Genomic DNA, 1,153,433 nt, shown 5'->3' on the forward strand with positions numbered 1-1,153,433 from the left:
GACACAGAGTGCTGGAGCAACTCAGTGGGTCAAGCAGTATCCATGGAGAACATGGATACGCGACATTTCGGTTTGGAACCCTTCTTCAGTCGCACCCTGGCCATTCCCTCTTCTCCCCTCTCCGATCAGGCAAAAGATATAGAAGAGCGAAAATGCACACCACCAGATTCAGGGACAGTTTCTTCCCAGCTGTTATCAGGCAACTAAATCATCCTACCACAACCGGAGAGTAGTGCTGAACTGCTATCTACCTCTTTGGTGACCCTTGGACTATCCTTGATTGGACTCTGCTGGCTTTACCTTGCACTAAATTTTATTCCTTTATCATGTATCTTCACACTGAAAATGGATCGATTGTAATCATGCATTGTCTTTCTGCTGACTGGTTAACATGCAAAAAAAGATTATCACTGTACCTCATTGTTTTGAACATTTATCTAGACTTATTTCAGATTCCTATAATCCTAACATGTCAATGCAAAATCAATTACATCAACAAAAGTGATAAGGATACCATTTAGGTTTATTATTGTCAAGTTAATTGAAGTACCACAAACTGCTTACTTTCAAATCAAATCAGATAACATCATCCGTAAATACAATCAAGCTAAACTCAAGCACGATAGGTGGAGCAAAGGGAAAGATTTTGAATGCAGAATATAGTTTTCTGTATTCTCCCACTCCAGTTCCAAAGAAAATGTCCAGCTCTGCAATGAGGTAGATGAGAATCAGAATGTACCCTAGCTTATGGAAGGACAGTTCAGAAGTTTGATAACAGAGGAAAAGTAGATGTTTCTAAGTATTGTGGTGCATGCTTTCAAGCTTCTGTATAATCTGTTCGACGGAACCAGGGAGAAGAAGAAATGACCAGGATGAGAAAGATCTTTGATTATGTTGGCTGCTTTCCCGGGGCATTGTGGAGTGTAGATGAAGTCAATGGTGGAGGTCTGGTCTATGATGGACTGGGATACGTCCTCAACTCTGCAGTTTCTTGTGGTCTTGGAGCCTGAAAACTGTAATGTCCATGTTCAGGAGCAGCTTCTTCACTACAACTATCGTTCTATTGAACACTACAATCTCCAAGTAGGCTCCAAACTCAATAGACTTGGGGACATTATTTTTGACTATGCACTATTATTGTTTTTTTGTTTTTTTATATATACTGAATTTATTTTGTTGTTTATTATGGGTTTTACAAAATAATATTGAGAATGATCAGCCATGATCACATTGAACGGCGATGCTGGCTCGAAGGGCCAAATGGCCTCCTCCTGCACCTATTGTATATTGAACGGGGTATTGATTGAGAATGATCAGCCATGATCACATTGAATGGCGGTGCTGGCTCGAAGGGCCGAATGGCCTCCTCCTGCACCTATTGTCTATTGTCTATTGATACATTAAAAGAGATGCAGATCAAGGAAAATGTAGAATAGATCATTGTTAGTTAGAAGAAGGTGACAACAAAGCAAACAGAAAAAATTATGGACAGTCAGACTGGTCGGAGAACTGGGAATACTTTATCGAAGGTATCACAAAATGCTGGAATAACTCAGTGGGTCAGGCAGCATCTCTGGAGAGAAAGAATGGGTGATGTTTCGGGTCGAGACCCTTCTTCAGACCTAGGAATGCTTTATGAAGGTATCACAAAATGCTTGAGTATCTCAGCAGGTCAGGCAGCATCTCAGGAGAGAAGGAATGGGTGACGTTTCAGGTCGAGACCCTTCTTCAGACTGATGTCAGGGGGGCGGGACAAAGAAAGGACATAGGTGGAGGCAGGAAGACTTTATTGTCTTTATACTTTATTGTCACATGAGACAAGTCACAGTGAAATTCTTTGCTTGTAAGGAAGGGAGAGGGATGGAGAGAGGGGGAAAGCAAGGGTTACTTGAAGTTAGAGAAGTCAAAATTCATACTGTTGGGGTATAAACATGGGCTGCTATCAGGTCACACAGGACCATTCGGTGCAAACACCTGCATGTCGCTGCCTCACCCAGGCAGCAGGTGGAGCCGTAGACGGCGGCGAACCTGCCGCTCGCTTCAACCAATGGCAATGATCCAACCTAACCTGCTAGCGGGACAAGCCGATGATTGGCAGACGGTTGGACCAATGAAAAATGTGGGAGCGCGGCACCCGCCTTGCTATTGGCCAGAGGCGGAGGAGCGCAGTCCAATAGGCGGGAGGAGGGGGCGGGCCCGGGAGCGGAGAGTGAGGTTAGTGTGAGAGGTCGCGGCGGCTCCGGCTCCTCCAAGGGAAGATGGCGGACGATCGGAAGCGGGCGGACAACGCTAAGCACCGGCGAGGGGAGCAGCTCAAGCGCTGGCTGGGCTCCGAGACCGACCTGGAGCCGCCGGTCTTCAAGAAGAAGAAGACGCGGGTGAAGTTCGACGACGGCGCCGTGTTCCTGGCCGCCTGCTCGAGCGGCGACACCGAGGAGGTGAAGCGGCTGCTGGACCGCGGCGCTGACATCAACTACGCCAATGTGGACGGGCTGACGGCGCTGCACCAGGTACTGCGGGAGGGCAGGGCAGGGCAGGGTGAGGATAGGGTGAGGGCAGGGTGAGGACAGGACAGGCCCGGCTCTACCACCCACAGACCCCGGCCGACTCTGCACCCCTCAGGCTCTGCACCCCTCAGGCTCTGCACCCCTCATCCCTCAGTCTCTACAACCCCAGACCCAGGCTCTACACCCCTCAGGCTCTACACCCCTCAGGCTCTGCACCCCTCAGGCTCTGCACCCCTCAGGCTCTGCACCCCTCAGGCTCTGCACCCCTCAGGCTCTGCACCCCTCAGGCTCTGCACCCCTCAGGCTCTGCACCCCTCAGGCTCTGCACCCCTCAGGCTCTACACCCCTCAGTCCTCACTCAGTCTCTACAACCCCTCAGACCCTCAGGCCCTGCACCTCTCAGTCCTCAGGCTCTGCACCCCTCAACTCTCAGGCTCTGCACCCCTCAACTCTCAGGCCCTGCACCTCTCAGTCCTCAGGCTCTGCACCCCTCAACTCTCAGGCTCTGCACCCCTCAACTCTCAGGCTCTACACCCCTCAGTCCTCACTCAGTCTCTACAACCCCTCAGACCCTCAGGCTCTGCACCTCTCAGTCCTCAGACTCTGCACCCCTCAACCGTCAGGCTCTGCACCCCTCAACCCTCAGGCTCTGCACCCCTCAACCCTCAGACTCTGCACCCCTCAGTCCTCAGACTCTGCACCCCACAACCGTCAGGCTCTACACCCCCCCAGACCCTGGCTCTGCACCCCTCAGGCTCTGCACCCCTCAGTACTCAGGCTCCATACCCCCTCAGCCCTGTCCCGTTGTCACCCAGGGAGCAAACCAGACCCCCCCCCTCCTCTCCTCACACAGGCTGCAACAGAACATCTCATTGATCCATCAGCCTGTGCTTGTCCCCCAGACCAAAGAACAGGGGGTTTGTTTGCATCAGTTTACCCTGCACTTCTCCAGTCCTTATCCCAGACCAGAGATTTGTTTACACTGCGTTTCCCTGCACTTCCCCAGTCCTTGTCCCCAGCTCAGAGGTTTGTTTGTATCATGTTTGCCCGCACTCCCATGTGCGGATCTGCCTTGTGCTATCCTTCATGCAACGCAAGGCTCTGATCGTCCTTCTGGGTCGCCGGCAAATGCAATTGATGCAAGAAACTACAATATTAAGCAAAACACTAAGTACTGGAGTAACTCAGCAGATCAGGCGATGGACTAAAAAGGTCCCAAGAAGGGTCCCGACCTGAAATGTCATCCCTCCATTCCCTCCACAGATACCGCCTGACCATGCTGAGTTACTCCAACACTGTGTTTCACTCAGGATTCTAGCACCTTGTGTGTCTTGGACTATTCTTGATACATGACTGTGTTCGTCCTGTCCCTTTTGAGTCGCTGGCAAATACATTTGACGGAGATGCTAGCCAACTGCAGATGCTGTAATCTTAACCAAATCATAACGTCCTGGAGCAATTCGGTGAGTCAGGTAGCATCTGTGGAGAGAAGTGATTGAATCAAGGTCCCGACCTGAAATTTCATCTGTCCATTCCCTCCACAGATGCTGCCTGACCCCTTAATGGTCCTCCACCACTTTGTGAAATGCATTTGATGGTCAATGTGGTGCAGGGTCAGGCGTGGCATTTCGTCCAATTACTTACACAGTCCTTGCCTCGCTTTCCTCCCCCCTAACCAGCCGACTGGTAACGCTACCGATATGGAATAAACCCGATCCTGCAGCAAGTTCACAGTTGCACGAAGGATAGGGGGTTGTCAGTTATTCCCATATAACGCAGTAGTTGGTGCACCAAGTAACTAACACCTGTGCTTTTAGCATTGAATGTTGAAACTGCACTAAACAAGAGTCATGTTTTAGAGCTTGTAACTTTACTTTTATTTGGCTTATTATTTGAGGTACCCTGAGAGTAAACATAAAACTTAAATTGTTCTCCCACCCCAACGAAATTGAGCATTTTTTGCCTTTCTGTATTAATATTGACATTGTAGCAATGCAATTAAGAGGTGTGCCTTTTCTTTGATTGAATATCTCTATATGAAAAGCTTGCATTTCATAGTGAAAACGAGTTGTCTATTAAGTTGTGAGTGACTAGCTGTTAAGAAACGACAACGTGTTGGTTCTTTTTGGAATAGGTATTGATTGAGGTTCAATTAAATGTTTGATTCAGCTGTCTTAACTATAAATAGGCAACAGATATCCTGTTCTAGTGATGATGTGTAGTAGATTTATCATCCCTTCTGACTTTTCTTGGAGACGCAAGAGACTGCAGGTGCTGGAATTTAGAGCAACAAACAATCTGCTGGAGGAACAGTGGTTTGAGCAGCATTTGTTGGGGGAGGAATATGCAGGGTTTTGACCTAGAATGTTGACAATTCCTTCCTCCTATGTCCCCTAACAAATGTGGCTCGATTTACTGAATTCCATCAGCAGATTGTTTGTTGCCTCTGACTTTCCTTTACCCTGTTAGTTTCAGTGATGTTGTCCTTCATATGGAACTTTATTGATGGTTGGAGTTTATAGACTGATAAGCTACTGTATAATGATTTTTAAAAAAAAGGCCTATGCTGGTAATGGTATGTCAATCCTCCTGCAGTGTTTCTTGGAAAATTCTCTCATGTGGCTTGAAGTCAAACGATAAACGTATTGGCCTGAATATGGTATGTGACCTTAAGGGAAAATAGCATGTGCTAATTGAAGATAGATGGTCCAATGCCTAAACTCTGTAATGTAAAAATGTGGCTCATGCAGTAATACTTAGTTATGTGACCCTGGATCCACATTCACAATTGCCATTAAATAAAGAGTCACATGAATAGAGTCATCGTCGGACAGCTTGGAAACGGGCCCATTGGCACAACTTACAAACGCTGACCGACATGCCCATCTACATTCGTCTCACCTGCATATGTTTGGAATATCCTTCTAAACCTAGCATAGCCATGTACCTGTCTAAATGTTTCTTAAACGTTGTGATAGTACCTGCCTCAACCACCTCCAACAGCAGTTCGTTCCATACACCTACCACACTTTGTGTAGAAAAAGTTACTCCTTGGGTTCCTATTAAATTTCCCCCCCTCACCTTCAACCTATGACCTTTGGTTATTGATTCTCCTAATCTTGGCAAAAAAACAGTGCGTTTACCCAATCTATTCCTCTCGTGATTTTGTGCACCTCCAAAAGATCAGCCATCATCCTCCTGCGCTCCAAGGAATAAAGCCCTAGCCTGCTCAACCTCTCCCCGTAGCTCAGGCCCTTGAGTCCAGGCAACATCCTCGTAAATCTTTTCTGCACCCTTTCCAGCTTGACCACATCTTTCCTATAACATAGTGCCCAGAACTGAACACAATACTATAAATGTAGCCCCACCAACATCTTATACAACTGTTAACATGACCTTCCAACTTCTGTACTCAATGCTCTACTGTATGCCATGTCCACCACTGCACCAATCCTGTTAAATATATAGAGACTGCACTTGCTAAAATCTTGAGTAAAAAACAAATTGCTCTGGGAACTCAGTGGGTCAGGCAACATCTTTGGAGGGAAATGGACAAATGATATTTTGGGGGGCAGGACCCTTCTTCAGACTGTCCATTTCTCTACACAGCTGATGCCTGACCTGCTGATTTCCATCAGCGGTTTCTTAAAATATAAATAACTACAAATATCCTCTATGCCTTTCATTAAGCACATTTTCAGTGCAACAAAAACTAAATTTAGCTAACCCATTTATCGCATATGTTTAATTCCCTGGATGTCAGTTTGCTGTATGGCTATCCCTCTGAGAATCGAGCTCTGAAGCTAACTTATATGCTTAAGACAGCAATTCAAAGGCACTCTTTTTGTGCTTGGAGAGTAAGTCAGTTTTGTCCGTTGCTTTAATCTGTTTTTCTTTTGAATGGGGTAATCAAATTATGGCTTAAGAAGGTAGACACAAAATGCTTGAGCAACTCTGCGGGACAGGCAGCATCTCTGGAGAGAAGGAATGGGTGACGTTTCGGGTCGAGACCCTTCAGGTTTAAGAAGGTGCATCCATCTCTCTTCAGGGGCATATGGAAGAAATCAAATTTCTATTCATGTCTAAAATACTTTGTTTTTGTCTTCATGCTTTGGTCTCCTCATTCATTTTCCCAGTTTAGTTCTGTGCCATGAGCAAGAGGTAATAACATCGACACCCATCCATCCAAAGAATTCGAATTCGTTTTAAACTGATGTACTATTGCTGTGTATAATGGAACCACATAAAATTATAACAATTTTACCATGTCAACTCTTTTACTATGTAAAAATGAAAGGTTTTGAAGAACCACGAGCCTCATCAAAAAGTGACGTGCAGCTCGAGGTGTGCCCTGAGTATCACTGTATTGAGGGTGTGTTGGAACATTCTGTGAGGAGGGGGGGGGGGGGGGGGGAGTTAATCATATCCACTGTTTCCCTTTAATATGTGACAAACTTTCGATGCTTATTACAAATTTGATCCACGTGCATATAACCTATCTTGGACCATATCCGCAGTTGCAGATATTTTGTTTTCCCTCTGCTGTGTCAGGATGGAGGAAGTTATCATGGTTACAGTAACTTGTTGCTGTTGCAGTTAATGCAATCTGTTTACTGGTAGACTATCTTGGTACTTTAACATGTTGCAGTTTGCAGTAGAAGATTAGATTGTTTTCAAGGTCTTTCGTGTGGAATTTAAAATAGCTGCTCATCACAAAAACATTAGGTTAGGCTAATGTTTAGTCAAAACCATTATGACTTTAAGAATGATTTTTGCATTTATTATAAATGTAGCTAGTCTATCTGTACAGGCAGCCCCTGCCTTAAAGGGCTTGTGTTTCTAGAAAACTGTTTGTAACACACTTTTTCAAAGAACACTCCTCACACACCCTCCTTTAGAATTGAATCCCATGTTATAGGCTGAGATGTGTTTCTGTGACATTTTTCTCTCATTAAGCTATTTTATTAGTCACGACAAAGCCACTACCATATTTAACAGGTGAGGCTTTTTTTGTGAAGCATAAGGCTCTTGGACTTGGAAAGGGGTTAGGAAGTGGGGATATTAGAGAAGGGAATGGGATTATGAGGATCAAGGTTGATAGGAGAAAGATGGTGTAGATGTGAGAAGGGGGTTATGGGCTAAAAGTGTGGTGACTTTTTGAAGTGAAGGCAGGGATTACTTTGAAGAGCTTCCCATGGCTCCTGTGACTCCCCACAATGCAGTAGACCAGGGAAAATGCCTTGCAAATGAAGTGTGAAGCTTTCTGAGATGTCGCTTCATATGTCTTCGCGCTGAATGGAGAAACTGGGTTGTGACAGCTAACCCAATCAACACAGTGATGTCACATCCAAATCTTGATGTCCCACTGTATTGATTAACTGAAATAAAATTGACCAGAATTGTTTCTTTTACAGGATTTTTATGGGGAAACATATTTGATCAAAATGTAAGAGTAGGTTTCAATCTGTATCTCTACTTTTTGATAGTGATCTGCGAATTCTGTAAGGGTGGGTTTCAGTTACCCAAATGTCTGCAATGTTGGGATCACCTGCATTGAATTCTAATACAAATGGGGGAATAAAATCTTAAGACACATGTCTAACTGGAAAACCAGTTGATTATTTCGTTTGCTTCAGCTGTGGGAACAATCTATACTGTTTTTGTTTGTTAATGCGTACGCAGCTATATTGTACGTTCAAGTTGGGATTCAGTGACATTGATGAATGAAAACTGTCATGCATTTCTGACTTGATAGCCCCTGCACAAACGTAACACATGAAAAAAAAATTGTCTCTGTCTTGGTGCACAAACCTCTGAAGCATTTTGCAATTTATTTTCTCTCAAGTTTTAAGTTGTGGTGGAGAGAGATGGTAATAATAGTTTTATAAGAAAATAACTGCAGATGCTGGTACAAATCGATTTATTCACAAAATGCTGGAGTAACTCAGCAGGTCAGGCAGCATCTCGGGAGAGAAGGAATGGGTGACGTTTCGGGTCGAGACCCTTCTTCAGACTGATGTCGGGGGTGGGACAAAGGAAGGATATAGGTGGAGACAGGAAGATAGAGGGAGATCTGGGAAGGAGGAGGGGAAGGGAGGGACAGAGGAGCTATCTGAAGTTGGAGAAGTCGACGTTCATACCACCGGGCCGCAAACTGCCCAGGCGAAATTTGAGGTGCTGCTCCTCCAATTTCCGGCGGGCCTCACTATGGCACTGGAGGAGGCCCATGACAGAGAGGTCAGACTGGGAATGGGAGGGGGAGTTAAAGTGCTGGGCCATCGGGAGATCAGTTGCGTTAATGCGGACCGAGCGCAGGTGTTCAGCGAAGCGATCGCCGAGCCTGCGCTTGGTTTCGCCGATATAGATAAGTTGACATCTAGAGCAGCGGATGCAATAGATGAGGTTGGAGGAGGTGCAGGTGAACCTCTGTCTCACCTGGAAAGAATGTTTGGGTCCTTTGATGGAGTTGAGGGGGGAGGTAAAGGGACAGGTGTTGCATCTCGTGCGGTTGCAAGGGAAAGTGCCCGGGGTTAGGGTGGTTTGGGTAGGAAGGGACGAGTGGACCAGGGAGTTGCGGAGGGAACGGTCTCTGCGGAACGCAGAGAGGGGAGGGGATGGGAAGATATGGCCAGTGGTGGGGTCCTGTTGTAGGTGACGGAAATGTTGGTGGATAATGTGTTGGATCCGCTGGCTGGTGGGGTGGAAGGTGAGAACGAGGGGGATCCTGTCCTTGTTGCGAGTGTGGGGATGGGGAGCAAGAGCGGAGCTGCGGGATGTAGACGAGACCCTAGTGAGAGCCTCATCTATAATGGAGGAGGGGAAGCCCCGTTTTCTGAAAAACGAGGACATCTCGGAAGCCCTAGTGTGAAACACCTCATCCCGGGCGCAGATGCGGCGTAGACGGAGGAATTGGGAGTAGGGGATAGACTTTTTGCAGGGGACCGGGTGGGAAGAAGTGTAGTCCAGATAGCTGTGCGAGTCGGTGGGCTTGTAATAAATGTCCGTCACTAGTTTTTCTCCTGTGATGGAGATGGTGAGGTCCAGAAACGGGAGGGAGATGTCAGAGATAGTCCAGGTATATTTAAGGGCAGGATGGAAATTGGAGGTGAAGTGTATAAAGTCAGTGAGTTCTGCATGGGTGTAAGAGGTAGCACCAATGCAGTCGTCGATGTAGCGGAGGTAGAGTTCGGGGATGGGGCCAGTGTACGTCTGGAACAGGGATTGTTCGACGTACCCAACAAAGAGGCAGGCGTAGCTAGGGCCCATGCGAGTGCCCATAGCCACGCCTCTGGTTTGGAGGAAGTGGGAGGAGTCAAAGGAGAGTTGTTGAGGGTAAGAACCAGCTCTGCTAGGCGGAGGAGAGTGTTGGTCGATGGGGATTGGCTGGTTCTACGGTCGAGTTGTTGAGGGTAAGAACCAGCTCTGCTAGGCGGAGGAGAGTGTTGGTCGATGGGGATTGGCTGGTTCTACGGTCGAGTTGTTGAGGGTAAGAACCAGCTCTGCTATTGTTGAGGGTAAGAACCAGCTCTGCTATTGTTGAGGGTAAGAACCAGCTCTGCTATTGTTGAGGGTAAGAACCAGCTCTGCTATTGTTGAGGGTAAGAACCAGCTCTGCTATTGTTGAGGGTAAGAACCAGCTCTGCTATTGTTGAGGGTAAGAACCAGCTCTGCTATTGTTGAGGGTAAGAACCAGCTCTGCTATTGTTGAGGGTAAGAACCAGCTCTGCTATTGTTGAGGGTAAGAACCAGCTCTGCTATTGTTGAGGGTAAGAACCGGCTCTGCTATTGTTGAGGGTAAGAACCAGCTCTGCTGAATTGTGAGCATTTTGGAAAAAAGATCTTGCTCCGAATGATGGATACAAATTGCTGGAGTAACTCAGCGAATCATACAACATCCTTGGAGAACATTAGTCCTAACTGCGACTAATGATTTGATTTGCTAGCATGCCTTCCTCGTTTCTACTTGAACTCTCAACTAGTGAATGATATTAATATAATAATGTTTATAAGTTACGTAGGTTACCTAAAATAGGAGAACTGTGTTCATACTGTTGGCTTGTAAGCTATTCTCACACTGCCCTTTTTGTCCTGGGTGGCCTCTATGACCAGTGAGGGCACCCACAAACTTTGTGCTACCCCTATCTCTCATCTAGCTCTGTTTCTGGCTTTACTCTTCACCCCCTCCCCCGGCGCCAAAACTGTCTGAAGGAGGGTTCTGACCTGAAACGTCACCTCTCCATGTTCTGCAGAATTACTGCCTGACCCGCTAATTTACTCCATCACTTTGTGTCTATACTGGGCAACGCTGCATTAAAATAAATGGCCATTGGTTAATGCTGACCTCTCTATTTACATAGGTAATCTTGCTGTCTTAAATGTATGAAAATTGTTCATAACAAAATAATTTTGGAATGCATCAAATTTCTGGCATGATAGGATTAATTGCACTCCAATATATAATGAAATATGCCACTGATAAATATTTGCTACTGGGTTTTATTATACATTGGTATTATTATAAATCAGTGAGTTTAGAATTTGGAATGGCAACAGTTATTTACTGATTTGCAATTTTTGTTAACGAAAAACTTCATTTTACAGGGTAAGCAATTAAATTGTCAGCCTACAGATTCAATTTGTAGTTTATTCAAATAAAGCTGTTGACTACAGGTACATTATAAACATCTACCGCTATTGCTTTGCCTCATTTTTTCTTGTCACTGCCTGCAGAACATCCAGTGTTTGTGATCAGTTAAAAGTATGTCAGGTCATTGGATAATGCCTTTGGTTTTGAGCTTCTTCATGATGTAGAGTAGAAATATATTGTATTTATAGCAAATTATATTTATAGTCAGGTTTTTACAGGGTATGCACTAAACTAGGTTGCTTTTGACATATTAGCTGCAAATTTTCACGAATGAAGAAATTTGGTTTTCTTTTGAAAGCTTGGGCTTTATTACATATTTGAATCAATATACACTGTTTCCTTCATTTGGTGGTGTAGTGACCACACCTCAATTCTAAAAAGGTCTATCAATCCATTTCAATAATTAGTTTGGAAAAGCAACTTTTTGGTAACACAAAATTGGTAATTTGTGGAAAGATATTTTATTAGGACAGATTATTTCCTGACATTATAATACATCTACTTTGTATAATGTACTGTTAGTAAGCAATTTCCTATTTGGTAATAATATGGCGAGATGGTAATTTCTCTTAAGACTTGGTCTTGGTTTTATCACAACACTCGTAACAAATGTTCTTAATTCATCAAAACTCTCTCAATGTATCTTTTCAGTTTCAAATGTTCTTCATATACAATCTGTTAATAAAAATGGGGATATGACTGCTGGGTGTGCTGCATAGTTCAATCAAACATGGGAAGTTTTCTCATACGGCATGTCACTATAATACTGATGGTTTTGTGAAGGGCCCAAATGTCACTTCCAGTCTTTGGGCATCTCTTCTATAAAGTGAGGAGAAATTTATCCAGTCTTTGTCATCGTGGTCATATTCAATAACAAATACGGCAGTGCATATTAATTGATTCACGATTGACTCGGTCTACAAATTATTTAATCACACGAGAAGCTGAATATTTAAAAAAGTTTTTTCCATTGTATTTTTGCATGAAACCCCTTAAACCATATGCTTATGTGAACCACTTATCTTTTAATTTAGGCAGAAGGGGGAGTAGGATTTTATAATGCAAGTCCCTTAGATATTTATAATTGTATTGTGCAGCTATCTTCCAAAGTCTATTTTACGTTTATTATGTGTTTCATCTACACCTTTAGCATTCAGATTTTTCTTTTAAATTGTCACCTCAGTTCTTGGCTGAATGGTGTCTTTGCTAACCTCTGATTTGAGCTTTACGTTGAATTTTGTATTCATATGGGTCCTTGGGTTTTTAAAAGCATTTTATGAGCACATCCTAAATGCATATTGGGATGATTTTCTGCTGCATTCTGCTCCAATGCAGGATGATACATCTGATTTATTCATCTTTTTAACATAGTCGTTTTGATACAACTGGCTTTCTAGACCATTTCATAGAGTTTAAAAGTCAACTATATCATTGTGCATTGGTGTCATGTGGAAGATTTTCATCTTTGACAACATTGACAGAATGAGTTGCAAGCAAACTAATAGTTTCAGGGATACCATTGTTGAAATTAGCTGTTCTTTATTTTTCAACTTCATTCTACATTTAATTAAATGTAAAATTTCGCAGTTGCTTTAACAAGATTTAATTTATTTTTCTCAATTGTTAGTTCTGGCGTCTGGATTACTACTTCAATGATTCACTGTCTGCACCACAATAATCGATTTTTTTATGTGGCAATTTCTTTGGTCTTGAATCCAAACCTCAGCACAAGCCAATTTTCTAAATTGGAGTTGCACTTTGCTGTCATTGCTTGAGTTGTTCGGGTGGTAAGCCAGGATAGAGAACATTGACAAATAGGTGCAATGTAATTGCCATATAACTGATCCAAGAGTTTGCATTATAAAGTAGGTACGAGAGTTCCCTGGATAGGTTATAGTGATATTCCTATCAAATCTTCTACTTCTGATGAGCTGTGTTCTTGAATTTTTCAGCCTCCTATTTGACTTCTGGATAAAATCAATTGTGTATCCTAACCATGTCATTTCTAATAACAAGATTAAGTGAAAACAAAATATCAGATGACATCCATTCAAAATCCTAGCCTTTTAGCCTAGCTATTAAAACACAAAACATTCATTAAAATTTAGAAAATAAATAGATTGGGTACACAGTTGCTAGAGTAGATTTATTTTATTATAGATACTTGCACAAATAGTTCACCATTTTAACCTTACTTGATATTTGTGATGAATAGCACTATAACCTGTTCAGGGAACCCTAGATTCCTGCTTGAGAGCACACTCTTGGATTAGTTATACAGCACTTTTCATTTTGATTTTACTTATTTGTAAGTAAACCCTTTAATCTGTCATGTAATTTTTTGAGGATCCATTTGTAAGCGATCATTGTGTGAAATATAGCAAGCTGCCTGCATGGGGCGATAAGAATGTTTAGGTGCGTTGTTGTGGAGAGAAACAGTTTTTTTCAAATGGACCTCATGTCATCCACAGATCAAGTGATTGTTGTAGAGTTGCACCTGTTCCAGAAATTCTGGAGTCTGCATGTGTTCAGTAAATATTCCAGGAAATCTAGAAGTTGCGGCAAGTGATTTTTGACTCACCATAGTACATTGTTTTGATGACGTCAGCAATTTCTTCAGAGAATTAACAAACACCAGGTAATTGTATATTATTTCCATCACAAAATACCTCAAATTTCACACTCAACTTGAAGAGCAGATGTGTTTTAGTGGTATATTGCAGCTTGGTTCTCTTTAGCTAACTCTTTGTGCTGAGGTTTTATGTGTATGTGTATGCAATGAGTTGGAATCTAAGTGGAGCATGGGGCAGAGTGGGGGAAGGAAAAAGAATACATAAAAAAGTGGGGTTGTTTATAGGTTAGCTGCCTAAAATTGGAGAATTCAATATTCATATAGTTTTTCATTTTTTGGCTTCTTCAGTCAGTTTGGTTTCCTTTTAAAGACCATGCAGTGTCTTATCAATGGTTTGTTTGGTCTAGGCAGAATGTTTATTGATTATTTACATTTTTAAGCTGGACAATTTTCTTTAAAATCTATAATTAAACATGACATAGTCATTCAGAGTTTGAAGGAAATTTGCAATTTGAAAAATACTAGTGTATTTGTTTTGAGATCAGAAATAACTTCCTTTTACTGCTAACTAACATACCTATAACTTACTATTAAGTTGTTTATTTGTCATCAGAATGGCAAGTTAAAGAGTAATGGATAAGAAGTGTATTCACGGCTTGTTATTTCTTGATGTCAAAAAGCATCTTTTAACCATATAACCATATAACCATATAACAACTACAGCATGGAAACAGGCCTGTCCGGCCCTACCAGTCCACGCCGACCATTCTCCCTGACCTAGTCTCATCTACCTGCACTCAGACCATAACCCTCTAATCCCCTCCTATCCATATACCTATCCAATTTACTCTTAAATAATAAAATCGAGCCATTTGAAATTGATCCATTGTTACCTTGAAAATGAACAGTAAAGTGCCACAAATAAGTGAGATAACTAAACACTTTAATGTAGTTTTGATCATCGGTACTCATTGAGGTAAGAATTTTGATCAAGGTAGTTGAGTATAGTTCATCCTAATCTTGAATAATACCATGGGGCTATGTAACATCAACCTCAAATGGTCGTTGCACCCCAGTTCAATTAGACCTTTGCTGCTCGGTTTGTAGCCTCAACTCTATTTCTGTCTGCCAGCAGTGACCTTCCCCTTCTCTTGACAAAAATACCTTAAATATTCAAAGACTGCTTCCATAGACCATGAAGGGAGAGCATTCCAAAGACTTAGTATAATCTGAGGAAAAACAAATCAACTTGTCTATTATAAATGGTTGACCTTTTTATTTTTAAATAGTAAGTCTGAGTTTCAGGTTCTACCACGAGCAAGCATACTTTCCAATAAGATGACTTAGAATCTTTTATGAGTTGGTCAAGTTCCCTCTATCTTCTTATTGCCGTCTGTCCATTCCTTAATGATTAGACAACTATCATGCATCAATTGCAGAGCATCGTGTGCAGAAAATTTATCATTGCTTCAGTCCTCTGCTGTTAAGCAATGCTTTATAATAAAATTTCTGTACAATGACAAGTTTCTGCTTAGTCATGGGTAAAAGGAGTTGAAGTTAAATGCGCACGTGTACTGTTGGCAGTGCTCATGTGAGCTTATAGTTTTACATTTATAGTTAATGAATTTTTGAAGAGATTCAACATTTGAGATTGAAGAATTTCAAGGTGAAGACGCGAATGCAAAAATAATTGGTTATGGTTACAAAGTGATATACAACTTTGAGAATTGCGTTATCCTGTAGTTGGAAAGGTAAATGCTCAGGCTGCTTTTAGAAGTCTCAGGGCGGCACAGAAGCACAATGGTGGAGTTGCTGCCTTACAGCGCCAGAGACCCGGGTTCCATCCTGGGTACCTGAGCTGTCTGTGTGGAGTTTGTATGTTTGTCCTGTAACCGTGTGTGCTTTTTTTGAGTGCTGTGACTTCCTCCCACATTCCAAAGACATGCAGGTTTGTAAGTTAAATGGCTGCTTCTGTAAAATTGCACCTAATGTGCAGGATAGAACAAGTGTATGGGTGATCGTTGGTTGGTGCGAACTTGAGCCAAAGCTGTGTCTCAAAAGTTTCCACATTGTATCGCTAAACTAAAGTAAAATATCCCATCACTGATGTCCAATAACAAAATTGAAAGTAAGATCTAGAATTTCTTGCAAGTGGACCTTTTCTTTTCGCCTTCATGCCGGGCTTTCGCCATGTTTTTGTTCTTCAGCTGTACTAATGGTAAACTAATCTAGCAAACAGTCCGGGTTATCATTCTTCCTCACAATGAGAAAGCTAATGTTTAGAGCAAAAAAAAACAGCAGATGCGGGAAATTTGAATCAAAAACCACAATGCTGCAAGTACTCAGCAGGTCAGGCAGCATCAGCAGTTGGAGAAACAGTCGGTCTTTCGACTTAAGAGGCAACTGTTTCTCTTGGCACTGATGCTGCCTGATCTGCTCAGCACTTCTCTTTAGAATTGTACAGCATAGAACAGACCATTTTGCTCTACTTGTCCATGCAATTTATTTTTTCTCCTCAACATATTAATCATTTCAAATTTTCATTTCCTGTATCTTAAATTTACAATTTAGTTGTTTAAAGTTACCAATATAGCCATCTAAACAAGCCAATTGTATCAAGATTTATCTACTATGGTTCTTCATACTTGTTTCATGCCAGATAAAGTTGAAACTGACCTGTGTGTGGTATTCCGAGCCTAAATCAAAATATGTGTCATGGTCCACTGGAGATTGGCTATTCTTGGTCGCTTGATAATTATCCTTATACAAAGTAGCTATTCCCGCATAATCTATTATAGATGTGTAATTATAACCTGAGTGTAACCAAAATATTCAAATGTTAGATTATCAGAATGCACATAGTTTTAAATTTCGGGCTATTCTTTATCACATTGTGCTTTTACTAACCAGCTATTACTGAATATATTTATTATTGAGAAATTCCTCAAGTTACACTTAAAACAATTTGTCTCTTGAGTCATATGCACACGATGCTTATAATTTTTTCTGATTTTACTCTGACTCCATCTTTAGCATTTGATATTGACTTATTAACCAAAATTAACAGCATGAATTCGAGCAGGTTTTAAACAATTTATGTTTTTGACTTGTTAAAATACAGCATAAGAAAAATTTCTTAGGAATTTACTACCCGATGAAATGAGATGTCTTACTTTCATTACAAATTTCACTTCCTGCTCTAGAGAGATTGATTTTTTAAATTGTTTACATGGTACCTACCCCTTTAATAACGTGGTAAATGCTTTTTATTGGGCCATGTAACTTGTGGCACAAAATATGATGGGTGATCATTATGAAAGTGCACCAACTTCAAAAATGAAAAACTCAACATTTAAGTGTAAAGATGATTTTATTTTGCAAATAATAACAATTGTCCAGCAACTTCTAATCCTGATTGTTTGGCAGGGTATCTTTTCCTAATGTTATTGGCCTATTTGCAAATTAATAATTGTGTATGTTGGACAGAATACAGCAAAGCAGAAAGATGCTGATGTTACAAATGGTTAGGGTATTTTAATGTTAATATTTCGAATAGATCATCAGTTATGTATACTGAAGTCCTTTGCAGCTTAACTGATCCATACATAGACCATAACACATATGCTGCAAACTAAGAGAAATAACAATACAAGAAACATTTTGCACCTGTTGTAGTCCAGTGACCTGCCAGAGTGACTTGCTGAAAGATATCAATAAAATTTAGACTGCCAACCTTATGTTCAAGACTGACATGTTTGCTTATCGAGCAATTGTCACATTGGCTTAGATAATCTTTACTGCCTTGAATACAAGATACCAGCAGCCTCACAATGTAAGGATATACAAGTGTGCTGCTCTCAGAATATTAATGCTCTAGGTTCTCCAGTCCAAACTCTCGTACATGTCTCACACTTTAACATAACACATTCACTTGGGTTTGCAAAGCAGTATGCAACCACTATCCTCCCCAATGCCAGGAACCTGGTGGGAATCGCTGCCCTCTGAATCCCTGCAGCTTTGTGAGGAGGTGTGAGGGTCGGGGCTGTATCCTTGCATCACCATGAGTGTGAACCTTTGATAGGTTTCGTAAAGGCGATCCATGTGTTGACAGACTACCTGAATCCTAAAGAGTCATTCATCATTGCCCGTTGGTTGGTTTCTCTTCATTCTCATTCTTGTGTTTGGGTAGTCAAGCTTAAAGGCAAGCAACCATTAAGAAATTACCAGGCTGGTGAGAACTGTTAGATTGGGAATAGCTATTGTTTTACACTTTAGTGCTTGGTGGTCTTTGCCACAATAGCATGAATATTGTCTACATTTTTCTGTGTGCATGTATTGTTTAATTTCTGATGAGTCCATCTAACTGCATTACATATTTAATGGCATTGACATTGCCTTTGCCTTGGCATTGGTAAGAAATTCAGCTGAATAAACCTCATAAACATTGTGTCTTCACAAATGGGTCAGAAATTGGATATCTGATTACGTGACACGGCCAACATCACCCATAAGATGCAAACTAGGTAAAGACTCTCCAATTAAAGAGGCAAAAGCCCACAGCTGATGGAAATCAGAAATTAAAAAATATTGCTGTATATCGTTAATGGGCCACATAGCATGTGTGGAAGGTGAAACAGAGTTAATTTTTAGCTCAGCCCTTGCATCCACATGGCTGTTGTTCATTTAGGCTACTCTGGCAGCATTTCCCAAACCCATGATCTTTGCAGCCAAGACAGCCGAAGACACAAGAAAGGCTTAGAAATGCAAGTTGTTGCAAATTTTTACCCAAGTTATTTATCACTCCAACTTGATTTGTCAGCATTTCCTTATCATTGTGGGTTTTTAAACTTTAAGCTCTCTACCCAATGACTTTGTAGGAGTATTTTCAGCAAAAGGTTTAAGGATGTGACTCATCACTCAAGAGTAATTAAAGACAACAATAAATCCTTGTCTTGCTATTGATGTCCACTTCACAAAGAATGATTTAAAAAAAATCCTTTTCATTTTAAATGAAGTTTAGATTGCAACCCCCTTCTGACTTTACCATTCCACTTTACCAGTCACCACCGACACCCACTAAACCTTCCCGACTTGATCTTGAGGAAACAATTTGTTCAGAGCAGATTTTTTTAAATGACAGATTAATACAATAGGCTGTCATTGCTTACTTTGGCAGTCCCTTAGCACTGAGGATGACTAGCTCTCACTGTGTGTGCATTCTGAGATGACTGAAGAGGTCAGTGTGGGAACCACAGACTTGCCTGTCTGAAGTTGGGTAGGTTGTGATGTAGTGCTCTCGTTTTACTGTTTTAGCTCAAAATCCTTAATACTGGCCCAAATTCTCCTCCTCTTACTTTGAACAAGTGTTCCCAGGTGTCGGTGGCATTTTTGCATTTCTTGAGTGAGATATTGAGCACATTCTTGAATCTTTCCCACTGTCTATCTGGTAATTCTTTCCATGACGGCTCAGGAGAGGGTTTTGTTTCCAAAGTCTAATGCCAGCTGTGTGAACAATGTGATACGCATGACATTCATAGTACATTGTTGTTAATGCCCTCAACCCAAGTTATGCACACGTGCCGAAGTTTGGCTATGAACACTCTTCAATGCCTGTAAGTACTGAAATCTCTCCCTGATGTATTTGCTATCTCGTTGAATACTCGCATTCCTGCACCAGCTTATACTTTGGATCAAATGCTGATCTAGTGAAATGACAATATTTACATTATTAATTGTATTGATCAAATGTAAACAAAAATTTTGTATGAATATAACACTCAGTATATTGCAAAAGTTGGTTTTAATTCTCCCGTTGAAAATTTTGTTCATTGCTCCATTGCATTATGACATCCTTCAATTTGTTGGACAAATGGACATTATTTCAAGTGGGAGGAGATGCAACATCTCTGGAGAACATGGATGGCAGACGTTTCGGGTTGGGACCATGGCTCAGACTGAAGAAGGTCCTGACATGATGCATCACCAATCCGTGTTCTCCAGAGATACTGCCAGACCCACTACGTTATGCCAGCACTTTGTATCATTATTTCAGGTAATTATCTCTGCATAGAAAATGACAACTCACAGGTTATTTAACGTGAACCAATACAGCGAAACAAAAGTGTAATTAATTTCTGAAAAAGCTCTTTTTAAAAACAAAACTGAATAAAAGAAATCAGACCATCCAATAAGAAGAATAACAACTATGAAGCTGCACCCAAATGTTAATGGAGCTACATCAGCAAACCTTGTTCAGCAAATCAGCAAATCAGTAAAAGATACAAAAAAAACAGAAGAGTAAAAGTATACATAATGGGCATTATCATTTAGGATACAATTGCTTTCTCATGTTCCAAATTCGTACCTCAAATGTTTCAAAGGTCATATTTTTATATGCACAGCAAGCACTGAAGTATAGCTGGTCATGAACTTACTGCTGTACTCGTACAGAACAGGGAAAGATTGGGGAATACATGTCAGAATCTAAGCTCTATGCCTACTTTTAAAAGCTGTATTCAGTCTAAAGTTTAGTCAATATTGAAAATATACCGGTACACGTGTACATTCTGCTCCTCATAATCTGCCACCTAATCCCATTTTATCAGTAAATTGCATACCAGTGCATAACAGTGTAACAGTATAAAGATATCTTAAAAGCAAACATCAGCCTGTCCTACTCTAAATTAAGTCGATTAAATTGTTTCTGCCTCTGGCAAGAAACATTTTAATTTTCCCTCGTTGAAAATAATATGTTAACGAACATTTTCTTTGTGTCAGTTTTGCTGACCTACAACTCCTAATGCACAAGAAATGCAATGATAAATGGGGCACACTTTGAAGAAAACAAATTGATTATTGTTTCATTAGAACGATATACGTAATTTGTGAAGATTTGTCTATTGATTTATTTAACTACATCAGTGAGAATTTCATATAGCTTTGCATTGATATTTTAGTAATAGGTCAAATTTGAAATCTGAATTTGGAACAAAAACCAACTCTGAAATGGTTATTATGCTGTCATTTCAGACTTTGACACTCAAATATAGTCTCAAAATGATTTGCCTATGGTTAATGTTAGCCATGTATAATATGACAAGTTCACTACTGGCAAAGTGAGCCTGCAGGCAAGCTGGTACAAATCCAAATCTTTCCGGATACTTGGTTACATTTTCATCAATTTACAATGGGGCAGATTTCACCATTAAGGGTGATTCTAACGGTGATTCTTATTTACGTGGTTTCAGGGAAAATGAAAGATTTAAAAAAATATCTAGTATCACAAAAAGCTGGAGTAACTCAGCGGGTCAGGCAGCATCTCAGGAGAGAAGGAATGGGTGACGTTTTGGGTCGAGGCCCTTCAGTATCTATAGGTCGGCATTAAAAGTTCAGGGTGCACTTTTAAAATGGTAACATGCCAATGTCATACCATTGAGAGACTGATGTGAATTTACGATATTTATATGGACGATATAAATCACCACAAAGTTGAGTTCCAGTCAAAATACCCTTTTAAAATATCAGAATTTACCAGCTGGCAAAGTTTGACACCTCTGACCTTAAAAATTAATCAAAGGTGGAATCTCATCTCAGCAATTTTATTTGATTAAGTAATAATGAAAATGCATACTTCAAAATTTGTGTTTTCCCATTTTTCTCTCTCAATTCAATCCTTTTTCCCTTTGCAGTAATACGTACCCACCCTTGGGAATTCAGTGGTATGGGACAAGCAGATTTGTTGGATTATTGGATATTACTCCTATAAATACCCCTTTGCACTTTTAATCTTTGCAATATCACACATCCCATCATAAATGTTTCCAGTGATCTGGATGTTACTAAAGGTAGTGCGAGAAGTGTTCCCCTGATGAGTCATTTGAGCTGGACACCAAACATCAGCATTCCCAAACAGAAGATAGACACAAAAAGCTGGAATAACTCAGCGTGTCAGACAGCATCTCTGAAGAAAAGGAATAGGTGACTATAATAGGTGACTATAAGAAAGCGTCACCTATTCCTTTTCTTTCATTTAAACCAGCATCTGCAGTTCCTTTGTACACAGGATTTCCTAACAATTGGATTCAAGATTATTGGAGTTTTACTGTATTTGTCTTTCGGAGTCTGATCTGACACTGTTATTGATTTCACATTCCTTAAATTTGGTTATGGAGACTGTAGCGTGTTGATAAAGGCAAGGAGCCAGGTATTTTGGGAAGGTATATTTATTGTATCGTGGGTCTCAGACGGGTCTAGTCTGCCGGAATGGCTTGGCGCCCAAACCTTGTCCTTATATCCCTGAGTCCAGGACCGCCTCCCGGGACTGGTCCATTCCCGTGCCGAGGGGTCGGCAGTAGTATGGCCCTACCCTTGGGAGCCGCCACAGTACCCCCCCCCCAGATCCGGAGGCACGAAACGCACTGGTGGTCGCACAACCCGACCGGACCGCGTACGGTAATCGGTCGACAGAGGGGCCGGCGGAGGCACAGTTGGAGAGACAGGCGGTGGGACCCGCAAAGGGGGGCGACCTCGTGGCCGATGTCTAAGTGGGCCGGCTTCAGGCGGTCAATTGACACGGCCCCCCATGTCCAAAACAAAGGTTGTCTGCCCGTGCTCCAGCACCCGGTACGGGCCTTCATACGGCCTCTGGAGTGGCGCCTGGTGGGCGTCACGGCGCAGGAACACAAAGGCGCAGTCCTGGAGGGCCGATGGCACGTAAGGGCGGAATGTCCCATGGCGGGACGTCGGCACGGGTGCGAGCTTGCCAACTCGCTCTCGGAGGCGATGTAGGGTGGATGAGGGCGGTTCCTCTCGCCCCGGCAACGAGGGCACGAACTCCCCGGGCACCGTGAGCGGAGACCCGTAGACGAGCTCCGCTGAGGATGAAGCCAGGTCTTCCTTGGGGGCAGTCCGGATGCCCAGCAAAACCCATGGTAGCTCGTCCATCCAGTCGGGGCCGGCGAGTCGCGCCTTCAGCGCTGCCTTCAGCTGCCGGTGGAACCTCTCCACCAAGCCGTTTGCCTGCGGGTGATAGGCCGTGGTGTGGTGCAGCCGCACGCCCAACAGGTGGGCCATGGCCGACCACAGCTCGGAGGTGAACTGTGGCCCCCGGTCCGATGAGATGACCACCGGCACACCAAAGCGAGCAATCCAGTGCGCGGCCAACGCACGAGCGCATGTGGCTGTAGACGTATCAGCCAGTGGTATGGCCTCCGGCCACCGCGTGAAGCGGTCCACCACCGTGAAGAGGTGGGTGATGCCCCAGGACGGCGGGAGCGGGCCCACAATGTCCACGTGCAGGTGGTCGAAACGGCGGCAGGGTAGACCGATCCCTTGGAGTGGCGCCCGGACGTGGCGTTGAATTTTTGACGTCTGGCACGGAATGCAGGTGCGGGCCCATTGGCCAACCTGCTTGCGCAGACGATGCCACATGAACCGCGCAGCTACCAATGAGATCGTTGCCCGGATGGATGGGTGAGCCAGCCCGTGGACCACGTCGAACACCCTCCTGCGCCACGCGGCCGGGACGATGGGGCGCGGCTGACCTGCCGACACATCGCAAAGTATCGTCGTCGCTCCGGGGCCGAGGGGAACATCCTCAAGGCGGAGGCCAGAGATGGCAGTCCGGTAGGCGGGCATCTCCCCGTCCGTTAGTTGGGCCTCCGCCAGGGCAGAATAATCAATGCCGGGTGCCACTTCTAACACGGCATTGATGGCGGGGCGAGACAATGCGTCGGCCACCCGGTTTTCCTTCCCCTCGATAAAGCGGATGGAGGTGGTGAATTCTGATATGTAGGCCAACTGGCGCTGCTGTCGGGCGGACCATGGGTCGGAGACCTTTGCCAGGGCGAAAGTGAGCGGCTTGTGGTCCGTGTAAGCGGTGAACGGGCGGCCCTCCAGAAAATAGCGGAAGTGACGAACGGCCAGGTACAGGGCGAGGAGCTCGCGGTCGAAAGCGCTGTACTTCTTCTGGGCGTTGTCGAGGTGCCGGCTGAAGAAGGCCAGGGGGCGCCAACCCCCGTCCGTGAGTTGCTCCAGTACGGCACCAACCGCCAACTCTGAGGCGTCCACCGTAAGGGCTGTCGGGGCATCCTCCCGTGGGTGAACAAGCAGCACAGCCCGAGCCAGGGCCTCCTTCGCGCCGTCAAAGGCTGTCACGGCCTCGTCGGTCCACACGACGGTCTTACGCTTGCCCGCCAGCAGCTCGTATAGCGGCCGCATGATGTGGGCCGCAGATGGCAGGAACCGGTGATAAAATGCCACCATGCCGACGAACTCCTGCAGGCCACGCACCGAGGACGGACGGGGAAACCGGCGGATGGCGTCTACTTTGTCCGGCAGGGGAACCGCTCCTTGCGAGGACACACGGTGGCCGAGAAAGTCGATTGTGGCCACGCCAAAGCGGCACTTGGCGAGGTTTATGGCCAACCCGTGTTCGCTGAGCCGCTGGAAAAGCTGCCGGAGGTGGGCACAGTGCTCCTGCCGCGAGCGGCTGGCTACCAACATGTCGTCAAGATAGACAAATAGGAAATCCAGCCCGCGACACACGCCGTTCATTAACCGCTGAAATGACTGCGCGGCGTTCTTGAGGCCGAACGGCATCCGTACGAACTCGTAGAGTCTGAACGGCGTGATGATTGCCGTCTTGGGTACATCCTCCGGGTGGACCGGGATCTGGTTGTAACCTCGCACCAGATCCACCTTTGAAAATATCGTGGCCCCAGCCAAATGGGCGTTGAAGTCCTGGATGTGGGGCACGGGGTATCGGTCCTCGGCGGTAGCGACGTTCAGCCGCCGATAATCCCCGCAAGGCCTCCAGCCCCCGTTTGCCTTGGGGACCATGTGGAGTGGAGATGCCCATGGGCTGTTGGAAGGGCGGACGATCCCCAAGGACTCCATTGTGCGGAACTCCTGTCGTGCCAGGCGTAGTTTCTCAGGCGGGAGTCGGCGTGCTCGTGCGTGGAGGGGTGGGCCGGTAGTTGTGATATAATGGTACACCCCATGCTTGGGGGTCGATGACCGGAATTGCGGGGCCATAATATCCGGAAAGTCCGCCAGCACCCGAGCGAAATGGGAGTCCACGGACGACAGCGGGCGTATAATGGGGTCATTCAGCCGCAACGCGATGGGCTCCATCGTGGCGGAGTGGACCAAGCGCTGCTGCCTGACGTCCACGAGGAGAGAATGAGCCCGCAGAAAGTCGGCCCCGAGCAACGGCTGGGAGACGTCGGCGATCGTAAACAGCCACGTAAAATGACTGGCGCCGAAAACGATGTGGACCGTGCGGACGCCATATGTCTGGATAATGCTCCCATTTGCCGCGGTGAGGATGGGCCCCCGCTTCCCAGAACGAATGTCCAGCGGCGAAGGGGGCAGGACGCTCAGCTCCGCCCCGGTATCCACGAGGAAGCGGCTCCCGGACCGCCGATCCCAGGCGAAGAGGCGGTGAATCTGGCCGGCCACCGCAGGGACTATTGGTAGCCGGCCCGGGCGTTTTCCGGAAATGTGCACGGCTGGCGGCATTGTCGGGCTGCCGCACCCCAGCGCTGGTGGTAATAACACCAGTACCTCTTGCTGGTGCTGGCTGGAGCCTGCTGGTGTGGGACTGCAGGTGCACGACCCGCAATGGCCACCGGGTGCGATCTCGCAGGCCTCCGGGACGTAGCTGTCACTCCTTCCACAGCTCCCCCGCCCGACCGGAGAAAATCGGGCGCTTCTCGAGTGACGTTTAGCGCACTGACGTCATCACGGCGCGCCGCCCACAGCGCGTCCGCGCGCCTGCCGAGGGCCCGGGTGTCTGCAAAGGAGGCGTCGGTGAGCTGCAGGCGAATGTCGGCCGGCAGCAGGTGCAGGTACGTATATTCAAACATCAGGCACGGTCGTCATGCCCGTCGAGCAGCGCGACCATCTCCTTCAGGAGGCTAGATGGGCGCCGGTCACCGAGGCCTGGCATGTGGAGGAGCCTTTCGGCCCGCTCCATTCGGGTTAGCCCGTAGGTTTGGAGCAGCAGCTCCTTAAGGGCTTTATATTTACCGTCGGCCGGTGGGTCCTGGAGGAACTCCGTTACCTCTTCGGCCGTGTCCTGGTCAAGGGCTCCCACCAGGTGGAAAAACCGGGTGTTATCCACTGTGATGCCCTGCAGCTGGAACTGGGCCTCCGCTTGGTAAAACCAAACGCGAGCCCGGGTGGTCCAGAAGGTCGGGAGCTTGATTCCTACCGCGTCGACAGCTGGGGCCTGGTCGGCCTGCGAGCCGGACGGGCCGTCGGATTCTGCTTTTCTGTCCATCCTAATGAATGGACCGTCGAGGTCACCAATGTAGCGTGTTGATAAAGGCAAGGAGCCAGGTATTTTGGGAAGGTATATTTATTGTATCGTGGGTCTCAGACGGGTCTAGTCTGCCGGAATGGCTTGGCGCCCAAACCTTGTCCTTATATCCCTGAGTCCAGGACCGCCTCCCGGGACTGGTCCATTCCCGTGCCGAGGGGTCGGTAGTAGTATGGCCCTACCCTTGGGAGCCGCCACAAGACCATTATTTACTTTTTTCACTTGCCTCCCAGATGTTTCTTGGATTGTTGCAACAGTAAAAATTTACACTTATTTACATTGGTGTATGTAAACATTGTAAGAAGCTGACCATGCTTGGACAAGCCCAACAGACAGCAGAGACTACTGATGGACTACTGCAGCAAATTATGACCCAACATCTTACAAAATACTCAAGAATTTTACTACTAGTTTTGAATTTGCTAAATCTAAACCAGATGTTTTTGTGAAGCAACTGGTATTTGGCAACACGTTATCAATATAGAGATGATAAACATTTCACTATTATCTCCAAATTATCTTCCTCCCGATCTCTACCTGTACTATTATTTTGTAGCCACGCTTCTGCTTTTGCCTGACATTTATTTTAATCCTCATTATAGTAACTTCTATGCAACTTCTATGCAGTCCCAGGTTACACCCCTTGTATAGAAATAAGGTATTCCTGCTGTACATAAGATGAGTGACGTGAGGCAAAAGGCTAAAAGGGTAAATTTGGGTGGCACGGTGGTGCAGTGGTAGAGTTGCTGCCTTACAGTGAATGCAGCGCTGGAGATCAGTGTTCGATCCTGACTATGGGTGCTGTCTGTACGGAGTTTGTACGTTTTCCCTGCGTGGGTTTTCTCCGAGATCTTCGGTTTCCTTGCACACTCCAAAGACGTACAGGTTTGTAGGTTAATTGGCTTGGTAAATGTAAAAGTTGTCCCTATTGTGTGTAGGATCTTGTTAATATGCGGGGATCACTGGTCGGCATGCGCCGAAGGGCCTGTTTCCGCACTGTATCTCTAAACTAGGCTACAGTGTAAATGACAAAATAATCAATCAAGTATCTAGCCACCCCTGCGTCATGTTGATTATCAACACGTGCTGAAAAGTTTATCTGGCTTTTTCAATGCTTTAAATTAATGGGCATTATATAACTCTCCACCATTGACTCCATCTACAATTCATGCTGCTTCAGAAAAACAATCAACATAATCAGACAGGTCCCACCTTTTCCCCGCTGCGGTCCGTCCGGCAGAAGATACAGAGCCTTGAAAATGCATGCCACCAGGCTTCTGAACGGTCCTTCCACACTGTCTGATTCATCTCTACCCTACTGAGGATATTGGACCTTATCAATGGTACTGATGCACTTCACTGCTGAGAACAATATTCTACATTCTCTTCCCCTTTGCTCTATTGTACTTGAGTTTGACGATTGTATTTATGCATAGTTTATCTGATCTGTTCGGATAGCGTGCAGAACATAGCTTTACACTGTAGGTCGGCACAAAATGCTGGAGTAACTCAGCAGGTCTTGTACTTTGTTTCTCTGCACCTTGGTACACGTGACAATAATAAACCCAAGTCTAAACTATTATATATAATGATAATCATAACTATAACTATCAAAATGATGTAAAATAAAGCTTTTAACTGCAGTTTCTGTCATAGAATCCGGATTCTGTGATAGAATATAGGTCAATGTTTACACCCGGGCTTTGCTTGGTGCAGAAGGCTACATGCAAAGTGCATCTGGATCCTTGTATCTGTGAATCGCCATTCTGCCACTTTATTCAATGGCTAGTTTGGAGATGAAGCCAATTGAAAGACTTGTCGGTAACTGACCTTTAGCATGACTTTGATATCAGTATTTGCATTAAAGTCCAGGATGTGCTGAATCATGAGTTGTTAATAGCTGGGAGTTTCCTTCAGAATCGCTGGTTGTCCCTTGCCCTCTTTGGTGAGCCTCTGCTGACAGTGGACGTATTCAACGATTATAATGAAAGGGTTTGATACCTTGTCTGTAAGGCTTGGTTCTGTGAGTTTGACTCGTGCATTTGCACGATTGATCTTTGGGACAGTTCTGCTAATTTAAACACCCCTCCCCATGTGTTTATGAGAAGAATGAATTAACATTATAAATTGACTAGACCAATCGTTACACTGCCATTTCTGAATTTAGTGTTAGGTATGCTGCTGGTAGTGAATGCAATTTTATTCTTCTGTTGAAGCATAGATGTTTTGATGCAACCTTTCTATAAAATAAATATTAATGTGTCTTTTTTTCTTTGCTCATATTTAGTTCTGCATCCACAGGTGTTACAAATATCCATGAGGAATTAACTGGGTGTACTAGTATAAGCAGTATGTTATTGGAAATATAGCTTGTTTCTGTAGTACAATAACATTTGATAGACACAAAAAGCTGGAGTAACTTAGCGGGACAGGCAGCATCTCTGGAGAGAAGGGATGGAGGACGTTTCGGGTCGAGACCCCTTTTCAGGCGTCAGTCTTCAGATTTTAGACATTCAGAATAACATTTGATATTCTGTAACAGAAATTAGATGTCTTGGAGAGTTGTAAGTTGTATATCAGAGGGCAGCTGATGAGTATTGCTGATCAAGATTATTTTTCAATGGGAAGCTGATGAAGCAGGTTTGGGAGTTAGTGTTAGGGTAGCCTGGGAATACCAGAACAACATTTTCTGGATGTACACAAGGTACAACCATTGTGGTAGAGCGATTGAGTGGCGGGAAAGTTATCAGTCTTGTTTGGTTGCTTTGCCGTGGATGGTGGTGAGCTTGAATATTTTTGGAGCTGCACAAATCCAGGCAAATTAAGTGTTATGGTCTTATAAAGGAGAATGGACCAGAATGCCAACAAAAGCCTGTTTCCATTCTGTACAGCTCTATGACATTACTGATTTGTGTCTTGAAAGTGGTAGAAAAGCAATATTCAATCTCTGACCTGGTCTTGTACGCAGTATTGTGTGGCTCATCCTAGTGGTGATATGAATGCTATTCATAGTATTATAGTATCTGTAATGAAGAGGTCTAGGATTCAACGACCTTGTCAGTGGTGTTATTTTTAGTTTTATGCATTGCTATTCTAATAACGGCTCAGTTCCTACGTCAGGGAAGCTATTGTCTGTTTAGTACATTCCAGTAGTCTTTTAAGCTAATTTTACAGTTTCGATCAGGCTGCCTTTCAATTTATTTTTAAAAGAAACTACAGATTGATAATATTATCTTTGGTCGGACCTTTCTGGACTAAAAAACGTTGTTTTTACTGTAATAATTTGTATCATATTAAATTTAAGAGAATGTCAGAATGTAGCTTATTTAAGATTAGATTATCCATTGTTCATCTGTTCCCTCCCTATTGTGTAGTTAGATTTGTATCCATCATTACATTTTGACTCCAGAATGTTTCTTTTCTCAGTGGGAAAATTCTATTAATAAATTTAATAGATTAGCTAAAGTATTTTATCTTGTGATATCAGATAACTCGTTTGTTACTTATACCATCTCCCCAAATTATTTGTTTCCAGTGAAACTAAAAATGCGAAAAATAGAAGAAAGAGGAAACCGTTTTGTATAATGTATCTATCTGTGTGCCATTCAGTAACAACATGGTTGATCTCTTATCTCAGCACCACTTATCTCCACTCCTTTTTTGCTTGATTTCCTCAAGGTCTCATAATCTGTTGATCTCTATGCTGAGTGTACTTGGCCACTTAGCCTTTGCAGTCTTCCTCGCTAGCATATCTTTGGGATTTACTACTGTTGACTGAAAGCAGTTCTTCAGCTCAGTTTTGAGTGGCTCTCCACTTTTTGCAGTAGTAACCTCTTGCTCTGGACACATCAGTTCGATTCTAGGAATCAATCTGATGAACTTGTGGCACACTTCCTATAATACAAGTTTTGATCTTTGGAGTAAAGACCAAACTAACACACTATCAGATAGATGTTTATAGCAGGAACCAGGTGCATCTATTCCAATTCTGTTGTAGGCAAGGTCAACATACTATTTGGTGTTCTAATTCCTTGTTATGGATGTAGTACTACCTGTAGAAACAAGGAATTGCAGATGTTAATTTATACAAAAGGACACCGTGCTGGCGTAACAGTGGATCAGACAGCATCTCTGGAGAACATAGGTATGTGATGTTTCGGGATGGGGATCCTTCTTAAGACAGTACTGCCAATAATTTGGTATAAGAGTACATGTTTTTTTAGCTTAGCTTTGTCAGTAAGAGGGAAACAAAAATAAAATATCTCAATATCTGTATGATGTATTCCCTCAACAAACCAAACATCTCTAAACTCTTGGATCTAGGAGCCAGCACCCATCTCTTCTGTTTGATCCTTGACATTCTGACCCATAGATCACAATCAGTGAAGATATGTTGACAAAGCATCCTTCATGATAATTCTCTACACTGGTGTTCCACAAGGATATATTCTCAGCCCCTTACTGTAGTCCCTGTACACTCTCAACAATGGGGCCAAATTCTGCTCTAACTCCATTTTCAAGTTTACAGGTGACACCTTTAGCCACATCTCTCATAATGATGAGTCGGGGTGTAAGAAAGTAAAAATCACCAATGAATTGTCCAGATCAATCACATTGCTGTTGTCAAAGAAAGCACACCAATGCCTCTACGTCTAAGGAAACTTGGCATGTCTTCAATGACCCCAACAAACATCTGATGTATTGTAGAAAACATCCTTTCACAACTTTGTTTGGCCACAACTCTGCCCAAGAGCAGAAAAAATTGCAGAAAGTTGTGGATAGAAGCGAATTCATCACAGAAAACCAGCCTCCACCCATAGACTCCATCTGCACTTCATGCTGCCTTGGGAAAGCAGCCAACATAGTTAAGGATTGCGCAAGTCATTCCCTCTCCTCCTCTCCTCCCCTCTTCCCCGAAGCGCAAGATACAAAAGCTTGAAAGGATGTACCATCAGATTCAGGAACTGCTTCTTCCCCTATTACATCTGGTGTAATCCCCAATCTGCCAACCTACTTCATTATGGACCTTGGACTTTTTTCTCTCTAACCAATGCCATGGAGTAGTAGAATTATATTTTGCACGTTTCTCTTTTGCTACCTGTTGTACTTGTGTGAAGTATGATTTAACTGCATAGCATGCAGACAAAGCTTTTCACTGTATCTAGATACATGTGACATTAACCACTATCAATTCACATTCTAATAGGCAAAACAATAATCTAAATTTTGTAACTTATTATAATGGGCTAAATTGATACAGGAAGGAAAGTGGGGAAAACTCTTCTTGGAAGAAAATTGTAAACCCAGGCCTCTTTCAGTATACAGAAAATTGGGGTGTTGGGATAGAAATGTATTGGGTGAAAGATATAGGATTATTGCTTTTCATTATAATTGGGCTTTCCTTCATTTTTAATACAATCAATTATACAGAATTTAAAAAGAAATGATAATGTCACCAGTGGACAAAATAAAATGCTTGTGGCATTTCCCATTACATCTGACATTCATTGGTGACATAAGAGAATGCAGATAATGGAATTTGGTAAAGGAGGTGGAGGAAGAGGAAGCTGGCTGAAAGGTGAACAGTTTGCAGCATTTGTTCCTACAACACTTCTTAACCATCATCCTGGGTCCTTCAAAGTGAGGCAAAAATTGACGTTCTCCTCCTATGAAACTCGTCTACTGCATTCAATAATCTCTTTACTATGTGGACTAGGCAACTGGTTCGCCAACTACTTGTACTCTGTCCGCAGTGGCCATCCCAAGATCCCAGTAGCATGTCATTTTAATCCCCCTTCTATTTCTTCGGACTTGTTCATCTTTTGTCTTTTCCACTGCCCGGGTGAAGCCCAATGGAAACTAGGAGAATTAGTGCTCATATCTTATCTCACTCTACCACTGGCTCTTCTTCCTCTTCGGAGACTCATGTAACTGAAGATATTGTAATCTTGAACAAAATGAAGACGGATCGGTTTGAAGATGAGTCCCGACCTGAAATGTTATCTGTCCATTCCCTCCACAGATGCTGCCTGACCTGCTCAGCTCATCCAGCATTTTGTGATTTGTTGCTCTTTTGTCTGCTTCCACCCACCATCCACCTGCCTCTGTCTCCCAAATCCAACCCTCCTCCCACTTGCCCCCCCCCCTCACCTCACCCCTTCTGCCAACCATTCTTCACCCCTTACTTGGTCCACCTTTCTTCTATTAGCTCTTTATCTTCCCTTGCTACCCATTCATGATGCAGTGACTCGACCCAAAATGTCGACAATTTTCCCCATCCCCCTTCAAAGATGCTGCTCAATTTACTGAGTTTCTCCATTTTTTTTTCATCTGACATTCATTACTTTTGTTGACTAATAAGTACATTGCCTGTCATCTTGGCACCCAACTAAACTATTGTAGGAAATGGTAATAAACTAGCTAACTAACTAGCTAATTCTGATTCTTATTTGTGACGCTGAAGCTTTTAAATTTCCATCTAAATTGCATGTTTACATTTTTGTAGTTCAGTCCAATATGTGCCAAAATTATGTGGCTGGTGAAGCAATATCTGGATAATCAAGTTTAACGTCCTGTGGCATTTCACATTTTATATTGTGGTTTGCAGTCAAAGTTTAAAACCCCTTAAATGGAAATTCAACCTTCAAACCAAAACTGTAGGAGGTCAATGTATTTAGATTTTTGAAATTGTCATAATCAAGATTGTGGTGAACAGGATTAAGCATATTGTTGGTGTGAGTAAAATGATCATTTGTAATTGGGTGCCAGAGAAAAATCTTCAATCTGGGAAGAAAAAAAAAACTGCTCTTTGCCCTCTTATTTCAAATCTGTTGTAAATTCAGAGGTATATCGAGAGCAGACGGCTAAAATGAATGTGGCAGTAAACTTAATGGCAGATACTTGCAGTAAAATGGAGCATAGGGAAGAGACCGGGAGTCTTGTGTCATGGTATTTGTACACCCAGCCGGGCCTCAATGTTAACAAGCTGAATGTTAATTGTGCACAGAAGGAAGCGATTGGGTGGTGAATGCAACACTATCATCCTCAATGGAGCTACTGTAGCAATGGTTACAGCTTCCAAGTTCCTAGGCATCCATATCACCAGCAATCTAACCCTGTCCTTTCACACTGTAGTGAACAAGAAAGGACATTGGCCTATTTACTCTCTTGAGCGTCTAAGAAGATTCGCCATGTCCACAAAGTTTTTCTCGATCTTTTACAGATGTGCCACAGAAAATATCCTGACTGGGTGCAACACTTTTGTTCTTGACTCCTAAACCTGCAGTGAGTGGTGAACACTGTCTTGCCCATCACAGGCTTGTCATTTTCTTTCATCCAATCCATCTTCACAGTGAGTTGCATCTGGAAAGGTGCAAGTGTTGCCAAAGATACTCTGATACCTTAGCCATTCCCTCTTCTTTCTTCTGTTTTCTGGGTAAAGATGCCAAAGCTTGAAAGATTAGGCATCTACACTAAGAACTGCTTCTTCCCCACTACTATCTGACTCCTGAACCAATCATCACTTTCACACCCCATTCCTATAGTTGCTGCACCTACTTTTACTCTTCACTCTACTTCATTCGGTTATTCCGTATTGCATTTAATTTATTTTCCATTACTTAAGATGCCATCAGTGTGCCATTCTGCTTTTGACTATTTATATTCTTGACCTTTATTGGGTCTGCATTACCCAGGCAAGTAAAATATATATTTCCAACTTTGACTTTTGGTAGAAAGGTTTAGGGGCGTCCCTGCAGGATTATCCAGCGTTTGACCTGCTCTTGAATGCTCCATATTTGTGTGACTGGCTCAGAGGAGCTTCTTGAAACTACAGGAGTGCCCTTTCCTTAATGTCCGTTGACTTACCAAGGTCCTTAGTGTCATATTTGATGAAATACAATCTTAATGTTATGTTCGGTTGCTTTCACATCTCTGGAATGGAGTTATTTTGTCCATGTTTGGTGCAAGGCTTGGAAAACTTTCAAGTTTGGAACCAGAAATGGCAGAAGTCAAACTGGATGTCTGAGCAGTTTATGGGAATGCAATGATCTGTTGACAACATCTGTCATCACATTGCTAATAAATGCCGTTGAATGTGACACCTTCAGGGGACGATTAGAGACTGAACATGTGTATTTTTAGTGTGGAGTTTCCTTGTTCTTCCTGTGTCTGCATGGATTTTCGCCAGGTGCTCCTGTTAACTTGCCAGTTTAAACTGTTCCTTCATATTGGTTAGGTGGCAAAGGAATCAAAATGGGGAATTTGATGAGCCTGTGTTGGAATAAATTACAAAGCTGCAGGAAAATTAGAGCAAAATAGCTGCAGACTAAATGAGCCAAATGTGTAATATGTATGAACATCAAGTAATAGTCTGTTTTGGGAAGTATTGGACAACGGATGGAATTGAGTAATTTGGGAAATGTTTCTATTTCAATTCTTTGCTAAATTTTCCAGAGGAAAATTGTGTCTGATTAAGTTTCAAATGAGATTTGACGCAAATATCACTTTCCTTTTAATTTTGGTATATCAGATTATGTTAAATATTTTGCTTATGGATCTAAGCTTGTTGGTGTTCTTGGATGACATTACAGAAAAATTCTAGTTGTGATACCTCTTTTAGGGAAGTAAAAGTGAAAACTAGTTACATTTTGGAGGTAGATTTAAATCCACTAACTGCAAAAGAATGGTTTATCCTTGCCTCCTAAAGGTCGGAAAGGTGCCTAACATGTTAATTTAGTTTTGTTCCATCTTATGGAGGGTTTCATTAACACTTAGGCCAATAATATGAATGCTGTGAATTGTAAATAACTGCTGGAGATGCATAGTGAGCTAGGAAACAACTGTGGAGAATGAATTAATTTTAATCAGAACTGGGCGGCACGGTAGCGCAGCGGTAGAGTTGCTGCTTTACAGCGAATGCAGCGCTGGAGACTCAGGTTCGATCCTGACTACGGGTGCTGCACTGTAAGGAGTTTGTACGTTCTCCCCGTGACCTGCGTGGGTTTTCTCCGAGATCTTCGGTTTCCTCCCACACTCCAAAGACGTACAGGTATGTAGGTTAATTGGCTGGGTAAATGTAAAAATTGTCCCTAGTGGGTGTAGGATAGTGTTAATGTACGGGGATCACTGGGCGGCACGGACTTGGAGGGCCGAAAAGGCCTGTTTCCGGCTGTATATATATGATATGATATGATATAAAAGTCAAATGTAAACTGATTTTGAGACAGTGTAATTACTTCTTGGAACTTTGTTGCCCTTGTCATTGCTTGCATTACTCATATGGAGAGGTGTACCAAAAGTAATACATTTATTGGAATATTTTATCTAATTAAACTGCTAGTTGCTGGGTGTCAGTAGCTTGTGCTGCCTGAGAGTGTGAGAGAGTGCCAGACAAAATAAAATAAAAACAAATGCAAGAAACAGCAGATGCTAGAGGGGGGGGAAATAAAAGGAGCAAATACTAATAGAAAAACTCAGCAGATAAGGTGGTTTTGGGGAGAAATCGTCCTGATCAAATAATATCTGATCCGTTTAGTTTTTTTGCACTTTGTTTAAATTTTAAGATGTGTCTGAAAGCTAGAAATATAATTGTGTATTTTCTAAGTTGTTTCTGTCATAGAAGTAACTCGTAATGACTCAGTTTATTGAAATCTGTGTACTATATTTGATTTTTAATTTTAGGTTAGGTAAATAATATTTTGCATATCTTCAAGTTCACATTTCAATGTTGCAATTGTTCACAAGAACAATGGACCCAAGTTTTTTACATTCTGCTCAGCTTTTTCAATGTTCCAGCTAAGTTTGGAGTGCTCAGGATTTCAAACTGAAAGATTCATTTGCATCCCTCTCCAGACTTCATGTCTGGGCTAGTTTGCAATGTGTAAGGGAGTTGGTGTTGAATATGCCATTAAATCTCAATTACTTCAAGGTGTTTACTTTTAAATGTTCTGCTAAATTGATCAGAGTGAAAGATGCAAAGGTCAAGTCAAGTTTATTGTCATATACACACATGTGATAAGGTATAGGTACAATAAGAATCTTGCTTGCAGCAGTATCACACGCACATAGATTTGATAATACACATAAGCACATTATACACATTCTACGAGACAATGAAATTAAGACTGAGGGGAAAAAAAACAATTAGAAAACAAGTCCGTGGTAGTGCAAGAGGTAGTTTGTAGAATTACGTTGTTGATTTAAGGTTTGAGTTGTGCACGTTGGCTCAAGAATTTGGACACAACGTACAAATGTTGAAATCTTGCATGTGACGCCAAGTGCTGGAGTAACTTAGCGGGTCAGGCAGCATCTCTGGAGGCTGTTTCTTGTGTCTACAGCAGTTGGGAGAAGGGTCCAGATCCAAGACATTACGTATCCATATCCTCCAGTGATGCTACCTGACCCACTTAGTTTCTCCTTAGTTTCTTAGTTTCTCTCTTTTGAACTGTGGTTCAAGAGCATGGTTGTTGTAGGAAGGTAGCCTTTGCTGAACCTGGTGGGATGAGATTTCAGGCTTCTATACCTCCAGCTCTATGGTAGCAGTGAGAAGAGCGGTGGGGCAGCGGTAGAGTTGCTGCCTTACAGCGAATGCTCTTAAAAAGAGCTGGCACCACTAATTAGGTTCTAGCTTGGAGTTACTGCAGATGCCTTTATTGTTTTTGAAGTTTGTTAACTTTTTTCTTAGTAATTTTGTGTCTCTGAGCCATATGTGATTATATTGCTGGAATGTATTTCTTAAATACCATCCTTAAAAATAGTTGAGTGAATTCTATTGCCTTGGATGCATTAATGGAGACCTGCCCTGTTTTCCTATCAAGCATTCCATTGCCTGAGAGGTGAATACAATTTGGTTGCAATTATAAGCGAGTGAACAAATTATCTCTTGTGACAGCTTACAAAGAGCAACTGACTCCACGATGAATGAAGGAACTTGTGTACAATGACTTCACCCTGTTTGTTTCTACTTGTTGCCTGGAGTTCAGTGATAGATATTTTCCTGAATGTTAAACAGGCTGTTGACCCTCTCTCTTAATACGATTTCGTTTATGTTTAAGAAAAACCTGTATTTAAACCTGTGTTTTTAATGTATATGTTACAATGTGGTTCTGGTGCAATCTGCTGGACTGATCTATGTCAACCACTGCTTTTCAAATGCATAGATTCTAATAATCCATGCATTCGAAAAGCGATGGTTGAATTAGAGATCATTCTCACACTTTTGAATAAGATTGTATGTTTTAATTGTTCATTTTTAATTTCCTGGTGTGATGCATTTAATTAGTTTTTAACTTGTATTACAATGAAAAATATATTTTTTAATTGTATGATTTTGGATAATTATACTTCTGGAATATTAAGAATTATTTTGACTAATTTTTAAATATTAAGTAGCACACTTATTTTAAAATGTGTTTGAACAAGTAAGTTGAGAAAGCAAATTGCTGCAGATGGTAGAATTTGTTAAAGGTTTAGGAGCAAAATGGGTAATGCCTTTGTCACCCTGGTTCCTTTTTCCCCTCCTCCACCATCAACTTGCTGATCACCCACCTCCATCCTCTCCAGGCCCCCATTCCCCCACCCCTTGTTTCTACCCACCCACCCACCATCCCTTCAACTGATACTACATCTCACTTGCCCTCATCAGATTCCACCATCCACAGCCATTTAGACAATAGACAATAGGTGCAGGAGGAGGCCATTTGGCCCTTCGAGCCAGCACCGCCATTCAATGTGATCATGGCTGATCATTCTCAATCAGTACCCCGTTCCTGCCTTCTCCCCATACCCCCTGACTCCGCTATCCTAAGAGCTCTATCTAGTGCTCTCTTGAATGCATTCAGAGAATTGGCCTCCACTGCCTTCTGAGGCAGTGGAGGCCAATTTGTTTTTTCCACATCACCTGAACTTTTGACTATCTCCGCATGTCACCACTGCTTTGGAATATCTCCATTCAGTTCTCTCTCCACATGACTTATGCACATATCAGCATCTCCTTACCTGGATTCACCCTGTCATTTGCCTGCTCACTGCCCATCTCAACTCTTCAGCACTTTCCAGCTGATTTCCCTCTATTCCTTGCTGGGTCCAGACCCAAAATGTGATCTGTCTATTCTACCCCCACAGATGGTGCCTTTCTCAGAGTTCCTCCAGCTGTTTGTTTTTGTTTTGCACACTTGAAAAAATTTCTGTAACAATGGGCATGTCAGATCTATTCCGCTAACACCATTACCATGCGTTTGTGGTTATGGTTATATTTGTAAGATTCACTTTACGAGTATTGACTTCAGACTGTCAGCACCTCACTGACTTCCTCTGACAACACACAGAGTAATTCTGGGAGGCACAACATTTTTATTGATGTAATGGGGGATTAACAATATTAAATCTAATAGGCATCATTAAAAGTCACTTTCAGTTCAAACTAAAAACTATGAAACAAAGTTTTAACTCAATGTACAAAAATTCTCGTTTAAATAGCAGTGGCATTCTTGGGGAAAATGACATTTTTGGTTTTGCAAAGATTGTGTTGCAGAAATATAAATATTTTACAGAAAATTATTTGTTAGGTGTTGCAGATTTTTCTAGTCCTTGTAAATGTACTTTGATTTAGGGAACATGTAATGCAGTACAAAAGCTGCAATGCCAAATTGACTGCCGCCTCGCTCTCCTAGAGGCTTGCCTCAGCTACTGCAGGCTGAGAGTAATGTAGTTTCTGCGCGAATACATTTACTCAGATCATTGTAATGGTATTTCCAACTATTTTTAAAGTCACTACTACTGGCATAGAAAGGGGATTTCATTTCCATTTTCTCCACAATAATCTGTTGTAGCTGCTGATCTGTCCCCCACTCTTCATCACTCTTGCTTCATGATTGCCGCCAATCCCCCCTTGTTGCTTCTGCAACTCTGACCTCCGATTTGTGGTGAATGCTGTGCCTGTTACTCTGACCTCTGCTTTGTAGTTAATGCTGTGCTTCTGGTCTGAAACTATTATTATTTCCTGTGCCATTTTCTATTAGGCATTTGGTAGATGCCTGAATTTCCTCAAGATTTTTTGTAAAAATGTGCTGCTCCTGAAGAACTTATTAACTACTGACAACCCTCTGGGCTTGAAGCTATATTGAAACTAAGATTCTCTTTTTTTTTTAAACTGCAAAGTGTACATTTTGAAAGAAAAACGTCCTATTATACTTAACGGCCTGATCGTTGATGAGTAATCTTTGTAATGCTGCTGTTCAGAACAATTGAAAACCAAAACCAATTTGTTTAGTTGTTAAAGTGGCAATATAATTTGACCTCTGAAAAGTGGCTCTGATTTTATATAATCATGAAAGGTTATTACTTAGATAGTTATTCTACCCATTGCGCATGGCAGTAGAGAATGTAAAGCTGTTTGTGCTGATCCCACATACTAGTTTTCAGTCTTGTAACTTTGTTCGCTGTGACACATTAAGGCTTTAGACAGTTTCTACATTGATTAGTTCAGCCATTCAGAATGTGAGTTTCAGACTATGAACATCAATTATTTTTCCATTCCACTTATTGTTCCATTTACATCATAATGTATGCTTCCTAGTAATTCACTTCTGGGTACTTTGTTCCTTTACATACTCCTTTACATTTCTAGTAATGATGTGGTTTATGAGATACATTTTAAATTTTAAAACATTTTTCTCACAGTTTAAATATTGAAAAAGTTCCATTGTTGCAAAATTAGTGTCATGAAACCTCTTAAACTTTAATAAATTCAGGTAAATTATAAAGTTGTTAATGGATCTATAAATGTTAAAAAATGGAATGTTTCAATAATAATGCTAATGTGCATTATAATGTTTTCTCGGATGTGCTGCAGTAGATACATTTTAGTATATACTCCAATTAAACTTGCAGTCATTGCAGACTAAAACATAGCCACAATGGAGGCTCTGCATGGTCTGGTGATTGAACTTGAATCTTTTATTCTAACTGCTTGGTGAATAATCACGCAGAGCTAATAGCTGATGGTATGTTGTACTTAGACTTTTGTTTAAAAATATCTTGATGCTGTCAGCATGCTGCACATTTTTCCTAGCTAAATTGGTAGACGAGCATGAATCAGCTTTCATTTATGTTTCTTACTCTTAAACATTTAAATTCTAGTTATGCTGTTGGGTCCAGAATTTCAAGTGGTTGGGATGTTGAATCTGTCAGCTGTTGTTGCTGTCATCATTCTGTGGAACTGGTTGCAACTTCAAGCATTCAAAATGTGAACATTTGAAATTGCTGTCAGTGAAATTCTTGCATGAGCTGGGTTTAGCTGACAATTATCGAATCATTGAAATGGGTTCTTTATTCTGTCTAAAAAAAGAACCACAATGCCATGCAGCAAAGTTTTAAGCATCATGCGGAATGTTTGTTGCCGCTGAGCAATCTCTGCAGCTTGTGTCTCATTTCTTGAATAATATTTAATTTAAAATATAACTAAGTTTGATATTTCAATGAATTCTTTAAGGTATATATATATTTTTTCTCATTTATAAAGTGGAACTTTTCACTTCCCAGTTTGCAGTCTGATTCTTCAGCTAACTTCGTGACATCACTGTTGAATGGCACTGAACACCTTCACAAACTGCTAGTCCATAATTAACATTGGCAAAAGATAGAATCCATGCTGCAGAATTTACATCCTTGTGCAAATTAATTGAATCACGGGCTGATTTTTCTTTCTTTTTTCACATGATGTTCCTATGTCCACCATTTATTTTTGTGTTTTTCTGAAACCCTATAAATCTCTCTGAAAAAGTTCTTCTAGTGATCTTTTTTCCCCCCCAGATATTCACCTCCAGTAATTTCTGTGAAATTTGCCATCAGTTGGCCGGATAATGCTATTTTATCTCATCCCAGTGTAGTGGAAAAAAAAGTGTTGTACAGCAGCATATCAGAGTGCGGGGAATGGACAAATCATACAGAAATAGGAACACCTAATTCACGAAAAAATCCAATGAGAATTCAAGAAGATGAGGACGGATAAGTATCCTTCATCGATCACTATCACCGAAGAGGACAGGCAGGTGCGGCCACAAAAGAAAGACCACTCCAAGAAATGAGGCCTTGCTGATTTGTGATGGTAAGAAGGATCAGTTATACCGTGAAGAAGGATTTGGAGGCAACTGGATTCTATAAGAACAAACACTATGTGCTGACACTTCATTGAAGTCGGTCATGCAGCCAGATCTTTGAGAAAATTACTTCTAACCACTGCGATGAAGAAGCAGCACCAGTGGTCCTTAAAGGAGATTGGACGTGTGAGGACTGGAAAAAATGTGTATTCAGTGACGAAAGCCATTACTTGGTTTCGGGCAATCGTAGCCAGAATGTTCAGAGATCAGTCTGAGAGCTGGTGAAAAAATGCCACTTTGACCAGTTCATCAAACATCCTGAAAGGCTGATGTTCTGGGCTCATTTCAGTTGCCATGATGTTGGGCTTCTGCACCCAGTTGATGGTGAGATTACCACAATGTATCAAAGTTTTGTAGGAAAGAATGGTGCCGGAGATGGTGAAGACTTTTCCAGATGGTTCTGGGATGTTCCTGCAAGACCTTGCACTGTGCCACAAATCAAAAATGGTAACCCAATTTTTCCAACAGTAGGCAATAAGTGTCTTGGTCTGGCCTGGTAACTGGCCTGACCTGAATACGATTGAGAATTTGTAGTCAATTGTTAAGGAGAGACTGAAAGGAAAGGACTGTACCACCAGACAGAAGCTCATTGAGGCCATAATTCATTTGTGATACAGAGATTAAAAAAACCCTTTAAGAGTCAGAATCAGGTCAGTTCCATGCCAAAATGTGTCAGACTTGAATGAGAACTGTGATGGGCATATAATGTACTAAAGAACATAATGGCGAGATGATAATGAATAAAAGATAGCCCTGTGGCATGTATACTGACTTGTCATATGTGAGTATATGCTTGATTCAATTCATTTGCACAAGGATGTACTGATGTTAAAGTGACCAAGTTTCTTTAAGGTCATTAAGAGTAAGTGCCATTCCTTCACTGACTCTTAAAAAAATTCGCCCACTGCCATTTTGCAACATAAGCACTACATTTAAAATATTTAACGCTTTATTAGCTTAGATCTGTTTTGTTCAATTGGATAAATGTTTGCCTCTACCATTAGACGCATGTTGCAGCTAATAAGCAAATATCAGATTTTTTGGTTGCGGTACTAATTTCCTTTCTCTATTGTACTGTAGTGCAGCTCGCAGTTTGTCGGTGTGTTGGTCTGCACAGCAGTTCTCGTGTAATTTTGCTGTTAAGGTGGTGATTTATAGAATGCAAATCCAGACATCAGTTGCACAAGTAATAACATGTTTATCTTTCAAATAGTACTAATGGGAAGTGATCAGTGTTGACTTTTGAACTTGAAATATTTGGGTGATGTATCAGATGAAAGTTGACAAAACAGTCAGGAGTTACCATCTCAGCAGACAAGGTGCAAAAAAACCCCAAAGCATGTTTTTTAAGAGTAACATTACAGATCTGTGGATAAGATGAGATATTTCTAAAGCATCATTAAAGACCCCAGTGAGACCCAGCTATGAATTTTAAGTTTTCTGATTGTGTGTACTATCTGACAAAATGGTAGGTCAGAACAAGCACGATACCAGTGAAGCTCAGCAGTTCAGTTGACTTTATTGTCATATGCACAACTTTGGTGAGGTACAGATATATTGAAAGTCTTGTGTGGTGTTGCAAGGGATGGTCCGTAGTGCCAACGTGGGTTTTTGTTTGGTCTGTTGCACAGGTCTGTTCAGGAGTTTGATAGTTGTATAAATGCGGCTGTTCCTGAACCTGGCAGTATTGGACTTCAGCTCCTGCCTGACATTGGCAGCGAGAAGAGGGCATCATTCGGATGGTGGAGATCCTTGATAGGTGCAGCATCCTTGAAGCAGCACCTTGTAGATGCTTTTGATGGTGTGGAGGGTGAGGGTGCAACTCCACCATCCTGCAGCCTCTTGTGTTTCTGAGTGTTGGGATTGCCGTACCAGACATTGATGTAACCAGTCAGGATACATTTCTCATGTGAATCTCTAGAGGCTTGTTGGCATTCTTGGTGACATGCCTAATTTATTTGACTTTCAATAAAAGTGGAAGCATCTTCGTGATTACATTCACGCAAGTCAAAATGAAATCTGAAGAAGGGTCCCTTCCCAAAATGTCACCTGTCCATTCTCTCCCCAGATCCTGCCTGAGTCCCTCCAGCACTGTGTCTTACACAAATATTTGGTCTGGGGTTAATTTTGGATTTGTCCTTTTCGGCTCCAAATTTAATTTTATAAACCTAAAAGTAATTTTGTTTGGTAGAAAGCAATGCGTGTCAAACAGTTTGGAGTTGGAGATGTTTTTGCATGTGGTAAGTTGTCAGCCTGCTAGCTGTTGATGTATAACAATTGCATAGGTTCTCTGATTACTTTAAACTCAGTACCCCCACCAAATAACTAGCCCAATGCTACTGAAAATTAAGTATAGGGTTTTATCTGCTTGAGATCAATGTGAAATTGCTCAAAACCTTTTGATGGCATCCTTTGATTATTTTGTTCATGTAATTTCCACCTGATTTGTTGTTGTGAGAGTCAGAGAGTGATAAAGTGTGGAAACAGGCCCTTCGGCCCAACTTGCCCACATTGGCCAACATGTCCCAGCAACAATAGTCCCATCTGCCCACATTTGGTCCATATCCCTCCAAACCGTCCAACTGCTTCTTAAATGTTGTTTAACTGCCACAACTATCTCATCTGGCACCCACACCCACTTCCAGACACCCACAACCCTTTTTGTGAAAAATATACCCCTCAGATTCCTATTAAATCTTTTGCCCTTCACCTTAAACCTATGTCATTGGTTCTCGAGGTCCTTAGTTCCAATCCTTCTTAGAATGTTGCATTTCACCTGCTCAGTCGAAGTTTTCTGTGTTGTTGTTAAATTATTTTGACTAGGTAAAGAAGTCATCATGCCTTGTGCATGTCGCTGTGATCTCATGGAGGTTGGAGTGGAAGGTGTTCATCAAAACGATTCCCGCCCACAAAAATGTTTCTGAAGTCCCAGCCCAAAATGTCACCTATCAATGTTCTCCAGGGATGCTGCCTCTAGTACCTGGTCTTTTTTTTGTAAACCAGCATCTGCAGTTTCCTGTTTCTACATTTGGACTGTCTAGCTTAACCATTTGTACAATTCTACCCAAACAGTGATTGTCCTAGAAATTTAATACATCCTGAATGTTTTAAATCAGTTAAGTTGCGCAATTAAAATTTGCAGTTCACCAAGGCAGCTCTAATAATATTGCCTCTTGGTTTATTAAAATATTTCCTTGAAGATTGCAATAAACCGAAATAGTTGCAACTAAATGGGCTTGTCTGTAATTAAAATGTGATGAATTGTTATTACATTTTTATTCACTGACTATTTGTCATACACTGAAGGGTTTTGCAATTTCCATTGTAGCTGCTTGTATGAAATATCTGCAGTGTTTAAGGAATCGCTTTACCAGTTGGAATGAATACAAATTAGATTGCAGATTTTCTAGTTTTACTCAACGTTTCAGAGCATCATATCTCCATAATTCTGATGTAATTGGTCTGCATTGCGATTTACATAACGCAAAACCATATCATCTGTGCATGCATCAAAAAATGAGTGCTTTGATTTAAAAAAAAAAATCTAATTTCCATTTACTTTATCCATCACAAATCTTGAGTTGATTTTATTCTGTGTCTCAATTTTTTAGGCAGTGATTTGTGAACTATGTAGTGAAAAATGTCTGTTAACCAAACAGCTGTGACATAGGGATCACCTGTATCTGAAATCCAGTCATGAACACCAGCTTAATATTTTATCAAAGTTTCTCTAAACTTCTGATTAATTTGTTGTCTTTGTGCTAATGAATTATTAAGACAATGATTACTTTTGAATACTTAACATCTTGACACGCTGTTATCTGGATGGATAACCTGAGATTGAACTTGTACTTGTATATTTTGTTCTGTCATTTTATAACGTATGTGTTGATTTAGTTAAAATCCACAAATATTTTTAAGTGGGAGGTTGGGAGGTCCCAAGCAATTACATGAGATCACTGACATTATAACATGTTTGCACTGATATTCTTGATATTTGTTAAAGCCATTGGTAATTCTGAATCTGTGTTTTTTTTAATCACTTGCACATGCTGCTTGCTTCTCTTGGATTATCATCTGGTTAGATAAATTATAGTTATAGTTGTTTTTTGAATTCTTTAAATTAATCCATCATGGACATGTCTTACAATATTGTTTGTCATCTTTAAAGTCAATTTTGTTTAAGCCTAAGTTTTGAGAGAAGGATACTTATGACATCAGTTAATAAAGTAGGAGCTAGAAAGTAATTGTTAAATAACATAATATTTTTCCAAATTCCTTTGCAATATATTGATGGTACAGCTGAATTTATTTTTCTTATTTTGTAGGCCTGTATTGATGAGAACCTCGAAATGGTAAAGTTTCTGGTGGAACACAGCGCAGACACTAATCAACCAGATAATGAGGGCTGGACCCCGCTGCATGCTGTGGCATCCTGTGGATATATAAATATAGCAGAGTAAGTGGAGGTTTGCATAATACAGCATTGTGATCCATGTGCATGTGAATTGGGGGTGAAAGGTGATGCATGGTATTTTGGTCTCTTTCCATTGTTTCTGACATGAGAACAAGAGTAGTCCATTTAGGACCCTGAGCCTGCTTAACCTTTTGGTTAAATTATGGTTGATCTCTATTTTAATTCCATGTAACTGCCCAATAAAATAATTCCAGTTTACTGCAGTATACGTTCAATGGATTTTGCTCAGCAGGTTTTATGGAGACTGGTTTGTGCACTCCTATAATAAAGTATCAAGATTATTCAGTGGTCAGCTGCCATCGTGCATCTGTGCAAATTAAAATCTCATATGAACGCAGTTTGTCAACTTTTTCTATTACAATGACTTCATCTGCACATATTTATTTATCCATGTATTTATTCATTAATAAATTTATATATATGTGACATCAGTTAATAAAGTAGGAGCTAGAAAGTAATTGTTAAATATGTGTGTGTGTATATATATTTCTATATATATACATTATTTATCCATCCACCTATTCATTGATTTATTTATCCATTCATCTACTTATCTATTTATCTATCTACCACTTTATCTATTTATTTATTTATTTATTTATTTATCTATGTATTTATTTATTTGTTTGTTTATTTATCTGTTTGTTTGCTTATTTATCCATCTATCCGTCCATTTACTTATTTATTTATGTACCTTCCTGTTTATTTATTTATTTCCAAAGTAGACTTATTACACGATAGTTCCACCCTTCTGCCAGCTGTGATGTTTTAGTGCCTAGTTTTGCATTTCTTACATCACCCTAGATTTGTACCAACGTTTTGCATTGCTCACATCAGCCTACATTTGTACCGACATCATCATGCTCCAACTTTCCTGTTTCCGAAAGTCCATATTACAAAATTTAAAACAAGCAGTTTATCAAAAAAAAAGAACAGTTTGTACAAGTTTGAATCATCAATGAATTGCCCATCTGTACCCTGGTCTTTCCTATCCCTCAATCTCACTAATCTGAAAACTAATTGCTCCATTTCTTGAAACAAAATGACAGCATCAATCTTTCTTCACTGTTAATGACTTTGCTAGGTGCTATGAATTTATAAACATAGCACAAAAAGTAAGGAAATTTGTGTTTGGTAGATTATTTCTTTGTTGTAACAATGCTTCTTGGCAATAAATCTTATACCGTTGGAAAGCCTGTTTATTTCCCTTTTAAATGGTGCCACATTTGTAAGGAACATGCATTTGTGGGATGAGCAGCAGAGCTGAGTATGTGGGTTGCGCCCTTGAAAAATCTGCCAAATCTTTTCTGCAATGCCAAACAGCTTATTCTGCCATTGACTCTTGTTTGGTGTTGTTTGGTGGATTGGATGATTGAAGTCTGAAGAAACAAGACATATTGGCAATTTAACAATTTATTCATTTAATAAACAGGAGCCTCAGTAGCGTGTGGAAGAACCATACACAGCCACAACAGCCTGGCTGGGCAGAGAGCCGTCGGCCATATCGTCCTGCAAACCTTGACTGCAAATCTGTAGAAGACAGCCTACGGTTCCTAAGTGCTGACAGGGTAGAGTTGCTGTCTTACAGCGCTTACAGTGCCAATCAGGCACCTGATTGTCAGCACCTGGGGGTACCAGAAGCTCAAAACAAGAGTCAATAACAACAGCAGAATAAGCTGTTTGGCATTGGCAGAGAAGATTTGGCAGATTTTTCATGGGCGCAACCCATGTACTCAGCTCTGCTGCTCATCCCATAAATGCATGTTCCTTACAAATGTGGCACCATTTAAAAGGGAAATAAACAGGCTTTCCAACGGTATAAGATTTATTGCCAAGAAGCATTGTTACAACAAAGAAATAATCTACCAAACACAAATTTCCTTACTTTTTGTGCTATGTTTAGTTCTGTAAGTCTGAAGAAGGGTCTCGACCCGAAACGTCACCTATTTCCTTCTCTCCCGAGATGCTGCCTGACCTGCTGAGTTACTCCAGCATTTTGTGAATAAAAACCTATGAATTTATATACGTATGCATAACTTTAATCTCTGAGAAACATGATATCACTTCATTTTTCTTGGCATATCAGAATGTGCATTCTGGAAACTGAGTAGATATTATCAGTAATTTTGCATAAAGATGAATTTTTGACTTATGGCTATGTTGTTTTTCCAGTCTTTTGATGCTTTCAGCATGCCGAACATTATTGTTGCAGGTCTGAGAATTTTTTTGCCTAGTAATGGACCCTTGCTTGGAATCTCTTTCCTCTCTTTTACTTCCAACCTCTGTGGACTTCAGTAAGGGGGTATGAAGTTACTTTTATTCGCCCTCTTTCCTCTGTGATTGCCATTTCTTTTGTATGTTAATGGTTTTGTCCCTCTATACATTTCCAAAGTTATTCAGCTATTTAACTACTTTTATTGTGCAATATTTGTACCAGCTAGAGCATGCACTATTGAAGGAAAATGAATTTTAATTGTATAATCCTCTGCAGCCCCAATAGACAAAATAATGTTGATGACATTTTATGCATGTCAGAAACACATTAGATTTTGATAGAAACATAGAAACATAGAAAATAGGTGCAGGAGTAGGCCATTCGGCCCTTCGAGCCTGCACCGCCATTCAGTATGATCATGGCTGATCATCCAGCTCAGTAGCCTGTACCTGCCTTCTCTCCATACCCCCTGATCCCTTTAGCAAAAAGGGCCACATCTAACTCCCTCTTAAATATAGCCAATGAACTGGCCTCAACTACCTTCTGTGGCAGAGAATTCCACAGACTCACCACTCTGTGTGAAGAAATGTTTTCTCATCTCGGTCATAAAAGACTTCCCCCTTATCCTTAAGCTGTGACCCTTGGTTCTGGACTCCCCCAACATCGGGAACAATCTTCCCGCATATAGCCTCTCCAACCCCTTAAGAATTTTATATGTTTCTATAAGATCCCCCCTCAGTCTTCTAAATTCCAGCGAGTACATGCCCAGTCTATCCAGTCTTTCCTCATATGCAAGTCCCGCCATCCTATCTATCATTTGATAGACCTTTAAAGTGTATATTTCTTCATATTTATTCTTGATCTGCATGGCTGTGAATTTTTATTTGAAAGACAAATCATAAACACATTTTTGATGGACGAGGATGTATAATGCATTTGAAGTTTTAAGTTAGATACATTTAACTTGTTTAACCTGCTAACTTAACATTTAACTTGTTAACATTCAAAGGGCTGAATGTTATAATGAAAGCTACCCAATCTGGCCTTGGAAGTTTTTTTTGTAGTGTTATGAGTCTATGAGTCTTCAAATCACACTTATTACACGTTATTTTTATAATAGTAACTTGGCAAGGAAGATTTTAAAATTCACAGATATTTTGCAGCAAGATGCATTATAAGATGCAAAATATAAGCATTATATTGTGGCAATATCTGTGAAATGCCAAAAATTCACATACGATTTCAAAGAGAAGTTTGTCGTCTGACTTTCCAAACAAGCTATTTATGAATGTCTGAAGATGGCTCCCGACCCTAAACATTGTCTGCCCATTTCCCTCCATGGATGCTGCCTGACCACCTGTATTCCTCCAGTGATGTTATGTGCTGATGATTCCAGCATCTGCAGTCTCATTTGTCACCGTTATTAATGAGCTTGTTTCCCTTGTGGCATATATAAAAGGGAGCCCAACAATCTTCTCTGTGTATATTAATAGTAGCATGAAAGAGTTACTGGAAAAGTGACTGGTCAAATTAGAGACCAACGTGGAGATCTGTTGCTGGAGGCAGAAAGCATGGCTGACATACAAAAGGTTACATTGCATTGTTTCTAAATTAGATATTTACCATTGCCATAGTAAATGAGGAGTTTGTTGAGATAGTGAGGTTAAAAATAGATTAAGAATGGATTAAGAGGAGATGCAAGAAGAGTTGGATAGTATTTGAAACAAATAAGTCATGTGGTCATGCGTTCTCAGTTGTGGACCTCTGTGGTTTCAGAGGTTTCAATAGACTGGAGGTATACAAACATTCCTGCATTCTTCAATAAAAAACTTTGACAAGTACATTCAAGTCAAAATCTCTCTGATGATGGGAAACCTTTGTAAATAATTTAAAATTACACAATTAAAATAATTAAACTGACAGGCATTGAACTTGTTTTACAGTGGTTGCATTACCTAATAAGAGTTTTTTTGAATGATCCAGTGGAAACTGCATAACTTGAAATACAGATCATTCAAAGGAAAATGTTTTGCTCCTTGCAATGTAACTCTGAAGTTATCTAGGACACTAAAATAGTGCTCACAGATTTTCCAGCTATTTCCTTTCATTCGTGCTCTACATTTTGGTTTTTAATTTGATCTCAAACCTCCCCTCTCCCACTCCCCTCCCGAGACAACATTTCATTTATAGCAGTCAGAACCAATCAGTTTGAACAGATTGGCAGCAAAGTAGCAGCAACCCGCACCCCTTGCTGTGAGATGTCAGGAGATCATTTCTGAGGTGCTTGCAATGTTACAGCTTTCACTCCCACACCTCATCAGCGCTGTGTGTTTTACCGGAACCACCTGCAAACACGAGACACGTTCACAAACAATGATTCTTTTTTTTGTTTTTAGTTTGCTCCTTTGTGTAATTTTATGTTGTTGTTGTACAATTAATAGATTTCAAGGAAGGATTCATCTCTGTTTCATGCCTCTGATCATTTGACAATGGTGGCAATACAGTGGGAGATAATTAAGTAGTTTAGAGTGCTATATTAGGCTTTTGTTGAGAACGTTGAGTGTAGACAATCCTGTGGATTTCAGAAAATAGTTGATACACAGCATGCAGTAATCTGCTTAGCAAAATTGAAAGTCAGGACTTAAAAATAACCGTAACAATATTTGAGTAAAGCCTGGCAAGCGTGGTGAATGACCAATTTTCAGACAGATCTTCTCCAAATCTCAGGACTAGAAGCATTATAATTTTGATATTAATAAATTTGGCTATAAAATGGGCAATTACAAAATTTTAAAATTAAGGAAGTGCAGGAACACCAAGGAGGGCATTAACATTTCATGAAGGCATAGAGCAAAATAACAGCAGAAGGGTCCCAGCAAGCTGCCGCCACACCTCAACATCAGGCCTTTCACACCGGCTGCAGAATTGGGAATTCACCGAGCCCGGCCCCCGCTCGCCCTGAGGACCGGATAGGAGTGAGTCAGTGTCAGAACAAAGGGCTAGTAAGCAGACTGGCTGCGGGAGGCAGGGCTGTGTGCCTTGATGTGGGGTTGGCTGATGGAGGCCCTGCAACTGTCTGGGGCTCGGTCTGATCGGGCGCCGCTCATAGCGGCTGAGCATGCAGACTGATCTGCAGCTGCACGGAACGGTGGAACAATGGTGGAGGACACCAGTGGCTTCTCTTGGCTAGGCCGATCCTGCAACATTGCCAGGGCAACAGGCCTTCATGATCAGGTTAAGAATCTCTACACTTACAACCACTGGAACTTGAAAATGGTGCCAAATCTGACGACTCTTGTAGACTGGCTCAGTGTTCTATTTCCATACACTTGAACTGTGCTTATGTAATGCTTGTACTGAACTGTATGCAAAAATGAATTTCACTGTACCTTGATATATGTGAGAATAAAGTACCATAAAAGAACCATTGAACATGCTTGTGGAAATGCCGGCAGATGAAATTCCAGAGAAAGGGTTGTCGTGATGATTTGATAAGGAGTGTGAGCAGAATATTGCTACGCTATGCACTGTTTAAATAGATGTAAAAAATAATGTCTTGGGATGCCCTTGCATGAATTTTTGAAGGTCGCGGAGTTAAAGCAATGGAATATAGATAATCCGGAGGTACTTTTGGGGTGTAGACAATGCACGGAGTTATGCTAAGGTGAGATGTAACATGGTTTTGCCCCCAGTTTGAAGTATTGTATTACACTTAAAAGCGGTAAAGGCTTTGTAACGGATAGACGGGAGAAGTTGCAGCTGTTTTCCAGGGGCAAGAAAGACTAATGGGTGGTTTAAAGAGCTTTAAGGGTATAGTCTTTTGATGCACTCTCCAGCAACCAAAAATGAACTAAAAGGAAATGAAGAAGATTGCATGGGAACGATGGTGTTCCTTGTCACATTATCTAAATATATCTCCCACATTACTTGATTTAGGATTTTGACATTGTAATAACCATTTTCAAATGGCTAATACATTTGGCACATGGCCAATTGAATCAGGAACCTTGTTTAATTTGGGAACAGGCTGTTGGAAGGCCAGAGAGAGTGTAAAACCCTCTGTGGTACTGAACCCGCCTTCTCTTTACATCATGCACAGCTGCACACTAACAAACAAAGATTCCCTCTTGTTTATTGCAAGCTATTCTGCTGGGGAAAACACATTACCCGGTACTGTTACTGCAATTATGTAGTTAACTGCTGATTTGCCCACTCCTTATGATATTCTGTTTCTGTAGGTATATATAGATATTATGGAAATGTCTAAATCTAGTAAAGATATATATTTTTCATAGAAAATGTTAGAAACATAGGAACATAGAAAATAGGTGTAGGAGTCGGCCATTCGGCCCTTCGAGCCAGCACTGCCATTCAATATGATCATGGCTGATCATCCAAAATCAGTACCCCGTTCCTGCTTTTTCCCCATACCCCTTGATTCCATCAGCACTAAGAGCTAAATCTAACTCTCTCCAGAAAACATCCAGTGAATTGGCCTCCACTGCCTTCTATGGCAGAGAATTCCACAGATTCACAACTCTCTGGGTGGAAAAGTTTTTCCTCATCACACTCCTAAATGGCCTACCCCTGAGTCTTAAACTGTGACCCCTGGTTCTGGATTCCCCCAACATCGGGAACATTTTTTCCCGCATCCAACCTGTCCAATCCCTTAAGAATTTTATATGTTTCTATAGGATCCCCTCTCATCCTTCTAAATTCCAGTGAATACAAGCCCTGTTGACCCATTCTTTCATTATATGTTAGTCCCGCCATTCTGGGAATTAACCTGGTGAACCTACGCTGCACTCCCTCAATAGCAAGAATGTCCTTCCTCAAATTAGACCAAAACTGCACACAATACTTCAGGTGTGGTCTCACCAAAGCCCTGTACAACTGCAGTAGGACCTCCTTGCTCCTATACTCAAATCCTCTCGCTATTTAGGCTAACATGCCATTAGTTTTCTTCACTGCCTGCGGTACCTGCATGCTTACTTTTAGTGACTGATGTACAAGAACACCCAGATCTTGTTGCACCTCCCCTTTTCCTAATCTGATACCATCAGACAATAATCTGCCGCCTTGTTCTTGCCACCAAAGCGGTTAACATCACATTTCTCCACATTATACTGCACGTGCCATGCATCTGCCCACTCGCCCAACCTATCCAAGACACCCTGCAGCCTCATAGCATCCTCCTCGCAGCTCACACTGCCACCCAGCTTTGTGTCATCCGCAAACTTGCCGATGTTACACTTAGTTCCTTCGTCTAAATCGTTAATATATATTGTAAATAACTGGGGTCCCAGCTCTGAGCCTTGCCACTAGTCACAGCCTGCCATTCTGAAAAGCACCTGTTAGTTCCTACTTTTTGCTTCCTATCTGCCAACCAGTTCTCTTTCCATGTCAATACCCTACCCCCAGTACCATGTGCTCTTAATTTTGGACACTAATCTCTTGTGTGGGATCTTGTCAAACACTTTTTGAAATGTTGTATTATGTATTGAAATTTGACTAAAACCATCTACATGGAAGATTGCAATTGTCAACGAAATAAATCCCTGTAGATGCTGGAAATTTGAAATAAAAACAAAATGCTGGAAATAGTCATCATGGATGGTTGTATCTGTCAGAAGGAAACAGATTTATCATTTCAGTGTTTTGGCAATGTCATTTCCTTTTAAAAATTCTTCCCACATTCCTATCTGTTTCCCCTGCCCCCTCAGATTCAACCAATGACCTACATACGAGGGGCAATTAACCTACTAATCTGCATGCTTCTGATAGATGGGAGGACACTGGAGCATTTAGAGAGAATCCAAATGGTTATAGGGAGAACATGTGAACTCCACATGGACAGCATTGGAGGTCAGGATTGAACTTGGGGTCTCTGGCACTGTGGCAGCAGTTCTACGAGCTACACCATTGTGTTTTCTTGTGGGTGAAATGATCTCCATCTATGCATTGATATTTTATGACTACTCATATAATTATGTAAATTTACAACTCTGGCCTCCATTCAGTTATAAGATAAGATCTGCTCTAACTAAATGCATTCAAGAGAGAGCTAGATAGAGCTCTTAAGGATAGCGGAGTCAGGGGGTATGGGGAGAAGGCAGGATTGAGGGGGTACTGATTGAGAATGATCAGCCATGATCACATTGAATGGTGGTGCTGGCTCGAAGGGCCGAATGGCCTACTCCTGCTCCTATTGTCTATTGTTCCTCATTCCTTTTCTTCCTACTTTTTGTGGGTACGTCTTTGCTCTAGAATTCCATAGGTAATTTTTTCCATTTTTCTGCAGCTTGCTTTAAGATCCTTTTTTAAGTCCACTTTTTTTGATGTTTTTTTTCTTATGAGTATTTTTCTGCTTTCACTTCCTTGGCGCTCAATAATAGTTTGGCTTTGTTATCTGTGATCTGATGAATTTTAATAGAAGTTGCTAAATATTTCTGTACAGTTGGTCACATTTCTGTGAATGCACATGAATTGATTTAATAATGTGCAAAGAATACTTGGTGCAAGATAAAAGAGAAATAAAAATGGAATGCAGACTTTGTTCATTCCATTGAGATAAAACAGAAAATGGTGGATATACCTAAATCGGGTTGCACCTAAATGTAAAGAAATTGTTGGCATTTTTGTTGATATGAATTAGGAAAAGAGAGGTTACATAAGTGTTAATATGTAGAGAAGGTGAGGAAGATAGGAGGGATTAAAGGCAAGATCAATGATAGGCTGGAGCAGGATGGATATTCACTGTTTGACCATAGCTAGCAAGGCCATGTAATGTATCAGTTTTAATTCCTGAACTTTTATTCTCATCACTTTCACCAGTTCCAGTTGCTTTCCCTTTTAATTCTATTGCCTCTTGCCCTTTTACCAACTCTTTTCCCACTGCTCAGAGTCCAGGCACACTTATGTATAGCATCAATTGAATTGTGCTTTTAGTTTAGAACTGTTCATGGTATGATCTTCACCACAGATTCAGATTTAAGAACCACCACTGTTCAGTACGTAGCCACAATCCTGAACTTCCATTTACCTGTCACATAATGATTTAGCGTGCAACTTGTGTGCCACCCGCTGTGATCATGTCCTCGATCTCTTGTGTGTGCAGCATTCTCAACTCCACCATTCTTATCAACCTAATTGCTCATGTTGTAATTCTAAATCCTAAAATCTCTTTCTTTGATGAAATATTTTTATATATTCTGCATCCTTTAGTTCCTAAACTAATTTATACTGATGCTTGAAGCATAAGAACTAATGGAGGGGATGTGGCAGCGCGCATGTTCCCAAAGAGCTCCCCAAAGAGGTTTATGAAAATAATGGGATAAACATTTCAATAATCGAGAGATACCTATTGGCTAGAATATAAGGAAATCCTTTCTTCTTTTAGTGATATTTAATCTTTTATGTCCACCTTGGAGAGCAAATGGGGCGTTGGTTTAGTGACTCGTGATGAATGAGCTCTGGGATTGCAACAATGCGCAGTGTGGAACCCATAATTTCCTGTGCTGCTGGTGTGAGTGCTGTACTCATATTAGACGTTCAGTGTAATGTTTGGTACGAACGATATCAAACATAACAGAAGAGGATGGGTTCAAACCTCTTAAATTTATTGCCCTTTTGAAAAATTATACAGTATTGTGAAGTATTTATTAATTTTGACATTGTAAATGCAATTTCACTCTGCAGCTTAAATATGAATGGGTTTTGACTTCTGCTCTTTAAGGTCTTTTAAATGATGCATCGGACATTCTTCTCTGTAGTTATCACTGGTTACTATATGAGTTAAGTGGATGCAGTTTGATATTGAGGTTCTGTGAGGAAATCATGCACATCAAAGTTAGTTTTAAGTTTCGTAGTTTTTTAAAATCAAATCTTGAGTGACAATCTTGAGTTGGTCATTATCTACATTTTATAACTCAGAAGTCAGATATCAAAAGCACCATTTTGTCAGTAACTCCTATCACGTACACTTTGCACAGTGCCAATTCTTTATCTCCGATAAAGATGTTGAGTTGGAAATTAATTTAGTTGTCCCTTTTGGAAATGGTTTTATAAGAAGGTAACTGGACAAAAAACAATATTTGGATATTTAAGCAAACGAGCCATTTTCAAACAAGTCAAAGTTGATCAAATGAAAATGAACAAAAATCTAAAATTGGCAAAATGTCTGGAAAAGTATCATGTCTCCATGACAAAAATAGGTTGTTTTATCAGGAAATATAAATATAACAGTATAACAGTATAACAGTATAACAGAGCTTTATTTGTCGTTCGGTACCGAAGTACCGAAGGAAACTACATAGCAGTCACAGAAAAAAAAAAAAAAAAAAAAAAAAAAAAAAGAACACAAGACACATAACCCCAACACAAACGTCCATCACAGTGACTCCAAACACCCCCTCACTGTGATGGAGGCAACAAAACTTCCCCTCTCTTCCCCACGCCCACGGACAGACAGCTCGTCCCCGACCAACCCGCACAGTCCCCGCACCGGGCGCTGAAACGTCCCGCGGCCGAACCGGGCGATGAAAGGCCCGCGACCAAGCCTTGCGCAGCTAAGTCCCGTGGTCGAGCCGCACCGGGCACTGTTAAGTCCGCAGTCCAGCGATGAAAAGCCCCGCAGTCGAGCTGCACCGGGCGGTGTTCAGCTCCGCAGCCGAGCTGCACCGGGCACTGTTAAGTCCGCAGTCGAGCCGCACCAGCGATGAAAAGCCCCGCAGCCGAGCTGCACCGGGATGTTAAGCCCCGTAGCCGAGCTGCACCGGGCACTGTTGAGTCCAGCGGCCAAGCCGCAGCGGGATGTAAAGTCCAGCGGCCGAGCCGCACCGGGGTGTAAAGTCCAGCGGCCGAGCCGCAGCGGGTGATGTTAGGAGCCGCAGCCCGCGCCGTGAGGAAGAGAAAAGCCCCCCCCCCTCCCACACCCACACCCACCCCCACCCCCACCACCCCCTCCCACACATACACAACCAAAAAAAATATACAAAAACCATCCCAACACCGACACTCAACAAAAAAAAGACGGACAGACTGCTAGTCAGCCGCTGCCGTTAGGCGCCGCCACGTGTTGCATGTTAGAGAAAAAACGTGTTACAAGCTATATTGTCAAGTCTTAGTGTTTGCATAAGGATAACAGGTACAGAAGAAATACACAAATTGCTGGAGAAATTAAGCGGGACAGGCAACATTTCTGGAGAGAAGGAATGGGTGATGTTTCAGTTGGAGACCCTTCTTCAGACTGAAAGTCACGGGAAAGGGAAACGAGAGATATAGACGATGATGTAGAGAGAGGTTCAATGGCCTGTTTCCTTTATTATCATTACTTTTTTGCATATCTTTCATTCATTGTTCTTTATCTCTACATCGTCTATATCTCTTGTTTCTCTTTCCCGTGACTTTCTGTCTGAAGAAGGGTCTCGACCCGAAATGGCACCCATTCCTTTTCTCCAGAGATGCTGCCTGTCCCGCTGAGTTACTCCAGCTTTTTGTGTTTATCTTTGATTTAAACCAGCATCTGCAGTTCTTCCTATACAGGTACAGGAGAATCTGTCCACAGGTCCCATGCATATTGTGGGCAATGTGTAGCATTTCAGAGAGATGAATAAATCTGCAGTAATTTGGTTTGAGATGTTAGTTTGCAGCAACAGGACAATTGATCCTTGTGTTTGTTCTCATCATCCGAAGTTATTAGCTTCACTGATAATTGTCACTTGGATCTGCCAAATGTCATTGTTCCCTGAGTCCAATTCTACTAGGGTTTATCGCCCCAGCTCTGACTAAACTGGATAGTGCAGGCTAAATATAAATTTCTTACAAGGAGTGTTGATGTCGAAGGAGTCATGCTTAGTGATTAAGGGTTGGCTTGGAAGGCTGGAGTAAGTCAGGCACAGATGAGGATTCTATAAAACTCTGGATTTACTTTAGACATATAATTCCTGGATTTGAGGTGGTGCAGCAAGTTCTTTGAACATGAAGGTTTGAGTGGGCCTTGTTGGGTGTAGGGAGTGAGGATGCAGGGGTACATTAGAGCGTGAATTCTTGGTCCTGAGGGCTTCATAGTGATTTGACTACCTGATCATGGGAGGGCGAGATGGTGGTGATTAAATGGCTTAGGCGTGTACTTGGGGGACAGGGGTGGGAGAATTGGGGGGCTTAGAGATATAACTCTTAGGGCTTTTGCCTGTGGGGTTAGGGTATTGGTGTTTAGAACTAAGTGATTCCCCAGAGCAGAGATACACAGGTGTGTTCTGAGTAGGGCCCAGTATTCTGTCACACTCCCTACATTAGTTGTAAGTAATGTGCTAGCTAATCTAGCAAATTCCACAAAGATGTTTGATAATAACCAGAAAATTTGGGTGCCACTGCTCAGTCAGTATTTTGTGAGTTAACCATATAAAATGTATTTTTTACTTCTTTGTAATGATAACAAACTCGTATGATGAGCACTTAAGCATGTATCATTCCAAAACAGAAAGCAAATTTCAAAGTCTGACTAGAAAACTAAATTATATAATTTAAAACGAATGGCTTGCTGAACTTGGATGGGCAATTCTTGAACTGTTTTCAGTAACTCCAAGTCTTTGTGTAATAAAATCAAAGCATTGCCCATCTTTTTGTTGCTATACAATCTTGGAAGAAAACCATCCTACAAAAACATTTTTTATGATCCGGTGAGTGTAATAGCTCTCTTTTAACCTATCCAATCAAAATTTAACATTTTACAGAAACTGCACAAACAGTGCATTAATTTACTTTTCTGTAATCAAATGTACAGCAAATGTATAACCACAGGATTCCTGTACTGTGCTCCGTGAGGAAGTTTCACTGTTACCACAGGATTGAGTTGTCAACATTTAAAATGTTCTTTTGAAAGAAAAGGGAAATATCGACATTGTAACTTGCATCCAGTATGTCCCAATAATCTCCATTCTATCACATCTATTGTGTGTGTTTAATTATTTTGGTGTGAAGGAATATGGTTCTGCTTTTGAAAATGCTTGTTAAAATTCTCTTTGGGGAGGGGAGTTGGGGGAAGGGGTGATGGGAGGAAAGTTTCAGTACTTTTTGATTGCAGATGGTGACACTTCAGCTGTATCTATAACTGCGCACTTGTAGACTTCATAGTGCCAAGTAGACAAATAGAACAATAAATTTTACGTACCATCCAACCTACTTTCCTGATTGTGGTGGATAAAATTATGATTCTTCACAAATTCTCAAATTTGTGAACATTTATCATTTATTGACAAGAATAATTGGTGCCTAAGTTGTTGTATTTTTATTGAGTCTAATAGTAATTTAAAAAAATGCTGTGGCATTCAGGATAAAGCATTTAAAATAATCACTGTTATAACACTATAATAGAACAGTGAATATATAGAATTCTTCAGGATCAAAGTGCGTTCGGTCCCAAGTTCCAAAACTGTCAATCAAGAGAAATGTCCTTCTGGTTCAGCTTAATTTGAGATGCATCTCTGGGAACAGTTTTTGCCCTTGGGTGAAACATGTTCAGGCTTTCCAACAACGTTTAATGTTTTAAATGCCGTGACCTGATTTAATATGTGGTGACATTTCTTCTTTGTATTCAACATATCATGTAGTGAAATAGTTCTAAATGCTCGATACTCTGGGGCAAGTCATCTTAATTACAGATTTGTATGAAATTGGGTGCATTAAAATTCCTGGTTGATGGAAACTGCTGAATTGCTTCAATAGGGTATGAGTCCTTCAATTTATTTTGTTTGGGGATACATGAACAAAATGAACAGTTTGGTGTTCTTTTCACTTAAATGAGATTATCAGAAGGACTTGGTATATTATAACATGCAAAAGATAGCTCTTGCTGTGGGAATTTCTAATCTGAGATTTGAACAGTCTTTGCAAACTATCATTTTTTTATATTAGAGGCAAATTTCAGACAAGGTAAAAGGATTGTTCTGTCCCTTCCAAGGTAATTTGAATTCATTAAAAATATATATTGTTTTAAGAACCAAACTTCAACATTAAACATTTGGTATGTAAAATCTGCTTGCACTAGATAATGCCAAATGTTTTTAAAATTGCAAGATTTGCTCAGTTGCATTTTGTATAGTATGACAGCTAACCTATTTGTCCTTCTCTGCAGCAGGCCTCCTTTTGAAAAAAACATTCAGAAAATGTAACTGAGCGACTGTTATCTTTTTTGTTTTTCTGCAGGTATTTGATAAATAATGGAGCCAATGTTGCTGCTGTTAATAGCGAGGGTGAAATCCCATCTGACATTGCAGAAGAATCAGCAATGAAAGACCTTTTGCAAGAGGAAATAAGTAGACAAGGTACTGTATGGAATTCTGGAATATTGGACTTTTAATGCTGGTGCCCATTAGTGCATTTGTTCAAAAGTTTTGCGCTCTAACCGCGGTACAGATATGGTGGTAGTTAATTTTTTCTTATGAACGTTGTGTCTCCAGCTTCAATGAACCAATTGTAAATTTCGATTTTTACAATAAATAGATATTTCTTACTTTTATGCCAACAGTGAAATGTAGTTGACTATAGGAGAACTAATTCGCTGTTCAGAAATTATTGAGGTTTGGCTCAATTTGACCTGGTTTCTTGGTGAGTTCACTGAAACTTTTAATTAGGTTGGATAACATTTTGTTAAATCGATGAAATAAAGGTGTGTTGGGATATTAATGGAAAAGATGTTGAATGGCCTGGAAAACCTGCCTGTCCTGCACTAGATATCCTGAGTATGCAGGATTATAGCAGTCTTGCTGTACTTCCACTGGATTAATTGAGACATAGGCACAGTTTTGTCCTTTGTTTTCACTGTGTACAATCTGCACCATTCTCTGAAATGAATCTGTGAAGTAGATATTTATAAATGGATGGCTGGTGGTGAAAAGGAACTCTTGGCATCCATGAGATCATTCCACTTCTGCTTAACACTTATCCATGAAGTGATTGGACTTCGATGTGTTTCTAAAACTTAATATTTACTGATTTTCCAATTTGGTCTTCCTCTTGTTAAGCATATTTTTGTTAGAAAATGAGAATCACCTTGAATAGGATACATTTGGATATTAATATGTTCTTGGATCTTTGGATGTAATTCCTGAAAGCATAATGGCACTCTATTTATCAAAGTACAATGTTTGAAATAGTGTTCAGAAACGTTCGATTTGTGTTGGTAAGGTTTCGGGAACAAGGTGTTAGTTTTTTTCAATGTCATCTTCAATACAAGCATATTCACTTTTCCATTATCCTATTTTTAATTCAAAACTTTGAGTTTGAAATTTAAAATTAGCGTTGAAATTGCTTAAAACAGTTTAACCAGTGATAGACACAAAAAGCTGGAGTAACTCGGCAGGACAGGCAGCATCTCTGGAGAGAAGGAATGGATGATGTTTTGGGTCGAGACCCTTCTTCAGACTAGTTAGGGATAAGGGAAACGAGAGATATAGACGTTGATGTGTAGAGATAAAGAACAATGAATGAAAGATATGCAAAAATGTAATGATGATAAAGGAAACAGGCCATTGTAAGCTGTTTGTAGGGTGAAAATGAGAAGCCTGTGTGACATGGGTGGGGGAGGGATAGAGAGAGGGAATGCCGCCGGGGCTACCTGAAGTGAGAACTCATTGAACCATGAACTCATGGACTTTATCAACTTCACCAATTTTCATCCTGCACTTAAATTTACTTGGACCATCTCCAACACCTCCCTCCCCTTTCTTGATCTCACAGTCTCCATCACAAGAAATAGACTATTGACTACTACAAAACCACTGACTCCCACAACTATCTTGACTACACTTCTTCCCACCCTGCTTCTTGCAAAGACTCTCTCCTCTACTCCGAATTCCTCCGTCTATGCCGCATCTGCGCCCAAGATGAGGTGTTCCATACTAAAACATCCGAGATGTCCTCATTCTTTAGGGAACGGGGGCTCCCCTCTCCCATCATAGATGAGGCCCTCATGTGTGTCTCCTCGGTACCCCGCAGCTCCGCCCTTCGCCCAGAGACAGACTCCCCCTAATCCTTACCTTCCACCCCATCAGCCGTCGCATACAACATGTAATCCTCCAAAATTTCTGCCACCTCCAACGGGATCTCACCACTAGCCACATTTTCCCATCTCCACCCCTTTCTGCCTTCCGCAGAGATCGTTCCCTCCACAACACCCTGGTTAACTCATCCCTTCCCAACCAAACCACCCCTTCCCCAGGTACCTTCCCTGCAACCGCAGAAGATGCAACACCTGTCGCTATATCTCCTCCCTCGACTCTATCCAGGGACCCCAACAGTCCTTTCAGGTTAGGCAGAGGTTCACTTGTACCTCCTCCAACCTCATCTACTGTATCCGTTGTTCAAGATGTGGACTCGTATATCGGCGAGACCAAATGCAGACTGGCCGATGGTTTCGCGGAACACCTTCGCTCAGCCTGCGTGAACCAACCTGATCTCCCGGTTGCTGAACACTTTAATTCTCCTTCCCATTCCTACTCCGACCTTTCTATCCTCGGTCTCCTCCATTGTCAGCGTAAGGCTAAACGCAAATTGGAGGAACAGCATCTCATATTTCGCTTGGGCTGCTCACAGCCCAGTGGGTATGAATATTGATTTCTTTGACTTCAGGTAGCCCCGGCATTCTCTCTCTCTCTATCCCTCCCCCACCCAAGTTGCACTACTCGTTTTCACCCGACAAATTGCTTACAATGGCCTGTTTCTTTTATCATCGTTACTTTTTTGCATATATTTCATTCATTTGTTCTTTATCTCTCCACATCACTGTCTATATCTCATGCTTCCCTTATCCCTAACCAGTCTGAAACGTCACCCATTCCTTCTCTCCAGAGATGCTGTCTGTCCCGCTGAGTTACTCCAGCTTTTTGTGTCCCTCTTCGGTTTAAACCAGCATCTGCAGTTCCTTCTTACACAGTTTAACCAGTGAACTGGTTTAAACAGTGGTTCTGGTAAACTTTATTTTAAACTTATTGCTTTTAACTTGCCTCTGCATTAAATTCACACATGCAGAAAGTCAAATCCCTACCTTTTCATTTATTGGAAAAGTTTAAAGAAATTTTGGGGATTGTTCAGTTTGTCACTTCCTAAATTGCGCTACCATCCTTGTTGACCCCCCCCCCCCCTTTATATGGCACATTCCCTTGCAACTGGAGGCAACACAACATTATTCTTTTATCTTTCCCCTTCCCATCATCCAGTCATCAAAGCAGTCTTTCTAGGTGAAGAAATGGTTCCCTTGCACTTCATCCAATCTTGTGCATTGCATTTGGTGTTCACAAGGTAGTCACCTCTACAATGGAGAGACCAAACACAGGTTGCACTTGGTCGAGAGGAATGTTCCTGAGTTTCCAATTTTCTGCCACTTTAATTCACCATCCCACTCGCACTCTGATTTCTGTCTGTGTCCTCTTACACTGTTATAAAGACCAATGAAGAAAACTTCATCCATCCACATTGCAACTTTCTTGACAGTTGAATTCTCCAACTTTATATAACTGTTGATATAGAACCATTTTTGCCTGCTGTCCGTTTTTCTATTAATGGGCATATCCCATTAGACCACAACAACACGAGCAGCCAATTGCACAGCCATAATAGCCTAATCTGATCCCATGTGCCACATGGTTTCACATCAGCCTCTCACCACCTTCGCTGCTAGCTAGATTAACTAGTTTAAAGGTAGACACAAAATGCTGGTGTAACTCAGCGGGACAGGCAGCATCTCTGGAGAGAAGGAATGGATGATGTATGTGGTCAAGACCCTTCTTCAGACACCTTTAGTTAAGTTTTGAGAAAAACTTGTTTTGATGTCTGCCATTTGAAAAGTTAACTGTTTCACTTTCCCTAGGTGTTGTCTGAGTTGATTTCTTTTTTGTGTGAAATAGTCGGCTAACGGAATCAAGGGATATGGGGAAAAAGCAAGAACGGTGTACTGATTTTGGATGATCAGCCATGATCATATTGAATGGTGGTGCTGGCTCGAAGGGCCAAATGGTCTACTCCTGCACCTATTTTCTATGTTTCTGTGTTTCCAGCATTTTCCATCTACTGGGTCAGCTTTTATTATTTTATGCGGATGGTCTTGCTGGGCACGGCCCACAACCTGCCAATTAACATGTTATATATAGACCAAATATACAGGTAACTGCTCCCACATCAAGCCATTTGCACTCGTCCTACCATAGATATTCCCCTTCTTCTCCTCATCCCTTCCTAACCTTCTCTTCTCCTGAAAACTAATTTCTATCTCTTTCCCAGTTCTGTTGAAACTTTGACTATCTCTCCTTCCACAGTTGCTGCTTCGTGTAATCTTTTCCACCATTTTCACTTTTAGTTCACAAGCTCTCTATTTGAAAATAAATGCGCTGAAAATAAGTCTCTCCCCAAAGTTATTTGTTGCTAACTTTCAGAAAATGATTTGACTCCTTGACTATCATTATTCAATGGAAATCTTTGTCTGCTGCATACCAGTCTCTTTTCCCCCACTCACCTTCCATACAATAGTTATTTGACTCTGCAAGATGCTCTTTTTTTCAATGTGTTGCTAATAGTATTATGAGGGGAATTGGCAATGTCAGAATAGCAATATTCGCCCTGGCTTTTTGCATTAAAGATGGGCCAGTAATGGTTGAAAGCGGTTTGTAGTCTGGGCTGATAATGTTAGTTTTGTTTGCTAGTTTGAATATAGTATAATCAAGAACATGCACATTTGAGGACTGCTTTTAAAATACAATGCATTTCTGCACTGCAATCAATCATGCCTTTTTCAATTGTTTATTACTTATTCTCATGACAAAGCAAAATTAGTTAAGTATTTTTCATTAGTATCTGTTTCTATTTATGATGCTTCAGAGACTGGACTCCACATCAAATGCTTAAATTTTAGTACTGTCCATTGTAAGGATCATCTCATCAGTTATTTTCAGTTAATTGTGCTATTTTAACTGACAGTTGCTTTTGGCCTGAAGTTCTGGTTCTTTGATTGACAGAAGCCTGGAGGGGGGCAATGGGGGTGTTAAATAGCAGAAGGCAGCAACATGACTGCACAAATAATGGATTTTTGAAATTCAGCAGATTTGTGAAGGTGAATGTCCTCAAGGTCCTTGGACATTTTTGATAAAATTGAAGTTTGTAGTCACTGCCCAGGAAGTCAGATATGCTGTGAGAAAACGATCCTTGCCTCAACATGTTCTCAGGGGGGATGGAGGGAATAAATGTTTTTTAAAGGTGGGCTTGTTTTAATCTGAATGCAAAATGTCTGTTTTTTTAGAAAAAAAATGACACATTGCAATATGAAGATTGATATCACATGTTTTATGATACTTCAACATAGAGATGGAAACTTTTGAACTTCAATCACATAAATGAATTCCGTCGTGGAGCAGTCAGGTGCTAGTAGCCACGTTAATCATCGATCTACCCCCATCCCTTCCCATGGCTACAAACTTCAGTTGGGTTGAAACTGAATAGTAGTTGCATGTTATGGCATTGGAGGAAATACTGCTTGTTTGGAGTTTTGGTTGAAATGGCTGCCCAGAAGTTTGAATGGTTGGTGGCGATGGTGGTACTGGGGGACCTGAATGATTAATTTGAATGGTGAAACAGTGGTTGGTGTGACAGTGACTTTGGAATCGAAGATTTGCAATTTGGATATTGGGGAGTGGGACCCAAGATCAGAGACTGCCGGTTTGGACGGTGGAGTGTAGGGTGGGGTGGGGCAAGGGGGTAAGATTGCTGGCGAGATTTGAGTATAAGGGGAGGACTGAGAAATGGGGCTTGGGGGATTTGTGAGTTCGGAAACAAGATTGACAATAGTACAAATGTGTGAAGTGGGCTGTGCAGTGATCGGTAAGGGATTGTTGTGCAAAGTGAAGTGAGGAATTGACCTCTTGGCCAAGATTCCATTCCAATACTATGACAGTAATTCTTAGTTGCTCCAAGAGGAATTGATGATGGGCAACTTGGTCCACATTTCCTTGCAAAGCCCACAAGGTTGTGATGTATGAGGAATGATACCGTTTTGCTTGTGATTGTTTGCAGAATATTCCAGCATAAGAGGGTCTTCCTGGCTGAAAACCTCTGCTTTAATTTCCAAAGTGATGCAAACCGAGCTGCAAATGGTTGTTACCGTGTTTCACTCTGCAATTACGTTTTGAATATATAATGCTAAAAAGTATCATGGGGTTTAATTTTTAGGTTATGTCCTTTCAGTTCTCCCTGGTAAACCTCCACCTAAATACCTCATATCCCAACCTTTGCCTTCCCATTTCTTTCCCACCCCTGCCAAATTAATGTCTATATTACTCAGAATTCTGTGCTGTTCTAAGAAAGAAAATGATTGGGGTGACAGTCCTAAAATTTTGGGCTTTCGTGCATCGTACGGTACAATGTTAAATGATGGGCTTGCACCTGTTTCTCAGTGCAGAAAGTATTGATCTCTGCCTTTGAAAGCATGTTCAGACAAGGAGTTGGTGTTTTCGCACAGCATAACTGACTGCCAAGGCAGTTGCTTTGAGCTTCAATTTTGTATGTTAATCCGAGAAGCTTGAACTGTTGCTTTGATGTTGATTGACAGTATGAAGGGCTTCACCAAATGCCGGAAAGTCTTCTCCGTGTTAGGTGACCATTCTCCGCTCTCTTATCTGTTGTCAAATACGTTATCACCACTGGCGTCAATGGACTATTTTAAAGAATTACTCATCACACATGCGCAGGACTTAGGGGCCTCGATACTGCCTGCCAGTCTACTTCAACACTATTCTGTGGTTAAAAACATCAAGTTCATTTATCAGCAGGTATGGTGAAGAATAGATTTGTATCAGCAGGAATAATGTGGAGCATGATTAAATCAAATAGTTACATCATTCCTATATTTCAATCTAAGCTTTAAAAAAAAACAAAGTTGTAGGTACTGACCAGGTTAATTCTTCAGACTCCATTGCTTCTGTAGCAAGACTTTTGTTTTGGGGCTACTCTGTGTAGTAATAATTTCATATATTTTCCACAACCTCCCTTAACAGATTGAGAAAGGGGTCTAGGACAGTAGAAAACTCAGAGTGAATTGATATCCTGTATAAAACAATGTTAAGATGGATTTCAAAACTGTTATCAGGATTAATGTAGTATTTTCTGATTTTGTGATGCATATTTGACATGATATAAATAGTAAATCATTTCTATTTCACGTGTCATTTAAAGATGAAATTCAGGCTGAAGAATATTTATACCCTTGTGCCCAAAAGCTTTCTTTGTGTAAAACATCTGCATTTAACAGCTGCATTTGGTGAATGGGGTTTCATATATGTATATCCTATGGGAGGTATTTGCAGAAGAGCGAAAGAGTATATTATTTTAAACAAAAAACAAACTATTGGTGGAACTCGGCAGTTTGAGCAGCATCTGTGGAGGGAAAGGAACTATTGACACTTCAGGTCAAGATCGCGCGGTTTGTTTTTTGCACCAGATTACAGCATCTGCCGTTTCTTGTGCCTCATGTTAATTTATGTTGCTGAATTGCAAGTAATAAATTTCATTGTTCTGTTTCAGTACATAAAACAATAACACACACTTGACTCTTAAATCTCCAGCACATGTTTTTTTTTCTCTGCTCAAAGTGAACACTTTGGGAATGCTATTTTGTGGCATCACATTATGTGCAAGCTAAGCAGTTTCAGATCTATATGTCGTAATTATCAGGATAGTACACGTACATTGGATAAATTAGTACCTCACCCTCGAAGCAACAGCTTCTGTGTGCAGCACAAACTACTTTTTCGATTGGAAAATTTTGACCATTTTGCTTTGATTTAAATATTGCACAAACTATCAACACTCAACTATTCCACTTCCTTGAATTTGGTATGCTGCTGGTGTAACATCTAGTATAAGGTGAAGACTTTCAATTGGGTATTACAATGACTAAAGCCGTTCTCTTCTGCCAAAGTCACATTCTGTTTCCCTTTCCCTGGCCAGGGGCTGAGAATGAATCAAATTGATTGTGGCCTGCATCCTGTTTGATCTTAAGATGAACAGCCAATCCTATACTGCTTTAAAAAATAAAGGATCACCACTTTCAACTTCAATAAAAAAAAAACATTTGCCAATTTTTTGCCCCCATTCTTTATCAGCTTCTTTCCCTGTACTCCGTTCGACTGAAGGAGGGGTTCTGACCCAAAACTCTTTGTCCATTTCCCTCCACAGATGCTGCCTGACCCACTGAGTTCTGCCAACAGTTTGTTTTTTTAATTCAAAATTACAGCATTTGCAGTTTCTCGTGCCACACTTTCAACTTGTTCTGAGTTCTATTAACCATCGCTTCTCTTTTTACCGACTTGTCTCTCCCTTAGACTGCAGTTTGATTTTTTTTTTAACTGACTTTTGAGTTCAAGTCTCTTCATGTCCCTGTTTCTTTAACGTCAGTTCCTACAGCCCTCTGAATTCTCTGCTCCTCTAATTTTGGTCCCTCATGAATGAACTTTTCAAGTGCTGTACTATTTGCTGATGTGTTTTCTGCTGATTCGGCACAATTCCTTCAACGGAATTCCTTCACTAAAGCTTTCTACCTCTAATTGCCTTTTTTGAGATATTACTCGACCAAGCTTTTCATCTCCCCTCATATTTGATTGTGTTTGATAACACATGAACCCCATTGGAATGTTTCACAAAACCAAATGACCTGTAACGTTTGACTTATTACGCAGCAATAACTGATTCATCCAGTTGATGTACTTTTAATCTGAAATCGGAACAGAAAAGTAAGTGTTCCTCTTGTAATTTTTTCAGCAGCATGAACAATGTTGACACTAATAAATGATTCTCCTGTTAGCATTCAGAATTTGCCATCTGTATAATTACTAATCATGTCACCTACACTTCTTTCCAAGTCCATAATATATACAGCAAATAGGACCCAGTACTGATCCTTGCGTTATACCACTGGTCGCCAGCTTCAATCCAAAAATCAATCCCACACTACCACTATCAACAAGCCAGATTTCATCCTGTTGGCTAGCTCACCTTGGATCCCATCTATATACTAAAACTCCTGTTTGTTTGTTTGTTCCTGAACAACAGCCAAAATGGTACATGATGGCGTGACAATTTTAGGCCCATCTTACTCACCGTCATCCCTTCATTGAAATCGGTGTTATATTTTTTAAGTTATTCACATTTTAAAGTTTAAATCTATCGCCTAGGGAGGGAGGGAGGGAGGATAAGGTGGGGTTGAGGGAGATGGAGTGGGGGGAGGGAGGGATGGGGGAGGAAGGGAGGGGTGGAGGGGAGGAGGGAGGGGGGAGCGGGAGGGGAAAGGGATGGGAGGGGAAAGGGATGGGAGGGAGAAGGGAGTAGTGGGGGAGGAGAGGGTGCTGCACCAATGCAGGAGAGGTTTGGGCCCAACGGGTCCACTTGGCCTAGTATATTCTAACCTGTACCAGCCTGTCATGTAGGGCCTTTTCAGACTTGCTGAAGTTCCCTTAGACGACATCTACTACCCTGTACACTTAAATTATCTTGAGCGCCTCTTCAGATATCTGAATCAGATTTGAGACATGATTCCCACGCACAAAGCCAAGCTCGCTGTCGCCAATCAATCTTAGCCTTTCCAAATGTGAATAAATAGTCTCTCAGAATCCCTCTAATTACTTTCTCACCGATGATGTAAGGCTCCCTGGCATGTCCCTGTTGCCCTCCTAAATAAAGATACCACACTGGCTATTTGCCACTCTTCTGGTGTCTCACCTGTGGCTAATCGATATTATTATATTACTAAAACTCTCATCTTGTATATTAGTTTGTTTCCGAAATACAGCCAAAACGGTACATGATAGCGTAACAATTTTAGGCCCACCTTACTCACCATTGGCCTGCGGTTCAATTGGTTGTTATATTTTAAAAGTTATTCTCTTTTTAAACTTAAAAAAAATCTCTTTTTAAACTTTAATAAATTTGATTGGCTCTACCACCTCCCCCCCCCCCCCCACGTGGGGTCCGGCACGTCCTGATTGGCTCCTGCAGCACCCTCCACGTGCGTTCGATTAATTGGCTCCAACCTCTCGCTCGACACCCGATTTGTCGCTGTTCCAGGTCCCATGTGGGCAAAGCAACGGCCGTCGCCGTCGAGCTGCCGCTGCAGGAGAGGTTTGCACCCAACGGGTCCACGGGTCACTCTGGCCACCGCGATGGCCGCCTGGGGCCGGGGTCAGTCTCTCCCCTTCCCTCTTCCCCGCTGTCCGCTCCCAGCCCCAGGGGAGACTCCCTGGCCGGCAACGGGCCCACGGGTCGTCAGTTGAAAGGTTGCTGGGCCCGCAGGAGATGGTTGGACAGAGGGTTGCCAGGCCCGCAGGAGACGGTTGGACGGAGGGTTGCTGGGCCCGCAGGAGAGGGTTGGACGGAGGGTTGCCGGGCCCACAGGAGAGGGTTGGACGGAGGGTTGCCGGGCCCACAGGAGAGGGTTGGACGGAGGGTTGCCGGGCCCGCAGGAGAGGGTTGGATGGAGGGTTGCCGGGCCCGCAGGAGAGGGTTGGATGGAGGGTTGCCAGGCCCGCAGGAGAGGTTGCCCATGCCCATCTAGTGAAATTACAAAAATCTCTACCAGGGTCAATCTGCTCCCTTCCCATAACATCCTAGGATGCACCTGGCCGCGCCATGTTAAAAACTGAATGTTACAGTAGAGCCTGACTGAACCAGGCTGCATTTTATTAGATTTCACCTAAAGCTCCATTGCTATGCAGAAGACTTTCCAATTGAGGATTGACCAATACAAAAAGAGAACCCTTCCCTTTTCAGTGAATTTTTATCGACGACCCATGTGCTATATTAAATGACCCAGATTTGAAAGCTGCGTTGTGAAAATAGGTCTGGCATAATTTTGTCACATTTCTCTCTCTTAATGTCCATGTATCTTTTTGGTATCACAAATATGAATTGTGTTTCCTTTTTAAAGTCTTTAAGATGGGTGTACAAGTCTGCTTCTGCAGCCACACAAGTTCACTGAAGTGGGACCAATGCGATTGTTGATTTTTTGTTGATGTAGGTCAGCACGTGTTCATGGGAACATGTGCTATTGATTTAGCAGTCACTTGATAACCAGTCACCTCTAGCACATATGATACCATCCTGTAAACCATGCAGTATCAGAAGATGATAGGATAGCTCAATATGCATTTCTCTATGGTAAGTTGGATCACATTTGGGCAGGGACAGAATTCTTTTGCAAGGTTATACTAATTGTAACTGTAATTTTAATGCAAATACTGACAAGTACTGGAGCTAATGTCCGGAAGAAATTCAAAATCAGTGATATTAGTCCTCATTGGTAGGCTGATGAAGAAGTTTGAGAGGCACAGGAATCACAGTGATTTGGCCATAAGGTTGTAGAACTGGCTTACTCACAGAAGGCAGAGGGTTTGGTGGAGGGGTATTATTCAGGATGGAGGTCTGTGACTGGTGGAATTCCACAGGAATTTGTGTTAGAAGCTCCGCTATTTGCGATTTCTACAAATGACTTGGGCCTAAATGTAGATGGGTTAGTTGGTAATTTGCAGATGACATCAAGATTGTTGGAGTTGAGGACAATGAGGAAGGTTGTCAAAGTGCAGCGTGAATGTAGATCAGCTACAGAAATAGGTAGAGAAATGGCGGACAAAGTTTAATCTACACGTGTGAGGTGCTGCACAGTGGGATGTCAAATGTGAGAAGAAACTATAGGGTTGATGGCAATGCTCTTAACAACATTGATGTGCAGAGGGATCTTGAGGTCTAGGTCCATGACTCCCGGTGGCAACACAAGTGGAGAGAGTGGTAAAGGCAATATATGGTATGGTTGCGTTCATTGGTCTGGGCATTGAGTGCAAGAGTCAGGATGTCATTATTCGGAAGGAACTGCAGATGCTTTACACTGAAGATGGACACAAAATGCTGGAGTAACTCAGCGGGTCAGGCAGCATCTCTGGAGAGAAGGAATTGGTGACATTTTGTGTCGAGACTCTTCAAACTGAAACGTCACCCATTCCTTCTCTCCAGAGATGCTGCCTGTCCCGCAGAGTTACTCCAGCATTTTGTGTTTATCTTCAGGATGTCATTTACCGCTTTACCGGTTCTACGGAATAGGACTGGCTCATGATTATGTCTGGGATCATTGGGTAGCTGAAGCTAAATTTTTTGATGTTTAAACAGCATCACTTATATTCCAAGACATTTTTCAATATGTTCACCCCATATTGTATTCAGTGATTACATGGAACTCGTCTGATATGCAATATCTCCACAATGATAGGTGAGAAACTTGAAGGAAATATCCCAAGTAATTCAAATGTTATTTTTCCTAATAGATTGTACTTAATCACACTACCTTTTGCAATCAATGTTAAATGGTAAATATCCTAAAAATCCAGTGGAGTCATTACAACATATTGAAAAGCTCCGAAGATCAAATTTAATCTTGATCTTGATCGAGTCTTGGCACAATTCTCATGCAAAAAAAAAAGCATAATTTGACCTGAATGCAGCAGTGTCTCGAAATCACAAATCAAGTAAATGTTTAGATCATTTGGTTAATATAAGGGCTAAGGGCTACGTGTTGGACAAGATATTTGGGAAGTATTCTTCCTTCTCTTCAAATAATACCTTGCAAGTCAGAGTTGCAATGCCTTTGGGTTTTAACAACACACCTGCATGACGCAACTTCTTACAGTGCTGATCTGGATCAGTGATTTGCTCTCATGCCAACCAAAAGCATGCATTTTAGTCTCTGACACTATCAAACATTAACTGTTTAATTGATGGTAAATGATCTGGTATGTGCTGATTTGAGTACTGTGCAAGGTTTCCAACTTGCTATTAACTTCCTTTAAATTAAACTGGAATATGAGTACAGTTATATAAATCCAGCCCACATTATTCTTAATACATTTGGTGGGTGTTACATTATCTTTCTGCAAGAGGTAACAATGTTAACAATTCAATTATGGAACAGCTACAGTCAAGCGTGGTACTTGCATTATGTGCATCTTGCTGCAGATGTTTTCCTTTCATTAAATAAATTGTGAAAGACTTCCACCGTTAACAGTATGAACAAACAAGTCTTGTTCATTATTGGCATAACTAGATATATTAATAATTCTCCATGGCAGTTTGGCAATACTTGGTCAACTAACAAGGTTTTGATAACAAATATGAACTGATGTTGAGCTAATCGTGTCCACTTTCAATTTTTAAATTATTTGTTAGCAGTTTAAAAACTGTCATAAAGGTACCTTTATCATTGTCTTCTATTGTGAAATAGATGATTAGTGTAAATCTATAAAAAATATGTTCAGTGAGGTCAATCTATCAATGCGTGCTAGGTTTAAAAATGGATTTCAACCATAACTTGTTGAATTGTTAAACTATTGAGTTTAAAACTAAAGATTATTTATCAAGGAACTAATTAAGTGGTAAAAATCTAAATTGAGTGGATTGCGTCTCAGAAAATTGTACTTCAAGGACATAATTTCCAAAAGATTGGTATAAATTGTGTTTTGTTCTTGCAATTCTATCAAGGAACTCGGCAATTCTTTCATCCTTTCACACGTTGCTTCCTCTAATACAATTTTGTACAGGTATCCCAACCTGGAATAGAAGAAAATGCAAAATCTATCTTGCGAAGCTTCAGTTTAAATCCAAGTTGGTCAAACATCTATAGATTGTCTCATTTGTTTGATCATGGTAGGTTACAATAGAGACATTTTCATTTTTCTCATAAATACTAATTCTTGAAACTTTTGACTATTTATGTCACGCTAAACATATTTCCAATTGAGTAACTTGGCTTTATTTTAATATCTAAATTTCCCTGGATAAGCATTTTATGGTTAACTAATGATTCAGTGTCTTAAAATTAAACTCTATGTTTTGAAGAATAAAGTTACAATCTGATAAAAGTCAACTCTTGATTCAACATTTAAGCAGGACAAGGCTGCCCTCTTGAGGTGTTTCTATGAATTTCAGGTTGTGATTAGCTTTCCAATATAACGATTAACATTTATCATATTTAAGTTACGTTGTATTGGGCACTTATTCAGTCTTGGTTTGGGCACTGAATGTAAATTGGAAAAGCTGCAGCAGCTGGAAATTTGATATACAACAGAAAATGTCGGAATTAGAAACATAGAAACATAGAAAATAGGTGCAGGAGTAGGCCATTCGGCCCTTCGAGCCTGCACCGCCACTCAATATGATCATGGCTGATCATCCAGCTCAGTGACCTGTACCTGCCTTCTCTCCATACCCCCTGATCCCTTTAGCCACAAGGGCCACATCTAACTCCCTCTTAAATATAGCCAATTAACTGGCCTCAACTACCTTCTGTGGCAGAGAATTCCACAGACTCACCACTCTCTGTGTGAAGAAATGTTTTCTCATCTCGGTCCTAAAAGACCTCCCCCTTATCCTTAAGCTGTGACCCCTGGTTCTGGACTTCCCCAACATCGGGAACAATCTTCCAGCATCTAGCCTCTCCAACCCCTTAAGAATTTTATATGTTTCAATAAGATCCCCCCTCAGTCTTCTAAATTCCAGCGAGTATAAGCCTAGTCTATCCAGTCTTTCTTCATATGAAAGTCCTGCCATCCCAGGGATCAATCTGGTGAACCTTCTCTGTACTCCCTCTAAGGCTGAATCTGTCCTATCCATCCCACCCCCATTACTCTACTAATTAAAAGTGAATTGTTTTTTCTCTCCTGATTCTGAGGGATCTTTCCTGAAGGTTTAACCAAGTAGTGTGCTGCCTCGCCAACAGTCTGCCTCGTCCCTTCCTTCTTTGTTGTTTTATAGAATGTGTTAAATGTATGGTTTAGTGTTCTTTAACTTGTTTTATGTGGGGTGGGGGGTTGGGGGAAACTTTTTAAAATCTATCACCTCAATGGAGATGCGACTTTTTCCGTATCGTATCTCTGTCTGCAATGCGGCCTAACATCGTGGAGCTGGCGATCAACCTCGTCGGGGATCAACCTCGAAGCTCCAACTGCGGGAGCCTGCGGACTTAACATCGTGGAGCTCGCGGTCCCTGGTTAGGGACTTCGGGAGCTCCAAACCGCAGGAGCTTCGACCGCCCCGATCGCGGGGGCTTCGACCGCCCCGATGGTGGGGGCTTTGACCGCCCTGATACGGGAGCTTCGATCGCTGGCTGTGGGAGCTTCGATCGCCCCGACTGCGGATGGTTTGACTCCCCCGACCGTGGGGGAATAAAGAGGGAAGAAAATTAGACTTTATTGCCTTCCATCACAGTGAAGAATGTGGGGAATCTGCTGTGGTGGGTGCTTATTGTTAGCTTTTGCTTTTTGTGTGTCTTGTTGCTTTTTTTTAGTATGGCTGTATGGTAAATCGAATTTCACTTAATTGTACTCGTGACAATAAACAGACCTTTGAAGTCCTTTGAAACCTTTGAAGTTTCTCTTTTTACCTTTGGATACTACATCACGTGCTGATTATTTCAAGTATTTTCTGTTTTTACTTTGGGACACCGCATATGGTTTCCTATTAATACAACTACAAGTTATCAGATTATTCTTTGTTTTTCATTCTCAATCTAAAAGCAGTAGTTATGTTCAATTCGATGACTAACCTACTTTTGATTTTTAAATAACATTTACTGTCAGCATTTTAGGGAACTGACATTAAAATCCTTGAGAATGTTTTTAGAGAAATCCTCATTGGGATTTCATTTGCCAATTTTCACTATTTCCCTTTCCACCATGTTTAGGGATGTATCTTTACTATACCAGACTGCTGGTAAAGTCTAACTGCAGTCTTATCATATCTGCAGGATGCAGAATTGTTACTCAAATGTTGGCATTCTTCCTTTAGGAATTGACGTTGAAACGTCAAGGAAAGAAGAGGAACACAGAATGCTACAGGACGCAAGGCAATGGTTGAATAGTGGCAAAATAGACGATGTAAGAAACGCCAAGTCAGGTGGTACCGCTCTGCATGTGGCTGCTGCAAAAGGCTATTTGGAAGTTTTAAAGTAAGTTATTGTGGGTTACAAATAAAACCACGAGTTACACTAATGTTTGAAAGTGTTGTCATTTGTAATTAATGGTGATCTGCCACCTTGACCATGTGTTTAGTTTGCTGCCAAAGCCTACATGCCAGTGTTATGGTGAGGTGACAATTTAGAATATTTGGTGTTGACTTACGTAGGTCTAGAATTTTTGTTTAGAATTTAGAGGCAACGTGGAAACAGGCTCTTCGGCCCACCGAGTCCACGCTGACCATCGAAAACCCGCGCACTTGTTCTATACTAGGTTTTTACAGAATTTACAGAAGCTAATTAAGATACAAATCTGAATGCCTTTGGATGTGGGAGGAAACTGGACCACCCGGAAAAACCCCATGCAGACACGGACAATGTACAAATTCGGCATTGACAGCTGTAGTCGGGGTCGAACCCCGACTTTGGTGCTGAGGCAGCAGCTCCACCACTGTGCCTCTGTGTTGCCCCTTGAAGTCTCATTGCTCTGTGGTAATGCATTGATTTTTCACCCAAGGACAAATCAATGTATCTGAAAGTTATTATTCCAACTTTATGATCAGAATTCTTTGTTTTGCTTTTGCTTTTTCATTCTGTTTTAGGTCCTGACAGTAAATTCAGTTCTTCCTCCTTACTCTATCTTTATTTTATAGCATAGAAAACAAAGTGCTGCAGTAACTCAGCAGGTCAGGCAGAGTCTCTGGAGGACATGGATGGGTAACATTTTGGGTCAGTCTGATGAAGGGTCCTGAGCCGAAATGTTGCATATCCATGTCTTCCGGAGATGCTGCCTGAGCTGCTGAGGTACTCCAGCACTTAGTGTTCTGCACACAATTTCAGTGTCTGCATTTCCTTGTGTCTACTACTTTAGACCAGTTCTCACAGGGCAGACTGGAGCCCAACTTTGCTGGTCATTGAAGTGTGTGAAGATCTTACTGAGTTCCGTAATTCCACATATGCTTGCAGAATAAAATTCTAAATGTATCATGTGCTGTTTACAAAACAAAGTTTCTGCGAAATGTATGTTACTATTTTCTCTATTTGAACACTTTCCTGTGTTTTACTTATTATGCCAAGTCCAATGTGGCATGTTTCTGCTGTGCAAATATATATTTCTGCTGTGCTGGCGTTGCAATTGATTTCTGTGCCACTGAAAGGGAGTTGTAAATCCTGTTTTGATATAAATATGGATTTGACTGTGTGCTTTGCTGTGAATCTTTTGGAATTTGAGCTGATTTTGTGCACACACTATATCGCTGTGACGGGCATAGAATGTATGTATTTTAAACGGAAAATGCTCCAGTTCCTGCAAATTCTTCAATGAGCATAATGTAGGGCTGCCATCCCTAGAAATAAATTAAATCAGTTACGTTTGCCTTAGCTGGAGCAAAAAGGGAAGGTGATTAACTTAGACCTATAAAATTCACGCAGCACTAGACAGACTGGATGCAAATGGGTGTTTCCCTTTGCTGGGGTGGGTAGAATAAGGGGTCATAGTCTGAAATTTCTTGTCCTGAAAACTGAGACCGAGATGAAAATCTCTTCACTCATAGGGCAGTGCACCTGCAGTTTTCTCCCATAGAGAAGTGTAGGGACACAAGCTATGAAATATCTTTAGGAAGGAGATGCATTTCTCTATGCTAATATCCACCAGAGAGTGGGAATTGATCGTTTCGCTCAACACCTTCGCTCAGTCTCCCTTAACCAACCTGATCTCCCAGTGGCTGTGCATTTCAACTCCCCCTCCCCCTCCCAGTCTGATCTTTCTGTCATGGGCCTCCTCCAGTGCCATAGTGAGGCCCACCGGAAATTGGAGGAACATCACCTCATATTTCGCTTGGGCAGCTTGCAGCCCAGCGGTATGAACATTGACTTCTCCAACTTTAGATAGTTCCTCAGTCCCTCTCTTCCCCTCCCCCTTCCCAGTTCTCCCTCTATCTTCCTGTCTCCGCCTATATCCTTCCTTTGTCCCGCCCCCCTGACATCAGTCTGAAAAAGGGTCTCGACCCGAAACGTCACCCATTCCTTCTCTCCTGAGATGCTGCCTGACCTGCTGAGTTACTCCAGCATTTTGTGAATAAATACCTTTGTATTAAAGGTAGAATATCAGCCATGATTAAATTGAGTGATGGAGCAGGATTGACTGACCTAATCCTGCTACGTTTTCTGTTTCTATGCATGAAGTAGATCAGTTGAAAAACATCACCCACTCCCCGACCCGTGACCATATCACCCCTGTCTTTTACAGGCTCCACTGGCTCCCCATCCCCCAGAGAATCCAGTACAAAATCCTCCTCATGACCTACAAAGCCCTCCATAACCTGGCCCCATCCTACCTGACTGACCTCCTCCACAGACACACTCCCACCCGCACCCTCCGCTCTGCTGCTGCTAACCTCCTGTCCCCGTCCCCCCCATCCGGACCAAACTCAGATCCTGGGGGGACAGGGCTTTCTCCATCGCTGCTCCCACCCTCTGGAACTCACTACCTCAAACCATCAGACTCCCCCTCACTCACCACATTCAAACATCACTGAAGTCTCACCTGTTCAACACTGCCTTCAACCACTGACCGTCGCTTCACCTTATTCTTCCTTTTCTGTTCGTTTTTTAATTTATTTTTATGTCTTATTTACCATGTAAAGCGTCTGAGTGTCTAGAAAAGCGCTATACAAATGTAATGTATTATTATTATTATTATTATTATGAACGGAAAGAGAAAACAAAGGTTAATGCTTGCAGCTCCTTTCTTCACAGATGCCCCCTGATCTGATTTAGTGTTTACTGCTTTTTCCATTTCCGTTACAAAGTTATGTCAATGTCTCCAGCATTCCCTTGAGCATTGGTTTCAGAAAGGCAAAGAGATAAAACGGACAATTTGGTAAAGGGAGAGGAAGGAATAAGATGCTACAATGGATGTTGATACTTTTGATTTTATTTTTCAAGGCTCCTAATTCAGGCTGGATATGATGTAAATATCAAGGACAATGATGGATGGACACCACTTCATGCTGCTGCTCATTGGTGCAAAGAGGAAGCCTGCAGAATCCTTATTGAGAATTTTTCTGATATGGATGCTGTTAACAAAGTGGTCAGTTGCTTCTAATACGCTATTTTGTTACTCTGCAATCATTTATAAAACATTTTTAGTGTCTCTGGGGATGTGGATTAATACTTACTTAGAAATAGATTGATACTGTTATAATTTATTTCAAGCCAGATACTGAACTCTGTTAAACGAGCCAAAAGAAAGCAATTTATAAATGTGTCCAAACAGATTGTTTTGAGATGGACTTATTTTTCTCCTGTGCCGCAATAGATTGAATGTGGGTGGTCCTTGCTATTCAGGGAACTTTTATAGGGCATGCAAAGAAATTAGGTCACATCAATTGTAACTGAAAATCTAACAGAGCTTGAATTATATTGGAATGCTGTAATAATAGGCCAGTATGTGTTGGGAATTGCCAGCAGTCCATGTCAACCTACTAGCATTCGCTCTGCATTACAATTAGCCCATTGGACAATCTGTGCAAACGTGAGGTGCACTGATCTTGGTTGGTTGTAGACCCCCGTGAGGTTATGTACAGAGTCCATCGACTGAGCACAAACTTCCCACATTTCCTGGCATTTAAACTGGTCCTTTTGCTGGCTGAACCTGTGCTTGGCAACAGCAATCACTGTCGATTGAAAGGCGAGGAATTGCTCTGAGGGACTTAAAATGTTTAATTACTCGCATTTAATTCAAGATTTTTAATGTTTTAAAGAAGTTTGAGATTTGGTTTTTCAATATGCTAATGTAACAAATAAAATTTATGAAGGCTAAAAAGGGCCATGAGAAGTCCTTGGCAAGAAGAGATTGAGGTGAATCGTAATGCATTTTTCTTGTATATTTGATGCAAGAGGATAGCAAGAGAAAAGGTAGGATCGTACAAGTATAAATGAAGGAATTTATGAGTGAAGCCAGAGAAAGTGGGCAAAATCCTTAATGTGTACTTTTTCACGAAGTAAGGGCACAAATGATGATGGCGAGATCACAGTGGGGTATGCTCATAAGCCAGGTCATCACGATATGAAGAAGATGTAGGATCTTTTGAACAACAGTAAAGTGAATAAATCCCCATAGCCTAATAAAATTTAGCCCAGGATACTGAACGAGATGAGACGAGAGGAGACTGCTGGGGCATTGACAAAGATCATTCATAGCTAATGTTCCTTTGGTTGAGAAAGACAACCATGATAATTTTTGAAATGATGGAACAGTAAGCTTACACCGGTGGTCAGGAAATTATTGGAGGAGTCTTAGGATCAGATTTATTTACATTTGGAAAAAAAATGGATGTACCTGGGGTAGTTGGCTCTGCAGGGGAATTCCCAAACCGATAGACTTTGAGGAAGGGGTGACAATGATTGATGAGGGTTGAGCAGTGGATGTTGTCTACTTGGCTTTCAGTAAAGCATTTGACAAGGTCCTTTATGTAGTCTGGTTTAGAAGATTAGGTCACAAAAGATCCATGGTGAGATGGTAAGTTGGATACTAAATTTACTCAACCACAATCATAGGGTTGTAGTGGAAGGGTGTTTCTTCTATCTGGAAATGTGTAGCCAGTGGTGTTCGGAAATAATGCAAATGGCACGATTAAGTTTGCAGATAACACAACCATTGAGGTTATGGATAGTGAGGAAGGCTGTCAAAGGATAAAACAGGATATATATCAGTTGGAAATCTGGGTGTAGAAATGACGGATGGAGTTTAGTGCAGACAAGAGAGAAGTGATGAGTTTTGGCAGGATATAGCAGGAACATTTGGAGCATTTGATATACAGAGGGATCTAAGGCTGCAAAGCCATAGCTGCATTAAAGTGGCAACACAAGTGGATAGGATGGTAAAGACGGCAATACAATATGCTTGCATTGTAATATTAATATCCTAACCATAACATTGGTTTGGACATTGAGGATAAACACTGGAGTATGAAACCTTGATTAGACCACGCATGGAATATTGTGTGCAGTTCTGATTACCGTAAGGACACGGATGTGAAGGCTTTGACGAAGGAGCAGAAGAGGTTCAGCGTTGGAGTACCTGTATATTAGCTAGAAGGAGAGGTCGGATAAACTTCAATTGTCTTCTCTGGAACGTCGGAGGCTGAGGAGTGACCTGAGAATTTTCAAAAAATTCTACAGTGCAGAATTTTACAATGCGGCCTTTTTCCCACAGTGCAAATGTCAAATAGTAGAGGAGAGGGAAAATGTTAAAGGAGATTTGTAAGATTTTTTTGTAGCTCAGAAGGTGGCAGGTAGTAAAAGCAGATACAATAGTGGTGTTTAAAATATATTTAGACAGACACATGAACAGGCAGGGAATAGAAAGATACAGGGGCCATGAGCAGACTGATGGGATTAGTTGGTTGGTATTGAGGTTGTGCAGACATGGTGGGCCAACTGGTTGTGTTCATGTGCTGTATTGTTGTGTCCTTCAACTTAAAGGCTTCTCACTGATAGCTTCTCACTGATATCTTTGACGGAAACAAGCGCCTTGCAGCAGGATTGCCAAAGTTTTCAAATCTTGTTTGTGGGTGGGGATGGTTCAGGGGTGGTTCAGGGGTGGTTCAGGCCCACCCATCCGACAGCTTAACATCGCACTAGGCCTTGGTGCTCTGTAGAGCTTCCATATTTAGGATCAGGAGTTTACAAACAAGTCTGCATCAAATTATATGAATTGTTTTTCTATACATTCGTGGCGAGTACAAACTTCATTTGGTAGCAACCTTTACTCATTGAAATGGAAAGTCATTCAAATTACTAAGCTAATAACCAACTCCAAAACTGCTAAAATTGCGTCTATCACAAGGGCATTCTACCACATCAGGTGCTGCTTTGTCCAACTCGTAGTTTTCAATGAGGAAATGTTTCTTCAGCACAGTTTTATTTTCTCTAATTGCAATCTCATCTGAGAATTGCAGGTATAAAGTTAGGTTTTATTACTTGAATTTTTCAGTCCCTTGAATGAGGTTATCTGCATTGTATTTGCAGGGTCAGACTCCTTTTGACTTGGCTGATGAGAGTATCATTGAACATTTGGAGGAGCTCCAGAAGAAACAGAATATTGTAAGTGATCTATGTACTTTTCTTCCTTGATTAACCGTAATGATAACACGTTATTTGATTAACATATGGCTTGGAATTCACAGTTTTTGTTTAGTTTAATTAATTGTTTTTGTAAGTGGTAAAATCTCTTAATTTTGGATATTAAATTTTCAAATCACTAAGGACAGATAAATTGAAATGATAACGCATGCACATACTAGCTGAAATAGTGGATTATATTTGTACCTTGGTTAACAAAAGTGCTTATTTAAAATACATACATTATGGTCAGTGTTTAAATTATTAGCAGAGAATGCAAGCAGTATTATTGTTTCTTACAAATGGCGATGGTTATACACTAGTATCTCAAAGGTAAGTAGATTTCAGATTACGCACTAGCTTCATGTAGCTAGCAGCATCAGTGAACAGTCGCATATTACTCCTTGACTTTTTAATGTTTGGAGATTTTTATTCAAGAGAGAGAATTACAAGAGAGAGAATTACAAACTTACATAATTTCTATGCTAACCATTCCACCCAGTTTTATAATTGTTAAATAATGTAAACCTTACACTGACAGCTGGAATAGCGTTGTAAACAAGAGTAGTGTCTTGCAATAGTTGCAATACATCACAAATTATTTTCAGAAACATGGCAAATACTTATTAAACTGCGAAGGGTGTGTCAGAATTCACGGTTCCGGTGCTTTCTTGTGAAATAACTCAACAGGTTTCATTCACCGAATTCAACATCCTCAATTGCACCATTGCCTGTACTACTGCATGATCAATGTCCTTCACTCCTTCATGCTTTCATTCATTTCACTTAGTATGTGGTAGCATACTTATACTGCTTCAGAAGTTGATGCTGAGTATTTAAACGCTATGTGCAATGCACCTTGTGGAAATTCTGAAATCAACTAATGAAATCAATCAGTTATGCCACTAATCCAAACGCCCGACAGACAAATGGGATCAATCATCCGTCCTTTGTATTGTTTCAAAAACATGCAGCAGCTCAAAAAACAAATGTAAAATCAACTTTCGCCACTGTAGGCATGGTGCTTTATACATGGGTGGATGGGGAGACAAAATATTTGTCCTTTGTGCAGTTCCCTTAGTTATTAGGATGTCAGTTTCCAGTTCATATGAGTTTAGGAACTGAAAAATTAAAGCTAAATGCTTTTGAACTACAAATGAGTCAAATTATGTGCATGGCTGTCATTATTATCTAGCATCTGGTTGCAGAACAATGTTTTTGCTATATAAATTATATGCTATATAGACTCAATTAAAACCTGTCCAACAAGTAGAACTTTCAACAGTTTGACTTGAAACCACCAAAAGCAAATAATTATACTTGCTATATTATTTTAACTGTTTCGCCCACATGATCGTCAGCCCTCGCAACTCTTTACTATGGTCGTTTCTGTTTTGGTATGTTTCAACAGCAATCTGTCAAAATTGTAAGTTATATTTTCTTTTTGAAATCTTCATAAGTTATTTTTCTATTTAATAGACCTTTCTTGAACATTTGAGAAACTGGAACTTTTGATTCTGAAATCTGTGAAGAGTTCTGTTGGCCCAATTGAATTTATTAGTAATGGTTTATTATTAGACTTTAGACTTTAGAGGTACAGCGTGGAAACAGGCCCTCCCCTCCACCCATCAAATCCGTGCCGATCAGGTACACTAGTACTTTCCTACACAGTCGGGACAATTTACAATTTTATCAAAGCCAATAAAACAGCAGACCTGTATGTCTTTGGAGTGTGGGAGGAAACCGGAGCACCTGGGGAAAACCCACGTGGTTACTGGGAGAATGTACAAACTCTGTACAGGTAGCACCCATTGTCAGGATCAAACCTGGGTCTCTGGCGCTTTAAGGCAGCAACTCTACTGCTGTGCCATTGTGCCCCCCCAATCACTTGTACCGAACTAAAGCCAATACATTTTTGCATGCTATCCAGCAAGTCATACTATACATGAGGCCAACTGGTAGTACAGCAGGGAAAATAAACAGAGTACAGTACTATATTACAGGTAAAGAAAAAGTGAGGTCAAAATAAAGTGCAAGGGCTACCTAGATTCGAAGATTAGTTATTTATCCATAGCACCTGACAGTTCGAGTCTAATAACACCAGCTCAGACTCGCTTCCTGGCACTCTCAAACCTTTCCATTGTACAAGGCAGGAGTGCAATGATTTTCTCTCCACTTGCCTGCTTACGTACAGTCCTGAAATGCTCAAGAAACTCAACGCTCTTCAGGGCAAAGCAGCCTGCTTCATCGGTACTCTGTCCACCATAACAATCATTTGCTCCACCATCTTCACACAGTTGTTGCAGTGAGTACCATCTACAAAATACATTGCAGTTACTCAACTAGGTTACTTTAATATCATTTTCCTAACCCAGGACCTCTTTTTCCAGAAGATAGATGGAAAATGCTGGAGTAACTCAGCGGGTCAGGCAGCATCCCTGGAGAAAAGTAATAGGTGAAGTTTCGGGTCGTAATCCTTCTTCAAAGCGACCCAAAACATTGCTTATTCTTTTTCTCTAGGCTGCCTGACCTACTGAGTTACTCCAGCAAATTGTGTCTAACTTTGGTATAAACCAGCATCTGCTATTTCTGCTTGCATCTCTGCCACCAGGAAGGATAGGGGTTATAATGGTTTTGGAAATTAGACACTCTTTCACCAGTAAGCTACCCTCCAAATTGCACACTGTCATGACTTTGAAATGTATTGTTGTTGGGGGGTGGGTGATAAATGGGGACATGCCGTTTAGGCAACGTGCTGGAATCTGATAACCAAATTTATAAAGGGCGACACAATGGGAGAGATGATGGTCAGACGAGTCCTGAAGGGGGAGGAAATCCATTGGGTGAAATGTGTGGGTCGTAGATGGATCAAACGAGGAGGGGGAGGAGGATGAAAGTGGATGATAGGGTGGTTAGAGGGTTGGGACGGAAAGGGATCAAAACCGGGTGCATTGCAAGAGGTGAAAAGAGGAACACAGGATGGCCTGAAATTGGATAATTTTGTATTTGTACCTTTTGGTTGTGGACTGCCCAGGTGGAACATAAACTGTTATTTTACTATCTCAGCTGCTTAAAATTATTCGTTGCTTGCAAAGACGACATTGTGGATGTTTTCTTCACTTAACTGATTTTCATTGTGTTCAGAATTTTGAATTGATTTTGATTTGATGTTGATATCTGATACCTGTAATTATCCTTTAACAGCTTCGCACTGAGAAACGAGCTGTAAGATCAACACTTATTGAATCAACAGTAAACTGCAAACTGCAACCCAAGCATTTGAGGTACTTCATACAATGTCAATTGCTCCATTTTCTGTGAGCATCTATTACATAGTTATTTTTGCCTTTTGAGATTTTGAAAGTCTGCACCAATTCCACGCTGAATTTCTGTTATAGCTTTAGTTTGTTGACATTTTCCTGCAGTTTTTGTTAAATCTGCATCCCCAGAGTTGGAGGTTTATTGGAATAAACACTAATCATCAAAATGTTGTGAAGTGATTGTTGTTGCTCACATTGTCGCCCCAGGCTGACACAGCTTTCTTCAGGCCTCCGCCACCGACGGGATGCGTTCAGTTACAGTGGTGCTTCTCCCGTCTGGTGACGGGTGGTGAAGGTGAAGGGCTCGCTGGTGCACTTTGTGGAAGATGTTGGCGGCTCGGCCAGGAGTAGCTTTCCACTAACTCCCTCGTTCTCGCTCGCCTTCCCAGTGTTGCACTGACAGTGGGCAAAACTGACAGAGCAGCGAGCCCATGCAAAGCTTTTATATCTACACCGTGGATGGGAACTGCTTGCCATCCTCCTGTTGCAATTACACAGGTCATTCAGGAAATGGGACCACCAATTGTGAATTGTTTACTTACGTTGCCTGTTATGTACGTCAGGGTGTGCCTGTACACGTTTTGGAAAGTAGTTGAGCTTATAGGACTTCGTATTACAATCCCTACTGTAATCGGCACCTTCTTAATCTCTTGAGTGGGGGTAGGGGTAAAGACTTCATTGGGGTCATCAGGTGGGCATCCTCCTTCCTTGGTGTTTCGTTGATAGGCCCACGACACCTCCAGAGGGCTCAACAGCGATACCTGGCATCCCAGGTGCACTCCCCTCTGTTTTTACCCCTGTTGTTGGTCATTTTGCAGCCCAGTTGAAGTCTTTGCTCTTCAGCCATAGCCAGTTGCTGCTTCGCTCGGCAAGTAATATATTTTCTGAATCCTTTTGGAGATATTTTATCTGTTTTGCAAAATTCGCCGAATATTTTTATAACTTGGATGTAAGATGCATTTAATTCAGTGACTTTCAACCTTTCTGACCATACCTGTTGGAGACGATGAGAAAAGACTTGTGCAAGATACTTGTTTCAGCAGAGTGTACCATCGGTACCAACCAAAACAGAGAAGACATTTCCAGCTGTTTCCATACCAAAAATGCTTTGCAAATTTGTTCGTTGCAGTAACAGCAAGTTGGTGCTAGGCCTTTTGGAGGTGCTTTTAGAGTCCATTGACATGATGTCTGGTTTGATTAATCGTGGGTATTGATTACATTATATTTTACTTTGCAGTCAGGTCAATCAAGAATCTAGTGGGGGTTCTAGATTTTGTATTAAATCTATTGCTTGTTTATGTGTAAAGCAAACTTACCATGTTTTTATTCCGGATCTTTTATCCGCGCAATAAAAAGTGATAGCATTAATGATGGTAATTAAAAGCCAACAGACAACCGAATTCGTATAACCTCTTTATTCTACTCACCCAGGTGGGAGAGAGTCTAGAAACCGGAGCGTTTAGAAACACTCAGGAAGCTAGTGTAGTCTCTCTCCCCAAATGCTAACAATTACACATATTTATACCCAAAATATATTTGCCCGTACATTTCCTGTTGCTACCTTATATGGCAAGTTTTCAATGTCCTATAAATCTTTATGTGCCCTTCAGGACCCCCATGTCCTCCGTGTCCTGTGTGACCTACATGTCCTCGGTATTCCCAGGACCAAAGAACAGTCGATATGACCAAATGTTCCCCTTAACCATCAAAGGATGGTTAAGCATCAAAGCCTTAAAGCCAGTTACCCATATCAAAGGATGGTCAACCATCAAAAGCCTTAAAGCCAGTTACCCATATCAAAGGATGGTCAACCATCAAAGCATGCACTTAGCCATAAACCGTGCCTCTTGTTGACAACAGGATGTCCTGGCAACATAATCGAGCTGGAGCTTTTACACCTTTTTTACACCCCTGCAATAAAACCCATATGGCAAAATGTCGAATGTTTAACCCCTTACATTCCCCTCTTTGATTATACTATAATCACCGTTTGTGTTGTTTTCTTTTTCTTTTTAAATTGACCGATTAACAAGTAGTTGGCGTATACATGGACCGAAACAATAACAAATTAACAGAATCACTACAATTAACAGAAAGATACTGCCATAATGGAAAATCGGCCCCCACAAATATCCTAAACCAAACCAATCCCATCTGGAAGCATTAATTTGATTTTGGGCTAAATCTGCCCCTATTTTCCTAGTCAAGCCAAGTCAATTTTATTTGTATAGCACATTTAAGAACAACCCACATTGACCAAAGCGCTGTACATCAGTTCAGGTACTAAGAACATACATACAATGGCACACAAACATAACAGCATATACATAAACAGTTCACAGCGCCCCCTCAGAGGGCTCAAACACTAAATGCTCTTTCTATAACCTCCTTCACATGCCCTGCGATATTGGTGATATTAGAGGATACATCTGGTACAAATGTACAACATTCTTGCCCGATCATAGCACAAGTATCCCATTTCTCGGCTAGCAGGAAATCTAGAGCCATACGATTCTGGAGAGCGACAAGACACTGGGCCATCATTTCAGTTGTTAACTGGCCTATTTGTTCCTGAGTCTCGTACAGTCCATCAGCAGTACAATTTGCTAATTGTTCCAGGGCACTAGCTAAGTTTCAAATTTCAGTTCCCGCCCGAGCGGTTCCCCATCTCGGGAATATTATCCACCAAAACCTCTCAAACTCCGATACAGCTCGTTTAGAGCGCCACTCTGGATGCTGTAGAGGATGATTTATAATTCGTAAATGTGGGATTACAAAAGCTAGATAACAGCACCCTGTCCAGGTCTCATAAGATCCCTGATCATACCGTGGCGAAAGTCCTGGTAACCAGACATATGCTCAGCTCCCACATATTAAGTAAGTCCCATTGAGAGGCCTTGGGGGAACTGCAGTACTGATATGGGTGCATGTGCTGAATCCCACAGACAGGCTCCATTTGGTCTAGATCACATTCTACAGAAACAAGTTGTATTTATTGGTGTTTCTGGAGAGTCATGAGGAGAATTAACTTGTATCCGGGGCCAATTCTCCTGTGTTTGATTAAGATAGGGTCTCAAGAACCACCCATTAAAACATTGATATCCACAGTCATCTGATTGGTTGTCATAATCCGTACACCAATTATTGGGGCCAGGGCTCTGTGAGTGATTCAAAAAGAACCGGGCAGACCTGACTTCACTCGGAGTGAAGGGGACCGGGTAAAGAGGCATCATGCTTTTTCCATGTGTTGAAACCTGGGGCGCACACCCAACAGGCAAACCGTTCCACCTGTGAAGCAACAAGTATTTTTTTTGTGCGGACCAGCGGTGGAGTTGCAGTCTGAAGAAGGGTCTCGACCCGAAACGTCACCCATTCCTTCTCTCCCGAGATGCTGCCTGACCTGCTGAGTTACTCCAGCATTTTGTGAATAAATCCACCTGTGAAGCATCTGTCTGACATAAACGATTGGTTGAAGAAACGATTGGTTTGCCGGAGATCCGAGGTTCATCCTTCTATCTGACTACCGAGGGTCAATATAATCCACAATCCCATCTTAGCCTCATGTTGTCCCGTGGTTTCTGGGCGTCTCGGACCTGAGAATGCTAGGCTGATAAAGATTGGGTTAATAATTTCATTTATTCAATTAAACGCTCATCCAGGTCATACAGTTCATGGAGGTTGATGCACCCCTCTCCCTCCATCCCCCAAGGGGTTCGGAGTGGTTTCCCGTATAATACCTCAGCTGGGGCTAATCCTGTAGTAGAGTGGGGTTATACGCATAGAGGTTTTCTAAATGTGGTCCTCAGGCATTGAATAAATGAAAAGCAAAATACTTCCTTTAAATATCTTATGTACCCACTGACCCAAGTAAATAGGCTTCAAAGGCTAATTTATCAACTAAGCTAGTACAAAAATGGGAAGGGTCCACAATTCCAGCACAATTGTAATCTTCAATTCATTCTCAAATATTTAATTCATCCAGTTAAAAAAAACAAATGTTGAAATGTGAAGCCAAAGATACAGATCCCAGTTCGTTTAGACCATCTACACTAGTCCAGCAGTCTTGTGCTCAAATTTCCTTCTTTGTTATATCCCTGTATGAAGGGGTACCCCAATGAGAAATGCTGAATTATTGCATGCACATCCTGAACACGTGGAACAGCCAGAATACTGGACGTGTGTAGAAAAGCTGCTATCAATCGTTTTTGTTCCTGCAAAAACTGGCATTCATAATCCTTGGGTGACAACATCAGCTTTGTCACATGCTGACCTGGTGTTCTGAAACACCAGCTCACCCTCCGAGCAAATGGTTATCGCTCTCAATACTAGGCAATAAATAAGTCAATAGTAAAGCGTGCACGGAATAGGAGTAAGGAAAGATGTTATCCATAAAATAGTTCACCATGAAGTTGCTATGCCTGATTAAAAGCTTTGTCAACTTGTAACATGAATTTAAAAATACCTGGACTGAAAGACAAAAACTAAATTCATCTGTCAGGCATTGGAAATTAAACTGGCACAAAGCATGTCCACAGGGTACAACCCAATAGGCTTGGTCTCTCAATTGTTTAGCTCTGGTCTTATTAAATCATCCTGAGCAGGGTCCTATTCTTTCTGCCTTCCAGGGTATTGTGCCATTGCCTCCTCTGCATATCATCTGAATGTCTTTACATAAATGTCATGGAGTAAATACAGATTAACCACAATACCATTTAATTCTTGAGTGCACTTCCCCTAATAGCAGGAGTAACAATAGCAAAATAGCAACATCACTAGCAAAATCACTCAATCAGCTAAACACATCAACAATAACTAAGCAATACTTATAACTATGTACACGTGGCAATTCAATAAAATCAATTTGTAAACCCCAATGTATTTTGGGGTGATACCATGTAGCATTTATTACATCCAACATTCCCCTCTTACCAGCATAGGTAAGAGAGTGCACATAATGCAACAAAACAGGTAAAAGCGCGTTAGGGACACAAACTTTGCCAGAGGCAGTAACCCAAAGCGAGTCAGATTCGCGAGGGGAACACCCATCCTGGCTCCACTGGTGTCTCTCAGCCTCGGGGGCGTCCCCCTGAAGCTGGCAGAGTTCCGAAACACTGGGCATAGCGGTAGTTGCAGAAAATTGCTGTTGTTCACCTAAAGGAACTAAAATAGTAGGGGTCAGGGCCTCTGCGTGCCAATGTGTCAGCCAATGTATTCCCGAAAGAAATGGGATCCCTGACAGATGTATGCGAATTACATTTAATGACAGCCAAGGTTTTTCGGGAGTGTTAAAATCGCTAGTAGATTTCGGAAAAACAGGACATTTTTAATAGGAGTGCCTGCTGCAGTCAAAAAGCCCCTGTGCTGCCACAGGTTACCAAAATCATGTGCAACCCCAAAGGCATATCGTGAGTCGGTGTGAATATTAGCACATTGGTCAACGCAAAGGTGGCAGGCCTGCGTGAGGGCAAATAATTCAGCCTGCTGGGCAGCATGAGGTGTACTGAAAAAAGGCGAGGGTAGGCAGTATCCTCAATCTCCAGCGCCGATCGTGCGGATTCTTGCTCATGGCACAACTTAACCCTTTGTCTGGGACCTATCCATATTCCCTGATGCTGTCTCATTATCGGGGGGTAGTCCCCAATATTCTGGCGGGGAGGGTAGAACCGGGACTGGCACCACTGCAGCCGGTGGCTCTGCCTGTGGGGCTGTGGGGATCGGACGTGTCCAAGGTTCCTCGTCACCCTCGGACTCCTGATTACCTAATAAAGCCGCTATAGACTCCAGTGGTTCAGATTCTGACTTTTGTTGTTATTGGGCGAGATATATCCCTTTGGTACAGGTTTTAAATTCACCTCGAGCTCGGGTAGCACAGTCAAGTCTTAGATCATACACCTTACATTCCGCTTGCAAAATATCGCATGTTTTCGGTATTCCCAACCTATCACACACTGATATCCCTCTACTACTTGCATTTTCCCTCCAACTTCGCTCCCTTGACTCCTGATGGTGCTTCCCCCTCTTTCCATTTTTTTTAATCCTCTTTTTCCATTTCTTCACTGCATCTCGCTCCCACATTAATTGTTACCAAACGATCAATTTACCCAGACCAAGACAATGTCAACAAGAGTGACCGCCCTTTACGTTATAATAGCGGGGCACCGCCATCACCTTATCCAAAGTCCGTCTCACATGTCTGACATCCAATTACCAAACGATCAATTTCTCTTATATCCATAGCCTGTCCCATTCCTGGCCTGACAACCAATCACTATATCACGTTATGAAATTACTCTTAAATTTACCCAGACCACAGACTCATGCGATAAAGACTCTTACCTCAATATCATCCTTATCCTTGCCCTTTTCCTTATCGGTTCGTCTGTGAATCTCAGTTGAACACAAAATCAACCCCAAACGAGGGACTTCAGTGTCTGAAAAACGTCAACGTCCGGGGTCTCGAACAACGGTCGAGAAGTGCACTCTGTCCCCTTCGGACGTGTTTCAGTCACCGCTGCCTCTTAGTCGTTCGTGGTTGACAGTGCCAAAGAGATCCTGCCAACTACGCCAAATGTTGTAGTTCGTGCCCTATGAACAGAATAGTCAGACAACCGAATTCGTATAACCTCTTTATTCTACTCACCCAGGTGGGAGAGAGTCTAGAAACCGGAGCGTTTAGAAACACTCGGGAAGCTAGTGTAGTCTCTCTCCCCAAATGCTAACAATTACACATATTTATACCCAAAATACATTTGCCAGTACATTTCCTGTTGCTACCTTATATGGCAAGTTTTACAAAGTCCTATAAATCTTTATGTGCCCTTCAGGACCCCCATGTCCTCCGTGTCCTGTGTGACCTACATGTCCTCGGTATTCCCAGGACCAAAGAACAGTCGATATGACCAAATGTTCCCCTTAACCATCAAAGGATGGTTAAGCATCAAAGCCTTAAAGCCAGTTACCCATATCAAAGGATGGTCAACCATCAAAAGCCTTAAAGCCAGTTACCCATATCAAAGGATGGTCAACCATCAAAGGATGCACTTAGCCATAAACCGTGCCTCTTGTTGACAACAGGATGTCCTGGCAACATAATCGAGCTGGAGCTTTTACACCTTTTTTACACTCCTGCAATAAAACCCATATGGCAAAATGTCGAATGTTTAACCCCTTACATATGTGTAAAGCAAACTTACCATGTTTTTATTCCGGATCTTTTATCCGCGCAATAAAAAGTGATAGCATTAATGATGGTAATTAAAAGCCAACAGGTGCAATATGCATCAGATTACTAGCTGTGGAGACAAGTTGTATCCATCGTTCTGCTCGTTGAACTTGCAATCTTGGAAGGGGGCATTGGTGTGAGCTGACTGTTGCCCATCCCATGGCAGAGCTCAGTTTTTTACAGAACAATCTTGCCACAGTATCCAGACTTTAAACAAATAGTACTCTTTGTAGCAATAGTTACAGCCTTGACTTGAGCATTCTTAATCTCGCTATAGAGATATGAATTTAGCCATTTCAAATAATCTGAACAAGTAAAGGAAATTGTCATTATTGTTACAGTAAAGACGGTCTACTTTCTGAGGAAGAAAAGGAAACAAAGAGCAAATCACTAGAACGAGAGAAAGTTGATGAAGAGGGTAAAAAAGACGAATCTAGCAGCTCCAGTTCTGAGGAAGATGATGATGCTTCTGATTCTGAATCAGAGATAGATGCAGGTAAGCTGAATGGAGGATGAAATGTTAACTTGTTTGGGGGAGATAGGGGACATGTTATGAAAGTATGAATTTGATACAAATACTAACATTTGATGTTCCAAATTTGGGTGCCTCTTCAGGGTCCAAGCAATTTCAGATGAAGAGTCACTTAATGACAACCTCTATTGTTTGTGCACATTTAATTGTCATAAATTACTGGAGCAAATTATGGTTGAAAATAATGAAATAGAAATTGCAGCTACCTGCTCTGTGTGAGTAGCAATTTTATGGAGTATTAAGTTCACAATCTGCTGATATTAATTATTTTGCTACAGAAGGGCAATGGCAGGCCCTGCTGTTTGGTAAAGCTCTCCAATTAGTCCCCTTGTTATATTCTCCAAAGCCTGTAAATGTTTCACTTTTCAGGGGTAAATATTCAGAAAACTCTTTATGCATTTGTCAAAGGCCTGCTTTCCTTCCTAACGTAGTGCCCAGAGTGGGGCACAATTATCTGGCTAAATTCATACGTGATAGGAGCAGAATTAGGCCATTCGGCCCATCAAGTGTATTCCGCCATTTAATCATGGCTGATCCATCTTTCCCTCGTAACCCCATTCTCCTGCCTTCTCCCCATAATCCTTGACACCCGTACTCATCAAGAATCTATCTCTGCTGTAGAAATATCCATTGACCTGGTCTCCAGTGTCAGTGGCAATGAATTCTGCTCTCTGACTAAAGAAATCCTTCCCCATCTGAGGCTGAGATGCTGGAAAGCACTGGAGAAGAGAGACTGAGGGGTATAAATACATAGTTCCTTGAAATGGGTAACATAGGTAGACGCGGTGATCAAGAAGGTGTTTGACATATTTTCATTGGTCAGCGAATTGAGTACAGAAATTTGGACCATGTTACAACTGTGCTAGTCGTGGGTGAGACCACACACGGAATATTGGGTTCAGTTTTGGCCACCTAGAGATTGAAATTTTGTCACCAAGTTGGAAAGGATGCAGAAAAGATTCAAAACGTGTTACTGTGACTGGAGGGCTTGAGTTATGAAGGTGAATGGATGGGCTGGGACTTTTTTTCCCTGGACCATAGGAAGCTGATGGATGACTTGAAAGAGGTAAAAAAATTATAAGGGGTATTGATAAGGTGAATGGTCCATCTTTGAATGAAAGTATAATGTTTTTACATTGAAGAGGGAATAGGATCAGAAACATGGTGCTGTGTAAGTGTTAATGATCTATTTTTATTTCATCTTTGTGTTTAAACCATCCTGCTGTTTTGATCCAAGAAACAATTTCATTAAGCTTTCAAATCTTCCCTTGGAGGGGTTTTGAAGCTGTACTGGATTCTGGAGATTAACTCCTTTCACATTTGCAGTGAGCAAATGAATTATTTCTCAGAGGATGGACTATTTTATTCAAAATAATCAAAACTTTGTTTCTGCAGATAAATCAAAGCCTTCGATCAAAAATAGTATAAACAGCAAATTGAATAGCAGTATCTCTCAACTATCTCCGACAACAGGGCAGTCCACTCGATTTACAGCTACCACTACAAGGAAGGTAAATGCAGTTCTCTTGCCATTTAGTCCTCTGGTATTGTAGTTTGTATAACAGATCGAATAGTTGAGTGAAGTGCAGAGAGATCTTTGATGAAAACATGCTCCAGAGTGTTCTGGACCTCAGACTGGGGCAGAGGTTCATCTTCCAACAGGACAATGACCCTAAGCACACAGCCAGGATAACGCAGGAGTGGCTTCCTGACAAGTCTGTGAATGTCCTTGAGTGGCCCAGCCAGAGCCCGGACTTGAACCGGATCGAACAACTCGGGAGGGACCTGAAAATAGCTGTGCATCAACGCTCCTTGTCCAACCTGACAGAGCTTGAGAGGATCTGCAGAGAAGAATGGGAGAAATTACCCAAATACAGGTGTGCCAAGCTTGTAGCGTCATACCCAAGAAGACTTGCGGCTGTGATTGCTGCCAAAGGTTCCTCAACAAAGTACTGAGTAAAGGATCTGAATACTTATGTAAATGTGATATTTCAGTTATTTATATTTAATTACTTTGCAAAAATGTCTAAACACCTGCTTTCGCTTTTTTATTATGGGGTATTGTGTGTAGATTGATGATAAAATGAATTTAATCCATTTTAAAATAAGGCTGTAACGTAGCAAAATGTGGAAAAAGCAAAGGGGTCTGAATACTTTCTGAATGCACTGTATCATTGCACTTGGATAAATTCTATGATTTGAAGAAATTCAGCAGAGAACAGATCGGCAGGGATGGATTAGAGTTTAATTTTACTGAACAAAAACCTAACAGTGTTCACGACCAGGGTAGACATAAAATGCTGGAGTAACTCAGCAGGGCAGGCAGCATCTCTGGAGAGAAGGAATGGATGACTTTTTGGGTCGAGACCCTTCTTCAGACTATATGTTACTATAGATTATATGCGCTGTCAGTCTCGGTAATTCTCTCCAGCTATTATTGTGCATGATTACATTTTGAAGTTGAGTTTAGAATGTCAAAAAGATCTACGTGTATTTTTGACTTGAAAAAAATTATTTAGCCTAATTATCTAATGGTTAAATGCAATTCCGTTTTAACAAAATACATTTTGTATGATGATCATTGTCGTCTTCATAAATAGGCCTTCCCATGATATGTTTTTGCAAGCTTGCTTATGGAAATATTTTTTGAAACCTTTCCTGCTTTTAAACAAATGAGAACTTGAGTTTTATGTGGTGTGGGGAATATTTTTATGCCAGATTCTCAACTGTCCAGTTACAAAGACAATCAAAGTTGAGTTGGTCAGATTCCCTTGGGTAGGTCCATAATTAGTGTTTACAGTGTGATTTTTGAAAGAGCTCTTGTTTCCTGCTTGGTACAGAAGAATGTTTCATTTTTAATGTTAGTGTCAGTGTCCTCTCCCGCTCCACTATCCCCAGCATTGAGGCACCAGTTGCACTTGGGCATCTCCAGTGGATGGTCACATCTTTCCCATGTCTGTATCAGACATCCAAAACAGGTATTCCGATAGAGCAGTAAACTACAGGACAGAAGGTGCTTGAATGATCTCGAGGATTCTTTAAAGAAGGATATCTATTTAGCAAACTCATAAGATCATAAGATATAGGAGTAGAATTAGGCCATTCGGCCCATCAAGTCTCGTCCACCATTCAATCATGGCTGATCTATCTCTCCCTCCTAACCCCATTCTCCTGCCTTTTCCCCATAACCTCTGACACCGTACCAATCAAGAAACTATCTCTGCCTTAAATATATCCACTGAATTTGCCTCCACGGCGTTCTGTGGCAAAGAATTCCAGAGATTCTCCACCCTCTGACTAAATAAATTTCTCCTTGTCTCCTTCCTAAAGAACAACCTTTGACTCTGAGGCTATGACCTCTCGTCCTAGACTCCCTCACTAGTGGAAACATCCTCTCCACCCACCCTATCCAAGCCTTTCACAATTCTGTACGTTTCAAATGGGTCCCCTCTCATTCTTCTAAACGCCAGTGCATAGGCCCAGTGCCGTCAAATGCTCATCATATCTTAACCTACTCATTCCTGGGATCATTCTGGTAAACCTCCTCTGGACCATCTCCAGAGCAAGCAAATCCTTCCTCATGGGATTATATGGAGTATGGAGACATGTGAGATGGCACCTGCTGAAATCTCGATCCTCCTTCAGATTGATGGCATAGAGGGGCAAAGGCTGGTAAAGAGGCAAAAACTGGCAAATGATAGGTGGATACAAGTGAGGAAGGGTGATCAACAATTGGTTGGAGATAATGCCACAGGAAAGAGGTGAAATAGAGACAAAAGAATGGCAGATAAGGAAAGGGTGTCATGTAAAGCCGGAGGGAGAGATATGAGTGAAAAGGTGCAAGGGGGTGGAAAGAGGTAGAATAAAAGGAAAATGGAGGACTCTTGAGAGGGGTGGGAGATGAATGGAAGGAATAAGGTGACGAGTTAGTGGGAGAAAGGTGTGTGCACAGGGGTGGGAGGGGAAAACACGGATGCATGAGCAGATAAATGGTCAGGGGCAGGGAGTCTACTTGAAATTGTAGTTATTCTCCCCCTCCCCCCCCCCCCCCCTTCCACCCTGGTGTGCACACACCTTCCCTATGTGAAGTCCTTTAGACTCCATTTCACCTCCAGTGTTACCACCTCCACTTTTCTGCCAATTACCCTTCCTTACTTACATCCACTCATCACTTGCCAGTTTTTGCCCCACCCGCACCTCTATTTGTCAACTTTCATCCCTCTGCTGCTCAGTCTGAAGAAGGGTCCCAACCCAAAATGTTGTTTGTCCGTTCCCCTCCACACATTTAGCTTGGCCTACTGTGCCTGGTCACAGGGTGAACGTGCAAACTCCACACAGACAGCATCAGAGGTCAGGATGGAACCCAGGTCTCTGGCTCGGTGAGGCAGCAGCTCCACCGGGTGATCTGTAAGACTTAAGTAATTATCTTGTTTGTTTTATTACAGATCATTACTCCTTTTATTAAACCTGCTACCAAAGATGAAGAAGGGAAGGATGAATCTCCAGCTTCTTGGAGATTGGGGTTGAGGAAAACAGGGAGCCACGATGCACTGACTGATATCAGCAGTTCCCAAACATTGAAAGAGAAGGACTCCTTTGGGATCATCCGGTCAGCTTCAAGTCCCCGTCTTTCAACCATTTTTGATAACCGGGAAAAGGTGCATTGTTGCTCATCTATTCAAATTATTTGCAGGATGTTGAAAGAATTTGCAAGTTTACTAGAACCTGCAACATACTACCATAATTAAAGGCCAGGGTCATTAGTGTGAAATGTTAATCTAAAATCATATTGCAATCTCAGCATGTGTAGGGAGAAACTGCAGATTCTGGATTAAACTGGATAGACACAAAAAGCTGGAGTAACTCAGTCAGGCAGCATCTCTGGAGAAAAGGAATCTGTAGCATTTCAGGTCGAGACCCTTCTTCAGACTGAGACTTGGGAAAGGAGAATGAGAGATATAGACGGTACTTAGAACAAATGTTTGGCAACCGGGAGATCGTGTAGGCCAAGGCAGATTAAGCAAAGGTGTTCATTGAAACGATTGCCGAGTCTGTACTTAGTCTTGCCAATGTATACGAGTTCACACCAGGAACAGCGGATGCAGTTGAAGCCTCTGCCTATGTGATCTCCCAATTGCCAAACACTTCAACTCTCCTTCCCATTCCCATACTGACCTTTCTGTCCTGGTCCGCCTCTAATGTCAGAGTGAGACCAAACGTAAATTGAAGGAACAACACCTCGTATTTAACTTGAGCAGCTTACATCCCACCTGTATGAATACTGATTTCTCCAACTTCAAGTAACCCTTGCATCCCCTCTCTCTCCCTCTCTCCCTCTCTCCCTCTCTCCCTCGCTCCCTCGCTCCCTCTCTCTCCCCCTCTCCCCCTCTCTCCCTCTCCCCCCCCAGCAATTTCCTTGATTATTGCTGCTTTTTACATATTTTTCCAGTCATTTGACCTAAGTACCGTCTAGATTTCGTTCTCCTTTCCCCGGTCTCTCAGTGTGAAGAAAGGTCTTGATCCGAAACATCACCTATTACTTTTCTCCAGAGATGCTGCCTGACCCGCTGCGTTGCTCCAGCTTTTTGTGTTTGTTTGCAATCTCAGCCGATGGACATGTAATTTAGGCAAATAAGTAACTTACAAAACATGACTTATTCCTGATGTGATTTTGAATGAGGGTCCAACTATTTCCTAGCTGAAATGGGGCAAATGCTGAGACATAAATTAGCACTATTTCATATACTTGGCATATGCTCCCATGTTTTGCTAATAAGCTCATTCATTTTCCATTCTCAAAAGATCCTGGTGCTGTACTTTAGCACCAGGCAGAGGATATGCATGGAACGTTCAGCAGCCAACCAATTTACATTTAATGTTTCTTCGGAAATGGCTAAAATCCACTAAACCTATAGCATTATTAGAGAGCTGCAAATACAAACGTGATTGCCATTTAAAAATATCAATCTGAATCCCATCATCACCGAACCCTGTTCCCATACGTTAGGTCCTCTTGTCTTTCTTTCTACCTACCTCTAACATTCCTATGGGAGACCTGCTAGGTGCAGGTTAAAACTTCACTTTGGGTTTCCACAAGATATATTTTTTTATAAGGATGAGAAACAGGAAGTGGTGTGGATTAGGATGGTTGCCTCTGCCTCTGTTGGAGACAAGCCCTAGTACTCCAACATATTCCCATGAAGTATTGTAAGATGAGTTTAAAATATATAGACATAATATGTTCTTTATTTTACTTTACACACGAGAACTGAGTTCTCATAAAGCAGGGGTGATGAATGCACTAAAGGCATGCAACAACTTTGGGATGCTAACTTCTTATTTTTTGTTCATATTATTCAGGACAAAGATACTAAAACCAGACTTGTATATGTTGCACCAACAATCCCGAGCAGAAGGTTGCATAGTACATCAGATATTGAGGAAAAGGAAAATAGGTAAGTTCTATTTTGCCAAGTTGCTTGTGTATGGTTTGATTTTATTCATGTATAATATGATTTGACTGGATAGCACACAAACAAAGCTTTTCACTGCTTATTTGTACATGTGACAACGATAAAGCAATACCAATATTAATGTACATAATATGCATGAACATAGCATTTCAATTGTTGCTCTTTATTTTACTACTTGGACTAGAGTTCTGCTAGAATATTAAATAACCTCTGACCCGTAGATTTGGCTACTTGTGATGCTTTTTAATTCCTTCTCATTTGGACCCAAGAATGTTTACAAAAAATGAGGATAGTAAGGCTTGCTATGCTGTGACACTGTGCTACTAACAATAATGCAATTTGCTAAGAAGATTGTCTATCTGGATAAAGTACTAAGCTTGGCTGGTACAGCATACCCAGACCCAGAGTGGTATAACAAGAAAACAGGGCCTTTGGGCCAACTAGTCCATGGTGACCAAGATTTCTACTTGAGCTGGTGCCACTTGGCTGTGCTTGACTTGTATCCTTCTAAATATTTACTACTATCAATGTACCTGTCTAAATGTATTGTAAGCATTGTACTTCTCTACAGCTTCCTCTGGCAGCTGATTTCATATATCCAGCTGTGTCTCAGTTCTAGATTGTCCTACTCTAGGAAAAAGATAGTGAACATTTGCCTTATCTGTGCCCCTCGTTATTTTGTACACCTCTAAGGTCACCCCATAACCTGTTATTTTATGGGGGGGGGGAATAAGTCCTAGTACAACCAGACTCTCCTTAGAACTCAAGCCCTCAGGTGCCAGTAACATCCCCGTGAATAATTGTTGCCCCTTTTCCAGCTTAATGACATCCTTTCAAAAGCTGCACATAATATTCCATGTCTGTCTCACTAATGACACACAGTTGTAACATGACAACCCAATTCCTGTACTTAAGTCCCTGACTGATGAAAATAAGTGTGCAAATGCTTACTTCACCCCGTATATCTTTGTTACACTTTTCAGGAAACTATGTACTGGTACCCCTGCATCCCCTTTTACACCACTCCAGTGCCGTACCATTTACTGTGCAAGTTAATAGATAATTTAGTGCAATGATAAAGTATTGATTATGGAGCCATACCACATGGAGGAAGCCCTTCTGCCCAACTCATCCATGTCCATCTGAGCTAGTACCATATACCAGATTACGACCCATATCCCCATTTCTATCCATGTACCTGTCCATAAGTCTTTTAAACATTGCCATTATACCACCCCTCGACAGCTCTTATACCACCCCTCTGGCAACTCTTCCCATATATCTGTAACACCTTTTGTGTGTAAAAAGTTTCCCCTTTGGTTCCTTTTAAATCTTTCCCTTCTCGCCTCAAATCTTTGCCCTCTTGTTTTAGACTGATTTAGGCTGAGAGTTAACATTCTTAACCATGTCTTCTTCATTGGGAAGTAAGAGATGAATTTTCGTAGCACTTTTGTTCGTAATATTTGATAAGTACAAAGTGTTTTTTACTAGTACTTGGCTGGTTTTGTTTTATTCACCCAGTAGTAGCGTGGATGCATATTGTTACATCAGCTCATTTTATTGCATTCAAAGGGAATCTGCCGCTAGTTTGGTACGCAGTGGGTCATATACAAGACGGCCATGGAGGGATGACTTAAAAGATGCAAATCACGTGGGAAGTGAAGGTGGCATGTCTGTAAATGTATCAACTGCTAATACAACATCTTTGTATCAGCGAAGGTAAGCAACAACATTTTAGATGCAAATTATGTACAGCAGAGGGAATCTATTTTGTAAAATTATGGCTCCACAATTCAATTGACCAAATTGTATTTTTTTAGATTTTTTTAATTGAATTCTTCGGATTCTTTGAAATTTCTATTTCCCAAATATATTGAGTGAATGTGGCTGAGATTCAGGATACCAGTTATTTTTCTGTGCTCTCTAAATCGACAGCCTTTTTATATTCTAATTTTTTTTTTAAAGTTTAAATAGGATTCAGTCTTAGGTTTTACATTAAACAGTATACATTCTTGCATTAAATACCAGCAGAGTTTCTGTCAAGATGTAGTGTGTTGAGTTAGTTTCAGGCAACGGCGTATTTTTGTTATGCTCCTTGGCTTCTTGTGCTGGTGATTCTCGAGCTGTTAATTCAGTGCGTCATTGCCATTATAACACCTGAGTTGGCTAAACACAGCAACAGCAATAATTCCAGATTAACTTGTTGATGTGATTTTTTTCTTTCCTTTACCATTTTGGCCCCCACCTTCTCCAGATTTCTTTAATGAACCAGATGCACCATTAATTAGCATGTTCATGCGCAAATATTGTTGAATAATTGAATCTTACACTTTTTAAGTGTTGAAACACTTTCACTAGTTTGAGTTTTAAATTAATATATAAAGTTTTAGGAGCAGATTGAGGCCATTCGGTCCGCCAAGTCTACTCCGCCATTCAATCGTGGCTGATCTCTCTTTCCCTCTCAACCCCATTCTCCTGCCTTCACCCCATAACCCGTGACACCCTTACTAATCAAGAATCTGTCAATCTCTGCCTTAAAGATATCCAGTGACTTGGCCTCCACAGCCGCCCTATGGCCATGAATTCCACAGATTCAGCACCCTCTGACTATTCCTTCTCATCTCCTTTCGAACAGTATGGCCTTTTATTCTGAGGCTATGGCCCCTGGTCCCAAATTCTCCCACACAAGCAATTGATTTTGTACTGTAAAGAAGTCCTTATTTTTATGCCGAAAAATAATGTTTGACTAAATCCAGTGTCATGTTTACATTCTTACCGAGGGATATTATTTTGAGTGTTTCTTGGCAGTATTCCAGTTTCTGTGACTGTTCTGAAGAATTGCGTTTTTGGGAAGGACAGTTCTTATTTGGTGACCTTTTTTTGTGAAACCTATTCATAAGGGAGTCCAGCTGTTCAGCATTTTCTTCAGCGATTAAATAATATTTACAAGACCTAATTATTTTCTCTCATAATTATAAATATTGAATGGTCTTGCACTTGCACCAAGAGGCCAGGAGTTTCATGCAAGTTTTTAAGCTAATCTTCAAATGACAAGTTTCACAATTTGCCATTTCATAAGTGATAAGATGGTTGGGATATTCTGTCAAGCTTATTTGCTAGCTTATCCTGTGTGTGTATCTGTCTTTCGGTCTGTCTATAATTAAATGTAGTATAGTTTCTATCATTACGACTTTTGTATATCAATTGTTACCAGTGCCTCTCTTGGTAGAAGAAAAGATGACTTGAACAGTTCCTCCATTTCTGTCATTCCCATCACTACCTCAGTCATCTCCGCTGCTACCATAGCAACCGTTACCTCAGCTGCTGGCCAGCAACCCAGCCGAAATACCATCATCTCTCCCTCTTTCTCTTCCTCTTCCATCTTAAATAACATTGATTCCACAGCAATCATCTACCAGGGCAGGTAAGACTAATGTGAAAGGTATGCTTTCTTATGTTTTCTGGTACCCTGCTATTACTTTTTAATAGTTTGTATTTTTGAGGAACAACTTCTTTAAATCCTCTCTCTAATTTCATCAAATCTTGTGTTTTTACATGCATATAATAGCTTGGATCATTTTGGGCTCGTGGAAATTGATACGATTTGAAATCTGAATTGAATCCCTTTGAGACTTTCAACAGTTGATCTTAGTTTAACCTTTGCATGAGGGCATGAAGTCTTCCTGAACACATTTAAAAAATAACTTGCATATTTTGACATTTTTCCTGCAGTAGATGTTCTCAGTTTGGCCCATACTAATATGATTCCAAGTAAATGTGTATTTTTATAATAATGACCGACACTTACATATATTCATGTCATTGTCATTTCTGAATCAGAGAAAGGTTTTCTTCATGCATTGGCTTGAAATACTGATATTTCTTAAACCAATTTGGTTCTGTTTAAAGGACCATATTTAAATTCTGCTGCCAGGGTTTCAGTCGTTCGGCAGGCAAATTAGTTTTGAACATCATAAAGGGTATTGTAATGAAAATAGTGTAAAAAAACATGGTTGGTTAAAATCTTGCTTTAGAAAAAATTCACACTCTAATTTGTCCGAGTTAATTCTCAGTTCCGTTTGTTTTCATTTTGTTTTAAACTATTATCGTGACATGAAAATGTCTGTCTCCAACTGCCATTACTTTTTTATCGACAAGCAACGTAATCTAATTTTAGCCATTTGATATTCCATTCCATTTGCCAGTGTAGTGTGTTCATGTGTGTTTGACAGGTCAGTGAGGTCCATGATTAAAATTGACTGTCTCGTTACCACACTGGACTTAAACGATATTTGGGTCAAGAAATGCAAACAGACTTTATTGGGAGCCCAGCGAGTTCTATTTTATAGCTTCAGAGGTAAATTAGTGTGTTGCATTCAATGCTCACGTTGGAAATATTTTGTTTTCCACGTGAAAAACAAGAGTGGGTGAGCGTTTTGCGAAAAGAGCTCCATTCAATGTTTCAGCATGGATATGCGGTGCTGGGCTTCTTGGTAATAATTGGATGAAAGTGAAAATGATACGATTAACAAGTTTGAACTGACAGGAACATTAGTGGAGCTGTCGATAGCGAGGACTGTTGTCAAAGGGTACAGCAGGAAATGGATTGGTTGAAAGTTTGGGCAGAGAAATGACAGATGGAGTTTAACTGGATAAGTTTGAGGTGATGTGTTTTGGGAAGTCAAAAGCAAGACCCTGAACCTTGATGTACAGAGGAATCTTGGAGTACAACCCTCATAATTCCCTTAAAGAGGGATCGGATAGTAAAGAAGGAGTAAGGCTAGCTTGCCTTTATCAGGGAATTAAGTATAAAAGTTGGTAAGTTATGCTGCAGCTTTCTAAAACTTTGGTTAGGCCATGTGGAGTACTGTGTGCAGATCCATTGGGTACAGCCCATGGACAATGTAGAGGCTTTGGAGAGGGTGCAGAAGTTGTTCATCAGGATGTAGCAGGGAGCCCCTTCTTGCTCCAAAGGTCTAGCAGTTTCTTGTTGAAATTTGATTTTTGACTTTCAGTTATTATCTTCACATCTTTGTTCTGCACTCTATCACAGACATTCCTTCAGAAAAGAAAAATGAGTGAGGCAGTCATCATTATAAGGAAAACAAAATGTTCCCTCGTTTTCTTTAAGCACAAACCTTGACTTGTGTTTATCAAATTCCTGCACATTTTGCTTTACCTATAGATCTAGATATTTAGCCACTTTCAGATCAGGAGGGGGGAACATGCTCTGTCTCCATTAACCTTATTGGTTGAACTATGTGATTATCTTGTAAGTATGAATCGAGCTAAAAATACTCTTGTCATCCAGATTTAAGAGGCATAACTATTGATTAGTTCAGAAACAGGAGTGGTACAGTGTGTTAGTCATCATTATATCACACACAGTGTGCTTATTTTATTTGCTGTATTTACAATTGATCCCATCACCTTAATTGAATTAAGATACCAACATGACCTATATAAATTCCTCCTCCTGGAAGGAGGAAAGTTACATGTTTTCATAATGTTGTGCTTAACCTTTGGAATCTTGGGTGTATGAAATGTTTCAGAATTTTGGTTGAATATTGGGACTCCACGATGATGTAATTGTGGCATATGAATATGTAAAACCACAGATAAGGGCCTCATAACGCAAGGCAGAACATTTGTATGATGGGGTCAAAAGTGGGAGATTTTCATTGTCAGAGAGTAAGTATAGTTGTTTGTATATTCGGAGTGCATTTTGTTATTGGAGTTCATTACCTTTTAACAGTTCAAGAACATGTTTTGCTTTCATTGCTAATCATTTTTAGCTAGTTTTACATGCCCACAAGTTTTTTCTTTGGACTTTGAAATGGTTACTTGGAAAGTGAGCTGCCGATTGCAATGATAAAGGCGTGTAAATTCATACTCAAACTAGTTTTTGCTTCAGGTACTAAACTTTCTTTCATGTCCGTGTATGTTTAAAGACGGAAGCTAGCAAAGACCATAATGTCATCCCTTTCTGTTATTGACGTAAATGTGAAGTCTAGTGTCGCTGCTATAAAAGGCTTTGAGATGCCGAAGCACTAATCTTATTCAGATAAGGCTAGTGTCGGCTTGATCAACTGACAAAGCTTTCACCAGCAACGACCTGTGACTGAAGAACACAGAACTAAAGGAATGTGCACTTGATATAATTACCCTGGCCTGTCTATGGAATGGACACTTGAATGCCAAAATATTTTGTTAGTTGCAAATCTGAGCCAACTTCTCTTGCTAGCAAACGAGGATTTCGAGGCTAATTTCTGTGCTTCGAGAAGAAATTCTGTCTTGTTTCCTTTTTGGAAGTACAGATCTGTTTTCCATTATCTGCACCTGTTCTTGGTGATTTAACCTTGTTGACCATAATGGCTTTGATTCTCAGATTTTGTTGTGTTAGATTCAAGAAGGATAGTCTAACTTGTTCAAATTATTATTTCATAAGTTTTTTGAAGTCCAGGGAAAGTGTACTAAATGAACAGATTTTGCTGGATTCCATTTACGTTTATTCACCATGTTTGTTTGGGTTTTTAAATTATTAAAATTATTGATGGCATGCATTGGAAGTGTCAAAAATAGCAAAGATGCCCAGCTTAATATTAGCACAGCAATGTGCCAAGCTGCCTGAATCAGTTTACAGAAAATGTAATGATATGCAGGCTTCAACAGGGAATGTATTTTAGGTTAAATAGGAATGGCTGCTGACGTCAGTGATACCACTTCCGACAGGGCATTATTGTTTATGCAATAGCTTTTCATTTGCAAGTTCTGAGTTATTTAACAATACAAGGGTTTGTCCTCCATTGCCACCATGTTTCGTGGTTGCAGCCTGTTGTGAAGTAGATTGAGGGAAGAATAAATGTTGGCCAGGGCATTTGGTGTGATCCTTTCCGTAATTCTAACTTTTTTAAGCTGACCTTGAAAGCAAAATGCAGCCGTATATTACGAGGTATCTGTCATTTTGATTATTTGAACAGTTAATGTTGTATGGCTGAGAAGAGACACTTGAGAAATGAAATTTGTTACATTCCAATTTTACTTTCTATTATTCACTCTTTGATTAATAAAGCAATAAAATTGCCCCAGAAGTATATGCAAATGAATAAAATGCCTAGTGCAGGGACTATGTGCTGGTTCTTGATGATGCTGCAAAGAATTTCTTCATGGAGAATTCATGAATAAACTGAGTGGAAGTGATTTGATTTGATATATGTAGATGTTGTAAATTTGTTTTTGTAAAACTTAAATTTACATACGTTATATTGCCAGAAAACTTGAACAAAAAGTTGTTCTAAAGAAATGTATTGCAGTGAAAATGAAATACATGGTTTCCACTTTGTTCAATCACCTGCAAAGATTCAACAACATCTGATGTTGCTGCATTTTGGATGAAAGCAGTTATTTCATGACTCGAACTTAAAGCAAATAGTCGTCATTGCTGACCTCATAAAATCACTTGCCTGTTGAAGTCCATATCCAAAAAAAACTTATCTCTGTGCTGACATATTTCAGGTCCTATCTCACCCCTGTCCGAGATGAAGAAGCCGAATCACAGAGAAAAGCTCGATCCAGGCAGGCCCGGCAGACAAGGAGATCAACGCAGGTCAGTGGATTTAAAACTTTCATATGTAGCAAGTTTAAAATTGCCTCTGCTTAAGTATTGAAACCCACAAATTTGAGTTTATTTTGGTGCTTATCACTAAATATCATGTGGTCAGATTAATTGCTTTCCAACATAAGGTTCTGACCAATAAAGGGCTGAGGTTTTTTTCTTTCGGATAAATGATCATTCCAATTGATTTCTCTAATCAATGTACTATTCCCACTGCTCAGGTCTACTCTTTTGATTCAGTTATTAATCAGGAAAGTCCAACAGATGCATTCATTTAAAACTCTAATTATACCAAATTTTTAAAGTCATTATAATGGTAACTTAACCATACTGGAGGAAAAAGTCTCCTGAAATCTTTCCCATACAAGTAAAAATATATTCCCCCTTTTCCACCCTTATTAGCAGATTTATTAAGATCCTCCATATCCACATTGCTCCTTGTTGTTAGCCCACATCGCTCCTGATTAAATAAACAGTAAATATGCTTCACAAATGATAACATTGACCTTGGAGACCGATTACATTTAATGATTGTGCATTGTAATTACAAAATGTAGTTATTGAGAGTTGCACTAATCATTGCAGTTAAATTAAATGTAGATTTCAACTTCAGCTCTGACAACAAAAGTAGTCAGCATTCAGATTATCTCAGCATTTTTGTCACATAGATAACACTGTTAGTTTACATATTACCACGTTCTGAAGTTAGCTGTATTTTCATTTACATGGCGCTTTTTCAATAGTAAAATCATTAAACCGTTAGCAGATAAAACCAAAATCAGTATGCACAGAAATATTGTATAGCATTAAAAAGCATAACATGTTTCATCGAGGGAATTGTTAAAGACTTTACCATCTTATTGTTGTTAGACAGTAAATATCTCTAAAATTATTCTCTGCTCTATAATTATGGTGCTATATTCATATATATCAAAACCAATTGGCCAAATAATGATGGCCAAGGAGAATACTGAATAAAAATTGAAATTTTGGCCTGAAATATTTTGAGTTCATCCTAAATTTGATATTGCTTCCCAAAATGTTCGTAATTTCTTTTAATGATCTTTACAGCTGTATGTTCTTTTTGTAGATTGTAATGTAGAATAAACCTACTTGAGTCTGTTAGTCATTTAATATTCTTTTATCTGTTGAAAGTCTTGTTACTGGCATTGCCCAAACATGGCTAAAGTGAAAGTGGGGTGTTGAGCAAAATCTATCAGTATTTGTAAAGAATGTGTAGAACAACTTGGGTGAGAAAGCAAAATGGTAACGTTGGCAATTGAACGTTAATAACAATTAAATTAGTTAATGCTGCAAATCTGTTAACAGACATGATTTGGAAACTTGTTATAGAAGTTTTAATAATTAGTAATGTGATGATATGCGATTTAAAGATTTAAGCACTTGACAGGCCAATGATAACAAAAAGGGGAGAAAGTTTACACAAGCAATTTTATCAGGGCAAATTACAACCTTTATTCCTTTGAGTTTATATTGGTTGATTTACAAAAGGTGTTTAAAATGACTACGGTAGAAACAAAGGCCTTTTATCTAAACTAAGAGTGAGTTTGGGAAGCGCTGTTTTAAACATGGGATATTGCAAATCTGAAACTCTTTCAAAATAACAATAGTTTCACTAACATTTTCACTTGTGGAGTGGTCATTTTTGATTGTTGTTATATGGATCAAGAAATAAACAGAGTCGAGGTTCAGATTGGTGATGATCTAATCGAGCGGCTGCTTAAGCTTTGTGCCCCCCCCTTCTTTTGTCCATTTATTCCTCAAAAGATAACCTGCATGGTTCAATTTAAAAAAATATATACATGAAAGTATGCTGTATTCGATGTTCAATTTCATAATTTGAACATATGACTAATCTATTTAATTATGTTAATTTTAAGTTAATTGTATAAAATTTTAGCAACAGGATGCAATCATTCCAGAAAAAAAGTGAATATTGTAGAGGTGGAGTACATTCTTCTGAGAAAGAGAAAATCTTTGCAGAGCCAGAACCATAATGTCAGTGTTATTTAAAAAGGACAAGAAGTAGACATACTAGATGCATGTGTGCCAATCTGGAAAGCTACTAATGCTGGCAAACAGCTTCAAAATAGAACATGTAATGCCATCAATTTGGATTTGGGGCCCATTGATATTTTTAATATATGACAAGGCTGGATTATTACCTCTTTTTACTTTTGCATTCTACAATTTGGCCTGCTCTCTTGTCAAAATCAAAAGCCAGTACATGTCTTCAATGTAATAGAAAATAAGTTATTTTCAAAATGCAAGGAAATGTGGTTTTGTCTTTAAACTATTATTGCATTAACAAAAATCTTATATTATGAATCAGTTTGCTTTGGTATACTTGGAAAGATGCCCCCCGGACACACATGATTACTAAATATGCAGCTTTTGTTTCTCATATTAGTTAACCTTCATAAAAGAGGGAATATGCTTTTGCTCGCCTATTTGTGCTGCTGTTTTGCTCAATTACTTGCACGTCCAGTTTAATTTAAAAACCTATCAGCTTTGCCATGACCTTACTCGTTAAAGTAAAGTGATGTCTTACTTCGTAAAACATGATATAATGGTTCTCTTAATATACTAAATGTCAACTGTTCAACACGTCTTCCTTTAAAGGGCATTAGAAAAAAATATGTCTGCATTGAATCTGCCTTAATACACAAATTGATCCTGATCACAAATTGGAAAGTATTTGTGCGATGTCAAGTGTAATATATTCAAGTTTTTGATGATTCAAAGCTGGGTGGCAGTCCAAGTTAAAGGAAGAGGCTTTAAGGAAATAAAGGCTGGCTGAGTGACTGGGTATGGATATGGTAAACTGGAAACATTTGGTCATCCCTTGTCGAAAGAAATAGAATAGCAGAATATTTTTTAAATTTTGCTATTGAAAAGTATTCGTTTTGAGGGACTCGGGTGGCTTTCAACATGAAACACAAAAGTGCAGATACAATAATCAATTTACGAAGGCAAATGATGGATTGGCCTTACTTAAAAGTGGATTTTAGCATGAAAGTAAAGTTGTCCTTCAATGGAGGACAGTAGTGACACTGTCTTGGACTATGGTATCCTGATCAGATTTGCAGCCCCTTTCCCCCCCCCCATAAAAGTTTTCATAAGATACCAAATGCTTCCAGAAACTTGGTGGATATGATGCATTTAAGATCAAAGGTGAGCCACATGCTCAGTAGCGTGCAGTGATACTCACCTTTTAAGCTTAACTGCACCATACCCATCAAGGTATTGAAAGGAGAACAGTACAATATTTACTCAATAATATCTTGAGCAAATGGATATGAAGAAGTTGTTTCCACAATGCTTGTGAGGTTTTCTTCTGTATAAACTGGAAGACATGCCTCTACTGTTATGTCACCAATGAATTGCTCATTTGGTGATTCTCCTTTAAGATTTCAACTTGCAACTACATTTCTTCACCATTTCTGATGTTGTTTGGACCCTTTAGTTCTCCCCCTCGTTCCCTACCACCTGTCTCTTATATCCCAAAGCAATCCTCAAATTTGCAATGTTGTTTTGTACTCAGTGCCGAAATACAGTTCCAGCCCTCAATGCCTGCCCTCCATCATGACCTGCTATAATTTTTGTGCATGCTTGAATGTGAGACTGAATACAGCAGGCATGTGAATTTTAAGCGTTTCCGCGGATTTTTGTGTTTTTAAAATCCATTTTCCGTGCTTTTTGCATGATTTCCGCGTTTTTCACTTTGCCAAATAAACAGAGAAATCTGATTGAATAAAAGAAAGAAAAGAGAAAATAAATGATGTAATGAGATAATGAACACTAGGGTTCTTCTGGAGGTCGCCAGGGTCTCCGCGAGAAATCCCCCGCACCCTGGAAGTCTCCCTGAAAATGTGGCACCTAGGCTGGGCAAGGCAGCCAATCTCGACCTCATTGGGACTTCCACGGCCGATCGGTGGGTTGAATTTGCAACCTGCAGCAGGGGCTCTGGAACTCCAGCCCAGCACATCTATCCCCGTAGCCGACTTCCTTGGCCGGCTGGATAAACCAGCAAAGCTCTGGAACTAAGAGTGCCAGAAAATCAGTGGTGGAACTGTAATGAGTAAATATTACATTTAAGTGAAAGATTATATAACTAATTGAATTAAGACGGGGTTAAAATATAAAACACAGCAGAAAAACCAATTACCACCTTTTTGGGCTAATTATCAATTAATGTGCGAATTGACTTAAATGTTATTAGTATACAATGACATATTCACATTATTTTGTGATGTCTGTTTTTACTTTGAAATGCACTAAAAGAGGCTTGAGACGGGTAATTTTGTGTGTAAATTTAAAAAAAAATCAAATTTTCTGACCCCCGTTGTACCCCAAGCACGGCTCTTTTCCTTTTTTTTTAAACCTCACTCACATGCCTGATATAGTGTAGGTTGGATTGGGTTGGAATATTGCATGCATTGGTACATATGCCTTACTGTTTAATGCGACTTTTCAAGTTCTGTGAAAGTTTCCTGCACTGCCACCCCATGTCTTAGACATGAAACAGCACGTCTTGCTCAAGCTAAGACAAACAATGTTGGACCTTCATCCTGTTCTTACAGTGATAAACATCTAACACTAAGCACTGATCAAAATGTTCACTATGGGTGTAACCAGTAAATACTTTAATTGTTAAATGGGCTTTCTAAATGCCAAATCACATTGTCACCCCAAACAGATAAGTGATTGAAGGAATGGTGGAAGGAAAGTTTAACATCAACTTTTAAAAAAAATCTGTTTTCATTTAGGATCTTTCCTAATTTTATCACCCTTGTATCATTCCCCAGACCCTCTTTGCATATCTACCCACTCCAAAGAGGTAGGCAGTTGTCTTGAGGGCAGCGTACATTGCTAGTAATACTTTGGTAAAAGAAGGATCTGACTGGGAGGGCCCCTCACTACCAGCCAAACAAGGTCGAAATGATGAGCTCTGGTGGGTTCTGACGACGAGGCATATTGCCATACAAACTGGTCATTCTCTCAGAACCATTCCACAGGATCCATTGAGTCCTTGTCCTGCAGTGCCGCAGAATGTTCCATGCTGACCGATGGATTTGGGGTCAAAGTTGTTGGTCTGGAAGAACGTTTCTACGAAGGACAGGTGGTACGGCAATATTCAGCTGACTGGCACATTGCATGGCACCACTTTCGCAAAACCAGGGTTAGGTAAAACCTCAGCGGGTCATGACATGGTGCCCACATGCTTTGGCTGCAGGCACAGTCTGATGCAGCCATACACGAAGGTGGCCATCAGGATGAAGGCAGCATTGGGCCCGCTTTTGCCCCCTTTGTCCATGTACTTGTGCATCATGACCCTTCAGACCTGCTCCATCTTTAATCCCTAGATCAGCTGGAAGACGGGCCGGGTGATCGCCAAGGCAGAGGAGCAAAGGATGAAGCGTACCTGCACTAAGTACAGCAGCCCCGAGAGCACCTCACTCTTGATGTTCAAAATATTTCCAGTTATTGAGAGGGAGCACTGTTTCTACTGTCCCAATTATGTTTGGCCTTGACTGTCTGCTCCAAACCAGGTTCCCAGCACCTTCAGTAAGTCAGACCTGTTGGTGCAGGGAACGGAAGATTGAAGAGCATGGCCTTGCTTTTCCGGCAGTTGTTTCTGGCTCCCGATGCCAACTCAAACTGGTAGCTGATGCTGATCAATCTGTGAACTGACCGTGGATCTGAGCAGAAGACAGCAACATCATCCATGCACAGGGAGGCATTGATCTGAGTCCTCTCACAGCCTGGCAATGTCACCTGTCTTATGCTTCCGTCCCTCTTGACGGATTCAGCAAAGGGTTCTATACAGCACACAAACAAGATGGATGAGTGGGCAACCCTGCCCGACTCCAGACCTGACGGGGAGTTTCCCATCCATTATTTTTGTCTGCGCTTGCAGATATCTGTGTAGAGCAGTTGCATGGTGCCTCCTTTATCATCCACCCTTCACTTGACCTTGATCTGGCGCTTTCTGGTCTAGATCCCGAAAATATACTATGTCACTTCCTGCCCCCTCGATATAACAAGCTAGGAAGGTGAGGACACCCATGACTGATGCATGTGGGTTAAACATTGCATTGGAATCGCACATTCCTTCTGGGTGAGAAGCGTGAAGAATGGCTGTACCTTCAGCAGCAACGGTGGAGCTTTGCCCCCCTTCTCCCGGAGGTCCTGGTGCAGTTTCTCCACTCTTGCTAGGTGTTTGAATGTAATGTCAAAGAACCCCTTACCGGGAAGTCGTGGTGGCAGTAGATGTCCTTGGCCTCGGACTTGGACCTTCCACTTGGACCTTCTCAATGACGAGGTCCCTGGTGAAGGGGTTTTCCTTGTTGAGGTCCTTCACTATCACCTGAGCTTGTTCTGAATCCCTTGTGCTCCTGAGGCACTCAAAGCCACAGCACGACGCAGGATGTATAGAATTTTTAATCTGCAAAGAGGTGTTCGATTGGTCCCCCAAACAACTTGTCTGACTTGTGTAGGAAGGAACTGCACATGCTGTTAAACCGAAGATAGACAACAAAAAGTTGGAGTTACTCAGGCAGCATCATTGGGGAGAACGAATAGGTTCCAGAGATGCTGCCTGATTCACAGACTTCAAGCAGTCATTGCATGCAAAAGATATGCAACAAAATACTAAACATGACTACTTTCATTTACATGATATTGCCGTGTCCCAAACATTATGGTGCCCTGAAATGGGGGGACAATGTATCAACACTGCTGTAATTTCTACATGATGAAACCAAAATGTATAAAAATGGCCTTTATTAAAATCTGACAATGTACTCTTTAACCATGTGTGATTTTTTTTCTATTACAATTCTCAAATTATGGAGTACAGAGACAAATAAATAAATGATGGGTCTTTGTCCCAAACATTATGGAGGCCATTGTTGGTAGTACATCTTTTTCTCCTGTGACTTTTCCCTTCTGATAGCACTTATTCTTCTAAACCAGATCTTCTTATGGATTTTTTCCTTACTCATTCCTCTGTTTTGTGTTATAATATTTGCCCATAAATCTGCATATTTTTAATCAGGTTTTCATATTTTTTTTATGTTGCTCTAATCTCCCAAACAGAATGTACCTGGACGTCCCAGATAGCCAGTATTCTTCTGCAATCTTTCTTTACTAACAGTTACTGTGATTTATTTATTCTTTGCACCATGCATACGTCATTACTTTGCCAATGGAAAAAAAAATATTTTGTCTCTTGCTGTGAACTAAACTTCTTTATGGCCAGGGCTGAGATGTGACAAAAAATCTTTATTTTGCTTATAATTAAAGTTTGAAGATGTTTGCCATCATTTTAAAATTATGAAGCTTAGCATTTTTGGCCATCCATTTTAACACTGATGGGCTGTGGTCTAAATAAATATTCCTACACTACTTCCCAAACAAAGTATTGCTGTCTTTAAGCATTCTATCAATTTACTAATGTACACGGCAATTTTGAATGGATTATGCTGGTAACTTTTTAAAATAACACTTAATTATCCACATTATTCAATGACCAACAAGATAACAAGAAATAAACTGTAATCCACACTAAAACTTTGTCCATTAACCCTCGGCTTTCTGCTCCACACTGGCTCCTAACCAATCTAAATCTCTCTTCAAAAAATCTTATCTTTGTTTTTAAATGTCTTACTAGTCTTAAAAACACAAAATGCTGAAGATGTGCAGGAATTCACACTGCATCTGTAGAAAGAGAAACTCGTTTCTCCAGCTGCTGTTTTATTGAGTTTCGTCTAAACCTGTCTGGGTGGGGAAAACCAGATAAAGCTCTCAAGAGCAGTACAATTCAGAACTCTTAAATGTTTATTAAAACCCAAATAAATGGCTCAAATAAAATGCAAATACAAAGAACACAAAAGATGTTGCATGAAATCACAAAACGTACTGTAAGCTATTGCATTCTAATGGGATGTCTGTATGCTGTGCCTTACACTTATTAACCCTTATTTGCAGCTGCGAGCCCCTCTACATAACATAAGCCATTTAATTGAGAGAGTTTTTGCTTTGTAAGCTTGACCCCATTAGAAGTGCATTTGGACCCTTTCCCAAGCTGAAGGGGATTTTCACTCAAATCAGTCTAGACTTAGTTAGATTTGAATCCCAAAGTGTTTGAAACCATTATGCATTATTGATTTACGCAATTACTCACTTTTTAAAACTGTGCTTCTGCTATTTGTTTGCTGATATGAAGATGTGCTTTGTTAAATCAGGGTGTAACGCTAACAGATCTGCAAGAAGCCGAGAAGACGTTCAGCCGTTCTCGTGCTGAAAGACGAGCTCGGGAACAACAAGAGAAGGATGAAATGGAAAAACAAGATGTAGAAAAGCAGGATGAAAAAGAAAAGCCATTGATATCACAAGACGCAGAAGACTACAGACAAAGATGGAGTAGAACTCAGGAGAAAGAGGTATCATGAACATTCCGGAATGTCCTTATAGGGCGAAAAGGACACAATGTGCACTTTTATTGGTCTGCACCATAAACACGAAGTTCATAAGTCATGGGAATAGAGGTAGGCCATTCGGCCCATCGAGTCTACTCTGCCATTCAATCATGGCTGATCTATCTTTCCCTCTCAACACCATTCTCCAGCCATATCCCTATAACCCCTGACACCATTACCAATCAAGTATCTGTCAATCTGTCTTAAAAATGCCCAATGACTTGGTCTCCACAGCCGCCTGTGGCAATGAATTCCACAGATTCACGATCCTCTGACTAAAGAAATTCCTCCTCATCTCCTTTTGAAAGGTACGTCCTTTTATTCTGAGGCTGTGCCCTCAAGCCCTAGACTTGCCTAGTAGTGGAAACATCCGCTCTATCCTGCCCTTTCACTATTTGGTATGTTTCAATGAGGCCCCCCTCATCCTTCTGAACTCCAGCGAATACAGACCCATTGCTGACAAACACTCATCATACGTTAACCCCCTCTAGACCCACTCCAACGCCAGCACATTCCTCCTCGGATATGGGGCCCAAAACTGCTGACAATAGTCTAAACGCGATCTAAAGAATGGATCGACTGGACTTATATTAAAAGAATGGAGTGACTGGGCTTATATTCACTGGAATTTAGAAGGATGAGAGGGGATCTTAAAGAAACATATAACATTCTTAAGGAATTGGACAGACTAGATGCAGGAAAATTGTTCCTGATGTTGGAGTCCAGAACCAGGGATCACAGTTTAAGAATAAGGGTTAGGCCATTAGGACTGAGATGAGGAAAAGCTTTCATCCAGAGTTGTGAATCTGTGGAATTCTCTGCCACAGAAGGCAGTGGAGGCCAATTCACTGGATGTTTTCAAGAGCGAGTTAGATATGGCTCTTAGGGCCAACGGAATCAAGGGATATGGGGAAAAAGCAGGAACTGTGTACAGATTCTGGATGATCAGCCATGAACATATTGAATGGCGGTGCCAGCTCGAAGGGCTGAATGGCCTACACCTACTTTTTATGTTTCTATGATCAATGCCTTATAAAGCCTCAGCATTACATCCCTGTTTTTATACTCTCATCCTCTCGAAATAAATGCTAACATCGCATTTGCCTTCCTTACTACTAATTCAACTTGCAAATTAACCTTTTGGGAATCCTACACCATCATCTCAAGTCCCTTCGAACCTTGGACTTCTGAATGCTCTCCCCATTTAGAAATAGGCCTTTATTTCTACTACCAAAATACATGACTGCACACTTTGCTACATTGCATTCCAATGGCCACTTCTTTGCCCACTTGCCCAACCTGTCCAAGTCCTTCTGTAGACTCCCTGCTTTCTCTACACTACCATTCCACAGTCAATGGTTTATGATCCTCTGAGACTCTGCCACATTTAGTCAACATCCAATTTTTAATGGATAGGAAAGGCTCCCATGGACAGGAAGGGTTTAAAGGGATAAGAGCCAAATGTGGGCAGGTGGTACAAGTATAAATGGAGCATGGACAAATTGGGCCGGACTTGTTTCCATGCTGTATGACTCTAATTTAGCACCCACTCAGACTTGGGCTATCATTATTTCCGTGATCTTTTATTTTTTATATGTCTCAAGAGAATTGTTAAATGATATAGCACAGAAGGAATAAAAGTAGTTCTTCATACTTGTACTACTTATAGCTTATGATCTGTAATGCAGTGCCCAAAATGGCAGCAGGAGCAGATTCAATACCAATTTTTAAAAGATCTTTCATAAATCTCAAGCCTATAGCTTTGAGCGACACCTTAGTTTTTTCCCCCTACAAGACTTGTTCTACTAACCCATAACAAGATTTATGAATGATCTTTTAAAAATTGTTATTGAATCTGCTTCTGCTGCCCTTTTGGGGATTGCATTACAAATCATAACGTGCTTTTCATCCTTTTCCCAATTACTTTGCATCCCTTTTCTAGAAAGGAGAAAGCTCCCTTGAACAGTAACATGATAACAAACAGGATTTGTTTGATTTTTTTTGTTGGAAAGAAGACTGATCAAGATCCATGAACAACCCGTGCTTTCATTTGTAAATTTGTCTACATTTAGATAGTTCTTCTGTCCCTCGCTTCCCCTCCCCTTCCCAGTTCTCCCTCTATCTTCGCAGTCTCCACCTATATCCTTCCTTTGTCCCGCCCCCCTGACATCAGTCTGAAGAAGGGTCTCGACCCGAAACGTCACCCATTCCTTCTCTCCTGAGATGCTGCCTGACCTGCTGAGTTCCTCCAGCATTTTGTGAATAAATGTCTACATTTTAAAATCATTTCTTGAATACTTCACTGTTAGAAGAATAATCCTAGCTTCGGTTGTTTCTTTAGATTAATAAATTTAGCTGAGATTGGGAATCTGAAGAAAATAATCTTCTCAATTTTGGTTTAGCAATGCAATAGCAACCTAATCCACTGTGTGGCGCTGTTATTCTATTTTCATTTCACTGCTGTGCCAGATTCAAGAGGATGGTTGATTGTTCTGATAGCTAAGCAATGATGGACATTAGTTTTATTTGTTCTCAATGCTGCTGATGTAATTGTAACAAGCAGAAAATTGTTTCAATAGTCGTAAACCATGAGTTTAAAAACCTAATCTAGCTGGATCCAAACTTTGGTTGCAATCATGACAGCAGATATTGCATTGAGGACTAAAATATCTAAGCTGACAAGTACAGCTATAAATTCAGGGTGACTAGAAATGACGAGAAGTGAAATTAATTTCCGATAGAATAAGGAGTGGTGCAAAAGATCAAACGCCATGGAAATTGCAAAAAAGATAGAGCTGTTATTGAATTATTTATATTCTGCTTGCATTACTTGTAGATTAAAACTTAATTTGAAGGAACTGTTTCTGTGCTGTATTCTAATGAGTTTTGCACTTGAACATATTCTGCTAATTTGTGTCTCTTTGTACCAATTTAAACGAGCATTGTGCCAAAATCCAGACCTGCAGATAAAATTGCCTATATACCTCGATGAATTGATCATTATTTCACTTTTCCACAAAGTAAGCTGATGTTGTGACCCTTGAAGAAACTTAAAATTAAACTTTTGGCTGCAAGGATAAATTTTAAAACATTACGCACGACCTATCTTCATCCTAATTAGCAAATAGTCATTTGTGATTCTTCAGCATTTTCAGTATTTAAAAATTGAAATACTCAGCTGGTGAATTGACATAATTTTATTGAAATTTGTGATAAACTCATTACAACATTTTTGGTTAGATTAATCAAACTGCACCAAATCATCCCTCTTAAACATCATTTGTGTTTTAAATTATGTTTTAAAATACCATTTGAATGCATTGGCGTGAGAGATTATTTTGTTTAACATGCGATGGTGTAGGAAAAATTGAAATTCTGTCCAATAGTGTAGATGAAGTATTTTCATCAAACTACAATTTATTAAATGGATTGAAATTTCAATTACCTTTGAGAGAGGATGTGCAAGGTAGATTGTCTTTGAATCAGTTTGTAATTGCTACATTTTTTTCCTAACATTTCAAGGCTTTTCTTTTCTCCTTGTAACCAGTCTGGATATCGGCAGTCCCGGAGTATGTCACAGTCAGATAGTCCAACTGTACCTCTTGTGACGCCTTCTACATCAGACAGTTTGCTGTATGCAACTATACAACAGAACCAGCTGAATGGGATCTTAGATCAAACCCCACCTTACCTTCCACACTCGAGGATTTTACCGAAAGAAATGGAGAGCAATGGTAATGTTTACATTTCGCTCAGTCAAGGAATTGTATTTTTCTCCTCCTAACATTGCTTTGAGGAACTTTTGGGTGGGAGGGAAATGTTTTAACATTGTGTAAGAACCCAAGGGCGCAACTTTTTGCCTTTTGTTGGAGAGTGCAGCAGGAATGTTCACTAAAAAGTTGTAGTTTAAAATTGAAATGTAAATTTTTAATTTACTTCATGAAATCAACAGATTTTACAACTTGTTCCTCGCTCACTTATGAAGATTTGCCCTTAACATACTTTTTTTGCCTCAATTTCAACTGAAAAGGGTTAAATCTTTAAACAATTATATATATTTTTTAATGATGTAAAAACATAATCATAGTGATCTGTTTAATATTAAAATGCAGAGTGATCTCGATCATCCCAGGGAAGTGGTATTGCAGGAGGGATAACAAAACATTACACGAGCAAGCAAATTTGGCACGTGAAATTTGGAAAGACCGAAAACACGGCGTTTTTTGTTTGAAAAGTGCAGGGAATCAGAGCAACATCTCAAATGAAAGGCCAAGAGGAAACGTGAAAATGTTGGTAGCTTCATCACAAGTGCACAATGCAAGATATCCTCACAAACTGGATAAATAGAAATAGTGACTAAAATTAGATGGCGTAAAAGTTAAGCTAAATCATGTGAAACCATGTAAAGCTGAATGCAATGCATAATCTAAGAAATTATTTTTACAAAACAGTAACAGGCAATGAGGTTAAATTTTGCAATGCAGAGAAAGCCATGAGATTGAAGCATATTTAAAACAAAGGCTCTGTAAATGAGAAAGAAATTGATAAATTATAGATCATTTCACCCCCTCCATAAAAGATAATCTCCAATGCAGACTGCTTTTCTCCACTTCGTTGCCAGTCCTGTTCTAAGCTTTTTTTTTTAAATTCCTGTTTTGTTATTAATTGTCATTCCCTCTTCCACTTTATATTTCAGAGTATACACTAACAAAAAAAAATAAAAAAATCTGCCTCCATCTGCCACTTTAATCCATTTGATCCCACCCTATTCCCTTTGTCCTGTCTAACACTCCCCCTCTTTTTCTGCAACTTAAAACTGATTTTCTCTCTTCCACAATTCCAATATGTCCAGCATTTTCTGTCTTTATTTCTGTACCTTCTTGGTGACGACTGAAGTTTGAAGAGAATTTTATTAACTTATGAATTAAACTTGTACCTCTATACCCATTGAACACCAGACATTAAAAATATGTATATTTTGGGATATTGAGCGCAGGAAGCTGTATTGTCAAGATACATTGAAATATTTAAATTCTTACACCAAGGATACTTAACCCAGCTCTTGAGGTTCTTTCAAATCCTGCTTTCCAACAACATTTGTACCACCAATTTATTTTGATGTCTTATTTTTCTCGTGAATGCCAAGTCTCTATTTTCCTTTGGGCGGTCATCATCGTTGTGACATTAAATGTATGAGTAGATGCAATAACTAATGGTAGCTTCAGTCACTATACATAATCATGTGAAATAGCATCATTTAAATTGGCACGTTTGACAGGTTCCGTATTAATAGGAACTATAGACGTATGTTAGATTTTTGTTGTTGTAATACTTGATTTGTTACGCATTTTAAAAAGGTGGCTCTGAAAAGGTAAATGAAGATGACAGAGATTCTAATGAAAAACAGCTGTCAGTAAGGGACAGACGACGGCCCAGGGAGAAACGGCGATCCACTGGAGTATCGTACTGGACTCAAGATGTCAGTATTTCTTCTTGATTTTTTCCTATTAGGAATGTGTTAAAATGAGCAGTTGGCTTTGGAGCAACCTCTTCACTTGGTTGCAGTGAGACTTTCAGTAAAGTGAGATTGGTTTATTTATTGTTAACATTGTGCTTTAAACATTTCCATCAAAAATAACCAACAGTAATATAGAAGATGCTCTAAATCATTTCAGAAACTTCAAAGCATAAAGAAATCTGACTACTTCAATGATTATGGTTTAATCATGTCATTTTGCTTCATAAATTTTATTCATATTTTTTTAAGTGAAGAACCTGAAATTGAAAAAATTCAGATTTTCATGATGCTTGGTTTATCATTTTGAAGAGCACACTAGGGAATATGGAATGTAAAGATGAAGTGGCAGATGGCAAAACTAACTTAAAGGATGTACACAAGTTGGAAAGGAAGGAGCATTGTTTGCACTTTTGGTTGCTCTGTTGCCTTTTGCTGGGATCTTTTCCATTTTGGATTGATGTAACTAATCAATTCTGTCAGCTCTAATACTCTTAAACACAGTTGATCTGGGAAATCCAATTACTGAGCACAAAACTACAGCGCAAGAATGTCTTTCAGCATTAATGTAGGAACTTGAGAAAGATAAATGGATAGATAATCTTGTATCAAAAGATAAATTTCTTCACTTTGAGCTAAATATTGTTACCCCAACCCCACCAAAAAAGGAAAATAGCAGGAGCTCTTGAAATTAATATCTGACTTTCAAATTAGGATGTTATAAAATGGAGGAAATTTAAAATGTAGGTAGACAAGAATGCTCTTGAACATGGATTAGATTTTTGCAGGTTACTTCTAAATTCATACGTATAGATCTTCAACATGAAAACAACAACCAATGGCAATTTTTGCACTCCATGCCTGGCTCTGATAACATTTTACCTACGACATTGCAAATCCCCTTGTACCTAACCAATCTAATATTTTATAATGAAGAAGCATTTCAGCTCCAACCACTTATGCATGGTCTTATAACTTATCTTGTAAAGTTCTTTAGTTGGCTATGTATTTATATAATAGCTGAATCAATATCTCCGTCACCTGATGAAGAGTCTTGACCCGAAATATTGACTGCCCCTTTGCTTCCACAGATACTGCCTGACCCGCTGTTCATCCAGCAGCTTATTTCTTGGTTCAAATCCCTGCATTTTCATTCTCTTGTCTCCAAGAATAACACTGCTAATTCAATCCGTATTAATATAACTCACTGAAGGTATTTATTCACAAAATGCTGGAGTAACTCAGCAGGTCAGGCAGCATCTCAGGAGAGAAGGAATGGGTGACGTTTCGGGTCGAGACCCTTCTTCAGACTGAAGAAGAGTCTCGACCCGAAACGTCACCCATTCCTTCTCTCCCGAGATGCTGCCTGACCTGCTGAGTTACTCCAGCATTTTGTGAATAAATACCTTCGATTTGTACCAGCATCTGCAGTTATTTTCTTATAATATAACTCACTGAGTTTGCTTCTGTCTTTTGCCCAAAAATCATTTAATATAAATGTCTGTGTATTGTTGATGATGTGGAAATAGAGGAATTGGGAGCAAGTTTTTCTTTCCCTGCTCCTGAGCTTGATGACAAGTGGCAGAGGCATTCCCTGGAAATGGCCTGTGGTTGGAGAGGGATAACACTTGCAGCAAAGAATCTGAGGGTGTGGTGGATGGGCCAACTCATCAGTGCTCCTCGTCTGATTAATGTGAAACGTGTGAAATATTGATTAAACATGAGCCAGAGGAATAAATAAAACGAAGTCATGTATTTGTATTGGCTTTATTTGAGGAAATAGGATACATTTTTATTTGCGAGGATATAAATGAGCCATGTTTATTCTAAAGATTTCACAATTGTCTGCACGATTCAAGATATTTGTCCATAAAAGACTCCTGTAGCACCGTATTTGTGTTCCTTTGTATTGATATGGTTTGAATTTGTGATGTTTTTGCTTTTCCTTTAGGGTGAAAATGAAAAGGAGGAGAAAGATACCCAGGTAAGCTTGTTTTAAAAAGGCAGTGCCAGCGGGCATGGATCAAAACTTACCAATTCATCATTTTGCTTTTTTGTCTCACAATATATGCAAAAGTGTTGGAGCTCCATTGTAAAAAAAATATGTCTGTGTGCCTCGTGTTAACATTCATCTCTTGATTTACCGATCATTTGACTTGCTGTAAATAGGGACAGAATAATCCATTACCTGCATGGTATATTTAACGACAAAAATGCTACATAAGGACATAGCCAGGGCAGAGATTTGTGTTCTTTTCTCAAGAAAAGGTAAGTTTGAATGGAAATCCAGGGTAATGAAAGAGTTCAACAATGTTGCTTTTGACAAAATCTTTCCACTTGTGCGGAGTAATGACCAGAAAGGCAAGAAAGTCAATGGTACTTTCTTTTTGGACATTGGCAAACTTCACTGAAAGAGCAGTAAAGATGTGGAACACTAATACAAAGAGTGGTTGAGATATATTTAAGTGTAAGCTAGATTTGAAGGAAACCGGACTTCACTGAAAACTAGGAGGTATGCGTGGAGGAGACTTGTCCGATGCAAATCTGCTCACTGGCAGCCATTTGGATGCTTCGCCTGTTTCACTTTATATATTTGGTGTGTTAAACTTGCATTGCGTCAGCTTAAATGTAATGTTCAGATGCGCAGCAAAAAGAAAACAGTACACTTAGAAAATATACTGTTTAAATACAAGTGTAACAGATTTTATAAACTTGCAATGAAAACGTAAATAACTTGCAGCATAAACTAATTAATAATAGACCAGTTAGTAAACTGTTCTTTTGATTGCCGATGATAATAACGATTCACAACATTCTAGATCCTCGCCTGCTGCTTTGCTCACTGTGCGCGTTAAAACAGGAAACTCTGGATGCAAGAGAACCAAATGTGGTTCTCCCCTGAGAACCAAATATAGGATTGGAAGTGTTTTTTTTTGTATAAACTGTCAACACAGTGGTCCATAAATGATTCCGCCCATAAATGATTCCACTATGCTGTAAAGGAGAAAAATATTATGGAGTGAAAAAAACCCAATTTAGTTAAATATTGTAATATAGACTAGAGCAGTTGTACACCTTGAATAGGATTAAAACAGGTGAACACAATTCCTAAATACGAGTGACTTTTTCAGAGAACATGAAATACCGTATTTAAAAACAAAAGGTATTAACTAATGGTAAAAATTAAATTTTAGCTCTTGCTGAAAATCCTTTTACTCTCAATGATGGTGTATTTGATAGATGAGAATGAAGAAATTATTGCCTTGTGTTAGTGAATGCACATACATCATGCCAATGTGTGAGTGGAACTGGTTTATATTTTAACAGAGTTGGTAAAAAAAGTTCTAGGAATAGTTTAAAGCACAAATGCTTGGGTCATTATCACTTATCAGATGTATTCTAGACCAATTCAATCTCTAACCGAATAAACAAAACACCAGATTTTAATTTCCTTTGTCTGCTTTCGGTAACTTTTGATGTTTCTGATAATTGAGCTATATCCTCCTGTTTCAGAAGCAAGATGAGCTTGTGAAAATTAGAAATTATTTGAGTACCTGACTGGTTGCATGTTGAGAAACTATTCATCTTGGTTCAGGATCTAAAACCAAGCTTAAATTTTCAAGATGTAGTTTGGTCGTTTCAAGACTGAGATGAGTTTTGAATCTAATAAATTTTTGTTCCTCAGAGCAATGTGCGGTCTGTTAAGCATATTCAAGATTGAGAGCAATAGCGTTTTGAATACAAAATGAATCAAGGGATAGAATGCTTCAGTTGATATAGAGGTTTGACCATAATTTTGAATGGAGTGGATTGAACTAACTAAAGAAGGAGAGGTGATGTTGGAGACTCGCAAGTAGGTTGTGCAACATTATGACATTTTAAAAGCATTCCCGTTCCAACAAAAAATGCATTTGTATCTCCTATAAAGAAGAAATAGTGCCATAACCAAAATTATCCAATTAATACATTTATAAAGCTGGCTTAGAACCCACAAGATAAAAGAGGACCAAAAAAAGGGCGACAACAAATGTAAAAGAGTGCAAATTCTAGAAATCTAAAATAAATCCAAACATGCTGGCAATAGTTTGAAGGTCGTTGATCTCCAATATTTCCCTCTCCACAGATGGCTTGCTCAGCAATTTTCATTTCAACAGTAGTGGTCTTATGAGTTATATTTAGGAAATTGTTTTTGTAAAATATCGCTGACAATTACAGTGGGAATACGATTATTTAAATACTTGCACTGCTAAACTTGACTTTAATGAGTTGCATTTGTTCATCTGAAAATTCACATTTAAAGGCTTGACTGAACACTTTCATGGGGGAAAAAAATCTTTCCCTTGAGAAAATAAACTTTACTCTAATATAATTGTTTTAGAGGGTTATTCTTTGCTAAATCTGAAATTTATTTCTTCTACTTGAGTTAGCCCAGAGAAATGTCCAGAGGGGAGTTTTCTTTTTCTGTTGAAGAGACAAGCACTAAAGTAGTGCAAGCTTTTTTTAACCATTATGGGCAAGACTTGTTTTAACCATTATGGGCAAAGGGTTCCATCCATGACCAATGAACAAGATTAGCAGAAATTAATGAGATTGTTTACAGGTTAAGGCAGGATAAATTAGATTCAGGTAATAAAGAAATGGAAGAGAAATTAATTATGGTGTAAAAATAAAACACAATTTGCTGGAGTAACTCAGCAAGTCAGGCAACATCTCTGGAGAACATGGATAGTGACATTTTGGGTGGGAACTCTTCTGCAAACTAAATATTGTGTGCTTCTCCAACCTTTCTTCACAAAGATGGATTCACTTTTATTATAGTTTAGAGATACAGCGCGGGAACAGGCCCTTTGGCCCACAGAGTCCGCGCTGACCAGCGATCCCGCAAACTTACACTATTCTGCACACTCTAGGGACAATTTTTACAATTATAGAAAGCCAAATAACCTGGAAACCTCTGTCTTTGGAGTGTGGGAGGAAACCAGAGATCCTGGAGAAAGCCCACGCAGCTCACGGGGAGAACATTCAAACTCCGTACAGACAGCACCCGTAGTCAGGATCGAACCCGGGTCTCTGGAGCTGTAAGACAACAACTACCGCTACGCCTCCATGCCGCGCCCTCCTCATCCCAATCTATGACCGCCACGGCTAATGTGGGAGGTGGAAGCCGAGGAACTGCAGACGCTGGTTTACAAAGCGAAAAGACACAAGAGTAATGCTGGAGTAATCGCGTGGGGGGGAGAATTGTGGAATGGCTGCTCCCACACAACTCCCCCTCCCCTCACAAACAAATCACTCGAATAACATCTTACCCCCTGGGGAATGGTTGGGAAGCCATGACAATTAATGTCTGAGATGGGGAAGGTGTTGGGAGGGGGGAGAGGGCGTGGGATAAAGCCGTTTTAGTTCCGCTGTTTCGCCGAAGAGGGAGGGCGGAGGGATGCATTATAAAAATTAATTTTTAATAAAAATTAAAAACCCACTTAACCCTTTACACCCTTAGTAATCAAGAACCTATCGATCTCCACCTCAAAAATATCCATTGACGGCCTCCACAGCCTTTTATGGCAGTGAATTCCACAGATTAACCACCCTCTGACTAAAGAGATTCCTCCTCATATCCTTTCTTTGTATTCTGAGGCACTGCCCTCCCGTCCTAGACTCTCCCACCAGTGGAAACATCCCCACATCCACTCTATCCAGGCCTTTCACTATTTGGTAAGTTTCAATGAAGTCCCCCCTCGTCCTTCTAAACTCCAGTGAGTGGGTCTTCGGTTAATTCAAAGAGAGTATGGGAACGGGTGGGCCACTGTTAGAGGAGGTGGAAATCTACACCCAGTGAAACAGGTCCCCAAGATTTCGAAACAATTCGTGTTTAGTACGATGGTGCAGTGGTAGAGCTGCTGCCTTTCAGCGCTTGCAGCGCCAGAGACCCAGGTTCGATCCCGACTACGGGTGCTGTCTGTACGGAGTTTGTACATTCTCCCCGTGACCGCGTGGGTTTTCTCCGAGATCTTTGGTGTCCTCCCACACTACAAAGGCGTGCAAGTTTGTAGTTTAATTTGCTTGGTATAAGTGTAAATTATCTCTAGTGTGTGTAGGATAGTGTTAATTGCTGGGGTGGCAGGGCGGTGCAGACTTGGTGGGCCGAAGGACCTGTTTTCGCGCTGTATCTCTGAACTAAACTAAATTGGGTTGTAAATTATCAGTGATTTAATGTCTGGGATGAGAGATTTTGTAGCAGAGCTGACTCGTAGCATAGTCCTATAAACTCACCAGATTAACACCTGGAATAGGTTGAACGACTCGTGTGTGAAAATTTTGAGATTCTGCTACATCAAATAATGTTCGATGAATACTATCTGTAGTCCTTCTAAAAGTGCTAGGAATACCTTGCCTATTTTAGAATTTATCAGTATTGCTCCAGTGTGAAGATTTACAGAAGTGAATTGAGATTCACTGAACTTTTGTTTCTTAAGAGCATAGTGAAAATTCTGTGGTCTACATTGTCGCCTGAGGTATAAAACTTGAGGTTCAGGCACCAAAGTTCCTACGTGAATGGAATGTATATCAGGCAGAAAGTAAAGAATGTAGATGCATCTCTACCATAAAGCTCAGTTACAATTCATCATGCTTAAATATGCATCTCTACCATAAAGCTCAGTTACAATTCATCATGCTTAAATATCAGATTTTACGCATAGACTGGGTAATTTAATTGTGTCCATCATGATGCAGAGAATTCTGCCTTCACAAGTGTGTGCCATCAATCTAATCTGTCTTCCAACAGTGACACTAAATTGTATAATTCGTGTCAGACGTTATGGCCTTGAACTGGCTTGAAGCCAAGTAAAATATGTAATTAATGGAAAAGAATCTGCTACAGTGTTTTGAGCTTTTTCTCTCCAGCTTTCCTTGGGTTAATTGCTAGCTGTACAACGCTGTCTCTGGAAAGAATTTCATAGTCCCATATTCCCAGCAAGAATATTTATTCCAGGAAAGTGTGATTTGCAGAATTCAGTCAAACCATTACAAAGGTTATTTCATACGTGGTCAATAGTCAATTTAATTTGTCACATACACATAAATGTGCAGTGAAATGAAAGATTACCCACAGTCCAACAATAAGAGCAATAAAAATAAGCAACAACACACACAATCATAAACCAACACCAAACAAAAAGAAACATCCATCACAGTGAGTCTCCTCCAGTCACCTCCTCACTGTGATGGAAGGCCAGAATGTCTTTTCTCTTCCCCTGCCGTCTTCTCCTGCGGTCAGGCTGTTGAAGTTGCCACGTTCCAGGCCGCGCCGGACGGTGAAAGGTCCGCAGCGGGCCGACCCAAGCCCAGCGTTCCGGGGCGGGCGAAGACGCTGCCGCTGCATGTCGGGGCGGTCGTGGCTCCCGACATTGAAGCCCCCGCCAGGCAGAGAAAATCCCACAGCCTATTTCAGGCCGCACCGGACGGTGAAAGGTCCGCGACGGGCCAACCCAAGCCCCACGATCCGGGGCGGGCGAAGATACTGCCGGAGCTCCCGATGTCGGCCCCCACCCAGGGGTGGGCCTGCGAGCTTCCGATATCCACGCGGCCCGTGGCTGAAGCCTCCGGAGCCTCCGAAGACGAGTCGCAGCCGCTCTCGCAGCGCCACCGCAGCCTCCGAAGGCAGCCAGCTCCGCAGATAGTAAGTCCGGTCAGCGGGCTCTGTGAACCAGAGCCCAGGTGGTCCCAGGTGGAGGCCCCCAGCTCCAGGTGTTTGGCCGATGGTAGGCCGCAGCGGGAACGGAGACATGGCCCAGAAAACAAAGGTCGGGTCTCCGTTCGGAAGAGACAATCTTACAGTTCTTCCCCCTCCCCCCCCAACATAGTACACAACCACAAAAAACACTACATCATATCTAAACACTACTTCTAAGACAAAAAACAACAAACACAAAAGACAAACGGACTGCAGGCAAGCCGCAGCTGCTAGGACTGCAGTCATAGTTTAATTTAGAGATACAACATAGAAACAAGCCGTTTGGCCCACAGAAACCATGCCAACTACCATTCACACTAGTCTGTTATCTCACATTCTCATCCACTCCCTAAATGCTAGGTGCAATTTACAGAGGGCAAATAACCTGCAAACCTGCATGATGTGTGAGGAAACCAGAGCACCTGGAATCAATCCATGTGCAAACTCCACACAGTCAGAATTAAACCCATGTCTCTGGCGGTGTGAGGCAGCAGCTCCAGCTGCTGTGCCACTATGCCACCTTACAAGCTGTTTCCTTGACTAGTAATTCAGAGGTCCCAGCTGATGATCTGAAGAGCTGAACATAAATCCTGTTCCAGCTATAGAGGAATTTCAGTTCAGGTAGCTAAATAAATTTGGATGTAAAAAAAAAGTACTATTGGTTTGTTGTTAAAAACCGCTTGTTCTATACTGTTTTGTGCAAGAAACCTTTGTGACCCAACCTGGTAAATAGCTACGACTTGACATTGCTCAAGTACAACTTCTCCATTGTAGCTGTGTCTTAACTGCATTCTGAATGTCAAAGGCAATTAAGAATAGGCAGTAAATGTTAGGCATGCCATGATGTCTACATTCTATAAATAAAAATTTAAATTCTTTCGGTCATGATGTGTTGAAATTGTAATGGTATGAATGAGGTTGTGTTCTAGATATTGTTAAACATATTGTATGTTCTTACAATTATTCTAAGGATTAAAATGTTCCTTTTTATTATTCATTCTAAGACTGAATGGATTCTTGTATTGTGCTTATTGCTCCTTCCTCATTGACGGATTAGGATTGTTAGAAGGACATTTAAGTAACTATTACATTTATATGGGATTGGAGTCGCATTTCAACTAGTTCCCTTTTCTAAAAAAAAAAGCACAAGTCTAACATTCAGGATTTTGATGACAACACAATTTCATGATCACTAGATGCATAGGGTCTTTTTACCAGCATCGGGGAATCAAGAGCCAGAAGACATTGGTTGAAGGTGAGAGAGGAAAGTTTTAATAGGAAACTGAAGGGCAACGTTTTCACAGGGTGGTTGGTAAAAGGAACGAGCTGCCAGAAGGGGTAGTTGCGGCAGGTACTTTGAGATTTAAAAGACATTTGGACAAGTATATGGATAGGACAGGTTTAGAGGGATATGGGCCAAATGGGGACAGGTGGGAATGGTGCAGATGATGCATTTTGTTTAGCATGGGCAAGTTGGGCTGAGGGCTTGTTTCCATACAGTATGACTCTTAGTTTACACTAATTTATTTTATTTTCTGGAGGCATATGTATGTTCGATTGTCGACATTGGGGTGTGCTCTGGTAAACGCTGACTTCAATTTAAGCAAACTCGGCATCCAAGCAGATTCCTCGTCTGATACATGCACAAGTAATTCTTATTAGATTGGACCAAATTGAGGCATTTAGTGGACACGAGATATATTCATTGCTGAGGAAAGGTTATTAACATACTTTGTGATTGTAACCTTCTGTGGGAGCTGGAGCATGAATTTTATTTCCCGATTGCTTTAATGTATCCCTTATTTCAGAGACAATAATTGCTGCAGATTTACTCACGAGACCTGAGCAGATTCCGAAATCCAATATCGGAGCAATAAACTTGCGTTTTCTCCTCAATCAATACTGCTGGCAGCACATTCTTTCCCTTTCCTTCCTGTTCTCATCTCATCATGCAGTGCTTGTCCATTTTCCAGCACAGGTGCGGCCTGACCCAGTATTTTGCCTTTCACATTTTCTAAAATCATGCAGAGTGCCTTCTGTCTAAGCCGCCCACTGCTTGATTGAGGATGTGGCAGCATTTACGGCCAATTGATGGCCTGCTACCACCATCTGTCCACATGAATATATCTTTGTGGCATTTCTTCCAACTCCCATAGGAAGATTAAAGGAATTTTTGAGGGGGGATGCAAACCTGGATGCAGTTTCTGATCCAAAGGAGGTGATGCATGAGATTAATTGTTTCATCGGTAGTGACAATGATTTCAGTGAGGATGCTGACATTAGTGTAGCAGTCTTCCCACTTGATGCACATGATTTCCACAAACAACATTGGCAGTACCTGCTCAAATGTTTGCGTGCAGCTTCGCACACTAAATTGATCGTGAAATAGTTAATTTGCAACCTTAAGATTATTCTGACTGAATAAATGAGCTCATGAATTATTTAGGAATGCTGCACTTATGAACTCGTATCACACAATGATAAGGTCAAAGTATATTTATTATCATTTGAAGAGTGTAATGCTTGACAACACATGGAGTTCAATTAGAGCAATTTCTTTTCTTTGAGAGATTTTCAGTTGTACTGCTTTTGAAAAGTTATTAGGTACTCAAAGCTGGAGCTTTCATTTGCCTGTAAAGCATAAATCGGGTGAGAGAAAGTTTACAGTGTATTGATTTATAACATTATAATGTGCAGCTTGTAAAATGAAGTAGGTATCAATCAGGTAGAATAACTCGAATGCATCAGTTTTCTACTTTCAAGAAAACATTGTTCATCTGTGATGGTAAATTCAAGGAAGTGTAGGCCGGTCTCTTTCTATTATGATTTTCATTTCCCATTGCTTTGATTTGAGCAGTGATTTGAGACCCACTCATTTGAACCTCTGATTGTAAGTCCTCAGAAAGGGTGCAATTTTCACCCAGAGTGAATGCTTGCTCATAGCTTAAGGAATTAGGAAATGAACTGCTTCCAGATACTTTATTTCCTGGACAAGTAAGGACAAAGTTCTTTGTCGTTTGTTAAACATTTTTTGATTACATCCAAAGAAATGTCTTGATTTCTGGTCCAAAGTTTAGTTTAGAGATACAGTGCGGAAACAGGTCCTTCGGCCCACCGGGTCCGTGCTGACCAGTGATCCCCAAATATTAACACTATCCTACACATTTACCAAGACAATTAACCTACATAACCGTACATCTTTGGAGTGTGGAAGATAACCGAAGATCTCGGAGAAAACCCACGGGGAGAACGTACAAACTACGTACAGACAGCCCTCTTAGCCGGGATCCGGCGCTGCATTCGCTGTAAGGCAGCAACTCTACCGCTGCACCACCTGTCCAGTTGTACTAGTATCTAGATTAATTGCAGATGGATGCGAATTTCAGTTACATATTCTAAGTAATACAATTCTTATTTACTTTCTGCTTCATGAACTGTCACATGACAATTAACATTGTTTTCCTGAACGCCAAATTTTTGGCGTGCTGTGTTGCATCTGGGGTGGGGAAAGCAAGCCTCCTGCATTGTAAACTTACTGCAAAATTGCTTGTAACTTTTACGGTGAAATCTTAACAAATACAAGTAAATGTATGGAATATAATTTCACAATCCTTGTAAATGCCATGGGAGTTAAATTGCATGCATTTAAAAGCCATTTTCTGTGGCTTCACAGCTTTCAAACTGCAGTTTATTCTAACGATTTCAGCCTCTAACCATCACTAATTGCATTCATGCAACAATGAGGGGCTCAGTTTCATGAACGGCCAGCATCAGTTCATGCTAGCTTGCACCGCTTCAAATCAGTTTCCATAACTTTGTGGCCATCATGTACATTGGAAATCTACTTGGTATATCCCCAGAGAAAGTGAGTGCTACATCCTTTCAGGGGCTAGCTCTTTTAGTCTGCTGGATAGCAGGTTATCATGCCCTGGGGATTTGAGGGTTCAGTCCAATTAATATCACCTGCATTTCTCTTAATTTCCCTCAATTCCTGCTTTTCATTGAACTCTGGTTGCCTAGCAATTCTGAAAAATTATTTGGGCCTTCTGCCATGAATATGTTAGAATATGTTTTTTTTAAATTTAATTGCTTATATATTGCTCTGTTCTGCATGCTAAATGTTCCTGTTATTGACTGCAGGTGACCTACATTTGTCTACTAATCTTTTTTAACACACTCGTGGAAGCTTATATGTAAGACCGTAAGACATATAAGCAGAATTAGGCCATTCAGACCATTGAGTCTCCTACGACATTCTATCAGAGTTTATCTTTTTTTCACTCTCAACTCCATTCTGCTGCCCTTTTCTGTGTAACCATTGACACCCTTACTAGTCAAGAATCTATCAATCTCTGCTTTAAAAATACCAAATGACTTGGCTTTCAGAGCCATCCATGGCAATGAGTTCCACAGATTTCCCACCCTCTGGCAAAATAAAATCCTCCTTATCTCCATTCTGAAGGTACATACTTTTATTCTGAAGGTTGTCCCCTCTGGTTCTAGACTTTCTCATTTACTGGAAACATCCTTTCCACAGTCACCCTATCTAGGAACCAGATAGTGTCCATCTACAGTGCACAGGTATGTTTCTTACAAGCGTTGTGTTGTACTCTATGCTTAATAATGTAATAATTTTCATTCGAATCCCTTCATTGTAAAGGCCCTTCTTTCTCTGTAGTTTCATTAAACACATGTAAGGAAACTAAAAGAACTTTATTTGGCTAGGTCATCTGCAGAATGCATTTTCAAAACACCTTAATATTGTTGCAATTTAAATTTGACTGTTCCTCTAACCTTCAGTAAGTTTTAGCATAACACTTCAGAAAATGAAATATTGATTAAACAATTTTGAGCTATGCAGTGTAAGAATTTAAGTGCACCCAGTAAAATTTTAATATTGGAAATTTGACACATCCATCCAAGATTTGAATGCTAATAGCCTTTCCCAACCACTCCCCCTCACCTCTCCCCCCCCCCCCCCCCCCCCCCCGCTCACAATCGGACTATTGCCATGAATGTTATGTAATGGAAAATAATCTTATCCCGGATTAAAAAGTGGTAATAACCATTTCCAGGTTGTTTTGATGAGGCACTTCTGCAGGCGAGAGTCACTGTTCTGATCTCCGCAACACTCCTTTTGGAACTTGCGGATCAAAATTGTGCAGTTTTCCTCAGCTGCAACCAGAACTTTTGGTAGTGGTCCAACAACTGAAATGGTAGTTGGTGTCTTGATGCTGCATCGATCCTGCACTTCCATTAGGGTGCAGTAGAATGCCGAGAAAAATAGATTTTGCAAGTTCTTATCAAACACTCGTTTTAACCAAATGCATATCTCATGCACTTAAGTTGTTCTCCACAGCGATTACAGTTGCAATGTATCTAAATATTTAAAAAATATTTTAAAATGTAATGAAGTTGGGTTCTCAACAGCCACATGAATTTTGAAACCTATCCGAGCAGGTTAGAAACTGAATATTCTGCACTGTGATTCCTATCCTGAATCCCATAAGCCTTTCTACCATTTGCCAGATGTGCAAGAACTGTGATTAACCTTTCTGTGCTTGTCCAGATGATTACAGTTCCAGTAATAAACCTGTGGCTGAATTCTGAACAGAACATCCCATATGAGAAAGTAGTTCAGCCACCAGTTGTAAATTTTATTTGTTGCAGTGTGTTCTACCTGCCATATGCACTGCAGCGATTCAACAAGGCTGCTTCGATAGCATCTCTAAAACCCACAACATCTTCTCCTTCTGAAGGAAAAGAGCAGAAACCTGAAAGGTGTGGCACTACCTGAGAATCAGCATGTTAAATTATCGCTATTCCTTCAAACTCCCTGGGGCAAGGTCTTGGATTTTCCTAACTAAAATAGCTGTGGGCATATATTTACTGCAATAATTCAAAACGGTAGCTTAGCTTCTCCAGGGCAGTTAGGATTGATCTATAGCCATGAAGCCAAGACTAGCATCTGTGGATGAATAAAAAAACATTGCAGAAATTACTCTCACTAATTCTGCAAATATTCCTCCACGCTTGTATCGTTCCTCATTAACGCAGGTTCTATTTTAGCTAATGTTTCTAAAAATGTTCAGAGAAATGTTTATCGGCTGTACTGAACACTACATACGCTTTGACCTGTTTCCATCTGCTACATGTAGCAGCTATTTCCTAAATAATTTAGAAAGCTTGTGTGCCCTTTGTCTCAGGCTCATTGTATGTTCTGAAGTTTTCAAGTACTGTTTTGTTAAAATGTGAAGGGTTAGAATATTGCTCAGTTGTGCCCTTTCTAGGTATAGACAAGTGCCGTCTTGGATAAACTGGCTACCCTGCTGATTTCCAAATATGGTAAGGTATGCCTTGGCAGAGTTTGGAGCTTGCTGCTAGGATGTAGGCCATGGAATAGGTGAAACAGTAAGTAAAATTAAATACACTATTAAACCATTGATTATCAATTTATCAAAGACTTGAGGGAGCTGGAAAAAACAGTATTCTTGAGCAATATAATAAATAATAATAATGTAAAAAATAAAATTCACCATTTGCACTGCATTTATCTGATTGGAATATTTAACCAATAATATAACTAAAGTTATCTTGTACATGAAGAAATGTCATCAGAATCTAGCTCTTGAACAAATGATGTATTCAATAAACGAATGTTAAAAGCTTCAAGGCATGCTTTTAAAAATGCAATGAAAGCATAACTCCTATTTATTTAAAGTAGCAAAATTGTTTCAAGGGCTTCATTTGAGCTCAGTTAGATAAAAATTTGATCTGATAGTGACATTAGAGCAGATGACCAAAAACTTTGCCTGTTAGGTTTTCAGGAATATTTTAAAGGAAGAAGGTAAAGTGTTCTGGAGAAATTGAGAGAAAATTCAAACGTTTTAAAGAATCAGTAGCTTGTGGACAGTTAAGTTAGGGATGTTGGAAGATTTCAAGATTATAAGGGTTAAGAACAGTGAGACCACATAGAATCAGAATTTCTACATGAGAAATGAAAATGACATTTATACCACCCACTGCTCTGAACCTCCCTAATTATATTTGTTAACTGATTTTTCAAATGGCTGAAATATTTTCAGGACTACACAAGTTAATAATTTGATTTGTTTGCCATGGATATAGCATTTCATAACAAAGCCACATAGACTAAAACTGCAAATCAATACATTGACCAGAAATGAAGTCAACTTTAATCTAAAACCTCACCAGTCTTTTGAAGGTCTGGTAGTGATGCATATGCTCTATAAAATGAGTTACAGTTGATCTAAATAAATGTGCAGAGAGGAAATCAATTGCTGGTAGAAAAGCCAAATTGGCTACCTTTTTGAATTTGCTATATAGGTCCATCGAATATACCGTACTGATTATTTGACTCCAGCATTTTTCATGGCTCTGCTCAATATTTGACTTAAATGTACATAGTAGACGAATTGAAACTTGTAATTGAACAAACAATTTTACACTCAATGCAATATTGCATTGAGATAAATAAACAACTTATTACATTTTGGCAGCCATAATTTTGTAGTTCATTTATATTTTTCCCTCAAAAAAACTGCCGTGAGGCATGATTACATTTTGGCCGAGATGGCTTTCAGCTTTCAGAAGAACATTCAATAAAATAGTAATTGCTGGAAATAGCTGCAAAATATTGGCAAGTGACTGCAGATGCTGTAAGTATGTCCTGCATCACGATGAGCAGAATAAATCCAACAAAAAGCTTTTCACTGTACCTCGGTACACGTGACAATAAACTAAACTGAACTGAACAAAATCCAATACAGCTAATTATCACCCAACAAGTCTATTTCCAGTCATTGACAAAGTGACGGTAGGCCTTCTGACAGTGCTGTCAAGCAACGTACTCCACAATAAATTGTTCATTGGGTTTATCAGGACCTCTTGGCTCCTTACTTCGCTGCAGTTGGAAATCTCAACCAATGTTACCCTGGGATTATGGGGATAACCATTGACTAGTCATTCAACTTGGACCAGCTTCCACAGCTGGGTATCCTGTACCGTGACTCATCAGCTGACATCCAAAAGCTTTCCCATCAACTACAGAGCATAATTTTCGGAAGGCCCCTTGCAAGTTATGTACCATACTAACATGAAAACATGTCATCAGTCCTTCATTGTCTTGAAACTTGCTCTCCTACAACACAGAGTTTCAGTAATATGCAGTAGTTTGGCTCACTATCTCAATGGCAATTCACGATGGGTAGTTAATGTTGACCTTAAAATTAAAGTCAATATCAGAAATAATCATTTTTATATCCACAGCATATTTGTTTATTGACATTTCAGTGGTAAATAACGTTAAATTTTTAATAATTATTTATGTTTTATGGGGTAGTATTTAATCACAGCATTATGGTCCTTTGAAAGTAATAATTCACATGTGATTCACTATTTGATTTCGCCCATACTACCACCACAGTCTTGCATAAATGTAATAAGCATAGTCTCAGCTCAGCTTGCACTCCTCATACATGATCTGACACTAATGTTGTTTTCTGTCACCTTTAACATTTCCTTCTGATCGTGCTTACACTCTACTGCCAATCTTTCATTAGGCGGTGCAGTGGCATAGCTCATAGAGCTACTTCATTGCTGCTCCAGTGATTTAGGTTCAATCTTGACCTCTGGTGCAGCCTGTGGGATGTTTGCACATTGTGGGTTTTTCCTGGGTGCTCCAGGTTCCTCCCACATCCTAAAGACGTGCGGTTGCTGGCTAAATTGGGCAATGTAAAGTGTTCCCCTACTGTACGAGCTGATTGCTAGAATCTGAGTATAGTTTGTGGGAAAGTGGAGAGTAAATTGGGATTACTGTAGGATTAGTATGAATGGGTACTTGAAGGATGAATGGATGGTGTGTAGATGATGGGTTGAGGGGCCTGCTTCTGTGCTGTAATGTTATTGCTGCCACCCTTCATAAACAAGGTAATTAATCCTACAAGTATTGTAGGAAAAAGAAATGTAGACGCTGGTTTAAATCGAAGGTAAACACAAAATGCTGGAGTAACTCAGCGGGTCAGGGAGCATCTCTGAAGAGAAGGAATGGGTGATGTTTCGGGTCGAGACCCTTCAGACTGATGTCAGGGGAGGGAGTGGGACAAAGAATAGGATGTAGGAGACAGGAAGACTGGTGGGAGAACTGGGAAGTGGGAGGGGATAGAGAGGGAAAGAGGAACTATCTGAAGTTAGAGAAGTCAATGTTCATACCGCTGGGGTGTAAACTGCCCAAGCGAAATATGAGGTGCTGTTCCTCCAATTTGCGCTGTGCCTCACTCTGACAATGGAGGCGGCCCAGGACAGAAAGGTCAGGTTGGGAATGAGATGGGGAGTTGAAGTGCTGAGCCACCGGGAGATCAGGTTGGTTAAGGCGGACTGAGCGGAGGTGTTGAGCGAAATGATTGCCGAGCCCACGCTTGGTCTCGCCGATGTAGAGAAGTTGACATCCGGAACAACAGATACAATAGATGAGGTTGGAGGAGGTGCAGGTGAACCTCTGCCTCACCTGGAAAGACTGTTTGGGTCCTTGGATGGAGTCAAGGGGGGAGGTAAATGGACAGGTGTTGCATCACCTGCGCTTGCAGAGGAAAGTACCTAGGGAGGGGGTGGTTTGGGTGGGAAGGGACGAGTGGACCAGGGAGTTACGGAGGGAACGGTCTGCGGAAAGCAGAAAGGGATGGAAATAGGAAGATGTGGCCAGTAGTGGGATCCCGTTGGAGGTGGCGGAAATGTTGGAAGATAATTTGTTGTATGCGACGGCTGATGGGGTGGAAGGCGAGGACGGTAGCGCAGCGGTAGAGTTGCTGCTTTACAGCGAATGCAGCGCCGGAGACTCAGGTTCGATCCTGACTACGGGTGCTGCACTGTAAGGAGTTTGTACGTTCTCCCCGTGACCTGCGTGGGTTTACTCCGAGATCTTCGGTTTCCTCCCACACTCCAAAGACGTACAGGTATGTAGGTTAATTGGCTGGGTAAATGTAAAAAATAAATTGTCCCTAGTGGGTGTAGGATAGTGTTAATGTACGGGGATCACTGGGCGGCACGGACTTGGAGGGCCGAAAAGGCCTGTTTCCGGCTGTATATATATGATATGATGATATGATATGATAAGGGGAACTCTTATCCTTGTAACGAATGGGGAGAATGGGAGCAAGAGCAGAGCTGCGGGATATTGAGGAGACCCTAGTGAGTGTCTCATCTATAATGGAAGAGGGGAACCCCTGTTTCCTAAAGAATGAGGACATCTCTGATGCCCTAGAATGGAACACCTCATCCTGGGCGCAGATGCGGCATAGACGGAAGAATTGGGAGTAGGGGATAGTTTTTACAGTAAACAGGGTGGGAAGAAGTGTGTTCTCTTCCAGCCCAGCTGAGGCTTGTACCACCACCATTTCCATCCATGTGTCCAGTTTCCCTAACCTCAAATTGTCACGTGCATTGAGTACATTTCCCCCACCTTCCATGTTGTCAAATTTTCATTGTTCCTTTTTTCTATTTATCTCTTATTCACTCATGACTTCTCCCCAATATTCTTCTTGTTTGTTCTCTATTCATTAATAACTATCGATATTTTTCATTATATACTTGAACACTATGGCAATGTCAATTGACGTGTAATTAGTTTGTGTTCAAATTTCATTTACCAAAACTAATTTACATTAGGTGTATTAGATATATTGATTTGTTTGCTGGTCTGCAATGATGCCATGTACAACTGTTCACTGACTGGCATTTTAAACAGCTAATTAATAAGCCTCTCACCCTCTGTCTCCAGTTTAGTGCCAGCCCTGCACCTCCCTGCCAACTAGCAATTTGAGTATTCTAAAGGTACAAAACAATATTGCAAGCGAGGAATTGACTATATTATTCAGTTTGCTATCATTTGTTTGAACTACTGGGCATATTGGATCATAAAGTGTCACTTTCTGTGGTGTTTAATATGATGTGAGTATACGTTGTATTCAGTCCACAAAGGAGCTCTGCGTTGTAATTGTTTCTGCTATCCATTAAGCTGTACATTTTGTCAAACAAGGTAATTTCATTTTCTAATTGCAGAAGTTGTACCATGTATAATTTGAGATTCGTGTGTTGCATATATACGAAAGCTGCTATGGTTGAAACAAGTTCAGTTCTTAGCAACCCTGCCAAATGTTTAAAGACGTGGAGAACACAATACCTAAAATCTAAACTACTAAAACATTTAAATAAGGCTACTGACAGGTTTTAAGTTCGGATTTACATGGGTCTGCCTTATTATTTAAACTCCCCTTGTCATCGCGCTGAATTAGCAAAACTATTTGATCATATGAAAGTGTCTTCTCCACGTCTACCTGGAGTTTTATCATTAATGACATTGGTCTTTGTCATAATATTACGGATGAAAAATCCTATATCTAGAATTTCGAATCCAAGTTTTTGTTATTATAAAGAAAAAACCTTTACAGCAAAAGATGTTTTTTTTGTACGTTTGCATTGTGTTGAACATTAATTATTACTGATTGTCCAAAAAAAACAGTAGCCTGTAGGAAAAAGCTGTGCAACATTCAGATTATTACAAATATTCAGTCGGCACCAGCAGTATGTAAGATAAATGTTCAGACATGGGTCGGTAATTTTCCAAAATTTGCCAGCAATTTGTTTAACATCTGTATTCAATCTTAAAGCTGCTGCTTTTGCCTACGACAGAAGTGAATATCTTTAAAATGTGCATGACCACCAAATTGGACATGCTCCAGTGAATCAAGGTAGTGTCCAATCATACAAGCCCACGTGTTGTTCATGGAGTACATAGAACATACATAGAAACGTACGCAGGAACATCCCCTGTGGCTCACAATGTCTGTGCTGAACATAATGTAAAATTAAACAAATCCTTTCTGCCTGCGCATGATCCATATCCCTCCATTTCCTGCATATCCATTTGCCTACCTCAAAGCATTAAAACAGCCACTATCACATCTGCATCTTCTGCTACTTTGTGGTATCATTGTAATACAGTGAATACATTCTCTCGTGAATCCTCTTCAATAACTTCCCTACTGCTGATGTGGTTCGCCTGCCTATAATTTCTTTAATGTTCTCTTTCTCTTAAACAAAGGAACAACTTTGGCTACTCTCCAGTCCTCCGGGACTGTGCCTGTGACTAGAGTGAATTCAAAGATCCTTGTCAAGACCCAACGATCTCCACTTTTGCCCCTCTCAATAATCAAGGATAGACCCCATCAGGCCCTGGAGACTTATCCACCTAATGCTCTTCAAGAGATCAACATCACCATGTTCTTGATCTGAAAATGCCTTGGCACATGTCCATGTCCTTCTCGATGAATACCAATGCAAAGTACAACATTCAACCCCTGGAATTTGGAGTTGTCAATAATGGTCATCGTGAAACCAAGTCTCTGCAATGGCCACAACATCATAATTCCGTGCCCTGATCCAGACTCAATCCATGTGCTTTAACCATAATGTTCCTTTACATTGAAATAAACGCACTGCAGCCCACCATTCTCATCTTGCTCAATAACCCGTCCCTGCGTGTCTTTCCTTTGAGACTGACTTGTCATAATCTCTATATTCCCATTAATCCCTTCACCTGCTACCCTGGCCCCTATCCCCCTGACATTTCCAGATTGAACCCTCCAGAATAGCACTAGCGGCACGGTGGCGCAGCGGTAGAGTTGCTGCCTTAAAGCGAATGCAGCGCCGGAGACTCAGGTTCGATCCTGACTACGGTCGCCGTCTGTACGGAGTTTGTACGTTCTCCCCGTGACCTGCGTGGGTTTTCTCCGAGATCTTCGGTTTCCTCCCACACTCCAAAGACGTACAGGTATGTAGGTTAATTGGCTGGGCAAATGTAAAAATTGTCCCTAGTGTGTGCAGGATAGTGTTAATGTTCGGGGATCGCTGGGCGGAGCAGACCCGGTGGGCCGAAGGGCCTGTTTCCACGCTGTATCTCTAAAAAATCTAGTGAAAGTCCCAGTAAGGATATTGATTTCCCTCCATTTCAGGTGGAAACCCATCCATCTTGTGCAGGTACTCCCTGCCCTTGAAGAGAGCCCACTAATCCATTTGCCTGAAGCCCTCCTTCCTGCATCAATTTCTTGGCCACGTATTGAATTACATAGCTTTCTATTTCTTGCATTGTTAGCATATGGCACAGGTAGTATTCCTGAGATTACAACCCTGGAGTCCTGCTTCTTAACCTACTTACTGACTCGCTATAATCTCTTTGCAGCACCTTGACTCCCTTCCTATCTTTGTCATTGGTACCAATGAGAATGATGACATCTGGTTGCTTACCCTGCCCTCTCAGAACTTTTTAATAGAATTTAAAAGCCATCTTTTTTTGAGATACTTTTTTTTTGCCAGTTTCAACTTAATTGTTGTATTCATCTATTGTTCCTTACTTTTGGGGGAGTGGAGAGCAACAAGGCAAGAAGTTTTGATGTTATTTTATACTATAATCAAAATCTAGTTAAAAGTTGAGGAGGGAAGTAGCCCTAAGGAGTTAAAATTTTCCAAAATCATTCCGATTAAAAAGTCATATATGAAAGATCAAGCTGTAATTTATATGTGATCTCCTGGGTGTATTACAAACTTTGTAATACTTAATGAACTAGTTGCTATAATTGCTGATGATTCTTTGTAGAAAATTTGATAGCAAAGTGGCCAATTTTCTCTTGAGAATTTAATCAAAAATTAAGCTTTACTGCCTCATGTAAGAGATTCTAAGGAAGTGTGCTTTGAAACATACATGCATTCAGAAGATTTTTTAACCTAACACATTGTAAAACCTCATTCCCATTAATGAATATCGTATCTGCACATTGCAGAACCATTTTATTGTTTAACTAATTGCTTTTGTGCATTCCAGCACATAATTGGAATACTCGAGGAATATTCCTTTAACATTCAAGGAAGATATTTGACCCATTGTTCTTGTCAGGTTTATTAAATAACTATGTTGTCAACATCCCTACTCATTTTCCAATGTCCTCCAAATTTCTGCTGCAGATTTATATCATTACAAATCACAAATAATTCTGATATGTAACAGCTACCAGTCAGAGCTATCCAAACCATCACTATGTTGCAATTTTATTCTCATTTCCCTATCAAAGTTTTTGCCACTTACCTTAAAACCGTTCTCAAATTACTGACACTTCTGGCAGTGCAAACAGTTTCCTCCCGGCGTCAGAGACACTAATCCCAGTTTATTACATGTGGAGATACTCAAAATCTTTGATACCATTCTGGTAAAATTTCTTGCACTTTATAATGCCTTTATAAAACGCTGACGTCATTCCTAAATTGTGATACCCAGAATTAGAAATTTAAACGGTAATTTGGAACTGCTTATCTTCCTTATTCTTTTTTCCCATCGCTGTTTTTGAAACGATATTCACTTCGCTAAATTTTTATAGATGCGAACCATGGTGGAAATGTCTGTTTGGGGCAGGTTATAGGGTCAGAGTAATTTTAGAATTATTCAGATTCTGTTTTGTGGAAAATTGTTTAAATACTAATTAATTTTAATGGTCAGTAGTAATTTGTCTTAGCTGCAAAGCAGATATGATAGCATTGTGAAAGAAATGGTCTGAATTGTGTCATGTGTAAAAAAAAAAAGTCTCGCTTTTAAAACGTGGTTATTCCTAAATCCACTAATCGCTTCCATTTATGTGGACAAAGGGTGGACTACAATGAAAGGATAATTATAATCATTGTGAGAAAATATATACAATTTATATCACTCTAATTTTGCCAAATGACAGCAAAGAGTTAATTGTTGACAATGGCAGCTTATTCCATTGAATGGATGAAGCTGTTCCAAAAGTAACTGATATTGTTCTATCTTATTTTAAATCTGAGAACGTCTACCTTCTGAACTAGTGACTTCCTTGTTGAAACTATTGATCCTCTATGTACGTAAGGGAACTTTTAAGGAGTTTCTTCCTCAGAGGGAAAAAAAACCCAAATCCCAGCTGTAACCGAATGGTGCCTTTGGCTTAACTCCAGCATTCCTATTCAAGTCAGAAAAAAAATTGGAATGTCAAAAGAAAGCAGTGCTTGAAGCAGTCCAGCTAAGGCAATAAGTACAAAACAGAACTTGCTGTGTTCGTACATCATCGAGAGTTGCTGCAGTCCTTGATGTGTGCAGAGTCTCAAAATGAAAAATTGTGCTTTGATATTTATCTCAATTTAGTCTTCATGTGATACAGTTCAGGTAAATTGAAACCATTTTCCTGCAGCTGCAAAGACAGTCCTTTAGGATTTTGTTTGTCGCTTTCATCTTTTTTTTTCAAATGCGCTGAACTCTTGGTGAAACTGAAGAAGAACAAAACTTGACTTGAGGACCAACAATTTTCATCTAACGGTCTTATTTTCATTTTGCCTGTCAGCTTGCAATGTTGTAAAGAAAAACTTATGAATTTCAGTTTTGGATACAGTACCAACCAGTTCTGAAGGCAATCGTGTTAGAGCACAGAGGAGACTTGCTCAGCAAAGTGAACACTATCACTGTACTGATCAGAAGCGGATATCTTGGATTTGGTTAACTATGTCAGCGCTATATTCTAGGAGTAAGGACCTGACGAGAAGCAGGAAAACACAGCCAGAGACACCACCTTGCTCACCCTCACCCACCAGCAAGACATTTCGAGTAAGCAAACCATTGTCTTTCACTGGAGTGCTCTGGTACAGTAAGAAAGTGACTTAGTGAATGTGCAACAGATAAAACCAGTGGTTGGTGAAGGAACTATCTGTCACACTTGGCCTCTAAGCAAACTGTGTTCTATTTATGTTTGTGGAGAATTAAATAGTTGCATATTATTAGTATATTTGGATGTTTCAGGATAATTTAGACTGTGGTTATATTCTCATAAAGATCCACTTTTAAATAACAACACGCGGCCGACTTTTCCCACTAACTTAAAGAATAATTGGTTACAGCCTGCTCCTTACTTGATTTTGACGAGCGGACTGAATTGTTAGATGGAGTGGGTAGTTAAATAATATAACAATCAGATGCAGGGATTTTGTCTGCTATCCTGTGTTTTGTAAGTCTGATTTTTGAATGGTTCTGTTTACTGTTTCATTTGGAGGAGTCTGAGCTCATGTTTTCCTTTCCAGTAATTGGCACTGACACGTATATGTACCCCCAAGGGTTTCACCTCGGTTAAAATCGGCATTTTAAAATACAGCAGGGTGGCTAATAGGTGAACAATCCAAAGGAAAATAATGAAATTTATTGCAAACAGATTTATTTAATGTCAGTTCTGATTGGGTGGCCTCCTTAAGCATATACAGGGACAGTTTCTGGGAGGTTATTGTGCAACACTGATGTCATAATTAGAAACAGCTGTAGTGCAATAGGCACTGTGCTGGTTAACTTTTTGAGTAGGTTGGAAATGTAGGCAAAACTTGCTGGAGATACTTGGCTTGACATAATTGTAAATCTTAAAGAATTTTTGATCAAAAGACCACTTCAAAACCATTGGATTTGTTGGTTGCGCGCTTGAATGTTTTTTTGCTTTTAAAATGGATCCATGAAAAATGTGCTTGGTGAAATTCTGAAATACTTAAGTACTCTTCAGTGAATCTTTTGCAGAATCACAATTCTTAATTTTCTTTCATGCGTATACTCAGTAACACATCAGTAAATGTGTTTGAACTGTTCTTTATTCGTAGCAAATTTAAATGTCATGTTTTATAGTTAGGGCAGGAATATAATTGGTGTTCAATGAAAATTACGTACATTTAATCTACAAAAATAACATCTGATTTAAAAGCACCTAGATGATCAAAAATTTAATTTCAGATTGAACTAAAATGCTCACTATGAGCCACACAAACAAAATGAAGAAAATTAAGCAGCTAAGGAGGGTACATTTAAATAATTTTTATGTATTATCATACCGTACTTTTAAAATTCTGCTGTGTAGCAATGTTTCATCCATGGGTAGTACTTTAGCTTGCACTCGCATTTCCTAATTGTTTTCTTCCTTTAACACTTGCTTGGCTTTGTCTTGGTCACCCTGTGTCTTACATGACATTTGTGGTAGCAATTCCTCATTTCATTCAGGAATAAGGATGCTGAAGGACTACATAGCCATGATGGTTATTGCTACCAGTCCTGCATGTCTTTGTTCAATATGCAGAGATACTCTTCCAGTTTCTAACTTGTCAGTACGGGGGCACAGTGGTAGAGTTGCTGCCTTACAGCGAATGCAGCGCTGGAGACCCGGGTTCGATCCCGACTACGGGTGCTATCTGTACGGAGTTTGTACATTCTCCCTGTGACCTGCGTGGGTTTTCTCCGAAATCTTCGGTTTCCTCCCACATTCCAAAAACGTACAGGTTTGTAGGTTAATTTGCTTGGTAAATGTAAAAATTGTCCCTAGTGGGTATAGGATAGTGTTAATGTGCGGGGATGGCTGGCGGCCCGGACCCGGTGGGCCGAAAGGCCTGTTTCCGCGCTGTATCTCTAAACTAAAGTAGCATTAACATTCAGTTTATATTTCTGGGTGTGTACAATTGTGGTGCAGTACAAACAAAAACCATTTTCCTTGACTTCCTTTTCCTCTTTCGCTTTCCTTTTCATCTCCCCTACCTATTACCTGATTCACATTTTGTCTTTCAATTTTATGGTCTGTTTTAATATTTTAATTTTAAATTTAATTTTCGTAACATAGAATTATGGATACATTGGGGTGATTAAAATTATTGTGCTTGTTGAGTTTGGATTTTGTGAAAAAAAAACAAGTGCAATTTGAAGAGTCTTTCTGACCTCAAAATGACACACTTAAATAAAACTGGCCAATAGGGTTTGATTTTCGTGTGGTTTCTGACATTAGTACTGCCTCTTAACCTGCTGCTGTGAGGTTGAGAATTTTAAATATTTATTCAGATTTATTCGGTTCTACTATCTAAGCAACAATAAAACATATGTAGTCAGAAATAAAGTGGTTTAAATATTAAAATTAATTTGCACAAGTCAATTTCAGTTTGCAAAATTAGTTGGAAGTACTCTTGCCTCTAAATCAAATGCGTAAGTTCAAGTACAACTCCAGAGTCCCGAATGCAAATTTCTCAGCTGGCACACTCTAGCGCAGTACTGAGGGAGTGCTCTACTGTCAGAGATGCCACCTTCCAGGCACTTGACTGAAGTTTTCAGGTGAATGCAAATGAAATTATCTCAAAGAGCATGGGAGCTATCCATGTTAGCCAAACAAACCATTTCCTCTCAATGGGCATTGCTTTTTTTTTTAAATCAGTCTTTCTGGCCATTATCGCATCAGTGCAGAATATTTTCCATGCTTCCCACACTGCATTAGTAACTACATTTCAAAATACTTTATTGCCTGCAAAGTGCTTTTGAGATGGCCTGAGGACACTCAGCATATCAATGTACTGGTAATTTATCGGACTGGAAAGAAAGGAGCACTGTCTCTTTTGAAACCTCGAACTTTGGTTTTGATTTTTTTTCTTCGAGAAACTCTAAACTTGGAAATATTACGAATTAAAGGTTATTAAATTATGCAATGACAACAGCAAAAGTGTTCTTTGAAATAAGATAATTTGTTGTGGCACAGCTTCTTCAAGCTATTTGGTAGAATTATGCTTCCTGAAGTTATCATTCACAGTCAGCATATTTATTTATAAAGGCGGAGGTGCTTTGTAAAAAATTGTTGATGTTATTTTATATTCTATTCTGCATATAGAAAGATTTTATCCGAAACATTCTCCCCTCTTACACAATTATGTTTCCTCCTTATGCAACTGATAAATTGACGGGTAGGGCAGTGTGATGGATTTAGCAAGTATTGAAGGTGTTAAAGATATAAGGAAGCAGAGTTTGGATTGCTTTGGAATAGCCCTCATATTTTTTAGGGTAAACAACCATAAGATTTTGGAAGCAATTTACATTTGATCACTTGATATTTGGTATTTTGAAACCATAATCAATATTTTGATACCATCTAGACCAGTTGTATTTTAGAGTAGGTTACCAGGATGAGCTTCACTATTCTGTTTCAGTGCAGATACTGTTAAACACTCTTGACTCTTGAGCAAGAAACCAACGGATTGTTTTCTTGAGAACAGGTCCACCACCGACTGATTTTCTGACAAGTGGTGGTCCAATACCTCCTTTCATCCAGACAAAATGAGAGCACACTTGAAATTCCCCCTGGAATTCCACCCAAAAATGTGGTACCTAGACCGGGTGAGACGGCCGATCTCAACCTCATCGGGTCTTCTGCGCCAACCGGCGTATCAAATTTTGCCCTCTGCAGCCAAGGCTCTGGAACTTCAGCCCAACCAGAGTCGCCAGGTCTGTTCCCACAGATTACTTTCGACGCCGACTTTGCAGGCTCCCTGGTGGCCTCGGTGGACTGTTCTGGTTACCGTTGGACTCTTCCTGGAGGTAGTGACATCTTCTGGTCCGGCAAAACAGACAATCCAGAAAGGCTCTGGAACCAAGGGTGCTGGAAAATCAGTGGTGGACTTATAATGCAGGAATCTTGGTAGTAGATAATATGTTTTGAAGCTGATTGCATTTAGATGTGAAATTACACAACATTTTTTTTACATTAAATAAATTTATGCCCATCTAAAAGAAATGTAGTTTGCCTCAATTGAAATTACAGACTAAATAGCTTTATTTATTCTGAACATTCATTGAATCATAGATATTTACACAGGGAGATCATTTGGCGTATTGCGTCCACGTTGGCAAAAATGGATCTTGTTTTAATCTCAATGAACCAGTATGCTAGAGTGCATGGGAAGCTTTTTGCTTGAGAAAATGCCTTTTGCTTCTTAACCTAACTTCAATCAAAATGAGCAGACCCTTTGTCAAGTAGCTGCACCATGCTTTAAGTGATGTAATTAGCAATACAGTATATTTGTTCAGAAATTATAGGAGTATTGCACTCCTCGAATAAAGAACTCCAAATTGTTCTTGTGGGTCTTTGCAGCGTAGATTACTGCGGTGGACAAGATGCATCTGTCTTCAGTTACATCGTCTGTGGGAGACGGGAAGATTGTCCAATTGAAGGAAATGTGCCTTCCTACATCAATCCAAGCTCATCTTAAAATAGCTCTATTTATAGAGATTTGGCTGGGCTGTTCTAAACATTCATTTAGTTATAGTGTGAGTTGAAGGAGAATGAGTCAGGAAAAGGAGATTGTGATTGGGGCGATGGGGGGAGGAAAAGGAATATTGTTTTGTTGCAAACTCCCGAAATTTTACTTTTACTGAAAAAGGAACTTCACCACTGGTCGCACGGGAAAATTGCATTCAGAATGTAAATCAGTCCATTATTTCACAAAGTATCTTGGACTAAATTTAAGATCAAACTATAATGCTGAAGAAGGATCTCGACCCGAAATGTCACCCATTCCTTCTGTCCAGAGATGCTGCCTGCACTGCTGAGTTACTCCAGAATTTTGTCTATCTTCGATTTAAACCAGCATCTGTAGTCCCTTCCTTTACATATAATACTTACATTTTCCTTTATCAACATGTCAGTGAAGAAATTTTGTGTGGATCCCTTTTTAAAATAAACAGGTACTTTTTGAACAATATGCAACTTTGAATGCTACCCTCTAAATGGAAACACTTTGTACACCTCTATCCTTGGGGCTTATCAAATTAATACTGAAACAAAACATTACTTTCAAGATACAGTTAGTAATTTTGAAATTCCTTAAGTGACATTGATTATTCATTTGTGAAGGAAGTAATGTTGGATTGGGCTCTGACATTTTAACTATACATTAGGATCAGTTATAAGACATGCATGTGATCTTTCTGATCCAGCCAGTCAGCTAGACATTACATGTGATGGTCAGGATCTCAGAATTCAGTGAAATTCTTTGCCACAGAGTGGAATTATTTGCCACAGAAGGCTGTGGAGGCCAAGTCAATGGATATTTTTAAGGCAGAGATAGATTCTTGATTAGTACAGGTGTCAGAGGTTGTGGGGAGAGGGCAGGAGAATGGGGTTAAGAGGAAGAGATAGATCAGGCATTAAATGGCAGAGTAGACAATGGGCCGAATGGCCTAATTCAACTCCTATTCCTTATGATCTCCAGCATTGCAGGAGCTTCTTGGGTATATTACATGCCCACATCCTGGAGTGAACTTTCTGCGCCAGACTGTAAACTAACAGTGGCATTCAGAATATATTACCCGCTGTAAAGATCTTTTGATTAGATAAAGGTATTGTAATCCAGTGAGAGGAAACAATAGTAACTAAAAATCTATTTAACCAATTGCTGTTTTTGAATCCTTGTAGTTTTGAACTTAACCTCCTGCACTGTGTTTTGAATGTTAAAGTTAGATACTGAAATTTGAATTGGATACATATTACGTTAGACAAAGGAACTCAATATTGGTAAAGCTTGTACGTTATCGATAAGATTGGTTTAGAAGCATATGGGTCTAACACAGGCAAGGTGGGACTAGTGTAGATGGGGCATGTAGGTCAGGGTGGGCAAGTTGGACTAAAGGGCCTGTTTCCATGCTGTATGACTGACTCCAAGTATCACGTTAATGAGCGGCATTGTGAATACATGTAAGTTCATGTCGCAGAAGCTATTTTGAAGGCTCCTGACTCCACTCTGAGATTTCAAAGGCTATGAAGTCAAGTCACTGGGCAATATATTACATGCTGATGTAATACTTGAATATAACCATTGGAATATTTGGAAAGCTGGTTATTTTTATTATTAGGCATGAGTCAGTCAGCTTTTGGCAAGTTCCGTCCTTCAGAAAAGATAAATAGAAATGCACATATTGTCTCATAAAAGGACCGAATGAAAACTTGATCTCTTTTTTTTGTTTAAACTTATTAAACGGGGTAATTCTGGTCTATTTAGCTAATTAAACAACCACACATTTTGAAATACTGAGAAGTTCTGATCTTTATAGATATTACTGAGAGAAATTAATTTTATCTTTTCTGCTTTGATCTTTTCACTGACGTCACTTATGGAAGTATTTATCCAGTGAGACACATGGATTTCTATTTTCCATTTGCTAACTTTATCTAACTTCCATCCAAACTTCTAAGCTTTGAATAATGGATGGAGAAACATTCTTAAGGTCAGCTACAAACTGTTCACTCCACAACTGGATTCAGAGGTGGAGGGGTGATCTAATGAAAAGCAGTTCTGGATGCACTTCACATCCAACTGATAGATTTATGCCAGAGAGGGCTGGTGTCTGATTGATGACTTTGTTTACATGAGGTCACTGAGTCTGTGGAATATCATACATATTTATACTTGATTTGAAATGTTTTGTTGGCTAAATCTTAAATGTATTCATTTTTTATTGTTTTTATTTAAATCCAATAATATCCATCTCCATCTAAGACATCTAAATGGCCAAAACGCCTATTTGCAGCCTTTGACAGAAAAGAAGCTGCTGTTCAGCCTTCCACAAGCAGTTGGTTGGGAACCATGGTGTCGAATTGAGGCAGAGGCTTTTTTTCCACGACTACCCAGCCTGAAAATAGTCTTATTTTCCACATTAAAAATTGAAATCAGTTATTTAATGAGATGACTCAGCAGTATTAGCAGATTAGCAAGTGATTTGTGTTCCTTTTGTTTAAAAAAATCCCCAGTGAATCACCTTTAAAAAAAGGAAAAGATTCAGCTTTATTTTATGCGGTTTTCTCAGAAGCTTGCATTCTTTTTTGATTTGAACTTAATTTTGCAATCTTTCTTTCAGCCTAAATTAGCTTCCCTGCTTTTTTAAAGAATCAAGTCAAGTCAAGTTTATTTGTCACATGCACATACACGATGTGCAGTGAAATGAAAGTGGCAATGCCTGCGGATTGTGCACAAAAAAGAATTACAGTTACAGCATATAAATAAAGTTAATAAAGTTAATATAGAGAAAACAAAATTTAGTCCCTGGAGTTATAAAAGTTAACAGTCCCGATGGCCTGTGGGAAGAAACTCCGTCTCATCCTCTCTGTTTTCACAGCGTGACAGCGGAGGCGTTTGCCTGACCGTAGCATCTGGAACAGACCGTTGCTGGGGTGGCAGGGGTCCCTCATAATCTTGCTTGCTCTGGATCTGCACCTCCTGATGTATAGGTCCTGCAGTGGGGCGAGTGTAGTTCCCATGGTGCGTTCTGCCGAACGCACTACTCTCTGCAGGGCCATCCTGTCCTGGGCAGAGCTGTTCCCAAACCAGACTGTGATGTTGCCAGACTGGATGCTCTCTACAGCCCCAGAGTAGAAGCAATGAAGGATCCTCAGAGACACTCTGAATTTCCTCAGCTGTCTAAGGTGGTAAAGGCGCTGCTTTGCCTTACCCACCAGTGCGGCAATGTGCGTTGCCCATGTCAGATCCTCTGTGATGTGGACTCCCAAGTATTTAAAACTGCTCACCCTATCCACAGTAGACCCATTTATCTCCAGTGGCGTGTACGTCCTTGGATGTTGAGCCCTTCTAAAGTCCACAATCAGCTCCTTAGTTTTAGTGACATTCAAGAGGAGGCTATTGTCCTGACACCAGAGTGTCAGATCAGCCACCTCCTCCCGGTAGGCCTTCTCATCGTTGTCGGAGATCCGGCCCACCACCACAGTGTCATCAGCAAACTTGATGATGGAGTTTGAGCTGAACCTGGCCACACAGTCATGTGTGTACAGGGAGTACAGTAGGGGTTAAGGACGCAACCCTGGGGGGGATCCTATGTTCAGGGTGAGGGAGCTAGATGTGTGTTCCCCATCCTGACCACTTGGGGCCTGGCGGTGAGAAAGTCCATTGATCTTCGGGTGTAGTTTCCTGCCTTCCAAACACCTTGTGTTCAAATTGACTAATTAAAGGGGAAGTTGGGAAGAGACCTCTACGGCACATAAATACATGGACCAAGTATGATTTTGGTTTTGGTGTTTTAGGAATAGTTATATTCAAAGCACTATAAGAAGTAATAAAAAGCGAAAGTACTGACAATGAATACGGTGGCCTCCAACACAATTTAAAAAAATAAAGATACTAAAGTCTATGGATATGTTGAATGTGACCTCACTTTTTTTTCCATTGGTGCCTTTTGGAAACTCAAAAGGGCACAAATTGCATGTGATCTTTTAGTGTTTTCTCCCTCTTCGCCTGACCACCACTTTCAACGTCCAACCTCGACCTTATTTCTAATATTCAACAGAGCTTTATTTGTCATTCGGTACCAAGGTACCGAACGAAATTACATAGCAGTCATACACAAAAAAGAACACAAGACACATGACCCCAACACAAACGTCCATCACAGTGACTCCAAACACCCCCTCACTGTGATGGAGGCAACAAAACTTCCACTCTCTTCCCCACGCCCACGGACAGACAGCTCGTCCCCGACCGACCCGCACAGTCCCCGCAAGGGGATGGAAGTCCCCGCGGCTGAGCCGCACTGGGCGCTAAAACATCCCGCGGCCGAGCCGGGCGACGGAAGGCCCCGCGGCCGAGCCGTGCGCAGCTAAGTCCCGCGGCCGCGCCGTGCGATGCTCGGTCCCGCGGCGGAGCCGCACCGGGCACCGCTAAGTCCAGCGGCCGAGCCGCACCAGCGATGTTAGGCCCCGCGGCCGAGCTGCGCCGGGCGATGTTAAGTCCAGCAGCCGAGCCGCACCGGGCGATGGAAGGCCCCGCGGCCAAGCCGCACCGGGCGATGTTAAGTCCAGCGGCCGAGCCGCACCGGCGGTGAAAAGTCCCGCGGCCGAGCCGCGCCGGGCGATGTTGCGCCCCACGGCCGAGCTGCACCGGGCACTGTTAAGTCCAGCGGCCGAGCCGCACCGGACGATGTTAAGTCCAGCGGCCGAGCCGCACCGGACGATGTTAAGTCCAGCGGCCGAGCCGCACCGGGCGATGGAATGCCCCGCGGCCGAGCCGCACCCCGCGCCGTGAGGAAGAGACCTAAAAGAGGTTTCCCCCACCCCACCCCACACCCCCCCCACCCACACCACCACCCCCCACACATACACAACCAAAAAAAAAAAAAAACCATCCCAACACCGACACACAACAAAAAATAAAGGAAAAAAGACGAAGAGACTGCTAGCGAGCCGCAGCAGTTAGGCGCCACCACTTCCGCAGCATGTGTTCCAATATGTCGTTTTTCTGAATCTGAAGAGGCTTCAATAGGGAATTAGTAAAATGGTTACTGTCTGTCTATAATCTGATAATGTGTCAAATTATCCTTTGACTGTAAATATTTTCCTCCTTCCGAGGTCCAATTTTTCTGGGGAGGCTTTGCTCCGTGGTAAATCTTAGAGAAGTATATTAACGTTATTCATATGAAGGGGGGTATATTTAAGTTCCAAATACCAGTTGTTATGAGTATCTTGGTCATCTCTTCCCATTCAAATGCTGATAATGGGAGCAGAAAAGAAGCTACATTTAATAAAAGCACACTTTACAAGCTCAAATTGCTAATGAAACCTGGTTCTTTATAAAACTATGTATTCATTGAAAACATATTTTAGTATCATGTTTTTGGACTTTGCTTTAATTGGTGTGAATGGGCCTTTGGTAAAAACAGGAAACAGATTTTAAGGAGAACATTATGATTATTATGCTCTCATGCAAGAAACTGTAGACTTTGCTTATGACAGTTGTGTAAAACATTTTACAAGAATACTTAACCAATTTTGGATTGGAATGTATTTTAAAGGTTATTCAGTAGAGACAGATACAGGAAATACCAGTGCACAGGCATTAATTGCCGCGTGAAGAATAGGTGATTGGCCTAGGAGGAACTGCCAATATTTATTTCAGAATTCTCATCCCTAATAAAGTACCACATATATTTGAATTTACTTTCACATATCTTTACTTGAACTTAACTACAGTTGCACATCCTCCTAATTTGGAGAGTAAAGTTTCGTATTAATTAATTGCATGGTAGTAAAGAGGACTAGACCCTGATCTGTAAAGGTTACTTGTAGTGTATTCAGCTGCTTCTCGGCCTGGTTGGATGCAAATCATGAGCTAGCATAGAATGTTTCCTCATCCAGAAGAAAAAAAATAGTTGTAACATTTTGTTTTGCGTATGTCTCTAATCCCAAATAGAACCTGATTTGACCAAGTGTTTCCAGACACATGATTCTTTTTGTGCCAAACTTCTAACATCAATAATCTGGCACATCTGCAAGCAGTTCCTTTGGGTTTAAAGATCCAGCATGACAGGCTTCAAATGAGCTGTGTCTCTAACAATCAGATGATGTGTCTGTTCTTGAGGGGTTGATATTCACTTTCTTTACTCACAGTATTTGTGGGTTCAGATTGAAAATCTGCTCTAGTGTAATGCTCATTTAATGTCATGCCAAAATCCTAATTCTTCAGCAACACTTTAGATTGTCTCATCAATATACTAAGCAATTTTGTTTTAATTTTACAGCCTGATCGTCTTAGCAGGTAAGAACATTTCCATACCTTGCAAATACGGCAACATTTGTCCATCCATTTTTTAGTGTTGTGCACGATACTTTTTTCAAAGTTAGCTACACTTTAAAGGAAAAACAGTTAACATTGGTCTTTGGCATTTGCCAAATATTCATGCACCATTTTGTGGGAGAAACGACAAAAACATTTGGTCACATTTGGACATGAAGTGTTATGTTAACATTTAGTCCAGGAGAAACCATGGCAAAATGTCTTGATTTTCTCGACAGTGAATAATTTTTGGATTAACTGAAAACCACCCTGTTAATAATACCATATTTGCTTGCATTTTTTGAAGAAATTGTACAGATCTGATATGTATTTAATTTATCATTAAATAATGAAATAATTATGAAGTGTCAATGTATACTGTGTTGGCACTTAGCTTCCAAGTAAAAGCAGTCCTTTTGCAATATGAGTCAGGGATGTATTGTTTTAGATCATTAACAGGGATTTGATTTGGTGATGTGTTTAATATGGCAGTTATACAGCTTAATTGTGGATTTTGGTCTGTAGCATGCGTGTATTGTTTTTGCTTTCAGGTTGGATTCCGGATCATCAAATATCTCGACAGACATTTGCAGTGATCGTTTGTTGAGTCGAACAAGTTCCTATACGCGCAGGGAGAATCGATTGGCATCCCTAACTAAACCAGAGCAAGACAATGCTGTAAAGGATTATAAGAAGGTAGTGAGTAGACATAGCACATTTTGATATGCTATCACCAACAATTATGATATTTATGAAAAATTGTACCAAATTAATTAAAGACATTGCAAAATATTTATTTTGAAAAATACTTTAATCTATTTAATAACACTGCCAATTGATTTGGAATCGAAAATGAAAGGTTTACTCACAGGAAGGCTAAATTATTTGCAACCTATGAATCAGGATGGGTCGATGCTCAAACTTTTATCCAAAACAATAAATGTGCTATTTGAGGAAATCTGTTTTGCATTCAAGAGAGAGCTAGATAGAGCTCTTAAGGATAGCGGAGTCAGGGGATATGGGGAGAAGGCAGGAACGGGGTACTGATTGAGAATGATCAGCCATGATCACATTGAATGGTGGTGCTGGCTCGAAGGGCCGAATGGCCTACTCCTGCACCTGTTGTCTATTGTCTAATAAGTTTGTTCATCCAGTACCAATAATAGATAGGCATTCTCCAATGAAATTAATTATTTGGGTTGCTTAAAATAAAGCAAGAGCATTAAGCTGTTTCTACATATTGAGAAACCTTAATTATTATGCTGCTGCATTCCTCTTCTACTTTTGTTCCTAATTGCTTTCAGACACCTTGACTGTAAATTTTCTGTGCAAATATTTATTTGAATTTTTGTAAAAATCTGTTTAGGTTTGGAAGATTGCAAAATTGCAATTAAAATGTGATATAACTTAGCATTTATATTGTAATTTTTAAATATAACTAAATATGATTGTGATCCCAGAGATTACTGTAACATTGGGACAATATAATACCCTGTCATCCATAAATCTTCACAATATTTGGAAACCCATCTCTGGATTAGTGGGGGTGGGGGAGAGTTAAATTTGCAGCATTAAGGTTGTTTGTCCGAAGTGAATAGACATTTAAGTTATTGGTCACCAGGCAAGGAAACGTTAAACCTGCGTGGGTATAATTTGGTGTCGAATACTAACACGAAAAGAACAATATTATCCTCTTTGTACATTACAACCGAAGCATTAATGTTGCCACAAAAATTAAGTAGAAGCCTTGGATCATAAGAATAATTAATAACACCCTTCAGTAATATTGTGTGCATGATTAAATAGTCAGAATAAAGTGTTCTAAAAATAGGCTAACTTCGTCAAAACCTAGGAGTTTTTGAAAATATTTTTTACTGCATGAGTATATATTTATAACTTCAATGCCTTTTTGGCTTGCAAGCTGTGTTTTAAATGGAAGTGTTCCTTCAACTCCATTTACAGTAACAAAATAGTCATATCTGTGCTCGACTGTCCATAATCTAATATAAATAAATCCCAAGTGGCTGAATGTTTAAAAAGAGGATCAGTGGAAAAACTACTGCGAACTGGGCAGTGAACTTGGAATGGGCATGGCTCTTTGTGATTAAATCATGTAATAGTCAGCTTTTCTCTCTTACAAGATTGCTCAAACTGCTGCTCAACAACTGATCCCCCTGACAGCCAAAAAAATTCATACCAGAATTGAATTATTTTACAGCGCACTTACTTTTATAATTTCCATCTCACCATACCCTTCCACCCACATGAAGGCCAAGCAGTCCTTGTACAATATGAATAGAGTATATTCAACAGAATACAGGCAATGTTCCAAAGTTGAACATGATCTCAGCTCAAATTACATTGTCCAGGCTGGATGTCATTTTTAATTTTGCCTGAAACAATAATTCAAATGTATTGCATTCCTGGCATTATTGGGAGATTGTTAAAGAATATCTGTTTGGAAAAACATGGGAATAGTTTTAATGTACACAAGATGACATTGTAAATTGTTGCCAGACTACATTCTGAAGAAGGGTCTCGACCCGAAACGTCACCCATTCCTTCTCTCCTAGATGCTGCCTGACCTGTTGAGTTACTCCAGCATTTTGTGATACCTTCCTGAAGCCTCTCACTCTTCTGGAAGTAACCAAGTTTGAATTTAATTGTGCCTGTTGAAGAAAGCACTGTTTATCTTATAGTTACTGCAAAAAAATGTCATTTATTTTAATTGCATTGTGAGTAATGATATACATTTTTAATTATAAATAGTATACATGTGCTTATTTCTGTTTTGAAGTTGTATGAAGAGGCCTTGACAGAAAATGATAAACTTAAAACCAAACTGCAGGTGGCACAACTTGAACTTGCTGACGTGAAAGCCCAGCTCGAGAAAACTACTCAGGTAGTGTTTCTTGCAAAGTTCTTAAAATTAAATGTTGTGGTTGAGAAGGTTGCATTGATAATTCAGTGCAGACTAATGTACATACTTGTGTGTTTCAGAAACAGGAACGAATTTCTGATAAGTCTTCGATGCTGGAGATGGAGAGAAGGGTAAGTTAAGTCTATCTGTACACCATATGTCTTATCAAATAAAAGGAACATGCAATTAAAAAAATAATAATCTATTGTTACATCATCCTTCAAATAATTAGATTAAGAGCCAGCCAATTTAGCTGTTCCATGACAAACCTTTCAAGCATAAATTAGGTGAAAATACTGGTTGTTGAGTTCTGAGCATTAAATTGAGATTTGTATAGGAAGGAACTGCAGATGCTGGTTTAAACCGAAGATAGACACAAAGCTGAAGCAACTCAGCGGGACAGACTGACATGAATATATTAATAAAAAGGTATCCCTAATTTATTGCATAATTTACTCTTAAAAGTAAATAAGCAATATAGAAGTTTTAGTACAAACTAATTGTACTGACACATCATCCAGAATTGATGATGGGGAAGGGCCTGTTTCTATGTTATATCTCTCAATTGATCAGTTGTAAGTGCACCAGAGAGGGGAGTGTTGTACAACCCAGAAACATTGTCAGATGTTTAAAGTTGTGATAGTTCAGAGCATACATGCAGGGTTTCAACTCTATGCTGCCCTGCAACTTTTCCCAGTTTGTTTCCTTCAGGACCAGCAAAGTACACATCTTCCAAAGTTCTGACAAATTATGGATTTGAAGAAAGTAAGAACCATGAGGGATTGATTACCCCAATCTATTTGGTTATAATCAGTCTGAAGAAGGGTCTCGACCCGAAACGTCACCCATTCCTTCTCTCCTGAGATGCTGCCTGACTTGCTGAGTTACTCCAGCATTTTGTGAAATAAAAGTGTCAAATACCTTCGATTTGTACCAGCATCTGCAGTTATTTTCTTACACTGGTTATAATAAGGGGTGTGATGACTCGAGACTGTCTACGGTCCTCCACAACGGGGGAGACAGTTAGAACCAATCGCAGTGTTAATATTTTTGATATATTTGCATCTTGAGATACTTGTCTACATTCCTTATTCTAATCTTGCACAATGCATCCATTACAGGAAAAACGTGCTTTGGAGAGGAAAGTTTCTGAAATGGAGGAAGAGCTAAAGGTATGATGTTTCTCTTCAGTATACAAGCATGATTGATTATGCCTGAATACATAGATAATGTAATCTCCAACGTGACCAAGGTAATTCTTTACCTGGCCAATTGCTATTACATATTTACCCTCCTATTCAGTCATGCATGCTAGAGATCGAACAAATTCCAGAAATGTATGCTTTTTTCCCCTCCAAGTTGATCAAAGTTCTTCATATCTTTTCACAATATATCTAGTGATAATCTAAAAGCCTATGGATAACCCCTTTTTAAAATTCTGAACTTGTAACAAAGATTCTTTCTTAAAAAAAGGTCAAGTATTTCCCTCCTTTATTTCATTAAATGCAGTTATATTCTTAATTCAAAACACAACAAACAAAACACTTCCCAATGAGTAATCGGCTAAATGGGTATTGCTTATTCTTCACTTTGTTTGAGGCTCATCATACTGAGTACTACATTAAAACAAAGGCAATTGGGACGCTAAAACCGTATAAACTCTCATTTGTAATCTTGAAAATGGAAGCTTTGGTTGCAAATCCTTTAATGGAAACATATCTCAAGGCTAAAGTTCCTAATCATTATTTTAACCCATTGTGTTAATGCTGCCCTCCGGCTTTCATTAATTTAGTTGGATAGGTAGCCTTTGTGCTAGGAATGGACACTTCATGTAATATAGTGTGAAGACTTAAGCTTCTTTCCAAGGTATTGCCTGAAGTTACTGTTTCAGCTTCAGGCATTTCAGCATACAATTAACCTCCATCCGATAGAAACTCCACTCAATTGACTGCCTTCCTTGTACCATTTTAATACTCCTTGCAATTACAAAAGTAGAAGTTTTCTGATTTGTAACCGTGCACACCTTCCCATGAGTCTGTATCAGTGTAACACTTAAGGGGATCTTCCCTTAAATTTGCTAAACTTGCTGAAGTGCTTCTGGTACATAATTATTCTAGTGTTGGCAATTGTATGCTTAGCTTGTTTATTTATTTAATGGAAGATAGCAAGGATTGTAGTGAAAAATATTAATAGGCTAAGTCTGCCTTAAATTAATGGGGAAATTTGCAAATTTCATACCATTAATTTGACTTCATACCTACGTTAAATGTGCTTGTTTATATTACTTAAATCAAGTGTGATTTTGTTCTATTTTTGTTCATTCCCATTGTAAGCTTTGAATTTGTAAGCTTGCCCCTTGGTTTGCTAATTGGTGGGCAGCACAATGGCGCAGCGGAAGGGATGCTACCTTACAGCTCTTACAGCGCCAGAGACCCGGGTTCGATCCCGACTACGGGTGCTGTCTGCACCGAGCTTGTACGTTCTCCCCGTGACCCACATGGGTTTTCTCCTAGATCTTCAGTTTCCTCCCACACTCCAAAGACGTACAGGTTTGACGGCTATTTGGCTTGGTATAAATATAAAATTGTCCCAAGTGTGTGTAGGATAGTGTTAATGTGCAGGGATCGCTGGTCGGTGCAGACTCGGTGGGCCAAACGGCCTTTTTCCACACTGTATCTCTAAACTAAATAAGTGTAGTAGAATCTACTTGTTTTCCTTGTGTGTGTTGGTTATTAAATATCTAAGTATACAAGATTCACTACTTGTGAAGTGTAATTCACAGCATTCTAAAATCAGTGAAGTAACAACAAAAATGGACTGAAACATGTGCGGGAAATTCAGACAGCATTGATGGAAAGGGAGCAAGAACCACCATTTTGGTTAATTGTCCTCTAGAAGTAGGAAGTTTTGGAAATAAATGCACTTTAATTTAGGCAAGTGCATGGGCAGGAAAGATTCAGAGTGATATGAGCTAAATGGGGTAAGGCATTTTGGTCGGCACAGACACGTTGGGTCAAATGCTGTGCAACTCTGACCCTAAGTGGTAGAAAGTCAAAGGGAATACCTGCATTAGTGCGGAGACCAAGCTTAACCAGCTGACAAAAAGATGGTAATACCATCTAGTCATTGGGTAAATGAGGGCAGGTAAAAAGAATGTAATATTCAGTACTTGGCAGAACCCATGGGACCATTGATGTACAGAGGGATCTTAGGATGCAGGTCCATAACTTGAAGGTCGCAGCATAAATGGATATGGTGGTAAAGAAGGTGTGTAACATGTATACCTACATCATTCGGGCCATTAAATATAAAAGTTAGTAGGTTGTGTTGCAGCCGTTCAACTCTTTGGTTCAGTCACACATTTAGAGTATTGTGTGCAGTTCTGGTCATCATATTACGGGAAGAATGTGGATGTTTTGGGGAGGGTGCAGAAGACGTTCACCAGGATGTTGCCAGATCGGAGAATATAATGAGAGATGGATTGTTTTCACTGGAACTGAAGAATGATGTGCTGGTCGATAACATTTTGAGAGGCGTAAAGAGGATAAATATTTTTTTTGTTCCCTGGTGTGGAAATGTCAAATACTCAAGGGCTTGGGTTTAATGTGAGAGGGTGAAAGTTTAAAGGAGATTTACAAGATTTTAAACAGAGGGGTGAGTGTTTGAACCCACAGCCAAGGGACATAGTAGAAGCAGATATGATAGCAGCGTTTAAAAAGCACTTACATAGATGCAGGGAATGGAGGGATATGGACATGTACATAGGAAGATGGAATTAGTTTACTTTGCCATCGAGGTCGGTGCAGACATAATGGGCCAAGGGACCTGTTCCTGCACTGTTCTGATCTCTGTTGCAATAGCAATAAAAGAACTGTAAGAGCCTGAACACGACATTTGGTGGAAATCTGATTTATTTTTAAAGAGAATGCAGCATTTGTCTTGTTTATTCCCTCTGCTCAAAGACCCCAACAGTTGTTCCAGATGAAACAGCAAGTCACTTGCATTTCTTCAACTCAGAATATTGCAATTGGTGCGCACGATTATACAAAACCACTGCTGCTTTCTTATGACTTCAGTTCATTGACTTAAAATATCAACTCGCTTTCAATCTCCTGCCTGATCTTTAGATTCTTTATTTAGAGATATAAAAACAGAAAACCAGTAGGCTGTTCAGCCCTTTGATCTTACATAGCTCACATTTAATATAATTATGGTTTATCTTTTCTTTCACTGCCATATTCTTATCATGTCCCGCCAATGCACGATGCCTTTATAGTTATCTCCTTCTGAAGTACATTCAGAGACTTGCCCTCCACATCCTTCAGTGGTAAAGATTCCATAAGGTCGCCAACGTGTCAGTGAAGCAATTCTTCCTCATCCCAGCCCTTTATGTCTTGCCCCATATCTAGAAATTGTGACCCCCCCTCATTCTGAACCTGTCAGTCAGGTGAAAGACCCTTACTCCATCCAGCATATCAAGCTCTGTCAGACTTGCAGATGCTAGAAATGCAAATTTATAACTTGATTTGAAAATTAAGTTTGGAATAGTTTGTGGAATGTTCTTCAAATTTTTAAGTAGATCTACATTTTATGGGACATCTACGTTTTGGTTTAATATTAAGATGTAGACATAGAACAATGCAGCCGAGGAACAGACCCTCCTTCAGCCTGCAATATTTGTGGGAAATTAAACAAATCTCCTCTGCCTGCATGCAATCCATATCCCTGTATTCCCTGTACACCAATTCCCTGACTATCTGAAATGCCATTTATTCACAAAATGCTGGAGTAACTCAGCAGGTCAGGCAGCATCTCGGGAGAGAAGGAATGGGTGACGTTTCGGGTCGAGACCCTTCTTCAGACTGAAGAAGGGTCTCGACCCGAAACGTTACCCATTCCTTCTCTCCTGAGATGCTGCCTGACCTGCTGAGTTACTCCAGCATTTTGTGAATAAATACCTTCGATTTGTACCAGCATCTGCAGTTATTTTCTTATACTATCTGAAATGCCACTATCGTACCTGCGTTTTCTTCCACCACCACCCCTGGCAGTACATTCCAGGCACAAATCCCTCTCTGTGCGTAAAAAAAAAATCACTCGCCCCACTCATCTCCCTTAAACTTTGCCCCTCTAAATGTCTCGTCTTTGACGTTTGTACCCTGGGAAAGACATTGTCTATCTGTGCCTCTCATAATTGTATAAACTTCTATCACATGTCCCCTCAACCTCCAACATTCCTTACAGTTGATAACCCTCTAATCCAGGCAGCATTCTGGTAATCCTCTTATCCACCCTCCCCAAAGCATCCACATACTTAACGTAATGGAGCAACTAGAATTGCCCACAATACTCCAAATATAGTGCAACCAAAGTTTTATAAAGCTGCAACATGACTTCCTGTCTCTTATATTATACACAATACCATGACTAAGGAAGGCAAGCAGACTATACTATCACTCTATCCACCTGTCTTGTTACTTTCAAGAAGCAATGGACTTGGATCTGTGTGTACATCAATATTGTTAAGGGCCTCATCAGTAACAGTATACTTGGCCCTTGCATTATGTTTTAAGATGCATGGAAATCTGAATTTGACGTGTAATATTTGCAAAGTCCTCTCTTAAATCGCTGTCCAAATTTTGCCTATTTTTAAATCTCCATTTTCATCCCTGGATGCTGTTCTCAATGGAACATTCCAGATAAAGCTGCGGTTTGCTCTGAGGCAATTAAACGTCGCTGGTAGCTGAAAATAAGCCCATGACCCAGCCAATTGACAACGCCTCTGGGTCTTCTGAGCAGCTTGAGACTGGACGTGCAATCTTTAATTCCCCCTTCCCCCAGTGCCAACCCTTTCTATATCCAAACAGGTGTTTCCATTTGAATGCTATTCCTGTACTGTTTCAATTTGCAGAGCCGTGTGCAATTCTAGTATAAATGTGCATTTAAAAGAACCATCTGCCAAGAAGTAAAATTACAGTGCAGTCCATTGCAAATCATACACTTTGAACTATTTTTCTAACCATGGTTTAAGAAATTCTACCTCCCATCCCCTTTTTCTGACCACCTCAGATCTATCCTGTCATTAAATCAAATAAATTTAAAGAACAGAATGAGGCCCAAATACGTGTGAGCCAAGATAACTCATCTGTTGCTAACCCTTCGTCTGTAGTCATTTAGGCTACAGCACATCAAGAGATCGTCCATGTATGTTTTAAATATGATTATATTTTTCTCTCCACTATTCTCCTCCGTAAGTCCCATACTCCAAGCGTTTTTACTGTGATTGATATTTTCTCAACCACCCATCCACCCCACCCCCAGGAAAAAATATTATTTCTGTCACTTACCTTGCACCTATGCCACCATCTAGCCTTTCCGCCCCCCTCCACACCTTCCTGCAACTCAGTAATTGCTTGCATATTTCTTCTAATTTACATTTTTCTAACTCACTGTGTTCTGGTGGATTTATGGTGCACCTCAGAAGTTTGACCGTTTAAATTCCTCATTTCAACTTGAGAGAATTCATTTATTCCGCTTTCCAGCGCATCATCTGTCTTCAGTCATGAACCCCCGAGACCGCGCCGAACAGCAATCCCGACCAATATGCTACACACTAAGGACAATTTACAATCTTTACCAAAGCCATTTAACCAAATCTGTACGTCTTTGGAGTGTGGGGGGAAACCAGAGCACCTGGGGAAAACCCGCATGGTCACAGGGAGAACGTCCAAACTCTATACAGACTGCACCCATAGGTATAATCGGACCCAGATCTCTGGTGCTGTAAGACAGCAACACTCTCGCTCTGCCATCATGCCACCCTGAAACATACTGGCCATAAAACAAGATCTCACACAGGTGATTCTAGTTAATGACAGAAGGTGCAACAGGGCATCCTGTCAAGATAAACTTCACAATCTCTGGATTCCTTACAGTGATGCAGCTGGTAGAGCCACTGCCTCACAGAGCCAGAGACCCGGGTTCATTCCTGATATTGGGTGCTGTCTGCGTTGAGTTTAAGCGTTTCCCCCTGTGGCCACATAGGTTTCCTCCAGGCGCTCCGGTTTGCTTCCACATTGCAAAGATGTGTGGGGTTTGTAGATAAATTGGCCTCTGTGAATTGCTCCGAGTGTGTAGAGAGTGGATAAGAAAGTTGGATAACATCGAACTAGTGTGAATGGGTGATCGATGGTCGGCTTGGACTCAGTGGAAGGGCCTGTTCCATGCTCTATCTCTGAATCTAAATCACACAAGATATTTAATTTTTTGTGATCCAGACATTACTGGCTAGTCCAGAATTTATGGCCATTCCCTAATTCCTCGTGAACTGCCATCTTTAACTACTGCAGTTCTGCTGATGAAAGCACACCCACTGTGCTGTTGTGGAGGAAGTTTTGGAATTTAAACCTAATACCAATAAAGAACTGGAGTCAATAACATCACTTAGCCGATTGAGAGTAGACTGATTTGGTAGTAATTTGACTGATTAGACTTCACTTTCTTTGTGAGCTAGGCATACCTGTGTAATTTCTAACTTTATCAAATAAATGTCAGAATTGTAACGGACAGTCAGTTCTAGCATGTCTGTCTTCAGTATGACAGTGGGCACCCCTTCCATTTTAGGTGCCAGAGCCTCAGATATTTGCAGGAAGGGTTTTACACTTTTTGACTGGACTGCAAAATGCTTCACCCTATCTAAATATGTTGCTTTGATCAATGCATGGTGATCCGTCTGGTATTATTCTTTCTGTAGCAGTGTTGTACATTGAGTGGCTTGCTTAGGCCATTTCAGAGACAAATTAAGAATCAACATGTTGGTTGATTTGGAGTTGCATCTGCAGGAAAGCTGACAAATTTGCTTCCCTGAAGTTCATCGGGTGTGAGAGATGCGGTTTTTTTTGTGGAGTAATGATGTTGAACGCTGTCAGTTTTGCCATTATACCAACTGCAGGTCATGGCCAATAGATTTTCTACATCATGGATATTTAATTCAAGGAAATAACATCTGTTAGTCATTATCCAAATCTCCTAATTCTCTAGGGTAATTCATGTGTGCTGTCATTCCCAAAAGTTCTTGCAGTTTCAAAAATAGTTTTGAATTTCAATGTAAAATTTGACCATGCAATTGTGGCTACAATTTTAAATTCCCTAAATGAAAGAGTTTGTCCTAAGGAGTTAGTACACTTGGCAGTACTCGGGACATTTGTAATGAAAAGAACTACCAAATCTTTGAACTGGAAGAAAGTTATTTGTTAAATCCAGAAGTGCTTTAATATTCTCTCAAACTGATTTTGAAAGTCTGAGTTCTAGATATAGATAAATATTAAATGAATACAATGATACAAAGAAAGTTGCTTTAAAATCAAATTTCAGAAATAGTCTTCCTTCTTCAAAGCCAAATAGACTGAGATGCAGATTGATTTGATGTTGAGCTGTAAGTACTTTAGCTCACCTATTTGATGTTCCTAGATTGTTAAACATAGAAGGCTATTTCGTAATTCATAATTCCTCCGACGTTTACTTTAGAAATTAGAAGTTCACCACTTTTTTCTTTTTTGTTTATGTGAAAACATTTTTTTATCCACAGAACAAAACGGAACATTTCAGAATTTAATTGTAGAAGTGTTGATGCACCCAGGGAAAGTGTTGCAGATGGATGACTTGCTGGCCTGAACCATCCATTAAAACATTATTCGAGGCATTTTCTTCCCGCTTAACAGCAGTCATTTAGAGATTTAAATGCTACAGAATTCAGAGGTCAGACTACAAAAACAGCAAAATAAGATTAAACAAGGTTTGAAACCTTAATTAGTACACCCGTGGGACTGAACCTCACAAGTTGATGTTTATCGTGACCTCTGTCAGATCCCTTTTGCAACATGTGATTTTGTTTTTAACAGGTCTGTCTTATTAGCAGCTTAAGCATGCATTCCTTTTTTATCTTAGTATACTTTTGAACTATGTTGACTTCAGATATTTTGAGCCGAGAACAAAGCTATTAATGTTTCTAGAAACCATCTCCTACAATACCACAAATTCATAAAAATATGATCCATATTTTGTGCTTTTTTGGTATCTCGGTATTTACTGTTTGCTTTCTCATTTTATTCATTACATTTATGGTGCTGAGAAATAGCCCAATGAGGCCCATCGGGAACTTCAGTTATTATCTTTCAAAATTTAAGAGGAAGTAAAGCCAGAATCTGATCAGTGTTCTAGATAATAAGAATTCAATCCAAAAGCCTGGTGCAGATTGTGGGAACATCTGTATCCATTGTGTGGATTGGCCATTTTCACTGCTTTGATATAGCTAAACATGTGTTCTTTTTGGAATCTTTAAGTATGATGTTACATTTTCTGCTGCACAATTTATCTGCTGCACTTCAAAATTCTGTCATAATAAAGTTGCAAATTTGAACATCATTGGAAACCCTCCCCCTTCGATTAAGAGCCCTATTTCCAAAAGAAAATTGTTCCTCAGCTGAGGAATTCCAGTGGTGCTGTCGAGTTCGCGTTCCCATATTGAATGGCAACAGCTACTTGTCCAGATCAGTGAAAACAGTGATATTCCCACAACATTGGCTATAACTTAAACTATACCTTCTGCAATGATCTGTGTACAAACACATTTTCCAATTTTGACTTTTGTCAGTCAAAAGGGGATTGATATAATCTAACAGTAAATTGCATAGTTTTTACTTACTGTTTGCTAACACAGGAGAAATTAAGTTGACATTTCCATCCAAACATATTTATCTTTGTGTAAGTGTATTATGGGTCTCATTCATATGCCGTCAGTGCAAACATTTTCTAGAACTGTAATAGATGGGAGGGCTGCTTGATATTTTTACTCCATGGCTTTGAGCGATGATCCTTCACTCTGTAGCATTGTACTTTGTATAATGCCTCTTTGCATTATTAACAAGATGTTTTTGTTATTTTGCAAATCAAACACTAATGGATCCAGTCAGCAAAATAACTTCTGAACATAGTTTTTTGAAGATGTGACCAAAAAGGTAGTTGAGGGCTGAGCTGTAGACGTTGTGTATATATGGATTTCAGCAAGGCATTCGACAAGGTTCCGCATGGTCGGCTGCTTTGGAAGGGTAGATCACATGGGATCCAAGGGGAAATGGCTGAATGGATAGAAAATTGGCTTCATCGAATTGGCTTCATTGGTGGGAAGTTGTTTTTTTGGATTGAATGCCTGTGTATAGTGGTATGCCACAGAGTTTGGTGCTGGGCCCGTTGCTGTTTGTCATCTATATTAATGATTTGGATGAGAATGTGCATGGCAGGTTTGCTGAACGCACCAAAGTGGGTGGTATTGTAGATAGTGAAGATAATTGTCAAAAATTGCAGCAGGATCTTGATCAGTTGGCCAGGTGGGCTGAGGAATGGTAGATGAATTTAATACAGAGAAATGTAAGGTGTTGCACTTTTGGGAAGTCTAACAAGGGCAGGACATACATGCTGAATGGTAGGGGCCTGGGGAGTGTTGTCGAGCAGAAGGATCTCGGAGTGCAGGTACATACTTCCTTGAAAGTGGCGTCACAGGTAGATAGGGTGGCCAAAATGGTCATTATGTTATTGGAAAGATGTTGTCAAGCTGGAGAGGGTGCAGAGAAAATTGGCGAGGACTCGAGGGCCTGAGCTATAGGGAAGGGTTGAGCAGGCTATGACTTTAATCCTTGGAGTTCAGGAGGATGAGGGGTGAACTTATAGAGGTATATACAAATCATCAGAGGAATAGACTGGGTAAATTCCCAGAGTAGGGGATTTGAGAACCAGAATGGTTTAAGGTGAGGTAGGAAAGATTTAATAGAAACCTGAGGGGTAACCTTTTTTACACAAAGGGTGGTGAGTCTGTGGAACAAGCTGCCAGAGGAGGTACAGTGCCCTCCATAATGATTGGAACAAAGACCCATCATTTATTTATTTGCCTCTGTACTCCACAATTTGAGATTTGTAATAGAAAAACATGTGGTTAAAGTGCACATTGTCAGATTTTAATAAAGGCCATTTTTAAACATTTTGATTTCACCATGTAGAAATTACAGCAGTGTTTCTACATAGTCCCCCCATTTCAGGGCACCATAATGTTTGGGACACATGGCTTCACAGGTGTTTGTAATTGCTCAGGTGTTTAATTCTCTGGATGCTTTCAAGAGAGAGTTAGATAGAGCTTTTAATGATAATGGAGTCAGGGGATGGGGAGAAGGCAGGAACGGGGTACTGATTGTGCATGATCAGCCATGATCACGGTGAATGGCGGTGCTGGCTCGAAGGGCCAAATGGCCTACTCCTGCACCTATTGTCTATTGTCTAATTGCCTCCTTAATGCAGGTATTAGAGAGCTCTCAGCACCTAGTCTTTCCTCCATTCTTTCCATCACCTTTGGAATCTTTTATTGCTGTTTATGAACATGAAGACCAAAGTTGTGCCAATGAAAGTCAACGAAGCCATTATGAGACTGAGAAACAGGAATAAAACTGTTAGAGACATCAACCAAACCTTAGGTTTACCAAAATCAATGGTTTGGAACATCATTAAGAAGAAAGAGAGCACTGGTGAGCTTACTAATCGCAAAGGGACTGGCAGGCCAAGGAAGACCTCCACAGCTGATGACAGAAGAATTATCTCTATAATAAAGAAAAATCTCCAAACACCTGTCCGACAGATCAGAAACACTCTTCAGGAGTCAGGTGTGGATTTCTCAATGACCACTGCCCGAGAGAAAACTTCATGAACAAAAATACAGAAGCTACACTGCAAGATGCAAACCACTGGTTAGCTGCAAAAATAGGATGGCCAGGTTACAGTTTGCCAAGAAGTACTTAAAAGAGCAACCACAGTTCTGGAAAAAGGTCTTGTGGACAGATGAGAGTGATAGCAAGAGCAAAGTATGGAGGAGAGAAGGAACTGCCCAAGATCCAAGGCATACCACCTCATCTGTGAAACACGGTGGTGTAGGTGTTATGGCCTGGGCATGTATGGCTGCTGAAGGTACTGGCTCACTTATCGCCATTGATGATACAACTGCTGATGGTAGTTATGATATAATGGTAGTTATGCATAATGAATTCTGAAGTGTATAGACACATCCTATCTGCTCAAGTTCAAACAAATGCCTCAAAACTCATTGGCCAGCGGTTAATTCTACAGCAAGAGAATGATCTCAAACATATTGCTAAAGCACCAAAGCTAAAAAATGGTCAATTCTTGAGTGGCCAAGTCATTCACCCAATCTGAACCCAATTGAGCATGTCTTTTATATGCTGAAGAGAAAACTGAAGAGGACTAGCCCCCAAAACAAGCATAAGCTAAAGATGGCTGCAATACAGGCCTAGCAGAGCATCACCAGAGAAGACACCCAGCAACTGGTGATGTCCATGAATCGCAGACTTCAAGCAGTCATTGCAGGCAAAGGATATGCAACAAAATACTAAACATGACTACTTTCATTTACATGACATTGCTGTGTCCCAAACATTATGGTGCCCTGAAATGGGGGGCTGTGTATAAACACTGCTGTAATTTCTACACGGTGAAACCAAAATGTATAAAAATGACCTTTATTAAAACCTGGTAATGTGCACTTTAACCACATGTGATTTTTTTTCTATTACAAATCTCAAATTGTGGAGTACAGAGGCAAATAAATAAATGGTGGGTCTTTGTCCCAAACATTATGGAGGGCACTGTAGTTGAGGCAGGTACTATCACAACATTTAAGAAACATTTAGTCAAGTACATGGATAGTGCAGGTTTAGAGGGATCTGGGCCAAAGCCAGGCAGATGGGACTAGTGTAGATGGGGCATATTGGTCTTTGTAAGTAAGTGGGACGAAGGGCCTGTTTCCACTCTGTATGACTATCTGCCCTTCAGCTTGCCCTTTGGCTCTCACTTCACGGTTCCCATTATCACTTTCTTTGCTTATCAGATTCCAGCTCTGTAGATTTTGTCTCCCCGCTCACCATGCTCCAGCAACTGTCTCCACTTTTATCCCTCCCCCACCTGCTTCCATATCCCCCTTTTAATTCCTCCTTGTCTTTTTCCATCTAACACCCCCTACCTCTGTTTCACTTTTACACCTGCCCACCTGGCCTCATCTGCACACTATCACCAGCTCTGTCCACCCATCACTTATCGGCCCCTATCTCATCCCTCCCCCTCTTTATACCGACTATCTTTCCTCTCCACTCTCAGCCCTGATGTAGGGTTTCAACCTGAAACGTTGAGAATTTCTCCCCTGTCCAGATGTTGCTCGAGCTGCTGAGTTCCTCCAGCAGTTTGTTTTCTGCCACCATCTGCAGTCTCTTGTCTCCATAAATGTATCTGTTATATGTTGCACTTGGATGACATTTTTTTTCAATAACTAAGGAATACGCTATAGATTCTCAAGGAAGGGTTATTTTAATTTCAAATCCAAAGTGCTTTCAAATAGTAACTTCGTTTTTACGTATTGAAACAAAATGCTGCAGTTATCAATATTTTACTTATCAGCTCTTTTGTGTCATCAGTTAGATGTTGTGCCCCCCTGCTGCTACTGTTTCACCCTGTCCTTTTAGTTTAACGAGTAGTCTTTGTCAACTGCTTATGCAGCAGATTTTCATTTTGAATGGCAATCGAAAGCTTTTAATAGTTCATGCATATTGTCTAATTATTTCTTGCCATATTTCCATTTACAACTTGTTCGAAGAGCAAGAGAAAAGATTTGGTTTGATCTGGCCGGAGATATGTTGTTGTGCCTTTGCTCATTGTGATAAAATACCATTCCTAATAAGAACTTAAGGCTCCTACCAAAAGAGCCTCCCCCAATCTTCTCTCAAAATGGCAGTGCTCCAAAATGTCTTATTAGGACAACTACTTCAAATTGTTGCGGCTATAATTGACAAAAATGGAGTTGAAAAATATTGCTGGTATTACATTTTTTTCAAACAATATTTGAAATATTAAGTTAACTTTTTTGTAACTGACAATTTAAATATATTTTTATCCACCTTTTGTTTACATGTTTTGAGCATCACATGTTGTTTTTGAACTACAAATTGCTACAGTGGTGTAACGATGGAGCTTCTTCCTTGCAGCGCCAGAGATCCAGGTTCGATCCTGACCACGTGCGCTGTCTACACGGAGTTTGTACGCTATCCCTGTGACCGCGTGGGTTTTCGCCGGCGACTCTGGTTTCCACCCACACTCCAAAGACGTTCAAGTTTGTAGGTTAATTGGCTTCGGTAAAATTGTAAATTGTCCCCAGTATGTAGGATAGTGTTAGTACACGGGGAGTTCACTGATCGACACAGACACAGTGGGCCGAAGGGCCTGTTTGCACAGTATCTCTAAAGTCTAATTGAGATTGCTCTGCTTGATAACCACTTCCAGTGTTTGCTATTTGTTTCCAATAGGCATTGATGTTAATCATCCGGTTAATCAGCATTTATTTCAGTCTGGGTTAAGGGCTGTTAGTTTCAACACAACTGCATGTCAATATCAAATTGTGGCTTATTGTTTCTAATGACAATCAGGCTGGCTTTCTTATAACTTTACTCAGCTTTACAATGGGATTAAATTGAAGACTATATAATATCAAGAGAATGCACAGGTAATCAGCGGAAGATTGATGCTTGTTTATTATTAATGGAACTTTTATCTACAGACTATGCTTATCTTTCATAACAAAGACAGAACATGGGGACACAAAATTGTGCAGATGCTGGAATCCAGAGCTTTAAAAGCAAAATGCAGGAAATTTTCTGCGGGTCAGACTGAATCTCTGGGAAGAGAAGAAGTAAACATTTCGGGCCGAGGTTATGTCTGAATTGGTTGTGTATCACTCTGCCTCTTTTTAGTAGAACCTCTGCCTTCTCTTTGCAGGTTTTGACAGACTTGAAATCCGACAACCAAAGGCTGAAAGATGAGAATGGAGCCCTGATTCGCGTTATAAGTAAATTGTCAAAATGAAAGATGTCCTTCCAAGCAAGAGGCAAGGAAAGTAAAACCAACAATGAGCCTACTTGCTCTACAAAAGAGCCATCACAATAGTTTCCTCCAGAATGGGAAGAGTTTGACTGCTCAAGGCTTTCTCCATCCATTTGATGTCTGAAGGTTCATTCAGGTTATGATCCAACTCTGCAATTACAAGGTCTTTAGTGATCCATTTAGGGAGAGAAATGCTAACTTTTGAAAGAAAAAAAACACCACGTCCATATTTGTTAAGGGAACACTTGCAGCTTATCACAATTGAGCCACGTCCTGTAGTGTTTCAGAAATGATTATGAGAATTGCCTTTCACTACCAAGCCTGGTCAATCACATTAGCAGTGCCCCACAATTAGTCGGCTGTGTGTGGGCAAATATTTCTGTTATGCAGTATTCACTTTGCACAGCAATTAAAATCACTGCAGAACAAGGCTTGTTCCTTTTAAAGATTTTTTAAAAACCATCAGCTAGACTGTATGGTGCAGAAAGTATTAACCCTATGTGCAATATGCTGTTTTATTATTTTAACATGATGCTCGTGTACAATTCAGCTGCCTCCTTTCACTTTATTTTGTTTACCTTTTATTGTCAGCGTGAATTACCCTTTTTTAGTTTTGTATTCAAACCTTTAAGATGGTCGTTAGTCTTTGGTTGTCTCTCGCTGAAGTAAACTATGTAAAGCGATGTTGGATGGCTACCAGTCTTTGCCTATTTTTGCCCAGCGAACCCCTCTTGGATCAATGTTTATTCCATCAGATGATGAGAAAAATATTTGATTCAGATTACGGCTGCTTACTGGGACGACGAGCTCATAGACGCATTAAAACATGCTTGCTGGTTTTGCAATTTTCTTTAGACACTTGACACTTTCTTGTGCTTCATCTCATGTCACACAAAGCTAGTTTTAGGTCAGACTTTGAGAATTAATTTGCTCTTGCCGATACACTCGGAATATTACAACTTTATTGGCTCAAATGTTTTTTTAATCTTTTCATTGCATGCCGAGCAATATACTATCTCCGATGTACTACTGCTACAGAAGTGTAAAGCAACATGGTACTTTTCTAAAGAGCACCTCCTTAAATAATGGAGTTCAGGGAAAGGATCCATTCAATAACCCATGGTATAGTCCTTAAACTGATGGAATTCACAAACAAATCTAGTATTTGTAGTGCTTTTCCATGGCTAAAATGTCTAGTTTAGACAATGCCACTAGGGTACTGAAATCTGTGTGTGTGTGCGTGCGTGTGTATATATACATCCTCAATGGTACCAAAAAGGCCGTCAGTTTTGTGTTTTTGTTTACCTTAATCAAGCCTACAGGTTACTAAAAATGCATCGGGTGGTTTTTATTTTTAAAATCCTGTGTAATATGGACCTTGCAGTAATATGGCTGCTGAATAGAATGCAAAAGGACAAAATTATTAACAGTCCTTTCTACAGCATTAAGATTATGTGCATAAGAGATCTTCACAGGAGGGTTCATCCTGCTGGGATTTTACAATATGCAGCTGTTGGTGGCCTTTTAAACTATGAATATATTATTAGATATCATTTAGTGTTATAATTTGAACATTTTTGTCACATGTTGGGGAATGCACATGTGGGGAAATGTGCACATTATTTAAAGCTTGTAAACACATCTGTATTTTATTGGTAAATAGACCACTGAGTTCAGGTTTGAAATTACATTGTACAGCTATTGTATGTAAATGAAAAGAACTAAACACATTGTCACCTTTGCAGATGCTTCTATTAAATGTGAGTCTCTTACTGCTCTGATAATACAATAAGTGTATTAAATTCTTGTGATGCTTTTGGTTCTAAGGTTGGAAGTACTGTATTATACATAATGTGCAGCTTGCGTAAGATCAAGTTTTATGCAGATACAAGGTCATTCTTCTGATGCGCTTATTATTAGAATCACCTTTTAGATTTAAAGTAAAATAAACTTTGGTCTGCTGTGAGGTATTGAAATTCACTGCTCACCATACAGTACAATAAAAGGGTTGACTATATCAACTAATGGATCAGGATTTTACCTCCAGTTATATTTGCTGGTCATGGTTGATACCTGGCACTTCAAATATAAAATGTATTTCAGAAAAGAAGCGTTTTTTGTGCTTGCAAGAGGAGTAATAGTTAATGTGCACAAGTGTCATGACTGGGTGATGCAAATGGTGAGAGGGTTTGTAAAATGGCTGATTTAATTAATTGACTCAAAACCTTTTTTAATCAAATTGAGGAACAAATTGCATTGAAGGACGTTGATCTTTTAAGTTGCCCGTTTTAAGATAGAATTAATTTTCTGGAGTGAATGGACAGTTTTCAAAATTCATCCTTGGGCACCATCCTTTTTTTCTAGTCTTCATTTTGAATTAAATGTGCATTAAGCTGTGTCAAGATCACAGGTGACTTACAGCTGGCCACAAGGGTGTGTACAAAGGCCACTCAGTCATGGCTCCTTTGTGATTTTATCCCTCTGGGAAATATTTCTTTTAATATACAGTGTCTCTCCATAGCAATCCACAAAGAAATGGTGTAAATGATTTTAAAGGATTTGTTGCAATGGTTTAGTTTTAGCAAAAGTTTATATCAGTTTTAATACATGCAGACTATAGTTTACATTAAAGTTCACTGGAATTGTGTATTTTACTACGTTTATAACATTTTAAGATTTTTGATGCATTCAACATCTAAAGTCTTGATTTTTAGCCCTTTTAGAGACCTTCCGCCCTCATTGTTAACATTATTTGGGTAATTCTGTGGCTCATACTGTACTCATCCACAAGTCCTGGACCAGTTGTTCCACAAGTGAAACGATCATAGACTCTTCAATGACGTCATCATGCGAAGTTAAATACAAATAAATCATGCAACCTGGAAATTTACTCTGTCCCCATTTGAAGATCACTTTCAATGTAAATGTATCAGAATCTGACACAGTGCCCATTACCCAAATCCCCCGCTGTGCAAAGAAGTTAAACTGGTGCTTGTTTCCATAATTGTGTTTTGCTGATATACGTTTTGCTAAAACCAGAAGCATAAGCTGTTGCTATTGTTTCTTCTTGGCAAAACATTTATTGCTGATCGTACAGTAAGCATTTAAAAAATGTAAATAACATATCTTTCATTATCGGGAGTATTTTGTATGTGAATGATGACACCAAGGTGGCCATTAAAATATATTTTTCTACTTTAAATCCTCCTGGTCTCGGTCCAGATCCTGGCAGCGGGGAAAACAGCAGGAAGAGTTTTAGTCAAGTCAAGTTTATTGCCCTATGCACAAGTATGGTGAAAACCTTGCTTGCAACAGCATCGCAGACACAGACTCGGATAACACATACATTTTATAAATTCTACAAGACAGTGCTAGGAAAAAGACAGTGTAAAACACAATTAGAAAATCAGGTCCATGGTAGTGCAAGAGGTAGTCGATAGAGTTCTGTTGCTGAGATAGGATAAGAGTTTTGCAAATTGGTTAAAGGACCTGTTGGTTGGAGGAAAGTAGCTGTTTCTGATCCTAGTTGTGGGATTTGCGGCTTCTGAATTCCTTGCCCATGGGTAGCAGTGAGAAGAGGGCATGGCCTGGATGGTGGGGATCCTTGATGATAGATGCTGCCTCCTTGAGGCAGTGCCTCATGGAGATGGTGGGGAGGACCATGCCCATGATATTTCAGGCTGAATCCACCACACTCTGCAGCCTCTTAATCTCCTATGTGTTGGAATGACCTTGATGCAACCAATTTTCTACAATGCATCTATAGATGTTTATTAGTGTTTGGTGACCCGCCAAATCTCTTTAAACTTGCAAAAAATATATAGAGGCACTGGGGCGCCACCTTCGTGATTGCATTTACTTGTTGGGCCCAGGAGAGGTCATCCAGGGAGTAAACACTCAGGAATTTGAAGCTGTTAACTCTTCTCACTGCTGAAGGACCGTCTGAAGAAAGGTCTCGACCTGAAACGTCAGCTATTCCTTTTCTCCAGAGATGCTGCCTGACCCGCTGAGTTACTCCAGCATTTTGTTTCTATCTTCAATGTAAGCCAGCATCTGCGGTTCCTTCCTACACAATGAAGACTGGCATATGTTCTCCTGAGTTCCCCCTCCTGAAATCAACAATCATTTCCTTGGTCTTATTGATGTTGAGTGAGGGTTTGTTGTTGAGAGATAGCTCAACCAAGTCTTCCGTATGTTGACTCATTACCAGCCATGATTTGGCCGGCAATTAATTTAAAGATGGCTTTGGAGTTGTTCGTACCACAGGTGTCAGTAAGGAGTGTAGAGCCGGAGGAAAAGCACACAGCCATGTTATGCACCTGTGTTAATGGTCAGTGAGGAGGAGATGATGGTATCAATTTGCACTGAGGTTTGCTGAATGGAAAATCATGGATCCAGTTGCAAAGGGAGGTATAGAGGGTCAGGTCTTGGAGCTTAGCGATGAGTGTGGATGGCATGTTATGTTCAATCCTGTGGTCGATGAACAGCAGTCCAATGTATGTCTTGCTGTATTTCAGTTGGTCCAGAATAGAATGGAGAGCACATTCTGTTGATCTACTGTGGCAATAGGCAAATTGATGAGGCAGGAGTTGAGTTGCGCCATAACCAACCTCTTGAAACTGATCATTGCGATGGATGCAAGTGCTATCGGATGATAGTCATTATGACAGGACACCTTGATCTTCTTGAGCACAGGTAGGAGCGCTCAAATATGTTCTTGAATACTTCAGCCAGTTGGCCTGCATTGCTCTTTACTACTTAGCCAGGTACAACATCAGGACCGGATGCTTTTTGTGGATACGCCCTCTTGAAGGATGCTGAAATTGGCACCTCAGACAGAGATCAACAGGATTGTCAGGGGCTGTGGATGGTCCTGTAGGTGTGACATGTTCTCACTTTCAAAGCATGTATGTAAGGCATTGAGTTCATCCCAAAATGGTGCATTGTTGTCACCTATCTATCGAGTCTAGCGTAGTAGGAGGTGACAGTGTGCAGCCTCTACCACGGCTGTCAATAATTTATTATACAGTAACAGTTCAAGCGGATTCAATGCTTAATAGCAAGCTTGGTCAGGGGCATAATGTGCCTAGATCTTTGCTACAGAAGAAGGGTTATTTACATTTTGAAACTTAGTGATCTTCAAGGCATTATAATCTATGGGAGACTATTTTTCCTTTCACCTTTTAAAAGCATGTGACAAAATAATTATTGTAGTCTAACAACAATTTTGGGTCAATAATGGCTTGTTCCTAAGATATCTGAGAGCGGTGGGAGAGATGGAAGTGAGAGTCTCAGATGCTAGAAATGGAAAATGCTCATGACAATATCTTCAAGAAGGAAGACCAGGGTTAATGATTTAACTGTGACCCCTTTGTCAGATATCTCAAGCCTGTTATTGGAGAATTGGATCAGAAAGTGGCTGAAAACTCTCACTGGATCAGTAATGCAAGATGTTTATTGCGCAGCCAGACCCGAGGTTAAAGATTTTACTGAGATCTAAAACTCTCAATGTCAGCTTCTCTATAAGAAGCAACCAATCCGCAAAAGTAGTTAATGGGAAATTGTGTAAATCAGCACAGATGTGTATTAACAACACATGAAAATCTGATTATTCAGAAATCAATTCACCCATTCATGTGTCCTTATTTTGGTTCCATTTTTAAACCAATAATGATGTCCAGGTTTTGGGCATTTTAGAATTATGTTAACATTTATAGACAGATATTGGTGCACTGCAAATTGTTGTGTGGTTCATGAGTATGTTTTAAGTGATAAGTGTGTGTATGTAATTCGCATCAGTTCAGATTTTATGAAGTTTATTTATTTGGTCTATGCATAGAGCTGTTAACTGCTTACAGAACTTTTCACATCTGGTATCTGCATGAAACTGGCTTCAATAAACTGCAGAAAAATGTATTTTGTCAAATATAAATAAATAAATTTTAAATATATTTGTGTAGGTTGATTTTTATGCTATGAGTGTTGTAATACTTTAAATGGGGTAGTTTATTTCACCATAGTTATCTCATGTTTCAGAATAGAATAGCGGGCCTTCGGAATGCTCTTAACACCTGCTGTACCAACTTTGTTTAATTGTCAGCTGTCATTTGGGATTTTTTTTAAACCCCTTCTAATCATCTCTTGAGCTGCAAGTAATCAAAGCAGTGAGGAACAATGGCTCCCTCGTGTTTGTGTACACACTGCAGTTTTGACAGGTGGTTCTTTGACTATTGAGAGGCTGGCCTGGAGTTCATTATAGAGCCATCAGAAACCCAATCAGATGTAACTATGCCTGCCATCCCCAACTGCAGCCTGAGGCAACATCAGCTAATACAGCACTACTTGGAGATATAATCTAATGATGACTGTTATATGCTACTCATCTTGATAGAGTAGCTTGCCACATGCCTGCATTTGGTGACAACGCTAATTTAAACTCTCAAAATAACATTTAAAGTTGTACAACATGTAAAGAGGCCCTTCAGCCCAATTTGCCCATGCCAACCATGAGGAAAAACCTTTTCAGTCAGAGAGTTGTGAATCTGTGGAATTCTCTGCCTCAGAAGGCAGTGGAGGCCAATTCTCTGAATGCATTCAAGAGAGAGCTAGATAGAGCTCTTAAGGATAGCGGAGTCAGGGGGTATGGGGAGAAGGCAGGAACGGGGTACTGATTGGGAATGATCAGCCATGATCACATTGGATGGCGGTGCTGGCTCGAAGGGCTGAATGGCCTACTCCTGCACCTATTGACCAAGATGCCCTATCTCTACTAGTCTGCGTTGGCTCATATCCCGTAACCTTTTCTAGCCATATACCTGTCCAAATGTCTTTAAAAGTTGTTATAGTAGCTACCTCGATTACCTCCTCAGGCAGCTCGTTCCATATACCCACCATCGTCTGTTTGAAAAGGTTGCCCCTCAGATTCCTATTAAACCTTTTCCCCTCTGATCTTAAACCTATGTCCTCTGGTTTTTGATTCCCCTACTCTGGGTAAAAGAACTGCATGCACCCTATCTATTCCCCTCATGATCTTATACATTTCTGTAAGGTCACCCCTCATCCTCTCGTGCTCCAAGGAATATAGTTTTAGACGACCCAACCTATCCCTGTAGCTCCTCAAGTCCTGGCAACATCCACAACTTCTATGCACTCTTTCCAGCTGAACAACATCTGAGAGCAGGGTGACCAAATCTGAGCATAATACTCCAAATCCAGCCAGACCAATGTCTTGTGCAACTATCACATAACATCCCAACCTCCATACTCAATACCCTGACTGATGAAGGCTAATGTACCAAAAGCCTTCTTGGTCCCCCTATCTGCCTGTGACGCCACTTTCAAAGGACTATGACCTGCACCCTTAGATCCCTCTGTTACAGGTATAAAACAGGTCACTGTGCCAGGCTATTCACTGTGAAGATCCTACCTTGGTTTGGCTTCCCAAAATGCAACACCTCGCACTGAACTGCATTAAACTCCATTAACCATTCCTCAGCCAACTTGCCCAACTGATCAAGATATTGCTGTAATTTTTGATAGCCATCTTCACTATCTACGATACCACCACGTTTCATCTGCAAACTTACTAATCGTGCCTTCTACATTCTCACCCAAATCATTGATGATAACCACAAACAGCAAATTACTTGTCATCGATCCCTGAGGCACGCCACCAATCACAGGCCTCCCGCCTGAAAAACAACCTTCCACCATCACCCTCTGCTTCCTTCCATGAAGCCAATTTTTTCCCCAAATGGCTAGCTCTTCCTGGATCCCATGCGATTTAACCTTCCAGAGCAGCCTACCATTGAAACCTTATCAAATGCATTGCCTTAAGGCCATATAGGCATCCTTTGCAGCTGTGGCCTCATCAACCTTTTGGGTTGTTTATTTGAAATCAAACTCAGATTCTTAAGATAGACACAAAATGCTGGAGTAACAGGCAGCATCTCAGGAGAGAAGGAATGGGTGACGTTTCGGGTCGAGACCCTTCAGTCTGAACAAGAGTCTCGACCATTTAGGCTTTAAACCGAAGCAATATCTAGGATGGTTTAGTTTAGTGAAACAGTATAGAAACAGAACCTTTCGCCCATGGTGTTCACACCGACCATCGGTTGCCATTCACACTAGTTCTGTTATCCCACTTTCTCATCCACTCCCTACACATTAGTGACAATTTACAGAGACCAATTAACCCACAAACCCGCACGTTGTTTGGTTGTGGTGGGATGCCAGATCTCCCGGATGACGGAGAACGTGCAAACCCCACTGAGAAAGCACACGTCAGGATTGAAACCGGGTCTCTTCCAGCTACTGTGCCATCTATTTAAAATATAAACATTTTTAAAATGAGTAAGTATAACTGCATGAGTTAGTTTAATCTCGGTAATATTGGTTGATTGATTCTAGTGTCAAGTCTTAGTTAAGTCTTTCTACATTTCATGCACACCTTCAAAATTACAGGTGTAGAATTATAAGATTTATAGAATTATAAGATTTATAGTACAATTATATTTACAATTGCCTTTATCCTTATAGTGCAGTATCTTGAGCGGAACTGTTCGCAGTTTTTAATATTGCCTACTTTTTCTTTTTGAAAGCATCGCTAGATTACAGATTACAACACAACAATGTGACTACAATTCGTTATAAAATGAAAAATCTAAAGGGCGAAAAAATAGGTTGCACCTTGTCTACTCTGATGTCTCGATATACCAGAGCAGCTTATAATTAACCATGTACTGTTGTAATATAGGAAACATTAAATAACTTTGCACGGAATATTCTCACGCTAACAGTAGTATGGTGGTGACCAGATAGCTTCTTAAAACTAAAACACAAAGTGCTGGAGGAACTCAGCAGGCCAGGCAGCATCTGAGGAGGGAATTGGCAGGCCCATGTTACAGGTTGGAAATTTTCTTCAGACTGATTGCAATAAAGGGAAGAAAGCTGGAATTGGTCTGAAGAAGGATCCCAGCCTGTAACGTCACCTGTTCTTTCCCTGTAAAGAAGATTCTGCCTGACCTGCTGAGTTTCTCCAACATTTTGCTTAAAATTCCAGCATCTGCAGTTCCTGTATCAACTTTTTTTTTTAAATGAATGGGTTGAAGGACAAATTTTGATGAGGACTTAGTGGTAATTCATAAAAATAGTTACGGCAATTTTTCCTGCACCCCAGATACAGGTAACTCATCTTAGAATGAGTATTTCCCCTAATCCTCCATTTCCTCATTACCTGCAATGTAGAGTCGCTCGATTGTGTACTCGAGCATCCACAACAGCACATGAACCACAACCTTCTGAAAGTAATAAATAAGCTACAGTTAGACACAAAATGCTGGAGTAACTCAGCGGGACAGGCAGCATCTCTAGAGAGAAGGAACGGGTGACGTTTTGGGTCGAGACCCTTGTTCAGTCTAAAGAAGGGTCTCAACCCGAAACGTCACCGCTCCTCTCCAGAGATGCTGCCTGTCCTGCTGAGTTACTCCAGCATTTTGTGTCTATCTTCGATTCAAACCAGCATCTGCAGTTCTTTCCTACGCAATAAACTACAGTTGATGATCATAAGTGATAGGAGTAGAATTAGGCCATTCAGCCCATTAAGTCTACTCTGCCAGTCAATCATGGCTGATCTAACTCCCTCCAAACCCCATTCTCCTGCCTTCTCCCCATAACCTCTGACACCTGTAGTAATCAAGAATCTTGATAAAACAAAGTCAGTAAAAATATCTCCTGACTTTGCTACCACAACCTTCTGTGGCAAAGAATTCCACAGATTCATCACCCTCTGACTAAAGAAATTCCTCCTCATCTCCTTCCTAAAAGAATGTCCTTTAATTCAGAGGCTACGACCTCTAGTCCTAGACTCTCCCACTAGTGGAAACGTCCTCTCCACATCCACTCTATCCAAGCCTTTCACTACTCTGTACATTTCAATGAGGTCCCCCCTCATTCTTCTAAACTCCAATGAGTATAGGCCCAGTGCCATCAAATGCTATGTAGCTGCAAGTATGTGCACAGTGGCTTCGCCCTGTATTGCCCAAAGAGATCCCACAAATACAATGCACTGAAAGGAATCCTTCAATACCTCTTTTTGTTCATATAACGTAGTACTTTATATAATCCAGCAAATGTAATTTGTGCCAAGGCATTGATTTTGCTTGAAATTAATGGTATACTGTTTCGTCATTTAAGATCAATTTGGCTATTCGTGGTACCAGTAGAACAATTTGGCACTTGCCTAGCAAAGCCTAGTTTTCCAGGGTTCCATGCTAAAAATTAATATAAAATGATATCCTTATTTATATGCTAATGTAACATTGCCTACTCAAATCCTTTCAACAGTTCACTACGAAAATGTAGGTAAAGCCATTCAATGAAAATCAGACACAAACTGCTGGAGAAGCTCAATGGGTCAGGCAACATCCATGGAGAACATGGATAGATGACATTACGGGCCAGGATCCTTCTTCAAACTGAGGGCAGGGCAGGCCAAAACACGGCAGGTAATAGGTAATTCAATGAAAGTCAGTACTGCTTATTGACAAAATTGTTAGCTAAGTCTTAATTTCAAGAAGGAAGTATAAATATAAAAGGGCACAGATTAGAGTTTAGTTTTGGTGAAGCGAAGACCAGTTACGTTCAAGAATGTTTAAACTAACATTCCCTTTAAACTCCAGTTATCCAGTAATATTGGTTGTTGTATCACCTACATGAGGTTAATTTCACATCTGCTTGAACTTCAAAAGAACACTGATGGAACTTAGCAACCCAACCATCAATGGCAACCAGCATCATCAAGGACCCACCATCAGTGCCTTGGCACCCATCCTGACCAAGTTCTCGTTTCGCTCCTACCATTGGGAAGAAGGTATATGTGTCTGAAAACCCTGTTCAAGAATGGCTTCTTCCAAACACCCATCAGGCTACACAACATTAACTAAATTATGTATAGGAAAGAACTGCAGATGCTGGTTTAAATCGAAGATAGCCACAAAATGCTGGAGTAACTCAGCGGGACAGGCAGCATCTCTGGAGAGAAGGAATGGATGACGTTTTAGGTCGAGATCGTTCTTTAGTCTAACTAAATTATGAACTATGGACTGTCTTGGTTGAACTAAGGACCTTGGAAATTTTTGCAGTGGTATTGAGGTTATTAATTAATTGACTTGTTTATAATATGTTATCCATGAGTATTGTGTTTACAAGCCTGTTATGCTGCCGCAAGTAGGAATTTGATTATTCTGGTGTCTGCACATATGATAATTAAGCACACTTGACTATTCTGTTTAAGGATTTGGGTTGGCCCAGCCACGTCATGTCAAACCCACTCTGTATTTTATCCAAATTAAAACAAGTGTTGGAAACACTCAGCGGGGCGCGCAATATTGAAGGAAAGAAAAGCAAATTTAATGTTTCAAGTCAGGAGTCCCTTCATCAGAACTTCAGTCTGAAAGGTCACCTCTGGTGCCTCAGTCTTGATTTTGGATCCAACAACACTCCAAAGACGTACAGGTATGTAGGTTAATTGGCTGGGTAAATGTAAAAATTGTCCCTAGTGGGTGTAGGATAGTGTTAATGTACGGGGATCGCTGGGCGGCACGGACTTGGTGGGCCGAAAAGGCCTGTTTCCGGCTGTATATATATGATATGATATGATATGTTAGGTTTCATTCGATTTTTCAGTTTTTACTCTTGGTTTTTCCAAACAATAATCCAAGATCATTTGCTTGGTTTAAGTCCTTGGGAAATTGTCCTTGTTCAATTTTCATCCTAAAATATATCAATAGCATGCTTGCGATTGCTGCAAGCAACTGTTTGTGTTAGGTATTAAACGAAAATGTAAGGTGCTCCATTCAAATTGGCTGTGGTAGGGTTAGATGGAGGTTAGGTCCGGTTTTAATTTCACATCTGACCAGACCACCAGCTGCGATTGAAACGTAGGCAAAGGCAGCAGCCAACTGTGGCCGGGGGGGTTCCATCTGCAGGAAATTAAAAACATGCCCGGCTGTTTACTTTTGCAATAATGACTGAGAAAAAAAATAGGGAAGAAGATGCAAAGAAAAGCCTGCCCCTCTACTGACCTCGACACTGTCCAATGTGTACTTGAATCTAATGTAGGGTTTTGTACTGTAAGTGGAGGGAATATCCCTGCAAGAAGGAATGTGACACTGTCACCAAAAGATTTTCTAAACAGAACTAAATACAATGCATTGATTTCCTTGCTTTGCTCTTTCAACAATACGTCATGGTACTGTTCATGAATTCATTTGGAAATGTGAATTTTATTAAAATTCCCAAGGGAATGTTGGATGTTTTTCTATATTCCACCTCAAGCTCTTACTGAAAGGAACATTTGAATTGCACAAAGCACTGCAGATGCTGGAAATATAAAACAGGAGCAGAATGCTGCAGGCACCCGGAGCTTCAGGGAGTGTCCGTGGGAACAAAGCAGATGACGTTTGGGATCCAGGACCCTTCATCCAAACTGGAGAAGTGAGTGAACGAACCTGTTGTTCGTTGCAGATGAGGAGTGGAGAGAAGATGGGGAACATCTGTGAGAGAGTGCAGACCAGAACTGCTCGTTGTATTAAAGTGAATATAGACTAATTGAAACTAAGGTCCGGCCACATCAGGATGAAAACATTGCTGGACTTGAAACTAAGCTACAAGATGTCTTTTAGGACCGAGTCTTTTAGGACCGAGATGAGAAAGTTTTTTTTCGCACAGAGAGTGGTGAATCTGTGGAATTCTCTGCCACAGAGGGTAGTTGAGGCCAGTTCATTGGCTATATTTAAGAGGGAGTTAGATGTGGCCCTTGTGGCTAAAGGGATCAGGGGGTATGGAGAGAAGGCAGGTACAGGATACTGAGTTGGATGATCAGCCTCGAAGGGCCGAATGGCCTACTCCTGCACCTATTTTCTATATGATCGTACCTAATCAAAAGACAAGGGGCTGTTTCTTGAGTTTACACTGAAGCATGTTAGGAGGCAGAAGACAATAGACTATAGGTGCAGGAGTAGGCCATTCGTCCCTTCGAGCCAGCACCGCCATTCAATGTGATCATGGCTGATCATTCTCAATCAGTACCCCGTTCCTGCTTTCTCCCCATACCCCCTGACTCCACTATCCTTAAGAGCTCTATCTAGCTCTCTCTTGAATGTATTCAGAGAATTGGCCTCCACTGCCCTCTGAGGCAGAGAATTCCACAGATTCACAACTCTGACTAAAAAAGTTTTTCCTCATCTCTGTTCTAAATGGCCTACCCCTTATTCTTAAACTGTGGCCCCTGGTTCTGGACTCCCCCAACATTGGGAACATGTTTCCTGCCTCTAACGTGTCCAACCCCTTAATAATCTTATATGTTTCAATAAGATCCCCTCTCATCCTTCTAAATTCCAGTGTAGGAGGTAGAAGACAGGTCAGAGTGAGATGGAGAATTAACGTGACAGACAACTGTAAGCCCAGGGCTTCCCATTCATTGCTCAGGTCACTACAGTGTTGGGAAGACCATATTGTGAACACTGAATGCAACACACTAAACTAAACAAAGTGCAAATGTGCCAATGGATTGATGCTTCTATTGGAAGGACTATTTGTATTCCTGAACAACGGGGAGGGGGTGAGGTGAAAAGATGGATGTTGCATCTCCTGTTCTAACATGGGGAGAACACTGTGAAATGGGGAGTAGTTGGTGATGATAGAAGTGTGAATCAGGTTTTGGAGATGGGTGGTGTCCATTTGGAATGCTGAAAGGAAGTGGTGGGCAAGATGCATCTGATGGTGCAAAGCCAAAAGACCTGGTGGGAACTGTGGAGGATGAATGTCGAAGAGAGTGGGGTGCAAGGTGAAGACAAGGGTAGCTCTTCTGACTGGAAGGAAAGGGAATAAAAACAGACACGTCGAAAAATAGAGGAAATACAGTAGAGAGCCCAGTCATTCATGGTAGAGGAATACCCATTGTTAAGAAAAAAAGAAAGGCCCAGGTATGGAAAGTCCTGTTTCCCTGCTGTTTTTCTAAAGCCTAAAGAGGCAGGCACAGCAAGGGCTCCCATAGCTGGACCTCTGATTTGAAGAAAGTGAGTGGAGCTGAAGGAAATGTTCATCATTAGACCCAGTTCAGCCAAGTGAAAAAATAGTGCTGGAAGGGGACAGGATGTGCCTCAGTTCTTCAAAGAAATGCAAGGGCTCCATAGTCATCTTAGCGCAGGATGGAGATGTAAGAGAGAGAGACCTGGGAGTAGTCCACTCCAACCCCCTTATTCCAGAGGAGGAGGAACAAGGGGAATGGAGTGGACTGCACACAGGAACCTCTCCAACCTTTTTGGCATTTGCAACTTAAAACATTCTTCCCAATTTTCCAATTCTGAATGAAGGGGTCCTTGATCCAAATTGTCAACTTGCTTTCTCTACCCACTTATGCAGCCTGATATACTGGAAACCTTCAGTGTTTTCTGTGCTTGCTGAACAGTTATACCATTGAATTATGTCATTGTACATGTTGTTGATATCTGCACACTCAGATCTTTCCAATTTAATTTCAGTTGAAAATTTCTGACAAAGGCATTATATATTTTGACTCCTATCTCCTTTGATGTTTTTTTTTTCCATGTGTAACTAACTTTGGGAACATTTTTGTATTTCACTTAATTTCTCTGGGTATTTTTACATGAATCTTTTGATCTGCTTTCTTAATCTGACGGTGCTCCCAACAGCCTCGAAGCTTTGTTCACACTTCATGAATTCCCATTGTTTGTGAATTTATAAAAAATAAGCATTTCCCTTGATCATCTTCCCGAGGTTTGCAATTAAAAATAATAATGCCGTTTGTGGCGAATTAGTGTGTTTTTTTGTTTATAGGTCAAAATTACAAAGTCCTGCTTTTATGATCTCTCAGTTGCTTCCCACAATTGTAGTTTCAGTTATTTTCTTCATGGAGCAATGAGCATTATCTGAAATCAAGTCTAATTCTTTTCATCTAAAATTTTAATAATTGACAAAAAATTTTTTTTAAAGTCTGTCAGAATCCCCCTCTACCACCCCCAGCAGATGTCCTCTGGTCTCATAACAAATTAAATACAGGAAGAGTTGGGGGGAAATAACACCAGGAAAAGTCAATTTGCCAACCACTGTCTTTTTGGATTTCATATGTTGCAATCTTCACAAGTTCACAAGTTATAGGAGTGGAATTAGCCATTCGGCCCATTGAGTCTACTCTGCCATTCAATCATAGCTGACCTCCGCCAACTAATCGTATTTTCCTGCCTTCTCCCCATAACCCTCAACACCCGTTCTAATCAAGGACTAGTCTATCTCTGCCTTAAAAATACCCACTGACTTGGCCTCCACTACCCTCTGTGGCAATGAGTTCCACAGATTAACTACCCTCTGATTAAAGAATTCCTCCTCGCCACTTGCCCCATGTCTCCGTTAATGAAATTTAAGACTTGATATTAAGTTACTGTAGGCTTTGACTAAAAGGATCTTCACCATTAATCTTGCTGCATTTTCCTCCCAGGATCTAGGGTCCTTATACGGTTTCTGCAACTTGTGTTCTGCTACAATGAGATACCTAATGGATTAATTAGGTTCATACCCCTGATTCTGCCTGAGATCAGTAGAGAATTGGATTGATGTTTAAAATTGTAAATCTGTGAGAAACCCCAGGACCTCTACATTATTACTTTCTTCCTGCACATCTGCATAGTTTATTTTCTGTCACTCAACATTTGTAGGAGAATAATATTATTCTAAGCACATTTTCGATTCAACTTGGCACACTAGTTGTACTTCTGATCATAATGTTAAATGTGGCTACTAAACGTTACATAACCCACATCACAGTGGTTTTAACAGATGGGTGATAAATTGAATGAAAATATTTATATGTATAGTATGGCTTAACACCAGAAGGCTGTGAGAATCTCACAAAAGAATAATAATGTTTTATTTCAACTGTATTTGTTATTAAACTGCTTATTATTTACTGAACCCTATATAATCAGGCAACTCTAGTTTGAAAATTATGTTTTCACTGTCATTTGTGACATAGAATATCACTGGCCATAGAATATCAAGGTCACCATGAATGTAAAGCTTTTATTCGCCCGCCCCGATTCCGGGCTTGGGTCGGCCCGCCGCGGACCTTTCACCATTCGGCGCAGCCTGGAAAAGGCCGCGGGATTTTTCTCTGCCCGGCGGGGGCTTCAATGTCGGGAGCCTCGACCGCCCCGACGTGCAGCGGCGGCGTCTTCGCCCGCCCCGAATCGCGGGGCTTGGGTCGGCCCGCTGCGGACCTTTCACCATTCGGCGCGGCCTGGAACGTGGCAACTACAACAGCCTGACCACGAGAGAAGACGGCAGGGGAAGAGAAAAGACATTCTGGCCTTCCATCACAGTGAGGAGGTGACTGGAGGAGACTCACTGTGATGGATGTTTCTTTTTTTTTGTTTTTGTGTTGGTTGTGTTTGTGTGTGAAATTGTTTATTTTTATTGCTCTATTGCTGGACTGTGGGTGACATTTCATTTCACTGCACATCTTGTATGTGTATGTGACAAATAAACTTGACTTGACTTGACTCCTTCCATAAGCCGGAATGCCATCCTGATTTTCTAAACTGTCCCATTGCAGACATTGGACTGTTTTTCTAGGACCATTGTGCTACAAAGCTGAGAAATTATATTCTGCATCCTAGTATTTTTCTCTTCACCCTATTTCTTGCACGTGTGTTTGGCTTGATTAACCTGGCACAAAACATTATTTTGGTCTCCTAATTTGAGGAAGGACAGACTTGCTATTGAGGGAGTGCAGCGTAGGTTCACAAGGTTAATTCCCAGGATGGCGGGACTGACATATGATGAAAGAATGGATCGGCTGGGCATATATTCACTGGAATTTAGAAGGATGAGAGGGGATCTTATAGAAACATATAAAATTCTTAAGGGTTTGGGCAGGCTAGATGCAGGAAAAATGTTCCCGATGTTGGGGAAGACCTGAACCAGGTGTCACAGTGTAAGAATAAGGGGTAGGCCATTTAGGACTGAGATGAGGAAAAACTTTTTCACCCAGAGAGTTGTGAATCTGTGGAATTCTCTGCCACAGAGGGCAGTGGAGGCCAATTCACTGGATCTTTTCAAGAGAGAGTTAGATTTAGCTCTTAGGGCTAACGGAATCAAGGGATATGGGGGAAAAAGCAGGAACGGGGAACTGATTTTGGATGATCAGCCATGATCATATTGAATGGGGATGCTGGCTCGAAGAGCCGAATGGCCTACTCCTGCACCTTTTTTCAATGTCTATGTTTCTATGGTATTCCCTTATCGTGTAACTATGCACTGTAATGACTCGATTGTAATCATGTATTGTCTTTCTGCTGACTGGATAGCATGCAAAAAAAGCTTTTCACTTTTCACACACGTAACAATAAACTAAACTGAAACCTAAACTGAAACTGATTGGTTTCATGAATGGTATGATCTGATTTGACTGGAGAACATGAAACAAACCCTTGTCACTGTATCTCAGAGCATGTGACAATAATAAACCAATAACAATAGGTTTGGGTTTATTATTGTCATGTGTACTGAGGTACAGTGAAAAACTTTGTTTTGCATGATATCCAAACAAACCACATGTACTGTACATAAATGCAATCAAGTCAAACTGTACAATTGATAAAGAAAAGGGAAAGATGCAGAGTGCGGAATATAGTCCTCAGCATTGTAACGCTTCGGTTTCATATGCAATGTCCGATGTCCACATTGGGATAGAGGTGAGTCGGACAGTATCCTAGCTTATGGAAGGGCCATACAGAAGCCTGATAACGGGGGAAGAAGCAGTTCCTGAGTCTGATGGTGCGCGCTTTCAAGCTTCTATACCCTCTGCTGGAAGGAAGCAAGGAGAAGAAGGAATGGTCAGGGTGGGACAAGTCTTTGATAATGGTAGCTGGCAATAGCAATATGAAGTTTGAATTTTTCCATAAATGTCAGACCCGATTTGATTGCAGACATCTACATGAAGTGTATGGTATTACTTGAAGTTTATGGTATTACTACAACAGCCTGACCGCGGGAGAAGACGGCAGGGGAAGAGAAAATACATTCTGGCCTTCCATCACAGTGAGGAGGTGACTGGAGGAGACTCACTGTGATGGATGTTTCTTTTTTTGTTTTGTGTTGGTTTGTGGTTGTGTGTGTAATTGTTTATTTTATTGCTCTTATTGTTGGACTGTGGGTGACGAAATCTCGTCCAAAAGACTTGTTTTGTTTGGATGACAATAAAGGTAATTCTGATTCTGAAGTTCAGAAGCTTCCATGAGGCAGTGGATTCATATCTTATTGTTACTTATTGCAAGCAAATGAGTCAGATCTTTGTGACTTAATTGGTCATGTCTCAACCTCAATTTGTGGAAGAGATGTTGAAAGGAGTTTATCTAAGTAAATCATTTTTGTTATTGTCTGGTAGGTGAGTCACCAATGTGTAATCATATCCTGGATGATATCATTGAAGTTATTGAGGTCGAAGGCAACTAAAACCTGGGACTCTCGTCAGGTTGAGTTTGTAGACCACAGTACATTGGTCCAAAGTGCTTCCAGCTCCATTATTTCCTTAATAAGCTATGTTTCTCTTTCTGCCTCATGACTAATTCCCCTTACAGTACCTGTAGGAGTTGTCACTTTGTCACATTGATTTATTAGCAGGATTCCTATGAGAGTTCCCCTTTTGTTCTCCAAAGTCCCAAAGGATCTCTCGCTGAAACTTTAGAAAATATTAATTGTGATGTTTCAATCTAACGTAGTATTTACTTTTTTAAAGACATGGCTGCAGCAAGCAGGCTTGGTCAGATGATGTTTCATGCACGCACTGACAATGGTGTGTTGAATGAATGCATTTTTATTACTGTATAATTTACAGGTTGAATTAACGGTGTCGTGAAATTAGCATCAAATTCATACTGTGTCAGAATGCAGCTTCAATTGAGGAGTCTGATACAGTTTGAATTTGATGCTAATTTTGCAATTCTCCTCCAACCATCTCTATTCATATTGTAAATCTTCTCATTGAGGCACAATATGAACGATGATGGTTGGAAGGGAACGGTTCAGCTGGGTTTGGAAGAGGACGATTAGTGCCATTTTTTCCCACTGCTTTAGCATAAGGAAAGGTCCAGAGGCCCTTCACAAGATATCATCAGAGGCAACTTGACACCAAACCACAAGGATATTAGGGTAGGTGACTAAAATCTTGGTCATAGGTCGGTTTTAAGTGGCAGCTTTAAAGGGTGGGGAGATTTACACACTGCCGGCAGAGTAATAAAAATCTGTAGTGCACAAATGGCCAGAACTGAAGGACTCACAGATCTCGTAGAACTTTAGAGTGTCCTATATAAAAACTCCATTCAACTGTCTATAAGTCAAGGAGAGCAATTCAAGCAGCGCAATGGTGCAGCTGGTGGAGTTGCTGCCTCACAGCATCCAAGACCAAGGTTCGATCCTGTCCTCGGCTGCTGGGATTTTGTGTGACCGCATGAGTTTCCTCCGGGTGCTCTGATTTCCTCCCACATCCCAAAGACGTGTGTGTTTGTAGGTTAATCAGCCTCTGTAGATTGCCCCTGGCATGTAGGGAGTGGATGAAGAAGTGGGATAATGACAGGGAACTAATGTGAATGGGCGATCGATGGTTGGCGTGGACTCGATGGGGTGAAGGGCCTGTTTTTGTGCCGAATCTTTCGATCAATGTTCAATTTCTGCAGTTTAACCTCTTGGTTGAAATGTCTAGTCCATGGGTATATATGGAAAATATTTTCCGCACCCCCTATACATCCTTCTTAAAGTAGTGAATAATGCTTGAATGTACACATGTCACATGTACGAGTTACAGTGAAATTATTATTTTTCGCATACAGTTCAGTAAAGTATTACTATACAGTATATAATCACAATCTTAGATTAAGTACAAAGTGTATAGAAATTGTCTACTGAGACAATATACAAGACTTGCCAGGTTGTGGCAGCATTTACAAAGTCCAAGTTGCTTTTATAATATAATAATAATAATAATATTCATTTATTGTCATTGCAACGAGTACAACGAAATTAAAAAATAGCCAATCCTGACGGTGCGTAAAAACATATATGCAATAAATGCAAAAACAAATAAATACAATTATATTAAGTACAAAAGTTTTAAAGGTGTTGTCTAGTGCAGAAGGTAGTGTTCAGTTCTCGTATGGCCCTGGGGTTAAAACTGTTCTTAAGTCTGTTTGTTCGGGATTTGATCGACCTGAAACGTCGACCAGAGGGCAGATGAACAAACAGACGGTGGACGGGGTGGGATGGATGTTTTATTATTTTGCCTGCTCTACTGAGGCAGCATAGGCTGAACAGGTGCTCCAGGGAGGGCAGTGAGCAGCCGATGATCTTCTGGGCCGTCGTGATGACCCTCTGAAGGGCCTTCCTGTCCTTTTCTGAGCAGCTGGCATACCATGTGGTTATACAGTATGCCAGCACACTCTCGATGGAGCAGCGATAGAAGGACATCATGAGCTTCTCCTGCAGGTTGGTCTTCCTGAGGATCCTCAGGAAGTGGAGTCTCTGCTGTGCCTTCTTCACTGTGGTGATGGTGTTGGTAGACCAGGTAAGATCCTCTGCGATGTGCGTACCCAGGAACCTGAAAGCGGGTACCCTTTCCACACAGACCCCATTGATGTAGAGTGGGTCGTATTCTGCACTGGTTTTCCTGAAGTCTATTATGAGTTCCTTTGTTTTGGAGGAGTTCAGGACAAGATTGTTCACTGAACACCATGTGTAGTTAACCATAAAGGCCCGTTACCTGGCCAAGCGAAGTTGTTGGTGTCCTCCACTGATGAAAACAAGGAGCTCTTCTCCATAGACAGAGCTGCTAAGGATCTTTTAGATTTTTTTAGATTTAGATTTAGGGATACAGCGCAGAAACAGGCCCTTCGGCCCACCGGGTCCGCGCCGCCCAGCGATCCCCGCACACTAACACTATCCTACACCCACTGGGGACAATTTTTACATTTGCCCAGCTAATTAACCTACATACCTGTACGTCTTTGGAGTTTGGGTGGAAACCAAAGATCTCAGAGAAAACCCACGCAGGTCACGGGGGGACCGTACAAACTCCGTACAGACGGTGCCCGTAGTCAGGATCGAACCTGAATCTCCGGCGTTGCATTCGCTGTAAGGCAGCAACTCTACCACTGCGCTGAGGAGAAAAGGATTTGCCCAAACAATAAATTTGGAGCGGCACGGTGGCGCAGCGGTAGAGTTGCTGCCTCACAGTGAATGCAGCGCCGGATACCCGGGTTCAATCCCGACTACGGGTGCTGTCTGTCCAGAGTTTGTACGTTCTCCCCGTGACCTGCATGGTTTTTCTCCGAGATCTTCGGTTTCCTCCACACTCCAAAGTGTGCAGGTATGTAGCTTAATTGGCTCGGTAAAAGTAAAAATTGTCCCTAGGGGTGTAGGATAGTGTTAATAAACGGGGATCGCTGGTGGGTGCGGACCTGATGGGCCGAAAGGCCTGTTTCCACGCTGTATCTCTAAATTAAACTAAACAAAACTAAATGACAATACTGAGGTGGGAACAGGAGAGAAAACCACAGAAGCTGAGAGCAGCCATTTGTGAGTTCTTCTGCCATTCAAACTGAGTGACCATGCCTCTGAATGTGTCAGTAATAAATTACATAGGATCATGTCATTGTAGATGGATGGTGAAACAGCAGTCAAAGTTGCTTAGAATCTAGTAAAACGACACAATAACATCAGGGATAAAACAAACAATATCAAAGTGAATTCTTGCCGATGGAAACGTCGGTACAGCCAACATTATCTCAGATCCTGGCACCATCGCTGGGAAAAAGTAGCAAATCTTAAATATTTATACTACACTTCATCGGCTCAATTTAGTACGAGCCCTGTGATTTATGTTGGTCTGTGACTCCTCATGTAACAGATTCAAACTCAAATCTACTTGTTACAGTGCTTCGTTTAGTTGAATGTGAAAGTGTCTACGACATGCTGACAACACTCTGTGATGAATAGAAAATATGCTGAAATCCAGAGATGTTTCTGCAAAAACCCAGAGACGCTCCTGAAATAGCTTACCGACGGCCCCATCCAAAATGGAGGGGAACGATATTGCTACAGTCCTGCTTTCCATTAGCACTCGTGGAGTATTAAGATATTGCCATCTTTGGAGTTCTATGGTGAGGAGCTGCTTCCCATCTGAAAGTAGAAGGAATGTAGGACAACTATGTTTAATCACGGCAGTTTGTACATTCTCCCCGTGAATGCGAGGGTTTTCTCCGGGTGCTCCGGCTTCCTCCAAAGATGTACAGGTTTGTAGGTTCATTGGCTTGGTAAAATTGTAAATTGTCCTTAGCGTATAGGATAGTGTTTGTGTGCAGGGATCGCTGGTGGGTGCGGACTCGGTGGGCCGAAGGGCCTGTGCGGACTCGGTGGGCCGAAGGGCCTGTGCGGACTCGGTGGGCCGAAGGGCCTGTGCGGACTCGGTGGGCCGAAGGGCCTGTTTCCGCGCTGTATCTCTAAACTTTGTCAACTCCAAAATTAAAGCAGAGACTGCTGGAAATATTCAGCTGGTCGGGCAACATTTAGGAAAGTTAACACCATTTAGAACAGTCAACTTTTCAGTTTGAACTCTTAACTCTTCAGTTACAAGAACTGACAGAGTTGCAAATCGAATAAATGTTTAAGTTCCAGAGAAGGAACCAGTGGCAAGAACAAAGATAGTGTCCATGAGGGATGGAGATTAGAATTATTTCACTCCACAGGCTTTGATTTCTTGCTTTTCTATATTGTGGTGCAGGTATTCAGACAATGACATTGAGTGAGCATGTCTAGGGGTTTGATCTCGTGACAATAAAGAAATTGTCATATGTTTCCAACTCAGGATGCTGTCTGTGGGTTCACCCTCAGGAAGACGAAGATTCAGTGGAGAACTCAGAAGTTAGAGCGTTCTTATTTATTGTGCCTTTCTACGTGGCAGAGAAAGTTTGAAAGTAACATGGTAATGGAGTAAATCGTTCTATCTTTTATGAATAAGTTATGCTGGGACAATTAATTATTGGTAGTTTCTAGTATTGTAGCTGGACATGTATAACTTGACTTGATCGCTGGTTAGTTCTGGAACACAAATTTTCAGCATAGGAAATGTGATGTTCAGGCAATAGTTTTTTTTTCTGCTTATCTCATAGAAACATAGAAAATAGGTGCAGGAGTAGACCATTCGGCCCTTCGAGCCTGCACCACCATTCAATATGATCATGGCTGATCATCCAACTCAGTATCCCGTTCCTGCCTTCTCTCCATACCCCCTGATCCTTTTAGCCACAAGGGCCACATCTAACTCCCTCTTAAATATAGCCAATGAACTGGCCTCAACTACCCTCTGTGGCAGAGAATTCCACAGATTCACCACTCTCTGTGTGAAAAAAAACTTTCTCATCTCGGTCCTAAAAGACTTCCCCCTTATCCTTAAACTGTGACCCCTTGTTCTGGACTTCCCCAACATCGGGAACAATCTTCCCGCATCCAGCCTGTCCAACCCCTTAAGAATTTTGTAAGTTTCTAAAAGATCCCCCCCAATCTTCTAAATTCCAGCGAGTACAAGCCGAGTCTATCCAGTCTTTCTTCATATGAAAGTCCTGCCATCCCAGGAATCAATCTCATACACTTAGCCACTGTACTTGAACATAAAAACCAAATCTATATTTACCATTATATTCCCAGAGTTCTAATCGAGTAGGATAACGCGATAAGGAATTGCAACTCGTCTGTATGCAGTTGTCTGATCATCAGACATCTCCTTTGTACATTCCTATTTGAGGTTACTAATTGTATTCAAACAAATCATTAATATTTTTTGAAGCACATATTTGATTACCATCTGAGTATTCCACATTAATGCTAAATATTTTTCTTTAGATTGGAAATTGCTTCATTGATTTCATCTTTAAAATGCAGCTGTATACACTTCATAAGCACTGGCATACCAAACCGATGCCATAACTGAAATAAACTTTAAACAAATGTTATAAATATCTTCCACTTATCAAATGCTGGGTTACTTTCATTAGTGCAAGGAGCTGCACCTGGTTGTGTAAGAAATTGTGAGCCCTGTTGTTTACTGCGTTGATCTTGAATTAGATAAACCCATTTATGGTGAAACGTCTCGCATTTTCTTTTGCCATTTAGTAGGATCAGGGACTGCAGATTTTACCACTCCTGACTTTCACCTCTCCCTAATGCTCACCACAGATGCCAAACATGATTTCCACTTCTTCTAAGCAAAGCTCCCTCTGCTGTGTAGGAAGGAACTGCAGATGCTGGTTTACACCGAAGACAGACACAAAATGCTGTAGTAACAGTGGGACAGGCAGCCTCTCTGGAGAGAATAAACGCGGGTTGGTTCTGGTCGAAACCCTTCTTCAGACTGAGAATTAGGGGAGAGGAAGACATAGAGATACAGATGGGCAAGGTGTGAAAATGAGACATCAAAGGGGACGTAATTCAAGGAAAATGTTGAATAGATCATTGTTAGCTCGGGGAGGGTGACAATGAAGCTTAGAGTGGGAGTGCTGGAGGAATCACAGAGGGGAACAGCGAAAGAGAGTGTTGCAGAACTCTCATTGGAGAGAGGAGGAGAACTTCTTCAAAATACGCATACCTTGAGAAGATTTTGTAGTGGAGCAGACAAAATGTGTAAGGAGGAATTGCTGATGCTAGTTTACACTGAAGATACATTTGATGACCATAGAACTGCAGACTACCACCCCTTAAGATACAAGCTGTATTTTCCAACTAAGTCACAAATTGGAACTGTGATAAGATGCAAAGAAGGAGTTTTTGATCTGATAGATTAAAGACATTGTGATGAGGAAAACTAGATTTAATAACAGCAAAACATTAATTTGCAAATCTGATCAAAGTATGTACAGCGGCAGATTGTCAAAGTAAATGCTCCAGTTTGGCTTTAAGGTATTGTCACTTCAGTTTAGAGCTCTGTAAATTTCAAAATATAACTAAGCATATGATGAAACATATCATAGCATATCGTAGCTCCCTCCCCACCTCTATCTTTCAGTCTGAAGAAAGGTTCCGACCCGAAACATCACCTATTCCTTTTCTCCAGAGATGCTGCCTGACCCGCTGAGTTGCTCCAGTATTTTGTGTCTATCTTCGGTATAAGCCAGCATCTGCAGTTCTTTCCCACACATATCATTACCGAGTGTTCCCCATCCGCAAACCATGGATAAACCGTGAGTTATATTCATAGGTTAAGGCCAGGTCCACTGTATATGTCAAACGATCCCATGCAGTACACGAAAGCTCACAGTGACCTTTGCAAAGCCATCAATGGAATGGAATACTTTATTGTCACATGTGACTATGCACAGTGAAATTCTTTGCTTGCATACCCAATGTATCAAGAATGCCAAACGACAATACCAGGACGAACTTGAGTCCCAGTATAGTCATTCAGACACCCGCAGACTGTAGCAAGGTCTGAACATTATAACTGGCTGTAAAGTGAAGTCAGGCAACATCACTGGTGACAGTGCAGTGCTACCTGATGGACGATGCATTCCACGCTCACTTTGACCAGAAGCTCACCGTGGCGATGACGCCCGTCCCATCAGACTCCAGTGTGCTTTTTGCCAGGGTCAATATTGCAGAGTTAGATTCACCTTCCTGAGGGTGAAACCACAAGAAGCACCAGGTCCAGACAGAGCCCTTGGCTGCATCCTCAGTAATTGCGTGGCCCAGCCCGCGGGAGTGTTCACAGACATTCTTAATCTCTCCCTACTCCATTCTGATGTAATCAACTGCTTCAGGTAGTCCACTAGCATCCTGGTGTCAAAGAAAAGCTAGATCTCATGCCTTAACGACCACCGTCCAGTGGCCTTGACATCCACCATCGTGAAGTGAATTGCGAGGCTGACCGTGGAACGCATTAAATCCAGTCCACCAAGCAAGCTTGACCTACTGAACCACAGATCCAATAGACAATAGGTGCAGGAGGAGGCCATTCGGCCCTTCGAGCCATTCAATGTGATCATGGCTGATCATTCTCAATCAGTACCCCGTTCCTGCCTTCTCCCCATACCCCCTGACTCCGCTATCCTTAAGAGCTCTATCCAGCTCTCTCTTGAATGCATTCAGAGAATTGGCCTCCACTGCCTTCTGAGGCAGAGAATTCCACAGATTCACGACTCTCTGACTGAAAAAGTTTTTCCTCATCTCAGTTCTAAATGGCCTACCCCTTATTCTTAAACTGTGGCCCCTTGGTCTGGACTCCCCCAACATTGGGAACATGTTTCCTGCCTCTAACGTGTCCAACCCCTTAATAATCTTATACGTTTCCATAAGATCTCCTCCCATCCTTCTAAATTCCAGTCCACAGCTGATATCATCTCCCTGGCCCTACACTCATCCCTGGAACAGCTGGATAAGAGAGATACCTGGACCATAGACCACAGCTCTGCTCTCAATACCATTATGCCATCCAAGCTCATCTCCAAACGCATGGAACTTAGAGTCAGCACTCACCTCTGCCATTGGATCATCGACCACCTGACCAACAGACCACAATCAGTGCGGATAAGTGACAAATCATCCTCTAGGATAATCATCAACACTGATGCCCCACAAGGATGCATTCTCAAATCCTTCTTTACTCCTTGTACATCCGCGACAGTGCAACCAAAAACAAATTAAACTCAATTTTTAAATTTGCAGACAACCGCACCACCATAGTGGGCCTGATATCAAATAATAACAAGACGGAGTGCAGGAAGAAGACTGAGAACCTTGTAACATGGTGCCAATACAATAACCTCTCCCTCATCGTCAGCAAGACATAGGAGATTGTGATGGACTTCAGGAAGCAACACGTGCCCATACATTGACGGCAGCGAAGTAGAGATGGTTAAGAGTTTCAACTTCCTAGTAGTAAATACCACCAGCAAACTATCCAAGACCAGTTATATCAATGCAATCGAAAAGAGAGCACCCCAACACCTCTTCTTCCTTGGAAGGCTTAGGAAGTTTGGCATGTCCCCGATAACTGTACAGACAGCACCCGTAGTCAGGATCGAATCCGGGTCTTTGGCGCTGTAAGGCAGCGACACTACCGCTGCGCCACTGTGATGCCTTCCATTTTAAAATGGTAATTATTTTATAAGGATTTGTGTCATCACACATCTTCCTGCAATTCTCCTTCTGTAAAATTGCAGCATTTGTAAATGATTAAATCATGTTACACTAAACAATATGATAATTGCTAATGTATAAACAAGGTGGAATATAATGGGGACCCTGAACACTAGTGCAGTATAAAACCACAAATGTTCACCGCTTAACGTCAATATTTTTCACTGCTTTCTGTTCTTATTTCAGATTTCTTGATCCCCAGTCTAATTTTTACAAAAATCACTGTCACTTTCCTTCCGGATAGTTTTACTCTCAGCTGAATTTCCACTCGCCCTCTTTACGGTGGTCACATTCAATAATTTTTTGGTCATGTATCAGATATCAGATAGAAGGTGCATCTTTTACTCTGTTAGGTGTTTCAGGAGCTACAAGGGTGAGGTAGCGCACCTCAAAATCTATTTGTCTAATTGCAGGTTAATTGGCCTCTGTAAATTGTCCCTAGTGTCATGATCCCTTATCATGTCATATCATATCATATCATATCATATATATACAGCCGGAAACAGGCCTTTTCGGCCCACCAAGTCCGTGCCACCCAGCGATCCCCGTACATTAACACTATCCTACACCCACTAGCGACAATTTTTACATTTTACCCAGCCAATTAACCTACATACCTGTACGTCTTTGGAGTGTGGGAGGAAACCGAAGATCTCGGAGAAAACCCACGCAGGTCACGGGGAGAACGTACAAACTTCTTACAGTGCAGCACCCGTAGTCAGGATCGAACCTGAGTCTCCGGCACTGCATTCGCTGTAAAGCAGCAACTCTACCGCTGCGCTACCGTGCCGCCCTATTATCATGTATCTATACACTGTCAATGGATTGATTGTAGTCATGTGTTGTCTTTCTGCTGATTGGTTAGCACGCAACAAAAGCTTTACACTGTGCCTCGGTTACAGGTGACAATAAACTTAACTAAACTGAGTGTGTGGGGAGTGAATGCGAACTTAGAACGAGTGTGAACGGATGACTATTGATCGGCAAGGACTCGGTGGGGGTGAAGGACCTGTTTCCATGCTGTTTCTTCTAATTATTTCAATCTGTCAATTCTCGGAGCTGAATCGTCGTTTGGAATACATTGTCCCACCTCGTCTTGGCAAAGTGAGTCACTGCAGACTTCACGTGGATGTTTTCCTGTCCATTTCACCAGTATTCAAGGTCACATTGAATCCGGTCACTATGCTGCTTTTTACGGTTCTGGATTTTTGAATTGCAAAGTTTGAGATGATGTAGCCTGTACTAGTGTGAGCAGCAGTGTCAATACTGACCTCTGGAGGACATCTGAATGATTACCCTTCAGCCTGAAGGAAAATCATACGCCCTCACCCAATGCTTTCTGGCATTTGCCTCATTTTAGTTCGTGCAGTTCTATACATACGAGCTTTGGTTTTACTGGAAGTTCTGTCCTCTTGCACTTTATTCAAATTTTTACTGGATGTTGATTGTTTTATTGAGCTGTATCATGTGTCAGATACATTTTGGTTTCACAAGCACATCTTTTACACTGAAGTCTGAAGAAGGGTCTCGACCCGAAACATCACCCATTCCTTCTGTCCAGAGATGCTGCCTGTCCCGCTGAGTTACTCCAGCTTTTTGGGTCTAACTTTGGTTTAAATCAGCATCTGCAATTCCTTCCTACACTCTTTTACCCTGAAAGTTGTTTCTGGAGACACAAGAAGGGCGGCACGGTGGCGCTGTGGTAGAGTTGGTGCCTTACAGCGAATGCAGCGCCGGAGACTCAGGTTCGATCCTGACTACGGGCGCCGTCTGTACGGAGTTTGTACGTTCTCCCCGTGACCTGCGTGGGTTTTCGCCGAGATCTTCGGTTTCCTCCCACACTCCAAAGACATACAGGTATGTAGGTTAATTGACTGGGTAAATGTAAAAATTGTCCCTAGTGGGTGTAGGATAGTGTTAATGCGCGGGGATGGCTGGGCGGCGCGGACTCGGTGGGCCGAAGGGCCTGTTTCCGCACTGTATCTCTAAATCTAAAATCTGAATCTAAATCTAAAGACCGAGGTAATGTAGTTTTGGAGCTTAAAGTCCATTAAAACATGGAATAAATGGTATGACTCCGAAGAGGTTTGATGTACAAAGTGACCTTGGGGCGAATGTCCCTGAAAGTAGAGACACAGGTGGATAGGGCAGTGAAGGAGATCTTTGAAATGCTAGTTTAGTTTAGAGATACAGCATTGCAACAGGCCCTTCAGCCCTCAACCTCACTTGTTTATTATTCATTCATAGTCTTCATACCTGTCATTAATTGTGCATAGACAATAGACAATAGACAATAGGTGCAGGAGTAAGCCATTCGGCCCTTCGAGCCAGCACCGCCATTTACCGTGATCATGGCTGATCATGCACACTCAGTACCCGTTCCTGCCTTCTCCCCATACCCCCTGACTCCACTATCATTAAGAGCTCTATCTAGCTCTCTCTTGAAAGCATCCAGAGAATTGGCCTCCACTGCTTTCTGAGGCAGAGAGTTCCATAGCTTCACAACTCTGAGTGAAAATGTTCTTCCTCATCTCCGTTCTAAATGGCCTACCCCTTATTCTTAAACTGTGACACCTGGTTCGGGACTCCCCCAACATCGGGAACATGTTTCCTGCCTCTAGCGTGTCCAATCCCTTAATAATCTTATATGTTTCAATAAGATCCCCTCTCATCCTTCTAAATTCCAGAGTATACAAGCCCAGTCGCTCCAGTCTTTCAACGTATGACAGTCCCGCCGTTCCGGCAATTAACCTCGTGAACCTTAGGAAGATGATCGTGAGCCACCTTGCAGGTTCAATGGTGCTTTATTTAATGGAGCTGTTTATAAACACTGCAGCCCTGCTGATGAAGATACTTCCATAATGTTGGTGGAGAGAGACTTCCAGGATTCAGCTCCAGTGACTATGAAGGGCTGTTGATACAACTCCACGTTCATGTTGGTTTGCGACTCGGCCAGGAACACTCAAGTGGTAATGGTCCATGATGCCTATTGACCTTGGGGTAGAGGATACGGAGGATGCTGTTGAATTATCTTGGGTAATTGCAGTACATTTTGTGCAAGGAACACGGCAGCTCTTTGCACCAATGTAAACTTTCGACTTTTGAGATGACTCTTGGAAACAGGCCATTCGGCCCACCAGGTCCAGCTGGCATTAACCTCACACATAAGCACTATCTTACACACTAGGGACAATTTACAATTTTTACTGAAGCCAATTAACCTACAAACCTGTACGTCCTTGGAGTTGGGAGAAACCCCACGCGGTCACAGGGAGAATGTACAAACTCTGTACAGACAGCACCCATTGTCAGGAGCGAACCCAGGTCTCTGGCGCTGTAAGGCAGCAAATCTACCGCTGTGCCACCCAAGGAGACATGTGAGCCAATTTCTTACATTATTGCCATCAGGGAATCAGTTATGGTCAATGATGCACACGGACGGACGGACATGCTGGGAGCAGCCAGAGACATCTTGAGACAATACGGTGTCAATCTATTGAAGTTTCACCTGCAGAATACATACAGGCAACACCTTGGAAAAGTATGTGGAAAAGGCCAAGTGAAGCCATCACCTGACCAACGGATCAGATCAAACTTGTATAGAACACATATGTGTAGGAAGGAACTGCTGATGCTGGTTAAATCGAAGGTAGACACAAAATGCTGGAGTAACTCAGCAGGACAGGCAGCATCTCTGGAGTGAAGGAATAGGTGACGTTTCCGGTCTGAAGAAGGGTCTCGACCCGAATCATCACTCATTCTTTCTCTCCATAGATGCTGCCTGTCCCGCTGAGTTACTCCAGCATTTTGTGTCTACCTTTGTATAGAACACAAATTGCTGGAGTAACTCAACGGATCAGGCAGCATCTCTGGAGAACCGTTTCGGGACGGGACACTTTGTCTTCGATCAAACTCCTGGTTTAGGCACTCAGCACACTCTGTGAAAATTAAAATTGCCTCTAAACTTTCCTTTAAACTTTGCCCTTCCCACAGAGCCATGCCCACTAGCCTTTGCCATTTCCATTCTGGGAAAGAGGTTCTGACTGTCTTCCCTGGTTATATAAGAAAATAACTGCAGATGCTGGCACAAATCGAAGGTATTTATTCACAAAATGCTGGAGTAACTCAGCAGGTCAGGCAGCATCTCGGGAGAGAAGGAATGGGCGACGTTTCGGGTCGAGACCCTTCTTCAGACTGATGTCAGGGGGGTGGGACAAAGGAAGGATATAGGTGGAGACAGGAAGATAGAGGGAGATCTGGGAAGGGGGAGGGGAAGAGAGGGACAGAGGAACTATCTAAAGTTGGAGAAGTCGATGTTCATACCACTGGGCTGCAAGCTGCCCAGGCGAAATATGAGGTGCCGTTCCTCCAATTTCCGGTGGGCCTCACTATGGCACTGGAGGAGGCCTATGACAGAAAGGTCAGACTGGGAATGGGAGGGGGAGTTGAAGTGCTCGGCCACCGGGAGATCAGATTGGTTAACATGGAACGAGCGCAGGTGTTGAGCGATGCGATCGCCGAGCCTGCGTCTCTCATTATTTTATGTACTTCTATCAGGTCTCTGCTCAGCTTCCATGCCCCATAGAAAACAATCCAAGTGTTCTTGAGCATGGAGGATCACTAACATCAGCCAGGCTGGACAATAGCTGCCAAACCGGAGGATGTATCCTTTGTCATGTGATGGAGTAAATGTCTAGGACAAGAGGTCATAGCCTCAGAATTAAAGGGCATTCTTTTAGGAAAGAGATGGGGAGAAATTTCTTTGCAGGTTGCATCCAGTCCACACATTTGGCCTCTTGGAGTGGAGCCCGGTCCAGCCGAGCCCCAGGCTGTTGCAAGGCCTCCAGCGGCCCACTGCACCATCGAGGCACTGCACTACCTTCCGCAGCTGATCTGCTTAGCGGCCCTCCGTCTGACTCCTTCCACTCTGGGCGGGCGGGCGATCTGGGCCTTCCGGGTGGGTTACTGGTCTGTGACGTGGGTCCTCAGTCTGCGAGTGGTAGCGGGACCTCTGGGTGGGTCCTTGGTCCTCTGTCCCCAGCGGGCAAGTCCCCAGTCTGTGGTGGGCAAGCAGGATCTGCTGATGGGTCTGGCCACAGCTTGTCTGCAACCAAATGGCTGCTCTCCCCAATTTAGACACTAGTCCCCAAATAGCTATGAAGAAGACGGAGTGACTTTGCTATCTCTGAATTTGATGTCGAATGTATCTATCCCATTTTATTCGTCCTTAGTTTAAATGTAGGGATACTAGGACAAATGAGTGGCTTGCAACTCGTCTGGTAAAATAACTAAGGCTTCACACTGTAGACAGCTTTGCATTTAATAAGATACATGCTGTTATTGTTTTATTGATCGATAAATACCAGTAATATTACCTTTGATAAATGCCTCCATACATTTCCCTACACTAAGCATAGATTCATGAGATGGGTTTCATCCTTCTGCCCTTTTTTTACATAGGTGTGCATTTAACTTCTCCAATCTTTGACACTACCACCTAAAGAGCTTTTGAGGATTGGGTTTTCATTCACAAAATGCTGGAGTAACTCAGCAGGTCAGGCAGCATCTCGGGAGAGAAGGAATGGGTGACGTTTCGGGTTGAGACCCTTCTTCAGACTGATGATTGAGGATTGGGGCCAGAACCTCCTCAACTTCCAAATTTATTTCCTATTCTTCGGTGTATCACTTCTGGTCCAGATGGTTTCTTTATATTTTGCCCTGCCACCATTTTCAGCCTTCCCTGATGGTCCATTTCTCCAGTCATTTGACAACCTTTCTTTGTGCACCGTTACAGTCACCAGATAATGAAGCTACCCACCTTTGCAAGTAACAAGACCACAGTAGCATGTTGGAACTGATGTGCGACAAACAAGACTCGCGCCACCAAAGGTCCAGATGACAATCTCCACCAAGACATCTCAACCATCTCATTATAACATTGACATGAGAAACTTCACACGCTGAAATCTCGAGCAAAATACAAGGTGCTGGAGGAACTGAACTGCTCAGGCAGATCTGTGGAGAGAACGGGTAGGCGACGTTTCAGATCAGGACCCTTCTTCAGACTTGAGAAGGGTCTCAACCCGAAAGGCCACCCATCCATTCCCTCCACAGATGTTGCCTGACCCACTGAGTTACTGCAGCCTTTTGTGTTATCCTCACTATAATGTCCATTACATGGATAGAACAGGTTTGGAGGGAAATGGACAATCGCAGGCAGGTGGGACTAGTGTAGGTGGTGAATGTTGGCCGGTGTGGGCAAGTTGGGCCGAAGGGCCTGTTTCCACACTGGATCACTCTGTGACTCTATGCCTCTAGCATACCTATTGTAGAATCCTGGGGGGTTAATGTAGAGATGGGGCAGGGAGGGGGGCAGGGGACTGTTGTGTTCTTTCCATGTGTCACTGATTTTTGTATCAAGTAAACATTTTATTGAAACTCAAAATAAAATGTAAAGTTGCAATATGTGCAGGGAAGTTGCCCTCTCTTCTGCAGTCACCAGGTGGTGCTAATGATTCATGTTTTTTTCCTCCCAATGCCCTCATCTTTTTTACAAGGTTATTCGATGCAATTACAGTGGCGACTATCAGTGAGGTTGTGTGTAATGTATCTGCAGAGAGAAAAATAATAATTGGCTTATTCATGATCTTTTTAGACGGGCTTAAATTCCAAAAATATAAACTCCTTCCCAATCTACCTTTGGGTTGTGGTGCTGTGGCAGCCCAGAACATTATGGATGTATCTGGCAAAATGATTATCCACACTCCAGTCGGGCGCAATTTCACAAATCTCTCATCTCTTTTCTTCCCCTTCTCATTTTCCAGCCTGTGCACTAGCTTAAAAGCTGCTCAGCTCTTAAAATCATCCACTTCATTTGAAAGGTCATCGATCAGAAACACTAACCCTGCCCCTCTCTCCGCACTTATCTACTTTGACTATTTAATGGTGATGTGCAGCTCATGTAATATTTATCAAGCTGGGAATTTAATATCTCTTACCCAGCACGGAATTATAATAGCCTTTTGCTAATGTTGTTTTTACCTCAGATTTTTGTTGCGAGGTTCAGACTAGCCTTTCGCATTTACATTGGCAGATGCTTGACATGTTTGCTGGCTTTAATTCCTTAACTCTGGAACTTGCTACATACTATGAGAAATCCACTTGATGCCCAGTGCAGACAGGCTCCCTGATATGTTTCTACTTCCAAGATTGTAATTCATTGCAGAGGTAGCAATATAGGAGCATTGCGTTCGTGGGTGGGGCTATTTATTTAGTCGTTTGCCAGGATTTGGACATCAAAGTTGGCACTTCTTGCTTATCTCTAGTCAAACCAGGGCAGGACCTTCACAGTGAATGTTAGGGCCCTGGGGTATGTCGCAGAGCAGAGGGATCCAGGAGCACAGCTACATTGTTCCCCGAAAGTGGCGTCACAAGTAGATATGGTAGTTAAAAAAAGCTTTTGGTATATTGGTTTTCATCAGTCAGGGTATTGAATGCAGAAGTTAATATGGGCAACGCACATTGCCGCACTGGTGGGTAAGGCAAAGCAGCGCCTTTACCACCATAGACAACTGAGGAAATTCAGAGTGTCTCTGAGGATCCTTCATTGCTTCTACTCTGGGGCTGTAGAGAGCATCCTGTCCGGCAACATTACAGTCTGGTTTGGGAACAGCTCTGCCCAGGACAGGAAGGCCCTGCAGAGAGTAGTGCGTTTGGCAGAATGCACCATGGGAACTACACTCGTCCCCCTGCAGGACCTATACATCAGGAGGTGCAGATCCAGAGCAAGCAAGATCATGAGGGACCCCTGCCACCCCAGTAACGGACTGTTCCAGATGCTACGATCAGGCAAACGCCTCCGCTGTCACGCTGCGAAAACGGAGAGGATGAGACGGAGTTTCTTCCCACAGGCCATCAGGACTGTCAACTTTTATAACCCCAGAGACTAATTTTTTGTCGACACTATAGTAACTTATTAACTTTATTTATATGCTGTAACTGTAATTCCTTTTTGTGCACAATCCGCAGGCATTGCCACTTTCATTTCACTGCACATCGTGTATGTGTATGTGACAAATAAATTTGACTTGACTTGACTTGAAGACGTAATGTTAGAGTTGTACAAGACGTTGGCGAGGCCGCATTGGAAGTAGTGTATTCAGTTCTGGTCGCCCAGCTGTAGGTAAGATGTCATTGAGCTGGAAATAGTGCAGAAAAGATTTACAAGGATGTTGCCAGGACTTGAGGGCCTGAGCTACAGGGAGATTGGGCAGACTAGAACAGGAGGCTGAGGGTTGATCTTATAGAGGTGTATAAAATCATGAGCGGAAAAGATAGCGTGAACGTACAGAGTCTTTTACCTAAGGTATTTATTCACAAAATATCTTCGATTTGTACCAGCATCTGCAGTTATTTTCTTACAGAGTCTTTTGCCTAGGCGTGTAGATGCCAGGGCACCTCCCTTCACTGGTGTTTGGTTGAGTTGGGCCTACGACACCTGAGGGAGGCTCAACAGTTAGTTCTGGTGTCCCAGAACAACCCCCTTCAATACCTGCTCTCACTCTCTATGCTACCAGTACGCACTGCTCAGCAGCTATGGAAATATCTACTAAGTAAAGGAAACTACAGCTGGTTGATTCAATACTCAAACAAAATGCTAAACACCCATGTCCTGTCTTACACTTATCCTAACCCTCCATCGCACAATCTCAGCGCCACTAATATTAACCTCACATAGAAAACCAGAAGGGATACACTGACCACGTGTTAAACATTTCCTTTCTGCCCCCAACTGTCCCTGTTGCTTCCCCAAGGAGGATGGTGAGTGTCTCAGGTAAAGACCTGCCTTAGGGTTGAGGGTGCAGTGGGAAGATGGCCAATATATAGAAGTGAGAGAGAGGGGGGGAAGAACGAGACTGATGGGTAGAACCAGACGAGGGAGGGCTGATGGGTGGATGGAACCTGGTGGGGAGGTGTTAGGAATCTGGGCAGCCAGGAGTAGAGGGATGAGAAAGGTGAACAATTGGAGATTGCTCTGGTTGTACTGGCGGGAGTGGGAGAGGAACACAGGGGTTACCTGGAATTGGAAAATATAGAGCTCACATCACTCAGCTGTACTTTCCCAAACCCAAACAGAGGTGCAGTTCACTTAGTTTATATTCAGCCACACCATGGCAGTGGACGAAGCCGAGGACAGACAGGTCGATGTGGGAACGGGAAGGTGAGTTGAAATGATATGAAATTGGAAATTCAAAATGTCTGCTGAAGGCAGTGCGTAGAAGCTCTGCAAAATGGTTGCCTGGTCTGCACTTGGACTCACGGATGGAGAGAAGGCCTCGTCACAAGACCTGAATGCAACAAACCCAGTTGGAGGAGGTCCATGTGAACCGTGGCCTCACCTGGTAATATTACAGGTAGTCCCCTCATCAAATCTTCACCTCACGCACCTTTGTACTATATTCTGTTAGAATGGGTTCATCTCTGAGCAGGATCCCATTTTACTCGATGTAGCTGTGATCTTCACAGTAATAGTGTGGCACAGTGGTGCAGCGGTAGAGTTGCTGCCTTACAGCGCCAGGGACCGGGCTTGATCCTGACTATGGGTGCTGTCTGTATGGAGTTTGTACATTCTCCCCATAGGTTTTCCCCAGGAGCTCCGGTTTCCTCCCGCACAATCTTCCCTGAAGGTGGAATCTCATGTGGATAGGGTGGTGAAGAAGGCGTTTGGTATGCTTGCCTTTATAAATCAGAGCATCGAATATAGAAGTTGGGATGTAATATTAAAATTGTACAGGGCATTGGTGAGGCCGAATCTGGAGTATGGTGTGCAGTTCTGGTCGCCAAATTATAGGAAGGATGTCGACAAAATGGAGAGGGTATAGAGGAGATTTACTAGAATGTTGCCTGGGTTTCAGCACTTAAGCTACAGAGAGAGGTTGAACAGGTTGGGTCTTTATTCTTTGGAGCGTAGAAGGTTGAGGGGGGACTTGATAGAGGTTTTTAAAATTTTAAGAGGGACGGACAGAGTTGACGTGGGTAGGCTTTTCCCTTTGAGAGTGGGGAAGATTCCAACAAGGGGACATAGCTTCAGAATTGAGGGACAAAAGTTTAGGGGTAACATGAGGGGTAACTTCTTTACTCAGAGGGTGGTGGCTGTATGGAATGGGCTTCCGGTGGAAGTGGTGGAGGCAGGCTCGATTTTATTATTTAAGAGTAAATTGGATAGGTATATGGATAAGAGGGGATTAGAGGGTTATGGTCTGAGAGCAGGTAGATGAGACTAGGTCAGAGAGAGTGGTCGGCGTGGACTGGTAGGGCCGAACGGGTCTGTTTCCGTGCTGTAGTTGTTATATGGTAAAATGTACAGGTTTGTAGGCAAATTGGCTTTGGTATAAATGTAAATTGTAAATTGTCCCTTATGTGTGTACGATAGTGTTAGTGTGCAGGGATCACTGGTCGGTGCGGATTTGGTGGGCCGAAGGACCTGTTTCCGTGCTGAATCTCTAAGCTAAACTAAACAATGTTCATTCTGGATGTTTCTGGAGTATTCAGAAGCCTATTTTGACCAGAAGCCAAATTTTGTCAAAACCATTTAAAAAACCTTTACACTGGGCAATGTGGGGTTAGTACTGAAGACAATCTATCGTGGTTCTGCTTGTGGACAAAATGGAGATTTCCATAAAGTGACTGGTTAATCTGTGCTCGATATGACAAGTGCAGAACGCAAGGTTATAGAAATAATACGAGCAACGTTACGTGGAGAGAATGTTTGAGGCTCAATGCAATACCGTGGGAGTAGGCAAACAATTAGCTTTCAATCATGCCTTTACAAATGAAGGGTTGAAATGAATGATTGATTCCTGCTACAGCACCACGGAGAACCTTGGCTCCACTCCTTAGTTGCACAAGCACCTTCCAGTCAAAGGACGAGAATTTCTTCAATGCATTTTTTTTTTTGGTGTTAAAGGAGCATTGAATGTTTACCTGACACCGTTCTAAAGACGCCAAAACACACCACAATATTGCACTGCACCAATTGAAATGAACAGTTGTAGGAGTTTCTGGGTTTCTTATGTGAAACCATCGTGTTTCAAAAACAATGGGCATTACTGAGAATGTGTAGGAAGGAACTGCAAATGCTGGATAGACACAAAGTGCTGGAGTAACGCAGCGGGTCAGGCAGCATCTCTGGAGAAATGGAATAGGTGACATTTCACAAGAAGTGGCCTCGACCTGAAACGTCAACCATTCCTTCTCTCCAGAGATGCTGCCTGTCCCGCTGAGTTACTGCAGCATGATGTGTCTATCTTCGGCATTAATGAGGAGCTCCAGTTCAATTTCTTGCCATTATCAACACTAGGCCACATTAGCTGAAACTTTAAGGGTCAACTCTTGGATGCACCCGTCATAAGCAGTGTTCTTCAACCCACTAGAGAATCTGGTTAGAAACACTTGGCTGCACTGATTCTTCCAGTGAGGCAGCCTGACTTAGTCTCCCAGACTCAATGAGACCTGATTCACAACATAACAGGGACATCCATGTGCAAGGAGGCCTTGGAGAAAACAGTGATGCTGAGAGTGTGGGGAGGACTTGGCTATGAGCAACAGTGCTGACTCGTCTTACCAAAAATAACATGATCCCAGAAGTTTGTAGAGTCCTCACAACTTGAGACTTCTACATTTACAGGTTTTGCCTTCACCTCTGTTTACATTCTCCTAAAACTTTACCTAACAAAACAGTGATTCTCCTCACCTATCCTTTCCACCTTCCCCCTTTGCTCCTCCCCCTCACAAGCACAAAAGGACACAAAGTGAGAGGGAAGAATAGATCAGCCATGATAGAATGGCAGAGTAGACTCGATGGGCCGAATGGTCTAATTCTGCTCCTACATCTTATGATCTTCACTTTACATCCTCACAATCTTCAATAACATAGTGCCATTTTCGTTTGGGGATTATCCAAGTGATTTTCTAGTCCAGTTTCTTCAAGTTCTAGACAGGGGACTCAAGCACATAATATGGCTGTTACTTTGGGTCAATGCTGAAAGAATTCAGTGCTGTTGGGACGGCTGACCTGCGGATGAAATTAGATGTTGGCTCTCTGTCCTCTCTGGTGGATGTCAACAATCCAATGCTTTTTAAAGAAGATCTAGCAAGCATTTATTAAGCATAAAATGCCTCTTGCATCTCCCAACATTATTAAGTAATCGCATTAAAAAAAATACTGGCTTAGTTGTAAAAATACTTTGAGATGTTCTGAAGCCATGAGAAGTGCTAAATAAATGGAAGCTTTTTCTTTCGAAAGATCATTAAATGTTGTCGCTTTTCTCTGCACATTGTTGTCAAGATTAGATGATATGATTTGGTATGTGAAGCTTGCAAACATGTTTTCCTTGAGAAAATAAGAATCCAGAATAAAAATGCCATGATATGGATCTTGTTAAAGTGTGATACGTGAAGGTAAAATATTCAGCCTTCTATGATGTGAAGCAGAAAAGATTGTAGATTACCACATGCCTGCAATGCTAACAGTGATGCGAGTTGCTAGTTAAATCATATGCAATTGTTGTGTCCACAGGAATGGGTTGTATGCAAGTGAATTAAATGTTCAAACTATTGCATGTCCATGTATACTTTGAGATCAAAATATATTCGCATGTACTCAGAGAACTATGTATTTGTCAAAACCATATTGCTCAGTCATAATCATAGAGTTCTAGAGCTATACAGCATGGAACCAGACCCTTCAGCCCAACCCATCCATGCCAACCAAGTTGCCTAATCGACCTATTCCCATTTGTCTGTACCTGGCCCATAAAGGGCCTGTTCCACTTTAGGCGATTTTAAGGCGACTGCCGGTGACTAGGCTGTCGCTGACAGTTCGCCGGGGTGTCGCGGGCATGATCGTGAGGAGTCTTCCAAGAATCATCGTGGATCTCAGCGCGTCGCTGAGAAATCATCCGGAGTGAAATTTCTTGGCGTCAGCTGGCTTGTCACCAGGTATCGTTGCTTATTGCGGGCGCTGTCGCATGCTGTCCCCAGGTTTGCTAGGTTCTCAGATGTATTTAGAAGCACATTATATTAAAATAAGTAAAGTTATTTCAAAATACCATAAAATGCTTATGTTTAACCAATTTATTTACCGTCAGGACATTTGACAGGTAGATTGGAAGCGACTGTTTGACGGTCAGGTAAGCGTGGGAATTTTGCGATGTTTATGCCCATCAGCCATTACATTTAAAGTGGGCTCCCAACCCTGATCTGCAACCCAGACACCAGATATGCATCTCCCGTACATTTTCAAAGAATGCCCACACACTTTTCACAAATATCCACTTAACCACTTTAAAAAATTTTTTTTTAAATTCGGCTATTAGTAAACTGGAAGTAAATCAGTTCAAAACTCTCAAGTACTTACCGACTTGTCAGTGATTTCAGCGAAAATTAGGACGCCGGAGAAGCATTGACAGCGTGGGAATTTTCGCGATGTTTCCGAAGATGGTGTAATCTCGACCTGACTCGGCATTGTCGTGGTCATTGTCGTCGGGTAAAGGAAAATCTCGGCGATCTGCTACGACTTTGACAGTCGCCACCGGCAGTCGCCTTAAAATCGCCTAAAGTGGGACAGGCCCTTAAGGTTCCAAAATTAGTTTGGTTTAATTTGGTTTATTTTCACGATACCGGGTGGAAACAGGCCCTTCGGCCCACCGAGTCTGCACCGACCAGCGATCCCCGCACATTTACACACGCTAGGACCAATTTACAATTTTACCAAGTCAATTAGCCTATAAACCTGTGCGCCTTTTGAAGTGGGAGGAAACTGGAGCACCGGGAGAAAACCCACACAAGTCATGGGGAGAACGTACATACTTCATACAGACATCACCCATGGTCAGGGTTGAACCCGGCTGTTTGGTGCTGTACGGCAGTAACTCTACTGCTGCGCTACCGTGCCGCCCAATCTTGCCTATCCATGTACCTGTCCATCAGTCCCAACCCAAAATGTCACCTATCCATATCCTCCAGAAATTTAGTTTAGTTTAGAGATACAGCATGGAAACAGGCCCTTCAGCCCACTGAGCGCGCTGACCAGCAATCCCACGCACTAACACCATCCTACACACACAAGGGACAATTTACAATTTTAACAAAGCCAATTAACCTACAAACCTGTACGTCTTTGGAGTGTGGGAGGAAACCGGAGCACCCGGGGAAAACCCTCACCGTCACAGAGAGAACATACCGGCAAGCACCCAGATGGAACCCAGGTCTCTGGCGATGTAAGGCAGCAACTCTACTGCCGCGCCACAGTGCCGCCCACAAGATGTTGCCTGATCCACTGAGTTACTCAGGCAGTTTGACATTTATTTTGGTTCTCAACCAGATAGTTATCAGTTTTGAATCCTAGAGTTACTCAGTTACCTCTTCTGTGGCTCGACACGTTTTGCTTCCTCTTGGTGGAGGCAGAAAGGGCAGAAGACTATCCTCTGGGTGGCCTGCATCAGTTGCCTCTCTGACCCACACAGGAGTGTATTATTGGCAAGGCTGCAGAGGTCTGCCACCCAAGCTACTCTCCCTTTCAAGGGAATGCTGGTAATTTTTCAACGATAATGACCGGTAATAAAAAAACAACTACATACATGATGTACATAGCTGAGAGTGCTATGATTTGTGCCTCCTAGCTGCATGAAATGGTGGCACACTGGTGCAGCTGGTAGAGCTGCTGCCTCACAGCACCAGAGACCTGGGTTCAACCCTGTGTGGAATTTGCATGTTCTCTGTGTCCCTGTGTGGGTTTCCTCTGGGTGCTCCGGTTTCCTCCTATATCCCAAAGATGTGCGGGCTTGTAGGTTAATTTGCTTTTGTAAATTACCCTTCATATGTAGAGAGTGAATGAGAAAGCGGGATAATATAGACCTGGTGTGAATGGGTGATCGGTGGTCTTCATGTAATCAGTGGGCCAAAGGTCCATTTCCATGCTGTATCTTTAAACCAAACTAAATATCACACACTTCACTGTTTTATTTCTGATATCGGTGTCATTCACATGCTTGACGCCGGGCGCCGTCTGTACGGAGTTTGTACGTTCTCCCCGTGACCTGCGTGGGTTTTCTCCGAGATCTTCGGTTTCCTCCCACACTCCAAAGACGTACAGGTATGTAGGTTAATTGGCTGGGCAAACGTAAAAATTGTCCCTAGTGGGTGTAGGATAGTGTTAGTGTGCGGGGATCGCGGTGGGCCGAAGGGCCTGTTTCTGCGCTGTATCTCTAAACCTAAATCTAAATCTGAAGATCGCTGTATACTTGCTTTAACTTTTATTCCATTCTCAGCCTTTGTGAAGGCATTGTTGCAAAAGAAGGTAGGGATTGACTAATGACACTGTCAAATATTGTAAAGTCAAGGTAATGCCTGCAAACTACTTGAGCATTCCTTTCCTGCCCGATGTTGCTGTGAATCAATTAGTTCTGTTGGTTTGTGTTCCTTATACGTCGGTGCAGTCTGACAGTTTGTTAGAATTATTCTTTCCGCAACTAGAAGGGAACTGCACACACTGCAATAGTGAATAACAATGAGAGTGTATTTGACAGTGAATAGTTGCCTTTGATGTAACATTGGTGGTACTACGTGGCATTTGTAGTCTAAGTCATTGTTAGCAATCCTCAGAGTGTTGTGAACTGTTAATCAGAGAATAACTGCATTGCCATTGCTATCCATGTCCTGATGTTAAGCAGGATGTTTGCATGATCTTACTGTAACAAATTATTATTTTTAAGCCTTAGGGGCGACCTGGATTATTCTGCTATATCTAATGGGTTTTTGGAGTCATTTTCAGTATTCAAAAATCCAATTGGTTTGCATTTATTTCTCTCTTTTAGATTATTCCACTTGTCTTTCCGTATCGGAGGATTTCAGTATAGGAGTCAAAGAGGTTCTTCTGCAGTTGTATAGGGCCGGGTAAGACCACATCTGGAGTATTGTGTACAGTTTTGGTCTCCTAATTTGAGGAAGGACATCCTTGTAATTGAGGCTGCCATATGAGGAAAGATTGAAAAGACTAGGCTTGTATTCACTGCAGTTTAGAAGGATGAGAGGGGATCTTATAGAGACGTATAAAATTATAAAAGGACTGGACAAGCTAGATGCACGAAAAATGTTCCCAATGTTGGGGGAGTCCAGAACCAGGGGCCACAGTCTTAGAATAAAGGGGAAGCCATTTGAAACTGAGTTGAGAAGGAACTTTTGCACACAGAGTTGTGAATTTGTGGAATTCTCTGCCACAGAGGGCAGTGGAGGCCAAATCACTGGATGAATTTAAGAGAGAGTTAGAGCTCTGGGGACTAGTGGAATCAAGGGATATGGGGAGAAGTTGGCACAGCCATGATCACAATGAATGGCGGTGTTGGCTCGAAGGGCCGAATGGCCTCCTCCTGCACCTATTTTCAATGTTTCTATGTCTTGATGAATATGGACAGCACAATGGTGGAGATGCTGTCTCACATCATCAGAGACCCAGGTTTCATCTTGACTTTGGGTGTTGTCTGTGTGGAGTTTGCATGTTCTTCCTGTGACCGTGTGGGTTTCCACTGGGTGCTCTGGTTCCCTCCCACATCCTAAAAATTTGCAGGTTTGTAGGTTAATTAGTGGCCTCAGTAAATTGGCCCTAGTGGGCAGGGAGTGGATGCAAAAGTGGGATAACATAGAACTACTATGAATGGGCGATCGATGGTCGGCATGGACTTGGTGGGCAAAATAACCTGTTTCCATACAGTATTTCATTTAATCGATGTTGTTTGGACGACGGGTGTCATGTCTGCAGGAAATGGTAACGAGGCTGAGGCACAGAAAAGCCTGGCAACGGCATAATTTTCATGAGCAATGCATGTATAACTCATTATTGAGCACTCCATCAATAGAGGAAATTGTCTGAGATGCAGGAAAAACACCATGAATCTAGGCAAAGAGGGGAGATCATCAGAGGTGTGATAAATAGTTTGGTTAAGGAAATGGAGTGGTTTAGAGAAGTAAAAGGGCAAAACAATAATCAGTGGATGAGAATTGCAGAACATGAGACCCAGGCAACAAAAGGCTGACAGTGTCTGTTGACACTGGAGGGCAGTAGGTGGGAGGAGATGAAATATAATTCCAGGAGTAATCAGAAGGAGAGTCACAATGTAATTAGATGCTGATCTGTTTTAGTTCCAAAGTTTCTATTTTCCAGTTGCAAAGTTGCTGTTGACTTTGACAGGATTTTCTGTGACAATAGTATGTTGAATATGTTGTATGGATTGAGATAAACACACTAAAAACAACTAAGCAAGAGAAACTGGAGTTCAATTTGAACAGTTAAACTGGCTGCAACAAATTTTCATGTGATTTGTCAACGAGTTTTTGAACAATGATGATGAAATTAGGGTCTCGACCCAAAACATCACCTATTCCTTTTCTCCAGTGAAGTTGTCTGACCTACTGACTTACTCCAGCTATTTGTGTCTATCTTCTGTGGGAAGAGAAACAGGATTGATTGATAGAAACATAGAAACATAGAAAATAGGTGTAGGAGTAGGTCATTCGGCTCTTTGAATCAGCACCGCCATTCAATATGATTATGGCTGATCATCCAAAATCAGTCCCTCGTTCCTGCTTTCTCCCCATATCCCTTGATTACGTTAGCCCTAAGAGCTACAGTATGTCTAACTCTCTCTTGAATACATTGATGGAAATATTAGGATGGTTTCTTTACCTATAAATGCTCCTAGTCTGCTGAATAATTCTCCTATTTTACATTTCTGTGTGCTGTACAGGAGGCTGTTTGGCTTATTGAGTCGATGTCTCTTCTCAGCGTAATCAGATTAATTCAATTTTCCCTTATATTTCAGATTTCATGTCAGAAACATAGTGACTCTTGTGTACCTCCTTAGTACAATCTACTATTCTTGCACACTTGTACTTAAGTATGATTGGGCTTATAGCAGGACTTTAATTGAATTCTATGGAAAAAAATAATAATTTCACTGCACCAAGGTACATGTGACAATCAAGTACCACTGAACCATTGATAAAAGCCCCGTAAAGCAAACTTCCTGAATTCGAGGAACAGCATCTCATATTTTGCTTGGGCAACTTTCAACCCAATGGTATGACATTTGATTTCTCTAACTTCAAATAACCCTTGGATCCCCTCTCCATCCCTCCCCCACCCAAGTCGTACCAGCTTCAAAGCATCTTGTTGAGTTTCATTGTCTGTAACTAATTTTCACCTCGCCCACAGCTAACAATGGCCTGTTTCATTTACCATTGTTACTTTTTTGCATATCTTTCACTCATTGGTGCTATATCTCTCTAATTCACAGCCTATATCTCTCATTTCCCTTTCTCCTGACTCTCAGTCTGAAGAAGGGTCTTGACCCGAAATGTCACCTTTTCCTTTTCTCCACAGATGCTGTCTCACCCGCTGAGTTACTCCAGCATTTTGTGTCTATACTAAATTAAGAAGTTTTCTTTCAGTGATTTGAAATATACCTCACATTAACAAGAGTTATTAATTTATTGATGATCAGATAATGTATCTTGGACATATTTATATATTTGTCTATTCGACACTGGTTTAGAAATATTGATCCACAGACAGGTGTTTAAATCAAAGAGGCACACTGCAAAACTGCAGAAGAGGTTTTATATATTTTGACAATCCTGAAGCTTCCAGGAACCCCATTAATATGTAATATATCTTGGCAGTGGGATGTCAAAATGGAATGAATATTACATGACCATACATGATGATGGTGGGTTTAAAGGCATATGGTGACTTCTCTAAAGCATGCATTAATGGCACATATTTTTATCCACTACTAGACCAAGTGGACCCGTTGGGCCCAAACCTCTCCTGCATTGGTGCAGCACCCTGTCCTCCCCCCCTCCCCTCTCTCCTCAACCCCCCCCTCCCCTCTCCCTTCTCCCCCATTCCCCCCTTCCTCCCTCCCTCCCTCCCTCCTCCCTCCTCCCCACCCCTCCCCTCCTTTTAAACTTTAAAATGTGAATAACTTTAAAAATATAACACCGATTTCAATAAAACTACTTGCATTATCACTAAAGTGACAATGGTGAGTAAGGTGGGCCTAAAATGTACCGTTTTGGCTGAAGTTCAGTCACAAACAAGATAACAAACGAGAGTTTTAGTATATAGATTATACAACTTAATTTTTTTCTCTGCAGTTTTGACCTGAGGACAAAACTTTACCTTGCAGCTTTAATGGAGTTGACCATCTCAGAATTTTCATTTGTGGACATTACATCTGAGCAGGAAAGGGCCTTTTAAAGATGGCCAAAATGGCTATTGAGAAGCTCACTTTTTTGAACAACTTTAAAAATGGGTGATAATTTCAAAGCTTTCAGTCAAACTTCACCTGATTTCTGCCAGTAGTGGGCAGTGATTTGGGCATGAAGTGCTGGACTAACCTAGTGAGTCGGTCAGCATCTCTGGAGAACATGGATAGGTGACGTTATGGGTATCGACCCTGCTTCCGACCCGAAACGTCTCCTATCAATATTCTCCAAAGATGCCCCCTGACCTGCTGGGATACTCCAACATTTTGTGTCTTTTTATGTAAACCAGCACCTGCAGTTCCTTGTTTCTTCAATATTTAATGCTCCAGGAAATTGTACAAAAAGGGTGAATGCTATCCTTGATCTCAAAACAACGAGGATTTGTAAGGGAATGCATTGGTTTCCAAAGGCCAGCAAGGTTTGCATTATAGGCAATGTGAATTTAGGTGAGATTGATTGTTATTTTGGAAGCACCACAATGCTCAAATGTTTTTTTAGAAATATTTTAGTATCAACTTTACCTTTGTGACAATTCTTCATAAGTTCGTGTTCATAAGTTCATAAGTTATAGAAGCAGAATTAGGTCACTCAGCCCACCAAGTCTGCTAGGCCATTCAATCAATTCTCAAGATGTTCGGCAAGAGGAAAGGAAACTCATGGCAATTTCAAGACTGATGTGCTTACGAAGAGATCAATAACTTAAACCATCTCACAGGCAGCTCACTTCAAGAATAATTGTAAAGAGGAAGGCTGGCATTGTGTTAAATAGTCATTAGAACTCCAGGAATTATTCTTATGATAATCAGTCACATTATTTCATAGCATTCAAACAAAATCAATTTATTAAGTAGCATTCAAGTTTAATTTTTAGGTTCCGTAGTGGCGAGTTGTGTAAAAATGCTTTTTATATCTATGTTACAATGACAATAAATTGAAACCGCTGCAAATAATGAGTCTCGACGTCCAAGTCCCCATTCTCCACAGAGTATGTTTCTGGACGGCAACATTACCAAGCAGAAGACCAGCTTCTTGTGAAGCAAAGTACATCATCCTGCCTGAAGCTGTGTACCTCCTGAAGCAGAAACCACGAGGAACTGACTTCCTTCATCCTTTTTCCTGGGAATGATATCTCAGAAAAGGTAACTGGCTTTTTTTTTTTACTACTCTCATTTATCAGTATCGAGGATTGAAATGCTCTTTGCTTTAGTTTAGTTTAATTTGGAGGTACGGTGCGGAAACAGGCCCTTTGGTCCACTGAGTCCGCACTGACTAGCGATCTCCGCACACCAACACTATCCTACACACACCAGGGACAATTTACAATTATACCACGCCAATTAACCTACAAGCCTGTACGTCTTTGGAATGTGGGAGGAAACCAGAGCTCCTGGAGAAAAGCCGCAGGTCACGGGGAGAACGTACAAAACTCTGTACAGCGCCATAGACCCAGGTTCGATCCTGGTTATGGGTGCTGTCTGTGCGGAGTTAGAACATTCTCCCTGTGACCGCGTGGGTTTTCTGAGGGTGCTCGGTTCCTCCCACACTCCAAAGACATACAGGTTTGAAGGTTTATTGACTTCTGTAAACCGTCCTTAGTGCATAGGACGCAAAAGTGGGATAACATAGAATTTGTGCATGGGTGATTGTTGGTCTGCACAAGCTCGCAGGGCCAAAGGGCCTGTTTCTACGATGTATCTCTAAACTTAATACTGGACAAGAGACTGCAGATGCTGGAATCTGGTGCAATGGGTACTGCTGGAGGAATCAATGATCGAGCTGCATCTGTAGGGGAAAGGAATTGTCCTGATGTAGGGTTTCAATCTGAAACATTGATAATACCTTCCCCTCCCCCCCCCCCCCCAGTTCCTGTTCAACTTGATTATCACCAAAGGTTTAGATAAGATAGTGGCATTTAAGAGGCTGTTGATTAGGTGCATAGATATACAGGGAAGGGATGGATTTTGGTTACATGCATCCAGATGAGATGAGCTTATCTTGACATCATGTTCGGCACAGACATTGAAGTTCCTGCACTGTATTGTTCTGCCATCGTGGGCCTATTCCTACCTCCAGCCCTCTCTCCCCCCTCAACTTTCGGTCTGAAGAAGGGATCTGAGCCAAAACGTCACCTATTCAATAGTCAATAGTCAATTTATTTGTCACATACACATAAATGTGCAGTGAAATGAAAAATTACCCGCAGTTCAACAATAAGACCAAATAAAAATAAGCAATAAAAAATATGCAATAACACATACAATCATAAACCAACACCAAACAAAAAGAAACATCCATCACAGTGAGCCTCCTCCAGTCACCTCCTCACTGTGATGGAAGGCCAGAATGTCTTTTTCTCTTCCCCTGCCGTCTTCTCCCGCGATCAGGCTGTTGGAGTTGCCACATCGGTCCTTCTCTCCAGTTCCTTTCTAAACAAATCTGACTGGTTAATTTGTTACAAAAGTGTGGCACAATGGCGTGACTGTGAGCTAATTGGTTATTGATGGCCACCTTTGATAGAAAGTGGCTATTCAGGTGCTCTGGGCTGATTGTTTTCTTTGTATACTTTGGCTAAATTTGTGGGGTACTGCAACGATCATTCTGAAGGTTGTGTTGATCTCACTGTCCCAGAATCAGTCACCTCAGGATCCATGTTCTGCATTGAACCTTGTAGTACTCAGTGATGGAATGAATTCCGTGGATGAATAACTTCTGCTGAAGTGGTAGCTTCAGAGCTTGTCTGTCTGTCATCCTTACTGTTAGCTTTGTTGTGTTTCCCCTCAGAAAAAAAATTTCCATTTAAAGGATTGAGCTGAAGATATTTATTGTGTCCTCCTCTGTCACGCCTTTCCTGTGCTCTTCTCTATTATCCTTTTAGTTTGTGCTCATTCTCTATATCCTGCTCCCAAGTGGATTGTACGGGGTCTTAAAGGGCTCTGTTAGCTATCTTCATGCATGGTACACACATTCCATAATTTAAAATCAAGGAGCCATATCTGAATCAATTGTGTGCTAAAGGCTTGCTTTCTTTTGAAAATTAAACAGTCAGAAGAATGGTCCCGACTCATAATGTTTGAAGAAAGATCTCGACCCGAAACGTCACCCATTCCTTCTCTCCAGAGATGCTGCCTGTCCCGCTGAGTTACTCCAGTTTTTTGTGTCTATCTTCGGTTTCAGCACGCATCTGCAGTTCATTTCTACACATAATGTTGCCTATCCATTCCCTCCGCATATCCATGCCCCGACCCATTGAGTTACTCCAGCACTTTGTGTTTTGCTCAAGATTCCTGCACCTGCAGTTCCTTGTGTCTCCATCAGAATCATTTTCTGGTTTCCCTCGAATTTGATTATTTTCATAACAGGTTTTACTTTAAACATTAACTGCCTCAGTTGTATCAGGATTAAAAGCAAAATAACCCTGATACAAAGTGATTTGCGCAATCTGAAGACGTACTGTACCATAATTATAATATAATTATTGTCTAATAATGTACTGTTGCAATAATGTGGCAAAAACTTAGTTCACCATTTTCCATTACATTCCAAATGTTTAAATGGAGGAAACAAGGAGCTGCAAAAAAAAAAAAGACAAAGTGCTGGAGTAACTCAGCAGGTCAGGCAGCATCTCTGTAGAACATAGACAGGTGACATTTTGAGTTGTGGACCTTCTTCAGACTGATATGATGAATTTTGTAACAGGTTTACTTTAGAAAATATAATGCATATTTCACTTATAAAAGCATTGGCAAAGTTGCACTAAATCACCAATGCAACGTATTCACTGATAATTTAAGAATATGCATGTGAGCCATTTTCAGGTCGTCAGTCTTCCCGATCACATAGTGTGAGGTGCTGGAGCAGATCTCTAAAGCTGATTGTGGACCAAGGACTGCTGTCCAGATTCAGTGCAGACACAAAGATCAAGTCATTTTTGTAGAATTGCATTATTGAGAAATTCTTCACTGATGTCTGTGAAACTCATTAGCATGTGAAGTTCCATGGAACTCCTTGTCTCCAATCGAATGATGGTTTGTAAAATTATATTAAAAATAACCTTCAGTGAAGGACAGAGTGCTCCCCAGAGTGGAGCTAAATCATAAGGACAAGTATCGCATTTCCATCCCTTGACTATCTCGAATGTTAATGTCAAATACTGCCCTTTCTCAGTCAAAGTCATTGTCACAGTTGGTCTACGGAGTGGAAGAGTCGGGCAGAAGTCTAGGAAAGAAGTGCAGATGCTGGTTTAAATCGAAGGGAGACACAAAATGCTGGAGTAACTCAGCGGGACTGGTAGCATTTCTGGAGAGAAGGAATGGGTGACGTTTCGGGTCGAGACCCTTCTTCAGACAGAAGCGTATCTTAGATCAGTGTGTAGTTGTTCCTGCTGCATATAAATACATACACATCCCTGTATAATTGTGAATGTTAGTATGTTTTGTGCGGGTCTAAATACATGTGAAAGTCCATGTGTTCATAAGTGCGTAAATTTGAGTGCCGCCGGACAGATGAATAGATTGAATTGATGTCTTCTCCTCAACACTAGTTTTTCCTGGAGTGTCAGAGGTTGAGTGGTGACTTGCTGGAAGTATATAAAATCATGAAAGGCATAGATAGGGTAGACAGTCAGAAAGCTTTTGCGAGGGAGGAAATTCCCAACACTAGAGAGCATATCTATATGGTGAGAGGGGGAACGTTTAATGGAAATGCGCGGGACAAGTTTTTCACACCGAGAGTGGTGGGGGCCTGGAACGTATTGCTATGGATGGTGTTGAAGGCAGATACAACAGTGACGTTAAAGGGGCCGGGTAGGCACTGGGAGGTGCAGGAAATAGAGGAATATGGATCATGTACAGGCAGACAAGATCAGTTTAACCTGGCATCATGTTCGGCACAAACATTGTGGGCCGATGGGCCCGTTCCTGTGCTGTACTGTTCTATGTTCTATTTTGTAAGAAATAGTTCTGCAGTTAACTATTTGATCTGTTTGAAACCACAGTGAATTGTTGGTTGATCTACCTGGAAATATCCATTGATCTTTACCTAAACTGTGGTGGTCTATTCCAGACTGTGGCAGATATTTCACTTTTGGAACAGGATTCCTTATTCTGTAGATTCCAGCCTGGCAAAATCAACACCCAGACAGTGATATGTGGGTCATTTTTAATGGTCTCTGCTATACATTCCCTTATGTAATTTTCAAACTACACAATAAACTTCTTCACACAAAGTAGAAACAAAATGTACAAAAATTTCATCAAAACGAAGGACAGTACAGTTGCATTCCCCAGACAGAACAAGCAGGTGGTTCTTCAAAAAAAGACAAAGTACACTTATTTATGACACACAATGACTCACATACACTGTATATTGCACAGACAAGCTGCTTTTACCTTCACACGTACTTGGTTTCAGATTGCTGCATCTTGCAACTGACTATGAATATGAAGAAACTGCATTTCTGCTCCATGGCAGCTGTTCAGAGATCAAGTGTATCTTATCTTTATATATATTATTACTTTAAAGATATATCAAACCTGATTTCCTTGAGTGGAACGTGTGTGCCTCTAAATAAAACCACTTCCCCTCTTTAAAGCCAATACAGTCAATATCTTTCTGATTTTATTGACTCACTGTCTTCCATGGGTCTTGAGTTTAGACACATTTTCCGTGAGTTTAATGGCGTGATCTTTGGGGGAGGAGACTCATTAGAATGGACTACAAATTGTTTGAACCCATTTGGCAGTGCACTAAACTGGAATCTGTTATCGTGGGTGCCCTTCATTTTGATGTTTAACGAGCACTGTACCTCAGTATAATGGCACATTTATAGCAAACAAGGAACTGCAGGTGCTGGTAAATACACAAAAGGACACAAAGTGCTGGAGTAGCTCAGCAGGTCAGGCAACATCTCTGGAGAACATGGATAGGTGATGTTTCAGGTCAAGATCCTTCTCCAGTCTGAAGACGGGTCCCGACCTGAAACGTCACCTATCCATGTTTTCCAGAGATGCTGCCTGACCTGCTGAGTTGCTCCAGCACTTTTGTGTGCTTTTATGACACATTTTTAGTTTGGTTTTCAGAGGCATCAATTTATCAAGTGAATGATGTTCAAATTTCTAATCTAAGGCCTTTGGCACATCAGGTCTTTATTTGCCTGTGCTGTGGAAAGCAATGCCAAAGTTGTCTTCATACGGTAGTTCTAGTAGACTTTGATAGTTCCCCAGGGTTGCCAGGAGTTTTTTCAGACACATCCACACACGGATCAAATAAAAGGAATGACTAAAAGGAGTTTCACACTTGAGGAATAGAGTCAATATGTGACTAGTGCAGAGTTTACAACAACTAAACCGCGAGGTTCTATGTTCTATTCGAAATTTATCAATAAGTGATCTAGCTGGTAAAGCAAATACACAAGAATGAAAAAGGGTGTCAAATAAAATTTGATTAAACGGACTGACTCAATGTGATATTAGATGAAGCTTTACTATGTAAGTAATTTTTACACCGCCATAAATATTATATTTATCCATAAGGAAATTCTTAAGGAAGAGAAGTTAATTTTTTTAAACAAATTTTATGATGTGGGTGACTAACTAGAAATAACAGAGGGATTTGATGGTAAATGTAGTGTAGACTCAAGTACCATTATTTATAACACTATTTACAAAATCTGCCTTCCCTTCATGAGCGTAATGTGCATTTTGGATATGTAAGCATCTATATACTGTTCATTTATTTAGTTAATTAAGTACACTTCAAAAATATTTCTCTATTTTTATTATCCTATTGGACGGAACTTCCTTCAATCTCACCCACTTTTAGTCATCAGAAGAATGGTTCATAACAGCAAAAGGAGTGCTGACCTTCCCAGATATACAAACAAATCCTGTACCCAAAAGCTGGAAAAATGTATAATTAACCCCACTCACTAATATATGGTAAATGCACACCAAAAACATTGCACTTAAATTCAAGTGAAGACTTGTGGCATTGATGCCCACTGAAGAGGCATTTTAGCCACCAGTAATGAAGGCTGTGGAGTGCATGTTAGTAGAATTTGTCTTACTGTTGCTTGTTTTTTTTTAACTTTACAAGCCAGTGATGATATATTGATTTTCCTTTAAAAAAAAAATCTGTTGTCAACAACTGAAATCATAACCACAATTCTCAGGTTCTGTTGCAAGGAGCTGGTAATTTATTTTCCATTTCCCTGCATACCAAGCCAGTTCATTGTGTTGCTCCAGAAAGATGCCAACCATTGATTTAATAAAACCACTGCTCTCTACAGTAATGGCACCAATGTATCTTTACTGCAGCACACAAACACACAGTTCCCATATATGGACTCTGCTCTATAAATGTGGATTCTTTGCCCAACTATATTTTCAAGTGGCATAACTTTACTTCCTCCTGTCAGTGTCCGTTGTCTCCTTTTTAAGAAAGAAAACAAAGAATTTCTTTATGGTTCCGTGCAGAACAAGAATAACCTAATTCAAAACTAAAAGCTGGAGATCTGTTGTATCTATAACAGATAACCATCATCTAATAGTTTTAAAGTTGACCTTCTTCATGAAGATTTGGGACAAGCTCTTTTGAAAAACTGGGGATCATGTAATTAGCACTTAAAATAATGCCCATTTTGGAAATTAGGGGTCAAGAATCTAAAAGGTTGAAAAATTGCAGTCAATGGGAATCTTAAATAAAAACCACGATTGTTGGAAATGCTTGATAGATCAAGAATAAGGATAAAGTCACTGGAACAGGAGAGCACCAACTATGGATTGGAGACTTTTTACAAGTTACAGATAAACAGCATTGTTGAGGATGATTCACATAATTTTACAAAGTATAACTACGTGCAACAATCAATGGGTGAACTGGTTTACTGACAGATTCCTTTGGAAAGTCTATTAGTGATTTATGACGAGAAATCTGATCTTCGACTCTAAACATTACCTCTGCTTCTCTTCCCACGAATGTTGCCTGAACTATTAAGCATTTCCAGCATTTTATGTTTCTGCTAGAGATTTGTATTTATTTTTGATTTTCATTAAAGTATGATTTATTAATTGTGGAATGCCTTCAGTTCTCTGTTGCTGAATGTTGAAGCTAATTGAAATCTAATTATTATTGATAATATGTCAGCTTTATGAAATGGTGCTTGGGCACATCATCTTTTCAGGCAAGAGTTTGAGCTTTCAGGAAGTATCTTGCTTCAAAATCTCATCTAAAATTAAAGCGTTAACAAACTAGCGACATTAACATTCTTTGACTTGGTCGATCGATATATATCAAACATAGATAATTACGTACTTCTATGGCACTTCCTAACTCGCTATTCTATTTTGCCAATATCTGCAAAGAAACATTAAACTAAATTCATATGATTATAAACAAATCCTTCCAAACCAGTTATTTTCCATGATAATGTATGAAATTGCCTGAAATGAAGTTCTGTATCCATTTACATGCAAGTAACCCAGTGGTAGGATGCTGTTGTGTATGGAAACTTGTTCACAATAAAATGGCCGCCCATTCCATCCACATCAATAATGTGGTTGATGTCAGCCTCAGGGGAATTTGGAGACTTGTTGAGGGACTTGCAGTAGCTTTCAACACCCCCAAATTCACCTCACTGCAAATGTGTGCAGAGGCGCATGGATTCCCTCTCAGTGTCAATGGTTTCTGTGCACTTAACTGCTTGCATGAGCAAGATGATTGCCTCCCTCGGCTTATTTGGGGAAAAAATGGCAATATCTTTATTGCAGGAAACGGGATGCACATCAAAACTTTCCAATGTAATTAAGTTGCTTCGACATTTAAAAAGCAAATCTTCATCCAGAAAAAGGCTTTCATTTTCTCATCCGGGATTATTTTGACTGATACCTCTATGAAATTCACTTGGAATAAGCATCTCTTTCAATCCCAAATCAGTTGTAATCACAAGTGCACATTCGAGGGTGAGTATGGGGAGTAGAGTAGAAGATGGAGGAGAGGGATTATGTATTGTATTCATCATCAGAGGATAGCAAACACCACCCTCAAGCTGCAACAACGACTTGCTCCTTCAGTAACAGGATATCACAGTGAGGGGTGTCATAAACATTTACTTTCCTCATTTTGTAAAAACAGGATAAAGTTCATCTCTCTCAACACCAGCTTAATACCAAGCAATCAGCCAACATGACTAATGGCAAATAAAAAAGCTTAAGTACATTAATATTAATGTGTCTCTGTACAGTAAAACTTTAATGATTGCAATCTTTTAAAAGCGATAGGTAATATTATAATAATCCATCAAAAAATTCAGTCCTAAGCAGTTTCATTAGTAAGATTTGTTACTGTACAAACAGACCATCAATTTTGACTATCCAAATTGCAATGCATGGTAACTTCTTCAGTCGTTATGAAATCTTAAAGACATCAGTGCATTTATTCTTTGCGTGTTAATGTTAACAATACATTGCTTTCAGCAATTGTTGCTATCCTAATAGTGTACACACAATGATCAGCAGCAGCAGACTGGCAAAGTGCAACATCACAGTTGGGTAGGTGGGTAGGACATTTGTTGACTCTATTCTTTACATCTCAAACCGGATGATCTGAACAATAAACGTACTGAGAACCTGCTGTGTAAATTAAGCAAATCTTTTTCCCTTAAACCATATTCCACACCAGTTTTACATCTCTTATTAACGTATTATGTAGAATTACCTCCTTCCAAATTCCATGATGCCCACGGACCACATTTAAATCTGTCTTTAAATCCATAAGCGCACCATCTATTTATTTTAAATTGAGATGCATGAGATTCCTATTGCATTGAACATGATTCCCATATTAGTTCTGCGGAAGCCAAGGAAATAAAACAGGCAGTGTGGGAAAGAAGTGCAGAACAGGCTCTTCCAGGTAGGCAGCTTCTTTGTCGGTTTCGAACCACGATCGTTCAGCTGCACATAATTACTGTAATATAATGATGAATGTGATCCTTATTAGGATGGCTGATATTATACCTGGATGGAACTGATGTGGCCTTGGCTGTAGGTGCCCTTTATGGAAAAGTATCTCATAGAGAATTAGATCCAGATTGAAGCTCAAGCTAATTTGAGTTTCCCCAAACACCATGCGGATGTCAACGAGGAATATTAATTGACCAGTCATTCAAAGATCCCCAGAAACGGCCACTATCCTTTGTTAATTTTGTTTAGATTTACTCAATGCCGAAAGAGGTCCAATTTCAACACCTACAATGTTTTTTTTCTCTCCTTCGCCTTGGAATAATGGGGCTTGTGTCCTATGAAACCTCTTCTGAATCCAAATTTTCCAATTTTTAAACTAAAACATTCAGACAGATGTGCCTTCAATATGTCTCTCCAGCCTCCCTCACTATACAAATAGCAGTGCCTAAAAAGATCGGAAAGGAAGCTTTCACCATTTGGTTGGACACGAAAAGGCTTCACTTTGTAACATGTTGTGATGTCAGTGCTCTACCAGTCTTTGGGTGGTGAATCAAGTGACTGGGTTTTACTTTAGCTTTTCTAGTCTATTTAACATCATGTAAAATACAAGCATCGTCATAAAAAATATACAGCAGATGCATGTGATAGTAAACCATGGACAACGTACACCTACACAAATATTGCATTGAACATGCTGTTATTTACAATAGATTATCACCATGCATTATCAACAAGTGTTTTATAATAGAGCTAAAACTGCAGAAAGTAGAAGGGTGCATTTAGAGAAATTTGGAATACAACTTGGAGGCTCAGATGGCTTATTTATTTATTCTGAATTATGATGGTTAATGAGTTCCAAGATGTGTTAACCCTTTGACTACTGGATTTGCACCTTTCAAAACAGATATTTCACGTATGGTTGACTAAAAAATCGTGTGAAATCATATGGTTTGACTGTTAATGTGATCATGCACAAAACACAAATTTGTGACTCTTTTTTGTTTGTCACGGTAATCTTAAAAATTGAGAAATAAACTACAAAACACATAAAAGTTGCATATATTTGTCATGGTGCAAAGATGCCCAAGTAACCGCCAAAGGGTTAATGGAGAATGATGCGTAACTGAGGTATTGATAGCATCTGATCAATGGTAAGTTTGTGGGGAGATGGCAATGGTTTCACTTCTTGTGGCCAAGGGCAGCGTCGACCTCCTCCTCTGGTTTTAGCGAGTGCCACTGTGCAATAGGCCGTCTTGGGTTCGCCAGCATGTCTGACCAGTGCCGGAGCTCTGTGCCCGAAGCGTTGCTGCCGACAAATATCTTGCCGATGGCGTCGTTCTTCCCGATCTTATCGTAGTCCAAGACCGTGACACAAACCTGTACTTTCTGCACGGAAATCAAAAGCACACGGGGTTAGTATTGCGCGACGAAGGATACGAACCAAAGCAACTCTCATTACAGACTCAGATTACTTCTCCGCGTCAATTTTAAGCTCAGTAATTCAACGGGGAGAAAACTGGAAAATGCTGGAGTAACTTAGCTGAAAGAAATGTTATTTTTCACAGCTGTTAATGTATCACAAAGTAAAGAAAGGATTGAGCAGTGCTGTATCCCAGACAATAGCAAACATTTATGCCGAGGTCTAGGTTTAGTTTTGTCATGTGTACTGAGGTACAGTGAAAGGCATTGTTTTGTATGCTATTGAAACAGATCAGATGGACTGCACATAAATATAATCAGGTCAAACTCAAGTACAATAGATAGAGCAAAGATGAGGAAACAGAATGCAGAATATAGTTCTCAGCATTGTAGTGCATCAGTTCCATAGACAAAGTCCAATTTCCACAATGGGGTAGAGGTGAATAGGACAGTACCCGAGCTTATGGAAGGACCATTCATTAGCCTGATAACGGATGGAAGAAGCTGTTCTTGAGTTTTTTAGATTTTTAGATTTAGAGATACAGCGCAGAAACAGGCCCTTCGGCCCACCGGGTCCGCGCCGCCCAGCGATCCCCGCACATTAACACTATCCTGCACCCACTAGGGACAATTTTTACATTTGCCCAGCCAATTAACCTACAAACCTGTACGTCTTTGGAGTGTGGGAGGAAACCGAAGGTCTCGGAGAAAACCCACGCAGGTCACGGGGAGAACGTACAAACTCCGTACAGTACAGCACCCGTAGTCAGGATCGAACCTGAGTCTCCGGCGCTGCATTCGCTGCAAGCTTCTGTATTTTCTGCTGGAACGGAGCAAGGAGAAGGAGGAATGGCCGGGGTGGGGCAAGACTTTGATTATGTTTGGTGCTTATCTGAGGGGATGAAGTCAAAGATGGGAAGTCTGGTCTGTGTGATGGACTGGGCAACGTCTATAACTCTGCAATTTCTTGCAGTCTTGGGCAGGTAATCATTTGGTCAGGTTGCCATTTGTATGTCTTCATCATATCTGCATTACTTATAAGGAGATTTTGCTTTGATTAGGAATAAAGATTATTTATAACGGTGATATAGAAACATAGAAACATATAAAATAGGTGCAGGAGTAGGCCATTCGGCCCTTCGAGCCTGCACCGCCATTCAATATGATCATGGCTGATCATCCAGCTCAGTAACCTGTACCTGCCTTCTCTCCATACCCCCTGATCCCTTTAGCCACAAGGGCCACATCTAACTCCCTCTTAAATATAGCCAATGAACTGGCCTCAACTACCTTCTGTGGCAGAGAATTCCACAGACTCACCACTCTCTGTGTGAAGAAATGTTTTCTCATCTCGGTCCTAAAAGACTTCCCCCTTATCCTTAAGCTGTGACCCCTGGTTCTGGACTTCCCCAACATCGGGAACAATCTTCCCGCATCTAGCCTCTCCAACCACTTAAGAATTTTATATGTTTCAATAAGATCCCCCCTCAGTTTTCTAAATTCCAGCGAGTATAAGCCTAGTCTATCCAGTCTTTCTTCTTATGAAAGTCCCGCCATCCCAGGGATCAATCTGGTGAACCTTCTCTTTACTCCCTCTAAGGCTAGAATGTCTTTCCTCAGATTAGGAGACCAAAACTGTACACAATACTCCAGGTGCGGTCTCACCAAGGCCCTGTACAACTGCAGCAGAACCTCCCTGCTCCTATACTCAAATCCTCTTGCTATGAATGCGAACATACCATTCGCTTTCTTCACTGCCTGCTGCACCTGCACGCTTGCTTTCAATGACTGGTGCACCATGACACCCAGGTCATGTTGCATCTCCCCTTTTCCTAATTGGCCACCATTCAGGTAATACTCTGCTTTCCTGTTCTTGCCTCACATTTATCCACATTATATTGCACATGAAGTATAAATATTGTGACTGGTCATGCTAATGAGTTCAGTGCTCAGCCATCTACAGGTAAGTACATCAGCAGCTACAGTGTTCGTCTGGGATGAGCTGGGAGACTGATGCTTGTGCATTGTGTGTCATCCGGCTCCATTAATGGACTCCATGTGCAGGATTGTATTCTCAATTCACTTGCATGAAAATTCCTGACTTTCTGTACAGTACTGAGAGCATACTGACTGGTTGCACCATGGTCTGGTTTGGTACCTTGAACCCCCCAGGAACAAAGGAGGCTCCAGAAAATGGTACACGTTGCCCAGTCCATCACAAGTACAGGGAAGGGATCAACAGGAGACATTGCCGACTCCTGCACCTATTTTCTATGTCTCTAACCACTCGACTCTTGAATACTGCACAACACTAATACCTTACACCAGCAACTATGATCTACTATGGACTTTGTCTTGCACTGTTATGGTCTGGTTACCTGGCACGATTGATCATTAATTCATTGTATTATTGTTTAATGTGTTAACGGGCCTGTAAAGCTGTGGCAAGTAAGCGTTTCATTGTTCTATTGCTGGTGCATTTGATAATTAAACATTCTCGACAAATATCTACCATTCTTCACTATCAATATATTCAACGTGACTGCCTCCACTGCTTTGTGGAGCAGGATCATGATGCGATTGCAGAAGGTATTCCTCCGCATTCAGCATAATGGGGTGATACGGATCATGTGTAGGCAGATGGAGTTGGCATGACGTTAGGCACAGACCTCGTGGGCCGAAGGGCCTGTTCTTGTGCTGCCTTGTTCCATATTCTATACCTTCATCTGAAACCTTGTGAATCTGATCATGCAATCATTCAAACTTTTATGATAGGATTGAGGTTAACAATCAAGCAGCCTCCAATTAGCTGTAGAATAAAGGCTTGTTGACATTGAAATGTTATCACATTCTCACCAGGACATTGCATCAGTAGGTAAGGACATTGCATTTGCAGTCAGTCAGTCCACTTTGCAACCTCAGTAACACTACTATTCAGAGGGATATCAGACACGGAGAAAATCCTGGAACATCAAGTAATGATTAATCAGCCTCAAAGCATCTGTGGTTAATGAGCCCGAAACAGCTGGACATTCCTGCCAAGGATTTCGGAAATACATTTTGAGGAAGTTTTATGAAGGGTTTTTCTAACTGTGACAAATAGGCAGCTCATTTATAATTCCAATATTATTTTGCAAATGCCCAATCAAGCAGACCCGGTACTGTTAGCTGTTACAGATGGATCATATGTAGTTGAAATGAAACAGATTTTGGATCAGTTTGCCACTGATTATTTGTCAGGGCAAACATTCGTCCTCTTACTTTCCTGACACATGGACAGCATCAATGCTCCTCGGAGACCACAAAGTAATTAATTGTCTACAGTACCAAGTTGCTTCGGCCACGTGAACGGTTTTCAACTGTGTTGTATGTGGACAGTCTTTACTTAAAATCTCTTTGGTCCATACAAACTATCAACCTTTGACCGATCCTTCCAAGTGCTCTGTCAGAGTCCAGCAACACGTTACCATGTACAAGGCAGAATAATTTTGTTCCACTGCCTTGGCTTTTTACAATTATATTTCTGTTTTGCAATCCAGCGATGACAATGGAATTTATTCTACGTGTGATTTATTTGTTTGTTGTTTTAGAGCTTATAAATAAAGATTGCCAGCAGGCAGGGCTTGCATTATATTGATCACTGGAGTAAAGATGCAGAAAATATCTGAAGAAATATCAGAAACATTTATTTCAGTAATGGTCTAAAACCTGTTTATCTTCCATTATTTTCATTAAACCTAGTATGAATATTAAAACAGAAAATGGATGAATTAGACTTTAGACTTTAGCAATACAGCATGGAAACAGGCCCTTCAGCCCACCGAGTCCGTGCCGACCAGCGATCAGCCAGTACACTAGCACTATCCTTCACACTGGGGACAATTTACAATTTTACCAAAGCTAATTAACCTACAAACCTGCACGTCCTTAGAGAGTGGGAGGAAACCGGAACGCCCGGAGAAAACTCACCCGGCCACAGTGAGAACATACAAACGCCATGCAGACTGTCCCCTTAGTCAGGATCAAGCCCGTGTTTCTGGAGCTGTAAGGCAGCAACTCTACTGCTGCACCACTGTGCCGCCCCCTAGTTACTCAATTTAAATGGAGGAAATATCCAATAGGTCAGGGAGTAGCAAAGATAATGGTTTAATTCAAAAATCCTTCATCAAACTGCTTTTAGTGGGTGGAGCTTTATTTTGCCACTCACCTCTCCACATGACCTCCTTGTATTTCAAAATGTTCATCCAAAACACAGGTCCTGCCATGGGCTTTGGTTTATTTTAGTTTAGTTTAGATTAGAGCCTGGAAACTGGCCCTTCAGCCCACCGAGTCCCTGCTAACCTTTGATCACCCCTTCGCACTAGTTCTGTGTTATCCCACTTTACCATCCACTCTAGGGTCAATTGTACAGAGGCCAGTTGACCTACAAACCCGTAAATCCCTGGGATGTGTGAGGAAAACGGGGCACCCAGAGGAAACCCACAAGGTCACAGAGAACGTGCGAACTCCACACTACAGCTACCGAGGTCAGGACCAGACCCGGGTCTCTGGCGCTGAGAGGCAGCAGATCTACCAACTGTGCCACTGTGCCGTCCACATTCTCTTAGAGTCTCTGTAGACAAGAACTACTCTGTGATTTCAGCCTCCATCTCAAACCATCTCAGTTTTCGGATGACATTGCCCCAGTCCCATCTAACAAACTCTCGCCCTTTATTCAAGGTTATCCACAACCCTTGCCATCTCACTCTCTGAGACAGAGGTAGATTTATTTTTTAGATTTAGAGATACCGCGCAGAAACAGGCCCTTCGGCCCACCGGGTCCATGCCACGCAGCGATCCCCGCACACTAACACTCTCTTACACCCACTAGGGACAATAAAAAAAAAAAACATTTGCCCAGCCAATTAACCTACAAACCTGCACGTCTTTGGAGTGTGGGAGGAAACCGAAGATCTCGGAGAAAACCCACGCAGGTCACGGGGAGAACGTACAAACTCCGTGCAGACGGCGCCCGTAGTCAGGATCGAACCTGAGTCTCCGGCGCTGCATTCGCTGTAAGGCAGCAACTCTACCGCTGCGCCACCGTGCCGCCCACAGGTATCTTTGACCAATTCCTTGCATTAGTCTTCATTTCACCTGTCCACTCACAATCAAATTTCCTTCCACTCTCTCCCAGATCTACAACTATTTCCTTAATAGTGGCTGTTGGCATCAAGAAAAGACATTTTCATTTCCTGTTTGTCAAATGCTTAGTAAGGGGGAATACCCTTACTAGTGGGAGAGTCTAGGACCAGAGGTCATAGCCTCAGAATTAAAGGAAGTTCCTTTAGGAAGTAGATGAGGAGGAATTTCTTTAGTCAGAGGGTGGTGAATCTGTGGAATCCAAGTCAGAGATTGACATACTCTTGATTAGTATGGGTGTCTGGGGTTATGGGGTTAAGGCAGGAAAATGGGGTTAGGAGGGAGGGATAGATCAGCTATGATTGAATGGCTGAGTAGACTTGATGGGCCGAATGGCCTCAATCTTCTCCTATCACTTATGAATTTATCACCATGAACCTGGTTCAAAGCTTGCACAAAAAAATACATGAATAATTTCATTATAATGATCCTATATTATTTATATCTGAGAAGAAGTAGTGAGGAAAGTAATATTCACCTTCACAGATGTAACAAGCTTAGACAAATGCATTTTCTAAACGCAATGTATCTTTAACCTATGGAAGATACTTGTTATTTAGCTCACAAAGTGCTGGAGTAACTCAGCAGGTCAGGCAGCATCTCTGGAGAGAAGGAATGGGTGACGTTTCGGGTCGAGACCCTTCTTCAGACTCTTTAGCTGATATGGGGATTATCTTTTGCTCCATTCTCTTAAAAAAGCGAAATATTTGTACCTGTATCTGTTCAAATGGAATTTCAAAGCTGAACGACTCATTGTAGTAAGGGTTCAGAGTGTTTTTCTTGACTGTGGTTTTCTTTTTTTTGAGCCGTTTTCCATTCTGCAGCAGATGTATCTTTACATAAGGATCTGAAAAATAAAAGTGCCATTCCTTAGTAACCCATTTGAAAGTAAGAAATCAAAACAGGATTGGTGTTCATTCAGCTGGCATTGCTTCAAAGGATTTATACTTGGTCTTCTCATTACTTCATATGGCACTACCTGATCTCAACTGAGCCAGAAGACAAGCTGAGTGGAGCTGGACATTTGCTGGTTGGTAGGTTTTGGAGGTCAGGTACCTCGGGCTGCTTTTGTGCACTGTTAGCTTCTAAGGAAGGTTGCACCTTGGAAGGTGTGTTCCGTGGTCACATCAGATTACAAATTGATCCACTGATGCTAAACCCACAGTTTGCCACAAAATTCCTTCAACATAATCAAATTCCAGAAGCAAAATTGCATCACATTTGTCGCATATTCTCCCTGCAACACTAGATGCAGGAATTGCATTCTCTGTAGCAGTCCAATTTAATGCGTATCACACAACGCTGGACTCTAAAGACGTACAGGTTTGTAGGTCTGTAGGTTAATTGGGTTGTAGGTTAATTGGCTTTGGTAAAATTATAAATTGTCCCTGGTATGTAAGATAGTGCTAGTGTGGTGATCGCTGGTTGGCGAGGACTTGGTGGGCTGAAGGGCCTCTTTCCGCGCAGTATCTCTAAAGTCTAAAGTAAAGTGGCATCGGAAGTATTTCAGACCATGACTTAGTGTTGCCATGTGATGACAAGATGGTTTGGGGATGTGTGGATGTGAATGAAAATAATTATCTAAATAACTGAAGTCTCAGAATCCAACTCTGCAAATCATAAATGCACAGGCATAATTTGATATAAAACTATTTTTTCTTTATAACTGGTGTGAGGCTTTTTTGCTAAGCTGTTTTTGCCAATAGAACTAATGAATGGAGATTTCATCGGTGCTATCCAGAGGGAATAGTAAAAAGGTGCAGTCTGATTCTCCCCACCTCATTGTGGACATTGGTGTCTGGAATTGTTAGGCTACAATGCTGAGCACTATTTTCTGACCTTTGTATCTTTTCGTGTTTTAGAGATACAGCGCGGAAACAGGCCCTTCGGTCCACCAAGCCTGCAACGACCAGCAAACCCCGCACATTAACACACACTGGAAACAATTTTACATTTACACCAGGCCAATTAACCTACAAACTTGTACGTCTTTGGAGTGTGGGAGGAAACCGCAGATCTCGGAGAAAACCCAGGCGGCCACCGGGAGAACGTACAAATTCCGTGCAGACAGCGCCCGTAGGCGGAATCGAACCCGGGTCTCTGGCGCTGTAAGCGCTGTTAGGCAGCAACTTTACCTTTGTGCCACCGTGCCACCCTCCGCTGTGACACTGTGCTGCCCTTCGTGCCCAACCTATTGTATTTGAGTTTGACTTTATTGTATTTAATTATATAGGTTAATTGAATAGCATGCAAAACAAGGCTTTCTCTGTACTTCGGTAGACATGCCAATAATAAACTTAAACCTAAACCTAAATGCACAGCACACAAAAAGGCCCTTTCAGCTCACCTTGTCCATGCTGCATTTGATTCCTACCTAAGCTAATCCCATTTGCCTGCATTTATGTTGGTATTTCCTCTATGCCTTTCCTATCTGAATACCTGTCCAAATACATTTTAAACTGGGTGTATACAATATCCAGAAAGGAGAAATTTGAAGAGCCAAGAGGAAACAATGGGTGAATGGGATGAATCAGAGAGCCAGCTCAGCCCTCTGTCTTGAACGTGTACGCAAGGTACGATCGACCCGCCTGCAGGCCCTTCATCGCCCTGCGTGGCTCGGCCGCAGCACTTTCCTTCGCCCGGTGGGGGCTCAGGACTTTCATCGGCCTGCTTGGCTCGGCCCTGGGACTTTCCATCGCCCGGTGGGGGCTCAGGACTTTCATCGGCCTGCTCGGCTCGGCCCTGGGACTTTCCATCGCCCGGTGGGGGCTTCAAAAAGCTGGGAGCCTCGATCACCTCGTGGCACCACGGAAGAAGAATGAGGAGGAGATAAGACTTTGCCTTCCATCACAGTGAGGTTATGCTTAGAGCAATCACTGTGATGGCTGTTTGTGTAAAAATTATATCTGTGTGTCTTGTGCTTTTTGATGTCTACTGCCGGACCCTGACGTGAGAGGACGCTGGCGTTGTGTATTCGCCGCTTTTCCGTCAGGATAGTTTGTCTGTTTGTTGCTATGTTAATTGTTTTTGTAAAGCGCTTTGAGCACCCGATAAGGCGCTATATAAAATAAATGAATTATTATTATTATTATTATTATTACTTCTACGGTCGATCTGTGTACATATTGAAAAAAATAGGAACAAGGAACTGCAGATGATGGTTTACACAAAACGACACAAAGTTCAGGAGTAACTCAATGGGTCGGGCAGCATCTCAGGAGAACGTGGATAGGTGACGTTGTGGATTGGGCCAGTCTGAAGAAGAGTCCTGATCTGAAACGCCACCCAACCGTGTTCTCCCGAGATGCTGCCTGACCAGCACTTTGTGTCCAATTGTGTGCAAATTGACTTCACAAGTGCGTAGTTTGTGTGCTGATTCATTTTGCAAAAGTCAAGCGCGACCAGTTTCAACATATTCCATTTTATTCCCAAAGTGTTCCAATCCAAGTTCCTTCCAATGCTGCTTTTGTTTTTTTTTTCTTAAATCACATCATCCGTCAGACAGTTGAGCTACTGATGGGTGTGATTAGTTTGTGCCTCGCCAGCTGGACTAGGGAGAGGTATTTTACAGTCCCAAAGCATCTTACTTTATTGATCAGCGCAATTCCTTCAATCATTAGCAGGCAGTTTAGAATGATAGGCAGTTCTGGGGATTAAATAGACAACCATCTGTTTCTGAAATAACTTCGAAAAATCACACACAACGGGAGTCACTGAGGTGCGTGGAGCATGGAGAAAAAAAAAATGGTTCCTTGCCTAAAACAGCTGGAATGCAAGATTATCTTCCTTTATTATCCCTGGAGTCACAAGCTTTTGATATTGAAAACAAGTATTAAATTGAACTGGAGATATAGGGTACTGCAGAAGTTGACAATCTAGCCATCCACATGATAAAGGGAATAACATTTAGTGCAAGATACAGTCCAGTAAAGTCCGATTAAAGATAGGCCGAGGGTCTCTAATTAGGTGGATAGTAGCTCAGTACCATTCTGTAGCTGTTGATAGGATGGTTCAGTTGCCTAATCACAGCAGGGAAGAAACTGTCCCCCAATCTGGAGGTGTGTATTTACACACATCTGTAAGCCTTGCCTTTTGGGAGAGGGGAGAAGGGCGAATGTACGCGCGCGGTGAGACTCGACCTTGATTATGCTGGTGACCTTGCCGAGGCAGCGTGAAGTGTAAATGGAGCCAATTTGAAGGGAGGTTGGTTTGTGTGATGGTCTGGGGTGCGTCTACAATTCGCTGCAATTTCATGCTGTCTTGGATGGAGCTGTTCCCAAACGAAGCAGTGATGGATCCTGATAAAATGCTTTCTACGGCGTATCTGTCGAAGTCGGCAAGTGTTGTGCATTAAACTGCAAAAAACCGTCGCTCAGATCTGATAGCTATCTTGAGTACGAAGCAGAGTTGATAGGTTTGGCACTGCACTCTACAGAAAAGTACTGACTGCGTTACAATCATTTGTTATTCTGAAGGCTGGTTGCTGGTACCATTAACAACAGGGATAGAAATAAGAGATTGGCTGCATTTTTAATTAATTTGTATTCTCTTGACATTGAAAAACGTCTTCATATCCTCACCTGTTACCTTGCTTTCTCTTTCAGCTGAGTGATGAAGTTTAAACCGGGGATGTGTGATTAGTTGTAGGAAGGACTTTCAGAGTGAATTCCCACAGGGAGGTGATTAATAAAACAAATGAACAATGTTAATCCTGGCAAACTCCAGTCTGATGCAGATTCTATCAAATGATACGCAGTTATTTGCAATCCTTTGATGACTTGCTGTTGGGACTGGAACAGTACCAGAAGCTGATTTGACCTAATTTCTCAAGATTATTCAAAATGTTGAAATATGCTGCCATCCAGTTAGTGGAAATGTTCAAATTTAGGCTGGAAAACACAGATGTTTAATTTTCCTCTATCACCGTCAGATATTTCTGATAGATGATGTTATCTTGTATTTCAACAATTCAATTCAATGGCACTTTATTATCACATGTACCTAGGCGAGGTGAAATTCTTTGTTTTAGCATATAACCTGGTAAAATCATACAGCGGACTTCACCTGGGCAGTGCACTAAAAATCACCACCTTTCTGGAGCCGACAAAGTTTCAAAAGTTCTCAGTAGAGTCTTGTCCTCTAGCGGCAGTGATCCAGGCCTGCCGTTGTGCCTGGACACAGGTGCCCTCCCCCCCCTTCCGGGTCTCCCTTTCAATCTCGGTGGCCTCTTGCTGGTCCCCTCTTCGACCATGGCAGCCCCCTGCCAGGTCCCCCTCCTCTCCTCTCTCGACAGCCCTCCTCTCTCTCGACAGCCCTCCTCTCTCTCGGCAATGTGGGTCCTCCTAAGCTCACGGTGGCCCACTGCCAGTTTGCTCTCAGCAGCCCACCCGCTGGGTCGTTTAGCTCCACGGCAAATCTCAGGGGCCTTCTGCCACCGCGCACCGCATCTCACGAGCCTTCTGCCTTTTGTCAGATGCTTGGTTGTTGTATTTGCAGAAGGTGTTCACCCGAGCTGGAAGATGTCCCTTGGGCACCAACATGCCCATGAGACCGTGCCCCGGTGGTAAACATGTACAAAGTGGGCATTAGTGACCTGCTGAAAGTCATAACCAACTCGGCACTGGTGACCGTGTGCGGAATTTCTATCAGGTGCCACCAGATGGCACTCTCCATGGCTCGATAGAGTCGACAGTCAAGACCCACTTGCCACCACAGACAGCTGTAAGGGACATGTTCCTACCTTGTTTTTGAACACAGTTTGTAAAAAGGTCACTGATTGGCCTGACGTTCACATTAACACCTGAAGGATATGACATAGGATCATAGAGTTATACGGCATGGAATCAGGCCCTTCGACCCAACTTGCCCATGCTGACCAACATGCCCCATTTACACTAGTCTTACCTACCTGCGTTTGACGCGTGTCCCTTTAAACCTTTCCTATCCATGTACCTGTCCAAATGTCTTTTAAATGGCATTATAGTACCTGCCTCAACTACTCCCTCTGGAAGCTTGTTCCATATACCCAACACCCTCTGTGTGAAAAAAGTTGCCCCTCAGATTCCTGTGACATTTTCCAATCTCACCTTTAATCTATGTCCCCCGATTCTTGATTCCCTTACTCTAGGTAAAATACTCTGCATTTACGCACCGAGTATGTTCTTTTCCACTTCTCTTAGATCAACCCTTATCCTGCCCTCCAAGGAATAAAGTCCCAGCTTGCCAAACCTCCTCCTACAGCTCAGGTCCTGGCAACATCCTTGTAAATCTTCTCTGCACTATTTCCAACTTAATGACATCTTTAGTCACAAAATGCTGGAGTAACCTAGCAGGTCAGGCAGCATCTCGGGAGAGAAGGAATGGGTGACGTTTCGGGTCGAGACCCTTCTTCAGTCTGAAGAAGGGTCTCGACCCGAAACGTCACCCATTCCTTCTCTCCCGAGATGCTGCCTGACCTGCTGAGTTACTCCAGCGTTTTGTGAATAAATACCTTTGATTTGTACCAGCATCTGCAGTTATCTTCTTATACTTAATGACATCTTTCCTGTAACAGGGTGACCACCCAAAACCTCACACAATAAACCAAATGTGGTTCACCAACATCTTATACAACTGTAACATAACATCCCAACTTCTATACTCAAAACTCTGAGTGATGAAGACCAATGAGCTGAAAGCCTTCTTGACCACCCCATATACCTGTAACACCAGTCTCTGAAGAAGGGTCTCAACCCGAAACGTCACCCATTCCTTCTCTCCAGAGATGCTGTACGTCCCACTGACATATTCCAGCATTTTGTGTCTGTTTCATGTAGGTAGGGTATGTATGCCTCAGTCCTGCAACTGCAGTATCATCTCCAGTTTGAATATCAGGTTAATCGGGTTTTTAAAAAAGACACAAAGTGCTGAAGCAGCTCAGCGGGTCAGGCAGCATCTTGGTAGAACATGGATAGGTGATGTGTTGGACCCTTCCTCAAACTGATTGCAGTGGGGCAGGGCGGGGGGAGGGGAGAAAGCTGGAAGAATGGAGGCGGGACAAAGCCTGACAACTTATAGGTGGATAGACACAAAATGCTGGAGTAACTCAGCGGGACAGGCAGCATCACTGGAGAGAAGGAATGCGTGACGTTTCAGGTCGAGACCCTTCCTCAGACTCATCTGACCTGAAATGTCACCCATTCCTTCTCTCCAGAGATGCGCCTGTCCCGCTGAGTTACTCCAGCATTTTGTGTCCATCTTCGATTTAACCCAGCATCTGCAGTTCCTTCCGACAGAACTTATAGATGGATACAGGTGAGCTCCTTTTTATTTTGTGTGGGACTATATAAGAACATAAGGAATAGAAGCAGGAGTTGGCCAATGTGCCCTTGTGCCTGGTCTGTTCTTAATAATTTCATGGCTGATTTGTTTTAACTTCAGTGCCATTTTCCTGTACAAACAGCACTAACCCTCGATAGTGTTAATTTCTGAAAATTTCTGGAATGGGCGGCATGGTGGCGCAGCGGTAGAGTTGCTGCCTTACAGTGAATGCAGCGCTGGAGACTCAGGTTCGATCCTGACTACGGGTGCTGTCTGTACGGAGTTTGTACGTTCTCCCCGTGACCTGCGTGGGTTTTCTCCGAGATCTTCGGTTTCCTCCCACACTCGAAAGACGTACAGGTTTGTAGGATAATTGGCTGGGCAAATGTAAAAGGTGTCCCTAGTGGGTGTAGGATAGTGTTAATGTGCGGGGATCGCTGGGCGGCGCGGATCCGGTGGGCCGAAGGGCCTGTTTCTGCGCTGTATCTCTAAATCTAAAATCTAAAAAATCTAAATCTATGAATCACTGCCTTGACCCTTTGGGACAGGGTATCGAATAAAGAATTTTCAACATTTCCTATTCCCAGTTTCTGTCCTGGATGATCGACTCGGTGATGCACCCAGAGGAAACCCACGAGGTCTCAGGGAGAACATGCAAACTCCTCACAAACACCACCCGAGGTTAGGATCGAACCGTGGTCTCAGGTGGTGTGAGGCAGCAGCTCTACCAGCTGCGCCACAGTTGCCACTGTGCTGCCAGATTTGCTCTCTTCAGCCTTGGAACAGCAGCTTTCTGTAAACAGAGATTAGCACCTGCTGAGTTCCTTAACAATGGCACCAGTAGCAGTAGCAACGAGTTTGACTGCAGGGCTGCCTCATTACAAATGTGTGCAGCATAATTATTTTATTAGCTCTGCTTTGCAGAGGGAGCAAGGCTGAGAAGAGCAAATTTGGTTAAACACGGTTAAATAAGCACTGTTTGAAACCTGCAGAAAAATACAAAAGTATTTAGAACAGTAAATATAAAAATATTTGGAATTTAATTGGATAAAAAGTAGTGTTACTGAGATGTGCAGATGTAGTGTTATGATCCTAGTCATTGATATTTTGGTGTTCGTTATATTGCAGTTTACCTTTAATTTTGAATGGTAATCTATGGATTCATAATTTAAAAGCTTCATCTTCATGCAAACGCTAGATGATGCAGTAAAGCTAAATATTAAAAAATATTTTTTTGTGGTATCATCACCCCCATTAACACGAGGTATCGTTCAAGAGCAAATGTCCAGGATTGAGGGGGAGCATCTTTCCTAAACACTGAGTAATAACTTTATGTTTAATGAATTTATGGATGGTAGAGTGACAAGGTAGGAAATGGAAGCCTGTTTGAAAGATCGAGTTCATGCCAAATAAATGATCACACAGGGCACATTTGGGGCATATCCATTGATAATTTCAAGACAGTTTTACATTCCGTGACTTGGAAATGCCACTGTGTTTTTCTTGAGCCTTTTCTAACCTTATCTTAAACCGGTGTTTAATTTTTGTCGATCTTATCCCTTTAATGCTGAGCCTGAGCTCTCTCTACTCACAAATGTCTACACCTTATCTTGCACTTCAGATAAATCTTTGACAACGTACAGAGAAATAATCATAAATCCCTGTGATATTTCTATCTGTAAGTAAAATGCTGTCAAATTTTGAAAATAGTAGACAATCACATGAAACATTAGTAAAGATTTTACATCTTTAAGTAGAAGCTTATTACTTCTGCACAGTATCCATTATCTAGGATACTTAATTCTACTTCAGAGAAGTCCTACTGTGATTCTGCAGGGATTCCATAAGTGATGAAGGGGTTTTATATGGGTAGATGAAAATGTGGTGTTTCCATTTCCAGTTGAATCAATACTAAATAAGTATTAATAAATCCAGAAAGAATTCAGGAAAGATCTTTGCATTTAGAAAATGGTGAGAATGTGGAATTTATTATGACTTAGAAGAGCTTAGAAGACTTAGAAGTGCCAGCACACTTCTACAATTATTTTTTTTTAGTCTTTAGTCTTTACTTTGGACTTTAGGCTAGGCTTTAGAGAGACAGCATGGAAACAGGCCCCTCAGCCCTTCAAGTCTGTGCCGACCAATAATCAATCACCCAGTATAGTGGCATTATCCTACACTTACCAGGGACAGTTTACAATGTTATCAAAGCCAATTAACCTACAAATCTGTACGTCTTTGGATAGTGACAAAAAAAATGTCTGAAGAAGGGTCTCGACCCGAAACGTCACCCATTCCTTCTCTCCCGAGATGCTGCCTGACCTGCTGAGTTACTCCAGCATTTTGTGAATAAATGTTTTTATAACCTGTTCTGTTCCATTTTTTCCAGAATTTTAACAATCGAATCATCTATTAACCTTTATTTTTTTTCTATCAAGATTAGCACAATTCTTTGCCCTCCTTTAAACTGCTGCAAAATCTGTGAATTCTTAACATGTGGAATGCTACATACAACACTTCAAGTACAATTTAGAGCAATTTAGAGCAGCTATTATGCCAAGACTAAATATGTCAAGGTCACTCATTAGTGCAGTGTTCTCCTGAACTATCACTGAATCTGTGTTTCTCCATTAAGCTCCTGCCAGCCCCCACTCCGACCTTCGCTTCCCTCCCCCCTCCCCCCTCCTCACCCCCCCTTCACGCCCCCTCCCCCCCCGCAAAGCCCCCATAGTTGTAATACAATATTGTGCACAGAGATTTTAAATGGGAGAGACACAAGATTGATTGAATAATAATAGAGTCTAACCGGAGAAACACATCCCACACCTGTACATGACGTAAAATGGTATAGATTGTAACTAAAAGCTTTTGCAAACTCAGAACCATCACGACCAGTAACCATCACAGGGCAGATGGAATGTCAGACTGTCTGACGCCTCTGCCTTGTGGCTCCATTATTTGTGGCCTTTTGAAAAGTTGAGTGGATGAAGACATTTGGGATAATGGGACCATTAAGTATTTTAAATCATTTTAGCCATCTTAAATCATTTTTTCTACTTAGTCTGCTAGTCTCACAATAAATTAGCCATTTTGAACTCCAGAACGGCTTTGATAGAGTTTGGCCTGCCTGAGAACAGTAGTAGTTACACAGCTAAAAACAAAGCCTTTGCTCCATTTTGCAGCCTCAAATCCATTTAAGCTAGAGTCGCTGATGGTGCGTAGAAGTGGGAAATAATCTGAAATATAATTTTGACCTGCAATTTAGACCAAATTCTGGCACTGCACGATGGCACAAATGATCAGGTAAGGACAAAGCGTGCTGGAGTAACTCAATGGGTCAGGTAGCGTCTCTGTAGAACATGGATGGGTGACTTTACTGGTCTGAATCATCCTTCTTCCGACAGCAGGCTAGAAATCCAAGACAGACACAAAAGGCTGGAGTAAGTAAAAGGGGTCATCTCTGGATTGTAGGAGGAAACCAGAGCACCCAGAGCAAACCCACGCGGTCACAGGGAGAACGTACAAACTGCGTGCAGACAGCACCCATAGTGAGGATGGAATCTGCCGCTGTAAGGCAACAACTTTACCACTGTTCCGCTGTACCTCATTCTACCATTAGAGTCGCTCAACAACACCAACCCTGGTTCAGTTAGGTGTGCACAATGGCACACAATGCTTGGTGTAAGCCAGGTGGGCCTGACAGTGACGTCCAAGCCTTGTGAATGTGCTGCACAGATCTACTTGGGTGCTAAACAGCAAAGCAGACTGGATGAGAAGTGAGCTGAATGATTCCTTAATCAATGGATCGGATCAAAGCTCTGAAGTTCAGCTACATTTTTTCATAAATGATGACTGGGGTCAAACGTCTCGCAAAGAAAGATGGCGATGTTTCTATGCGGTCAAACATCCCAATTCCAGGACTTCACTATAGAAAACAAGAGGAACTGCAGATGCTCGAATCTTGCATAGAACACAAATTTCTGGAGTAACTCAACGGGTCAGGCAGCATCTCCGGAGGACATGGGTAAACAATGTTTATGGTCTAGTCTCAAGAAGAGTCCTGACCCAAAACATCAGCTATCCATGTTCTCTGGGAAAACTGCCTGATCTGTTGAGTTACTCCAGCACTTTGTGTTCTATTTCATCATAGGAGTTCCATTAGTGTATTGGATATGACCACCATCAGTTGCTTCCTGAGTGTCTTCTTTTCCACCAGCAGGTCAGAACCGCAGATATTTATTGATTATTATGCAATATTCAATTCCTTTTGCTGCTCCTCAGAAAATAAGGCAGTTACATCTGGCAGAATAGGTATGGGCTATTTGATGAACGGCAAATAAAATTTGCATTAAAAATGCCAGACACTGATTGTCTGCAACCACCTAATCTTAAAATTCTATAACATTACCATCACCCACCATCAACATCCCCGTAATGGGTCAAAAATTTGTCTTAATGTATACCCTCAAATTTTTAAAACAAATTTATACTCGTATCCTGTCAGGAAATACTAATAAATGAAACACTCTAATCAAGAAAATATAATCTTTCACTAAAAAAGATTGTCATATTTTTAAAAAGAACCAATAAGAACCAATCACCTTGTTGATCTTGGAGTCACATATAGGACAGACCAAGTAAAAATGACAGGATTCCTTCTTTGGAGGACATAAGTCCACCGGGTGGCGCCAGCAATGGCTGCCTCGCCAACAGTCTGTGTGTCCATTCCTTCTTTGTGTTTTAATTGTATGTGTCAAAGGTATGTTTTTAGTGTTCTTTAGCTTGTTTTATGTGGGGGGCGGAGGGGGGGAGTTGGGGTAAACTTTTTCTAATCTCTTACCTCGGTGGAGATGCAATTTTTTTCCGTATTGTACCTCCGTCCGCATTGCGGCCTAATATCGAGGAGTTGGCGGCCTTTGCTGGGGGTCGATTTTGAGAGCTCCACTGCAATCGCCTGCGGACTTACCATTGCGGAGCCAGGGGTCGACCTCTGACCATGGGTGCTTGCAGACTTAACATCACGGAGCCTGCGGTCTCTGGCCAGAGACCAACTTCGGGAACTCCAAGCCGGGGAAGTTTCATCCGCCCCAAAGCGGGTGTTTCGATCGCCCCGATGTGGGATCATTGACCGCTGGCTGTGGGAGCTTCAATCGTCCCGACGGATGGTTCGACTGCCCCGACCGCAGGAGAATAAAAGAGGAAGTAGATTGGACTTTTTTGCCTTCCATTAGAGTGAGGAATGTGGGGAATCTGCTGTGGTGGATGTTTATGTTAACTTTTATGTAGTTGTGTGTCTTGTTGCTTTTTTTTCGTGTGGCTGTATGGTAATTCGCATATCACTGTACCTTAATCAGTACATGTGACAATAAAAGACCTTTGAACCTTTGATAAGTAAGGTTCAGGTGTTATGGGGAGAAGGCAGGAGAATGGGATTGAGAGGGAAAGATAGATCAGCCATGATTGAATGGTGGAGTAGACTCAATGGCTTGAACGGCCTAATTCTGCGACCAGAACTTATGAACATAAACCAGGTGATTTTTTAATGACTATCCCATCATTGCTTGGGTACTATTAATAAAACTAGCGATTTAAAAAAATATTATGGATTTATTGAATTTAAAGTCCACAACTGCTATGGTGGGATTTGAACACATTGTGCTCCTTTGCAACAGTACTTCAGAAGTATTTGGTTGGCTGCAAAACCGCTTCAAACAATCTAAACACTAATTTTTCTAATCTTTTTTTCACACTCAATGTTATTCATTCCTTTTCGGTCAGGATTGAAATTAATTTCTAATTTGCCTGACTAATTATTAAAGAAACCATAAATTCATGTGCAAAGTGTTTACTGTGTTCCTCCTGCTTTCCTTATTGCTGTGTCCAAATGTAACAAGTCTATGTGCAGAGAAGTGAAAGAGCAAAGCTTTCCACTCTATGCTCGTTGCAGTTTGATTGTCTATAACGAGCAAGCTTATGATCCCACTGAACTTTGTATATATTCCTGAGAAAAAGTCCAATTTCAGAATTCATGTACAAAAGCAAAAGGAAATAGACAATAGACAATAGGTGCAGGAGTAGGCCATTCGGCCCTTCGAGCCAGCACCGCCATTCAATGTGATCATGGCCCATCATTCACAATCTGTACCCCGTTCCTACCCTCTCCCCATACCCCCTGACTCCTCTATCATTAAGAGAAAGTGGGCATAGAACATTTAAAGTAAAACAAGATAATTGTGGAGATATTAGACAAATCAGAGAGCATCTCTGATCATTGATCAGTTCAGGTGAAATTTTAAGTTGATCATTTCCAGCAATTTTTTTTTTGTTTCATTTAATTTAGGGTGGCAAAGTGGCACATCTGGTGGAGCTGCTCCCACACAGCGGCAGACACCCAGGCTTGATCCTGACCTCAGGTGCTGTCTGTGTGGAGTTTGCACATTCTCCCTGTCACCACCTGGGTATCCTCCGGGTGCTCTGGTTTCCCCCCACATCCCAAGACATGCGGGGTTTGTAGGTTAATTGACCCTCTGTAAATTGCCTCTGGTGTGTAGGAAGTGGATGAGAAAGTGGGATAACATAGAGCTAGTGTGAACGGGTGATCGAGGGTCAGCATGGACTCAATGGACCAAAGGGCCTGTTTCCATGCTGGATCTTTCAATGAATCATGATCAAAAATCAATAACGTTTGTTTCTGATAAACATATATCATTTCCTGGAGATAACATTTTCCTTGATGTTTTTAAAATTCTTACAGGTAATTTGTAATTCATCGATTGGTGCAAACCCCTGCTTGGAATTACTGCCCATATTAGTGTCCATGACAACATTGGGCTGGTTGCGGAGGACCTGTTTTGCTACCCCTCCCAACAACTGGTGCGGTTTGCATGGCGAGTGGACTTCAGCAGTTTAGTGTGGAGTTAGGGCTTTTCCTAAATGTGTAAGAAGGAACTGCAGATGCTGACTTATACTGAAGATAGCATTTTGTGTCTATCTTCGACTTTTCCAAATCTGAAGGCAGTTTTCAGAGACATTACAGAGATATTCCGAGACACTTATGTGCTCTAAATATTGAAGCAAATCATTTAAATATGGTTTAAAAAAAAACCATTTTACTAATACCACATGAACCAATTACACAAAAGTCAAATAATTTTCAAGAATTAACCGATCTTGCTTTTGTTGCCTAATCTTTGCTCTTTGGTCTCAGATCCTGGCATGGGATCCAAATCTGTCACTAAGTTGGAATCTATTTACTTCTCAATGTTAAGCTGAGAAGTCTGGGACTTCCGATTCAGCAGGCAAGGGTTATCGGTTCTGATCAGCCTGAATCAGGATGATTCAGTTCTGTGAAGTGAGATACTCTTATCTAACTTCCAACAGGCATTGGAAAAAAATTGGGGGCTTATGTAGGTTTGATATATAACCTACAGTTTCTTTCAGTTTCTTTATATACCAAACCTAGATAAGCCCCCAATTTTTGTCAATACCTGTTGGAAGTTAGATAAGAGTGTCCTGGTGGAAAATAACGAAAAATGCCAGTATTCATTACTTTGAGAACAAATTAATTTTTTGCCTGCAATTTTATTAATAAGCGCTTGATGGTTACATTGTTGAAAGAAGTCCTTCTTATACAGAATTGTATTGGATTTGTTCCTTGGAAACTTTATTTTTTTGCTTCTTGGAAGCTTTATTTTCCTTTATTGATTAGCTCTCTGGATTAATTGATTCTTCTGGTAGTAATTGGTAGGAATATTGTCCCACATGATTATAGCCAGTGGCAGGAAAAGTTGATCACATTGAAAAGGTGAAACTTTGTTTTTCACGTTTCACCTCATGAAGTCATGCATTCTGAAGTCATACAGCACAAAAATAGGCCCAGTGGCTCACATTTCTATGCGGACCATCAAATATACATCTAGACTCATCCCATATGCCAGCGGTTGATTCATAGCCCTTTATGCCTTCGAAGTTCAAGTGCAGATATTTCTTAAATGTTATGCATGTATCTGGTTCCTCTACCCACTCAGAAAATAAATCCAGATTCCTAAATCTGTGCCCTCTAATATTAGACAGCTCTGCTGTGGGTAATAGCTTCCTACTATCTACTCTATCTGTGCCTTTCATGTTTTTGTACCCTTCTCTCAGGTCCTCCTGTGACATCCTCTAGTCCATGAGAAGCAAATGCAGCCTATCCAGCCTCTTTCCTCGAATCAGAACAGTCCATCCCAGGAATCTCCTCTGCCCCCTCTCCAGAGGAGTTGCATCTTCACTAGAGTGTGGTGACCAAAACTATACAGATGTGGCCAATGTCTTCAAAGGTTGTACCACAATCACATTACCTTATATTCTATGCCCCAGCTAATGAACACATGTATTCTGTAGGCCTTCTTCGTCACCTTATTTACCTGTGGTGCCACCTTCAGGGTTCCTTGGACTTCTCCCACAAGGTTCCTCTATTCTTCATTACTTCTGTGGACCCTATCGCTCATTGTTTATTTCCTACACTTATTAGTCTTTTCAAAATGCCTTTCCTTTCACTTATCAGGATTAAGTTCCACCTGCCATCATTCTGCTAATCATACCAACCGATCAATGTCACCCTGTGGTCTAAGACTATAATCCTCACTGCAATAACACCACCATTTTTTCACGTCACCTGCAAACGTATTAACCATTCCTACTATAATCACATCCAAATCATTCAAACAGTATCAAACAGTAAGGGTCTCAACACCAATCCTTGTGCTATGCCACTTATCATGGGTTTCCAGTTACAAAGATAAATCTCCACCCTCCACATCTCCACATCTCAAACACTGTTTTATCAAGCTGTTTTTGGATCCATCTTGCCTTGGTTCTCATGGGCTCTAGCCATTTGGACCACACACCATCATATGGGATCTTGTCAACGACCTTAATGCCTACCCTGTAGACAACACAAACCATGTAGGTCTGATCAATACATTTCCTAATTTCTCTGAAAATGTTGGTAAATTTGGTCAGAAAAAATCTTCCCCCGAACAACGCCCTGTTATCATCTTTGATTTCTCTAAGCCTTTCCAACTGCAGATGAATCCTTCCATCATTGCATTCCCATTATTTTCCCAGCACCACGGTTTGCCTCACAACCCATGAACCAGCATCTGCAGTTCGTTCCTACACCATAACTGACAGTATTGTTCTGAATCATCTGGGACAAAGGCAATCTTGGGTAAGTGACTTTCTTTGCATTGAGAGTACCTCTGTCTCTGATGGTGAGACCAGCTGGAACTTACCAGCTTCTTTTGGGATACATTATGTGCCAATTGTAAATTCCTCTGTGCATGACCTCTGCTTTCACCTGGTCTCCATTTTATTATGCAGGAATATTTTCTGAAAATGTTTAGATAAGATTCTTGTAAAACAAACAACTATGATATAATAGTCATCATTGCCATTTCTGGAGCATCGGAGGCTGAGGAGAGACCTGATAGAAGTATTTGGAATTATGAGAGTCAGAGATGGGGCAGACAGATAGAACCTTTTTCGCTGGAAGGAAATATCAATGACGATAGTATAGTTTAGTTTAGTTTATTATCAGGTGTACTGAGGTACAGTGAAAAGCTTTCTTGTTGCGTGCTATCCAATCAGCAGAATGACTATACATGATTATAATCAAGCTGTCCACAGTGTACAGGATAGAGGGAATAACCTTTAGCGCAGGATAAAGTCCAGTATAGTCTGATTAAAGAAAGTATGAGGGTCTCCGATAAGGTAGATGGTAGGTCAGGACTGCACTCTAGCTGATGAGAGGACTGTTCAACTGGCTGCTAACAGCTGGGAAGAAACTGTCCCTGAATCTGGAGGTGTGTGTTTACACACTTCTATACGTGAACGAGATGAGGAAAAACGTTCTCAGCCAGAGAGTTGTGAATCTGCGGAATTCTCTGCCTCAGGAGGCAGTGGAGGCCAATTCTCTGAATGCATTCAAGAGAGAGCTAGATAGAGCTCTTAAGGATAGCGGAGTCAGGGGGTATGGGGAGAAGGCAGGAACGGGGTACTGATTGAGAATGATCAGCCATGATTACATTGAATGGTGGTGCTGGCTCGGAGGGCCGAATGGCCCACTCCTGCACCTATTGTCTATTGTCTATATACCTCTTGCCTGATGGGAGATGGGAGAAGGTGGAGTGTCCGGTGTGAGACTCGTCCTTGGTTATATTGGTGGCCTTGCCAAGGCAGTGTGAAGTGTAGATGGAGTCAATGAAAGGGAGACACAAAGTGCTGGAGTAACTCAGCGGGTCAGGTAGCATCACTGGAGAAAAAGGATGGGTGAACGTTCGGGTTGGGACTCTTCTTCAGACACAGAATGTTAAGGAGGTTGGTTTGCGTGATGGTCTGGGTTGCGTACACAATTCTCTGCAAGTTCTTGCAGTCTTGGATGGAGTCCAAGTCAAAGACCTGAACCAAGCTAGCACCTGACGACGACGTCAGCCATCGGACGGAGGCCTGACTCGCGCAAGTGCCCGAGGGCAATGTTTTAAGGTGAGAGGGGCAAAGTTTAACGGCGATGTGTGGGGCAAGTATTCTTTACACAGAGAGTGGTGAGTGCTTGATAGCGCTGCCTGAGGTGGTGGTGGAGGCAAAAATGATATTGCCATTACAGAGGCGTTTGGATAGGCACATGGGACATATACAGGGAACAGAAATAAATGGCCCACATGCAGGCAGAGGACATTAGTTTAACTTGGCATCATGACCAGCACAGTGGGGCAGTGGCGCAGTCTGCCTTACAGCGCCAGAGACCCGCGTTTGATCCTGACTACAGGTGCTGTCTGTACGGAGTTTGCACGTTCTCCCTGTGACTGCGTGCGTTTTCCCCGGCAGCTCCACTTTCCTTCCACACTCCAAAGACGTGCAGGTTTGTAGGTTAATTGGCTTCGGTAAAATTGTAAATTGACCCTAGTGTGTAGGTTAGTAGGAAAAAAACCTGCAGATGCTGGTTTAAATCGAAGGTAGACACAAAATGCTGGAGTAACTCAGCGGGTCAGGCAGCATCTCAGGAGAGAAGGAATGGGTGACGTTTCGCGTCGAGACCCTTCTTAGTTTTTTGGGATGATCGCTGGTTGGCGCGGACTCGGTGGGCCGAAGGGCCTGTTTCCGTGCTGTATCTCTAAAGACATTGTGGGCTGAAGGGCCTGATCATGTGCTGTACTGATCAATGTTCTATGTATTAACATGTCTATGTTTAAAAGCCAAATGCATAGATTTTAAGGGGGACTACTCTCATTAAACTAGAATCATATACTTCATAGTCAAGACCTTTAAATTGTACCCTAATAGAACTCCACACTAGCGCAGCGGTAGAGTTGCTGCTTTACAGTGAATGCAGCGCCGGAGACTCAGGTTCGATCCTGACTACGGGTGCTGCACTGTATGGAGTTTGTACGTTCTCCCCGTGACCTGCGTGGGTTTTCTCCGAGATCTTCGGTTTCCTCCCACACTCCAAAGACGTACAGGTATGTAGGTTAATTGGCTGGGTAAATGTAAAAATTGTCCCTAGTGGGTGTAGGATAGTGTTAATGTGCGGGGATCGCTGGGCGGCACGGACTTGGTGGGCCGAAAAGGCCTGTTTCCGGCTGTATATATATGATATGATATGATAACTTAACTTCAACCATATTGCAGCCTGTTCATGGAAATGCGTGGAACTGCAGGACTATGAACTGAAAAAAATGCCGATGTTATCCCACTTGATAACTGCACCCTTTGAAGTGTTCATATAAAATTCTCATTAGCTATAAAAGCTGACAAGCCATAAGAGAGATTTGCAGTCTCGGAGCAACACAAAATAATAAGTTGTGACTTTCTCACTGTTTGCCAGCTATAGAAATAAAAATTAATAGCCAAACAAACTATGTTTGGAGAAGCTTAACATGGAACAGAATCAAAGTCAGCTGAATAGAGGAATAAACGCAGTGGGTTACCATGTAAATACACTTTGAAAAGGGCATGAGAGTCTTTTTTTATAAACAGGCTTTGATATTTCTCCAATACTTTTGCGCAAGAATTGCAGCAGCAAAGATACAATCCAGAATCACAAACTATGTATTTAATAGGCAAATTATAATATCTTCTGCAAACTGTGACAGTGCAGATAATGACAGATTTCAGCTGGAGAAAAGTATGCTTACGCAAAAGGTCTGAGGTTACCTATAACAAACTAGTGTGAGATCAAATTTGATTTTTTAATGTTGACAGTCTTTCTGCTTTCTCCGAGCATTAGTATCTAATTCCCTTTGTGTTTTGCCAAGCAGCTAAATGTATTGGGGGGAAAGACAGATGTTCTGAACACTATTGAATCTGCCCAGAGACCGATGAGGAAAACTCACAGTATCACACTGATCTGTTTGTCTCTTCTGTAGCTCTGTGTAGGTGAAATGGATCATTGTGTTTCTCAGGAAATATTACAGCTGTACCACCAGGGGAATATACTTCAATAAGATAGACATAAGATGCTGGAGTAACTCAGGCAGCATCTCTGGAGGAAAGGAATAAGTGACAGCTTGGGTCGAGAACCTTCTTCAGACTGAGAGTCAGAGAAGAGGGAAACCAGGGGTGCACACTAGTTAGAAACATAGAAACATAGAAAATAGGTGCAGGAGTAGGCCATTCGGCCCTTCGAGCCTGCACCGCCATTCAATATGATCATGGCTGATCATCCAGCTCAGTAACCTGTACCTGCCTTCTCTCCATACCCCCTGATCCCTTTAGCCACAAGGGCCACATCTAACTCCCTCTTAAATATAGCCAATGAACTGGCCTCAACTACCTTCTGTGGCAGAGAATTCCACAGACTCACCACTCTCTGTGTGAAGAAATGTTTTCTCATCTCGGTCCTAAAAGACTTCCCCCTTATCCTTAAGCTGTGACCCCTGGTTCTGGACTTCCCCAACATCGGGAACAATCTTCCCGCATCTAGCCTCTCCAACCCCTTAAGAATTTTATATGTTTCAATAAGATCCCCCCTCAGTCTTCTAAATTCCAGCGAGTATAAGCCTAGTCTATCCAGTCTTTCTTCATATGAAAGCCCTGCCATCCCAGGGATCAATCTGGTGAACCTTCTCTGTACTCCCTCTAAGGCTAGAATGTCTTTCTCAACCTGAGTTCTATCTCAACCTGAGTTCTATCTCAACCTACTTTTGCATCCACTTCCTACACACAGGGGGCAATTTTATAGAGGCCAATTAACCCACATTCCCGCACATCTTTGGGATGTGGGAGGTAACAGGAGTAGCCAAAGGAAACCATGTGGTCACAGGGCCAGGTACATGTTTAGGAAAGGTTTAGAGGGCTACGGGATGGTCGGACTGGCAGAGATGGGCCATCATGATGGTCATGGACAAATGGGGCCAAAGGATCTCTCTCCGTGCTGAATAACTCTACGACTCTATAGAGTACTCCCCAGCCATTTGTTGATTTGGGATTTATAAAAGTAGTGAGCCGAGGAAAGAAGGGGCAATTTATCCAAACTTCTGCTTCTAGTAGGTAACCATTTGGAACACTTAACCTGAAGCTCTTTTTGGGGCTGTATCTCACACGCACACACACGCCTGAAGTAGTACTGAGCATTGTGACAATCCTGGGTAGACACAAAATGCTGGAGTAACTCAGCGGGTCAGGCAGCATCTCGGGAGAGAAGGAATGGGTGACGTTTCGGGTCGAGAATCCTATTGTACATAATTATTTTAATTTGCACTGTAGAAAATAAAATTCATATTGAATTCACACTATTCCTTTTTTGAAACCAGACAATACATCAGCACAAACACACGTTTCTACGCAACTTACAGTTTAGTCACGAAGTACTTTACTAATCCCTGGACTGAAAGGAAAAATCAATCAGACTTTGTGCCCTGCTCTTACTGATATTCATTCAAAGTCACTGGAATAATGAAAGTTACCAGCTTATTTCAGCGACTCTGAAGTAAGAGCTTTCAGATTGTTTACTAAAATCAGTAAAATGGCTCTGGTGACTCTCGGCAGTTTTGAGGCACTTGACTGATTTTCTGCAAACGATGTGGTTTGTGTGGAGTGTGATGATAATCAGGCTTTGTCTGCTCAAACTGCAAATTGCCTGAAAGCCTTCTGCATTTGTATTTTAGCCTCCGGAAAGCTTAGAGATTTGATTTGATTTCCTATTGTACAAAATACTTCAGCGATAACAATTTCATTTTCTCTTAAAGTAAAATGGTCCATTGGTGACAAGCTACATGACCACAGTCCTATCAAGAGAAATTCATTGGCGCGGCACTGTGAGGGGGAATGAGTATTCAGAGCAATGCCCAGCAAAGCAATCATCTGCTCCTCACGTCTAAGATTCAACTTTCAAGAGTTTCCTTCACAGCAAAGCTCAGTTCACAGATTACAACAAGCTGCCCTGTCAATTCAACTGTAATGATGAGCCACAGCAAAATCAACCCACAAACCACATTTAGTTTAGTCTTAGGGATACAGCGTGGAAACAGCCCCTTGGTCTGCACCGACCAGCGACCCCCACATACAAGCTCTGCTACACACAAAGGACAATTGACAATTTTATCGAAGCTAATTAACCTATAAACCTGTACGTCTTTGGAGTGTGGGAGGAATCTGGAGCTCCCGGAGAAAACCCATGCAGGTCACGAGGAGAACGTAGAAACTCTGTACAGACAGCACCCATAGTCAGGATCGAACCCGGGTCTCTGGCGCTGTAAGGCAGCAACGCTACCGCTGCGCCACTGTGCCCCCCCCCAACACGGAGGGCTTCCTACTGAATCATATTTGTTATAACTTTAAAGCTTCAATGGACCTTTACATCTTGATTTGATTAGACAATAATTTGTTATTTGTTTGCATGATTTATTTGCCGTCCTTAATTACCCCTGAGCCGAGGAGCAATTCAGAGAAAATGGCATTGGAGGGTCGAGAGTCACAAGTAGGTAAGACTGGGTAGAAATGGCACCTTTCCTTCCTTGTTAGACATCAGTGAAGCAGAGGGGGGTTTATGGCAACCCAGTAGTTTCATAGTGTCCATTACATAGAACATAGAACATAGTGTCCATTACATAGAACATAGTGTCCATTACATAGAACATAGAACATAGACGAGTACAGCACATGAATAGGCCCTTGGGCCCACAATGTCTATGCTGAACATGATGCCAAGACCAACACTTAACGACCTGCGTATAATCTATATCCATGCGCCTATCCAAAACTCTCTCTCTGCCACTATTGTATCTACCTCCTCCACCACTACCACCACCCCCAGCAGAACACTCACCACTGAGAGGAACTGAGATGATTTTTGTTTAAATACTAGATCATATTGAATTTAACTTCTCTATCTATCATGGTAGGATTTAAACTTGTGTCTCCAAAATAGTCCTGAACTCTTGTCACTTGTAACTTAATAACTATATCAGCAAACTCTACCAATTTTGCATTTGCAAAATGGAGCAAGTTGGCTTCACATAGCTGACACTTGATTTGTTGTCTGACTTTATCAACTTTTGCCAACAACACTGCCAATGATAACCTGAGGTTAAATTTTAGTTTATTTTAGTTTCGAGATACAGCGTGGAAACAGGCCCTTTGGCACACTGAGTCCGCACCAACCAGCAATCCCCTTACACTAGCACCATCCTACAGACTAGGGGCAATTTACAATTTTTAACGAAGCTAATTAACCTACAAAGCTGTAGGTTATTGGAGTGTGGGAGGAAACCGGAGCACCTGGAGAAAATAGGTAGAAATGTGGGAGAAAAGCAGGAAAATAAGTTTAATGCGGTAAAGTGTGAGGTCAGGCACTTCAGCAAGAGAAATGTAAAGGTAGGTTATTATCCAAGTGGGGAATGGCTGCAAATGAGCAGAGCAAAAAAGGATCTCTTGTACAGAAATTGCTACATTTTCGCAGGCAGGTACAGCAAATAATTTGGAGACCAAAGGCATATTTGCTCTTTGTTGTGGGAGAAATGGAGGTTAGAAATAAAGAGGTATTGCTACATTTATACAGAGTACGAGACTTTAGGAGAATGATCCCAGGAAGGACTGGGTTAACATATGATGAGCGTTTGAAGTCTCTGGGCCTGTACTCACTGGAGTGTAAAAGGAGGAGGCTTCATTGAAACTTACCCAATAGTGAAAGGCCTGGATAGAGTGAATGTGGAGAGGATGTTCCCACTAGTGGGAGAATCTAGGACCAGAGGCCCTAGTCTTAGAATAAAAGGAAGTACCTTTATAAAGGAGATGAAGAGGAATTTCTTTAGTCAAAGGCCGGTGAATCTGTGGAATTCTTTGCCCCAGACAGCTGTGGAGGCTGTCAATGGATATTTTTCAGGCAGAGATTGAGAGATTCTTGATTAGTACGGGTGTCAGGGATTATGGGGAGAAGGTAGGACAATTGGGTTGAGATGGAAAGATAGATCATCCATGATTGAATGGCAGAGGAGACTTGGTGGGCCGAATGGCTTTATTCTGCTCCTATAACTTATGAACTTATGAGTAGTGGTGACATCTCACCTGAAATACAGTGCACAGTTTTAATCCCTTATTCAAGATAGGTTATGCCGGCATAGGAGGCAGTCCAAATGACGTTCACTAATTCGTGTGTGTGAAGGTTGACTCTGTGATAGTCCAAATGAATGAAATCTTTATTCTTTGGAGTTTATAAGATGAAGGGTGATCATATTGAAACAATGAGATTCGTAAGGGACAAGACAGTGTAGATGTTGATATGATTGTAGTAGCGGGAGAATTTTCAACAAAAGGATATAGTTACAAGATTGGGGAATGTTCATTAAAACCAAGCAGGGTAGAAACTCGCAGGGAGGTAAATGGCTGGAATTCTTAACTCTTGAGGGTGGTGGAGGTCAGATGATTGGGGGTATTTGAGAGGAAGTTGACAGAAGATCAGAGAATTGAGGGCCAGGGGTAACTGACACAGAGGAGAAGATGTGGATTGGGGCAGATCAACCATGATTATAGTGAATGGGAGGGAAGGTTTGACTGAACATACAACATTGAACAGTACAGCACAGGGACATGGCCTTTGGCCCACAATAACAGGCCGAGTGCCTTACTTTTGCTCCTATTTTCTTATGTTCCTCTGCCATAATATCCGTTTCACGCAAGCCAATTTACTCTCAGAGAGTAAAAGATAACCCCAGGCAAGTAAATAAAAAGGACAACTTTGCGATTCACCAGGTTTGGAGTTGGTCCACTGAAATACAGTGACAGATGTTCACTGAATAAGTTCATGCAGGAGATGACAAAACTGAAAAGGTTTGGCTTTGTAATCCATTAACATAAATCAGTAAGCATTAAATGGAACAATTTTACATTGGCACTCAATTGATTGCTAACTAAAATTTTAATCAATTAAATGATTTAAAATCTCAATATTTATTTCTGTTTTCTTGCCCTCGATAGCAGGTGCCACACTTGCTACTTCTGAATTAAAGTCCAAGTTATATTAGTGTTCCCATTGCAGTCATTCTTTCCAACCATTGCAGTACTACCGACCGGAGAATAATGCATCCCGTTAAATACCAGGCATGCGTAGGTTAACCTAGGATGAGCGTTTGTCGGCACTGGGCCTGCACTCGCTGGAGTTTAAATGAATGAGGGGGGACCTGAATGAAATGTACAGAATAGTGAAAGGCTTTAATAGAGTGGACTTGGAGAGAGTGTTTCCACTAGTGGGAGTGTCTAGGACTGGAGGTCATAGTAACAGAATTAAAGGATGCTCTTTTAGGAAAGAGATGAGGAGAAATTTCTTTAGTCAGAAGGTGATGAATCTGTGGAATTCTTTGCCGCAGAAGGCTGTGGAGGCCAAGTCAGTGGATATTTTTAAGGCAGAGATAGATAGATTTTTGATTAGTACTGGTGTCAGAGGTTATGGGGAGAAGGCAGTAGAATAGGGTTAGGAGGGAGAGATAGATCAGCCATGATTGAATGGCGGAGTAGATGATTGGGTCAAATGGAGTAATTCTACTCCTATTCCTTATGACATGACCTTATGATCAGCAATACATTCAGAAACAAGATACAGACACTAGGCTTACCTGGGGTTAGGAGGAACCTACCAGGGCAGAACAGTGAGATAGTTTCTAAGGGTTCCAATTAGAATAGATAAGGGTTTACTCAGTAATAGCCTAAGATTAATTCCAATACTGGTAATTCCAGAATTTCCCGAATCAGAACGTTATAAGATGCAGGCTTTAGGACCTTACTTACTCATGATTATAAACTGTAAACTCCATTAAAGGATTAGAAATAGATGCAGAGAAAATCATTAATCTTAGTTGTGGCAAATTAGAAAAATCTTTAAAGCTATGTGCTATTCACCGAATAAGCATTTAGCTAGGCCATGGGCAACTGGTAATTGTGCAAGCAATTTCAGATTAGTTAGATCTGGGAATTTGCTGCACTGTACAGAGTGATCCCAGTGAGAATGGTAAAGAACCTTGCTGTGCCCTTTGGGGTGGCTGGGTTGTGGTGAGTATGTCAGCACATGCCGGATGTCCATGTATACGTTCAATAAAAAGGAAGAGGGGAATCAATTTGAGGTCAGGTGTGAATGCATCTGGTCTCAAAGGGCAGCACACAACGTCCACTTCCCTTCTTTTCCAGTAGATGAAGGTGCAATAATTCAGGAGTTGAAAGGGATTAACAGGGAAAACAGAAAAATCTGCCTTCAATGTCAAGGAACATGAAGGTCCAACATTATCGTTGTACATAACTTTGCCAAGCACTTGATGATATCCCTTCCAACGTGGAAGAAGTGGTGAGTTCCAGCACCTAGGGAGGCAAAGGTAATGAAGAAGGGTCCTGACCTGAAACGGCACCTATTCAAGTTCTCCAGAAGTTCTCATGTTCAAGTTCAAAACGTTCTCAAGTTCTTTTTGCCTTTTGATGCCACAGGTCATAGAGTCATAGAGTCAGAGGGTCACAGAGTCATACAGTGTGGAAACAGGCTCTTCGGCCCAACTTGCCCACACTGACCAACATGTCCCATCTACACTAGTCCTACTTGTCTGCGTTTAGCCCTCATCGCTCTAAACCTGTCCTATCCATGTACCTGTCTAATTGCTTCTTAAACATTGCGATAGTCCCTGCCTCAACAAAAAGCTCCTAGGATTTTGTCCATAGATTATACATAGATTTTGTACAGTGCAATAAGATTTCTCATCCAGGACATCTCAATCCCAGCGGTATGAATATTGACTTCTCTTTCAAGTAACCCTTGCGTTCCCCCTCTCTCCATCCCTCCCCCTTCCTAGTTCTCCGACCAGTCTGACTGTCCCCCTGATTAAAACTTTTATCTCTGTTTGGTTTGTTGTCACCTTCTCCTAGCTAACAATGATCTATTCTACATTTTACGTAATCCCCCATTTCTTTTGATGTCTCGTTTTCACACCTTACACTTCCTTATCTCTGTGTCTCCCTCTCCACTGACTCTCAGTCTGAAGAAGGGTCTCGACCCGAAGCGTCACCCATTCCTCCTATCCAGAGATGCTGCCTGCCCTGCTGAGTTGCTCCAGCATTTTGTGTCTACAACTCCATGCATGGCCACCATGCGTTAACATCCATCAGGCAACAGAGAATCGGCGCTTCTGTTAGCTACAATAACCCGAATCCATCAACAATGTACTATTCCATAAAGCAATATTCCATAATTGCTTCCTTTGTAAGTTTTAAATTACAAATGAATGGCGTTATTCTTTAAATAAAGCTTATTTAAACCTCATAATTACAAACTGGTACTACCATATGTAGATCCTGAGTCAGTTTGTCTTTTTTTAATTATAAGAAGTAATTACAGTCTCATTATGATGGCATCTTCTCACTGGGATTCATTTATTCATATAATAATGTGCACTTTATTAATACATTTTATTCATTTGCTTATCTTGTTCATTTATTATATTATTGTATAAAACAGTGAAGCCACTCTCAAGGTGGAGGAAACAAATTTCCATCAGGTCCACTGTTAATAAGTTGCAATCATGCTTACCAAGATGCTAATAATGGTGTCGCTGCTGTATAAAATTAAATTGTTTTTTGAAAGCTTCAAGCCATTCCTATTGTAACGGTAAAATCATTTTACTATTACTTTTCCTACCCATCAGAACATTAGTGTGAATATGATATCGAGGTGGTATTGGAAATAGCTTGGAATCTACAATGTCCTGAGAACATTTCTGCCAGTTTAAGAAAGGGAGGGTGAGGTGTGAGACTGGGTTGATCTCACGTGGCTGGCTGGCTGATGGATTATCATTGGGGAAGTAGGAAAATTAATGTTTCTTCCTGAGAGAGATATATGTACTGGGAAAGACACAGCTTTTGAACATCATCTGTTATGTATTGGGATGTGGGAGGAAACCAGAGGACCTGGAGGAAAACCACTTGGTCACAATGAGAATGTACAGACAGCACCAAGACAGCACCCAGGGTCAGGATTGAACCTGGGTCTCTGGTGCTGTGAGGCAACAGCTCTGTACAACCTTCATGCATATCATGTATGTAAACTGTAAAAAATTGAGGCTGCAGCACCACTTGTTACATGTTGCCAAACAGAACATGTCACATCAATACCCACTCCCTGCTTCCTGTTGGATGGCCAATCTTCTATCCGTACAAAGTTATATCTCCGTCAGCACAAGCTTTTATTTACGGCAACCTTCACATGAATACCTATAGGACTGAACATTGAACATTCAGGCAAAATTGAGTAAGAACATTACTGGTTCTGGACCAGCTTCATGAAACACTCATGTTTCAAATTGAAGATAGTTATTTCATTCGTATGTTCATATTGATACTACAAATAGCTGTGGAGCATTTGTAATGGAAACTGCCTGTAGTAATGTCACACTACATTATTTAGAGATACAGTGCGGAAACAGGCCCTTCGGCCCACAGGCCCACAGGCCCACAGGCCCCCACAGAAGGGCCTGTTTCCGCACTGTATCTCTAAATAATGTCACCATTAATAAATAGATAGAGGAGGGATAGTGTTATTGGTAGCTGAATGTGAACTTTAATATTTATAATGGAAAGTGTAGACAGAGTGAAGGGATATAATACTGTTGGTATCAAGGCGAATGTGTTTTTCAGATACTGCGTACAAAGTATATATGAAATCGAGTACCAGTACTTGAAAGGCTCACATTGTATAACAGGCCATTGTACACAATCGTTGGAGTAAAAGCATTGATAAGAAAGGAAAATATGGACTCTGCATTTAAATATGCCTTTTATAATTTCATGAATTCTTAGAATTGTACGTGAGCATATAATGCATTGACGTGAGATGTATAAGTGGTTTCATAGCAAATAAATAAGAAGGGTGCTTGGTGTGAGAAAAAACATTTTTATCCTTCTATCGGGGGCGGGGGTGGGGTCGAGTTAGCAGGAGTTTGGGGCAGTGACTATTTTATCTATTCTTTGCTGCTCCACTCCATTTTCTTGGGATGGGTTTATTGGTTCCTTGAGGTGATCTTCTGGGAGGATCTGTTGTCCCATAGCTGAGCAAGGAAATCTCATGTTGTTTTAGTTCCAACACAATGGGAGCAAGGGAGAGCCCTCTAAGATGGAGGATGTAAAGGAGATTCAGCAAAATGGGACACAGCAGGGTGCCACGGTGGCACAGCAGTAGAGTTGCTGCCTTACAGCACCAGAGACTGAGGTTCAATCTTGGCTATGGGTGCTGTCTGTGCGGAGTTTGTAGGTTCTCCCCATGACCTGCGTGGGTTTTCTCTGGGAGCTCCGGTTTCCTCCCACACTCCAAAGATGTACAGGTTTGTTAGCAAGTTGGCTTGGTAAAATTGTAAATTGTCCCCAGTGTGTGTAGGATAGTGTTAGTGTGCGGGGATCGCTGGTCAGTGCGGACTTGGTGGGCCGAAGGACCTGTTTCCATGCTTTATCTCTAACTAAACTAATCAGAGAGTAAGTCCCACTTAGAACGGGGGTTTGTTCAGTTTGTTCCACTATCACCCTTCACCAGCTAGTTACTTGCCAGGGATGAGGGAAGTCTAGAGAGGCAGGTTCAACCCCACCCTCCATTGTCCACTTGGGGCGGCACGGTGGCGTAGCGGTAGAGCTACTGCCTTACAGCGCCAGAGTCCCAGGTTCGACCCTGTCTACGGCTGCTGAGTGTTTGGGGTTTGTACGTTCTCCCCGTGATCGGCGTGGGTTTTCTCTGAGATCTTCGGTTTCCTCCCACACTCCAAAGACGTACAGTTGTGTAGGTTATTTGGCTTGTTATAAGTGTAAAATTGTCCCTAGTGTGTGTAGAGTAGTGTTAATGTGCGGGGATCGCTGGTCGATGCAGACTCGGTGGGCCAAAGGGCATATTTCCGCTCTGTATCTCTAAACTAAACTACACTGTTGCAAAGATGGGGAAGTTCAGTAATTCAGGGACAGACTAAAGAGTTGCAATGGGCCTCCACGCTTCCTTGCCTCTGTCCATTTAGATGAATGGAAGGAAAGATACAGATGGGTAAGCATGCTTTCAGGGGCAGTTACTTTAAAACGGTTCAGTACATATTTATTCAAGATCTCTTTTTGACACTGTTGTGATACTTCTTCCTTAGAGAGCTTCACTCCCCTGGAGCAGATTGCTGCAGTCTGTCTAACATCATTTGCTGTTTGTTGTGCAAAAATTATCTTCTGTCTAATTTTTATGCTGGTAAAATCAACTTCCCCAATGCCCAATGGGGAAGCTTAATTCCCGGCATCACAGGGACACGGTGGTGGAGAAGCACTGTGTTGTTTCTTAGCCAGAGGTGCAATCTGCTTCATAGTTTCTAAACAGGATTTGGCTTCTAGTGATCCTTATGGGATCCATAGCTACTGGTGTTATTAAATTTAAGCGATGCAGGCAGCATTATGAATCAGAAAACTTTTTTTTTGACTCAATTGTTAATTTTCCAAAGTTACCCAAAATGCGGAGAGCTTTTGCTCTCTCTGTGTACCTTAGATAATGTCTCTCCTCTCCCCTCTCTCAAAACGTAAAAAGATAAGGCTGTCGTTTCTCATTCAGAGGAGGAAGACGACCAACGCTAATCTTTTGGAAGATAGTAAAGTCTACGATGTAGAAGGCATAGTAGCGTAATAACCACAGCAACTCCTACGAATAGGAATCTGATAATAACTTATTGAGGTGTATAAATTCAGAGAGGAATAGATCGGGTAGATGCACAGAGTCCCTTGCCCAGAGTAGGTGAATCGAGAGCCAGAGGACATAGGTTTAAGGTGGACAGTTACAAAATGTAATAGGAATCTTCTTCCACACAAAGGATGGTGGGTGTATGAAACAAGTTGCCAGAGGAGGTAGTTGAGGCAGGGACTATCCCAACATTTTAGAAACAGTTAGACAGGTACTTGGATACAGGTTCGGAGGGATGACGACCAAACACAGACAGGCGGGACTAGTGTAGATGGGATATGTTGGCTGGTGTGGGCAAGTTGACCCAAAGGACCTGTTTCCACACCGTATCACTCTATGACTCTTAACTAGCAACCAGTAACACTAGTTGAGGAATACATTTTAACTATTTATTCACAAAATGCTGGAGTAACTCAGCAGGTCAGGCAGCATCTCAGGAGAGAAGGAATGGGTGACGTCTGATTGGGTGACTTCTTCAGTCTGACTCAACTCAACCCGACTCAACCCGAAACGTCACCCATTCCTTCTCTCCTGAGATGCTGCCTGACCTGCTGAGTTACTCCAGCATTTTGTGAATAAATACCTTCGATTTGTACCAGCATCTGCAGTTATTTTTTTACAATACATTTTAACTAGATCACCAGAAATAACTTTTTCAGTTCACTATTGAAAGGGGATTTTTATGACAGCCCATGAGAATGGACACGATCTAACTTGAATGTCTAATCCTCATGTCTGAGGAAGGGTCTCAACCTGAAACATCACTGATCCATGCCTGTAGAAGGGTCCCGACCTGAAACGTAACCTTTCCATATTCTCCCGGGAAGCTGGTTGACCCGTTGAATTACTCCAGAATTTTGCGACTTTTATCTTTAAGTAACAGAAAAGTTAGCTGTATGGTACTCCCTCAATACAACGGTGAACGGAAGGGTCAACGATTCAGAGCGAATATGCCCTGGGGATATTGGTGCTTGGATTTAAAACTAAAAATTATTATTTGTAGAACTGAATTATTATACTTTGAAGCTGTGAGAACGGTCTGATCAAAATGTCTTTTTCAAATACTGATTTTGATTCATATATAGATTTGAAAACAGCAACTGTCCACTGTCAAACATTAGTTTGCATATAATGTAAAACATTGCATGACTTTAGACTTTAGCATGGAAACGGGCTCTTCAGCCCACCGAGTCCGTGCCAACCACCAATCACCACATGCTGGCATTATCCTACATACCAGGGACAATTTACAATTTTACCAAAGCCAATTAACCTACAAACTATGTCTTTGGAGTGTGGGAGAAAACCGGAGCACCCAGAGAAAACCCACGAGGTCACAGGGAGAACGTAGAAACTTCGTAAAGACAGCACTGTAGTCTGAACAGAGCCCGAGTCTCTGGCGCTGTAAGGCAGCAACTGTGGATGGCTCAATTGTAATCATCTTTTCATTGACTGGTTTGCACGCAACAAAAGCTTTTCACTGTACCTTGGTACACGTGACAATAAACTAAACTAAACTAAACTAAACTCTACTACTGCGCCCTGTAACTTATGAGCAACTTAAATTTAGCAGGCTCGTTACTATGGCATTAATATTTCAGTATGGGAATTTTCAACATTTGTATAATGCATTTGTATAATGAATATTACGAAGCAGAATTCCAGAAGTACGAAAAAAATAGCTGTTAATTAACAACTACCTGAAACTTGCCAGACTATTAATTATTCTGGCGGGCAATCGACAAATCAGTTATGATGAATGTGTTTCGCAAGGTAGTAAATAGAGAGAGGTGGGCAGAAGCTGATCGTGATAAATGTAATGCAACAGAAATATTGTGGGAGTGGGAACTAGATAGTGGGGAAAGAAAGTCTAATTTAATCTGAATAATCAGAATAATCAATTATATGTGAGGATAATGAAGGCACTGGAGACTACTGATGGAACAGTGGAACATAAAACAAAATGCTGGAAGAACTCAGCGGGTCCTGCAGAATCCACGGTGGAAAATGGACAGACGGTATTTTTGGTTGAGAGCCTTCATCAGGACTGGAGGTTATGGTTACAATTAATAATCTTCATGGGATTCAAATTGCATTGAATAAAATTCATATTCATATTTTTACATTTCCTTATGAGATAGAATTTGGCCCTTCTAGTCAGAGCAATCCCATATCTCCACTTATTTTCTCACGCGTGCCCATCATATCCACCCTGATTCTTCACCCTCCTGTAGTTGGAGTAATTCTACACTAGCCTATTCATTTACACACGCAAACTGGGGAAACTGCAAGATGACCAATTGTGGATGATCAGCCATGATCATATTGAATGGCGGTGCTGGCTCGAAGGGCCGAATATCCTGCTCCTGCACCTATTGTCTATTGTCTATTATCTCCTGATTACCAACCATTTTAATTCCTCTTCCCATTCTCATACTGACTTTGCCATCCTGGGTCTCCTCCATTGCCAATGTGAGGCCACACACAAACAGGAGGAACAACACCTCATTTTGGTTGCTTCCAATTCAACGGTATGAAGATTGAATTCTCCAATTTTAAGGTAACTGCATAATCCTCCCTCTATTCCTTCCACCCACCCCCCCTGCCCCAACCCCCCCCCCCTCTTTCCCCATACTCCCCTCTGCCCCACCTGGATTTGCAACCAGTTCCTCCCCTTCCATATACATTCCTTCCTCTAGCTTCACAATTTGTAACTCTTCAATCCTTTTGACTCACACCTTCTGTCTTATTATTTAGAGTAGATAATTAATTTGGAGTAGATAGGGTGACAGAGTCTTGATCCCAGTGCAGGTGAATCAAAACGGCATACGTTTAAGATGATAGGACAGAATTTAATAGGAACTTCACACAGAGGGTGGTGGGTATCTGATACGAGCTGCCAGAGGAGGTATTTGAGACAGGTACAATGAAAATATTGTAAAAATATTTGGACAGGTTTAGATGGCTAAGAGATGGCTAAGAGCCAAATGTGGGTAAATGGCACTAGATTAGATGGGGCAACTTACTCTGCATGCACGAGTTGGGCTGAAGTCAGGGCTATAGGACTATTTCAGTTCATTAATCTTTCACCAGTGCAGTTATGCAGGGGGCTTCAGGATTTAGATTTAGAAATGCCAAGAAACAATGACAGATTTCCAAGTCAAAATGATGTCTGACTTGGAGGGGAACTTGTGGTTCGCGCTATACGTCCTTGCCCTTCTTTGTTGCAGAGATTTCAGGTTTTGGAGGTGTTGCCTAGGTATGTAAGTACATCCACAGTGTGTTGGTGGTGGAGAGGGAAAATATTCAGAGAGATGAATGGTTTGTTCACTCCACATAGAAACATAGAAAATAGGTGCAGGAGTAGGCCATTCTGTCCTCCGAGCTAGCACCACCATTCAATATGATCATGGCTGATCATCCAGAATCAGTACTCCGTTCCTGCTTTCTCTCCATATCCCTTGACTCCGTTAGCCCTAATAGCCATAACTCTCTCTTGAATACATCATGCTTGGCTAATTAAACTCTTGATGTTGCAACGGAGAAAATGGGCTAGGCAGTGTTGCTGAATGCACTAATCCGTGTTAAAGTTTGAGGAAGTACTAAAGACAAAACGCTTTTTGGCTGGCAGCCACCAAAGAACCCTAAGCAGTGGAGGCCAGATGCTGACTTGCTCATCGCTAACCAAAGCATCTTTGAACAGGTGTTAGGCCAATAATTAATATAGTCAGGGGGCTTAACACCTTTCTTAGGCTTCCGCCCAGCAAAGCTAAAAAAAAAAAGCCTCTGAATTTTGCAGCTGAACTAATGGCAGCACAGGCCATTGCATTACAAATTGGTATAATCTGAGCCCATTTTATGCCTGAAAAACACATGTAATGCATACCATTTTTAATTCAAAAGGCATGCGGGTCAGAAACTTGGCAGCACCATTTTGTAGCACTAAATACAGCCAGTGAGTTATTGAATTAACTTTCAAATGGCATCGATAGAACTGTGCAAAACACAATCCTAGTTTTAACATGCAAATTGACAGAACAAGGCCTTTGTCTTTGATTCTACTTTTCACAATGGGACCGACCCTATAGGTTCCCAATTTATTACAAGGTATTCTCACACGTGAAAACTCCTCTCATGGTCTCATCCTTCTCCACTGTTTCAGTTGTTTGCCATAATTAGGCCATTTAGCAGTTCTCTCTTTTAAAATTTTACCAAGATAGGAATTACACACGGGTAATTAATCTCTTCACCTTTCTTTGTGTTAAATTTCATCTGATGTGTGCTTGTGTGGGTGTGTGCATCCATTTCAATAGTCCACATAGGTCTCCCAGAAGTCCCTCACTCAAGATAGACACAACGTGCTGGAGTAACTCAACAGGTCAGGCAGCATCTCTGGAGAAAAAGGATGGGTGACGTTTTGAGTCGGAACCCTTCTTCAGACTTACGCTTGCTCTCTTACTTAAGTTACATGTTATTTGTAAATTTCTAATTATATCTTCAAGTTAAGTCCAATTGGTATGAAAAAAACACATGACTCCTTATTGAATAATCTGAGCCCATTGATGCCAGCCAACAGAAGATAGATATCTCCTGTAGGGCAATTATCTCTGCAGCTACACGAAGCTCACCTCTTTCACTGAAATGCAATCAATTCTGGGTCTTTGGTTAATATCCACTTGTCCTAAAAAAATTTTTTTACCTGTTCTGAAATATGGCTTCATGCAAGGAACACAAAGCTGCTCACACTCTCTTTAGATTGCATTCCACATTCAGTATGTCGGTCAGTTGAATTTTCAATACACGCCCTTTTGTTCATCAGTCCTTTCATGCTATGCACCAAGGATCATACATTAGAAGGGACCATTTGAATTTGAAAGCATTGATTTGTCCTCTTTGATGTACTGTAATTCCTTGCCGATTATTTCTACAGTATCTCCTGCAGAAGCAACTAAAAATACATGCTAAAGATAGGCACAAAAGTGCTGGGGTAACTCAGGCAGCATCTCCGGAGAAAAAGGATGGGTGATGTTTTGGGCCGGGACCTTTCTTCAGACTGAAAGTGGGGGGAGAGAGGGGTGGGAGGGGAGAAGAGCTGGAGGCGAGAAAAGACCAGGACTGATCAAGGCCAGAAACCAATTACCTCGGGCAGGGCAGAGCCCCATTATTGGCTGGAGAAGGTATGATCTCAAGAGAGAAACAAAGTGGTGAACTGTGGAACGACTAGGGTGGAGGAGAGAGGAATGTTAGTAGAAGTAACTTAAAACTAGAGAATTCAACGTTCATACCACTGGGTTGTAAGCTCCCCAAGCAAAATATGAGGTGTTGTTCCTCCAGTTTGCGTGTGGCCACGAATGGCGGGAATGTATTTTATGGACTACGAAATGAACAGCATCTGCTGGCATGAGCATTTTTCACTCAACCATCACCCTGCCCTTGACACTAGTTTCTTTGAATGTATCGTACAGCAATCTTGCTGCCCATCCAGACTGACGAGAGGCTGAAAATGCCGTAAGTCAACAGAGAAACAACAAGGTCTCAGGAGTAAACAATGTCCCTGCTCAAGTTCTAACTTTTAGCAGAGGCCAACCTCAGTCACAAATGGGAGACCTCATCTCTAACGTCTGGGACAGGAACGAGATGCCATGGGACATCATGGGACCATAAAAGCTATCCTATATCAGCAAGTTTTCAGCTGGAGTGGAACTAATTCAAAGGATGAACAGAAATCAGCTCAATCTACTTCACATCTACTCCAGAAACAAGATCACCCCAACCTCCATCTTTGAACTGTAGCATACAGATGGCGCTTGAAAATGCACTTGTTGGACTAACAATCATTGTCGACATGTTCACCGAAGCATATATGTACACTTAACATCTAGAAAACAAATCGATCTGACAATAAATGGCCAGGGTGAGGCTTAAAAACAATGGATTACCTTCCATCTTCTACTGAAGTAATCCCATGGGACTGCAGATGATATGAGTTGCTTTCCATGTTGTAGAGTGCCCTTTCAACAAAGGCATTCAGCATTCACCATGAAATTCATCAATGCCATCAGTGCACTAGCACAGTTTAGTCTTGGTTTTGTTTAGTGATACAGCATGTAAACCAGGCCCTTCAGCCCATCTAGTTCATGCCGACCTTCGATCAACTTTTTTCCCAGGAGCATGGGAGTGCACACAAGCCCAGTATAACTAGTTGTGCCATTAAATGCATCCTACCCAATCTGTGGCAGAGACTGTGGGGCCCACATTGACCCCCTTGACCATCTCAGAACCGAAAGGAGTGGACTCAAAGCAAGTCATGCTCGCACACAAGGGAAAACAGAAAATGCTGCACACTCTCTTTAGATTTTAGACTTTACAGATACTGCATGGAAACAGGCCCATTGGCCCACCGAGTCCGTACTGACCAGCGTTCACCACGTATGCACTGCAGATGCTGGTTCAAATTGAAGGTAGACACAAAATGGTGGAGTAACTCAGCGGGTCAGGCAGCATCTCAGGAGATAAGGACTGGGTGACGTTTCGGGTCGAGACCCTTCGTCAGATTGAAGAAGGGTCTCGACCCGAAACGTCACCCATTCCTTCTCTCCTGAGATGCTGCCTGACCTGCTGAGTTACTCCACCATTTTGTCTACTCTGTATACACTAGCATTATCTTACACAGTGGGGAGAATTTACAATTTTACCAGAGCCAATTAACCTACAAACTTGTACATCTTTGGACTGTGGGAGAAAACTGGAGAACCCAGAGAAAAGCCAAGCAGTCACGGGGCGAATGTACAAACTCCATACAGACAACACCTGTAGTCAGGATCAAACCCAGGTCTCTGGCACTGTAAAGCAGCAACTTTACCGCTGCACCACTATGAAGTCCTACTCATGAGGTTCAGTAGTATTTCTGGCAATCTGATAAGCATCTGCAGCATTTTACGTTTTTATTTCGAATTCCCAGTATCTGCAGTTTTTTTTAATGTTCACTCCATCCCAAAGGACTGCCGAAAGTGAGGAAGGTGGCAAAATATAATATTGGGACAAAGCACATGACCCTGCCAAAACACCTCAGTCGTACATCAAATGTTGCATGGCACAGAATGTTGCAACTTGCAGAAATTCATTCTCCAGCAGTTGAATATTTTTGTTCAGTTTAGTTTAGAGATACAGCGTGGAAACAGGCCCTTTGGCCCACTGAGTCCGCATCTAACAGCAATCCACGCACACTAACACTATTCTAAACACACTAGGGACAATTTACATTTATACCAAGCCAATTAACCTACAAACCTGTACGTTTTTGGAGTGTGGGAGGAAACTGGAGATCCCAGAGAAAACCCACGCAGATGACATGGAGAAAGTACAAACTCCGTACAGACAAGTACCGTAGTCAAGTTCGAACCCACGTCTCTGGTGTTCTCTTCTCCTTGCTTTTGAGGCAGCAGGAATTATGTAACGCCCTCCAGACGCTGTAGCCAGTGCAATGTGCTGTTGTCAAGGGCCGTGAGGTCTACCCCTCCACCAGGGGGACGGAGGACAGTACAGTCGAAAATGACGTGCTGCGCTGTTTGCTGGTCTGCTCCACACGTGCTGCGCTGTTTGCTGGTCTGGTGCTGTAAGGCAGTAGCTCTACCGCTACGCCACCATGGTGCCCCATGTATGAAATGCATAATTCTGGGGTTCCTCCCTCTGCCAAATCACCTTTTAGATTTAGAGTTACAGCGTGGAAACAGGCTTTTCGGCCTACCGAGTTCACGCCAACCAATGATCACACTAGTTCTACCCTACACACCACGGACAATTTATAGAAGCCAATTAACCTACAAACCTGCAGATCATTGAAATGTGGGAGGAGACCGGAGCACCTGGAGAAAACCCACGGGGTCACAGGGTCCCTGATAGGGTGATCGCTTTGTTTGTTCCGTCAGCTTACACCACCTTCTCTGCTACCCAAACTGACCAGTTTTCTTTTCTACTTCGCTGGTGCCACCATGAATTCCCTGTCATAAAGGAAAATCATGGAAAAAAGATGAATCTACATTTTTTCTTAGCGATACAGCATGAAAACAGGTCCTAGGGCGCACCAAATCTGCACCGACTAACAATCACTCCATACACCAGTTTTATCCTACATTCTAGGGGCAATTTACCGAGGACAATTAACCTACAAACCTGCATGTCGTTGGAATGTGGGAGGAAACGTGAGCACCCCGAGAAAGCCAACATGGTCACAGGGAGAACGTGCAAACTCCGTACAGACAGCACCTGTAATTAGGATTGAACCCGGGTCTCTGGCGTTGTAAGGCAGCACTCTACCGCTGCACCACTGTGCCACAATAACATCTACAATTAGATTTTCTGCCTTTTAAAATAAAATTCTGAATTCTTTGACCATCTTTAGTTCCACTGAATAAAGGTTTACTTAGTGTTTTTGTAGGGAAGGAAGCTAAAATCTGTGCACAGAAACAATACTGAATATTGTTTTATGTCTAATCAGATTTCAAGGCATTCAGACGTTTCTTGAGGTGAATTAAATACCATTTTAGTCTTCGAGAAGTTCAAGCTGTCACAGTTGCTAAGCACAAAAAATAATTTGTCACGAAATACAAACCTGGAATATTTTCTTTTATTTCTCATTATTTGCATAAAGGAAATAAAAAAGATTTTTCGCGTTTTTTTATATAATTGTAAATAAAATGAACATTTATGATACAGGTCATTTTATTTAAAATGCCAAGTTCACCCACAAATTGTTTCCCTTTGAACATTTAGAGTTTATAAGCAAGTATAAACCAAAGCATGATTCTTAATCTTAACAGCTGCCTGCTGATATTTTCTTGCTGGTACCCAGTAATACATTTCCATCATTGTTTTCAGAAAGCTGAAGGATAAAAACTGAAGAGTTCCTGAGGGATATACTGGTTGAGAACTCTGTATAATGTGCGGTCAATTTTCTCTTCATTCAGCGCTGGTGATATATTGCAAGGTGCCTGCGCACTTACTGTTAGCTCTAATGGTTCTCTTAAATCCTGACACATCTGAGCTGTTGTCTTACTCACCTGAGAGTCCACCCACGTCCATTTTCTTTAGATTCTTTGCTTCCAGAATACAGACTGTGAGCTTCCCTGCTGTCGGCACGTAGCGCAGTGAGGTACAAATGTCTCCCAGTTTCTCCGGCTGTAGGAAAGCGATGAGGACATTTAGAACGGGTCGAGCGGGCAAGATCACCTCTGACCCCTCTCACCCTGGCCACAAACTCTTTGAAGCACTTCCCTCTGAAAGGCGACTTCGGACTGTCAAAGCAGCCACAGCCAGACATAAAAATAGCTTTTTTCCACGAGTGGTAGTTCTACTCAACAACCAAAGTCCGTAGTTTCTTTTTTGCTCTGGTTTATTTTCACCCACATGTTTAGACCATAATGTTGCATTGCAGCCCAGTGGTATGAACATCGACTTCTCCAACTTTAGATAGTTCCTCTGTCCCTCTCTTCCCCTCCCCCTTCCCAGATCTCCCTCTATCTTCCTGTCTCCACCTATATCCTTCCTTTGTCCCGCCCCCTGACATCAATCTCGAGCTGAAACATCACCCATTCCTTCTCTCCCGAGATGCTGCCTGACCTGCTGAGTTATTCCAGCATTTTGTGAATAAATACTTTCGATTTGTACCAGCATCTGCAGTTATTTTCTTATATATCCTTATTGTTTTGATGTGTTTATGCTTTATTCTTAATAGTTAATTGTATGTTTGTGTTGTCATTTGTGAGCGGAGCACCAAGGCACATTCCTCGTATATGCACATACTTGGCCAATAAACGTATTCATTCATTCATTCATTCATTCATTCATTCATTCATTCAAAATGTCCACATATTTGCATGGATAATGCCAGAAATTTAACGCGGAGCATTAGGTCAGCAGAACATCTGTCCACTTCTGGGATCTGGGCTTGGGAACAGTTATCCAGACTGCATGACAGTGTGTGTCGGAAAGAACTGCAGATGCTGGTTTATACCAAAGATAGACACAAAATACTGGAGTAATTCAGCGGGTCAGGCAGCATCTGTGGAGAAAAAGAATCGGTGACGTTTTGGGTTGGAACTCTCCCTCAGACTGAAAGTAGAGGTGAGGGATGGGGAAATAAACTGGAGGCGTGAAAAAGCCAGAAAAAATCAGGGCCAACATCAGGTGACCCCAGGAAGGATGGAGGCTATAATGGCCCATTGTTGGCTGGGGAAGGTGTGATAATGCGAGGGATAGAAAGATGCGAACAGTGGAATCAGTAAGACCACTAGGGTGGGGGATGGGGGGGAGTAGTGGGAGGAGGGTGGGGGATAATAATTGTCGTCGGCGGGTGGGTGGGTGGGAAGTCCCGGGGAGGAGGTGAGGAGAGGCGAGGCGGTGGATATTGTTGCTGCTCCTCACTGCAAGACAGTGCTTTAACTGTAAAGATCCCATATTGAGGCAAGTTTGGGAGTGGATTCCCATGGCTGTGATTTTGCATGAAACTTTGTACCACAGGTATTAAATTGAAATTTCTACTCTAATAAACAAACCATTTCTGAAAAGCTCCCATGCAAGAAAGCCTTCAGATTACCAGGGAAACCAAAAGAGCAACCATTTAATGAAATGTTGGTCTTCTCCGAATTTCCATGAAAAAACTATTTCCATATTGAAGATAAAATGTAACCTGAGGCAGTTTCAATCAAGTTATGCTTTAAAATGTCAACATATTAAATATCATTAAAATGCTCCTTGATTTATTTAAGGGCAGAGCCTTGGGCAGAGTTTGATCTGAAAAATGAGTTTACTACTGAAAAAGAACAGCTTAGATCAGATGAAGCAGATGGGGTCTGAATGTCAACAAAAAGCTAGGACTACTTTAACTCCTGATCCCTATTTGAACAATGCACCATAGACCACCTTCACCTCCACACCTGAAAATGGCCTGAGTAGTGACAGTGCTGTTGTGGCAGGGAACTGAAATGCCGAGGATTCACGCAAGCAATTCATGGAATAAATGTGTTGGAAAGAACTGCAGATGCTAAATTAAACCGAAGATAGACACAAAATGCTGGAGTAATTCAGGCAGCATCTCTGGAGAGAAGGAATGGGTAACGTTTCGGATCGAGACCCTTCTTCAGTCAGCCTCGCTCAGGGTGGTTGACAACCATCATTTAATTTCTGGATTTGGAAGATGCAATGAGGGTCAAACTTGACATGGAGCAACGATGGTGGAAGTTGTAGAGCGAGAACAAAATGCCAAGGTAAATTCATCGAAGTAACTTGCAGTGGAATCTTTTCGGCTCGGGAAAATAGAACATCATCATCATCGGCAGTCACTCGAAGCGAGTATGACTGTCCTCTCCATAGGGTCGTCCACTTGTGGGTCTGCAGATGTCTGTAGAGGCCGATCCGTGATCCACACACCTTGGTGCAAGGTGGGCAGGGGAGACTGGCGGTGGTAGGTAGTGGTTGAGCCCCCTTCCCTCTGTCCTTGCGGTGCTGTCGCCTTGTCTCTGCGGCGCGGCATAGTTCCGTTTCATGACGTGCGGCTCCTTCCTGCACGGATTTCCTCCAGGAGCGCCTGTCCAGTGCAATGTGCTCCAAGTTGCTCGATGTGATGTGGAGTTTCTTCAAGCTGTTCTTGATGTTGTCCTTGAAGCGTTTCTTTGGCCCGCCGGGGGCTCGATGACCTTCCTTCAATTGAGAGTACAGGATCTGTTAAGGGAGACGTGTGTTGGACATACGGATGACATGGCCTGTCCATCGGAGTTGGTGCTGCATTATTGTGGTGGTGATGGCTGGTCATGTTGGCTTCCTCCAGAACGCTGATGTTGGTGCGTTTGTCCTCCCAGCTGATCCTCAGAATCTTTCGTGAGGATCTTTGATGGTGTTGTTCCAGAGCTCTCAGGTGCCTGCTGTATGTGGTCCATGACTCAGCTCCATACAACAGGGTGGGGAGGACAACGGCTCTGTGGACCAGCAGTTCTGTTTGAGCCTTTAGGTCTCGGTCTTCAAAGACTCTTTTCCTGAGTCTGGCGTAGGCTCCACTGGCACAACACAGGCGACGGTTGACCTCAGAGTCGATGTCAGCTTTTGAGGAAAGAATGCTGCCAAGGTAGGGGAAGTGGTCAACATTTTCAAGAGTGGTGTCGCCCACTTGTATAGTGGGCTGGGTAGACAGTTGGTTGGGTGGAGGTTGATCTAAGACCTGGGTCTTCATGATGTTTAAGGCTAGGCCCATGGCTCTGTACGCCTTGGCAAAGGCACTCAGGATGCCCTGGAGGTCTTCTGCGGAATGTGCTGCGATGGCGCAGTCGTCCGCGTACTGAAGCTCCATGATGGCGGTGTTGCTGGCTTTGCTCTTGGCCTTTAACCTATAAAGGTTGAAGAGCCCATTGTCAGTTCTGTAGAGGATTGGGATCCCCAGTGGCAGCTCTTCACCAATGAGGCGGAGAGTATGGCAGCTATGAAGACGGCAAACAGGGTGGGTGCGATGATGCATCCCTGATTGACCCCCGTTTCCACAGTGAAGGGCTCGGATTCAGAGCCGCTGTTGCTGAGCGCTGTGACCAACATGCCAACATGTAGAAGCCTCAATATTCTGATGTACTTGTCGTGGCAGCCGTACCTTGATAGTATGCTCCAAAGAGCCTGGCGGTCTACCGTGTCAAAGGCCTTTGCCTTGCAAAGTAACTTGTAGTTGAATCTGTTAGGCTCGGGAAAACAGAATTAGGTCTTCTCGGTCTTAATAGTAGAATTTGGTGCGCCCATATCGATGGTCACCTCTTCAACTCTGTGACAACGCCAGATATTGAAATATGGGTCAGGAGTTAAGATGGTTCCCTGCTCAGGTAGCATGTGTTACACCTGCCCCCAAAAGTATTTGTAGTTAACAGTGACCTGGATAAATTAAGTTGGTAGAATTAATCTGGAAGGTATCTACAGGAATCCCTGCCTCAAAAAGGCAATCATCATCATCAGAGACCCACACCACCCTGGCCAGACTCTCGTTTCATGCCTGCCATTGGGACGGAGGTACAGGAGCCTGAAAACTGTAACATCCAGGTTCAGGGTTCAGCTTCTTCCCTACAATCATCAGGCCATTAAACACAACAACTTCCTAATAATCTCCGATATAGACTTGTGGGCTTTTCCTTTTACTTTGCACTATTAATGGTTATATATTTGTCTGTTCGTTTTAAATACATATTTTTCTGCTGAACTTTTTTGTTGTTATTTATTGCAGGTTTTACAGAGCACTATGTTTACATACTTGTTATGCTGCTGCAAGTAAGAATTTCATTGTCCCATTTCAGGACATTTGACAACAAAACACTCTTGGCTCTTGACTCTTGAGAATCAGTTTATAATCTTGCAAGCACTGGAAAAAATGGTTCAAATTGAAAACTTGAATGACTTCTCCCAATTTGCTTATGATTTTATTCTACATCATAACAATTTTGTCTACAGAACCTTTCGAAGTGTTTGGGTACGAGCAAGTTACGCTCCGAATTTTTCCGCAACATGTACCTGTCATCTGCCACCTTTTTTCCAAGGTAGCACCCCATGGATATTAATAGACTGGTTCAAAACACTTAGCCCTTACCTCTTCTTTCTCAGCACTCTCTAGATCACGCCATTCTTCAAGCTGTTGCCCAAAGTCAACTTTGGTCATTAGGACTGTTACTTGACCGATACAGTCATGTTTGGAGAATCGATCAAAGTCATAAACAGCCATCATCAAGGTCTTTCCTCCCAACTCCTGATAAGGAACCTGTATATAAAATCAGTTAAGGTTAAAAATGGCAGAAAATCGCTGTTTTACTTTGCTATCTGGTTCTATTGCACTTCACATTATGATTGCGATACCTGTAGCAAATTGCCCCGGGGCAGAAATCCAATAACTACTGCGATTTAAAAAAAAAACACCTACTGAGATACATTGGAAGTATACAATTTCAGGTAAAGTTTTGAATCTGAATCGTTATAAAAAAAACATTGCTGAAAAATCAAAAATTATTTATAGAATCACTTTGCATATTTCAATGTGATTTATGAAGTGCTTTTGAAAAAAAAAACATTGGTGATTGATTGCGTACCCGGCTGCGATGTGCTTATCTCTATTTTAACTGAATTGATTTGTGAATCTCTGCTGCTTGACATCTCATTAAATGTAAAGACTCATCTGTAAATTTCAACAAAGCAGTCTATTCATTGCTTGGAAATATCTCGTGGCATTAAGTATGCTGGCCAATTTTTTTCTCTTGTTTCAGTAACATGCTTCATTTTGCTTTGGCACCTTATTACAAATTTTAACATTCGATGATATTTTTGTTTTTGTCGAGCAGAAGAATATATAATTTATACCATCACTTATTGCTGATGGACATTACAAAGTGGTACTTACTGAATACACAGAGTGAGTTCAGGTAGCATTTTAGCCATCTTTGTGAGATTGTTTGCATTGTTTTGCTAGCTATTTTTATCACGCCGTTCATCGAGGCTGACTCTGTTACATTGGTGCATCACAGGTCAGAAGGATTTATCATTCGCGAGACCATTAGACACAAAGCAGAATAAATCTTCATGTTTTAGTACTCCCACAGCCGAACTTCCCACACTGAGAGCACATATGAAGAATTTCAGTGCACGCCTCATTAACATTCATGGCCAGGAAATTATCGGCCCATAAATGAGCTGAATTCCCATTACGTGTTCATAAATGTTTGAAGTTTTGTAATGAAACTTCAAAAATGAGACGTTCTCCCCACTGCGTGATATAATCTGATCATGGGTGTCCAGAGAAGGCCTTAGGTTTGGTCCCCACCTGTATTGAGTTGACCGAAGATAGACACAAAGTGCTGGAGTAACTCAGCGGGACAGGCGGCATCCCTGGAGAGAAGGAATGGGGGACGTTTCAGGTCGGATGAGTCTGAAGAAGGGTCCCGACCTGAAACGTCACCCATTCCTTCTCTCCAGAGATGCTGCCTGTCCCGCTGAGTTACTCCAGCTTTTTATGTCTATTATCCATTTAAACCAGCATCTGCAGTTACTTCCTGCATATATTGAGTTGACCATTTATATTGGGCTTAACAGTGGGAGTGATATTACCTTCTTCATCACCTTTGGACTGAGGATGAGTGTGATGGAGTTATAGAGTCTTAGAGTCATACAGCATGGAAACAGACCCTTCAGCCAAGCTTGTCCATGCCGACCAACATACCCCATCTGCACGAGTCTCACCTGCCTGCATTTGGCCCATATCAGTCCAAATAGGTATATTCCATTCATATACCTGTCCACATGTTTCTTAATATTTCCGAATAAGAAATTTATACCAAACAAAAGATAAACACAAAATTTTGGAGTAACTCAAGTCCACCAAATCCACGCTGACCAGCAATCACCCTGTACACTAGCACTATCCTACACACTAGGGACAATTTAGACTTTACAGAAGCCAATTAACCTACAAACCTGTACGTCTTCTGAAATGTGGGAGGAAACACGGGAGCGCAGCGGTAGAGTTGCTGCTTTACAGCGAATGCAGCGCCGGAGACTCAGGTTCGATCCTGACTACGGCTGCTGCACTGTAAGGAGTTTGTACGTTCTCCCCGTGACCTGCGTGGGTTTTCTCCGAGATCTTCGGTTTCCTCCCACACTCCAAAGACGTACAGGTATGTAGGTTAATTGGCTGGGTAAATGTAAAAATTGTCCCTAGTGGGTGTAGGATAGTGTTAATGTACGGGGATCACTGGGCGGCACGGACTTGGTGGGCCGAAAAGGCCTGTTTCCGGCTGTATATATATGATATGATATGACCCGGAGAAAACTCACACAGTCACAGGGAGAACGTACAAAATCCATACAGACATCACCCTTAGTCAGGATCGAACCTGGGTCTCTGACGCTGTAAGGCAGCAGCTCTACCAATGCACCAGTGTGCTGTCCCAAATATTGTTTTTTCTTTGGTCGAAACATGAGAAATGGATACAATGGAAATTGTTGCTGTGATGTGGGTGTGCCAAGACTTAGTTGAAATCAGGTTTGACCAAGTAAGCTGGGAACACAATTTGTTCCATACTTGTTATTACTGTTTTGATTTTAATAAATGTAACTCTGCGGAGCAGACTCAATGGGCTGAAAGGTCTCATTCTGATCCTATGTCACAGAGTCATAGAGTCAGAGAGTGATGCAGCGTGGAAACAGGCTCATCGGCCCAACTCGCCTACACCGGCCAACATGTCCCAGCTACACTCGTCCCACCTGCCCATGTTTGTACCATATCCCTCCAAACCTGTCCTATCCATGTACCTGTCTGTTTCTTAAACGTTGGGATAGTCCCTGCCTCAACTACCTCCTCCGGCAGCTCATGTCTTATGATCTTATGAACTTGGGCTGTGGGGACTGTGAAATGAACACCCATTGGTGTACAATAGTCACCAGTAAGCAGTTGTGGATACATCATTGATCTGTAATCTCAATGTCAATACTTTTGAATAATTTGACCTTCAGTGATGTTGATGTGTGTTGAAATCTCCCACAGGTGGCAGTGTCCCTGATTTATCTTCAACTAGACGAATAAGACACAGCTCCAATGACAAAATTAGCTTTGTTTGTACAATTTTTCAAAGGGTCCAGTTTGGCTGAGGAGAAGGGAATGGGTAACAGTTATAACTTTGATTTTGATAAACAGAAATAAGAGATAATTCAATATCTTAGAATATGTCCAATTTTTGAAATGTATTTTTTAATAACAGCCAATTTGTTAACTTTTTGTCTTTTGTTCCAATAAACCTTTTAAAATTCAGGAATTCAGGATTTCAGTGGGCAGGAAGGACACTAATGAAGTTGAAGAGAGAAGGAACTGCAGATGCTGGAATCTTGCGTAGAACACAAAGTGCTGGAGTAACAGCGAGTCAGGCAGCATCTCTGGAGGACATGGATAGGTGACGTTTCGGGTCAGGACCCTTCTTCAGCTTGGTATAAAGATAGATCACAATCTAAAACGTTCCCTGCCCGTCCTCCAGAGATGGTGACAGACCCGCTGAGTTACTCCAGCACTACCTTCTCAGTCTACACACTAATTAAGTTATTACCTTGAAAAGGGTGAAAGATAAATATGAATAGGATTTGATATGATGTTGTTCAGAGAGCAGGGTTGGAATAATTTACTGTTTTGCACAGTGATCACTTTATTCTTTTTGGGATCAAGGCTCCAGTGCAAGTTAAATGATACATTTTTATCTCCTAAGTTGGTCAAAGTAAGCGAAAGTTCCGAACGTCAATGTACTTCATTGTTGGAAAACTCTGTGCAAATATTGTGCTGCCTCTTTCAGTGTGCACAATTTATAATTAAATTAGTAAATAATGAAGTGTGCGTGATTTACTTGTTTTTTGTAAAAAGCGTTCCACAAATTTCCGAGTGGTGCTTTTAAAGACAGTTAATGCCTGTTGGCAATAATGTCTCGGAAAACCACGGATTTTCATTGACAGCGTTGCCTATTTATTTATTAGCAAAATATCAGGCAATATATGATGGATGCTAATGGAACGCATTAAAAATTAAAAACAAGTTGCACAAACCTTTCTGACTAATTGACACAACACCGAAATTTAATTTATTCAACGTATCGCTGCTTGCCATGAAGTGTTACCTTGAATACGAAGGATTCATTGAAGGTAGGGTTTAGAGTCTTTTTCTGAACTTTAGTCTCATATTTCTTCTTCTTGTCCGGGAGCAGGAAGACTTTAACGTAAGGGTCAGATGTCCCACCAATGTCCAATGCAGGAAGTTCAGCTGCCTGAATAATTCCCACTGTTAGCTGTAAAACACAAGGGAAATGATAATGAAAAAGATGTCAAATTCTATACCAGAGTCATAGAGTCATGCAGCAAAGAAACAGGCTCTTTGGCCCAACTCATCCATGCTAGACCCATTTGCCCGCGTTTGGCTGATTTCCCTCCAAACCTTTCCTATCCATCTAGTCATCACATTTTATTATCAAGAGGTCAGAAAGCAAGCCTTTCAATGGGAACTTGGTTGAGCCTACATAAAAACTGATGACTTAGGTTCTGCTTGTATTTTTCAGCATGCTTTGCATGGAACAGAACATCCATTAACACCTTATTTGAAAAATAGCAACAATCCCAAAGAAAGACAGGTCACTTTTTTACACATATCTCGTTTCGATCTCATCTGAAGGAGGTTGTGAGAGAGATACGGATATATGCTGCAAGGGTGTGTCTGGTTCTCTCCCATTCTCCTCTGCTACTCAATGCTGGGTTTGTGACTTTTATTTATCCTCAGTTATGCTTACTCTTACATTACACACTAGCTGCAGTCTGGCAAGGGCATTGCTAGGCATTAGTCATGCCTACACTACCATTAAAATCAATCATAAGATATTTATACTCCCTTGTGAAAGTTTTTGACACACTCTTTGGGTTACACAGCCATTGGAAAACTATCCAATGTAGCATTAGTAATAAAGATGAGAGAAATTGATAAAAAATAAGATTAAATATTGAGGAAGGATATCACATTGACATGGTGCACTCAAACTTGGAAATGTAAAACATGCTTTTAATTTAGTTTAGTTTACTTTAGAAGTATAGCATGGAAACAGGCCCTTCTGCCTACGGCGGCCATCAATCATCCACTAATATGTTTTTGTAAGAAAATAACTGCAGATGCTGGTACAAATCGAAGGTATTTATTCACAAAATGCTGGAATAACTCAGCAGGTCAGGCAGCATCTCAGGAGAGAAGGAATGGATGACGTTTCGGGTCGAGACCCTTCTTCAGACTGATGAGCCTAATATATTTTTTTGTTCCTTTCCTTTGCAGTATTAATGCTGAAGATGCACAAGAGGAAGTGTGCCTCACAGTGTCAGAGACTAATGTTTGATCCTGACCCTAAGTGCATTCTGTGTGTAGACAATCTCCCTATGATACTCTGGTTTCCTCCCATATCCCAAAGACGTTTGGGCTTGCAGGTTGATTGACCTCTGCAAGTTTCCCCGAGCATGTAGGAAATTAATGCAAATGTAGGATGACAGAACTAGTGTGAACGGGTGATCAGTGGTCGGCACGGACTCAATGGGCCGAAGGGCCTGTTTCTGTCTTCTAAAATCAAGGCGGAACAAGTTCATCTGCCCCTTGTTCCCCTGCCAATTACATGGGTTACCATGTTACAGAGTAGCATATTGCATTTATTCCCTGGAGGAGAGGAAACAATTGGCAGGTGGCTTCCCAAGCGTGCCGGACATCCTCATGTGACCTTGAGTGCCTTAAGTGTAGACGGTGAAACACTAAAGTGAGCTGTATCCATTTGTTCTTCGACGACATGGGAACGTGGGGAATTTCAGACTGCTTTCTTCGGGCATTTAATGCCTTCATAGGCACCAGCACTGGGGTTGCAACATTTAATCTCCATTAATCGTGCAGGGAGACAGATAACATTAAAAAAAAACTCGCACACAACCTTGCCAAATGTCACAGGCTTTTTGTTCTCAAGATATGGAACTCCCTGCACACGACTATGAAAAGGCAAGAGCAAGTTGTTGTTTTATGAAGAATACTTTCATGTGACTAACCTTTTGTTCACTCGGCAGCCAAGTTCATAAAATATGGCTCCATTATCTTTGCAGGGAGAATGACATTTCACGCACACACACACACAGGTAAATCCCACCGACGGCAGCAAATAGACCCACAAAGCTGCGGATATATTGATTCCTGCAATGTGTGAATCCTCAGAGACTGCGCGCGGGCCATGGTATTGCTTTAAACTAATCCCAAAACACATTTCATTGTTCTGTAGCCAAGACTGCAGGCAAACCACACAAGACAGTCCCAAAAAATAATACTGTGGCATCTAACCATTCATGTAACATGACTTATACACCAAGATTACTGCCGCTCGGATTGCTCACATTTAATCGTCCAAGATGGACATATTCTGCACCCTTTTAGTCTAAAGGCGATGATAAAACATATCAGTACTCTCTACTAAAGTAGCTCCATTTCTGTCCCCAAGTAGATTATTCCCCTTAGTAACTTGCACGAAAAATCACTTGAGGGAATCTAAATTGTATAGCTCCTGAAAACAAGCTATCTGCTCATTAAAACAATTCCTTTTGCAGCCAACACTAATTAGATTATTACGTTAGTCGGGATAAATGTCACACAAGGCTATAACCTATTGTACTAGTCTGTGTTAAAACCAGCCTGTAAGCCTTAAAGTTGGGCAGACTACAGCTGCAGCAAGTGTTTTCACGTATCCTGGAATTTCAGTCAACCTGGAAACCATTCAATTTTGACACAATGTGGGGGGAGAGAAGAATCCACAGCTTTTCAAGGTTAGACTGGAGGCCCTGTAACAGGAGTCGGAGAAGAGTAATTCCCTTCCTCTACAATAGGGCGAGAGGCTGGGAGAGGAGAGTGCGCTGCTCAGTGGCTGTAATTGGAGCAGATTAGTTAAGGGAAACCAGCATGGAAACAGGCCCTTCAGTCCACCTGGTCCATGCCGACCATCGATCATCCATTCACATTGGTTCTATGTTATCCCACATTCTCATCCTCCTCGCTGTCCACCAAGGGTAATTTACAGAGGCCAGTTAACCTCCAACAAACACACCAAAGATGTACAGGTTTGTAGGTTAATTGGCTTCGGTAAGTTCTAAAATTGCCCCCGGTGTGTGTGGGTTAGTGTATGGAGTGATCGGAGGTCGACGCTGACTCGACGGGCCGAAGGGCCTGTTTCTGTGCTGTACCTGTATCTCTAAAGTCTAACACCTAAATCACTGGAGGAAGTGTTGCTGCCATAATTGGAGAGATCTTGATGGCGTTCATTGTCAGATGTGGCTGATTGTATTCGGGAGGCACCTGCATTGAAATGTTCACACAGTGGAACTCTCCTTGTGGAATATAAGCCTCCAATCTCTCCCCTCCTTTCTCCAGCAGCTTGCCCTACTTTTCATGCCTTCTGTGCATGATTCCCCCAGTCATGCAGTAAACCTACCAATTCCCTCAAGTAGGGGAGCAACCAGCAATGCCAAATCCTAGCTTCTCCCTGCAGACATCAGCATGCCCAGCTTTTCCATTTAGACGTGCAGGTCAATAGGTTAATTGGCTTCTATAAATTGTCCTTAGGAATTCTTTCCCTAGTGTGTAGGAAAGAACTAGTGTATGGTTAATCGTTGGTCGACGTGGACCCAGTGGGATGAAGGGCCTGTTTCGATGCTGTATCTGTAAACTAAACTGGACCAGAAGTTTTTAAGGGCTCAAGAACTCAAATGTAAAATAATAACAAGAAGTGTTAGTAACCTCTTAATTAATTAACTGTTAATAACTGCAAATGCTGGAATCCTGAGTAAAACACAGAGTTGTGGAATAACTTAGTGGGTCAAACAGCATATGTGGAAGGAATGAGCAAGCGACATGTTGAGTTGGGGGTCCCTTCTTCAGATTGATTGTAGGAAGGGGAGATGGTTGGAAAAGATACTAGTTGAGTCACTGAATTAATCCAGCTCTCTGTATTTTACCTGTAAGTGGACACTTAAGAGGGTAGTATTGTAGAGAGTGAAGATGGCTGTCAAAGATTGCAGCAGGACCTTGATCGGTTGGGCAGGTGAGCTGAGGGAATTTGACACACAGAAATGTGAGGTGTTGCGTTTTGGGAAGGCTAACAAGTGCAGGACCTACACAGTGAATGGAAGGGCATGGAGAAGATTTACAAGGATGTTGCCAGGACATCCTCTATACGGAGAGGTTGAGCAGGCTGGCACTTTATGCCTGGGAACGCAGGAGGATGAGGGGCGATCTGAAAGAGGTGTACAAAAGCGTAAGAGGAATTGATCGAGTAAATGCACATAATCTTTTGCCTAGATTAGGGGAATCAAGAATCAGAGGACATACTGTAGGTTTAAGGTGAGGGGGGTGAAAAATGTAATAGGAACCTGAGGGCTAACTTTTTTACACAAAGGGTGCTAGGTAAATGGAATGAACTGCCGGAGGAGGTAGACCTTATCGAAACGTATAAGATTATTAAGGGGTTGGACACGTTAGAGGCAGGAAACATGTTCCCAATGTTGGGGGAGTCCAGAACAAGGGACCACAGTTTAAGAATAAGTGGTAGGCCATTTAGAACTGAGATGAGGAAAACCTTTTTCAGTTTAGAGAGTTGTGAATCTGTGGAATTTTCTGCCTCAGAAGGCAGTGGAGGCCAATTCTCTGAAGGCATTCAAGAGAGAGCTGGATAGAGCTCTTAAGGATAGCGGAGTCACGGGGTATGGGGAGAAGGCAGGAACGGGGTACTGATTGAGAATGATCAGCCATGATCACATTGAATGGCGGTGCTGGCTCGAAGGGCCGTATGGCCTCCTCCTGCACCTATTGTCTATTGTCTATTGTCTATGAGGCAGGTACTATCGCAACATTTAAGAAACATTTAGATGGGTACATGGATAAGATAGGTTTAGAGGATATGGACCAAACACAGGCATGTGGGCCTAGTGTAGATGGGACATGTTGGTCGGTGTGGGCAAGTTGGGCCGAAGGGCCTGTTTCCGTACTGTATGAATCTATGACTCTCTGGTTGTTTACCCCTCTAAGTGGCACAAATGAGTGTTCCTCCAGCTGCTTTTTGAGTGCTCAGTTGTGCATGTTTGAGCAGGACGGCAGGACCACAGAGCTCTAATTTGACAGTATTGGCAACAAATCAGTGTTGCCCGCCATTTGACATAATGATCCAACCACTCGGCAGACCTATGACAAGTGTTAGCATTGTGCCTGCGTATGCACTTAGCAATGTGGTGGCCCATGTGAGTGCTCTGCAAGTGTCATCATGTTGGATCAAATTCAGCAGACGCAACATGCAAGCACAGGCACCATGGGGTATGTGATGTATTTTGTGAGTACGTAATTTTGCTTCATCGCATAATGAGAAGAAAATGGAGGTGACTTAAAATGTAGGTGAGGTACCGTTCCAAAAAGACATTCTTCAGGAAATGAAGTTACTGAGTTGATTTTTGAAAGTAGATGATGAGGGAAGTAGATGGAAGATTGTGGGTGGCATAGTGGCTGAGCTGGTAAGCCTGATGCCTCACAGCACCAGAGACCTGGGTTCGATCATGACCTTCGGTGCTTTCTACATGGAGTTGGATGTTCTTCCTGTGACTGCCTGGGTTTAATCTGGGTGCTCCGCTTTCTTCTCACATCCCAAAGACACGTGCCTTTTTGGGTTAATTGGCCTGTGTAAATTGTCCCTGGTGTGTAGGAAATGGATGTGAAAGTGGGATAACATAGAGCTAGTTTGAATGGATGAACAATGGACAGACATAGACAGAATTTTTTTTTTTAACTGGTCAGGCAGCATGTCGGGAGAAAAAAAGGATGGGTGACATTTCAGGTTGGACCCTTCATCAGCGTTGTCCTGGTGGGCTGAAGGGCCTGTTTCCTTTCTGTGTCGTTAAAACTGAACTAAACCAAATAGTGAAATGCAGGTCCAGTGACGGTGGCTTCAAGGTTGACTATCACCGGTGCAAAAAATAAACTGGTAGGATAACATAGTAAGAATCATGCATGCACGCTCAGTTTCAAGGTTGAACCAAAAGGCAGGACATTGTTGTGGCATTTACTTATGGAGCACTGAGCTTATGTCAGGATATTTCATATGCACAATGCAATGCAAATACCATTGCATCCAAATAACAGGGTGGAATACAATTTAAATTGCAAACTTCAGCTCTCCTACTGAGAAGTAAAATGGCACACGTAAATGTTATCATTTATAACACGCTGAGTATTGGTGCCAGGGGAATCTTCGAACGTCACCCTCCTGGAGCTCAGGAGAGGAGGAATATGCAGATTACTCCAAAGAACGATGATAGGTATTCAAATATTTTCGGGAAACATGGACCAGAGAGCTGCTTCTTAATTTCTCATTGAATAAGATTTTTTCCTGGTGTTGTGCGCTTATAATGTTGATTTTTCAGATGGTACATTGTCAAGAAAAAGCTGATTATTTGTACATGAACCAATTTGCAGATGCCTTGCTGTGGAATGAACATTGTTAGTTCCAAAGCTCTGCAGACTGCAGCAACTACTATGCAGAATGCAACACTGAGAAAGGCTTCATTGGTGCAAAACTATAATTTTTTTAGTTTTCCTTTGAAAAATGAATCTATCTCAATGCTTCTGTGAGTTTGAGTCGTCACAATCACTGCCTGGCGGAAGGCAGAGCCAAGTTCACATGGCGAAGAGAGGAAGTGTAGAACCAAGGAACTGCAGATGCTGGGTTATAAAAAAAGACACAAAGTGCTGGAAGAACTCAGCGGGTCAGGCAGCATCCCTGGGTGATGTTCTCTGTGGGAAAAATGATCCCCATGTTGGGGAAGTCCAGAACCTGGGGTCACAGTGTAAGAATAAGGGGTAGGCCATTTAGGACTGGGATGAGGAAAAACTTGTTCACCCAGTGAGTTGTGAATCTGTGGAATTCTCTGCCACAGAAGGGAGTGGAGGCCAATTCATTGGATGTTTTCAAGAGAGAGTTAGATATAGCTCTTATGGCTAACAGAATCAAGGGATATGGGGAGAAAGCAGGAATGGGCTACTGATTTTGGATGATCAGCCATGATCATATTGAATGGCGGTGCTGGCTCAAAGGTGAGAGTGTTAAGACTTGATTTGAACCTGAGGGATAATCTTTTCACTCAGAAGATGGTGGGTTGTTGGAATAAATTGCCGGAGGAGGTAGTTGAGGCAAGTACTATAATAGCATCTAGAAGACAGCATTTAGAAGGTTCATGGATAGGAAAGGTTTATGAGGGATATGGGCCAAACATAGGAAAATGGTACCAGCTTTAATGGGCCATATTGGCCAACATGACCAAGTTGGGCCATGCTGCGTGATTGAATAACTTTATGACTCGATTTGACTTTGGCATCTCAGTTAAATCTGAAAATTATCACCTCACCTGATTACTCTGGAAGTCATAATCCAATGAAAATTGCAGTTTGCCTAGTTTTTCCTCTTCCTTTGGTTCCTCTTCCTTATCTTCACCTTCTGTTAAACCAGTTTCTGCATCATCATCATCATCCTGTTTAGCCTACGAAGAGGAAGCAAAACCTGAATGAGCTTTATTAAGAAGCATTTCATCACTTACAATATTTGGGCGGCAGAAATGCCGATGTAAGTAGATCATATTTTAACCCTCCCCCTCCCCACATGAGAGGCAGTAGATTGTGCCTTTTGCTAGCTTTTCGACAAGTGATTTCAAGGCCATTAAATTCTTTGTACAAATACAAAGTGGTTTAACTTCAGCTGACAGAATTTTGCCTTATTAGCTGACAGATCCATTAAGAATGCCACTTGCGTTATGAGTTGGATACGGAAGTACTTTTTGAAAATTTAAACAGTATTCAGGAGGATTTCTATGACCTTATTTTGAGACTGCTATTGATTTTTGAAACACTTGAACTTGAAAACACAGGCCACAAAAGGCAATCTACTGTTTAAATGGCTGAGTGATTTAGCAGAGCAGATCTGTCGAAAGCTAATGCAATTGAATATTAATAATCAGGCGTGCAGATGGTAATGTGCTTCAGAGAGAGCAGGCAGTACAAGAGTAATTAAAAAGAGTCTTGACGATATTTTCCTTCATTCTTATAGCTCCAGGTCTATAAACCACATTCGAGTTTAAAATACTGTACGACATGCCTTGACTTTTCCATTAACAATACCACGATACATCTATGAAAATGTGCATAAGCTTTTGAGTTCAAAGTTGCCTCTGTGGTTCCACAATTTCCATGTGATAATCTGTGCATGGAGCCTCAAGAGGGATTCATTGCTTTTGTCCACCCTTTCCTCAAAGTTGCCCTGAAGACACCTGCCAATTATGAAATTTGCAAAAATCCATATTTTCAGCCTAATAATTTTTTTATGTTTGGAGGAATGGTTGGTTGTTGTGTTCCTTTGACCAATCAAATCCCTATACCAAATGGTTCCACTACAAAAATAAATGGCTCGCAGGAGTTTGACGTGGTGTATTGAGTACGAGACTAGTGTAAGAAAATAACTGCAGATGCTGGTACAAATCGAAGGTATTTATTCACAAAATGCTGGAGTAACTCAGCAGGTCAGGCAGCAACTCTGGAGAGAAGGAATGGGTGACGTTTCGGGTCGAGACCCTTCTTCAGTCTGACCCGAAACGCCACCCATTCCTTCTCTCCCGAGATGCTGCCTGACCTGCTGAGTTACTCCAGCGTTTTGTGAATAAATACCTTCAAGTACGAGACTAGACTCATCATCGAGGGGCATTAATTCAAATCCCACCATAGAAGCTGGGACATTTAATCTCAGTATATTAAATGAAATATGGAATTGAAAAACTTGCATGAGCATTCATTATGGCTCAAATGTGATCCGAATGACCTTTGGAAATCTCAACCTCAGCAACCAAGACCAGTCTTCAGACCCACGGGAATATTATTGCCTGTGGGTTCCCTTTGGTGTTGTGTCCTACCCTGTGGGGATATATTGCAGTTCCCCCTTAATTGTGTCTGTACTTCATATTCAACAAAGCTATGTGAGATACTTCCCCAGAAAGACATAAGGGTGCGGTGCTGGCTCGAAGGGCCAAATGGCCTACTCTTGCACCTGTTTTCTATGTTTCTATGACACAGAACGAGACTGCTCAGCCTATTGAGCTCATGCTGGCTTCGAAGGGAGCAATTCCATTCCACTCCCCTTATTGCCTTGTCCTCCTGCAACTTCTTCTCTGAAACATGCCCATCAACTCTCCTCCAGTTCATATTTTTGGTATAAACCTACACTAAGGGGTAACTAATGGGAACAAATTACCCAACCTGTACGTCTTTGGGATGTGGGAGGAAAACCACCGGAGCAATTGGAGGAAATCTGCACATTCCTGGAGAGATTTTAAGGTGAGGGGGAAAGTTTAAAGTGAGGGGAGAAAGATTTAATAGGAACCTGAGGGGTGACTTTTTTACACAAAGGGTATGTGGCACAAGGTATAAGATTATTAAGGGGTTGGACACGAAACATGTTCCTAATGTTGGGGGAGTCCAGAACAAGGGGCCACAGTTTAAGAATAAGGGGTAGGCCATTTAGAACGGAGATGAGGAAAAAAAATTTCAGTCAGAGAGTTGTGAATCTGTGGAATTCTCTGCCTCAGAACGCAGTGGAGGCCAATTCTCTGAATGCATTCAAGGGAGAGCTGGATAGAGCTCTTAAGGATAGCGGAGTCAGGGGGTATGGGGAGAAGGCAGGAACGGGGTACTGATTGAGAATGATCAGCCATGATCACATTGAATGGCAGTGCTGGCTCGAAGGGCCGAATGGCCTCCTCCTGCACCTATTGTCTATTGAGATAGTTGAGGCAGATACTGTCACAATGGTTCCCAGTCATCCCAGAGTTTCATCTTTAGTTTTTACACACCTTACTAACAGCCTTCATCGTAAAAAGGTGGCTGGCAGCATTAGCTGGGATCTGGAAAACAGCTAGAAGTTGGCATTTGAATCCTAGAATCCTGGAGTCTAAATCCCTTTTTTATCCCTACTCTGGCATCCCCCCAACAAAGGTGATCCCCACAGGAAGTTAAGGGTTCTTTGAGCGTGATGGGAATATTAGATGTGCCTCTACTGAAGTTCAGAATAGGTACCTTACTGAATATCCACTGCAATAGCTTTTTGTGCCTTTAAAAATGTTTATAGGAACTCCCATTGCATAACTCCTGCTGATGTTATATTAACGGTTGCTACTGTGTATCGACCCGAAACGTCACCCATTCCTTCTCTCCAGAGATGCTGCCTGACCCGCTGAGTTACTCCAGCATTTTGTGATACCTTTGATTTGAACCAGCAACTGCAGTTATTTTCCTACACAACTTAACGGTTGCTATGGTAGTTTTGTCTCTCAGGTGTGAAATTATATTTGTTCTGAATTTGTCATATGTTTCACATTGCCGTGGTAGATACTCACTGCAAAGCGTGGAAGAATATTGTGTACCGGCTTTAAGCAGCCACGACCTTTCCTTACTCGCCTGACCTTGCAAAAGAATTTGTTTATATCGAAATAAAACCCCACTGCGTCTTAACGTAAATCCAGAGAGAAATATTTACTTACGATAGGTCAAAGGAACACTTCAATAATTAAATATTAAAAATCATTTTTAGTGAATTTATGATAAATTCTTGTTGTAATGGAACTTTTACAGTTCTGGTATATTAGCAAAAATCCATCTCTTAAGTTTTCCACTAAGAAGCCAACTTTTCCATTAAACATGCAGGGAATATGACTTTTCACTGCCCATCAAAATAAATCTTCGTTGCACAACAGCCAATCATCGTTCCATTGGCAATCCTTTAATCTCTGTTATCAAATCACTGTCTTACTCAAAATATGCAATTTTAGGAGAAGGTAAACATTCATTTATGGCACAGGATTTAATTGTAAAGCCAATACAATACAAATACTGAGAAGAACCTACCATCCAGTTGACATCCCAGGATAGTCAGAAAACATGTTCAGACAAAACAGATCAGGAAGAGCACAAAAAAACAAAATTGAAAAGACAAACAAGAAGTAAACCATCACCAAAAAACCACAAGGAGATATGACACACACAGATTAGCTCTGGAAAAAAGGTTATTTGCAGATAATAGCAAGATATTTGTTTTCTTAATGGATACAGTGATTGCCATTGCCTGTGGAATGGAAGGCTGTAATTCAAAATGACAAAAAGGGATATTCAAAATCAATTTCATCTTATTGAAATTATCCTGTATGTATTCCATTTTCCTTCTCTGAGGAGATTATTTGTTGGTCTCACAATTACCCCCACATAATAAACCTGTGATCTCTTACATTAAACTATCAAGTAACTTCTGCCTTTTAGTTCCACTGGATTGAAGGGCATGAATATTCTTTCTATCCATTTGAAGAGGGTACACCCAATATTGTTAAGTTTAGGTTTATTATTGTCGCGTGTTCTGAGGTACAGTGAGAAGGTTTGTTTTCCATGTTATCCAAACAGGTCAGACAATAACATATATAAATATAATCAAGTCAAACCCAAGCATGAGAGAGAGAGAGCAAAGGTGAAGACACAGAATGTAGAATACAGCTCCCAGCATTGCCCTGCATCAGCTCCAGAGACAAAGTCCAATGTCCGCAATGGGCCAGAGGTGAATCGGAGAGTAACCCAGCTTATGAAAGGATTGTTCAGAAACCTGAGACTAATCCCCTCTGCCTGCATGTGATCCATATCCCTCCATTCCCTGCATAGCTATGTTAAAAACCTATCTGTGTCACACACTGTGTTGGTGAAGACACTTAGATTTGTATATTATTGCACATCCGAAATTCTGATTGTTTAAAAAATTAGTAAAAAAAATCTATCATGACAAAGCAGCTGAATTAGGAACAGAATATCTTGATTAAAAGATATAATTTGTCCTGATCACGACTATTATTGATTTGGACTTATTATAAACATCAATAACAACTTCATGTAAATCTGCTTCCTTAAATATCATGGGAGTCAAGAACAATGATGAATATAAAAGACTACATTGCCACCTCAAATCTATTTCTCCAATTGTACTTTCAAAGCTTCTCAATTTGAAGGCAAAGTAGATTAGTTCCGTTGCCCTTGAGTGTGGGACTTGGCTGACCTCTCTAATGCAGAACCGAGCAGCAAACTTGGAAATGTGGCAACAATTAGTGATACCAGCTTGAAATAAACCTGAGACAAGGGAGCTCAGAACGTGCTTGCAGTTTCTCATATAGTGTCATCACTTTTGACGTAGCAGATTGTTGTAAAACTCACCAAGGACACAGAATGCAGTGTAAGTGTTGGTTAAGTTGCAGTGAAACTGGTTGAGTAAAGGCTGGTTGGCCTGTGAATAACTAAGAACTAGTGAGGATGAAAATTGCAATGGAAATGAATTTTGGTGGGTGTATGGAACAAGCTGCCAGAGGAGGTAGTTGAGGCAGGGACTGTCACAACGTTTAAGAAAGAATTATAGACAGGTACATGGATAGGACAGGTTTGGAGGGATATGGGTCAAATGCTGGCAGGTGGGACTAGTGTAGCTGGGACATGTTGGCCAGTGTGGGCTGAAAGGCCTGTTTCCACGCTGTCCGACTCTGTGTCTCTATGACTCTAAGAAATGCTCCTACACAAATGTTTGCTGTTAGAAAAACGTGACTTAGCTAATACATTCAGAAATAGAGATAAGAAAGGCTATATGCCTCGTGGCACCACGGGAGAAGAATGAGGAGGAGATAATGACTTTTCTTTGCCTTCCATCACAGTGAGGGTGTGCCTGGAGCAATCACTGTGATGGCTGTTTGTGTTCAAATTGTATCTGTGTGTCCTGTGCTTTTTGTTGTCTACTGCCGGACCCTGACGTGAGAGGACGCTGGCGCTGTTTGTTCGCCGCTTTTCCGTCAGGATAGTTTGTCTGTTTGTTTTTATGTTATGTCTGTCTTTGTAAAGCGCTTTGAGCACCTGGTAAAGCGCTATATAAAATAAATGCTTATTATTATTATTATTATTATTATTATACCTGAGTTATGCCAATTTGCAATTTCATTGCAGTTTTTTCTTTAGAGTTCTCTAGATGAATTTCAAGGTTAACATTTTCTTGCATTATTGCAACAAGTTTATTTCCTTTACTTTACTTTATTTGCAACCTTCCCATTTTAAATTGCTTTGGATATGCAGTGATTACTTCTATAACCGCTCAATTACTTTTCAAGATCTGCCTTAAGAAAAATATAATTCTACATTCATCTTGCACATTTATCTAATATGGAATAATTTACATTTGTCGATAATAAATGTCATTTGTATTATTGATATTATTGATATAATATGTCAATTGTTTCCTATGTTTCCATTCTCTGTTGAAAATTATGAGTTGCTTAGCATTCAGCTCTGTTTTATAGTTAAGAAAAAGAGTAAAAGAATTACTGACCTTGGGAGGCTTTCATTCAATATGTCCTCTTGGTTGACAAAGCTCCTCTTATGAGAGCTATGCTTTCTGCTCCATTTCAAATCCTCTCCCAAGTTCTGCCTTGCATCCCCGAGGGTATTAGTTTAATTAGAAGTCTTTCATGTGAAACATTCCCACACGAGTGCCAGTATGACATTAATGTCACTCACTTTGAATAGTTGTCGACTTGTCAGCAATGTTTAGAGATTGTAATGGAGCAAGAATTATGAAACGAACAAATTCAAACCTTCCTTGGACCCAGAAGGTTGTTGCCAATCTCTTCATCTTCTGGACTGAAGGTCTATGGGAATTCTTAATATCTAGTTAGCTTTCCCAAGGTTACAAACTCGGCAATATCAAATGGCAACCTAGCATCTGGGTTCAATTGAGTTTTATGCAAAAATGCATGACACGATGAGGAATAATAAACACTAGACCAAGTGGACCCGTTGGGCCAAAACCTCTCCTGCATTGGTGCAGCACACTCCCTGACAGTGAGTACGGTGGGCCTAAAATTGTCGTAATATCGTGTACTGTTTTGGCTGTAGTTCAGGAACAAACAAACAACCAAACGAGAGTTTTAGTATATAGATATTAAATTAATCATTTAACTCCCGTTCACATTCCCATGCTGACCTTTCTGTCCTGGGCCTCCTCCATTGCCAGAGTTAGACCACACTCAAATTAGAGGAACAGAACCTTGTGTTTAGATAGTTTACAATTTTAGGTAAACAACATCCTCCTTCCTTCCCCCTCCTTCCCCCCCCCCCTCTTTCCTGTGCTCCACCTGGGTGCGTACCTATTCTCCTTTTCCCCTTACCCCTTCCTTCCCCTTCCACCTAAATTCCTTCCTCTGCCTTCACATTTCATGCCTCTTCTAGCCTTATCTCACACTTTTTGTCTTTTCATCTCTGGTCTTTGTTCAACCACTTGCTAATTAAAACCCGTCCTCACCTGTATCCACCAGTCACTTGCCGAGCTTTGTCCCACCCCACCTCTCTTCCAGCTTTCTCCCCAAACTCTTTGAGTACAATCAGTCCGAAGAAGGGTACAATCAGACCCTTAATGTCACCTATCCATGTCATCCAGAGATGCTGCCTGACCTGCTGAATTACTCCAGAACTTTGTGTATTTTTTTCCAGTGTGATCCATCCTAGGTAAAATTGCGCATTGACCCAATTTCTAAGCTTTTTGTTTCCTTCAAGGTTTAATCTGATTGTAGATATTTTTAGGGTGTTTTTGCACTTTTATCAGCAGTTACTTTTTAAAAAACGTAATTTAAATGGACACATTTTTGGCAGTAATGAATCTCATCCTATATGAGGGGCTGCACTACATTGAATGCTAGCCAATAATTCCACAGAGAACAGTTGTCTAACAGCAAAGTGCATGTCAGTGTGTTTCTAAGTGCTCATTCCTCTCTTGGACTCACTATTGAGTCCACGATCATCCATTGTGTCTGAGGTGAGGGCTGAATGCACTTCATATCAGGCTCCTCAGTTGTAGGCATTGGCATTTAAGGCATCCCCATTTATAGTCATACAACGTGGAAACAGGCCCTTCAACGTAACGTGTCCACACTGACCAACGTATCCCATCTACACTATTCCCACCTCCCTGTGTTTGACCCATATCTCTCTAAACCTGTCCTATCCATGTAATGTCTTTATGTTTCTTAAAAGTTGTGATACTATCTGCCTTAGCTACCTCCTTCTGCAGCTTGTTCCATACACCCACCACCCTTTGTGTGAACACATTCCCCCTCAGGTTCCTATTAAATCTTTCCCCCCTCACCTTAAACCTATATCCTCTGGTTCTCGATACCCCAACTCTGGGCAAGAGACACCGTGTGCCTACCCGATCTATTCCTCTCATGATTTTGTACAATTTTTATCTGGAAATGAACAATCAATGGAATGAGGTCAAAACTACTCCTAAAGAAGGTCTGAAGAAGGGTCCTGACCCAAAATGTCACTTATCCATGTTCTTCCGAGATGCTGCCTGACCTGCTAAGTTACTCCAGCACATCATGTCCTTTAGTGCTTCATCAATGCTCTCCATATAAAGTTCAGGCCAGGGTATTTTAAAACGTTTACATACGTTTATTTTGAAATTGAAAATTTATTATTTTAATTGGCTCAGTGCCAATACTGTTATCTGCTCAAGACATTTGTGATGCTGTCATAGTGATAGACATTCAGTCCTCATGCTTGCTCACTGAATCCCTGCAGTAATCGAAAAGCAACCCGGCACCCTACATACAGGACAACTGAGATTGTTGTGGACGGAGCAAGCAACAGTGTGTACCCTTAGCCTCTCTCACTACTAAATTATAATTTATATTTTACCACAATTTGAAATTATTGCAAGGTTTGCCAGAATTAGCCTTAATGCTAAATGTGACCGTTTCCATTGCACAGTTAAAGTCAATAGTAGACACAAAATGCTGGAGTAACTCAATGGGTCAAGCAGCATCTCTGGAGAAAAGGAATAGGTGACATTTGATTTGTGAGACATCACCTATTCCTTTTCTCCAGAGATGCTGCCTGAACAATGGCAGCTGAGATAGAATATTTTATTCAAAGTATAATTGTGCGTAAAATTGGAAAACAAGAGGACAAAGATAAATGGGATTGTGATAAAAGAGGTAAAAACAACATAGGTTAATCACGAACATTGTATGGCAACTATCAAGTGTATCATTTAATCAAAAATTAAACTTGAATGGACACACTGAGTCTTTTGGTGCCATGTTTGTATGGTAGATCTTCAAGGTGCTGGGTAACCTCTTGATTTCTATGTGAAGACATTGGATAATTTTGTCCAATTTATCGTTTAGCAGCTACTCATACTGATAAATTAACTGTCATTTCTACCACAACATCGAGATCAACGTACTATTGGCTTTATGTGTAGGTAGGAACTGCAGATGGTGGTTTACACTGAAAATGGACAAAATGCTGGAGTAACTAAGCGGGCCAGGCAGCATCTATGGGGGAAAAGAATAGATGACGTCTCGACCTGGAACATCACCTATTCCTTTTCTCCAGAGATGCTGCTTGACCCGCTGAGTTACTCCAGCATTTCGTGTCTACTATTGACTGTAACTGTGCAATGGAAGTGGCCACATTGACCATCAAGCCTAATTCTGGGAAACCTTGCAGTTTCACACTGTAGTAAAATATAGATTATAAATTAGTAGCGAGACACTATTAACCACATATGTTTACCTATACATGGTTATCCTTGAAGATTCAGCTCCTTGCCATTTAACTGTTGTGTTTCTGAGCATTAGATTCCATACCCTGCTTCACCATGTTCACAATGTAAAAGCTGGCTTGGAATTTAGAACTACCTAAAGTCCAATGAGAGAAAAAAAATTATTAGATAGTTAATAATTTATTCTATGTCCAGTTGCACTTGAAGCAAACTCCAAACTTGCTTGGCATGGCTTCTGTTGGCAAGTAATTCCATATATCACAGCTGTGCTGCATATGTGAATGGGAGACCATGCCAAAATGTGGAGCTGACCAGAAAGAGATCGGATTTTTAAAATTGTGTCTTTGTTTAATGATAGACCAATAAAAAAATCCCTGATGTATTTGAAGCACAGCCCAGGGATATCTCTCAAAGAAGATCTGGTTTTCAAAAATATATTGACAGCCTCAAAAAAAAAATCCTTGAACAGAGGAATCATTCAGCTCAAAATTGCATCTGGTTCATTTTTATGTGCTCATTATTCAAAATCTGGGTCTGTCATATCTCAAGGGAGTTAATACATGCATACATAATACCAATATGCAAAATAACCACAAATAATTTAAAAAATGTTAGGATAATTACCCAATAATAACACACCTCTAAGTATCCTATTATTAAATAGTCTTACATAATATCTACCATTAAAGTTGCAGTTCAATTAATAATTTAGTAATAATTAGCATTAAACAAAAACTTATCCTGAGCATTAATGCAAAGCAGGTGGCATTATATTAGTCACCTGTCAGATGTACCTTCTGATGTTCCCTTCTGTTTAGGTGAATGGTTCTGGCTCTTTGGTTGGGCCGAGTACCAGACATTCGATGCAATACCACCTGCTTTACACCACATCCACAGATGAATTCCTACCCTGTTTTTATGTTGGCCATTACCTTATTTCTCAGCAAACGTGGATTCTGAGTATGGCTAAGATTTTTCTTACAATACGTTTTCCAATGGCAACAAATCTATAACCTATAACTATTAAGTACACATTAAAATAGATTGTGATTGCTTACAGCATCTGGAGTACCATCTAAGGAATTTGGTCTGAATTATGTTAAATATTGGATGTCTGTCAATTCTGTGAATAACTGTCATGTCACCATCCACGTATAAATCCCATCCTTGGCTTATCAAGATTGCCACAGCATTTTTCACCTTTAAATTACGTGGCAACCAGCAAGATACAGAAGTTGCATGATAAACACATTTTCAATGTGAATAAATATTCTTACTCAGCCGGGTCAAGAGATTCAACAGTTCAAACATAGATAGGTTTTGCAGTTTCCAACAACTTTTCAGTCAAACATTCAATTTCAGATGCACTGTACACTTTCTGGCATGTTTGTGAGATTCTACAGGTACTGATAACATTACCAACCAACGCTACATTTGTGAGTGGAACATATAATGGAAGTGTCGTCCTGAGGCAATTAAGTATATAAAAGAAAGAACAAGTGTACAACTTACAGTCATATGTCCTTTGTGGAAATCATATTACAAATCTCATTAAAGCAAAGCAATCTTTATCAAAGAACAGATGGGCCAAAGTGTGTGAGCAGCATCCATGAAGAATTGTTGTGAGTTTGGAACACATCCATTTGGCAAGGGCTTTCTGATTTTTGCTATGTTCATGTAAAGCTTTCTTTTTAACAATTTTCATGATACATGAAATTAATTGTTTGCCACAGAACCCCAAGATGAAGGTAATTTTATTTTCTTGTCACAGATGCCATGAGGCAAGTAACAACGTTGAGAAGAAGGAGATTTAAAGGAAACACCGAACAATATGACTCTTCAGAGATCTGCAGGGAATGGAGGGATGTGGATTATGTGCAGGCAGATAAGACTTGGTCTTGGCATTATGTTCAGCACAGACATTATGGGCCGAAAGGCCTGCTCCAGTGTTCTGTTATTCTATGTTCTATGTTCGAAAGCTGTTTATCCTTGCTCATATGAAAAGCAATCTTTTTTTTTTGTTTCTCTTCATTATGCAAAGTTTAATATTATCAAATGATGGCAATTTGAAATCCATTTCTACTTCTATTTTATGATTCTTGTGTGTTTAAACACTATTACCACTGCCCACATTCATTAGAGTTTGTTCTGCACTGTTCCAGGAAGATGCGAAATTGGAAGTGATTGGGTGTCAAAGCTGCCTCATGAAATACTGTGTTCATTATTTCAGAATCTGAATGGTAAGCATTAAATTACACTCTGACAGTACTGACTGTGGTTGGCATGGAATCAAAAGAAGTACTTTGACTGAGTAAAGTTGAACTTAACGGTGGGGTATTTTAACACTTTGTTGCATCCCTTTCCCTAAACAAGTGGAAAGCTATGAAAACAGGACACATTTGAAGTTGAACAAGTCAAAAGCGATTCGATAATTTTGACTCATGTTTTCTCTCCATTACTTTACCTGATTTCCACCCGAGTTCTTCACGTCCTTCATGTTGATGTCTTTGTTTTTCCCCTTGCCCTTCTCCTTCTTGTTTTTCTTCTTCTTGCAGCAGCATTTCTTGCAGATGCAGAGGCAGCAGGTGAGAAGCAGCAGACCGCTGACAATGGCAATGGCTATTAAAGCCCAGGGTGGCACTGGCAAATGGATTTGGAAAAGCGGCCGGTAAATCTACGTCCATGTCATTGTCAAAATCCAACAACTCAATGATCCAATGATAGTTTACTTCAAAACTTGAAGTAATTTCTCCAAAACATTTCCAGGAAGGACGAAAGGGATTCCGACAGGACAGGGCAACAAGAACATAGGGGGACCCAGTGGTGGGCGGCTGTCACATGTACCTGGGCACGGTGAAAAGCTTTGTTTTGCAGGCAACCCGGTAAAATCACACAGCAGACATCACCTTGGCATACACAAAGATTCACCACGTTTCTGGCGCCGACAAAGTTACAAAAGGTTCATCGAACGGTCTTATCTGGCAAACCAGGCCTACTGTCGCAGGTGGCCACAGGCAGTTGGGCCCCTCTTCATTCTTGGTGACCCCTGCCAGGTCCCCCTTTGATCTCAGTGGCCCCTCTACCGGGTCCCACCTTCATTCTCGGCAGCCCACCGCTGGGTCCCCCTATGTTCTTGTTGCCCTGTCCTGACGAAATCCCTTTCGTCCTTCCTGGAAATGTTTTGGAGAAATTACTTCAAGTTTTGATTTACCTTTGGCAGGTTCTTTCACCAGCATAGTTGCTAAGGGGACCACTTAACCGATATCCTGGGATGCCAAGAGGAGTTGCAATTGTTGTGAGGAGGAATGAAATGGCCACTAGAGCAACTGTAGTTCAGGCCAGTGAGGTTGGGGGGGAGGGGGGTGGGGGGTGATAGGACATGTGAAGAAGGAATGGCAGGATCCTGCTGATGGCTTGCAGATTTAGCTTAGAGCTGGAGAAAACACTTTGCCACATCTGATTCCAGATCAGTTTGGTAAAGTAGGTTTTTATAGATTATAGTCACAAAATGCTGGAGTAACTCAGCGGGACAGGCAGCATCTCTGGAGAGAAGGAATGGATGATGTTTCATGTTGAGACCCTTCTTCAGACTGATCAGTCTGATGAAGGGCCGAGACCCAAAACGTCACACATTCCTTCTCTCCAGAGATGCTGCCTGTCCCGCTGAGTTACTCCAACATTTTGTGTCTATCTTCGATTTAAACCAGCATCTGCAGTTTTATCCTACACTTTTTATAGAATGTGTTTTATAGCCGCTAGCTCCCAGCAGTTCCTCTGACCCAGATCTCTACAACTGAGAAAACTGACCATTATATATACTGTCTATGCTGATCAATATCAGGAAATGACTTGGAATAGATTCAAGACTATTGTGCTTGTTAATCCAGGAACCCTGGATGACAAGAAGGACTAGTTCAAGGCATATTGGATGGATCCTTCGTCACCTATGTACATTTGGCTTCAAACACTTAATAGTTAGATCAGCTAATCTTTATATGATCAGGTAAACCTGTTAAAATACATGTTCTTCCAAAACAAATCAAGGCATATAAAATATAAGATAATAAATTAGGAATAAAGAATTGCAGATGCTGGTTCTCAAAAGAGACACAAAGTGCTGAAGTAACTCCGTGGGGTCAGGTAGCAACTCTGGAGTAGGTTTCTGACCCAAAATGTCACTAATTGATGTCCTCCAGAGATGCTGCCTGATCCGACGAGTTATTCCAGCACTTTGCAACTTAAAAAAAATAAATTAGAACTGGTTGCTCTGCATGGATGTTCATTTAACATTTGTTTTGGTCAAGAGCAACATTGCCCTCTAATTCTCTTCTCTGTCTCAAAACATATTACTTTAGACATTAGACTTCAGAGACAGTGGCGCAGCGGTAGAGTTGCTGCCTTACAGCACTTACAACACCAGAGACCCATGTTCGATCCCGACTACAGGTGTTGTCTGTACGAAGTTTGTACGTTCAACCCGTGACCTCGTGGGTTTTCTCCGAGATCTTTGGTTTTCTCCCACACTCCAAAGATGTACAGATTTGTAGGTTAATTGGCTTGGTCTAAATGTAAAAAAAACATTGTCCCTAGTATGTGTAGGATAGTGTTAATGTGCGGGGATCCCTGGTGGGTGCGGACATCAGTGGGACGAAGGGCCCGTTTAAGTGCTGTATCTCTAAACTAAACTAAACTAGGATACAGCGTTAAAACAGACCTTTTGTATCGCCCCATACACTACTATCCTACATGCTTAGGGCAATTTACGATTTACAAAAGCCAATTAACCTACAAACCTGGACATCTTTGGAGTGAGGGATGAAACCGGAGCACCTGGAGAAAACCCACGCGGTCACAGGGAGAACGTATAAACAGACCGCACCTATAGTTAGGATCGATTCTGTTGCTGTAAGGCAGCAACTTTGCCGCTACAATACTGAGCCACCCATTACTTGATAAACCCAGTGAATGGTCAGTTGGAGTTCTAACAGAGATGAATAAATTTTGGGTACACATTGAGCCGAATTCAAATCTCCTGCCACTCTGATTAGAAGCAGTTAGACCGAGACCATTTAAACACAGACATTGTAAACCCCCGAAAGTACTTGGAATCCACTATGCTTAACTACAAAAGTGAATAGCTTTAACAGAAATAAAGTCAACCATATAATTTGAAAGAAATCGTACGTACATGGAATTTTCTGCAGTTCATTCATAAATTTTTCTTTCAGCTTCTCAAATACGTCATTCTTCCCCTCCCCTGGACCTCCAGACTCTGTTGAGTTATCTCCAGTGTCAATAGGCATAACTGTGGTTGTGGCCATGGGTGCCGCCAAAGCCACTGGACCTGATCGGATCTTCATCTTGAAAATGGCTGGTTGGCTAAAAAAACACAAACATAACTTAGGAAAATATACTTTTTGCGTCACAAGATTCTAATTTAATTCAATTCCTTCCATTGATTCCTTTGTTGTGGTTTGTGAATAATGGATTATTGGGGCTTATTAATTATTTAAAGCAGGAAAAAATAAAGGCTGAATAGAAATGCTGACTCAAAGTAGCAAAAGGACATATTATATGGGAATGAAGTCATATTAATCGATGTAGCAGAGATGTTATACAGAGAAATCGTGCAATATGGTATTGCACATCTGAAGCAAATGTGTCTATTCTTATTAAGGCAATTTCACAGCAAAATGATTCTAAGTCTATGAGTAAATATTGCTTTACCATTGTGATGAAGAACTGAACCAAGATTTGTTATAATGGTTTGTATGTTATGTGTAAATAATTGACTTGAACACATAGAGTCTGCGGGTTTTTTCCACAGTACTTTTTTATATTCATTCATGCAGTAGCAGACATCAGGGCATGTCCATTCATCATCTTTTGTCAGCGTGGAAGACCTGTCAGCATGTAATTATTCACACTTATTCCGATACTTGAGTCATCTTGTGCTTCAGGAAAGACAGGAATTGCTTCCTTGCGTTCATGTTGGATGCTTTTCCGACCGAGTTTGGTTTGAACTTCAGTCAGGGTCAGTGAATTAGAATGCCAGCTACGGTGACAAGTGGCCACGAGGGTAAAGCATATTGGAAAGCGGGGAAGTGGAACGTTAAAATCCCCACTGTAATTAATTAAAATCGGGTATTCCAACATTATCAATTAAAAGGAATAAAACAGAAATATGCATGAATCATTCCAATTTCACCAGGCTGTACTGCTGCAAAGAAAAATAAAGAAAAATTGAAGTTTTGGGAATGATGTTGGAAAATGGCCGCCAGAAGATACGATGAAAAGCCTTCAGAATCAGCTTGGGAAATTCATAAGTCCTGGCTAGAACATCAATCCAAGGAAAGCATGAAAATTCATTGGAAAGTTCCTAAGGTCAACTTCTGGAGGAAGATGGACTACAACATGTTGGTAATTTTTTTCCCAGAACCTTTGAACAATTCATGGGGGAACAACAGTTCAGGTTACATGTGAAGGAAAAAATAGTTCAGAAGATCTGTGGAAGGAAAGTTGTTTCATGACCTATTGACTCTTGACAGCTAATATTATTTTTGAGATGGAGATCAGTGGTAAGATGTCTGATACTTGAGATTCATTGATTAATAACCACGATGGATAAAGAGCTGGGGTCATTTTGTTTATCTCTAGATTGGAGTCAAACCAGTTTATTCATCCCCGAATAAAGAATGTTATTTTGCTCTCATTTCCTTTCCTTAATTTACCATTATCACAGGTTATGAAGGATGTTCAAATTGTGGTAGCAACCACAATTGAAGATACATTTAAGATAGGCATCTGCATTTGCGGGGAATGAAGGGATAGGAGAAATCAAATAATAAACTTACTTAACTGACTAAATGCTGCTAAAGCAACCATGAGGATTCTATCACTTACCCACGACAAAAATGAAACAACTAGAGCCAAATTATTTGACACAGTTTTCCATCTAATTTATGGATGAACAATAAAGTGTCACAAAAGGCATTGAAAATATGGGACTCAAGTGTTTATGTAATACTCTTTTTACAAAACTGTGCAGTTTAATGTTATTTATTTATAGTTCAGTTTAATGTTATTTATTTATACTTTTGCCTGAAAAATAAACTGAAAGTGAGTCGAAAATGGAAAAATAATTCAAATATAATAAGGTTTTATTGCTCAAATAAATGCATTCTTATCTCTTTTGGCATCCTGCTATCATGGTCTTGCATAATATTTATAAAATGAACACTGAATATTTCTTTTATAACAAACGTAACAAATATAACACACCAATAAATTTCAAAGCAAGAAGCAATCAGCTGGAGGAGTCCTATAGGAGCAAAATGGATAGGTCATGCAGAGTTGGTGCTTGAAGTAACGTGTGATATTAAATTGGTGCGCACCAGGAGGCCAATCAAAGCTGACCTGTCAAGTGTGTCTTTGGTAGATTTTTTATATTCTCAGATGATGAGGTTTTGCTCAGAGACTTGATTAACAATAAAACGAGGCCTTGATTACGGAATAGAATGCAGAGAGACTTAATTAGGTGACAAACAGAATGAAATGATTATCCACAAGTCTAAATTCATTAACAATAATTCCAAATTTCTGTTACAATGACGCGTAATCAATGAAATTCCTGTCTTGCTTTGTCTGCAGTTTACCTGTCACCACATTAGCACCATCCACATCCCTATTTACTAATTATTAGGCCTCACTATTGTTTACCCTTCAACAAGTCCTGATGCAGAGTTTCAACCCAAAATGTTGGCCAAACCCACAGATGTTGCTTGACCTGCTGAGCTTCTCCGGCAGAATGTTCGTCGATTCATATTCTAGCATCAGCAGTTGCATGTGTCCAATAAATTTCAACGATTCCTCTCCATTAGATCTTCAAATTATTGAATTAATTATAGATAACTTACAATTCCGTCTTCCTTTACACTGAGTGATATTAATTTTTTGTAATAGGTGAAATATTTATAATATAAAATTGAGTGCTTTGTGTACCTCTTGAGCACATTCAGTTTTCATCATCATTATAGTGGTGCAGTGATAGAGCTGCTGCCTTTCAGCGCCAGAGACCCGGGTTCGATCCTGACTATGGGTGCTGTCTGTACGGATTTTGTATGTTCTCCCCGTGACCCCATAGGTTTTCCCTGGGTGCTCTGGTTTCCTCCCACACTCCAAAGACGTGCAGGTTTGTAGGTTAATTGGCTTCAGTAAAAAAATTATAAATTGTCCCTTGTGTGTAGGATAGTGTAAGTGTATGGGTATTGCTGGTCAGCGTTGACTCGATGGGCCAAAGGGCCTGTTTCCATGTTGTATCCCTAAATTAAACTAAACTAAAATTACAAAGATTATGAAATAATGTTGGCGGCACAAGTTAATCCACTTCCATTTAACCATCTTGTGTAAGATAGAACTTATTTAAGTTATTTAATATAATATCAAGGTCACCATTTCCTTAATATTATATAAACTACAAGGTACAGTTTGATAACTGCAGAATTTAATTTCTTCATCAGCTGGTGGAGAGAGTTATACTACGTGGACAGACTTTAAACTCTTTACAAAGCATCACCGACAATATAGGGAGTCATTTTCCTTTTCTCGGTCACAAAATGGCAGCCTTGCTCATGACCTTGAGAATAAAAGAAAGAAGCCTTGTATAGAATGGAATTCTGCAATATTCTAGTCGCATGGTATAACTCCAATATATAGCAAAGATTCACAAAGTTAACTGAATTGAAAATATTTGCTGAAAACATGAGCGTAATTTGGCTCTTTATTTATTTACACTGCTGTCATGAAGGTAACGTTTCATACTTCAGAAATATTTGGCCATTACAAATCGGAGGCTTGGAATGAAGGGATCATTTCATTTTTTGGTGTCATGAAAGTTCCCATTAAATAGTGCAGCACGATAAAAGATCCTCCGGCCTATGTTGTCCGTGCCCAACATGATGCCAAATTAGACACAAAATGCTGGAGTAACTCAGCGGGACAGGCAGCATCTCTGGATAGAAGGAATGGGTGACATTTCGGATCGAGTCTGAAGAAGGATCTCAACCTGGAAGGTCACATATTCCTTCTTTCGAGACATGCTGCCTGTCCCGCTGAGTTACTCCAGCATTTTGTGTCCATCTTCGGTGTAAACCAGCATCTGCAGTTCTTGCCTACACATGATGCCAAATTAAATTAATCCATTCTGGGATTAGACAGGGACATGACTCATATTCCTCCATTGTGCGGCACGGTGGCGCAGCGGTAGAGTTGCTGCCTTACAGCGAATGCAGCACTGGAGACTCAGGTTCGATCCTGACTATGGGTGCTGTCTGTACGGAGTTTGTACGTTCTCCCCGTGACCTGCATGGGTTTTCTCCGAGATCTTCGGTTTCCTCCCACATTCCAAAGACGTACAGGTATGTAGGTTAATTGACTGGGTAAATGTAAATAAAATTGTCCCTAGTGTGTGTAGGATAGTGTTAGTGTGCGGGGACTCAGTGGGCCGAAGGGCCTGTTTCCACGCTGTATCTCTAAATCTAAATCTAAAAAATTCCCTGCAAAGGCATGTCCCTATCTAAATGCATCTTAAATGCCACTTTTGTATCTGCTTCCACTGCCATCCATGGTAGTACCTTACAAAAAAAAGATTCTGACTTTCTACCCAATCTGTACCTCATAATTTTATTGACTACTGTCAGGTATCTCCCTCAGCCTCTAATGCTCAAAGAAAACCATCCACATTAGTCCAACCTATCCGTACAGCTAATATCCACAGGCCACATTCTGGTAAACCTCCTCCGTTCCCTCTTTAAATACATCTTTCCTGTATTGGGATGATCAGCGTAGTACATACCACTCCAAGTTCAGCCTAACCAAAGTTTTATTTGACTTCCTGACTCTTATATTCAATGCCCTGATCAAAGATCTCATTTACCTCCTTTACCGTTCCACCATCTTGTGATGCTACTTTCAGTGAGCTGTGAACTTGGAACCCAAGATTCCTTTGTACATCAATGCTGTTAAAGGCCCTGCCATTAACTGTACATTTTCGCCTTACATTTGACCTCCCAAAGTGCTGCAACTCACACATTCCCAGATTAAACCCCATCTGCCATTTATCTTCCCATTGTCAAAATCCCGTTATAATCTACGATAAATTTATTCACTGACCAATACAACCAATCAAATGTAAGGATTATGAAGTCACCAGCAGTGAATTTTCCATTAATAAGTAATACCTGATGATTAAAAATAATCATCATTCTATTGTATCATCCACATTTGTTCCGTCAGGACAAATCTTTTGTTTATTTGTTTGTTTTTATGTCTTGTTTGCTTTGTAAAGCGTCTTTGAGTATCTTGAAAAGAGCTATATAAAATAAATGTATTATTATTATTATTATTATTATTACAAGTGAAGTATAAATCCACTGTGGAATTGGATACAACTATGGCATAACTTGTTAGGGATGCCAAATATCGGCATATCCTGGAAACTTTACAAATTCAAGTCCAGACTCTGGTCATTACTGGAAAATCAGAGATAACCTACTTATTAATTAGTTAGGATGATATCAATGTAATCTGTACTATTGGTCAATTATGTCATGGGTGATCTATATTTTCTTTGTCAGTTGGAAAACAAATTTCATTTGATACCATTCTTGTGAATCACCCTGGATTGATTTGTTCATAGGTTCATAAGCTCATGTGATAGGACCAGACTTAGGCCATTCAACCCATCAAGCCTACTCCGCCATTCAATCATGGCTGATCTATCTCTTCTGCTTTCTCTCCATAACCCCTGACATCTGTGCTAATGAAGAATCGATCTATCTCTGCCTTAAAAATGTCCATTGACTTGGCCTCCACAGCCTTCTGTGGCAATATTATTGTGGCAATATATATTTGCTACATTAAATGTACCATACCATTTGCCTTCAAGCTCCTGTTGGAGATCACATCCTTTCTTGTGTTCACCTCTACCTTTCCCTTTCCCTTTCCCCAACCTCACGCTGCAATGTCACTCTGCATGATAGTTTCAGCTACATCTTTAATAAACTGGGGTCGTTTGTGTTAATAGGGCCACTGTTGGGAGATTAAAACACAGATTTCCTGTCTAGTTATCTCAGAGTTAATTGCAGATATGCACATTGGATCGCTTCATTGTCCCTAGTTTTGTTTCCACAACAGCTGGTATTTTATTGCAATGTGGGCTTATCTTTGCCAAATTGGTCAGTTTGCAATAAAAAGATATTTGCATATACTGCAAAGCATAATTGCTTTGCAAATTTAAATTTGAGAGATTATAAAATGACAATCTTGTCACTTTTAATAAATTGTTCAAAACATGGGAAGTGAAAGGCCAGAGTCCTATTTGAAGGTAAGGATTTACTGTGGGCGTCTACTGAAATAAAAGGATCAATTGAAAAGAATGAAGAGAATTCTTAACAACATTTCTCTTATTATTCACGGCTTGTGGGCTTTCCAGCAAAGGCATTATTTATTGAACATCCCAAATCACCCTTGAATTTTGTATAGGAAAGAACAGTAGATGCTGGTACATACCGAAGATAGATACACATGCTGGAGTAACTCAGCGGGTCAGGCAGCATCTCTGGAGAAAAGGAAAATGTGACATTTCAGGCTTATCAAAGGGTCCCAACCCCAAATGTCACCTATTCCTTTTCTCCAGAGATGCTGCCTCACCCGTTGAGTTACTCCACCATTTTGTGTCTACCCTTGGATTTTGACGTTATAACATTTCAGAGGGCTGGAGTCAATCAAAGATGGTGAATCTGCAATCGCAATCACACTGGGACAGGTAAGGAATGCAAATTATTTTGCAGTAATCTGGTAGTTCATGTCAGATTTTTAATTATTATTGAAGATTATTTAATTAACAATGTGAATTTGCTAGTTGCAGTGATAGATTTGGAAATGATGCTCAAGTTTTTGAAAGATAAATTGTGGCCTGGAATATACCCCTATCCTGGGTAAACGACTGTGCATTCACCCCATCTATTCACCTTCATGAATTTGCTAGTTGCAGTGATAGATTTGGAAATGATGCTCAAGTTTTTGAAAGATAAATTGTGGCCTGGAATATACCCCTATCCTGGGTAAACGACTGTGCATTCACCCCATCTATTCACCTTCATGATTTTATACAATCACCCCTCAGTCTCCTGCACTCCAGCAATAAAGTCCTAGCCTGCTCAACCTCTATGCTATGGATACAATTCTGGCAAAGAAATGGTATATCAACTGTGCTCAGGTTTCGTCAATCCTTGCACAACAATGCCTATTTCTACACTTGTACGATTTTCTTTTCTTTCTTCAATCGTGAAAATGAAATAATTTGATTCCGTGTTCAGTAGTTTGGTGGTTGGATTTGTAAATGCTTAGTGAAAGAGGTTATCGGCTGGCATCATAGTCACCTCAGACATCGTGGGCCCAGGGGTTTACTCCTTTACTCCTGCGCTGGACAGCACTGGGCCTCCTCCACTGCCAGAGTGAGGCAACACGGAAATTGGAGAATCATCAGCACACATTTCGCTTGGGTAGCTTGTAACCTAGTAGTGTGTAGGAAGGAACTGCAGATGCTGGTTTAAACCAAAGATGGACACAAAATGCTCAGCAGGACAGGCAGCATCTCTGGAGAGAAGCAATGGGTGACATTTCGGGTTGAGACTCTTCTTCAGACAGTAGAATAGACACAAAATGCTCAAAGATAGACACAAAATGCCCGGCGGGACAGGCAGCGTCTCCGGAGAGAAGGAATGGGTAACGTTTCGGGTCGAGACCCTTCTTCAGTCTGAAGAAGGGTCTCGACCCGAAACGTCACCCATTCCTTCTCTCCAGAGATGGTGCCTGTCCCGCTGAGTTACTCCAGCATTTGATGTCTATCTTCCGTTATAACCCAGTGGTATGTACATTGAATTCTCTAATTTTAATTAACTTCATCTCATACTCCCTTCCCCTACTCCCTCCCTCCTTGACCCCTTCCTCCTCCCGAGTTGTTTCACCAGTTCCACAGTTCTCCACATCGTTTCTCTTCAGATCACACAATCCCTGGCCAGCAATGGATCCACCAAGTGACGCCCTGTCTGAGATAATTAGCGACTGGCCCTGGTTGGTCCTCGTCTTTTCTCGCCTCCAGCTCTTCACCTCCCCCATCCCCTAATTTCAGACTAAAGAAGGGTTCCGACCCGAAATGTCACCCATTGTTTTTCTCCAACGATGCTGCCTGACCCACTGAGTTATTCCAGCCGTTTATGTCTATCTGTACACTTCCACATTCTATTGGTTCGAAGTCGGTGCTGATGTGTAGCTCTGCTGCCCAATTAGGTGTATAAAAAGGGGAAATTGGCAGATTGGCGGGAAACAAAAGTATTTTAGGTTATTTTCACTCCTAATCCCGTGGGAATATTTTACCTGCCTGCTTCCATGTCCATGGACCTGGGTTAGCATTCCAGCATTTGTTTGAAAATGTCAGTTTGACCAACACCTAAGATAGTAGGGTCTCGATCTGAAACATCACCATTTCCTTCTCTCCAGAGATGCTGCCTGTCCAGCTGCGTTCCTCCAGCATTTTGTGTCCATCTTCGGCAAAAACCAGCAACTGCAGTTCCTTCCTGCACACTTGACCAACACCTGCCTGTTGGCCGATGCATAGACAAAGGAAGTGGTCTTAATCAACCCTGTCCCACAAAAAGTCAGCAGAGACTCCAGGTCAATTCTGGAGATGGGCTTAAAACTAATCTCTGCCGTGAACACACGTTCAGAGAAAGTTGCTGCAACAACTCTAACATACAACTGTCATGCTGCAGTGGCCACGAAGAGGATACAAACAGATTGGGAATGGTATAATGGTTCTTAATTGTTAACTGTATGTTTGTGTTGTCATTTGTGAGCGGAGCACCAAGGCACATTCCTTGTATATGCACATACTTGGCCAATAAAATTATTCATCCATTCATTCATTCATTCATTCATTCATTCATTCATTCATTCATGCTATAAGAGAGAGAGGCAATGGTGGGCAGGCATAGACTCAGTGTTCTGTGCCAGGAAATCTCCTCGTGATGCTTTGGCTATTGAGCTGACATGCCATGAATGGTCTCAAGCTATGGCCACTTATTGACTCATCCAGGAGACCAGTGAGCGTAGTAGAGTCATAGAGTTAAACAGCGTGTAATCAGGCACTTTGGCACAACTTGCCTACACCGACCAAAATGTTGCATCTACAAAGTCCCACCTTCCTGCGTTTGGCCCAAATCCTTCGAAACATATCCTATCCATGTACCTGTCTAAATGTTTCTTAAACGTTGCAACAGTACTTGCCTCAACTACCTCCACAGGCAGCTCGTTCCATATACTCACCACCCTTTGAGTAAAAAAATCACCCCTCAGGTTCCTATTAAATCTCACCCCAACCAAGATGTCCCATCTACACTAGTACTACTTGCCTGCATTTGGCCCATATACCTCCATACCTGTCCTATCTATGTACCTGTCTAAATGTTTCTTAAACATTGCAATAGTACCTGCATATGCAGTTAGATCCAATTTCAGGGCAATCCAAATCTTATCCACCTTTCAGTTCTCCCAAAAACAAGACTGAACAATTTCCACTCATTGCAATAAAGGAGAAATAAGGGTCATGTTGCCTTTGTCAACCAATGAGAGATACAGCATGGAAACAGACCCTTTGGCCCACCAAGTCCATGCTAAACATCCGTTCTCATTAGTTCTATGGTATCCCGTGTTTGTATCCACTCCCTGCACCCGACAGGCCAATTAATCTACAAACCTACACGTCTTTGGGATGTGAGTGGAAACCGGAGCACCTGAAGGAAACTTGGAGGGTGAACGTGGAAACATCACACGGACAGCACCCGAGGTCAGGATGGAACCCGGGTCTCTGGTGGTATAAGGCAGCAGCTCTACCAGCCAGGGCCGTTTTTAAGCATTATGGGCCCCCGGACAAAGCAGTGTACTGGGGCCCCTACCGTTACTCTCCCCCACCCCCCTTTCCCTACCAGCCCCCCCCCCTGTCGTGCCGGCGAAAAGCACTTACCGAAAAGCACTTAGCGATGGACTTAGGGTGCTACATTGTTGCGAAAAGCACTTGCAGATCGCTGTGAGAAGCACTTAGTGACCGAAAATGTTGCGAAAAAAGCACTTATTGAACCTACATTTTTAAAGTAGTATTTATTTATTGCAAGTCACTTAACATACACAGATCAGCATGGGGCCCCTATTCTCATGGGGCCCTGGGCAAGTGCCCATCAGGCCCATGCGTTAAGACGGCCCTGCTACCAGCTGCACCACTGAGCGTCCTCAAGAGAACTTCCTGCTTATGCTTAGCACAGTTTGCAAGGGTAGTTTTAGTGAATTTCTGGTACTGCATGCTAATCTACTTTTTGACTGATCCAAGTTGGCACTAGTTATATCTCCCCTGCATTTTGATAATTTACTCCATGGTAATGTTTCCTTTCAAACGCAACGGTAATAAAACACACAGCATAAGTCTGGCTTCTCCACCTAATGCCACCTGCGAGATGAATGGCATGTTTCACCAAAGCCATTCACCACTCCAACATTGTGAAGGAAACCTTCTCTGGCATGAAATGAAGACATCCAATAAACAGTGTTCTAATCAGCAGGAGCCCAGCCTGCAAGCATTTGTCCAATGCCAGTACTCTGAACAAACAGAACAAACAGGAAATTGGAACAGTGGACGGTTTGTGACAGAAATCTACATCTTCCACATATAATGAAGTATCTGCCCTGGCGGAACACCAGGCCCTGCCACAGTTGGTACGCTCAGAACATACGGATATGCAGCATATGCGTGGATACGCATACGGATATGCATGGAATGGAGGGATATGGATTATGTGCAGGGAGGTAGGTGATGGTCGTGGCATCATGTTCGGCACAGACATTGTGGGCCGAAGGGCCTGCTCTTGTGCTGTTACTGTTCTATCTTCTTTGTTCTTTCAGTACAAAATTCACAATAGTTTTTAAATTATTTTCAATATCTGGAGAATGGCAACTACATATTGAAAGTGAGCAGGAAAAAACGATCTTTTTTAGATTTAGATTTAGAGATACAGCGCAGAAACAGGCCCTTTGGCCCACCGAGTCTGCGCCGCCCAGCGATCCCCGCACATTAACACTATCCTACACCCACTAGGGACTATTTTTACATTTGCCCAGCCAATTAACCTCCAAACCTGTACGTCTTTGGAGTGTGGGAGGAAACCGAAGATCTCGGAGAAAACCCACGCAGGTCACGGGGAGAACGTACAAACTCCGTACAATACAGCACCCGTAGCCAGGATCGAACCTGAGTCTCCGGCGCTGCATTCGCTGTAAGGCAGCAACTCTACCGCTGCGCCACCGTGCCGCCTCACATGTACACACACATGCCACACGAACACACACACATGCGCACACACAGACACACACACATGCGCACACACATTAAGCAGTCCATTTCACAATGCAGAAACTCTTGAAGGATCCCCCATGTGATTTCATTAGTTCTATGTTCTATTATTCCAGAGATTGAGCTCCCACTCAGCAGAAATGCATAATTCATCCATGCTTTAGGTCTGAGAGTTGCTGAAAATAACTCAAAGCTGTGGATGTGTACGGAGGATGGGGCATTTGGGGAGCTGATGTGCAATACCAAGCTATCACAGGAGGAAGGAACTCTCTCAGTAGGGCTGTGGCTCTGGGGTTTAGTCAAATCTTCCATCCCTGCTGTTTCAAAGATGGTTCTTGGCCTTTGAAGTTCTAGGAGCCAGCAAACAGCAAGCAAATGTGATCTCATGCTTGAGATGAAGCTGAATAACCGGGATTTGTTGGGAATAACAAGTAGTCTCTGCTGAGGTGAGAGCTTCTACAGGTCCAACTTCAGCAAGCACGCATCTGCTCAAAAAAAGTAAACATCACTCCGTATGCTTAATGTTTGTCGGAAATGGCACAAGAAAATTTCAAATACTTTTGCATCTCATTAGGCACAAATGTATCTTTGATCATTTATTTGTCCAATGTAATGCAGTTAGTGGGTTATCTGCAAGAAAGCTTGGATACAGTCAATCAAATATCCTAGTAGTCATTTCAAGGCAAAAGGACATAAAGTTCTGGAGTAACTCAGCGGGTCAGGCATCATCTCTGGAGAACATGGATAGTTGACTTTTCCGGTTGGGACCTTTCTTTGGTTGGGTTCCAACCCGAATCGTCACCTGTTCGTGTTCTCCAGAGATGCTTGCTGATCTGCTGAGTTACTCCAGCACTTTGTGTCCTTTTGTGTAAACCATCAGCTGCAGTTCCTTGCTGTTCATTAAAGAGAACTCAGAAGGTTAAACCAGTGATTCTGCGGTCATTAATAACTGCTTCTAAAGGGGAAAGTGACTACTTCATTCTGCTATATTTCCATAAATCGCACTGATAGTACTATGTGATATCCGTAAATGTATAAACACTGCAGGTAACATTGTTCAAAGCAGGAACTTAATTTTACTTCATGGAACTTGATCGCGCAGTTAAGGAACAGACATTGTTAATACAGTTATGTTTGACCACAATGGCAAAATTAATAGGAAACCATTTGAAAGTATATTACTGTCCATCAAAACAGAGTATGGAATGAAATTAAGTCATTTCAGTGCTGTGTGACTTTCTTGTATAATTTAATTTTGTGTTAATAAATTTAGGCAAATTAGCTTACAACAGTGAAGGGAACTTCACATGTAATTTACTATTCCTCAGGTAAATGCACTAGCTTTTGTAAGGCAGGATAACAGGTGCTGCATCAAAATGAACGACCAAAGCTAGACACAAAAAGCTGGAGTAACTCGGCGGGTCAGACAGCATCTCTGGAGAAAATGATGATGTTTCGGGTGGAGACCCTTCTTCAGACTGAGAGTCAGGGGAAAGGGAAATGAGAGATATAGACGGTGAAAAAGAGAGATATGGAACAAATGAATGATACGCAAAAAAGTAACTGTCTGAAGAAGGGTCTCGACCAGAAACGTCACCTATTCCTTTTCTCCAGAGGTTCTGTCTGACCCGCTGAGTTACTCCAGCTTTTTGCGTCTACCTTTGGTTTAAACCAGCACCTGCAGTTCCAACAAAGGTGGACCTGGCGTGGGATACTCTGTAACTTTGTCAGCCCTCTTTATGGGGCGATTATTTGCATATCTTGGGCATGCAAACAAAGAGTTTCACTGCGACTTGTCACATGTGACAATGAAGTATTATTCATTCACTCAACGTTCACAAATAATCAAAAGGGGAAGATGTGGCCGTTGGCACAGTTTTTTTTAATGTCTTCTGTTGATTGTTGCTTTACATAGTGCAGCATTCCTTCAGTAACACACTGGAGCACAGTACTGCACTGTAAGTTTGCGTTATAAGCCAATTGTTTGTAGATGTGGAATCCAGAACAGAATATACAGTTACACCACCGATTTGCCAGCAAATATTGGTCCAGCACTTCCTTTAATCTGGACAAAATTAAGAAAGCGCACTTGAAAGTCCTGTGACTGTTGACTGAGCGGTCACAGGTGGCATTGTGTGTGGCACGCGCTCTTTCAGGACGTGTGTCTCCGTGCCAAGAAAGTTAATTGTTTACATCTCGTTGTTGGTGGTGAACCCTCGGTTTTAGCTTATTTTGCTTACGTTTAACCCTAGCCTTGGCTTCCGAGCAAGGTCCAACTGACAGTCGTGGTGACAGTCGTGGGCCTCCTCCAGTGCCTTAGTGAGTCCCACCGGAAATTGGAGGAACAGCACCTCATATTTCGCCTGGGCAGCTTGCAGCCCAGTGCTATGAATATCGACTTCTCCAACTTTAGATAGTTCCTCTGTCCCTCTCTTCCCCTCCTCCTTCCCAGATCTCCCTCTATCTTCCTGTCTCCACCTATATCCTTCCTTTGTCCCGCCCCCCTGACATCAGTCTGAAGAAGGGTCTCGACCCGAAACGTCACCCATTCCTTCTCTCCTGAGATGCTGCCTGACCTGCTGAGTTACTCCAACATTTTGTGATACCTTCATAAAGTATTCCTAGGTCTGAAGAAGGGTCTCGACCCGAAATGTCACCCATTCCTTCTCTCCTGAGATGCTGCCTGACCTGCTGAGTTACTCCAGCATTTTGTGAATAAATACCGTCGTGGTGTCAAGCATCAACACACGTCCACATCGATACATGACACAGTAGAACTGTTGAAACAACTCAACCATGGTGATGCCATGTGGAAACTGTGTGACCAGTGAGTCAGAGGTGTATCATTGAATTATTATGACGTGACCTCTGTTGGACGGGCAAAACTGGTAATCTGGTGAGGCGCTGGAACCAAGGGTGCCGGAAAATCGGCGGTGGACCAGTGCTACCAATGGAGACAGGTGAGACTAGTGTAGATGGGATATGTTGGTCGGGGTGCTGGTAAGTTGGGCCAAAGGGCCTGTTTCCACGCTGTATGACTCTATGACTCTATGAGGTTATGACTCGGTGAGACAGAGCATCATATCATAGATCGAAAAAATATATATCTCTTACCTAACATTTATTAACAAAATTATAGAATTAAACTAAAGAAAATGACATAAAAGGCAACGGATCTAAGCAGGTTATTTAACTTGGACTATAAAAGCGAGAATCGACGACATGAATATAGTTTCCTTCTGGGACCATGTGAATGTTTACCTGTGAAATCCAATTGGATAAAGTTGAAGGATATAAAAATTGTAATGTCACGTTTAAGTCACAGAATCGGAGATCGTGGACATTTTTATTATCTAGCCAGTGTAATGTCCTGGGCTTATTCGCTAACACTCCCTAACTCAAGAGATTAAATACATTGAGAAGAGTGTCTTCATAACCATGTAGATTGCATAGGATCTGTGGGAAGAAGCAAATCTCTAAGGCTTGACTCCATTCATTCGGTACTTTGGTCTGCTGTGGGGGGAATTGTGTGCTGACTGGCAGATTGCTCAATATACACCACTTCCAGGGTTCGTACACTTGGAACGGCAAAAAATTCAAAGACTTTTCAAAGTCTTTCAAAGTCCAAAAATCCCATTTTTCCAGGACCAAAATCCAGCAAACATTGATGTTTTTTTCCAGTTTTTTCTCCATATAGGTAAGAAAATACTGTTTTCAAAACTGTTAATTTGGTGTATATTTGGTTAATTAGTAAAAACTTCGATGATCTTGTAGGTTTTTCTGCTTTATGCGGCATTACCCTCAACTCTCCCCGACTATTTAACATGTCCCGGAGCCGTGGAACCGCGGTGGCTGCGGCGGCGGGGACTGGAGGCAGAAGCTGCCGGCGAAGGTTCACCGGAGAGCAAACCACCACCGACCCAGAGCCGAGACAAGGAGAGAGATCGCAGCGCCCACTCGCAAACACCAAACCCAAGGAAACTTCCCTCCTCGCCACCACCGCCACCGCCAATCACCCCGAGGATGCGGGGCTTCTGAACAACGCTATAACGCTTGTGTTTATTCTTATTTTGCTGCGCTAGAGGGAGACGGGGCCGGGGAAGAGAGTGGAGGAGCGGCGCAGATCTCGCTGGCGCTGGGAGAGAGAGAGAAGAGAGAGGGAGAGGGGGGAGAGAGGGAGAGAGGGAGAGAGAGGAGAGAGAGGGGGAAGAAACAGGGGGAGAGATGGGGGAGAGAGAGAGGGGGAGAGAGAGAGAGAGAGAGAGGGGGGAGAGAGAGAGAGAGGGGGAGAGAGAGAGAGGGGGAGAGTGAGAGGGAGAGAGAGAAGAGAGGGGAGAGAGAGAGAGAGAGAGGAGAGAGAGAGAGGGGGAGAGAGAGAGGAGAGGGGGAGAGAGAGGGGGAGAGAGAGAGGGGGAGAGAGAGAGGGAGAAAGAGAGGGGGTAGAGAGTGAGGGGGTAGAGAGGGGATATAGAGAGGGGGTAGAGAGAGGGGGGAGAGAGAGAGGGGGGAGAGAGAGAGGGGGAGAGAGAGAGGGGGAGAGAGAGAGGGGGAGAGAGAGAGAGGGAGAGAGAGAGGAGAGGGGGAGAGAGAGGGGGAGAGAGAGAGGAGGGGGAGAGAGAGGGGGAGAGAGAGAGGGAGAAAGAGAGGGGGTAGAGAGTGAGGGGGTAGAGAGTGAGGGGGTAGAGAGGGGATATAGAGAGGGGGTAGAGAGAGGGGGAGAGAGGGGAGAGAGAGGTGGTAGAGAGGGGGTATAGAGAGGGGGTAGAGAGAGAGGGGGTAGAGAGAGAGGGGGTAGAGAGAGAGGGGAGAGTGAGGGTGGGGTAGAGGAGGGGGGTAGAGGAGGGGGGGAGAGTCGGGGTAGAGGGAGCAACGGATGAGAGCGGGAGCGTGGGGTGGGGGAGGGTGTCTGAGGGTTTGGTGAAGGAGTGCCGCCACTTGCGGGGGCTGCTCTCTCCCTCTCTCTCTCCCTCCCTCTCTCTCTCTCTCTCTCTCTCTCTTTCCCTCCCCCTACTCTCTCTCTCTCTCTCTCCCAGCGCCAGCGAAGCCTGCGCCGTTCCCCCACTCTCTTCCCCGGCCCCGTCTCCCTCTAGCGCAGCGAAATAAGAACAAACACAAGTGTTGTAGTTGTTGTTCAGAAGCCCCGGGGTGAGCAGCGGTGACGAAGAGGGAAAAATAGGCGACAAAGACAGACATGTCTAACAAAGTTTCCCAACTTTTACTAAAAATATGCATTATAAATGATGAAAAAATGCCACATTACTCTGCATGATTTAATATTTTTATCATAAAAAATGAATATTCAAGGACTTTCAAGGACCTATGGTAAATCCAAGGACTTTCAAGGCCTTGAAAAACTGTTTCAAATTCAAGGACTTTCAAGGACTTTCAAGGACTTTCAAGGACTGTACAAGCCCTGCACTTTATGCAGTCAGCCTCAGTCACCAAGTCACCACTTGGTATTCCCGTCAATTTAACCCCATCAATATGTTTCACTTGGGCAGTTTACAACCCAGGGGCGTGAATATTGATTTCTGTAACTTCGAGTAAGCCCTGCATCCCCTCTCTCTCTCCATCCACCCCCACCCTAAGTCACACATGCATTTTGTTCTCACTGAGCACACAGCCAACAATGGCCTGTTTCCTTTATCATTGTTACTTTTTTTGCATTATCTTTCATTCATTTGTTCTATATCTCTCTACATCATCGTCTACATCTCTCGTTTCCCTTTCCCGTGACTTTCAGTCTGAAGAAGGGTCTCGACCTGAAACGTCACCCATTCCTTCTCTCCAGAGATGCTGCCTGTCCCGCTGAATTACTCCAGCATTTAGTCTATCTTCGGTTTAAACCGACATCTGCAGCTCCTTCCTACACTATTAATTTTCTTGCTGAGCTCGATAAAAATGACAATAAACACAAGTTGTTTCTTTTTAATCTTGACATGGAATGCTATTGCTCTCTAAAAATACAAGAGCATTTTAAGTGAGTTGCAGAAAAATGTTGACACTTAGAATTTCATTAAACTTGAACGATTAACTTTAAATGTAAATTGCTTTAAGTTGTGAAACCTATCTTACACAATCAGGAAAATTGGCTTTAAAATATCACTGTTATCCTAATTCATGAGTAAGATAGTTCATTATTTATAAAATACTATTAGTAGTCAGATAGTTTAGATTGAATATTCCCCATTGTGGAAATTGGACTATGTCTATGGAATAGATCGACTGCAATGCTGAGAACTATATTCTGCGATTTGTATCTCCCCCTTTGCTCTATCTATCGTACTTGAAGTTGACCTGATTGTATTTATGTACAGTATATCTCAACTGTTTGGATAACATGGAAAACCAAGGCTCTCACTCTGTCTCGGTTCTCGTGACAATAAAAAACCTCATCCTAAATCTGAACCTAACTGGAAAGGATCTCATGTTGCGTATAACTACCATGTCTAATTAAACTGAATGACTTGCTGCCATATTGCAAACTCTGTAATACCAAATTCTACAGATGCACCATAGAATTTTTTTATCGGGATGCTTCACAGCATGGTTTGGTATCGGGTCCATCCAAGACTACAGAAATTCAAGAGAATTGTGGATGCAGCCCAGACAATCACCCAAACCAACCTCCCTTCCATTGACTCCATCTACACTTCACGCTGCCTCGGCATAATCAAGAACTAGTCACATCCCGGCCACTCCCTCTTCTCCCCTTTCCCATCGGGCAAGAGGTACAGAAGTGTGAAAACGCACACCTCCAGGTTCAGGGGCAGTTTCTTCCCAGCTGTTATCAGGCAACTGAACCATCCCATCAACAACTAGAAAGCGGTCCTGAGTTACCATCAGTGGAGAGGCTCGGACTATCTTTAATCAGACTCTACTGAACTATATCTTGCACTAAATGTTATTCCCTATGTCATGTATCTGTACACTGTGGATGGCTCGACTGTAATCATGTATAGTCTTTCCGCTGACTGGTTAGCACGCAACAAAAACTTTACACTGTACCTTGGTACATGTGGCATTAAACTAAACTGAACTAAATGCTATCCCCCTGAATTAATTCAAATCAGAGTCCTGGACAAACTTCATGAGACACTTAACATCTGATGAGCATTTGACAGCACTCGGACTATACAGCATTTGTTGGAGTTTAGAAGAATGAGGGGGGACCTCATTGTACCATACAGAATAGTGAAAGGCTTGGATAGAGTGGATGTGGAGAGAATGTTTCCACTAGTGGGAGAGTCTGGGACAAGAGGCCATAGCCTCAGAATTAAAGCACATTCTTTTAGGAAGATTTGACGAGGAATTTCTTTAGTCAGAGGGTGGTGAATCTGTGGAATTCTTTGCCACAGAAGGCTGTGGACGCAAAGTCAGTAGATATATTTAAGGCAGAGATAGATAGATTCTTGATTAGCATGGGTGCCTGAGGTTATGGGGAGAAGGCAGGAGAATGGGGTTAGGAGGGAGAGATAGATCAGCCATGATTGAATGGCGGAGTAGACTTGATGGTCCGAATGGCCTAATTCTACTACTATCTCTTATGAACTTATGAATTCATGACACTTGTAGGCGGCTGCAGGTTGTGTGTTTTTTATGCACAGCAAAAGCAGGTCAGGCCAAGTTATGAATCCTGACGTGCTGATGTTCAGCCATCTGGTGCTTGCTCTGCATGAGTTTTAAATGGAATGTTCAAACGGCAGCAGAACTTTGCAGGGAACGGTGGTGGGATAATCTAATTAGGGTTTGACGGCATTGTGTTGTGTTCAGTTTTATTTATTCCTTGATCTATGTCGTTTTCCCATTATCAAAGAAGTGCAAGGTTAGCACAAAAGCAAAGATGAACCAATTAAAGAAATGCATTAAGAAGGCTTATTAAAACCATTGCTCAGGGTGAACAATGTCTGGAGAAAAGACTTTCAACAGTGTAAATTGAATAAAAGCACAGGTCGGGAAATCCACTTTACGATATTGTAGACCTCAAGGCAAGCTTTGCACCATTTGAAGGCCGTATCACTTGGGAGCAAAGGACTACAACACAAGATTGTTCAAAGACTCTCTCACCTCAGAACCCACATGAACTCTGACAGTGTTGTGCATTTCAATTATGACCAACAATATACCTCTGTCGTTCTTTGTTTAAATAGACAGTGCAATTATCATTTACAGTCGCAGAATTAGAAGTGGTCTTGGACTCGAGGCAATTGCTTGGTGGGTGTATGAAGCAATTAACTTATTTCCTTCAATAACAAGACCCGGGGGATGGGCTGGGTGGGTGTGTCCTGTTATCAGTTAATCACCCACAGACGTTGCACTTGTGTGACACACCCATACATGGATGGGTCATCTGTTCATTGTTACTTAGGCAACATCTTTGGAGAGAAAGGATGGGTGATGGTTCGGATTGGGATCCCTCGTTAATTTCGGAATTTAGCAAGAGCGGTTCTGACACCAAACGTCACCCATCCTTTTTCTCCAGAGATGCTGCCTAACCCGTTGAGTTACTCCAACACTTTGTGTCTTTCTCTGGTATAAACCAGCATCTGCTGTTCCTTGTCTCAACATTATTTTCTGTTCCACTGCAGTGTCTGTTCTCTTCCTCCCTCTGACACCGTCTCTCACTGCTCCCCGTCTGTGAGAAGAGGGGTTCCTTCCTGAAACGCCACCCATCCTTTCTCTCCGGAGATGCTGCCTGACCCGCTGAGTTACTCCAGCGCTTTGTGTTCACTGTTACTTCGTTTGGATTAAGCCAGTATTACTTGGCTTCAGAGCACATAGAGGCCTTGGTTCAGACACAGACAAGCAAAAAGAGCTTCAGGGGCAAGGTTAGAGTGCCTTTCTTTGACATCAAGGCAGCATTCGATTGAGTGTGACATCAAGGAACTCTGATACAATCAATGTCAGTGGCAATGAAAGGAAATACTTTCCACTGGCTGGAATTGCACCGAACACAAAAGAAGATGGCTGTTGCTTATTGGAGGCTAATTAGCTCAGTCGAGATCACCACAGGAGTTCCTACTGAAGTGAACTGTTGTTGTTTGTCTCATCCGTGTCCTTCCCTCCATTGCAAGGTCAGAAGTGTGGATGTTCTCTGATTGCACACTCAAATCTATTCATAAACGCTCAGATAATGAAAGCACACATGCTTGCATTGCAGAAAGACCTTGACGATATTTAGCCTGGGGATGATGTAGCAGTTAATGCCTCATAAGTCGTGCAGTCTCCAATGAAAGAAATTCTAACCACCTGGCCCTGACTTTTAACAGCACTACCATCACCAAATCCCCCATGGGCCTTACTTGACTGATTTAATAGGTCACACTTCAAGAAAACTGTGGCAGTGTAGACTAGGTATGCTCTAGTGTAAGAAAATAACTGCAGATGCTGGTACAAATCGAAAGTATTTATTCACAAAGTGCTGGAGTAACTCAGCAGGTCAGGCAGCATCTCAGGAGAGAAGGAATGGGTGACGTTTCGGGTCGAGACCCTTCTTCAGACTATGCTCTGATAGATAGTTTATTTCTGATTCGTCAAAGACTTTCCAGCATCTGCAAAACACACCAAATTTGTGATGGAATACTTTCCACTTCATAAGTCATAGGAGCAGAAGTAGGCCATGTGGCCCATCGAGTCTATTCTGCCATTCAAACATGGCTGATCTATCTTTCCCTCTCAATCCCATTCTCCTGCCTTCTCCCCATAAACTTTGACACCCTTACTAATCAAGAACCTTAATTAAAAATCCGCTTTAAAAATATCCAATGACCTGGCCTACACAGCCTTCTGTGGCAATGAATTCCACAGATTCACCACGCTCTGCCTGAAGAAATTCCTCCTCGTCTCCTTTCTAAAGGTGCGTCCTTTTATTTTGAGACTGTGCCCTATGGTCCTACGCGCTCCCGCTAGTGGAAACATCCTCTCTGCATCCACTCTAGCCAGGCCTTTCACTATTCGGTAAGTTTCAATGAGGTCCCCCCTCATCCTTCTAAACTCCAGTGAGTTGAGCACCAGTGCCATCAAATGCTCATCATACGTTAACCCAGTCATTCCCAGGACCATTCTCGTAAACCTCCTCTGGGCCCTCTCCAACGCCAGCACATCCTTCCTCAGATATGGAACCGAAAACTGCTCACAATACTCCAAATGCCGTCTGACCAGTGCGTTATAACACCTCAGCATTAAATCCCTGTTTTTATATTCTAGTCCTCTCAAAATAAATACTAACATTGCATTTGCTTTCCTTACTACTAATTCAACTTGAAAATTATCCTTTTGGGAATCTTGCAACAGCATTCCCAAGTCCCTCTGCACTTTCGATTTCTGAATTTGCACCCCAATTACCAAATAGTTTATGCCTTTATTCCTACTATCAAAATGCATTCCTCTATTCTTTGCTACACTGCATTCTATCTGCATTTGCCTGAAGAGGGGTCTCGACCCAAAACGTCACCTTCTCTCCAGAGATGCTCCCTGTCCTGCTGAGTTTCTCCAGCATTTTGTGTCTACCTTGCCTGACTAACACTGGCAAACACAATCAAGTAGCTTAACACCACACAGGACAAAACATCAATTTGCTTGGCATTTTAGACCTCATACTAAATATTTTGGCACTCTACTTTAGTTTAGTTTAGTTTACAGATACAGCACAGATACAGGCCCTTCAGCTCACTGACTCCTTGCCGACCAGTGATCCCCGTACATTAACGCTATCCTACACACTGGGGACAATTTATAATTTTACCAAAGCCAAATTAATCTACAAACAGTACATCTTTGGGATATGAGAGGAAACCGGAGCATCTGGGGAAAACCCACAAGGTCACGGGAAGAACGTACAAACTCCATACAGACAGCATCCGTAGTCAGGATCGAACCTGTGTCTCTGGCGCTGTAAGGCAGCAACTCTACCGGTGCGCCATTGTGCTATTGTTGCTGCATTATTGGTTCACCAGAGAATTTGCACTTGATCAAGAAGCCACTCAACACCACTTTCTCAAGAGCAATTAAGGATGGGAAATACTGTAAATGTGGTCCAAGCCAGAAATTATTTTTGTTAAAATAACGACAAAAATAACAAATAATGGCAAGCCAAAGGTCATCCACTCAGAATGATAAATAAAATTGGAAAATCTGATGAAAATTGGAAATAAGATATGAAAAGCACATTGGGGGAGAATCATGATGGTTATTTTTCATTGCCATCATAGCCATCATGATGGCTATTTTTCAGTTGCAAAATTGGTTCTTGGATGCTGGATTTAGCAGTGGGAGACACCTAAGAATGCTGCTGGTTCTATGAAACCTACATTTCTTAAGATCTGTTTTATTGTTGGCCCTGGTGACTACTTGCAATTTGCCAACATATTAACGAGCAATTTGCCAACATATTAATGAGTGACCTGATAAGTTTTGTGAATCAAACATAAATCTAGCTCCACTCCAGTTTTGGTCCGGCTTAATAGTGGTTCACAATATTCTGCTTTATTGCTTTAAAAACTCCTTTCACGGCAGTAATAGTTGTTCTCTTTGTTTGGGGTCATTAAAGGCATGTTAACCCCCCTCCTGCTCTCTTCTCAGTTTGCTCATGAAGGTTTGTTGCCAGGGAAAATACAGCTGACCTGCCAATTTTACCCCCCTGGGTGAACTGCCTCTGATGGCATGACCTGGACTCTGAAATTTCCCTTGTCATACTCTTCACCCAGTACCTTTGAGCCTCCGGCCTCAAATCTCAGGCATGCCATTTCAACGACAGTGCATGCCGTTGTGCTGGTTTTCATGCTAATAGTTTTTGCAGTAAAGCCAATTTATTTCACAGAACACAGGACTCAGAAAAGTACAGAATGTAGAAACAAAGAGCTGGAGATGCTGGTTTATACCAAAGATAGATACAAAGTGCTGGAATAACTGAGCGGGTCAGGTGGCATCTCGAGAGAAAAAGAATGGGTGACGTTTTGGATCGGGTCCCTTCTTCAGAGCAGTTGCTGATGGTAATGTTGAAGAAAGGTCCCGACTTGAAACTTCATCCACCTTTTTCTCTAGAGATGCTGCCTGTCCCACTGAGTTACTCCAGCCCTTTGTGTCTATCTTCAGAAAAGTACAGCACAGCTAACAGGCCCTTTGGCCCACAATGATTGTACCGTACATGAGGCTAAAATAAATTAATCTCATCTGCCTGCACATAATCCATATCCCTCCATTCTCTGCATATCCATGTGCCTATCTTGAGCCTCTTAAGAGCCACTATCGTATCACCTTCCAACCACCACCCATCGAAATATCAGAAAGTATAAATTAAAACTGGATTGTTTGAGAGACGGATGTAATATTCCCTTAGTTCGCCATTAGTATTATTTGTGCATAATCTCAGTAGATGCAATGCTAAAAGACATTATTTATTCACCATCACAAGTGAACAGTAGCATCATGACAAGAATGGAACTTACCTACACTCCATGTGATTGCTTCCTGCTGCAACTCAAAAACTCCATCAACAGGGAATCAGTTACCTTGTTGCAATGATTTTCTCCAAGGTTTTCACTCATGAAGAGATAATTGCATCTTCGACTGAGTGTAATTATGCATAGTATTACCTGCTGTATTAATTCACAAGCCTGTACTTACTTGACCGCAATTTTGCCGAGTGAATTGAAAATGAATACTTGTTTACAATTTGAATTATCTTCTTTGCATTTGGCCTCAATCTTCCAGTCTATTAGAAGAAAATACTCCCACTGTTAATCTACCTTTGCAAGCGTATTATGCAAAAATCTGCTGATGGAAACTTATAAGGTGGCCACTCTAGACTGTTTAATAATCTGCAGTTACCTTTGTACATTGAAAGGAATATTGAGGAAAATATCATTGGTGTGTACAAAAAGTATGCAGTTTCTCCTCAATGTCTCCAAGTAGAATTTCTATCTGTGTAGGAAGGAACTGCAGATGCTGGTTTACACTGAAGATAGACACAAAATACTGGAGCAAATCGGCGGGTCAGGCAGCATCTCTGAAGAAGGGTTCAGACCCAAAACGGCGCCTAATCCTTTTCTCCAGAGATGCTGCCTGACCCCGCTGAGTTACTCCACCATTTTGTATCTATCTATAATTTCTATCTGTTCATGAATATACACACTATGTCAGTGCCACATTAGAAGATACTCTGTAATGGGCAAAGTGACAAATGGACAAATGAGAGTCAAAGCCAGGCTTGGTTTTAAGACTGAATTGGTACCTTCATTGGCTGGTAATTATTTCTAGACATTATACAAGTTCTGTAGCTATGTCTGTGAATAACATTCAATGATGAGGAATTGGGTGTATTTTGTATCACTTAAGTAGTTCATGCTAAACGTCAGACAGTTTTGCAGTGGGAGAATGTAAGAATGTATAATGTCAGAATATGAATGACTTTTTGTTGATGTCTTTATTCAAACAATGCACCTTCTCTTAGGCTGACCGTGACTGTTAGGAAGAGAAAATGTCGTCATTACTTATCCTATGGAAAAGAAGCCTTAACAGGAGGATTACATACGATTCTATTGAGTATCTGGGTTGTGAACTGTCCAAGTTGTATATGATATTCAAGTAAGCATCGCGACACCTCATGTTGATGCCCTCCTTGGATAGTGAGAACTGTGTAGCTAAACAATGAGAGGGACAGAGAGCAACTTCTCTCACATCCAACAAGAGGCCATGAGATAGATCATATGATCCAGCCAATGTGCCCAACCTTGGAGCAGAATGTAGTTTGGTGGTCATGTTGCAGATATTTAAGGCGTTGGTGAGGCCACGTTCAGAGTATTGTGTTCAGTTCTGGGCACCATATTATAGGAAAGATGTTGCCAACCTGGAAAGGGCGCAGAGAAGATTTACAAGGATGTTGTCAGGACTCAAGGACCTGAGCTATCGGGAGAGGTAGAACAGGCTATGACTCTATTCCCTGCAGGTGGTTGAGGGGTGATCTAATAGAAAAATTATGAAGACTAGATCAGATAAATGCACAGAGTCTCTTGCCCAGGGTAGGGGGATCGAGAACCAGAGGACATAGGTTTAAGGTAAGAGGTGAAAGATGTTACACAAAGGGTGTTGGTATGTGGAATGAGTTCCCAGAAAAGGTAGTTGAGGCAGGTATTTTCGCAACGCTTAAGAAACATTCAGACAGATACATGGACAGGATAGGGTTAGAGGGATATGGGCCAAACACAGGCAGGTGGGCCTAGTGTAGATGGGACATGTTGGTCGGTGCGGGCAAGTTGCGCCGATGGGACACCACAACCTGCTTCAAACCTGCAGGATCCAGCGAAGAAAATATTAACAATGGCTATCTGGTACATGGCAAAAGTGCTGCTTCCATCTAAGCCACTTTAACAGGTATCTAAAGCTGATTCAACCAAACAATTATCAAGGAATCAAATTCTTGGAGAAATTCAGTAACACCCTATATGGAAGATTATTACAGAATATTGAAAATGATATTATGTCCACTGATTTGTATAAAGGTCTGTGCTGTGAATTGGTTGTGGTATCAGGTTTGGCCACTGACATTGTGGCCAAAATGGCCTGTTCCTGTGCTGTGTTTCATGTTCTAAGACTATATAAATGCCCACTAGTAAGATTAGGAATTCAGATTTAAATTTATCGCAAGTCATTGAATAATGGAGGAAGGGCAAATTTTTGTGCAATTGCCTCCGCCTTGTAATTTAAATGAACAACCCGCACCTAAAGAAAGGCACAGTCGTAAGCCAATAATTCAATGATTGTGATTCGGGTAATGGAAAACGTAAAATTTTACATTTTCCATTACTCGTATCACAATCATTGAATTATTGACTTACGACTGTGCCTTTCTTTAGGTGCGGGTTGTTCATTTAAATTACAAGGGTAAAAATGATATGAAGAAGCTTTACTTCAATTCATCTAAGTACTGTGTCCATTCCTGGACTTCACCTTCACAAAGGTTTCATGAAGGTTTAAGAGATGGTGCAGAAGGGATTCACTGAAAAATATTTGAGGGATGCGTGACTTTAATTAGGTGGACAGTTTGGGGAAGGTGGGGTCATTGAGATTGTGAGGGGAGCTGGTAGAGGCAATTAAAATCTTGAAAGGTGAAGAAAAATTAAAAGTAGAGATAGACACAAAATGCTGGAGTAACTCAGCGGGACAGACATCATCCCTGGAGAGAAGGAATCGGGTCGAGACCCTTCTTCAGACTTGTCAGGGGAAAGGGAAACAAGAGATATAGACAGTGATGTGGTGAGATATAGATGTATAGATATATTTGTTCTGTATCTCTCTACATCACTGTCTATATCTCTCGTTTCCCTTTCCCCTGACTGGTCTGAAGAAGGGTCTCGACCCAAAACGTCACCCATTCCTTCTCTCCAGAGATGCTGCCTGTCCCGCTGAGTTACTCCAGGATTTTGTGTCTATCTTCGGTTTAAACTAGCATCTGCATTAAGTAGAGAGAGATTTGTTTTCCTATTAGAGAAGAGAAGAACCAAGAAGCATAGAATGGAAAGGGCACAAGGAAGACCTTTTGCACCAAATGAAAGGTTAGGGTCTGGAATACACTGCCAAGGGTTGTAATGAATGCAGATTCAAATGCAGCATTCAAAATGAAGCTGGAAAAGGACTTAGAAATGAAAACTGTGTAGGGCTAGAGAAAGATCAAGGGTGGGACTGGCTGGACTGCTGTTACATAACAAGTAGTATCTAGATGGATGAAGGCCTTCTTACATCGTTATTATTCTGAGAATCTACTGTTCTGAGTAGAAACAGAAAATAGGTGCAGGAGGCCACCATTCGGTCCTACTAGCCAGCACCGCCATTCATTGTGATCATGGCTGATCATCCACAATCAGTAACCTGTGCCTGCCTTCTCCCCATATCCCTTGATTCCACTAGGCCCTAGAGCTCTATCTAACTCTCTTTTAAATTCGTCTAGTGATTTGGCCTCCACTGCTTTCTGTGGCAGAGAATTCCACAAAATTCACAACTCTCTGGGTGAAAAAGTTTTTTCTCATCTCAGTTTTAAATGGCCTCCCCTTTTATTCTTAGACTGTGGTCCCTGGTTGTGGACTCCCTCGACATTGGGAACATTTTTCCTGCATCGAGCTTGTCCAGTCTTTTATAATTTTATGTTTCTATAAGATCCCCTCTCATCCTTCTAAATTCCAGTGAATACAAGCCCAGTCTTTCCAATCTTTCCTCATATGACAGTCCCGCCATCCTGGGGATTAACCTCGTGAACGCATATGTTCATAAGTATAGGAGCAGAATTAGGCCATTCGGCCCATCAAGTCTACTCCACCATTCAATCATGGCTGATCTATCTTTCCCTCTCAATCCTACTCTCCTGCATTCTCCCCATAACCCCTGACATCCATATTAATCAAGAATCTATCAATCTCTGCATTAAAAATGATCCACTGACTTGGCTTCCACAACCTTCTGTGGTAATGAATTCCACAGATTCAATGGAACAATTAATGGTACAACTCTGGTTGTATTTTTCCAATTTGCCCCACAGATGTGTACCATTAATAAAATTTTAAAAGGCCTGTGGCCCGAGAGGAGTAGAAGAAGACCGTGAACACATAGAAAATAAATATAAAGGTTCAATACTCTCAAAATGAATGAGTTAGTGCACAGAAGAGAGATAGATGAGACTCTCAAAAGTAATGAGTGCAGCATACAGCAGAGAAATGGACTGTATTCTCCTAAAATTAACGTCAGTATACAGGAGAGAGGTAGAACAGGTTGACCTGATGCTACAATGACGACCTCCCATTCAATGTCAATAAAACCAAGGGATTAATCGTTGAGTTCAGAAAGGGGAAGTGTGGAGACCGTGTTGGGTGGGTCATTGGTGGGTCATTGGTGGGGAGAATTATCATCTCCAAATTCCTGAGCGTTAACCTCCCGATCACCTGTCCTGGGTCAAGCACATAGGGGTAATCATGAAGAAGACACACTTGTTTAGAATTTTTAAGAGATTTGGCATGTCAACAAAAACGCTATCAAACTTCTGCAGATGCACTGTAGAAAATATCCGGAGTAGATGCATCATGGCCTGGCGCGGCCATTCCAAAGCAAAGAAATGCAAGTGGCTGCAGAGTGTGGTGGACTCAAGCTTAGTCCTCCCCACCATCCAAAGCCTCAAGAAAGTGGCATCTATCATCAAGGGTCCCCACCATCAGGGTCACGCCCTCTTCTCACTGCTACGATCCTGCATGAGGTTTAGAGTTCAGAGTTTAGAGATAAAGTACGGAAACGAGCCCTTTGGCCCACCAAGTCAGGGCTGACCAGCAATCACCCCGTACACTAACCTACACACACTAAGGACAATTTTACATCTTACCAAAGCAAATTTCATGTACTTTTATGAGGCAATTGCCAGGACTCAAGGGCCTAAGGTATAGATTTTATTCCTTGGAACACAGGAGACTCAAAGGATTGATCTTACACAGGTGTATAATGCCATGAGGGAAAATGATGTATTCAAGAGAGAGTTAGATTCACAGTAGCTCTTAGGGCTAATGGAATCAAGGGATATGGGGAGAAAGCAGGAATGGGGTACTGATTTTGGATGATCAGTCATGATCATATTGAATGGCGGTGCTGGCTCGAAGGGCCAAATGGCCTACTCCTGCACCTATTTTATATGTGTCTATGTTTCTAAATTAATAGATTGAATAGACAGTCTTTTACCCAGGTAGGGGAATCAAGAACCAGAGGACAGAGGTTTAAGGTGAGTGTGAAAGGATTTAATAGGAACCTCAGAGGGTGATGTATACATGGAATAATCTGCCAGAGGAGGTAGTTGAGGCAGACACACTATCAACATTTAAAAAACACCTGGACAGGTACATGGATAGGAAAGTTTTAAAGGGATGTGAGCCAATTACGGGCAAGTGGGACTAGCTTAGATGGGGCATCTTGGTTGGTATGGATGAATTGGATTGAAGGGCCTGTTTGCGTGCTGAATGACTCAATGACTCCATATGACAATAAACTCATTTAAACTTGACATGAAACGCAATCATCTTATTTAAAAGTCAGTCGCAAAAGAATACCGTAATTAAATTTGCATTTTGGCTGACAATAATATACAGGCATAGCTTTCTCAGGAAGATCAGGGGTCTGATTATTATATGCCTTAGTTACTGGGTGCAACACAAGGAGAGAGAGAATAAACTATCAATGTTAGTGGCATAGTGATATATTAAACTTCCTGCAGGCTAGTTCAAATTCATTTCAATACGTTGCAATTTCTTTTGCACATCCAATAAAATACAAAATAAAAAGAACTATGCCAGGAATATATATAATGCATCAACCCTAAACACTAACTGTATCTCAGACCATGCAACTGAATTTTAAATAAGTAAGAAAATGCTAATGTGAACATGGGCAGGAAGTTTTCAGAATAAAAGAGCATTAAACTGTATACAGATTTCATATCATATCATATATATACAGCCGGAAACAGGCCTTTTCGGCCCACCAAGTCCGTGCCGCCCAGCGATCCCCGCATATTAACACTATCCTACACCCACTAGGGACAATTTTTTTTTTTCACATTTACCCAGCCAATTAACCTACATACCTGTACGTCTTTGGAGTGTGGGAGGAAACCGAAGATCTCGGAGAAAACCCACACAGGTCACGGGGAGAACGTACAAACTCCTTACAGTGCAGCACCCATAGTCAGGATCGAACCTGAGTCTCAGGCGCTGCATTCGCTGTAAAGCAGCAACTCTACCGCTGCGCTACCGTACCGTACCGTACCGTACCGTACCGTACCGTACCGTTATTTGGACCATCCTTACTTTTCCGTTAAGATTCTGACCAGAGGAATTCATTTAACTTAGTCTACATGCAGAATATCTCAACAAAGAGTTAGTTATATCAGCAAAATGGAAAATGTTATCACTTAGCTGCAATAGGCTTATTACCATATTTTGAATTCTGACTCTTGGACTATTTTTGAAAGTCAAAGGGGTCGTTCACTGTTAGCATTTCACTTTGTAATCGGCAAAACTCTTTCTCCAAGAACACATTTCTTTCAAAGGGAAAGGACAATCACATCTTCAGCTAACCAAATGAAAAGGTGCCCAATTGATAATTCACAGCCCATTAATAACAGAGTTCAGATTATACTTAAACGTCCGGTAGTCGTTGCAGAACAAAAATGAATTTGGGCACTTATGTTATGTAGATAGTATTTTTAATATTGATCTGATTTGCTAATTAGACAGCATTTTGCTGTATTAGATTTGCTATTATCTAACCTCATGTTAAGTATTACCAGTATCTACAGTTATAGATTCGCACAAAGGGACTTTTGCTGCTGAGTAATCGCTTATTTCGGTTGGAACACAGACAAAGAAGATGGGCTGAAGAACTTGTTAGTGGGAAATTATTGAGAGGTACAGATCATCCAACTGAATGTAAACACGTAGCTCAAATTGTTCTAAAAATGAAGAAAAGTAGTTTCCTGTTATTTTAAATTTATAATCGAGAGGCCAATGGTCAGATGACAAACTGCAGGAAGAATGTTTTCTCAATTACAGGGTTTCAGATACAAAAAGAGGTTGGACAAACCTGGATAGACACAAAATTCTGGAGAAACACAGCATCTCTGGAGAAAATGAAGAGGTGACGTTTCAGGTTGGGACCCTTCTTCCAACTGATAGGTCCAGATAGACACCAAGTGCTGGAGTAACTCAATGGGTCTGGCATCATCTCTGGAGAAAATGGATGAGTGATGTTTTGGGTTGGAACTCTACTTTGGTCACCTATCCATTTTCTCCAGAGCTGCTGCCTGTCCCATTGAGTTACTCCAGTATTTTGTGTTTATCTTTGGTTCTTTTTTTATTACATTTGGACAAACCAGGTTTGCTTTCTCCAGAATACTGGAGGTTGAGGGGAGACCGATGGAAATCTAAAAAATGATGAGAAGCATAAATAAGGTAGACAGTCAGAACATTTTTTTTCCCAGGGTGAAAATGTTAAAGACAAGAGAGCATAGCTTTACGACGCGAGGGGGAACATTTCTAGCAGATGCTCAGGACATGTTTTCTATGCAGAGGGTAGTGGTTGCATGGAATACATTGCCAGGGGTGTGGAGGAAGCAGATATAACGGTGGTGTTTAGAGGCTTTTAGTTAGGCACTTGGGTATGCAAGGAATGTGTAGGCAGATGAGATAAGTTTAACAACATCATGTTTGGCACGGACATTGTTGGCAGTAGGGCCTGGTCCTGTTCTATGTTCTGTGTTAAAGCTTTAAGAAGGTAGAAATGAGGTTGAAAATAAATTTTAAAGCAGGCGGACGCCAGTGTTTTAGAATACATTAGACCTCCAGTTGAATGGAGCTTGACGCCAAATGAACTCTTGCCAAAGGTTGCATGCCAACAGTGTATAAAATGCAGACATCCACATAATTTGTTTTTCCACTTTTCATTCAATCTCCCCTTGGGAACGAAGAGGGTGGTTACATTGCATAGCCGAGGAAAGCTAAATACAGTTGTAGATGTGGTACATTATTCACCAATATAAAATCCAGTGAAGCAGAAACATACTTAATAATTACTTTGTCAATCTTCATTTAAAAGCACCTTCTGTAACTACATGGATGGCTTGCTGTGTTTCTGTGCAGACATTACCAGCTTTTTTGAGATTAGGTACAGTACATAAAGTACAATCACAATGCTTATCGATAGACAATTATTGGCAATTTTTCCACTTATTTAGTCGTTCACATATACCATGTATTTCTTTTAATCACTGTTTTATAATTCACCACCAAAATTTCCCTCTAGTTGGATATGATCCACATCCTTCCATAAAGATTCCTGTTTTGTTTCAAGAAACGGATAGGAAAGGTTTAGGGGCATATGGGCCTGAGCTAGAGGGAAGAGATTGGGCAGACTTGATTCCTTGGAGCGCAGGAAATGTGAGGGGTGATCTTATAGAGGGGAATAAGATCATGAGGGGAATAGATAGGTGTACGCACAGTCTTTTACTCAGAGTAGGTAAATCAAGAACCAAAAAACATGTTTTGGTGAGAGGGGAAAGATTTAATAGGAACCTTAGAGGCAACATTTTTACACAGAGGTTGGTGAGTATATAGAACGAGCTGCCAGAGGAGGTAGTTGAGGCAAGTACTATAACACCGCTTAAAAGACATTTGGACAGGTACATGGAGGGCAAAGGTTTAGAAGGATATGGGCCAAATGTGGGCAGCTGGGACTCGCGTAGAAGGGGTATCTTGGTTAGCATGGGCAGGTTGGGCCAAAGGGCCTAGTTCCATGTTGTATGACTCTATCAATAACTCTAAATGTTAAGTTGTTTATTGATTGTTATGCAATGGTAAATATATTTCTTTAATACCCAATGCGTTGAGAATCAGAAAATCCAATGAATCAATTTAAAAGCAACATAGATTCTGCAGGAGGTTTATAATATTGAGAAAAGCTTTGGGATTTTCACATTGATCTAGACCTGAATGGAAGTCCTAAAGATGCTATCAGTTTCATTGTGCAGTGGCAGCAAACACTGATCGTTTCACCCTTCATCGTAACAACAGAGTCCAGGCTTTTTTTTTTTTTTAATGCCTGACTGTCACGACTGCTTCAGAATTTGGCATGAAAAGGCTTGGCATTTTATCCGGGGAATGCTGTGGTCACGCATTTGCAATCTTGCAGGAGCTGTATTTGATATTAAAAAGGACACGTAGTGTTGGAGTAGCTCAGCGGGCCAGGCAGCAACATCTGGAGAACGTGGATAGGTGACGTTTCGGGTCGAGATCCTTCTTCTGAAGAAGAGGTCTGAATGTAAGATGGTTTGTTTCTGAAAAAGACTCCCACCTCTTATTAAAATTGGGTTCGGCTGGTTTACCTGAAGCTATTATGTGAATGCTTGAACTACAGTCAGGTGGAGGTTGATGGCAAAAGTGGTTTCTCAGGGTGCTCACGAGAGGACATGTCAGATCAAGAGGTAGAGTGTACTGGTGAAAGAGGAGAACCATTCACTTGGGTGATTTGGTTGATTGGAGGATGGAACTGGAAATAGGGGGAAGTAAAATAATGGATGTTTTAAAAACATTCACCCCCTTGCTCTTTCTTTCAGTAAAGTTAGCAAATAGTTGTGGAATCACTTTCTACCAAAGTACATTCAAAAGTTAAGATGTATTAGCTGTGTCGGAGAATGAACTGAATCTCCCTATATATTCACCCAATCAGCACAACGTAAAACGTATTGATCAATTGATTGAACTTTGTTGACGAAGAGTTTTATTGATGAGTGATTGGAGAATTGCATCTCATGGTTTAATCTGTTTCCCATCAACAATTGTAAAATAAATAATATAAGCGTATTAGAGTCAGGAAGCTATAGTGCAGCTTTATAGGAGTTTGGTGAGACCGCTTTTGGAGTTTTGCCTGCAGTTCTGGTCACCCCATTGTACAGGAAGGATGCGTGGGCTTTGGAAAGGGTGCAGTGGAGGTTTTCCAGAAAGACGCCTGGATTAGCAGGCATTAGCTACAGGGAGAGGTTGGGAAGACTTGATTGTTTTCTCTGGCATGTCCGAGGCTATGGGGAGATTTGATAGAAGTGTATTAAAAGGCATAGACATGGTAGACAGTCAGAACCTTTTCCCAGGATAGCAAGGACATAGCTTTAAGGCAAGAGGGGCAAAATTGAAAGGAGATTTGTGGGGGTAAGTTTTTACACAGAGGGTGGTGAATACCTGGTGTGTTCTGCTGGGGGTGGTGGTTGAAGCAAATCAAATAGTAGCATTTAAGAGACTATTGGATAGGCAAATGGATATGCAGGGAATGGAGGATATGGATTATGTGCAGGCAGATAGGAATTGGTCTTGACATCATGTTTGGCACAGACGTTGTGGGCTGAAGGGCCTGTTCTTGTGCTGTACCGTTCCATGTACTATGTTCCATGTTCCATGTTTTATGTTCTACATTCTATGTTCTAAACAAAGAAAAAGCATTGTGTGGGAGTTACTAAACAAAGCCTGATGGCATTGATTTGTAAAAATGCTCCAACTTACCAAGGTAAAAGCTTTTTCCAAATTTTCTTCCCTCCTCTCTTGAGAACATGGGCTTGTGATGGAGATGGTTGAGCAGACAGGATGACCTGCCACTATCTGCACAAGCAGACATTTTCCAAGTATTGAATTTCCTGTCCCTAAAGATGGCTCGGCACAATTCTGCTGTTGCCGCATTCTGCCAACTTCAGGCAAGGCGATTTCTGGACAGGATGCTATTTAGATGCTATCAAATTCTGAACAGTCAGTGTGTGCTGATCAGGAGATTTCCTTTCAATTATGTCCTTCATAAATCTTTGCTAAGAAACAAAATTTACCAATGTGTGTTTAAGTGAGCCCTGGGTCAAATCAGGCAATGAACTGCAGCTAACATTAAACCAAGCGTAACAATCTCCCTTAATGTCTAGTTTAGGATTTTGAATCTTTTTTTACCTTTTGGGGTTGCACATTGATTCTTCGATTAGAGCTGCTGCCTCACAGCTCCTGCAACTCTGGTGCAGTTCCATCCCTCAGTTCTGTCTAGGGGGAGTTTGCACTTTTTCCCCGTGACTGTATTTTGTTTATTACTGTATTACAACCCGTGTGTTGGTGGTGCGAGCCACAGGGTGTCCCGTGTGTCTAGTGCCCTGGTATAAATCCAGATGCAGCTGGCTAGCAATCTTTGTGAAAAAGGGAGCGGAGTGCGTGAGCCTCCCCCTGCCAGTACATCACCTCTGCATCATCAAGACTCTCGCAGTGCCTCCTCGTGGCAACGCATGGTAACTGGGGCCACCTTCAGTCCCAGGCTAAACTGCGCAGGGATCTCGGAGGAACTCTGGCCCCCAGAGATGCGACGTGCAGGCCCACCGGTGTTTGGACACGTCCTGACGTCCATCAACCAGGTCCCAACTACGGGTTAAATAGCACCCCGCACGCTGCCTTGTGGGTAAGGCTCAGGAGAGCCAAAGCCACTGGAGCTGGAGTCCCTAGAGACGGGCGGCTGATCCCTCGTGCGTCCGCCTTCCGGCAACTCCTGCAACCAAGTAGGCCCCAGACGTAGAGGCCACGCTGTTCCTCTGGAATCAGCCTATCAGGTCGAGAGGGGAATACAGATGCTGGGCAAGTGTGTATTCCCATTTAACTGCCCTGGCTCAGCGGCCAAATCAAATGGAGAGGACACTTCATCCTTACTGGGCACAATGAGAAGCAACCACAGATGATAACTCCCCCTCTCCAAGCAGGACAACGCCAAGCCGCACCATCATCCCTCGCAGATGGACGGATGCCAGTACCAGCACCAGTATTACAACCCAACGATCCTCGAATTTCAGTTAACCCCTGCATTCTCACCTTCCGCCTCTCCCACTCGAGTCAACCTACTAGTTCCACTGTCCGCATATCATCATCATATCATATCATATCATATCATATATATACAGCCGGAAATAGGCCTTTTCGGCCCTCCAAGTCCGTGCCGCCCAGTGATCCCCGTACATTAACACTATCCTACACCCACTAGGGACAATTTTTACATTTACCCAGCCAATTAACCTACATACCTGTACGTCTTTGGAGTATCTCTGTATCCCTTTGTTATCACCTCTTCCACATCCAACAATGGGCCATTGTGGGCTCCACCCTTCCTTGGTCATCTGTTGCTGGCCTTTTCCTACCTCCAGTCTCCTCCCCCCCCCACCGAGCCCCCTCCCCATCCCACCCTCTACTTTCAGTCTCAAAAAGGTTTCCAACCCAAAAAGTCACCTGTTCCTTTTCTCCGAAAATGCTGCCTGACCCACTGAGTTGCTCCAGCACTTTATTTCTATTTACCTTTATGTACTCTGGATTATTCCACATCCCAAAGATGTGTGTTTTGATAGGTTAATATTTGACAGTAGATTGTCCATCAGCAGCAGCAATCAGCAGTAGCAGCAGCAGCAGCAATCAGCAGTAGCAGCAGCAGCAGCAGAGGTAGCAGCAGCAGCAGCAGCAGCAGCAGTAGCAAGCAGCAGCAAGCAGCACCAAGCTGTGTTGCTTGGGAAGTAGTGTGTGGGGATTGTGTGGGGATAGTAAGGAGTAAGACCTGTGTGATCTCCCGGACTAGTTTCGATCGCCTAGCTTGGGGTCGGAGAGGAATTTCCCGGATTTTTTCCCAAATTGGCCTGGGTTTTTTATCCGGTTTTTCGCCTCTCCCAGGAGATCACTCAGTTCTTTTGGGTGGGCGGTTGGAGCGGTTGGAGTAGCGGCCGGGCGGTAGGTTTAGTAACCGAGCGCGGGGCTTTGTTTGGAGAGTATGACTGCCAGGGCAGTTTTTTGTTCTGGGTGTCAGATGTGGGGAATCTGGGAGTCTGATAGTCTTCCAGACATCCACATCTGCGCCAAGTGTGACGAGATGGGGCTCCTAAGGGACCGTATTAGGAACCTGGAGCGGCAGATTGATGACCTCCGTCTGATCAGGGAGAGTGAGGAGGTTATAGATAGGAGTTACAGGGAGGTGGTCACTCCTAGACCACGGGAGGTAGACAAGTGGGTCACTGTTAGGGGGGGCAAGGAACAGAGGCAGGGACTAGGGAGTACCCCGGTGGCTGTACCCCTTGGAAATAAGTACTCCTGTTTAAGTACTGTTGGGGGGGACAGCCTACCTGGGGGCAACGACGGTGCCCGGGCCTCTGGCAAGGAGTCCGGCCCTGTTGCTCAGAAGGGTAGGGAAAGGAAGAGGAGAGCAGTAGTAATAGGGGACTCTATAGTGAGGGGGTCAGATAGGCGTTTCTGTGGACGCAGTCGGGAGACCCGGATGGTGGTTTGCCTCCCTGGTGCCGGTGTCCGGGATGTGTCTGAGCGTGTCCAGGATATCCTGAAAGGGGAGGGAGAGGAGCCAGAGGTCGTGGTACATATAGGTACCAACAATATAGGTAGGATAAGGGAAGAGGTCCTGAAAGGAGAATTCAGGGGGCTGGGAAGAGAGTTAAAAAAAAGGACTTCCAAAGTAATAATCTCAGGCTTACTGCCTGTGCCACGCGATAGTGAGAATAGGAATGGAGTGAGGTGGAGGATAAATACGTGGCTGAGGAACTGGTGCAGGGAGCAGGGTTTCAAGTTTCTGGATCATTGGGACCTCTTCTGGGGGAAGTATGACCTGTACAAAAAGGACGGGTTGCATCTGAACCCGAGGGGAACCAATATCCTGGCGGGGAGATTTGCTAAAATAACTGCGGAGACTTTAAACTAGTATGGTTGGGGGGAGGGACTCAAACACAGATAGCTAATAGGCAGTGTGTGAGGCAGGAGGCAGAAAAGGGAAACATTCAGACCCAATATGTAGGAGAGAAAGAAGGGAAAAGAAATAAACTGAGAATAAGAAATGATGGGTCCCTTAAATGTGTATATTTTAATGCTAGGAGCATTGTAAGAAAGGTGGATGAGCTTAGAGCCTGGATTGACATCTGGAAGTATGATGTTGTGGCGATCAGTGAAACATGGTTGCAGGAGGGTTGCGATTGGCAATTAAATATTCCAGGATTTCATTGTTTCAGATGTGATAGAATCGGAGGGGCAAGAGGTGGGGGTGTTGCATTGCTTGTCAGGGAGGATATCACAGCAGTGCTTTGGCAGGACAGACTAGAAGGCTCGATTAAGGAGGCTGTTTGGGTGGAACTCAGAAATGAGAAAGGTTTAGCAACACTTATAGGGGTGTATTATAGACCGCCAAATAGGGAACGAGAATTGGAAGAGCAAATATGTAAGGAGATAGCAGATATTAGTAGTAAGCACAGAGTGGTGATTGTGGGTGATTTCAATTTTCCGTATATAGACTGGGAATCACATTCTGTTAAAGGGCTGGATGGTTTGGAGTTTGTAAAATGTGTGCAGGATAGTTTTTTGCAGCAATACGTAGAGGTGCCTACCAGAGAAGGGGCAGTGTTGGACCTCCTGTTAGGAAATGAGATGGGTCAGGTGACGGAGGTATGTGTTGAGGAGCACTTTGGGTCTAGTGATCATAATGCCATTAGTTTCAATATCATTATGGAGAAGGTCAAATCTGGACCAAGGGTTGAGATTTTGGATTGGAGAAAGGCTAATTTTGAGGAGATGAGAAAGGATTTAAAAGGAGTGAAATGGAAATTGTTGTTTTATGAAAAGGATATAATAGAGAAATGGAGGATATTTAAAGGTGAAATTTTGAGAGTACAGAGTCTTTATGTCCCTGTTCGGTGGAAAGGAAAGAATAATAATTTGAAAGAGCCGTGGTTTTCCAGGGAAATTGGACACTTGGTTCGGAAAAAGAGGGAGATATACAATAAATATAAGCGGCAGGGAGTAAATGAGGTTCTTGAGGAATATAAAGAATGTAAAAGGAATCTTAAAAAGGAAATTAGAAAAGCGAAAAAAAGATATGAGGCTGTTTTGGCAAGTAATGTAAAAGTAAACCCCAAGGGGTTCTACAGATATGTAAATAGCAAAAGGATAGTGAGGGATAAAATTGGTCCATTAGAGAGTCAGAGTGGACAGCTATGTGCTGAGCCGGAAGAAATGGGGGAGATATTAAACAATTTCTTTTCTTCGGTATTTACCGAGGAGAAGGATATTGAATTATGTGAGGTAAGCGAAACAAGTAGAGTAGTGATGGAAATTAGGAGGATTAAAGAAGAGGAGGTACGGACACTTTTGAAGAATATAAAAGTGGATAAGTCTCCAGGTCCTGATAGGATATTCCCTAGGACATTGAGGGAAGTTAGTGCAGAAATAGCAGGGGCTATGACGGAAATATTTCAAACGTCATTAGAAACAGGGATGGTGCCGGAAGATTGGCGCATTGCGCATGTTGTGCCTTTGTTTAAAAAAAGGTTCTAAAAGTAAACCTAGCAATTATAGACCTATTAGTTTGACGTCTGTGGTGGGCCGAATCTGGAGTATGGTGTGCAGTTCTGGTCGCCAAATTATAGGAAGGATGTCGACAAAATGGAGAGGGTACAGAGGAGATTTACTAGAATGTTGCCTGGGTTTCAGCACTTAGGCTACAGAGAGAGGTTGAACAGGTTGGGTCTTTATTCTTTGGAGCGTAGAAGGTTGAGGGGGGACTTGATAGAGGTTTTTAAAATTTTGAGAGGGACGGACAGAGTTGACGTGGGTAGGCTTTTCCCTTTGAGAGTGGGGAAGATTCCAACAAGGGGACATAGCTTCAGAATTGAGGGACAAAGGTTTAGGGGTAACATGAGGGGGAACTTCTTTACTCAGAGGGTTGTGGCTGTATGGAATGGGCTTCCGGTGGAAGTGGTGGAGGCTGGCTCGATTTTATTATTTAAGAGTAAATTGGATAGGTATATGGATAAGAGGGGATTAGAGGGTTATGGTCTGAGTGCAGGTAGATGAGACTAGGTCAGGGAGAATGGTCGGCGTGGACTGGTAGGGCCGGACAGGCCTGTTTCCATGCTGTAGTTGTTATATGTTATATGTTATAAGGGGTAGAATTTGAGGAGAGTCGATGGGAATGTGTTGAAGAATTAAAATTTGTCTGGTAGACTTATGCAGCTAGTAGATTTGCTGCCTCGCAGAATCAGGGACCCAGGTTTGATCCTGACCTCGGGTTCTGTCTTTGTGGAGTTTGCATGTTCTCCCTGTGACCATATGGGTTTCCTCCTGGTACTCCAGTTTCCTCCCACATTTCAAAGACGTGGAGATTTGCAGGTTAATTGGCCTCTGTGAATTACATTTAGTGTGTAGGGAATGGATTAGAAAGTGGGATAACATAGAATTAATGTGAACTGGCGATCAAAGGTTGACTTGGACTCAGTGGGCAGAGGGACCTGTTTCCTTGCTGCATTTTTCAATCAATCAATTCAATTGATTGAAAATGGTTGAGATTGACATGGACTAGGTGGGCCGAATGGCCAGTTTCTGTGCTGCACATCTGTACGAGGCTGAAGTGGCATTGTAGTTGATACTTCCCTCTGGTAACTCAGTCTGATTACTTCAGTATAGTGCAGTAGAATTCCACAGACCATTGCTTTCCACCTGTAATTTTCCATGTGGAGAACATCAGAGTGCAAGTTATACATGTCTCCACAGGGAAGAAATCAAATAAGAAACCAATAACCCTCACTCCTCGAACCATTTTATAAGCGTGTCAACGGCTAGACCAGCAAGGCTTCAACAGGAGAAAGGAAAAGTGCAGGGGGAGTACCGAAAGAGAATTTGCTGCTGTTCCTCCATTTTAGGAAAATTCATGAGAACATGCAAGAAGGAAGATTGGTATTGAAAGTAAAATTATTACTACGTTTAAAATACTGCTCAACACATTGATGCTCCAAGATAATCTCCTCCAATCAGCCCACGTTCCTCTCGGCTAACTTGCAAAACAAAACTGAACGTCATAGTAGAAGTTTACTTAAATGCAGAGAAGAAACAATGACTAGCTGCATATTAATTTTTTTCAGTACAATATCTACTTCAGCAAAAGCTAAGGTCAGCAGAGTGGGTTCGCTGTTTTAAGAAAAATAATCTCTTGTTATTTTAGCTTAACCTTGGAGCACCCGATTATTCAGATGCAAAGAATTTCCTCATTTATTGATTTATGCAATAAATTTTAATATATTCTAATCCCCGATGAGGATGCTGCATAAACTCATTTCTAATTAATTCTGTGCGGCGATGTTTAAACATTAAGGTGGCGATGCCTCAGATATGAAGGATTTTTCCTTTCCTACCTGGTTTATGGGTCAGGTGCATTGACAGACATAATGATGAGTCTATTGCTGGTGCCACAGAAGAGGCAGCTGCCTGTGAAACTGGGTCAGGCTGCAGATAATGAGAAAGTGTACCTTCAGTTCCTTAACTCCTTGCACGTACAAAATGTCAGCATTGATTGGACATCAAGTGTGTTGCTCAGATCCTGACTTTTCAGATGTCCTTTCACTTCAAGCTTGGCATATTGTTAACTAAGGAATTGCTAGCTAAGCAGAGTTAACGCCAGCCGAAGTGCGACAGAACGATTATTCACTTAGACAAAGGAGCACCAGTACTGTATGTTGCTTAGGGAAAGGGTAAGAATAGTAGGTGTGACCTTCGTAGACGTTCAGCCGTTTGCCATCTTGCATCTGACATTCAGATTACAGAGGCTTTCAATTTATCTTTTCACTCCTGCCCTGTGTTTTTACGTAGTACAATAGGATTGGGGTGGTGTGGATTTAGTATAGTTTTGTTTAGTTCAGAGATACAGTGCGGAAACAGGTCCTTCGGCCTATCAGTGATCACCGTACATTGGCACTATCCTAAACACTTGGGACAATTTTACGGAAGCCAATTAACTACAAACCTGTACGTCTTTAGAGTGTGGGAGGAAACCGGAGCACCCAGGAAATCTCATGTGGTCACAGGGAGAACATACAAACTCAGTATAGACAGCACCCGTAGCCAGGATCAAAATCAGGTCTCTGGCGCTGTAAGGCAGCAACTCTACCGCTGCGCCACCGTACCATCCTAGATGTAAGAGAGTGGGTCTGGCTGTATGAAAAACAACCCACTATCCTAAACTATCTGCTCACCAATGAGCTTGTCAATTCCAAAATACACCTACAGTCCTCTGGAGCAGAACATCCCAAGACTGAAATTGATATCTTTTTGAAAAATTACAGGAATCAAGGGGAATAGCAATGCGGCGTGGAAAGTATAGTTTGCCAGCCACCAGATTCAAGAAACAGCTGCTACCCTCCGTAATTAAGCTTCTGAACTTCCAAAAGCCAGGGTATTGTCCAATTCACCTCTACCTAATTGCAGACTTTGGATTTTGTCTCTGGAACTGATGCACCACAATGCTGAGAACTATATCCTGCACTCTGCATCTTCCTAATTGCTCTACCTATTGTTGAGTTTGACTTGATTGTATTTATGTATAGCATAATCTGATCTGATTGGATAGCATGCATTACACCGCACGATGGTACACTTAACAATAGTTTTGACATGTAGTCATCTGTCGTTCTTGGAGATTAAGTTATTATATTAGTCCATGCTTCCAACACTAGAGGAGATCTTCACCAGAGGGGGGGGAGATTGAAGAGATCTTCACCCAGAGTGTGGGAGAGAGAGGAAGAGCTCAGACCATGGTGTGTGCCAGTGGCAGGCAGTGCAAACAGGAGACTCGAATACACAGAGGGGTGTGAGACCTGTCATTTTGTATTGTTACTTATTGATCGTTTTCCTATATTTTATTTGTATTTTGCTTTAATAAATAGTTATTTGTGCTCTTCAGAATGTGTTATCTCCATTCATTGATCCAAATCCTTGAATCCTGCATATATTTCATTACAGTATCCAGATGTGACTTTCATGTTGCTTGGCACCATTGCTGATGTCTGGTGTCTGATATAATTCACAGGGCAAATACACAGATTAAAATCATAGGCTTTACAATATTAATACCCAGTCTGTGTATTCTTGGAGATATAATATATATATATATATATATATATATATATATATATATATATTTACAAATGCCATGTTCTATGCCGTGCATGTGGAAACAAGATTGATGTCCATTCAGCTTTTTTTTTAACCCTTAACAAAAGGAAGAAAAATGTGTTTACTGATATCCCTACAATATATCCCCACTGATATCCCCACTGATATCCCCACTGCGACTCGCCTTAGGCTCGGCCCGCTGCGGACCGTCCGGCGCGGCCTGCAACCACAACAACCTGACCGCGGGAGAAGACGGCAGGAGAAGGGAAAAGACATTGTGGCCTTCCATCACAGTGAGGAGAGGACTGGAGCAGACTCACTGTGATGGATGTTTCTTTGATGGATGTTTCTTTTTTTGTGTGTTTTTGGGGTTGTGTAATTTTAATGCCTATTTGAATGCTTTTGTTGTTGGACTGTGGGTGACTGAATTTCGTCCAATTTGGATGACAAATAAAGCTATCTTGAATCTCTTGAATCTCTCTTGAATCTTGAATAAGAGGAAAATAAATAAATATTTTTTGTCCTAACATGCAAATCAAGGATCAAACAAAAAGCAAAAGTGATTATAGTGATTATGCTCATTCATCTACAGTAAACTATTTTTTTTAATTGATAAGGAGGTATACTTTAAAAAAAAAATAAGGATCGATAGGAATAGTAATTTGTCAGAAAATTATTTGAATTTGACACAAACAACAACCAAAGCCACTGAGGCAGAAGGCAACATTGACAGCAGGTAGCAACATCATTCTTTTGTCTTCTTTATTGACACCAGTTGCTGTATGTCCCCTCTCGTGAGCACAATGGCCAATTTGATATTTGCGTGCAATTATAAATGTCCATTGATTTTAGCACAAAACAATAAAACACGTCGCTTTTTCAAAGAACACGACAAATTGAATCCTATCTCAAAGTAACACTTTACCACAGGTGATAAATAACAGAATGCTCCTGCACCTTTTCCCACACATTATTCAACACCTTTCCCATATTTATGAATGAAGTTAGGAAAATCAGAGGAGATCGTGTCTAATTATACTACCATCAATCAATAAACCGTTTTTTCTTAAGTGGTGCAACTTTAAAGATTGAGTTAATTGCAGTATTCCAAGTATTCCAAGTCTGGCAGTCAAGAAAATCAAGGAATCAGGAAAAATGATTATTTTCTGGCATTTATTAAAATAAACTATGAGCTATAAATAAATATTTTAAAGGAAATACCGCTAGTGATCACAAAGGCCTTTCACTCTGAAAGGCCTTTGTTATTTTTGTATAGTTATCATTTCTTTATGTAATTGCTATTCACAATCATGGTGCCATTTTCAAACACAGTAAGAGCTTAACATTGTTCATTCACATCATTATTATTTCCAGCTATGTAACATTTGCCAATTATATTCCTACCTCATCTCATTAACCTCCCTGTATCTGTAACCTCTGGACAAACACAGCATTTCTGGCTGCCCCCCTCTTGTTTTGCTCTTTACTAAATTTGAGGCCATCCAAAATTCTGTTGTCCTACTAAACAATTCCTATTAACAAATCCTAATCATCAGCCAGTTTAGAGAAACAAGGAACTGCAGATGCTGGTTTACACAAAAGGACACAAAGTGGTGGAGTAACTCAGCCGGCCAAGCAGTATCTCTGGAGAACCTCATATTTCGCTTGGGTAGCTTACACCCCAGCGGTATGAACATTGACTTTTCTAACTTCAAATAGCCCTTGCTTTCCCTTTCTCTCCATCCCTTCCCCTTGCCATTTCTCCCACTAGTCTTTCTGTCTCCGACTACATTCTATCTCTGTCCCACCCACTCCCTTGATATCAGTCTGAAGAAGGGTCTCGACCCAAAATGTCACCCATTCCTTCTCTCCGGAGATGCTGCCTGTTCCGCTGAGTTACTCCAGCATTTTGTGTCTATCTTTGACCAATAATTTGGTCATCTGCCGAATAGCTTGGCAAGGCAAGAGTCAAGAAAGTCATGATGTAGCTTTATTCGACATTAGGCAACATTGGGAGTATTACTTGCAATTCAGGTTTCCCCATTACAGCAAAGATATGGAGGTTTTGGAGAGGGTGTAGAGGAGGTTTACCAGAATGCTGCCTGGATTAAGGTTTGAACTGCAGAGAGAGATTGGATAGATTTGGAGTGTTTTCCCTGGAACATCAGAGGTTGACGGGAAACTTGATAGAGCAACAGACACCGCATAAACCTTTACAGGGTGGCATGGTGGCGCAGTGGTAGAGTTACTGCCTTACTGCGCCAGACACCCAGTTTCAATCCTGACTACGGGTGCTGTCTATACAGAGTTTGTACGTTCTGCCCGTGACCTGCATGGGTTTTCTCCGGGATCTCCAGTTTCCTCCCACACTCCAAAGACCTACAGGTTTGTAGGTTAATTGGCTTGGTATATTTGTAAATTGTCTCCACTGTGTGTTGGATAGTGTTAGTGTGCGGGGATCGCTGGTCAGCACGGATTCAGTGAGCCTAAGGGCCTGTTTCCATGCTGTATCTCTAAACTAAACTAAACTAAACTAAACTAAACTAAACTAAACTAAACTAACTAAACTATGAGAGGCATAGATAGGGTAGACAGTCAGAATCTTTCAGTTTTCACGGTGGAAATTTACAGCACTAGAGGGCACAGTAATAAGGCAAGAAAGGGAGAGTTTAATGGAGATATGTGGGACAAGTTTTTTACACAGAGAGTAGTGGGGACCTGGAACATATTGCTTGGGGTGGTTGTGGAGACAGATACGATAGTGGCATTTAAGCTTTTAGATGGGCAGATGGAAGTGCAGAGAATAGAGGGATTGTGGATTATGTAAAGCTAGATTAGATCAATTTAACTTGCATCATGTTTGGCACAATCATTGTGGGCCAAATGACCCATTTCTTTGCTTACTGTTCCATGATCTATGTTCTAAGAGTGTTTTATTGTCATTTATACAGAAGCAATGAAATTCTTACTTGCAGCACAACAGTTAATGTTGTTGGGGCAGGATTAGGCAATTTGGCCCATCAGGTCTACTCTGCCATTCAATCATGGCCCATTCTCCTGCCTTCTCCCCATAACTTCTGACACCCTTAGTAATCAAGAATCTGTCAATCTGCGCCTCAAAAATATCCATTGACTTGGCTTCCACAGCCATGTGCGGCAATGAATCCCATAGATTCACCACCCTCTGAACAACAGGTTTGAAAATACAGTATGCCATAGATAATATAATAAACAAACATTAAAGAAATTCAATAAATTAAAAAATATATATATATTGCAAAAAATAAAACAAAGCCCAAAGTTCCTGGTGCAACCAAGGTGGTTCATAGTTTGGGCATTAGTTGGATTTTGTGGTGTTCATAATACCATGATGGGCATTAGGAAGGAGCTGTTCCTGAACCATGAATATCCATTTCATAATGCATCAAGGAAGCTGATAAATAAAAAAAAGTTTTGGCTCAGAGAGAAAACATACTATGTTCAAGATGAGAGGATTCTGGCTGTACAGACACCCAAGGTCAATCTACTTGGCAGTGTATAAAGAAATCAAATCATTACCTCAATAGCCTAACTTAGAGTAGAAAATTAATTTTCATTTCAGAAATAAAGGATTGTTTAAGGGTGATTGTTTAAAAAAAAAGTTTTTTATATTGTTCATTAATCACAACTGTTTGGAGTATAAATCTCCTTGTATATGTGCTTCTGTCCAGGGTTCTGAAGTTCAAGTATTTACATTAATGTTAAAGATGATCTAGGTGATCCAAGCACATCCCCATCAGATATCCCAGCAGGCCAGCTTGGAATTGCTATTGTTTTTAATGTTTTGTCTGAGTTAGATGGAATAATCTCGTTGGTCAGCAATAGATTGAGCTTCGCACCCTACATGGTATTAGTTGTTATAAGTGTCCCTTCCGGAATTCTGGCATTGAACGCCAAGCACATGCACAATGCTGCAGCATTTAGAGCTGCTGCTTCACAGCACCGGAGACCCGGGTTCAATCCTGACCTCGGATGCTTTCTGTGTGGAGTTTGCACGTTATTCCTGTGACCCTGTGGGTTTCTTCCGGGTGCTCCGGTTTCCTCCTGAACCGTTTTGAATGGTTAACTTACGCTCATGCGTACCGGTATCTTATGCGCCTGTGCACTGGCAACTCACAGGTGTGCACATCGGCAACCCTGCCGGCCAGTAACGTCACGGTGTGCGCGTGCACGATAGATTGGGAATATCTTTTGATCGGAGGGCGGTGCCGCGTGAATGGTGCGGGACTCGGCTGGGACACAGTTTGCTCGGCTGCGTCAATTTAATGTAAGTTAGGATGATGTACCATGTTCAAAGCGAACTAGCAAATTACTGTTTAATTACTTACTCCCTTGTTATTGTTCCGGGTAATACATAACACCTCCCATGTCCTCTGTAAATTGTTTGTAGGGAGTTGATGGAAAGTGGGATAACAGAGCACCAGTGTGAACTAGTGTGATCAATGGTTGGCGTGGACTCGTTGAACCAAAGGGCCTGTTTCCATGCGCATTTTTCTATACACATCCACTTTCTACCAGTCTTCAGAGTGGGAAAGAATGCTCATGTGTACCAAATACAAAGAAACGAAAGGCATTTGGACAGGTACATGGATAGGAAAGGTTGAGAGGGATATGGGCCAAACACAAGCAGGTGGCACTAGTATAAATGGGGCACCTTGGTCGGCGAGGGCAGGCTGGGTCAAATGGCCTATTTCCATGCTGTATGACCCTATGACCCTATGACTCTATGTAATGTTGCAATTGTACCAGAACCAGAAATTTGATACCCTCTATAAATATTCATAACATAATATCAATGGCAAATCTGACTACTTAAATCATGTCAAATCCTTGTATTTTAAAAAACGCCGATATGAATCAATAAATGTTTGAAATTTAGCGAAGTCTGATAATGGAAGATCGAACCTGCTTTGATCAACCAACAGAAACACAATTTCAAACCCAGTTGCAGGAGATTGAGATTCTTTCTCCATGCTATTTCCCCTTTGTTTTTCTCAGAAGGCGACTATGGTACTGGAGCAGATTTTGCCTTATTGGGAGTTCATCTTGTGCCAGCCTACAAAGTGAATGTTAGCAAACTTTCTGGCAGACATTTTCCAGCAAGTATTATGGAAAACTAGTGCTAAAATTTGCACCCATTCCTCCACTTCCACCTTCTCCCCCACCCCCCCCCCCCCCCCGCCCCAATAATCTCTTTCCACGTATATTCCTTCCTCTGGCTTCACAATTTGCACCTTTTCTATCCTTAGCTCACATTCTTCAATAGTTCAATGGTTTATTATCACATGTACCAAGCTACAATGAGATTCTTTTTTGTCTTTTCATCTCTAGCTTTTGTCCAACCATTTGCCTATCAACCCCCCCCTCTCACCAGTATCCACCTATCACTCGCCAGACTTTGTCTTGTTGTCACACCTCTTCCAGCTTCCTCCCCACCACAATCGATCTGAAGAAGGGTCCTGACCCAAAACGGCACCTATCCATGTTCTCCATAGATACCCTGCCAGACCCGTTGAGTTACTCCAGCATTTTCTAATATAAATCCAACCACTTCCCTCCACCCCTAAACTCGTTGGAATTTAGAAGATTGAGGGGGGATCTTATAGAAACTTACAAAATTCTTAAGGGGTTGGACAGGATAGATGCAGGAAGATTGTTCCCGATGTTGGGGAAGTCCAGAACAAGGGGTCACAGTTTAAGGATAAGGGGGAAGTCTTTTAGGACCGAGATGAGAACGTTTTTTTTCACACAGAGAGTGGTGAATCTGTGGAATTCTCTGTCACAGAAGGTAGTTGAGGCCAGTTCATTGGCTATATTTAAGAGGGAGTTAGATGTGGCTAAAGGGATCAGGGGGTATGGAGAGAAGGCAGGTACGGGATACTGAGTTGGATGATCAGCCATGATCATATTGAATGGCGGTGCAGGCTCGAAGGGGCGAATGGCCTACTCCTGCACCTATTTTCTATGTTTCTATGTTTCTCTGAGTCTGCAACCAAGTTTTAGCCCCCATTTGCTGAGAAATCCTGAAATGGCTTAAATGAGAACTGAATCACCAATCTTTGCAGCTGAGTTTCAAATATTTAATAACAATTTTTTTTTTGCACTAATACTTAACCTTGATAATTTTCATACTACTGGACAGTAAGCAATTACACCAAGGATACGTTGTATAAACTAAATCAAACCTTTAAGTCACCACAAATTCTGAAGTATTAAATGTCACAGAAATAGGATCTCAATTTAATCATTAGTATCCCCTGGCCATCCTTACACCATCCACTGTCAAAAGCATACAAGAATAATCGGATTACTAAAAATCGGTTGACCAAAGTGTTATAAAGGCCCCATGTAACAAATACCAAATCAAATGCCTTCAGACATCCTGAGGAGAAAGTAGGGAGTCACAACAGCACAAGTTCTCCTCTCAGACCTGCTTGCAATTTCTTCCTCCATGTATGTAAAGATGGCTGGCCTTTATCTTTACCTCCTTAGAACAAAAACAAATTGAACACAACAGTGAAGGCCCAGAGCTGGACAATCACAGCATTACACTGTAGCTCAATCCTAGAAACAGAGTCTTACAGCATGGTAACAGGCCCTTCGGCCCAACATACCCATGCCGACCGAGGTGCTCCATCTACACTTGCCCCACATCCCTCAAACCCATTCCCACCGAGGCACCTGTCCAAATATCTTTTAACTTGTGATAACTTGTGATAACTTGTGATGAGGGTTTCAATTCAACCATATCATTTATACAAGACTGCATTGCCATCCCACAATGTTGAACTACTTTGTCCATTCCAATGAACAGTCATATCAAACCATTAGCATTTCTTACCCATGCTTATCCTTAATGTTAAGATCTAAGCAATGCCAAAAGCTTTAACCTTTTATGAAAGCACGGTGGCGGCACGGTGGCGCAGCGGTAGAGTTGCTGCCTTACAGCGAATGCAGCGCCGGAGACTCAGATTCGATCCTGACTAAGGACGCCGTCTGTACGGAGTTTGTACGTTCTCCCCGTGACCTGCGTGGGTTTTCTCCGAGATCTTCGGTTTCCTCCCACACTCCAAAGACGTACAGGTATGTAGGTTAATTGACTGGGTGAATGTAAAAAAAATAAAAAAATTGTCCCTAGTGTGTGTAGGATAGTGTTAGTGTGCGGGGATCGCTGAGCGGCACGGACTCGGTAGGCCAAAGGGCCTGTTTCCGCGCTGTATCTCTAAAATGAAAAATAAAATCTGGGAAATAAACCAGCATTCCTTTGTAAACTAAAGACAGACAAGGGCACCAGATTCAGCTAGCTTCAAATTATGCCAACCACTATAAAAATTGCATTAGGCACTGGTATTAAGCTATGCATGAATATTGCGGTTCAGTTAAGTTTAAGCACAGAAATAGGTCTTTCAGCCCACCGAGTGCACGTCTACCAGCAATTCCCATACACTAGCACTATCCTACACAGTAGAGACAATTTACAATTTTTACCAAAGCCAAATTAACGTACAAACCTGGACATCTTTGGAATGTGGTAAAGCGGACCACCTGGGGAAAGCCCAAGCGGTCACAGCGAGTACGTACAAACTCCGTACAGACATCACACGTAGTCAGGATCGAACCAAGGTCTCTGGCACTGGTAGGCAGCAACTCTACTGCTGCAACACCGTGCCACCCTACACTTTAATAAACCTAACCCTAAGCCTAAGCCCTCTAGTTAAGTAAATAGTTTAATAGAGATATAATATTAAGGTGGGTGCATAGACTTTATGCGTGAACAGCATTAATTGAATGGTTGGAAGTTAATTGTTCACAACTTCAGTGGTGCAGCTGGTAGAGCTGTCGTCTCACAGCACCAGAGAACCGGGTTTGATCCCGACCTCTGGTGCTGTCTGTGTGGAATTTGAATGAAGTTTCCCTGCGACCATGCGAGTTTTCTCCAGGTGCTCCAGTTTCCTCCCATGTCCCAAAGACATGCGGATTTGTAAGTTAATTGTCCTCTGTAAAATTATCCCCCAATGTCTAAGGAGTGGATGCGAAAGAGGGATATCATAGAACTAGTGTGAGCGGGAGATCGGACGTTAGTGCAGGCTGTATCACTCAACTTAACTAAACTACCCATGCCATCCCATTTCTCTGCCTGACGACTTGTACTGAAAAGTTTCACATGTAAGTACAAAATGAGTGAAATGTGGACCGAGATCATAGTTCTAAGTTTTGAATAATATAAGATATATATATTTAATGTAGAAGCTGTCACAGAAGAAGCTTATTGATAAATTACAATGGACTTGAAAAATGTAAAATGAAAAAAAATGTTTCCCTTAAATTGTTTTGGTATTAAACTGTCCTAGCTTGACAGAAGAAACATTAATCAGAATTACACTCAGGGTTCTCAATTCTCTTTAGTATTTAGTTTAATGCAGGATAATATATTAGAGAAAGACCAAAGTGTTTATACGCATTTAACTGTGAAATCTGAGGCTTGTTCTTTCTAACTGAGCTAAATGCCAATTGTCTTTCGATTAATCCCTTAAATCCAACATAAGATTATGTTTCTTTGGTGCTATAACTTTTTTGATTGAAACTGTGACCACATAAAACACAGATCAACCTTTTGAAACAGCATAAGACAGATTTATTTTTGACCCCTTTGTCCAATTGCTTTTATTCGAACATATAATCAACAATGAATGTTCGTGAAACACATTCTAAAAAACCTTTCAGGAAATATAGGAATTTAAGGAGGATGTTTAGAATTTGGATTTTTTTTCTACCGATCTCTACCTTGATTCCATGACATGCCTTCACTTGATATCATGTGAAACTCTTGTCCAACAACATTTTATTGATAAAGTGCTGGAGTAACTCTGCAGGTCAGGCAGCATCTGTGGAGGGAATGGACGGACAGTGTTTCTAGTCCAGACCGGAGACAACGTCTATCTCTTCCATCCAAAGATGCCGCCTGATCTGTTGAGTTACTCCAGCACTTTGTGTTTTACTAAAGATTCCAGCTTCTGCAATTTCTTGTGTCTCAATTTTTTATTGATCGTGGTCTGGAAAAATTCAAATTGAATCAACATCCACGGCCTTTTGGAACAGACACATAGGAATTGAATTTCACCATTTTTGGTGTGATAAGCAGGTTCGGCATGAAACATTTGCACACTTTCATGTTTTCCAGCAAATTATATTGAACTTTCCCAAAATCCAATTCAAAATAGCCTGAGGGCAGTATATACTCATGTGCTACTCTTTAGCTATTGGGGAAGGGCACCAAGAGAACACTACCTATTGGCACAAGACAACAACAAAACAGACTTTGACTACACTGGATGTTGCATGAGAGGGGTCCAGCAGAACATTCAGTACCACCCCAGGACAAGCCTGGCAAAAGATGATTCCTTCTGCTCTCTCCATGGGTGACAATCCTTGTGCATTCATTCAATGCAGAAATAAACTCCATGCGCTTGTAAGATATCACCAGAGCAACAGCAAACCACTAAATATATGACAGTGAATAATTCCAGTAAGTGGATCAGGGCTTTAGACTTTGATGTCGACCTCTGTTAAAGGGATTGCTGAGTTATTTAGACAGCCAATTATTGGCATTCTGTGTTAGTGTTACATGGAGGAGATCACTTTGCTTGAAGGACGATAATGTCCTTTGAAAAGATTCCCAAGAGTCCTTTATTGCCCTCCCCTCATCGCTCACCCCGCCCAAACACTTGCTCCCCATGTGCTTCTATCTGCACCTTCTGCCTGCCCGTACTTGGGTACCAGCAGCCATCTTCAGATGTTAGTTGGTGCAGTGTAGTGAGTGAACAAAAAATGAAATCAAAGTGATTTACAGGAGTCGCTGCCTCAAAACGACAGCCAGCATTGTCAGAGACCCACACCACCCTGGCTACACACTCGTTTCTACACACTGGATGGACACTGGATAGACTAGGCTTGTACTTGCTGGAATTTAGAAGACTGAGGGGGGATCTTATAGAAACATATAAAATTCTTAAGGGGTTGGAGAGGCTAGATGCGGGAAGATTGTTCCCGATGTTGGGGGAGTCCAGAACCAGGGGTCACAGCTTAAGGATAAGGGGGAAGTCTTTTAGGACCGAGATGAGAAAACATTTCTTCACACAGAGAGTGGTGAGTCTGTGGAATTCTCTGCCACAGAAGGTAGTTGAGGCCAGTTCATTGGCTATATTTAAGAGGGAGTTAGATGTGGCCCTTGTGGCTAAAGGGATCAGGGGGTATGGAGAGAAGGCAGGCACAGGTTACTGAGCTGGATGATCAGCCATGATCATATTGAATGGCGGTGCAGGCTCGAAGGGCCGAATGGCCTACTCCTGCACCTATTTTCTATGTTTCTATGTTTCACTCCTGCCATCGGGAAGAAGATATAGGAGCCAGAAAACTAACATCCAGGATGAGCTTCTTCCCAACAGCCATCAAGCTATTAAACACTTCAACCTCCAAATAAGCTCTGGACTGCAGAGATTTTGGGGCACTGGTTTTGTTTTTGCACAATTATTTTTCTGTTTGCTTTATGTATATTTATATGTGTTTTATATATAAACATAGCACAAAAAGTAAGGAAATTTGTGTTTGGTAGATTATTTCTTTGTTGTAACAATGCTTCTTGGCAATAAATCTTATACCGTTGGAAAGCCTGTTTATTTCCCTTTTAAATGGTGCCACATTTGTAAGGAACATGCATTTGTGGGATGAGCAGCAGAGCTGAGTATATGGGTTGCGCCCATGAAAAATTTGCCAAATGTTCTCTGCCAATGCCAAACAGCTTATTCTGCTATTGCTATTGACTCTTGTTTTGAGCTTCTGGTACCCCCAGGTGCTGACAATCAGGTGCCTGATTGGCACCTGATTGGCAGCATCTGTGAGCATGGGCCCTGCTACAGTGGTCAGTAGGTGTCTGCTCCAAGAATCGGCATGCCACGTTTGACTGATCTGGATAGGGCCCGTGCGATTGGGCAACTTCAAGCTGGTGACAATGCTCGCCCCCACAGAGCAGAGTTTCTCAGAGACTACCTCCAGAATTTGGGAGTGGAGAGGATGGAATGGCCTGCCAGCAGTCCTGACCTCAACCCCATTGAACACTTGTGGGATCAGCTTGGGCGTGCTGTTCGTGCCAAAGTGACCAACACAACCACGTTGGCTGACTTGCGACAAATGCTGGTTGAAGAATAGGATGCCATCCCACAGCAGTGTGTGACCAGGCTGGTGACCAGCATGAGGAGGAGGTGCCAGGCTGTTGTGGCTGTGTATGGTTCTTCCACACGCTACTGAGGCTCCTGTTTATTAAATGAATAAATTGCCAATATGTCTTGTTTCTTCAGACTTCAATCATCCAATCCACCAAACAACACCGAACAAGAGTCAATGGCAGAATAAGCTGTTTGGCATTGGCAGAGAAGATTTGGCAGATTTTTCATGGGCGCAACCCACATACTCAGCTCTGCTGCTCATCCCACAAATGCATGTTCCTTACAAATGTGGCACCATTTAAAAGGGAAATAAACAGGCTTTCCAACGGTATAAGATTTATTGCCAAGAAGCATTGTTACAACAAAGAAATAATCTACCAAACACAAATTTCCTTACTTTTTGTGCTATGTTTATATACCTATATATGTAGGAAGAAACTGCAGATGCTTGTTTAAACCGAAGATAGACACAAAAAGCTGGAGTAACTCAGTGGGACAGGCAGCATCTCTGGAAAGAAGGAATGGGTGATGTTTCGGGTCGAGATCCTTCTTGACCTGAAACATCACCCATTCCTTCTTTCCAGAGTTGCTGCCTGTCCCACTGAGTTACTCCAGCTTTTTGTGTCTATATATACACACGTACATAGTTATTTTATTGTTTACGGAGTACTATTTCTACATATTCTGTTGTGCTGCCGCAGTTAAGAATTTCATTGTTCTGTTTGGGATATATGACAATAAAACACTTGATTATTGAAGCCTCTCAGTCTGCTGGGCATGAACCACAGTGTACCCCTTGACAACAGCGGCTGAAGGCTGGGAAAAGTACTTCCCATTAGAATTGGCACAATATACCGTGGGGCAGCACGGTGGCGCAGCGGTAGAGTTGCTGCCTTACTGCGAATGCAGCGCCGGAGACTCAGGTTCGATCCTGACTACAGGTGCTGTATTGTACGGAGTTTGTAAGTTCTCCCCGTGACCTGCGTGGGTTTTCTCCGAGATCTTCGGTTTCCTCCCACACTCCAAAGACGTACAGGTTTGTAGGTTAATTGGCTGGGGAAATGTAAAAATTGTCCCTAGTGGGTGTAGGATAGAGTTAATGTGCGGGGATCGCTGGGCGGCGCGGACCCGAAGGGCCTGTTTCTGCGCTGTATCTCTAAATCTAAATCTATATGGAATCTGCACCAGGTGTGAAGGTGCCCAATCAATTCTGCTGATATGGATAGAAATTCTCCATAAATAATGGAAAAGTAACAAATAAATAATTGGAATGAACTGCAGATACTGGTTTATACCAAAGATAGACACAAAATGTTAAAGTAACTAAGTGGGTCAAGCAGCATCCCTGAAGGAAGAGGATAGGTGACGTTTCAGGCCGGGACCCTTCTTCAGACCACAGACAAAGAAGCATGATGTTCTGTGTAGGATGGAACTGCTGATGCCGGTTTACTCTGAAGATAGGCACAAAATGCTGGAGTAACTCAGCGGGACAGAAGGCATCTCTGGATAGAAGGAATGGTTGACATTTCAGGTCGAGACCATTCTTCAGACTAGTTCTCTTCTCTCCTAGTTTTACCGAGGCTGCTCAGGTAAGTTTGATAATTGCTCTGTAAATATTGAAGTGGATATTGAGCAAATAGTTATGACTACAGGTAGTGTGTCTGGTGCTGGAAAAATACTGGATGCATTAGCATGAATAATGCACAAAGTGTTTGGTCCAATTCCTCAATTTCACCTTGAAACAATCTCTTGAGCAATCTAGGCTGGATTAACTCTATTTGTGTGCAATTTGCACATAAAAAAGGATGCTGTGTGATCGAATTTCTAAGCAGGAATTTTTGATTTCACTACCCTTTGACGTGACTAAACTTTAAAGAAGCACTTCACTGGCTGTAAAATACTTTGAGACTTCTTAAGGTTTTGAATGGCACTACATAAATCTGCCGAGTCTGTCTGTCTTGTGATAAATTGGCGTTGACTTCAGTTCTTCATGGATGGGCCTTAATTTTCATTACTTGTCCCTTTGTTTAGAATGCCCCTATTTATATCACAGGTACTTTCTATAATAGACATGAATGGTCCAATTAGAAATAGGTTCCTTCATTTCTCAATGTAGAGACAAAGAACTATAGATGATGGTTAATACCCAAAAGTGCTGGAGTAACTCAGCAGATCAGGCAGCATCTGAAGAAAGGTCTCGATCTGAAATGTAACACAGCGTCGTCCTTCCATGTTCTCCAGAGATGCTGCCTGACCTGCCTCCAGCACTTTGTGTCCTTCATTTCTCAGACATTTTGCTCTGTTTGCTTATCGAGCCTGCAAGCACAAATTTGAAGGAGCGAGATTGTATCGGTTTTCTAGTCTTCAGATCAAAAAAATTGAACTTGAGAGAAATTTATACTTCAGGGCTTTCATGCACTACTTGCCTCAGGAAGAATCAATAACATGCTTGGAACTAATCAAAAGTTAGCAATGTTTGTTGCAATAAATCTGATAACATGCTTCCGGGATTTGTAGGTTAGTGAATGACAAGAAAACGGTGCAATTATGCTAGAGTTATCATGTAAAAGTTGATAACCCATCTGCCCCTTTTGTAGGTTGGAGAGAGAGAACATTTCTGCTTACTCCATTGTTTATTTTCATGAATTGGTATAAAGATTAGTGAAATAGATCACTGTTAAATGGGTAGGTCTAAAGTACGGGATGATATAAGTAATCAATGAATCGGCTAAAGTGGTCTGAGGAAATGTCCCAACCCAGAACATCACCTTTCCATGTTCTCCAAGGATGTTACCTGACCCAAAACGTCACCCATTCCTTCTCTCCAGAGATGCTGCCCATCCCGCTGAGTTACTCCAACATTTTGTGTCTTTCTTCAGTTAAAACCAGCATCTGCAGTTTCTTCTTACGCGCGTTACCTAGCCCATTGAGTTACTCCAGCAATTTGTGTCTTTTTTTGCAAACCAACATCTGCAGCTTCTTGTTTCTACAACTAAAGAGGTCAATGGATATGAGAAGAATATTGTTTTATTTTGCCAAATAATATTTAAGCTTACCAGACTTAAGGTTTGGTCAAATAAGCTAACAATTATAATGAAATACCATTGCAACCAAATAAAATGATAATCTGCAGATTAAAGTAAAAATATCCAGGTAGTAAAGTCAAGAGTGATTTATTGTCATATGGATTAGATCAGGTTTTTCTTCTTTCTTCAGAGTATTTATTCATGTTGATGTATGCTCTTTTGTAATTTCTCGCCCTGGATGTCAGTTAAGTGGAGGAACACTAGCTGACTTTGCTTTAACAGCTAAGCACAACAAAGACCAACTATTAAACCTTCATCTTCAGCGGACTATGGACTGGAGGTTGACCCTTCTGGGCGTCAAGACTTGACCAAATGGGGTAGCAGGTCTCAGAATAACACAAAACGTGCTGGAGTAACACTGCGGGTCAGGCTGCATCCCTGGAAAACGTGGAGAGATTACTTTTCCAGTCAGGACCCTTCCTCAGACTGATTGTAGAGGTTGGGGGGGGGGGGGGGGGGGGGGGGAGGGAAAGAAAGCTGGAACAGAGGAGGGGCAGGGCATAGCCTGGCAACTAATAGGTTGATACAGGTGAGAGGGGTTTTGACGGGCAGATGGTAGATAAAGACCAGAGATGTAAAGACAGAAAGTATGAGACAAAAGGATTGATGAGTTACAAATTGTGAAGCTAGAGGAAGAAATGTACCTGGGAGGAGAGAGGGAGGGGAGGACCTATTTGCAGAGATGCTTTCCAGAGATGCTGCCTGACCGCTGAGTCAATCCAGCACTTTGTGTCTGTTTTTATAAACCAGCATCTGCAGTTTAGTTTAATTTAGTTGAGAGATAAAGCGCAGAAACAGGACCATCAGCCCACCGAGTCTGCACCGACCAGCACTCCCCTCCCACTAACACTATCCTACACACACTAAGGACAATTTTACATTTATACCAAGCCAACTAACATACAAACCTATACGTCTTTGGAGTGTGGGAGGAAACCGAAATTCTCGGAGAAAACCGATACAGGTCACAGGGAGAAGGTACAAACTCCATTTGGACAAGCATCCATAGTCAGGATCGAACCTGGGTCTCAATAGACAATAGACGATAGGTGCAGGAGTAGGCCATTCGACTCTTCGAGCCAGCACCGCCATTCAATGTGATCATGGCGATCATTCACAATCAGTACCCTGTTCCTGTCCTCTCCCCATACCCCCTGACTCCGCTATCATTAAGAGCTCAATCTAACCCCCCATATCCCCTGATTCCATTAACCCTAAGAGCTAATTCTCTCTTGAAAACATCCAGAGAATTGGCCTCCACTGCCTTCTGAGCCCGAGAATTCCACAGATTTACAACTCTCTGAGTGAAAATGTTTTGCCTCATCTCTGTTCTAAATGGCCTACCCCTTATTCTTAAACTGTGGCCCCTGGTTCTGGACTCCCCCAACACTGGGAACATGTTTCCTGCCTCAAGCGTGTCCAATCCCTTATCCCTTAATAATCTTATATGTTTCAATAAGATCCCCTTTCATCGTTCTAAATTCCAGTGTATACAAGCCTAGTTGCTCCAGTCTTTCAACATATGACATCCTGCCATTCCGGGAATTAAACTAGTGAACCTACGCTGCACTCCCTCAATAGCCAGAATGGCGCTGTAGGGCAGTAGTTCTACCACCACACCACCAAATGGCAGTATTCTCTCTAGATTTAATCAATACCTACTCCACTATTTCCTAATTGGATTCATAGTTGGCTTCAGCTGCTGTTTTAAGTTCCTGCCGCTCCAGTTCCTTGTATCCAGGTCTGTTCTGGTGCTGTAAGATTCTATGTTCTGTGTATCCAATAATCAAAACCTAGGTGAAGAGTCACCTCTCAAGGTGACAAGGGCTTGCTATTCTTAGAATTCTCCCATCTTTTTGAGTTTTATTACAACATCAACCCCATTTGGTACTGAGATTAATTCAGTCCATCAATCTGTATTTCCTATGAATTAAATTTGACTCAAATAATGGCAATGTCTTGAAAATGTCAAATGAATGTCCTAACCATGGAACTCACTGCTTTAAAACGATCTCTTCACTTACCATTGGCAACAGGAACTGGAGCGGCAGGAACTTAAAACAGCAGCTGAAGCCAACTATGAATCCAATTAGGAAATAGTGGAGTAGGTATTGATTAAATCTAGAGAGAATACTGCCAGTTAAGAGATAAGAATCCTGATGTCCTGAAAAGGATGAGCTTCCGCGATAGTGACTGACTGGAAATGGATCTTTACTATCCTGGATGATCTTGAGTAAAATATTGAGCTCAAGGCACCCATTTCTTTGGGAGTCAAGAATGCCTTTGAAGTTCCAAAATGGCTGACGTGATTGCAGCACGTTCATGGACAAGATATCATTGATGACAATCAAGATATCAATTCTCCAGTCTGAAGAAAGGTCTTGACCCAAAACGTCACCTATTCCTTCTATCCAGAGATGCTGCCTGGCCCGCTGAGTTACTCCAGCTTTTTGTGTCTATCTCCTGTCTGAAACACTTATCCAGTTGAGGGAGAAAAATATCACATCAGCAGGCCCAGTTCACTATGAATTACCCACTAAGATTTAAAAGGAACTTCAACTACTTGCACATTGCTGGAGAGAGGGGCGGCAGGAATCACAGAGTGAGAGCAGTGAGAGAGAATCTTACAGAAGTTGGAGAGAGTCTGAAGAAGGGTCTTGACACGAAACGTCACCTGTCCATGTTCTCCAGAGACCTGTTGAGTTACTCCAGCACTCTGTATCCCTTTGACTACTTGTTTGCTGGGTGAATTTTTCTGCCTTTGATTTTGCAAGGGTTGTGTGTGTTTTTAAAGTTGCCTCAATCTGCAAAGGTCTGCAGGAGTCAAAAACTAATTTGACTGAGTGAAAAGCTGGAGTCACCGAAGTAGTGATAAAGGGCGAGACTTAGTAATGGGATTTCAGTGAAGTAGTCCAAATATCTGGCCTAAACGTTGCTTAATTCATTCTGCAAATCATGTTGCAATTTAGTTTTGTTTAGTGAGAGTGTGGAAAAAGGCCCTTTGGCCCACCGAGACCACACTGACCAGCAATCCCCGTACACTGAAACTATCTCACACACTATCTTACAGGGACAATTTACAATCTTTACGAAGGCCAATTAACCTCCAAACATGCACGTCCATTGAGTGTGGGAGGAAACCGAAGCAGCCGGAGAAAACCAATGCAGTCTCAGGAACAACATAAAAACCTTGTACAGACAAGCACCCATAGTCAGGATCGAGCCCGAGTCTCTGGTGCTGTAAGGCAGCAACTCTAATGCTGCGCCACCGTGCCGCCCCCGAGAAGATCAAATGATCATTGCAATAGACAGACTTCCAGACTCTGAACTAATAGATGATGATAGATCTGTTCCTGGGATCGGTGCAACATTAACTGCTGTCAACAGCTACAGAATAGGTCTGAGTCAAGTCATAAGGTCGCCAAGTCTTCATTCCAGAAATAAATGTAATGTAAGAGACAAGTACATAATTGAGGAGGTCAAGCCATCTGAGAAAGACAGTCAGTAATGACTGAGTCTGTAATGACTATGTGTGCAAAAGTTAAGTTGACTTAAATCAAGTTGAGTTGATTATCTTAGGCACACAAGCACAGAGGGGTACAGGTACAATGAAAATCGTGTTTGCAGCAGCTTCACAGACACATAGGTAGCGTGCAGAGCAAAGGCAATCAGTGTGGTATTTGTATCTTTTTATGTAAATGTCACGTGGTCAGGGGCACTATTATTTAGAGATACAAGAACCCGCAGATGCTGGAAACTTGAGCGAAACACAAAGTGCTGGAGGAACTCAGCAGTCAGACAGCATCTGTGGAAGGAAATGGACAGGTGACATTTCGTGTCGCGAACCTTCCTCAGGAGAAAAGGGGAGAATGCTGGAAAAGAGAGGCGGAGGCAGGAGGCAGGCATTGCAAGTGACAGGCGGAGACGGGTAAGGGTGAGGGTGATTGGTAGATGGGTGGACTAAGTCAAAGGTAAGAGGTGAAAAGGAGACCAAAGGGTGTCAGATACGGAGAGAAGAGGAGGAGAGAAATCTAAAGCCGGAGAGATAGATATGAGTGGAAAGGTTCTGGGAAGGAGAAAATGGAGGGAGGGGTGGCAAGGGAGATGGGGACTTGGGGTGGGAGATGATGGTACATAGGAGGGGAAAAGAGTAGGGCGATTGGTGGGATGGAGTTGGGAGATAATGGAAGAAATGGACATGCATTGGGGCGGGTGGGGCAGGTCATTGCATTAGATTGGAGAATTCAATGTTCAATTAGGATACACTGTTATTATATCACCTCGGCATTATTATTAATATATGACATAACCACATCACAGTTCCTTGTTGTCAGAGATAGCTTTGTTCAAGGTTCCTGTGCCCTGTAACCGTACCACTATCAATCTGTTTCACAATTTACCTTGATATATATATTTTTAGCTTTTAGAGATGCAGCGTGGAAACAGGCCCTTCACCCACCAAGTCTGCTTTGGCCACCGATCACCTGTACACCAGTTCTATCCTGCAACTTGGGGACAATTTTACCGCCAATTAACCTACAAACCTGCATGTATTGTGGGATGTGGGAGAGTGTGATGGAATGTGGGAGGAAACCGGAGCACCCGGAGAAAACCCACACTGTCACAGGGAGAACGTGCAAACTCTGTACAGGCAGCACCTGTAGTCAGGTTCGAACCCGAGTCTCCGCCGCTGTAAGGTAGCAACTCTACCTGCTGCGCCACAGTGCCCTTATATTACAGGTGACAGGAAGATGCAGATCCCAAAGACCATGATGCAGAACCTCAAGAACAGCTGGAGGTGGAGCAACAGGGGGAGGATGGAAGATCTCTGGTGGATATCCCTGTTCGACATGTAAGGCCTCCACTCCCAGTAAGGCGGAGGAGGAAGCTATTGACCACACTGGATAGAACGCTTTCCTTGAGGAACACTTTTCGTGATGAGCCTTAATCTCTGGCCCCAAAACTCCAAGGATTACGAGCTACAAACCATATAAATAATCAGGCAGTGGTGGCAAGTAAGATATAAAATACTCTCGTATCTGGTGGGACTTATTTCTTATCGGAACGTATAAGATTATTAAGGGGTTGGACACGTTAGAGGCAGGAAACATGTTCCCAATGTTGGGGGAGTCCAGAACAAGGGGCCACAGTTTAAGAATAAGGGGTTGGCCATTTAGAATTGAGATGAGGAAAAACCTTTTCAGTCAGAGAGTTTGTGAATCTGTGGAATTCTCTGCCTCAGAAGGCAGTGGAGGCCAATTCTCTGAATGCATTCAAGAGAGAGCTGGATAGAGCTCTTAAGGATAGCGGAGTCAGGGGGTATGGGGAGAAGGCAGGAACGGGGTACTGATTGAGAATGATCAGCCATGATCACATTGAATGGCGGTGCTGGCTCAAAGGGCCGAATGGCCTCCTCCTGCACCTATTATCTATTGTCTATTGACTGTCGTATGTTGAAAGACTGGGCTTGTATACTCTGGAATTTAGAAGGATGAGAGGAGATCTTGTTGAAACATATAAGATTATTAAAGGATTGGACACGCCACAGGCAGGAAATGTGTTCCCAATGTTGGGGGAGTCCCGAACCAGGGGCCACAGTTTAAGAATAAGAGGTAGGTCATTTAGAACGGAGATGAGGAAAAACCTTTTCACTCAGAGAGTTGTGAAGCTGTGGAACTCTCTGCCTCAGAAGGCAGTGGAGGCCAATTCCCTGGATGCTTTCAAGAGAGAGTTAGATAGAGCTCTTCATGATAGCGGAGTCAGGGGGTATGAGGGGATGACAGGAACAGGGTACTGCTTGTGGATGATCAGCCATGATCACGGTGAATGGCGGTGCTGGCTCGAAGGGCTGAATGGCCTCCTCCTGCACCTAATGTCTATTGTCTATTGTCTGTTGTCTCTTGCAGGACATCTGCACTCTTTATAATGTTAATGCACAATCCAATTACTACAAAGAGTCACTACGGCGGTTTCAATGATCCACAGCCCACCTTGACATATTTTGTGACAACATGAAATATATCTGAACATTGTTACCTTGGAAGTAACGCTTTAACCTGGAATATTGAGCACTTCCAGGATCTTCTTATGTTGGCCTGTGGATTCTGTAGCTCTCAGTATTCAAGATCTCTCTCCTTGCATTTAATTAATTGAGGAGAATATCCTAGTATTTAGACTTTAAAGATACAACTTGGAAACAGGCCCTTCGGCCCACCGAATCCACGCCGACCGGTGATCACCCCATACATCAACATTATCCTACACACTAGGAATAATTTACAATTTAACCAAATTGACCTACAGACTTGTACATCTTTGGAGTGTGGGAGGAAATAGGAGCACCCAGAGAAAACCCACGCAGTGACAGGGAGAACGTGCAAACTTCATACAGACAGCACCCATAGTCTGAATCAATCCCGGGTCTCAGGGTCTGTAAGGTAGCAGCTCTACTCCTGTGCCAGTGTGCCACATCTACTCTCTTATACTGAAATGAAGAGCTTGTTCCCCTCTGTCCTCCATGGGCAACCAGATCATAGCAACTCATGCTATGGCTGCTGTAGGGCGTGCTGTGTCTTTAAGTGCTGACGGCGTTCTTGGACTGATGTGCAGAATTAGTTTGGAACCTGTATCCAATTGAGTGAGGACCCATGAATCCCTGCCACACCCCACCCAAGAGCTGATCCATTTCTCCAATGATACCGCCCCTTTCCTCCCGCTCTCTCCTTCCCCCTTTATCCCTCCCTCTGCCTTCACATTTTACCCCTCTTTCACTCCTCCTCTCTCCTTATCCAACACCCTTTTATCTCCTGTTCATCTCCAGACTTGGTCCACCCATTTGCCAATCAAAACCCCCAACAACTGCATCTATCTATCACTTGTCGGGCTTTGCCCTACCCCTTTTCCAGCTTTCTCCCTCCTACTGCAACCAGTCAGAAGAAGGGTCCTGACCTAAAACATCGCCTGTCCATTCTCCCCCCCTCCCCCCCCCCCCCGATGCTGTCTGACCTGCCAACTTACTCCAGCACTTTGTGTTCCACCAACATTCCAGCATCTGCAGTTCCTATGTCACAATGTAAGGTCTTGTTTTCCCACCGATTTTCTGTGTGGAAACATCTTAATATTGTTTCAACACCTTTTTTTTGGGCAATCTCATGATTTTCTTTTTGTAGGGATATAGAATAGATTAGCATTCCACAAAAGAGGTGAAGGTTAGCATTAAGGCACAGTTCTTCATTTGGACCTGAACGTTTCCAAGGTCGCAAAAAGCTCGATGCTTTTGATTTTTGACTTTTGACAATGAATGCAGTACATTGTGAAATAAATTACTCTCACAATCTTGCGGTTTCAGCTAGATAATTTCCTGCTGACTAAATCACAATTGCTTGAATTTGTTATGCTTCCTCTTATTTTTATTTGCACACAAAAGGGCTGATTCTAAAGGTGGTGAGGCATGACTTTGAGATGAATCTTTCTCCAATACCTTGTACCACTCCAGTAGTTTTACTGCACTGATGACAAAATCAATTTAACATAGCAGAATGATTTGAGGTCAGTAACATTTTGCACAAAATGTTTGGAACCCTTTGAAGATCTCACAAGACGAATGAGCATAGTTCAGCCTGTATACAGGGCTTGAAGGTGAAAGAGGTCATCTTGCTTAGAGAGAGATAGAGAAAGGAAACAGGCCATTCAACCCACCGACTCCATGTTGACCATTGAACACCTGTTCACACTAGTTCAATTTATCCCACTATTTCATCCAGTCCCTACACACTCTGGGCAATTTACAGAGGCCAATTAACCTACAAACCCTACACGTCTTCAGGATGTGCTATGAAACTGGAGCACCCAGAGGAAATGCAAGCAGTCACAGAGTGACTTGCCCAGAGTAGGGGAACCGAGAACCAGAGCACGTAGGCAGAAGGTGAAGGGGGAAAGATGGTGTGTGTATGGAACGAGCTGCCAGAGGAGGCAGTTAAGGCTAAGACTATCACAAGGTTTAAGAAGCACAGATTAGACAGGTACATAGATAGAACAGGTTAGAGGGATATGGGCCAAATGCAGGCAAGTGGGATGAGTGTAGATGGGATATGTTGGCCGGTGTGGGCAAATTGGGCTGAAGGGCCTGTTTCCACACTGTATGACTCTATGACTATGACAGCGAGAATGTGCAAACTCCACACATACATTACCCAAGTTCAGGATTGAACCCGTGTCTCTGGTGCTGTGAGGCAGCCGTTCCACCAGCTGCTCCACTACGCATCCTGCGGTTCATATTTTAACCGTTAATATTTTTAAATGTTTTTTTAGTTTAGAGATACAGCGCGGAAACAGGCCCTTCGACCCACCGAGTCCGCGCCGTCCAGCGATCCCTGCACACTGACACTATCCTACACACACTAGGGACAATTTACAATTATACCAAGTCAATTTACCTACAATCTCGGAGAAAACCCACGGGGTCACGGGGAGAACATATAAACCCCGTACAGACAGCACCCGTAGTCGTGATCGACCCCAAGTCTCCGACGTTGTAAGCACTGTAAGGCAGCAACTCTACCGCTGCGCCACCATGCTGCCATCACCTTGAAGATGCCCAGGTTGTGACTTAATTAATTTTTTTTTAATCAACCCTTTCAGAATCTGAATTATTCGTCTGAATGATGAAGGAGTACAAATAAACATGTGATCTGATGATCGCAGACATTTGAATTTCCACTGAATAACAGTGCAATGTTAAACGGAGGACAACTGAGTCGACAGCCATCCAATTACGAGGAAGCTAGTGTTTGTCTATTTGTCAGGGAGCTTGTCACATTTTGAAACAGGGACATTCCAATTTCTGTATCACACTGAGTTGACATTCAATCTGCGTATTATCAATGCCAAACTCAGAGCACAGATGTTAATAGGCTGCCTTCAAACATTATGTTTTCAGATTTGAATAATATAATTGTTTCACAGAGTAAACTGTTGGATAAATCATAAATGTGTTTGTTCAGGATACTGTGCAGTCTATTTCTTCTTTATTGACATTCCCGCCATTTTCTATTGAAGTGCACATGAGAAGATTTATAGTGTAGTTTAGTTTAGAGATACGGTGTGGAAACAGGCCCTTCGGCCCACCGTGTCCGCACTGACCGGCAATCCCCATACACTAACACTATCCTACACACACAAGGAACAATTTACACTTAAACCAAGAATACAAAGCCAAGCCAATTAACCTGCAAACTTGTACATCTTTGGAGTGTGGGAGTAAACCGAAGATCTCGGAGAAAATCCATGCGGTCACGGGGAGAACATACAAACTCCGTACAGACAGGACCCGTAGTCGGGATCGAACATGGGTCTCCGGCGCTGCATTCGCTGTAAGGCAGTAACTCTACCGCTGCGCCACCATGCCACCCTATTCTTATTTTATTTTAATGTTGTTCTTATTTCAATTTTACCTCCATTAAGATTTTCATTGGGAAAAAGGAAGATTTATTCTCAGATTCAAAATTAAGAATTTAGCAATTCGGCAATCTACAAATGTACACCCAACATCATGACTTGTATACATATTTGCTTTAGTGTGAGCGAAATTGTTCATTCAGTATTGAACTGGGTGGGAAGGAACTGCAGACGCTGGTTTACACCGAAGATAGGCACAAAATGCTGGAGTAACTCAACAGGTCAGGCAGCATCTCTCTCTCTCTCTCTCTCTCTCTCTCTCTCTCTCTCTCTCTCTCTCTCTCTCTCTCTCTCTCTCTCTCTCTCTCTCTCGAAAAGGAATAGGTAAAGTTTTGGGTTTAAACCCTTCCTCACATTGAGAGCCAGAGGGGAGGGAAACTAGAGGTATAAAAAGATTCAGAACAAATCAGAGCTGGCACCGATGACCAAGGAAAGGTGGAACCCACCATGGTACATGGGATATATGGATGCTGGGCTTGTTAATAAGCTATTAAATATAATGTTGAACCTACGCAACTCCCTGAAATTGTGGAGCACAGAGGCAAATAAATAAATGATGCGTCTTTGTCCCAAACATTATGGAGGGCACCGTAGTGCTCATAGTCCGGATCGAACCCGGGTCTCTGGCGCTGAAGGCAGCAGCTCAATCGCTGATCCACCGTGCTGCACCCCCCATCTGTCCTCTTTTTTTGGTTGGGAACTTGTGTACTTATTGGGTAATTAATTATAGAGAATCTAATATATGTGCTGACAATTATCTTGATTCATTATGGTTTTAAACACCAAGAATATTACAGTGTGTAAAATAAAGATTATTTAATTCAGGTGAAGATTAGTTATGAGCTATGATTAACCACAACAGCAATTTAAATTCGACTTCCATTTGAAGAAAGACAGATGGACAAGCTGATCTTTTCAAAAGTGAAATTCTTTATCCTTCACATGAAGGCAGTTACTACACCAAGTGACAAAGCAATTTACACAGCTATTTACTCATTAGCTTTGAACAGACCCAGGAGAGCGCAACAGATCTGAATGTACCATGGTGATTCTCATTATACTGTACACTGTCAAGATAGGGAAATCTTCAAACAAAACAACTCCTATTGTCTCTCTCATCTGCATCTGCTCCTTCAGTGAAACGAGCTCGGACATTTTCAATCACATTCCCAGTGGACCAACCTGCAGCACCAAACCGTTGTTAATCAATCACTAATTGGATACTCTTACTGAGGGGAACCAAAAGGATGTTTTGTGCAGCAGGGGGAAATGTCCATCTGTGTGATGGGATGTGATCACGGAAGTGAATCAGGTGTATGGACTTTCTGGGAGCATGGGAGCAAGGCGCTCTTTGGTCTGGCCCGAAACACGTTGAGCTCGCAGCAGAGCGAGATGCTCGTCGGGGAATGTTGACGACTGGCCCGCTCCAGACTGCAGGAGTACGTGCTGAGCGACGCACTGAAGCTTGGTGCAGCCAACGCCAAGGCTCTGTGGAAGAGGACCACAGTCTAGGGTCCTTCCGCTGATGGACATCGAGGGAGCAGAGACCAATTGGGACACCTTTCAAACAAGGGAAGGGATGTCACCTCGGGGGACCACATATCATATCATATCATATCATATATATACAGCCGGAAACAGGCCTTTTCGGCCCTCCAAGTCCGTGCCGCCCAACGATCCCCGTACATTAACACTATCCTACACCCACTAGGGACAATTTTTACATTTACCCAGCCAATTAACCTACATACCTGTACGTCTTTGGAGAGACATGAGTGGCCGTTCTGGGTACAAGGATAGTTTGCGAACACTACTGAATATAACGCTAATAAATGTATAGATGCTGAGAATGTCATAAGTTCACAAGTTATAGGAGCAGGATTAGGCCATTCAGTCCATCGTCTATTCCACCATTTAATCATGGCTGAGATATCTTTCCAGCTCAACCCCATTCTCTTGCCTTCTCCCCATAACCCCTGACACCCGTACTAATCAATGTCAGAAGTGTTTTTGCACAGTTATTGTTTTGTATATATTTTTTGTTGTGAATAAAGTTTATTTTGGGGGGGAAAAATGCTGGGGGAATGCAGAAAAACTCTGGGCTGCATGCAATCTCCATTTTAACTGGCAGTGGAAGAGTCTGCTGCTGATATCAATGTTTGCATTTGACAGCATTGTACAGTGCCCTCCATAATGTTTGGGACAAAGACACAAAGACCCATCATTTATTTATTTGCCTCTGTACTCCACAATTTGAGATTTGTAATAGAAAAAAATCACATGTGCTTAAAGTGCACATTGACAGATTTTAATAAAGGCCATTCTTATACATTTTGGTTTCACCAGGTAGAAATTACAGCAGTGTTTATACATAGTCCCCCCCCATTTCAGGGAACCATAATGTTTGGGACACAGCAATGTCATATAAATGAAAGTAGTCATGTTTAGTATTTTGTTGCATATCCTTTGCATGCAATGACTGCTTGAAGTCTGCGATTCATGGACATCACCAGTTACTGGGTGTCTTCTCTGGTGATGCTCTGCCAGGCCTGCATTGCAGCCATCTTTAGCTTATGCTTGTTTTGGGGGCTGGTCCCCTTCGGTTTTCTCTTCAGCATTTAAAAGACATGCTCAATTGGGTTCAGATTGGGTGATTGACTTGGTTACTCAAGAATTAACCATTTTTTAGCTTTGAAAAACTCCTTTGTTGCTTCAGCAGTATGTTTGGGATCATTGGCTTGATGTAGAATGAATCGCCAGCCAATGTTTTAAGGCATTTGTTTGAACTTGAGCAGATAGGGTATGTCAATACACTTCAGAATTAATTGTGCTACTACCATCAGCAGTTGTATCATCAATGAAGATAAGTGAGCCAGTACCTTCGGCAGCCATACATGCCCAGGCCATAACACCCCCACCGCCGTGTTTCACAGATGAGGTGGTATGCCTTGGATCTTGGGCAGTTCCTTCTCTCCTCCATACTTTGCTCTTGCCATCACTCTGATATAAGTTAATCTTCGCCTCATCTGCCCACAAAACCTTTTTCCAGAACTGTGGTTGCTTTTTTAAGTACTTCTTGGCAAACTGTAACCTGGCCATCCTATTATTGAGGCTAACCAGTGGTTTGCATCTTGCAGTGCAGCCTCTGTATTTCTGGTTCATGAAGTCTTCTGCGGACAGTGATCATTGACAAATCCACACCTGACTCCTGAAGAGTGTTTCTGATCTGTCAGACAGGTGTTTCGTGATTTTTCTTTATTATAGAAAGAATTCTTCTGTCATCAGCTGTGGAGGTTTTCCTTGACCTTTGCGATTAGTAAGCTCACCAGTGCTCTCTTTCTTCTTAATGATGTTCCAAACAGTTGATTTTGGTCAGCCAAAGGTTTGGCTGATGTCTCTAACAGTTTTATTCTTGTTTCTCAGTCTCATAATGGCTTCTTTGACTTTCATTGGCACAACTTTGGTCCTCATGTTGATACACAGCAATAAAAGTTTCCAAAGGTGATGGAAAGACTGGAGGAAAGACTAGGTGCTCAAAGCTCTGTTACACCTGCATTAAGGAGGCATTTAAACACACCTGAGCAATTACAAACACCTGTGAAGCCATGTGTTCCAAACATTATGGTGCCCTGAAATGGGGGGACTATGTATAAACACAGCTGTAATTTCTACATGGTGAAACCAAAATGCATAAAAATGGCCTTTATTAAAATCTGACAATGTGCACTTTAACCACATGTGATTTTTTCTATCACAAATCTCAAATTGTGGAGTACAGAGGCAAATAAATAAATAAATGATGGGTCTTTGTCCCAAATATTATGGAGGGCTTATTCTCAAAAGCAACACTGATGAAAATTCCATTTTTATCACATTGAGCATTGCAATTTATTTCTTCGATGAAATAAAACAATTTTGAAGAATGTCAAATCTTGCATTAGTGTTAAAGTTACATTGAATAATAAAATAGTTCTTGAAATGAAGCAGTCATTTAACAGTTTGCATCGTAAGCATTTTGTTCATTCTGCTCGGCTGTGCACTTTCCCGAAAATTGACAATAACTGGTTCCAGCAATGTTTTGTATTAAATATTATAATTATGAACTTAAAATGCAATTTACATGTGAGGAATTAAATTGCACCAAAAGTAAACTACTGTGTACAAAGTTTATTTATATGCTGGCACAGGAACTAATAAACATCTGCAACAGAAGACTGAGAAATAATAACACATCCATCAAAGTGGTACTTTGCAATCTTCCGCCTTTCAGATAATAACTAGTGTTGGAAATGATCCATTATGACCCTTCTGTATCTATCTATTGTTTCGTTACTGGCTCATTATCATCCCAGTTTTGTTGCTAAGCCAGAGAAACAAAGAACAGCAGATGCTGGAATCTTGCGCAAAGGGTAGTGCTGGAGTAACACAGTGGGTCAGGTAGCTTCTCTGGAGGACATGGATAGGCGATGTTTTGGGACGTGTCCCTTCTTCAGACTGATTGCGGTAGGGGGAGCGAAAGGAAGGCCTGTATAGTGAGTGATAGGTGGACACAGGTGAGAGGGAACTTAATTGGCAGATGGGTGGATAAAGGCCGGAGATAAAAAGGAGGCAAAAAAGTGTAAGATAAGGCGGGAAGGAGAGTGAAATGTGAAACAAGAGGAAGGGACATAGATGGAAGGGGATGGGGAAGGAGAAAGTGGAGGGAATAGTGAGAGAAATGGGTGCACACCCGGGTGGGGCACAAGGAAGAGAAAGGGAATAAGAGAGGGTGGGGTTGTTTTGTTATCTAAGATTGGGGAATTCAATGTTGATACCTATGAGTTGTGAGCTGCCCAAGTGGTTGCAGAGTCACTCCTTATCACCTAACCTTCCCAGCTCTTTCTTCTCTTTCCCTTCCATATTCCTCACTTGTGTCTAGATAGTCTTGCAAAGTGCACTTGCAAATAAATGGCCAAATAATGATTACATTCACCCAATTGTGACGACGTGCTAGATATATTTCTCTCCCCTCAGATGGTGGCTGTCCTTGATTTCATAGTATATGTCTACCACCAATTTTCTGGCAACTGATGATCCGGCATCTCCTTTCTGGCACACTTGAAATCTCCCCCCCCCCCCCCCCCCCCACCCCCCGGAAGTCCCCCCGAAAATGTGGTGCCTAGGCCGGGTGAGGTGCCCAATCTTGACCTCATCGGGACATCTGTGGTTGGACTCCATTTATCTCAATGTCTTTTCCCATTCTGTATGCCATCTCTTGTGACTAGCTACCTAGGCCCAACTGTCCATGCTGACCAAGGTGCCCCAAACTAGTCTAATTTGCCCACATATCCCTCTAAACCTTGAATCCATCTAACCCTTCCAAATCTCAGTGAAAAGATTTACATTCTGTTTGAATTCAGTGTGGAACCAAAAGCTTTTCATAGGGATGCTTCTACTTTATTCATTGTTGTCATTTATAATGCTGCATCAAATATAAACAATTCTATGCTGGCCCCTTACCATGCTATGCCTTTTTCACCTATTGTTGTACCTCTTTGAGTGAAGATTGCTACAGACTGTGTAGATGTTTGCTTCAATAGGCAATGGTGCTCACCTGTGGTCAGGTGAGTAATGTTTGGTCTATTGCTGGAAAGAGTAGATGTGACCCACTGAAGGGTGCTTATCCATCCAGCATTGCCATCAATGCATATTTATGTGAGTTATTTGCACTTGTCGACATATCCAAATAATTAGTTTAGTTTAGTTTAGTTTAGAGATACAGCATGGAAACAGGCCCTTCAGCCCACCGATTCCACACCAACCATCAATCCCCGCGCGCACACACACTAGGGATAATTTTACATCAATACCTGGCCAATTAACCTAGAAACCTGTACATCTTTGGAATGTGGGAGGAAACCGAAGATCTCATAGAAAACCCACGCGGTCACGGGGAGAACGTACAAACTCCATACAGACAGCACCCATAGTCGGGATCAAACCCGGGTCTCTGGTGCTGTGAGGCAGCAACTCTGCCGCTGCGCCACTGTGCCGCCAGGTTGCCTTTATGATAAAGCAACCATACTGTATTAGACCAGCTGCCTTTAAGTGAATTAGCCACAGTTTTCTCTAATCCTTTCTGTTTTGTTCCATTTTGTGCCCTCGTGTTAGAATGGCTTATGTCTTTAATGGTTTGTGTCCTGAACATTCCTTTGTGCCCTTCTTTCCACCATTGCACTTACAATATTAATTTACAAACTGCTATGATACTTTACCGTACTTGTCAATAGTTCAATAAATACTGCATTATCTTTTATTATGAATGTCATTGTTTTTTATGAATGTTATTTGTGTCTGCCTATATTCCATGCCAGAGGTTAGTGTGGATGCCTTTCAATGATGCAATTTATCTTTCATCTTAGACCAGTTCATCCAATGTTGACACTGTTTATTTTTTAGATCTTGAATCGCCAGTTAGTTTCCTATGAAATCTGATGAGCTGTATTACCAAATATCTAAAGTTCTCTAAATGCAAAGATATCTATGCAATACCTCCATAAATGTTCTATTTGCTTAGCAATCATGAAAGTTAAAAAAAGTTGTTAATTAAAAAGTATAAATGCTAGATATTTGAATTAAGAACAGGAAATATTGGAAGTACTCAGCAGGCCAAGCAGCATCTGTGGAGAAAGAAACACAGTTAACGTTTCACTTTGGAGATCCTTCAGCGGAGATGGAGCAAAGTATAATTTCTTCCATTAATATTGTCGCTTATCAACCCATATACTGTGGAATCACAAAGATCAGAATTGTCGACTCTAATGATTTATTTTAAATTATTTCGTTCAAAGCATCGATAGAAAAAAAATCTTCAAAGATTGTTTCCCAACCCTTCGTACTTTAGAATCGAACTAATTATTATCACTATTTACCAACTCTTTCTTGGCATTGTTTGGAATTCAAGTTGCAATTATTTCCATTGATGTTAGCTTTTTTTGTTCCTAAACTATATTCTCTATGGAGTATCTTTTACAGAATTGCTGCCAAATTTCTTGCTTTATCCGATACTTCTGCTTTTTCAGCTCATTGGCTCTTCAAGTAAACATGTTACTTTGCTTGAATCATGATTCCTTACAGATTACAACTGATCTATCCTCCAGTAACTATGCCAATAGATTCATAGGTTGGAAAAAGAGTTCAGTTTATATTATCATATCATCCTGGTGCTGAAAAAAAGCCAGATCCCATGCGTTAACAATACTTGGAGGAGTGGACTTGATGGACCGAATGGCCTAATTCTGCTCCTTGACATCCCCGTTGTTATGAAGTGCTTTGAGAGGCAGATTGTGGAACACAATAAATCCAGTCCACCAAGCAAACATGACCCACTGCAGTTCATCCACCGCCACAACAGGTTTGCGGCTGATGCCATCTCCCTGGCCCTACACTCATTGCTAGAACACATGGATAAGAGAAATACCTACGACACACTTCTATGCATAGGCTGCATCTCTACTTTCGTTATCATTATCCCATCCAAGCTCATCTCCAATCTTGTGGAAATTGGAGTCAGCACTCACCTCTGAAAATGGATCCTCAACTTCCTGACCAACAGACCCCAATCTGTGAGGGTAGGTGACAAATCATCCTCTCTGATAAGCCTCAACACTGGTGCCCCGCAAGAATGCGGTCTCCAAATACACCCGGGACTGTGCAGCCAAATACAAATCCAACTCAATGTACAAATTCGTACACGACACCTCTGTCGTGGGCTGGAAATCAAATAATGATGAGACGGAGTACAGGAAGGAGACTGAGAACCTTGTAACCTGGTGTCAAGACAACAACCTTTCCCTCAATGTCAGCAAGACAAAGGGGATTGTGATCAACTTCAGGAAGCAAAGCGGTACACATGCCACCGGTGTACATTGACAGCGCTGATGTAGAGATAGTTGAAAGCTTCAGGTTCCTAGGAGTGAATACCATCAGCAACTTGTCCTAGACCAGTCATATTGAAGCAATGGCCAAGAAAGCACACCAATGCCTCCACTTCCTTAGAAGGCTTAGGAGGTCCGGCATGTCTCCAACAACTCTCACCAATTACTACACTGTAGAAAGCATTTTATCGGGATGCATCACAGCAGGGTTTGGGAACAGCTCCATCCAAGACCGCAAGAAGTTGCAGAGAATTGTGGCTGCAGCCCAGACCATCGCTCAAACCAACCTCCCTTCTATTGACTTCATCTACATGTCACGCTGCCTCGGTAAGGCCACTAGCGTAATCAAGGACGAGTCTCACCCCAGACACTCCGTCCTCTCCCCTCTCCCATAAGGCAAGAGGTACAAAGCGCTCAGTAGGAGGACAGAAGAAACGGTTTAAGGACTGCCTCAAAGTGTCCCTCAAAGACTTGGACATCAACCTCAGCACTTGGGAGTCCCTTGCTCTGGACCGTCCAACCTGGCGTAGCAAGCTCACCACAGGAGCCCGCGCAGCAGAGAACAGACGCACTGCAGAGGCCCAGAGGAAACGTACCGCGCGCAAGGCCCGGGCTACCTCCACTTCCACTGCAGCAGCCATCCACTCGTGTCCTAAGTGTGGGCATGCCTTCCGGGCCCGGATTGGCCTCACCAGTCACTTCCGGACCCACAGTCACCAATCCTCCAACTGAAAGTGAAGTCATGGTCATCTTTGAACCCGAAGGACGAACAACAGAAGTGTGAAAACGCACACATTCAGGTTCAGGGACAGATTCTTCCAGCAGTGATCAGGCACCTGAACCATCCTATCACCAACTATAGAGGAGTCCTGACCAAACATCTACGTCGTTGGAGACCCTCAGAGTATTTTTAATTGGATTTTACTTTATCTTGCACTAAATGTTATTCCTTTTATCCAGTATTTGTACACTGTGGATGGTTTGATTGTAATTATGGAAAGTCTTTCCACCGACTGTTTTGCGTGCAACAAAAAAGCTTTGATCCAAGTCCAAGGGTTAGACATTGGAGAAACAAGCCCTGAATCCCAACACATCCATATTAATCCTGTTTACCAGGATTTGGTCAATAGCCCTCAATGTCTTGGGGATTCAAGTACAGGTCTAGATTCTGAAAGAGGACCTTTCTTCCACCAGTTGTGCAATGCATTCCAGATTCTATCCCACTTGTGGTGAAAATGTTCTTCCTCAGATCTTCTCTAAACCTCTTATCCCTTTTCATAAATCTATACCCTCTAGTTTTAAATGTTTCTGCTTTGGGGATCAATTTGCTACGATCTATTCCATCTATGTCCCTCATAATTTTGCACATCTCTATCAGCTACTCCTTTTTCTGGTCCAAGGGAAATGAAACCATCCAGCAAAAGGTATCCAGTTCCTCATAACTGAAATGCCTCAACCCTGGCAACATCATGGTGAATCTCCTTGGTGCCCGCTCCAGTGCATTCACATCCTTCCTACAGTGTAGCAATCAACATGGTATTCTACACGGTACTCCAACTGCAGCCTAACCAACGTTTTATAACATTGTACCATAACCACCATGCTCTTATATTCAATGCTGTAGCTAATGAAGGCAAGTATCAAATCTGCCTTCTTCACCACTATTATCTATCTGTGCTGCCATCTTCAGGAATGCTTGATGTTAATCCAATTTGCCAACTTGCCTTGGATCCCATGGATACTAACGATTTTGTGCAATCTCCCAAGTGAGACCCTGTCAAAGACCCTGCCTTTCTAAAGTCCCTATAGACTATGTCAATCTGCATTGCTCTGATCAATACAATTAGTTACATAATATATTGGAATAGCAGTGTAATTTTAAATTCCACTGGAATGTAACCTAAAAAGCTTATAAATATTTGGAATAATAGCTCAGTACTGCCTAAACAAATAATCGCGATCATCTTTAGAGATTTTTTAGAGATACAGCGTAGAAACAGACCATTCGGCCCAGCAAGTCCGCGCCGACCAGTAACCCCCACACACTAACACTATCCTACACACTAGAGACAATTTCATTCTTTTTTACCAAAGCCAATTAACCCACAAACCTGTACGTCTTTGGAGTGTGGGAGGAAAATGGAGCATCCTGAGAAAACCCACACGGTCGCAGAGAGACATACAAACTCCGAACAGACCGCAACCATAGTCAAGATCGAATGCTGGTCCCTGATGCTGTAAGGCTGCAACTCTACCGCTGCGCCACTATGCTGCCTGTTTGAGAAACGGAGGCTCAAACTGTCCCAGAAGGAACTGACAACATCAGATTCTAAAAGCTAAAATAATTTCTGACATCCGCATCATTTTTTGAATTAAAATATGTTGTACAGTAATCAAATTGCCTTCCGTGCAGCAAGGAAATTTTCCCCTAATTACTCTGTCATATCAAACGCTGACCCATGTCACCCCTATTTAAAATATGGCTCGTCCGCAGCAAGACTGTGAATTGCTTTGGTTAGATTCTACAGATCCAGGTCACATCAGCCTGGGGAGGACAACTATCTGATGTGACTTCAGACAGAGGGAATAAAGCTTTCCTTTCTGTTAGAACTGGAGCTGGTTTGGAAGACCTCAGGGATGGGGATTGTTAGACGTGTGACCATTCTTGTTTGCAAATAAATATCTACTCTGAATGAAGACACAACCAACTCCAGATGCGGGTTTACAAAAAAAGACACAAAATGCTGGAGTAACTCAGTGACCCAGGCAGCATCTCTGGAGGACGTGGATAGTTGACCTTTCGGGTTCGGGCCCTTCTTGGTTTATGGTTTCATATTTAAATAATTTATAAATGAGCATAAAACAATTAGGTGCATGAATGTTACCTGCATTTATACTTTAGATTTTAGACTTTAGACGCAAAACAGGCCCTTCGGCCCACTGAGTCCGCACCAACCAGCGATCCACATACACAAGCACTATCCCACACACTAGGGAGAATTCACAATTTTTAGCAAAGCCAATTCACCTATAAATCTGTACATCTTTGGAGTGTAGGAGGAGACCAGAGCACCCAGAGAAAACCCATGTGGTCACAGGGAAAATGTACAAACTCCCTACAGATAGCACCCAAAGTGAAGATCGAACCCATGTCTCTGGTGCTGTAAGGCAGCAACACTACCGCTGCGCCATCATGCTGCCCTATTTCTGACTTAATTTTCAATTTAAAAAACACATTTGTATGAGAATATGATTTTCCCATTAATTGCATTCAGTTTAACATTTTTAAGATAAAAGTTATTGGCTGCATATTGAAATATACTTCCATGAAATCTTTCACCGAATGACTAAATGTGTAAGCAATGTCAGTAATGAACTGAGAAGATACGACCGGTGACATTAGCAGCTGAAAAGGAGTAAGTAGCTGGCTGATATCTTCAGATCCCGACTCTGGCACACCTAGATCCACATTAGCTTCTCCACCTTTATATCTCACTAGACATTTTTCACCAAGGAAAGTAACATTAGAACTTAACTCAAAAGTCATAAATAATGTAGCAGCATTCATGAGAAAAAAGGACATCACGCTAAGTGTCAAACTATTTTATATAGGAGTAGCAATTATTTTAGACTGGACATCGAAAACAGAGAGACAACCACTGCTTTTCTTTACCATAATGGCAGCTGAAAAAGAATGACCTTTAAATGACATTTAGCAAACCTTTCTAAGGAATCAAACCGGAAATAAATCCTTCATCTTAATAAGTTTTAGTCAGGTCTATTCTAATCTAATAATTCAATTGGAAGCTCTCCATTTAAATCCCAGAGTGATTTGCAGTATCCTTCATGATGAATGAATGAATGTAGGATCCTTTCTGGGGAAACTGGAAACTACTCGCGTTCAAACCTTGTTTGAAATGTCCTCACGCTACAAATAGTGAAGCAACACTGAAATTACGCCACTGGACTTCACTGTCAGATCTGCATCAAAATCAAAGACTATATTTATGAACTGCTTGCAATATTGTTTTGTTTGACCAAGCTATTAGTTATTCGGCACGAGAGAAAAGACAATGAGCATTGTTCCATTGTCATTCACGCTGTAAGACTGTATCTTACTGCAGGAGAACTGACTGTACCGGTCTTTTTCTACAACATGAATTGTACAAGTGGCTACAGTGGGCCAGTGGTCGAGTTGATGCCTTACTGCGCCAGACACCCGGCTTCGACCCTGACCACGGGTGCAGTCTGTACGGAGTTTGTACCTTCTCCCTGTGACCATGTGGGTTTTCTCCAGGTGTCCCCGTTTCGTCCCGCGTTCCAAAGGCGTGCAGGTTTGTAGGTTAATTGCATTCTGTAAATTGTCCCTATGTGTATAGGATAGAACTAGTGTACGGGTGATCACTTGTTGGCCAGACTCAGTGGGTGAAGGGCCTGTTTCCACGCTGTATCTCTAAACTAAACTAAACTAAAAAACGTTGCGGATTGGGGATATTGCAAGCTAAAAAAAAATGTCCCTCTAAACAAAAAAAAATGATCAAGAGAAATAAAATACTATCATGTTCCAATATATGTGGTGTGTAGCACTTCACCTTCAATTCTTTCTGTGTTAAAGGGTGCTATCAAATAATCCACTGTCTACCATTTCCCAAACTTTAGTGCTCTTCAAAGATTGTTCTTAAAAAGTGAAAAGTTTTCCAATTTTTTAAACATTTGTGGCTTTTTATCCTTCAATAAAAGCACGCATTGAAAATGTTGAACTACACAGCCGAGATGTTCTAGCGCACATTAATGGGTATGCTGCATAGTTGGAGGGTGTTTCATGTGTCAGTGTCTATTGTAGTACACAGTGCTACCAATATCAGGAATCTTCAGTACCACTGAATAGGTTGAGGATGTGCCCAAGGTTACGGCTGGTAAAATGAAGGCTGACAGATGCAGAGTGATCAGACCCTGGGACCCGAGGTCTGGCGCCTGGAACTGGTTAGTGTCATCAATCAAGGAAGGACACAAGGCGCTGGAGTAACTCAACGGGTCAGGCAGCATCCCTGGAGAGGATGGATAGGTGATGTTTCAGGTCGTGAAACTTCTTCAGACTGACCCGAAACGTCACCTATCCATGTTCTCCAGAGATGTTGTCAGACCCAGTGAGTTACCTCAGCACTTTGTGTCTTTCCTGGTAAACCAGCATCTTTAATTGCTTGTTCCTAGCATCATCAATCACCTTAGCAGCGGTGTTGGGGTAAAGAGATCTGGTCTCAATGATCAGACAAAGGACTGAGCTGGGTTGACGATAGAGACCAGGGCCTCAATCCAGAGAGAGTGGGCATTTGCGTGGTTTTGCATGATTGTCAGCGGGATGATTGTAGGGCCAGGGTTGGAGGAGGTTGGAGGATGAGTAGGTCCTTCAGGTCCTTGAGAGGAGATAGGAGCCAGGATCAGAGTCATGCATTACACTGCAAGACCTAGCTTTCCAGGGAGCGAAGAATGATGGCTGCTCCAGGGAAAACATTCTCATTTGCTCTACAGAGTTCCAAAAGAAGTATAGCATGGCAATGAAATAATTTGATGTGTGTCTGACGTGGAAATTGTGACAAGCATAAAATTGTCTTCGGTTGAAGCATTCGTTTGAAAATTTGCTCAGAAATGGTCATTATCTTATTTTGTTCTATAATGTTAGAGTAAATAGCATCACTTAATTTAAATCCTGGATCTACATACGTACTGTCATAGTAAAATTATTATTTGCAATGTCCATTGTTCCCGCTCATACCACAAATATATCTTTATATATATATATATATGTATGTGTATATATTATATACTGTACACAAAATGCTGGAGTAACTCAGCAGGTCAGGCAGCATCTCAGGAGAGAAGGAATGGGTGACGTTTCAGGTCGAGACTCTTCTTCAGACTGATGTCAGGGGGGCGGGACAAAGGAAGCATATAGGTGGAGACAGGAAGATAGAGGGAGATCTGGGAAGGAGGAGGGGAAGAGAGGGACAGAGGAACTATCTAAATTTGGAGAAGTCGATGTTCATACCACTGGGCGGCAAGCCAGCATCTGCAGTTATTTTCTTATATTATATATACTGTACACATACATACATACACATACACCGATCAGCCAAAACATTATGACCACTGACAGGCGAAGTGAATAACATTGATTATCTTGTTACAATGGCACCTGTCAAGGGGTGGGATATATTAGGCAACAAGTGAACAGTCAGTTCTTGAAGTTGATATGTTGGATGCAAGAGAAATGGGCAGGAGTAAAGAAATGAGTGACTTTGACGAGGGCCAAATTGTTATGGCCAGATGACTGGGTCAGAGCATCTCTTAAACAGCAATGCTTGTGGGGTGCTCCCGGTCAGCAGTGGTGAGTACCTACCGACAGTGGTCCAAGGAGGGACAAATCAGAAACCGGCGACAGTGTGTTGGGCGCCCAAGGCTCATCGATGCGCGAGGGCAACGAAGGCTATCGCGTCTGGTCCGAACTGACAGAAGCTCGACAGTGGCACAAGTCACAGAAAATGTTAATGGTGGTCACAGGAGGAATGTGTCACAATACACAGTGCATCGCACCCTGCTGCGTATGGGGCTGCACACGGAGGACCAACAGCATATTAGGCAGGTGGTCATAATGTTTTGGATCATCAGGTCATAATGTTTTGGCTGATTGGTGTATATATATATATATATTTCTCTTCTACATCAAATGCAGACAAGGTGACTGAATGCAGACAATGAGACCACTTTGCCAAGTCCTACAGCCTCCCAGTTTGCAGCCATTTTAATTCCCTATCCAGTCCCATAATGATCTGCCTGTCCTCAGCCTCATGCATTGCAGGTTGAGGACAAATGCAAACAAGAGGACAGCACCTCAGATTCTGCCTGGGAAAATTACAACCCGATGGCATGAACATTAAATTCTCCAATTTCAGGCAACATCTGTCACTTTCCTCCCTCCTTCTATCTACCCTGGCCTACTCGACACCCCCCCCCCCTCCTTCTTCACAGCTTTGTCCCGTTACCGATTACTCTACCATCCTGTTTTTTAATTTTCCCCTCCCCACATGCTCCTCCCCCCCCCCCCGGATACCCTTCCCCGTCTATTCCTCATCCTCCCCTCTCTTTTATCCATCTGCCTCCTTCTTTCATCATCTCGTTCCACTCTTCACCTACCTTTCCAATCAGATTCCAGACTTCACAGTTCTTTATTCCCCACAATACCTCCAAGCGTCTGTTACTATCTCCACCCTTCTCTCCCCCATATGACAGTTCTCTGCCAATCAACCCCTCCTCACCTGCATCCTAGCTCTTGCCTCATCCCTCTCCCCCATCTCTTTATACTGGCTACTTTCTCTCTACTCTTTCAGTCCAGATGAAGCGTTTAATTTAGTTTAGTTTAGTTTATAGATTCAGCACGGAAACAGGCCCTTCGGCCCATCAAGTCCTCGCTGACCCCCGAACACTAACACTGTGCTACACACTAGAGACAATACGCAGTGTTACTAAGGCCAAAGAACCTACAAACCTGTACGTCTTTGGAATGTGAGAAGAAACAGGTGCTCCCAGAGAAAACCCACACATTCACAGGGAGAACGTACAAACTCTGTACAGACATCTGCATAGTCAGGAGTGAACCCGCGTCTCTGGTGCTGTAAGGCAGCAACTTTACCGCTGGGCCACCATGCTGCCCTATCAGCCCAAAACGTCATCTGCCCATTTCCGTCCACAGATGCTGTCTGATCACTGAGTTCATCCAACTGCTCTCCTTCCTTTCATACAATATATATTTCCTCTGACTAAAACATTCAGCAGTGTTACTGCCTGGTTTAATGTCTAAAATGAGCTTGTGGACTGGACCACGATGTCTGGAAACTTAAGGAATGGAAGGTTTGCAGCCCATAAGAACTAAGATTTATGAACGGGAACATCATTAATGAAGTATAAACATTTAACCACAGTTAATACTCTAAAAGCCACAGTAAGATTTAGATGAGTGATCTCCATGACTTGCAAACCTTGCCCTTCCCCGTTAAAGTTGTTGTGCACAGCCAAATTGTATTTCACATCTTAGATTTGAAATTGCTTTATGCTTTTTGCAAAATTGCAATCCCATAATTTATGTTCCATTACTCTCCGTCCTGACTTTTCAACGTCACTGTATTTGTTTCTTCAAGGTCAGGAACAATGTAATGGACAACACTTTATAATTGAGGCACAAGGAACTTGCAGATGCTGGGTTAGGATTAGGGTTAGGATTCTTGCAATGAACATAAAGTGCTGGAGTAACTCAACAGGTCAGGCAGCATCTCTGGAGGACATGGACAAGCGACATTTTGGGAGCGTTTTGGGACCCATCTTCAGACTGAAACGTTGTCTATCTATGTCCTCAGGGAAGCATTGAGTTACTCCAGCGCTTTGTGTTCAACTCTTTATAATCACCTGGTATAGCCTACTCTGTAACAGTTTAACCTATCACTAAAAAAAATTGTCGTGAATATTTACGGCTTTCTTCACAGTTCAGGTGGAATGAAACAAGCCTGTGCTAAAAGTGAGGAATTCCATATGGAAGCTATTTCAAGCAGATTACGAGTTTCAGCAAACTTTAGCTCCAGTTTAAAAGACATTGTCCAGCACACCTGCCAGGCATGTGAATGCCAGGCTTCCTGTTTGTCTGGGGCTGTTGGTGTGTGTGAGGAAAGTGTAGGTGTTCCAGAGGGAGTAGAATGAAGGATTAATACTAATTACCACTGCTTTAGGAATTTGATATTATCCAAAGAGGATTGGGAGGAGAGAGAAATAAGTTGGCATGCCATAGCCATCTCTCCTCGTGAAGAATTAACACTGTTCTGTGTTGTGTTGAGCAGTCCTGGGTACAAATGAGTAGAGTCGGTACCATTCTCTATGCCAGCCCACTGCAGATGGCACGAATGATGTTAGTACTTTGCATTGGGATGAGATGACAAAAAGCTCTTATATACGTCTTGGAAGAGAGGATGGAAGTCTTAATTGGAGATGTCATTTTAACTGTCCTGGCATAGAGTTCATGCACGCAGCTGGCACCTAATTGGGTGTGTTGATGCCAATCTGGGCTGCTGCTGTGAATGAGAACCTTTCAAATGATTTGATGAGAATAGCCAGGGAAACAATGCACCAGCTGCCCACCTTGCTGGTGTTCAGTGCTCTGCTGCTGCTGGAAATCGATACATTGATCCTGTGGTTTTGCTCCAAAAGTTTCGAGAAAGGTGAGGGTGAGTTTATTTCACCTCCACTCTGTTTACAACTGCGCCACACAAGGGTGTTGGTGGTACATACATTTACTGCAGGAAACTTGCTCGTTTAGTTTGGTTTCGTTTATCTTAGATTAGAGATCCAGCGTGGAAACAGGCCCTTCAGCCCACCAAGTCCGCACCGACCAGCAATCCCAATACCCTACCACTATCCTACACACCAAGGACAATTTTCGAATTTTTTTGTACCAAAGCCAATGAACCTACAAACCTGCGTGTCTTTGGAATGTGGGAGAAAACTGGTGCTCCTGGAGAAAACCCATGCGGTCACCGGGAGAATGTACAAACTCTGTACAGACAGCACCCATAGTCAGGATGGAACTCGGGTCTCCGGCGCTGTAAAGCAGCAACTTTATCATTGCACCACCATGCTGCCCCTAGTGAATGGTCTCGCGAATGGTCTACTTTTCCAATATTGTAGTAATATAACATGAGCAAAATATTTCATGCTGGTGACCCAGAATTAGCATTAGAAATAGAAAGAATGATTAATGTTTTGAGGAACCTTGCACGTGGAAAAGAATTCTCCCACAAAGTTAACCCTTCCTTTACCTTCAGATACTAACTGAGATGCTGTACAACCTCAGTGCTTTTGGCTTGCACTGCAAATTTCTCATTTTCTTTATATTGCTATCCTGGAGTGGTTCACACTCCAGAAACGCAGAAGTCACGTACTCAACATGCCAACCGAAGAGAGGACCCTTTATGAGGGCAAACGTGACAGAAACAGCTACTGATACATCTTCTCCACCAAATCCTAGGTTCTAAACAAATGACTGAAGATATTTAACAACAGGTTTGTTTTAGATTTTAATATTTCATGTTGCCCCTGCCCATCACACATCAGTTGAATTATAGTCATGTTGTTCAAGCACTACTGAGCTGGTGGAATATTCCCCAACATTTTAAGCCAAATTTTTGGATGGACATTTTTACTTTGGATAGTCATGTAAACAGACAAAAGAAACATAAAGAACTGTAGATGCTGGAATCTTGAGCAAAACACAAAATGCTGAAGAAACTATCATAACTCTTTAAGAAACATTTAGACATGCACATGGATAGGACAGGTTTAGAGGGATATGGGCCAAATGTAGGCAGGTGGGACTAGTGTAGGTGGGCCATATTGGTCGGAGTGGGCAATTTGGGTTGAAGGGCCTGTTTCCACACTCTATCACTCTATGACCATGACTTCTCTCCTTTCAGAATTCGAAGGAGATTGTTTTGCTTGAGATTCGCAGACACATTCTTCCGCACACCCTCAAGCAAAACAGTCACACTACATTTTTCTTTCAATTACAGAGATAAAGCACCTGTCCTTTCACCTCCTCTTACCTTTATCAAGGGGCCCAAGTAGTCTTTCCAATTGAAGCAGTGATTAACTCACATTTCCACCCATCTAGTGTATTGCATTAAGTCTTGACAGTGTCGTCTCCTCTACATTGGAGAAACTAAACACCGATTGATTGATCCTGAGTTTGCTGCTGATTCTTTGCTACTTTGATTCTCCATCGCACACCCACTCTGACCTCTCTGTCAGTGGCCTCCTGTATTATTTAACGCGAGACCCAAAATAAACTCTTCATCTTCCATTGGGAAAAGGTTCCAGTCTATCGGGCTCAGTATCAAATTCTACAACTTTGATTTCTCTATTAGAACAGGTCAGTTCTCTTTCCCAACTGAGTTGAAGGGTCTTTGGTCTCAGAAGTAACCTTTTTCTTTCTTTCCACAGATTCTGCCAGGTCCCCTGAGTATTTCTAAAGGAAACCAAAGTCAACTAGACTTTCAACATCACAGACGCATGAAAGTCAGTCATGCATGGCTCCATGTGAAATATCTGTGTGTCCATAACCTCTATATTTTATGTGCTGTTCAATTTATCCTTTTATTAGATCTTCTTGGGATCAGAAATTACACAGTTGGTGACATCGTTTGGAAGTATCAGCTGACCAAATGAACAATGACATATTGAGAAATTAAAGGCAGAAAGATGACCTTTGATCACCAGGTTTAGATGCCTGTACCAGTGTTGGTCACTGAGTGTGCAGAGTCAGATTCATTGACATCAACATCATTGGATATTGGGAGATGAACGCAACTGGCTGCTGTGATTCTTGCAACTGTTTGGCTCCCGCAACCCAAGGCAGACTTCTCATCCTCAGGCGCAACTATCTATGGTATTAGGATGAGTTAAAAAAAACCATTGTTTATATTTTTACAATTGGACATCTGCCCATTGTTCAGACATGATAATGGAACTCATTCACTCTTTCCTGAGAGGTTTAATGGATCTCTGACTGGACTTGGTACAACCGGCCTCTGGTAAATTCTGAGCAGCTAGTTGTATTGGGAGTCATTTGACTTCCTCCTTGTGAGGTGATGAGATGCAATGGTTGGTGGACAGATAATTCTCGGAGATGTTTCTCAGCTGGGTTGGGTTGGGGGCGTGAGATTCCAGGCCCCAGATTCAGGGACAGTTTCTTCCCAGCTGTTATCAGGCAACTGAATCATCCTACCATTACCTAGAGAGCAGTGCTGAACTACTATCTACCTCATTGGTGACCCTTGGACTATCCTTGATCGGACGTTGCTGGCTTTACCTTGCACTAAATGTTATTGCTTTATCATGTCATATGAGGAAAGATTGGAAAGACTGGGCTTGTATTCACTAGAATTTAGAAGGATGAGAGGGGATCTTACAGAGACGTATAAAATTATGAAAGGACTGGACAAGCTAGATGCAGGAAAAAAGTTCCTAATGTTGGGGGAGTCCAGAACCAGGGACCACAGTCTAAGAATAAAGAGGAGGCCATTTAAAACTGAGTTGAGAAAAAACTTTTTCACCCAGAGAGTTGTGAATTTGTGGAATTCTCTGTCACATCAGGCAGTGGAGGCCAATTCACTGGATGCATTTAAAAGAGAGTTAGGAAGAGCTCTAGGGGCTAGCGGAATCAAGGGATATGGGGAGAAGGCAGGCACGGGTTACTGATTATGGATGATCAGCCATGATCACAATGAATGACTGTGCTGGCTCGAAGGGCCGAATGGCCTCCTCCTGCACCTATTTTCTATGCGTCTATTTTCTATGTATCTGTACACTGTTAATGACTCGATTGTAATCATGTAGTGGCTTTCTGTTGACTGGTTAGCACACAACAAAAGCTTTTCACTGTACCTCGGTACACATGACAATAAACTGAACTAACTAAACTAAACTAAAGAGGATTTTGTTGAGGAAAATCATCAAGGTTTTCTATGTCAATTACTGGGAGGAAGAGTGCAATAAAAACATTAAATAAAATATTTCATCCTGTTTTACTATCTTTTAAAAGAATTGCTTTACATTGTAGCCAGCTCTTCCGACCCCAAGCACAACCTAAGCTCAAAACAATATTTCTTCCCTGATCCACTTCCTTTACCCAGAAGCAATCTGTCCCGCATCCCTCCCTTCCAGATCCGTCCCTCCAACATCATCTCCTCTCCCTCTCCCTCCCCTTTCCCTCTCCCTCCCCTTTCCCTCTCCCTCCCCCGCTCCCTCTCCCTCCCCTCCCTGTCTCCCTCTTCCTCCCTCCCCTCCCCCTCCCCCTCTCCCTCCTCTTTCCCTCCCACTCTCCACCCCCTCCCCTGGCCCTTCCCTCCCCCTCCCCCTCCCCCCCCCCCCACTCGCCCTCCCCTTCCCCTCTCCCTCTCCATTTCCCTCTCCCTCTCCATCTCCCTCTCCATCTCCATCCCCTTCCCACTCACCCCTCTCCCTCTCCCTCTCCCTCTCCCTCTCCCTCTCCCTCTCCCTCTCCCTCTCCCTCTCCCTCTCCCTCTCCCTCTCCCTCTCCCTCTCCATCCCCCTCCCACTCACCCCTCCCCCTCTCCTTCTCCCTCTCCCTCTCCTTCTCCCTCTCCCTCTCCCTCTCCCTCTCCCTCTCCCTCTCCCTCTCCCTCTCCCTCTCCCTCTCCCTCTCCCTCTCCCTCTCCCTCTCCATCTCCATCTCCATCTCCATCTCCATCCCCCTCCCACTCACCCCTTCCCCTCCCCCTCTCCCTCCCCTCCCCCTCCCCTTCTCCTCATGATTTAACTGAGCCAAAGATCCCCCCATGTTCCTTGGATCCCACCCTGTCATTCATGTGTTCAAGAGAGAGATAGATACAGCTCTTAGGGCTAATGGAATGAAGGGATATGGGGAGAAAGCAGGAATGGGGTACTGATTCTGGATGATCAGCCATGATCCTATTGAATTGTGATGTTGGCTCAAAGGGCTGATTGGCCTACTCCTGCACCTATTTTCCATGTTTCTATGTCAGATGCCTGACACCACACCATTCAACAAGGAAAGTGTGCCAAAGAATCTGTGCAGGACCTGGATAGCTGAAAGGGGAGGCCTTCCAGGGACACATACAAAGGCACGTAGGGACCATGGGAGCGTGAGGGACCAGCAAGGAATCTGATCTTTTAGTGGATGCCATAAATTCAGCTCTTGCTGCTTACTGATGGAACATAAATCGGAAGATCTGAGCTATTGAAGTGGGTGAAGCAACTTTGCAAGTTAGAGTGGCAATTGTCAGCATTTTATTATCACAAGGTTAGACAATGAATTGCATTAATATTCCAACACTTCCTTCCTATGATATTCCACAATTGGTTGACATTCACACCTTCATGATGCTACCTCTTTTAGAAACCTGGAGTGAAAAGCAAACTTGACGGCTGTCTTTAATCACCACAAATCTTGTTCCATGTGAAGGTCCACCATGATCTGGTGGAGCTGTCTGCCTGATTATTTCTTCACTCACACCTGAGACAGATTAAGTAATTGCTTCAATGGTAAATTGAATGTTGGCATTAGAGTTATCTGGGTTCAATTATCTATGCAGGCAGTCCATTAAGGCTCGGAGGTAATGTTTCCTCTAAATTATCATTAAACAGAATTATTTGCATTTAAGCCCTTGCATAATTTCTATGCATCATTTGACATGAATTTAGAAATAACTCAATGTTATGGATTAGTTTGGGGGATGATAAGGATATATTGTGCATATTTATCTTTCTCCAACTCTTTGGTCGGAGTGGACAAATGTTTCTCTGGATGCCAACAATTCTTTGGGTATTCGTATTGGTTTATCATTGTCACACGCACTGAGATACAGTGAGACACAGGAAAATCATACCAGACATGAGTAGTGCAAAGAGCAATGATCCCAACATCCCAAGACAACCCAGAGGTAAGTCTGATCTCCAGCAGATAATGTGGAAACAAGGAATCGCAGATGTTGGTTTACAAAATAAGACATAAAGTGCTAGAGTAACTCAACAGGTCAAGCAGCATCCCCAGAGACCAATGAATAGTCTGTATTCACAAAATGCTGGAGTAACTCAGCAGGTCGGGCAGCATCTCAGGAGAGAAGGAATGGGTGACGTTTCGGGTCGAGACCCTTCTTCAGACTGATGTCAGGGGGGGCGGGACAAAGGAAGGATATAGGTGGAGACAGGAAGATAGAGGGAGATCTGGGAAGGAGGAGGGGAAGGGAGGGACAGAGGAACTATCTAAAGTTGGAGAAGTCGATGTTCATACCACTGGGCTGCAAGCTGCCCAGGCGAAATATGAGGTGCTGTTCCTCCAATTTCCGGTGGGCCTCACTATGGCACTGGAGGAAGCCCATGACAGAAAGGTCAGACTGGGAATGGGAGGGGGAGTTGAAGTGCTCGGCCACCGGGAGACTGGTTGGCCAAAGCAGACCGAGCGTAGGTGTTGAGCGAAGCGATGAATAGTCTTTTATCAGCTGTTATCAGGCTACTGAACCATTATACCAACAACTAGAGAGCAGTCCTGAGCAACTATCTACCTCATTGGACACCCTCGGACTATTTTTACTGGACTTTATCTTGCACTAAACATTATTCATGTTGTTCCTTTGATCATGTATCTGTACACTGCGGATGGCTCTTTCACAGTGAAAGCTTTTCACTGTACCTCGGTACACATGACAATAAACTGAAATGTACTAAACCAGTCTGAAGAAGGGTCCAGATCTGAGATGTCACCTATCCATGTTGCCAGAGCTATGGTCTGACCCTCTCCAGCCATGATAGAATGGCAGACTTGATGGCCTAATTCTGCTCTTATAACTTATGAACTTAAGAAAGCACACCAAGAAATTACTGATGTCCACTTTATTTAACATCTCTTTCAACTGGCAGCCTATGGGCAATGCCTCGCTGTCCTTATACTGTACTACATCATATACACATGTCCTAGAGAATGGCCTGAACTCACAATCTAATGATTTGGAAAGCAAGTAACATCTGCTGAGAAAAATTGCCCCTCGTAACGTTACCTATAATAAATCATATCCAATGGATATATATTTTGCAAGACACTCTCAGGATAATAGACAATAGACAATAGGTGCAGGAGGAGGCCATTCGGCCCTTCGAGCCAGCACCGCCATTCAATGTGATCATGGCTGATCATTCTCAATCAGTACCCCGTTCCTGCCTTCTCCCCATACCCCACTGACTCCGCTATCCTTAACAGCTCTATCTATAATAACAAATTATTTGTATTGAAAACTTGTTACACATGTAAATGAATCATTTGATTTTTGCTCATTATTTACATATGAAATTTGCTTTCGATATACCTGACAACAAATCTTTCTGAGCTGGGATACGGAAATACAAACGTCTTAGATTTCACAGCTAAGAACGACCAATAAAGGAATTTAAAAGCTGGAGACCTTGCTACGGGGTAAATGAAAACATCCATTTTAAGGAAACATTTGATAAACATTAAACCCATCTTCAAATACTGCATGGTCTTTGATTAATGGGTGTTTCCATTAAGGGCATGTAGAGCATTGCGGGATATTGCCTAATTTTTTTCATGCTTTCTTTTAAATGCAGACGAGCTTTGAGATTCTGCTGATGCAGGCATTATACAACGGAGCACTGTGATACAGGACTGAAGTACATGTGCATTCCGAGCCCACTGCAGTATTCATCTTTTCAAGTTTCTTCCCTCGTTTTCTTCATCATAAATCACTTAAATATCCTGCATTCTCCATCCATGAATGCATGCTATTTCTTGCCTCGGAAACCTATGAGATTCTGTGTGCTATTGGAAATGATAAATAAACTTGGACTGGGAGAAAAAATTGTAGACTCATCCCTATCACGGTAGTAAAACAGACTATGACAGTCAGGTTAGCCGAATAGTCGGGATGGTACCGAGCACATAAATGCAAATAGTTTTTTTTCAATCTATTTGCAGATCCATTGGCGAATTACACAACAAGAAAACAAACATATATCTATCAGAACATAAACATTCACCAGCAATGGACTGCAACATTTTCCAGCTGTTAAAAATTTGAACGAATGCTCCTTATTCTGACATTGAATAAAGTTGGTCGCTGAGTGAAATTAAAAGGCAATTTTTAGCAAGCAGAAAAAAATATCCTTACCGCTATGGGATTACTGGCAGCTTCCTTCAGAAGTTGGATAATCAATTATTTTGCTGTCGGTTGCTTCCCGCAGACCTCTTGCGTGTGTGTGTGTGTGTGTGTGTGTGCAATTCGGTTGCCTATCAAGCACTACCCGCAATAGTACACATGCGGCTCTCTCTCCTGCTGCTTGCGATGCTGCTCACACAGCCAGCCCTGCATGCAGAGATGACAGGCGTGGACGCGCATTCAAGGGCATTCCCCAGGAATCAATATGCAAATCCTTCCCTCGAGATTGGCTCTGCTACACTAGACCTGTATAAGAACTTCAGGCAAAAAAACAAACATGATTTCCGAGCATCGAAGCAAAAAGGAGCTAACTCCGGTTTCCGAAATACTGCAAAGTTTTAATAAGGTGCCTTGCACGAAACAGCCAGAAGAATCACATCAGTGTCATTTAAAAATATAACAACCTTCACTCCCTTCATGACTGAAATCGTATCTCCTTTTTTAATTGAATACAAAACATGAAAATACTACTAAATGAAGTTGAAACATCCATTAAGAAGGTGCATCAATTCCTTCATTTTTATGTATTAATGCCTTCATTTAAAACGCCCACGTTCTGAAGATTTGTGATTGAGAGTTTCAGGTTAATTAAAAGATACCTTCATTCCTCTTCTTTCTCCTACAGGGCATCTTACATTAACTCAGACAATCTACCCAGGAAAAACTTACAGGCCGTTTTTTGATGACTCACTGAGTCAAGGTAGTGAGCCCTGCAATACTGAGGCATGGCCATGAGGTACCAGGTTCAATCTGTGACCAACCTCAGTTTGACATTCTTAGATGTAGCACCAAAGTGCAGAGTCAAATGAAGGCTCACACTCACGCATTATCTATAGAACATAAACACTCACCAGCAATGAACTGCCGCATTTTCCAGCTATTAAAAATGAAAAGAACGTGCCCTCGTCTGACGTTGAATAATATTGTTTGCTGAGGGAAGTGATAAGGCAATTTTTAGCAGAGCGAGACCTCGACCCTGAAGACCAGAGAGGGATGTACCGGTGACGACAGACATGAAGCGTGGGCCGGCAGATGAGGGACCGAGGTATTAAAAACATAGAAACATAGACAATTGGCGCAGGAGGAGGTCATTCGCCCCTTCGAGCCAGCACTGCCATTCAACATGATCATGGCTGATCATCCAGAATCAGTACCCCATTGCTTTCTCCCCATATCCCTTGATTCCGTTGGCCCTAAGATACACATCCAACACATTCAAGGTCGTTCAACACCTTCAGTTATTGCCTCCAGCACCTTCAAGGTGGGCTGCAGGAGGCGCCTCCGGGTCACATTAGACAATAGACAATAGGTGCAGGAGGAGGCCATTCAGCCCTTCGAGCCAGCACCGCCATTCAATGTGATCATGGCTGATCATTCTCAATCAGTACCCCGTTCCTGCCTTCTCTCCATATCCCTGACTCCGCTATCCTTAAGAGCTCTATCTAGCTCTCTCTTGAATGCATTCAGAGAATTGGCCTCCACTGCCTTCTGAGGCAGAGAATTCCACAGATTCACAACTCTCTGACTGAAAAGGTTTTTCCTCATCTCCGTTCTAAATGGCCTACCCCTTATTCTTAAACTGTGGCCCCTTGTTCTGGACTCCCCCAACATTGGGAACATGTTTCCTGCCTCTAACGTGTCCAACCACTTAATAATCTTATACATTTCGATAAGATCTCCTCTCATCCTTCTAAATTCCAGTGTATACAAGCCTAGTCGCTCCAGTCTTTCAACAGATGACAGTCCCGCCATTCCGGGAATTAACCTAGTAAACCTACGCTGCACGCCCTCAATAGCAAGAATATCCTTCCTCAAATTTGGAGACCAAAACTGCACACAGTACTCCAGGTGCGGTCTCTCTAGGGCCCTGTAGAACTGCAGTCACAAAGTCGGTAGTGCCTGGAGAGGGACGCTGGTTCATGGGCCAAGCTGGGCAAGGGCGATGGAGGAGGCCCTGCAGCAGACTGGGTCTTGTCTGGTTCGGGAGCTGCTCCAGTACATCGAGAATGTGGACGGACTTTGGATTTTTTGTGAAGGCCGCCACAATAAGGTGACTCGTGCATGTGTGACCTATGTGAAATGAATTTCACCGTGCAGTGCACATGTGACAATAAAGCACCATTGAATCATTATGCTCACCATTAGGATACTAAAAGCTGACCTGCCTATTATATCCAATTATCCAAACCATCTACATTATGGGTGGGTGCAATTTTTGTATCTTGGGTTTTCCAAGCCAACACTCTGCTTACAGACGGCTGACCCTCCCTGATAACTACGATAAATCATGAGGTTCTATTTTACCAGTCGTTAAAAGTTGAGGTAAAATCAATCTCCAATTACATGGAAACAAATGAAAATAACAGCAGCAGGAGGCCATTCAGCCCTGCAGTTCTTCTCTTTATGCTTTTCCTTCATCAGAATAACATACCCTCCCCAAATCTCTTGATGCTTTGTGTCTATCTCTTTATTACATGTATTCTGCAACTTGCCCTCGAGAGTAAAGAATTTCACAAGTTCACCAGCTTCCGAGTGAGGAATTTTTTCCTCATCTCAGTCCTAAATGTCTTACCCAGTATCTTGAGACTGTAACTCATTATTCTAATCCCTCCAGCTAGAGAACTTATCATCTCTATCCAGTAAGCTCAGCCCTGTCTGAATTTGGTATATTTCAGTTAAATCTCACACTTTTCTACACGCTACTGACTGCAGGCCAAATTGATCCAACTCCTACTCTGACACCAGTTATTCCATCTCCAGAATCAATTTGGTTAACCTTCATGGAACCCCTCCATGGCCACTAAATACTTTCTTTGGTAAGGAGACCAAAAGAGCACACAATACTCCAAAAAAGATACAAAGTGCTGGAGTAATTCAACAGGTCAAGTATCATCTCTCGAGAACATGGTGGCGTTTTGGGTCATCACCCCTTCCTTCTTCCCTCCTCCCCTCCCTCTTCCCTGTGCCCTGCTGAGACTCTAACCAATTTCTCCCCTTTCCCCTTCCTCCCCTCCCCTTCCCTCGGCTTCACAATTCACACCTCTCCTTATCTTAGACCTTTTGTCTTTTCATCTCTGGCCTTTACCCAATCGTTGGCCTATCAAAATCCGCCCCCCCCCTACCTGTACCCACCTATCACTCGCCAAGAAAGGTAGACAATATTTTCTAAGTCTCCTGTTGTCACCTAATTTATAATAGAGTAGCATTTCCCTCACAGCTGCTCAGCTAACTAATCTGTAGTTCTCTATTTTTCTCTCCCATTCTTTCTTTAAAATAGATTCTATTTAACACCTTAAATCTGCAGGGACTGCTCATAGAGAGAGCTCTTAAAGAAAGAGCTAGATAGAGCTCAAGGATAGCGGAGTCAGGGGGTATGGGGAGAAGGCAGGAACAGGGTACTGATTGTGAATGATCAGCCATGATCACATTGAATGGCGGTGCTGGCACGAAGGGCCGAATGGCCTACTCCTGCACCTATTGTCTATTGTCTATTGTCTATTGTCTATAACCTAGAGAATTTTAGGGAATGTCTAATAATTTTAGGGAATGTCTAATAATTCAGAACTATTTTACGTTATTCCACTTCTGGCTTGGAAGGTAGACAGCTCCTTTATATTTTAAGATGTGAAGAAATATTACAAATGAGAATTAAAAAAAACATCAATGGTCCCAGATAATCTTTCCACCCTCAGAGTTATATGCGCAATGATAAAAATTAAACTCAGACTTTAGTTCTGATGCCAAGTTCCAGCTCAAATCTTCAAAGGCCTAACACTGGTGCATTAGAAACCACGGAAGGACTATTTGATCTGTCTGCTAATCTTACAATTTTAGCACACATAATAACGTAATATTTCAATAATACTCATTTGCATAGATATTCATTTAGATCAATAACTACATAAAAAGTTGAACATTACTGAAGACCAAACCACTTTAGAAAATAGTTTAGGTCGTTTGCATAAATTATTTTTTATTATTATTCAGTCTCTTTCAAGGATAATCAATTCATAGATCACTGTTAGTAGCATGGATAATAAATATATATTTGCAATCAGTAAAAGGAGAATTAAAAAAATAGATCATAATGCTGTTTCTCTGAAAAAAGGATTTCTGTAACAGTTAGATAGCTACATGGATAGGATAGGTTTGGAGGGATATAATAATATATTCCTTTATTCGTCCCACACTGGGGAAATTTAGTGTTACAGCAGCAAAGTGGATAGCAAGAGAGCAAGAGATCATTCATTATAAATAAATAAAAGATACATAAACAGTCATCATTTTTCTGTGTGTTCTTAGCTGTTATTGTTGACTCGTCTGCTGGGAGCAGTGCTGGTTGTGCAGTCTCGCAGCAGCGGGAAGGAAGGACCTCCTATATCTCTCCTTCACGCACTTGGGGTGAAGGAGTCTGTCACTGAAGGAGCCACTCAGTGCAGTGACAGTGTCCTGCATGGGGTGGGAGTCGCTGTCCAGCAGCTTTGCCATCATCCTCCTCTCTCCCACCACCTGCACTGAGTCGAGGAGGCAACCCAGGACAGAGCTGGCCTTCCTGACCAGCTTGTCGAGTCTCTTCCCTTCCGCTGCTGAAATGCTGCTGCTCCAGCAGACCACTCCATAGAAAATGGCCGATGCAACAACCGTGTTGTAGAAGGTCCTTAGGAGTGCCCCCTGCACTCCAAAGGACCTGAGTCTCCTTGGCAGATAAAGTCTGCTCTGGCCCTTTCTGTATAGCGCATCGGTGTTTTCAGTCCAGTCCAGTTTATTGTTGAGGTAGACACCCAGGTACTTATAAGAATCCACCCTCTCGATGTCCATTCCCTGGATGTTCACCGGTGTCGGGGGGACCTGGCTGTGCTGCGGAAATCTACCACCATCTCCCTGGTTTTCCCCGCGTTGATCCAGAGGCAGTTCCGCTGGCACCAGTCCACAAACTCCTTGATCAGTTCTCTGTACGCCCTGTCCTCGTCGCCCGTGATGAGGCCGACGATGGCAGAGTCATCAGAGAACTTCTGTAGATAGGAGTCTGCAGAGCTGTGCCTGAAGTCCACAGTGTACAGGGTGAACAAGAATGGAGCTAGCACTGTTCCCTACGAAACCCCTGTGCTGTAGACCACCGTGTCCGAGACCAGGACCTTTGTCCTCACATACTGTGGTCGGTTGGTGAGGTAGTCCAGAATCCAGGATGTGAGGTGGTGATCCACTCCTGTGCGCTCCAGCTTGCCCCCCAGAAGCCCCGGCTGGATGGTGTTGAATGCACTGGAGAAATCAAAGAACATGATTCTCACGATATGGACCAAGCGCAGGCAGGTGGGACAAGTGTAGCTGGGACATTGTTGACCGGTGTGGGGAAGTTGGGCCAAAGGGCCTGTTTCCACACTGTGTCACTCTATGACTCTATGACATCCCGAGGTGTAGAATTGCTAGGCCAAGGAGTCAGTGTGAATGGCACAAACCCTAAAAATCTACTGGTGAAGATCTATTTGTTGCAACTTGATATAACTTGATGCCCAGAACACCCCTCATCTCCCCCATCCCACACCCATCTCCACCAACACCCTGGGGCCCATTCGGTCCAACAACTGGCAACCTTTCAGTCAGAGAGTTGTAAATCTGTGGAATTCTCTGCCTCAGAAGGCAGTGGAGGCCAATTCTCTGGATGCTTTCAAGAGAGAGCTAGGTAGAGCTCTTAAAGATAGCGGAGTCAGGGGGTATGGGGAGAAGGCAGGAACCGGGTACTGATTGTGAATGATCAGCCATGATCACATTGAATGGCGGTGCTGGCTCGAAGGGCTGAATGGCCTACTCCTGCACCTATTGTCTATTGTCTATAACCTCACTGGGAGAGTGAATGATCAATACCACACTCTCCACAATTTCAGTTCCCCCCAAAATACATCCTTATCTGTGTGGGGTGACAAATGAAATATGATCCGTACCCTCAAGGAAAATGCAACAGCAAATGTACACCCATAAATATCATTCGGCTAACGGTTAGATAGTGCTGGTAATGAGGGGCGGGGAGTGAAATCGGCAGAGGCAATAGTGAGATTCATGTTGATTTCTAGCTGGTTTACACCCTATATTTTTTCTTGTCGACTCGATGCAAAAGGAAATTGTGCTTAATGTAAATGCGGTAATAATTCACTGTGAGCCATGTTTGCACAGTGGTGACGACCCATTTTATTGCATTCTGTTAAACATATTTATTTTATTTTATATGCAGCAGCAGAAGGATGCAAGACAGGGCTTCTGTTAATGTGGCTACCTTTGCCAGACTCTTGTCACGGTCTCTGAGCTGTATTCAAGGCCACTGGGGAGCAGAATACCTTTGGAAACTCATTAAAAGAAACATTTTTATAGGACCCAATAACTCAATATCAAAACATTTGTGTCTGTAAAAGAATGAAATTTCCAGGTGCTAAAATTGCAAATGAACTCCCTAAAACAATTACATTTAATCCACTTGCGAGGATGAAATCAGCAGAAAAAGAATGAATCTGATGTCTGTATTAATTTCTAAGTAACAAATAAAAATTACATTGTTTCTTCATGGATGTATAAGTAAAATTGGTTATTTAATGCATATTTCAAGCACAGAGCAGCTTCCTGCACACCACAGACATAACAAGTGAATGCAAATTATCTTAGAGTTTAAAATATATTAAAATCGTGCAATTTGCCATTTCCCAAAATGCCTGTAATGATCCATAATTTGGTCAGTGTGCAGCAACAAAGCTTTGTTTTAGTCTTAGATAGTCATAGAGTCATACAGCACGGAAATAGGCCCTTCAGCCCAACTTGTCCATGCTGACCAAGGTACCATCTACACTAGTCCCACCTGTCTGGAGCATTTGGTCTATATCCCACTAAACCTTTCCCATTCATGTACCTGTCCAAATGCTTTTTAAATGTTGTTATAGTACCTGGCTCAACTACCTCCTCTGGCAGCTCGTTCCATATACCCACCACCCTCTGTTTGAAAAAGTGGCCCCTCAGGTTCCTACTAAATCTTGTCGCCCTGTCACCTTAAACCTATGTCCCCTGGGTCTTGATTCCCCTACTCTGGGTAAACGACTCTACGCATCTACCCCATCTATTCCCCTCATGATCTTATACACCACTATTTCCCTCCCACCAGTGACCTAGCTGTCTCACTAGTCTGTTCATCTAAATTGGACTGTTTCCAACCCGTCACTCTATCCTCCCTTGCAAAGCTTGTCTCCGCTATGAAACCTGCAACCTGCCCCCTTGATCCTGCCCCCACTGCCCTTCTGAAGGATGTCATTGCAATAGCCGGTCCCAGCATCCTCTCTATTATCAACAGTTCTCTGGCCACTGGCACTGTTCCAACCTGTTTCAAGCACGCGGTGGTCCAGCCCCTTCTGAAAAAACCTAACCTAGAACCCACCTTGCCTAGCAACTACAGTCCCATTTCCAAACTGCCATTCCTGTCAAAAGTCCTTGAAAAGGCAATTCTAAACCAATTAGTGCCCTACCTGCACCAAAACACCATCCTGGAAAGTTTCCAGTCAGGTTTCAGAGCCCACCACAGCACAGAGTCTGCCTTGTTGAAGGTACACAACGACCTGCTTCTCGCCATCGACACCGGCGACTGTGCAATCCTGCTCCTTCTCGACCTCAGCGCAGCGTTCGATACAGTGGACCACACCATCCTTATTGACCGTCTCCGGTACGCGGTTGGCATTGATGGCACTGCCCTGAGCTGGTTCGCTTCGTACCTCAAAGATAGGAGTTTCGCCATCAACATAGGCAGTTATTCCTCTGCTCCAGCTAGCCTCTCCTGCGGAGTTCCACAAGGCTCCATCCTAGGCCCCATTCTCTTCTCTCTATACATGCTCCCCCTTGGCCAAATCATTCAAAGGCACGGCATTTCTTTCCACTGCTATGCCGATGACACTCAGCTTTACCTCCCCCTGAAACCCAACAACCAGTCAAATTTAAACAGCCTCTTACACTGCCTTGAGCACATAAAATGTTGGATGGCACAGAACTTCCTCCAATTAAATGAGAGCAAGTCTGAGGTCATCCTATTCGGCCCCCCCGATTCCATCAAATCGATAACAGGCAGTCTTGGAAGCCTATCCTGCCTAGTCAAACCGCATGTCAAAAACCTCGGCATGATATTTGACTCTGCATTAAAATTTGATAAGCAAGTCAACGCTGTGGTAAAAGCCAGCTTCTTCCAACTTCGTACCATAGCTAAAATCAAACCTTTCCTCCAATTCGACGACACAGAAAAAATCATTCACGCTTTCATTTCCTCCCGCCTAGACTACTGCAACTCCCTATACACTGGGATCAGCCAATCTTCCCTGTCCCGCCTGCAACTGGTCCAAAACGCCGCAGCGAGACTCCTGACGGGTACCCGTAAAAGGGACCACATCACCCCGATTCTGGCCTCTCTCCACTGGCTCCCTGTACGGTACAGAATCAACTTCAAGCTCCTCCTATTCACGTATAAAGCCCTAAATGGACATTCCCCCCCTACATCAAAAATCTTCTAACCCACCTCTTTAACTCCAGGTCCCTCAGGTTGGCCGACTTGGGGCTACTCACTATCCCGCGGTCTAGGCTTAAGCTCAGGGGTGACCGCGCTTTTGCGGTTGCAGCTCCTAGACTGTGGAACAGCATCCCTCTCCCCATCAGAACTGCCCCCTCCATCGACTCCTTTAAGTCCAGGCTCAAAACCTATTTCTACTCCCTAGCGTTTGAGGCTCATTGAGGAGGCGCTAGTGAACTGTTTGCGTGCTACTGTATGTTTCATTTTTTTCCTTAGTACCTAATCAGATGTACAGCACTTTGGTCAACGTGGGTTGTTTTTAAATGTGCTATACAAATAAAATTGACTTGACTTGACTTGATTCTATTTGGAAATTGAGTACTACCTGAGACCCAAGTGCTTTGACAGAAAGAGACTCTGTTTGCAAGTGGAGGGAATGCAGTGTAATACAGTAGATATTGCAGACCGCGAGAGGAGGGTCTGCTACTAGAAGGTGGTGGTGGTGGGATTCTCTGTTTATCAATTAGGTGTGTGGAGTGGGTAAAAGAGTGGGGAGTGTACAGTGTGTGGAGCAGTTATTGTGTGATGGGTGGGTTAGATGTCTCATGTGGAGTGGTCAGTGCTGTGTCAAGGGACGTAGCTGGGATAGCACTGCCCGGGAGGAGTGGCTCAGTTGATCCATGGGGCTGGAGTCACGTGACTGTCTATCTATTGGGTCAGATGATATACAAATGGGGTTAGGTGAATGAAATAATAACAATGAACTGTAGATGCTAGTTTACCAAAGGATCTTTGACACAGAACACACTTTAACACAGGATCCTGGAGTTAAATTACTATTAAAACACAAAGCACCTGTGCTATGACACCAAGATAAATGCTCAACCAAGGAAACCAAACCAAATGCTAAAGTAGTATCTAATTGCTTATACACACTTATACTATTGGACGATAACTAACTCCATATTCAGTAATAAGCTATCTACATGTTAACAAACACACAAGCTAAATGATTAACCAAGAAACCCAATCCCATTGTCACATAATAATCTAAGACGCCTTTACACGGTTAAGCTGGGGGACAATAAAAACTAGGTGTGTAGATGCCAATAACTCCAGTCTGAAGAAGGATTCCGAGCCAAAACATTACCGATCCATGCGCTCCAGGGATGCTGCCTGGCCTGTTGAGTTACTTCAATACTTTGTGTCTTTCTAAGGGGAAGGATGTTCAGTTGGAAGTGGTATGAGATTGGCTGCCTCATTAAATGCTGGTAGGTAAATAACCTCAAGGGAATCTGCCCGGGTTAGGTTCCTGGCGAGATGCTTGTCACTAAGCACTAAGGTCTTGTTCACTAAGCACACTCCAAACCCACCCCCGCCCTCCCCACTGGCCCTTTAAATTGCATGCTGCAGAACCTGCAATGCAATAAATATCTACGATAGACACAAAAAGCTGGAGTAACTCAGCGGGTCAGGCAGCATCTCTGGTGAAAAGGAATAGGTGACTTCCTCAGACTGAGATTCGGGAGAAAGGGAAATGAGAGATATAGACAGTGATGTGGAGAGATATAGAACAAATAAATGAAAGATATGCAAAAAAAGTAACGATGATAAAGGAAACAGGCCACTGTTAGCTACGGGGCTAGGTGGGAATGAGTAGGAATGAGTACAGACAATGAGACTGCTTGGCTTCACCAACTCAATGTCTTTGGATTCCCTATTTCTGCCCCCTTGTTCTTGCCACCAAAGTGGATAACCTCACATTTATCTACATTATACTGCATCTGCCATACATCCGCCCACTCACCCAACCTGTTAGCAACCTCCTAGCATCCTCTTAGCAGTTCACACTGCCACCCAGCTTTGTATCATCTGCAAATTTGCTAGTGTTACTTTTAATCCCATCATCTAAATCCCATCATCTATATATTATATAAAAGCCAAGTATCTCTGCAAATTTAGTTTAGTGTTTAGAGATACAATGCGGAAACAGGCCCTTCAGCCCACCGGGGCCACGCCGGCCAGCAATCACCCACAAACTCTAGTTCTATCCTACAACCCAAGAGACAATTTACCAAAGCCAATTGACCTACAAACCTGTACATCTTTGGAGTGTGGGAGGAATCTGGAGCACCCGGAGAAAACCCATGCAGTCATAGATAGAACATGCAAACTCCGTACAGATAGCACCCACAGTCAGGATCAAACCCGGGTCTCTGGTGCTGTAAGGCAGCAACTCTACTGCGGTGCCACTATGCCGTAAGCATTTACTTACAATGAACTAACGAATCATCCTCAGCATTGCTTCAAGTAAGTCAGATAACATGGGGGCGATATTGATGTCTTCACTAATCTACATATCCATGGAACAAGGCCAGACCAAACTGATATGAGGAACCTCCTGCTGTTTGCCTGATGTCTATTCATTTACTGCAATTTTGGAACATCTGCAAAACCAAGGAGTGCGTGTCTTGCTGAAAGCAGGCAAGGGTCTCATTACCCTCAGCAAAGTTTTACCCAACACTATACAAAGGATTGGGATGCAATTTTGACTTGCAACTGCTTCATGTCTGTTTGGCACCAGAATCATCCACACAGACCCTGAATATGTTTTAGGGCAGCACAATGGCGTAGCGGTAGAGTTGCTGCCTGACAGCGCCAGAGACCTGGGTTCAATCCTGACCACGGGTGCTATCTGTATGGAGTTTGTACATTCTCCCTGTGACCACGCGGGTTTTCTCTGGGTGCTCCGATTTCCTCCCACATTCTAAAGACATAAAGGTTTGTATGTTAATTGGCTTTGGTAAAAATGTATAAGTTGTCCCTCGTGCGTAGGATAGTGTTGGGGTATGGGGTGATCGCTGGTCGGCGCGGACCCTGTGTGTCGAAGGGCTTGTTTCCGTGCTGCATCTCTAAAGTCTAAAAGTCTAAAGTCTAAAGGTGTCAGACAAACCAGCCTCAAATGAAAAGCTTTGCTCAGAAAAGACCAGCTCTTTTTGGGGTGGTGTGTGGAAAAGGGTAGATTGTGCAGGATTACTCCTGTGTTATCGTATAAAACACTCTTCACTGCATCCTGAATGCCAGTCTCTCCTGAAGGGATCATACAGGGTATGTACACTGGCCAGATGTATCTATTTCTCACCCAGTCATTTGAGCAACACAGTGGCACAGCTGGCACGTCACATGATCTGCTGCCTCACAGCGCCAGAGGCCTGGGTTCAATGCTGACCTCAGGTGCCGACTGTGTGAAGTTCGCACATTCCCACTGTGACCGCGTGGGTTTCCTCTGGGTGCTCCATTTTCCTCCCACATTCCAAAGGCATTCAGGGTCATAGTTTGATTGGTCTTTATAAATTGTGCCAACTATGATGCGAAAGTGGGATAACAGAAAGCTAGTATGAAACAGGTTGGCGTGGATTTGGTGGGCTAAAGAGCATTTTTCCACACTTTTAATCAATTCAATCAATAACCTATTGCACAGGTTGAGCCTCCAGTTCCATACATGGAGCCTAATGAACAATGGGTTCAGCGGTAGCGCAGCGGTAGAGTTGCTGCTTTACAGCGAATGCAGCGCCGGAGATTCAGGTTCGATCCTGACTACGGGTGCTGCACTGTAAGGAGTTTGTACGTTCTCCCCGTGACCTGCGTGGGTTTTCTCCGAGATCTTCGGTTTCCTCCCACACTCCAAAGACGTACAGGTATGTAGGTTAATTGGCTGGGTAAATGTAAAAATTGTCCCTAGTGGGTGTAGGATAGTGTTAATGTACGGGGATCACTGGGCGGCACGGACTTGGAGGGCCGAAAAGGCCTGTTTCCGGCTGTATATATATGATATGATATGATAGTACTTTGGCTGGTGGTGCTTTGATTACTTCCTCCACCACCCAGCCAAGGGATGACAAAGATAATAATGTCTCATGCATTTAATGAATGCAAGGTCAAAATAGCATATCAGTGCAAAGGGAGCTAATGGATCAGATCTACAAATTACAAAAATTAGCTGCAGTTTAATGGTGGTACAAGACAGGGAAGCATTTGGTTCATTTCTGGAGGATTATCATTGTAAAGAAAAAATACAATGATAAAGATATCCAGAACTTTGGTGAAACCACGGGAAAAAATGGCACCCAACTGCTCCACAATGGAACACTTTGGGAAGGAAGTAATAAAGGTCAGGGAAGTTGTGCATCAGTTACACTCTGCTCCAAAGACCAAAGCCAACCTCAAAATCACACTGAAGATAGACACAAAAAGCAGGAGTAACTCAGTGGGTCAGACAGCATCTCTGGAGTAAAGGAATAGGTGACGTTTAGCTGTCGAGACCCTTCTTCAGATTCCTCAAAATCATACTGCCGTAAATCCCAAGATAAAATAGTCAACTGCCGGCATTGCAAAAATCTCAAGGCTCATGAATTTCTTGATGATCAGAACATTTGTCTGAAGCTGACAACTGCTTGCAAATGTGCAACACTTCTTCAAGTGTCAAACAACACCAGAAAGAAATGATCTATTTATCTTATTATACCTTGTAAATTTTATATTTATGAGTGTTAGAAACTGAAGCCTGATGTTACAAAATAAATTATTGACTGGAGATACAAGTTAGTGTTTTGGAATAGCAGCGAAAATATTCTGAAACTTATTCCATCAAAATAATGTAACTAGTATTTTTTTCATTAAGAAAGAAACCGAAAACACTTAGATTTATGATGCACAATGGGACTGCCAATTATTCTTCCTGCCAATATTTTCCATTACTGTAAGTAGAAAATAGAAAATCAGTGGAACCTCAAATCTAAGTAGTGTACTTTAATTAAATTAGTTTCTTTGAATGACAATGACTTAGACTCCAGACTATAAATTCTGAGTGTAGTTGGAACAATTTATTGTTTTTGAATGCAAAATATCATTGGTTTCTGGTGAAGGCAAGATAGAATGGGTTTCTTGGTTAACCTGTGCTGAAAGATTCTGACAGTAAACACTCGTATTCTGCTCTTAAGAATAAAGTTCTGCCCTTGTAAAAACACAATCTGGAAGGAGAAGGCATATATTCAAAGTTTAGTTTGGTTTAGAGATACAGCGTGGAAACAGGCCCTTCGGCCCACTGAGTCCGCACCAACCAGCGATCCCTGCACATTACCACTACCCTACACACACGAGGGACAGTTTATTTACTTTTATGCCAAGCCAACTAACCTACAAACCTGTACGTCTTTGGAGTGTGAGAGGAAACCAAAGTACTCGGAAGAAACTCCAGCAGGTCACGGGGAGAAAGTCCAAACTCTGTACAGACAGCACCCATAGTCGGGATCGAACCCAGGTCTCTGGCACTGTAAGGCAGTAGCTCTACTGTTATGCCACTGTGCTGTCAAATTATGTAGCAAATGCAGAGGGAAATAAAATGTTTCAACCAAACATTGAGCTATCTACTAATAAAATGATAAATGCATAGTGCACAATACACAGCAGGATGTGATAATGTCGCCAGTGGTAGGAAATAATATTTCAAGAGCATTTATTTACGGCACAAACATGTCAAAATAATTAATTCCAGTTTAGTTTGCTTTCTCAACATACTTTACACTGAATCATTGCAAGTCAAAGTTCTACCTTGATCAGTGGAAACAGGAGCTTTTTTAAATCATTCACTTTTTAATGAATATGAATTTTGGATGACAAAGCAAATTTAAGGGCGAACATCATTCACAGTACCTTACGTAGACACAAAGTGCTGGAATAACGCAGCGGGACAGGCAGCATCCATGGAGAAAATGAACAGCTGACATTTTGGGTCGGGGCCCTTCTTCCAGACTGAAGAAAGGTCCCAACCCTGAAATGTCACCTATCTATCTTCTCCAGAGATGCTGCCTGATCCGCTGAGTTATTCCAGCACTTTGTGCTTACCTTTAGTATAAACCTGCATCTGCAGTTACTATTTATTACATTAAACACACTGTCTTTCTCAATTCATCAGCGTAGTTGATCGTTTTATTTAATTATGCCATTTCACCATTTTTATCCAAATTTTAAAAATCACTGGCCCTGTTGCTCTAAGTAAGAGAGCACATGCTGGTCCATTTTAGGAATAGGAAGCATCAGATATAAGCACCGGGCACTATAATAAGAGAACATATTTGACTCCAGGGAAACGGCAGTGCGCTTATGATTCACTCGTTTGTTACACTTGGTCACCGAGGGTTGGCATTATCCAATTGGAAAACACCGATTTTTTAAAATGTAGATAGAGGGAGTTAAACAGCCAGATTTCTTCCATAAAAAGACACAAAATAGTAGAGTAACTCAACGGGTCAGGTAGCATCCAGCATTTTGTGTCCTTCTTTGGTAGATGCTGCCTGACCCGCTGAGTTACTCCAGCATATTCTATCTTCCTTTGGCAAACCAGTATCTGCAGTTCCTTCCTACACATTTTGTCTACTCCACTGCAAAATTGTTCCCAATGTTGGGGAAGTCCAGAACAAGGGGTCACAGTTTAAGGATAAGGGGGAAGTCTTTTAGGACCGAGATGAGAAAGTTTTTTTTCACACAGAGAGTGGTGAATCTGTGGAATTCTATGCCACAGAAGGTAGTTGAGGCCAGTTCATTGGCTATATTTAAGAGGGAGTTAGATGTGGCCCTTGTGGCTAAAAGGATCAGGGGGTATGGAGAGAAGGCAGGCACGGGATACTGAGTTGGATGATCAGCCATAATCATATTGAATAGCGGTGCAGGCTCGAAGGGCCGAATGGCCTACTCCTGCACCTATATTCTATGTTTCTATCTCCTCAAGGTTCGCCTACTTTGAAGAGGTTCTCCTCCTCCCTCTGACAGGCGTTCTGCAACACCCTCTCTCGCTGCTCTCACTGTGATTCCTTCGGCCCTTTGGCTCTACGACCACGTTTTAACCCATACTCACTACCACAGCCGCGTGTGTTTTCCCGGTGCTTGCCTGCGCCTCCATCTTCTGCCTCCGTTCTTCCAGGTCCGGTTCCAGACCTCCCAGTTCGGACACGACACAACCCGGATTACAGGTACCATCAGTCAACCCACCGCTTTTCGCCACAGCTCTCCTGCCGTGCCCTGCGATCCACACTGGTCGCCATGCACCAACACCAGCAGGCCCTCGCCCTGACTCTCCCGTAGCTCCGGAGCCTGGAGAAGGGTCTCGACCCGAACGTCACCTATACCTTTCCCCCAGAGATGTTGCCTGACCCGCTGTGTCACTCCAGCATTTTGTGCCCATCTTCGGTGTAAACCAGCATCTGCAATTCCTACACATCTGCAGCTCCTTGATATTACATTAATATTTCTTTCATCACACGTTCTTTCTCGGTATTGTATTTCAAGTCAATACTTCCAGGGGATTTAATGAATACTGCACTCTAAAGTGGCATGCTTGGCTGAAGGTCTTTTTACAATTGTGTCGGCCTTTTCATTGCAATTACATTGCCATAACTCAAACTTACCCGATGCCCCATCCTTCTATTGTTGCTTCTGATCAGTGGCTGTGATTTGGACTAGAGGTGATTAGCAGGGGAAGGAATGAATGGCTGAGGTTTGGCTCATCCCGAGCACAACTGGATTTCTTATTTAAGTATTCTTTTTTTTCTTTTTTGCTTTAAAATAATTTAATTGAAACGTATTTATTCACAAAATGCTGGAGTAACTCAGCAGGTCAGGCAGCATCTCAGGAGAGAAGGAATGGGTGATGTTTCAGGTCGAGACCCTTCTTCAGACTGGTATTGAAACGTAAATGATTTAATTTTTCAGCGACAGGAACAGATAAGATTTAAAGGGTGCTCCATTTTTGATTGTTCCTCTCAGTTTTTCAATATTAAATTACGTTATTTTCCCCGTAATATTTGTTCTTGTTAGTCCGGATTTGAATGGATTCTTGACACTTTATTAATTAGTTGATCAACTATGCAAGTCAATCATGAGTGGACTATGAAACGTTTGCACACTGATCATGTAATTGCTTTTCTCTATTGCTGTAACATGTTAGTTTTAGAACCAGCATTATCCACCAGATATCTGAGGAATATACTTAAAAATCTGAAAACATAAGGAAAGTTGAGCAATGCAGTCGAACTAAAATGTACATTCAATTTAGGGGCTGCTTGGTGGCGCAGCGGTAGAGCTGCTGCCTTACAGTGCCAGAGACCCAGGTTCGATCCTGACTACGGTGCTGTCGATACGGAGTTTGTACGTTCTCCCCATGACCTGTGTGAGTTTTCTCTGGGAGCTCCGGTTTCCTCCCATACTGGAGAAGTACAGGTTTGTAGGCTAATTGGCTTTGGTAAAATTGTATATGATCCCGAGTGTGGGTAGGATATTGTTAGTGCGCAGGGCTCACTGGTCTCGGACTCGGTTTGCGGAAGGGCCTGTTTCCACGCTGTATCTCTAAACTAGGCTAAACTGATTTATGGATTCAAAGTACTTTGATTACCAACATCAAAAACATAAAGAGAAAGAGTAGCTTATTACAGACTGCCTAATCAAAATCTAATTAAAACTGTCTTAAATTAATTTCATGTCCAAGTATTAATCATTGGAATTCTTTACAGAATATTCCCCTGCATTTTCAAACAAATGTTTTTTCACTTCATCTGCTTGAATCAATATTGCTGAAATAAATGACTTGGTAAATTGATTGCTGCATTTCTTACATTAAAACAGCAACTATAGATCAAATGTGCTTCATTAGATGCTATGAAGATGTTTTCAACAGTGAGAATATCTAGAACCAAGAGGCACAGTTGAAGACTGAGATAATGAGGAAATTCTTCTTCCAAAGGATGACGAGTCAGAGAGTGATACAGTGTGGAAACTGGCCCTTTGGCCCAACTTGCCCACACCGTCCAACATGTTCCAGCTACACTAGTCCCACCTGCCTGCGTTTGGTCCATATCCCTCCAAAATGGTCCTATCCATGTATCTGTCTAACTGTTTCTTAAACATTGGGATAGTCAACTATCTCCCCTGGCAGCTGGTTCTGTACACCCACCACTTTTTTTGTGAAAAAGTGACCCCTCAGATTCCTATTAAATCTTTCCCCCCTCAACTTGAACCTATGTCCTCTGGTCCTCGATTCACCTACTCTGGGCAAGAGATTCTGTGCAACTACCCGATTTATTCCTCTCATGATTTTGTACACCTCTATAAGATCATCCCTCATCCTCCTGCGCTCCAAGGAATATAGACCCAGCCTACTGGGTCCAAGGAATAGAGACCCAACCTCTCCCTATAGCTCAGACCCTCTAGTCCTGGCAACATCCTCGTAAATCCTCTCTGAACCCTTTCAAGCTTGACAATATATTTCCTATAATATGGTGCCCAAGACTGAACACAGTACTCTAAATGCGGTCTCACCAATGTCTTATACATCTGCAACGTGACCTCCCAACTTCTATACTTTAGAATTTATGGCAGGGTGGCACAGCTGGTAGAGCTGCTGCCTCACAATGCCAGAGCCCAGGGTTCGATTCCGACCCTGGGCACTGACTCGGTACATTCTGCCTGTGACTGCATAGGTTATCTCCGGGTGCTCCGGTTTCCTCCCACATCCCGAATACTCGTGGGATTGAAGGTTAATTGGCCTCTGTAAATTGCCGCTAGAGTGTGGGGAGTGGATGCGAATGTGGGATGATACAGAGCTAGTGTGAATGGGTGAACAATGGTTGACATGGACTCAGTGGGCTAAAGGGCCTCCTTCAATGCTATATCTTACAATCAGTTCAATATCACAATGGAGCCTATCATTGAATATTTTGAAGATCAAGATGGACAGATTTTAGATTGAGAACGGAACAAGTGCTATGGGGTGCAGAAAGAAGTATGGAACTGAGGCCACATTTAAATCAGCTGTAACGTTACAGAATGGTAATGCAAACAAGAGGGCCCATAAAGGCTCCATCCCCTCTTTCATTTGTTCATTGGCTCTAAATTGTGTTGGGATGTCCTGAATTTCTTAATCATTTCTTAATCATCTTCCATAAACACCAATACACAGTTTATTGCTCTCCAGCTTCTTTGATACCACATTGGACCCACATTGTGATATAGAACAGCCTTTTTTCCAGAGATGCTGCCTAACCCGCTGAGTTACTCCAGCGTTTTGTGTCTATCTTCGGTGTAAACCAGCATTTGCAATTCCTTCCTACACAATTTAGTATAGTTTAGTTTAGAGATACAGCATGGAAACAGGCCCTTCGGCCCACCGAGTCCACGCCGACCAGCGATCACCGCACACTAGGGACAATTTACAAATTTACCAAGCCAATCAGCCGATAAACCTCTACGTCTTTGGAGTGTGGGAGGAAACCGGAGCACCCTGGGAAAACTCACTCCGGTCACTGGGAGATTGTACAGACAGCACCCATAGTCAGGATCAAACTTGCGTCTGACGCTGTAAGGCAGCATTCATACCGCTGAGTCATCGTGACGCCCTTGAATGTTAAATATTTGCTTTGCGCCTGTACAGCCCAATGTGATTTTGTAGCAGATTTGGAATAGGTCAGGAATATGCAACGTGGTGGACACGATGTACTTTTGGCTGTGAGTGCGAATGTTCTCTTTTATGCCTTGGGATTCTTCCAGAGGTCTGCTGGAGAGAAATGCACTGTTATGCAGTAGGCTGCACGTAAATTACATGATATTGCTGTCTGAAGGACACAGTCTGAAGGAGAGCTTGCTGGGTCTGTGCCTCTGGCTGGATTTACACAGATGGGGGGTGTAATTGCCTGCATGCACCTGCATCTCTGGGCAATTTCTATTAGTTTGAAAGGGTTCCACTCCATTAATGTTCAGGTGCTGGGGAGAAGAAGAAAAAACATGCAGATGTGATGGCAGAATCCTCAGGCAGGCTGCCCACCCTCCCCCTGATCTATTCAGATGTCCAAGAGGATCGAAGGTTGGAGAGAAGTGATACCGACTTAAATCACGGAATGGCAAAGTCAACGAGGAAGCTGTGAAATCAGGCTTGGGAGTGGGTGGGAGCTTCGTTTAAGCGAAGCTTCCTTCCATCAAGAAATGTCATTCAGCAAACCCTGAGAATGCTGGCCCCAGGCATAGTGATTAATCCAGAGCTGTTCCACACTCTGCACCTGCCGGGTTTAACAGAATGGCAGAAGTTTGCTGTGTCTTCCAATAACCTTACACAGCGTAGTGTCAGAGAGCACAGAAATAGTCCCTTCGGCCCACCATATCCATGCAGACCATCGAGGTCCGAAGAAAGGTCCCGACCCGAAATGTCACCTGTTCCTTTTCTCCAGAGATGCTGCCTGACCCCCGGAGTTACCCCAGCTTTTTGTGTCTATTCTCGTGTAAACCAGCATCTGCTTTTAAATGCCACTATCGTATCTGCCTTCACCACCATCCCCTGGCAGCACATTCCAGTCAATCACCACCCTCTGTGTAAAAAAGTTGCCCTGCACATGTCCTTTAAATTTCACCTTTAAGCTATGCTCTCTGGTATTTGACCTGTCCATCCTGGGAAAAAGGCTCTGACTGTCTACCCTGTCTATAACTCTCATAATTTGATATACTTTTATCAAAGATAAACTTCTAAACCTTTGATCTCCTAACTTTGAAAGATAAACTTTTAAGTGCTCGTAAATTCTAATCTTCTCCTCTTCACGTAAATGCCCAGATGTCTTTCAGCCACTATCATTGTACCTGCCTCAACAACTTCCTCTGCAACTTACTCCATAGGTGTATCACCCGGTGTGTGAAAATGTTGCCCCTCAGGTCTCCAATGTATCTTTCCCCTCACATTTTAAGCCAATGCCCACAAGTTCTTAATTTGCTAACCCAAAGAGATTAGATTGTGTATATTCACCCACGTTATGGCCCTCATGACTTTATTCACCTCTGTAAGATCACCCCTCAGTCTCCTGTGCTCCAAGGAATAAAGTCCTAGCCTGCTGTAAAGGGGTGAGGACTGACCTACCCGTTTGAATCAGTCCCTCTAATCCTGGCAACATCTTCGGAAATCTGAAGACCAGGCAGCATGTCAGGATGAGAGGCATTACCGGGATTACGGTTGCAAAATGGAAGCCCTCTGATCAGAGCCTTTGCTTCCCTATTACATCTTCTGAATCATTCGTTCCCCACTGCCTAAAAACAATGAGCATTTTGTTGCAGATGAGTTGGGGTGTGGACCAAGCTAGTAGATCATTTGCTCTCCTCAAAATGACACACTCACAGTGTGCAAGGGAAGTGTGATCCCCACTACGTGTAGGTGAGAGGTAGATTCAGCTTGGAGTTGATGGGACTGTGGATGGAATAAAATGGTGGGTTAGAATAGGGCATCAGGTTGGGACATTGAGGGATCCATGCGTGAACCCAGTCTTTTAATGGACAAACAGATGATCATAAAGACCTGTGATACCATGTTGTTCATGGCAGCAAGGGGCTCCTCTTATTCCATCCCTCTGCGTGCTGGCAATGTCTCAGACTTATAGTATAAGAAAATAGCTGGTACAAATCGAAGGTATTTATTTCACAAAATGCTGGAGTAACTCAGCAGGTCAGGCAGCATCTCAGGAGAGAAGGAATGGGCGACGTTTCGGGTCGAGACCCTTCTTCAGACTGAAATGTGAGCAAAAGGTTTGGATAGAGTGGATGTGGAGAGGAAGTTTCCACTAGTGGGAGAGTCTAGGACTAGAGGTCATAGCCTCAGAATTAATGGACATTCCTTTAGGAAGGAGATGAGGAGGAATTTCTTTAGTCAGAGGGTGGTGAATCTGTGGAATTCTTTGTCACAGAAAGCTGTGAAGGCCAAGTCAATGGATATATCTTAGGCAAAGATAGATAGATTCTTGATTTGTATGGGTGTCGGGGGATATGGGGATAAGGCAGGAGAATGGGGTTTAGAGAGAGAGATATATCAGCCATGGCAGAGTGGAATGATGGGCCGTTAGGCCTAATTCTGCTCCTGTCACTTATGACCTTATGACCTCAGCTCCCCCTCCTCTCCTTCAAGCCTCACTCCTCATCTGTCATCATTGGCTCCATCTTCCCAGTCTCTGGTCTATGGGAGATGAGCAGAGGCTGGCACAGTGGCCTCCCCCTCCAGTCCGGTGGTATGCCGGCTCCACCGGGCACGGGACCAACTCCTCCCGCGGACCATGATGCACCAGTCTTCAGTTCATCCACAGGGGACCAGATTGGCGGAATCCCCCTGAAGCCGAATCGGCGGGTCCATAGTTTTAGAGATACAGCGCAGAAACAGGCCCTTACGACCCACCGGGTCGACGCCGACAGCGATCCCCGCACATTAACACTATCCTCTACCCACGAGGGACCATTCTTTGTTACATTTACCAAGCCAATTAACCTACAAACCTGTACGTCTTTGGAGTGTGGGAGGAAAGCGAAGATCTTGGAGATAACCCACGCAGGTCACGGGGAGAACGTACAAACTCCGTAAAGACAGCACCCGTAGTCGGGATCGAACCCGGGTCTCCGGCGCTGCATTTGCTAAAAAGCAGCAACTCTACCGCTGCTCCTCCGTGTCGCCCTACGGTCTTTTTTCGGCTGAGCAAGGGCCACGGTCTCCTGGCTGATCGGTCTGACGAACGGTCTCGACCCGAATCGTCACCCATTCCTTCTCTCCAGAGATGCTGCCTGTTCCGCTGAGTTACTCCAGCATTTTGTGTCTACCTTCGATTTAAAACACCATTTTCAGTTCTTTCCTACACTGCTACACGCAGTCTCCTGGGAGATCGGGGTGGGGGGGGGGGGGGGGATATAAAATGGGTTAGGGTAGGAGTAGCGTACTTTGCTACAACATTCTGTGTTCTGGGGAGAGCTAAATCCTTTAGGTTTTATTGCAGCAAACACACATGGAAGTGTCGAGGAGGAACCTTGGCTGCTCAGGGTAAGATGACTAAATCAGAACAGTTAAAAGATACACCGGAGCTGCCGGCCTCGGACAGGCAGCTCAGGATCTAGCAGTGTTCAGTTTGTAAACCACCCATCAGGGAAGCACATCTCTGCATGCCCTGCCCATTGCATCATTATAACATTGGCTTGCTCTTTTAAGATGTGACTGCATATTAAATCAAACGGATTACACAGTACAGTAGCCTCAGCATGCCAGGAGATGTAAAAATGCATGAATAATAATAATTGGAGGAGCTTATGGGAAACAATACTGGAATTTTACAGCTGGTTAATTGGTCCATCTGTAACAATGGCTGAAGCATTATCGGACATTATAAAATAGGTGGTACCTTACTCCCCACAGGGGTGGTAGCATAATCTAATGTCCGCTCTGGAGCAGAGGTGAGTCGAACAGTACCCTATCTTATGCAAGACCATTCAAGTCAAATGATTATTACTTCTTCTGACATAGGCAGAGATTTATCATTCTGCTACTGAAAGAGTTAAGCAATAATTGAGGAGACACTTTGCAGAAAGTCTATTTATAAAGAGTAGGATTTAAACAAGCACCCTGATGATAGATACAAAGTGCTGGAGCAACATAGCAGGTCAGGCAGCATCTCTGGGGAAAAGGAACAGGTGATGTTTTGGATCAGAACCTTTCCTCAGACTGGAACCTTCTTGCGAACTGAAGAAGGGTTCCGACCCGAAACGTCACCTGCCTCTTTTCTCCAGAGATGCTGCCTGACCCGTTGAGTTGCTCCAGCACTTTGAGTCTATCTTCGGTATAAACCACCATCTGTAGTTCCCACCCATTCATCTAACCCCGAACCTCAGACACCAAAAGTGACATTTGGTTGGTATGGTTTGGTAATGTTAATAGTTAAGGTCCCTATGTTCAGAAGAGATACTTGCAAACATTTCCTACTCCCTCAGTGTCCAATACGACTATCACTCTGTCTCCTAATTTAATTTAGTTTGGTTTAGCAGAGAAATACAGCATGGAAACAGGCCTTTGGCCCGCTGAGTCCACGTCAACAATCAATCACCCTAGTTCACACTAGTTCTGTTTTATCCCACTTTCTCATCCATTCCTCACACACCAGGGGCAATTTACAATTGTAAATTGTTAATTTACAATTAACCTACAAACCTACACGTCCTTGGGATGTGGGGTGAATCCGGAGCACCCAGAGGAAACCCACACAGTCACAGGGCCAATATGCAAACCTCGTACAGACAGTACCCGAGGTCAGGATCGAACCCGCGTGTGTGGCGCTGTGAGGCAGCAGCTCTACAAGCTGTGCCACTGCATCACAAGTTCTAACAGTGCAAATATTCTGGACTGAAAGGCCTGTTCCTGCGCTGTTCTGTTGTATATTGTACGACTCCTCATCCTTTGAAAAAGTAATTTCCCCATTATCTCCGTCTTCAACGATGACTCCTGGTTCTAGATATTCTCACTGTTGGAAACATCTTCTCCACATCGCATGAAGCGGGAGCACCCGATGGAAACCAATGCTGCCACAGGTCGATCGTACAGACTCCATGTGTGGAGCACTCGAGGCCAGGATTTAGCGCGCGCGGGTCTCTGGCGTTGTGAGGCAGCAGTTCTGCCAGCTGCGCCACTGTGCAATCAATTAGATGAATGTCCTGCCTAAATATGAAAAAACATATATAAAAAGTGGCCAAAATATTTCATAGAAATGGTGAACTAACCACTTGCCACAGAGACAATAAACGCTGCATCGATAGTACGGCTGCAGTCACAGAATATAACTGCACCTGAAACAAACTGAAGGCAGGAGAAGCCGTCGCACTGTGGTGAAGCATGTTCAAGAGTCAAAACCACCAAGCTCCTTAACAGCACGGCGGACATTCTCAACCCTCTGCAGAACATATTCTCAGAGTCGCTGCTGAAAGAGGCTATTAAAACAGCCCTACTTCTCAAAAATAAATCACCTTTTAATGACCAGTAAGAAAAGCAGAATTCTATGTTCGCAATGCCAGGACAATTCCTCTTCGGAGCTCGATGTCTCTGGAAATTCACACATATGGCTCAATTTAGCAAATACAACAAATGTATCTAACTAGGCACTCGAACCCGTGTCACACTCCTCAAGCTGATAATTGCTGGAACAATACTCGACTGAGGAAACTTGCTGTAATGATGGGGGGGGATAATGGCACATGTGTTCACAACTAGTCTTCCCCACACAACGACAGTGTGAGGCAATACATTTAGTTATCATTGCCAGCTATCAACAGCGAACAGAAAAATGGGAAGTTCCCCGCATTGTAGCCCTTTTTCAAGCCCAGTTCACACCCGGAACATTTAGGGCATTATGGTTTTTTGTCGTAAGTGCTACTATGGATGTCTACTTGATTTATTTTTGCCTGCCAGTCATGCTTTCAACCTGTAAAGCGGAGATACTGTCGGAACCCTGCACTTTATATTTAATCGCCCTCCAACGCAGGAAAATGCATCTCGGCATTGGATTACCTGATCGATTTCCCATAAGGAACTTCGATCTCTTAAGTGTGGCTTAAAGTTCTGAACCTCAAGGATGGTCAGGGCAAATTAGCACAGATAATCCACTCTATCAAAATGATCCTTTGGTTCAGTCTCATTTCAATGCAATGTCAGTGATATCGGCACCTCCTCACCTCAGCATTTGGGATGTGCTTCCCGGAAACAAGGGTGCTAATTGGATCACCTATAGAAGGAGACTCGAGGAACTGCAGATGCTGGTTTACAAAAAAAAACAACAAAACACACACAAAGTGCTGGAGTAACTCAGCAAGTAAGGCAGCCTTTTTGGACGACATGGATAGGTAGTTTTTTTTGGGGTTGGGACCTTTCTTCACACTTCTTCAGATAGAACTAGATAAAGTGGAGATGGAGAGGATGTTTCCAGCGGTGGGAGAGTCTAGAGGGCCAGAGGGCTCAGCCTCAGAATTAAAGGAAATACTTTTAGAATGGAGATGAGGGAGAATTTCTTTATCCAGAGGGTGATGAATCTGTGGAATTCATTGCCACTGACGGCTGTGGAGGCCAGGTCATTGGATATTGTTGAACTGGAGATTGATAGGTTCTTGATTAGTAAGGGCAAAAGGTTAGTGAGGTTATGGGGAGAAGGCAGGAGAATGGGGTAGAGAGGAAAAAATAAATTCGCCATGATGGAATGGTGGGGCAGCAGACTCAATGAGCCAAATGGCTTAATTCTGCTCCTACATCTCATGATCTAATTGGGTGCAAGAATGATCTCTAGAAGGGGCCATTAAGGGGCCACTTAATGGCCAAATGTTAATGACAGAGTGGTCACTCATTGGATGCTGAACAACATGGCCACATTTTCCAAAGTGTTTGTGGAATAATGTTAAGTAGAGTACCGAAAAGGGGCTTGGTGTGGCCAAGATCAAATTAGCTTGCCATGGTTTGCAGACATGGCTCAAAGGTTTAAAAGAAATGTTCAAAGAAAGTGGAGAAACAAGGAACTGCAGATGCTGGTTTACAAAAAAGACACAATGTACTGGAGTAACTCAGTGGGTCAGGCAGCATCTCTGGAGAACATGGATATCTGGGGTTTTGGATTGGTTCTTTCTTCTTCCCTCTCCACCCCGCCACAATCAGGCTGAGGAAGGGTCCTGAACCAAAACATCACTGATCTCCGGAGTTGCTGGCTGACCCGCTGAGTTACTGCAGCACTTGTGTCTACGTTTCTCTCTGTTCATGGAAGATGGACTGACTGTTCTGCTAACTTTACTTTAGAGATACTGCACGGAAACCGGCCCTTCCTCCCACGGAGTCCACGTCAACTATTGATCACCAATTCACGCTAGTTCTATTTTATCTCACTTTCTCGCCCACTCCCTGCACACTAGGGCCAATTTACAGAGGCGAATTATCCTATGTAAACCCATACCTTCTACAATGACAATGGGCTATAGGAACATAATGGCTTATCTTGTATAAAAAGTGGGTCTGGTGGCTTTAAAGCCTCATCAGTCTGAAGAAGGGTCTCGACCCGAAAACGTCTCCCATTCCTTCTCTCCAGAGATGCTGCCTATCCCGTTGAGTTACTCCAGCATTTTGTGTCTACCTGGTGGCTTTAAATACTGCCATAAAAATGATAAATTCAAACTGTGGAAATATGGTTGCATGTCATGTTATTTGCCAAGTTTCCATGTTATCCACCAAGTTAGATGTTCCTTGTATTTATCGGTGGAAATATCTCCAGCTAGATTCTTGTACTCTCTTTCAGTGTGCAGACGTGCAGAAGCACTGGGAGCAATGGTGACCAAAGTGATGACATGTTGGCGTTTTAAGATGGGTGCTGAATCGAAAACAAGCACGAGAAACAAACTCGGGAGCATTGTGGTGGAGTTGCTGCCTTACAGCGCCAGAGACCCGGGTTCGATCCTGACTACGGGTGCTGTCTGTATAAAGCTTGTACATTCTCCCCGTGATCCATGTGGGTTTTCTCCAGGTTCTACAGTTTCCTCCCACACTCCAAAGACAGACAGGTTTGTAAACCAACAGGCTTCAGTAAAATTGTAAATTGTCCCTGGTGTGCAGGATAGTACTGGTGTACAGGGTGATTGCTGCTCGGTGTGGACTCGCTGCACCGAAGGGCCTGTTTCCACTCTGTATCTCTAAATTGAAAACTAAACTAATTGCTCAAAATAGTGCCTTCTTGTTCATTTGTGAATTACAAGCTCTTTATAGTCCTTGTAAGCTGCTCAAGCAGTAGCATGTTATATATTCCAGTAATATTTTCCTTGTGCCATGGCAGCTTACACCAAGTTCAGAGATATATTCACAACAACAAATTGGTCCACAGAAGATGTTCTCATACTTTTAGGTTTGACAATCAGCCAGGCTGTGATGGTGGCATTTTACACTCGTGTTAACGTGGGTAGAGATGAGAAGCAATGGTGAGTGGCAGCTAATGTAGGTTTACTTGTAGAAATTTGTTATGTTCATCCATGAATAATCAAAATACCCATTTCATAATCAGCATTCAATAGGTAAAATAGGTGCACAGAAATACAGTGAGGTCTGTTTGTGCAGAATGTCATGGAACATCCTTAAAAACAAGGTATCACAAAATGTTGGAGTAACTCAGCGGTTCAGGCAGCATCTCAGAAGAGGAGGAATGGGTGACGTTTCGGGTTGAGACCCAAAGGTAGAGATGGGACCCAAGGGTCTCGACCCGAAACGTCACCCATTCCTTCTCTCCTGAGATGCTGCCTGACCCACTGAGTTACTCCAGCATTTGGTGATACCTTCGATTTGTACCAGCATCTGCAGTTATTTTTCTACACATCCTTAAAAACAAGAGTGAATGTCTAATGCAAGACCACTCACTTTTCCTGTTTCTGTTAACAATGTGTTGGCTCTCGCTATCAGTCTCATTCCATCACTCAACAGATCTTGGGTGATTGATTCATATTGCGCCTTCCCACAGCGAATGCTGACACATTTGACAAAAAACTTGCACAAAAATGAGAATACAATTCCTCAAAAAGTCAAATCAGTGGAGAATGTAAAAGTGGAAAGAATAAAAAAAAGCAGAACTGTCAAGAAACCAAGAGAGCAGGTGTGGAGAAATGATGAATAATCCGAAGCATGGAGATTAGAGAACTGCATTGACTGAAGTCAAAATGCAGCAGCTTTACAAATCATGTAACTGCCTTTTATGAATCATATGAACCATGGAATCTCAGGTTGTGTTGAGTTAGTAGTTATTAAGTGTTAAAATGTGTGATCAATGGTCCTGCTGATTATGTAGAATTGCAGGTTTAGATTCAGTACGAGACCTCATGGGAATCTACATTTGTACCTTCAAAGACAAATCCAAAACACAGCCAAATACGCAGTTGTACACACAGCAGCCTGACCAGAGGAATGAGAATTGTGTCTGAATGCAATGTACTTCAAGTCTTTTAATTAATTGCATTAATCTTCACCGCTGGAGATTAGTTTCACTTCTAAAAGAATGTGTGATTAATGAAAGTCTTAAAAAGAATTAATTGAAATGTTAATAACTACAGTGGTGAACTAGTTAAATGGACTCACTGGAAGGTGAGTGACAGAATTGATCTGCACAGTAACCTTTATAATGGCATTTTAAGGAAGTAACCTTCTTGTCTGGGATCAACACTGCATCCACACTGACTGAACAGCAGTTTCATGGAGACAATCATTTTTTGTTACATTTTCCTAGTGTTAACCATCACAGCACAAAATCAACCAGTAAAGAATAGACCATTGAGCATAGAGTATAGAGCATTGAGCATAGAGCATAGAAATATACAGCACAGGAATAGGCCCTTTGGTCCACAATGCCTGTGCTGAACATAATGCCCAGATAAGCTAACCTCATCTGTCTGTACATGACAAGAGGAGTTGAGTATAGGAACAAAGAGGTCCTTCTGCAGTTGTACAGGGCCCTAGTGAGACCGCACCTGGACTACTGTGTGCAGTTTTGGCCTCCAAATTTGAGGAAGGATATTCTTGCTATTGAGGGCGTGCAGCGTAGGTTTACTAGGTTAATTCCCGGAATGGCGGGACTGTCATATGTTGAAAGACTGGAGCGACTAGGCTTGTATACACTGGAATTTAGAAGGATGAGAGGGGATCATATCGAAACGTATAAGATTATTAAGGGGTTGGACACGTTAGAGGCAGGAAACATGTTCCCAATGTTGGGGGAGTCCAGAACAAGGGGCCATAGTTTAAGAATAAGGGTAGGCCATTTAGAAATGAGATGAGGAAAAACTTTTTCAGTCAGAGAGTTGTGAATCTGTGGAATTCTCTGCCTCAGAAGGCAGTGGAGGCCAATTCTCTGAATGCATTCAAGAGAGAGCTAGATATAGCTGTTAAGGATAGCGGAGTCAGGGGGTATGGGGAGAAGGCAGGAACGGGGTACTGATTGAGAATGAGCAGCCATGATCACATTGAATGGCGGTGCTGGCTCGAAGGGCTGAATGACCTCCTCCTGCACCTATTGTCTATTGTCTATTGTCTATGGTCCCTACCCCTGCATTCCCTGAATATCCATGTGCCTATCTTATAGCCTCAGAAATACCATTATCATATCTTCCTCCATCATCAACCCTGGCAGTGCATTTCAGGCACCCATCACCCTCACCCCGTTCATCTCCTTTAAACTTTGCCTCTCTCACCTTAAAGCTCAGCCCTCTAGTTAATGAATACATTTGACTAGGAGCTCAATTTTTTCAAACTAAAAATTATGCAGAATAACATCCACAAGGGATTTGGCCTAAATAGAGTTTGCTGTTGCTTAACTCTTATATCACCAGGGACTAATTTACTATATTAATTTATTTTTTGTGTTGTGTCTTTAAAAAAAAAAAAATTCTATTCTGTTTGTAGTTTTAGCACAATCCGCAGGCATTGCCACTTTCATTTCACTGCACATCTTGTATGTGTACGTGACAAATAAAGTAGAAACATAGAAACATAGAAAGTAGGTGCAGGAGTAGGCCATTCGGCCCTTCGAGCCTGCACCGCCATTCAATATCATAATGGCTGATCATCCAACTCAGTATCCTGTACCTGCCTTCTCTCCATACCCCCTGATCCCTTTAGCCACAAGGGCCACATCTAACTCCCTCTTAAATATAGCCAATGAACTGGCCTCAACTACCTTCTGTGGCAGAAAATTCCACAGATTCACCACTCTCTGTGTGAAAAAAAACGTTCTCATCTCGGTCCTAAAAGACTTCCCCCTTATCGTTAAACTGTGTCCCCTTGTTCTGGACTTCCCCAACATCGGGAACAATCTTCCTGCATCTAGCCTGTCCAACCCCTTAAGAATTTTGTAAGTTTCTATAAGATCCCCCCTCAATCTTCTAAATTCCAGCGAGTCCAAGCCGAGTCTATCCAGTCTTTCTTCATATGAAAGTCTTGACTTGACTTGACTATATTACACACAACTCTCCCATTCCATTGACTTTAGCTGAATCAATTTTCTTACCTTTCTCTTCCTTTCTTTCATGCACATGTTTATGTTATTTTTGAAACCATCCAAACTGTTTGCCCGAATACTTACTGTGTCAGAAGTCTGCGTCCAAACTAAATTTCTCCTCATTTTCCGTATTGGATATATTCACATTTCCCTTGTATTCATGGATCCCGATTTGTGGTATTCTTCTACAACTAGAAATATTCTCTTTATATCTAACCCCGTTCAACTTACTAATAATGATAAAGAACCATTAGACCAGCTCTGAAGGAAGAAACTTCCAGCCTTCTCAATTTTCACATTTACCATTATTTTTTTTACTGCTCCTCATTAAATCTTTTTTGGGATTTTCTCCAGAGCTGCCAGACTTTAATTAATGAACGGGGGCTGGAATATTGCAGACTGCAGCTTGCCAGGGGATCTGGAAAAATGTAATGCAACACCCCTTTTGAATTCACTGCTCTTCCTTAAAATCTATTCCTCAAAGGCCCTACTTCTACTTTGAAGAAGTTCTAAAGACCAGGAAAAATAAAAATAATTGCCTCAATTCTGCAGCATGTGGGATTATCCCTTGTTATAAATAGTGACCCTTAGTTCTCGATTCTTCCATAGGAAATATCCTGCTGACAACATCTGCTCTATCAGCGCTAGCTCGGGGGTTATGTGTTTCAATCAAAACCCTTCTTACTCTTCTAAATTCTCGTGAATACAAGCTTGCCCAATCTTTCTTCATAAGCCAACCTGATCATTCCACTTTAATATTTACTACCTCGTATATATCCATGTTAAAGTTTATCTTCTACTTCATTGCTTGACCTGTAAGTTTTCAAATAACTTCTGGTAGGTTGCTTCAGTGAGCCCTAGAATGCTCTGATAGACACTAGTCAGTTGCAACAGAACCTAACTTTCTCTGAAAACGTTGGTGGCATTTAATTTAAAAACTATTACAATCACTTTAAATAACGAAAGCATAAAAAATGGTGAAAGTGATAAACATATGTCAACAGTTGTAACTAATAGATACTGCATATACATGACTAAATGAATAAATAACCGATAGTTTCCACTCTGTCTCTGTCACATCAATTAACGTATCAACTAAGGAGGTTGGACATTGTAAAGGGCCTGTCCCACCTTAGGCGATTTTTTAGGTGACTAGGCTGTCGCCACACGGTGGCGAGGTGTCGCCTGTACGGTCGTGAGTCGTCTCCAAAGATTCGTAGCGTCTTTCTGGTCGCCGCTGGATTTTCAATATGTTGAACATTTTTCGGTGACAGTGGGTTTGACGCCAATGACGTTTGACGTTTTCCTGGCGTAGGCGCTGTCGTAGGGTGACGCCAGGTGACGTGGGTTGTCGCTGGTGCTGACTTCGGCGAATTCCATGTGTGGACTTGATCTGATCATCCATCAGTGTAATGTGTCCATAAATGATGTTCGGTTTTGTATGTTTTTGCACTTGTATAAAGTTTGAATTTTAAAGTTTGAAGTTTGGTTTATTGAAATTTATTGAAGTTTATTACAATATTTTTGTATGCACTGTTGTACGTTCTTATCAACCCTTTAAAAAAAATTGTTTTTTCAATATCAATAAAGGAAATTCTTGACATTTTGATGGAAAATATATGTATGAAGTTATTGTATTTCAGAGTAGTTTCTCATGGCATCACTTTCAAATAGTCATGATGTAGAATGATTGGAAACCCTACCATACACCCCCTTTTATAGGGAAACAGTGAAACGTGAATTGTCTTCACTTGTCTTCAGTCTTCAGGGTCGTAGCTTGTCGTAGCTGGTGGATGTAAGTTGACTTCGGTTGTCGTAGGTTGTCGTAGCTTGACGTCGACTAGGTGGTAGGTTGTTGTAGCTTGTCGTAGACATTGTCATGGGGGGGTCCAGTCACCGTTTTTTCGGCGACCTGCTACGACTATGCCAGTCGCCGGCAGTCGCCTAAAAAATGGCCTAAGTGGGACCGCCCCTTAAGTTCCAGTTTTAAGCTACATTTATCTGAACCAGCTTGTTGATTTTGATACCAAAGCTGCAATGTAGAGCAATAAAGAATATCACTCTGTCCGCCCAGGCAGTGGTTCAGATCTAGTTTAATTCAACCTATTATTTTCTCATATTCTCAACAGCTCGTTATCCCCAAGGAAAACGTTTAGACTTTGACTTAAAAGATACAGGGTGGAAACGGGTCCTTCGGCACACCAAATCCGCGCCATCCAGTAGTCACCCCATACCCTAACACTAACGAACCTTATCCTACACACTCGGGGCAATTTACAATTTTAACAAAGCCAATTAACCTACAAACCTGTAGGTGTGTGGGAGGAAACTGAAGCACCTGGAGAAAACCCACATTGTCACAGAAAGAACATGCAAAGTCCTTACCGACAACATCCGTAGTCAGGATCAGAACCCGGGTCTCTGGCGCTGTGTATGGCAGCAACTCTACCACTGTTCCACTGTGCCTGGTATGTCCAGGCAAAAGACTGAACCTAGCTTAGTTCTGTCCATTAGTTTTACCCGAAAGCCACCTTAAAATCATGGTGAAATTGGCCATTTATGGATTGATGAATGAGAAGAACCTGCATGCATTACAGTCTGTGCAGGAAACAGTTAAAGAAACTTGCACAAAACAGCTGGTTTTGAGACTTGCTTTGCCTTTTTTGGCACTCCCATCTGAAACCTGAAGAAAGCCCCTTAAAGGGCTAATTGCAACTACACAAGTTAATTAGCTATTTGAGAATCAAAACTGGGGTTAATAACTTACTGGGGCTAGTGCAAAGAGTGGAGTTAGCATCCTTGATCATTTTGATAGTTATTAGATATTAAATTAGGAAAAAAAGCTACGGTCCACTTACTTATATTGAACATTTCTCTAATGAATCAACATTTGCGATGCACATTTAAAAGGACATTTGATAGAAAATCTCAACGTTTCCCAATGCTTATACAATGCACGATGCAATGCATTTGTTAGATTTCTGAGGTATCACAAAATGCTGGAGTAACTCAACGGGTCAGGCAGCATCTCTGGTTGGATCTAGGTCTTCTTGCAGGTTTTTAAAGAGCATGGGAAAAAAGGCAGAGATAATCTCTAAGGCAAGCACAATGATGTTTGGTTCCATAGGCAGTTGAGCTTCGCGAGCCGAAGCCTGGGCATCGCGGGTCAGAGGTGGAGCCTGGTCGACGGAGCCCACAGCCATCCGTACCTGGGTCAACGGAGCCCGTGGCTGGGGCCTGGATCAACGAAGCCCGTGGCTGGGGATAACTGTAAATAAATGGAAGCCACTGGAAATAAATGGGTCTACTGTGAATAGAGTGAGCAGTTTTAAATACCTTGGAGTCCACATCAAAGAGGATCTGACATGGGCAACGCACATTGCCGCACTGGTGGGTAAGGCAAAGCAGCGCCTTTACCACCTTAGACAGCTGAGGAAATTCAGAGTGTCTCTGAGGATCCTTCATTGCTTCTACTCTGGGGCTGTAGAGAGCATCCTGTCCGGCAACATTACTGTCTGGTTTGGGAACAGCTCTGCCCAGGACAGGAAGGCCCTGCAGAGAGTAGTGCGTTCGGCAGAACGCACCATGGGAACTACACTCGCCCCCCTGCAGGACCTATACATCAGGAGGTGTAGATCGAGAGCAAGCAAGATTACGAGGGACCCCTGCCATCCCAGCAACAGACTGTTCCAGATGCTACGATCAGGCAAACGCCTCCGCTGTCACACTGTGAAAACGGAGAGGAGGAGATGGAGTTTCTTCCCACAGGCCATCAGGACTGTTAACTTTTATAACTCCAGGGACTAAATTTTGTCTTCTCTGTATTAACTTTAATTTATATGCTGTAACTGTAATTCTTTTTTTTTTGCACAATCCGCAGGCATTGCCACTTTCATTTCACTGCACATCGTGTATGTGCATGTGACAAATAAACTTGACTTGATTTGACTTGGGGCCTAGGTCAACGGAACCCACGGCTGGGGCCTAGGTCAACAGAGCCCACGGCTGGGGCCTAGGTCAACACCATGGAGGCGTCTGGAGAGGACCCAGCAGTGTTAGTGGAGAGGTCAGTGTGGCGGCCGATGATGGTGGAAACTGAAAATTGTTTTAAACTACATTTTTAAAACTAATAATTAAAAAATGTTAAAATATGAAAATTGCTTTACATATCCTTAAAAAAATAATATTTAAAAGGTGTTAAATACACATATATTGCTATAAACAATCTTTGAAAACTAATATTTAAAAAATGTTAAACTATATGAAAATAGCTTTTTAATTTACTTAAAAATAATATTTAATGTTAAAATATGACTATTGCTTTAAATAACTTTAAAAAAATAATATTTAACAAAATGTTAAATGATATGAAAATAGCTTTTAAATTTACTTTAAAAATAATATTTAATGTTAAAATATGACTATTGTTCTAAATAACTTTAAAAAAACTAATATTTAACAAGATGTTAAATTATATGAAAATAGCTTTTAAGTAACTTAAAAGGTTACACTTAAGAATGTTAGATATGGATATTGGTTTAAATAACTTTAGTAAAACTAATATTTAGAAAATGTTTAAATAAATGAAAATATTTTTAATTGGAAAAAAAACTTTAAAAAGTTAAAATATAAACATTGCTTTAAATAACTTAAAAACATATTATTTTAAATGTGAAAACATGATTGATAGAATCAACATGGTTAAATAAAATAAAATAGTAAAACAATAAAAAAATATTTTCCACCAAATCTCCGGGTCAGGAGTTTGCATATCAATGAATGGAGCCTCTGTCAGACCGAGATAAATATTTAAAACAGAGATTGATGGATTGTTAGATATAATGGGAAGCAAGAGATATGGAATTAGTGCATGGAAGTGGTGCGGAGATAAAAGGTTGGACACGATCTGATTGAATGGCAACGCACCACAAGGGGCCAAATGGTCTATTTCTGCTTGTGTATCTCGTGTCCTTTTGTTGAATCACTGAGGCAGTGTAACTTCAGCATGCTCTGAATCTGTCCCTGGAGTGCAGTGATAAAGGAGACAGACAGGTCTAGTGGAACCGATCACTCAGCTTGTCCACTTCTGATGGCAATTCGCACAAATTACCCGCAAATGGCTAAACTTGCAGAACTGAGGGACACAGCCGGCACAACTTGATCTAATCTCCCAGTCCAAGTCACGAGGACACTGTCTCAGCCTGAGTAACAAAGCATTGGGTTGACAAGACACATTCTAGCTACCCATGCTAAACTATGTGTAAACGTGTAGCAATAATACTTCAAAGTGCAACGTGTAGCAATAATACTTCACAAAAGAGTACAATATTTTTTGAAGTGTGCTAACACCAAAGTAAAGAGAATTAACAGCTTCCATATTTTCATCCAGTTTGTGCCTCATGTGGGACATTAAGCTTTCACGAGAAGGCCCCACTGCTGGTAATCTGTGGCCTGTCTGATGCTGATGTCCCCTGTCAGGTTTTGATCTCTACTTTCTTCACCATAGAGTCATAGAGTCACAGAAGACAGGCACAAAAGGCTGAAGAAGGGTCTTGACCCGAAACGTCACCTATTCCTGTTCTCCAGAGATGCTGCCTGACCCACTGAGTTACTCCAGGTTTTTGTGTCTGTCTTCGGTTTAACCAGCATCTGCAGTTCCTCCTTACACATAGATCTTACAGCGTGGAAACAGGCCCTTCAGCCCAACCTGCCCACATTGATCAACATGTCCACTCCACAGTAGTCCCACCTGCCTGCATTTGGCCCATATCCCTCTAAACCTGTCCGATCCATGTATTTGTATAATTCTTTCTTAAACGTTGCAATAGTCTCTGCTTAAACTACCTCCTCCGGCAGCTTATTCCATACACCCTCAACCCTTTGTGTGAAAAAATTACCCCTCAGATTCCAATGAATTTTTTTTCCCTTCACCTTAAATCTATGTCCACTGGTTCTTAATACCGTTACTCTGGGCAAGAGACTCTGTGCGTCTACCCGAGCTCTTCCTCTCATGATTTTGTGCACCTCAATAAGATCACCCCTCATCCTCCTGTGCTCCAAGGAATAGAGTCCCAGCCTGCTCAACCTCTCCAGAAAGCTCAGGTACTCGAGTCCTGGCAACATTCTCCAAAAAGTCGTCTTATGATGATCTGTTTTGCTTCTTCCATCTGCTGTTCCTGTGAGATTGTAATGGCAGTGCAACTAGTGGCATTCACCAAACAGATCCAAGTTCCTCATCTGATCATCAAAGAACCTTTCAATTTAGTTTAGAGACACAGCGTGGAAACAGGCCCTTCGGCCCACCGTGTCCGCGTAGATCAAAGATCACCCGTACACTAGTTGTATCCTACACACACACGGGATAATTTGCAGAAGCCAATTAATCTACAAACCTGCCTGTCTTTGGAATGTTGGAGGAAACCGGAGCACCCGGAGTAAACCCATGTGGTCACGGGGAGAGCGTGCAAACTCCGTACAGATAGCATCCGTCTTCAGGATGAAACCTGGGTCTCTAGTGCTGAAAGGCAGCAACTCTACCGCTGCACCACTGCACCGCCCACTGTATGTGATCCCAGTGTTTCCTTGTTGAAAGGAAAACAGCTAGAATTGACCAGGGTCAGTGAAGAAAGGTGGTTTGGTTTGTGGTAAAATGAGCCGGAACTTAGAATATAAGATATAATGTTACTGTGCTGCAACTGGGTTTAGGACCATGTCTGAAGATACTGATCAACATTTATTCCACATTGCAGTGCAGTGTTCAAATGCTCAATGATTATTTATAATCGAAAACCCAAAAGCCCTGTTTGACTTGAGTTTTTATTCTTTTTCTGTTTCCTGTTGAAAGGTTTTGACTGATTCCTTGATGTCGTTTCATCGATGTGGGAAGCCTGGTGGCATAACATCAAATGGCCAAGTCACTGAGTAAGTTACAGCTGCATTTTCTCTCAGAAAGGGAAGATAATTCTTCCACCAGTATTCAGGAGAGGCAAGGCCTGGTCTGGTCTCCTGTACAAACTTGTCAAGATATACAAGCTGGATAGGGTAGAGAGAAGATTTACAAGGATGTTGCATGGGCTAGAGGGTGTGAGCTATAGGGAGAGGTTGAGCAGGCTGGGATTCTATTCCTTGGAGCGCAGGAGGATGATGGGGTGATCTTATTGAAGTGTATAAAATCATGAGAGGAATAGATCGGGTAGATGCACAGAATCTTTTGCCCAGAGTAGGGGAATCGTGGACCAGAGGACATAGGTTCAAGGTGAAGGGGAAAAGATTTAATAAGAATCTGAGGGGTAACTTTTTCACACAAAGGGTGGTGAGTTTATGGAACAAGCTGCCAGAGGAGGTAGTTGAGACAGGGACTATCCCAACATTTAATAAACAGTTAGAGAGGTACATGGATAGGACAGATTTGGAGGGATATGGACCAAATGCGGGCAGGTGGGACTGGAGTAGCTGGGACATGTTGGGCGGTGTGGGCAAGTTTGGCCGAAAGGCCGGGTTCCATACTGTATGACTTCATGGCGGGACTGTCGTATGTTGAAAGGCTGGAGCGATTGGGCTTGTATACACTGGAATTTAGAAGGATGAGGGGGGATCTTATTGAAACATATAAGATAATTAGGGGATTGGACACATTAGAGGCAGGAAACATGTTCCCAATGTTGGGGGAGTCCAGAACAAGGGGCCACAGTTTAAGAATAAGGGGTAGGCCATTTAGAACGAGATGAGGAGATCCAGCACAGAAACAGGCCCTTCAGCCCACCGAGTCCACAATCCACACCAACCAGCGATCACCCTATTCACTAACACTGTCCGACACACGAGGGAGAATTTACAGTTTTACCGAAGCCAATTAACCTACAAACCTGTACGTCTTTGGAGTGTGGGAGGAAACCGGAGCAGCCAGAGAAAACCAACGCGATCAGAGGGTGAACGTACAAACGTCGTACAGAAAGCACCCGCAGTCAGGATAGAACCTGGGTCTCGGGCGCTGTAAGGTAGCAGCTCTACCACTGCACAAACCGTGCCACCCCCATTGTTCACCTCTGTGAACAATGTTACCTCTGTGTACAAAAGCTCACGGTAGTTAGGGAATAATGAATGGCAGAGGTGTGGGATGTTGAGAGAGTAAAGATGAGGAAGAACTTTTTCAGTCAGAGAGTGGTGAAGGTGTGGAATTCTCTGCCTCAGAAGGCAGTGGAGGCCAGTTCGTTGGATGCTTTCAAGAGAGAGCTGGATAGAGCTCTTAAGGATAGCGGAGTGAGGGGGTATGGGGAGAAGGCAGGAACGGGGCACTGATTGAGAGTGATCAGCCATGATCGCATTGAATGGCGGTGCTGGCTCGAAGAGCTGAATGGCCTACTCCTGCACCTATTGTTAGACTCCTCATGCCAGTTCTACAACAGCTCGTGATAGCAGAACTCTGGTTACGGCAACCACTGGGGATGATTTCCCCTGCGTGCCACGTGTAACAAAATTGTAAACGTATTCCTGACAAATATGGTGACAAGTGTGGGTGCGAGAAATCTGTGCTGGATCTCTAAAGTCTATCTCTAAAGTCTAGTTGGTGGGCATAGGCAGCCCATTCAATCCTGGAGTGCACCACAACATGCCAGGCGTTAACCTGCCCACCAGCCCTCTCCCTCCCACTCACCCCCCACCTCTATCAGTCTGAAGAAGAGTCCCTACACGAAACGTCGCTTATCCATGTTCTCCGGAGATGCTGCCTGACCTGCTGAGTTACTCCAACACTTTGTGTTTTTTTTTTTTGATTTCTTGATTTCGACAACTTTTGTGATTCTGCATTCCCCTCACACCCATCCTTAAAGAGTGTCCAGAATACTGGCAGCTTTCAATAATCATGGACCGCTCCTGTGCCGAAGATCAGCAAGATCAGCTAATTGAACACCATTGGTCCTGAAGCCTTTCGACAAGATGGTACAGTTATGGAGTCACGAGAAACTGCAGTATTTGTTTAGTTTAGAGATACAGCACGGAAACAGGCCCTTCAGCCCACCAAGTCCACGCCGACCAGCGATCCCCGCACACTTAACACTATCTTACACACACTAGGGGCAATTTACATTTATGCCATGCCAATTAACCTACAAACATGTACGTCTTTGGAGTGTGGGAGGTAACTGGAGCTTCCCAGAGAAAACCCAAGCAGGTCATGGGGAGAACGCACAAACTCTGTACAGACAGCACCCATAGTCAGGATTGAACCCTGAGATGGGTTCAGGAAAGAGATGGGTTGCAGGTGAAGACGTTTCTGATTTGCAGAAGGGAGGATAAAAGCTAGAGATGTAAAGGAGACAAAAGGGACATATAAGGAGAGATTAAGGGGGGGGGGGGAAGGGGGGGGGAGACGGTAGGAGAAATGTTTGTGGACTGGAATGGGAGGGAAGGTTGCGTTACAAGAAAGGGAGGGGCAATGGTAGAGTTATATTCTGTCTTTGCTAATAGAGCCACTAAAGGAGCTTTCAAGTGACTTGTTATATTACCATTTGCTTTCTGCTGATCGAAAATAAGTTACAGCCTGTCAGCTCTGTTCAATTCGAATAAAGCCCAGCTACAGAAAACAATATATTGCACATTCCATGTCCATACAAGGTACAGTTTGATTCCCTCGCGTACTTGATATAACACCACATTATTATATACGGGATGACATGATGATATTTGTCTGGATACTACACAAAATGCGGAAACGTTTTACGCGGGATTTGTGTGTTTGAAAAGCAGCACGTAATTCAAACGTTACGTGACTAGGTTGTCAGCATTAGTTTGACAACGTTATTCCAAAAGTACCATCGCGTAAACCAAGCTTTGGTATTAAAGGAACAAGCGTGTTATTTCAAAACGCATAAATCCATCACTCGTAAAAATTGCAAGGTGCCTGTGTCTAGGAACCAGATATATGCCAAGGTTCAAAACACAGGCAAAATATGAATGTAGTCTACACTCCTGAATGTAAGTGAGAGTGGAGATGTGAAGGGCCAATCTGGGTTCGATCCACCGACCACCTGAATTTATCCCCCGATGTGGTGCTGGTGTAAGATCCTCAGCTTCCCAATCCCGTAGGATGGAAACAATGTGCAAGGAGTCAATAGACAATAGACAATAGGTGCAGGAAGAGGCCATTCGGCCCTTCAAGCCAGCACCGCCATTCAATGTGATCATGGCTGATCATTCTCAATCAGTACCCCGCTCCTGCCTTCTCCCCATACCCCCTGACTCCGCTATCCTTAAGAGCTCTATCTAGCTCTCTCTTGAATGCATTCAGAGAATTGGCCTCCACTGCCTTCTGAGGCAGAGAATTCCACAGATTCACAACTCTCTGACTGGAAAAGCTTTTCCTCATCTCACTTCTAAATGGCCAACCCCTTATTCTTAAACTGTGGCCCTTTGTTCTGGACACCCCCAACATTGGGAACATGTTTCCTGCCTCTAACGTGTCCAACCCCTTAATAATCTTATACGTTTCGATAAGATCTCCTCTCATCCTTCTAAATTCCAGTGTATACAAGCCTAGTCACTCCAGTCTTTCAACATATGACAGTCCCGCCATTCCGGGAATTAACCTAGTAAACCTAGGTTGTCCTCAGAGGCAACCAGGCACCAACTGGTGGACATGGATCACCTTACAGCTGTTGGCAGCTCAAAGATCGCAAACCAAGAAAATCATGGGAGGAACAGATCGGGTAGACGCACAGAGTCTCTTGCCCAGGGTAGGGGAATCGAGAACCAGAGGGCATAGGTTTAAGGTGAGGGTGAGAAGATTTAATAGGAACCTGAGGGGTAACTTTTTCATGCATAGGGTGGTGGGTGTATGGAATGAGCTGCAGGAGGAGGTAGTTGAGGCAGGTACTATTGCAACGTTTAAGAAACATTTAGATAGCTACATGAATAAATAGGTTTAGAGAGATATGGGTCAAATGCAGGCAGGTGGAACTAGTGTAGATGGGACATGTTGGCTGGTGAGGGCATGTAGGGCTGAAGGGATACTTCCATACTGTAAGACTCTATGACTCTAAAATTTATTTGAAAAAATATAAAAACAATTGACATTTAAGACATAATTAAGAAAATAATAACATTAAAATTAAGCTCATTAATGGGATATAAATGAAGCTCGGTGCCTGAGACCCAATTGAAATGAAAGGGATGGACATTCATACATGTGGGAGGAAACCGGAGCACCCAGAGGAAGCCCATGCATTGACAGGGACAACATGCAGACAGCACCCAAGGTCAGGATTGAACCCGGTTCTCTGGCGCTGTGAGGGTCAGCAGCTCTACTGGTTGCGCCACTGTGCCACACCTGATGTAAATGTGAAGACCTGACATGCAGTGAAGGATGTAGTGAATCCTGTTCTTCTCTTCTGCAATCGCTGCTGCATTGTTGGGCTCAGTAATGGTCAGATACAATGACACTTAAACTTCAGCTCATGCCCGACCAACCCATGTCTTGGGTGACACAGGAACGCAACTGGTAGGGCTGCTGCTTCATGGCGCCAGAGGTCCGGGTTCAATCCTCACCTCAGGTGCTGTATGCGTGTGGAGTTCGTGCCTTCTACCTGGGCCTGCGTGGATTTCCTCCGGGTGCTTTAGTTTTATTCCAGATCCCAACGACTTGCGAGTTTGTAGGTTAATTGATCTCTGCAAAGTTGCCTCTAGTTTGTACAGGGTGGATGAGAAAGTGGGCTAGTATAGGATGATTGTGAACAGGTGATTGATGATCAGCATGGATTTGATGGGCCAAAGGGCCTGTTTCTAAGGTGCATTTTTCAATCAGTTAATTTCTTCCTGCCATTAATGAAATCTAAGTCATGCTGAACATCAAACAGATGGGATCTGTTCTGACGAAGCCACAATACCAGTATTAAAATGTGGGAGACTTGCATTACTATAAAATAAGGCATGACCATTTTTAACGTCAGTGAGAAGAAGCGATAACAAATAACAGGGTCAACTTTGTATTTGCAATGTATAACTGAAGCAGCAGAATAATTACACTTGGTTGCATAGCTTTGCTGTAATCAGCAACTACTTTATATATCATTGTTATGGTGGCAAAAACATTCCGCCACTTCGCAAGTTTGTATCTGAAAGATTTCAAAAGAAAATTCATGCGAAAAAGAAATGAAAGATGGTGAGATTTGGAGAAGCCATTTTAAAGTCCTTGTTAGTGTCATAGAGTCAGGGATCACTTTAACAGCCACTTCAGCTCAACTCATTCATGCTGACAAGATGACCATCTCCCGCCTCATTTGACCCATATCTCTCTAAACCTTGTTAATTTCAGCAGAGACAAAGGCAATCTCGGATCCTTGTTCTGAGATTCAAGAGGCTCTGGGTACCCCCTGTGTTTTGGAACCTGTGCCAAGGTACAGGGGCAGACACAGGCATAGAGTCATACTGAGTGCAAACAGGGCCCTTGGCTCAACTTGCCCACGCCAAGCAAGGTGCCCATCAACGCTAGTCCCACATGCCTGGGTTTGGCCCATATCATTTTAAACCTGTCCTCTCCATGTACCCGTCCAAATGTCTTTTAAACGTTGCGCTTGTATCTGCATGAACTACCTCCTCCAGCAGCTCGTTCCGTACATCCACCACCCTTTGTGTAAAAAACGTTGCCCCTCATGTTCCTATTAAAACTTTTCCCCCTCTCCTTAAACCTATGTCCTCTGGTTCTTAATGTCCCTACTCTGGGTAAGAATCTCTGAATTTACACTATCTATTCCTCTCATGATCTTGTACACTTTTATAAGATCACCCCTCATCCTCCTGCGCTCCAAGGAATAAACTGCTCAACCCTGCTCAACCTCTCCCTATAGCTCACGCCTGCGAGACCTGGCAACATCTTCGTAAATCTTCTGTGCACCCTTTCTAGCTTAACAACATCCTTCCTGTAGAAGGGTTACCAAAACAATACTCCAAATGTGGCCTCACCAATGTTTTGCATAACTGTAACATATCATTCTTCTATACTCAATACTCTAATTGATGAAGGCCAAAGAAAGCCTTCCTGATCACCCTATCATCCCGTGATATCACTTTCAAGGAACTATGTACCTGCACTCCTACATCCCTCTGCTCTATCACACTCCTCAGAGCCTTGCCATTGACTGTGTAGATCCTGCCCTGGTTGGACTTCCCAAAATCCAAAACCTCACACTTATCTGTATTAAACGGCATGTACCTTTTATATGTTATTATGGTACTTGCCTCAAAATCTTCCTCTGGCAAGTCGTTCCATATATCTACAATCCTCAGTGTGAATAAGTGGCCCCTCGTAAAACGTTCAAGAGACAGTTAGATTTAGCTCTTAGGACTAAAGGAATCAAGGGGTCGGGGGGAAAAAAGCAGGAACGGGGTACTGATTTTAGATGATCAGCCATGATCATATTGAATGGTGGTGCTGGCTCAAAGGGCCGAATGGCCTTTTCCTGCACCTATTTTTCAATGTTTCTATGTTTCTCCTCCACCTTAAACAGGCAGTGGTGGACTGATTGAAGTCAAAGATAACAGGTGGCCTGAAAAGGGGAAAGGCGGGTTTTACCATGGACTGTTGTGCTGGAGGAGATTGCAACAATGTGGGAAAGGGAAAGGCTATGGAGAAGTTTGGGGAATTGAAGACGAGATCTTAAAAATAGCTATTTTAATTAACTGAAGATAACATGGGCCATCAAGCATTGGTGAATGGGTTTTGTGAGTTACAATGTAGGTAAAAGAAAGTGGAGCAAGGAAGGCTGGGTGGATGTGAGTTCTCAAATCTAGAAGTGATAAAGGCACTTATAATAGTTTTAACAACATATCAGCTGAGTTAGGACCAGAGCTGGATGATACAGTCTAAGCCAGACTGAGCTGGGAAACAGTCTCAGAATAATGGGGAGGCCATTTAAATCTGAAGTGCGAAGAAACTTTTCCACCCAGAGAGTTGTGAATTTGTGGAATTCTTTGCCACAGAAGGCAGTGGAAGCCAATTCACTGGATGAATTTAAAAGAGAGTTAGATAGAGCTCTTGGGGCTAGTGGAATCGAGGGATATGGGGAGAAGGCAGGCACAGCACAGGTTACTGATTGTAGATGGTCAGCCATGATCACAATGAATGGTGGTGCTGGCTCGAAGGGCCAAATGGCCTCCTCCTGCACCTATTTTCTGTGTTTCTATGTTTCTATGTCTATACCAGCCACAAAATCTTCCATTTTGTCAGTTGTGCTGCAATGACCCTTCTTCAGACTGATGTCAGGGGGGCGGGACAAAGTAAGGTGACAATGGTTGCTGTTAATTCATTCGTGTCCCTTCACGTGTTCCGATTTTCCCAAATGTTCCAATTCATTTGGGTTTGCTCTGAACTATCTATGCATTTCAGTTTAAGGCAGTGTCAAGCATGACTCTAAAATTGTATCAGTCGATATACACTGAAAGAATTATAATGACTGCTGGTAATACGTTTACATTCTTTTATCAAGTAACCTGTTAAAATTAAACGTTAGCTTAAATTTGGTTTTGTTCTTTACTTATCCGCTGTCTATATTTGGATTCTTGTTTACCGGGAGCAGTGGTGCAAGGAAATACAATACAAGACATGGATATGCAGGGAATGGAGGGATATGGATCATGTACAGGCAGATGAGAATGGTTTATCTTGGCATCATGTTCAACACAGTCATAGTGGGCCGAAGGGCTTGTTCCTGTGCGGCACTGTTCTCTGATCTAACAAAAGACTTGGATGGTTTTGGTTTAATTTCCTTTCAACAGATGCCACTTGTGATAGGCCTGTTCCTGTGCTGTACTCTTCTATGTTCTATGTTCACACTGCTCACTCTGCCAGCAATTTTTACTCAGATGACTGGTTTGCAGTAAAAAATCTTCTCAGATTCTCACATTTTCATCCTTGAAGTTCACTCCAGCACTTCGCCCACACTGTTGAGGCGACTACTCTTCCATTCTCCCATTCAAGGCCGCCCAGGGCTCCTGATTAGTCTCTACAGCTCTTGGTTTAGCTCCATTCTCTGTTCTCCTAATTAATGGAGTTGTATTTCCTCTTCTGGGCCCAAGCCTCCATCTCTTCACCATTTCTTTCCCCCTCCGCCTCTTCCCCATTCTGCTCGTGCTGGCTGATGCTCTTAGAGTCAGTGTCATAGCGTTATACATCATGGAAACAGGCCCTTCAGCCCTACTTGCCCCTGCCGACCAAGATGTCCTATCTATGCTAGTTCCACCTAGCCTAACCTTTCCTATCCATGTACCTGTCCAAATGTCTTTTAAATAATATTCCTATTTTAATAATGTTATTAAGGTGACACCCCTTCTTCACAATTTATTCTTTATCCTTCATCTTACCAATTACAACATTACTAATTTCAGGCTTCCTGGTTCTGCCTCAACATACTGCAGGTTTATCTGCCCAATTCACAATCCCCATCTTTACGTTGAAGTAGAAGCATATCCCTTGAGTACAACCGCCCCAATGTAATGATACGAGAAGCACAGAAACACACCTTTGAGGCAAAAACACCTTTCAAAATGGTTTAGAGTCCAAATCACTGAGTTGTTTACAAAGAATTAACATATATGATGCCTTAAAGTCACTGCCTTGATCTGTAACGTGCGTGAGAGTTATTTATTCATGTGCATGGGAATATAACCTTGAAATGATCTCTAGTTTTCTTTGATGTATTAAAAACGCCTTAATATTTTATCCTATTTCTAGGGACAAACAATACGTGAGGTGCTTACTTAGCCCATCAAAAGGACTAATTTTCAGTGTGAGGGGCCAATCCTATCCTAACACACTCTTGTGCCTTCCCTAACTTCTCTTCATTTTACTTCATGCACGATATGAACATTTGCTCAACTGAATTGGGATCCCTGCAGGAAACATAAACTCCAAAGTCCCAATGCTTACCCAAATTATGGTTTGTTGTAGATATTGAATGAAGACCAACTTTGTCATATTTCTTTATGCTAAACTTATGCTACATGATAGTTACATAAAGTATCTGGAGTGATTTTTTTTTTTTTTTTACTTTCTTTTTTATTTTTATTATTTTTTTTTACATACATACAAACACAAACTAAACAAACATAGGAGATGCATATTGATTGTAAATACCCTTACTTTAAGTTCCCAAAAACGGAAGAGACTCGAGTCCCGGATTGCCTGTATTAATAATGACCATCTTTTATCAAACATGTCTGTTGTCAACTGTAACCTTGCTGTGATTTTTTCCATTATATACACATTTTTTACCCTATCTCTCCATTGCATTGTGCTTAGAGGCTGTGGTTTCAACCAAGAGGTTGTTATCATCTTCTTTGCTATCAGCAGCAGGATTGTCAGTAAATGTTTCGAACTCTTATCTGTCATACTGTCAGGAATTATACCCAAAATGTAAAGTGCTGGTTCCAGAGGGACGTTAATGCCCATAATCTGTTTAATTTCCTTTTGAATATTCTTCCAGAAATCCTGTATTTTTGGGCAATCCCAGAATATATGAGTGGAGTCCCCAACTTCTCCACACTCCCTCCAACATAAATCAGTTGTATTACTATATTTCGATGTAATGAATGGAGTATAAAAGTAACGCATTTTAACTTTCCAGTCAAATTCCCTCCATGTTGGGCTCTTAGTTAGTTTATGTCCCTCTTTAAATGATTCCTCCCACCCTTCTTCTGATATTATGATATTCGCTTCCAGTTCCCATTTTTCTTTGATATGTAAGTTGTTCTCATTGGATTCATGTTGTAGTGCTTCATAAATTTTTGATATAATCCCTTTTTTTGACTTGTCTTCCGAGAACCCCCACAACACTTCCTCTAATTTAGATGGAGTCTTGCAGATGTTCTCCCATTCCTGATGTTTCTGTAGGTACTCTCTTAGCTGTAAGAATTTGTAAAAGTCATGAGCAGGTAAATTGAATTCTTTTTGAAGTTGTGTGAATATTTTCATTGTTTGTCCCTGAAACATTTGATCTATGTATATTAGCCCTTTGTCAGCCCATCTGTCAAATCCTGAGTCCATGGTAGATGGTACAAAGTCTGGGTTTTTTGCTATTCTAGTAGCCCTGCTTACAGAATTTGACAGCTTCAGCTTCTTTCTTACTGCTGACCAGATTTTCATTGTTACCCTAATCCACTCGTTGCCCATCCTGAGCCTCTTCCGGGCCTTCTCGTTTAAAAATGGGAGTGATTCTAAAGGCAAATTTTTACAAGCGTTTTGCTCCATCTCCACCCACATTGAATCTTTCTCTTTAGTGGTCCACATGATTAAGGCTCTGAGTTGCGTTGCCCAATAATAATTTCTTAAATTAGGCAAGTTCAACCCTCCCTTTTCTTTTTTGCTGAGAAGCGTCTTGTATTTAATTCTTGCTTTTTTACTTTGCCATAAGAATTTCGATATAATTTTATCCAGTTTTTTTAGAAAAGCTCCCGAGATCATAATAGGCAACGATTGGAACAAAAACAACAGTCTTGGCAATATATTCATTCTGACTGTTTCTACTCTTCCCACCAGAGTCAACGGTAAGATCTCCCATCCAGCCAAATCATCCTTTATCTCAGATATCAGTTTCCCATAATTAGCTTCAAATAGCTGTGCTGTATTCGAAGTGATAATTATACCAAGGTATCTAAACCCTTTTTTGGTCCATTTAAAATGGACTTTTTCTTTAAGTTCCACTGGACAATCTCCTGAGAGCATCATTGCTATTGATTTGGCTTCATTTGTCAAATATCCTGATATTTCACCATATTCTTTTAGGTTATCTAGTAGAGCTGGTATAGACGTGGAGGGCTCCACTATGTATGTTAATAAATCGTCCGCAAATAATGACGTCTTGTGTTCTATGCCCCCTTCATCTTTTATTCCTTTAATGTTTTTATTTTGTCTTATTGACTCTGCTAACGGTTCAATACTTGCAGCAAACAGTAGCGGGCTCAGGCAATCTCCTTGCCTGACTCCTCTTTTGAGGTAGAAGAAGTCTGAGCAGCAGCCATTAATTCTGATCCGTGATTTGGGATTTTTATAAACAATTCTTACCCAGTCTATAAACGTTGAGTGAAACCCAAAAACCTTCAATGTTTGATATAAAAAGTTCCATTTCACGCGGTCAAACGCTTTTTGTGCATCTAGGCTAAGCAGCATGGTAGGTCTGGGATTATTTTTAGCACATGATATAAGATTTAGTGTTCTCCTGATATTGTTAGCCCCCTGTCTCCCCGGGATAAACCCCGTTTGATCTGGCTTGATTAATTTAGTTATATGTTGTTGCATTCTCTGTGCTAGTATGCTTGTTAATATTTTTAAATCATTACAGAGCAAGCTGACCGGTCTATATCCCTCACATGAAGTCGGATCTTTGCCCTCCTTATGTAGTACGGAAATTATGGCTTCTGACCAAGTATCTGGGCGGTTTCCTGTTGACAGCGCATAATTAAAAACTTTACATAATTCTGGTGTTATGTCTTCTGCAAAACATTTATAATACTCCCCTGAGAAGCCATCTGTACCTGGGGATTTGTTACTTTTAAGGGTTTTTATAGTATCGGCTATTTCTTGTGACGAAATTGGTTTTATCATTTCAGATGCTTCTTCTACCTTTAATGCTGGTAAATGTAGTTTTTTGAAAAATTCTTGTGTTTTGGTCTCAGTGAGATTAGATTCTGAGTCACTGTATAAGTTTTTATAATATTCTGCAAAGGCCTTTGCTATCTCTTTTGGCTTAGCCATAATAAAATTGGAAGTGGGATGTCTTATTTTTGTAACTATTCTATTTGTTTGAGCTTTTCGCAGTTGGAATGCCAGTAACCGGCTTGCTCTGTTACCCATCTCATAATATCTTTGATTTATAAAACGAAGAGCTCCTTCTGCTTTATATGTTAAAAGTTCGTCTAACTCTTGTCTCATTTTTTTAAATTCGACGAGAATAGAGTTGTTTCTTGTTCTTTTATGTTCTAACTCCAACTCTCTGATTTTACTTTCTAGCTTTCCTTGCCTTTCCATTCGAGTTTTTTTCAATCTGGAAGTTATCTCTATTATTTTCCCTCTCATGACTGCTTTTCCTCCCTCCCATAATGTCGATGGTGAGACCTCGCCATTGTCATTTATTTGAAAATATTCCTTTAAGTTTAGTTTTAGTTCTTTGACAACCTTTTCATCTGATAGGATTGACACATTAAGTCTCCAGTACTTAAAGAAGGATTCCCTGCCCAGCTCAATGGATAGTATGACAGGGGCGTGGTCACTTATAGTTATGGATTCTATACTGCAGTCCCTGACTGTATGTATCTGTTGTTTTGACACACAAAAAAAGTCTATTCTCGAATAACTCCCATGTGGGTTAGAATAAAAGGTAAAATCTCTTCCTTTAGGATTATTATGTCTCCATGGATCAACCAGACCTAATTCTTTTATAACATTATTTAGGACTCTGGATTTTTTTGTTTTTGGTCCCCTCTCAGATGGCAACCTGTCTAAGTTACCATTCTGTATGGTATTAAAATCCCCTCCCAAAATTATCATCCCTCGTCCGTTACTGGTAAGTATATTGGCTATGTTTTTAAAGAATGTTTCATTTTCTTCATTTGGGGCATAGATGTTTAATATTGAAATACTCATATCTCCTATTGTGCCAACCACCATGATATATCTTCCCATATCACCTTTAATCACTTTCTCTACAGAAAATGGTAGGGATTTATTAATTAGTATGGCCACCCCCCTTTTCTTGCCATATGAAGCATGGAATACTTGGTTTACCCATTCCCTTTTCAGTTTTTTATGTTCATTTTCACTCAAGTGAGTTTCTTGGATTAGTGCAATGGCACATTGTAGTTTCTTCAACTGACTCAATATTTTCTTTCTCTTAATAGGGTGATTTAGACCGTGCACATTATAAGAAACAAGGTTCAACTTATTCATGACATTTTAAGATGTAGGCCATAAACTCGGTTCCTCCTATAAATCAAAACAACTGTGCAAAACGATACACAGCGAACAAACAAACAAACAATACACATCTCCCTCTGAACTACTATACAAAAATAACATGTGACTCCCAAAAGTCCCGTCATCAGAGAGTGTGGCAATCTCTCTGGGGAAATAGCACAATGTGCACCTGCAACTTCTCAGAATTAAGTTGCTCCTTGCTCAAATTGAGATCCAGCTTTGCTCCTTCAACCAATTTTGACATTATTCAGTATAAGTGTTACTTAAATCCCATAACTAGCTCCTTTTCAATTCTTTGAACCTTAAACATAAATTCAGATTGTCCGCCTTATATATACTTCCGGATTGTCATTTATTTTTTTACCCTTAGTTCCAGGCTGTTTTTTTTTGTTTTTTTAGTCCTTACCACTGTGAACCTCAGAGTTCACAGATCGAGGGCTTGTATGTCCGCCTCTGTGATGGGTGGCTGTCTCCTCTTTCCCTTCTGTCCTGTCCCCGTGGTCCAGCTGCCCTCCATCCTCACTCTCTGTAGTTTCTCCCACTCGTCCTCCTCCACATGGATCCCCATGTCCTTCAGGATGGGGGCAGCCTCCATCAGTGTATTGAATGTCTTCGTCTCTGTTCCCAGAAACACCTTCAGTCTTGCAGGATATGGGGACTGTGCCTTTATGTTTTTCTCCTTCAACTTTTTTATTACATCCCGCACTTGTTTCCTCTTCTTCTGTATCTCGGTAGTGTAGTCATGGTTGAAGTAAATGGTCCGTTCCTCATATGTTATTTTTTGTTTCCATGCTTGTTGTATGATGCGGTCTTTCACCTGGTGGTCAATGAAGCGGGCGATGATGGCTCGCGGGGGAGCCGCACTCTCTTTCGGTTTGGTAGTCAGCGAGCGGTGCGCTCTTTCGATGCGGATATCGACGGCCGCCGAGATTTGTAATGTTGTTCGGATGAAATCAGTCACAAATCCTATGGTGTCGCCTTTCTCAGCGCCCTCCGGGATCCCATGTATCCGTATGTTATTACGTCTCGCTCTTGCTTCCAAGTCGTCACATTTTGCGGCTAACGCCGCCTCTCTTTGAAGAAGAAAGGCGACTGATCTTTCCAGCCGCGCTGCCCTGTCTTCCGTCTCCCCCAACCTTTCTTCTATGTTCACTGTTCGTCGCTCCAGTGAAACGGTTCTCTCCAAAAGCTCCTTTAAATTAGTTTCTAGTCTCACCAGAGCTTTTTTGTTGTCATTTACCGCTTCTGTGTGCTCTTGTCTTAACTTGCGTAGCTCCGTCAATATTACGGAGTCTTGTTCCCCACAGCTGGTTCCCTTATCTGGCGTGGCTCTCTTTGCCGAGTCCGTAGCTTTAGTATCCGCATTATCCTTTTTGTTTAACCTTGTCTCCATATTTTTATTTATCGTTAACTTTCGTTGTCGAGATAACTTGCGATTGGCCCGCTTCCTGTTGTTACTAATGTTTAAAAGAGCTAGTTTTAATTGGTTTCTTTGAGAGCTAACTTTTTAGATTGTCTAGTCCAACATGGCGCCACCGGAAGTCCCCTGGAGTGATTTTTAAGGGAAAAACGCAACATTAATTCACAGGTAGTTCATAAATCCATAAGTTCTCGGAGCAGAATTAGGCCATTCGGCCCATCAAGTATACTCTGCCATTCAATCATGGCTGATATATAGTGTAAGAAAATAACTGCAGATGCTGGTACAAATCGAAGGTATTTATTCACAAAATGCTGGAGTAACTCAGCAGGTCAGGCAGCATCTCAGGAGAGAAGGAATGGGTGACGTTTCGGGTCGAGACCCTTCTTCAGACTGATGTCAGGGGGGCGAGACAAAGGAAGGATATAGGTGGAGACAGGAAGACAATGGGAGATCTGGGAAGGGGGAGGGGAAGAGAGGGACAGAGGAACTATCTAAAGTTGGAGGTCAATGTTCATACCACTGGGCTGCAAGCTGCCCAGGCGAAATATGAGGTGCTGTTCCTCCAATTTCCGGTGGGCCTCACTATGGCACTGGAGGAGGCCCATGACAGAAAGGTCAGACTGGGAGTGGGAAGGGGAGTTGAAGTGCTCAGCCACCAGGAGATCAGGTTGGTTAAGGCGGACTGAGCGAAGGTGTTGAGCGAAGCGATCGCCGAGCCTGCGTTTGGCTTCGCCAATGTAAAGAAGTTGACATCTAGAGCAGCGGATGCAATAGATGAGGTTGGAGGAGGTGCAGGTGAACGTCTGTCTCACCTGGAAAGACTGTTTGGGTCCTTGGATGGAGTTGAGGGGGGAGGTAAAGGGACAGGTGTTGCATCTCCTGCGGTTGCAGGGGAAAGTGCCGGGTGATGGGGTGGTTTGGGTAGGAAGGGACGAGTGGACCAGGGAGTTACGGAGGGAACGGTCTCTGCGAAATGGCTGATGTATATGTCTTTCCCTCTCAACCCCATTCTCCTGGTTTCCCCCCACAATCCATGACACCTTACTAATCAAGAATCTGTCAATCTCTGCCTCAAAAATATCAATTGACGGTCTCCACGGCCTTCTGCGGCAATGATTTCCACAGATTCACCACCCTGCTATCAAATGTTACCAACATTGTCAAGCCCAGTTTCTGTGCCTCTCCGAAATGTGGTCACAATGGAGCAAACTTCTCCCCAGCCAACATTTGACTGAATTTCCACGTGATTTCAATGTGATAAAAACATGTAATAACTGATTGCAATTACTAGTGACACACGGGGAATAGTCAAGTCTCAAAAGCAATTAGTGGGGCAATTAAGTCTGATAATGAAAAAGGAATTACGACATTCTTGTTTCCCTTACTATTGTTTTGAAGAAATGGAGATCCACAGAGGAATTGGATTGAGACTTTTCACTGTAAGCAAACCAACTCTTTTTAAGCAAACCTTATTCATTTTATCAAAAAAGATTATACCACTGGAGCAGTCTGCTGCCCAAGATGAATATGCCAGCTCTTTAATTCCCATTCCCTTGCACTTGAACATTTAAAACAACTGTAGAAGATGGGACTCTAAAAATGAAACCGAAAATGCTGGAAATACTTAGCATGTATGGCTGGTTATGTGAGAGGAGAAATAGAGTTAATGTTTTGAGTCAAACGTTTGCAGGTTTGCACGGGATTGTATGGGTGCCCTCTACTTTCCACCCACACCCTGAAGAATTGCATGATGTTATATTAATTAACAAACCACATCGTGCTGCAGGAACTCATCAGGTCAGGCAGCATCTGGGGTCTGAATGGACAGGTGACGTTTCGGGTACTGAAGAATCCTGATCCAAAATGTCACCTGTCTGTTCCCTAAGAGTTAGATGTAGCTCTTAGGGCTAAAGGAATCAAGGGATATGGAGAGAAAGCAGGAACGGGGTACTGATTTTGGATGATCAGCCATGATCAATTGAATGGCGGTGCTGGCTCAAAGGGCAGAATGGCCTACTCCTGCACCTATTTTCTATGTTTCTATGTTGCCTGGCTCATTGAATTCCTTTAGGAGTTTGCACTTTGCTCAATATTCCATCATCTGCAGTTTCTTGTGTCTCCTTGATAGATAAATTAATTCATTGTAAATACCCTCAGTGTACAGAAAGTGGGGGAGTTGATGGGAATGTGGTTAGAATAAAGTTGGGATTATTGTCGGATTACTGCAAAGGCAAACTCGATTGACCTGCTTGCATGCTGTAAAAAATTCCAAGAGATACATGCATTCCAAGAACTTCTCAGCCTCCTGCATGTTCTTCAATGATTCAATTTCCTTTAATCATAATCATAATCATAATCATAATTTGTTAGCTAAGTATGTTTTGCAACATTTGAGGAATTTGCCTTGCCATACAGTCATACCAAAATAGCAACAAGGCACACAACAACATAAAGATTTGACATAAGCATCCACCACAGCGGCTCTTCCACATTCCTCACTGTGATGGAAGACAATAAAGTCTTATCTTCTTTCCTCCTTTTCTCCTGCGGTCGGGGGATTCGAACCATCCGATTGAAGCTCCCTTACAAGAGCAAAGGCCCTGAGCAACATGAAGCATTTTGCACTCATGGCTGTTCAGGAGAAATGCCTGTTCGTCCCCACAAAAGCACAGGAATTGCAAGAGTTGTGTCTCAGTTGAACTATCATTCGGCTTTAAATCTTATCTACTGCAAAAAATACATGTATAATGTAGACAGTCTACTCTGCCATTTTGATTTCATGGTCAGATCAGATGAGATTAGTTTATTGTCACATACATCAGGGTGAAATGAAATTCCTTGTACACATGAAGCTCACGGAATAAACAGAATACACAAGTTAATGTTAAATACAAAAATAAATACAATAATAATAATAATAATAATGCATTACATTTATATAGCGCTTTTCATACACTCAAAGACGCTTTACAGGGATTTAAAGAACATAGGGAAGTGAATAAATAGATAAATAAGTAAACGAACAGAGAAAGGAGACAGAAGGTGAGGTGACCTTCAGTGGTTGAAGGCAGTACTGAACAGGTGAGACTTCAGTGATGTTTTGAATGTGGTGAGTTAGGAGGAGTCTCTGATGGTTTGGGGTAGTGAGTTCCATAGGGTGGGAGCAGCGATGGAGAAAGCCCTGTCCCCCCAGGATCTGAGTTTGGTCCGGAGGGGGGGGGGGGGATAGGAGATTGGCAGCGGCAGAGCGGAGGGTGCAGGTGGGAGTGTGCCTGTGGAGGAGGTCAGTCAGGTAGGATGGGGCCAGGTTATGGAGTGCTTTGTAGGTCATGAGGAGGATTTTGTACTGGATTCTCTGGGGGATGGGGAGCAATGACAAGTGCAAAATAGCAGATTGGTCCAAGTTTTTAGTGCAAACTAAAAAAAGGCAAAAAAGGCTAGAGCAATAACAGATGAATCAAATGTGGTATAGTTAAGAGTAAGAGTGTGTGGCAACACAGCTGGGAAGTGGCGTTTGGTTCAGGAGTCTGATAAGAGTGGGGAAATATGTGTAGGAAGGAACTGCAGAAGCTGGTTTAAACCGAAGATAGACATAAAAAGCTGGAGTATCTTAGTGTGTCAGACAGCATCTCTGGAGAAAAGGAATAGGTGACGTTTTGGGTCGAGACCCTTCTTCAGACTGTCTCTGGAGAAAAGGAATAGGTGATATTTCTCAACCCGAAACGTCACCTATTTCTTTTCTCCAGAGATGCTCTCTGACCTGCTGTGTTACTCCAGCTTTTTGCGTCTATCTAAGAGCGGGGTAGAAGCTATTCTTAAGGCTGGTCATCTGGTATTTCAAAAGCTTCTGTATCTTCTCTCAGGAGGTGGAAGGGAGGAAAGGGAATGACAAGGGGATAGACATTCTTGACAATACTTCCAGCCTTCCGGTTGCAACGCACCGTGAGGTTGCACTGGGTGGCAGGGAGGACCAGCGTATGAGGAATTAGGCTGTTCACCACTCTGCAGCTCAAATAAAATGAGGTCTTTTACACAGAAGATTTAAGTTTAGTATAAATTTAAACTCCATTTACATTTCATGCAAATTGAAGTTCTTTGATCGTTTGCGCTTTTTAAAATCACAGTAGCTTCCGCAAATGGAACTGGCCACAGTTCCCATCAAATTAATCACAATTGCGAGTATAACGAATTTTAGCATTTTGGTGAGCCTTTGCGAAGGTTCTAAGAATTTGATCAATTTTTCAGATCAACGGCACTAATGAAAATATATATTTTTAAACCATCAATAGTTATTTTTTAAATGTTGTCCTCCAACATAAATAGCTCTGAATATTCTTTGAAGTCATTTTAATTTGTGGTTTGTTTATTGATAAAACTGCACCATCCAATGAGTTGGAGGTGATGCATAGCAAACAATACCATACATCAAGCATAGTCAATTTGCTGAGATATCAGGGTCCACTCAACAATGGAAGTAGAAACTATTGCAGTTTCTTCTAGTTTAAAAAAATATGTAGTACATAGTTTCCAAACAAATTCAGTGAGTGGAGGATAGATAAACATAAATGGCAGCACGGTGGCGTAGCGGTAGAGCTACTGCCTAACAGCGCCAGAGACACCAGTTTGATCCTGACTACGAGGGCTTGCCTTTAAGGAGTACATGACTGCGTGGGTTTTCTCCAAGGTCTTCGGTTTCCTCCCACACTCCAAAGACTTACATGTTTGTGGGTTAATAGGCTTGTTATAAATGTAAATTGTCCCTAGTGGGTGTCAGGTGGTGTTGGAGTGCGGGGATCGCTGGTCGGTGCGGACTCAATGGGCCAAGGGTCCTGTTTCCGTGCTGTATCTCTAAAAGAAAATAAACTCAATCCCATCCATTTACAATATTAAAGGTACCAAGCTTGATTAATAGTGCCAAAAAAATCATTTCCAGCCTGCATTGCCATTTTGTGAACAACACATTCAACCGATTGTAGATACAATGATCTGCAGGTGCTGGTTTACAAAAAAAGGCAGAAAGTGCTGGAGAAACTCATTGGGTCAGGCAACATCCCGGGAGAACATGGATAGGTGATGTTTCGTGTCGGTACTATCTTCATACTGATTTGGGGGGGAATAGAAAACTGGAAGTAAGGAGGAGCAGGACAAAGGCCGGCAGGTAATAGGTTAATACAGGTTAGGGGGGAGGGGTTAATAGGCAGATGGTTAGACAAAGGCGAGAGATGAAAAGACAGAGAGTGTGAGGCAAAAGGATTGATGTTGCAAATTGTGAAGCTGGAGGAAGGAATGTAGGTGGAAGGGGAGTAGGTTGGGAGAGCTAGGTAGAAGTCCAGGTCAGGCACATAGGAGGGGTGAATGGGGAGGTGGGGGGAGGAGTCTGAGTAGTTTTGGGGGAAGAAGAGAGAGGGGAGGGGTTTTGTAGTTGCCTAAAATTGGAGATATTTACACCAGCACTTTGTATATTTTTATTATAGATAACCAATTACTATTTGGAAAACAGGTTGTTCACAAGTGATAGACTCACATTATATATAAAGTTGCTTGTACTTTGCGATCATTAAAAATTTGAGCATGTTATTTCTCTTCATTGTCTAAGGGTATGGTCACTGAAGGAACCTATTGTAATTATAGTGGATTTGGTCAAATTTTGCATTTGCATGGAGTAAATCAGATACAGTATGTTTTCCTTGCAACATTTGCAAAGTTGTAGAGATTTGAGCAGAGAAAACAGGCTCAACCTGCCCATCAAGTATCTATCTAGATCAATCCTTTTTACTGGCATTTGGGTATGTGGCCATGTGCTGAGGAAGGATTTAACTGAACCTGATACACAGAAAAAAACTATCAATACTCTCGAGCTTCCCAGCAAATGCAGTACTCTCCCATTCGTTTGCCTTTAAAATGGACCCTTAGTCAATTGAGAACGATCCATGACTGTGTATAGTTTAATTTCACTGGGCCACAAAGGATGAGCCAATGATATAGATAATTGATATAGATAAAAAGGATTCGAATGGTTGGTAAAATCATACAGTGAAAGTTTTTAGTGAAAGCATATTACTGTAAACTAACAAAATTCTTAAATCTTTTAATCCAACAAAATTGTAAACCATTTACAGGAAACATAAAATAATTGCAATGTTGTTTTTGTTCAACGTTATGGTTGTGCCACTTAGCTTGAACCCAAACAGAAAGCCATCAGCATTTATTGATTTCACTTTCAATTGGAGTTTACACGCTGTTACTTTTCTAAGCAATTAACTAAATTACATCTAAAATGAATAGAAGGAACTTGTATTTTTATATTGCTTTATTACATCGTCTGAGCATCTCAAACAGGAACACGAGAAGTCTGGACTAATGATCCAGAGGTAAGGCACCATGCAGCGAGGGAATTTAAACTCATTTAATTAAGTAAATTCAGAATCAAGTGCTGGTAACAATGAAATAGCCAGGTACTTGTAAAAACTCATTTGATACATTAATGTTCATTAGGGAAAATAAATCTGATGTTTTACATGATCTGCCCTGACCTATAACTATGTGGTTGGTTTTTTAATATATACCCTAAAATATGAGGGTAATAAGTTTCATTGTTTTTAATGTATGGATTTCTAATGTATGTATAAGAAAATAACTGCAGATGCTGGTACAAATCGAAGGTATTTATTCACAAAGTGCTGGAGTAACTCAGCAGGTCGGGCAGCATCTCGGGAGAGAAGGAATGGGTGACGTTTTGGGTCGAGACCCTTCTTCAGACTGATGTCAGGGGGGGCGGGACAAAGGAAGGATGTAGGTGGAGGCAGGAAGATAGAGGGAGATCTGGGAAGGAGGAGGGGAAGAGAGGGACAGAGGAACTATCTAAAGTTGAAGAAGTCGATGTTCATACCACTGGGCTGCAAGCTGCCCAGGCGAAATATGAGGTGCTGTTCCTCCAATTTCCGGTGGGCCTCACTATGGCACTGGAGGAGGCCCATGACAGAAAGGTCAGACTGGGAATGGGAGGGGGAGTTGAAGTGCTCGGCCACCGGGAGATCAGTTTGGTCAATGCGGACCGAGTGCAGGTGTTGAGCGAAGCGATCGCTGAGCCTGCGTTTGGTTTTGCCAATGTAAATAAGTTGGCATCTAGAGCAGTATGTGTTCATTCCTGTAGAGATGCAGCATGGAAACAGGCCAATTGGCCCACTGAATCTATGTCAACCGTCGATCAATACACTAGTTCTATGCTTGCGTCCTACACACGAGGGACAATTTACAGAGGCCAATTAACCAGGTCTCTGGCGCGGTGAGACACAGCTCTACTGCTGTGCGACTGTACCTCTTACTTTGAGCCAGATCTCTCTATTATTAATTTTATTTTGTTAATCCCATTCAGTTGTGTCTGCATCTAACTAATTTTATTAATCAGGTTCTATGCACATATGCCAAATCCATTCCAAGTCTGTCTCTTTTCTCTCTCCATTTTGATTATTTATCTCATTAAGTTACTCTTTATGCCAGTGTTTTTGGCTTCTCCTGTTCATCAATGAACTTGTTTCACCTCCAGTGACCTTTATATTGGTTCTGCTCTCACTGCTCTGTGAGCTTTAAACCTCATCCACAGTACTAGCTAAGTGGGCTGTGAAATTGTTTTAGTGGGATTGGTTGAGGGAGGAATATTTACAGGGCTGAGTTACTCCAGCACTTTGTATTCAATGCAATATTCCAGCATCTTCAGTTCTTTGGGTCTACATTATTCGGTTATTGCCCTTAACAATCAATATTTAGTTCATTTTTACGTTGTTCTTGATCTGCCCATTGTGCTACAATATTCAAAGGAGACCTGCTTTTCTATACACTGATCAGCCAAAACATTATGGCCCGATGAGCCAACACATTATGACTACCTGCCTAATATGCTATTGGTTCTCCGTGTGCAGCCCCATAAGCAGCAGGGTGCGGTGCACTGTGTATTGTGGCACATTCCTCCTGTGACCACCATTAACATTTTCTGTGACTTGTGCCACAATCAACCTTCTGTCGGTTCGGACCAGACGGGATAGTCTCCGTTGCCCTCGCGCATCGATGAGCCTTGGGCGCCCAACACCCTGTCGCCGGTTTGTGGTTTGTTCCTCCTCGGACCACTGTCGGTAGGTACTCACCACTGCTGGCCGGGAGCACCCTACATTTTAGTGATGCTCTGACCCAGTTGTCTGGCCATAACAATTTGGCCCTTGTCAAAGTCGCTCAGGTCTTTACTCCTGCCCATTTCTCCCGCATCCAACACATCAACTTCAAGAACTGACTGTTCACTTGCTGCCTAATATATCCCACCCCTTGACAGGTGCCATTGTAACAAGATAATCAATGTTATTCACTTCGCCTATCAGTGGTCATAATGTTTTGGCTGATCGGTGTACATGACCACTTTATATTGAATACATAGCATTGTCCCTTTAAATCGATATTGTAAATGATCTGTGGAGGAAGGAACTGCAGATGCTGGTTTAAACCGAAGGGTAGACACAAAATGCTGGAGTAACTCAGCGGGACAGGCAGCATCTCTGGAGAGAAGAAGGCGGTGACGCTTCGAGTCGAGACCCTTCTTCAGACAATGATCTGATCTTATTTTCATTGGAGAATAAATTCCAAACAATCCGAAACAAACACAAGGAAGAAAATTCTACGCAATAATGAAAAACACCTTTCCAAATGAACCATCCTACCAACCACTAGAGAGCAGTCCTCAGCTACTATCTACCTCTTTGGAGACCCCCAGACTTTCTTTGATTGGACTATCCTAGACTTTATCTTGCATTAAACATAATTCACGTTTTTCCCTTTATCATGTATCTGTACACTGTGGACGGCTATCGTCTTTCCGCTGACTGGTTAGCACGCAGCAAAAGCTTTTCACTGTACCTCGGTACACATGACAACATGTGTATATAGTATACTGCTATATACTGTTATATAGCAGTATAACAAACTAAACTCAAAACCCAAAACCCAACCTAACAGAACTACTGCAGAAAGAGACCTGCAAAGACATAAGCTGACATGTAGAAGGTAAGCTTTTCCAAAGTACCAACCACTTGCGGCAATATTTTCTGAACTACAAAATCTAAAACTGTAAATATTAGGACAGGTGAGTATCTTAACTGGCACATTGCTCGGAAGAATATCCGTGTGATTCTTCTGTGACTTATCAATCCCTTCACCTTGGTGGCAATTTGACAACAACAACCCATCGTTGGGTAAAATCAATAACAATAAACTAACCAATCTACCCGCTACTGTTAGCCGATATTGTACGTGGCACTCAAGAAGAAAATCAAAACAACGGCATGACTTTGCTATTTAGGAATAAAAAGTAATTTGTTGTTTAATCAGACGAATGGTAAATTGTGTATTTAATTGACAGCTCAATATATGTGCAGACAATGCTGGTTTCTGATCTACAGAGAACCTATTTTGCAATCTGCATTAGATGGATTATTCTCTGCTGTGTTGAAACTCTATCTGGGGAAATCAGAATTACAAGGCTTTTGAATAATCCATTACCAGATCCAAGATAATATGCAGATTTTACAGGTCCAGATTTCCATCAGAATGGTGAAAGGCAGCCAGCCAGCAGTATAACAAGGTAACAAGGTGCAATAACCTTAAATGAGTATTGGACTTCTTATACTACAATCACCGTTGACATAATTGAGTGTCAAGTGAAGCATCTGCCAGCCGTGGAATTGTACATTAATACATTCAGTTTTCATTCCAACAGTGCAGATGCCTGCTTGTGAAGACAAAGTCAATCCCTGGCAGTTAGCATTAAGGTAGAATCCCAAGTCACAAGTAAGATTTTTATTTATTACTAGACAAAGTGTCTAGTAATAAATTTGGGCCTAAACCTCTCCTGCATTGGTGCAGCACTCTGTCATCCCCCCCTCCCCTCTCTCCTCAAACCCCCCCTCCCCTCTCCCCTCTCCCTTCTCCCCCACTCCCCCCTTCCCCCCCTCCCCCTCCCCTCCTTTTAAACTTTAAAATGTGAATAACTTTAAAAATATAACACTGATTTCAATGAAACTACTTGCATTATCACTAAAGTGACAATGGTGAGTAAGGTGGGCCTAAAATTGTCGCACTATCGTGTACCGTTTTGGCTGAAGTTCAGTCACAAACAAGATAACAAACGAGAGTTTTAGTTTATAGATGTCTCATTTATCTTTAGATGCAGTTCAATACTCTAAGGCACATTGTGCAGAAAATCCCTGGTACCATAACACTAACATGAAAGTTAAGTCAACAGTTTCGGAGGAAGGCACAAAAGGCTGGAGTAACTCAGTGGGGCAGGTAGCATTTGTAGGAAGGAACTGCAGATGCTAGTTTAAATCAAAGATAGACACAAAATGCTGGAGTAACAGGCAGCATCTCTGGAGAGAAGGAACGGGTGACGTTTTGGGTCGAGACCATTCTTCAGACTGATGTCAGGGGAGTGGGCAGTACAGACTGAGAAGGAAGTATAAGATGTGAAAACAGGACAAAGGGAATGTGGATCAAGGAAAATGTAGAATAAATCATTGTTAGTTTGGAGAAGGTAACAACAAAGCAGAGATAAAATGTAGTCGGAAACAGTAAGACTGGTCGGAGAACTGGGAAAGGGGAGGGGTTGGAGAGAGAGGGAAAGCATTGACAGCATCTCTGGATAGAAGGGATTGGGTGATGTTTCAGGTCGAGTCCTGCAGATGATAACTACGGTGCAGTTTTAGTTTTAGAGATACAGCATAGAAACAGCCCTTTCGGCCCATCATATCCATACTCAGTCTGAAGAAGGGTCTCGACTCGAAACATCACTCATTCCTTCTATCCAAAGGTAGTTTGCACCCTTGCTTGTATCAGGAAGCAAGGATCAGACATGTAGGAAAGAACTTCAGGTGCTGGTTTTAGACCAAAAGTAGATACAGAAAACTGAAGTAACAGCGTCTCTGGACATTTCAGGTTGAGACCCTTCTTCAGATGATAACTATGCATCAGGGGGTACAGTTTTATTTTTGGTTTTAGTTTTAGTTTTAGTTCCAGTGGTAGTTTTAGTTTTAGAGACACAGCATAAAAACAGGACCTTCTGCCCATCATGTCCAAGCTGACCATCGATCGCCAGTTCACACTAGTTCTATGCAATCCCTCTGTCTCATCCACTCCCTACACATAAAGTCAATTTTACAGAAGTCAACTAATGGTAAGAAACCAGTGCTCTCGACCTTCCAACAAACACAACCCTTTTCATTTCATGTGACTGTGACTCAACTGTTGGAATGCTTTCCCTTGATGCCATTTGATGTCAGTTTTACCACGGTACCTTGTGACACATTTATTAAGTTGCAGGAGGCGAGAAATAGTATTGGGTAGACTGATGGGGCTGAAGGCTGATAAATCCCCAGGGCCTGATGGTCTGCATCCCAGGATACTAACGAAGATGGCTCTAGAAATCGTGGACGCATTGGTGATCATTTTCCAATGTTCTATAGATTCAGGATCAGTTCCTGTGGATTGGAGGGTAGCTAATGTTATCCCACTTTTCAATAAAGGAGCGAGAGAGAAAACCGGGAATTATAGACCAGTTAGCCTGACATCGGTGGTGGGGAAGATGTTGGAGTCAATGATTAAAGAAGTAATAACGGCATATATGGTTAGCAGTAAAAGGATTGGTCCAAGTCAGCATGGATTTATGAAGGGGAAATCCTGCTTGACTAATCTTCTCGAATTTTTTGAGGATGTGACAAGTAAAATGGATGAAGGAGAGCCAGTGGATGTAGGGTATCTGGACTTTCAGAAAGCCTTTGATAAGGTCCCACACAGGAGATTAGTGGGCAAAATTTGAGCACATGGTATTGGGGGTAGGGTATTGACATAGATAGAAAATTGGTTGGCAGACAGGACACAAAGAGTAGGAATAAACAGGGTCCCTGTCAGAATGGCAGCCAGTGGCGAGTGGAGTGCCGCAAGGCTTGGTGCTGGGGCTGCAACTATTTACAATATATATTAATGATTTGGATGATGGAATTAAAAGTAACACTAGCAAATTTGCAGATGACACAAAGCTGGGTGGCAGTATGAACTGCGAAGAGGTTGCTAGGAAGTTGCAGGGTGACTTGGACAGGTTGAGTGATTGGCAGATGCATGGCAGATGCAGTATAATGTAGATAAATGTGAGGTTATCCACTTTGGCGGCAAGAACAAGGAGGCAAATTATTATCTCAATAGTGTCAGATTAGAAAAAAGGGAAGTGCAATGAGACCTGGGTGTCTTTGTACACCAGTCACTGAAAGTAAACACTCCCTGGTCCACTCGTCCCTTCCCACCCAAACCACCCCCTCCCCAGGTAGTTTCCCCTGCAACCGCAGGAGATGCAACACCTGTCCCTTTACCTCCCCCCTTGACTCCATCCAAGGTCCAAAACAATCTTTCCAGCTGAGGCAGAGGGTAACATGTGCATCCTCCAACCTCATCTATTGTATCTGCTGTACCAGATGTCAACTTCTTTACATCGGAGAGACCAAGCACAGACTCGGTAATCGTTTCGCTCAACACCTCCGCTCAGTCAGTCTCAACCAACCTGGTCTCCCAGTGGATCAGCACTTCAACTCTCCCTCCCATTCCCAATCTAATCTTTCCTCCATTGTCAGAGTGAGGCCCAGCGCAAATTGGAGGAACAACATTTCATATTTCGCTTAGGCTGTTTATACCCCAGCGGTATCTCTGCATTCCTTTCCAACTGGATCCACGACTTCCTCAGTAACAGACCACAATTGGCATTACACCCCAGTGGTTTGAACATTGACTTCTTTAACTTCAGGTAGTCCCTGCTTCCCCTCTCCATCCCCTCCCCATTCCCAGTTCTCCCACTAGTCTTCCTGTCTCCGACTACATCCTATCTTTGTCCCGACCCCTCCGCTGACATCAGTCTAAAGAAGGGTCCAGACCCAAAACGTCACCCATTCCTTCTCTCCTGAGATGCTGCCTGAACTGCTGAGTTACTCCAGCATTTTGTGTCTACCTGCAAGTACAGCAGGCAGTGGAGAAAGCTAATGGCATGTTGGCCTTCATAGCGAGAGGATTTGAGTATAGGAGGAAAGAGGTCCTTCTGCAGTTGTACAGGGCCCTGGTGAGACCACATCTGGAGTATTGTGTACAGTTTTGGTCTCCTAATTTGAGGAAGGACATCCTTGCTACTGAGGCAGTGCAGTAGGTTCACGAGGTTAATCCTCGGGATGGCGGGACTGTCATATGAGAAAAGATTGGAAAGACTGGGCTTGTATTTACTGGAATTTAGTAGGATGAGAGGGGATCTTATAGAAACGTACAAAATTATAAAAGGACTGGACAAGCTAGATGCAGGAAAAATGTTCCCAATGTTGGGGGACTTCAGAACCAGGGTCCACGTTCTAAGAATAAAGGGGAGACCATTTAAAACTGAGATGAGAAAAAAAAATCACCCAGAGAGTTATGAGTTTCTGGAATTCTCTGCCACAGAAGGCAGTAGAGGCCAATTCACTGGATGAATTTAAAAGAGAGTTAGATAGAGCTCTAGGGGCTAGCGGAATCAAGGGATATGGGGGGAAGGCAGGCACAGGTTACTGATTGTGGATGATCAGCGGCAGACAAAAACTCAGCGGGTCAGGCAGCATCTCTGGAGAGAAGGAATGTATAACGTTTCAGGTCGAGACCCTTCTTCAGACTGACGTCAGGGGAATCAGCCATAATCACAATGAATGGCGGTGTTGGCTCGAAGGGCCAAATGGCCTCCTCCTGCGCCTATTTTCTATGTTTCTATGTTTCTATCTTTCATGTCAAGGACCGTCACTATCACCACATCAGAACTCAATTCTTTGGAGATAGACACAAAAATCTGGAGTAACAGCGTGACAGGCAACATCTCTGGATAGAAGGAATGGGTGCATTTCGAGTCGAGACCCTTCTTCAGACTGAGAGTCGGGGGAGAGGGAGACACAGAGATAAAGAATGTAAGGTATGAAAATGAGACATCAATGGGGACAAAGTTCAAGGAAAATGTAAAATAGATCATTGTTAGCTAGGGGAAGGTGGCAACAGAGAACTAGGATGGGGAGGATGGAGAGAAGGTGAACGCAAGGGTTACTTGAAATTAGAGATGTCGATATTCATACCGCTGGTTTGTAAGTTGCCCAAGCAAACTATGATGTGCTGTTCTCCAATTTGCATTGGGCTCACTCTGACAGTGGAGGAGGCCCAGGATAGAAATGTCAGTATGGGAATGAGAGGGGGAGTTAAAATGTTTAGCAACCGGGAGATCATATAGGTTTAGGCGGACTGAGCGGAGGTGTTCAGCGAAAGGATCGCTTGTTCTCACTGATATGTAGGAGTCCTCACCTGGAATAGCGGGTACAGTAGGACTAAGGCTGTGACAATCTCAAGAACAAAGGAGGTGGTATGAACACTGCTGGAATCTACCACACATAGAGACAGACTCTAATTCCCCACAAATTGATTCAGATAATTGAAGAGTCCAAAAGGCAAAAATAAAAGACAAAATAATAGTGCTGGAGTCACTCAGTGGGTCGGGCAGCATCAGGGAGAACATGGACAGTGGCGTTTCGTGTTGGGACCATAGGACAAAATGGGATGATGTGCTTGACACAGGAAGATTCAGAAGGAATGCAAATGAACCATGTGAAATTGTACTTGTATTTCATATTTTATTTTATTTTTCATATTTCAGACACAGCGCGGAAACAGGCCTTTTCGGCCCACCAAGTCCGCACCGCCCAGTGATCCCCGCACACTAACACTATCCTACACACACTAGGGACAATTTTTACATTTACCCAGTCAATTAACCTACATACCTGTACGTCTTTGGAGTGTGGGAGGAAACCGAAGATCTCGGAGAAAACCCACGCAGGTCACGGGGAGAACGTACAAACTCCTTACAGTGCAGCACCCGTAGTCAGGATCGAACCTGAGTCTCCGGCGCTGCATTCGCTGTAAAGCAGCAACTCTACCGCTGCGCTACCGTGCCGCAGCAATAATTACAGGTAATGGATGAACTGGCGAGTGAATTTGATGTATCTACAAACATGAAGGCATATTTTCATGAGGGTAAAAATATGACATGAAAAACAGAATTTTTTGGATACACACCCCAGGTCATCTTTGGAAAGAGAGACGATTAATAATTAGGAATGAAGACCACTTAGCGGAACTGAAAAAGGGAGCAAATTGGTCGATGTAGCAGAGGAGGTGGGGGGAGCATTGGGTGAAACAAAATAAACAATTGTTCATTGCTCACATCTGGAAGTGAATGCCTTTAAAGAGAGAGGGAAAGCATTAAATTGAATTGAATTGAATTGAATTGAACAGAACTGAATCGAATAGAATGATATATAATGTAAAGAGGCCCTTTCGCCCAAGAATCCACGTCGACCATTGATCACCCATTCACACTATTTCGGTTTTCTCATTTTGGTATTCTTTAGATTCTGGGAACAATTTACAGAAGCCGATTATTCTACAAACCCTCCGTTTGTGATGTGGGAGGAAACCGGAGCTCCAGGAGGAAACCCACTTGGTCACAGAGTGAATTCGCAAAATCCACTCACTTCACACACACCCCAGGTCAGGATCAAGCCGGGTCTTTGGTCCACAGTGAGGTAACCCCTCTGCCAGCTGTGCTACTGCGCGGTCCCAATACGCAGTGGTCAAGGATAAACGTGAGAGGGGGAGGGGGGGGGGGGGGGGGGGTCAAAGACCCTGTGCAGAAATGCTAGACCTGCAGATTCTTAGACTGGAAATAACTAAAGAAAACTTTTCACTCCCTTCCTTTGCAGTCAGTCTCCTCCAAATTAGCTCATGTTACAAACAGCTCTCAGTGTAATTGCAATGTGCAAAGGTCTGGTAGGAATGGTCTCTGACTCTGACTATTTATCATGGAACCCTTATTGTTAGATGGAGTTGCTGCCTAGTTTTCAACAACGTGTGTGAGAAAGATATACATTCTCCTCTGATACTTTTATATCCCCTTTCATGAATTCCTAATGTGAATGTTCAGAAATTCTAACAGAAACTTCTTCCTATTTCATAATTCAGAATTTGTCTTTGATTTTAAATTCACTTAAAAGTTCTCAATCAAAAGAGAGAAATCTTTGATCTGTCCTTTGACTGAAGTCAGGCCAAATCATTTAATAATGTGGCATTATAAATCTTTTGTCTTCATGGACGTGTGTCAATCAGATACCTACTTATGTCGCAATTGAATGTGCAATCCATTTACTGTAAACGTGCGGAAAATGAAATGAAATAAACGCTGATTTTTCCATTGAAACTTTGCTCTTTTGGTAATTAGATAAGCTATAGAAAAAAACAGTTAAAAAATGGTTTGAAAGCCATTTTAGAAAAACAAAAAAATGGTTCCCGGTTAGAAATCTAGGTAAGCACAGCTTAGAAATATGGTGGTACACTTGCACAGCTGGTAGAACAGCTGCTTCACAGCTCAAGTGAACCCAGGTTCGATCCTGACCTTGGGTGCTCCATGTCTGAAGTTTGTATGGTCTTCACGTGACCGTGTTGGTTTCCCCCGAATGCTCTTCTTTCCTCTCACATCCCAAAGTCGTGCAAGTTTGTCGGTTAATTGATTTTTGTAAATTGCCCCTAATGTGTAGGGAGTGGATGATGACGTGGGGTAGTGTGAACAGGTGACCGATGGTCGGCGTGGACTCGGTGGGCCGAAGAGCCTGTTTCCATTCTGTATCTCTAAAGATATTGAATTGTTTCGAAACTCCATTTCTAAATTGCATCACCCCACACGGTTGAACATTTCCCTACACCATTTGTATTTCTCATCGTTGTTCAATAGATTTCTTGAGATGATGATGTTTTCACAAACATGTTCTTCAAACTCAGCATCACCAGTTTATTTTCTCTGATAGATCATTGAGGTCACATGTCTTTATCTCTGACCTTCAATCCATCAGCAACTTGTGTGACAGCTTCTTATTTCCACAAGATGAAAGTCTTGATGTGTGTATTTGAGAGAGCCCCTCAGAGAGCAATAGTGTATGATATTGCACTCCAACAAAATAAATTCGACTTCAATAATAAAGTCACAAATTAAAATTAGAACGAGTAAGAAATGTGGGTCATTTATCACTTTCGGCCAATAAATGTGGAGTTTCTACGACATTAAAATGTTAATGCTTTCTATAATTATTAAAGCCCAGAGATTTTTTTTCTTTCGATTGTTAGAATTACATAAATAGTGATAATTAATTCATTCAAAAATGGGGGACCCAGCATTGGGGGGGGCTGCTGTGAGAACAAAGGGGGGCCGGCATGGGGGGACCGCTGAGAACAAAGAGGGACACGGTGGGGGGGGGGGGTTAACCAAGGAAAATGGGGACCATTGGCGACTACATTGAACACTTTGTAACTTTGTCGGCGCCCTATAGGTGGTGACTCTTTGTATACCTTGTGCATGCAAAACAAAGAATGTCACACGTGATAATAAAGTTTCATTCATTCATTCATTTACTCATTCATTCGTTAATGATGCTATTGAGGGCGTGCAGCGTAGGTTTACTAGGTTAATTCCCGGAATGGCGGGACTATCGTATGTTGAAAGACTGGAGCGACTAGGCTTGTATACATTGGAATTTAGAAGAATGAGAGGAGATCTTATCGAAACGTATAAGATTATTAAGCGGTTGGACACGTTAGAGGCAGGAAACATGTTCCCAATGTTGGGGGAGTCCAGAACAAGGGGCCACAGTTTAAGAATAAGGAGTAGGCCATTTAGAACTGAGATGAGGAAAAACTTTTTCAGTCAGAGAGTTGTGAATCTGTGGAATTCTCTGCCTCAGAAGGCAGCGGAGGCCAATTCTCTGAATGCATTCAAGAGAGAGCTGGATAGAGCTCTTAAGGATAGCGGAGTCAGGGGGTATGGGGAGAAGGCATGAACGGGGTACTGATTGAGAATGATCAGCCATGATCACATTGAATGACGGTGCTGGCTCGAAGGGCCGAATGGCCTCCTCCTGCACCTATTGTCTATTGTCTATTGATAAATATGCTGAGAGTTCTTATTGTTCTGATTTTGTCTGTAGAATTAAATAATTATGTGCACAGTAATTCTGAGAGGGCAGGAATTCAGCCCAATTTCAGATGCAGTTTGAGCAAGTTCAGGGTTATTGTGCTGACACACACTCGCATAAGATAGACACAAAAAGCTGGAATGGACGGAGGGGGGGAGGCCAGAAGAGTCCAAACACATTTCTATCTCCTCACAGTTTACTCACATTCCAAACCAAATCATGTTTAAACGCTTATATGTTGAAGGCAGGAAAAATAATTCACATCTATTTTTTTTATTGATATATGAAATCGAAGCAAGTGGTTTCATGGGCTTTGAAGAGAAACTCCATTGGTTATACAGAGAGCAGCAGGATAATGACACTAATTGGGGAATAGTTAGGGTGAATGCTTATTATTATTAGCATTCTTATAATGACACAAAGCGTTATGGCAACATTTTCCTTTTGTATTGCAAAATATTTTACTGCAATCCGAACAAGAAAGCTTTACCAGGCATTCATGGAATAACTTTATTCAAGGAAGGTGCTCCTCAATGAACTGAGTCAATCAAAATCAATCAAGGAAGGAATTACCATTGCTGGAATATTGATCCATTATTTGGGGGAGTTTCTCTTTTTTATATACATATAGTCTTTTACCCAGAGTAGGGAGATCAAGAGCCAGGGGACATAGGTTTAAGGTGAAAGGGGAAAGATTTACTTGGAACCTGAGGGGCATCCATTTCATTCAGAGGGTGGTGGGTATCTGGAATGTGCTGCCAGAGGGTGTCGTTGAGGCAGGTCCTATAACACATTTAATAGCCACTTGGACAGGCACATGGATCAGAAAGGTTTAGAAGGATATGAGCCAAACGTGGCCAAGTAGGACTAGCTTAGATGGATGAATTGGACCGAAGGGCCTGTTTCCATGTTGTATGACTATATGGCCTCCATGACCTCTAATTGAGGTTCAACCAGGTGAGAAAAATGGAACATGTCCACACCAAGAGTGCTTACTTTATTTAAACCTAATATACCAGGACAATGATTAAAAATGTATAACTAAGAATAAAGGATGCAGTTTAATTAGCAATACAATATAAACATGTTGCATTTATTGATGACATTTCATGTACCGGGAGAAGAAAAAGCAAATGGAATTACTGTTCAGAAACTGACAGGGGCTTTATGAATTTCCCACCTCCATCTTTAAATAAAATCTGTAGAATTGAGGGGGCGTGGCTGCGTTCTGCAGCTGCGACTCACCGGCAGTCTCTCTCTCTTTTTTTTGTTTTTGTCTTTGTTATCGTTTAAATGTTTCTTTTGATTTATTTTTAACTCTGTATATGTGGGGGGTGGTGGGGGAGTGGGGGAAACCTTTATTTCTAATCTCCTCCTCAACGGAGATGCGACCTTTACCGTGTTGTGTCTCCGTTCGTGCTACGGCCTAACACCGTGGAGTTGGCGGCCTCCAGCTGGGATCGACCTTGAAGACTCCGGTCGCAGGGCCTGGACTTACCATCTCGGAGGCTTCGGCCGTGGGCCCTGCAGACCGCAACATCGGGAGCTCGCAGGTCCCTGGCTGGCGACCGGCTTTCGGTAGCTCCAGCCGTAGCAGCTTCTACCGCCCCGAAGCGCGAGGTTTGATTGACCCGCTCGCAGGCCCTTCATCGCCCTGCGTGGCCTAGCCGCGGCACTTTCCATCGCCCGGTGGGGGCTCAGGACCTTCATCGGCCTGCTCTGCTCGGCTCGGCCCTGGGACTTTCCATCGCCCGGTGGGGGCTTCAAAAGTCGGGAGCCTCGATCGCCTCGTGGCACCATGGGAGAAGAATGAGGAGGAGATAAGACTTTTCTTTGCCTTCCATCACAGTGAGGGTGTGCCTGGAGCAATCACTGTGATGGCTGTTTGTGTTAAAAATTGTAATTGTGTGTCTTGTGTTCTTTATTGTCTACTGTCTACGGACCCTGATGTGAGAGGACGCTGGCGCTATTTGTTCACCGCTTCTCCGTCAGGATAGTTTGTCTGTTTGTTTTTATGTCTTGACTGTTTTTGTAAAGCGTCTTTGAGCATTTGGAAAAGCGCTATAAAAAATAAATGTTTATTATTATATTATTATAGAAATATATAAACTATAGGGCAGTTTTGCACCTCAACTCAGACTAATATCTCAGCTGCACATTATTTGTAAATAGAACTCCTTGACAATTGCTTCATTCCAACCAAACTGCTTATGAAATAGGCCTATATTTTGGAGAAAATAAATTCCTTTTCTACATGACAGAAAGATCCACTTTGAGAGGCATGCCAACAGCTAAATTGTGGTTCAATGTCAAGGAGCATTTCAATGAGTATCTGTTTTATTCTCTGGCAAAGTTTGGCCTTGGATCTTTTTATATGGTCCGCTCTTCTGCAAATCGAGCCTTCTGCAGCATAATTTAACAAATGATTTTATATCAGTCACGTAGATTTATTTGGAAAGATTAGACAAAAGATGACCTTGCCACCTGCCTATCTTTATTATCGCAATCAAACCAATCACTCCACTTTCCGCGCTCACAATAAAGACTACTTTCCATGCATGAAATAGTATATAAAGTAGATTTTTTTCCCCTCCACTTCTTAACCATATATTTCACATTGCGGCGCTTAGTAATATTTTATGAGCTTCTCTACTACGCAATTGGCAATATTTTTCAAAGGATAATTAACTCAGCCTTGAGATCCTAAGTCACCTTTCAATCTAATCTCTCCTCATGATGTGTGGGACAAGTATTTTATACAGTGGTGGGTGAGTGGAAAATGCTGCCAAATGTGGTGGTGGAGACTGATACAATAGTGGCATTTAAGAGGCTTTTGGATTGGGACATGGATACATGGATATGGAGGGAATGGAGGAATATGGACCATGTGCAGGCTGAGAAAATAGGTTTAACTTGGACCATGGTCGGCATGAACATTATGGGCCAAAGGGCTTATTCCTGTGGTGCACTACATTATATTCTATGTTCTGATTTTCTTCTTTATGAGGATGTTCCAATATTTCATGGGGTTGTGTTACCTTATACTATTTTACACACACACACACACACACACACACACACACACACACACACACACACACACACACACACACACACACACATATATATATATGTATATCACATATTTCTTGGCACCTTCCTTCATACCGCCCTTTATTCAAATGTAATTGTTGGATGTTCTTGGTGATTAATAGGTGGCCCTAATACATCTGCTACATTAACACCATGGGCTCTGTGGTGCCTGCTGTGTGCATTGGGCTTTGGCTTTTTTCAATGTATAAACTACTTGTGTTTCGATTTATGTTTAGAGATACAGCATGCAAACAGACCCTTTGGCCCACCGAGTCCACGCCGACCATCGATCACCCATTCAAACTAGTTCTATGTTGTACAACTTTTGCATCCTACAAACTAGGGGTAATTTACAGAAGGTAATGAACCAATAAATCCGCCCATCTTTGGAATGTGGAAGGAAACCTGAGTATCCGGAGAAAACCCACCCGGTCACGAGGAGAACGTACAAACTCTGTACAGACAGCACCCATAGTCAGGGTTGAACCCAGGTCCCTGGCGCTGTAGGGCAGCAACTCTACCGCTGCGCTCCTTTTGCCCCATCAGCTTGGAAAAGTTGGGGAAACATTCCTTTGTTTTAAGGGTAAATGTCAGCTTCCAAACATTGTTTTCTATTGTGACACTGTGGCGCCACCTGGGGGTCAAGCCACTTACTGATCGAACCTTCGTCTCTAGAATTGGAACGATCAAGTGACAGGGGCATGCCAGTTGACAGTTGGAAATGACAGTTGACAGTTGGAGATGACAGTTGACAGTTGGAGAGGAGAAGCCGCTCGAGCCCTCGAGTGGACAGACGTTTGGTGCTCCTCTCAACAGCAACTAGCACCTAACTGTTCTCCTAACTAAGCGCACGAGTGTTCAACTACTGTTTCGTTAATAAAACCTGTTTGATTCACAATGCTTAGTTTACTACATTGGTGACCCTCGACCATCCAAAATGGCTTCTTTTGGATTTTGGATTTTGACAATGGACGCAGACGACAACTCGGCCCAGTAGAACACAGTCGCTCTCAAACTGCCCGTTTTCTGGACAGCACAGCCACAAATGCGGTTCCAACAGACTGAGGCCCAGTTCAATATTCGTCGCATTACCACCGATGCGACCAAATAGATCTACGTGGTCGGCGCACTGGACCTTCGCCAACCGCCCGATGACGGCAAAGCACTCCTGTTGCGCACTTTTGGGCTCAGTCGTTGCGAACGGGCTGCCCGGCTCCGTCACATGGATGGGCTCGGCGATCGCAAGCCGTCAGTGCTGATGAGCGAGATGCTCTCCCAGATGGACGGACATCAGCCTTGCCTCCAATTCGAGCAAGCATTTCTGGCGCCACAGTGCCACAATTCCAAATGATATTTTGTTAATTAGCATCAGTTGGCAATGTAACTGACCTCAAAATTCCACTGCACAAACAATGCAACTCAAAATAAGAAGCCTGGAAGAGGTAAGTGCAATGAGTGCCAAGAAAAAATGGCAGCAAAATAATGAGCAAAAGTATAAATAATATATTTTTTTAATTTCTGCAATGTTTGACACTCAGTAATTTCAGTTCTTTGATAATCGAGGTTGAACAACATAACCTGCTTATCTTCGCTGATCGATCTCAATTGGAAAAGCTCATTTAAAATAAGGCAATTTAAGACGCTTGTCAATTCTGTTTGAATCACTTCAGATTGTTTCACAAGGGCCTCCATAATGACTACCTACTGGAGGTGTAATTATACTTTATGTGTGCTTTTTGAAACATTGTCTTACAGAGAGGTTTGAAAGAAAATCTGACAATGTCTAACTGCAAATGGTACCAAATAAACAACAGATCCCAAAGCAAATGACTTACTTATTGATAAATTGATTATCAATTTACTTACTTATTGATACTTATTGATTATTGTAGTTTTTACACTACTTATTGATAAACATCGCAGCAATGTCGATGCTAATGGATTGTTCGGAGAGCATTAGAAAAATCTACCGAATAATAATGAATAAAACTCAAGATGTGAGTATTGAAAGAAAAGCTGACAATGTCTATCTGCAAATGGAGCCATATAAACAAAAGGTCCCAAAGAGTAAAGATACATTCCCAAATGTCTGTGCCGAACATGAACTATAACTAAAGATAGACACAAAAATGCTGGAGTAACTCAGCGGGTCAGGCAGCAGCTCTGGAGAAACGGAATAGGTGACGTTTCGGGTCAAGACCCTTCTTCAGACATGGGAAAGGGAAATTAGAGATATAGACAGCACAGAGGGAGAGAGTGTTGCATAACTTGTCGAAGCGAGGAGGAGAACTTCTTCAAAGTAAGAGATTTTGCAGTGGAGCAGACAAAATAGTAAAGGATGTTTGTTGATATCCAATTCATTAATATGATTCCATTACATTTAACTACATGTTCTGCATAAATGGTCATCTTTACCCCAAGGTAACACTAAAACTAAAACTTAAAACTAAAAAGGGAAACTCAACACTACAAATATTAAGGATAGAAATTATAATTATAATTATAACTAATAGATGCTGCGATTTAGATTACATAATGCCCATGTTTTCGAGCACTATGTGATCCAATTTCAATCAAAACATCATTGATGATCAGAAACCATGTGTTTTTAATAGTTCCAATTGCAGTGCCTGATGTACCAATGACTTTGGGCATCTGTGGTGGATCTAATGATATCCAACATGTGCCCACTGTATGTCCATAACTATGTCTATGAAACTCATGCACTACAGTGCTGAGACCTATGTTCAGCACTCCCTTCTGTTCTATCTATTGTACTTGAGTTTGACGTGATTGTATTTATGTATACTACATCTGACCTGTTCGGATAGCATGTAAACCTGGGTACACATGGCAATAATAAACCTAAACCTAAACCTACCTCGATACAACATTTGGAATTTTTAATAGTTCACGTGTGACCTGATAGACCATAAACCACTCATGGAGAAGCTGTGTCCATGAGGCTGTTTCTGTGTGAGTTCAAGGAGAGAGCAGGCCCTCTCAGAAACCCTAGGATAAAAATGACCATTTATGCAAACATGCATTGAAGAAAACTGAACCAAATTAATGAATTGGACATCAACACACACCCTTTACCATGGTTCATGTTTAGCACAGGCAGCTGAGAATGTATCTCCGGGGGTTCCCCTCTTCCATTATAGATAAGGCTCTCACTAGGGACTCCTCAATATCCCACAGCTCCGCTCTTGCTCCCCCTCCCCGCATTCGTAACAAGGATAGAATCCCCCTTGTCCTCACCTTCCACCCCATCAGCCGTTGCATACAACATGTTATCCTCCAACATCTCCGCCACCTCCTGCGGAATCCCACTATTGGCCACATCTTCCCATCTCCACCCCTTGCTGCTTTCCGCAAAGACCGTTCCCTCCGAAACTCCCTGGTCCACTCATCTTGTGTGTCTACCTTCGATTTAAACCAGCATCTGCAGTTTTTTTCCCCCTGAGAATGTATCGTTACTCTTTGGGATCTTTTGTTTATTTGGTCCCTTTTGCAGACAGACGTTATCCAATTTTCTTTCAAGACTCACTTCTTGAGTTTTACTTATTATTGTTAGGTAGATTCTTCCGATGGATTCTGAACAATGTATTAACTTAGACATTGCCGTGATGTTTATGGATAAATAAATAATTAGCTTTGCTACATTCCTCTGTCTATCACTTTTGGACTAACATGAATATTAAAGGAGCTGACATTCAAATGATAAGTGAACATTCATCACACCAGCAGAGATTTCTAGTTTATTAGCAATTTATAGGAAAATATATAAATATACAAAGCACATGCATACATTTTGTAAATCCAATGATTATCTTCTGAAATGGAGATTTAAGAAAACATAGCAAGTTATGATTAAAGCTTGTATTGGATGTTTTTAATGTTGCATTAAAATATCAAAAAACATTCATGCATTTTATACGTGAAATTATTCTTGCTTGTACATCCTACCTGTATGTTTCGCTCCTGCTCGATTGGAATCCCATGAAAATCAAATTATGATAAAGCTTTAATTTATGATCGGTGTCTTTTCCTCTCACTCACTTGCTGACTCTGTTCAATCTGAACTACTTCAGTTACCAATTTCTTCCCTGTTGCTTTTATCATTACTAATTTTCACCCGTATTGTTTCTGTTTCACTTTCTGATGTTATCAGTTCCAGTCAAATGAGCAATTTCAGCTCAGAATGCAGGACTGATGATGAAAAAGACCAATTTGATATTGAAAACAATGGCTTTTTTCCCCTTTAATCGGGATGGATGGAATTTTACCTCTTTGCTCCTATACTCAACTCCTCTTGTTACGAAGGCAAACATTCCATTGGCTTTCTTCACTGCCTGCTGTACCTGCATGCTTCCTTTCAGTGACTGATGCACTAGGACACCCAGATCTCGTTGAACATCCCCTCTTCCTAACTTACACAATAGTTCTCTGTAATTCTACTTTCCTATCCATTTGCTACACTCCAGGGGTAATTTACAGAGGTCAATTAACCTACAGTCCCACACGTCAGGGAGACAGGGAGAGCAGGCAACCTCCACACAGACAGCATCCGAGGTTTGGCTCGAACCGGGCCCTCTGGCGATGTGTGGCAGCAACTCTACCAGTTGCACCACTGTGCCACCCTTACGACAAATCTGAAATATACCAAAGACCTGAAGAAAGTGCAGCAGAACAGTCAAGGGTTTCAAGCACTCCAATAAGCAACTGATCATTTTAAGACCGGGAAGAATAATGATAAGGAAATATTCCTTTATATTCTTCATTGCCAAGGCAATGGCCAAAATGAAAAGCAGTATTTGTAGTGGTGTAGTGGTAGAGCTACTGCCTTACAGCGCTAGCGACCCGGGTTCGATCCTGACTATGGGTGCTTGTCTGTACGGAGTTTGTACGTTCTCCCCATGACCTGCGTGGATTTTGCTCCGTGATCTTCAGTTTCCTCCCACATTCCAAAGGCGTACAGGTTTGTAGGATAATTAGCGGTAGAATAATTATCCCCAGTGTGTTTTAGGATAGTGTTGGTGTACGGGGATCGCTGACTGGTGCGGACTCGGTGGGCCGAAGGGCTTGTTTCCACACCATATCTCTAAACTAAACTAAACTAAACTAAACAGTGTAATTTAGGGACAACTATATTCCCTGTTTCAGGAGCCCAGATCCATAAACCCAGTTGTTCAGGTGGTGAGATCCATAAATTAAAAAGCCAATATTTTCAACATCAGGAGGCAGTCTCCTGGAACTGCAGGAAGTAGCTGTGTACAATCAATGGATTGGAGTATTCTAGTTGCAGGGCTTCAGGTAAGATGCAGGGAAGTGTGACTAATTGGATAGCTCTTTCCTTGGGTCACAAATACATAAATGATTTTCGTCTGTGCGGTAACAATGGCTGGTTTTATTATGTTTGCAAGCAAATTGTGGAATGTTAAAAAATAGCATGACGATAAAAGATTGCCTGGCAGTGCAATTTAAATGGTGGTTAGGTCTGGTCTGAATAATTCATAAATGCCTGGATATGTGAATAGTGAATTATGTTAAGAATATATATGCAAATTCACAGAGCTCCGAGCTGCACTTCAGGCACAGTCTCCATGACAGCATTTTTTTTGCTGTTGTTTAATAGAGGGCAATTAATAAATAAATGGACAGCACTTTTATTCAAGACATTTTCCACTGGACACTTCACAACTTTTCACCGCTTGTACCATGTTCAATATCTACAAACCATAGCTAATGCTTCCATTTTCTTGAGCATCATGTGCGCGTTGCTATTTTGCTGGCTTTGATTGATTAATTGGAAGGTGCTTCCAAATCTTAATTACATCTATAGACTGAGTGAAACCTTCTTGCTAAGATCAAAGTATTGATGTAATGAATAGTATAATCATACAGGATTTATTTTAACCTTACAATACTGTACTGGTGTTGATTATATCTCTTCCCTGTAGGTTGACTCCTCTTGCAATGTGTATCCCTTATTGTTTTGCTCTTTTCAATTAATATGTTATCGTGGCTAAAGGGACACTAATAATAATAATGTATTTTATTTATATAGCGCTTTTCATATACTCAAAGACGCTTTACAGAGATTTAGAGAACATAGGGAAATGAATAAATAGATAAATAAGTAAATAAATAAACGAACAGAGAAAGGAGACAGAAGGTGAGGTGACCTTCAGTGGTTGAAGGCAGTACTGAACAGGTGAGACTTCAGCGATGTTTTGAATGTGGTGAGTGTGGAGGAGTCTCTAACGTTTTGGGGTAGTGAGTTCCATAGGGTGGGAGCAGCGATGGAGAAAGCCCTGTCCCCCCAGGATCTGAGTTTGGTCCGGATGTGGGGGGATAGGAGATTGGCAGCAGCAGAGCGGAGGGTGCAGGTGGGAGTGTGCCTGTGGAGGAGGTCGGTCAGTTAGGATGGGGCCAGGTTATGGAGGGCTTTGTAGGTTATGAGGAGGATTTTGTACTGGATTCTCTGGGGGATGGGGAGCCAGTGGAGTTTATAAAGGACGGGGGTGATATGGTCACGGATCGGGGTGTGGGTGAGTAGACGATGCACTAAGAGATGCAGAAAAGCTTGAAGAAGAATGCACGCTGAGATGACACATCTATTTCACTTTGCCAAGTCTATTCCCATATCTGGTAGATTATTGAGGGGGTTGGATGGGACAGCTTTATGTGAGATGGCACTCGTGAGAAATATTGGCCTTCGCAGAGAAGCTGCCCTTAATTTGATCACATTCATTTGTTTCAAATTAACTGATCCAACATCTGATACATTATCCGTTGTGCCTCATTGTGTTTCTTCAAAAATTCAATTGAACCAACAGTTTACCATGGGCCTCAATTGTAGCCTTGGGTGAGATTATTCATAGTTGAATGATTGTGCAATTCACTGGGTTTGAATGTTAGCTCCACTGCGTATCTCCGTTTACAGCGCCTTCTCCTTTGGATGCCGCTCTGATCCCTTTAATAGCTGACAGACCCGTAGAGGCCAATCCTCAGCATCATTGGTAATAGCTGAGTCCCATTAGCTGATATTGGTTTGCCACTCGATTGGCCTACTCTCTATAAAACCCGTGCATTCGAGGCAGATGGGAGAAGGGAAAGTGGGTGAGAAGGGCCAAGAGGCATCTCTACTATCTGTGTTCCCCTGTTCCAGGTTTGAGGAAGACTGAACCACTGGGACAAACCCAAGACCGTCAACATCACTGTGTGGTCAAGACTGGACTGTCAGGGAAGAAGTCCTAGACAGCCAGCGCCTCTACCTGAGGCTAAGACTGAGTGGTCAGGGCATGCCTGAGGTGCCAGAACCTCTTCCTGCCCTCAGACAATGAGGGACTGCGCCCACATATACACACACGGGTGCAAAGACAAGCCACCAGGATAATCCAGAGACCGCCAGCATTGCCTCTTCACAGCTGAGCCGCCAGGAAGAAACCCGTACCGTCAGCACCTCCTCGTGAGGCAACGATGAAGTGCAGGAAAAGCCCTGAGATCGCCACGCCTCTTCGTTCATATGCCATTTCTTAGCTGCTGGGACAAGCCCAATATTGCTATTGTCAACACACATGTGCTCTGACGGTGAGGGACAGTGTGCCCATGCGATCCTGGACATTCTTACCACTGTAAATAGAATAAATTGCACAAGTTCACCCTGCTGTGAGTGTTGGTGTGATCATTGCTGAACCTGGCATCATTCCCGACACCACACTACCTACCCATTGAATGACAATGATTATCTTCCTATCCATTGAATAATAATCTCCCCACATAGTTCCATTCCCCTATACTTCCCTGTACCTCCCTATACCTCCCTATAACCTGTTCCTGTACCTATAAGAAAATAACTGCAGATGCTGGTACAAATCGATTTATTCACAAAATGCTGGAGTAACTCAGCAGGTCAGGCAGCATCTCGGGAGAGAAGGAATGGGTGACGTTTCGGGTCGAGACCCTTCTTCAGACTGATGTCGGGGGTGGGACAAAGGAAGGATATAGGTGGAGACAGGAAGATAGAGGGAAATCTGGGAAGGAGGAGGGGAAGGGAGGGACAGAGGAGCTATCTGAAGTTGGAGAAGTCAACGTTCATACCACCAGGCCGCAAACTGCCCAGGCGAAATATGAGGTGCTGCTCCTCCAATTTCCGGCGGGCCTCACTATGGCACTGGAGGAGGCCCATGACAGAGAGGTCAGACTGGGAATGGGAGGGGGAGTTGAAGTGCTGGGCCACCGGGAGATCAGTGGCGTTAATGCGGACCGAGCGCAGGTGTTCAGCGAAGCGATCGCCGAGCCTGCGTTAATGCGGACCGAGCGCAGGTGTTCAGCGAAGCGATCGCCGAGCCTGTACCTCGTCTCTTGCCTCTATCCACGGACACCAGCAGTCCCTTCCAGGTGAGACAGAGGTTCACATGCACCTCCTCTAACCTCATCCACTGCATCTGACGTTCCCAATGTGGCCTCTTGTACATCGGCGAGACCAAGCATAGACTCAGCAACCGTTTCATCGAATACTTGGCCACAAATACTCGATCCACCACGGCATACCAGATAGCTCAGTTACCAACCATTTTAACTCCCTTTCTAATACTGACCATTCTATCCTGGGCCTCCTCCATTTCCAGAGTAAGACCACAAAATGGAGGAACAACAGCTTGTATTCCACTTTGGTAGCTTACAATCCAACGGTATGAACAGCGAATTCTCCAATTTAACCTCTGAAAATGCTCACCTTCCTCTGAGCTCCACCAGGACTCATACCTGGACTTGTACCTGTTTCACCCCTCACCCTGCCTATCAACCCACCCCCCTTGCCTTTATTTTACCTGCCAAGCATTGTCCTGCCCCTCCAGTCTTCCAGCTTTCTCCCCCCCTCCCCATAATCAGTCCAAAGAAGGGTCCCAACCCAAAATGACACCTCTCCATATTCTCCAAGGAAGCTGCCAGACCCATTCAGTTACTCCAGCACATTGTGTCATTTAAAAAATAAACCAGCACCTGCAGTTCCTTGTTTCTACGTTGATTTATTCCCTCCCTACTCATCTCTCATTGTATCTCTCTATCCATTGAATAATAATCACTCTGCCCATTGAAGCTCCTTGTTAATGTATCCCTCTACAATGTTTCATTCTATCTCAGTATTCATCTATCTTTGTATATTCCTACCCATTGAAAGGCAAACTAATGATTACGTTGTTATTGTGGCGGTCCCGGGGGATCAGGCCACTCCTTGGGTCAGCCCCCTCGTTACGTGACGGACAGGCGTAAGGGGTTAAAAGCCAGCCCGTGGGGAGGCGTGGCTCATCCCTAGGTGGACTACGCTGTGAGCAGGAGCTCACAGCCTAATAAAGAACCTTACCTTAAACTGCCTGGCGTCTTGCCTTTTCTCTGGCCTCCGCCAGGCCACTACACTGGTGACCTCGACATACATCACGCGTCGTGATGTCGCGCAGTAATGCACAACCCGGTCCTGCCGACCTCGATGCCGTCTCCCACAAACTCCCGACCCTGTGGACCGAAGAGCCTGAGGTCTGGTTCCAGCAGGCAGAGGCACAGTTTGCTGTGCGAGGGGTGACCGTTGACCTAACAAAGTATTTCTATGTCGTCGGCGCTCTGGACCAGGAGACAGCAAGGCGAATTAAGCCCTACCTGAACGACCCCCCCGCGGCTAACAAATATGCGGGCCTCAAAGACCTCCTTATCAGGAGGTTCAGCCTCAGCGAGGCCGAGAGGGCAAATCGAATTATGAGCAAGGGGGTCCTCGGGGACCGACGGCCGTCGGCCCTTCTGGAGGACATGCTCGCCGTTATAGGCGACCACCCGCCCTGTTTCCTATTTAAGCAAGCCTACCTTCGGCAGCTCCCAGTCGACCTCCGCTCTCAGCTCGCTGGGGACCCCTTCACCGACACGGAGGGGCTGGGCGAGTGCGCTGACCAGATATGGATGTCCCGTCGGGAGGACCTGGAAGCGCTGGCCGTCTTTTCCGCGGCGTCGGAAGGCCAACAGCAAGCTGGGGCCGCCGTCGACCCCGTTTCAGGGCAACCTCCGCGGCGAAAACCGGCCGCCTATCGTACAGCCGTGTCCGGCCTGCAGCTGGAGGACATTGTCTGTGGCCCCGGGGATACAACGCTGTTGTGCGACACCTCCACTGGCCTGCCGCGGCCCATCGTCCCTGTCGTCTGGCGGCGCAGGGTATTCGAGGTGCTCCACGGGCTGTCTCACCCCTCCATTCGGGCGATGGTGGCCCTTGTAGCCTCCCGCTTCATGTGGCACGGGCTGCGTAAGCAGGTCGCACACTGGGCACGCACCTGCATCCCGTGCCAAACTGCAAAAATCCAGCGACACGTGCGTGCGCCTCTGCAGGAGTTTGGTGTCCCTAGGCAGCGGTTCGACCACATTCATGTGGACATCGTGGGGCCGCTGCCGCCGTCCCGGGGCATGACCCACCTCTTCACCGTGGTCGATCGCTTCACTAGGTGGCCGGAGGCCATTCCGCTGGCAGACACCTCGACGGCCACCTGCGCTCGGGCCTTGGCGGCGCACTGGATCGCCCGGTTCGGGGTGCCACTGGACATTACATCCGACCGGGGGCCGCAGTTCACTTCGGAACTGTGGTCGGCCATGGCACGACCCTTAGGTGTCCGCCTACACCACACTACGGCGTACCATCCACAGTCGAATGGGTTGGTGGAACGCTTTCACCGCCAGCTGAAGGCTGCCCTGAAGGCTCGGCTCACGGGCCCAGACTGGGTGGACGCCCTGCCGTGGGTTTTGCTGGGGATACGCACCGCACCCAAGGAGGACTTGGCCTCCTCCTCCGCCGAGTTGGTGTACGGGGCCCCCTTGACGGTTCCCGGGGAGTTCATCCTACCGGCGCAGGGTCGAGTGGAGCAGCCTTCTGACGCCCTGCAACGTCTTCAGCAGACGGTGGGCAGGCTGGCACCTGTGCCCACGTCGCGTCATGGGACCTTCCAGCCACACGTCCCTGCCGCTCTGGAGGACTGCCAGTTTGTGTACCTGCACAGGGACGCGCACCGATCACCTCTCCAGCCGCCGTACGAGGGCCCCTTCCGGGTCCTGCAACACGGCTCGGCCACATTCGTTCTGGACATGGGGGGTCGCAGCGAGACTGTTTCGGTCGCACGGCTGAAGCCGGCACACGTGGACATTGATCGGCCGGTGCCGGTTGCGCAGCCCCGCCCGCGCGGTCGCCCCCCGTCCACGTTACCCCCGCCGGTGTCTGCTACGACCCCTCCACCTGTCGGTCAGTCGCCGGTCCCTGCGCCGGTCATGGTGCGCACCCGGGCTGGTCGCCTCGTGCGCCCTCCTGTCCGTTTTGTACCTCCGGTTCTTGGGGGGGGGGGGGTCCTGTGGCGGTCCCGGGGGATCAGGCCACTCCTTGGGTCAGCCCCCTCGTTACGTGACGGACAGGCGTAAGGGGTTAAAAGCCAGCCCGTGGGGAGGCGTGGCTCATCCCTAGGTGGACTACGCTGTGAGCAGGAGCTCACAACCTGATAAAGAACCTTACCTTAAACTGCCTGGCGTCTTGCCTTTTCTCTGGCCTCCGCCAGGCCACCACATTATGTGCATTATCCTCAGTTGTCATGGCTGCAATGCTGATTGCCTGGATACTAAATTGTGGCCCAAAGGAATCAATATTTTAACCAATGTTTACACCTGCAGAGTTGAGCCGACCTAAGGAAAATGTACTTAATGCCAAGGTCGCTGTTGTTTTAAGCAAGAGATCACTCGTCAAGAATTACAGATCATTGATTTCAAGCCAGAAGGGATATGGGGTCAAGGATATATTAATTGAATTATCATCTACAGTGCAGATGGTCCTGTAGGGCAGGTTCCGTAGAGTTATTATGTCCCCTCTGGGTTCTCAATTGATTAGTGCTGAAGTATGGACCATAGAGAGTCACAAAGCTTAGACGTGAGCCCTTCAGCCTAACTTGCCCATGCCCAACAAAATATCCATCTGGATGATTCCCATTTGATTGCATTTGGCCTGTGTCCCTCTAAACCTTTAGTAACAAAGAACTGCAGATGATGGTTAATACATAAAAGGACACAAAGTGCTGGAGTAACTCAGCAGGTCAGGCAGCAGCTCTGAAGAAGGGTCTTGACTCAAAAACGTTACCTATCCATGTTGTCCAGAGATGCTCCCTAACCTGCTGAGTTACTCCAGCACTGTGTCCTTTTGTCCCTCTGAACCTTTCCTATTCACTTATCTATCGAAATGTCCTCTAAACATTGCAATTGTACCCAACACTACAGGTCATTCCACATATCAACCTCTGAAAAAGCTATTCCTCGGGTTCTTGTTAATTTTTCCCATCTCATGTTAAATCTATGCCCTGTAGTTTTAGACTCCCCAACCTTTGGAAAAAGACTTGAACCATACACCTTGTCTACGGTCCTCGTGGTTTTATATACCTCTGTAAGGTTAACCCTCAACGTCTACACTCCAGTGAAAACAGCACCAGTCTATCCAGCTTCCCCTTGTAACCCAAGCCTTCCAGTGCTTGTAACATTCTTGCAAATCTCCTTTGCACCCTTTCCAGCTTAATGACATCCTTACAAAAGTTGGGCAACCAGTACTCCACACAGTGCTCAAGTGTGTTCTCACCAATGACTTGTGCAGTTATAAGTCATAAGGTCATGTGATAGGAGCAGAATTAGGCCATTTGGCCCATCACATCTACGCCATTTAATCCTGGTTGATCTATCTCTCCCTCCTAACACCATTCTCCTGCCTTCTCTTCATAACCCCTGACACCCATAATAATCAAGAATTTATTTATCTGCCTTAAAAATATCCAGTTTTAGTGTGACCTCCCAACTGCTGTACTCGGTGCCCTGACCGAAGAAGGTAAGTATGCCAAATGGCTTCTTCACCACCCTATCTTTCTGACTACGTGGTTGTTAAAGATTCTATGTGGGCAATTGGGGATGGTTTGGGGATTATAATTTAGCAGGGAATTTAGAAAAAGTGTCTCTCTATCAGGAAGTCACTTTTACCACTGTGGTTAATGCTGCTGTGAGAGAACATACGAAATGGGAGAAGGAGATCTTCAGGAGACCTTTGAATCTGCTCCACCATTCAATAAGATCATGGCTGATCTCCTACCTCGCACTATTTTTTCCAGCAGTATCCCCAAATCCATTGATTTCCTTAATGCCTCTGAATATCATATACCTCAAGGAAAGCAATCTCAAAATATGTAATCCAGTGAATTCATCAGGCAGGTCCAAGAATAATGTGGTGTCTCTGGAATACTGTCTGGGTGTAACTCTATAGAGACAGGCAGAACTGTATCTTTTGCTCTGAGGTCCCAAATCCACACTACAAGTCATTATTGCAAGGAAAAAACACAAAGTGCTGGAGTAACTCATCGGGTCAAGCAGCATCTCTAGATGTCATGGATGGGTGATATTTTGGATTGGGAGCTTTCTTCAGACTGATTGTAGTGGGGGGGGGGGGGGGGGGGTGGTGAAAGCTGGATGAGAGGTGGGAGGCAGGACAAAACTTGGCAAGTGATAGGTGGATACAGGCGAAGGGGTTTTGATTGGCAGAAGGGTGGAAAAAGACCAGAGGCGGAAAGAGGACAAAATGCTGTCAGACAAGGAAAGAAGTGTAGTGAAATTTGAGGCCAAAGGGAGGGATATATGGGGAAGGGGAAAGCATAGCGTGATGATGGGAGAAATAGGAGTGCACCAGGGTGGAGTAAAGGGAAGAGAGGTTTTAGCTTTAGAGATGCAGCATAGAAATAGGTCCTCAGGCCCACCAAGTCCATGCTGACTACTGATCACCCATTCACATTATTTCCATGTTATCTCACTTTCGCATCGATTCTCTACACAATTGGGGCAATTTCAGAGGCCAATTAACCTAAAACCCACATGCCTTTGGGATGTGGGAGGAAAACAGATCACCCACAGGAAAACCACAAGGTCACAGGGAGGAAAGGAAGAAAGGAGGGGAGGGGATTATCTAAATTGGAGAATTCAATGTTCAGATCATTGGGCTGTAAGCTCAAGCACTTTGCATTTTGTTTGTAAACCAGCTTGTGTCTCTGTTGCTGTCAGAATACAAACAGTGCCTAGATGATGACAGGATTCTATTAGCAAGGTTTGCTCTAGGGGAGTGGCCTGTCAGGGAGCGGCCTTGTCGAGGGAAGTGCCTTGTGAGAAAAGTGTGAGTCTTTGGCTCGAGAGCCTTGTGAGAAAAGTGCGGGTCTTTTGGCTCGAGGGCCTTGCGAGAAAAGTGCGAGTCTTTGGCTTGAGAGTCTTGTGAGAAAAGTGCGAGTCTTTGGCTCGAGAGTCTTGGGTAAGGAGGCTGGGGGAGGAGACAATGCCAAAAGATGGAGAGGGTGAGACGCAGTGAAGAAATGGCAGGTCAGCTGATTCAGTGTGACGCTTGCAGGATGTGGGAGGTCAGGGACACCGCTGGTGCCTCTGGCTGCTACAACTGTGGAAAGTGTGTCCAGGTTCAGCTCCTGAAGGACCGTGTTCGGGCACTGGAGAGGCGACTAGATGACCTCAGGATCATTCTGGAAAACGAGAGTTTCCTGGACAAGACCTACAACGAGATTGTTACACCGAAGATACTGGAAGAGAGAAGGTGGGTGACGATGAGGAAGGGAAGGATGCTTGGAGTGCAGGAGACCCCGGGGGTTGTACCTCTTGAATACAGGTTCACCCTCTTGGAAGCTGTCGGGACAGAAGACACTGCCAGTCCGAGCGGCGGACAAGTCTGTGAGTCAAAACGTGGTGCTGAAGCAAAGCCGAAGAGACCAATGTCAGGCAGAGCAGTGGTAGTAGGGGGCCATCATGAGAGGTACAGACAGAGTCAGTGGATGTATTGTATCTGCACTTTCAGAAAGCCTTTGATAAGGTCCCACACAGGAGATTAGTTGGCTAAATTTGAGCACATGGTATTGAGGGTAGGTTATTGACATGGATAGAGAATTGGTTAGCAGACAGGAAGCAAAGAGTAGGAATAAACGGGCCCTTTTCAGAATGGCAGGCAGTGGCGAGTGGAGTGCCGCAAGGCTCGGTGCTGGGGCCGCAACTATTTACAATATATATTAATGATTTGGATGATAGAATTAAAAGTAACACAAGCAAATTTGCAGATGACACAAAGCTGGGTGGCAGTGTGGACTGCAAAGAGGATGCTAGAAAGTTGCAGGTTGACTAGGACAGGTTGAGTGAGTGGGCAGATGCATGGCAGATGCAGTATAATGTAGAGAAATGTGAGATTATCCACTTTGGCAGCAAAAACAAGGAGGCAGATTATTATCTCAATGGTGTCAGATTAGGAAAAAGGGAAGTGCAACGAGACCTGGTTATCCTTGTACACCAGTCACTGAAAGTAAACATGCAGGTAGAGCAGGCAGTGAAGAAAGCTAATGGCATGTTGGCCTTCATAACGAGAGGATTTCAGTATAGGAGGAAAGAGGTCCTTCTGCAGTTGTACAGGGCCCTGATGAGACCACATCATGGACCACATCATTGGGTGCAGTTTTGGTCTCCTAATTTGAGGAAGGACATCCTTTCTATTGAAGCAGTGTAGCGTAGGATCACGAAGATAATCCCCGGGATGGCGGGACCGTCATATGAAGAAGATTGGAAAGACTGGACTTGTATTCACTGGAATTTAGAAGGATGAGAGAGGATCTTATAGAAACGTATTAAATTATAAAAGGACTGGACAAGCTAGATGCAGGAAAAAAAATCCCAAAGTTGGGGGAATCCAGAACCAGAGGCCACAGTCTAAGAATAAAGGGGAGGCCATTTAAAACTGAGGTGAGCAAAAACTTTTTCACCCAGAGAGTGGTGAATTTGGATAATTCTCTGCCACAGTAGAGGCCAATTCACTAGATGAATTTAAAAGAGAGTTAGATCGAGCTTCAGGGGCTAGCGGAATCAAAGGATATGGGGAGAAGGTAGGCACGGGTTACTCATTGTGAATAATCAGCCACGATCACAATGAATGGTGGTGCTGGCTCGAAGGGCCAAATGGCCTCCTCCTGCACCTATTTTCTATGTGTCTATGTTTCTATGTTTCTAAGTAAAATGGTTTCCTTCAGGTGGAAGAATTCCTACCCCAGGAATTATACTTTGTTTAATCGGTCGCAATAAAAGCTATGAAACGGCAGAGTTTTGGGTGACAATTTGATTGCTACATCCGAACATGTTGAAGTATTGATATTTCAGCTTTCAGTATCTAACGGTGGTTTATCCAAACAAGTCAGTGAGAGATTGTGCTGCCTGGAGTGATCAGATTTATTTCTAACTGGACTTCACAGCATTCTTTGATGTTTCTGCCTCAAAAGATGATAACAGGTCTTCTCCTGGATCCAAAAGAACAAGTAATAATTGCTGGTTTTGACTTTAATCAGGGTATAAACCTGAATCCTGGCATTCCATCCTTCAGGACACAAGCCACAAGTCACAACACAATGCTAAGTAACGAGCTGGCACCGACTATGTCTTTCTAACTCTCAGCTGATGGCTAGACCTTTTCATTTCTCTTTCCTAAGCATGTAATGGGAACAATATAAATTGGAACCACTGACTATCTGAAGATCAATACAATTCAATACCCTGCTAAAAATTACTTGCTTTTCACTTCGCCTTGCAGTGTCAGCGATGTATATTTTTAGAGATAGAGCACTGAAGCAGGCCCTTCGGCTCACCGTGTCCACGCCAACCATCGAGCAACCCGTGCACTAGTTCTATCCCACACACTCCCGCACGCCTTTGGGATGTGGGAGGAAACCGGAGCACCCGGAGAAAACCCAGGGAGAGTTTTCAAATTCCGTACAAGCAACACTCAAGGTTAGGATCGGAACTTTTTCCGTCAGAGAGTTGTGAATCTGTGGAATTCTCTGCCTCAGAAGGCAGTGGAGGCCAATTCTCTGAATGCATTCAAGAGAGAGCTAGATAGAGCTCCTAAGGATAGCGGAGTCAGGGGGTATGGGGAGAAGGCAGGAACGGGGTACTGATTGAGAATGATCAGCCATGATCACATTGAATGGTGGTGCTGGCACGATGGGCCAAATGGCCTCCTCCTGCACCTATTGTCTATTGTCTATTGTCTATTGACCCGGGTCTCTAGCGCTGTAAAGCAGCAAATCTACTGCTGTGCCACTGGGCTGCTCAAATGTACTGTTAAATATTTCTTCTTCACAGCAAGAATTCGGCAAAGAAAATGAATTATAATTTGGTATGTTTCCATGATTTATTTTTAATATTCCTTCAATTAGAATAATGTCTGTATATAAGCCTTGGGAGTATGTGCATACATTGAGATGATATACACCTGCAAAGCCTGTATGAGCAATGGAAGTTTCTTTCTCCCTTGCTAACTTTAGGTGGAACGTTGGATAAATGGGCGCAGGTCTGGGTCTCCAATAATGTGCTAATTGGGCCTGTAACTAAATGTATTGATTTATTTACAAATCAATTGTAAACCCCGAAGAAAGAGAGGTTAGAGCCACGCAGCACCTTCAGGAGGTCTGAGTTGGGCAAAGCGTTATTATGGATACTATCACTGCAACAACATTTGCATTGTTCATGACTTAGAACCTTTCTTAATTATCGCTAAAATCAAACAGCACAATTGTACACTATTGGAATCAAAAGCGATTGTTGGTTTTGTGTTTAAAAGTCATCTCGGTGCTGACTGGAAACAAAACACAAAAAACAAGTATTGTAGTCATGTTACGTTATGGTGACAAAGTTCACTGCTCCGACTGGAACCTTAGTCTGCCTTTGAGTGTGAAACGAGGGGACAGTTTTATACAGCGTGTAGCTGGGATATGCAATGCACTTCCCCCCAGATATGGTGGAGATAAGTTCCACCGCGGCTCTCATGAGGAAATTGGATAAATAAAAGGTGAGAAAAATTGGGTAAGGCAACGAAGAAGCGTTCTGGAGAGAGTTGCTCAGGTAATTAATGATGCACAGATGGGCCTTTTGAGGTCCCCTTTTGAGCTGGAACTATATTAGGATTCTGTTCAAGAAGACTTGATTTGGGCCTCTGCAAGTCCAGCACAGGGCATGGAGCTTACGACAGATCTTTGAAGTAAAGCAGCATTGGGTGACTGTGAATTAGCACAGGAAATATTGGAAAAACTCAGCAGTTCACTCAGCATTTGGGAATGCAGGGTATAGAGGGGTAAGTATCACGTGCAAGCAGAGGAGATTAGTTTTTTTTTAAAGAGATACAGCGCGGAAACAGGCCCTTCGGCCCACCGGGTCCACGCCGCCCAGCGATCCCCGCACATTAACACTATCCTACACACACTAGGGACAATTTTTACATTTGCCCAGCCAATTAACCTACATACCTGTACGTCTTTGGAGTGTGGGAGGAAACCGAAGATCTCGGAGAAAACCCACGCAGGTCACGGGGAGAACGTACAAACTCTGCCCAGACAGCGCCCGTAGTCAGGATTGAACCTGAGTCTCCGGCGCTGCATTAGCTGTAAGGCAGCAACTCTATCGCTGCGCCACAGTGCCGCTGTAATCGTTTAACGAGGCATCATGTTCGGCACGGACATTGTGGGCCTAAAGGACTGTTCCTGTGCTGCATTATTCTACGTTTTATATTCTATGAAAGAAACAGAGAACATTTCACCAGAAGACACCAAGTGCTGGAGTAGCTCAGCAGGTCAGGTAGCATCTCAGGAAAACATGGATGTGACGTTTGGGGTCGGGTCCCTTCTTAACCTTTGTAGACCAGCATCTGCAGTTCTTTGTTTCTACATGTTTAGCATTTCACCAGAAATTGGCATTTAAAGCATCTCATCTGATGACGGGTTGTTGATCAAGCTGCTGACTATTTCAACCATTTATTGTTTAAACTAGACCAAGTGGACCCGTTGGGCCCAAACCTCTCCTGCATTGGTGCAGTACCCTCCCCTCCCCTCTGCCCTCTCCCTCCACCCCCCCCCCTCCCCTCCCCCTCTTCCCTCCCCCCACCCCCTCCCCTTTCCCTCCACCCCCCTCCCTAGGAGATAGATTTAAACTTAAAAATGTGAATAACTTAAAAAATATAACACCGATTTCAATGAAACTTCTTCCATTAGCACCAAAGGGACGACGGTGAGGAATGTGGGCCTAAAATTGTCATACGATCATGTACCGTTTTGGCTGTAGTTCAGGAACAAACAAACAAACGAGAGTTTTAGTATATAGATTACAGATTCCTGGAACGGCAGTGTTTTGGTTCCATGCAACACTGCACTGGCGCATTACTTTGATCAGCATTCAGCAAACAATTTGCTGAGGAAAGGTTGTTTTGTGTAGTGCATTAGAAAATCGTACTCCCAACTTTAATTGGATCTTGAAGCTAATCCACGTGTGGAAAATTATGTACATGCCTGCAGGACATCTTAAGTGAAGTAAATGTAGCAGGTAGCAACTCGTCCCAGTGAATGAGTTGACATCACATAAAATACTCATGAATGTAAAACGAATTGGCGTAAAACCCCCCCTGCGCTTGCAATGTGCAGGAAGTAGAAATGTCAAATTGCTAAAGCGAGATTGATCCATCACACGTCAAAATGAGTCGATAACAGAACACCGACTAAAATTACGCCATCTTTGGAATGTAAACTGCCTTCAAAAATGTCAGAATTGCCCTGCAGGTTTCACTCAACATGCTACCACTATAAAGCTCTTATCAACAGAGAGCTAACCCATGGAAATCCAAATACAGAAATAGAAAAATCTAGTAACTGAGTTGACCAAATACCAACAGAACTTTTGCATAACCTCCTGCTAGGAAGATCATGAAATGTCATTTAAAGATACAGCGCGGAAGCAGGCCATTCGACCCACCGAGTCCGCGCCGACCAGGGATCCCCCCACACTAACACTATGCTGATGAGAGTTTTGGCAATATGTACTTAATCAAGAAAGTATAACATGCATGAGATAACTAATGTTTAGTGTGCAGCACCATTCACAGTTATTATATCCCTGTAACTGTGCAAATATCACTTAAATGAAATAACCTGTCTCCGTGTCTTTTTTCTACATTATTCATGTATAGTCTTTGCTTTCACTGCATAGCATGCAAACAAAAGCTTTTCACTGTTCACGTGATTGAAGAGTCTGAAGATGGGTCTCAACCCAAAACGTCACCCTTTCTTTCTATCCAGAGATGCTGCCTGCCCTGCTGAGTTACTCCAGCATTTTGTGTCTATATTCAGTGCAAACCAACATCAGGTAAGGGGGGAGGGGTTGGTATCATAGGCAGATGGTTGAACAAAGCTCAGAGATGGAAAGGTCAGTTTGAGATAAGCATAGAAGCGGTGAAAATTGTGAAGCCAGTGGAAGGACTGTAGGTGGGAGGGGAGAGTGAAGGGGAGTAATGGTTGTGTATGGTGGGGCATGGGAGAAAAAAAGATGTTTATTGGCTCGTTATCTAAGATTGAAGAATTCAATGTTCATATCGTCAGGTTGCACGATACCCAAACCAACAATATCTCTTTAAAATAGGACACTGCAGTAAAAGCAATGGGAAGAATAACATTGTGCTGTAACCCATAACGTGATTGCTCAGAGGTGTAAACGTTGGACTCCTAATGCAAGTAGAAAAAAAATGTCTGAAGAAAATGGAATATCAAGTGGCAGAATGCACCAGATAATAATGCAGGCTTGCCAATCACATGAGAAACAAATGCCATAAATTTTACAGAAGACTGGTTTGTGGTTTAAAAAAAACCAAGTAAAAATATGCAATTGAACACAGAGATAAGTTTCAGAAATGAAATGAAGAACTCAACAGTGCCAACCTGAATTTAAATTCACATTGTGAAACTTTCCAAGGCATTATCAAGTCAGACATAATACAAAGTCATGGAAGGAGGTGTTAGGACAATGTTTCAGTATTAAGATAGATATTAAGTATTAAGAGGAGCACCTTAAAACGAGAGAGTAATGAGGAGGTGAGTAGCTTTAACAAGAACACAGGAGTGAAAGGGTGAATGGGATATGATGTAAGTTAAGATAAAGGCATCAGATTTTCAGAAGAGATTATGTTTAAATAGAAAAAAAAGTGAGAACATTTGAATGGTTGGCCCTAGTAAGTAAATAGTTTCTAGATACGCCAGGCTACCCATTCAAATGTTTTCCTGCTTCTCACTTTGTTTTCTGCTTCTCAGAGAGTCAAAGAGGCATACGGCATTGAAACAGGCCATTCGGCCCACCAGTTCCATGCTAACCATCTACCACCATTTTATACCTCATTTTAAGCTCTTCATTTTCCATCAACTTCCCCCATATCCAACCAGTCATTGATCCACTGGGGGGGGGGGGGGGGGGGATTTCCATTGGTCAATTAACCTACCAGCTTGCCCTGTCTTAAAAGGAAACAGGAGCGGAAGGGGGAACCCACATGGTCGTAGGAAGAACATGCAAACTCCACAGAGAATGCAGGAGAGGTCAGGATTTAACTCGAGTGTGGACATGTGAGGGATGAATTCTACTATTTGTGCCATTGTGCTGCCTGAACATACAATGAAGTTTAGTTAAAAATACAATTGTGTATGCAGACACAAAAAGCTGGAGTAACTCAGCGGGACAGGCAGCATCTCTGGAGAGAAGGAATGAGTGACGTTTCGGGTCGAGGCCCTTCTAGTTGAGCACTGAGTCAAAGTTGCAATGGTTCTTGGGCAAATACATGGAAGTCAAACAGAACATGTGTTGGGCAGCACAGTGGCGCAGTGGTAGAATTTTTGCCTTACAGCACCAGAGACCCGGGTTGGATCCTGACTATGGGTGCTGTCTGTATGGAGTTTGTACGTTCTTCCCGTTACCGTGTGTATCTTCTGCGAGTGCTCCAGTTTCCTCCACACTCCAAAGATGTACAGGTTAAGTTAACTGGCGTCGGTAAAGATTGTAAATTGTCCCTAGTGTGTAAGATAGCCTTGTGTATGGGATGATTGTGGTTGGCGCAGACATAGTGGGCCGATGGGCCTGTTTCCGCGCTGTATCTTTAACCTAAAGTAAACTAATCTGCACAAATTGAAAGCAGCTGCAAAAAGTTATTCTGCACATATAAGACTGTGGATGGCATATTCCTCATAGACCAATATGTCCCATCTACACCAGTACCACCTGCCTGCTTTTGGCCCAGATCCTTCCAAACCTGTCCTACCCATGCACCTGTCCAGATGTATCTTAAACGTTTTGATGGCAACTGCCTCAACTACCTCCTCCGGCAGCCCATTTCACATACCTACCTCCGTAAGTGTAAAATAGTTGCCCCTCAGGTTCCTGTTAAATCTTTCCCCCCTCATCTTAAGCCTATGTCCTCTGATTATTGATTCCACGTCCCAAAGCAATCCATTACCAGAGGATGGCTTGCTTCCGCATCATTCAAAGAAGGCTTAACCTTACCAGTTGCACGATCGAACCTAATACCATTGCAAACAGTTGAGCCCAGAGGTAAAATGAGGGGGTGGGAGATGAATATAGATGGCTGATCCACTGCTAGTAATAGCTAATGCTAGAATGAATAGTTGGGTACTTTGCTCAATTTCAAGGAGAATAAATAATATTTTCACAACTATAGATATCTGAAATTAAAAATGCATATTCAAAGGATACAGTTTCAAACAAACCATTAAACACTGAAAACAATTGTCCTCATTACAATGAAAAGCAATTATTTTTAAATCAATCTTTTTATAATTGTTGACTTCATTATAATTAAAATTTTAATTCACAATCTGAATTGATGCCCAGCATCAATTTTGCTTCTATTTAAATTCATTTGATGTTATAAACCTTACCCAGGCATATTAAAAGTGATGTTACATAGGGAAATAGGGTTGCATGCAAGAATGTATTACAACACTGAGACTTAATGTGCGAAGCCATAATAGAACACAATTAATTCTTTGTATGATGGATCCATGTGTCAATCTGACACCTGCAATTATTAATTGTGAAGTGGAAAATTGAAGGATAATGTTAATGGAAAATGAATTCTATTCGTGGCAGTTCCATGCAGGCAAATAATACAAATAAATATATATTTCAAATTCTTTATGGCCTTTGTACAAAGTCATCAGCTTTTCTGCAAAACTTAAAAATGTAATTAAAAAGTGATGAGTACCGTCCACTGATTTAGTCTCTGATACAACAACGGAAGCTCAATGTAATCTCAGGCAACAAAATTTGTGCGGCACAGTGGTGCAGCAGTAGAGTTGCTGCCTTACAGCGCCAGAGACCCGGATTCGATTCTGACTTCAGGTGCCGTCTGTATGGAGTTTGTACATTCTCCCCGTGACCTACATCGGTTTTCTCTGAGATCTTCGATTTCTTCACACACTCCAAAGATGGACAGGTTTGTAGGTTAATTTACTTGGTGTAAAATGTAAACATTGTCCCTATGTGTGTAGGATAGTGTTAGTGTGCCGGGTTTGCTGGCCGGTGCGGACTCGGTGGGCCGAAGGCCCTGTTTCCGAGCAGTATCTCTAAACTAAACTAAACTAAACTAAAACCTCAGCACAGAAGTAGCATTGCAACTCACTTCTATGGAACAATCAATTTTAAAGGAGAATTAATAAGCATTGCACTTCATCCATAATTTTCCTTATGAATCCCATGTGTTAACCATAGATATGTACAGTCACATCCAAAGGTTGAGCTCATGCCTGTACGATGGTGTCACAGTGTTCGAATATGCATGTTTGGCCCATGGACAGGATAAGGCCATGCATGCTGAGGCAAACCTCCCTGAGGACTACCTCAGCAGGACTGAAATAGAATGCACATGACCAACACCCCATTGGGTTCCGTTCCAATGATGTCGCGGGTCCAGGATAATTTTCACCCTGTGAAACTTTCTACGGTGCTGGATGTGGGACCTCTTCCAGCACTTGTAGGTTTCACCTACAATACTCATTGTTAGATGCCCACTGGTGGTTACAGCAATGATGTCTAGTATTTGCTGCACTTCAGGTGAGAAGATGGTGGCAAAATGGTTAAGCTGACCACCATGGATGGCAAGCAAGGTAATCCCTCATAATGCCATGGGAACCTGTGTGTCCCCACCATTTTTTGATCATTGGGATAGCGTCCATTCATTACAATGGCCAGTGGGAAGTGCATGAAGATTGCAGCGCTAGAGAAACTGGAAACTGCAGATGCAGGAATCTTGAGCAAAACACAAAATGCTGGAGGAACTCAACGGGTCAGGCAGCATATGTGGAGAGAATTGACAATGGACATTTTGGGTTACTGCTCTGTTCTCTGACAATCACTCGACTGTTTTGAATTACCTAACCTTGAGTTTTAGTACTAAGTGTTTGTCTCTTGCTGTATGATTGTTAACTAAAACTGCAAACTGTGCACACTTTATTTACTCACATACATTTTATTTCCCTCTTTATTGTTAGCCTTATATTTAATAACGACTTGGAAAACAAGGAGTTATTGAACTCTAGTCAGTGAACTACTTTGGGCCTGCCTCTATTTACATTTGTGATATAAATCTGAAGAAAAGGAATTGAAATTGGTCATGGTAAGAATTGTTCATTGCTATGTATGATGTTAAACATGATTACTTAATAATACGCAAACTCGAATCAACACACCACTGTTGCTGACTGAATCTAAACCGATGAGATGAAGGGTAGGAAAGCGATTGAGAATGTTGTGTCATGGCGTCAGGACAATACCCTAGCCCCTATACCAGCAAGATGAAGGAGATGCTTGCACCTCAGAGGAGACGAGAGGGTGAACACAAACCTGTGCTTGTCAGCAAAGCTGCTGTTGAGATCGTCAACAGCTTCAAGTTCTTAGGAATCCATATCACGAGTAACGTAATCGGATCCTTTCACATTGATGCAGCAATTAAGACACTCATGAGTGTATTTACTTTCTTAGGTGTCTTGAGAAGATTCGGCATGACCCTGACGATCTCTCGAACATCTACAGATATGCTGCAGGAAGTCCTTTGGTGGGGTGGCAACTTCTCTGTTGTTGACCGCCTGAACCTGCTGACAGAGGTGAACTCAGCCCAGTTCATCACAGGCTCATCATTTCCTTCCATCCACTGTATCTTCTCAGTGTGTTGCTTCAGAATGCTGGAGGGATCACCAAGGATGCCTGCCACCATGGCCATTCCCTATTCTCTCTTCTATCTTCTGAGAGAAGATACATGATCTTGAAAGCTCAAGAAGATACAGGAGCTTGAAAGCTCAGAAATCCAGACTTAAGAACAACTTCTTTCCCATCGCTATTCAACTCCTGAATCAATTAATTCCTTCACACCCCCTTCCTGAAGGTTCTGCCACATACTTGTATCCTTAGCTTTACCACATTGGTCATTCTGCTATTGCACTATAATATCCTTTTTCAGTACTTTGTTTTTGCACCACAATCTTGCACCATTCTGCTTTGCAGACATTGTTGTGTTTATCATTGTATTTATCGTTACAAATCTATACGGTTCACTCAATGCGTTTTAATCCTGAACAAGGATTTTCATTGCATCCTGATGTATCTGACAATGCACTAGCCAATCTGGAATCTGGAATGCATCAAACAACACAAGTTTCTTGGGCTCCTTCCACCAGTCAATGTGATCTTTGCTGATCTTTCACTTTATTCCCAATATGTGCCTTTTCTCCATCTATCTATAAATCTTTGTTTAACAATCATCTACAATTTTAGATTTAAAATTAACGATTGACCCAGCATTGGTTGGCATTTGAGGAAAAACTCCATTCCCGCCGGCCCAACGTTAAAAAGCCACTTCTGGCTTCAGCATTGAAAGGCCTGGTTTTTAGACGGTCCCCCTTGTTCAAGATTCCCTGATCTTAACCATTCCCCGCAAAACTGAAAGTTTCAGGCAGATCATCTCTTAATCACAGGTTAGTCTAGGTAAATAAAATCATTGATAAGCTCGTTATGTTTCACAAACTCAACTAACTCTTTGCTTTAATAGACAATAGACAATAGGTGCAGGAGTAGGCCATTCGGCCCTTCGAGCCAGCACCACCATTCAATGTAATCATGGCTGATCATTCTCAATCAATACCCCGTTCCTGCCTTCTCCCCATACCCCCTGACTCCGCTATCCTTAAGAGCTCTATCTAGCATTCAGAGAATTGGCCTCCACTGCCTTCTGAGGCAGAGAATTCCACAGATTTACAACTCTCTGACTGAAAAAGTTTTTCCTCATCTCCGTTCTAAATGGCCTACCCCTTATTCTTAAACTGTGGCCCCTGGTTCTGGACTCCCCCAACATTGGGAACATGTTTCCTGCCTCTAACGTGGCCAACCCCTAAATAATCTTATAAGTTTCAATAAGATCCCCTCTCATCCTTCTAAATTCCAGTGTATACAAGCCTAGTCGCTCCAGTCTTTCAACATACGACAGTCCCGCCATTCCGGGAATTAACCTAGTTAACCTACGCTCCACGCCCTCAATAGCAAGAATATCCTTCCTCAAATTTGGAGACCAAAACTGCACACAGTACTCCAGGCGCGGTCTCACTAGGGCCCTGTACAACTGCAGAAGGACCTCTTTGCTCCTATACTCAACTCCTCTTGTCATGAAGGCCAACATTCCATTGGCTTTCTTCACTGTTCCATTGGCTTTCTTCACTGTTCCATTGGCTTGCTTTGTTAAATCTATATACTCAAACTCTTGTTTGTTTGTTTGTTTGTTTCTTCCTGAACTACAGCCAAAACGGTACACGATAGCGTGACAATTTTAGGCCCACCTTACTCACCGTTGTCCCTTTGGTGCTAATGGAAGAAGGTTCATTGAAATCGGTGTTATATTTTAAAAGTTATTCTCATTTAAAAGTTTAAATCTATCTCCTTGAGAGGGAGTGGGGAAGGAGGGAGGGAGGAAGGGGGGGGTGGGGGGGGAGGGAGGGTGGGAGGGAGGGAGGGAGGGAGGAAGGGAGGGAGGGAGGGAGGGAGGGAGGGAGGGAGGGAGGGAGGGAGGGAGGGAGGGAGGGAGGGAGGGAGGGAGGGAGGGAGGGAGGGAGGGAGGGAGGGAGGGAGGGAGGGAGGGAGGGAGGGAGGGAGGGAGGGAGGGAGGGGGAAGGGAGGGGGAAGGGAGGGGGAAGGGAGGGGGAGGAGGAAGGATAAAGGGGGTTGAGGGGGATGGAGTGGGGGGGGAGGGGGAGGGGGAGGGGAAGGGGAAGGGGGGAGGGAGGGAGGAGAGGGTGCTGCACCTATAAATGAGAGGTTTGGGCCCAATGGGTCCACTTGGTCTAGTATCACTATAAAAACAGAAAGATAGTGCCAATTAGTAGATTGAATAAGATAGCAACAACAAACTCACTAGTTTCCTAGGTCTCTACCTTGTCAGACATTTCGTATTTCTCTGCACACCTGCCTCACTGCAAATTTAAATCCATTTCTTTCCTCACTTTTCCAGTTCTGGAGAAAATTCATCAACCCTGAAAGTGAACACTGTTTCTCTCCCCACAGATGCTGTCCGTCCAGCTGTACGTTTCCAACATTCTTACTTTTTATTTCAGAGTTCCAGCATCTGCAGTATTTTGCTCTTCAATCCAAAGGTTCGCTGACACATGAATACAATTAGTTTCGTTTAGCTTTAGTTTAGTTTATTGACACGTGTACCAAGGTACAGTGAAAAGTTTTTGTTGCGTGTTAACCAGTCAGTGGAAAGACTATGATTACAATCTGGACATCCACCGTGTACAGATTCAAGATAAAGGAAATATTGTTTTGTGCAAGATAAATTCCCGTAAAGTCAGATTAATGATCATCCAAGGGTCTCCTGTGAGGTGGATAATAGCGCATGACCACTCTCCAATTATTGATAGGATGGTTCCGTTCAACCTTCAGAACAACTTTGAATGTGAGTTAGATTTATACTGACACTGATTTGGTGTGTATTAATTGGCTTCTAATTGGAACGAATTAAATAAAAGATTGGATACTTAGGGAGAGACAGGGAGATGTAAGGGGAGGGGGTGAGGGGAAGAGGGGAAGAGGGGAAGAGGGGAAGAGGGGAAGAGGGGAAGAGGGGAAGAGGGGAAGAGGGGAAGAGGGGAAGAGGGGAAGAGGGGGTGAGGGGGAGAGGGGGTGAGGGGGTGACCAAATGTAACCAAATAGGGTAAAACCAAGGACACAGAACCAAGTAAAGTAATGCTAACAATGCAGACAATATGTTTTATTTATATGTAGCCACAGATATAATATGGAAAGCCAGGAGGTTGGTAGAAGATGAGGAAATGATTGATGACCCTTGGGATATTTTCACAGTAATTTGGCTGTTTGGGCCCAGATTCAATCTTTCTGTCTCTGGGAAAATGTAAATGCGAAAGTCTGTTTTGGTCCTGATGAGGGCAAAATCAATTCACTATTTCCTTCAAGTGCCTTTGAGCATGTTTGAGAAAGTTCCCATTATATCTTCCACTTCTCACTGCAAATCTCACCTGAACCCAGTTAAATGTCAGTATACTAACAAGAGGTCATACGTTTTCTGAAAAGGTGTCCACTTTTATTAGGCCTGCACGGAGATTTACTCTTGACTTCTGTTTCTGTTGCTGTCAATGTTTTGGAGAAGTGGCTTTAAGACAAGTGTCGTTGATGCAGAGAAGACCAATGTGTACTGTTTAGGTCTGCACCACGATGCTCACACCACACAAACTGATAGCCGACCCCTCTGCGGAGATTGGGAGTGACAGTGTTGTGGATATAAGTAACTAGAACATAGCCTGCAGGTCAGTAGATTTGTCCCTAGCTCTCCACTTTGCACTGAGCCACTTGGACAATAAAAGCACATACGCCTGACTATTTTCATAGACTACAGCTTGGTGTCCAACACCAACATTCCCATCAAACCTGTTACCAAACTCAGGGAATTAAGTCTGCGCATCTCTTTGTAACTGGATCCGTGACTTCCTCATCAACAGAACACAATCGGTACGAATTGGCAATAACACTTCCTCTTTAATAATCATCAGCGGAGGGGCACCTCAAGGCTGTGTGCTCAACCTCCTGCTCCACAAACTCTATGTCCATGATTGTGTAACCTGACACAGTTCCAACTCAATCTTTAAATTTGATGACAACACCAGCATTGGCGTATGGTTATGGTCAATAATGAGTCAGAATATGGGAGGGAGATCGATTGAATTGTGCAAGAACAACATCCTTGCTCAATGTGAGTAAAACCAAGGAACCGATTGTTGGTTTTAGATGGGGAAGGTTGAGGATCCACAAACCTGTCTTCATCAATGGGTTGGTGGTGGAGAGAGTCAACAACTTCAAGTTCCTGGGCATGCATGTCTCTGATGATCTGTTCTGCATCTAACACAGTGATGCAATCATAAAGAAAGCCCATCAATGCTTCTACCTGTTTAGAAGATTGAGGAGATTCACTATGTTGACAAATACTTACTTGAATTTCTATAGATGGATGGTAGAGAGCATATTGACTGGTTGCATCACGGCCTGGTTCGGCATCTTGAACGCCCAGGAATGAAGATTACAAAAAGTGGTGAACACTGCCTAGCCCATCCTAGGCACTGACCTCCCCACCATTGAAGAGATCTAGAGGAGGCACTGTCTCAAAAAGGCCGCCAGCATGGTCAAGGACACACACCACCCTGGCCATGCTCTCATTTCACTCCTGCGATTGGGAAGAAGGTATAGGATGTACAAGCTCCATGCGGACAGCACCCGTAGTCGGAACCACACCCAGGTCCCTGGTGCTGTAAAGCAGTCTCTCAACCCTGGTGGCACCGCGCCACCTTTTCTCTCTTAGGTTCTTGGATATCTTGACAAACCACTTTCAAAGTCATAAGCAAATGCTCATCAGCAAAAGCAGTATCAGGAAGAAAGTGGAATTGTATCTGATTCTTTCCAATCTCATAATGGAACAATTGATGATAAAATACTCCCTCTAGTGATCCAGGTAAAAACTGATTAAACTAAAACCAATTAAGAATCAGCTTGAATATCTCCAAGTCCAGAATCTAAGCGCGAGGCTTTCAGTCTCATATTGTCAAGGTCTTGTTGCATCAGGTTTGGACTATTTCATGGGATAAGTAATTGGGGGCAAATCATTGTGTTCATAATGTTATAAAGGTAACTTTGACCAACCCGAGCCATAGATTGTTGGAAATCAATTGTCCAATTGCTTCTTAAGTCACAGGAGCAGAATTAGACCATTTGGCCCATCAAGGATACTCTGCAATTCAATCATGGCTGATCTGTCTATCCCTCACAATCCCATTCTCCTGCCTTGTCTCCATAATCCCTTCAGCTATTGTGTAATAATTACATGATATGTTACTTAAAAGGTTCGCACCAAAACCTTGTGGGATATTTGGCAAGATTTTTCAATTTATCATCAAAATTTATAATGTTCCTCTGTTTTCACTCAGTCACAAAATACCATGCGGCACTTGCATAACATCCAAAAGCTGCCATACTGTACGACTTTCTAGTTAAAAATTTAATCAGTGGGATTGTGGAAAAACTATAATCTCTGTGAAAAAGTAATGGAAGTTATCATTATCCAGTACAGACAAATCTTGTTTTATTCACTTCATCTAATATTTACCACTGTACTGAATTCCAACTTCCTCAAGATGATCACAAACCAAGTAAGGGACATAATATAAAGGACGAAAAATATAGAGCTGGCAGTAATTATCTCTTAATTATTAAAACTAAATGTAGTCGATAACTTATTCATGTTCCCAGATGATAATTTTGATTTGTAAAATATCTCAGAATTTTGTTACTAATTTATGTTTCAGGATAGATTTATAGACAATAGACAGTAGACAATAGGTGCAGGAGGAGGCCATTCGGCCCTTCGAGCCAGCACCGCCATTCAATGTGATCATGGCTGATCATTCTCAATCAGTACCCCGTTCCTGCCTTTTCCCCATACCCCCTGACTCCGCTATCCTTAAGAGCTCTATCTAGCTCTCCCTTGAATTTAGATTTAGATTTAGAGATACAGCGCAGAAACAGGCCCTTCGGCCCACCGGGTCCGCGCCGCCCAGCGATTCCCGCACATTAACACTATCCTACACCCACTAGGGATGATTTTTACATTTGCCCAGCCAATTAACCTACAAACCTGTACTTCTTTGGAGTGTGGGAGGAAACTGAAGATCTCGGAGAAAACCAACGCAGTACATGGGGAGAATATACAAACTCCATACAGTACAACACCCGTAGTCAGGATCGAACCTGAGTCTCCGGCGCTCCATTCGCTGTAAGGCAGCAACTCTACCGCTGCGCCACCAGGATAGATGCAACTCTGACAAGACTGGAGTCTCGCACACATCTCTCGTTGCCTTTGCCTTCCTGAAACGCAGCAATCTCTGCAGTGCAGATACTCTATATGTTTAGTTTAGTTTAGAAATAGAGCATGGAAATAGCCCCTTCGGTCCCCCGACACCACGCTGACAATCAATCATCTGATCACACTTGTTCTATGTTACCTCACTTTCTCATCCATTCCCTGCACTAGAGGGAATTAAACAGGAGCCAATGAACCCACAAACCCACCTGTCTTTGGGATGTGGGAGGAAACCGGAACCCACGGAGGAAACCCATGCCGTCACAGAGAGAACACGTACACTAGTTCTATCCTACACACCGGGAACAATTTTTACAGCAGTCAAATAACCTACAAACCCACATGCCTTTGGATTGTGGGTGGAATCTTGGAGCACCCGGAGAAAACCCATGCGGTCACGGGGAGAACACTGAAACTTTGTACATTCAGCACCCATATTCAGGATCGAACCCAGGTGTCTCGCGCTGTAAAGGCAGCAACTCTACTGCTGCACCACTGTGCCGCCCTGTGAGGCAGTAGGTCTACCAGCTGAGTCATTGTGCCACCCCAAGGCTGAGAGGAAGATGTTCAAGGATTGAGAGCAAGGAACAATGAGAGAATGAAATTATATTTCCAAGTTAAGATTATGTTTAACTTGAAGGGGAAGCCGCAGATGTTATTATCCTTATGTGGTTGAAGCACTTGTCTTTCTTGGTGATAAAATCGCAGGTTTGGGAGGAAATGTCAGAGTGGCCCAATTGAGCGGTGGCAGTGCACTTTGAAGATGTTATAATCTGCAGTTTCAGTGGAGAGGATGACTTGAGGATTGTGGACAGGTTGCAGTGTTGATCTTCCCGAGTGCTGTTGGACGCGTACACTCCGAGACAAGTGGAGAATACTTCGTCACACTCTTAACTTGCACTTTGTAGAGGGTGGATAGGAGTATCAGGAGCCGAGTCACTTCTTCCAGAAGGCTCTTGCTCTGATCTGCTCTTATAAGACCATGTCATAGGAGCAGAATTAGACCGTTCAGCCCAATAAATCTATTCCACCATTCAGTCATGCCTCATCCATTTTTCCCTCTCAACCCCATTCTCCTGCCTTCTCCCCATAACTTTTGATGCCCTTCCTAATCAAAACAACTATCTGTGCCTTAAATATAGCCAATGTCTTAGCCTTCACAGCCATCTGTGGCAATGAATTCCACAGATGCACCACCCTCTGGCTAAAGAAATTCCTCCTCTTCTCCATTTTGAAGGTATGCCCTTTTAATCTGAGGCTGTGCCTTCTGGTTCTAAACTCTCCTATCACTGGAAACATTCTTACTTTGTCTATGCCTTTCATTATCCGGTAGGTTTCAATGAGATCCCCCCTCATCCTTTTAAACTCCAACGTGTAGAGGCCCAGAGCCTTCAAAAGCTCCTCAAACATTAACCCAATGATCCCTATGATCCTCCTTGTAAACCTCCAAAGACGTACAGGTATGTAGGTTAATTGGCTGGGTAAATGTAACAAATTGTCCCTAGTGGGTGTAGGATAGTGTTAATGTACGGGGATCGCTGGGCGGCACGGACTTGGTGGGCCGAAAAGGCCTGTTTCCGGCTGTATATATATGATATATGATAACCTCCTCTCGACCCTCTCCAAAGCCAGCACATCCTTCCTTAGATATGGGGCCCAAAACTGCTCACAATATTCCAAATGTGGTCCCACTAGCACCTGATAAAGCCTCAGCATTACCTCCTTGCTTTTACATACCAGTCTCCCGGAAATGAACGCTAACATTGCATTTGCCTTCCTTAATTTGACTTAACCTGCAAATTTACCCTTTGGGAATCCTATACCAGCATTCCCAAGTCCCTTTGAACCTTCGATTACTGACACATTTAGAAAGTAGTCCATGCCTTTATTTCTTTTACCAAAGTGCATGACCATACACATTGCTAGGCTGCATTTGCTACGTCTTTGCCCACTCTCCCAACCTGTCCAAGTCCTTCTGCACCATCCCATCTTCCTCACCACTACCAGCACCTCCACCTATCTTTGTATCATCTGCAAACTCAGCCACAAAGCCATCAATTCCATCATCCAGATCATCAACATATACCATGAAAGGTAGCGACCCAAAACCAAACCCTGTGGATCACCAGTCAATGGCAGCCAACAAGGAAAGTCCTCCTTAATTCTCATTCTTTGACTTCTGCCAGTCAGCCAATCTTCTCTCCGTACCAATACCTTGTCTCTAATCCCATGGACTTCTATCTTGTTTAGCAGCATCACGTGTGGCACCTTATCAAAGGCCTTCTGAAAATCCAAGTAAACAACATCCACTGTCTCTCCTTTGTCTAGCCTGCTTATTATCTCCTCAAAAAACTCCAACATATTTGTTAGGCAAGATCTCCCCTTAACAAAACCATACTAACTTTGGCCTATTTCACGTATACCAAAACCTCATCCTTAATAACGGACTCAAAAATTTTACCAACCACAGAAGATAGACTAACTGGTTTATACTTTCATTCCTTTTGCCTCGCTCCCTTCTTAAACAGTAGAGTCACGTTTGGGATTCTCCAGTCCTCTGGAACCATTCCTGACAAAAGTGATAATTGAAAGACCATGACTAATGCCTCCATAATCTCTACAAGTACAGAACCTAGGGTGTAGTCCGTCAGGTGTAGTCCATCAGGTCCAGGTGACTTATCCACCTTCAGACCTTTCAACTTCCCAAGCACCTTCTCCTCAGTAATAGCGACTGCATTCACTTCTGCCCCCTGACTCTCTTGAATTTCGGCACATTGCTGATGTCTTGCACAGCGAAGACTGATGCAAAATGGGGTTGGTGCATTTGAGTTGCTAGTCCAGGATGTTACTTATGGGAGGTGGTAATGCTGTTGAATTTCAAAAGTAGTGATTAGAATCTATCTTGTAGAAAATGGTCAGTCCCGGGCACTTTGGTATTGGGAATGTTGCTTGCTGCAGCCCATGCCTGAATATTGTGTGGATCTTGTTGTTATCGGGGAGAGAGTACTTTGCAGGATCAGCAATTGGGAACAAATCACTGAGTTCATACTCTTATTAAGGCAATTTTAACCAACCCGAGGCTTGAATTGTTTCCCAGCTTGTACAGGTTGACCACTGCCTGGCTAAATCTGCAAAGTTATTAGGAAGACATCAACATTTCATTCTCTTTGTGGCTTGTAAAAATAAGGTGACAGATAGCTTTGCTGTATTTCTTTTAAGTGAAGTTACAACATATTGTAGCTTTTCAAATATGTTAACATTTCTTCATTCACATTGCAGGTCCCTTTCTCCTTCAGATTTGATGATCACTCAGATGGGTTGCAAAGTTCAACAGTTCTTATCAATTTATTTTTATGATGGGATTCTACTTGATGACGAGGGCTACTTATTGGTTTATTTGCTCCTGTATCTCCAAATCACAACTATATCAAAACACAATTTGATAGGATATGCTGTGTTATGGCGGGTAAACCTTTACCGCAAACAGCTCCCTCTTGTGTCAGCGAGTCATGCAGCATGCAGGCCCTTCGGCCCAACTTGTCCCTGCCGACCAAAATGCCCCATCTAAGATAGTCCTATTAGCCTGCATTTGGCCCATATCCCTCTAATCCTTTCCTCTCTCGGTACCTGCCCAAGTGTATTTTGAATGCTGTCACAGCCTTGTCCCAACTACTTCTTCTTCCAGTTCGTTCCATTTACTCACCACCTTCTGAGTTAAATATTTGCCCTATTAAATCTTTTCCCTTTCACTTTAAACCCATGCCCTCTAGTTTCTGATTCCCCTCTGCTGACATTCCACTGTACATTCACCTTATCTATTCCCCTTGTGATTTTATACACCTCTATAAGATCACCCCTCCAAGGAATAGAGTCCTAGTCTGCCCAACCTCTCCCTATAACTCATGCCCAACATCCTCGTGAATCTTCTCTGCTTTCCTCACAAATCTTAGTGCTTTCAAAGTACATGGTATTTTGGGTGTTGACCTAGTCACACCCTTTAGATATATTCCCTTATGCCCAATAATTAGACCAATTGATTGTACAACTTCAGCATGATGTTAGGCTGCTGTGTCCGAGGTTCTCCAATAAATTATGCAACAGTTGCTAATCTGTAATTTTTTTGCAGTTATGAAGTAGTTTAACAAGTTGTGAATTCAATCACAACACAAGTTGAAACGTGGTACAACACAGCTTAAATCTTGTATCATATAAGGGCCCATTTGTCCCATGTACATACTTTGTAGTAAATCAGGTTGAACCAATAAAATATAAAAGGGTCTCTGGTGTACAATCTGCTCAAAAAAAACATCCAATAAAAGTTACCTGCCTGAGTTTACTGGATGAAAAAAAGATAGACATTAATAATTTGCAAACACTATTAATATTTATGACCATCTCTGATAATTCATACTTTTTTTCTAGTTTCTGATTTTTTTTGTCTATGGCTTTCTCTTGCCAAATCAGGGATGTATTGTATCCATTTCATTTTATCAAGAGACTTCTCATTCCCTTTGAATAAAACCTGTTCACCATAAAAGATAATATAGAGAGAGAAAAGAACTGCAACTATCTTTTTAAAATAATGAGAAGCATCTGATGGATGTACAACAAATAATTATTCATCAAACAGAAGAGATTCACAATTTTAAAAATCCTACATTTGCCCAAGGTTGAAGATAATAGATATGTATATATAATTCGAAGAAAATGCAATCATCTCATGGGGTGATATACTTATGAAATGCAACATTTTTATCTGTGCCTTGCTGTGACATTTGAAAAATAGTTTTGACTTATTTTAGTTGCTTTTGAATCACAAGACATTCAGATGATGCTATTTTTGTAAAGGCCTCTTGTCATTTCAATGTCATACCTTTGAACATCTGAATTCCATTTCCATTGTTATCTCCCCACACAAATGTTGTACCTTACAAGATGAATGTTTTTGAGGCTGATTGTGCAGCTGATATACGCTGACAAAAATTCTATTACCACGATTGCAACATAGCCAATGAATTTCTTAATCTGTAGATACAATCTATATGTAGAACCAAGGAACTGCAGTTGCTGGTTTATAACAAAGGTAGGCACAAAGTGCTGGAGTAACTCGTCGAGTCAGGCAGCATCTCTGGAGAAAAAGGATGGGTGACTGAAAGTCTGAAGAAAGGTCCCGACCCAAAATATCATTTTTCTCCATAGACGCTGCCCGGCTCACTGAGTTGCTCCAGGTCTACCTTTGATATAACCTATATGTTCTCTCTCCACATCTAAAAAAAGGTTACCCACAGGGTTAGTGGCATCCATTGAGTCATGTTAAATTGTTGTGGGTTAATAAACATCTTTGCGGGAAGATTCAGAACAACATTTGGCCCAAGACTCACAAAGCATTTTGGCAAAGTCTGTAGCTGGTTCGGGAAGAGGGGCTAAATGTTAGAAGGCAGGATTGAAGTTCACAAGTGGCCATGAGGTTGACAGTTAGGGACTGATAGGGTGGCTCTTAAACTGGGATTATGACTGTGGTGGGCCAAGAGAGAAACAGATTGGGTAATCACACAGTCTCTTGCCCAGAGTAGGGGAATCAAGAACCAGAGGACATTGGTTTAAGGTGAGGGGGGAAAGATTTAATAGGAACCTGAGGGGGAACCTTTTTTTACACAAAACGTGGTAGGTGTATGGAAATGAGCTGCTGGAGGATGTAGTTGAGGCAGGGACTATCACAACATTTTAAAAACATTTAGACAGGTAATTGGATAGGACGGTTTAGAGGGATATGGGGCAAACACAGGCAGGTGTAGATGGGACATGTTGGTTGGTATGGGCGTTGGGCCAAAGGGCTTGTTTCAACGCTGTATGACCATGACTAAGCATTTGGAGGGGGAGACAATTCAGCAAGCTGGTGGATGAGTGGGGCCAGATAGCAGAGGGAGGGTTGGGATGAGAGGCTGGCAGAGTGATCAAGCTCACAAGTTGCTCAGGGAAGCGGGTAGAGGGCTCGGACTATGAATCGCAAGGAGAGGTTGGTGGGTTGTAGCAAGGTCAAGTTAGGTGGACATAGGGGTCTGGGCAAAGGTAGGTGGCAGGAGGGAGGATGTTAAACATGCATAGTTGGGTCAGCATACTGATTGATGTCTGGAAACGTTGGACAAAGGATCACGATGGAGAGGTCAGGAGAGAACTGCAAATTGGGAGCTATTGAGGTGTGTTCCCCACACCAATCTACACAGGCTGGGGTCTGCAGTCGAAGATAGACACAAATTGCTGGAGTAACTCAGCAGGACAGGCAGCATCTCTGGAGAGAAGAAATGGGTGACGTTTCGGGTCGAGACACTTCTTCAGACTGATGTCAGGGGAGTGGGCGGTGCAGAGATACAATGTAGTCGGAGACAGTAAGAATGATAGGAGAACTGGGAAGGGGGAGGGGATGGAGAGGGAAAGCAAGGACTACTTGAAGTTAGAGAAGTCAATGTGCATACCACTGGGGTGTAAGCTGACCCTGGGATCTGTAATCACTCTTCCCTGCTTATCCGGATTCTTTCGTAGTCTATCATGCCAAACGTGCAGTGTACCAAAGTAAAAGAATGTGACGTTGTGCCTTGTGGTCTGCCAATTTTATTTTATTTTTTTCACTCAAAGATTTTTTTTCACTTCAATTTCCAGGATATAAACAGAACATATCCCACAGAGTACGAAGTGAAAGGAATATAGAGTGGATGTGTATGAATCGCAAGAACATTATTTGCTTTGAACCTTGAAATCATCTAATCACCTAATGTGATAAATATACAAGATTGTAGTCAGCTGCTTTTCTGTAGCCAGCTCAATCCTATAAGCAGGAGTGTGGAAACAAAGAATTGCAGATACTGGTTTATACCAAAGATAGACACAATGTGCTGGAGTAACTCAATGAGTCAGGCAACATCTCTGGAGGAAAAGGACAGGTGATGTTTCGGGTCGGGACCCTTCTTCAGTCTGACCCAAAATGTCATCCATCTTTTTTCTCCAGAGATGTTGCCTGACCCGCCGAGTTTTAGTTTAGTTTAGAGATAGAGCGCAAAAATAGGACCTCCGTCCCACCGAATCCGTGCCGATCTGCGATCTCTGCACACTAACATCATCCTATGCACATTAGGGACAATTTACAATTTTACCAAGCCAATTAGCCTACTAACCTGTACGTCTTTAGAGTCAAGTCAAGTCAAATTTATTTCTCACATACACATACACGATGTGCAGTGAAATGAAAGTGGCAATGCCTGCGGGTTGTGCACAAAAAAGAATTACAGTTACAGCATATAAATAAAGTTAATAAGTTACTATTAGTGTCGACAAAAATTTAGTCTCTGGGGTTATAAAAGTTGACAGTCCTGATGGCCTGTGGGAAGAAGCTCCGTCTCATCCTCTCCGTTTTCGCAGCGTGACAGCGGAGGTGTTTGCCTGATCGTAGCATCTGGAACAGTCCGTTACTGGGGTGGCAGGGGTCCCTCATGATCTTGCTTGCTCTGGATCTGCACCTCCTGATGTATAGGTCCTGCAGGGGGATGAGTGTAGTTCCCATGGTGCGTTCTGCCGAACGCACTACTCTCTGCAGGGCCATCCTGTCCTGGGCAGAGCTGTTCCCAAACCAGACTGTAATGTTGCCGGACAGGATGCTCTCTACAGCCCCAGAGTAGAAGCAATGAAGGATCCTCAGAGACACTCTGAATTTCCTCAATTGTCTAAGGTGGTAAAGGCGCTGCTTAGCCTTACCCACCAGTGCGGCAATGTGCGTTGCCCAAGTCAGATCCTCTGTGATGCGGACTCCCAAGTATTTAAAACTGCTCACCCTATCCACAGTAGACCCATTTATCTCCAGTGGCGTGTACGTCCTTGGATGTTTAGCCCTTCTGAAGTCCACAATCAGCTCCTTTGTTTTAGTGACAAGAGAAGGGGCGTGGCTGTGTTCTGCAGCTGCGGCTCACCGGCAGTCTCTCTGTCTTTTTTTTGTTTTTTGTTTTTGTCTATTGTCATCGTTTAATGTACGTTTTGTTCTATTTTTAACTCTGTGTATGTGGGGGGGTGGTGGGGGGGTTGGGGGAAACCTTTTTTTTCTAATCTCTTCCTCAACGGAGATGCGACCTTTACCGTGTCGTATCTCCGTTCGCGCTACGGCCTAACATCGTGGAGTCGGCGGCCTCCAGCTGGGATCGACGTTGAAGACTCTGGTCGCAGGGCCTGGACTTACCATCTCGGAGGCTTCGGCCGTGGGCCCTGCAGACCGCAACATCGGGAGTTCGCAGGTCCCTGGCTGGCGACCGGTTTTTGGGAGCTCCAGCCGTAGCAGCTTCGACCGCCCCGAAGCGCGAGGTACGATCGACCCGCTCGCAGGCCCTTCATCACCCTGCGTGGCTCGGCCGCAGCACTTTCCATCGCCCGGTGGGGGCTCAGGACTTTCATCGGCCTGCTCGGCTCGGCCCTGGGACTTTCCATCGCCCGGTGGGGGCTCAGGACTTTCATCGGCCTGCTCGGCTCAGCCCTGGGACTTTCCATCGCCCGGTGGGGGCTTCAAAAAGTTGGGAGCCTCGATCACCTCGTGGCACCACGGGAGAAGAATGAGGAGGAGATAAGACTTTGCCTTCCATCACAGTGAGGGTGTGCCTAGAGCAATCACTGTGATGGCTGTTTGTGTACAAATTGTATCTGTGTGTCCTGTGCTTTTTGTTGTCTACTGCCGGACCCTGACGTGAGATGACGCTGGCGTTGTTTATTCGCCGCTTTTCCGTCAGGATAGTTTGTCTGTTTGTTTTTATGTTAATTGTTTTTGTAAAGCGCTTTGAGCACCCGATAAGGCGCTATATAAAATAAATGAATTATTATTATTATTATTATTCAAGAGGAGGCTAGTGTGGGAGGAAACCAGAGCTCCCGGGGAAAACCCATACAGTTACGAGGAAAAAGTACCAACTCTGTACAGACAGCACCCTTAGTCAGGATCGAACCCGGATCTCTGGCACTGTAAAGACCGCAACTCTACCACCGCGCCACCATACCACCGAGTTACTCCAGCCCTTCGTGTCTGTCCTTGGTATAAACCAGCATCTGCAGTTCTTTGTGTCTACGTAATATCAGTCATTGTTGCAGAGAAACATATTTTTTTGGCTATTTAAACCAATCAGTTTTATCACAGAAATGCAGAAAGTAAAATGTAAAAGAAATCCTAGTCATTGATCAAGATATGTTGGATTGTTCTTTGTTCTCGTTCTATGTTCTAAATCTCAAAACCCATATCTTATGCTTTTGAACATATAACAATATTCTTTATAGGAGATAGAATAAGCAAAGAGGCAGTAACTCACAGCACTACTGGCCACAGTTGGGTTTTTTTCACTGGTTCACCTGAAGAAGAAAGAAAACAATCAATTTACACATTAATCAATAAAACTATTAAACCTATTACTTCAGAACTAATCTTACATTGTACTGTTCAGCTTTCTTTGCAGTAGAATTAGAAAGTGCCAAAAACTATAAAAATTAATGTTGCTCAAACAATAAACCTTTTCATAGTTACAACTGCAGAAAAACAAAATGATTGGATTAAAACAGGTGAAAAGCAAGGCTTCTGAAATCAACATACAGTACTTTTGATAGATTACAATATCTGTATTTTGCAGAAAAACACCTTTTGCCAACAAAATGTGCAGGAAGGAACTGCAGATGCTGGTTTACACCGGAGATAGACACAAAATGCTGGAGTAACTCAGCAGGACAGGCAGCATCTCTGGAGAGAAGGAATAGATTATATTTCGGGTCGAGACCCTTCTTCAGACTGATGTCAGGGGAGGGGGCGGGACAAAGATCGGATGTAGTAGGAGACAGGAAGACAGTGTGAGAAGTGGGAAGGGGGAGGGGGAAGAGAGGGACAGAGGAACAATCTGAAGTTGGAGAAGTCAATGTTCATACCGCTGGGGTGTAAACTGCCCAAGCGAAATATGAGATGCTGTTCCTCCAATTTGCGCTGGGCCTCACTATGACAATGGAGGAGGCCCATGACAGAAAGGACAGACTGAGAGTGGGAGGGAGAGTTGAAGTGCTGATCCACCGGGAGATCAGGTTGGTTAAGGCGGACTGAGCGAAGGTGTTGAGCGAGACATTTTGCTGATGTCAGCTATTACTGAGAGTTTGCTGATGGACCACCAATTGCAGTGGTGAAAAGTAGTGGATAATCAACACTGAGGATTCTTGAACACATTTTCCTACTAGCTGCTTTGAGAGAAGATGGTTTAAGGGCTGGGGTTAAAGAATGAGCAAAGCTTACTTTGTAATTGAGAATAAGGGAGGAAGACTCAGAATGCTGGAGCAACTCAGTGGGTCAGGCAGCATCTCAGGAGAACATGGATAAGCAACGTTTCGGGTCGGGACCCTTCTCAAAATTTAGGGAGGTTTTCCTATATCCTTCTGAGGAATACTGTTACTTTATTCCTAGTGGTCCTAGCGTTGGCAGTTGCTTTAGAGGAGGAAGTTAAATGGGATCGCAATTTTATATTTTAGACTATAAGACCATAAGGAATTGGATCAGAATTAGTCCATTCGGCCCATGTAGTCTGCTTTACCATTATGTCATGGCTAGTCTTATTGCCTCCTCCACTCCATTCTCCTACTCTCAGGCCATAAACCTTCCTCCTGTCATTGCAACCAATATGGTGTGTTGTTATAGGTAACCAAGATCCAAATCTCTTGTCCTTTATTCTTGCCATGACCTCTATTAACATCATACCCTTTATCGTATTACATTATTGGTCCTTCTCTCAAAGCCTCGTGCAAATATGGCCAACACACCAATGAGTTTAACTGCTGCTTGGTGTGCCTGCATATTTGCTTTCATTGTCTGCAGTACAAGAACACCATGATCCCTCTGTGTAGGAGTGTTTCCCAATCCATCACTTTTTAGATTTTAGATTTAGATTTAGTGATACAGCGCGGAAACAGGCCCTTCGGCCCACTGGGTCCATGCCGCCCAGCGATCCCCGCACATTAACACTATCCTACACACCCTAGGGAATTTTTAAAAAAAAATTTGCCCAGCCAATTAACCTACAAACCTGTACGTCTTTGGAGTGTGGAAGGAAACCGAAGATCTCGGAGAAAACCCACGCAGGTCACGGGGAGAACGTACAAACTCCGTACAGACGGCGCCCATAGTCAGGATCGAACCTGAGTCTCCGGCACTGCATTCGCTGTAAGGCAGCAACTCTACCACTGCGCCACCGTGCCGGATAATATACTAATACACTGGCTTTCAGTTTGCCTATCAAAGTGGATAACTTGACATTTATCCACTGTATGCTGCATCTGTCAGTTTTAATGAAGACATGTTCTACCAATCGATGGCAGCCAGTGCCATCTTCTTCACTGTCGTGTGCTGGCACAGCAGGGCGAAGGCTGCGGACGCCAATAGGGTCAACAAATTCATCAGGAAGGCTGGCTCCTTCCTGGGGAAGGGGTTGGATTCTTGGGAGGTGGTCTTGGACGGGAGGATGCTCCTCAAAGTGCGGAGCATCCCGGACAATACAACTCACCCCCTCCGTGACACACTGGTCAACCTGAGGAGCACCTTCAGCAACAGACTGGTCTCAACAAGATGCAGGACAGAACGCCACAGGAGATCCTTCTTCCCTGTGACTATCAAACTTTACAACCCCTCCCTCTTCTGTCGTGGGATAGACTGAGACTGAGACTGAGACTGCCTCCCCACCTTCTCAATGTTTGCACATCCCCAAAGCCTTACCACTCATCACTTTAATTTCATGTTTCATGTATTTTGTGTTTTTTATGATTATTAGCAAATTAATTTCCCTCCTGGGATAAATAAAGTTCTATCGTATCGCATCATATCGTATGGGTGATGCTTTGAAATCATTCTTGTTTAGTTTTAGTTTAGTTTCTGTTTATTGTCACGTGTATCGAGGTACAGTGAAAAGCTTTTTTATTGTGTGCCATCCAGTCAGCGGAAATACATGATTACAATCAAGCCCTCTGTAGTGTACAGATGCAGGATAAAGGGAATAATGTTTGGTGTAAGATAAAGTCCAGTGAAGTACAATTAAAGATAGTCTAAGGGTCTCCAATGAGGTAGATGGTAGTCAGGACCACACTCCAGCTGGTGGTAGGGTGGTTCAGTTGCCTGATAACAGCTGGGAATAAACTGTCCCTGAATCTGAAAGTGTTCATTTTCAAACTTCTGAACCTCTTGCCAGTTGGGAGAGGGGAGAAGAGGGAATGACCAGGTGATACTTGTTGTTGATTATGCTGGTGGACTTGCCGCTGGTGGACAGTGTGAAGTGTAGATGGAATCAATGGAATGGAGGTTGGTTTGCGTGCAGGTCTGGTCTGTGTCCACAATCCTCTGCATATTGTTGATTAGGATGTAAGGTCGCCGAACGGAATCATTACCCTCTCGGGTGGAGTAGTTCCCAAACCATGCTGGGATGCATCCCGATAAAATGCTTTCTACAGTGCATCCATGGAAGCCCATGGAAACGGAGTTAAGGGATTTATTGTTAAAAAGATTTCAAAAATCAACAAAGTTGGAAACTGCAAAAATATGGCAATTATTTGAGCTCTGAAACATTGCAGGTGGATCATCTCTCTGCTGGATCTTGACAGCTCTTGTGTTTGCCTGAAGACAGATTGATCAGCTGAGGGCTTCATTTTGCCAGCCACTGTCGGTGGCAATCGTCTCCCCATCCTACACCACACCACCAATAATTGCCCGCTAATCAAGCAGCAAGAAACTGCCGATGCTGGCCATCTGAGATAAGAAACAAAATGCTGGAAATACTCGGCAGGGCAGACAACCGCTGGCGAGAGAAGCAGAGGTAATGATTCCGTTCAGCGACTTTACATCCGAACCAAGGAAAGTAAGTTCGAAAGCAAACAATTTTCACATTCCAGAGAAGGGATAAAGATGGAGAGAGCAACAGTAACAGATGGATACAAGTGATAACAGTGTTGGCCTCCCCTACCACAGCCGATCACTTTATCACTCCATTCCCCCCTCAATGTCGCACACTCAAAACATATTTGATTGCTCACTTTTCTCATTTCCAGTTAAACGTTGATTCTTTTTTTCTCCACAGATACTGCCTGACCTGCTGAATTTGCCAGCATTTCCTACTTTTATGCCCAGCTACAATCTCGAGCTACCTAGCTCTATTTAACGCCAAGCCAAGCCCACCCTACATATGCTCCATTGGGTAGACACAGAATAATCCTATCATTCCAATTATTCTCCTGAATTCCATCACACTCTTTTGCACACGCCCGTACAAATTCCTTGTAATTCTTTTGTCAATGACCCACACTGAGGGACAATAAACAGAAGCCGTCTAACATAACAAAGCAGCACCATTGGGACCACGCTGACCACTTTACAACTTTGACTCAGCATACTTTATATCTGGTATGCAAAACTTTGTAAGCACCCTTTACGTGGTGACTATTTGCATACCTTGGGGGTATGCAAGCAAAGCATTTCACTGTGACTTGTCACATGTGACAATAAAATCGAATCAATCAATCAATCAATCAATCAATCAATCAATCCATCCATCCATCCATCCATCCATCCATCCATCCATCCATCCATCCATCCATCCATCCATCCATCCATCCATCCATCCATCCATCCATCCATCCATCCATCCATCCATTTATCCATTCATCCATTCATTCATTCATTCATTCATTCATTCATTCATTCATCTTTTGGCTAGGTGAGGACATTTCAACAGCACGATAGTGCAGCTGGTAGAGCTGCCGCCACACGCCTCATGAGCTGGGTTCAGTTCTATTTATTATGGTGTCTGTGTAGACATTGTACGTTCTTCCTGTGAACACGTGGGTTTCTTCCAGATGCTTTAGTTTCCTCCCATATCTCAAAAATGTGCTGATGGGTGGGTTGTTTGACCACTGTGGATAACACATTGTATGTTGAAGAGTGGTAGAACCTGAGGGAACAATGGCAAGAGAGAGTGCAATGTGGAGATGGAATAGATTAGGACAGAGTAGAAGGATGAGAGGGGATCTTATAGAAACATATAAAATTCTTAAGGGATTGGACAGGCTAGGGGCAGGAAAAATGTTCCCGATGTAGGGGGAGTCTAGAACCAGGGGTCATATTTAAGAATAAGGGTGGGCCATTTAGGACTGTGATGAGGAAACAGTTTTTCACCCAAAGAGTTGTTAATCTGCGGAACTATCTGCCATAGAAGTCTGTAGAGGCCAATTCACTGGATGTTTTCAAGAGAGAGTTAGCTATATATCTAAGGGCTAACGGAATCAAGGGATATGGAGAGAAAGCAGGAACGGGGTACTGATTTTGGATGATCAGCCATGATCATATTAAATGGCCAAATGGCCAACTCCTGCACCTATTTTCTATGTTTCTAGAATAGATGTAAAGATGGGTGCTTAACAATTGGTACAGACTCCGACAGTATTTCCTTGCTGTCTCATTCAGTGGCTCACCATCAGTCAGCAGAATCCCATGCTGTTAAGAGGCAAACATGCAAACTTCAAGAGTCAGCAGTCATTTAGATAATACATTCCAACAATAGAACAATTAAATTCATACTTTCTGCAGATTAACAGGCCTGTCTATGCAATTGCGCAGATAAATATATGAAAATTAACAATACAAAAATTAATAACTGTAATCCTAAGTAACCAAATAGGACGAAACCAAAGTCCATAACGCAATAAAGACACAGTCCGTAGAAGACCATCGATGCTAAGACTAGAGTGTGTAGTGCACCAGAGCCTGATTGTTGCTGGGTAGAAGATGTTCTTGAATGCAGAAACGTTGGTTTTGAGGTTCCTGTACCTTTTTCCTGAGCATGCACATCTTCACACATGTGTGGAAAGGAACTGGAGATGCTGGTTTAAATCAGAAGATAAACACAAAAAGCTGGAGTAACTCAGCAAGACAGGCAGCATCTCTGGAGAGAAGGAATGGGTGATGTTTTGGGTTGAGACTGAAGGGTCTTGACCCGAAAGGTTACCCATTCCTTCTCTCCAGAGATGCTGCCTGTCCCGCTGAGTTGCTCCAGCTTTTTGTATACATCTTCACACATGGTCTCCATCCCAACCCTGCTGGGCCTGGGCCTAAAGATGCTTGGTTTCCTTCACATGCAGCAAAGTGGTCTTCGAAAGTACTTAAGTAGCACCTGCCACCTTGCACTTTAGGTTGAATTTCCCCCCCAAAAAACGTCCATTGGTCCAAAATGAATTAATTGACATGGTTATGTCGGTCTGATCTTTTGAGGCAGTGTTGCTTAGCAACAAAGAGTATTGGCAATCTAGTCCAATTCCAACTATTACAACAGTAACACAATTTAAAAAAAAAAATCAATTAGAGTAGGATCAATTACATTAGCTTTAATTGAAAGTTTCAAAAGTGATTTTATTTTTCCACCTGCAGCTCTGCAGCATAAAGGTGGGATTTCCAGTATTACAAATTTTAATAATCAATATAAATATAATTAGTTTTGCATTGATTTCATCTTTTAGATAGCTGAACCAATTGAAAATAGCTTCAGCGTAGAGTGGTTAAATATAACATAAATTTAGGAACGATGACACAAAAGATTACATGAGAAATATTTGGAATGCATAGTCAGAGAAGCGATTTGGGAAAAGTAATCAAGGTGAATATGTGACTGTGGAAGTTAAAATGATATAGTTGAGTTACAGCTACAATTTCTGTCATGGGCCTCCTCCATTGTCATAGTGAGGAACAGCGCAAATTGGAGGAACAGCATCTCATATTTCGCTTGGGCAGCTTACACCCCAGCGGTATGAACATTGATTTCTCTAACTTCAGATAGTTCCTCTGTCCCATTCTTTCCCCTCCCCCTTCCCTGTTCTCCCACTGTCTTCATGTCTCCAACTACATCCTATCTTTGTTCCGCCCCCTCCCCTGACATCAGTCTGAAGAAGGGTCTCGACCCGAAACGTCACCCGTTCCTTCTCTCCTGAGATGCTACCTGACCCGTTGAGTTACTCCAGCATTTTGTGTCTAACTTCGATTTGAACCAGCATCTGCAGTTATTTTCTTACATCACATGATCTAAAGAAATGATATTCAATGGACATCATTTCATTGTGAAGCATTCTGCAGATGCTGGTTTATACCGAAGATAGGCACAAAGTGCTGGAGGAACTCAGCGGATTAGGCAGCATCCCTGGAGAAAAAGGATGGGTGTCATTTAGGGTCGGAACCCTTCTTCAGACTAATTTCATTGTTCTGTTTGGTACATATGGGAATAAAACAATCTTGTCTTTTGATTCTTGACAGTATTTGGTTACTATACATCAAGTACTCTCTGATGTTCTGGTCGCTATTGAATACGATGGACCTTGCAGAAATAAGAAACGGCAGATGCTGGAATCTTGAGGACCACACAAGTTGCTGGAAGAACTCAATGGGTCAGGCAACATCTGTGGAGGGAATATACAGATTTAGGTTCCTGTGAATGTTTCCTCCACAGATCCTGCTCAACCCATTGAGTTTCTCCAGCACTTTGTGTCGTGCTAAGGACATTGCAGCATTGCCTTTGAGAGCACAAAATATTTGGCATTAAAGGGGACACCAGGTTTGGCAATTCGAACTATGTGAAAAATATCAGGAAGACCAAGGGAAAGAAATTTCCTGGTGACACGGAGAAAGCTCAATAAATGGATCCAAATGGTTCACATTGAAGCAGGATGTAAAATCTAAAGGGTATCATTTTAACAAAGGGCAAACAAGATATATAAAGTTACATTTTGGACCAAATTATATGAGGCTCAAAGTTCTGATTACATTCTCTGGAAGAAAGGGAGAGATCTTGAGTGGGATTTGCTAATGTCCTATGGATATCGGGATGATCTAACCATGTACATATAACTTAACACACATGCAGAGTAGTGGGAAGATGGTCGAACAATAGCATTTCGAGTCAATGGGTAGGAATTCAATGGTTTTAGTAGGAATTGAAGGCAATAGCTTCCATCTCCCTCATATTTATTTGGTGGAAATATTTGCTCATCCAAAAGTGGTGGAAAAGGGTAATGTGCCTTGCAAACTTCAGGTGGAGAAAAGTTTCCATTAAAAAAATATGGCAGATAATACATACAAGTTTAAGAAACATATAAACAAGATTTTTTGCAAAGAGGATATTGATGCTTACAGTAAAATATATCTGGGAAACCGAGGCTGATAATGTTAAAGCTACTCTATCTATATACTAAAACTCTTGTTTGTTTGTTTGTTTGTTCCTGAACTACAGCCAAAACGGTACATGATGGCCTGAGAATTTTAGGCCCACCTTATTCACCGACGTCCCTTTGGTGCTAATGGAAGAAGTTTCATTGAAATCGGTGTTATATTTTTTAAGTTATTCACATTTTAAAGTTTGAATATATCTCCTAGGGAGGGAGGGGGGAGGGAGGGAGGAAGGTGGAGGGAGGGGGGGAGGAGGGGGGATAAGAGGGTTGAGGGGGATGGAGTGGGGGGGAGGGGATGGGGGAGGGGAAGGGGGGGAAGGGGAGGGGGTGGTGGAGGGAGGGAGGGGGGGAAGGAGGGGAGGGGGGGAGGAGAGGGTGCTGCTCCAATACAGGAGAGGTTTGGGCCCAACGGCTCCACTTGATCTAGTAATATTATAAAAGTACAGATGGAGAAGGAAAGTGGCCAGACTGGACTTCCAATGTTTTCACAGTTGTGCAGACTACCCAGTTTCCTAGTACACAGTGGCGCAGCGGTAGAGTTGCTACCTTACAACCGCCAGAGACCTGGGTTTGATCCTGACTACAGGTGCTGTCTGCTTGGAGTTTGCATGTTCTCCCTGTGACTGCGTGGGTTTTCTCCGGCTGCCCTGGTTTCCTCCCACACTCCAAGGACGTGCAAATTTGTAGGTTAGTTGGCTTCTGTAAGTTGTCCCTAGTGTGTAGGATAGAACCAGTGTGTGGGGTGATTGCTGGTCAGCACGGACTCAGTGGGCCAAAGGGCTTGTTTCCACGCTGCATCTTTAAAGTCTAAAGGCAGCGTCTAAAAATCCTTTACTTTTTAAGTCGTGTTCAGTAACGTACTTATATTACTTCATTGCAATAAATTGATATGAAATGAAAGATTGCTATTTTACTGCTGCATATAGAAGGCACTCAGGGAATGATATTGAATATGTAGCTCAGTAACCATGTGAGAAAGTGAATTTAGAAGTAAACACAGTTTGAAGGCCTGATATCACAAAATACTTGGATGTATTTTGAAAATAAAATAATAGATCTTAAGGGCATATAATCCTCAAAATTGTTTGGTGCGCAGAACAAAATTTGGTTGATTTCTGGAGACACAAGGAACTGATGATGCTGGAAATTTGAGTAAAACACAAAGTACTGGAGTAACTCAACAGGTCAGGCGGCATCTGTGGAGGGAATGGATGGGGAATTCACTCCTCCATATGGCGACTGAGCTACTGATTCCATAACCAATCTCTGACTGCCTGAAGAATGGTCCCGACCCGAAACATCGTCTGTCCATTCCATCCACAGTCGCTGCCTGACCTGCTGAGTTACTTTGTTTCACCAGTACATTCACCAAAGTTTGCTGAACGCTGCATACTGAAATTAGTCATTGCATAGCAAAACTAGTCATTTGCAATGGAATGATATGAAGTGTCTAAATCATCTCCTGCTTTCGCTGTAAACAACGTGGGTTTTAGCAAATTCATGACACTGACGTAAACAAGTCGATGAAAATCTTCACTTTATTCCTCGGCTGGATAAGCAAGCAGATAACAAAAGCAAAAGAAGATCATCAGATATCCTAACTGACACTCTCCTTTCTTCTACAATCCTATTCTGTTTTTGCTAAATCTGCTTCATTTCCTTCTAACATTTTTAGTCGATGTTATCACCACCTAAATACAACGGTTACTGCCTCTGGCCAATCCTACTGTTCCGTCATCTGGCGATCTGCTCTGCATCTTAATCTTATTCCATTTCCATCTCCAATTGTTCTACTTTTATCTGTTTCCTCACTTAAGAGAGGTCTCTGTCCATCAGGACATTGGTGCCTGCACCTCATTATCAAAAGGATGAAAATAAAAAATAAAAATATGATAGGCTTTGTGATTAGAAAATGTCTGTCCAGAAATATGGAACTGATTTCCATTACAATAACCTGAAGAACATATTCCACACCCACACACTGAAGCAGTAATTGTTTCCAGAACAAAAACACCTTTCTGCAGAATATCAATTTCCATTCTCCCACACCAGTGCATATCTACACAGGAATGAAAAGGCTCACTCGAGTTCAACTGACAGGGAGGAGAACAAAACAATTTCAAAGAAATGCGGATGCCTCTGTAAACAAAACATGCCAGCAGCTTCATGCAGTTCCATCTGGCTGGTCTAATGGTATTGTTGGGCGATAACCTCAGGTCATCAAAAGCATAGAAAATTGATTTTTTTTCCCCAGTTTATTTTAAATAGATTTACCACTTTTCAGTCTTTTTGTTGCTTTTTCTTGGATCCTTATGTGACCTAGAATTTCTATTGTGCAACACAGACTTTAATTAACGGTAAAATGCAATGTTATTTGTACCTTTGCATGCATATTAACAATAACATTGCCTTGTACATTTCCATAACTTGGTCCTCCCTAGCTATTATGCACATATTCATATTCTGAAGACCTGCTGAGTTACTCCAGCATTCTGTGTCTATCTTCCATGTAAACCAGCGTCTTCATAGGAACATAGCAGTTCCTTCCACCACTTTTACAGAGAACATGTTTGGCGATTCTCAGTGTATAATTACTGCCATGATTTTCCAATGTAAATTCAAGGTCTGTGAATGAAACTGGTCATGCAAGCTGCTACAGGCCTTGTGGTAGTTGCATTACTTAAAGGATCTGTTCCTGTCCAGAGATATTTAGTGGGACGGGAAGTGAAGATTTGTATCCACTGATCCCGAGGCCATATATTTGAGGATAGGTATTGTGTTTAGATAGACACAAAATGCTGGAGTACCTCAGCCCCTCAGGCAGCATCTCTGGAGAAAAACAATAGGTGACATTATGGGTCGAAACCCTTCATCAGACTGTCTTCCCCAGAGATGCTGCCTGACCAGCTGAGTTACTCCAGCATTTTGTGCCTTTCATAGGTTTAAACCAGCATCTGCGGTTCCTTCCTACACATTAAGTCTTTTGTCTTTCTTCCCTGGAGCATGAGGAGGGATCATTGGGATGGGTATAAACACCCCAATAGCTATGATTCTCTTCCAGTGGAACAGTAGCTCCTCGGTCCCTCTCTTTCCTCTTACCCTTTCCAATCTCCCACTGTCTTCCTGTCTCCTACTACATCCTGTCTTTGTCCCGCCCCCTCCCCTGACATCAGTCTGAAGAAGGGACTCAACCCATTCCTTCTCTCCTGAGATGCTGACTGACCCGCTGAGTTACTCCAGCATTTTGTGTCTACCTATGATTCCTCTTCCAAGTGTCTTTGGGTGGTGGCATGTGCCCTTACACATAACTCAGTCCCCTTATCAAACGGCAAATCTGTGTCAAAGCATCCTCCCTTTCAAGCACAACTTCCAGACCTACTGCTGTTTTAGGAGTTCCCACTAGAGCAGAGCATTCCACCCAAGATGGCGCCAAAGCCAGGACATTCCTTTCGTGCTGGTCCCAAAAGTGGATCTGCAATCATTCATTAAAATTGCTCCACTCTTTCAAACCTCTACTCCAACAACAGCATTTCTTACTCTAATTATGATCTTCTTAATCCCACTAAACGTTATGCCCTTTATCCTGCATCTGTACACTGTGGCCGGCCCGGCTTGATTGTAATCATGTACAGTCTTTCCGCTGACTGGATAGCACGGCAACAAAAAGCTTTAACTAAACTAAACTAAACTTTGTGAAGGCAAATTTGCACTTTGGTGCTGTGGTGTTGGCTTGTACATGATAGCTTGCGCAAGTTCCGCAATGGTTCAACGGTTCAATGGTACTTTTTTTTCACATGTACCTAAGTACAGTCAAATTATTTTTTTGCCTACAGTTCAGTGACAATCCTTTCCATATATTAGGCACGATCATACTAAGTATAAGAGTGTAAGATAGCAGACCACACTGAGTCAGTGCACTAAAGTCGCCCCATTTTTGATGCCATCCTATACCTACATGGCACGGCGGTGCAGCGGTAGAGTTGCTGCCTCAGAGCGCCGGAGACCCTGATTCGATCCCGACTACGGGTCTGAATGGAGTTTATACCTTCTCCCCATGACTGCGTGGGTTTTCTCCACAATAGACAATAGACAATAGACAATAGGTGCAGGAGGAGGCCGTTCGGCCCTTCGAGCCAGCACCGCCATTCAATGTGATCATGGCTGATCATTCTCAATCAGTACCCCATTCCTGCCTTCTCCCCATACCCCCTGACTCCGCCATCCTTAAGAGCTCTATCCAGCTCTCTCTTGAATGTATTCAGAGAATTTGCCTCCACCGCCTCCTGAGGCAGAGAATTCCACAGATTCACAACTCTCTGACTGAAAAGGTTTTTCCTCATCTCAGTTCTAAATGGCCTACCCCTTATTCTTAAACTGTGGCCCCTTGTTCTGGACTCCCCCAACATTGGGAACATGTTTCCTGCCTCTAACGTGTCCAACCTCTTAATAATCTTATATGTTTCGATAAGATCTCCTCTCATCCTTCTAAATTCCAGTTTCTAAAATCTTTGGTTTCCTCCCACAGTCCAAAAACGTACAGGTTTGTTGGTTAATTGGTTCAATATGAATGTGAAATTGTTCCAGTGTGTGTAGGATAATGTTAATGTGCGGGAATTGGTGTGTCTGAATGGAGTTTGGTGTGGACTCGGTGGGCTGAAGGGCCTGTTTCCGCGCTGTATCTCCAAAACTAAAACCAAAACTATACCCTTCAAGTCCGAAATACAACTGCTGATTCCAGCTGGTAGGCTGCTTGCGCTTTGCATGCATGAGAGGAAGGCATCTACTAAGACCTCAGGCAAAACACCCAAATGGTTCTCTGCACAAACCTGCCTCAACATATGTTTTTACATGTTTAAAAATGTCTTACTTGAATTTGCTTGTCCTTTTTCTTGTCATGACCACAGTTGGTATTATGCCTTTTGAAGGCATTACATTATTTTCTGAATTGCCAAACATCATCCCAGATGCTGTACTTCACTGGCTTTGCTGCACTTTAGCACATACTAAGATCAAGATCAGTTTAAAGGTTTACTGTGATTAAAGACCGAGTGGTGTATTCTACAGGGGTAATACACCCTCGCAAAATGTAACTTAAAATCTGCTCTCTAATAAGCGTATCAATTTGGCTTCTAATAAATATACTGCCAGAGGAAATGGGTAAGCTGCAAATGTGGATCGCTTCTGCTTAGGCACAACTTTCTTATCCAATTTTCTCTAATTGTGTTGGAATGTGGGAGAAAACCAGTGCACCCAGACAAAACCCATGGGGTCACAGGGAGAATGTGCAAACTCCATAGAAAGAGCACCTGAGGTCAGGATTGAACCCTGGTCCCTGATGCTCTGAGACAGCAGCTCTAGCTGTATCACTCTGCTGACTCAGAAGATGAAGTGTTGTTCCTTGAGCTCTCATTGGGCTTCACTGGGCTTGTAGTCACTGGAATTTAGAAGAATGAGAGGGGATCTTATAGAAACATATAAAATTCTTAAGGGATTGGACAGGCTAGATGCAGGAAAAATGTTCCCGATGTTGGGTGAGTCCAGAACCAGGTGTCACAGTGTAAGAATAAGGGGTAGGCCACTTCGGACTGAGATGAGGAAACACGTTTTCACCCAGAGAGTTTGTGAATCTGTGGAATTCTCTGCCACAGAAGGCAGTGGAGGCCAATTCACTGGATGTATTCAAGAGAGAGTTAGATATAGCTCTTGGGGCTAACGGAATCAAGGGATATGGGGAAAAAGCAGGAATGGGTTACTGATGTTGGATGATAAGCCATGATCATATTGAATGGTGGTGTTGGTTCGAAGGCCCGAAAAGCCTACTCCTGCACCTATTTTCTATGTTTTTATGTTTCTACTGGCACAATTGAAGACGCATCGACATGGAGATCCGAGAGAATATTGGAAGAAGAATGAAAGTGTTAGATGACAGGAGGTTCATGTGTCAATTTTGAGGACTGTACGGAGGTGTCCTGCAAAGCAATCATTCAGTCTATTCTTGTTTTATGAAATGTAGAAGGGACCAAATTATGGTTACCAAATCCAGTACTTAAATTGGAAAAAGATGATAATGAATCTCTGCTTCAACTAGTAGGAGTGTTTGGTTTTTATTCACAAAATGCTGGAGTAACTCAGCAGGGCAGGCAGCATCTCGGGAGAGAAGGAATGGGTGACGTTTCGGGTCGAGACCCTTCTTCAGACTGAAGTGTTTGGTTGCCTAGAAGGTGGGAAAGGAAAAAGTAAACGGATGTGTGTTGCATCTCCTGTGGTTGCAAGGGAAGGTGCCAGGAGAAGAGGCTTGGACATTGGTAGTGGTCGAATAGTTCATCGGGGAATAGGGAGAAAATGTTTCCCGTGGGATACTGAAAGAGGAGAGGAGATGAAGATTTTGCTAATGGTGGTATCAGTTTGAAGGTGATGAAATGACAAAGGATGATCTGATAAATATGGGGGGGCTAGAAGGTGAAGAGAAGGGAACCCCTTTGTTTGTTGTGGGTGGGAGGAGAGGAAGTGAGAGCAAGAGCGCGAGAAATGGAAGAGTGATGGCCAAGAGTCCTGTCCACTATGGTGGGAGGAACAAATGTATTTAAGGAAGAAAGAAGCACGCGTAAAAAGGCATCTGCAGGATGAACACATTGAAGATAAAGAAATTGGGACCATGAAATGGAGTTTGAACAGGGTGGGGTATGAACAAGATAATTGTGCAAGTCTTTGGGCTTGCAAAGGATATTGGTTAGAGAGCCACACAGCACGAAAACAGATTCAACTCATCTATGCTAACCAAGTTGGCCACCATTTGGCTACATGTAAACCACAGCACTCTCGACCTTTCCAATCCAGGTTTCTGCCTAAATAGCTTTTGAACATTGTAATTGCACCCACTGGGTCCTCTGGCACCTTGTACCCACCACCTTATGTGTGGAAAGGTTAGCACTCAGCTCCCTTTTAATTTTTTTCCCCCTTTTACCTTAAATCATGCCTCCCTTTCTTATAATCCCCTCCACTGACTTAAAGACCATAGCCATCCACCTTATCCATGCCATTCCTGATGTTATAAACCTCTAGGTAACTCCTCAACTTCCAAATCTCCAGGGAAAAGAGCTCCATCTGATCCAACCTATCCTCACAGCTCAATCCCTCCACTTTAATCTTTCCTGCACCCTTTCCAGCTTGATCATATCCTTTCAATAGCTCAGCAACCAGAACTCCACACTCTGAGTATGGCCTCACCAACGACTTGTACAGTTGTAACATGATGTGGTCACCAACATATCTCCTGAGATTGAGGTAGGAGAGTTGATAAAAATGAGCGAAAGAATTAGAGAAGGACCACGTGAAAGTGACAGGATGATGGAAACTGAATGGTAATGAAACTTTGAGTTCTTTTTCCCTGTTGCATTTTAATGACAATTTAAAACGGGGGACAATTGCATTTTGTTCCGATTGTGCATATTTCTATTGTGGCCACCCAAAATAACCAATATTTTGGCTATTTCCCAGTTCTCCCTCTATCTTCCTGCCTCCATCTATATCCTTCCTTTGTCCCGCCCCTCTGACATCAGTCTGAAAAAGGGCCTCGACCCGAAACGTCACCTATTCCTTTTCTCCTGAGATGCTGCCTGACCTGCTGAGTTACCCCAGCATTTTGTGAATAAATATTTTAGCTGATATTTTTTCATTCCCACCTTGTTGAATATTCATCACAGTAGAATAGATTACTTTATTGTCATAAATGAAATTGCTTGTTCGCATGAAGCTCATGGAGTAAAAAAGTATATACGGTAATGATGAATACAACAATAAAGACAATGGCAGGTGCAAAACCTAGAATGGTGCAAAGATTTTGATCTTTGATTCTGGTCTGAAGTAGTGCAAAGTAAACTAAAGTACATCAGTGCAATAACTGGATGAAGGAGAGTTAAGAGTAAGAGTGCCACAGCACGCCAAAGAAGTGAGTGTGCAAGAGGTGAATTGGTTCAGGAGTTTGATAGCTGTGGGGAGGAAACTGAAGAAGGGTCTCGACCCGAAACGTCACCCATTCCTTCTCTCCAGAGATGTTGACTGTCCCCGCTGAGTTACTCCAACATTTTGTGTCTAAAACTGTCCATAAGTCGGAATTCCAGGCTTTCAAGCTCCTGTATCTTCTCCCAGAAGGTCGAAGAAATGAAAGAGAATGGCCAGGGTGGCTGGCACCCTTGACGATACTTCCAGTCTTCCTGATGCAACTCACCATGAGGATGGACTGGATGGAAGGAAGTGGTGAGACAGTGTAGGAAGGAACTGCAGAAGTTGGTTTAAACTGAAGATAGACACAAAAAGCTGGAGTAACTCAGCGAGTCAGACAGCATCGCTGGAGAAAAGGAATAGGTTAAAATAAGCTGGAGCATTCTCCAGTGGTGAGACTGTGATGGACTGGGCTATGTTCATCACTCGCTGAGGCTTCAGCTAGACAAGAGCAATTATCATTCCAGACTGTGGCGCATTTATGAATGAATGAATGAATGAATAAGTTTATTGGCCAAGTATGTGACTATACTTGGAATGTGCCTTGGTGCTCCGCTCACAAATGACAACACAAACATACAGTTAACAATTAAGAATAAAGCACAACCACATCAAAACAATAAGGATACAACATTACGGTCTAAACATGTGGGTGAAAATAAACCAGAGCAAAAAAGAGACTACAGACTTTGGTTATTGAGTAGAACTATCACTCGTGGGGAAAAAACGCTGTTTTTATGTCTGGCTGTGGCTGCTTTGACAGTCCGGAGTCACCTTCCAGAGGAAAGTGCTTCGAAGAGTTTGTGGCCAGGGTGAGAGGGGTCAGAGATAATCTTGCCCGCTCGCTTCCTGACCCTTGCAGTGCACAGTTCGTCAATGGGGGGAAGGTTGCAGCCAACAACCTTCTCAGCTGTGCGAGCGATCCGTTGCAGCCTCCAGATGTCGTGCTTGGTGGCTGAGCCAAACCAGACCACGATGGAGAAGGTGAGGACGGACTCAATGATAGCAGTATAGAATTGGACCATCATTGCTTGTGGCAGATTGTGTTTCTTCAGCTGCTGCAGGAAGTACATCCTCTGTTGGGCCTTTTTGACTGTGGAGTCGATGGTGGCCCCCCATTTAAGGTCCCTGGAGATGATGGTTCCAAGGAACTTAAATGACTCCACAGATGTGACTGTGGTGTTGTTGATGGTGAGTGGGTGGAGGGGGATCTCTTCAAAAGTCTACAATTAGTTCCACTGTCTTGAGAGCATTGAGCTCCACGTTGTTGCGATGGCACCAGGACGCCAGCTGTGTCACTTCCCATCTGTGGGCAGATTCCTCCCCATCCCGGATCAGTCCAATCAGGGTAGTGTCATCCGCAAACTTGAGGAGCTTGACAGAGGAGTCTGTGGAGGTGCAGTCGTTGGTGTAGAGAGAGTAAAGGAGAGGGGAGAGTACGCAGCCTTGCGGTGCTCCTATGCTGAGGGTCTGCGGATCCGAGATGTGCTTTCCCAGCCTCACATGCTGCTTCCTGTCCGTCAGGAAGTTGATGATCCACTGACAGAGGGGTTCAGGCACAGTCAACTGGGAGAGTTTGTATTGTAGTAGCTCTGGCACAATGGTGTTAAATGCAGAGCTAAAGTCCACAAACAGAATCCTGGCATAGGTCCCCTTGCGGTCTAGGTGCTGGAGGATGAAGTGCAGGCCTAGATTGACTGCGTCCTCCACTAATCTATTGGCCCTATGTGCAAACTGCAGGGGGTCCAGCAGGGGGTTTGTGATGTTTTTCAGCTGGGCCAGCACAAGTCTTTCAAAGGTCTTCATGACTACAGAGGTAAGTGCGACAGGCCTGTAGTCATTAAGACCAGTGATCCGAATAATTTCTACAGTGCAACTGGAGAAGTTTAAGCAAATCCTGGTGGACACGTTCAATCTTCTCAGACGCCTCAGAAAGTAAATACGTTGATGCACTTACTTGATCACCAGGTTATGTAGGAAAATAACTGTAGATGCTGGTACAAATCGAAAGTATCACAAAATGCTGGAGTAACTCAGCAGATCAGGCAGCATCTAGGAGAGAGGGAATGGGTGACTTTTCGGGTCTCGACTCGAAACGTCACCCATTCCCTCTCTCCGAGATGCTGCCTGACCTGCTGAGTTACTCCAGCATTTTGTGATCACCAGGTTAGGTTCCTGGTGATGTGGATGCTTCAGAACTTGAAGCAGCTAACCATCTCTGCGGCAGCTCCATTAAGCGGACAAGGTTCTGTTCATCCCATTGCTTCTTTAGGTCAATAGTTTAGTTTAGTTTAGTTCAGTTCAGTTCAGTTCAGTTCAGTCCAGTTTAGTTTAGTTTAGTTTAGTTTAGTGATACAGCGTAGAAGTAGGCTCTTCGGCCCACCAAGTCCACAATGGCTACCTTCACTCCACACTAGTTCTATGCTCTACGCTAGCAACAATTTACAGAAGCCAATTAACCTCCAAACCTGCACGTCTTTGGAAAATAGGCGGAAATTTGATCACCTGGAGGAAACCCACGTGGCCATGGGGGAGAACGTACAAACTCCCTACAGACAGCACCCATGGTCAGAATCGAACCCGAGTCTTTGGCGCTGTAAGGCAGCAAATCTACTGCTGTGCCACTGTGCCGCCCCTCGTTCTGAATATTTTGAGTTCTGATTATTACTGATCCATTCATTCCTTTAGTTGCATTCAGCAGTACAATTCACATTACAAGAGAAATGAAAACAATCAATATATCATTCCTTAAAGCAATCCCAAAAGAAATGAGGATAATCCTGCTGATAATCCAACATATTTATCTAATAATGAGCAAAGTCATATGTTTCTGCAAAATCCTAGGTTTGATAATTTGTGTTTGCAGTTGAATTTTGTGAGCTGGTTAGCAGGAAGACTACCAAAGAAATCTCTCCACATCTTGACTGTAGGTTAGAAGCAGTGACAACACAAGCAGTGAGTGTTTATAAATGTTATTGCCAGATGATGCTAAGCTTTCAGCACACTTGCAGTCAAACGAATGGTGGCAGAAGGTACTGCCAAGAATGAATTTATACATGTGCGAAGGCCAACTGTATAAAGTACTCTGACAGGAAAAAGAATACATTTTTCCTCAATGCAAAAAAAGAGATTTCTAAGAAAATAGGGTTATTATAGAAGCCTTTTCCCCATTAACTATGAATTTTTATGAGAAAATGAATAATTTAAAGCTACCTGAGATAGATCTTTGCTGAATTGAAGAAAAATCCATTTATCTAAACTTAACCTCGATATGAATTATGTAAGGATTCTGTGCCAGTGATAGTGCATTATGTTTATTTTTGCATGGGAAACCGGTGAGGCATCATATGACCAATTTCTGTAACATAGCATCTCTGGTGGCATATTTTCTTCGCTCCTTATATTAATTATTAATGTGGCATTGCCTTTGCATATAGATGTGGTCATCTGTGGCTGCTTTCGAATCCACGGTTTCATTAGGCATAGGGAGAGGATGTTTCTACTAGTGTGAGAGTCCAGGACTAGAGGTCATAGCCTCAGAATTAAAGGACGTTCATTTAGGAAGGAGATGAGGAGAAATTTCTTTAGTCAGAGGGTGGTGAATCTGTGGAATTCTTTGCCACAGAAGGCTGTGGAGGCCAAGTCAGTGGATATTTTTAAGGCAGAGATAGATAGGTTTTTGATTAGTACATGTGTCAGGGGTTATGGGGAGAAGGCAGGAGAATGGGGTTAGGAGGGAGGGATAGATCAGCCATGATTGAATAGCAGAGTAGACTTGATGCGCCGAATTGTTTAATTCTGTTCCTACCACTTATGACCTTATGACATCTGTACTGGGAATGTCCAAATAGCAGAGAAAACTGGTGGAATGTTTGGCGGTGACTGGACTAAATTGTAGAGTGTCAATTTATTTGAATGCTGTAAATAGCAAGATCTCAGAATACATTTGGGCAAGAAAGAACAGACTCCTGGAGAAAGAAGACAACTTTGCTGACAGATCACGGTTGGCGGTATATAGGATCAGGTAAAGGTTGCATAAGTTCCAACATTTATAATGGATTTTTGATAATGGATTTAACATTTTTATTATCCTTAAAGATAGACGCAAAGTGCTGGTGTAACGTAGTGGGTCAGGCAACATCTCTGTTGAAAAGGAATGGGTGATGTTTTGGGTCATGACCCTTCTTCAGACTGAAAGTGAGGGGGGTGGGGGGGGGGGGGGGGGAGGGGGAGGGGGAGGGGGAGCTGTTCTTATGGGTTTATTTAGTGGGAAAGTATCAGGAAAAAATAATCCAATTTAATCAAATGAGGTTTCAGACAAGTGACAGAATGGCAGATCTGTACAAAGTTGCAATAATAAAAGGCATCTCTGGAACTGGTTACCAAGTTAATAGTACACAAGCCTCAACTACAGTGTTGTTTGTTCTTTAGTTTGCTTTGGTTTGGAGATACAGCATGCAGACAGGCCTTTCAGGGTACCAACTCCACACTGACCATCGAAGGTATTTATTCACAAAATGCTGGAGTAACTCAGCAGGTCAGGCAGCATCTCGGGAGAGAAGGAATGGGCGACGTTTCGGGTCAAGACCCTTCTTCAGACTTCAGTCGGGGGGGCGGGACAAAGGAAGGATATAGGTGGAGACAGGAAGATAGAGGGAGATCTGGGAAGGGGGAGGGGAAGAGAGGGATAGAGGAACTATCTAAAGTTGGAGAAGTCAATGTTCATACCACTGGGCTGCAAGCTGCCCACGCGAAATATGAGGTGCTGTTCCTCCAATTGACCATCGATCACCCTCGATGTTATCCCACTTGCTGATTCTCTTCACACTAGGGACAATTAACAGAGGCCAATTAACCTACAAACCTGCACATCTACAGGATGTGGGAGGAAACTGGAGAACCCGGAGAAAACCCACGGGGTCACAGGGAGAACGTGCAAACTCCACACAGACAGTATCCGAAGTCAGGATGGAACCCAGGTCGTTGGCGCTGTGGTGCAGTAGCTGTACCAGTACCATCACTGTGCCACCTTTTGTTCTTGGAACTTGAATTGTTTAATGCTTACTTAAACCAGAATGTCTTTAATTCAGGCAATGTCACCCTGTGCAAAATATATGTTTTACATCTGTGAATAGCTGAGTAAATCATTTGAGATACGCTTCCAACTTTGGTTTAAAATGGGTTGTATAAATGTTTAATATGATAGTGACCTTCATATATTTTGGAAGGTTTATTCTCGCAGTAAGCATTGCCTGGAGGTTATGCTCAATAGACGCCATAACAATGTGACTGTTTCCTTTGATAAATAGGGCAGCACAGTGGCGCAGCGGTAGAGTTGCTGCTGTACAGCGCCAGAGACACGTTTTCAATCCTAACTACGGCTGCTGTCTGTATGGAGTTTGCAAGTTCTCTCTGTGACCATATGGGTTTTCTCTGGGTGATCCAGTTTCCTCCTACACTTCAAAGACATACAGCTTTGTACATTAGTGTGTAAGAAGGAACTGCAGATGCTGGTTTAAACCGAAGATAGACACAAAAAGCTGAAGTAACTCAGCGGGACAGGCAGCATTTCTGGAGAGAAAGAATGGGTGACGTTTCATGTCGAGAACGTCTGAAGAAGGGTCTTGACCCAAAAAGTCACCCATTCCTTCTCTCCAGAGATATCATATCATCATATCATATATATACAGCCGGAAACAGGCCTTTTCGGCCCACCACGTCCGTGCCGCCCAGCGATCCCCGTACATTAACACTATCCTACACCCACTAGGGACAATTTTTACATTTACCCAGCCAATTAACCTACATACCTGTACGTCTTTGGAGTGTGGGAGGAAACCGAAGATCTCGGAGAAAACCCACGCAGGTCACGGGGAGAACGTACAAACTCCTTACAGTGCAGCACCCGTAGTCAGGATCGAACCTGAGTCTCCGGCGCTGCATTCGCTGTGAAGCAGCAACTCTACCACTGCGCTACCGTGCCTGTCCCGCTGATTTACTCCAGCTTTTTGTATCTATCTCCAGGTTTGTAGGTTAATTGGCTTCTGTAAATTGTCTGCAGGATAGAACAAGTTAGTCGGCGCGGACTCAGTACGCCAAGGGTCCTGTTTCCACACTGTATCTCTGAACAAAACTATGTCCCAAAGATTTTTAAGTGTTATATGGGCAGTAAATAAGGAGAGGGACAGACATAAACTAAAGGAATAATGCATGAACAAATCTTATTTACTTCTGCCCAAAAGAAAACTGATCTGCGCTAAAGATAGAAATACTATCAGACTCTCAAATCATTTAAGTGGTCATCTTGGTTGCTGCATGCTTGACATTAAATGGGCATATCATTTTTTTTTAATTGATTTAAAAAATATGCAGTGGAAAAAAATCAAACCATGAGAACAAAAGCTATGCTCCAGTAAAAACATGTATTACATTAAATGTAAAAGAATAACTTGATGGTTATTATAGCAAAATGTCCCCATAGAGTCATTAAGCCAAACAGCATGAAAACAGGCCTTTGGTAGGGCCTGGGGAGTGTTCATAAGACTATAAGTGATAGGAGCAGAATTAGGCCATTCGGCCCATCAAGTCCGCTCCGCCTTTCAATCATGTTGTAGAGCAGAAAAAAATTAAGGCGAGGGGGGAAAGATTTAATAGGAACCTGTGGGGTTGCTTTTTCAAACAAAGTGTGATGGGTGTATGGACCGAGCTCCCAGAGGAGGTAGTTTAGGCAGGGACTGTTGCAACGTTTAAGAAACATTTAGACAGGTACAGGGATAGGACAGGTTTAGAAGGATATGGGCCAAATGCAGGCAGGTGGTACTAGTGTAGATGGGACATGCTGGCCGGTGTGGGCAAGTTGAGCCGAAGGGCCTGTTTCCACGTTATGCTCCATGACTCTATGACAGGTGACTCTATGACTCAATGGCAGGCAAATTCTCAGGACTGGATGAGATCTACGCTGGAATGCTATAGGAATATGCTGAGGGCCTCGTGGAGATTGTTGCGTCTTTGATACCCACAGGCAAAGTACCAGAAGACAAGAGGATACTGTAGCTAATGTTAGTGTTTATTTCACAAGGGCAGCAAGGATACGCCAGGGAAATGCAGACTGGTGAGCCTTATGTCAGTGGTTGAGAAATTATTGGGGAAAAGTGTAAGGGCCAGGTTTTATTTATAATTGGAAAAGCAGGATACATACAAAATGCTGGTGCAACTGAACGGGTCAGGCAGAATCTCTGGAGAAAAAGAATAGGTGATGTTTTGGGTCAGAACCCTTCTTCAGACTGAAAATAAAGGTGGGGGTGAGGAGGGGGGGGGGGGGGGGGGGATTGCAGGTAAGAAAAGGCCAAAACAAATGCAGGGACAGATTAGACATAATTAGTATAGTTTTGAGTGGGGGGGAAGCAAAAAGTCCTGTTGTACTAATTTGAGTTGCATATAGGAGGTAACAAAGGAGATTGATGGAGACAGGGTTGTAGTGGTTGTCTATAATGACTTTAGTAAAGGCATTTGGCAAGATCCTGTTTGATAGCCTAGTCCAGAAGATTAGAGCAGATGGAATCTAAGGCGAGCAGCTAATTGAATGTAAAATTGCCTTGGTGATTGGAGAAAGAGGGCCGTGGTGGAAAAATGTTTTCCTGATTGGATATTAACACGGATGTTTTAGTTTTCAGTTTTAGAGATGCAGCGTGAAAATAGGCCCTTCGGCCCACCGAGTCCACGCCAACCAATGATCCCAGCACACTTGTTCTATCCTGCACAGTGGCGACAACTTACAGAAGCCAACGAACCTACAAACCTGCACGTCTTTGGAATGTGGGAGGAAACCTGAGCACCCGGAGAAAACCCACACAGTCACAGAGAGAACGTACAAATTCCGTACAGACCTCTAGTCCATATCAAACCGGGGCTCTGGTGCTCTGAGGCAACAACTCTACAGCTGCACCACTGTGAATATAGGAGGTATGATTAGCAAGTTTGCGAATGTCATGAAAATTGGAGGTGATTTAGATAGAGCAGAGGGCTGTTCAGGGCTACATATGAGATATAGATCAGATTATAAATTTGTACAGATTGAATTTAATTAAATGACACATTTTGGGCAGTCTGATAGGGTTAGGACGTATGCAGTAAATGGCAGGGCACTAAGGAATATTGATGAACAAAGAAATCCAGGGGTCCAAGTCTCTCACGCCTCTGGACGTGTAGGAAGGAACTGCAGATGCTGGTTTACACCGAAGATAGACACAAAATGCTGGAGTAACTCAGCAGGTCAGGCAGCATCTCTGGAGAAAAGGAATAGGTGACATTTCGAGTTGCCACTCCATGATGGAGGTGAGGAGGAACTTCTTTAATCAGAGGGTAGTTAATCTGTGTAACTCATTGCCACACAGGACTGTGGAGGCCGTCAGTGGATATCTTTAAGGCAGAGTTGACAAATTCTTGATTAGAACGGGTGTTGAGGGTTAAGGGGAGAAGGCAGGAAAATGACAGATATCAGCCATGATTGAATGGCGGAGTAGTCTTGATGGGCCGAATGGCCTAATTCTACTCATGTAATGTGAACTTGTGAGACCCTTCTTCAGACTAGCTGGGCTAATCTGCTGAACTCAGAAATCTGTTGAACCCAGAAATCTGCCCTTCCTTTTTTCCATGACTTTCCTCATTTGGCCAGTGATAAATCCTAATCCATGTGGATTCAGTACTCATGATTTGTTCTTTGCAAACCTTTCCTTCATTTGTTCTTTGTACCTTTTCGTAGTTTCCCTCTTCCATGGCAGAAAATTTTCAACACAAAACGTCACCTATTCCTTTTCTCCAGAACTGCTGCTTAACCCGCTGAGTTACTCCGGAATTATGTGTCTCTCTCACGTTTCTGGAATTCAGTATGCAAACAGAAACCATCTAAATTAGATCCCAAAGTGAGAAGCAAACGGGAGCTGAGCATCAATAGTTAAGCACCTCATATTTCGCTTGGGCAGCTTGCAGCCCAGCGGTATGAACATTGACTTCTCCAACTTTAGATAGTTCCTCTGTCCCTCTCTTCCCCTCCCCCTTCCCAGTTCTCCCTCTATCTTCCTGTCTCCACCTATATCCTTCCTTTGTCCCGTCCCCTGACATCAGTCTGAAGAAGGGTCTCGACCCGAAACGTCACCCTTTTCTCTCCTGAGATGCTGCCTGACCTGCTGAGTTACTCCAGCATTTTGTGAATAAATACCTTCGACTTGTACCGGCATCTGCAGTTATTTTCTTACACTATCAATAGTTAATTTATTGATGAGAATGGGCAGTTTAACTTGGTCAATCTACGGACAATGTCAACCGCCATTCAATATGATCATGGCTGATCATCTAAAATCAGTACCCTCTTCCTGGTTTTTCGCCATATCCCTTGATTCCTTTAGCCCTAAGAGCTAAATCTAACTCTATTGCTTGTTGTGAAGTGATTCAGCTTGTAGTAATGGAAGGAGTAACGTATTGAATTCTCTAGTTGTTGCTTCCTTGCACACTGGGCAATCTTGAATGTTTCCCCACTGGTTTTACAGTGAAAGCCTTATTTGGCATTCGCATTCTCAGCTAATGAGTCATTGTGAGGCACAGTTTGATCCTCCGTGTTCCAAAGGCAGCTTGCACCCAGCTGTGCATGTCGATTTAAAGTGGCTATTGAAGGCCAGCGGTATTATCACCCGCTGGAAGGAACTCTCTTAAAGGGTCAATTCTCTTTCTAATAGACATTTTTGAAGCACTTCTTTGGCAGGATTTCATGCTGGGAGAGAAAAGATTAAAATGGTGTCTTTGAGTTGCAAAGTGATACAGCATCAAAAACAGGACCTTCGGCCCATCATGTCCATGCCAGCCAACAATTACATGGCTTTATTTTCCAGCACTCAGCTCTTTGTCCACTATGCCATTGGCCCTCTCCGTTCATGTATGCACTGATTACATGCAGTGAGAATATCGGCCTCCATCACCTCCTCAGACAGTGTCATCCAGATTTCAAACATGTTCTGAGTGAAGTAAGAACCTTCCTTAAGTCCCCTGAATTTCAACCTCGTGCATTGCATTTGGTGGTCCCAATGGGGACTTCCTTTACAACGAACGACAAGACCAAGCGTAGAGGAGGTGACCATTTCATTAAACACTTGCGTTCTGTCTCTGAAGGACTTCTGGACTTTAGAGAATCAGCATGGAAGCAGGCCAATTCAGCCCACCGAGTCCACACCGGTCCAGCAACCACCCTTGTACACTATCCTACACACCCGTGGCAACTTTTTTCACTGTTTATTTTCAGTTTTAATCCATTTAAAAAAAATGATATGCTCATTTAATGTCAAGCATGGGCAACCAAGATGACCACTTAAATGAGTTGAGAGTCTGATAGCATTTCTATCTCTAGAGAAGATCAGTTTTATCTTTTTGGCAGAAGTAAAGATGTGGTTATTATGCATTATTCCTTTTGCATATGCCTGTCCCTCTCCTTATTTATTGCCCATAACCGTTAAAAATCTTTGGGACTTAGCTTTGTTTAGAGATACAGTGTGGAAACCAGCCCCTCGGCATACAGAGTCCACGCAGACTAACGATCACCCATCCACTTGTTCTATCGTACGTCCTAGGGACAATATACAAAAGCCAATTATCTTACAAATCTGTACGTTTTTGGAGTGTGGAAGGAAACCGGAGCACCCAGAGAAAACCCACGCAGTCACAGGGAGAACGTACAAACTCCGTACAGACAGCATCCATAGTCAGGATTGAACCCGGGTCTCTGGAGCTGTCAGGCAGCAACTCTACCGCTTCACCACTGTACCGCTCCTTGTTGATAAACATTTCAACTCCCGTGCCCATTCCCAACTGACATTTCTGTTCTTGGCCTCCTCAATTATCATCCCCAGATCTCTTTCCCCCGTCTACTCCATCAATCTGAAGAAGGGTTTTGGCCCTAAACGCCATCCCCTCATTCCCTCCACAGATGCTGTTGGACCCATTGAGTTCTTCCAGCACTTTGCTCTTTGCTCAAGATTCCAGCATCTCCAGTTTCTTGTGCTACCTATTTCTTACTTTCTTGTGTATTTGTTAATGGCCATTGGTAATTGCTTCTGCAGGATATGGGAGGGTGGTTACGCAACTACTGGTGTGGTGGCTGCAACAGACAAATAATTCCCAGATTTTGCCACAGGGATGAGAAAGCTGGTGCCAGTCAGGGTGAGCACATTCTTCAACATTAAAGACTCTGGTTCATTCAGTGGTTATCTCCCCTAGCCACAGATGTATCCCAGCACAGTCTCGCTCATACGTTTATTTCTGAAATTTATTATGTACAAAAAGAGTTAGTGTCCTGATGTTATATTATTGTAAAACTGATAAAAGAAAGATATGGAGACACAAGGAGACTTCCAAAAAGGCACTTGGACAAGTACACAGATAGGAAAGGTTTAGAGAGATATGGGCCAAACGTGGGCAAATGGGACTAGCTTAGGTGAGGCATCTTTATCGGCATGGACGGGTTGTGCCAAGGGGCCTGTTTCCTTGCTGTATGAACCGCAGATGCTGGAATCTTGAGTAAAACACAGTGGTGGAGTGATCAGCGGGTCAGACACAATCTGTGGAGGTAATGGATAGGAGATGAAATATATTGCTAGGTACAAGTATGCTTGTCTGTAAATCACTTCCCTGCGCACTGTATTCTCAAGTACACATTGTATCACGGGGCGGCACAGTGGCGCAGTGGTACAGTTGCTGCCTCACAGGTGCCAGGGATCCTAGTTCAGTCCTGACTATGGGTGCTGTCTGTACAGAGTTTGCTCGTTCTCCCTGTGACCACGTGGGTTTTCTCCTGGTTCTCTGGTTTCCTTCCGCATTCCAAATATGTACCGGTGTGTAGGTTAATGACCGGTAAAATTGTAAATTGTCCCTAGTGTGTGTATGTAGGATAGTGTAGGTGTGCAGGGTGATCGCTGCTCGGCGCGGACTTGGTGGGACGGAGGGCTTGTTTCCATGCTGTATCTCTAAAGTTCTCCCTCTCACCGCGTGGGTTTTCTCCGGTTACAAGGTCATAAGGAATAGGTGTAGAATTAGGCCATTCGGCCCATCAATACTCCGCCATTCATTCACGGCTGATCTATATCTCCCTCCGAACTCCATTCTCCTGTCTTCACCCCATAACATTTGACACCTGTACAAATCAAGAATCTTTCTATCTCTACCTTAAAAATATCCGCTGACTTGGCCTCCACAGCCTTCTGTGGCAAAGCATTCCACAGATTCACCACCCTCTGACTAAAGAAATGTCTCCTCATCTCCTTCCTAAAATAATGTCCTTTAATTCTGAGGCTGTGACCTCTAGTCCAGGACTCTCTCCACATCCACTCTATCCAAGCCTTTCCCCAGTCTGTATGTTTCAATGAGGTCCCCCCTCACTCTTCTAAACCAGTTGATCCGTTTTTTTTCCCCACATCCGAAAGACATGTGGGTTTGTGGGCTAATTGGCCTCAGTAAGTTGCTCCTAATTTTTAGCGAGTGGATGATAAAGTGGGATGACATAGAACTAGTGTGAATGGGTCAGGGTGGTCTCAGAAGGCCAAATGGCCTGTTTCCATGCAGCGTCCCCAAACTAAAGTAAAGTCTACATTCATTATTTTGTTCCTTGTACATTAAAACGTAAAGAAAACCGTAGAATTGAAAGAAGATAGTCACAAAATGCTGGAGTAACTCAGCGGATCAGGAAAAAACCTGAGAAGATGATATTTTGGGTCAAGACTCCTCTTCAGACTGAGGGAAACTAGAGGTATGAAAAGCTACAGCGCTATTGAAAGAAGACGTTGAAGAACAGTGATTTCAACCTCGTGAAACAAGGTTGAGGAAACTCATGGCAATGTTTGCACACACTTATGAGCATGTCACACAGTAACAGGGAAAGAATAGCCCCTTATTAGATGAATGTTTCCATCAAAGGGAGTAGATGCAGGGAGTAGGGCGCGGTACTCAGTGGTGCAGCGGTAGAGTTGCTGCCTTACAGCGCTTGCAGCGCTGAAGATCCAGTGTTCGATCCCTACTACGGGCGCTGTCTGCACAGAGTTTGTACGTTCTCCCCGTCACCGCATGGCTTTTCTCCGAGATCTTCGGTTTCCTCCCACACGCCAAAGACGTGCAGGGTTGCAGGTTAATTGGCTTGGAAAATGTAAAAAACAAATTGTCCCTAGTGTGTGTAGGATAGTGTTAATGTGCGGGTTATCGTTGGTCAGCGTGGACCCGGTGGGCCGAAGGGCCTGTTTCCGCACTGTATCTCTAAAACTAAAAACTAAAGATGTGGTTAAAAATTCTTCTAAACTGATGTCCATGTGATATTTAGTGGCTGATTCTGAAAGCTGTATAGTGATTTTTATTGAACCATAACTGAGCATCATCAAATTAATTATTCAAAATGGGAACCTTTTCTGTCATACTTTGAGAATCTAAAAGAACTACCCACTTGTAGCGACCATAGAGAATGGTCCAGGTCGTCGAACCCTCGGATTGGCCAGCGAGGTCACGTGTGAACGCGACCATGGGGATTGGTCCAGGGAGCGACATCGCTGATTGGCCAGCGTGGTCATGTGCGCTTTTGGCGCCCAAAATGTTCAGTTCGGCGAAGTCTTCGAAGAAGACAGTAAGTTTTTGATGGTTGTCCTTTACCTTGTTGTGTAACTCTCTATTCGAATATTGCGGCTGCAATAAACTTCTTCTACAACCAACAAGTTTTCAGACTGGCCATATTGGTGACCCCGACGTGATCTGGACGATCACCGACTATGCAGGAACACGACGCCTCGTTGTTGATTGCCGCGCCGGGCACACCGGAGTTAAGCGCGGTAAGCGTTCACCTTCCGTGGTTTTGGACGCATTCACCGCAATCTTGGTTTATCCACACCGAAGCTCAATTTCATATAAAGAAGATATCGGACGACTCCACGATATATTACTACCTCGTCAGCGCTCTATCGTCGGAGACGACCACGCGCGTGATGCGGTTCATCATTAATCCACCTGCGGAAAACAAGTACGAGGCCATGAAGAAAGTGTTACTGCGAACCTTCGGGTTTAATAGGCATGATTGCGCTGCAAGACTTCTGCACCTACCGGATCTTGGAGATCGACGGCCTTCCGTTCTCATGTCCGAAATGATGATGCTAGCCGGTGAGCATACGGATTGCCTTATGTTCGAACAGGCATTCCGAGAGAAGCTTCCTGAGGATGTCCGACTGCTGCTCACGGATTGTTCTTTTAAGGACCCCGAAGCATATGCAGCGAAAGCGGACGCGCTCATAGCGGCTAAAAACAAGGCAAGCGGTTCGATCAACAAGGTCTCGACATCAGTGACCACGCCACAGCGACATCAAGATGGCGCCGCGTCTCCCGCCAATTCTCCGAAAGCCCGCCAAAAAGATCCGCACAAGCGCGGCTGGTGCTATTATCACCTACGATGGGGTAGCGAATCCCGCAACTGCCGCTCACCTTGTACCTTCGCGGGAAATGCCTCGGCCGATCGTACATAGGGGCAGTTACGATTGGCCAGAACCGACGCCTCTACGTCCATGATCGATTCACGGACACAGAATTTTTGGTGGACACGGGAGCCATCGTCAGTATAGTGCCGCCGACCGACCTCGAAACCAGAACGGGTAAGACAGGTCCCACCCTCATCGCGGTTAATGGCAGCCCCATTCGCACTTTCGGTATACGGAAGATGTCCCTTGTGTTAGGCCTCCGCACGTACGAATGGCCATTCATCATAGCTGACGTCAGACAAGCGATCCTGGGCGCAGATTTTCTCTGGGCTTTTTCACTGGTCCCTGATGTCCACGGTAACGACCTCCGACCCTCCGCCGGAGAGGAGCCCGTCGCTCTGACAATCGCCTCCCCGCCCAGCCCTACTGTCCAGGCCGTCGTCGCGGCCCCTGACTCGTATGCTGAGATCCTGGCGGAGTTTCCAGAGCTGCTCATTCAACGTTTTGACACGCCTTCGGCCAAGCACGGCGTGGTCCATCACATCCGCACCGAAGGCCCTCCCGTTTTCGCTCGGGCCAGGAGACTACCGCCAGACAAACTGGTGGTGGCACGGGCGTAATTTAGGAAGATGGAGGAAATGGGAATTGTCCGTCAGTCTGACAGCCCGTGGGCCTCGCCGTTACATATGGTCTCCAAGGCATCTGGGGGGTGGAGACCATGTGACGATTATCGGCGTCTCAATGCTGTCACCACGGCTGATCGCTACCCCATACCGCACCTACAGGACTTTTCGTCTGGGCTGGAAGGAGCGGTGGTGTTCTCCAAAATCGATTTGGTGCGAGGATACCACCAGATTCCGGTGCGACCGGAGGACATACAGAAAACTGCAACGATTACTCCGTTCGGGTTGTTTGAATGGTTGCATATGCCTTTCAGTTTAAAGAACGCGGCACAGGCTTTCCAACGACTGATGGACCGTGTGGGCCGGGGTTTACCCTTTTTGTTTATTTATTTAGACGACATCCTGGTCGCCAGCCCCTCAGTGCAGGAACACCAGGTCCACTTGCGGACCGTGTTCCAGCGGCTCCAAGACCACGGGCTCATTATCCAACCCTCCAAGTGTCAATTCGGCCTCCCTGCTCTTGATTTTCTAGGGCACAGAATTACCCCTGCCGGCGCCTCCCCTTTGCCCGAGAAGGTGGAGGCTATCCGGGCATTTCCCAGGCCCACCACAGTAAAAGGGCTACAGGAGTTCGTAGGCATGGTTAACTTCTACCATAGGTTCGTTCCGGCAGCTGCGCGAGTCATGCGCCCGCTCTTCCAGTGCCTTGCGGGAAAACCGGTAGAGTTGATATGGTCCCCGACCGCAGAGTCGGCTTTTACAGCAGCTAAGGCAGCCTTGGCAGACGCCACCATGTTGGTCCACCCGAGCCCCTCCGCCCCCACGGCCCTGACGGTTGACGCCTCTGACGTGGCGGTGGGCGGGGCTCTGGAGCAGCAGGTCGGTGGCCGTTGGCAGCCTTTGGCGTTTTTCAGCCGGCAACTAAATTCGGCTGAGCTGAAGTATAGCGCATTTGACCGAGAGCTTCTGGCCCTCTATTTAGCTGTTCGTCATTTCAGGTACTTCCTTGAGGGCCGCCCATTTGTGGCCTTTACGGACCACAAACCATTAACATTTGCATTTTTTAAATTGTCTGACCCATGGTCGGCCCGCCAGCAGCGGCACCTGACTGCTATCTCCGAATTTACCACCGATGTCCGTCATGTCGCGGGTAAGCTTAATGCCGTTGCTGACGCCCTGTCTAGACCTGCTTTTTCCCCTATTTCGGTGGTGGACTGCGAGGTGGATCCCCAGGAGCTTGCTGAGGCACAGCTTCTAGCGGATACCGCTTCGGCATACCAGTCCACCACTTCGGGATTGAAGTTGGCTCAGGTAGCTTGTGGGTCGGAAGGCACAAAAGTCTGGTGCGATGTTTCTCTTCCCCGTCCCAGGCCGGTAGTACCGCCCTCCCTTCAGCGCCGGGTTTTCGATGCCATTCATGGGCTGGCGCACCCGTCCATCCGCTCCACCTCTGCTTTGGTAGCAGCTCGGTTTGTCTGGCATGGCCAACGGAAACAGGTAGCGGGTTGGGCGCGTTCCTGCATTCCCTGTCAGACCGCTAAAGTCCAACGCCATGTCCAGCCCCCCCGTACAGGATTTCGAGGTCCCAGCAGTTCGTTTTTTCCACATCCACGTGGATTTGGTCGGGCCTTTGCCTTCCTCCCGGGGCTACACCCACCTCCTCACGGTGGTGGATCGGTTCACCCGGTGGCCAGAGGCTTTCCCATTGTCTGATATTTCGTCAGCGTCTTGTGCCAGGACTTTGGCCCTTCATTGGGTAGCTCGTTTCGGGGTCCCGGCAGTTATTACCACTGACAGGGGGCCACAGTTCACTTCGTCCCTCTGGGCCGCGCTCGCAGAACTGTACGGTTCCAAGTTACAACCCACTATTGCATGTCACCCCCAGGCAAATGGACTCGTAGAAAGGTTCCACCGTCAACTTAAGGCGTCCCTCAGTGCAAGGCTTGAAGGCCCGGACTGGGTAGACCAGCTCCCCTGGGTTCTTTTGGGCATCCGGACTGCTCCTAAGCTAGATCTCGGTGCGTCGTCCGCGGAGCTAGTATATGGCTCGACACTTCGAGTACCCGGAGATTTGTTTCCGGACCCTTCAGACCAGCTGCCTACAGTCCCTTCAGTGTTAGCATCTCTCCGGGAACGGGTGGGCTCCCTGGCTCCAGTTCCGACTTCACGTCATGGGTGTCCCATGGTACATGAACTGCCTTCCCTGAAGGACTGTGCGTTTGTTTTTCTGCGAAAAGATTTCCATCGCGCCCCGTTGCAGAGGGTCTATCAAGGGCCGTTCCGGGTTTTGCGTAAGGGAACGGCTACCTTCACCTTAGACATGTGCGGCAAGAGTGAGCTCGTCTCGGTGTCCCGGCTCAAACCTGCACATTTGGATCCGGATCAACCAGTCCTGGTCGGTCAAACCCCTAGGAGAGGCCGACCTCCGTTAGTTCCGCTCAGTCCAGGACCCCCCATTCCGGCAGTTCCTCCAGGACCCCCCGTTCCGGCAGTTCCTCCAGGACCCCCCGTTCCGGCAGTTCCTCCAAGTCCGGAACCCCCGGCTCCTGTGGTTCAGGCTGTCCCTCTCCGAACTCGTTATGGTCGCGAAATCCGGCTCCCTGCTAGGTTCCGCACCTCGGTTTCTGGGGGGGGTCATGTAGCGACCATAGAGAATGGTCCAGGTCGTCGAACCCTCGGATTGGCCAGCGAGGTCACGTGTGAACGCGACCATGGGGATTGGTCCAGGGAGCGACATCGCTGATTGGCCAGCGTGGTCATGTGCGCTTTTGGCGCCCGAAATGTTCAGTTCGGCGAAGTCTTCGAAGAAGACAGTAAGTTTTTGATGGTTGTCCTTTACCTTGTTGTTTAACTCTGTATTCGAATATTGCGGTTGCAATAAACTTCTTCTACAACCAACAAGTTTTCGGACTCGCCATACACTGACTGATTGTAGTTGGGGATCTGCCTTTAATTATGTTTTACTTTTATTTATTTACTTATTTTTGTTTACACAATTGCCGATTACCTCACAGGATGGCTGATGCATAATGAATGAGTGTATCCTGAACCATCTGACATGTTGTAGATATCTATGGGCCTGCGCCTTGGAAGAATGGAGAGGTTTTGCTGTCAAATTGTGCATTTGTATTTGTGATATGATGTATTGCGAACACATCAGCTGCAAAGGGGTGTCCAGGGAGGGTGGGTGATGGTTATTTTTGTTGTTATATATAAAAAAACAAAATGGAGGGGAATTTAATGCATTACGTTATTCGTATTGTATCTTTCCTTCAATAAAAATAAATATATATATATTTTTTAATTATTCTAAAGTGATGTCCATGTGGCTGATTCTGAAAGCTGAATAGTGATTTTTATTGAACCATAAATGAGCTGCTGCATCATCAAATGAATTAACAACCAAATGCATACGCAACATAAAATGCAAAGCAGTGGAGCGGGTTAGGCCGCATCTGTGGAAGGACAAATAACTAAATCTAAAGCATAATTTTTCAGCTGAAAAATAATATGCCAACATAGAAAAAGTAATATTTGTATGTAATCAATCCTTACAGAAGGAAGTTTGTTGTAGGAAGTGCCTCTGGCAAAGGTACAGAATAACCCATGCATCACGCTAGCAATAGTGCAAAGATTACCTCTAAGGATTAAAATTTCCATACTTTCCATCAGCACTGTCAGCTTCCTTCCATGAAACCAATTTTCTATCTGGTCGGCTAGCTCTCCCTGGATCCCATGCCATCTGACCTTCCAGAGCAGCCTACCATGCAGAACTGTGTCAACTGCCTTGCTGAAATCCATACATACAACATTTGACAGCTCTGCCCTCATCCACATTTTGGTTACATCGTCGAAAGTTCAATCGGATTCGTGAGACTTGATCTCCCAGGTACAACACCGTGCTGACTGTCCGTAAACAGCCCTTGTCTATCTGAATGCATGTATATCCTATCCCTCAGAATACTCTCTAGTAACTTTCTGACCACAGATGTTAGGCTCACTGGCCTATGGTTCCCAGGCTTTCTATGGACCTATGGCTGCAGCCCTTCTTAAATAAAGACATTTGCCACCCTCCAGTCTTCCGACAGCTCTCCCCTATTTAATTATGACTTATATATCTCAGCCAGGCCACCTGCAATTTCTTCTTTAGCTTCCCTCAGTGTCCATGGCCACATCTGATCAGGCCCTTGTCTACCTTCATATATGTTGCAACGTTCAGTACCTCCTCAACTGTAATACTAATTGCCCTCAAAACACTTCCTTTGCTTGCCCCAAGTTCTCCAATCTCCAAAGACGTACAGGTTTGTAGGTTAATTGGTTTGGTAAACGTTAAAAAAAAATCGTCCCTAGTGTGTTTAGGATAGTGTTAATGTGCGGGGATCGCTGGTCGGCGCAGACCCGGTGGGCCGAAGGGCCTGTTTCCGAGCTGTATCTCTAAAACTAAGACTACGTGACTTACTCCATGGTAAACAACAATGGTTGTGAAGTTTCACTATGTTGATAAAGCCACAGCTATAATGAATACAATTAGAATAAAAACACAACATTGTAACTACACACAAAATGTGTGGGAAGGAACTGAAGATGCTGGTTTAAACCGAAGATAGACACAAAAAGCTGGAGTAACTCAGCGGGACAGGCAGCATCTCGACCTGAAACATCACCCATTCCTTCTCTCCAGAGATGCTGCCTGTCCCGCTGAGTTACTCCAGTATTTTGTGTCTACCATAGTAATTACACATGCTTTCTCGACAAATCATCTGGGGCTGGCTTCAAGTGATTAAATAAATGCAGCAAACGATAAATCACTATTGATTAGTCACAGCTGACAGCTCACTGGAAGATAATGCACTGTCTGGGTCAAAATCATCATAGCCAAAAAGATGCAAGAAGATTTACTTCAGAAGATACACAAACACCATTTGGGAATCGAAAGGTTAAAGTGAAAACTCAATCAGCAATAGAATAAAGTGAAGAAGGGTCTCGACCGAAACGTCACCCATTCCTTCTCTCCTGAGATGCTGATACCTTCGATTTGTACCAGCATCTGCAGTTATTTTCCTATAGAATAAATTGACATTTGCAAAGATATAGAGGAGAATGGTGTCAACATGGGAATTATCCACGAGGCTGGCACAATGGTGCACCTGGAAGAGCAGCTGCCTCACAGTGCCAGAGACCTGGGTTCAATTCTGACCTTGATGTCTGTGTGGAGTTTGCACATTCTCCCTGTGACTGCATGGTTTTCCCTCTACATCCCAAAGACATGTGGGTTTGTAGGTCAACTGGCTGCTGGATGTGGAAGCGGGATTACATGGAATTAGTGGGAATGGGCGATCGATGGTCGGCGTGGACTCAGTGGGCCGATGGGCCTGTTTCCATGCAGTATCTTTCAATTCAATTCAGTTCAAAATAGGGAAAACAGAAATGTAGAACAGAAAAGTAGAACAAACACAGCAAAACAGAGAGGTGATGGCTATTCATATGTCACCAAAACATAGTCTAGGAGCAGATCTGTTCACTTGCAGTCAGGAATGGGACCAATAATCCTCCATTTCTGTGCTGAACGGAGCAATTTTTTGTCTTTTCAGATGAAAAGGAGGAAAACCATAGGCTGTGAAACATGGAAGAAAACTCAATCCCTGAATGCTTTTGTTTTCAAGATGATGCTGAGAGAAATTGCCTAATCGTAGCAGATCAACTATTGATCTGGAGTCTGATAATTACTTGCACTCCCTGTTTCAGTCATTTCTTGTCTAACTATATATGTTGCTTGTATCATGTTTGTGACATCGTTGTGTTGTGAACCAGCAGCCATGCCAAGTGAAAATATGTGCCCACAAATTAAGACATTGGCCACAATCTGATGAATGTAACAACACGTTTACAAAACCCAACAGCCACAGGCTCAGACGGTTTCAGAAATTCACTGTGGAGTCTGAAAGGTCTGTGGAGCTATCGGCTTTTATCTGTATGATTATAAAATATTAATAACTCTGGCAGCTGGTAGCATGACAGGGATGCAATTCAGTCTGATCCTTCGAGTTTCTGAATATCTGAAGTTAAATGGAATGTCTTTTCTTCAAACAAAAGCAGCAGAGCATCAAATGCTTTGGGCAAATGAGACAATTTGGAATTGTACACCATATGCGTCCATCTTATTTACTATGGACTTTAGAAATACAGCGTGGAAACAGGCCCTTTGAGCCACCTGACCAGCAATCCGCTACACTAGCACTACCCTACACAGCAGGGACAATTTACAATTTACAGAAGCCAATTAACCTTCAAACCTGTAAGTCTTTGGAGTGTGGGAGGAAACCGGAGCACCCGAAGAAATCACATGCGGTCACAGGGAGAACATACAAGCACCATACAGACAGCAACCGTAGTCAGGAGCAAACCAGTTTCTCTAGTGTTGTAAGGCAGCAACTCTACCACTGTGCTACACTATTGCTCTAAAGGGATAGGACCTTTCAAGCTTGAGATAGCCCCGAAATTTGATTTTTGGTTTAAAATGCTGTTGTACTGACCAAAGGGCTATTTAACGGTTATTTGTCATTCTCGCACAAATGGGAATATTACCAACAAGAGTCACCCAGTGGAGAATAGGTTTATCATATTGTACATCCACTCCATCAGTCTGAAGAAGGGTCCTGATCTAAAACGTAGTCTGTCTATTTCCTTCCACGGATGATACATGACCAGTTGAGTTCTTCAAATAGTTGCTTTCACGTGGCGAATGCCTTTGGTTTTACAATTCATTTTGAAGATGCAACAGCACAATTTTAAAACTGTTAAAATCAGTTTTTTAAATTGTTAAAGTTAGTGGAATCACTATTCAGACTTGTGAACCGTTATGGGGATTTTGCATGCCACATAGGTGCAGTGCAGTGGTAGAGTTGCTGTCTCACAGTGCCACCGGGTTCGATCCTGACTATGGGTACTGTCTGTATGGAATTTGCACGTTCCCCTTGTGACCACATGGGTTTTCTCCGGGTGCTCTGGTTTTCTCCCACATTCCAAAGACGCGCAGTTTTCTGAGTTAATTGGCTTCTGTAAAGTGTCCCTAGGTTGTAGGATAGCACCAGTATACGGTCATTGTGGACTTGGTGGGCCCAAGGATTCTTGGATCCTGCTTCCAAGCTGTATCTCTAAACTAAACTAAAAAGCACAGGGATATCAGATTAATGTTAGTTTAGAATAAACTCCTCACAACCCCAACACGTAACCAATTTTGCACACCTAACTTCAATCTAACTTCCATTTAGTCATAGGTCACTGGCAAAGTTCAACGATTCTTTAAATTGAAACCAGTTAGATAAAAGCACAGATACCATTTGTCCAGAATTAGCCCCTAATATTGGTGCAAAATAATACCATACCCCAGGGAGTTAAAATAATAGTGACCCCTGAAGCTTAAAACAAAAAAAATAATAATCTAAAAGCGAGAAAGAAAACCTCCCTCTGTGTTTCATATTCATCCCACAGACAGAAAATCACAGAATCCTATCCTTGGGATAGTCGAATGCACAGGGAAGAATTAATGAACAGTAAAGATATGAAGGTAGACACAAAATGCTGGAGTAACTCAGCGGGTCAGGCAGCATCTCAGGAGAGAAGGAATAGGTGGCGTTTCGGGTCGAGACCCTTCCTCAGACTGAAGACATGAAGATCACTGTCTCAAACCACAATTGCAGCATGCTGAATACTGAAGTAGTGCAACCAGTATACAAATTGTGCAGCAGTGATGATAATGTGCTGGTTGGCCCAGAGTCTCAGCTCAAGCAATTGGGAGAAGCTAGGCCACGCTGTAGATCTCGAAGCTGGGAATAAACCATCGACCTTGATCTGGGGGGAAGGTCAGAGCCAGTTATTGGAGACTCTGCTGGTGGTTTGGGGAGCGTTAGTAAAGAATTGGATTCACAGCTGCTGTTGGAAGGGATGTTTGGGTAGGCAGCATAGTGGTGTATTGGTGGAGTTACTGTCTCACAACACCAGAGATCCAGGTTCAATCCTGACTATGGGTGCTGTCTGTACGTAGTTTACACATTCTCCCAGTGACTGCACGGGTTTCCTCCTACATTGCAAAGTCATGCCCGTGCGGGTTTGTAGGTTAATTGGCTTCTGTAAATTGCCCCCATGTATGTAGGATAGGGGATGGCACGGTGGCACAGCGGGAGAGTTGCTGCCTTACAGTGCCAGGGAGCCAGGTTTGATCCTGACTACGGGTGGTGTTTGTACAGAGTTTGCATGTTCTCCCCATGTCCACGTGGGTGCCCTCCAGGTGCTCTGGTTACTTCCCACACTCCAAAGACATATGTCGGTTAATTGGTTCTGACACAAAATGGATAACCACATATACCGCCCCTCCCCATCACCTCTCCCCCCACATCTCTCTGCCCCCCCACATCTCTCTCTCCCCCACCTCTCTCTCCCCCACATCTTTCTCTCCCCCACACTTCTCTCTCCCCCACGCTTCTCTCTCCCCCACACTTCTCTCTCCCCCACACTTCTCTCTCCCCCACACTTCTCCCTCCCCCACATCTCTCTCTCCCCATCATCTCTCTCTCCTCCATATCTCCCATCTCCCAAACCTTTGTCCACTCATTTTAATGATCAGATGGAAGATAAAACCCACCAAAGATGAGAAGAATTCACTAGAAGAACTCCACGGGGTTATTCAAATGTCATTTGGAGGATGGCTGCAGTAAGTTAAAAAACAAAATCCTCGATTGGAGAAGGTACACACAAAAAGCTGGAGTAACTCAGCGGGACAGGCAGCATCTCTGCAGAGAAGGAATGGGTGACGTTTCGGGTCGAGACCCTTCTTCAGACTGATTGGAGAAATTGGTCATGCTTCATGGAAGAACGGAAATCCAAAATAGCTTTAGTATGTGAGTTCTTTTGTTCTTATTTGCCTCAGGTATTTTTGTTTTGGTTAAAAGAATTAAAATCCAGTTGGACATATGTTTACATTGAATTCCTGCTCTGTTTTGTGTCGTTAATTAAGTTCTCATCAAACAATTACCTCAGCAATGTGTACAGTGTTGCAGAATTTGTTGCTGGTGTTAATATATCTGCACTTTTAAATTTCCACAGCAATCTTGTGAACAATTCTTTTCTGAGCTCAAGTTGCTGGGTGGTTTCACATTGATGCTCTCAGAGTAAATCACATTTATGACCATTTCCAGTTGAAACCATGCCAATTATATTTGTCCAGGCTCTTTCAGATGTGAGTTATCTAGGCACCGCCGATGAGATTTCAGGGAGGAACATGATGGCTTCATACTCTGTGCAATCTTCCATTTGGAGCACCTCAGAGGAATTTGGTCTCGAGGGCTTCCTGATGTTGGTGGGCTCCCAGGAGAATGTTTCACCAATCTTGCAGCTTTGGGCTACTTGCATGCAAGATAGAACCTGTATCATTCTCTGTTTCCCACACTGAATGACTGCCATTCCTCAACACATCTAATCACCCACCCCACCAACCTCCTACAATCTGCATTATCCCCCCCTCCACCCTCCCTGCTCCTTCTTCTACCGCTTTGGACATCCCAACCTGATGCTGACCTTCCCATTCCACCTCTCTTGATGACAGCCATGATTCTCCTTCCTCTCAATGCCTCCCTCAAGCCTCCCTCATACTTTCCACACGGTCTTCCCAATATTTCCTTGATCCTGAACTGTACAAAATTGAGATGGCGGCCAACAGGATAAGAGCAGAGGATAGACACAAAATGCTGGAGTAACTCAGTGGGACAGGCAGCATCTCTGGATAGAAGGAATGGGACATTTCAGGTCGAGACCCTTCTTCAGAGCAGAGTTGGTTTATAGACTAAAGGGGTCACAGTCTTAAAATAAAGGGTTGGCCATTTGGAACTGAGATTAAAAGAAAATCTTCACCCAAAGGGCAGCAAATCTTTGGAATCCTCTACCCAAGATCACTCCGGAGAATGTCACCAACAACTCTCACCAACCTCCACAGAAGTACTGTAGAAAGCATTTTATTGGGATGCATCACAGCATGGTTTGGCAACTGCTCCATCCAAGACCACAAGAACTTGCAGAGAAATGTGGATGCAGCCCAGACCACCACACAAACCAACCTCCCTTCCATTAACCCCTTCAACACTTCACGCTGCCCCGGCAAGACAACCAACATAATCAAGGACGAGGTCCCTATCAGGCAAGAGGTACAGAAGTGTGAAAATGCACACCTCCAGTTTCAGGGACAGATTCTTCCCAACTTTATCAGGCAACTGAACCATCTAGTCACTAACTAGAGAGCGGCCCTGAGCTACCATCTACCTCACTAGAGACCTTCGGACTATCTTTAATCAGACTTTTCTGGACTTTATCTTGCACTAAACACTAAACATCTTGCAGTTAAACTTTATCCTGTATCTGTACACTGTGGGCGGCTTGATTGTAATCATGTCTAGACTTTCCGCTGACTGAATAGCACACAACAAAAAAGCTTTTTACTGCACCAGGGTACTTGTGACAATAAACTAAATTTTAAAAAAGTGAGGCAATTGGTTGTTAAGGGTATTAAGGGAAATAGATTTGGGAAAGATAGTAGTGCAAAGGATCAATGATTTTATTGAATGACGAACAGGAATGGGACGCAAATGTTCCACTAATGCTTCTACATACAGTATTTCCTTGTGATTCCTGTCCACTGCTGCCCGCCAGTCACCAATTCCCAGCCTCCATGGGTGACCCAAGACCAGTTCCCCTCTTACACCGTGTGCTTCTGTGCCCTACCACAGACTGCCTCTCCCCTCCCATCCAACCCACTTGGCCCACCCACCTCCTCCCCTCACTGGAGGCCTGATGGGACATGTAACTGGTCTCCTGAGCAATATGTTGGGGAAAGTGTACTAGGAAGTACACTTGCAAGCATGACAACATTTAACATTAGGATGGAATGGAATGGAATACTTTGTTGTCACATGTGACAAGGCACAGTGAAATGCTTTGCTTGCAAGGTATGCAAATAGTCGCCAGATAAACGGCGCTGACAAAGTTACAAAGTTCCCCTGCCGGCTCCTCCTTTGTCCTCCCCCAGCCCTCCTCCCGGCGGTCAGCCCATGCCTGGTCTTCCATTGTTCTTCCCCCCTCTCCCTCCCTCACAGCGCCCCCCCCCCCCCACGCTGGCTCCTCCTTTGCTCCATTGACAAACAGTGACTGTGGTCTTGCATTGGGATAATAACCAAAATGGTTTCTTTTCCGACGTATGTGTGCTCCGCAGTAATTCCTTTGTTAGCATGTACACCAAACACATTTCCTCATGCAAGCAGAGGATTTTGAAAAGTTATATTGACAGAATTACTTTCGAACTTGCTAAATGACAGTTGACAATTAGATCTAATTACTGATGATTAATTAACTGATGTTTCGTGCACTGAAGCACTGCGCTAAGTTTTGCAAAGGATAGGACTTTTAATTCATTGCGAAAAAGCCAGTTTCCAATTAGTCTTGAATCAGATTTTTAAAGTAGGTCAAATTAGCATAATTCATTAATCCTCATTCCAATAAGGTTATCATGCGCACCAGATCTGATTAAATGATAGGTTTTAAGCTTTTGAAAAGAAATTATAGGTGAAAAAAATGGAAATGATTGTCCATAAATCTTCATGTTAAGTGTTACAAAGTAGAATTGGCAAAGATGTGAAGCAATAAGGTACCTTTTTATCTTTCATCATATTTTTAATTAAAATTGAAACCCCACAAAAATGATTACCTGTTATTTTATTCTTTACTCTAATTATTCTATGCTTACATGGTATTGAAAATCATGACCCATAGGAACTTTGCTTTTAAATTTCGCTATAATCTTGCCAGTGTCAGGCTTTCAAATTACCACACCAAAATATCTGGAACCCAAATGATTAAAAATGTTAATTATTTTTCTTTTGTTTTTAAAAATAAAAGTTACTGCATTTTCAGAGCCTCGAGCCCTTAGTAGAAGAATATTTCACACAGAGTCCTTTGCGATTCCTACTCCCCCGGTTCCCTGCTGATTACCTTGCCCATTGGGAAGATTTGTTTTCTGCCGCAGTAAATGGAACACCACAAGCAACTAATGGGATGGGAACTAATAAAAGGTTTTGTAGATAGAAGCAGTTATCAAGTGTTCATGACCTTGAACAGCGAGAATCAACAAATCTCAATTGAAACGGAATTAATGCCAAATGAGATACAACGTGGATCCCTCCAGGGGCCAACTCTGCAATGCAGAGGACAGACACAAAAAGATGGAGTAACTGGAGAAGGGTCTCGACACAAAACGTCACAATTTTCTCCAGAGATGCTGCCTGTCCCACTGAGTTACTCCAGCTTTTTGTGTCTATCTTCAGTTTAAACCAGCATCTGCAGTTCCTTCATGCACATTTTGTCTGTAATGCAATAAATGTAATCCAACATCCTTTTGGACTGTTTGCATTCCAAATTCGTGAAATTTAAACCTTTTGAAAAATATATTTCTGCATGGAGACTTTCTTTCAGGGGTTAAATGTTTGCACAAAGGTAGACACAAAAAGCTGGAATAAAACTCAGCGGGACAGGCAACATCTCTGGAGAGAAGGCATGGGTGATGTTTCGGGTCAAGAGCCTTCTTCAGTCTCGACCTGAAACAACACCCACTCCTTCTCTCCAGAGATGCTGCCTGTCCCGCTGAGTTACTCTGGCTTTTTGTGTCTATCTTCGGTTTAAACCAGCTTATACAAATGTTTGCACCAAGCAGGTTTGCAATTGAAATAACATTGTTTAAAAAAAACATTTGGACAGGTACATAGGATAGATTTAGAGGGATATGAGCCAAACGTAGGTCGGTGGGACATGTTGGTTGGTGTGGGCAAGTTGGTCCAAACAATGGGCCTGTTTCCATGCTGTATGAATTGATGACTATGTGTGAGAGTTTGAGTGCTGGCTAATATCAGGAATATGAAATGGTGAGGGAATGAAAACTTTGAGTTGAAATTGGAATCATGCATACCCTGCTCAGGAATGGCATAGGAAATACATTGCATTCAGAAAGTATTCCGACCCCTTCACTTTTTCCACAATTGCTACGTAACTGCCTTATTTTAAAATGGATTATATTCTTTTTTTTTATTAACAATTTACACACAATACACCATAATAAAAAAGTGAAAACAGGTGTTTAGAAATTTTTGCTAAGTAATTAAAAATAAATAACTGAAATATCACATTTACATAAGTGTTCAGACCCTTTGCTATGATACTCAAAATTGAGCTTATGTTCATCCTGTTTCCATTGATTATCCTTGAGATGTTTCTACAACTTGTTTGGAGTCCACCAGTGGTAAATTAAATTGACTGGACATGATTTGGAAAGGCACACACCTGTCTATATAAGGTCACACAGTTGACAGTGCATGTCAGAGCAAAAAACAAGCCATGAAGACGGAGGAATTGTCCGTAGACCTCCGAGACAGGATTGTGTCGAGACACAGATCTGGGGAAGGGTATAAAACATTTTTTACAGCATTGCAGGTCCCGAAGAGCACAGTGGCCTCCATCATTCTTAAATGGAAGAACTTTGGAACCACCAGGACTCTTCATAGAGCTGGCCGCCCGGCCAAACTGAACAATCGGGGGAGAAGGGCCTTGGTCAGGTAGGTGACCAAGAACCCGATGGTCACTCTGACAGAACTCCAGAGTTCCTCCGTGAAGATGGGAGAACCTTCCAGAAGGACTACTATATCTGCAGCACTCCACCAATCAGGCCTTTATGGTAGAGTGGCCAGACGGAAGCCACTCCTCAGTAAAAGGCACATGACAGCCTGCTTGGAGTTTGCCAAAAGGCACCTAAAGGACTCTCAGACCATGAGAAACAAGATTTTCTGGTCTGATGAAACCTAGATTGAACTCTTTGGCCTGAATGCCAAGCGGCATCGCTCATCACCTGGCCAATACCATACCTACGGTGAAGCATGGTGGTGGCAACATCATGCTGTGGGGATGTTTTTCAGTGACAGGAACTGGGAGACTAGTCAGTATCGAGGGAAAGATGAACAGAGCAAAGTACAGAGAGATCCTTGATGAAAACCTGCTCCAGATCGTTTTGGACCTCAGACTGGGGTGGAGGTTCATCTTCCAACAGGACAATGACCCTAAGCAGACCGCTAGGACAACACAGGAGTGGCTTCGTGACAAGTCTGTGAATGTCCTTGAGTGGCCCAGCCAGAGCCCGGACTTGAACCCGATCGAACATCTCTGGAGGGACCTGAAAATAGCTGTGCATCGACGCTCCCCATCCAACCTGACAGAGCTTGAGAAGATTTACAGGGAAGAATGGGAGAAATTACCCAAATACAGGTGTGCCAAGGTTGTAGTGTCATACCCAAGAAGACTTGAGGCTGTAATCGCTGCCAAAGGTGCCTCAACAAAGTACTGATTGATGATTAAAAAAATGAATTTAATCCATTTTAAAATAAGGCTGTGACGTAGCAAAATGTGGAAAAAGTGAAGGGGTCTGAATACTTTCTGAATGCACTGTATGTCAAATTATCCTGCATTATGAAACCATTGCGCCATTTATATCTCCTACATTTTCCATTCAAGTAGCCTACTACAAACAAAAATTCCCTTGCAATGTTCTGATGAATTTTACTTTATTGTTAGCAGCTGTCAGTAATAACCCGAATTTAATTTGAAAGCTGTGCCATTTTCATAGAGAAAGACAATGTGATTAACATATCAAACGCTTGATGCAATTCAAGACCTGGAAAATCCAACATAAATTCTTAAACGTTCAGTTATAGAGTCATAGAGTCAGAGAGTGATACAGTGTGGAAACAGGCCCTTCGGCCCAACTTGCCCACACCGTCCAACATGTCCCAGCTACACTAGTCCCACCTGCTTGCGCTTTGGTCCATATCCCTCCAAACTTGTCCTATCCATGTACCTGTCTAACTGTTTCTTAAACGTTGGGATAGTCCCAGCCTCAACTACCTCCTCTGGCAGCTTGGTCCATACACCCACCACCCTTTGTGTGAAAATGTTACCCCTCAGATTCTTATTAAATCTTTTCCCCTTCACCTTAAACCTATGAGGTTGTGATTTTAACACCAGCGACATGGCTCAATTTGGGTCTTCTCCTTCCATGGCAACCATCTAAGACTTCAAGAGTAATATGTGAGCGGACAGAGCTAAATGGCTGGATGGCAGAGTTAAAATCCACCACTGCTGGTCTGTGATAAACTAGATTTAAATTGAACATGATTAGCACAATGGGTCAGAGGGAATGCACATAATTTTCAGCCCAATTGGACTGATTACATTCAACGCTCCCTAGTATGACCAAAACAATGGTTTGTACAGCTGCACCACAACATCCCAACTCCTAGAATGAAGACAAGCTTGCTAAATGTATTTTTCAATACCCTACCCACCTGTGATTCCACTGTCAGGAAGCTATGGTCTTGCACCCAAAAACCCCTTTATAACTTCATGAGTTCATAAGTTCTTGGAGCAGAATTAGCTCATTTAGCCTATAAATCTACTCATGGCTGATCTATCTTTCTCTCTCAACCCCATTCTCCTGCCTTCTCTCCATAACCCCTGACACCTTACTAATCACGAATCTGTCAAGCTCCGCTGAAAAAGTATCCATTCACTTGGCCTCCACAGCCATCTGTGGCAATGATTTTCATAAATTCATCACCCTCTGATTAAATAAATTCCTCCTCATCTCCTTTCTAAAGTACGTCCTTTTATTCTGAGGCTATGGCCTCTGGTCCTAGACTTTCCGACTAGTGGAAACATCATGTCCATATTCACTCTATCCAGGCCTTTCACTATTTGTAAGTTTCAATGAGGTCCCCCCTCATCCTTCTAAACTCCAGTAAGTATAGGCCCAGTGCCTTTAAACACTCATCATATGTTAACCCAAGGATTCCTGGGATCTTTCTTGTAAACCTCCTCTGGACCCTCTCCAACACCTGCACATCCTTCCTTAGATATGGGGCCCAAAACTGCTCACAATACTCCAAATGTAGTCTGACCAAAGCCTTATAGAGCCTCTGAGTAGCCAATCAATTGCACTTTTCATTGCCATAGTTTTCAATAGTATTCTGAGCTTTCTTTATGTATCACCTACTATAGTTGGTTAAAACACCATTATTCTATTCCCACGAGGATTCAGTAGTCACCATCTCTACCTTTCAAAACAATTTGGAGAATAAATATATCTCTATATAGCAAATTACTGCTGAAATCTTTCTCAAATGTAATTTGGTTTACATATGCGAAGCATAAAATGCAAATTTCTTGTTTAACTATTTTAGAAATTGATTCTATTAACAATTACTTTCTCCATATTCCAGCTTTAAAGAGAAAAGATTATTCATTTGGAATTTTCCCTTTGAAAGTGGGGAGAAGATAGATTTCCTTCCACTCTTTATGGAAGGCTTTAGTTTTAGTTTTAGAAATACAGCACGGAAGCAGGCCCTACGGCCCACCGAGTCCACGCCGGCCAGCGATCCCCCCCACACTAGCACTATCCCACATATTTAGGGCCAATTTACAATTCTTACCAAAGCGTATTAACCTTCAAACCTGTATGTGGGAGGAAAGCGGAGTTCCTGGAGAAAACCAACGCAGGTCACGGGGAAAACGTACAAACTCCATACAGACAGCACCCGTAGTCAGGATTGAACTCAAGCTTCTGGCGCTGTAAGGCATCAACTCTACCGCTGTAAAACCATGCTGTTTATTAGCACGTGGAGTACTTTTCTATAGGAAATAGCACAGGCAAGGTTCTTGTATTTCTTATGGGAAAACTGAATAAATATCTAAAGCAGAGGAAGATAAAGAATATGGATTATAAAGTGGCAGATAAGATTGAAGGATAATGATGGTGGATTTTGGGATTAGCATAAGGAAAGCAATAACATACATCTGATGGACGAAATATTTACAAATTGCTCTACAAGAGCTTGTTCTACTGCATTGGTCTGCAAATATGTTTTTCTGCAACTGTGAAATAAACCACAAGCCACAAAGTGGCATCAAAAATAATCCATTGGCTTTATTTGTATTATTACAAAACTTGATATAGTGGAGAAAGGAGATCATTAGCTAGAGAAACCATTCGTAACCAATGTTGGGCTCACAGGACTAGGCTTGGTTTCAGTTTTTATATTTAAGGGTTAACAAAATTTGATACCGACAAAAATAAAATATTCTCAGTGTATTTTTCTTACTTTCTCTCTGTGCCTTTGACTGGGACAGTGCAGAAGAGATTGATTGATTGAACTGTTTGAATTGTTTGAAAGATACAGCATGCAAACAGGCTCTGTGGCCCACTGAGTGCACATTGACCATCGAGTCCAGATTGACCTGTTCACACTAGTTCTACTTTATCCCTCTTTGGCACCCACTCCCTGCACACGAGGGGCAATTTGCAGAGGCCAATTAACCTCTTTGAGATGTGGTAGAAAACCGGAGCACCCGGAGGAAACCCACATGGTCACAAGCAGAACGTACAAACTCCACACAGAGGGCACTCGAGGTCAAGATCGAACCTGGGTCTCTGACCCTGGGAGGCAACAGCTCTACCGGCTGTGCGACTGTGTGCCCTGTGGCACTGTGATTTGATGAAACAAAGCCCACAAAGAAGTTTGTTAGTCATTTCGTTCTCAGGTTGCAAATCTTGCGTTCATTGCTGATCGCAGGATGAAGAAATAAAAACAGGATAAAAAATGGCACATCTGAATATAGCTATTAAAATATAAATACTCTAAGCTTCACATACAATACTGTGCAACCATTAGTCTTTGTTAACAGAATGATTATCTGTGAAATTCATCGCTCAACTAAACTTTCACTGGTTTTTATTGTAGACTATTTCTGACAGATTCAATGTTTGCCTCAGCATGATTTTGTTCGATCATTTACTATGTTACAAATTGTTCATTTCTATTGCAAAATAATTGTTAAGTTCAGCACCATTTTTCAAATACCAACCAAACGTTTTGCTTTATTTAATCTGCAAATGTCTGATCCAAGAATATTATTAAAAAATAATCAAATTATCTGTCTTTTTTGATTTGTGGTGTGCGTAGTTAGGAAGAGTGTTTAACATTGACCTCAATTTGGGTCATTAGACAAAGAGCAGGAGGAAGAAAATCATTTTCGGCATAGGGTGGCACGGTGGCGCAGCGGTAGCGTTGCTGCCGTACAGCGCTTGTAGCGCTGGAGACCTGAGTTTGATCCTGACTACGGGTGCTGTCTGTACGGAGTTTGTACGTTCTCCACGTGATCGCATGTTTTTTTTTTGAGATCTCCAGTTTCCTCCCACACTCTAAAGACGTACAGATTTGTAGGTTAATTGGCTTGGGTTTGTATACTTGGTATAAGTGTAAATTGTCCCTATTTAGTTAGTATTAATGTGCGTGGATCGCTGGTCGGTGCAGACTTGGTGGGCCGAAGGGCCTATTTCCACGTTGTATCTCTAAACTAAACTAAACTAAACTAAACTAAAACCATTTCTTTGAAATGTCCCATTGATAGGCAGCTCAGCTATTTTCATGGAGACACAAAGAACTGCAGATATTGGAATATTGAGCAAACCACAAAGTGGGTCAGGTAGCATCTGTGGAGCGAATGGATAGATGACGTTACAATCTCTGTGTACAAAAACTTGCCCCGGCACTTCTCCATTAAACTTTTCTCCTCTCACCTTTATGGCCATGCTCTCTAGTGTTGGGCATTTCCACTGTGGGAAAAAGTCAAGAACCTTATTCCATGTCATTAAGATATTATCCCTGAACATCAGCAAGACAAAGATCTATGGAGGAGTAAGGGTGAACACAACAATGTCCCCATCAACTGTACAGAAGGTCGACTGCTTCAAGTTCCCAGTCATCCATATCAACAGCAGCCCACCCCGGTCCCTTCACGCAATGCAGTGATCAAGAAACCTCATCAGGATTTCTACTTTCATAGGCGTCTGAGAAGATTTGGAGCATCCACGAGAATTCCCTCTAAACCTCTACAGATGTGGTTTGGAAAGTGTTCTGATGGGATGCATCTTAGTCTGGTAATGGTGACTGATCTGTCCTTGACTGGCTGAATCTGCAGAGTGTGGTGAACACAATGCAGTCCATCAGAGGCTCGTTACTTCTTTCCATTCAGTCCACCTTCACGGAGCTTGACATCGGGAATGCTAGAAGTATTGTCATGGATGTCTGATATCCTGGTTGTTTCCTTTTTATTTCTTCTACTTACTGGGAGAAGATACAGGACTTGAAAACTTGGATGTTGAGACTTGAGAACAGGTTCTTTCCCACTGACTCATGAACCAATCAACCCTTTCATTGCCCATTTCCGGAGGAATTGTAACATTCTCTTAATTCTTTCATTGGCTAGTCCGTTATTGTACCTTAATATTCTTTTGTACCAGTCAGTTTCTGCATTACAATCATGCATCATTCTACTTTTTTGCACTTGTCTTTTTTTCATTGTTTTTATGACAGTTTACCCTCTTAGCCGCACGTGAACAAGAAATTTTATTGCACCTTAGTGCACAAGATATTAAACTAAAGATAGACACAAAATGCTAGAGTAATTCAGCAGGACAGGCAGCATCTCCAGCGAGAAGGAATGGTTGAGACCCTTCTTCAGACTTTCGACCCGAAACGTCACCCATTCCTTCTCTCCAGATATGCTGACTGTCCGGCAGATTAGACTTGATGGGCTGAACAGCCTAATTCTGCTCCTAAAAACATGAACATCAACTCTTTGAGATGTCCTGAGACTAAGGATGCCATATGCTAGGGAAAGTTGGATTTCATTGTAAGTTGCAACTGCAAATCCCCATTTCTTATAAGCTCACTGATGGTGAAGGAATGTAGAGGGACCTCAAAGTGAAACCCACTTGTGAGTCATTCAGAACCTTAAGTGACAATTTGATTTACTGACTTTGCTAAGTAAGAATAGATAATGTGTACTAAATTGAATGAGATAACTATCGCACCAGAGTTAACTATACATTTATGGGAACATCAATCACAAAAGATTAGCAATCTTACTGGAAATGACGTGGAAAAAGAACATTGTCTGTGATGGTTGAAACACAAGATCAGGAAGTTCATGCCTGGATTCAGCGATAAAAAGTAAAATGGTGACAGTCATTTATTGTAGTTAGTGCTTATTTAACAAATTATTAAATCAAAAACAATTCAACCACGAAAGAGAGTAGGAACGAGGCTAAATTTGTCGCATGAGGTTGGTAGCGTTCATAATGGTTTTCATTTTGCATATCCACTGCCTAAAATAAAGCAACTTCATTTATTTTCCTTTTATTCTTCATTTGGTTTGGAAAAGCAACACCAAGAAAAGTTGTCTGCTGAGGATAAGCAGTTAGACATAAAAAGACACCAAGTGCTGGAGTAACTTGGTGCGTCAGGCAGCATCTCCAGAAAACATGGAGAGCTGACCATTTAGGTCGGGACCCTTCGTCAGACTGATTCACCTATTCATGTTCTCCAGAGATGCTGCCTGACTTGCGGAGTTACTCCAGCACTTTGTGTCTTTGTTTGTAAACTGGCATCTGCAGTACCTTGTGCCCACAGACATAGACCATAAAGTAGACCACACCAGTTGGTTCCATCTCTCCATGAGATGCAATGTTAGGGCATGAGATTAGTCTAGTTTATTATTGTTGTGTGTACTGAGGTACAGTGAAAATCATTTTTGTTGTGCGCTATCCAGTGAGTGAAAAGATATACATGATTACCATCAAGTCATGCACTGTGTAAAGGTACAGGATAAAGGGTATAATGTTTAGTGCAGGATAAAGTCCAGTAAATTCTGAAGAAGGGTCTCGACCTGAAACGTCACCAATTCCTTCTCTCCAGAGATGCTGCCTGGCTCGCTGAGTTACTCCAGCTTTTTGTGTCTACCTTCTGATTAGAAATAGTTGGAAGGTCTCCAATGAGGCAGATGGGAGGAGAGGACCACTCTTTAATTGGTGATAGGATGGTTTAGTTGCCTGATAGCAGCTGGGATGAAACTTGTTTTCTTGAAACTATGTTAGTATTTAGGGTGGCAGTACTTAAATCCCTGGTGCATACAATGAGGACACTCAATGCCCACTCTCAATACCAAAAAACCTTCTTACACAAACGAAGGAGACACAAAAGCTGTCCATTTACCTCCTCCCTGATATGGTTCTAACCTAACCCCATCCAGGTGAAGCAGGTACTTATCCTTTTTCCAGTTTTGTGCATTGAGTCTGATGGTAATTATTAATTCTCCTCCATAGAATAAATGCTGATTAAGTGATTATTTTACTGGGCCTATCCAGTAAGCCACAAATGTGACCCTCTCGTCTCTCACTGCTTTACTTTTCTGATTCATTTCTTCTCAGAGGCCTTTGCCTTCCGCTCCCAAACTTTTCCCAATGATGTTCAATGCCAGTATGAGGAACCATAACCCATTTTTGGATTTGGCACTTTACCAAAGTTCCGGAGTTAATGCAGAATTCAACATGATGGCAAAGTTAACATCGCTGCTGGACAACGACTCCCACCCCATGCAGGATTGTCACTGCACTGAGTAGCTCCTTCAGTGACAGACTCCTTCGCCCAAAGTGTGTGAAGGAGAGATATCGGAGGTCCTTCCTTCCCGCTGCTGTGAGACTGCACAACCAGCACTGCTCCCAGCAGACGAGTCAACAGTAACAGTTAAGGAATACACAGTAAATTGATGACAATTTATCCTTGTCTTTATTTTTATTTATAATGAATGTTCTTTTGCTATCCACTTTGCTGCTGTAACACTGCAAATTTCCCCGGTGTGGGAAAAATAAAGGAATATATTATTATTATTATTATTATTATTATATTAAGTCGAAGTTTAAGCCTTGTCCTCTTTTTTGTTTTGACCAAGGATGTCGCTTATTATTATTTAGCTGTTGTCATTTGGATTTCATTTCGATCCATCCATTATTCCTTATCCTTTTATCATTAATTTTTACAATCCTTTTTGCCTTTTAATCACTGTTGCCTTCCATCATGTTATAAACTAATATTTATTTTGTCCTTCCCCCACCTCTCCACTTCTTTATAATCTCTGACTTTATTGAACACCAAACAGGTTAACAACCTCAATTGTTAATGTTAGTTTTTGCATTCCACAAAGACTTCCTCACCTGTCTTATGCTTCCACAATTGATCATTTGCATTCATTTTCCTCAGCAGTTTAGTTTTATGTTGGTTAACATCAGCATTCAAGCTCACAGTTGAAGCCACAGGTAATTCAGAATGGATGTTCATCCTCCATTGCGTTTACTGAGCATGCAATGTAGTAATGCATCCATATACAAGCCATAGAGTCATACAGCATGGAAACAAGACCTTCTACCCAACTTATCCCTGCCGACCAAGATGCCCCATCTATGTTAATTCCATTTGAGTGCATTTGGTCCTTATCCCTCTAAACCTTTCCTATCTATGTACCTGTCAAAATAAGCCATTTCCAAATCAGAATTCAACATGGCTACATTAGTATATCGTGTGCATAGATCATATGTTAGAATCAAATTTCCATCGCACCAAATCTTGTCCGTGATTACAACTTTCCACCAAATTCAATGCGCAATAAGCAAATGGATATTCTCAAACTTCCAAGTTGTTAAATGACTTCATCAAAGCAACTTTATTATTACTTTATTTATTACTTCAACAAAGCAACAAAATATAAAGCAACAATAAAATTGACTGTTGACTATTGACAACGTCATAAAGTCATAGACTTATACAGTACAGAAACAAGCCCTTCGGCCCAACTTATCCAGGCCGACCAAGATGTCCATCTCAGCTAGTCCCATTTGCCCACGTTTGGCCCAATTCTCTCTCAACCTTTCCTATCCATATACCTGTCCAAACTGGTATGGAGGTTGGAGTACCTGAGTCATCAACCTTTTCTGGCAGCTCGTGACTCTACTTTTCTTTGCTAGATAGACATTCGGCATTAGCACTGTAACTTTAGTGGTACCAATGACTTTAATGGATTACTGTCATTATCCACTATCTCAGGAATTTCTCCTTGATATATTATCCATTAAGACATAAAATGTGATTCATATTAAAAAAAACTACTTTGATCTAATAATCCACAATGTATTTTCAATATTCAGCATCAGCCATGTTGATGCTTCGCAGCACATGAGTGCCAGTTCAATACCACTTTGTTCATAATTTTGGGCAGTCCCGTACAGTAGGCCCTTGATACCTGCCAGGAAAAGTCGAACTTCATGCCATCTGTCCAGGTTAGATTGAGAATAATGTCCTAGAGGTGCAAGAACAGTTTGCTAATCTACTGCGCCAAACAGTTTGCGCTATCCATCACAGTTTGCATATTTATCATTCGTTTTAATTTAACTAACACATTTTACATTTAGCTTTGCAAAAATTTAACTGGAAAGGCCATCCCTTCTCATCAGCACTGTGGTCAATTAGAACATGTGGATATTAAATAGATTGTTCTTATTATTTGCTAAGTGCCTGCAGATGATTCATCATCTCAACCAACAATTTGTACATCCAGTAATAGTGTCCTTGAATGAAATTAATCTCATTTGTTTTGCTGAAAGCCTTGTGTGTGGTTGTTTTTCTGGTCTCTGTAAATTCACTGCCTCAATGCTCAACAGAATGAAAGACTAATTTCAATTTCTTACAAAATGTGGTCTACAATCTCCAAGGCTCGTTCTCATTGCTGCTTTCACTGTTTATCCAATTTTACAGATGATCTCAAATGATACATATTTTTAAATTGTAGCAGTAAGCTGGTATAGTACAATATTCCAACATACATTTTATTAATCAAATGACAAGATTAGTAAGCTTTTTTGCTGCAATGTGCTCCTTATATCTCTTTCCAAATCTTGCAACCATGAGTTGGGTCGCACAGTGGCACTATAGTAGAGTTGCTGGCTCACAGTACAAGAGAACCAGGTTCAATCCTGACTACAGGACTACAGGTGCTACCTGTACAGAGTTTGTACGTTCTACCAGTGACCGCATGGGTTTTCTCTGGGTGCTCTGGTTTCCTCCCACACTCTAAAGACGTGTAGTTTTGTAGGTTAATTGACTTCAGTTAAAAAAAAAAAAATTGTCCCTAGTGTGTAGGATTGTGTTAGTGTACGTCACAGTAGATCCCTGGTCAGCACAGACTCAGTGGGCTGAAGGACCTGTTTCCGTGCTGTTTGGCTAAAGTCTAAAGAGTTTGAATCATTTACGAAAGGAGTTATTTTAAACATTTTAAGGCTAAATTAAACTGGAACTGTATATTACATTGTAAATGATATTAAGCTGACCCTTTGAGTTTATGTTTTGTGGAAATGTCCTCACATATGGACCACAAGAGGTCCTTAATGGGAACAATTGCCACTGAACCCTTGCCAAGACATACTGTATCGATGGCACTTTCAAATGGCACCACCCTCCCACTGCGTAGGTTACTGCTAAAGGTGCCATGGAGCATCCAATAGTAAACCATTGAATTAGCAAGCACTAATGAGCAGTTTGACCTTAAACAAGTATAGCTCTCAGCATGTTAAGATACTTTGTGCAGGAAACGTCGCCTAAACCTAAAGACTCAGGAATAAAAGTTGTTATATTTGCCTGATAAAGGATGGGCTATACTTAATAGAAACATAGAGCATGGAACAGTGCAGCACAGGAAATGGCCCTTCAGCTTGCAATGTTCATGCCAGATGCTGGTTAGTACACAAAAGGACACTAAGTGGTGGAGTAACTCAGCAGGTCAGGCAGCATCGCTGAAGAACATGGATAGGTAACATTTCAGTCTGGTCTCGATCTGAAATGTTACCTATCCATGTTCTCCAGAGACGCTGCCTGACCTGCTGAGTTCCTCCAGCACTTTGTGTCCTTCCACGCCAAACATGATGCCAAGTTAAATTAATCTCCTCTGCCTGCACGTGACCCATATCCTCCCATTCCCTGCGTATCCATGTGCCCATCTTAAAGCATCTTGGTGCCACTATCGTATCTGCCTCCAACATTTGTTCAAAAAGACTAAAAATGAAACTCTACATTTGATTCCTCAGCAGGATAATCAATCTATATTTATATAATGCTATTGCATTCGTCTTAGCTTGATGTAGGTTCACAAGTTTACAAGTTATAGGAGTAGAATTAGGCCATTGGGCCCTTCAAGTCTACTCCGCCATTCAATCATGGCTGATCTCTGCCTCCTAATGTTATTTTCCTGCCTTCTCCCCATAACCTGTTCGAATCAAGAATATGGCTATCTCTGCCTTAAAAATATCCACTGACTTGAACTCCACAGCCCTCTGTGGCAATGAGTTACACAGATTAACGAACCTATGACTAAAGATGTTCCTCATCACCTCCTTTCTAAAAGAGTGCTCCTTAATTCTGAGGCCATGACCTCTGGTTCTAGACTCTCCCACCAGTAGAAACATTCTTTCCACATCCACTCTATCTATGCCTTTCAATATTCTGTAAGTTTCAATGAGGTCCCCCCTCAACTTTCTAAACTACAGCGAGTACAGTCCCAGTGCTGTCAAACGCTCATCAAATGCTAACCTACTCATTCCTGGAATCTTTTTTGTGAATGCTGGTGAAAGCAAAATTAAAAAAAATATTTGCATTATGAACACTATAGAGTTTGTTCAGTAGCAGAATATGTGGGTGAAACATATATTGCATATCTTCTGCACATTTATTTGTTAAAACATCCCGATTTGCAAACCTGTGGCTGTCACTTGAATCCAGTAGCCATTTTAATCACTCAATGAAAAACTCCCCAAAATGGCATCAATCTCAATGTATGACTTTAAATGTAGCAATACCACTTTGATGCTGTTCTATTAAAACCAACAATTTAACTTGGATCCAGCATGCTCCCAAAAGGTATAAATGTGAATATGTTTGTATTTCACACCAACTATTATGTATATTTTTGCTTGTCTATTAATGCTTCAAAGTGTCCATTATGTCAGTAGTTAAACTGATTGAGCAAATTTATTGGGCGGCACAGTAGACTTTACTTTAGACTTTAGAGATACAGTGCAAAAACAGGCCCTTCAACCCACTGACAGTTTACAATTTTACCAAAGCCAATTAACCTACAAACCTGTACGTCCTTGCAGTGTGGGAGGAAACCGGTGCAACTGAAGAAAACCCAAGCGTTCATAGGGAGAACGTACAAACTACATACAGACAGCACCGGTAGTCAGGATTCAACCTGGGTCTCTGGCACTGTAGGGCAGCAACTCTACCACTGTGCCACTGTGCAGCCCACTAACACAGCTGGTAGATCTGTTACCGCATAGAACTAGAGTCCCAGGTTCGATCCTGACCTTGGGTGCTGTCTGCTTGGAGTTTGTATGTTCTCCCTGTGACAGCGTGGGTTTTCTCCAGGTGCTCTGGTTTCCTCCCACATCCCAAAGACGAGCAAGTTTGTAGGTTCATTGACCTCTGTAAAATTGCCCCGAGTGTGTAGGGAGTGAATGATAAAATGGGATAACATAGAACTAGTGTGAATGGGTGATCGATGGTTAGCGTGGACTCGGTGGTCTACGCTACGAAAATACAGCTATTTCCATGGTGTATCTCTAAAATAAAATAAATGTTGAGAAAGAAAATGAACTGCAAAGTGAAGCATTATACCTTCCCACCCTAAAAATATAAAAATACATCCACAGTTAAAGCTCGTTTGGTCTGAGTACCATTTTGATTGTGAACCAAATTAAATACCTGCTCAAGTTTTTTTTTCTCTGTTGTAATTAGGTGCCTGTTTAGTATCTATATTTTTTGCTTCACTTGTTTTCAGGTTGTACATAAGCACATATTATTTATTCTTTATCAGGGACTGCTGGTGAAGAGCAATTTAACAGTTAAGTTGCTGGACTATTTTTAAAAGTTTAGGTAACATCAACAAGGACTTCATTTCAAATCCAACTACGAATAATGAAAATAGACACAAAAAGCTGGAGTAACTCAGCGGGTCAATCAGCTCTGCAGAAAAGGAATAGGCGACAAAACCTTTCTTCAGACTGAGAGTCAGGGGGAGAGGGAAACTAGACATATCAGGGATTTGTTCTGTATCTTTTCATACCTCTAGTTTCCCTCTCCCCTGACTCAGTCTGAAGAAGGGTCTGGACCTGAAACATCACCTATTCTTTTCCTCCAAAAATTCTGCCTGACCCGCTGAGTTACTCCAGCTTTTTGCGTCTACCTTCAGTGTAAACCAGAATCTGCAGTTCCTTCCTACTAAGAATGAAAAACAGACACAAAGTGCTGAAGTAACTCAACAGGTCAGGCAACATCTCTGGAGGGCGTGGATAGGCGACATTTTGGGTCTGGAACCTAATTCAGATGTTGTAGCTGCCTGACCCACCGAGTTACTCCAGTACTTTGTGTATTTTATGTTTGTGTAAATCAGCTTCTGCAGTTCCTTGTGTCTACTTATAATTAAATTAATTTGGAATAAAAACATCTGTATCACACCACTACTTTGTCATATTTACTTATGTCATTCAGGGAAAGAAATCCATATGTTTAATTGACCCAGTCTGGGCTTGCTGTGACCCCAATCCCTTCAAGGTGGTTGGTCTTAACTGACTTCTAAAATAGCCTAACAAGCTACTCTAGTCAATGGGTCACTGGAGGTGGATAATGAATTCTAGCCTCGCCAGTAAGTCTATTTTAATTAATACAGCCATCTCAAGGTCTTTTAAATCTATTGCTTTGGAACAAAAGCTGCAACCTAAAAGATATCCAGGTGAATGAGTTCCACCATTGTTCTTCCCTTCAGTCATCTTGTCTTCACCCTGTAGATGGAGGGGAACCATTCTGATACACGTTGCATGAACAATGGCACGGTGGAGCAGCGGTAGAGTCACTACCTTCCAGCGCTTGCAGCGCCGGAGACCCGGGTTCGATCCCGACTACGGGTGCTGTCTGTACAGAGTTTTGTACGTTCTCTCCGTGACCTGCGTAGATTTTCTCCAAGATCTCCGGTTTCCTCCCACACTCCAAAGACGTACAGGTTTGTAGGTTAATTGGCTTGGTAACTATAAAAATTGTACCTAGTGTGTGTAGGATAATGTTAATGTGCGGGGATCGCTGGTTGGCGTGGGGCCGGTGGGCCGAAGAGCCTGTTTCCGCGCTGTATCTCTAAACTCAACTAAACTAAAACATGTGCAAGTCACCAGTCTAATATTTCTTGGTGGTCCAGCGGAACATAAATGTTTAGAAAATTAAAATTTGTAGTTGTGAAAATATGTGCTAATGCTGTGAAAATTCTATCTTTGATACTTTAATAAAGTTGTGGCATTGTAGAAATATTTATTTCCAAAAATCATGAGTTGCTGTTATATTCTTATTGATGAGTTACATATCAAAATTCTACTTCAATCCAATAAAGAATAACACTGATGTATTGTTTCACTGAGTAATATCTAAGTCTCAAGCCTTTCTTATTCAGAATCATTTTGTTGATAATTGCAATATCCCCAGGAATATGATTAAACATGCAGAGTTTAACAATTAACTTCAGTCCTTGTGTCTTTTTAATATGTCCCTTGAGCAATGAAAGGTTGCAGCTTTATTTTACATTAAACAAAATGTCACCATATAGCATTTTTTTTTGGCAGTTGAAATCCGTTTACTTATACAATGCGGTGATAATTTAACAAAAAAACTTGATAAAGTCTGAAGAAGGGTCCCAACCTGAAACATCATCTATCTATGTTCTCCAGAGATGCTGCCTGCCCCGTTGAGTAATAGTCATAGTCTTACAGCGTGAAAACAGGCCCTTCAGCCCAACTTGCCCACACTGATTAACATGTCCAGCCCACACTGATTAACATGTCCACCCCACACTAGTCCCACCTGCCTGCGTTTGGCCCATATCCCTCTAAAGCTGTCCTATTCATGTGCCTGCCTAAATGTTTCTTAAACATTGTGTTCGTACCTGCCTCAACTGCCTTCTCCGGTATTTTGCGTGAAAACATTACCCCTCAGGTTCCTGTTAAATCTTTCACTCCTCACCTTAAACCTATGTCCGCTGGTTCTCGAATCCTCAACATGGGCAAGAGGCCTGATCGATTTCTCTCATGATTTTGTACACCTCTATAAGATCACCGCTCTTCCTCCTGCCCTATAAGGAATAGAGCCCTAACCTGCTCAACTTCTACCTATAGGTCATACCCTCGAGCTCTGGCAACATCCTCGTAAATCATCTCTGTACCCATTCCAGCTTGACACCATCTTTCCTATAACATGATGCCCAGAACTGAACACAGTTACTTCAGCATTTTTGTGTCCTTTTGTGTATTAACCAGCATCTGCAGTTCTTTGGTCCTACATAATGTTTGGCAATGACATTGTGAGCTGAAGGGTCTGTTTCTTTGCTGCTCTGATCGATGCTCTAGAACAGAGCAGCGCAATGCATGTTAAAGGTCAAGCAACTGATTAGTGCTTGTTAAGGTGTCAAATTCCTGTATATTCAATGCTGTACTGTTGGATATTCCTTTTCACCTTTCTCAGTAACCTGCTCAGTGTGAGGGTGGTGCCATTTGAAAGTGCCATCCATATATCTTGGCACGGTTTCAGTGGCAATTGTTACCATTAAAGAAGTCTCCTGGTCTTGACAGGAATATTGAAGATGTATTTGGCAAAGAGAGAACTTCCACTGGTTGAGCAAACCTTTTTTTTGTAAGTCCCGAAATGCACCTGTCTGTAAATACTAGTCTAAATAAAGAAGTGATGGTAGATGAGACAATACTGTTTTATATTCATATTAAAGGCAATAGAACTGCAGTGTCAATCAAATTTAAAACTGGAAAAAAAAATTCTGCAGATACTGGAAATCTGAAATGAACACCAAATGTTGGAAACACTCATCAGATCAGACAGCTTGTGTGGAAAGAGAAACAGATGCTACTATAAAAGCAAGACATGATTTTTGGAAGTAAATATTTCTACAATGCCACAACTTTATTAAAATATTAAATGAACATTTTTCTCAAAGTTACATTTAACATCTTTCATTAAAATCCCAATGTCAACATCTTAGAATTTAACGGTAGACACAAAATGCTGGAGTAACTCAGCGGGTCAGGCAGCATCTCAGGAGAGAAGGAATGTGTGACGTTTCGGGTCAAGACCCTCCTTCAGACTTTTAGAATTTAAATCGCAGTTTCATAATTTTCATATCCAGAAAAGGACGCTTGTGTTTGAAAGTCCATTTTACAACTTGAGGTCCTCCCAAATATCATGAACATATAGAGGCCATTTGGCCCATCAACTCTATGCTGGCTGTGAGAGTAATACCTTCAACCCCATTCCTCAGTTATTTCCCTGTAACCTTGCTTCACACATGCACATTAGTGCCCATTGATTCTCCCTCCTCCACCTACATGAATGGCAATTGCAATAGCCAATTACCCAAAACACAAGCACGTCTTTGGGATGTGGGTGGAAACCAGAGCATTCAGAGAAAAACCTACACAGTCACACGGTGAATATGCCAACACCATACTTATATATAAAATATAATTTCATGGAAAAGTACTTCAGAATTACGTTTTTTAAATTTGTAATGTTGGAAAGTGGACATCTGACTTCTTCATGTAAACCTCCTGCAAACAGCATTGTGTAAATAACCAGATATTGGTTAAAGACATTGGACAGGATGGGTTGTGGGTGTCTATCCAAACGCATGTACACAGATATCTTCTGTTCCTCACCGTGGAACAATGTGCAAGAGAAGGTATGGGCAGCACTCTGGCACAGCGGGTAGAGCTGCTGTCTCACAGTGCCAGAGACCCGGGTTAAGTGCAAAGAAACTATTAGTTTGTATGGGGGAGCGGGGTCACCTGAATCACTCGAGTCACTCGAGGCCCTGGAGGGAAACGGTTGATTAATCTTGGCAGGCCCGGTCGTTGCAATGTTAGTTTTGCGACCTTTAGTGTTTCTACCGGCCATAGTTTGTTTTTCCGTGAGCAAGTTGGATGAAATATTGTAGGTATTTTTCTTTATATTACGCCAAAATAATACTTAAATGAAAAAAAGTTCTGAAGAGCTCTGCACAACACTGCTTATTCCATTCCTGCTCACTAGCGCCCCCCGAATCTCTGGTAGAGTTGCTGTCTCACAGTGCCAGAGACCCGGGCTAAGTGCAAAGAAACTATTAGTTTACACGTTAGTATTTATTTGTCTCTTTGGAAAACTGAAGGAGTATATTTGATGGTGCATTAGTTTCAATACCTGGTGGCAATCAGGAGCATGCCCATCTGGTATTTTGTAACGAACCCCATGATTGAATTTTCATTTTTTAATGAGAACACTGTGAAATGCAAAAATCAAACACAAATCCAGACCTACCGTGTAAAGAAAGAACTCGATGTAATGTTTGAAATAACAAATTTTCAATTCCAATGGCAAATTGGCATAGGTCTAATCTAAAATAACATGGAACTGAATTGTCCTGATAAGGAGAGGATATTAAGAATTGTTGCTGTATGCAACATTGGTACATTGAACTACCTCCATATAAAACAGACAGTTTATTGTGAACAATGTGTCTTGTCCAAGGTTGTATAAAATCCTATTAATCAAACAGTGCTCATTATTGAATTTATGATGCTTAACAAATTGCAACATATTTAGCATAATATTTAACAAATTGCATAATTGATATCAATCTTTTCTCAAAGTAAACTTTGCAACTGCCATGGAATTTGTGGTTCGATTATAGTTTATATAAGTCGTGCAGGTAATACATTGATTATCATAGACATAAACATAGACATCTTCACCTCATTGTGGAAACTGAACTTTGCCTCTGGACCGGTTCCGATATATTGCTGAGAACTATATCTGGCACTCTGTATCTTTCCTTTTGTTCTACCTAAGGTACTTGAATTTTGCTTGAATGTATTAATGTAAAGCAATATTTGATTTAATTGGATAACATGCAAAACAAAGCTTTTCTCAGTAAATGTGACAATAATAATCATAAACCTTAACCTAGGTTAATAAAGAGTCTGAAGAAGGGTCTCGACCCAGCATTTTGTGCCTATCTTCGGTGTAAACCAGCAACTACAGTTCCTTCCTACACACCTAGATCCATAAAGGCGATCCAGGTATGAGTAGGTAAATTAAGTTGTTGAGGAAAACTGGGAGAAATATCAAGTGTAGCAGGTAGGTTATGAGAACTGAAGAAGGGGAAATATTTCCTATTTTGAAGTTTAAATAAAGTACGACTTCCACTGTTTGATGGTGAATGGAGAGTACATGCCAATGATATGAGTATTAAGAGTTTAAAATTAGAAGGCCTAACAGCATGTAGTATAATTGCCTATAAAACCGGGCTATCACAACATCAAACAAACAGAAAGACTAATACTGGAAGAAAGAAAATATAGGACAGAATTGAGAAGATGCGAGTAAATAGGATTAAATAGTTCTATCGAAAATGTGTAGGATAGTGTTAATGTGCGGGGATCGCTGGGCGGCGCGGACTCGGTGGGCCGAAGGGGCCTGTTTCCGCGCTGTATCTCTAAATCAAGAACTGTCAAAATCCCAAGTTCAAGGACAGTGCTGCCTTTACTATGACCACAAATATCTTCAATTAAGCAACATTTGCTCTTGCTTTGTAAAGGTGTGTTGTACCGTGATAATGTACTCACCATTTTGCTCTATCACCTTGACATTGTTACCTGAAAATAATTCTGTCTTTTGCAATTTAGCAAACTTCCAGCAATGTCGCATTCACAGCCCCTTGGGGAGACCGAGTCTAAATTCTCAGTTCCCTTGCACACAAAAGTATTTCCTTATTTCAGCTCTGGATGCTTAAACTCCATCGAACACTCTTAGGACTTTAAACACTGTGGTTGAATAGAAGGCAGACACAAAAAGCTGGAGTAACTCAGCGGGTCAGGCAGCATCACTGGAGAGAAGGAATGGGTGACGTTTCGGGTCGAGACCCTTCAGAAGGCCATTTTGTTCAGTCTGGCCCTCTGAGCCTTTGTGTATCATTCTGATGATGGTACACTGAACGCTCCCCAAGAGTCTGATACCCAAACTGAACGCTAAATTCCGAATTGATCTGATCCAGGCACAAACCAATAAGGAATAAATTCCTTTATTTTGTATTCTTCCTGAGATTTACAAAAATCCTCATTGCTTTCCGTTCAAGTCCACTGGCTCTCAATGATCTGCCCAATTGGATTTCCAGAATGCTTTGCCCTTTTGCACTGCCTGCTTTCTATTCATTTATAAAATACTTGTATGGGTTTAGAATGGGTAATCTCACATGTGATTGCAATAAACTGCACTTCCTCTGGTCTGCCCACTTAGGACTTTGTCTCGGAAGGAACTACAGATGCTGGTTTAAACCGAAGATAGAAACAAAAAGCTTGAGTAACTCAGTTTTTATTCACAAAATGCTGGAGTAACTCAGCAGGTCAGGCAGCATCTCAGGAGAGAAGGAATGGGTGACGTTTCGGGTCGAGACCCTTCTACAGTATGAAGAAGGGTCTCGACCTGAAACGTCACCCATTCCTTCTCTCCTGAGATGCTGCCTGACCTGCTGAGTTACTCCAGCATTTTGTGAATAAATACCTTCGATTTGTACCAGCATCTGCAGTTATTTTCTTATACTACTTGAGTAACTCAGTTGGTTAGTTACCATCAGGAATGGGTGCGGGAGCTTCGATCGCCCCAATGTTGGAGCTTCGATCGCCCCAATGTTGGAGCTTCGATCGCCCTAATGTTAGAGCTTCGATCGCCCCGATGTTGGAGCTTCGATCGCCCCGACCGTGGATGTTTCGATCGCCCTGACCGCGGGGGAATAGGAGGAAAAAGGTCAAAGTTATTTGCCTCCCATCGCAGTGGGGAATGTGAGGTCGGCGAAAAACAAGATGGCCGTGCTGCATGCACTGTGGGGACTCGGAGAGAGTGCCGTGAGTGCAGTGATCTCGGTGTTTTGCGGGGACATGGCTCCATCAGGACATCCTGGAGTCTGGTGCGAGTGTGGACGGGTTTCTGATTGTTCGGGCGGACAGAGACTGCAGGGAGAGCGACAGGGGTCGGTACAACTCTGGTCACATCACGGTGAAGGAGCGTGCGTGTGGCCCGGACATTGAATTGATGGATGTGGGGCACGCTTATGCTGTGTGCCCTGGGGATTCTCACACACTGCTGTGGTGGCTGCTTATGTTTAATCTTTATGTAGTTTTGTATCTTGTTGCCTTTTTGGTACGACTGTATGGTAAATCAAATTTCACTGTGCCTCGGTACACATGACAATAAAGGACCATTGGACCTTTGAACCATTGTGCCATCGAACTAAACTGAACTAAGATCATTGCAACTCAAGTTAAATACACAAATTAATAACTCGGGAGTGATGACATTACCAAACACCAGCACACTGGTGCAGCTGGTATAGCTGCAGCCTGACAACGCCAGAGACCCAGTTTGTTCCTTCCCTCGGGTGCTGTCTGTGCGGAGTTTGCACGTTCTCCCTGTGACAGCGTGGGTTTCCTCCGGGTGCTCTGGTATCCTGCTACACCCCAAAGACATGTGGGTTTGTAGGTTAATTGGTCTCTGTAAATTGCCCCTTGTGTGTAGGCAGTGGATGATAAAGTAGGATAATATAGAACGCGTGTGAACAAGCGATTGATGGTTGGCGTGGAGACGGTGGGCCGAAGAGCCTGCTTGCATGCTGCAGCTCGAAACTAAAACCAAACTGAATGTGAAGTGGCATTAAATGTTGCATCCATGACTGTGATCTGCAATCTGGAGGCACGGTTAAGATAGAAAAGTCTGTTAGACAGTTAAAAATAGCACACGTTAAAATGCATTATTGGAGCTTTAAGTGATTATCTGTGATTTAATCTGCTAAATAAATGGGAACTAACTCAATTCTTCTTGCATTTACCACTAATCTTGCACAAGCCAAACATGTTTATCTTCTGCAGATCCTGATGAGTTGCAGTGGTTAAACTTCAGAATGGCTTGTCCTGAAAATAAATTGTTTGTCACAGAGGAGTAATTTTCTGGTTTGGGCTCTGCACCTTCGCCTCACGCCAATGCAAGTCTACTGGTGGTAATGGAACAGTGATAACCTCAGGCAATGATCATTGCAAACACTGCGCACTTGTGCAGTGCGGGGAGCTGGATCACAACACGGTGATCTCGGGGAGCTGATCTGGTCGGGCCATGATAATGGAGAAGTTATAACTTGGCATTGAGAGGGGGAAAGGACAGGACTTGCCAGGGGCAGTTTTATGGGCTATGCAGATACGCCATTGATTAAGGTATGAAGGGGAAAGTGATTGATGACTAATGGGCTTAGGGTTCAGCCATTCCTGGAGCAAGGGAGCCCACAGACTTCATCAACAGATCGAGAGGGTGTGTGCTTCTGTGGTGTTTGCATGTTTTCCCTGTGACCACATGGGCTTCCTTCAGGTGCTCCGATTTCCTCCCACATCCCAACAACATAGAAACATAGAAAATAGGTGCAGGAGTAGGCCATTCGTCCCTTCGAGCCTGCACTGCCATTCAATATGATCATGGCTGATCATCCAGCTCAGTAACCTGTACCTGCCTCCCCTCCATACCCCCTGATCCCTTTAGCCACAAGGGCCACATCTAACTCCCTCTTAAATATAGCCAATGAACTGGCCTCAATGTGGATTTGTTGGTTAATAGGCCTCTAAATTGCTTCTTGCGTGTAGGGACTGGATAACACAGATACTTTGTTTTAGAGAGGGAAGGAGTGGGGAATTATGTGAGGGGTGGGAAATCTGCTTCTCTTGGTAAGGTGGGTTAGGTTAGGTTTATTATTGTTATGTGTACTGAGGTCCCGTGAAAAGCTTTGGAGCAAAATTCTGGGCATCTTATTGAAACATAAAACATTCTTAAGGGATTGGACAGGCTAGATGCAGGAAAAATGTTGGGGAAGTCCAGAACCAGTGTCACAGTGTAAGAATAAGGGGTAGGCCATTTAGGACTGAGATGAGGAAAAACTTTTTTACCCAGAAAGTTGTGAATCAGTGGAATTCTCTGCCACAGAAGGCAGTGGAGGCCAATTTACAGGATGTTTTCAAGAGAGAGTTAGATTTAGCTCTTGGGGCTAACGGAATCAGGGAAATTTGGGGAGAAAACAGGAACGGGGTAGTGATTTTGGATGAACAGCCATGATCATGTTGAATGGCGATGCTGGCTCAAAGGGCCGAATGGCCTACTCCTGCACCCTATCTTCTATGTTTCTATGTTTCTAGAAAAGCATTCTTGTGGTTAGAAACTCCAGCCCATTTTTTCATGAACTCTGGAAACCTGTCAGCAACTGCAATGTTTACAGGCAGTTCACAACCCACTTTCAGGGACCCATGTTAAGAGGATAACAAGTGTATGGTCACTCCTTCATTCTAGGCATGAGAAATGGCAATGGATACATTTACATCAGGAACTACTCAATGGGTCAGGCACCATCTATGGAGAGAGGCGTGTCTGACCTGCTGAGTATTTCAAGTTTACTACGACTGCCAATATTTAATGTGTTCTCTATCTGTTTATGTTTATGCCGACTTTCCATTTGTTTATTTATCATTTTTTCTGATGGTCTTTGATCTGATACATTAATTCTTTCTCTCTCCATGATGCTGCCTGACCTGCGGGATGTTTGTATTTATTTCATCACGTCTCCTATGCTCCCCTCAATGATCAATTTAGTTTATTGAGAGATACTGCATGGAAACAGGCCCTTCGGCCCATTGTTCCCCCCCCCCCAATCCCTCCCCCAACCTTCAATCACCTGTTCTCACTATTTCTATGTTATCCCAATTTCTCAACCACATCCTACACACTAGGGCAAAATAGACAATAGGTGCAGTAGTAGTCCATTCGGCGCTTCGAGCCAGCACCGCCATTCAATGTAACCATGGCTGATCATCCACAATCAGTACCCCGTTCCTGCTGGCTCCCCATATCCCCCGACTCCGCTATCATTAAGAGCTCTATCTAACTCTCCCTTGAAAGCATCCAGAGAATCGGCTATTTACAGAGGCCAATCAACCTACAAACCCACAAGTCTTTGTGATGTGGGAGGAAACCACCCACATGGTCACAGGGAGAAGGAGCAAATTCCACACAGACAGCGCCCGAGGTCAAGGTCGAACGTGGGTCTCTGATGCTGTGAGACTGCAGTTCTACCAGCCAGGCCACTGTGCCGCCCTGTAAATTGCACAAGGATTCATATCAATGCGCATACCAACATAAATTGTCGAAGGGTTCATATCAATGTTGTGTGGCAAAAATGTAAGTTGTGTATTATTTCAAAATTAGATGGCACAGTAAGCTGTGTGATCAGATGCAGAATGATGCAAGGGGTCATTGTTTGATTAATTGTGTGCAAAACCGCAGAAAATCAAGATCTGTATACATCGTGAGCTCAAGTTTAGTCCAAAGAAAAATGGCTCAAGATTGTCTTCTGAGCAATGAGATGCAAAGCGATTCAGGACGCAGCACTGAAAGCTACAAGAGATAATTAAAAAGTTTAATGGAACTTTATTCATGGATTAATGGATGTTTAATGGCCTTTGTTTCCAGACCAATGAAATTCATAAAGGTGAAATTGCTAGTTTCACAAACATCTGAATTACATTTCATCCAAGGATCTTTGTTCAGTTCAGGACACCAAAACTCTGGATAAACATCACAAGGATGACACCAGAGATAAATGTTTAAAGGTTATCTGACCATTTCAAGTCAAGTCAAGTCAAGTCAAATTTATTTGTCACATACACATACACGATGTGCAGTGAAATGAAAGTGGCAATGCCTGCGGGTTGTGCACAAAAAGAATTACAGTTACAGCATATAAATAAAGTTAATAAGTTACTATTAGTGTCGACAAAAATTTAGTCTCTGGGGTTATAAAAGTTGACAGTCCTGATGGCCTGTGGGAAGAAGTTCCGTCTCATCCTCTCCGTTTTCACAGCGTGACAGTGGAGGCGTTTGCCTGATCGTAGCATCTGGAACAGTCCGTTACTGGGGTGGCAGGGGTCCCTCATGATCTTACTTGCTCTGGATCTGCACCTCCTGATGTATAGGTCCTGCAGGGGGATGAGTGTAGTTCCCATGGTGCGTTCTGCCGAACGCACTACTCTCTGCAGGGCCATCCTGTCCTGCGCAGAGCTGATCCCAAACCAGACTGTAATGTTGCCGGACAGGATGCTCTCTACAGCCCCAGAGTAGAAGCAATGAAGGATCTTCAGAGACACTCTGAATTTCCTCAGTTGTCTAAGGTGGTAAAGGCGCTGCTTAGCCTTACCCACCAGTGCGGCAATGTGCGTTGCCCACGTCAGATCCTCTGCAATGCGGACTCCCAAGTATTTAAAACTGCTCACCCTATCCACAATCGACCCATTTATCTCCAGTGGCGTGTACATCCTTGGATGTTTAGCCCTTCTGAAGTCCACAATCAGCTCCTTTGTTTTAGTGACATTCAAGAGGAGGCTATTGTCCTGACACCAGAGTGCCAGATCAGCGACCTCGTCCCGGTAGGCCTTCTCATCGTTGTTGGAGATCCGGCCCACCACCACAGTGTCATCAGCAAACTTGATGATGGAGTTTGAGCTGAACCTGGCCCCACAGTCATGTGTGTACAGGGAGTACAGTAGGGGGCTAAGGACGCAGCCCTGGGGGGATCCTATGTTCAGGGTGAGGGAGCTAGATGTGTGTTCCCCCATCCTGACCACTTGGGGCCTGGCAGTGAGAAAGTCCAGGACCCAGGCACACAGAGGGGTGCTAAGCCCCAGTTCCAGCAGCTTCTCAACCAGCCTGCTGGGGACTATTGTGTTGAATGCTGAACTAAAGTCAATGAACAGCATCCTCACATAGCCCCCCTGGCTGTCCAGATGAGAGAGAGCGGTGTGTAGAACCTGGGAGACCGCATCATCCGTGGACCTGTTCGGACGGTATGCGAACTGTAGTGGGTCCATGTTGCGAGGAAGGAGGGCACAGATGTGCTTCTTGACTAGCCTCTCAAAGCATTTCATGACAACCGAGGTTTCATGGAGATTTCATGACATCCCTCCACAGATGCTGCCTGACCTGCTGAGTTCCTCCAGCAGCTTGGATTTTTGCTTGAGGTTCCAGCATCTACAGCCTCTTGTCTCTCCATAAGTTAGATGGCATTCAGGTTGATGTCAGGAATCACTTCTTCACACATGAGACAGTGCAATTCTGGAATGGCTTCCTTTAAAAAAAAACTATTGAGCTTGGGGCAATTAAAATATCAGAACTGGGTCATTGTTTGGTTAGGTAAAAGCTTTATGTAATATGGTGCATGAACAGATCCATGGAGTTTGGCTTTAGATCAGCTATGGGTCCGCACTGACCAGCGATCCCCGCACACTAACACTATCCTACACACCCTAGGGACAATTTATAATTATACCAAGCCAATTAGCCCACAAACCTGTACGTCTTTGGAGTGTGGGAGGAAGCCGGAGCACCCGGAGAAATCCCACGCATTCACAGGGAGAACATACCAACTCCGTACAGACAAGCGCCCGTAGTCAGGATCGAACCCAGGACTCTAGCGCTATCAGGCAGCAACTCTACCGCTTCGCCACCGTGCCACCCATGAATGGTGGTACTTACTGCCTAAAGGTTTGATGGGAGAAGAACCTTCCATCGTGTTTAAGCATTTAAAGAGGTGTAGACCACACACCCATGAACCGGCAGTAGGAAAATGGCGCCAACTGAAATAAATCTATTATTGCCTGGATGGATAGCCTTCCTTATGATCTGTACATTTCTGATCCCTGTTCCTGTTACTACATATATCTTGAGTTATTATTCCAGACACAACCACTATAAATGAATGTTGCCAAGATAGTGGTGCAGCTGGTGGAGCTGCTGCCTCACAACGCCAGACACCGGGGTTCGATCCTGACCTCGGGTGCTATCTGTGTGGAGTTTATATGCTCTCCCTGTCACTGCATGGGTTTTCTCCGGGTGCTCCGGTTTCCTCCCACATCCCAAAAACACGCGGCTCTGTAAATTGTCCCTGGTGTGAAAGTCTGAAGAAAGGTCTCGACCCGAAACGTCACCCATTCCCTCTCTCCTGAGATGCTGCCTGACCTGCTGAGTTACTCCAGCATTTTGTGAATATATACCTTCTGGTGTGAAAGTAGTTGATGTGAAAGTGGGATAACATAGAGCTAGTTTGAACAGGTGATCGATGGTCAGTGTGAACATGGTGGACCAAAGGGTCTGTAACTCTGCTGGATAAACCAAATCAAACTAAACTAAACCAAACTAAATTAAACTAAACATTGAATATGAATATTTACCTCAAATCTTAATTCCATGTGATCATCCATCATCCCAAAAACTTCCCAACATCTTGGATTTTAACCTTCATTCAGATGCAATAATTCAATTTAGTATAAATCATTATTCTTATTAAAATATTGCAAATAAAATATTTTGTGGCAGAACATGTCATCCTAATTTGGATGCAGTTATTTCAATAACACTTTGGATATTGCTTCTATTTAAATACGCAAGAGCTGGGGGGGGGGGGGGGGGGACTGTCAAGGACGTTTTCTATTGCATCAGACTCCAGGTACGTAGTAGGCATTTAACAAGCTAAAGTGGACATGTATTAGGTGGGCCAAAAAATTCAGTCACCTCCACAAATTATGACTACTCAGGATGCTTTCCTCAGCTTCTGTTTACCCGCAGAATTGTTCTAATGGCAGGGTCATGGTGAAATCAATTACAGGAATTGGCTGGCATAAATTACCGGATCAGGTGCTGAGTGTGAGATGCATTAGGTTTTGCAAAGGAAATAAGTAGTCTAGAAAATCTGACTGAGTTAATGATTAGATGCACTGATTTTGAACCAGTTCTCCACACAAGGTCAGTTCAATAACCCTGGCTGGTTAACTCATTGATGCCATCAGTGTAATTGTAAGGAGGAATGAGCAACACACCAAGTCCTGGAGGAACTCAATGGATCAGGCAGCATCTGAGGTGGAAATGGACTGGTCGAGATCCTTCTTCAGTCAAAGAAGGACATTTTAAAACATTCTATGGAATATAAAAATCCACCTGTACGCTGTCAAAATCTACATGCAAGTACCATCATATGATACGATACGATAAGATACGATATGATATGATATAACTATTTATCCCAGGAGGGAAATTGATCTGCCAACAGTCATAAAACACAAATAACATGAAACATGAAATTAAAGTGATGAGTGGAAAGGATTAGGGATGTGCAGAGATTGGGTGGGTCGGGGGGAACAGAGGGGAGTCAGTCTACCCCCACGACAGAAGGGGCAGGAGTTGTACAGTTTGACAGCCACAGGGAAGAAGGATCTCCTGTGGATCTTGCACTACTGACACAGTGACCCATCTATGACCATCAGCAAGGGCAGCAGAAAAAATCCCCATCTCTAGACTTCTTGCCTATAACTTCACTCCCACCTCATTAACATGAGCAATTGGACCTCAGCTAATATTGTGACCAAACCAAATAGAACTGTTCCCATTGTACCTTAACCACAAATGCCACCTAAAAAAATAGATTGCAGTATAGTAAGTTGTGTGTAAAAAAGGGAGTTAAGTTGACACCTGTCTTGTATTGATCTGACTGCAGTGTTGATCCACACTAATGAGACTGAATGGCAGAGGGAATAGCAGTATATGAATCAGTATTTCTAACGCCTTAAGTATTGACCTGGATTCTAATGCAACCTACTGCAGTTGGCTGATCTCCGACTGCAGCTAACACATACTAAACCTGGAGCGTGATAAGGCACTCAATATTTTACCGCAACATGACAATTGAGAGTATTGGAATAAGGTTTTGCTTGGAAAAAGAAATGAATTGATTTGGCAAAACTGGCTCTGATCTGAAGTCCTTGTAACATTGGCTCAGTGCAAAGCACCAGAGGTTTACCAGCAGATTTCAGCCACATGCTTTCTGAAGACCACAAGCCTAATTTTCCCATCATTTTTAATGGAAACTGCATTTTATATCAATGTTGATTCGTAATTTTAGTCAAATAGCAAAGTCTACGTCAAGAATCTCAAGCACGTCTTTACGACGATGTTGCCAGGACGTGAGTACCTGAACTATCGGGGAAGGTTGAGTAGGCTGGGACTCTTTCCTTAGAGTGCAGGAGGATAAGTTGTACAAAATCATGTGAGGAATAGATCGTGTAGACTCAGAGTCTCTTGCCCAGAGTAGGAGAATCGAGAACCAGAGGACAAAGGTTTAAGGTGAGGGGAGAAAGATTTAATAGACACCTGAGGCGTAACTTTTTCACACAAAGAGTGATGAGTGTATGGAACGAGCTGCTGGAGGAGGTGAAGCAGCTACTATCGCAACGTTTAAGCAACATTTAGACATTTAGGTACATGGAGAGGACAGGTTTAGAGGGATATGGGCCAAACACAGGCAGGTGGGAGCAGTGTAGATGGGACACGTTGGTCGGTGTGGGCAAGTTGGGCCGAAGGACCAGTTTCCACATTGCATGACTCTATGACTCTATAACTGAAATATCATGTAATATAGTCAACATTTGTGTTTATGAAACAATGCAAATGGACAATACAGACCAATTTTAAACATTTGAAGGAGTTATATATAAAACAATCATGCTTATGATGTAAAGATTCTGGGTTAAAATCTCTGATGAAAAATGCATTATTGGACCATTAATGCAATTGTAAAAGGAGAATAAAGATCACGGTATCTGATGTCAGCTTCATATAGAATTAAATCTTACACCGATCAGCCAAAACATTATGACCACCTGCCTAATAAGCTGTTGGTCCTCCGTGTGTAGCTCCATACACAGCAGGGTGTGATGCACTGTGTATTGTGACACATTCCTCCCGTGACCACCATTAAAAGTTTCTGTGACGTGCCACAGCAGACCTTCTGTCGGTCTGGACCAGACAGGATAGCCTTCGTTGCCCTCGCGCATCAATGAGGCTTGGGCGCCCAACACCCTGTCACCGGTTTGTCCCTCCTCGGACCACTGTCGATAGGTACTCACCACTGCTGACCGGGAGCACACCACAAGCCTTGCCGTTTCAGAGATGCTCCGACCCAGTCGTCTGGCCATAACAATTTGGCCCTTGTCAAAGTCGCTCAGGTCTTTACACCTGCCCATTTCTCCTGCATCCAACACATCAACTTCAAGAACTGACTGTTCACTTGCTGCCTAATATATCCCACCCCTTGACAGGTGCCATTGTAACAAGATAATCAATGTTATTCACTTCACCTGTCAGTGGTCATAATGTTTTGGCTGATCGGCGTATATTTTTAATCTTTGTTCATTTCAGGGCAACTGAAATATATGTGCCAAGGTGAACCGATTCCTCAAGCATACCAGTGCAGAACACTAATGCAATGTCATGTTTGCCAGCCCACCAGGACATCGCAGTGCTTGCTACCTGATCTGAAGCTTCAGCTGTAAGAGGCAACATTTATAACAGGACTCTCAATTAATCAATGCTAACAAGTGTTATTGAAGCATACAAATTAACGTGTTATATTTATATTGCACGTTAATTGCACTCTTCTAAAAGATTCATCTGTGGTTCCGTGCTGAATGACTCAAGGACATTTGTCCCACAGGTTCCCGACGTCCCAGCATAAAACTTATCCTCCCGCACTTCTCCGTGTGTGCTGAACGTGTCATCAACAGCTGAAGGAGCAGCCTGTCTCCTTGTCGTCTCCAACTCTCAGTTAGCCTTACCCTTCTCATGATGCACCCAGTACATAGCTGACACGGTGGGATCAGACCGCATTCACGAGCAGAGGAACAGGCAATGTTTCAGACTGAAAACGGGACAGAGAATCCAAACTACAGAGTAGAAACAAGGAACTGCAGATGGCGGCTTATACAAAAGGACCCAAAGTGCTGGAGTAACTCAGCAGGGCCAGGCAGCATCTCTGGAGAACATGGAGAGGTGACATTTTGGGTTGCGACCCACTTCAGTCTGCTTTGGGAGGGGGTGGGTGTGGTGAAGGAAAGCTGGAAGAGAGGAGAGGCAGGACAAAGCATTGTAGATAATAAACCCCTCTCGCCTGTGTCTACCCACTACCTGCCACGGTTTGTTCTGCATCTACTCTCTCCCAGCTTTCTACCCCCCCTCCCCCCCAATCAGTCTGAAAAAGGGTCGACCCGAAAGGTCACCTGTCCAGAGATTTAGCCTGACCCACTGAGTTACTCTAGCACTCTGCGTCCTTTTGATCAACAAACTACAACATTAGCTCATGTTTCCTTTCCACGAATGCTGCCTCACCTGCTTGGTGTCTCCAACATTTTCTGTTTTTACTTCAGATCTTCGGCATCAGTGACATGGCAGCCCAGTGAGTCTGGCTTTCATTGGCCCAGTTACTCCAGCATTTAGTGTCTAGCTTCATATTAGCCATGACTTGGTTGTACAGATTCAGTACTGGCTTACTGATAGATAGCAGAGAGTTGTGATGGAAGGACAATATTCACAACAAGTCCATGACCAGTGAAGTTTGGCAGGGATCTGTGCTGGGGCCTCTGGTGTTTACGATGGATATTGATGACTTGGACGTAAACGTAGATAGGTTGCTTAGTAAGCTTGCAGATGACACCAAGAATGCTGGGGTTGTCAACTAAGGGGAAGGTTGTCAAAGTATACAACAGAATATGGGTCAGCGGCAGAAATGGGTGTAGAAATGGCAGTTGGAGTTTCATCCAAGCAAGTGTGAGATGTTGGAATTCAGGAGGTCATAAGTAAGGGGAAAATATGGAATTAATGGCATGACCCTAAACAGCATTCATGTACATAGGTTCAGAAGTTCAGAAGTTCCAGGAGTAGAATTAGGCCATTCGGTCCATCAAGTCTACTCCACCATTCAATCATGGCTGATCTATCTTTCTCTCCCAACTCCATTCTCCTGCCTTCTCAATAACCCCTGATACCTGTACTAATCAAGAATCTGTCAATCTGCGCCTTTAAAATATAAAATGACTTGGCTTCCACGGCCGTCTCTTGCAATCAATTCCACAAAGGGAGGTACAGAGGGATCTTGGGGTCCAAGTCCATAACTCCTCGAAAGTTCCAACACAAGTATATAGAGTGGTAAAGAAGGCATATGGTATGCCTGCTTTCATAGGTTGGAGCATTGAGTACTAGAGTCAGGAAGTATGATGTAGGATTATGGGACTTTGGTTCGGCCATATTTGGGTTATTGAGGGCACCTCTGATTGCCTCATTACACAGAGGATGAGGAGATTTTGCAAAGAGGTTTCCCAGAATGATGCCTGGATTAAGAAGTATTAGCTCAGGATAGTTCGTCTGTTTGTTTTTATGTCATGACTGTTTTTGTAAAGCGTCTTTGAGCACTTGGAAAAGCGCTATATAAAATAAATGTTTATTATTATTATTACTAAAGGTTGGACCAATTTAGATCAATAGACAATAGACAATAGGTGCAGGAGGAGGCCATTCGGCCCTTCGAGCCAGCACCACCATTCAATGTGATCATGGCTGATCATTCTCAATCAGTACCCCGTTCCTGCCTTCTCCCCATACCCCCTGACTCTGCTATCCTTAAGAGCTCTATCTAGCTCTCCCTTGAATGCATTCAGAGAACTGGCCTCCACTGCCTTCTGAGGCAGTGAATTCCACAGATTTACAACTCTCTGACTGAAAAAGTTTTTCCTCATCTCCGTTCTAAATGGCCTACCCCTTATTCTTAAACTGTGGCCCTTGGTTCTGGACTCCCCCAACATTGGGAACATGTTTCCTGCTTCTAACGTGTCCAACCCCTTAATAATCTTATATGTTTCGATAAGATCATTTTCTTTGGAACTCCAGAGGTTGAAGGGAGACCTGCGATAAGTATATGAAGTTATAAGCGGCATAGATAGGGTAGACAGTCAGGACCTTTCTCCTAGGATGGAAAAATCAAAACTAAAGGGCATAGCTTTAAGGTGAGAGAGGCGACGTTTAAAGGAAATGCACGGGGCAATTTTTGTTTAAGCAGAAGGTAGTAAGTGCCTGGGACATGCTGCCGGGGTGGTGGCTAAGGTAGATATAATGGTGACATTTAAGAGACTTTTGGTTAGGCATATGGATATGTAGGAAAAAGAGGAAGATGGATTATGTACAGGCAGAGAAGAATTGGTCTTGGCATCATTTTCGGCACAGACATTCTGGGCTGAAGGGCCTGTTCTTGTGTTGTACTGTTCAATGCCCTATGTTCAAACGTGCTGCCAAAATAAACTAACCTCCTCTGCCAGCACGCGTCCCATGTCCCTCCAATCTCCAGGATATCCATGTTCCGATCCAAAAGCCTCTGAAATGCAACGATCACGTCTACTTTAACCACCACCCCAACCAGTGGTGGAGATATGATCATGGCATTTTTGGATCGGAGGAAGGCAATGCATTCAAAGCACCCACCGCGCCCTCCGTTAAATAAAAAGCGCTTGCTCTACAGATCTCTTTTAAACTTTTCCCCTCTCACCTTAAAGCTATGCCCTCTAACTGGTGTGAAGCTGGGTTGAATGCTTGGGCAAAGACCATGCATGTCAGTAAAGCTTCCCACATCGTCAAACCATCAAAGTTATCGGTATCCTATTATTGTTTAACCACGCGATGAGAGCTGCAGCAATTTTTTGTTAAATCTGGCATTAATTGCAATTAATATATTGCTTGTTTGACAACCTGTAATTTATGTAAGTGCCTACTTATTGGCGAGTTGACTGATTCCTCGTCCAGGGCATGTTCAATGATTTATTTGAGCACCAAGTAGTTTGAGAGATACATTTGCCTGATGGTTCAGTCCTGAGCTGTGTAATGGGGAAGTGATGACTACAGATTAGCAAGGCAGAGAGAGACTGGTACCTATTGTTCAGGTATCACAGCCTCTGTTTCAAAAATGTAGTTTACTTTAGACGTTCAGCATGGAAGCAGGCCTTTCGGCCCACAAAGTCCACGTTGACCTTCAATCATTCGATCACATTAGTTCTCTGTTATCCCACTCCCTGCACGTTAGGCAGCAATTTTATAGAGGCTTATTAAACTACAAACCTGCACGTCTTTGGGATGTGGGAGGAAACTCGAGCACCTGGAGGAAATCCATGCAGTCAATAGGGAGAACGCGCAAACTCCACACTGACAGCACCCGAGGTCAGAATCGAACCCCAGTCTCTGGCACTGTGAGGCCGCAGCTCTACTGAGTCTTCTACAAATTAAAACCCAAAAAACGGATAGCAATTCCATTTTGACGATGGCGGAATAATTGTAAAAACATGGCTGTTATTTAATCTCATTGTTGGTGAAGGACAAATTCTGTTCTGAAATCCATTTTCTGTAGCACAATGTCCAAATGCATTGAATATATGATTCACCAGAACAGCAAGATTGCACAGCAGAGGTTGTTGAGGCATCAAAGCCCGTTGGCCAAAGAGGTTTACATTTCACAGCGTAGGGTTACAAAGACTCAGTACAAAAAGCTTAGAAATGTATTGAATGGCACAGAATTTATGTGCAAGCTTTGGCCTTGAGATGGTTTGGCCAATCCTGTAGAAGTAGGCTTTTATGGCCCGGTTCAAAGATGCTTAAAGACGACTTGCCTGAACACGTTCTAGTCTGTGCAATCCAGCAGTCAGAACAGGCTGCAGATTAGTGCCCTTTAAATGAAGACCTTGAAGCAGGTCTATTTTAGAATCATCTGACTACCCAAACCACACCTCCATCAGGACCCTGAACACACATCTCCCCCTACTCAAGAGTTTGGACGTCATGGTACAATTGTGTAGAACGTTGGTCAGGGCACGCTTGGAGTTTTGTACGTAGTATTGGTCACCACACTGCAGGAAAGATGGGATTACATGAGAGAGGGTGCAGAAGAGAATCACAAGGATGCTGCCTGGATTAATGAGTTATGACGAGAGATTGGGTGGACTTGCTCCATTGAAGGCTAAATTGTAGTATGCTAAAGTATATAAAATTATGAGAGGCATAGATAGGATAATTAACCAAAGGCTTTTTAGTTTAGATTATTATCGTGTACCCGAGGTACAGTGAAACGCTGTTTTGTTGCATGCTAACCCAGTCAGCAGAAAGACAATACATGATTACAATCAATCCATTTACAGTGCACAGATACATACATGATAAGGGAAGAACGTTTAGTGCAAGGTAAAGCCAGCAACTTCCGGTCAAGGATTTTCCCAGGTTAGTGGTGTCTAAAACTAGAGGGCATAGGTTTAAGGTGAGAAGGAGGAAGTTTAAGATGATCTGAGGGCTAACGTTTAGCACACGTAGCAGAGTTAGTATTTGCAATGAGCTGCCAGGAGATTCTGGAAGCAGGAACTGTAAGCATTTAAGATGCATTTGGGCAGGTTTTTAAATGGGCAAAGCATGGAGGGATATGGAATTAATGTGAGGAAGTGGGAATATTACAGATAGCCATGATGGTTGGTCAAAGGGCCTGTTTCTATGCTGTGCAACTCTGTGACTCAAACCTCAGCCACGAGCAAACAATTATGATACCAACCCGCCGACCTGAATTGCTCCTTGACTCAGACCCTGATTTCCATGAACTGACACCTCCCATTGCACAAATTGTTGGAGAACCTCAGCGGGACAGGCAGAATCTCTGGAGAGAAGGAATGGGTGATGTATCGGGTCAAGACCCTTTCGTCAGTCCGGAGAAGGGTCTCGACCCGAAACATCACCCATTCCTTCTCTCCAGAGATGCTGCCTGTCCCGCTGAGTTACTCCAGCATTCTGTGTCTACCTTCGAATTAAACCAGCATCTGCAGTTCTTTCCTACACCTCCCATTGCACCTTCCAACACCCCCTCCTCCCAGCCTTCTTTCACAATGATCCTGCCACAACAACATAAAAACATATGAATCTAGGTGTGGGAATAGGCCATATAGCCTGTCAAGCCTGGCCACCATTCAGTATGATCATGACTGCTCTGTCCCAGGTCTCATCTCCTCTTCTGTGCCAATCTCCCATAGCCCTCAATTTCCTGATCTTTCTCATTTGTATTTACTCGCTCTTAAAATGTTACCAATGATCTGGTCTCACAACCCTCTTAGGTCGTCAATTCCAGAGTTTTATCACCGTCTGTGAGAAATTCTTACATGCACCAGTTTTAAATGACTACCTCCTAATCTTTAGATAGAGCCTCAAGTGCAGTTGCAATTAGCAAGATTCAAATATTGCCGTAAAAAAATTGTATCTTGTTGCACCCCCCTGTTTAATGCACCTTTCAAGGCGCAAGAGAATTTATAAACCACAGGCATGGGGTGGCACGGTGGCAGAGTTGTTGCCTTACAGCGCCAGAGACCCAGGTTCGATCCTTACTATGGGTGCTGTCTGTACGGAGTTTGTACGTTCGCTCCGTGACCGCGTGGATTTTCTCCGGGTGCCCTGGTTTCCTCCCACCCACCAAAGTCGTACAGGTTAATTGGCTTCGGTAAAAATGGTAAATTATCTCTAGTGTGCAGGATAGTGCTAGTGTCCAGATGTCGCTGGTCGGCACCGACTCGGTGAGCCAAAGGGCCTCTTTCCGCGCAGTACCTCAAAACTAAAACTAAACTAAACATGATGCCTTTTATGATTTCAGGATGTCCCGCAAGTGCTTTGCTGCCAATGGGGAATTTTAAAAGTCTAATCACTATTTTAATTTTACAAATGCAAAACCTCGCAATTTAACAGCTTGCAAGGCGGAGATTTATGGTGAAAACCTTTATCCATCAAGATTATTGATGAAAATTTTGGGGACGAGCTTTGAACAATTGTCTGACCATTAATTTAAAAAAATGGACAGGAAAGTATTATTTGCAACTGATGCTCAAATTTCAAATCTATATATCAATGTGTCAAACTGTTAAGTATTATTGCAACGCAAGATGAATTATTAGCCCAATCCTTTCTGTAACAGCCTGTAAGATGTTGCCCAGCGACTAGATGAAAGAGGCTCCACATGTAAATACATTGATTACTGCACTGGATTTCATGTGCTTACAGTTGCTTAATAAATTTTAGTCACATTGAGATGTATCTCAGGTATACTTCTGTAAACATTAAAACATTATGGAAAGCCTGAACAAATGCAACAGAATGTTATTAATTATTGATGGGTTTCCAACTATAATTCATTGTCTTCTAAATTAAATTAGATTGACTAAATTCCATTTGCATTCATCTCAACGTTATGTTTAAGCAATGAAGATCGCTGCTTGTTAATCTACTTATTATTAGTGAAGATAGACACAAAATGCATGAGTAACTCAATGGGACAGGCAGCATCTCTGGATAGAAGGAATGGGTGACGATTCGGCTTGAGACCTTTCGAAGGCTCTTGACCCGAAACGTCACCCATTCCTTCCATCCAGAGATGCCACCTGCCCCGTTGAGTTACTCCAGCATTTTGTGTCTATCTTCGGTGTAAACCAGCATCTGCAGTCCCTTCCTGCTTGATATCAGGTCTGTTTCCAGGAGATGAGCATTGTCTGGCAAACTACATGATAAAAAAACCCGAAGAACCTAATCACCTACAAACATATAAAATTCTTAAGGGGTTGGACAGGCTAGATGCAGGAAGATTGTTCCCGATGTTGGGGAAGTCCAGAACCAGGGGTCACAGCTTAAGGATAAGGGGGAAGTCTTTTAGGACCGAGATGAGAAAACATTTCTTCACACAGAGAGTGGTGAGTCTGTGGAATTCTCTGCCACAGAAGGTAGTTGAGGCCAGTTCATTGGCTATATTTAAGAGGGAGTTAGATGTGGCCCTTGTGGCTAAAGGGATCAGGGGGTATGGAGAGAAGGCAGGTACAGGTTACTGAGTTGGATGATCAGCCATGATCATATTGAATAGCGGTGTAGGCTCGAAGGGCCGAATGGCCTACTCCTGCACCTATTTTCTATGTTTCTATGTTTCTATGTTTTTGATAGCTTTTAAAATGAACATGGTTACCAATGTTTGAATATTACTCGAAGGTATTTATTCACAAAATGCTGGAGTAACTCAGCAGGTCAGGCAGCATCTCGGGAGAGAAGGAATGGGAGAAATATTACTGAATATTTCTCATCTGTCTCAAAACCACAAATTTCCTAATGTCTTCTTTATTTTTCCCACCGGGATATAATTAACACATACATTTTAAGTAAAAAGAAACAAGTCAACTTTATATGAGGTGATTATGCAATGAAAGTGTCATTTCACAGATGACTTGCGAAAAAAAATGGTGAGACTTTGTTTAGAAAAATACAAGAGGTTATTTAAATATGAGAATAAATATCTTAACGACTGACAGCAATTACTTTTCCAGTGTTGAAATTAAAAACTTGTAATATTTTACCTCTTTGGGTTTCTGAAACCCCCACCCATCTCCTTCCACTTACATTCCTTCCTTTGACTTCACCATTCACACTTCTTCTATCCTCACCTCACATCTTTTGTCTTTTCATCTCTGGTTTTTTTTCCAATCACCTACCTATCAAAAACTCCCCATCACCAGTCACCACCTATCACTTACCAGGCTTTGTCCTACCCCCTCCTCTCTTCTAGCTTTCTTCCCCCCCTCCCCCTGCTACAATCAGTCTGATGAAGATCCCTGACCCGAAGCATCACCTATCCATGTTCTCCAGAGATGTCGCCGGACCCACTGAGTTACTCCAGCACTTTGTGTCTTTTTTGTGTGACCCAGCAACTGCAGTTTCTTATTTCTCCTTTCTAATTAACCTCACCATCAACCTTATCATCTCTGGTTTTGCAGGTTAAAACCTTTGCAGCTGAATCATCCTACCACATCCAGAGAGCAGTGCTGAACTACTAAAAACGTCATTGATGACCCTCGGAATAACCTTGATCGGACTTTGTTGGCTTTACCTTGCAGTAAATATTATTCCCTTATCATTTATCTATACACTGTTAATGGGTCGATTGTAATCATTTATATCTGTCCGCTGACTTGATAGCACGCAACAAAAGCTTTTCACTGTACCTCGGTACACGTGACACTAAACTAAACTAAAATTAACCTCACCAGTTTCTCATCTCCGGTTTTGCAGGTTAAAACCTTTGCTTCAGTCTTCATATTTTTCCAGTTGCTGTACTTCGTTGCACCAAGGCCAATTGGATTGTCTGACTATCTCAGTATTTATTTGTTATCTATGATCTTTTCATTCCACTCTGCTCAATTCTCCTTACTCTTTTGACCCTTGTCTTGTGCTGTTGTTCAGTGCCGCCCTTATTTAATGGCTCCAGAATTTCACTGCACTCTCCTTCAGTTTCAATTCCCCACAGTTTTCCCTCCTCTCTTTTCACTCAAAGCTTTTACTTGATAAGCTCTTCTACCTCAATGCATTCTCTTATTCTAGTTCCTGTTTGCAATTTTCTCACTGCTTTTTCCAGCATCCATAAGGTTTCACTCCTTGTTTTTTTTCACACAAACCAACCTCCCTTCCATTGATGCAATTTATACCTCACGCTGCCTCGGCAAGGCCAGCAGCATAATCAAGGACGAGTCGCACCCTGGCCACTCCCTCTTCTCCCCTCTCCCATCAGGCAAAAGGTGAAAACGCACCAGATTCTGGGACAATTTCTTCCCTGCTGTTATCAGGCAACTGAATATCCTACCTCAACTGTAGAGCAGTCTTGAACTATTATCTACCTCATGGTGACCCTCGGACTATCCTTGATCGGATTTTGCTGGCTTTACCTTGCAGTAAACATTGTTCCCTTATCATGTATCTACACACCGTAAATGGCTCAACTATAATCATGTATTGTCTTTCCACTGACTTGTTAGTATGCAACGAAAGCTTTGCACTGTACCTCGATGCACGTGACAATAAACTAAACTGTTCAACTGTTTTAGCTGCTTTGATTTGTGCTTTCCAGTATTTCCTTTAATGAATTATAGAATCAGGCTATTTGCCTGATCCGGTGGGAAAGCTGGTTTCTTTTAATTCCTGTATTAAATTTTGCTTGATTTATAAATAACAATCCTACACAGCAATAAAAACAAAATAAAGAATAGTGCTTTCTGAAATTGGAAACAAATACAAGGAATATAGAAATATGGAATCGATCCACTTGTATCGATTAGTTTCTAGTTATGGGCAGGGTTTTTTTGTAGACTAAAAAGTGCAGGCACATTTATCATTTCTTGCTGGTGGTGTCCATGGCAGATTGTCATTCTACAAACTGCTTACCCTGTATAAACGGTTCAGTCTGAAGAAGGGTCTCGACCCGAAACGTCACCCGTTCGTTCTCTCCAGAGATGCTGCCAGTCCCGCTGAGTTACTCCAGCTTTTTGTGTCTATCTAAAGGCTTGACCAGCTTATTTAATTAATTGATTTTATTTTTAAACTTTTGACTCTTTTTGTACGACCTATACTCTTTCCGTACTATACAAAATGGCCAAAATTTGAAAATCTAGCCTTTATTTTTTTTTTAACCATCATAACATAAATGTTAGTTATGGAAAAAGATAGGACCAGTCCTCAAATTTATTGGGCAAGGCTAATTTTGATGGGACTCGACAGGAACTTATAAAAGTTGATTGGGAAAGGCTGTTATCACTCAAAGGGCCACCTGGCAAGTGGGAGGCTTTTAAAGGAGAGATAGGAAGACATACGGTCCAGCACGAAGGGCAAGGCTTGCAGAATGAAGGAACCCTTGTTGATGAGGAATATTCATAAGATCATAAGAGATAGGAGTAGAATTCAACCATTTGACCCATTATGTCTACTGTGCCATTCAAACATGGCTGATCTATCTCTCCCTCCTAACCCCATTCTCTTGCCTTCTCCCCATAACCTCGATCACCCATATTAGTATAGGAGTAAAGAGGTTCTTCTGCAGTTGTATAGGGCCCTGGTAAGACCACCTCTGGAGTATTGTGTGCAGTTTTGGTCTCCTAATTTGAGGAAGGACATCCTTGTAATTGAGGCAATGCAGTGTAGGTTCAAGAGATTGATACCTGGGATGGTGGGACTGTCATATGAGGAAAGATTGAAAAGACTAGGCTTGTATTCACTGGAGTTTACAAGGATGACAGGGGATCTTATAGAGATATGTAAAATTATAAGAGGACTGGATGAGCTAGTTGCAGGAAAACTGTTCCTAATGTAAGGAGGGGGGGGGGGGGGGGCAGAACCAGGGGCCACAGTCTTAGAATAAAGGGGAGGCCATTGAAAACTGAGGGGAGAAGGAACTTTTTCACCCAGAGTTGTGAATTTGTGGAATTCTCTGCCACAGAGAGCAGTGTAGGCCAGATCACTGGATGAATTTAAGGGAGAGTTAGATAGAGCTCTGGGGGCTAAGAATGTACTGTATCTATCTCTGCTTTAAATATATCCACTGACTTTGCCTCCACAGCGTTCTGTGGGAAAGAATTCAACAGGTTCACCACCCACTGACTAAAGAAATTCCTCCTCTTCTCCTTCCTAAAATTACGTCCTTTCGTTGACGCCCTTTTGAAGCCCTTGTCAGGAAAATTGAGACATATGTCAGGTACAGGTAGCTGCGATCAATTGAATCCTCTAAGGAGTAGAAGGTGGCTCAGCGGCAGAGTTGCTGCATTACAGCGCCAGAGACCTGAGTCCGATCTTGACCATGGGTTCTGTCTGCACGGAGTTTGTATGTTCTCCCTTTGACTGCGTGGGTCTTCTCTGGGAGCTCCGGTTTCCCCTCGCATGCCAAAGACGTACAGGTTGGTCGATTAATTGGCTTTTTTAAATTGGGAATTGTTCCTAGTGTGTAGTTGGTGTTGGCGTACGGGGTGATCGCTGGTCGGCGTGGGCTCGGTGGTCCGAAGGGCTTGCTTCCACACTGTATCTCTAGAGTCTAAAGATTAAAGTCTAAAGGAGGTAGGAATAAGCTCAAGAAGGTTGGGAGGACAAAAGTGGGCAGATCCTTGGAAGAAAAGGTTAAAAGAGAATCCCTAAACTTTCTCTGAGTGCATTAACTAGGGAGAAAACAGATTTCCTTAGGATCAATTTGGTATTCTACATCTGGAGCCATTGGAAATGGGCAAGATCTGAAATTAATGCTTCTCATCTGCAATTACTATGTGGTGAAGAACATGGAAGCTAGTGAGTTAATGGAAGAGAATAGGTTACCCAGCAGCACATCAACGATACAAATGAGCAGATGCTTGCAGACGTGAAGCACAAAAAGGTGGACACGCCTGACTGAGAGAATTCTGGAACAATGTGCGAAGCAAGAGAATGGGTTACTGGGGCCTTGCAGGGGAAGCTGTGACTTCATTAGTCTTAGGTGAGGTACCAGAAGATTGAAAAAGTGTAGGAAAATAACTGCAGATGCTGGTACAAATCGAAGGTGTCACAAAAAGGTATCACAGAGTCTGAAGAAGGGTCTCAACCCGAAACGTCACCCATTCCTTCTCTCCTAAGATGCTGCCTGACCCACTGAGTTACTCCAGCTTTTTGTAATACCTACAGAAGATTGAAAAATGCTTTTATTTAAGAAGGGCTGCAAGAACCAGCCAGGGAACTGCAGGCTGGTGGGCCTTGCAGTGGTGAGAACGCTACTGGAAGGAATTCATAGGATTTGTTTGCATTTGGAAAGGGATGGACTGATTAGGAATAATTGGCATGACTCTGTGGGGGATAGCGTCTCACAAATTTGATTGAGGTTTTGAGGAGATGCCCAAAAGGACTGATATTGTCTATATGGGCTTTAGCAAGGCATTGACAAAGGTCCATTGACAAGGTCCATAGTAGGATGGTTCAAAAGTTGCAAGTGCATTGGATCCAGAGTGAGTTAGCAAATTGGGTACAAAATTGCAGATGGTGGTTTACAAAAAAAATAAACAAAGTGCTGGAGTAACTCAGGGCCCCGACCTGAAGAGTCGCCTATCCATGTTCTCCAGAGATGCTCTACGTTGGAGACCTGTAAGCAATGGTGTGTCACAGGGATCGGTTTAGTTTAGTTTAGTTTAGAGATATAGCGTGGAAACAGCCTCGTCAGCCCACCGAGTCCATGCTGACCAGTGATTTCCCGTACACTATTTCTATCCTACACACTATGAACAATTTTACAGAAGCCAATTAACCTATAAACCTGTACGTCTTTGGAGTGTGGGAGGAAACCAGAGCACCCGGGAGAAAACCCACTCCGTACAGATAGCCCCTGTAGTCAGGATCTTACACAGGTCTGTGGCAGTGTAAGGCAGCAACTCTACCGCTGCTCCACCGTGACGGCCCTGCTGGTTCCTTTCTTATATAATCACACGTAATAATGAATTGGAGGCAGATAGAGGCGAGACGATTTGTACGTTTGCAGATGATATCAAAATTGGTACAATGGACAGTGAAGAAGGTTGTCTACAATTTAAAATGGAGCCCAGATCAATGGGGAAAGTGGGTAAAGATTGGGTGGGTGAAATTTGTCTCAGACAAGTGCAAAGTGATGTATTTCGGGAAGTTAAACCAGGCCATGGCAGACACAGTGAATGGCAGAGTCCTGGGGAGTGCCGTTGAGAATAATATGATGGTAAATAAGTTAAATGGTTGCTTAGTTTTTGGTGAAGTTGGCTGAGGAAAGAAAGCTGCCCAGACCACCAGAAGAGGATCTGAATAGCCACGGGGCTGGATATGTTCACCTTGGTTTAACACCCAGGCCTAATTGAGACTGCATCATTGCAGGGCCATCTGACAACACACACCTGCAGTGTCTGCCAACATCAGGGTTATAACATCCGATACAAGAGTCTGCATTTGAGAGTCCTATTAAATAATCTAGTTGACACTTAATTAGTAGATTGAATGGCCCCATTGCTCAAAGATAAATGGACAGTAAATTTGCCTTCGATGGAATCAGGTTACATATTGTCCTGGGCAAACTTATTACTTTATTTTCATTGCTTGGAGGTTATTTGAGCTTTATGCTGCAAAATCACGAAAATGCTATAAATGTCTGATTTTTTGTTGTTGTTCGTTATTTGCTCGAAGCGTCTTTCCTCAATCTGACTTCGAAGCCTGAAAGGATACATTGTTGGTGCTGGGATAAAATCCCATGCGCTGTGGTTTGCCGGTGAAGCATGTATTGTTCTTCCAAAGGGAGCATTAAACCCCTGTCCCACTTAGGCGATTTTTTAGGCGACTACAGGCGACTAGGCTGTCGCCACGCGGTCGCCGGGGTGTCGCCTGTACGGTCGTGAGTCATCTCCAAAGAGTCGTAGTGTTTTTCTGGTCGCCGCTGGATTTTGAAACGTTTAAAAAATGTTGGCGACTGTTGGTTTGACGCCAATGATCGCAGCTTGACGTCTCCTGACGTGGGCGCTGTCGTAGGTTGTCGCCAGGCAACGTAGGTTGTCGCCAGGCAACGTAGGTTGTCGCCAGGCGACGTAGGTTGTCGCCGGTGCTGACTTCATTGAATTCCATTGGCGACTACCTACGTCAACCGGCGACAGGTACCGGCGTCAAAACCGGAGGCCAAAATGACATCAATTGTTTTCAGTTGTCGCCGACACGGTCGTAGCTTGTCGTAGCTTGTCGCGGGTAGATGTAGGTTGACTTCGGTTGTCGTAGTTTGCTGCCTGTGTGGTCGTAGGTGGTCGTAGGTTCGGTCATAGGTGAACGTCCTAAGTCGCGACGATTGGGTCGCCGGTTGTCGGTAGCTTGACGTCGACTAGGTGGTAAGTTGTTGCAGCTTGTCGTAGAAATTGTCTTAGGGGGGGTCCAGTCGCCATTTTTTCGGCAAACTGCTACGATTATTGCAGTTGCTGGCAGTCGCCTAAAAAAAAGCCTAAATGGGACAGGCCCCTAAAAGTGCCAGAAATTGCCTATGTCAGGGCAATGGAGAGAATGGGGGGGGGGGGGGGGGGGGCTGGGATCAGGTTTAGTTTACTCTAGTTTAGAGATACAGCGTGGAAAGCGTTGGGCCACCTCGTCTGCACCGACCAGTGATGCCCACACACTAACACCACCCTACACACACTAGGGACAATTTACAATTTTACCAAGCCAATTTGGAGTGTGGGAGGAAACCAGAACTCCCAGAGAAAACCCATGTGGTCACGTGGAGCAAGTACAAACTCCATACAGACAGCACCCATAGTCAGAATCGAACCCGGGTCTCTGGCGCTGTAATTGCAGCAGTTCTACCGCTGTGCCACTGCGCTTCCAAGGTTTAGGTACCTTGGTTCATGTGGCAATAAAAAAGGCATGCAATTTGTGCTTAGAGTCCAGGGATGCAGCAGGGAAACTGGTCCTTCTGCCCACCGAGTCCATGCCAACCATCAATTACCTGTTCCCACTTGTTTGTGGAAACAGGCCCTTCAGCCCACTGAGTCCATGCTGACCAGTGATCACCCCATACACTGGCACTATCCTACACACTCGGGACAATTTACAATCTTTACCGAAGCTAATTAACCTACAAACCAGTACGTCATTGGAATGTGGGAGGAAACCGGAGCACCAAGAGAGAGTTAGATTCAGCTCTTAGGGCTGAAGGAATTAAGGGATATGGGGAAAAAGCAGGAACGTGGTATTGATTTTAGATTTTAGATGATCAGCCATGATCATATTGAATGGCGGCGCTGGATCGAGTAATGGTTTAATCTTGCGCCTATATTTCTATGTTTTTATGTTTCACCAGGAGAAAAACACATGCAGTCACGGGGAGAATGTACAAACTCTGTACAGACAGCACACATGGTCAGGATCGTACCCAGGTTTCTGGTGCTGTAAGGCAGCAACTCTACCACTGCGCCACCGTACCGCCTCACGTTGTTCTACGTTATTCAATTTTCACATCCAACAACCACACGTTAACGGCATCTTACAGAGAGGCCAATTACCTACCAACCTGCACATCTATTAAACGTGGGAGGAAACAGGAGCACCCGGAGGAAACCCACGTGGTCCCAGGGAGAATGTGCAAACTCCACACAGACGGCAGCCAAGGTCAGGATCGAACCCGTGTCTCTTGGCGCTGAGAGGCAGCACCTCTACCAGTGGTACCAGTGTGCCATCTTTTGGGTGTAATTTTAATTCTAGCCACATAGTGAAAATTTGAAAGGTGGTCTTCTGAAAGAGACCTTCTTGAAAGGTGCTCCCTGATGAGACCAGGCAACAGCTATTTGTGACTTTAACTTCTTGGAACATACACCACCAAGCAGGTAGGGTCTATTTATACAGTATATATCAGACATCTTCTATCAATGGTTTAATTGAATGGTACCTCTGTGGAATTCTCTGCCTCAGAAGGCAGTGGAGGCCAATTCTGTGAATGCATTCAAGAGAGAGCTAGATAGAGCTCTTAAGGATAGCGAAGTCAGGGGGTATGGGGAGAAGGCAGGAACGGGGTACTGATTGAGAATGATCTGCCATGATCACATTGAATGGTGGTGCTGCCTCAAAGGGCCGAATGGCCTACTCCTGCACCTATTGTCTATTGTCTCCCATTTTATGTCAGCACATAAGGACAGATGTAGGTTTCCATCAGCCAACCTCGAGAGGAAGAGAAAGAACAAAAGATCAAGGTCGAAATTTAAGCTGCATTGGTACTTCTTAAAGGCCAGGAATACTTTACGTGCAATGATGCGGCACAGTGGCGCAATGGTAGAGATACTGCCTTACGAGTGCTTACAGCGCCAGGGACCCGGGTTCGATCCTGACTACGGGTGCTGTCTGTACAGAGTTTCTACGTTCTCCCTGTGACCACGTAGGTTTTTCCGAGATCTTTGGTTTCCTCCCACACTCCAAAGACATACAGGTTTGTGGGATAATTGGCTTGCTATAAGTGTAAATTGTCCCTAGTGTGTGTAGGATACAGTAAATGTGCGAGGATCGCTGGTCGGTGCAGACTCGGTGGGCCAAAGAGCCTGTTTCCACGCTGGATCTCTAAACTAAACTAAACAATCGACTCAAGTGCTACACCTAGGGTGTTGCAGGCACTTAGATCTGTGGTTTACATGTTCTCAGAAAGTATCATCTGGTACACAATCAACCCCCCATTCCCCATCACCTTCATGCCTGCACAGATTGCTTTCACTGGAGTGTCAGAGGCTGAGGGGAGATAGAAGTTTTATAAAATTATGGGAGGCACAGGTAGAATCTTTTTTTCCCAGCGAGGAAATGTCAAAGACTAGATATCATGACTTGTACATTCCTCTTTAGCCAGACACAAAATGCTGGAGTAACTTAGCGGGTCAGGCAGCATCTCTGGAGAAAAGGAATAGGTGACGTTTGTTCCCTGCTGAACCGGTTTTGGACCCGAGACTGGAAATTATGTAATCATATTAAAAATGTATAAACAGTAATAATTGAATTGAAAATCATTGTGTCACACAAAACATAAACATCGACATAATTCTTGTTGCCTCTCTGCTTCAAAATGCAGGAAAATTAGTCGGTTCAGATGATACTTCAATCAGCTCCATTGAAGTACTCAAAACTAATCAAGTCTTTTACAATGCGTTCTCACCGCACTTGGTAAATCTGATTATTATCAATAACAACATTTAAACAAGACCTATTCATTAGTATTCCTGCAAATATTTTGGACTACTTGAAACTGCACTGAAATATCAGTTATGTGATAAACTCTTTTGAGGTAAGGATGGTTTTCAACAGCTTTATTCCTGGAGCTATAGCTGCTCCGAATCGAACCTGCCGAGAGCCCGCCATGATCTGTCTCTGCCCCCAGGGTCATCTGGCACAACTGACCCTGCATGAACCTTTTTTAGACAATAGACAATAGATAATAGGTGCAGGAGTAGGCCATTCGGCCCTTCGAGCCAGCACCGCCATTCAATGTGATCATGGCTGATCATTCTCAATCAGTACCCCGTTCCTACCTTCTCTCCATACCCCCTGACTCCGCTATCCTTAAGAGCTCTATCCAGCTCTCTCTTGAATGCATTCAGAGAATTGGCCTCCACTGCCTTCTGAGGCAGAGAATTCCACAGTTACCTTGTTTCCTTTTCTTTTCCCCTCCCTTTGTTGTTTTTGTTTTCGACGTGATTTATTTATTTTATAGCATCGATATGGAGGTGGCATTCTTAATCTCGTTGTACTTGTACAATGACAATAATGATATTGTATTATAAGAAGATAACTGCAGATGCTGGTACAAATCGAAGGTATTTATTCACAAAATGCTGGAGTAACTCAGCAGCTCAGGCAGCATCTCGGGAGAGAAGGAATGGGTGACGTTTCGGGTCGAGACTCTTCTTCAGTCTGAAGAAGGGTCTCGACCCGAAACGTCATCCATTCCTTCTCTCCCGAGATGCTGCCTGACCTGCTGAGTTACTCCAGCATTTTGTGAATGATATTGTATTGTATTATATTTCAGTGGCAACCACTATGTTGGAATACCGTACTGATAGTTGAACAAGTTAGATCCTATATTTGCTGAAATCTAAGTAACACGTGTTAAAGATCCTGTAGAATCATCCCCTCAGACAGCAGAATGGGGAAGCCTTATCTTTCTGCCAGGGGTGCGGTGGTGGAGCTCCCCGGAGAGCCGCTCCGGCACCTCTGTAAAAAAAAAGCCAAAGTAAACAGCGGGGAATTTTAACCAGCGGGGAATTTAACAGCAGCCGCCCCGGCACCAGTGATAGCTCCGGCACCTAAAACATTAGCACTGCAGCAATGCTTTCCGCTCCCTGGTTACCTTGTGACTAGCTGCTGAGCAAACATTGAGTCTGAAGAAGGGTCTCGACCCTGAAACGTCACCCATTCCTTCTCTCCTGAGATGCTGCCTGACCTGCTGAGTTACTCCAGCATTTTGTGAATAAATACCTTCAATTTGTACCAGCATCTGCAGTTATTTTCTCAAACATTGAGTGCGTAACTCCTGCTGCCTGAACTATAGAGCAGCAAATACAGGGACGCTTATGGAAATTCAAAGCTTTTATAACCTACCTAATCATTGTTTTACCAAATTTATTGTTGTCTTTTTTTGTTTACTCCGACTACAGCTACACCTGGTGGCAAACTGCTGCCCTTCCAGATTCCATTAAATATTTAATGCACAGTTGTTCAATAATTTATTTATTAATATTTTAATGTACAGAATTTGCAGCTGCCTCCATGTATAACTGGGCGGTTATACTTGGAGAGTTATTGTTCAAATGCCATTTAATCTCCAGCAACTTTGATATAAACATGCCGTGGCCATGTCTCCTGACTGCAGCCCCATACTTTGCGAGGTCCTTCTTACATTAGCACCGAACCAGGTGGTTTAAGTTTAGTTTTAGTTTATTAAGTGAAAGGTTTTGATTTGCTTGCTGGCCAAACAGATATACCAAACTTAAATACAATTAGGTGTAACTCAAGTAGAATAGAGCAGAGGGGAAGATACAGAGTGCAGAATATAGATCTCAGCAAGACCAAAGCTGTACAAGAACATACTGTTGTCTGGCAACATCCGGAAACCTTCTTGTTAAGTCAAACCCTCTGGAGTTTCCTAACTTCATGCCACTTGGTGTTCAGGAGAATTCTGCCTCGGGTCAATAATTGTGTTGATGGTGCAAACAAATAGCCTGTCACGTTGTTTTGTTAGTCTTGGGGTTACTGTTGTGAGCTCTTGTTTTCATCATAGATTTATTGCATTTGGAATAACTAGTGAATGGTTATGATCCTATTTTTATTGAGATAAAATGTCAAAGCAGGGCTTAGTCTCATTGGTTTCAAAATACCAAGCAATTCCTAAATTTTAAACGTAATAAACTTTTGAAGAAATCAGTTTAATTTATTGTCATGTGGACCGAGGTACAGTGAAAAGCTTACGTTGCGTGCTATCCAGTCAGCAGAAAGACAATACGATTACAATCGAACCATTTACAGTGTATAGATACCTGATAAGGGAATGACGTTCAATGCACGGTAAAGCCAGTAAAGTCCAATCAAAGATAGTCTGAGGGTTACCAATGAGGTCGGTGGTAGTTCAGGACTGCCCTGTAGTTGTGGCAGGATGAGTCAGTTGGCTGATAACAGCTGACATCTGATAAAACCACTGCAGACATATAAATAATGTCCAATCCGGAACTCCAACAGCTTTTGTCAACTTACCAAGTTTCCTTGTGAAACAGCTCAATGATATGGGGCAAACGAGGGATATGGGCCAAACGGGGAATATGGGCCAAACTAGGGATATGGGCCAAATAAAGTAAATGGGACAATCGTGGATGGGGCACTTTGGTCGGCATGGACGAGTTGGACGGAAGGGCTTGTTTCCATGCTGTATGATTCTATGACTCTTTAAGCTTACAAATTGTGGTTGCTGTTCGCAAAGGAAGCACTTCCACTACTTGCACATCCCCACTTCTAAAATAAGGTAGAGTACAGCTTTACCCCAACAGCACTCTATATATATATTTCTTTTAAAAAACACTTCCTGGATGCATTTAACAAATTCCACCTCATCCAGGTGCCTTACATAAAGGCAGGCCCAGTCAATATTGGGAAAGTTAAGATCACCCACCATTTCAAATCTGTTGCTTTTCCATCCAACTGCTCTTTGCCTGTACATTTTTTCTTTCAAATTCTGCCGATTATTTGGAGGCCTATCGTACAATCCCATCATGGTTATCGCTTGCTTTTTACTTCCAAGTTCTACAATTACAATGCAAAAACCATCCCAAAGATTAAAAGTGCAAGTGATCTAATGGCTGAAGATCTATAGGAGGTGAAAATACCAAACATACAACTGTTGGAGGTGTAGCAGCAACTTAGGCAGAGGTGGTGCACATTTTCACCTCATCCGTAAACAAAATATACTGAGGATGTTGAAATTCTGAAATAAAAACAGGCAATGCTGAAATTATTCCAGATGAGAGTGCTTCTGCAAAGAGAAAAAAACTGTGGCTGCTGCCTTACAGCGCCAGGCGATCCTGACCACTGGTGCTGTCTGTATGGAGCTTGTACATTCTTTCTGTGACCTTGTGGGTTTTCTCCGGGTGCTCCTGTTTCCCCTCACACTCCAACGACGTCCAGGTTTGAAGGTTAATTGGCTTCAGTAGAAATTGCAAATTGTCCCTAGCCAATCAGGCAAAGAAAGACACAAACGCTGAGTCTGGGGATTGTGAAAATGGGAAATGGAAATGGCTATTATCTGAAATTGTTAAACATAATATTGAATCCTGTTCCAATTTGCTTAATCAAAAGATAAGGTTCATTAGTGTAATTCAGGGGGTCAAGTGCAGAGAGCTCAGGTTGAGAGCGTGGCAGAGAATTTAAATGGCAGCTTGTAGGAAGGAACTGCAGATGCTGGTTTAAACTGAAGATAGACACAAAATGCTGGAGTAACTCAGTGGGACGGGCAGCATCTCTGGAGAGAAGGAATGGGTGACGTTTCGGGTCGAGGCCCTTCTTCAGACTGAGACCACTAAATGGCAGCTGTCTGAATGTGGGGATCTTACTAGTGCACTAAAAAGAGATAAGCACAGTCTTGGTTTGGTCTTCCCAAAGTAAAGGAAAACCATTACACTGAGTAAAGAGTGTGAATTAGATACATGTATTAAACTGTAGGTGGGTTGGTATATGCATGCACTTGCCACCATCTCATTTTCTGTCAAGAAACTATTCCATTCTCCAACTTTCTCTGTCTCTGTTGCATCTATTATAATGATACTGTCTGCTATCCTAGTACTTGTAATATATCTTCATTTTCCTTCTGCCATGTTATCATCATCTATCAGAGTTACGAAGGACCCTGTTGGTTCCTCTCTCATTCCCCACACTTCCACTCTCACTGTTTCCCCTTCTCTGTCAACAAGGTCCATATTAAATAAATCAAATCAATTCCCAGCAGCTCCAGCAAGGTCCATTCACCAAAGACATCCCAAGAATCAAGAGAGTATTAAACTGTCACATGTACTGACATTGGAACGATTGTATTTCCACTTGCTGCAGCTTAACAGACCCGTAAATGCCATAACACGCAGATAATCTGTAATAATCACAAATACAATTAAACAGTAATTATAATATTAAGCGAGCCTAATAGTTCAAAAACCAAAGTTTGTAATGCAACCAAAGACAGAGTCCTTAGAAGATCACGTACTAAGGGCCTGCAGTTTGCTGGGAAAATGAATGCTAACAGTACACATTCTGAAGGAATGTTATACCTTGTTTGCCCCACATTACCCTTATCAAGCTTTCTACTCACAGCAGCTTTCTGTATAGCAGAGGAGATGTAACAGCTGCCATTTTACTTACTCCTTTACTGTTACTTGGCTGCAAACTCCCCTTCCAGTCAGCATGTGTGGAATCTGTAAATTGTCCATATTTAGGTCAGGTCAAGTTAATTTGATGGTCATGTAAGCTACAGGTACCATGCACAGGCACATCAACTCAGACGCCACACAAACGTATGTTATATATAAATAATATCGCCTGCGCTCGCTCCCACCTGCGACATGCTGCTGTGATCTTCAAATCTTACGTTCGGGGTCACCAATGTAGCGAGTCCAAATCGAGCGATGTTGTCAAAAGAGTTTATTCTGCAGTGAAACCCGTGACAAACCGCAACGCACTTAGTTTTGGACACACACTAACTTAACTTACTAATCTCTCGAGCTTGGCGCCAGACTGACGAATACCCCGCGCTTCCGCACCACGTGACCCGTTAGCCAATCCGAGGGTTCGAGACCCCCTGGCCAATCCGTATGTCCCTACAATATCAATTATAAAAGACACTGAAATAATAAAGACTGTGCAAAACAAGACATGAGTGGAAAAACATAGTTTAGAAAACAAATCCATAGTCGATAGGTTGGTCCATTGTGCCAGTTGCCGAGATAGGGTTATTGTGGAGGTTGTTTAAGAACTTTAAGGTTGTATGAAAGTAGCTGTTCCTGAATCTTGTGGTGTGGGACTTTAGGTTTCTGTAGAAACAAGGTGAGTGCATGGCCCGGATAGTGGACATCCTTAATAGATGCCACCTACCTGATGATTCTGATGGTAGGGATAGCTGTATCTGTGATCAACGGGGCTGAGTCCACAATTCTCTTTAGCCTCTCATATTTCCATGGGTTGGTTTTGCTGTATCAGATCATAGAAACATAGAAAATTGGTGCAGGAGTAGGCCATTCGGCCCTTCGAGCCAGCACCACCATTCAATATGATCATGGCTGTTCATCCAAAATCAGGACCCCGTTCCTGCTTTTTCCCCATATCCCTTGATTCCGTTAGCCCAAAGAGCTAAATCTAATTCTCTCTTGAAAACATCCAGAGAATTAACCTCCACTGCCTTCTGTGGCAGAGAATTCCACAGATTCACAACTTTCTGGGTGAAAATGTTTTTCCTCATCTCAGTCCTAAATGGCCTACCCCTTATTCTTAAACTGTGACCACTGGTTCTGGACTACGCCAACATTGGGTACATTTTTCCTGCATCTAGCCTGTCCAATCCCTTAAGGATTTTATATGTTTCTATAAGACCCCCTCTCATCCTTCTAAATTCCAGTGAATACAAGCCCAGTCGACCCATTCTTTCATCATATGTCAGTCCCGCCATCCCGGGAACTAACCTGGTGAACCTACGCTGCACTCCCTCAATAACAACCAGTCAGGATACCGTCTTCAGTGCTTCTGTTGACTATTCGATAACATGCTGAATAACTTTCAGGGAAGTAGATGCACTGAAGCACTTTCTTTGTGAATACATTTATGTGCTGGGGAGATAATATGAGGTATTAGCGCCCAGGACATTGAAACTGTTAATTCTCTGTGCCATCAACCTACCAATGAAAAATGATATGAAGTCTCCCGACCTACCCTTTCTAAAGTCAACAATGAGTTCCTTCGATAGACACAAAATGAAAAAAATAACAAAACGTAAAAGAGAAAAAGTGGGCGGCACATTGATGCACTGGAAGAGTTGCTGCCTTACAGAACCACAGACCCAGGTTTGATCCTGACTGCTGGTGTTGTCTGTACGGAATTTGTAACGTTCTCCCCATGGCCACATGGGTTTTCTACGGATGCTCCGGTTTCCTCCCTCATTCCAAGGACGCACAGGTTTGTAGCTTAATTGGCAACGGTAAAATTGTACATTCTCCCCAGTGTGTAAGATAGTGCAAGTGTACGGGGTGATCGCTGGTCAGCATAGACTCTGTGGGCCTAAAGGTCTGTTTCTGCGCTGTATCTCTAAAGTCTGACGTCTAAAATGCTGGAGCAACTCAATAGGGGTCAGGCGGCATCTCTGAAGAAAATGGATAGTTGATGTTACGGGTCGGGCCCCTTCTTCAGTTTAGTTCCTTCGTTTAGTAGATGTTGAATGAGTGGTTATTGCTGCAGCACCACTCAATCCAGTGCTCTGTCTGTTCCTGTACGCTGGCTCATCATCACCATGTGGTTCAGCCAACCACAGTGGTGTCATCGGCAAATGTATAGATGGCTTTGGAGCCGTGCTTGGCCGCACAGTCATTGGTGCCAGTCAACAGGACCATGAAAGGTTAGTCAAGGAGTCATGGGCAGACCTTCCATCCACATGCCCCCACCGCCAACCCTTGCCCCCCCCCCTTCAGAGCTGCCCCATGCACGCACACAGAAAAGGCCACAGACACCAAACAATGGAAAGGAAATACACAGATTTCTTCAGAAAATTCTCCTTGTACACACTCTCAATGACTTGGCATACAAGAGTTCAGCCCCACAATTTTATTAGTGCCCGTTAATCACTCCTGGAAGAGATTAGTTACAGAAAACTAAAGGGCAATCTAAAGACATAAAAAAAACACCTATTTTCAGATCAATATAATCCAGTCACACATTATTTACGTAAGTTTAGCTCTGCTACGTTTGACCTTGCCACCTCACACAGAGCTCTCAACTTCTGCATTGTAGTTTATAGAGTGTGGAACTTGTGATTTTTTTGTGAAGATAGACACAAAATGCTGGAGTAACTCAACGGGACAAGCAGCATCTCTGGAGAGGAGTGGTTGACGTATCAGGTTGAGACCCTTCTTCTCTTTAAACCAGCATCTGCAGTTCCTAGCTAAACGCTGTGATTTTTTTTTGTTGCAATATGAAGGCGCTATTGGTTTAGTTTTTAGCTTTAGTTCATTTATTGTTACGTGTACCGAGGTACAGTGAAAAGTGTTTGTTGCGTGCTAACCAGTCAGCAGAAGGCGTTAACAATTATCGGAGCAGAATTTGTGTTTGATCCTCGATGCATTATTTGCATGGCAGTATCAGCAGCTGCTCACCTTTGGACTTGCACTTGCATTGAGGCCTTCATGAGCCAAACAAGCAGCAGGACAAATTGGAGGAACAGCACTTCATATTTTGCTTGGGCATCTTATGCCCCAGCAGTTTGAACATTGATTTCTCTAACCAAGTAACCCTTGCTTTCCCTCTCTCTCCATCCCTCCCCTTCCCAGTTTTCCAACCAGTCTGACTGTCTCCAACTTCATTTTATCTCTGTTTGCTTTGTCGTTACCTTCTCCCAGCTAACAATGATCCATTCTACATTTTCCTTGATCCCTATCCTCTTTGTCCTGTTTTCACACCTTACAATTTCTTATCTATGTATCTCCCTCTTGCCTGACATCAGTCTGAAGAGGGGTCTCGTCCCGAAATGTCACCCATTCCTTCTCTCCCGAAATGCTGCCTGTCCTGCTGAGTTACTCCAGCATTTTGTGTCTATCTAACAGGACACCAGGCATGACCCCATGCTGCTTTTCATCTGTTATCTCTTGAGTAGTTTAAGCAACTCTAGCCAGAAGAGTTGTTTGCAAAGGAGGGTCCCATCTTATTGAAATTTTCTGCTGAGACAAATTTGGTGTTGGGGAGAATGCTGAAGCCTTTAAATATGTTATGAATTCGTCATTATAAAGGTATCATTTAATTTTGTCATGATTTATTGCCTGGAATAGTCATGTGCACTGTTGGAAGTTTCAGGAGTTCACTTCTGCTGAGTCATAACTGTTCTGATCACTATACATAGTAACATTGCGAATGATTTCTTCCAGTGAAATAAATTTGTGAGCAAAAGCATTTATAATGTTTCACATCAAAATCAGGTAATTTATTTCCTTAACTGATTGGAAAAAGTCAAATCCTTGGACAGCTGACAACCCAGCAGTATGAATATGAATTCATCTAATTTCAGTTAACCCTTGCATTCCCCCCCCACCCACCCACCCTAGTCATCGTACTATTTTCACTGTTGTCCTGCTTAGTTTCACTGTTCGTATTCCTTCGTTATCATCTTTTCCACAGCCAACAATGGACCATTGTGGGCTCCACCGTTCCTTGCTCATCGGTGCTGGCTTTGATTTGTTCTTTTCGCACCTTTCGTTCATTTGTTCTTTACACCTTTCCATACCTTCAGTTTCCTTCTCCCCTGACTCTCAGCCTGAAGAAGGGTCTCGACCTGAAACGTCACCTATTCCTTTTCTCCAGAGATGCTGCCTGAACTTCTGAGTTACTCCAGCATTTTGTGTCTATCCTGCTACTCTGATTTCCGTTCGTCATCGATGTCCTAAGCCCCTGGAAACAACTGTTGTCTGATTAGAGTCGGATGTGAAGGGATTGATCTGATTTAATGAGAACTGATTGTGCAGCCAGGGGAAAAAAATATTCATTACAGTATTTGATAGCAGGTCACAGAGTGTCTCAATTACTCAAGGTCACAGCTGTCATTGTGGGGTAGTGCTTTATATTTTTGTAATGTCAGCCAAAATTACAGGTGCATCCTTCCTGAGAGGCAGATAATGAAAATGACTTGGTACAGTTCTGTTGCAGAATCCAGTTGTTTTGTGTTACAATGAATATTAAGGGCATGTCTTTCTGCTTCCTGGCATTAAATGTTGCAAGACCTGGTGGGAATGGATAATAAAACTCAACAAGTATTCGGTTTCAGCATTTCTAATAAATCCATGTTGTGTATCACTGATATGCATCAATATTAACAGTTTTTATAGCTAGGGAGCATGTCCGCACAAGCATGACTTTTTGCCAGGTAGACTCCAGTATACAGTGCCCTCCATAATGTTTCGAACAAAGACCCATCATTTATTTATGTGCCTCTGTACTCCACAATTTCAGGTTTGTAATAGAAAAAATCACATGTGGTTAAAGTGCACACTGTCAGATTTTATTAAAGGTCATTTTTATACATTTTAGTTTCACCATGTAGAAATTACAGCTGTGTTTATACATAGTCCCCCCATTTCAGGGCACCATAATGTTTGGGACACATGGCTTCACAGGTGTTTGTAATTGCTCAGGTGTGTTTAATTGCCTCCATAATGCAGGTACAAGAGAACTCTCAGCGCCTAGTCTTTCCTCCAGTCTTTCCATCACCTTTGGAAACTTTTATTGCTGTTTATCAGCATGAGGACAAAAAGTTGTGCCAATGAAAGTCAAAGAAGCCATTATGAGAATGAGAATCAAGAATAAAACTGTTAAGAGACATCAGCCAAACCTTGGGCTGACCAAAATCAACTGTTTGGAACATCATTAAGAAGAAAGAGAGCACTGGTGAGCTTACTAATCGCAAAGAGACTGGCAGGTCAAGGAAGACCTCCACAGCTGATGACAGAAGAATTCTCTCTATAATAAAGAAAAACCCCCAAACACCTGTCCGACAAGTCAGAAACACTCTTCAGGAGTGGATTTGTCAAGGATCACTGTCCGCAGAAGACTTCATGAACAGAAATACAGAGGCTACACTGCAAGATGCAAACCACTGGTTAGCCACAAAAATAGGATGGCCAGGTTACAGTTTGCCAAGAAGTACTTAAAAGAACAACCACAGTTCTGGAAAAAGGTCTTGTGGATGGATGATATGAAGATTAACATATCAGAGTGATGGCAAGAGCAAAGTATGGAGGGGAGAAGGAACTGCCCAAGATCCAAAGCATACCACCTCATCGGTGAAAGACAGTGGTGGGGATGTTATGGCCTGGGCATGTATGGCTGCTGAAGGTACTGGCTCACTTATCTTCATTGATGATACAACTGCTGATGGTAGTAGCATAATGAATTCTGAAGTGTATAGACACATCGTATCTTCTCAAGTTCAAACAAATGCCTCAAAACTGATTGGCCGACGGTTTATTCTACAGCAAGGCAATGATCCCAAACGTACTGCTAAAGCAACAAGGGAGTGTTTAAAAGCTAAAAAAATGTTCAATTCTTGAGTGGCCAAGTCAATCACCCAATCTGAACTCAATTGAGCATGTCTTTTATATGCTGAAGAGAAAACTGAAGGGGACTAGCCCCCAAAACAAGCATGTTTCGGCTAAAGATGGCTGCTATACAGGGCTGGCAGAGCATCACCAGAGAAGACACCCAGCAACTGGTGATGTCCATGAATCGCGAACTTCAAGCAGTCATTGCATGCAAAGGATATCATATCATCATATATCATATCATATATATACAGCCGGAAACAGGCCTTTTCGGCCCACCAAGTCCGTGCCGCCCAGCGATCCCCGTACATTAACACTATCCTACACCCACTAGGGACAATATTTACATTTACCCAGCCAATTAACCTACATACCTGTACATCTTTGGAGTGTGGGAGGAAACCGAAGATCTCGGAGAAAACCCACGCAGGTCACGGGGAGAACGTACAAACTCCTTACAGTGCAGCACCCGTAGTCAGGATCGAACCTGAGTCTCCGGCGCTGCATTCGCTGTAAAGCAGCAACTCTACCGCTGCGCTACCGTGCAACAAAATACTAAACATGACTACTTTTATTTACATGACATTGCTGTGTCCCAAACATTATGATGCCCTGAAATGGGGGGACTATGTATAAACACTGCTGCAATTTCTACATGGTGAAACCAAAATGTATAAAAATGTCCTTTATTAAAATCTAACAATGTGCACTTTAACCACATGTGATATTTTTCTATTACAAATATCAAATTGTGGAGTTCAGAGGCAAATAAATAAATGGTGGGTCTTTGTCCCAAACATTATAGAGGGCACTGTAGATGCTGTGAAGGCAGGCACTGTATCAAAGTATTTTGAGTTATTTATGTACGACAGTATTTCTTGTACAAGTGTACGACATCATTCACGGGTATTCCACAGAAGCTATTGTGTCCAAGCTCTTCTGGCAGTGAAGAGGTTAACAGTGGTGAAAACAAAAACTCAACAATTGAATCAATACCTCGAAAACATCTGAAATTGTGCTAACAAAGGGTGTAAAGGTTTGAAAGCTACGGTGAGAATAATGTGAAGGAAAGTCCATGGTGTTGTGTGTGTTATTGAAGAGTCCTGTAATTCAGTATGTGAAGTAGAGCTCACCAGAGGGAAGGCTTTTCTTTAAAGTACTGCAATGCAGTGCTTGCAAAATTCCTGCACAATGCAGAACACAATTGCATATTTTCCACTTAATAAAAAATGCAGTTCAATTCGAGGCTAAATTGCCTTCAGCAAGAGCAAAGGGAAAAGTTAATATTGATAAGAGACAAATAAATTAACAGATAAAAAGATGCATTTGGTGGGGTTTTTTTGTTCCTTGCCAAGGTGACCTTGAATAGGCCTTTGGCGCTGGAGAGAACTTATACACAGGGAGACCAATCCTTTATTAAAAATACCTCCTGAAGATATAAACAGTTTTATTGCTTTACTGGTCATGTTCTATTATAGTTTATATTAATAATGAACTGGAAAAAAAAGTGTATGGGGAAACAGAAAAAATAAGGTGAATTTAAATGAATTAATTTTGAAGTATTTTCATCGAAACCTTTCCTTTAAATGTTATTCACTTAGAAAAACAATCTCCCTGATACTGTGCACACTTCATAGTTTCAGGAACTGAAATAAAAATCATTCCAACAAGAGACGATAATATCAAAAGGCTTTAATCGAGTGACAAAGTGGTGCAGCTGGTAGAAGCTACTGCTTCACAACTCCCCACAACACCCGCGTTCGATTCTGACCATGGGTGCTGTCTGTGCAGAGTTTGCATGTTCTCTCTGTGACTGCGTGGGTCTCCTTTGGGTGTTCCAGTTTCCCCCCCCCCACATCCCATTTATGTGTGGGTTTATGAGGTTGAGGGTTAACTGGCCTCTGTAAATTGTTCCCAGTGGGATAACATGGAACTCGTGTGAACGGGGTGATCAATGGTCGGCGTGAACTCAGTGGACCAAAGATCCTGTTTTCATGCTGTATCTTTAGATCAATCAATCAATCAATCGATCAATCGATCCGGTTCTAACCAAGTGACTGAATTCTGTCTCTAGAAAGATAATGGTTGAATAATCAGAGAACGGAAGGGAAAAATACAAAACAATTACTTCCTGAGGAGACAGGAAATTTGGCATGTCTCGAATTACTTACAAACCTCTACAGATGCACCATAGAAAAACTATTGTCTGGTTGCATCACAGCTTGGTTTGGGAACAGCTCTGCCCAAGACTGCAAGAAATTGCAGACAGTTGTAGATGTAGCTCAGTCCATCACAAGTACCAGACATCCCACCACTGACTCCATCTAAACTTCACGATGCCTCAGAAAACCAGCCAACATAATCAGAGACTTGTCCCATCCTGTTGATTACATCTCCCTCCTTCCAGCTGGCAGAAACTTGAAAGCATGCATTTCCAGACTCAGGAGCGCTTTCTTCCCCTCTGTTGTCAGGCTTCTGAACAGTTCTTTCATAGGTTAGGGTACTGCCTTATTCACCACTACCCCATTGCAGACATTGGACTTTGTCTATGGAACTGATATGCTGCAGTGCTGAGAACTATATGCACGTGCTATATCTTCCCCTTTGCTCTATCGATTGTAGTTAAGTGTGCCTTGATTGTATTTGTGTGTAATATTATCTGATCAGTTTGGGATGGTGTGCAAAACAAAGTTTTTCACCGAAACAATGTGACAATAATGAACCTAAACCTAAGCCTTTTAAGATGATTTTATGTGCTCCAAGCAATTGAATGTTAAAACGAATTAAATATTGGAAATGACTGTATGTATTATATGTTTGGATCCAGAGTGTATCTAACGGACTTGTGCACAGAGTAAAGCACACACTTGGCGATCACCAGCATCATGTAATGCATGTCTGGCTGCTACTTCCATTATTTTCATTCACATGTTATCATTAGGCTACGTGTTTAGTTTAGTTTAGACTTACAGCGTGAAACAAGCCCTTCAGCCTACCGAGTCCATGCCAACGTGCAATCACCCTGTACACCCGGGACAATATTTTTACCAAAGCCAATTAACTTACAAACCTGCATGACTTTGGAGTATGAACGGAAACCAGAGCACCCGGAGGAAACCCACGCTGTCACAGGGAGAACATGCAAACTGCGAACAGACAGCACCCGTAGTCAGGATCAAACCCAGGCCTCTGGAGCTGTAAGGCAGCAATTGTACCGCTGCGCCACCATGCTGCCCATGCCCAGACATATATGGATGACTTGGTGTACATAGTCAGAGAAGAACGTTGAATCACTTTCTAGAGCTTTCCATCGTTTCCTTATAAAAAAATTTTGCAAGTCTAGTATTTGTGTGCAGCACAAAAGTGCAGTTAGTGGAGCTGCTGTCTTATTTTGACCTGGGGTGCTGTCTGCATGGAGTTTGCACATTCTCCCTGTGACTACATGGGTTTCCTCAGATGCTCAGGTTTCCCCCCACGTCCCAAACACATGTGGGTTTATAGGTTAATTGGATGCTGTAAATTATCTCGAGTGTGTAGATGAGTGGAAAGTATCCGAGTGAGTTGGTGTGAATGTGGGGAGAATGAGAAAAATGGGATTAACATATGATTAGTGCAAATCAATGGTTGATTGTTGATGTTGGACTGGTGGAATGAAGAGCCTATTTCCATGTTGTGTTTGTCTCCGATCATAATATACGTTAATTAGCCTCGGAACCCACAAGAGCACATATAATTGTGTTAAAACCTAGGCAACCCACACAAAGGTAGACTTCTGCTCAAAGAATATTTACAAAGCAGAAACTGTTCTGATTCATATTCACAAAAGCTTACGGATCTGAAGATTAGCAAATGTATTTGAGGAAAACTTTCACAAAATGGCTACCTGATTTTTGAGTGTTGTTAAAATCTGCTCTGCCTATGGTATCCAACGTGGAAATTTTGGGTGTCATAAGTTTCTAATAGCTCGTGCACATTGGTTAAATGTGGTTGGGAAATTGGATAGCGTTGGAAAATAGAAGACATCTGGAGTCATTAAATTGGAACTAGGCCTTTCTCCCCACTGAGTCTATATCAACCATCAATTGCCATTTACACTGAGGGTAATTTACAGTATCTAATCAACCTATCCTCCCACATCAATCCGAGACCAATCCCATTTTGTTTGCCCCATATTCCAATCAACTTTGTCAAGATTCTACCACTCGCCTTCACACTGTCAATTCTGATTTTGCTCCACTCAGAGTTTGCTTTCATTCGATGTGTGCCACATAATGGCACTCAAACCACGTTTTAGCCAAAGGGTTCTGCATAGACCCAACCCCATTACAGACGGCAAGTCTGCATCACCAACTCAACATTTTTCTTAATCTTTCTTTCACCGGTACTGCGACCCATCTTTAGTTTTAGTTTAGAGATACAGCATGGAAACAGAACCATTGTACCAGCAAGTCCATGCCAACCATCGATCGCTTGTCCACTCCAGTTCTACGTTATCCCACTTTCACATCCACTCCTATACATACTGCGGCCAATTTACAGAGGCAATTAACCTACAAACCAGCATGGATGGGTGACGTTTCTCATCCCCATAGAAGAACATCCTTTAATTCTGAGGCTATGTTCTCTCGTCCTAGACTCTCCAACTAGTGGAAACATGTTCTCCCCATCCACTCTATCCAAGCCTTTCACAATTCTGTCTGTTTCAATGATGTCCCCCCTCATTCTTCTAAACTCCAGCGAGTACAGGCTCAGTGCTGAAAAACGCTCATCATAGGTTAATCTACTAATTCCTGGGATCAATCTTGTAAACCTCCTCTGGACCCTCTCCAGAGCCAGCACATCCTTCCTCAGATATAATGCCCAAAATTGCTCACAATATTCCAAATGCGGCCTTACCAACGCCTTCTAGAGCCTCAACATTACATCCCTGTTTTTGTATACAATCCCTCTTGAAATAAATGCTAGCATTGAGATTGAATTCCTTGCTACCAGCTCGACTTGCAGATTAACATTTTGGGAATCCCGCACCAACCCTCCCAAGTCCCTTTGCACCTGATTTCTGGATTCTCACCCAATTTAGAAAATAGTCTAAGCCTTTATTCCTACTATCAAAATGCATGACTCCACAATTTGCTACACTATATCCCATCTGCCACTTCTCTGCCCACTCTCCCAACCTGTCCAAGTCTTTCTGCAGAGTCCCTGCTTTCTCTACACTATCTGTCCTTCCGCCTATTTTCGTATCATCCGTAAACCTGGCCACAAAGCCTTCAATCCCCTCGTCCAAATCAGTAATATACAACGTGAAGAGTAGCGGCCCCAGCACTGACCCCTGGAGAACTCCGCTAGTCATTGGCAGTCAAGCAGAAAAAGCCCCCTTTATTGCCACACTTTGTCTTCAGCCATCCAGCCAACCTGCTGTCCATGCTAGTATCTGCCCTTTGATACCGTGGACTCTCATCTTCCTCAGCAGCCTCACGTGTGGCACCTTATCAAAGGCTTTCTGAAAATCTAAGTAAACATCTACTGACTCTCCTTTGTCTGCCCTATTATCTTCTTTAAAGAATTCCAGCAAAGAGAGGGGTGAAAAGAATGGTTGAGAGCTACCTAAACTCAGAGAATTCAATGTTCATATCGTTAGGATGTAAGCCTATGTAGCAGAATATGAAGCGATGTTTCCCCAGTTTGCTTATGGCCTTACTCTGCCAATGGAAGAGGCCTGACAGAAAGATTTGTTTTTTTTAACAAACCCCTCCCCCCCACCTCTCTCCCCCCCCCCCCCCCCACCCTCCCCCCCCCCCCCCCCCCCACCCTCCCCCCCTGCCTCATTAACACAAAGCTTACTGTTGGATGTGCTTTGTGAAAATGGACCCATGTGTGCTCCAAGTATAAGACGTTGATTTTAGCGTGAGCAAAAATTGTATCATTTATCATTTTGAAGGAAAATCACTAAAATATGCACAAGTTTCACAATGAGATATTTCTTGGAGATAATGTTCTCTTGTACCCCGGTAAGTAAAAATTAGAAAAGTCCCTCGGTCTGAACTGACAAAGTTCTGAACATGGGTCTCCCTACTGACATGTTAACTCTATTTCTCTTGCACACCGATGCAGCATGGCCTGTTGAGTATTTCAAGCATTTTCTGTTTTTATTCTCTCGTTCCTCCTTGAGCAAGGGGAATGAGAACTAACTCACACTGTGATAATCACAAAATGCTGGAGTACCTCAGTGTCCATGGGGAACATGGATTGGTGACGGTTTGGATCAGGACCCTTCTTCAGACTGATTCACCTATCCAAGTTCTCCAGAGATGCTGCCGAACCTGCTGAGTTACTCCAGCACTTTGTGTCATAGTTTGTAATCCTGCATCTACAATTCCTTGTCTCCACAGTTGTACACCATAAAGTAGACCACATCAGTTGTTTTCAAAGATATTCACGAAATGCTGGAGTAACTCAGCAGGTCAGGAAAAACAAGGTTAGGTGACATTTAGGTCAGACCCTTCCTCAGAACTCTTTTTCTTCAGAGATGCTACCTGAATCGTTGAATTACTCCAGCAGTTTGTGTCTATTTTTGGTATAATGCAGCATCTGCAGTTCCTTTTTATTACAATTTATAACACACACTATGGCTGTGTTGCTTATAGTGACCTTAAATGACAGGGAAACGTTCTGTTCGGCTTTTAAATGTCACCCATGCACTTAAAACCGATACACAACTGCCTAGAAATGAAAATCGGACACCTTGGCCATTCATTTGCAAAATACAAAAGAAAATTAAGTATACCATGCATCAGGCTTTACAAAAGTGGCATGAGATCAAGGCCAATGTTGTTCAGAGCCTCTGGCTAACAAGCACCAGAGCAGAGATAACTTGCTCTATTTACCTGAAGGTTGAAGGATAATATATAGAGGTACAAGGTTTTATTAAGAGCCATCATCAGATGGAGTTTGTTGTTCATTTTCTGAGAATGCTGCTGTTACTGACAACATATCAAGATTTTAAGTCAAGGATAAACAATCTTGCAGCTACATAAATCTGAGGAACATTCATCGAGCAATAGATACGAGATCAACACTCAGAGAGTCATAGAGATTCATTGGCATTTTTCATTGTATGAGTTGAAATCAGAAGAAAAACTAAAAGCATTAACTTAGATTAGTTTGGTTTAGTTTATTGTCACGTGTACCGAGGTACAGTGAAAAGCTTTTGTTGCATACTAACCAGTCAGCGGAAAGACAATATATGATTGCAGTCGAGCCATCATCAATGTACAGATACATGTAAGGGAATAACTTTCAGTGCAAGATAAAACCAATAAAGTCTGAGCAAGGATAATCCGAGTGTCTCCAAATGAGGTGGATAGTAGTTCAGGACTGCTCTCTAGTTGTGGTAGGATGGTTCAGTTGTCTGATACCAGCTGTGAAGAAACTGTTCCTGAATCTGGAGGTGCGCGTTTTCACACTTCTATCCCTTTTGCCCGATGGGAGAGGGGAGAAGAGGGAGTGGCCAGAGTGCAACTCGAACTTGATTATGCTGCTGGCCTTGTCGAGGCAGCGTAAGGTATAAATGGAGTCAATAGAAGGGTGGTTGGTTTGTGTGATGGTCTGGGCTGCGTCCACAATTCTCTGCAATTTCTTGCAGTCTTGGATGGATGGAATTGTTCCCAAACCGTGCTGCGGTTAACATCAGGACTTCATTTCAGAAAATAAATATCCCTGAGATTTTTATTCTTTATTTCCAGCATTCCTTCTGCATTATTTGCTTTTTTTCAAATAAAAACTCTATTTCTCTAGATGTGCATTAGTTTACTCCATCACTTTTGGACACGTGATCATGAAGAACCATTGAACCATTGAAATTGGCCTTTGTGAGAAAGTGGAACTTTAGGAGCTCATAAGTCGATGCACGTTTACCAATTGTAAAGTAAAAACAAAAAATGATGAAAATGCTCAGCTGGTCGGTGTGTTTCCTAAGAATGAGCGTTAATGTTTCTTATTTAGGGCAACTGTGGTGGCGCAGTGGTAGAGTTGTTGCCTTACAGCGCTTGCAGTGCCAGAGACCCAGGTTCGATCCCAAGTACGGCTGATGTCTGTACGGAGTTAGTACGTTCTCTCCGTGACCGCGTGGGTTTTCTCCGAGATCTTCGGTTTCCTCCCACACTCCAAAGACGTACAGGTTTGTAGGTTAATTGGCTTGGTGTATGTGTAAATTGTCCCTAGTGTATGTAGGATAGTGTTAATGCGTGGGGATCACTGGTCGGTGCAGGCTTGGTGGGCCGAAGGGCCTGTTTCTGTTCTGTATCTCAAAACTAAACTAAGACTGTTTTCCTTTTATCAGAATTAAAGAGAGTTCCAGAGAAATTAAACAACATAAGACGCAGGGAATGAGGAGGGGAGAGGGAGGGGAGAAAACAAATAGAAATGTTGGCAAGAGGGTGTCTTTGAGTCATGCACAGTGGAATTAGGCCCTTTGGCCCAACTCACCCATCCCGAACATTATAACTGATCTAAGCAAGTCCCATTTGCTTGCGTTTGGCCCATATCTCTCTAAACCTTTTGGAAGGTGAAATACTTTTTTTTTGCTCACAGAGCAGTGACTATTGCCATATAAATACAATCCCAGATTAAGTACATTCTGCATAAAAAAGCCCACTGAGACCATATGCAAGAGTCGCCAGGTTTTACATTTGAAAAGCCGTAATTGTTTTTCATTTTGATTAAATACCTATACACTGGCTCTTGCAACAGAAGCTATCAACTTTGTCACTGAAAGTGCACAATGCATATTAACATTTACTATCTGTATTGTGTAGACACAAAAAAGCTGGAGTAACGCAGCGGGTCAGACAGCACATCTGGAGAAAAGGAATATGTGACGCTTCTTCTGAAGAAGGGTCTTGACCCGAAACGTTACCTATTCCTTTTCTCCAGAGATGCTGTCTGACCCGCTGAGTTACTCCAGTTTTTTGTGTCTATCTTTAAATTTAAACCAGCATCTGCAGTTCCTTCCGACACATAATATCTGTATTATTTTCATCATTCAACTTTGCTAGTTTCTAATATTAAATTGAAGGAACCCCATTATGTTTTATTATCTGTAAAATGATGCCAGATGTTACTTCACGTGGAGCACATTTTTCCTGTGCTACATGAATTAATTTCGACCAACACCAACTCACTGTGAGGAGACGTGCATTGCTAGAAATTCAACAAGGATTGTCCGTATACAGACATGTAAATGCACAGATGGTGCAGGGCACCTGCAGGGATGTCAAATTCCATGGATGCTGCAGATAATTAATTCACTGGAAAGTAAGAAAAACAGAAGAAAACTCGAGGGTCATTAAGTAATTTAATGCCACAAAAAGATAAATTTACAAAAGGTTTAATAGTGCCAAAAATATGCAGATTTCTTTTTAATCATGTAAAATAAAAAAAGTTTTGCAACAATTCTTCCTCATTTAGAAATGGATATCATTATGGCATTTACGTGAGGGATTGTGTAGGGTACAGTAAAAATGAACATTTCGGTTGAATGAATGATTGGAGGTAGACACAAAATGCTGGGTAACTCCGCAGGACAGGTAGCATCTCTGGAGAGAAGGAATGGGCAACGTTTCGGATCAAGACCCTTCTTTAGAATGATTGATTGAATGATTGATGGATTGATTGATGGATTGAGTTTATTGTCACATGTACCGTGATACAGTGAAAAGCTTTAGTTGCATGCTAACCAGTGGTGTTGTGTTGCGTGCTAACCAGTAGTGTTTTGTTGCGTGCTAAACATTCATTGTTGGATTGATAGATTGCTGGATTAACTCAAAAAGGTGGAGTAACTCAGCGGGACAGGCTGCATCTCTGGAGAGAAGGAATGCATGACGTTTCGGGTCAAGACCCTTCTTTAGACGTCTCGACCCGAAACGTCACTTATTCCTTTTCTCCAGAGACTCTGCCGGACCCATTGAGTTACTCCAGCATTTTGCGTCTATAAAGTGTACAAATCATTTTAATTTCAATAATTTGCAGGAGAAAGCTAATCCTTAAAATAAAAACGATAAATTCTGTTAAATCTTCAGCTATTGTACTTGGTGAAATACCTATCTAATATCACAAAATGCTGGAGTAACTCAGCAGGTCAGGCAGCATCTCGGGAGAGAAGGAATGGGTGACGTTTCGGGTCGAGACCCTTCTTCAGTCTGAAGAAGGGTATTCACAAAATGCTGGAGTAACTCAGCAGGTCAGACAGCATCTCGGGAGAGAAGGAATGGGTGACGTTTCGGGTCGAGACCCTTCTTCAGTCTGAAGAAGGGTCTCGACCCGAAACGTCACCCATTCCTTCTCTCCCGAGATGCTGCCTGACCTGCTGAGTTACTCCAGCATTTTGTGAATACCTTCGATTTGTACCAGCATCTGCAGTTATTTTCTTATATCTAATATCACTATGGGTCCAGCTAATCAGAGCCAAAGATCTGCCTACACAGCATAGATTGCAGTGAGGATGAAGTGTTGCATACATATTACATATCCATTTCATTCTTCTGTAATAGCCTTGCCTTCTGGTCCTGTCAAATTGATCCCATTTACATTGTGGTTCAGATTCCAGGGCAATGAAAAAATGAAGCCACGGTGTGTCGTAACGCTGCGCTTCAAAGTCATATTTCTCTACTTGCCTTCTGGCTGCAAGAGTTGCTGGATGACTGCAGATGGCCCATATAAATCAGCAGCTGAAAAATTCCATTACTGGCCTGTACAAATGGATCATATATATTCAACTGGCTCCCAGCTAAGGAAGCAGCACTTTTACAAGCCTGCCACAATGCTGTAGATGTAAACAATCACAATGGTGTTATCTTCCTCAGCAGGCAGAGTTGGTGTCTACATTGGGCCAGAGCTCCAGGGTCATCGACAATGCTGGAAGAGAAATACATTACAAGAATTGCCTGATCTTTTTAACGTAATGGTTCAGGGTAAATTAATGCCCTTGCCTTCATCTCTCTCTTGCAGGTTAATTCATGAATATAAATTTGTTTTGGGAGCAAATTTTGCATAGTAACGAAGAAGACATTTGGACAGATACATGGACAGGAAAGGTTTTGAGGGATATGGGCCAAACGCGGGCAGGTGGGACCAGCATAGATGGGGCATCTTGGTCAGCAAGGGCAAGTTGGGCCGAAGGGCCTGTTTCTGCCCTGTATGTTCAACTCTAGCTGTATTTATTTAAAAAGATCATGGTTGGATCCACAAATACTATAACAATATGATCATTAGAGGTGAAGGGTGTGTTACACTACCTCAACTTTAGTTACTAAATTAGTGAATCACCAGCGAATCAGTCTGAAGAAGGGCCCAGACCCGAAACATCACCCATCCTTTTTCGAAGGTGGACACAAAATGCTGGAGTAACTCAGCGGGTCAGGCAGCATCTCAGGAGAGAAGGAATGGGTGACGTTTCGGGTTGAGACCTTTCTTCAGACTGATTTTTATTTTGTTTTAAATTTATGCTCGTTTTTCATCAGAAGAGGGAGCCTGACTTCCAAAATAAAATCCATGTTTTACTGTGTAACAAACAAGGCAATGACTCAAAAATCATAGTCAAAGTTGTGTTGTTCAAACAATAGGGTGTTGTTGAAATGACACAAACATCTACCCTAATCCTCACTTCCCTGTCCCACCTGGACTCTCACCTATCTTTCCCCTCCACCCACTCACTCCACTCCTCCTCCTGCTACTTTCCTCCCTCTGGTTTTATAATCCACAACTCTTCAAACCTGTCTCACACCTTGCTTTCTTATCACTGGCCTTTGTTTCAACCATCTACTTTTCAACCAATCCCCCCCCCCCCCCCCCCGCGAACATTCACCTATTACCTGCCATGCTTTGTTCCTTCTCGCCCCTTTTGCAGCTTTCTTCTCGCACCCCCCTTACAATCAATCTAAAGAAGGGTCTTGAACCGAAACATCACCTATCCATGTTCTCCAGGGATGCTGCCTGCCCTGCTGAGATACTCCAGCAGTTTGTGTCGTTTACCCAAATTCTCGGCGTCATTCCTATTCAAATGCAACCGGTACTGCAAACAATTTTCAAAATCACTTGTTAACAGCTAATTTTTCTAATTCAATCTGTGACACTATGAAGTGCCCATGATAACAGTAAGTGGAGCTGTTTTAAAACATAAACAGTGGTCTAAATTGATGTCATATGCAGGTTTCAACTAGTTTCAACTTGTTTGCTTTCGGATTAACTGCAACCACAAGAGAGCAGAGTTTTAAATTTAACATTAGACAATCAAAATATCCCTTGAATATTATTACTACTTATTGTAGGAAATCACAACACTTAGCATGCACTAAAATCAAAAATTCTCAACCATAATTATTGACAATAGGCTTTCAGTAATTGTGTTCACTCAAGATTCGGTCCATACTATTTAATTTTAAAATATTTTAATCTTTGCTTTTTTGTTGGTACAGATGCTGGAATATATTGAAGATAGGCCCAATGTGCTGGAATAACTCAGCGGGTCAGGCAGCATCTATAGAGAACATGGATAGGTACAAAGTGCTGGAGTAACTCCGTAGGTGAGGCAGCATCTCTGGAAAAAAAGGATGGGTGATGTTTCGGGTTGGAACCTTTCTTCAGACTGACGAATTTCAGGTCCCGACCCAAAACGTCACCCATCCATGTTCTCTAGTGATGTTGCCTGACCCGCTGAGTTACTCCAGCACTTTGAGTCTATCTTTGTTTTTTTGTTGGTTTATTGGAAGGTATAAATTCAGCTTCCATTCTAATTTGGAACACCTTTGAAAATTTTAAATGTACCTGGAACACATCCAAAGTACAGACTCTAGCAGTTAATGCGTTCAAAATCTGAGTCAGCAACCATCTAAAAATAGCTAACTCCTCAACATACACTCACAAAATGATTTTTGGAAAATAACTGTAGATGCTGGTACAAATCGAAGGTATCACAAAATGCTGGAGTAACTCACCAGGTCAGGCAGCATCTAGGAGAGAGGGAATGGGTGACGTTTCGGGTCGAGACCCTTCTTCAGACAGTGATGAGTCATTACTAACAGCCAGAATCCAAGTGTATCATGTGACTAAGAGATACATTGTTGTAACAGACCCCTGCCCACCTAGTTCATCGACTATCAGCACCCACCTACACCAATCCTAGATTAATCGCATTTTTACAAATTTCTCTCTGCATTGTAATTAACTCTTCTTGGACACCACCGTTCACCGACACACTAGTAGGTACAATTTACAGCAGCCTATTAACCTTCTGAATTTCACATCTTTGGGATGTGGGAGGAAACCGGAGCACCTGGAGGAAACCCACATGGTCACATGGAGAACATGCAAACTCCAGACTGACAGCGCCCGAGATCAGGATTGATCCCTGGTGTCTGGTGCTGTGAGATCGTGGCATTACCTGCCATGCCTCTAAAGTAATAATTAATTTATTTCAGCCAACATTGGAATGAATTTTATTGAGACCTAATCAGAGCCAAGGAACACCACAAAAATGATGCGGAAAAATATAAAGCATAAGTTCATAAGTTCCAGGAGCATGATTAGGCCATTCGGCCCATCAAGTCTACCCCGTCATTCAATCATGGCTGATCTATCTTTTCTCCTCAACCCCATTCTCCTGCCTTCTCCCCATAACCCCTGACACCCTTACTAATCAAGAATCTATCAATCTCCAACTTAAAAATATCCACAGCCATCTGTGGCAATGAATTCCACAGATTCACCATTCAAGTATCAGTGATGGAGTGAGCAGAGATCAACTATATTTAGCAAATTAATTGGTGAAATCTAGTCAAGTCAAGTCAAGTCAATTTTATTTGTATAGCACATTTAAAAACAACCCACGTTGACCAAAGTGTTGCACATCTGATTAGGAAAAAAAAAAAGAAACATACAGTAATCAGAACAAAATATTGCAGAGCTTCTTGTTACTGAGCAAGCACATAACCACAGCTTGAACAGCAGCTGTGGACTTAACCTTTAAGCATCTGGAAATCATACTTGCCAAGGGTATTTGGATAGGAACTGCCATTCCTTCATCAACATGGCAACAAAATACTTGAACGTTTTATTGTAACTGGAGGCAAGATGGCTGCTGTAGAACAACCTCCTCCAACCTCATCTACTGTATCCGCTGTTCTAGCTGTGGACTCCTATCTATCAGCAAGACCAAGCGCACGCTCCGCAATCGTTTTGCTCAGTCTGCCTAGGCCAACGCAATCTCCCGATTGCTAAACACTTTAATGCCCCCTCCCATTCCCATACTGACCTATCTGTCCTGGGCCTCCTCCACAGTCAGAGTCAGGCCAAACACAAATTGGAGTACAGCACCTCTTATTTTACTTGGGCAGCTAAAAACCCAGCGGTATGAATATTGCTTTCTCTAACTTCAAGTAACCCTTGCTTTCCCTCTCAGTCCATCCCTTCCCAACCCTAATCCTCTAAAAAAGTTTCACTGCCCTGATTAATTTCATTGTTTGCACACCTCGTTGTCAGCTTCCCCATAGCCAACAATGAACCATTGTACATTTCCTTGATCAGCATCTGCTTTGATCTGTCCTTTTCACATCTCTAGTCTCTAGTTCCCCTCTCCCCGACTTCCAGTCTGAAGAAGGGTCTCGACCCGAAACGTCACCCATTCCTTCTCTCCAGAGATGCCGCCTGTCCCGCTGAGTTACTCCAGCATTTTGTATCTATCGTTGCTGTGGAACAATAGTAGTTTTTAGCAGATAATATGTCACCACCTTCTCAAGGGGAAAAACCTGGGATAACCTGGGCAGCCACAGTAGAGCAGCAGTAGAGCTGCTGCCTTACAGCACTTGCAGCGCCGGAGACCCGGGTTCGATCCCCACTACGGGTGCTGTCTGTATGGAGTTTGTACGTTCCCCCGTGACTGCGTGGGTTTTCTCCAAGATCTTCGGTTTCCTCCCACACCCCAAAGACGTACAGGTATGTAGGTTAATTGGCTTGGTGTATGTGTACATTGTCCCTAGTGTGTGTAGGATAGTGTTAATATGCGGGGATCGCTGGTTCGAGCGGACTTGGTGGGCCAAATGGCATGTTTCTGCACTATCTCTAAACTAAACCAAACTAAATCTACAATCCATCAATGAATAAGTTAAGATCACAACCAGGAAGACATTTGACATATGACATTCTCTGAAACGCCAGAGGTTGTGGGGAGACCTGCTGGAAATATATAAAATTATGAGAGGCATAGATAGAGTAGATGGTCAGAACTTTTTTCTCAGGATGGAAAATTCAAATACAAGAGGGCATAAATTTAAGGTGAGAGAGGCCAAGGTTTAAAGGAGATGTATGGGGCAAGTGTTTCACAGAGGGTGGTAAGTGCTTGGAACCCACTGCCCGGAGTGGTGGTTGAGGCAGAAACGATAGTGGCATTTAAGAGATTTTCAATAGGTATACGGATTTGCAGGGAATGGAGGGAATATGGATTATGTGCAAGTAGATTAGAGATGATCTTGGCATCATGTTTGGCACAGACATTGTGGTCCTAAAGACCTGCTTTTGTCCTGTACTATTCTATGTTGTATTTTGTTGGAGTACTCTAGAAAGACAACGTTGCTTGAAACACATTTTGAACAGTGTCAGAGTGAGAGGACCAATACCATTTTTTGGTTTTCGTTGGAGGTGTTTCGAGGTCTTACGTTTTCTTTATCCATTCATTTTTTGCCCATTTGTCGTTTCTCATTCATTGCGGCTTCCCTGGGTCTAGTATAGCAATCCTTCTGATGGAAGTCGTCTCACTGTGCTCTTGGGTACGGAGTTGGAGGATATAGATTCAATGTGAATGAAGGGCTAGCAATATATTTCCATGTCACTTGGAGGAGAACCCACAAATAGTGGTGCTCCCATACGCCAAGATCTTGTCTGACTTGGTGGTGGAGGTTCAGTAGAAACTGTTGCTCTGGCCATGGTGACTGGCTGTGGTGCATTTTGTGGACAGTAAAGAATGCAGCCGCAGTATGTTGGTGGTAGAGGGAATGAATAATAAAACTGACTAAACAGAATCATCGATACTCCTTGCTCGGTCCACCTGTTATTTGTCGTCTGAAATAGTCCAGAGAAAGTGTTGAGCTTTCCACCCTTTTGCTAGTGAACAAAATTAACCATAAAGTAGCACTTTCAAAATTTAAAAGCACTTCAGTGAATGAAATTCAGTTTTCAAGAGAGAGTTAGATTTTGCTCTCAGGGCTAACGGAATCAAGGGATATGGGAAAAAGCAGGAACAGGGTACTGATTTTGGATGATCAGCCATGATCATATTGAATGGTGTTGCTGGCTCAAAGGGCCAAATGGCCTACTACTGCACCGATTTTCTATGTTTCTATGAAATGGGCCCACCCAATAAGTAATGTAACCTCCGAAAGTTGTTAAAGGAGAATTAAATATAGAATTAGATACATTTAAGCAGGAAATCCAAGGAACTAGGACCTAGGTATGAAGAAACAGTGCCTCCAATGATCATGCAATTTTTATTTTTTTTAAAGTTTATACACCTATAAAGATGCAGTTACAATTTGTATACCATGCAGTTAAATAGCTATGTTTTGAGTAACAAGCAAAATGAACATTTTGAGAAACATCTGACTGTAAATTGAAGGAAAGACCTCCTTTTGCTATGGAAGATAGACACAAAGTGCTGGAGTAACTCAGCAGGTCAAGCAGCATCTCCGGCGAAAAAGGATGATGACGTTTCGGGTCGGGATTCTTCTTCAGACTAAAGCAGGGTCCCGACCTGAAGCGTCACCCATCCTTTTTCTCCAGAGAGAGTCTGAAGAAGGTTCCCGGTCTATAACATGATCCATCCAGAGAACAACTCCAGAGATGTTGCCTGACCCTCTGAATTACTCTAGTACCTAACTACAATATAAACTGGCATCTGCATTTCCTTTCTATACACTCATTTTGTAAAGGTGTCCCTCACAATCTTAGATTAAAAAATTTTTTGGTGATTAATAGGAGAATGTTTTGTTATGACACAGGGCAATACCCCATTTTGAACAGGGATGCTTGTTGTCCAGAGAATCAGCATTAGTTAGCTGTGGCTTACTCTATCCCTGGAAGTTAATGCTCTGGCAGTTATACACAAAGTAAAGAATTCACAATGCAATGTGAATTCCATTTCTCAAATGTAATTTATACAGTGGCTTACATTCTAATCTCCTCAAACCTCTTTTTTATTATAAAACCCAACTGCTTTTCTACTCAAAGCTCAGTGAGATTGATTTGGAGCTGTCCGCTGTGTAAAGCTGAATTCCATGTATTTGACTTAGGAATGTTAGATTTTCTGAATGAAATGTACAATTGTTTACAACCCAGCCTCAGATGAGTCCACCAGTTTTGAAGCTGAACTTCATTTGGACAGATATATGGATAGGGAACATTTTGGAAGCATATGGGCCAAATGCATGCAAAGAATGGATTGACTGTGCTTATATTCACTGGAATTTAGAAGAATGAGAGGGGATCTTATAGAAACATATAAAATTCTTAAGGGATTGGACAGGCTAGATGCAGGAAAAATGTTCCCGATGTTGGGGGAGTCCAGAATCAAGGGTCACAATTTAAGAATAAGGGGTAGGCATTTAGGACTGAGGTGAGGACACATTGTTTCACCCAGAGAGTTGTGAATCTGTGGAATTATCTGCCACAGAAGGCAGTGAAAGCTAATTCACTGGATGTTTTCAAGAGAGAGTTAAATATAGCTCATAGGGCTAATGGAATCAAGGGATATGGGGAAAAAGCAGGAACGGGGTACTGATGTTGAATGATCAGCCATGATCATATTGAATGGTTTGAAGGGCCGAATGGCATCTATTTTCTATGTTGCTATGTTTCTATGCAAGTGGGACAAGCGTTGATGGGGCATCTTGGTTGTTATGGACATGGTGGCGCAGCGGTAGAGTTGTTGCCTTACAGCGAATGCAGCGCCGGAGACTCAGGTTCCATCCTGACTACGGGCGCCTTCTGTATGGAGTTTGTACGTTCTCCCCGTGACCTGCGTGGGTTTTCTCCGAGATCTTCGGTTTCCTCCCACACTCCAAAGACGTACAGGTATGTAAGTTAATTGACTGGGTAAATGTAAAAATTGTTCCTAGTGTGTGTAGGATAGTGTTAATGTGCGGGGATCGCTGGGCGGCGCGGACTCGGTGGGCTGAAGGGCCTATTTCCGCGCTGTATCTCTAAAAAAAAAAAGATGGGTTGAAGGGCCTGTTTCCATGCTGTATGATTTTTAGCATCTGCAGGTTTTTTTTAATTACAATGAAAAGATTATGTTGAGTTTGTAAATTAATGTATACTATCAAAATAGACAAAGCAACCTTAGCTTCCAGTATTATGCATCTTCACTTTGATAATAATACAGAAATGACCTGAACTATCCAGATACAATGCACTTCTAGCTTTGGTATAAATAGGCACTACAATTAAAAAGCAAAACAAAAATACTGCAGACACTATAAATATGAAATAAACTGTCTGTAAAAGACGTACAGGTATGTAGGTTAATTGGCTGGGTAAATGTAAAAATTGTCCCTAGTGGGTGTAGGATAGTGTTAATGTACGGGGATCGCTGGGCGGCACGGACTTGGTGGGCCGAAAAGGCCTGTTTCCGGCTGTATATATATGATATGATATGATAAACTTTATTGTGCACAATGGTGCTGCGGTGGAGTTGCTGCCTTACAACACCAGAGACCCGGGTTCGATCCTGGTTACGAATGCTGCTTGTATGGAGTTTGTACATTCTCCCTATGACCACGTGTGTTTTCTCTTCCCACACTTCAAAGACGTACAGCTTTGTTGGTTAATTGGCTTTGGTAAAATAATTTATCTTGTCCCCAGTGTGGTGGATATTGTTAGTGTATGGGGTGATCGCTGGTCGGCATGGACTCAGTGGGCCGATGGGCCCAGTTTCCACACTGTAACTCTAAAATCTAATGCTGGAAATAGTCAGTGGAACAGAATCCTAAGAGTAAGAAACAGAGTTAATGAATTGAAGGTCATATAACCTGTCTGCTTTTGTTTTGGATTTCGAGTGAAAAGAATTGGGAATGTGCAAAGATTGTGGGGGGGAGGGGGGATAGTGGGGAGTCAATCTACCCCACGACAGAAGGGGGAGGTGTTGTACAGTTTCATAGCCACAGGGAAGAAGGATCTCCTGTGGCATTCTGTACTGCATCTTGATGGAACGTAGGATTATTGTTGAGTGACTGATTAGCATTGCAAGACATTGTAAGTCAAGTCAAAAGAAAAAGCATTCTCAGTTACCACTCCACGCCTGATTTAATAAGACATCTCTAAAGCACACTCATCACCTCTCTCAGGCAATCGTGGTGAACGTGGAACCTCGTTGGTTCCAATGACAATCTAATTTGTGCTGCTGGTCCACTTTTTTGCATTGTTTCACTTGAGCCTAGAACAACTCCACAACAGAGAGAGATTTTTTGTGTTTGAGCTACTCTGATTGTTGACGGGAAATGGGAAATTTAAATATGACCATTCACATGTATCTGCTAACCATCTAGTGATCAAATACAATCACCGAGTTTGAACTATATAATTCACTGTGGTGACTATAACACTGTTAGATGCACATCTGATTTGCTGATAAATATGAAGAGATTTTGTTTTTGAAAATAATTTATTTATAATCGCCTTTCACAACTTCAAAGTGACCTAAGGAACCACATAGGGCTCATATAAAGAGTTTTTACTCCAGGATAGGGGACTCAAGAACCAGAGGACATAGGAGCAAGATTTAAGAGGAACCCTTGAGGCAACATTTTGACACAGAGGGTGGTTGGGTATATGGAACGAGCAGCCAGAGCAGCTAGTTCACGCAGGTACTATAACAATGTTTAAAAGACATTTGGACAGTACATGGTTAGGAAATGTTTTGGGGCATATGGGCCAAATGCATGCAAGTGGGACGAGCTTAGATGGGGCATTTTAGTCACCATGAACAAACTGGGCTGAAGGGTCTGTTTCCATGCTGTATGACTTTATGACCATCTCACGATGCAGCTGCTGTGAAATCAATTTCTGTAGAGCACGTTTCCATGTTCAGCAATGACATAATTGACCAGGCAAACTATTTTTTATGTAATTGATTCAGGGAAAAATATTAATCTCACTGTGTCACAATTGCAAAAGTCTCAAATACAACACAGCGCTTTCTGAATGAAGACTGATATACAGTTGGGCACAGGAAGTTTAATCAGGATGAAGATGGGTCACGGCTATTCCCTCCGCAGATGCTGCCTGACCCGCTGAGTTGCTGTAGCACTTTGTGTTTTGCTCAAGATCCCAGCATCTGCAGGTCCTTGTGTCCCCAGATATAGACAGGAGCTAAATGAAGATATGGTCATCTTTGATAAGACAGATACAGGCAATATTCATAATATGGTTGGTGGAATGTGACACCTCCTTGATATGGAGGGAACAGATCATTGATTTGTCATAGTCGGTAGGAAGGATATATATAACCTTTTATTTGCTGGAAAGACAGAGGTTGTTCCTTGAAACATTATGTTTGATGGCAACATTATAAGACATTATGAAACATTAATAGAGTTTGATGGCAATGCTTTTCTCAAGCAGTGTTGAATATCCTGACAGAATCTGGTAGCCAACTTTGCACCAAATAGAAACAATAGATTTATAAAAACCTCCTAAATGTCCCTTGAACCCTGAGATTGAGTTGGTACGGAGCATGGCATCTCGGGCTATGTCAGAAATTCTGGTGTGTTAAACAAAAGTGAAAAATTAAAGAAATATTAATATGCTGTTAAGAAAATTAGCATTTCAGCACAAACTAAATGTAGCAAATTAACAAAGAAACAAAAAAACAAAGAAAGGGGCGGAACGGTGGCGCGGCGGTGGAGTTGCTGCATTACAGCGCTTGCAGCGCCGGAGACCCGGGTTCGATCCTGACTACGGATGCTGACTGTACGGAGTTTGTGAGTTCTCCGCGTGACCGCGTGGGTTTTCTCCGAGATCTTCGATTTCCTCCCACACTCCAAAGACGTACAGGTATGTTGGTTAATTGGCTTGTTGCATGTGTAAATTGTCCCTAGTGTGTGTAGGATAGTGCTAATGTGCGGGGATCGCTGGTCGGCATGGACTCGGTGGGCCGAAGGGCCTGGTTCCGCGCTGTATCTCTAAAATAAAATAAACTAAACTAAAAATACGTTGGTGACTGGATACTGGAAATATGAAATGAAACGGAAAATGCAATGAATATTCAACAGCTCAGGCATGGCCAAGGGGATTGCACAAGTGTGATTCTTAATAATTCCTGTTAAATAGTTTGTGCAGATTAAATAATTAATGGTGAGGAAACCCAAATGCCTCTATGACCATCATCCATTTAATGCCGCAGCTGAAATCTCCACACTCTCCTCCTTTCATCTCAGTTCCATGGTACATCCCGATCATATATTTTAGATTTTCAAAAGATCCAGGCCTTTGAAATTGACATTGTGAATAAGGCTGCTGTAGGATTTCACTTTGGGATAATGTCTGCTCCAGTTATGTCCTCAGTGAGATCCTAACTCATGGCCTCATCTTTCCACCGAGGTAGAAGGAGGTAGGATTCCATAAACCTACTTTAGAAACAGGGGAGCACCTACCTCACTTATCATCATTAGAAATTGTTGCCTGCCATTTTAAGTGTGTTGTGAGCTGCCAACTATCCATGGAAAGGGTGCACAAGGTTGAGCAGAATATACATGTCTGGATTTACGGGTATTGGCTACAGGGAGCAGTTGGTCAGACTTGGATGTTTTCTTTGCAGTGCATTAGGTTACAGAGAGACCTGATAGAGGTATATAAAAATATGAGGGGCACAGATAGAGTAGACAGTCAGAACCATTTTCCCAGGATGAAAATATCAAAACTAAAGGGCATAGCTTTAAGGTGAGAGAGGCAAAGTTTAAAGGAGATGAACGGTGCAAGTTTTTTTACGCAGAAACTGGTGAGTACCTGAAACATGCTGCCAGTGGTAGTGGTGGAGGCAGATACGATAGTGGCATTTAAGAGACTTTTGGATGGCATACGTTGGGAATGGAGGGATATAGATTATGTGCAGGTCAGGATTATGTGCAAGTAGGAGTTGGTCTTAGCATCATGTTCGGCACAGATATTATGGGCTGTTCTTGTGCTTCTATGTACTGTGTTCTATATTCTAACAATCACTATGGTCTTGTAAGCTGAGCAGGTTCCTTCATGTATTGTCTGGTGCATGAAGAGTTAAACAAGTCCAAGACTGGGTTCTGGCTTGGGAAATGGAGTGGGAGGTGGGTAGTGGAAGAGCTAATAACTAGGGGCTGTGGGGAGGGAGTGGAAGTGGGTGCAGGAGATGAGATGGGCTGGTGGTCTGGAGATCAGGGAACTTCAGGGGCTGGTCAAAACTTGGTCCAACCGGGAGATGAATGGTTTAGTACCATGGAAAGGTGGGAGGGTGTCGGGTTATGATTTAGATTTAACCTGCAGGTGATCATTATCAGGGCTTAACCTGACTGGAATTCCAGCCATGGCTATTATTAAGTAAACATTCCCAACAATGGGGACTCACAATGTCGTCTAAATTACAATGCATAGAGATTGAAATCTGATGATGTGGATCTCACATGAAAATTATGTCAAGATGCAATAGGATGAGAAAATCGAGTTGTATCCCAACAGCACTGTAAAAAAAAACCCAACACAATCCATCTACATTTCTAGGCTAGGATTTTCTCTTATCACATTGCTTCTTGTGGGAACTTGTTTCACACAAATTGACAGCCACGTATCCTCCACTGAGACAGTGATTGGTGGACCAAAGTATTTAACTCACTGTAAAGAATATTGATATTTCCCCAGCCCTTGAAAAATATTTCATAATTGCTTCCTTTCCCTTCTCTCAGTTATTCACCATATAATGGTTTGTCGAAAAAGACAGTACTGCAGTGCTTAAAAGGATTTGTTTCTTGTCAATTTTCTCAAATTTTCTGATACGAATCATAATATGTGTGATTATGTATTTTGTTTTATTATCCTCTGCAGAAGTGAACAATTTAATGCTTTCGGGTGTTGAGTAAAAAATGATTCTTTTCTCTGCATTCCTCCCTGGCATCCCGTCAGCGATCACAATCCACTGAGGTGTTTTTGGACATCTGCAGTGCAGTACCCAGCACACAATGAGCATTCTGTTCGAGAACTGCTTCTCAGATTGATGATTAGCCACGGGAGTTCCAAAGGCAGGACAGGGGAGCTGCACATTTTTAAACGCAGGAGGCTGGAAAGAAGGAGGATTAAACCGGTTTCAGCAAGCTCTTTCACCAGATTTGACCCTTAATTAAGTGTGAACAATATATCCTCTACATCGCCTAAATACAGATTCAAATTTAAATGCAATTCGCTTTGTACAATGCCTTTGCACTGACAGCATCTCTCCAATCGAATCCATTAAACTGAAGTACTTGGTCTAATAATAATAATTTAGCTAATTTTGATAATTATATCATTACTAGATTAGAGTACCTGAACGTGGAATGCCATCTCAACCTGTAAAATCTGCAAGTTGCAATAACAATAACAATAAAAACAGCCAGTTTGTGTCATGTTAAGCAGGCTTGATTTGCATGTCAACTGGATTTAATAGATGTCGATTTTATCAAAACCTTGTACCATAAGTGACAATAATCGTGTGAGGAATGTTTGAAGTAGGGCATATTAAATGTCTTCCACCATCTGCCTTTGTGACAATGGTAGTGTGGAGGTAGAGTTGCTGCCTTACAGCGCCAGAGACCTGGGTTTGATCCTGACTTCGGATGCTGTCTGTATGGAGTTTGTACGTTCACCCCGTGGGTTTTCTCCGGGTGCTCCGGTTTCCTCGCACAGTCCAAAGACGAACAGGTCTGTGGGCTAATTGGCTCCGGTAAAATTGTAAATTGTCCCAACTGCGTGTAGGATAGTGTTAGTGTGTGGGGATCGCTGGTCCGCGTGGACTGGGTGGGCTGTGGGTCCTGTTTCTGCACTGTGTCTTTAAACTAAACTAAAGTAAAAAAACTTAAAGATTTAGCACGTGTATTGCATAGGCTTCAATGTCAATTATTTCAGCTGGTGTCTTTGTGAGACCACAGACTACGTTAGAAATGTTTTGGATGGTGATTTTTGTCATGAAGAGTTAACATTCATTCTAACAATCCATTTATTCCAGGGCTTTGTGGCTGTGTGCCATTTCACAGCCAGCAGAATGCATCTGTTTGGATCAATATACAGCAGGATTTCAAAACCCTCCAGTTAAGGTTTACAGGAAAATAAATATAATGATATATTTGCAAAAAGCTCATAAATGTGGATAATGAGCTAGAGAAAAAGCAAACATATATTTCATTTTCACCCTTCCAGTGATTTTAATGTCACAGTGAGCCTTTGATTTTGACAATAATATTTTCCACTGGTTATCAGACAACTTTAAGGCTCATTGACCGTTGAAGAGAGTGACAAAGGTAATTGGAGGAACAGCACCTCATATTTCACAGTATGAATACTGACGTCTCTAATTTCCCTCCAGTTGGATCCGATTGGTGGTGGAGGATTATAGGCTGTAATCATAATTACAGCATGTAATCCTCCAATATTTTCGCCACCTCCAACGGGATTCCACTACTAGCCACATCTTCCCATCTCCACCCCTTCCTGCTTTCCGCAAAGACCGTTCCCTCCACAACTGCTTGGTCAACAGGTCCCTTCCCACCCAAACTACTCCCTCCCCAGGTACTTTCCCCTGCAACCGCAGGAGATGCAACACCTGTCCCTTTATCTCCCCCCTCGACTCCATCCAAGGACCCCGACAGCCTTTTCAGATGTGGAAGAGGTTCACTTGCACCTCCTCCAACCTCATCTACTGTATCCGCTGTTCCAGGTGTCAACTTCTGTACATCAGCAAGACAAAGCGCGGACTCGGCGATCGTTTTGCTGAACACCTCCGCTCAGTCTGCCTTAACCTACCTGATCTCCCGGTTGCTCAGCACTTTAACTCCCCCTCCCATTCCCAATCTGATTTTTCTGTCCTGGGCCTCCTCCATTGTCAGAGTGAGGCCCAGCGCAAATTGGAGGAACAGCACCTCATAATTCGCTTGGGTAGCTTAGGCCCCAGCGGTATGAACATTGACTTTTCTAACTTTAAATAGCCCTTGCTTTCCCTCTCTCTCCATCCCCTTCCAAGTTCTACCATCAGTCTTACTGTCTCCAAATACATTCTATCTTTGTCCCGCCCCCTCCCCTGATATTAGTCTGAAGAAGGGTCTCGACCCAAAACATCACCCATCCCTTCTCTCCAGAGATGCTGCCTGACCCGCTGAGTTACTCCAGCATTTTGTGTCTACCATAGTTCCTTGTTTACTGAATATACCATGGGCATTGCATTAAATGTTATATCGTTCCAAATACTGATAGTATTTTTGTGAACTAAAGAACTGTTCTGTTTTGTGCACAATTAGATAATTTGTTTCAATGTAAGAAAAGTCAATAAAGCTTTGAAACAGAGTTGAAATATAGGATCAACACTTTTTGATTAGCTGAATTTGCATTTTAGTACTTGTATTGACTACAACATTTTCAATAGAAGAAATTTTAATTTCCAGATAGATTGTATCACAGGTTTAGATAAATGGCATGGATTGCAACAAAACTCCTCGATTCAGCCTCTGTCTTTATATGAATCATGTAGCCTGCTTGCCTTGAAAAAGCAGCCCCAACATCATCAAAAACTTGTCCCACCCCAGTCATTCCTTCTTCTCCCCCTTCCTGTCAGTTAGCTTGATAGCATGCTCTACCAGGCACAGGAGCGGCTTCTTCCCCTCGGACTACTTCCCTTCTAAATAGTTCTTCCTTAAGCTTGGGTACTGTGTGATTCCTCACCAACTTCCTCATCAACAGAACACAATCAGTGCCAATTGGCAACACTGCTCGATAACAATCAGCACAGGAGCACCTCAAAGCTGTGTGCTCAACCTCCTGCTCTTGCTCGCTCTATACCCATGACTGTGTGGCCAGCCACAGTTCCAACACAATCTTAAATTCACCAACAACACGACCAACGTTGGACAAGTTACGGATGATGACCAGTCAGGAGGGAGATCGAATGGCGCCTGAACAGTAAACTTCCTCTCAACATCAGTAAAACCAAGGAATTGAATGTTGACTTTAGGCCAAGGACCACAAAGCTGTCTTTATCACTGGGACTTATTCACAAAGTGCTGGAGTAACTCAGCAGGTCGGGCAGCATCTCGGGAGAGAAGGAATGGGTGACGTTTCGGGTCGAGACCCTTCTTCAGACTCGACCCGAAACGTCACCCTTTCCTTCTCTCCCGAGATGCTGCCTGACCTGCTGAGTTACTCCAGCACTTTGTGAATAAATACCTTCGATTTGTACCAGCATCTGCAGTTATTTTCTTATACTTTTATCACTGGGACGATGGTCGAGAGAGTAAAAAACTTTAAATTCCTGGGCATGCATATCTCTGAAGAATTGTCCTGGACACAGCATATTGATGCAATCATTTAGAAAGCCCATCAATGGCTCTACTTTCCTAGCAAACTGAGGAGCTTTGGCATGTGCCCGAATACTCACTTGAATTTCACAGGTGTAGAGTAGAGAGCATATTGACTGGTTGCATCACGGCCTGGTTCGCCAAATCGAATGCCCAGCAATGAAGAAGATTGCAAAAAGTGGGGAACACTGCTCAGTCCATCACGGGTGCTGACCTCCCCACCATTGACGGGATCTACAGGAGTCATTGGTTCATTCTACTCCTGCCATTGGGAAGAAGGTATAGGAGCCTGAAAACTGTTACTTCCAGGTTCATGGGCAGCTTCTTCCAAACAACCATCAAGCTATTAAACACCACAACCTCCAACTAAATGCTGAACTACATAGACTTAAGGGCATTGTTTTTGTGTTTGCACAACTATTGTTTGTGCTTTTATATACTGAACTTTTTTTCTGTTTATTATGATGTTTACAGAGAACTATTTTTACATATCTGTTGTTCTGCTTGAAGTAAGACTTTCATTGTTCCATTTCGGGACATAAAGCACTCTTGGCTATTGACTACCCCATTTCCTACTTTGGGTTTTGTCTTTGGAACTGGTGCACTACAATGCTGTGAATTATATTCTACACCCATTAGGTTTCCCTTTGCTTCTACCTATTGTACTTAAATTTGGCTTGATTGTGTTTACATATAGTAGTATCTGATTCGGCTGGATAGCATGTAAAACAAAGCTTTTCACTAAACCTTGGTACAAGTGACAATAATAAACCTAAACCTAAACCAATGCATCATATATAACCCAAGGCAATGTGAAATCTTCTATTGACCACATGTATCCCAGAGAGAACACCTTTAAAACAGTCCTGACTAAAAAGGATGTTGGTCAGAAGATTGGAAAGTCTGGATGTGCCTTCATAGATGGGTATTTAAGAAGTGTTTCATTGAAAGACAAGAACAGTGTGATTTTGCTAGGTTCTAATCAACTGGAGGGTCTGACCTCTAAAGGTGGAGCCATGTTCTTCTGAATGAGGAGGAAACCATTTTGCTTGCTACATACAGCACCTAATCACAAGCTAGTTGGCTTAAGAGAGCTGTGCAAGCACCTGTAATTATTGAACTTCAGTAATAGCTGAACAAGATGTGAACAGAATCTAATCTAAGAACTTGCTGAAGGTAATTATGATCTTATCGATCCAAGTAATTCTGAAGCTCACAACAAGCTGAGCCTTTATTAATATAGCTTGTGATATACAAAATACATTAGTTCAGGGTGGATAGAGAACTTCAAAGAAGCAAATAAATGGAAATGCTGCAATGCTTATCCTTTTTACAAGAATGCATGCAGTTACTTGGAACTATTAAAATTGGGGAATAATTTTACATGATCCACTCATCAATAATTTTACATGATCCATTCACCATGCATGAGTCAATAATTTCCACTGTTTATTTTTGTATGTCTTAAATCAATAATATATCTTGCATTAATGTAGATAAATTCCTTGTTCATTGCTCGAGGAATTATTTTACATTGATCTAGCCTGACCTAATTAATGCTTCATACATTCTGAAGTATAGGACAATGGTATGTAGTCAGAGTAGTAAAATACTTTACATTTTACTGAGCATTGTTCTGTGATTGTCGATGATGTTTTATCATTATTTCTCTTGTAAACGAGTTTAACATGATTTAAACTCAACGAAGTAATATTAGATTAGTTTTAATTTAGTTTAGATTAGTTTAGAGGTACTGCGAGGAAACAGGTCCTTTGCCCCACCAAGTCTGCGAAGTCCAGCGATCCCCACACACTAGCACTATTCTACACACACTGGGGATAATTTACCATTTTTACAAGCAAATTAGCCTACAAACCTGTATGTCTTTGGAGTGTGGGAGGAAACCGGAGCACCTGGAGAAAACCCACGCAGGTCACGGGGAGAAAGTACAAACTCTGTACATCCAGCACCCATAGTCAGGATCGAACCTGGGTCTCTGGCGCTGTAAGGCAGCAACTCTACCACTGCACTCTCATTTCATTCCCACCAGCAGGAAGAAGATATAGGGGTCTGAAAACCATGACCACCAGGTTCAAGAACAACTTCTTCCGAACAACCATCAGGCTCCTGAACACGACACAGCACTAACCTCAACTATGGACTGTCTTTGGTTGCACTCAAGACTGGGTATTTTTGCACTAGCATTAGGATTATCAGGTTATTAGGATTTTTTAGGTCATTGATCTTTTATTATATATTATCTATGTGTGAGGATAAGACATAGGAGCAGAATTAGGCCATTTGGCCCATTGTGTCTGCTCCGCCATTCAATCATATCTGATCTATATTTTCCCCCTCAACCCTATTCCCCTGCCTTCTCCCCATAATCTTTGATGCCCTTACTAATCAAGAACCGATCAATCTAGGGCGGCACGGTAGCGCAGCGGTAGAGTTGCTGCTTTACAGCGAATGCAGCGCCGGAGACTCAGGTTCGATCCTGACTACGGGTGCTGTACTGTAAGGAGTTTGTACGTTCTCCCCGTGACCTGCGTGGGTTTTCTCCGATATCTTCGGTTTCCTCCCACACTCCAAAGACGTACAGGTATGTAGGTTAATTGACTGGGTAAATGTAAAAAATGTCCCTAGTGTGTGTAGGATAGTGTTAATAGTGTTAGTGTGCGGGGATCGCTGGGTGGCGTGGACTTGGTGGGCCGAAAAGGCCTGTTTCCACGCTGTATCTGAAATATGAAAAAAAATCATAATAATATAAAATCCATTAAAAAATATCCAATGACTTGGCCTCTATGACCATCTGTGGTAATAAATTCCATAGATTCATCATCCTCTTCCTCGCCACTCTAATCTTCATGCGTGATGTTTACAGGCCTGTTATGCTGCTGCAAGGATAAGAATTTAATTGTTCCATTTGTTGGTACATATGCCAATTAAACATTCTCGGTTCTTGACTCTTGCAATAGAATCAAAAATTATATGATATCGAAAGTGTAAAGTTAATATCTAAGGAATTTATTCACAAAATGCTGGAGTAACTCAGCAAGTCAGGCAGCATCTCAGGAGAGAAGGAATGGGCGACGTTTCGGGTCGAGACCCTTCTTCAGACTGAAACGTCGCCCATACCTTCTCTCCTGAGATGCTGCCTGACCTGCTGAGTTACTCCAGCATTTTGTGAATAAATACCTTCGATTTGTACCAGCATCTGCAGTTATTTTCTTATACTTAAGATAATATCTAAGAGTTGTTTCCGTCACTTTTAAACATTTTCTCTGACCAAAGTATTTTGAACGCAATGTGCCGTGAATGGTTTGCGTTGAACAACAAGACCAACTGTACTTGTTTCGATCAAATGTCATTTATTCCAAACTTGTGCAAGACACGTGGTATTGTTGTAAGCCCTTCTCTGAATATCCTCGGTTTAAATTTCCTTTCGGAAACAGAGTAATCCCACTGCCGTGCATCTTTACTGCTGCGTTTTTCATGGAGACAAAAATAACAACGACGACTGAGATTTTTATATCACCTTTACCATACTAAAACATCCTAAAACATTTGAAGTTGCAGTGTGCAGTTGTTGTGAATTAAACTGCAAAAACAAGGGACGTGGAGAGAGATTAATGCCTGCGCATTCTCTAGTTTGTTGAACTGCCATTCTGGGACATCATCTAAGTACTTCCAGACTAATAAATCTTGAAAGGGCTGTGTTGGAAGAATAATGAATGAACTGAGAAGGGAAGAAGGTAGCCTTGAATGGCTTCATGAATACAGTGCCCCAGTGACCTCTCTGTTGCTGCACTGCACAGTAATCTGGGCACGGATAAACTGTAATCACTTGGAAAGTTCCTCTGGGAAGAAAGTTCACAGACAGCATGATCTTGACCTTGGACCAAATGAATATTTCAAGCCTTAAAATGTAGCGTAAATATCACTCAGCACACCAAGCAGATATGATTGTCATTTGGCATGAATACATATTTTAATAATATAATATTTTTTAAAACAATAATAATATTCCATAATTTATTTAGTATTTAATAATATAAAATCAAATTTAATAATAAATAAATAAATAACAGAATATAATGTTAGTAGTTTAATAAAATAATTGCATAAGCAGGGTCCCAACCCGAAACATGACCTATTCATGTTCTCCAGAGATGCTGCCTGACCTTCCGTGTTACTCCAGCACTTGTCTCTTTCTCTCCTCCCCTCTCCCCCCCCCACCCCATGATATTATTTGATTCAATCAGTCAGCTCTCATTTTTCTAACCACCACTCAATAGGGGTATGCTTAGTCTGTCCAATCTCCCCTCATGAGAAACGTCAACCTCTAAAATGTTTCTGATGTATTAACTTTCTTCAATAAATAAGTGAGCTTTGCAACCTTTGGTACATATGCAGCTGTCTTACAGGTCGAACAGCCCCGATTCAGGTCTGACCTCCGGGGCTGTCCGCACGGAGTTCTTCCTATGATCACAAGAATTTCTGCAGATGTTCCAGTTTACTCCCACAAGGCAATGAGGTGTTAGTTGTTCAGTTTAATTGCCCACAGTGTCGGTGGATGGAAGAACAATTAAGTGACAGTGCGATGGATATTCCCACACTGACCTTTCTGTCCTGGGCTTCCTCCACTGTCAGAGAGAGAGATGCCCAGCACAGATTGGTTGCCCAGCACCTCATATTTCACTTGGGCAGCTTACAACACATGAATATTGATTTCTCAAACTTCAAGTAACCCTTGCTTTCCCTCTCTCTCTCTGTCCCTCCCCCACCCCAGTTCTCCGACTAGTTTTACTGGCCTCCTGATTGATTTTATTGTTTGTATGACTCGTTGTCAGCTTCCCCTCAGCCAACAATGAACCATTGTACATTTCTTCGAACAACGTCTGTTTTGATCTGTCGTTTTCACACCTTACACTTCCATATCTCTATTTCTCTCCCCCTGACTCTCAAGTCTGAAGAAGTCTTGACTCGAAATTTCACTCATTCCTCTCTCCAGAGATGCTGCCGAGTTACTCCAGCATTTTGTGTCTATCTTTGAATATTAATAAACATGGGTATGAGAGAGAGGATAGGTAAAGGAAATAAATAGGGGAATTGTATTGATAGGAATGCTTTCAGAGATGGTACAGATTTTATGGGCTGAATTGACCCCTTCTATACCATAAGAAAGTATGAAGTATAAATATACGAGACCAACACTTAGCACACTGTTCCAGATGTGGTCTTATAACAACCCATATCACTGAAGCATATTTCCCTACTTTTATTCATTTCCCACAGCAGAAACAATACTAAGCCATTAGCTTTCCTAATTACCACATCTGCCTTCTGTAAATCATGCATTAGGACACCTAGATCTCTATACAGCTCAAAATAGTGTGATTTCTCACCATTTAGATATTTAGCTTTTATCTAATTTATTTCCTGCCAAAATGGAAAATTTCCCCAAAAAATCACATAATTCCCCATTTTACCAGATTGTTTCCCATTCATTTAAGTTTTCGTTGCCCTTTTGTAGTTTAATTAAGTCATCTTTACGACTTACTTTACTACCTGTGCAGGAAGGGACTGCAGATGCTGGTTTACCCCGACGCTAGACACAAATTGCTGGAGTAACTCAGTGAGTCAGGCAGCATCCCTGGGTAAAAGGACTGGGTGACATTTTGGGTCGAGACCCTTCTCCAGACTGAGAGTCTGGGGAGACGGAGACATGGAGATACGGAAACATAATGAAAACGAGAGATCAAAGGGGATGAGGTTCAAGGAAATTGTAGAATAGATAATTGTTGGCTGAGGGAAAGGTGACAACGAGGCAGACAATCAGTAAAACAATCAGGACAGTCAAACTAGTCGGAGAACTAGGACGGGGGAGGGATTCTCCAGTCTTTCCTTCTATCCAGAGATGCTGCCTGATCTGCTGAGTTACTCCAGCATTTTGTGTCTATATTTATTTACTACTATTGCTGCGCACCAACACCATATGTTTGGACCCTTCATTCAGGATATTTATATAAAATACTTAGGTGTTAGTACCAATCCATGTAGCATATTTATCGTTATATCTATAATATTGATTGAGTGAGTGAGTGAGAGTGAGTGATTGAAAGACACAGCGTAGACAGAGGCCCTTCAGCCCATGGTATCCATGCCAACCTTCTATTACCCTTTCCTCCTAGTTCCATGTTATCCAGTTTCTACTCATTAGGGGAAATGTTGTGCAAGAATCTTTTTTGTCACACATTTCATTGTGTGATCATAATCGTTCTTCCAAGTTTGCTCCATTCGCAACAGATTTATTTATTTATTTATTCATGTCATCACACAACTGTTTGCCAATAGCGAGCAAGTCTTAGGGCCACAGCAGGAGCGTTCTCGTCGCGGTCCCTGTCAGATTCCACAAGTATCTGCGAATCCTGCTCCCACACCACACACTGTATCCATTCTCAATACATTCTCACTCTGGAGAAGATAACTCATGCTCATCTCTTCTACTCATGGCTGTGACTGATTACCAAACTCTGACTCTACCCCCACCCATATCACAGCTGTGTCCTCAGCGGCCCAGGACTATCTGTGACCATGCCACAAAGGACCAGTAAACTGTTTTCAGTGGAGTATATTCCTGTCAGGAACTGGGCAGATGGTGTAAAGCATCCCAATGCTATTTCAAATTTCCTTTCGATCAACTTTTGTTAAGGACTAAAATGTTAACACTAACCACAACAATGGATAAACGTACCAAGAAAAAGAGAAGCATGGTTTCAAGATAACCACTTTCAAAAATCTCTCGAAAACTTTACAACTTAAAGGAAAGAAACTCAATACTTAATACGCAATAAAGATTGATTATTAACCCTATTTTAATAAAAGAATGGTTATTTTTGTAAAGCTGGCACTTACCTTTCTGCATGGTGTTTGATGGTTTATGTGGCCCAGACTGTTTTGGGTTCAATATTAGAGTTTAAAGCATTAATCTAGGCTTGCACATTGGTGTAATACTATGGAAGGGCTGTGTTGTCAGTATATCAGTCCCTCAAACCAAGACTCTGTTTCTTAGCTAAAGATATGCTCTGTGCAAAAAGGAACAGAGCATTCTCTTGGTGAGTTCTGACTTTGCCTATTCCCCAACTAGCAATGATGCTCACATAGGTTGGAACCATCCTGATTAATGCATCGGCAAAACCAAGCGCAGGCTCGGCGATCGCTTCGCTCAACACCTGCGCTTGGTCCCCGTTGGCCAAACTGGTCTCCCGGCACTTTAACTCCCTGCACACTGTGAGCAATTTACAGAGGTGATTAACCCATAAACCAGCATGTCTTTGGGATGTGGGAGGGAACTGAAGCACCTGGAGAAAATTCATAGTCTTATTTTTTAGAGATTTAGCGTGCAAAACAGGCTCTTTAACCCACCGAGTCCACACTGACCAGCGATCCCCGCACACTAACACTGTCCTACACACACTTGGGACAATCTACACACAAACCAAGCCAATTAACCTACATACCTGGACGTCTTTGGAGCGTGGGAGGAAACCGGAGATCTCGGAGAAAACCCACGCATGTCACGGGGAGAACGTACAAACTCCGTACAGACAGCATCCATACTCGAGATCGAACCCGGGTCTCCGGCGCTGCAAGCGCTTCAAGGCAGCAACTCTACCGTTGCGCCACCGTGACGGCCCAAGTTATTAACCTTTTCCGCTGCATTTCCACCCACACCTGAGTGCTTCATTTCTTAATGCAGCACAAAGAACTTTCATGAAATTTTAAAGTTAATAATGTTTGTTTAATGCGATGCTATCCAAATTGAATGAGCAAATATGGATTGCTGCACTCATCTTACAAAGGGTATTCAATGGTGAAAGTGTATTGTTATTTAAAAATGTGTTGACTTTTGGCAATTGCTCATTATTATAATTTTCTCTGGGGAATATAAAAAAGCAGCGGCATAAAAGAAATTTCATCTCCACCATACCATGGAAAACTGCAGCTGAGTGTGATGACAAGATATCCCAGCGACTCATGGTCCAGTCTATGAATTGGTCACAATGCAGTCACTTGGCTCAACGATTCTCACTTTGATCCAACACTACCAGTGTTGTTGAAGGACATAAGGGGAGTCCTGAACCAGGGGCCACAGTTTAAGAATAAGGGGTAGGCCATTTAGAATGGAGATGAGGAAGAACTTTTTCACTCAGAGTTGTAAATCTGTGGAATTCTCTGCCTCAGAAGGCAGTGGAGGCCAATTCTCTGGATGCTTTAAAGAGTGAGTTAGATAGAGCTCTTAATGATAGTGGAGTCAGAGGGTATGGGGAGAAGGCAGGAACGGGATACTAATTGTGCATGATCAGCCATGATCATGGTAAATGGCGGTGCTGGCTCGAAGGGCCAAATGGCCTATTCCTGCACCTATTGTCTATTGTCTATAACCACATAATCAGTTTTAGTTTAGTTTAGTTTAGAGATACAGTGCGGTAACAGGCCCTTCGGCCCACCGAGTCCACTCCGACCACCAATCCCCACACACTAACACTACCCTACACACACTGGGGACAATTTTACATTTATACCTAGCCAATTAACCTACAAACCTGTACGTCTTTGGAGTGTGGGAGGAAACCGAAGATCTCGGAGAAAACCCACGCAGGTCAAAGGGTTAGAATGTACAAATTCCGTACAGAGAGAACCTGTAGTCAGGATCGAACCCGGGTCTCTGGCACTGTAAGGCAGCAGCTCTATCGCTACGTTACCATGTCACCATGTCACTCTGCTGAATTCTGTCAGATCACTGACAGGTGACCTTGCAATGTGCCACTGAATAAATATCGTCTGAAATCATCATTGACTCCCTTTTTCTAGTTTCGTGCAAATGATTTCATTGAGGCCTGTCAAGAAGATTCTTTGAAGTCAACATCCTTACTCAAATAAAATCATTCTACTGCAAGAGTTTGTAGCTGGATCCGGCAGAGTGGACACAGAAAAGGACACAAAGTGTTGGAGTAACTCAACGGGTCAGGCAGCATCTCTGGAGAACAGGAATAGGTAACGTTTCAGGTCAAGACCTTAGTTCAGACTCTGAAGCAGGAGTGGATATGTTTCTTGGAGGAGAGAGGACAGGGGTGAGAGGAAGGAATTCATTTTTTACATTTTCTTTCCATATTTCCTGACTTCAGAGATTTTAGCCTACAGGCAACATCTCTGGAGGACATGGGTAGGTGATGTTTCAGGTCGGGACCCTTCTTCACATTGATTGTAATAGAGGGAGAAAGGCTGGAAACAGATGGGGGGGGGGGGGGTGGGACAAATCCTGGAATGCAATAGGGTGTCAGGAGTTATACTTTTAAGTTGGAAATTGACAGATTCTTGATTAGTAAGGCTTTTCAGAGGTCGTGCAGAGAAGTCAGGAGAATGGATTTGAGAAGGAAAGGTAAATCATTCATGATTGAATGGCAGGCTAGCCTTGATGGGCCAAATGGCCTAATTCTGCTCCCAGAACTCATGGAATCATGGACTTATAGGGGGATACAGGTAAGAGGTGTTTGACAGGCAGATGAGTGGAAATCAACTAGAGATGAAAGGAAGACAAAGGGTGTTAGATAATGAAGAGGACGAAAAATGAACCCAGAGAGAGTGCTGTGAAATGGGACGGGGGGACGGGGGGGGGGGGGGGGGGGCGGGAGGAGTGGAGGGGGGGGGAGGGTGAAGAAATGCTGAAGAATAACATTTGTACGTTTTCCCTGTGACCGCGTGGGTTTTCTCCAGGTGTTCCAGTTTCCACCGACACTCCAAAGACGTACAAGTTTAGTTCGTGTGTTCATTAACTTCGGTTAAATTGTAAGTTGTCCCTCGTGTGTGTAGGATAGTGTTAGTGTGCGGGGTGGGGTGATCACTGCTCCACAAACTTGGTGGGCTGAAGGGGCTTGTTTCTCCAGTGTTTCGCTAAAGTCTGAAGTAAAATCGAAAGTCTTTACAGAGAGAAAACCACAAGACCTACAAAGCCCTCCATAACCTTTCATGACCGACAAAGCCCTCCATAACCTGGCCCCATCCTACCTGACTGACCTCCTCCACAGACACACTCCCACCCGCACCCTCCACTCTGCTGCTGCTAACCTCCTGTCCCCCCCCCCATCCGGACCAAACTCAGATCCTGGGGGGACAGGGCTTTCTCCATCGCTGCTCCCACCCTCTGGAACTCACTACCCCAAACCGTCAGAGACTCCTCCTCACTCACCACATTTAAAACATCACTGAAGTCTTACTTGTTCAACACCGCCTTCAATCATTGACCGTCGCTCCATCTTATTCATCCTTTTCTGTTCGTTTATTTATTTATCTTTATGTTAGATCTAATATGTAAAGCGTCTTTGGGTTTCTAGAAAAGCGCTATATAAATGTAATGCATTATTATTATTATTATTATTATTAAGACCAACGCATAGTGTTTCATCTATTTTTATATTCAGTCAACACAGCATCAAAAAACGCAAAAAACAGCTATTGATTTTACTTTCTATCTTTGAGGGGCAAAAAAAAAATCAGAGCATTAACATTCTAAAAGCAACTCGGAGACAAATAGCTTAATTAGCAATCACAGTGATGCAATTGCTCTTGAAGCAATCCACAACCCAAAAGAATGTTCTGCTCTAATAAACACGTCTCTTATCTCTTTGCACCTCATGTAAAAAAACAGTAAACCAAATCATTTTAATTCACTAAGACTGCACTTTGTATCCATACCTTATATACCTCTGGGTGTTACTTGCTTTGAACTTCATCTCTGGCTGATTTGCACATCAGAAGCCTCATTAAACCGAATTAAGCAAATACACCAAAGCCCACAGATAAATATAAACTTCAGCTTTGATGAGTAATAGAAATGTGTTATAGTTTAGGAAGAATACAGAAAGAACTTGTCTGTTGCACATTTTCAATCTTCGCCCTGATTTGAAGTAAATCCGAGATTTTGCCGGTTATTTCCTGACCAGCACGAAATGTTTGCACTTCTAATGTCACATTCCAATTTAAACGTGTCCTGATATCTCCCAACCAGCTTATCTGCATCTGCAGAAGCAAAGTTTAATTTCCTGTCCATACCCCTCTGGTAACCACTGATGGCCAGTTATCATCCATAATACTCCTGCCCGACGGAAATGCTGCATCAGGCTTTAGCCTTTCAAATTCCTGTCCAAAATATTCTCTGTTCGTGTTAATTGTGAAGGATCAATTTCTTCCAGGATTGCTGTAGGTATATAAAGTTACTCAAAGGTAAGCCTAAACTGAAGTTCCCAGAATGCATTGTCAAGAAACATCAATGGCAGCATTCTGTCAATGAGAATACCCCCTTCAATCCTACAGTCCAACTCCTTCCGTCTGACCAATGCCTAGTCCATGGCATAGGTTAACTTGCAGTAATGAGTGCTTTCCCTGTCGTCAACAATGTTTTGTACAGATCTTAAGTTTCAGGTAATCCAGACGATCAAAATTATATTCCAATGTTTTAAACCATATCAATGGTCTCCGCTGAGAGTTCAACAAAACAAATCCTCAGGTGCCAGCTGCAAATCGGATTACTGCAAATACTCTAGGATTACGTCAATAAGCTAAAAACAAAGAGCTGAAGGAACCTAATGTGTCACGCAGCATCTGTGGAAGGAATGGACGGATGATGTTTCGGGTTGGGACCCTTCTTGAGACTGATTGGAGTAGGGGGGAAGAGCTGGACAAGAGAGGTTGGGATGGGGCCATATTCAGTAAGTGATGGGTGGGTACAAGGAAGGGGGATTTTGACTGGCGGGTGGATGGGATAAGTAACGAAGGCGAGAGGTGAAGAGGAAAGAAAAGAGCATAAGATAAAAGTAGAAGAGGAGGAGAGAAATGTAAAGCCGAAAGGGGGAAGTGAACAGGGGTAGAAGGGAAAGAGGGGGGGGGGGGGGATTAAAGGGAAATATGGGACAGGGATGGGAGATGAACGTACGACAGAGGTGAAAAGAGCAGGGTGACTAGGAAGGCAGTAGATGATGTGAGAGATTAGTGCCCGTTGGGCTGGAGGGGTGTTGGGAGGGGGGGCGGTGGTGGGCAGAGGAGGGGAATGCTCCAATTCAATGCATTGAATTTGACAATGCACAATTTGCAACAAGTGAGATATTTGCTGTTTAGTGATGGAGTAAAGATCAATCTCAGATAGACACAAAAAGCTGGAGTAACTCATCAGGTCAGGCAGCATCTCTGGAGAAAAGTAATAGGTGACGTTTTGGGTCGAGACCATTCCTCAGACTGTAAGATAAAGACTGGTAGACAGAAAGATAAATCTCATTGGATCTGGAGTCACAAATAGGCAAATAGGTTGGATCAAGTCAGATGGTCTTGCATTTGTTATCTTCCAATCCATTGATAGAGCTCTTAAAGATAGCGGAGTCAGGGGGTATGGGGAGAAGGCAGGAACGGGGTACTGATTGTGAATGATCAGCCATGATCACATTGAATGGCGGTGCTGGCTCGAAGGGCCGAATGACCTACTCATACACCTATTGTCTATTGTCTATTGATACCTTTCCAGAATCTGGGAAATTGTAGTTTATTAATTATCTCTGAACCCTCATTTATTGTTTAGACCTTTAGAATGTAAGCCATTGAGCACAAAAACATATACTGACTGATTTTGAAGATGTGCTCTACGGTATATTTTCTTAATTAATATAATTATTTTAAATGTCTCACCCTCAACGTACCTCGGTCACTCCATTTTCTTGATACGGTAATGAGTTGCATTGACTAATTACAAGTTATGTATCTAACATTTCTGCATTGTGATTTCGCCTTTTTCATCCATCCATGGAGCCATTTGATTCTTAAAGGGTTGACGGTGGATATGCAATGGAAGGCATTTAAAGACCACATGGATGAACTACAACAATTGTTCATCCCAGTTTGGCAAAAGAATAAATCAGGGAAGGTAGTGCATCCGTGGCGAACAAGGGAGATTAGGGATAGTATCAAAACAAAAGATGAAGCGTACAAATTAGCAAGAAAAAGCAGCCTACCAGAGGACTGGGAGAAATTCAGAGTCCAGCAGAGGAGGACAAAGGGCTTAATTAGGAAAGGGAAAATAGATTATGAAAGAAAACTGTCAGGGAACATAAAAACTGACTGCAAAAGCTTTAATAGATATGTGAAGAGAAAAAGATTAGTTTAAACAAATGTAGGTCCCTTGCAGTCAGAAACAGGTGAATTGATCATGGGGAACAAGGACATGGCAGACCAATTGAATAACTACTTTGGTTCTGTCTTCACTAAGGAAGACATAAATAATCTGCCGGAAATAGCAGGGGACCAGGGGTCAAATGAGATGGAGGAACTGAGTGAAATCCAGGTTAGTCGGGAAGTGGTGTTAGGTAAATTGAATGGATTAAAGGCCGATAAATCCCCAGGGCCAGATAGGCTGCATCCCAGAGTGCTTAAGGAGGTAGCCCCAGAAATAGTGGATGCATTAGTGATAATTTTTCAAAACTCTTTGGATTCTGGAGTAGTTCCTGAGGATTGGAGGGTAGCTAATGTAACCCCACTTTTCAAAAAGGGAGGGAGAGAGAAAACGGGGAATTACAGACCAGTTAGTCTAACATCTGTAGTGGGGAAAATGCCAGTTATTAAAGATGGGATAGCAGCACATTTGGAAAGTGGTGAAATCATTGGACAAAGTCAGCATGGATTTATGAAAGGTAAATCATGTCTGACGAATCTTATAGAATTTTTCGAGGATGTAACTAGTAGAGTGGATAAGGGAGAACCAGTGGATGTGTTATATCTGGACTTCCAGAAGGCTTTCGACAAGGTCCCACATAAGAGATTAGTATGCAAACTTAAAGCACACGGTATTGTGGGTTCAGTATTGATGTGGATAGAGAACTGGCTGGCAGACAGGAAGCAAAGAGTAGGAATAAACGGGTCCTTTTCAGAATGGCAGGCAGTGACTAGTGGGGTACCGCAAGGCTCAGTGCTGGGACCCCAGCTATTTACAATATATATTAATGATTTGGACGAGGGAATTGAATGCAACATCTCCAAGTTTGCGGATGACACGAAGCTGGGGGGCAGTGTTAGATGTGAGGAGGATGCTAGGAGGCTGCAACGTGACTTGGATAGGTTAGGTGAGTGGGCAAAGGCATGGCAGATGCAGTATAATGTGGATAAATGTGAGGTTGGTGGCAAGAACAGGAAAGCAGACTATTATCTGAATGGTGGCCGATTAGGAGAAGGGGAGATGCAACGTGACCTGGGTGTCATGGTGCACCAGTCATTGAAAGTAGGCATGCAGGTGCAGCAGGCAGTGAAGAAAGCGAATGGTATGTTGGCATTCATAGCGAGGGGATTTGAGTATAGGAGCAGGGAGGTTCTGCTGCAGTTGTACAGGGCATTGGTGAGACCACACCTGGAGCATTGCGTACAGTTTTGGTCTCCTAATCTGAGGAAAGACATTCTTGCCATAGAGGGAGTACAGAGAAGGTTCACCAGATTGATTCCTGGGATGGCAGGACTTTCATATGAAGAAAGACTGGATAGACTCGGCTTGTACTCGCTGGAATTTAGAAGATTGAGGGGGGATCTTATAGAAACTTACAAAATTCTTAAGGGGTTGGACAGGCTAGATGCAGGAAGATTGTTCCCGATGTTGGGGAAGTCCAGAACAAGAGGTCACAGTTTAAGGATAAGGGGGAAGTCTTTTAGGACCGAGATGAGAACGTTTTTTTTCACACAGAAAGTGGTGAATCTGTGGAATTATCTGCCACAGAAGGTAGTTGAGGCCAGTTCAAGGGCTATATTTAAGAGGGAGTTAGATGTGGCCCTTGTGGCTAAAGGGATCAGGGGGTATGGAGAGAAGGCAGGTACGGAATACTGAGTTGGATGATCAGCCATGATCATATTGAATGGCGGTGCAGGCTCGAAGGGCCGAATGGCCTACTCCTGCACTTATTTTCTATGTTTCTATTTTCTATGTTTCTATTTTAACTTTTGTTTCATTTTAAATACATAGAAGTTCTAGTTTGCTTGCATTGCATGACTTAATTTTGTTTCTTCTCTCTCTATTTTGCCAATTTACTGTTCTTCCTTTACCATTCTTTTAATTCCTCTAATGTTCAGATTTAATATCTTTTTGTTAATATTTTAAACCTTTTTATTTCATGTACCAACATCCTTAACCTCTTTAGTTACCTACCATTTGAATGACTCCCCTCTGTCTTCTGTTGTTGATTAGATTGCAAATTAATTGTGAATTGTGAATTATTGATTTAAATGTTTGCCATAGTTTGTTAAAGATCATACATTTTAATCAAGCTCCTTAATTTAGCTAACTCATTCTTTATGGTGATACAAATGGATTTATTTAAGTGTAATAATCTAGAGTTGAATGACAATTTTTCTCTCTCTCATTTTCTGTCAGATCATAATTACTCTTGGTTAAGTAACCCTTTACTATCAGATAAGTAATTAACTTTGTCTAACTACTCAGAAAAGGATCAAAAATAGCCAGTTACATTAACTGAATGAAATGAATTGCATTAGAAACTTTTCTGGCTGTATTCTTTTAACTTAATCCTACAAACAACTTTTACCAAATTGATTAACACAGGTGAAGTGGAGACTAAGTCATGTATAATCATTGTAATTTTTTCATACAATTTCTTCCTTTTAATAATTCATCCAAAAATAATCCAATGAACGAAGGGTTTGGTGGGGTGGCGAAATAATGACTATAAACTACTGACATTTTTGTGTCTCATATTTTCTCTTCGTTTTATCCATAACTACATGCTTGAGTGAGGAACACTTGATTTTGTCAGTATGTTTTTTAAGCCTATCGCCACAATAAAACTACCTGTTCATTACCCGAGGGATACGGTGGAGAGCATATTGATCTAGTTGTATCGTGGCCCGATTCAGCAACTCGAACGCACAGGAACGAGAGAGATTACATAAAGTGGTGGAGACAGCATGGATTACATAAAGTGGTGGAGACCCCAGTCCATCACGGGTACTGAACTCCCCACCATCGAAGAGGTCTATGGGAGGTGCGCTCTCAAAGAGGCAGCCGGCATTATCAAAGACTTACACAATCCTGGCCACGCTCTCACTTCGCTGCTACCATCGAGAAGAAGTTATAGGAGTCGGAAAACCGTGACCACCATGTTCATGAATACGTCTGAAGAAGGGTCTCGACCCGAAACATCAAGGGCCTGTCCCAGTTATGAGATTTTTAAGGCGACTGCCGGCGACTGTCAAAGTCGTTGCAGATCGCCAAAATTTTCTTTTACCCTACGACAATGACCACGACAATGCCGAGTCAGGTCGATACATGTTACTTTTTTTGTGAAACTAGCACCTGGCTAAGACATTACACCGTCTTCGGAAACATCGCGAAATTCCCACGCTTACCTGACCGTCAAACTGTCACCCCCAATCAACCTGTCAAATGTCCTGACGGTAAATAAATTGGTTAAACAAAACTATCTCCTGGTATCTTCAAATGCCTTTTCTTAATTTAATATTACGCGCTTCTAAATGCACCTGCGACAACCTAGCAAACCTGGGGACAGCATGCGACAGCGCCCGCAATAAGCTACGATACCTGGCGACAAGCCAGCTGTCGCCGAGAAATTTCTAGCAGGTAAATTTTTCCGTGACGCGCCGGGATCCGCTACGATTCATTGAAGACTCCCCACGATCATGCCCGCGACACCCCGGCAAACGTTCGGCGACAGCCTAGTCGCCCGCAGTCGCCTTAAAATCGCCGAAGTGAGAAAGGCCCTTCACCCATTCCTTCTCTCCAGAGATGCTACCTGTCCCACTGCGTCACTCCAACAATCTGTGTCTCTCTATGTTCATGAATAGGTCTTTCCAACAACCATCAGGCTCTTGATCACTGCACAACACTAACTAAACTGTAAACTATGGACTGCCTTTGGTTGCACTAAGGACCTCAGGCCTTTCTGCACTAGTATTGGGGTTGTTAGTTTATTTATTTATTTATTTGTTTATTATGTGATATCTATGAGTATTGCATTTGCAGAGCTGTTATGCTGCCGCAAGTAAGAATTTCATTGCTCCATTACAATTAATTGTAATATGTACATTGTACATATTACAATTAAATCCTCTTCATACTCTTGAGATCTAATTCATGCCTGTGTAATTCAATGCTGCATTTTCGGAAAGATTTGGAAAATGCATTCTGAAAAAAATTGTTAAGCAATTTATTAGAGTTAATTTCATAAATTAGAATGGTTCTGACCCTAATATTGTGGTGTTGTGAATAAAATGGTTCATATATTATCAAAATACTCAATAGAGGTTTAGCTACACTTGCACGCTGTGAAAAGAAAATGATTTCTTTCTTTAGTAGTTTGTATAGCTGCTGGTTGTCGTTTCCCATAGTTTTCATTTTATGCATCTTGCTGTGATTGGTAATAATTTTCAAAAACAATTTTCAAACCAAAGTTACAAAAACAGTCCGTAGATAAATTGAGGTGCTTTTTGTTTTGCCTTGGATTTGTGGCTCGGTATGGTCCTCCTATTCTCAACAGATGGGCTCCTTTGTTGTTCCGTACAGCAGCAGAATAAACAGCCAACAGCGACAAACTCAGTCAGTCTCTCTCTCTCCTTAGCCCCTGTACACCTCATGTGGAGCCCGCCCGAAGGCTCGTCGGCCAGCTTAAGCGGGAGGGAGCTGAAGGCGCCAAACGCGAGGAGCAAGGGCCGTTAGGAGGGTCAACCAGGGTAATGCCTCCAGCGCCTTCTAGGTCAGCTGCAGGACACAAAGATGGCTGGACAAGGAGAGGGAGGAGAGGGACGTCGGTTCACAGAAACTGCTCCAGTACAGCGCAGGCTGACCAGACTTTGGACTTTGAATGAATGAAGAATGAATATTTTATTGTCACATGTGACTAGTCACAGTGAAACTCGTTTGCTTTGCGTACCCAAGGTATGCAAAGGGTCGCCACGTAATGGGTGCCGACAAAGTTACAGTGTATCCTGCATCGGGTCCTCCTTTTATTCTTCCCCCCTCCCCCTGTTCCCAATGTTGGGGGAGTCCAGAACCAGGGGCCACAGTTTAAGAATAAGGGGTCGGCCATTTAGAACGGAGATGAGGAAAAACGTTTTCACTCAGAGAGTTGTGAATCTGTGGAATTCTCTGCCTCAGAAGGCAGTGGAGGCCAATTCTCTGGATGCTTTCAAGGGAGAGTTAGATAGAGCTCTTAAAGATAGCGGAGTCAAGGGATATGGGGAGAAGGCAGGAACGGGGTACTGATTGTGGATGATCAGCCATGATCACAGTGAATGGCGGTGCTGGCTCGAAGGGCCAAATGGCCTCCTCCTGCACCTATTGTCTATTGGTTCTCCCCCCCCCCTTACAGCTGACCCCCACACTGGGTCCTCCTTTGTTCTCGCCCCACGACGATCCCCCCATGCTGAGTCTTCCTATGTTCCCAGCGGCGCGTCCTGTGGCTCCCAAGTGGCCCGTCCTCGACTGCATGTGTAATGCACACTAATAGAATTTCACTGTGCAGTTGCATATGTGACAAAGAAAGTACCACTGGACCACTGAAATGGCAGATTATTTATTCTGAGACCAGAGAAGAGACTAGAGGGTATTTTTAGTAAATGTTTCACAATGTTCACATGGAAATGCTAAATGGAAAATGATTCTTTGTGGTTAGATCAAGATCTTTACGAAATTAAAAAAGAGCAAAGTTATAAACCGATTCTAAACTTTACCAGAAGTCAATTGCCAATTCTCAGTTCTGATCAGAGTTGTGAAATGTTCATTGAAGAATTTAATTATTCTCAATCTTACACCCAACAAATATCTTTCAGACATGCATTTTACATATTTTATTTGGATTTCATATCAATTTTACTAAATACACAAATATGCAACTCTTGCATTTAATAGGAAGGATAATGTTCTTGGATTATAACTGCGAACCTTTAGTTCCTTTTATCTATCCATTTCTTAAAAAAAGTGCATTTTACGTCCATCAAGACATAAAGCTCTGACCAAAGAAGAGAAAATGGAAAACAAAATGAACCCTTTCTTCCAGTGACAGTGTTACGGGAGAACACTTCAAAAAGGGAGACACAAGAGACTGCAGATGCTGGAATCTTGAGCAAAGCACCAAGTGCTGGAGGAACTCAGTTGGTCAGTTGTGCAGAGAACAACTCTCCCTCCCACCCCCACTCTCTGTTCCTCCCACCCACTCCAACTGATCTCTTACGTTTCCAGATGAGGGTGTCTTGAGCCAAAGTAGCATCTTGTGGCGGCTCCCAAGGGTCGGGCCATACTTCTACCGACCCCTCGGCACGGGAATGGACCAGTCCCGGGAGGCGGTCCTGGACTCAGGTATATAAGGACAAGGTTTGGGCACCAAGCCATTCCGGCAGACTAGACCCGTCTGATACCTGTTATACAATAAAATATACCTTCTCGAAATACCTGGCTCCTTGCCTTTATCGACGCGCTACAATCTCTTCATTTCCCTGCATGAATGTTGTCTGGCCCGGTGAGTTCCTCCAGCAATTTGTCTGGAAGGATCTCGACCCGAAACGTCACCCATTCCTTCTCTCCAGAGATGCTGCCTATCCTGCTGAGTTACTCCAGTTTTTTTGTGTTTATCTTCGGTTTAAACCAGCATCTGCAGTTCCTTCCTACACATGATCTTTTACCATTGCTTGCGTGATTGCTAAACACCATTTAGAGATGTAAAAAGACTGCAGATGCTGTAATCTGGAGAGAAAAAAAAAAAACTGCCGGAGGAACTCACCGGGTCAGGCAGCATCCATGCAGCGAAATGAAGAGATGCTAGTTTGGCTCAAGACTCCCTCATCTGGACCCATCTAAATGCCATGTTGTAGAAAGTAGACACAAAATGGTGGAGTAACCCAGCGGGTCAGGCAGCAACTTGGGAGAGAAGGAATGGGTGACGTTTTGGGTCGAGACCCTTCTTAAGGTTTACTTCCATCTTAATGGTTCAGATGATCATCATCTTTCTCAGTGGCTATGACAGTGATGTCCACTGACGATGAGAGAAAGCAGAAACTTTGATGAAGGCCACAAAGGAAAAACTCTACAACTCAGCTTGCTCTTTTAACCTGGCAGCAAGCGTGTGAACAATCTGCTTGTTTAATACCCGAGTTACCTTTTAAAGACCGTGCCACTGGAGAAAGGATGGATATTACTGCTGTATTTCTGGATCACCCTATTCCCTTCATGGTTTTGTAATTGGTGCAGCTAACTGTTCCACACATTTGCTGTATATGTAATAGTTGGCTGTACTAGTCAGTTGCCAATCCAAACAACCTTGGCTAAGACTGATAAGACCCAGGAACATGAGCCAGAAATTCACACCTCAACTTCCACAGATTGCCCTTGCCTTATGAATTCTTATCTCAGAAGTCACATTGCGTCTTTAGCTTTCAACTGACACCTTTCCCTTGTTTGGTTAAGGCTGCGCTTGGTTTAAATGAGCTCAACCATTTGAACCTGTTTAATCCAAGCATGTTGAGCATAATTTCTTCTTCCTATTTTAAATAATTCCAGCTGCATTTTACATTGAACGAGAACATTGCTTTAGTATCATCCAGTCCAGTATCATCTCCTCCACCGAGACTTGTGTTAATTCAACAACAATCACCAATTCAGATTTCACAGCCAAAACCCACAAGCCCTAGAGTTTCATGGAGCTGGGATTATTAGCAGGAATACGTTTTTTCATTTTCTGCCTGATTTCACAATGCTTTGCTTTCAGGCAAATGTTTATTTTTAGACGAATGAAAAACTGATATTGTCAAAAAAATAAAATATTTACAGGATTGTATACCATTTAACATGAAATAAAAGATGAACACTTGAAAAATGTATCCGCTTTCATTAAAACTCTCTTGCACTCTCATCGGGACATTTTCTTCTGCCTCCAAAACTTGTTCCACTGAAGGCAATTGAATTAGTTTCTGCGGCACAAGAAAATATTCAGTTGCCACTCTTCCATTTGGGGATCATTTCCAGACACTAGTTTTTTCATTGTTCCGTGACCAGTGCAAGTGACAAACTTGACTGTGTAGGAAGGAACTGCAGATGCTGGTTTCAAACCGAAGATAGACACAGAATGCTGGAGTAACTCAGTGGGACTGGCAGCATCTCTGGAGAGATGGAATGGGTGACGTTTTGGGTTGAGACCCTTCTTCGGGTCTCGACCCGAAAAGTCACCCATTCCTTCTCCCCAGAGATGCTGCCCGTCCCGCTGAGTTACTGCAGCTTTTTGTGTCTATCTTCGGTGTGAACTAGCACCTGCAATTCCTTCCGACACATCCCTTGCATGACTTGGCCCCACCTCACCTCTTGCTACTAGCTTTCTCCCCTAATCCATCGGTCTGAAGAAGGGTCCGGACCCAAAAGATCGTCTGTCCGTTCCCTCAACAGATGCTGCCTGACATGCTGAGTTCTTCCAGCCTCGTATTTTTGGAATGGGAATGAAGAGACAGTTCAGCACTAGTTCAGTTCAGCTCTGCCCAGGACAGGATGGCCTTGCAGAGAGTAGTGCGTTCGGCAGAACGCACCATGGGAACTACACTCGCCCCCCTGCAGGACCTATACATCAGGAGGTGTAGATCGAGAGCAAGCAAGATTATGAGGGACCCCTGCCACCCCAGCAACGGACTATTCCAGATGCTACGGTCAGGCAAGCGCCTCCGCTGTCACGCTGTGAAAACAGAGAGCATGAGACGGAGTTTCTTCCCACAGGCCATCAGGACTGTTAACTTTTATAACTCCAGGGACTAAATTTGTCTTCTCTGTATTAACTGTATTAACTTTATTTATATGCTGTAACTGTAATTCATTTTTGTGCACAATCCGCAGGCATTGCCACTTTCATTTCACTGCACATCGTGTATGTGCATGTGATAAATAAACTTGACTTGACTTGAGAACAGCTATTGAATGTATGCAAAAAAAGTGGAGCTGTCTCATTTGGTACCATCCACCAATGCTTTACACCTTGTAAGCTACAGAGATTTATCAGCTCTCTTGACTAATGTGCTATGTATTCATTTCTTTATGCCGGTGTGAATGGATAGGCCAGTTTATCATTTAAAGATCCCTCAAGATTTACCAGTTAAGACCATAAAAGATAAGCAGTAAGCCAGGAGTTTCCAGTTTATTATTTTGTAGATCAAACACTTGGTTCCAATCCTGGCGGTTACAAGTTGAATATTACTCATACGCTATAGCCAGGAACCCACATTGGAGTCTTAGAGTCATACAGCACGGAAACAGGCCCATTCGGCTCAAGTTACCCTGGCCAACCAAGGTGCCCCATCTACCCTAGACCCACCAGCCTGGATTTGGCTCATATCCCTTTCAACCTTTCCTGTGCATGTACCTGCCCAAATGTCTTTTAAATGTTGCTATATATTACTGTAGGTAAGGTAAGATGTTTGCATAATGTGCACGACTCTCTGCAAATGGTCACAATGTCTGTTCTTGCTGCATAAGCTAAATCTGAGAAATTAGAAGCAAAAGAGCGAAAGAGTTGTGGCAAATGTTGTGCCTCTTTTCAAAAGGGCTGCAGGGAAAATGCTGGGAACTATAGGCCGGTGAGCTTAACATCTGCAGTTGGAAAGTTACTGGAGAGTATTGTGAAGGATAGGTTATATTTGGATGGGCAAGGGCTGATTAGGGATAGTCAGCATGATTTTGTACGTGGGAGGTCGTGTCTCACAAATCTGATTGAGTTTTTTGAAGAAGTGACCAAAAAGGTCGATGAGGGCAGGGTTGTAGATGTTGTGTACATGGATTTCAGTAAGGCATTCGACAAGGTTCCACATGGTAGGCTGCTCTGGAAGGTTAGACCGCATGGGATCCAAAGAGAGATAGCGGAATGGATAGCAAATTGGCTTCATGGAAGGAAGCAGAGGGTGATGGTGGAAGGTTGCTTCTCGGACTGGAGGCCTGTGACTAGTGATGTGCCTCAGGGTTCGGTGCTGGGCCCATTATTGTCTGTCATCCACATCAATGACTTGGATGAGAACATGCAGGGTAAGATTAGCAAGTTTGCTGATGATACAAAGTGAGTGGCTTTGTAGATAGTGAAGATGTTTGTGAAAGATTGCAGCAGGATCTGGATCAATTGGCCAGGTGGGCGTAGGAATGGTTGATGGAATTTAAAACGGAGAAGTGTGAGGTGTTGCATTTTGGGACGTCGAACAAGGGCAGGACCTACACAGTAAATGGTAAGCCTCTGGATAGTGTTGTAGAGTAGAGGGATCTAGGATTTCAGGTGCATGGTTCCTTGAAGGTCGAGTCTCAGGCAGATAAGGTGGTCAAAAAGGCTCTTGGCACTTTGGATTCATCAGACAGAGTATTGAGTATAGGAGTTGGGAGGTCATGTTGCAGTTGTATAAGATGTTGGTGAGACCTCATTTAGAATATAGTGTTCAGTTCTGGGCACCATGTTATAAGAAAGATATTGTCAAGCTTGAAAGGGTTCAGAAAAGATTTATGAGAGTGTTGCAGGGCTAGAGGATGTGAGCTATAGAGAGAGGTTGAGTAGGCTGGGTCTCTATTCCATGGAGCGCAGGAGGATAAGGGAGGGATCTTATAGAAGTGTACAAAATCATGAGAGGAATAGATCGGATAGATGCACAGAGTCTCTTGCTAGAGTAGGGGAATCAAGGACCAGAGGACATAGTTTAAGGGGAAGGGGAAAAGATTTAATAGGAATCCGAGGGGTAACTTTTTCATACAAAGGGTGGTGGGTGTTTGGACCAGAGGAGGTAGATGTTTTTTGACATTGGTTCAAGGTGAAGGGGAAAAGTTTTAATGGAATCTAAGGGATCCACAAAGGATGGTGGGTGTATGGAACAAGCTGCCAGAGGAGGTAGTTGAGGCTGGGGCTATCCCGTCTTTTAAGAAACAGTTAGACAGGTGCATGGATAGGACAGGTTTGGAGGGATATGGACCAAGCACAGGCAAGTGGGACTAGTGTAGCTGGGACATTGTTGGCTGGTGTGGGCAAGTTGGGTCGAAGGGCCTGTTTCCACACTGTATCACTCTATGACTCTATGACTCTAGGTGCAAGTGAACCTCTGCCTAACCTGAAAGGACGGTCGGGGTCCCTGGACGGAGTCGAGGAAGGAGGCATAGGGACAGGTGTTTCATTCTCTGTGGTTGCAGTGGAAGGTATCTGGGAAGGGATGAGTTGGGTGGGAAGGGATGAGTTGAGCAGGGAGTTGCGGTTGGTGGGGAGATATACCCACCATAGGTTGTGAATTTACCTTTGATCTGGGTCACGTCACACCAACCTCCTCTGGCAGCCGTTCCAAATACTTGCCACACTCAGTGTGAAAAAGTGCCCCTCAAGTTCCTATTAAATCTTTCCCCTTTTACCTTTCTTACCTTAAACCTATGTCCTCTGTTTCTTGATTCCTTTGCCCTGTGTAAAAGTCTCTGTGCATTCACCCTATCTATTTCCCTCATGATTTTATACACCTCCATAAGATGAAGAATTGTAATCAAGAATTAATTCTATGAAAGAAAATATCCAATCAGCAACAATTTGATGTGCGGTTGATTAATCTATCATACGATCATATCATAAGTAATAAGAGCAGAATTAGGCCATTCGGTCCATCCAGTCTACTTTGCCATTCAATCATGGCCTACCTATCTCTCCCTTCTAACTCCCTCCTAATCTCTAAGAGTGGGCTGCAGACTCTTCCTTTATTTGCTTGACTGCACATCGGCTCAGAGTGGTTTTGTTACCTTGAAATGTCACCATGGATTTGAATTGGCCTTCCAGTCAAGAAACATTACAGACACAAATCTTCCTAAATGTGTCAGGGAAATTCAAGTTGAATGTGAAACCAGTACTGAATCAAAGCAAAATAATTAAACAAAAGTGTACTGGCCTCGAAAAGCCACATGATTTAGACAAAGGCCGTGGGGAGCGAGATGGGGGATACCATTTGAAGTCAATGACCATCTATCAAAACATCGACCTGAATCTGTAACTGTGTTGCTCTCTCCACAGATCATCTTTAACCTGCTGAATTCAGCAGGTTAAAAAAAAAATCAGACTTGTCACATTTGCTTTTTTTTAAATTTTACAGTCATCATAGAATGATACAGTCACATAGTGTGGAAACCTTCGGCCCAACTTGCTCACACCAACCAACATGTCACATCTACATTAGGGAGGAGAGGGTGCTGCACCAATGCAGGAGAGGTTTGGGCCCAATGGGTCCACTTGATCTAGTATCCCTCTAAATCTGTCCTATCCATGTACCTGTCTCATTGTTTCTTAAATGTTGCGATAGTCCCTGCCTCAACTACCTCGTTTGGCAGCTCGCTTATGTGTAAATGTTACCCCTCAGATTCATAGTTTATCTTTTCCCCTTACCTATGAATAATTGGGAAATTTTCTCTGAAATCATAGACAGCTGAATATATTGATCAACCCATAGCAGTATATGCTTTTACCTTATTGATTTAATTAAACATTTGAAAAGAAAAGTAATTAGACTCCAGAAGCAACTCGTTCATTCGGCCTGCCATTGATTTCAGAAAATCAATGTTGCTCGGTTGTAAACAAGTGGGCAGTTCTGCTGTTATCTTGAGATCACTGCACACATGTTCCTGGACTATGCTGCCTCTCTGGACAGTTTGGAAAGGGTGCAGAAGAGGTTTCGCAGAATGCTGCCTAGTTTAGAGGGTATTCATTGCAAGACGTTGGATGAACTCGGATTGTCTTCTGTGGAGTGTTGAGGCTGATGGGAGACTGGTGGAAGTATATAAAATATTGAGACCCATAGATAGAGCAGACAGTCAGACCCTTTTTCCCCAGAGTGGACATATCAAAGACCAGAGGACATAGGTTTAAGGTGAGAGGGGAAAACCTTAGAGGAACTGTGCAGGGCAAGATTTTTGTATGGAGAGTGGAAGGTATATTGAGGCAGATACGATAGTGGCATTTAAGAGGCTTTTGGATAGGCACCTGAATATGCAGGGAATGGAGGAATGTGGGTCATGTGCAGGACTTGAAGATTAATTGAACCTGGCATTATGTTCGGCACGGACATTATGGGCTGAAGGGCCTGTTCCTGGGCTGTAATGTTGAATGTTCTCCATTCAATGTTCTATATTCTAGAGTGGTCCGGGCACAGTCCTCTGCTGGGGCCCTGACTCCCTGCATATTAGCAAAGCCCTGAGCTCCACAGTGCTTTCATGGCCTCTCCCAGTACTTCTGTCCCTCCGCCACGCAGGTTTTTATATTTCATTATGCCCACACCACAATCCCACCCCCTGCCATAGAAATACTGTCGTAGAAATGTCCGCTCAAGAATTCTCCAAATCATTCAGAACCAAATAAAAACGAAAAACAATATTTAAAAAATAGACATTTTAAAAGACACGAATAAACATGCACAAACTTTACAATATTTAGGCGCAAGGAACTGCAGATGCTGGATTCTTGCGTAGAACACAAAGTGCAGGAGTGACTCCATGGGTCAGACGGCATCTAGGGAGGGGCATGGATAAGTGAAGCTTCAGGTCGGGACCCTTCTTCTGACATAGAGACCAAGATAGGTAACGTTTTGGGTCAGAGACCTTCTTCTTAAAACATTTAAACTAATGTATTAAATACTTACCTTTCTTTTATTCATTTTAATGGGAACTGAGGGAGCTGGGCGATCTATAGAGTATGGCGTTACTGCCACTCATGCAGCTCATTGCAGCTGTTCTCCAGCTGCTGCTCTGCTGCATTGCAACTTTCATGCAGCAATAACCCTGTTCTGGGCTTACCTATGGGAAGATTCACTGCCAGAAAATCTCCGGCTATGATTTATAACGATAATGTGCTCCTTAAATTGCACTGAATTTTGCCATTCAAGAGTGGCAATATTGTACATCTATCAGAACACGGAGAGAAATGTTTGCTTTTGTGACTACACTTTTTGAGGTGCAAAATATAATGCTCTGTAATATCTTCACACGTGTCAATCTTTATTGAATTTGTATATTGTGGATTCCTTACTCTGAAAGATTACCTCCATCATCGGAGCGACTATGCGGAGAGAGAAATGTTTCTACTTCTGTAGACGAGCAATATAAATCAGAGAGGTAGCATGCAAGAATTTATATGCAATGCAATTAGATACGATCAGTCAGCACAGTTTTGTTCAGCTAGTACAGCCGAAACTCACAGCTCCTGCAACTTCACATCAATTACAACCTTCGGTGCTATCTGGACATGTTTGCACATCCAACCTTATAACTGTCAGCGCCCTTATGTGGTGGCGATTTGCATACCATGGGTATGCAGGCAAAGAATTTCACTGCGACTTGTCACATGTGTCTATAAAGTATTCATTCATTCATTCAATCTTAACTGTAGATTTATTCAACCTTAACTTTCATTTGGGGGCAAAATGTGTAGGAAAGAACTGCAGATGCTGGTTTAAATCGAAGGTAGACACAAAATGCTGGAGTGACTGAGCGGGTCAGGCAGCATCTCTGGAGAGAAGGAATGGGTGACGTTTCGAGTCGAGACCCTTCTTCAGACTGATGTCAGGGGACGGGGTGCGACAAAGATAGAATATAGTCGGAGACAGTAAGACTGGTGGGAGAACTGGGAAGGGGAGGGGCTAGAGATGGAAAGCGAGGGCTATCTGAAGTTAGAGAAGTCAATGTTCATACCGCTGGGGTGCAAGCTACCCAAGCAAAAAATGAGGTGCTGTTCCTTAGGGGTAAAGTCTTTCCTTTGGCGGCACTGGTTTCCTCCCAAGTCCTAAAGGAGTGCAGGTTTGTAGGTTAGACACAGGAACTGCAAATGTTGGAATCTTGTGCGGAACACAAAATGCTGGAGTAACGCAATGAGTCAGGCAGCATCTCTGGAGGACATGGTTAGGTAACTTGTCGGGTGGAACCCGTCTTCAGACTGATAGTAGTGGGAGATGAAAGCTGGGAGAGAGTGGATGCAGGACAAAGTGTGGCAGGTAAAGTGTGGCAAGACTCCATACCCCCTGATCCCTTTAGCCACAGTGGTAGAGTTGCTGCTTTACAGGAGTTTGTACGTTCTCCCCGTGACCTGCGTGGGTTTTCTCCGAGATCTTCGGTTTCCTCCCACACTCCAAAGACGTACAGGTATGTAGGTTAATTGGCTGGGTAAATGTAAAAATTGTCCCTAGTGTGTGTAGGATAGTGTTAATGTACGGGGATCGCTGGGCGGCACGGACTTGGTGGGCCGAAAAGGCCTGTTTCCGGCTGTATGTGTATGGTATGGTATGGTATGGTAATAGGTGGACACAGACAAGGGTGGTTTATTACTTGCAACGCTTCTTTGTCTTGCCTTTCCTCTCTCCCAGCTTTCGTTCACCCCCACCCCCCTACAATGAGAGAGATCAGGGTCTCGACCCAAGATATTTCAGGCTGGGACCATTCTCTAAAGCCCCATTTTTCAAAAAGCCCCAAAGGGGGTCCAAATTAGCCTCTGTAAATTGGCCCTAGTGTGTGGATGAATGGTAGAATCTGGGCGAGTAAATCGGAATGTGAGCAGAATAAAAAGAGTTTATTCCTAAATGAATGTAAAACAAGGGCTTGATGGCTGGTGCAGACTCGGTGAGCTAAATGGCCTGCTTCCATGCTATACGATTAATTACTCTAATTTACGATTACAACTCCATGGGATGTGAATGGAATTAATTCTGGAGAGGACAGTGATGCAGCTAGTGAACCTACTGCATCACATATCAGGCGGCACGGTGTAACAGCAATGGAGTTGCTGCTAACAGTGCCAGGGACACAGGCTCGATCCTGACCACAGGTGCTTTTCTGTACGGAGTTAGTACGCCTTCCCCGTGACCTGCATGAGTTTCCTCTGGGATCTCTGGTTTCCCCCCCACACTCAAAAGACGTACAGGCTCATAGGTTAATTGGCTTGGTATAAATGTAAATAGTCCCTGGTTTGGGGATCGCTAGTCGGCACGGACTCGGGCCAAAGAGCCAGTTTCCATGCTGTATCTCCAAAACTAAAATTAAAAAAACAATCTTCCCAGATTTCGATCTTCGATCTTCCCATATTTTCCTGAACTCTTATCAGGTCAGAAGATTATTCCGTGTAAATACCTGAGACTGTCTTACAGCTCCACCTTGTTTGCTTGGGGCACTAGAAGTAAGTATCTTTCTCCCTCATCCAATTTTTGATAGTCTGCTCTGTGCCTTTAATTTCTCCACGATGCATGATCTGCAAGTGAACAAGCCCGAAGTTTAGAATTGAAATTGTGCTTCATTATCTGAAATTTCCTGATGTCCTATCTCCGTAAAAGGCAAGGAGGTGACAATGCAGAGATAAGCACTGCCTTTCCAGTTGAACAAATCGATTAGACCAATCTTGCTGGGGTTGCTCAGCCAGACAGATGATATCACAGACTTGATCAGATTTCTCCCTTCTGCTGAACCTGTCAGACAGTTCCATATATCTTATTTACTGAAGCCATGCTACCATACAGCGTATAATCAACACATTGCACTTTTATCCGGTGGCTCTCTCCACAATAAATACCATTCCAATGGTCAAAACATGTTTCAAAGCAGAAGTCATTAAATAGGCACTTCTTAAGATCAATATTGCCTACCCTGGTAACTCAATTTTTAAAGATTTGTTTGCTTTAAGTTTGCTGTACAGCTGAATTTCACCAACAGTTTTTTAAAAGTCAAAATGTATTTTTTTACGAAATATATAAGGGTTGATGATATAGGAATTTTTCAATGAAAGATGTCCAAAGCTATCTTTATCCCAAGGACATTTGTCTGTAGATGATTATACAATGTTTATGCCAAATCATTGCCATACACAAACTTCTTTGAGTGAATGTAGCACTTCTGAAAGACCTCCTTAAAAACTTTCAGTCATTCATTTATGTACCCCTGTCCACCAACGGTACAGATACTGATTTTTTTTAGAATCACAGAGTCATACAGCACAGAATTATGCCCTTCAGCCCAACTCATGCATGCCCGTATAAGTTAGACCCATTTGCCCGTGTTTGGCCCAGGCCCCTCGAAACTCTTCCTATCCATGTACCGGTACAAATGTCTTTTAAATGCTGTTATAGTACCTGCCTCAACTACCTCCACTGGCAGCTCGTTCCATATACCCACCACCCTCTGACTGAAAAAATTGCCCCTCAGGTTCCTATTAAATCTTTTCCCTCTTACAAACTGATGTCCTCTTGTCTTGATTCTCCTATCCTGGGTAAAAGACACATTCACTGAAAAAAAATGTGTTTTTCTTATTCAAGTGTTTATTTGAGGTTTTTTTAAAATAATAGTCCCCATTCCATTCCACTTTGGTGAGATTCCTCCTCAAGTTAATGAATTTAACCTCTTTGTTAATAGTTTTTATTCCAGGCTTTTCCTCCTTCTTAGCTAATCTAACTCATATGACATTATATTCTTCAGTTAACTCACTTCATTACCCAAAATTAAATCCTGCAATGCCCCCTCCTTCTTTAGGCGGGACGAAGAAAGTTCTCTTGAACATGCTTGGGAATTAGGTCATAAGTGATAGGAGCAGAATTAGGCTATTCGGCCCATCAAAGTCTACTCCGCCATTCAACGATGGCTGATCTTTCTCTCCCCTCTAACACCATTCCCCTGTCTTCGCCCCATAACCGCTGACACCCATACTAATCAAGAATCTATCTATCTCTGCCTTAAAAATATCCATTGACTTGGCCTCCACAGCCTTCTGTTGCAAAGAATTCCACGGATTCACCACCCTCTGATTAAAGAAATTCCTCCTCATCTCCTTCCTAAAGAAACGCCCTTTAATTCTAAGACTATGACCTCTACCCCTAAACTCTCCACATCCACTCTATCCAAGCCTTTCATGATTCGGTACGTTTCAATGAGGTTCCCCCTCATTCGTCTAAACTCCAGCTAGTACAGGCCCAGTGCTGTCAAACTCTCAAATTCATCCATCCTGCATTGTCTTCAGTGCAATGTGATAAGATTTTTTGACTTGGAACATTTATTGTAGCATAATAGTATCATTTTGGCATCTTACACCTCACCAAATATCAGTACCCAAATTTTTAGAACTCCAAGCCAAGCACTCCAATACAGTGTGGAAACAGGCCCTTCGGCCCAACTTGCCCACACAAGGACGCAGCCTTGATTGACGCCACTGCGGATGTCTAAGGGCTCCGTGAAACTGCCATTGAACTGCACTGTCCCCTTCGTGTTGATGTGGAAGGATTCTATCATGCTCTGCAGTTTTGGTGGGCGGCCGATCTTTGGGAGAGCCTTGAATAGGCCATCTCTGCTGACGAAGTCAAAAGCCTTGGTGAGGTCAATGAAAGCAACATACAGGGGCATCCGCTGTTCTCTGCACTTCTCCTGGAGCTGGCGAAGGGAGAAGACCATGTCTACTGTTGGCCTTCCAGCTCGGAAACCGCACTGTGACTCTGGGTAGACACGTTCTGCCAGCTACTGCAGGCGGATCAAGATGACCCGAGCAAAGACCTTGCCGACGATCATCATTATGTAGATGACAAACAGTAACGGGCCCAGCACCAAACCCTGAGGCACACCACTAGTCACAGGCCTCCAGTCCGCGAAGCTACCTTCCACCATCACCCTCTGCTTCCTTCCATGAAGCCAACTTGCTATCCATTCAGCTATCTCTCCTTGGATCCCGTGAGATCTAACCTTCCAGAGCAGCCTACCATGCGGAACCTTGTCAAATGCCTTATTTATACAACACCTACAGCTCTGCCCTCATCGACGTTTTTGGTCACGCTTTCAAAAAACTCAATCAGGTTTGTGAGACTCGGCTTCCCACCAATTCGACTTCCCACGACTTCACAAAACCGTGCTAAATATCCCTAATCAGCCCTTGCCCATCCAAATGCCTGTATAACCTATCCCTCAGAATACTCTCCAGTAACTTTCCAACTACAGATGTTTAGCTCACCGGCCCATAGTTCTCAGCTTTTTCCCTGCAACCCTTCTTAAATAGATGCACAACATTTGCCACCCTTCTGTCTTCCGGCACCTCTCCTGAATTTAAGGATGATACAATTCGATAAGTACAATACTATTCTCAATTGTATTGGAAATAATTGAATATATCTGTATTTGCATTTATGTTCCTCCCAGATTCTTTAAATTCTGACATTAGAACATAATTACTCTTACTCTCTATGTCATTGGTTTTAACTTGGGTGCCCTCGTTCAAAGGTTCAATGGTCCAGTAGTGCTTTAATGTCCTATGTGCAAATGCAAAGTGAAATGAATGGCTTACAACCATTCCAGTAAGGATTGCCATACCTAAGCACACCCTAATTAGCAAAGTGTACTGAAATAGTCCACTGAGCCTGCATGCAAGAAGCATCATGTTTTGACGGTATTTTCAGAGTCCGTTCCATGCTCTAGTTGTTATGAGCAGTGCCTGGTCCAGACAAGGCCCAGGATGCTGCAGGTTTCCAGCTGTCACCTTCCTTGGACGTGGGCCGAAGGGCCTGTTTCCACATTGTATCCCTAAACTAAACTGGGAGGATGGAGATGGCGATGAGGATGGACAGAGTGACATCCCAAAACCATTCCACCATTCCACCAAAGTCCAAGTCTCAAGAAGTTCAACGCCATCCAAGTCAACAAAACTTGCTAGATGCATATCTCTCAATTCCTTCAATCGACATTGCACAGTGGACAATGGCTATAGTTGTTCTCTTTACAAAGTGCACAGCATTTACTCACCCGTTGTATCTACCAAACTCATATCTTCTATCACCTAGGTGGGCAAAGACAGCAGGCGTGTGGAGATATCTCAAACTTCAGCTTCCAGTACTCATTACACATCAATTTGATTTGGAAATATGTCACTGATCCTCTGTCATTATGGAGTCTAAATCCAGGAACAATAGGACTACAAGAGGACCATCACCGAGAGACTGCAGCAGGTCTAAAAGGTGGTTCACCACCACATTCTCAATGGCAATTATAGATGGGCATTGAACTTTTTTTAAAGCACAGGTCCATACAAAGGTTGCTGTCTGACATATCAGGCTGAATCATGGTGGCAATGGCCAAAGGTTTCAAAGAGGACTACCTGTATTCAATACCAATATATGGACCTGCTCTAGGTCTCAGAGGCCTAGAGCATCTGTCATCCTGCTCCATTAGTGAATTCATGGAAACATAGAACCTCAGATGCTGGTTAATACACAAAAGAATACCCCTGGGGAGGTATCCTTGGAGGATATGGATAGATGATGTTTCAGGTCGAGCCCCTTTTTCAGACTGACAATATTTCAGGTCAAGACCCTTCTTCAGACTGAGAAGGATCTTAACCTGAACCATCACCTATCCACATTCTCCAGAGATATTGCCTGACTTGCCAAGTTACTCAAGCACTATGTTCTTTTAGTGAATTACATGTGTTTTATTTTAGTACTTTTAATAATTCTTTACAATACGATTTAGCTTTATTCTTTTTTTTTAATTGTTTGTTGTAACTTTAATGGTTTGGGAAATATTTCTGTAGGTATTTAAAAACTCAAAGCAGAAAGCTCTGCTTCCACTTTGCCTCCTTTTAAGGGCTGTCAGCGAAGTCTGGGTGGGAGCTCAAAACAAAGCTGCTCCTTACCACTGAAGCCTTGCTACACCTCACACCCATATCAACACTCAACTGTGGGCTGTCAACCCACAAGACCAGGTGAACTTTGGTGAGCATGACGAGTTGTACAGGGCATTGATGAGACCACACCTGGAGTATTGTGTACAGTTTTGGTCTCCTAATCTGAGGAAAGACATTTTTGCCATAGAGGAAGTACAGAGAAGGTTCACCAGATTGATTCCTGGGATGGCAGGACTTTCATATGAAGAAAGACTGGATAGACTCGGTTTGTACTCGCTGGAATTTAGAAGATTGAGGGGGGATCTTATAGAAACTTATAAAATTCTTAAGGGGTTGGACAGGCTAGATGCAGGAAGATTGTTCCCGATGTTGGGGAAGTCCAGAACAAGGGGTCACAGTTTAAGGATAAGGGGGAAGTCTTTTAGGACCGAGATGAGAACGTTTTTTTCACACAGAGAGTGGTGAATCTGTGGAATTCTCTGCCACAGAAGGTAGTTGAGACCAGTTAATTGGCTATATTTAAGAGGGAGTTAGATGTGGCCCTTGTGGCTAAAGGGATCAAGGGTTATGGAGAGAAGGCAGGTACGGGATACTGAGTTGGATGATCAGCCATGATCATATTGAATGGCGGTGCAGGCTCGAAGGGCCGAATGGCCTACTCCTGCACCTATTTTCTATGTTTCTATGACCCATTGGTGACCTTGCTATGAGCACTAAGAGTCAACCATGTAATCAATTAAATTGACTGGTTGAAAGATACAGCATTGGAACCAACCCCATTGTTTCACCCAAGTCCACATCGACCATCAATCACACGTTCACAATAGGTCTACACTATCCCCCATTCGCATCCACTCCCTCCACACGGCGGGCAATTTGCAGAAGCCAATTAACCTATAAACCTGCACGCCTTCGAGAGTGTGGGAGGAAACTGGGGAGGTAAATTGTCCCTAATGTGTAGGATGAGTTTAGTGTACGAGATGATCGCTGGTCAGCGTTGACTCGGTGGGCCAAAGAGCCTGTTTCCGTGCTGTATCTCTGAAGTCTAAAGTGTAAAGTAAAATGGTCCTAATGCATTCTCAAAGCTAATCTAACACCAAGAAATTCTTATTTACTGATTTGGGATGTTTGAATCGGCAGTAAGTGAAGCAACCGGACCATGGTTCTGAATGTCATCCTTTGTTTTCTGGCAGGCTTGTTTGTATTTCTGGTTTTACTTCAAAGAATATTCTGGCTGGAGTACATTATTGGTCTATTGAGATTTACCCATGTTTCCTGCTGATTTACACGTGCTTTTCCATCTGTTAGCTTTCCAAAGTTATTTATTGACAGCTTCACTTCATCCGATTTGTAAATATTCCATCGAGCAGGGCCAGGCTTTAGATAAAGGTTTGACCGGTCTTTCACTTCATAGACTGTCTTTAATGTAAGCAGTACTTGATCAGGCATAGAATGACCACAGTAACAGTGTGGATGGGAGCCATTCAGTACATCCTTGCTGGAACTATGCAGACTATCCCACAAGAGCTTTTCACTCTAATCTCATTGATCTTTATATTTGTATTTTAGATACATTTTCCAAATCGCTACTCAGTCCATTTTCTTTCAAATTATGACAGATCTTCTCGCAGTACTTGGCTTTGGTAACATCTTCCATAGTCCTGCCAATGCTAATTCAAATTTTTTTTAAACAAGCAATGAAATCAAGCTTTGTTTTTCTAATTATCCAATTAAGCGTTCATAATTTTGATTTTTTTTTTAACAACCATGATGAAAGCCTAGAAACTCAATCCTTGCAATGGAATATTATTGGAGGAGGTAGTTGAGGCAGGTACTATCACAATGTTTAAAAAAACATATGGATAGGTACATGGATAGGATAGGTTTAGAGGGATATGGGCCAAACATAGGCAGGTGGGACTAGTGTAGGTGGGGCACGTTGGGGAGTGTGGGACCACAGGCCCCATTTCCACGCTGTATGACTCTATGACTCTATGAATGAATTCTGAAGGAAGAATGTAATAGAACGCACAACGTAGACAAGTGGTGCACAGGAACAAGACCTTCGCCCCACAATGTTTGTCCTGAACATACTACCAAGTTAAACTAATCTCACTGACCTGCACATGACATGTACCCCACATTAGAGGCAGATAACATGTTCCCAATGTTGGGGGAGTCCAGAACAAGGGGCCACAGTTTAAGAATAAGGGGTAGGCCATTTAGAACGGAGATGAGGAAGAACTTTTTCAGTCAGAGGGTGGTGAAGGTGTGGAATTCTCTGCCTCAGAAGGCAGTGGAGGCCAGTTCGTTGGATGCTTTCAAGAGAGAGCTGGATAGAGCTCTTAAGGATAGCGGAGTGAGGGGGTATGGGGAGAAGGCAGGAACGGGGTACTGATTGAGAGTGATCAGCCATGATCGCATTGAATGGCGGTGCTGGCTCGAAGGGCTGAATGGCCTACTCCTGCACCTATTGTCTATTGTCTATTGTCTATTCCCTGCAATGTGTTGTAATATGCTGCAGGTGTACCACTCATTTTGCATGGTTGGTTCTCTTGGCATTCATTTTTGGAAGCCTTTCTTTATACCTTAAAATACTAATTTCCGATAATACTAACACACAGTAAGAATGGTTCAATCATTAATTCCCACAATACGGATTTCAGAACTGCTTTCAATATTCCATCAGTGGCTTTAACATCATCCTGTGCAAATGCTCCAAATATAATTTAGGGCAGTACAGTGGACCAGCAGTAGAGTTGCCACTTTACAGTGCCAGCAACTTGAGTTCAATCCTGACTATGGGTATTGTCTGTACGGAGTTTGTACATTCTACCTGTGACTGCGTGGGATTTCTCTGGGTCAAATCAAGTCAAATTTATTTGTCACATACACATACTCGATGTGCAGTGAAATGAAAGTGGCAATGCCTGCGGGTTGTGCACAAAAAGAATTACAGTTACAGCATATAAATAAAGTTAATAAGTTACTAAACATAGCACAAAAAGTGTCGACAAAAATTTAGTCTCTGGGGTTATAAAAGTTGACAGTCCTGATGGCCTGTGGGAAGAAGCTCCGTCTCATCCTCTCCGTTTTCACAGCGTGACAGCGGAGGCGTTTGCCTGATCGTAGCATCTGGAACAGTCCGTTACTGGGGTGGCAGGGGTCCCTCATGATCTTGCTTGCTCTGGATCTGCACCTCCGGATGTATAGGTCCTGCAGGGGGACGAGTGTAGTTCCCATGGTGCGTTCTGCCGAACGCACTACTCTCTGCAGGGCCATCCTGTCCTGGGCAGAGCTGTTCCCAAACCAGACTGTAATGTTGCCGGACAGGATGCTCTCTACAGCCCCAGAGTAGAAGCAATGAAGGATCCTCAGCGACACTCTGAATTTCCTCAGTTGTCTAAGGTGGTAAAGGCGCTGCTTAGCCTTACCCACCAGTGCGGCAATGTGCGTTGCCCACGTCAGATCCTCTGCGATGCGGACTCCCAAGTATTTGAAATTGCTCACCCTATCCACAATAGACCCATTTATCTCGAGTGGCGTGTACGTCCTTGGATGTTTAGCCCTTCTGAAGTCCACAATCAGCTCCTTTGTTTTAGTGACATTCAAGAGGAGGCTATTGTCCTGACACCAGAGTGCCAGATCAGCCACCTCCTCCCGGTAGGCCTTCTCATCGTTGTTGGAGATCCGGCCCACCACCACAGTGTCATCAGCAAACTTGATGATGGAGTTTGAGCTGAACCTGGCCCCACAGTCATGTGTGTACAGGGAGTACAGTAGGGGGCTAAGGACGCAGCCCTGGGGGGATCCTATGTTCAGGGTGAGGGAGCTAGATGTGTGTTCCCCCATCCTGACCACTTGGGGCCTGGTCCTCTGGTTTCCTCCCACACTCCAAAGATGTGCAAGTGTGTAGGTTAATTGGCTTCTGTAAATTGTCCCCAGTGCGTAGGATAGAACTAATGTATGGGGTGATCATTGGTCGGCATGGACCCGGCAGGCAGAAGGGCCTGTTTCTAAGCTGTATCTCTAAACTAAACTAAACTAAACTAAACTAAACTAAACAATGACAATATATGGCCAAGCCCCAAAGATCAATTTAGTCCTTTTAAAAATCTCTTCCACCTCCAGTCCTACTTCTAAAAATGCATCCATCTGCAGCTTAAGATCACTCAGAACAGAATTTAAAATGTTGGTGCTTTCATTTAAATCACATCCAGAGACTTGAATCAAGAGAGGAAGAGATGCATTGTCATCAGTATTACTTTGTCAATGTATTTCCATTTTTTATCACATAATACCCCTTCAAACGTGGTATTACTTCCTTCAGCTGCCTTTGATCTTTTTAACCCAAAGTAGCTGAGGAGAAACAACTCCTTCTGCAGTTGTACAGGGCCCTAGTGAGACCACACCTGGAGTACTGTGTGCAGTTTTGGTCTCCAAATTTGAGGAAGGATATTCTTGCTATTGAGGGCGTGCAGCGTAGGTTTACTAGGTTAGTTCCCGGAATGGCGGGACTGTCATATGTTGAAAGACTGGAGCGACTAGGCTCGTATACACTGGAATTTAGAAGGATGAGAGGGGATCTTATCGAAACATATAAGATTATTAAGGGGTTGGACACGTTAGAGGCAGGAAACATGTTCCCAATGTTGGGGGAGTTCAGAACCAGGGGCCACAGTTTAAGAATAAGGGGTAGGCCATTTAGAACGGAGATGAGGAAAAACTTTTTCAGTCAGAGAGTTGTGAATCTGTGGAATTCTCTGCCTCAGAAGGCAGTGGAGGCCAATTCTCTGAATGCATTCAAGAGAGCTAGACAGAGCTCTTAAGGATAGCGGAGTCAGGGGGTATGGGGGGAAGGCAGGAACGGGGTACTGATTGAGAATGATCAGCCATGATCACATTGAATGGCGGTGCTGGCTCGAAGGGCCGAATGGCCTACTTCTGCACCTATTGCCTATTGTCTATTGTCTATAACGAATCAAAGATCTAAACCATGGGTTAGAGGTTATAGTCCCGCTGATCCACTGGCCTAGAGTTTCCTTCTCAAGTACATTTTCATGATGCAATGTGCATTGAGACACAGCGACAATGCAGGCAGATATCATGCTAAAACTGGTATTAATAAATCTTGGGGTACAGACGAAACGCATGGAAATTGTACAATCTCCAGTGCACAGCTAAAAATCCTTCTCTGGTCCAGAGACTTATCCATTAAAAAATATGTTTCCATATTCTCAATTACCCTGACGATAGTATTTGAAAGACAGCCCCAGGCAAAGATCAATTGTTATGTAAAGCAACATGAATGGTTTTCCGAAAATGGGCTTGTTGATTGAAAATAGATTGCCATTTTGTAACTGTTACAGCTCTCAGAACCGCAAATGACCATCAAGTAATTTTGTTTTTGCTGTTTTAAGCAGGAATGCAATCCAAAGAGTATTTATCATTTGACAACTTGATGACCAAGAATCAATGCGGCACATTGTGCAGTGTAAACAAACGACCTAATTTAAATTATGAATCACTCTCCTCAGTGGCACACACATTGTTCATAAGTGATCCGAGCAGAATTAGGCCATTTGGCCCATCAAGTCTACTCTGCCATTCAATCATGGCTGACCTATCTCTCCCTCCTAACCCCATGTATTTAAAACCACCATTGAACCATTGACCATTGATGTGTAATAAGCTTCAATGGGAACAAAAACAATAGCAAAAACATAGGGCAGCACGGTGGCACAGCGGTAGCGTTGCTGCCTTAGAGCGATTGAAGCTCCAGAGACCTGGGTTCGGTCCTGACCACAGGTGCTGTCTGTACGGAATTTGTGTGCTCTCCCTGTGACCATGTGCGTTTTTTCCGAGGTCCTTGGTTCCCTCCCACACTCCAAAGACGTACAGGTTTGCAGGTTAATTGGCTTAGTATAAATATAAAATTGTCCATAGTTTGTGTCGGGTAGTGTTAATGTGCGGGGATCACTGATCGATGCAGACTCGGTGGGCTAAAGGGCCTGTTTCCGTGCTGTATCTCTAAGCTAAACTACATAAGTATTTGACTTTCATGCAGACATTTTTGTGTGAATTAATTACGATTTGAGCTGGGGAGATCCAATACGATGACCAGTTATTCTGGAGTCAGCTCAGCACAAATTACTATCAGCCAACTGACCTGATAGCTTTGAATGGAATCATAACATCATAGAGTCTCCAGGCCCTTGGCCCAGCTCTTCCATGCCGATCAAAATGCTCCCTCTAAGCCAATCCCATTTGCCTGCATTTTTTTGGTTTAGTTTAGTTTAGAGAGAGCGTGGAATCAGGCCTTTCGGCCCACTGAGTCTGCACTGACCAGCGATCCCCGCACATTAACACTATCCTATGCTAGGGACAATTTTTACATATATACAAAGCCAATTAACCTACAAACCTGTACATCATTGGAGTGTGGGAGTAAACCAACGTTTTCAGAAAAAACCCATGTGGTCGCAGGGAGAACGTACAAACTCCGTACACTCAAGCACCTATAGCCAGAATCGAACCTGGGCCTCTGGTGCTGTAAGCGCTGTAAGGCAGCATCTCTACTGCTGCACCACATTGCTGCATTTGGTCTATATCCCTCTAAACTTATCCTATCCATGTACCTGTCCAAGTGTCTTCTAAATGCTGTATAGCACCAGCATCAATGACCTCCTTTGGCAGACTGTTACATATATCCACCAATCGCTGAGCGAAAGAGAGTCATACTGCATGGAAACAGACCCTTTGGTCCAAATCATCCATGCTGTCCAGGATACCCCATTTAATCTGGTCCCATTTGCCTGCATTTGGTCTGTATCCCTATTCTGACTGAAAATGTTGCCCCTCAGGTTCCTAACATCTTAACTTCTATACTCAATACCCTGACTGATGAAGGCCAAAGTGCCAAAACCTTTTTTCCCACTCTATCCATCCGTGACACCACTTTCGGGGAACAATGTACTCCTACATCCCTCTGGCTTCACTGGAGTTTAGAAGGATGAGAGGGGATCTTATCGAGACATATAAAATTATAAAAGAACTGTACAAGCTAGATGCAGGAAAAACGTTCCGAATGTTGGGCGAGTCCAGAACCAGGGGCCACAGTCTTAGAATAAAGAGGAGGCCATTTAAAACTGAGGTGAGAAAGAACTTTTTCACCCAGAGAGTTGTGAATTTGTGAAATTCTTTGCCACAGAGGGCAGTGGAGGCCAAATCACTGGATGGATTTAAGAGAGAGAGTTAGATAGAGCTCTAGGGGCTAGTGGAATCAAGGGATTTGGGGAGAAGGCAGGCACGGGTTATTGATTGTGGATGATCAGCCATGATCACAATGAATGGCGGTGCTGGCTCGAAGGGCCAAATGGCCTCCTCCTGCACCTATTTTCTATGTTTCTATGTTTATATGTTTATATAGCAGAACTTCTAGATTAGGAAGGGTGTCAATGGTTATGGGATAGCTTCAGAATGAAATTGAGAGGGAAAATTGATCGGCCACGATTGAATGGCAGAGTAGACTTGATGGAATACATGACCTAATTCTGCTCCTCTATCTAATGGTCTTATGGTTATGGTCTATAGTACTTCCCAAGGCCCTGCCATTCATTGTGATGGTCCTCCTCTGGTTTGACTTCACAAATGCACCACCTCACACTTACCTGCTTTGAACTCCATTAGTCATGTTTTGCCCACTTGCCCAGCTGATCACATGCCTGCTGTGATTTTTGATAACTATCTTCATTATCTATGAAACCGCCCATTTCAGTGTCATCTCTACTGTCATCTGATGTTTGGAATAATATGGAGTCCAGGGACTGTTTTCTACATCTTGATTGGGTTAATATGTGGTTGGGTTGACATGTGATGAGCATCTGACAGCACTGGGCCGGTACTTGTGGGAATTGAGAAGGATGAGGGGGGGATCCAACTGAAACTTATCGAATAGTAAAAAGCCTGGATACAGTGAATGTTGAGAGGATGTTTCCACTAGTGGGAGAGTCTAGGACCAGCGACCACAGCCTCAGAATAAAATGACGTACCTTTAGAAAGGAGATGAGGAGGAATTGTTTTAGTCAGAAGGTGGTGAATCTGTGGAATTCATTGCCACAGATGGCTGTGGAGGCCAAGGCAATGGATATTTTTAAGACAGAGATTGACAGATTCTTGATTAGTAATGATGTCAAAGGTTATGGGGAGAAGGCAGGAGAATGGGGTTGAGAGGGAAAGATAGATCAGCCATGATTGAATGGTGGAGTAGACTCGATGGGATGTATGGCCTAATTCTGCTCCTAGAACTCATGAACATGAACTTATCTTGTTCTTTTGTTACAGTCAAAAACACAAGTGGTTTATATTTGCATTCATCATATTTTTATGTGAAATTGACAGAAGAATTTTCCACTCATATTTAGTAACGTTTTTAAGAAATGTACCCCCAATGATGCCTCTGAATGTTTCCAGGAGCTGTTGACTTCATGACATTGAATTGAACACTGCTTGATACTAATGAATGACAGGTTACATTTTAAATGAAAATCAATTGATTTCAGTATTGATTTTTTATACACGGTCTCTTATTTTCCTTTCCTTTTATTGTTATCATATCATCATATCATATATATACAGCCGGAAACAGGCCTTTTCGGCCCACCAAGTCCGTGCCGCCCAACGATCCCCGTACATTAACACTATCCTACATCCACTAGGGACAATTTTTTTAAAAAATTTTTTAATTTTTTTTTTTTACATTTACCCAGCCAATTATATTTGCATCATTTATCAAGAGTCAAGAGTGTTTTCTTGTCATATGTCCCAGCTAGAACAATGACATTCTTACTTGCAGCAGCACCACAGAATAATCACTCACCTTCAAGCAGTGATACTTGGACTCTGAAAATTACTACAAAGAAGTTATAATGATCCAAATGAATCAAGTGAAATCCAATATCCCACTGGACTAAAAACATTGCACAGTCTAAGTCTGGATAAACTGTGTTGTTTCTGCTGTGGGATTACGACGACTGCCATATTTTCATTCGGATTTGTTGACTGGGTGACATTTTAACCCTGGCACTCTGACGCATTTTCTTCGCTTTAAACCTCCTCGTTTTTGTGCACAAGCTTTCACATGTTTGTCACTTTCTGGACTGCTTAATATTGCTGTGCTTTTTGCCACTTGGCAAAATACATTAACAATTAAATTACAACAGCTCAGAGCAATGTTTAAGCCTTCATTGGCGAGTCCCTCTTTCAAAGGAAAATATAACTCTCGGCTGTAAAAATCTGTGGTGTCATTAATGTTAATGACAACTCTAGTATTGGAACTCTAGCCAATGGAATGTTGGCCTTCATAACAAGAGGAGTTGAGTATAGGAGCAAAGAGGTCCTTCTGCAGTTGTACAGGGCCCTAGTGAGACCGCACCTGGAGTACTGTGTGCAGTTTTGGTCTCTAAATTTGAGAAAGGATATTCTTGCTATTGAGGGCGTGCAGCGTAGGTTTACTAGGTTAATTCCCGGAATGGCGGGACTGTCATATGTTGAAAGACTGGAGCGACTAGGCTTGTATACACTGGAATTTAGAAGGATGAGAGGGGATCTTATCGAAACGTATAAGATTATTAAGGGGTTGGACACATTAGAGGCAGGAAACATGTTCCCAATGTTGGGGGAGTCCAGAACAAGGGGCCACAGTTTAAGAATAAGGGGTAGGCAATTTAGAACAGAGGTGAGGAAAAACTTTTTCAGTCAGAGAGTTGTGAATCTGTGGAATTCTCTGCCTCAGAGGGCAGTGGAGGCCAATTCTCTGAATACACTCAAGAGAGAGCTAGATAGAGCTCTTAAGGATAGCTGAGTCAGGGGGTATGGGGAGAAAGCAGGAACGGGGTACTGATTGAGAATGATCAGCCATGATCACATTGAATGGCGGTGCTGGCTCGAAGGGCCGAATGGCCTACTCCTGCACCTATTGTCTATTGTCTATTGTCTATAATTTCATCTTCTATAGGGGCAGCACAGTGGTGCAGAGGGGGCCACACGGTGGGGCAGACGGGCGGCACAGCGGTAGACTTGCTGCCTTACAGCACCAGAGACCCAAGTTCAATCCTGACTATGGGTGCTGTCCGTATGGAGTTTGTCCGTTCTCCCTGTGACCTTATAGGTTTTCTTCAGTTGCACCGGTTTCCTCCCACACTCCAAAGGCGTACAGGTTTGTAGGTTAATTGGCTTCGATAAGATTGTAAACTATCCCGAGAGTGTAGGATAGTGTTAATATGCATGGTGATCGCTGGCTGGTGTGGACTTGGTGGACCGAAGAGCCTGCTTCTGCACTGTATCTCTAAACTAAAATAAACTTGAAAGAAATGTACTCTGCATCGACCATGTGAATCCAGCAGATTTATTTTTATTTTTATTTATTTTTAGATTTATTTTTCATTCCAGCAATGTTGTTGGTGTAGATAAGAAGATCATCAGCTTCTATAACTTATGATATTACATCTAGTGCCGCAGTGTGCCTTAGATTAAGTGTGCCCCAACGGAGTATATGCGACAAACATGGCAAATTTAATTTATCATTGACATTTAGGGAAGTAAATTCCACGGCTAAATTAATATCGGATTGGACTCACTGCCCTTTGCTGCCCTTGAAACTAACAGAAATTACAGTGTAGAAAAAGAATACTTAGATGAAACATTGATGTGATTTCTTAATTAAATGGAGAAAACACCAGATTGTCTCTTGAATCTGAACAGATCGATGGAACTTCCAAAAGCTTGAACTAAGTGTAATAGTTCAGCCTCAAAGCCAGATGGTGCAGCAAATCAAAGCTATTTTAATTTTAACGCCAACTCAACTGAGGAATACCAGTTCATGGTAAGTTTTTAATTGATAACTGAACTGAACATTTTTTGGAGTAAATTGTCAGTGCAAATTCATTCAGTCAAAAACTGTTACAATTAAGGCAGAGATTGGCAGATTAGTACGTGCGTCTGGGGTTATGGGGAGAAGGCAGGAGAATTGGGATGAGAGGGAATAATAGATCAGCCACGATTGAATGGAAGAGTAGGCTTGATGGGCCAATTCTGCTCCTATAACTTACGAACTTACGAACAATTATTTGTTGACTGAATCAGGAACCAGCCTGCATGTCTCAGTACAAGACTATTTTAGTTTTGGTTTCCTAAATGCCATGTTCTTTACTTACTAGGAGATTTAATTGTAATATTCCAAAACATAACAAGTTTACTACACTTTATGTAAAAAATATGTTTGAATTCATCTCAAAATGTTTTTTTTCAGTTACTTATTAATATTCGGATGAGCACGTTATTATAAACAGTCTTACTAAATTATTTTCTTATCCTGAATTAATTTGGCTTTTGCCCAAAGAACAGTGTTCAATTATCAAAATACATTTCGCAGCCAAGTTTTTTAGTGCAAGTTGGTGTTGGTTCTCTGATTGCAAAATTGGTTTGTGATCATAATGTTTATTTAGCTCTTGTAATATAAAATATCCATTAAGTTTAGGGACACAAGGAGAACGTCATATGTTGAGAAACTTTTTTTTGTGTCATACTGTATCCATTTGTTGTACTGTGTTCTACTTCATACTGAGGTTGTGCAAATCACTATAGGAAAACATTTTGCTGGCAGTAGAAAATGCAATGTTTTAATCGTGTTTTACTGGTGGAAGCATTAGAAGAATTAGAAGTTTGAGCCGGGGGGGGGGAGTATTCAAGCATTTTTTTTAAAGTCATCGTTCATAATGAGGTCGACAGCAATTGATCCACAGGGGAAATGATTGATGGAATTATCAATTATTCCTGGTAAATTTAGGATGAGAGGGGATCTTATAGAAACATATAACATTCTTAAGGGATTGGTGCGGGTAAAATGGTCCCCCATGTTGGGGGAGTCCAGACCCAGGGATCACAGTTTAAGAATAAGGGGTGCCTATAGGCCATTTAGCACCGAGATGAGGAAAAACCTTTTTCTCCCAGAGAGTTGGGAATCTGTGGAATTCTCTGCCACAGAAGGCAGTGGAGGCCAATTTACTGGCTGTTTTCAAGAGAGAGTTAGATTTAGCTCTTAGGGCTAACGGAATCAAGGGATTTGGGGAAAAAGCAGGAACGGGGTACTGATTTTGGATGGTCAGCCATGATTATATTGAATGGCGGTGCTGGCTCGAAGGGCCGAATGGCCTACTCCTGCACCTATTTTCTCTGTTTCTATGTTTCTAAATAGTTTGAGGACATTGCTACTGTTCATGCATCCCTCCATTTCCAGTTGCCCATAGTTTTCTCTCCTGCTTTTTGCTGTAGTTTCGCAGCCATTACACAATTAGACAGCATCTGTCATTTTCAAAGAGCCCCAGAAGCAAGCTTAATTAGAGATGGAGGTAACTCAAGTGCAAACTGCCTTCACTGATGCAAATGCACTTCAATTTTTTTTTAAATCACTTTGCATATTGTTCTTCAACTTATTTTGACCGTCTGCTTGTGGCATCTTATTAAAGAGTTTGTTAACTTATATAACTATTAAATTCTCCATCAATATTAAGGATGCAGATACGATAATTGTGGTTAGTTGAAACTATTTGAACATTCATAACTTTATTTGTGATGCACTTATTACTAGCATAATAGAAGTGTATAAATGTTTTAAAAGAGCCAGTGGGTAAACTTGTTGTAATATATCCCGTAAAAGGCAACATTTCATTTTATAAGGCATGCAGCTGTAGACACATGAGAAGCTTAATGATTTTATACAAAGTTATTTTTTCTTGATATTGTATTTATCCTCAGGGAAAATCGTGGTTTATTGCAGGTGAATGTTAATCATCTCTGGAGAAGATACAGAATTCCTCCCTCCGTGTCTGAATAAACATGCCCTTGTTCTGCACGGTGGCGCAGCGGTAGAGTTGCTGCCTTACAGCGAATGCAGCGCCGGAGACCCGGGTTCGATCCCGACTACGGGTGCTGTCTTTACGGAGTTTGTTCGTTCTCTCCGTGACCTGCGTGGGTTTTCTCCGAGATCTTCGGTTTCCTCCCACACTCCAAAGATGTACAGGTATGTAGGTTAATTGGCCTTGTAAATGTTTAAAAAAATTGTCCCTAGTGGGTGTAGGATAGTGTTAATGTGTGGGGATCGCTGGTCGCCACAGACCCAGTGGACCGAAAGGGCATATTTTCCGCGCTGTATCTCTGAAAAAATGAAGTTGGCATATTATATTTAAAATTAATAATGTATTTTTCAAAGATAACCTGCAGCGCTTAAAGCATTGTGTTGGAGAGATTTGATGACACAGCAGTCTTCTTTTAGAGCAACATGAGGGAAAGTTATAATATTTGTTGTGATGCCCCAAAAAATGATCACTTCTAAATCGTTCATTCAGCTCTGAAAATTCAGCCTGGCGCTCATTGTGCGAGTTCACTTATGCATTTGATGCCATTTCCTTTTGCTGCAATGCAAGCAAAATTAGTGCATCACATCCCAGGGCCACGCAGCACTGGACACTACAGGAGGATGCCTTGTTTAAATCGTAGAGTGGCCTGATGCTCTTCCGAGGCATTTCCCATTGTTACTTTATGCCCTTTGTGTCCACAATCACCTCCTAATAGAAAGTGCCCACAGCAACCAAACCATCTTACTAATATGGATAAATTGATAGATCTGATGTGGTGAGTTATCTTCTCTTTTATTCACTTCTTTCGCGTTAATGTACCTGAACACTGTTCAATTCTGAGGAGCATTTTGATGTCCGTGGTTCTTTAATGGCCTGTACAAGGGAAGACATCACTCAATCCTGGGCATCCAAAGATCAGGCTGTAAACTCAGTGCTTGGAATAATTTTCTGAGTGATGGCTTCAAGTAAATCTGTGACGGCTGTCAGCAATCAAAGCCTCCGTTTCGTCTGTACTGTTTGTAGCTTACCATAGTTCCGTTTAATGTACTTGCCAGACTACGATGCCTGATTCTAAATTCTGAGTTACGTTATTCCATTCTTGACTTCTCTCTATATTTGAATACGCACTGAAAGTTAGTGATATCAGGCAACTGAACCATCCTCTCAACAACTAGAGAGCGGTCCCAAGCTCCCATCTACTCATTGGAGACCCTCGGACTATCTTTAACCAGACCTTACTGGACTTTATCTTGCACTAAATGGTATTCCCTTTATCTTGTTGCTGTACTTTGTGGATGGCTCGATTGCAATCACGTGAATGAATGAATGAATGAATGAATGAATGAATGAATGAATAAGTTTATTGGCCAAGTATGTGCATATACAAGGAATGTGCCTTGGTGCTCCGCTCACAAATGACAACACAAACATACAGTTAACAATTAAGAATAAAGCATAACCACATCAAAACAATAAGGATACTACATTACGGTCTAAACATGTGGGTGAAAATAAACCAGAGCAAATAAGACTTTGGTTATTGAGTAGAACTATCACTCGTGGGAAAAAGCTGTTTTTATGTCTGGCTGTGGCTGCTTTGACAGTCCGGAGTCGCCTTCCAGAGGGAAGTGCTTCGAAGAGTTTGTGGCCAGGGTGAGAGGGGTCAGAGATGATCTTGCCCGCTCGCTTCCTGGCTCTTGCAGTGTACAGTTCGTCAATGGAGGGAAGGTTGCAGCCAACAACCTTCTCAGCTGTGCGAACGATCCGATGTGTAGTCTTTCCGCTGACTAGTGAGCACGCAACAAAAGCTTTTCACTGTACCTGAGAACATGTGACAATAAGAAATAGGCCGCGGGATTTTTCTCTGCTCGGCGGGGGCTTCAATGTCGGGAGCCACAACCACCCCGGCGTGCAGCAGCAGCGGCAGCGGCAGCAGCAGTGTCTTCGCCCGCCCCGGATTGCAGGGCTCGGGTCGGCCCACTGCGGACCTTTCACCGTCCGGTGCAGCCTGGAATGTGGCAACCTCAACAGCCTGACCACGGGAGAAGACGGCAGGGGAAGAGAAAAGACACTCTGGCCTTCCATCACAGTGAGGAGGGGACTGGAGGAGACTCACTGTGACGGATGTTTCTTTTTTTTGTGTTTTGTGTTGGTTGGGGTTGTGTAATTTGCTTATTTTATTGCTCTTATTGTTGGACTGTGGGTGACGAAATCTGGTCCAAAAGACTTGTTTTTTGGATGACAAATAAAGATATTCTATCCTGAATCCTAACTAACTAAAGAAAAACTCCCATCTGAAGTTCATAGTCCACAGAAGGGTCCTGACCTGAAACGTCAGCTCTCCATGTTCTCCAGCGATGCTGCCTGACCTGTTGAGTTCCTCCAGCACTTCGTTCCCTTTTTTGTAAACCAGTATCTGATGTTCATTTTTTTCTACTGGAACACGATTTCCTTGTTTCAAATCTCTACATAATCCATGATCCAACATCTGGATTTTTTACATTTTTACATTATCAAATTACTAATCATTTTCTAAAGTTTATGGCCTCTTAATTCTATAAATTTAATTCAATTCTGTAAGATCAGTGCACAGCCCACAAAGATGCCAATACCGCATATCACATGTGCAAAATCTTGATTTCAGCAAAGTAAAATTCACCCAGTGAAACCCTCTGTAAAGTGGTTTGAATTGCAATTAATTTAGCTTAGTGATACAGCATGGAAACAGGCCCATTGGTCCACTGAGTCCACACTGATTATTGATCAGCCATTCTCACTAGTTCTATGTTATCCCACTTTCTCATCCACTCCCGACACATTCAGGGCAATTTACAGCTGCCTATTAATCTACAAACCTGCGTAACTTTAGGATGCGGGAGGAAACTGTAGCACCCGGAGAAAACTTATCGGGTCACATGGAGAACATGCAAACTCCACACAGACAGCACCTGGGATCAGGATCAAAACAAGGTCTCTGGTGCTGTGAGGCAGCAGCTCATCAGCTACAACTCCCGGCGGCACGGTGCGCAGCGGTAGAGTTGCTGCCTTACAGCGAATGCAGCGCCAGAGACTCAGGTTCGATCCTGACTACGGGCGCCGTCTGTACGGAGTTTGTACGTTCTTCCTGTGACCTGCGTGGGTTTTCTCCGAGATCTCTGGTTTCCTCCCACACTCCAAAGACGTACAGGTATGTAGGTTAATTGGCTGGGTAAAATGTAAAAAAAATTAAAATAAAAAATAAAATTGTCCCTAGTGTGTGTAGGATAGTGTTAATGTGCGGGGATCGCTGGGCGGCGCGGACTCGGTGGGCCGAAGGGCCTGTTTCCGCGCTGTATCTCTAAAATCACTGTATGGATGCAGCAACGATACTGTGAAAAAATATGAATGTATTTTTGATGTATTTGGTGGCACTGGGACACTGTGAATTGTATTAACCTTTTTGCTGATGATTTTGCCTCTATATTGCTTCATAGAGCCATCGAGTCACACATCATGGAAACAGGCCCTTTGATCAACCTGCCCATGCCAACCAAGATGCACCATCTACACTAGTCCCATCTGCCTGTATTTGGCCCATGTCCTTGTTTAAACCTTTCCTGTCCACGTACATATCCACGTACATATCTTTTAAAAGTTGTTATAGTACCTACGTCAACTACCTCCTCTGGCAGCTTGTTCCATATACCCACCAACCTCTGAAAAAGTTGGCACTCAGATTCCTATTAGATCTTTCCTTTGGCACCTTAAACCAATGTCCTCTGGTTCTTGAACCCCCCTCTCTAGGTAAAAGCCACTATGCATCTACTCTATCGATCTCTCATGATCTTATATGCCTTTATAAAATCACCCCTCATCCTCCTGCACTAGAAACATAGAAACATAGAAAATAGGTGCAGGAGGCCGCCATTCGGCCCTTCGAGCCAGCACCACCATTCATTGTGATCATGGCTGATCATCCATAATCAATAACCCGTGCCTGCCTTCTCCCCATATCCCTTGATTCCACTAGCCCCTAGAGCTCTATCTAACTCTCTCTGTAATCCATCCAGTGATTTGGCCTCCACTGCCCTCTGTGGCAGAGAATTCCACAAATTCACAACTCTCTGGGTGAAAAAGTTTCTTCTCACCTCAGTTTTAAATGGCCTCCCCTTTATTTTAAGACTGTGGCCCCTGGTTCTGAACTCGCCCAACATTGGGAACATTTTTCCTACATCTAGCTTGTCCAGTCCTTTTATAATTTTATATATTTCTATAAGATCCCCTCTCATCCTTCTAAACTCCAGTCCACTCTAAGGAATAAAGTGCCAGCTTGCCCAGTCTCTCCCTATTGCTCAGGTCCTCAAGTCTTGATGAAATCCTCATTCAGACCAAGATCTGCACACAAGCTTTATCCAACTATTGTTCATGCTAACAGTAATTATATATTCTCTCAAGTCATAGGATTCCTTTATTACTCCTTTATTAACTTTGTACAGCATTGGTTGAAGTATCATGTCATTCCTGCCTGTTTTGTTCGCTGTTCACAGATCAACCCAAAGGTGTCTTTGTGACGCCTGATCTTTAATCTTGTCAATCAAGATCTAAAGAATGCAAAATGTTACAGTTCGATGAGGTGAGGCGAGGCCACATTTAGAGTATTGTGTTCAGTTTTGGTCACCATGTTATTGGAAAGATGGTGTCAAGCTTGAAAGGGTTCTGAGAAGATTTACCAGGACTCGAGGGACTGAACTGTAGAGAGAGATTGAGCAGGCTAAGACTTTATTCCTGGAAGTGCAGGAGGATGAGGGATGATCTTATAGAGGCATAAAATCACAAGAGAAATAGATTAGGTAAACACAGTCTTTTGCCCAGAGTAGGGGAATTGAGAACCAGAGATTTAATTGGAAACAGAGGGGTAACATTTTTTTACACAAAGGGTGGTGGGTGTATGGAATAAGCTGCCAGAGGTACTAGAAAGATACATGGATAGGGTAGGTTTCAAGGGATATGGACCAAAAATAGGCAGGTGGGACTAGTGTAGTTGGCGTGGGCAAGTTGGGCTGATGCTGTATGACTCTATGACTCTCAGATACAAGGTCCCTGGCAGCATCATCTTTAATTCAATTCATTCAGCATCACTTTCCCAGGGAGGTGCACTCGGATGATATTGAATGCGAGAAATTGGTGATGGAGCATAAAACTACAAAAGCAGAGTGCTGGAAATGCTCCACAGTCCAGACAACATCAGTAGAGAGAGAGAGGTCCATGGCAGAAAGGTCAGTATGGGAATGGGAAAAGGCATTAAAATGCTTTGCAACCAAGAGATCCAGTAGGTCTTACACAAGCTGAACACTTGCACTCAGTCTGCCAAGGCCACCATTTTAACTCCTCAGTCCCATACTGACCTTTCTGTCCTTTGAAAGGACAGAAGCAAACTGGATGAACAGCACCTCATATTCCGCTTGCATAGCTGACAAATTCTCCAATTTTAGGTAACCTCCTAATAAATCTCTCAAATAAATCCCCTCCATTTCTCTCCCACAAGCCACCTACTTCGTCCCCCTCCCTATCATCCTCTGTGTCCAACCTAAACCAGCTATTTCTCCCCTTACCCACCCACACCACCCCCCCCCCCCCCCCAACCCTCTCCCACACCTTCTGCTTTTATCTCTGGCCTTTGTTCCAACCATCTACTTATCGAAGAACAAACACTCCCCTGTGTCCACCTGCCATGCTTTGTCCTGCCTCTCCCCTCTTCCAGCTTTCTTCTCCCCCCCCCATACAATCAGTCTGAAAAAGGGTCTCAACCCAAAACGTCACCTATCCATGTTGTCCAGAGATGCTGCCTGACCTGCTGAGTTTCTAATGCACTTGGTGTCCTTCTGCATATGATGGGTTTCAGCAGTTTTTAGTTGGTTATTGCTTGACGTTAATTTTACAAATGACAACAGCTCCACAGTCCCAACAATTGGGACTATAATGCGTGATAGTCCCAATTCTGAAATGGCTGTCACCATTGCACAGTGGATTCAACTTTGCAACTGTGGCGCCATCTGGTGGTCGGGCCACTGGTCAATGGAACCCCTCGTTCATCATGTGGTAAGAGGCACGTGACTGGGGGTGGCAGAGAGGAGTTCAGGGGAGTGCCCAGCTGCAGAGACACGCAGTTACTCTGGGCTCAACAACACTGCTATTGTTTTGGATTTATTTTTGTTTAATAAAGCTTTTTCTTGAGTTCACAACGTGTGACTTGCTTTATCTCGCTTTATTGGTGACCCCGACGTGATCCAAACTGTGGGTTTGGATCGCACAATGGGCGCAGCTAACAGCAAATAAACTTTACAATAAGTTACTATATAATTAAGACATTTCTGGACATCAAAATGAAATGCTGGAGCATATTAACAATTGGATTGGACTGCCTGAGAATAGATATTTTAAATCAATGCATCTTTCTTTTTTTTTCACAGGAATACAAAAAGTTAGAGAATCTTAACAAACCCTTAGTTTGATAGGTCTCAGCTTAATGTTTTTGCCAATCAATCTTTGATTGTGGGGAAACTATTTTTCAGGTTAAGATGGAGAAAGTCTTTGAATAGATAGTTCATTTTTGTCTAAGAAGGAACTGCAGATGATGGTTTAAACCGAAGATAGACTCCTTCTCACCAGAGATGCTGCTTGTCCCGCTGAGTTACTCCAGCTTTTTGTGTTCATTTTTGTCTTTTGAATTGATGAAATGGAAATCTCCTTTGGTCAATATAGTTTTAGTGACCTTGTGTGGAATAAATATGTCCAGGATATACAAATACTTCTGAAGATGTGTTGTTAGCAGGAGGAAGCCCTGCTCCACACTCACCACGTCCCACACTTGACTGATTGACTAAACGGTACAGGTATAAGCCCTTCAGCCAACCGAGTCCACGCCAGCCATCGATCACCCGCTCACACCAGTTCTGCTATCGCACACGCCTCATCTACTCCCTACACACAATCTACATAGAGGGAATTAACTTACAACCCCATATGTCTTTGGGATGTGGGAGGAAATCGGAGCATCCGAAGGAAACACACACAGTCAGAGGTAGAACGTGCAAACTCCACACGGACAGCACCCATGGTCAGGATCGAACTCAGGTCACTGTGAAGCAGCAGCTCCACCAGCGACACCATTTTACGCTCTTACTTTGAAGCTCTATTCCACAGATACCAAAATAAAGGTGGCCTGTGACACTCACCGTGAATAAACTTGTCCAGAACAGAAGAAATAAATATTGCGCTGTTTGTATATAAATAAAACAATAAACCACAGCCCCATTTGCCTGGCAAATTTGAAAGATGGATACTGTACAGCTCCTGCAATCTATCATAGTTAGAGCAAAGTGGTTTGTTGTGGCAAGTAATTTGTTATCACTCAAATCCACCTCCAGGAGTGTTCATGCACAATTGTGTCACTTGAGCTGCAAATCATACCACATGAAATATGCAAAGAAATTATTTTCTCACAGGATGCAGTGCCAGCCTAAATCACTTAACCTAATCATCATATTATGAAATCTCATTAATGATTCTTCAAGTTTATTCTCATATCATAACACTCACTTCATGGTGATAATTCCGACCTGATGCTTCATTTGAGAAATGAAAGAATGGCAAAGAGAGTTTTGTCAAAAATATTGCTACTTAGCGATTTTCTTTGTCCTCCCTTTCGCTTAGTCATGGAGTCATAGAGTCATAGAGTGATACAGAGTGGAAACAGGCCCTTCGGCCCAACCTGCCCACACCGGCCAACATGTCCCAGCTACACTAGTCCCTTCTGATCGCTAGGCTCCAATCTAAGCAAATGTATTGGTATAAGCAAAGGTGATGGTTAATATGCAAAAGGACACAAAGTGCTGGAGTAACTCAACCAGTCAGGCAGCATCTCTGGAGAACTAATGTTTTCCAGTGATGCTGCCTGACCTGTTGAGTTACTCCAGCACTTTGTGTCCTTTTGCATATTAACCATAGAAAAAGTTTTGGGTCGATACTCTCGTTCAGACTGAGTAGTGTATTGTATTGAGTAGTTTGTTAGTTACCAGTTATTTTGCTCACAGAAATATCACCTTCGCATATGTCTCCAGTAGAATATTAGATACTTTATTTTACCTGGCATTATCACCCACTCCATTGTTTTTTAAAAATAATCTTTTAAACAATTTAAATAATTTGTTTTTTTTAGTTTCCACAGAGCCAACACAATACTTCAACACAAGAATAACCTAATTTGTACTAATGGGACAAGTTGGATAAGTTTGGTAATTGGTTCTTCCTCCCGCTCGCAACATTGAGCAACAGGTTGGTTATGCAGCAAGTCAACGCCAACCTTAGCAAGGACCTGCACCCAACACAATTTGACTACCGCCTCAATAGGTCAACGGAGAATGCAGTCTCACTGGCAATCCACTCCGCACCGGACCACTTGGACAATAACAACACCCTACACACCAGGCTGTTGTTCATCGACCACAGCTAAGTATCCAACACCGTCATCCCCTCCAAACCTGTTACTAAGCTCAGGGAACTGGGTATCTCTGCATTCCTTTCCAACTGGATCCACGACTTCCTCAGTAACAGACCACAATTGGCCTTACACCCCATTGGTTTGAACATTGACTTCTCCCACTTCAGGTAGTCCCTGCTTCCCCTCTCTATCCCCTCCCCTTCCCAGTTCTCCTACTAGTCTTCCTGACTCTGACTACATCCTATCTTTGTCTCGCCCCCTCCCCTGACATCAGTCTCAACACGAAACATCACACATTCCTTCTCTCCAGAGATGCTGCCTGACCCAGTGAGTTACTCCAGCATTTTGTGTCTACCCACAATTGGTATGAATTGACATTAAGTCTTCCTCAGTAACCATCAGCGCAGGGGGACTAGTGCTCTACTCACTCTGTGCCCAGGACACAGTTCCATCACCATCTTTAAATTCACCGACAATACCAATGTTATTGAACGAATTACAGGTAATGATGAGTCAAAGTATGAGTGGGCAATCGATCGTCGGATTGAATGGTGCCATAAAAACAACCTTGCTCTATGTCAGTGAGACCACTTTATTATGTTATCTCTAGGGAATTGTGTTAACGGACCTGTAATGCTGCTGCAAGTAAGAATCTCACGATTCCATTTTGGCACACATAACAATTAAACCCTCTTGACCCGACTCTCTGTCTCACCATGGAATGGAGGCGATGGAAGGATATGGATCATGTGCAGGCAGAGGACATTAGGTTAACTGTGTGTCATGTGCAGCATGGACAGTGTGTGCCGAAGGACCGGCTCCTGTTCTCTGCTGTTCTACCATCAAGATGGGACAACCTTATCCCTTAAGCTTTGGTTGGTTTAAAGGTCATTCACATCAGGACCTTTTCTGAAATCTAGTGAAGCCCAACTTTTCCTATTTATACTTGGGTACAATGTCTCAGCAATGAACAAGGGATCGAAAACAGCTCACCCTGGCCCTAACATCACTAGAAGCAAGCTTATCTACTTACAACATTGCAAATTAAGAGAGCAAACAAATGATTAAATTGAAAGAAAACTACTAGAAATGTGAAATAAGTCTAGGGTCCTTCCGCTGCTGGACATGGGGGGCAGGGTGTGGTGGAGAGAGACGCCCCACAACATAAGGGAAGGGATTCTGTATAATTTTGTATAAATTTGGCAATGAATATCTGTTTTGAATGAATGTGTAACCTCCGGGAATGTCGGATGGAGTTTTGAAAGGAAAATGTTTTGTAAATATTTATTTCTTGAATAAAGTGTTTTTTGATATTAAAAAAAAAGAGATCTGAAACAAATGCAGAAATGGCAGTCAAATGCAGCAGCTCAAATGTCTCTCTATTCTACCTATAAATATTGATTAGCCACTGTAAGCTGCCATTGCCTGATATTTCTTACTGCTTCCTTCATGGATGAAGTACTTGGATCACTGCTTTCACTCCCAGCCAAAAATGAAAGTAAAACTATTACCAGCAGTATGTTTAGTCTAATTTGGCTCCGTTTAGAGATACAGCGCGGAAACAGGCCCTTCGACCCACCGAGTCTGCACCGACCAGCGATCCGCACACAATAACACTATCCTACACACACTAGGGACAATTTATACATACACCGAGCCAATTAACCTACATACCTGTACGTCTTTGGAGTGTGGGAGGAAATTGAAGAAAACGCACGCGGTCACGGGGAGAACGTACAAACTCCGTACAGACAGCACCCATAGTCGGGATCAAACCCGGGTCTCCGGCGTTGTAAGCGCTGTAAGGCAGCAACTCTACCGCTGGCCACCCCGTGATATCTACCGCTCTCCAATAAGCAAGATGCACACAGTCAACCCTTGGTATTATGGGCCTCTTTATAACGGATTTTGGTTACAGCAGATGGAGCCTCCCCGTGGTAATAGGACACCACTGTCTCTTGAAGAACACAGGACGCTAGTTACACTGGGGGAGGCCGCTGAAATTGACAAGCAATTGCTTGGATCGACACTTGTGCAATGATACTCCATTAAACTATAAAACAAAAACAGCCTTTAGCATTTTAGCTTGCAGTAACAAAAATACATTTTTAGCCGTCAAAAAGAACTTTGTCTTTGAAAATAACTCATTGTTTCACGGAGTGGCCGCAAGGTGGTAGGAGTGAATCCCTTGCATGGTTATAATGGACAATTGGGAATAACGGACACCATTCCCACCCCCACCATGGTCCGCTATAACAAGGGTTATCTGTATCAATAAACCTTCAAGGATGTGATTGTTTTAAGAAGATGGGGGGGATCTCTTTTGCTAAACGGGAGGATTTTCATCCGTAGTCATTACATGATACAATTAGCTCAGCAGTAATCCAAACAGGATTGACGTCAACAACTGTGTGCTCTGCGGGTTTCTAGCATGCCACATACACACCGGCTCCCTTCCCAATTATATTTCGTGAGTCATGTAAAAGTTTGCCATTTGGAAACATTTTGACCCTTGCAGTACCAAAAGGGGAAAGGGGAACTCTGTAGCCTAATTCCTTGTCCAGTGTCCATGATACAACTACCTCAAACTCACTACTGCTTACAGTCTGAAAATTTAGTTCAATATTACATTGAAACTCTTAATGCGGTAGGCACACTGATTATAGACACAAAATGCTGGAGTAACTCGGCGGGACAGGCAGCATCTCTGGATACGAGGAATCCAGAGATGCTGCCTGTCCCGCTCCGTTACTTCAGCATTCTGTGTCTATCTTTGGTGTAAACCAGCATCTGCAGTACCTTCCTGCACATGTACACTGATTGCCTATTTGGAATTCAAAGGATGTCTTCAAGTATCACTATAGATTCCAAATGTTTTTGTTTCTGCTTCGTAGATATTTATTTCAATGCCTACTTCTTTTCTATTTCTATTCCCCTTTGCACTTCTGGTGCGGCACGGTGGCGCAGCGGTAGAGTTGCTGCCTTACAGCGAATGCAGCGCCGGAGACTCAGGTTCGATCCTGACTACGGGCGCCGTCTGTACGGAGTTTGTACGTTCTCCCCGTGACCTGCGTGGGTTTTCTCCGAGGTCTTCGGTTTCCTCCCACACTCCAAAGACGTACAGGTTTGTAGGTTAATTGGCTGGGCAAAATGTAAAAATATTGTCCCTAGTGTGTGTAGGATAGTGTTAATGTGCGGGCATCACTGGGCGGTGCGGACCCGGTGGGCCAAAGGGTCTGTTTCTGCGCTGTATCTCTAAATCTAAAAAAATCTTCCGCAAATATCTGTTTGCTGAGAAATACTGATGAGTTATATGATACATATTTATAGCGCTGGCCGTGTGAAGATTGCACATTCTTCCTGTGAACAGATGTGTTTCTTCCCGGTGCCCTGATTTCCTCCCACACACGAGAGTGGCAAAGTGGCACATTGGTAGAGCTGTTGCCTCACAACACCAGAGACCCGGGTTCGATCCTGACTACTTTTGCTGTCTGCGCGGAGTTTGTACGTTGTCCCTGTGACTGTGTTGGTTTTCCCCGGGTGCTTTCTCCCGCATCCCAAAGATGTGCGAGTTTGCAGGTTAATTGGCTTCTGTCAAATTGCGTGTAGGATGTGAAAGTGGGATAACATGGAATGAGTGCACTTGTGATCAATGGTCGCCATGGACTCGGTGGATCGAGGGACCCGTTTCCTCGCTGCTTCCCTCGACTAAACTAATGAAAATTCGTAGGTTAACTGTTAAATTATCCCGATACTTAACTGAGTGATAAAGTCTCGAGGAGTTAATGGGAATGTTAGGAGAAAAAATTGGGATGATGTAGGATTAGTGTTAGTAGGTGCTTGGTGGTCAGCATGGTGTCACAGGGCTGAAGGGTCTATTTCTATGCTGCATCACACCATGAGTGTAAGACTTTATGAAGTCAGTGGAACTAAAGTTCAGATGTGGAGCTCAGCACATGGAGGGGAATCAACATAATGTTTACTCTCCCTTTGTTTACACAACAACAATTTCACTCGTACTCTCCAATACGTCAGAATGAGATACAGGTCCACCACCAATTTGACAAACCCTTGACAAACAGAGGTGACGGCTTGGAGGCCGAGATACCAGCCCGCAAATTCAGCCATGGAAGACGGCTATGGGTATGGGCCATAGTTCCAACTCTGGAGAGTCCTAGCCACAGGCGACAAATTCGGCCCGCTGGTCGGCGCAGAAGTCCGCATGAGATCGAGACCGGCCCGCATCAACCGGCCTAGGCGCCACACTTCCGGGGGAACCTCCGGGGAGGGATTATGTCCGGATTTAAGGGGGGGGGGGGTTGCAGATCACCAGTTGCCAGAAAATCAGTGGTGGACCTGTAGGTTGCTTGTAAACTGCGTTCCACTTGACTTTAAGCTTCCAACGACCTTGAGCTTCTTACGTCCATCTTCTTCACCAGAATGTGGGCTTGCATTATCTCAATGACATTGGCCACTTCCTCTCATATTCAGCCCATCTGTTCATGAAACCCTCATCAAGATCTTTACGTTCCCCAGACTTTATTGATAAGGTCAGGCATGTTGTCACACACCAGCATCTCTCCCAGTCGGCCCAGCAGCTGCCAAGCTGTCTGACTCTCCTCTCCGCTGTCCTGACACAGCCAGGCTGCTAAATGTAAAGCCGGGAGGAGGGATATGGGTGCAAGGGAACAGGAAGGAAGGGAAAGTGGGAGGATAAGAAGGAAAAGCAGGAGGGCGGCACGGTGACGCAGCGGCACAGTGGCTGCCTTACAGCGCTGGAGACCAGGGATCGAACCCGACTACAGGTGCAACACATTTAACTAACCTGCCTTAATACCTATCTGACCAAAGTGAATGACTTCTCATTTCAGCACACATTGCAGCATATAACATTTGCTAGTCCTCTAGTTGTCTGTAGCACATCCAGCTTCACAACGTACTTTCTCACATCAGTGACTTGTAGAGTTTCCACATCCCTATGGGCTAAACTCTGCCACAACTGTTTACTTCTACTGCTTTCAGTTAACTATATTATTCTCAGTCTATGCTAATGCATAAACCTCTAATCATATGAAGCTGATTTTATGTCATAACCTTTTACATCAGTTTACATCAAATTCTTACATCCTCTCTTAACAAATGTTTACTTTACAGGTCTTGAAATACAGTTTCTAGCACCACTGGTGTCAAGCTAAATGGTTTATTGCTTACTGTTGGTATTGGTATTGGGGTTTATTGTTGTTACATGTACTGAGATACAGTGGAAACGCTTTGCTTGGGTGCTATACAGTCTAATCATACCATACAGGAGTACAATCAAGTCCTAGACAAATACAACAGGTGGTGCAAAGAGAAAAAATACCAGAATGAAGAATATACTGGTGCAGCGCTTTTGCGTTACAGTTGCAGAGGAAAAGTCCAAAGTCTGCAGTAAGGTAGATTGGAAGATCGAGACTACCACCCGGATGGGAGGCCTGTCAGTAGTTTGTTAACAGCAGGGAATAAGTTATTCCTAAATCTGGTGGTATGTGCTTTCAAGCTTTTGTATCTACAATCCACAGGGAAGGGAAGAGGGAATGACAGGATGAAAAAGTTCCTTGATTATGTTGGCTGCTTTTCCAAGGCAATGTCAAGTATATTGGTGGAGTCAATGGTGGGGAATTGGTTTGTGTGATGGATTGGGCAACAGCCACAACTCCGTAATTTCTTGTACCTTCGACAAACCTGGTGCCAAACCAACCTGTGATGCATGCTGATAGAATGCTCTCTTATGGTGCATCTGCAGACGTTGTTAAAAATCCTAAATTATAGGAGCAGAATTAGGCCATTCAGCCCATCAATTCTACTCCGCCATTCAATCATGGCCGATCTATCTTTCCCTCTCAACCCCATTCTCCTGCCTTCTCCTCTTAACCCATGACACCCATACTAATCAACAATCTTTCAATCTGTGCCTTAAAAATACCTAATGACTTGGCCTCAACAGCTGGCTGTGGCAATGGATTTCACAGATTCACCACCTAAAGAAATTCCTCCGCATCTCCTTTCCAAAGGTACGTCATTTTATTCTGAGGCTATAGCCTCTTGTCCTAGACTCTCCCACTAGGTGGGAGATTGATGTCTTGACACCACATCACAAGGCTCTATATCCCACCTCCTCCTTGCTTTGATGAGAGCATCCTATGCTACCTCCCAAGAATCATTTATAAAACCATTCATAAAATAAGGATCACTCTAAAATCTTTGGACACTTGGCAGATCAATACCAAAGTTACTTCCATTTGTGCATCATTTTTGAAACCATAAGGCATAGATCATTAGGTGAGGGTGTTTATAATATGTTAGTCCCATTAATATCTCCAGTACTAATTGTTTGTTTTCTAACAATTTCGTTAAGTTCTTAATTCTCATTAGATCCTGGTTTTTGTGCTCTTTTTAAAATGGCTTTTACCACTAAGATAATAATAGTTTGCATAATGTCTTTATTAATTCCTCTTATCTCAACCCTCAAGAGACCACCTTTACTTATGATTAATTTTAATTTTAACTATAGAGATTTTAACAAGCTATTTTGTACAGATAGATTTGATATTCACTAAACACGAGAAAAAAAGTAAGGATTATTCATTCAATTGTAAGTGCCTTTTTAATGATGTATTATATATATCTGGCTTATTACCAAACAATCTCTATTTCATTGAAAAATAACATTTACAATATATATACAAGTTTCTTGCAGATTCTAATAATTGGAGATGTTCTTTCAAAAAGTTTTTTTTTTTAATGTCTCCTTCTCTTTATATCAATAATAATCCCATAATCCTTCCTCTTGCTTAGTTTGTTTTCTCTCCTAGATTGTGAAGTAAAAGGTATAATATATGCTTATTATTTACACTGTGGGTGTATTAATATGAATTTAGGAATCTGCTTTGCTGAATAGACATGCTACAAGTACAAATGGTTCTGCTGTATCACGTGTCTTCATAACACAAATTGGATACAATGAAAATTAGGGTAACACAATTAGCATTAAGTGGGCCAAATTGGTTATAACAGGATTTCGATGGGAAACTAGGGAACCATTTAAAAGTTGACAGACAGAAAAAAGCTCCCCTTGATTCAAACAGTACAAAGGGCAAAAAATCTGTTTCCATGTAACCTCCCTGCAGTAAGTTAACATCATTGTCACATAAGCACATACTGCCGCTGCCACTTTGGTTGATACTTATGCAATGATACACTATTAAACAACATAAGCCTTTGGCATTTTCAGCTGCAGTAACAAAGATTAATTTATTACTAGCGAAAAGACCTTTCGATGTGAAAATGCTGCAGGAAAATCAATTGTTACTGTGACAATGAAACTCTTTAGCCTCTAACTCCCTTTCCCCCATTGACACAGATGTCTTTATAACATGATTTTCTGGAGCATGGGGTTTCTTAGGAATACAACTATCACGTTCGAGCTGACGTACCTGTAATGTGTTTCCACATGTCCCAGATTTAATGGGCATATGTTGTCACACAAAGATCTCAATGTTTGTCTAATGCCTTCAACATGTAAGCCATTGCCTATACTTCCTGCCATAAGATGAATTTCATAGCTATCCCCTCACATTGGTCATCCTATAAGACAGAACAACTTTATCCGTAATCGTGCTGCACCATTTGATCCAGGCAGGCAGTACATCACCTGCCCTACTCTAATACTACCTACATCCTCCTTTGCATTCTCCTTTGCTTAAGCTAATTTGTTCATGAAACTCTCAAGCATTCATGACTACCTCTAGAATTGACTACTCCAAGAAGGGTCTCCACCTAAAATGGCACCTGCTCGTGTTCTCCAGGGATGCTGCCTGACCGGCTGAGTTACTCAAGTACTTTGTGGCCTTTTTTGTAAACCAGCATTTGCCGTTCCTTCTGTCTCCTATATTTTACTGTGCAGCTTCCATGCACAGATCATTCAAAACTCTCCAACCTGTATCCAGACTCACACCAAATAAAATGTCCTTTTCCTTCTTTGCTCTTTGACTTATTTAGGCTCCTGATCTGGTCAAGCCTCAGTTTTGCAAAGCTCACCCTTTTAAATCTTCCACCTTTGCTCTGTGAGCTTCTCCAACCCTATTATTCCCCAATGTAATTGCACTCCTCCAATTCTATCCTCTTCATAAGTGATAGGGATGGAATTAGGCCATTTGGCCCAACAAATCTACTCCACCATTCACTCATGGCTGATCTAACTTTCCCTCTCAACCAAATTCTCCTGCTTGCTCCCCATGACCTTTGACACCCTTACTAATCAAGAATCTGTCAACGTCCGCCTTAAAAATACTCTCCACTGCCACCTGTGGGACATTCTCTTGCACTCCCAGTTTTAATTGTTGCATAATTGGTGGTTTTGCTCCAGATGCAACGGCCTTTAGCTCTGGAATTACCTTCCTTAATTTCCTAATTTCTCTACTACATTGACAATAGACAATAGACAATAGGTGCAGGAGGAGGCCATTCGGCCCTTCGAGCCAGCACTGCCATTCAATGTGATCATGACTAATCATTCTTAATCAGTACCCCGTTCCTGCCTTCTCCCCATACCCCCTGACTCCACTATCCTTAAGAGCTCTATCTAGCTCTCTCTTGAATGCATTCAGAGAATTGGCCTCCACTGCCTTCTGAGGCAGAGAATTCCACAGATTCACAACTCTCTGACTGAAAAGGTTTTACCTCATCTCAGTTCTAAATGGCCTACCCCTTATTCTTAAACTATGGCCCCTTGTTCTGGACGCCCCCAACATTGGGAACATGTTTCCTGCCTCTAACGTGTCCAACCCCTTAATAATCTTATACTTTTCGATAAGATCTCACTTAAGCTACTCATTGTTCTCACTTAAGCTACTCCTTAAAACGTTGCCTATGTTTTTGGGTAAGTTCTTCTGCGATAACCACATTGTCAAATATCACTCAAGGAAGACATTTATTGTTCTGTAGCGGGAGGTATGACAATGAGATACTGTGGAACAGCATCCCTCTCCCCATCAGAACTGCCCCCTCCATCGACTCCTTTAAGTCCAGGCTCAAAACCTATTTCTACTCCCTAGCGTTTGAGGCTCATTGAGGAGGCGCTGTGAACTGTTTGCGTGCTACTGTATGTTTCATTTTTTTCCTTAGTACCTAATCAGATGTACAGCACTTTGGTCAACGTGGGTTGTTTTTAAATGTGCTATACAAATAAAATTGACTTGACTTGACTTGACTTGACTCTGGACTCTTGACTAAGAGGCACCTTGGAACATCCTGTTGTGCTAAAAGCTCTAAGTGCAAATTATCTTTGTTGAATAACACCATCCATTCTGTTCCTTCCTTTCAAAATGGGCACATCCCGAGATGCACATTCATGGCTGTAAGTACCTCAAATATTTCAACCTGCTGCACAGTTCTTGGTTCAAGTGTTTGCCCATGTATCGCAATGAGGCTGATTTGCATATTCTATTTATATTAAAATAATTGCTGTGAGATTCATGTCCGTAATGTCCCCCCTGTGCATGAAGCCTTGCCAATGCAATCGGTCATTGATTTAAATCAGACCTCAGCAGATGTTACATGGATACTTTCCCACCATTGCACATGGAGTGACATTACATTATTTGCTATTAGAAATGAACACTACAGTCGAGGCTGATACCAGAAATGGCAGATTCATCCCACAAGTTTCAACAATTATAGCTTTTTATTTCTAATCGGATGAAGCGGTTGGAACAGAGGCAGCCGAAATAATCCGAGAAAAACCTTTTTCAAAAATGCAGATCAAACTGATTTTACACTTGATGTGGCAGATTATTTCGAAACACCTATATCTGGCTGGATTTGTCATGCACCAGTGAAGAGCTTATCATTGCAGAGTCAACAGCAGGAATGGATATTGCCGCTATATAATTGAGGGTATAAAGAATCTATGCACAGTCACATCACAGTTGCAGGTATATTCTCTGATGATCTATGCTCACTCGTATCCCTATCTGGCACAAAGAAAATGTAGCGTGCACTCCTCATTTCAAGGAAATCTGTTAATTAATTTAAAGCATCTCGTCGGCAAAGGGCTAAAAAAAATCAGAATTGTTATCATGCCCTTACAGTGGTAGGGGATGATATCACTCTGTATTCTCTCAGACAACAAGAGCAAATGAACAAAAATGAGATATACTTTTAGATCATATAAAATAATGATCAGGGAACTCATTTCACATCCATTTTATCTTTCTAAAGATTTTTTATGTACCACTATGCCTTAAACCCACCACTTGGGTTTAAAAAAAAAACCTGGTTCATTCGAGAACAAACACTTCTCTGTCTTCTGGCTGCTTTTAAAGCTTCATGATAAAACAAAAATGTCTTTAGCTGTAACTCTCCCTTCGTGTGTGGATCTCAAGGTTATTGCTTCTCGTGAGCCTGGCATGGGGCTTCTAAATATCGCTTTATTGCAGCAGTTGATCTTGCACTGTGCCGTGTAACCACAGCATGGCACTAGTCCAGCCACGGCATTAAGCATTCCTACTCAGTAGCGTGTTCCCTGTCTTATTGATGCCCCAGTGCCCCTGGTATATCACTGCGACAAACATGTTCTGCAGTGAATTGATGACAGCTTTGATAAACGAGGACTTGGAACTGCATTACATGCTGCAGTGCTTCTCTTGAATCGGGATTCATTTCATATGTGCTTTTATTTCGAGAGTTCTCCAGTTATTGACGCACACTTATTTGCTCCAGTTTTTCATGTTACAAATAAATTGGCCAGGTTTCACGGACGTGCGGGCAGCATCGTGATCCAACTGGTCATAATCTGGGAAGTTAGCACTGAATGGTAATCTATAATTCAAAGTGTCGAATGATGAGAAATATTGCCTCCTGCATTTCACACTGGCTTACAGGAATTATGAAGCCTAACATCCAGATAACTTGTTATTGGCCAGCAGATGGGAGCAAAAGCTGCTTCCATTAATTTTTCAAACCAATGAAGCAACGCTTGAATTTCTAAACTCAATTTAGCTCTCCTGTGCTTTCCCATCATCCCTAATTAATCTATATAAAAACAGTGTGAAATTCATTGGAATTCGTTCAATTCGATGGAAATGTCAAAGACCAGAGGGCATAGTTTCAAGGTAAGAAGGGCAACATTTAGGGGAGATGTGCTGGGCCAATGTTTCTTTACATGGAGGGTGGTGAGTGCGTGGGTCGTGCTCGCAGGATGGTGGAGGCAGATACGATACAAAAGAGACTTTTGGATAGGCACATGGATATTCAGGGAATGGAGGAATCTTGGTCATGTGGAGGCAGAGGAGATTAGCTTATCTTGGCATCTTGTTCGGAACAGACATCGTGGGCTGAAGGGCCTGTCCCTGTGCTGTACTTTTTTTAATGTTCTATGTCCAATATTCATTTCATGACTTTATTTCACATTGATCTTAGACTGAGATGCAACCTTTGCTAGGATCATTGAAGGTGAGGAACGTTTAGACGATAATGACTGCCAAAGGTTTTAATAGTTAATATTGCATCAGGAATCACTACGAGCTTATACCAACATACCTCAAGGCTTTGCATCCACTGTGTTATTGAAAGCCATTCCACCACAATACAGAGGCAGGGCTGAAATTGTTTGTATGTTTGCTTGTACGCAGAAAGGAAGGCTGTGGGGACGGAAAGGAGAGGATGGAAGAAAGACTGGATTCCACAATTTAGTTGAATTCCAAGAATGTACAGATGGCGCGTGTCTTATGATGGAAGTCTGCACCAAAGAGGCAAGAGAAGAGCTGGGTAAACTACCGCAGGAAGGCACAGAGCCACAATATACACCTCCTGCTGCTCTCTCTGTAGTAATGTGGGTCGTTGATACACGCAGCCTATATGGTGCAAGCTCATTTCAAGGTTGCCAGAGATGATCGTCATGATATAGGAACATAAGAAATAGGAGCAGGAATAGACCATTGGGTTCTCAGCAATAATTCTCTGAATTATTAAACTTAAATTATTAATTATTTCCTGATTTGAATAAGCTCAACGGCTAAGTTTTGACAACCTTCCAAGACAGTGAAGACATTTCTCCTCAGCTCAATCCTAAATATCTTACTTCATATTCTGAGTCTGTACCAGTTCCTTTTATGTTTCTCAGCCAGGTATAATGCTCACAAGTCTTGCAAGAATTGTGTATGTCCCAGTCAAATCACCTCTCGTCCTTCTAAGCACGGCAAGTTTACACAACCTCCCCTCATCTAGCAACCCTGCTCTTCCTGGAGCCAGTCAAGTGAACCTTCACGACATCAGTGTTTCAGCAAGTTTATCATTGGATAGGCAAGGAAGACCAATGTTGAACACAATCCTCCAAGATGCAGCCTCATCAAGACCCTAGATAACTACAGTATTCAAATCCTCTCATAAAAACAACAGACCATTTGCCTCACGTGCAAATTAGCTTTCAATTATTTGAATTCAAGCACTCAGAAATCTCCTTCAAGTACTCAGAAATCTCCTTCAAGTAATAACAAGGAACTGCTGATGCTGGTTTACAGAAAGGACACAAAGTGCTGGAGTAAGTCACTGGGTCAGAAATTATCCCTTTAGAACATGGCTGGGTGACATTTTGGGTCGGGACCCTTCTTCAACAGGTCTACTTGACAACCTGCTTTTCTTTATCATGCATCAAAGTGGATAGCTTCATGATTTTTTCCACATTATATTCCATCTTACCCATTTACTAAGCTTCAAACAGACTGCAGTGCAATAATGATCAAATCTGCAGAGCTGGAGAATTCATGCAACTTGCCTTGTCATGTCCCTTATAAATTTTGAATGCATCATCATTGTTTCATGAAACTTTAGTTTAGTTAAGAGATACAGCATGGAAACCAGTCCATCAAGTTCATACCGACCATTGAAGACTTGTTCAAACTATTTCTGTTATCCCGATTTCTCATCCACTCCCTGCTTATTAAGTGCAATTTACCGAGGCCAATTAACCTACAAACCTGCACGTCTTTGGGATATAGAAGGAAACTGGAGCAGCCGAAGGAAACCCATGGGGTCACAGGGAGAATGTGCAAACTCCACACTGACATCACCAGAGGTCGGGATCAAACCCGGGTCTCTGGCACTGTGAGGCAACAGCTCTACCAACTACGTTACTGTGCTGCCGATCTCATAGTGAATCCCTCAACTCTCTGAATAGTTGGAGTCTCTACTTTGGGAATCTCCATTTGTGTCAGGCATTTAAAGGGATCCTACATGTATCTGTTGGAGACTTGGTGTTCATCTTTAGCTAGTTATTGCCCTCCACCACCTCTCTTCCCTGTATACCTGTGATGGATTTCCCTTTCTAAGATTAACATGGACACCAGTGGGGCATTTCAATAAATCACATCGCAAAACATTGGTCATAAGAGGACAATGGTGCTTCCAATCATTGAACTGGTTTAAATGAGTTTCACGTTATGTATCCGCTCAGGTTACACACTGCTCAACCTTCCCATTTAAAATCCCCTGGTTGGAAATACTGCTGATGACGTGGTCCTGGTATAGAGTCAAAAGTATACAGTGGGCTAGATCAACAAGAGCAATCAGCTTTCCTAAGAGTGACAGATTGATTAGTAGGACTGGCTGTTACAATCCCTAAAGTTTGCACTACAATTGACTGGTGTTGTTCTTGGGGATGACCACTAGGTGATGTTGCTACCATTCAGACACATCTTCACCACAATGGATGAGTAAAGCTTCCTTATCCACTTATCATGTCAAATCACATCAATGTGCTCAATTTATGTATCTTGTAGCTTCTTGCAGACCAGAGAACAGGACACCCCAAAGCAATAGTATTGTTCACAAGTCCATAAGTCATAGGATAAAAATTAGGCAATTTGGTCCATCAAGTCTACTCCGCCATTCAATCATGGCTGACATATCTTTCCCTCTCAACCCCATTCTCCTGCCTTCTCCCCATAACACCCAACACCTCACTAATCAAGAATCTGTCAATCTCCACCTTCAAAATGTCCATCGGCTTGGCCTCCACGGCTGTATGTGGCAGTGAATTTCATTGATTCACCACCTTCTGACTAAAGAATTGTTCTTGTTCACAGCCAAACTGCAACCTTTCCTTATTAAAAATACACATTTACAATGTTTTCCAAATTTACATCGTCATAGCAATTTGCAATCTGTGATCCTTATGTTGGTACTGCTCATTTCTATTTGATTTGCAGAATCATTGCATGTTACTGAACGATCATTTACCACTGGACATAATGTCACATCCTGACTCTTCAGAGAAATACTTTCCGTTGGATCTTCATGAACAATCATGGGATTCATGATCCATCGTGATCCATCATGATCTTTTTCACCCGACGCTGGTCCATGAGTTACCTGACATTCTCATCTACTTTCCTGCGATTCACACAAAGGGTGGGACATAGGTTTAAGGCGAGGTGGGGGAAAAATGTAATAGGAACCCGAGGGGTAACCTTTTCACGCAAAGGGTGGTGGGTGTAAGGATCGAGCTGCCAGAGGAGGTAGTTAATCTGGGTACTGTCGCAATGTTTGAGAAACATATAGACAGGTACATGGATAGGAAAGATTTAGAGGGATATGGGCTATGCGCAGGTAGGTGGGACTAGTGTAGAGGCGACATGTTGGTCGGTATGGACAAGTTGGGCCGAAGGGCATTTTTCCATGCTGAATGACTCTATGATTCTATGACTCTATACTCTTAGAGGCATTTACCTCCCCCACTTCCTGGATACCCCCCATATTCTCAATTCTAATCTATTAGGTCTCAATGAACTAATCCTGTAAACAATATTTATCTTTGTGGCTCCTGTCACGAGGCTTACTCTGTTTGTTCTGCTATTCATCCATCCTTCTGCCTAGATTGGGCTAAACATGACAAGTGTCTCTGTGCATCTGTATTTCTGCCTGAGTGTGTCTTACTGTGGAGTGTGGCACAGACTTATAGTTTAAGTGAAATGATGTGTCAGTGTTTCATGAAGATGTTTGAATAATCTTCCTAGACCTGTATCGTCAGTGCCTCCTCTACCATGCAAACGGACATTTCTACTTCCCCATTTGAAGTTGGCTGGTCAGAAAAGCAGAAGAGTGGCTTCAGTCTATTACCCTTCATCACTAGACAAAATGATGCTGGGGTAACTCAGCAGATCAGGCAGCATTCTGGAAAGAGAGAGATTAGGTGACGTTCCGGGTCGGAGACCTTCTTCAGACTGAAAGTAGTGGTGATGAGAATGGTGGTGGGTGGGGTGCGGTTGGTGGTGGGGGGGTGGGGTGGGGGATGATAAACTGGAGACAAGAAAAACCCAGAAGAAATCAGGGCCGGCAACAGATGATCGCAGGAAGGGTGGAACCCATAATGGCCCAATGTTGGCTGGGGAAGGTGTGATAACAAGGATGTGACTAGTGGAACAGGTAATACAACTCAGGTGGCTTTTTCTCCAGAGATGCTGCCTGACCCGCTGAGTTACTCCAGCATTTTGTGTTTATCTTCAATGTAAACCAGCATCCACAGTTCCTTTCTGCACCCATCAGAAACTTCAAACTACAATCCTCTAATCTGTGGACACTTGTCGGATGCGACTTCTTTCAGAAGATTTTTTTCTTGATTATATTTTAAGAATTGTCGCTCTGCTTCTCACATTTGCAAATGATTGAAAAGTAAAATTGGATGCTGATAATTTGAAATGAAATCAGAAAATGTTGGAAAACTCAGCAGATAAGGTGAATATCCTAGGTGTCCTTGCACACAAATCACTGAAGCCAACATTTAATCGGTCTTTCTTTCTGTTAGTATCAGGACTGGCCATTTTTGCCTGCTGTTCCTCTGTCTCCATTCCATTTATTTCTATATTCAGGCCTGCCGGGTACATTTCAGCAGGCCAGACTATGCAACATTACACAAACATTAGCAGCACAATGAGATCCCACCACCAGTCCCTTTCAGCTTTCTGCAGAGACTACTCTCTCCATGACTCCTCGGTTCATTATCCCTCCTCATCCATCCCTCCCCTTTCTCAGTCACTTTCCCCTGCAATAGGAGGAGATGCGACACCTGTCCCTATACCCCTCTCCTTCATTTACATCAAGGGACCCCAGCAACCCTTCCAAATGAGACAGAGGTTCACATGCACCTCCACCAGTCTCCTCTATTACGATTAGCGCTCTCTTAAAAGTGCCTTAAAAGAACCATTCCTGAGCTTTGCCGTATTACAAAGATTACCAATGTAAGTGGTTTGGGATTGATCTATCAGGACAGCGCTGTGCCACAGCGGCAGTGTTGCTGACTTACAGCGCTAGAGACCCGGGCTCGATCCTGACTGCGGGTGCCATCTGCACAGAATTTGGACGTTCCCAATGCGTGGGTTTTGTCTGGGTGCTTCGGATTCCTCCCACATTCCAAAGATGTACAGGTTTGTAGATTAATTGGCTAAATTATCCCTAGTATGTAGGATGCAAAAACTGGGATAACCTAAAACTAATGTATGGGTGATTGTTGGTTGGCAAGGACCTGGTGGGCCAAAGGGCTTATTTCCACACTATATCTCCAAAACTAAAAACTAAAACCCTCAAAATAATTTTCTATTCTATTCCACTTTCAACAGCTCAAAAGCTGTGCCTATTTATTCACCACAAATTTTGCTGTAATTCCTTTTTCTCCCTCGCTCATGTCTGCATTTTGGATTTCCAAAGAATAATGGTTAGTTGTTCAGACTCTGTCAGCCCATTTGTGGGCTCACCCAACACCCTTTTTGATTTTATTAGTTTTTATGGTTACTATCCCATCCCTTGCTGCCTGTGCAAAGTATGAGCTCACAACCTCTAACACATTCCATCGTTTAATGTAAGAAAATAACTGCAGATGCTGGTACAAATCGAAGGTATTTATTCACAAAATGCTGGAGTAACTCAGCAGGTCAGGCAGCATCTCAGGAGAGAAGGAATGGGTGACGTTTCGGGTCGAGACCCTTCTTCAGACTGATATATATATATATATATATATATATATATATATATATATATATATATATTCTATATTTTACATGTTCTTGAGAGTCCTAATAGAGAACATCTATCCACGCGATATTCTAACCTTAATCAAAGTTTACAACTGTTCAAGATACTTTGCACTAGACAACTTCTTTATTGCTTTCTCTGTTAGAAATTTAAATCAATGTGATCACTGTTGATGGTTAAGAATGCATCTATGGTTCAATGGTTCTTTATTGTCATGTATGAACAGCACAGTGACATTCTTTTACACGAACCACAAATGCACAGTCACCATATTTTGGTGCGGGTTACAAAGCAAAAGTCTAAAGTCTGGTCCGCATGCTGGAAGTTCTGGAGTGCCCCCGATCCAGGTAAGCCCAGGTAAGCCCCAGGCTGCTGCAGGTCCACGATCCTGTACATTAATGTCAGTGTTCCAGTGAAGCAATTCCTATTTCTGATCAGTACTAAATTGTTGAGGATTTGCATTGAAAAAATGCAAACAAAGCTAGCTTGTTTCAGAACAATTTTTTGTTTGATGTGACTCCGCAGTAAGGTAATGCTCGAGACATTCTCACATGCTTGGGTGTGCCACGGTCAGTATTTAACACAGTGTGATTTGAAGGCCAGTCTGCATAAATTGTGGGATTTTATTTGACTATTGTTATCAGACCACTGAGTGGTCCTCCCATGAGTGTAGGCTTAATCTTCCAACCTATCTTAATTCAGACTGTGGATTTTTCCCTGTAACTGCAGGTGACAATAATAAATCAAAACCAATACCTGTACCAATTGAACCTCCTGGACACAGTTGTATATCTAACAGAAATTCCTGTGAAAAGTTTAGAAAGAGGTTACTTTAATAAATGTTCTCTCAAAATCTTTAAGATTCAATGAATGCATGAAGAGCCCTTAGGTACGTAATCAGGAATTGTAGTGAACCATGAGGGCCTGAACTATCGGGAAAGGTTAAGCAGACTGGGACTCTATTCCTTGGAGCGCAGGAGGATGAGGGGCGATCTTATAGAGGTATATAAAATCACGAGAGGATTCTCCTACTCTGGGCAAGATGCACAGAGTCTTTTGTCCAGAGTAGAGGAATCGAGAACAGAGGACATAAGTTTAAGGTGAGGCGGGAAAGATTTAATAGGAACCTGAAGAGTAACATTTTCACACAAAGGGTGGTGGATGTATGGAATAAGCTGCTGGAGGAGATGGTTGAGGCAGGTAATATCGCCATCTTTAAGAAACATTTAAACAGGTTCATGGACAGGAGAGGTTTAGAGGGAAGTGGACCAAATGCAGGCAGGTGGGACTAGTGTAGTTGGGACATGTTGGGCGGTGTGGGCAAGTTGGGCGGAATGGCCTGTTTCCATACTGTAGGACTCTATGACTATAACCACAGTTGTAGCCAACACAATACTCTACATCCTACCTGACCGACCTCCTCCACAGGCACACTCCCACCTGCACCCTCCGCTCTGCCGCTGCCAATCTCCTATCCCCCCACATCCGGACTAAACTCAGATCCTGGGGGGACAGGGCTTTCTCCATCGCTGCTCCCACCCTATGGAACTCACTACCCCAAACCGTTAGAGACTCCCCCACACTCACCACATTCAAAACATCGCTGAAGTCTCACCTGTTCAGTACTGCCTTCAACCACTGAAGGTCACCTCACCTACTGTCTCCTTTCTCTGTTCATTTATTTATTTACTTATTTATCTATTTATTAATTTCCCTATGTTCTCAAAATCTCTGTAAAGCGTCTTTGAGTATATGAAAAGCGCTATATAAATAAAATGTATTATTATTATTATTACATACAAGTGCTACCTGACTGAAATTGATTCTGCAAATCCTTCCCTTGACCTGGATATATCATAAATGTTATTTTCTTGTAGTGAATTGCATGTTCCAAACAGAACAGCTCCTCAGAAAAGGCTTTCTACAGGTTGTTGACAGTTTTAACTGACATAAATCACCAATATATATTTTATAATCGTGTTTTTTGTACTATTTTGATGGATATTTCCTGTTGAGACATGGGTTACATCTCTGGAAAGAACATATTTTTGTCAAGCAGCACTTTTCTATGATGAGCTTCGGTTTAGGGCATATCCTCAATGAATACATTTCCTTGATTTCTTAATTACTCTCATATTATTTAGTATTTCTTCCTTCATACAAAAATCTCCAGAGTGGAATTTAAATTTATTCCAAGTCATTTCATAAGAATCGCTTTTCTTTAGTCATTTTCCATTATTTTTTGAAAGGTTTCTAACTTAGTATTCATTCAGTTTAAGTCATATTGAGCGTGAAATTTGATTTATGACATAGTCACGATATTTAAGTAGCGGAACGTAAGAAATAGAAGCAGGGAGAGGCTTAGAGGATGAAAAACCTTTGTGTTATTCAATAATTGGCTTCACCTCCACGTTCCTGCCTGATCCCCATAACCCACAATTTCCCTGCAACATAGAAATATTTCCATCTCAGTCTCAAATATATCTAATGATCCAGCATTCACAACTCTCTGGGATGGAGTATTCTCAAGGTTCACAACCAACCGAGAGAAGACATTAAAAAAAAAACCTTTATCTCAGCAAAATGCAACGTACTGGAGGAACTCAATGGGTCAGGCAGCATCTGGGGAGGGAACCTCATCTCAGCCTTATTCTGATCTGGTTTTTGATTCTATCAAGCCTCTTCAGTATTGTATATATTTTCAGCAAGATTAACTCATTTTTCTAAACTCTGAAGAATAGGTAAAACACAGTGTTAGAAACTTGCAGGTGCATCCTACTATGGCAATATATTACCAATATCCTTCTAGATTTAGGGGCAGTTTCTTCCCACCGGTTATCAGGCAACTGAACTGTCCTCTCACCAGCTATAGAGCGGTCCAGACCTCCTATCTACCTCACTGGAAACCAAACTATCTTTAATCTGACTTTACTGGACTTCATCTTAGCCTTTACGCTGTATCTGTACACTGTGGACGGCTTGATTGTAATCATGTGTAGTCTTTTCGCCGGCTGGATAGCACGCAGCTAAAAGGCTTTTCAGTGCCACAGCGGCAGTGTTGCTGACTTACAGCGCGAGAGACCCGGGCTCGATCCTGACTACGGGTGCCATCTGCACAGAATTTGGACGTTCCCAATGCGTGGGTTTTGTCTTCGGATTCCTCCCACATTCCAAAGATGTACAGGTTTGTAGATTAATTGGCTAAATTATCCCTAGTATGTAGGATGCAAAAACTGGGATAACCTAAAACTAATGTACGGGTGATTGTTGGTTGGCAAGCACCTGGTGGGCCAAAGGGCTTGATTACACACTATATCTCCAAAACTAAAAACTAAAACCCTCAAAATAATTTTCTATTCTATTCCACTTTCAACAGCTCAAAAGCTGTGCCTATTTATTCACCACAAATTTTGCTGTAATTCCTTTTTCTCCCTCGCTCATGTCTGCATTTTGGATTTCCAAAGAATAATGGTTAGTTGTTCAGACTTTGTCAGCCCATTTGTGGGCTCACCCAACACCCTTTTTGATTTTATTAGTTTTTATGGTTACTATCCCATCCCTTGCTGCCTGTGCAAAGTATGGGCTCACAACCTCTAACACATTCCATCGTTTAATGTAAGAAAATAACTGCAGATGCTGGTACAAATCGAAGGTATTTATTCACAAAATGCTGGAGTAACTCAGCAGGTCAGGCAGCATCTCAGGAGAGAAGGAATGGGTGACGTTTCGGGTCGAGACCCTTCTTCAGACTGATGTCAGGGGGGCGGGACAAAGGAAGGATATAGGTGGAGACAGGAAGATAGAGGGAGATTTGGGAAGGGGGAGGGGAAGAGAGGGACAGAGGAACTATCTAAAGTTGGAGAAGTCGATGTTCATACCACTGGGCTGCAAACTGCCCAGGTGAAATATGAGGTGCTGTTCCTCCAATTTCCAGTGGGCCTCACTATGGCACTGGAGGAGGCCCATGACAGAAAGGTCAGACTGGGAATGGGAGGGGGAGTTGAAGTGCTCGGCCACCGGGAGATCAGTTTGGTCAATGCGGACCGAGCGCAGGTGTTCAGCGAAGCGATCACCGAGTCTGCGCTTGGTTTCGCCGATGTAAATAAGTGCAGTTTAGTGCGATGTTTAGTGTGCTGGCCAACATGTCCAAGACACAAGGACAGCGTAGTTTATGCAAAGCTTCGACACAGACTTCTTCTGGGAATGTCTACATGCATTATTGCCAGTGACATTGGAGTTCATTGCGCAACATGATCCTTAAATACCTTAAACCAATGATTATTGTTTGTAACCTTTACTACTTATTCTACACCTCAACTCAAAAGGATCCCACTGCTGGGAGAGTCTAGGACCAGAGGTCATAGCCTCAGAATTAAAGAGCGCTCTTTTAGAAAGGAGGTGAGAAGGAACTTCTTTAGTCAGAGGGTAGTTAATCTGTGGAACTCATTGCCACAGAGGGCAGTGGAGGCCAAGTCAGTGGATATTTTTAAGGCAGAGATAGACAAATTCCTGATTAGAACGGGTTATCGGGAGAAGGCAGGAAAATGGGATTAGGAGGCATGATTGAATGGCGGAATAGACTCTATTGGCCAAATGGCCTGGTTCTGGTCCTATAACTTGTGAACAGCCAAGGGCTGACGTAGTTTCAACACCTGCTGGGAATTTGCTTATCTCCATCATTTTGTGTCTATCTTGGGTCCTCAATGACATTGGCTGCCTTTCCTGTTGATCCCTTCGATGATGGGGAGGTCATTGATATATGGAAATAACCGCCCATGGTAAAAATCACATCGTATACAATAAGCAAACTGTGCTCATGAAGTGAACCCACCGAGTGAGATTGGTGTCGCATTTAATGTACGTTTTGTTCTATTTTTAACTCTGTGTATGTGGGGGGGTGGTGGGGGGGGGGGTGGGGGAAACCTTTTTTTCTAATCTCTTCCTCAACGGAGATGCGACCTTTACCGTGTCGTGTCTCCGTTCGCGCTACGGCCTAACATCGTGGAGTCGGCGGCCTCCAGCTGGGATCGACCATGAAGACTCCGGTCGCAGGGCCTGGACTTACCATCTCGGAGGCTTCGGCCGTGGGCCCTGCAGACCGCAACATCGGGAGTTCGCAGGTCCCTGGCTGGCGACCGGCTTTTGGGAGCTCCAGCCGTAGCAGCTTCGACCGCCCCGAAGCGCGAGGTACGATCGACCCGCTCGCAGGCCCTTCATCGCCCTGCGTGGCCTGGCCGCGGCACTTTCCATCGCCCGGTGGGGGCTCAGGACCTTCATCGGCCTGCTCGGCTCGGCCCTGGGACTTTCCATCGGCCGGTGGGGGCTTCAAAAAATTGGGAGCCTCGATCACCTCGTGGCACCACGGGAGAAGAATGAGGAGGAGATAAGACTTTTCTTTGCCTTCCATCACAGTGAGGGTGTGCCTGGAGCAATCACTGTGATGGCTGTTTGTGTAAAAATTGTATCTGTGTGTCCTGTGCTTTTTGTTGTCTACTGCCGGACCCTGACGTGAGAGGACGCTGGCGCTGTTTATTCGCCGCTTTTCCGTTAGGATAGTTTGTCTGTTTGTTTTTATGTTATGATTGTTCTTGTAAAGCGCTTTGAGCTCCCGATAAGGCGCTATATAAAATAAATGCTTATTATTATTATTATTATTATTTATTTAAATTAGCCAGGTACTTCAAATGTGTCACTCAAGACAAGGGTGGCTGGGTGACCAACATCGGAACATCCGCTGCAGGTGGGCAGAACTTTTCCGCAGCACTCACTGAATTAAGATTTCTCATTGCTTCATTTTTAACACTATTTTCAACAACTCTTGAACTTGAAGGGCACTAGATGTCACTGGAAACATGCAATTCTTGTAAACTGCCTCAGTGTAAACCACGACCTTAGGCCCTTGCACTAAAGTATGATTGTGTCTATTGTATAGTGAGATTGTTACTGAACTGTGTGCAAAATAATTGCACTGTAACCTGTGACGATAAAATACCATTGAACCATCCCCAATGTCTTGGCATGTTCTCACCAGCTCTGCCCAAATAAAAGAGTCTGACGTTCTCCCTACTCCAAAGCTGAGAGTGAGGGACTCTGAGATGGAGGAGACTGAGGCAAAGGAGTTTGTGAGTGGTGAACGTGGGCCACGTTTAGAACCAGGGACTGTCTTAAGGGAGCGCTTGACTTTCCCTCATTGCTTGCCTGCTCTTAAATATTGACATGTTACTGTCCCCGAGGAGAATCTTACACTTCTGCTGTCCTTCCTTCTTTCCACAGTAAAAGAGACTGTAACCTGAAAATGAACAGTATATGGAGGGAGCTGCCAGAGGAGGTAGTTGAGGCAGGTGCTATAACAGCATTTAAAAGGCACTTCAATGGTTCAATGGAAATGAACAGACAAAATCCCCTTCAGAAAACGGAAACTGAAGAATATGTATGATTGTCATAAATTTCATAAGTTCATAAGTCATTGGAGCAGAATTAGGTCTTTTGTCCAATTGAGCCCACTCTGCCGTTCAATCACGGCTGATCTATCATTCCCCTCTCATTTATCTGCCTTCTCCCCATAACCCCTGACCCCCTTACTAATAAAGAACATGTCAATTTCCATTTTAAAAATACCCATAGACTTAACCTCCACAACCGTCTGTAGCAATTAATTCCACAGCTTCACTTAACTGCAGTTTTGATGGTGAAAGAGGTAATAATATCTACAAAAGACACAAACTGCTGGAGTAACTCAGCAGGTCAAGCAACATCTCTGGAGAACATAAATAGGCGATGTTTCGATCCAGTCTGTAGAAGTGTCCCGACCCAAAATGTTGTCTATCTCTCTTCTCTGGAGATGCTGCCTGACCCGCTGAGTTACTTCCAATACTTTGTGGGGGTTTTTTTGTCAACCAGCATCTGCAATTGCTTGTGCCTCATACATCGTTATGATCTACTCAGTTCACAACCATCCTTAACTCAGGCTTGGCCCAAACATCTCTCAGGCCTGCAAACATTTAGAATGCCAGAGACGTTTTACCTTTCTGCTGAACAATTTTGGTCGGACTACAAAAATAATTAGCACTGCAGGAATACCTCTTCTTATGCAAGTTAACCATAATAACCTTCCTAGGTCACGACTAGTAGTTCATGCCAGATCATACAAATGGTTGCCCACACATGCATTAAGCAAATGAAAGACATCTATTTGGAAATTGAGAACTCAATATTTCGATCGATTGATTGAAAGATGCACCACGGAAACAGGCCCTTCGGCCCATCGAGTACATACCGACCATCAATCACCCGTTCACACTAGTTCTGTGTTATCCCATTTTCACAACCCCTCCCTGCACACTAGGGGCAATTTACAGAGGCCAATTGGCCAACAAACCCACACATCTTTAGAATGTGGGAGGAAACCAGGGTACCCGGTGGAAACCCATGAAGTCACAGCGAGAACGTGCAAACTCCACACAGATAGCACCCGGGGTCAGGATGAAACCCGGGTCTCTGGCGCGGTGAAGCAGCAACTCAACCAGCTGTGTCACTGTGGCGCCAAATTATATTGTGCCGCCATCTTATTTTGGAATACGAATAGCATAGAGCTTCCCTGACTCGCAAGGCAAAGTTGATACTTGCATTTTTTGCCAACCAGGGACTCAGCCCTAATGCTCTTTGCAACATTTACCTTCAGATGTTACAATGGATTGTAGCAACTTGCAAGAGTCACTTTTTGATGGATTCGACTGTTTTACGGTTCTTATCTCCTTGAATCAAAAGTTGACAATAAATATGAAAAAGATATCTCCAGCTGCCTGATAAATGGGGCTATTGAGCATAGCCAAGGACGTTACACATAGTCTACGCACGGAAGGAAACTGGAGCAGAGTTTCCTCATCTGTTTTGTAAATGGCTCTATTCTCCCTTCACCACTGTTCCCTTACCTTCTCATCCCGCAGAATAACTCACTCCTGTCTATTGATATTACTTCTCTTAATTCTTATTCTTCTTTTTCACACTGGCCACAGATCTGATGAAGAACTGTAAAAAACAGAGCATCCAAGCTGTGCATTACTCTGTGGTAACAAAGAACTGATTTATACCAAATCTGGACCAAATCTTTAAACCATATCTGGTTTATACCAAGGATTGACAACAAAATGCTGGAATCACTCAGGGAGTCAGGTAGCATCCCTAAAGAACTTGGAAAGGCGCCGTTTCAGGCCTGAAGAAGAGTTCGGACCCGAACCATCACCTATCTAGAGAAGGAATGGGTGATGTTTCGGGTCGAGACCCTTCTTCAGACTGATGTCAGGGAGGCGGGACAAAGGAAGGATATAGGTGGAGACAGGAAGATAGAGGGAGAACTGGGAAGGGGAGGGGAAGAGAGGGACAGAGGAACTATCTAAAGTTGAAGAACTCAATGTTCATACCGCTGGGCTGCAAGCTGCCAAAGCGAAATATGAGATGCTGTTCCTCCAATTTCGGGTAGGCCTCACAATGGCACTGGAGGAGGCCCATGACAGAAAGGTCAGACTGTGAGTGGGAGGGGGAGTTGAAGTGCTCAGCCACCGGGAGATCAGGTTGGTTAAGGCGGACTGAGCGAAGGTGTTGAGCGAAACGATCGCCGAGCCTGCGTTTGGTTTCGCCGATGTGAAGAAGTTGACATTTAGTTGAGTTAAAAAGAGATGCTGCCTGACCTGCTGAGTGAAAAATGAGATGCTGCCTGACCTGCTGAGTTACTCCAGCATTTTGTGATACCTTCGATTTGTACCAGCATCTGCAGTTATTTTCCTACATCACCTATCTATGTTCTCCAGGGATGCTGCCTGACCCATTGGGAATTTACTCCAGTATTTTGTGTCAACTTCTGCCCATCACTCTTTTCAATGTATGAACTTATCCATGTCATTTATGTATCAGGCAGCTAGTAATTGCCCAAGAGTGACATCGTTTAGTTTAGAGATACAGCACGGAAACAGGCCCTTCGGCCAACAGAGTCCGTGCCAACTCACTAGCGTTATCCTGCACACTAGGGACAATTTACATTTACACTAAGTCAATTATCCTACCAACCAGTTCGTCTTTGGAGTGTGGGAGGAAAGCAAAGATCTCGGAGAAAACCCACACAGGTCACGGGGAGAACGTACAAACTCCGTACAGACAAGCACTCGTAGTCAAGATCGAACCCGGGTGTCTGGAACTGTAAGATAGCAACTCTACCGCTGCGCCACCGTGCCGACATAGATTAGTTCTGATTTTATTTATGTATTTTCTTTCCCAATAATTTACATATAAAACTTTCAAAGAAGTATAACAAACACACAGGATGCTTTACAGAAGTGTCCATTATCAATATTAACTTGCTATGTAATTGCTTCTCTCTATTTGATGCACGTAAGTGAGAAGTATTTATCCTACCATCAATTGGTGGGGATTTATTGCACTGTGAATCACAGCGGCAGATTAATCTGCCACAGGTGTGCATGTTACACACAGGTGTGCATGTTACACACAGGTGTGCATGTTACACACAGGTGTGCATGTTACACACCACCAGGCATTATTTAAATACACACACTTTAAGTTGGGAAAATGAAAGGTAGTTTGAACCATTGACTGCTATAAGATAGAAACAAAAGCATTCTATTATAACATGTTATCAACATATTTATCAACACAGGTGGTGCTGTGGTAGAGTTGTTGCATTACAGCGAATGCAGCGCCGGAGACCCGGGTTCGATCCCGACTACGGGTGCTGTCTGTATGGAGTTTGTACGTTCTCCCCGTAACCTGCGTGGGTTTTCTCCGAGGTCTTCGGTTTCCTCCCACATTCCAAAGACGTACAGGTTTGTAGGTTAATTGGCTTGGTAAATGTAAAAATTGTCCCTAGTGGGTGTAGGATAGTGTTAGTGTACGGGGATCACAGGTCGGCACGGACTCGGTGGGCCGAAAGGGTCTGTTTCCGCGCTGTATCTCTAAACTAATACTGTCATGTGGTCATACAGCATAGAAACAATCCATTCAGCCCAACTCATCCATGCCAACCAAAGATGTCCCATCGAAGCTAGACTCATTTGCCTGCATTTGACCGATAGCCCACTAAACTTTCCAATCCATGTAGCTGTCCAAGTGTCCAGGCGAGGAGAGGGATGTCGGTTAGCGGGCCGAACTAGTCACAGATGACGGAGGAGGCCCTGCAGCATCCTGGGGCTTGCCTGGGCTTACCTGGATCGGGGGGGGGGGCACCAGTACATCCACCATCCTGGGGCTTGCCTGGGCCTACCTGGATCGGGGGTGCTCCAGTACATCCACCATCCTGGGGCTTGCCTGGGCCTACCTGGATTGGGGGTGCTCCAGTACATCCACTATCCTGGGGCTTGCCTGGGCCTACCTGGATCGGGGGCTCCAGTACATCCACCATCCTGGGGCTTGCCTGGGCCTACCTGGATCGGGGGTGCTCCAGTACATCCACCATCCTGGGGCTTGCCTGGGCCTACCTGGATCGGGGGCTCTTGTACATCCACCATCCTGGGGCTTGCCTGGGCCTACCTGGATCGGGGGCTCCAGTACATCCACCATCCTGGGGCTTGCCTGGGCCTACCTGGATCAGGGGTGCTCCAGTACATCCAGTATGTGGACTTTGCACTTTTTCTTTCTCTTTTGTAAATGACGCCAACATGTCACTGTGCAGTGCACACGTGACAATAAAGAACCATTGAACCATTGAAGTGCCTTTTAAATGCTGTTATAGCACCTGCCTCAACTACCTCCTCTGGCAGCTCCCTCCATATACCCTCCATCCTCTGTGTGGAAAAAGTTGCCCCTCAGGTTCCTTTTAAATTTTGCCCCACTCATCTTAAGCCCATGTCCTCTGATTCTCGATTCCCCCTACCCTGGGTAAAAGACTATGCATTTACCCTATCTAGTCCCTCATGATTTTATCCACCTCTATAAGATGACCCTTCAGCCTCCTGCACTCCAAGGAATATATTCCTAGCCTGCCCAACCTCTCCTTATAGTCACCCATTTATTTTGCTTGCTTTCCCTCCATTTTGTTGCCTGACTACTTGTCCAAGGCTTCTCACGATCGATATCAATAATTTGGCTGATGAGGCCGATTGGCATATTTCCAAGTTTGCTAATGACACGAGTGTAGGTTGGATTGTGTGTATGAAGGAAGATGGAAGGAGACTTCAAGGGGATATGGACAAGTTGAGTGGGAGGACGAGAGCAAAGCAGATGGAATATAATGCGGAAAAATGTGAGGTGCATATCACTGAAAGACAGTGAGGGATTTGGCAGTGTTGATTTTCACACTGAACTGGATGCACTTGTACACAAGTCACTGAAGGCCAATGAGTGGGCGAAGCAAGCGAGTTCAAAGTAAATATTTTGCTCGCCTTAATTACGTGAATACATTGGTTAGGGGAAGAATTAATGCACTTTTTGGGGCATTTCTGAGATTGCACCTGGAGAATTGTGTACAGTTTTGGTCAACCTATGCACTTGCCGATGTATTGAATGCAGAAATTATCATTGGTTGAGCTTATAGGACTTGGTATTACAATCCCTACTGTAATCGGCACCTTCTTAATCTCTTGAGTGGGGGTAGGGATAAAGACTTCATTGGGGTCATCAGGTGGGCACCCTCCTTCCTTGGTGTTTCGTTAATAGGCCCACGACACCTCCAGAGGGCTCAACAGCGATACCTGGCGTCCCAGGGGCGCTCCCCTCCGTTTTTACCCCTGTTGCTGGTCATTTTGCAGCCCAGTTGGAGTCTTTCCTCTTCAGCCACAGCCAGTTGCTGCTTCGCTCGGCAACCTCTGACAGCGACCTGACGGCTTGCCGGAAGGCCTGTCCTCGGACTCCCATTCCCTTCAGGAGTCTGGTTGTTGACATGGCTACAAACCCTCTACAACCAACCTCTACAGGGACTAGTTCCAGGCAAGGCAGGTTTACCGTATAAGGAGAGATTGATGAGGTTGGGACTGGATTCTCTAGAGTTTTGAAAAATGAATCAGGATCAGAAGATAGCATTCTTGGAGGGGTTTTATAGATTAGATGCAGAGAGAATGTTTCTCCTGGTAGAGAAACCGAGAACTAGATGCACAGTTTCAGATTCAGGATAGGGATGAAGAAATATTTATTCACTCTGAAGATGATAAATCTTTGGAATTCTCTACCTTGGAGGCTTATTTAGTTTAGTTTAGTTTTGTTTAGAGATACAGCATGGAAACAAATCCTTCAGCCCACCGAGACCGCACCGACCAGCGATCGCACACTAGCACTCCTAGCACTCCCGCACACTAACACTCTCCCACACACCAGGGACAATTGACAATTTTCACCGAGGCCAATTAACCTACAAACCTGTACGATTTTGGAGTGTGGGGGGAATTCGAAACACCCAGGAAAAACCTATGCGATCACAGGGAGAACATACAAACTCCATACAAACAGCACCCGCAGTCAGGATCAAACCCTGGTCTCTGGCGCTGCTGGGCAGCAGCTCTACCGTTGCATCGCTTTGCCGCCTAGTGCAAGTGCCACACTAACATTGAGCAACCCCTACCCATTTCAACAGAACAATGGGCTTCAAATGCACCAGAAAATAGGAGATTAATGGTGGAATATTGTCCGAGTGATTTATTCATTGTTTCCAAGCTTTCTATTCTGCCAGCTGCACTTTTGTGGCCCTTCATGTCTGATCGCACCAGAGGCCCCAGCACTGCAGACATACAGAATGGGGTCAGCACAGCACACTGCATGGGGTTGAGAGGGAAAGATAGATCAGCCATGATTGAATGGTGGAGTCGACTTGATGGGCCGAATAACCCAATGCTGCACCTAGAACTTATGAACTTAGTAACCTATATGGGGGAAACCCACACAGTCCCAGGGAGAATGTCTAAACTCCACACAGACAGCACCTGAGGTCGGGATCGAACCTAGGTCTCTGGCGCTGAGGCAGCAGCTCTATCAGCTGTGCCACTGTGCGTCCAGTGTTTGCTTGTGCTCAGCCCTGGTCCAAACCTCCGCCTTCCGATGGACAAGGGACCGATTTATCTCTGCTGCCAGCTGGCAGTTGTATATTGATCGACCAGATCAATATCAGTACATCCTGGCCCATTATGTAAAGGAACCAATAATTACTGATAGTAACTGAAACTTAATCAACAGATGGTTATGAAAGATGCACATTACATGAACAGATCTAAGAGTTGCTTGGCAGCAAAAGTGTTCATCGACGTGGCACCTTGTTGTTGACCTGTGGAGTTGTTCTTTGTGAATATTGTCATCAGGTACCCCAACCCCTGGTACCCCAACTTTCAGCCTCTCTATTTTTCCGTCTCCAATTATCTTTGTTGCCCAGATCTAATGTATATTTCCAAGCCAGTTACCGCATGCCACCAGGTGGCGCCGCACGATGGCAGCCTCGCCAACAGTCTGTCCCGTCCCTTTCTTCTCTTGTTTGGTTTTAGTCTGTATGTTTTAGTGTATCTTTAGTTTTGTATTATGTGGAGGGTGGTTGGGGGGGAATGGGGGAAACTTTTTTTTATCTCTTTCCTCGACGGAGATGCGACTTTTTCCGTATCGTATCTCCATCCGCACTGCGGCCGAATATCGTGGAGCTGGCGGTCTCTTTGCTGGGGATCGACATCGGGAGCTTCAACCGCGGGAGCCTGCTGACAACATCGTGGAGCTCGCGGTCCCTTGTTTAGGGATCGACTTTGGGAGCTCCAACCGCAGGAGCTTCGACCACCCCGATCGCGGGAGCTTCGATCGCCGTGACGCGGGAGCGTTGATCGCCGGCTGCGGGAGCTTCGATCGCCCCGACCGCGGATGGTTCGACTGCCCCGACCACGGGAGAAAAGGAGGGAAGATGATAATACGTTATTGCCTTTCATCACAGTGCGCTGTGGTGGATGATTATGTTAATTTTAATGTAGTTGTGTGTCTTGTTGCTTTTTTTGTATGACTGTATGGCAAATCAAATTCCTTGTATGTTTTTACATACTTGGCCAATAAATTAATTATAATTACAATTACAGTTACAGTATAAGCCAAACTCAGCTTGTGGTAAACCCTGCATTCCCTCACCCCCAACAACCCCACCCACACCCTAGTTGTCCTACTAGTTCCACTGCATCCTTGTATCCCTTCGTTATCACCTCTTCCCCAGCCAACGATGGACCGTAATGGGCTCCACCCTTCCTTGGTCATCCGTTGCCGGCCCAGCTTTGTTCTGTAATTTTCTTACTTCCAGCCCCCTCCCTCCCCTCTAATTTCAGTCTGAAGAAGGGTCCCGACCTGAAACATCACCCGTCCTTTTTCTCCAGAGATGCTGCCTGACCCGCTGAGTTACTCGAGCACTTTGTGCCTATCTTCAGCTTGTGGTTGCTGGTCCCATCCCCAATCGCTGCCCCCAAAGCTCAACCACAAGGCACAGTTCCTATTCTGAGGAAGTGCAACACCTTGTCACTTGTGCCTGAAGTTCCGTGCATCAGTTGCAATATAGAGGACCGATGATTCTAACAGTTGGTGATGCCACATTCTTGTGCCCACCTAGTGCAGCCCTCAAGGCACTCTCAGAATGTTGAACACTTTAATTAAGCCTGTCACGTCAGCATAATTACATGAGCACAGCACAGACAGAGAGCTTTGAAATAATAGGGACACACTTCTCAGACCAATCTTGCACAAAGCTATCATGGAGATACTAAGGATTGTAGTGTGTCCAAAGGGAGCCTGTCCCATCTTAGAGGAAGGAGGGGAATGTAACAAAGGTAACATTTCCAATATGTCAACATCCCAAGATCAAAATTTAAATCAGATCCTGAAATTCAAAGCTACGTGCAAAATTTTGAGTTGTACGATTGTAAAATAAATGCATTTCAAATAATTTAATGGCTCATTGAGAATGTTTTATTATAATATTAAATGAGCTCAGTAAAATTGAACATCCTTTAATTTCAAAATTACGTTCAGGTTTTTATGTTTATAACCTGTTTTTATCTCCTCTCCTTTTTTGTTCCTGAAGGCATTGAGTTTTTCATTGAAGCACAGTTAAAAAGGAAACAACTGCCGCACCCAACTAATTTTCAACTATGGGGTCCCATCACAGGTCCTATCCAAGCAGATGCCAGCATAGTAGTCCTTCCACTCGGAGCTGTGGGATAGTAATCAACAATAACAACTCTTGCTGATTTTCCCACAGATACCAAAGTTGATTATGCACCTTCATCATGCTTCAGGTGAAATCACCCCTCAGGATATTGTGTGCATCTACTTTGGGACTGTATGGCACAATTACTCTCCAAGTAAAACCGATGTCTTAATCGGTCTGAAGAAGGGTCCCAACCTGAAATGTTGCCTGTCCATGTCCTCCAGAGATGCTGCCTTGTATTTACTCATCGAGTCATAGAGTCATACTGAACAAAAACAGGCCCTTCAGCCCAACTTGTCCATGTCGACCAAGATGCCCCATCTTCGCTACTCCCATTTGCCCACGTTTTGCCCATATCCCTTTAAACCTTTCCTATCCATGAACCTGCCCAATAAGTACATCAACTTGAGCAGGAAAACTGTGCAGTTTTGGCATATTAAATAATAGTTTTGGAAAATCTTGATGACAACATTTTTAATTAAATGGTTACCGCTATATTTCTTTCATTGGGCGAAAAAAATAAGTGCCTTTCTTTTCTTTAAATTACTTTGCAGTACTCTTGAGTATGGATATTTTGATGGCACATCAGTCTTCCTGCAATATCTACAGCAGGAGTGCTCTGGAGGAAGGTGCCATGAGTGAACTATTACTGGAATACTCGAGGAGCAGCTTATAGCGTATGCAAGATAGAGTCAGAGCGATTTACTGGAGTAGAACTCCACCAGAGCTTATTAACTGCAAAATAGCCTCTGGGTTTCCAGACATATTTTAGAGTAATAAACGTGTGAAACCTATTGCTTTTGTAAAGTTAAATTGTGAAAATAATTCTTGTCCATCATATTTTCTTTTTTCCCTGAACATTTCTAGCAAAATTGAGATCAAGATACACAGAAGACTGGTGTCAGTCTAACTTCTATTTATTTTCTGTCAGAACTGTTATGGAGACTATTAGACCTCATTGATATTCTGCATGTGCCTTTAACAAGTGGACGTTAAGCATTGAGCAGTAAGGATGAATTGCTAATTCTGTACTATATGCTCTCTGTAAAAAAATCTCAGGTAGAACAAAGAATGTAACATAAAACAGTACAGCTCAGGAACGGTACCTTCAGCCCACAATGTCTGCGCTGAACCAAGAGCAAGACAAACTCTCGTCTGCCTTCACATAATCTTCTCTATTCCCTGCATATCCATATGACTGTTCAAAAGTGTAGAAAGGAACTTCTGATTGACTGCTCAAAGGTCTCTTAAATGCCACTATTGTATCTTCCTCCAACACCACCCCCGGCAGCACATTCTGGGCACTTATAACCCTCTATGTAAAAAAATTACCCCCACAACTCCTTTCAGCTTTGCCTCGCTCAATGCAAAGCTATGCCTCTTGTATTTGATTTTTCCATCCTGGGGAAAAGGTTCTGACTGTCTACCTTATCCATGCCTCTCATAATGTTATATACCTCCATCAAGTCTGAGTGTAGCCTCCGGCATTTCAGGGAAAACAATCCACGTCTGTCCAACTTCTCCCTGTAGCTAATATGTCCTAGCGGCATTCTGGTAAACCTCCTCTGTACGCTCTCCAAAGCCCCCACATCCTTTCTGTAATGGGATGACCAGATCTTTACCCAATACCACATACGCCACCGAAGCAAAATCCTATAAAGCTGCATCATGAATTCCTGACTCATACTCAATCCTATGGAAGCAAGCAGAGCATATGCCTTCTTTACCACTCTATCTAGTAAGTTGTAATGAATAATAGCGGTTGATCGAGTTGACATCAATAATGCCTTCATCAATCTGAAGAAGGGTCCCAACCCGAAAAGCCATCTATGTACTCGAGAGATGATGCCTGACCCGCCAAATTACTCCAGCACTTTGTGTTTTCATCAATTTTAACGTTGCCGTTGAAACTAAAGGCACAGGATCCGAGATATTTATTGGTTCTTGAAGTAAAATTATCCTCTCTGCCCTCACAATACAACATACAAACATAATTACCGGAGAAAGTGGATGTATACAGCACAAGGCAAATGTTATTGATTTCAGATTCTCCTCCTACCCACTCTGAAATCTACTAATTGCATCTACAATAGAAATCATGGATATGCCTCCAGCAGCATTTCAAAGAATACATGGTTACAGAAGTTTGAAAACACATCCTTTCAGATTCAGGGACAGTTTCTTCCCCGTTGTTATCAGGATACCTAACCGTCCTCTCACCAGCGAGAAAGCAGTCCTGACCTTCCATCTACCTCATTGGAGACCTTTGAACTATCTGTAATCGGCCATGGCTCTTTCTTTGTGTCTGCCCATCCACTCCACTCCATCGCTACATTGCAATATTGCAATTTGTTCAGGAAACATTCTTATCCAATGAATTTGTTTTGATCCCTTTCACTTGCCAATGCAACTTTTCCCCGTCGTGCAACGTAAAGTTGTTTCCTTTAGCTTAGTTTCGTTTAGAGACACAACGCGGAAACCACCAAGTCCGCGCCGAACAGCGATCCTCGCACACTAACACGATCCTACACACTAGCGACAATTTACAATTAAACCAATCCAATTAACCTATAACATGTTCCCAATGTTGGGGGAGTTCAGAACAAGGGACCACAGTTTAAGAATAAGAGGTAGGCCATTTAGAACTGAGATGAGGAAAAACATTTTCAGTCAGAGAGTTGTGAATCTGTGGAGTTCTCTGCCTCAGAAGGCAGTGGAGGCCAATTCTCTGAATGCATTCAAGAGAGAGCTGGATAGAGCTCTTAAGGATAGCGGAGTCAGGGGGTATGGGGAGAAGGCAGGAACGGGGTACTGATTGAGAATGATCAGCCATGATCACATTGAATGGCGGTGCTGGCTCGAAGGGCCGAATGGCCTCCTCCTGCACCTATTGTCTATTGTCTATAAACGTCTTTGGGGTGTGGGAGGAAACTGGAGCACCCGGAGAAAATCCATGCAAGTCATGGGGAGAAAGTAGAAACTCCACACAGATAAGCACCCGTAGTCAGGATCGGATTCAGGTCCCTGGCGCTGTAAAGTAGCAACTCTACCACAGCACCACTGTGCCACCAGTTGAGCAAAGATGCCATTTTTGTTCTCCTGCCCTTTTCACAATTGATTTCTATTCCGATTCTTTTTCTGCCATCTAAGATTCCACTTTTTATTCGCCTACAAGACAGCTGTTGTCTTCTCTCTTATCAATAAAGCACCCACTGTTCCATTGTAAATTAGCTTCATCTCATTCCTACCAGCAATCTGTTTTTCTGAGGCAATGTCATTATTTTCATTGTCTGCCTGAAGCCGTATTGCTAAACTCGCTCTGCTGCTTTATAAATGTAGAACACATTATCTTTCCCCTATTGATCGTTTTTTAGATTACTTTCTTTGCCTGAATACCACCATTTCATCCCTTGATTAGTTATAGCCTATATTCTATATTATCAGCTATAAAAATCACTAATATATCTATGCATACAAGACTGACTTATTAAGCTAGCAAGAGCTTTATATGGAGTGTGACTGTCATGCTTTAAGGTAGACCTGACAAGAATTTAATCCAGGCAAAATGTCATACAACTTTCAAAGGTCTCACCTCAATATCTTCTCACAATATCCCGCAGACATCAAATAGACCAGTTTAAGCAGTCTACTTTGATGATCTTCCCTCTTCCACAGTCCAATTAACCATTTCACTTCCCTTCCTTGGAACACAGGGTGACACAGCTGGTAGAGCTGCTGCTTCACAACATTAGAGACCCAGGTTCAAACCAGACCTCGTGTATTGTCTGTGTGGGGCTTATACCTTCTCCCTGTGATCACGTGGGTTTCCTCCAAGTGCTCTGGATTCCTTCCACGTCCCAACGACGTGCGCTTTTGTAGGTTAATTGGCCTCTGTAAATTGCTCCTGGTGTGCGAGGAGTAGATGAGAAAGTGGGATAACAGCACAAGTGTGAACAGGTGATAGATTGATTGTCATGGACTCGGTGGGCCGAGGGGCCTGTTTCCAGGCTGTCTCTCTAAACTCCACATGCATTTTAAAATGAGGTTGGCACTGAATAATGGGCAAGCAACATGAATAAAAATATTATTAAATTCTCTCAAACTTTAGGTCGTAATATTGTCAGAACGAAAACCAAACCCCACCTTTTTCAGTTAAAAAATAAACCCTGCAGAAATCAATTATTATAACAGAGAATGCTGGAAGCACTCAGCGGGACTGACATCATCAGTGGGGATAGAAAATGTGTTGATGTAACAGGTTAAGGATCTCCATCTTTGTTTTAGCTCAGGGCTAAAGGAATCGAGGGAAATGGGGAAAAAAGCAGGAACAGGGCACTGATTTTGGATGATCACCCATGATCATATTGAATGGCGGTGCTGGCTCGAAGGGCCGAATGGCCCACTCCTGCATCTATTTACTATGTCTATGTTCATGTTTACATTTCTGATCCCTGAAATCATTTGATTTGCTTTGCATTGTCCAATCTCATAGCTAATTTTACATTTTATAGGCTTGCAGTTCTGATCCTGGAACTGCCCAGATGGTTGGAGTAAACTGCTGAGGAAGCAACAATAGCATTTCTTTTGATGTGCACAATATCACACTGAAAATGAAACCCAGCACATTAGAGATTTTGATGAGTCAAACAAAGTGATTGGAATTATTTTTAGCCAGAATACTAGGTAGTATCTCATTGAGACATCATCTCATTTTTTGTCATAGCCTTGGTGTTCATTATTCAATTGTTTCTGCTAAAAATCATCCAAAGGAGCTTAATCCTTTCAAATCTGAATATTGACCTCTTTATTGTTTCCCATTTTTGTTTTGTTTGCCTTGAGATTTAGACAATAGACAATAGACAATAGGGGAAGGAGTAGGCCATTCGGCCCTTCGAGCCAGCACCGGCATTCAATGTGATCATGGCTGATCATTCACAATCAGTACCCGGTGCCTGCCTTCTCCCCATACCCCCTGACTCCGCTATCATTAAGAGCTCTATCTAGCTCTCTTGAAAGCATCCAGAGAATTGGCCTCCACTGCCTTCTGAGGCAGAGGATTCCACAGATTTACAACTCTGACTGAAAAAGTTTTTCCTCATCTCTGTTCTAAATGGCCTACCCCTTATTCTTAAACTGTTGAAAATTCTTGAAGCAAAATCAGTGCCAGTGTATTCCAACCAAAGTAATTGAAGTCAAATCTGTCGGTCTTAAAGCTGTCATCTTCGGTACGTGTCTTTTCCTTCCAAGATACTTTATTTATTCAATTCTCTTCTGAGCTCCCCATCTTCCATTCTTTCTCGGGCATTTCCTCATACTCTAGCTGTGTTCAACCCCATTCCTCAAGTTCTCAGAGTTGTTCTCCAGAGCCTTCTGTTCAGCAGTCCTATCTTAGGACTCTACTGATAATCCTCTCACTCGCTCTTGAGTCACAACCTCAACTTACCCTTAAGAAAAAGACACAAAATGCTCGAGCAACTCAGTGGGTCAGGCAGCTTCCCCGCAGAAGATGGATGGGTGACCCATCGGGTCTGGATCCTGCTTCAGACTGATACGAGCTTATCCATTTATGGAATCAGCAGTTTATAACAAAGAGCAGAGCAAGATAGACCACTCTGTCAAAATCACCCATACAATAAAATACAGTACAATACAATATATCTTTATTGTCATTGTACAGGGGTACAACGAGATTGGGAATGCGCCTCCCATACGATGCAATAATTTAATTAGCTAGTCAGTATTAATTTAAACAACCCAATGAAACAAATTGTAACAGTTTTAAAACAGAATAAAGTGCAAGTAGATCCGTGCCGGATCACGAATACTGAAGTGTAGTACTCAAAGGAGCCATTTTAGTAAGCAAAACCCACCGTCCGTTATGCCTCTCGCAGTGTAATCAGTGTTTTGGGGGAACAGTATGTGTGATGACACCATAAAAATGCAGAATATATCTCATCTATCAATTCACAGATTTTTGTTATTTTTCTTTTAAAATGTTTCTGCAAGTTTCTGCCCACTAAAATGACACCTTGAGACACTACGGTTTTTAGGGTCGAGTGGTCTATATTGCTCTGCTCTATTATCTTTGGTTTATAATACATAACTGATACCACAATTGACTTGGCGACCTTTTCGCTGAACACTTACGCTCATTCTGATCGCCAGATTGCCAACCATTTCAACGCCCCTTCCCATTCCCACACTGACCTTTCTGGCCTGGGGCCTCCTACATTGCCAGAGTGGGTCCACATGCATATGTGTGGAACAGCACCGCATATTTGGCCTGGAAAGCTTACAACCCACTGGTATCAACATTGAATTCTCTGATTTTAAGTAACTTCATCTTACATTCTCCTCCCCTAGCCTCCCACTCCTTCATCCGCCCTGATGGTGTTACCATCTCCACAGTTCTTCACATTGTTTCTCTTGAGATCACCTCTTCCTGTTGTACTTCGTGGTCTGGTACCTGTTGTACCTTTAGTGACTCTGGACGGACCACAAGTACACGTGTATAAAAGGTTACAATGCTGGAGCTCAACTCCAGGCTGTTTATTCCGTGGTCATCTGGATCCAGAGTGACCGCCTAATCACACCCATCACTTATATACACAGCCATACAAAGTAGTTCTTGGATACACAAAGTAGTCCCAGCAATATCACAACATCCCCCTTGTCTTATATATTACAACATCCCCCTTGTCTTATATAAAATTGTTTTCTTTACCATTCGAGGGCTAAAATATATTTAACAAAACCAAAACACAATTAAACACAATTGCTTTTTTTCGCCATCATGGTGGTCACTCCTCTGCGGAATTTCACTCATCGCCGGGTGGTCACTCATCTCCGGGTGATCACTCATCTCCATGTGGTCACTCACTCCGTGTGGTCACTCACTCCGTGTGGTCACTCACTCCGTGTGGTCACTCACTCCGTGTGGTCACTCACTCCGTGTGGTCACTCACTCCATGTGGTCACTCACTCCGTGTGGTCACTCACTCCGTGTGGTCACTCACTCCGTGTGGTCACTCACTCCCTGTGGTCACTCACTCCGTGTGGTCACTCACTCCGTGTGGTCACTCCACAGATATATATATTTATACAAAAGCATCAAATATAATACATTAAGCTTTCATTACACAGATCACTACACAGGTCATTAAACACAAAATATTCATTTTGTTCCATATCTTCCCCTCAAGAAGACGTGCTGTGTAGATCAAACGTAGTGTAGGCTCTAGATGCTCCACCACCATGATTTGCCTGCCACTGCTGGCCTCCCACTGCTGGGCTGGCACTGCTGGGCTGGGACTGCTGGGCTGGGACTGCTGTAATCGCGGTGCGCTGGCCCCGCCCACAAGTGCTCCCCGGCAGCTGCCGTTCAACTTTTTGAACGCGCTGCCGCTGGCCCCGCCCACAGGTGCTCCCGGCTCCGCCCACAGGTGCTCCCGGCAGCTGCCGCTCAAATTCGAACGCGCTGCCTCGGGCCCAGGGCCTCCCGACTCTACGGTCGACGCGCCTGGGTAAGTACGCAGTGCCTCGGCCTTACCGGCCGCCGCACCTCCGCGGGTGGTCGGTCCCTCCGGTCGCCGACCCCCTCCGGTCGCCGCACACCTCCATGGGTGTCGGTCTCCTCCGGGGCTCTCCCGGTTGCCGCACACCTCCATGGGTGTCGGTCTCCTCCAGGGCTCTCCCGGTCGCCGCACACCTCCATGGGTGTCAGCCTCCCCCGGTCGCCGCACACCTCCGTGGGTGTCGGTCTTCCCCAGTCACCGCACACCTCCGTGGGTGTCGGGTCTCCTGGTCTTTCCGGTCACCGCACACCTCCGTGGGTGTCGGGTCTCCCGGTCTTTCCGGTCACCGCACACCTCCGTGGGTGTCGGGTCTCCCGGTCGCCACACACCTCCGTGGGTGTCAGCCTCCCCCGGGGCTCTCCCGGTCACCGCACACCTCCGTGGGTGTCGGTCTCCTCCGGGGCTCTCCCGGTCGCCGCACACCTCCATGGGTGTCGGTCTTCCCCGGTCACCGCACATCTCCGTGTGTGTCGGGTCTCCCGGTCTTCCCCTGTTGCCGCACACCTCCATGGGTGTCGGTCTTCCCCGATCACCGCACATCTCCGTGTGTGTCGGGTCTCCCGGTCTCTCCCCCGCGAAGCAGTCGCAGGCTTCTAATCTCGGGCCTACACAGGTGCTGGGGCGCGACATGGGCCTACACGCACCGCCCTCAGCAGCTTGCAGCGTCACGTCGGCAACTCGGCGCCGACTACTGAGCAAGTAACTATACCAACTCACACTGGCCCTGTCGGGATGCACTCCAAACGTCCCGTACCGAGCTGGAAACTTTTCTTTTGTTTTGTTTCCCTTCAGGGCTTTTTTTTCTTCTTTTTAACCTTTTCTGCTCGGGCATGCTTCATTCCCTCCCTAGGCGAAACACCAAGCCGCTGCCACCATGTTGTTCTTCGTGGTCCGGTACCTGTTGTACCTTTCTTGTGACTCTGGACGGACCACGAGTGCACATGTTTAAGATGTTATCATGGTGCAGCTTGTACTCCATCCAGGCTGTTTATCCCAAGGCCGCCTGGATCCAGAGTGACCGCCTAATCACACCCATCACTTATATACACAGCCATACAAAGTAGTTCTTGGATACACAAAGTAGTCCCAGCAATATCACAACACTTCCCAGGCCAACAATGGACCTACCAGGCACTGCCCTGCCTGAGGTATTTGTGGCTGGCCTTGATTAGTCAATTCTCGCCTCCAGCACTTCACCTCTCCTCCCCCCCACCCCGCCAAACCCCTCCCACCCCCACCCTCTACTTTCAATCTGAAGAAGGGTCCCAACCCGAACGTCACCTGTCCTTTTTCTCCAGAGACGTCACTTGACCTGCTGAGTTACTCCAGCACTTAGTGTCTATCTTTGGTATAAACCAGCATCTGCAGTTTCTTGTTTCCTCAATGTTAGATAGAGCTCTTTAAGGATAGCGGAGTCAGGGGGTATGGGGAGAAGGCAGGAATGGGGTACTGATTGAGAATGATCAGCCATGATCACATTGAATGGCAGTGCTGGCTCGAAGGGCCGAATGGCCTCCTCCTGCACCTATTGTCTATTGATTCTCTGGCTGTTCTTTCTGTGCTTTACCAAAAAGCAACAGATTGTATCTTTCTGTCTGGGTTCCCGGTGGTCTGAATATTGATTAACCCAGGGCTATGAATATTGATTTATCTACTTTCAAGTAACCCACACGTTCCCTCCCTCTCTCCACATCCCTCCCCCACCCTATTCCTCTCACTAGTTTCACTGTTAGTATACCTTCATTATTGCCTCTTCCACAGCCAGTGTGGGCTCCACCTTCCTTGAGGCACCTGTGCCAGCTCTGATTTGTTCTGTATCTTTTCACACCTCTAGTTCCCCTCTCCCACGACTCTCAGTCTGAAGGAGGGTCTCCACCCGAAACGTTACCCATTCCTTCTCTCCAGAGGTGCTGCCTGACCCATTGAGTTACTCCGGCACTTTGTGTCTATCTTCGGTGTAAACCAGCATCTGCAGTTCCTCCTCCTCCAATTGGAATTGTTGGGCTTCACTCCTTTACTCAGTAATAAGTGGCAGACGTCTGATATCTGGGTGCGAAATGCAGATATTTTGGACATGCTGCAATGGGTGATGCTGCACCTGTCACTTCCTACTTTGAAGAGGTTCTCCTCCTCTCTATGACAAGAGTTCTACAACATCCTCTCTCGCTGCTCCCCATCTGTGCCATATCTCTAGACCCCCTCTACCCTGTCAGTCTGAAGAAGGGTCTCGGACCAAAACGTCACCCATTCATTTCTCTCCAGAGATGTTGCCTGTCCTGCTGAGTTACTCCAGCACTTTGTGCCTATTGTCAGTGTAAACCAGCTTCTGCAGCTCCTTCCTGCACTGTTCTCCATTGCTGGACACAATGCGAGGGGCCCAGCCTTGCAGGGAGACCCTGACATATTGCTGGGGAACTGCAGACTTGGTTGCTTGCTTCACGTTCTCGCAGCAGAAACTAATGACTACATGGTAAGCTGTTCAGCAAATGGTAAATGCTTAGCAACGGCAAATTGGGTTGCGTGAAAAGTCTGACGGGTTGCAAATGAAAAACAATTATATTTTTGCACTCTGAAGCATTGAAGGCCAGTCTCGGCAGATTCGCCGGGTTATTTCATTGCTGGATATCATGTGGGGCCCAGCTCGGCTGGGAAAGCCTGGCACAATGCTGCTAAAATGTTTCTCAGACTCAAATCCAGGTCAGTTATGGCACAGGATCAGACACTCCCTTTGTTTCTGTGGTATTCTAGGCTTGTTGATTCAGTGGCAAAGGATAAGGTTCTAGTGGGAGAGCCCAGAACAGAGGTCATCGCCTCAGAATAAAAGGACATACCTTTAGAAAGGAGATGAAGAGGAATGATTTTGTGATATCGTGGTGAATCTGTGGAATTCATTGCCACAGAAAGCTGCAAAAGCCAAATCATTGGGTATTTTTAAGGTAGCGTGAGATAGATTCTTGATTAGTAAGGGTATTGGGGGTTATGGGGAGAAGGCAGGAGAATTGGATTGAGAGGGAAAGATAGATCAGTCATAGACAATAGGCAATAGACAATAGGTGCAGGAGGAGGCCATTCGGCCCTTCAAGCCAGCACCGCCATTCAATGTGATCATGGCTGATCATTCTCAATCAGTACCCCGTTCCTGCCTTCTCCCCATACCCCCTGACTCCCCTATCCTTAAGAGCTCTATCTAGCTCTCTCTTGAATGCATTCAGAGAACTGGCCTCCACTGCCCTCTGAGGCAGAGGATTCCACAGATTCACAACTCTCTGACTGAAAAATCTTTTCCTCATCTCAGTTCTAAATGGCCTACCCCTTATTCTTAAACTGTGGCCCCTTGTTCTGGACTCCCCCAACATTGGGAACATGTTTCCTGCCTCTAACGTGTCCAACCCCTTAATAATCTTATACGTTTCGATAAGATCTCCTCTCATCCTTCTAAATTCCAGTGTATACATGATTCCATGATTGGATGGCGGTGTAGACTTGATGGGCCGAACGGCCTAATTCGGCCCCTATAACTTATGAACCTATGTAAAGATATCATTTAGAGATACAGTGCGGAAACAGGCCCTTTGGCCCACCGGGTCCGCGCCGACCAGCAATCCCCGCATATTAACACTTTCCTACACACACCAGGGACAATTTTTACATTTATCAAGCCAATTAACCTACAAACCAGTATGTCTTTGGAATGTGGGAGGAAACCGAAGATCACGGAGAAAACCCACGCAGGTCACGGGGAGAACGTACAAACTCCGTACAGACAGCACCAGTAGTCAGGATTGAACCCGGGTCTCGGGCACTCCAAGCGCTGTAAGGCAGCAACTCTACCGCTGCGCCACCGTGCCGTTTTAAACATTCCTTTTGTATAATATTTTCAATCATTCCTATGTATCCATGTGTGTTTTAATTATCACTTTGTTGCATCGTATGGGAGGCGCATTCCCAATCTCGTTGTACCCCTCCCTGTACAATGACAATAAAGATATATTGTATTGTATTGTTAAATGATTTTTTTTTTAATTGTTTATTATCATTATAATCGTTGCACAGCAGAGGCATTTGAACACAGACGACATTTGTGATTGCTTTGATAGAAGGGAAGGTGCCTCTGTTAAGTTCTTCATCAGTCATCGTTGCTTGTCAGACACCTTCCCCAGGGCAAGGCCTGTGGACTGTGTGGCTCAAGGCCTGACCACTACTCAGACCACACTTGCCAACTCCAGGCCATGGAGAGCCAACAGAATCAGTACCCTGCATCTGGTCCTAGTGAGTTGGGAGCATAAGGGGGAAGATCAAGTCCAGCAAGATTTAATAATATCGTTCCAATGATTAAATAACCAGAATTATGTAGGATACCCCTGCTGAGTCTGGCCTTCAATATTTCAGTCCAAAAATATAATTGTTTTTTCCTGTTGCAATCTGCCAGTCTGTTTACACCACTCAGTTTGCCTTTGCTCAGCATTTCCTACTTGCAAGACAGCATACCTTGCTCAGATCCAGATTCCCAGCCCCCCAAAAAAGCATTTCTTTCTCTATTATGCGATTTTTGAAAAGAGTAATCATTCTTTTTTTGCTGCTGAGAAAGCTCATAAAACAAGCAAAACTTGCCCAAGTCTGCAACAAAAACATTTTAAAGAAATGAAAGTCCTCTCATTGACTTGTACATTCAAATTCTCATATCTTCTAATAATTTCTTTATTTACATTTCTTTACTGCCATGTTTCAATTGTAAAATACACGCATTTGATTTCAAGGTCTGATCAGCAGCATTTTCCTGAAAGGATCATAAAATCAGTATGTCATTCCTTTAAATTTGTGCACTGGAACCAAACTGTTTTCCGATTAAGAATAGGTGACGTTTCAGGTTGAGACCCTTCATCAAACCTCTGCAGAAGGGGCTCAAACCAAAACGTGACCTATTCCTTTTCCCCCGACCCACTGAGCCACTCCAGCTTTTTGTGTCTATCATCGGTTTAAACGAGTTCCTTCCCACACTATTTTCCAATTAGTTGGATCAATTGAACTTGAGTCATAGAGTCATACAGTGTGGAAACAGGTCCTTCAGCCCAACTTGCCCACATCAACCAACATGGGCCATCGACAGTAGTCCCACCTGCCTACGTTTGGCCCATATATTCCTCTAAACCTGACCTATCCATGTACCTGCCTAAATGTTTCTTAAACATTGCAATAGTACCTGCCTCAACTACCTCCTCTGGCAGCTCATTCCATACAACCACCACCTTTGGTTTCCCCTCAGGATCCTATTCAATCTCTCCCCCTCACATTAAACCTATATCCTCTGGTTCTCGATCTAACCTTCCAGAGCACCCTACCTTGCAGAACCTTGTCGAATGCCTTGCTGAAATCCTTATATACAATGGAGCCATATATACAATGCAAGTATCTCCCTCAGAATACTCTCGTAATCTTCCAACAACAGATGTTAAGTGCACAATTGTTTATTTTCAACCTTTAAATGCATGAAATATTTTTTTAATAAACAGCTTTCTTACAGCATAAAGCAATATAAAATTTCAAAGTAAACAACTATTAAACGGTATGCTGGACTATTGAAATAGCAGATTACAGTACTGTGTTGATTACGGTGGCATAGTGGCAGAGTTGCTGCCTTATAGTGCCAAAGACCTGGGTTCGACCCTGACTATGTGTGCTCATCCGCATGGAGTTTGTACGTTCTCCCCGCAACCTGCATGGGTTTTCTCTGGGATCTTTAGTTTCCTCCCACAATCCAAAGACGTACAGGTTTGTCGGCTAATTGGCTTGGTATATGTAACATTGTCCCTAGTGTGTGGACTGCAGAGTTAATGTGCGGGGATCGCTGGTCGGTGCGGACGCGGTGGGCCGAAGGGCCTGTTTCCGCGCTGTATCTAAAAAAAAGTAACCCATAGAGCAGGAGTGACTATCCACGGGTCAGTAATTTCAAATGTCACCACGGCAGTTGCAGAATTTAAATTCAATGGGAAAAATATTAAAATTTAAGGGAGGAGAATTAGGTTTTTATTGATGAGCACAGATTGCTGTGAAAACTCATCGAGTTTAATAATATTTCTCAACAGAGGAAATCTGTCATATTTATCTAGTCATAATCATAGAGAGACATAGCGTGGAAACAGGCACTTCAGCCCAACTTGCCCACACCGGCCAACATGTCCCAGCTACACTAGTGCCACCTGCCCGCGTTTGGTCCATATCCCTCCAAACCTGTCCTATCCATGTACCTGTCTGACTGTTTCTTAAATGTTGGTGTAGTCCCTGCCCCAACTACCTCCTCTGGCAGCTTGTTCCATACACCCACCTCCTCTGGCGTAAAGATGACGCAATGTTCTTGCCAATATGATAGACTTTTAACTGTCCTCCGATGTGGTCTGGCAAACTACTCACTTGTAACATAAGCACCACATTAATGGACCGCAGAGGATCAAGAACATGCCTCACCAGCACCACTCCATTCCCAAACTTAATTAATGTTAAACAATAGGCTGTGAGATGTCAGCAGTCTTTGCATCCCACAAAATGAAGATATTGAAAGAAAAGCCCTTTATTTTCTTCATGGGATAAAGAAAGGTGGGAGCAGAATAGATAAAAAAGAGAAAAAGGGCTTAAACTGAGGAGATTAAATATTTCTCAATTTACTTAGGAATATTGAGCATCAAATTGTTTATTACTAATTGGTTAGTGTAGATGTGGAGCAAAAGCAATTAATAAAGTTAAAAGGGTATTTGTGCTCATGACCCTGTGGTGATTTAAGATTTGCCAGCACCACTGAATTTACTTCTGACATGCACAATAAATTCCATCTGGGATTCACCTCATCAGTAATTTCTGAATTTAGCCCCCAGTCAATTCCACTGCATGTTTTATTCAAGAGGCCTCCACATGCAGAACCCTTCATTAGTAGCGTTACTGTTCAGAATATTAAAACAAATCTTCAATTCTCAACTCCCTTTCCTCTCACACATTTTTCATACAAATATCAATACTTCTGTTGATTTTGTCCATCAATATTTCTGGAGTCCTCTTTACCAGCAGTTCCAGGGATGTTTTCAGTCACTACTCACCTGCTCCTGGGAGCTCCTTTCAAGCACGTTTTTAACCTTGAAACTGTTCTCCTTGCTTTCAAAAGCCCACTAAAAATAGATTTAAATTCCTCAGAGTGCCTCTTGTTCAGCTGCCCAAACTTTAGCAGAAACCCCATCGTTCACACATAAATGATAAATGAGGCAGATTCTACCTTCAGTTCAAATTCCTTGCATGCTGTGGTAAAGGAGAATTGACCGAGAAGACCCTGAATGTTGTACTGGTACTGTGTTTGTCTGTGCGTGTACAGTCCAAATTCGTACAGCAAGAAAAAATGAGTTTATAGTCATAAGGAATAGGAGTAGAATTAGGCCATTTGGCCCATCAAATCCACTCCACCATTCAATCATGGCTGATCTATCTCTCCCTCCTAACCCCATTCCCCTGCCTTCTCCCCATAACCTCTGACACCTGTACTAATCAAAAATCTATCTATCTATCGCGGCCTTAAATATATCAATTGACTGCCTCCACAGCCTTCTGTGGCAAAGAATTCTGCAGATTCACCACCCTCTGACTAAATACATTTCTCCTCACCTCCTTCCTTAAAGTACGTCCTTTAATTCTGATGCTATGACCTCTAGTCCTAGACTCTCCCACTAGTGGAAACATTGTCTCCATATCCACTCTATCCAAGCCTTTCACCATTCTGCATGTTTCAATTAGGTCCCCCCTCATTCTTCTAAACTCCAGCGAGTACAGGTCCAGTACTGACAAACGATCATCATAGGTTAACCCACTCATTCCTGGGATCATTCTTATAAACCTCCTCTGGACCGCCTCCAGAGCCAGCACACCCTTCCCCAGATATGGTGCCCAAAATTGCTCACAATTTTATCATTTTTTATTGTTTAGTCAGGCTGCATTTGGAGTACTGTGAGCAAATTTCTCATATGCACAAGTATGATGAGGTACAGGGAAAATGAAAATCGTGCTTGTAGAACTATCACAGGCAGGTAGTCTCAGACAAACACACAAACATAAATGTACATAACTTATGCATATGTAGAATGAGGGTCTGAAGAAGGGTCTCAACCCGAAGCTTCACCTATTTCTTTTCACCAGAGATGGTGCCTGACCCTCTGAGTTACTCCAGCATTTTGTCTTCAGTGTAAACCAGCATCTGCAGTTCCTTCCTACACAATAAGTTATACATTTATTATGCTTAAAATTCAGCAAGACGCGAAACAGATAAAGGACTGACAGCAAAACTAGTTTTTAGTGCATTACACAATTTTTTTAAAGTGCATGAGAAGGTAGGAGATGGCCTGGACTGTTGAGGTAAGAATAGGGTTGTGTCGATGGGTTCAAGAACCTGATAGTTGTAGGAAAGTAACTGTTACTGAACCTGGTGTGAAGCTGGTGACCTTTAGCTTCTGTACCGCTGCCTGATGGCAGCAGGGAGAAAAGAGGATGGTCCAGATGGTGGGGATCCTTCAGGATAGATGCCAATTTCTTGAGGTGGTGACACCGTCACCATTGAGATGCTTTCAGTGCTGGAGATGGCTGTGGCTGTGATCCACCACTCTCTGCAGTCTCTTAGGTTCCTGTGCGCTGGAATTGCCGCAACATGTCATGATATCTGTAGAAGTTTCATAACATCACAAGACCATAAGTGATAGGAGTAGAATTAGGCCATTCAGGCCCATCAAGTCTACTCCGCCATTCAATCGTGGCTGATCTATCTCTCCCTCCTAACACCATTCTCCTGTCTTCTCACCATAACCTCTGACACCCGTACTAATCAAGAATCTATCTCTGCCTTAAATATTTCCGTTGACTTGGCCTCCACAGCCTTCTGTGGCAAAGAATTCCACAGATTCACCACCCTCTGACTATAGAAATTAAAAGGTAGGAATGGGGTTTTGTCGATGGGTTCAAGAACTTGATAGTTGTAGGAAAGAAACCTATTTAAAAGAAAATAAATTGCCTAATTATAAGAGCGCCCTTTAATTCTGAGGCTATGACCTCTAGTCCTTGACTCTCCCACTAGTGGAAACATCCTCTCCACATCCACTCTATCTAAGTTTGATAGAGTACTCAGTGATGTGTCTAATCCTTTAAACTGGCGTGCCTTCCTCGTGATTACTTCTATGTGCTGGGCTCAGGACAGGTTATCCGAGTTGTTATCACCCAGGAGTTTGAAGCAGCTACCTCTGAACATCACTGACTCACCAATGATAACTCGCACGTGGTCCATCGACTTCCCATTTTTAAGTCAGCAATTGGCTCCTTGGTTGGACAGAAAGTGCTGGAGTAACTCAGCGGATCAGGCAGCATCTCTGGAGAAAAACGATGGCTGAAGTTTCCGGTCGGGACCCTCCTCCTTCAGACTTGGTTTTGTTGACGTTCAGCAAGAGTTTGTTGTTGCAGCACGAAAGAACCAGTTTTTTTTAATCACTCTCTTGTCTCTTCACCCACCCGTAATCCAACCAACCGCAATGGCCTCATTAGTAATTCATAGATGGTGTTGGAGCTATGGTGAGCCACACAGTCACGGGTGTGAAGAGACAAGAGCAGGGGGTCTCTGCACTCAGCCTTGAAGTACGCTTGTGTTGATGGCCAGTGAGGAGAAGATGTTGTTATCGTTCCTCACTGATTGAGGTCTGCTGATGAGGTAGTCCAGGATCTAAATGCAAAGGTACAGAGGTACAGAGGCCCAGGTCTTGGAGCCTGGGGATGAGTTTGGAATGGATGATAGCGGCGATCTCAATAAACAGCAACCTGATGCATTTGTGTAGGAAGGAACTGCAGATGCAGGTTTACGCTGAAGATAGACACAAAAAGCTGGAGTAACTCAGCGGGTCAGGCAGCATCTCTGCAGAAAAGGGAATAGTGACATTTTGGGTTGAGACCCTTCTTACTCTCAGTCTGAAGAAGGGTTTCGACCCGAAATGTCACCTATTCCTTTTCTCCAGAGATGCTGCCTGACATGCTAAGGCACCCCAGCCTTTTGTGTCTAACCTGATGTATTTGTTTCTGTTATCCAGACAGTCCCCAGCAGAGTGGAGAGCCAGTGAGATAGTGTCTACGGATGGCCTGATGTACAATTTGAAGCAGATCCAGGTCATTTCTGACTCAGGAGTTGCTTTGGGCCATAATTAACTTATCAAGGCGCTTCCTAACAGTGGATGTTAGTGTTGCCAGTTAGCAGTCACTGACGCAGGCCACCGTGCTCTTTCTGGGATCAGCACGTTGGTTGATGTTTTCAAACAGCGGAGAAACTCAGACTGCAGAAACGAGATTTGAAGATGTCCTTGATTGCTCTAGCCAGTTGGCCCACACGGGTCTTTAGTATTCGCCCCGTTACACCATCTGGGCTGGACACTTTACATGGATTCACCCTGTTGATTGATGCTCTGACATCGGCTTCAGAGTCTGAGATCACAGGGGCTGTGTAAACATGTCATTGTTTTCCCCTTCAAGGCATGGATAACAGGCATAGAGTTCATTGGGAAATGATACGCCATTGCCACAACTGCCATCCAGTTTCCCTTTATAGAAGGTGATAGTGTACAAGTCCTGCCACAGTTGTCAACCATGAGGAACCTGAGGGGCAACCTTTTCACACAAAGGCCAGTGGGTGCATCGAACGAGCTGCCAGAGGAGGTACTTGAGGCAGGGACTATTGCAACGTTTAAGAAACATTTAGACATATACATGCAAAGGATAGGTTTAGAGGGATATAGGCCAAACATGGGCAGGTGTGACCAGTGTAGATGGGACATGTGGGTCGGTGTGGGCAAGTCGGGCCAAAGGACCTGTTTCCATGCTGCATGACTATGACTCTATGACTCAGTGACTCATCCTTGATTCCAGCTTAACTCAAAATTGTCTCTTCATGCTCTAGGGATGGAGTGATTTGAGAGCCTGATGGAGGCACAGCAATAATCCTCATCATTGCTATCGAAGCATAGAAACATAGATGCGGGAGTAAGCCATTCGGCCTTTCGAGCCAGCACCGCCATTCAATATGATCATGGCTGATCATCTAAAATCAGTACCCCGTTCCGGCTTTTTCCCCATATCCCTTGATTCCCTTAGCCCCAAGAGCTAAATCTAACTCTCTCTATGTAGTAATTGAGCACATTGGGAAATGATGCGTCTTTACCACTAATGCAATCCAGTTTCCCCTTGTAGAAGGTGATAGCGTACAAGTCCTGCCACAGATGCCAACCATGAGGAACTTGAGGGGTATCTTAGGAGGGAGAGATAGATCAATCATGATTGAATGGCTGAGTAGACTTGATGGGCCGAATGGCCTAATTCTGCTCCTATAACTTATGACCTTATGATCATAAGGCATCTGTGGCAGGACTTGAACGCTATCACCTTCTACAAGGGGAAACTGGATTGCATTAGTGGTAAAGACGCATCATTTCCCAATGTGCTCAATTCCGCGCTGTATCTCTAAATCTAAAATTTTAAATCTATTATATTTTAAACTAATAAATTCGGTCTGAAGAAGGGTCTCGACCCGAAACGTCACCCATTCTTTCTCTCCAGAGATGCTGCCTGTCCCGCTGAGTTACTCCAGCATTTTGTGTCTACCTTCAATTTGAACCAGCATCTGCAGTTCTTTCCTACACATAATAAATTAAGCTACTGGATGGATAAGGCTTCTGGGTGGAACAACGCTATAGTGCCATCTGCAGCTTTATTATCAATGGAAGACTCGTAAATGCAAGTTTAAAAAATAATAAAGATTTGGGGATGGTGAATTAATAAATATTGTCAGAAACAACTGAGCAATTACACTGGGCTGACACACTTCCCAAGGGCAAGATGCGAGAGATCCGAGGCGAATACTGCTGAGCGTACAGCTGGAGGGGAGGGAGATAGTGGGAGTGACAAGGAAGTCCTGGCACTTTTTAAAGGGAAATATTATCAAGCTTTCAGCAAAAACTGAAGACGGACGTATAAAATATTTAGCGTTACCAGTGAAAGCAGATTTCCTCGGGCCACAAAAACTGAAAATGGCTGGGAGTGGGATGTAAAGCAACGAAGCTTGTTTCTACCGTGACATAATCTCACAGCGCTCCTCATATTCTTACAGTAAACGAGAGCAGATATTCTCTGTTGAAACAATGAAGTAGCATGTGGCGTTCTTACAAAGAAAGCTTGAGTGTATGAACTCCACAGCAATCATCAATTGCCTCTCCAATAGCTCATAGATTTCAGCAAATGTTGAAACATAGCTCATGGCTAAACACACGCTGTCATGTGTTGACTTTTAAATCCGTTTTTGACTTTATGTGAAAGCGAAAGGCAGAAAGAATATTTCGGGTTAATCATACTGCAGCTTTAGGTACACCATATTTCATTTAGTGTCTATTAAATGACCACATACATCTGTCTTTAACATTGCAGCTTGAAAGTGTTTGCTTGTGTCTTCAGATTTTTAATTATAGGAATAACTTTACATTTCACATTTTTTGAAAGATAAATGAGCTGGTCTCTCCTATCACCCCATTCTCATCCCATCTGCCTCCCCTACAACCCCCACATACCACCACAATCTTGTGCATCTCTAAGCTCGGATGGACATTTAGCATTCTATGAAAGACTTCAAAGAAGAGCAGGGGAGTAATCCCTGGTGTCTTGCCCAGTAATTATCCCAAAATAATATCACTGCTGAATTGTCGAGAGCATTGTCTGGATTTTGCACCATGCTTTCGAAATTATAAAAGAGACTACTATTGAAAAATATTCCAGTTGACTTTTAGTTTGGAGAGATACAGCACGGAAATGGGCCTTTCGGCCCATCGAGTCCATGCCGACCATCGATCAGCCATACAACAGTTCTATGTTCTATGTACCTTATGCACTAGGACCAATTTACAGAAGCCAATTAACCTACAAACCTGCACATCTATGGAATGAGGGAGGAAACTGGAGTACCTGAAGACTCCACAGGGAGAAGGTACAAACTTCACGCACACAGCACCCGTGGTCAGGATCAAACCCGGATCTCTGGCGCTGTAAGGCAGCAGCAATACTGGAGAATTAAAATGGCTAGCCAAAAGGACCCCCTGCTGAGTCTGGCTGTAGAGTTTACAGTGACATGTAGTATGAATTAGATACATCATAAATGAAGTTGGTCTGCCATTCAATAAGATTATGGCTGATTGTAAACTTCATCTGTTTCCTCACCTGATCACCACATCATTTGATCCAGAGCATCTAAAATTCTATCAACCCTAGTTTTGAATATTTGATTCAGCATGGAAACAGGCCCTTCGTCCCACTGAGTCCACTTCGGCCATCGATTACCCATTCACACTAGCTCCATGTTCCCCCACATTTGCATCCACTAGGGGCAATTTACAGCAATCAGTTAATCTACAGACACAGATATCTTTAGGATGTGAAAGGAAAGTGGACTGCCTGGGGGAAGCCCACATGACCACAGGGAGGAACAGGCAAACTCCACACAGGCACCCTGGGGCCAGGACAGCAGCTCTTTTATTTTTATTTTTTTTTAAATCAAAAATATTTATTCAAATATTAAAATAATATATACACTACAATAAAACCAAAACAGAACCCACCACCAGAATACTACACAAACAAATATATCAATTGAAACTATTATACAATTATATTACAATCCCCATCCAGGATACATCCAATCCCCCGCGGTGCCCAGCGGTCCCGGAAATCCCCCAGGGTGCCCGTGGACAGCGCCTAGTCCCTCTCCAACGCCACCCGGGCACGGATGTAACTCCGGAAAAGGGGCAGGCAGCTGGCTCGGGCAGAGCCCAATTCCGCCTGGCGCCGCGAGTCGTGGATGGCCAGTTTGGCCAGGCCCAGGAGCAACCCAAGGACTGCAGGCATTGTCACCGTGTTCTGGAAGACTGAGCATCGACATCCCTCTAAATCCCAAAGAGATACAACCCTGTTGTATAAAGAGGTTTCAATGGTTCAATGTGCAAACACACAGTGAAATTCTTTTTTTCTTTTTGCATACAGTCCAGTAAAGTATTGCCATACCTAAGCAAAATCTCAGATGATCAGAGTGTGCAGAAATAGTCCACTGAGATCTCATGCATGAGGTGCCAGGTTTTGGCACCTTCCCAAAGTCCTGTCCACGCTCTAGGCCTTATGGAAAGGAGCCCGATCCAGGCGAGCCCCAGGCTGCTGCGGGCCTCCAGCCACCTCTTCCATCTGATCGACCAGCGGACCGACATCAATCTCCCCGCCTGTCCACTTTTGTGCCCTGGGAGTGCCTCCCATATTATTCTTAAATGATCAACCTCATTTTCTGAGATTGATCATCCTAACTCAGAACATTCCATAAGAGGAAACAGCCTCTCAGTCATTTTCAGGTTCACATATTTCTCTCTGAAATCTCCTCTAATTCTCCTAATCTTCACCGAGCCTCTTCCTCACAGCCCTTTGTAGGACACTCTCCTTTTTCTGTTAAGAAATCTGTTAGATCTAACACCAAGACCAGTATGTATTTCCAAAAATATCAAGTGAACTATATAATATAAGCTTAGATCAGTAATACAATCTACCTTTTACAAATCCAAGCAAGATCTCCTCAATTAACACAAACGTCTACACATTCCTGCTAGTTTTCGTTTCCCTGCTTATTGTCTCCAAAATCTCAGTCAGCTCTATTGTTAAACCAAATTACCTGAATTAATTTCGAGTCATAGAGTGATACAGTGTGGAAACAGGCCCTTCGGCCCAACTTGCCCACACCGGCCAGCATTTCCCAGCTATTCTAGTCCCACCTGCCCGCATTTGGTCCCGATGCCTCCAAACCTGTCCTGTCCATGTACCTTCTTCAGTCTGAAGAAGGGTCTCGACCCGAAACATATCCCATTCCTTCTCTCCCGAGATGCTGCCTGACCTGCTGAGTTACTCCAGCATTTTGTGAATTAATCTGTCCATGTACCTGTCTTACTGTTTCTTAAATGTTGGGATGGTCCCAGCCTCAACTCCCTCCTCTAGCAGCTTGTTCCATACACCCATCACCCTTTGTGTGAAAAAGTCACCCCTCAGATTCCCATTAAATCTTTTCCCCTTCACCTTAAACCTATGTCCTCTGGTCCTCGATTCACCTACTCTGGGCAAGAGATTCTGTGCATCTACCCGATCTATTCCTCTCATGTCATACACATAATTATCTTTATAACGTTAATAACATAACTTTTATATACATTTCAATTGGAATCTCTTTGCAACCATTTCACGAGTGAAGGGAGCATATTTACATCGTCCCAATCCTTGGGTACCTTTCTCTTAAATAGGGAAGATCGAAAGATGATGACAATCTGCCATCTTGAGTTGTCTCTCCTCAACAACCCAGATTGTAATCCACTTCAAGTTAAGCAGTCATTGTCACATCATTATTAACAATTTTCAGCTCATCCATTGGCCTTGATATCTTCACTTCTACTGACATTTTGTCAGCATCACCTTCCTTTGTCAACACTATTGCATTGTCAAAAGTGACACCTGACCACTACATCTATTAGACTGTGCACGTCGGGTTGATTGCATTAGTCGAAACAGGGTGGACCACGTGAAGGTTGCAATCTCACATCCGGCGCAGAGCCTGGAAAGATGCCAACACCAACAACGGAGAGGTCACCGCAGACCCCACAGTGAAACCACCGTGATTTGACCTCCATTGCAAGCAATGGCTAACCCTGAACAGGATCCGCACTCTACATGCAAGAACAGCCCATCACCTGCACAAGTGAGGGATGGCAGACAGCCCTGCTTGATATCCAGACCGGACCATCTCACACATCGTGAGCGACTGCTCACTGAGGCTTTTCCCTGGTGGCATCAAGGCCACTCACCCAGCCACTGCTGCTGCCCTGGCCTGGATGTCTACCCTTGACCCACAACGTTAGGCTGTGCACACCATACGCAAGAAGAACACTATTGCAACCTACACATTAAATCTTCCCACTGTGTCTTGCACATCAAAGTATTTGTCACCTTTTTTGTCCCTCATTGGTCTCAGTTCATCACTTAGTACTTTTTTTATCTTCTCTTGCTGGAGATTTTTACATTCAATAGGATAGTATTGAATACTATATATATATATATATATATAGGATAGTATTGAATAGGATAGTACTGGAGCAGGCCCACAATATTAGTGCCAGCTAAATTAATCTTGTTTGCTTTCACATGATCTATATTTTCCTTGCATATCCATTTATCTATCTAAAAGGCTCTTAAATGCCACTATTGTATCTGTCTCCACCAGCACCACCATCACCACCAGTGCATTCCAGGCACCCACCACTGACTGTGTAAAATAACTCCCCCCACACATCGCCCGAGGCCATCGACCCCTGAAGAGGACTCGGGAGATGTGTGCGTTAGTGGAGAGGTCGGTGCGGCGGTCAATGATGGCGCCGAGCGACGGGCGAGGCCGGACACGCAGAGGTGAGGGCGCTGCTGTCGAGGGAAGGAACAAAGGAGGACCTGGCATGGGGCGACCGCCATGAGGGAGGGGGAAGAACAATAGACAATGGAGGACTCCGCGTGATGGACCGCCATGAGGGATGGGGAGGGGGCAGGGAAGAACAAAGGGGAACCTGGTGCGAGGGGGAATTTGTAACTTTGTAAGCGCCCTTTATGGGCGACTATTTGCATACCTTGCGTATGCAAGCAAAGAATTTCACTGTGACCTATCACATGTGACAATACAGTATTCCATTCAATTCCTTTCACTTTGTCCCTCTCACCTTAAAGTTGCAGCCTCTATTCTTTGACATTTACTCCCTGGGAAAGCAGGACTCCAAAATAAACCAAATTGAGAAGGCTATTATGTGCCCCTTAATGTGGTTGAGGATGGAACCACTTAAGTCAATAAATTTGAACGGGAACCTTGTTTTAATAAATTAAGTTTGATAAAATAGATTAGTTTAAATATATTAGCCTGATAACAGCTGGCCCATTCTATCACCAACTAGAGAGCGATCCAGTTCTATCATCAACCTCATTGGAAACCCTCGGACTATCTGTAATCAGACTTCACAGGAATTTACCTTGCACTGAACATTATTTCCTTTATTCTGAATGTGTACACTGTGGACGGCTTATTGTACAGTCTCTCCGCTGATTGCCCAGCACGCAATAAAAAGTTCTTCACAGCACCTTGGTACACGTGACAATAAACTAAACTAAACTAAACATTGTGGAGAGCTGAAAGTGATTGCCATGTGTAATAGAATCTGACAGATCGAAGGTATTTATTCACAAAATGCTGGAGTAACTCAGCAGGTCAGGCAGTATCTCGGGAGAGAAGGAATGGGCGACGTTTCGGGTCGAGACCCTTCTTCAGACTGAAGGATCTCGACCCGAAACGTCGCCCATTCCTTCTCTCCCGAGATGCTGCCTGACCTGCTGAGTTACTGCAGCATTTTGTGAATAAATATCTTCGATTTGTACCAGCATCTGCAGTTATTTTCTTATAGAATCTGACAGATGGTGTGCTCAGTGTTCTGAAGAATGGTTTTAAAGTTAGAAAGAAGTCAGTAGGAAGTCAGTAGAAATTAAAAACTGTTCTTTATTTCAAGCATTGACAATGGCAAAAATACAAACTGCGAGAGGAACTGAATGAGTCAGGCAGCATCTGCAGAAGGAATTGGACAGATGATTTATCAAGTTGGGACCCTTCTTCAGACTGATGGAGTAGAGGGGGGATAGCTGATAGAGAGAGGTAAGGGCAAGGGGTTGGACAAGACCAGGTGATTGGCAGATAAGCCAGGTGAGGGATGGGAATGTGAAGTCAATAATCAAGGCTGGAGGTGGTAAATGCGGAAGACCAAAGGGTGAACATGTTGGAAACTGGTAAGAAAGGGGTGGGTAGTGAAATGTAGAACCGGAGGGACAGGTGGTGGGTAGAGGGGAACGGTGGGTTGAGGAGAGGGGAGGAGGGGGAGGGGGAGAAGTAAAATGGTCGACACGAAGATGGAGGGGTGCGTGATGCGCGGATTGAGAATGCGGAGGAGAGGAACAGAAATGTGTGACTGGGATGGGGTGGAGAAAGGAAGGTGTGCATGGGGGAGGAGAGGCAGGTTCGGGGAGCTGAGATGTGGATAGACGTGAAGGAGGGGGAGGGATTGCGTGAATTTGAACTTTTCAATGCCCATACTGCTGGGTTGTAGATCACCTTAGTAGAACACGAGGTGCTGTTCTTCCAGTTTGTGTACTGCCTCAGGGCCAAGGGAATATGGGAATTGGAAGAGGAATTAAAATGGCTAGCAACCACGACCTCCTGCTGTCCCTGGCTGTAGAATTTACAGTGACAAGTAGTCTGTATGAATTAGATACACAATATATGTTATCCAAACCAATGATACATCAAATTCTCTATTGATTTAGTTGCTTCGGTGTCATTTGTTTCATTTTTTCTTATGCCACCTTTAATATCATTTATTGGATAGCTTTAGCAGTGACAGAATTCAAAGTGTCTAAACTTATTCTGCTTAAAACATAACAAAATCGAGGGTTAGACCAACCTTGTGAGACAAGCCACTGTACCAGTGAAAAGCACCAAAATCTTTTCACTGTACCTCGGCACCCGTGACAATAAAGTAAAGTAAACTAAACTAAACCTTTCAGCCAAGCATGCCTAGATTATAAGTAGACACAAAATGCTGGAGTAACTCTGCGGGTCAGGCAGCATCTCGGGAGGGAAGGAATGGGTGACGATTCGGGTTGAGACCGGGTTAGGTACGTCAACTTTGAAGAAGTTCTCTTCCTCTCTCCGACAGCAATGCCTCGATTATTGTTCGAATAGTCACCTGAAATTCCAGTGTGCTAATCTACTTCAACTTCTATTTCTTTCTTGATATTTCAAATATTTTTATCATTCTAAAACATGTCTGAAGGACGATTTTTTGAATAGACTTTATTTTTGCTTTGAGACTGGAATGATATTGTATTTAATCTAGGAAAGCTCTGACCCAGAATACAAAGCATATCAAAAGTAATAGAGTATTGAAAATATTAACAGACTTAAGCACAGATCAATTTCAGAAATCTGCCTTAGTCCCAAACCTTCAGAATGTTTTCTTTTATTCAATAAATTGATTAGGATTATGCCTGTAAGGCAAAATACAATGTTAAATTTTAACACATCTAATATAATAAAATATTTTGAATCACACAGGGTGGACACAGGCCTTTCGACCCATTAAGATTGTTTTGCCAAAAAAGACCCATTTATGAATGGTATGTTAGCATTCATAGCAAGAGGATTTGAGTATAGGAGCAGGGAGGTTCTGCTGCAGTTGTACAGGGCCTTGGTGAGACCGCACTTGGAGTATTGTGTACAGTTTTGGTCTCCTAATCTGAGGAAAGACATTCTAGCCTTATAGGGAGTACAGAGAAGGTTCACCAGATTGATCCCTGGGATGGCAGGACTTTCATATGAAGAAAGACTGGATAGACTAGGCTTATACTCGCTGAAATTTAGAAGACTGAGGGGGGATCTTATAGAAACATACAAAATTCTTAAGGGGCTGGAGAGGCTAGATGCGGGAAGATTGTTCCAGATGTTGGGGAAGTCCAGAACCAGGGGTCACAGTTTAAGGATAAGGGGGAAGTCTTTTAGGACCGAGATGAGAAAACATTTCTGCACACAGAGAGTGGTGAGTCTGTGGAATTCTCTGCCACAGAAGGTAGTTGAGGCCAGTTCATTGGCTATATTTAAGAGGGAGTTAGATGTGGCCCTTGTGGCTAAAGGGATCAAGGGGGTATGGAGAGAAGGCAGGTACGGGTTACTGAGCTGGATGATCAGCCATGATCATATTGAATGGCGGTGCAGGCTCGAAGGGCCGAATGGCCTACTCCTGCACCTATTTTCTATGTTTCTATAACCTCTCTGACACTAATCACAATTTATTTGCCACATACTGTATACCATCAACTTGGACTTTTAGACTTTAGAGATACAGCGTGGAAGCAGGCTTTGTGTCCACGCCGACCAGAGATCGTCCAGTACACTAGTGCTATCCTACACACTCGGTACAATTTACAAAAGCCAATTAACCTACAAGCCTGAACGTCTTTGGAGTGTGGGAGGAATCCGGAGCACCTAGCAAAACCCATGCGGTAATGGGGAGAACATATAACTCCGTACAGATAGCACTTGTAGTCAGGATGGAACCCGGGTCTCTGGCACTGTCAGGCAGTAACTGTACCACCTTTCTCCGGAGATTCGCTAACCACCGACTCCTATCTGTGGGCCAGAACCTCATTAATATTTCAGCAATTAGTTATGCAGATGAAATTTTGATATCAGAACTTTTGTTAATTCACCTAATGGGCTCAAAAAGGGCCAAACAGCATTTTCAGTAGTCATATCAAAGTTGCACCATCTTCAACAACACACAAAGGTGGCGTGAAAACATTTCTTATCCAAGAGAAGTGATTAAGGCTCAACACCAGGCGGCACAGTGGCACGGCAATAGAGTTACTGCCTTACAGCGCCAGAGATCCAGGTTCGATCCTGACTATGGGTGCAGTCTGTATAGAGTTTGTACCTTCTCCCCATGACCTACGTGGGTTTACTCTGGGTGTTCCTTTTTCCTCCAGCACTCCAAAGATGTACAGGTTTGCAGGCTAATTATCTTCCATAAATATAAATTGTCCCTGGTGTGTGTAGGATAGTGTTAGTGTGCAGGGATCGCTGGTCGGTGTGGACCCGGTGGGTTGAAGAGCCTGTTTCCATGCTGTATCTCTAAACTAAACCGTTTTTTTTTAAAGAATCCCACAAAATTCTCCTCAAAATTCCCAGCTTCCTACTATGTCTGCAGATGGCAATGTAGCAACATTATATATAATCACACATTTCTGTATATCCCTTTGATATTTCCTCCATCTGTCTGAAGCCAGATGTTCTATTGTTTTGCGATAAGGTTGCATGTAAAATGCGGCTTATGCAAAATAGCAACATTTTTATGAATATACAATGAATTCACAAGAAGCGGAGAGCCTTCTGCGCTATCAATTTCTAGCAACTGTCCAAAAAGATGAACATCCTCAGTTTCGAGGCATCATGATTAGGTCTCCTATTCAGATATTTTCACTTAGAAAACCGTTGGCAGATTCAACATCCTACTCCGAATGCAGCTATCCTCCCAATCCAAGATGTAATTATGGACCAGTTGAGAATTTGGATAGTTTTCCTGGTGAAATTGGATATGTTTTCACATTCCAACTGGATCTATTAAAAACGTGGGCCCATGGTTTCTGCTTTGGATGCCAATGGTAATTCAATTGCAAATAATGCTAATTTTCAGTCGTTTAAAGGCCAGTTGGATTGAAGTTCAGAACCAGCATTAGGAGGAGGGATACCGTGGACTTCCAATTTCCATTTCTCCATATACTGCCATTCCACCCTTGTCAGCTACCATAGAGTAACATAGAAACATAGAAAATAGGTGCAGGAGGCTGCCATTTGGCCCTACTAGCCAGCACCGCCATTCATTGTGATCATGGGTGATCATCTACAATCAGTAACCTGTGCCTGCCTTCTCCCCATATCCCTTGATTCCACTAGCCCCTACAGCTCTATCTAACTCACTTTTAAATTCATCCAGTGACTTGGCCTCCACTTCCTTCTGTGGCAGAGGATTCCACAAATTCACAACTCTCTGGGTGAAAAAGTTTTTTCTCACCTCAGTTTTAAATGGCCTCCCCTTTATTCTTAGACTGTGGCCCCTGGTTCTGGACTCACCCAACATTGGGAACATTTTTCTTGCTTCTAGCTTGTCAATAGACAATAGACAATAGACAATAGATGCAGGAGTAGGCCATTCAGCCCTTCGAGCCAGCACCGCCATTCAATGCGATCATGGCTGATCACTCTCAATCAGTACCCCATTACTGCCTTCTCCCCGTACCCCCTCACTCCACTATCCTTAAGAGCTCTATCCAGCTCTCTCTTGAAAGCATCCAACGAACTGGCCTCCACTGCCTTCTGAGGCAGAGAATTCCACACCTTCACCACTCTCTGACTGAAAAAGTTCTTCCTCATCTCCGTTCTAAATGGCCTACCCCTTATTCTTAAACTGTGGCCCCTTGTTCTGGACTCCCCCAACATTGGGAACATGTTTCCTGCCTCTAATGTGTCCAATCTCCTAATTATCTTATATGTTTCACTAAGATCCCCCCTCATCCTTCTAAATTCCAGTGTATACAAGCCTAATTGCTCCAGCCTTTCAACATACGACAGTCCCGCCATTCCGGGAATTAACCTAGTGAACCTACACTGCACGCCCTCAATAGCAAGAATATCCTTCCTCAAATTTGGAGACCAAAACTGCACACAGTACTCCAGGTGCGGTCTCACCAGGGCCCGGTACAACTGTAGAAGGACCTCTTTGTCCAGTCCTTTCATAATTTTATACGTCTCTATAAGATCCTGAGGTGGCTTGAGGTGGATCAACAGCACTCTATAAAATTGGTTGAAGTGTTTGACATCCTATTTAAGCACCTGACATAATGGCTTCTGGAGTCTACACAGTTGTTGCCAAGACCTGCATGGTCTCATTTGTTTAGCGTGATAGATGTTGTAGGGAATTGGCTGCTTCAACCGTGGAAAAAGACATCCATACAACGGCCTGCAACTCCTTTCCTGAACTTCGCACTTCCATTCATTCTGGCTCCAGTCATAGATAGGACCTGTGGAAAGCCAAGCAATATCTGACAGATTCACTATCAACCACTGAGCAGTTATTTTCTTCCATCAGTGCACCCCAGGAGATAACATCTGTATCCAACTGAGCACAGCTTGGAGATAACTGTGGTCTCTGATACAGACATTTCACAGTTCTCCCTGTCCGATTTCCTCACTTGGGACATCAAACAACCCAGCAAAAATGCAATGATCTGTGCAATTGGACTCAGTAAAGCCACAAGTATCCAAACTAGTATGTGGTATGCATTAATTCTTTTCAATGGCAATGTAGCATTTGAGTACCAGTTATCCAGGACTTACATAAACTGCTGCCAGCAAGGTAAAAATGTCATCAGCAAGTTAAACACCCTTTGGTTGTTGCTGTAAAGATGTCATCAGAATTGTGAGCGGTAGAGTTGTTGCCTTACAGCCGCCAGAGACCCAGGTTCGATCCTGACTATGGGTGCTGTCTGTATGGAATTTGCACATTCTCCCTGTAACTGCGTGGGTTTTCTCCGGGTGCTCCGGTTTCCTCCCACACTCCAAAGACGTAGAGGTTTGCAGGTTAATTGGCTCCTGTAAATTGTCCCTAGTATACGAGGATATCGCTGGTTGGTGCAGACTCGGTGGGTCGAAGGGCCTGTTTCCACACTGTATCGCTAAATTCCAAAGTCTAAAGTCAATGTGATCTTGTTTTAAACTAATCACTGAATAATTAGTAGTACCGATTACCCCGTCTCTGATGATAAGGGACACCAAGATTTCATTGATCTCCACCACATCTTCCTCTGCAAATGTGAGTTGGGAAATAAGGAGAACGTCTTTCTCTCGGATTTGCATGGCTCTTCTGCCAGAGTGGGAGATTGGACAGATGGATGATTGTAATGCATTTGGTTGACTGTAAGGGAGAGAGATCAACTGCAGGATGAGTGCATTTAGAGGATGGAATACCAAGAGAATGAGAGGAGCACTTGCATAGTAAGTGGATGCAGGGATTATTGTGATTAGGAAAGCCATTTAAGAAAATGTTTAGAAACAAGAAACTGCAGATGCTGGCTTGTACCAAGACACCAAGTGCTGGCTGAACTCAGTGGGTCAGGCAGCATCTCTGGAGAAAAAGGACGGGTGACATTTCAGGTTGGGACACTTCTTCACACTTCTTCAGTCTGAAAAAGGGTCCTGACCCAAAATATCACGTAATCTTTTTCTCCAGAGATGCTGCCTGACATGTGTCTAACATGTGTCTAGCATGTGCCTGACATGTGTAGTTACTCTAGCACTTGGTATCTATCTTTGGAAAATACTTAGTTTTGTGTGTACCAAGGTACACTGAAAAGCCTTTTATTATTGTCACGTGTACTAAGGTACACTGAAAAGCCTTTTAGCTGCGTGCTATCCAGCCGGCGAAAAGACTACACATGATTACAATCAAGCCGTCCACAGTGTACAGATACAGCGTAAAGGCTAAGATGAAGTCCAGTAAAGTCAGATTAAAGATAGTTTGGTTTCCAGTGAGGTAGATAGGAGGTCTGGATCGCTCTATAGCTGGTGAGAGGACAGTTCAGTTGCCTGATAACCGGTGGGAAGAAACTGCCCCTAAATCTAGAAGGATATTGGTAATATATTGCCATAGTAGGATGCACCTGCAAGTTTCTAACACTGTGTTTTACCTATTCTTCAGAGTTTAGAAAAATGAGTTAATCTTGCTGAAAATATATACAATACTGAAGAGGCTTGATAGAATCAAAAACCAGATCAGAATAAGGCTGAGATGAGGTTCCCTCCCCAGATGCTGCCTGACCCATTGAGTTCCTCCAGTACGTTGCATTTTGCTGAGATAAAGGGTTTTGTTTTTTATGTCTTCTCTCGGTTGGTTGTGAACCTTGAGAATACTCCATCTCAGAGAGTTGTGAATGCTGGATCATTAGATATATTTGAGACTGAGATGGAAATATTTCTATGTTGCAGGGAAATTGTGGGTTATGGGGATCAGGCAGGAACGTGGAGGTGAAGCCAATTATTGAATGACACAAAGGTTTTTCGTCCTCTAAGCCTCTCCCTGCTTCTATTTCTTACGTTCCGCTACTTAAATATTGTGACTATGTCATAAATCAAATTTCACGCTCAATATGACTTAAACTGAATGAATACTAAGTTAGAAACCTTTCAAAAAATAATGGAAAATGACTAAAGAAAAGCGATTCTTATGAAATGACTTGGAATAAATTTAAATTCCACTCTGGAGATTTTTGTATGAAGGAAGAAATACTAAATAATATGAGAGTAATTAAGAAATCAAGGAAATGTATTCATTGAGGATATGCCCTAAACCGAAGCTCATCATAGAAAAGTGCTGCTTGACAAAAATATGTTCTTTCCAGAGATGTAACCCATGTCTCAACAGGAAATATCCATCAAAATAGTACAAATAAAACGATTATAAAATATATATTGGTGATTTATGTCAATTAAAACCATCAACAACCTGTAGAAAGCCTCTTCTGAGGAGCTGTTCTGTTTGGAACATGCAATTCACTACAAGAAAATAACATTTATGATATATCCAGGTCAAGGGAAGGATTTGCAGAATCAATTTCAGTCAGGTAGCACTTGTATGTAGAGTATTGTGTTGGCTACAACTGTGGTTATAGTCATAGAGTCCTACAGTATGGAAACAGGCCATTCCGCCCAACTTGCCCACACCGCCCAACATGTCCCAACTACACTAGTCCCACCTGCCTGCATTTGGTCCACTTCCCTCTAAACCTCTCCTGTCCATGAACCTGTTTAAATGTTTCTTAAAGATGGCGATATTACCTGCCTCAACCATCTCCTCCAGCAGCTTATTCCATACATCCACCACCCTTTGTGTGAAAATGTTACTCTTCAGGTTCCTATTAAATCTTTCCCGCCTCACCTTAAACTTATGTCCTCTGTTCTCGATTCCTCTACTCTGGACAAAAGACTCTGTGCATCTTGCCCAGAGTAGGAGAATCCTCTCGTGATTTTATATACCTCTATAAGATCGCCCCTCATCCTCCTGCGCTCCAAGGAATAGAGTCCCAGTCTGCTTAACCTTTCCCGATAGTTCAGGCCCTCACGGTTCACTACAATTCCTGATTATGTACCTAAGGGCTCTTCATGCATATATTGAATCTTAAAGATTTTGAGAGAACATTTATTAAAGTAACCTCTTTCTAAACTTTTCACAGGAATTTCTGTTAGATATACAACTGTGTCCAGGAGGTTCAATTGGTACAGGTATTGGTTTTGATTTATTATTGTCACCTGCAGTTACAGGGAAAAATCCACAGTCTGAAATAAGGTAGGTTGGAAGATTAAGCCTACACTCATGGGAGGACCACTCAGTGGTCTGATAACAATAGTCAAATAAAATCCCACAATTTATGCAGACTGGCCTTCAAATCACACTGTGTTAAATACTGACCGTGGCACACCCAAGCATGTGAGAATGTCTCGAGCATTACCTTACTGCGGAGTCACATCAAACAAAAAATTGTTCTGAAACAAGCTAGCTTTGTTTGCATTTTTTCAATGCAAATCCTCAACAATTTAGTACTGATCAGAAATAGGAATTGCTTCACTGGAACACTGACATTAATGTACAGGATCGTGGACCTGCAGCAGCCTGGGGCTTACCTGGGCTTACCTGGATCAGGGGCACTCCAGAACTTCCAGCATGCGGACCAGTCTTTGGACTTTTTGCTTTGTAACCCGCACCAATATATGGTGACTGTGCATTTGTGGGTCGTGTAAAAGAATGTCACTGTGCTGTTCATACATGACAATAAAGAACCATTGAACCATAGATGCATTCTTAACCATCAACAGTGATCACATTGATTTAAATTTCTAACAGAGAAAGCAATAAAGAAGTTGTCTAGTGCAAAGTATCTTGAACAGTTGTAAACTTTGATTAAGGTTAGAATATTAAGTGGATAGATGTTCTCTATTAGGATACTCTCAAGAACATGTAAAATATAGAATATATATCAGTCTGAAGAAGGGTCTCGACCCGAAACGTCACCCATTCCTTCTCTCCTGAGATGCTGCCTGACCTGCTGAGTTACTCCAGCATTTTGTGAATAAATACCTTCAATTTGTACCAGCATCTGCAGTTATTGTCTTAAACTATATATATATATATATATATATATACACACACACACATATTTATATAACATGAATACCACAAATACCATGGATATATATATATAGTTTCAAATCAAAGTCAGCACAGTCAGCAGCAGCAATGGCGAACTATCTAGTCAGCATAAAGGTGGCTCTGAGGTTAATATGGAGTGAGGTTAGTCTAATTATGTGTGGGATCACGATAGAGCCAGGGGAATAAACTAAAGTAAGTTATATTTTCATTCTCATATAATATCAGTTATCCAGTCGAGATCACCAGCAATTTATAAACCAGCAAATAAAAGATGAACCATAAATTAAATTGTGCATTCATTAAGATTCAATTTGGACCACAACAATGATCAACAGTGTTTGTTTTAAGTAATCTAATATTTAATGGAGAATTCACATTTTCTAAATTACACTTTTTACTGAATAATGTGCAGGATGAGATGGAGTGTACATGATATAAAGATAGAAAAGGACAGGAGTGAATCATACACAATGGCTCATGTTATAATAAATCTGAGGCAGATATTCCATCAACAGCATTGCAAACATCTGGAATAATTACAATTATTAGTAGAAACAAGGAACTGCAGATGATGGTTTTCAATTAAAAAAAAGACTTCAGAAACATCAAGTCAAGTCAAGTCAAATTTATTTGTCACATACACATACACGATGTGCAGTGAAATGAAAGTGGCAATGCCTGCGGGTTGTGCACAAAAAAGAATTACAGTTACAGCATATAAATAAAGTTAATAAGTTACTATTAGTGTCGACAAAAATTTAGTCTCTGGGGTTATAAAAGTTGACAGTCCTGATGGCCTGTGGGAAGAAGCTCCGTCTCATCCTCTCCGTTTTCGCAGCGTGACAGCGGAGGTGTTTGCCTGATCGTAGCATCTGGAACAGTCCGTTACTGGGGTGGCAGGGGTCCCTCATGATCTTGCTTGCAGGGGTCCCTCATGATCACTTATCCATGTTCTCCAGGGATGCTGCCTGACCCACTGAGATACTCCAACACTTTGTGTCCCACAATTATTATTTACCTGCAAGTTCATTTCATGGACATTTTTTTCCATTAGGTTTTAGTTTTGTCAGCATGGAAACAAGCCCTTCGGCCCACCGAGTCCACAATGACCATCGATCATCCATTCACACTAGGTGTATGTTACCACCACTCTCTCATCCACTCCCTGCACACGCAGGGCAATTTACAGAGGCCAATTAAGCTACAAGCCCGCATGTCTTTGTAATATGGGAGGAAGCTGGAGCACCTACACAGTCACAGGAAGAACGTGAAAACTCCGCGCAGACAGCTTCCGAGTCTTGGGCACTGTGAGGTTGCGGCTCTACCATCTGTTGCCACTGCGTTGCCCTTAAATTGGAGTTCTTTGAAAATTATTGCTGTCAATAATAATTATTTTTCAGGTTCATGTTAGTGTGTGTGTGTGTGTGTGTGTGTGTGTGTGTGTGTGTGTGTGTGTGTGTGTGTGTGTGTGTGTGTGTGTGTGTGTGTGTGTGTGTGTGTGTGTGTGTACAGATGGAATTTGGATTGGTTTATCAGCGACTCTTTTGAGGACAATTGGAATCTGCAGCATCAGTATCAATTGGTTCTTTGGTTCTTAACTTTTAACACTTTCACTTACAAACAAAAGGATGAGAAGGGGATTAATTAAGCATTTGTTTTGATTATGCTGTATCAATAATCAGCAATTAATAAATGAACAAAAACTGAACATTTAAAAGAGAATGCTCTTTCAGATGTACTAAAAATGGAAGTTTAAAATTATTTTATTTTTTAATATTGATTTAGACAATAGACAATAGGTGCAGGAGGAGGCCATTCGGCCCTTCGAGCCAGCACCGCCATTCAATGTGATCATGGCTGATCATTCTCAATTAGTACCCCGTTCCTGCCTTCTCCCTATATGCCCTGACTCCGCTATCCTTAAGAGCTCTAACTAGCTCTCTCTTGAATGCATTCAGAGAATTGGCCTCCACTGCCTTCTGAGACAGAGAATTCCACAGGTTCACAACTCTCTGACTGACATCTCAGTTCTAAATGGCCTACCCCTTATTCGTAAACTGTGGCCCCTTGTTCTGGACTCCCCCAACATTGGGAACATGTTTCCTGCCTCTAACGTGTCCAGCCCCTTAATAATCTTATACGTTTCGATAAGATCTCCTCTCATCCTTCTAAATGCCAGTGTATACAAGCCTAGTCGCTCCAGTCTTTCAACATATGACAGACCCGCCATTCCGGGAATTAACCTAGTAAACCTACGTTGCACGCCCTCAATAGCAAGAATATCCTTCGTCAAATTTGGAGACCAAAACTGCACACAGTACTCCAGGTGCGGTCTCACTAGGGCCCTGTACAACTGCAGAAGGACCTCTTTGCTCCTATACTCAACTCCTCTTGTTATGAAGGCCAACATTCCATTGGCTTTCTTCACTGCCTGCTGTACCTGATTTGAGGGACTCTCAATCAATGATTATGCTATTACATTTATTCCCCAAGAATTCATTTCACATTGGATGCACAAAACCAGATGCTTAAGTATTAGTGGCCATATTTGTAACTAACAGAAAGATTAAATACAAGTTATTTCAGGAGCAAATTTGGTGGCACGGCTGGGAGTGCCACTGCCTGACAGATTAGATTCTGACCTCGGGTGCTGTCTGTGTGGAATTTTGTACATTCTCCCTGTGACAGTGTGGGTTTCCTCCCTGGTTTTCTCCCACATCCTAAAGATACGCTAGTTTGTAGGTTAATCGCTCCAAATGTGGAGGATGAGGAAATGTGATAACGAAGAACTATTGTGAACGGGTGATCAATGGTTAGTATAGATTCAGTAGGCTGAAGAGCCTGTTTCCATGCTGCATTTCTAAACTAAAATTTAATGTGACCGGCAAATATGCTAGAGATCTTCAATAAAATGATGGAGAGGGTGGATAAAGATTGCGTAAAACAACATGTTACATCTAAGTCCTGCTGTGACAAAACATTTAAAAACCCTCTATCTAGAACCATGTTGCTTTTAGAGTAGTGCCCCATTGAGTTGTACTAATTTATCTGCACTAAATAAATTATGGGCGGCACAGTGGCGCAGCAGTAGAATTACTGCCTTTCAGAGTCAGGGACCCGGGTTCAATCCTGACTACGGGTCTCCTTGTGCAGAGTTTGTACGTTCTCCCTGTGACCACGTGGGTTTTCTTTGGTTGCTCCGGTTTCCTCCCACATTCCAAAAATGTGTAGGTTCGTAGGTTAATTTGCTTCAGTAAAAATTGTAAAATTGTCCTTGGTGTGCAGGATAGTGCTAATGTATGGGGTGATTGCTAGTTAGTATGGACTCGGTGGGCCGAAGGGCCAGTTTCCGCGCTGTATCTCTAAAGTCTAAAGTAAAAGTCTAAACAGATTTATAGTACAAATAAATCATTCAAAACAATACCTTGAATACGCTATTTGGCTATTATGACTCGATGAGCCCATAGCACTGAAGTTCAGCATTGTAAGATTCTCCACATCAGGTTACAATTAATATAATAATCTTAAATGAAACGCCAGTGGCAGAAACATCCTTGTTACGTTTCTCTCAGCTGTACAACCCATTACTACGTGCAGCGTTCTGCTGTGACTGTAGCTCCAGAGGGATTACCAGTAGACGTGAGCATATTGGCATCGCAAACAGATCCGCCAGTAGATTTCCATGCAATGTCCACTTTCCTGACCTCTCATCTGAGATGTACTATGCAGAACGCTTGTTAACTCTCACATTAAAATCAGTTTTACAGTGTCATCCATCATTCTCTGAATCAGCCCTTCCACCGGTGCTGGCTGCAATCAGTAGCCAGCATTCGTACTCAAGATGGCATCGTCCTTATCATCAGAGAGTAGCTAAAAGATGACAGAGTCATAGCAGCCATGTTCAATTCTCAGTTATTAAATAACGTGACACAAATTCCCCTTTCCTGAGTAGTATTTTACTCCTCCACATTTTAAATCATAGTTTCATCCTTTGCTACATATTTCAAACACGCTGTCACATAAATCATTACCCACTTCAATAATTAAAATGCATAATAACTTCCGTAAATGTAATCATATTTTCAAACATCCTTAATAAACATTCCATCAACATCATAGCAAGCTGCAGAAAATACTTAAATTATACAACTAACAATTCACTTTCACCACTATTTCCAGCACTCAATCCACAATAATTAATAAATAAATAATAAGAAAGGTCCAGACCCGAAACGTCACCGATGCATTTTATCCAGAGATGCTGCCTGATCCTACTGAGTTATTCCAATAATGAACTATGGGGTGGCACAATGGTGCAATTGGTAGAGCCGCTGTCTCACAGCACCAGAGAATAGACAATAGACAATAGGTGCAGGAGGAGGCCATTCGGCCCTTCGAGCCAGCACCGTCATTCAATGTGATCATGGCTGATCATTCTCAATCAGTACCCCGTTCCTGCCTTCTCCCCATACTCCCTGATTCCGCTATCCTTAAGAGCTCTATCTAGCTCTCTCTTGAATGCATTCAGAGAATTGGCCTCCACTGCCTTCTGAGGCAGAGAATTCCACAGATTCACAACACTCTGACTGAAAAAGTTTTTCCTCATCTCCGTTCTAAATGGCCTACCCCTTATTCTTAAACTGTGGCCCCTGGTTCTGGACTCCCCCAACATTGGGAACATGTTTCCTGCCTCTAACGTGTCCAACCCCTTAATAATCTTATACGTTTCGATAAGATCCCCTCTCATCCTTCTAAATTCCAGTGTATACAAGCCTAGTCGCTCCAGTCTTTGAACATATGACAGTCCCGCCATTCCGGGAATTAACCTAGTAAACCTACGCTGCACGCCCTCAATAGCAAGAACTGGGTACAACCCTAACCTTGAGTGCAGTCTGTGTGGAGTTTGCACGTTCCCTCTGTGACTGCGTGGCTTTCCACTAGGTGCTCCAGTTTCCTCCCACATCCTATAGATGTGTGGGTTTGTAGGTTAATTGGAATCTGTAAACTCATATCATATCATATCATATCATATATATATAGCCGGAAACAGGCCTTTTCGGCCCACCAAGTCCGTGCCGCCCAGCGATCCCCATACATTAACACTATCCTACACCCACTAGGGACAATTTTTACATTTACCCAGCCAATTAACCTACATACCTGTACGTCTTTGGAGTGTGGGAGGAAACCGAAGATCTTGGTGAAAACCCACGCAGGTCACGGGGAGAACGTACAAACTCCTTACAGTGCAGCACCCGTAGTCAGGATCGAACCTGAGTCTCCGGCGCTGCATTCGCTGTAAAGCAGCAACTCTACCGCTGCGCTACCGTGCCGCCCAACTGCTTCTAGTGTGCAGAGAGAGGATGAGAGAGAAAGTGTGATAATATAATGGAACTAATGTGAACGGGTGACCGATGGTTGGCGTAGACTCGATGGGATGAAGGACCTGTTTCTATGCTGTATCTCTAAGCAAAACTAAATTTGGGACGTGTCAATGGAGTGTGAGGATCAAGCAGTCAACAGAAAGAGGGTCAACTAAAATATAAATTGTTGTAAACTGAACTGTGATAAGTTGGCGTAGTTAAAAGAGGGAGGAAATGAATGACATGGCGATCATCAGAGCCATAAATGGTGGGGAATAAGAAGAGATAGTCGACGGAGGAGGCTGAAGGTCAGGTTATTTTACTTGGGCCCACAAGGTGATTGTGGATGGTTGTGGATGAGCTGTGGTGGAATTCAAACGGAGGAACAAAAATGAAAAAAAAATCATTTTCTATTGAGAAACGGCTGAAGAACAGTGAAGTGGGAACATTGATGATACACAAAAGGAAAGAACTGTTGGAATGCAGTGATCGGGGAGTTGTAGAACAGAAAGAGATTGCGGGCATTGGTAGTACGAAGGCCATGGAAGGACAAGAATTTTAAAATCAAGTTTTTGACAGGACAAAATCCAATATGGATTAGTCACAAAATGCCGGAGTAACTCAGCGGGACGGGCAGCATCTCTGGATAGAAGGAATGGGTGACGTTGACCCGGAACATCACCCATTCCTACTATCCAGAGATGCTGCCCGTCCCACTGAGTTACTTCAGCATTTTGTGCCTATCTTCAGTGTAAACCAGCATCTGCAGTTCCTTCCTATGCATCCAATATGGATTGGCAGACATGTGAAGGTTTGGCACGGGAGCTGCATTGATAATGGATGAACAAATTATTAGTTCTGTCAGTAATATTAACATAACATGACAGTAATACTGGTGGTAACATATGTGCCAAAAAGGTAAGGTGACACCAAACAATATGTATAGTTGCATATGGCTCAGACATCCTGGATTGAGAGAAAACATACTTATACAATTTTCTAATGCAAGTCTACCAGCAGGAAGCATTTGAATTATGTTCAGAAGCTGATTGCCAAGAACACATGAGCTTATTTCCAGTTGCAGCAATGATATTGTCAACTTTGTAAGCATTTGGCCTGATGCTGTAAATGTGTAGACTGCATACTCTGTATCAGTCTGTAGACAAAGTCGCAGTGCTGGCAAATTAGTACAACACAGACTCCAAACTTGGATTGTGTTGTCAGAGAAGATTATGTGAACAATTGAACTTTCTCTGACTTTACATCATGCATCTTCAACAGCGAGTTGGGTGGACTTTGCAGCAAGGTTCCCTAAGAGCAGCTCACTGGAGTAGGTCCAACAGCCATGATTGAATGGCGGAGTGGACATGATGGGTCGAATGGCCTAATTCTGCTCCTATAACTTATGAGTTTATGAACATCTGTTTATTTCCTGTGACATGATAGGGCATGATTCCTTGAAAGATAAAAATAATAATTAAAAATTACTTTTGAAAAAATATTTAATACTCATTCATCAATTTAAAAGTAGGAAATTGTCCTTCCATGAATGAAGGCCATTTAGCCCATAAAGAGCTCATTTAGCCCAGAAAGAGCTAATCTATCGATCGCATTCCCCACTTACTTTCCCCACTCTCTCTCACACATGTAAATAACAATTTTCCTGATTCTCTTGCCACCGATCTAACCGAGAGGATACTCCATCGACTAACCTGCTTGTCTTTGGATGCAGGAGAATAAGAGCTGCACCAAAGGAAAATCCATTCTCCATCCTATTTTAACCTTGCATGTATGGTGCAATCTTCAGTTCACAGCTTGAATCATGTTTTAAAAAGTTAATTAAAATAAGCTTCCCTGTTTCATTTCCAGCCAGTTTGATATCACAACAACTAATACATGCAAGGAATCTCTTTGAACATTAGAAAAGGGAAAGTTCTTGGCACAAAGGTTATTAACTTGTTGTGAGTAATTTGTTTTCTGGTCGGCAGCACAAACCATCACTTTGACATTGACGACATTTCTAAACCCACTCACTTTAAAATCTCATCTCTCACTTGGGCGTAGTTAACTTGGTCTTCCAATGATTATAAGGAAGAAGGTGTTCATGTTATCCCTTCATTATCACCTCTTCCACAGCAAACAATGGACCATTGTGAGCTCCACCTCTCTACGGTCATCGGTGTTGACTCATTTTTTTAGATTTTAGAGATACAGCGCAGAAACAGGCCCTTCGGCCCACCGGGTCCGCGCCGCCCAGCGATCCCCGCACACTAACACTATCCTTCACCCACTAGGATGAATTTTTACATTTGCCCAGCCAATTAACCTACATACTTGTACGTCTTTGGAGTGTGGGAGGAAACCGAAGATCTCGGAGAAAACCCACGCAGGTGACGGGGAGAACGTACAAACTCCGTACAGATGGCGCCCGTAGTCAGGATCGAACCCGAGTCTCCGGCGCTGCACTCGCTGTAAGGCAGCAACTCTACCGCTGTGCCACCGTGCCGCCCACTGATTCATACCTCTAGTTTCTATATCCCCTGACTCTCAGTCTGAGGAAGGGGCACTGGGTGGTGCAGCGGTAGAGTTGCTGCCTTACAGTGCTAGAGAGCTGGGTTTGATCCTGACTACTGGTGCTGTTTGTACGGAGATTTTACGTTCTCCCTGGGTTTTCCCTGGATGCTCTGCTTTCCTCCCACATTTCAAGACGTACAGGTTTGTAGGTTAATTGGCTTTGATAAAAGTTGTAAATTGGCTGAAGTGTGTAGGATAGTGCGAGCATACAAGGATCACTGGTCGGCACAGATTTGGTAAGCCAAAGGGCCTGTTTCCACGCTGTATCTCCAAACTAAACTAAACTAAGGTGTTTTGACCCGAAAAGTCACCTATTCCTTTTCTCCAGAGGTGCTGTCTGACCCGCTGTGTTACTGCAGCTTTTTGTGTCGATCTTAGACGTAAATCAGCAACTGCAGTTCCTTCCTACAAAGGTATGCATGTGTAATGGATAAGAACAAAAGTACTCCTTATGATTTCTAATGTTGTTGTAGATCATTGTTGTTGGTCATTGGAAATTTGCACCAATGGACCAATTGCCTGTATTTAATTTGCCAGCACACTGAATGGAATTATAGATGGCTGGATGGGTAGGAAGGAACTGCAGATGCTGGTTCATACCAAAGATAGACACAAAAAGCTGGAGTAACTCAGTGGGTCAGCCAGCATCTCTGGAGAAAAAGAATAGGTGACATTTTGGATTGAGACCTTTCTTCAGACTGAGTCAGGGGAAAGGGAAATGACAGATAGAGAAGGTACACAGAACAAATGGGTGAAAGGTATGCAAAAACCATGATCAAGGAAAGGTGGATTCCACAATGGTCCAAGGTTGGCTGTGGGCTAGGTGATAATGAATTATACAGATAGTGAAACTCAACTGGATGACAGTGAAACTAGTACGATGACTAGGGAAGGGAGGGACACACAGAGAGAGAGCGAGAGAGAGAGAGGGGATGCAAAGGTTACCTGTAGTTAGATAAATCACTATTCATACTGCTGGGTTGTAGGCTGCCCAAGCAAAATATGAGGTGCTGTTCCTCCAATTTGCATTTGGCCTCACTCTGACAATGGGAGGAGGCCCGGGACAGAAAGGTCAATATGGCAATGAGAAGTGTTTGGCCACCGGGAGATCGCGTAGGCCAAGGCTGGACTGCCTATGGGGTTACAATCACCTGCCGTTCATGCAAAGAGATGCATTTCATTATCATCCTGGATATGATAACATACATAATGTGAAATTTAAGTTTAGGGTGCAAGGTGAGGAAGAACAATTGACACACTCTGGAAGCAGCAACTCCAGATGCACTTGCTACAAAGTGCATTTGAGTCTTGCAATTCAATTCAAATCAAAACTTGGATCAGCACTCAGCCAGTATTTTGTGTCCACTGCCTGTTCATTTACACATGTAGTCACCATACTGTGCAAGATGGCACTTAAAATGTGGGACTCGTGCTATGGATGCCGTGCGGTCTACTATCTTACACTCTTAGTATGAGTGTGCCTAATGTATGGCAGGATTATCACTAAACTCTATGCAAAAATAAAATAATTTCACTCTACTGAGGTACACGTGACAATATAGTACCATGGAATTATTGCACCATTCTGTGGATGAGGACATCCTATCAGTTCCTCCATTGCCCAGTCCTTGAGCTTTTAACTGCAGCTAATATTTATATGATTGCGTTCAAATTTGGAACCAAACGAATATTGGCAAAGAGTTCTGTCAAGTCATAGCTAAAATTCACGCCAGTTTGGAGAAACTCAGGGTGGGACCCATCAATGGAATTGAGCCAAGGATGAATCAGTGGTGTGTTCATTGCATTACACGGCATTCTTTGACCACTCTATAATCAGTGCACCGTAAACATTTCACCTCTCTAGTGAGCATATTAGGCCTTAACAATAGTAATGAATTTTTTCAAGCTAACATTTTGCTGCGAAACTACATATTTCTTCTCCAATTCTGATAGAGTCAAGAGGAAAATGCATTCATTCATGGTTCAATGCGTGCAGCTGTACCATAAACAGAGTGAAAATCATTTCTTAATGAAAGGGCACAAAGTGCTGGAGTAATTTAGTGAGTCAGGCAGCATCTCCGGAGAACTTGGACAGTGGACATTTCATGGCAGGACACTCCCTTTGTGTGGATGCTGCCTGACCCGCTGAGTTACTCCAGCACTTTTATGTGAACCAGCATCTGCAGGTTTCTCATTTTTTAAGGAGTTTCCTTTGGTCAAAGTTTGGAATGTGTAAAGTCAGGTTCCACTCAGAACTATTATCGATCAGAGTTTGGAAACACAACTCTTTACTCTTACTAACGAAGGGAGAGAAATATTAAAGTGACAGTAGATGACAGTGATTTATTAGCAATGCACAGGCTGACTGTGCCAAAAGGGCCACAGTATTTTCATGCTAATTTCTTTTTAAAATGATCTCTGACAAAATCACCATCAAAATATTGCAACCCTTAATTCAATTAAGGCATGTCAGATGTAATATTAAGATGGTAGTCTTCATCTAGTTTATGTTCCATTAACTTATTTTGTTCCTAAATAATTACCTTCATTGAAGGAACATATTGCAGAAACGATTGACCTCAACTAACTTTACTCATTAATCTCGTTGATGACATGGTTCAGATCACACTGTGCTTAAATTAAGCCTCGTACACAGTATTAAAAGTACATCTGGCATGAAATGAGCTTCACTGCAAAATCTGAATTAACTAAATCACAACCAATTCAATTATAATTGAGTCCAAGTAATTCCAAAAATGCTGGAAAAGGTAAATATGGATTATGAATTCATGGAGATCGACTCATTATTGTGAACAGCAAAGAAATCAAGGAGTTCAGAGCAAGCAATATGATGGTTTAATAGAAAATAGGTGAAATCTATGCTTCAAACACCAGAGTTCTGCATCCCCGTAACTATACAATTTCACCTCATGTTCCAATGCTGGATCTGTGATTCACTGTTAAACCTCTTACAGTATTTGATTTTACCTCTGGTTCTACACCAATTCCACTTTGCTAAATTTGCAAAATTTGCTAACCAGCTTCTGTTCTGATTACGATCTACTCTCACATTATGCACAAATAAATTTTAACGATGCTTCAACTCTTGAAAGAGATCCCCTATTTTATTGAAAAATCCCAAAATCTTGAAAATTGTTTTTAAAAAGTCTATTGAAAACGAGTTCGCCTTCAGGATTGTAAATGACTTCTTTGAGTTTTTCTGCATTCTTACCCCTCATATTCCACAGTTATATCACAAGGGTAAGGAAAAAGTAACAATCAAATAGTTAACTTTTCATTCACTTAATATACTGACAATATAACAATCATTGGAATTAAGGTCATTTATTTATTAAAAACAATCACATTGTTGTTTTGCACAGCATAGCTCTGAGCTCAATTTCAATATAACAGAACAATGCAGTTAAGAATCTGCAAATTTCATTGAAACCCATTTGTAATATTGAGGTGGTACATTTTATTCAATAGCAGGTAACTGTCTGCTTTGTAAAACTGAGAAAAAAAGTAATGCAAATGCGGGCTGTGCAGATTCATCACTCCTGATATACTAAACCTATTTAAAAAATGAGGCACAAATTATCTACAGCGTTAGATGTGTCTATTATCAGGATTCTACATGTTAGGATAAATACTACAGTACAATTGCATATCCTCTTTCAAACATTGTAGTATGGTTTCTCATGTAAGTCATTCATCCCACTTCATTACAAAGGCTTCAAACTCTTACCAAATTGCATTCCACACAGAATTGAGGAGGGCTGCAGGTTTATATAATACTAGGAATCCTTTGGCTGCAGTGCAGTGCGGGCTAAAACGGCAGCAGCCTAAAAATGATGCATGCATTTGGGAGAAGTACTTTCAATCATCTCTGACAGCAAAACAGCCTTACCTTTGCCTGTGCTGCTTCCGGACAAGTTCTCATCAAAACGGGGTCTTCGGGACACTCTCGCAGACAGAGTGGGGGGAAGGAAAACTGGTTCCTAGAGACTTAAGATAACTTTACTTTTTTTTAAATAAAATGAAAACGGACTCACAATACAAGAGGAGGAAACGTCAAGAGAGAGAGAGAGAGAGAGAGAGAGAGGGGGGGAGAGGGAAGGAGAGAAGTGGTGAACTGTTTAGGTCAGCATCATAGTAAAAGCACTGCAGCTTCCCAGCAATCCCTCTAGTGATACATTGCTGTGTTTCACAGCACTCCCAGCTCATTGGCTGCTGTGTTGGTTGGGTAATGCAGAGTCTCGGCAATAATTGGGGATGGTCCCTTTGTGATGCACTCTCCACCTCTGCATCAAGTACTGCTGGATCAGCACAATGAGAGAATATCAAAAATGCAACTGAACTAGCTGGCAGCTGACTCCAGCACCAACCAGCACACTGTATGAGGGGGGCTCATGCCGTTTCAGCGGCAATCTTGCGTGCGTGAATGATTCAGCAAAGGCAGGACTCGCAGAATTGATCAATAGATAATGCAATTTAAAAAGAAGAAGTATCCCAATGTGCAAAACAGAAAACGAGGAAACGATCCTGGATCTTATCAACCTTGCAAAGTGCATTATTAATTGTTTTTTAAAAAAAAGGTAGTTTTAGCTATAGGTTTACCCTGCACAGATGCTGATTAAATAAGGTAAAGAAGGTAAACATGTCATTATCAGACAAGATGAGTGGATGAATAAATGGCATTTTTTTCATTTAGTGTGCATTTTTTCCGACCATATTGTGGGTTTAAGGTATTCATTTTTATTCAACACGCCAACCGTGTTTTACTGCCAGTCCAAGAAAGAAAACGCAACTTAACTGATCAACGCTTGGTCGATGTTGTTAATGTGCATCACCTTTTCGAAGACAGCTCACGTTCTATATTGTAATGCATTAATGCCCAGAGAAAGTGGGACATAAGTGATGAGTGCGAACCAACTCCTGATTTTATGTGAAACAGTCCAGATTGTACTCGTCAGTAATGACACTGACGGACATCCATAAAATAATTAGCTCCATTATCCGAGGTAAATATTGCACCGCATGCAAAGAAGGCTAAGTCACTGTGGATCCATCTTTCACTATCAGACCAAATGGACCAGACTACTACATTCCTGGAGGAATCCAAAGATCCCATGGACCATGAAATTGCTGTCTCGCTAATTGCAAATTAATTAAATCTGCTAAATGTTGCAAATTTAATGCACATATATTGGTTCCAATTAAAGTTAAGACTACTCTTCCAGAAAGAAAGGGGGATTGCCTTTCTCAAAAAATGAATACACTGTGATATTTAGAAGGAATTTTTTGTTGTTGTTAAATTGCGTATTTCCAAGTCTGATTAGCAAGTTAGCCATTGCAAGAAGTATCAAAGTGTTAAAATGCTAATCGTAAACCTCGAGAAAGAAATCCACATCGGTTCTGATACCAATGAGCTCCCTGTGATTGTAAATGTTCCTCAAAATATAAAGTTACTTGAGCACAAGGACATAGGCTGTTAATGAACGAGGTAGAAACAAGGAACTGTAGAAGCTGCTTTACAAAAAAAAGACGCAAAGTGTTGGAGTAACTCAGCGAGTCAGGCAGCATCCCTGGAGGACATGGACTGGTGACGTTGTGGGTCTGGAAGAGAGGAGGGGCAGGCTAAAACCTGGCAGATGAAAGGTGAATACAGGTGAAGGGGGGGGTTTTGATAGGCAAATGATGAGACAAAGGCCCGAGATGAAAAGACAGAAAGTGTGAGACAAAAGGATCAGAGAGTTGCGAAGTTTGAAGTTAGTGGAAGGAATGTAGGTGAAAGGGGTGAGGGAGGGGAGGGGAAACCTGCGAGTCAAAGTGGGGTACAGGGGAGGGATGGGGAGGTTGGATGGGGGAATAAGGGGGGTGGGCCTGTAGTTACCGAAAATTGGTGAATTCAATGTTCATACCATTAGGTTGTAAACTACCCAAGAGCAATATGAGGTGCTGTTCCTCCAGTTTACACGTGGAGTAACCTCAGGAAAAAGAAAAGCAAAAACCCTACAGATGTTGAAAATCGGTTGTGACTTTCATCGAGAATGGATTGTTCAGGGTCAGAGAAAGCTAGGTTGAAAGCAATCATGCAGATCGAATGAAAAGTAATTGCTCGAAAGATTAACCATTTATGTCCAGCATTGCTATAGGATCACCTGATTATTCTTATACTTAAAAGCTTGTTTGGATTTCTAAAATTCTGTGCATAATCTCTGGTATCACAGTAACTGAAAAGAAATAACTGCAGATGTTGGTAATCCGAAATAAAAACGGGAAATGGTGGAACATTCAAGACGTCAGGCAGCGCCTTCAGGGAAGTGGAGAGGTTCATTGAAATGAACATATATTTCTCTATATTTCTGAAGAAGGGTCTCGACCCGAAACGTCACTCATTCCTTCTCTCCAGAGATGCTGCCTGACCCGCTGAGTTACTCCAGCATTTTGTGTCTACCTTCGATTTAAACCAGCATCTGCAGTTTTCTTTCCTACACTTTCTCTTTCAGATGCTGCCTGATCTGCTATTTATTTTCAGCATTTACTCTTTTTATTTCCATATTCATAGGATTGTTACAATGGTCTTAAATTTCAAATTTTTAAGCACCACTTATGCATTCTTGGGATTTCAGCACAACACATACATCTGGATGAAACATTAATTGCCGTTCTTTATATTGTGACTTAATTCAACGTAAAAAGGGTTTGTAGAACATGGAACATACTGTATAAGAGCACAGCACTAGAACAGGCCCTTCGGTCCATCATGCCAAATCTTATCAACCTGCACATAAACCATATCCCTCTGTTCCCTGCCTATCCATATGAACATCCAAAAGTCTCTTAAATACCACTATCACAACTGCTTCAACCACCAATTTATTCAGAATTTTAAAATATATACAAATATATATATATATTATATATATATATTTGTATATATTTTAAAATTCTGAATGAGCTTTCTAGCACTGTTCTATATATATAGAACAGTGCTAGAAAGCTCTTCTGACATTCTATGCGTTTATACATTCATTGGTGTTATATTCGGTAGTGTTCACAAACTACCCCTGTACCAAGCACCCTTGCCACTTGTGTGGTTCCCTGGAGTGAAATCCATTCCCTTGTTTGAGGGGCAACATCATCGGATCCTGCCGCTCAATGTCCAACAGCGGAAGGACCCTAGACTGTGGTCCTCCTCCACAGAGCCTTAGCGTTGGCTGCACCAAGCTTCAGCGCAGGCCATGTCGAGGGTTTGCTTGTGAAACACATTTACTTCACCAATTATTTTCCTAAATTGATGCTAAACCTTTAAACACACACATTTACTGGAAAGATCATCAAATAATACATTTTGTGACATATATTGAAATATAATTTGACAATAATCTAGCTCTTTTATTTAAGAATAAGGCTTGTTCAGATTTTATTTTCCACAACCTTTTAGTTTCCTTATACATGGAAATGCATTGTGGGCAATTACATTCTAGCACTGGAAAAGGCTAACTATTGTTTGTAAAGAGTAAATATGTAGCTGATAATCATCTTTATGTACAACTAGTTTAGTTTAGTTTAGTTTGCTATATGTACCAAGGTACAGTGAAAGGCTATTTGTTCCATGCAAATCAGTCAGCGGAAAGATTATACATGATTGCAATTGAACCATTCACAGTGTACAGATACATGATAAAGGGAATAACATTTACTGCAAGATAAAGTCCAGTGACGTCGGGTGAAGGATAGTCCGGGGGTCCTCAATGAGGTAGACGGTAGCTCAGGATTGTTGATAGGATGGTTCAGTTGCCTGATAACAGCTGGGAAGAAACTGTCTCTGAATCTGGAGATGTGCATTTTCACAATTCTTTGCACTGTGTCTTTTCATTGACTGGTTAGCACGCAATAAAAGCTTTTCACTGTAACTCGTTCCACATGACATTAAATTAACCTAAACTTAAAATACAAAGCTTTTGACCAGTTGCCGAGTCGATTTAATTGTCATGACAGTTTGCAGTGTAGGTTCAAGATGGAAATGATGCAGCACTTCTCTGCAGGAGATCTTCGAATGATGAAGGCTATGGGTCCAATCATCCCCACCAAGATGCAGCAAGTAAAGACACCTGGGCAGGCACATGGAGAGGAAAGGTTTAGAAGGGTATGGGCCACGTGCGGGTAAACTACACAGGCCCACGGCATGTGTAGCTAGGATGGGACATCTTGGTCGGCATGGATGATTTGGGCCAAAGACTCTATGACTATAAAAAATGGGTTTAAAAAGAAAGAATGAAAAATGACTTAACAATAATTAAAGCTAATCACAAAATTGGAAGGATACTTAGCCATGTATTGACTGGTCTTAACTTTCTGGGGTGCATTCACATTTTCCTTCTGTCAAAAACATGCCAGCTTCATGTAGCACGTTGTATTTGAGTGCAAAGCCAGCGAGCTGCAACCATATCTTCACAAAGTCAATGGAGTACATAGAAACATAGAAACATAGAAAATAGGTGCAGGAGTAGGCCATTCGGCCCTTTGAGCCTGCACCGCCATTCAATATGATCATGGCTGATCATCCAACTCAGTATCCTGTACCTGCCTTCTCTCCATACCCCCTAATCCCTTTAGCCACAAGGGCCACATCTAACTCCATCTTAAATATAGCCAATGAACTGGCCTCAACTACCTTCTGTGGCAGAGAATTCCACAGATTCACCACTCTCTGTGTGAAAAAAAACGTTCTCATCTCGGTCCTAAAAGACTTCCCCCTTATCCTTAAACTGTGACCCCTTGTTCTGGACTTCCCCAACATCGGGAACAATCTTCCTGCATCTAGCCTGTCCAACCCCTTAAGAATTTTGTAAGTTTCTATAAGATCCCCCCTCAATCTTCTAAATTCCAGCGAGTACAAGCCGAGTCTATCCAGTCTTTCTTCATATAAAAGTCCTGCCATCCCAGGAATCAATCTGGAGGGCAAGGTTTGGAGAGCTATGGGCCGAATGCAGACAAATGGGACTAGCCCAGAATGCCAACGTGGTCGACATAGACTAGATGGGCCAAAGGGCCTGGTTCCTTCCTGTGTAGCTCTATCACTCTAAGAGTAGTACATCTTCTATAACTTCTCGGTTTACTTGTGAAGCTCCATTTCTGAATCTAATTTTGCTGTGATACTTGCGCATCAATAAAGATGACCATCTTTGGACATAGTTTGTATGGAAAATCAATCTTGGGCCATTATTTTGTTATTAATTTGCATTTGATCTAGCAAATATATTACGTTTACATTTTCATTATTTAACTTGATGAGCAATTTTGTTTCCATATCAGAATCCCTACTAAATATATTACAACCTACTGACTTATTTTCAGACAGGTTATTGAAGGAAAAGTCCTGAATAAAAACATAAGAAATATTATACTTCTGCATACTGTTTTTTTTTTTACAACGTCAGAAAGTTACAAGGCACATTACAGCAAATGAAACACATTTGTTGAATAATGATCTTAATGAAGGTGATATAACTACACAATTGCATGTTAACTATACAGTACGTGTTTGGAGGTGATGTAATTTAAGGGATCAATGACAACTAGCCATCTGGGAACAATCCTAGCCAGAGAATTACAGAGACATAGAGTCATAAATCACGGGAGCAGGCCCTTCAGACCAACTTATCCATGCCGACCAAGATACCCCATGTATGCTCGTCCCACCTGCTCATGTTTGGCCCATATCCCTCTGAACCTTTACTATCCATGTACCTGTCCAAATGTTTTTTAAATGTTGTTATAGTACCTGCCTCAACTACCTCCTCTGGCAGCTTCTTTCATATACCCACCATCCTCTGTTTGAAAATGGTGCCCCTCAGGTTTCTATTAAATCTTTCCCCTCTCACTTTAAACCTCTGTCATTTGGCTCGATCCCCCTACAACGCACTTGCCCTATTTATTCCCCTGATGATTTTATATACCTCTATAAGATCACCCTCAGCATTCTGCATTCCAAGGATTAAGTCCTGGCCTGTCCACATCCCCCTATAGTTCATACCCTCAAATCCTGGCAATCATAATCTTCTCTAATAACTTTCTCTGCATTCTTTCCATCATTACGGCTTCTTCAAAATAGTGCCATAGAATATCAAACGACGGCCTGAGGAGGGAAAGGTTCAATTTTTCACCTGAAAAACTGTAGGATTCCCACAGCCTGTCTAAAATAAGCACTCCGGTCTCTGAAACAGGTCATTTGGACAGATATATCGGTAGGAAAGGTTTAGAGGACTATGGGCTAAATGTGGGCAAATGAGGCTCGCCCAATGTGCTGACTTGGTCAGGATGGACAAGGTGGGCCAAAGGTAATGCTTCTGTGCCCTCCAGCTCTGTGAATATGACTCTAACACTCTATGACAGCGTTTCTCAACCGGGGTTCCCAGGAACCCTAAGGTTCCGCGAGAGGTCGCTAGGGGTTCCGAGAGAAATAGTGATAAATAGGCTAATCATATGTAAATGCATTTTTGAGTCATTTTTGTGTTTAATTTCATATGCGTAATTTTATTTGTTAAAGGGGTCAATTTATTGAATAGTTGCAACAATGAATTAAAAGAGTGTAGTAATATGTGTAAATTCAAGGAAATGGTCAAAAATATTATATTTGAAAGATAAAAAAATATGTGATCAGCACTGAGAAATGACTGACATGACGAAATGATGGTTCTTGACTATATTTGTGTTTCTTTCTATGTTTTGTTAATCTGCTTCTGACTTATGACGTTGTGTTTTTTTAAATTATATCTTGTTAAGTATTTAGGGCAGGCACAATAAGCTTTGGCTTCTGCCTACAACTTTTTTTTCGGTCAGATAATATCATGTGTGATTATATTGTTTTACTTTTGATACAATGATTTTGTATTATTTAACTTTCACAACTGTACGGTCAATCTGTTTTATGGTATTGACTGGAAAATAAATAAATAAACAAACAAATAAACACATAAATAAATAAATAAATAAATAAATAAATAAATAAATAAATAAATAAATAAATAAATAAATAAATAAATAAATAAATAAATAAATAAATAAATAAATAAATAAATAAATAAATAAATAAATAAATAAATAAATAAATAAATAAATGAATGAATAAATAAATAAATAAATAAATAAATAAATAAATAAATAAATAGACAGATAGACAAATAAATAAATAAATAAATAAATAAATAAATAGATAAATAAATAAATAAATAAATAAATAAATAAATAAATAGATAGATAAATAGATAAATAGATAAATAGATAAATAGATAAATAGATAAATAAATAAATAAATACATAAATAAATAAATAAATAAATAAATAGATAGATAAATAAATAAATAAATAAATAAATAAATAAATAGATAGATAAATAAATAAATAAATAGATAAATAAATAAATAAATAAATAAATAAATAAATAAATTAATAAATAGATAGATAGATAGATAAATAAATAAATAAATAAATAAATAAATAAATAAATAAATAAATAAATAAATAAATAAATAAATAAATAAATAAATAAACAAATAAACAGACAAACAAATAAATAAATAAATAAATAAATAAATAAATAAATAAATAGATAAATAAATAAATAAACAAATAAACAGACAAACAAATAAATAAATAAATAAATAGATAGATAGATAGATAGATAGATAGATAAATAAATGACTAAATAAATAAATAAATAAATAAGCAGATAAATAGATAAATAAATAATTAAATAAATAAACAGGCAAATAAATAAATAAATAAATAAATAAATAAATAAATAAATAAATAGATAAATAAATAAATAAATTAACAAATAAATAAATAGATGAATAAATAAATAAATAAATAAATAGATAAATAAATAAATAAATAAATAAATAGATAAATAAATAAACAGATGAATAAATAAATAGATAAATAAACAGATAATCAGCTAAATAAATAAATAAATAAATAGATAGATAGATAGATAGGTAAATGGATGGACAGACATATAAATAGACAGACAGACAGACAGACAGACAGACAGACAGACAGACAGACAGATAGATAGATAGATAGATAGATAGATAGATAGATAGATAGATAGATAGATAGATAGATAGATAGATAGATAGATAGATAGATAGATAGATAGATAGATAATAAATTATACACGTACGGCATATTCTTCGAACATTCTTGGGTATTATAATAAAGTCTTCAACCTGTTATATCATTTAAAAGTATAGTAATCATAGGGAATATATTTAGCGATGTTTATACGGCGCCAGTGTGAAACGGCCTTTAGTGGTCAGTGGACAGGAGCTGTATGTGACGGATTTGTGTATCATCAGTGACTCACTCGAGTGCATGGTCTCCATCAGTCCTGTCTGTGCTTCCTAGATACAATGTGGCGGCGCCTAACGGCAGCGGCTGACTAGCAGTCTGTCCGTCTTTTTTTTTGTTGAGTGTCGGTGTTGGGATGATTTTTATATATATTTTTTTGGTTGTGTATGTGTGGGAGGGGGTGGTGGTGTGTGGGGGGTGGGTGTGGGTGTGTGTGGGTGTGGGTGGGTGGGTGTGGGGAACTTTTCTCTTCCTCACGGCGCGGGGTGCGGCTCGGCTGCGGGGCCTAACATCCCCCGGTGCGGCTCGGCCGCTGGACTTTACATCCCGGTGCGGCTTGGCCGCTGGACTTACATCGCCCGGCGCAGCTCGGCTGCGGGGCTTAACACCGCCCGGTGCAACTCGGCTGCGGGACTTTACATCGCCCGGTGCAGCTCGGCTGCGGGGCTTAACACCGCCCGGTGCAACTCGGCTGCGGGACTTAACACCGCCCGGTGCGGCTCGGCTGCGGGACTTTTCACCGCTGGTGCGGCTCGGCTGCGGGACTTAACACCGCCCGGTGCGGCTCGGCTGCGGGACTTTTCACCGCTGGTGCGGCTCGGCTGCGGGACTTAGCTGCGCAAGGCTTGGTCGCGGGCCTTTCATCGCCCGGTTCGGCCGCGAGACGTTTCAGCGCCCGGTGCGGGGACTGTGCGGGTCGGTCGGGGACGAGCTGTCTGTCCGTGGGCGTGGGGAAGAGAGGGGAAGTTTTGTTGCCTCCATCACAGTGAGGGGGTGTTTGGAGTCACTGTGATGGACGTTTGTGGGGTCATGTGTCTTGTGTTCTTTTTTTTTTTCTATGACTGCTATGTAGTTTCGTTCGGTACTTCGGTACCGAACGACAAATAAAGCTCTGTTATACTGTTATAGTGTGCAGGCACAGTCCCATTCACCCACGTTATTTTGTAGTTTTTGCCTATCATTTAGGGATGTTATATGAATTTTGAAATTTTAAGTATGTTTATGTTTATTTTTGTTAGTTTATGAAATGTTTGTGCTTATGTATGTTTTTTTTTGGTTACTTTATGAAAAGTTAAGTTTATGAAAGAGAAAGAGATTAATAAAGATAGATAATAATTTTTATGTATAGGTTCCCTGAGACATGAAAATCACTTCAAGGGTTCCGCAAGGGCAAAAAGGTTGAGAAACACTGCTCTGTGACTTGAATGTACAAACTCGGAGACCAAAGTTTAGACCTGGAGCTGCTGGTAACATGCCAGCATATAACAAGTAGGAGTGTTTATCAAAGGCATACACAGTTATGAGCCATCAGGTTCATTTCCCAGTTCCTTGCCTGCATGATGCATGACGATGGAAACAGACTTCAGTACATGCTGAAAATATTCAACATCTCAGGCAGCCTCTCGAGTAAGAAAAATAGACTTAACAGGTCAGGTCTGTGAACTTTCACATAAATTGATAACATATTTAATAAAATGAACACTGACAATCATTAGAATCGAGAGAGGGATATAGATATAGAGGGATACGGGCTAAATGCAGGCAGGCAGGATGAGTGTAGATGGGGCATGTTGATCAGCATGGGCAAGTCGGGCCGAAGGGCCTGTTCCCACGCTATATGAGTCTATTACTATAAAATTGCAAACCTTATTTAATGATTAAGCAACACTTAAAAGAAAATGTGGGTGTAATGATATCAAATCCACTGATGGTTCAGTGGTAAATATTGCAGCACTTTGAACATTTTTATCGTTGGCTCTGTAATGCAAAAATAACCTTATCACCACGCATACAATTCTAAATTCAGTGCTGTGAAACAGCCAGGATTGACCTAAAGAACTCTATTAAGTTTTTTTTGATCAACTTAAAATCCGTGTAGTGGTAGAGCTGCTGCCTTATAGAACCAGAGACCCGGGTTCGATCCTGACTACTGGTGATGTCTATACAGAGTTTGTACGTTCTCCTCGTGACCTGCGTGGGTTTTCCCCGGGTGCTCCGGTTTCCTCCCACACTCCAAAGATGTACAGGTTTATAGGTTAATTGGCTTTGGCAAAAATTGGTTTTTTTTTGTGTAGCAGAGTGTTAGTGTGTAGGGATCGCTGGTCGGCGCAGACTCTGTGGGCCGAAGGGCCTGTTTCCGCGCTATATCTCTAAACAAAACAAAACTAAAATTTAGCTCGGGAGGTCTCTGCGAAGATGTGAGCACAGAATCTGAATGCTAGCACTTTGGGGAAGTCTTTAGTGGGGGTCTGCTGAAGAAAAATGTAGATACAACTCTTGGCTTCGGTAGATAAAGTAATCGATTAAGTCAAAGAATGCGGGGAGTCCTCCAGTACTAAAAGTGCAAGATCTGGTGCAGCGGGAGCTGAAGCTGAGAAAACCCGATCCAAAACGTCACCCATTCCTTCTCTCCAGAGATGCTGCCTGTCCCGCGGAGTTACTCCAGTATTTTGTGTCTGTCTTCGATTTAAAGCAGCACCTGCAGTTCTTTCCTACACAAAACACTGGTTAAGTTAGCAGCTGAGGTACTCGCACATCAAGAACAGAGCAAGAGGTTAGATACTGTAGGTGCACTTCACTCCGAGAAACACCAACATTAGTCAGCTGCAACCAAGGAAAAGGAAAAGGACACCATTGGCTCAAAAGGAACAGCACCTCACATTTTGCTTGGCCAGCTTACAACCCAGTGGTACGATAATTAATTTCTCTAATTTTACGTAATCCTTGCATTCCCTCTCTCTCCATCCCTCCCCCACCTCAGGCATCCTGCTAGTTTCGCTGTTCATATCCCTTCATTATCTCCTCCACAGCCAACAATGGACCATTGTGGGCTCCTTGGCCATCGGTAATTTGTTCCCTACCTATTCATACCTCTAGTTTCCCTCTCCCCTGACTCTCAGTCTGAAGAAGGGTTGCGACCCAAAACATCACCTGGTCTTTTTTTCTCCAGAGATGCTGCCTGACCCACTGTGAGTTCCTCCAGCATTTGGTGTCTATCCGCAGTCTATTAGACTGGCTCGTGGGTGAATGAATCCTCGGGACCATGATAGGAGGTCGTTCAGAAGAAGGTGAGTCAATGTCCTACCCTTCAGACTGAGGTCACAGGGTAACTAGGAGCATAGAGGACACCAGCGCACGGCAGGTAGTGCAGATCTCTGGAATTGATACGCACATGCAACACAGCTAGTGGAGAAGGCTCTTGTTTCTATGGAAACACAGACCAAGACCTCCCAACTGGAGGTCAGTCTTGTGAAAGTGGAGATAATTTTTTCTGCAGGAACATTTTGTGAAGGCTCACCGGCAGCACTGCAGCGAACAGGGAGCGGACAGCTGGACTGTGTCAGCTGTTTGATGAGGCCGATAAACGTCCTGAGGCTTTCATGCCAGCTGTCTTGGTCACGGCATATCGCTATGTCTTGTTTTCTTCCCAGAACTATGAGAGGTCCAGTGATGTTGCAGAATTTGAAAGCCCTGTCCTCCCTCAAAAAATCAGGATGTCACAGTCCATCATCATCTCTCAGATAATGTCCCCACCTGAGTCCCACCATCAGCCAGGCTGTAGCGACCTGACAATGGAATACAACTGTTGGAAGCTGGCCAGCATAGACACCCAGGTTCTCCCCTGACACTCAGTCTGAAGAAAGGTCTCGATCCGAAACATCAACTATTCCTTTTTCTCCAGAGATGCCGGCTGACCCGCTGAGTTACTCCAGCATTTTGTGTCTATCTTCTTCTTTCTTCTCTCCTGATTATGAAAAGAAAACAGCCTTCCAGACAATTAGGGCGGCACGTTGGCACAGTGGTAGAGTTGCTGGCTTACAGCGCCAGAGACCCAGGTTCAATCCTGACCATCGATGCTGTCGGTACCTTCTCCCCATGACTGCGTGGATTGTCTCTGGGTGCTCCCATTTCCTCCATCATTCCAAAGGCGTACATACAGGTTGATAGGTTAATTGGCTTCTGCGATAAATTGTTCTGGTGTGTAGGATAGAACTAGTGCAGGTGTGATTGCTGTTCGGTGCTGACTCGGGGAGCCAAAGAGCCTGTTTCCTTGCTGTATCTCTAAACTAAACTAAGCTAAACATTGAGTAAGAGCCATTGGCAAGCACGTTAGTACAGAGAAGTCTGTACTGAAGGGAAGAACAATGGGAAGACACTGGGGTTTGATACATTCAAATAAATGTCACCGTTTATATATTTTGGACAAAAAGGAATAGGCTTTCATATTAATATTTTGTTCATCTTTATTTTCAATGCTGAATAAAGCAATTACGTTTTTGCTCACGACTCCATGAGAAATAAAGATATTCAAATCATTACATGACTATACTGAACAACTAGTGTGCAGTTGATCGTTGGTCAGGCTGAAGGGCCTGTTTCTATGCTGTGCCACTAAACTAAACTAAACTAAACTAAACTAAATTAAACTAAAATAAAATAAAATAATCCAAGTCGTTCCATCTGACATCCCAATTGCTATTGTAAAAAGATAATGGTCAGGAAATAAAATGTCAGTGAAAGTTCCATGAGAACAGACCCATCAATAGATCACCATTGAGTTTAACTTTAAGGGGCATAAGACACTGTTTTCATTTCTTTTGCTTATTTTCTGACTGTCTCAAAATTGCAACAGACAAATTGTTGGTGTGTAAAAAGGGATGCTGATGTTCAACTGAGGATTATGAACCTGCTCCTGGAATTAACAGATCCCCTGTAAGTATTGATGATAGGGATCTTCAGTCGGATAGAATCTGTGTTTGCTCGTCATATTATAGTTTGGCATTGAGACTAACATAATTGACTGCAACTTGCAGGCTCATATTTTACTGTTGAAATTAAGCTTCTGTCGAGTTATTATTTCTGAGTTTCAGAGTTCATTGAAGCATACAATGATGCTCAGTGGGAGATGCTGTTTTCCATGAAAGGACTGGAGCCCAATTTCAATTATAATAGCTGCAATATGCTGAGCCTGAGGTGAATACAGCCTCATGAATCAGGCCGTGAAATTGCAGAGGGATCCATCAAGAAAAGAGAGAATTATGAGGCAAAGAAACTTTTCCTGATAAGACACAAAATGCTGGAGTAACTCAGCGGGTCAGGCAGCATCTCTGGAGAACATGGCTGGGGGCAGCACAATGGCACGGCTGTAGATTTGCTGCCTTACAACGGCAGAGAACCGGGTTTGATCTTGACTACTTGCGCTTGTCTGTACGGAGTTTTGTATGTTCTCCCTGTGACTGTGTGGGTTTTCTCCGGGTGCATCGGTTTCCTCCCACATTCTAAAGATGTGTAGGTTTGTAGCTTCTACCTAGTACGTAAGTTAGAACTAGTGTACAGGGATCGCTGGACACGGTGGGCCGAAGGGCCTGTTTCTTGCACTGTATCTCCAAACCCTAAATCTCTGCAACCTTTCCAAAGATTCCATATCCTTCCTGTAATAGGATGGCCAAAACTGATGGCAATAGTCCAAATGCAGCCTTACCAAAGTCCTCTAATTCTGTTTAAACATACAAGAAAAATATATTACAAAATGTATGTGCATTGCAGTTAATTTTTAATGTAAGATTTCAATGTCCGGGCATGACAATTCTCTGCTCCCCTCGAAGCGATCCCAAGCTGGAGTAACTCAGTGGGACAGGCAGCATCTCTGGAGAGAAGGAATGGGTGATGTTTCAGGTCGAGACCCTTCTACAGACTGAGTGAAACTCGTAGTGGTTTTGCTTTGTTAACAATGTTCTGATCTTCTGCCAGAAAATGGAGTCAACCACCAGAGGGAGCCTCAACAGCTCCACGACCAACATGCACCCTTTGAATCAACAACACACCACCAATTTTACACACCAACATTGCCCAAATTTCAAAGCTTTTAATAAGTGGCGCATCTTTTATAGTTTCAACAAAGCATTTTCAGTGCTTTTCAAGTTATTCTCAATGGCCACAGATGATGTTTCCCATGGCCACATGTTTCCAATGGCCACATGTTTCCAATGGCCACAGATGATGGTGGCAGCAGTCGTAGGTGAGGAACAGAGATAGTGAGCGGACTGGGGACTCATCGCCCGCATCCTCAAAGACGATCTGGCTGTTCCGAGGTCGGCAATGGGAGGTGCTCCATTGCACGGAGTCATAGTGGTGGCCGTTTGAGGTGGGACGATATGTCCATGTCAATGTGTTGGTGAGGTGGGCCACTGGTGGCCCTGCTGCAGCCTGGAGCTCGATTAGATCGGGCACCGCTCCAAGGGGCCGATCATGTGGATGGGATGCTTGGTGCCGCTGCAGGAAGCAACGGTGGGGGATATCAACAGGTCAGGCCGACCTCACAACTCCGACACAGGGTCGGCGCCAGGACAACGGGCCTTTAATGCTAAGGTAAACCCCTACATTTTCAAGAACTATGAAACTCGAAGGTTACAAAATGGTGCTGGAAGCATGGGAATTCTTTTGTACTGACTCAGTCCAATCTACTATTCTTATACTCTTGTATTTAAGTATGATTGTGCCTATGTGCAGTAAGATTATTACAGTTGAGTTGAGTTGGGTTTAGTTTAGTTGAGTTTAGTTTGGTTTAGTTTAGTTTAGTTTAGTTTAGTTTAGTTTAGTTTAGTTTAGTTTAGTTTAGTTTAGTTTAGTTTAGTTTAGTTTAGTTTAGTTTAGAGATACAGCTCGGAAATAGGTCCTTCGGCCCACCGAGTCCGCATTGACACATGACCACCCGTACACTACTTCTATGTTATCCCAGTTTTGCATCCTTCACACAAGGGACAATTTACAGAAGTCAATTAAACTGCAAACCTGCACGTCATCAGGACGTGGGAGGAGGTAGGAGCACCTGGAGAAAACCCATATGAGAACGTACAAACTCCGTAAAGACAGCACCCCCGGTCAGGATCAAACCCGGTTCTCTGGCGCTGTGAGGCAGCAACTCTACCACTGCACCACTGTACTGAACTGTATTTTTTTTGAAAGAATTTCACTCTACCTAGGTACATGTGACAATAAAGTACTATTGAACTATTGGAAGGCATTAACACATTAAGTAATGGGTTAGATTTCCAGAGCCATGGTAATAGTCAAACCTCCTTCATACCAAAAAAATAATTTTCTTCTTCCATCATGAAAATGACTTAAAACCTTCCTCACCAACAATTGGTTTTAGTAATTTCCCCATCAGGTAAATTAATTATTTTTAGTCAAATTTGTTCTTTAAAGAAGCTTTGTCATTCACCACCATCTATGAATACAAAATCATTTGACTTGATTCTACCATATTATTTCCTAAAACTTAAATTAATTTCAATTAATTGTATCCAGTATTATGCCCATTTGCAATTTATGTCAAAAAAGTGATCACTTTAAACATTTTCCTCAGTTCTATCAAGCAATTGATCAACTTAATATCTTACACTGCCATTTCATCATGATTCCATATTTAACTCAGTTGCATTGCAAATCATGATTTTTATATTTTATTGAGTGAGATTGAGCAAATAGATTTTTTGATTTTTCATTTATTATTTATTCTATGTGTTATCTTTCATTATTTCAGAAGGTCTTTGATATATGGTACATTAACACTGGAGAATGCAAGGCAAGAGAGCAATTTATCAAGCAAGTAATAGCGTGAAACTACTGTACGGGGAAAAAATTCAATAACTCTGCAATGTCTAAAAACCGAAGCAAGATCTCCCCAAAGCTTGAAAGGCACAATATACCTACAAACGTGGGTCAGTAAATGTAACAGGATATTAGTTTAGTTTACAGCCCAGAAACAGGCCTTTCGGCCCACCGAGTCCGCACCGACCAGCGATCCCCGCACATTAACAGTATTCTACACTCAACACAGCATTCAAGAGAGAGCTGGATAGAGCTCTTAAGGATAGAGGAGTCAGGGAGTATGGGGAGAAAGCAGGAACGGGGTACTGATTGAGAATGATCAGCCATGATCACATTGAATGGCGGTGCTGGCTCGAAGGGCCGAATGGCCTCCTCCTGCACCTATTGTCTATTGTCTATTGTCTATTGTCTACACACACCAGGGCCAATTTACACTTATACCAAACCAATTAACCTGCAAACCTGTACGTCTTTGGAGTGTGGGAGGAAACCGAAGATCTCAGAGAAAACCCACGCGGTCGTGGGGAGAACACACAAACTCTGTACAGACGGGATTGGACCCGGTCTCTGGCACTGTAAGGTAGTAGCTCTACCGCTACGCTACCGTGGCGCCAAATCTTAGTTAAAAGTCTTTTTGAGTTTAGCCTACTCCTGACACCCGTGTCTGCTCTGCCCTTGGGTCTACACATCTCTTGATATCGTTACGCCATGATATCGTTACGGCCAAGATTAAACTCTATTTTTAAGAAACGTGAAATGCACAAGATTGCACTGGAAATGGGTCGACTCTTCACGCACTGCCTTGGTGATGCCTATGGCTCTCACACTAGAATGTTGCACAATTGTACTTGATTGTGCTATGTACAGTCTGATTTTACTGAATTGTAGACACAACAAAGAATTTCACTGTATCTAGATATTTGTGACAATAAAGTCTCATTGAACCATTGAAAATAAACATCAAATTAGGAAGGCAAAGAGGAGATATGAAAAATATATTGACAGATAAACAATCAGAGAAAATGCAAGACATCAGAGGAAAAAAATAGGAAAGACAATGGAAAGAACAGAACCCATTAGAGGCCAAAAATATCTTCAGTGTGGAGGGAGAGTTGTGATGGACATAGACATAAGTCAAGGCTTTGCATCTGCTTTCACAAAGGATGGGGAAAATCCAGACATTGAAGTTAAGGAGAAAAAGGATGAAACATTGGATATCAGAGAGCATTTATTAATGGATCTTTCAAAGTGGGTGATTTCCTTGTTTCGGATTAAATGTAACATAGGCTATTCGGAGAAGGTAAGAAGGAAATAGCCGAGGCTTTGGCCATCATACCCAGTCCTGTTTGTTTTCAGGTCTGCTTCCGGGGGCAGAGAAGTTTCCCAATTGGATGCAGTTGTTCATAGAACATAAAACAGTACAGCACAAGAACAGACACTTCCGCTCCCAATGTCTGTACCGAGCATGATGCCAAGAACATCTCTCATTTCCCTGCACATATTCTATATTTCTTCATTTCCTGCATATCCATATACCTGTCCAAAACTCTCTTAAAAATGCCACTGTCATGACTGCCTCCATCACCATCCCTGGCAGCATGTTCCAGGCACCCACCACCCTCTGTGTAAAAAGTAAAGTTGACCCACACATCTCCTTTAAACTTTGTCCCCTCACCTTAAAGTTATGCCCTCTGGTATTAGATTTTTCCATCCTGAGAAAAATATTCTGTCTGCCTACCCTATTTATGCTTCACATAATTTATATACTTCTATCAGGTCTTCCCATAATCCAAGTCTTTCCAACGTCACCCTGTAGCTAATACCTCCTAATCGGGGCATCATTTTGGTAAACCTCCTCTGCACCCTTTCCAAAGTCTCTACATCAATTTAGAAGGATGAGAGGGGATCTTATCGAAACATATAAGATTATTAAGGGGTTGGACACATTAGAGGCAGGAAACATGTTCCCAATGTTGGGGGAGTCCAGAACCAGGGGCCACAGTTTAAGAATAAGGGGTCGGCCATTTGGAACGGAGATGAGGAAAAATGTTTTCAGTCAGAGAGTTGTGAATCTGTGGAATTCACTGCCTCAGAAGGCAGTGGGGACCAATTCTCTGAATGCATTCAAGAGAGAGCTAGATAGAGCTCTTAAGGATAGCGGAGTCAGTGGGTATGGGGAGAAGGCAGGAACGGGGTACTGATTGAGAATGATCAGCCATGATCACATTGAATGGCGGTGCTGGCTCGAAGGGCCAAATGGCCTACTCATCAGGAAAGGAAAGAGGCCATTGATAACTGTTTGCTAGGTGAGAACGAGAAGCTGGTACGACTTGGGTGGGAGAGGGATGGAGAGAGAGAGAATGCAGGGTTTACTTGAAGTCAGAGAAATCAATATTCTTTCCACTGGGTTGTAAGCTGTCCAAATTGAGCATTCATAAATTGGCGATGGCCTACAGATATCCATGTCCAACATCTGCAGTTCCCTGTGTCTCCATTGCTAAGTTGTCAATTATTTTATTTAATCATCAGCATTTCTGCACTCCTGTTGATTATTTTTATGAATCAGAATTTCTGCACTCAGATTTCAAAAATGTCGTATTGTGATATATAATATTATAGGTATAACCTACATTCAGAAGAGTAGCAGTAGAGCTGCTGCCTTACAATGCTTGCAGCGCCGGAGACCCAGGTTCGATCCTGACTATGGGTGCTGTCTGTACGGAGTTTGTACGTTCTCCCAGTGACCGCGTGGGTTTTCTCCGAGATCTTTGGTTTCCTCCCCACACGCCAAAGATGTACAGGTATGTAGGTTAATTGGCTTTGTGTATGTGTAAATTGTCCCTAGTGTGTGTAGGATAGTGTTAATGTGCGGGGATCACTGGTCGGTGCAGACTCTGTGGGCTGAAGGGCCAGCTTCCACTCTGTATCTCCAAACTAGAAAACAAAACTAAACAAAAAATTTGTTAAAGAAATATTTGCATCTCTGAGATCATTACAATTATGCTCTTCCTAATTGTGGGAGAGCTCAAATCTTTGTTACATGCCCCATTAGTATTGGCATATTTCTTGACATTTAAGAGACTGAAAAAAAATTAAATCAAAGATGCTCAGAGAATGCAGTTTTCCAAGTTATTCTCAACTTAGAGCTGTCAGAATCTGCTGGTAATTATACCACAGTAATTCGAGAACTTGGAAGATATAGCTGGAGTCATCATTTTTTTACCGTTGGCATTATCAAAACTGAAGAATAGTTTTTTTCCAATGAGACAAACAAGAGAAATATCAGAAGAGAATATGAAATATTGTCATGCAACCTAAAGTATCACCAAATTCTCACAATCCTGTACATTTATTATACATATTAGTTTCCATGTATATGTCTTGTTTGCAGTAAGACATCTCTGCTTGAAAACAGGCTGTGGGAAAGCAGAAATCAGACATTTTCTATCGAATATTTGAGAAAAATAAAATTTTCAACTCAGTTATTCTTGCTTCAGGAAAACCACTGTCTATAAGGAAGGACATCATGTAAAATTATATAAATTATATGTTTACAAATTGGGCGTTCATAACCAGGCAATGGCCTGCTGACATCCATGAACAACATCTGCAGTTCCTTATGTCTCCATTAGGACGGCAGAGTGGTAGAGCTGCTGCCTTACAGTGCCAGAGACCTGGGTTTGATCCTGACTACGGGTGCTGTATGTATGGAGTTTATTCAATCTCCCTATGACCGCATGGGTTTCCCACAGGGGCTCCGGTTTCCGGCCATATTCCAAAGACGTGCAGGTTTGTCATTTAATTGGCTTCTGTAAATTGTCCTCTCGAGTGGAGGATAGAACTAGTGTATGGGCGATCATTGGTCAGCACAGACTCGGTGGGCCGAAGGGCCTGTTTCCACACTGAATCTCTGAACTGAACTGAACTGAACTATATAAAAATAACAGAGTGAACAGCAGGCAGCATGGTTTCAGAGGGACTTTTGCATTAACCTTATCACCATCTGTCTTCCAGCTTGCCTTCCACTGTTCCAGTACAATATCGCTACATGTTACACTATAAATTGACAATCATACTCCTGATCTGAGGTCATCAATAAATGGTTAATTAAACTAAATGAGGTCACCTTGTGTGATAAGATAAGTGAAATGCAGATATCTTAGGCAAAAGATGACAACTGATTATAATACAAACTCTATGGCTATATCAAATGATTGTATCTTTAGATTAGAAATTAGATTTATCATTAAAGCAGATATATTCAGTAGTATTGTTATTGGTGTAGGAAGGAACTGCAGATGCTGGTTTACACCGAAGATAGACACAAAATGCTGGAGTAACTCAGCGGGACAGGCAGCATCTCTGGCGAGAAGGAATGGGTGACATTGGGTGTTATTGGTATGGTTTGTTAGAGCATTTCCTTTATAATGGGACAGCACATGGATTTCCTCTTTTAGTCTATGTAATACTGAGCATGTCTGGTATCTTGGGTAAGAGAATAAAGAAAATAGCAGTAGTTCTACAAGATGTAGAAGTGAGTTTGCTTAATTAATCAGTTTAACATTCACAGTTTATAATGGTGCCAAGGTAAAGCAAAATGGAAATGGACTTGCATTTGAACACTAGAAACAAAGAACTGTAGATACTGGTTAACACACAAAAGATCACATGTTGGAGTAACTCAGCAGACCAGGCAGCATCTCGAGAGAACATGGATAGGTGATTTGTTGGGCACAGGGAGGGAAGGGAAGGCAAGGGGAGGGGAGGGGAGGGAAGGGAAGGGAAGGGAAGGGAAGGGAAGGGAAGGGAAGGGAAGGGAAGGGAAGGGAAGGGAAGGGAAGGGAAGGGAAGGGAAGGGAAGGGAAGGGAAGGGAAGGGAAGGGAAGGGAAGGGAAGGGAAGGGAAGGGAAGGGAAGGGAAGGGAAGGGAAGGGAAGGGAAGGGATGGCGGTGTGGGAGAAAAGAGGGTGTTGTGGACGGGGGTGAGTTAGAGGTTACTTAAAATTGGAGAATTCAATGGTCACACCACTGTGTTGTGAGCTACACAAGGGGACTATGAGGTGCTGTTGTATTTGATCATTTTGTGTGTGCTTTGCACACCTAGAATGGTGTTTAGCTATTGATTTTTACTCTGGTTTGTAAGGGCCCTCGGATGCCATGTCTGTTAACTCTGCAGCTAACAAGGCTATGGTGAATTCCAACATCCAGTCTAATAATCAGAGATAGGCGCAAAATGCTGGAGGAACTCAGCGGGCCAGGCAGCATCACTGGAGAAAATAAACCTAGTCCTTTTCTCCAGAGATGCTGCCTGACCCGCTGAGTGACTCCATCTTTTTTGCGTCTATCTTCGGCGTAAGCCAGCATCTGTAGTTGCTCCTTACACACTAATAATCAGAGTTTGTTCAAGCTTAAGGACGTTAATAAAAAATGTTTGCATAAGTAGCAATGTTCAGAAATGGCAAGGACACATATAAAGTAGCTTCAAGGAGAACAATTTTAAAGGATATCAAACTGGCCAAGCTGCTTAATGTTCCAGCACAAAACATTGTCTGTCCACTCCCTCTACAGGTGCACACTGACCATCAATCACCCGTACATTAGTTCCATGTTATCCCTCTTTCATATCCTGCACACTCAGGGCAATTTACAGAAGCCAATTAACCTAAAACCCGCACGTCTTTGGGATGTGGGAGGAGACTACATGGGCCGAATGGCTCCTATAATTTATGAAACTGGAGCATCCAGAGAGAACCTATGTGGTCCTAGGGAGAGCGTACAAACTCCACACAGTCAGCACCCGAGGTCAGGAATTGAACCCGGGTCTCTGCCGCTGTGAGGCAGCAACTCAAAGAGTGCGCCATTGAGCCACACTTTCCTCAGTAAATATGTATTGTTCACCAATCTTCTCAGCGCTCCTGGTCATCGGTAGAAGCATCCGCTTGCCTTGGACAAACCAAGATGCTCTTTGCTATAGAAACTCTGCCAAATGGATGAGTGAACAAACTTTCGACTATCTTCACTGTACTGTCGTCTTTCTTTTGCTGACCAAGAAAGTTTCAGGATAGTTGCTCACAATATCATTTATACTGTGGACAGAACTTGCAATATTTTTATTACAAATAACATTAAATTCCAAAGGTGTTAACATTTTAAACCATGCAGTCTCGGATGACTGTGACACTCTTTTTGATGCAATATCAGCCCTTAATAGATTTTGCATGTGCAATACATACGTACAACATTGAGAAAAGGCTGCAGAACAACATGTGTTATGTGAGTATGAATGTAAAGCCTAAATGTTGGCACAAATCAAAAGGATAGCATCAGTGATAAAACATAGAAACATAGAAAATCGGTGCAGGAGTAGGCCATTCAGCCCTTTGAGCCATTCAATATGATCATGGCTGATCATCCAAAATCAGTACCCCGTTCTTGCTTTCTTCCCACATCACTTGATTCCGTTAGCCCAAAGAGCTATATCTAACTCTCTCTTGAATTCATCTCTTGAATGATGTCAAGCTTTCAAAGGGTGTCAGGCTGTTCTGTTACCAAGCTGGAAAGATGGTGTCAGGACTAGAGGGTCTGAGCTATAGGGAATGTTTGAGTAGGCTGGGACTCTATTCCTTGGAGCGCAGGAGGATGAGGGGTGATCTTATAGAGGTGAACAAAATCATGAGAGGAATAGATCGGGTCGATGCGCAGAGTCTCTTGCCCAGAGTAGGTGAATCGAGGGCCAGACGACATTAAGGTGAAGGGGAAATGATTTAATAGAAATCTGAAAGGTACCTTTTTCACACAAGGGATGGTGGGTGTAGGGAACAAGCTGCCACAGGAGGTAGTTGAGGCAGGGACTATCCAACATTTAAGAAAGAGTTAGGTAGATACATGGATAGGACAGGTTTGAAGGGATATGGACCAAAAGTGGGCAGGTGGGACATAGCTGGGACATGTTGGCCGGTGTGGGCAAGTTGGGCTAATGGGCCTGTTTCCACAATGTATCACTCTCTGTCAATGACTTTATGATATTGAGTTACAATTTTATGATATCCTCCTCTGTCCATAACAGTAAAACATAAAAATGAACAGGCCATAGAAAATACACCCTGTTGTGATATCATAGCTCATCTACAAGTTGCATTTTGAACTTAGGTCTGCACCTATCTCTATTATCATCCGACAGAGGCTAACAAAATGCATACCAGATATTGGTGATAAAGTCCACTGTAGAATAACAATAAATAAGCAATAATTAAGAGAGCAGGGATGGTTCCTGTGAATACAACATTTTGATGACTTTAAAATCATGAAATGTTTCATGGCCTAGCAACCGTGATGACAAATGAACAAAAAGCCTTACCATTGGACCAAGAGATCGTATTGGGATTGACCTTGCAGATTATCAGGCAACTGAACCATCCCACCACCAACAACTAGAGAGTGGTCCTGAGCTACTATCCACCTCACTGGAGACCCAAGGACTATCGTTAACCTGACTTTATTGGACTTTACTTTACACTAAACGTTATCTCCCATCATCATGTATCTCAACACTGTGGATGGCTTGATTATAATCATGTCATCTTTCCGCTGACTGGTTAGCAAGCAACAAAAGCTTTTTTGATACACATGACAGTAAACAAAACTATATTATCTATACTATGGTATTCATCTGCTTATGATTGTCAATAGCTATTATACCGTGTTATAGATACTGAACGAAACACCAATGAAGGGAGGTGTCCACTTGATAACCCCAATGATATCTACAGGATCATTTTTTTTTAAGAGCTAATTAATACGTAGGTAGCTGGGTTTTTTGTATATGGAGTCATTTATTGTAAGTTAGTGTATTTAATTAGATAATACTATAATATGTTGACGTCCTTTTTTTGTGTGTGCGTGCTTGGCACTTGGGTAAGGGAACAGCCAAAGGGATGTAAAATGGACAAGGGGTAAAAGCTTGCTGCATACAGAAAATGGTGGCCAACCACCAAACAAGAGTTGCTGCCTTACAGCGCCTGAGACCCGGAGTTTGATCTTCACTACGGGTGCTGTCTGTTCTGAGTTTGTACGTTCTCCCTGTGACCGTGTGGATTTTCTCCGGGTGCTCGGATTTTCTTCCACATTCCAACGACATACAGGTTTGTAAGTTAATTGGCTTCGGTACAATTTTACCGAAGCCAATTAACTTACAAACCTGTATGTCGTTGGAATGTGGGATAGTGTTAGCATACGGGGTAGGATAGTGTTAGCATAAGGGGTGATCACTGGCCAACGCGGACTTAGTGGGCCAAAAGGCCTGTTTCTGCGCTGAATCTCTAAAGTCTAAAGTCTAAATTCATTGTTCTACATCATGCAGCAAAAAGCTGTCTAATTAATCACTTTTAACAGTTGCTGCTTAATATACAGTGATGTATTTGTCACTTGTCAGCAGATAAATCTCAACAACGTCACATGACGAACTGAATTCTAACATCTAATCTAATAATCAGAGTTCGTGCTTAGCAACTGATATCACTAAAAGAAAACTCCACGTATTGAGTATTCTAAATTTGGACACTGGTGAGGTGGAAAAAGTGACATTTAACCCGACACCATTAGATTTGCTGGCTTTAATCTGAGTGGTGGGCGGCACGGTAGCGCAGCGGTAGAGTTGCTGCTTTACAGCGAATGCAGCGCCGGAGACTCAGGTTCGATCCTGACTACGGGTGCTGCACTGTAAGGAGTTTGTACGTTCTCCCCGTGACCTGCGAGGGTTTTCTCCGACATCTTCGGTTTCCTCCCACATTCCAAAGACGTACAGGTATGTAGGTTAATTGGCTGGGTAAATGTAAAAATTGTCCCTAGTGGGTGTAGGATAGTGTTAATGTGCGGGGATCACTGGGCGGCACGGACTTGGAGGGCCGAAAAGGCCTGTTTCCGGCTGTATATATATGATGATGATGATGATGGTGGTTTAATCTTTAATCTTAGTCTTTGTCTCTCTGGAAAATGTGGCTTCACACGTTTAAAGATTTCAATTCATAGACGATGTAAATACATATTGGTCACAGGTTATACATACCTATTTATATTCAATGATTTAGTTGCCATGTATCAGAAGATAAACTCAATAATATCATACAACATTCTGTTTCCCTTTTAAAGTAACGGTTAATGCCAGCGGTAAACGTGTGTTGTGAAATATCGTTTCCATGATATTTTAATAGCAATTTACTGCATTTAATATGTGGAGCTCTTAACAAAAATACATATGGAATACTTTGGAACGGCCTTAGGATATACTTCAATTTACAGAGCAAATTCACTTACCTTCTCAGCAAATACAGTTGAAATGCGTACAAACTTTATGAGTGGCGATTTTATACTTGGACGTTTTGCCCGTGGGCAAAGGAAAATTTTGCACCTACAGATTCATAATAAATCAAAGGTAGTGAAACTGAATTCAGCAATTCATTCATTTAAAATCAATTTTTACCATGAGCATTGTTTACCTCGTGAAATGGGAATAGAATTTGTACGGTTAATGTTTTCATCACAAAATAATATTTTGTTCAACATTTCAACAAAATATTATTGGTTTGTCCAGTCTATGTGCATAATGGGAGTACTGATTCCACCATAAATTCATGAGTTGCAGGAGCAGAATTAGGCCATTCAGCCCATCAAGATTACTCTGCCATTCATTCATGGCTGATCTACCTTTCCCTCTCAACCCCATTCTCCTGCCTTCTCCCCATAATCCCTGACACCAATACTAATCAAGAATCTATCAATCTACACCTTTAAAATATCCATTGGCGGCCTCCACAGCCTTCTGTGGCAATGCATTCCTTAGATTCACTACCCTGTGACTAAAGAAATCCCTCCACATCTCTTTTCTCAAGGTACGTCGTTTAATTCTGAGACTGTGGCCTCTGGTCCTAGACTCCCTCCACGTCAACTCTATCCAGGCCTTTCACTCATCGGTAAGTTTCAATAAGGTCCCCCCTCATCCTTGTAAACTCTAGCAACTACAGGCCCAATCAAACGCTCATCATAGGTGATTCCAATCATCCCTGGGACCATTCTTGTAAACCTCCTCTGGACTCTCTCCAACGGCAGCACATCCTTCCTCAGATATGGGACCCGAAACTGCTCACTTTACTTCAAATGTGGTCTGACCAGTGCCTTATAAATGCTCAGCATTACATCCCAGTTTTTATATTCTCGTCCTTTCAAAATAAATGCTGACATTGCATTTGCCTTCTTTACTACCGATTCGATACCATGCCATGTCAATGCTTGAATTGAAATGTTGCCTTGGTCCAATATATTAAATTCAATATTTATTGATGTAATAGCAATGTCAGCTATTAGAGACATTCAGTTATGTAGCACAGAATCATGGCCTTCAGCCCATCTAATCCATGACAACCAAGGTGTCTACTTTAGCTACCTCCATGTGCCTGAATCTGGCACATATTGCTCTAAACCATTCCTATTTTTGTACCTGTCCAAATGTTTTTTTATATTGTAATTGTACCCATCTCTATCACCCCTTCCTGCAACTCATTCAATATACCCACCATTCTTTGTGTGAAAATCAGTTTCCCATCAGTTTCCCTTTAAATGTTTCTCCTTCTACTATGCCCTCTAGTTTTAGACTCTCCTACTTTGAGATAAAAACAGCAACAATCCTCCCCATGAATGCCCTGCAAGATTTTATATGCCTCTATGTTCAATCTTTAACCTACAAGCTCTCCAGTCCTGGCCACACTCTTGTGATTCTTTTCTGCACCCACTCTAGCTTAATCACATCCATCCTATAGTATGATGGTCAGAACTTCACACAAGTGGGGTCTCAAAAACGTCTTGAACAATCGTATCATGACGTCTGAACTCTAGACTCAATGCCCTGAACAAGGAAGGCATGCATGTCAGATGTCTTCTTCACCACCCTGTTGACCTGTCCACCACTTGATGGGACTATGTCCTTGTACCCTAAGTCCCTCTGTTCTACAACACTCCACAGTGCCTTGGTATTCAGTGTGTATGTCCTACCCTGGTTCAACTTCCCTTGCATGCACAGACAGTAGCTATAGGTTTCCTTCACTTCTGACAACAAAGAGGTGAACGATTTGTGACATCTCCAACGCTGTTTATTTTCATCTCCAGACCACCAGAGATCGTTTCTCAAAATGGCGGGACAGTGGCAGAGCAGGTGAAACTGCTGCCTCACCGCGCCAAAGACCCGGGTTTGATTCTAACCTCGGCTGCTGCCTGTGCTGCGTTTGTATGTTCACCCTGTAACCGCATTGGTTGCTTTGGATGCTCTGGTTTCCTCACACATCCAAAAGACTCGTGGAAGGATTTGTAAGTTAACTGGCCTCTGTAAATTGCCTCTGGTGTTGAGGGAGTGGATGAGAAAGTGGGATTACATAGAACTAGTGCGAACGGATGATCGTTGGTCAGTGTGGACTCGGTGGGCTGAAGGGCCTGCTGTATTTCTAAACTAAACTAAAATTCAGCTTGATGTATGTCCCAACACTAGAGTTTAGTGCTCAGGGCTGTCAACACGAGGAAGGCTGCAGGACCGGATGGAGTGACGGGAAGGGTGTTGAAAGAATGTGCAGACCAGCTCTCAGTGGTCTTCACGAAGATCTTCAACCTGTCCCTGTCCAAAGCCATCATCCCATCCAGCCTGAAATCCGCAACAATAATCCCACTGCCAAAGAAACCAGTCATCCGTGATCTCAACGACTACCGTCCTGTTGCACTAACCCCAGTCATTATGAAGTGCTTTGAGAAGCTGGTCCAGCAGCACATCAAAGCCAGCCTCTCAGCCACTATCGACCCACACCAATTCGCTTACAGATCAAACAGGTCTACAGAGGACGCCATTACTACTGCCCTACACACCGCACTGACCCATCTTGAGCGGCAGGGCAGTTACGTGAGGATGCTCTTCATAGATTATAGTTCAGCATTTAACACGGTCATCACGGACAGACTGGTTTCTAAACTAACTGATTTAGGACTCTCCCAATCTATCTGTAACTGGATTAAGGACTTCCTGACCAATCGGCCCCAGATGGTCAGATTAGGCCCTCACACATCCTCCACTCTCACAATCAGCACCGGCTGCCCACAGGGATGCGTGTTGAGCCCTCTTCTCTACGCCCTTTACACCCATGACTGCACCCCCACTCATCCTACCAACGCCATCATCACGTTTGCAGATGACACGACTGTGGTTGGACTCGTCTCAGGAGATGACGAGACAGCCTACAGAGATGAAGTCCAAAAACTGATAGGATGGTGTGCGGAAAACAATCTGGCTCTGAATCCTTCCAAGACAAAAGAACTCATAATAGACTTCCGAAGACACAATATGGGCTACACACCACTGCATATCAGCGGGGTTTGTGTGGAAAGGGTCCCTGCCTTCAAGTTCCTGGGCACGCATATTGCTGAGGATCTCTCCTGGACCACAAACACCATAGTGGCAGTCAAAAAGGCACAGCAGCGGCTCTACTTTCTGAGGATCCTCAGGAAGAACAACCTGCAAGAGCAGCTGCTAGTGACTTTCTACCGTTGCACCATCGAGAGTGTGCTGACGTACTGTATTTCTATGTGGTACACCAGCAGCTCAGAGGCAAACAAGAAAGCCCTTCAGAGGGTCATCAACTCTGCAAAGAAAATCATTGGTTGCCCACTGCCCTCTCTAGAGGAACTTTACTCCCTCCGCTGCCTCAGCAGAGCAGCCAACATCCTGAGGGATCCTTCCCACCCTGGTCATCAGCTGCTCCAACTGCTGCCCTCTGGTAGACGGTTCAGGTCCATTACATCACGGACTAATAGACTCAAGAACAGTTTCTACCCCAGTGTCATACGTGAGCTGAACACTGCCAGACACTCACATAAAACTGAAGGGAAGGAACGGAACTGATCGGAACACTGTCAGTTACTTGTCAGAAAACATAAGCCTCAATTTAATACAAGTTTACATTCTACTGCACTTATATTGTTAACATTTGCTAAACTTATTACATGTTACAACCGACCGCACCTTATATTTAATCACATTATTATTATTATTTTTTTTTTTTTTTTAAACGGCACTTGCAATATGTTAGCTCTCATTGCTGTGCAATAACTTGCTGTCTTGATTGCACTGTACACTGCCTCGACCGTATTGTAATTGTTTTGTCTATATTGTATTAGAGGTCAGTTTGTTTAATTCAGTAGATTAGGTTTAGCTTGTTATGGATAAAGGTTTATCCATTGTATTGTCTGCTGTGTGTGATTGCATCATCTGGACTGTTTTAATTTCGCTGTACTTTGTGTAGTGACAATAAAGGTTTTTTACAAATTTACAAAAAATTTACAAATTTTCACTAAGCTCTTATCTCTGGTCTTCCTGTCCTGAAACTCACTGCGTTCACCTTCATTTTCTATTTTAAGATGTTCCCTAAAATCTACTTAGTTGGAGAAGCATTTAAGTCATCTGCTTTGACATTTCCTTAAGCAGTAAAATTCGACTTTGAGAATTCTCCTTTGGATATTTTGTTATTATAAGATGCTAAATAAATGTAAATGTAAATGTAAATGTGGTGCCAACATTAAATGGAGTCCTCGTCAGAATAAGATGTATGGGAAGAGCAGATGCAGGATAATCCAGTAACCTGAGGATTTTGGTGGTCGTGAACTAACAGATTTTCTGAATTATTGAATATTACTGTAATTAACATTGCAACACACTTTTATTTTAGGTTAGACTGTTGTATAATACATTTTCCCGTGAACAAGGCAAGTTTAAAAGCAATGGGGGAAACAGGGCCTTGCTGTGCTTCAAGGGAGCATGGGAAAACATGGGCTAATCCTTCAGGACTTTGGATGCGAAAGGTTTAGAGGGACTAGCTTAGAAAGGGCATCTTGGTCAGCATCTTGGTGTGAAGAAGGGTCTCGACATGAAACGTCACCCATTCCTTCTCTCCTGAGATGCTGCCTGACCTGCTGAGTTACTCCAGCATTTTGTGAAATAAATACCTTCGATTTGTATCAGCATCTGCTGTTATTTTCTTACACTACTCTTGGTCAGCATGGATGAGTTGGGCCGAAAGGCTTGTTTCCATGCCCCATGACTCAATGACCTCTAAGCAATTGGATGCTGGATTTTCAGAGTTTTACTATGGTACTGTACATAGTCATAGAATCACACAGCATGGAAACAGGCCCTTTGGCCCAACTTGCCCATACTGACCAACGTGCCCCATCTGCACTAGTTCCACCCTGCGTTTGGCCCATGTCTCTCTGAACCATATCACTCAAAGTCTGTCCAAACAACCAAGAAAAACAAATTATCTGATTATTATCTCCTTGCTGCTGTTATGGAAATGTCTGCGTTTTCTATCTTAGAATAGTGATTACATTTCAAAAGCACTTCAATGGCTGTTAAGACTCTCGACTGAGTCCTAAATTCATGCAAATCGTTATTTTTGCAAAGTTGTCATTCAATTTGTCATTAGCAGTAAATTGGTGCATGTAACCTGATAAATTGTGTCACCTCAGCACTGAATATTAAAGCAAATGCGTGCATGATAAATGTTCTATGCATAATTTGAAATTAGCGACAAGAAATGGAACTTGAGGATACAATGGAATCAAGCATTTTAAACTGAGATGTGACTCGTGGTTTGCATACCTACACACTTAATGGAACAAAATGAAGGTAGGTCTTGCAAACTTAACAGATTCATCATGATATCTAGCGAGAGGAGATGCAAATAAGTGCCTAGTTAAGTAATGCTTGCACCAAAACCAATCTGTTGGCCAGGATTGGCAGCTATGCACATAATCTGAGCAGCCTCCTTGAATAACTTTGAATAAGGGCGGCACAGTGGCTCAGCGGTAGTTGCTGCCTTAAAGAGCCAGAGAGCCAGGTTCCATCTGACTATGGGAGCTGTCTGCACGGAGTTTGACCTTCTCCCTGTGGCAGCATGGGTTTTCTTCAGGTGCTCTGGTTTCCTCCCACATTCTAAAAATGTGCAGGTTTGTCGTTTCTTTGGCATCTGTAATATATTAGAAAGGAACAGCACGGTGAGGCAGCAGTGCAGTTGTTGCCTTACAGCTGGAGAACCCCGGCTCCCATCCCCACTACGGATCTCCCTCTCCCTCTCCCTCTCCCTCTCCCTCTCCCTCTCCCTCTCCCTCTCCCTCTCCCTCTCCCTCTCCCTCTCCCTCTCCCTCTCCCTCTCCCTCTCCCCTCTCCCCTCTCCCCTCTCCCCTCTCCCCTCTCCCCTCTCCCCTCTCCCCTCTCCCCTCTCCCCTCTCCCCTCTCCCCTCTCCCCTCTCCCCTCTCCCCTCTCCCCTCTCCCCTCTCCCCTCTCCCCTCTCCCCTCTCCCCTCTCCCCTCTCCCCTCTCCCCTCTCCCCTCTCCCCTCTCCCCTCTCCCCCTCCCTCTCCCTCTCCCTCTCCCCTCTCCCTCTCCCTCTCCCCTCTCCCCTCTCCCCTCTCCCCTCTCCCCTCTCCCCTCTCCCCTCTCCCCTCTCCCCTCTCCCTCTCCCGTTTGGGAAGTGCTGTAAATTGGCAATTTAAGCAAATAAACCAGGTGAGCTCCATAACATGATCTAAGTGACTATCAGATCTTCCCAATCTTCTCAGATCGCCGCCTCTGAGGCCTCAGTGGTGACGGGGCCTCGGGGGTGATGGGGTCTCTGGGGTGATGGGGCCTCAGCGGTGATGGGGCCTCGGGGGTGATGGGGTCTCTGGGGTGATGGGGCCTCAGCGGTGATGGGGTCTCAGGTGAGATGTGGTCTTGGGGTTGATGGGGCCTCGGTGGTGACGGGGCCTCGGCGGCTCTGAGGCCTCGGTGGTGATAGGGGGCGGTGATGGGGCTTGGTGGTGATGGGGCCTCAGCGGCTCTGAGACCTCGGAGGTGATGGGGCTTGGTGGTGATGGGGTCTCGGTGGCCATGGGGCCTTGGTGGTGATGGGGCCTCGGTGGCCATGGGGCCTTGGTGGTGATGGGGCCTTGGTGGTGATGGGGCCTTGGTGGTGATGGGGCTTGGTGGTGATGGGGCTCGGTGGTGATGGGGCTCGGTGGTGTTGGGGCCTTGGTGGTGATGGGCCTTGGTGGTGATGGGGTCTCGGCAGTGATTGGCCTTGGCGGTGATGGGGCTCGGTGGTGATGGGGCTTGCTGGTGTGGGGGGACCACTGGGGGGGGGGGAGGGTGGACCACTGGGGGGGGGTGGGGGGACCACTGGGGGGAGGGGGGGAACAAAGGAGGATCCGGCGTACTTTGTAACTTTATCGGTGCCGTAGGTGGCCGCTATTCGTACACCTTGGGTATGCAAGCAAAGAATCTCTGTGACTAATCACATGTGACAATAAAGTATTCCATTCCAATCCATTCCATCTTCAGCCCAGAGGGATGGAGAGCAAGCTGCTGTGTTGGGTGTTGCGTATTTGGCAATGTGCTTTACCATACAGCAGGGAAACAGGCCCTTTGGCCCAACTTGTCCATGCTGACCAACATGCCCCATCTAAGCTAGATCCATTTGCCCGCATTTAGCCCATGTCCTCCAGACCTTTCCAGTCCATGAATCTTTCCAAGTGACTGGAGCCTTTATGGATCCCAAAAAGAACAAGAAAATATTAGGGACGGTATGTCAGAATGTCATAATCAGAATCAGAATCAGAATCAGAATCAGAATCAGAATCTGAATCAGAATCAGAATTACCTTTATTGTCATCCAAAAAAAACGAGTCTTTTGGACGAGATTTCGTCTCCCACAGTCCAACAGTAAGAGCAATAAAATAAGCAATTACACAACCACAAACCAACACAAAACAAAACAAAAAAGAAACATCCATCACAGTGAGTCTCCTCCAGTCACCTCCTCACTGTGATGGAAGGCCAGAATGTATTTTCTCTTCCCCTGCCGTCTTCTCCCGCAGTCAGGCTGTTGAAGTTGCCACGTTCCAGGCTGCGCCGGACGGTGAAAGGTCCGCAGCGGGCCGACCCAAGCCCCGCGATCTGGGGCGGGCGAAGACGCTGCCGCTGCCACTGCACGTCGGGGCGGTCGTGGCTCCCGACATTGAAGCCCCCGCCGTGCAGAAAAAAATCCAGCGGCCTATTTCAGGCAGCGCCGGACGATGAAAGGTCCACGGCGGGCCGTGCAAGAATAACAGAATTAAAAGCTACTTTGGTAGTATGATGATAGATAATCAGAGGAAGAAGCAAATAAACAAAGTAAGGGATTGCGTGCCCATGAGATATAATTTTGAAAGCAGACAGTGTTCTTCCATATTTATCGCTTTGATGGTTGTTTTTTTTTTGCAGGCTCCTGGAAAGAAAACTGTAGTCTTCAGAAAATATTTGAGAAACATAGAAACATAGAAAAAAGGTGCAGGAGTAGGCCATTCATCCCTTCGAGCCAGTTCCGCCATTCAATATGATCATGGCTGATCATCCAAAATCAGTACCCCCCTTCTGGCTTTTTCCCCCATATCCCTTGAATCCCTTAGCCCTTTGAGCTAAATCTAACTCTCTCTTGAAGACATCCAGTGAATTGGCCTCCACTGCCTTCTGTGGCAGAGAATTCCACAGATTCACAACTCTGGGTGAAAAGGTTTTTCCTCATCTCAGTCCTAAATGGCCTACACCTTATTCTTAAACTGTGACCCCTGATTCCTGACTCCCCCAACATCAGGAACATTTTTCCTGCATCTAGCCTGTCCAATCTTCTAAGAATTGTATGTTTCTATAAGATCCCCTCTCATCCTTCTAAACATCAAATGATTCTGAATCTACCATGAATGGATTTAAACACTTCTCTAAAGATATATATTGCCTCATTCATTCGTAGAAATAATATCACCATTCAGTGCAAAAGGTTTATTGCAAGGAAACTTATATATATTTTGCTGTTGTTTAAATCAAAAGGTGACCAATTATTCTGAATCTACCATGAATGAATTTAAACACTTCTCTAAAGATATTTATTTTAATTATTCAGGTGATATTATGACCTAACATTACACCCCCATGCATTTTCGGGCAGTAAGCAACCCTTGCCTCCAAAAGTACTGATATATCACAGAAACCTATAGGCTATAACAACTTCTTTAATAAATCCCAGCAGTTCAACATATTTGATTTGTTTTATAGTATTACAGTTTGTAGTTCACTGGCTCCATTATAGAGAGATGAAATGAAAAAGTAGAGTAAGTTAACCCAGTAAATAGAAGAGACAACCGTGTGACGGCATGGTAGCGCAGCGGTAGAGTTGCTGCTTTACAGCGAATGCAGCGCCGGAGACTCAGGTTCGATCCTGACTACGGGTGCTGCACTGTAAGGAGTTTGTACGTTCTCCCCGTGACCTGCGTGGGTTTTCTCCGAGATCTTCGGTTTCCTCCCACACTCCAAAGACGTACAGGTATGTAGGTTAATTGGCTGGGTAAATGTAAAAATTGTCCCTAGTGGGTGTAGGATAGTGTTAATGTGCGGGGATCGCTGGGCGGCACGGACTTGGTGGGCCAAAAAGGCCTGTTTCCGGCTGTATATATATGATATGATATGATATGACAGAGGAGGAGAGAACTGCTCAAGTAATGTGTAGAACAAACTGCAGATGACACAAAATGCTGGAATAACTCAGTGGGACAGGCAGCATCTCTGGATAGAATGAATGGGTGATGTTTCGGGTCGAGACCCTTTTTCAGACTGAGAGTCAGGGGAGAGGGTGACATAGAGATTATGTGGGAAGGAAAAGAGGATGCAGGTTTATACCAAAGATAGACATAAGATGCTAGAGTAACTCAATGCGTCAGGCGGCATCTTTGGATAAAAAGGAAAGATGACATTTTAGTTTGGAAGCCTTATTCATCTGAAAGTAGAGGTGAGGGCAGAGAGGGGGTTGGGGAGGGGGTGGGGTGGGGGGGGTCTGGAAGTGAGAAAAGGCCAGAACAATTCAAGGCCAGCAACAGATGACCTCAGGAAGGGTGGAGCCCATAATGGCACATTGTTGGTTGGAGAAGGTGGGATAATGTGAGGGATGTGAACAGCAGAACTGGTAGGAGTCTGGTCAAGTTATATCTCCACAGGGACAACAGGTTGCACATAACCTGATCCACCTCTAATTACGCTGCTCCCTTCACCAAGTTCCACACAACAAGGTTTGATTTTATCTATAAAATGTCTTTCTCGACAAAATAATAACAGAAAGCCACAGTCTCTTCTTACAGGAGACTTCTCCACACTTGCAAGCAGGTTGGACAGAATAATTTGGAACTGTTTTGGATAGTAATTGTACTTGTTCCTTTTCTCTTCATGACAAATAAATTGGGTGCTTGAGTTTTCATCTCCTCAGGCAAAACAGCAGGAAACTTGCTTCATTATTGCAGTCAATTGTATTTTTTAAATTAATTTGAATGGGTTAATACTAAGTTTGCTGATTTAGCCATTTCCCTCCTGCTTACAACTGGTTCACATCAATTACAAATGAGCTTTTAATACAAAGCAGTAAACATACTTATATACAAGAAAACGATCCCCTTCTTCCATTCTGCCCAGTTAAGTCACAGATAATTGTAACTTAACTCACAGTCACAATAATAACATTCCAGCAATAAGGCATATGGCACAGAGGAGGCAGGTCTAGCTAATAAGAATATGTAGGTCATGGTTGACTCTCCTGGGCAATGTAGGCAGTGAATCCAACTCAAGAAATTGAGACCAATAAAAGTCCTTCAAGCAAGTTCATGAAGGTCATGAAGCTGCAAGAATTTCACAACGCAATCCAATTCTACCGGGATACAAATACAATGGCAAATGTTGATTAGTTTGAAGCGCAGCATAGAAACAGGCCCATCGGCCACTGAGTCCACTCCGACCATCGATGATTACCCGTTCATGTTAATCCTATGTTATCAAAGATGAGTGACTTCCTCATCCACTCCCAACCCATTACGGGCAATTTCACAGAGGCCAGTTAATGTGCAAATCCGTACGCCTTTGGAATGTGGGAGGGAACCGGAGCACCCATAGGAAACCCGCATCGTCAGGGGGCGAATGTGCAAACTCCACACCTGATGTTAGGATCGAACCTGGGTCTCCGGCGATATGAGGCAGCAGCTCCACCAGCTGCCCCCGCAACACTGTCCGAAATCCACCCACCTCCTTCAAAATCATAGCTGGAAATAATCGTCAGCATAATTTACCAGCTGAAGTTGTACCGGGCCCTGGTGAGACCGCACCTGGAGTACTGTGTGCAGTTTTGGTCTCCAAATTTGAGGAAGGATATTCTTGCTATGGAGGGCGTGCAGCGTAGGTTCACTAGGTTAATTCCCGGAATGGCGGGACTGTCGTATGTTGAAAGGCTGGAGCGATTGGGCTTGTATACACTGGAATTTAGAAGGATGAGGGGGGATCTTATTGAAACATATAAGATAATTAGGGGATTGGACACATTAGAGGCAGGAAACATGTTCCCAATGTTGGGGGAGTCCAGAACAAGGGGCCACAGTTTAAGAATAAGGGGTAGGCCATTTAGAACGGAGATGAGGAAGAACTTTTTCAGTCAGAGAGTGGTGAAGGTGTGGAATTCTCTGCCTCAGAAGGCAGTGGAGGCCAGTTTGTTGGATGCTTTCAAGAGAGAGCTGGATAGAGCTCTTAAGGATAGCGGAGTGAGGGGTTATGGGGAGAAGGCAGGAACGGGGTCCTGATTGAGAGTGATCAGCCATGATCGCATTGAATGGCGGTGCTGGCTCAAAGGGCTGAATGGCCTACTCCTGCACCTATTGTCTATTGTCTATTGTCTATTGAAACGAAATCGGAGTGCCATTTTGAGTGCTCTGCAATACGAGCGAACTTATTTTAAATTCCGCATCTCCACTCATCGACGTTAATCAGAATTTTCTTCTTAAAGTTGATAGAAATAATTGCAAGAAGCCTGGCCAAGAATGTAATGTCCGTCCATTAATTAATTTATATGTAAATTTAGTTCCTTAAGCAATGAAAATTAGATAGTGAAATGCCTGCCTGCTCAGACATGTAGATGTGGAGACTAAATCAGCAATAGAGGTTGGAGAAATGAGGTGTCTCACAAGGCTCTCTAATCTACACCATATCCCTGCAGATTCTGGGCATGATTGTTTTGCTGATGTTCCTGAATGCAATGCATCGCAACAAAAAAAGAAATCAATTGGAAATACAAAAACTAACCAATACAGAAAACATTCAGGAAGGTTTTCTGAATGGAACATGAATGCTATGCATTTGCCAAAGCCCTAATGCAGATTCCACATGTATTTTCTTGCCGCCCACATCTTTAGATTTTGAACTGCAGGGGGTTTGAATAAGAGGAACAAGGTTGGACAGTTTTAGTTGGCATAATGAGTCGGGATTTGCATGTATAGAGTAATTCAGCATAGAAACAGGCCCTTTGTCTATGCTGGCCAGACAATACATAGAAACATAGAAATTGGGTGCAGGAGTAGGCCATTCGGCCCTTTCAAGCCAGCACCACCATTCAATATGATCATGGCTGATCATCTAGAATCAGTCTGAAGAAGGGTCTCGACCCGAAACGTCACCTATTCCTTCTCTCCTGAGATGCTGCCTGACCCGCTGAGTTACTCCAGCATTTTGTGAATAGAGATCTAGAATCAGTTTCTCGTTCCTGCTTTCTCCCCATATCCCTTGATTCCGTTTGCCCCAAGAGCTATAACTTTCTCTTGAATACATCTCATTTATCAGCAGCTTTTGTATCAAGTTTCTAACAGAGTGAAAATATGCACAAGTGGTTACACTCAAATGTCATCATTTAAAAGTATAAACCCGCCCATCGTGGAACCGGGAACCCTCCCCCGGGGGAGGGGGGGAACCGATCCCGGACCCTGCTCACCCCCCCAAAGGCCGGGGACCAGAGAGGAGGTGGAAGGGGTCGGAGTTCCTGGCATTCCATGGTGCTTTAGAGACGCGGGAGGGAAGTCATTAGCGGGCCAGGTTGTATTGCCGTGTCATTATCACATGACCTCTGTTGGTCCAGAAAAACGGATAATACAGAAAGGCTCTGGAACCGCCCGAAAATCTGTGTTCGACTTCCACGTATACAGTAATTCACTCAGGAAATCACGTTCAAAAATGTCGCTGGAGTGAGGGGGGACCTCATTGAAATGTGCTCAATAGTGAAAGGCTTGGATAGAGTGGAAGTGGGGAGGATGTTTCCACTAGTGGCAGAGTCTACGACTAAAGGTCATGGCCTCAGAATTAAAGGTTCCTTTAGGAATTTCTTCACTCAGACAGTGGTGAATCTGTGCAATTCTTTGCCACAGAAGGTTGTGAAGGCCGTTAATGGATATTTCTAAGATAGAGATGGATAGATTCTTACTTAGTACGGGTGTCAGGGGTTATGTGGAGAAGGCAGGAGAATGGGGTTAGGAGGGAGAGATAGATCAGCCATGATTGAATGGCGGAGTAGATTTGATGGGCCGATTGGCCTAACTCTGCTTTGATCACTTATGACCTTAAAATGTCAGTTTTTAAAGCTTTCTCTTCAGTGTTTACGTTATCTCAGCTTCCACTTTTGTTCCAGATATATTAAACTTTATTTTACTCTCCATAATTTTAAATAATGCAAAGATATTAAAAACCAAGATATTATACAATCAGTTTTGCTGTCTGTCAGAATTCTTCAATCCAAATCACTGCTAGGCAATCTAATGAAGGCAGGATGCTGGCATGAAGCCTGTAAGGCTGTGGAGATCAAGTCAATGGATATCTTTAAGGCAGAGGTAGATAGATTCTTGATTAGTACGGGTGTCAGGGGTTATAGGGAAAAGGCAAGAGAATGAGGTTAAGAGGGGGATATAAATCAGCCATGATTGAATGGTGGAGTAAACTTGGTGGGCCAAATGGCCTAATTCTGCTCCTATAATTTATGAACTTCTGAACTTATGCTAAACTTTCAAAGAAAGTATCTAACAAATCTTCATAGGTAGACACAAAATGCTGGAGTAACTCAGCGGGTCAGGTAGCATCTCTGGAGAGAAGGAATGGGTGACGTTTCAGGTCGAGACCCTTCTTCAGACTGATGTCAGGCGAGGGAGCGGGACAAAGATAGGATGTAGTCGGAGACAGGAAGACTAGTGGGAGAACTGGGAAGGGGGGGGGGATAGAGAGGAAAAGCAGGGACTATCTGAAGTTAGAGAAATCAATGTTCATACTGCTGGGGTGTAAATTACCCAAGCGAAATATGAGCTGCTGTTCCTCCAATTTGTACTGGGCCTCACTCTGACAATGGAGGAGGCCCTTAACAAATCTTCATGTTGGAAAGGGGATATCCAGATCACAGTTGCACTTAATCTTTGAGGTCAGGACCAGTACATTCTCCAAAAATCAGGACTCCAGGGGACAATTCAATGACACCTCTTAGTCCTAGAATATCTTTACCTAGTGTGTTTTATGACAATTTCAATAAACTCTCACGTTTATCTCAAAATGTCAAAGGTATCAAGTATGTTTCTCCAGCACTGACCCATGACAATAAAATTGATTCTTCAAAAGTCAATCAATCAATCACATCTTATGTAGAAAATACATAACAACAAAAAGCTTTTGGTCTTCATCAGTCAGAGCATTGAGCGTAGAAGTTGGGAGGTCATGTTGCAGTTGTGTAAGACGTATGAGGCTGCATTTAGAGTATTGTGTTCAGTTTGGGCAACATGCAATAGGGAAGATGGAAAAGGTGCAGAGAAGATTTACGAGGAGTTTGGCAGGACTCGAGTGCCGGAGCTATAGGGAGAGGTTGAGCAGGCTGGGACTCTATTCCTTGGAGTACAGTAGAATGAGGGGTGATCTTATAGAGGTGTACAAAATCATGAGAGGAATAGATCTGGTAGATGCCCAGATTCTCTTGCCCAGAGTAGGGGAATTAAGAACCATAGGAAATTGGAGTTAGTTATTTACTAAAGTCTTACCAGGTATCGAAAGTCCAATGAGACAAATGCTGGAAAAAGTTGAGAATATTCTCATTGAGTTTAGACTTTAGACTACTTTAGAGATACAGTGTGGAAACAGGCCCTTCCGGCCCACCGGGTCCGCGCCAACCAGCAATCACCCCATACACTAGCACCACCCTACACACAATTTACAATTTTACCGAAGCCAATTAACCTACAAACCTTCAAGTCTTTGGAGTGTGGGAGGAAACCGGAGCACCTGGAGAAAACAGGGAAAAGGTGCAAACTCCATGCAGACAGCACGCATAATGAGGTGGGAAAAATTTAATAGGAACCTGAGGAATAACTTTTTCATACAAAGGGTGGTGGGTGCATGGAACGAGCTGCAGGAGGAGGAGGTTGTGGCAGGTACTATCGCAATGTTTAAGAAACATTTAGAGAGGTACATGGATAGGACAGGTTTAGAGGAGTATGGGCCAAATGCAGACAGATGGGACTAGTTTAGATGGCCAGTGTGGACAGGTTGGGCTGGTGGGCCTGTTTCCACGCTATGAGACTCCATGACTCTATTTTCAATGTACCTCGGTACATGTGACAATAAACTAAACTAACTAACTACAAAGTGCACGGGTTGACCAAGTACCACTGAATGGTACATTTAGTTTTGATGCCCATACGCATCATTGAAAGTTCATGTAGAAACAAGGAACTGCAGAAGCTGGTTAAAAAAAAAGACAAAGTGCTGATATTCTAGGATTTAGTTTTTTAGTCAGGCACATTTCTGGAGCACAAGGATAGGTTAGATTTTGGGTCGGGACACTTCTTCAGACTAGTTCTTGTCTAGTAATTAAATCTATTACTTGTCCAAGTGATCTGCTACAGCAGTCATCTGCGACGTTTCTATTGAATACCTTAATTCAATTGAAGATTTTTAGCTTGGTTTAATCATTGCCATTATTTGCAAGTGTTTTGAGCCTTTTAATAGCATTTTAAATGTTATTTTTAATCATTTTTCAAATTTTATATTTTGTTTTAACATATCACAAGGCAGCAAGGTGGTGCAGTGGAAGAGTTGTTGCCTTACAGCGCTTGCAGCGCCAGTGTTCTGGGGTCGATCTCGACTACAGTGCTGTCTGTACAGAGTTTATTCGTTCTCCCCGTGACCGCATAGGTTTTCTCCAAGATCCGAGATCTTCAGTTTCCCCCCACACTCCAAAGAAGTATAGGTTTGTCAGTTAATTGACCTGATATAAGTGTAAATTGTCCCTAATGAGTGTAGGATAGTGTTAATGTGCTGGTCAGTGTGGACTCTGTGGGCCGAAGGGCCAGTTTCTCTACTGTATCTCTAAACTAAAAAACTAAATCTTAGTTATTAAAGTTATTAAAATGCCTCATACATTTGAATTCCCATGCTTGTTTTATTAATACCAAAACCTGATGTTTATGTTCTCCCTCATGTTTTTGAAATAACGTGCTCAAATGTGGCAGTATAGAAATGTATATGTCAAACCAGTCAAGGTCATTCTTGAAGCAAGGCCATCTCAGGTCTGGTTACACAAGCCAATTAACCTACAAACCTGTACGTCTTTGGCGTGTAGGTGGAAACCTGAGCACCCAGAGAAAACCCACTTGGTCACAGGGAGAACGTACAAACTCCATACAGAGAGCATAATATAAGAAAATAACTGCAGATGCTAGTACAAATCGAAGGTATTTATTCACAAAATGCTGGAGTAACTCAGCAGGTCAGGCAGCATCTCGGGAGAGAAGGAATGGCACCCAGAGAAAACAGAATGGCACCCATTCCTTCTCTCCCGAGATGCTGCCTGACCTGCTGAGTTACTCCAGCATGTTGTGAACATATAGAGAGCACCCTTGCTCGTGATCGAACCGGGGTCTCTGGTGCTGTAAGGCTGCAACTCTACCACTGCGCCACTGTGCCGCCCTAAAGATAGGGTGGCCAAGAAGGCTTTCGGCACGTGTTTGATTTATGATTTTTTTTTAAAATCACACACTCGTTTAATTAATGCCTAAACCTAATTTACACACTCGTGTGTTTTTGTAATAACGTGCTCAAACATACGCTTGGGCGTGTAGCCGTGTACACGTTTAATTTCCTCGTTTTCTGAATTACGCGCTGCTTTACAAGAACGTAACCCCCTTGTAAAAAGCAAGACGCCTGCCTGCATGCTGAATTTGGATAAATTGGTCTGATTAATGTGCACAAACCTTCACAAATAAATTCAAATTTCCAGTGTCTTGTATTGAATAGATTACATTTTATCTAAGATATTTTATATCTCTTGCAGAAATTGTAATTATTGAATTCTTCATTTAAAATTTACGTGGGTCTGGTGCACAAAACACTTTGTTATTTCAGACCTTGTGGAATCCAGATATCGTGCAATTTGCAGCTGCCTGACTGGGACCAGAGCTCCAACATAGAACTTTGAGAGGTCAGTCTAATTTGAACAGGTTCAGAGAGCTCGCAGCTTATGCAGGGCTCGGCGCTGAAAGCTTTCCGGAGAATGAGAGTGGGAAATTGATTAGTGGCAGTCATTAAATACTCAGCAAAGTTAAGCAGATGTGGCCTCTCCATAGGTAAGTGACCAAATTGAGGGCAGCAAATGTATTAACCTTTAAAAAGACTGGAAATGTTTCAAAGGCCGCTTTTGAATTTCAAAGGACTATTTGGGGTGAAAGTAATGGACAAAATCCACTTTTCGAGCAGAATGAATGCGAGCCCGGAAAATGAGTTCCTGTAAATAACACAGAGCTTCACAGCACAGGAGAAATAATACTCTAACTTTTAAAATCATTGTGGAGGTGTCAACCGGAGTGTGATAAATTGTTTCATATCAAACTTCAGGAAAGGTCTAAAGGCTTTTGAAATTGGAGTTAGTTATTTACTAAAGTCTTCCCAGGTATCGAAAGTCCAATGAGACAAAGGCTGGTAAAAGTTGAGAATATTCCCATTGAGTTTAGACTTTAGACTACATTGGAGATAGAGTGTGTAATCAGGCCCTTTCGCTCCACCGGGTCTGCGCCAACCAACACTCACCCCATACACTTGCACCATCCTACACATACTAAGAACAATTCACAATTTTACCGAAGCCAATTAACCTACAAACCTGCAAGTCTTTGGAGAGTGGGAAGAAACCGGAGCACCCGGAGAAAACAAGGGAAAATGTGCAAACTCCGTGCAGACAGCACCCATAATCAGGATCAAACCCGGGTCTCTGGCGCTGTAAGTCAGCAACTCTGCCACTGCACCACTGTTCCACCTGGTGATTGTAGAGTGAGCATTAATTGATAGCATATATATAAAAATCTTCAAAGGAATTGAGAGGTATTGATTGAATGCAAAAGAGAAATCCCTCTTGCATTCAACATCGTTATCGAGGAAGGTCTGAAGAAAGGTTCCCATCCAAAACGTCATCTGCCCATTCCCTCCATAGATGATGACTGACATGTTGAGTTCCTCCAGCACTTGGTGCTTTTTTCAAGATCCCACCCTCTATCGTTTCATGTGTCATCATTATCAGCAGATGCACGGAACTGCAGATGAAGGAATCTTGAGCAAAAACACGAAGTGTTGGAATATCTCCACGGGTTTGGCAGCATCTGTGAAGGGAATGGTTTAGTATTTTAGTATTGTCAAGATCCTCAGCAGAGTGTACCGGGATATGTACTGAGGCACAGTGAAAAGCTTTTGTCTACATGCTATCCAGTCAGAGAAAAGACTATACACACGAATTCACTCAAACTGACCCCAGTGCATAGATAGATACAATGTTAGGCAGCATCTCTGGAGAAAAAGGATGGGTGACGTTTCGGGTCATAACCCTTCTTCAGGCCTGAATGTCACCTTTTACTCCAGAGAATTTGCCTGTCCCACTGATTTACTCCAGCACTTTGCATCTATCTTCAGTATAAACCAGCATCTGCAGTTCCTTCCTGCACAGTGCACAGATAAATGATAAAGGGTAAAACATTCAGTGCAAGATTCATTGGACATGCAACACTTCAGGTCAGGACCCTTCTGCAGACTGATAGGGATATTTAAGAAAGGAGATGAGGAGAATTTATTAGAAACGTTGTTAGGTTCAGGAAGGTTCTGTCTGAAAGAAATGGTAGAAGCAGATTTCATTCTTCATTTTAACGTGTTCTGCAGATGGCATTTGAGAATGTGAAACTTGGATGGCTTCTGATTAAAATGAGGATTATAACATCATCCATAGGAACTGCTCGGAAAGTGATTTCCCATGGGTGGGAAGCGTGGATCTGGACAAGTAGAACATAGAACAGTACGGCACAGAGCCAGGCCCACATGATGCCAAGTTAAATTAATCTCCTCCCTCCGCACATAATCCATATCACTCCACTCCCTACAAATCGAGGAGCTTGTCCGTGGCCTTTTAACTGCCTCTATCATATCTCCCTCCATCACCACTCCTGGCAGCACCTGCCAGGTACCCACCACTGTCTGGGATTACATTACCCAGCATTTTCATTTGAACAGTGTGGACATAATGGACCAAATGGAACATTTCTGTGTCATATATTCCCATGATTCTGTTATAAGAATAACAGATTGTTGTGTTGCTTATGAATCATGCGCTGATGAAATCAGTCTCCAGCAGGGTGCCCATTTTTTATTCTGCTGCAATCTCATCACAACACAATAATGTTTCCTGGCTTCATAATAAAATAGTTTTGAAATTTCCATCACATGCAAAACCAATTTTGTGCTGCCCATCAATTGATAATGAAAGGGCCCCAGTGGGGCCATGCTTTACGAAAAGGCATTGGCGTACAGTGCATTTATTAAATAGCCTGCGTCATTTGATTTTCCTCTATTCTGTGTTCACTTCAGATTACCGTACAATTAGTCTGTTGGCTCTAAACTATGGAAATGGAAATGTAAGAGTCTTTTTGTAAATGCATTAGGTCTTACGTCTCTCCTGAGTTTGAGTTTAGTTTATTGTCATAGGTACTTAAGTACTGCAAAAAACTTTTATTGCGTGCTACCCAACCAGCAGAAAGACAATACATGATTATAATCAAGCCATCCACGGTGTACAGATACATGATGAGGGGAATAATGTTTAGCACAAGATTAAGCCAGTAAAGTTAAGCCAGCGGCACGGTAGCGCAGCGGTAGAGTTGCTGCTTTACAGCGAATGCAGCGCCGGAGACTCAGGTTCGATCCTGACTACGGGTGCTGCACTGTAAGGAGTTTGTACGTTCTCCCCGTGACCTGCGTGGGTTTTCTCCGAGATCTTCGGTTTCCTCCCACACTCCAAAGACGTACAGGTATGTAGGTTAATTGGCTGGGTAAATGTAAAAATTGTCCCTAGTGGGTGTAGGATAGTGTTAATGTGTGGGGATCGCTGGGCGGCACGGACTTGGTGGGCCGAAAAGGCCTGTTTCCGGCTGTATATATATGATATGATATGATATGATAGATAGTCTGAGGGTCTCCAATAAGGTAGATAGTAGTACAGAACTGCTCTCTGGCTGTGGTAGGATGGTTCAGTTGCCTGATAACAGCTGGGAAGAAACTGTACCTGAATCTGGAGGTGTGCGTTTTCAAACTTCTATACCTTTTGCCCGATGGGAGAGGGGAGAAGAGGGGGTGGCCAGAGTGTGACTCGTCCTTGATTATGCTGCTGGCCTTGCCGAGGCAGTGTGAGGTATAAATGGAGTCAATGGAAGGGAGGTTGGTTGGTACGATGTTTGATGCAATTCTCTACGATTCCTTGCGATCTTGGATGGAACTGTTCCTAAACCGTCCTATGATGCATCCTGATAAAATGCTTTCTACAGCACATCTGTAAACATTGGTGAGAGTTGTTCGGCACATGCCACGCTTCCTAAGCCTTCTGAAGTAGAGGCATTAGTGAGATCATAATCAAAGGTTACTGAAGCAGTGAAAACAAACTCTATATATATATATATATATATATATATATATATATATTATTAAACCTGAATTATTTTTCAGCTGTCACTGATTCAAAGAAGCAGAAGTGTTTCATTGCCCAGTGCAGTCCCTTTATTAAAGTTTCTCTACACAGTGAAAAGCTTAATTTTTCATGAACAGAATTTTGACACCACAATTATAGCTGTAGAAAGTACTAAAACCAGTACAAAAAAAAAACTAAAATACAGTTGATTTGGGAAGTCTGATATAAAAACAATTTAGCATTGTCACGTGACAGTGAGGTCAACTTCGGTCCAACTTGCCCGCATTGAACCACATATCCAATCTACACTAGTCTCAGCTGCCTGCGTTTGACCCATGTCCCTCTAAACCTGTCCTACCCATGTACTTGTCTAAATGTTTCTTAACATAGTACCTGCCTCAATATCTCCTCCAACAGCTTATTCCATATACCCACCACCCTTTGTGTGTAAAAGTTACTCATCAGGTTCTTCTGAAATCTTTCCCCTCTCACCTTAAACCTATGGAATCTTCCCCCCCTCACCTTAAACCTATGCCCTCGAGAGCATTAACAAAAGATTATCAGTTAGTTTTGCCTCTACATTTCACTGTTATATGGACTTTCTGCTGACTGGTTAGCTTGCAAAAAAAGCTTTTCACTGTACCTCGGTACTCGTGACAATAAACGAATTAACTAATTCACTGTTACAGAATGTATAACGTGTAATAACAATTCAGAGTACAGGAGGGAGATGATAAAGTGCCAGAACAACAATCTTGCTCTTAACATTAGCAAGACAAAGGAGGGGATTGTTGACTTCAGGAAGAGAAAGCCAAGTGTCCATGAATCTGTCTTCATGCCTGAAGAAGGGCCTCGATCCGAAACAACACCCATTCCTTCTCTCCAGAGATGCTGCCTATTAGAAAATTTAAAGATTTGGAGATTCTGAGTTACTCCAGAATTTTGAGTCTATCTTCAGTTTAAACCAGCATCTACAGTACTCTCCTTCACAACCTGTCTTCATTGGCAGGTTGGAAGTGGAGAGGTTGAATAGGTTTAAGTCTCTGAGCGTGCACAGCTCTGAAGAACTACGCTGAGCCCAGAACATTGATGCAATGATAAAGAAAGCTCATCAATGCCTCTGCTTCCTCAGAAGTTTGTAGAGATTGGTGATGTTACCAAATACTCTGCCGAATCTCTCCAGGTATGTGGTGAAGAACCATGTTAAGGTGACCCATAAAACAGCAATGGGCCTCCAGATAATGCAAGGTGGAGCAATTTCTAAAACCAATAATAAAAGAAGAGAAATGGCATCAGGTGAAAAGGAACTGAGAAGAAAATAATCCGTGGCAATCCGTAACTAGATTCCAAATATTCAAATGGTCTTAGTTTAGTATAGTTTATTGTCATGTGTACCGAGGTACAGTGAAAGCTCATGAAGTGTAACCAAGAAATTATTATTGTCAATTCAGAATTATGGTAAGGAAAATAGCATTGAGAGATTTCCTTGTGCATTAAGGATATTCAAAGCTGAGACTGGCACCAATGTCAAGGGTCCTGGGGATCAGGCATATAATAATGTGAATCCAAGTGTAGCTTGAAGAATTGAGAGTATGTTTTTGTCCTTGATAAAGTATGCTCCATTTATTTGCTTATGCATGCAGCAGCACAAAACAGCCAACATATAATGGTCTCAACACAATTACAGAGCAAAATTATGACTTATTTTCATTTTGACTGAAAATCTGTTCCACCACAACCCTTTGACTAACAAATTTGACTAACTTCAACCAACTTTAATTATGATTTTTAATTATAGCTTTCTTGCAGATTACCCTAAGATGACTAAGTGATTTCAGAAATTATCTGGAAGATTATATTCTAAAAACTTCAATTTGTATATCCATTTTACAGAATTGTTTTTTAGGGGGTTCAAATGGGAATTTATGAATCTGTTGTGAAATGAGAATGTATCTTCAGATCATTGTTAATATTTCCAAATCTTTAAATTTTCCAATTGTTGCAGGATTTAGAAATTCCTTATTTAAATATAAATAAATATACTAGAGATGATTAAATCACATCTAGAATCTAACGTATGTGAAAGAAGGACCTGAAGAAGGGTCTCGACCCGAAACGTCACCCATTCCTTCTCTCCAGAGATGCTGCCTGGCCCGCTGAGTTACTCCAGCTTTTTGTGTCTATCTTACGTGAAAGAAAGTCTTTTCAAATTCTCAGATGTTTTAATCACACCTTGGGTGAGAAGTGTTTCAACACGTGAAAACATGCGTACATAAAATGAACCATCAAATTACAGAGTGACAAATAGGATGACAATCATTATATTGTTTGATTCTAAAGCAGGCTGAACTTTTCCAATGTTTGTTGCACTCCAGAAATAGGAACAAATCATGCAATTAGCCTTGCTTTCCTGATTTCCTAAAATGGTGGAAAGAGGAAAAGATCAAGGAAGTTGTAAAGTTATCAGGAGAGAAGAACTCAGGCAGGAGTCAAGGTAGGGGAACGGAGATCATGGGAATACATACATAGAGCAATGCAGCATGGGAAAAGGCCCCTCGGTCCACAAAGTTTGCACCGAACATTATGCCAAGGCACGGTGGCACAGCAGTAGAGTTGCTGCCTTAGAGTGAATGCAGCGCCAGAGACCCGGGTTTGATCCCGACCACGGGTGCTGTCTGTACGGAGTTTGTATGTTCTCCCCATGACCTGTTCTCCGACATCTTCGGTTTCCTCCCACACTCCAAAGCTGTACAGGTTTGTAGGTTAATTGGCTCGGCAAATGTAAAAATTGTCCCTAGTGGGGGTAGGATAGTGTTAATATACGGGAATCGCTGGTCGGCGCGGACCAGGTGTGCCAAAGGGCCTGTTTCCGCGTTGTATCTCTAAACTAAAAAACTAAACTAAACCAAACTGCACATAATCCACATGCCATATGCATGTGCCTATCCAAAGCCTCTTAGAACATAGAACAAAGTCCTATAAAGCTGCAACATGACCTCCTAACACTCATACTTAATGCCTCAATCAATGAGGACAAGGATACTATATACCTTCATTACCACTCTATCTGCATTTATGTTACAAAGATATTATTCAAGGCAAAATGGTGCAGCTGGTAAAGCTGCTGCCTTCCAGTGCCAGAGGGTTCAATCAAAACCTCTGTAGAAGCAAAGAACCATAGATGCTGGTTTATACCAAAGTTAGACGCAAAGTGCTGAAGTAACTCAGCGGGTCAGGCAACTTCTCTGGTGGAAAAGAAGTGACATTTTGGGTTGGGGTCTTTCTTCAGACTGAAAGCGGGGATGGAGAGGGGTGGTGGGGGGGGGGGGGGTGGGGAGGTGTAGGGAGAAGATCTAGAGGCCAGAAAAGACCGGGACCCCAAAGAGGGCCAGCAACAAATGACCCCTGGTAGACACAAAATGCTGGAGTAACTCAGCGGGTCAGGCAGCATCTCGGGAGAAAAGAAATGGGTGGCGTTTTGGGCCGAGACCCTTCTTCAGTCTGAAGAAGGGTCTCAACCCGAAATGTCACCCATTACTTCTCTCCCGAGATGCTGCCTGACCCGTTGAGTTACTCCAGCATTTTGTGTCCATCTTCAATTTAAGCCAGCATCTGCAGTTATTTTTCCAACAAATGACCACAAGCAGATCTCAAAAGGGATACAATGTGATGCACTGTGGAACTAGTGAAATGACTGGGATGGAGGAGCAAGGGAGGAGGGGATATTTTGCTTGGGTAGCTTACACCCCAGTGGTATGAACAATGAATTCCCTAATTTTAAGTATGTTCTACTAACACTCCCCTCCCCTTCCCCCTTACCTCCTTCTTGCACTTGAGATGTTTCACCAGTTCCACAGTTCACCACATTGTCTCCCTCTTAAGATCACACATTTCCTGGCCGAAAATGGACCTACCAGGGCACCTCCCAGCTTGAGGTCATTTGTGCCAGCCCAGACTGGTCCTGGTCTTTCCTTACCTCCAACTCTCCTCCACCCACACCCTATATTTTTAGTCTGAAGAAGGGTTTTCCACTTTGACTGCATGTTTTCCGACCCGAAACGTCACTTATCCTTTCTCCGCCTGACCCGCTGAGTTACTCCAGAACTTTGCCTATATCAATCCTAACCTCGGTTGCTGTCTGCGTGGAGTTTGCACGTTCTCCCTGTGAATGTGTGGGTTTCCTCCGGGCACTTTACTTTTATTCACATCTCAGAGACATACGGGTTTGTGGGTTAACTGGCCTCTGTGAATTGTCCCAAATGTGTAGGGACTGGATATGAAAGTGGGAGAACATAGAACTAGTGCGAACAGATGATCGATGGTCAGAGTGGACTTGGTGGGCCGAAGGGTCAGTTTCCATGCTGTATCTCTAAACTGAAACCTGAACAACGTAAATGCCCAATGCTCCATGACATTGTTTTTCAACCGACCCGTCGCGGGAGCTTCAATCATCCTGACGGGGGCTTCGATCGTCGGCTGCGGGGGCTTTGACCGCCCCGACCACGGGAGAACAAAGAGGAAGAAGTTTGAACTTTATTGCCTTCCATCACAGTGAAGAATGTGGAATCCACTGTGGTGGATTTCTATGTCAGTAAGAGAGTTGTAAATCTGTGGAATTCACTGCCTCAGAAGGCAGTGGAGGCCAAGTCTCTGAATGCATTCAAGAGAGAACTAGATAGAGCTCTTAAGGATAGCGGAGTCAGGGGGTATGGGGAGAAGGCAGGAACGGGGTACTGATTGAGAATGATCAGCCATGATCACATTGAATGGTGGTGCTGGCTCGAAGGGCCGAATGGCCTACTCCTGCACCTATTGTCTATTGTCTATGTGGTTGTGTGTCTTGTTGCTTTTCACTTAGTATGGCTGTATGGTAACTCAAATTTCACTGTACCTTAACTGGCACATGTGACAATAAACTGACCTTGAAACCTTGAAACCTTGACATTAAAATGAATTTATAAACTACAAGCATTAACAAGAATTTACAAAACACACTCACGGAGCGAGGGCAAACCTCTATGTGTAGGAAGGAACTGCAGATGCTGGTTTACACCGAAGATAGACATAAAATGCCGGGGTAACACAGAAGGACAGGCAGCATCTCTGGATAGAAGGAATGGGTGACGTTTCAGTTCGTGACCCTTCTTCAGACTCGGCTGTGTTCAATCTCTGCTGTGTTATGATCAATGATATTTAGTAATTTTAAAAGGATATATCTTTATCATGCAATCAAAATGTGAAGTGGGCCTAAAATTGTGCTATTTGCTCAGCCAAGTGCTAGTGTTTTGCTTTTCTCTTATTGATCCTGATCCTTGAATAGATGGAAACATTTTTGCACATCATTCACAATGAAGAGGATCTGGCACAAAGAGCAAAACAATGTCTTCATACAAAATATATGACTCTGCTTTCTATTCCTCCATCACTGCCGACTATTCTGTGCAAGGAATCAAAACAAGAACAGGATTGATGGGCACCAGCGTAGAGTGCCCGTCCGAAATCCAATTTGTGTAAAATATAACAACAATTTGTCGATGTGGCATCTATTGACAAGTTTAATGTCTCCATCCGCGTTAATAATCGATATTCAGACTGGTTAATTTTTTTTGAAAAAGGTGGTAGATAAAATAAGGATATTCCTTTGCTTTCTCCAGTATTTTGTTTTAAGTCCTTGATGAGCAATCATGTTGTTGCAGATTTGAGCAACGTCCAAAGACGTACAGGTATGTAGGTTAATTGGCTGGGTAAATGTAAAAATTGTCCCTAGTGGGTGTAGGATAGTGTTAATGTACGGGGATCACTGGGCGGCACGGACTTGGTGGGCCGAAAAGGCCTGTTTCCGCGCTGTATATATATGATATGATATGATATGAATATAGCCAGGAATACATTAATTAGCATCAAATACTAGGGTCCAGTTTAGTTTAGTTTAGTTTAGTTTAGTTTAGTTTAGTTTAGAGATACAGCGCAGAAACAGGCCTTTCTGTCCACCGACTCCGTGCCGACCAGCGATCCCTCCACAATAGCGCTATCCCACACACTAGGGACAATTTACAATTTTATGGAAGCCAATTAACCTACAAATCTGTACGTCCTTGGAGTGTGGGAGGAAATCGGAGCACCCAGAGAAAACCCACTTGGTCATGGGGGGAGGGGGGATGTACAAAGTCCTTATGGACAGCACCCTGGTCAGGATTGAACCCGGCTCTCTGGCGCTGTAAGGCAGCAGCTCTACCGCTGCGCCACCGTGCCGCCTTGTTGATGGTACTTGTTTGGTACCTCTATGGCATAATAAAGTCAGGAGAACTTTAATAATGATCAAATACTGTTTAGTTCAGAGATACGGCGTGGAAACAGGCCCTTCGGCCCACCGAGTCCACGCTGAACCAGCGATCCCCGCACACTAACACTGTCCCACACACACTAAAGACAATTTACACATACACCAAGCCTACAACCTACAAACCTACAAACCTACAAACCTGTACGTCTTTGGAGTGTGGGAGGAAACCCACCCTCGGAGAAAACCCACGCAGGTCATGGGGAGAACGTACAAACTCCGTAGAGACAGCATCCGTAGTCGGGATCGAAACCGGGTCTCTAGCGCTGCAAAGTAGCGGTTCTACCGCTGCGCCACAATGTAGCCCTAAACTAGAATCTCAATGCCTTCTAAACTAAACTAAACTAAACTAAACTAAACTAAACTAAACTAAACTAAACTAAACTAAGCTATGGTCCAGTTTTGAAAGATCCACTGTAGCTTTATCGAACATATTAATTTAAGAGAAACAAACTTTCCAGACAGCCCAATAAACATTAATGTGGGGTTGATGCATGGGGCTGTGGATAATAGAACTCATTTACAAGTAGCTCATTTAAACCTCGTGACTTATTTTATTTCTCTTGTAGTAAATTAGTTTAACTGCAGAATCTCAATGCCTTCTAAACATCAGAGTTTTCCGCAGTGTCCGTATGGAGCACCATAATTTTGCTTAAAATGTCTAAAGGCAAAATTGTTTGAACAGCCCAAAGCCATAACAAGTTGCTTCCCCGGGTTGGGAGAACATAATAAGGGCTCATATCAGTGGATCCCCAAAGAAATAAGCAGATGAACACACCGGGAATCTCTATTGTCACTAACTGAGCAGCAAAAGACCTCAGATTACTTTGGCTGCAAATAAATCTTCTTTCCTAGATTGGATTTTTTTTTTTCTCTCCCTGGTGGCAGAAAGTGCTCTTTTGAAGTTTCTCCAGGAACTCAGAGCGTAAATGGACTATGGTGCAACACTGGAATGTACAGCTGGAAAAACTCAGCTACAATCTCGGAGGACGGTTCCATGGAGCTTTATTGTCACAAGGGCAAATGCACAGTGAAATTATTTTCTTACAAACAGTCCCGTATTTTGTTGGCATACCCAAGCACATCCCAATTAGCGAAGCGTACAGAAGTAATCCACTGAACCTGCAAGCAAGGGGCACAATATTTTGGGGCCATTTTCAGAGACTAGTTGTTACTTGACCAAGTGGACCCGTTAGGCCCAAACCTCTCCTGCATTGGTGCAGCATCCTCTCCTCCCCACTCCCCCTCCTCCTCCCCCATCCCCCCTCCAACCCCACTCCATCCCCCCTTATCCTCCCTCCACTCCCCCTCCTCTCCCCCCTTCCCCTCCACCCCCTTATCTTCCCTCCTCCCCCCCTCCCTCCCTCACCCCCCTTCCCTCCCTCCCTCACCTCCCCCTCTCCCTCCCTCCCTAGAAGATAGATTTAAACGTTAAAATGTGAATAACTTTAAAAATATAACACCGATTTCAATTAAACTTCTTCCAGTAGCATCAAAGGGACGACAGTGACTGAGGTGGGCCAAAATTGTTACGCTGTCATGTACCGTTTGGGCTGTAGTTCAGGAACAAACAAACAAACAAACAAACAAACAAACGACAGTTTTAGTATGTAGATGAGTGTTGCCCATTCCAGGCGAGCCCCAGGCTGCTCCGGGCCTCCAGCCATCGGCGTCCTTGGACATGTGGACCCACCTGCGAACTGACCTCCCTCTCCTCGCCCGTCCACCTGGGGGCGCCTCCCGCAGCCAACCTCGAGGGCGCAGTAGACTATTCCCAAGTCCCCTCTCCTGTCCTCCCGGCCTCACCCCTCGCGTCTGTCATCATCGCTGGCTCCATCTTCCCAGTCTCTGGTCTCGAAAATTGATTTAATGTGGAGTAAATTGTGTTTATGGATCAATGCACATAAAGAAAATTCGACTGGGATTTCTTGTCACAAGTTGCCCTTGCTTATTGTGATTTCTGTGTTGATGGTGTGAGCAACATTACCAGTCCCCATGCTATGCCCCTTCGGGGGTAATTCAGGGTACTTGGTCCACATGATCTTACGAATGAAAATATGTACAGGAGTAGACCGCTCAATTCCTCGAGTCTGCTCCGCCATTTAATATGTCGGAAGGAACTGCAGATGCTGGTTAAAACTGAAGGTAGACACAAAAAGCTGGAGTAACTCAGCGGGTCAGGCAGCATCTCGGGAGAGAAGGAATGGGTGACGTTTAGGGTCGAGGCTCTTCTTTCAGACTGGAGAAGGGGCTTGACCCGAAACGTCACCCATTCCTTCTCTCCAGATAAGCTGCCTGTCCCGCTGAGTTACTCCAGCTTTTTGTGTCTATTTGCCATTTAATACGATGGCTGAGCCGACTGTAATTTCATTTCCCCAGGGTGACCTTTCCTCTGCTTTTTAATCTAATGGGGCAGCACGGTGGAATAGGAGTAGGAAAGCTTACAGCACCAGAGACCAGTGTTTGATCCGGACTACGGGTACCGTTTGCACAGAGTGTGTATGTTCTCCATGACCTCGTGGATTTTCCTCCCACACTCCAAAGACGTACAGCTTTGTAGGTTCATTTGACTTTGGCAAAAATTGTAAATAGTTCGTAGTGTGTAGGAGAGTGCTAGTGTTCAGGGATCGCTGATCGGCGCAAACTCAGTAGGCCAAAGGGCCTGTTTCCACACTGTATCTCTGTACTAGACTAAACTAAATATCTATTTACCATTTAGAATCAGGGTGTTGGATTATTTTTAACATAGAGAATCGCAAAGTCTCACATAACCTAATTTGTCTTAAAACATTCATTCAATTATGGCCATCACTCAAAATGGTGGACTTCTAGTTTGAGTTTAGTTTATTGTCACGTGTACCGAAGTACAGTGGAAAACTTTTATTGCGTGCTACCCAGTCAGCGGAAAGATTATACATGATTACAATCGATCCATCCACAGTGTACAGATACATGATAAAGGGAATAACATTCTTGCCAACATGCAGGGCACTCTATGTACAAGTGCAGAGCACTGTGTACAACAAGTGCACAGTACTCATAGAGTCATAGAGTTAGACAGCGTGGGAACAGGCCCTTCGGCCCAACTTCCCACACTGACCAACATGTCCCATCTACACTAGTCCAACCTGCCTGCGTGTGGGCCATATCCTTCTAAACCTGTCTTGTCCATGTACCCGTCTAATTGTTTCTTAAACGTTGCAATGCCCTGCCTCAGCTACCTCCTCTGGCAGCTCATTCCATACCTTTGGGCAAAATAATTACCCCTCAGGTCCCTATTAAATTTCCCCCCTTCACCCTAAACCAATGTCATCTGGTTCTCGATCCCCCTACTCTGGGCAAGAGACTCTGTTCCGATCTAATCCTGTCATGATTTTATACACTTCTATAAGATCACCCCTCGTCCTCCTGCGCTCCAAGGAATGGAACCTGCCCGACCTCTCTGTATAACTCAGACCCTCGAGTCCTGGTAACATCTTCATAAATCTCATCACTGAGGCATACCATTGGTTTCATCTTGCCCATAAGAAAGAAATGACCCATTTATGCCTAATTTTGGTGTTTTACCTATAGCCGCCGACATGTTACTTCCTCCTTTGGCATGAAATTTTAGGATCCACAATAACCTTTGATATCTTACCTTATTAAATAGGGCGGCACGGTGGCGTAGCGGTAGAATCGCCGCCTTACAGCGCATGCAGGGCCAGAGACTCGAGTTCGATCCCGACTAAGGGTGCTTGTCTGTACAGAGTTTGTACGTTCTCCCCGTGACCTGCATGGGTTTTTCAGAGATCCTCAGTTTCCTCCCTCACTCCAAAGACATGCAGGTTTGTAGGTTACTTAGCTGATATAAGTGTGGAAATTGTCCCTAGTGTGTGTAGGAAGGATAGTGTTAATGTGCAGGGATCAGTGTTTGTTGCGGACTCGTTGGGCCGAAGGGCCTGTTTCCACACTGTATCTCTAAACTAAACTGAACTAAACTCTGGCACTGCAAGCACTGTAAGGCAGCAACTCTACCGCTGCACCACCGTGCTGCCCCATTAATATATATATATATATATATATATATATATATATATATATATATATATATATATATATATATATATATATATATATACATTTATACATTTCTGGAAGATTAAGGGAACATCGGTTTTAGTTATCAGATAAATCATTCATGTTCATAAATCATGCGAGATCCCACTATTCAACAAATGACATAATATTTCTTTGTTTTTGTCAGTTCTAATTGTGGCAGGAATTTTGAACAACACAACGTTATTCACGTTATCATGTATCTGCACATTGTGGACTGCTCGATTGTAATCATGTATAGTCTTTCTGCTGACTGGGTAACATGCAACAAAAGCTTTTCACTGTACGTGACATAAACGTGACAATAAACTAAACTAAAACTAGAAGTCCACCATTGAATGATGCCACAACTGAAGTAATGTTTTACTACTGATTTTCCTCAATGTTTTAGCGTTCAAAGCATTAGTTACATTGTTATGAAACCCCATCAGATCCTCGACACAAAAGAAAGACCATGAAATTGGCTAAAAATGTTAGAAATAGCAGTATGGTGGCTTAACCCCGGAGTCATTCATTAAACAGGACCTGCCCAATTGACATGGAGTACATTCAACTTCATATATATGGAGATACATGCATCAACAACAGAAGGGTATCGCCCCTTAAAAGCACACTCCCTTTCATAACAGAAAACAACATTAAATACAGGTCCATCACTGATTTTCTGGCATTCTTGGTTCCAGAGCAAGTCCATTTTGGATGATCAATTTTGCCAGACCAACAGACGTCACCTCCTCAGAGAGGAGTCAAAGGAGTACCAGAACTGTTCGCATTGGCTGCCGAGAGACCAAGATACCAGCCCGCAAAGTTGGCCTCGGATGTCAGCTATGGGAACAGATCTTCCGTCTCCGGCTGGGCTGGAGCTCCAGAGCCCCAGCCGCACGGGGCAAATTTGACCCGCCCGATCGGCCACAGAAGACGGCTAAGGGGACGGATCTGCCAGCTTTGGCTGGGCTGGAGTTCCAGAACCCTGGCTGGCCGCGGAGGCAATTTCGACCCACCTATTGGCTGCAGAAGTCCCAATGAGGTAGAGATCGGCTGCTTCGCCCGGTCTAGGCGCCACATTTTCGGGGGGACTTCCGAGGGAAATTTTAAGTGCACTCTCATAATTTTGTCTGGATTAAAGGAGGTGCCGGATCATCAGTTGCTGAAAAATCGGTAGTGGACGTGTACCACTGCAGGAAAAGAGCAGAGGGTTATGGAAAACCCATCATGGTTCATGCAAACCAGCTCTATGTAAAATACTTGCCCCACACATGTATAAACCTTGCCCCTCTCATCTTAAAGCTATGCCTTCTAGAGTCAAAAAGCCATACAGCCTGGAAACAGACCCATTGGCCTGACTTGCCCATGACGACCAACATGCCCTATCTACACTAGCCCACTTGTCTGCATTTGGCCCATATCCTTCTAAACAATAGACAATAGGTGCAGGAGTAGGCCATTCGGCCCTTTGAGCCAGCACCGCCATTCAATGTGATCATGGCTGATCATTCTCAATCAGTACCCTGTTCCTGCCTTCTCTCCATACCCCCTGACTCCGCTATCCTTAAGAGCTCTATCTAGCTCTCTCTTGAATGCATTCAGAGAATTGTCCTCCACTGCCTATCCTATCAGTGTATCTGTTCAAATGTCTTTCAAATGTTATTTGTCGTACCTGCCTCAGCTACCTCCTCTGGCGGTTCATTCCATACACCCACCACCCTCTGTGTAAAAATGTCACCCCTCTGGTTCCCATTAAATCTTTCCACCCTCACTTTAAACGTATGTCATCTGGTTCTTGATTCCCCTTCTCTGGGTAAAAGACTCCATGCATTTACCCTATCTAATTTTCTTACGATCTTACACATCTCTATGAGAATACCCCTCATCCTCCTGCACTCCAAGGAATAAAGTTCTTGCCTGCTCAACCTGATTTAGTATTTGATATTTCTCGTATTTATTTTTGATCTATTATTTGATATTTCGATCGTGGGAAAAAAAAGATTCCCAGGATGTTCTGTTTTAAGCTCTTTTACAATTCCTCTAAAGAAAATTCTTGAATGCTTAAGATATTTTATCAACTCTTTATTAAGGAAGGGACTCAATGATGTAACTGATAATTAACAATCAAAATGCAAATTTAGGCAGAAGGAACACTATCTGGGTTGTTTATTCACAAAATGCTGGAGTAACTCAGCAGGGCAGGCAGCATCTCGGGAGAGAAGGAATGGGTGACGTTTCGGGTCCCGAAACGTCACCCATTCCTTCTCTCCCGAGATGCTGCCTGACCTGCTGAGTTACTCCAGCATTTTGTGAATAAATACCTTCGATTTGTACCAGCATCTGCAGTTATTTTCTTATACTATCTGGGTTGTTACTCCATTAAACAAATATGCTTCAGGAGGTAGAACTATTAGATATAATTAATGCATGTCAACAAACGATTAAAAATTATCTCTCACTTTCTGTTTCGTTCCATTGTCCAAATCACAAAAGGAGAATAATAACTTTCATTGTAAAATGTAGGTGATAGCAAGTGTCATCTCACTAACAAAAGAGAAGAGAATCAGGCAAAATATATATTAGGCAGCCTCTGTTATCATTTGTTTTGCCTGCCAAGCAAAATTAACATCACCTCCACAGACACCTCTGGGACAGCTATCCATTGAACTCTCATTAGCTGCTACCTTGAAACATGTTCTGATAGCAATTCCCTCTCACCTCTCAAGGTCCTGTTAATGGTCAACTGCTCAATTTATTCCACATTAATTATCTCCCATCCTCAAACTGGAGAGCCCTCAAACACAAGCTGGCACACAGATGCTAATTAACTTATACTCCTGTGTGCGAGAATGAAAGCAGACCTTGTAGTTCATGCAAAGGGTCTAAAATACATTCAGTGCAGAAGCTTGATAAAAATTCCCAGCTCACGCTTTTGAGGAAACTAATAGCAAAGGTACACATAATACAAATATTTATTTTGCAAACAAATTTAATGACTTTGTAGTAAAGTATGCCAAATAATAAATCATCTTGGTATTTTATAGATCAATTTGAACCAAAGAATTGTAAGTTTATGATAAGTAAAAATGAAAATCAAAAGATCTTTGGATAGAACCATTGACCATGTTTAACATAAGCAAGGGCAATTCTGCAAGTAATGATAATAAGGGCCTTTTGCAATGATGGACTAACACAGGTATGGGGTATGCCAAGAACGGGCCTGGACTACTGACTACATTGTATCTCTTTGACTCACTTTTCAGGCATACTATAGTTTCTGAGCTGTTGATTTTATACAGGGTGCTATGCATCTGGGAGATCTCCAGTTGCTACCCCTCCCATTCCCACACTGACCTTTCTGCCCTGGGCCTCCTCTAGTGTCAGAGTGAGGCCAAGCGCAAGTTGGAGGAACAGCACCTCATATTTCGCTTGAGCAGCTTACAACTGGTATGAACATTGAAGGTGGACACAAAGTGCTTGAATAACTTAATGGGACAGGCAGCATCTCTGGAGAGAGAGAGAAGGAATGGGTGACGTTTCGGGTTGAGACCCTCTTCAGACTTCAGACTTCAGGCCAAAAATGGCGGCGCTGCCCCAGCAGCTGCAGCTTACCTGTAGTCCGTTTGTCTTTTGTGTTTTTTGTTGGTTTTTGTCTTAATTGTAGTGTTTAGATGTGATGTAGTGTTTTGTGTGGTTGTGTACTATGTGTGGGGGGGGGAACTGTAAAATTGTCTTCCGAACGGAGACCCGACCTTTGTTTTCTGGGTCGTGTCTCCGTTCCCGTTGCGGCCTACCATCGACCAAACACCTGGAACTGGCGGCCTCCACCTGGGACCACCTGGGCTCTGGTTCACAGAGCCCGCGGACCGGACTTACCATCTGCGGAGCTGGCTGCCTTCGGAGGCTTTGGAGTGGATGTCGGAAGCTCGCAGCCCCCTGGGTGGGGGCCGACATCAGTTGCTCTGGCAGTGGCAGTGTCTTCGCCCGCCCCGAATCGCAGGGCTTGGGTCGGCCCGCCGCGGACCTTTCACCGTCCGGCGCGGCCTGAAATAGGCCGTGGGATTTTTTTCTGCTCGGCGGGGGCTTCAATGTCGGGAGCCCCGACCGCCCCGACATACAGTGGCAGCGGCAGCGTCTTCACCCGCCCCGGATCGCGGGGCTTGGGTCGGCCCTCTGCGGACCTTTCACCGTCCGGCACGGTCTGGAACGTGGCAACTTCAACAGCCTGACCGTGGGAGAAGACGGCAGGGGAAGAGAAAATACATTCTGGCCTTCCATCACAGTGAGGAGGTGACTGGAGGAGACTCACTGTGATGAATGTTTCTTTTTTTTGTTTTGTGTTGGTTTGTGGTTGTATAATTGCTTATTTCATTGCTCGTACTGTTGGACTTGTTTTTTTTTGGATGACAATAAAGGTAATTCTGATTCTGATTCTGATTCTGAATCTGATGAATATTGATTTCCCTAACTTCAAGTAACACTTCCTTTGCCTCTCTCTCTGTCCCTCCCGCGCCCTAGTTCTCCTACTAGTTTCAATGTCCTTCTGATTAATTTTACTGTTTGCATGCTTCGTTGTCAGCTTTCCCTCAGTCAACAATGAACCATTGTCCATTTCATCGATCAATCTGCTTTGATCTGTCCTTTTCACACCTTGCATGCTTTTTGTGCCCTTCCATACCTCTAGTTTTCCTCTCTCCTGACTCTGTCTGAAGCAGGGTCTTGGCCCGAAACGTCACCCATTCCTTCTCTCCAGAGATGCTGCCTGTCCCGCTGAGTTACTCCAGCATTTTGTGTCGAACTTTGATGCTTTCTAAATCTGCCTGTTTACTTGGTATCTTGGACACATAGCATAACAATGTTATCTGCCAATTACAATAAAAGTGACAACAAGCTGATGTGAAATTACTGGTGAGTTTACCAGGTAGCTATTTCTTCAACAGAAGAGAAAACAAATTGATAGATTCAAGGTTTGCAACAGTTTGTAAACAAAGACTAAAAGACAAACTTAATTGTGATTAAATCCGAATTGTCATCAATCTGAAGAAGGGTCTCGACCAGAAACGTCATTGATTCCTTTTCTCCTGAGATACTGCCTGTCCCGCTGAGTTACTCCAGCATTTTGTGTCTATCTTTAATTGTGATTGGCATTAATTTAAACAAGTGCTTATAAAATATTCAGCAGTTCCTTTTTCTCTCTAACCATTAAGACTGCTAGTTGATTATGTGTATGTTTTACATGGACGTCTGATTCATCTTCCAACTGAATATTAAAGCCAGGGGGTAATTTGTTCTGATTTCCTGCAGTTCAATGCTTGATCACTGCTTGTCATCTCCCCACCTCAATGTAGCTGAAATCAAAGTTTCCCTTTAGGCAATAAGTTCTGTGGGAAAGCCTTCTGACAACTCTCTTCCTTCAAAGCACTGCCATTTGCTCACAAATGTTACTTGAAAAGAATTTAAGAAGAACGTCTCACAATAAAAAAAACTGACCTGGCAAGCCACCGAACCCAAATGTACCAGGGTGAAAGCTTGTGTAAGAAAATAACTGCAGATGCTGGTGCAAATCGAAGGTATTTATTCACAAAATGCTGGAGTAACTCAGCAGGTCAGGCAGCATCTCAGGAGAGAAGGAATGGGTGACGTTTCGGGTCAAGACCCTTCTTCAGACTGATGTCAGGGGGGCGGGACAAAGGAAGGATATAGGTGGAGACAGGAAGACAGTGGGAGATCTGGGAAGGGGGAGGGGAAGAGAGGGACAGAGGAACTATCTAAAGTTGGAGAAGTCAATGTTCATACCACTGGGCTGCAAGCTGCCCAGGTGAAATATGAGGTGCTGTTCCCCCAATTTCCATTGGGCCTCACTATGGCACTGGAGGAGGCCCATGACAGAAAGGTCAGACTGGGAATGGGAGGGGGAGTTGAAGTGCTCGGCCACCGGGAGATTCGATTGGTTAATGCGGACCGAGCGCAGGTGTTGAGCGAAGCGATCGCCGAGCCTGTGTTTGGTTTCGCCGATGTAAATAAGTTGACATCTGGAGCAGCGGATGCAATAGATGAGGTTGGAGGAGGTGCAGGTGAACCTTTGTCTCACCTGGAAAGGCTGTTTGGGTCCTTGGATGGAGTTGAGGGGGGAGGTAAAGGGACAGGTGTTGCATCTCGTGCGGTGAAAGCTTGTGATCAGCATGTGAATAAATGCCTTGTTGAATCCACATAGTGTCAAGTTACTGGCAGGAAGGAACAAAAGGCCAGGAGGCAGACCGGATGTGGGAGGCAGTGCGGCGCGCCTCGACGGTGGAATGGACCGCTGGAGGCCCTGCAGCAGCCTGGGGCTCGGTTGGATCGGGCACCGCTCCAAGTGGCCGAGCGCGCGGACCGGATACGGCCTGCAGCTGCACGGAGCAGCAGAGCAGCGGTGGAGCACATCAATGGCTACGTATGGCCAGGCTGACCCTGCAACGCCACCAGGACATCATGACCAGAAACTACAGCTATAACAATTCAGGCTTGAAAATGGCACTACACCCGGCATACTGTCTCAGTGTACTATTCCTATATACTTGCACTGAATCTAAGATGCGCTTAAATACAGTAATACTTTTACTGAACTTAATGCAAAAAAGAATTGCAGTGTACGTCAGTACATGTGACAATAAATTACCATTCATTGATTGGGATAGTCATCCAGGGAGTCCAGATCTGGGGACTAGCTTGAAACTTGACATACTAACTGTGGCATTCATCTTAATCAATCAATCTGGAATAAGTAGTATCAGTAATGGTGGTCATAAAAAACACTGGACTTTTGTAAAACAAATCCTGTTCACTATTGTCCCATAGACAAGGACATCCCCCATTACTATCTTGTCAGGCAGATGTATGACTTTGGACTTCAGATTGACCAACAACTGTAGGAGGAAATTGTTTACAAACCACGTGGCGCAGCGGTAGAGTTGCTGCCTTACAGCGAATGCAGCGCCGGAGACTCAGGTTCGATCCTGACTACGGGCGCCGTCTGTACGGAGTTTGTACGTTCTCCCTGTGACTTGCGTGGGTTTTCTCCGAGATCTTCGGTTTCCTCCCACACTCCAAAGACGTACAGGTATATAGGTTAATTGGCTGGGCAAATGTAAAAAAAATTGTCCCTAGTGGGTGTAGGATAGTGTTAGTGTGCGGGGATCGCTGGGCGGCGCGGACCCGGTGGGCCGAAGGGCCTATTTCTGCGCTGTATCTCTAAATCTAAAAAAAAATGCTTCAAAGAACAAATTGGAATGAATAATAAATGCTTCACTTCTCCACTACCTTTCAAAATGGAACACTTTCAATTTTCGACTTTAGAGATACAGCACAGAAACAGGCCCTTTGGCCTCTGAGTCCACACCGATCAGCAATCACACTATCCAGCATACCAGGTAGAATTTTACCAAAACCAATTAACCTACAAACCCGTACATCTTTGGTGGAAACCGGAGCATCCGGAGAAAACCCACGCTATCACAGGGAGAACGTACAAACTTCCTACAGACAGCACCCCTCGTCAGGATCGAACCTGGGTCTCTGGCACTGTAAGGCAATATTTCTACCGCTGCGCCACTGTGCTGCCCTACGCCAATCTCCCTGTGCCACAGCCAACAGTTATCCTTTAACATGTGTCTGAATGGTAGCAACATCACCTAGTGGTCACCCCCAAGAACAACACCAGTCAATTGTAGTGCAAACCTTAGGGATTGTAACATCTAGTCCTACTAATCAATTTGATCATTTACTTCATTGTTGTTTTGTGTGATCCAGTGGCTGCAAAATGTCTGTTATTTAACCAACAATGACTATATTTTTAAAGAAATAACTATTTCATTGAAGGTGAAATACTTTAAGATGGTTTAACGATATTAAAAACCCAATAATAAAGTAATTTATTTGAGATGGATAGCTCAGCAAATGAAGATTCTACAGTTTCTCGACCACAAAATGTCAGCATATTTTATGGTGTTAATTATTTGCTGAAATATGTTTGTGAACTGGGTCCCAAAATATAGAAACTCACCTTGAATATTTGTGAAAATGTAACACGTTTTAAAAATATGAGAATGCCTGTTCGTTCATTCATCGCAAAATCAATCCAATCAATAATCAGGCATTGTAATTTACAAAGAGATTCACAAAATCACGCCATCAAATCTTCCGTCATTCTAGAGCACCAACTGCCATGAAACAAGACAAACTCATCAACATCATCATCAACTCGCTTAATACTTTACTACCAATATTCCCTTTACCCAAGGATGATAAGGGAATGGAATATGTTACCACCCAACATATGTGCTGCTCCCAATGTCAAGTTATTTAAAAAGGCGATTGAGCAATTAGATCTCCTCAACTTAGTCAAAAACGGCCACTTAAAAATTTAATCACTACTCTACTCACTCCGACCTGCGCGAGATAACCACTTGTGAGATGTTTGTGCAGTGATCAACCAGAATCAGAATAAGTGAGATAAAAAGTCAATTGCGCATTGCTATTTAGCCTTGGAGGGCATCGACATCACACGATGCCTCAGAAAAGCCACCAGCATCCACAAAGACTCTTCACACCCCTGCAACAGTCTGTTCGAACTTCTACCATCGGGCAGACGATACAAGGCCTTCTACGCCCGCACCTCCAGACTCAGGAACAGCTTCATCCCCAGGGCCATAGCTGCTATGAACCGGTCCTGCTGAGCCGGATGGTCACATCGCACAGTGAACCGGCACGGTTCTACTTGCACTTTATTCTGTTTTAAAACTGTTCCAATTTGTTTCATTGGGTTGTTTAAATTAATACTGACTAGCTAATTAATTTATTGCATCATATGGGAGGCGCATTCCCAATCTCGTTGTACCCCTGTACAATGACAATAAAGATATATTGTATTGTATTGATGCATTTGTAGCTTTCATAGTGAAAAATTGCATTTTCTTTGAAAAATAATCCACCCCAATAATCCACCCCAATTTTTATTTGAAAAGTAATCCAACCCAATTCCTTAGAAGGAATGTATTCCAGTATTCTGAAAAACATTTGAAAGTACTGGTTGCCCCGCGAGTGGCAGCAAAAATGAAGTCAAGGCTGTCAGACGAACAGCTGGACAGGAATCTTCCCAACGTGTCAGAAATAAAACAAGATGTCGAGCTAAAGATCGCAGCTGCCGGATATCTGAAATAAATGAAACCTCTGAAAATGCTGGAATGACTCGACTGGTCAGGCAGCATCAGAGGAGAGAGAAACTCACAGACGGTCAAAGATTCTGCATTATCCCCTCTGTGTGGGGTGTGCACGTTTTTCCTTTGACCATGTGGATTTACTCCGGGTGCTCCAGTTTCCTCACAAATCCCAAAGCCGTGAAGGTTTGTAGGTTAATTGGCCCCCTGTAAATTGCCCCTAATGTGTACCGAGTGAATGTGAAAGTGAGATAACATCGAATTAGTGTGAACGGGTGATTGATGGTTAGCATGGGTTAGCTGGGCTGAAGGGCCTGTTTCTCTAAACTAAATGAAAATAAGGAGGTCAAGAGGTGCCCCCTCACAAGTAGGGCCATCTACATATTGCCGGGTACCTCAGTGACAGATTCCTCGTTCAATTTGTGTGGTACCATGGATGCTTCTCCATGCACTGGGAGGGAATATGGAAAAGAAATGCTGTTTTCTATTCTGTAATTGCCAAAGGTTACATTTACCATTGGGCAGCTCCTGTTCAATTGGGCGGCTCTTGGCTGCTGCCTGTGTGGAGCTTGCATGTTCTCTTGCGACTGCCTGAGTTTCCTTCAGATCCTCCATTTTGCTCGCACGTCCCATAACAGCTCTGGCTGGCAGATGGATGCAAGGGAATTGGGGGAGTTGCTGAGCAACTGAGAGAGAGTAGGTTACAGGGAAACCATTGGGTGAATGGGACTTGGATATGCCATCTTGGATCGGGCATTGCCTCAATGGGCCAAATGGCCTCCTTCAATGCTGTGGGGAATGAGAGGAAGTATGGGGACATGGGGAGGTATAATTTAGTATAGTTTAGCTTAGTTTAGTTTAGATTAGTTCAGTTTAGTTTAGAGATACGGCAATAGAAACAGGCCCTTCGGCCCACCGAGTCCACGCTGACCATTGATCACCTGTTCACACCTGTTCTGTGATATCCCTCAGCCGTATCCACTCTCTGCACATTAGGGTTAAATTTACAGAGGCCAACTACCCTACAAGGCCGCACGTCTTTAGGATGTGTGAGGAAACCGGGGCACCCAGAGGAAGCCCACCCAGTCATTGGGAGAATGTGCAAACTCCACACAGATAGCACCGGAGATCAGGATCAAACCGGGGTCTCTTGAGCTGCACCACTGTGTCGCCCCAATATTGATAATGGTCCACGTGAATGGCAGCACAGTGAGGTGCTTGGTGCTCAATGAGTTAAATGGTGCTCAATTTTGCAGCTGCACATATGGAGGTAAATCTGCAATAGACAATAGACAATAGGTGCAGGAGGAGGCCATTCGGCCCTTCGAGCCAGCACCGCCATTCAATGTGATCATGGCTGATCATTCTCAATCAGTACCCCATTCCTGCCTTCTCCCCATACCCCCTGACTCCGCTATCCTTAAGAGCTCTATCTACCTCCTCTTGAATGCATTCAGAGAATTGGCCTCCACTGCCTTCTGAGGCAGAGAATTCCACACCTTCACCACTCTCTGACTGAAAAAGTTCTTCCTCATCTCAGTTCTAAATGGCCTACCCCTTATTCTTAAACTGTGGCCCCTTGTTCTGGACTCCCCCAACATTGGGAACATGTTTCCTGCCTCTAACGTGTCCAACCCCTTAATAATCTTATACGTTTTGATAAGATCTCCTATCATCCTTCTAAATTCCAGTGTATACAAGCCTAGTCGCTCCAGTCTTTCAATATACGACAGTCCCGCCATTCCGGGAATTAACCTAGTAAACCTACGCTGCACGCCCTCAATAGCAAGAATATCCTTCCTCAAATTTGGAGACCAAAACTGCACACAGTACTCCAGGTGCGGTCTCACTAGGGCCCTGTACAACTGCAGAAGGACCTCTTTGCTCTGCAGTTGTACAGGGCCCTAGTGAGACCGCACCTGGAGTACTGTGTACAGTTTTGGTCTCCAAATTTGCAGTGTTCTTCAAAGTCTTTGTAGCTCCGGGGAAGGTCATTCAGAGAGCTGGCATGTGCCTTGTAGATGGTGTTTTGCAATGAGTCAAATGCCGTGTATCACCCAATGCCATCTGGAATGATTCATAGGAAAAGATGCTCAGGATGACAATGACCTTCTCTTCTACAGGCATGAGTGTGTGAATGGAGTTCTGCCCACAGAAGGTGCCTGATCTCTACCACAACAGTCTTGGAAGACCTTGGCCTCTCAATGAATTTCTCCAGAGAACGACGGTCTTATACAAAACATTGGTGAGGCCACATTTGGAGTATCGTGTTCAGTTTTGGTCGCCGCGTTACAGGAGAGACGTCGTCAAGCTGCAAAGGGTTCAGAGAAGATTTACTTATATGTTGCCAGGACTCGAGAGCTTGAGCTATAGGAAGAGGTTCAACAGGCTAGGTCTTTAGTCCTTGTAGCACAGGAGGACGAGGGGCAAAATTATAGGGGTGTACAAAATCATGAGTGGAAAAGATCAGATAAATGCAGTCTTTTGCCCAGAGTAGGGTAATCGAGAACCAAAGGACTTACAGTAGGTTTAGGTGAAGGGAGAAAGATTTAATAGGAAATGGGATGGGGAGTAACTATTTTACACAAAGGGTGGTGGGTGTCCATGCCATATCTCTAAACTAAACCGAGAGAACAAACGGGGACCCGATGTGGGGGGGGGGGGGGGGGGGGGGGCTGCCGAGAGAACAAAGGGAGATCATGTGGACTAAATGAAATAGTCAGAGAGTGATACAGTGTGAAAACAGGACCTTCGGCCCAACTTGCCCACACTGGCCAACATGTCCCAGCTACATTAATCTCACCTGCCTGAATTTGGTCCATATCCCTCCAAACATGGCCTATCCATGTACCTGTCTAACTGTTTCTTAAATGTTGGGATAGTCCCTGCCTCAACTACCTCTTCTGGCAGCTTGTTCCATACACCCACCACCCTTTGTGTGAAAAAGTTACCCCTCAGATTCCCATTAAATCTTTCCCCTTCACCTTAAACCTATGTCCTTGTAATGTTGTCGGCGCCCTATATGTGGCGACTCTTTGCATACTTGAGTATGCAATCCAAAGAATCTCGTGTGACATGTTACATGTGATAATAAAGTATCATTCATTCATTCATCCATTCAAGAATTTGATTCCGTTCATTTTGTACTTGGGAGAGCATTGTGCAAAAAAACACAGTGGCAGTAATGCCAATTGTGTCCTCTTCAGCGGAGATTTTGTCAAGCGAGTGGAAAGACGGATTTTGACAACAAAGCTAGGTGAGCCGGAATAGCCATAAGTTGTGAATCACAGAGTTGCAAAAGACGAGAATCCCCGCCTTTGATTCCATGGAAAATATATATGTACAGCCATGAAATGTCCAATCAATGCAGCCCATTGTTATCATTGCAATTGTTCATAGGTTATAGGGGCAGAATTAGGCCATTCGGCCCATCAAGTCCACTCTACCATTCAATCATGGTGATCTTCCTTTCCTCTCTCAGCCCCATTCCCCTGCCTTCTCCCCATAACCCCCGACACCCTTATTAATCAAATAAAACAGACCATCTTGCAGCGATGTTTGCAAATTAGGCTGTAAACAGTATATGGGAAATATTTAGATTTACAATCAGCATCCTGTACTAAGAGTGACATATATGCAGAGAAAACTAGGAGAGGTCCTTAAATGGAAGTAAACAAAGACATGGAAGACTGCAGGCTGAACAATATTTACATTACAGATGACAGCAGAGGAAAAGACTGCAGTGAATTAATAGCAACCTTTCAGATAAATGATGGGAGCGTTGTGAAGAATTTTGATACTGCAGCAGATTGTTCAGTTTAGTTTTATTTAGTTTTGAGATACAACCGTGGAAACAGGCCCCACGGCCGACCGAGTCCATGTAGATCAACAATCACCCGTACACTTGCTCCATGTTATCCCTGTTTCGCATCCTACACACTAGGGACAATTTACAGAAGCCAATTAATCTACAAACCTGCGTGTCTTAAAAAAGTGGGTGAAACCAGAGCACCCGGAGAAAACCCACGGGTTTGTAGGTTAATTGACTGGGTAAATGTAAAAATTGTCCCTAGTGTGTGTAGGATAGTGTTAATGTGTGGGGATTGCTGGGCGGCGCGGACTCAGTGGGTCGAAGGGCCTGTTTCCGCGCTGTATCTCTAAATCTAAATCTAAAAAGAAATCTATCGCTGCGCCACTGTGCTGCCCCAATAACAAACACGATACAAGAAGAAAACAAAAACGGGAAGGTGGGGCCGAGTGAGTTAATGAACAAGACTTTTATCCAGTTTCTGCCAAATGTCTTCTGTTTTAGTATCCTCCAGCATTACAATCAATAAGTAACCTTGATTACTTGTAATAAATAATAAATTATAATGGCTGAGCTAAACTACAAATTAACGCAAACGGCAAGAGTTATTCTGGAGTAGATACCTTCACAGTTAGGGCTCAATGTTACCGCTAGTCTTCAGAACTTTTCTCATTAACAATACATCAAAAGATGCCAAAAAACCATTGATCCCTAGTAGTGTTCCCAGTTAAAACAACAGGAACTAGACACTCCCAGTATGGCAAATATTTCTTATTATGCTATTATGTTAGAATTGTGTTATGTCTCAAAACATCATGTGAAGAAAGAACTTCAAAAAACTCATTTAATTATTACAGAAAACTACTTTAACGGAGAAGTATTAAAAATACACAACGATGTAAGGAAGGAACCATAAAACAATCCAAACACAAAAATGAATCCTCCAATCTACCCGTGGCTTTTTTTTTCTCACCTCCAGTTCCCTCCACTCTACTTTCAGTCTGAAGAAGGGTCACAACCCGAAACGTCACGCATCCTCCAGAGATGCTGGCTGACCCGCTGAGTTACTCCAGCACTTTGTGTCTATCCTGTTTTTTTTATCAGGTTGGTTATTGTAGGGACATGATTTCCCCAATCTGTTCTCTTGGCTTCAATGCTCATTTTTGCGGACGGTCATTAATGCCTCACCAACCAAAATCTAAAGCCAGCATTAATGAGGTGGAAATAAGCGTTATCAATCAAAGACCAGCCTGGTGTGAACTCTAAACCATCTCACTAGTTTGAGTCTCTTATTTTTATTGCCAACATGGAAATTAAAACATTATTTAATCCCACCGAGCAGGACATTTTTAAGAAAATGCAATTGATTGGATTGATTGCATTGATTGAAAGATACAGCGTGGAAACTGGCCCTTCGGCCCACCGAGTTCATGCTGACAACCGATCACCCATTCAGACCCGTTCTATGTTATCCCATTTGCACAACCACATCGCACACACTAGCAGCATCTTTTGAGGCCAATTAACCTATAAACCCGCATGTGTTTGGGATGTGGGGGGAAACCGGAGCACCTGGAGGAAACCCACACAGTTACATGGAGAATGTGCAAACTCCACATATGCACCTCCTAAGGTCAGGATCGAACCTGGATCTCTGGGTTGTAGCACTACCAGCAGTGCCGCTGTGAGACTATTTCTTTATGAAGTGACCAATTCAATGCTTCAAGAAAGTATTCAAAGGCAGGGAAAGTACTGTGGAGGTCTCCTAAATCACTGCAGTACCCCAAATATAATGTTTTTCTTTGAGTTCTATCACGTCACAAATTTAGGCTTCATAATTTCCTTTCTATAAACATTTTAAATGCAGGAAACCTGGTCTCCATGATCTTACTGGGTTGAATAAGGTTGCAGTAAGGTGTGACTTGAAAGCATTGCAGACCAGTGAGTCCATTTATGCTTATAATTCATGTAAATCAGTCAAACATTAGGATTTTGGATGTAAAACAATACGACTCAATTTTGACCTTTTGTTTCTATGCCTAATCCATCGAGAAATACCATTTTAAATAATGTATAGATAGGCACAAAGTGCTGGAATAACTCAAAGGGTCAGGCAGAATTTCTAGAGAAAAAGGGTCTGAAGAAGGGTGGCGACCCAAATATTCACCCGTCATTTTTCTCCAGAGACCCACTGGGTCACTCCAGCACTTTGTGTCTATGTTTGGTATAAATCCGCATCGGCAGTGCCTTGTCTCTAAAATGTTATGTACATTCGCTTCAGGAAATGCATATCCCTGTGGTCATGAAAGGAGGATGGGTCGCGTGTAAGACTGAGAAATGCAAGATCAGTGCAATGTCACAGTCAGGACCCTCCCCGAACAGAGGGTACTCTTTAGACAACCTCCATCAAACTACCAGCAAAGCAAAATCACTTCAGATTGCAATCAACTATACTGAGCACTGAACCGTAGGAGTGAACACAACCCCATCATGTAGACTAAGGAAGAGCATATATATATATATTTTTTTTAATCAAAAATATTTATTCAAATATTAAAATAATATATACAACACAATAAAACCAAAACAGAACCCACCACCAGAATATTATACAAACAAATATGCCAATTGAAACTATTATACAATTATATTACAATCCCCATCCAGGATACATCCAATCCCCCGCGGTGCCCAGCGGTCCCGGAAATCCTCCAGGGTGCCCGTGGACAGCGCGTAGTCCCTCTCCAACACCACCCGGGCGCGGATGTAACCCCGGAAAAGGGGTAGGCAGCTGGCTCGGGCAGAGCCCTCTTCCGCCTGGCGCCGTGAGTCGCGGACGGCCAGCTTGGCCAGGCCCAGGAGCAACCCAACAAGGACATCTTCGGCCCTACCCTCTCCCCTACGCACAGGGTGTCCAAAGATGAGGATGGTGGGTGAAAAGTGCAGTCAAAAAGCAAGGAGCAGCCCCTTTAGATATTGGAACAGGGGCTGCAACCTCACACACTCCATGTACACGTGGTACACAGACTCTTCCAACCCGCAAAAGTGGCAGGCGGCTGGCGAGTCTGTGAACCGCACGAGGAACAGGTTGCAGGGGACTCCTCGGTGCAATACCCTCCACCCCAGGTCCCCGATGGAGAGGGGCAGAAGGAAGAGCATATTGGCAGGCAACATAGATAGAACATAGAACAGACCCTTCTGCCCAGAATATCTGCCGGACATGATGCCAAGTTGATCAATTATCTACCAGCATCAAATCCATATCCCTCCATTCCCTGCTTATCCGAGTGAAACCCAAAAGCCTGGTAAATGCCACTAACTAATCTTACCTCAGCCACAATCCCCAGTATCAGTTAAAAATGGAACAGGGACATTAGTGGCAGAATAAGTGGGTGGCACGGTGGCGCAGTGGCAGAGTTGGTGCCTTACAGCTACAGAGACCCGAGTTCGATCCTGACTATGGGTGCTGTCTGCACTGAGTTTGTACGTTCCTCTTGTGTCCACATAGGTTTTCTCTGGGAGTTCTGGTTCTCCCCCAACACTCCAAAGACATACAAGTTTGTAGGAGAATTGTCTTTGGTAAACATTGTAAATTGTCCCTAGTGTGCAGGACAGTGTGCCAGTGTACGGGATCACTAGTTGGAATGGTCTCGGTGGGCCCTAGGGCCTGTTTGCAACGTATATCACTACTTAAACTAAACTAAACATTAAGTTACAAAAAATATTTGGAGATAGACAGATAAGTCAAACTTCATCAATGTGATTCCACTCTAGATTTTTTTTTAAACTAATGCTGAAAAGATTAATGCCAACGCTGAAAAATCAAACTTCGAGCATTTGAACTGTGTGACCTATATGAAATTCAAACTTTCTCTTCATAAAATATTCCTTCCTACCATGAAGTATAAGAACACTAGAGGTTGATTGTCGCTTTGATTCTAGTTTGACAACCAATGCCATTGGGATAATGCAGTGTGGGTTTGGAGCAAAGATAATAGATCAGAGCAAGGTAGACCACTCGACCCTAAAAACCGTAGAATGTCATGGTGTCATTTTAGTAGGCAGAATTTTGCAGAAATATTGAAAAAGAAAAATAACAAAAATCTGTAAATTGATAGATGAGATATATTCTGCATTTTTATGGTATCATCACACAAACTGTTCCCCCAAAACACTGATTACTCTACGAGAGGCATAGCGGACAGCGGGTTTTGCCTACTAAAATGGCGGACGTTACGCTCCTTTGAGTACTACACTTCAGTATAGGCGATTTCAACGGAGTGGTTCATCTTGCTCCTCTAGTATCTTTGGTTGGAAGCCAAGATCCAGGGGCGAGATCTCCAATCCTAGATAACTAAGCACAACGAAGAGGAGCAAATTAAAGAGGAGCAAGAAACTGCAGAGAATTGTGGACGCAACCCAGACCATCGCACAAACCAACCTCTCTCCCAATGTCTCCATTCACATTGCCTCAGCAAGGCCACCAGCATAATCAAAGATGAGTCTCACCCCAGTCACTCCCTCTCCACCTTTCCCCCATCAGACAAAAGGGACAGAAGTGTGAAAACGCACACCTCCAGATTCAGGGACAGTTTCTTCCCAGCAGTTTCTGCTCTTATGTCTTATAGTCTTTTGGTTCTTGTGGCCACAGTTAATATGGTCCAATTATATCAATCATTATGCATCAAGACATATCTGTATATTGTCATGTCTCTTTGGAATTTTTACATGTCTCATTAGCATTCTCTCTTTCCAGTTAATCTATCTTGTCTTCTTAATTCCACATCACTTTCATTTTGTTGGAGACTCAAGAGGCTGTGGAATCAAGAATCTTCAGCAGACAACAAAAGGCTGGAGAACATTCTCCCCGTGACCTGCGTGGGTTTTCTCCGAGATCTTCGGTTTCCTCCCACACTCCAAAGACGTACAGGTATGTAGGTTAATCGGCTGGGCAAATGTAAAAATTGTCCCTAGAGTGTGCGTGATAGTGTTAATGTGCGGAGATCGCTGGGCGGGGCGGACCCGGTGGGCCGAAGGGCCTGTTTCTGCGCTGTATCTCTAAATGAAATAAATGAAAATGAAAGAATGTCAGCAAGCCAGGCAGCATCTGTGGAGGGAAATGGACGGACAACCTTTCATGTTGGGATCCTTCTTCATTGTGAAAGAATAGAGGGGAGTTAGAAATTGGTGAGGGGAGAGGGTGAAGGAAGAGTTGGCAAGGGACAGATGGATCAAGGTGAGGAGATGCTCATCGCATTGTTCCTTCATCTACTTTGTAACAGCTCAAAGTAGCAGACAAGATTAACTTATCTTGGCATCATATTTGGCACAGACATGTGGGCCGAATGGCCTGTTCCTGGGCAATGGGCCTGGCTGCAATATTTTCTTTGTTCTGTGTTCTAGGAACGTCATATTCACAAATGCTAAACGTTTACACTATCAGCCACATCAAAAATTGAGTGCTTTTGTTATATGCTTTTTTTGTTGTACTTTAATTGTAAAGAAAATGTATTTGTTTCAGTTGGAATATAATATTCAAACGAGTCAGACATGGTTTTTAGCATGACCCTGACTACGGGTGCTGTCTGTGTGGAGTTTGTACGTTCTCCCCATGACCGTATGGGTTTTTCTCTGCGAACTTCGGTCTCCTCGCACACTCCAAAGACATATAGGTATGTCGGTAAATCGGCTTGGTAAATGTAAAAATTGTCCCTAGTGTGTGTAGGATAGTGTTAATGTGCGGGGATTCGGTAGGCCGAAAGGCCTGTTTCCACGCTGTATCTCTAAACTCAACCAAACTAAAAAAGGAGACACAAGAAAATGGAGGACAGTTTAGCTAATGATCAGTACACTCATTGTATAATGTGCTTACTAATGTTTCCGTCGCATGCTAGCCAAATTACACAATACATGAAACCACAGCAAAATCGGTTGGCTTTAAAACATCAGCCTCTCAGCCTTGACAACATGAAAATTACTATGAGAGAAATCTCCGAACTTAAACAATCTTAGAGATTTCTAGAGGCACATTAACTTCAACAAAACCATTAAAATTCACCAACCAAATTAATTAGAATCCTGACAGCCCATTCAGCCAACATCTGAACAGCTCCAAATAATTATGTGAAGGAAGGAACTATTGATGCTGGTTTACACCGAAGATAGATACAAAATGCTGGAGTAAGTCAGTGGGACAGGCAGCATCTCTGGCTGGAGAAGGGTCTCGACCCGAAACATCACCCATTCCTTTTATCCAGAGATGCTGCCTGTCCCGCTGAGGTACTCCAGCATTTTGTATCTATCCAAAGAATTATATTGTAATTGAGAAACAATGAAGATAAACGTTGTAATTTTCGCGATGGTCGTTTGTTATGTGCATTTTCAAGTTTCAAATCCCGTCTTTATTAGTCAGAGAAAATCTTTGATTCAGGATGCATTTACCATTCAGTGGCAATTTTATTGATTGTAATATAATGTAATGGAAAAACTGACTTTTAAACTTCTGGCTGAATTATTTGTTGCATTTACTGATTGTAATTGAGTAACCTCCTTTTATAAACTAAATAGTTTCTGGAAATAGCGAGCATTTGGTGCCCTCTTCTGAAATAAATGCAAAAAAACAATTTCGAAAATCGTGACTTGTTTTACCAGACACATGAGTATGAGCATCTTTGAGTCTTTCTGATATCTGAATGTTAAACGTTTCCAAAAGCTTAATTTATGGATCCCTTCAAATGTATCAGCTCCTTCAGATAACAAAACATAAGAAAAATTAGAAATATCACATGAAATATATCCCGTGTGCTTCTTTTATGTTTCCTGTCTTCACGCTGGTTGGAAATTAATCAGAGGCTAGGGGAATCTGAGCCAAATTCTCAAGTATCTTAACTTAAGCAGAAAAGTCTAAAACCACACGTTACTTGTGTTTATTTATGCGATGTGAATTAACTTAACCCTTAAGTTAAGACACATAAGAATTGTCTATTGAACGTGTATAATTGCCACTGGGTCAAGTAACAAAGAAACAGGCTTTCGGCCCAGTATCTATCTATTCTAATGCCGTTTGCCAATACATGATCCATAGCTTAGTGATTCAAATGCTCATTCAGATACTTCTTAAGTGTGAGACTATCTGCCTTAGGCAGTGCAATCTAGATATCAAGATGTAACCACCCTATAGATGAGAAAAACACCCTACCACTGGCCTGCCCAAACCAATTAACCTGCAATAAACCTGTAAACATGCACGTCTTTGGAATGTGAGAGAAACCAGGAGAATACCCACACGGTCACAGGGAGAACATACAAACTCCGTACACACAGCACCTATAGTCAGGATCGAACCCGGGTCTATGGCACTGTAAGGCAGCAACTCTACCACTGCACAACTGTGCAGCCCACTAACCTAAACTAAACTAAACTAAACTAAACTAAACTAAACTAAACTAAACTAAACTAAACTAAACTAAACTAAACTAAACTAAACTAAACTAACCTAAACTAAACTAAACTAAACTAAACTAAACTAAACTAAACTAAACTAAACTAAACTAAACTAAACTAAACTAAACTAAACTAAACTAGACTAAACTAAACTAAACTAAACTAGACTAAACTAGACTAAACTATCTATAGCCTCTTCAGTCTCCCAGATGATCCTGAGGTCATCCAGCTGCTACTCCAGTTCTCTAAAGTAGTCTATAAGGAGCTGAAGCTGAACACATCTCCTGAAAGAATGTTGTGCTCAGGGACACTGGAGGTCTCCCTGACTTCCCACATCCTGCAGGAAGAGCATACGACTCCCCTAACTGCCAAGTCTACTGCACCAGACCAAGGAAGATTCGGTAGACACAAAATGCTGGAGTAACTCAGCAGGTCAGGCAGCATCTCTGGAGAAAATAGATAGGTGATGTTTCGGGTCGGGACCCTTCTTCTTTGTCGTTGGGTAGGCAAACGCAATAATATGAATGGCTCACCACAGTGCCAGTGCAATTCAGTGTCTGATGTGATTAGACCCAGTAATAATCTGAATACTTGACCCAATCAAACTTGAATAGCGTAGCATTTACAAAATAAGCAGCACAATTGGGGTGGCAGGGTGGCACAGCAGTAGAGCTGCTGCCTTACAGCACCAGAGCCCCGGGTTTGATCCAGACTACGGGTACTGTCTGTACGGAGTTTGTTCGTTCTCCTCGTGACCTCGTGGATTTTCTCAGAGTCCTCAGGTTTCCTCCCACGTTCCAAGTACGTGCGGGTTTGTAGGTTAATTGGCTACTGTAAATCATCCCTAGTGTGTAGGACAGTATGTGTGTGTGGGCAATGATCGTCAGCATGGACTCGGTGGGCCAAAGGGTCTGTTTCTACGCTGCATCTTTAAACTAAGCGCTACTAATTGAGTTTCTAGCCTTCCATCCATCGGTGACACATCTTGGACAGTTATTGTAAGTGATCTAAACCCTCTTGGAGCTTGACCGAGGTCCCCACAAAATGATGAAAACAAAAGGCCCAATCCTGCAGTTATCGTTTTCATCAATTTCCACAGGCAGCTTGAAGGGGCAAATTTGCTTTTAGAGTAATACGTCCTGGAGCTTTTCCCATCAGAAAAGTTATCCAATTGAATGGATTTGCAGATGAACACGACATTAATTAAAGTCTGACTTTTAGATGGCAATTAAATTTCTGATAATTATAATGACATTGCAATCTTTCTATAAAGATATTCATATTCCCGACACATGGCAATCATTTTACTATTATAATTATATAGCGCCTTTATCCAGGCCCTATATTTGAGATGGCAGTCTTAAATGCTGCGCTAATCCGTTTGATTTATGTTGTTCCTCTACTGACTGAGGGGGTGATCTAATCAAGGGTCTGAAGAAGGGTTAGGACCTGAAACATCACCCATACTTTTTCCCCAGAGATGCTCCAGCACTTTCTGTCTATCTTCAGGGTGATCTTATAGATGTGTATAAAATCACGAGGGTATTTTACACAGAGTAGGGGAATCAAAAACCAGAGGGGCATAGGTTTGAGGTGAGAGGAGCAAGATTTAATAGGAGGGGCAACTTTTTCATTCAGAGGGTGGTGGGTATATGGAACAAGTTGCCAGAGGAGATAGTTGAGGCAGGTACGATAACAGCATTTAAAAGACACCTGGATTGATACTTACATGCGAAAGGTTTAGAAGGGCCAAATATGGACAAATGGGACAAGCATAGATGGGACACTTGGTTGGCACAGGTGAGTTAGGTGAAAGGACCTGTTTCTATATTGTATGACTCTATGACATTGTGGAGTTTCCAGTAGTAAATAGTTTTTGCAGGAGAAACATATGTTCCACTCTGTATGATCGTGTCATGCAGGTTATATCATTATTTTTGCAAAATTTGGAAGCAATCAATCTAGTGATAAGTGCAAGTTTTGAACGGTAGAGGAATTTAGCTTATTAGGATTTAGTCCAATTTAGTCGATGTAAGATTTTTTGTGGATTTTATGCCAATTTCCATGGAATAAAATACATCAGATCAATCATGGGTGGCACAACGGTAGAATTGCTGCCTTACAACGCTTGCAGCGATCCTTAATACTAAGGGTGCCGTCTGTACGGAGTTTGTATGTTCTCCACATGACCGCATGGGTCTTCTCCGAGATCTTCGGTTTCCTCCCACACTCCAAAGACGTACAGGTTTGTAGGTTAACTGGCTTGGTATAAGTGCAAATTGTACCTAGTGTGTGCAGGATAGTGTTAATGTGCGGGGATCGCTGGTCGGTGTGGACTCGGTGGGCCGAAGGGCCTGTTTCCGCGCTGTATCTCTAAACTAAACTTAACTAAAATCTCTGGTGATTATAAAATTTCCACAAAATACCCATAACAGCATTCACATGTCAGGGATCACGACCTATATGATTTTAATTGCTGATTTAAACGAGGATGGAATCTAAGTCTTCGGGACATGCAATGCTTAGCTTTGTTTAGTGAATCAGGCTATTCAATTTAGTTAGCAAACACACGATTGACAAAATGTTTTAATTTCCCTCTCTGCAATTTAATTAGATTCAAGTGTCCTATTTAATTGGCAATCATCAAATGGAGTTGTGAGAAATAACATTTTCATGGTCATTCTTTCTGTATATCTTTCAAGGGTTGCTTTGTGGGAAAGGTGGCCAAGAGAAGGGTGTTGCGAATTGCAAATTGTAAACTAGTTCTTGTTGATGAAATGGCGGCACAGTGGCACAACTGGTCGAGCTTCTGCCTCACACCGCCAGAGACCCCAGGTTCGATCCTGACCTCAAATGCTGCCTGTGTGGAGTTTGCAGATTCTCCCTTTGGCCATGTGGGTTTCCTCGGAGTGCTCCGGTCCTCTCCCACATCCCAAAGACGTGCAGGTTTGTAGGTTAGTTGACCTCTGTAAATTGCCCCTAGTGTGTGGGGAGTGGAAGGGAACGTGTGATAACATAGAACTGATGCGAATGGGTGATCAATGGTCGGTGTGGACTTGTTGGGACGAGGGGCCTGTTTCCATGCTGTCTCTCAAAACTAAACTAAACTAAACTAAACTAAACTAAACTAAACTAAACTAAACTAAACTAAACTAAACTAAACTAAACTCAACTAAACTAAACTAAACTAAACTAAACTGATAGTAGGCTGTCACAATCAGCTTCTCAAGAAGTATGGTTTAATAAGGGAAAGTAATATTCCTTACTTTGTATAGATGCCGGTGAACAATTTATTTTGCACACGCGTGATTCACCTGGCAAAATTTCCTGTTACTCCTTCAAACCCTGTGCACAAAACTGATTGCCAGCACCACAGGGTTGAGTTACGAATGTAGATGAAATATGCTGAGGCAGTTAATCCTTGGAAAGAAGGCATCCGAGGGAGTGATTCTAGAAGATAGCCAGTGCAGAGGTAGAGTTGCTGCCTTGCAGTGCCAGAGACCTGGGTTGGGTCCTGACTGCGGGTGCTGTATAGAATGTGTACGTTTTCCCCATGGGTTTCCAGACAGACCTGCCTGCGTTTACTCCGGCTGTACCAGTTTCCTCCCACATTCCAAAGTCGTAGAGGTTTGTAGGTTAATCTGCTTAAGTAAAATTGTAAATTGTCCCTAGTGTGTGCAGGACAGTGTTAGTGTACGCGGATCGCTGGTCGGTGCAGACTCGGTGGACCGAAGGGCCTGTTTCCGCGCTGTGCCTCTAAACTAAACTAAACTAACGTTTGCAAGCTATCAAAAAGGTAAAGCAAATTACGTCAGTGTAAATCAACACAGCAGGAGAAGGCAGCCGGGTGCACAGTGTGGTAAGAAAAACAAATCTTGTACATATATATATGTAATAGCCCTGACATAAAAGATGACTCAGACTCAATGGTTGATCATCTTCTTGAGTCCTCCAGCGTACTTCCTTGATTTATTCCTCACCATTACCTCAGGTACCACAATGATATGAAGCAGTCACAAATAAATCAACAATTGGAATGTATTTGACAAGGAAAATAATAAAGGTGGAAAACCTTGAAATTGTTCAAGATCATGTTGGCTGGTGTCATGGGATCACATTTTGCCTTCGTCAGTTAAAGAGATAAAGTAGCCCCTCATTTTGAAGAGCATTCCCTTAAAATATGGATTCATGTATCTTTTATTGTCCACTCAAGGGGTATTTTGCCATTGTAGTCTCCATGGCGCATTTACAAGATTATCTCCAAGGCAACCAAGGTGGTTCCGGTTTGCACTGCCTTGGTAAAGGCAATGTGCTGCAGTCACCTACCCAAAGCACATTTAAGATGTTGCATGCCATTTTGCTGCTTGTAACTCCAATTTGATTCGTCAACCACCAACAACTAACTAACAGAACGGCACAGCGGCAGAGTCATTGCCCTACAGCGCCAGAGATATGGGTTCGATTCTGACTACGGGTGCTGTGTGTACAGAGTTTGCACGTTCTTCCCTGTGACTGCGTGGGTTTTCTCTAAAGGGAGAACGTACAAACTCTGTTCGGCTTTTTGAGCCCATGAGGTGAATTAACAAAAGTTCTGATATCAAAATTTCATCTGCATAACTAATTGCTGAGAAATTAATGAGGTTCCGGCCCACAGAAAGTAGTTGGTAGTCGGAGGTTAGCGAATCTCTGGAGAAGGGTGGCACAGTGACGCAGCGGTACAGTTGCCGCCTTACAGCGCCAGAGACCCGGGTTCGACCCTGACTACGGGTGCTATCTGTGTGGAGTTTATACGTTCTCCCCATTACAGCATGGGTTTTTGCTAGGTGCTCCGGTTCCTTCCCACACTCTAAAGAAGTACAGATTTGTAGATTGATTGGTTTCCGTAAATTGAAAATTGTCCCTAGTGTGTAGGATAGTGCTAGTGTGTGGGGTGATTGCTGGTCAGAGCGGACTCGATGGGCCGAAGGATCTGTTTCCACATTGTAACTCTAAAGTCTAAAGTCTAAACTGAACATGGAGTAATGAAGTCATTGCTTAGGATTACATAGACCACTTAATACAATGTGCAGCTTCCACTGTTTAGCTTAGTTTAATTTAGAGATGCAATATGAAAACAGGCCCACTGTGACCATCGATCACCCATTCACACTAGTTCTATGTTATCCCACTTTCACATCCAATCCCTACACACTAGGGCCAATTTACAGGGGCCAATTAACCTACAAACCGGCATGTCTTTGGGATGTGGGAGGAAATGGAGCAGTCGGAGGAAACCCACCTGGTCACAGGGTGAGCATGCAAACTCCACACAGACAGCTCCCATGGTCAAGATCGAACCTGTGTCTCTGACGCTGAGACAGTTTACCAGCTGCACCACTGGGCTGCCCCACATGTTTTCGTGCTGAACAAATATTGTGCCTGAAGAAGTTATTTGACCCGTTGCTAATACCTCATCAGCACTTTAATCTAGAACTACTGCATCCAATGGGGAATCTTGCACCATAAACTGAAGCAGAGGAATAATTTTCATTCTCGAGATCATGCAGGAGATTCACATCAACCCAGTGGAAGAAGAACAAAAGGAGATGAGGTCGCTGCTGTGGAGAAATAAACAAGGGGAGGAGTGTAGAGCAGCCTCAAGCTTATACTGACCCAGTGCTTAGGAGGCCAGTCATTACTATCAGCAGTAAAATTATCCTAGGTGCTCTCTCTCTACCCATTCCTTCTCACTTCCTCTTCTCATCACCTGGCTTTGGGAAGGATGTTAATGAACTAGAGAGTTTAGTTTAGTTTAGTTTAGAGATACAGCGTGGAAACAGGCCCTTCAGCCCACCGAGTCCGCGTCGACCAGCGATCCCCACACACTAGCACTACCCTACACACACTAGGTATAATTTACACATACACCAAGCCAATTAACCTACATACTTGTACGTCTCTGGAGTGTGGGAGGAAACCGAAGATCTCGGAGAAAAACCCACGCGGTCACGGGGAGAACGTACAAACTCTGTACAGACAGCACCCATGGTCAGGATCGAACCTGGGTCTCTGGCGCTGCAAGCACTGTAAGGCAGCAACTCTACCGCTGCGCCACCCTAACCGCCCGGAAGAGAAGGCAGAAAAGATTGAGAAGGATGTTGCCTGGACTGGAGGTTTAAGTCTGGTGATGGAGGCTGAGAGGTGAGTTTATAGAGGTATAATATGATAAGATATATACATTATGAGGGGTACAGATAAGATAGATAGTCACGTAGGTAAATAACTGCAGATGCTAGTACAAATCGAAGGTATTTATTCACAAAATGCTGGAGTAACTCAGCAGGTCAGGCAGCATCTCAGGAGAGAAGGAATGGGTGACGTTTCGGGTCGAGACCCTTCTTCAGTCTGATGTCAGGGGGACGGGACAAAGTAAGGATATAGGTGGAGACAGGAAGGTAGAGGGAGAACTGGGAAGGGGGAGGGGAAGAGAGGGACAGAGGAACTATCTAAAGTTGGAGAAGTCAATGTTCATACCGCCGGGGGGCAAGACCACCACATTGACAATCGGTGCGATGAGACCACATGGAGATAATGAATGAGAGTAATCCTGAGAGAAAAAAGAAGCAGTTGTGGGTCCATACCTTGTGTTGACTTGTCCCCTACTCTGCATGTGACCACAGTAGATCTACATCCCTCCCGATTACCACAACATGGTCTCCTCAAGGGGATAGATTTTGTTCAGTTCAGCGTGGAAACAGGCTCTTCAACCCACCTGCATGTCTTTGGAATGTAGGAAGAAACCGGAGCACCTGCAGAAAACCCACGCAGTCACAGGCAGTCGGCATTCTCGATTTTGCCAGTCCTAGTCCTCTGGTGCTGTAAAGCAGCCACTCCTCTGCACCACTGTCCCAATGTTATGGACAGTTCATGTCATGTTTGGGCAGCGCGGTGGCGCAGTGGTAGAGCTGCAGCCTTACAGTGCCAGAGACCCAGGTTCGATCCTGATTATGGGTGCTTGTCTGTGCGGAATTTGTGCGTTCTCCCCGTGACCTTCATGGGTTTTCTCTGAGATCTTTGGTTTCCTCCCACATTCCAAAGACGTACAGGTTTGTAGGCTAATTGGCTTGGTATAAATGTAAAATTGTCCCTAGTGTGTGTGAGGTAGTGTTCGTGTGCGGGGATCGCAGAAGGCTGGTCGCTGGTGGGTGGGCCGAAGGGCCTGTTTCCGCACTGTACCTCTGAACTAAACTAAAAAGATGCTGCTTGACCCATTGAGATCCCCCAGCACTTTGTCTTATGTTAATAGGTGAATTGGGCACAGTGATTTACTCCTAATAGTAAGTAACCGGTAGAAATAATTAGTGATGAGTTAATGGGTATGTTGTGTCTAGATGGGGCATCTTTTTAGTGAATAATGTGACAAGAATTCATTTTAAACAGTTTTGGTTTTTCAATGCTCTCTACAAACAAGCTATTTTAAAATTAGTAGGCTGCATTTTGATTTATTAATAATTAACAAATGTTGAATGTCCTTGCCACTGGTGAATAATTAATGCAAACTTACTTTCATACCCAAAATAGATAATGTTGATAGACAAGAATGACTGAAAAACATAATAAATGAGAAGGGATGGCAGTAATTTCTCAGCCCACACAAGATTTAATTCGGGATATTAAATAGGGCCCCCAGGTTATGTCTTAGGAGCCTGAAATATGCACTAATAACAAATATTATTGTAGGAACAAACGAGGAAACCTGCATGGAAATAAAATAATTAATGAGGCAATAATCAATGTTGTGGTCTAAATCAATCTAAAGAGAGATAATAATGCATGGTGATACTTTACATCTAAGTAGGAAATCCAATGATCTAGAAATTATTTACTGCTTGGAAAGATACATTAGTTAAATGTCCCTCACCAATTGAACAAATGCTCTAGATTGACCGAAATACACAAAATGGAAGTGGGCCCTTTGGCCCATCGAGTCCATGCCGACCATCGATCAACCGTTCACACAAGTTCTATGTTACCCCACATTTATGTCGGCTCCCTGTACACAAGGGGGCAATTTACATGAAGCCAATTAACTGACCGACCCACGGGTCTTTGGGATGTGGGAGTTAAATGGAGCACCCAGTGAAAACCCACGTGGTCACAGGGGAACATGCAAACCCCACACAGACATCATCCGAGGACAGGATCGAATTGGGGTCTCAGTCGCTATGTGACAATAGTTCTATCGGCTGTGCCATTGTACCGCTGTGGGGACAGTATTGTGAGATTCCTTCGCACTTGCCGCCCATTGTATCTGTACATCCTAGTTTAAACCTTGGATGATTAATGATATGATCGAGCGTTTGGCAGCACTGGGTCTGTTCTCACTGGAGTTTAGAAGAATGATGGGGAACCTCATTGAAAGTTACTGAATTGTGAAAGGCCTGGATAGAATAAAGGTGGAGAAGATGTTTACACTAGTGGGAGAATCTAGGACCAGAGGCCATAGCCTCAGAATAAAAGGACGTGCCTTTAGGAAGGAGGTGAGGAGGAATTTTTTTAGTCAGAGGGTGGTGAATCTGTGGAATTTATTGCTACAGACGGCTGTGGAGGCAAGTCAATGGACATTTTTAAGGTGGACATTGACAGATTCTTGATTAGTAAGGATGTCAAGGGTTATGGGGTGGAGGCAGGAGAATGGGGTTGAGATGGAAAGATAGGTCAGCCATGATTGAATGGCAGAGTAGACGATGGGCTGAATGGCCTAATTCTGCTCGTAGAACTGATGAACTTATGAACTTCTTAAAGAGGTCAAGTAATGCCAGCAGCGGCAGTATCTCCTGAGGAAGCTCAACTCCTTTGGGGTCAGCAAGGACATCCTCATAACGTTTTCCTACTCCTTCATTGAGAGCATCATCACGTTCACCTTCACCTGCTGGTTCCACTCCATCAGCCTTCAGAACAGAAACCGCCTGCAGAGCACAGCCAAAGTCTGTTCCAAAATTATTGGACTCCCTGTCAGAGCCCTCTCCACCCTATGCGACCAGCAGATGCTAAGGTCAGCTGGCAGGATTTTACAGGACCCCTCACACGTCCTGTTCTCTGCGTTTGAGTGGCGTCCCGTGGGACGCCGGCTTCGCTGCCCAAGCTGTGGGACACAGAGGAGAAGGGCAACCTTTGTCCCCAAGGCTGTTCTGTTCCTCAACTCCCAACCACCCCTGTTCCGCTGCTCACCCTGCTAATCCCCCCCCCAATTGTCTTTGTACTTGCCTTTGCCCCACGGGGACAGATAAAGTGTTTTTGAACTTGAACTTAATCACAATTGGAATTGGATAAGTTGCTGGAATAATGCTCAGTGTTAAGGTGGCAGGGTTGGGATCTGATACAAGAGCAAGAATTGTTGAATGAAATAGTGGGTGGAATGTTGGTGGTATCGGCTGTATACTGTACACTGTCACTCACACACAGACAGCAACAACCTCCGAGGGCTCTGAAGTGGACATGAAATAAATGTCCATGTTTATCTAAGGCCACAATACATCTAGCGTACTTCAGGTCGATTGAAGTCTGTTCAGAACAACCTGAAAAGTTAACTCTGTTTGCGTAGGAAGGAACTGCAGCTTCTGGTTTAAACCAAAGATAGCCACAAAAAGCTGGAGTAATGCAGCGGGTCAGACAGCATCTCTGGAAAAAAAGGAATAGGTGACGTTTCGAGTCGAGACCCTTTTTCAGACTGGTTCAGAAACTCTGTTTCTCTTTCCACAGATGCTGCCTGACCATCTGAATGTTTCCAACATTTTCTGTTATTATAATAATAACAAAGACTCCTCACACCCCTGCAATAGTCTGTTTGAACTTCTACCATCGGGCAGACGCTACAAGGCCTTCTACGCCCGCACCTCCAGACTCAGGAACAGCTTCATCCCCAGGGCCATAGCTGCCATGAACCGGTCCTGCTGAGCCGGATGGTCACATCGCACAGTGAACCGGCACAGATTTACTTGCACTTTATTCTGTTTTAAAAGTTTCTAATTTGTTTCACTGGGTTGTTTAAATTAATACTGACTAGCTAATTAATTTATTGCATCGTATGGGAGGCGCATTCCCAATCTCGTTATAGCCCTGTACAATGACAATAAAGATATATTGTATTGTATTGCTGAGGTGAAGGCCTTGAAATTAATACCAGGATTTTGCATGTATTGTGTCAAAAGTCACTCCTTCACACAATTCAAAAATTCAAAAATATGATAATCAGCAAAAACACCATAGATCAGTTTGAGGTGAAATTATTGGAAAAAGCTGGGGGTTGGCCAAGATGACCGGTCACGGGTCCAGACGGCGAACAGTCGAGGGTTTGACCCGAGTCGACTGCCTACCCCTCTTCCGGGTTAACGTCTGTGCACCTGTGTCTCTGGAGAGGGAGCATGCAGTGTTCATGGGGACCCTTCCATGATCATTCATGAAGGCTAGTGTGCATGGTGAATACAGCTGGCCATGTGGTAATTCAATGGTTCATGTCTGCAAACTGCATGAATCGCAGTTTTCATTAACGTACTGTTTAGGAAGGAACTGCAAATGCTGGTTTACACCGAAGACAGACACAAAAAGCCAGAGTAGCTCAATGGGCCAGGCTGCATCTCTGAAGCAAAAGGAATAGGTGACGTTTCTGGGTTGAGATCCCTCTTCAGACTGAGAACATAAAACAAATGGATGAAAGGTATGATTTGTCCTTTTGCATTCATTTAATCCATTTGGTCCTTTTGTAAGGGGTTTCTGCGCCGAGCTTTCGCCCGATCTAAGGTCCCCGTGCCTTGCTCTGATCCCTTGACCAGGCCGCGCACACTGGTTCCCCGTGAGTGGTTCGACCCACTCACCCCCTATGGTTCTAGACGCTGGACTTAGATGCAGGAGCGTTTATAGTGCAGAAAAATTCAACCAGACCAGATTTGAAGACCAGGGTTTAAATGGAAAAGGCTTTTATTGAGCGCTTGGGACTATTGTCCAAGAATACTTATACACAGTTCTATTAGACATATGCACAACTACACGAATACTTAGACACAGTTCTACTAGACGTATGCACACTTACACGAACACTTTTGACGCAGTTCTAAAAGACATATGCATAACTACACGAATACTTAGACACAGTTCTATTAGACATATTCTTGACTGTAAGATGGGGAACGTACGACACATCGCAAAATTGACCAACACATATTCATTTACACACCCACGTTTATTCAAACCACCCTCCCCTCTACACTAAACAATGTCCAGGATGTGCAGGATCGGGGTACATGCTCACCATGGGGCTATTACTGGGGTTACTGGCTGTTCGTGCTGCTTCTCCGCTTCTTTACGTGAGGGTCGTGCTTGTCCCCTGAGTTTCTTCCTTCCGTTTCTTGCGTTCCTGGCCAGTCGTTGCGAGCGTTGCTGGCCAGTCTTTGCGAGCGTTGCTGGCCAGTCGTTGCGAGCGTTGCTGTCCCTGCTGCGAGCGTGTCTTTCTTGCCTGTGTTTTCGTCTTCCTCCTGGCTTGCGTTCCTTGCAGGTTTTCTTGCAGTATTTCTTCTCACCGTTTAAAACCCAAAAATCGTGGCCAGTTATACTAATTCTGGCCCGTCCTATCTCCCGCCAGATCTCGGGATCTCTTTGTTTAAAAGATATGTATTGAGTTTTCTCTCTGATCTGCGCTTATGTCCGGGGGTACCGGGGATGGCCAGACGGTGTTAATTGGTATTTCGTTGCGAGGTGATGGGTTTAACTGGTTTCCCATCACCTACCAGGTAGTTTTCTATGGGCTATTGTGCCCCCTTAACGAGATTAACTGTGTAGGTCGGCTTGGGGCATTGTGAGTATGCTGATGTCAGCGCCCCAGTGTCTGGACTTCGACCTGGTTTCGCAGGTTTCTGCATGGCCAATATCCATCCATTGTTCTGGCCGTGGCTTTGCAGAAACCTAGAGACTGGGCTGTAAGGTTTTTACTTTTGTGGCTGGTCACGAGGTCCTGCAGCCATCTTAGGACCCACGGATTGTGACATCCCTTGGTAATCTGACCGCAGCCTTTCTCCGCTAACAGCCCCAGTCTCCCGTTTAAAATGTCCAAACTGCAGCTCTTTGGTTTGGTGTTGCTTGCAGAATGAGGGAAAACTTCTCAAATCTTACACTTTTCATATCTCTCCTGATTCTCAGTCTGAAGAATGGTCTCGACTCAAAACGTTACCTATTCCTTTTCTCCAGAGAAGCTGCCTGACCCGCTGAGTTACTCCAGCTTTTTGGGTAAATCTTTGATTAACGCACTGTTGTGTAAAGTGTGAATATGTTTTTAAAAAAAGCTCCTTGTTAAGGAAAAGCAAGTGGGAAAACTCTGGCAGCATGGTGTTCAGTGAACAATCTTGTCCTGAACTCCTCCAAAACAAAGGAACTTATAATTGACTTCAGGAAAACCAGTGCAGAACACGACCCACTCTACATCAATGGGGTCTGTGTGGAAAGGGTACCCGCTTTCAGGTTCCTGGGTACGCACATCGCAGAGGATCTTACCTGGTCTACCAACACCATCACCACAGTGAAGAAGGTACAGCAGAGACTGCACTTCCTGAGGATCCTCAGGAAGACCAACCTGCAGGAGAAGCTCATGATGTCCTTCTATCGCTGCTCCATCGAGAATGTGCTGGCATACTGTATAACCACATGGTATGCCAGCTACTCAGAAAAGGACAGGAAGGCCCTTCAGAGGGTCATCACGACGGCCCAGAAGATCATCGGCTGCACACTGCCCTCCCTGGAGCACCTGTTCAGCCTACGCTGCCTCAGTAGAGCAGGCAAAATAATAAAAGATTCATCCCACCCCGGCCACCGTCTGTTTGTTCATCTGCCCTCTGGTCGACGTTTCAGGTCGATCAAATCCCGAACAAACAGACTTAAGAACAGTTTTTACCCCAGGGCCATACGAGAACTGAACACTACTTTCTGCACTAAGCAACACTGTTAAAACTTTTGTACTTAATATAATTGTATTTATTTGTTTTTGCATTTATTGCATATATGTTTTTACGCACCGTCAGGATTGGCTATTTTAAAAATTTCGTTGTACTCGTTGCAATGACAATAAATGAATATTATTATATTATTATTATTATTATATATTATTATTATATAACTGATTTCAGCCATTGAAAACAAACAAAGGACCAAATTGCCTAATAATGCTCTTAAACCAACTTTATGAAAAAAAAAGAGAAAAAATTAGTATAAATGCTATTGTAGAGAGTCAGAGTGGACAGCTATGTGCTGAGCCGGAAGAAATGGGGGAGATATTAAACAATTTCTTTTCTTCGGTATTTACCGAGGAGAAGGATATTGAATTATGTGAGGTAAGCGAAACAAGTAGAGTAGTGATGGAAATTAGGATGATTAAAGAAGAGGAGGTACGGACACTTTTGAAGAATATAAAAGTGGATAAGTCTCCAGGTCCTGATAGGATATTCCCTAGGACATTGAGGGAAGTTAGTGCAGAAATAGCAGGGGCTATGACGGAAATATTTCAAACGTCATTAGAAACAGGGATGGTGCCGGAAGATTGGCGCATTGCGCATGTTGTGCCTTTGTTTAAAAAAGATTCTAATAGTAAACCTAGCAATTATAGACCTATTAGTTTGACGTCTGTGGTGGGAAAATTAATGGAAAAGATACTTAGGGACAATATATATAATTATTTGGATAATCAAGGCCTGATTAGAAACAGTCAACATGGATTTGTGCCTGGAAGGTCATGTTTGACTAATCTTCTTGAATTTTTTGAAGGGGTTACCAGGGAAATTGATAAGGGCAAGGCTGTGGATGTTGTCTATATGGACTTCAGTAAGGCATTTGACAAGGTTCCACATGGAAGGTTGATTAAGAAGGTTAAATCGTTGGGTATTAATAGTGAGGTTGCAAGATGGATTCAACAATGGCTGAATGGGAGATACCAGAGGGTAACGGTTGACAATTGTATGTCAGGTTGGAGGCCAGTGTCTAGTGGAGTGCCCCAAGGATCTGTGTTGGGTCCACTGTTGTTTGTCATTTACATTAATGATCTGGATGATGGTGTGGCAAACTGGATTAGTAAATATGCAGATGATACTAAGATAGGTGGAGTAGTTGATAGTGAGGTAGATTTTCAAAGTCTACAGAGAGACTTGGGCCTTTTGGAAGGGTGGGCTGAAAGATGGCAGATGGAGTTTAATGCTGATAAGTGTGAGGTGCTGCATTTTGGTAGGACAAATCAAAATAGGACGTACAGGGTAAATGGTAGGGAATTGAGGAATGCAGTGGAACAGAGGGATCTGGGAATAACTGTGCATTGTTCCCTGAAGGTGGAATCTCGTGTGGATAGGGTGGTGAAGAAGGCGTTTGGTATGCTTGCCTTTATAAATCAGAGCATCGAGTATAGAAGTTGGGATGTAATGTTGAAATTGTACAGGGCATTGGTGAGGCCGAATCTGGAGTATGGTGTGCAGTTCTGGTCGCCAAATTATAGGAAGGATGTCGACAAAATGGAGAGGGTACAGAGGAGATTTACTAGAATGTTGCCTGGGTTTCAGCACTTAGGCTACAGAGAGAGGTTGAACAGGTTGGGTCTTTATTCTTTGGAGCGTAGAAGGTTGAGGGGGTACTTGATAGAGGTTTTTAAAATTATGAGAGGGACGGACAGAGTTGACGTGGGTAGGCTTTTCCCTTTGAGAGTGGGGAAGATTCCAACAAGGGGACATAGCTTCAGAATTGAGGGACAAAGGTTTAGGGGTAACATGAGGGGGAACTTCTTTACTCAGAGGGTTGTGGCTGTATGGAATGGGCTTCCGGTGGAAGTGGTGGAGGCTGGCTCGATTTTATTATTTAAGAGTAAATTGGATAGGTATATGGATAGGAGGGGATTGGAGGGTTATGGTCTGAGTGCAGGTAGATGAGACTAGGTCAGGGAGAATGGTCGGCGTGGACTGGTAGGGCCGGACAGGCCTGTTTCCATGCTGTAGTTGTTATATGTTATATGTTATATATGTACAACACAGACTAATCATAAATATGTAAAGTTGTGGGTCGCTGCATGTGGGCAATGAGCTAATGGATCTTCACTTCAAGATGATTTAATTCTCTCATCGGATCCCATGTGCACTCTTATCTCACGCCCAGCCTATCTTTAATAATCAATTTTATATTAGAAGCAGATTGTCCAAGCAAACTTGAATGGCTCGAAACTATGGTCTCCAAATCCGACAGCATTTAGCTTTGGCAAGTCCAAGTATTATAACTTGCAGATTGCAAGTACTACAGCATTTAAACACATTGTATGAGATGTTTCTATGTTAACTAGAACTTGGTTAAAGCTGGTTCTATAGACACAAAAAGCTGGAGTGACTCAGTGGGACAGGCAGCATCTCTGGAGAAAAGGAATAGGTGACATTTCGGGTCGAGACCCTTCTTCAGACTGAAAGGGAAACGAGAGATGTTGATGGTGATATAGAGAAATATAGAACAATTGAATGAAATATATGCAAGCAGGTTAGAATGTCTATGAAAGTTTTCTAGTTACACGTTGTGTGGATTATTCCAAATAGTGCAGGTGGAAGGTTCTCCATAAAACTGATAGGTGAAGTGTGTAGGGAAATGTGGGAAGGAGGCACACCAATTTGGATTCAATAATGACAATTCACAGCATTTTTAAAATGTTGGTAAATGAGTTATTTAGATTACCAGCAGCCATTGGTCACATCAGAAATCAATCCTAAAAACTTTATCTCAAGTGATTTGTATTGAGTATAGAAATTGGGAGGTCGTGTTACAGTGATGCAAGACGTTGGTGTGGCCACAGTTTTGGTTGCCATGTTATAGGAAAGATGTCAAGCTGGAAAGGGTGCGGAGAGAAGATGTACAAGGATATTGCCAGGACTGGAGGGTCCTGGTTAACTATAGGGACAGGTTAAGCAGGCTAGAACTTAATTCCTTGGAACGTAGGAGGATGTGGAGGTGATCTTACAGAGGTGCACAAAATCATGAGTGGAATAGATCGGGTAAACGCACAGTCTCTTGCCCAGAGTAGGGGAATCGAAAAGCAGAGGACATAAGTTTAAGATGAGGAGGGAAAGATTTAAAAAGAACCTGATGGGTAACTTTTTCACACAGAGGGCAGTGGGCGTATGGAACAAATACAGAAGGAGGTAGCAGAACCATGTACTATCACAACGTTTAAGAAACATTTAGACTGGTACATGGATAGGATACGTTTAAAGGGATATGGGCCAAACAAACTGTAGGCAGGTGGGAATGGTGGAGATGTGACTTGTTGGTTGGTGTGGACAAGTTGGGCCGAAGGGCCTGTTTCCACTGTATGACTATGACTCTATAAGTTTATGATTCTAAGAGTTCTGGTATTCAGAAAGAAAGAAGTTACTCTTCACTCATGTAGAGATTAGTAGCTGCACAGAGGCAGCAGCAGCTTAGTGGCTCAGGTACGTTCAAACATACTGGGGCGGCATAGTGGCGCAGCGGTAGAGTTGCTGCCTCACAGCGCCAGAGACCTGAGTTCGATCCTAACTGCGGGTGCTGTCTGTATGGAGTTTGTACGTTCTCCCCATGACCATGTGGGTTTTTCCCTGGATGCTCTGGTTTCCTCCCACACTCCAAAAAAGTACAGGTTTGTAGGTTAATTGGCTTCGGTAAAATTGTAAATTGTCCCTAATGTGTAGGATGGAGCAAGTTGTACGGGGAGATCGCTGGTTGGCGTGGAAGGGCGTGTTTCCGCTCTATATCTCCCAACGAAACTCAAATCTAAACCCTGCAAAAATCCAAGGAATTCTTTAGATACTATTGGAGACCACTACTGTTATTATTGCATACATACACACAGTGAATTTGTATAGTATACACACACACACAGTGAATTTGTTTTTCTTATTTATTGTCTTGTTTACAGTGTACTCTGTTTACATATTCTGTGTTGTGCTGCTGCAAGTAAGAATGTCATTGTTCTATCTGGAACATATGACAATAAAACACCCTTGACTCTCCGAAGGGCCTGTTTCCGCGCTGTATCGCTAAATCTAGAAAAAATCTAGAATGTTGGACATCACTCTCTTCAAATAGAGGTGTAAATCCTATTGCAATTAAAACTGCCTTCACCAGTTTGTGAGCGAGTAAGTTTGTTCTATGTGTGCATACATTATTTATATGTCATGTCGGAATGATGTAGCTAACAAGAGTAACGCACTGCAGAGCTAATATTTTTTTTGCGCCCAGAACCTGCTGCTTTGAAAGATGATAACTCCACCAGCTCTTTTACAGCCCAGTGAAATTGTACAGGGAATGTACAGCCATAGTACCACGAGAGAGATCTGCTGACGATGACAGAACTCGCACTGGTGTTATGATAAATCACATCATTTGCTGAGTCCCATGTCTGTAGATGAGGTGAAATTGTAAAGTATTACTACAGGATATTGAGTTAAGAAACTGGAACAGATTGATTAGTTTATACAATCCACAGAAATGAAGGTTGTCTTTTTCAATCCATAGTGAAGTAGATCTAGTTTGAACGTGTGTACAGTCTCCTTCTGCATTGCATTTCATTGTGTACACTTGGCGTACTTTAAAGATGATAAATATGTTAATACGTTCAAGGCTATCAGGGTGGCACGGAGGCGCAGTGGTAGAGTTGCCGCCTTACAGCACTTCAGACCTGGGTCCGATCCTGACTACGGGTGTTGTCTGTGTGGTGTTTGTACGTTCTCCCCATGACCGCGTGGGTTTTCTCCGAGATCTTCGGTTTCCTCCCACATTACACAGGTTTGTAGATTAATTGGCTTGGTAAAATTGTAGAAATTGTCCCCAGTGTTTGTAGGATAGTGTCAGTGTGCGGGGATCGCTGGTCGCTGCAGGCTCGATGGGCCAAAGCCCCTGTTTCCCTGCTGTATCTCTAAATGAAAGTAAGCTGAACTAAATCAAGGTGACCACTATGTATCTTAAGTCCCTAAACTATAAAACTAGCTTACGATAGCTTGGAATTCACATTTCACTGTGTTGTCCCCAAAAATTGCAAGCCAGGCTCAAAAGGCGATGATGATCTGCAGCACGGTGGCACAGCAATAGAGTTGCTGCTTTACAGCGCCAGAGACCCGGGTTAGATCGTGCCTATGGGTGCTGTCTGTGCGGAGTTTGCACCTTCTCACTGTTGCCCTGTGGGTGCTCCGGTTTCCTCCCGCATTCCAAAGACATGCAGGTTTGTAGTTTGATTGGTTTCAGTAAATTGTCCCTCGTGTGTCGGATAGAACCAGTGTATGGGTGAGCCCTGGTTGGCATGGACTCGGTGGGCCAAAGGGCCTGTTTCCACACTGTATCTCTAAACTAAACAAAAAAATTGGTGCTTTTGACCATAATATTCTGAATGCGATGGGAGTAGCCATCTTAGACAGCAAACTGAGAACATTATTTGAACATTTACAACAATCTGGCTTCGACAATGTTTTCAATAAATTCAGATCCAGTGATTCTGTTGAATATCCACTACGTTTTCCCCAGTGCAATTACATCCTCCTTACTGTGTGGTGACCAGAATTGCACAGCACACTCCGAGTGCGGTCTAACCATCACTTTGTAAAGTTCAAGAGTCAAGAGTGTTTCATTGTCAGATGTCCCAGATAGAACAATGACATTCTTACTTGCAGCAGCACAACAGAATATGTAAACATATGTTCTGTAAACAATATAATAAACAAACAAAAAAATTGTTTAGAGTGTGTATATATGCACATACTCACACATTTACACATACACACACACACACACACACACACACACACACACACAAACACACACATATATATATATATATATATATATATATATATATATGTAAGTCGGCACATCCCAGGTATATTTCAGGGCAGGTTGGAAATTGGAAGTGAAGTGTATGAAGTCAGTGAGTTGTGCATGGGTACAAGAGGTAGCACCAATGCAGTCGTCGATGTAGCGGAGGTAGTTCGGGGATAGGGCCGGTGTACGCCCGGAACAGGGATTGTTCGACGTACCCGACAAAGATGCCCGCCCCCCCTGACATCAGTCTGAAGAAGGGTCTCGATCCGAAACGTCGCCCATTCCTTCTCTCCTGAGATGCTGCCTGACCCGCTGAGTTACTGCAGCATTTTGTGAGTATATAATATATATATATATACACGCATACGTACACATAGAAAACAAACAATATTAGTGCAATAATATGCATAATGGTCTATGTAGTTCAGAACTTAATGGAGGTAGTAACGTTTAATAGCCTGATGGCTGTAGGGAAGAAGCTGTTCCTGAAACTGGACGTTACAGATTTTTAGGCTCCTGTACCTTCTTCCCGGGTGGCAGGGGTGAAATGAGTGTGTGGCCAGGGTGGTGTGGGTATCTGATGATGCAGGCCCAAAAACATCCCAAATTTTAATATTCTGTGCTGTGACTTATGAAGCCAAACATACCATGTACCTGTTGTACTTCGTGGTCCGGTACCTGTTGTACCTTTGTTGTGACTCTGGACGGACCACGTGTACACATGTTTAAGATGTTATCATGGTGGAGCTTAACTCCAGGCTGTTTATTCCAAGGCCGCCTGGATCCAGAGTGGCCGCCTAATCACACCAATCACTTATATACACAGGCATACAAAGTAGTCCCTGTGACCAACAAAGTAGTCCTAGCAATATCACAACATCCTCCTTGTCTTATATATTACAACATTCCCCCTTGTCTTATATAAAATCTTTGTTTTGTCTACATTTTGTTTTTTTGTTTTGTTTTCTTTACCATTCTAGGGCTAAAATATATTTAACAAACAAAACCAAAACACCATTACTTTTTGCAAACAAAACCAATAACACAACGAAACACATTTGCTTTTTTCGCCATTATGGTGGTCACCCCTCTGTGGGAGTTCACTCATCGCCGGGTGGTCACTCATCTCTGGGTGGTCACTCACTCCGTGCGGTCACTCACTCCCTGTGGTCACTCCACAGATATATACATATATAGACCAGAGCATCAAATATAATACATTAAGCTTTCAGTACACAGATCATTACGCAGATCATTAACACAAAATATTCATTTTGTTCCATATCTTCCCCTCAAGAAGACTTGCTGTGGAGATCAAACATAGTGTAGGCTCTAGATGCTCCACCACCATGATTTGGCTGGCACTGCTGGGCTGGCACTGCTGGGCTCCCACTGCTGGGCTGGCACTGCTGGACTCCCACTGCTGGGCGCCCACTGCTGTAACCGCGGTGCAATCGGGCCTTGGCTGCGGTGCTAGATGCTCCACCACCATGATTTGGCTGGCACTGCTGGGCTGGCACTGCTGGGCTCCCACTGCTGGGCTCCCACTGCTGGGCTGGCACTGCTGGACTCCCACTGCTGGGCTCCCACTGCTGTAACTGCGGTGCAATCGGGCCTTGGCTGCGGTGCGCGCTGGCCCCGCCCACAGGTGCTCCCGGCCGCTGCCGCTCAAATTCGAACACGCTGCCGCTGCCTCGGGCCCAGGGCCGTCCCGACTTTCCGGTCGCCGCACCTGGGTAAGTACGCAGTGCCTCGGCCTTACCGGCTGCCGCACCTCCGCGGGTGGTTGGTCCCTCCGGTCGCCGCACACCTCCCTGGGTGTCGGTCTCCTCCGGGTCTCCCCCGGTCGCCGCACACCTCCGTGGGTGTCGGGTCTCCCGGTCTCCACCCGTCACCGCACACCTCCGTGGCTGTCGGATCTCCCGGTATCTCTCCCCCGCGAAGCAGTCGCAGGCTCCCAATCTCGGGCCTGCACAGGTGCTGGGGCGCGATGTGGGCCTTCACACACCGCCCTTTGCAGCTTGCAGCGTCACGTCGGCAGCTCGGCGCTGACTACTGAGCAGGTAAGTATACCTACATATATTGGCCCCTTACCGAGCTGGAAACTTTTTTCGTTCTTTATTGCTCTATCTTTTCTTCCTGTTTACCTTTTTGCTGGGTTCCTTTTTGTTAACCTTCTTCTTTTTTTTTTTTTATACACTTGTTAACCTTTTTTCTTGGGTTCCATTGCTTCATTACCTTCCTAGGCGAAACACCAAACCGCTGCCACCATGTTGTACTTCGTGGTCCGGTACCTGTTGTACCTTTGTTGTGACTCTGGATGGACCACGTGTACACATGTTTAAGATGTTATCATGGTGGAGCTTAACTCCAGGCTGTTTATTCCAAGGACGCCTGGATCCAGAGTGGCCACCTAATCACACCAATCACTTATATACACAGGCATACAAAGTAGTCCTTGTGACCAACAAAGTAGTCCTAGCAATATCACAACAGTACCATCTTCACCAACCTTTGTTTGGCCTTGGACATAGAGAAGGTAAATAAGCAGTTCTTGAAATTTGCCCCCTATTGCATCCACTGAATATTATACGGTGCATGCGTTAAGCTCATAAAATTCAACATCAGTGACGACCATGGAACTAAGTTTTAGAAAAGATGTTCAGTGATCTTACCAAGTTATGTTTTCCAAATATTTTTCATTTGACATTCGGAATAGAGGAATCATTTTTAGTTTTAGTTTAGTTTAGAGATACAGTGCCGAAACAGGCCCTTAAGCCCACAGAGTCCACGCCAACCAACGATCCCTGCACACTAACACTATCCTACACATTAGGGACAATTTACAGTTTTTACCTGCAAACCTGCACATCTTTGGAGTGTGGGAGAAAACCGGAGCGCCCGGAGAAAGCCCATGCGGTCACGGGAAGAATGTACAAACTCCGTACAGTCAGCACCCATAGTCAGGATCGAACCCGGGTGTCTCGCGCTTTAAGGCAGCAACTCTACCGCCATGCCAATATTCCGCCTATAATTTCTGCACTTGCCTGGGTAGTTCCTCTGGAAATGGAGAGAGTGTTGGGAATGATTGAACAGCAGATTAAGCCCACAAAATGTATCTTGCCTATATTTTACTGTTTTATTTCACATTTTCAATCAACCCAGAATTTTACTTTGGTATAAAACTATTTACCTCGAGTCCCTGAAGTGAAAAAAAATCCAAGGAAATTTAACAGGGTTACTAACCACTTATCAAACAGCAAGCACACAATGTTATGAGTGCATTTGCTGTCTTGCCCCACATGCACAAGCAATGACAATTGGCCTAACAGTATATTGCTGTCTCAAAACAAACAGATCATAGGAAATGATCACTTGATTTTGGCTGAGTAGCCTTTTCAAACACAGTCGCTTCTTGTGAAATGAAATTCTGTGATGTTTAATTTGAGTGACTGACCAGAACAGATTCCCAATTCTGGTGTCAAGGATAAAACATACAGGGGGAGAGAGCAAGGCATATAAATTTTAATTGCATCTAACTAACCTTGATACAACACAATGCTTGGTGGGGTTTTTTTGTGATTTGTGCCTGATGACAATGCAATGGACGTTTCTAATTTATAACATTGCTTCAAAGGCTATAAAGAGAAATTTAATTCAACAAGGAGAACAACGAAAGTGCTTCTGTCATGAAACAATAAATGATTGCTCTATGTGCAATGATAAAACTTCACACCATGCTTATAATTTAATTTTGAAAGTATAGGTCCACCACTGATTTTCCGGTAACTGGTGGTCCGGCACCTCCTTTAATCCGGACAAAATTCCGAGAGCGCACTTGAAACCCCCCCCCCCCCAGAAATCCCCCCGAAAATGTGGTGCCCAGGCCGGGTGAGGCGGTTGATCTGGACTTCCGTGCCGATCGGTGGGTCGAATTTTCCCCCTGCGGCCCGGGCTCTGGAACTCCGGCCAGGCGGGAGCCGGCTGATCCGTTCCCATAGCCGACTTTGCGGGCCGGTATTTCGGCTCCTCGGTGGCGTAGATGGAACGATCCGGTCACTTTCGGCTCCTCTCGGAGGTCGCGACCTCTGCCGGTCCGGCAAAGCGGATAATCCGGAAAGGCCCTGGGACCAAGGGTTGCTGTGAAATCAAGACAATAGACAATAGGTGCAGGAGTAGGCCGTTCGGCCTTTCAAGCCAGCACCACCATTCGAAGTGATCATGGCTGATCATTCTCAATCAGTACCCCGTTCCTACCTTCTCCCCATACCCCCTGACTCCACTATCCTTAAGAGCTCTATCATATCTAGCTCTCTCTTGAATGCATTCAGAGAATTGGCCTCCACTGCCTTCTGAGGCAGAGAATTCCACAGATTCACAACTCTCTGACTGAAAAAGTTTTTCCTTGTCTCCATTCTAAATGGCCTACCCCTTATTCTTAATCAGTGGTGGGACCTCCTGTACTTTGGAGAGGTTGCTTTCTTCCTTCTTACTTGTGCCTTCTAAATTGCATAGAAGAAGGTAAAACAAATAATGTAAATGAAGGAACTGCAGACGCCGGTTTACACCGAAGATAGACACAAAAAGCTGGAGTAACTCACCGGGACAGGCAGCATCTCTGGAGGTCGAGGCCCTTCGGCAGAAAAAATAATGTTGCAGGAACAGGGCCAAACAATGACTACTGACAGAGTATTGCCACCCGATGAAGAAGATTTAAACTATGCATCATCAATATTTAATTAGAAAAATGTCATTGTGCATTAATATACAAAAAGCTCTTGCTAACTTATCGGCTGGGCTGATCATTTTTTTATAGCACTGAGGTAACATTAAGCTTCCCATTTATGTGTATTTATTTGCCTTTCAGGTTCATAAATCCTTCATTCTTTCTTTGAGCAGCAGTCGTTAAATTAGGACTTGCATAGCAGCTCTGGTGGTTGGGTATTTGCAACAGGATCCGTTCAGAGTCTCAGATAAAGGATGCTAAATAACAAGCCACCTCCCCCTACTGCCCAGTCGTACTCACGACACTGCTCTGGTTATGCCAACTCAGTCATTATGAACCTTGAATTTTCCAATTTTAGCTAATGCAATCTCTCCCCAGCCCCTCTCTCGTTCCAATGCTGCCTCACCTCAATGCACACGCATTTCCCCCACTATTTACCCCCCTTCTCAGCCTCCCTGCCCCCTTCCACTCACACCCTTCCCCCTGGCTTTACATTTCAATCCTCTTCTCTCCTCCTCTGACACCCTTTTGCCTCATTTTGTCTAGCCTTGGTCACTTACCTCACCTCTATGACACCAGCCCCCCCCCCCCCCCCCCCCCCCCCGGCCACTTCACCTGTATCCACCTATCACTTGTGGAAACAAGGAGTTGTAGATGCTGGTTTATACTAAAGGTAGTCACAAAGTGCAAGAGTAACTCAGCGGGTCAGTGACTATCTGGTTGTGGGTTACAGGACAGCGAGTTGTGTCTCTCCACCGGGTGGCACAGTGGCGCAGTGGTAGAGTTGCTGCCTTACGGCGCTAGACACCCGAGTTCGATCGTGACTTTGGGTGTTGTCTGTACGGAGTTTGCACATTCTCAACGTGACCGTGTGGGCTTTCCCCGGGTGCTCTGGTTTTCTCCCACACTCCGAAGACGTACAGGCTTGTAGCTTAATTGGCTTAGGCAATGATTGTAAGTTGTCCCCAGTGTTTAAGACAATGCTAGTCTGCAGGGATTGCTGGTCAGCTGGACGCGGTGGGTCGAAGGGCCTGTTTCTGTGCTGTATCTCTAAACTTAAAACTCAACTAAACTAAAACACCTGTCACTTGCCAGCTTTGTCCCATCCCCCACCGATCTTTTCCAGCTCTCTCCTCCCCTACTACACTCAGTCCGAAGAAGGATCACGATTCAAAACGTGATGCACGAGATGCAACGCCTGTCCCTTTACCTCCCCCCTCAACTCCATCCAAGGACCCAAACAGTCTTTCCAGGTGAGACAAAGGTTCACCTGCACCTCCTCCAACCTCATCTATTGCATCCACTGCTCTAGATGCCAACTTATTTACATCGGCGGAACCAAGCGCAGGCTCGGCGATCGCTTTGCTGTACACCTGCGCTCGGTCCGCATTAACCAAACTGATCTCCCGGTGGCTGAGTACTTAAACTCCCCCTCCCATTCCCAGTCTGACCTTTCTGTCATGGGCCTCCTCCAGTGCCATAGTGAGGCCCACCGGAAATTAGAGGAACAGCACCTCATATTTCGCCTGGGCAGTTTGCAGCCCAGTGGTATGAACATCGACTTCTCCAACTTTAGATAGTTCCTCTGTCCCTCTCTTCCCCTCCTCCTTCCCAGATCTCCCTCTATTTTCCTGTCTCCACCTACCTCCTTCCTTTGTCCCGCCCCCCCTGACATCAGTCTGAAGAAGGGTCTCGACCCGAAACGTCACCCATTCCTTCTCTCCCGAGATGCTGCCTGACCTGCTGAGTTACTCCAGCATTTTGTGAATAAATACTCATGATTCAAAACGTTGCCTATCCATTCCCTCCAGAGATTCTGCACGGCCCGCTGACTTACTCTACCACTCGTAGGAAATCCACACGATCACAGCGAGAATGTGCAAACCTCACACAGACAGTACCCAAGGTCAGGATCGAACCCAGGTCTCCAGCAATGTGAGTCAGTAACTATTCCAGCTGGGCCACGATGCTGCCCTTGAAGTATGTTGAGATTCAGCAAAACAAATAAAACTTAAAAGCACAATAATTTCTCAAATTATGAAACAGATTTTTAAAAAGGCACAGAAGTACCATAAAATACAGTTCGAGGAATTAATCTATTAAAATAAAACGTAAATCCTAAATGTTGCCTCCGCACTCCTCAGAACCATTCCTCAATGTTATTGCATAACAAATCCAAAAGTGGGCTCTAAAAATCTGGAGTTAAGAGTTCAAATCTTGCTCACTTGCTCATTTATGAGCCTGAATAAACGTGGAATAAAATGCTTGTCTCAATAATAGTTTTGCCGTTACATGATCATTACGGCACAGAATGCCTGGAAAGTATTTCCTTGTAATATAGTCATAAGAGTCATAGTTAGAGTCATACAGTGTGGGAATAGACCATTTGGCCCAACTTGCCCATACCGACTAATGTGTCCCATCTACACTAGCCCACTTGCCTGTGTTTGGCCCATATCCCTCTGAACCTGTCCTCTCCATGTACCTGTCTAATTGCTTCTTAAACATTGTGATAGTTCCTGCCTCAACTACCTCCTCTAGCAGCTCGTTCCATATACCCACCATCATTAGTGTAAAAAAGTTACCCCTCAGATTTTTATAAAATCTTTCCCCCTTCTCCTTTAACCTATGCCCTCTGGTTCTCAATTCCCCTGCTCTGGACAAGAGGCTCTGTGTGTCTACCCGATCTATTCCTCACATGATTTTATTCACCACTATTAGATCACCGCTCATCCTCCTGGGCTCCAAGGAATAGAGTCCCAGCCTGCTCACACTTGCCCTATAGCTCAAACACTCGAGTCCTGGCAACATCCTTGTAATTCTCTGCACCCTTTCTAACTTCACAACATCTATCTTATAACATGGTATCCAGAACTGAGCACAATACTCTAAATGTGGCCACACCAACGTCTTATATAACTGCAACATGACCTCCCAACCTCCATGCTCAATACTCTGACTGATGAAAGCCAATGTACCAAAAGCCTTTTTGACCACTCCATCTACCTGTGCCGCCCGCCACCTTCAAGGAACTATGTACCTGATATGTTTTGTAAATTCTTTGGTCATTCACTTATATCCTTTAGGTAAGAAAACTTATATTCTTACCCAGTCCCTCTGAGGGGGCGCTGTAAACTGTTTATGTATGTGCTGTTATGTTTGTGAGCCATTGTATGTTCGTTTTCTTAGTACCTGAACTGATGTACAGCACTTTGGTCAACGTGGGTTGTTTTTAAATGTGCTGTACAAATAAAATTGACTTGACTTGACAGTCTATAATGTAAAAATATTCAAACCAGCATTATGGTTGATGCTTGCCATTAAAATGGCTTAACAAAGCCTTACAAAAAAAATCATGGTCCAAAATTTCTGGTAAAATGCCAACAAACGCAGATAAAACTTGTGGACAGTGGGTGTGGAATGTTGATAGGTGTTGGGGAAGGCATTTTGAGTTTGAGTTTATTTTATTGTCACATGTACCGAGGTACAGTGAAAAGCTTTTGTTGCGGGCTAACTAGACAGCGAAAAGGCAATACATGAGTACAATCGAGCCATCCACAGTCTACATACATGATAAAGGTAATAACGTGAATAATGCTTAGTCCGAGATAAAGCCCGATCAAAGATAGTTCAAGGGTCTCCAGTGAGGTACACAGAAGTTCGGGACTGCACTCTAATTGTTGGTAGGATGGTTCAGTTGCCTGATAACAGCTGGGAAGAAACTGCCCCTGAATCCGGAGGTGTGCGTTTTCACATTGCGATACCTTTTCCCCATTTTGGTTACTTTCATAGGTTTACAATTTCATACAAAACAGGATGAATTTCTGTATTACTGATTCCTCCTGTAAAGTTCTGCCCCATGGAGCTGAGAAATCTAAACTGACACCAGCTCACCAACGTTCATTTTCATGGAGAGCAATGGCACTGGGACGTGTGGAGGTAACATTTAGGATTTAACTTGGGAACGGCAAACAAATGTGTAAGGCTGTCTTCATCTTACGCTCATTTTATATTGGGGCTTCTCAGCTTTCTTTGCTTCTGTTGAAAGTCTGTTGGCAACATTAAGCAGGCATGTTTCTTGACATAGCTTTCATTTCCTCGTCTTTTTGATCTTTTCATTCCTGACGTGGTCAGGTTTTTGAAAGAAACCACAATAGACAAAGCAAAGATAATAGAATCAAACGAACATCCACCTGCTATCAGGAAAATGCAGCGGTGCTAATAATCTCAGCATGGCCTCAAAGAAAATGGATTAACTCACCATCTCGAGCTTGCACTGGAAGTGCACAGTTACCATAGTGTTGATGAAGATGAATTAAAGGACAAATAACAGTCCGATCATCATCAACGACAACTCCATGGAAGTACATGAGCTCTCTAACATGTGGAATGTGGTCGCAACAGAGGGAGATTGGCAAGATATCAACACAATATTACAACAGCAAGCATCCTGGATACAGGCCCTTCGGCCCATCAGGTTTGCGCCAACCATCAAGCTCCCCTTTACACTAATCGTATACTAAGCCCTACTCCGTTAATAAAGCTAAATTGCCCATTGACAAATCAAAGAACATCCAGACATAGAAACAATGACAAACCTAAGGATATTCCAAAGCATAATACTCGGTGTGTTGGTGTATGCCTTAAAGAATCAGAAGCTCACAAACTAAAGAATATTTTTCAAAGTAAACCACGATGTATGAACCTCAGAGTTTCTGTGCAGAATCTCAAACCAGGGGTTTCCATCAGAAAGCAAAAATGTTTTGCTCAAATGATGAGAAGGAAAAGATTGTCGGGTCTTGGGCAAAGGAGTAAAATGCCACTGAATACAATGGCCTCAAACTGCCCCCTGCTGGTCATCAAACTACAAGCACAAGTGGGTCATCCCAATAAGCCATGATGTTGATGAATGTAGATACAAGGAACTGCAGATGTTGCTTTACAAACAAAAAAAGACACAGAGTGCTGGAGTAACTCAGTGGGTCAGACAGCAACTCTGGAAAAAAGGAATAGGTGATGTTTTGGGTCAAGACCCTTCTTCAGACTGATGTTTCATGTTCCAGGTCAGAATCTCTTTTAAGGAAAATGAACGTGTGTGGTCCTACATGGCAGACCTTCGTCAGGCTAACCACACTCAGTAGACAGATCAATGTTTGCCACTGACCATGAGGCCATAGAATAACTAAATCACCTGCTGTGTAATTGTGCCAAAGTTTACTGAGCTCATAAGCAGAAGAGCAGGCAATAACAGGCGCAATCAAAGTTTAGGTTTATTGTTATTACTATCACGAGTACTCAGGTACAGTGAAAAGCTACATTTTGCATGCTGACCAAACAGATCAGAGGTGCCTAGGGTTGCCAACTTTCTCACTCCCAAACAAGGGACAAAAGGTGACGTCACCGCCCCGCACCCCACGTGACCTCACCCAGCCAGCGGCCACGTGCTCCCGCTCCACCAATGGCGGCCGCCCGGGCCGGGAGGTGGGTTGCTACGCAACCTCTGTTAGGCAGCGCCCGGACCTCCGGGCCTACACTGTCTGGACTCACAGCGGCCCCCAGTCCTAATATGGGACATGGGCGGTCTCGTACGGGACAAACTAATTTAGCCCAATATACGGGATGTCCCGGCTAGTACGGGACAGTTGGCAACCCTAGATGTGCCATACATGAATACAATTAAGTCAAACTCAAGTTCAATAGATCAAGCAAAGGGAATGACACAGAGTGCAGAATAGAGTTCTCAGCATTGTAGTGCACAAGCTTCATAGATTTGAAACTTTAGACTTTAGAGATACAGTGTGGAAACAGGCCCTTTGGTCCACCGAGTCCGCACCAACCAGCGATCACCTCATACACTAGCACTCTCCTACACACCAGGGACAATTTACAAATCTGTGCTTCCTTGGAGTGTGGGAGGAAACCAGAGCACCCAGGGAAAACCCATGCAGTCACAGGGAGAACATACAAACTCCATACAGACAGCACCCGTAGTCAGGATTGAACCCAGGTCTCTGCCGCTGTAAGGCAGCAACTCTACCGCTGCACCACCGTGCCTCCCTCAACATTCCTAGACATTATCATTCATATGTTACCATTCGCGAATATTCATTTATACAGAAATGAAAGGTGATTTACAAATCATTATGCTGCAGAGTTTTCTATTTTGTTTTTTTGTATACTTGTATACTTTTATTTGGCTAATCTTGGTGTACTTGACCAGCCATGGTGCAGCATGCAGACAGTTATTGCTATAAGCAGCAGAGAACACAAAGTGCTGGAGGAACTCAGCGGGTCAGGCAGCATCTATGCAGGATATAGTTAGGGGACATTTTGGATTGGGACCCTTCTTCAGACTGGGCTGTGCTATAGAATGTATAGGAAGGAACAGCAGATGCTGGTTTAAACCAAAGATAGACACAAAAAGCTGGAGTAACTCAGCGGGTCAGAGAGCATCTCTGGAGAAAAGAGATAGATGACATTTCTGATGAAGGGTCTCGACCCGAAACGTCACCTATTCATTTTCCCCAGAGTTGCTGTCTGAGCCGCTGAGTTACTCCAGCTTTTTGTGCCTATCTGGGCCGTGCTACAAACAGCGGCAGGCACCGCAGTGAAGCATTGCCTGAGTTGTATTCTTTTCACAGGCAGTTCATCTGTGCAATGTCACGCGGCTCGTGTTATTTATTATCTGATCGAGCCGATACAGGAGGCAACGTGAACCAAATTCCTCTGATATCATGATTAAAAAGGCTTGAGATCACAAAAGCGATCAGTTCCCGATTCCAAACTGCACTTGTTCTCCTCCCAATGTCCAAGCTGTGGGCCAGTGTAATTGATGCTGCAATGTGCACGCAGTGAGCTGTTCACCACTGGGACTCTAATGACTGCAACACGTCCCGCTCTCAGGATGCATTTCACTCTCTTTAAAAAGAAACCTGTCAACATATTCTAATTCCTTTGCTGCAAACCACAAGAACCACAAGGAGCATTTTTCTTTATGATTGATTGCACCCTGAACGAGAGCCATTCTCCAAAGCTCACCTGATTTATTTTGCAGCAACAAGATGGCCTGTTAAATTTCATCTCCCCATTCGGAAGGGAACATAAAGAGATATCCCAATACTCAAGAGCAGATGTTGAAAATGTCTTACAAAACTGCAACAAAAATATGCACCTCCAAGTTTATTTTAAATTCTTAACATTGCAGGATTACTAGGCAGGTTACTATCAAAGGGCTTTATCTCCTGGATTTGACTGTTTTATCTTCAGGCTTGCTGAAACACCTTGAAGAAACACCATGAGAGGAATGCATTGGGTAGAACCAGAGAGTTTCGTGCCAAGAGTAGGGAAATCAAGAACCAGAGGACATAGGTTTAAGGAGAGAGGGGAAAGATTTTATTGGAACCTAAGGGCTAACGTTTTCACATAACGAGGTGGTGGTTGAGAAAAGTACTATCACAACATTTAAGAAACATTTATACAGGTACATGGAAAGGACAGGTTTAGAGGGATATGGGCCAAATGCAGGCAGGTGGAACTAGTGCAGATGGGATTATTCACAAAATGCTGGAGTAACTCAGCAGGTCAGGCAGCATCTCGGGAGAGAAGGAATGGGTGACGTTTCGGGTCGAGACCCTTCTTCAGACTGAGTAGTGTAGATGGGACATGTTGGACGGTGCGGGCAAGTTGGGCCGACGGGCATGTTTCCATGCTGCATGACTCGATCACTAAGATTCATCCAGCCATGAATTACACTATGTACCTACAATTTGCTTATGATTTCAACAGCATTACTGAACAAAGTCTCCTTTTCAGCCTTTCGTATGCTATTGGTGATATTTGGCACACTGAGAATAAACCTAACGTTTACATGTCCTAAGTGAGGTAACGCTTCCAAAAGACAGAGCCTTCTGCCATCAGTGAGCAGCCCGCTGAAACACTGGAGACAACAAAAAACAAGGAATGGACGCAAGAGTAACTCTGTATGTCAGGCAGTATCTCTATGAAAAAGTTGCCAGCCTTGATTTGTTCTGGCGTTTTCTCGCCTCCAGTTTATTTATTCCCCCTGCCCTTTCCCCATATCTACTTTGAGTCCAAAGCGGCACGGTGGCGCAGCGGTAGAGTTGCTGCTTTACAGCGAATGCAGCGCCGGAGACTCAGGTTCGATCCTGACTACGGGTGCTGCACTGTAAGGAGTTTGTACGTTCTCCCCGTGACCTGCGTGGGTTTTCTCCGAGATCTTCGGTTTCCTCCCACACTCCAAAGACGTACAGGTATGTAGGTTAATTGGCTGGGCAAATGTAAAAATTGTCCCTAGTGGGTGTAGGATAGTGTTAATGTGCGGGGATCGCTGGGCGGCACGGACTTGGAGGGCCGAAAAGGCCTGTTTCTGGCTGTATATATATGATATGATATGATAAGAAGGGTTCCAACCTGAAACATCACCAATTATTTTTATCCAGTGATGCTGTTTGACCCGTTGAGTTACTCCAGCATTTAGCGTCTATCTTCAGTATAAACCAGCATCTGCAGATCCTTCCTACATAGAAAACATGTTATGCAATCTTTGGTAGGCAATCGATGTGCATGCAAAACACTAAGTGCTGGAGGAACTCAGTTGTTCAGAAGAGTTCCTACAGAATTGTGTTTTGCTCAAGTTTCCAATATCTGCAGTCACTTGTGTCTCCAAACTATCATTAGTTAGCAGTCTGGCTCCCCCCTGTGTACATGTTCAAAGTTGCACCGATTGTACAGGTCACGAAGCACTGGCTTTTAAATCGAGCATGGATAGATTTAGGTTCATAATAAGGTAGACAAAAAATGCTGGAGTAACTCAGTGGGTCAGGCAGCATCTCGGGAGAGAAGGAATGGGTGACGTATCTTCAGAAGGGTCTCGACCCTAAAAGAAGACCATTCTGAAGATACGTCACCCATTCCTTCTCTCCAGAGATGCTGCCTGACCCGCTGAGTTATTCCAGCATTTTGTGTCTGCCTTCCATTAAAACCAGCATCTGCAGTTTTTTTCCCAAGATTTATAATAATGTCACTTGTGCCGAAGTATAGTGAAAAGCTTTGTCTTGCATGATCAATATCAAATCAGTTCAGGGGCGGCACAGTGACATAGCAGTAGAGTTGCTGCCTTACAGCACCAGAGACTTCGGTTCGATCTGACTATGGGTGCTGTCTGTACGGAGTTTGAACGTTCTCCCTGTGACCACATGGGTTTTCTTTGTATGCTCCAGATTCATCCCACATTCCAAAGATGTGCAGGTTTGTAGGTTAATTGACTTCTATGGTGTGTAGGATAGAACTAGTGTACGGCTGATTGTTGATCAATGAGGACTCGGTGAGGGCGGCACGGTAGCGCAGCGGTAGAGTTGCTGCTTTACAGCGAATGCAGCGCCGGAGACTCAGGTTCGATCCTGACTACGGGTGCTGCACTGTAAGGAGTTTGTACGTTCTCCCCGTGACCTGCGTGGGTTTTCTCCGAGATCTTCGGTTTCCTCCCACACTCCAAAGACATACAGGTATGTAGGTTAATTGGCCGGGTAAATGTAAAAATTGTCCCTAGTGGGTGTAGGATAGTGTTAATGTACGGGGATCGCTGGGCGACACGGACTTGGAGGGCCGAAAAGGCCTGTTTCCGGCTGTATATATATGATATGATGATATGACTCAGTTGGCTGAAGGGCTTGTTTCCACACTGTATCTCTAAACTAATCTAAACTAAGATTAAATAACACTATACATAAATACAATCAAGCCAAACTCAAGTACAGTAGACAGAGCAAAGCAGAAGATACAGAGTGCAGAATATAGTTCGAAGATAGACACAAAAATCTGGAGTAACTCAGTGGGACAGGCAGCATCTCTGGAGAGAAGGGATGGGTGACGTTTCGGGTCGAGACCCTTCTTCAGACGGAAAGTCACGGGAAAGAGAAACGAGAGATATAGACAATGATGTAGAGACACATAGGACAATGAATGAAAGATATGCAAAAAAGTAACAATGATAAATGTTAGCTGTTTTTTGGGTGAAAACGAGAAGCTGGAGCAACTTGGGTGGGGGAGGGACGGAGAGAGAGGGAATGCCGGGGTTACTTGAAGTTAGAGAAATCAATATTCATACCACTGGGCTGTAAATTGCCCAAGTGAAATATGAGATGCTGTTCCGCCAATTTGCATTTAGCCTCACTGACAATCCTACGCAGAATATAGTTCTCAGCTTTGTCACACACCAGGTTCCATAGAGAAAGTCCAATGTCTACAATGGAGTAGAGGACATTGGACTTTGTCTCCTCCCCTTTGTGGACATTGTACTTAGTACCTAGGCTGATGGAAGTGCGGTTCAGAAGCATGATAACAGAGGGGAAGAAGCTGTTTCTGAGTCTGGTGGTGCGCACTTTTAAACTTCTGCCCGACAGGAGAAGAAATAATGACCGGGTGGGACGCCTTTTTATGTTAGCTGATTTTCCCTGGTGCATCTGGAGAAGATGATAAGTAATGATAAAAGGAACTAACAAAATTACCTTCCACTGGGAAGTGTTTTTGTTAATTATAATATTAGGGATATCGAGGAAATCGAAACCAGAGTCTGGCATTGAGTTCGTTTAGCTCGTTCCACCGTTCATTAAGATATTTTACCTCAGCATCTCTTCCCTGTGTTAAAGCCATATCCCTTTGTTCCCTTTATAATTAAAAAAAACATTGATCTCTGTCTTGTATAAGCTCATTGACTGAGCCTCCACAGGTCCATTGGATCGTGAATTCCAAAGATTCACAATCCCCTGGATGAAGAAATTCCTTGTATTCTCTGCCAGAAAGCAGGGTTCGATCCTGACTATGGGTGCTTGTCTGTACGGAGTTTGTACGTTCTCCCCGTGACCTGCGTGGGTTTTCTCCGAGATCTTCGATTTCCTCCCACAATCCAAAGACGTACAGGTTTGTAGGTTAATTGGGTTAGTATAAAAACATGTAAATTGTCCCTATTGTGTCTAGGGTAGTGTTAATGTGTGGGGATCACTGGTCGGTGTGGACTCGGTGGGCCAAAGGGCCTTTTTCCACACTGTATCTCTAAACTAAAACTTAATTATACCTCACAAGACAAATTCCTATTCTTGGAATTAATGTAGAGAACCTTTTCTGCACTCCCTTCATTGCAGGTGTATCTTTCATTCAGCATTGAGACCAGAAGACTTTAGTTTAGTTTAGTTTTCAGATACAGCATGGAAAGCATGCCCGGCGGGGGCTTCAATGTCGGGAGCCACGACCGCCCCGACGTGCAGTGGCAGCGGCAGCGTCTTCGCCCGCCCCGGATCGCGGGGCTTGGGTCGGCCCACTGCGGAACTTTCACCGTCTGGCGCGGCCTGGAACGTGGCAACTTCAACAGCTTGACCGCGGGAGAAGACGGCAGGGGAAGAAAAAAGACATTCTGGCCTTCCATCACAGTGAGGAGGGGACTGGAGGAGACTCACTGTGATGGATGTTTCTTTTTTTGTTTTGTGTTGGTTTGTGGTTGTGTGTGTAATTACTTATTTTATTGCCCAGTATTGTTGGACTGTGGGTGACGAAATCTCGTCCAAAATACTTTTTTTTTTTGGATGACAATAAAGGTAATTCTGATTCTGATTCTGATTCTGAATAGGTCCTTTAGGGAGAATGTGCAAACTCCACACTGACAGCACCTGAGATCAGAATTGAACCCGGGTCCTTGGTGCTGTGAGGTAGCAACTCTACCCGAGGTGCCATTGTAGCACCCTCACTTGGGCCCAGTGTAATTGGACCTATACATACTTTGCAGTCAAATCCTCTTACAATAAAGTCCAACATACTGTTTATCTTCCTAATTCCTCGTTGAACGTGCATGTTAACATTCAGTCATCTGCTATCAAGGAAGCCCACACCCTCTGAATACCTTCCCTTTTTTAATTTCTCACATCTAAACAGAAACACAATATCCCATTTTTTTCATCTGATTACCTCAGATTTGTCCACATTATATTCTATCTGCTATTCATTTGTTCGTTCATTTAATGTGCATTTATCTCTCTGATTTTTCTCAGCACCATCCCCTCAGCCCACACTGCCACCTAGCTTTTCATCAGCACAAAACTGTTCTGCAAACCCTCCACTTCAAATAGATGGCTGATTTAAACAAACGTATTTATATTTATATAAAGCAAATAATGAAACAAAGTTAATTTAAGGAGAACACATCTTGGCAAGTAAAATAAAGCAAGTTTTCCCAAATGAGAGAATGTAGGAACAAGGAACTGCAAATGCTGGTTTACAATAAAAAAAAGACACAAAGGACTGGAGTATTTCATTGGGTCTGAAGAAAGGTCACAACCTGAAATCAACCTAGGTTAATTCCCGGAATGGCAGGACTGTCATATGTTGAAAGACTGGAGCGACTAGGTTTGTATACACTGGAATTTAGAAGGATGAGAGGGGATCTTATCGAAATGTATAAGATTATTAAGGGGTTGGACATGTTAGAGGCAGGAAACATGTTCCCAATGTTGGGGGAGTCCAGAACCAGTAACCACAGTTTAAGAATAAGGGGTAGGCCATTTAGAACAGAGATGAGGAAAAACTTTTTTAGTCAGAGAGTTGTGAATCTGTGGAATTCCTTGCCTCAGAGGGCAGTGGAGGCCAATTCTCTGAATACATTCAAGAGAGAGCTAGATAGAGCTCTTAAGGATAGCGGAGTCAGGGGGTATGGGGAGAAGGCAGGAACGGGGTACTGATTGAGAATGATCAGCCATGATCACATTGAATGGCGGTGCTGGTTCAAAGGGCCGAATGGCCTCCTCCTGCACCTATTGTCTACTGTCTATTGAAATGCCACCTATCCATGGTCTCCAGGGATGCTGCCCGATCTGTCGAGTTACTCCAGCACGTAGTGTCTTTCTTTTCCCTAAATGAGAGATCTGGGATGACAATAAAAATAGTACTTATTAAATATACAGTTAATAGTATATTGGTATAGCTTATTACTTTAACAACAGTTACAGCATTCACAGATGGCAACATGACAATTGTCTATTTTAAACAAAAATGTAATGTGTTAGTGCAATTTATTTTCCAAATAAAAGATTTTGGCATACATTTATACCAATTCACTTCACAGAGATGGGATTTAGATCTGATATCTGACTTTCGTCATCTCATTAATTGAACGAATGCTCCAGTTAAGAAAAATGCCATTTGAATATTTGGGGGCCCAGATACACAGACCCACGTGCCAATCTTTTATGGGACTATGCGATTTTCTGCACTAATTAGACGTCTATGCAGAGCGAGATAAAGAAAGACGCAGAATTTGGATCAACTCTGGGTTTAAATGGAAATTTTAGTATTTATCTTTTCACAAATCAAGTTTTCGCTGCCCCGGTTCCCAGCGTTGATTTTGCACTTGTAGTAAAAGGTATCTGGAAGTCTGATTGTCTTGCAGTTCATTTGAATTAAATAACTAAACAACAAAGGGAATTATCTATATTTTGCTACCATGCATTTTCCCCCTCATTCAACCTGTCTAAATAATTCCTCACGTCTCAAACTCTCAAACAGTTTTGTGTCTTTCGCAAGTTCAAAGATATTACATTTAGTTCCCTCATCTAAATATTGTGAGTAGTTGCATGCAGCCACTAAACCCTGCATTAGTCTAGTCACTGGTTGCTGGTAGCAAGAGGCCATCTATATACTAAAACTCCCGTTTGTTAGCTTGTTTGTTCCTGAACTACAGCCAAAACAGTACACGATAGCACAACAATTTAGGCCCACCTCACTCACCATCGTCCCTTTGGTGCTACTGGAAGAAGTTTCATTGAAATCGGTGTTATATTTTTAAAGCTATTCACATTTTAAAGTTTAGATCTGTCTCCTAGGGAGGGAAGGTGAGGGTGGTAGGGAGGAGGGAGGGAGGGGGGAGGGGAGGGGGGAGGGAGAGGGGAGGGAGGGGGGAGGGGGGAAGGGGATGGGAGAGGGGCGGGAGGAGAGGGTGCTGCACTAATGCCCAACGGGTTCACTTATGCTAGTTGTTCCTACATTTTGACTTTAACACTGTGAAATCTCCTCAAGGTATGCCTACTTTGAAGACGTGTTCCTCCTCTTGATCAGGCTGAGAAGGGTCTTAACATGAACCGTCACCTATCCATGTTGCACGTGGATGCTGCCTGGCCCACTGAGCTACTCCAGAGCCTTGCAATACAATACAATACAATACAATACAATATATCTTTATTGTCATTGTACCCAGGGGTACAACGAGATTGGGAATGCGCCTCCCATACGATGCAATAATTTAAGTAATTAACAGCAACCCAACAAAACAAAACAATTGTAACAGTTTTTAGACAGGGTAAAGTGCAAGTTGATCTATGCGTTGTGGCCATCCGGCTCAGCAGGACCGGTTCATAGCAGCTATGGCCCTGGGGATGAAGCTGTTCCTGAGTCTGGAGGTGCGGGCGTAGAAGACCTTGTATCGTCTGCCCGATGGAAGGAGTTCGAACAGACTGTTGCAGGGGTGTGAAGAGTCTTTGTGGATGCTGGTGGCTTTTCTGAGGCATCGTGTGTTGTAGATGCCCTCCAAGTCTGGTAGCTGTGTTCCGATGGCCCTCTGAGCTCTATGGACTACCCGCTGTAGAGCTTTCCTTTCTGCCTCCGTGCAGCTGAGGTACCACACAGGGATGCCATGCGTTAGCATGCTCTCTATGGTGCAGCGGTAGAAGGTCGTCAGCAGCTGTTGGGGTAGACCAGACTTTTTCAGTGTTCTTAAGTAGAACAGTCTTTGTTGTGCCTTCTTGACCAGCGCAGCAGTGTTATTGGACCATGTTAGGTCCTCCGAAATGTGAGTGCCCAGAAACTTGAAGCTGGACACTCTCTCCACACTGTCCCCGTTGATAGAGATCGGGGCATATTTCCCGTTATGTGACCTACGGAAGTTGATGATCAGCTCCTTGGTCTTGGTGGTATTTAGGGACAGGTTGTTATCCGAGCACCAGTCCGCCAGGTTCTGCACCTCCGCTCTATAGTTTGTTTCATCCCCGTTGGTGATAAGCCCGATCACCGTTGTGTCATCTGCAAACTTGACAATGGTGTTGGTGTCGAATGCAGGAACACAGTCGTGTGTGAAGAGGGAGTAGAGCATGAGGTTCTGCGTCCTTCATTATAAACCAGCATCCGCAGTTCCTTGTTTCTACTTCAGTATATTCCTACTCTGAGTTACCTGTCTGCCATTCTGGTCTCTAGTCATATCTGTACTTCCCTCCGCGCCCCCTTGTGCTTTAAATGACACATGAATCTCTTGCAAGGGACCTTGCCAAAAGCATTCTGAAAGTCCAAACACACCACATCCCACTGATTCTCTCCCATCCATTCTACTGGTTTGTATCCTCAGAAAATTCCAGAAGGTTTACTGAGCATTATTTTCCTTTTGTAAATTGATATTGACTTTTGACTGATTCTCTCATGTTTTCCCAAGTGCTCTGCTGTTACATTTTAGTAATTGCCTCGAATATTTTTCCAATAGGACCATGAGACCAAAAGACACAGGAGCAGAATTAGACCATTCAGTCCATTCGATCATTTATGATCTATTTTAGCCTCTCAACCCCATTCACCTGCCTTCTCCCCATAACCTTTGACGCCCTTACTAATCAAGAACCTGTTAATCTCCGCTTTAAAAATACCCAATGACTTGGCCTCCATCTCATTCTGTGGCAATGAATTCCACAGATTTACCACCATCTAGCTAAAGAAATGCCTTCACAGATCCATTCTAAACATATGTCCTTTTATTCTGAGGCTGTGCCCTCCGATCCTGGACTCTCCTACAACAGGTAACATCCTCTCCACTCTATTTAGGCCTAGCTAATTAACTTCCCAGACAGTAATTCCCTGTTTTTTCCTTCCCTCCTTCTTTAAATAGTAGCATGCTCTTAGTTGCCCTTGACTCTATAGGAACTGATTCAGAGTCAAAAGAATGATGGAATATAAGCACCGATGTATCCAACGTTTCCAGGGCCCCTTCTTTAAGTTAATTCATTCATTCATCATTCATTCATTAATTCATTAATTCGTGCATTCATTCATTCATTCATTCATTCATTCATTCATTCATTCATTCATTCATTCATTCATTCATTCATTCATTCATACATTCATTCATTCTTTTATTCACTCATTCATTGTTACATACTTTATTGTCAGGTGTACTTGGTACAGTGAGATTCTTTGTTTGCATACAGTACAAGTACGCAAAGGCGCCAACATAGTCACAAAAGTAAAGGGCGCTGACATAGTCACAAAAGTACAAGATACAAGATACGAGATACAAAGAATTTATTTGGTCAAGTATGTAAGAACATACAAGGAATTTGGTTTGCCACACACTCAATAGACAATAGACAATAGGTGCAGGAGTAGGCCATTCGGCCCTTCGAGCCAGCACCACCATTCAATGTGATCATGGCTGATCATTCTCAATCAGTACCCCGTTCCTGTCTTCTCCCCGTACCCCCTGATTCCGCTATCCTTAAGAGCTCTATCTAGCTCTCTCTTGAATGCATTCAGAGAATTGGCCTCCACTGCCTTCTGAGGCAGAGAATTCCACAGATTTACAACTCTCTGACTGAAAAGGTTTTTCCTCATCTCAGTTCTAAATGGCCTACCCCTTATTCTTAAACTGTGGCCCCTGGTTCTGGACTCCCCCAACATTGGGAACATGTTTCCTGCCTCTAACGTGTCCAACCCCTTAATAATCTTATACATTTCGATAAGATCTCCTCTCATCCTTCTAAACTCAAAAGTCATACCAAAAAAGCAGCCAGACACGCAACTACATAAAAATTAACTAAACATCCACTGTGATAAAGGCTTTTTCCTTCCTTTTCTCCTGCGGTCGGGGCAGTCGAACCATCCGCAGTCAGGGCGATCGAACCATCCGCAGTCAGGGCGGTGGAAGCTCCTGCGTCGGGGCGATCGAAGCTCCCACGATGGGGGCGGTCGAAGCTCCTGCGGTTGGAGCTCCTGGTCGATCCCTGACAAAGGGGTCGTAAGCTCCACGATGTTAAGTCCGCAGGCTCCCGAGGTTGGAGCTCCCAAGAGTCGATCCCCAGCAAAGGGGCCGCCAGCTCCACGATGTTGAGCCACAGTGCGGACGGAGATACGATGCGGAAAATGTCGCACCTCCGACAAGGAAAGAGATTTTAAAAGTGTTATAGTCACCAGGTCAGTAGCCAAGCTTAACTTCCCATGAGGGTAACTTATACAATGGATCAACCAACGTATGTTGGCAGAGTTTAACAAATCTCTTTCATAGTGTTCCTGAAGGTGGAGCCATGGTTCCAGCTTACGAGTTCCATTTCATTTTTGTATCAATGTAGCATTGTTTCATTGCCTGAAGCACACTCACGTTTGAGTTGATCATCTGCATACAGATAACTCAGATAGAACAGAGAACTGCACAGCACAAGAATAGGTCCTTTGGCCCCAATGTCTGTGCTGAACATGATGCCAAGTTACAATGTAATAATAATTAACTGCAGATGCTGGGTTATACCAAAGATAGACACAAACTGCTGGAGTAACTCAGCAGGTTAGATATCATCTACTAATTGAACATGGATAGGTGAGGCCGAATCTGGAGTATGGTGTGCAGTTCTGGTCGCCAAATTATAGGAAGGATGTCGACAAAATGGAGAGGGTACAGAGGAGATTTACTAGAATGTTGCCTGGGTTTCAGCACTTAGGCTACAGAGAGAGGTTGAATAGGTTGGGTCTTTATTCTTTGGAGCGTAGAAGGACTTGATAGAGGTTTTTAAAATTTTGAGAGGGACGGACAGAGTTGACGTGGGTAGGCTTTTCCCTTTGAGAGTGGGGAAGATTCCAACAAGGGGACATAGCTTCAGAATTGAGGGACAAAGGTTTAGGGGTAACATGAGGGGGAACTTCTTTACTCAGAGGGTTGTGGCTGTATGGAATGGGCTTCCGGTGGAAGTGGTGGAGGCTGGCTCGATTTTATTATTTAAGAGTAAATTGGATAGGTATATGGATAGGAGGGGATTGGAGGGTTATGGTCTGAGTGCAGGTAGATGAGACTAGGTCAGGGAGAATGGTCGGCGTGGACTGGTAGGGCCGGACAGGCCTGTTTCCATGCTGTAGTTGTTATATGTTATATATATATGTTATATGTTAGGTGACATTTCAGGTCAGGACCCTTCTTCAGACAATGATGCCAAGTTGAACTGATCTCCTCTGCCTGTATTTTATCCATACTCCTCCTATCTATAAACCTATCTAAGCACTACTATCATACCTGCCTCCACCATCACCCCAGGCAGCTCATTCCAAGCACCCATCACCCTCTAAAAAAACTTGCCTCACACATCTCCTTTTAACTATGTCCCTCTCATCCTCAAGCTATGCCCTCTAGTCTTTGACATTTCCACTCTGGAAAACAAAGGTTCAGACTGTCTACTCCGAATTCTTTCAACTGAGTTCTGACTGGGATCAGGTCACAAATCATTACACTTCTTTGAACTTTACATCGGCTTCCTTGGTGAAAGACAAACTATCGCGTGAGGTTGCCATTTCAGATTCCAATGATTAAGAAATTCACAAGTTTAACTGAGTCCAGAGAGTCCTATATGTCAACTGTAGTTGGAAATGATGACACTGTTTGAACGTGTGCCCATATTGTATGTAGCAGCGTTCCTGAAACCACTTTGTGGCTGCTTTGCTTTGCTACAAGTCTAGCACAAAAGCAATGTGATATAAAGCATATGGCAAATTACCAATAGTGGAACCCAGCACGTGTAGAAAGGAACTGCATATGCTGGTTTATACCGGATGATGGACACAAATTGCTGGAGTGACTCAGTGGGTCAGGCAGCATCTCAGGAGATAAAGGATGGGTGACGTTTTGGGTTGGGGTCAGTCTGAAGGAGAGTTCCGACCTGAAGCGTCACCCATCATTTTTCTCCAGAGATGACGCCTGGCCCGCTGAGATACTCCACAGAATGTAGCATGTTCCTTGTTGGTTTGCACCTAACTGTCTGGTTCTGGTTCTGGTTGATTACTGCGCAAAGTGGTTATCTCGTCTCAGAGATAGACAAGCTTAGAAATTGGTAGCTTCCATGAAAGGTAAACGTGTTAGGTGCTTCATTGAACATAATAATAAAGAATAAAACCATAAATCATATCCACCCCTTCCATCCACCGTGTCTGAGCCAACCATGTTGAGGCCAGTTCATTGGCTATATTTAAGAGGGAGTTAGATGTGGCCCTTGTGGCTAAAGGGATCAGGGGGTATGGAGAGAAGGCAGGTACAGGATACTGAGTTGGATGATCAGCCATGATCATATTGAATGGCGGTGCAGGCTCGAAGGGCCGAATGGCCTACTCCTGCACCTATTTTCTATGTTTCTGTTTCTATGTCAATCTAACTAATTCCACCTGCCTGCACATGGCCCATATCCCTCTAATTCCTGTCTATTAATGTATCTGTCTAAATGCCTCCTAACCATTGCATTTGTATTTGCTTCTACCACCTGCCCCAGCATGACATTTCAAGCTCCTACCACTTGTGGATGTCAAATAGTTACCTCAAGCGGAGCCTTTTAATTTCCCACCCCCACCCCCTCCTCTTAAAACAGGCCTGCTAATATTTGACTGCTCCACTCTGGAGAGAAGACTCAGACTATCTGACCTGTCTATGCCTCTCTCATCATACGCCCCTCAACCTCCAACACTCCAGAAAAAAAAAACCATTTCAATTTGGTCCGACATCCCTGAGAAGAATAGATCGGGTAGATGCACAGAATCTCTTGCCCAGCGCAGGGGAATCGGGGACCAGAGGACATAGGTTTAGGGTGAAGGGGAAAAGATTTAATAGGAATCTGAGGGGTAACTCTCGAATACAAAGGGTGGTGGGTGCATGGAACAAGCTGCCAGAGGAGATAATTGAGGCTGGGACTATACCAACGTTTAAGAAACAGTTAGACAGGTACACGGATAGGATAAGTTTGGAGGGATCTGGACCAAGCGCAGGCAGGTAGGACTGGTGTAGCTGGGAGGTAGACACAAAATGCTGGAGTAACTCAGCGGGACAGGCAGCATCCCTGGAGCGAAGGATTGGGTGACGTGTAGCTGGAACATGTTGGCCGGTGTGGGCAAGTTGGACCGAAGGGCCTGTTTCCGCACTGTATCACTGTATGACTCCTTATACCTAATACACTCCAATTAAGGCAACGTCCTGGTGAAACCTCTTCGTCTGGACCAGCCTACCGTGAGGAATATCATCAAAGGCCTTACATGTAGTCAACATCCACCGCCTACCCGCATCAGTCACCTTCGTCACTTCCTCAAACAAACCACGAGACTTGTGAGACACGACCTCCCTCTGCATAAACTGATGCTGACCTTACCTGAAGAAGGTCGGAAGAAGGATTCCGACCCAAAGCATCACCTATTCCTTTTCTCCGGAGATGCTGCCTGACCCGCTGAGTTACGCCAGCATTTTGTGTCTATACCCAGTAAGTCTATCCTTTTACAAATGTGAAGAAATCCTGTCCCTCAGGATCTTCTCCAAAAATGTCCCCGCTACTGGTATAAGGCCAACCATCCTATAATTCCTCCAATTATCTCGGTTATCCTTTGTAAACAATTGCACCTCTTCTGGATTTGCTATTCTTTTTTTTTACATGAAGGGATGAACATCTGAACTGTTTGAAAATGCATCATGTGTGTTTAAATATTTTTTTTAAATTCCCATGTGTGATTCTGCTAGAAAAAAAAAAGTTTATTTTGCAATTGGAAGAAAATTAACATTTGCAGAGCTTGTTAAGAATTTATGCTTTGAGCGTATGCTTTGTTATTCCACGCATCATACCCTTTTGTACCATTGATATTCGTCCCTTATCTGGTTTAATAGCTCTTCCATTTTAATAGATGTACATATTTTATTTTATTCCATTATGGCAATTAAATGGATGATTCCACTTCTGCAGACTAGGTGGAAGAATTGGCTTTGAACTCTTAATTTTGCAAGGCCTGTTCTATCTGTGATGACACCTTGGGACTTACACACATAAGAATCTATTTTTAGCAGACCTTTCCACAAAATGTTTGTTGGCCAGCAATATGGCACATAATTATCTCACCTCTCCAAGCACTGGAGTATTTCCAACCTTATGTGCATGTTCTACTACCTTGGCACATTGTTCATGTTCAACGAATTCTAGAAAACCTTCCCCGAGTGTGTGCATGTGCAGTGGTTGTGCAAAGAACTGTTTAGTTTTAGTATTAGCTTTAGAGATGCAGCATGGAAACAAGACCTCCGGCCCACCGAGTCCGCACTGACCAGCGATCCCCGCACGTCAGCACTACCCTACACACACTAGGGATAAATTTACATTTATACCAAGCCAAATAACCTACGTCTTTGGAGTGTGGGAGGAAACCGAAGGCGGCACGGTGGCGCAGCGGTAGAGTTGCTGCCTTACAGCGAATGCAGCGCCGGAGACTCAGGTTCGATCCTGACTACGGGTGCTGTCTGTACGGAGTTTGTACGTTCTCCCCGTGGGTTTTCTCCGAGATCTTCGTTTTCCTCCCACACTCCAAAGACGTACAGGTTTGTAGGTTAATTGGCTGGGCAAATGTAAAAATTGTCCCTAGTGGGTGTAGGATAGTATTAATGTGCAGGGATAGCTGGGTGTGGCGCGGACCCGGTGGGCCGAAGGGCCTGTTTCTGCGCTGTATCTCTAAATCTAAAAAAAAATCTTGGAGGAAATCCACGCAGGTCACGGGGAGAACGTACAAACTCCGTATAGACAGCACCCGTAGTCAGGATCGAACCCGGGTCTCTGGCGCAGTAAGGCGGTAGCTCTACCGCTACACCACCGCGCCGCCCTAAACCGGGGAAAGCAACTAATCTCGGGCTACCAAGTTTATGAATCGAAAAGCATAGAATCATAGAGTCATACCACATGGAAAGGGAACTTCAGCTCAAAATAGTTCATGCTGACCAAAACGCCCCGTTTAAGCCAGTCCTGTATGAAGTTGCAAGAATAACAACAAGTTATTAACTTCAAGCTAAGTTTATTGAGCACGAGGATGCAAGGGTACAGTCCAAGCCAGAGCTCCCGAACAAGATTACTCCCCTGGGCACCACGCATGTGCCAGATAACTGTTTGCAGGAACGGCATTTGTAAAACCCGACATGGACTCTGATTACAGTGACTGATCTACAAGTCCAATTTCCCTGCATTTGGCCCACAGCCTTCTAATTCTTTCCTACCCATGCACCTGTACAAGTGTCTTTTAAATACTTTTAGCAGAATGCTGCCTGGTGAGAAGGTTTCAGCTACAGGGAGAGGTTGGATAGGCGGGATTGTTTTCTCTGGAACCTCGGAGGTTAAGGGGAGATTTGACAGAAGTATTTAAAATTATGAGATACGTAGACAGGGTAGACAGTCAGAGCCTTTGTTCCAGGGTGGAAACGTCCAACACTAGAGGCGTAGCTATAAGGTGAGAGGGGGAAAGTTTAATGGAGATGTGCGGGACAGGTTTTTTACACAGAGGGTGGTGGGGGCCTGGAATGCATTGCCAGGGGTGTTGGAGGAGGCAGATAGCAGAGTGGCATTTAAGAAGTTTTTCTATAAGCACATGGAAAGACAGGGAATGGGGGGATATTGATCATGTACAGGCAGATGAGATCAGTTCATCTAGGCATCATGTTCGACAAAAACACTGTGGGCCTTAGGGCATGTTCATGCTGTACTGTTCTCTATTCTATGTGATAAAAATACTATTATTTTACCTGCCTCAACTACCTCCACTGGAAGTTTATTCCATATAGTTTCCATCCTCTGAGTAAAAAACCTGCCTCTCAGATTCCTATTAAATCTTTCTCCTTTCACATTAAACCCCCTGTGTCCTCTGGTACTTGATTCCCCTGCATTGGGTAAAAGACTTTGTGCATTCACCCAATCTGTTCCCCGAAAATGGACACAAAATGCTGGAGTAACTCAGCGGGTCAGGCAGCATCTCTGGATGGAAGGAATGGGTGGCGTTTCGGATCGAGACCCTTCTTCAGACCCTTCCCTCAGTCTGAAGAAGGGCCTCGGCCCGAAATGTCACCCAATCCTTCTATCTATAGATGCTGCCTGACCCGCTGAGTTACTCCAGCATTTCGCGTCTATCTTCGGTGTAAACGAGCGCCTGCAGTTCCTTCCTACACGATCTATTCCTCTAATGAATTTGTACACTTTAGTGAGCAGATGAGTGAGCTGGAGGTCTGTGCATCTGAACTTCCTCTCCTCTGCAGCCTCGTCAATGAATCCAGCAGCAAGACCTAAGTCTCATGAGCTGAGGGTGTGGTGTGAATAAAGTAAAGCAAAGGAAACTAGGAAACAAGGATCGGCAGATGCAGGTTTACAAATAAAGACAAAAATGCTGGAGTAACTCAATGGGTCAGGCAATATCCCTGAAGGAGATGGGTAGGTGGTAACTAAATAAATCTATTTCTTTAAAATCTGGGATCCGGCGCGGTTTAAAATTGGCCGCGGGATCTTCCATCGCCCGGCGGGGGCGGGAGAGTCGGGAGCCTCGATCGCCTCGACGCAGTCATTTTGACTGCCCGACCGCGGGTGAAGAACCAAGAAGGGGAGAAGACTTTCTTTTTCACCTTCCATCACAGTGTGGGAGGTGCCTGGAGGAGAGTCGCTGTGATGGATGTTTGTGTTGAATTATGTAGTTGTGTAGTCTTGTTGCTTTTTATAGTGTTGTGACTGCATGGGAAGCAAATTTCGTTCAAACTTGTTTTGAACGACAAATAAATTCAATTCAATTCAATTCTCCGGGATTTCTGGTCTCCTCCCACACTCCAAAGCCGTACAGGTTTGCAGGCTAATTGGCTTCGTATAGTTGGAAATTGTTCCTAGTGTGTGTAGGATTGTGTTAGTGTGCGGGGATCGCTGGTCGGCGTGGACTCCGTGGGCTGTAGGCCCTGTATCAGCTCTGTATCTCTAAACTAAACTAAACAAAACTACCATTCAGAGCCGCCTTTTGCTCCAGAAAATTAGTAAAATGCCGCTTGATGTAGCCTAAAGAATCAAGTTACTTCTTCAAAGCAAATGGCAGCTATTCATTCTCAGGGAAAAAAAAACCTGCTTTGGTTTGAAGTCTTAAAAACGGTCAATGAAACAGCACGTAACTCCAAAGGGTAAAATTTATATGGGATGGGAAAGCTGATCACAGCTTAATTTCCCTTTCACAGCAGTGCAGACAAAGATGATTGTCTTTTGATCGTATCTTCTAAATTTAGAAGTCCCAAGGAGAATCAAACTATAAAGCAAATGGGTGAAAATTCTGATTCAAAACATCTGTGCTCTCGAGCTCATGTGGTAATATTTGATTAAACCCTGCAGGCTGTGTCGTGAGGGTATCACAGTTACATCAAACCAGCCCCAGTCTATATTGCCTGAATCCCACACTGTTAATAAAAACACCGGATTTTTTGAAGTTTGGAGTGAATTTACTACGCTACTTCCCAGGGATGGAAACTAAACTTCCTGAAGGTGACTGGTGCTATTTTCAGCTTACTTAGTAAATTCGCTTTCATTGAAATGGAAGCTTGGCTGAGAGATAAATTAACTCTTGGCAACCTAAAAGCATTTACCAGCATGCGAGCTTGCCTCCCCCCCATATAAAAAATCTTCTAACCCACCACTCTATCTCCAGGTCCCTCAGGTCGGCCGACTTGGGGCTACTGACTATCCCGCGGTCTAGGCTTAAGCTCAGGGGTGACCGCGCTTTTGCAGTTGCAGCTCCTAGACTGTGGAACAGCATCCCTCTCCCTATCAGAACTGCCCCCTCCATCGACTCCTTTAAGTCCAGGCTCAAACCCCATTTCTATTCCCTAGCATTTGAGGCCCTCTGAGGGGGCGCTGTGAACTGTTTATGTATGTGCTGTTATGTTTGTGTGCCATTGTATGTTCGCTCTTAGTACCTGAACTGATGTACAGCACTTTGGTCAACGTGGGTTGTTTTTAAATGTGCTGTACAAATAAAATTGACTTGACTTGACTTGACTACAGCGCCAGAGACGCGGGTTTGATCCTGACTACGGGTGCGGTCTGTACAGGGTTTGTACCTTTCCCATGTGACCGCGTGGGTTTTCTGCTGGTGCCCCCGTTTCCTCCCACACTCCAAAGACGAGCAGGTTTGTAGGTTAATTGGCTTTGTAAAAGTTGTAAATTGTCCCTAGTGTGTAGGATAGTGTTATTGTACAGGGTGAGCGCTGGTTGGCGTGGACTCGCCGTGCCAAATGACCTGTTTCCACGCTGCAGCTCCAATGTCTAAAGTAAAGCATGCGTTTGAAAGCTGGAACTGCTTGTGATTGTGTGCAGCAACATTTATATTGACCTTTCTATTGAGATGCAATGATTGCTGGGAGATCATTGTGCTCCTTACAAAATTAATAATTATGGAGCACTTAAACCTATTGTGATTTTCCAAATCATTGGGCAAGCAGCGGCCTTTCTTTACAGATGCCAGGGTAAATCAGCTGATGACATAGAGACAGTAGCTTTTTTGTAACAGGCTGCACATAAAGTGCACATTCAGCAGCGTCGTGCTCTTGGCCTTCGATAAATAGTGTATTCAGAATGTGCTTTTGCTGTGCAAATTTCAGGTTTCACAAAGCTCAGCACAAAGATGGTGAGGCTGCAAAGGAAGGGAGTTTTGGACGACTTCTTCCCCCCCCCACCCCCAGTCAATAGGATCTGCTACAGTTCAGCTGCATTCAGAGGGTTCATTTTGTTCATTGCTCTCACACAAGCCTGGGTTTTCTGCTTGGATAGACCCCTGAGCAGATGCGAGCATTTAGCACCTGCCCAACGAGAAATGGGTCAATCTTATTTTAATGCTGAATGTGTGTCCTTTTCAGTGTGGATGCTGTTGATTGTGCGAGGGAAGGAGGGCAACATTTGCCACTAGGCTGTGTGTGTGTGAGTGTGTGTGTGTGTGTGTGTGTGTGTGTGTGTGTGTGTGTGTGTGTGTGTGTGTGTGTGAGTGTGTGTGTGTGTGTGTGTGTGTGTGTGTATGTGTGTGTGTGAGTGTGTGCGTGTGTGTGAGTGTGAGTGAGTGTGTGTATGTGTATGTGTGAGTGTGTGCGTGTGTGTGAGTGTGTGAGTGCATGTGTGTGTGAGAGTGTGTGCGAGTGTGTGTGTGTGCATTTGTGTGTGTGAGTGTGTGTGTGTGTGTGTGAGTGTGTGTGTGTGTGTGTGTGTGTGTGTGTGTGTGTGTGTGTGTGTGTGTGTGTGTGTGAGTGAGTGTGAGTGTGTGTGTGAGTGTGTGTGTGTGTGTGTGTGTGTGTGTGTGTGTGTGTGTGTGTGTGTGTGTGTGTGTGTGTGTGTGTGTGTGTGTGTGTGTGCGTGTGCGTGTGTGTGTTGCCGCATTGCTGACCAAGCTCCTTTTCTTGGAAGGTATCCCGGCTTCGTGCTGTGTCTACTGCAAATTGTTTCCAATGCTTCTTCATATCGTTCTTTCCTTTTGCAAACATTTCAGCTGGGGCTTGAAGTGGCAAAATGAAAGAACTGTAGCCTCATAAACTTATGGGTAGCATGGTGGTGCAGCAGTTGAGCTGCTGCCTTACAGCGCCAGAGAACAGGGTTCAATCCTGACTATGAGTGCTGATGTACGGAGTTTGTACATTCTCCCTGTGACCGTGTGTGTTTTCCCCTCGTGCCCCAGTTTACTTCCACACTCCAAAGACGAGCAGGTTTGTAGGTTAATTGGCATCGGTAAAAATTGTAAATTGTCCCCAGTGTGCAAGACAGTGTTAGTGCATGGGGATCGCTGGTCGGTGTGGGCTTGGTGGGCCGAAGAGCCTGTTTCCATGCTGTATCTCTAAACTAAAACTAAACTAAACAATGCATCAAAAAGATAGATCAGGTAAACATGCAAGAGGATTTACTTATTTATTTATTCGAGCCTCGAGGTGTCACAGGCAAAGACAGTATTTATTGCCGATACAAGGAACTGCAAGTGCTGGTTTACAAAAAAACGATATAAAAGTATGTAAGCTGCAATAACTCAGAGGGTCAGTCAGCATCTCTGGAGGACATAGATAGGCAACGTTTCAGGTCAGAGTTCAAACGGGTCCCGACCCAAAATGTCGTCTACCCATGTTCTCCAGAGATGCTGCCTGACCCGTTAAAGTTACTCCAGCAATTTTGTGTTTTCTTTTGTAGTATTTATAATGGGTGTTCTAGGACTTATCAGAGGGCAGTTCAGATGTAATAAGTCATCTCAAGAACTACTTCAGTGACACCAGTTGCGAACGGCAAATATCCTTCTCAGGAGAGATTACTGAGCCTAATTTGATAGTTTCATGACCATTTTATGACCCTTTGCTTAACCTCCAGATTTATTAAATTACTTAAATTCTCCATTGCTCTTCCGTATAATTGCTGATCTTATTGTAACCTCCCCAGTCTTACTGCTCCCAATAGCCTCTCACTCCTTGCTTGTCAAGTTTCCATCTCCACCTTAAGAATATTCAAAGATTTTGTTTCCATTGTGGCGCGTCGAAAGAGGCCCGAAATAAAGGTGAGGAGCCGGGTATTTCGGGAGGTTTGGTTTTATTACAGTTATCAGACCGGTCAAGTCTGCTGGAATGACTTTGCGCCCAAAACCTCGTCCTTATATCCGTAGCAAAGGACCGCCCCCCTGGACTGGTCCATTCCCGTGCCGAGGGGTCGGTAGTGGTATGGCCCGACCCTTGGGAGCCGCCACAGGACCCCTCCACCCCAGAACCGGAGGCACGAAACGCACTGGTGGTCGCACAACCCGACCGGACCGCGTACGAAAATCGGTCGACAGAGGGGCCGGCGGAGGCACAGTTGGAGGGACAGGTGGTGAGACAGGTGGTGGGACCCACAAAGGGGGGTGACCTCGTGGCCGAGGCTGGGCATGGTGACCCCGACGTAAAGGCGAGGAGCCGGGTATTTCGGGAGGTTTGGTTTTATTACAGTTATCAGACCGTTCAAGTCTGCTGGAATGACTTTGGGCCCAAAACCTCGTCCTTATATCCGTAGCAAAGGACCGCCCCCCTGGACTGGTCCATTCCCGTGCCGAGGGGTCGGTAGTGGTATGGTCCGACCCTTGGGAGCCGCCACACCATCACCTTTTGTGGAAGAGTCCAGAAGGAAAAGATAGCTTTTCTCTGTCTTACATGGGCCGACCCCCGGTTATAGATTCTCCCATTAGAGAAAACATCCTCTCTGTATCTTCCTTCCCAAGACCTCCTTGGACCTTACAAAGTAGAGTGGTAAATAAGGCATATGGTTTGCTTTCTTTCATAGGCTGGGACATTGAGTATAAGAGTCAGGCAGTCGTGATGCAGGACTTTGGTTAGGTCAAAGTCCATTTAGTTTTGCTGGCATTTCTGGTCGGCCCATTGCAGGATGGATGTGGAGGCTTTGGAAAGGGTGCGAAGGAGGTTTTCCAGAATGATTTTTAACAAGACACAAAGCGCTGGAGTAACTCAGCGGAACAGCATCACCTCTGGAGAACATGGCACAGGCAGTACCTCAGCCTATGGATATTTGAAAGATGTATTTTATTTCATCTCAAATGGATTTGTGCAGTAAATAGTTTGCCTGATTTGATTGTGGAAATGGGAATGAAAGGGGCGATTTGTATCATCGTGTGATCTGCAGATGTTATTAACTGAGGTGACAACGTCCCATTGTTGAGGTAAGAGGAGCGACAACGATGAGGTGGCAGGGTCCCATTGATGAGGTCACGAGTCCCATTAATGGAGTAACATGGTCCCATTAATGATGTCATGGGGGCCCATTGATGAGGTCATGGGCCCATAGATGAGGTCACGGGAGCCCCATTGATGAGGTCACAAGGCAGCCCATTGATGGCATCATGGGGGGGGGCATTGATGAGGTCACTTGGGTCCTGTTGATGAAGTAACATGGTCCCATTAATGGTGTCACGTGGGCAAATTGATGAGATCACGGGCCATATTGATGAGGTCACACGGGCCATATTGGTGAGGTCACTTGGGCCCATTGATGAGGTCATGGGGGGACCATTGATGAGGTCAGGGGGACCCATTGATGTGGTGACAGGCAAGTCCCAGCTCCCACCCACAGTCAACTGGTCAACCCATCGGTGAAGTATGATGTGCGGACACACGATACTGGTTTTATCTCTGGGCATGCTGGCTCTACTGGGCGGCCTGCCTCGCTTCATGAAACAGGAGAGCAGTATGGCTGACTGCTCGGGCTCAGCCCCCTGCTCCCTGGCCTTCCTGTCAAACAACCCGCTCAGCCTGAAATGCCCAGCCGCCTCAGAAGCAGCGGAAGGCACCGTCTACTGGCAGTACCAAGACCTCAGTCAGCCCCAAGCCGAACCCCGCACCTTCGCCGGACCCCGGGGCTTGAGGGTGTACCGCGGACCGCTGGGCAAACTGGGCAGCCGAGCCATCCTAAGGGGCGGCTCCTTCATCCTCTCCCGGGCGCGGACCTCAGACACGGGCCTGTACCTGTGCAAGTCAGGTTGCACCACCCTGGCCGCCTACCAGGTGGACGTGCAGGACTCGTCTCTGCTTCACGTGTCCCACCGAGGGCTGGGGCAGAGCACTTTGTCAAACCAGACCCTGAAGTTGTCCCTGGGCTCTGGGCCGGGGACCCGGCGCATGGTCCGGCTTTACACTCGCTGGGGACCGTGGCAGGACTGCGACCGGTGCGGGGCGATGGGCGAGCAGAAGAGGTTGGGCTTCTGCTTCGCCACGCTGAGCGGTGAGATGGACGAGGACGGGGACGAGGACGCCGAGCTGCTGGATGAGGGTGGCGACACCTTGCCCTGCGGCCTGATGGAGCGGCACCTCGATCAGTCCTTGCCCCGGCGTGGCGCCGAGCTCCGCTACCAGATGTGCCGCCGGGGCTGCGGAGGGGAGGAAGGGAGGGCGAGGAAGACGATCGCCATGGAGATACCGGGGATTGGCGATTGGTGGTGGTGGGGTCGGGAGACCGCGTTGGACTGGCTGGAGCCTCGCTCGTTGCTGCTGGAGACGGTCCTCCTCGACATCCACGACAACGCCCGGCTGCTGTGCCCTGGGGCGTCGGTGTACACGCCCGTGTCCTGGCAGCGCGACAACACCCTCCTCACCCGCCTGGAGCTGCAGCGGGGCGGAGGCTGCAACGGGACCCACCGGATGGACGACTCCACGGGCGGCGGCGTCTACCACATCGACGGCGTGCAGCCCTCCGACCGCGGCATCTACCGCTGCTGGGTGCGGGGTCGCAGGGTCGCCTCATTCCACCTCGAGCTGCCCGACCCTCCACCCGTACACCACCACCTCACCCGCCAACTGCTCGACGGCCTGCGTGTCCTGGTCGGCACCTTCGCCCTGGTCTTCGTGGTCAGCGCCCTGGCTGAGATACTGTTCGCCTGCTGGTTCGACATCTTCTAGTCCGACTGCCTCCTCCAGAACATAAAGGCCACAAGACATTGGGGCAGAATTAGGCCCAGCGAGTCTACTCCACCAACAATCATGGCTGATCCATCTTTCCCTCTCAACCCCATTCTCCTGCCTTCTCCCCGTAACCTTTGTGGCCTTTACTAATCAACAACTTATCCATGTCCCAAGGACTTGGCCTGCACAGCCCTTATCTCGTGCCCCAGTGGGTGGACCGTGGATGGCGCAGCTGGGCTGCAGCAGCAGGGGCAAATGTGCAACTGGGCTGCGTTGGCTCCACTGGGTTGCATTGGGAACAGCGGAGCTGCAGTGCGAAGCTCCGAATAACATTGGTGCATACGGGCTGCTTTAGGGAAATCAATGCGCTGCATTGGAGAGGGCCGACTGCATTGGTGCTGTCTCAGAGTGACCGCGCTGCATTGGAGCACATTGGGAGTGCGACCACCTTCAAGGGTCACTGCCCACTGAGCTGCTCTCGGGGCAGAGCTGCACTGGACAAAGCACTGAGCGGCATGCATGTGAGCTTGCTGCAGTAATGGGACAGAGGCAGCACAATGGAACCTTTTGCAGCAGCTGAATTGGAAAGACTTTGGTGTGTAAGCAGACAGCTACGGCGCTGCATTTGGTGACCGCTCTGCTCTGGAACCTGGGCTGCATTAAGCGTACTGATACTGTGGAGACAATCTGTATTGCAGACCCTGTCACTGAACTGCACCAGCGAGACTGGGACATGCTTGCATTGGAAGAATGGCACCCTAGGTGTGTTAAAGGGAACTCTGCTGCATTACATACCGTTGCAGCCAAAACCGCATCTGCATTGACTGCACTTGAACTGGACTGACTGCGCACACATTGAGCTGCAGTAGATGAACCTCACACTGTCAGATCTTCAACAGAACTGATCTGTATTTGAACGACTGCAGCAGGTTGCATTGAGACCCCAACAACGAGCTGGATTGGGAGAACATCCCTTTTGGTTTGAAGGATCTGAGATGGTGTGAGCACATTGCCAATGAGTAGGAAGCACTTATTTTGCAGGAAGGTTGGGACAGCTGCATTGGAGGCAATGCATTAAAAGAGATCGCTCCAATGCAGCCAGACAGGAGAAACGACAGCCACTGAAGTGCGTTGCCAATGACACTGAATAATCTGCATTGCATAAATTACATTTAGCAGCAGTCGCAGGAGGGATCTACATTCAAACCACTGGTGACTGCACTGGTTCGACTGGGGTTCATTGGGAGAGCCAGACCGGGATTGCCAAGCACCTCTGTCGCTTTAAGAGATAACGGACTGCAATGGGGAGGTCCACATTTGTTGAAGCATTGGTGTTCGACTGGAGCACATCACCAAGGAAGCACTGACATCACCAGGCGGAAGAGGGCTCTGCCCAAGCCGGCTGCCTGCCCCTTTCCCGGGGTTACGTCCGCGCCCGGGTGGTGTTTGAGGGGGACTAAGCACTGTCCTCGGGCACCCTGGGGGATTTCCGGGACCGCTGGGCACCACGGGCGGTTGGAAGAATCCTGGACAAGGATTGTATAATAGTTGTATAATAGTTTATTGTTTGCCCTTTATTATGGTGGTGTTATCTAAGCTTTATTCTGCTTTGGTTTTATTGTATTGTATACATTATTTTAATATTTGAATAAATAATTGTGATTAATTTTTTTAAAAGGAAGCACTGAGCGACATTGGTGTGAGTTTTCTGCATTGAAGGCACTGAGGCAGTACGATTGAACTTACTGCAACTGTGCTCCACTGGAGAGATAGCGCTATGAATCCACACCGCTGCTGAATTGCATTGGTGTGTCTGCGCTGCTCTGGTCTGGAAGCTGGGCTGGCTGAGTGGATGCACTGACACTGACACTGAGGAGACCAAACTGAACTGCACTTAACTGAAACTAGGCTGAATTAAATGCATTGCAACTGGCTTGCATAAGAAAAATTGCACTGAGCCATGTTGAAGAAATTCAGTCACAACCTGGACCAGGGCCGTTTTTACAGCATTATGGCCCCTACCGTTACTCTCCCCCACCCCCCTTTCCCTACCAGCCCCCCTGTCGTGCCGGCGAAAAACACTTACCGAAAAGCACTTAGCGATGGACTTAGTTGTGAAAAGCACTTACAGATCGCTGTGAGAAGCACTTAGTGACCGAAAATGGTGCGAAAAAAGCACTTATTGAACCTACATTTTTAAAGTAGTATTTATTTATTGCAAGTCACTTAACATACACAGATCAGCATGGGGCCCCTGTGCTCGTGGGCCCCCGGGCAAGTGCCCATCAGGCCCATGCGTTAAGACAGCCCTGTATTAACCCCCCCCCTCCCCTACCTGTTACCTACCAGTCCCCCCCCGCTCCCACCCCCACCTCCACAATCAGTCTGAAGAAGGGTCCTGACCCGAAAAGGTCTTATCACCTAATTCTCCACTGATGCTGCCTTGCCCGTTGAGTTACTCCAGCACTTTGTGCCTTTCCTTGTGCCGTACTGTTCTATGTTCTGTTGTATGTTCTTAAAATATTGGCATCAACTCATGTCCCCTATCAAACCCTAAATCACAGCAGAGGTACCTCATTTTGCTCAATCTATTGGCTTCTGCAAAGACACTTGATCTTATTTGGGGCAGAGAATTATGAACTCCCTTTCCTTGACCTACACCTCTAGAGTTGTTGCCTTTCAGGCAACTCCCTCAACCCTTGCAGCGCCCACAGATATTCCTCCACAAAGCTGATGTATCTGTTTCAGGATATCAGGGGTTATGGGGAGAAGGCAGGAGAATGGGGTTAGGAGGGAGAGATAGATCATAAGATCATAAGATCGTAAGATAGATTTGTGCCATTCGGCCCATCATGTCTACTCTGCTATGGCTGATCTATCTTTCCCTCCTAACCCCATTCTCAGCCATGATTGAATGGTGGAGTAGACTTGATGGGCCGAATGGCCTAACTTCGCTCCTGTTACTTATGACCTTAATTCCCATGTATTCTGCTGGAATACCGCAGGTATAACCGTGGGGATTTGCTTTTTGAGTAACCACAGGCGTTAAATATATTTCTTAAATAAACCAAAACTCGTTCCTTGCGTTTCTTCGGATCCAAATGATTGCTAAATCCCCCTGGCAGTAATCACTCCATTTAACGTGGATTTGATGTGAACGGAAGAATAGAATCTGTGGGTTGCTAAGCAACAGAATGTATGACCGATGGAAAATTGCTGCAAATCTGGATGTCCTCTTTAAGGTTTTGCAATCTGAAGAAAAATTCACAGTACCAACACAGCTCCTTCAGATATCATATCATATCATATCATATATATACAGCCGGAAACAGGCCTTTTCGGCCCTCCAAGTCCGTGCCGCCCAGCGATCCCCGCACATTAACACTATCCTACACCCACTAGGGACAATTTTTACATTTACCCAGCCAATTAACCTACATACCTGTACGTCTTTGGAGTGTGGGAGGAAACCGAAGATCTCGGAGAAAACCCACGCAGGTCACGGGGAGAACGTACAAACTCCTCACAGTGCAGCACCCGTAGTCAGGATCGAACCTGAGTATCCGGCGCTGCATTCGCTGTAAAGCAGCAACTCTACCGCTGCGCCACCGTGCCGCACTCATTTTAACCAGATCTACTTACTGTTGTCCCCTCTAAATATATTCAATTTTTTCCATGAAAAGTTTGTTTTCTTGCAATATTTCATTAATCTACGTTTATTGATTTGGTCATTGCCAATAATGTATCTTCCCACAAATCATAATGGTCATTATTTCCTTAATGCAACTCTCCCAAATTCTATTCATTTAGAATCAATTCAATTTTCTCGGGTTGGTAATGAGCATTAGGAGGTAGTAAATATAATTCCACCATCACCCTTATATATCTATACCTCTCGTTTCCCTTTCCGCTGACTAGTCTGTAGAAGGATCTCGACCCAAAACATCACCCGTTCCTTCTCTTCAGAGATGCCTGCCTGACCCGCAGAGTTACTCCAGTTTTTTGTGTCTACCCTGACATCAAATGTGCTCATTTTTCTTGCCTAGATGGTGACTCTTTTATTTCTGAAGCACCGAGGCTTTTAATATGATCGATGGATGGGGAGTGCATAATTGTGGACTGAAATTGAACAAGTAGACCTACTGGTGAATGCAAAAGAAAAAGATGCACCCATAATTTACACCTGAAATAGGTCTCATGCTCTTAGGGTAGGTTTGAAAATCTCTGTATGGAGGTTTGGGATAGAGACAAAATGCTCGGGTCGATCAGCGGGTCAGGCAGCATCTCTGGAGAAAAGGAATATAGGTGACATTTCGGGTCAAGGGTCTGTGTGAAGAAGGGTCTTGACCCAAAACGTCACTCATTCCCTCTCTCCAGAGATGCTGCCTGACCCGCTGATCGACCTGAGCATTTTGTGACTATCTTTGGTGTAAACCAGCACCTGCAGTTCCTTCCTCCATGCATGGAGGTTTTGGGCTGGGTTTGGCCATGTTCAAATCATTTGGCGGATTCTGGCTGTGGGAGGTTTGGAATTGTCCGGGCTGCATTCCAATGGAACCATAAGTGGACCATGCTGAGGCTGAATGATGTTAAAGGGGGGGAGCCAGCAAAAACAAATGGTCAACAGATCACAAGGAGGCCAGTGGGTGCTCTCTGCATGGAGTTTGTACATTCTCCCAATGTTTCTCTGGAGTTCATTTAGTATTGACTGGATTTAATTTAGTTGAGCAGAAGCAGGCCCTATGGCCCACCAAGTCCACGCCGACCAGCAATCCCATACACTAGCACTATCCTACAAACTGGGGACAATTTATCAAACCCAGGTCTCTGGCGCAGTAAGGCAGCAACACTACCGCTGCGCCACCGCAACTATTAATTTATTACAACATACAAGAGGGTTATTCGGTCAAATTCAGAGTCTGCACATTCCAGACACATCAGTAAGTGCCATTCCTCCACATTTCCTGAAACCCGTTGTTTCTCACGTCCATCCACACGATGTTGATTCTCCTGCCATCCGCAAGCATTGGAGACAATGTACAGGAAGTAGCCAATTAACTTACCGGCATATTTCCACTGTAGCTTTTCACTGCACCTCAGTACACATGACAATAAACAAAAAACTGTTCTTAAGTCTGTTTGTTCGGGATTTGATCGACCTGAAACGTCGACCAGAGGGCAGATGAACAAACAGACGGTGGCCGGGGTGGGATGGATCTTTTATTATTTTGCCTGCTCTACTGAGGCAGCGTAGTCTGAACAGGTGCTCCAGGGAGGGCAGTGAGCAGCCGATGATCTTCTGGGCCGTCGTGATGACCCTCTGAAGGGCCTTCCTGTCCTTTTCTGAGCAGCTGGCATACCATGTGGTTATACAGTATGCCAGCACACTCTCGATGGAGCAGCGATAGAAGGACAACATGAGCTTCTCCTGCAGGTTGGTTTTCCTGAGGATCCTCAGGAAGTGGAGTCTCTGCTGTGCCTTCTTTACTGTGGTGATGGTGTTGGTAGACCAGGTAAGATCCTCTGCGATGTGCGTACCCAGGAACCTGAAAGCTGGTACCCTTTCCACACAGACCCCATTGATGTAGAGTGGGTCGTAATCTCCACTTTGTTTTGGAGGAGTTCAGGACCAGATTGTTCACTGAACACCATGCTGCCAGCCTTTGGATTTCATCCCTATAGGCTGTCTCATCTCCTTCTGAGATGAGTCCAACCACAGTCGTGTCATCCGCGAACTTGATGATGGTGTTGGTGGGATGGGTGGGGGCGCAGTCGTGAGTGTAGAGGGAGTAAAGGATGGGGCTCAACACACAGCCCTGTGGTGAGCCGGTGCTCAGTGTAATGGTGGAGGAGAGGTGAGGGCCTATTTTGACGGTCTGGGGGCGGTTGGTCAGGAAGTCCTTGATCCATTGGCAGATGGTTTGGGAAAATCCAAGGTCGGAAAGTTTGGTGACCAGTCTGCTCGGGATGACCGTGTTAAAGGCAGAGCTGAAGTCGAGGAAGAGCATCCTCACATAGCTCCCCTGGTGTTCAAGGTGGGTCAGTGCAGTGTGAAGAGCAGTGTCGATGGCATCCCCTGTAGACCTATTTGCTCTGTAGGCAAACTGGTGTGGGTCGAAGGTGGGTGGGAGGCTGGCTTTGATGTGCTGCAGGACCAGTCTCTCGAAGCACTTTGTGATGACCGGTGTGAGTGCTACCGGACGGTAGTCGTTAAGGCCGCTGATGACAGACTTTTTCGGCAGTGGGATGATTGTGGCGGACTTCAGGCAGGGAGGGATGGTGGATTTTAAAAGGGACAGGTTGAAGATTTTTGTGAAGACCTCAGATAATTGGTCTGCACATTCCCTCAGCACTCTGCCCGTCACACCATCGGGGCCTGCCGCTTTCCTGGGATTCACTGCTCTGAGCACGCGCTTAACATCATACTCCTGCACAGTGAAGGTGTTGCTGTCAGGTGCTGGAGAGGGTGTTATGTCTGCCACTGTAGCTTTCACCTCGAAACGAGCAAAGAAACAGTTAAGTTCCTCTGCCAGCGAGGCGTCGCCGTCGGCAGTCGTGCGGTTGCTGGTCTTGTAGTTGGTGATGTGCTGGATGCCTTGCCACACCCGCCGTGGGTCATTGTTGGAAAAGTGGTCCTCAATCTTCCTCTTGTAGGACGCTTTGGCATCCTTGATGCCTCTCTTCAGGTTGGTTCTAGCAGCACTGTATAGAGCTCTATCACTAGACCTGAAGGCAGTGTTACGGTCCTTGAGGAGAGACCTGACATCCTTTGTCATCCAGGGTTTTTGATTGGGATACAACCGGATGCGTTTGTCGACGGTGACATTGTCAACACAGTTTTTGATGTAGCAAAGTACAGTTGATGTGTACTCCTCCAAGTCATGATCCTCAAAAATATCCCAGTTGGTCCTTTCGAAGCAATCCTGCAGCTGCGAGGAAGCTCCTTCAGGCCATGTCTTAACAGTCTTTATGGTGACTGGAGCTTTCCTCCTGAGTGGGGTGTATGCTGGAGTTAGGAATATGGACAGGTGATCTGACTGCCCCAGGTGTGGTAGTGGTGCTGACCTGAAACCCTTCTTAATATTTGAGTAAACCTTGTCTAGTGTGTTTTTCCCCCTGGTAGCACATCTTATGTGTTGTTCAAGTTTCGGGAGAACTGACTTTAGGTCTGCATGGTTGAAGTCCCCGGCTATGATGTGGGCTGCTTCTGGATATGTGCTCTGTTGTGAGTTTATTGCACCGAGCAGGTAGCCTAAAGCTGTGCTAGCGTTAGCATTCGGTGGGATGTAGACTGCTGTTACTATAACCCCTGTAAATTCGCGAGGAAGGTAAAAAGGCCTGCATTTAACTGTTAGGGACTCCAGATCAGGAGAACAGTGGCTATCTATGATTTGGATGTTAGTGCACCAGTTGTTGTGCACGTAAATGCATAACCCCCCCCCCCCCTTGCTCTTACCGGAGTCGATGTTTCTGTCCCAACGAAACGCTGTACGCCCGGCTAGCTCAATGGCTCCGTCTGGGATAAGTGGATGAAGCCATGTCTCTGTTACTAAGAGAATGCAACAGTCCTCCACGAGTTTGTTTGCTGATATTCGTAGTTTTAGTTCGTCCATTTTGTTGATGATGGATCTGGCGTTGGTGAGAAACATGCTGGGTAGCGGTGGTTTGTGTGGCTGTCTCTTTAGCTTGGCAAGTATACCGGACCGGCATCCTCGCTTTTGCTTCCTGTTTCTCCTCCGCCTGCGACGCCTGTTCGCGCCGACAACTATCCACGGAGCGCCCGGTGTCCTGGCTATCTCTTCCGGTATATTTCGCGGGTGTGGAAATTCGCGCACAAGGTCCCGATTGCACTGGAATCCTATGAACAGAAGATCCTTTCGGTTGTAGGTAGGATTTGCCTGATTTTCCTGATTTTCATGACTAAATTTGACTAACAGACATAACACAGATAACACACATAAAACGCACCGAAAGGGAGAGCTGTGAGCCGCTGCGTCCGTGCGCGCCGCCATCTGGGTTTGTAAGCTGCCCAAGCGAAATATGAGGCGCTTTTCCAGGAATTTGTGTACATTCTCGACAGTCATGTGCAAACTCGACAGTCATGTGCAAACTCCACATGGACATGTCCCCCAACAACCCTCACCAACTTCTACGATGCGCCGTAGAAAGCATTCTGTCGGGGTGCATCTTAGCACGGTTTGGGAACAGCCCCATCCAAGACCACAAGAAATTGCAAAGAGTAGTGGATGTAGCCAAGAGCACAACTCAAACCAACCTCCCTTCCATTGACTCCGTCTACACTTCACGTTGCATCGGCAAGGCCACCAGCATAATCACAGACCAATCTCACCCCAGACACTCCCTCTTCTCCCTACTCCCATCAGACGAAACGTACAGAAGTGTGAAGATGCACGTCTCCAGGACTGTTTCTTCCAGGCTGTTATCAGGCAACTGAACCATCCTATCACTAAGGAGAGAGTGGTCCTGATCTAACATCTACCGCATTGGAGACCCTCGGACTATCTATGATCGGACTTTACTGGATTCTATCTTGCACTAAACGTTATTCTAGTTTATCCTGTATCTGTAAACTGTGGACGGCCTGATTGTAAGTAATCTTGTATTGTGGCGTGTCAGAAGAGGCCCGAAATAAAGGCGAGAAGCCGGGTATTTCGGGACATTCTGTTTTATTATTCCTCGGTTATCAGACGGGTCGAGTCTGCCGGAATGGCTTTGCGCCCAAAACCTTGTCCTTATATACATAGTACCGGACCGCCCCCCTGGACTGGTCCATTCCCGTTCCGAGGGGTCGGTAGTGGTATGGCCCGACCCTTGGGAGCCGCCACAGTATAGTCTTTTCAAGGACTGGATAGCATGCAGCAAAAAGCTTTTCACTGTACCTCGGTGCACTTGACAATGTACTAAACAAAACGAAACTCAAACTAAACTAAACTAAATTATCTAAACTAAACGAAACTAAATTAAACTAAACAACTCAACTAAACGAAATTATCTCAACTAAACCTACAATGGTGAGAAGTCACCACGTGATCAGGGTTTGAAGTTGGACTCCATGGGGAATCCAGTAGCAGAGTGCAGTTGAAGACGTGCCAGCAATTTGTAAGTGAACTCATCCACGATTTACAGCACATCTGCTTAGGTTCAGGATGTACTTCATTTCAATGTTGGGTTTCACCCACTGTTAGCTACGTGCCTGGAATTTCCTCTGATTTGAAACCTTTGAGCAAGAGTTGCAAGAGGGATGTGTAAAAATGCTTGTTCACCCAGATCATGGTTCTGATCTGGAACTTGCTGCCAAGAATGGTGTTAGAAACAGAATCCATCAGTACCTGCAGTGGGGAATTGGACAGGCATGAGAGAAATAGTTTGCAGGGCTGTGAGGAAAGAGCAGGAAACAGTACAGATGGGTTTGCTCTACTTAGATTCAACAGGGCTTTTGGCTTCCATCTGTTCCTTAACAATTCTGTATTTCTGTGTAATCCAGGGATTTATTGCATAGAGTGGAAACAGGCCTTTCCGCCCAACATGCCCACGCCGCCCAACATGCCCACGCCGCCCAACATGCCCACGCCGCCCAACATGCCCACGCCGCCCAACATGCCCACGCCGCCCAACATGCCCACGCCGCCCAACATGCCCACGCCGCCCAACATGCCCACGCCGCCCAACATGCCCACGCCGCCCAACATGCCCACGCCGCCCAACATGCCCACGCCGCCCAACATGCCCACGCCGCCCAACATGCCCACGCCGCCCAACATGCCCACGCCGCCCAACATGCCCACGCCGCCCAACATGCCCACGCCGCCCAACTTGCCCACGCCGCCCAACTTGCCCACGCCGCCCAACATGCCCACACCGCCCAACATGCCCACGCCGTCCAACATGCCCACGCCGCCCAACATGCCCACGCCGCCCAACATGCCCACGCCGTCCAACATGCCCACGCCGCCCAACATGCCCACGCCGCCCAACATGCCCACGCCGCCCAACATGCCCACGCCGCCCAACATGCCCACGCCGCCCAACATGCCCACGCCGCCCAACATGCCCACGCCGCCCAACATGCCCACGCCGCCCAACATGCCCACGCCGCCCAACATGCCCACGCCGCCCAACATGCCCACGCCGTCCAACATGCCCACGCCGCCCAACATGCCCACGCCGCCCAACATGCCCACGCCGCCCAACATGCCCACGCCGCCCAACATGCCCACGCCGCCCAACATGCCCACGCCGCCCAACATGCCCACGCCGCCCAACATGCCCACGCCGCCCAACATGCCCACGCCGCCCAACATGCCCACGCCGCCCAACATGCCCACGCCGCCCAACTTGCCCACGCCGCCCAACATGCCCACGCCGCCCAACATGCCCACGCCGCCCAACATGCCCACGCCGCCCAACTTGCCCACGCCGCCCAACTTGCCCACGCCGCCCAACATGCCCACGCCGCCCAACTTGCCCACGCCGCCCAACATGCCCACGCCGCCCAACATGCCTCGTCTAAACTAGTCCCACATGCCTGCTTTTGGCCCTCTAAACCTATGCTATCCATGTACCTGTCTCATTGAGATAGTACCTGCCTCATCTACCTCCTCCAGCGGTTTGTTCCATACACCCACCAACCTTTGTGTAAAAAGGTTATCCCTCAGGTCCTCCTCACCTTAACCCTCTGACTTCTGATTCTCGATTCCCCTACACTGGGCAAAAGACTGTACGTTTACCCCGATCTATTCAATAGACAATAGACAATAGGTGCAGGAGGAGGCCATTCGGCCCTTCGAGCCAGCACCGCCATTCAATGGGAATTCAAGGCAGATGTAGGTTTACCTCGAATGTAAATCATTTACACTTCCAAAGGCAGCACATGCATTGATGCAGGTTCATTTTCAGGGGAACTCACCTCCTTGACAGCAGTACTGCGTTAGCCACCGGGAGCTGGACATAGAAGGAGATATTTTCGGTGGGAGGGTATGGTTTAGGGTTGAGAGATAGCAGACTGACAGCAGACCTTAGTTGTTGTAGTCTGACATTCGGTGCCTGGAGCCTGAGCATCCCCTGCACATCATTCACCATTGAAGCGCAGCTGACCTGAAGCAGGCATGTACATGCCACCCCCAGGGTACACCAGGGTTCCATGCCCCTACACACACGAGGGACAATTTACAATCTTGCCAAGCCAAAATCAACCTACAAACCTGTATGTTTTTGGAGTGTGGGAGGAAACCGGAGCACCTGGAGAAAATCCATGCGGTCATAGGGAGAACGTACAAACTCCGTACAGACAGCGCCTGTAATCAGGATTGAACCCGGGTCTCTGGCGCTGTAAGGCAGCAACTCTACCACTGTGCCACTGCAGAACATCTGTAGAACAATCCTCTTCCACATCATAATGTAGAATTGTATCCTATTCATGCATAGAAGGCAAGGCTGGAGGTAACTGGCAGAAGGATTGAGTCACGCTCCTGAATTCTATGACCTTAACAGGGCAGAAAAAGTGAGTTGCTTCGAATACTCACCAATGTTCAGCTTCAACAGCTCACTTTATTCGAAGATCAAGATCAAAGTCATTTTGACATTTCAGTAAAGTGGAGAATCATTGAATAGCAACAGGCAATCTGCAAATTCCCAGGGCATATTTACACATTGCGATGATTTCACAGGTAGTTTGGCAAACTTTGTGGAGTATTGAGCACCATACATATGAGGTCTAGTACAGAGTCCTGTGCAGTATTTCCTCCCCTAAGATGAATTCAGTCCCTAAAGATAATGTGTATTGTATTCCAGTTGTTCTGTCCCAAGTAATCCATGCTGTCATACACGTCAGCAGGCCTGATTCACCGCCGTTACGAAGGTCCCAGCGGGCCGCTGCCACAGGAAAGGCTCAGAAGCCACCGAGCTCGGCCCCGAAGACCGGAGGGTGGAGGAGGAGGAGGTGGGAGTCACTGGTGACGATGGATGCAGGGCATGGGGCGGTAGGAGAGGGACCAGGGTATTACCTCCAGCGCCTTCAAAGTCGGCTGCAGGAGGTTCCCCCCGGGACACAGAGGCACACGGCCGAGGAGAGGGGCGCAGGTAGGTGGGCCAAGCGGTTTGAGAGAGACGGACGAGGCCCTACTGAAACTTGGAGCTTGCCTGGGCTTACCTGCATCTAGGCCTTTTCAGCACATCCAGCATGTGGACTGGACTGAACTTTTTCTTGTGCAAAAGGCACCTAAAACATATGGCGATGAATGCAAGAATTTCACGGTGCAGTGCATTTGTGACAATAAAGAACCATTGGGCCATCATTAACTATCAAATTACTTGAAATATTGCTCTTAATGAGTCATCATTATCTGTCAATAAATCCAGCTGGACTTAGAATGCCATCGATGAAGCCCTGATGGGCTCAAGGTGATAGTGGAGGCCAACCAGTTGGCACTGTTCACATTTGGTTTGGATTCCATTCCAAACACTATTATTCCCTCCAACTGTACCCAAAACCCACCAGCACCCAAACACCTTGCGCCGCCCAGAATAGAACTCACCTGTTTGGTTTTATTTTAGTAGAAGGCACTTAAAAAAAAATGGAACATGAGATTTTCCAAACTCTAGTTAAGAAAAGATTCAGTAGACATTTGGCCCTGAAGCAGTCATATTCCCTTTCGTCTTATAAATCACATACAACGCTTGAAACTCTTAAGACTTTATTGGTTGGGAGTGAAGGGATATGGGATGAGTTAATTCTGGTTAGTAGTGATTGAATTAATAAAATAAGGAAATGGAAGGCATAAGTGTGTACCCCTTGTATGTTAATATGTTGATACATCATCACCAAAGATGAATGGATTGATAGGTTCCATGATTAGTGTCAGGAGAGTACAAAACAATGAGTGAAACTAAACAAACTATTGAATGTGGAGTACAACTTCCTGTCAGCACTGCAAGCCTTGAAAACGTCAAACTTTCTTTTCCAAATATCATTATTTTGCACATTGTAACCTTTGAACACAGGCAGACCACCTGACTAAAGTTGGTAATGTATAAATGCCACCGTATTTCCATAATGGGGTGGCACATCGGCGCAGCGGTAGAGTTGCGGCCCTACAACGCTTTTAGCGCCAGAGACCCGGGTTCGATCCCGACTACGGGTGCTGTCTGTACGGAGTTTGTATGTTCTCCCCGTGACTGCGTGGGTTTTCTCCGAGATCTTCCGTTTCCTCACACACTCCAAATATATATATGTTTGTAGGTTAATTGACTTGGTATAAAGGTAAATTGTCCCTAGTGTGTGTAGGATAGTGTTAATGTGCGGGGATCACTGGTCGGTGGGGACTCGGTGGGCTGAAGGGCATGTATCCGCACTGTATTGCTAAACTTAAACTAAACTGTGATGAATCTCATCAGCACAGTGAGGTAATTGAAAGAGAAAGGCGGCACAGTGGCCCAGCGGTACAGTTTCTGCCTTACAGTGCCATAGAAGCAGGGTTCAATCCTGACTATGGGTGCTTGTCCGTCTGGAGTTTGCACGTTCTCCCTGCAATCGCGTGGGTTTTCTCCGGGTGCTCCAGTTTCCTCCCACACTCCAAAGACTTGCAGGTCTGTAAGTTAATTGGCTTCTGTAAATTGTTCCCAATCTGTAGGATAGAACTAATGTGCGGGGATCGCTGGTTGGCGTGGACTCGGTGGGCAAAAGTGCCTGGAATCACGCTGTATCTTTCTCAAACAAAGGTGTTGTACAACCGCCACATGAATGAAGCATTGAATACTAATTGTTATCATGCTGACTATGACACAATCCAGATAGACCCAAAATGTTGGAGTAACTCAGCGGGACAGGCAGCATCTCTGGAGAGAAAGAATGGGTGGCGTTTTGGGTCGAGACCTTTCTCTCGACCTGAAATGTCACCCATTCTTTCTCTCCAGAGATGCTGCCTGTCCCGCTGAGTTACTCCAGCATTTTGTGTTCATGTCTCTCTATTCTTCACCTGTTTATGTATCTGTCCAAAAGCCTCTAAAATGCTTCTATCACTTACCTATCAGTGGGTGTCAGACTCCTTCCAATCTCTTTGTAAAAACAAACCTCCCTCGCACATTTCCTTTAAACTATCCCCCTCACATCTTAAAACTATGCCCTCTAGTATTTAACATCTCTCCCACAGGGTAAAGACGCTGTCTATCCAATTATATCTATGCCTGTTGTGATTTTATTTATTTCTATTAGGTTATTCATCAGCCTCTGTCACTTCTGAGAAAATGATCCAAGTTTTTTTCCAAACTCTCCCATTTGCTCCATTCTAGATTTACAGTGTGAATTTACAACGGGCTTGAGTTGAGTTCATTAATTGGGCAGCAACAATAATACCACACAGCATGCCTTACATACTTAGAGTAGACAATGTTAAAACTCTTTCTACTGTCTCACAACATGCCAATTCAGATCTGGTGCAACCAGAATATTGGTTAAAAACTATTCCCTACATCCCTTCATCTGTTCCCTTCATTGAAATGTTTACGTCATTGAAATATCATCTCCCTATGCCTTGACTTTTTCAAGGCATCTGAACGTACTGATCTGCCATTCTGATGAGTATGAAGGAACTGCAGATGATTTATACCGAAGATAGGCACAAAGTGTTGGAGTAACTCAACGGGTCAGGCAGCATCTCTGGAGAAAAGGAACAGGTGCTGTTCCGGGTCGAAACCCTTCTTCAGACTGGTCTGAAGTGCGGGTCTGAAGAAGGGCTCCATCCTGAAACATCACCTGTTCCTTTGCTCCAGAGATGCTGCCTGACCCGTTGAGTTGCTCCAGCACTTTGTGTCTATCTCTGGCATTCTGATGATGTAGGCTAGTGAATTCATTCAGCAAAGGCAGACTGTTATAGAATGGGAAACAAATGTCAGTTTATATGAAGGGTGAGAAGCACAAACTGAGAAGATAACTTTCAAAGACCGAGGAAGATATCAATGTGGCAGAAGGAACTGCAGATGCTGGAATCTTGAGTAGATGAGACAGAGGTTAACGTGCATAACATCCATCTCTACACCTCCTCCCGCACCTCAATCGAAGTAACCCCAGCAACCCTTACAGGTGAGACAGAGGTATACATGCATTTCTTCTAACCTCATCTACCTATTACTCAAGATATCATTGAGGATACTCAAAATATCTTTGACGTAGAATTGAGCAACACGTTGTCATTTCAGATAATGATAAAAGTTCAAGGATTTCCCTTCTTATACTAGTGAGGGATACATTGATACATCAGAACAGTGTTGTAACTGGACATTTTAGTAATTTCCACAGACTACTGAAAACAGATTGGGAAAATCCCCTGCTGTGCTATTTTCTTATTGATTTTCTTATGATTTAATCATTTTGTAGATTTTAAATAGTAATATGAAAAAGTAATGCACCAGAGTATTTCTCCTCTGTTTTTACTGTGATAAAAGACATGAAGACTGTGGAACTTGGGCCAGTTAATGGGAATGTCTTGACGACAGTCAGAATTCCGGTCAAGCAGATGTTGAACATCCTAAAGGATATTCAGAATCCTAAAGGATCTTATAGAAACATACACAAATCAGTTGAGCAAGTTGGCTGAGGAATGGTTAATTGAGTTTAGACAATAGACAATAGGTGCAGGAGGAGGCCATTCGGCCCTTCGAGCCAGCACCGCCATTTAATGTGATCATGGCTGATCATTCTCAATCAGTACCCCGTTCCTGCCTTCTCCCCATACCCCTGACTCCGCTATCATTAAGAGCTCTATCTAGCTCTCTCTTGAATGCATTCAGAGAATTGGCCTCCACTGCCTTCTGAGGCAGAGAATTCCACAGATTCACAACTCTCTGACTGAAAAAGTTTAATGCAGATAAGTCCAACGTGTTGCATTTTGTAAGTCAAACCAGGACGTTCACAATGAATGTCAGGGCCCTGGGGAATGTGGGAGTGTAGTAGAACAGCGGGATCTTGGAGTGGGATCTTGGAACACCCTTCTCTGTTGTTATTGAATCTGCTTCCTTCACCCTTTCATGCATTGAATTCAAAACCATGATCCTCAACGCATTAAAAAAAGATCGGCCGGCACATTCACGCATAATCGTAAACTTTGTCGCTATTGATCTCTCTGTCAGAACAATCTGACCTCATCTACTTTATCAATATCCATAATTTGAACACCTCCAATAACTTGAAGGTAGACACAAAAAGCTGAAGTAACTCATCGGGACAGGCAGGATCTCTGGATAGAAGGCATGGGTGATGTTTCGGGCCGAGACATCATCCATTCCTTCTCTCCAGAGATGCTGCCTGCCCGCTGTTACTCCAGCTTTTTGTGTCTATCTTCGGTTTAAACCAGCACCTGCAGTTCCTTCTTACAAACCTCCATTAACTTATTTTCCTCCAACATGAATATTTCAAGATCAATTTTGAGGACACCGCAAGTCGATGCCTAAAAAGATTCAATAGACAATAGACAATAGACAATAGACAATAGGTGCAGGAGTAGGCCATTCAGCCCTTCGAGCCAGCACCGCCATTCAATGCGATCATGGCTGATCACTATCAATCAGTACCCCGTTCCTGCCTTCTCCCCATACCCCCTCACTCCGCTATCCTTAAGAGCTCTATCCAGCTCTCTCTTGAAAGCATCCAACGAACTGGCCTCCACTGCCTTCTGAGGCAGAGAATTCCACACCTTCACCACCCTCTGACTGAAAAAGTTCTTCCTCATCTCCGTTCTAAATGGCCTACCCCTTATTCTCAAACTGTGGCCCCTTGTTCTGGACTCCCCCAACATTGGGAACATGTTATCTGCCTCTAATGTGTCCAATCCCCTAATTATCTTATATGTTTCAATAAGATCCCCCCTCATCCTTCTAAATTCCAGTGTATACAAGCCCAATCGCTCCAGCCTTTCAACATACGACAGTCCCGCCATTCCGGGAATTAATCTAGTGAACCTACGCTGCACGCCCTCCATAGCAAGAATATCCTTCCTCAAATTTGGAGACCAAAACTGCACACAGTACTCCAGGTGCGGTCTCACCAGGGCCCGGTACAACTGTAGAAGGACCTCTTTGCTCCTATACTCAACTCCTCTTGTTACGAAGGCCAACATTCCATTGGCTTTCTTCACTGCCTGCTGAACCTGCATGCTTCCTTTCATTGACTGATGCACTAGGACACCCAGATCTCGTTGAACTCCCCCTCCTCCTAACTTGACACCATTCAGATAATAATCTGCCTTTCTATTCTTACTTCCAAAGTGAATAACCTCACACTTATCTACATTAAACTGCATCTGCCATGTATCCGCCCACTCACACAACCTGTCCAGGTCACCCTGCAGCCTTATTGCATCTTCCTCACAATTCACACTACCCCCCAACTTAGTATCATCTGCAAATTTGCTAATGGTACTTTTAATCCCTCCGTCTAAGTCATTAATGTATATCGTAAATAGCTGGGGTCCCAGCACCGAACCTTGCGGTACCCCACTGGTCACTACCTGCCATTCCGAAAGGGACCCATTTATCCCCACTCTTTGCTTTCTGTCTGTTAACCAATTTTCTATCCATGTCAGTACCCTACCCCCAATACCATGTGCCCTAATTTTGCCCACTAATCTCCTATGTGGGACCTTGTCGAAGGCTTTCTGAAAGTCGAGGTACACCACATCCACTGACTCTCCCTTGTCAATTTTCCTAGTTACATCCTCAAAAAATTCCAGTAGATTTGTCAAGCATGATTTCCCCTTCGTAAATCCATGCTGACTCGGAACGATCCCGTTACTGCTATCCAAATGCTCAGCAATTTCGTCTTTTATAATTGACTCCAGCATTTTCCCCACCACTGATGTCAGACTAACTGGTCTATAATTACCCGTTTTCTCTCTCCCTCCTTTCTTAAAAAGTGGGATAACATTTGCTATCCTCCAATCCACAGGAACTGATCCTGAATCTATAGAACATTGAAAAATGATCTCCAATGCTTCCACTATTTCTAGAGCCACCTCCTTAAGTACTCTGGGATGCAGACCATCAGGCCCTGGGGATTTATCAGCCTTCAGTCCCATCAGTCTACCCAAAACCATTTCCTGCCTAATGTGGATTTCCTTCAGTTCCTCCATCACCCTAGGTTCTCCAGCCCCTAGAACATTTGGGAGATTGTGTGTATCTTCCTCAGTGAAGACAGATCCAAAGTAACGGTTTAACTCGTCTGCCATTTCTTTGTTCCCCATAATAAATTCCCCTGCTTCTGTCTTCAAGGGACCCACATTTGCCTTGACTATTTTTTTCCTCTTCACGTACCTAAAAAAACTTTTGCTATCCTCCTTTATATTATTGGCTAGTTTACCCTCGTACCTCATCTTTTCTCCTCGTATTGCCTTTTTAGTTAACTTTTGTTGCTCTTTAAAAGAGTCCCAATCCTCTGTCTTCCCACTCTTCTTTGCTATGTTATACTTCCTCTCCTTAATTTTTATGCTGTCCCTGACTTCCCTTGTCAGCCACAGGTGTCTCTTACTCCCCTTAGAGTCTTTCCACCTCTTTGGAATAAATTGATCCTGCAACCTCTGCATTATTCCCAGGAATACCTGCCATTGCTGTTCTACCGTCTTCCCTGCTAGGGCCTCCTTCCAATCAATTTTGGCCAGCTCCCGCCTCATGCCTCTGTAATCCCCTTTGCTATACTGTAATACCGACACTTCCGATTTTCCCTTCTGCCTTTCCATTTGCAGAGTAAAACTTATCATGTTGTGATCACTGCCTCCTAATGGCTCTTTTACCTCTAGTCCCCTTATCAGATCAGGATCATTACACAACACTAAATCCAGAATTGCCTTCTCCCTGGTAGGCTCCAGTACAAGCTGTTCTAAGAATCCATCTCGAAGGCACTCTACAAACTCTCTTTCCTGGGGTCCATTTCCAACCTGATTTTCCCAGTCTACCTGCATGTTGAAATCTCCCATAACCACCGTAGCATTACATTTTTGACACGCCAATTTTATCTCCTGATTTAACTTGCACCCTAAGTCGAGGCTACTGTTTGGGGGCCTATAGATAACTCCCATTAGGGTCTTTTTACCCTAATTAGACTCATTCCCTGAGTCTATCTCCGGTGAATCTTCTTTGCATCCCCACTCTCTCAGGCTATTCATGTTCATGTTTTGATCTAGCTTATCTGATGTTTCTGTTTTACTTTAATATAACCTGATATTTGCTGATAATCTTGCTGTTGCCCTGTTATGAAGTCCAGTGCTCAAGAATATTGCTGAATATTTGCTCAACCTATTTACCGTGTGCATCCGGCAACTTAAACTTTTGCAAGGACAAACTGTGCTATTTTAAGAATTACTGCTTGGCTCTCTTGATGTATCCTGGGGCTACATTGAACCAAAGCATCATTCGGTTTGACAGTATGTTTATGACATTGCCAATGTTATAATCCCTTTAATTATCGTTACTTCTAAGCTTATTTTTAATCTTCACCTTGGGTCTTTTGATATCAACTCCTATTTTTCATGTAACACTTAAGAATATTGCAGTGGAGCTCTAATTGATGCTGAGGTATCTGATCTGTGTTGCAGAAGAAGAGAGGTAACAATTAGTCTCAAAGCTCGAAGGAAACTAGTTTGGATTTCCTCCTGTGGTCATTGAAGCTCACTAGAACATAGTTTATCATGAAAATTATTGATTGCTGCTAAGGAAAGAATGTCACGTTGAATAATGTTTCATAACATGAATATAAATGTTCCTCAATATCACCTACAGAGCACTATCAGATTCCTAAAGCCTCCAAGGAAGTGGGTAACTGATTAAGGTCATATTTGAGGGCAGCACAAGCACATGAAGAAACCAAACTGTCATTGAGCTCTTGTATCATGAGGAAACTCAGAAGTTCTCGGCATGTGTTGGTTTTACAATCGGTGAGAGAATAAGCAAGAAGGCAGGTAATGGCACCAGCCACCTTCATGGAGTAACATTCACAGACTGTTACTCTTACATAGAACATGGATCAGTACAGCACAGGAGCAGGCTCTTCGGTCCACAATGTTTGGGCCAAACATGATGCCACGTTACATTCTTTCTCCTAATCGAGTGCTAGGGTCATAGAGCACAGAAACAGGCCTTTCGGCCCAACTTGCCCACACCGACCAAGATGCCCATCTGCACTAGTCCCACCTGCACTCATTTGGTCCATATCTTTCTAAACCTTTCCGATACATGTGCCTGTCCAAATGCCTCTCAAATACTGTTATAGAACCTGGTTCAACTACCTCCTCTGGCAGTTCGTTCCATACCCACCTCCCCTGTGTGAAAATTTGCCTCTCAGGTTCCTATTAAATCTTTCCCCTCTTACCTTAAACTTATGTCCTCTGCTTCTTAATTCCCCTACTCTGAGTAAAAGACTGTGCATCTACCCTATCTATTTCCCTAATGATCTTACACACCTCTATAAGCTCACCACTCTTTCTCCTGCTTCATAGCTATGAGATGCGACACGCATTGCAGGTTTACTAAACACATCACTTAAACAGCAGTCAGTTGCCATTACCAAGTTTTACCATTTGTCTTCAATGTTGCAAACTCCCAGAGAAGATTTACCTCATCCAGCCACACCGGGTGGAGCACTCCATTGGAGAAGCACTGCATTGATGTAGAGAAGGTCACCACATCATTGCCCCTGACACCATCCAACACCAACTGTGAGGGTTGATGAGATAGATTAGAGATGCAGATGACACGTGGAGAGAGACACAAAATGCTGGAGTAATTCAGCGGAACAGGCAACATCTCTGGATAGAAGGAATGGGTGACGTTTTGGGTCGGTACCCTTCTTCAGGTCTCGACCCGAAACATCACCCATTCCTTCTATCCAGAGATGCTGCCTGTCCCGCTGATTTACCCCAGCATTTTGTGTCTATCTTCGGTGTAAACCAGCATCTGCAGTTGCTTCCTAAACACGTGGAAAGACATCCGGCACTAGGGGGCAGCAGTCACCACCGGAGTGTGAGGGGGAACTGATGTGCAAGTTTGCTGGAGGGAGAGGTCACTCATTAGCTCTACCCCAGAGGATTTACATGAGGACTAGGACAGGGGAACTGACTCAAGAAGGTTGCTGCCAGTGCATGTCGGAAATCTTGGCAGCAGTTTTCCATACCTGCAGTTGTCCGCCCCAGAGAGTTGTAGATGCGAAGTCTTCCAACACATTGAAAGCTGAGATAGATTATCGGACATTAGGAGGATCAAGCAGGAATGAGGAGTTGAGGCCAATATTTAAACCGGCCATGAGAGGCAAAGTTTAATGAAGGTGTGTGGGGCAAGTTTTCATACATAGGATGGTGAGTGCCTGGAACATGCTTCTTGGGTGAAATGGCTGTGGAGTCTATCCCGAGCAAGTGTGAGGTGTTGTACTTCAGGAGGTTGAATGCAAGGGGACAATATACAGTTAATGGCAAGACCCTGAACAGCACTGATGTGGAGAGGAATCTTGCGGTCCAAGTTCACTGAAGGTGTCAGCACAAGTAGAGAGGGTGGTAAAGAAAGCATCGTAACGTCTGCCTTTATTGCTAGGGGCATTGAAGAGTCATAAATCACAACTAGACCAAGTGGACCCGTTGGGCCCAAACCTCTCCGACATTGGTGCAGCATTCTCTCCTCCCCCCTCCCCCTCAACCCCCCTTATCCTCCCTCCCCCCCCTCCCTAGGGGATATATTTAAACTTTAAAATGTGAATAACTAAAAATATAACACCGATTTCAATGAAACTTCTTCCATTAGCACCAAAGACAGTAAGACGAGCCTAAAATTGTCACGCTAATGTGTACCGTTTTGGCTGTAGTTCAGGAACAAACAAACAAACGAGTTTTAGTATGTAGATGGAGTTCTAGAAGACATTAGCTAGGCTGCATTTGGAATATTGCGTGCACTTCTAGTTGCCTCATTATAGGAATACATTTGGGGGCTTTGGAGCGGGTGCAGAGGAGGCTTACCAGGATGCTGCCTGAATTACAGGGATTCAGCTACAAGGAGAGGTTGGATAAACCTGGGTTGTTTTCTCTAGAACGACAGAGGTTGAAGGGAGACGTGATAGAAGTAAATAAAACTATGTGAGGCATAGACAGACAGAAACCTTCCCTGGGTGGAAATGTCCAACAATAGACAAAGCTTGAAGGGGAGCGGTGGAATGTTTAATGGAGATGTTTAATTAAGTTTATCGATTCAGTGGGGAAACAGGCCTTTCGGCCCACCGAGTCCGCATGCTAACCCTATCCTACAATCTAGGGACGATTTACAATGTTACCAAAACCAATTAGCCTATAAGCCTGTATGTCTTTGGAGTGAGGGAGGAAACCGAAGTTCCCGAAGAAAACCTATGTAGGTCACAGGGAGAAAGTACAAACTCCGTACAGTTAGCACCCATAGTCAGGATGGAACCCAGATTTCAGGCGCTGAACGGCAGCAACTCTACCGCTGCGCCACCGTGCAGCCTTGTGTGTGGTGCGGGCAAGTTTCAGCATTTCTTTATCATCACGGCGTAAAAATTCTGAAACTCACTATTGAACATGATTATGCCGCAATACCTAATAAAGTGCTGCAAAAAAAATTCAGAATTAGGGAGGACTTATGAATGCTGACCTTACTAATGACACACACGTCCCATGGTTGGACCACTAAAAGAAGGCAGACAATTGCATTTCTATTTCAGCAGATACAATCACCTACTTAAAGTAATTAGCTAACACCTACTTTATAAAGTGACAGGTACAGGATTTAATTTGAAAACATTATGCCTGTCACTCCCGCCTTTGTTTCTCGCCTTATTACTCTAAACAATTGCTTGCGCTGAGTTTGATTAGCTCATCAACACTAAGTAACAGGATATGAATATAATATTCGTGTTGTTTCGTTTACATGGCTACTTTTCCATCTTTGAGTTTGTTGTGACCTATTTGAACAGACACGCTAATTGCTCACAATCCCTTTTTTGTGTATTTATTTCACCATTTTGCTGTTTTGGTATTAGTTGTACTTAGGCATATTGGCTTTGGAGTTCAAGGGCCGGTCCCACTTAGGCATTTTTTTAGGCGACTGCTGGCGACTGTCATAGTTGGAGCAGTTCGCCGAAAAACCGGTGACTGGAGCCCCCTACGACAATGTCTACGACAAGCTACAACAACCTACCACCTAGTTGACGTCAAGCTACGGCATGCTAACGACAACCGGCGACCCAATCGTCACGACTTAGGTCCACCTACGACCGCACCTATGACCGCACAGGCGGCAACCTGCGTCTACCCGCGTTAACCAAAGTCAACCTACGTCTACCCGCGACAAGCTACGACCCTATCGGCTGAAGACAATTTACGTCATTTTGGCCTCCGGTTTTGATGCCGGTACCTGTCGCCGGTTGACGTAGGTAGTCGCCAATGCAATTCAACGAAGTCAGCACCGGCGACAACCTACGTCACCTGGCGACATCCCACAACAGCGCCCACGTCAGGAGACGTCAAGCTACGATCATTGGCGTCAAGCCAACAGTCGCAATTTTTTTTTAACATTTCAAAATCTAGCGGCGACGAGAAAAACGCTACGACTCTTTGGAGACGACTCACGACCGTACAGGCGACACCCCAGCGACCGTCTGGTGACAGCCTAGTCGCCTGTAGTCACCTAAAAACCGCCTAAGTGGGACAGGGGTTTAATTGTACGTGAGCAGAAAAGAGGTGAGTTATTCTTTCCTGGCTGGTAGTTCAATACAGTAATGTCACGCCTTGTACGCTGCTTCCATTCATTGGCTTCAATGGAATAATTCCAAAGCTTCAGTCTGAAGAAGGGTCTCGACCCGAAACGTCACCCATTCCTTCTCTCCCGAGATGCTGCCTGACCTGCTGAGTTACTCCAGCATTTTGTGAATAAATACCTTCGATTTGTACCAGCATCTGCAGTTATTTTCTTATATAATTCCAAAGCTTATTGTCCTGCGTATTATAGCACACATAGCTTCCCAACAAGGGGTGAATTTCTAGACAACTATATCCATAAATTCATTCTTTCTGATTTCAATGGAAGACAGCATGAATAATTAGTTTAGATTAGTTTAGTTTAGAGGTGCAGCGTGGAAACATGCTCATCAGCCCACCAAGTCCATGCCAACCAGCCATCCCCATTACACTAGCAACACACGAGGGACTACTTACAAATTTTACCAAAGCCAATTAATCTCCGAACCTGCACGTCTTTGGAGTGTGGAAGGAAACCGGAGCACCTGCGGAAAATCCACAGTCACGGGGAGAACGTACAAACTCTGTACAGGTTGCACCCGTAGTCAGGATTGAACCCTTGCCTCTGGCACTGTAAAGCAGCATTCTCAGGACCAGGAATTTAAATGAACCAGCCCCACTAAAGTCGGAATGATGTGCAGGGTCAAGCGTAAGTATTCTGTTGCGAGTGATTCACCAACTTATCCTCTCAATGATCTACAAGGCACTAGGCAGTGGTGTGATACGATATGTATAACCTGCTTGAACAATTACACTCAAGAAGCTCAGCTCTATCCAGACCAAAGTAGATGACTTATTTGGCCCTGCGTCTGCCATAGAGTCATACAGTACGGAAACAGGCCCTTCAGCCCAGCTTGTCCAAGTTGGCCCATCAGAGCAAGTCCCATTTGCCTGCATTTGGCTGATATCCATCTAAACCGTTCTATCCTTGCGCGTGGGCCGGTACATGAATAGGGGAGGTTTAGGAGTTGTTTGGAGACCATACCTGCCTCAACTATCTCCTTTGGCAGCTCTTTCCCTATACCCACCACCCTCTGGGTGCCATCTTAAACATTTATTCCCTTTATCACTGTTATTCTTAAAGTATTTCTAAACCATTTTTAATCACGATCAAATGTTGTGCACTACCGTTAACAGAATTAACACTTAATACTCAGATCAGCAAAAAGCAGTGGTATGTGTCGGGATTAATCTTTCCACTATTGATTTCTACACTGAACACACATTAGCTGCAGCTATATAAACAAGGCAACTTCAAAATGAAGCCCATTCATCATTCAATTAGACAGTAGAAAAATAACTGACAAATATGTAGCATCACTTTAATGGACAGAAAGTTAGACAGATGATAATTTGGTTGCCGTTGAGACATGCTTCAAGTTGGAATTGAGCCAAGAGCAAAGGCAACCGCTAGCTTACTCCGGCATAAAGAATAGAATCCATTAGTTTCTTTGAAAGACTACAGACACTTTAAATGATTGCTGTCGCCAACATTGCCTATTTACATTGTATACATTATAATGTACAAAATATAAAGCGAGTTTACAAATAACTGCTTTGCAAAACTTGTTCATAAAAAGTAACTCAGAACAGAGCACCTAGCCAAACATAATAACATGCTAACATGGGAATCTATGACTTCACAGTTTAGTAAACATTTTAATGTTAATGCTTTTAAATCCTAGAAATCCAACTTTATGGCATATAAACAAGACTATTCAGCAATCTGTATTGGCTATTTTGATTTGTTAGGGTATAAAGAGACAAATGTACAAGAAACATTGCATGATCCTGGCCAGATGCAATAGTGAAACACAATTAATTCCTTCGCAAGTTTAAATTTTGGTGACTGCTTCTACACTTGTAATTTGTTCCGCAAAAATTAGTTAACCATCATACAATTTGAGGCGGAAATATATAATCTGTAATCATTTTAATGACACCACGTCTGAATTTTTAAACATGAATATCAAACATGAATAATATAGAACATAGATATCTTTGTTGATTATTTCTCTTCTATTACCGATGCTTTAGTTATGGATTGTAATAATTTTACAGCTGAAGAAAGACAGCAGAACTTGCACAGAGATTGAATAGTCTTCCTGCTAATGTTTCAATATCCAACGAATTTGACTGGCAAAAATGTATTAACTTACATAGGCCTTTAGTTTTAATAATACCTTCAAAACAAGAAGGGATATAAACGTGTGATAAAATTCAGACTTTAAAATCTTCCAATTAAACTTGCCTCTCCATCGATTCAATATGATGAAATCAAAGTGTAATTTTGGATTGACTGGTTAATTCTTTTAATACTTAAAAAGATTGAAGAGATTGCCAAAGAGGAGTTTTATCGGAAAATTTAATAAAACGGGAATCCTTGCCGAGAATCCTTACGAAGCTATCTTTTAAAAAGCCAATAGAAATTGTTGCACAGTCTCTTACAATAAATCACTGCTTCTGTTTCTCACATTAATCCACACACAATATTGGAGATACCGATCAGAAGCACATCATCACAGAGGCTTGGTTGAAAGTGGAACCAAACTCTATACTTACAGAAAAAACCTTTTCAAATATATCCTACAACTCCAAAAAACATGACACGAGAGAAACCAGTAAAAAATTCTAAACTGTAAAAAGCAGTTTCTTTTTAATCACATAACCAGTAACTGTGCAAATACCCTGATAATAAAGCCAGGGTAACTGATCACCTCTACATTTGTATAAAGAACCATTTTGAATTATAAAAGTAAAACAAGTGAAATTAAAAGCCGAGCTTCTTTAATAACATTTCTAGTTACACTGAAGAACATTAAAAAAAAAATTTAAATAGTAAAATATTAAGATGCCGTGATGCATTATCATGCTTAACAGATAGTTGCTGCCTATATGGTTTCAGCTTTCTTTAAAGTTTTGCTCAATTGTACTCTTATATGTATCAACAAAGGAACACAGGCTGTTCCACAACTGCTCATATATAAAGTATTCATGGTGCATCTTCCAAATGCACACCTTCAATATCACAGACACTTTCTGGTCGTTGGAAGTTAGCAATCGAGAAAAATAGTGAATTGACTTGTCAGTAAAAGGCTCCTAAAAGGCTACTAATCTCTAACAAGTGCCAAAGATATGTTTCAATGCTTTTCATTTACATGATGCGATTAAGAATTTAAAAGTAGCATTTTCAGAGAGAGAGAGAGAGAGAGAGAGAGAGAGAGAACGCTTCTAACTACCTGAAATGTCAGTAAAACATTTACAATATTTAAGGGTAAATCTAGACTGCTGCTAATGAGATTTTGAGATCACATATTTACACAGTTGACCAGGATGATTATTTTTTGGTTGCTGCAGTGTATATTTACAAGAAGGAAGAAGCACCAAATATACATTTGTATAAGTGTGGCACGATGGTGAACACTTAATCTGCACTTTTTTTTTGCTTTTATAAGAAATTTAAAGTTCATTTGGAAAAAAAGACATAATAAATTGGTCGAGATATGTCCCACATTAATACAATTCAAAATTAACTTTTGGAATATATTCAAAATTAAAAGATCTTTGATAAGTTATTTATTAATATATGTTTGCATTGTGCCTGAAAATGGTATACTTTATTGATGAGCCAAAGTGTTGGGGGCAGCATCTCTGAAGCCGAATCCGCTGAGTTACTCCACCACCTTGTGTCTTTTTTTTGGATAAACCAGCATCTGCAGTTCCTTGTTTCTATATTTTATTGATGTAGCACTACAAAATTTAAACAAGTCTCCAGCAGGATCAACTAAAGATAACAATTATAACATAGAGAAATAGTTCATGTCTCTCAAATTTGCCTCCTAAATTTGAAGATGCCACCCAAAGTTGATTTTTAAAAAAAATTACAATATTTAACTGTTTGGAAACTCAATTGCTAATTGATGAGTAATTGCTAAAGTTGGTGAAGTTTCATAACTCATAGTTAAAAATGGCAAGAGGAACTTCTGTTGACCGATTCAAACATATTGCACATATAAAAATGCAAGACTATTGCTTAAATTATATATATATAAACTATAAGGGGATGGTCACAGGTAAGCCAGACCAGTCAATTGAGTTTTTAAAAAGAAAACTTCAATTTTCATTGTCAATTTCTCACTGGCGAGACCAAATCAGAGTTTTGCATATAAATCACGAGATGTGGACAATGATCTTAGTGATCAGCCATGATCTTATCGAATGACAAGACAAGACCTCAGACTTCACTGGCTTTATCTTGCACTAAACGTTATTCACAATATTCCCTATATCATGTATACTGTGGATGTCTTGATTGTAAACATGCATTGTCTTTCTGCTGACGGGTTAGCACGCAACAAAAACTTTTCACTGTACCTTGGTACACATGACAATAAACTTAACTCAACTCAAGAGGTCCACTTCTGCTTCTCTCTCCCTGTAATTGCATCCCATAACACTTCATACCCTAACTTTTTGAATCTTTCTCTGAAAGATTGTGCTTGGTTTTGATGTACCAGATTGGCAAATTCAGAACTGAAACATGGGCAGGTTTCATTTCATATTCAGGCTGATCATGATACAGTGACATTAAAGATACAAATACCATATACTCAGAGTACAACAATCCAATTCTGCACATACAAGGGAACGAAACCTAGACACTGAATCATGCCCTTATTTGGTGTGTTGAAGCACGCTGTGTTTTGCCCTAATGGTAGTCTGTGAGGACAAAAAATCAATAAAAGGCATGCTACTTTGCTGCAGGGAAGCTAAGGAAGTGGATCACAACCTTAAAGGGCTCCCCTCATGATAGCCACAGTACAGTGAAATTGATGGCTCCCGATGGGATGCATTGGGCTAGATGGACACATCTTTAGTGCGTGTGGGCCTTCACCATCCTGTGACTGTCGGCACGGGCTATGGGGTCCCGCACCACTATGATGTACAGACTCACTGATCAGGCAAGGTTTGTAGCTGCACCCTATATTGTGCACGAAACACAATAACGGAACAAATATACACACTACCAAAAACTCAGGCCTGAACATACAAAACAGTAACGCATCTACACCCCAATCAAGGTCCTTCACCTCACATCTCTTAATGCCCCGTGGATTCGGATCCTTCCTTTACTGAATATTATAGGTGAAGGTTTTCTATGGTGCTTCATTCATCCAATTGTTGTTTCTGAGGCAGAAGTGAGTGTCGCACACATTGATAACGTTATTGAGTTTACTTTAGTTTAGGGACACAGCGTGGAAATAGGCCCTTCGGCCCACCTAGTCCACGCTGACCAACGATCACCTGTACACTAGTTCTATCTTACAAACTGGGAACAATTTACGCAAGCCAATTAACCTACAAACCTGCATGTCTTTGGAGTGTGGCAGGAAAACGGAGCACCCGGAGAAAAACCACGAGGTCACAGGGAGAACGTACAAACTTAGCACATAGCCAGGATCGAACCTGTGTCTCTGATGCTGTGAGATAGCAGCAAACTCTACCGCTGTGCCACTGTGCTGTTCAAATTATGTTCTGGAGACATAAGCTATGATAGGGGCCAACTGCGAATGGGAATGTCTAGTCCTTTTTTTTAAAAATTGACCAGAAATGATTGCCATTGCATTAAAACTTAAAGTAGCTTTTATGAATAATCTGTGCATAAAATGTGTAAGATGAATTACAACGAGTAACAATCATCCCTCAGATCGAGTCCTATAATTCACCAAGATCTAAAAGGGATCATTCAGAATCCCCATCACCTATTCAACATGTAATTGCTTATTTTCTGAGTGAGACACAAATGGCCAGTTGTGGAAATCTCCCACTGTGACTCCAAAGATTTAAACAAGCTCTGGAGTGAAATAAGTTGGTGGCCTCCAATATGATCGAATTAATCATGATAGAATTTGATTGTACTTCATCTTGGAAGCAAGGGACTATTAAGCTGGTGTTCCATACATTTATCACATAGCTCTGCATGATGACATTAAAAAAAACATAATATATCACAATCAAATTTTAAATCAGAACTCTCGTTCTCCTTCCTGCCCCTTGGAGGGATACTGATAATCATTCACCAGCTTCCTCTTATGGCAGAATCGGTGTGATGTGGAGACATATCTGAGAAACCAGTGAACTTAATACAGAAAATAATCAGAAACCACTCTTATTATTTTCTGACATGTAGCTGCGGGAGGAGGTTTAGGTTTACAGCTGTGAGCAGACTTCAATTGTTGACTAATTTGCACAGGTTTGGTGGTCTGCCTCGTATTCGTACATATTCAGAGAGTCACACAGCACAGAAACAGATCCTTCAGCCCACCATGTCCATAGTGACCATCAAGAAAGGTTTAGAGGGAGATGGATCTACTGGGGGGAAATGGGACTACAGTTGATGGATATCTTGATCAACATGGACGCGTTTGTCTGAACAGCCTATTTCCAAGGTGTATTACTCTATGACTGCAAAACCCCGTCTGTACTAACCCATTTATCAACATTTGATCCATAGCCTTAGGGATCTCAATGCTCAATCCAGATACATTTTAAATGTGGAAGTACCTGGCGCCACTATTTTCTCTGGCAGTGTGTTCAACATTGCATCCATCCTCGGGGTGAAAAACAAATTCTCAGAACCCTTTTAACCCTCTTATTTCTCACTTTAAACCAATATCATATGGTTGGAGTAAAGAACTAAAGCAATGGTGAGTTTCAGAGGCAACGATAGCAGCACAGCAAGGGGCTGTAAAGGATATCATCCTTCGTACATATGTGAAACAGCACTTGTTTAAAAAGCCTAGCTCATGCCAATGTCTGGAATTAATTTGCAGTCTGAGATTTTAAACTGTGGTCTAATAACCTACGATTTATACTAATACCCACCTAACAGATCTTCCTGAGATTAAGGAATCTCAAAATTAAAATTTCCACCTGACCTCAGCAGCTGCAGTGGTATTTGATTAATTAATTATATATCAGAGAAAATTCCTTCTCTCCTGAGATGCTGCCTGAACCGCTGGGTTACTCCAGCACTTTGTGTCTACCTTCGATTTGAACCAGCAACTGCACTTATTTCCCGATATATCAGAGAAAACCTCTATGCTAATTGCATTGGACACAACATTGCGATTTCTAATTTTCTCCTGTCTTTTCCCTAAATGTGGACTTTGTTCAAAGGTTTTTCCCTGATCGTAGTCTAAATTAACTCTTTGTATCTGGCCAAGTGCAGCTTGTAAAGTGGTGGTGTGTTAAGTTATCAGCAGGTACACCAGAGAGATCTCTCTGCACAAAGAGATCCATCTCTTCCATTACCTTCCCTTCCCTTCCCTTCCAAAAACAAGCTGCTTGCAACGTGACAAACCTCCCCTTTGGGTAAACCAACATAAAAATGACAAACGGGACGGGGATCGGAATTTGAAATTTGCCAGTAAAGCTTAGAGATTTAGCGCCAAACCAATAGAGACAGTTTATAGGTTTATAAAAAAACATTCGCTTTTATTCAAATTCAAAGCAGTTTAACTTATTTCAAAAAAAATGTTTATTTTACCGGCAAAATTAAACCAGCTGGTTAAAGAATCTAAAGCAGAAAATGCTGGGAATGTTCAGCAGGTCAAACAACATCTGCGGAGACATAAATAAAGTTAATGCTTCAAGTCAATAACCTCTCATTGTTCGGACCTGAAGCACTAAATCTATTTCCTGAACTGCTGAGTATTTCCAGCAATTTCTGTTTTTATTTCAGATGTCCACAATCTGCAGTTTTGTGCTTTGTAATGAGACAAATCTTGAAACTTATTGGGATTTTTGAACCTACGTTAAAACTAGTTGTCTTTGGATATTTGAATTAGATTAGAAATGTTCCTTATTTTCAATGTTACCCAGTTGTGTTGAGCACCAATGTAAATGCAGAGCTTAATTATACATTAATGCTCGTCTAATAGATTTGGACGAGAATGTACAAGGCATGATTAGAAAGTTTGCAGATGGCATGAAACTGGATGGTATTATATATATATATATCCATATATATATCCATATATATATATATATATATGTATATATATATATATATGGATATATATATATATGTATATATATATATATATCCATATATGGATACCATATATACCACATGGATATGCTATCCATATATACCACATGGGTATGGTATATTATCTATACCATCCATCCTCAAAAATGGTTATCAAAAGTTACAGTAGGATCTTGATCAGTCGATCACATGGGTTGAGGAATGATTAATAAGTTTAATGCAGATAAGTACGAGGTTTGGGAATTCAAATGAGAGCTAAACCTTCAAAGTGAATGGAAGGGCTCTGGGGAGCGTTGCAAAGCAGACGAATCTAGGAGTGCAGGTACATAGTTCCTCAAAAGTGGCACTATCATATCATCATATCATATATATACAGCCGGAAACAGGCCTTTTCGGCCCTCCAAGTCCGTGCCGCCCAGCGATCCCCGTACATTAACACTATCCTACACCCACTAGGGACAATTTTTACATTTACCCAGCCAATTAACCTACATACCTGTACGTCTTTGGAGTGTGGGAGGAAACCGAAGATCTCGGAGAAAACCCACGCAGGTCACGGGGAGAACGTACAAACTCCTTACAGTGCAGCACCCGTAGTCAGGATCGAACCTGAGTCTCCGGCGCTGCATTCACTGTAAAGCAGCAACTCTACCGCTGCGCTACCGTGCCGCCTACAGGCAGATTTGATGGTATATAAACCATGCGCAGGCAGATAGTGGTGGGTGCATGGAACGAGCTACCAGAGGAGATAGTTGAGGCAGGTATTACAACAACATTTAAAATAAATTTAGACAGGTAGCTGGACAGGAAAGGTTCAGAGATATAAGGGCCAAAAGCAGGCAGTGGGACTAGAGTTGATGGGCCATCTTGGTTGCATGGCAAGCTGGGCCAAAGGGTCTGTTTTCATGCTGTATGACTCTATGACTCTACTAGATCTAGTAGAAATTTTTGAGTAATAATTTATGTTATACCATTTTGTATTTGACAGTAATGCCACGTTACATATATAACAAGAAGGAATTGAAACGTGATTAATTAACCTAATCTTCAAGGGATAGTTTCAGCATTTGATCTGTCCTAATTACAGAAAAGCAAGATGTTAAGACAATGATACAAACTTTCAGACAGTAAATAATATATATTAAGTTCTAACATCTAGTTCTTAACTGAAATTAGTACCATTCTACTGATGCAGTAAAAACAACTTAAATAGATGTTTTCCAATCAGGAGACACTTTGAAAAGGTCAATCTTGAAGCAAAGTTGTTAATATTGGGATATTACAGCCAACTAATTATGTGCCTATTTTAAAAATAGTACATTACTTCCGCTCTCTTTTTTAAACTACAAGTGTTCCACACATGTTAGTTAACCTGCTTGAAGCCTGACCTAATGTTAATTGAAAGTCACGATCTGATATTTTTGATCAACTAGGTTAAACTGACCAAAACGATCAACAAAAATAAACTAAGTCCACCCAAGAGAATAGCCAACATTAAACCCATGAAATATGTGTCCTAGTTTTTAAGGGACTGTTCCCATAGCATTCAATGAAGATGGCTATATTTGAAGAGTTTGGCCCAGATCTTGAACTGACAGTATCAGGTTAAATTTCAACATTCTTTTCATTGCAGTTGTGTAAAGGATGCTATTTTTACCCCTCAGAATGCAGGTTCCATCTCCAGAAAGGGCAGCATAATGTTAAAATACAGAAAACCATGCAATATATCAAATAAGCTATACCAAATGCTAGATTAACAAATAACATTCGAGAAAAAAAGATTGAAACATTTATACCTTTGGAAGTATCTACTATATTCAATTTCAATTCAATTGTTTACTGGACAGATACATGGATAGGAAAGATTTAGAGGAATATGGACCAGATGTGGGCATATGGAACTGGCTTAGATGCGCCATCTTGGTTGGCATGTATAAGGTTCCTGTCCATACCTGTCCATTCCAAATACATGTCCAGTCCATTATCCAAGAATATTTTGTCTTTATGACACAGAGTTTTGTTTTAAATGCCTTACCCAAAGAGCAAGAATATCCCAGTGTTGCTTATACCTGAAAACACGATCAGGACAACATGCAATATAATTGCCCGTAGAAAGTCACCTTTGTCAATCATGCTGAAAGCACTACACAACAACCCTAACACGTTCTGCTCTTGTTTCCAAAATGCAATTCATGGATGAGAATGCAATTAATTTTGGGGGTGGATTACCACAAGTTGACATTGTTTCTGACCGGGAACAAATTTCAAGGCACAAAAATCTAACGTGTTAATCATTATCTTTGACAATATTTAGTATGGGTTTATTACAAACAGCTAATTACCGTCAACAGAAATGTACTTTGGTATTTTTTAAATCGTTTTCTGATTTTTCTTTAATGAAGTTAAACTGTACATCAATAGCAAGGATTGTATGGCTCAGGCCCAGAACCGGTTATAGATTTAATTTGCATTTTACCGAAGAAAACTCCAAGTATCACTCCTTTCAATAGCTACTCTGGTCATTTCCATATCTCAGACCATACATCCTCATGACTTCATGGAACGAGATTGTCAATTAGAGGGAGAGTCAGAGGCAGACAGTACAGAAACAGGCCCTTCGGGCCAAGTTGACCTGCCCCATCTAAGCTAGCCACATTTGCCTGCATTTGGTCCATATCCCTCTGATCCTTTCCTATTCATGTACTTATCCAAGTGTCTAAGAACTATGAGCAGATCCATGAGTCTGACCTGACATCAAATAAACATTCATCAAGTCTATAAGTTCATTTCCCATCATAATGGTAAAGACATAGCAGGGGGAAAAAATCAATTGTTCTCTTACAAATTAACCCAAATCTCATGAAATAGCAATGTGCCAATGCAGTTTTCACCCTTATAGAAAGTCTTAATTAATTGTTTTTGTTTGATCATCTTTCTTTGAAGTCCTCAATTGCCCATGTATTAAAACCAGTGTATCCAACTTAGCTACTCATCACTAAGTAACCCAATGCCTTACATCATGTAAGAAGAAAACTTTACTTTGAAGGATCATTACACACATAAATACTGGAAAATAAATAATAGCTGGAAATAAAACCTGAGGAACCTTACAGTTATTAGATGTGATTGTTTCATATTGAACTGCAGTCTGAGTTGAAACTCTGCTTCAAGCATGTACCTTTGCTCCTAGTACCTTTGAAGCAAGTTATGGGAAACGGAATTATTCTTAAAGCCATTCAATGAAGTCAGTACACATGACTTGGAGCACCCATTAATCAGAGCACACTGCAAACAACAATTTATCTTAAAACGATTAGCAGTTCATGTTACATTTTGTGCTTTTGGTCACAGAATCCTTTAAGTACCATTGTTTAGCAAATCAGACATGCACATTGGGACATCTTTGAAGTAAATTCCAATTTCAATGCAATGATCATAAATTTGCAGGAGTAAAGATCTTTCTTAAAGGATGAAATAGAGCTTGCTGACTTGACGCATAGTTCTAAATAGAACAGCAAGGGAACTCATTGTCACTGATTTGCAATTGTGTCAAATTACTTGGCAGATTAGGCGTGCAATACAGAAAAATACATAATCTTAATTTTTGTTCTCATTTAAGAAAAATTAAAAGTACAATGTTTTTAAAAAAAAATCACCCAAGAAACACCTAGTTACGCATAGTAACTGAAGGCTAGAAATAATATGAAAATAGGTACTGCATCATGAATGAAAATCACAGAGATTTGGGCAGGGGGCAGCAATTCTCTATTCTGATCAGCATAATGCCAAAATATTTAATTGCAAAATTCTACGCACGGTGGAGCTGGAATTTGATATTCTTTTCCTTCCAAATAAAATCCCAAAATTTAAACCGCCCACACATTCTAGAAATGTGAGATTTTTTCCCGTCATTTGTATTAATGAAATGCATCACCAAAAACACACAATCTGTACAATATATATCTGAAAAGCCAGCTACATCATATTTAGCTATATATTTAAAGGTTCATTTATCCATCTGTAGAGTGCATGTTGCAGGGCAAAATGGCTGAATACAAAGGAAGTTCACATTTAACACTGACTAAGGCCGAATCTTCACTCTCCTCGTGCAGAATAGGCAAAATATACCACACAACAACAAAAATTGACAATGGTAATGTTTTTACATAGTAACCTCTTCACATTATTTGAATGTGTCGCATTAACTTTGGAATTCAACATTTCTAAGTTGCATCATTTATTTTGCAATATGAAATTTTGCTTACATTTTACGCAGTTATTGTGTTGGTTACTGTACAATAACAGTTCTCTGTGCAGTCTATTCCAAATGCTTCAAAATACTTTTGGGATTGCCGTGAAATTTATTGTCAAAGAAGACGAAAAAAAACTCGATCACAGAACTAGGTTTGAGGCAATGTGTACAGACAGAGATGAAAAGAAAAAAGATTTTGAAAAAAATCCTTGAGGTCCATTTAATTGGGTCGAAATCCATCTCTGGTCTGTTGCAATTGTGTTGTAGTATAGCAGTTGTACATTCTAGATTGCTTTTGAAATTTTGTTTAATGAAAGTCGGTGAAACAAATCTTCCAAAACAGAATAGATTGAACTACTGCTACTGTTTAACATGTTAAGTGAAACGCATTAGAGATCAAATTCTAACCAAATCCTCAGTTCTCTCATTGTAAATGTACACCCTTTGTTAACTTACCATTGATAACAGTACATAAGTGTACTGTTATCAAAGATAGGTTAATAAAGGGTGTACATTTACAATTTTCTCACACTTAAGGAATAGTCATGAAATAATGACAATTACCATCTGGCTGAAATTATGAAATTGAATGTTTTGTGTTATATAAGAGATGATAGCTTGTGATTTTAGTTTCCATACATTTGAGTTGTAATTTTAAAAGTCACACATCGACAGTGAGTTGGAATTATTATTTTTTCATATTCATTAACCTGGCTGGTCGAATATTTACAAGAACGAGTCAAAACGAAGAAGAAATGTGGTAGAATTTAGTTTCCTTGGTCATGTGTAGGAAGGAACTGCAGATGCTGGTTTATACCGAAGATAGACACAAAATGCTGGAGTAACTCAGTGGGTCAGGCAGCATCTCCGGAGAGAAGGAATGCGTGATGTTTTGGGTGAGACCCTTCTTCAGGCTGAGAGTCAGGCGAGAGGGAGTCACGGCATCATGTTGTTATCCTTGATCTGTATGTTAATTTAAGAATGTATTGCATTTAAATAGCATTTTATTTCCCCATGTGATATATTCTTAAAACATTTGCTCCACCTTTTTAGTGCACTAAGGCTTGAAGTGTTTTGCTTTATGTTGAAATATTATTGTTGGGAATATAGTGAAATAATGAAAATTCAGGAATTGCCTCAATTCTTCAGTCAAGAAAAAGAAAGGTAGATTCACTGCTGATTCTGAAGGAAGATGGGAACAGATCCCTACAGTAAAGTAAAAGTTATACAAGTGTCAAAGAAAATTTGTGGTGTTTGAATAATTTGATTAAGAACAACAATTAAGCTCAAGAATATAAAGTACATTAACTTAGAAGTCATAGGGGTACTAGATTAAATTAAGCAACATATAAATGGAAGAGCAATGGTTTTTTTTTTGGGGGGGGGGGGAAGGAGGATGCAGTCACATATGCACAAACTGTGCTTACTTTACGTCTTGCAGATTTCTGTGTGGAGCTTTCACGTTCTCCCAATGGCCATGTAGTTTTCTTCCAGGTGCTTCAGTTTCATCCCACATTACACACACCAGCTGGCTGGTAGGTTAATTGGCTACTGGTAATTTACCCCTGATGCAGATAGATGCTGGCAAAAGAAATGGATGAGTTGATGGTTGAGAGAGAATAGGTCATTGAGAAATAAGTCGGGAATTGGAACTAATGGGAATGTTTCCAGAGCCAACATAGGTTCAATGAGTGTGTAGGAAGGAACTGCAGATGCTGGTTTACACTGAAGATAAGACATTATAGGCTGGAGTAACTCAGTGGGTCAGTAGAAAAGGAATGGGTGATGTTTTGGTTCGAGGCCCTTCTTCAGACTGAGAGTTTGGGGCGAGGGAAACGAGAGATATGGAAAGGTACAAAGAAAGGAATGAATGAAAGGTATGCAAAAGGGCAGATCAATGTCAGCAAGGATGATCACGGAAGGGTGGAGCCCACAATGGTCCACTGGTGGCCGTGGAGAAGGTGAGCGAGTCCGGGTTAAGATGTAGTCATAGAGCAGGGGAGCAGAAGGAATCACAGAGGGGTGCAGCGGGACAGAACTCTCATCGGAGCCAAGTGGCGTATGTTATATGAAATTCCTGGCCAAAGTCCCAGCCTTACAAATAGTTATATTCGGAGACAGGAGGAAAACTGAACTGATAAATGAATGATGAGGATGGAATTGGTAAGGTTTTGATTTAATCAATAACCAAAAAAGCTAGTTCAGAAACACATTAAAATCCTTACAATGCTGCCTTTTATGCCATAAGGAAAGTGTACAGGCCAGAAATTCACTTTCTACTGTATGCGTTAAACGTATAATGTAACAGCAAAGACACATAGAACTGCAGATGCTGGAATCTTGTCGAAGACAAAGTGCTGGAGTAACTCCACGGGTCAGGCAGGATCTCTGGAGGACATGGACAGGCGATGTTTCGGGTAGGGACCCTTCTTCAGACACAGTCTGAACTCTTCAGTCTGCACGTCGCCTACCCTCGTTCTCCAGAGATGTTGCCTGACCCACTGAGTTACTCCAGCACTCTACGTTCTAATGTAATCTTGAGATTTGGCTCCATTGACGTCAATAAAATTTGGTAAGTGGAGGCTAATGGCCATGGCACTGCTTCAAACATTGACCTCATACAGCAGAGGGTGAATCTCTTCCCACAGTTTTATTGCAAAAGCTCCAAGTAATTACTCTTGCTGCGGGCGTTCATCACAAACAATGTTGAAGTTCAGAAGACATTTTAAATATGACATTTCTGCATCTATTTTCAAAAGTTGGATATTTGTAGCATTATAAACACAAGGAACACATACTGTGCTGGAGCTAAAATTTAAACAAAAAACCTGCTCTTACCATTATAGGTACTCTTTAGTATGACATATGCTAAACGTAGACTAGCCATTGAGACACAAGTAATATGCCCCAAAACAGATAATACTTAGAAGGGATTAAACATTTGTTTGCTGTACATCTTCAAGTAACTAGGTACAAGTCGGTTTTAGATTACCTCTGGGAAAAATCAGTTTGGCCCCTTGTTAATAGGTTTAGTGCAGGGGATCTAATGAAACTAATTAACTTAAGTTGCGATGTTGAAGGAGGAAAAATAATTTGTTCCTGAGGTTTAACAATTTTGTTTCCATAACGTACACTCACCCCTCCCTCAACTGCCTTTGTATACAAAGCCTTCTCATTTGTGCATAGGGAAACAGGTACTTAAAGGGTTCCTATAATACACATCAACGGCAACTGAAACCAAAATCCCCCCCAAAATAGACATATCAGTTTGAAATTCAGGATACAAAGACATTTCATTTCCTGCGTGCACCATTTTAGCACTTGGGAAGTAATAAATTCCTCTTTTAGTGGTTTCACTATGATTCACATTTTTAGCTGTGCTTTTGTGCACACAAACTGTGTGAATGGATGAGGTTTTGAGCACTATCAACTGCAAAGTTTGGTGGAGAGTTTCTCCAATCAGCACCGGTGTGACATCTGAGATGATTAGCAGTAGTGGAACAGCGACAGTTCCCTGTAATTGTTTGAGTCGTAGTTTCGGAGTTAACCTTAATAAAGCTCACTAAAATATTAGTTGTTTCTGCTTAAATGATTGCCATGCACTTTTGAAGATTGAATTATAAGGTACAAACACAGCATTAAAAGTCCATACAGTCAGATGGTATTATTCCTTCCAGATGGCTAGGTGATATGATTTACAATAAATGATCACAGTTAACTTACATATGAGTTTGGGCCTTAAACCTACAATTTTACCCATGAATTAATTTAGCCCCCTATCTAACTACGTCTATCACAGAATATACATCTGCCTCAGGACTACAATATTCAAATGTAGTTATGACACATTTAAAAACAAGATGGCTCCCATATTCCTTGCTTTCTTTTCTTTCAATGCGTTGATTGCAAAGATGATTCCAAAACATTGCCTCCTTCACAACTTTGGGTGTAATTGGCTGCCTCCTGGAGCCTCAGTAGCATACTCATCTGTGAATATAAAAGAAGGGACATTTAATTTGGAACTGTTGCTAATGTTGCTAAATAAAGCAAAATACCAGGTTGTCATTATTAGCTATGATGTTGCTTTTGCTAGAATCACTCATAACCCCGTCAACGGACAAAGTTACACGTTAACAGAGAATTGCCCGGGGCAGATAAAAGAGGCACGGTGGTGCAGCGGTAGAGTTGATGCCTCACAGCGCCAGAGACCCAGATTCGATCCTGACAATGGGTGCTGTCTGAATGGAGTTTGTACGTTCTCCCAGTGACCATGTTAGTTTTCTCCGGGTGCTCCGGTTTCCTCCCACATTCCAAAGACGAGCAGGTTTGCAGGTTAATTGGCTTCTGTAAATTGTCCTTAGCATGTAGTGTCGAACTAATGTAGGGGTGATCGATGGTCGGCGGAGATGCGGTGGGCCGAAGGAGAGGGGTGGTAACAGGAGGGGGAAAGGGTTGGGGAGAAGGGGAGGGGGGAGAGGAGGAGGAGGGATGGGGGAGTAGGAGAGGGAAGGGGTGAGGGCGAGAGGGAGAGGGAGCGTGCCTGGAGCATTGTGTACTTCACAGTTCATTTTCGTGGAGGAAAAGGATTGCTGGGGTCTTTAGTTGATTTTGCTTCTTTTAAATTGTTTTTGAATGCTTTAGATCTAATTTAACCTCATGTTTTACCTTTTTATAAGAAACTATAGCATTCTCTTGAATGTTTGAAGCATTTGAAGTATTTGACAACTTTGAGGAAGTTTGGGATCATGAGTCAGCCAGGGGTCACAGGTCAGCCAGCTGTCAAAGTCTTTTACTCGCTTTATGTAAGAGGAGTCTGTTCTGATCACTCTCAACCCTCACCATGCGGTCATACTACGCAACGCTGCAGGGATTCCCAGGAGACGCTGAGAAAGTGTAGCTGTCCGGATTTCTCCAGGCTGTTTTGGGATTTATTTGGAAGTTAGCACTGAAAATCAATGCTTTCTGCTGACCGTAAATTCTGACCACATGGTTTTAAGGATAAATATAATGCTCCTATAGAGTCAGAGTCGTACAGTGTGGAAGCGGGCCCTTCGGCCCAACTTACCCACACCGGCCAACATGCCCTAGTCCGACCTGCCCGCATTTGGTCCATATTCCACCAAACATGTCCTATCCATGTACCTGTCTAACTGTTTCTTAAATGCTGGGATAGTCCCTGCCTCAACTCCCTCCTCTGGCAGCTTGTTCCATACACCCACCACCCTTTGTGTGAAAACGTTACCCCACAGATTCCTATTAAATCTTTTCCGCTTCACCTTAAACCTGTGTCCACTGGTCCTCGATTCACCTACTCTGGGCAAGAGATCTACCCGATCTATTCTTCTCATGATTTTCTACATATTATAGAGTACGCCAAACTAATTAGATACAAAAATATCACTGTATTATTATTTTACTGAATTGTAACTTCAGAGATGTATATTACAAGCAAACACAATTTTCTTCTTTAAAAAAGCTGCTTTAATGGTTAATAGAAAAATTACCTGCGAGAGAATTTGTATTTAATGTTACTTGGAACCCCTAGTAATCTAATTTCTTGTTGAATAAATAAGCAGCTCCTAGTCAAATCATATGGCATAGAATGTACATTATTGTTCCTTAACGCAGAAAAATATTAAATTATGTGTAGCTAAAAATCAATGTATTCCAAAAAATACTTCGCAGTGGAAGAAAAATGTGGGAGTTCAGCTGGCAAGTCATTTATAAACCATTACTCCTTTCCATGACTCTCCTCCTACTATCTGGATGAAATTCATTCTAAGCTTCTTCCTTTGTGGTACCAATGTCGACTGATTTTGTTAAAGGTTCCTTCTCTTGAAGTATTGTACCCCTCTCTTTCAAATCTGCCGCAATCAGTACTCTCCACAAAAAAGACTGTCGGTTCTTACAACCTAACGCCCCAACTGCAAATTCTCTTTCCTCTCCCAAACTACTTGACGCCTTCTAATTTCTGCCATTATAAAAGCCAAATGTAATGTTAGTACATGTCCACCACTGATTTTCTGGGTATCCTTGGATCCAGAGCCTTTCTGGGTTATCCGTTTTGCTGGAGGTCGCGGTCTCCGAGAGGAGTCCAATGGTTTTGGAATGGTCCTTCTCGGAGCCAAGATATTAGCCCGCAAAGCCGGCCTCGGAAGTTGGCTATGGGAACGGATCTGCAGGCTCTGGCAAGGTCAGAGATCCAGAACCCCGGCCACAGCGGGCAAATTCGACCCACCGATCGGCGTGGAAGTCCCAATGAGGTCAAGATTATAAAATTATAGATGTAATGTTGATGTTTTATAAGGCACAGTTCAGACCACATTTGGATTATTATGAGCAGTTTTGGTCCCCATTTCTGAGGAAGGATGTGCTGGCATTGGACAGGTTCCAGAGGAAGATCCCAGGGATGATTGGGTTAACATTTAAGGAACATTTGATGGCTCTGGGCCTGAAGGATAGGGGGGATCTCAATGAAACCTGCCAAAAAATGAGAGAGTAGATTTGGAGAGGATGTTTCCAGTAGTGGGAGAGTCTAGCGCCAGAGGGCACAGCTTCAGAATAAAAGGATGTACCTTTAGAATGGAGATAAGGAGGAATTTCTTTAACCAGACAGTGGTGAGTCTGTGAAATCATTGCAACAGACGGTAGTGGAGGCCAAGTCATTGTGTATTTTTAAAGAGGAGATTGGTAGGTTCTTGATTAGTAAGGGTTTCAAAGGTTATGGGTGGAAGGCAGAATGGGGTTGAGAGGGAACAATAGATCAGCCATAATCGAATGGCGGAGCAGTTTCGATGAGCGAATGGCCTATTTCTAATCCTACGTCTGATGATCTTATGATTAAAGAAACAGCTTATTTGACCCTCTCTATTTAGCCTTCAGCTTCTGTTGCGGAATGGGAAACAGTGTTAACACGTTAGTTCAAAGACACATCGTTAGTTAGAACCTGAGTTCAGGTCTGACTCATCTTCAAACCAAAACGATAACTATTTCTCATTCTGCAGATGCCACCTGACGTGCTGAGTGGTGCCATCATCTTCTGTTCACACTTGGCATTTCAGTGTGGTTGGTGAACCATGATTCACTGCTGAAAGTGCCAGTTTTCAAGAGAAATGAAAAACCGAGATCCAATCTAGATAATTGGGCAGCTGTAAACGGATCTTAAAGATTTTAAAGCATTATGCAAAGAACAGCAATTCTTTCAGTTACAATATGAATTTTTTCCAATTAACTTCCACTAATATTTTAAAATTCAACAGTAAAAGTAAACACAGATATAAACTGCTATCTCAACATTTGCTATGCGTGCCTATTGTTAGCAATATCCAGAATGTCACCAGCAATGAAGACCCAGCACACAGGCTTTGGAACTTTGGCAAAGGCGCCAAATCTAGCAGTTTGAAACAGAATTTAATTGCCTTCTGCACATGTGACAATAAAGCAGCATTCATTGATTGTGTCAGAAGGAACTGCAGATGCTGGTTTAAACCGAAGATACCCACAGAAAGCTGGAGTAACCCAGCGGGTCAGGCAGGCAACATCACCTATTCCCTTTCTCCAGAGAGGTGGTCTGACCTGCTGAGTTACTCCAGCTTTTGGTGTCCAAGCACCATTGATTGATTGCTGTCCATCGATTGATATAATAAGACAATTTTACAGTGCTTACAAGTGGGTCAGATTCAATGGACGTTGCCGCCGTCTCTTTGATCTTTCTTTCGTCGGCAGGAGGTCCGGTAACATGGGATCCTGCGCTTGGAGGAGGCAGATGGAAGATCTTGGAGCGGTCTTGTGGGGCAGTTGACCAAGGTAGAGTATCCTGTACCCATTTGGCAGGGTCTTCCCACACAGCTTTTCTTCCATAGGTCTAAAATGAAATTAAAAACAAAAAAAAATACATTCCAGTAATTATACCCAACAGCTCTGAAAATGTCCCAAAAAGTAGACGCACATTGGGAATTCATGGAGAAACCCATCGTATTTCTATGGTCAAGTTTAATTCTCAATTTGATTTCCCATGAGATGTGTACATAATATGTTCCTTAAATATTGCCTGTTACCTCTACAGACACTCCCTAACTTACGTAAGGGTTTCATCCCGTGGACCCTTGCATAGGTCAGATGTTACGGAAGTCAGAAACGGAGGACATGTAGAGAGCAAAGTGACTGGTTGCATCACAGCCTGGTTCAGCAACCTGGACGCCCATGAAAAAGAAGATTGCAAAAAGTGGTGAACACCGCCCGGTCCATCACAGGTACTGACCTCCCCACCATCGAAGGGATCGACAGCAGTCGCTGCTTCAAAGAGGCAGCCAGCATCATCAGAGACCCGCACCACCCTGACCACGCTTGAATGTCCCTCTTGGAAGACGGTATAAGAACTTGAAAACTGCAACATCCTTGCTCAGGATTAGCTTCTCTCCAACGACCATCAGGCTATTGATCACTACAAACTTCAACTAAACACCAAATCATGAACTACCTTGATCGTACTAGGGACTTGGGGGCATTGTTTCTTTTTTATCTTTGCACGATATTGTTCATTTGTTTTCATCTATTAAACTTTTTGTTGTTTATTAAGATGTTTACTGAGTACTATGCTTACGTATCTGTTACGCTGTTGCAAGTATAAATTTCATTGTTCTGTTTTGGGTCATTTGGCAATAAAACACTCTTGACTCTTGAATATATGTAATCTTCCCAATAGCTTTGGGCAGCAGTAAACATAGATTATAACTTCTGAAAGATGGTTAGATTTTATCACCGAATGAAGTACAAAACACGCTTGATGGGAAAACAGCTGTTCAACATGTTTTCACTGTCTTGACTTGGAATGTTTTTATCTCCCATGGCTTTAGTTTTTTTTCCCCCCCTAAATTAGCCCATAATAATGTGTATTAAATAAACATAATAAATTGACATTTGCAAAGCTTGGATGTCCTATGGTGACATCAATTCTGATTCTCCACAAAGAATGTAACTAATGAGAAACAATTGAATTTGAGAGTTAGTTGGAAGTCGTGTTGGATTTTAGTCATAGCAAATGTGGACCTAATTCATGGAACAGTCATGGCATTTGTACACAAACTCAGAGAAAAATTGATTATGGGAGAATAAAGTCATGGGAAGCAGTATACATGCACACATGATTGTGAACACTCCCTCGTAAATACAAAAACATACTGTTTTTCATTTGCAATTTAAAATCAAGAGGGTTTAATTGCCACATGTACTGACAACAGCACAATGGAATTGTTATTTGCAACAGCATAGCAGGCCTGTATCACAATACATACATGTATAATAAACAAAAATTCAATAAACTAGTACTAGTGCAAAAATGTCCAAAGTCGTTAGTGTAACCAAAGTCAGTCCATGGTTACAGGCTAATGTTATAGACAATAGACAATAGACAATAGGTGCAGGAGTAGGCCATTCAGCCCTTCGAGCCAGCACCGCCATTCAATGCGATCATGGCTGATCACTCTCAATCAGTACCCCGTTCCTGCCTTCTCCCCATACCCCCTCAATCCGCTATCCTTAAGAGCTCTATCCAGCTCTCTCTTGAAAGCATCCAACGAACTGGCCGCCACTGCCTTCTGAGGCAGAGAATTCCACACCTTCACCACTCTCTGACTGAAAAAGTTCTTCCTCTTCTCCGTTCTAAATGGCCTACCCCTTATTCTTAAACTGTGGCCCCTTGTTCTGGACTCCCCCAACATTGGGAACATGTTTTCTGCCTCTAATGTGTCCAATCCCCTAATTATCTTATATGTTTCAATAAGATCCCCCCTCATCCTTCTAAATTCCAGTGTATACAAGCCCAATCGCTCCAGCCTTTCAACATACGACAGTCCCGCCATTCCGGGAATTAACCTAGTGAACCTACGCTGCACGCCCTCCATAGCAAGAATATCCTTCCTTAAATTTGGAGACCAAAACTGCACACAGTACTCCAGGTGCGGTCTCACCAGGGCCCGGTACAACTGTAGAAGGACCTCTTTGCTCCTATACTCAACTCCTCTTGTTACGAAGGCCAACATTCCATTGGCTTTCTTCACTGTTATGCAGTGTTCAAGAGCCTGATGTTTGTTGGGAAAAGGCTGGTTGTTTAACACATTGATCCCCCCCCCCTCCTCCTCTGGAAGGACACAGAAGGCTGTGGAGGCCAAGTCAGTGGAGAACATTTCATTTCTGGGGCTCCTTCACTGTCAGAATGAGGCCAAATGCAAATTGAAGGAACAGCACCACATATTGGGCAGCTTACAACCCAGCGGTATGGGTTTGATGTCTCTAACTTCAAGTAGCCCTTGCATTCCCTCTTTCTCTGGTCCTCCACTACCCTAATCCTGTTTCATTGTCGTCCTGCACAGTTTCACTGTTTCACTCGTTAGTTTCACTCATTATCCACTTCTCCACAGCCAACAATGCACTATTGATGCCAGGGATATCTCAGGAGATCATTAACCAACTGGACCATCAAGTGCAATTGCATAAATTGAAGTGAATACAAAGAATAATGCACTATTGTTGGCTCCACCTTTCCTTGATTATCAGTGCTGGCTTTGATTTGTCCTTTTGCATACCTTTCATTCATTTGTTCTTTGTACCTCTTCATATCTCTAGTTTCGCTCTCCCCTCAGTCTGAACCCAAAACATCATCTATTCCTTTCTCCAGAGATGCTGCCTACCCTAGATGTTGTGTCTACCCTTCTGTGGAAGCCTTGACTCAGTAGAATGTACCTCTTGTACCCATGCACAACTCACTGACTTCATACACTTCACTTCCAATTTCCAACCTGCCCTGAAATATACCTTGGAGGAACAGCACCTCATATTTCGCCTGGGCAGCTTACAGCCCAGTGGTATGAACATCGACTTCTCCAACTTTAGATTGTTCCTCTGTCCCTCTCTTCCCCTCCTCCTTCCCAGATCTCCCTATATCTTCCTATCTCCACCTATATCCTTCATTTGTCCCGCCCCCCTGACATCAGTCTAAAGAAGGGTCTCGACCCGAATCGTCACCCATTCCTTCTCTCCTAAGATGCTGCCTGACCTGCTGAGTTACTCCAGCATTTTGTGTAATACCAGTATTTGGAATGTGGATATGCTTCTGATCTTCCCACGATCTCTGTCTCTTCTTTTTAAGATGCTCCATGGAATCAAAGTTCAGCCTTTATTTCTCCTTAAGTGAAAATCTAGTTAGATATAGCTCCAATAAAGCGTCTTAATATGCCAAAGGCGCTGTAAATATATACGGTTGTCTAGATCATTTTGCAGATTTTGCTATTATAATCACAAATTATATCCTCAAAGTATGAATTCATTTTGTACATAATCAAATTCACTGTTTTCTTCCTAACTGGTTCGTACATTATGAATGTTGAATTATGTTGAAATGCAATCAAATCTTTTACCGTTTACGAGATACTACAGTCTGTTTTCTGGTGATTAGGAATTACGCGAGCTCTCTCATTTGTGAATCATTGCTTCCTCTGTAACCAGCCACGCAATTGCTAGCAACCCCTTCACTTGATTTCATTACAGTTCCTCTCTTCCTTTTTAGACAACACGAGTATATAGAAGGAGCTGCAGTCCAATTTGCATATGCTAATTCCTTACCTGAACTTCAGTCAATTAAAAGACAATCTTCCCTACAGCCTTTCGGCTATTAAACACTACAACCTCAAATAAGCTCTGAACCACATAAACTATTGTCGTTATTAGTGCACTATTATTGTCTGGTTTTTTTGTGTGTACGTGTGTGTGTATATATATATATATATATATATATATGTGTGTGTGTGTGTGTGTGTATATATATATATATGTGTGTGTGTGTGTGTGTGTACGTGTGTGTGTATATATATATATATATGTGTGTGTGTGTGTGTGTATGTGTACATATGTGTGTGTGTGTTTTTATATATATATATATGTGTGTGTGTATATATATATATATATATATATATATATATATATATGTGTGTGTGTGTGTGTGTGTATATATATATATATGTGTATGTGTGTGTATATATATATATATATATATGATCTATCTATATGTGTATTTGTGATATGTGTATACAGTATATACACAGACTGAACTTTTTAAAATCTTCTTATTTATTATATTGTTTACAGTGTACTATGTTTACATATTCTGTTGTGCTGCTGCAAGTAAGAATGTCATTGTTCTATCTGGGACATCTGACAGTAAAACACTCTTGACTAGCGTGCTGAAAAATACTGAAACCAGAGCAACAAATCCTTGAAATCCTTGAAATCCATGAGGACACAAGAAAGAGTGCAGTCCTGAACTACTATCCACCTCATTGGATACCCTTGGACTATCTTTGATCGGATTTTACTGGCTTGATCTGGCACTAAATGTTCTTCACATTATTCCCTTTATCATGTATCTGTATACAATGGATGGCTCGATTGTAATCAGGTACTGTCTTTCTGCTATATAAGAAAATAACTGCAGGTGCTGGTACAAATCGATTTATTCACAAAATGCTGGAGTAACTCAGGCAGGTCAGGCAGCATCTCGGGAGAGAAGGAATGGGTGACGTTTCGGGTCGAGACCCTTCTTCAGACCCTTCTTCTGTCTTTCCGCTGTCTGGTTAGCATGCAACAAATGTTTTTTGCTGTACCTCGGTAAACGTGACAATAAACTAAACTCAAACTCAAACTTATCTGGCCTTTTAGCAGTTTGTCAAGGCCACAGCAGATCTTCTATCTCAGTGGCATAAACATTGATTCTCTTAATATTCAGAAGCATATCGATCTGTTTTGAATGAACTCAGCGAACCGAGGCTCCATAGCCCAAAGGCTACTTTCTTCACTGCAGTCTGAAGAAATTTCTCCTCCTCTATGTCATAAATGGTTTATTCATCAAAAGGTGGTCCCTGGACCAAGAGAAACATGTTCTCTACGTCTTAAGAATCCCTTAAGAATTTTGTAAATTTCATGAAGTCATACAGCACAGAGAAAGCCCCTATGGTCCACCATCCCCATTGCTTTGTCCAACTCACCTTAAGTAGTTCATATATCAGCACGTTTACCCATTGTCTTCTTTGCATTGGCAATTCAAGCGCATATACAGATATTTCTTAAAGGATGTGAGACTACGTCCAAAGAACACTCAGGTAGTTTTTAACTATTTTTAAGTAACTGTTTGCTCATTCCATTCTCCTGAAGAGCCTCACTTGTATTCACTACGCTATACCTGCCACATGCTTCTCTTTCTGTGAAAGAAACCCTTGATACTCCTTCACATTCAGGATCTTCAGAGCTTGCCTTCCTACTTTCAGACTTACAGAAACACATTGGCTTTCAATTCTCACTATTTCATTTTTAAGTCTCTCTCTTGCCAACTATTGTCTTACCCACAAGTAACTGCTCCCAATTTCAACACCCGACACACACTTTCCCCCACTCATACACTCTCACACACACTGTCACTCACACAACTCTCTCACTCACCCACACATTCTCACTCACATGCACACTCTCACACACACTCTATCATTCGCACGCACTCTCACTCACACCCTTTCTCTCACATGTACTCTCTCACACGCACTCTCTCACATACACTCTCACACAACCCTCTCGACACACACACATACACTTTCTCCCACACACTCACTCTGTCACTCACACTTACACACACTCTCACTCATACACTCTCACCACACACTCACTCTCTCACGCACTCTCGCATTCACCGATACCCTCACCCACACTCACTTTCATTCACACACCTCACGCACGATATCGAAATGCATCTAATTCTCCCAATTCAGGACTTTAATTTTCAGTCTACCTATATCCCTTGCCAGAACTATCTTGTAAGGACAGAGCCAAGGGCAGTATCTCAAAAACATTGACTCGCTGGAAAATTGGAAACAGCTTAATGGGGTAATACTTTAAACGTTAACTATACAACAGAATGAAAGGAACTAATTTCACGGTGTTGGCCAAGTCGATTAGTAAATTTTATTTCATTAAAAAATAATTGCTTTATCAATCTTTAAATTAAAAATATTTACTTGCATGGTCCTTTGTTATTGCTTCAATAGTCTTCCTTTAATAATTTCGATGGCCCAAGTCATAGAGTCATAGTCATAGAGTGACACAGTGTGGAAACAGGCCCTTCGGCTCAACTTGCCCACACCGGCCAATATATCCCAGCTACACTAGTCCCACCTGCCCTCACCTGGTCCATATCCCTCCAAACCTGTCCTATCCATGTACCTGTCTAACTGTTTCTTAAATTGGGTTAGTTCCAGCCTCAACAACCTCCACTGGCAGCTTGTTCCACACACCCACCACCCTTTGTGTGAAAAAAATATTTTATTGCGATCATTTCATGAAGTTATGTTGTATGACATAAACATTCAATTTGATTGAAGAAAATGACCAGCATATCTATATCAATAATATAAATAATCACCTTAACACCATCATTAACTCCTTCCTGAAGATAGGGGAGAATGGAATAGTTCCACAGGTCAATGAACCATTCTCTAAATTCAGTCATGTTGACAGGAGAAGAAAGGAAAAAGCAAGGACCTGGAAGAGAAGAAATAAAAGAGACAATGAATAAAATATAGTGTTAATGCATCACATTGGCTACGATATATCATATCATATCATATATACACAGCGCGGAAACAGGCCTTTTCGGCCCACCAAGTCCGCGCCGCCCAGCGATCCCCGCACATCAACACTATCCTACACACACTAGGGATAATTTTTTACATTTACCCAGTCAAATTAACCTACATACCTGTACGTCTTTGGAGTGTGGGAGGAAACCGAAGATCTCGGAGAAAACCCACGCAGGTCACGGGGAGAACGTACAAACTCCTTACAGTACAGCACCCGTAGTCAGGATCGAACCTGAGTCTCCGGCGCTGCATTCGCTGTAAAGCAGCAACTCTACCGCTGCGCTACCGTGCCGCCCATATCTCTTAAACTCTTGCCTTGAAACTTAAAAAGACAAATTGAATATGTCCCTCTGGCTTTACAATGGGCAACTCTTCAACCCTGCCTCACATCTTCCTTCCTATCTTACCTCTGCCTTTGTTATAACATCTGCCTTTCAAAGCCCCCCTCCCCTTGCCTATGTTGACCTATTATCTGCCACCCTTTGTCCTGCCTCTCCACATTTCTAGCTTTCTTCTCCCTCCATACACTCAGTCTGAAAAGGGTCTCAATCCGAAACGTCACCCATCCATGTCCTCCAGATATGCTGCCCGACCCGCTGAGTTAATCCAGCACGTTGTGGCCTTTTGAACTTTAAATGTCTGCTGAAGTTAACTCGTTGGATAAAGAAAAGGACACATAGTGCTGGAGTAACTCAGCAGGTCAGGCAGCAATATAGACAATAGACAATAGGTGCAGGAGGAGGCCATTCGGCCCTACGAACCAGCACCGCCATTCAATGTGATCATGGCTGATCATTCTCAATCAGTACCCCGTTCCTGCCTTCTCCCCATACGCCCTGACTCCACTATCCTTAAGAGCTCTATCCGGCTCTCTCTTGAATGAATTCAGAGAATTGGCAGCCACTGCCTTCTGAGGCAGAGAATTCCACAGATTCACAACTCTCTGACTGAAAGTTTTTCCTCATCTCAGTTCTAAATGGCCTACCCCTTATTCTTAAACTGTGGCCCCTTGTTCTGGACTCCCCCAACATTGGGAACATGTTTCCTGCCTCTAACGTGTCCAACCCCTTAATAATCTTATATGTTTCGATAAGATCTCCTCTCATCCTTCTAAATTCCAGTGTATACAAGCCTAGTCGCTCCAGTCTTTCAACAGATGACAGTCCCGCCATTCCGGGAATTAACCTAGTAAACCTACGCTGCACGCCCTCAATAGCAAAAGTTAAAGTTACTAAAGTTGCTAAAGTTAGCGACCGGGCCACGGCGGACTGAGCGGAGGTGTTCATCGAAATAATCGCCTCGTCTGCACTTCGTCTTACACTTCATTTTAAGAAAACCTGACCACTGGAGATATCTGGCTGATTTTCATAACATCTTTAATATTTTCATTCAATATTCAAAGGCAGCAGGAGGAATGTGCCAACAATGGTAAGCAAGGTGATGCAATATAGTGTCTCTGACAACAATGTCACACTATTAATCTGCAATCTTATGTTGGAATTAACTGAATTGGACTCAAAACCAAGCACTGACGTTATCAGCTGTTCAATATAATTATAGAAATAAATGGTTTTAAAGGAGAAAGAACAAGAGCAGCTGTGAAAAGCTACAGTCCCCCGCCCTAAATTACTACCTATCTACATGTTTGCTGGAACCTATACTTGCTCTCTCTGTCTTTCTCGCTCTCTCCCTCTCCCTTTCTCTCTCTCATACACACACCCTCCCTCTCTCACACACATGCTCTCTCTCTCACACACGCACTCTCTCTCTCTCTCACACACACACACCCTCTCTCTCTCTCACACACACACACCCTCTCTCTCACACACACACACACTCTCTCTCTCACACATACACACTCTCTCTCACACACACACCCTCCCTCTCTCTCTCACACACTCTCTCTCACACACACACCCTTTCTCTCACACACACTCTCTCACACTCTCTCTCACACATTCTCTCTCACACTCTCACACACACACCCTCTCTCACACACACCCTCCCTCTATCTCGCACACACTCTCTCACACACCTTCTCTCTCACACACAAACACTCTCTCACACACACGCACTCTCTCACTCTCTTTCGCACATTCTCTCACACACACACCCTCTCTCACACTCTCTCACACTGTCTCTCACAGCCACACCCTCTCACTCACACACCCTCTCTCTTGCACACACTCACACACACACTCTCTCTCGCACAAACTCACACACACACATACTCTCTCCCTCACACACACTCCCTCACATACATCCTCTCACACATCTTGTCATACAAATCCTCTTATACCCACTCTCTCTCACACATGCACTCTCTCCCTTACACACACATCCTCTCTCACACACACTCTCACACACATCCTCTCTCACTCACACCCTTTCACACACTCTCTCTCACGCACACCCTCTCTCTCACACATTCCATCACACACACATAATCTCTCACACACTCTCTCCCTCACACACACACTCTCGCTTTCTCACAAAGTCACACCCTCACACTCTCTCTCTCCCTCTCACACTTTCTCTCACTTGCTATACATTACATTCTGATGCTGGGCTCAAATGCTCAATTGAATTATAGGTTTGTTTCAGAAATAGAATCCATAAAGAAAATGCAAGCTAAAGTCTATCTATAGAGTCACTCTATGACTCTACAGGCGTGGGATTAGTGTAGCTGGGATATTGTGGCCGGTGTGGGTGCATTGGGTCGAAGGGCCTGTTTCCACACTGTACCATTCTATCACTATGACTCTATAGGCAGGTGGGACTAGTGCAGCTGGGATATTGTGGCCGGTGTGGGTGAGTTGGGTCGAAGGGCCTGTTTCCACACTGTATCACTCTATGACTCTAAGTGGGTCTGCACAGTGATGCAGCCGGTAGAGCTACTGCCTCACAGCTCCAGAGACCCAGGTTTGATCCTGACCTTGGGTGCTGTCTGTGTGGAGTTTGCACTTTCTCCCTGTGACTGTATGTGTCTCTTCTGCATGTTGCGGTTTCCTCCCACGTCCCAAAGACATGCGGGTTTGTAGGTAAATGGGCTGCTCTAATTTGTTCCTTTAATTAGTAGTAAACTAACATCCGTTGTTCCTTGTTTCTACTGGTTAGTAGGAATGGATGAGAGAGTGGGATAACATAGACTCAGTGTGAACAAGTGATTGATGGTTAGTATGGACTCGTTGGGCCTGTTTCCACTGTATTTTCAAACTAAAACTAATAAACATACAATAGACAATAGGTGCAGGAGGAGGCCATTCGGCCCTTCGAGCCAGCACCGCCATTCAATGTGATTATGGCTGATCATTCTCAATCAGTACCCCGTTCCTGCCTTCTCCCCATACCCCCTGACTCCGCTATCCTTAAGAGCTCTATCTAGCTCTCTCTTGAATGCATTCAGAGAATTAGCCTCCATTGCCCTCTGAGGCAGAGAATTCCACAGATTCACAACTCTCTGACTGAAAATGTTTTTCCTCATCTCAGTTCTAATGGAGATGGTAAATGATTAGGCTTCTTCCATATTCTGCTTCATTCATAATTAATAAAACCTTCATCGAGAGAAGTTCAGAAATACAGTGCAGAAACAGGCGCTTCAGCCCACCGAGTCCACACCCACCCGAGATCCCCGTACACTAGCACTATCCTACACACTAGGGACGATTTACAATTTTTAACCAAAGCCAACTAACTTATAAACCTGTACATCTTTGGAGTTGTGGGAGGAAACCGAAACACCAGGGGAAGACTCACGTGGTCACTGGGCAATCGTACAAACTCCATACAGACAGCACCCGTAGTCAGAATCGAACCCGGGTCTCTGGCACTGTAAGACAGCAACTCCACCATTGCCCCATCAATTGGGTTGAAGCGTCTGTATCTGTGCTGTATAACTCGACACTACGACATACTCTTATGATAGAGCGGTAGAGTTGCTCCCTTACAGTGTGCGACGCCGGTTCGATCCCGACTACGGGTGATGTCCACACTGAGTTTTACGTTCTCCCTGTGACCTCCTGTTTACCGGTTTCCTCACACACTCCAAAGATGTACAGGTTTGTCGATTAATTGGCTTCGGCAAAAATTATTCCTGGTGTGTTGGATGGTGTTAGTGTACGGGGATCGCTGGTCGGAGCGGACTTGGTGGGCAGATGGGCCAGTTTCTGTGCTGTATCTACTGTATAAAACTAAACTAAGAAAAGTAGGGGCAGGAAAAGAGGGAGGGGAGGTAACATTTTAAATTGAAGAATTCAACGTTGATTTCTGTGAATGATTTAGATCTCGCATCAAATCCATTTACATCATTACTATCGCAAAGGTTAAGAAACATTTAGGCAGGTGCATGGACAGGACCAGTTTAGAGGGATATAAGAGAAATGCAGGCAGATGGGACTAGTGTAGATGGGACACGTTGGCCGGTGTGGGCAAGTTTGTCCGAAGGGCCTGTTTCCACGCTGTCAGACTGTGACTATCATAATGATAGACATAAACATTTTCTGATGTTTATTAATCATGTTCCAATATCATCCATTCAGTAGCACCTACCTATGAGGAAGTCAGATGTGCTGTACATTTCCAGAAACGTGTGTAGATGATACCATAACTTGGGCACCCAGTTGAGAATGTTGAGGATTTCGTTATTGTTGGCATTTGCGATGTTCTCCGACTCAATCAACTTTCGCTGTAAGTAGCGACTAAGGAATCCGTTGGCAGGTTCCGCGTTGTTCGAAAATGGCACCAACCTAGTGATTAAAGTTGCATGTTATTACATCATTTTCATTTGTAATTTCAGAATGTTGTAATCTATTTTCTTACAAGGAAAACACCGCACACAGCATTGTGATTTAGAAAAGCAAACACTCTCTTGCTCTGCTTGGGCTATAGAGAGATGTTGAGCAGGCTGGGACTCTATTCCTTGGAGCGCAGAAGGATGAGGTGTGATCTCAGAGAGGTATACAAAATCGCGAGAGGAATAGGTCTAGTAAACGCGCAGAGTCTCCTGCACAGAGTTGGGGAATTGGAAACCAGAGGACATAGGTATAAGGTGAAGGGAGAAGGTTTTACTGGGAACCTGAAGAATGACTTTTTTATGCAAAGGTCAGTAGGAGCATGGAATGAGCTGCCAGTGGAGGTAGTTGAGGCAGGTACTATTGCAATGTTTAAGAAACATTTAGACAGGCACATGGACAGGATAGGTTACAAGGGATATGGAACAAACACTGGCAGGTGGGACTAGTAGAGTCTCATTTGTGGAGGCCGTCAATGGATATTTTTAAGGCAGAGATAGATGGATTCTTTTAATAGTTAGGGTATCAGGGGTTATGGGGAAGAGGGAGGAGAATGTTGAGAGGGAGAGATAAATATGCCATGATTTGAATGGCGGAGTAGACTTGATGGGCCGAATGGCCTAATTCTGCTCTTATCACTTGTGAATTTGCTCAGGAAAATTAATTACAGCTTATAATCAGAAAAATTCATTTTCTTTGTTGTCGATTAATGATTTCCACCTGTATGTCCATTTATTTTGCTTCCTGCACAACGATTTAAGTATAACTTAGATTGTATTTCCTTTTTGCTTCCTGTTTTGTCATCTGTGCATTTCATTCAGTGGGAGTTAAAAGCTGAACAGCCGTTCCTCCTTGTAAAAGGTGACATGAAGGAATTGCAGTTGCTGGTTGATACCAAAGATAGACACAAAATGCTGGAGTAACCCAATGGGTCGGGCAACATCTCTGGAGAAAAAGGGTCGGTGACATTTCGGGTCAGGATCTTTCTTCAACCTGAAGGAGGGTTCAGATTTGAGTCTGACGAATGGTCCCAACTTGAAAGGTCACCCAACATTTTTCTCCAGAGATGCTGCCTGACTCGTTGAGTTCCTCTGGCACTTTGTGTCCATCCTTGTAAAAGGTTGCCTTTAGAGGCCATTACATTGAGGCAGATGCTAGATATGGCAAAATCTCTGCTGAAAAACCGGTGCATATTTGTGCGAACAGCCAAAGCTGTCTCTGATCCCCACGATTCTTTCCTTCATTGAATTTGAGAGACCTGCAACTACTATGAAAATTAAGTTAACTCCACAAGGGAACAATGGCACATTTACTTAATGTTTTCATTTCTAAATCTATCAATCTATACTTTACCTGAAACTTAGATGAAGGCCATGATTTGGTGTTGTTTTGATCGGCTGGTTGGTGGTTCCAATTACATATGGGCTACATTGTAAGAAAGAGTTTCATAAAGTTAAAACTAAAGTGAATAAACAGGGTAATAGCCAAGCTACGTATCAATTGGTTTCCAATCTCGGAAATGTGATTAACTTTTGAAATCCATTTTCTGCAGTTGAACGCGTGGTTTTATTTTCCAATAATAATTTAACACTTTCACTGATTAAGTCAGAAATACATAGAATATGCAGTAAAATCACTTATTGTTGATGAGTTGTTTGTGGTAGTTGTTCAATGGTTAGCTACAATATGCTAAATAGCACATACATGAATCAAATTATAATCATCAAAGAGTGCCATAATTTGACATAATATTATTGGTACAAAATCATGAGACTTTAGCCCAGAGTAGCGAAATCAAGAAACAGAGGACACGAGTTTAAAGTGAGGGGGGGAAAGATTTAATAGGAATCTGAAGGGGTAACCTTTTTATACAAAGGGCGGTGGGTGTATGGAACGAGCTGCTGGAGGTAGTAATTGAGGCAGGTCCTATCACGACGTTTAAGAAATATTTAGACAGGTACATGGATAGGATAGGTTTTGTGGGGCGTTATGGGCCAAACGCAGGCAGGTGAGAAGTGTGCATTTGGAGTTCCTCCAATTTGCGCTGGGCCTCACTCTGACAATGGAGGAGGCCCGGGACTGAAAAGTCAAATTGGGAATGGGAGGGGGAGTTAATGTGCTTGAGCAACCATGAGATCAGGTAGGTTAAGGCAGACTGAGCAGAGGTGTTCAGTGAAACGATCGCCGAGCCTGCGCTTGGTCTCACCGATGATCTTGCAAATTGGAGGAACAGCACCTCATATTTTGCTTGGGTAGTTTACACCCCAGCGGCATGAACATTGACTTCTCTAACTTCAAATAGCCCTTGCTTTCCCTCTCTCTCCACCTCCTCCCCCTTCCCAGTTCTCCCACCAGTCTTACTGTCTCCGACCACATTCTATCTCTGTCCTGCCCACTCCCAACATCAGTCTGAGGAAGGGTCTCGACCCGAAACGTCACCCATTCCTTCTCTCCAGAGATGCTGCCTGTCCCGCTGAGTTACTCCAGCATTTTGCGTCTACCTTCGATTTAAACCGGCATCTGCTGTTCTTTCCTTGGCATTTCTTGTGTTAGGTTAAAAGTATAGGCGATTGAAGTGACTGATGATGAAGGGACAGAATCACGAAGGTCAAGAAGGTGCAAAGAATGCCATATTTATTTAATATTTATTTAACAATTTCAAGCTGCATATATTACAAAGGATATACCTAAAGAGTACAGCAAAGATTCACTAGACTACTTCAGGGCCTTTGGGTTTGCCGTATGTGAAAAATTAAGTGGGCCAGGTTTATATTCTCTAGAATTTATTAAAGTGAGCGAACATTGCATAGAAAGTTATGACATTTTACGAGGCTTGACATGCTAGATGTGGGTTAGTGTCAGAATCAAAGGAAGGACTTTCAGAACTAACAGAAGCAGTAATTCCTTCACTGAGGAGGTAATGAAAATCTGTTCAGTTCTACTCCAAAGCACAGTGGAGGCTCAATTGTTGAGTTCATGCAACACAGAGTGCTGGCTTTGTAGGAAATAAAGGGTTGTGGATTAATGCAGGAAGATGGCTATGAGAAGGATGATCAGCCACAATCTTGATGACTGATGAAGGGTAATTTGGGGTGGCCCAGTGGTGGAGTTGCTGCCTTGCAGTGCCAGAGACTAAGATTCGATCCTGAGTACTGATACTGGCTGTACGCAGTTTGTAGATTGCTTCCCGGGACCACGTCGGTTTTCACCGGGAACTCCAGTTTCCTCCCACATCCAAAGACGTACAGGTTTGTAGTTCAATTGGTTTCTGTAAATCGTAAATTGACCCTAATGTGTAGGGTAGTGCTAGTGTACAGGGTGATCGTTGGTCGGCAAGGACGTGGTGGGCTGAAAGGCCTGTTTCCACATCTCTAAAATCTACAGGCTAGTGGAGAAGGCTTGAAGAAATGGTTGGCCTCTTCCTACTCGTATGTATGTTCTCATACAAGGCATAATTTCAATGCAACTCTTTTCAAAACAAAGTCAAATCTGTTTCAATAACATCACTCCATAATAAGTTCAACCTTCTCCAATTATAATGCTGACTGGTTTTAAGAATAAACGTTGCTTGCATAGATATTAATCTTCACCGTTTCCTGGCGTTACATATTTTGCTGATGTTTTTATTGCGAATTTCATCTTCCCTTCCAAAGTTAAAATCACAAAATTGAGCAAAGATCAGTTATAAATAGTGTTCTGGCATTTTGCACACCAATCTGTGTGTTAAGATTGGACCTGCCTTGATCTATCTGGATATGTCTGCAGTGCTCACCGCCATTGTTGAGCTGACTGCTCAGAATTGGATTTCGATTGAAGGATTTTGTTTCCCACGGCACACATTGTACAGCAGCAAACAAAAGGCTGCTATAGATTTGTGGGAAGTTCTGAAGTCTGGATAACACTGTGTCCACTGAACACAGTGTTTCGCTGAACTCCTACACTCAGTCCACCTTGGCCTACGCGATCTCCCGGTTGCCAAACATTTCAATTCCCCTTCCCATTCCCAAGCTGACCTTTCTGTCCTGTGCCTCCTCCACTGTCAGAGTGAGGCCACATGCAAAATGGAGGAACAGCACCTCGTATTTCACTTGGACAGCTTACAACCTAGCGGCATGAATATTGATTTCCCTAATTTCAAGTAAACCTTGCATTCCTTCTCTCTCTGTCCCTCCCCCACCCTAGTTGGCCTGCTAATTCCACTGTTCGCACCCTTCGTTATCACCTCTTCCACAGCCAACAATGGACCATTGTGGGCTCCGCTTTTCCTTGGTTATCGGTGTTGGCTCTGATTTCTTCTGAGCCTTTTCATCCCTCTAGCTTCCTTCACCCCTGACTCTCAGTCTAAAGAAGGGTTTCGACCCAAAATATCACCTATCTCTTTTCTCCAGACATGCTGCCTGACCCGCTGAGTTACTCCAGCATTTTGTGTCTATCTTCTGTGTAAACCAGCATCTGCAGTTCCTTCCTCCTTTTGTTTTGGAATGGAGAGGCGAAAATTACAATGACCACGAGCAAAATACCTAACACAAACTTACAACATTGATAGAAGGTGAAGACTAATATCTGGGCAAGCAACCTTTATCATTCAGGCCAGTCAGAGTTATAATTAGAAAAGGATGGACTTTATTTTTGATTGATTGTATTTAAGCAGATCATGGCAAAACAAAGGCTGTGATCAGTAAAGGGAAGCTCCAGTGAATAATATTAACCACTGCAAAGTGAGGCTGGAAGATGCTATGTGTCGGAGGTTGATGTGATAGTGTAGACCTTCTAATTGCTATCTTGTTCCCAAATCCTGAACTTCAATTAATAATGAGGATTTCTGCTGGCAGTGGATGAAACGTGCATTGTAAAATTTATCATGTCATTATCTCTGCAACCAATGCCAGACAAACAGTAGCTGCACTGAAGTAAAACATAGCTGGCCAGCTTCTTAATGATTACTGATCAAACTGAAAAATAATCGCTCGCATCTACCATGTTATACAGTATGTGCAATTTGTGAAATGCATGCAAATGGGTCCATTATCTCAGCAACCCTGAGATATTATTTGACAATTTGATTAATTAGCTGAGAGTGAAGGGCCGTTATGAATACAGTTGTACAATATCGTTCACCTTTCCAAACAAGATCATTTATCCATTTCCCCCTGTCCATTTAAATGCATTTCACTGTGTGCAAGTACTCTCCCAGGACTGTAACGTTAATTGCAGAAAGCCATTCGGGCTTGTAAAATGAAGGAACTAAACAGCGATTGATAGGTAGATATAGAAACACAGAAACATAGAAAATAGGTGGAGGAGGAGGCCATTTGGCCCTTCGAGCCAGCACCGCCATTCATTGTGATCATGGCTGATCATCCACAATCAGTAACCTGTGCCTGCCTTCTCCCCATATCCCTTGATTCCACTAGCCCCAACAGCTCTATCTAACCCTCTTTTAAACCCATCCAGTGAATCGGCCTCCACTGCCTTCTGTGGCAGAGAACTCCATAAATTCACAACTCTCTGGGTGAAAAGATCTGTTGGGTGGTTGGTCATTCACTGCAATTACTATTCCTACTTTAGTTTAGTTTAGAGGCAAATTGTGGAAACAGGCCCCTTGGCCCACTGAGTCCACACCGACCAGCGATCACCCATACACTAGTTTCATCCTATGCATGAGGCACAATTCGCAGAAGCCAATTAACCGACCAACTTGCACGTCTTTAAAATGTGGGAGGAAATCGGAGCACCCGGAGAAAACCCACGCTGTCACAGGGAGAACGCACAAACTCTGTACAAACAGATCGAACCCGGGTCTCTGGTGCTGTAAGGTAGCAACTCAAGCGCTACACCACTGTGTGGCCCCTTATTATCAGTACACAAGGAGAAAATTGTTGGATGATTATTAATTGCTGTATATTCAAATATTTCTCAACAGGTGTTTTTGAAGCAGAAATAAATGGCAAAATAAATGTGCAAAAGTGACTGTCTCCAGAATCAATGAAACTGAGACAGACCATATAAAGAGATTGAATATGTGTTTTTGTGTGAAAATGCCAAACAGTGACATGATTGCAAAGATCCACTGTGAGGGTTATTTCACAGTGAAAAGGAAATTGCTGGAATAACTCAGCGGGTCAGCCAGTATCATCGGTGAAGGGAACTGGATAGATGACGTCTCGAGTTGGGACCCTTCTTCAAACTGATGGAGGAGAGGGGATATGGAGAGGACCTGTGGGCAGGCGGCCGAGGATGGGCCCGCGTGAGTGCTGGAAGTCTAACTCATGGTGGGTCCCCGTGTTTGGATGAGGACAGGCCTCTGAGAGAACACGCCTCTTGCATGAAGGGGCCACTGAGAGAATAAAGGGGGACCTTGCATGAAGGGGCCACTGAGAGGATAAAGGGGGACCTTGCATGAAGGGGCCACTGAGAGGATAAAGGGGGACCTTGCATGAAGGGGCCGCCGAAAACAAAGAGGGACCTTTGGGATTACATTGAACAATATGTAACTTTGTTGGCGCCCTATATGTAGCGACTCTTTGCATACATTGTGTGTGGTATGCAAAACAAAGAGTTTCACTGTGATCTGTCACATCTGATGATAAAGTATCATTAATTGATTAATTCATTCACTCCTTCATAAAGTGTAATTCATTCATTCATTCGTTCATTCGTTCATTCGTTCGTTCATTCGTTCATTCATTCATTCATTCATTCATTCATTCATTCATTCATTCATTCATTCATTCATTCATTCATTCATGCATTCATTCATATAGCAGGTAGAAAGAGGTGAGGGGAAGGGATTCTTTCCCTTCTGCTGCTTCCACCTCCATCTGCTCAGCATCCTCCCTCCTTATTCCAGAAGCACATATTTCGCCCTGGCCCTCCATCGTTGTCTACCCATCCCTCCCTCTGGTTCTACATATCACTCCCCACTTTCCTTTCTCTTATTAGATCCAACCTTGCAGCCTCTTGCCTTCTCCACCTCCAGCCTTGTAACTATCTGCACCTTTCTTTCCCCCACTTGACACAACTGCTAATGAACTCTGCCACCTGGAGCCACCTGTCTCTTGCCAACTCTTGTCCCACTCCTTCCCCTCACCTCTTTCTACCAGTTATATCCCCTCTAATCCATCGAACTGAAGGGACGTGACACAACCGTTACCTGTCCCTTTCCCTCCCCAGAAGCTGCCTGACCTGTTGAGTAACCCCAGCAGTTTATTCTTTACTCAAGATTCCAACATCTACAGCCTTTTGTGTCTCCAAGGTTATTCAATAATTTAGTTTTTCATTAACCCGATTTACAAGTATTAACACGATTTTATTATTTCAAAATATGGCACAAATCTCCGGTATTTATTTCCAATACTTCTTAAAAATCTATCAACTTACAATTTAAAAAAAGGATTAATTTTTCAATTTGTTAACTGCTGCAAGTTAGCTCACCATTCTCCAGATCAAAAGATACTTCGCATTGAAGGATTAGTACAATAAACATCAGTGTTGGAAGAAAATGCTTTCAGATACATCTCCTTGTTAATTTATGTAACAGCCATACTTTCTTGTATACGGTGTATCTGCTAACTACTGGAGGTAGCATTGTTTTAAAGTTCTCTACAGCTTCTTAACTACTGCAGTGGTACAAGTCATTCTCGTCATATGGTCCATTTTAACACACATTATTTAGGGTATCTATCTTTATGGCAGTGCGCTGATAAAATGTGCAGATTTCCTGTCCCCAAAAACCGTATCATCTTTTACTCCAGTACCTATGTCAAGAAAATTACTTTAATCCACATTCTAACTCAAAGCTTTCATTGTCAAAGGATGGGTGAGATTAAAACTGAGCCTTGTGTCTTAACGAATGTCTTGAAAAGCTGCCGTACTGTAGGTTCTGTGTGGTTTTCAGAACAAACCGCGACTAATGACACCAACAGTGAATACCATTAGCCTTGCAACAGCATAGAATTAGTGGTTAAAAAGATGAAATATAATTACCATTTATGATACTTGCATGTAAGGGCACCATTGACAAGTTCACTGAGAGAACCAGGCTCATTGAGATCATCAAGAATTATTACCAATGGCACATTGCCAGTGCTGGTCTCTCTGTCAATTTGATTGGCGAGGTTGGAAAGATACAGCTGTAAATCCTACAATGGTAATGCATAAACATGCAGACAATTGAGATAACTTTATGTTGATTTGATCATTAAAACAACATATATTAAAGTAGATAGAGGCAAAATGCTGGAGTAACTCAGCGGGACAGGCAGCATCTGGGCTTATATTCACTAGGATTTAGAAGGATGAGATGGGACCTTATAGAAACATATAAAATTCTTAAGGGATTGGACAGGCTGGATGCAGGAAAAATGTTCCCGATGTTGGGGTAGTCCAGAACTAGGGGTCACAGTGTAAGAATAAGGCCATTTAGGACAGAGATGAGGAAAACCTTTTTCACCCAGAGAGTTGTGAATCTGGAATTCTCTGCCACAGAGGCCAATTCACTGGATGTTTTCAAGAGAGTTAGATAAAGCTCTCAGGGCTAATGGAATCAAGGGATATAGGGAGAAAGCTGGAACAGGGTACTAATTTTTGATCAGCCATGATCATATTGAATGGCAGTGCTGGCCCAAGGGGCCGAATGGCCTACTCCCACACCTATTTCTATGTTTCTCTCTCTGGATAGAAGGAATGGGTGACGTTTCAGGTCGAGATCGTCTTCAGATTGAAGTAGGGTCTTGACCCGAAACGTCACCCATCCAGAGATGCTGCCCGTCCTGCTGAGTTACTCCAGTATTTTGTCTCTGTCTTTGGTGTAAATCAGCATCTGCAGTTCCCTCCTACATATATTAAAGTAAACACAACAACATTTTCTTCATTTGCAAAACAATGCAAAGCTCATTAGAGCAAATTTGTTTAAATGCATGACTTGTATATAAACCGTAAACAATGAAGGTTCATGGGGTTTGAAACAACCGAATACTAAAGCAAACCAATACTTAAGTTTATATCAAATCCCTTTGTTTATATTTTAATGAACAGAGCAATTCAATGGTTAGGTGCTAAACATTTGTATAATAATATTCAAAGGAAGCTATTTTGAGGTTAGTGTTTTCAATTTCACTGCCTGATGTGTTCTACTTTACATAAAATTACATTGAATTTACTACAAAATAGGCAATTTCGCAAAATATGTCTGTACAGCACTTGATGTTCCACACAGGCTTTCTCCCAGCCTATTCTAGACTTTCACCTTAACTGTGGGGAGGTTCAGATTCCAACTGGTCACTAGATTTTAAAGACGTTTACCATGGATTAATCCACTAGATTTCATTAATGGCCACAACTCTTTGTCTCCCACATGTCTTATCTTGTCTTGGTCTAACCTACCAGGCTTCTCAAAATCTTAACAATCTCTGTTAGATCAACATTGTAGCGCATCAGTTCCATTGACAAAGTCCAATGTCCCGTGGAGTATAGAACGGAACTGCAGATAGAGCAAAGGGGAAAATACAGACTGCAGGATATAGATCTCAGCATTGTAGCGCATCAGACAGACACAGTCTGAGCATCTCAGCGGGTTGGGCAGCATCTCTGGAGAAAAAGGATGGGTGACGTATCGTGTCAGGACCTTTCTTCTGTCCGAAGAACTATGTCCTGCACTCTTTATTTTCCCCTTTGCTCTATCTGTTGTACTTGAGTTTGACTTGATTGTATTTATGTATGGCATATCTGATCTGTTTGGACAGATGCAAACAAATTTCTTCACTGCACCTCGGTGAAGTGGTATGCGATAATAACATACCTAAACCTAAATTACCAAAAAAGATATTCTTCCTGCTTCCAACATACATAAAGATAATAATAATAATAATAATGCATTATATTTATATAGCGCTTTTCATATACTCAAAGACGCTTTACAGCGATTTAGAGAACATAGGGAAATGAATAAATAGATAAATAAGTAAACGAACAGAGAAAGGAGACAGAAGGTGAGGTGACCTTCAGTGGTTGAAGGCAGTACTGAACAGGTGAGACTTCAGCGATGTTTTGAATGTGGTGAGTGTGGAGGAGTCTCTAACGGTTTGGGGTAGTGAGTTCCATAGGGTGGGAGCAGCGATGGAGAAAGCCCTGTCCCCCCAGGATCTGAGTTTGGTCCGGATGTGGGGGGATAGGAGATTGGCAGCAGCAGAGCGGAGGGTGCAGGTGGGAGTGTGCCTGTGGAGGAGGTCGGTCAGGTAGGATGGGGCCAGGTTATGGAGGGCTTTGTAGGTTATGAGGAGGATTTTGTACTGGATTCTCTGGGGGATGGGGAGCCAGTGGAGTTTGTAAAGGACGGGGGTGATATGGTCACGGATCGGGGTGTGGGTGAGTAGACGGGCAGCGGAGTTTTGAATGTATTGAAGTTTACTGATGATTTTTGAGGGTGCGCCATAGTAGTAGCAGTAGTCCAGACGGGAGGTGATGAAGGCGTGGATGAGGGTTTCTGCAGCTGTGGAGGAGAGGGATGGACGGAGACGGGCAATGTTTTTGAGGTGGAAGAAGGCTGTCTTTGTGATGTGTTTGATGTGTTTGTGGAAGGAGAGGGTTTGATCAAAGATGATTCCAAGATTACGGATGTGATGCAGTGTGATAATTATCCAGCTGAAGGACAACTTTTCACACCAAGGGTGGCGGGTATATGAACGAGCTACGAGAGGAGGTAGTTGCGGCATGTACTATCGCAACATTTAAAAGGTATTTGGACAGGCACATGGATAGGAAAAGTTTAGAAGGATATTGGCCTAGTGCAGGCAGGACGCACGAGTGTAGATGGGACATCTTGGTCAAGTTTGGCCGAAGGGCCTGTTTCCACGCTGTATGACTGTATAACATGAAGGCTTATAACCTGGGTTACAATTAGGTTTGAGTACTCCTTCTATTAACTGTAGGAGGGAGTTAACTAGCATTGTTAAATATTACAGAACCGGTTTCCAATCCTTTCATTTCGCAGTTAACAGTGCTCATATGCCACAGATATACTAAGAGGAGTCACTGTGACAAAATTAATCATGTGGATGACGTACTACGTGATAATTACCCATGTACTGTATTATTTAGCAGGGACTATTTTCTGCTCACATTCTGTCCACACTATCAGATTATAACAATCAAGCTAAAAGTATTTATTTGATGCAGTGGAAACGTCTAAAAATGTTTCAATAACTTTTTAAGCCCTGGATATTCAGCAGTTCATTTCAGTAAATTCAATGCACCAGTCATTGACAATGGACCTCAGAATTAGGAAAATACAGCTAACTAAAGTCATATTATCCTAATAAATGAAGACAAGATCTCATGCAAAATTAATGCAGAAGCTTAGTGTTTGAGATACAAATGGCCCATTGTTTCTGTTATAGATTAAACATAAAGAAAAAGAAGGATATTTTGGAAGTCCTGGTTTAAAAGTCCAAGCTCCTTGCAGCTTCTGCAATATGGAAAATAAACACATTGCAAAGGAAATGCAATAACCACATGGTGAAAATAACTTTTAAGAATTACCTTGCAAGAATGTGTGTCCATGCTAAACGTGACAATGATTTCGTCTGTGACCTCTCGTCCTGACCGCTGAACCAAGTATTCAGCCAAACGAATGGACAGGTAGGACTTGCCAGTCCCACTGGGGCCAGACAAGATAAGCCTTCGGTGCTTGAGCAGGAGACTGAGGTAATGCTGCATCATTGGCTTGGGAATCAATGTTTCAAAGACCAAGCTGTCCACACTTTTCTCCTTTAATCCTGAAAGGGAACCACATTGGTTACTTCTCCAATCAGACTGGTCATTATTAACACGCAATACATATACCCACATAAACATTGCAACATAGAAAATAGGTGCAGGACATTCGAGCCAGCACCGCCATTCAATATGACCATGCCTGATCATCCAGAATCAGTAACCTGTTCCTGCTTTCTCCCCATATCCCTCAATTCCATTAGCACTTAGATTAAAATTATCCAACTCTCTCTTGAATACATCCAGTGAATTGGCCTCCACTGCCTTCTGTGGCAGAGAATTCCACAGATTCCTAGCTCTCTGAAAAGCTGAAAAAGCTTTTCCCCCATCTCAGTCCTAAATGGCCTACCCCTTATTCTTAAACTGTGACCCCTGGTTCTGGACTCCCCCAAAACAGGGAACATTTTTCCTGCATCTAGCCCGTCCAATCCCTTAAGAATTTTATATTTTTCTATAAGATTCCCTCTCATCCTTCTAAATTCCATAGAATACAAGCCCAGTTGATCCATTCTTTCATCATATGTCAGTCCCGCCATCCCGGGAATTAACTCCAATGAAGTTAAATTAAAAATCAGGCTACATCCATGGTACCAGGTCCAACAGACCCACAGAATTCCACATTGTAAGATATTAATGGGAATCAAAGCTACGTTTCTCGTGAAATGACCAGTCTAACTTTCCTGATGAACGTCACAAACATATGATGAGAGTATGACAACTACGTGCCTGTACTCGCTGGATTTTTGAAGGATGAGGGGGGATCTCATAGAAAATTACTGTACAATATACCATTAAAGGTGGCACAGTGGCAGAGCTGCTACCTTACAGCGCCAAACACCCAAGTTCAATCCTAACTATGGGTGCCATCTGTATGCAGCCTGTGTGTTCTTGCTGTGACCGAGTGGGTTTTGTCCAGGTGCTCCGATTTCCTCCCACATTCCAAAGACGTGCAGGTTTACAGGTTCATTGGCTTCTGTAAATTGACTCTAGTGTGTAGGGTAGAACTAGTCTACATGTGATCGGTGGTCGGCATAGACTCGATTGGCCGAAGGGCCTGTTTCCACACTGTATCTCCAAACTAAACTAAATGAAAGGCCTGGATAGACTGGAGCAGTAGAGTTTGGCTCCACAAGTGGGAGAGTCTAGGACCAGAGGGCACAGCCTCATCATGAACAAATGTACTTTTAGAAAGGAGATGAGGAGGAAGTTCTTAAGACCTAGGGTGGTGAATGTGTGGAATTCATTGCCACAGACGGCTGTGGAGCCCAAGGCTTTGGGTATATTTAAAGTGACAGGTACTTGATTAGTAAGGGTGTCAAAGGTTTTGGGAGAAGGCAGGAGAATGGGGTTGAGGGGGAAAGATTGATCAGTCAAGATTGATTGGGGGAGTAGAGTTGATGGGCAGAATGGTCTACTTCTGCTCCTGTGACTTATGAACTTAGCATAACAATACATCATATTCCACTTCAGTCGTTACAACTCAATGGCATGAATATTGAATTTTCCAATTTCAGATAACCCACATGCTTGATGTTCTTCACCCATCCCCATTCACCCGTCAACCCTAGTTTGCTTTTACCTTGGTCCAACTTTCACATCCCTTCCCAGCTGGTTCCACCTATCCACGTCTCCCCCCCACCCACAGCTTATTAAATAGTACATTCTCTATATTTTCCTTAAAACACAGCCTTCAATAGAACACACATTTAATTTCACCCCAGAAACTGGAACAGTGTACCGACGATCACAAGATTTTCATGTACTAACCACATCTTTAAACATCAAAGGCAATGGGTAAAGACCTGTAGATTCTACATCATTTTTATGTTACTGACCTTTCAAAGTGACAGAGAAGCTGGTGACTTCTTTTCCCATATATCTGTAGGGCAGCAGGTCTGGTGGTTCAGTTCCAAACACTCGCTTCACATGATCAACACTGTAGCTGTAGATGGCATCTGTACTCAAGCCAAGACAAGACACTGGGTCCACTTTTGTAATGTAGTCCTAAGAGAGATTCAGAGAGTCACAGAGTCAAACCGCATGGAAAAAGGCCTTTCGGTCAAACTTTAGTTTAGTTTACGGTAGACACAAAATGCTGGAGTAACTCAGCGAGACAGGCAGCGTCTCTGGAGAGAAGGAATGGGTGATGTTTCGGGTCGAGACCCTTCTTCAGTTTAGTTTAGTTTAGTTTAGAGATACAGCGTGGAAACAGGCCCTCAGCCCACCGAGTCTCCACCGACCAGTGATCCCCACACATTAACACTATCCAACACACTGGGGACAATTTACAATTATACCAAGCTAATTAACCTACAAACCTGTGCGTCTTTGGAGTGTGGGAGGAAACCGAGGATCTCAGATCTCAGATCCCACGCAGGTCACGGGGAGAACGTACACACTCCGTACAGACAAGCACCCATAGTCTGGATTCAACCCGGGTCTCTGGCGCTGTAAGGCAGCAACTCTACCGCTGTGCCACAATGCTGCCCTACGCCCAACTTGCCCATGCTGACCAAGAGAGCTCAAGTACACTAGTCCCAAGTGCCCACGTTTGGCCCATATCCCCCTCAACCTGAGGAGGTGAGAGATTTTACTTTGTTTAATTCCATGGTCTTTTGTTCTCCTTCTTGTGGTAATTAAATTAAATGAAAAATGTCATCCTGCCCCAGTTTAATGAAATAAGTGCACTTTTACTTGGTTTCTGTATTTTCTCAATTATTGGGAACCAAGATCAAGCACCTTAGGAGAAAGTACGGGAAAGATACATTGGAGAACGTGAACGATCATTATAACTATTAAAGAATGGGGATCACAAGAGACACAAGAAACTGCAGATGCTAGGATCTTGAAAACACTAAATGATGGAGGCACTCAGCAGGTCCTGGGAACAGTAGCGCAGTGGTAGAGTTGCTGCCTTACAGCGCCAGGGACCCGGTTTGATCCTGATTACGGGTACTGCCTGTACGAAGCTTGTGCGTTCTCCCCGTGACAGCGTGGGTTTCCCCGGCTGCTCCGGTTTCCCCCCACAGACGTCCAGGTTTGTAGGTTAATTGGCTTCGGTAAAAATTGTAAATTGTCCCTAATGTGTAGGATAGTGTTAATGTATGGGGATCGCTGGTCGGCGCGGACTCGGTGGGCCGAAGGGTGCTGTATCTCTAAACTAAACTAATGTCAGGCCATAGTTTCATGTCGGGACCATCTTCAGGTTCAGGGATTTTAGAGTTTTTGGATCAGGACCCAAATTTAGGGATCTTTGGATTTTCAAACAAGGCAGCGAGTTATGGTAATTCTACCGCTGCGCTTGGGATTTATCATATCATATCATATATATACAGCCGGAAACAGGTCTTTTCGGCCCACCAAGTCCGTGCCGCCCAGCGATCCCCGCACATTAACACTATCCTACACCCACTAGGGACAATTTTTACCTTTACCCAGCCAATTAACCTACATACCTGTACGTCTTTGGAGTGTGGGAGGAAACCGAAGATCTCGGAGAAAACCCACGCAGGTCACGGGGAGAATGTACAAACTCCTTACAGTGCAGTACAGTTTTGATGGGATAGTTCTTAGATCTTAGTTCTTAGATCTCTTGGATCAGATGTTTTCTCTGATTTTAGGTTCAGTTACATGAACAGAATAAAGAAGATAGGACTGTTCTTCTTGCAATATAGAAAGTTAAAAGGAGGTTTGGTGGCAGTAATCAAAATTATGAATAATATTGATACACATGAAAATAACCTGTATCCACTGTTCAACGAGGTTCAACAGCCTGATTAAACATACTGGCAAAACAGCGCTGGATCACATAAATTATTTTCTTAACAGGGTGGATTATATTGATATGGAATGAACTGTAAGCTTGGCGGCGGACTGTATATTTAGCAGGAACATTCAAAGAAAATTGGATGACCAGGGAAAATATTTACATGGCTGTGACAGAGTTGGGATCAATTGGACTGTTCATTTGGTATAGTTATGATGGGTCACATGATCTACTTTTGCACTATAACTTTGTATATTTCTGTCACTTGAATCCTTAGCGTTAGTGGCTCAAGTTCAGGTTTGCAAAGTATATAATAAAGCGATAGAACGGAAAATAGCTTTTGAATTAAGACTCTGAAATAATATTTGGCATTTACGACTTAAATACATTTCATGTTGTTAGTTATATATTGCTGGGTTTTACAATTCTTAAATCTTTTATGAGGCTTTTTTATATATCTGCTATTGCCTCCAGCATGAACTTTTCAATTTCTTTCTGTTTATTAACTTCACTAACTATGCGGATCAACCCCAGTGGGAGTTAGAATAAGATGCACTTTCTTTCCATATTTTCAGCAAGCTAATCAGTACTCGCTGAAAAGACTCCAGGTAAAAATTAGCGATTTATTAATGTAGAGTAAGAATTCTTGTTCCATCAAGTTCCAATAGATAACTGCAGGCTCTAGATAGTCCAGGTTTCTGACCCTCTCAATAACATCAGGGACATTTTGAGAGCTAGCTTGCCCTTGAAGCTGGCTTAATTCTTTAAATGTTATTGGCGGTGAGCTGCATTGGGGACTCGATAACTAAATACATTATATTGTTCTTGAAAAGAAAATCCCTTCACCTGCTATGAGAACTTTCAGGAAGGAAACCAGTCATATTAAGCAATAAACTAAACATACCTTAAACAACTGGCAGATAACTCCATCTAAAGTAGTCCAGTCAGTTGTTCCATTTACTTTGGCAAAACCAAGGAAAAATTCTTGCTGCTTTGTGGTCTGTTTGGAGAAAAACAAATCTGTTTAGTTTCATATAAATACAAGGAACAGCAGAAGCTGGTTTACAACAAAAAAAAGACACAAAATGCTGGAGTAACTCAGGAGGAAAGGCAGCGTGTCAGGAGAACATGGGCAGGCGAGGTTTTGGATGGGGACTCCTTCAGACTCCCATTTCGGGTCATGTTTCAATCTGAAGAAGGTTCCCGACCTGAAACGTAATCTGAACATGTTCTCCAGAGATGCTGCTTGACCGGCTGAATTACTGCAGCGCTTTGGTGCCATTTTGTCTTGAGTTTCATATCTGCACCTGCCTGGAACTTTTAAGACATATGTTTATGGTAAATGTGTTTGTTTTGCAATTGGACATGAAGCAGGCAAGGAGTCAGAGTGGTCCTTTTCCAGTTTTTGAACTCATGAATTTCCTGACAGCTGCAGAAATGTAAATGGAAACTTGAGATCATTTATCACACAGTGTTCTCAGAATTGAGGAAAATGAGGTACAATTGGGAATGCAGGATTGCTCATTTATCTCAGAGATAAGTAGAAATGTCTTGATGCATAGGGCTGAGAGTGTGTGGAGTGCTGTTGATGCCTATCCATCGGATTAAGGCAGAGATAGATAGATTCTTGATTATTACGGGTGTCAGAGGTTAAGGGGAGAAGGCTGGAGAATGTGGATGGGAAGGAGAGATACATCAGCCCTGATTGAATAGCAGAGTAGACTTGATGGGCCAAATGGCCTAATTCTGCTCCTATCACTTATGACCTTATGTACTTAAAGTTCAGAAGCACAGATTTTTGGACACAGATGAAAACAAAGGGATTTGGGAAATGAGTTACCAAATAGTGGGTTAGGCTTGAAGGGGAAAGATGGAGCTTTTTTCAGTGCAACTCACGATTATTTTCTCCTGTGCGCAAGTTCTTCCAAATAACAATGTGAAAAGGTGGATTGCGACATGCAAATTATGAGGGAATTATATTATAATGCTTCCCATGTTGTTTTCCAGGGTTTACCTTCAAAAACCGAAAAAAATGAACATTGGAGTAGATTTGAGAATCGTCATTTTGCAGAATGGAAGTAGCTTAAAAATGGTGTCTCAAAATATGTAATAATCTAGCTGTGTACAGGGTAGTGTAGAAACAAGCAACGGCAGATGCTGGTTTACACAAAAATACACAAAGTGCTGGAGTAAATCAGCAGGTCAGGCAGCATCTCAGGAGAACATGGACAGGTGAGGTTTTGGGTCAGGACTCTTCATCGGACTGACATTTTGGGTCATGTTTCAGTCTGAAGAAGGATCACGACCTGAAATATCACCGATCCATGTTCTCCAGAGATGCTGCCTGACCCGCTGAGTTACTCCAGCACTTTGCGCCCTTTTGGGTATAGTGCCCCTAACCAGTTTTGATAGAAACTATGTTGCAAAACACCATAACATGTTTAGCATTATGCACAATAGATATATGTTGCACTTGTGAAATATGCACTCAGGTTTATCATGGGTTGACCTTGAAATGGGGTTGGGGTAAAAGAGGCATATCCATGTGAGGGGGAGAGAAGGTGAGATTAAAGGTTCCAGTTGGGTGGTATGGTCAAGATTACAGGCTAAAGGTGTTGGAACATAAATAGACCTGGGCATAGTAATGGGTAGGAAGGAACTTCAGATGCTGGTTTACACTGTAGACACAACATGCCAGAGTAACTCAGCGAGACAGGCAGCATCTCTGGATAGAAGGAATGGTGACGTTTCGGGTCGAAACCCTTCTTCAGACTGAGAGTCTGGGGAGATGGAGACACAGAGATAAGTAAGTGTAAGGTGTGAAAACAAGACATCAAAGGGGGTAAAGTTCAAGGAAAATGTAGAATAGATCATTGTTAGCTCGAAGGAGATGACAACAAAGCTTGCAGAGATAAAATTTAATAAAAATGCAAAATTTCTGGTTGGATATTTTTAAAATAGTTTCTAAAGTTATTGACAAGCAATTGGATGTGGATCCAAAATTAATAATATTAGGATTATCAGAACATATTACAAACTTTACAAGTCAGGTACATTTTCTTGATTACAGTTTAATAACTGCGAAAAAATTAATATTTAAATTTTGGACAAAACCAATAACCCCCACAACTAAAATGTGGATTACGGAAATGACAGAGACCTTGCATTTGGAAAAAATAAGATTTGCCTTAATTGACAAACCTGATTTATTTTTTAAAATATGGTCTCCATTTATTGAATTTTTAGAAAAGTAAATGGGTTTGACACAGGACTCAAATAAAAATTTAAAATTTAAAGTTGAAACTTGAGTTTAGGGTTGGATGTACAACTGTGGTTATTGTCTCCCGGATCTACCCCCTTTAATTTTTATAGTTATAACTCTTTTTTTTTTCTCATTTCCATCTGTACATATGCTTTTAAATTTTTATTTTTTTTAAATAAAAAAAATTAATCAGTGGGACAGTCACACTGGTCGGAGAACTAGGAAAGGGGAGGGATGGACAGAGAGGGAAAGCAAGGGTTACTTGAAGTTAGAGAAGTCACTATTTTTTTCTACATTTTCTTTGACCTGCATCCCCTTTGATGTCTCATTTTCACACCTTACGCTTCCTTATCTCCCCTGACTCTCAATCTGAAGTAGTGTCTCGTCCTGAAACGACACCATTCCTTCTATCCAGAGACACTGCTTATCCTGCTGAGTTACTCCAGAATTCTGTGTCTATCTTGGGCATAGTAATATATGTACGTATTGACTCCAGCAGCTGGGCTCAATTGGGGCGGGGAATAGGTGCAGTGGTCAGTTGGCAGATGGGCATAACTAATAAGAGTATTTTTTAAGCTTATGAAAAAACAATATGTTAGATTCTATGGGGAGAACAGAGTAGTTAAGGCAGGGCCCCTTTAAGCAAGTCTCTACCATCCTATGAAGACCTACGCCTGGGTGAGTTGTCCACGCTGGTTTTCAGGCAATGAACGTATAAATGAAAGTTGTACAAGTCCCATCAAAATCTGTGCATTACATATGTTTGACATCCTTGTGCTGATTGACAATCTCTGTGAATATGCAAGATTTGCACGAGAAGCATTAAGTCATCTTTCGCTTTCATTTGAAGCTTTTAAATATGATCGGGGACGGGATGTCGGTGAGCAGAAGGAGTTTTAAATGGCATCTGAGGAGAGAGTGATTGATATATAAAACATGCTGCCAGAGAAGGTGGTGGAATCCGATACAATCACTTTGCTGAAGAAGCATTTAGAGAGACACTTAAATATGCAAGGCATTGAAGGATACGTACCCAATGCTGGCAAATGGGCTTTATGTAGCTGGGCAAAAATGATCAGCATTGACCAGGTGGGTCAAAAGTCTATTTCTGTACAATACAACTTTATTGCAGCAAAACTACAATAAGTTGTTATGTGTTCAGCTGGGGAGAAATAAATATACTTTTTGTCTCAATTACATTTTCTATTTCGAACTGTGTACAGAACGATGGAAGGGCTCATAGATTTTTATTCATTTAGAATGAGGAAGTAGGAACTGTGAAGGCCCAATGGGTTTGGGTGTCCTGGCATGTGAAACATTGAAACGCAGCACACATAAACACAAGGGAAACAGAAGACACTGGAACAGGGCTCTGTGGTGTAAAGGGAAGGAAGCTCGGCTTCAGTCACGTAGTGCCTCGACCAGACACGGTCTTAAGTGTTGTTCTGCTTTTGGCACTGCTCCTTATAGGGGGATATTTGAAAATAAAATTCAACAGGATCATGGGGGCGTTAAAAGGATTTAAACCCAAAGCCAGCCTTTGTAAACTTGGCACACTTCCTCTTTCCCTTCATGAGCTCTCCTTAATCTACTCCTCATCTCCCTTAGTCCTGCCAGCAAACAGAGTTCCTCCATTTGATCAATCAGCTACCAAATGGCATCCTCAGACAATTTACTGTTCCCTTGGTTAGGAACTGCAGGTTGTATTAAAAGGACCAAGGTCTCAAACAGTGGTACCATCTTTTGCTTTTAATCCACACTCTTACGCCTTTATATGCTTTTTTGGGGGATACAGTCATAGAGTGATACAGCATGAAAACAGGCCTTTCAGCCAAACTTGCCCACACCGGCCAACATGTCCCAGCTACACTAGTCCCACCTACCTGCGTTTGGTCCATAATCCTCCAAACCTGTCCTATCCATGTACCTGTCTAACTGTTTCTTAAATGTTGGGATAGTCCCAGCCTCAACTACCTCCTCTGGCAGCTTGTTCCATACACCCACCATCCTTTGTGTGAAAAAATTACCCCTCAAATTCCAATTAAATCCTTTCCCCTTCACCTTAAACCTATGTCCTCTGGTCCTTGATTCACCTACTCTGGGCAAAAGACTTTGTACACCTACCCGATCTATTCCTTTCATGATTTTGTACACCTCTATAAGATGACTCCTCATCCTCCTGTGCTCCAAGGAATAGAGTCCCGGCCTACTCAACCTCTCCCTGGAGCTCAGACCATCTAGTCCTGGCAACATCCTCATAAATCTGTAGCCTTTCCAGCTTGGATAATGCAGGATAATGAAGACATTAATCAAAATTTTGCTTACTCACAAAAATTAAACATTGCATCCCCAATTATCTGTATATTAATATCCATCTTACTTCATTGCAAATCTGCTCTTCAGTTAGTAGGACCACAATTCGAACATTTATTTCTTCCTTTGAGGAGGAGCAGATCACCCCATCCATTGGGGACGTATCTAAATCAGAGAAGGAAGAAAATAATGCAACAAGACCAAGCAAGACCAAAGTTTCATAATACACCAATTCTGCACCGTATTACATGTAGGGAAAAGAAAACGTGTTTTTTTCACAGAAGTAGTTAATCGAAATCAAGTAAAAGTAATTTCTTAGACTGGACTAAGAACATCCTTAAGTGAGGGTCTGAAAATGAATAATAAACTTCTTTACTAATCGGCTTTCTATACCATGTGCTGTCACGTGTTTAATTTGAAATTGAAAATTCATGTAAAGTGTTGAAGCTCACATAAACAGAGGTACAGTTTCTAAGGGACAGTAGGAATATGGCAATCTTTTCTCTCCCGTTTCAAATACAGCCAAATGGTCATGCTGATATGTTATTATATCATGAATCACATGAAACTGATTCATTGAATTAATTGATTGGAATATGTAGCATGGAAATAGGCCCTTTCGGCCCACCGAGTCCACGCCGACCATTCATTCACACTAGCTCTATGCTATCCCACTTTCGCATTCACTCCCTATACTCTAAGGGCAATTTAGAGAGGGCCAATTAACCTACAAATCTTTGGGATATGGGAGGAAACCAGATAATCCGGATGAAACTCATCCAGTCACAGGGAGAACGTGCAAACTCCACACGGACAGCACTTGAGGTCAGGATTGAACACGGGTCTCTGGCATTGTGAGGCAGTGGTTCCACCACTGTATAGCCCTCAATGAAAATGGGAAAAAAAAAATCTTTACTATTTTGGGTTTGAGCAGATAAATTATACTTTTTTATACAAGGAAATAATTTCACTCCCTCATTTACATTTTGCATAAGTGCAAATTTCCACCATCACTGTACAGTTCTATCAATCAACGCAATATCTATTTACATCAAAACAGCTATTATAATTTACTGATATCATGGAAAATAAATAGTTCAACAAACGATCAGCAACAACAGTCTGATGAAGGGTTCTGACCCGAAACATCACCTATTCTTTTTCTCCAGAGATGCTGCCTGACCCGCTGAGTTACTCCAGGATTTTGTGTCTGTACACGATTACCTTGGATGGATTCAGGATGATACAAATAACTCTGTTGAGTCTGTTGGTATTTCAGTCCCTAAGAATATCTTTACACAATTCTATCCTGTTACTAGAAGGTTTGTGTACATTTTTACATAGCCTTGTTCTCCAGAGATGCTGCCAGACCCGCCGACTTTAACATATTGATGTCCATTACAACTGATTTTTGATAAATAAATTAAAAACTCTGCAATTTTGCTGCATCTGCATTTAGTTTCGTTTACTTTAGAGATACAGCATGGAAACAGAGTCCACACCAACCACCAATCACCCATTCATACGAATTCTATGTTCTCCCACTTTATCATCCATTCCCTACACACTAGGGGCAATTTACAGAAGCCAATTAACCTACAAACCTGCGTGTCTTTGGGATGTGGGAGGAAACCGGAACACCTGAAGAAAACCCATGCAGTTACAGGGAGACCGTGCAAACTCCACACAGGCAGCACTCGAGGTCAGGATCGAACACGGGTCTCTGGCGCTCTGAGGCAGTGGCTCTGCCAGTTGCACCACTGTGTCACCTGGTAACAAGGTTATAAAATTAAAGTGGCGTTAACTACATTCTTTACATTCTCATTTGCAAACACCTAAATGAGGAACAAAGACATAAAGTACTGGAATAACTCAGCGGGTCAGGGAGCATCTCTGGAGAATATGCATATAACATAAGGAAAGAAGTGAAATATAAAGACGCAGGGAGGGATATAGGTGGAAGGGAGCAGGGACGGGGAGGGGGGGGGGTGTTTGGAGCAGTTTCTGATTGGGGATTAATTATGAGAATGTCTAATGAAGGGCTGAGCAAGGGGCAAGGCTGAGCAGAATTTGGAGGAATAAGAAAAACTTTGACAACAACTGCTGATTGTGGGGAGGGGAGGCAGGGACAAAACTTTTGAAGCAGAGATGTTGATCTCAAAATTAAACTTACTCTGGCCAATTTAATAATAATCAATAGTTCATAAGTTCTAGGAGAGGAATTAGGTAATTTGGCCCATCAACTCCACCATTCAATCATGGCTGATGCATCTTTCCCGCTCAACCCCACTCTCCTGCCTTCTTCGGATAACCCCTGACACCCTTACTAATCAAGAATTTGTCGATCTCTGCCTTAAAAATATCCATTGGCTTGGCCCCCACAGCCGTCTGTGGCAATGTATTCCACCACCAATAAACCTATCGACTAACTTCCCACCATAGCGTAAATGCGCAGAGACAATTGTGATTTGTGAAATGTAGTGTTGGGAGACACAGATGTCAGAGGAGTAGAAGCTGTATTTAACGTTACCTTGGTCAATAGAGTCTGTAAGACTGAGACTGAACGAGTGAGCTAAGGTGAGCCCTAGGGATCGCCGAGGAGAGGAAGTGGCAGAAGTCATTGGCACAGTTTCTGAAGTTCCTGTACCTGGATCAGCTTTAAGACGGTCGTTTTCCATTTTCAGTGTTTCAATTTCCACCTACAAAGACAAAGTTCAGGTTTGGGTTCATTATTGTCACATGTCCCGAGGTACAGTTAAAAGCTTTGTTATGCATGCTAGCCCATCAGATGGGATAACACTACACATGAATACAATCAAGTCAAACTCAAATGCAAATCGGTAGAGCAAAGGGGACGGTACAAAGTGCAGAGTATATGCAAAGAGTGAACATGATTCAATAAAAAACACGTGGTTTTTCTTTGAAAATAAAGACAAAGTTAAATACATTAAGTTTAATGTTAACAATAAAGACAGACGGCTGTGGACGCCAAGTCAATGGATATTTTTAAGGCGGAGATTGACAGATTCCTGATTAGTACGGGTGTCAAGGGTTATGGGGAGAAGGCAGGAGAATGTGGTTGAGAGGGAAAGGTAGACCAGCCATCAGTACATGATTCAGTAGACTTGATGAGCCGACCGCCCTAATTCTGCTCCTAGAACGTCTGGACTTGCGAAAGTTACCAATTCAAAACAACAGGAAACCCACCGATGTCTAATATTTCTAATAACATTTAAATTCAATTTTAATATAAACACTTAACTTGAAATTATTCTTTGTTTAAGGCTAACCGTCTTATTGGCTAAATATAGCCTTTCATTTTGTGGAAAATTAATTTGCGTGCTGTTAGAGTGGTTATTTGTGTATTTTATCATCTTTTCACATCTATAAAGCAAATCCCTTCACGAAGGATTTTATGATGTGATGCACAACGAGAAGATTATACTACATTTTGTGAAAGATACGGGGGGAATATTGATTTTACAAGTTGGCTGGGGATCTGTACGGGAGGGAGAGGGTCTCTTTAGGATCTGTCTGCTTTTCATTCCAATGAAATTACTGGTATAAAAATGTTACCGCAAGCAAACTCTACAACATTACCACCCAAGCGTTTGAGATGAAAATCTGCCTCATTTAGTCAGTCTGTTCACCCTGTGTAATTTTAGTTTCATAATTCTGATCAGAACAATCATTTTGAAATGGGTAATATGCCAATTGAACAGCTAATAATTCTTCTGAAGGAAATAATGGTAGGCACAAAAAAATAAAGTCCATGTCTACAGCAGCACAACTTTTAAAATAACGAGCCAAAAAATTGTCCCTTGGTTTCATATTATTGATCAGGATAAAATAGATTTCGTGAATTCATCAGAACATGAATTTGCCACAGCAAACTTCGCACGAGTATAAACATATTTCAGCTACATTCATATTTGGTGTTAAAATAAGGAGCTATGACTCTTTGCATTTGTTACTCTGTCAAAGAGTTTGCGGTGCAATAACTGGATGGGTGGCTTTTAAGAGGCTTTTAGATAGGCACGTGGATATGCAAGAAATTTGGGATATGGATCACATGCAAGCAGAGGAGATTAGCTTCACTTGGCACTCTGTTTGCACACAGACAGAATAGTGAAAGGCTTGGATAGAGTGGATGTGGAGAAGATGTTTCCACTAGTGGGAGAGTCCAGGACTAGAGGTCATAGCCTCAGAATTAAAGAATGTATTTTTGGGAAGGAGATGAGGAGAAATTTCTTTAGTCAGAGGGTGGTGAATCTGTGAAAATCTGTGGAGGCTGTCAGTGGGATAATTTTAAGGCAGAGATAGATAGATTCTTGATTAGTACAGGTGTCAGAGGTTATGGGGAGAAGGCAGGGGAACGGGTTTAGGAGGGAGAGATAGATCAGCCATGATTGAATGGTGGAGTAGACTTGATGGGCCGAATGGCCTAATTCTACTCCTATTCCTTATGACCTTATGACAGACACAAAGGGCCAAGGGACCTATGCTGAACTGTTCTATGTCTATGTTCTAACAACGTTGTGAGATTAATTCTCTACTTCACAGGCCTTGATTCCATCTGGCCTGTCAAGTGCAGTCAGAGGTGGCTCATCATGGGAGGGAGGGACAGACTTGGCAATCCTGACGTTGCTACCAGTGATCGCTTGAAGGGATTGTGTGATCGTGCCAACCATTCCCTCAGCTGCGAGGTTATGTGTGCTAAATCAAATCCTTAAATAAATGCGGCAATGACTGAAGTCCCTATTAATTTTTGCAAACCATGGATTCACACAAAGGGTGGTGGGTGTATGGAACAAGCTGCCAGAGGAGATATTTGAGGACTATCCCAACATTTAAGAAACACTTAGACCGGTACATGGATAGGACAGGCTTGGTGGGATATGGACCAAATGCTGACAGGTAGGACTAGTGTAGCTGGGACATGTTGGCCTGTGTGGGCAAGTTGGGCCGAAGGGCCTGTTTCCACTCTGTATCACCCTATGACTATGAATCAGCAATGAGCTCACCAAAAATATAACAGATTCAAAGTATGATATGGCTAAACCTGTTCTAATCAGGGTGCAGTGCTGCCGGAGCTCACCGGAGCACCGCTCCGGCACCTCTGTAAAAAAAACCCAAAGTAAACAGCGGGAAATTTTAACCAGCGGGGAATTTAACAGCGGCCGCTCCAGCACCAGTGACAGCTCCGGCACCTAGAACATTAGCACTGCAACACTGGTTCTAATTCTCCGTCAATCTGTCCAGATACTGTTGGTGTGAGACTATTAGGTGGTTGTTGGTGTTATATAGTAGAGAAACAGGCTGTTCAGCCCTCTACATCCATGCCATCTGTACCTATCTACTCTATTACATTATTTCCACGTTAGGCCCATAGCCTTCTTTGCCTTTGATTCAAGTACTCGTCTAAATGCTTCTTAAATGCCCTGAGAATATCTGTTCCCATCACCGCTTCACGAAGTGCGTTTCAAGTTTCAATCAGCCTCTGTGTGAATAAATATCCCCTTCGGTTCCCTTCTGAGAGACCACGCTTGGAGTACATGTATTGACATGTACCGCATGGCATACTGGTTGTCCAGTTATTGGAAGGATGTCATTAGGTTGGAACAGATTATCCAAGAGATTAATCAGAATGTTACCTAGACTTGCAAGGTTGAGTCATTGGGAGAGGTTGGATAGGCAGGGACTTCTTTCTTTGGAGGCTGAGGAGTGACCTTATTGTGTACAAGATCGTTAACGGCGTGGATAAAGTGAATACTCAGTCTTTTTCCAGAAGGTAGAGTGTATAGGCCTACGGTGAGAGGGGAGAGATTTAAGGAAGAGATCCTGATGCAACTTTTTCATTCAACAGATGGTCCGTATCTAGAATGAGCCACCAGAGGAAGCTGCAGAAGTGGATAGTTGTGACTTTTTAAATAAATTTGGACAGATATGGGTTTAACGGGTTACGGGTCAAATGCAGCACTGGCCCAGTATGCAAACATGGACAGCATGGACAAGATTGGCGTAGGGCCTGTCACCTTAATCAATGCCCACTTGTCCTAGACACCTTCATCGTTGGGAAATATTTTTATTATCTGCCCTATCCACCCCTTCATAATTTTATTCTCCTCTATATATATCTGCGGGATTAGGGATGTTGGTGGGACAAGGGAAAAAAGAGCAATGTGTAAATTAATTAATTTATCCAGATGTAGACTTGCTTCAGAAGTGAATTCATTAAAATTTCATAATTTCTCACTCAAAACTGTGTCAAAAACTGGCAATCATATCTGGTACATGTATTGACATGCTTACACCACTTTTAACGTCATCTTTGATTGTAAGTGTTTCACCATCTGCTGCAGTTGCATATGATAATGGTTTTTATCAGACATGAAACGTTTTAATTGCTTGCTCGGAAATACTCGTATCTGTGAGAAATAGAATCATGTGAGATCGCGGCTCATATCATAATCTTCAGGATAAATTAATCTGGCTATTACAAAGCTATTTCTACCAAAGATTTATTTTTCAAAAATCACCATCAGCTTACAGCATAGAGGATTCTTTCAAGTGCATGAGTGAAATCAATCATGTACAAAAATAAATAGGATAGTGGATATTATAAATGTTTGAAAAACTGAAATTTGACTAATGACATAAATAAATCAATGTGGGCGTGAACCAACTGAAGATGGATCAGATATTCACAGATGCTCAGTGCAGAATAAATCAACATGTCTCTCAAACCTTGCCAAAAGCAGATGAGTGCTTAATTTTTCATCACCGAGAGGATGTGCCATGGTCACACTGGTACAACATTCAGCAAGAAACTGTGAGTCAAATGTTAGAAGCACTGCCTTTAAAATGAGCAGATCAGCAACCCCAACAAATGCACACTGAGGTTTTTTTGTTGTGTCTCACAATAATTGTGAAGAATATTTTGATATGTCTTGAAGGCAGTACAGTACAGTGGTGCAGCTGGTAGAGCTGCTGGCACCACACAAGGGGGGGAGACCCGGGCTCGATCCTGACCTCGTGTGCTGTCTGTGTGGAGTTTGCACATTCTCCTCATGACTGTGTGGCTCTTATTATTACCGCGCTGTATCTCGAAAGTCTAAAGTAAAGTCTAAAGAGAGGATCTACGATCCTGGAAAGGTTTCCTCAGAAACATTCTCCCGGTGACCAGGTGGGTATCCTTCGGGTGCTCCGCTTTCCTCCCACATCCCAAAGACCTGCGCGTTTGTACGTTAAATCGCCTCTGTAAATTGCGCCTCGTGTGTTGGGAGTGGATGTGAAAATTGGATTCCATAGAACCAGTGTGAACGGGTGATGGATGGGTTGGCGTGGACTTGGTGGGCCGAAGGGTGTGTTTCCCGTTGTATCTCTAAACTAAAGCAGTTACAAACAGCTCCCATTTACTAACAAGTCAACAGTTGTATTAGATTTAATACATTCTTGTTTACGATATACAACATACCTGCATATTGTGCATGGCCTCTCGCAATTGCTCCAGCTGGTGAGCTGAACTTAGAGCCTCCAGGCGAATGTCCGTCAGTTTCCTTTCCTTCTCCCACAGTTCACCCCGTAGCATGGACACGTCCTTCACGTCAGGCTCGCCGGAGTCAAAGGCCCTGTGTTTAAGGGTAGTTCTTATTATTTTCAGGAGTGCAAGACTGATTTCACGTCAGGATGGAGATTCATCTGTTTGAATCGGTCGGTGGAATTGAATTGTTACGAATTCAAAAAAAATTGTAAACATAATTGGGATGCACGGTGGCGCAGCGGTAGAGTTGCGGCCTTAGAAACTCTGCTGGGATTAATAAAGTTCTATCGCATCGTTACAGCGCCGGAGACCCAGGTTCGATCCTGACTATGGGTGCTGCCTGTACAGAGTTTGTGGCCCCGTGGGTTTTCCCTGGGTGCTCCGGTTTCCTCCCACACTCCGACGACGTACAGGTTAGTAGGTTGAATTGGCTTTGGTAAAGATTATAAATTGTCCCTAATATGTAGGATAAATCTTGTGTATGGGGATCGCAGATTGGCCTGGACCCAGTGGGCCATAGGGCCTGTTTCCGCACTGTATCTCTAAACTAAACAAAACATGGTTATGATGTAATATATTTAATGTAGCAAAGCCATAGTAATTAGAAAAATCCAACTAACGTTTGGCATAAAGCTACACAAAAATAAATTAAGACGTTGCTAAAAGCTTGACACTAGTGTTAATGGCTACACAGAGTAGTAAAAGCCATACAGTATGCTCACCTTCACTGGTCAGGGCATTGATAAGAAGAGTTGGGAAGTCATGATGCAGCTCTACAGGACTTTGGTTGGGCCGTATTTGGAGTATTGTGTGCATTTCACGTTGCCCTATTACAGGAAGGATGTAGAGGCATCGGAAAGAGTGCCGAAGAGGTTTACAGAATGATAGACAAAGAAATGCTGGAGTAACTCAGCGGGACAGGCAGCATCTCTGGAGAGAAGGAAGGATGGGAAGTAAGATGGAGAGATGAATGATGCCTGGATTAGGGGGCTATTCTCAGGAGAGTTTGGACAAATGGATTGTTTTCTCTGGAATGCTGGATGTTGGGGAGAGAACTGATAGAAGTATATAAAATGATGAGAGGTGTAGAGTAGACAGTCAGAACCTTTTTCCCCAGGGTGGAAATCTCAAAGACAAGAGGACACAGCTTTAGGATGAGAGGGGCAAAGTTTAAAGATGATGTGCGGGATAAAAAAAATTCTGAGTGCCTGGAACATGTTGCCTGGAGTGATGATGGAGGCAGATAGGATAGTGGCATTTAAGAGGCTCTTAGATAGGCACATAAATATGCAGGGAATGGAGAGGTATGGATAATGTGCAGGCAGATGAGATCAGTTCATCTTGGCATAATGCTCGGTACAGACATTGTGGGCTGAGGGGCCCGTTCCTGTGCTGCACCTTTCTATGTTCCATGTTCTGTAACCAACATTGCCCTTTCCACTTCCCAAATGCCACCCCTATACCCCCAGAACCCTAGAATAAGCCCCAGTCCTCTCTCAGAGGCACAAGTACAGCTGATGTCAGTAACTACATTGGAAGCCAACCCTCACCATAGCCAGACACAAAATGCTGGAATAACTCAGCGGGACGTAGCATCTTTGGAGAGTAGGAATGGGTGATGTTTTGGGTCGAGACCCTTCTTCAGACTGAAACTCATGGGAAAGGGAACCAAGAGATATAGACGATGGCGTGGAGAGATGTAGAACAAATGAAAGAAAGATGTGCAAAAAAGTAACAATGATAAAGGAAATAGGTCGTTGTTAGCTGCAGCTAGGTGAGAATGAAAAGCTGGTGTGACTTGGGTGGGGGAGGGATGGAAAGAGAGGGAATGCAGGGGTTACTTGAAGAGAAATCAATATTCAGACCCCTGGGTTGTAAGCTGCCCACGTGAAATAAGCCTCACCAGAGGCCTGACTTCAGGAGATGGGCTGGAGGTGGGGAATGGGGAATGAACCACGAGAGTGAAAGTCTATTGCCCATTTATTTAGTCAACCAAGGTCTGTTATTTCATTTCAGCGCATTCTTTAACTTCTTGACATTTAGAAAGCTCCAAGCAAATAAAGAAGTAGCAGAGAAATAGAGCACGTGAAGACAGAAGTGATAAGTGGCACTTCCAGGTGAAGCCAGGACCTGATAAATAAGACACAGGAGCTTCATCATAGCTGTTCTAGCTGCATGGAGAATCTAGAAGCAATCGAGCAAATTAAGGGCATCAGAGATTTCTCACAGGTAGGTCAAATGAGTAGGTTAAAACTCTGTCACTCGTGTAAACCTTGCACTCACTCATAGAGCCTTCACTCCCCTCTTTGTTTTGTCAGGATCTGACCGATAGAAATTCAATCCTGTCCACTCACGCTAAACCTTTGTGCCCCATTGAAGGCAATTACACAGAATTGCAGATGCATCCTGTCACTATTGTACCTCCCAATTAGCACATACGGCCAAGGACAAATGGCTCTCTCTCGCTGTCAAAGGATCTCGGGCAAAGGATAATCTTGGCCAATATTCAACGCTCAGTGACGTTACTCAAACCTTCACTGCAGCAAGATGTTGATGTACGGGGGGGATTTTGGAGTCCAAGTCCGTAACTCTTGGAAAGTGGCAACAAAAGTCAACCGAGTGGTATAGAAGCCAAATGAATGAAAGAATGAATGAATGAATGAATAAGATTATTGGCCAAGTATGTGCATGTACAAGGAATGTGCCTTGGTGCTCCGCTCACAAATGACAAGGCAAACATACAGTTAACAATTAAGAATATGGTCTGCTTGCCTTCGTTGGTCAGAGGAATGAGTATAAGAGTCAGGAAGTGATAAAGCAGTTTTACAGGACTGCATTTGGAGTATTGTATGTCGTTCTTTTTGTCATGTGTTTTGTTAGAATTTAATGCATCAGTCATTTAAATCTCTATAATCATGAAACAAAAAAGTAAATATAATATATTTTGATGAACTATTCAATGGAGAATCTGTTTACTCTTTAAAAGATGGATAAATAGAACAATGCAGCACAGGAACAGGTCCTTCGTCCCACAATGGCCATGTCGAACATGATGACGTTCATTTAATCTCCTTTGACTGCGTGTGATGCCTACCCCTCCATTCCCTGCATATCCATGTGACTATCTATCCTAAAGCCTGCTAAATGGCACTTTCATATCTGCCTCCACCATCACATCTGGCAGCTATTCCAGGCACCTACCACTCTCTGTGTAAAAAACTTACTTTTAAACTTTGCCCCTCTCATCTTAAATCTATGTCCTCAATAGATAAAAGTTGCAAAAGCAAGAGAACCTGGTCATATTGCAAAATACTGCAGATATAGGATATCTGTAAGGGCATTGAGAAGGAATGTTTCTCTCCCTGGAGCTGCTGCCTGACCTTTTCTAACTTTATCTCAGAAATTTTCCAGTATTTACCAATATTCATTATATTCACTGAAGCAAATCATCTGCCAGGGTTATCAGTGTTGCATTCCAGTTGGCGGGACCTTATTGATACATTCAATAACGGCACGGTGGCGCAGCGGTAGAGTTGCTGCCTTACAGCGAATGCAGCGCCGGAGACTCAGGTTCGATCCTGACTACGGGCGCCGTCTGTACGGAGTTTGTACGTTCTCCCCGTGACCTGCGTGGGTTTTCTCCGAGATCTTCGGTTTCCTCCCACACTCCAAAGACGTACAGGTATGTAGGTTAATTGACTGGGTAAATGTAAAAATTGTCCCTCGTGTAGGATAGTGTTAATGTGCGGGGATCGCTGAGCGGCGCGGACTCGGTGGGCCGAAGGGCCTGTTTCCGCGCTGTATCTCTAAATCTAAATCTAAATCTAAATTCCTATGTCAATGCATTGTCTATATTTCAAAAGTAATTCAAGGATATTTATCGCTTTGAGACGTGCTAAAACCATGTAACATGTTATATAAATGGCAAACTCTTATTTTCGTAATTCAAAGAGTCCTGACCTCGGGTGCCGCGATGTGGAGTTTGCATATTGTCCCTGTGACTCCTCTAAATGCTCCAGTTTCCTCCCCTCTCCCAAAGACGTGTGGGTTTGTAGGTTAATTGGCCCCTCAGTGGGTAGGAAATGGATGAGTAAGTGGGGCAATGTATCACTAGTATGAACGACAGTTGCTGTGGAATCAGTGGAACCATGCTCTATCTTTCAGTCAATTCAATCGAAACAAGTTCACAATAAGAAAATTAGTATTTACTTAGTGGTTGAAAGTGATGGGTTCATGGAGAGAGGTGATAACTCTGCATCATCGTGCTGTACTTTGGGCGATGATGGAACAGAAGAGTCTGGCGTTGCTATTTCTTCAATGTCAGAGTATGAGGACGCTGATTTGGGTGCCTTTTTGAGGGTAAAGGCTTGCTTAAATGAACTTCTCAGCTGAAAAGAGAATAGAGTTTGACAGCATAGTGTAACTTCACAAAACATGCACAGATGACAGCTTGCAAAGCAATGGGTTTCATGTCTGCATATGCACCGGCTGCTCACAGGAAAGAAAAACAAAGAATAATTATGCAAGTTTGAATAAAGTTCAATCCTCAAATGGCCTTACAGCGCCAGAGACCCGGGTTCGATCCTGATTATGGATGCTTGTCTGTAGGGAGTTTGAACGTTCTCCCTGTGACCTGCGTGGGTATTCTCCGGGAGCTCCGGTTTCCTCCCACACTCCAAAGACATGCAGGTTTGTGGGCTAATTGGCTTGGTATGATTGTAAATCGTCCCTAATGTGTGTAGGATAGTGCAGAGATCGCTGGTCGTCACGGACTGGGTGGGCCGATGGGCCTGTTTCCGCGCAGTATCTCTAAACTAAACTAAAATAGCATGAAACACATTTCAGTGAATGCTTAAAATAAAGCTTTTTTTTTTCAAACCAAAAAAAAAATCACTCGTTGCTTTTTTATTTTTCTCCTGGGTCAGAGTCTTCCTTTGGTGAGGAGGTACATATCGCTGGGGTAGCCACAGGGACAGTGATTTGTTGTATGTGTGATACTAGCTGTTCACTTCAAATTGCTTTGAATAAGAAATTCCTCTCAGATATTCTAAAAGTCATTCAATGGAAATTGCAAACTAACAGCAGATATATTTCAATTTTAGAGCCAACCAGGGAATCGATGTCCACTACTGTACTGTTGTAGATGTCAAGTTAACTTGGACTCTGCATTTTCCCTTAAGTATGAAAAGCACAGCTTGCTTGACTAAATAAAATGTGATGTGTCCTCTAACTCCGCAACATGGAACTAGAAAGGGCGGCACGGTGGCGCAGCGGTAGAATTGCTGCCTTACAGCGAATGCAGCGCCGGAGACTCGGGTTCGATCCCGACTACGGGCGCCGTCTGTACGGAGTTTGTACGTTCTCCCCGTGACCTGCGTGGGTTTTCTCCGAGATCTTCGGTTTCCTCCCACACTCCAAAGACGTACAGGTATGTAGGTTAATTGACTGGGTAAAATGTAAAAATTGTCCCCAGTGTGTGTAGGATAGTGTTAATGTGCGGAGATCGCTGGGCGGCGCGGACCCGGTGGGCCGAAGGGCCTGTTTCCGCGCTGTATCTCTAAATCTAAAATCTAAATAAAATCATTGCCATTTAACAGAACCAAATTATCAACTGGACATTAGGTCTATGTTTTTGGTTTGAATTAAAACTACAAAGAAAGAAAAATAAGTGGCACAGCAGTAGAGTAGGTTATCATATCATATCATATATATACAGTCGGAAACAGGCCTTTTCGGCCCACCAAGTCCGTGCCGCCCAGCGATCCCCGTACATTAACACTATCCTACACCCACTAGGGACAATTTTTACATTTACCCAGCCAATTAACCTACATACCTGGGGAGAACGTACAAACACCTTACAGTGCAGCACCCGTAGTCAGGATCGAACCTGAGTCTCCGGCGCTGCATTCGCTGTAAAGCAGCAACTCTACCGCTGCGCTACCGTGCCGCCCATTGGCTTCTGTACATTGCCCCTAGTGTGTAGCATGTATAACTGGGATAACAGAGAACTCGTGTATAGATGATCGTTGGTCAGCGTGAACTCGGTGGGCCAAAGGGCCTGTTTCCATGCTGTGTCTCTAAAACTAAATATCACTGAAGTGACATCAGAGAAAAGAAATCTCAAGATACAAATTATAAAATATTTGCTTTAACAGCTTCAACCCTGCTCAAATACAATTCTTCCAATAACATACAATTTTACAAAGAAATATAAATAAGAGTTAATTATGTGATGATTTTAGGGCTGTCATGACAATGATTCTTTAGAGTATGTGGAGATTCAATGAAGAATATTCTATTAATAAATCTTTAAATTTTGTAACTGGCATCAAAATAAATCTGCCTGAAATTATTCCCTAGCCAATTTTGCCATACATTTTCAGCCAAAATAAATGATAATATCTTTTCCACATTCCATATTTGTCAAATGCATCTTACAGGACAAATGTAAATGGCAGTAAGACCAACAAATTACATGGGAAGATCAGATAAGAAAGGAGCGATTCAACCCAAAATGTGGCTTCAAAATGAGCTCAATCTCAAGTCATGCTTTGGTTTCAAATTTACAGCGTAAGGTGAATTGGATGAACAACTAGGTAAGTGTCTGAAGAAGGGTCCAGACCCAAAACACCAGCTACACGTCTCTTCCAGAGCTGCCGTCTCACCTGATGAGTTACTACATCACTTCGTGCTTTGCTTTTTGTAAACCAGCACCTGCAGTTCCTTGCAATTCAAAACTAAGGAGGTGTACTTAAGACTGCATTGCAATACCAAGTATCAAACGATCAAGACAATTATTTTATTTCAATGAATGATTTCACAGTTATTGGTCTGGGGATGTGATGAGTGGATACATCAGTCCCACAGTGGAACAGTTGGCCTGTTCTTAGGGAAGATTAAAATGTGAGGGGAAAGACTCCCTGAGGGAAGTGTGAAACTTGCCACAGAATTGAGCAGAGAGAGAGAGAGAGAGAGAGAACATGTAGTGTAAGAAAATAACTGCCGATGCTGGTACAAATCGAAGGTATTTATTCACAAAATGCTGGAGTAACTCAGCAGGTCAGGCAGCATCTCAGGAGAGAAGGAAACCTCAAGAGAGGAGAGAGCATAGTGTTTCAATGACAGGAAACACCAATTCTTCTGCTCACGTTGGGGCGATATTTTGAACTTACTGACTGTTTCCTTCCTCTGCTGAACCTCATGTGGTGTACGGTGAAGGAGCCCACATTTGCCTAGATCCCTCTGTAACAAAGTGGGCAACCTGCTTCTCTGATTGTGTGTGTGGAGTCATCCCTGTCATCGGATCCAAGACCATACTAGTGTTAAAGAGGACTATGGCACGGCAGATTAGGCAAAGGTGAAGTTAACCCCTCTAATATAAAATTATGCTAGTGCTATAGTCCCTACATATCCAAAAACCTCTTAAATGTCACTATTGTACCACTATAGACACAAAATGCTTGAGTAACTCAGCAGGACAGGCAGCATCTCTGGTGGGGAGGAATGGGTGATGTTTTGGGTTGAGACTTTTCTCCAGAGATGCTGCCTGTTCCACTGAGTTACTCCAGCATTTTGTGTTTATCTTTGGTGTAAACCAGCATCTGCAGTTCCTTCCCACATTATTGTATCCACCTCCACCACCACCCCTAACAGAGCTTTCCAGGCACCTACTGCTATCTGTGTACAATAACTTGTCTTTTATGGAACTGATGATGACTGTCTGATTCCCACTGCTGACGACGACTGCCCTTCTACATTTGCAATGGAATACTTTTTTGCTAGCATGCCCAAGGTATCCAAATAGCGACCACCTAAGGCACTGACAAAGTTACAAAGTATGCCGGCTCCTTCTTTGTCCCCCCCCCTCCCCACAGCGGTTCCCCCACGCCAGGTCTTCCATTGTCCATTGTTCTCCCTCCCATTCCCTGTTCACCTCCGGTGCAGTCCCTCACCCCATGGTTTAGAGAGAGTGGTCTGTTTGGCAGCTCCCCGAGCCATAGGTTGCAGCGGACCAGGATGAGGACATTGACGGGGTGGTCTACAGATGAAGGCTGATGGGCCTGCACGAAGAAGCATTTGGTGTAACTGTAGGCCTGCCCCGGAGTACATGTGCAATATCAGGGTTCTGTGATCCAACCTTGAACCAGGCTTTTGATGGAGCTTGGAGCCCACCCTGTCCAGCATGGAAAATCTGCCCTGGTCTCTCCTAATATTTGCCGATCCAACCATCGCGAGGTGCGTGTCGGCAGAAGTCAGCCACTAACCTTTCTGATGATCTGGCCTGGGTTTTTTTTTTGGAAGACTGATTTCCTGGACCAACAGCAAGTCAAATTAATCTCCCACTTGCTGAACAATCTGACCAATTTTCACAGTGACGACTATTTCCAAATCTCAGTTTGAGCAGCTTGTTGACCAGATTGGGTTGTCTATCTAATGGCTTCAATGTGATGCCTGGCTGCTGCAGGTGGCTTTTACCGCCAACTGCACCACTTTAACAGGAAATATATCATGACAATCTAGCTTTCGATAGTTTAAAGTTGTACCTTCCTCTTTTCTACACAAGGTGCAGGAGTCTGACAATTGCGACCGCAAGGGTCTGGAACAGCTTCTTGCCAACAACCATCAGGATCTTGAACGTTACAAACACCAACTAAACTATGAACTACGAAGTTTTCATTGCATTACGGACCAGGCTTTTGCTATGCATTATTCGTGTTTCTTTTTCCGAATTTAATGACAATTTTTTTTGGTGTTTATTGTGTTATCTGTGAGTACAGTGTTTTTACAGCCCTCATATGCTGCTGCAAGTAAGAATTTCATTGTGGATAGACATAAAATGCTGGAGTAATTCAGCAGGTCAGGTAGCATCTGTGGAGAAAAGGAATAGGTGACGTTTCGGGTCGGAACCTTTCTTCAAACCCTTCAGGTTCTGACCCGAAATGTCACCTGTTCCTTTTCTCCACAGATGCTGCCTGACCCGCTGAGTTACTCCAGCATTATGCGTCTATCTTTGGTATAAAGCAGTATCTGCAGTTCTTTCCTACGCAATAATTTTATTGTTCTGTTTTCAGTATATATGACAATTAAACACTCTTCACTCTTGAGTCTTCTACCTGCCCCTTCACCACATCATGTCCTGTTTGATTTTATCTCTCATGCTCAAAGGTATTTATTCACAAACTGCTGGAGTAACTCAGCAGGTCAGGCAGCATCTCTGGAGAGAAGGAATGGGTGACGTTTCGGGTCTCTCCAGAGATGCTGCCTGACCTGCTGAGTTACTCCAGCAGTTTGTGAATAAATACCTTCGATTTGTACCAGCATCTGCAGTTATTTTCTTATACTTGTCTCCCATGCTTGTTTTTTGTATAAAATTCATGTATAACTCTCCAGTTATATTCCAGAACAATGTTATGGGAGGTTGACCATTATATTAAAATCTTTGTCATTTTTAAAGAAAATGTGTAGTTACAATGGACATTTACGCAAAATACTTTGCTTATTTCCGCAATGACATAGTATTTTTGAAATTCATACAGTTTTTATGAGTAATTCATGAGTAATTACCACCTCATATTTCATATTGCTGACATCCTTGCTCTCACATTTACTTAGACTTATTCTCACTCCTATTGTGAATACATGCTCAGTTACATCACAGGAATTGTTTTAGACACCCCAGAAAAAAATTGACTCCAAAAAAAGCATTTGACACAAAAGGAATCAAGTTTAATACTTAAAATGTTCGTGATCAGATACTCATGACAGCCCTATTTAATCAATAAACAGTGGACAACAGATAGTTCATTAGTAAAATATTCAATTCACTCCATTTACATCGATAATAATGGATGCATATTGTTCTTATAAATTGTTTGCATCTACCCTTAAATCACTTGTTGCGAAGTGCAATCACATCCGATTTTGACTCTGAAGTTTCAAAATGTAGTTAAATTAATAAGAATCCCAACAAGTGATATTGGATAGCATTATAAAAATTAACAAAATGAAAGTTAATGAAAGCACAGACTACAAATGAAACTACTGCAACGGACAAATGTCAAAGGTTGATAAATCATGAGGTCATGCATCACTGCTGGACTGCATGAGGAAGGGAGGGTGTTTTAAGGGACTCAACAGGACTGATGGAATTAGATGTCAGGAGAGAGCACTCATCCATACTAGATGAATTACATGATTTCCTCGTATGGTCGACATACTGAGAGTACTTACCTCATAAACCTGAAAAAAAGTTTTGTGTCAGCATGGGAGGAAAAACAAAGCAATACTTGTTACCTTTCTATGCCGTTTACAAATCTTCTAATTTTTGGATAATGAAATTAAAATTGTCTAATGTCATCTCAATTGTATACTGCTTAATTATTAATAATCTCTATCCACCAGGGTGGTACGGTGGCGCAGCGGTGGAGTTGCTGCCTGAGAGCACCAGAAACCCGGGTTCGATCCTGATTACGGGTGCTGTCTATACGGAGTTTGTACGTTCTCCCTATGACTGCGTGGGTTTTCCCCGGGTGCTCAAGGTTCCTCCCACACTCCAAAGACCTACAGGTTTGTAGGTCAAAACTATAAATTGCCCCTTGTGTGTAAGATAGTGCTCGTGTATGGGGAGCGCTGGTCAATAGACAATAGGTGCAGGAGGAGGCCATTCGGCCCTTCGAGCCAGCACCGCCATTCAATGTGATCATTGTTGTACTTCGTGGTGGCTGATCATTCTCAATCAGTACCCCGTTCCTGGCTTCTCCCCATACCCCGTGACTCCGCTATCCTTACGAGCTCTATCCAGCTCTCTCTTGAATGCATTCAGAGAATTGGCCTCCACTGCCTTCTGAGGCAGAGAATTCCACAGATTCACAACTCTCTGACTGAAGAAGTTTTTCCTCATCTCAGTTCTAAATGGCCTACCCCTTATTCTTAAACTGTGGCCCCTGGTTCAGCACGGACGTGGTGGGCCGAAGGGCCTGTTTCCGTGCTGTACTTTTCTGTGTTCTATATTATTTATGCTTTCCTATTTTCCCAGTGTCACATCATTCTAGATAAATCTAGAAATACTTGCATGGAAGACAATATTTTAATGACTTCTGTGTAATAATGTATTGGATATACATATGAACCATTTTTGGTCATGAAGGTTACATTTAACTGTATCAACGTAACATGTAAATTAGGAAGTAATGTTAGGGTGGTACAGTGGAGCAGAGGTAGGGTTGCTGCCTTACAGTGCCAGAGACCATGGTTCGTTCTGACTTTCGGTGCTGTCTGTACAGAGTTTGTACGCTCTCCACGCGACCATGTGGCTTTTCTCCAGCGGCTCCCATTTCCTCCCACATGTTTTCAGGTTTGTAAGTTAATTGGCTTCTGTCTATTGTCCCTGGTGTGTATGATAGAACCAATGTATGGGTGAGCGTTGGTCGGCACGGACTCGGTGGGCCGAAAGGCCTGTATCCACCTTGGATCTATCTCTAAACTAAATGACTGCTTAATTTTGACGTCTTGTCATTTTGTCATCTTGCATTACAGAAGTGAAATACAAGCGTAAAGTTGAATGCATTGCATGAACTGTGCCACTACATCACATTGGACCATCATAGAACTGAACACATAACCTACCCAGCTTTTCTTCTTCTTCTTTTTGGCATCAGCATCTTTACCACTCCCAATGCTGGAGTGGCTTGTAATGCTATTGAGGCTGGAAATACTGTCTGATGAATTCTGCCGCTTGATACGCAATTCTGTAAATAAGACAACTTGGTTTAGGTCAAGTCAATTTCACCGTCATATTCGCAAGTACGGTAAGGTGCAGATACAATTTTTAAAAGTCTTGCGTAGTGCACATACTGGTTTAAACCGAAGACAGACACAAACAGCTGGAGAAACTCAGCGGGTCAGGCAGCATCTCTGGAGAGAAGGAATAGGTGACGTTTTGGGTCGAGAGCCTTCTTCAGACTGAGTCAGGGGAAAGGGAAATGAGAGATGTAGATGGCGATGTAGAAAGATATAGAACTAATGAATGAAAGAAAAGCAAAAAAAGTGATGATAATAAAAAGGAAACAGGCCATTGTTAGCTGTGTGTTAGGTGAAAACAAGCACAGATAATGAGGCTCGACAAACAACTTTGAAGCTGGTATAGCTTGCAGTTATTGCCAGCTGGCCAAGTCATTGGATATTTTTAAAGCGGAGGATGGCAGGTTCTTGATTAATAAGGGTTTCAAACAGAGAGTCATAAGTTTATAAGTTCAAGGAGCAGAATTAGGCCATTCGGCCCATCAAGTCTACTCCGCTATTCGATCATGGCTGATCTATCTTTCCCTCTCAACCTTATACGCACTCCTGTCTTCTCCCCATACACCCTGACACCCTTACCAATCAAGAATCGCGGGGCTTGGGTCGGCCCGCTGTGGACCTTTCACCGTCCGGCGAGGCCTGGAACGTGGCAACTTCAACAGCCTGACCGCGGGGGAAGATGGCAGGGGAAGAGAAAAGACATTCTGGCCTTCCATCACAGTGAGGAGGTGACTGGAGGAGACTCACTGTGATGGATGTTTCTTTTTTTTTTGTGTTGGTTTGTGAATTGTGTGTGAAATAGCTTCTTTTTTTTATTGCCCTTATTGTTGGACTGTGGGTGACACTTTCATTTCATTGCACATCTTGTATGTGTATGTGACAAATAAACTTGACTTGACTTGAATCTGTCATTTCAAGCCTTACAAATATCCACTGACGGCCTCTACAGCCATCCATGGCAATGAATTCCACAGATTCACCATCCTCTGATTCAAACAGGTAGGATCAAAAGGTAAATGTAGAATGCAAGATGTGTTTGGCTGCAATTGTCTTTATGAATGATAAACATCTATATATCTGTACTCCCTGTGGTGGAGGGAAAGGCCATAAAATGTTGAACTACAACTGTGCTCCCACAACAGTATTGGAACTGATCCTCCTTTGTCAAAGAGCAACATCACTGTTACAATCATATAAAATGGTGCAACTTTTTTTTTAAATTGCTCAATAGCAATGGAAAATGAAAGTCACACAACAGCAGGATATACAATTGATTATATGTTTTCAAGCAAAAAAAAAATCATATTTTCATTCTGAGGTTAACAAATTTTACATGCAAAATAGCTATTAAATTCTAGCTAAACTGTGAAGCCAATAAAATATGTGGGTGGCATCTTGTCCCTAATTGCTATGAACTTCCCAGTTATTTACAGACAATGTTCAACTCAGTTTTTATCATATTTGTCCTATTCTCTAAGTGTTGATTTTGTTCTTGTTCCCACTGAGTTCCACAACTGGACAACTGCTTGCCTTAAGCTGGTGCTTTTGCTTACATCTTTGTGCTTCCTTTCAAGACTCTTAGGGCATTGCAAAGTGTTGCTTTCTTTCTGTAGGTCACGCTTAATGTTATTGAATAATTTGATCAACACAACGTGGGGCGGCGTGGTGGCGCAGCGGTAGAGTTGCTCCCTGACGGCACCAGAGACCCGGCCGGGTGAGATCCTGACTATGGGTGCTGTCAGTGCGGAGTTTGTACCTTCTCCCAGTGACTGCCTGGGTTTGCCTCGGGTGATCAGGTTTCCTCCCACATTCCAAAGATGTACAGGTTTGTATGTTAATCGGCTTCAGTAAAAATTGTGAAATGCCCCTAGTGTGGGGATAGCGCTAGTGTACGGGAATCGCTGGGACTCAGTGACTGAAGGGCCTGTTTCTGCACTGTATCTCTAAACTGATCTCCATGTTCTCCTGAAATGTCATCTATCCGTGTTCTCCAGAGATAATATCTGACCCGTTGAGTTACTCCAGCACTTTGTCTCTGTTTTTTTGTAAACCAGCCTCGACCCGAAACGTCACCCATTCCTTCTCTCCCGAGATGCTGCCTGACCTGCTGAGTTATTCCAGCATTTTGTGAATAAATCGATTTGTACCAGCATCTGCAGTTATTTTCTTATACTGCAGTTCCTGATGTCCGCCATTTTTTTTTCATTCGTGTTTAGGATTAGGCAAGACATTTGTCCTCGGTTATGTACTGAACACACATTAAAGTTACAATGGAGTTTTGTTCTGTTGCTTCTGAAATTCATATAGTCTAGACGTCAGGTAGCTTATGCAATCATCACACAGTGATTTGGAGAAGTTTACAGTGAATAAGGGTTATGTGAGGAGAGGGGATGACTAGAATTAAAGAGATACGACTGTTCAAAGAACATTTGGCTAGAAACAGTTCAAAAGCTTAAGAACATCCAGTTTTTAAATTAATGAGAGTTACCTTTGGGTGTTAAGTCTGGGTTGTTCAAGGCTCCTTGTATAACAGCTTGTGCTTCAGCATTCTTTTTGTGCAACATATCAATAGTTTCTTTAAGATCAAATAACTCCGAGTCCTATTTGAAGTTAAGACAACAAGACTTAAGCAAAAAACTTAATCTCTAGCAAAATATATCACTGTAAGCAAACAAGAAAACAGTACTAAAATGATTCTCTCATAAAAGGCTAATGTGGTCATCCTAGCACACAATATCTTTTAACACAGTTTAAGAATAAGGGGTAGGCCATTTAGAACAGAGATGAGGAAAAACTTTTTCAGTCAGAGAGTTGTAAATCTGTGGAACTCTCTGCCTCAGAAGGCAGTGGAGGCAAATTCTCTGAATGCATTCAAGAGAGAGCTAGATAGAGCTCTTAAGGATAGCGGAGTCAGGGGGTACGGGGAGAAGGCAGGAACAGGGTACTGATTGAGAATGATCAGCCATGATCACATTGAATGGTGGTGCTGGCTCGAAGGGCCGAATGGCCTACTCCTGCACCTATTGTCTATTGTAAAGCACCAAATCTGGGCAATGTATGAATATATTGTGGCGGCGCCTAACGGCAGCGGCTGACTAGCAGTCTGTCCGTCTTTTTTTTGTTGAGTGTCGGTGTTGGGATGATTTTTATATATATTTTTTTGGTTGTGTATGTGTGGGAGGGGGTGGTGGTGTGTGGGGGGTGGGTGTGGGTGGGTGGGTGTGGGGAACTTTTCTCTTCCTCACGGCGCGGGGTGCGGCTCGGCTGCGGGGCCTAACATCCCCCGGTGCGGCTCGGCCGCTGGACTTTACATCCCGGTGAGGCTTGGCCGCTGGACTTACATCGCCCGGTGCAGCTCGGCTGCGGGGCTTAACACCGCCCGGTGCAACTCGGCTGCGGGGCTTAACACCGCCCGGTGCAACTCGGCTGCGGGACTTTACATCGCCCGGTGCAGCTCGGCTGCGGGGCTTAACATGGCCCGGTGCAACTCGGCTGCGGGACTTTACATCGCCCGGTGCAGCTCGGCTGTGGGGCTTAACACCGCCCGGTGCAACTCGGCTGCGGGACTTAACACCGCCCGGTGCGGCTCGGCTGCGGGACTTTTCACCGCTGGTGCGGCTCGGCTGCGGGACTTTTCACCGCTGGTGCGGCTCGGCTGCGGGACTTTTCACCGCTGGTGCGGCTCGGCTGCGGGACTTAGCTGCGCAAGGCTTGGTCGCGGGCCTTTCATCGCCCGGTTCGGCCGCGAGACGTTTCAGCGCCCGGTGCGGGGACTGTGCGGGTCGGTCGGGGACGAGCTGTCTGTCCGTGGGCGTGGGGAAGAGAGGGGAAGTTTTGTTGCCTCCATCACAGTGAGGGGGTGTTTGGAGTCACTGTGATGGACGTTTGTGTTGGGGTTATGTGTCTTGTGTTCTTTTTTTTTTCTATGACTGCTATGTAGTTTCGTTCGGTACTTCGGTACCGAACGACAAATAAAGCTCTGTTATACCTGTTATACCTGTTATACCTGTTATAAATAATGCAATTCCTACATGTAAATTTTAAAATATAATTTTTAACTTTTAGTTTAATTTTAGAAACACAGCATGGAAACAGGCTCTTCACCCCACCAAATCCACACCGACCATCGATCACCCTTTCACACTAGTTCTAAGTTATCCCACTTTTGCATCCACTTCCTACACCTTAGAGCAATCTACAGACAGTACTTAATCTACAAATCCGAAAGTCTCTGGATGTGGGAGGAAACTGGAGCACCTGAAGGAAACCCACATAGTTAGGATTGAACCCAGGTCTCTGGCGATGTGGGGCGGTAATTCTACCAGATGCGCCACTATGCCGGCCTTAAAAGACTGGAGGCAGAATGAATTCCTGATCCCTGATTCGAATCGATTCCTGACATTACCTTTATTGTAAGAGTAGAGCAACCCCAACCAATTTCTATCTGACTTCTAGAACTTCGCAGACTAAAATTTAAAAGTTTATAACATTGATTATAACATATGATGACATGTGACTTCTTTTCTGGGGAAACCCAGTAAGGGCAGCAGTGGAGTTGCTGCCTTATAACGCCAGGAACCTGTGTTCAATTCTAGCTACGGATGCTGTCTGTATAGAATTTGTACGTTCTCCCTGTGACCTCATGAGTTTTCTCCGGGTGCTCCGGTTTCCTCCCACACTCCAAAGACTTACAGGTTTGTAGATTAATTGGCTTCGGTAAAATTGTAAATTGTCCCTAGTGTGTGTGTGTGTGTGTGTATAGGATTGTGTTTGTGTGCGGGGAATGCTGGTCGGCGTGGACTCGTGGGCTTTAGGGCTTGTTACTGCGCTGTATCTCTAAACTAAACTAAACACATAGTTTCTCCCTTCTGAATGGAGTTTTCTCTCTCCATATTAATATTAGATCCTACTTCTCAATCATAAATGCCACCTTCACACATCTTGCAGAGCATTATCATTCTTGTAATGAATCGTCTGCTTTCTGCACCCTGGTAAAGCAACAATTCCTGTTGTCGACCATCTGCCAAAATGATAGAACAGATGGCAATTTTTCATTGATTTCTTTTCCTCCTTCTCAGTTCACTCCCACACGTTGAGTTAGTGACTGGGTTCAAAATGTACCTTACTTATGTGGAACGCAATAATATATGATGACTGTATGATTACACAGAGAGTGAAAGGTGCTTGGAGCACACCAAATGGGAAAATGCCAGAAGCAGATACTATAAAAATACCATTTAAGAGTCTTTTAGACAGGGATGTGAATGGGTAGGGAACAGAGGGATATGAGGATCTTTTTCGACACTGGTGGCATCAGCCATTTTAGTTTAGAGATACAGCGCGGAAAGAGGCCCTTTGGCCCACCGGGTCCGCGCCGACCAACGATCCCCGCACATTAACACTATCCTACACCCACTAGGGACAATTTTTACATTCACCAAGCCAATTAACCTACAAACCTGTACGTCTTTGGAGTGTGGGAGGAAACCGAAGATCTCGGAGGAAACCCATGCAGGTCACGGGGAGAACGTACAAACTCCGTACAGACAGCACCCATAGTCAGGATCGAACCCGGGTCTGCGGCGCTGCATTCGCTGTAAGGCAGCAATTCTATCGCTGCGCCACCGTGCCGCCCGGAGTGGTCGGCTGGAGCAGCAGCATCTCAACTGCTGACAGGAAGAGACTTGATAAACTGATCAAGAAGGCCAGCTCTGTTCTGGGATGCCCCCTCGACTCAATGCAGGTGGTGGGAGAGAGGAGGATGATGGCAAAGCTAACATCGCTGCTGGACAATGACTCCCACCAAATGCAGGACACTGTCACTGCACTGAGCAGCTCCTTCAGTGACAGATTTCTTCACCCCAAGTGTGTGAAGGAGGGATATCGAAGGTCCTTCCTTCCTGCTGCTGTCAGACTGCACAATCAGTGCTGCTCCAAGTAGACCAGTAAATAAAGATAATTATCTTTATTGTATTTATAATGAATGCTTATATATTTTTGCTATCCACTTTGCTGCTGTAACCCTGCAAATTTCCCCGTTGTGGGACGAAAAAAGGATTATTATTATTATTGAACCATGTACAGGCAGATTAGTTTAAATTGGCATTATGTCCCTGTGCTGTACTGTTCTATGTTCTGCATTGTACATTGCCTATTCTCACATTAATAACAGATGTCATAGAATCGGCATTTATTAAGATATGGCTTGATTTGGTCCACAATTCACCACAGTTGGGATCACACCCACCTTTTGTTCTGCAGTCGTAGCAAGATTCTGTAGACGAGACGTCATGTTGGTCAAACTTTGCTCAAATGCTGCCACAAGATGAGACTGAAAATGAGGACAAAAAGCATCAAGCAAAATGGCAATCTTTTATTATATTTTGTCTGTTTTTAAGGTTGGTTCACAAAAGCCCAGAAACAATTGTACGATGATGACACATGTTCATTACTAAATTAGTGCATAGTTTAAGTCAGGCCAATTGAATTTCATGCTACAACGTAATCGAAAGTAATGTACAGGTAGACACAAAATGCTGCAGTGACTCAGCAGCTCAGGCTGCATCTCCAGATAACAAGAATAGGTGGTGTTTCGGGGCGAGACAAGATTGTCTTGTGAGCTCGATGCTGAACTATCAGGATCAGAAAAGTCGTTTAGCAGATTTTTAGAGAATACTGTGAGAATATTTACAGGGTGGCAGAGCAGCACAGTGGTAGAGTTGCTGCCTTACAGCGCCAGGTTTTGATCCTGACTATGGGTGCTGTACGGAGTATAAACGTTCTCCCTGTGACTATGTGGATTTTACCCAGGTGCTCCGGTTTCCTCCCATATTCCAAAGATATGCAGGTTTGTAGGTTAATTGGCTTCTGGAAATTGCCCCTATGTAGGATGGGAAACTAGGATAACATAGACCTCATGCATGGGTGATCATCGGTCGGCATTGACTTGGTGGACCGATGGGCCTGTTTCCCATGCTGTCCCACCAAACAATAAACAAGATCCCTGCATAACTCCAGCCAGAATATCGACCTTCCGCCACAACCTTCTGTCTTCTATGAATAAGCAAAGTTAATTAATTTAGGGCCCTAACAAGCAACAAGGAAAACAATAGCGTTCATGCTATTGTATTATCTAGCTTCAATGGTAGATCACACATTAGGGTACATGATAAAGCAATTGAATGAGGAAGGGTTTATGCATTCTCATGGATGGTGTGGAACCCTGTGATCTGTTCTTTCACTACTTAGGCACTTAGGCAGAGATGCTGCCCGACCCACTGAGTTACTCCAGCTTTTTGTGTCCAACTTCAGTCCTGAACTATTATCTGCCTCACTGGAGCCTCTCGGACTATCTCTAATAATGGACTTTATCTTACACTATACATTATTCCCTTTATCATGCATCTGTACACTGTGGATTTATCGATTGTAATCATGTACAGCCTTTCCGCTGATCGATTAGCGCACCACAAAAGCTTTTCACTGTACCTCGGTACATGTGACAATAAACTAAAGGAACTATCCCTGGCCAGAGCTGTGAGACCAGTGCTAATGCCGTACTAGGCCACAACACTGCACTCACCAAGTTGGTGGTGTTTAAATGTGACACTAAACCAAAGCCCCACCTTCTCTCTCAGGTATAAAGAAAACCTTTTATCGTGCTGTTATAGAGCAGGGAAATTACCCATGTCCTCCTGGCCATTATTAATGGACAACATCATCAAAAAAAAGCTGGTCTAGTCATTATCACATTGCTTTAAGTGAGAGTTTCTTGTGAATAAAATTGTCTGCTGCCATTTCATTGTGAAGGAAAAATAGATCCCTCGGAGGTAAGGCACTTAACTATCCTGAGCCTGAGGCTGAGAGAGGTATCAAATCTATTTTTCAATCATCAAGGGGCAGCGACTGCTCAGAATAGTCACTCTTTCATGAGCTTACTCAGTAGCATGTACTTGCAACAGAAAACCAGTAACAGATGGAGAGAACAAGGTGTTGTTTTATGCCTAGCACCAATGAAGGAAGTACAAAGAAATAACCTACATTTGTAGACAGTTGTGTTGTAAGTGTAGAAACCTTGTCATGTGAAGATTCAAGCTCTCTACGTAGTTTTCGGATATGCTGTAATGAAGAATTCAATATTAACTCCGCTTATTTATACGGCTGCAATTACAACATAGTTTGCAAGCATCTGAATCAAGACACCCTCTTTATTTAATTGAACAAACAAGGTTGTTAAGTGTACCTCTGCCAATTACTGATATAGTGTCAGAGTTGCAGATCTAAAATAAGTTGTAGCTTACATTATCTTGGTGTACAATGTGAATGAGTGACAATGTATTAATTCCTTTGTAAACTCATGTTAATATAATATAATAATAATAATAATAAACATTTATTTTATATAGCGATTTTCCAAGTGCTCAAATACGCTTTACAAAAACAGTCATGACATAAAAACAAACAGACGAACTATCCTGACGGAGAAGCGGCGAACAAATAGCGCCAGCGTCCTCTCACGTCACGGTCCGGCAGTAGACAATTAAGTCAAATATTGTAATTAACCAAGCAACTATTAATTGCCGTGTGACATTGCTACATAGCTATAGATGTTCAACTATCATACCTCTCCTTGGACCTTGTCTTCACTCTGAAAATAATAACAAATAACGATATTTTAAATCCATAAATCAGCTCAAAATTCAAATTACTAATTGTTGATAGAATGGTGTGCAGAATCAAATTTAAAAAAATTGAAAGAGAATATTCAAGTCCCTTTTGTTCTTCCAAACCCATTGTCACTCAAAATGCCGTCATAAGGACTAAAAATGCTGGAATTTTGAGTGAAACTCAGTTTTGTTGTTACTCAGTGGGTCAGGCAGCATCGGTGGATGACTTGGATTGGCAAAATTTCAAGTCGTCAGATGCAGCTTGCTCCCTCCTACTACAATCAATCTGAAGAATGGTCCTGACCCGAAACACCACCTTATCCATTCCCTCCACAGGAATGACAGTGGAACAGCAATGGCAGGAATTTCTGGGCGGAATCCAGAAGATGCAGGATCATTTCATTCCAAAGTGGAAGAAAGATTCTAAGGGTAGTAAGAGGCAACCGTGGCTGACAAGGCAAGTTAGGGATGGAATAAAACTAAAAGAAAAGATGTATAACATCGCAAGGAGTAGCGGGAAGCCAGAGGATTGGGAAACTTTCAAAGGGCAACAGAAGGTAACAACAAGGGCAACACGGGGTGAAAATGTGAAGTACGAGGGTAAGCTGGACAAGAATATAAAGAAGGATAGTAAAAGCTTCTTTAAGTATGTTAAGGGAAAAAGATTAGTAAAGACAAATGTGGGTCCCTTGAAGGCAGAAACAAGTGAAATTATTATGGGGAACAAGGAAATGGCAGAAGAGTTAAACAGGTACTTTCGTTCTGTCTTCACTAAGGAAGACACAAACAATCTCCCAGATGTACTAGAGGACAGAGGAACTGAAAGAAATTTGCATTAGGCAAGAAATAGTATTGGGTAGGCTGATGGGACTGATAAATCCCCAGGGCCTGATGGTCTGCATCCCAGGATACTCAAGGAGGTGCCTCTAGAAATCGTGGAGGCATTGGTGATCATTTTCCAATGTTCCATAGATTCTGGATCAGTTCCTGTGGATTGGAGGGTAGCTAATGTTATCCCACTTTTCACGAAAGGAGCGAGAGAGAAAACGGTAGGAATTTTAGACCAGTTAGCCTGACATCGGTGGTGGGGAAGATGCTGGAGTCAATTATTAAAGAAGTAATAATGGTGCATTTGGATAGCAGTAAAAGGATTGGTCCAAGTCAGCATGGATTTTTGAAGTGGAAATCCTGCTTGACTAATCTTCTGGAATTTTTTGAGGATGTGACAAGCAAAATGGATAAAGGAGAGCTAGTGGATGTAGGGTATCTGGACTTTCAGAAAGCCTTTGATAAGGTCCCACACAGGAGATTGGTGAGCAAAATTAGAGCACATGATGATATTGGGGGTCGGGTATTGACATGGATAGAGAATTGGTTGGCAGACAGGAAACAAAGAGTAGGAATAAACGGGTCCTTTTCAGAATGGCAGGCAGTGGTGAGTGGAGTGGAGCCGGAACTATTTACAATATATATTAATGATTTAGATGATGGAATTAAAAGTAACACTAACAAATTTGCAGATCACACAATGCTGGGTGGCAGTGTGAACTGCAAAGAGAATGCTAGGAGGTTGCAGGGTGACTTGGACAGGTTGAGTGAGTGGGCAGATGCATGGCAGATGCTGTATAATGTTGATATACGTGAGGTTATCCACTTTCGTGGCAAGAACAAGGAGGCAGATTATTATCTCAATGGTGTCAAATTAGGAAAAAGGGAAGTGTAACGAGACCCTGGGTGTCCTTGTACACCAGTTACTGAAAGTAAAACATGCAGGTGCAGCAGGCAGTGAAGAAAGTTAATGGCATGTTGACCTTCATAACAAGAGGATTTGAGTAGAGGAGTAAAGAGGTCCTTCTGCAGTTGTACAGGGCCCTGGTGAGACCACATCTGGAGCATTGTGTGCAGTTTTGGACTCCTAATTTGAGGAAGGACATCCTTGCTATTGAGGCAGTGCAGCGTAGGTTCACGAGGCTAATCCCCGGGATGGCAGGACTGTCATATGAGGAAAGATTAGAAAGACTGGGCTTGTATTCACTGTAATTTAGAAGGATTAGAGGGGATCTTATAGAAACATACAAAATTATAAAAGGACTGGACAAGCTAGATGCAGGAAAAATGTTCCCAATGTTGTAGGAGTCCAGAACCAGGGACCACAGTCTGAATAAAAGGGAGGCCATTTAAAACTGAGATGAGAAAAAATGTTTTCACCCCGAGAGTGGTGAATTTGTGGAATTCTCTGCCACAGAAGGCAGTGGAGGCCAATTCACTGGATGGATTTATGAGAGCTAGATAGAACACTAGGGGCTAGTGGAATCAAGGGATATGGGTAGAAGGCAGGCACGGGTTACTGATTGTGGATGATCAGCTATGATCACAATGCATGGCGGTGCTGGCACGGAGGGCCAAATGACCTCCTCCTATACGTATTTTCTATGTTTCTAGCACTTTATGTATCATTCAATATGCAGTGCAGATATAATCAACAGACCTTCATGGTCAGATCTAGATCCCTCCACGTACAACTGGGACTTGAAAATGGCACCAAACTGGCGGCGCTATATACTGTCTCAGTGTGCTACTGCTATATGTTTGAACTGTGTCTGAGATGCTTATCCAATATGTATCTAAGTGCTTACATATAGTGTTATTTGTACTGAACTGTATACAAAAATGAATTTCACCGTACCTCGGTACATGTGATGAATAAACTACCATGAACAAATGAATCATCCATACATCAAAGACTCCAGGATGACAACAAAAATAATTCAGTTCACTTGACTTTAGGAAAGATGCCCTTCCTTACGGCAGACTGTCACTCACTTGTATCTTCATTGATACATTCATTTCTATATTGATAATTTTTGAACAGCAATTCATTCCCTCATTAAATCTCAGGTCAAGATATTTCAACTGGGTTTCCTCAGATTATGAGGTATATGGAATCAAAGCTGACTTTTAAAATGCAGCTCAAGAGCATCACAGTATGAATTAAAAAACACACAACTTTCAGCTGTCAAATGTAGCTACTTCAGGATAAACAATTTTATCTAAAACTTTTTTTCCCTCTCGAAGCATTCCAATACTTAATTTCCTAAAATTGGACATGTTACTCCACCCATCTACCAATCAAGCCCACCTCACCTGTATCCACCTTTCACTTGCAAGGCTTTGACCTGCCCCTACCTTTCTTTTCCAGCTTTCTCCTCCCTCCTCTCCCATTACTATCTGTCTGAAGAATGGTCCTAATCTGAAAGGTCATCTGTCCATTTCCTCCACAAAATGTCGCCTGACCCATTGAGTTCCTCCAGTACTTTGTGATTTGCTCAAGATTCCAACGCCTGTAGTTCCTGGTGTCTCCGGTTATCTTTCGCACGCAGTTAGCACATTGCAAAAGATTTCGTGAGAATTGCATAATCTTGCGGTCAGCTACACTATTCATTGCTGATAGGAGATTATCTTGCAGCATGGCATCCATTCTCTGCATTGATAAAGTGGGGTGCCTTATCATTGGAAGTCACATGAGAAGTGAGAAGCAATGCAACTGGGAATGTTCAAAATGGTCAATCAAGTCTCCACCTCCCAATCCCAGGCACTCGCACCAGGCTAACATTATTCTTCACAGCTGCAGGTTTGTTCCTTCAAGAAGCACTTCACACCATTCCCACGCCCCCACGTAATGCCGTAAATTTCTTGATCTTATTTGAAAGGAAATGCAAACGTAATCCTCAGGAAAACAATGGCTATGAGGAGATAGACACAAGGTGCTCGAGTAACTCAGCGGGTCAGGCAGCATTTCTGGAGAAAAAGGATATGTGCCGTTCTGAGTCGGGACCCTTCATCAGACTCAAAATCGGAGATGGTGAGAGGAGGGTGGGGTGGGGATGAAAGGTTAAAGGCGAGAAAAGATCAGGAACGTTCAGGGCTGGCAACAAATGGCCTCGGGCAGGGAGGTGCCCTGGTAGGTCCACTGTTGGCTCAGGAAGGTGTGATCTCAATAGGGATACAATGTGGTGCACTGTCTACCAGGGTGGAGGGAAGGTGCAAACGGGGAGGGGGAAGGGGAGGGGAGTGTAAGTAGAAGTTACTTAAAATTAGAGAATTCAAAGCTACTCAAGCAAAATATAGGGTGCTTAGTTTAGAGATACAGCACGGAAACAGGCCCTTCGGCCCACCAAATCCATGCTGACCAGCGCTTCCCATACACCAGTGCTATCCTACACACTAGGGACAATGTACAATTTTTACCACAGCCAATTAACATACAAACCTATACGGCTTTGGAGTGTGGGAGGAATCCAGAGCACCTGGAGAAAACTCATGCGGTCACGGGGAGAATGTACAAAATCTGTACAGACAGCACCCGTAGTCAGGATCGAACCCGGATCTCTGGCGCTGCAAGGCAGCAGCTCTACCGCTGCGCCACCGTGCTGGGGTCCCCCAATTTGTGTGTGGTCTCACTCTGGCAATGGAGGTGGCACAGGGCAGAAAGGTCAGTGTGGGAATGGGAAGGGGAGTTGAAATGACTGGCAACCGAGAGATCCCATAGGCCCAGCTCTTGTAGAGCCCAGATCTGGCTGACACTGTATTGTCTACAACAGCAATATACGGGAAATCTTACAAAGTTTTAGAACAGGCATGATGGATGGAATGGAATCCAGTCTTGTATTACTCTATGGTCTCAAATAAATCGGAATAATGATATATGGGTTCATTACTTCCGTCTTCGGAGGAGCATCTCATCTATAAATCTAAGTGATGTTTGTGCTGGTAAATGTTGCTGCAGGTATCTTGTTGCTGCATTAAGTCATTGATTTGGCTTTAGATAGAAAGCAGATTGATTAAGAATATTGATGTTATGGAGACTAATAAACAGTCCGTGATGTAACTCCACTCTTCAGCACGTTTCATTGTAAATTAAATAGGATATCGATTAGGAAGAACACCAGATATAAAAAGCACAACTAATCTATCCGTCCTCAAAATGATATTAACTAAATATCGTCCAATGTTGCTATTGTGACATAAATCCACAAATGTACATAAATCTTTACATTTAAAATATGATCCGAGAACTTTATAAGAATTAAAACAAGGCTTACCATAGAATGAACCGATGATGTGGTGGAGGCAAGGGAAAGCACTGAGCCATGAACTGCAAAACAGGTGCTCAATCAAATTAATGATCTGATTATTACATTAAAGTACATTTACATTCTCAAAGCAGAATCATCTACCCATAAATTAATACTTGATTGCTGCATCAGGGCCTCATGATGCCAATCACCATGTGTTGCTCAACTTAGACAACTGGAGGGGAACTTGGGCCATGATATGAGCATGTAGAAGGAGAGCTCCTGTCACAGTGTGATCTGACCATTGCTGCATTTACCTGTGAAGCCTGGAAGACATTCCCTCCCTCTGTACCGCGCCCCCCCCCCCCCCCCCCCCCGCCATCTCCAAACTTCCTCCACGCAACCATCTCCCCAAATGGATCTGAATTCCAGCCCTCTTCCACACCCTTGCATGCAATGGCTTCCCCGACCCCTGGTGTCAGTCCTTTCTTCCCCATTCTCCAAGGATGAACGTTGCTTCCTACCATTCCACCCCACCCCAGGTCCCCAAGAACCACAGGTCTGAAGGAGCCTTCATCCATCCTCCTGTTTCCAGCCTTTGGAGAGTGTCAATGCGGTGCATGTTTTTGGTTGGCAACCGAGATCAAAATGACGATGTGCAATTGTATCTTGTAGAAACAAGGAACTCCAGATGCTGGTTTATAAGGCATTTTTACACAAAAAGACACAAAGTGCTGGAATAACTCGGCGGGTCAGGTAGCATCGCTGGAGAGCATGGGAACACATTATTCCCTCCATCATGTATCATGTATTTTGTGCACTGCTCATCATGTATCATGTATTTTGTGCACTGTGGACGGCTCGATTGTAATTGTGCATTGTCTTTCCGCTGACTGGTTAGCACGGAACATGTACATGTGACAATAAACTAAACTCAAACTCAGGTGATGTTTTTGGTTGGGTCCCTTCTTCAATCTGAATAAGTGTCCCAACCCAAAACCTTACCTATCCATGTTCTCCAGAGAAGCTGGTTGACTCGTTGAGTTACTCCATCACTTAGTGTCTTTTTTTACCAATTGAATCTCCACAACCTTTCAGAGTGCCCGGTAATTTACCGGCTTGGCTGTTTTGGCATTTGTCAGGCCACTGCAAAAACACTGGCCTTCTCCGAATAATACCCAAATGCCTTATAAACACATCCATATATCTACATTGGATTTCTTACATCCATCTAACCGAGATGTTTATAATCAGAGATGAAAATTGGCACCACCTACATCAGCGTACTTTTTCCAGCACAATAAGATCTATGTTTACTGGTGTGGCAATAATCTCAAAAAAGTCTACACAAATCAGTCCTTGGAACGTTCCATTGAAACAAGTTACCAATTTTCACTGTCCTTTGCTTTGAGCCCAGCTTGAACCAAACCTGTTTGATTATTTGATCTTTTGTTGGTTTTTCCACAGAAGGCGATCAGTTGCCCCCATGTCCCCCACCCACCATCTAATTAAACCTTGTTATTATATTAAGAAGTTCGCAAGATAACTGTCTACCTTCTAAACTCAACAAATGGTTGATGCAATGTGTGCTGAACAACGTGACACCTTCAGGTTGGTTTGACTCTAGGGAGTCAACTTTGTATCCAAGGTCATTGCAATCTTTTCTGGGCTTCAGAAGGTCCAAGATGGTACAGAGTATTCCAAACAGTCTGACAAACACACATTAAGCAACAATTTCACCTTAAGTAAAGCTTGTAATAAATAACACTCACTGTGCCAGAAATTCTAAATCACCCATATATTTGTCTTTTACCAACATCAAAAGGATTCATTGTGCATTATTCCATTAACGTATTTGTTACTAAGTGTAAGGAAAGCAGCAACCAATTCTAAACAACAACAAAGGGTCTCGACCCGAAACGTCATGCGTTCTTTCTCTCCAGAGATGCTGCCTGTCCCGCTGAGTTACTCCAGCATTTTGTGTCTGCCTTCTGAACAATGAACTTCCATTTACCGAATGGCGATAATGGCAAAAAAGGATAAATCTTTACCTACTTTCGCGACAATTGTGTCATTTACCAACATCAAAAGAATTCATTTTCAAGGGGAAGGAAAAGTCACGCTATTTTATTGTTCTCCTTTTGAGGTAGTTTCTCAAGAGTGAAAATGACGGATCCATTTTGGGTGTTTATTGTGTGACTGGGACATTAAGGGGATGTGGGGAAAGATTTAACATGGAGTTTAAATTTGTGTGGAGGGTTTTGGTTTAATTTACTATACTGCAGCTACATTAGAAACAACTAACACCTTTGAGACACAATCTGCTTCTGGCATTTGATATACAAGTGTCCTCAAGGACTCCCATTGGCAGCATTCTTGTTCTGATTTAGAAGGCTGAGGGGCTAAGTTCCACAAGAGATTTGAACACAAAAATTACGCTGACTCAAGTCACGTACTGAGGACGTGTTACGCATTCTAAGTGCATACTTACAGAGGAGATTTTTAAAATTAAAGTGCTGCTTAAATCAGGTGAAAGCAAAATATTTTGGAACAATATTTAGAAGAAAAGGAGAGTGTTCCTTGGTGTCCTCATCAATTTCCTCAAAATTGATTGATTGCAAGATATAACATGGGTGGTGGGTGTACGGAACAAGCTGCCTGAGGAGGTAGTTGAGGCTGGGACTATCCCAATGTTTAAGAAACAGTTAGACAGGTACATGGATAGGACAAGTTTGGAGGGATATGGACCAAGCACAGGCAGGTGGGACTCGTGTAGCTGGGACATGTTGGCCGGTATGGGCAGGTTGGGCCGAAGGGCCTGTTTCTACACTGTATCACTCTATGACTCTCTGGAAACAGGCCCCTTGGCCCACTGAGTCCATGCCAACCATCGATCACCCATGCACATTAGTTTTATATCATCCAACTTTTACATCCACACCCAACACACTTAGGACAATTTACAGAGGCCAATTAACCTACAAACCTGCACGTCTTTGGGGTGTGGGAAGTAACCAGATCATCCCGAGGAAACCCACATGGTGACAGGGAGAACGTGCAAACTACACAAAGACAGCACCCAAGGTCAGGATCAAACACGGGGAGAGGAAACCAGAGGACCTGGAGGAAATCACGTAGTGACAAGGAGAACGTGCAAACTTCACACAGGCAGCACCCGAGGTCAGGATCGAACCCAATTTTCTGGTGGTGTGAGGCAGTGGCTCTACCAGCTACACTACTGTGCCACCCTCATTCAACATTTCTAAATTACGAGGTAAAACATTAAGACACAATTGTAGGAAAACTAGGTAAAGTTTTTTTTTTTTGGAAGTTTGTTGTGTAGAATTGGTTATACTTTAACAGAAACTATACCCTTCAAAAATACTTCATTGGCTGTAATGTGTTTGCAATGTCCCAATGGGAACCTGAAAAAGTGTTATACACGCCAGTGGTATTAATATTGACTTATCTAACTTCAAGTAACCCCTACACCCTCTCTCTCCATCCCTCCCCCACCCAAGTCACACCAGGTTCCCGTTCTCATCTAGCAAACAGCTAACAATGGCCTGTTCCCTTTATCATCGTTACTTTTTTGCTTATCTTTCATTCATTTGTTCCATATCTCTCTACATCACTGTCTATATCTCTCATTTCCCTTTCCCCTGACTAGTCCGAAGAAGGGTCTTGACCCGAAACGTCACCCATTCCTGCTCTCCAGAAATGCTGCCTGTCCCGCTAAGTTACTCCAGCATTGTGTGTCTATCTTCAGTTTAAACCAGCAGCTGCAGTTCCTTCCTACACATAGTGTCACACATGCTTGTTCTTCTTTCTTTTATTGCTTACGGTTTCGTGGTCTGCACTGAACAATATTTGAGATGATTGCGAGACAGATTTGAAGTCTTGGGTGTTCCCAACAGTTTGCAAACAATTTATTGTCTACACAACTTGGTTACTCTTCGATGTCAGCCTTTTCCAATCTCATACACCATGATCAACTGCATTCTAATTTGTTGTGCTTTTCAGAGTCTATAACTATTTCAATGACCTCTACAAAATCTGAAATTCAACTCAAATACAATAGAAAAGGGAAACAAAAACACAGGTGACAATGAAAGAGAAACCTGTACTCGGTTTTCATGCAATGTTAATACAGAAAGAGTTGTTATTTTAAACCATACGACAAGCTTTGAAAACTTTGAAAAGGCACGTATTGCTTGATTACAAAGGGAAACATGAGCCCCTTATTCCAGGTTATTCAGTAAAACAAAGGTGAATTTTCAAAGCATTTTAACCGACATCTCGCTTCGGGCCAATCTGTTGACAACTGCCGGATAATTTCACAGGACTTTCCAAACTGAAGATTATGGGAATACTGGGGAATATATGACAAGTCATGTTTTTCTTCTTTGCAACACACAGAGGCAGGCATAATATGCCACCCAGTTAACAATCGTATTGAGGTGTAGAAAATCATGAGGGGATACATTGGGTGAATGCACAGCGTCTTTTTACCCAGGGTAGGGGAATCAAGATCCAGAGGACATCGGTTTAAGATGAGAGGGGCAAGATTTAATGGGAATCTGAAGGGCAACTTCTGAACTCAGAGGGTGGTGGGTGTATGGAACGAGCTGCCAGAGGAGGTAGTTGAGGCAGGTACTATAACGAGATTTACAACACACTTGGACATGTACATGCATTGGAAAGTTTAAAAGAGGTATATGGGCCAGACGTGGGCATAGGTCAGGGCACAGAATATAAAGAATATAAAATATAAAGAATTTAAGAATATAGAATATAAAATATAAATGTGCGGCATGGTGGCGCAGCAGTAGAGTGCCTTACAGTGCTTGCAGCGCCAGAGAAGCGGGTTCGATCTCGACCACGGGTGCTGTCTGTACGGAGTTTGCAGTTCTCCCCATGACTGTGTTTGGTTTTCTCCGAGATCTTCGGTTTCTTCCCACACTCCAAAGACGTACAGGTTTGCAAGTTAATTGGCTTGGTACAAATGTAAATTGTCCCAAGTGCATGCAGGATCGTGTAAGTGTACAGGGATCTCTGGTCGGTGTGGACTCGGTGGGCCGCTGTATCTCTGCATTAAACTAAAGGCTAGGGGCATTAAGTGAGTATTGTTTATCATTTACACAATCTACAAGATCAGGTGAAAACTCCACACAGACAGTACCGGATATCAGGACAGAACCTGGGTCTCTGTTGCTCTGAGACACTGACTCTGCCATGAGACACATGGGTCGGCATGGACGAGTTGGGCCGAAAGGCCTGTTTCCATACTGCGTGATTCTATAATTTTAGAAATGTACGGCAATCAAGCAAATCTGACAGAGATTTCTGGCGACGATAGACACAAAATGCTGGAGTAGAACAGCGGGTCAGGCAGGATCTCTGGAGAAAATAGGTGACATTTCGGGTCGAGCGATGGACCACAATGGACCATTGTGGGCTCCTTGGCCATCAGTGCCGGCTTTGATTTGTTCGGCATCTATATTGTTTTGATACCTCTAGTTTCCCTCTCCGCTGACTCTGTCTGAAGGAGGGTCTCAACCCGAAACGTCACCTATTCCTTTTTTCCCAGAGATGCTGCCTGACCAGCTGAGTTACTCCAGGGACTTTGTGTCTATCGTCGGTGTAAATCAGCCTCCGTAGTTCCTTCCGAAAGATTTCTGGCCTTTGGAATCAGTAATCAGTGTGTTTGGGACCGCAGCATGATAACCTATGCACCACAGAAACATTTCAATGCAACTTGAAAGCAATGAATGCATATTTTTAGCCTGGTGGGGCAAGACTTGTCTTCACGAATAACTGCTTTGAAGTTTAACACTGCTAAAGGACCACCACCAGACTTTTCCATCTGTTCTTAATAAATACTGCAGAATTCCACAGGAAGGGAGAAAAAAAATCCCATGAAAGACTACTTTAAACTTTGGTAGAAGTAGTATTTCCTAAAATGTTAATTGTGGCCTCAAGGTAGCTAATCTCAGAGCTATCTGACTAGGATTTGAGGTGGTTATTTCCCCGTTGGGAATTACAGGCTTGTACATTGTAATAAAAAGGCTGAAACATAGCGTCAATAAATGGGAAGTAAATGTAAAGAATAACAAGCAACGCTTAATTCCCCCAATTATCTGAAACGGCCACAGAGAGCCTCGGTGTGACAGAACGAGTCAAATAACGAAATGTTTACCAATCTGAAAATGAAAAGCTACAAAACGCAAAGGAAGACAGTCTGATTGTAAAACAAACTGAGATCAACTTTGAAATAAAAAACCTGTAGTCGTTCAGTGTGTCAGGTAGCATCTCAGGAGGGCATGGAAGAGAGGGGGGAGGGGGAAGAGAAGGGTAGGGTGGGATGGGGCGGGGGCCTGTGGGGTTATTCGTAGGTTAGTTACCTAAAACTGAAGAATTCAATGTTCACACTGTTGGGTTGTAAGCTCCCAATAGTGGAATATGAGGTGCTGTTCCCCCAGTTTGCACGTGGCCTCACTCTGGCAATGGAGGAAGCCCGGGACAGAAAGTTTGCACGTGGCCTCACTCTGGCAATGGAGGAAGCCCGGGACAGAAAGGGTAGCATGGGAATGGGAAGTGAAGTTAAAATGGTTAGCATCCAGGAGATCCAGCAGGCCTCGATGGACCGAGTGCAAGGGTTAAGTGAAACGGTTGCCCAGTCTACACTTGGTCTTGCTGATACGCAGCAGACAAACATAGCAGGAACAGCAAAAGTAGTAGGTGAGGTTAGAGGAGGTGCAAGTGAATCTCTGACTCACCAAGAAGGACTGCTGGGGTCCCTGGATGGATGTGAAGGAGGAGGTACAGGGATAGGTGTTACATCTCCTAGCGGTTGAAAGTACCTGGGGAGGGGATGATTTGGATGGGAAAGGATGCGTGAACCAAGGAGCGGTCTCTGCGGCAGAAAGGCACAAAGGGGTGGGGATGGGAAGGTATGACGGGTGGTGGGATCACGTTGAAGTTGGTGGATATGTCGGCGAATGATGTGTTGGATAGCAGAGGGGTGAAAAGAGAGGACAAGGGGAACTCTATCCTTGTTCCGTCTGGGGGAGGGGAGTGAGAACAGGACCGAGCAGAAGGGACACAGAGGAGCTGTGGGTGAGGGACCCATCTATCACAGCAAAGGGAACCCACGTTTACTGGCTTCTCAACTTTGATTTTACATGAAGACATATAATTCACAAATGTAATTGCAGTACTTGAAGAAGATACCAAACCACGCTGATCCTCTCCTGTTCATTTTCATTTATGGTTATTATTTAGAGCTGGAAGTTATTTCCCAAGGGCACTTGTTCTGAATAGATTGACCCTGATACTCCGCAAGGTTTGTCTGTTGCAGCTGCTAAACCTTTTGCGTTAACTGTCCTTACGGATACTTTAATAAAGTGGTTGTCTCATCCAGTGCCGGTAGGTTGCAGCAACGCGAGGAGATCACTAACTGGCCAGCTGTGTGATCAGTGTAGCATTGGTGGCTGCTTAATGGTGTATGAAGGAACAGGAGATGCTGGTTTACACCAAAGGCAGACACAAAATGCTCGTGTGACTCAGCGGGACAGGCAGCATCCCTGGAGAGAAGGAATGGCTGACGTTTCGCGTCAGTCTATCTGTCCCGCTGAGTTACTCCAGCATTTTGTGTCCACCTTTGGCTGCTTAATGGTTGCAGTTTACTTGATGGGCTGAAGGGCCTGTTTCTGTTCTGAATGATTCTGTTGTAGTTGTATTGACTATCTCTTGGTCTGAAGATGTATATAACCTTTACAAGTCCTTTTCCAAGGGAGCCAGTATCCTGTTGGGGCCTTATGCATCCTTTAAGGGATGGCACTTTGATGCAGCGATAGAGTTGTCACCTTACAGTGGCAGAGACCCGGGTTCGATCCTGACAATGGGTGCAGTCTGTATGGTGTTTGTATGTTCTCCCTGTGACCTTGTGGGTTTTCTCCAGGTGCTCTGGTTACCTCCCACACTCCAAAGAAGCACAAGTTTGTAGGTTAATTGGCTTCGGCAAAAATTGTAAATTGTCCCTAGTGCGTAGGATAGTGTTAGTGTACGGAGTGACCATCATCTTTGGAGTGTGTGAGGAAACCGGAGCACCCAGAGAAAACCACGCGGTCACATGGGGAACGTACAAACTCCGTACAGCCAGCACCCGTAACTAGGACTGAACCGGGATCTCTGGCTCTGCAAGGCAGCAACCATCGTGTTGCCCTCTCGGTATGAACATTTTGCAAGAGGCACAATCAGAAACTGCCTGCTGAGACAAGGCAATCTGCAGGCAAAACATGGAATTACTCACTGGGGATACGCAATTCACAGTATCAGGCAAAGTGGGGATTTGAATAAACAACATGGCATCCAGGTTATTTTAAAGGCCAACGTTCTCTTCCTGAATATGCTATTCCTATTAAATTATGTGGTTTGCTCTTTGAAACAGCAGTTGATTGTGCAAACGGCGAGTGTAACACATGGTGAAAATGTTAATACTTCCACTAGGGTTGAAAATGTTGATTTATGAATGGTATAAAATGATTAATATTAGTCAGGAAGATTGGATATTAGATTTCACGGGCGATAATACCTAGAATTAATGTTCAAAATGTTCAGGGGCCACTAAACTGCTTTGGGATATCCTCAGGTCATGTAAATCATTAAATACATAGTTTGCTTCCACTTTTCTTTTGTTCGGTTTGATTGAAAGTATTATGTAAAGTTAGACAGGCTTTACAAGTGCAAGGCTTTCATAGTAATGGCTTGGAATTTGCAATCAAAACCAAGGGTCTACTGTTTGCTGCCCTTGAATAAGATTTCTCACAAAGATTTAGCACACTGAGTGTATTGCGGCTCCTATCGCAATGCGAGTTCCACACCAGCAAAATTCTTTGAGACCATGTGGCCTCTGGGAATAGTGAAGACAGAATGTATCCTGGACACCCAGTCAGAATGGAGAATTTACTCCACTCCTACTGCCTCCACTGCATTCTGCGGCAGAGAATTCCACAGATTCACAACTCTCTGACTGAAAAAGTTTTTCCTCATCTACGTTCTAAATGGCCTACCCCTTATTCTTAAACTGTGGCCCCTGGTTCTGGACTCCCCCAACATTGGGGACATGAATAGGTGACGTTTCGGCTCAAAGTCCTTTTTCAGTCTGACCCGAAACATCACCTGTTCCTTTTCTCCGGAGATGCTGCCCGACCCGTTGAGTTACTCCAGCATTTTGTGTCTCTCTTCAACGTAAACCAGCGCCTGCAGTTCCTTCCAACACATTGAAAAATTGGGATTATAAATAACTTTACACTCATTTCATAGTAAGTGGGAAAACACATAGCATTGAGCAGAGGTAGAAATGTTTTCATCAAAAGATTTTATGGCATTTCTGATCCCTCACATAAAATTCTATTTTCAGGGACTGCGAGTTTATTCTGCAATATTTGTGAAGTAGTGCACCATTACAAACTTGCTTAAAAACTTATTCAACAAATTGAAAGATGCAGCATGGAGACTAGGCCATGAAGCCCATCGGATATTCTGCAGCCATCGAAAACCTATACACACTTGTTTCATGCTATCCCACTTTCGGATCAGATCCCTATCTTTGGGATGTGGGAGGAAACCAAAGCACTGGAAGGAAACCCACGTGGTCACGGAGAAAAGTTGCAAACTCCACACACAGAGCATCCAAGGACGGGTTTAAACCCAGGTCCGCGACACTGTGTGGCAAGGGCTCTACCAACTGTGCCACAGTGCCACCTTTAATGTTATAAGTTAATTTTGCAACGAACATCGTGCTTAAAACATTGAAATGTACATCAACTACTTTTGATTGCACTGTGAGAAATCACCACAATTTACCCTTGGTTACCACAGGCAGCAACATCTGGATTTACGCATTTAAGTGCTCACTGGGGGAGGCCTGAAGTGGAGGACTACTTGAAACAGAACCAACAGTAAGTGTGAACAGCTTTGCGACCTTTACAACCGCGTAAGGCAGCACAATGACGCTGCGGTAGAGTTGCTGCTATACAGCGCCAGAGACCCAGGTTTGACCATGACGACAGGTGCTCTCTCGACGGAGTTTGCACGTTCGCCCCATGACTGCGTGGTTTTCTCCGGGTGCTCCGGTTTCCTCCTTTCCGCATTCCAATGAGGTACGGGTTTGTAGGTTAATTGGCCTGTGAATGGCCCCTAGGCTGTAGGATAGAACTAGCAACCTGGGTGATCGCTGGTTGGTGCAGACCCGGTGGGCTGATGGGCATGCTTCCATGCTGTGTGTCACTTTAAATATCCTGGGGTGATATTTTATACAAGTTGCTGGATGATCCTGCACCTTAGCAAGCACCTTAAAATTTATTTAATTAACACGGGTTGAAAAGTTTAATCTTACCGTCATCCACAGGATCCCTAAATGAACCCGAGCGAATCATCCCCTTTGATCTTTCCGCCAAGGAAATTGTGCTTCCCATCTGTAAACTTCCATACAAATCGAAGGAGGAATCGTGGGTGGGAATGCTGTTGGAGCGCATCATCTTCGGGGTGGGGCTGTTGAGCTGTGATACAACTGTGGGACTTGCTGCTAATAAAGTAAAACACTGCTTACAATATTGAAGTGGACGTCAATTGCTGTTGCACACAAGTTCAGCTAAGCTGCAAATTGCAAAATGAAAACAGATACAAGTCCATATGTGGGATCGTACGTGTTAAAAGATGTACAGAGATGAAAAAATTACCGATTAATTTTGTTTTGGCTTGGACAACATTGCTCATTGATCTGAATCACATCCAGGTAAATGGAGCAGATATTTACCAATTTATAATATTTACATTGATGTAATTATACTTCAAACATTGAGTGTCACGGAACTTGCTTTAATATCTATTTGAGGGGCTTTGATTTGTTCTGAACCTTATCGTACTACGTTTCCCTTCCCCCTGACACTCAGTCTGAAGAAAAGGTTTTGACCCAAAACGTCACCTATTCCTTTTCTTCAGAGATGATGCCTGACCTGCTAAGTCACTCCAGCATTTTGTGACTATCAACATTTGATCAATGCGCTCTGTGAGTAATACAAATCTTTAACAAAATTAATTTCATAGCTGTTTCTTGAAGTAAAGTTGAAGTAAAGTGCACCAAATTAAAATGGCAAAAATGTCATTCTCAAAAGTGGATTTTTAACCATATTACGGCAGTTCTTAACTTACTCACCTCCAAAGTATAACCAGGACATTACCATCACTTTGAATAGTACTCAAAGCATTTTGATAATGAAGGAAAAGTGACCACTGTATTTTTTAAAGAAAAATCTTACAAATTTCAACACCAGTTTATGGGTTAAACTAATAGTTTGGACTGGTACTTATAGCACAGGTTTCACTGATTTGAAAACAGATGCATTCTTGAGAAATAAATAAAAACAATTAATTCATGCTCAAAGGTCAAATAAAATAAGTTACTGGAAAAGTTCATCAAGTAGACCAAAGTTTAAGATAGTTGTCACAGCAATTAAATACAATTTTACTTGTTCTTTGAATACTTTCTCCTTGAATATTTTTGATTGCGTTTGCATAAACCATATTATTCCACTAGGATTGGGGATAATAAACAGGTGTTGAATATAACTTAGACGTACTAGCATATTTCACAGTGGGAGGCTGTTAATTAGCGATCACTAAGAAGCTCACCACTCTTACATAATTGCCACTTGTTTACTGTAGAATCCACCAGAACGAGTCCTTTGTGATACTTCATGGTCACTAACAAGTCTTCTGGTCTAAATTAACTGTCAATTCCAGAAACACCTCATTAAGGCACCAATTAAACATATTTTAGGTTTAAAACAAAGTCAGATTCCGAATTCATAAATATTATATCTGGATGATTGACTCCATAGAAGTTTGCTTTTAAATTGTCGAAGGTTCTCGGAAATTTTGGGTGGCACATAGACTAGTCATTATTAAGTTCGCAAACTGTATTTCACACACTGAAATGTTGTGTCAGGATGGGTTTGAACCAAGATTTTGCCATTGGTGCTTGGTTCATCTCATCAGGCCAACCTCCTGCGTAAAAGTAAGGACTTCTTCAATGGAGTGGCGAAGGATCTTCTGGACACAGGGTAGACATCTCTTCACAGTGGAAATGGGGGAAAATAGGGAGTTGGTTGTGTACGAGGGAAAGGAGTGCATAAAGTCCTATCCACAAAATTACTGATGAGTAAAACAAACTGCTGGAGAAATTCAGGCAGCATCTGGGGGGGGGGGGGGGGGGGGGGGGGGGGGGAAATAGACAGCCGACATTTTGGATTGGTAGTAATGAGACAGAATCACAAAGACTTTCCTTCTGCTCAGCCTGCTGTTAAAATAGGAAGCGAGTTTCTGAAATTCAGAATAATTCAAAAACTGTTGAAAACTTTGAAAATTATTCAAACTATTAAAAAATAATTACTACCTACAGAAATTTTAAAAGAAGTCATTAAATATTTAAATGGGTGCAAAACACACAAAGTTATAAATGAACTAAAATAATGCTTTGTCTTGTTCTCCAAGTTAGGTTTAGTTAAGTTTATTATTGTCATGTGTCCAATAAAGTCCGATTAAAGATATAAGAAAATAACTGCAGATGCTGGTACAAATCGAAGTTATTTATTCACAAAATGCTGGAGTAACTCAGCGGGACAGGCAGCATCTCAGGAGAGAAGGAATGGGTGACGTTTCGGGTCGAGACCCTTCTTCAGACTGATGACAGGGGGGCGGGACAAAGGAAGGATATAGGTGGCGACAGGAAGATAGAGGGAGATCTGGGAAGGGGGAGGGGAAGAGAAGGACAGAAGAACTATCTAAAGTTGGAGAAGTCGATGTTCATACCACTCGGCTGCAAGCTGCCCAGGCGAAATATGAGGTGCTGTTCCTCCAATTTCCGGTGGGCCTCACTATGGCACTGGAGGAGGCCCATGACAGAAAGGTCAGACTGGGAATGGGAGGGGGAGTTGAAATGCTCGGCCACCGGGAGACCAGTTTGGCCAACGCGGACCGAGCGCAGGTGTTGAGCGAAGATATCCGATTAAAGATAGTTCAATGGTCTCCAATGAGGTAGATGGGCAGTAAGGACCACACTCCAGCTGATGAGAGGACCGTTCAGTTGCTTGATGACAGTTGGGAAGAAATGGTTCCTGAATCTGAATATTGTCAACAATTACTGAATATTTCATTTCTCTCCATTCAAGTGAATAGATGTTCAATTTGTGTACAGATTGTCCAGGTAATTAGTTGATTGGCAAATTGTAGGAAACAAAAATTCACAAGGATATATGTTGTTCATAAATTATATGAAACGTGGCAAGTGGAACCCATGGAACGAGGTCTGGGTGATGGCACAAACATGAAAGGGTTTTCATCAGATGGTGTAGACAAATTAGACCTGCTATACAATTCTATGATCTTCCACGATACTATAAATATAATTCTAAAATTAAGACCAAGTTGGAGAAAAGTCATTAACTATAGAAGAAGCCTACAACAAAATATACAAAGCCATCAATGAACTTGCAGGATGTGCCTGCAATTGGAAAATGACCTTCAGTTCCAAAAAATAAGGTCAGACAACCTGCCAAAAGGAAATTGGAGTCACAATATCTTCTGAAAATGTATTTAATTCAGGCAGAGAATCAAAATATTTCTGAGTTGCAGAATTTGATATTAACAGTTCAAAAAGAGGCAAAATTGTAAGAAAGAAAATGCGGTCACAAAGCTATGGTAGTGAATTCCAGTTTAGTTTAGAGACGCAGCATGGAAACAGGCTCTTTGGCCCACCGAGTCTGCATCGACCAGCAATCACCCATCGACCAGTTCCATGGTATACACTAGGGACAATTTACAGAAGCCAATTAATCTTCACACCGGCAGAAAACTGGAGCACCCGGAGAAAACCCATGCAGTCACAGGGAGAATGTACAAACTCTGTACAGACAGCACTTGTAGTTTGGACTGAACCCAGGTCTCTGGCTCTGTAAGGCAGCAACTCTACCGCTGCATCATTGTGCCACCCTTCCTACCTGTTCTAACCTATTCCAAATAATTCCAACCTCACTCTGGGTAAAGTTCTCCAGAATTCATTCCTGTCTTACATTACCTGCCCATGTGTTCAGATATACCAGATGGAAATCTGTAAACCCTTTCATCATCTTAAACACCTTTCTATTTGCTCATTTAGTCTTAATTTCTTCTTTTGCCAGTCTTTCCTGACAAATATTATTTCACATTTCTGGTATCTTTCCCATTGTAACGTGTTTCTTGCACTTTTCCTTTTTGATGAAGCACTGAAGTGCAGTTCAAATTCATGTCTTTACATTAAAGGCTTTGTGTGCATTGTTGCGATAGTCTTCTGCAATTAATGACACCTCTCCATCCGCCAATTTGGTGTCAATATTATAATTATGTTTCCATTTCTCATGCCTATTCCATTTATGTACATGCTGCACAACAGCCGTTAGCCCACCAGATTCCAGCTCCCCACCATTTATCAAATTATTTAGATCCCACCTAAACATAGAGGCCAAAGTTGTAAGCATCCACAGATGCTGGTTGACCCACTGAATTCCTCCAGCTTTCTGTTCAAAATCTAAACACGGCTTGACAAACAGTGACAAATGTACTTGACTTGAAATTGCTCTCCATTTTACACTCGATGGGAAATGAAACAAGATAAATGAATGAAACATATTTTGTATGCGGCAGGCTCACACATATGGGTTCAATCTGTAAGGTTTACAAAAAAGTGTAAGGTACTTATTTTGTGTATTGCTCTCAATACACAGACCGTAGCCCATTTATTTTAAGCCATATAAAACATTAGTGTGTATATACAAAAGGCAGCAGGGTTGGGATTAGCATTTATATATGAACGTCATTAATCAAAATTCTTACATGAGTTTTCAACATTCCTCAAATGGCAACGGTATCTTGGTTACAGTATGAAGCTTTTTTTAAACAATTTGTAAACTAATTTTAAAAATATTCAACGAGACAGCACATATTTGAAGATAAGAAGATCGGACAGTACGGCACAGAAACAGGCCCCTTGGCAGTGTCAGTGTCGACATCACGTCAGGATAAAATAATCTCCTCTGCCTGCACATGATCCGTTTCCCTCCATTCCCTGCATATTCCCTGGATATATCCATGTGCCTATTTTAAAGCCTCTTAAAAGCCACCACCATATCTACTTCAACCACAGCCCTAGGCACCACATTCCAGATATCCCCCACTCTCTCTGTAAAATTACTTGCCTGCACACCCCCTTTAAGCTTTCCCCCTCTGACCTTAAACCTATGCCCTCTGGCCTATGACATTACCACCTTGGGAAAGGAGGTTGTGACTGTCTCTCCGATCTATGCCTCTCGTAAGTTTATATTTGACTATTAGATCTCCCCTCAGCCTTAGACATTCCAGAGAAAACAATCCAAGTTTATCCAATCTCTCCCTGTGGCTGAAACCCTCCAATCCAGGTGGCATTCTGGTAAACTTTTCCTGCACCCCCTCCAGATCTTCCCTGTAATGGGATGACCGGGACTACACACAATACTTTCCAAATGCACCCAACCAAAGTCTCATAAAGCTGCAACGTGACTTGTTGACTTACCTCGACCAATAAAGGCAAGCATAATGTACACCCTATTCACTATTTCAACTACTTGTCTTGCCAATTTCAAGAAGCAATGGACTTGGACCCCAAGATTCCTTTAAACGTCAATGCTGTTAAGGTCTAAACATTAACTGATACTTTTCCATATATGCCAATGTGAAATTTCACACTTGCTCAAGTTAAACTCCATCTGCCTTTTATCCACCCTTATCCGTTATTGATCAAAATCCCACTGTATTCTTTGATAGGCTTCTTCACTGTCTGCATGTCCTCCAATTTTAGAGTTGTCCGCAACTGTACTAACCATCTGCATTCACATCCATGCCCAACACCATTTCAACCAGAATATCATCCTTCCACCACTACCCTTATTCTTCCATGGAAAGCCCAATTCTGAGTCCAAACTACCATGTCATCATGGATCCCATGCATCGTAATCTTCTGGATCAGTCTACCATGAGGGGCTTTATCAAATGCCTTACTAAAATCCATGTAGACAACAGCCACTGCCCTACCCTCTTACCCTCATTGATCCCCTTCGTCACATCTGGAACAAACCCAATCAACTTAATAAGATGCCACAGCCAAACCCATGCTGACTGTTCCTAATTATCCCATTATCTTCCAAATTTGAGGAAGTAACAAGCTGAAGAATCCTCTCTGAAAGCTTCCCTGTCGTTGGTGTGAGGCTCACCAGCCGCAAACTTTCATCTCTATTTCTCTTCTTAAACTAGGAACAACACTGGCCACTTTCCAATCCTCGACAACCTTGCCTGTGTGTGTGCTTTCTTTCAAACCTCCCAAAAATAAAAATGGTCATTTTTAATACATACAATGCTCACTAGCTGATTGGCAAAACGTTTTCCTCCGTAAAATTAAATATTAGATAAAAGATAAATGGAAAACCTAGACTATAGGTTTTGTTTGTACCTAAATTGATCATGAAATGTGCACTTACCTAAATTTGACAATGGGACAGCAGAGGGAGAAGAAATTAATTGGGCATCTGAGTCCATAGAGCCGCCGAGAGGACGTGTGTGAAGCCATTCCTTGGTGTCTTCTGGCTGTAAACTTGTTCCGTACCTGTGATTGAAGTGAAGCCAGACACACATAAATTATCATTCACGTTGCTAATGTGGGAACCAGGCAAATAATGTGGAGTAAAAGCACTAATTAATGTTTTAAGTTGTGGATAGTTTCATGCTGCTTGCTGGCATTAGCTTTACAATTCAGTTTCAAGGAAATGTTAAATGCAGCACAAGTTTGGAATTAACAGAGATAAATGAGTTCTTAACTATGTTAGGATGAAATAGGGATGCATTTCTACAAAGGTCATGCTTTAGTTGTTTACCAACTGTTCTGCACAGGGTTCTGACCACCTCCACTTCCATCAAAATGACCGATTTTGTAACTGAACAGAATGAGTGTAACTAAACCAGAGAGGTGGCAAATAGTCACTCTATTCCTTCTCTTTTGAACTAAGAACATAATTAGGACAGATTTCTTAATCAAAGAAAGCAAGCCTGCTTAAAAGTAGCCCTACAGAATAAAACACAAGATTTTCCTTTGACTCGATGAAGACATTTGCTGCTTAAATTAATTCTGAGCTAAAAACATACGTTTCCCACCATAATTCCCACGCATTGATTATTCACAGATTAGTACAGATATTGGTAGTTTGGATCTTAGTTACAATTAGTCGGTAGTACAGATCTGTATTGCAGGATCAAAACATGCTGGACGACAGGAGTTGCGGGACCAGGGAGCGTTAGACCACAAAAGTTTCAACCTGTAACACTGAAATACAGACCAAGAAATGTGTGAGATAGATGTGTATTAGCACCATGCTCTTTCCTGGCTTGCAGCTTTAAGCAGTCACAGGTCAAGTGTTGCATCAAGAAGCTACATGCACAACATTACACCCATTGAGAGATTTGAAGACCTGACAATTCACATAGTGCGTTCGGTCACAGATTTTTCATCCAGCATCATTTATGTTATTTAAATAAGGTTACAAAAACTGACTTGGATCACACATCTTCCAAACGTGAATTTAAGGTAATTTTATAATGGGCTTGGTCAACCGTTCATTCTTTCATAGTCAGAATTCACTGACACAGAAAGCCATGGAGGCCAGGTCAACGGATTTTTTTAAGGTGGAGATTGACAGATTCTTCATTTGTACGGGTGTCATTGGTTATGGGGAGAGGGCAGGATAACAGGGTTGAGAGGGAAGGATAATTCAGCCCTGATTGAATGGAGGAGTAGACTTGATGGGCCGAATAGCCTAATTCAGCTCGTATAACTTATGAACATGAAAATAAGGTGGGCATTTAAGAAAAAAATTGCCATTCGAGAGGAGAAATGAGAAGTAGCAACATAATTCAATGGCAAGGTTCTGTGAAATGAACAGAACATTTGGTATCATTCTATAAAATTGTAAGTACAGGTTGACAACGTTAGGGGAAAAAGGAATTGTAAGTTATAAAAATTGGGTTGAAGGAAATATAAAGTGAAAAATAATTTTTCTCAATCTCAAAGAGACGGAGTTTTTTTGCACGTTCTTCAACCAATGATATCAAAATTGCAGAAACAACATGGCAACCCATGTACACCGGTGATGAAACAAGAAAGGAGATCGTGAGTTAGTACAACTATTTGGAGTGCGATTGAGATCCTAACTTAAATCGAGTTGCTCTGAATTATGAAGTTTTATGAATGGGGAGAGACCACTTCCATTGACTGGGAAAAGTCATGTGGGATTATCCAGTTAATTTTTTTTTAAATTTCGAGGATGTAGGTTAGGAGAAACTTACTGATTTAGAGTTATGAGAGTGGAGATTAAGTTGCTCTTGGGAATAACTGATGTTCGGAAAATTTTACTTTTAAAAGAAAAATAAAGACGATACAAGGCCATAGGGGAGGAATAGCTTTGGGTTTAGAACCGACTTGATGTGGCTATAAGACAGCCAGCACAGACATGCTGAGTTATCTGACCTCCTCCTGGAAATCTCAATGGTCATAAGCTTCTTAAACTGACATTAAAAGCTTCATTTATAAATGTCCAAACTGTTCTTGATTTCATTTCAGATGCACATCAAAAAAAGCTTTTTCAAGCTGGTAATAAATCTTTGCAACAGTCTCCTGAGACAAATCTAATGGTATTTAATTTAAAATAATCACTCATGTCAGGCTCGAAATACATCGGCCTAAAATTCCCTCCACACAGCAGAATTTTAAAGTTTGTACTATGCATGTGAATTTTATCGATGTCCAGCTATATGCGATTAGTTACTTTGGGCATGCAGCTTGTGCATTCAGAAATGTGATCCCGTCTCTCCACATGCAAAAAGACCACCCGAGGAAGACCGCAAAGGCAGGACAAAGCGCATGCACCATTGCCTCAACTCGCATGTAATGCATGACTTGCAGCAGTTGCATGATCTTAAACCATGCGCACACAGTTCATAAACAACAGTCCCTGCTTGCTGTAGCTGGGCTTAAACGGAGGGGAACGTATCCTCTGAATGCAGGAATAGCCTTTCCCCAGCAGGACTAAAGCCAGGAAGTCCAATGAATTGATCTACTTTGCAGCTGGATCTACTTTGCAGTTTTATCTTCCCCCATTTTGTGATTCTCTTACTGCCTTTCTAGAATCAGACCCCAGCCACAATAAGTCTCCACACCTTCCTGATGTCCTGTTTCTCAGAATAACCCATTTCTCCACTGATTTTCTGCTGATGTCCCATCCCCACTAGTTCCACCTGCCTGTGTTTAACCCATATCCCTCTAAACCTATCCTATCCATGCACCTGTCTAAATGTGTCTTAAACATTGCAACAGTACCTGCCTCAACTATCTCCTCCAGCAGCTCGTTCCATACACCCACCACCCTTTGTGTAAAAAAGTTGCCCCTCACCTTAAACCTATGTCCTCTGGTTCTCGATTCCCCTACTCTGGGCAAGAGACTCTGTGCATTTACCCAATCTAATCCTCTCATGATTTTGTAAACCTCCATAAGATCACCTCTCTTCCTCCTGTGTTCCAAGAAATAAAGTCCAAGCTTGCTCAATCTCTCCCAATAGGTCAGCCCCTTAAGTCCTGGCAAAATATCCTCGTAAATCTTCTCTGCATCTTTTCCAGCTTAACACCATCTTACCTCCCTCACCTTAAACCTATGTTTTCTGGTTCTCAATTCCCCGTCTCTGGGTAAAATCCGTGCATTCTCTCATGATCTTTCATGTGCGGGTAATATGGGGGGGGGGGGGTATTATTTCCTGAGTATGTTTTCGGGGTATTGCAGTCATTTTAACTGTCTGCACTGATTCTGTGAATGAGTAAATAAATCCCCGTGCATTCTGAGAACGTCTCATGGGGAAACAGCTAAAACCACATAACGCATCTGTGCCACACAAAAATAAACATAGTTTGTTTATGAGGTGGTCATAAACACATAATGGAAAGCAAACATTACAACCCACAGCATTATTAATGGTTTCACATAAATTTCCTAGTTATATTTTATGACTGGAAGCCTGAAAACTAACTCCAGTACAGTGTTAATTATAACCAGCTAAGAGCATATAACGAGAGATTTCTCTTCAAATGCGTGTGGGATTAATAGGATTAATATAACTCTTTAAATTCATTTTTTTCGTTTTAAGGATTTTTTTCCTCTAATTTTCTCCCCAAATTACCTGATGGAATTCAAAAGCAAGGATATCAGTCGTCCCAGGTCATTAATTCACTGACAGATCACTATTTACATGGGAGCCTTCACTTTGAGTATAATCAATGGTTTACAGTGTGCTTTGTTTGTCTCTCCAGAGATGGGGACTGATGTAGTGGTCGATCGATTAACGCAGCTGAGGACATGATTGGAATAGATATCCTGAATTTGACTCCTGCCTGTGGTCCCCAACAGTTTGCACTTGCATTCTCTGGAAGAGGAGGGCCAGAATTGTTGACCCACCATGCCTGTGAGATCCTATCACCAACTAAACAGGGGTGCTGATCTACCATCTTCCTCATTGGAGACCCTCGGACTATCTTTAATTGGATTTTATCTTGCACTGAACGTTATTCCCTTTGTCCTGTATCTGTACCATGTGGATGGCTTTAGACTTTACACTTTAGAGATACAGCGCAGAAACAGGCACTTTGACCCACCGAGTCTGTGCCGACCAGTGATCACTAGCACTATCCTTCATACCAGGGACAATTTACAATTTTACCAAAGCCAATTAACCTACAAATCCTGCACGTCTTTAAAGTGTGTGAGGAAACCGGAGCACCCAGAGAAAACCCACGGGGCCACAGGGAGAACGTATAAACGTACTGTACAGACAGCATCCATTGTCAGGATTGAACCTGAACTCTGGAGTCGTGAGGCAGCAACTCCACTGCTGTTCCACTGTGCCGCCATTAATGATTGATTGTAATCATGTATAGTCTTTCCGCTGACTGGATAGCACAAAGCAAAAAAGCTTTTCGCTACAACTTTGGTACATGTGACAATACACTAAACTAAACTAAGATGCAACAGGTTCCAAGGGACAAGTGTGCTTCAGGCAGTCTCAAGATCATAGATGTTCTGATCCACACCAGTTGCTAAAGGTCTTTAAAATATTATAAATGACTCTGGCTGTCAAAGACATTTAAAAAAAAACCCTATTTAAACAGACTCAGCGAGTTAATCAAAAATTGAAGGTAATACCAATTAATTGAATTAAATTACTAACAGCTAGTTTACAAAATATTGAAATAAGTTGAGCGCTTCTTTCAAATGAAAGGGATTGCTGTTTCCATGCCAGCCAGACTTGGCTGAGAGTTGAGGTGCCTGCTGCAAACTGCTTCTGGGATCCCTCCCCTTTAATGAGTCACTGCATCACTGCTGGGCTCTGTGGAGAATAGTGCAGGAAGCCCCAAATGGTCAGGATCAAACATCTTCGCTCAGAGGGCGAACATGGACTTTTCTACACCCGAGGATCCTGAATATTCAGTTCATGAGCATTTTCAAGACAGGTGTCCATGAGTGATACTGACCTCCCTACCATTAAAGGCATTTGCAGCATGCACAGAGTTTGCACATTGCAAACTTCCCCTCTGTTATTAGGCTAACAAACTGTATTTCCATAAACCTGGGTACTCTCCGATTCACCTCTAACCCATTGCGGACATTGGACTTTGTCTATGGAACTGATGCGCTACAATGCTGAGAACTATATTCTGCGCTCTGTATCTTCCACTTTGCTCAATCCATTGAGGCAAATGTTTCTTGATTAGAATAGGTATCAGAGATTATGAGAAGACAGGAGAATGGGGTCAATTGGGAAAGACAGACCAGCCATGATTGAATAGTGGAGTAGATTCGATGGGCTGAATGGCCTGATTTTGCTCCTATGGCTTATGAACTTATGAACGAATACTGGGGAATAAACTGGGATTTCTGCTTGATTAATGTAAATGGGTGCTTGATGGTCAGGGCAGAGCTAATGGGCCAAAGGACGTATTTCCACGGTATAGTAAAGTACCTCTTTGCCTCAAAATATTGTTACATCTGTCGTTTATTTTGTCCATTTGGCCATATTTTTTGTTCATTGATCCAGGGGGATGGAGTTATGGCAAGTGAAGTAATGGCCAGATCCACCAAAATAGTTGAGGGGAGGGGAGGGGAGGGTTTTAATTTAGTTCCTTGATGTTGGAGCTTTGTACTTTACAACCACATCTACAAAGACATTCTGGGATTTAGTATTTAGCAGCAAAAGATGAATCAAGCTACAGCAAAAGGTAGTTAGTTACCTTAGTCCTTTTTTCGGCAGAGTATTTCTGTCACGTTTTGCACTACAAAATAAACAGGGAACACTGATACAACATCATACACAACAACAGACAGTACAACACAGACAAGGAATTACTAACAAACTATTCAAAAGAAAAAAAAACAGCAAACAGATGGATATAATTTTGATGGGGGGGGGGGAGATTAAAACACACGATGAGGTTTGGCTTGATCTTACACTCACACCAAAAATGCTTCAGCATTTGGATTATTAGTACCATTGCTTGCTCCTTTGGTACCTTGGTTCAATGATCATCCTGAGCTGTAGGTTTAGATATTCACACTACCCTCAGCCTTACGCACGAGCCAACTGTTTGATCAGGTTAATATCCAGATCCGGATGACGTTACATTTCTTTTCTCTTTCTTGCTGGAAAACTTACATTTCAATGAGAGAGTTCTCATTAAGAAACAGCAAAGACCCAATCCACACCAATCTAAAGTCAGAAACCTGGAGCACCTGTAATTCATAATTGTGACATTTTCTGAATAAATGTGGAACATTTCTCATACATTAAATTAAGCCTATATGATTTGAATTCTTTTGCAGTTAAGGTATTCATTTTCTTTCAAAATAGTCTGATTTCAATGCAGTCAAAGAACCATTGGACCAGGTTAAACACAAAATGCTGAAGTAACTCAGCAGGACAGGCAGCATTTCTGGAGAGAAGGAATGGGTGACATTTCGGGTCGAGAACCTTCTTCGGAAACGTCACCCATTCCTTTTCTCCAGAAATGCTGCCTGACCTGCTGAGTTACTCCAGCACCTTTTGTCTATCTTCTGTGTAAACCAGCACCTGCAGTTCCTTCCTGCACATTGGACCAGGTTCCTGGTTATTTACTGCTGGAAGTTTTAAGTTCGACCTGGCGTTTTTATATAAAACTTGTTTCACAAAAGAATGTATTGTTGAACAAATTTGAGCTTGCATGGAATTGGCAACAAATACATATTCAGAATTCATTCCGCTCCGAATGACCTCAACAATTGGTGGTTTCTGCAAAGGATAAAATCAAAACTAGTGTGTGTTATGTTTAAGAACACATGGACATTTCACTCAGTAACTGAATGCCAGCAGCAATCAAAGATAATGTCATTTTATCCGACATCATATCAAACATCGACATTTTACTGTTCCATTGAGTCAACTTGATCGACTTCAACTAAAATGCAATACTATTGCGACTGAACCATCTTACCAACTACTAGAGAGCAGTCCTGAACTACTATCTACCTCATTGGAGACCTTCAGACTATCTTTGATTGAACTTTACAGGCTTTATCCTGCACTAAACATTTTTCACGTTGTACCCTACACACACTGTTGATGGCTCAATTGTAATCATGTCCTTCCACTGACTGGTGAGCACACAACTATAGAAAACACTTGGAACACATCATTTATAAGTCTCCTCCAAAACACTTCAAATTTACAAAATGCTATATGAAGCAAAGTTTTACAAAAGAATCCTAATGGAAATAGCAAGTTCGTGGAAAAAATTTGCAATTGAAGCACAAAAATAGTTGCTCCAAAGTATTGTGCATTTTTAGTACAAGTTGCCAAGAATGACTCCCTTGCTTTCTGAGATTTTCTCCTTGGATTTAGACTTTAGATTTCAGACTTATGACATACAGCGCAGAAACAAGCCCTTTGGCCCACCGAGTCCTTGCTGATCAGGGGAGAATGTACAAACTCCATACAGCCAACATGCGAGGTCAGGATTGAACCTGGATCTCTGGCGCTGTAAGGCAGCAACACTACCGTTGTGCCACTTCAGAACCAAACACTTTAAGCAAGCTTTGATCATACGCCTAATCTCTCTTCCTGGCTCTGCACATTCTACAGCCTCAGGGAGAAAGTGCATGTGTGAAGTACAAAGATTGCACATTTCAAAATCCTCTAACTTTGAAGGGAAAAGTACTCATTCATTACGTTACCTTGGAGTTTCACAATGCTATTCAAGGTACAGTGAAATAAAGTGAATGGGGGCTAGGTTTTCGCATATAGATCAGCAAGGCTATCCCTGTATATGACCGCAATCCCCTGTTACTACAGAATGCACAAAACAGCCACTGAGTTCCAAATGCAAGAGGCGCCATTTTGGAATCAGAATAGGAGATCATATTGGCTGGTTACCTCATGATGATTTTTTATTGTTACGTGTGCACTGCACAGTGAAATTCTTTTGCCATAGGTCACACATTCACAAGAGTCGCCATATTTTGGCGGCATTTACAAAAGTCCGGTCTGGTCCATGTGCTCGATGTGCTGGAGCGGCTCCCGATCCAGGTAAACTCCAGACTGCTGCAGGGCCTCCTCCTCCATCACCCTCGACCAGCTCGACCTCCAAACCGACATCCCTCTCTTGCCCGACCGTGTCTGTGTCCCCTTGGGGCACCTGTTGGAGCGACCTTGAACACGACGGAGGCAATACCCCGCTCCCTCTCCAACCAGCCCACTCCTTGTGTCCGTCGTTGAAAGCGGCTTCCACCTCTTCGACTCTCTGGTCTTCAGGGGCCAAGCTTCGCGGCTTCCGAGCTTCCGACGAAGGCCGCGGCCTCCAGGCCCTTCTTCATGGTGGCGGGAAAGGCCTGCTACCTTGTGTGTTCGTGGCTGCTCGCCTGATCTTCCATCGCGGCGGCCTGCTGGGCCTTTCTTTGCAGCGGCCCACCAGAACTTTCTTCATGGCGGTCCACCAAATCCTAAATCATGCTCCAGCTGCCATTTTGTTGAATGGCGTTTTTTTCCATAAAGTAAAGCCAACATCTGAATGCTGAAGTGCACTGGGCCTACCAAGCGACTTTTGAGATCTTCAAGAATCTCTGCAGACAACCAAAGGAGCATCGCTGGGTGTTCACACCCCCAGTTTAGTTTAGTTTCGAGATACAGCATGGACACAGACCCTTTGGCTCACGCTGTCCACACAGACCAGTGATCCCCGCACACTAATACTATCCTACACACACTTGGGACAATTTACCATTTAACCAAGCCATTTAGCCTACAAACTCGTCCGACTTTGGAGTGTGGGAGGAAACTGGAGCTCCCAGAGAAAACACACACAGGTCAAGGGAAGAATGTACAAACTCCGTACAGACAGCAACCGGAGTCAGGATCGAACCCGAGTCTCTGGCGCTGTAAGGCAGCAACTCTACTGCGAAGGCAGCAACTCTACCGCTGCGCCACCATGCCGCCCTTCAGCGTGTTACTGCAGAAAGTGGATCACAAAGACCAATGGCCTTAAAACTGAGCTTCACTGCGCTTTTGCGGGGATACAACCAGCCTTCAATTGGCTTCTATACAGCAACCAATGCAGTACACAGGTGCATGATTTCAGCGTGTCTCATCGCTTCTGCAACGCTGCCAAAGGTGTTATCACTTGGAGGCTTGACACCTGCAGGAAGTTCTTAAATAAACAGAATGTGATGTTAGACATTAAAAGTTCCAGCTAATGTCCTTTTATTAAGTCACATAGCTGATCATATGGTCTGCGGCGGTTTATTCCCTCCCACCACCCTCTTAAGTCAACTACTTGCAGATTCATCGCTGATTAATGTCACTTGGCGGCTGGGCCAATTCTACAGGTGTGTGACTGGAGCTTCCTGGTGCTAGTCCACAGGGAGCAATGCACCAGCTGATGAAAGTTATTGTGCTTGGATTTCAAGCCTCTTTACAAGTTGGCAGCTGCCATTGATGGCTTTTCCCACAGAGTGTGGCAGGTGGGTGGGGGGCTGAACAGTGAGCATGCTGGACAAGGTGCTGGAAAGAGGAAGGGGGAATGGGGAAAAGGGGGAGAGGGGAGGCTAAAGGGGGAAAAGGGGGGGGTAATAAAGGAGAGAAGGGTGAAAGTGAGAAGGGGAAGGGGAGAGGGGAGGCTAAAGGGGGAAAAGGTGTGAATACCAGGGTGAAGGTGTAAAGGGGTAAGTGGGGGAAAAGAGGGGAATAGTGGAGGGGGGAATCGGGGAGGGGCAAAGGGGGAGAGAAGGAGGGGGAGAGGAGTGGGTAAGGGGGAATGGGGGAAGGGGAGAGAGGGTAAAGGGGAATAAGGGAGGGGCAAAGGGGGAGGTGAGGAGGAGGGGGAGGTAAAGGGGAAGGGGGGATGAGGGGTGGGGGGAGGGGGAAGGGGAGGGAGGGGACGGAAAGGGGGGGAAGGGAGGAAGGGGATTGGGGGGAGGGGGCATGGCAGGGGGAAGGGAGGATGGCGGGGAGAGGTAAATGTAGTGCAGATGTCCTGGTGTTGTGCTTATCCTGGTTACAGAGATGGTAGTTTGTGCAACCTTGAGACAAAGGTGTAAGATTTGGAGCAGTGTTCTGTGCATGAGGAGAAGAATGTTGTACTTGAGTGCTGATTAAGAAGAGATAATTGATGGAGGTGAGATGATCTTAACAGTGAGTGAGATGTGTGCAGCAGTAGTGTGAAATCCACAATGTATATACCTGCCTGAAATATCATGTTGTAATCTAAGAAAGAAAGCAAGCACTTTATTTGTAGTAAGTGCTTCTGGCTGCAATAAACATTAAATTATGGACTCCGCGCTTACAAGCACTTCAAACTACTTTTACAAACATTGTCTACATTTAAATGTACGTCTATGATTATGTTTTGATTCTTATTCACTGCTTGGTAAATGCTTGAAATGGGAGATTTTATATCAAAGAAATAAGTCAACATCAAGATAATAGGACCTATTGGTGGTGGTGCAGGGGCTGAGTTGCTACCTTAAGGGCCTATCCCAGTTACGCGATTTTTAAGGCGACTGTCAAAGTCGTAGCAGATCGCCAACATTTTCTTTTACCCTACGACAATGACCACGACAATGCCGAGTCAGGTCGATACATGTTACTTTTTTGTGTGAAACTCGCACCTGGCTAAGACATTACACCATCTTCGGAAACATCGCAAAATTTCCACGCTTACCTGACCGTCAAACTTTCGCCTCCAATCTACCTGTCAAATGCCCTGACGATAAATAAATTGGTTAACCAAAACTATCTTCTGGTATCTTCAAATGCCTTTTCTTAATTTAATATTACGTACTTCTAAATGCATCTGCGACAACCTAGCAAACCTGGGGACAGCATGCGACAGCGCCCGCAATAAGCTACGATACCTGGCGACAAGCCAGCTGTTGCCGAGAATTTTCTATCTGGAAAATCTTTCCGCCGAGATCCGCTATGATTCATTGAAGACTCCCCACGATCGTGCCCGCGACACCCCAGCAAACGTTCGGCAACAGCCTAGTCGCCTTAAAATCGCTTAAATGGGACAGGCCTTTTACAGCGCTTATAGCTCTAGAGACCCGGGTTCGATCCCGACTACGGAGTTTGTTTGTTCTCCCCGTGACCGCGTGGGTTTCCTCCGAGATCTACCACCCTCCAAAGACGTACAGGGTTGCAGGTTAATTGGCTTGGTGTAATTGTAAACTGTCCCTAGCACGTGTGGGATGGTGTTAATGTGTGGCGATCGCTGGTTGGTGTGGACTCGGTGGGCTGAAGAGCCTGTTTCAGCGCTGTATCTCTAAACTAAACTATTACATGACAAGAATAGAGTGAAGTTGGCACATAGCTTTTTTCAAAATTTCAACCCATCATATTTTTAACTCCAGTTCACTAAGGAGAATCAAGAACCAGCGGGTTAAGGTGAGAAGAGAAAGATTTAATAGTAACCTAAGTGGCACCTTTTTCACATAAAGAGTGGTGGGTGTATGGAACAAACTGCAAGAGGAAGTAGTTGAAGTAGATACAATAACAATATTTTTAAAATGTTTGGACAGATAGGTGGATAAGTAAGGTTTGGAGGGATTTAGGTTTAGATTTTTTTTAAATTTAGAGATACAGCGCAGAAACAGGTCCTTCGGCCCACCGGGTCTGCGCCGCCCAGCGATCCCCGCATATTAACACTATCCTACACCCACTAGGGACAATTTTTACATTTGCCCAGCCAATCAACCTACAAACCTGTACGTCTTTGGAGTGTGGGAGGAAACCGAAGATCTCGGAGAAAACCCACGCAGGTCACGGGGAGAACGTACAAACTCCGTACAGACGGCGCCCTTAGTCAGGATCGAACCCGAGTCTCCGGCGCTGCATTCGCTGTAAGGCAGCAACTCTACCGCTGCGCCACCGTGCCGCTGCGGATATGGAGCAAACATATCCAACTTATAATTCGACTGCCTGAGCTACAGGGAGAGGTTGAGCAGGCTAGGACGCCTTTCCTTGGAGCACACAGGATGAGGGGTGATCTTTTAGTGGTGTACCAGACCATGAGAAGAATAGATAGGGTAAATACACAGAGTCTTACCCAGACGAGAGTAATCCAGAATCAGAGAACATTGGTTTAATGTGAGGGGGGGGGGGGGGGGGAAGGTTTAATGGCAAACCTGAGGGTCACCTTTTTACACAAAGGGTGATAGGTGCATGGAATGAGCTGCCGGAGGAGGTAGTTGGGGCAGGTATTATCACCACGTTTCAGAAACATTTACGCAGGTACATGGATAGGATGGGATTAGAAGGATATGGGCCAAATGCAAGCAGGCAGGACTAGTGTAGATGGGACATGTGGGTTGGCATGGGCAAGGGGGGCCGAAGGGCCTTTTCCCCTGCTGTATGAATCTATGACCCTAAACGGCAGACTAGCTTGGATGAGTCATCTCGTTCGGCATGGGCATGATAGGCTGAAGGGCCTGATTCTGTGCTGTATGGCTCTTCCAATTAGTTCCATTAAAAAGGAACAAGCGATGTTGCTGTACCGAATATTACTCTCAACCTTTCATCCCCAAAGTCAATCAAATTTTCCTCTTGAAAACGCAGTATGATTTTACTTAAAATGCCTCCAGGCAAACCTTTAACAGAAATCCAATTACTGTATTCTAGTTCCAGAATATACAATATCTCTTTGTTAATGTGCTGTAAATATATATGTGTAGTTGTAATATGGAACTGTTGTTTGGATTGCAAAATTATAAATTACTCTAAAGCTTTATCAGGTTGTAAGCAGCAAACAAGAGCAGCTCAACGAATCCCACTGAAATTAGATGCTATTGACATAAACTGATTTAGCAATTGCATCCATTGAGAGCAAAAGACATAAGGAATATATAAACATAGCACAAAAAGTAAGGAAATTTGTGTTTGGTAGATTATTTCTTTGTTGTAACAATGCTTTTTGGCAATAAATCTTATACCGTTGGAAAGTCTGTTTATTTTCCTTTTAAATGGTGCCACATTTGTAAGGAACATGCATTTGTGGGATGAGCAGCAGAGCTGAGTATGTGGGTTGCGCCCATGAAAAATCTGCCAAATCTTCTCTGCCAATGCCAAACAGCTTATTCTGCCATTGACTCTTGTTCGGTGTTGTTTGGTGGATTGGATGATTGAAGTCTGAAGAAACAAGACATATTGGCAATTTAACAATTTATTCATTTAATAAACAGGAGCCTCAGTAGCGTGTGGAAGAACCATACACAGCCACAACAGCCTGGCACCTCCTCCTCATGCTGGTCACCAGCCTGGTCACACACTGTTGCGGGATGGCATCCCATTCTTCAACCAGCATTTGTCGCAAGTCAGCCAACGTGGTTGTGTTGGTCACTCTGGCACGAACAGCACGCCCAAGCTGATCCCACAAGTGTTCAATGGGGTTGAGGTCAGGACTGCTGGCAGGCTATTCCATCCTCTCCACTCCCAAATTCTGAAGGTAGTCTCTGAGAAACCCTGCTCTGTGGGGGCGAGCATTGTCATCTTGGAGGATAGAGTTCGGTCCCAGACTGTGGAGATATGGGATTGCCACTGGTTGCAGAATCTCATCTCGATATCTCTCTGCATTGAGATTGCCTCCAATGATGACAAGCCTCGTTTTTCCAGTGAGGGAGATGCCGCCCCACACCATCACACTGCCTCCACCAAAAGATGTTACTCTATCGGTGCAGCAATCAGCATAGCGTTCTCCGCGTCTTCTCCACACTTTGACCCTATGATCCAACTGCCGTAGGCAGAATCTGGACTCATCGCTGAACATAACTTTCCTCCACATGTTCAGGTTCCAATGCACGTGTTGCCGACACCAGCGCAAACGGGCCTGACGGTGAAGGGCAGTCATGGCAGGCCTCCTGGCAGCCCTATGAGACCGGAGATCGGCTGCGTGCAGTCTGTTCCGAATTGTCTGGGCAGAGAGCCGTCGGCCATATCGTCCTGCAAACCTTGACTGCAAATCTGTAGAAGACAGCCTACGGTTCCTAAGTGCTGACAGGGTGAGGAAACGGTCTTCTTCGGGTGTCGTCTTCTTGGGACGCCCACTTCGCGGCCTGTCTCTGACATCCCCCGTTATATGGAACTTGGCCTTCACTTTGGAGATGGTACTAGGGCTCACTCCAAATAATGCCGCAACGTGGTTTTGCGGAACACCAGCTTGAAGTTGCCCTATCGCACAGGCCCTATCCAGATCAGTCAAACGTGGCATGCCGGTTCTTGGAGCAGACACCTACTGACCACTGTAGCAGGACCCATGCTCACAGATGCTGCCAATCAGGTGCCAATCAGGCACCTGATTGTCAGCACCTGGGGGTACCAGAAGCTCAAAACAAGTCAATAGCAACAGCAGAATAAGCTGTTTGGCATTGGCAGAGAAGATTTGGCAAATTTTTCATGGGCGCAACCCATATACTCAGCTCTGCTACTCATCCCACAAATGCATGTTCCTTACAAATGTGGCACCATTTAAAAGGGAAATAAACAGGCTTTCCAACGGTATAAGATTTATTGCCAAGAAGTATTGTTACAACAAAGAAATAATCTACCCAACACAAATGTCCTTACTTTTTGTGCTATGTTTTTATATACTAACACTCGTTTGGTTGTTTGTTTGTTCCTGAATGGTACACGATACACAACAATTTTAGGCCCACCTTACTCACCGTCGTCCCTTTGGTGCTAACGGAGGAAGTTTCATTGAAATCGCTGTTATATTTTTAAAGTTATTCACATTTTCAAGTTTAAATCTATCTCCTAGGGAGGGAGGGGGGACAGGGAGGGAGGGGGGACAGGGAGGGAGGGGGGACAGGGAGGGAGGGGGGACAGGGAGGGAGGGAGGGGAAGAAGAGATAAGGGGGGTTGGGGGGGATGGAGTGGTGGGGAGGGGAAGGGGAGAGGGGAGGGGGGAGAGGGGAGGGGGAGGGAGGGAGGGAGAAAGGGGAGGGGGAGGGAGGGAGAAAGGGGAGGGGGAGGGAGGGAGGGAGGAGAGGGTGCTGCACCAATGCAGGAGAGGTTTGGGCCCAACATGTCCACTTGGTCTAGTAGCCATTAAAATTGAGAATTGATATCTGTGAATTAAATGGGTTACCATTTCATCCGTGAAAAATAGCACAATTAGTGACACTGAAGCAAAATCAAAGGTTGGGAACTATCACCAAATGTACATATTTAACTAAATTACCCATTCAACTTCTCAAATGCAACGACTGAAAGCTAAAGAAAGCACAAGAGATTAACACGTTTATCTTACTGCTCTACAAACTGAATGTTCTAATATTGAATCAACATCATTTTATCACATCATAATTTGTTATTCCTTACCAGCAAAATGATTGCATGAGCTGGATCTAGTCATCTATTAAAAAGGAACTCACTTAAATTTAAGATAGACACAAAGTGCTGGACTTACTCAGCGGGTCAGGCAGCATCTCTGGGGATGAAAGATGAGTGACGTTTCGGGTCGGGACCCTTCTTCACCCAAAACGTCGCCCATCCTTTTTCTCCAAAGATGCCGCCTGACCCGTTGAGTTACTCTAGCACTTTGAGTCTATCTTTGGTATAAACCAGCACCTCCACTTCTTTCTTTGTTCACTTAAATTTAATATCATTCATCTACCATCTTGCACACTTTCTATCTCCAATTCCTTAACATGAAAGTAACACGAGTCACTTACCTCTCCATCTGTGAGAATCTAGAACCTCCAGTCCACGTGAGAGTGCTGTGGTCTTCTTCCCTTGAAAGTGTACTGCTTGGTGGGAATGAACATGGAACACTCAACGGGAGATCCAAAGATTCCATGCTGGTGTGCAGGCTACTTAGCTTTGGGTACATAAGGGTTTCCTTGGTGTTTGTGAAATTGCTACCTAGTCCAAGCCCCTGACTAAAGCTACTGGAATTCACGTTAAGGACTGGGGCAGGGCTTGGAGTTAGACATGGAGTTAAGCTGATTGTACTTGAATGAACATCGGAGAGTTTGGTTAATGTTTCATTGGCAATACTGCTACTGATCAGAGGATGTCCTGAGGTGGATGAATCTAGGCTGTTGGAGTTGATTTTGTCAATGTTGGCCATTGAAGGTGGCTTGCTGATTCCTTTTGAGCTTATCACCCTGGAGTGGAAAAGAAAAGACGTTCAATCAACAATATCGTCATGGCAATATTTGGGAAAAGCCACAATCTACTTTGAGCAAATGCAGAATTAAGCACACCATTTTACTCAATAGAGCACATTTTCATTGCCACAGATGACGGTGGAAGCCAAGTCATTGAGTATTTCTAAGGCGTAGATTGACGGCAGATTCTTGATTACTATGAGTGTCAAGGGTTGTGGGGAGAAGGCAGGCGAATGGGGTTGAGAGGGAAAGATAGACCAGCCACGATTGAATGGCAGGGTAGACTCGATGAGCTGAATGGCCTACTTCAGCTCCTATGACTTATAAACTTATGAATGTGAATACTGAGGAAATAAACTGCGATTTCTGCTTGATTAGCATAATAATGGTCATTGCAGACCTAATGGGCCAAAGAACGTGTTTCCACGCTGTATAACAAAGGACCTCTTTGCCTCAAAATGTTGTTATATCTGTCATTTATTTTATCCATTTGATCATGTTTCAGCCATGATTGAATGGTGGGTAGACGTGATGGGCCGAATGGCCTAATTCTGCTCCTATAACTTATGAGCTTATGATTAGTCAAAAATGTTTAACAATCAGACAGAAATACCAGGTATTTGAGAAAGATGTTTAAAAAAAAAAAAAAATAAGTGCATTTGGCAAAATTTGCTTTTCACGAATGGATTGTTGTTATTAACAACTTGGATAATCATCTGGGAAAGGTCTTCTCGATTGTTTTTGAAATCATTGTGGTATTGATAATGAACAAAATCTTTCTCTGCGGTATATACATCTGAATTTTTTTTTAATAAGGTAAAGTTCCATTTGGTTTTAAACTAAAGATTACAAAATGTCATCTCAAACAGTATCCCATTAACGAGCAGCTAGTAGAGCTACTGCCTCACAGCGCCAGAGACCTGGGTTCGATCCTGGCCTATGGTTTACTCTGTATGGAGTTTGCATGTTCTCCCTGTGACTGCATGGGTTTCATTTGGGTTTCCTCCCACATCCCAAAGACATCCGGGTTTGTCAGTTAACTGGCCTGTGTAAAATTGGCAGTAATTTGTTGGGCGTGTTTGAGAAAGTGGGCCAACCTAGAACTAGTGTGAATGGGTGATTGATAGCCGGCATGGACTCGTGGGCCAAAGGGCTGGCTTCCATGCTGTATCTTAAACTAAACTGAAATGAACTATATTTATCTATGATGTGCCTTCAAATATATTGCTGTTTGAGAGTTAAAGGAATATATATATTACAATTGTACAGAAGATAGACAGGAGTCTTGAAGATAGACTGGAGTAACTCAGCTTCTCTGGAGAAAAGGAATAGTAATGATTCAGGTCAAGACCTTTCTTGAGACCCAAAATGCCACCTATTCCTTTTTTTCCAGAGATGCTGTTTAACCCTTTGAGTTTCTCCAGCTTTTTGTGTCTATCTTCAATTGAAACCAGCATCTGAAGTTCCTTCCCACACATTACAATTGCATTACTTTGGTACAACACAGTTGGAGAACATTTCAACATAGAGGCCACGGTATAAAAGTTGTGAACCTCATGACAGATGCCTAACTATTTCCAGTTGCTGGTCTCAGGCCAGTATGGCATTAGACCAAATTGTATCCAAGCCATGTATTAAGCAATCATATATCAAATCATCTCTGCATGCTATCTAAAACCATGAAGAACTTTTTTGATACTCGATGGAAACAGAGGTTCCTCTCCTTTTCAAACACATAAGTGTCCAAATCCAAGACAACTAAGCAACACGTTATATTAGTATCAAATGTATGTCATGTGAAGGAAATTTCAATCACACTTCAGGGGAAATGATGGCCTGTGAATTCCACTGCATAATACAACATTTTGAATGCTATGCAATAGAACTTCAACTAAATGTAATCATATCATATCATATATATACAGCCGGAAACAGGCCTTTTCGGCCCTCCAAGTCCGTCCGTAATGATCTTTAACAGGATAGGATGGGTTTAGAGGCACATGGGCCAAATGCAGGCAGATGGGACTAGTGTAGGTCTGCTTGGGCAAGTTTGGCCAAAGGGCCTGTTTCCAAGCTGTATAACTCTGTGACTCTCTATAATTTACCTCCCTGTAGAGCCTCCAAATCTCCCCAGCCCATTTCCATTAGCCTTCTCCCTGATAACTCAATATTCCATCAGAACTTCTCTCCAACTCCCTCGCCAAACATTTCCTCAGCCCTTCCTGATTTATTTCCTGCTCCACACAACCATTCCTACCCAACCTCCCATCCCTGGTCGGAAGAAGGGTCTCCACCCAAAACGTCACCGATTCCTTCTCTCCAGAGACGCTGCCTGTCCCGCTGAGTTACTCCTCCTCGAATCTCGTCTTGCACACCTGAGCAATTTGAACTGTGATACTCTCTTCACCAGCTTCCTGCCCGGAATTGTCAGTTCTTCAAGTTTCCTCTCATCGATCCTCTCCTCATGATTCTCTGTGCAATCTCCACACTGTTGTGATGGGAGAACATGGAGTGAAATGTGCTGTTGCTTGTGCATTTCTGACCTCACCGCATATGATACATTGGGCATTGTGTTTGGTAAAATATTTACAACTTCAAGGTCTCAGACAAACTGGCAAAGTTATCTTTCCTATCCCCGACTGATATAATGTCTCCTTAACTAATGGGAATTAATGTCGATTAAGATCTTAGGGCGGCACGGTGGCGTAGCGGTAGAGCTTCTGCCTTATGGTGCCAGAGACCTGGGTTCGATCTTGACAACGGGTCCTGTCTGTACAAAGTTTGTACATTCTCCCCGTGACCTGCATGGGTTTTCTCAGAGATCTTCGGTTTCCTCCCATACTCCAAAGACGTTCTGATTTGTAGATTAATTGGCCTGGTATAAATGTAAAATTGTCCCTAGTGTGCATAGGGTAGCGTTAATGTGTGGGGGTCGATGGTGGGTGTGGACTCGGTAGGCCGAAGGGCCTGTTTCCACGCTGTATCAATAAAATAAAATAAACTAAAACTAAAAATCTGTCCCAGCCAGTTTGATATTAGACTTTATAATTCCATTAGGCTGCAGATAAAAGTTAAAGGAAAACTTAATCTGGAAAATATTACGAGCTCTCTATAGTAACTTCCGATGCCAGAGTGTCTCATAGCACCAGTGATCCGGATTTGATCCTGATTACGGGTGCTGTCTGTGCAGAGTTTGCACATTCTCCCTGTGGACCACGTGGGTTTGCTCTGGGTGCTCCGGTTTGCTCCCATATTCGAAAGATGTGCAGGTTTGTAGATCATTTGGCCTTTGTAAATCGCCCCTAGTGTATAGGATGTGGAAGTGGAATAACGCAGAACTAGTGTACGGGCGATCAATGGTCGACATGGACTCAGTGGGCCGAAGGGCCTGTTTTCACGCTGTCTCTAAATGACACTAAACACAGAGTAACTGAGATCGCTCCAATGAGTTGGCAGGTTAGAATTGGGCACAGATCACTGGGTTATTAAGAGTAAGTTCAACAGGGTTCCTATGGCCCATACTGCAATAGCATGTTGAGTAAAAACAGCTGTGATACTCTAAGGCTTCTGCCACTCACTGTAGAAGCTTACAAACCATGGCTGAAAGATAACAGTAAGGGGTGAATGCCTTCCGGGAAGCAAGGAGACAAAGGAACAATGAAACACAAACAATTTCAACCACTGAATTAATAAGGGTTATACATTTAACGTTGGAATTAAAGTTGCTTGCAATTCTTTTCGCCTATTAGTTGGCCAGTCTCTCAAGAGTAATTCAAATAGATTAACCCACGTTAAGTAGTCTCAATTTCCTACGGTAGCCAGTTTTAAACAAACCTTAGGAAGCACTGTATAAATAATATTGAATGGTTTTATAAATTTTGTGTTCTGTTGAACATCTGTTGGAAACTGAGGCAGTTCATAAATGTCATTTTTAATAGAAACTCATAGCAATGGTTCTATTCCGAACAAACCGTGCATTTTGAATGACAACAGTCTGATCTGCCATCACAGCATGCCATCCTGATATAATGGGAAAAATAACAAATCATGCTGATTTTGACAGAGCCTCGATGATGGTGAAATGTGAAAAAGCCAGTGACTGTGTTTAGTCTGCAGGGAAATGCACAGCATAAAACTGTTTGGAAAAAAAATGCAATTCTGAACATTTTTTGCCTTGCACATTTATTTATCTGTTCTTAGCCAAACAAATTGATAGCCATTCCCACACCAATGTGAAATAAAGAAAATTATATACAAACCTAGCTGATTGACGGTGAAAAAGCAATAATGCATGCAAATGGCTGAAAGTATGCTTAATGTTCATTTCTGCAAACATTTTTCCTCAACTCATGGGCATCTGTTCCCTAAAGAGCATGTTAGTTCAGCTGGAATGATGACAGGGGTAATGACTACTTAAAATAAATGGTTTATGATTGCTAGGACCATTCTGTTTCAGGCTCCATTACAGGCCCGGCTCACGTAAGGCCAAAGGACTTGAATTTAATAGATAATGTCTCTTAATAGACCGCAGATGCTGGAATCCTGAGCCAAAAACAAACTGCTGGAGAAACTCAGTGGGTCGGACAGCAGCAGTGGGAGGCAAAGGTCAGACGATGTTTCAGGTTGGGATCCCTCTTCAGACTGCAATGTGACATTGATGTTATTGACCTATTTGACTGATAAGTAAGGGTGTCAGGTGTAATGGGGAGAAGGCGGGAGCTTGGGGTTAAGAGGGAAAGATAGATCAGCCACGATTGAGTGGGGGAGTATACTTAATGGGCTGAATGGCCTAATTCTGCTCACTTATGAACTTATGAGTTTGAATATCAAGGAAAACGGAAGTCAATGGGAATCAAGGGAACCTTGTACAAAGTTAGAAATAAGGAACTGCAGGTGCTGGTTTACCAAAATTACACAAAATGCTGGAGCATCTTAGTGGGACAGGCAGCATCTCTGGAAAATTCAGTCCGAAGAAGGGTCTCGACCCAAAACGTCACCCATTCCTTCGCGCCAGAGATGCTGCCTGTCCCGCTGAGTTACTCCAGCATTTTGTGTGTAGCATCTCTGGAAAACATGGATAGGTGATGTTTCGGGTCAGTACCCTTCTTCAGTCTGTACAGAGTTAATTGGTTGCAATTGATTTGTTCTTACATTCATGTCGGCTCCAATACATTAGGGCGCCACAGTGTCGCAGCTGGTAGAGCTGCTGCCTCACAGCGCCAGAGACCTGTTCGATCCGAACCTCGGCTGCTGTGTGTGAGAAGATTTGCACATCCTCCCTGTGACCTCATGGGTTTCCTCCTACATCCCAAATATGTGCAAGTTTGCAGGTTAATTGCCTTCTGTAAATTGTGCCTAATGTGTAGGGAGTGGGCAAGAAAGTTTGATAAGATAGAAGTAGTATGAACAGGCTGTTGTGAACTTGGTGGGCCGAAGGGCCTGTTTCCATGCTATATCTCTAAATATTCCTGCAAGGGTTCCTTAGGAAGGTGACCTAGACCCATCTAATATCTTCAGTGATGTTCCAATATCATAGAAACATGGAAAATAAGTGCAGGAGGAGGCCATGTGGCCCTTCGAGCCAGCGCCGCCATTCATTGTGATCATGGCTGATCTTCCACAATCAGTAACCCGTGCCTGCCTTCTCCCCATATCCCTTGATTCCGCTAGCCCCTAGAGCTCTATCTAACTCTCATGTCACCAGTGTTCTTGCCACTATTCCTTTCAATTTAAATTAGCGCAGTCACCATTCTGGTGACAGGTTTTATCTGGGGCTGCTTCAGTGGGCAATTTTACCAGAAAGTGCTGCAAAGCATTTCCAACTAAGCACGATCTGTCGACTGGTGTGACGTGGCCTACTGCCAGTGATCATGAAGAAATACCAATTAGCCATATGGAAACGAGAAACATCGCAGGTGTGTCCAATGATAGAAGTGGGCACCATTAAAAAAGAGACCAGAATCAATCATGTTTAGCCTCAATCAAATGTGGAAATTAAATTCCACAATGTACAAGCTTAAGACTAAATCCTTAGCAAAATTTCAATAGCTATCAATTAACTTAACTGTAGCAATGTGCAAAAATAAGAAAACGCAGGTGTCTTCAATGATAAAGACAGAAACGGTTATAAAAAAGACCAGCATTATTTTGTCCTTGATTAAATTGGAAATTAATTTCCATATTATTAAAGCACAAAACAAATATGATATATGAGAGCCTTACATTAGTTTAATCATGCAATAAACTATATTAAATAATAACATTGGCAGTACAGTGGTGCAGCTGGTAAAGCTGCTGCCTCACAGCGCCTGGGTTTGATCCTGTTTGTGTGGAGTTTGCACGTTCTCCCTGTGACAAGCTTCCTCTGGAAGCTCCGGTTTTCTCACAACTTACTGAATAATGAAAGGCCTGGATAGAGTGGATGTGGAGAAGATGTTTCCACTCGTGGGAGAGTCGAGGACCAGAGGCCATAGCCTCAGAATAAAAGGACGTACCTTTAGAGAGGAGATGAGGAGGAATTTCTTTATTCAGAGGGCAGTGAATTTGTGGAATTCATTGCTACAGACGGCTATGGAGGCTAAGCCAATGGATATTTTAAATGTGGTGATTGACAGATCCTTGATCAGTAAGGGTGTCAGGATTTATGGGGAGAAAGCAGGAGAATGGTGTTGAGAGGGAAAAATAGATCAGGCATGATCGAATGGCGGAGTCAACTCGATAGGCTGAATGGCATAATGCTGCTTCTAGAACTTATGATATTGCTAAGAAGTGTGGGTTTGTAGGTTAAATGGCCATTGTAAATTGCCTCTCGGGTGTAGGGAGTGGATGAGAAAGTGGAATAACATAGAACTATTGTGAGCGGGATGGCATGGAGACAGTGGGCCGAATTCATCTTTCAATCGATCAAATTATAAGTGATTTTAAAAAATGCAATTATTAAAATAGGCGGCACGGTGGCGCAGTGGTAGAGTTGTTGCCTTATGGCACTCGCGGTGCTGGAGATCCGGGTTCGATCCTGACGGGTGCTGTCTGTACGGAGTTTGTACGTTCTCCCCGTGACCTGCGTGGGTTTTCTCCGAGATCCTTGGTTTCCTCCCACACTCCAAAGACGTGCAGGTTAGTAGGTTAACTGGCTTGGTATAAACGTAAATTGTCCCTAGTGTGTGTGGCATTAGTGTGTGGGGAGTGATGGTCAGTGCGGACTTGTTGGGCCGAAGGGCCTGCTTCATCGCTGTGTCTGAACGAAACTAAACTAAACACAACGAAGGTATCACAAAATGCTGGAGTAACTCAGCGGGTCAGGCAGCATCTCTGGAGAGAAGGAATGGGTGACGTTTCGGGTCGAGACCCTTCTTCAGCCTAAACACACGATTTAAATCTATTTGAAATGTGAGCATTTAACGTCCATGCAACGTACCTCTGTGTGGTTGGAGATGACATCTCTGTGAACTTGCAGCTTTGCTGTCGCATTCCTTGCAATTTATTTTGACTGTCAGAGGCTGCAGCCATCTTTGCAGAACCTGCTGCACTTGTACATTCAGTATCCGAGGCCACAGCCTTTGCCTTTGCTTTCTCTTTCTCTCGGTCCGTCTGATTCACTGGCCCGGAGCTTGTTCTCCCCAACCCGATTTTCGAGGGTTCCTTCAGGCGGGACACTGGGATCCCCCCGTGCCTGCTGCCGATGAGGCTCGGGTCAATGTTGCTGCTGACCGGCCTGTTCATACCCGCCCTGCCAGTGATGCTGACGGAACTGGACTTGGCCGGCCGGGGCAGGCTGCGGTACTGAACGGCTGTCCTTGCACTTGAAGACATGAAGCCATCGTGGTTTTGGGACACGTCGAGGCTGGTTTTCCTGGAGTTTGTGGGTTTAGCGGGGATGCCGGTGGATTTCGCAGCTTTCCCCGCGGACGTCCCGCCGGCCGGCATGACCGTCGCGGTGGCCGTCGTGGGTTTCTTGTAGCCGAACGAACCTCCGGTAGAAGGCCTGGAAATACCTGACGGAGGCTTTCGTGCCTCTCCAACTCGGTCCCGACTGGCATCAGATGAAGATCTTTGCAAGGTCGTTCCTTTAAGAGCCATTTTTCCTTTGTCTTGGGCTTTAGAATCAATTTTACCTTAAAGCGTACAAAGAATAAGAAGGAATTAATGGCAGGGTAATTGAGGCAAAATAGAGTCCACAGATAAAACTTTCAACAGAAGAGACTCTGGTCGAGACTGCCCAGCAGCGTTTGCACTTTCTGCACCGGATGAGAAGAGCACACCTCCCCCATCCCATCCTCACCACTTTCTACAGAGGCACCATAGAGAGCATGCTGACCAACTGCATCTCTGTCTGGTTTGGAAGCTGCAAAGCCTCAGACTGGAAGTCCGTGCAGAGAGTGGTGAGGACGGCTGAGAAAACCATCGGGACTTCACTTCCTTCCATCCAGGACATTGCACACAAACGCTGCGTGACCAAGGCCAACAACATTATTAAAGACCCCACCCATCTCCATCATGGACTGTTCACCCTGCTGCCCTCTGCTCAATGGTACTGCAGCACACGGAGCAGGCTCTGCAATAGCTTCTTCCCCCGAGCCATCAGACTCTTGAATTCCCAATAATCAGCCGCCATTATGTGCGAGTTACTTATTTATTTTTTTAATCAATTTTTATTATTTGGTGTTACATTGAGAGCCAGATGCAACGGAATTTCGTTCAAATATGCACTCGTCTGGTGTATAGTTTTGAATGACAATAAAGTTATTTTCATTCATTCATTCACAAAATGCTGGAGTAACTCGACAGGTCGGGCAGTATCCCTGAAGGACAGATACAAAATGCTGGAGTCACCATCTCACCTGGAAGCGAAGGAACAAAAGTATTTTATTATTATTTTTTTTTTTTTTAATCAAAAAATACTTTATTCAAGTAATAAATATCATTCACAAAATGAAGGAACAAAAGTATGCCAGGAATGTCATTACCACCGAGAATCAGTTGTGCACATTGGGTCAGCCATAGATTTAATCAAAGAGCCAGCTTTATCACTTCGTTATCACCTCTTCCCCAGCCAACAATGGGCCATTATGGGCACCACCCTTCCTCACTCATCTGTTCCCAGCCCTGCTTTGTTCTGGTCTTTACATCCATTTCCCTCCCTCCACTTTCGGTCTGAAGAAAGCTCCCCACCCGAAATGTCGTCCACCCTTTTTCTCCAGAGACGCTGCCTGAATCTCAAACTGATCTCAAACTATATATTTCCTTTCCTTTCTCACCAAAGTGGGCACATTAATGCACTGATTTTGAAGTAGCAATGCACCAAACACGTATTCTCCACTGGCACATATTGGTTGGCGTCAGTTGTAATGTGGCATGTTTTGGGCACAAACCACAGCCAGCATCAGACCATCTGGCAGCCACCTGATCCCTGATTAAACATAGAACAGTGCAGTGCAGGAACAGGCCCTTCTGCCCACAATGTTTGTGCCGAACATGATGCCAAGTCCTACTCTTACCTGCCTCCATATAATCCATATCCCTCCATTACCTGTACATCCATCTGTCTATCCAATTGATGCAATTACTAATCAAAGTTATAAGATAGGTTGTAAAGGAAGGAACCGCAGATGCTGGTTCACACCAAAGATAGACACAAAATGTTGGAGTAACTCAGCCCGACGGGCAGCATCTCTGAAGAGAAGGAATGGGAGACATTTTGGGTTGAGATCCTTCTTCAGACTTCTATCTTCTTCAAATAGGTTGTGTCAGGGTGAGTCATAACTTTTAGTTCTTAACCCAGAGATTAAGTTGGTTTATACTGCATGGTTGGATTTGGCAGTGGTACTGGTGTGGGAATAATGAGGGTGTGCTGCCATTACAATTTGAAATTGACAGCAACTTTGGGATTTTGCAGAAATAATAATAATAATAATAATAATAATAATAATAACACCAGTGATTCAGCTCAAAGACTCCACTGTTTGTAAGCAAATTGACTAGACCCATGAGAAAAACCCTTGAATTCTTCAGAATTACAGTTGCTGGAAATTGGACCCGTTTGTGAAACTTGTTAATCTCTTATAGACAATAGGTGCAGGAGTAGGTCATTCGGCCCTTCGAGCCAGCACCGCCATTCAATGTGATCATGGCTGATCATTCTTAATCAGTACCCCGTTCCTGCCTTCTCCCCATACCCCCTGACTCCACTATCCGTAAGAGCTCTATCCAGCTCTCTCTTGAATGCATTCAGAGAATTGGCCTCCACTGGCTTCTGAGGCAGAGAATTCCACAGATTCACAACTGTCTGACTGAAAATGTTTTTCCTCATCTCCGTTCTAAATGGCCTACCCCTTATTCTTAAACTGTGGCCCCTTGTTCTGGACTCCCCCAACATTGGGGAACATGTTTCCTGCCTCTAACGTGTCCAATCCCTTAATAATCTTATACGTTTCGATAAGATCTACTCTCATCCTTCTAAATTCCAGTGTATACAAGCCTAGTCGCTCCAGTCTTTCAACATATGACAGTCCCGCCATTCCGGGAATTAACCTAGTAAACCTACGCTGCACGCCCTCAATAGCAAGAATATCCTTCCTCAAATTTGGAGACCAAAACTGCACACAGTACTCCAGGTGCGGTCTCACTAGGGCCCTGTACAACTGCAGAAGGACCTCTTTGCTCCTATACTCAACTCCTCTTGTTATGAAGGCCAACATTCCATTGGCTTTCTTCACTGCCTGCTGTACCTGCATGCTTCCTTTCAGTGACTGATGCACTAGGACACCCAGATCTCGTTGTACGCCCCCTGTTCCTAACTTGACACCATTCAGATAATACTCTGCCTTCCTATTCTTAGCACCAAAGTGGATAACCTCACACTTATCCACATTAAACTGCATCTGCCATGCATCCGCCCACTCACACAACCTGTCCAAGTCACCCTGCAACCTCATAGCATCTTCCTCACAGTTCACATTACCACCCAGCTTTGTATCATCTGCAAATTTGCTAATGCTCTTTGCTCCCATACATCATTTCTGGTTCAACTAGGGACTATTGGGAAATTGGCCTGTTATTTCGAGGCAAGATTCGCATGATCGTCGTTATGTGCGTATCGTCCTGTTGTCATGAGGTATTTCTGCATTTACTGACAGAAATATGGCAGCCCACGATGTGGCCTGTGCCCCGTGTTTAAGGCTCAAGTTTAAACAAAGTGTGGGAAAGAAACATTGGCAAAGCGAAGTGAATTAAGTGGGGACATTGGCATTTTATTCAAAGCTCGCACCAGAACCATTAACTTTGTAATCCTCATTCATCCTTTCTCCACAAGCATCACTGATCGTGACTGTTGCATCTCCAGGTGCTTGATGCTCTGCTCACTTGGCCCGTAACTTGCAGTGTCTTGGGGCTACTTGCAGTAGGGAGGCCCATTGGGTCAGACCATTGTAGAGTTATAGAGAGAGATCGAGTCACAGAGCATGGAAACAGGCCCTTCGCCCCCAACTTGCCCACGCTGACCAACATGCCCCATCCACACTAGTCCCACCTGCCTCTGTTTGGTGCATATCTCTCTAAACCTGTCCTATCCATCTACCTATCCAAATATTTCTTAATCATTGTGATAGTACCTGGCTCAACTACCTTGTCCAGCAGCTCATTCCATGCACCAACCACCCTTGTGTAAAAATGTACTGCTTAGGTCCATATTAAATCTTCCCCCCACCCTCACCTTACACGTATATCCTCTGGTTCTTGTTTCCCCCGACTCTGAGTAAGAGACTCTGTGCATTTACCCTGTCTATTCCTCTCATGATCTTGTACACCTCTTTCAGAACACCCCTCACCCTCCTGCACCCCAAGGAATAAAGTCCTGGCCTGCTCAACCTCCCCCTCTAGCTGTAGCTCAGGCCCTTGAGTCTTGGCTACTCAATTAACCAATGTGGATGCTCCAACTAATCACTGGGCCTGCTGCTCAAAGCTGCCGCTCCTGCTGCTGCTCCGACCTGCAGTTGCCTTGCCAAGTGAGCCCAGGCACACAGAGGGTGCCTTGTGTTCTCCTCCCCGTCTCTTTGCCTGCCCTCATCCCCACAGCAGCCTTTGTAATGCTGGACTGCAGCTGCCTCGGAGACTGATCTTAAGGAGTTGATTCACTTCCCAGCAGTTACCACAGCAATAATGCAGCAACTGCAAACGCCACAGGCAGCTGCAGTCAGCAATCACACATGTGAGATTTCACGACGTGATTCAAGGTGAAAAACCATCTTCAATATATTTTTGACTACGTTGCAAATCAATTTTACAAGCATTATCCACAAGTGAACAGTGGGGTTGCAACTCAGCGGGTCAGGCTGCATCTCTGGAGAAAAGGAATAGGGTGACATTTCAGGTCGAGTCCCTTCTTCTGACTGAGAGTCAGGGGAAAGGCGAATGAGAGATAGTTGTGGGAGTCAGTAAGTTTTTAATAGATGTCAGTTGGTATTCTATCTCCTGTGATGGAGACGGTGAGATCAAGAAAGGGAAGGGTGGTGTCGGAGATGGTCCAAGTGAATTTGTGTGCAGGATGGAAATTGGTGGTGAAGTTAATGAAGTCCATGAGTTCTGCATGGCTGCAGGAGGGAGCCCCGATACAGTCATCAATGTAACGGAGGTAGAGTTCGGGGATGGGGCCAGTGTATGTCTGGAACAGGGGTTGTTCGACGTATTCTACAGAGAGGCAGGCATAGCTGGGGCCCATGCAAGTGTCCATGGCCACACCTTTGATTTCGAGGAAGTGGGAGGAGTAGAAGCAGAAGGCGTTTGGAGTGAGGACCATCTGTGCTAGGGGGAGGAGAGGACATCCACATTCCAAAACACTCACCTTTGCAATGTTCCATCATCTGATATCATTTAATTATATCTGTTTATAGTTCCTTTTGCCCAACTATACCTGAGATGTGAAAATCTGATGTGTGTTACTTACTTTTGAAGTGCAATACAACCAGTACTGTACACCACACACAAACAAATTATTTTGCTTCAAGCTTCGAAAGATTATGTGCAATGCAGTCCAGGACCCCTCTGGCAGCAAGTTCCGTTCACCATGTGAGCAAGTTATAGCAGGTGCCCTGCATTTTGAGCTGTGATTTAGTCAAGCATCAATCGCCACGGACACCGATTATACACTCAGACCAATCTGAATTAGATCTGCATACAGAATTATGATTTTCTTCGGTATATGTAAAAATATAATTCGTTTATAAAGAAGTGATATCAGCGTATATTTATGTCTTTAGACTTTGTTATACTTCAGAGATAGAGCGTGACATCAGGCCCTTCAGCCGACGCTGACCAGCAAACACCCCTTGCACTAACACTACCCTACATACTTAGGACAACTTACATAAACCAATTAACCTACAAACCAGTACATCTTTGGAGTATGGTAGGAAACCGGAGCACCCGTAGAAAACCCACACAGTCATAGTGAGAACGTACAAACTCCACACAAACAGCACCCGTAGTCAGGATTGAACCCGGGTGCTGTAAGGCAGCAACTCTACCGCTGCACCACTGTGCCGCCCTTTCATAGGGAGTGAACAAACTCATCTGTGACAAAAATAAATCATTCGCAACTGTGGCTCCCTCAGGGTATTCTGGTGAAGGGCATTTTGGTTGGCATGAACAAGTTGGGCCGAAGGGCCTCTGTATGACTCTGAATAGTACTGTGCAGTACTGCAATCCTAATCTACTGCACCGGATTTGATCCTGACCTGAAATGTCACGTCTGGTTTTAACACGGCAGCAGTAATGCTCAGCAATGTTGTGCTGGCAAGGAGAAAATCACTCTGTCCCCGAGCCACTCATTGATTTCCAAAACCCGTGCTGCAAATCAGATTAACACCAGATTAGATGTGATTTTAAATCCTCTTTGGCCGAATAACCTTTTGACATTCACTGACTGAGTTCACGTGATAAATGAGGGCTGTTAGTTCTGGCAGGACCGTGGAATGGCGAAAGGCACTGTTTGCAACAGTGAATAAATTTGTAAAAGGAAAATTCAGCAAACAAAGCAGGCCTTAAATTTTGAGTAAAATATTATACAAACCAAGTGCACTCAGTTCAACAGGCATACTGCGGCAGAGTATTTCAGTAATGCGTGTCAGGAAAATAAACTGGCTGACAGTCAATAGAATCAAAGATCCATGAAGGCATACAGTACAGAAACAGGCACTTGGGCCCAACTCATTCATGTCAACCAAGATGCCTATTTACGCTACTCCCATTCTCCTACATTTGGTCTATATCCCTCTATTTCTTTCCTATCCATGTACCTGTAAATACATTTTCTATAAACAGGGACTGTACCTGCCTTTACCACTTCTCTGGTAGCTTGTTCCATATTCCCACCACCCTCGCAAAAATCATCATCCTCTGCTCTCCGGTCCATCACGGGTTCTGACCTCCCCACCATCGAAGGGATCGACAGGAGTCGCTGCCTCAAAAAGGCAGCCAGCATCATCAGGGACCCACACCGCCCTGATCACACCCACATTTCACTCCTGCCATCGGGGAGAAGATATAGGAGCCTGAACACTATAACGTCCAGGTTCAGCAGCAGCTTCTTCCCTACGGCCTTCAGGCTAATATACACTACAACCTCCATTTAAGATTTGAACTACATAGACTTGGGGGCATTGGTTTTGTCTTTTTGCACTATTATTGGTTGTTTTTATGTGTGTGTGTATATACACACACACATAAAATCAACCAATAATAGTGCAAAAAAGACAAAACCAATGCCCCCAAGTAAACAAGAAAAAAAGAGTAAGTATATATAAATATAAATAAATATATATATATATATATACATATAATATATCCATACACACACACATATCTATGACAAGAAACATAACATAAACAAGAAAAAAAAGTTAAGTATATATATATATATATATATATACACACATAACTTTTTTTTCTGGGTTATTATATTGTTTACAGAATACTATGTTTACATATATAAGAAAATAACTGCAGATGCTGGTACAAATCGATTTATTCACAAAATGCTGGAGTAACTCAGCAGGTCAGGCAGCATCTCGGGTGAGAAGGAATGGGTGACGTTTCGGGTCGGGTCTGAAGAAGGGTCTCGACCCGAAACGTCACCCATTCCTTCTCTCCCGAGATGCTGCCTGACCTGCTGAGTTACTCCAGCATTTTGTGAATAATACTATGTTTACATATTCTGTTGTGCTACTGCAAGGAAGAATTTCATTGTTCTGGTCTGGGACATATATGACAATAAAACCCTCTTGTTTTGACTCTTGATCCACCTATATTGCCATTCTCAGGAAGTTATGAACTTGCATCCCGAGGTCCCTCCATCTATAATCTCTGGTTTAAAGGTTCCTGCCATTTACTCTATATCCTGCCAGTATTAGACAACCAAAAATGGATTACCTCACACTCTCCTGGGTTAAATTTCATCTGCCACCACTCCACCCAACTTCCCAGCTGATCCACGTGCATCTGTATCCTGAGGAAAGTATCCTCATTGCTGCAACTCCACCAGTCCCTGCTGCTTCATCTCACTCACTTAACAGTCTATAGACATTCTCGGCCAATGCAAAAATAGCAAACTGCTAACGGAACGCAGTGGGTCAGCAGAGTAAAGTTCCAGCATCTATAGGCTCTTTTGCCGACATTCTCATCTAAGTTATATACAGTAAATTCTTGCAATAACAGACTTCTATACAGCAGATTTTGGTTACAGTGGACCGAAGCTCCCATTGCACCGCGCCCCCACTTCTGCCTGTTACCCAACGAGCTGGCGCCGGTTGTGGGAGTGGAGAGAGCAACCCTTTGATCTCCCAACCCATCCTTTTTCTCCAGAGATCTGCCTGATCTGTGAAGTTGCTCCAGCACTTTGTGTCTGTCTCTATTCTCTATGTCCAGTACTATGTTAGGTCTGAAGAAGGGTCTCAACCCGAAACATTGCCCATTCCTTCTCTCCGGAGATGCTAGCCTGTCCCGCAGAGTTACTCCAGCATTTTGTGCCTGTCTTCGGCTTAAACCAGCATCTGCAGTTCCTTCTTACATTATGTTTACATATCGGTTATGTTGCTGTAAGTCAGAATTTCATTGTTCCATTTAGGGACAAATGAGAGTAAAACACTCTTGACTCTTGAATACTGACACCAAGTATTCTTTCGGGACACCACACATATTCCCCGATGAAACCATTCACCGTTCCTTTGAAAAATACATACGAGTGAATCCCATATTTTGCAAAATCCAATCCAAAATATCATACAGTAATATCATATCATCATATCATATCATATATATACAATAATTAATTCTCTGCCTTATAAATCTAGGTCTTGCATGCATGTACTGACAACAAACCGGTTTATCCCTGATTGAAAAAAAGAGAAGGAATGGGTGACGTTTTGGGTCGAGACCCTTCTTCAGACTGACACAAAGGGTGGTGAGTGTATGGAACGAGCTGCCAGAGGAGGTTGTGGAAGCAGTGACTATTGCAACATTTAAGAAACTATTAGACAGGTACATGGATAGGACAGGTTTAGAGGGATATGGGCCAAACACAGACAGGTTGGACTAGTGTAGATGGGACATGTTGGTCGGTGTGGGTAATTTGGGCCAAAGGGCCTGTTTCCACGCTACATGACTTTATGACTCTATAAATAGTGACAGCTGTGCATCGTACATATTCAGCACATAGTTGGGAACTATTTCCTTTCCACCAATCTCCTAAAAATGGAAATGTTGTTTCCACACATTTCAACCATGACACTGTGATGGTAACAGGAGGCTTGCTTTCATATGTTTTTCAAACTTGGAAAAAAAATGTGCTTTCATTTATTAGTTAATGAAGTGCAGTGTGCAAATGGTTTCATCCTCACATGGAACCATATGTTCTGGTTCCTAACGACTCCATGGATTTCATTCCTCCACGTTCTTCTGCTTTCAATGTGGTTAAAACAATGTGTTCTCGTCGAACCTTTAATCAGCTGTTTGAGGATCAGAGGGCAGCTGTTGCTCTAATCCAGGATTTAACCATAAAATGAACAACGAGCAGCTTTCCAATCATGTTGGTGTCATTCTTCTCAGGGAAAGTGAAAATAGGGGTCAAAATTGATTGATTGATAGATCGATTGATATTTATTGTCACAGGTGGAATGTGAAGGCGGGGGGGGGGGGGGTAGGGTAGATTTGGGGAATTAGGTGTGAGTCCTGGTGGGACACAGGGGAGTGTTGGTGAATCATAGTTAGAGAGTTGCACAGCACAGAATCAGGCTCCTTGGCCCAACGTGCCTGTGCATTTCCTCTGCTCTGATTCAGCCTATTGCTTCAGTCTTAGATGTGCAGGACAAAGAGCTATTTATAGAACCTGAATTTCTGCGGCTTTGTTCAGTGTTCAGTCTGAGGAGACACCAGCATCAACACTGCGAGAGAATGCTCCTGTCACACACTTTCTAAATATTCCGCCTGGCTCGGTTTGCAGGTTTTATTAGCGAGAGAGAAAATGACAGAATTCCCCTCCATGGAATTGACTCGTGCGTAACCGTGAGACCAATCGGATTAATCAAGGCAAAAAAAAAATCAAACCGATGACATTAAATTGAATCGACACAGCGGATGGAAATTGACTGTGATGGCAAATCCACTGAGTTTTTCCATTTCAATTGCGCCAGGCATTAAAGTTAATGCACAGCCACCGACAGGTCAATGCATTCTCAATGACAATCAGAGGTCAGATTTAGACGCACAATGATTTTACTTTGGCCTCCAAATGTCAGCAACAGAAAACCATCATATATCCTTGATATTATTATTTTTAAATCACATTTCAATATTGGAGAAAGATCCACGACAAAATAAAATTGAATTTTAGACAGGCAATTGATTTTTCATAAGAAGGAGCATGGTAAAATATCAAAATGAGAATAAAGAGCAAATGTGAAATAGATGTTTTGCTATTTTCACCGCTAGTATCATTTCGCTATCACCTCTACAACAGCCAACAATGGACCATTGTTTCCATTCCTCTAGTTTCCCTCTCCCCTGACTCTCAGTCTGAAGAAGGGTCTCGACCCAAAATATCATCCATTCCTTTTCTCCAGAGATGCTGCCTGACCCGGGGTGAGTTACCCCAGCATTTTGTCTATCGACGGTGAAATAGGTGTTGGTTGAGCCGTGACTGTTGAATCTGACACAGACGTCTGATTGAATATCAGATTAGACAGATACTAAATCTGGTGCACTTTCATCAGATTGAATGTGCGATTTAGCTATTTTTTCACTTTACAGAGATTAAAGGTGCAATTAATAAGCGTGTTTTTCTACGTCCATCACTGCCATCTACACACATAATCTTTGCTGGAGAGGTGACAGAAAGTTCATGATTAGCAGAAGTGCACATATGATTAATCGCTCACCAAATTCTGAACTATCTCTCGCCTTCTCTCTCAGAACCCCCCCATCCTGCTGCAATCGCGGTAAATATTGAAGACAGTACTTTAACCGTGGTTTCACTGAGCACCAGGGAATGAGATGCTATGAGAAAATAACTGCAGATGCTGGTACAAATCGAAGGTATATCTTCACAAAATGCTGGAGTAACTCAGCAGGTCAGGCAGCATCTCAGGAGAGAAGGAATGGGTGACGTTTCGGGTTGAGACCCTTCTTCAGACTGATGTCAGGGGAGATCACGAGGTCAGAAGGAATAGGAGTAGAATTAGGCCATTCGGCCCATCAAGTCTACTCCGCCTTCAATCACGGCTGATCTATCTCTCTCTCCTAACCCCATGCTCCTGCCTTCTCCCCATAACCTCTGACACCTTTAGTTTTTAGTTTAGTTTAGAGATACAGCACGGAAACAGGCCCTTCGGCCCAATTAACCTACAAACCTGCATAGTGGAAACATCCTCTCCACATCCACTCTATCCACGCCTTTCACTATTCACAGTATTTCACAATGGAGATGCACTCTCCATTGTCTCCAAAGAGACAAGCTATTAAATATTGCGGTGACCAAGATCACAGCCTTAAATCCTGTTATCAGATCTTCCCCTTAGCCATCAACACTATCCCTCTCCTTGGCAATTGTCTGGGAGGCACGGTGGTGCAGCGGTAGAGCTGCTGCCTTACAGCACTTGCAGCACCAGAGACCCGGGTTCCATCCTGACTATGGGTGCTGTCTGTACGGAGTTTGTACGTTCTCCCCGTGGGTTTTCTCCGAGATCTTCGGTTTCCTCCCACACTCCAAAGACGTACAGGTTTGTAGGTTAATTGGCTTGGTATGAATGTAAATTGTCCCTAGTGTGTGTAGGATAGTGTTAATGTGCGGGGATCGTTGGTCGGCATGGACTCGGTGGGGCAAAGGGTCTGTTTCCACGCTGTATCTCTAAACTAAACTAAACTCGAACCAAACCATTTAATACAACCTTAGTGCCATGGAGTTGATTTTCAAGCCTCACTTGCCACCTCCATTTCCTTCTACTCTACTGTATCCTCGCTCCACTCACCTGTTTCTAAAATCCTCAAAATTCCTCTGCGTCTGATCATTCCAGTGTACCCTGAACTAATCTGCCTCTTTCTAACCTTTACAGACTTGATATCATCCCTCATGAGGTGTGTTGCACGTGTTTGAACAGTGATACGGTGGAGCAGCGGTAGAGTTGCTGCCTTACAGCGCCAGAGAACCGGGTTCCATCCTGACAAACGTGTACCGCCGTCTTTATGGAGTTTGCATGTTCTCCCTGTGACTGCGTGGGTTTTCTCCGGGTGTTCTGGTTTCCAACCGCACTCCAAAGATGCGCAGGTTTGTAGGTTAATTGACTCTGGTAATTGACTGTAGGTAAATTGTTCCTGGTGCGTAGGATGATGTTCGTTTATGGGGATCGCTGGTTGGTGCAGAGTTGGTGGGCAGTATGGCCCATACCCACGCTGTAACTTTAAACTAAATGAAACTAAATTCTCAAGTCCCCTTCACCCATCATCTAGTGCTTCAAGATTGAAAACACATAACCACCGAGCCTTCATTACAAAGTCTCTGCAATCTAATCCAGATTTATAACTGTATATATCCACTATTTTGGGACTCTTGCACATCTAAAACTTAACTGTTCCATCGCTGTTGCTGTGTCTTCATGCTTTGTTTTTATCTCTCCCTCTTTCCTCCTTTAAGACACTACTTAGAAGCTAGTCGTCAACCAAGGGCTTGGTCATCTGCTTTAGTAGCACCAAGGAATCAATTTTATTCGAAGCACCTCGATGAATGTGCAAAATAATGGAAGTTGCTGATGCAGCATTTACACAATAGGAATCTTAATCCTTTTTTTCCCCCTGCTAACACTTTCAACTTTTCAAACATCTTTAACAGCATTTTCTATTTGGCTGATGCTGCAAAGTCATTAAAGCACGAGTGACAGTGCTTTGGTGTAAAATAACATGGCTATCTAAACTAAGATGGGCGGCACGGTAGCGCAGCGGTAGAGTTGCTGCTTTACAGCGAATGCAGCGCCGGAGACTCAGGTTCGATCCTGACTACGGGTGCTGCACTGTAAGGAGTTTGTACGTTCTCCCCGTGACCTGCGTGGGTTTACTCCGAGATCTTCGGTTTCCTCCCACACTCCAAAGACGTACAGGTATGTAGGTTAATTGGCTGGGTAAATGTTAAAAAAAATTGTCCCTAGTGGGTGTAGGATAGTGTTAATGTACGGGGATCACTGGGCGGCACGGACTTGGAGGGCCGAAAAGGCCTGTTTCCGGCTGTATATATATGATATGATATGATATGATAGATGTATGTGGATATGTTCCTTAGCTCAATGTGGCTGGGCAAAAGCAATTACTTAGAAGATTAATTTGGTATCTTTCTGTTGTAGGGGGCAGGGGGAAGGAGTTGTGAAACCTGCCCTTGATATTCATTTTCCAAATCAAACCATATGAATATATAAATATTAACAACATTTTCATAAGCTTGTTTGTATTCATTTGTTACATACAGAGAGGAATGAACAGAATAAATATCCCTGCAGGGAACTGTATTTGAAGTCTACATGGGACTGCAGCCCCATCTTTGATCTTCACTATCTTCAAGCTAAGCTTCCTAAAGGGAATATTAATTTGTGACTTCATGTTTACACTTGACAAACTATGTTTGGTATTACGATCAATTGTGGGATAATATTTTATTTCAGCCCTGGTGGAACCATGTTGATTTAATAATTCAAAATATTGTCGTAAATTGCTAATTCAGTACTACGTTACTGTATCATGTGGAGGTTATATGGTGATAATCAATACCTATGGATAATACAAGACATTGATCCTGTACAAACGACATCAATAACTGTGAAAATCAAGGAACAGAGTCATAGAGTCATACAGCTTGGAAATAGGCCTTTCGGCCCACCTTTCTCACGCCGGCCAACATGCCTCATCTACACCAGTCCCACCTGCCCGCTCTTGGCCCATATCCCTCTAAACCTATCCTATCATGTACGCTGCATGCATCATCTAAATTCATATTTGTAATGCTGACATGACAGAATTAATAATTATTCTGCACTTCTAAATTTATCTTATAATATGTGAACAATCATTTTGTAAAGTGGATACATTTCGGGTTTGTCATTGTGCATTCATGGACTCATCATGATCTTTGACAGTCGTGCACCAAAGGGTAGTCAGGTTGTGACTTGGCACAACACAGAGAGAATAGTGAAGTGCATCACAATCCCACTACCAATCCATTGCATTTATTGTCTCCAAGAAAGCTATCAGCAGCAACGACATGACATAAAAAACTGAGATAAAAGGAACTGCAAATGGAGAAACAAAAAACTGCAGATGCTGGCTTGTACCAAAGATAGTCACAAAGTGCTGGAGTAGCTCAACAGGTCAGGCAGCTTCTCTGGCAAGAAAGGATGGGTGACATCTTGGGTTGGGAGTAGGGGGTTGTGGGGGAGGGGGGGGGGGGGGGGGGGAGGTGAAGAACTGGATACGAGAAAAGACCAGGGCCAAAAAGAGCCAGCCACAAATTACCTCAGGCAGGGTGTTGCTTGGTAGTTCCATTGTTGGTAAATACAAGTAGCTGGTGTAACTCAGTGGGACAGGCAGCATCTCTAAAGAAGGGCCTTGACCCGAAACGTCACCTATTCCTTCTCTCCAGAGATGCTGCCTGTTCGTGAGAATTTTCCAGCATTTTGGGTCTACCTTAATTCTTGACAGTGTATCCAAGCACTGACATATATCATATATATACAGCCGGAAACAGGCCTTTTCGGCCCTCCAAGTCCGTGCCGCCCAGTGATCCCCGTACATTAACACTATCCTACACCCACTAGGGACAATTTTTACATTTACCCAGCCAATTAACCTACATACCTGTACGTCTTTGGAGTGTGGGAGGAAACCGAAGATCTCGGAGAAAACCCACGCAGGTCACGGGGAGAAAGTACAAACTCCTTACAGTGCAGCACCCGTAGTCAGGATCGAACCCGAGTCTCCAGCACTGCATTCGCTGTAAAGCAGCAACTCTACCGCTGCGCTACCGTGCCGCCCGTACATCAAGTACTCATTCTGTTTCACACCGGTGGAAACATTTTCAACAAGAGCAGAGTGAGTTTCTGACTTTGGATCTAAAGCAAAAGGGCAATGACCTACATGTTTCTGACTTAATGCAACCAGCAAGCCGTGGGCAGGTCAGGAACAGTATGTGAGATGAAGGTTCCTGGCTGGGGCTCTGAGTTAGCATTGGCTGACTGCCTACATTGATATTCATGTGCTCCCCATTTGTACACAGGCAGCAGTGAGAAAGACCGCAGCATCTCTGCACTGTGGAGCTCAGAGAAGATGCTGAAACAATTTGTCTCGTAGTTCAGGAAAATAACTGCAGATGCTGGTACAAATCGATTTATTCACAAAATGCTGGAGTAACTCAGCAGGTCGGGCAGCATCTCGGGAGAGAAGGAATGGGTGACGTTTCGGGTCAAGACCCTTCTTCAGACTGATGTCAGGGGGGCGGGACAAAGGAAGGATATAGGTGGAGAGAGTTCACATGGTTCTCAGTGAGTGACCCTTTCACAGCATGGTGCATTATCTGGCTGTTTTACAATAAGAAAGGGGTGGGGCATGAGAGCCATTAGGGATCCAGTGTTAGACACAAAATGACTACTTTAGACTTTGGAAATACAGCGAGGAAACAGGCCCTTCGGCCCACCGAGTCCGCGCCGACCAGCAATCACCCCGTACACTAGCACTTTCCTACACGAGGGACAATTTATAATTTTTTTACTGAAGCCAATTAACCTACAAACTTGTGTGTCTTTGGAGTGAGGGAAGAAACCGGAGCAGCCTGAGAAAGCCCACGCAGGTCACAGAGAGAACGTAAAACTCCGTAAAGACAGCACTCGTGGTGAAGATTGAACACGGGTCTCTGGCGCTGTAAGGAAGTAGATCTACCGCTGCGCCACTGTGCCTCCCTAAATGCTGACGTAACTCAGTGTATCAGGCAGCATTTCTGAAGGAAATGAATGGGTGACATTTTAGGTCAGGACCCTTTTTCAAACTGATTGTGGGAAGGGAGGGTGGTGAGTGAACTGGAAACGAGGACAAATCAAGGCCGGCAAGGCCTACCTCAGGCTTGTAGGTTTCCCGATAGGCTGATTGTTGGCTGGGAACAGTGTGATCCCAAGAGGGATACATCATTGTGAACCGTGGAACCGGTTAACGAAATGTTAGTGGAGGAAGGGTGTGGGGGGTGGGGGGGGGGGGGGGTGAGGGGGTGGGTGAGCGAGGGGGGAGGAGGGGAGAGGAGGGGAGTGTCTGTGGAAGTTACCTAATACTCTAATAGACAATTCAATGTCCATTCCTATTGGGGTGTAAGCTGCCCATTTGTGTGTGGCCTCACTCTGGCAATGGAGGAGGCCCAGGACGGAAAGGTCAGTGTGGGAAGGGGAGTTAATGTGGATGGCAATTGCGAGATCCAGTAGGACTTGGCGGACCGAGCGTAAGTGTTCAATAAAAAAGATGGTCGCCTGGTCTGTGCTTTGTCTCGCCGATGTACAGGAGCCAACACCGGGAACATCGGATGTAGTAACAGAGGTTAGAGGAGGTGCTTGTGACTTCTGTCTCACCTGGAAGGACTGTCGGAGTCCCTGGATGGAGTCAAGGGAGGAGGTATACGGACAGGTGTTGCATCTCCTGCGGTTGCAGGGGAAAGTACCCGGGGAGGGGGGGGGGGATTTGGGTGGGAAGGGATGAGTGATCCAAGGAGTTGCAGAGAGAATCAGCGTGACCTCTCCACAACCAATGGACGTACTCCTTTACCACTTCCTGGGACTTCCTCATCCCCAGTGTGCCTGAGAGTACTCTCTAGCAATGCTAACCTGCCCCCCGGCAATCAACTGGGAAATAATGTAGCTTGCGAGCTCTTTTGTGAGCTCTTTAGAGAGCTCCTCTCTGTCGATGAGCAGGCCATGATTCAATGCTTTCAAACAGGAGAAAATACAAGTTCACTATGTTCTTTGGATGACGTGGAAACACTGCAAATGCTGGTTTACCAAGGAAAGACACAAAATGCTGGAGTAACTCAGCGGGTCAGTCAGCATCCCTGCAGAACACGGATGGATCATCTGAACAGGTAGCATCAGTCTGAAAAAGGGACCCGAATCTCCATGTTCTCCAGAAATGGTACCTGACTCGTTAAGTTACTCCAGCACTTTGTGTCTTTCTTTTCCTGATCCTTCATTTGGCAAAATATAACCCCGAATTAACATGCTAAAAATGGGTGAAATTCAGTTCCTGGGCTACACATGTTTCTTTGCAAAGAAGCAGACCCCCTTGGAGAAAAATGAGAGTGCAATAAGTAAGCAAAGGTTGTCACATACAGTTCCTTTGGGAAGAAAACAGAGATTAGAGTGAAATATTTTCATCATGGAGCCACATCATTTTAAAGGTCACAGTGAACTGGAAATTGGAAATGCAAGGGAAAATTCACCAGCAAATTATTTGTACTTTTGTCTAACTGTGGTCTTACACATCTGCTCAAAGGCCTTTTGACCACCAGAGACCCAGATTCGATCCTGACCACGGAGTTTGTACATTCTCCCTGTAACCACGTAGGTTTTCTCCGGGTGCTCTGGTTTCCTCCCAAACTCCAAAGACGTGCAGGTTTGCAGGTTAGTTGGCTTCGGCTAGAATTGTAAATTGTCCCTAGTGTGTTTGATAGTGTTAGTGTACGGGGCGATCGATGGTCGGCGTGGACTCAGTGAGCCGAAGGGCCTGTTTCCTCACTGTATCTCTAAACTAAACTAAACGGCCTTTGTGTAAAATATGCTTTCACGAAGCGGCCCTCAGCTTTGTTGCCACTCACCAGCTGGTTTCAGAGAGCCTGCTCCTGAACACGTCATTGGGGAAGTTACCCCCACAGGTGCCGCATTCTTCTTCAGTGAACTCGTTTGCACGGCAGGTTGCGGTTTCTTGAGTTCTCCTTTCGTGGTCTCGTCAGCTGACTCGCTGCGAATCCGTCTCCACTTGGTGTTTTGATCCATCTTGAGGTTGCTGGCATCGTAGCCGCTCTCAGACTTCTTCTGCCCTTTGCCTTCTGAGCTGCCGCACCAGGTCAGACCGCTCTCAACCATGGACCGCTTCTCCGCGTCAGTCCGCAGCTGCAATGAAACCACACAGAGCAGGTGAACAACTGTTCTCCGGTGAAAACCCAAACAAATGGCAATGATGGAGGAATATGATGAAAAAGAACCTAAAGAATTAACAGTGCAGGGAAGACCTGCAGATGCTGGTTCACACCAAAGATAGACACAAAATGCTGGAGTAACTCAGCCATTCAGGCAGCATCTCTGGAGAAAAGGAATAGGTGACATTTTGCATCGAGACCTTTCTTCAGTCTGCTTAAGTCTGAAGAAGGGCCTCGACACGAAACTTCACCTATTCCTTTTCTCCAGAGATGTTGCCTGACCTGCTGAGTTGTTTTTTTTCCCGTTTTTTTTCCCAATAGGTGCAGGAGGAGGCCATTCGGCCCTTCGAGCCAGCACCGCCATTCAATGTGATCATGGCTGATCATTCTCAATCAGTACCCCATTCCTGCCTTCTCCCCATACCCCCTGACTCCGCTATCCTTAAGAGCTCTATCCAGCTCTCTCTTGAATGCATTCAGGGAATTGGCCTCCACTGCCTTCTGAGGCAGAGAATTCCACATATTCACAACTCTCTGACTGAAAAAGTTTTTCCTCATCTCAGTTCTAAATGGCCTACCCCATATTCTTAAACTGTGGCCCCTTGTTCTGGACTCCCCCAACATTGGGAACATGTTTCCTGCCTCTAACGTGTCCAACCCCTTAATAATCTTATACGTTTCGATAAGATCTCCTCTCATCCTTCTAAATTCCAGTGTATACAAGCCTAGTCGCTCCAGTCTTTCAACATATGAAAGTCCCGCCATTCCGGGAATTAACCTAGTAAACCTACGCTGCATGCCCTCAATAGCAAGAATATCCTTCCTCAAATTTGGAGACCAAAACTGCACACAGTATTCCAGGTGCGGTCTCACTACTCCAGTATTTTGTGTCAATCTAAAGAATCAACAACTCCCTCCCATCCCTTTCCACCTGTATTCTTCTCTCTTGCTTTACGTTTCACTTCTCTCCATATGGAATTCCTTTCTGTCCCCTTTTGTGTTCTTTTCATCTTTACCCTTTGTCCACCCATCGATTACCTGTATCCACCTATCACTTGCCAGGCTTTGTTCTGCCACCAACCCAACACCCCCCCCCCCCGTACACACGCACCTCTTTTCCAGCTTTCTCCCCCCCCACCCCCCCCCCACCCCCCCCCACCCCCCCCCCAACAACAATCAGTCTGAAGAATGCTGCCTGACCTACTGATTTAACCCAGCATTTCGTGTTTTGTTAAAGAACCCGGAAAAAACCCACGTGGTCACAGGATGAACGCACAAACTCCGTAAGGACAGCCGCCACAGTCAGGATCAAACCTGAGTTTCTTGTGCTGTAAGGCAGCAATTATACCGCTCCGCCACAGTGCCGCTCCTATCCATGTCCTCCAGTGAGATGGCAGACAGAAGAAGACGACATACTGAAGGAGGGTCCCGACCTGAAACCTCACCTATCCATTTTCTCCAGAGATACTGCTTGACCTGCTGAGTTAATCCAGGATTTTATGTTTTGCTAAAGAATTAACATGTTCATTTGCAAGCAGAAATACTCTATCTGATTTAACGTTGCTAAGTAATTTGGCTCCCTGATTCAAGGTTTATGACTGTTCCCAAAGGTTGTATTCGGCAAGGCCCTAGGGTGTGGAAAATAAACGGTCATCTTCCAAAATGAATTTTCAGCTCCACTTCCATCACTCAAAACTTAAAACTGAGGTGAGAAGGAACTTTTTCACCCAGAGAGTTGTGAATTTGTGGAATTCTCTGCCATGGAGGGCAGTGGAGGCCAAGTCACTGGAAGAATTTAAGAGAGAGTTAGATAGAGCTCTGGGAGCTAGTGGAATCAGGGGATATGGGGTGAAGTTGAGAACAGGTTAGATTGTGGATGATCAGCCATGATCACAATGAATGGCAGCGCTGGTTCGAAGGGCCGAATGGCCTCCTCCTGCACCTATTTTCTATGTTTTCTAAAACAGCCCAGTGAATTACCTGCAGTGTATTTACAATCTTCTCACTGAGACCACTATCTACTGTTTCAGGATTACGTTGCCAAAAGAGAAATGTACGTAAAATCAATGTCATATGTATAAGAAAGCTTGTCTACGTGTAACGTGTTATGATTGAATTCATCATTATTCCCTTTCTCTTTCCCTATTCAAAACTGGGTTTTTAAAAATGAATGTAGACACAAAATGCTGGAGTAACTCAGCGGGTCAGGCAGCATCTCGGGAGAGAAGGAATGGGTGACGTTTCGGGTCGAGACCCTTCTTCAGAATGATGTCAGGGGAGGGGGCGGGACAAAGATAGGATGTAGTTGGAGACAGGGAGAATGGTGGGAGAACTGGGAAGGGGAGGGGATAGAGAGGGGAAGCTGGGACTACCTGAAGTGGGAGAAGTCAACACTGGGGTGTAAAATGCCCAAGCGAAATATGAGGTGCTGTTCCTCCAATTTCCGGTGGGCCTCACTATGGCACTGTAGGAGGCACATGACAGAAATGTCAGACTGGGAGTGGGGAGTTGAAATGCTGAGCCACCGGGAGATCAGGTTGGTTAAGGCGGACTGAGCAGAGGTGTTGAGTGAAACGATCGCCGAGCCTGCATTTGGTTTCGCCGATGTAAAGAAGTTGACATCTAGAGCAGCGGATACAATAGATGAGGTTGGAGGAGGTGCAGGTGAACATCTGTCTCACCTGGAAAGACTGTTTGGGTCCTTGGATGGAATCGAGGTGGGAGGTAAAGGGACAGGTGTTGCATCTCCTGCCGCTGCAGTGGAAAGTACCTGGGGAGGGGGTTGTTTTGGGTGGGAAGGGTGAGTGGACCAGGGAGTCTAGGAGGAACGGTCTCTGCGGAAAGCAGAAAGGGGTGGAGATGGGAAGATGTAGCCAGTAGTGGGATCCCATTGGAGGTGGCAGAAATGTTGGTGGATGATTTGTTGTATGCGATGGCTGATGGGATGGAAGGTGAGGACAAGGGGGACTCTGTCCTTGTTACGAATGGAGGGAGGGGGAGCAAGAGCGGACATATCTTTCAAAATGATACTGCTTGGTGCTTCTCCATGACCAAGTTATCAGAGGGAGTTTTATAACTGCACGGATAGTTGTTTTTGAAAGTCTGAGAACAACTGAAGCTTGGCAAACATTGATGGATGATAAAAATTATAGCTTCGTATTTTCTGCTGAAATGCTGTCATTCTTACATGTCAGCCCAATGTCACCCCGTAAAGTGCAGTGTGAAGTGTTAAAAGATCACGCCATGAATATCATGGCATGATGGTGCAGCAGGTAGAGCTGCTGCCTCCCAGCGCCAGAGACCCGGGTTCGATCCTGAACTTGAGTCATGTCTTTGTGGAGTTTGCACGTTCTTCCCGTGGGTTTTCCACCGGGTACTCTGGTTTCCTCCCACATCCCGAAGACGTGCTGGTTTGTAGGTTATTTGGCCTCTGTACATTGCTCCTCGTGAGTAGGGAGTGGATGCACAAGTGGGATAACATAGAACAAGTGTGAACAAGTGATCGATGGCTGGCATGACTCAATGGGCCAAACGGCCTATTTAACCACTGTATCCTACAATCAATTAATAAAACAGTTTTAAATGAATAAAGTTGGTCTCTATTTAGAAAGAGACAATAATCTTTTAATTGCAGTGATTAACCATTTTGGTAGACTGGCTGTGATTATCTTTCCGTGGGAGAAATAGCTGACAATTACAATTAGATTTACGAGGATGTTGCCAGGAGTCGAGGGTCAGAGCTATAGGGAGAGGTTGAGTCGGCTAGGACTCTATTCTATCACATGCAATGCGATAAGGGGTGACTTTATAGAGGTGCATGAAATCATGAGAGGAATAGATCGGGTAGACGCACAGAGTCTCTTGCCCAGGGTAGGGGAATCGAGAACCAGAGGACATAGGTTTAAGGTAAGGGGGAAAGATTTAACAGGAATCTGAGAGGTAACTTTTGGCTCGAAGGGCCGAATGGCCTACTCCTGCACCTATTTTCTATGTATCTATGTATGATATTATGCCAGAAGAATTTACCGGTGATCATGAAAACTCAGTAAGTTACAATAAGGAATACTAGAAAAGTTTCCAAGACTCACAAATACTACTTAACTTTATTATGCTTCATTAAACACAGATTAACAGTATTGAAGACTCAGCAGCGTGCTTAATAATATTTAAAGACATTATTAGTTTTGGCAGATGTCAAATTTTCAAGCCATAATTTAGTGGAACATTTGAATCACAGCCTCGAAGACCAGACCAACCAGCACTGTTTTTGTTTCTGAAGAGGAATGTATTGTTTAGTTTAGAGATACAGCGTGGAAACAGGCCCTTCAGCCCACTGAGGCCGTGCCGCCCAGCGATCACCCTTACACTAGTTCTATACTATACAATAGGGGCAATTTACAGAAGCCAATTAACCTATAAACCTGTACGTCATTGGAATGTCAAAGGAAAAGGAAACCGGAGCACTCAGAGAAAACCACGTAGGGTCACAGGCAGAACGTACAACCACGGTACAGACAGCAACTCTATTGCTGTGCCACATTTCAGAATAGAACAAATTCATCACTGTAAATAAAAGCTTATGGAGAAAATGTTTTGTGTAAAATACATGTTTCCAAAAATGTTGGGGATGCAGTAAATAAGAACCATGCTTTCCCTGACATATTAATTAATGCAAAGAATATGTGTGGTTTAAAGAAACTTGTTGTGCCTACAAGCTATATGGATGTGCACTATTTGCCCTGGTTTCCCCTTCCCTTTACCATTAGTTAAGTTTTGTTTAGTTTAGAGGTACAGTGCGGAAACAGGCCCTTCGGCCCACTGAGTCCATGCCGTCCAGCGATCCTCGTACACTAGCACTATCCTACAATGTCAATTACCCTACAAACCTGTATGTCTTTGGAGGGTGGGAGGAAATCGGGACACCCAGTGAAAGCCCATGCGATTACAGGGAGTACGTACAAATTCCATACAGATGGAACCCGTAGACAGGATTGAACAAGGGGCTCTGGCACAGTACAGTAGCAACTCTACCGCTGCAACACCGTGCCTACCCATTGCTCCAATGAATCTCCGAACCCAGATCAGACCGCCCCGTCTCTCAAACATGACCTGGAGTGCAATTCTCTCTTGAGAGAATGATGAAAGTTGGAAAGTGGAATGGAACACAAAGGTCACATTATGAACCGAAAGCTTTCAACAGACATTTTGTGAATAGATCGTAAATAAGATGTGCCTTGTTTGCACACATGTTCACAAGTGAGACGGGAGGAGGTTGCGTGAAATCGTGCACTCAGCTGGGGCTTCAGAAAGATCTCAGAGGACAGATTGGAACAGATTGGCGATGACCTCTGTGTCACAGCATTCTGACATGGAGTAGGGTGACATTAAACAGCATTGGGAACATTCAGTTAGTCAGGCAATGAAAGGACGCAACCTCCTTTCTCAGATTGTCCATTCTTCACAATCTGCACATTAAGTAGGTTCCAATCTTTGCTGAGTGGTAACACTTACTATCTGATTTGCAACTGACTGCAAATTTGAGCTAGACGTAAATTGTCTACAGTACTACAATTTATGAAGCCGGAAGTGTAAACTAGCTGCAAACACTCAGCTGAAGACCCACGTACTCAAGTAACTCAGCAGGTCAAGCAGCATCCCAGGAGAACATGGATAAGTGACGTTCCAGGTCGACATCCTTCTTCAGACTGATTGTAAGGGGTGGAGAGGCAGGACAAATCCTGGCAGGTAATAGTTTGATGCAGGTGAAGAGGGTTTTTTGTTAGGCAAATGGTTGGAAAAAGGGCAGAGATGAAAAAACAAAAGGTGTGAGACAAAATGATTGAAGAGTTGAGAATTGTGAGGCTTGAAGAAGGAATGTAGGTGGGAAGGGTGTGGGGGAGAGGAGTCACAGGTGTCAGTCCAGGTGGGTCACAGGGGAAAGTGGGCGAGGGAAGAAGGTGGGAATATCGGGAAGAGGGAGGGGGTGAATTATATGGACTCATACGTTCCGGCAGAATCCGTGGAAAGAGAAACAGAATTAACAGTTCAGATCCAGGACCCCCCCGTCAGAAACGGCAAGGGGCTTTAGGAGATTGACTTTGGAGTTTAGGGATACAGCATAGAAACAGGCCCTTTGGCCCACCGAAACCGCGCCTATCAGCGATCACCCCACGCACTCACACTATTCTAGACACTAGGGACAATTTAACAAACCTACAAACCTGTACATCTTTGGAGTGTGGGTGGAAAGTGGAGCACCGGGAGAAAGCCCGAGCGGTCACAGGGAGAACGTACAAACTCCGTACAGACAGCACCCGCAGTCAGGATCAAACGCGGATATCCGACGCTGTAAGGCAGCAACTCTACCGCTGCACCAATGTGCCACCCTAAGGATGCTGTGTAGGAAAATAACTGCAGATGCTGGTACAAATCGAAGGTATCACAAAATGCTGGAGTAACTCAGCGGGTCAGGCAGCATCTCAGGAGAGAAGGAATGGGTGACGTTTCGGGTAAGGGTCTCGACCCGAAACGTCACCCATTCCTTCTCTCCTGAGATGCTGGCTGACCCGCTGAGTTACTCCAGCATTTTGTGATACCCTAAGGATGCTAATAATTTGGGGAGAAATATCTGCGGAGTCAGGGTGTAAGGGTCACATCCGTCCAGTAAGTAAAAGAAAATGTTTTAAAACATGAATAATTTTGATTAAAGCTTTTTATTTTTAGCAGGGCTAACCAAGGTTGAGAAAGGCAAGCTTGTAGCGACACCATTTTACCTCAACTATTGAAGACGAATAGCAACAAAATTGTCAGACAGTGATGTTGAAGAACAAACTAGATCGTGGAACATACTTTAGGGTCAAGGCAGACAAACTTGGGCAACTGCAATGAACTCCAAGCCAGAGCTAATTTTTGGTCAACCAGAGACACTGAGCAGATGCTGCTTTTCCTGAGAGAGATAAAACATTATAGAGATGACGCAAACCTTGCCGAATCCTAAATAATCTTGTATCACTCACTGTTTATGACTAAAAGGAAAACATGATTTTCAAGAAAAACGTTCCTGTCTTCCTTCCCAAGTAATCATAGAATTATTGAATCATTACAGCAGAAAAGGAGGCCATTCTGCCCATTGAGGCCATGCCAGCTCTTGGCAGTGTGATCTTTTTCATCCCATTTCGCTGCACTCCTCCATTGTTTAGTTCCATTGTCTCTCTCAAGTGCCTATCCAATTCCTTTCCGAAGGCACTGACCAATTCTGTAACCACCACCCCTCCAAGCAGTGAATTCTAAAAGAAAAAAACACTCTCTGAGTGGTTCCGTTTTTTTAGTTTAGTTTAGTTTATTGTCCCATGCACCAAGGCACAGCGAAAAGCTTTTTATTGCGTGCTAACCAGTCAGCGGAAAGACTGTACATGATTACAATTGAACCATCCACGGTGTACAGATACCTTTCAATTACTTGCAATCAGTATCTAGAAGGTGGAAGCCACAACTTGGTTACGAGAATCACCCTGTTGTTTGCTGGTGATTGCTCCCCTCGTTTCTCTTTGAATGGGAAATAATTTACATGCGCAATATTGAAGGACGTATTAAAATAAATTCTCGCATGCTATTTTCTGGAGGAACATGATTTAGTGTATACTGTCTGGATATTAGACTCCAATTTCGGGGAAAAAAACATTGCTATCATTCAACTCTCGGTGAATGCAATTCAACCAAAAGGTCCTAGCCACTTCCTTTGGATTGTAAATAAAGAACAGCATCGCAGGGTCGGCACGGTGGCGCAGCAGTAGAGTTGGTGCCTTACAGCGCCAGAGACCCGGGTTTGATTCTTACTACGGGTGCTGCCTGTACGGAGTTTGTACGCTCTCCCTGAGACCGCGTGGGCTTTCTCTGAGTGCTCCGGGTTCCTCCCATACTCCCAAGATGTGCAGGTTTGTAGGTTAATTTGGCTTTGGTAAAAATAAATTGTGAATTGACCCTAGTGTGTATTATAGCACTGTGCACTGGGATCGCTGGTCGGCGGGGACTTGGTGGGCCGAAGGGCCTGCTTCTGTGTTGTATCTCTAAACTAAACTCTCAACTAAACTAAATAGCAATCGGCCCTCACTTGGTATTTTGCTAGCTAGTAGGCAGCCTCCAGTACACACTTACATCTACTGCTGTGCTCCATGCATGTTTCCCTGAGGTGATACATGACTGGAAACCAAAATCCAATCATATATCAGCTCATGGAAGCACTAGACATGTACATGCCAAAACTATTGTGGCCTAACAGATGATTCTGACTGCCTGTAAAAGAGAATTTCTATTACTAAATAATGGAGTTCTTACTGCATTTGCACTACTTGCTAAGTATATATTGTAAACTAACACATGGCAAATGAACTTCAGTCTGAAGAAGGGTCTCGACCCGAAACGTCGCCCATTCCTTCTCCCCTGAGATGCTGCCTGACCTGCTGAGTTACTCCAGCATTTTGTGAATAAATACCTTCGATTTGTACCAGCATCTGCAGTTATTTTCTTACACTTCACTGATACAGTAGTAGAGCTAGACAATACCAGTTTATATTTCGAGCAGCCATATTTACAAATGTATCATTTTTATAAATTAAATAATTTGGAGCAAGATTCTATATTGCAAATGGGAAAATGCTTTCCCAATGTATTCCTCTAAGCTACTGAGATGCATCCTCCAAATAAATTAAATGTTTCATAAATTGGAATTTTGAGCTACCATTGAGGAACACAATATGTATACTATCAGATATCTCAACTTGTGCTACTTTTTGTTGAGATCTTCAGGCATCAATTATATACAATAAAGTCTCTATCTCTCCCCCTCATCTTTCGTTCCTTTGCGTGAACGTAGCTGAATGTAATGGAGTCATTCGATGCTTCATATAAATAAAAGTTACGCAGCTGGAATTTTAATTTGTACAACTGACAGACATGTTCCATCTTACAAAACTCACTTTCCTAAAAATATGATCATTTAGTGCCACGTTTAGTGCACGGTTTGATACCTTTTCAGTGAAAATTCAACCTTAATGGGATATCCAGATCTCTCTGCCATTGCATGGTGCCATTTAGAACGGAGATGAGGAAGAACTTTTTCAGTCAGAGAGTGGTGAAGGTGTGGAATTCTCTGCCTCAGAAGACAGTGGAGGCCAGTTCGTTGGATGCTTTCAAGAGAGAGCTGGATAGAGCTCTTAAGGATAGCGGAGTGAGGGGGTATGGGGAGAAGGCAGGAACGGGGTACTGATTGAGAGTGATCAGCCATGATCGCATTGAATGGCGGTGCTGGCTCGAAGGGCTGAATGCACCTATTGTCTATTGTCTATTGTCTAAGTCTGAAATTTCCCTCCAGATCTTCAACACAGCTGATGTGCTAATGGATTGCTGAATGCTTACAGTTTACAGTTTAGTTTATTGTGATGTGTATCGAGGTACAGTGATACACTTGTTGCGTGTACAGTGATACTCTTGTTGCGTGCTAACCAGACAGCGGAAAGATGATTACATGATTACAATCGAGCCATTCACAGTGTATAGATACATGATAAGGGAGCAACATTGAGTGCAAGGCAAAGTCAGCAAAGTCCGATCAAGGATAGTCCGAGGGTCACCAAGGAGGTAGATAGTAGTTCAGCACTGCTCTCTGGCTGTGGTAGGATGATTCAATTGCCTGATAACAGCTGGGAAGAATCTGTCCCTGAATCTGGAGGTGTGCATTTTCATAATTCTATACCTTTTTGCCTGATGGGAGAGGAGAGAAGAGGGAGTGGCCAGGGTTGATTATGCTGCTAGCCTTGCTGAGGCAGTGTGAGGTATAAATATGTCGAGTGTATGCATTGCTGCTACCAATGCATGCATTGAACCCTCACTACCCGAGCCACTCAAAGAGGAGGTCTTCAGGGTGCTCGTGGAAGATGTCTGACATTGCTCCGATTTATGTGGCACGGCACCGAGAAATAGCCCAGTAAATATCACGTTAAATTATGCCATAACCCATCAAGTTAACTTTTCCTCATATTACCCATCCCCAACACACTAGGGTGGCACAGTGGTGCAGCAGTAGAGTTACTACCTTACAGCACCAGAGACTAGGTGTGATCCTGACCACGAGTGCGGTCTGGACAGAATTTGTACATTCTCCTGGTGACCTGCATGGGTTTTTTCCAAGGTATTCGGTTTCCTCCCACACTCCGAAGACGTACAAGTTTGTAGGTTAGTTGGCTTGGTATAAATGTCAAATTGTCCCTAGCGTGTGTCGGATAGTGTTAACGTGTGGCGATCGCTGGTGGGTGCAGATTCAGTGGTCCGAAGGGTCTGTTTCTGCACAGTATCTCTAAACTAAACTAAGTTTTGCACAGTTCGTGCTCTCCTGTATTACTGTTAAAACACAAAGTACTTGTGCTATAGCACCAGGATAAGCGCTCATCCATTAAAACCAAGCCCATGCCAAAGTAGTATCTAAACTCCCAGCGAGCGCCGCGCCAGCGCACAATGCAGCTCCCGGTGAGCGCTGCGCGGTCTTGCTGGAGCGCACTTGGCCACTGGTGCGGGGCCGACCAGGACTGGACCCCGCTGCCGGTCGGGCAAGTGGGGCCGTCAGCAAGCGAGATGAACATCGGCGAGAATGGAGGATCGTCGGAGAGTCGTCGCCCAGGTGAGTGCCTGCGGTCAGCCGAGGGGGCGCTGCCGAGAACAAAGAGGGACCCGGCATGGGGGGGGGACGGACACTGAGAACAAAGAGGGACCCAGTGTGGGGGTGGGGGAACTGAGAACAAAGAGGGACCCAGCGTGGGGGGGGGGGGGGGGGGGGCAACTGAGAACAAAGAGGGACCCAGCACGGATGGGTGCCACCGAGAACAGAGAGGGACGGAGGGTGGTGGTGAGGGGGGGGGGGGGTAGGAAGGAAGAGGGAACGATATTGAAGACTTTTGTAACTTCGTCAGCGGCCCTTTACTCTTTGCATATTTGTGTATTGAATGCAAAACAAAGCATTTCACTGTACAAAGTAGACGTGACAATAACGTAACAATCAATCAATGAATCAAACTGCTTACACACAGTAACGCCAAAGGATAATAACTAACTCCATATTCAGTAATAAACTGTCTACATGTTGATAAACACACAAGCTAAACGTTTAACGACGAAACCCAATCCCCATTGCCACATGAGAATCTAAGTTGCCTTTACAACTAAACTATGGGACAACAAAAGCTAAGCGTACAAATGCCAATATATCATTGGGTCTAATAAGTGCTCACCTCCCTTCACAAATTTGCCCCCAACATCTCCATTATATTTTCTCACTCTCACCATTATCGCTATTCTTGGACATTTGGGAAAAACCTTGGTCCGAGCACTAAAAAAAATATACTTGAAGCAAAACTCACCTTGGTCTGTGGTAGTCTGCCCCATGAATGCATCTTAACTGCTACCATTCAACATCTTGGCCACTATATTCTTTTGCACCCTGCTTTTTGCTGAAAGGTTAAACCAAACAGCTTCTGCCATACAAAAACCTCATCGGTCAATCCAATCTTCTACCTTTGTACAGTTCCCGATTTCTTTCCACTACAGAAGTTCGACCGCTTCGAAGTAAATTCAAAACTCTAGATAGACTTCCTACTTCCTGGATTTCTTTACTGCTGGCCAGTTGACCTGTTTACTCGCGGCAGCGAAGTATTCATCTTTAAATCGTAACCACGCGGCAGAAGCAGAAGCGTAATTTCAGTATTAACGTCCTGGCTCACCACTGAAAGTGCCGTACCTGAAAACGAACAACACCTTACCCTTCCACATCTCTCTGTCTCCCTCTCCCCGACTCTCAGTCTGAAGAAGGGTCTAGACCCAAAACGTACTCCATTCCTTCCATCCAGAGATGCTGCCTGTCTCGCTGAGTTACTTCAACATTTTGTGTCGAACTCCCCAGACAAACTTACTTCTCTTGTTGTTGCCAACTTTCACATTCATTTTTTGCAATAGTGAGCGATAATCCCCGAAGAGAAGTTTAATGCAATCCCAGATTGGAACAGTCATTTTCTATATCTATGCATTTATACATTTCAAAAATCCCTGTGTAGGTCTGCTCCAGCTGACAGATGCTTTTCGAATATATTTCTAATTGCAGATGAACAGTTTCAAACAAAGACAATCTTTACTATATATGTCTTTCAAAACTTAGCATGAGCACAGCTGTACTGCGATACAGATTCCACTCTGCCTTTTGGTGTAACACACCCGATTATTGATGGTTATTTGGCTGTCTTCCATGCAGTACATTATGAGGTGAAAGAATTGGTTGGGGGAGGATTATATCATGTGTTTCAGAAGATATAACTTTCCCTCCTGCACCGGCTTTCTATGTGGATGTAATATTAATCATGCCCCTTTGCCCTGCCAGCATCCAACAAGTAACGTGCTGTAACATACTTCTTGGCTTGTGCCCAAATAGTATGTTAAAACAACGGGGCATTATAAAATGACAGAAAAGCAAAACGTGTAGAAAACACGCACAAATAAAGTAACAGGCACTTGTTTCCTTGTTGTAAAACTGCTCAGGAAATACACAGTTCCCCATTTCTTTTTTGTTTGCAGTTTTGAGAAATGGCCCAAAGCAACAAAAAAAAACACAAATAAAACAAGCTCTTTTATTGAAATAGGCTCAGTGACCTATTCCCTTTCTCCAGAGATGCTGCCTGTCCCGCTGAGTTATTCCAGCTTTTTTTTGTGTCTATCTTCAGTTTAAACCAGCATCTGCAGTTCCTTCCGACACAGATCAGCAATACTACCAGGTCTGTGAACAAGTGGTGCTGGATTAAATAACCAAAAATAATGATCTTTATTTGATTCAAAGAGATAAAGAGATGATTCAACAATGATCTTGGCCCTTTGTTTTCTGGAGGAGAAGTTTATAACACCACCATACAAACAGATTGTTATTGCTCTATTTTTTTCTTATCATTCTATTTTATTCTTACCGCAATGCCAGAGTTTCGCCTGGAAGCCACGGGAGTGGTTGGATCGGAGTTGAGAGATGAACTGGCATTTAAATCTTCAGAACTGAGATTGTCAGAGGTGTCACTGAGGCCACTGCTCACGGAACTACTTTCATCCCAGCTGAAAGAGAGAAAGGAAAATAAATTTGAGAAGCCGAATGCAAAGCAAACACATTACGCTTGAAAAGCAAGTGGACCTGGCACTTGCAGTGCATTTTAAAGCACTCTGCAGCAGGTTTTTAGAAAGTGACATACATTAATCAAAAAAACGTCTTTTGACTGTCAAAAATGACTTTTGCACATATATCCAAACTAACTACGGATGACAGAAGGTCATTCTTCCAGAGAAGTGTTGAAATCCCACAGCTGCACTGAATTATTAACTTTTAAATATCAATGAGATTCTAAATTTGCAATATACTAAATAAGTCCTGGGAAATCAATACTTATATCTATTATCAGAAGCCCCATTTTTAGTATGCTTCTTAGTTCTGAAGAAAAGCAACGATTCATAAATTAAATTACCACAATTATGCATGTACAGCCATCCAGTAGGTGAAAAGTTTGTGTTTTGCCAATTGGAATTTATTTCTGTGGTCCCAATCTGACAAAATCGCCTTTTCTGCCAATGTGATTGCTTTTCCACGTAGTCTCTGGTATTAATTACTTCCCACATCTAGTTTTCACGGAATTCTTACATAGAACAAGGGGCCACAGATTAAGAATAAGGGGTAGGCCATTTAGAACTGAGATGAGGAAAAACTTTTTCAGTCAGAGAGTTGTGAATCTGTGGAATTCTCTGCCTCAGAAGGCAGTGGAGGCCAATTCTCTGAATGCATTCAAGAGAGAGCTGGATAGAGCTCTTAAGGATAGCAGAGTCAGGGGGTATGTGGAGAAGGCAGGAACAGGGTACTGATTGAGAATGATCAGCCATGATCACATTGAATGGCGGTGCTGGCTCGAAGGGCTGAATGGCCTCCTCCTGCACCTATTGTCTATCGGCCCTAGTGTAGGATAGTGATTGTGTACGGTAATCGCTGGTCGGCGCAGACCAGAAATACACAGTGAAACAGTTGTGTAGCAGAAGAGTTGCTGCCTCACAGCGCAAGACTCCAGCATTCAATCCTGACTACAGGTGCTGTCTGTATGGAGTTTGTACGTTCTCCCTGTGACCGCGTGGGTTTTCTCCGGGCGGTCCAGTTTCCTCCCACATTCCAAACACATGTACGTTTTTCGGTAAATTGGCTTCTGTAAATTGTCCCTGATGTGTAGGATAGAACTAGTGGATGGGTGATCGTTGGTCGGCGTGGACTTGGTGGACTAAAGGGCCTGTCTCCACGCTGTATCTCCAAACTAAACTAATCTCTCTAAACTAAACTAAGATAGCAGAGTAGACACAAAATGCTGGAGTAACTCAGCAGGGCAGATAGCATCTTTTGAGCGAAGGAATGGGTGACGTTCCGAAGGGTCTCGACCCGAAACGTCACCCATTCCTTCTCTCCAGAGATGCTGCCTGACCCACTGAGTTACTCCAGCATTTTGTGTCTACCTTCGATTTAAACCAGCATCTGTAGTTTTCTTTCCAAAGATAGCAGAGTGCTAACTTCATGCAAGCATGTTAAGGCCTCATCTCAGAACATGATTAAACAAACATTCCACGTGATCAAGTTTCTTGTGTTCTCACATGAAGACTAATAATCAATCATTAACTGGGATTTATACAGGTAGTAATGGTTTAGGATTGGGATTTATACAGGTAGTAATGGTTTAGGATTGGGATTTATACAGGTAGTAATGGTTTAGGATTGGGATTTATAAAGGTAGTAACTGCAAGCTAAACAGTGGAGACAGTTTGTAAGTTGATGGACCTGGAAGCCTTACTTTATGTTCAGAGTAATTTTATTGTCAATGTTAACCCTCTTAAAATGACTGATTGGAAAATTGCGGCATAAAAATGGAAATTTGTCTTTTGAGTGAGGACTTCATTCCAGCAGGACCAAGTGTAATTACGCACTGACAGATTTTCAATGCAGTGTAACATATGGTGGATTTATACAGTGAGTTGTGAGAGCAGTGAGGGGAGGAGTCATTTATGGGAGAGCATTGAATGCCGCATTTGCATTCCATTTGATATTCAGATGAATCGCATTATAGGCACCTCTATCAGAGATGCTTGTCAAAGGTAAATCTAGGGGCTAGTGGAATCAAGGGGTATGGGGAGAAGGCAGGCACAGGTTACTGAATGTGGATGATCAGCCATAAGCACAATGAATGGCTCGAAGGGCCAAATGGCCTCCTCCTGCACCTATTTTCTATGTTTCTATGTCTATGTAAAAAGGTAAATCAGTAGGAAGTAACATGGAGGAGTGCCAAATCAAAAGAATGATCCAGATTAAATTGGAATGGGAGACGTTTCTGAAGAAGGGTCTCGACCCGAAACGTCACCCATTCCTTCTCTCCAAGATGCTGCCTGACCTGCTGAGTTACTCCAGCATTTTGTGATACCTTCGATTTGTACCAGCATTTCCTACAGATTAAATTGGAGGTGCGTTAGCCATAAAGAACTACTGAGAGACTTGGAATCATATCACTCATTACAGTAGGGGGAAGTGTTTAAATGCTGGCATGAAATTTCTTAAGGACTAACAGGGATGTTGTGATCAGTTGTGTAGGAAGGAACTGCAGATGCTGAAGATAGTTTACACTGAAGATAGACACAAAATGCTGAAGTAACTCAGCGGGACAGGCAGCGTCTCTGGTAAGAAGGATTTGGTGACGTTTCGGGTCGAGATCCTTCTTCGGAGCAAGGTTATAATCCGTGATGGGAGATTTCAAAGACAATCACGATAATTATTTTTTGTTTGCTTTTCTAAGGAGGAAATCCATAAGGGGTTTATGCAATAGAACTAAAATTACCACACATTGATATGGTATCTGGAACTGTAACCCAAGTCAATCCCAAAGAGCAAAGGCCAACTGGACTGCCAAAAATAATCTGTCTATATGGTTTTTGACGCGTACCATTTTGCGATCTGAGCCTTGAGTTTTTAAAATTATAAATATCAATTAAATAGCAGCAAATTAAATACAATTGCATACAAGCATCACAAATTGAAATATTAAAGCACAAATTATATTTAATTAAAATATTCATCAGAATGAAATATGAAAACATACTGGAGTAGATTTTCCTGGTGTGACTTCAACAAATGTATAAATGTATCAGTCAAGTACTTCAATAATATGCCAATAGTGAATAAAAAGATTAACAACCGCCTTGAATTATCTTGCATTGAATGGTGGATATTGTTATAATATTTTTTTTTCCTTTCAGTTGTAGATCTTTGGATATCATGTCATAGCAACGTAGGAAATGTGAGTCAGCCATTTGGCCACTTGAGCCTGCTCCACTATTCAATAACATTCAATAGCCTATTCAAACTTGGCCTCATTACCACTCTCCCTCTCTCTTCCCATTCCCCTGGATCACCTACACCATCCTGCAAAGCTGTGTCAAAATCTCACTCCTTTCCTGTGCCATACCTTTGCATTAAACTCCATTAGTTTCCAAAGCACTCGTACCTGCATGTTGATTTATTCAGTAGAGGTCCACCACCGACTTACCGGCAACTGGTAGTATAAGAAAATAACTGCAGATGCTGGTACAAATCGAAGGTATTTATTCACAAAATGCTGGAGTAACTCAGCAGGTCAGGCAGCATCTCAGGAGAGAAGGAATGGGTGATGTTTCGGGTCGAGACCCTTCTTCAGACTGATGTCAGGGGGGCGGGACAAATGAAGGATATAGGTGGAGATAGGAAGATATAGGGAGATCTGGGAAGGAGGAGGGGAAGAGAGGGACAGAGGAACAATCTAAAGTTGGAGAAGTCGATGTTCATACCACTGGGCTGTAAGCTGCCCAGGCGAAATATGAGGTGCTGTTCCTCCAATTTCCGGTGGGCCTCACTGTGGCACTGGAAGAGGCCCATGACAGAAAGGTCAGACTGGGAATGGGAGGGGGAGTTGAAGTGCTCGGCCACCGGGAGATCAGTTTGGTCAATGCGGACCGAGCGCAGGTGTTGAGCGAAGCGATCGCCGAGCCTGCGCTTGGTTTCGCCGATGTAAGGCAACTGGTGATCCAGCACCTCCTGAAATCCGGTCAAAATAATGAGACCGTACTTCAAATCCCCCACACTTGAGTCAATGACATTGACTCTGCTTCAATGTCCTCGGGTTTGTTAAATGTCTTCTTTAATTTCAGCATTTTTCCCAATGCCCTATGACGAGCAATCTTGCTTACAATTTCCTGTTTTAAAACTTTATGTTTTAGGAGATTTACTTTAGATTTTAGACTGTAGAAATACAATGCAGAAACAGGCCCTTCAGCCCACTGACCAGCGATCACCCCGTACATTAGCACTATCCGACACATTAGGGACAATTTACAATTTTACCAAGGCCAATTAACTTACAAACCTGTATGTCTTTGGAGTGTGGGGGGAAACCGGAGCACCCACGTGGTCACTGGGAGAACTTACAGAGAGCACTTGTAGTCACCATCGAACCCAGGTCTCTGGTGCTGTAAGGCTACCGCTGCTACAATGTGCCACCCTTCTTTCTTGACTAGACTTCTGAACGTTCCTTCCACAAGCTAGAGTACTGTCCAATTCATCACTACCCCATTGCAAACATTGGACTTTGTCTCTGGCACTGATGCGCTACAGTGCTGAGAACTATATTCTGCACTCTATATCTTCCCCAGTTCCCCCTATCGTATTCCAGTTTGGTTTGATTGTATTTATGTTTTCATGCTATTTGATTTGATATGATAGGGTGCAAAATAAAGCTTTTCACTGTATCTCCATACATGTGATAATCATACAACAAAACCTTGAATAGGGGCATTACATTTACTCTCACTTTTTAATTTTTAATCTCTTTATAATTCAATTCATCTAATATCAAAGCCAATTAATATTTTAACATTAGATAAATATTCTAGGTGAATTTTAAATCAATGTGAACTGTCCCATCAACCATCTCCCCTTTAATGGATATCTTCAAGAATTTCATAAGGATTAATTCTTTGATGTACGGAAAATTGATCATCAAAATCACATGCACAAACTAGATCCCATTAAATACAACTAGCATAAGCATCTTATGAATTTAAGAGAATGTACTTTATAGATTTTATATGAATTAACCTTGAAAGGAATAGTGTTTAGATTCTGTACTCAGAGTTAACTTCAATTCGACCAAGTGGACCTGTTGGGCACAAACCTCCTGCATTGGTGCAGCCCCCTCTCCTCCCCCCTCCCCCCTTTCCCCCTCCTCCCTCCCCTCCCCCTCCCACCCTTCCCCCCCACTCCATCCCCCTCAACCTCCCTTATCCCTCCTCCCCCCTCTCTTCACGCCCTCCCTCCCTCCCCCCTCCCTAGGAGATAGATTTAAACTTTAAAATGTGAATAACTATAAAAATAAAGCACCGATTTCAATGAAACATCTTCCATTAGCACCAAATGGACGACGGTGAGTAAGGTGAGCCTAAAATTGTCGCGCTATCGTATACTGTTTTGGCTGTAGTTCAGAAACAAACAAACAAACAAACGAGAGTTTTAGTATATAGATTACCGGAAGTACATGTCAAAGATGTTGACACGTTAGTTCACACAACTAAAGAATCATCAAAAGTGCATGATTTTGTCATGAAACCCTTTACTGCAAGAGTAATTTGCCAAAATGTCCTGATTGTTAGAATTTTAAAGACTTGTTGGTTAACGTGCTATATTTCATCCTATTTTCAGAGGATTTCATTCATATTTTCCAGGATTTATTATTTGAGGTTCATGTTGCATGGATTTGAGCACAAAAATCAAATCTCACTCAAAAGTAGTACTGCAGGAATGCAATTCTAATAGGGGCACCATCTTTTGGATAAGACATTAAAACCAAGGTCACATCTGGTCTCTCAGGTGGACAAAATAACCCAATTTCAGTTTATTTTATTGTCTCGTTTACCGAGGTACAGTGAAAAGCTTTTGTTGTGTGCTAGCAAGGCAGCGGAAAGACAATACACAAGTACAATCGAGCCATTTACAGTGTAAAGATACATGATAAGGGAATAACGTTTAGTGCAAGGTAAAGCAAGCAAAGTCCGAACAAGGATAGTCCGAGGGTCACCAATGAAGTAGATAGTAGTTCAGGACTACTCTCTGGATGTTTGATAGCAGTTTACCATGGTGAAGGAGATCAGGGGGAGTTACCTTTTGTGCCCTGTGCAATATTTACCTCTTGAGCTGCTTTACTCCCACAACATTCAACAAGTATGCAGATAACACTTAACGTCGACATAGAAGGCTATCGACCAAATGCTGATAAATAGAATTAGCGTTGATGGTTAGAATGGACATTTAAAGGGTGAAGGGGTGATTCCTGTGTTTTACGACTTTTATAAGATCAGTTCTATGACATTGTAGAATGTTTTCTTTGCACAAGATCTTCCCAATTATATTCCTTCCAGAGGAAAAATGACAAGAGATAAGTTTAAGTTTAACTTGGAACATCATTGGAAACTACAGTGCCTGCTGTTGTTCATTGGTTACTTTTCACTCTGTTTTCCTTCTCTCTTAAACTATCATTTCCCACCCTTCAGTTCCCTCCTTTTTCTACTATTTTCTTCCTTTCTACCTTTTTCTCAGTCATTAAGAACCATTGATCCAGCAATTAAATAATTAGCTCAGTTGTTCACTTTATTCTCTGAAGTCCTGTTGCCGTCACAGGGGGAAGAAACACATTGAGCTGCTGTGGGAGAGGTAATGTCCAACTCATAGGGCACATCGCAAGATGCTCTGCTTCAGCTCAAGAGGAGATCAGCTGTCTTGCCACAGGCATGATATAAATTAAACACAACTGATCGTTCCCATACTCGCTGGAATTTAGAAGACTGAGGGGGATCTTATAGAAACATATAAAATTCTTAAGGGGTTGGACAGGCTAGATGCGGGAAGATTGTTCCCGATGTTGGGGAAGTCCAGAACTGGGGGTCACAGCTTAAGGATAAGGGGGAAGTCTTTTAGGACCGAGATGAGAAAACATTTCTTCACACAGAGAGTGGTGAATCTGTGGAATTCTCTGCCACAGAAGGTAGTTGAGGACAGTTCATTGGCTATATTTAAGAGGGAGTTAGATGTGGCCCTTGTGGCTAAAGGGATCAGGGGGTATGGAGAGAAGGCAGGTACAGGTTACTGAGCTGGATGATCAGCCATGATCATATTGAATGGCGGTGCAGGCTCGAAGGGCCGAATGACCTACTCCTGCACCTATTTTCTATGTTTCTATGTTTCTAAATGAATAAAAAACATTGTGCGATCAATTTAAATGCACCATCAGAATCCATTCGATGGGCTGAGGGGCCTGTTTCCATGCTGTTTTTTTTTACTAATAGCAGAAACATGTTTTAAACAAGTTTTGTGAAAATGGAAGGTAGGCACAAAGTGCTGGAGCAACTCAGCGGGTTAGGCGGCATCTTTGGAGAAAAGGAACAGGTGACGTTTTGGGTTGGAATCCTTATTCAGACGTGCAGAACTCCAGTTGGAGAGCGGAGGGAAACGTCTTCATAGGGGGCATACCTTGAGGAGGTTTTGCAGAGGAGCAGACCAAATATTGCAGGAAGGAACTGCCGGAGATAAAGACACAAAGTGCTGGAGCAACTCAGAGGCTCGCTGAGTTGTTGCAGCACTTCGGGTATTGTCTTCAATGAGATGTGTCGGAAGGAACTGCAAATGCTGGTTTAAACCGGTTCAATGAGATGCTGTAAGAAAATAACTGCAGATGCTGGTACAAATCGAAGGTATTTATTCACAAAATGCTGGAGTAACTCAGCAGGTCAGGCAGCATCTCGGGAGAGAAGGAATGGGTGACGTTTCGGGTCGAGACCCTTCTTCAGACTGATGTCAGGGGGGGCGGGACAAAGGAAGGATATAGGTGGAGACAGGAAGATAGAGGGAGATCTGGGAGAATGAGATGCTGCCTGACCCGCTGAGTTTCTCCAGCACTTTGTGCCTAACTTTGTAAAAATTGAATTCCATGGCACTCATTTTCTCATGAAAAGAGAATCCACACTGTTAAGAGTCCAATCGCTTAAATGTAGTTCATAAAAATAATGGGACACTATCTTATATTATGGTGCCTTTGTCTGCCTGGTAGTGATTACACTGACAGGTTAGATTCACAGCAGCAGATGTCCTGAGCCACAAGCCTCATCGTGTGACTGACCTCTCCACATTTACATGGCAGCTGTGAACTGAATGGCACATATATTTTTACAGGACATCTGATAAAGAAGTCACTTCTCATTGACTCTTGTCGAACAAAACCTGTCAAAATCCTTTCCAGGTCAAATATCTGAAGAAGTCAGACACACCCAGAGGGAAACAGGATTCAGTAGTTTTACTTAAATCAGTTCTTCATTTAGCTTGAATGATTTCCATTTTAATTTGAAGGTAGACACAAAATGCTGGAGTAACTCAGCGGGCCAGGCAGCATCTCTGGAGAGAAGGAATGGGTGACGTTTCGGGTCGAGACCCTTCTTCAGACTTCGAACAATCCCTGTTCCAGGCGTACACTGGCCCTATCCCCAAACTATAGTTAGTTCTCCTTCCATTTTTATTTGCATGTGCATTCTGACTACGGAGTAAGAATTTACACTGCATCTAAGGATTTCTCGTAATTACTTTGCTTACAGTGATGAGGTGAAATAGATGAACTTAAATAGGTCTGAAGAAGGGTCTCGACCCGAAACGTCACCCATTCCTTCTCTCCAGAGATGCTGCCTGACCCGCTGAGTTACTCCAGCATTTTGTGTCTATCTGCGATGTAAACCAGCATCTGCAATTCATTCTTATACGTAGATTGTTAAAGGTTTGTTGAAGTACCTTGATTGAGAATGGAGAGGAAAATTGATTGATTAATTGACAGATGCAGCAGGGAAACAGGTCCTTCGGCCCATTGCGTCTACACTGACCATCGGTGAATGGTTCACACTAGTTCCATCTTATCCCACTTTCACACCCACTCCCTACACACTAGTGGCAATTTATAGAGGCCAATTAATAAAAAAACCCATATGCATTTGGGATGTGGGAGGAAACTGGAACACCCGGGGTAAATCCAAAGGGAGAACGTGCAAACTCCACTTGGACAGCAACCGAGGACAGGATTGAACACGGGTCTCTGGTTCTACCTGCTGCATTACTGTGCTGCCTTTACATATTGAAGATGATCATAACTGCTAAATAAAAGACAGAAAAACAGATTTTACAAATAAATGATATAGTAATAATTCATGATAGAGACATAATTATTCTGCATATTACAGCACTGCAAGATACAAAACATGCAAGAATATTAAATATTATCTACTTATTTAACATAAATACATATCTCCCTACCTTTTCCTCATGTTTCCCTACATTTTTTTCCAGTTTAGTTTAGTCTGGTTTAGTTTAGTTTAGAGACACAGCATGGAAACAGGCCCTTCGGCCCACCAACTCCATGCCAACCATCGATCATCCATTCATGCTAGTTCAATGTTATCCTGCTTTCGCATCCATTCCCTACACATTAGAGGCAATTTAACTGGAGCCAATTAACCTACAAACCCGCACATCTTCGGGGTGTGGGAGGAAACCGGAGCGGTCACACGGAGAACCTCTAAACTCCACTCAGACAGCACCCGAGGTCAGGATCAAACCTGGGTCTCTGCCACTGTGAGGCAGCAGCTCTATCAGCTGAGCCACTGTGACACCGCTGGAAATGTTTCTGAGCATTAAAATGTATGATGCGTGTCACTGTCGAGATTTTGTTTTTGCCTCAAGGTTTGTGAATCAGTTTCTTCCTAAATTCCCTATGTTTGATATCAGTTGCTGAACTCCATTCTGCACTGTGCATCTTCCCCTTTCTGCTAAATATTGTACTTAATTTTGGCTTTATTGTATTTAGCAATGGTATTAAAGATAGACACAAAATGCTGGAGTAACTCAGTGAGTCAGGCAGCATCTCAGGCGGAAAGGAGTTGGTGGTGTTTCAGGCAGAGACCCTTCTTCAGACAGTCAGGCTCAATCCTGACTTTGGGTGCTGTCTATGAACGTTTGCACATTCTCTAACCAAGTAGGTTCCATAGAACTTAGAACAATGCAACAATACAACAAACGTAAGGGCCCCTCAGCCCACAGTGTCTGTGTCTACCATAATGCCAAGACTATCACTTGTCTACCTGCATATAACCCATATCCCTCCATTCCCTGCATATAACCCATATCCCTCCATTCCCTGCATATAACCCATATCCATTCCCTGCATATAACCCATATCCCTGCATTCCCTGCATATAACCCATATCCCTCCATTCCCTGCATATAACCCATATCCCTCCATTCCCTGCATATAACCCATATCCCTCCATTCCCTGCATATAACCCATATCTCTGCATTCCCTGCATATAACCCATATCCATTCCCTGCATATAACCCATATCCCTCCATTCCCTGCATATAACCCATATCCATTCCCTGCATATAACCCATATCCCTCCATTCCCTGCATATAACCCATATCCCTCCATTCCCTGCATATAACCCATATCTCTGCATTCCCTGCATATAAACCCATATCATTCCCTGCATATAACCCATATCCCTCCATTCCCTGCAAATAACCCATATCCATTCCCTGCATATAACCCATATCCCTCCATTCCCTGCATTTAACCCATATCCCTCCATTCCCTGCATATAACCCATATCCATTCCCTGCATATAACCCATATCCCTCCATTCCCTGCATATAACCCATATCCTTCCATTCCCTGCATATAACCCATATGCCTATCCATGCTTTTTAAGTACCACTAATATATCTGCTTCAACCACCAACACTGATAGCTCGTTCCAGGCACTCACCATGCTCTCTGCAAAATAAAATCTTGCCCCGCGCACCTCCCTTAAAATTTGCCCCTACTACCTCAACGCTATATCTTCGAGTATTTGATTTTTCCATCCTGAGAAAAAAGATTCTGAATGCATACCCTATCTATGCCTCTGATAATTTTATATACTTCTATGAGGTTTCCCCCACAACCTCCCAAGTTCTAGAGAAAACCATCCAAGTTTGTCCAACTTCTCCCTGCAGCAAATACCCCCTAATCCAGGCATAGTTCCCAAAATGGCGGCACTGCCCTAGCAGCTGCCGCTCACCTGCGGTCCATTTGTCTTTGTGTTTTTGTTGTTTTTGTTGTCTTAATTGTAGTTGTGATGTGGTGTTTTTATGTTTGTGTACTATGTGTGTATGTGGGGGGGAGGGGGAAACTGTAACACTGTAAATATGTGTCCCTTCAGAACGGAGACCCGACCTTTGTTTTCTGGGCCATGTCTCCGTTCCTGCTGCGGCCTACCATCGGCCCAACTCCTGGAGCTGTCAGCCTCCATCGGACTTACCATCCAAGTCCGTGGATCGGACTTACTATCACCGGAGCCGGCCGTCTTCGGAGGCTGCGGGAGCAGCTGTGACTCGCCTTAGGTTCGGGCCGCGTGGATTCCGACATCGGGAGCTCCGGCAGCGGCAGCATGTTCGCCCGCCCCGGATCACGGGGCTTGGGTCGCGGACATTTCACCGTCCGGCGCGGCCTAGGATGGCCGCGGGATATTTCTCTGCTGGGCGGGGGCTTCAATGTCGGGAGCCACGACCGCCCCGACGTGCAACAACAGCGGCAGCAACAGCGTGTTCGCCCGCCCCGGATCGGACTTATCATCGGCGGAGCCGGCCGTTTACAGAGGCTGCGGGAGCGGCTGCGACGCGACGCGCCTTGGGCTTGGCCCGCTGTGGACCGTCCGGTGCGGCCTGCAACCACAACAACCTGACTGCGGGCGAGGACAGCGGGAGAAGGGAAAGACATTGTGGCCTTCCATCACAGTGAGGAGAGAGAGGACTGGAGGAGACTCACTGTGATGGATGTTTCTTTGATGGATGTTTCTTTTTTGTGTGTTTTTGGGGTTGGGTGGTTTGAGTGCCTGTTTGATGCTTTTATTGTTGGACTGTGTTTTTGGGGGTTTTGGGGTGTGTGATTTGAATGCCTATTTAATGCTTCTATTGTTGGACTGTGTTTTGGGGGGTTTTTGGGGTTGGGTAATTTGGGTGCCTGTTTAGTGCTTTTATTGTTGGACTGTGGGTGATTGAATTAACATTTTGTTCAAGATGGCCGCGCCGTTGTGTTTTGGCTGCCTGCCACTGTATGTTTCTTTTTTTCCTAGTCAGATGTGCAGCACTTTGGTCAACGTGGGTTGTTTTTAAATGTGCTATACAAATAAATTGACTTGACTAATTCTGGCAAATCTTCTTAGTTTTGTTTTGTTTAGAGATACAATGCAGAAACAGGCTATTTGAGCCACCAAATCCAAGCCGCCCAGTGATCCGCGTACATTAACACTATCCTACACACAATAGGGACAACTTATAATTGTTTACCAAGTCAATTAACCTACAAACCTGTACGTCTTTGGAGTGTGGGAGTAAACTGGAGCTCTCGGGTAAAGCGGACTCGCAGGTCACGGGGAGAACGTACAAACTCCATACAGACAGCACCCATAGTCAGGATCGAACCCAGGTCTCTCGCCCTCTCTCTCACAAGGAAGCAAATCTACCACTGCGCCACTGTGCCTCCTCTACATCTTTTCCAAAGCCTCCACATCCTTTGAGTAATGGAGCAACCAAAACTGCACACAATACTATAAAAGCGGCCTAACCAAAATGGAGCTGCTTCATGACTTTGCGACTCACATTCAGAGTGCTCCAGCTTTCTCCCAAATCCCAAAGACGTGCGTGTGGATTTGTAGGTTAACTGGCCTCCATAAATTGCCTCTAATGTGTAACAAGTGGCTGAGAAAGGGGGGTAACATAGTTACTGTCACTTTCCATGCCAGTCTTTAAACTTCAGAGGTACAGCGTGGAAACTGGGCCTTCGGCCCACCGAGTCCACTACCCTGTACACTAGCACTATCCTACACACGAGGGACAATTTACAAGTTGAGCAAAGCCAATTAACCTACAAACCTGTACGTCTTGGGAGCGTGGGAGGAAACTGGAGCACCCAGAGAAAACCCACCCATGGGGTAAACGTACAAACTCCATACAGACAGCACCCATAGTCAGGATCAAACTCGGTTCCCTGGAGCTGTAAGGCAGCAGCTCTACCACTGTGCCACTGTGCTGTCCTTATTCAGTAAAATTTCACTGAGGCCAATTCTGTACCTTTCTCTTGCAGAAGTATTTAAGTGTTAAAAGATGCAAATTCACAATGTTACATTAATTGCAGACCAGAATCGGAGATACCCAGTAGTGAGCTAAGGTACCTTAGACAACCTCTAGATCTTTACCCTTAATTTCGCATGTGCTTTCACCATATGTCTCCTATTTACAACTGTGAATATTGTTAGTCTCACAGTAACTTTAATTGGAAATGCTCTTGTCATAATTAGCAAGGGAGATCGGTAAAGATTATATTTGATACATGTAATAAACACAGTATAGATTTAAGGAGGCAATGAAGATGACAATCTTTAAGTGCTTTCTGATCTCCATGTGATATTGGAAGTGTGTGTGGTTAGGCTGAAAGGAATCTTACTTTAAGATATATTCTGCCAATTGTTTGCATGCAGCCAAGTGTAAGATTAGAAACAACCCTTAAACACAAAACATCCAAAAATAATCTTTTAAAAAACGTGATTTATATATAACTAACCTTGGATGGAAAATAAATCAGTAACACCACAGAAGAACACAGAAAGAAAGCAGTCCGCCAATTCTTTTCATTAAAAAGAGCTATAACGTAAACCCCTTTCTCAACTCTTGATCCATATCCAGTAAACTAAAATACATTAAGTGCATATAAGGTACTTGTTAAATGAGCAATCACCACACTTTCAGCCAATGAGGTCTGCACCTCATCAGTCTTTCAGCAAAGGAAAAAAACCTTCAACCTCCTGTGTAACCCTTCTACTGCTATTTTAAAGTTATCCCTGAATTCAGGACCTGCATTGACCGCTTGTGTGTGTGCGCATGTGTGTGCATGTGTGCGCATGTGTGCGCATGTGTGCACATGTTGCAAGTGTGTGAGTGTGTGCTTGTCTGTGTATCTATGCCCCCTTGCATTTGTTCGATTTTTCCCTCACTTTTTCTCTTCTCTGACTGTAATTTTAGAACAGAGCAGGACTGTCTTACATAGAAAATAGGTGCAGGAGGAGGCCATTCGGCCCTTCGAGCCAACACCGCCATTCATTGTGATCATGGCTGATCGTCCCCAATCAACACCCCGTACCTGCCCTCTCCCCATATCCCTTGATTCCACCAGCCCTTAGAGCTCTATCTAACTCTCTCTTAAATCCACCCAGTGATTTGGCTTCCACTGCCCTCTGTGGCAGAGAATTCCACAAATTCACAACTCTCTGGGTGAAAAAGTTGATAGGAACCTGAGGGGTAACCTTTTCACACAAAGGCTTATGGGTGTATGGAACGAGGTGCCGGAATTTGTTGAGGCAGGGACTATTGCAGTGTTTAAGAAACATTTAGATAGCTACATGGATAGGGCAGGTTTAGAGGTATACTAGACCAAGTGGACCCGTTGGGCCCAAACCTCTCCTGCATTGGTGCAGCACCCTCTCCTCCCCCCTTCCTTCCAACCCCCTCCCCCCCTCCCCCACTCCATCCCCCTCAAGCCCCCTTATTCTCCCTCCTCCCCCAATCCCCCAGCTCTCTCCACCCCCTCCCCTCTCCCTCCCTAGGAGAGATTTAAACTTTAAAATGTGAATAACTTTAAAAATATAACACCGATTTCAATGAAACCTCTTCCAATAGCACCAAAGGGAGGACAGTGAGTAAGGTGGGCCTAAAATTGTCGCGCTATCGTGTACCGTTTTGGCTGTAGTTCAGGAACAAACACACGAGAGTTTTAGTATATAGATGGGTCAAACTGAGGAAGGTGGGACTAGCATAGATGGGACATGTTGGCTGGTGTGGGCAAGTTGAGCCGAAGGGCCTGTTGCAACACTGTACGACTCCTTGACTAAGAAAGGAAAAAATGGGAGGAGTACTTCAAGGCAACATTTCCAAATGTCTCTGGATAGTGAATTTGAGAACATTCAAATATATATTTCCCAAGATTAGATTTAATGTCTACAAGATCTCTGACTGGATGTTCTGGGACCTCCATAGTGACAGCTCTTGCACACAAATATCAGGATTGGAACTGCCGGACCCTGACGTGAGAGGACGCTGGCGCTATTTGTTCGCCGTTTCTCCGTCAGGATAGTTTGTCTGTTTGTTTTTATGTCTTGACTGTTTTTGTAAAGCATCTTTGAGCATTTGGAAAAGCGCTATAAAAAATAAATGTTTATTATTATTATTTATTATTATTATGTTGTCTTCTCCATATCAATGTTCAGAGTGTAATCATAGTTTCTTGTGAGCCTCAATGGCTAGCAGATGCCTTCAGGAAGAAGTTCACAGTTATATGAAAAGTCACACTTCTATATAACTTGGTGTGAATTAGTGTGACCACAGGCTTGTCACGTAGAAATTGCAAACTTCCTCGTGTTAATTTATACTGGGGAAAGGGCTTTAAGTTCGTTCCCCTGTGCAATTCATTACCAATCGAATTGATTTCCCCAGATATATTACCTTACACAGCAGATGCATGAACACATTGTCAAAAATGGCTCACCGTAAGATTCATGTCTATCTATGAATACACACTACTGTGACTTGCAAATTTCCTAATTAATCCCAAATCCGTTAATTATTGCATTTGCAGAAAAATATAAGGGGAGACTTCCTTTGTACGCCAGGCATAGAAATATATTACGCGATTCATAAATAATAAGTTAGAATCTTGTTACACCTAACTCCCTGAGAAAGCATTCACGACAATTTTCTCCTAATTTTCACACTGACTTTCACTTCAAGAGCACCACCCCTATCAATTCCTTGCTGATAACCACTCCGTGAAGACTACAACATAGCTGTCAAATAGATTTCTGGGTTGTGGGCTTATTCCCAAAAATTCCCATAAAGTGAGCCTGCCTTCCCAAATGAGCCATAGCATGCAGCTGGCAGCTGCAAGGCAAGTTTTTTTTTTAGGCCAGCAGCTAAATTGTCCAACTAACATTAAATGGAGCTTATTTTGCTTGACGGATGATAATGGTTTCCAATAGCTTTTCCCTCCCTAATTTTCCTGGATCCATGTTAGGCCATCATGCAGTTAAAAACAAACTGAGCAGTAAGTTTGGAAAGGGGCACAGGTGAGATGATAAAATGTTTTCTACAGTGCATCTGGAGCAGTTGGTGAGAGTTGTTGGGGGCATGCCGAACGTCCTAAGCCTTCTGAGGACGTTGAGGCATTGGTGTGCTTTATTTAGCATGTCTTTAAAGATGCAGTTGATTTGCTAGGCCCTGGCTCCATTCTTCTGTAAAACAGCAAGCTTCAAGATCTATACTGAAATAAACTGGTTCTCTGCTTCATTTTCTTGTGACTTTGAAAGTATTTGGCATGACCTTGACAGGTGGGGAAAATACAATCTTGCAAATTGTTTCCAGTAAATGTTTCCCAGAGAGAGGTCTTTTCTTAAAAATATTTTTTTATTGGTTATCATGGAGTCATAGAACAGGAACAGACCTTTGACCTACAATATCTGTGCCAAACATTAACTAACCTCAAAAGACACAAAGTGCTGGAGTAACTCAACGGGTCTCAACTTTTTGAGATGGCAGGTTCAAAGGCTGCGCTGCTCAATGAAAAGTTATTTTGTAAACAGACCCTTCATAATTATTAAGTCTCCCTATAACTTTTTCAATGCCCCTTTTAGTGTATTTTGCCATTCGGCTCCACAGATTTAGCAGTGCAACCAATATCACTGTTGCAGTGAGAGGTTTGTTTAATTGCAATGTTGGGATTGTTGCTATGTGGGCAGGAGGCCTGTGCCTTCAGAGGGGGTGAGATTGGAGTAGGTCAGGGGGAAGGAGAAGTCAAGGTGGTTGACATCACGCTGGTGGTTGCTAATAACAAGGTGCAGAGAGGGAGGGGTGGGTCTATAAAGATCGGCAATGTTAGAGATGGGAGAAGGGGTCATCACTGGATGGGTTTATCTGTTTTGCCTGGGCTCTGGACCACCTTAAGAGTGGCACAGTGGTAGAGTTGCTGCATTACAACGCGAGAGACCTGGGTTTGATCCTGACTATGTGTGCTGCCTGTACAGAGTTTGTACGTTCTCCCCGTGACCGCATGGGATTTCTCCGAATGCTTCGGTTTCCTCCCGCTCTCTAAAGACGTGCGGGTTTGTAGGTTAATTGGCTTCGGTAAATTGTTGCTAGCGTGTGGGCGAGCGCCAGTGTACGGGGTGGTCTTTGGTCGGTGTGGACTCGGTGGGCTGAAGGGCCTGTTTCTGCGCTGTATCTCCAAAGTCTAAAGTCCTGCAAAATTGGTCTCCTTTGCAGCTGTTTTGCTCCCTGTTCTGATTTCCTTCCAGTTTTGTTTGTGGGGAGTACTGACAATAGGCATCTCATGAAAGCCAAACAAGTACCAGTTGTCATAAATAAACAAACTGCTTCCCGTGGACAACAATTGACTACATGACATGCACTGTAAATCAAACCATGCATGTGCACAGAGGTGCATTGTGTTTTATAAAAGCCCTTACTTGGATGGCTTGGATACTGAGTTTTACTTGGAGGAATGCCAGATGACCACAGAATAGAGGTAATACATCTAGCCTGCACTATTCACTCTAATTCTTCCGTGCACTTCTATCAAGGCATATTCATTGCCCTTGATTGTAATCTGACACGTCAAATAGCTTGAATTTTGCATGGTATTTTACTATAAAGAGATTGCTCAAAAAGTGAGTACAGTACAGTGGCACAGCAGTAGAGTTGCTGCCTTACAGCACCAGAGACCAGGGTTCGATTCTGACTACGGGTGTTGTCTGCATCGAGTTTGTACGTTCTGCGTGGGTTTACTCCGGGCGCTCCGGTTTCCTCCCACACTCCAAAGGCGTACAGGTTTGCATGTTAATTGGCTTTGGTGAAGATTGTAATTTGCCCCTAGTGTGTGTAGGATAGTGCTCGTGTGTGGGGCCTGCGGGTCAGCGCGGACTCGGTGGGCCGAAGGGCCTGCTTCCGTGCTGTGTCCCCAAACAGAACAAAACTAAAGTGCGAAAAAACCTTGTCCATTGCTCTCCATGTCACTATTTCATGACATTATTTCACTACGATCAGTTAGTTTCACAGATATTTTTCAACAGGGAACTGTTTGAAACACTGTAGATAGAAAAAGTCATTGGTGTCTGCAGACCATCACTAACTGTTGGTCAAAATGCAACATAATTGCCCAGAAATATTTTTGTCAAAACCTACACGTACGCTAATGCACTTAGTAAGTGGCATGATCGAATATAGCAACCTGTTATATCTCACCAACTTTAGGTAACACACCCCCCCCCCTCCCTCTCTCTCTTTCTTGAACTCTCTGCACCCCCTCCCCCCCCCCCCCCCACACCCACCTTCCACCAACCCACCCCTAATTCTACAACACACTTTTTTTTAAAGTCCAAAGTCAAATCGGAAGTGCAAATTCTGTTGGCTGGTATAAGGAAGTCCTAAGATTTTAATCTGTGACGAGAATAAAGAAAAACAAATTCAAAAACTTCCTGCACATAAATGCTTACTTCTTCTACTCAAGTGAGCAAAAAACGGGAACCAGAGAACTCTCAAGCTTGGCAAACACTGAACATTCTTCACAAGGGGACATACTGCCACCTGCTACGATGACAGAGACTATAATGGGGGCACATATGTTCAAGCTGTGTGCCATTATATGTTAATGACAGTGCACCACACCCTCACAGATCCATCTGGATATCACTGATGTGATTTTAAAAAAAGCCTGTCTACTATGCATAATTCTGATGAATTGATTTCATTTCATTAGATTATTACCAATAAAAATATAAAGCATTTCCCGAAATATCTGGTGGATATTTCGCAGTTCACATACACCAGTGTGTGGGAAGGAACTACAGATGAGTCTGAAGAAGGGTCTCAACCCAAAATGACACCCATTAATGAGCCGGACATTCTCTACCTCTGCTACATTGACGACTGCATTGGTGCTACCTCTTGTACCCTCTACCTCTGTGATGACTGCATTGGTGCTACCTCTTGTACCCTCTACCTCTGCTACATTGACGACTGCATTGGTGCTACCACTTGTACCCTCTACCTCCGCTACATTGACGACTGCATTGGTGCTACCTCTTGTACCCTCTACCTCCGCTACATTGACGACTGCATTGGTGCTACCACTACTTGTACCCTCTACCTCCGCTACATTGACGACTGCATTGGTGCTACCTCTTGTACCCATGCAGATCTCACTGACTTCATAAATCTCACCACTAATTTCCATCTTGGTCAGGATAGGTTTAGAGGGATAGGGGCCAAGCACGGGCAGGTGGGGCTAGTGTAGAGGGGGCAGGTTGGGCCAAAGGGCCTGTTTCTGACTCTGTGACACCATAACTATGTATAAAACTTTGATTAGGCCACATGGGAACATGAGTACAGTTCTGGTTATCACACCATAGGACCAATATGGAGGTTTTAGAGAGGGTGCAGTCAAAGTTCACTGGGATGTCATCTGAATTAGTGCGTATTAGCTATATGCAGAAGTTGGATAAACTTGGGGAAACAAGGAATTGCAGATGCTGGTTTACAAACAAAAGACACAACGTCACATGGATTGGTGGCATTCCGGGTCTTCAGGTTCCGACCCGAAACGTCACCTATCCACGTTCGTCAGAGATACTGCCTGTCCTTCTGAGTTACTCCAGCACTTTTTTTGGATAAAAGGATTGTCTTCTCAGAAGCGTTAAAGGCTAAAGGGAGAGCTGATAGAAGTATATTACATTTTGAGAGTCATAGACAAGGTAGATAAGAGTCTTTTCCCAGCGTAAATGTCAAATACCAAGGTGCACAGGTGTAAGGGGAGGAAGAGGTTAAAGGAGATTTAGGGGAAACTTTTGTTGACACAGGGAGTTAGATGCCTGGCATGCTCTGAGAGCAGGGATAAGGGGATGTGAAGGCAACTTTTAAGCAACACTTAGACAGGTACGTGAACAGATGGGGAAATCGAGGGATCCAAACCATGTGGCGTGCAGACAGGATTAGTTTAGATTGGAATCATGATCCGTGCAGACACGATGAGCTAAATATCTAGTGCTATACTGATCTCTGTTCTATAAAAGAACAGCCACTATCTAAATTCCAGACACATCTATTTGCTGTTCAACCGATCTGCAAACTTGAGTATATGAGTCTGAATCCCACATACACAAGCCCAATGTGTTTTACTTGTCTTTCAAACATTAGACATCACCCATTACATTTGGAACATTTCAGAGTCTGTGGTTATAGATGCCTGATGACATCTAAAACCTTGTTTCTCCTTCAGCTTAGTTTAGTTTACTTTAGAGACACAGTGTGGAAACAGGACCTTCGGCCCACCGAGTCCGCACCGACCAGAGATCCCCACAGACCAACGCTGTCCTTAAACACACTAGGGACAATTTACAGTTATACCAAGCCAATTAGCCTACAAACCTGTACAGTTTTGGAGTAAACCGGAGATCCCAGAGAAAAAGCCCACGCAGGTCACGGGGGGGAACGTACAAACTCAGCACATATAGAGACCACATGTAGTCGGGATCGAACCCGGGTCTCTGACGCTGTAAGGCAGCAACTCTACCGCTGCGCCACCGTGCCGCTGTCAAAATCCTTCAATCGGCCATTGGATAGTCACACCATTCTCCACAGGGAATGTCGAAGTCATTGACAACTTAACTACCACTCCATCTTGACAAGCAAAGATGACAAATATGCTTCAGTCCACAGTCTGCTCCTGAGACATGCCAGTGGTAATTAAGTGGAACACAACTGCATTCCATCAACATCACCTCCTTTCGAGAATAGTTGCCATTTTCCTATTCTTACCATGTCAGGGGTTTATTTTCATTTTTAATATTAAATTCAATCAAAAGAACAGCTATATTTTCAGGATTAAAAGCATTGAATGAAGATCCAACGAAAAATAAATCTCAGGGTTAATCCCTATTTATTACCTCAAGTAACATTAATTTTTAGTTTGGCTTAGTTTACAGTGGGGGAACCAGGCCCTTCAGCCTACCATGCCCATGCCGACCAGCAATCACCCGCACACTAATTCTATTCAACGCACTAAGGATAATTTACGGAAGATAATTAATCTACAAATCTGCACGTCGTTGGAATGCTTATATGTCTCTTTTTAAAGCTTCTTCACTGTTACCTTTGCAAAATGTTATTTCATTATGAGCTGTGGTTACCTTGGCCCGAGGGGCATTCTCCCTGACTGAAGAAATATTCTTCCAGCTACAGGGAATTAATGCAGCATAACCCGGGAAAGAAAGACACAAAGTGCTGGAGTAACTCAGCGGCTCAGACGTTATCTCTGGAGAACGTGGACAGGTGACGTTTTGGATTGTGATCCTTCTTCAGACTGATTGAGGTGGGGAGGGTGGGGGAAAGAAGGAGGGCAGCATGGTGGCGCAGCAGTAGAGTTGCTGCCTTACAGTGAATGCAGCGCCGGAGACTCAGGTTCGATCCTGACTACGGGTGCTGTACTGTACGGAGTTTGTACGTTCTCCCCGTGACCTGCGTGGGTTTTTTCCGAGATCTTCGGTTTCCTCCCACACTCCAAAGACGTACAAGTTTGTAGGTTAATTGGCTGGGCAAATGTAAAAATTGTCCCTAGTGGGTGTAGGATAGTGTTAATGTGCAGGGATCGCTGGGCGGCACGGACCCGGTGGGCCGAAGGGCCTGTTTCTGCGCTATATCTCTAAATCTAAATCTAAAGAAGGGGGAAGGACAAAGCCTGGCAAGTTAAACATCACCTATCCATGTTCTCCTGAGTTACTCCAGCACTTTGTGTCTTTTTCTGCAAACTAGCAGCAGTTCCCTGCTTATACATTTTCCCGCTCCACTCAGTATAGAGTTGAGAGTGTGCTGCAGAGGGACCCAGCCATGATAAATAGCATCTGCAGACGACATTTGCCCATGATTATGTGGGGATCCTGAATATGCTGCAGCTCACATGGTGCCATTTCTGCAGAATACGGCTCATTAAATTTACAGTGTATCAGTGTTTCTCGTGTGTCAGTGGATATATCTACCACATATACAAGCCTGGTTTATTTTACTTATCTTTGGAACATTTCACATTTCATGTGGGCATCACTTTTCAGATGGTGCGCTTCTGCGGCTGTGGTTCCCCCGTTGCCTGCTGACATTGAAAACACTCTTTTCATCGTTTTTCAATTGGCCATGAGATACTTATACCATTCCCCATGGTGAATCTCCATGTCATTGACAGCTTAACTACCATTCAACCTTGACTAGCAAAGATTACAAATATGCTTCAGACCACAGTCTGTGCTTGAGCCATGCCAGTGATTGTAACTGAAACACAACTGTATTCCATCAACGTCACCCACTTTCAAGAACTGCTCACGTTCTTCACTATTATGTCAGAGCTTTATATTTATTTTTTACATTTTAAACTGTTATATTCAAGAAGGGCGGATCGGACCCGGGTCTCTGGCTCCGTGAGACAGCATCACTCAAGAATCAATAGTCAATGATGCCATGCTTTGTCTGTGTGGAGTTTGCAAGTTCTTACTAATTAATGTTCACTGTATTTGAATACATGTAGAAGGCTTAAACTGATGAAAGTTAATGTAAAATACGGGATATGGAAATACATAGTAATTACAACATGGGAACACATCAACTGACCCAATCCTATTTTTTTGAGCAAACACTTCAAGGACAATTTGTATCCACGTTATGTTTTTCAATAGAATGCATAAAGCAGCTAAAATCTTCAAAGCTACATGCCTGGACATTCTAACCTCTCCCACTGTGTGCGCTGGAAGGGCATTGTCGAGAGTGCAAGTGAGCACTCTGCAGCAGATTTAAAGTCAAGGTAGCCAGACTATGAAAGGGTCATACGACACACTGCTTCTACTGCATAATGCATTCAACAGTGTTGAGTAGACTTGAAATTCTAGGCACACATTTCACTCATCCGCAAACACCGACACTTAACCCTTCGACCCCTTAAATTTGATTCACTTCAGTGATCTCTGCAACTCCAAAACTCAATTCCTCCTGGGGGGAAGGGGATTTGTTTTTATTTCCCTCTTACACTCAGGTCTACTTGTTTCTGTGGTATTTGCATCTTGAAAATAAAGAACAACTAGCGTGGAACAGAGAACAGTGCAGCACAGTAACAGGCCCTTGGCCCAGAATGCCTGTGCCGAATGTGGCACCAAGTTCAACTAATCATCTCTGCCTGCACTTGTTAGCAAAGCAGCTCTGGAGGTCTGGACCGAATACAGCTATTCATTGACCATTGGGGTTTGGCAATTCCAAGTCGTGTGATCATTAAGATCCCCAAATTGTGATAAATATTATTAGTATTACATTATTATTATTAATTATTATTATTCCTGTTGCTGTATATCGACTGCGGTTACTGAAATAACAAAATGATTCATGAGTAGTACTGTACACAGTACATAGGACAATACAGCACAGGAACAGGCCCTTCGGCCCACAATGCCTGTGCCTAACATGATGCAAATTTGGCTCGAATGTGTCACGGAAGACTGACACTTTTCCAGTTTCTGTTGCCTCTGTACTTTATGAATGATGACAGTAATTACACTTCAAAAATACTATCTTGGCTGTAAGAAAATACAATATGCTGAGGTCAGGAAAAATAGTCGTTTAGTTTAGAGATGCAGCATGGAAACAGGCCCTTCAGCCCACCAAGTCCGTATCGACCTGCAATCACCCGTACACTAGTTATAGACAATAGACAATAGACAATAGGTGCAGGAGGAGGCCATTCGGCACTTCGAGCCAGCACCGCCATTCAATGTGATCATGGCTGATCATTCTCAATCAGTACCCCGTTCCTGCCTTCTCCCCATACCCCCTGATTCCGCTATCCTTAAGAGCTCTATCTAGCTCTCTCTTGAATGCATTCAGAGAATTGGCCTCCACTGCCTTCTGAGGCAGAGAATTCCACAGATTCACAACTCTCTGACTGAAAAAGTTTTTCCTCATCTCAGTTCTAAATGGCCTACCCCTTATTCTTAAACTGTGGCCCCTTGTTCTGGACTCCCCCAACATTGGGAACATGTTTCCTGCCTCTAACGTGTCCAACCCCTTAATAATCTTATACGTTTCGATAAGATCTCCTCTTATCCTTCTATCGTACACACTAGGGACAATTTACAGAAGCCAATTAACCTACAGACCTGTACGTCTTTTGAAGGGTGGGAGAAAACCGGAGCACCTGGAGAAGACCCACACAGGGAGAAAGTACAAACTCCGTACCGACAGCACCCCTAGTTAGGATCAAACCCAGGTCTCTGGCACTGTTAGGAAGCAGCTCTACAACTCTGACGCTGCTCCACCTTAGAGGATAGAGGATAAACATATTTTTTTAATAATAAAGGCCACAGGTTTGGTGAGTGCCACTGAAGAGACCTTGAGAGGCAGCTTCAGTAATTTAGTAGACTGCACGCACTGCTTGTTGCACTGAGGGAAAGGAGGGAATGTTAGGATAATGAATGTGGAGTTACTCTAAAAGACTATTTTGTCCTGGGTGAAGCTATGTTACATTTGTGCTCATCTGAACAAATGATGAGAGTAATATCTTACTTATCATGTCACAGAAGAAAGCAATTCATCCCATTGTCTCTCGAACTGGTGCATAGAATATTGAGAGCTTGTCTCTGGAACTGGTGCACTACAATATTGAGAACTTGTCTTCGGAACTAGTGTGCTACAATGCTGAGAACCTGTCTCTGGAAATGGTGCGCTACAATGGTCAGAACCTGTCTCTGGAATTGGTGTGCAGCAATACTGAGAACTTCTCTTTGGAACTGATGCGCTACAAGGCTGGGAACTATGTTCTGCAATCTGTATCTCTCCCTTCTCTCTACCTATTGTACTTGAGTTTGGCTTGATTGTATTTATGTGTAGTATTATCAGATTTGATCGATTTGTATGCAACACAAAGTTTCTCACTGTACCTCAATACACGTGACAATAATAAACCTAAACTGAAACCTAAGTCAGTGGGACGGTGCTGCTTCCAGCAGATTAATCCTCCTCCTTGTTTCCCTCCACACCTTTAACATATTCACCCTCACACACCCATTGATTCATTGACTCCCATGTGATTCTCTCCACACAAGTCTTCACTAAAGGGGAATTCACAATGGTCAATTACTTCCAGGACAAATTAAGAATGTGGGAGTAAATGGGAGATCTTCCGATAACTGGTGTGGTCACAGGCACAAAGTGCAAACTTTGCCAAGGCTGCACCAAAGATCGCGGTTAAGTCCAGGTCCCTGGATCTCTGAGGCAGCAAGACTACAGCAACTGCTGTGTCACCTTGCCTCATGCTTCCAGCCTCGGTGAGTGGGAGGACCTGGGGGAGAAATGTGATGAATCAGTTCCCCACAGATTTCCCAGGCTCCAGAAATCTTGTATAATTGGAGACTTACTGGTATTGAAATGACAGGCCAAGCCCCATCTTGTTAATGTTATTCACGTTGCACACTCGATGACTCTGCTGTTCCTTCTCATCCATAATCACCACATCATTCTTGAGTCTCCCCAGCTGGAGGAAGTGGTAAGCATAATGGATAACTACGAGCTGCTTCAGAGCCGAGCCAGATGCCCCAGGTCTTTAAGGCAGCGAGCAGCGAGAAATAAGACTAAAGGGAAATTTAAATGAGTTACGTTCCTCACATTTACATTGATTGTCCAATAGAAGGTGCAATGTTTTAAATTAGAGAGTTTATATTCAGAAAAATTAATCATGATCAAATTGGGGCAGCACCGTAGCACAGCGGTGAACTAGCTGCCTTACAGCGCCAGTTTGATGGAGTGGCAAGTGGATTTGTACACCCTAACAAGGTGCCCTGACCTCCTTCATCACACCAGGGTTTGATCCTGACTACGCTTGCTGTCTGTACGGAGCTTGTACCTTCTTCCTGTGACCACAAGGGTTTTACAATCTCCGGTTTCCTCCCATGTTTCAAAGACGTGCAGGTTTGTAGGTCAATTGAATTCTGTAAATCGTCCCTAGTGTGTAGGGTAGAACTAATGTATGGGCGATGGTTAGTCGGCATGGACTTGGTGGGTCGAAGGTTCCGTTTACATGCCTTATCTCTAAACTAAACTAAATAAATTTTAACACACTTGATTGAAAAATCATTTCTCGGTTTCTTCATGCCCCGCCTAAATCTCTCTCCTGATCACCAGCAGTTCTATCTTGGACCAGGCCACGTGATCAAATTATCCTGCATGAAACGTGGCCTTCTGTGATCAAGTCCAAAATGCACTTGACAGCAAGTTCGGCCTTCAGTAAAGATAAACAGATAAACCTAAGATAAAGTTCAACACCAAATGCAAATAGGGACACCTTCATTCAACGTAATCTGAGGTGTTATGCTACCTTAATTTGACGTAAAAGAATTAATGTCTTAAGGCCAAGGATTTGTGCGATCTTTACAGTGAATCCACGATATTGAAACTGCTTTCACTTTACATCACTGCTGCCAATCTAAAAGGTTTAGACTCTGTCTGATTGGGATTGAGGAGAATTTGCCCAATTAAGATTATTAAACTTCAAGGTCTGAGGCATGTGGTGCTAATGTAGGAAAGAGTTCAACTGTTACTCTTCGATTTTTAGGTTTTATCTTGGATAGAGTTCTCGGCAAAGGACCTCCTGCTGTTTCATCATCCCATCTGCAACTGTTTGGCTTTGAAGCTTTCCACAATAAACGTCAATGAATTGCAGCTAATGAAGTCATACTTCTACTTAGTTGGAAAACAGACACCGAGGAAACAAAACCAGACTGTTTATCCCTTCCTCTAACTACACAGCTAAAATTAAACAGACCCATCTCTTACATGAAGGAGGTCACGGCACCTTGTTAGGGTGTACAAATCCACGAGCCACTCCATTTATTATCTTAATTTGTGCATTTCTCCACATAAAATCCCCTTTTGAAAGTAGTATGCTACTGAAGTTTAAACACACATGAAACACTTCATAAAACTAGCACTTCCTCCCCCAGAGGTTACGCAAAGTAAATTCTGGGGGAGTAGTTCTTTCAGAATCGGGACACAGCAGATTGTTTAAATCTCGGGCTCATTACCGTTCAGTAGCAAACAGTTGCAATTTAGCATCATCTACGTTCACCTCTGTCTGCACAGCCACTCCAAGCCAAAGCCTCAGGCTGGAAGGACTCAGATAAAGCCTGCAACTCCTCATCTGCCTGTTTTCCAGTAGGAGACACGCTACTGGGGAGGGGGGAGGGGGAAGGGGGAATGTTTTATTCACTTTCCCCTGTAAGACTAACAAAGTCTGAGGATAGTTAACACAGGAAGCTCAAACTCTGTTGAATTGGCAGCAATTTTCCCTCAGTTTCTTATAGTGTAACTGTGTTAAATTTATTGCCATAGTGCCACAGAGACCAAAAGACAATCTGCATGATGCATCTATTTTTGTCACCTTATATCTCCATCCTGAAAAAACCCATATTCTCATCACTGAATCTTTTTTTAAACTTTTATATTTCACTCTGAACTTTGCATTAAAAGTCTATTGACAATATTTATTAATCTTTGCCACTACATCCAATCAGTCTTGAGTTTGTATATACGTGTGAACCAATGTTCACTTAATAATAGTCATAAAGGAAACAGGCCCTTTGACCCAGCTTGTCCATGCCGACCAAGTTACCTACTTGAGCCTAATACTATTATTACAAGGATAATCTCAGATTCTTTTACTATCATGTTTATCATTATCTGGAAATTCCTATGCTAGTTTAAAGCTGCCCTTGGAACACTATCAGTGCAGTGTTATAGAGTCAGGGAGTCATACAGCATAGAAACAGGCCCTTCAGCCCAACTTGACCATGCCGACCAACATGCCCCATCTTTACTAGTCCCATCTGCCTGCAATTGTCCCATCTATATACTAAAACTCTCGTTTGTGTGTTTGTTTGTTCCTGAACTACAGCCAAAACAGTACACGATAGCGCAACAATTTTAGGCCCACCTTACTCACTGTTGTCCCTTTGGTGCTATTGGAAGAAGTTTCATTGGAATCGGTGTTATATTTTTTAACTTATTCACATTTTAAAGTCTAAATCTATCTCCAATCCATTCCCTCGAAAAATGTTGCCCGATCTATTGAGTTTCTCCAACACTTTGTATTTTGCTCGAGATTCCAGCATCTGCAATTTCTTGTTTGTCCATGCTTGCAAGTTTGATTTAATTTGGGTTAAAACAATTTTCAATAAGATAGTGCCAATAATCTTCAATAAATTATCTAATCCTATGGTGTATGTGTTTACAATGCCATTTCCTAGATATGCTCACCAATCTGGTCCATCCTCATAAATCCAACACTATCAACCTTTCACTACCTCTCCCTTCCTCTCCACCTACATTCCTAAACAATTTGCATGTCACAATTTGTAGCTCTCACGCCTTGCGTGTGTTCATCTCTAAACTTTGTCCAACCATCCTCCTATCAACAAACTCTAGATAGTCACAAAATGCTGGAGTAACTCAGCGGGACAGGCAGCATCTCTGGAGAGAAAGAATGGGTGACGTTTCGGGTTGAGACCATTCTTCAGACCTTGCCCGAGTTCACCAATGACCTGCCATGTTTTCTCCTGCACCTCCAAACTTGTAGCTTTCTGTCCCCCCATCCGTTCAATCAATCTGAAGAAGAGACCCCGACCTGAAACATCACCTGTCCACGTTCTCCAGGGATGCTTCCTGAACCGCTGAGTTACTCCAGCATTTTGTGTCTTTCCTTGGTAAACCAGCATCTGCAGCTCCTCATTTCTACTATCAACCTCACAGCAATCTTCAGTCTTTGGTTGCCTTCCTTTGTGTCGCAACACTGGCTTGGCAATTGTTGTATTTCTGCAGTCCTTGGCTATGCTCAGCACAAGGTCAAGATAAGTAACAGCGCAATTTCAAGTTTATTTTCGCACGCTTCACAAAACCATTAATGGAGAATGCACTTCTTCAGATCAGTACATTTTTCACCCATGTGTTGTATCTGCCATTCTCCAAATGGTATGCAAGAAAATCTTAGCTTTTAGTATCTAAAAACAATTGTGTGAAGTGTTAAAATTTTAACAACCATTTATCCAATTTTATCAAGTTTGTTTTTCACATTTCCACAGTTCATTTTTTCCCCCTTCTCTCACCTCCTTGAGTAAGTTCCAGTTTATTTACATCTCCACCCATTGCAACTTTTGTTACTCACTGGTCCTTACCACTATCTTTAGTCAGCATAACCACATGTCATTCAATCATTCCTGATCTCCCTAAAATCACTGGCATTCCACTTTGTTCTATCATCAGTTCCTCCATTTGTCCACAACTTAAAACATGTTTTAAAAATCTCTTATACAGTCATACAGCACAGAAACAGGCCCTTCGGCCCAACTTGCCCATGCCGAATAAGCTGCTCCATCTACACTAATCGCACCCACCTGTGTTTGGTCCATAAGTTCAGAAGAACATAAGTGATAGGATAGAATTAGGCCATTCAGAACGGAGATGAGGAAGAACTTTTTCAGTCAGAGGGTGGTGAAGGTGTGGAATTCTCTGCCTCAGAAGGCAGTGGAGGCCAGTTCGTTGGATGCTTTCAAGAGAGAGCTGGATAGAGCTCTTAAGGATAGCGGAGTGAGGGGGTATGGGGAGAAGGCAGGAACGGGGTACTGATTGAGAGTGATCAGCCATGATCGCATTGAATGGCGGTGCTGGCTCGAAGGGCTGAATGGCCTACTCCTGCACCTATTGTCTATTGTCTATTGTCTAAGTCTATTCCACCATTCAATCATGTCTGAGCTATCTTTCCCTCTTAACCTCTTTCTCCTGCCTCCTGTAACCCCTGACACCCGTACTAATCAAGAATCTATCTATCTCTACCTTAAAAGAATTGCCTTCTGCGGCAATTAATTCCACAGATTTACCACCCTCTGACTAAGGAAATTCCTCCTCTTTTCCTTCCTAAAGGAACGTCCTTTAATTCTGAGGCTATGACCTCTGGTCTTAGACTCTCCTACTAGTGGAAACATCCTCTCCACATCCACTCTGTCCAGGGCTTTCATTACACGGTAAGTTTCAAGGAGGTCCCCCCTCATCCTTCTAAACTCCAGCAAGTACAGGATCCAGTGCCTTCAAGTGCTCATCATATGTTCCTGGGGTCATGCCCGTAAACCTCCTCTGGGCCCTCTCCAACACCAGCACATCCTTCCTTAGATATGGGGCTCAAAATTGCTCTCAACCTTTCCTGTCCATGTAGCTGGCCACATGAAAGGTACATTGCATCTCTCTAGATCTCATGAGAGATTGACAACGTGAAATGTTAACTCTTTTTCTGACTGACCTCCTGTGTATTTTCATCATTCCGCTTTTGCATTTCCGATTTCCAGCATCTGCATTTGTTTGCTTTTAGGATGTCAGAGATGCATCAGTTTTAAACCAGTACAGGGGCAGGCAAGGGAGGAGGGGTAGATCATTTATCTCAAAGCTTCAAACTGAAAACACTAACGTTGTTTCTTCGCAACGATCACTTCGTGTTCTTTTCGAATTTTGTGCCTTCTATTTGGACTGCCAACTTGTGGAACACTTTGCTTTAGTTCCATACTAAGAAGATGCTTGCAGTCATAGGTTCATTACAATACAATACAATACAATACAATACAATACAATATATCTTTATTGTCATTGTACCCAGGGGTACAACGAGATTGGGAATGCGCCTCCCATACGATGCAATAATTTAGGTAATTTAGACAGCAGCAACCCAACGAAACGAAACAGTTGTAACAGTTTTGGACAGGGTAAAGTGCAAGTTGATCTATGCGTTGTGGCCATCCGGCTCAGCAGGACCGGTTCATAGCAGCTATGGCCCTGGGGATGAAGCTGTTCCTGAGTCTGGAGGTGCGGGCATAGAAGGCCTTGTATCGTCTGCCCGATGGAAGGAGTTCGAACAGACTGTTGCAGGGGTGTGAAGAGTCTTTGTGGATACTGGTGGCTTTTCTGAGGCATCGTGTGTTGTAGATGCCCTCCAAGTCTGGTAGCTGTGTTCCGATGGCCCTCTGAGCTCTATGGACTACCCGCTGTAGAGCTTTCCTTTCTGCCTCCGTGCAGCTGAGGTACCACACAGGGATGCCATGCGTTAGGATGGTCTCTATGGTGCAGCGGTAGAAGGTCGTCAGCAACTGTTGGGATAGACCAGACTTTTTCAGTGTTCTTAAGTAGAACAGTCTTTGTTGTGCCTTCTTGACCAGCGCAGCAGTGTTATTGGACCATGTTAGGTCCTCCGAAATGTGAGTGCCCAGAAACTTGAAGCTGGACACTCTCTCCACACTGTCCCCGTTGATAGAGATCGGGACATATTCCCCGTTATGTGACCTACGGAAGTTGATGATCAGCTCCTTGGTCTTGGTGGTATTTAGGGACAGGTTGTTATCCGAGCACCAGTCCGCCAGGTTCTGCACCTCCGCTCTATAGTTTGTTTCATCCCCGTTGGTGATCAGCCCGATCACCGTTGTGTCATCTGCAAACTTGACAATGGTGTTGGTGTCGAATGCAGGAACACAGTCGTGTGTGAAGAGGGAGTAGAGCATGGGGCTCAGAACACAGCCCTGTGGTGTGCCGGTACTCAGGGTGATAGTGGAGGACAGGTGCGGGCCCATTCTCACTGCCTGCGGTCGTTCCAGCAGGAAGTCCAGGATCCAGTCACATAATGACGAGCTGAGGCCTAGCTGGTGGAGTTTGGTGATGAGTTTGGTGGGGATGACCGTGTTGAAGGCGGAGCTATAGTCTATGAATAGCATCCTCACGTACGTGCCCTGTCTCTCTAGGTGAGTCAGGACAGTGTGAAGAGCCAGAGAGATGGCATCCTCTGTGGATCTATTTGCCCTGTATGCAAATTGATGTGGGTCCAGTGAGTCAGGGATGCTGGATTTGATGTGTGAGAGGACCAGCCTCTCAAAGCACTTCATGACTATCGGCGTTAGGGCAACCGGGCGGTAGTCGTTCAGGTTGGAGATCTTTGCTTTTTTCGGCACCGGAACTATGATAGCCGACTTCAGGCACTTGGGGACCGTAGCCAGAGATAATGACAGGTTAAAGATCCTGGTGAATACCTCAGCCAGCTGTTCAGCACAGTCCTTCAGTACCCTTCCTTGAACTCCATCCGGTCCTGCAGCCTTGCGTGGGTTGACCCTTTGCAGAGCGCGTTGTACCTCCTGTGTGCTCAGTTGCAAGACCTGTCCCACCGCCTTGGCTGGGGTTCTTTCACTCAAGGTGGTTTTGCCAGTTTCAAAGGGGGCAAAGAAGGTGTTAAGCTCGTTGGTCAGTGCCATATCGCTGTGGGGGCAGGCAGGGCTGCTCTTGTAGCCAGTGATGTCCCTGACACCCTGCCACATGCTTCTGGTGTCCGTGGTGTTGAAGTGGTCTTCCACCCATTAGTCACTTAGGTAGACTCAATTAGGCCATTGAGTCTACTCTGCCATTCAATCAAGGCTATTCTATCATTCCCACTCAACCCCATTCTCCTGCCTTCTCCCTGAGACCTTTGACATCCGCACTAATCAAGCATTTGTCAATTTCACCACATTTGCTTTATATGCTCTCATATGCTTTATATTGAAATTCATTCAGCAATTATATGTCTATTATATCTATTAATATTTTATAACATGTCATTATATTTTTCCTTCACGCTAATGATATCTCTTAATTTAACACTGTGCATAATTTTTTAAATCATATTTCATTGGCTCCACAATACATCTTTTGACAGTGTCCACTCTTTGCTCGAGTTTCTGCTTTGTTCGGTTACTGCTATCTGCTATTCCATACACCGATGTAACTGATGTCTTTATGTTTAGTTTAGTTTTAGACATACAATGTGGAAACAGGCACTCCACACACCCCTGTCCGCGCCGACCAGCGATCACCCATTCACTTCTCCTACCCTACACACTAGTGGCAATTTACAGAGACCAATTAACCCACAAACCTGTCTTTGGAATGTGGGAGAAAATCGGAGCACCCGGAGAAAACCCATGCAGTCACAGGGAGAACGCACAGACTCTATACAGACAGCACCTGTAGTCAGGATCGAACTCAGGTCTCTGGCGCAGTAAGGCCGCAACTCTACCACTGTGTAACTGTGTAACTGTGCCAACCTCAAGATGCAGTCTACTGACAAAATCCGTTTGAAAATCTTTTTAATACTTATTTTGTATTATCCTTGTTAGTATTGCCATTGAGTTGATATATATCATAGAATCTTTGTTTCTGAAATTTGTGCTCACATTATTATTTTCAGTTTCTAAACTATTCTTTTTCTCTTACATCTTTGAATAAAGATGAATATTAAGTTCCTTTGGATGTTCTATCTTCCATACTGAATACAGAAATAGCAGATCTCTCGTTTCCCCTTCCCCTGACTCTAGTCTGAAGAAGGGTCTCGACCTGAAATGTCACCCATTCCTTCTCTCCAGAGATGCTGCCTGGCCCGCTGAGTTACTCCAGCATTTTGTGTCTATCTATAGAAATAGCGTTAGTTGCCCACATCTTCTGGTAATGATCTATTTTCTAATAATATTTATCCCTATCCTAACTAATAGTTTCAATTGATTCAAATATTTAAAGTTACAGGTACAAAATCTTCTCTCTGTTACAAGGGTAGCACAGTGGCACAGCTGGGAGAATTTCTGTGTTAAAGTGCCAGAGACCCGGGTTAGATCCTGACCTCAGGTGCTGCCTGCGTGGAGTTTGCACGTCCTTCCTGTAACCGCATGGGTTTCCTCCCACATCCCAAAGACATGTGGGTTTATAGGTTAATTGGCCTCTGTAAATTGCTCCTAGTCATAAGGTCATAAATGATAGGAGTAGAATTAAGCCATTCAGCCCATCAAGTCTACTTTGCCATTCAATCATGGCTGATAGTGTAGGGAGTGGATGCAAATTTGGTCCAGCATTGAACTAGTGTTAACGAGCAATTAACATGGATTCAGTGGGCCTAAGAACCTGTTTCCATGATGTACATCTAACCAAATCAAACATCCAAAGAAAGTCTGAAGAAGGGTCTCGACCCGAAAAGTCACCCATTCCTTTTTTCCTGAGATGCTGCCTGACCTGCTGAGTTACTCCAGCATTTTGTGAATAAATATCCAAAGAATGGAAATCAGAATTCCCTTGCTCCTCATAAGACTCTCTCAGCCACTGTTAGAGATCGACTGCAAGTCTTCATTTTAACCTTGAAGAGCATAGCAAAAGGTTTTGCAGGCAATAGTTTTACTCCAAATATCTCAGGGCAGGAACATTGAAAGCACTCTCTTCTCTACAAGCGGTTCTGCTTGTCAGGTATCTAGTGGAGGTCTAAAGAGGAAACCAGACTCTGTAATATACTGTATAATTAGTTTGGTTGGCAAAGGCAGCAAACTAAAGATGCAATTAAATCCACAGCTCTGGATTCAGGTCCCCACTTGACTCTGAAGAGAAACACAGATTCCGTGAAGGATACAATTTCACAATGAGTGCAATTTCAGCCCAAATAGTGGATATCAAACCGAATTTTAAAAGTTCACAGTCGATTCCTGCCATTTTGTAAACCATCCTTTGGGTTAAACCTATTGAGAGCAGAGAGGCATCTGGAAGTGGTTTTAAAACATTCAAAATCTAAAAAAGAAACCGAGAACAATGGTCTGAACACACAGGAAATTCAAAAACAACATAATATAGATCTACAACAGCTCTCTTATAGAAGTAGCCTTCGATTTGTATACTTAAAAATGGATGGAACAAGAGAAAGGTTTTTGAGTTCAATGGGGTATTTGAAACTTTCCGCACATGCCAACCTCAGGGTGGCGATGGGATTTTCAACCAGCTACCCACCTTCGTCCCAGAATAGGTAGGTTTTACTTCGGATGTAAACTGGGCTCCACTTCAATCACTCTTGGTTTTGATGAAGACAGTATAGGGAGGGTGAAGGGTGTTGGTGATCTTTGGAGTTGAGGGAATATGTCCGTAGGAAGTGGGTTGGTTAAATATAATGAGGAAGCTTCTTCCTTTTATAGACTCATACAATGTAGAAACTGGCCCTTTGGCCCAACTTGCCCATACGACTAACACGTTCCATCTACATTAGTTCACAAGTTATGGGAGTAGAATTAGTCTACTCTGCCATTCAATCATGGCTGATCTCTGCCTCTTAATCCCATTTTCCAGCCTCCTCCCCATAACCCTTGACACCCGTTCCAATCAAGAATTTGTCTATCTCTGCCTTAAAAACATGCACTGATTTGGCCTCCACAGCCCTCTGTGGCAGTGAGTTCCACAGATTTGCCACTGGTTCTAATGAAGACAGGATGGGTAGGGTGAAGGGAGCAGGAGTATGGTGTTGATGATATTTGGAGTTGAGGGAATATGTTCGTAGGAAGTGGGTTGGATAAATATTATGTGGATGCTTCTTCCTTTTGAATTATCTATTATTTTTATTTTATAGTCAAACAATGTAGTAACTGGCCCTTGGGCCCAAATTGCCATACCGACCAACAAGTCCCATCTACACTTGTCCCACCTGCCTGCATTTGACCCATATCCTTCTAAACCTGTCCTATCCATGTGCCTGACCAAATGTTTCTTAAAGATTGCGATACTATCTTCACAACTATCTCCTCTGGCAGCTCGTTCCATACAATATCTAACCACAGTTTACTGGCTCGTAGGTAACCCAACAAATTCACAGACTGACCATGAGTGAGTTGTTATCAATTGAATCTGCCCACATCTCACAATCGCACGCCACAACCTTCCTAAATATCCTCTGTTGCATACTCATCTTTGCCCAACCCAGCTCCCTTCTTTGGCCCCAGATTACTCAATGCTAGCTTTCTTTCTCCTCTTCAATCATTTTCCAAATTTTCACTCAACTATGATCTCCTGTTTGGAATCCAACTCCTAAACTCTGTTTTTGCTGAAGCAATTCTGCTATGCTGTGGAACTCAGGTATGGATTCCCATAGATGTATCTGGCATTGGACTCTCTCTCCTTCCTGTTTGTTATTGGACTACAATCAAAAGCAAAGGCCTGCACGCGGAATAGCTTTTCAATCTCAATCTAGGCAGGAAACTGCCAAGAGAAGCTAATCGGAACGTGCCATTAAACTCAGCAGTAATAGTGACCACAAAATTGTATATTCCAACATCTGCTGCCTCAGCTTCTCCGGGATCAGATTGGGACCATTAACACTGCATGAATTAACGCAATTTTGCTATTACAAAACTCTGCATCTCACGTGGCTTAAGATTCTGGTGTAAAACCTGGCCCCGGCCTCAATATATTACTTTATTTTTCTCTTTCCCAGAACGGAGATAAGACATCTAAACACAAAGCTGCAAAAGGGTTCACCAACTTAGCTGTGCAAGAAGATTGAGCCTTATTACCTCCCTTTGTGATACCAGACATTGATGGGTAACAGTGCATTTTGAAAGTAGTTGAACGCTGTAGAACCATTCTTTTTCAATAAATGAAATCCAGTATCACAGGCAGTATAAACGTATTCTTGCAATTCAGTAAAATATCACAGAGACACAAGGAACAGCAGATGCTGGTTTACAAAAAAATACACACAATGTGCTGGAGTAACTCAGTGGGTCAGGCAACATCTCTGGCGGATGTGGATGGGTAACCTTTTCAGGTCGAGACCCTTCTTCGGATTGTAGTAGGGGGAGAAACGGCTGGAAAAGAGATGGGGTGGGATAAATCTGGCAAGTGATAGGTGAGGGATGAATTTATTTGGCAAATGGGTGGACAAAGGATACAGAGGTTAAAGAGACAAAAGAGTATACTGTAGGTGGAAGGGGATGGGTGGAAAGGAAAAAGGGAAATAAATGTAAGGGTCTTATTTGAAAATATATCATTAAGACGTACAAATATCTCTGTACTTGCGGGTCTTAGTAAAGGAACTTTGGTAATTAAGGACCAAATGTTCTTTTAAAGAGCATTTACAGAATCAGACAGAAATATATTATAAATTCAGAAGCAAAACTACTTGAGATTTAATGTAGTGGTCAGGCACCCACAGTTCTAATGTTATTTTTAAAAGAGATGAAATGGGTAGTGGAGTTAGACCACAAGACAGACTACAGATGATCAGAATCAATGGTTATTAGTTGCAGATTTCTGGACAAATATATCCAATCTTCTTTTCAAGCAGCTTAAAAGAATGTATATATCTGTCAAAATGTTGGATCTCAATAACCGCACCTGGGAGCAAACAGTATAGTTTGCAATGAAAATAGACACAAAGTGCTGGAACAACTGAGCAGGTCAGGCAGCATCTGTGGAGAGAAGGAACAGGCGACATTTTGGGTCGGAACCCTTCTTTACCTCTTCCTTTTCTCTAGGGATGCTGCCTGACCTGCTGAGTTGCTCCATGCTCCTCAGTACAAACCGGCATCTGCAACCCCTTCCTACACAGTATAGTTTGCATGCCACATCAGAAATTATAGATTGAGTAATAGCTCATGTAAATCTCATGATGTGCCATAATGGAGGAGCAGCGATAATCAGGGAAAGTAATGAGCTGGAAATTAAAACTGAAACTCATCACGGTAATAGGAGCATGAGTATTATATGAAGGCTTTCACAATCAGAGGAAGTGCTGACATGTATTAAGGCCAATGAGTTCTCCTTACAATCCATTGTAATGTAGAGAGTGGCATTGCCCACATGTTCGGCATGTTTCCAGAAAATGTAATGTGATAATGATCAGATCATTTTCTTTAGTGACCTTCATTGTTAAAGTACAAACTAGGTCACATTCTGCAGCCTATTCCACCCCTATTGTATATTTGTAATTTATAATGCTATTAATTAGTTTATATTAGTCTAAAGATATAGCATGGAAACAAGTCCTTCAGCCAACCAAACCCACGCCGACCATCGATCATCTCTTCTCACGAGTTCTATTATATCCCACTTTCTCATCCACTCCACACACATTAGGGGCAATTTCACAGAGACCAATTAACCCACTGACCTGCTGCAGGTCTTTGGGATGTGAAAAGAAACTAGAGGACCTTGAGGAAATACATACGGTCACAGGGAGGACATGCAAACTCCACACAGACAGGAGCTGAGGACAGGATCGAACCTGGGTCGTTGCCGCTGTGGGGCAAATAACTTATTGGTTACATAATTAAAAAAAGGTATTTCCCACAGTCATTTTCCATCGAGGACTTTCTTTGCAATTTATAAATGTCTTAATGGGCGGTTGCTGCCTTACAGCGAATGCAGCGCCGGAGACTCAGGTTCGATCCTGACTACGGGCACCGTCTGTACGGAGTTTGTACGTTCTCCCCGTGACATGCGTGGGTTTTTTCCGAGATCTTCGGTTTCCTCCCACACTCCAAAGACGTACAGGTATGTAGGTTAATTGACTGGGTAAATATAAAAATTGTCCCGAGTGTGTGTAGGATAGTGTTAATGTGCAGGGATCGCTGGGCGGCGCGGACTCGGTGGGCCGAAGGACCTGTTTCTGCGCTGTATCTCTAAATCTAAATCTTAATGAGCTCTATTCAACAAAGTCTGTTTCTCTGAGTGAAATCTTGTAAGAAACTGTTGCTTTTAATATGAACCAACAAATTTTGATTACATCTTTTAATGAGGTTTTCTAATTGATTGTGTGCCAATTTTTTTCTACATTTTGCCACACAAACCATCTTATTAAGAGACAATACATCCTTCAACAACATACAATATCATCTTGCACATTTCTTGTAACTGCACCTATAATAAAATTTAATCTGTAATATAATTGATTTTCTAAACGCCCAGAATATTTGACACAAAAAACTAGCTTTCTGTTGTCAAATCAGTCATTTGGCATCTCCATTTTTGTTTAATTATATTAATTTAATCAATAAAGTTGTCAGAAAGCCTCAAACCACAAATTTGACGCTATTTTTGTTTTGAATTTGCACCAAAAAACTGCATTTCATGAGAATCTACAATACAACTTTATAACGAGAGTAGAATCTAGATAGAATAATTGCTACTGTGAAGAAAATTATTGATTCAAGATTCACAATGTCGAAAGATATATAATTAATTTTAACACTTTCACATTTCTGAGTGACTGCACTTCAGAAATGTCTTCTTGGCTGTGTTGTGCTGTAGGAAGTCTTGAGGTGATTTATTTTTACATGGAAACAGGCCCTTCAGCCCACTGAGTTCATGCCGGCCCATCGATTGCCCGACACGCTAGGTCTGTTATCCCACTTTCTCATACACCCCACACACACACACTAGGGGCAATTCTACAGAGGTTAAATAACCAACAAACCCGCACATCATTGGGATGTGATCGAGCACCAGAAGGAAACCCATGCAAATGTGCAAACTCCACACAGACACAGACCCGAGGTCAGTATCGAACCTGGGTCTCTGGAGCTGTGAGGCAGCAGCTCCACCAGCTGCGCCACTGTGCCACTCTTAATTGAAAGGTGGTGCTGATTAATTGATCCACAATTAACCCCCCTGTTCCCTACCGCCCATGTCTTTTTCCACAGTTAACAAATCAGAGAAATATTCTTTTAGCACCTTGCCCATCTCCTGTGGCTCCACGGCCAAATTGGTGTATTTCCCACATGGTCTTTGCCCTGGAGATCCCCCATGGGCTCCGTGTTGAATAGTAAATTTACGCGTGCACAGTAGCTCTTCCACTAACGACTGACATAACATCCAATTTACCCAAGTGCCCGTGGGATGTAATCCATACCCCAGTCAGATAGCAACTGTGGTAGGTACACCACTCCCACGTACCCATCCAAGCCCTAATTGCATCTGTCTCACTTGTCCATTACTCCAGAGATTGCTCCATTAGTCTTCTCACACGACCCTGCCATGCTCATGTCTGTCTAATCCTTACTCTGCTATTTGTAACTTCCATACTTGCCACTGTCCTCTCATCTGGCTGTGTGCTGTCCTGGTCCCTCTTCGAAAGTGAGGATGTCATTGATCTGGGAAACTGATCTGCAGTGTACTGTTGCTGAGGTAAGATTAGGGTTTGGACAGTGCAGTTGGAGAATCTGAAAGTTGTCGGATCTGAACCTGATTTGTGTGGGACCTCAAGCTTCCGAATCTCCTCCCTCACGGCAGCAGCACAAAGAGGGAATGGCTCTGGTGAAGATTCTGTTTGGCAGGCCGTTTACTTGAGTCAGCGCCTCATGTGCTTGCAATGGTGAGTTATTGATGGGTTTGAAACTAGTTTTAACTAGGTAACATCTATATACTAAAACTCTCGTTTGTTTGTTTCTGAACTACAGCCAAAACGGTACATGATAGCATGACAATTTTAGGCCCACCTTACTCACCATCGTCCCTTTGGTGCTAATGGAAGGTTTAATTGAAATTGGTGTTATATTTTTTAAGTTATTCACATTTTAAAGTTTAAATATATCTCCGAGGAAGGGAGGGAAGGAGGGGGGTGAAGGGAGGATAAGGGGTGTTGAGGGGAATGGAGGGGGGAGGGGGAAGAGGTGAGGGAAGGGGAGGGAAGAGCTAGGGGGAGGGAAGAGAGCTGGGGGGAAGGAGGGAGCTGGGGGGAGGGAGGGAGCTGGGGGGATGGAGGGGGAGGGAGGAGAGGGAGGGGGAAAGGAGGAGGGGGGAGGAAGGGGGAAGGGAGGAGGGGAGCTGGGGGAGAGGGATGGGGAGAATGAGGGAAGGGGGGAAGGTGGGGGGGGGGAGGAGAGGGTGCTGCACCAATGCAGGAGAGGTTTGGGCCCAACGGGTCCACTTGGTCCAGTGCTGATTACACTGGAGGCATTTTGTAGTGGAATGTGGTTTGGCTTTTGCGGAGAGAATATTTGTTATTCCTGTTTTATATTGTTTGGATTCTAACTTCCACCTCCATTAGAAAGACCATAACAAATGAAACATAATGCACCGATCCATCCCCCTCGTGAAGCTCTGCGTTCAGCAATCTTGAAGTGCAATACCTTTCCTGAGGGAATGAGGGTGAGAAACAAATTGAAGTGATTACTCATCGGTCCAATGCCTAGGAGTGGTTTGGTGATTCAGACTGTTTATCCCATTTTTACTGTCACCGAAAAAAGTGCCAGTAAAGTGGATGCATCAGAAAGCTGCTGAGAATGTAAAGTAATAAAACGTGCTCATTCATACACCAAAATACACTGCAATGATAATTAAAATGAGTGATACTTCTATACCAACAGCATAAACCAAAAGTAATGATATTGGGTGGCACCGTGGCACAATGGTAGAGTTGCTGCCTTAGATCTGAGTTCGATCCTGACTATGGGTGCTGTCTGTACGGAGTTTATACGTTCGCCCCTGCAACTGCGTGGGTTTTCTCCGGGTGCTCCGGTGTCCTCCCACATTCTAAAGACATGCAGAGTTGTAGGGGCTTCCCCTCCTCCATTATAGATGAGGCTCTCACTAGGGGCTTCCCCTCCTCCATTATAGATGAGGCTCTCACTAGGGTCTCTTCTACATCCCGCAGCTCCGCTCTTGCTCCCCATCCCCCCACTCGCAACAAGGACAGGATCCCCCTCGTTCTCACCTTCCACCCCACCAGCCAGCGGATCCAACATATCATCCACCAACATTTCCGTCACCTACAACAGGACCCCACCACTGGCCATATCTTCCCATCCCCTCCCCTCTCTGCATTCCGCAGAGACCGTTCCCTCCGCAACTCCCTGGTCCACTCGTCCCTTCCTACCCAAACCACCCTAACCCCGGGCACTTTCCCTTGCAACCGCACGAGATGCAACACCTGTCCCTTTACCTCCCCCCTCAACTCCATCAAAGGACCCAAACATTCTTTCCAGGTGAGACAGAGGTTCACCTGCACCTCCTCCAACCTCATCTATTGCATCCGCTGCTCTAGATGTCAACTCATCTATATCGGCGAAACCAAGCGCAGGCTCGGCGATCGCTTCGCTGAACACCTGCGCTCGGTCCGCATTAACGCCACTGATCTCCCGGTGGCCCAGCACTTCAACTCCCCCTCCCATTCCCAGTCTGACCTCTCTGTCATGGGCCTCCTCCAGTGCCATAGTGAGGCCCGCCGGAAATTGGAGGAGCAGCACCTCATATTTCGCCTGGGCAGTTTGCGGCCCGGTGGTATGAACGTTGACTTCTCCAACTTCAGATAGCTCCTCTGTCCCTCCCTTCCCCTCCTCCTTCCCAGATCTCCCTCTATCTTCCTGTCTCCACCTATATCCTTCCTTTGTCCCACCCCCGACATCAGTCTGAAGAAGGGTCTCGACCCGAAACGTCACCCATTCCTTCTCTCCCGAGATGCTGCCTGACCTGCTGAGTTACTCCAGCATTTTGTGAATAAACAGAGTTGTAGCTTTATTGGCTTCAGTAAATTGTCCCTAGTGTGTAGGATAGGACGACGGTATCGGCGATTGCTGGTCGGTGTGGACTCAGTGGTCCGAAGAACCTGTTTCCACACTTTATTAATCTAGACTAAACCAAATATAAGTAATAGGAGAATTTTGAAATGAAGTTCAATCAAGTATTTACATATTTAATATTTTTGGCAAAGAATACAATTTAATAAAATAACCATTTTACCTTTGAACACTTGCTTTTAAACCAACCTGGAAAATCTGCCCAGGATATTAATTTATGGATAAAGCAAAATTAAGACACCTCACTACACAAACTCAAAAGGATGACTTTCCATACGCAAAGTTCCTGGGCGGCACGGTAGCGCAGCGGTAGAGTTGCTGCTTTACAGCGAATGCAGCGCCGGAGACTCAGGTTCGATCCTGACTACGGGTGCTGCACTGTAAGGAGTTTGTACGTTCTCCCCGTGACCTGCGTGGGTTTTCTCCGAGATCTTCGGTTTCCTCCCACACTCCAAAGACGTACAGGTATGTAGGTTAATTGGCTGGGTAAATGTAAAAATTGTCCCTAGTGGGTGTAGGATAGTGTTAATGTGCGGGGATCGCTGGGCGGCACGGACTTGGTGGGCCGACAGGGCCTGTTTCCGGCTGTATATATATGATATGATATGATATGAAAATGTTGATTATTAACTGCTCTGCTCAGAGAGCTATTTAACACAACATTAGAGTTCAATGTCTCTTGAAATACTTAATGTTGCATTGTAGTTCCACTCACACCATTTCCAGGAAATTTTGTTATATTACCTTCAAATGAAACAAAAGCATGTGCACAAACATACATTTCCTCAAAGAATGCAAATAATTAAATATTGCTCTTGGCAAAACTAGGCTAAAACATTTTCAAAAAATACAAATTCGCACTTTTGTGAAACAAGTCTGAATTTTTAGGCAACATGCAACCCACCACCTTGGGGAAATTGCTACATTTCATAGTAAATGAACATGAAGAAGGGACTCGACCCGAAACGTCACCCATTCCTTCTCTCCAGAGATGCTGCCTGACCCGCTGAGTTACTCCAGCATTTTGTGTCTACCTATGATTATCAGCTCTTTGCCTAGGTATGAGAACTGTTCAGTACATTTGTTTAAGCCAGAACAATGATGAAAAACTGTAAAGGATATTGCAAAGAACTACACAAGCTGGAATCTTGCATAGAACACAAAAGCGCTGGAGCAACTCAGTGAATCATGCAGCATCTCTGGAGCATATGGATAGGTGACATTTTGGCTCTGGAGCTTTCTTGTTAGATAGGCGACATTTCAGGTCAAGACCTGTCTTCCGACTATGAAGAAGTGTCTCAAGCCATGTTCTCCAGAGATGCTACCTGATGCGCTGTTACTCCAGCACTTTGTGTCTTTTTATGTAAATCTGCACCTGCTGATCTGTGTTTCACCCTTCTTCGTAGTCTGAGAAGTGTCTTGACCCAAAACGTCATGTATCCATATCCTCCAGATATGCTGCCTGACCCACTGAGTTGCTCCAGCACTTTATGTTCTTTTGAACTCAAGCTCTTTTACTGGTTCACTGACTATATACCCTTCCAGCCATGCGACGAGAAGTGGTGGAGAAAATAACACAGTAACTACAACTAAATTGGAAACATGCCCGTACTGAACGTATTAAGAGCTCTGCTTTTTTAATGAAGTTCACCTGTTCTCCCGCCCTTTAATTACAAGACTCTTTCCTTTCATTTAAAGGGGCGGCACAGTGGCGCAGTGGTAGAGTTGCTGCCTTATAGCACCAGAGACCCAAGTTCGATCCTGACTACAGGTGTTGTCTGTATGGAGTTTGTACGTTCTCCCCGTGACTGTGTGGGTTTTCTCCGAGTGCGCCGGTTTCCTCAAACACTCCAAAGACGTGCAGGTTTGTAGGTTAATTGGCTTCTGTTAATTGTAAAGTGTCCCTAGTGTGTGTAGGATAGTGCTAATGTACGGGATGATCGCTGGTCAGCGCGGACCCGATGGACCGAAGGATCAGTTTCCACACTGTATCTCCAAAGTCTGAAATCTAAAGACTATGCATCAGTTATGATAATCGTAAATGTATTAAACAGCTTTCTGCTTGGTGATATCCCTGCAAGACTACAACAGACAGAACAAAGAGAAAATATACCCGAGTGTAGAATATAGATATTCCAGGATGGTAGTGTTACAATTCCAGAGAAGTTCCAATCCAAGGCCAAAGTAAAAGGAAAGCATTAAGTTAGCTCAGCCATGATTGAATGGCGGAGTAGATTTGATGGGCTGAATGGCCTAATTCTGCTCCTATAATTCATGAACATGAATTTATAAGATTAAGAACGCACTTTCTCAAACAATTCACGGAAAAGACGCTGAACAGAATGATGCACAGCACTCTTTAAAGAGTGTAGGAAGGAACTGCAGATGCTGCTGTACACCGAAGATGGACACAAAATGTGGGAGTAACTCAGTGGGGCAGGCAGCATCTCTGGAGAGAAGGAATGGGCGATGTTTCGAGTCGAGCCCCTTCTTCACGGTCTCAACCCGAAACGTCACTCTTTCAAGAGATTGGGAGATGGGAGGGTGAGGTGCTAAGACCATTGGGGAGGTCTTTCCAGGAGAACCATATGCAAGTGGAGAGAGGTGACCAAATGATCTCACAGTAGAGAGTGTTTCAGTGCTGCTTGTGGAATCATAATAAAAAGTTACTTAGACTTGAGACTTTTAAACATGAGACTGTAGAGATACAGCACAGAAACAGGCCCATTGGCCCACCGAGTCTGTGTCGACTAGCAATCACCCCGAACATAGATACACAGACATCAGGTGCAGGAGTAGGCCATTTGGCCCTTCGAGCAAGCACCGCCATTCAATGTGATCATGGCTGATCATCCACAATCAGTACCCCGTTCCTGCCTTTTCCCCATATCCCTTGATTCCGCTAGCCCTAAGAGCTCTATCTAACTCTCTTTTGAATGCATCCAGTGAATCGGCCTCCACTGCCTTCTGTGGCAGAGAATTCCACAAATCCACAACTCTGTGTGAAAAAGTTTTTCCTCATCTCAGTTCGAAATGACCTATCCCTTATTCTTAAACTGTGGCCCCTGGTTCTGGACTCCCCCAACATCGGGAACATGTTTCCTGCATCTAGCGTGTCCAATCCCTTAATAATTTTAATATGTTTCTATAAGATCCCCTCTCATCCTTCTAAATTCCAGTGAATACAAGGCCATTCGTTCCATTCTTTCATCATATGACAGTCCCGCCATCCCGGTACACTAGCACTATCCTACACACGAGGGACAATCTTACAACTTTACCAAAACCAATTAACCTACAAACCTGTACTTTTTTGGAGTGAGGGAGGAAACCGAAGCACTCGGAGAAAATCCATACGATCACAAGGAGAATGTACAAACTCTGTACAGGCAGCACCCGTAGTCAGGATTGAACTCGGGTCTCTGGCGCTGTAAGGCAGTCGTTCTCCCATCGCGCCACTGTGCTGCCCTGGAGCTTCTGTGCCACACCAAATTCAATTTACAATATAAATTACACTTCAGAATTGACCAGCAAGTAAAAGGTTTGGATTTGCATGTAACGGGCACGCAGAAATACAAAATAACAGACAAAGATCATCCAGAGGCTCAGTGCTTATGGCATCTAATCCCACTGTAACAGGAGTTGAGAGAGCCTGTCCAAATATAAACACTGGGAAAAAAATTATCCATGATTCAAGCCAATAGATTAGAGGCAGAATAAAAATCATTCTCTGACACGTCTTCCCTAAATATAGATCTGAAACGCATTACCTTGGCAGGTGAATTTATGTAGATAAACACAAAAGGGTAGCGTGAGCAATTTACCATTGTATGGTCCCAGCTTCATGCCTGAGAAGTGCAGAGAGCTGTTGAAATTTGGGGGAAGGGGAGGACGTTCAAAAGCAATGCCCTGCTCAAGGTTCAGCTGCTGGAATATTTTAGGCTTGCAAGGTTTTGAGTGGAATATCTGGTTGAAATAGTTGGAATACTGCATAAATACATAAATAGAACATAGAACAGTGCAGCACGGGACCCACAATGGCGATGGTGGCCGAACATGAGGCCACGTTAAACTAGTCTCCTCTGCCTGCACCTGATCCATGTCCCTCCATTCCATGCATATCCATGTATCTATCTAAACGCCCTATCGTATCTGCCTTCACCACTACCCCTGGCAGTGCATTCCAGGCACACACAACTATGTGTAAAATACTTGCCCCTCACATCTCCTTTAAACTTTGGCCTTCTCGCCTTAAAGCTATGTCCTTTAGTCTTGGACATTTTTACCCCGGGGAAAAAAAATTCTGACTGTCTACTTTATCTATGCCTCTCATAATTTTAAACAGTCCAATTAGGTCTCGTTTCAGCCTCCAATGCTCCAGAGAAAATAATCCCATTTTTGTCCAACCTTTCCTCACAGCTAACATCTATGAATCCATCGTAAACCTCTGCTGCACTCTCTCCAAAGCCTCCACACCTCTCCGATAATGCACTGCACATAATACTCTAAATGAGGCCTAACTAATATCCTATAAATTTGCATCATGGCTTTCCGATTCTTATACCTGATCGACGAAGGTTAAGCAGACTGGATGGTTTCTTTAACACTCTATTTACTTGTGTTGCCACTTTCACGTAGCTGTGGATTTGGACCCTCAAGATCCCTCTGTGTGCCCTTGATCCCACTAAGACCGCGCCGACCAGCGATCACCCCGTACACTAGCACCATCCTATGTATCCAAGTTCCCCTTCAAGTCACACATAAACCTGGCTTGGAAATACTTTGCTGTTCTTTCATTGTCAGTTGGTCCATGACTTGGAACACCCTCCATGATAGCAGAGTAGAAGCACCTCCATCTAAAGGCCTGCTGCAATCCAAGAAGGTTCTCACTTTCTCCATGTTAATTCCAGAAGGCAGTAAATGCTGGTGATCCCGAGATCCCAAAAAGTTGATAATTGTAAAACATGTCTGCTCAGCATGAAGACAACTGACCAAGGCTGATATTGCAGTATGTTCCACCAGCTGCTCACTTCAATAGGAGGTGGGAGGAGGGGGGAGAAGGGAACAGACTTCATTTTGCTTTTCCTGACTATAATCCATTTTCTCTGGCGGACAGTTCAAATGTGAAGATACTGGACAAGGACAGGTTCAGACTAAGCAGTCATTTCCACTGCTCCTCGCCACTTGATTAGTCTTCAAATGGTGATAAAACTTGACCCTGACTTGCTTCATGAAAAGAGAGGAGAAAATAGTGGGTGGAGGTGTTAAGCAAAGCACTGGCACATAATGGACACAGTTAGATATCCCCAAAAATCACACGGGCACCAATTGGTCTGATAGTACTAAACAATCCAAATGATAGAATTGTACAAGCAGACATTTTCTCATCTTTTTGCATCTCCTATGTAAGTAAAGTACATCACAACTTTTAAAACTGATAAAGATTTTTAAACAACCTCCTCATCACAGTAAACAGAAGTTCGATTTAATTCAGTTTTACTGGTTTCGTTGGAGAAACTCCACGTGCCTGTGGCCGCAGTGCCAACTTGTAACCATCTGTTATTGTATTAAGTTGCAAAGACTTTGCTCAGCACAAAACACAGAGTACACATTATAAAGAATGGATTCAACGGTTTCCAGTGAGGGGAAACCTTGAAGCAACCTGGGCCAAGTTACACCAGAGCAAGTGCTGGAGGTTTAACACAAAGCTCAGAAAGAGCAGTCAAGGTTACCTTACCTTACCTGGAATTAAAATGCATTGTTCGACCCATCTTCGCAAAGGGAAAGTGGATCATTGCATCAATTAGGTCTGTATATTTTCTTCGGCTCGGATTGCATGTTACTTTCCTCCAGCAGGCACAGAGCCGGGCTTGATCAGATCCATTCAACCCCTGCACAATAAGAAACCGAACCACATGGGGAAGTGCAACATGAGCTGCCCCCAGTCACTCCCTCCTGATAGCTTTCAGCTGCAGTTGCAGACCCAGATTCAAGGCAGCAATCTGACCGGTGAGTTTTCACTCCACCCTTGCGCGGAAAATGTACTTTGAACGAATGAATGTACCTCCACTTTGAACGAATGAGTTCAACAAAAATACACAATCAGCCAATGGACTGATACCAATGCCCGCCAACGACATCTGTGTTAATTGAACCAATGTGTGGTGACTTGTGGGAGTTCCGTTTCACCCCTGACCAGCACACTAACATTTTTCACAGAGCCCTTTTACTTCACCGAGACACAGTTGGTCTTTGTAACCGGAGCAAGTTGCATCTTCCTCAGCCAAGAAGCACACTCAGAAAAGGAAGAGAGACTTAAAATAAATAATCTTTTACTATTTGAATGGTTACAGGTCTGATGGCCAAAATAGCTGATTAAAACACTATCTGCTTTAAAATGGAGGAAAAAGACTTCATTTAAATTATTTGACATTACTGACTGTTTATGAAATTATGTGAGATTGTTTGGAAAAAAAAAAATGCAGTGATTTCCTCATTTGACATCACATCCTTGAAAAAGATCTGCTAATTCCTCTGTGTGTTAGGCTAATCTTTTCATGTTTGCATTTTTGAGATGCTTTAAGATAATCAATACCTTTAGCTCTGAAATGCAGTTAAGGTCGATAAATCCATCCATGCATGTGGCCATGATGTTACACAATATTACAGCCATCAGATGAATGGAACAATAAAATGTAATCCAAGCCAACTAATTAAAAATGGGAAGGAAAGGATGATTAGACAGCAAAGGTAAAATAAAGGAAGGGAGATTAATGAAAGCTGTAAAATCTACCGACTTAATAGAAATGTATACGAAAAGCAAAGAATAGAAAAAAAAGCAGACATAATGACAAGCAGATTTCAACCAACGTGATCAAAGGGCATTGAGACTGATCTTGCCTTGACTACATTTATTGCTTTTCATTCAATTAAAACCTTCAAAGCAATCTCACTGTAGAATTTTTTAAGACAACTGGTACATCACTAAATCCAAACGTAACCCGAATTAGTCATGCGTTAAAATGTTAGTATGGTCAGCAATCAGAATTAAAACATGTCAGTTCCTCAGCTGGTCCCCTCTTCCTGGAAAATGTTCATTCGAAAACATAGTTAAAGTAAACCACATGCACATTTAGTTTAGTTTAGAGATACAGCGTGGAACCAGGCCCTGTGGTCCACGCCGACCGGCGATCCCCGTACACTTGCTCTGACCTACACACACTAGGGACAATTTACGATTTTTACCAAAACCAATTAACCTACAGACCTGTACCTCTTTGGAGTGAGGGAGGAAACCGGAGACCCGGAGAAAACCCACTCTGTCATGGGGAGAACGTACAAACTCCATACAGGCAGCACCCGTAGTCAGGCTCGAGCCCGGGTCTCCGGCATTGTGAGCAGCAACTCTACCGCTGCGCCACCATGCCGCTCTATTTGCTAGACAGTTACGCTGTTTTGCCTCCCTAGTTATTTAAAAATAAATGTGAAGTTGTAGATTTGTGAACATTAATGGTGGCACAGTGGCACATCAAAATACTATTATTATATCATTAAATATCAGGTTGTAGGCTGTGGTGAAAGACGTTTCTTAATAAACAGTTTGCTCTTACCATAAAATAAATAAGGAATAAACAAGATTTGAACAAATTAGCTCTCGGTTGCTTTTTGGGATGTGTGGATCAATAATGGTAATTTTTTTTTTTTTTAGATTTAGAAATACAGCGCAGAAACAGGCCCTTCGGCCCACTGGGTCCGCGCCGCCCAGCGATCCCCACACACTAACACTATCCTACACCCACTGGGGACAATTTTTACATTTGCCCAGCCAATTAACCTACAAACCTGTACGTCTTTGGAGTGTGGGAGGAAACCGAAGATCTCGGAGAAAACCCACGCAGTTCACGGGGAGAACGTACAAACTCCGTACAGACAGCACCCACAGTCAGGTTCGAACTTGAGTCTCCGGCGCTGCAGTCGCTGTAAGGCAGCAACTCTACCGCTGCGCCACCGTGCAGCGATAGATAGATATCTTCAATTATCCTGTTGTGTCGTTATTCGTTTGTTTTTGAGAGGTACAGCATGGAAACAGGCTCTTTTGCCCACTGAGTCCACGGTGACCATCGATAAACCGTCCACACTAGTTCCATGTTATCCCACTTTCTCTTCCGCTCCTTGCACATTTGGGGCAATTCTTTTTTACAGAGGACAATTAAGCTGCAAACCCGTGTGTGGGATGTGGGAGGAAGCCCATGCAGTCACAAGAAGAACTTGTAAACTCCACACAGGCAGCAGCTGAGGTTGGGATCGCCGTGTCTCTGGCGCCGTGAGGCAGCAGCTCTACCAGTTGTGCCACTGCGCCATCCTACATACACATAGCCCATCAGGTGGGTGTAATAGAATCATACAGTGTGGAAACAGGCCCTTCAGCCCAACTTGCCCATGCTGACCAACATGCCACATCTACACTAGTCCCACCTGCCTGCTTTTAGCCCATATCCCTCTAAACCCACCACGGTGGCGCAGCGGTAGTGTTGCTGCCTTACAGTGAATGCAGCGCCAGAGACTCAGGTTCGATCCTGACTACGGGTGCTGTACCGTACAGAGTTTGCACGTTCTCCCCGTGACCTGCATGAGTTTTCTCCGAGATCTTCGGTTTCCTCCCACACTCCAAAGACGTACAGGTATGTAGGTATATTGGCTGGGCAAATGTAAAAATTGTCCCTAGTGGGTGTAGGATAGTGTTAGTGTGCGGGGATCGCTGGGCGGAGCGGACCCGGTGGGCCAAAGGGCCTGTTTCCGCGCTGTATCTCAATTTTTTTTTTAAAAAATCTAAAAATCTATCCATGTAACTGTCTAAACATTTGTTAAATGTTGTGATAGTACCTGCTTCAACTACCTCCTCTGGCAGCTCATTCCATACACCCACCACCCTTTGTGTAAAATAGTTACCCCTCAGCTTCTCATTAAACCTTTTCCCCCTCACCTTAAACCTATGTCCTCTGGTTCTTGATTCCCCTACTCTGGGCAAAAGACTCAGTTTGTTTACCTGATCTATTCCCCTCATGATTTTATACGCCTCTATAAGGTCACCCCTCATCCTCCTGCACTCCAAGGAATAAAGTCCTAGCCTGCTCAACCTCTCCCTCGAGTTCAGGGCCCTCAAGTCCCGGCAAATCTTCTCTGAACCTTTTCAAGCTTGACAACATCTTTCCTATAACACTGCGACGAAAACTGTGCATAACACGGCCCTCACCAATGTCTAGGATAACTATAACGTGACCTCCCAATGCTAATTAAACATAGTCAAAAACAAAATCATCTGCTTTAACAAAATAAGAAAAGCATTTTTTTTTAATTGAATGGAGAGAGATTAGATCGTTTTGGTGTTCAAGGTGACCCACATGTTATTGTGCGCAGATCGTTGAGAGTCAGTACGCAAATTCAGCAAGCAATAATGAAGGACAGCAGTATGGTGAGTATTATGTTAGCAAAGGGCTTTCTGTACAAGAGTAAAGGCATCTTACTGCAATTATAAAGGGCCCTGGTGAGACCACACGTAGATATTGTGTTTGATCTGATCTTCCTACCTAAGGAATAACATTCTTGCTGGAATGCAAATAGAACTACCAGATTAATTTCTGAGGCACGGGGGAGTTGTCTCAGGAGAAGAGATTAAACAGACCAGACTTAAACCGTCTGGAGGAACAAGAGGTGATGTCAATGAAACATACAAAATCCCTTAACTGCACAAGGAACTGCAGATGCTGGAATCTTAAGAAAAAGACTAAGCACTGGAGGCACTCAGCAGGTCAAGCAGCATCTGTGGAGGGAATTGACAGATGACTAGGCTTGTATCCGCTGGAATTTAGAAGGATGAGAGGGGATCTTATCGAAACATATAAGATTATTAAAGGATTGGACACGTTAGAGGCAGGAAACATGTTCCCAATGTTGGGGAAGTCCAGAACAAGGGGCCACAGTTTAAGAATAAGGGGTAGGCCATTTAGAACTGAGATGAGGAAAAACGTTTTCAGTCAGAGAGTTGTAAATCTGTGGAATTCTCTGTCTCAGAAGGCAGTGGAGGCCAATTCTCTGGATGCTTTCAAGAGAGAGCTAGATGGAGCTCTTAAAGATAGTGGAGTCAGGGGGTATGGGGGAAAGGCAGGAACGGGGTACTGATTGTGAACGATCAGCCATGATCACATTGAATGGCGGTGCTGGCTCGAAGGGCCGAATGGCCTACTCCTGCATCTATTGTCCATTGTCTATTGATGTTTTGGGTCGGGACACTTCTTCAGACTGATGATGTGGGGGCAGAAAGCTGGAAAAGAGAGGTATGTGTGGGGCAAATCTGGGAAGTTATAGTTGAGACCGCGGAGTGTCGTCTTACAGCACCAGAGGCCTGGGTTCGATCCTGACCACGGGTGCCATCTGCATGGAGTTCGTACGTTCTCACCGTGACCGCATATATTTTCCCCGGGTACTACAGTTTCCTCCCACCCTCCAAAGACATATAGGTTTGTCGATTAATTTGGCTTCAGTAAAAATTGCAAATTGTCCGTCGTGTGTAGGTTAGTGTTAGTGTATGGGGATCGCTGGTTGACATGGACTCAGTGGGCCGAAAAGCCTGTTTCTGTGCTGTATCTCTAAACTAATCTAAGCTACAGGTGGAAATTTCTTACAGAGATTGGCAGAGTAGATGCTGAGATAATGTTTCCCTGGCCACATGGGCTTTCTGACATTTGTCTTCCCCGGGTGCTCCGGTTTCCTCCCACACTCCAAAGACAGGTCCAAAGACTATCAGGAGTTGCTTTAAGGTGTGAGGGGCAAAGTTTAAAAGAGATGTGTGGGTCAACTTTTTTTTGACACATAGAAAGTGGTGGGTGCCTGGAATGCACTGCTAGAGGTGGTGGTGGAGGCAGATTTGATGCAGGGAATGGGGAGGGGGGGGGATATGGATCACATGCGCAGGCAGCAGAGATAGATTTGTGTTTAGCATGGACATTGTGGGCTGCTGGGCCTGTTCCTGTATTGTACTACCTGCTTCTATGTTCTATGTTCTGTTCAAGGAAACACACATGTGGTTAGTGCAGGAAGTGGCACTAAAGTTAAAGACCAGCTATGACCTTACTAAATGACAGAGTGGGCACAATGGCTGAATGGCTGACATCTGCTTCTGTTCCGTATGTTTCAAGTTAGCAAAAGCATTTACTTCTTTCCTGTATCGAGGCAACATGGCACTAGGACTGATCAAGGCAATTGAGAACGTATGGGGAGTAGCAAACAGCAAATTACGAAAAGTCTCATCAGTTAAGTGCAGCCTAATACTTTACTTTAGACTTTATTCAGTGTGGAAATAGGCCCTTCGACCCACAGACCAGCAATCACCCACCCACACTCAAGCACTATCCTACACACTAGGGACAATTTACAGACACCAATTAACCTACAAACCTACTGCCAATTAACCCATTCCTTCTCTCCAGAGATGCTGCCTGCCCCGCTGAGTTATTCCAGCATTTTGTGTCTGCCTTCGATTTAAACCAGCATCTGCTGTTCTTTCCTGCACAACCTACAAACCTTCACGTCTTTGGAGTGTGGGAGGAAACTGGAGCATCCGGAGAAAACCTACGTGATCACGGGAAGAATGTACAAACTCTGTACAGACACCACCAATGGTCAGGATTGAACCTGAGCCCACCCTCAATAGTAGGAATTAAAATTATACAATCCAAAATCAACCATTAATAGTGAGTTAAATCTTAATATTGAATGTCAAGAAAGTGGATTGGCTCCAGTCTTTGTGTTCAGTCCTGGTAAAGGTTAGTTGAGGACTGGAAATATAATAATATTTCTCTAGCAGGAGGACTATGAAATAAAACTGCCTGATTAATCTGCTATTCTATACAAGGTTCAGGGCACAAACATTAAATGTCCCATTGCTTACACAGTGCTAAGTCATTGTGACATAAATTGAATTATTCTTCACTCTATTGTCAAACAAAGTTATGTAAATATTTTTTGAAGAAGTTTAGAGTTTAGTTTAGAGTTACAGTGCAGAAACAGGCCCATTGGCCCACCGAGTTCGTGCCGCCCAGCGATCCCCGCACACTATCCTACACACACTGGGGACAATTTACAATTATACCAAGCCAATTAACCTACAAACATGTACGCCGTTGGAATGTGGGAGGGAACCAGAGAACCCAGAAAAAAACCCACGCAGGTCACGGGAAGAACATACAAACTCCATACAGACATCCCCCGTTGTCAGGATCAAACATGAGTCTCTGGCACTGTAAAGCAGCAGCTCTACCTCTGTGCCACTCTACCACCCTCCATTACTGCTTAACGCCTGGATATTTGACATATGATGATACTGCTAATTTAACATCTGTGGTCAGTGTGGACAAGTTGGGCCAAGGGGCCTGTTTCCATGCTACATGACTCTATGATTCTGTATGACTCTAACTTGCTCAGAAATGTAAACCCAGTAATGCACACTCCATAATACTCTTGATTATCGATGCTATAAAACAATGAGAATATTTCTGGAACCAATTTGAGCTGCAGCTTTTCCTGCTGCCAATGGATGATTTGTAGAACAACTGAATAGGTCAAGTCAAGTCAAGTCAATTTTATTTGTACACTGAAAAGGAAATGGACTAATGCAGTACAGTGGCTTCTTACAGTGGAAACTATTGAGCACTTCATATATGTAAACTTTCTTGTTTTATAAGAGTCAATTAACGACATTTCTGTGACTGATATATCTCTGTGTCCAATGTAAGGGAATCCTGTCTCTAGATTTTAATTCTCACACCACCAAGACCTCTTTTGTTTCATCAGATGGGAATTCTACCACCGTGTGCCAACTGGCTGGGGTCCACGTGAACATAACTGCAGCTGTTCACCCACAAATGCAAACCAGAATAAAGCTTCCTTAACTCTTTGAGAACCATGACAGTGTATAATGTAGCATTAGTGCTCTGCGGTATCATGTGTGATTTTAGTGGCCAAGCTGCCGATCAAAACATTGATATAGCACCTTTCACGAGTGTTAGAACATCCCAAACCGCAGGCAGTCATGTAGGTGTACTTTAACTGCACTGAATTTTAATCACTGGTTCTAAAATCGGAAAATCTGCCGCCAATTTGCAAGCAGCAAACACCTCCGAATAGAAATATAAAATTGAGTCAAATCATAGAGTCATACAGCACGGAAACAAGGTCTCCGGCCCATCTTGTCCTTGCCGACCAAGATGCCCCATCTATGCTTGTCCCACCTGCCCGCATTTGGCCCATAAGCATCTAAACCTTTCCCATCTATTAACCTGCCCAAACGTCTTTAGTATTCTATTGGACCTGGCTCAACTACATCCTCTGGCAGCTCGTTCCATACACTCACCATACACTTCTGTGTGAAAAAATTCCCATTAAATCTTTTCCATCTCACCGTAAACCTATGTCCTCTGGTTCTTGATTCCACTAGTCTGAGTAAAAGACTACATGCACCCACCCCGTCTATTCCCCTCATGATCTTATACACCTCAAGTCCAGGCAACATACTCGTAAACCTTCTCTGCACTCTTTCCAGCTTAACAGCATCTTTCCTATAGCAAAGTGACCAAAACTGAACACTTAAAAATGTGATATTTTTAAGTGCTCGGAATATTGACACTTAGAGTAAAACAGGTTAATCACCAACATCGTGTTTATACTGCAACTTAACAGTGCGATAGCCCCTTTGTTTCTGTGGTGGCAGTTTAAGTTTATTGACAGTATTATTTCTAATGAAGTCACATTAAAGAAATGCAAAACAAAATAGAACATGTTTGTGGTGCATTGGTTAAATGATTTGATTAGTAATCCAAAGCTTGGACTAACCATCCAGGAACCCAAGATTAAGGTCCCTATGGCAGTTAATAATGAGGAATTTTGGGGAAAAAAGTTGTTCGTAAAGATACTCAAAGGACAACAGGATTGTCATGAAGACCCACCTTGTTCACTGATGCCATCAGGGAGGGAGATATGCCACCCTCACCTGCCCATCCTTCCTATGTCTTTTAGAGTAGACACATTTTGGAACTACATATCGACACAAAGTGCTGTAGTAAATCAGTGCAACAGGCAGCACCTCTGGAGTGAAAGTATAGGTGACGTTCTGTGTCGAGACCCTTCTTCAGATTGAAAGAACCGAAGAAAGCATTCGACCCAAAATGACCCTTTTTCTCCGGAGATGCTGCCAGACCCGCTGAGTAACTCCAGCACTTTGTGTCTATCTTAGGTACAAACCAGCATCTGCAGCTCTTTGTTTCTACAAGGAACGACAGATGCTGGAATCTTGTGCAGAACACACAATGTTGGAGTAATTCAACAGCTCAGACCGAAGAAGGGTCATGACCCGAAATGCCGTCAATCCGTGTCCTTCAGAAATGTTGCCTGACCTGCTGCGTTACTCCAGCACTTTGTGTTCTTCATATGAATTCATTGTGATTAACCCTTAAATGTCCTAGCAAGCAAATCTGTTCACATGCAATTATGGATGACCAATAAATGTTGGCCTTACTAGCAGTGCTCAAATCTTTAATAAAGACATAAATAAATGGAAAAGTCCTGCAGTTGCAAAGTGATGATATTCAAAGAGTTAATTCCAATTGCAGTTGTCTGCATAATCACAGGTCCAAAAGCGCGCTGTGTTTGGACTAGCTTACATTTACATCCACTAACATTTGGATGACTTCTTCACTAAGTAGTTTGTTAAAGGCTTCCTGTTTACTAATTTACACTGCAGAAGCATTTAGGTTTGTCTTGTATCATTTTTAGCTGTTTTTTTTTTACTGTCGAAAGCAATGCTAACAAGAGAACTGTTGACTTTCTTGTAAGTGTTGGGGAAATAAACTACTTATTTTCCTGTAAAAAGACACTTGGTAAAATTTCAAAACCAACACTGTTAGCAAAAAGACTAATTCTTTTTTTTTAATGATACAGTTCTACAGACTAGATAGTCTTCCATCAGATTTGCAAAGTTTATTGAATGTATTTTGTCCTGGATGAAAGCAGCTACAGAATAAGTAACATTCGGTTGTACCCTTGTCAAATGCTCCTGGAAGTTACCCACAATATCTGCATTTCTTGTGCCCAACATCCCATCAATTTGAACGATGTAGCCAAGTTCACTTGGAAAGCCAGTGCAGCATACATGTCCAAACGTCGAATCAATCTTGTAATCAACATGAGTTCTGAAAATCCCTTCTAAGCTTCTTGCTCAATAACATAGATTTCCTTTGCGGAAAACAAATGTGTGACCTGCATCAAGCCAAGGAAGATTGGATTTTAAACCAAAACATGTTTTCTAAACTGGAAAAAATGTAATAAAAATTGGATGATGTTCACTTAAAGGGGACCCAGCATGGGGGTGGCAGCAAGAGAACAAAGAGAGACCCGGCGTTGGGGGGGGGGGGGAGTGCCGAGAACAAAGGGGGACCATTGGGGACTAAATGGAATACTTTGTAACTTTGTTGCCGCCCTATATGTGGTGACTCTTTGCATACCTTGTATATGCAAAACAAAGTATCTCACTGTGATATGTCATATGTTATGATAATAAAGCATCGCTCATTCATTCATTTATGACAGACAGTATGTACTGTTTGCCATGTAGAGCCATAGCTGACAAAGCCACATCAATATTTCACAATCTCCCCTTCTCTCCCCACAAAGAAAACCCAATTGAACAACACTGGAACTTTGCCCATAATCTAACGTAAATCATTCATACAGCCCCAAAACATCCACAAACCTTCATGAAGCATTAAAAAGCCAAAACACCCGTTGTGTGTGTTTCTGACTAATAATAACTTTCATATACAACAAGTTATATAATTGTAATAATCTCAACAGCTGTCTGCAGAACAATATTCATGATGCAGAATTCTATGTTGCCTCAGTATTCTGTACAACATATATTTGTGATAAAATATCTGCTTTCTTTATGAAACCACGATTACTAGAAAAGCAAACCCTTTTTGGACTGCAAAGTTGAAAGTACTTTAACTGCTGTTAAGGAAGATCAGAATGGTCTAAACTAGATTTGAAGCCCACCAGAATCAATAATGGATGTCCCTAACTCGGTATTAATTAGAAAATTAAATTTATATTCCATGAAAAAGATTTTTTTTTAAATGTCTACTTCACTTGGTTTCAACAGAAGACTTTACCAAAGATTTCTTGGAAATAATTTACTTATTTACTTGGAAATTAGAAAATCCTAGTGTGTCATGTAAGATTTCGTCAGAATAGCACTAAACATAATTAGCTGATATATTTCAATACAATTAATGCTGATATTTAACATTAAAAACATTGTATGCTATATTATTGCGGAAAACATAGTTATTATAAAAATAATTAATAATATTTCTTATATCTGACCACAAAGTAATTTAAAAGTAGCCTTGCTCGGCTTTTTTAATGTAATAAATGCTCTTCTTAAGACATCTTTGGAGTCGATTAACACACTAACTAAAAGACTGCATTGGACTGCATGAAAATGCACAAGGAATTACAGGAGGCACACTGGACTTCCAAAAAGATTGGAAATGCCAACTGAAATCTGTGAGCGAGAAGCAAAGAGGGGAAAACATAAAGAGTGGCAGCAAAAATGGGATAAATGCTTGGACAAAGACCCGCTTCGTCTCCTTTCACCTTGTCCGTACTGTAAGTTGTGCAGCTTTCAACATTAATGCACCGTGTACCAAGTTACCTCCTATTCCTTTCCAACAATGCATGTTGCAAAGTAAACCGAGAATTAAACAGAGTGTTAGGTAATCACTTTCTTGCTTATCTTTCAAATATTATTTTGTACTTTACCTTGTTATCTCTTGTCTTGAACGCTATATGAAGTTCAGACGGGATAGCTAGGCTGGAGCTGACTATTCAGAGGTGGTTCTTCCCCTGGGATACTGGAAACAATGGCCCCTGCTCAGCCACCACCCAGTTAGTTACCTGGGTTAATTCACACCTTTCAAATACATGGCTGCCAACAGAAAGCTATACATTTAATTTATTTCCAGATTAGGGCTGAGGCAACAGTTCAAAATGTCAGGGAAATCGAAGAATTTGTAGATCTGACAGGCTATCTACCTCATTGGTGACCCTCGGTCCATCTTTGATCGGACTTTACTGGCTTTATTTTACACTAAACGTTATTCCCTTTTCATGTATCTATATACTGTAAATGGCTTTATTGTAATCATGTATTGTCGTTACACTGACTGGTTGGCATGCAACAAAAGCTTTTCACAGTACCTCGGAACTGTCATATGTTGAAAGACTAGAGCGACTAGGTTTGTATACACTGGAATTTAGAAGGATGAGAGGGGATCTTATTGAAACGTATAAGATTATTAAGGGGTTGGACATGTTAGAGGCAGGAAACATGTTCCCAATGTTGGGGGAGTCCAGAACCAGGGGCCACAGTTTAAGAATAAGGGGTAGGCCATTTAGAACAGAGATGAGAACAGAGACTTTTTTAGTCAGAGAGTTGTGAATCTGTGGAATTCACTGCCTCAGAGGGCAGTAGCGGCCAATTCTCTGAATACATTCAAGAGAGAGCTAGATAGAGCTCTTAAGGATAGCGGAGTCAGGGGGTATGGGGAGAAGGCAGGAACGGGGTACTGATTGAGAATGATCAGCCATGATCACATTGAATGGCGGTGCTGGCTCGAAGGGCCGAATGGCCTACTCCTGCACCTATTGTTTATTGTCTATTGTCTATTGGAACACGTGACATTAAACTAAACTGAACTGAACTGGCTGGGAAGGTCTGCAGATGAAATATAGTTCAGATTAGCACTAGAGAGTAATAGGTAGGCAAAAAGTTACAGTCAAGGGCTTGGTAAGATCTCCAGACCTCACATTTCCCCGTACACTAGCACTATCCTACACACTACGGACAATTTACAATTTACAGAAGTCACTTAACCTACAAATCTTTGGTGTGTGGGAGTAAACTTAAGCACCCGGAGAAAACCCACAAGCTCCGGCAGCGGCAGCATCTTCGCCCGCCCCGAATCGCGGGGCTTGGGTCGGCCGCGGACCTTTCACCGTCCGGCGCGGCCTGAAATAGGCCGCGGGATTTTCACCGCCCGGCGGGGGCTTCAATGTCGGGAGCCACGACCGACCCGACGTGGCAACTCCAACAGCCTGACCGCGGGAGAAGACGGCAGGGGAAGAGAAAATACATTCTGGCCTTCTATCACAGTGAGGAGGTGACTGGAGGAGACTCACTGTGATGGATGTTTCTTTTTGTTTGGTGTTAGTTTATGATTGTATGTGTTATTGCATTTTTATTGATTATTCTTATTGGTCTTATTGTTGAACTGCGGGTAATGTTTCATTTCACTACACATTTATGTGTATGTGACAAATAAATGACTATTGACTATTGATATTGAGGTTACAAGAACATACAAACTCAGTGCAGACAGCACCCGTAGTCAGGATTGAACCCAGCGCTCTGGCGCTGTGAGGCAGTAACTCTACCGCTGTGCCACTGTGCCGCCTTAATATATTTGAGAAATAAAATTAATGGTGCCAAATGAACCTTGTTGGCACATGGCAACACCCCCAGTGGTGAAGATCCTCTTGCTCTCCCATGAGTCTGGATGCCCTGTAACGCACTTCGCGAGAGGTCTGGATTTATTCAAAGTCGGGAGTGTGGAAACACTCAAGGTCTGAGCACAATGCTAAAACAAAGTACTGTAAACCTGCAGGGTGAAATGTTATACATGAGTTGGATCATGTAGATGTTTCAAGGGGCTGGGTCGGACTTGACACATCCCACACCTCCTCTTGGTCTCTGTGATTATACTTAACCTCTGCATGTACACGGGTGCTAAAGCCTCACTGTGGCCATCAGCGTCTACACTGTGGCCATCCAGTGAAGGGGAGGGGGCAGTCTGTGAGCGATGATAGGAGGAGGGAGGCAGTGAAAATTAACACCCCACTCACAACCACCCCGACGGATTTGAAAGCTAATATTGATGACCAGAGGCAATTAGAAACAGTCGAAAAATACTAAAAAAATATTATTTCAATAATTTTTTCCTCGGGTCCACTATTACTATTTTTTCCACTCTCACTATAGAAAGCAAACCCTTATTGGACGGCAAAGTTGAATGTTCTTTAGCTGATGTGAAGGAAGATCAGAAAGAGCTGATATGCAAGATTTGAAGCCCTCCAGGACCAGTAATAGCAGTTCCTCATGGAATTAATTAGAAAACCACAACCCAGGCCCACAGCTCACCAATGAGAAAGGCTTGCAAACCAGTGCATGGATAGAGTGGTTTAGGAAAAGACTTACTCGTTTTCTCATGATAATCACGGATGAGCAATAGAATATAGAATAACTAACATAGAATCGTACACCACAAGAACAGGCCCTTCAGCCCACAATGTCCATGCCCAATGCGATGTCAAGTAAAATCAAATTCCTCTGTCTGCACGTGATCCAAATCCCACCGTTCCATATCCATGTGCCTACCTGTCCTGGTCAGCAGGGAGTCTTATCTTGTGAATAAAGAGCTCTCAGCTTCCATGAGAACATCGAGGAGAACCTGACCGGAGGGTATGGAACATAGGAACTGCAGATGCTGCTTGGCAAGAAAAAAAGACGCAAAGTGCTGGGGCAAATCAGCGGGTCAGGCAGCATCTCTGGAGAACATGGATAGGCAACATTTCTGGATCCGGGATCAGCACTTGTGCCTGAAGAAGGGTCGCCTATCCATGTTCTCCAGAGATGCTGCCTGACCCGCTGTGTTGCTCCAACTCTTTGTGTTGAAGAATATGGAGCAGGGTTTCTTCTTGGGGAACCATAGTATAACAACAGCCTTATTTACATTGGAGCAAGAGTCCCCAAGGAAGCATTGTCTCCAGGACACCATTTCAAAGTAAAACAATCAATAAATTCAATTAGAATTAGAATAAGGAGTTAGTGGTGGACTTTAGGAGGAGAGGAACACCGCTGCCCCCTGATCCATTAAGGGTGTGGATGTGTAGTTTACCGAGGAGTACAAATACCTTGGAGTTGTGTCTGAAGGGTCTCGATCCGAAACGTCACCCATTCCTTCTCTCCCGAGATGCTGTCTGACCTGCTGAGTTACTCCAGCATTTTGTGAATAAATACCTTCGATTTGTACCAGCATCTGCAGTTATTTTCTTATACCTTGGAGTTTACCTGGACAGTAAACTGGACTGGTCCAGGAACGCTGAAGCACTGGAAAAGAGACAGAGCCATCTGTACTTTCTGAGGAGGTTCCGCTCTTTCAACGTCTGCAGTAAGATGCTGCAGATGTTCTATTAATCGATGGTTGCCACTGCCATCTTCTTCGCTGTCATGTGCTGGTGTAGCTGGGCGAAGGCCACAGACGCCAACAGAATTAACAAGCTCATCAGGAAGGCTGGCTCCATCCTGGGGGAGGAGCTGGATACACCGGAGATGGTCTTGGAGGGGAGGATGCTCCTCAAACTGCGGAGCATCTTGGACAATGCAGCTCACCCCCTCCATGACACACTGATCAACCTGAGGAGCAGCTTCAGAAACAGACTGCAGCACAGAATGCCACAGGAGATCCTTTTTCTTTGTGGCTGTTAAACTGTACCAATCCTCCCCCTTCTGTTATGGGGTAGACTGACTTCCCTTCCCCCTCCCTCCCCAAACTTTACACATCCCCAATCCTGTACTTTAATTTCATGTTTCATGTATCTTGATGTGTTTTATGACTGTTGGCAGACCAATTTCCCTCCTGGGATAAATAAAGTTGTATCGTATCGTATCGTATCATAGAAAAGTATTGCAGGAACTAAATGGCACTTGGAAATGTACACAAGGTGTAACGATTTCAATAAATAATTTTGAAAAAAGAGAATTATCTTATTTACACCTAGTTTGAATTATATGATAATATTAACTTAATTTTATTAGTTAAACAAAAAAAATTAGTCCCACTGGTGCTTAGACTTACATTAATATATTACTTTTTCAATACAGAAAGACTTACCATTTGCTCATTGTTAATTATTTCTGCAGCAAGCATTCTATCTGACAAAAAAAGGAAACTATCAATATAATTAATACCCAATGACTTAACACTGCCCTTTAAAGTGAAGTAAAATATCTTCCTATCCCTTGTGCCTTGTTACCTTGTGAAATTGTGTCAAAACCAGTCAGACATCACATAAGCAGATAATTTCTTTAAGATGCTGAGTTTGTTTGGACTATATTTGGCACTGGGTTAACCACAACTTTGCTAAAAAAAATTTAGCCGCTTTAGCAGAACTGCAGAAGATTAAGCAAATGTGTAGTTCTTAGTAAAAGTAAAGGAAAGCCAAGTAAATAATTTTGTTGTCCTTTAGAAGTAAACAACAACTCTTAGAAACATAGAAAACATAGAAAATAGGTGCAGGAGGAGGCCATTCGGCTCTTCGAGCCAGCACCGCCATTCATTGTGATCATGGCTGATTGTCCACAATCAATAACCCGTGCCTGCCTTCTCCCCATATCCCTTGATTTCACTAGGCCCTCGAGCTCTATCTAACTCTCCCTTAAATCCAGTGATTTGGCCTCCACTGCCCTCTGTGGCAGAGAATTCCACAAATTCACAACTCTCTGGGTGAAAAAGTTCCTTCTCACCTCAGTTTTAAATGGCCTCCTCTTTATTCCAAGACTGTGGCCCCTGGTTCTGGACTCGCCCAACATTGGGAACATTTTTCCTGCATCTAGCTTGTCCAGTCCTTTTATAATTTTATATGTAAAACTAAAGTTATAAGGTTTGTTAGAAAGTACTCTGGTAGTCTGTTGAAAGTACTGCTAAATACCAACCCTGTAATGGGAGAACACTCCTTTAAATATATATTCTTCTAAGCCCTTTATGAATAGGATCTCATAATCTTTGCATTGGAAAGTTAGATGAAAACCTTAGCACCCAGGAGGGAAAATTTAATTTAGAACCTAAATCTATGTCTTTTATCAACACTTAAAGAATCTCCTAGATATCTGTATCTCGAGGCAGGTACAATGACAACATTTAAGAGACATTTTGGCCAGTTATATGATAGGAACGTTTTAGAGGGATATGGGCCAAACATGGCCAGGTGGGAATAGGGACATCTTGGTCGGCATTGGCAAGTTCGGCGGAAGAGCTTGTTTCCGTGCTACATTACTATATAACTTTATATCCTCTCTCCAATAAAGCAAACCTTATTGCAAAATGAATGGCTCACAGTAATGAAATTTGCTCTTTCAACGTCTGCAGTAAGATGCTGCAGATGTTCTATTAATCGATGGTTGCCACTGCCATCTTCTTCGCTGTCATGTGCTGGTGTAGCTGGGCGAAGGCCACAGACGCCAACAGAATTAACAAGCTCATCAGGAAGGCTGGCTCCATCCTGGGGGAGGAGCTGGATACACCGGAGATGGTCTTGGAGGGGAGGATGCTCCTCAAACTGCGGAGCATCTTGGACAATGCAGCTCACCCCCTCCATGACACACTGATCAACCTGAGGAGCAGCTTCAGAAACAGACTGCAGCACAGAATGCCACAGGAGATCCTTTTTCTTTGTGGCTGTTAAACTGTACCAATCCTCCCCCTTCTGTTATGGGGTAGACTGACTTCCCTTCCCCCTCCCTCCCCAAACTTTACACATCCCCAATCCTGTACTTTAATTTCATGTTTCATGTATCTTGATGTGTTTTATGACTGTTGGCAGACCAATTTCCCTCCTGGGATAAATAAAGTTGTATCGTATCGTATCGTATCATAGAAAAGTATTGCAGGAACTAAATGGCACTTGGAAATGTACACAAGGTGTAACGATTTCAATAAATAATTTTGAAAAAAGAGAATTATCTTATTTACACCTAGTTTGAATTATATGATAATATTAACTTAATTTTATTAGTTAAACAAAAAAAATTAGTCCCACTGGTGCTTAGACTTACATTAATATATTACTTTTTCAATACAGAAAGACTTACCATTTGCTCATTGTTAATTATTTCTGCAGCAAGCATTCTATCTGACAAAAAAAGGAAACTATCAATATAATTAATACCCAATGACTTAACACTGCCCTTTAAAGTGAAGTAAAATATTTTCCTATCCCTTGTGCCTTGTTACCTTGTGAAATTGTGTCAAAACCAGTCAGACATCACATAAGCAGATAATTTCTTTAAGATGCTGAGTTTGTTTGGACTATATTTGGCACTGGGTTAACCACAACTTTGCTAAAAAAAAATTAGCCGCTTTAGCAGAACTGCAGAAGATTAAGCAAATGTGTAGTTCTTAGTAAAAGTAAAGGAAAGCCAAGTAAATAATTTTGTTGTCCTTTAGAAGTAAACAACAACTCTTAGAAACATAGAAAACATAGAAAATAGGTGCAGGAGGAGGCCATTCGGCTCTTCGAGCCAGCACCGCCATTCATTGTGATCATGGCTGATTGCCCACAATCAATAACCCGTGCCTGCCTTCTCCCCATATCCCTTGATTTCACTAGGCCCTCGAGCTCTATCTAACTCTCCCTTAAATCCAGTGATTTGGCCTCCACTGCCCTCTGTGGCAGAGAATTCCACAAATTCACAACTCTCTGGGTGAAAAAGTTCCTTCTCACCTCAGTTTTAAATGGCCTCCTCTTTATTCCAAGACTGTGGCCCCTGGTTCTGGACTCGCCCAACATTGGGAACATTTTTCCTGCATCTAGCTTGTCCAGTCCTTTTATAATTTTATATGTAAAACTAAAGTTATAAGGTTTGTTAGAAAGTACTCTGGTAGTCTGTTGAAAGTACTGCTAAATACCAACCCTGTAATGGGAGAACACTCCTTTAAATATATATTCTTCTAAGCCCTTTATGAATAGGATCTCATAATCTTTGCATTGGAAAGTTAGATGAAAACCTTAGCACCCAGGAGGGAAAATTTAATTTAGAACCTAAATCTATGTCTTTTATCAACACTTAAAGAATCTCCTAGATATCTGTATCTCGAGGCAGGTACAATGACAACATTTAAGAGACATTTTGGCCAGTTATATGATAGGAACGTTTTAGAGGGATATGGGCCAAACATGGCCAGGTGGGAATAGGGACATCTTGGTCGGCATTGGCAAGTTCGGCGGAAGAGCTTGTTTCCGTGCTACATTACTATATAACTTTATATCCTCTCTCCAATAAAGCAAACCTTATTGCAAAATGAATGGCTCACAGTAATGAAATTTGCTCTTTCAACGTCTGCAGTAAGATGCTGCAGATGTTCTATTAATCGATGGTTGCCACTGCCATCTTCTTCGCTGTCATGTGCTGGTGTAGCTGGGCGAAGGCCACAGACGCCAACAGAATTAACAAGCTCATCAGGAAGGCTGGCTCCATCCTGGGGGAGGAGCTGGATACACCGGAGATGGTCTTGGAGGGGAGGATGCTCCTCAAACTGCGGAGCATCTTGGACAATGCAGCTCACCCCCTCCATGACACACTGATCAACCTGAGGAGCAGCTTCAGAAACAGACTGCAGCACAGAATGC

The 1,153,433-nt window shown here is 42.9% G+C and overlaps 4 protein-coding genes across 19 annotated transcripts in view; 2 read left to right on the top strand and 2 right to left on the bottom strand.

Annotated features, from left to right (window-relative positions):
• Positions 1 to 2,225: 2,225 nt before the first annotated feature.
• On the top strand, positions 2,226 to 179,233 carry LOC144605425 (protein phosphatase 1 regulatory subunit 12A-like). 2 transcript variants are annotated; one of them, XM_078420660.1, is made up of 24 exons: positions 2,226 to 2,510; positions 45,535 to 45,665; positions 60,103 to 60,221; positions 75,760 to 75,919; positions 78,872 to 79,016; positions 81,959 to 82,033; positions 85,256 to 85,335; positions 92,935 to 93,089; positions 94,521 to 94,636; positions 97,571 to 97,783; positions 99,486 to 99,580; positions 101,171 to 101,317; positions 102,813 to 103,022; positions 107,114 to 107,204; positions 115,484 to 115,681; positions 119,265 to 119,451; positions 121,075 to 121,196; positions 123,184 to 123,216; positions 155,393 to 155,409; positions 155,979 to 156,123; positions 158,225 to 158,329; positions 158,428 to 158,478; positions 159,469 to 159,519; positions 173,225 to 179,233. In XM_078420660.1, exons 1-24 carry the CDS (start codon positions 2,259 to 2,261, stop codon positions 173,309 to 173,311), a joined length of 2,985 nt encoding a protein of 994 aa, XP_078276786.1. In that variant the 5' UTR covers positions 2,226 to 2,258; the 3' UTR covers positions 173,312 to 179,233. The 2 variants fall into 2 exon arrangements, with proteins under 2 accessions (XP_078276786.1, XP_078276787.1); XM_078420661.1 differs by lacking the exon at positions 102,813 to 103,022.
• A 45,827-nt stretch (positions 179,234 to 225,060) lies between these two features.
• Positions 225,061 to 774,246, bottom strand: LOC144605427 (synaptotagmin-B). Of its 5 annotated transcripts, none has more exons than XM_078420666.1 (10): positions 773,908 to 774,246; positions 511,363 to 511,402; positions 306,398 to 306,588; positions 303,674 to 303,849; positions 291,941 to 292,072; positions 284,617 to 284,784; positions 280,566 to 280,733; positions 276,016 to 276,133; positions 237,177 to 237,310; positions 225,061 to 231,249 (listed from the first exon to the last, which is right to left on the bottom strand). In XM_078420666.1, the coding sequence occupies exons 3-10, from the start codon at positions 306,567 to 306,569 to the stop codon at positions 231,043 to 231,045; spliced, it is 1,275 nt and encodes a 424-aa protein (XP_078276792.1). In that variant the 5' UTR covers positions 306,570 to 306,588; positions 511,363 to 511,402; positions 773,908 to 774,246; the 3' UTR covers positions 225,061 to 231,042. The 5 variants fall into 5 exon arrangements, with proteins under 5 accessions (XP_078276792.1, XP_078276789.1, XP_078276788.1 ...); XM_078420663.1 differs by lacking the exon at positions 773,908 to 774,246 and adding an exon at positions 773,746 to 773,781 and having other exon boundaries at positions 291,941 to 292,063; XM_078420662.1 differs by lacking the exon at positions 773,908 to 774,246 and adding an exon at positions 773,746 to 773,781.
• Positions 774,247 to 903,510: 129,264 nt separating this feature from the next.
• On the top strand, positions 903,511 to 904,806 carry LOC144605363 (protein FAM187B-like). Its single transcript, XM_078420512.1, has one exon. The coding sequence runs from the start codon at positions 903,511 to 903,513 to the stop codon at positions 904,804 to 904,806; it is 1,296 nt and encodes a 431-aa protein (XP_078276638.1).
• Positions 904,807 to 929,912: 25,106 nt separating this feature from the next.
• LOC144605429 (neuron navigator 1-like) overlaps positions 929,913 to 1,153,433 on the bottom strand; it is a 602,839-nt gene continuing 379,318 nt past the window's right edge. For 5 of the 11 annotated variants that reach the window (XM_078420673.1, XM_078420670.1, XM_078420671.1 and 2 more), the window contains 28 exons: positions 1,086,114 to 1,086,252; positions 1,072,798 to 1,073,092; positions 1,054,846 to 1,055,542; positions 1,046,991 to 1,047,425; positions 1,037,030 to 1,037,071; positions 1,031,187 to 1,031,311; positions 1,024,979 to 1,025,167; positions 1,014,604 to 1,014,656; positions 1,009,459 to 1,009,482; positions 1,008,876 to 1,008,953; positions 1,007,083 to 1,007,166; positions 1,003,324 to 1,003,435; positions 1,000,662 to 1,000,783; positions 993,243 to 993,421; positions 988,968 to 989,121; positions 984,021 to 984,189; positions 983,095 to 983,259; positions 981,558 to 981,655; positions 976,820 to 976,915; positions 973,985 to 974,153; positions 971,916 to 972,151; positions 968,364 to 968,518; positions 961,731 to 961,802; positions 960,136 to 960,332; positions 955,371 to 955,489; positions 948,576 to 948,773; positions 937,329 to 944,896; positions 929,913 to 937,003 (listed from right to left, as the gene is read on the bottom strand). In XM_078420673.1, coding sequence (XP_078276799.1) covers positions 944,801 to 944,896; positions 948,576 to 948,773; positions 955,371 to 955,489; positions 960,136 to 960,332; positions 961,731 to 961,802; positions 968,364 to 968,518; positions 971,916 to 972,151; positions 973,985 to 974,153; positions 976,820 to 976,915; positions 981,558 to 981,655; positions 983,095 to 983,259; positions 984,021 to 984,189; positions 988,968 to 989,121; positions 993,243 to 993,421; positions 1,000,662 to 1,000,783; positions 1,003,324 to 1,003,435; positions 1,007,083 to 1,007,166; positions 1,008,876 to 1,008,953; positions 1,009,459 to 1,009,482; positions 1,014,604 to 1,014,656; positions 1,024,979 to 1,025,167; positions 1,031,187 to 1,031,311; positions 1,037,030 to 1,037,071; positions 1,046,991 to 1,047,425; positions 1,054,846 to 1,055,542; positions 1,072,798 to 1,073,092; positions 1,086,114 to 1,086,252 — 4,498 coding nt within the window. In that variant the 3' untranslated portion in view covers positions 929,913 to 937,003; positions 937,329 to 944,800. Of the gene's footprint in view, positions 944,897 to 948,575; positions 948,774 to 955,370; positions 955,490 to 960,135; positions 960,333 to 961,730; positions 961,803 to 968,363; positions 968,519 to 971,915; positions 972,152 to 973,984; positions 974,154 to 976,819; positions 976,916 to 981,557; positions 981,656 to 983,094; positions 983,260 to 984,020; positions 984,190 to 988,967; positions 989,122 to 993,242; positions 993,422 to 1,000,661; positions 1,000,784 to 1,003,323; positions 1,003,436 to 1,007,082; positions 1,007,167 to 1,008,875; positions 1,008,954 to 1,009,458; positions 1,009,483 to 1,014,603; positions 1,014,657 to 1,024,978; positions 1,025,168 to 1,031,186; positions 1,031,312 to 1,037,029; positions 1,037,072 to 1,046,990; positions 1,047,426 to 1,054,845; positions 1,055,543 to 1,072,797; positions 1,073,093 to 1,086,113; positions 1,086,253 to 1,153,433 lie in introns of all 11 variants that reach the window. The other 6 variants (XM_078420678.1, XM_078420681.1, XM_078420676.1 and 3 more) reach the window with 5 other exon arrangements.

The sequence above is a fragment of the Rhinoraja longicauda genome, chromosome 24 (assembly GCF_053455715.1).
Source record: "Rhinoraja longicauda isolate Sanriku21f chromosome 24, sRhiLon1.1, whole genome shotgun sequence".
Classification (NCBI taxonomy): Eukaryota; Metazoa; Chordata; class Chondrichthyes; order Rajiformes; family Arhynchobatidae; genus Rhinoraja; species Rhinoraja longicauda.

Coding starts and splice junctions, on each gene's coding strand:
- LOC144605425 (XM_078420660.1), top strand. CDS start 2,259: ATGGCGGACGATCGGAAGCGGGCGGACAACGCTAAGCACCGGCGAGGG. Junction 93,090..94,520: donor TGAATCAGAGATAGATGCAG/GTAAGCTGAATG, acceptor TTGTTTCTGCAG/ATAAATCAAAGCCTTCGATC. Junction 115,682..119,264: donor GTAGAACTCAGGAGAAAGAG/GTATCATGAACA, acceptor CCTTGTAACCAG/TCTGGATATCGGCAGTCCCG.
- LOC144605427 (XM_078420662.1), bottom strand. Junction 303,850..306,397: donor TGAACTGCAGAAAATTCCAT/GTACGTACGATT, acceptor TCCATTTGCCAG/TGCCACCCTGGGCTTTAATA. Junction 231,250..237,176: donor TTCCATTTGAACAGATACAG/GTACAAATATTT, acceptor ATTTCCGTGCAG/AAAGTACAGGTTTGTGTCAC.
- LOC144605363 (XM_078420512.1), top strand. CDS start 903,511: ATGATGTGCGGACACACGATACTGGTTTTATCTCTGGGCATGCTGGCT.